General features: G+C 37.4%; 1 protein-coding gene, 1 long non-coding RNA gene and 2 pseudogenes across 5 annotated transcripts; 3 read left to right on the forward strand and 1 right to left on the reverse strand.

The window, feature by feature from the left end:
• Positions 1-28,884: 28,884 nt before the first annotated feature.
• On the forward strand, positions 28,885-516,765 carry LUZP2 (leucine zipper protein 2). 3 transcript variants are annotated; one of them, XM_081536540.1, is made up of 12 exons: positions 28,885-29,102; positions 255,404-255,521; positions 261,116-261,186; positions 267,707-267,788; positions 275,503-275,565; positions 393,892-393,954; positions 402,851-402,913; positions 456,077-456,151; positions 468,240-468,407; positions 492,949-493,044; positions 515,401-515,487; positions 516,445-516,765. In XM_081536540.1, the coding sequence occupies exons 1-12, from the start codon at positions 29,041-29,043 to the stop codon at positions 516,547-516,549; spliced, it is 1,053 nt and encodes a 350-aa protein (XP_081392666.1). In that variant the 5' UTR covers positions 28,885-29,040; the 3' UTR covers positions 516,550-516,765. The 3 variants fall into 3 exon arrangements, with proteins under 3 accessions (XP_081392666.1, XP_081392668.1, XP_081392667.1); XM_081536542.1 differs by having other exon boundaries at positions 255,408-255,521; XM_081536541.1 differs by lacking the exons at positions 393,892-393,954; positions 402,851-402,913.
• Positions 474,710-475,240, forward strand: LOC145524405 (ATP synthase mitochondrial F1 complex assembly factor 1 pseudogene; annotated as a pseudogene).
• A 468,489-nt stretch (positions 516,766-985,254) lies between the features above and the next one.
• On the reverse strand, positions 985,255-986,658 carry LOC145524718 (heterogeneous nuclear ribonucleoproteins A2/B1-like; annotated as a pseudogene). Its single transcript, XR_014067783.1, has 2 exons — positions 985,916-986,658; positions 985,255-985,848 (listed from the first exon to the last, which is right to left on the reverse strand). The product of XR_014067783.1 is annotated as a heterogeneous nuclear ribonucleoproteins A2/B1-like (transcript).
• A 59,025-nt stretch (positions 986,659-1,045,683) lies between these two features.
• Positions 1,045,684-1,052,883, forward strand: LOC145523485 (uncharacterized). Its single transcript, XR_014066615.1, has 2 exons — positions 1,045,684-1,050,735; positions 1,052,621-1,052,883. It is a non-coding gene; the product is annotated as an uncharacterized LOC145523485 (long non-coding RNA).
• Positions 1,052,884-1,153,433: the final 100,550 nt, after the last annotated feature.

Consider the following 1,153,433-nt stretch of genomic DNA (forward strand, 5'->3'; position numbering starts at 1 on the left):
ATGATCAAAAGAAAAAAAAAAAGATCTTGCTATTATGAATTTAATATATTAATTTAGGAATATAATCGAGAAACTCAAAAACTAAATACATAATAGCTGAGATGTGGACAAATGACAGAGGAAAATAGATCAGAGTAAATGTATCAGAAAATACCTAGTCAAGTGAAACAAATCACATCAGTTTTGTAAAAAAGTAAATTTAATGTAAATAATTAATAAATAGGCAGATATTTTTAATTACTGATAGAGATAAAGAGAAAATCTAAAGGGTAGCAAGAGGAGCTACAAAAAGCACCTGCTTCCACTGGGGCTAAGGAAAAATCAAAACTTTGAGGAAGGACCCCACAAGATTGCCATTAAGCCAACTGAAGAGGTGGTCTGCTTTCTGCTCAAGTGCATTGCCTGCTGCCACAGTAGAGAGGAAAATTTCTGGAGGTCACCCAGAAACTGGAAGAACAACCCACCACCATGGAAAATGCTGAAAAGACTCTCCTGAACTTATCACTGCAGAGAAAACAAAAATGTGAATAAAGAAAAAGTAGTACTTTCTTCCTTTCTTCTGGCCTTCTCATTCCAGTGCTTCCTATTGTCAGGAGTCGACAAAAAGCCACATGGAAAAAAGAAAAGCAATACAGTTTTTAGCATTCATTTTCAGTAGCAAGAAGTAGGTGGGAAAACGATGGGTGTGGGATTAAGGCATTCAGTTAGTAACTAGCCCGAGTCCCTGATAACGTGGAATATCAGCAAAGTTCTGCACGAAATAAGGAATCCAGCTGTAGGCTTAACTGGAGAAAAAAGATTACGGGCAGAGAAAAAAACAGTTTCAAAGAACCAGAAACTGGATCACATTTGACAGGTTTTAAGGAAGAACTAGGAAGTCAGCATTGCTGGAAGATGAGTTCATAGAGACAGCAAGGGAACAGACATGGACAAGACAGACTCGTGCTTTGAGTGAGGCTTAAATTGATCAGAGGGTTCTGATCAGCAGAATGATGTAATCTTAATTAACTTTAAAACAATCACTGTAGCTTCTGTGTTGAGAAAAGACGGTAGGTGTTATAAAGAGAATACAGTTCAGTTCAGATTGCTCAGTTTTGTCCGACTCTTTGGAACCCCATGGACTGCAGCACACCTGGCTTCCCTGCCCATCACCAACTCCCGGAGCTTGCTCAAACTTATGTCCATAGAGTCGGTGATGTCATCCAGCTATCTCATCCTCTGTCATCCCCTCCTCCTACTGCCTTCAATCTTTCCCAACATCAGGGTCTTTTCCAATAGATTGGCTCTTTGCATCAGGTGGTCAAAATATTGGAGCTTCAGCTTCGGCATCAGTCCTTCCAATGAATATTCCACAAGATTTCTTTTAGGATTGACTTGCTGATCTCCTTGCATTCCAAGGGACTCTCAAGAGTCTTCTCCAACACCACAGTTCAAAAGCATAAATCCTTCAGGGCTCAGCCTTCTTTATGGTCCATCTCTCACATCCATACATAACTATTGGGAAACCCATAGCTTTGACTATATGCAGCTTTCTCGGCAAAGTGATGTCTCTGCTTTTTAATATGCTGTCTAGATATGTCATAGCTTTTCTTCCAAGGAGCAAACATCTTTGAAATTCATGGCTGCAGTCACCATCTGCAGGGATTTTGGAGTCCCAAAAAATAAAGTCTCCCACTGTTTCCACTGTCTCCCCATCTATTGTCATGAGGTGAAGGGACCAATTGCCATGATCTTAGTTTTTTCAGTTTTGAGTTTTAAGCCAACATTTTTACTCTCCTTTTTTTCTCTCTCCTCTTTCAGTTTCACCAAGAGGTTCCTTGGTCCCTCTTCACTTTCTGCCAAATGGGTGGTGTCATCTGTATATCTGAGGTTATTCATACTTCTCCCAGCAGTCTTGATTCCAGCTTGTGCTTCATCCAGCCCGGCATTTCGCATGATGTACTCTGCATAAATGTTAAATAAGCAAGTTGACAATATACAGCATTGGCGTACTCATTTCCCAATTTGGAACCAGTTTGTTGTTCCATGTCTGGTTCTAACTGTTGTTTATTGACCTGCATACAGATTACCTGTATCTGTAAGGTGATCTGTTATTCCTATATCTTTAAGAATGTTCATTATGATCCACACAGTCAAAGGCTTTGGTGTAGTCAGTGAAGCAGAAGTAGATGTTTTTCTGAAATTCTCTTGCTTTTTCTATGATCCGTCGGATGTTGGCAATTTGATCTCTGTTTCATCTGCCTTTTCTGAATCCAGATTGAACATTTCTGAGTTCTCAGTTCACATACTGTTGAAGCCTAGCTTGAAGAGTGTTGAACATTACTTTGCTAGCATGTGAGATGAGTGCAATTGTGCGGTAGTTTGAACATTCTTGGCAAGAATACACAGAAGAACTGTACAAAAAAGATCTTCATGACTCAGATAATGACAATGGTGTGATCACTCACCTAGAGCCAGACATCCTGGAATGTGAAGTCAAGTGGGCCTTAGAAAGCATCACTACGAACAAAGCTAGTGGAGGTGATAGAATTCCAATTGAGCTATTTCACATCCTCAAAGGTGATGCTGAAAGTGCTGCACTCAATATGCCAGCAAATTTGGAAGACTCAGCAGTGGCCACAGGACTGGAAAAGGTCAGTTTTCGTTCCAATCCCAAAGAAAGGCAATGCCAAAGAATGCTCAAACTACCGCACAATTGCATTCATCTCACATGCTAGTAAAGTAATGCTCAAAATTCTCCAAGCCAGGCTTCAGCAATACATGAACCGTGAACTTCCAGATGTTCAAGTTGGTTTTAGAAAAGGCAGAGGAACCAGAGATCAAATTGCCAATATCCGCTGGATCATCGAAAAAGCAAGAGAGTTCCAGAAAAACATCAATTTCTGCTTTATTGACTATACCAAAGCCTTTGACTGTGTGGATCACAATAAACTGTGGAAAATTCTGAAAGAGATGGGAATACCAGACCATCTGACCTGTCTCTTGAGAAACCTGTATGCAGGTCAGGAAGCAACAGTTAGAACTGGACATGCAACAACAGACTGGTTCCAAATAGGAAAAGGAGTACGTCAAGGCTGTATATTGTCACCCTGCTTATTTAACTTATATGCAGAGTACATCATGAGAAACGCTGGGCTGGAAGAAACACAAGCTGGAATCAAGATTGCCGGGAGAAATATCAGTAACCTTGGATGTGCAGATGACACCACCCTTATGGCAGAAAGTGAAGAAGAACTAAAGAGCCTCTTGATGAAAGTGAAAGAGGAGAGTGAAAAAGTTGGCTTAAAGCTCAGCGTCCAGAAAACTAAGATCATGGCATCTGGCCCCATCACTTCATGGGAAATAGATGGGGAAACAGTGGAAACAGTGTCAGACTTTATTTTGGGGGGCTCCAGAATCACTGCTGATGGTGATTGCAGCCATGAAATTAAAAGACACTTACTCCTTGGAAGGAAGGTTATGGCCAACCTAGATAGCATATTTAAAAGCAGAGACATTACTTTGCCAACAAAAGTCCGTCTAGTCAAGGCTATGGTTTTTCCAGTGGTCATGTATGGATGTGAGAGTTGGACGTGAAGAAAGCTGAGTGCCGCAGAATTGATGCTTTTGAACTGTGGTGTTGGAGAAGACTCTTGAGAGTCCCTTGGACTGCAAGGAGATCCAATCAATCCATCCTAAGGGAGATCGGTCCTGGGTGTTCATTGGAAGGACTGATGTTGAAGCTGAAACTCCAATACTTTGGCCACCTCATGCAAAGGGTTGACTCATTGGAAAAGACCCTAATGCTGGGTAGGATTGGGGGCAGGAGGAGAAGGGGACGACAAAGGATGAGATGGTTGGATGGCATCACTGACTCGATGGACATGTGTTTGGGTAGACTCCGGGAGTTGGTGATGGACAGAGAGGCCTGGTGTGCTGCAATTCATGGTGTCTCAAAGAGTCGGACACAACTGAGCGACTGAACTGAATTGAACTGAACTTGAACATTCTTTGGCATTGCCCTTCTTTGGGATTGGAATCAAAACTGACCTTTTCCAGTCCTGTGGCTGGCCACTGCTAAGTTTTCCAAATTTGATGGCATATTGTGTGCAGCACTTTCACAGCATCATCTTTTAGGGTTTGAAATAGCTCAACTGGAATTCCATCACCTCCGCTAGCTTTGTTCGTAGTGATGCTTCCTAAGGACCACTTGACATCACACTCCCGGATGTTGGCTCTAGGTGAGTGATCACACCATCGTGGTTATCTGGGTCATGAAGATCTATTTTGTATAGTTCCTCTGTGTATCCTTGCCACCTCTTCTTAATATCTTCTGCTTCTGTTAGGTCCATTCCATTTCTCTCCTTTATCATGCCCGTCTTTGCATGAAATGTTCCCTTAGTATCTCTAATTTTTTGAAAAGATCTCTAGTCTTTCCCATTCTATTGTTTTCTTTTACCTCTTTGCTTTGATCACTGAGGGAGGGTTTCTTATCTCTCCTTGCTATTCTTTGGAACTCTTCATTCAGATGGATATGTCTTTTCTTTTCTCTTTTTGTCTTTCACTTCTCTTCTTTTCTCAGCTATTTGTAAGGCCTCCTCTGACAACCATTTGGCTTTTTTTGCATTTCTTTTTCTTGGGAATCTTTTTGATCACTGCCTCCTATAGAGTGTTAGAAACCTCAGTGCATAGTTCTTCAGGAACTCTGTCAGATCTAATCCCTGGAATCTATTTCTCACTTCCACTGTATAATCATAGGGATTTGATTTAGGTCATACCTGAATGGTCTAGTGTTTTTCCCTGCTTTCCTTAATTTAAGGCTGAATTTGGAAATAAGGAGTGCATGAAGAGAATTAGTGAATAAAATAAGCAAGTGTGAGAAATGAAGATAAATTGAATTGAAGTGGTTTTAATGAGGTCATCTGAACATGTTGAACTGAGGATGAAAGGAAAAGGTGGCAGAGTTCAGTGGCAAATATGTAAGGACATATGTAGAGGAAGAGAGAATTATGACAACATTATTTTTTCCTGCTGAAGGATAGAGATGTGGTGGCACTGTGATGTTGAAGCCAGTAAGAGTTGCAGTTTTGGAGTATGGAAACATCAGAGGTTCAGTTTTAGATATTTTAATTGTGTTATGCCTCTTTGACATCCAGATGAGGATGTTAAATAGGTACTAGGATATATTGTGTACAGAGGAGTGGTCCAAGTTAGAATCTATTTAATGTTATTGGCTCATAGACCTGGAGACATTATGTTATCTATGAGGTTAATATCACCTAAGGACCAACTGTAAACTTATTTATATTTTTTAAAGATTAATTTATTTTTATCATTTATTTATCACTGTGCTGGGTCTTCTTTACTGCACATGGGCTTTCTCTAGTGACGAGCAGGGGCTATTCTCTAGTTGTGGTGTGTGGGCTTCTCATTGCAGTGGTTTCTCTTGTTGCACAGCATGGGCTCTAGGTGTGCGGGCTTCAGTCGTTGTGTCACATGGGCTCAATAGTTGCGGTTCACGGGCCCTAAAATGCAGACTCAGTAGTTGTGGCAGACAGGTTTAGTTGCTCCAAGGCATGTGGGATCTTCCTGGACTAGGGATTGAACCCATATCCCCTGTGTTGGCAGGCGGATTCCCTATTACTGAGCCACCAGAGAAGCCTAAGTGTAAATTTTAAAAAGGAAAAAGTTGGAGAGGAGGGACATGTTAATATTTACAGGTTGGGGAAATGAAGAGAAACCAACAAAGAGTCTGAGACATGTTGGTCAGTGAGCTCAGATGAGAACCAAGAAGCACTGATATTAGAGAAGCCAAGTAAAACAGGTGTTAATGAAAAAATAATCATTTTAGTCAAAAGATTATTAGAAGAAGGGAAAAAATAGGGAGGAACAGAAAGAGAAGCATAAAACATTGGATTAACAACACTTTTATGCCCACATTGTTATTTTCTTTAGCTATAATTTGAACTTTCCCTATATCCAAGTAACAACCAATTAGATGCAATTCTTTCCTTGTACTAATGCAAATGGATCACAGTCAAATTTTAAATGGTTGCATGATTACTCAGCTAGAGACTGCATATTCCAACATCTTTTGCTTTGTGACTATGTACACCCCAAAGGATTTAATGTAAGTGATGAGTTTCTATTTCAAGGTCAGGTTCATTCTTTCATCTTTCCTGCTGTTTTGGAAGTCACAATAATTGAGGCAACCTTGAAATCCATGTGCTGAGGATAGGTGCTTACTAGCCCTGAATTATTCACTTCTGTAAAATATGTGAGAGAAACATAAACCGTTCTTATATTAATCCACTGTATTTGGTGGTCATTTTATTATAGTAGCTTACATATATCTCATCTAAATAACAGTCTGTGAGGTTCAAAAATTTAATCTAAGAGAATAATGAAACATTATTCAAATGACTGCTAAAGGGAGGTCAGAAATAAAGAGGTTATTGAAAACTGTCACCAAGGATCTAAATGAGATAAGGATCTATCCTAACACCTCAGCCCCTAGCCCTGGTGAAGACTCATTGATTATTTTAAATATTCCCATCATCAGAGGCATCTAATGGGTGTCTGGATATTGTAATCTTGTGTTCTGTCATATACTAAGGAGAACTGAATTAATTCAGTGTCATTATACTTTGCGGGGCTTCCTAGCTGGCTCAGGGGGTAAAGAATCCGCCTGCAATACAGGAGATTCAGGAGATGTAGGTTCAATCCCCAGCTCAGGAAGATCCCCTGGAGGAAGAAATGGCAACCCCCTGCAGTATTCTTGCTCAGACAATCTCATGGACAGAGCAGCCTGGCAGGCTACAGCCCATGAGGTCGCAGAGTCAGAAGCAACTGAGCACATAGCACACACACATACTTTGCTCTTAGAAAAAGTGTTTAGAAATAAACTCCTACTGCCTTCTTAATTTCTTTCCTTGTGTTAGTGTGTCTTAATGTTAATATCATTTTAATATACATATATATGTGACTGAATGATTTACAATAAATTAGGGTAATGCTAAGTCTTAAGATAACGGCTTACTAGTATTACTTTTTCTAGAAACAAAATTTAATTTGCTGAAGGAGTTAGGGAATAGATCCTATTTGCATCATCACAGTTTTCAAATACAATTTCCTGTGTGAAATCTAAGTATTTCCTTTGAATGAGATAGCTAACATATATCAGAAAGAGTCCTCATCTTGCCTATAATGAGAAGATCTAGTTTTATAAGAAACTAAGTGGTATTTTTAAGTTACCTCCAGGCTGAACCCCCTTAAATACCTGAAGGTCTTAAATACAGCTCCAGATATCAGGAAACATGATAGCTCCATATGATAGGATAGTGTGTGTTCTAAGCCATGACCCTGTTTCAACCACCTGATTGAATTAGTGTATTTGGATTCGAATCATGGGTCCCTCTTTTCACTATAGTTTTCAAACTCACTTAGGCAGGTTCTTTCTGAGAGAAACCAATACTGTGTTTCACAATACTGTATTGTGGCACTGTTGCAGTATTGTTCACATCTCATCTCTCTTGAAAATATTGTGCTATTTATCCCAAGATGCTGCTTGACCTTTGTTCAGTTTGAGATCCCATTAGACTACAAATCCCTGGAGAAAGGAATGACAACGCACTTCAGTGTTCTTGCCTGGAGAATTCCATGGACAGCAGAGCCTGGCAGGCTACAGTCCTTGGGGTCACAAAGAGACATAACTGAGTGACTAACACTAACACTGCTGCTGCTGCTGCTGCTAAGTCGCTTCAGTCGTGTCCGACTCTGTACAACCCCATAGACGGCAGCCCACCAGGCTCCTCTGTCCCGGGGATTCTCTAGCAGGAATATTGGAGTGGGTTGCCATTTCCTTCTCCAATGCACGCGTGCAGGCTAACTTGCTTCAGTCGTGTCCGACTCTGTGCGACCCCATGGACAGCAGCCCACCAGGCTCCTCTGTCCACGGGAATCTCTAGGCAAGAATACTGAAGTGGGTTGCCATTTCCTTCTCCACACTAACACTAGACTGCATAAGCTAACCCATCATGAGTGATTCTCATATGGGAGATACTGCTTTAATTTCTTTACTAATTTAATCTTCACAACTCTATAAAGTATATACTATTATTAATGCCATGTTACTTACAAAATAATTAAGAGAAAGAGAAAAGGGCAAGGAATCTAACTCAAGGTTAAAGCTAATACCTTTTAGATCTAGGATTTCATAGTTGACATGAGATTCTGGGATTTTAACTCCAACTTTGTATTTAGATTATAAAATAGTCTAGAAACCCTTTGTTATCATTACAGTGTGTCCTTGGGTACTTGTAACTTAAATAGGGACTTATTAATATTGCCCTTGAAACTTCTAGAAAAGATGAAGGATTGTGTTCCCTGAATATGAACAAAGGTCTGGGGGATTAACAACACCTTGATTTTATTTGTCACCATTATGTGTTTTGCTTTATTTCTCCAACTTTATAACAGAAGATCATGTATTTTCCTCATGGGGCACTTTCATCTAAGAATCTCAAAGGGCTCAACAAATGTTATCTCATTAACGATCTCATCATCTCTTTATCATACAATCTGTCTCTGAAGTAGGTGGCAAATAATTGAAACTCAGATGTATTACTTGACTTATCCAAGGTCATAGACCTAACCCATCATAAACAACAAAGAAAAAATGTGTAGGTTAATTTGTATTCCGTGCTTTTGCTGCATTACCATCCAAGGTCTTTCTTTAGTTACTGTCTTGAAGCAGAGTTGCATACTTACTTGATATGTCCTAAGATAAAAAGTTAGACCTCGTGTCAACATCTCTCTCTTTAGTACTGTAATAATAGAGAAAAAGATGTTTTATGTTTGTGTGGTAGTTGGTAACAGTTTGGTCACTTTTATTGCATTATGTGATATTCCAGACATCCTGGGAGGTATATTAGGTAAATATACTGATTTTCACTTTTCAAGGGAAAGCATTGAGAAAGAAGATGCTGTGAAATACCAGTAAAACTTCAGTGGATCCTTTGAGAAGCTTTATTGTTTAGAGATGGTCCTGCAGAATTTTTTTTTTCCCCAAGTTTATCACATTTTAATCTTGATTTCCAAACATGAACCTGTAGTTGGCCAAAAACAACCCATGAAATGGGATATTTTGGGCAGTTCTTGGCAGTAGAGAATGGTTTCCTCTGAAAGAAACAGTTGTGAGCCACTGCAACAGACATTGTCAGAAGAGAGGGTGGATATGTGGGTTTACCTTTCATCACAGTGTTCATTGCAGTCAATAACATTCATTAGGCATGCACCTATGTCGCATACCTATGTCAGGTACTGAGCTAAGATCTTAAATGCATGATCTCACCCAATTTTTACAACTTTAAGAGGTGGTTGGTGTTATTATTATTGTTCTCATTTTATAGTTGATCAAGTTAAAAATATTTGCCTAAGACTATACAAGTGTCACTTTTTGCACTTAACCACCATTGTGTTCTGCTTACCTATGTCCAGGTTCCTGTTCCCAAATGTTACAGATGTCTTAATTTCTCTGTTATATCTTCAATTCAAAGTTGATTTGGGGGCAGGTCAAATGAAATTAAGTGAGACAGCAGATATGAAGAATGTTATATTCTGTCTGATGCGTAGAATGTATTCAACAAATAGTTCATTTGTACCTTCATCAGTCTCAGATAAGGAGAAGGAAATGACAACCCACTTCACTATTCTAGCCTGGGAAATCCCATGAACAGAGAAGCCTGGCAGGCTAAAGTCCATGGGGTCACAAAGAGTTGGACACAATTTAGCAACTGAACGCACATCTCAGATAAACTGGTTTTAATTATGTCTACTCTGGACACAGTACTTCCCCTCTGAATGATATAATAATAAAATCTTCAAGTTAACTTAAATAAAAACAATTATACTCTAGCAAATAAATTATTTAGTCTGCATTTCTTGCTACATAAAACTACCAGATGACCTTTCATACCTAAAATATAATTCAGGGAGAGAGTCTAAAAGCAGAAAGTCATCTCTCTACCACAACCCTCTCCCTTCAGGGCAGCACTGAAATTATTGCCGACTGTCTGTGCAGTGAACCTTAACTTGATTCTTTAGTCACTCTCTGTTGTGTACCAAGTGCTTTTATGTCACCTTGAGAAAAAAATCCCTCTGTCACGATCAGAAGAATCTGAAATCCTTGACTAAAAGAAATACAGAATTTCCTAAATAGAAATAGAAGATGAGGAGAGACCTGTAGACTAATTAGGCAACAGGTCTGTAAGTTTGTATGTGGTACTCAGTACATATTCAAGTCAGGAAAGGAAGAAAACTAACAAAATAAATAAATAAATAAGTTCCATCTCTGATAGGAAATGCCACTCCTTCCCATTCCTTAACAAAATACCTAGCATATCTGATACTTGATTAAAAGTGATTATGAAGCAATAGTGGTAATTAGGACAGTAAATTGATATTCTTTGTTCTCTATTGAAATCCCAGATACCTTATCAGCATCCAGTGTGAGCTTAGATGTCATTTACTTCATTGTCTTTCATTTTTCTATCATGTCCTGCTTGTTTTTATTTGCTGTATAATTTGAAAGTATTGTAAAGACCAAGTTTTAGTATCCAATTGTTCACATTTTTATGCAATTTTAGCCAAAAATTTGTGCAATCAGTTTCTTTCAAACAGGTACATTTTCTAGTGAATCCACTTGATTTTGCAGTGAATGGCTGAGGTCTCATCATAAATTCATGTAGTTGTTTACTGGACAACCATATTTCCATAGACATCATGAAAATGGAATACAATGGATGTAAACTTAAGATGAATTGTCAAATGAAAAAGAGATACCTGAACTAAATGCAGACTTAAATATTACATGGGTTTTGCAGTTACTCTCACATTCAGAGGCTGAAGTGCTAAAACACGTTGAAGAAAAATGTGCCTGAGATAATTCCAGTGAAGCAATGCCTAAAAGTAATACAAATCTCAATATTTCTAGCCAGAAAAAAAGAAAGAAAACACAACTGAAAGTTCAGGGAAACAATATGGGGAAGAAATCTGGGGGGCTGTTAACAGTGAATGTAGTGAATGTCTGCCATAAAAAGGTTGTCATAGCCAACTACTGACAGTGGAGGGAAAACAGAAGGGGCTTGGCAATGGATAACCCCTTTTGAATATCATAGAAGGCACAAAAGTCAAGTAAAATGAAAGCTCAAAAGTGGTCTGAAAATACTTAATAGCTTGATGTGGTGTTTGAGGTGAACTGATGTGTTAACGGATTTATATTCATGGTGGCTTTCTACTTGCAATAGCCTACCCTAAGCCAATATTGTGACCAGAGTATAGAATATGCTGAATAGGTGCATAATGAGTGAGATAAATACCTACTTCTGAAACCAGGATATTGTGTCAGTCCCATTCAGATCCAACTGAGAGAAGACAGAGGTGACTTGACAAAGGAAAAGTAATATTTACTTACAAAGGCAAGAGAATCAGCAGCAGAGCAAACAGGAAAAACAGCAAATATCCACTAAGACTGAATATGATCCTAATTATATATATTTATGTGTATAGACAATATCCACTATATACAATATATATGTGTGTGTGTGTGTGTGTGTGTATTGTGTGTGTATATGCATTATAGATACTAAGTCCCCCACATAAAAGCATTTAAGTTTCAAACTTTGAAAGATGTGAATGTGTTCACATATCCAGCCTCATAAATTAGTTCATGTGTCTGGTTTATACATTGTCATGTGCATACAGCCTCTACAGTTGGATGTGCTTTTGTGTACTTTGCTATACAATACTGTGTAGAGCTTATGCATGTGTGCATGGGGCTTCCCTGATAGCTCAGTGGGTAAAGAATCTGCCTGTAATGCAGGAGACAAAGGAGACATAAGTTTGATCCCTGGGTTGGGAAGATCCCCTGGAGAAGGGAATGGCAACCCACTTCTTTTCTTGCCTGAAAAATCCCATGGATGGAGGAGCCTGGTGGGCTACAGTCCAACGGATCACAAAGAGTTAGACACGACTGAGCAACTAAGCATGCACACACATGCAGTATGTAGAGTACGTAGTACATATCTTTATTTTAAGCCCAGGATGCCCAGAAGCAAACAAAGAAGCAGCAGCGATGTAGCTGATACTGCTGAGAAGCACCAAGAGATGATGATGGAACAAGAGTGAAAGAAATTGAGAGAGTGAAGCGAGGTGAAAAGATGGTAGATGTCACTCTTACTTATAGCGTGATTGAATCAATCATCGGCATGATTCTAAAGAACACGGAATATATGAAGTTTACTGTGCCGGTGTTTTCGACAATAGTATGGAAGACACATGGAAAAGTGATAGAGAGAAACTTCTCATTGTGTGGTTGCAGGATTAGCATCAGTGTTGAGTCCCACTCAGCTTAATGCTGATTCAAGAGAAAGCTAAAAGCCTTTATGAAAACTTGAAGAAAATACATGGCAAATAATCAGAGGGAGCATCTTTTAATTCCAGCCATAGTTGGCTTCAACGGATCAAGGCTAGAGCCAATCTTCACAACATAAAATTTAAGTGGTGAGGAAGTAAGCACAGATATAGGTGCTGCCTGGGAATTTCCTGAAATGCTTTAAGAAATTATTGATGAAGGCATGTATTTACCCAAGTGGGTTTTTAATGTGGATGAGGCAGGACTATACTGAAGAGGATGCCAGACCAAACTTACATCAGTGAGGAGGAAATGTTGATGCCACACTATGTAACATCGAAGGATAGGCTAACTCTGTTGTTTGGTGTCAATGTTTCTGGCAATATGAAGCTGAAGCCTCTCTTAGTTTATCATTCAGAGAACCCAAGAACCCCTAAAAGTGTAGCCAAGGGCACTGGGTTACCCAGGCTACTTTTAGGAGTAGCATTTCCACCACTTTATCTTGGAGGTAGAGAAATATTGCTTGGGGGAGGGACAACCCATTCAACATATTTTGCTGCTCAACAGTGCTCTGAGACACACCCTATTCATGGACAATCTTCATCCCAACATCAAAGTAATGCATCTGCCACCAAATACTACATTGCTCATCCAACCTATGGACCAGGGGGTTATGTTAAGTGACTTTCAAGAAATGTTATTTATGTCACACTTTTTGTCAGGAAGTAAAGGTGAGTGATGAATCACTTGCAACAGTTTGGGGAGAACTATAACATCTACAATTCCATTAAAACATTAACTTTGCTTGGTGTGAGGTTACAGCCATTGCCATGAATGGGTTTGGGAGAATCTTTGCCCATAGTTTGTTGACAATTTTCATGGGTTTGACAAGATGGATGAGGAGTCCAAAAAGGTCTTCAGTAACTTAACGATCCTCAGCAAGAAGCTGAGGCTAGATCTGCAAGAGGACAACTTCATTAAACTTGCTGTACAACATGAAGAGCTTACAAATGAAGACCTGATGGAAACTGGAGGCCCAGAGAATGGATGAAGAGAGACAAGAAGAATTACTGAAAACCTGAAGGGATTCACAATGCAGGGAATGGCAAGGGGGCTTTCTTTATTTGAGGAGGCACTGTTAGATTTTGAGGCACAGGACCCAAATGTAGAGTGGTCCACAAAGACTGCAATACAATGCTACTGTGTCAAGTATTAGGAGAAAATAAGAGCTACTACCCAGACATCATTGGATCATTTTTTCAAAAGGGTGGATAGACTTGAATTCATTAAGGAACCAGAACATGTGCCAGGCATGGTTGAAATTGCAGTTTGCCTATTGCCAGTAGTCCTTCAGGTCTACCACCTCCCGTCTCCTCTCCCTCCTCCAGTCAATGACTTTTTTGACTGTTCACTCAGTGCCAGCCTGTGTATGCCAGCTGTTGTAGTGTATTACTGTGCTTTTCAAGGTACTGTACTGTAAGATTAAAACTGTTTTCTTTATTCTGTGTGTTTGCTGTTTTTTAATGTATTATTTGTGTGAGAAGTAGTACATAGTATAATACTATATAGCCAGTTGTGTTACTTGGGTATCTAGACTAACTGTTGGAGTTAAGAACAAATTAGACTTAACAAATGTGCTCTCTGAATGACACTTGTTCATATGTAGGTGACTTACTGTAGACTTATATAGTAATAAGTATCATATACACGTCTACTTACTTCCTACTCAAAGAAAGTAGTAGAGCAACAAATATTTGGTGGTCATTATCTTTATATAAGGTCACTTTCAGTTGGGTTTTAACATGAAGTTTTCAGCTTTGATTTCAGTATCATGTACAGAGGCATAAATAATATCTGACTGAGTAAAATGCAAGATTTTGCCAGTATGACTGAGAATGATTATTATTCTTGGTGTGACTCTTTGGAATACACACCACAATCACTAGCAAAATGTATGGTTTAATTTTGGAGTTTGAAGAAAAGAAACAAGAGCAACTAAGGAAAATGTATAACTTTTTAGAAACAGGAAAATAAAGTATCATGTATCGATAATTTTTTCAGTACTATTCTAATGCCATAGATTTTTAAAGAGACTTCATTTAAATAAAACCAAAATAGTGCATTTTTATAAAATTGAGAAGCAGACAGTTTTAACCACAGAGAATGGGGGAAATACTGTATGAACATCTTTACGTGCATGCGTGCTCAGTTGTGTCTGACTCTTTGTGACCCCATGGACTGTAGCCCGCCAGGCTCCTCAGTCCATGGGATTTCCCAGGCAAGAATACTGGAGTGGGTTGCCATTTCCTTCTTCAAAGGATCTTCCCAACCCGGGGATCAAACCCACTTCTCCTGCGTCTCCTGCATCACAGTCCGATTCCTTATCACTGAGACACCAGGGAAGACCATGAACATCTTTAAGGGCAATGATAATTTAAATATGAGAGAGCTCAATAAGTTAAAACACTTGTATATTGGTTGTTTATAACCAATACTCTACTAGCAGACTCTATTATGTGGCACTTAATGTGTCTGCATAGCGTTAATTTAACTAATAAACATAAAAATATGAGTAAAGATCTTAAGATGTTTACTTGGTTTACACAATGCTATATTTTAATCAATAATGAAGATCAAGAAAAATTAATTTGTTAAGGAGTAAGTATAAGGAAAGTTATTTTTAATTAAAATTTTTAAAAAATTGGAAATGAGAAAACCTGAGTTCACATTCTCCATAACCATTAGTGACTTTGGGCTGTTTACAAGTTTTCCATTTTCTTGTCTCTAAAATAGATAAATTGAGTTTGAATCCAAGTGCTGATTCTTGTTAACTGTATGCTTGTGGATAAGCTATATAAATTCCTGAGCGCAGCTTTTATATCTATATACTGGAGATAAGAATGTCTACTCCACAGAATTGTAGTGAGATTAGATGAATTCCTATTCTTAAAAAGCACTTTGTAAGTTTTGATACATTTTGTGGAAGTTAATACTTCTTGTTAAAGAATATATTGTATCCTTGAAAAAAGTTACCAAATGAATTTTAAAAGTGTTTTGCAGTTCTTAAATGCTAAAAATTCAATAGAATTTAGCAAGTAGTAGGTTAAATTCCAGAGAAGGCAATGGCACCCTACTCCAGTACTCTTGCCTGGAAAATCCCATGGACAGAGGAGCCTGGTAGGCTGCAGCCCATGGGGTTGCGAAGAGTCGGACACAACTGAGCGACTTCACTTTCACTTTTCACTTTTGTGCATTGGATAAGGAAATGGCAACCCACTCCAGTATTCTTGCCTGGAGAATCCCAGGGACGGAGGAGCCTGGTGGGCTGCCGTCTATGGGGTCGCACAGAGTCAGACACGACTGAAGCGACTTAGCAGCAGCAGGTTAAATTCTATACCCAAAATAAATTATAATATTAAAAAATGTAAACACATATCTGGTCATATCTCAGATTGATATTATATATTGGATAATTTCTTGGATCATAAGAAATTACTTTAAAGTGTAGCAACATAAAACAGACTCAGTTTTTGTTGGTAAGGAATGTGAAAACTGTTCAAGTGACTAGTTCTGCTAAATTCTGCTTATGATTTTTCATTAGTTTGCATTTGAGTTTTTAGCCAAGGTGCATCATCTCAAGAGTTAACTGAGATACAGGAAAAACAGAAATGACTTACTGTTACTTTCTAACATTTCACTGGCCCCAGATGTATACCAGCACTTTGTGAGAGAGAACGAATAAGAGAAGGAGAGAGTCACAGAACCTTCTTGGAGAAGGTTCTAAGCTATGACTTCAAAAGCTTGATTAGAACCATTCAAAAGTAAATTTTGCTTTCTCTTTCAGAAAATGTATACAATTGCTTAGTAATTTCATATTTACATTCATTGAAGCTCTCTGAAATATTCAGATAATCAATAATTGACTAGCAATATTGACTAAGACACTATTAATAAATAGTGTTCAATGTATGGATAGATGTGTGGATGGATTAATCAACGGTTGACTGGATGATGTCTTTGTGAGTGTTTATTACATGTAAAAATGACTATCAGAATTAAACCTATTTTATAAGTAAATTTTATTTAAAGTGAAATACACAGTTCTTAAGTGTAAAATTTTATTATTATGCCACAGAAAGTTGATAAATGTGTTAAATGTTAAAACTTTGATGAGCTTTGGAATATCTAACACCTTTGTAACCAACATCCTAATATCCTTCATTGGTAACAGTTGTTCTGATTTTTATCACCACAGATTGGTTTTCCCTATTGTTGAACTTCATATGAAATGAATTATTAAGAACTTTTTAATATATGGTTTCTTTGGTTAAAACCATGGTTTTTTTGTATAGTTCTGTGTATTCTTCCCACCTCTTCTTAATGTCTTCTGCTTTTGTTAGGTCCAAACCATTTCTGTCCTTTATTGTGCCCATCATTGCATGAAATGTTCCCTTGGTAGGTCTAATTTTCTTGAAGTGATCTCTAGTCTTTCCCATTCGATTATTTTCCTCTATTTCTTTGCATTGATCGCTGAGGAAGGCTTTCTTATCTCTCCTTGCTATTCTTTGAAACTCTGTATTCAATTGAGTATATCTTTCCTTTTCTTCTTTGCCTGTAGTGTCTCTTCTTCTCTCAGCTATTTGTAAGGCCTCCTCAGACGACCATTTTGCCTTTTTACACTTTCTTTGACTATGTGGATCACAACAAACTGTGGAAAATTCTTAAAGAGATAGGAATACCAGACCACCTGACCTGCCTACTAAGAAATCTATATGCAGGTCAAGAAGCAACAGTTGGAACTGGACATGGAGCAACAGACTGGTTCCTAATAGGGAAAGGAGTACATCAAGGCTGTAGATTGCCACCCTGCTTATTTAACTTATTTGTAGAGTACATAATGAGAAATGCTGGGCTGGAGGAAGCACAGTTGGAATCAAGATTGCCGGGAGAAATATCAATAACCTCAGATATGAAGATGACACCACCCTTATGGCAGAAAGCAAAGAACTAAAGAGCTTCTTGATGAAAGTGAAAGAGGAGAGTGAAAAATTTGGCTTAAAACTCAGCATTCAGAAAACTAAGATCATGGCATCCATCCCATCATCTTATGGCAAATCAGTTCAGTTCAGTTCAGTCACTCAGCCATGTCTGACTCTTTGTGACCCCATGAACTGCAGCACGCCAGGCCTCCCTGTCCATCATCAACTCCCGGAGTCCACCCAAACCCATGTCCATCTAGTCGATGATGCCCTCCAACCATCTCATCCTCTGTTGTCCCCTTCTTCTCCTGCCCTCAATCTTTCCCAGCATCAGGGTCTTTTCAAATGAGTCAGCTCTTCGCATCGGTGGCCAAAGTATTGGAGTTTCAGCTTTGACATCAGTCCTTTAATGAACACCCAGAACTGATCTCCTTTAGGATGGACTGGTTGGATCTCCTTGCAGTCCAAGGGACTCTCAAGTGTCTTCTGCAACACCACAGTTCAAAAGCATCTAGATGGGGAAATAATGGAAAGAGTGAGAGACTTTACTTTCTTTATTTTCTTGGGCTCCAAAATCACTGCAGATGGTGACTGCAGCCATGAAATTAAAAGATGCTTGCTTCTTGGAAGAAAAGCTATGACCAACCTACACAGCATATTAAAAAGCAGAGATATACCTTTGCCAACAAAGGTCTGTCTAGTCAAAGCTATGGTTTTTCCAGTAGTCATGTATGGATGTAAGAGTTGGACCATAAAGAAGGCTGAGCCGTGAAGAATTGATGCTTTTGAACTGTGGTGGTGGAGAAGACTCTAGAGAGTTCCTTGGACTTCAAGGATATCAAACCTGTCCATCCTAAACGAAATCAGTCCTGAATATTCAATGGAAGGACTGATGCTGAAGCTGAAACTCCAGTACTTTGGTCGCCTGATGCAAAGAACTGACTCATTGGAAAAGACCCTGATGCTGGAAAAGTTTGAAGGCGGGAGGAGAAGGGAATGATAGAGGATGAGATGGTTAGATGGCATCACCAACTCAGTGGACATGAGTTTGAGTAAGCTCCGGGAGTTGGTGACAGATAGGGAAGCCTGGTGTGCTGTTGTCCATGGACTCTCAAGGAGTCAGACATGACTGAATGACTGAACTGAACTGAACTGAACCGTGATTTATTTATGTTTAAAATTATATGAATAAAGTTCGAATTTGCACCCATTATTGTGATGATATATATCTGAATTGTTTACAAATTTTGTCTAACTATTAATGGAACTGCTATACATGTTTTTATACAAGTCATTTTGTGGAAGCATGCTATCATATCTGTTGAATTACACTGCTTTCATTGTATTACATGACTATTGATATATTGTAGTTTTCATTTTCATCAGATTTAAAATCTTTTCCAATTTTTCTGTTATTTCTTCTTTTCTTTCATTCATTGGTTACTTAAAATATCTGGAAATTTTGACATTGAATTTTTACTTTATTTATATTTTATCACAATATATGTTCTGAAAATTTCAGTTTTGTTTTGTTTTTTTAAATGAATAGAGAATTATATTGCAGCCTGGCACATTATCTGCCATGGTTAATATTCCATGTGCACTTAGAAAAATATGTTTTCTGTTTTTTGGGTGAGGTGTTTATTAGGTAAGATTAGTTGATTATATTCAGCAAATATTGTATATTCTAACTGATGTTTTGTATATTTGTTTATAGGTTATTGGAATAGTTTCTTGAAATATCTATCTGTATCTTTATTTTCTCTCCATTGAGTCCCTTCTCTTTTCTTCATTTAAAAATTTTGTTTCTAAGTACATACACAGTTAAAATTATTACATTTTTCTAATGTTTCAACTTTTTATCAATATGAATTGTACCTCTTTATCTCTAGTAGGAGTCTATTCTCATAAAACATGTTTTTTCTATTATGATTTTAATCACTCAAGCTTACTTATGCAAAGATTTTTATTTCTTTGTTTCTTTAGTCTTTATATTTAACAAAAAATTGTGAGCAACCTTTAGTTGCATATTTATCTGATCTGATATTTTCTTATTTTTAACTGATGCTCTTTTCATTTCATTTTAATTGTTATATAGTTCATGTCTACTGTTTTACTATTTGCTTTCTGTTTCTCACATCTAAATTATTGTTTCCCTGTTCTTTCGTGCTTGCCTCCTTTTGAATTAATCTTTCTTTTATATCATTGTTCTGTTTCTATACTTTGGAATATTTGATGTATGTATTTTCACTTTGTTTTCTGGTTACTTTAGTAAACATTGTGCATTCATATTTTTTTATATTCTACTTTAAATTAATGTTTTACAACTTCCTATAACAGAACAAAGATCATTCCATTAGTATAATTATTCTTCCATCCCTATCCTTTGTGTCATTGTTGCCATATGTTCGTTTTACATATTCAAGCCACAGAATATAATGTTACTGGTTTTTATTTTTTCCTTAAGAAATAAGATAAACTATAGCCTTTAATATTCACCTAAATATGTTCTAGTAATTGAACTCCTCATTCTTTCTTATTAATTTGCATTTTCATATTATTTTTCTTCAGCCTTACCAGAGTGTTTTATTATGTGTGAAAGAGCAGATTTTCTTTTAAAAATTCTTCAAGGTTTATTTATTTGAAGATGTCTTTATTTTTTCCTAAATTTTTAAGGCTATTTTTGCTGAATATGAAATTCTAGGTTGACAGTTTTACATTTTATAGATGCTGCTCCATTGTCTTCTCCACCCTATTGTTTCTGTTGAGACTATGTCATGGATATTGAGATTACTTTAAATATGATGCTCCTGTTTAAAATTTTCTTTTTTTCTTTTCATTTCAGCAATTAAATATGATATATCTAAGTGTCATTCTCTTTGGATTTATCCTGCAAAAGTTTGGCAGAACTTCTTGAAAATGTAAAGGTATGTTTTTTAAACACATTTAGCATTTTGGTTATTTTTTTAAATATAATTCATGTGCCCTAATCTTTTAGCTCTCTGAAACTCCAAATATATGTTTGTTAGACAACTTGATATGATGTCACAATTCACTAAATACTTTTTCAGACATTTCTTCAATTATTCTCTTTCTCCTTCAGTTAGAATTATTTCTATTTATGTGTCTTCAAGTTTACTAATCCTTTATTTTTCAGTATTAAATTTTTTTTAAAAAACAGTATATTTTTATATCATATATTTTCAGTTCTAGGATTTTAATTTGTTTCTTTTTTATACTCCAAATTTCTCTCTCGTCCTTCTCTATTAATTTCAAAATCTGTGTTATTTGGGGTTTTGTTTCTGCTAATTACTGTTATTTTTTAATGTGGATGCATTTTCATGTTTCTTGACGTATCCAGTAATTCAGTTGCATGCCTGGCATTGTGCTGAACACACTGTAGAGATTCCAGATTGTGTCATCTTCCTTTAACATATGTTAAATTAATGGATGTTGAATTTTCCTCTCAGTTAAGTTACTGGTGTACAGATACAGTACTGTCAGATTTTTATGATTAAACGCTATCAGTTTTGTCATTAGTTCTAAGATACATCTTTTATACCAAGGTATGACTCTTACTCCAAAACTCTGGAATTTCAACTGAATGTTTGCTGTGTTTGTACAAAGTGCTGTTAGGGCTTACCAGTCTGACTGGATGAGAATTCCAGTATCTCAACAAGAGTTAGGAACTCAGGTGTCTGTATTTCATACACACTGCAAATGCAAGATAGCAGAACTTGACCTTTCAGAGTCTGGTCTGCATTTATAAAGCCCAGTCCTTGGCCAAGGATCCATAGTAAATCCCCATCTAGTATTCTAGAGACTTTAGAAAAGCTGCTTCTTCTCTGATACTATTTCCTGCAAAGCCTAAGTACTTTAGCAGATCAAAACTCGGCCTCCTTGGCTCAGTAAGACTATTGTTTCTCTTGCTCCCCGCCCTCCTGTGCTATAGTAGTTAAAATGTTCCTCTTGAGAAATCTGGTGTGAGCATGGGCTTACTTTCTATGATCTTGCTTTTCCTATTTCTCGGTGCTTGAAATAGTCATTTCATTTTTCTCAAATATTATATTTGTTTGTAGTAGGAGGACAAGTCTTATACCAATTATCCCTTCATGCCTGGAAGCAGAATTCTCATTAATTATATTTTGAGTTAAATATAATGTTGGATGAGAGGATGCTTTGAAAACCATATGTCCAATATTACACAGAGCAAGCATGGAAAAATTATATCTTAGAAATCTTGGTTTAATAGTGGTTCTATAATGAGAGATCGTCATAGAAGAGAGACTAAATTGGGTCTTAAATTTGTCTGTTAAAAAATTCAGTGAGATAGCCAAATGTGGGTGGCAAAATGAAATAAGATATGCCATTGATTTTTGAAAGTTAGGTGGGATTTAACTGATACAGTAAATGGATCTGTTCAGCAGGGGAGATTCATTTGTAAATATAGTGCAAAATATGAAAATACTGTTTTTAAAAACAATGTAAAGTTTATACATTGAGGCATTGCTGTTCTTATTACAAAAGACTTAGTTTATAAAAAGATTCATTGAGGGCTTAGTACTCTGGTGAATTCCCATTATAATTGACAAATGCAGAATTATAATTTATTTCCTGCATTTGGATAAAAGAGAGCAGAGCAACCATTTTATTATTGTGTTTATCTATTTCTCCAAGAAAGAGATACTTACAATAAACCTAGTCCCAGTGTAACTCACATGCATGGTGATATTAGCAAAGAAGAGGACACAGGGTTGTTTCCAGGGCAACAAGTATAAGGTAGATAAGATCCCTGAGTCCCTTTTCCTTCCTGGGGAAGTCGCACTCCAGGGCTCTTGCACAGACTTAGCATTGTTGAGAACCAGCAGAAATAACAAGAAAGTGGTGAATTCAGTTGATCAAAGACATTCAGTATGCATGACTGGCTCAGAAGAACTCTAGTTCTTCTAGAGTATATAATTTGATCTTTTTTCTGTCTTATGTTTATTGTTTTTGTTTTATTTTTGTATAAAATAAAGACAGTTGTATTAGCCTTCTACTTCTCTCTTAAAAAAAAAAAAAGGTAATCAGCCTTAGTAAATTGCTTTTGGATAGTTTTCGTTAGCAACAATTAAACAGTAAGTATGAAAATTGTAAGCATATTTCCACTGAGCCATATAAGACATCTTTTTTAGGAGTTTTAATTTTAATTGCTGGGTTGATAGTAGTTAAAATTTTTAGGTCTTTAACTTGCTAGGGTGACAGATATAATTAGTGATTGACTTAGTAAATGAAAATACAATTTTTACAATATCTTCACCTTTTTTAGCACTGAGAAAAGTGAGAGTGCCCCTTTCTTATTTTTATTAGACTTATAGTGTAGTGAGGAACAGAAATATGTAATTACTAAGTAACATTATACATACAAGATCATGGCAATCTGTCATACACCATAACAAAGTAAAAGAGGAGGCCTTACCAAGTTTGTGGTGGCAGGTGGATTAAGGGCAACATACCAGAAAGAGGTAGTAGCCTTGGTGATTCTCAAATAATTAAAAGAAGTTGTAGTCACCCCTCAGTAACTATGGGAAGTATTGGTTCCAGGATACCCATGGATACCAAAATCTTGGCATGCTCAAATCCCGTATAATTAATGGCATAGTAAGTATTTCCATATAACCTATGCACATCCCCCAGGATACTTTAAATCATCTCTAGATTAGTTATAATATCTAATACAAGGTAAATGACATCTAAATAGTTGCAAATATAAATGCTATGTAAATAGTTGCCAATGCACAGCAAATTCACGTTTTGGTTTTGAAAATTTCTTTTTCAAATATTTCCCATCCACATTTGGTTGAATCTGTAGATTTAGAACTCACAGATATGGAGGGCTGACCGTAGAGGTAAGGTGAGTGAGAGAACATTTCTGGAAGAAGGAATAATGTGAAAAATTGTAAAGTCAAATCGAAGAAAACTCTTGTTGTTCTCTTAGGAATAAAACATGGAAGTTAAAGAGAGAACAGAGAAGATATATATTGAAAATATTATTAAGAGTAAACCCCTAGGATCTTTGAGGCAATAAAAAATATTTACAGCTTTGATATATTATACTGGGGAAATGCATATGAGGGAAATACACCTGTGAGTAAGGAACATACTTGAGAATCAAATGATGATGAACCCTAAATAAAGCCCTAGTAACAAGTTCCCAGGCGGCCCAGTGGTAAAGAACAGTGCAGGAAACTGTCAGAGACAGAGGCGGGTCCCATCCCTGGGTCAGGAAGATCCCCTGGAGGAGGAGGAAATAGCAACCCACTCCAGTATTCTTCTTGCCTGAAAAATTCCGTGGATAGAGGAGTATGGTGAGCTGCAGTCCATGGGGTTGCAAAAAGTTGAATATGACTGAATACACATCACAGAGAGTAACAGGTTTAACATGCAGCTTGGTGATTGTCGTAAAGGAATACTTAGGAAGTAAAATTTATAGGATTTGTTGATTGACCAAATGTGGAAGAAGTGACTTGGGTGACTGAATTGATGGATATATGAAAGAATAAAGTGAAAGATGATAAGATAGAGAGAAGAAGAACAGAAGTTCATTGCGATTGAGTCTGACTTTGAGGTGCCCAAGAGAAATCTATGCAAGAGCTCAATGAAGAAACCTAAGTTAGAGATTAACTATATTGGAGATAGTAAAACAAAAACAAACCAACAAACAAAAAACTGTAAGTTAATTATGGAAAGAAAAAGGCTGAATTTTAAAAGAGAAGGATTAAGGATGAAACTCTAGGGGGTGTTGGAGTTTAGAATATAAAAGTAAAATAGAAGATGCAGAAATGATGAAAACATATTACTCTGAGAGAGAATAAATAGCAGGATAATTAAATGGGAGGAAATAATAACCTTTATAATGAATGACGCTAAGACAGCTAGATACCCACATGCAAAGAATAAGTTGGATCCCTCTATCTTATTGTATATAAAAACTGGCTCCAAATGTATCAAGGCTAGAACAATAAAACTCGTCGAAGAAAATATAGACATAAATCTTTATGATCTTGAGTGAAGTAAAACCTTCTTAGATACCAAGAGCACAAATAACAAAAGAAAAAAATACACTGATTAGACTTCATGAGAATTAAAAGCTTTTTTGCTGAAAATGATACCATAAATAAAATAAAAAGATAACCCATGGATTGGGAGAAAATATCTTCAAATCATATATATAGTAAAGAAATTGTTATCTAGAATGTATAAAGAACTCTTATAATTCAGAAATGAATCATAAATGACAAAATTGGCAAATTTTAAATAAACATATATCCCAAAATTGTATATGAGTGACCAATAAGCACATGAAGAGATGCTCAGTATGATGAACAGTCAGGTAAACACAAATCAAAACCACAGTGAGATACCACTTTATACCCATAAGAATGGCTGTAATAATATTAAAAATAAATTAATTAAAAATACCAAGTGCTGGCAAGGATTGACATCTTCCTGTATTACTGGTGGGAATGTACAATGATACAGCTATTTTGGAAAGCAGTTTGGCAGTTTCTCAAAAAATTGAACATAGTAATATTGTATGACCCAGGAACTCCTCTCCTAGGTGTATACCCAAGGGAGTGGAAAACAGATGCTATGGATGGTCATAGCATACAGGCAAAACATGAAATTAACCTCAATACCCATCAGTTGATGAATGGATAAATACAATGTGGTGTATCTCTAAAGTGGAGCATTATTTAGCAATAAAATATAATGAAGTACTGATACATGCTACAGCATAGGTAAGCCTTGAAGTGATATTAAGGAAATCAGTTACATAAGACCACGTACAGTATGATTCAGTTTATATGAAATGTCAAGAATTAGGCACATCCATAGTGATTGTATTCTTGCCTGAAGAATTCCATGGACAAAGAGTTGAACATGACTGAGTGACTAACACACACACACGCACACACAGTGACGGTAATTAGAGGTTGCCAAGGATGGGAGAAGAGAGAGAAGGGAGTGGTGGGGTGACTGCTGGGGCATACAGGGTTTATTTTGGGAGTGGTTAAATGTTCTGGAATTAGATAATAGTGATGCTTTCATAAACTTGTCACTATATTTAAAACTCTGAATTATACACTTCATTTTTATTTATTTATTTGGCTACACTGAGTCTTAGTTTCAGCATGCAGGATCTTTGATCTTCGTTGCAGCATGCAGACTCTTAGCTGTGGCATGTGGTATCTAGCTTGCTGACCAGGGATCGAACCCAGGACCCCCAGCCTTAGGAGTGTGGAGTCTTAGCCACCAGACCATTGTGAAAGTTCCTATAAACTTTAAAATGGTATTTTGGGTACCAGAATTAATTCACAATAAAACTGTTTAAAAAATAGCCTCTGTGTCTCCCAATTCCAGCATTTTCCAGATACCAGCCTTTCAGTGTAAACACATGGGCTTTCTTCATGTCTTTTATCAAGACTTGGAATAGTTACTACAAATTGCTGAGTTCACAGTTAATTGGGGCTGAGCATAGGGGCAAGTGGTTTCAGCTAAGTCAATTTCTTGTCTGCACTACTGCATTTTTAGCATTCGTATACCAACTCTCTGAAGCCTTAAAATCAATTCTGGATTTGAGTTTTCCTATGACAGTCTGGACAGAATGTCATGGGTGATGGAAACTTATGGTCTTGGAGTTCCCTAAGAGCTAATGTCTTCTGCTAGGAGGCAGGCCTATCCTGGAATTTAGGATATAATACTTCAGTAGTCTAAGTCTGCAGGAATTTCCTCAATCTCACTTATGTTCACTGTCCAAGATGTGTTTAACTGATGCTTCTGTGCTCTCATAAGTTGGATGTCTTTTTTATGCTTACAGAAAATGCATAAAGGTCAGCAAACCTTGAGGCATGTTATTGATTTCCAACACAGTGGCACACCCTAACTGTGAGACATTGTTTAAGCAAAGTTCATTCTGGTACTTTCCTTTCTTGGTTGGCAATCTACAATAGTCTGATTGCTTTTTTATGTTGAACATTTAGTCATTTAATTTAGTAATATAAATTAAGGTGGGGAAATCTTATGTAAGTGTATTAAAAAAAGGAAATCTTTTTCTCAAGAAAACAAATGTTTTAAGGTGATACTGACTGAATTTGAATGCCATCTCCACTGTATGTTACTGAGTAACCTTGAGCAAATTAACCACTCAGTTACCTCAACTGCAAAAGAGAATAGAAATGACTACTACACTTGATTCCAATAATTAACACACAGTAAATTCAAACTTGATAGGTAAACAAAAATATGCTGTACAAACATAGATAGTATTACCCAGTATTCCTATATAATAAGTAGTGATATGTCTTTATTGAGTATACAGCTCAAATGATCACTTTCCAAACTGAGCAGCAAATCTATTGTTAGATAATTCTGGCAGGAGTAAACTGAAATGCATATTTTCCTTTGGAGTCAGAATTCTGTTTTAGGAAAGTGTAATGCGATTTTTCTTTGTAAATGACATGCAATTCACAAGCGAGTTGATTTGTATATGCCTAGTTATATCTGTTTTAGATCTTACTATGACCCAAGAGGGTGGTATCCAGTTTGCAAAAGTTATTACTCATCTGTTTTATTGGCCTGGGGTTTTAAAGCGATATCTGTTCTGTGTGAGTGTTTTAACTTCAATCCCATTAGAAACAAAAACAAAAGTAGTTCAGTAAATTAGAAACTTAATTCTTTAAATTTGTATCCTCTTAAAATAAAGCTTTATAACAAATGCATTTTTCCTACAAATAGTATCATCAAAAAATAGACTAAAGGGGATGCTTCATCTGACTTTTATCATAAATGGCTAGTCCCTGAAAAAAACTGGAATATAGGCTGAACCACCTGGATGAGAATTCCTGGAGAACATCTGACCTTTGCCCTCTAGGGTCTTTGGTGCATGTCAGCAGCTACTAAACATCAACTTTGTGTTAATCACTGAGTTTGTTATGCTGGGTATGATAGTCTGGGCAACAGTAGGATTTGCTTAAGATTTAGAAGAACACGGTGTTTAAAATCCTGATCTTGATGAGATATTTCCTCATCTCTATAATAGGAATTATTTATATTTCTCTAGATTGGCTCTTGTAGCAATCAAATGAAATAACATATGTAGTAGTTCTTTATAAACATTTATTTAACAAGGATATCCTGCTGGAATATATATATATATATATATATATATATACATATTACATATATATATATATATGTAATATGTATATGTGAATATATATAAAGAACCCGCCTGCCATGCCAATGAAGAAGATATAAGAGACGTGAGTTCAATCCTCGGGTTGGGAAGATCTCCTGGAAGAGGGCATGGAAACCCACTCCAGTATTCTGGCCTGGAGAATCCCTGGACAGAGGAGCCTGGCAGGCTACAGTCCATAAGGTCCGAAAGAGTTGGACAGGACTTGAAGAGACAGCACGCCCGCATACTCCCTGCTGGAGTACACATACACACACACACAGACCCCATGTGTTAGGAATATCCTAGAATTGAACATCTCAGTAGATGAAGTTGGATCTATTTTCCAGGTTACTTGCAAAATGTTATTTTGTATTAGAGTTCTGTTATTTCATTTCCCTTATTAATTTTTCAAAATAAAGCTTACTAAATATCGGATGTTCATTATAGAAAATTTGGAAAACATAGGGGGGGAAAGACAGATAAAACCTTCTGCCTTCCAGTACCACCACTCCGAGTTAATTACCGTTAACATTTTGATGACTTCAGTTACATTTTCTCACGTGAAGGCAAGCCACCCTTCAGGTGTGTTCAGCTGGGACACCACGAGCTGCAACCCCACTGCCAGCTGGTGGTACAGACAAACTGAAATCATAGGAAGATCAGAAATCTTCAAAACACAGAAGGCGCAGACGTCTTAAGTGTCCGGAAACCTCTTCCCCGTCCACGTTTTGCGGACTAAGAAGCTCGCCAATAGCGATAGGGGCTCAGGGTGCATTTCTGGACGCTCTTCACTCCTCCTGTCCTTCCATTCGCATCCGACGAGTGAGTCATTACGCGTTTGTAATTCGAGTTAACATTTTAAACACTCTCTCCCTCCGGGGCACCGTTTTTCCAAACACGCTTTAACCAGCTGAGAGACACTTGTCTGTGACTCTGGGCCTCTGAGAGTCTTCCCCAGTGCATTCTGGCTCACCTCCTGCCGCAGATGCAGGTTCAGTTACTGGCAGACTAGATTTCTCCCCTGGCCCCCGCCCCGCACCTCCCCATCCTCTGGAGAAACGGGAGGAAGACCAGCCCCCGGGGCCCGGGACGTGCAGCCGGGTGAGCGCAGCCCGTTGCCCGAGCGCGCGGGGCCCTCGCCGGGCACCCCTCCCGCTCCCCGCGCCGCCTCCGGCGCGAGTGACAGCGCGCCCTCCGGGCTCGGGAGCGGCGGCGCCGAACAATCCCGGGCAGGGCTCGCCTCGCCGGTGACATCACTCCCGAAGATACTCCCCACTCTCAGCGCCTGCCTTCGCGAGGCGGCCGTCCGTTTATCGGTTTCCTTCCGTCCGCTGCTGGAGAGGGCTCACTGCCGGCCGGGGACAGAGCCGGGCACCGAGGAGGAGCGACTGGAGGAGGAAGCGGGGGAAGCGGAGGCAGCGAGGAAAGGAGGACCCCGGCAGGTGACAAGCATGAAATTCAGCCCAGCGCACTACTTGCTGCCTCTCCTGCCGGCGCTGGTCCTCGGCACCAGGTGAGTCCGGGAGCGTGAGTGACCCGAGGCGAGGGGCGCTGCCGGCAGGTCACCGGTGGGAGCCAAGGACAGACACCTCAGCCGTTTGCATCTCCCGCCTAAGTTGAGCGGGGGGCTGGGGGAGAGGTCTCTATAATTCAGACCCTGAAATTCTTCTGAGGGAGTGGAACCCCTTTCTAGTTATCCGAGTCCTTAAAGAAATCCTCGCATTCCTCCCAGTGAGGGGACCGAGTGTTCCTTTCAAAGACGCGTTTCCCTCCAGCCCTAGTAGTAGCCGACAGATAACACGCGGGTAGGAGACAACATAAAGAAGGGAATTAGATAGACAAGGAGAGGGTTGTCACCAAGCAGTGTCTCTAAACATTGGAGCTGTCTCAATAGCCACAGAGATTACCTCCTCCCCAAAGTGTGTCTGATTTTAAGGCACAGGGAACCAGCGGAAAAAATGACAAATCTTAGGAAATGGTTAGCCGTGTACAAAAGTTCCTGGACTTGTGAAATAGACGGCTTTAACATCTTGAGTGGGCTGACTGGTCTTGGCTGTCCTGTGAACAGGTCTAATTAAAGAGCACACAGGCGATTAAAAGTTAGAAGACACTCTCAGAGTGCTGATGCAAGGACCCTAGTCAGAAACAATTAAGTACTGTATTCCATCACTGGCCATAGATGGGACATTAAGCCCACGCACAGAAGAGCTATTTTTAGTGAAGGTTTAAAATGCAGTGATTGAAAAGAGTTTTGTGACTCCCCACTGTTGATCAAATCCCAAAGCTGGTGATGGGTTTGCATTTTTCTTCCACAAGGGCAGAACAAAGGTGGACTGTCTCATTGCCCAGGACTGAGCCTTTATTCTGCATGGCCTGAGCATCATATTGGCAGCAGTCTCTCTGCCTTGGCCACTGTAAAATAAAATGACCCACACAGGATGAGGATCTTTTCAAATCTATGTGAATGGAAACGTTATCTGATTATGTGTCTGGTGGATAATAAAGAGGGGAAATAGGATTATATCTAATCCTGAAATTGAGAAGTATAAAGCAAAGTCATTATCTGTGAGAAATCAGGGCAGCGAAATTCTTGATTCTGCTTCCAGTGGACACACCCTCTATCAGGCTCTCGTAACCCAACTTTCTTTTGAGTGTGAGGACTGTTTTATGTAGCCCCAAGAGTGGAAGAACTTAGTCTTTGCTTGCAAACAAAGCCCAGGTAACTTTCCTAGGCTAAAACACAGTATAAATTGGATTCTTTATTTTCTTTTAGGGTTGCTCATTACTGGAGTTCACAAAATGCAGATGGTTTTAAAATCACTGCCTCCCGATACTATAATAACTTGTTCCAATTACAGAGCCCATTTTAATGTTTGTGTCTAGCTCTAAACAATTCAGTGCAAATCATGCATAACAGTTATTTTTTAAAGCGTCCTGCCACTTACTCTGAACTCTTTGTTATGGTTTAGTAATTACTTGTGGATTCTTCTAGAGAAAGCAAGTTCTCCAAGTTTGGGGCACTTGAGTAGGTGCTTGTCAATATATTCAGAAAATTATAAATATTTAAACAATGGAAACTCTGCCCACAATGATTTTTAAGTACAGTGAATCCTTAGTGTTCCAAAAGTACATTTGCTTTTTAAGGACACTATAATTTAAGTGACTCAGAAAACTCTATAGTTTCTAGCTTCCAAAGTTTTAATGTTGGTTATATAATGCAAAAACAAAGAGCCATCGGCTTATAAAACTTAATTCTTATAAATAAAATTTTTAAAAATAGTCAATGCACATTTTACAGCAAAAACTGAATGAGCTGTCCCTAGCTTACTTTAGATAGGAAATATCTGCAGTGTTTGTGGTATGTGAAAACTGACCAGTCTTCTTTAAATTTTCCCTCTTGCCCACTCAACAAAAAGAACACACTGGACCTAAAAGAGTGAAACTTTTCCTAATGGGCGGTATGTTTTATTATTGTGATTACTCCGTAACAATTAATCTTACTGGATACCCAGATTACTTTGTGGAAATCAGAGAAACTTGACAATGAATTTGGAACTATCAATATGTCATTTTGTCAAGAAGAGCTTATATGTCAATGGACTCTAGCAGAAGCCTATTCTCTTTGTAATATTTAAGAGTTCTTGTAGGCATTTGGTTAATGTGTGGGTTAGAACCTGAGCTGAGCAAGTTTGCAAGAATAATTGCATTAGTAGAGATGAGTTTATTGTCCTGCTGAGAAAAAAAAAAACTGTTATAGCTGAGCTATGGCCACCTGTGATAGGGAGTTTTCTAGCCAAAGACTTCTGGCCAACTTAACTTCTTAGTCAGTGGTCCTGTATATGAAGCCAAAGACATTTCACCTGCTTCAGTCGTGTTGAATATATTAGCAGAGGGTGGGAGTTGCAAGATTTTCCTGTATCTTTTTGGTATTATCACTTGTCTTTTATTATTAAGTTCTTTCCAAAGTGTTAAAAATGTAGATCTGAGACTTTTGATGTGTATTTGTTTCAACATCTCTTTTCTGGATATAGCTCTTTTATACCTTGCTGTTATCCTTCCAATGGGGCTAAATTCAGTTCTGTTTTAAGGTAAAGGAATGTGTTCACTAAAGCAAATGCTGCAATTAGAGAAGGATGGTTACTATATAATAGTATTCTACCCACAGAGATGAAAACTCTCAAGTAGTTCTGCCTTTTAAATCTGAATTTTTGAATAGCTTTCTGTTTTTGTTTGTTTCTTATCTCTGTATTTTCTGTAGCAACTTTAGATGCTGAGGCACAAAAAATCCAACATTTTCGCCATAGTGAACAACATCTGTGCCCCTCAGTCAGAGCTACTTAATTTGTCCTGTGTGTGTGCATGCTAAGTCACTTCAGTTATGTCCAACTCTTTGTGACCCTATGGGGTATAGCCTGCCAGGCTCCTCTGTCCATGGGATTCTTCAGGCAAGAATACTGGAGTGGGTTGTCATGCCCTCTTCCAGGGGTCAAAGTAATGCCTCTTATGTCTTCTGCATTAGCAGGCGGGTTCTTTACCACTAGCACCCACCCTGGAAGCCCAATATGTCTTGAAAGAAAGCTAAATGTTCACCTTCAACAGTAGCCAAGAACCGTTCTCTGTTTTACAGCTAAACCTCATAGATTTAAAAAGAGCTGTTTAATTTTCTAGCATATTGTCTCTCCTGTTTATAGAGTACATATATTTTTTTAAATGAGTTAATGTTATGAATAATGTAGCTAATGCAGAAAGCCATTTAACCTATGCGCAAATAAATGTGGTCAAAGAAAGCAAACATATCTTCGGAGTAGATTGACTATACTTTTTAAACAGCCTTATTCTGCAGAAGCATTAAATGCTATTCGAAGGCAGGCAGCAATTCACTTTAGAAAGAAGCAGTATAGGTATAGAAAGGAATAGTAGGGTGAAAAAAGTCTTCAAAAGTTCTTGGTGAAAAGAGACCCATGGAGTGCTGGAGAAGGCTCATACTTTAGTCTGCTGAACCTCTTGTTCCTTTCTGCTGAAATTCTACTCTTAATACCTTTGGTTTTAGATGACTTAATGGGGAGAGAACGTGGCAGGGAGGAGTGAAGGTCTACTGACTTCTGGTGGTTTTCCATCAAGCAAGAACTTTAAGCAGATGGTCGGTTATAATCCTCCCAACAGGAATCACCTTAGAGGTGTGTCCTGGGCCCTCTGACCAGCAGTCATACCAAGTGTTTATTTTGGAATCTATTTTTAGATGGTATTATATATTGAAGATGCCCCAGGCTCCTATTTGCTCCACCTTTAATCTAACCAAGTTGATGGATAGGATAAAGGAAAGATGAGTTACAGTAATAACCCAATAAGCACCAAAATATTTTATTTTTAAACAAAATAAATTTGATATTGGTAGGAGTCTTACTATAACTCCCCCACATTGATCTGTGAAAGTGTGTGTGTATATATATATATATATATATACTTTTTTTTTTTTTTTTTGTCCCAAGCCCTGAACACAACAAGTCTTACCCTCTACACACCTTTATATGACCCAGCATAAATGTCTTGGTAAAAATTCCTCCATTCTGTGTAACTGCATTAGAGAAATGTATTTTCTAGGCTAAGAGGGTATTAACAACAATGTTTTGACTTTTTAAATTCCTTTTGTGCATCTTAATGGCCTGTTTCCAATAGCAGTTTTTTTTAAATGACTTATTTGGGGACTATCTTCGTGCATTAAATTTTCTTTATAACCAGTGAAAGACACTTCTCAAATTGAATTGACGGTACAGTTGTCCCAGACCAAACTCTATGTAATTGAAAGGGAGAACTTGATCTACCCACCAGGAAGCAAAAATCACTGCAACCACTGGCAGGTCTATATGGATGTAATGAAATTATGCTTTCTCATGCATGTTATGAGAGTGCTTGTGTGTGGTTGGGTGCATGGGTGCCTATTTTTGACTGACTTCTAGAAGAAAATATTTTTTAATAAATAGTGCTAAATCATTTAAGTAACCTGCTTAAGCAGATAATGTTTAATATTAGACTTTCTTTTCTAGAAAACCCAAAAAATTCCATTTGAACTTATCTTCATATCTTAACATTCAGAAATCTTTTCATTATCACACATCAAAAGTGCAAGTTAGTTGTTACATAAAGCATCAAGGCAATTAAGTAATAAATTAGTTATAAATACATATACCTAGAATCTAGTTATGTTCAGAAATATTTATAAATTAAATTGTATAAATATTAACAATATTTTAAACAAAGTTTAAAGTGTGAATAGAGGACAAAGCAAATAATACCAATTAAGCAGTATTAGAAATAACTTTTGCTGAGGATAATGAAAGAAAAAATATTTTGTAATCGATTTCAGTAGCTGTGAAAAGAAGAGAAGCAAACAGCAAAGGAAAAAAGGAAAGATATACCCATTTGAATGCCGAGTTCCCAAGAATAGCAAGGAGAGATAAGAAAGTCTTCCTCAGCAATCAATGCAAAGAAATAGAGGAAAACTATAGAATGGGAAAGACTAGAGATCTTATCAAGGAAATTAGAGATACCAAGGGAAAATTTCATGCAAAGATGGGCTCAATAAAGGACAGAAATGGTAGGGACCTAACAGAAGCAGAAGATGTTAAGAAGAGGTGGCAAGAATACATAGAAGAACTGTACAAATAAGATCTTCATGACCCAGATAATCACGATGGTGTGATCACTCACCTAGAGCTAGACATCCTAGAATGTGAAGTCAAGTGGGCCTTAGGAAGCATCACTACGAACAAAGCTAATGGAGGTGATGAATTCCAGTTGAGCTATTTCAAATCCTGAAAGATGATGCTGTGAAAGTGCTACACTCAATATGTCAGCATATTTGGAAAACTCAGCAGTGTCCACGGGACTGGAAAAGGTCAGTTTTCCTTCCAAACCCAAAGAAAGGCAATGCCAAAGAATGCTCAAACTACCGCAAAATTGCACTCATCTCACACACTAGTAAAGTAATGCTCAAAATTCTCCAAGCCAGGCTTCAGCAATATGGGAACCGTAAACTTCCAGATGTTCAAAGTGGTTTTAGAAAAGGCAGAGGAACCAGAGATCAAATTGCCAACATCCACTGGATCATCAAAAAAGCAAGAGAGTTCCAGGAAAAACGTCTATTTCTGCTTTGTTGACTATGCCAAAGCCTTTGACTGTGTGGATCACAATAAACTGTGGAAATTTCTGAAAGAGATGGGAATACCAGACCACCTGACCTGCCTCTTGAGAAACCTGTATACAGGTCAGGAAGCAACAGTTAGAACTGGACATGGAATAACCGACTGGTTCCAAATAGGAAAAGGAGTACATCAAGGCTGTATATTGTCACCCTGCTTATTTAACTTTTATGCAGAGTACATCATGAGAAACGCTGGGCTGGATGAAGCACAGCCTGGAATCAAGATTGCCGGGAGAAATATCAGTAACTTTGGATATGCAGATGACACCACCCTTATGGCAGAAATTGAAGAAGAACTAAAGAGCTTCTTTTGGAGAAGACTCTTGAGAGTCCCTTGGACTGCAAGGAGATCCAATCAATCCATCCTAAAGGAGATCAATCCTGGGTGTTCATTGGAAGGACTGATGTTGAAGCTGAAACTCCAATATTTTGGCCACCTCATGCGAAGAGTTGACTCATTGGAAAAGACCCTAATGCTGGGTAGGATTGGGAGCAGGAGGAGAAGGGGATGGCAGAGGATGAGATGGTTGGATGGCATCACTGACTCGATGGACATGGGTTTGGGTAGACTCTGGGAGTTGGTGATGGACAGAGAGGCCTGGCGTGCTGCAATTCATGGGGTCGCAAAGAGTCGGACATGACTGAGGGACTGAACTGAACTGAACTGAAAGAGCTTCTTGATGAAAGTGAAAGAGGAGGATGAAAAAGTTGGCTTAAAGGTCAACATCCAGAAAACTAAGATCATAGCATCTGGTCCCATCACTTCATGGCAAATAGATGGAGAAATAGTGGAAACAGTGTCAGACTTTATTTTTTTAGGCTCCAAAATCACAGCTGATGGTGATTGCAGCCATGAAATTAAAAGACGCTTACTCCTTGGAAGGAAAGTTATGACCAACCTAGACAGCGTATTAAAAAACAGAGACATTACTTTGCCAGAAAAGGTCCATCTAGTCAAGGCTATGGTTTTTCCAGTAGTCATGTATGGATATGAGAGTTGGACTGTAAAGAAAGCTGAGCGCTAAAAAATTGGTGCTTTTGAACTGTGGTCTTGGAGAAGACTCTTGAGAATCCCTTGAACTGCAAGGAGATCCAACCAGTCCATCCTAAACGAGATCAGTCCTGGGTGTTCATGGGTAGGACTGATGTTGAAGCTGAAACTTCAATACTTTGGCCACCTGACGAAGAGCTGACTCATTTTAAAAGACCCTGATGTTGGAATAGATTGAGGGCAGGAGGAGAAGGCGACGACAGAGGATGAGATGGTTGGATGGCATCACCGACTCAATGAGCATGAGTTTGAGTAATCTCTGGGAGTTGGTGATGGACAGGGAGGCCTGGTGTGCTGCAGTCCATGATGTTTCAAAGAGTCGGACATGACTGAGAGACAGAACTGAACTGAACTGAATCGACTTTAATATTGTTCAACATTTGCTAGTTGTGTGATATTAGATGAAATGCTTATCCTCTTTAACCAGTTTCCTCATGTAGAAATTATGACTACTCATAGAAACTACCTGAGGGGCTGTGCTAAAGACTGAGCATACCTAAAAAAAAAAAGAGCTTACCATATTTCCTGGAACATCAAAGTGCTTAACAAAAGTTAGCCCATGCAGCTAGTATTATATGGTTAATATTTTCATGAAATTCTGTTGTCTGTGATTGATCTGGACAAAGCAGAATAAATGAAAACTTGGCTGCAAGTCAATTGGAAGACACAAATTTCACTAGCGTGACAGTCATCATGCAAAAGAAAGAAACGATTGCCAAAAAAGAGGGGAAGCAGGAGAAATAATGAGGATTACCTGGTAACTCTCCCGGCTCTTTAAAATGTGTTTTGATGGCCAAGTGCTCTGGACTTCCGTGAACTCCATGAAAAATTGTGACATTTACTTTTACCGTATAGAATATGATTGAGCACAAAAGTACATACTTAGATATTTAACTTATATAGCTATAAATAAATTAAATTGCATTTAAAGTGCATAAATCATTAAGTCAAAACCGTGAGCATAAGCATCAATGAATAAAAACGGATGTGTTCAAGCTGCATAGGCAAGATTGATATAAAAGTTTCTACAACTTTATTTTCTACTTGTTAATCAATTTCATCATCCATCAGCAAGCTCTATAAAGTACAGATATTTAGGAAAATTACAGAAAGAAAATGTAGATTTTTTTCTACTGTTGACACCAATTTGAGAACTGCTAATATAGAAAAAGCTTAACTACTATATGTCTTAAGAAACATCACATAAAAGGGACTTTATACTAAACCAGCTTTGAAAACAGCTCTAGAGATCGTGTGCTCTCAACTAGCATGCATATGTTTTATCATAAACTCTTCATACTTGTACCATGGAATTCTGACCATTAAATGAAAACAATGTATGTATTTCTGCCATAGATTACTCTGTGTGTATGCATATGTGTCTGTGTATGTCAATTGAGTGGATCATAGAACAGGGTATAATTTGCTGCTAAGGGTAAAGAAAAAGCATAGATCATGTTAAATCTGCATCAGAAAAGGGCATATGTTTACTGGGACATTTAGAAATGCCGCTTCATGTTTATAAGATGCAAAAAACAAAATATCAAAAGTAAACCATTTTATTCAGACACAAGCTAAAGTTCAACCAAATAAACGCTGTGCTCTGAAAATGCTTTCATAAACACTAGGAGACATCGTTATACTATAGGTAGTGATTGCATTGCCATTATGTCTGACTTGTTTGGTGCTGCTTTGGAGTGTTTTAATCTCTTTGAGTGTACTTTAAAGAGTCTGTTATTGGGAAGCATGCTGTGAATGTAAGGTTGTGTTCTCATCCAAAGCCCGTCATATTAGAGGTGAGAAAACCAAGGTCCAGGATGACTGAGACCAGAGGAAACCAAAACAAGAACCCAGAACTTTTTGCAGTGCTTCTCTCTTCTATCATATGACCACTCTCCACAGCATCTCTTCTGTAAGTAAGCCACATTGGTATAATTGCTGCCTACCTTATATCCAAAACTATTCTAGTTATTGTAGAGTATAAAGTAATTTAAGTTCTCTGGCCACATAGAATCATGATAGAACAACAGGCTATATTCAAAGGGAATTACAGTAATGAGTTGGACACCATTTGTTCACCTGTATTCAGCTGTTTTTTTTGAAGAATGAGTTGGCTTTGAAAAGATTCCAGGTCATTTTCAAAACCGAAAGCAGCATTACAAATGAGTTCTCATATTTGTACACAGTTTACCTTATAAGAGATACACCTATAATGATTCCTCTTGGCTTTTGACTTCTATTGTAAGGTGATATTTTTGGTACCTTTGGAATCTTCTCTTTGAAGCTCTTTTCTATAAGTGTATTTCCTAGGAGATTTGCTTGCATATTCCTTACCTATTAAACCTATACTGCAACTGTGTGGTATTGTTCAATGAGTAGCATACTGAACTATCTTAGTTCCTAAATATGTCCATGCTTTAACTTATGATGACATTACATTTCGTTTGATTTACGTATCTCTATACTTTCATCATAGCCTATCAACAATTTATAGTTAGTAACATTTTTTAGGGTGAAGTGGTAATAGGTTTTATTCTACACATAGATATCATTAACTTGCTTCCTTTGGATAGATTTCTTAACCATTCTGAGACTTAACTTTCTCATCTATAAAATGGAAAATAATTACGTCCAACATTTAATGCCATTAGGATTGAATGCCATAGCTATGTTTTAGTGCATGCCATAGCTATGTTTTTGGTCCTTCAAGAAATCCTAAAACATGTTAGCTATTACTGCATGTAGCAATTAAAATTTAGTGTAGTGTGTTGATTTTATATTAGATACTTCAAGCAGTCAAAGTTTAATATTTTTATTAAAAATCAAAGTAAATCATTCCCCAAAGTGAATTTCAAAGTTTTTGACTGACACAGCCAAAATAATAAACTCATAGTTTATTTCTGATATGATTCTTCTAGGGGTAGGGTCTGGAGGAAATTGAACTCAGTGAAAATGCTCCTTAGGAAACCATGGAACAAAAAGCATGCAATGACCTGCGCCTTCTAAAGTCGTCCTTTCAGCTGAGCTAAGGTATCGACAAAGACTAACGCAGATACCGGGGCAGCCTTTATCTCATGTCCCTATAGATGATGTGACTTTCTGGGACTTGCTCCTGTTAATCATCAAAAGGGTTTCTAGTTCCACATCCTTCAGACTCTGTTCAACACACAGCTCTGAGCTTCTAGAAACACTTACGCAGTGAGAGTTTAAGGTTAATGAGGTAGAGATTACAGAAAGCGTTTGTGGGATCCTATGTGTTAAATCCAAAGAACATGGAATAACAAACAGACTTTGAGTCAGCCTTACTAGCTACATGAGTTTAGAAATGTCAATTAACATCCCTTTGGCTTCCCTTGTGGCTCAGATGGTAAAGAATCTGACTACAGTGCAGGAGACCCTGGATCAGGAAGAGACCTTGGGTCAGAAAGATACCCTGGAGAAGAGCATGGCTACCCACTCCAGTATTCTTGTCTGGAGAATTCCATGGACAAGACAGGCTGCAGTCCATGGAATCTCAGAGAGTCGGACACAACTGAATGCCTGACACAGCCACATTTTTCTCATCAATGAAGAGGCAATAACATTGCCTTTCTCATAGATTTGTCAAGAGGATCAGATAAACTAATGTACATAGAAATTAATGTCTAGCACGGAGAAATACAACTTAGTATGTTACCAATATTACATCATTCAACTGAAAGGATCAGAGAGATTTTACTCTAACAGAATGTACTTGCCTGTCAGAAAGAGCAGTCTTTAATAAAAACTTTTTACTTGGTGTAGGTAAGACAAAAGTTTTGTTGTTAAGTCACTAAGTCATGTCTGACTTTTTGTGAACCCATGGACTGTAGCATGCCAGGTTTCTCTGTCCTTCATTATTTTGCAGAGTTTGCTCAAACTCATGTCCATTGTGTCAATGATGTCATCCTACCATCTCAAAAGTGTTGGTGAACAGATTTTGGAACTCAGCCGTGTCCTCCCTTATTACAGATGAAAACAAGCAAACAAACAAATACACCTGAATGGAGAATGCATTTCTCCAGCTCATGTGGATGATTTGAGGCCAATGTGAAAGTCAATTCTAAATCACCCTAATCAATTCCAGTTAGGAACACTGATTTAAACATTACAACACCCTCAAGAAAAATAGTATGGAAAACAAGTGTGATGATCTAGCTTCTATTCTGAATTTGACAGCTCCAAATTATGTTGTTAATAATGTTGCTCATCTAGTTAAATGTTAAATATAGTTATTGAAATTATATTACTGTATCACACAAATGCCTTTAAAGAAGGTTCATTTTTCAAGTTTAACATGACAGGATCAAAAGATGTATCTTAAAGTAGGACAGCGTAAATACAAACAAGCCTTTGGACAAGTTGAGGATTCTCGATTTTAAAATTAAGCAGTCTCACAGTGCGGTCGGTATGGTTAGTCTTGATTTCCACAGAATGGTGGAGAAGGGCTGGGACGGCAGAAGGAAAGGAGAAACCTAATACACTAGGGCACTTTGAATGCTGTGTGTGTGAACAGAGAGGGTAGGAGTAGAAGAGAAAATCTGTAATCACTAGCTTTCCTCCTTTTTTTTTTTCTTTCTGTCATTTTTCTTTTTAATTTTGCCTTTCCTTATGCTAGCAGTCATTCAGTGCTGGTCTTTGCAGTAAATTAAGTCCTTAGCATCGGACAGGGAAGGTGAGGCTGGGAGGTGGAGTGGGGATCCTTTGAATTATAAAGGAAATAAGGAAATGCATGAAAAATTGAAGTGGCATGTTGGCAAGAAGCAGATATGGTTGAGTAAGCTTTATATTGTTGAGAACATCTTCAGATGCCACAAAGTGAAATGTGAGCTCTTCTACAAAGAAAAGTTCATAGAAGAATATTCATATAAAAATAGGGGCAGACATTTTTTTCTGCCACTACAATTTAGAAAAATACCGAATCCCTTATCTATGTCTTTATTTCATTTGGTATTGTATATAACATTTGAATTACTGATTCAGCCAGTAATGTTGAGGACTAATCATTGCCCTGTAGTGTGCCAGATGCTTACTCTCTGTCACTCAGCCCTTACTTTCTTGCAACACATTATACCTTTACCTGTTTTATCACTAAAGAGAAGGAGTTTGGGGCAAATTACACACTTAGTCCATATTTTCCTAGATCTTAGCTCGGCATTTCTAAGAATCATTTTATGAATGAAACTATAGCAATGCCCATAACGTCTAATCTCTGTATAAATTCACACTGAAGAAAAAAATAACTTAAAAATAAGAATTGCTGAAACCAAACTGTGCTGGCAAGTAGCTTCATGTTTGCATGACGTGGGACAGGCTACATTAAAAACATTCTTAAAGGATAAATTTGTTAGTTTTAAACTCGATAAGTTGGAACTGTCATTATAAGTACACAATTTGCAAGTTAATTTCAGTACTTCTATTTAGAAAACATATGTGTGTCAGACCAATATTGTTCGAAGTACACTCCTCAGTGTACCTAAATCAGAATTCCCGGGAACACATTAAAAAGTCTACTTCCTTGTTCCTACTGCAGACAGATTAGATTTTCTGAGGAAGGGGCCAAGAAATTTTCATTTTAATGTGGAATTTGGATGCTTTCCATACACAGGAAAATTTGAAAACCAATATTTGAAACTGTAGTATCTACAACACTTTGATTCTTGCACATTTGCTTAATGTGACCATTGCAGCTGAAGTCAGAAAGATGGAAAGACAGTGCTGTTTTGACAAAAATCACACCTATTTTCACATGTAGGTAAATAAATTTAATAGATGAATATCTTGTCACATACAAGGCTGCATTTATCAGTCAAGTTACATGAAAATAATTCTCTGCCTTCTGTGCTTTTCTACAGAGGACTGAGAAAATCTTCAAATAAACTGAATGATATAAAACTATATGGCATGGATTTATCAAGGGGCAACTCTATTTAGAAAGTACTTGAAAGCGAGGTGAAATCTTATAGATAACACTGAAAAGAATGAACACTTACCTCAATATCCTTCTTCACATTCATCAGTTCAAGGTATATGATAAAGAGGCGATAAAAACCAAGATCTATACTTGAGGCTATATAAATGCCTGTTGTTCTTCTACTTGGGGCAGGAAATTTGAGTTTTTAGACCAAGTAGGAATAATGTTTAGCCTGGTAAAAATGAAACTGTTGATACCCCTCACCTTCACTAGCAGCAGTTGGTTTTGACTGATGTGGAAAATCAAATTTATTCAATTACTGTTATGTATTAATAGAATATGCAACTGTGTCATCCATGCTGTCTTAATTCTCATCTTCTCGGCAGTATTAGTTCTTCTGGAGTAATAAAGAAATTGAAAGATGATTTGATAATAGTGAAGAACTAACAGGTGATATCTTAAACTAGGTTAATCCTCACAGAAGACTTACTTGTGAGGTGGTTGCTATTGTTGCTTCCCTTGTATATCTGTGGAAACTAAGGCACCACAGGGATTAGACTACTAGTCCTAGGCTATAAAGTGGTGAGAGTGAAAAGTGAAAGTGTTAGTCGCACCCTCTTGTTCCTCTGTGGCTCAGATGGTAGAAAATCTGCCTACAGCATAGGAAACCTGAGTTCCGTCTCTGGGTCAGGAAGATCCCCTGAAGAAATAAATGGCAACCCACTCCAGTATTCCTGCCTGGAGAATTCCACGGACAGAGGAGCCTGGAGGGCTATAGTCCATGGGGTTCACAAAGAGTCAGACACAACTGAGTGACTAACATTTCCCACTTCCTGTCCGACTCTGTGACCTCACGGACTGTAGCCTGCCAGGCTTCTCTGTCTGTGGGGATTCTCCTGCTTTGCAAGCGGATTCTTTAGCAGCTGAGCTACCAGGGAAGCCCCAGGCTCCCAGGTGAAGTGAAATGAAAGTCGCTCAGTCATGACCGACTCTTTGCAACCCCATGAACTATACAGTCAGTCCATGGAATTCTCCAGGCCAGGATACTGGAGTAGGTAGCCTTTCCCTTCCTCAGGGGATCTTCCCAAACCAGGGATCAAACTGAGGTCTCCCACATTGTAGGCAGACTCTTTACCAGCTGAGCCACAAGGGAAGCCCTAGGCTCCTAGGTAGTGGAGCCTAAAGTCAAACACCAAATAGCCCTTTAGCCCATGTTCTTAATCACTGTTCTGTAGCACCTCCTAGTGTGTAACATAAAACACTGGAATGACTCTAAATCTGCAATAGCCTCCTGTGTTCTAATTTACACATTGAGAAGTTATAAATATGTGACTTCCTCTCACACTCCATCTAAGCTCACAACTAAATAGGACAAAAGATCCTTTCTTTATAGTTTTTACAAAAATAATGTTCATTTTATTTTGTTTTTATTGTGAAAGAAAAATAATCGTAATTTGTATAATACTGTCTTTATTTGTGGATGTCGTTTTTCAGACTCACACCAGTGACTTCTAGTGTCCTACTGTTTGGCTCCAAATGGCTTCCAGGCTTCAACTGTGGAGCTTAGAAACCTATGGTCAGAATCACACTGACCTGCCCTAACTGCAGCTTAGCCCTTTCTACCTGTGCAATCCTGGGGAAGCTGTCTTTACTGCCTGAACTCATAATTTAATATTTAAAATTATAATGGTAGTTAAAGGTTATTGTTAGATTTCTATGTGTAAGAACTATGCTACACATTTCTATAGGATTACTTTAATTAATGCTCTTTTGTGCTTCATAAAAGGACTTTATAGATTAAGACATTGAGGATTAAAGAAGTTAATATATCTAAAATCACAAAATTACTAAGGTAGAGGTGAAATTTGAGCCAGTGATTTAATAGGCATAGCCTCAAGGTCAGGGTCTTATACATTAACACTAAAATCTATGCTGTCAGGCATTTGGAAGGTAGTTCAGAAACAAAGGAGCTGCTGAGAATGACATGAGACTGGAGTATGTATCCTCATATATGCAGTGTGGATTCATGAGCCAAGGCGTCTGGTGCACGCAAACCTTCACAGTATCCCCGTGTCATGAATAATGTCATTTTTGTTTTCTTTTACAGATGTTCAAAACAACAGACTCATTGTTTGAACTCAGTCTATCTTAAATAATAATAGTGATAATAATGGCAGTCAGATTTTCCCTAGAAAGTTAAAACAGTGCTGCTGCTTTACTGGAACTGCATTTCCACTGATAGTCAGAAGATGGCACTGCGAAGTGTGAAGTACAGTACCGTTATCTCTGTTCTAGATTTAACCCATTTGGACTGACACATCCGAAAATTGATGTCTAAAATAATTTGGCTTCATTTCACACCAAAATAATTACCAAAGAGGTATATGTATACATACATATACTTGTACATCTACTTTATAGTCTATATCATACATATGTATGCATGTTTATGTATGTATGCATGTTATTTAACAGTTTGCGGGGGGAACTTATCCTTGAAAATATACTTTGTTTGTAAATCAAACAAAGCTTGATCTCATTCATCACTACAGTGACTCCTACAAGTCTTGTCCCTCCTAAGTGGAATTGGACCTGAAATTTTAATAATGTACCCATTTCCCCTATGTGCCCTTACTTAAAAGAATCTTCAGGACAGACTTGTCAGGAAGAAGACATTACGTAAGGGAGACAAGCGTGTCTGACATTTTTACAGTACTTAACATTTTAATTTTTATACATGCTCATATCTTTTCACATTATCCTGTGTAGCAATTAGTAATGACTCCTTTTTATAGATGAAGAGACTGTTAGTAATGTCAGGTAGGTGGCCCAGAGCCAGGGCTGAGTTTCACTTTCACAACATCAACCTTACTTCAGGACCAAGAAAGCTGAAGTGTACAGGAAGGAGAGTTGCTTTGTCTTGGTCTGCTTTGGCTCGTATAACAAAATGGCATAGATCGGGTGACTCAAGCCACAAATGTTTCCTCCTCACAGTTCTGGAGGCTGAGAAGCCAAAAATTAATGTACTGACATATTCGGTGTCTAATGAGAGCACTTTTCCTGGTCTGCAGACTGTGGTCTTCTCTTTGTACCCCTCCATGGTGGATCAGGCAGGAAGCACTGTCTTGTGTATCTACTTATAAAAGCACTATGTACTCTACCCTCATGATATAATTACTTCCCAAAGGCCCTACCTCCTAATTCCGTCCCTTTGAGGATCAGGGTTTCAACATATGAATTTTGGAGGAACACAGACATGCATCCGTAACATAGCTATTGAAAGATGAAGCACATGCTATCGGCCTGATAATATTAAAGGAGGTGGCCCATATGCAATGTTTGACATGTTTGGTCATACATGATTTTGGCCCTGTATTAATTGTATACCTTTTATAAGTCAGTGTGAGTACCTACCTCTTTAATCAGTTAAGATTCAATTTCTTGGTATGTATCAGAAAATTCCAAGTGATAGTGGCTTAAGCAAAATAGAAGTTCATCTTCCTCTCATCTGGAATATACTTAGAGGAGGAAAGGCAGGGCTGGTTGATTCTCATGGACAGCAAGCAGGCCTGCCGCGTAAATTTCCTGGACCTAGAGTATGTTTATCTTTATCAGCTCATACCCTCATCAAAGATATATATAATGTTTTATGACTGTTGATATAAAGATGATATATTAATACTTATATATACTTAAGCCTCAAAGTTCTTATTTTTTTTTATTTTAAAAGAATTTTAAAATGTTTATGGGCCCCCGCAATTGTCATGAAAGCGCTGTGCCTACTGATCCTAATGGACCTGTTGGCCCTGTCAGCGGGACCAAGGCTCCTCCCAGCTCTCTGCTCTCTGAGCCTGGCCTTTATGATCCAAGAGCTCTCAGGTCATCCTTTGAATAGAAGCATGGTATAGGGGCACACTATCCTCCTTTTCCAAATATTTCTCATTTGCTAGCCAGAGTAGAATAGCTATGCTTTCCTGGTGTCTCAGATTCTAAAGAATCTGCCTGCAATGCAGGAGACCCAGGTTTGATCCCTGGGTCAAGAAGATGCCCTGGAGAAGGGAATGGCAACCCACTCCAGCAGTCTTGCTTGGAGAATTCCATGGACAGAGGGGCCTGGTGGGCTACAGTCCATGGGGTTGCAAAGAATTGGACATGACTAAGCAACAAATACTGACTACCCGGTTAAAAGGTAGGCTGAGACTTTCAGTCCCTTTGCTTCAGTGATATATTCAGGTGTAAATCAGTTTTTTCTTACTAGGAGACAAATGGAAAATGTATATTGGAAGCTCTGTCATATTCACTTTGTCTTCTTTCCTGTTTGCTTCTCAAATTCTCTGCTAGGTAAATGGTTCCCATTACTCTAAAATGTTTTCCTATTTTGATTACAACAGAGTAGAAGATGGGTATCTCTCACTAGAAATTAAAATCAAAGCAGAACAGATAATGGTAAATTTTCTCTTTTGGTTTATAGGTAAGGTAAAAGCTTACATCACTGGAATTTTAGCTAAGAGATAGGAACCAAACTAGGGAATAATTTGAGCTTAAAAATAGAGGTATTTATATTAATTATTTTTATGTGACTCCTAAATATTTACTAACAATAAAGTAATGTCAGTAAATGGTCCAGCCTTAAACTTAGTGCATCTGTTCTGAAGGTGACCGCTTTAAAGGCAAGATTCACATGTATTTTATGGCTCCGTATTGTGCTTTACACGTAACAAATACTCAAATATGTGCTTGACTCTTTGCCTCGTTGTTTTTCCTTGTACTTGTTCTTTTTTTGTAGATGGAAAGAATATGATTTAGATGATTTTAAAATTTTAAAGTCAATCATGCTATTTTTTTAATTTTTTTTAGGAAATTGTGTCTACCACTTAGGTTAACCTCCAAACCACGTTGTGAACATATTTGGCTAGCATCCACATTTATTTATGTTTATCTTAAATTATCAGAGGCTACCGTTTTTTCAAAGTCTCCACCTTGTAAGGAACTTTTCCTCAGGGAAAAGAAAAAGAGGGTTGAAAATAATTTTTCGTACAGTTTTGTGTAATGGGAACAGGGATACCATGGTTACGGCAACAGAGTGATTGAAATAGTGGATCATGGGTACTAAGCTGAGTAAGGAAAGAGGTTAAGCCAAGATGGTGTTGGAAGCAAAGGAAGAGGTTAGGGGGCTAGATGTTTCCACAGGGTTACTGAACCATGTTGTGGTAGGTACAGGCTGAAAAACCAAATTGTGATGGTAGCCAAATATAAGTAGTATTAACATTAAGAGCCTTCCTCGAATCATAACATTTCAGATCTCAGTGGGTCTTCTCTGTTGCAGCTGTTACTTTTATGAATGTGTAAACTGAGGTTCCTAGATACCAAATGACTTATCAAAAGTGCTACAGCTGTTTAATGGTACAGTCAAGACAAAAGGGGATAAAGCTAATGTTTCATTGCCAGTACAGCATCAATCTTTCATAAAACATCAGGAGAATTTGATTATAATTTGAGCTTAACTAATATAAATCTGTCTAAAAATATATAAATTAATTTTTTTTTCATTTCAAATGTCTCAATTGTTTCTAACCCAAATATAAATAAATGTTAAAGAAGCCACAATGACTTTGAGTTCCTATTTGGTTTCTTTCTAACACTTATCAAAAAGTTTAACATTAATTTATATATAGTAAATAGAGCTTGTCTTGTCAAAATGGGTCTTGTAATGACAATTATATTTACTGACATGCCAATTAACCAAAAATGAAGTCACTCTTACCTGCTTTTGAATTCACAAAAGACTTGATTTGGTCATGTCTCAACTGGAAGAATCTGTACAAGAAAGAAATGTTGCATGGAAGAGCCAGTTATGACTCCATGTTGGATCTGTTACTTTAAACTTCGCTTCCTGTTGTTTTTGTTCACTAAAAGGATACCGTTTATATGTAATGGCATACCTTGGGAACCCTGCCCCTCTGCCTGAATATTAAACCAAAGGTGCCTTTGTTCAGGATCCTGTCCACTGTGGATGCCTAAAGGAAGGGAGAAATTAACACACCCTCTTGCCAAGGCTTCCCTGATAGCTCAGTTGGTAAAGAATCTGCCTGCATTGCAGAAGACCCCAGTTTGATTCCTGGGTTGGGAAATTCACTGGAAAAGGGATAGGCTACCCACTCCAGTATTCTTAGGCTTCCCTGGTGGCTAGGCTGGTAAAGAATCCGCCTGCAATGCAGGAGACCCCGGTTTGATCCCTGGGTTGGGAAGATTCCCTGGAGAAGGGAAAGGCTACCAACTCCAGTATTCTGGCCTGGAGAATTCCATGGACTGTATAGTCCATGGGATCACAAAGAGTCAGACACTACTGAGCAACTTTCGCTTTCACTGCACTCGCCAAGGCTGGCTATTCCAGGTTATATTTGTGAGATAAATGAGCTTTTTCCCTTGTTTTCTCACCTCCCCTCCCCCCAATCTTTGCTGTATAAAAGAAACTGGCATCCAGACACTGACAAAATGGTTATTTTGAGACATTAGTCTGGCATGTTTTCAGTCAGTTGGCTTTATGAATAAAGTCATATTCCTTGCCTCAGTACCTCATCATCTCTTGAATTTATTGTCCTGTAATACAGTTAACAAAGTGAGCTTGGACTCGGTAACACAAAGTCTATACAGAGTCATAAGATGATTAGTCATGATCCTATAGTAATCATTGGTAACATTTATTTTTATAATCAATGTAGCAAATAAGAGAAAGAAATGAATGAGATTTGTCCCAGGCCAACAACTGTGTTTTAAAGCACTTTAAGATATTTGGAAAACATAAATTTATCAGTAGCTACTTTAAATTATGTTTGCTTTGACTGATTAAAGAATTGGAAGTGTAAAGATTATTATTTTTTTTAATATGCTCAGGACCTGTGTACCAGAAAACAGCATTTCATCTGTGACTTGTCTCTATCCATCATCCCTTACGGCTATAGTAAGTTGCAGGGCCAAGATTTGGACCCTAGACTCTGATTCCAAAGCTGAGATTGTACCATGAAAAATCAGTCAATGAATCCCATATGTCCTAAGCAAAGGCTAAATTGTGGTAGAAATGTGTCAATTGTTCTTTCAGGAAATCAACAGCTTTTGTCTACCCATAACCTTTCAAACAATGAATGTAGTGAGTGTTTATCCCAAAGAAGTGATGAAAGGGTGATTGGCTGGGAAAATAAGAGTTGCTAGACAGAATGCTAAGTGGAGGGCAAAGTGAAAATAGAACCAATTTAGTGTTGATATTTTCTAGTATAGTACATTCTGCATGCATAGTCAGGATTCTCTGTTGTAATAAGAAGTGCATCTGGAAAAAGCAAAACAAACAAACAAACCAAGAAGACCTTTATCAAACAGTGTTTTAAAGATGAGTGATGAGCACAGAGACCATAAACAGATGCCCGTAGTGCATCACTGGCATTGAAGTAGAGTCTGTGGAAGAGGAGACTGGATTATTGGGGGGGAAATGCAGTCTGTGACTGTTTTCTGTGTTTTTTTGTTTTGTTTTCTTCTTCCTATAAAAAGAACATACAAGACAAACTGGCAGAAAGAGGGACATAAATAGTTGGTGGTGATGAGTCCCTTATTCCTCATTCATAGTGAAGCTGAGAGTTCTGTAACATGAGAAGAATGGATTCAGAATAAGTGAGTTTGCCTCATAGCTGAGTGACCCTAAACAAATAAAACAGTCTCTACATCTCAGGAGAACTGAGAATGGGGTAGCAGAACATGGAATTGAAGGAGATCAAATGCCCAAACGGAAGAGTGAATTTCCCCACCTCTGGGAATAGAGAGGAGAGAGTTGTAGAAGGTGTCACAGGAGTAAATGACTCTTCTGTGGTTTTCAACACTTAAAAGAATCCAGGAAAAATGTTGTTTAAGAAAATAAATCTCATGAAGAAAACTGCTTTGTATAAAGGTACTATAATTAATAATAATAATAATTTCAAAGTGATAGCTTCTAAGCAGAATTGTAAAAAGTGAGTGAAAATAGATGGGCCATTTGTGCATCTTCCATACTGAAATATCTTAAGGTTATATAAATTTGAATGAAAATAGTCACATAAGTGAATTTTATGTGACTTGTGTACTCAAGCGAATTTTACATTAAGAATTTATATATAAATAATGTATTATAACTAAGGTATTATCACTATCTACAAATGCATTTTATAATTTTCAAATAGAGTCAGATACTTTATTGCAGTCACAAATGAGTGAGATCTGCCTTTGAGCAGGCACTGCACACACACGCACAAACACACACACACACGCATACACAGACACATACTCATACACACATACGTTCCCATGTGTGCTCCATCCTCCACCTTATATAAAATTGTATGGTAACTATATAGTCTTCCCTGTGTTGAGGTGAGAAATGAATTGGCCAGAAATTTTTCATGGTTAATTTCCAACCTACATAAGAGAAGGAGAAAATTAGAATGTAGGAAGCAAGAAACATAACATAGAGCGTCTTACGTTCTAGGGAGTTGACAGGATATCAGTTTGGTCCAATAGCCAGCCTCCCCGTATGTGAAATATTCATATGAAAAGATAAATATTGTAATTAATTTAGAGACTGCAGTAGACCTTTTTGGTGCCTAGTCTAGCTTCACTAGGAGTGGCCCATTTGCCTATTGCCTTTCATGGTACCAACTGCTTTTGGTGGTACTGACAGCTAACGAATAACCTAAAAACATAACATAAAAATGGCCTTAATGAGATTTTCACCTAATTCTATGCTTTATTCATCCTCTCTTTCAACACCTTTTCCCATCCCTAACCTGCCCTAATGGAGTCTATCTCTCTATTCCTATGAATTTTCTCCCCCATTTCACTCCCACCCCCATGCCTAATCAGACTTCCTCTCCCTCCGTTGTTCCCAGCCTCCGGGTGCCCTATCCTCAATCTCCACAGTTAGCAACCATGTGGATCTACCTCTGTGGTGCAGTGCATGCTCCAAGCTTCCCTAGGAACCATGAGAAACTAGTGTTCTTAGTACCACTTATTTTCTGAACATTTTTGTTCTCAACTTCTTTTGAAAGTACTCACTCATTGAGATACATCAGTTGTCAAAAGGAGGCCTTGTAGGCTTTACTTTTTGGGTAACCGACCTAAGATAGAGACTGATCCACCTGGGTTTAAATCTTAGTCTTCCACATTGCTAGTTATGTGACCTTGAATGAGCTGTTGAAAATTCTTTATGATAATGTGTTTCATTTGAATTGGAAAAGTAACCAATCTGGAAGTCCTGTTGTGAAGATTAACAGATTTAAAACACCTGGCACTTACATATACTTAATGTATGCTACTTTTCTTACCATTCAATTATGGAAATTAATGCAAAACCTAAAGCTATTTTGGTGAAGTATGAGTAGTTTTTATGTGAATATGAAATTCTGTGACCCCCAAATTCCCCATATGACTCCTTTTCGGGGTTTGATAATTTCTTGTTACCATGTATATTATTTTTTCTTGTAATCCTCCCTACAAAATACATGATTTTTTAAATTTATGCTTCAGTGTTCTAAGTTGAACCATATAAATGAAATATTTGAAAAAATCAGTCGCCTGTCCAAACAATTATTGCTACTGTTTAAAGATTCTGTATAGTTTTCATGTAAAAATTTTATCCTGTTTATTCAATCTCACTTATTTTTTCTTACATATGTATTCATTCTGAAAATTTCATTGTGAGCACATCAATCATGTCACTTGCATAAGTTTAATTGTGTGTGTGAATTAGGCTCCTCTATCCATGGGACACTCTTGCCTGGAAAATCCCATGGATGGAGGAGCCTGGTAGGCTACAGTCCATGGGGTCGCTAAGAGTCGGACACGGCTGAACGACTTCACTTTCAGTTTTCCCATTCATGCACTGGAGAAGGAAATGGCAACCCACTCCAGTATTCTTGCCTGGAGAATCCCGGGGACGGCGGAGCCTGGTGGGCTGCTGTCTATGGGGTCGCACAGAGTCGGACATGACTGAAGCGACTTAGCAGCAGCAGCATTAGTCACTAATCATGTCTGACTCTTTGTGACCCCATGGACCCCACGTGACCCCATGGTAGCCTACCAGGCTCCTCTATCCATGAAATTCTCCAGGCAAGAATACTGGAATGCATTGCCCTTCCCTTCTCTAGGGGATCTTCCCAACCTGGGGATTGAGCCCAGATCTCCTGCATTGGAGGCAGATTCTTTACTATCTGAGCTACCAGGAAAACTCTAAGTTTAATTATTTGAGCCAATTTCTATTTTTTTTTCCTAAAAACCCATTAAGAAGGTTGAATTCATCAGTTTCTATAACGAAGTTAAAAGAATGTTTTATCTTGACTTATTGAAAAATGACTTTATGTTGCTGCTCAGTTATTTTCATGTTGCATCTAAAGAAGGAAACGATCCTTTGGTATTTAACATTTATGGTATACTAGAGGCTCTGTTTAATTACATCAAAATCCTGCCTTTTATCACTGAGAAAGTAATTTCCCTCCCATAAAGAAACTCTTTATCTTTGGGCTTTTTAAATAACATATTCCAGGAATTGTTTTTGAAATGTGGGCTACTTAACACTTTGTACCCATTAAGGTTCTACTAACTTGGAAAATAAAATGGAAATGAAGGGGAAATGATTCTTTGAGATGAAGTGACTAAAATGTCTTTAATTCATCATACTTTGTTAATGAATAAAATAACGAATACTAATAGGGAATAATTAAACAGCACTTACATGTTAGATATTATCATGTTTAATCTATTTTGCCTAATTAAATTAATATATACAATGTATAAATGAGATATTATGGTTTAGGTAAGGCAAGAGACTTCTGTCAGCTTGTCAGCTAGTCATTGATGGAATCAGAATGGTGGGGTGTCTAAAGCTAAAGTCTAGGTTCTTTGCTACTTTAGTCATAACTGTTAAAGCCCTTTAAATATTTTGAAGAAAAATATAAAAGAGCTATTTTTTCCGTTATAACATTCTATACTTACAGATTGGCTTCACACTGATAAATAGCTGCTTGAAGGTGTATTATCCTTTCCATAAATCATCATGGAGAAATCTGAATTCACTTGATTTTAGTGTGGGCTTTAAACACCTATCTCTGTCTATGTCTCTTTGTCTCTGTCTCTATTTCTCTTTCTGATTTTCTCCCTCCCACTCTCTTTCCTGGCTTCCAGCTCTGGCAAGGAAACCACCCATCCTCCACTACTTTAACTGTTTTAATTGAGTGAGAATTTGACTAGGTACATAGACTCTGTTTGTTTAACCTGTACACTGAACACATCATGAGAAATGCCAGGCTGGATGAGTTACAAGCTGGAATCAAGACAGGCGGAAGAAACATCACCAACCTCAGATATGCAGATGATACCACCCTAATGGCAGAAAGCAAAGAGGAACTAAAAAGCCTCTTGATGAGGGTGAAGGAGGAGGGTGAAAGAGCCAGCTTAAGGCTAAATATTAAAAAATCTAAGATTATGACATCTGGCCCCATTACTGCATGGAAAATAGGTGGGGTAAAGGTGGAAGTAGTGATAGATTTCCTCTTCTTGTGCTCCAAAATTACTGCAAATGACTGCAGCCATGAAATCAGAAGACAATTGCTTCTTGGCAGGAAATTGATGACAAACCTAGACAGTATATTGAATAGCAGAGACACTAGATTCTGCTGACACAGGTCCATATAGTCAAGGGTATGGTCTTCCCAGTGATCACATACAGTTGTGAGAGCTGGACTGTAAAGAAGGTAGAACACAAAATAATTGATGCCTTCAAACTGTGGTGCTGGAGAAGACTCCTGAAAGTCCCTTGGACAGCAAGGAGATCAGCCCTGAATATTCACTGAAAGGACTGATGCTGAAGCTGAAGCTCCAGTATTTTGGCCATCTGATGTGAACAGATGACTCATTGGAAAAGTCCCTGATGCTGGGGTAGATTGTGGGCAGAAGGAAAAGAGGGCATCAGAGGATGAGATGGCTGGACGACATCACCGATGCAGTGAACATGAACTTGGGCAAACGCCAAAAGATGGTGAGGCACAGGGAATCCTGGCGTGTTGCGGTCCATGGGATTGCAAAGAGTTGGACACAACTGGGCAACTGAACAACAACAACATAGACTTTCTGATTTAGGAGTTTGAGATAAGTCGGGATATATTCCAGGGAGATCCCAGAAGATTACAGTTTCAGAAGCAAGAAATATTTTACCTCAAGAAAGCATGAGACTGTACCTTAGCCTGGGTAAGAGAATTGTGCAGACTCTTCCTCCTACCTAAAACAGCTCTAAAAGAAATTGCTAAAAATTGTTAAAGAACATGTTTATTGACTGTCTCTAATATAGTTGTGAGAGTATTAAGTTGATGATTGAAACATCAGAAGATGATAGGAGATCATCATGCAAACTGTTGAAATGTTCTTCTTTTGGTCTTTCCACTGTTTATTTGTTCCTAGCTCAAAGCTAGTTAGCAAATGGAGAACGGCTTCATAAACTAGTTTGTGCTCGCAGTCATTATCATCATCTTTTCTGAAGTCTTGCTTCATATTTTGATTATATATATAACAACATATTTGGTTGTTCTTCTGACAATTGTGTTTGAGGATTGTTAACATCACCACTCAAATACTCTAATACTTTATTCTGAATGAGTCTTGAATTTTGGAGAGTCCTGCGTGTTATTGTATAATACTATCTGTCATCTGGGAGAATCTAACAAACTAGATGTAGGTTTAGGTGAAAAGGCAAAGGTTTTAATTAAAGATCCTTGTTTTAAGGTTTTACAGTTTTCATGTTTTTAAAACATGTTGAGCTTAAGTCTACTAAGAACAGAATTGAAGAAAGGAAGCATGATTTCCAGAATCAGGACTGGATTGTGAACATAGTGGAAGTATAGATCTATTACTTCTCCTTCTAAACTATCTCTGCAAAATGTTGTTAACAAAGAGGTTTTGTATTTTCCTAGGATATAGTTTCAGTGAAGCAGGTCTGCACATGTCTGTGCATGTACTGGAATGTGTCATTATCTCATATGTTGGTTCTCTTTGGATTTCATTTATTTATGATTTGTTAATGAGAAGTTATACTTCAGGCTTTAATAAATTATTACTACTTCAACATAGTTAATTTATAGTAACTATTAAAAATGAATAAAACCAAAACAACTTCATTTTTTCAAAATATTTTGCTCGTTTTAAACTTGTGAATGAACATAATTATCAGGGAGGTTTTCATTTTAGCCAAGCTTTAGACCTAAAGACACTGCCAGCACAGGCCTGAAATATATTTTTGCTTTTCTCTGCTAACTCAATATAATAATAACAACAAAAACAACAGCAATAGCAATAACACCTGTTGGTGTCAAGTAGCTATAAATGCTTTACTTTTAATATCCATTTTTTTTTTTTTAGTTTCACTAGTTTTCTTAGTTTATTAGCTAATCTCAGAAGTTTCATAGTTGTGTGACTGTAAAGTAGCACTAAAATGCATAAAATACCTAATATCTAAGATCTTTAATTTTGAAGAATTTGAATAGTAGGATTTTAAGGATTTTACTCTCAGCAGGGGAGATCTAGTGGAAAGACAGCTAGATGTCCAGATGCAGTAAAATTACTACCAACAGAATTAAATGAATCACACTTTACAAAAAGTTGCTATCTACTCCGGAACTCACTAGTGCATGACTGAAAGGAATGTTTGAAAATGAAACTGTTATCAACATGAAGGGAATACAGAATTGAAAAATGATTGAAATGAATATTTGTTTGTATGATCACATTTGAACATCACTTTGAAGCACTGTCTGTCATAGAAATCAGGTATGATTTTTATGTTTTCCCATCCAAGGGAGTCATATATGTGTGTGTGTGTGTGTGTGTGTGTGTGTGTGTGTGTGTATAATAAAATGCATATATGTATATAATAAAAGAAAGGCTGCAATATAGCATTGAGATTGCACAGAAGAATCTTTTATAAATTTAAATATAAAATTCAGTAAGTTGCTGAATAATATTTAATGGAACTTTTAACAATGGAAAGGAGATTAGAAAATGTGGTCTTATCTCTCACACACATCCTATTTTCAGTTATTCTTTTGAAGCCTGTGGGGATGGGGTACAATGAAGCATAGACCAACATAAATTCCACTTATAAGGAACTGAAACCTAGGCCCTACTCGATTTAGAAAATCTGAATATTTCAGGCAGGTCATCAATAGTCATACCATCGAAAGGTCAGATACTTATATTTTTGTGAGAATATCCCCAAATAAATCAAGTCAGCAGAGAAAAGATAACTCATATTGGTTAAACCTAGAAGAGGCTGAAATATAAAGTTCCAGTGTTGTCATTGAGGAGAAATAAAAATGCAAGAGTGATAGATATGAATGTTTTCCAGTCATTGCCTTAGCCCTCAGCAGGGAAATATTCTTAGGTAGCCAAGTTATGATCAAGTCATAATGATAATGATGAGAGTAGCAGCTGTTATCATTTTTGAAAAAAAATAATTGTCTTGGATCTTAGCATTGTGCTAAGTGCTATAACTCTTCACAATTTTATTCTTTTATGGCTTCAAAGCATACGTTCTTTTATCATTGTCATTTTACAGTTGAGGAAACTAAAACTTGGGGAAGTTAAGGATTTGCACAAACCTCACAGATGGTCAACGCCACAGGTAGATTTTAGAGACATGTCTGTCTTTCAGCAAACAGATTAAGAATGGGCCTTTTTACAGCAATCCATGTGAGTTTTAATTAAAGGTAGAAAATGAATAGTCCTGAGAAATGAGTCATCCAAGACACACTATGACTTAATGGCTCATCCTCCATTTACCTGAAGGACATCTACATAGTGGCTCGTTAGTCACATTACATGTTTCCTTTAACCAGTGAAAAACATTCCTTTTTAAATCTGTTTCCTAGCTGTTGGACTGAACAATTCCATTTTTTTGACTTAACAGTCCTAGGTATATTTAGCATTTGTGATATTATATTTGGATCCCTTTGAAGCAGGCTTACGTATATCTCACCCTCTTATTCAGATATTCACATAATGATCTAAAATACTTATTTCATCACACATGGATTTCACCTGGCTGTCTCTAAGGAAATCTCATTTGTGCAGTCATCAGGGCATAGCTCTGTCATCTATTCTATAGTTGATTCAGGGCAACTCATCATCAGAACCATGATATCATCTATTAGACTCAAAATTTGAATAAAAAGGATTTGCCTGGGTCACTTTTGGAGGTCTTGTTTAAAATAATAATTTAAATTGGATATGTTTAAGCAGTTGTACTTAGAGAAAGAGTTTGACCTGGTCTAATTTGAGAATTTGAAAATTTGTTTTTAAATCTCTCAGAATATTTTTTGTCAACGTGGACCTCACCAAAATAATACCTGTAAACATACTCAGTCTTGTTGCGAATAGTTTGGGCTGTAGTTTTCTCTTCTTTCAAAAGTGGACAGCTAAAACTTGTTACTATGTCAACAACACATTTACTTGTGCTTGAGTATTCAATAGGGATAATGGGTTAATATGCTAAACTTTACCAAGTGAGAGTTACATTTTACTAACAGTCCTCTGAAGAGATAATCATCTGTTATAGTGGCAGTAGTAAATCTTAAGACATGGTAGCAGATCACGTGTGCAAACCCATCTTCAGAATACAACTCTCTCCCTAAGACCTCAACAAAACTCTTTTGAGTCTTAATGACAAATGTGACAGAGAAACATATTAAGATAAGGCTTTATAATTGTTCTTTAGTCCCTGAGTCCTGTCTGACTCTTTTGCGACCCTATGGACTGTTGCCCAAAAGGCTCCTCTTTCCCTGGGATTTTTCCAGCAAGAATACTGGAGTTGGTTTCAGTTTCCCTCTCCAGGGGACCTTCCCAACCCAGGGATCTATCCCGCATCTCCTGCATCTTCTGCTTTGGCAGGCGGATTCTTTACCACTGAGCCACCAGGAAAGCCCAAGAGTTTATAGAAAGTTTATTTTGAAGTAATCCATATGTGCCTACAAAGTATGAAAACATGGCATCTGTTGTGAAACAAATTTGGAAACCCTTGAGTTAACAACAGAAAAGAAGCTTCTTTATTCCTATTGTGGATTTTAAAGCTTCATGACAACAGCAGTGATTTACTAATTCAAATTTTATAAGTTGCCTTTTTTTAAACACCTGTTTTCTTTTAAGAGCTTAGGGGACACACTAGTTTTCAATTACTAGAAAAGTCTGGTACACAGAAGTAACTCAAAAAAATGTTTTTTGTTTAAAAGAAAGTGAATCAGTACTAACTGATTTGCTAGTTAGTACTGTAGGTTCACTGGTAAATTAACTAGATACGCTTCATTTTAAGAACATATAGTTCAAAGGAGATTATTTTTCGTGTAAAGATCCCCAATAAATAGTAAAAGATATAAAATCCTCTACAAATATGTGTTTAGGTGCTGTAGAAGCAGCAAGAGGATAGGGCTTATTCTGCCGTGGTAGGGAGAAGAGGTTAATCAAAGAAAGTTCTGTTTTAGACTTAGAAGTTTATTTATGTCAAACCTAACCTCCAAATTCATTCCACCATCCCCTCCCCTCTCTGAATCCACACATCCATTCTCCATGTCTGTGTCTCTATTCCTGCCCTGGAACTAGGTTCATCTGTGCCATTTTTTTGTATTCTAGGGAGCTCAGCTCAGTGCTCAGTGGTGACCTAGAGGGATGGGATGGTGGGGAGGGAGGTCCAAGTGGGAGGGGATATATCTATACAAATAGCTGACTCACTTCATTGTACAGCAGAAACTTAATGCAATAGCTTAAAACAATTATACTCCAGTAAAAAAAAAAAAAAAAAACTTCTAATCAAGGATCATCTTTTTGATCATCACATCAAAACTTCTGTTTCTGAAGTTGCATTAAATCATTAAATATTTCTCCCTAAAGATTGGTATTGGTAGAGTTTTTGGTTCTTAGACTAATACGAACTTGGACTTTATGACAAACACTGTACCAAGCGTTTTCCAGAATTTCAGTCCAATCAAGAGGTTGAAGATTCTGGCTCTGTAAACACCTAGAGTCAGCCACAATGTTCACCTCTAGAATGAAGGACAGCATTGAAAGTAGACAGTAAGTTTTTAATTCTCTGGATTTGTGTTTTGCACTTAAATATCTTTGTGAGTGGGCACTGCTATCTGCTGTAACCTTTTAAGAAACTGTTAAGAAACTCCTGTAACCTGTTAAGAGACTGCTCTACAGTGATAGACTTATACTTGGAAGACAATAGAAGAATAAAAAGAAGCTAAACTAGCAGTCTCCATGGCAGTGTTTTTCAAGGGGAAAAGAAAGAGCATTTTGAAGTTAAAGAAGGAAAATTTGTGATACACTTTGTAGACTTACAGTAACCTGCTTTCTGAATCAATCTGTCATTGCCCTCCTTACTTTTCAAAACGTAATGAGAAAACTTTCACAGGAGGCCCCACGTTTACTTTAATTAAAAGGAAATATATTTGGAATTACAGCTTTAATAATTCTAGTTCCGGCGAAGCAGATCAGACAATGAGGGAGCAGCTGCTTTTCAATTCAAAACAGATGGTGCCTTTCTTTTCCTAGTCAGATTTCCCTTTTGGAAATGATGCATCCATTGAATATCAGTTAAAGCTATGATTTCAAGACTTCTAGGTCATAAAACACTTTTTTGGAGGAATGATGTGAGCTGTGTTTTATAGTTCATATGTGTGTTTTCCTTGAACACTGATTTGTAAACATCACCAAATTAAATACTGGAAATTATTTTTTTTCAATGGAAGAGAATGTTGAAGAATCATTTTTGAATAATTTAATGTGTGGCAAAAACTGGCCCATAGTTTTTCTAATAAGTACAAATAGCTAATTTTATTAGGAGAGTATATTATCAATGAGGAGAACATTGAAGAGAGTGCTTTGAAAGAAAGCTATAGAACCAACTTGCCCAAGAGGCTTTCACAATAGAGCCTAGACCCCTTAACAAATATACCTTTAAACTCAGAGCTATCCAAAAGTCATGACTGTATCATACCTTTTTTCCTACACCCACATAATAATTTCAAACTGAAGATTCCCCTCAAATTCCTCTCTACCAATCTATATTTAATGTTTCAGCAATTATCTCATCTCACTGTATTTGAAAAATAGTCTTAAAAGTTATTCTGAAATAAACTTTGCCTGACTTTCTTTCAATCAGCATCTGGCTGTACAGTGAAAATTCTTCTGGTGTGTATTTTTATTATGTTTTTCCTTACAGTTGCTTTTTAATTTAAGAACTCTAAAGCGTTTCTCAAAGATTTAGGTCCCTATGGTTTATGCTTAATATGACATTCACATCAAATTTGGGGCTTAAAGAAGTAATTCCTTTTTATTCAAAGAAACATATAATTTTCAAAATAAAGATATTTTCATTTTTATAACACTGTAGACAATGTAGAAAATATGGAAAAACACAAGTGAAAAAACCTATATTCAATAATATCTTTAACATTTTTTATAAATTCTTCATATGCCAGGGATCATATATAGTAAATGTAATGGTGATTAATGAATAAATTAATACATATTAGTTTCCTTAAAATATCAAGCTCCATTGTATTTAAAAAGCAAACAATTAATATGAAATGTTAATTTACAAATAAGACTGTTACACGGCAGATGTTAGTAATGGATTTCATTTTGTCAGGTTATTGTATTTAGATTGCCTGCTTAGCTCTAAATCAAGATCCTGGTAACCAGTATTCACAGACAAATGAACCATAAGAGATAACAGTACTACTTTAATTGAGGTCCTACCTAATCTCCCTGGGTAGGTAAAGATTCAATGGACTTGGCTTTTATTAGAAACCTTCATCATTACTTTGTAAGATATTAACTCTGACCCCAGTGAAATATCTCTAATCATAGGTCTTAGACGCAGTGGGGCATAAAGCATTTGATAAAAGTGAAAATGTTATTCATATTTTTATATAATACAAAATAAAAATTTTAATGCATTTTTTAAAACAGAGTTCAGGTGAAACATGAGGGCAGTGAAAAGTTGAATTGATGTCTGCACTCATTTATCTCATGAATGAGTCAGAATTTAATTTACCCTAAACAAAGATGTTGGACAGATGCTGACATAGGATAAGAGTCTAGTTTTCAAATTAATTTTCTTGGTTACTGGGAGTGTTTCAGAAATTGAGCTGGCCAATTCCATTATCCTCTGCCAAGTGATAAAGGTGCTAAATGCTGCATTTTATTACAAAACTAGTAGTAAACATTTTAAAACTAAAATATAGTTTTATAACCTGTATGTTGCAATTCAAGTCACACCTCCTGGTCTCCTGTGCTGGTCACACAAGATGATATAACATGACTAATATAAAAAATGCATGGCCTGGTTATAAGGATGATGGATCTTCATGAGACTTTAAGCTTTGGTGAAACATCCTGGCAGAATGGCTTTATAGACAAGAACTCTTCTTTAGAAGGATTCCATTTGATGGATTCTCAGGCATCTAGTTGAAAAAGTTTCTTTTTTTCTCTCTGATTTAGAGTGCAAATTCTTTAGATACAATTTCAGTTCAGTTCAGTTCGGTCGCTCAGTCGTTTGCGACTCTTTGCGACCCCATGGACTGCAGCACGCCAGGCCTCCTTTCCATCACCAACTCCCAGAGCTTACTCATACTCATGTCCATTGAGTCGGTGATGCCATCCAACCATCTCATCCTCTGACGTCCCCTTCTCCTCCCGTCTTCAATCTTTCCCAGCATCAGGGTCTTTTCCAGGGAATCAGTTCTTCACATCAGGTGGCTAAAGTATTGGAGTTTTCAGCTTCAACATCAGTCCTTCCAATGAATATTCAGGACTGATTTCCTTTAGGATGGACTGGTTGGATCTCCTTGTAGTCCAAGGACTCTCAAGAGTCTTCTCCAACACCACAGTTCAAAAGCATCAATTTAGTTACTAACAATTGAATTGTGGTGCTGGAGAAGACTCTTGAGAGTCTGTTGGACAGCAAAGAGATCAAACCAGTCAATCCTAAAGGAAATCAACCCTGAATATTCTTTGGAAAGACTGAAGCTCTAATACTTTGGCCACCTGATGCAAAGAGCCAACTCATTGGAAAAGACCCGGATGCTGGAAAAGATTGAGGTTAGGAGAAGTGGGCAACAGAGGATGAGATGGCTGGATAGCATCACCAACTCAGTGGACATGAATTTGAGCAAATTCTTGGAGATAGTGAAGGACAGGAAAGCCTGGCTTTCTAAAGTCCACAGGGTCACAAAGAGTTGGACACAACTTAGTGACTGAACAGCAAAACAATCCACCCTTTTCCTGAAATCCACTGTATACCATAGAAATGCTGTTTCTACTGGGCAAGAGCAATGGCATCCCACTCCAGTACTCTTGCCTGGAAAATCTCATGGACGGAGGAGCCTGGTAGGCTTCAGTCCATGGGATCTCAAAGAGTCGGACACGACTGAGCGACTTCACTTTCACTTTTCACTTTCATGTATTGGAGAAGGAAATAGCAACCCACTCCAGTGTTCTTGCCTGGAGAATCCCAGGGACGGAGGAGCCCAGTAGGCTGCCATCTCTGGGGTCACACAGAGTCGGACACGACTGAAGCGACTTACCAGCAGCACTGGACAAGAGCAATGTTTTATACTTTAGCCTATAAACTCATATTCCTTGGCACACTTGTGTAGGAAGAAGCTAATAGTACACTTGCTACATTTAATTAGGAAATATTGTACATCAGTTTAAAAAAAATGAATGGGGAATGTTGTTAGGTCAATGAGGAGAATATAGAAGTTCTGGCCTTCAATATCATGTCATTTAAATCAGTTTTATATCCGTCTAGAGGATCAAATGGGTTTCTCTTGTGACTCAGCTGTTAAAGAATCCTCCTACAACGTGGGAGACCTGGGTTCAGTCCCTGGGTTGGGAAGATCCCCTGGAGAAGGGAAAGGCTACCCACTCCAATATTCTGGCCTGGAGAATTCCATGGACTATACAGACAAATGGGTCGCAAAGAGATGGACACAACTGAGTGACTTTCACTTTCTTCTTTCAGAGGATCAAATAAAGTTATAATTCACCTTTTCTGGTGTTCTTACACCATTATCTTCAAGTCATTGAATTACAAACATTTGCCTCTGAATAGTCTAAAGTTTGCAAGGCTTATGCACAAACCCAGGCATGAAACAGGTATAATGAAGGTGTCCTTGAAAAAGATTTCAGGCTTCTCTCTTGTAGTCTATGTTAAAACACAATCTGTAAAAGGGAAATTTGATAAATATGATCAAAGTTTAAAACTTTTGGTCTGAAAAAGACCCTGTTAAAGCCAACAAAACAAAACCTACAGATGTCAGAGTAAATATTTGCAGGTCACATATCCAATAAGAACTAGTATCTAGACTATATAAATAACTCAAAACACAGCAATAATAGAACAGTCTCATGAGAAAATAGCCAGTGATGTAAACAGACAGTTCACCAGTGAGAATATACAGGTGGCAAATAAATACACCAAAGATACTCAAAATCGTTATTCCTCAAGTAAATTCTAGCTAAAGCAACCATGTGGTGTCATATACACTTATCAGAATGAATAAAATAAAAGAGTGTCAACATCCAAATGCTGACAAGTCTGAGGAGAAACCGTTTCCCTTGCACATTGCAGGTATAAATGTGAAATGCTAGAACCACTCTGGAAAAGAGTTGTGCAGTTCTTTAACAAACTGAACATGCAACTATTCAATTATCATGTAGCCCAGGGACTGCACCCTGGGACATATTGAATAGCAATGAAAATTCATTCCCACACAGCTGCTTGTGCGTATTTGTTCATAGCAGCCTTACTTGCAGTACTCAAAAGCTGAATCCTCAGTAAGTAAATGGTTAAACAAATTGTGGTATTCCCATACCACAGAATGCAGCAATATAAAGGAATGTACTGCAAATATACATGATGCCTTAGATGAGTCTCCAGAAAAATTATATTGATTGAAAAAAAGTCAATTCCAAAAGTTTGCATACTGTATGATACCATTCATGCAGCATTCTTGAAATGACAATATTTAGAAATAAATTAATAGTTTCCAGATGTTAGGTATGATATGGAAGTGGCCAGATAGGTGAGTTAATGATAACGAGGGATTTTTGTGGTAATAGAAATATTCTATATATGAATTACATCAGTGTCCTACATCTGATTTTGATATTGTACTGTAGTGTTGCATAATATTACCATTGGAGAAAACTGGAGAAGAAGAACATGAGATCTCTGTTTTTCCCTACACCTGAATGTGAATCTCTGTATATATATATATATATATATATATATATATATATATATATTTCCTCAATATAAACATTTTAACTAAAACAAACAAACAAAAAAAAAACAAACAACCTTGGTGGGAGATTGTTACGTGGTAGATGATATATAATTAGGTTTTGTTGGTCTAGCCTAACCAAATGATATATTTCGGTGTGTTTTCCCCTCAGATTTTGTCAACATTATCTCCTCTTCCTGGTTATTTGTCAACTTGTAACAGCAAATGGAGGAATATTCTTCCCTTAATAGGAACTTTAACCTAACTTTTCTTTTTAACTTGAGCACATTTATTTTGAAAGAAACCTTAATATCACTGCCTATAAAGAAAAACAAATTTAACTTACCATTACAAAAGAGGAATCTATAAAATGAATATATAACTATTCCATGTTCTTAAAATTAATCCTCATATTACTTAAAATCTTCACATGTGAAGTGTGGATACTATATTTTAAGAAACACTGTGTGGGGATATTAAATTATTTTAAAAATCCTTAATTTCTAGTTATTACAGATATTTTGTGCATGCTCATTTGGGGGATGTAGAAAATATTCCATGACTTAGAAATGATTATAAACACTGATATATACAAAGGTATGTAAAGTACAGCATTTTGATATTAATTTCCCTATCTCTACTAATTTTGAGAATATTGATAACAATGGTTACAGCTATACCGACAGGTATCAGAAGTGTTCAGTCTTATATTCATGAAATTAGGCATTTCTGGAAGTTTACTGCATTTCTTATTTCCAAAATAATTATCCCCCTCAAACAATCTTCAGTTCAGTTCAGTCGCTCAGTCGTGTCCGACTCTCTGCGACCCCATGAATCGCAGCACGCCAGGCCTCTCTGTCCATCACCAACTCCCGGAGTCTACCCAAACCCATGTTCATCGAGTCGGTGATGCCATCCAACCATCTCATCCTATGTCGTCCCCTTCTCCTCCCGCCCCCAATCCTACCCAGCATTAGGGTCTTTTCCAATGAGTCAACCCTTCGCATGAGGTGGCCAAAGTATTGGAGCTTCAGCTTCAACATCAGACCTTCCAATAAACACCCAGGATTGATCTCTTTTAGGATGGATTGATTGGATCTTCTTGCAGTCCAAGAAACTCTCAAGAGTCTTCTCCAACACCACAGTTCAAAAGCATCAATTCTTCGATGCTCAGCTTTCTTCACCGTCCAACTCTCACATCCATACAAGACCATAGTCTTGACTAGATGGACTTTTGTTGGCAAAGTAATGTCTCTGCTTTTAAACATGCCATCTAGGTTGGCCATAACCTTCCTTCCAAGTAGTAAGCGTCTTTTAATTTTATGGCTGCAGTCACCATCAGCAGTGATTCTGGAGCCCAAAAAAGTAAAGTCTGACACTGTTTCCCCATCCACCCATGGAGTGATGGGACCAGATGCCATGATCTTAGTTTTCTGAACGTTGAGCTTTAAGCCAACTTTTTCACTCTCCTCCTTCACCTTCATCAAGAGGCTCTTTAGTTCTTCTTCACTTTCTGCCATAAGGGTGGTGTCATCCGCATATCTGAGGTTATTGATATTTCTCCCGGCAATCTTGATTCCAGCCCAGCGTTTCTCATGATGTACTCTGCATATAAGTTAAATAAGCAGGGTGGCAGTATACAGCCTTGATGTACTCCTTTTCCTATTTGGAACCAGTCTGGTGTTCCATGTCCAGTTCTAACTGTTGCTTCCTGACCTGCATACAGGTTTCTCAAGAGACAGGTCAGATGGTCTGGTATTCCCATCTCTTTCAGAATTTTCCACAGTTTATTGTGATCCACACAGTCAAAGGCTTTGGCATAGTCAATAAAGCAGAAATAGATGTTTTTCTGGAACTCTCTTGCTTTTTCGATGATCCAGCGGATATTGGCAATTTGATCTCTGGTTCCTCTGGCTTTTCTAAAACCAACTTGAACATCTGGAAGTTCACGGTTCACGTATTCCTGAAGCCTGGCTTGGAGAATTTTGAGCATTACTTTACTAGCATGTGAGATGAGTGCAATTGTGCGGTAGTTTGAGCATTCTTTGGCATTGCCTTTCTTTGGGATTGGAACGAAGACTGAAGTTGAACGATTCTATGAAGTTGAACGATTCTATGAAGACCTACAAGACCTTCTAGAACTAACACCCAAAAAAGATGTCCTTTTCATTATAGGGGACTGGAATGCAAAAGTAGGAAGTCAAGAAACACCTGGCGTAACAGGCAGGTTTGGCCTTGGAGTACAGAATGAAGCAGGGCAAAGGCTAATAGAGTTTTGCCACGAGAACGCACTGGTAATAGCAAACACCCTATTCCAACAACACAAGAGAAGACTCTACACGTGGACATCACCAGATGGTCAACACCGAAATCAGATTGATTATATTCTTTGCAGCCAAAGATGGAGAAGCTCTATACTGTCAGCAAAAACAAGACCGGGAGCAGACTGTGGCTTGGATCGTGAACTGCTTATTGCCAAATTCAGACTTAAATTGAAGAAAGTAGGGAAAACCACTAGACCATTCAGGTATGACCTAGATCAAATCCCTTATGAGTATACAGTGGAAGTGACAAATAGATTTAAGGGACTAGACCTGATAGACAGAATGCCTGATGAACTATGGACAGAGGTTTGTGACATTGTACAGCAGACAGGGATCAAGAAAATCCCCATGGAAAAGAAATGCAAAAAAGCAAAATGGCTGTCTGAGGAGGCCTTACAGATAGCTGGGAAGAGAAGAGAAGCGAAAAGCAAAGGAGAAAAGGAAAGATATTCTCATCTGAATGCAGAGTTCCAAAGAATAGCAAGGAGAGATAGAAAGCCTTCCTCAGCGATCAGTGCAAACAAATAGAGGAAAACAACAGATTGGGAAAGACTAGAGACCTCTTCAAGAAAATTAGAGATACCAAAGGAACATTTCATGCAAAGATAGGCTCGATAAAGGACAGAAATGGTATGGACCTAACAGAAGCAGAAGATATTAAAAAGAGGTGGCAAGAATACACAGAAGAACTGTACAAAGAAGATCTTCACGACACAGATAATCACGATGGTGTGATCACTCACCTAGAGCCAGACATCCTGGAATGTGAAGTCAAGTGGGCCTTAGAAAGCATCACTACGAACAAAGCTAGTGGAGGTGATAGAATTCCAGTTGAGCTATTTCAAATCCTCAAAGGTGATGCTGTGAAAGTGCTGCACTCGATATGCCAGCAAATTTGGAAAACTCAGCAGTGGCCACAGGACTGGAAGAGGTCAGTCTTCGTTCCAATCCCAAAGAAAGGCAATGCCAAAGAATGCTCAAACAATCTTAGAGACTATTAATACAGTGAGATTACCTGATATTCCTAATTTCATATTAGTTTTGATATTATTATGTCTTTATATAGATGTGACTCTAACCAAGAGCTGACTTCTAGGTAGAGAAAACAACTTGTACAAAATATTGTCTCCTATTTCTGGCAGCAAAATTAGTTCATGTGACTGTAAGCACATAGATGGGATCAGCTTGGGGTTCCTTTAATGAGAGGCTGAAAAAATGGGAATTAAATTGATGTTAATGAAACCAGAGAAAGAAGGTAATAATAGACATGCTAAAAAATACCACTATTTTTTTTCCTAATTTTTACTCTTTTAAAGGTTATTTCTACTTTGAAAATTCACTGATATGAGTGAGTCACACGCACTCACGTATAGGTAATCTTCCTAGGCAAAGATGTGTATTTAAGAAAGGCTCTCTAGGAAATCCTATATTTATTTTTGCATCATATATTACTTGAGTATAAAGTAAAAACCTTGAATTTAAATATGAAGTGGGTGGGATCAAAGCATGTATGGGGAGATAACTTAGAAACAGTGCTGACCTTATTTTTTCTTTAGATTTTATATTATGATATCCATCTACAGTGGCTCTTTTTTCTTTTTCCCATGATTTTAATGAAACCTCTAAATGAAAATAGCATACATATTTCCAAATGCCAAAGGGTTGATTTAATGTTTCCCATACTGGAGTGGGTAGCCGTTCCCTTCTCCAGGGGATCTTCCCAACACAGGGATAGAACCCAAGCCCCTGTATTGCAGGCAGATTCTTTACCAGCTGAGCCACCAGGGAAGCCCTAGAATACTGAAGTGGGTAGCCTATCCCTTCTCCAGTAAATCTTCCCAACCCAGGAATCGAACTGAAGTATCCTGCAATGCAGGCGGATTCTTTACCAGCTGAGCTACCAGGGAATCCCTGCAAATGCCAAAGGGTCAATTTAATGTTTCCCTTAAAAGGGTGTTTCCTTCCTCCCTTCCTCTCTCCCTCCCTTTTTCCTCCTTTCTTCCTTCTTCTCTGTCTATATATCTATCACCTTTTTTTCTGTAGAGGATGAATATTGATTTAAAGGAGATACCATCAATGTTCATGGGTTGATCTGTATTTCTTTGTGGCTCCTAAAGCAATTATTCTACGATGCAGTGCTTAACTTCCTGCAGGACTCCAAAGCTAATAAATCAATTAGTAGCAATTAATCAGGTGTATAACTCATGACACCCAGGGGAAAAGTGCATATTACTGCTTCTGTTACGGACAAGCATTTCTAACTGAACCTTAATTCATCCAGGTTTCATTCGGGTGTGATTTATTGCCTCAAAAGCTATGGTTTTGGTATAGTTAATGATTAAAGTAGGAGGTCTAACTTTGATTTGAGGATGCAATTTTAATCTCCTTATTCACCTTTTTGATAAAATATGAGAAAAGGCAATTTAAGAGTTATCAGTTATAAAGTTATAACTTTCATTGCTTATTTTAGTCATCATGATCTTTGATTACAAAACTATATATATATATGTGTGTGTGTGTGTGTGTGTGTATATATATATATGTATATATACATATATTCATTTGAACTATGTTTCACATGATTTTGTTAAATTAGTGTCTCATGCTTGAAGACTATTCAGTTGAATTATTTTAATACTTGCTAGTGCTTGACAGTTCTTATGATGTATTAGAAGCTGATGATTAACCTGAATTTTATTTCTACTGAAGGACTTGTCTTTCTGTTCTAGACCTTACCTTGATGCTTCTGGTACATTGGGACAGATGTTTCAGTTCTTCAATGGAAATAGACTAATCCATCAGAGTGCCCCCTTTGTCCCTTTGCACCCTGATAGAGTTCAGCAATATTCAGTACTTCAGGAGACCCCACTGTGTGTCTTGGAGGTGGGGTTCTACACTTCTCTAGATGACCTTAGACATGGACTGGACTAGTTCACTTAAACATGAGGATAGAAATCCCAAAGTTTTTGCCCGTAGCTAAGCTCTGTGGGAAATATGATACTGATGCTTTTTATTATTATTATTATCTTTATTGGAATAAAAGCAATTTGAGTCCTTGGTAACCTCCAGTCATATCTCTCTTATCACATATGGGGTTCTGGGAGCCAAGTTTCTTTTCTTTAATGGAAACATTAAACAAATAGTATTATTTCCAGTCAAAGAGGATCCGAACAATATATTCTGAAGATACTTTTTTGTTTTTCCTCAGTATTTTTTATCTTCTGTAAGAGAGATAAATGTGTCTTGGTATGATTTGCTGAAAGGAGCAGACAATAGTTAAGGATTCTCTCAATGTCTCCATAAGATATATAGATAGTGACGACTACTAAATAAAATGTTTTTTAAAAGTAATTTTAATTAATTATATATTAGTTCAAAAGCAGTTTTATTTATTAAAATTAATAGATTTTTTGAGGAACTTCCCAGGTGGTGCTATGGTAAAGAACCCTCCTGGCAATGCAGGAGACATAAGAGACGTAGGTTCGATCCCCTGGGTCAGGAAGATCGCCTGGAAGAGGGCATGGCAACCCGCTCCAGTATTCTTACCTGGAGAATCCCATGGACAAAGGAGACTGATGGGCTGCAGTCCATGGGGCTGCAAAATGTCAGACATGACTTCAGCAACTAACACGCACCCGTAGTTCTTCCAAACTTTGAGGGTAAAGAGGTGTAATCACATTCACTTACAGGTGGCTGCATATCTGGATATATATATATATATATATATATATATATATATATATATATATATATATATATATATATTTTTTTTTTTTTTTTTAAATATTTCAGGCTATACTAGCTTAATTCTTTACTAGAATGTTAGAAGTCTCCCTTTACTTTGGTTAAATCACAATCTCTCTGTCTCTGTTTCCTTTTCTCTATCTCTGTCTCTGTCTGTCTCTCTCTATATGGATGGATAGATAGATAGATAGATAGATAGATAGACAGATAGATAGATTTGTGTGTGTGGGTTCTGACTCTGTCACATACACACACAATTTGTTATTTGTTAGCATCTTCTGGAAATTTCTTCCTGTTCTTTCAGTGCCTCTATTCTTTATTTCCTACCCTTGCTTCCCTCACACAAACACACACAGACCCCACTTAATCCAGCCTTGAGAAAATCAGTCTTTACACTGAGCATAATCTTTTTTTCTTACAAATTGGGTCACTCAACAGTCTGCTTCTGGGTCACTGACTCATTTTCTTTGCAAATGCCTCAGTCTTCTATAGAGCTTTAAAAATTTCTCAGAGAAGAGTCTTAAAAATCTTTCAAAGGCAAAGATCGGAATACAAACAGCACTGAATGGAGTGCGGTTTATAATTGGTAGTGCTGAAGGGTTTGGATTTGTGACCACGGAATTCTAAGAAGCAGGAAACTGCAAATTCCCAGGTCCGGACTTCCGTTCCCTGTTAGATGTCTTTGCAGAGGTCTCTCAGAGTGACTGTTATTGAAAATATTGCTCAATCCTCTATTCATAGTAAGTAGGGGCATTTTGCTTTGGTGGAGGAAGTATAAAAGTTCCCTTTCATGAAAATCTGATGGCTAATTGAAAATGCAAAAGGAAGTAAATGATTCTTTAGAGTCAAAATCATCTTTCTCAGCATGTTTCAAGGGACACTAGTTTCTGTAGACATTAATAGGCCTTAAACGAGCAAAATAATCCTCTTGAGGGAAACAGTGGGTTTAGGAAAGTTAAACAAGTTTCTTTATTGCAGGAATTTTTATAATCTTTGATATACTAGTGCAGATGAACCTCTAAGGAGTGGATAAATATGCAGAAATTACTAAATTAATTTAGCCACCAAAGAACATCTCATGGAAGCAGAGGTTCTTTGAAACATATTTTTGAAAATGCTGTTATATATGCTAATAGTATAATTTTTTTTAATGATGATTAAAACCTGGAGAAGCTGTTTTCTTTCTTTCTTTTTCTTTTTTTTTTTTTGGAGAATGGTAGTGACCTGTCTGAGATCAAGCCAAATTCCTTATTAATGCCCAAGAAAATAGTCATTTCATTGGCTTCTACCATCTGATTCTTTTCTATGGAGTGACCATAACAAAGCAGCTTGGAGAGTCTGCTTTCTGCAAAGATGAGCTAAAAGGTATTGAAGACAATATCCACCCATTCACTCTATAATCCTGTCAAATAAATTACCTTACATGACTTTTCTAGTCTTACTTCTCTGGCTTCTAAAAAACGTTTATTCTTAATCGCCATCAATATAAAAAGTCCTGAAAGACACAGGTGCTATCTGATGTCACATTGTATTTCCTATATTGATTTCAGTGTTTTATACATAGTAGGTCATCAGTTGGTAGTATGCTGGGTTATATCCAAATTAAACTTTAAAACTTTCCGAACATTCTTCTTAGATTTTGTACATTACTTGGCGTCTGTCTTCTTCAGTAATATCTGTTTCCACCCTCCAGTTCTAATCAGTCAAAACTGCCATTTTCTTCCATTACACTACATTCATCCTCCACATCACAAAACTCATTTTAGTTTCTAATCATCTAATTGTTCATATAATTTTGTGGGTTTTTTTCCCCTCTAAGTTCAGTCACTCAGTTGTGTGCAACTCTCTGCAACCACATGGACTGCAGCACGCCAGGCTTCCCTGTCCATCACCAACTCCTGGAACTTGCTCAAACTCGTGTCCATCAACTTGGCGATGCCATACAACCGTCTCATCCTCTGGCATCCCCTTCTCCTCCTGCCTTCAATCTTTTCCAGCATCACGGTTTTTCCCAATGAGTCAATTCTTTGCATCAGGTGCCTTCAGCCACCATTGGAGCTTCAGCTTCAGCATCAGTCCTTCCAGGACTGATTTCCTTTAGGATTGACTGGTTGGATCTCTTTGCAGTCCAAGGGACTCTCAAGAGTCTTCTCTAACACCACAGTTCAAAGGCGTCAGTTCTTTGGCGCTCAGCATTCTTTATGGTCCAACTCTCATATCCATATATGACTACTGAAAAAACCATGGGGCCTTAAGTTCTATAAAATAGACTATCTCTGTTTTTATCATTATGTCCTTATACACAAGATTTAGCTGAGAAACATGTTTATTGTATTCAGTAACTAGAATGAGTGAATAACTGTTCAATAATTAGAGTGAATGAATGAAAATATGAATGAATGTATAAATGTATGCATGCTTCATTTTCAAGTGCTCAGTTCGTGAGATCAAATTACTGTTTAAACCATATAGCAAAAACTCTTTAAACATTAGTTTTCCAAGGGGAAAAATATGAACACTAATACATTAGTGCTAATCATGATCTTCCTGAAAGTATATGCTATACATTCTGATACCTGTAAAAAATTGTCAAGTAGTGATTTTTAAAAAGCACATTCAGTAATTAATATTCATGATCGGAAAAAACACTACTTATGTCAATATATTGCCCACTTAAACAAAGGTTAATACATGCTTATCCAAGGTCAGGAATCAATGGTTGAATGCTTTTAATTGGCAAATTCTTAATTATAGATAAATAAAAATATTGTTTTGCTCAAGATCACTGGTAGTACTCTAGCAGTTCTTTACAAATGGTGACCTTTATCTCTTACCATAGGGCAAATGAGTATGGTTATGTGAGAAAGTTTATCTATAATACAAAATTAGGTGTCAAAAGTTAAATAATGATAATCTGTCAAGTTATATAAGCCCATCTATAAAATATTTTAAATTTTTCAGAGTTTTATTTTCTTTTTGAAAAGTGATGGTATTATTTTGTGTACTTCTAATAGGTTATTATAGACTACTAATAAATAGCTCCATTTATCTTCAAAATATTCATGGGTCTCCGAATCATTTGGGGAAAAGAAGTCATTTGAGTTTTGTTTTTCTTCAATCTTCTTAAAAATAAAAATATATCGAAATTATGTTTTTATTTTAGACTTTTTTATTTTGATTGAAATACCTACAAACCTTGGCCATTAACTTACTTTAATTCTTGTTCTTTTTTTCCTTTCATATTCTGGCTGCAGATTTTAAGACTGTACCTTTCTTTGTTTAATTCATCAAAAGTATTCTAATAGTAAGACATCTAAAAATGCAAATGCAATGCACACAGTTATGAATTCACTGAAAATATTTACATTATCACTATCACTTTGGAGATTCAGAGCCAGTTAACTAAATAACATCAGTACTATCATATTTACCTGTCAGTTTTTCTGCTTGACATCCGTAACAGTTGTTAGGTCTGAAATTTGATTTTTGATTAAACTACCACTCATGTGCTAAGCATCAGACTATTCATTGAATACATATATACACAACTTATATACATATATGACATACAGACATAAATGTACAGTATCTTCTCTAGTAAAAAGAAATACTTTCTTTTGGTTTCACATTCTTATCTACTTATTGCCCCTGTGGTATAACTCTCTAGAAAATACTTCTAGAAATAAAGATCTGTATTTGTTTTTTTAAATACTGTACAAAGTACCATAGGGGCTCCAATAGATGGACATTTGAGTTGTTTCTTCTGTTCGCTTCACTGAATATATTTGTGTATATATCAATCCATATTTTTACTAACACAACTATGGGACACACTTTGGGATGTAATTTGTATTTTTCATTTATTGATAAAATTACATAATAAATTTATGTTTAGAAATAATATCAAAATAAAATTGGATAAATATAAATAATGATAGCCTTAGTCACGTTAAAATTCAACTGGTTTAAAAAATTGAATTCCCTGAAGCAAGATCTTCTACAGTTCTGTCTTCTCCAGGCTGCTAATTGTGGTTTAAGAAGTTTCATTCAATTCCATGTGTGGAAGATTCCATCTATTTTTGACTTACCTTCTTTAGAATTCTGAAGTGTTTGATCTTTTATATTTTTATAAGAAATAGTTACCCCTAATCATTCAGATCTCCTTATATTGCTTTGGAGTGGACACTTTCATGTCTGTTTAATTTTGCCAAAATAATGCTTAGTTGTCTTATTGTTAGTTTTGTTTAAAACCTCCAAGGTCCTAAATCATTTTACTCACCTTTTAAACTGTCTTCTCTGTTTCTCTGATGTACTGTTAAATGGATATTCATGGATTTTAAAATATTCTGGTATCCCAATATAAAAAAATATGAACATAAAATTTATTCTTGCTGACTTCTGTTACATTTTCCATTTAACTCTTCCCTTTTTTATTCTCTGTGTCTTTGTCAGGTGCCTCTTTTAATATTTTAAAAATTTTTGTAAGGGTTTTGAAGCTTCCACTTATAAGTTCTTTGTAACAATTTCTTTAAGTTATCTGTTTCATTCTTAGCATGCATATATATAACATAGAGCATGATATTACCCATCTTGCCGAGTATAAGGGTCATATAAAATAATCGATGCGTAGTATTTAGGCATTCAATCCATTTGCCTCTCTCCTCCCTACACCCCAGTTTTTACTCTCTTTCTGCTACTTTATTTTAAATAATATTTATAAATATTAAAAATACCTTAAACCATTATTTAAAAAGCACAAAAATATGTAAGGACATACATCACTCCTTTTTAAAATGTGTACTTGCCTAGTTAAAGTAAAGGTGCTAAAGATCTTCAAATCCAAATCAACTCTGTGGGGATGAAAAGAAAATTGCTTCGCTTCATCATTTTCTGTTTGTTGAACACATGTCTCTAAATCTTTACAGTATGTTAGTGACAGGCTCATGTTGGATTTTGAGAGTATTTTCATCAACTTGATTTCTAGAATAGTTTTAAATATCCCACCTTTTACTTAAGCATTTTTGAGATGGAGTACAAGTTTAAAATACAAGTGTTATAAATACTGGAGTAACATTATATGTATATTACATTTAAAATATACACACATACACACACATACACATATTTTGATCTAGCAGTAAAACATGATGATTTAAAAAGGACGATACAAGTAGTCTTCACATAGAAGGTCATTGAATATTAGATGTTCTTGAACTTTCTACATCTAGGAAAGGTAAAGAAACCATCTATAAATCTAATGTAATGATAAGGGACAAATCAGTCTTTCAAGAGGATAATTTTTTATGGCAGTTAAAACAATTATCACATTGGGCCTTTCCTAATGATTTTAACAATGTCATCTAAACAATATTTATAATAAAGATGTAACTTTCTTTTGATGGCCCTTACCAATGCAAGTTATTGAAAGTCTTACAATTGAATTTATAAATCTCATTCCATTAAGTTAATTTCATGAAATGTCTTTCTAAGACAATCGTGAAATTGTACATTACTATAGTATTTATAAAACATACATTTTAAATTTGTGCTTCATCTCAAAAGTGTTTAAAAAGATGGTGGGATATAAATTGTATAATGAACTAAACACAAGACTTTTGTATTAAAATGCATCTACTCTTATTTATATAAAATATATTCAAATCACAGATTCTTTTCTTTTTTAGTAGTACAAGTGGGTACTACTAATAAAAAGACTTTTTAAAAATATCTCACTTTTGAAACAAAATTTGTTAAATTTCATTAAGGTATATTCTAGAAGTTAGTTTCACTCTGGTCTATGACGTTAAAATGAAAAAACAAAAGAACTTTTATTACAAATGGTTACAAATACTTTTTCAAATACCACTTACCATGACGGTTTAATGCAAAAGAGTCGACATTTCATATGAAAAGAACTACCAAAAACTGGAGCTTTATCTTTAAATAAAATCTATATTTTATTATGAATACTATGTTTACTACCTAGCTTTATCTTAAAAATTGTAAATAAGCCAACCTGGGTTAGCCAGAAGAAATATAATATTTAGTTACTTGTGTGGCTGTTCTCCATTAGCTTATTTTGTAATCACTTCTCCAAAAGAAAATGGACTTCTACATTTCCTTCATGCACTCAAAAACTAAACACACACATACACACCAAAAACATAAATAAGCAATACATAGATGGAGACATAAAACTGAGATTAAACATATGAACATATGCATAATCACACTTACAAAACCATAAAATTAAGATTAAGAGCAAAACAAATCTGTGTTCAAATCCTGCCTGTGTTGTATGATCTTTCATGTCTTGTCATCTCTGATCATCAAGTGGCAAGCATAATAATGAAAAACCTGTATTTCAAGCAAGGAGCATATAGATACATACAGCCTGAGATTCGAATATTATCATGAAGGAGCTTCACTATCTATGGTATAACTATTTTTAGCTTTCTATTTACATTAAAGAAACGCTTGTTTAAGTCACCACAGTAAAAGTCTGATAATTGTAATCATAATGCAGTTTTAAGAAATAGAGTAGGTCTGTATTTCAGAGAATAGATGGTATATCAAAGATGAATTCATTGAGTTTAATCACATAAACATGCCAAATAATTATGTCAATGGTGTGGCCTTCCCAATAGTACATTTTGGAAAGAGAGAAAGGCTCCCAGGAAGGCAGATAACATGATCAGGTTTGAAAGTAATAGAAGAAGAGTGATGAAAGAGAACATTAAAGATGATATATAACAAAATAACTATACAGTACTACCATTTCTACCTCCACTCTTGCTTACCATAATACTCACTGTATGTTCCCCTCACTAGAAGAGAAAAAATCAGAGTTGAATGCCAGAATTGTGGGGGATTCTAACATATAAGATAACAGAACATATAAGATATGACAGAACATATAAGATAATCTCTGTTGCATTTTAAAAGTCATGAATTGATGACCACAACCGATGCTTTAGACAAGATCACCCCTTTAGACACAAAAAATGGGGGAGACGTATGCCCAGGGGAATTAACATTTGGTTTTCATGTACCATTTACCAAATTGTTAGTTATGTTATTACTAATGGTAAATATCAATTTGGAGAATAGCTAGTTATAGCTATTATGAAAAGTGTGTATACAGAGAGGCAGTGGGTATAGTCCCTCAATTTCCATAGTCAATGAAACATAATATGAATGAGCGCTGGGGCAGAGCCCTCATTTGGGTGTTATGTATGATTATTCAAAATAGTTTTTGACAATATGCTAGTTTGCTAGTTTGAATTATAATCACTTTCAGCTATAAAAATAGGTGATGCGTCATTATTTTGAATGACTTTGTCACTTAACAGTTTAGCTGTCCCTCACAGGTTCGTGGTGAAGATCAATGGAAAAGTCTTTTATTTAGCAGTGAAGTTCAAGGAAATTAGTTCAGGTTGATTAACTGAGTTAGGGTTGCTCAGTTTCATGGGGTTTCTTTGTTTTGATTAAAAGAGGACATCTTTATTACCTGTTTGTCCAGGAAGATAGGACATTATAACAGCTATTATGAAAGTGGGCACTCATGACTTTTGGAAAAATTGTGTCAAAAAGTATTAAGGGATAGTTGGGCTTATTTATTTTTGAAATGTACTTTTAATGATAAGATGATCCTGTAGATCATTTAAACTTGCATATAAGGAATTGATACTTACTGCTGCTAAGTCGCTTCAGTTGTGTCTGACTCTGCGACCCCATAGACAGCAGCCCACCAGGCTCTGCCGTCCCTGAGATTCTCCAGGCAAGAATACTGGAGTGGGTTGCCGTTTCCTTCTCCAGTGCATGAAAGGGAAAAGTGAAAGTGAAATCGCTCAGTCGTGTCCGACTCTTAGTGACCCCATGGACTGAAGCCTGCCAGGCTTCTCCGTCCATGGGATTTTCCAGGCAAAAGAGTATTGGAGTAGGGTGCCATTGCCTTCTCCAAATTGATACTTAGGAAGTATCAGAAAATTGGTTTGATTCATTTAAAATATGAAGGATGAGTTTATGAAAAGAATACATTGACTTAGTCTAGCTACTTTAACAAGCCAATTGGTATTTATATGGGAGAACCACAGTAGATCATAGGTCCTAAAAATCTAAATGCACCTTTGTTTTATTCTCAAACTAGTATGACTGTGTCTCTGTGACCATATCTGTGGTTGGAGATGTCCTAGATTTTGTGCAGTATCCCAGAGCTATTTGGAAGCTTCAAAAAAAAAAAAAAAAATGGGAGACTTTTTAGCATCTCATTTGAAAATGGCCAAGAGCACAGATACAGCCAATGTGAACTCCAGTGTTTCTGGGTAGCAAAATACAAATGTCATTGAAGTAGAAAACTTTGAATGACTGTTTGTCAGGCAGTGCAAATGAAATACTGTATTTTATTGCCATGAATTTGCTATGGTGTTTTGTGTTTTGTTTGTATATTAAAATATAACCATTTTGTGTTTCAAAAGAAAAAGAAAATTTTGAATGAGATAAATTATATGACCCTACCACGTGTGCTCAGTTGCTCAGTCATGTCCGACTCTTCATAAACCAATGGACTATAGCCCACCATGCTCCACTGTGCATGGAATTTTTCAGACAAGAATACTGGAGTCAGTTGCCATTTCCTTCCCCAGGGGATCTTCCTGACCCAGGGATTGAACCTGTGTCTGTTGTGTCTCCCACACTGGCAGGTGGACTGTTTTGCCACTGTACCACCTGGGAAGCCCTGTGTGATTCTAAATGCTCACAATTTTAGCTAAAGAAATCTAAATGTTCATGTTACTGTTTATGGTAGCTTTTGATAAATAGGTTGGAAGATTCTGTTTAATGCTTATAAACAAAATTATTACTGTTTAGAATGGAGAAATAAGAGTCCCCATGCTCTGGGTTAGAAAAATAATATGAGTAAACATAGGAGGAAAACCACTCTCTCATTAAACATCTGACTTCTATAAGTATATCCTGTGAGAGAGGTTTTTTTAAATAGTCATAAAATTATATGAAAATTTTAAGTTTCTGGGGCTTTGAGAATATTCGTCAATCTAATTCCTTGTAGTACAGCGTAACATGTCAATCTCATTATAATGACACAGATGTGCTAACTCTTCTGATACTAATTATTGGAGATGACAGTGTCCTTGAAATATTTTAAAAGAGAACCTGCCTACATTTATGTATTTAAAACATAGTATGATTTAAATAATAATTTTGAAGTTTCATTTGGTCTTATTTTTGAATCTGTACACTGGGATGTAATGAACAACATGAATAATATAATTAGCACTGCTATATGTTATTTAGGAAAGTTATTAAGAGAGTTCTCGTCACAAGAAAGAATTTTGAGCTGTCCAAAAAGTTCATTTGTGGGTATTTTTTTTTTTTTTGGCATGTTAAGGAAAACCAGAACAAACTTTTTGGCCAGCATTTTTTTCTTTTGTACTTAGATGATGGATGTTCACTAAACTTATTATGGAAAATATTTCACGAGGTATGTAAGTCAAATTGGTATGCTGTACACGTTAAGCTTATACAGTGCTTTGTGCCAAGTATATCTGAATACAATGGGGAAGGGGAACAAAAAGATCAAAGTAGTAAAACACAAACAAGAAAATCTGCAAACGATACTCTAGGTTTAGGTAAGAAATCAATGCTCACACTGTTTCAGGTTTAACTAACACAATTATAAGAGAGGGACGATTTCTCTAGCTGAATGGATTGTTAGAGATGCTTAATGGGATATTACGTTCTAACACTGAAAGAGTGTTTGGTTATCTTGCAGTGCAGACCTGAGGCATCAGCCTAGACTTGATGTGTCTCAGTGTGTCTCAGATGCCAGTGCAACTTGACCAATTCTAGAGGCAAGGAATATATTCCACTATTGAAAAATCTCTAAATGTTAGCAAATTATATCTTTTTAGTGTACTAAAACAGAAAGAGAAGTGAAAGTGTTAGTCACTTAGTCATGTCCGACTGTTTGCAACCACATGGACTGTATCCCACCAGGATCCTCTGTCCGTGGAATTCTCCAGGCAGGAATACCAGAGTGGAGTGCCGTGCCCTTCTCCAGGGAATCTTTCTGACCAGGGACTGAACTTGGGTCTCCACCATTGCAGGCAGATTCTTTATTGTCTGAGCCACTAGGAGATTTCCTACTAAACAGATTCCCCTCAAATGTCTTTCCTCACTGGGCCTACTTCTTCATTGAAGCACAATATAAATACAGTGATTTTTACTACTTTAAGCCTAAATAGAAACAGTTTTATGTGCATTCAAATGAAGCAGTAAGCAAATTGAGGATGGTTATCACTTTATTTTTGAGATTTTGAGTGCAATTTTTCATGAGATTATAGATTATTTCAGATTTCAAAATCAGCTTTGTTGTTATCTAAGATTAGAACATTGCCTTAGAATCCTAATTTGCATAATTTAGGAGAATACCAATTCATGATATTCATATTATATATATTGTGAAAGAGTATAATTAAATTTATTGACAAGCTCAATCACTCAGTCATATCCAACTGTTTGCGACCCCATGGACTGTAGCCTGCCAGGCTCCTCTGCCCATGGGATTATCTTGGCAAGAATGTTGACAAGAGGATAGATATTGTAACCATCTATTTGGATACGACAAAATATCATGTAAAATAATTTTACAAAATTATTTTTTATCAAAAGATAAATCATAAACACCAAACAACAACAAAAACATAAGTCCAACACAGATGTCTCTACACGCAAATAACTCAATCTTTACAACTATACATGAATTCTACCGTACTTTCCAAGAGTAGTTAATTTTTATACTATTTAAGCTCCTATAGAAAATAGAAAAAGGACAAAGGCTAATCAGTTTACATTATGAGGGTAAAGTGGTGGGCAAAACATGACAAACAGAACTAAAGAAAGAAAAACTGAAGGCCCATTTTTCTTCTACATGTAGATGTAGCATCTTAAATCTGCTAAATTTATGCAAAATATGTAATAAATATATTGTAATAAAACAGCATTTAACATAGAAAGTCTGAGCTGTTTCAACTTCTAGGTATAATGTCACATGAAGAAAAATAATTGATACATTTCAATACCTTCTAACAATACAAATTCTTAGCAAATTAGCCAGATAGAGGAACATTTCCCTAACCTGGTGGAAGTTTGTCAGAACACCATAGAAAACAGTACGTAAAAAAAAAAAAAGAAAAGAAAACAGTACATAAGCAACATATGCCTGTCTTTATGACTACTGTTTAACGTAATTTTAGAAGATATGGTCTTAGCTATAAGTTCATAGTAATATTCATTTTTTTCAGAATTGTAAGTAAAGAATTTTTTTTTAATACATGTTATCTACAATACAGGACATTTGCCTGAAAAATAGTGGTATAGCATAGTGACAGTTATCATATTTCAGTATGAATTAAGTCACACTCTTCTCTATCCTAAACATGGTTTACAAGGCCAAGGATTTTATTCCAACCATATCCTTTGTCACTCCTTTGCATCCTTGCACTTGTGTAATGTCTGGCCATTTAGTACTAATTATACTTCCCCAAGACTTTCCCCAAATCTTGCAAGATTCTTTCTAGCTTTTTCATTTGCTAATATCTCTCTCTGGCATGTTCTCTGTTTTCATCCAGCCTCTGCACTCTCCCTTTCCCTGGTTAATTTTCTCTTATCTAGTCATGTCTTATCTTAGCTACCATTTCAATCAAAAACCTTTCCCTGATGCCCCATCTCAAGAACATTGTCTGTGCACCTTTGAAAGTGAGCGTGTTAGTCGCTCACTCATGTCTGGCTCTTTGTGACCCCGTGGACTGTAGCCCACCAGGCTCCTCTGTCCATGGGATTCTCCAGGCAAGAATACTGGAGTGGTTAGTCATTCCCTTCTCCATGGGATCTTCCCAACCCAGGGATTGAATCCCTGTCTCTTTCATTGACAGGCAGGTTCTTTACTATCTGAGCCAACAGGGAAGCCCCCTGTGTTCCTTTACTATGCTGAATTTCCCCACTGGGTTATCATTGTTTACTCATCTTTATTGTCCATCCTAATGTAGGTGTATGATAGCAAGAATCATATTTTTTTTGCCTCCAGAACTCAGTCCTATGGTTGGCTAGTAAAATATAAACAATTTTTTTTTAAATTAGTGAATGGATGATAAACATATGGTGGAAATGTCAGCATCTCAACAACTTGTGAGTTAACAGTGTCAGTATATCCTGTTCAACCTAATCCTTTAAGGGCTGCATGATTATGGTTCTGAGCAAGGCCTGTGTGCTCAGTCGTTTCCGACTCTTTACGACCACATGGACTGTAGCCAGCCAGGCTCCTCTGTCCATGGAATTTTCCAGGCAAGAATACTGGAGTGGGTTGCCGTTTCCTCCTCCAGGGAATCTTCCTGGCCCAGGTATCAAACCCACATCTCTTGCATCACCTGCATTGGCAGGGAGAATCTTTACCAGCTGAGCCACCGAGAAGCGCTCTGAGCAAAGTAACATGTATCTAAATCACTTTCTAGCCTGTGACTAACATTAGAATATACTGACTGGATAGAAATCTCTCTTGCATTGCAGTCAAGTTGAAGCAAATAGAAAGCATAAGTGTATGAAAATTTGTTAAGAAGTAGTGTAAATGGAAGGAAAAGAGTTATTTTGCATTAAGTATCAAGCAAAAGCATAAAGAATTCAATTCTTGGGCAAAAAAGAAATATCAAAATTGAAACTTGGAAAAAATCAATTGCAACTAGTTTATTTCATTAAAAAGATATATATCAAATTGAGTAATGAATAATGTTCATATTGATAAGTGAAATTCTAAATAAATGTTTTGTTATTATTAAAATAATTTCTATTGAATACTTAAATAGTTTTTAAACATTTGTGAAAGCAGTTTTTCTCATCATGTTTGTAGATGTTATTAAATTAGACATGTTTCCTAACATCCTGAAACACAAGCAAAATTATAGCCTTGCAAGTGAAGAAATAAGTCACATATCTGGATAATGCTTTTTGAAGCAACATGGACATAATGAATAGTAGTCTTCAGAGACAGCAGTGCAACCATGACACCATAATCAATTGACTGAGAATAAATGTATCAAGCAAATTTTTGTAGGTTATAATTGACCACAATTAAAATCAAAATGTATGGAACTGTATTATGCTAAAACAACAACATGATAATCAGGGCTTCTTTGGAAAAATATAATTTAAATATAAATATATTTGATGTAAGCATATAATAAATATATACATATGGCTATAATACAAATACTTTTATAAAGCAAGTAAAAATGCACTTGATATGGAAAGTTACTGCTGCTAAGTCACTTGAGTTGTGTCCGACTCTGTGACCCTATGTACTGTTGCCTGCCAGACTCCTCTGTCCATGGGATTCTCCAGGCAAGAATACTGGAGTGGGTTGCCATGCCCTCCTCCAGGGGAATCTTCCCCATCCAGGGACTGAACCCACGTCTCTTATGTCTCTTGCATTGACAGGCAGGTTCTTTATCACTAGTGCCACCTGGGAAGCCCCATGGAGAGATAAGTGGAGGTCAAACAATTACATATGTTACATAACAGGATTCATTCTGAGAACAAAAAGACCTGATTGAAGGGAGGAGAAAGTGACAAAGTCAGATTTCCATTGTAGTAAACCACACTATGAGAGTGTAAAGAAAAGATCAGAGACAAAAAATGTCAAGGCACGGCAATACATCAGACTCTATTCTAGGTGAACTTAAGAATAATCTATGTTATTTTTAAAAATGTAAATGGCTTAACCCTATCCCATTTCACATGTAAAGTAGCTGAGGCCCATTATCTCAGTAGCAGAACTAGGATTCAAATCCTGATCCTCTTGACTTTTTTAAGTTTATATATGGAAAAAAAAATTACAAATGAACTTATTTACAGAACAGAAACAGACTCACAGTCTTAGAGAATGAATTTATGGTTACCAAGGGGAAAAGGGTGGGGGAGGGATAGTTAGGGAGTTTGGGATCGACATGTACACGCTACTGCATTTAAAATAGATAACCAACAAGGACCTGCTGTGTAAAACAGGGAGCTCTGCTCAATATTCTGTAATAACCTAAGGGAATCAGAATTTGAAAAATAATGATACAGGTATATTTGTAACTGAATCACCTCAATATACACCTAAAACTAATACAGCATCATTAATCAACTGTGCTTCAATAGGAAATAAAATTTTGAAAAAGTATTATGCTAAGGGAGCCATTTGACACAGATGAGAGTCCTAAAAAATATGAAACCTGTGTAAAGTTTGCCTAATAAAGAAACATAGGGAAATCTCTCCAGGAAGAGAGAACATGACTGAAAAGTAATATGAGCAGGAGAAAGCTTAAGAAATGAGAGTGAAGATGCTGCTAAGGATTAGGGAAGGATCACTTTATGTTGTCAACTAAAAAATATAGTCACAACCTGAAAGAGAGTTATTTTATTTGGTGAAAATGTTTAGGATTCTGAGCCCGGGAGACTGACACCACATCTCAGTTGTTGTTGTTGTTCAGTCGTTCAGTCGTGTCCAACTCTTTGTGACTCCATGGACTGCAGCACACCGGGCTTCTCTGTCCTTCACCATCTCACAGAGCTTGCTCCAACTCATGTCCATTGAGCCAGTGATGCCATCCAACCATATCGTCCTCTGTCCTCCCCTTCTCTTCCTGCCTTGAATCCTTACCAGCATTGGGATTTTTTCCAATGAGTTGGCTGTTCACACCAGGTGGCCAGAGTATTGGAGCTTCAGCTTCAGCATCAGTCCTTCCAATGAATATTCAGGGTTGATCTTGGAAGCTCTGAGAAAACTATTCCAAGGAGGTGGGGGTTGGGGGAGTCAGGTTATTTACAAGTTTCCTAAACAGGAAGCCAGCAGTCTGAACATCAAAGATCAGATATCAAGTTAAGGAATTTAGTTTCTCTGTGTGGTAAGATGCAAGACTCAGGGCTTACTGAATTCATTCCTTTCATATACACCTCAACTATCTGTGGCCAAATCCTATTTCCTTGTTCACCTTAAGGAGTGGCAGATGGCTGCTTCTTGCATTACTTAGTCTCCTCAGCAGTCACCTCAGTGGGTGGTGGCATCTGCTGGATCGCAGTTTGGGAGCCCTCATTCACATTTGGAGGCCAGAAATCGCTGATGACTGTGACATTTATTGTTTATTGATTGTGGAAACTATTGTGTGCCTAGTTGCTCGGTCATGTCCAACTTTTTGTGACTCCATGGACTATAGCCTGCCAAGCTCTTCTGTCCATGGGGATTCTCCAGGCAAGAATACTGAAGTGGTTTGCCATGCCCTCCTCCAGGGGATCTTCCCAACCCAGGGATTGAACCCAGGTGTCCTGTATTGTAGGGGGATTCTTTATCATCTGAGCCACCAGGGAAGCGCAGATATAGCAGAAGATATTTTCATTTCACACTGTGGAATGGTAGATTTGTTTTTTTTTTCTTCTTATTTTTGCTTTGATAAATGGGATACAGAAGAGTTTAAAACACAAAGATTGACAGAGTGAATTAGATAAAGAATTAAAAATATGGAAAATAAGTATTTTGTAGGAATGTTTTGAAACACTGATAAACATTGTCACTGTATGTTTAAATTGGTAGGGTATGCTTTATAGCATAACATGGAAGGTAGTAAAGAACTCAGAATTAAAACTATAACTGTTGTTTGAGGGGTAGAGTCTTGGCTATAACTCAGTGACACTTCCTATCTGTATAATATGACTTGGAGCCAGAGGGATATATTATACTCTTTTTATTTCAAAAGTTGAACTTTGATCTCAAAAATGAGTCTTGGCAAGAGATAATAAGAAACACAACTATATGAGGACTTTAAGATAGCAGTGAGCCTACGAAGGCAAGAATCTGTTAACAGTAACCAATACAGAAAGGCTGCAGTCAGCACCTGGGTCATGATATAAGGAATGATAAAAAGATGTGATTAAAGCACCTAGGAATAAGGTAAGAATCAAGTAATTAAAACTAAGGTACAGCATTCATGCACACTAGTTGAAAAGATGTCTTGAACATGAGCCCTGGATATGGATTGGAGCTGATCAATCATCTTTTGATAAATATCTTTGGAAAAAGGAAATGGAATGAAACCACTTCAAAAAACTTTAAACATTCACCCATACAGAGGACAAGGTACATGGATGCGTCTGACAGTTTTCTCTTCTTGTTTGAATTGGAGCAAATCATTGGGAAATCAAGTAATAAGTGAAGAATGCAAATAGATTATCAAAGCATGATTCATAAAATACACTTCACATTAAGGTACATTCAGTTTATTTTTATGGCATAGGAAAAAATGGACAGTTCTATGACATTGAAAAAAATATGGACAATCAGTTTATTAAGGACACATTTATGGAGTACCTACAGTACAAATGTGTCCTTTTAATTTTAGAGGCACTAAACTGAACTTCAGGAGACCCCGAGCACATGAATTTCACATGTTAGTATGAAATTCTCAAATTCTTCTGTTTTCAGTGAGGGGTAATTTTCTATGTTGTTGAAAAGACTAAGTAGAACTCTGTCACATTTCACATGATTTTAGTCACTCATTGCCTCCCTTGGAGATGGCTAGAGAGAACATGGACATTTTAGGAATCAGTGAACTAAAATGGGTAGAAATGGGTGAATTTTATGCAGATGAACATTATATCTACTACTGAGGTCAAGAATCCCTTAGAAGAAATGAAGTAGCCCTCATAGTCAACAAAAGAGTCCGAAATACAGTACTTGGGTGCAATCTCAAAACTGACAGAATGATCTCAGATTGTTTCCAAGGCAAAACATTCAATCTCACATTAATAAAAGTCTATGCCCCAACCAGTAATGATAAAGAAGCTGAAGTTGTATGGTTCTATGAAGACCTACAAGACCTTCTAGAACTAACATGCACCAAAAAAGCCCTTTTTGTCATAGGACTGGAATGCAAAAGTAAGAAGTCAGGAGACACCTGTAGTAAGAGGCAAGTTTGGCCTTGGAGTACAAAATGAAGCAGGGCAAAGCCTAACAGAGTTTTTCCAAGAGAACTCACTGTTCATAGCAAACACCATCTTTCAACAACATGAGATGACTCTACACATAGACATCACCAGATGGTCAATACTGAAATCAGATTGATTATATTCTTTGCACCCGAAGATGGAGAAGTTTTATACAGTCAGCAAAAACAAGACCTGGAGTTGACTATGACTCAGATCATGAACTTCTTATTGCACAATTCACACTTAAATTGAAGAAAGCAGGGAAAGCCACTAGGCCATTCAAGTATGACCTAAATCAAATCCCTTTTGATTATACAATGGAAGTGACAAAAAGATTCAAGGGATTAGATCTCATACACAGAGTGCCTGAAGAACTATGGACAGAGGTTCATAACATGTTACAGGAGGTGGTGATCAAAACCATCCCAATAAAAAATACAAAAAGGCAAAATGGTTGCCTGAGGAGGCCTTACAAATAGCTGAGAAAAGAAGAGAAGTGAAAGGTAAAGGAGAAAAGGAAATATATATCCATCTGAATGAAGAGTTCCAAAGGATAGCAAGGAGAGGTAAGAAAGTCTTCCTAAGTGACCAATGCAAAGAAATAGAGGAAAACAATAGAAGGGGAAAGACTGGATATTTCTTCAAAACAATTAGAGATACCAAGGGCACATTTCATGCAAAAATAGACACAATAAAGGACAGCAACAGTATGGACAAAACAGAAGCAGAAGATATTAAGAAGAGGTGGCAAGAATACACAGAAGAACTATACAAAAAATGATCTTTACGACCCAGATAATCACAATGGTGTGATCACTCACCTAGAGCCAGACATCCTGGAGTGAAAAGTCAAGAGGGCCTGAGGAAGCATCACTGCAAACAAAGCTAGTGGAGGTGATGGAATTCCAGCTGAGCTATTTTAGATCCTCAAAGATGATGCTGTGAAAGTTCTGTACTCAATATGCCAGCAAATTTGGAAAACTCAGCAGTGGCCACCGGACTAGAAAAGGTCAGTTTTCATTCCAGTTCCAAAGAAGGGCAATGCCAAAGAATGTTCAAACTACTGCACAATTGCACATAATAGCAAGGTCATGCTCAAAATCCTCCAAGCTAGGCTTTAATAGTATGCAAACCAAGAAATTCCAGATTTATAAGCTGGATTTACAAAAAGCACAGTAACCAGAGATCAAATTGCCAACATCTGTTAGATCGTCAAAAAAGCAAGAGAATTCCAGAAAAACATCTAGTTCTGTTTCAGTGACTATGCTAAAGCTTTTGACAGTGTGGATCACAACAAACTGTGGAAAATTCTCAAAGTGATATGAATACCAGATCACCTTACCTGCCTCCTGAGAAACCTGTATACAGCTCAAGAAGCATCAGTTAGAACCAAACATGTAACAACAGACTGGGTCAAATTGGGAAAGGAGTGTGTCAAGACTGCATATTGTCAACCTTTTTATTTATCTTATATACAGAGTACATCATGCCAAATGAATTGTTGGATGAATCACAAGCTGGACTCAAGATTGCAGGGAGAAATATCAGTAACCTCAGATACACAGATGACAGTACCCTTATGGCAAAAAATGAAGAGGAACTAAAGAGTCTCTGGTGCTGCTGCTAAGTCGCTTCAGTCGTGTCCGACTCTGTGCGACCCCATAGATGGCAGCCCACCAGGCTCCCCCATCCCTGGAATTCTCCAGGCAAGAACACTGGAGTGGGTTGCCATTTCCTTCTCCAGTGCATGAAAGTGAAAAGTGAAAGTGGCTCAGTCATGTCCGACCCTTAGCGAACCCATGGACTGCAGCCTACCAGGTTCCTCCATCCATGGGATTTTCCAGGCAAGAGTACTGGAGTGGGGTGCCATTGCCTTCTAGATGAAAGTAAAAGAGGAGAGTGAAAAAGCTGCCTTAAAATTCAAAAAGCCAAGATCATGGCATCCGGTCCCATCACTTCATGGAAGAAAAGCTATGACCAACTTAGCATATTTATGCATTGTTGCATAAATAAATGAGTTTCTCAATGAGCTCTGGAAAAAATTCAGCTAAGACTACCTAACTTAGTGGTCTAAGATCTGAATAGAAGGAAAGCATGGAGAAAATGGTGAAACCATTAGATTCACAGAGTATTATTTTTTCTTGTTGTGTGTACTACACTTAAAAGTAGGGTAAGAACAGTTTTTAGGTAACAATTAAAGGTCCTCTGTCATACAATTGGATTGTCCTTAAGATGCAAGACAGATAGCTATTGAGGAGACTAAATATAATCATCCTGTAACTTTGTGTACAGACCTGGCTAACAAGAAAGCTTGCTGTATATGCTTGCCCCAGAGTAGTAGATTCAAAAAAAGAAGGAAAGATCTGAGGACATGAAATGTTTTAGAAATGTCCTTGAGCTTAAGATGCAAAAGAGATTCAACATAAATCGTTCTGATAGTGAAAGTAACTGAGGAAATTCTACTCACCATCCTTGTGCCTGTATATGAGACACAAAGGTAAATATTTGCTGGGTAGATAGCAAAACAAATTCTAGTCAAAGAAAATTTATAATGATCAAGAATAATGAAATATTTGTGAGGATCACATATTCTTGAACAGCCTACTAAAACAAATAGAAGGAAAAATATTATCACATATATAGTACCAGATAACTTTACTAAGGGTGCACTTCTAAAGTTTTCACTGGTTACCAAATCAATATTTTTAAAGGAAAAACTAATAATCTAGGTGGAAAAAAGTTTTAATTACATGAGTAAATAATATTACAAATTCATAGGTGGAGAAAGCAAAATAAAACCAAATACTTCATATAAAGTGAAACATTTTAACTATAAATGAAGAAGTACAAAATTTTAAACTTCTCCAGAATATTAAAACCTAGAAGAGTCATAAATGATGGTTTTCAAGGTTAAATGTTTACTGAAAATAGTTCCTTACCTGGTAAAATTAGTCATTTTAAAGAAAAAGAAAGATAATTCAATTTATTGAAAGATGTAGAATTTATCAATATAGTACAAAATAATTGCTACATAAATTATGTAAAATGTACAGTTTCCACAATAATAGTAGATAAATTGCAAAGCATGGAAATTTAGGGGGAAAAAATGTAACCTCTACACAGGAAATAGAGAGGAAAATAAAAAATACCTTTGAATGGACCTACATGGTGATCATAGAACAATTGGCAGAGGATCTGCACAGACGTTTTTCCAAACAATACGTACAGATGGCCAACAAGCACATGAAAAGATGCATAACGTAACGAATTATTAGGGGAATGCAAATAAAAACTACAATGAAATATCACCTCATGCCTGTTAGGATGCAAATGTCAAGAAATATCCAGTGTTGGAGAGGGTTTGAAGAAAATAGAAACCCTATACCCTATTGGTGGAAATGAAGATTGGCTCAGTAACTATCAAAAACAGTATGGAGATTCCTCAAAAAAAATTAAAAATAGTACTACCATATGATCCAGCTATTCTGCTTCTGGGTATTTATCTGAAAAATACACAAACATTAATTTGAGAAGATGCATTCACCCCTGTGTTCATCATAACATTATTTATATTTAGTCAAGATCTGGAAACAGCATAAGTGTCCATTGACAGATGAATGGATAAGAAGAAATTGTATGTGTATATATATATATATATATATATATATATATATATATATATATAGCACCTATATATATATATATGGACTACTATTCAGCCATTAAAAAAGATGAAATTTTGCCATTTGGCAAGCATGGATGGACCTTGAGGGTATTAAGCTAAATGAAGTAAGTCAGGTGGACAAATACCATATAATTATACTCATATTTAGCATAAAAAATGAAAAAAAAAAAAGCAAAACAAACATATAGAGAACAAACAGTGGCTACCAAAGGGGAATGGGGTTGGAAAGAGGGGAAAATGGGTAAAGAGAATCAACAGTATGGTGATGAATTAATACTAAACTTTTGATGGTAATATGCTTGTAGTATGGGCTTCCCTGCTAGCTTAGATGGTAAAGAATCTGCCTGCAATGCAGGAGACCCAGGTTCAGTTCCTGGGCTGGGAAGATCCCCTGGAGAAAGGAATGGCAACCTACTCCAGTATTCTTTCCTAGAAAATCCTATGGACAGAGGAGCCTGGTGGGCTACAGTCCATGCAGTCACAAAGAGTCAGACATGACTGAGTGACTAACACACACGCATACATATCCTGTAGTATGTACCGAAGTTGAATTATAAAATCGTACACAGGAAACATGTAAATAATTTTAAAATGTTAAAAAGTAAGTACTATTTCTTTTAGTATAGATTCTTTGTTTTTTTTTCTGTTACAAAGGCAAGAAAAAAGCCTTTATAGTGAAATAGTTTGTATATCTTGAATCCAATATTGAAATTGACTGATTTTTAAAATGGGAAATTTATTGAACACACATCTTGCATTTCAACAAATTGGGGCATGTCTAGAAAGAGTGAAATGAATTTACTTCAGCAATGGCTGAAATAGATAATTCATATAGAAAAGAGTATTGAAATTTATAGCCATATAAATATGTCTTGATGTTTCTCAGTCTCTCTTCTATATACCTTTTGACTTCTACAAATATATTCCCTTGACAGGTTTCTAAGACAGCCAGTAGGAAAGGTAAAAGTTGGGGCTTCAAACTTACCACTAACTTTTCATATATAAATTGTTTTGCCACTAAAGTATTTGTTTTTACTTTTTCTTTTCTATGTTAGGGAACTTAAGGTCAGATAAGAAAGGATTTATCTAATTACGCAGTTATAGGAAATAGGAAGGATAATATGGAAGGTAAAAACCTATCTTCAAATATTAAAAAAAACTAACACATGAAAAAATAAGTCATTCTATGGATTCCCACAGGATCATGATAGTATCAGTGAATTCAAGATGAAAGTCTTAGACGAAAAATCTACTATTCAAAGAAAAAAAAAAATCCAACAGCTTAGGCTTCTTAAAGATCATATGGGCTGCCACGAGGAGCAGTGATTTTCCCAACTACAAAGATATTGAGAAAGAACGTGGAATTCCAATCTTGGTGGTGGTATGGAGAACAGATGCTTCCGAACAAAAGTTGCATCAAGTGTCTCTTAAGACACATTTCAGCTCTTAAAGTTTGTGATTTCTTATGTACAACAAAAGTGATCTCCTTTTTTAGTGCTTCTCAGGCAAAGGAATATTTGCTTAAAAAACAAATTTGAAATTGGCCTGTGTTCCTTGTCCAGATAGCCTTTCAGAGTTTTCCTCCAGTGTGTATCTATTATACCTCTCACTGTACCCTAAAAGGCATTTACATACCATAAAAATGTTTCCTTGCTCAAATTTTGTGTTTGTCTTAGCAGATACATTAAACTCAAGTGCTAAGTCCAAATTAGAGTTAGTATTTGGCTCCAGATTTGTGTTATAAATAATTATCTGTTTAGTTTGGGTTCAACGTTGGGTGTCACATCCCTTAAGCCAGGTATTAGACATCTGCAGTGTAAATCAGTGAGCAAATTACTAGTTAATTTGCTGTGTAATGAAAGCAACACGGGCCTATGATTTAATAGGTTAGAAAATACATATATAATTGACTTATGCATGTATTTGTTTTTATTCTTTACTCATAATTTTTGAAATTAAAAAATTATCTTTTTAATTTCTTAAGAAGGGACCTATTAAGTCTCCTATACTCTTCTACTGATTTTACTAGGCTTTTGAAAGCTTTATCCATCTACTGAGAAAGGAAAAATACAGGGTGTAATTTTTAGACTTCCTTAGCCCCAAATGTTTCCCTAAGAATGATATGCTTCTAATTCCTTTAAACCATCTCTAAGAAAGCATTTTCAAGAATATGATATGAGTATAGAAACAGTTATATAAATTTTCCATTATCTCTTTTTTCCTTAATGGAGTATAGTTGCTTTACACTACTGTGTCAGTTTCTGCTGTGCAGCAAATGAATCAGCTATGTTGTTGTTGCTGTTCAGTCGCTAAGTCGTGTCTGACTCTTTGCAACCCCATGGACTGCAGCACACCAGGCTTCTCTGTCCTCCCCTATCTCCCAGAGCTTGTTCAGATTCATGTCCATTGAGTTAGTGATGCTATCTAACCATCTCATCCTCTGCCACCCCCTTCTCCTTTACTTTCAATCTTTCCTAGCATCAAAGTCTTTTTTAGAATCAGCTCTTCACATCAGGTGGCCAAAGTATTGGAGCTTCATCTTCAGCATCAGTTCTTCCATGAATATTCAGGGTTGAATCCCTTTAGGATTGAGTGGTTTGATCTCCTTGCTATCCATGGGACTCTCAGAAGTCTTCTCTAGTGCCTCGATTTGAAAGCATCAGTTCTTTGGTGCTCAGCCTTCTTTATGATCTAACTCTCACATCCTTACATAACTGCTGGAAAAACCATAACTTTCATTATATGGACCTTTATCACCAAAGTAATGGCTCTGTTTTTTAATATGCCATCTAGGTTGGTCATAGCTTTCCTTCCAAGGAGCAAGCGTCTTATACTTTCATGGCTGCAGTCACCATCCACAGTGATTTTGGAGCTCAACAAAATAAAATCCGTCACTATTTCCACTTTTGCCCAGTCTATTTGCCATGAAATGATGGGGCCAGATACCATGATCTTAGTTTTTGAATGTTGAGTTTTAAGCCAGCTTTTTCACTCTCCTCTCTCACCCTCATCAAGAGGCTCTTCAGTTCCTCTTCATTTTCTGCCATTAGAATGGTATCATTTGCATATCTGAGGTTGTTGATATTTCTCTTGGCAATCTTTATTCCAGTTTGTGATTCATCCAGGAATTTCGCATGATTTACTCTGTATATAAGTTAAATAAGCAGAGTGAAAATATACAGCCTTGTCATATTCCTTTCACAATTTTGAAGCAGTCTCTTGTTCCAATTCAGATTTTGTTGCTTCTTGACTTGCATACAGGTTTCACGGGAGACAGTTAAGGTGGTACTCCCATCTCTTTAAGAATTTTCCACAGTTTTTTGTGGTCCACACAGTTAAAAGCTTTCACATAATTAATGATGCAGAAGTAGATTTTTTTTCTTCTGAAATTCCTTTACTTTCTCCATGATCCAACAAATGTTGTCAATTTGATGTCTGGTTCCTCTGCCTTTTCTAACCTTAGCTTGTACATCTGAAAGTTCTCACTTCATGTACTGCTAAAGTCTAGCTTGACGGATTTTGAGCATAACTTTGCTAGCGTGTGAAATGAGCACAATTGTAGGGTAGTTTGAACACTTTTCATATTGAACTTCTTTGGGCAGTCATTATACATACATGAATATTCCCTCTTTTTTGGATTTCCTTCCCATTTAGGTCACCACAGAGCATTAAGTAGAGTTCCCTGTGCTGCACAGAAGGTTCTCATTGGTTATATGTTTAATACAGATATCTGTTTAATACATATACGTACAGTGTTACAAAGCTCAATCCATAGTTCTTCAAGCACTATATCAGATCTAATCCCTTGAATCTATTTGTCACTTCCACTATATAATCAAAGGTATTTGATTTAGGTCATACTGAATGGCTATAACCACAGAAAACTAGCTAATCTGATCACACGGACCACAGCCTTGTCTATCTCAATGAAACTAAGCCATGCCGTGTGAGGCCACCCAAGACGGTTGGGTCATGGTGGAGAGGTCTGACAGAATGTGGTCCACTGGAGAAGGGCATGCAAACCACTTCAGTATTCTTGTCTTGTGAACCCCATGAACAGTATGAAAAGGCAAAAAGATAGGACACTGAAAGATGAACTCTCCAGGTCAGTAGGTGTCCAGTATGCTACTGGAGATCAGTGGACAAACCAGAAAGAATGATGGGATAGAGCCAAAGTAAAAACAATACCCAGCTGTGGATGTGACTGGTGATAGAAGCAAAGTCCAATGCTGTAAAGAGCAATACTGCATAGGAACCTGGACTGTTAGGTCCATGAATCAAGGCAAATTGGAAGTGGTCAAACAGGAGATGGCAAGAGTGAACGTCAACATTCTAGGAATCAGCGAACTAAGATGGACTGGAATGGGTGAATTTAACGCAGATGATGATTATATCTACTACTGTGGGCAGGAATCCCTTAGAAGAAATGGAGTAGCCATCATGGTCAACTAAAGAGTCAGAAATGCAGTACTTGGATGCAATCTCAAAAACGACAGGATGATCTCTGTTCGTTTCCAAGGCAAACCATTCAATATCACGGTAATCAAAGTCTATGCCCCAACCAGTAACACTGAAGAAGCTGAAGTTGAACGGCTCTATGAAGACCTACAAGACCTTTTAGAACTAACACCCAAAAAAGATGTCCTTTTCATTATAGGCAACTGGAATCCAAAAGTAGGAAGTCAGGAAACACCTGGCGTAACAGGCAAATTTGGCCTTGGAGTACAGAATGAAGCAGGGCAAAGGCTAATAGAGTTTTCCCAAGAGAACACACTGGTCATAGCAAACACCCCCTTCCAACAACACAAGAGAAGACTCTACACATGGACATCACCAGATGGTCAACACCGAAATCAGATCGATTATATTCGTTGCAGCCAAAGATGGAGAAGCTCTATACCATCAGCAAAAACAAGACTGGGAGCAGACTGTGGCTCAGATCATGAACTCCTTATTGCCAAATTCAGACTTAAATTGAAGAAAGTAGGGAAAACCACTAGACCATTCAGGTACGACCTAAATCAAATCCCTTATGATTATACAGTGAAAGTGACAAATGGATTTAAGGGACTAGATCTGATAGACAGAATGCCTGATGAACTATGGATGGAGGCTCGTGACATTGTACAGGAGACAGGGATCAAGACCATCCCCATGGAAAATAAATGCAAAAAAGTAAAATGGCTGTCTGAGGAGGCCTTACGAATAGCTGGGAAAAGAAGAGAAGTGAAAAGCAAAGGAGAAAAGGAAAGATTTTCCCATCTGAATGCAGAGTTCCAAAGAATAGCAAGGAGAGATAAGAAAGCCTTCCTCAGCGATCACTGCAAAGAAATAGAGGAAAACAACAGAATGGGAAAGACTAGAGATCTCTTCAAGAAAATTAGAGATACCAAGGTAAAATTTCATGCAAAGATGGGCTTGATAAAGGACAGAAATCAGATGGACCTAACAGAAGCAGGGGATATTAAGAAGAGGTGGCAAGAATACACAGAAGAACTGTACAAAAAAGATCTTCACGACCCAGATAATCACGATGGTGTGATCACTCACCTAGAGCCAGACATTCTGGAATGTGAAGTCAAGTAGACCTTGGGAAGCATCACTACGAACAAAGCTAGTGGAGGTGATGGAATTCCAGTTGAGCTATTTCAAATCCTCAAAGATGATGCTGTCAAAGTGCTGCACTCAATATGCCAGGAAATTTGGAAAACTCAGCAGTGGCCACAGGACTGGAAAAGGTCAGTTTTCATTCCAATCCCAAAGAAAGGCAATGCCAAAGAATGCTCAAGCTACCGCACAATTGCACTTATCTCACACGCTAGTCAAGTAATGCTCAAAATTCTCCAAGCCAGGCTTCAGCAATATGTGAACTGTGAAATTCCAGATGTTCAAGCTGGTTTTAGAAAAGGCAGAGGAACCAGAGATCAAATTGCCAATATCCACTGGATCATCGAAAAAGCAAGAGAGTTCCAGAAAAACATCTATTTCTGCTTTATTGACTATGCCAAAGCCTTTGACTGTGTGGATCACAATAAACTGTCAAAAATTCTTAAAGAGATGGGACTGTTAGACCACCTGAACTGCCTCTTGAGAAACCTGTATGCAGATCAGGAAGCAACAGTTAGAACTGGACATGGAACAACAGACTGGTTCCAAATAGGAAAAGGAGTACGTCAAGGCTGTATATTGTCACCCTGCTTATTTAACTTATATGCAGAGTACATCATGAGAAATGCGGGGCCGGAAGAAATACAAGCTGGAATCAAGATTGCCGGGAGAAATATCAATAACCTCAGATATGCAGATGACACCACTCTTATGGCAGAAAGCGAAGAAGAATCGATGCTTTTGAACTGTGGTGTTGGAGAAGACTCTTGAGAGTCCCTTGCACTGCAAGGAGATCCAATCAATCCATCCTAAAGGAGATCAATCCTGGGTGTTCATTGGAAGGACTGATGTTGAAGCTGAAACTCCAATACTTTGGCCACCTCGTGCGAAGGGTTGACTCATTGGAAAAGACCCTAATGCTGGGTAGGATTGGGGGCAGGAGGAGAAAGGGATGACAGAGGATGAGATGGCTGGATGGCATCACCGACTCGATGGACATGGGTTTGGGTGGACTCCGGGAGTTGGTGATGGACAGAGAGGCCTGGCGTGCTGCGATTCATGGGGTCGCAAAGAGTCAGACACGACTGAGTGACTGAACTGAACTGAACTGAATGGCCTAGTGGTTTTCCGTACTTTCTTCAATTTAAGTCTGAATTTTGCAATAAGAAGTCCATTATCTGAGCCACAGTCAGCTCCTGGTCTTGTTTATGCTGATGTATAGAGCTTCTCCATCTTTAGCTGCAAGGAATATAATCAAACTGATTTCGGTGATGTCCATGTGTAGAGTCGTCTGTGGTGTTGTTGGTAGAGAGTGTTTGCTATGACCACTGCGTTCTCTTGCAAAACTGTGTTAACCTTTGCCCTGCTTCATTTTGTACTCCAAGGCCAAACTTGCCTGTTACTCCTGGGGTCTCTTGACTTCCTGCTTTTGCATTCCAGTCCCCTATGATGAAAAGGACATCGTTTTTTGGTGTTAGTTATACAAGGTCTTGTAGGTCTTCATAAAACCATTCAGCTTCTTTGGCATTAGTGGTTGGGCATAGACTTGGATTACTGTGATACTGTAATATTGAATGTTTTGCCTTGGAAACAAACTGAGATCATTCTCTCGTTTTTTGAGATTGCACCAAGTACTTCATTGTGGACTTTTTGGTCACTATAAGGGCTACTTCATTTCTGATAGAAAGAAATGGTCATGAGGAAAGAACAGAAATGCTCTAACTTAGCAAAGAATAATCATAAAGTAATGGCCAAAACAAGCTCAATATTCTCCTTGACTGAACTTTAGACAGGTTTCTTACTGCATATATGCTCCTAACCCTCCTTTTCTTATGGCATTTACAAACTTGCAGCTGTAAATTCTTTCTCTGCCCCTTTAAGCTGTAAAACTTCACCCAAAGACTTGGAAGCCATCTCTATGAAATATAATCATCAAGAAAGACAGCATCTGTATTTCCCATTATCTGTGTGAGCATAGGAACCTAACTTTGATAACTGTCCATTGACCAATGTAGATGTTGTTGACCAATGTAGATGACATAGTCATATTGACCAGACTCCTTCCTAATACACTCCAGTACTTTACCACTAGTTTACCCCCGTGCTCTTAAAAACTCTCCTAACTTACACTTCAATTGAGTTCCTAGTTCCTTTCAATCACTCTCTTATTGCAGTAGTCTTTAATAACATATCCCCTGCCTGCTTAACTTTTCCTGTGCAGTTTTTCTTTTACAGTAATTTCAGGGTGCTTATCACCCCCCTTTTAACTGTACTTTTATCATTGTCCATCATATTTACATCTACATTTCTATGGTCAAATTTCTTTTTCTATATTTGCATGGCAGATTGCTGTATTTTGGAGTTCATTATTTGAGTGATGTATTCTCAATGAAGTTGCTTAGTATTTAAAATAATAAGCTCATTTAATTTGACATTATTGTCATATTTCATTGACTTGGTCTTGATTTCCTCATGTATATTATAACACAGATTTTGGATAGGATGAATGTCAAGACTCATGTTTCCTGTGATGTATTTGCCATATACTAGTAATTGCCATATATGAATGTTTCTTTTTTTCTTTACCAGACACTGTCTTAAGCACTTTATCTGCATAATCTATTTAATCCCCAAAGTACTCACTGAAGTACCTCCTGTTACATGCAGAGGAGAAAATGAGATACTGAGAGAAAAAGATTACATGGTTTGTTAGTATGAGAACCTACAGTCACGATCGGATTTATCTCCCACCATATACAAAACTTCTAATCACCTCAGAACACTACTACATTGTCTTTCATCCTTTTTACTTTCCTCTCTTCCTTGTCAGGGTACCTCTCTCTCTTTATTCCCTTTCAATTTTCTTTCATTAGTTTTTCTCTATCATCCTTTTATCTTTCCCTGTAATATGCTAAGGACAGAAGATTAAAAATTCAGTTGATCAGGGATCCTACACTGAAGACATTCACAATCTCATTTCTTATCACATATCACATGCCACAAATTTTGATATCCACTTAGTAATTCTAAATAAACCAATGAATGAAATAAATGAAACTTTACTTAACCTAAAGAGAGTTCAATTTCTCTAGCGCGTGTTTCTTGTTAAACATATACTAAAAATAGTGTGTAACCTCCTAAGTCAATTTTGACTAGAATTTTTTTTTTTTTTTTGCAGTCTGATATATTTGCTTTATATTGAAAATGTTTTATTTATCTATTAAGGGAGATAGGGAATGAATAACCATCAAGATTTGAGGCTTTCAAAAAGATTTATTAAAGAGAAAACTTATATGGACAGACTATGCCTAATTGTTAACACCAAAGATTGTTGCTTTAGAAGTAATTGACAGAATGATAATCAGAAAGTACCTAAATTGCAAATGGGAAATATTCATCCTAATAAACTAAGAATGATAATATTATTTTCCAATGAATCATAGAGTATTGACTTTAAGAGTATACAAGTAAGAAGATAGTTAGATAAAGTTGAAAAAAGAGGAAATTGATAAATGTCCTTAACAGCAAGTTAAGTTAGTTATTTATAAAGATAGATTGCTTGATGTATTAGATATAAATATTATAATAAACTATTGTTAACTTCTATGATTAATAGAAGTATAATGAATATAATTAATCTTAAAAACAATCATTTATTAAATCTTAAGAAGAAATCACATGTAAACCCATGGCTGATTCATTTCAATGTTTGGCAAAAACTATTACAATATTATAAAGTAATTAGCCCCCAACTAAAATAAATAAATTTATAAAAAAAAATAAAAATAAAAAATAAAAATAAAAAAAAAAAGAAGAAATCAATGACTAAAGAAAACATTCTATAAACAATAATAAATGATACATCTCTTCACAGGATAGTTAAGAGTTCCTGCCTCTGACATTTATTTGTTCAATCTGGATAGATTTTACATAAATTTGCCTCTTAATATAATTAGCAACTTTGCTATGGTGAATGTCTTAATTTAATTCTGTATTTGAAAAAAAAGTCAGCTCCTGCCAAAAATGACACCACTCTGTCTTTTAAGAACCTTTTAAAATAAAAATATTATGACACTATTTGCTTACAATGTATAAATTATTATATTGAACTTAATATTTTAAGTTATGTCTTTTTGAAAACTCTTGTGCCTCTGGTTTTGACAATGACATTCTTTTCTGTATTTTGAGATGAACGGGAATTTTCACTTAGAGGACTTTACAAGATTGTAAAATTAGAGCAAATTCTGGGGAAAAGAAGCAGTTCTTTAAAGAAAATGCATTATACATTTCTTTCTATATACCAGAGGCATAGAATGTCTTGTAAATTCTGTTTCATGATTAGATATATTGAAAGAGTTAAAAAATGCAGATATAATAATACAAGATTAACCCTATCTTATAATTAAGTAATCAAATATCTTGAAACCTACCTTGATCCATCAGAGGTAAAATTAAAAGATTTAAAAGCAATAAATTATTTTATATATATATGTATGTATATACACACACACACACACACACACACACACTTGCTTTTAAGTATGACATAAAAATAAATAATAAATGCAAATTTTGTGGAAGGCATTATAATAAGCAGTTTACTTAAATGTGCTTTTTTGTCCATTTAATTTATCCTTCCCCCAAATTTGTAAACTAATTATTGCTACTATACCTTCTTTATAAGTGAAAAAAAAAAATGAAATTCAGAGGTGCTGTGATTTGTGATTATGCCTGTAGTGATGCAGTTAGTATATAAGTTAAAAATTACATCCAGTTCCAAGGATGAAACTTATAAATGGTGGCTTCAAGTACATGAAAAGTGAAGGAAGGAATTCCAGATATGGGATGTTGGATCCATGATGGCATTAGGAGTCTAGACTTCTTTTTTCCAAAAGCTTGGCCATCCTCAGCATGACGTTTTTTCCTCAGAGTGAAATCTGTCATGTAAAATCAATCAAATTTTATATTAGAAGAAAGAAAAGGAGAAAACTTCGAAGAAAAATGCTATTATTTTACTCCATTTTAAGAAGCTTTCTCAGAAACATTAGGCCTTGACACCTTCAACTTACATCTCATTGTTCAAAAGCATGTGATGTGGAACAAAATATACGCTTTTGTATTCACACTTTTTCCGGCTTCCCAGGTGGCTCAAGTGGTAAAGAAATCTCCTGTCAATGCTGGAGATATGGTTTTGATCCCTGAGTTAGAAAGATCCCCTGGAGAAGGGAATGGCAACCTAATCCAGTATTCTAGCCTGGAGAATCCCATGGACAGAGAAGCCTGGCAAACTACAGTCCATGGGGTCACAAAGAGTTGGACACGACTAAGTGACTAATACATACGTATATATGTTTTTAATTTATTTATTTTTGACTAGAAGATAATTGCTTTACAGTATTGTGTTGGTTTATGCCATACATCAACTGATATATTAATATAAGAGTTGTAGAATATTATATTACTACTATGTTGAAAGATTCATTATGTGAATTTGAAAAGTATGGCAATTCATTAAATCAGTGGGAATTAGAAGGATCTTGGAAAGCTATGTAAATGCATTGGCACATACTACCTATGTGAATATTTCAACTTCTTATTTTACTTTTATATTGTTTTATAACTAGAACCTCTAAGCTTTTTGCAATTCAACAGATTAAACTTTCTTGAATAAATTGCAGTTGAAATATCAAATGATCATTTTGAAGCTTCAAGAATTGAAGAAATACACTCTGTAGATAGGACACAATTGCTTTCTGTTGTTAAATAATGTTAAAGATGACCATAGCAATTTTGATTGGTTATAATCTCCATTCTCCTATATTTATACAGCATGGAAGTCTCTCTCTGCTGAATTGTACAGGGTAAAGTTTATTGCCACTACTCAATACACTTCTAGTTTTAACTTTTAATTCTTTGCTTTCCAAACTCATACTCTAAAAGCCTAGTTACTCAGCTACCAAATAATGATATAAATGAAATAATTGTGTGATTGTACAGATTTTTGTTCTCAGACCTTGTTTAGAAGTCAAAGTTCGGATGACATATTGATTAGTAAACTGAGTTGCAGTTAGTGGTATCTTGAAAATGAGTTAATAAATTCCACAAAATACAAAGATAAGAACATTAAAAAGAAAATTGTCTGGAACATTATAGTGTAGAAAAGATCAACACAAGCAGTTTTATCCCTTTAGAAAAAAATATAAAATGTTGTCTTAATAATAATAAATCCCCAAACTTCTTTATGTTAAAAAAAAATAGGAAGTCCCAGAAATTGCCATATATTTTATTAGTTCATCCATTACTATTTAAGTACATATTTTATACTAGGCAGTAGTCTTGTAACTTGATAGACTGTCTTTATCGCAGAAACACCTGCAAAATAAGCTGCAAGGGTTTTTCAGGCAAGAATGTTAATCTGCTCGTTCTATCAATGCTTATTGAATCAGTTTAGTGACCAGTATGAAATAGTACACAATATATATGGGTAAGTTAGCAAATGAAATTTATTAAAATTAATTGGTTAAAGACTAAATTACCCAGGTTTTTTATGATTGCTGAAAACAGTACTGGATAGCTCAGTTCAGTTCAGTTGCTCAGTCGTGTCTGACTCTTTGCGACCCCATGAATCGCAGCACGCCAGGCCTCTCTGTCCATCACCAACTCCTGGAGTCCACCCAGACCCATGTCCATCGAGTCAGTGATGCCTTCCAACCGTCTCATCCTCTGTCGTCCCCTTCTCCTCCCACCTCCAATCCTACCCAGCATTAGGGTCTTTTCCAATGAGTCAACCCTTCGCACGAGGTGGCCAAAGTATTGGAGTTTCAGCTTCAACATCAGACCTTCCAATGAACACCCAGGATTGATCTCTTTTAGGATGGATTGATTGGATCTCCTTGCAGTCCAAGGGACTCTCAAGAGTCTTCTCCAACACCACAGTTCAAAAGCATCAGTTCTGCGGCACTCAGCTTTCTTCACCGTCCAACTCTCACATCCATACATGACCACTGGAAAAACCATAGCCTTAACTAGACGGACTTTTGTTGGCAAAGTAATGTCTCTGCTTTTAAATATGCTATCTAGGTTGTCCATAACCTTCCTTCCAAGGAGTAAGCGTCTTTTAATTTTATGGCTGCAGTCACCATCAGCAGTGATTCTGGAGCCCAAAAAAAATAAAGTCTGACACTGTTTCCACTGTTCCCCCATCTATTTCCCATGGAGTGATGGGACCAGATGCCATGATCTTAGTTTTCTGAACATTGAGCTTTAAGCCAACTTTTTCACTCTCCTCCTTCACCTTCATCAAGAGGCTCTTTAGTTCTTCTTCACTCTCTGCTAGCTTGGTTTTATTTTCTGTTTAAAAAGTTTTAAAATTTCCCTAATTTTTTGATGTTCAAATATAACCCACATCTGGAATATATCCAGAGCCTTTATAGACACATCTGGAAATTCTTCTTTATTTAGTTCTGGAAGACCAGTTAACTTACTGAGAAGAAACTTTTTATTACATTCTGATTCAGCTTAAGGACAGCATTGTTTAAGTCCTTTCTAATTGTTTCAAAAGTTGTAGACCAGACAGTTAGGAGTAAAACAGCTGTGCATCTGTTGCCTACAATACTAGAAAGATTCATTTTCTTTTTCTATTGCTTGTCATATCAAATAAAGAGGCTGAGAGTTTATCTGTGATAAATGCACTCTCTTTAATGCAATGGGACAGTCCCTTAATTTGAGTACCTAGCATAGTGTCAGCCTAAATCTCTCTTTGCTGATTTAATTAGCAAAAGCTCCTGTTAATCACTTTACAATTGAACTTTTTCAGTCTCAGGTTGAAAATATATAATCCTTTCACAAAACAGAAAAAAGTAGAATCAGCTCAGTAATAAAAGTAATTTTCATTTTTTAGCAAATGTGTTAAACGACTGATGAATTATTCAACAGTTGGTACTGGTTCTGCAGACTTAATGAGCCTCTCTCATTTGACTTCCACACCAAATTATAAATTTTATTTCATGTTTATGAATTGAAAAGTGTTCATTAACAAAATGCATTCAGCTATGTACTATATATTGTTAATAGGGAAAAAATATATTTTTAAAACAATTTGGCTGGGAATTTTATTCTAGTATTACAAGCAGAATTTCTCCCACTGACAAAAATAATTACTCATTTTACTACTCTCTCTATATATACATATATACATATATATATATATATATATATATAAAATGAGCACAATAAAGTGGAAATTACTCAGTTTTTATAATTTTGACTTTTTCCTAGATGTTACATGTTGAACAATCACATAGAACCCAATTATAAACCTATTTCCTTAAGCCTTGAGGCCGTTTGAGCTCACCTCAATGTTGAGCAACATGGTTCAAAGTTTTAGCAATCTAGGACTTTATATACTAAGCGTAGCATCATAATATTTCTTCAAAAGGTTAAAAAACATTTCTCAGTTTTTGGGTGCACCCTCTTTCACTGGCAAAACAATGGTTTAATGATGAAGAAAGTGCCCTCGTTAAAAAAAAAAAAAAACAAAAAAAAAACGTGATCTTGGATTGTACGTTTTTAAAGCACTACATTTCATTTAAAGTGCAATAGATGCACCAATAATCTAAAAATAATAGGAGTCTCCAAGTCTTTGCTGACCTGTATTGAGCTGTATACCTGTCTCTGTCTTAAATTCTTTCACACATTTCTCTTTTAATTCTCACAACAAGCAAGATTGGGAGATAGATGTTATTGTACCGTTCTTATGATGAGGGAGTTGAAGCTCAGACACTTGAGTCACTTTCCCTGAAAATCAGCAGGTCAGTGGTGGAGCAGGCATTCAAAGCCTGTCCGCCAATAATTCCTGAGGACTACTGCCTGCCCTCTCTAAAGTATGCTGCACATGCTTCCTACTGCGTCACAGTCATTATTCTATTTCATATGATTTTATTTTGGGGAGTATAAGCTTTGAGCACTTCCACCATGTAATGCTAATAAAATGGTTCATAAAAAAATTAAGCAAATTCTGATGTCTTCTAATGGGAACACTGCTGGTAATTTAACAGATCATCTAATTGCAGCACATTTGTGTGTAATAAACATACTTTTTTTCATGAATGTTTTCCAAGTGTGTCTTAGGCAGACAATTTTCAAAGAAATATTTTGGTTTGAGACAATTCCTTAGATATTTTTCTACTAAAAGGAAGATTTTAAAAATAGATGGAAATATAAAGTTACTAAAACCAGAGGACTTAGACACATGTGTATCTCGCATCTAACTGTAAAATTTCAATTCAGGATTTTCTAAAATAAGTTATGGTCTTCCCTGGTGGTTCAGCGAGAAAGAACCCCTCTGCCAATGAAGGAGACCTAGGTTTGATCCCTGGTTAGAAAGATTCCTGGAGAAGGAAACGGCAACCCACTCCAGTATTCTTGCCTAGAAGATCCCACAGACAGGGGAGCCTAATGGGCTAGAGTCTATGAGGTCGCAGAGTCAGACATGACTTAGTGAATAAATAACAACAAAAATAAGCTATACTAAGCCAAATCTCTTTTTTCAATTTTATTTGTTTGACTTTTTATGTAAAATAAAAATTAATTATTAAGAATATAGCTCAAGTCCTTGAACATAATAAAAGCTCAATAAACATTGTTTTTTTTTCCTGCCCTCACTTGAAACTTCATAAATTATGTCCAGTGGCACTGAAAGTAATTGTTACTAGTACTGTGGTTTTCTATTGTTTACAACTATTATTCATCTCATAGGTCTGGAAAAATGTGTACTTGACTCCAGTAATTTTTGTTTGTTTGTTTTTGTCTAGGTTTGTGATTTTTTAAAAGTCTCTGTGAGTGTGTGTGTGTGTGTATATACACATTTGTTTTACCTGGTATGAAGTGTCATAAATGAGAGTAATTTTGTCTTCAACTATAAGGGAATAAAAAGGTATATAAAAGTAGGCCAGATACTCCAAATGTAAACACATTTGGAATGGGGGTCTAGAAGAATAGACATCTGATAAGAACAACCACAGACCGGCATTTCTCAGATTTGGCTAAGATTGGTGAAGAACAGAAAGAGCGTGAAGGAGAATATCAATAAGCTGTCTCATGGATGTTTCTACGGCCAACCCTTAGTTACCCTCTGGCCTTACATCCTGTGTTCCTCAGAGTTTATCTAGGAATTTATATATGTACCTAAAATATAAACATTATTGTGCTATATATAGTAATAATATACTCATTCTAGAATATGCGTGTTGTTTCACAGTAACATGTTTGGCTCACTGCAATGTCTAGATACATACAATAGCTTAGGGCTATTTTAAAGTCAACAGGGTTAAACGCCAGCAAGCAAACGTGATCTATCAGCCATTTGCCAGGGGCTGGGATACGTTATTTCTCATTCTCTACTCTGCCTACATGCCCTGCTATTTTTGTACAGGAATTGCACTCCAAAGAGCCCGAGAAGCACTTTGGTTAAGAGCAAGAACACTGAGATGGGGCAGATTTATGTGAGGAAACGGGATATACTACCACTTGTTTGCTATGAAATATCTTATTTAATAGATATTTTAATATTCTAAATCACCAACAAAAAGTTGATTTGGCACCCTGTGTTCAACACATCCAAACTGTAAATTCTATATTATATCTCCCTAATAGAGGAAAACCAAACATTCTTCATGTTTTTCTGGCTGAGACTTGTTTGGAAAGAAAACAAAGCAGGTAATAATTTTATGTTGAGTGACAAGGAAAGGTCAAGATGTGATCTGCTTTTAAATCACTGCTAATTGTATTGTTTTGTTCTTTCATTGATTCAAAAACATGAATACATATTGAGTATCTGTAATGAACTAGACTCTCTAACGACTGGTAAAATAAAGTCTACCATCTGGATACCAAACTCGGGACATGTCTGAAGAAATCAAATGAAACTTGCCAGCTTTTTGAAAATCTGTCCTACCTCACAAATAAACCTCATAACCTCTATCTTGAAGGATTAGTGGCCTAAATTCTGGTATGATATCCAATAAACTTTCAGTATTTGAGACATTAGAAAGCTGTTCTTTTATTTAACTACCGAGTCTTGTGCTGAAAATTGACAACCATGACAAAAAAACACGTCCGTTCACCAGAGGAAAAAACAGCTGGACATTTTCCATTCTGTAATTATACATCTGATTTATTGCTTCCTAAGTGGTTAAATATAGATAAATGACTTAGTATCTTATGATCAAACAGAGTCCTCAATAATGTTTTGTTGAGTAATGACTTTTTCGCAGTTGTTTTGATCTCCTAAGAGAAGTTACTTAATTCAAATTATCTTTGTATGTGTTAGTAACTTACATGTCCTCTGGTGTGTGTGTGGGGGGGGGTGTGTGCACACGTGTGTGTGACCTCCTTTGTGACAGGGTCTGTATTGATAACAGTATCTGCAGCACCTACCCTACTGCCTGCAAATGTTGTTGGGTAATACGTTTCTGCCAGGTCACACACACACACACACACACACACACACACACACACTAGTTGCTTAATCATGTCCGACTCTTTGCGATGGCATGGACCCACCAGGCTGTCCTGTCCATGGGATTCTCCAAGCAAGAATACTGGAGTGGGTTGCCATTCCCTTCTCCAGGGGATCTTCCCAACCCAGGGATTCTCCAAGCAAGAATACTGGAGTGGGTTGCCATTCCCTTCTCCAGGGGATCTTCCCAAGCCAGGGATCAGACCTGGGTCTTGCATTGAAGGGAGGTTCTTTACCATCTGAGTCCCCAGGGAAGCCCTGATATGTCATAGGCAAACTGTGAAAGTGGAAATTAGGCACTGATTTGAAAAAGGGCCAGAAGCATCCATTTAGTAATCATTTATTAAGCCTCTCCTTTTGTTAACAGTACGGTTGTAAGTCTGAAAATGCATAGGTGATGACAGGTAGTCCTTTCCCTTGTGAAATTCATAGTTTATTTTAGTCAGAAGATATGAAAACACACTCATTCTACCCAAAATACAAAATCAAACACAACAGCCATGTGACATAAAATTGCATGGAATTGGTATGGATCATGCTACCTATGATTTTGTATGATGTTTATTTAAGGAGTGTATGAATTAAATGCTTCTATTGAGTAACTTACTACCTCTGATGCTTAGATGAGATTCAAGGCCAGGTCCTTATCAATAGTAAATATACTTCTCTCCTTAATTATTGAGTCTTTCTGGTTACTTCCAGTTATTTATTTATTTTTTTTTCTAACTAAATCTTTTTGGAATAAGAATGCAACAAAGCATTTTTTTCTTTTGGAAAGGTGCTGCTTTCCTCTTGGAAGAGAGGAACCCCGGGGTTCTGCAATAGTTTCCTATTGCCTCTGTGGTCATCAGCAAAACTGAAATTGCACGATTATTTAAATTAAGCCAGACTTATTTCTGAAGCATATTATTCAGAATCCTATTTCTAGTAAGTATCCTTTGAAAATGAATTATGTGGTCAACTTACTTTTAGAAATACTATACTTTATGTTCCCATCTTGAAAAATCAGTGAATGGGAGCATACTGAACAGTGACAGAATCAAGCATAACTTCATTAACCAAATATTCCTCAAACCTTCTTGATTGTGTGCTTCCTTCATTTCCTCTCTCCTATTTATAACTAGCTTGAACAACAGAGGTTCTGAAGATGGTCTTAGGTTATCTTAGGTTCCCTGGTGGCTAGACAGTAAAGAATCTGCCTGCAATATGGGATACCTGGGTTCGATCCCTGGGTTGGGAAGATCCCCTGGAGGAGGGCATGGCAACCCACACCAATATTCTTGCCTGGAGAATCCCCATGGACAGAGGAACTTAGTGGGCTACAGTCCATGGGGTCACATGAGTCAGACACAACTTACCGACTAAACCACCACCAAGTTCTCAATCATATTTCTTATATAATTATTATTTCTGTTTGCTAATATACGTTTAAGCAATTAAGCACAGCACAGGCTGAATCTCTATTGATATAGCATAGTTTGGCAATTTATGTTATTAAATTGTTATTCTAACTAATATTTTATTGTTGTTGATCAGTCACATAGTTTTGTCCAACTCTTTGCAACCCCATGGACTGCAGCAAGCCAGGCTTCCCTAAGTACATGGCACACTTAGAAGTTCTCTTTGAGTGACTTAAATGCTGTAAAATTACAAGAACAATTATAAACATGAGTAATTTTAATGAAAAATAGAGAAAATATGTAAACAGACTCTTTCAGATTGTATTCAGTGTTTAATTGACTTGCAGACTGAAAACAGTAAGAAGATCTCAATATTGATGTTTCTAAAGAAACAGTTCTGCTCTATACATTTATTTGACTGGACTTATCCAGCTGCCGTCAGTGAGAATTCAGAACTGAGTCTCGCTTGTGAATCAATAGTTAGTGTCAGGTCCAAATTGAATTTTATTGCTGTTAGTTTCTTGAGTCATCATTTTATGCCTCACTACCTTGCTTAAATAATTGTTTGAACTACAACAGCATTGCTTAAACCATCAGAAAGGGTTTTTCCATCTTAGATTTTTTTCCGCTCATATCTGGCACTTTATAAGCTAGTTTTATTTATATAAATTAAAAAAAATATATATTTGTAATTAGGGGATAATTGCTTTACAGTCTTGTGCTGATTTCTGCCATACAGCAATGTGCATCAGCCACAAGTATACATATGTCCTCTTCTTCTTGACCCTCCCTCCCACCCCTCACCCCAGCCCACCCCCTTCATTGTCACAGAGCACTAGGTTGAGCTCCTGGTGTTATACAGCAACTTCCCGCTAGCTAGCTATTTACACATGGTCACGTATATGTTTCAATGCCAGTCTCTCAATTTGTCCCACCTTCTCCTTTCCCCACTGTGTCCACAAGTTTGTTATTTATGTCTGTGTCTCTTGTCACACTCCTTTTAAAATAAGTGGCATATAGTATTTTTACATTGGGACTATCCACATACTACTTTTTAGTATATTTCTTATCTTCTCCTGAAAAAAAGTCTTTGTGAATCTTTGGGAATCTTTTCTAGGCTCTTAAACATAGAAGTGACATGCAGGTAAGGGGTGAACAAAATGATAAATGCAACTCCCTTACTCTCTTTTAAATTGGATTTTTCTTAAAGAGTTGCTCTCAGACAGACCTAGTTTGTTCAAGGTTTCAATTTACTCTCAGAGGAGATCAAATCATTAGAGTATGATTTCAGAATGCTGTTTCTAACATTAAATATTAGATGGTTCATGAAGATAAAAATTGCCCACTTTATAATTAATCGTGTTCAGTGGGAAAGGAATGAATCAACCACAGGAAACTTTAAAGTACATTTTCATTTATCCATAACGCTTACCATTCATTCTAAAATTCTTTTTCCAAATTTTTGACTGTGCCTACTAATGCAACAAAATTACCTGTTACCATCCCTTTCTTTCTCAAATACCTTTTTGTGGAGAATCAATTAAGTGACTTAAAGCCCACAGAATTACTATCAGAAAGGAGACAGTGTTTTCAAGATAGAAATAAAAAGGTAAGTCAGCAGAAGATATGTGTTCAACCATAGTCTGTAGAAGCAGTGGACCTAATTAAGCTTTGTCTTTCCAATCGCAAACTCAATAATCTCATATCGTATTACTGTCTCACTTCAGCTCTCTACTCTGGAAGCTATTATGCTTCTTTTGGTTTTATTTTGTTTTTTTAGAGTGCTCCTATTTATGAAATTCACACAGATATTTACTCCTAAGATATCTGAGAAGTTTCATTTTATAAACAAATTCTATGAAAAATATATCTTCTTAGGCATATCAACAAAATCTTCTTAAGATGAACTCAGACCCCTCCCCCTTCCCCACAATGAACTTATTATTTTAGTTTTAGGGACCTGAATTTTAAAAAGGCAATAATAATTAAAAAGTCACACATTTTCATGAATAAATCTTGATGTGTTTTCATGCTTAATAAAAGATAAGTGACCTTGTTTGTAATTGTTATGACTCAGTACTCCATTTTAAATTAGAAAACTATGAATGGACTAAGGGTGATAACATTAATGTTAAAATTCAAATTGTGAAAGTCCTGGGGAATAACCAGTCCTCACTAGGGAACCCAACCCCGTATTGTTTATGTAGGAGGGTTAGATTACAGATACTCTCTGGGGACTTATGATTTTTGTATTTCTCTTCTAGAATGTTATTAACACTGTAGCAGATTATTTCTAACTAGTTTTAACTCACAGTATAAATTTAAAGCCCAATTATATTTGTTGAGTTTGAGCTATCAAAACTTCTACACTTAGGTAGAGTAGTGCAAATTAAAAAAAAAAAAAAAAAGCACATGGCTTTATTGACTATCCCAAATTAGCCTTTAAATATAAGTCAGGGTAATTCCCCTATGTTATACATGAGAACAATTTGTATTATGACTGTTTTCAAAGTTAAATGGGTACAGTTACATACTTCCTTAATTTTTAAAGCTTTCATGTTATAATTCAATTATTGTAAATTGAACCTATCTATGTTCTTTGTTTATGTTCAAACGTATTTCTTTATGAGCCTATCCTTGAGAATGTACTTAAAATGTTTCTCCTGGGAAAGAGCCAGAGAGCTTTGCAACAGGATGTGGGTAGAGAAAGAGCATTGTTTTGGGATTTACAAGGCAGAATCAGATGATAGTTTTAGCCAAATATGTCATTTCAGACTTTCCTGCTTGGTATTATTTTCAACACCCTTTTAGGATAAGAGAAAGAGAGAGAGAAAGAGAGATCTGGTTGGAGGCTTTCTCCCTAGACTTTTGAGTCTTAAAAATCCTTATGGACCTAGAGAGCGTCATATGAGTGAAATAAGTCAGAAACAGAAAGACAAGTATCATATATTAATGCATATATGTGAATCTAGAAAAATGGTATAGATGATCTTATTTGCAAAGCAGAAATAGACACAGGCATAGAGGACAAACGTATGTACACCAAGGGGGGAAAGGAGGAGGGATGAGATGAATTGGGAGTTTGAGATTGACATATACACACTATTGATGCTATGTATAAAATAGTTAACTGAGAACCTACTTTATAGCTCAGGAAACCCTACCCAGTGCCCTGCGGTGACCTAAATAGGAAGGAAATCCAAAAGGAAGGCGCTATATTTGTATGTATGGCTGATTCATTTTGCTGTGTAGTAGAAGCTAACGCAACATTGTAAAGCAACTATACTTCAATAAAAAAATTAATTATAAAAAATATTCTGTAGTCATACTATTCCTAGCGTGTGTGCTCAGTCATGTCTGACTTTTTGCAACTCTATGAACTGCAGCCCACCAGACTTCTGGATCCATTGTATTCTCTAGGCAAGAATACTGGAATAGGTTGCCATTTCCTCCTCCAAAGGATCTTCCTAACCCAGGGATCGAACCTGTATATCCTACATTGCAGGCAGATTTTTTTTTTTTTTTTTTTTTTTTTTTACCACTGAGCCACTAGGGAAATCACCATTCATAGACTATTCCTGTCTATAATTTCTGGCACTGGTAGTTAGAGTCACTTTCAATTTTGTGAAACTGTGAAATACAAATATGAAGGTTATAAGAAAATACTTAGAATGCTTTTTGAAACTAAGAGCATCCTGTGATAACTAAATACACGTAACTTTTCTTGAGTACATAGGTTCTGAAGATAATAGTGGAGATGGAAATTAATTAATAAATTATTGACAGGATCTCTGTCTTCAAAACAAACTAAATAGCTTTTCTGTTATTGTTGTTTAAGTAAATGTGAAGTAAAAAAAGCTATGGGATCAGGGGAGAGTAAGCAGTGCATATTGTATTGAAGTATCAGAGAAGGGTGTTTCCCTGGTGGCTCAGTGGTAAAGAATCTGCCTGCCAATGCAGAGACACGGGTTCGATACCTGGGTTGGGAAGATCTCCTGGAAAAGGAAATGGCAATCCACTCAAGTATTCTTGCCTGGGAAATCCCATGAACAGAGAAGCCTGGCAAGCTATAGTCCTAGGTGTTGCAAAAGAGTCAAACACACAATTTAGCAACTTAACAACAACAAATCAGAAAAGGTATCCCATGGATGTCGGACATTGTAAGTTCACATGAATTTTTAGGGAGGGAGGAGAGGTCATCTAGTAGAGAGGTCCAGCCAACTGAGTCCAAGGTTTAATATATGGAGAAATACAGAAAACTTGAGTGTGGTAGGATAATTTTTAACCTGCTTTCTTTGCTCGGTTTTCATGAATCTATTTATAAATTTGATCTTTATTCCCTACCTTCAATTATAATGTGTGAAAGTGAAAGTCGCTCAGTCTTGTCTGACTCTTTGCAACCCCATGGACTGTCCATGGAATTCTCCAGGCCAGAATACTAGAGTAGGTAGCCGTTCCCTTCTCCAGGGGATCTTCCTGACCCAGGAATCGAACCGGAGTCTCCTGCATTGCAGGCGGATTCTTTACCAACTGAGCTATGAGGGAAGCCCTAATTATAGTGTGTGTTTTGTGTCAAATACTTGCTTTATACCCCAGAGGAAACAATCCCCTTATTAGGTGAATTGACAGCCATTCCTTCATTTTGCTGAGCCATTGTTGACTCTTGGATCATGCAGTTTACAGATACCAGAAGGTGAGGCATTAAAGGAATAAATGCCAGTGAATGAGAAATTTTACTGTGAGCAATGGCAGAGTTTCCCTGAAACTGAGATTGACAAGAATGCATAATCTGTGGTAACTTGTGATTTCATTTTATCACTACTTTGAGGATGTCAAGAGAATGGGAATTTTGTTTTTAGTTTTTTAAAAGTGGTTGAAGGAAATGTGGAGAGCAAAAGGAAACATTACAAGTTTGAAGGAAGGAACCTAGCTTCCTAATCTATCCCTCATGACCTTGAAAAAGACACTTAAGCCTATTATCCACCTCTAAATCCTTGGTTCAGGCTCACTTAAAAACAAACAACTAATAAATGGTATTTTTTTTAAATAAATATTATATTTAAAATAGCAACTGTGTTTCCTAACTGCCTTGGGCCTCAGCTGCAGTTAAAGTAGTAGACATCTCTGCTTACTTTTTGATGGTTGTATTTCTGGACCAACTTGGACTTCAGTTATTAATTTGCCATTTGCCCATCTCATTCTTCTTTCCCACTTCAGATAAATAAACTCTGTCCACCCACCACAAATCCCAGAGTTTATAATGTTGCAGCAGTTGGACATGCCATGTGATTGTCTTCTACAAATATACTGTTGTTCTAGTTATTTCTAGATATCTAATTCATCACCACTATGGGTACCTCTGAATTTTCTCTGCCTCCCTTTAAGATTCTGATGTTTCCCAGGTCTTCAGTTGCCTCCCGTGTCCTACCAAAAACTCTTGTGTTCTGTGTTATTCCCCTAGTTACCTTTCCCCTGCTTCACAGAGCTACTGTGAGAAAACTGAGATGATGTATGTGAAAGTGCTTTAAAATTCCTTAATCTCTCCTCACTAAAATGAAGAGGATTGAATTAGACATTCTCTAAAGCTCCTGCGGCTCACTGATTCCATTATCTCTGATTTATTAACTTGCTCTTCAAGTGCAAGGTATTCTGACATTAGCCTCCAAATATCTTAGTTTATTGCTGAGGCAGGCTCTAGAAGGCATTGTATAAACTGAAAGGAGAATTAAAAAAACACTGAAAAGAATTCAAATGACTCTTTACATTAACCTATTCTCAAACTGGTGCTTGGATTAAAATTTTTTGTGAAAAGGGCTTCCCATTTTCTTTAAACCATATGAACTACATACATCATTATAGGTCAATATTAAAAAGTCAGACCATCACTTGAAATTATATATATGGGAAAGACATTATTTTTGAGCAGTCTAACCTTGACCTGTTGCATCATTTATTTTCAATTTGGCTTATAATTTAATGTTGAACAAGGGCCTTTTCATCTCATCTAATCCCAAATCAAACATTCTCAATTCTAACCCTGGATCAGAGGCATGATATGACAGCAGCTATGTTCACCACTAAAGTAATTGCGGTTTGAGGGAAAAAATAAAATAGAATGCTTTCTCCTGAAGTTTGATATTCTAGTTAGGGTTTCAGTACTTGGCATATTTCAGTTTGGTTTATGTGCATTTAAAATAATTTTGTTTTCTCATATGATTCACCAGAATTAAACCTTATTTTCCTGTATGTGTACTTGGCATTCAACTTTCCACTTTTTACAGTGTGAACTTTGTATAGAATGTTATGCAGTAGAATCATCTACTCACTTCTCAAAATAAATAACCAAAGGTGTGTGACTGTGTGAATAATAGACTGACATAACAGAATGTGAGACTCTATGTAAAATGTGCCTTGTCATCATTAACATGGTGACAGAGCAACTGTGTATACAACCATTTATATTTCCTCACCAGGTGGTAATGTTTTGTTGTATACCCTTCTCCAGGGGATCTTCCAGATCCAGGGATCAAACCCATAGCAGGTTCTTTACCACTAGTGCCACCTGAAAACTCTTCAATTTTTAAAGGCACCACTAACTTGTACCAATAATTTTAATTAACTTTATATTAATTACCCTATCATCTTTCCTTGTAATAGATATAAAATATAAAGATTAGTAATTTATAAAGATTGATCTTCTTCTTTCCTATAAAGTACCAGTTAAAAGATATCCACCATGTTATTAAAAATTATGTTACCTTATTACTAAACCATAGATATTATTTACATAGCTTTTCAAAAGGTAGATAATTCAGAATAGGAAATATATTATCTGTAGCCACACTTTCTAAAATCATTCTCAAAATACATGATTTTTTTTTTTTAATTTTCCTTTTTTTTTTCCCTCCATGAATGTCTTGATTAATACCTTGCCTTATTTTCAGCATGTGTTACACATGGAGAGATTTCTGGTCACATTTCTTTTCTGGCTTCTATACAGATTTGAAATACAAGAAAATATTATTAGTCACTGTTTTTAAACATGTATAATATGTGTGCTAACAGATTTACAGCATCAGGCTTCCCTGATGGCTCAGTTAGTAAAGAATCCACCTGCAATGCAGGAGACCCCGGTTTGATTCCTGGGTCAGGAAGATCCCCTGGAGAAGGGAACAGCTACCCACTCCAGTATTCTTGGGCTTCCCTTGTGGCTCAGCTGGTAAAGAATCCATCTACAATGCAGGAGACCTGGGTTTGATCCGTGGGTTTGGAAGATCCCCTGGAGACGGGAAATGCAACCCACTCCAGTATTCTGGCCTAGAGAATTCCATGGACTATACCATACAGTCCAGGGGTCACAAAGAGTCGGACATGACTGAGCAACTTTCACTTTCACTTACTTCTTTAAAATAGGAATCACTGCCCCATTTTTGTGTGAGGAAATCAAAATGGAGAAAAGATGACTACTTGACAAAGGTATCATACCAAGTGAAGGGCAGAATCTTGCTTCATATCCAAGTCACTCCAAGTATTAATACAAAGTCCAACTCTTTGCATGTCCTCTTCTGCTGCCCTACTGGCTTCAAAATAGCAATCGTTTTGATTATCAGTTGACTCAGCTACATCCTACCCGTCTCATTTCTGGAGTCCAGATATTTTAGGTACAACTGCTGTTCTTCTGCATTCCTTTGGAGAGGTGAATAGAAATAAATGGTGGTAGTGGGGAATCGAGGTAAGAATGGACCTCAGATCTGACTTTGTCCAAATTCTGGCCTTACCTTTTGATTGGCTTCCTGAAGTCAGATAAGATGTGGAATCTCTTAAATCCATACATAGCATGACTGCAGCTTCACATCAGTTGTGTGACCTTGAACAAGTTATGTAACTTCCCAGAAGTTCTCTTTTGCCATCTGAAAAAATTATGATTGTAATAAACCAACATCCGATAACCATTCTGTGAAGTTGAGTGAAGTCATATTCACAAAGCAGACTATACTTTAGAAAGACAGTTGTGTCTCTGGTCTTCAGTAAAATATGAAACAGCAATGACTTCCTAAAATATTTATTTCTAAGATATTCACTAAGAATATTTGAGCAATTATTTACCTAGGACTTACTATCTTTTAATTAAAAACGAATACCTACCAGTTTTTATTATATATACCAACTTCATCTCCTGCAGATTAACAAAGAGCTATTGGAGAAAACAAACTGTAGTTTGACTGAAAATGGAAAAATCTACCAGGGCACATTCTGTGTATGCTTACCATTTGGCTATCTGCACTTTTTTTTTTTCTTTTTCCCGTTAACCTTTAATTGGAATATTGTGAAGATCTTTAGATTCACACTTCCCAACAATAGGCACTCCAAATAGGTCATGCCGTGCATTTCTTGGTGTTTTATTTGATCAGATCTGCTCTTTTCACCAATCTTAGTAATTACAATTTATGGATTGTTTCACATTTGATGAAAGATTTTGACTTTCCAACAACTTTCTATTAAGAAGTACTGTTACAGTGTTTTTAAATGCAATTGTTTAAGAGAAAGAACCAAAGCAACATGAGCAGAAGCATGTAGCATATTAAGAGAAACTGTGTTTCATGATGCTTTTCTAATTTTATATTTTTCTCAGTTTTCATTGTCTTAGTGTGATTGCCAACATTATAAATGATCTGATATATATATCTGGAAGACTTTTCCCAGTCTTACTTAGTACCCCTGACATGGTTTTCTGAATGTTAAACCCTACCAGGAAAGACATTTGCAGCACAGACTATGTAATTCAACCAAAGCAATGGGAGTATGCTTGGGGAGAACCTTTGTCTGGGTAGCACTCTCTGGCTTAGAAAAGAGCACAGTAGAAATGACCTTCTGAATATGCTGCCAGGGAAGGTTTTACCTAGTATGAAGACAGGTAGTAAAATATTCCTTTTAAAAGTCAGAGCTATATAATAACAGGGATAGGCAAAGAGAACTAAAATTACACAGAATGTGGCCAGTCTTTCAATAGAATGCTTTGTAGCTTTAAGAATAGAAGCCATTACAGACATCTATCAGTGATGCACGCAAGTCAAACAATAGCCCATTCTTTGGTTTCCTGCTGTCTCGAATGGACTTTCACTTTTTTTCCTGTTAAGACTTGAACAATTATGAATATGAAACTTTGCCTTTAGAAACTGTTTTTCTTAGCTTCAAAATGTCATGGAAAATGTAATGGAATAAATGGGGAATCCTATTTAGAATGCTTGGCCTGTGCAAAGTTTTAAATGGTAGTTCATGTTTGATAAGTCTCAGGGGCTGGTGATGATGCTCTCCCAGTAGGACTCAGCTTCCCTCATGAATCCCATCCACCTTGTTGTAGTTTTTCAGTCGCAAATCATTCCAACTCTTTGTGACCCCATGGACTGCAGCATGCCAGGCTTCCCTGTCCTTCGCTATCTCCCAGATTTAGCTCAAATTCGTGTCCAGTGAGTCTGTGATGCTATCTAACCATCTTATCCTTTGCCCCCCACCCTTCTCCTTTTGCCTTCAATCTTTCCTGGATCAGAGTCTTTTCCAATGAGTTGGCTCTTCATATCAAGTGGCCAAAGTATTGGAGCTTTAGCTTCAGCATCAGTCTTTCCAATGAATATTCAGGGTTGATTTCCTTAAGGATGGACTCATTTGATCACCTTGCAGTCCAAGGGACTCTCAAGAGTCTTCTCCAGCACCATGTCAAATTCACATCTCCTGTGTCTATTCTTTACCCACTGAGCCATTAGGGAAAGCCCCCTTCCCATCCACTAATCTATCTATAATCTGCCTGCCTCTCATTTGTGTTCTGGATAAGTACAATCAAGATCTTCTCTCATATGATTCTCAAATTAATTTACAACTTTGTTTAATTTTTTCTTTGTTCTTACCACATTGTTACTTTATCACTTCCATCCTTTTCTCTCACTGTGCACTGTATCAGCAATGTCCCTTCTCCATTGCTGCATGTCCAAGTCTTTATGTGAGTGCTACATCCCTTAAAATGCTTATACTGATAACTATGGCCCTTAAACTAAAATCATTTTTCTCTTCTAACAGTGGATCTCCATCTTTCATATATTTTATCTTTCTCTACATTATAAATAACTTGAATTATGAATGTAATTTACAATCACATATTTTGACATGTGTACCATTATTCCTTTTATCTTTCGCTAAGTAACAAATTGCCTCAATAATAATTTGTTTCTCATGATTTAAGTCTTTGTTAGGTTCAGGTGGGTGGCTGAACCCTGGTGGCTCAGACAGTAAGAATCCACCTGCAATGCAGGAGACACGGGTTCAGTCCCTGGGTTGGGAAGATTTCCTGGAGAAGGGAATGACTACCCACTCCAGTATTCTTGCCTGGAGAATTCCATGGACCAGAGGAGCCTGGTGGGCTACAGTCCATGGGTCGCAAAGAGTCAGACACGACTGATTGATCAACACTTTCACATTTCACGTTCACTTTGGGTTCAGATGAGTAGTTCTTCCTTAGAGTCTCCCATGAGGTTGTAGTCAGATGTCAACTGAAGGCTGTCAAGATAGCTCTGTGCAATAGCTACTGGTAGATGCTTGCTTGTTGACTGGGAAGTTAGCTGAGCCTACTGTCTGTACTGCTACTATTAGCTTTTCTTTTAGAGTGACAAGTCTGTCCTAGTCTTCCCAGGGCATTCTTTAAAATCCTACATCCAGGTACCTTACAATTTTTGGCAAAGTGAGATGCTTAGTCACCCACTCAGCCTTGACTTTTTACAACTTTGAGGCTGGATTTCTAAGCTCAGTTATCTAAAGTGTGGGTGTTCCAAGAATATTCTACAAAAGTTGCAAGGCTTTTTAGTGACTAATTTCAGACTACTTCCGATCTGTAGAAGTGATTACAGATCATCACTTCTACTGAATTTTAGTGAATTTTATTAAGATCAGCCCCAATTCAAGAGGAAGGGAATTAAACTCCACATTGAAGGAATAGAAAAGTGACACTGCGGGAGAAAGATTGAATGGATAATGTTGCTGTGGCCCTCTTTGGAAACTATAATTTGTCAAAGCATGTATTACCTCATCTTCCAGAGGGCAGGGTTCAATCCACATTTACATTGCTTCCATATATCTTTCCCAAAGCTCTTTGCACTTAGCATTTTGAAAATGACTAAAAATAAAAACAAGGGAAATCTTTATCTCTAAATTTATTATTATTACTTGGATAAAAATACATTCAGTTTTGTTCAGGTATTTCCTAATTTATGTGGTTGAAAGTGACAAACTTGGATCAAGAAAAAGGAGATTCAAAAGAGAAAAAGTCGCAGATAATGTCCATGCCAAGCACTGTCAAGAGTCTGTTAACAATTCCAAACCTTGGGCAGTGTTTTGATAGAGCCATGGTTTGTGTTTGGAAAGGCAGTAACTAATAGCAGTGTTGGAAACTTATGCATTATTTTATTCATCTACAAGTACTGGAGTAAAAAAAAAAATAGACAAATAAACTCCCATATCAGCAAAGTGATTCAGTTATACATATACATATACATATATATATATATATATACATATACATATACATATATCCATCCTTTTCCATATTCTTTTCCCATATGGGTTATTACAGAATATTGAGTAGAGTTCCCTGTGCTATATAGTTGGTTCTTGTTGGCTATGTATCTTCTGCTTTAGCATTTAAATTCAGTTTTGGTCGCTAGGAGAAAAAAAAAACATGTTCTTCAAGCTATACAGGACACCAAACTTTAGTGTCACAGTAACACATGTCATTTCTACTTGTCCTGTTGTTCTATGAAATGTGATACATCAAATGCAGTGTGATAAATCTCAGGCTCAATTATGTAAACAACATTATATACTCATCAACAATTACCAACTATATGTTAAACTCTCCTAAGAAATGGATAATATTTTGTACTATCCATTAGCCTTGATAAATTAACACAGAAATTTGGCATTGAGTGTTGAGATTTTGAACACTTTGAAAGGTCCATTAAAACACTAGTTGTGGGGATAGGGAATATTGTGCCTCTCAAATTCTTGCAAAGAGACAGTTTAATCTTTGTCAATATATAGGGTCAAATCTATTAGATTCTTTCAAGAGAGGCAGTCAGAGTTTGGGGGCAGTTCTGATGGCTTTTTTTCTTGGACTGAAGCACAGAAATTCAGCTCTGATAAATACCAACATAAAGTGCATTTTGCACATCCAGATGCCCTCTAATTGCTTCAAAATGTCAGGTGCTCCAAACAGGAGCAAAAGTACAGGCAGTGGAGAACTAATTGATTTGGGGACATGAAGCTTTTCTAGGTCATTGATTTACATTAGGCTCAGGTCAGTAGTAACTCAGATTCATTCTCCTCAGTGGCAAAGTACTTTATGGGAAATCAGGCTCGGATGCAGTCCAGTCTCTGCTAGAAGGTGTATGGACCTCAAAACCAAAGTGCAACTGTCAACATTGTTGGTATTAGTCAAATATCTTTGAGATATTTGAATTTAATATTAAAATTTTGCATTTTAGGAAACAAGCTCATGCTACACAAAAGCCAGTTAGAAAGGCAAGACTGTGGATGTTTATAGATAATTGAGGACAGAGTCAAAACATTCTAGACCCCTCTGCAGAGAGAATGTGGGACTATAAAGAAGATAATCTCTTTGTTTACTTTAGTGAAGACATGGCCCATGATTCTGTTAATAGAATATAGAAGAGCTGATATTTATTTGCCTTTCTTTTCAAGCAGCTTAGAGTCAGCATGGGCTTCCCTGGTGGCTCAGAGGTTAAGAATCTGCCTGCAAATAGAAGAGGCAGTCTCAATCCCTGGGTCAGAAAAATCTCCTGGAGAAGGGAATGACAACCCACTCCAGTATTCTTGCCTGGGAAATCTCATGGACACAGAAACCTGGAAGGTTACTGTCCATGGGGTCACAAAGAGTCAGACACAAATGAGCGACTAAACAGCAGCAGCAGCAGCATAGTCAGCATATGACAAAGCTTCATGGTAGTGCCCTGCTCCTGGAATCATTTTGGCTCCAGAGACATGGAATAAATTTAATAACATTGTTCTAACCTTGAGAAATTTTTAGCAAGGCTGTATATTGTCACCTTGCTTACTTAACTTCTATGCAGAGTACATCATGTAAAATGCTGGGCTGGATGAAGCACAAGCTGGAATCAAGACTGCCAGGAGAAATATCAATAACCTTAGATATGCAGATGACACCACCATTATGGCAGAAAGCGAAGAACTAAAGAGCTTCTTGATGAAAGTGAAAGAAGGGAGTGAAAAAGTTGTCTTTAAACTCAACATTCAGAAAACTAAGATCATGGCATCTGGTCCCATCACTTCATCCCAAATAGATGGGGAAACAATGGAAACAGTGACAGACTTTATTTTTCTGGGCTCCAAAATCACTGCAGATGGTGACTGCAGCCATGAAACTAAAAGAGGCTTGCTCCTTGGAAGAAAAGCTATGACCAACCTAGATGGCATATTAAAAATCAGAGACATTACTTTGTCAACAAAAGGCTGTCTAGTCAGGGCTATGGTTTTTCCAGCAGTCATGAATGGATGTGAGATTTGGACTGTAAACAAAGCTGAGCACGAAAGAATTGATGCTATTGAACTGTGGTGTTGGAGAAAACTCTTGAGAGTCCCTTGGACTGCAAGGAGATCAAACCAGTCGATCCTAAAGGAAATCAGTCCTGCATATTCATTGGAAGGACTGATGCTGAAGCTGAACTCCAATATTTGGCCACCTGATGCGAAAAACTGACTTATCTGAAAAGACCCTGATGCTGGGAAAGATTGAAGGCCAAAGGAGAAGGGTACGACAGAGGATGAGATGGTTGGATGGCATCCCTGACTCAATGGACATGAGTTTGAGCAAGCTCTGGGAGTTGTTGATGGATAGGGAAGCCTGGCATGCTGCAGTTGGTGGGGTGGCAAAGAGTTGGATATGACTGAGCGACTGAACTGAACTGAACTGATAGCCTGCATTTTACTTTTCCTGTAAATATCAATCAATCTTATGGTATCATATTTCCTATGTTCCTACAAATCACCATATATAAATCAGATTAAGTTCTAATTTCAGATGTCAAATTTTGTGGGTATCTTGCGGAAAGATTACGTCCACTAGGAGATTAGGTAAGATTCATGGAGCATGTTGTGTTGAGCCGACCCATGAGAAATCAGTAAGATTTTTAAACCAGTAATAATATCTCAGGAAAGTATTTCCAGTTTGGGAACAGTACCACCATCATCAATGTTGATAAATATAGTGAATATATTTAGGAAGATATATTTATTATTGGGACCATGGAGTTTATTAACAAGTTTGTTGGGTATTGACTAAAGGAGATTGTTGCCTTATTATAGAGCACCTAAAATGATATAAAAATATTAGTCAGTAATCCATAGGCAGTGGCAATTAGCAATAAACTGCAATTAGCAATAAACTGTAATTAGCAATAAACTGTTAATCAAAAATGTAAACAAAAATGATATCTGTTCCTCAGAGATTCTATAAGAAACTAAAATTCTTGACTCAGAAATCATTAATAATCAAGTGATCCCCAGAGATGAGAATGGAGACTCAAATCACATGAAGAATAATAACAGAAGTGATCTCTTATTGTTTTGACCTGTTATTAACGTTCAAGATATCCCTATTCAAAAAGAATAGAAATCCAAATAAATTTAGTCTCTGTTTTCAGCTAGAATGTCAAAATATGATGAGAATATACCCATTTGTCTTATGTCATCATACTACTTTATAATTGGTGGGAAATGAGACCAATACTTTTAATCTGTTTCAACATTGAAGTGTTAATTGCAGTAAAAGATTGCCATTGGGAATACTAGTAGAAGGAGGAGATATATCAGTTCAAAACAATATATGTGCAGACATTAAATGAAGTTTCAACATACATATATTCTGAAGTATCAGACTTTCAGATCCTATGTTTGGTACTTCCCATAATATGGTAGGTGCCATTAGTTTTAAAGATCTTTGAGAGTTAATTTCAAGTGTCCAGATATAATCAGATTAAGACAGAATGGGACATGATAAGCCTCTGAAAGAGAGTAGTTACTTTTTGTGAAGAAAATTAGCAAAGCATTAGGCTCTAGATGAATGTTAAGACTGCCCTTTTGTCTCATAGCTGGAAGCTTAATGATAAGTAAAGCAATGAAATTGTGTTTTTCTTGTAATGTCCTTCTAGTTAAACTCCTGGCATCTTCCACCCTACCCACCATATATAGAATTACATTATAGATGTTTGGAGTAAAAAAGAGTGGTATTAATTCATTCTTTAGTCAGGTAACAAACATTTATCAAGCGCTTGCTTTGTGCCTTGTAGACAGAGAATTGTTAGACCAGATCCTGAAAATGCAGAAAAGAAAACTTTCCAGAAGGAGGCTTATGAGAAAATAAGCAAATGAATGCCATAGTAAAATATAAGCCATAGAAACATTTTTGCTCAAGGTTCTATACACTAAGCAAATAAATAAAAACAAGAGCCAAATTTTGCCTGAAACTTTCATCTGTTGAAACTAAAATAGAAGAGTGTCTTAAAAAACTGGAATGGAACAGGGAGATAGTATAATAAATGAATTCTTATAGAAGTGCCTGTGTGATTAATAATAAGCACAATTTGGCATCAGGTGGATGGAAAATGTCCTGTCTGAGCAGGTTGGCTGGAAGTAAGGATGAGGAAAAACTAACATGCAAATATGTGTATCTCACTGTATTCAAAGAAAAAAAATTATGTTTTTATACTGTCCTTGAAAATAAGCTAATAATTTCCAGAGAAAAATGATACTATTGAGAAATATGATACCAAGGCAGATAACCGTGCCATCTTCAGAGACAGAGCCTTGCAGTAGTCTGAAATCTGTCTGGTGTTGTGTCTTAAAGCATATTCTTAAGGTACATGAGAATGCTGCAGCTGCTGACAGCACAGTGGAATGTCTTTGTCTCCAGAGAAGTAATTTCAAAGATGGGCTTGTTGCCAGAACTGCAAGCCTGCTGACTCCAGAAAGTCAGGGCCAGTGAAGGGGAGGTGTAGTAATTACAGTGAATTCTTTGGTTCTGTTCAAAGGACCAAATGGTGGCTTTTCATTCTTCAAACCATTCAGTACACTTTGGAATCTACTCTTAAGTATAAAAGTAGATAATGATTGCAAAATTTGTTTGATGTTATACTAATTGGGCTTCCTAGGTGGCACAGTGGTAAAAATATCTGCCTGCCAATGCAGGAGACACAAGAGACATGGGTCTGATCCTTGGAACAGGAAGCTCCCTTAAAGTAGCAAATGGCAACCCACTCAAGTATTCTTGCCTGGAAAATTCCATGGACAGAGGAGCCTGGTGAGCTATAGTCCACGGGATCACAAAGAGCCAGACTCGACTGAGCGCAACATTGGATTATCCACTGTGTGCTTAGCTGTCAAATGTTGAGCTTCCTTTTTATTTAGAAACATTTTCTCCATCAACAAAGAAACAAGGATATGAAAATAGTCTCCTTTTGACTCTTGAGATTTTTAAACTTAGAAAGAAATTACAAACACATAGATTCCAAAGTAAAACTGCATTTCTAGATTAGAACCAGGGAGATGACCTGCCATGTTACAGATTCTCATGTACGATGTGTCTCATCACCACACTCTCAATTTAGGAGTGAATCCCCAGCAGACCATTACCTCCAAGAGTTTACTCCCTATTTGTGTAGAATCCTATCAACTTTGAGCCACTTTAATTGTCCTTCATTTGCCTGCAGTTGTCATCTCATGAGCTTACTCTCTGCATTTCCAGACCCTGTCTAATAACAGACCTGCTTTGGACTCTTCTGATACTCAGATTCAAACATAGCAAGCGTGAGCCATTTGGCTTCATCTCTATAGGCTAAACAACTATGGCACCTTTGACCTCATTCTCATCTGTTGTCTCTTTGTTTTCTTGTTCCTCAGTTGCCATGTTCGACAGTTTTGCTGTGTTTCTCTTAAAACGTAGAGTCATTTGAGCGTCAATATAGCTGTGATATACGGAGATATTTACAAATAATATTTTTAGTATGTTGGTGACATTACTAAATTTAAGAACTATGTTCAGTTCAGTTCAGTCACTCAGTCGTAGCCGACTGTGTGACCCCATGAACCGCAGCACACCAGGCCTCCTTGTCCATCACCAACTGCCAGAGTCTGCCCAAATCCATGTCTATTGAGTTGGTGATACCATCCAACAATCTCATCCTCTGTCGTCCCCTTCTCCTCCTGCCCCCAATCATTCCCAGCATCAGAATCTTCTCCAATGAGTCAGCTGTTCGCATGAGGTGGCCAAATTATTGGAGTTTCAGCTTCAACATCAGTCCTTCCAATGAACACCCAGGACTGATCTCCTTTAGGATGGACTGGTTGGATCTCCTTGCAGTCCAAGGGAATCTCAAGAGTCTTCTCCAACATCACAGTTCAAAAGCATCAATTCTTCGGTGCTCAGCTTTCTTTATAGTCCAACTCTCACATCCATACATAACTACTGGAAAAAACATAGCCTTGACAAGATGGACCTTTATGGACAAAGTAATGTCTCTGCTTTTTAAAATGCTATCTAGTTTGGTCATAACTTTCCTTCCAAGGAGTAAGCGTCTTTTAATTTCATGGCTGCAGTCACCATCTGGCAGTGATTTTGGAGCCCAGAAAAATAAAGTCAGCCACTGTTTCCACTGTTTCCCCATCTATTTCCCTTGAAGTGATGGGATCAGATACCATGCTCATAGTTTTCCGAATGTTGAGCTTTAAGCCAACTTTTTCACTTCCTCTTTCATTTTCATCAGGAGGCTCTTTAGTTCTTCTTCACTTTCTACCATAAGGGTGGTGTCATCTGCATATCTGAGGTTATTGATATTTCTCCTGGCAATCTTGATTCCAGCTTGTGCTTCTTCCAGCCCAGCGTTTCTCATGATGTACTCTGCATATAAGTTAAATAAGCAGGGTGACAATATACAGCCTTGACGTACTCCTTTTCCTGTTTGGAACCAGTCTGTTGTTCATGTCCAGTTCTAACTGTTGCTTCTTGACCTGCATACAGGTTTCTCAAGAAGCAGGTCAGGTGGTCTAATATTCCCATCTCTTTAAGAATTTTTGACAGTTTATTGTGATCCACACAGTCAAAGGCTTTGGCATAGTCAATAAAGCAGAAATAGATGTTTTTCTGGAACTCTCTTGTTTTTTCGATGATCCAGCAGATATTGGCAATTTGATTTCTGGATCCTCTGCCTTTTCTAAAACCACCTTGAACATCTGGAAGTTCACGGTTCATGTATTGCTGAAGCCTGGCTTGGAGAATTTTGAGCATTACTTTACTAGCATGTGAGATGAGTGCAATTGTGTGGTAGCTTGAGCATTCTTTGGCCTTGCCTTTCTTTGAGATTGGAATGAATACTGACCTTTTCCAGTCCTGTGGCCACTGCTGAGTTTTCCAAATTTGCTGAGATACTGAGTGCAGCACTTTGACAGCATCATGTTTTAGGATTTGAAATAGCTCAACTAAAATTCTATCACCTCCGCTAGCTTTGTTCATAGTGATGCTTCCCAAGGCCCACTTGACTTCACATTCCAGGATGTCTGGCTCTGAGTGTGAGTGATCACACCATAGTGATCTGGGTCATGAAGATCTTTTTTGTACAGTTCTTCTGTGTATTCTTGCCACTTCTTCTTAATATCTTCTGCTTCTGTTAGGTCCATACCATTTCTGTCCTCTATTGAGCCCATCTTTGCATGAAATGTTCCCTTGGTATCTCTAATTTTCTTGAAGAGATCTCTAGTCTTTCCCATTCTATTGTTTTCCTCTATTTCTTTGCATTGATCACTGAGGAAGTCTTTCTTATCTCTCCTTGCTATTCTTTGGAACTCTGCATTCAAATGGGTATATCCTTTTCTCCTTTGCTTTTCACTTCTCTTCTTTTCACAACTATTTGTAAGGCCTCCTCAGACAGCCATTTTGCTTTTTTGCATTTCTTTTTCTTGCGAATGGTCTTGATTCCTGTCTTGATGAACTATGGACAGAGTTTTGTGACATTGTACAGGAGACAGGAATCAAGACCATCCCCAAGAAAAAAGAACTACATTAAGAAACAAAAAGTTTGTCATTTGTATTGCATGGATAAAGCTACAGTTTTCCATAAGTCAGAATCCTTTGCCATTCATTTTCACACTTAGGGCTTCCCTGATAGCTCAGTTAGTTAAGAATCTGCCTGCAGTGCAGGAGACCCTGGTTTGATTCCTGGGTTCGGAAGATCTGAAGAAGGGATCGGCTACCCATACCAGTATTCTTGGGCCCCCTTTGTGTCTCACCTGGTAAAGAATTTGCCTGAAATGCGAGAGACTGGGTTCGATCCCTGGGTTGGGAAATTCCCTGGAGAAGGGAAAGGCTGCCCACTCCAGTATTCTGGCCTGGAGAATTCCATGGTTCGCAAAGAGTCTGACAGGACTGAGCAGCTTTCACTTTCACTCTTCACACTTAAGTATGGGATTACATTTTGTTGGTGAGAGAAACTAATTTTGATGCTGTTCTTTATCTTCAAGTAAACTTATAAAGATATCAGTTGTGCATTTCTCTCCCTTGCAGAAGATTTATTGAAATTCTAATCCCAGGTATTTGTGAATTTGACTTTATTTGAAAATAGGATCTTAATGTAAATGAAGATCATAGAGAAGTAAGGTGGGCCCTTAGTCCAGTGAAGGGTGTCTTTATAAAAAGGGGATAGGAGACATAGGTAGTGACACCCACAGATGGGAATATGTCATATGAAGGCACAGATACGCAGAGGGAAGACAGTTATATGATAACAAAGCAGAGATTGAAGTTCAGTTCAATTCAGTTCAGTCGCTCAGTCGTGTCCAACTCTCTGCGACCCCATGAACTGCAGCACGCCAGGCCTCTCTGTCCATCATCAACTCCTGGAGTCTACCCAAACCCATGTCCATCGAATCAGTGATGCCATCCAACCATCTCATCCTCTGCCATCCCCTTCTCCTCCTGCCCCCAATCCTACCCAGCATTAGAGTCTTTTCCAATGAGTCAACTCTTCGCATGAGGTGGCCAAAGTATTGGAGTTTCAGCTTCAACATCAGTCCTTCCAACGAACACCCAGGACTGATCTCCTTTAGGATGGATTGGTTGGATCTCCTTACAGTCCAAGGGACTCTCAAGAGTCTTCTCCAACACCACAGTTCAAAAGCATCAATTCTGCGGCACTCAGCTTTCTTCCCTGTCCAACTCTCACATCCATACATGACCACTGGAAAAACCATAGCCTTGACTAGACGGATAATTGAAGTTAGGTTGCTGCAAACCAAGAAAACCAAGGATTTCTGGCAACCACCAAAAGCAAGGAAAGAGAGCTTGGTCCTGCCAACATTTTGAGTTTTGAATTTCTAGCTTCCAGAACTGTGATACATTGTTATGAAAGCACTAGGAAATTGGGTGTGTGTGTGTGTGTGTGTGTGTGTATAAGATTAGAGCTTTAGAGGCTAAGAAGCCCCCAGAAGCTCAGAGCTCAGAGAAATATGTATTCAAATCCCAGTTGTTTCACCAGAAAGAAGTGTTCTTTTCAGCAAGTTCTCTTAGCAACAGTGCTCAAATTTTGCTACAAGAAGATAATGGCCATTTAATGACACTTTTAAAATTAAATGAAGTCATGTGTGTAAAGACCTAATACCTTTTCTATGCTGTGAAAATGCTCTATAAAGGTAAGCATGAAGACAAAGGGTGGGATGCATGATGTGTGCTAACTGTGCATTCATTCACATGACCTACTAAAAAAAGATGGTCGACTTTCTGGGCTCAATGAGAAAATTAAGATCCAGAGAGGTAAAATATCTTGTATAAGGTTATTAAATGTTGTTGACAGGATTTCACTCTGCCCACAGGGTGACCTTCAACACCCACTGAATATCAATATGTTACTCCTATGAATATGTTATCTCATATGGCAGAAGTGAAAGTAAAAGTCGCTCAGTCGTGTCAACTCTTTGGGACCCCACTGACTATAGAGTCCATGGAATTCTCCATGCCAGTATACTGTAGTGGGTAGCTATTCCCTTCTCCAGGGGATCTTCCCAACCCAGTGATAGAACCCAGGTCTCTCGTTTTGCAGGAGGATTCTTTACTAGCTGAGCCACCAAGGAAGCCCAAGAATACTGGAGTGGGTAGCCTTCTCCAGTGGATCTTCCTGACCCTGGAATCGAACTGGGGTTTCCTGCATTGCAGGTGGGTTCTTTACCAGCTGAGCTACCAGGGAAGTCCTGATAGCCCACACGGCAAAAGGGACTTCACAAATGCAATTAAGTTTACTAATAAACTGACCTGAAAATCCAAATTATTTTGGGTTATTTGGTTGGGCTTAATGTAATCATCTGAGCTTTTAAAAGCAGAGATTCCCCCTGCTGAAGGCAGAAATGAAAATTAGATTTGAAATACTATAATACAACACATCAGTTAATTCTAAAGGAAATCAACCTTGAACATTCATTGGAAGGACTGAAGCTAAAGTTTCATTACTTTGGCCACCTGATGCAAAGAGCTGACTCATTGGAAAAGACCCTGATGCTGCGAATGATGGAAGGCAAAAGGAGAAAGGGGCGACAGAGGATGAGATAGTTGGATGGCATCACTGACTCAATGGACATGAATTTGAGCAAACTCCAGAAGACAATGAAGGACAGGGAAGTCTGGCATGCTGCAGTCAATAGAGTCGCAAAGAATCAGACATAACTTAGTGACTTAACAACAACAAATACAACACATCAGTCTGAAGTTGAAGATGGCAAAGGTACATAAAAGAGAAATTGAGACCTTAATCGTACAAATTCAAGAAACTGAATTCTGGGAACAACCAGAATTAGTTTGGAAACAGATTCTTCCCCAGCTACTCCAGAAAGGAACAAAACCCTACTAATACCTTCACTTTTGTCCTGCGAGACCCTCAGCAGAAATTCCAGCTTTATGTGGTGTTGAATTTCTGACCTATAGAAGAATGGAATAATAAATGAATATCGTTTTAAACAACTAAACTGGTGAAAATTTGCAAAGTAGCAATGAGCCAGTGAATGCTTATAGCTCTGAAAAGTTAGAATGAAAATAATAACCCTGTCTCCCTGAATTAAAAAATAAACTGAGGTGTCTTAAAAGCTTTAAGTATTTTTTTGAGCAAAAATTGATTCCAGTTGAGTGGCAACAAACCAGAAGTGGTTAGAAGCACTGGAACAATAGGAACCAAGAGAAAGATTTATGTAGAAAAAGTGCAGATACAAAGAAAGGAAGATACCTGTTAGCTCTTTGTAGTTGGCTGCTACAATTAGTTGTTCTTAGTGTTTTCATTTCATAACTTTAAGGCATTTGCAGGCTTAGATTTAACTTTGCTTTCTTAGGCCAGCAGGGCATGGAACACCTCAGTCTAACTGCCTTCATGTTTAATAATTTAACAACTACATTAGTTTCCCTATATCAACTTCCATAATAGCTTACTTTTTTAAAAAAATTTATTGACGTATAGTTGATTTACAATTTCTTGTTAGCTTCTGATGGACAGCAAAATGATTCAGTTGTATATTTTTCCATATTCTTTTTCATTATAGTTTATCATGGGATGTTGAATATAATTCCCTGTGCTATACACACAGTATACAGGACCTTGTCCATTCTATATATTATACTCAGCATCAGCTAATCCCAAACTCCCAATCCTTCTTTCTCCCACTCTTCCCCCCTGCCCCCTTGCCCTTGGCAACCACAAGTCTGTGAGTCTGTTTCTATTTCATAGATAAGTTCATTTGTGTCATATTTTAGATTATATAAATGTGATATTTTCCTTCTCTTTCTGACTTGCTTCACTTAGTATGATAAAGTAAATCTAATTTTGTTTTGATTTAAACAAACATTTCTAAGAAAGCTGAATATGAGAAGTCATGTATTACTTTATCAGGTAGTCTATCCAAATTGTTCTGAATTTTCTCCACCCAATAAATTGTATGTTATCATATAAAAAGTATATATTGCTTTTCACTGCATACTAAGGGCAAAAATTAAATGAGCTCCATTATTGCTAGCAATTACCAGTGATAAAAACCCAATATTCTGAAATCATTTGAAATCCCTCTACTCAGCAAGACATGTCCATTCTTGATCATGACAGCAATGCAAGGTTTTCAGACATAGAGGCTCACAAATAAACAGAGATACATATGTGTCCCTTCATGAACAGAAGAAGAGATACAGATACTATTTAACACATGTGATTTTTTTTTCTAAAAAGTGAAAAGTAGACCTCCCTTTGAATATATTGAAATGCTTTGTGAGCATTTTCCGATTGGAATATTCATATTTGGAGTTCAGAAAGATGTTGCCTCTTAAATGTTCCACTTCAGATTTTGCATGTTGAATTTTGAGAGTAATAATCACAGCCCTGAGTTCCTCCTAACTAGAACCAGTTTGAAAATATGAGCACAAAGTGGAAATATTAGGTTTCTTATTGACAATATTGAACTAGAAACGTGCCTTTGATGTACAGCCACAATCAGTCTCTCTCACATTTACTCAAATGCCAAACTTGCCTGCCAGTATGAATAACTCCTCTTCAAAGAAATTGTCATTCATTTCTTGGGGGGAGAAGAGAGTGAGAAGAGGAGAAGGTGGCATCTTCTTACTTCACAAAGAATAGAAATTTCTATTCTGTAGAAGAGCAATTATCAAGGGTGGAACAATCCTAGCAAGGGCAGAATTGGTGTCATAATGATTAGAAATTACTCTAATGTCCAAATTTCTAAAGGAAAATTCACTTATCTCTTTTTGCTTCACTTCTATATGGTTATGGTACATTTCCTTCCAAATGTTCAATAAAAAGCTGCATATTTGGTTCCAGTGATGTGAGAGGTAGATTCTTTTAAGAAAGTGTAGGATTTGAGCTTTCAAACATGAAATCCCAAGACAGAGTAGAAAGCAGACAAGCTTTCAGGAGGTGCAGTCTTTGCATCCAGTCTTTGCCTCGGCCCGCACTATGTGATTCCAAATGCTATTTGTGAGTGACCCAAAAAGTCTCAGCTTCATTCTTAAATCTGAAGGGAAAGACAGTTTCTAGGAGAAGATTTAGCTCATTAGCTTACATGTCAGAGGAATCTTTATCTAAGCCTTCCAGATGTTAATATTCTTTTGGAATATTTGAATATCATCCAAGTGAGAGCCAGAAATATGTCACAGAAACTAAAACATTTTGAATTCAGGAGACACTGTGTGTATCTGAAAATATAGGATGCAATTCTTCTTATGACCACGCTATTCTTCCAAAGAAATATTTTGTAAAATGTGAGAGGAATAGGGAAGCATTTAAATATCTAGAGTAGAGATACATACTGTATTAACATATAACCATGCATGTAGTTATGATTTTTTTCTGAGTCTACATTAGTCTAATAAATGAAGATGTGATCTTATTTAAAAAATCCTATTCTATAAGTAGATGTGGATATTTATTGCTTCAGTTATCCAAGGGGTGAACTTATGTTCAGATCCAGCTAATATGTTTTCTTTAAAACCTTTCTGTGAACCAATAGGGAAGAAAAAACATAGGATTATGGAGTTTATAATCAATCAAAGAACCTAGTTTCATGTTCTGTTCTGATCATTACTTTTGTGTTTGGATCTTAGGCATATTGCTGCATCAGGCCTGTAGGCCTGAGTTTTATCAGTTGTAAGGTGAGACTTAAAGGATATTAATTACAATATGTTTAATTATGGGGATGGGTTTTGAGATTTTTCTGTGTAAATTACAATGCAATAAACAAACATTAGTTCAGCTTTCCTTCTAGCTTAGTATTATATGAAATCAGGAGTTTTACTATTTCAGCAACATGCTATATCCCATGGTACTTAACATTTTCTGCCATGCCTTAATGGTGTAGTCCTTAATTTTTCTACTGAAATTGAGGTCCTTGAAGCCATAATTTATTTTATTCATCTTTTATTCTTCATTTCTCATTTTACATGTATCTTACATGTAGTATTTGGATTATTATCGGATAAATTAATTCATTCAAAAGCTGGTTATTGCATATATAACATGATCCAAGTTGTGATATGTGCTAAAAATACAATGTTACGCAATGTAGAAGTGGCACCTAGTATTCCTCATCAGGAGTTTTAAACTATAACTAAATAAGAATCAACTGAACCAACAGTTGAGGCTAACAATGGCATTAAAATACCATTTGGCTTTTTCTTCTAGTATGCAATTTTGTCTCCTAAGAAATACATAAACAGCAATTAAACGATATTCTGTGGAGAAAGTGAAGATAATGGAAATAAAGTGGTGGCATAGAGAGCCATCACAGAGTTTCATGTGGTCTATGACAGTGACCAACTGTGTTCTGGTTTTAGCTCAGCCATCTATTCTTTCTTTCACCTTCAGCTCAGTTCAGTCACTCAGTCGTGTCCGACTCTTTGCGACGCCATGAATTGCAGCATGCCAGGCCTCCCTGTCCATCACCAACTCCCAGAGTCTACCCAAATCCATGTCCATCGAGTCGGTGATGCCATCCAGCCATCTCATCCTCTGTCACCCCCTTCTCCTCCTGCCCCCAATCCTACCCAGCATTAGGGTCTTTTCCAATGAGTCAACTCTTCGCATGAGGTGGCCAAAGTATTGGAGTTACAGCTTCAACATCAGTCCTTCCAATGAACACTCAGGACTGATCTCCTTTAGGATGAACTGGATGGATCTCCTAAGGGACTCTCAAGAGTCTTCTCCAACACCACAGCTCAAAAGCATCAATTCTTTGGCACTCAGCTTTCTTCACCGTCCAACTCTCACATCCATACATGACCACTGGAAAAACCATAGCCTTGACTAGATGGACTTTGTTGGCAAAATAATGTCTCTGCTTTTCAATATGCTATCTAGGTTGGTCATAACCTTTCCTTCCAAGGAGTAAGCGTCTTTTAATTTCATGGCTGCAGTCACCATCTGCAGTGATTTTGGAGCCCAAAAAAATAAAGTCTGACATTGTTTCCACTGTTTCCCCATCTATTTCCCATGAAGTGATGGGGCCAGGTACTATGATCTTAGTTTTCTGAATGTTGACCTTTTAGCCAACTTTTTCACTCTCCTCTTTCACTTTCATCAAGAGGTTCTTTAGTTCTTCTTCACTTTCTGCCATAAGGGTGGTGTCATCTGCATATCTGAGGTTATTGATATTTCTCCCGGCAATCTTGATTCCAGCTTGTATTTCTTCCAGCCCCGCATTTCTCATGATGTACTCTGCATAAAAGATAAATAAGCAGGGTGACAATATACAGCCTTGATGTACTCCTTTTCCTATTTGGAACCAGTCTGTTGTTCCATGTCTGGTTCTAACTGTTGCTTCCTGACCTGCAGACAGGTTTCTGAAGAGACAGGTCAGATGGTCTGGTATTCCCATCTCTTTCAGAATTTTCCACAGTTTATTGTGATCCACAGAGTCAAAGGCTTTGGCATAATCAATAAAGCAGAAATAGATGTTTTTCTGGAACTCTCTTGCTTTTTTGATGATCCAGAGGATGTTAGCAATTTGATCTCTGGTTCCTCTGCCTTTTCTAAAACCACCTTGAACATCTGGAAGTACACAGTTCACGTATTTCTGAAGCCTGGCTTGGAGAATTTTGAGCATTACTTGACTAGCGTGTGAGATGAGTGCAATTGTGTGGTAGTTCGAGCATTCTTTGGCATTGCCTTTCTTTGAGATTGGAATGAAAACTGACCTTTTCCAGTCCTGTGGCCACTGCTGAGTTTTCCAAATTTGCTGGCATATTGAGTGTAGCACTTTCACAGCATCATCTTTGAGGATTTGAAATAGCTCAACTGGAATTCCATCACCTCCACTGGCTTTGTTCATAGTGATGCTTTCTAAGGCCCACTTGACTTCACATTCCAGGATGTCTGGCTCTAGGTGAGTGATCACACCATTGTGATTATCTAGGTCATGAAGATCTTTTTTGTACAGTTCTTCTGTGTATTCTTGCCACCTTTTTTAAATATCTTTTGCTTCTGTTAGATCCATACGATTTCTATTCTTTATCGAGCCCATCTTTGCATGAAAATTTCCCTTGGTATCTCTAGCTTTCTTGAAGAGATCTCTAGTCTTTCCCATTCTGTTGTTTTCCTCTATTTCTTTTCATTGATCCCTGAGGAAGGCTTTCTTATCTCTCCTTGCTATTCTTTGGAACTCTGCATTCAGTTGGGAATGTCTTTCTTTATCACCTTTGCTTTTCACTTCTCTTTTTTTCCCAGCTATTTGTAAGGCCTCCTCAGACAACCATTTTGCTTTTTTTGCATTTCTTTTCCATGGGGATGATCTTGATCCCTGTCTCCTGTACAATGTCAGGAACCTCTCTCCATAATTCATCAGGCACTCTGTCTATCAGATCTAGTCCCTGAAATCTATTTGTCACTTCCACTTTATAATCATAAGGGATTTGATTTAGGTCATACCTGAATGGTCTAGTGGTTTTCCCTACTTTCTTCAATTTAAGTCTGAATTTGGCAATAAGGAGTTCATGATCTGAGCCACAGTCAACTCCCGGTCTTATTTGTGCTGACTGTGTAGAGCTTCTCCATCTTTGGCTGCAAAGAATATAATCAATCTGATTTCGGTGTTGTTCACCTTGGCCACATATTAAATTTGCAGCCTCTACGTTTCCCAAAGTAATGATGTTACAATTAATAATTTTACATACTTCTAAAATTATCATTCTTGACAGTGTTCGCTTATTTGACTTTTTCCTTTAAGAAACCCAGGCTCTAAACTTTATCTTCTCCAAATGCCCACTTTGATTTGGTGGAGACAGTTCTCAGTTTGTTTTTAATATGTCTAGCATTTAAGGGCACTATTATATAAAATAGTTTTTTTAAAATCCAAAGTTATCTTTGGGTTTTCCCTTTGGGGGAGAGTAGTAATTGAAATTTCATCATGATAAAGCTGGAGAGATCTGTCAAAAGAGGACAGGAAATACATATTGTTAATCATGCCAAAGACCAGCCTGTACATTTAACATTGGTACAGAGCAGAAATGAGGCTTCTCCTCTCTAGGGGCTCCCGACAGAGTTCTAACTAATAATGGACTTTGAAATTACGTCTCATATAGAGTGCCATCAACATGACAGGACCATGCTGAGTTAGAGGGTTTATGAGGTAGATATTAATCTGAACCACTTTATGGTAAGAAATCTCTTTCTATAAGCAAATATCATTTCTAATTTATCTCAGATTAAATAAAACAACTAATCATAATTATTCCTAAGAACATTAACTTTCTTAGACCAAGTTCTTGAGGAGTTATTATTCTGGTTATATAATGCCTTGAATGTGAGCTTTAAAAAATGTTTCATCTTTTTCTTTTTTTCAATGAGTTTATATAAAACAATGAAGATAGTTTCCTGGTATCCTCGCTCCTTCTGTTTTGAAATATATTTTAAGAATTAGAGAGATAGTTTCCTGGTATCCTCTCTCCTTCTGTTTTGAAATATATTTTAAGAATTAGAAGAAAAAAAAAGAGAGAATAAAAAAGTTATAGTTATTCTATTGAAATGATGTTAGATTTCTCATAGAATTTTAATGAACATTCAGTTTAATTCAGTTAAGTCTCACAGTTGTGTCTGACTCTTTGTGACCCCATGAATTGCAGCATGCCAGGCCTCCCTGTCCATCACCAAATCCTGGAGTCCACCCAAATCCATGTCCATTGAGTGATGATGCCATCCAACCATCTCATCTTCTGTCGTCCCCTTCTCCTGCCCTCAATCTTTCCCAGTATCAGGGTCTTTTCAAATGAGTCAGCTCTTCTCATGAGGTGGCCAAAGTATTGGAGTTACAGTTTCAACATCAGTCCTTCCAATAAACATCCTTTAGGATGGACTGGTTGGATCTCCTTGCAGTCCAAGGGACTCTCAAGAGTCTTCTCCAAAACCACAGTTCAAAAGCATCAGTTCTTCAGCGCTCAGCTTTCTTCACAGTCCAACTCTCACATCCATACATGACCACTGGAAAAACCATAGCCTTGGCTAGATGGACCTTTGTTGGCAAAGTAATGTCTCTGCTTTTGAATATGCTGTCTAGGTTGGTCATAACTTTCCTTCCAAGAATAAGCATCTTTAATTTCATGGCTGCAGTCACCATCTGCAGTGATTTTGGAGCCCAGAAAAAAAAAAAAGTCAGCCACTGTTTCCACTGTTTCCCCATCTATCTGCCATGAAATGATGGGACCAGATGCCATGATCTTAGTTTTCTGAATGTTGACCTTTAAGCCAACTTTTTCGCTCTCCTCTTTCACTTTCATCAAGAGGCTCTTTAGTTCTTCTTCACTTTCTGCCATAAGGATGTTGTCATCTGCATATCTGAGGTTATTGATATTTCTTCTGGCAATCTTGATTCCAGCTTGTGCTTCCTCCATCTCAGCGTTTCTCATGATGTACTCTGCATATAAGTTGAATAAACAGGGTGACAATATACAGCCTTGATGTACTCCTTTTCCTATTTTTCCTGATTCCTTGGGGGTAGATCTATATATCCATCTATCTATCAGTTTATATCTATTTGTCTACCTATCTGTTTTCCGTCTCTATTTTAGTTTCTAGAGTCCACAACTTATTAGGTACAAAATAACAAATCAAAAGATTGACTGTATCAGATTGACTATATCTGTCTCCTCAATCCACCCCCTGTCCCCACTGAATTCACAACATTAATGAACAACTTGTCATAATGTGAATTGTTGTGGTTTAGTCACTAATTAATGTCTGACTCTTTGCCACTCCATGGACTGCAGCATGCTAGGCTTCCCTGTCCTCCACTATCTACCAGTTTGTTCAAACTCATGTCCATTGAGTCGGTGATGCTTTCCAACCATCTCATCTTCTGCCACCACTTTCTCCATTTACCTTCAGTCTTTCCTAGCATCAGGGTCTTTTCCAGCAAATAAGATCTTTGCATCAGGTGGCCAAAGTATTGGAACTTCAGTATCAGTCCTTCCAATGAATATTCAGGGTTGATTTTCTTTAGAATTGACTGGTTTGATCTCCTTGCAGTCCAAGGGACTCTCAAGAGTCTTCTCCCGCACCACAGGTCAAAAGCATCAGTTCTTCAGCGCTCAGCCTTCTTTATTTTCCAACTCTCACATCTGTACATGACTACTGGAAAAACCATAGCCTTGAATATATAGATGTTTGTGGCAAAGTGATGTCTCTGCTTTATAATGTGCTGTCTAGGTTTGTCATAGCCTTCCTTCCAAGGAGCAAATGTCTTTTAATTTCATGGCTGTAGTCACTGTCCACAGTGATATTGGAGCCCAAGAAAATAAAATCTGTCACTGTTCCCACTTTTTCCCTATCTATTTGCCATGAAGTGATTGGACTGGGTGCCATGATCTTATTTTTCTGAATGTGGAGTTTTAAGCCAGCTTTTTTACTCTCCTCTTCACCCTCATCAAGAGGCTCTTTAGTTCCTCTTCAATTCCACAATGTGAACATAGAGTGTCATTAAGCACTGTAGAATTATATCGTGTAAAAACTGAATGGTTTTTAATAAAACTCAAATTTTCTGTGATAAAGAAATACTTTAGCAAAATATCTTGGGTTGACTCTATCATGTCTCCTTATAAAATCAAAGACAACAACAACAACAAAAACCCCACAATATCATTTCATTTTAATGAGTGAACTTTCGTGAATATATTCAGAAGGACATAAGACTAAGAAGAAGCAATTCAAATTTTTACAAATTATGACATGAATAGATATTCTAAAGAGTAGTTTCAGGAGTTAGGATTGTATATTTAATCAAGGGAAAAGTACCTAAATTGAGAATGTTCATATATGTACACACATACACACCCGCATTTGGGGACTGTTCTATATACTTTTGTGAAATTTAAACTTAATCAATTAAATACAATACAATTAATACAATTAAATACAATAATAAAACTGAACACTATAGACCTAAACCCAAAGAAGTCTTTCAGTAAGACACAGGATATTTTTTGCAAGTAAAACTTATGAAATACTAACTTTTTAAAAAGAACATGCTAAAACCTTTTTCAAAATTACATTTTTCCTACATATATGTACAGTAGTACAAATATCACTTTGATTCAAGATAGTATTTGCTGGAGTACCCAACAGGTACTCCATAGTCCACTATGTCAGCAAGATAGTATCTGCTGCCAGAGTTAGAAACCTTCCATAGCTGGTGGAGGATATTATTTTAGAAACACAGGGTAGAGATGACTTTTGGAATGGTCATTTGAGGATGTGTGTAGACCCACTCCCCAAAGAAGCAGCCATAACTCGTGAAAATGATAAATAAATGTTTATGAATTTCAGGAAATTCTTACTTTCGTATATAGAAGATAACCATTTATTTGTGGATATATAGTAAAACTTTGAGAAGAATCAAGAGTTGTGGTATTTGAGCTGTGATATGCTTTGTCTTATCCCTCTGTGTGCTAGAAACAATACTTTGGATGGGGTTCAGCCAAGAACATAGACCTCATCTCATCCCAGATCATAGTCCAGGAAAGTGAAGTTGCTTAGTCACGTTCAACTCATTGCGAGCCCATGGACTGTAGCCTGCCAGTCTCCTCCATCCATGATGTTCCAGGCAAGAATACTGGCGTGGATTACCATTTCCTTCTCCATCATAGTCAAGGGCTACAAATCTAATCTGGAAGGAAGGCTCCTAGCTTCATATTGTAGAGGCTCTAAGCCATGCAGCAGCATTTGAAAAACAGAAAATAAAAGTCAAAGGCTCTTTTCCCTCACTCAGAGACAGTGAAAAAGAGATTCCTATTCCCAATTTTACGGGAAAGGAAACAGGTTCAAAAGAAGTTAATGAACTGTCCCACATTTATCCAGTAAGTAGGAGAAATGTGTCCCTTTTTCATTGTTTTTCCATTCTAAAATCCGTAGTCTCTCATTTGTCTTCTGGTTCATTGATGAACTTTTAGGTGACTGTAAGCAAGGGCCAGAGTTCAGCAGCATGATTGTCTATAAATGGTTAAAAGTGTCGAATCTTAAATGGTCATTTTTCTTCACCAAATATAGTATCTTGCTTTCTAGATCAGCAGAGTACAAATCTTTATAAGATATAAAGATGCTATAGGTTTTATTTATTAGAGTATAATCTGTTAGTTCCTGCTGTATTATGAAGTGAATCAGTTATATATTTACATATATTTGCCTCTCTGGGACCTCCCTCATCCACCCCCATGCCACCCCTCTAGGTCATCATAGAGCACCAAGCTGAGCTCCCTGTTTTATACAGAAAGTTCCCCCAGCTGTCTTTTTTACACATAGTAGTATATATATGTCAGTCCTAATCTCCCAATCTGTCCCAACCATCCTTTCCCCCACTGTGGAATCTATAAACATGGTACAGATGAATCTACTTGCAGGGCAGGAATAGAGACGCTGACACAGAGAACGGACATGATATAGGATTTATTAAAACTCATCCCTTCTCCTCTGGGTTTGTGTGGGTACCATGCTAAAGTATTAGAAAAAGTTTTCATTTGACCTGTTCTCTGTTTCTGGCAGATTGTTCTTTTAATCTCTTGGGTGTTGATCTTCTTGGAATATGGCAGCAAATGTAAAGCTATTTAAGCAAAAAAGTCTATTGCTTGAATGAGTACCCCGTGATCTATTTATAGAGGTATTTGCAAATACACAATAACTAGCAATGTCCTAATCTACTAGAACTGATCTTTAAGTAAAAATTCAGACAATGGTTTGGGGCCTTTGCTTTGTGGTTATATGGGTGTGTCTCCATGTGAATGGTTTTAGGAAGTGGGAATGGTTGTCTGGTCTCCCTCGTGATTCTGTTTATCTTACGAGCCTTATATAAATATAGCTTGAGTTCTATGTTTATCACCTTCTTCATATGGTGCAAAAGGCTCTAATGCATTCCCTCTTCTGAGGCATCATTTCCTGAGTTCTGACTCTAACCTAGTGAAGAACCGAAAGGAAAGAAAACACTAAAGGTTAGGTCAGAGAGAATATAATACACTATGGCATTTTTAAAAACCTGAAATGTACACTTGCAGAAGCTTCAGGGATCCATACAATTGATTTTTAGAAGATGTAATTTATGGGATGTGGCATCAAGTAGAATTTGAACTCCAGCTCCAGCTCAAACTGGCTATAGACAGTTGGGTAATTAACTTAACCTTTATTAGCCACCTCTGCAAAGTGTACATAATGACACTTTCCTCCCACTAATACAGGGAGTTTTAAATAAAATCAGGCATTTGATGCTCAGCAGAAAGCCTGAGATCTGGTAGAGGTTATCGATCCTACTTTCCTTCCCTTTCCACTCCATTGACAACCTTGATTAGAGTCATTTTTTATGCTCACATTGATAAATTCCTAAAACTGAGCACTAAGTGATGACATTTTCCCTTCTCATGAAACAATCTTGCTACTCAGAGCAAATTTCCTACATGGATTCTTCATTACAAGGTCACAATCATGCCTCCTGTGTGTCACAGTAAATGTACCATGACATCAGTGAAGACTGATCCGTCACGCGGTTCTCTTCACTGGTATGGTTGGGGCCTTGAGAGTAGATGCTGTGCTATACGGAGATTGCTAGCTCCGTCATAAGTGACAATTCCCACTCTCTTCAAATGACAACTTGTTTCATATGTCAGTGGACACAAATTATATAACATAAATGTGTGTGTGTGTGTGTGTGTGTGTGCTCAGTCGTGTTCAACTCTTTGTGACCCCATGGACTGTAGCTCACCAGCCTCCTCTCTCCATGGGCTTTCCCAGGTGAGAATACTGGAGTGGGTTTCCATTTTCTTTTCTAGGGATCTTCCTGACCCAGGGATTGAACCCACATCTCTTGCATCCTCCACATTGGCAGTCAGATTCCTTACCACTAACACCACTTGGGAAGTCCAACATAAATATATTGTGTAACAAAAATGCTTGGGAGGTCATATAATCAACAAGTGTGTAGACCCAGAGTTTAAGTAATGTGGCTGTTATATGGTGAATCAGAACTTCACTTTCTTACTTTCCAGAAATCTGAATTAAAAAATAATCATGAAAACAAAACCTAAACAATTAATGTCATAAGCCCAGTATCAGGGCTTTTTTAAAAATCTTAATCTGATGAGTTCAGTTTAGTTCTTATAGGGTACAACATTCTATGTTTTAAATTATTCATTTATTTTTGTTCTGCTCTAAATATTTAAACTGATATTTTTCCTCATATAAGGACTATGTTATGTACCAGGGTGGTGCAATGGAGAAAAATGCTGACAAGAGATCTAGATTCCCGTGCTATCCTTGACCCTACCTAGCCCTGTGATCCTATAGTCAGTGGCAAAGATTAGATTATATATTTCCATCTTTGGCCTATTTTCTTGTGTGTAAAATACTGCACCATTTAGTAAAGTTATTTGAAGACCCAAATAAAGTATGATGTTCCTGTCATAATAGAAAAGAGATTGACTTACAAATTCCTGGCTTAAAGTCACAGTTATGATTCCTAATTAGTTGAACAAACTTAGAAAACTACTGAACTTCACTGAGACTCATTTCCCTCTTACCAAAAGAGACTGAACTTCCTCTCTAACGATTTCTCTTGTTCTGACTCAAATTTAAGATAAATATATAATCATAAACACACACATACACACACACACACTTATACATACATACTTAAATAGAAAATATAAAATGTTACCCAAGGATTTAATTGTTTAATATCAAATACCTGGGGGCTTCCCAGGTGGCACTAGTGATAAAGAATGCATCTGCCAACATGGGAGACAGAAGAGATTTGGGTTCGAACGCTGGGTTGGGAAGATTCCCTGAGTAGAAATGGCAACCTGCTCCAGTATTCTTGCCTGTAAAATTCCATGGACAGAGGTGCCTGGTGGGCTACAGTCCACGGGGCCACAAAGAGTCGGACACAACTGAGCAACTGAACGTACATCAAATATGTACTTTGGAATCTGGAGAAGTATGTGTGTATTTTGATGAAGATTAATTTATGATGCATTGTACTTCAGTAATCAGGATTACCACTAACATATGAAATGAGATGTGAGTTTAAAAATAATCTTATTATTTTGTAAAATATGACTAAGTCACTTAAGCTCCTTGAAGGTTGTTTTCTCCTCTGTGAAATGACCCTATAAACATATCGTGGAGTTACCAGGAGGATTCTATAGAACCACACATGTGACAAATTTAAGAGGTGCAAATATTTGACTTTTATCCTACTTTGTTTACTGGTTAGCGTGAGTGGATGTTCCAGAACTTGCCATCTTTTCATCTCTCAGTTCCCATGGTTCATCACCCGCTCCTTGAGGAAAGTCCAGAGAGCGATTCTAGCACAGAGCACTGGGAAGTTAAAGCTGGGTCTGAGAGGAACTGTCTAGAGTGAGATGAGCCTGAATAAATATGTCCTCGAGGGTTAAATACACAGTGATAAACTTTTGTTCTCAAATCAAGAATGTTGTGAGGGTTGGAAACAGGAATCGAAGGCAAAAAGGTTGGAAGACACTGACGCTGAAAATATGCAGGATTTTGGAGTAGGTGTAAAAGCCACATGAAGAATTTAAAGAGTTTACCCTATGACAGCCACACACTGGGTAGCTTTGTTTATTACTTGTCAGCCTTAGTACTATTTTAGAACTTCAAAGAAATCTGTTTTCATAAATCTCATAGATAATGCTGTGTTGTAGCATCTACTTTCTGTAGATCCAAATGAGACGAAATTGTAATTGTGTGATGAAGATGGAAGACATGCATTTAGGAAGTAGAGATTGTGGGGAGATTGTAAGATCACGGGGAGTGGTAGCCATTTCATTTTCGGTACTCAGAGCTGGGTTTTGTGCTATCGTCAGTTCTGGTGAGCATCACTTGTGTGTTAAGGGAAGTGTTACCTCTCTCCCATGAAGACAGTAACCACAAAGTCCTCTGTGTATTACATTAAAGAAAAGCAGAACCGTGGAGATTAGTTAAGATGCTGAAACTGTCTGTCACATATCCAGCCTTATATCTGCATTCTTACGAGTGACGTACTCTTTTTCTTAACACTGAGCACTCAGCTTGGCCAGCATGAGTGATGGGACCTTCCTCTGGATAAGGGCCAACAGTGCAAAACTCCTTTCTTTCCTTGCTCACTTCTGTTACTGGAAAGCTGACTCATGGGAATTTTAGATTGAGTCATTATGAGACAACAAAGTGTGACTTGAGTTGATTGCATGTTGTGTCTCTACACAAAGTGGCATGTTACCGAAGAGGTATTGATTAGCTTCTAGTGCTGGGAAAGATCAGATTCGATTTCTAGTCCTGGTCTATTGCTCTAAGGCCAGTGAAAGGTCATCAAGAATTTGCTATACCAACAGTAACTTAAGGTGTTTAAGAGTCCATCTGCAGGCACTTTAGATAACTTTAGAAGGCTGACTCTATGGCTTTCTGGTGAAGATTTTGAATGTTGATTAATAGAGTTGAAATGATTTATGAAATAGGGAAGTAATGAAAATGTAGTAAAGGTCAGACAGAAACGTGTAAGTGTAGGTTGGGAAAGGAGTCTATATGATATAGATACATTCTAATTGTGTGTGTTTTTTTTAATACCTTTTGTTAGTAACTCTCTTTAAAAAAACTTGCTGAATATAAGTGCTACTCTGGGTTACAGTATCCCACCTTCATTAAATATTCTGTAACTGTATATTACCATGTATAAAATACAGTCCAACTCTGTAATCATTTACATATGTGTAGCCATGGGCCAATCAATGTTCTAGGTGATTGGGATATAGTGATATTAACAATAATATTGAATATTTAAAGAGTGCCTACTATTATATTGTCTTACTTAATCCTTATGAAAACACAGTGAAGTAGGCATACTTGTATCCCCATTTTACGTATAAGGATTCTAAGAGCCTTGCTTCAAATCGCATAGCTCATAAATGATGGAGCCTGGATTTGGCATCAGTTCTGCCTGAACTAGAATTAAGTCATGTATTTCCACTGAATGAAGAAGACAGACCTCTTCGTCTCAAGGGCCCACTGCAGAGTGGGAGAGGAAGACGTATCAACAAGTCACTTTCCTGTTTAATCTTCCCCTTGCCTTCCAAGTGCACATTAGAGGAAGTGCCAGAGTCCCAACAAGTGCCTCTGTGTTCTTTATGATCTGCTCACTGACTCCTTCTGCGTCTTTACCTCCTTCCATCTTTTCTGTACTAGCTCCGTTTCAGTCATACTGATCTTTCTCAATCTGTCTGTTCTCTCCCCCATCGAGGGCTCATCTCTGTTTCAGTCTTTACTATTTAACTAAAGTACTTGACCTGAGGATGGCAGTTTACGTGTGATTTTCTGGACAGGACTTTATAAAAGCACAGGTATAAATTAATTTATACTTCTGTGTTTTCTAGTATCACTACCACACTTTGCAATTATATGTTTATTATGATGTTTTTGTTTATTATGTGTTCCCCCAGTAACCTTAAAATTCATTTGGGGAAGGATTATGTATATTTATAGTTTATAGTTCAGTTCAGTTGCTCAGTCGTGTCCAGCTCTTTGCGACGCTATGGACTGCAGCACGCCAGGCCTCCCTGTCCATCACCAACTCCCGGAGTTTACTCAAACTCATGTCCATCCAGTCGGTGATGCCATCCAACCATCTCATCCTCTGTCATCCCCTTCTCTTCCTGCCTTCAATCTTTCCCAGCATCAGGGTCTTTTCCAGTGAGACAGTTCTTCACATCAGGTGGCCAAAGTATTGGAGTTTCAGCTTCAGCATCAGTCCTTCCAATGAATATTCAGGACTGATTTCCTTTAGGATGGGCTGGTTGGATCTCCTTGCAGTCCAAGGGACTCTCAAGAGTCTTCTCCAATACCATAGTTCAAAAGCATCAATTGTTCGGCGCTCAGCTTTCTTTATAGTCCAACATCTCACAGCCATACATGACCAGTGGAAAAACCATAGCTTTGACTAGACAGACCTTTGTTGGCAAAGTAATATCTCTGCTTTTTAATATGCTGTCTAGGTTGGTCATAGCTTTTCTTCCAAGGAGTAAGCGTCTTAATTTCATGGCTGCAATCACCATCTGTGGTGATTTTGGAGTCCCAAAAAATACAGTCTGCCACTGTTTCCACTGTTTTCTCATCTATTTGCCATGAAGTGGTGGGACCAGATGCCATGATCTTAGTTTTCTGAATGTTGAGCTTTAAGCCAACTTTTTCACTCTCCACTTTCACTTTCATCAAGAGGCTTTTTAGTTCTTCTTCACTTTCTGCCATAAGGGTGGTGTGATCTGCATATCTGAGGTTATTGATATTTCTCCTGACAGTCTTGATTCTAGCTTGTGCTTCATCCAGCCCTGCGTTTCTCATGATGTTCTCTGCATATAAGTTAAATAAGCAAGGTGACAATACTTTATAAGTGTCTAATAAAAACACATTATCTTAATGAGTGTGTTACCAAATAAATAATGTTTTAATCTCTTACATTTAAGGATATCAAGTTTAGGAAACACTATCTTTGATGATAATCCAAAATAAAGTGAAATGTCAAATCTCCCTAAAGCGTTATAAACCTAGTCATACTTTGCTATATGTGATGGAACACATGTTCACATATAGCAAAGATGAGTAAGTAAACATTTGTTGGATGAGTTAATGAATAAACTAATGGATCAATCTATTTAGGCATCCTCGCCCTCCAAGGAAACATTTCTTTATCGTGGCTCAAAAAGGACATCCAAGGACGTAAGTCCCCTTAGAATGCACTGATTCTAATCACTTATGAGTTAGTTCACTTAAGGGCTAAACCTCTCTGTATATCCATAGCTTTGAGGAGCAAGAGATATTAAAGTAGCTGAAAAAGAACATAATAGAAAGAATAACTTTTGATAACATTATTGGAATTAGGACTAATAACTTTTCTTTTCTACTATAGATACATTGGTATTATACTTTTGTGATAGGTTTTATGTCTTAATTTTTTTAAGTATCCCTTATTTGACATTACTTTTTTGGCTATATAAGCTAAAAATATATATATGATTTTCTTGTCTGACATTTCTAAATCTTACAAAATTAAAAAATTTGAATCATTTTTTCAAAAATGTTCAATCCTTACTATGTGCCAAAGTTGTATTAGCTATTGAGCATATAATAATGTTAATCTTGACCCTTAAGGAGCTCAACATTTAAAGGAGAAAAGTAATAACCGAAACTAGCACTTTACAGTCTGCTATTCAAAGGAATTTGCATAGCTAATCTATTTAATCTTCATAAAATACAGTGAGATAAATACTGTTTCACCTCCATTACTTATACGAATGCACAGACATAGAATGTGTGTAAATATTTCATACACTAAGGGAAATATAAACATTAATGTCGTAGTGTGATGTGCTATCATCTCTTGTGCAAGCAAGATTTGTTATATTGTAATAAATACTAAGTCAGAGTTTGCCAAGTAGTGACCTATGGTGAAAATGGAGGATGTTTCCCCCTCCTCCCTCCCCATCCCATCCTTCTGGATCATCCCATTGCCCCGGCCCTAAACCCATGGCTGATTCATGTCAATGTATGGCAAAAACTATTACAATATTGTAAAGTAATTAGCCCCCAACTAAAATAAATAAATTTATAAAAAAATAAATAAATAAATAAAATAAAATAAAATCAGGCAAAAAAAAAAAAAAAGAAAATGGAGGATGTTACTGGAAAATAAAAATGACATTTACAAAAGTATGTATATTGCTTTTCTTCATTATGGTTCGTTGTTGTCATCATATGTCTAGATTCTAGTACTCATATGTCATGCTTATGCGTAAATAGCCCTTTTAATCCTCACAACTAGCCAACATGTAGTTGCCATATTTGTCATTTTATAAATGATAAAGTGAATGCATAGAGCCATGACTGATACTTATATGTTATGTCTTTCACAGGGGCACGACATTTCTAGGAAATAGCATATAATTTTGGATAACTGGAATATTAAAATAATCATAGAAGATAAAGTATATAAAATTAGCCCTGAGTCAGGCCATGTATATGATGCCAAGAACTTTGTCACTGATAAGTTCATGAAGGAGCATGCTATGATTTTATGTGTTTCCAAAGACCATGTAGTATAAAATGTGAATAAGAGAGGACAGTTTGGAGAAAATTAGGAAATTCCCAGTCAAGAAGGATGAAAGTTGAAACATGGAATAGTTTTGAGGATAGAAAAAAATGAACTCAAACCCAGTTAAATTTTGCATGAAATTGACAGATGTGATCATTTGGATGGCAGTGAGTTAGAAGAAAGAGAAATTAATGTTAATTATATAGGTTCACACTTGGACAAATTGGAAAAGGATAAGGTCATTATCAGAGATAGAAAATGCAGAAGAGAAACAAATTTGATTGAAATGAATTATTTTAGATTTTAGCAGATTGTATTCAAAATGTCCATGGTATAGGAAAAATAAAATTCTAGACCACCAAAAGTTTCTTTAAAAAATGAAATCTTTATGATTGTATTAATCAGTTCTCTCTGTTAAGTAAAGGATTATTTTGCTACCATTTATTTCAATTAAATGTGATCTTCTTTCGGTTTCTTTACATTGAAGGTAATCTATTAGTACTAGTGACAACTTTCAGAAATATGGTTCGGTTTAGAGTTCAGCTCTGCTTTAACACTGCTACAATTTTATAAATGGTTTCCTTTCAAAGATAATTGATGGTTAGCCACATACCTATAAATAGGTGAATAATTAATTCATATCTTTTCTTCTGCATAGAAACTTTCCAGTTGGATAAGAATATTCTTCATTATCTAATCCATGTTTCTTTACATAATTGGTTATATTTAATGTCTTCTGTGCAAACCAATTTTCATGCCCATTCCACGGCGTATTATTTTAAGGCTTATAAACCTGTATCTTGGGCCTATTTCTTTAACTGTCTTCAGTGAGGTACATCTCTCCTGTTCTCCTGTGAAAATCTACCAATTTTTTAAATTCTTTCACTTTGTTTTTGCTTCTTATTGAGTTAGGGACACCTAATGGCATTTGTTGGATTTTTTTTTAGTTCTTTTTTTTTTTTAATTCAGTCACTCAGTCTTGTTCAACTCTTTGCGACCCCATGAACCGCAGCACGCAAGGCCTCCCTGTCCATCGCCAACTCCCGGAGTCCACCCAAACCCATGTCCATTGAGTTGGTGATGCAATCCAACCATCTCATCCTCTGTCGTCCCTTCTCCTCCTGCCCTCAATCTTTCTCAGCATCAGGGTCTTTTCCAATGAGTCAACTCTTCACATCAGGTGGCCAAAGTATTGGAGTTTCAGCTTCAACATAGTCCTACCAGTGAACACCCAGGACTGATCTCCTTTAGGATGGACTGGTTGGATCTCCTTGCAGTCCAGGGGACTCCCAAGAGTTTTCTCCAACACCACAGTTCAAAAGCATCAATTCTTCAGTGCTCAGCTTTCTTTATAGTCCAACTCTCACATCCATACATGACCACTGGAAAAACCATAGCCTTGACTAGACGGACTTTTGTTGACAAAGTAATGTCTCTGCTTTTCAATATGCTGTAGAGGTTGGTCATAACTTTCTGTTTAGCAAACAAGCATTTTAAGCATTTTTTGAAGAATGTGCAGGACAGGTGTTCCTGCCAGTTCTACTCTAGGACCACACTCTGAATGCTATCAGCAGAAGAGATCTCCTGCAGCATCCATCTCTGTCTCTCCAGTTACCTGGAGACCTCTGTTTGTCTTTCTGCACTGTAACTACTATGCTGTGCTTATTTTCTTAGTGGTGTCCAACTCTTTATGACCCCATGGACTGTAGCCCGCCAGGCTCCCTTGTCCGAGGGGATTCTCCAGGCAGGAATACTGGAGTGGGTTGCCATTTTCTACTCTAGGGGATCTTCTCGAACCCAGGTCTCCCACATTGCAGGCATATTCTTTACGAGCTGAGCCACCAGGGAAGCCCAAGAATACTCAAGTGGGTAGCCTATCCCTTCTCCAGGGGATCTTCCTGACCCAGGAATCGAACTGAGATCTCTTTACCAGCTGAGCTACCAATTCAGTTGGCCTGGTAAATAGTGTGTTTCTGACCTTTGGATTCCAAGAACAAATAAGATTTTTAAATACACATACAACAAAGGGGTGACTTCATTATGATGTATAAGAGATGATTTCATATTTGATCAAGAAAGAACATTCACACACACATACATTTGAGCACACACACACTTCTCTAATCTGTTGAATACTACTAAAAGGGTAATTTTAAAATCATAAACACACCCAAGAATATGACGGTATAAAAAAACTGAATATTTTCTATCTTAACTTAATATAGATAGTTAACTATCTAACTTAATATAGATAGTTAAGTTAAGAAAACATGACATTTGCTATTTTGATTATTCAAGCTTGGAATGAAGAGAATTTTGACATTAATAGTCCCATTTCACATATTTCTGGAAGAAAAAACCCCTGTGCATACCAAATTTGAAATGCATGTGAGAGAGGAAGCAACAAAAGTGGAGAATTAGCTGAATCTATGTTACTTAGAAATACAAATCCAAGTAAACAGGAAAAATGAGTATTTCTGACTTAAGGACTTGAGAAAGGGAGAGAACAATAAAGTGATTATAAGTAAACAACACTGAAGGAAAGAAATTACAAAGAGAATGATGGTAAGAGATCAGAAGACAATCAATCAAAAGAAGTATCTAATTCTGACTCAGTCACTATTTAGCAAATCTTTGCTTTTTCATTGTATTGAGAAACTCACCGTTTTAAGAAACTTCCTACTCCCCCTCCCTATGTGAAAATTCAATGTATCTTAAAGATCCAATAAAAATATTTTCTTAGTAAATGTTAAGGTCATTTCTAATCTCCCAGGCACAGATAATTGCCTCCTCTGTGTATGTTCTGTTTGCCTCTATGGTACATGTTGCTATCCTTAAACTCTAAACTGTTTAAACTTGTCATAATGATGGGCCTAATAGATCATAATAAATGTTTGTTGAATAAATATGTAAATTATATCTTTCAAATCTAATTTTAAAATATCTAGATGTCTGTCTAAGCAAAAACTAAGAAATTTTGTCTGATTCCCCTTTCTCTTCCTACCTCATCCAGTCCATTCAATCTTCTATAAGTACTCTCTATTCTAGAAAACATAACTTTAAACAACTTCATCTCTACTCTCTCTTCCACCATTATTCAAACCATCATCGTATATTTTTCTTAGACTTCTGTAATATATTTTAACTGATCTTATTTCCATTATGGAAACTAGAGCCCTCCGCAAGTTAGCCCTGGCCAATCTCTCAGATGTCATCTTACGCTTATTTCTCCTTTATTTACTGTGTTCTAACCACAGTGATCTTTGTGTTCTTCAAATGCATGAAAATTGTTCCTGATTAAGGTCTTCCTGCTGTGTTTTCAATTTCCTAGAAAAACTACCCCCCGAACTTCATATAATTCAGTCCTTTGTGTTTTCAGAGAAAACATTATCTGGTGACTCACCTAAAATTAGTCTTTCTTGACTGTCCCTACCCATTACTGTAACACCATCATTCTATTTCACTTCTTCATTTTTGTACTCATTATCATTTAAAATCACCTTGTTGATTTGATTACTTCTTTATAGTTCACATCCCCAATTTCAGTGTAATTTCCTGGCATCGCAGACTTTAACTGCTTTGTGCATGGTTCTGTCACAAGAATACGGAACAGTACCTAGCATAAAATAATAACACTTAATACATGTGTTGATTATATAACAGAATTGATGCATATTATCTTCAAGTTTTCTTCCAGGTTCTATAGTTAAAGTTTAAAGAGATCAGGACATTTTAATTTTGGAATGACAGTTAATTTTATCACTGCTTTCGAAATATATTTTATGTATATATTTTAAATTAAACTTTGTGTGTGTGTGTGTGTGTGTGTATGCATGCTTCAGTCGTGTCTGACTGTGTGTGACTCTATGGTCGCTTCTCTGTCCATGGGATTCTCCAGGCAAGAATACTGGAGTGGGTTGTCATGCCCTCCTCCAGGGGATCTTTTTACTTTGAGATAATTGTGTATCTGTATGCAAAGGCAATAAACGGAATCCCAATTATCTTTATCAAGTTTTTCCAATGATACCTTCTCACAAAACTGTTATGAAATACCATGATCAGGATGTTGACATAGAGAACATTAAGATACACAACAGTTTCATCATCACAATGACCCCTTTGCATTGCCCTTTTATACTCATACTTACCTCAGTCCGACACCTCTGCCCTTAGTTCCTGGTAACCTTGCAATCTCTTCTCCATTTATAAACTATTGATGTTTGAAGAAAGATGTATTAGTGAAATGATACAGCATGTAAACTTCTGAGTTGTTTTTTTTTTTTTTTAACTCAGCATAATTCTCCAGAAATCTGTCCAAATCATTGCTTAAATTTATAGCTTATTTGTTTTGTTGCTGGGAATTTGAATATACCACAGTTTGTTTAACTATTCCTCTGTTGAAGGATATCTGTGTTTTTGTTTTATTTTCCTTCCCATTTGGGGGCTATTACCAATACAGATGCTATGAACATATGTGAACAGGTTTTTAATGTGAACATAAGTTCCTGTTTCTTTGGGATAAATGCCAAGGAGTGAAATAGCTGGGTCATATGGTAGTAGTATGTTTAGTTTCCCATGGAACTGCCAAACAGTTTTGCAGAGCAGCTGTACCATTTTACCTTTCTCACCAGCAATTCTTTGCTTTTGTTGCAACAACTTTTCAAAATTTTATTTTGGCCATTCTGGTAAGTATGTGCTTATATCTTATTATGCTTTTAATTTGTGTATCTTTAATGATGTTGAACATTTTTCATGTTTTTTATTTTCTACCTGTATATTCTCAGTGGTAAAATGTCTCATTAGTTCGTTTGCACATTTTCTATTTTGATTTATGTTTTAAGTTGGAGTTTATGAGTTCTTTATATAGTCTAGATTCTACTTCTTGTTGTACACATGGTTTGAAAATATTTTCTTCCAGCCTGTATAGCTTATATTTTTCTCTCTTAATGATCACTTAACAAAGATAAACTGAAGATTTATGAAACAAACATAATTATTTCCTTGTATGAATAACAATTTTGGCATCAAGTCTTGTTCAGTCTTAGATCCAAAAGAGTTTCTACTACATTTTTCCTTATGCTTTTTGTTCTTATCAAATTTTTTTTTACATTTTACACTTAAATTCATGATTCATTGTGACTTAAATTTTGAAGGAAATATAGAATTAAAGATCAAGTTTTATTTTTGTTTTTGTTTTGTTCATGGATATCCAATTGCTCCAGCACCATTTGTTGGAAAGGCTATCTTTCCACCAGTGAAATCACTTTGCAACTATGTCAAAATCCAACTGGACTTATTTGTTTGTCTGTATTTCTAGTCCTTTATACTGTTCCACTGATCTGTATGTCTGTCTGTCCTCCACCAACACCACATATTCCCAATTTAAGTAGTTATATAATGCCTTCAGACTGGGTAGACTAACTCCTCTCACTTTATTCTTTTCACAAGTGTTTTTATCTATTTTACATATTTTAACTTTCCATATGCACATCTTTGGGGTTTTTCAGGTGACTCAGTGGTAAAGAATCCACCTGCCAATACAGGAAACTCAAGAGACGTGGGTTTGATCCTTGGGTTGGAAAGATTCCCTGGAGTAGGACATTGACAGCCCACTCTAGTGTTCTTGTCTGGAAGATTCCATTGACAGAGGAACATGGTGGGCTACAGTCCATGAGGTCACAAAGAGTTGGACGTGACTGAGCACATGCATAGCATGCATGTCTATATCTGTGAAAATTTCATAGAGTTTTAATGTGGAGAGAATAGCTATGTTTATTGTATTCCAATCCATGAAATAGTTAAGTCTTTCCATTTATTTACATAATATTATTTTTCATTAGCATTTTAAGTTTGAGCATACAAGTTCTTACTCATTTGCTAGATTTGATGTATTAAGAAATGCCTATGTATTTCTTTTCTTCCTATTTGTAAATGTATTATATTTTCAATTTTAGTGTCAACATTTCACTGCTAGCACATAGAAATAAAATTAATTTTTGTATCCTTGTATACTTCAATCTTTTGAATTCGTGTATTCTAGGGTTTTATTTTTTTATTTATTGAGATTTTCTATGTATGTAATCATTTTATCACCAAACGAGCACAGTTTTATTTCTTTCTTTCTTATCTATTTATATTTTGTTTCTTACCTATTGCACTGGTTAGAACTTCCAGCAATATGTTAAAGAAGAATGGTAAGAGTGGATATCTGTGCATCATTTCCAGTCTTAGGAGGGGAAAGATTAAGTTTTTCACCATTACTTCTAAAGACAGTTGTGGGGGTTTTTTATACATATTTATTATTAGATAAGGAGATTCTCCTTTATTTCAAGTTCTCTAAGAGTTTTCTTATGAACGGGAATTGAATTTTGTCAAAGAAAATTTTTGCCTACATTGATATGATTGTATGAAATTTATTCTTTAGTCTACTAATATGTTGGATTGTATTGAGTAATTTCTCAGTATTTAGCCAGTTTTGCATCTGAGAAGTAAATACCACTTGATCCTGGTTTATAATTTCTCTTATATTTTGCCAAATTCTGTTTTTTCATATTTTCTTAAAGAACTTTGGTCTATATTCATGAAATATACTGATCAGTAGTTTTTTGTTTGGGTTTTTTTTTGGTGTTTTGCTATTATATTTGTCTCATTTTGATAATCAGGGTAATACTAGCTTGATAAAATAAATTGGGAAGTGATCCCTTCCTTTCTATAAGATATAGTACAGATTTGGTGTTAATTACTCATTGAAACACTTAGAATTCTTCAGTGACATCTTCTGGGAGTTGAAATTTATTTTTGGAATTTTTAAGTTACAAATTAAAAATATGTAATCCCTTTAATACTTATAAGACTATTCAGATATGTTTCATACAAAGTGAGTTGTGCTAGTCTGTACTTTTTAAGTAGTAGATATAGTTTATTTAAATTGTCCAATTGTTGAGTTATTTGTAGTATTCTATTTTCATATCTGTAGGTTTGTACTGATATTCCTGTTTCATTTCTGATATTGGTAATTTGTGTTTTTTTCTTTTAAGCAGTCTTACTAGAAGTTTGCCATTTTTCATATCATTATAGAGAGCCAGATTTTTATTTCATTATTTCATCAATATTCTATATTATCTATTGCTGTTAATTTAATTGACTTATGCTCTTACATTTATTATTTCCTTCATTCTGCTTGAATTGGGTTTATTTTGAACCTATTTGTTAGATTCTGTTGGTGGAAGCTTAGATTATTAATTTGACATTTTTCTTCTTTTGTCATGTAAGCATTTAGTGTTGTGAAATTTCCCCTTGGCCTTATAAAATTTCACAGACTTAGCTCTGATATGAAGTAACTTTGATATACATTAACTTCATTTTCATTCAGATTATTGCATTTTGTAACATCGCTTGTGTTTTTTCCTCTTGTTATTCACAAGTATGTTGTTTAGTTTGTAAGTGTTTAGAGATTTGTCTATTATCTTTCTGTCTTTTTATCTCTAGTCTGATTACCTTGTGATAAGAGAACACATTGTGTATGGTTTCTGTTATTTTTAAATGATTGAGTCTTATTTCATGGGAAACAATATGGTTATATATTGGTATAGGGCCCATGGGTACTTGAAAAGAATGTTCATTCTGCTGTTGTTGGGTAGAGTATTCCATAATTGTTGATTAGAGCCTATTGATAGATGATGCTGAGTTTTTCTGTATTCCTGCAGATTTTCTGTGTCATAATTCTACCAATTGTTGAGACTGAAATGCTAGGTGTCTTGTCATGGTTTCAAAGGTTCCTGAAGCTTTGATAACATTTTTTAGTCTATTTTTTTCTGTATTACTTAGGGCAGTCACTGTTATTCTATCTTCATGTTTGCTGATGTATTTCCTTTTCCCTCTTTACTCTGCATTTGAATTAATACATTCATTCATTGCATTTATTATTTTGGTTACTGTATTTTTTAATTATAAAACTCTATTTGATTCTTCGGTATAACATCCTTTTTATCTTTTTTATTTATTTGCTGAGATTTGTTTTTCATTCGGTTTAGGTGTATTTGTAATTACCTGCAAAAGCATTTCAATGATGGCTTCTTGAAAAATCACTGCCAGATAATTTTAACATCTCTATTATCTCAATGTTGGTTTTTATTGTCTTTTTTATTCAAGTTAAGATTTTCATGATATTTTTTAATCCTGGAGATTTTAGGTATTATGTTATGAAACTCTGAATCATTTATATATCATCTGTTTTAGTGTACTTTCTCTGACCCCACCCTGGTAACAAGAAGAATGTCTTCTTATTGTCATGCAGTAGAAGCAATATCAGTTCCTCACTAAGACTCCTTTGAAACCAGAGGAGAAGGGGACTTCTTACTGCTGGAGAGGTGTGAGTTTTCACTGTCTATGCAGCCTGCAATGACATCACTTGAAGGGTGGGCTATGGGTGACATTTTCACCTCTGGGCAGCACTGAAACTCTAGACTCTGCTACACATGTGACAGTACCTTAGGTGGAAATGGGAGAAGCTCTGTTGTTTGGTGGGTGTTAAGAACAGGATCCCCACAAGTTTTCATTGACACAGTGGGGAGAGGTTGCCATGATCCACTGAGGATGGAAGTCCTTCTCTGATGCTACCATGGTGCAGGGTTTGGTCTACTTCAGTATAACCTGGCAAGTATGGAAGTCAAGCTATTCACAAGTCTTTCCCTGACTTGAATTAAGTGAAAGTGAAAGTCGCTCAGTCGTGTCCAACTCTTTGCAACCCCATGGACTATACATTCCATGGAATTCTCCAGGCCAGGATACTGGAGTGGGTAGCCCTTCCCTTCTCCAGGGGATCTTCCCAACCCAGGGATCGAACCAGGGTCTGCTGCATCGCAGCCGGATTCTTTACCAACTGAGCTATGAGGGAAGCTCGACTTGAATTAAGATGGGACCACAAATTTTTTTCTGCTATAACTTGACTGCAGTTGGGAGGTCACTGCCTATATTTGTGTGTGTTCTTAAGCTGTCCCTTTTCACATCTTTTAGCTAGAGACTGTAAGCTTTTGTTGGAACTTTTATTTTTTTGTTCCTTTGGCGTTTCTGAGTTGTGGCTATTACAGTTACAAGTCTGACACACATATATAGAGAGAAAATCAAGAAACTCACCAGCACTTACTTCCTTGAGTGGCAGACTCAGGTTTGCTAACTAATCTACTTCCCTCTCTCCATCTTTCAGAGTCTTCCTCTGTTTTTTGTTTATTATATATATATATATATATATATGTTTTGTCTGTTTAATATTTATAAATATTTATATTATGTTTGTTTTATATTATATATATATTACTGGGAGAAATAGGGAAAAGTACATCTACTCCACATCTTTTTGGAAGCAGAAATGCTTGTAATTTTATACTACTGCTTACTGAATAAATTTGTATAACTTAAGCAAAATTTCATTTTATAAATTGAGAATTTCTCCATGAAATCTGTCATCTTGTTTCAGCTAGAACATACCATTACATTGTCCACATTGTCCAAAATATCTTGCCTTTGCCTTTCATAGGATTTCTTGCAACTGTCATCACACAGAATTTTGCATAAAGCTTATTATATATACATATGCAGCATATTCTGTGCTGACTGACAGCTCCTTGAAGAACAAAACCAGGTTTTGCTTATCCTCAGAGCACCTAGTCCACTGCCTTACACATGAAAGGCACTTGAATGGTTTTCTGAAAAATGAATTATTTGTACTTGCTGACATCTTATTAGAATGTATAAGATAGTAGAGTTTCTATATTATGTTTGGAAAAAAATAGTTATAAAAAGTGTAATTAAGTATTTCCAAAATCATTAGTAATTCTTATAAATAGTATTAGTATTATAGAGCTATATTTGCTAAAATAAACATAGTTTTTTTTTATGTTCTTTGGTTCTTATTTGAAAGACTTGACTTGGTTTTTCTCTAATGCCAGAAGTGTTTTGTGGAGTCTAGTTTCAGGCTTAATTAAATAGACACATTTTAGTTAGAGTCTAAAGCGAAAATCTAGTTATTTGTAATTCCATAGAAAATAGTCAACTGGAGTAAAAGCTTTTAGGATGAGAATTTGATTCTGTCACCTGTGTGTTTTACAAACATCAGTAAATAGTATTTTCCAGATCTTTACCTTAAAAACTGAAATGAGAATTCTTACCCTTTTCTAATTCAATGCATGAAAGGTCTTTAATTTTAAAATGCTATCTTCAAATAAGTTGAGATGCTTTTTTGGTATGGAAATATTGAATATCATTTAGGTTTCAACAAGATATTCTCTCTGACTGTTCCTCAATTTTCTCCTGTTTAAAATGGAGATAATAATAATATTGGTAAAGAATCCACCTGCAATGCAGGAGACCCCATTTCAATTCCTGGGTTGGGAAGATCTCTTGGAGAAGGGATAGGCTACCCACTTCAGTATTCTTGGGCTTCCCTTGTGGTTCAGCTGGTAAAGAATCTGCCTGCAACACAGGAGACCCGGGCTTGATCCCTGTGTTGGGAACATCCCCTGGTGAAGGGAAAAGATACCCTCTCTAGTATTCTGGCTTGGAGAATTCTATCAGACATGACTGAGGGACTTTCACTTTCACTTTTTGCACAATAGCAGGCAGTATTACAACTGAAGGAACTTGCTTGAAAATAATTTATAAATTATTGAATTCTACACTGCCTGTCTCTCCATGCAGTTGTATGAATTGAATAAGGTGAAAGTGCTTACAAAATGTCAGAATAGCAGTATGTTATATTCTCTGAAAGGTGGTGCATTTTAGATTAAGGACATGGTGACAGATGTGATGCCAGAATATGGTATGAGGATCTCCAAACTCTTAAACAGTCAATTTCATCAAATAGCATACATTGTTTGAACATTTGACCCACTTGTGGATAATTACAAATAAGTTCAATGTGAGACACACATACACACACACACACATTGTCACACATACACAAACTCACAATAGGACTGGAGATATTATTAATAAATTACTATGAAATAAGTTAAGACAAAAATCAGTGAAGTCTTGATGTTATTTATCAGAAAGTTAACTGAACCACAGGTCTCATTTTCAGTGAATACATAGAAGATCACCATGCTTGCTGTTAAATACTGAAAACTGTCCATACCAGTAGCAACATTGCCTGAATTTGAAGTGGAATCTGACTTTAAAGCCCTCTCCTCATAGTATTAGCACATTGATTCTAATTTAATTTTCTTCTTTTCTGTGTCCATTTCATATTTTCTTTAAACTTTTTTGATGTTTCAAATATTTTATGATTCCTTTATTCTCACAAAAGAATTGCAAATCAAGTTTTGTGGTGTCTGACTTCTCTTCACCTTAGCACAACATTGTCTACACTATTCTACTCCTTAGCTTGAGTTAATTGTCCGTAAATCTGAAAGAAGTAAAACAAATTCTAATAGTATATCTTGAAATATTTCTTGTTTTGTTCTTTTCTCTTGTTCTTTCTTTGTATATCTCTTTGTTAACACTACTTGAGACTCCTCTCATACTTTAGGAGGGAAGACTTGCAGGCTGGCAAACAGCAAGTGTTTCTTAAGGACCCCTCAGTTCTCAGTTTAAATCCTCCACACAGTAACCTTGGATATTTCTCTTGCTGAGCCTCAGTTTGCTAAACTGGCAATAAAACACTAAGAATAATAATAACACCCACTTCCTTGGATTGGTATGAGGACTAAATGAAGAAATAGGTGTAATTTAGTTGACAAGTTTTGTGAGAAATCAGCAGTTATTGTCCCCTCCACATTACCCTTTACTTGACAGAATTGCCTATCTCTATCCCAAAGGATTCTTTCTTTTTTCCACTTTATTTATCTTTTTAATTGAAGGATAATTGCTTTACAGAATTTTGCTGTCTTCTGTCAAACATCAACAAAAATCAGCCATTGTCCTGAAGGATTCTTATGTAAACTTTGTTTCTCGTTTCTTAGACTGTATGTGTGAAATTATTCAGAAATCAGAATTGCAAATGAGAAAAAAAACATGTTTGCAAAGAGGGTCAGTGATGCAAATAAGCTACCTTTCATCAATTTCAATTCTTTCCGATAGTGGGGGTGGAGGGATTCTGCACAGACACCACCTTGGATTTGTGAAGAGTGAGACATACCAGACATTTGCTGAATCAAAAAACAAAACAAAAACTATTACTTTCTTAGTTCAGAATTCTACCCGGCTCTCAGTCTAAGCTATAAACACAAAAACTCAAGGGAAAAATATATAAAAGACTTCAAAAGGAGTTCCATAAATAAGTAAGCCGATAGTGGCTTAAATGATGAAATAGAGTAACTCAAGGAAGAATCTGTTATTACTTTGACTGAAAACAGAAAAATGAGTTATTTATTTTCTGGACTTTCTTTTTGCCATTTGTTTCAGTATGTCAGTTTAATATAGAAACACAGAAGGGGACTTGGTTTAATGGAAGAGCACAAAAGACCTACTTTGCATCTTCCAATTAGACAATATATCCCATGTGAGCTAGAAAATGTATCTGGTCATGGGTATATGTCTGTCACGTGAAACACTGCCTGATGCTTAAAAATGCTCAATAATTAGTTGTTGAATATTGTGTTACATGCTCTCTCTTAGGAAGATTTGCTTTTGTCACTTAGGAAGAAACAAATCTGCCTAATATTAGCACTTGGCATTTCATGAGTGGTTATAGCTTATATAAGATGTTCATATTCATGGTTTTATTTCATCTTATAAATACTTTTTAGATATGTTTAACTTTAAGTATGCCAACAGCCTGAATATTATTTATAGTTTAAATAAAGGAAAACTGAGTGAGAGCCAGAGAACTAAAATGTATTTTCCAGCCTTACTTAAGTGGTGTAAAGACAATACTGATCTCAGTGCCAGAATCACATATTTTATTGTCTGTTTGGCATTCATTCATTGATGTTATTCATCTATTTATTAAATAATAGTAATATTCAATTGAGTAACTAGTATGTTCTTGGGATAAAGGTAATAGTAATTTTTCCCTGCCTGAAAAACTCATACTTAGGAGGCAGAAAAGATTTTGTGTGTGTATTGTGTATATATATGTATATGTATATATATATATAATGCTGAGAAAAAAATTATATATAGTTATCTATGTAGAAATTAAAATTTTCTAAGTCAGCACCAGAGCCAAGAGGGGAATGATCAAACCCAAAAACGGCCTTGTCATAAACCAACGATGACAATATAATGGAGTAAAACTCCTAATCAAGGATAGCAAGTTGAAGATATTTTTCATTCCCTTTCTTTCAAGATCCTATTGAATTAGAAGATAAGGGAATGAAACATGTGTAAAGTTATAATTTCATCAACTGAGCTTTCCAGGAATGGTTTCCCTGAAAGATAGGAGAGAAGAGAGCTCATGGTAATGATGATACTTTATTAAAAGTATGGATCATATGGACCTAAATAATAGAGATGATAATGCATAGCTGCAATAAAATCATGGACCCTGGAGTAGAAAGGGCAGACCTGCTCTCTCATCCTAATTATTTTATGATTACCTGTGTGGTCATGAATGGTTTGCTTCTCTTCTGAGAGCCCCAGGTACAATAACGTAAGGCGCTTCATACCATGTACAGCACACAGTTCCTCAAAAACAGTGATATTTTTGTTATTATTATAGCAGTCTATATTTAAGAAGTGAAATAGATAAATAGGCTAATAGATTGTGGAAAAATGATGATATCAAGGAACAGTAAAGAAGAGTAAGATATATGAGAGAAGAGAGGGAGAGAAAAGGTGCAGTGAATACTTGTGGTGAACATGGGATGTTGGAGATTAAGATTTCATAAGTGGAACATTTGACAGAAATAACAAAGTCCAGAGTCATCCCCCATTTGCTGAAATGAAGGGAAAAGTCCTTGGAGAAAAACTGTGTGTGTGTGTGTGTGTGTGTGTGTGTGTCTGTATGTCTGTGTGTATGTATGTGTATAAGTAGTTATCCACATGGAAATTAAAATTTTCTAACTAGGGACCAGAGCCCTCAGTTGAAGGTGGAGAAAAACCAAATCCACAAATACTATTGGAGAAGAGGTATGAGTGAAGAAGAGCTGGGTGGCTTGAGAATTGAAGGATGTATTTATTTGTACCTGAGGATGGAGATGCAATGAGCAGCAAGAATGCCAATGTTTCCAATCTCCTTGCCTTTGGGTATATAGGGAGTGGGAACATGGTAGTTAAGAGCCAGAGTTTGGAGATTCGAAGGTTGCTGCATTATAGCTTTTCAACCTTTAGTCATTTATTTAGGATCTTTAGAATCTCAACCTCTTGTTTTAATGTGTCAACCTCATTTGGTTATTATCTTTATAATTCAAGCTAGGTCTGTGTAATGCTATATAAAGGAGTGACTGCTGGTGACCCCTCAATAAATGGTAGCTGCTTCTGTTATCTTCCCCCACTGGGAATAATTGAGCATGAGAGTTGTTTCAGCCAAGATAAGAAATATAAGCCATGCCTTGCTGTGCTCAGTCATGTGCAATTCTTTGCAACTCCATGGACTGCAGCCTGCCAGGCTCCTCTGTCCATGGAATTTTCTGGGCAAGAACACTGGAGTGGGCTGCCAAGAGCTTATATTCTCTAAATTGTGCCATCCTACCATCTACGAAGAAATTTGGAAACCATCATTGTAACATGTTCCAGTTATCATAAGGTTTTAATAAACTGACAAACAAGCAGGAGAAAACAAGCTACTTCTCAAATGCAATGTCTTAAGATACATTCCCAAGGGAAATTGCATAATGACTTACAATGACATTTTTCCCCTTTATTCATTCCGTTGCCTTCTCTCCCTGATAGATTTTCATCATTGAGAAGGTGACCTTTCAGCCAGTTTGTACAGGTGAGGTGGGAGACCACAATCAATGAATCACTCGATTTTGTAAATAACACAAGCAGTTTGATGATATCCATCTGACCTTTACTGAACTTTAGCCAAGTATTTTTAAAGAAAAGGATATTGTGCGTCAACTGTTGGTGAAGGCTGGTCAACATCTCAAAATGACTATTAAAATCAATAGAGAAAATGTGGCATCAAGTTCCTAAATGCAGATCAACACTGAATTGATTAATTGATGAGATACAGCCACATTCATTTGTTTTCATATTATCTCTGGCTAATGTGCTGAGTTAAGTACTTGTGTCAGAGATACTTCATCTTCCCAAAACCAAAAATATTTGCTATCTGGAACTTACAGAAAAAAATTTCTATCCCTACTCTACATAATAAGGAAGCTTTGAGGGTTACTAGAGTCTGCTAATATTTACTACTTTATTAAGACAAAAATTGTTACCTATCCACAAGTGATAAATTATTCTCTATTACATGGATATTAAAATAACAAATTCTTTGTTCTACATTTTAAGCATATCAGAGAGACTTATTTTGTCTCAACACTAAAATTTTTCTTTTGTAAGAAAACCAAGCTTCCACTTTTTAGGTTAGATATAGTCTGTCATCATTATTATTTCTTTTAGGGGAAAAGACTTTCCCAAAACATGGTTGAATCACACAACCCTGAATTAAATAGACTTTGAAATGATTTTGGTCTTTCTGTTTAACTGACATAAAGTGGACAAGTTAACAAATTAACACTTTGATTCACTGGAAAGATAGAAGTAAGTCAATCTGTCGAAAACTCTTTTAATAAAGATATGAGCACACAAATAGTAGAGAGAGATAACCTCATAGTACAGGAAAATATGCAAGATGTAATTGCCTGAGAATTGAAAATTTAAATCAGTGTTGAATATTTCAGAGCAGACATAAGAAAAGACATGTTAAAAGCTAGTGGTGGTTGTTGTTTAGTTGCTAAGATGTGTCCAACTCTTTTGTAACCCCATGGACTGTAGTCCCCCAGGCTACTCTGTCCATGGGATTTTCCAGGCAACAATACTGGAGTGGGTTGCTATTTCCTTCTCCAAGGGATCTTCCTGACCCATGGATAGAACATGTGTCTCCTTCATGCAAATTCTTTACCACTGAGCCACTGGGGAAGCCCTAAATAGCTGGTAGGCCAGGAAAATTTGACTATTGTCAAATAACTGACTATCAGAAAAACGTGCTCTTGGAAAAGAGGCTTTCCAGCCTTGAGAAGATAACTTCTTGACCTGCTTAGTGGACAGTATTCATTCTGGCAGTGTTATGGAGGACAAGGCTCTTTCTTTAGTGCTAGTCTGTCTCCTCAGGGTGCCAAAAATATCTCTTAGTAGATAGACAATGAGTGTTATGGCTCAGATAGCCATCTCTGAGAGTTAGTATAACTTGACTCTTCCTGAAGAATAGAACCTCTGAAGTAATAGAGATTCAGGTGTTTGAGACTGCAGAGGTGAGATCAGAGACGGGGCTAAGATATCTTACAGGGTAATGCCCTGTCATGCTTCTTGGATGACAGACAGTAGGTATTTCTTTGTCAGGCTATGGAACATACTATAAGGCTCATTCTTCTCTACATCTAACGCAGGAGACTATCGCCCTTTCCCTCAATATGTGTGTCCATGTATATTTAACTGAATTGCCATATTGTTATATATTCTGAGTAGGCTAATCACAGTCAAAGCTGGTAAGACAAATTAGACTATGAAATACTTACCAACTGGGGATTTTCAGGCATTGGCACTACTTGAGCTGGTGACAGTTCATCCATGTTGAAGAAATTATAAAGTAAATTATACTCTGAAATAAGAGACAGGAATGGTTAGCACACACTTTACATTTTCATGCTTTTAAATTTGGAGCAAAGATGATTTCTTGTAAAATTACCACACACACACATTACATACCACACACAGGAAACATGCCTTGTCTATGTTTCTAGCTTATGTTTAACCTTAAGAAACATGATGGTATTTGGTTATTTATACTTTTTTGTCTTGGTCAAAGTGTTGGAGGAACTTTTTCACTAACGTACCATGGATTTCCATGGAAATAAGAATGAGAATTGGTTTATTTTCTGTTATTTTGTGGGGACCCACAACACATTTAAGACTTTGCCTGGAATCATGGTCCTTGAAGTGCTTCTTTTCTTCTCTCAAGTTAGGTGCAATGAGTCCTAATTTATTTATTATAAATAATAATATTTATTATAAGGTTATACTACTGTGTAAGAAATATAATTTATTAATTATAAATAAACTTATATGAATTATATTAAAATACAATTATGTATAATTTTATGTAATATTTACTGTAAAAGTGTTTTTTAAGTAATTAACTCATTCTGGTTTGGCCTTTCATGTAGAAGATAAAAATAGAATATATGTGCAATTGTATACACACACACACACACATATACTTATATACATATACATAACAACATGTTAATTAAAGTTGTTAACAGACTATACTATGATTAATATATAATGCCATTGTATATACACTTACATACATATACATAGCAACATACTAAATAAAGGTGTTAACTGATTATACTATGATTCATATATAATGCCATTGTATATTACATTCAACAGAGAAATCTGGTAAATTCTGTAAGGAATGCAAAGTTTTCTGTGAAAAATTTATCTTCTCAGCTGAGAATACAAATCAGTTTGGAAAAGAGAGCATATGAATATAATGTACCAACCACTGGACCTGACCCTACTAGCACATAGTCTACTGCTATTATTTCTGACATTGGACATGGTCTGAAGTGGGAATGATACAGCTAGGCTTTTGTTGGTCGTTATGGAAGTGAGGCATTTATAGGTATTGGTATTTTATATTAGTTTCCAGAGTGAGGATATGTCAATATCTACTAAAAGCCTATATATACATTGAAATGTCAGACAGATTTAGAATATCTCATGTAGATATCAAGAGGCTATCATGTAAAACCAAAACAGAATAATTATCCATATATTCATAGTTTGTAATGCACATAGGAAATATTAGGCATTTGGTAGTGCTGTAAAAGTATTTGTGATTTTATGATCCAATGAGTGTTTTTATACCTATAATTTATAATAAGTCTGGACTATGTGTCTTCTGTAAAGAAATTAATGTCATGGAATTTGAATATAAGAGAGAAGATGATTAATATTCAACTAGCCTCCCCCATACCATTAAAATTATAGTATAGGTAGAACACGTATGCCCTTTTGATATATATCTGCAGGAATCTCATGTAAGAATCACAGAATTATCCTTGTATAAATCCCTGTTCTCTACCAATCAGAGCTTGAAAATCCCTGTCTGCTCATCAGGGTGACCCTGATGTCATCTCCAACAAGCAAGTCCATATAACAAAAAAAGTTGTATTCCTGAATCGCTTTGTGGTACACCTGAGACTAACACAACATTGTTAATCAAGTATGCTGCTGCTGCTGCTAAGTCGCTTCAGTCGTGTCTGACTCTGTGCGACCCCATAGATGGCAGCCCACCAGGCTCCCCCGTCCCTGGGATTCTCCAGGCAAGAACACTGGAGTGGGTTGCCATTTCCTTCTCCAATGTATGAAGGGGAAAAGGGAAAGTGAAGTTGCTCAGTCGTTTCCGACTCTTAGCGACCGCATGGTCTGCAGCCTACCAGGCTCCTCCATCCATGGGATTTTCCAGGCAAGAGTACTGGAGTGGGGTGCCATTGCCTTCTCCCTTAATCAAGTATACTCCAATATAAATTTTTTTTAAAGATATGCTGCAATATCTCACAAATCCTAATGTATGTGGAGAAAGGTACACAATTACAGTGCACTAATCTTAATCAAAAAAGGAGACAGACTTTTCAACATGTAAGGAAATGCAAAATATCACACAGAATATAAACCAAATTGATGAAATACTCAGATACATTTACCTTTCAGACACTGTGAGTGTATTAGGACTCATCTAATCTGATTTGGGAAGCTGCTAAGCTGCTGCTAAGTCGCTTCAGTCGTGTCCGACTCTGTGCGATCCCATAGACGGCAGCCCACCAGGCTCCGCCATCCCTAGGATTCTCCAGGCAAGAATACTGGAGTGGGTTGCCATTTCCTTCTCCAGTGCATGAAAGGGAAAAGTGAAAGTGAAGTCGCTCAGTCGTGTCCGACTCTTAGCGACCCCATGGACTGTAGCCTACCAGGCTCCTCCGTCCATGGGATTTTCCAGGCAAGAATACTGGAGTGGGGTGCCATTGCCTTCTCCGGATTTGGGAAAAGATGATTTTAAATTCTTTCAACAAAGTGGTATATTTTAAAATGATACAGATTACAACCAGTGGATTTTAAAGGAGTAAAAGATTGTTTGAGCTGTTTGAAAAGGAAGACTGGAACCTTAAAGAATGATAGGGTGCATACAGGAAATCTAAGCAAACAGCAGTAACACATGTTTTAATATGAATTGCCTTTCTCCCCCTAATGACTGTCTTGTCTCCTTGACACTAACCACATGTAAAAAAAAAACATGTGTATGTGACATTTTTGCAAATTTATTTATACTTACCCTGTGCTCACTTTCAAAGTCATTCAGAAGTAGAGGACATGTAAAAATGTTCCATCCAAAAACAATAAAATAGAGCTTCCACAATGCTTTCAAACATTTAAAAATGAAACTAGATATATAGGTCACCTCAAACCAAACCCAAATATATTAAGAATGACTTTAGGTGTCAATTTATTCTTAGCAAAGGATACACAAATTATACCATTCCAAAATTTTAAAATAGCTCTCTAAAAAGTCAAGTTTCTATTTCAGTTACATAATCACCCCATTAAACGTATCAATCAATCAGAATCTAAAAAGTATATCTGAGAAGAAAAATAGTGAGAAAAACTATGTAATTATACATTTTCTAAGTTATAATAGTATATCTTATCATTACAAAGAAGTCCTTATGGATATAAATAAAAGTACTCATGCAAGAGAAACAATTCCGATCAAAATATACTTTAAAAAAATCTTAATATACCATCGCCAAAGACTTTGTAGAAACATTTATAGTGTAAATTTTGATCTATTTCACGTAGTTAATCATCGCATGTTTTCTATCTCAAAATGAATTAATAAATCTCTCCAAATGTTCCCATTGGTGTTTATGCAGTTATGCTACAACAATATGGATTTTGTTTTCTTTTATGAAATGAGCCATTAACTTTTGCTGTAAGTTACATAATGGAATAATTATTGTCATTCACTTTAGAACTGTCACATTTGACATCTTTCAATTTTGAGAAAAAACATAAATATGTATTTTAAATTTTAAATGGTGAACTATTTGTGTCTGTCTATTAAAAGACACAATTCTAAACTAGTTTATTAAATGGCGGGAGTTAAGAACATAGTCTCTGAAGACAAGATACTTAAGTTTTACACAGAAAAGCTCAAAACTTACTAGAAGTGTGATCTTGAGCAAATTACTTAATTCTCTGTGCAAGTTATCTTATATGTAAATAAGTTCTTGAGAATTATATGTTAATACTAAGAACAAAATCTAACAAAGTAAAAGCCAAAAATCGGATTAGGTAACATATAGTAATAACAAGGCAATTTTCAAAATACAGTTCACAGAGTCTGCTCATTATATTTGTATTATCTGCCTGCTTGGTCCCTGAAGGTTACTGACTTGCAAGTGAGAAGTAGTAGAGAGCTGTTTTCATAAAGTTAAAGATGCCATTACTTCTTTTGTTTCTTTTTGAACAGCCAAGCAAGGTTAAGTCTATTTTGAGTCTAGCAAAGATGAAGGCTAGGCACTAGAGATTAGATGTACACAGTGGTAACTCAGTCTCTCAATAAATCAGTCTCTCTTTTGGCTTGTTAGTCACCATAGTATCTTTAAACATAACATAAAGTTATCCTTGTTACTTCAAAACTATTATCAAAATGAAAGTGAAATAATAATTCCATCAATTTGACTTTATATTTCTGTAAATACAAAAAATGATATTATGTTTACTTTGTTAAAAATTACTACCAAAAACCAAGTGCAAATGCATTTTTCCATCTTGCCATTGCATAGCATGACACTTGCAAAAGAATTATTTTGCGTGTATATTTCATATATAAGATGTCAAGCATCTGATCAGAAAATCATGAGTCTATATTTATAAGCCATAACATATAAATAAATTTAAATCTGCAGTAAAACATATTTTTCACCAAACTAGACAGTCGAGTAATGTTATATTGAATATATTTGTTAATGAATTATGCTATTTTTCCCTAAGTTATCAGTTTAAATTAAACTAATGCTAATTTGTTTAAAGATGTCAGAATACTGGCATTTCTAGCTCAATGTCTTCTATAACACAATTGAAAGAAACGAAAAGAAAAAAAATAGAAGAAAATTTATCTTTTATGAAACTTTGAACCTTGGAGCAAATCAACATAGGATGTTAGGAAGGATATTTGAGGCACACAACAGCATTGATTCAAAGTGGATTTAAATGCTGTGAGGGACCACAGCAATATTTCATCTGAAATACGAGGCCTGGGATGCAGGCAGGCTTTTGAAAGCCTGTCCAAACACTTTGTGATGTTGCAGAATGATAAGAAAAGTAGGGCTGGGAATAAACTGAACTACAGAGAGACATGCCATCCTTATCAGGAGTATATTGCTATAAGGCAGGATGCAGGAGACACACTACTGGGTATAGACTGGGTGACAGTCTACTCTGGAGCTGCTGATTACTGTCAGCTGAAAAGAAGTAAATTGCCTATAAATTACTACTCCCAAAATAAATAAATAACCTGGGATAAGTGAGATTTCTCTGGGAACCAGGAAGCTTTTCTTATGTATCTAATGGGACTGAAGGCTGTAAGAAAACACAGTGTATCACCTCCCTAACTGATGATGTGATATCTTTCCAAAGAAGCTTCAGCATCTCAAATTGTAGATGCATTCAGCCACAGCTTACTTCTCCATTTTGTGTCATTAATACTTTTCTGGACAGGTAAGAACATCCTCTGTTCAAAGCTACTAAGTAATAACTGGAAAGAATCATCACGGTATCCCACCATAGAGAGCATAGATGTTAGTACAACAATATACTTATAGTATAGGGGTTGAGAGTGTGCATTCTGAGCCTATACTGCTTGGACTCAAATGCTAGATCTATGTCTTTTGAATTGAGTCACTTCTCTGTACCTTTTCTCATGAATAAAGGCACGGCATATAGGATCTCATATCACTGTGGGAGAACATGATGTTGTACATATATTAATTAGTAGATTTTTGTTAAAGTTATATAAATATTCTTTATTCTTCCTGCCCCACTCTTATAAGTCCATTCCTCAGAGACCAACTCTGACACATGCTCATACAAAACCAAAGATAGACCAGAAGTTAGAAAATAAAGCAAACATTAAAAACAAAATGTATTAATAAGGTGAAATGAAAGAAGTAAACTACACACACTTGTAATTTTAATAAATGAAAATAGGATAAGTTCATTTTTATTATCAAAAAGATTTTAAGAAATGCAAAATTTGAGTCAATAAGGTAGAAAGTTAAAATAGTTGACTAATGACTAGGAAACATCAGTTTTCATTCTAAACCCAAAGAAGGGCAATGCCAAAGAAAGTTCAGTCTACCGTATAGTTGTGCTCATCTCACATACTAGCAAAGTAATGCTCAAAATCTTTCAAGCGAGGCTTCAACAGTATGTGAACTGAGAACTTGCAGATGTACAGTCTGGATTTAGAAAAGGGAGAGGAACCAGAGATCAAATTGCCAACATCTGTTGGATCATAGAGAAAGAGGGGGAATTCCAGAAAAACATCTACTTTGCTTCATTGACTACACTAAAGCCTTTGATTGTGTGGATCACAACAAACTGTGGGAAACTCTTAAAGAGATGGGACTACCAGACCATCTTACCTGCCTCCTGAGAAACCTGTATGCAGATCAAGAAGCAACAGTTAGAACTGGACATGGAACGATGGACTGGTTCCAAATTGGGAAAGGAGTATGTCAAGGCTGTATACTGTCACCCTGCTTATTTAACTTCTATACAGAGTATATCATGCAAAATGCTGGGCTGGATGAATCACAAGTTGGAATCAAGATTGCTGGGAGAAACATCAACAACCTCAGATAAGCAGATGATACCACTCTAATGGTGGAAAGAACTAAAAAGCCTCTTGATGAGGGTGAAAGAGGAGAGTGAAAAAGCTGGCTTAAAACTCAGCATTCAAAAAACTTAAGATCATATCATCTGGGCCCATCACTTCATGGCAAATAGAAGGGGAAAAAGTGAAAACAGTGACAGATTTTATTTTGGGAGGCTCCAAAATCACTGCAAATGGTGACTGCAGCTATGAAATTAAATTCTCCTTGGAAGAAAAGCTGTGACAAACCTAAACAGCCTATTAAAAGCCAACTGCATCATTGCTGACAAAGGTCTGTATACTCAAAGTTACTTTTTTTTCCAGTAGTAATGTATGGATGTGTGAGATGGACCATAAAGAAGGCTGAGCACCAAAGAATTGATGGTTTCTAATTGTTGTACTGGTGAAGACTCTTGAGAATCCCATAGACAACAAGGAGATCAAACCAGTCAATCCTAAAGGAAATCAGTCCTGAATATTCACTGGAAGGACTGATGCTGAAGCTGAGGCTCCAATACTATGCCCACCTGATGCAAAGAGCTGACTCGTTGGAAAAGACCCTGATGCTGGATAAAATAGAAGGCAAAAGGAGAAGGGGATGACAGAGGATGAGATGGTTGGATGCCATCACTGACTCAATGGACATGAGTTTGAGCACTCTCCAGGAGATAGTGAAGGACAGGGAAGCCTGGCATGCTGTAGTCCATGGAGTCCCAAAGAGTCAGACATGACCTAGCAATTGAACAACAAAGTGTCAAGGGGTGGCAAATTTTGTTCCCCTGCAGTGGAAAGTTGGGAAACACTAAATGGTTTTATGTGAGAGGATGATATGCTCATAGTTGAATTTAAACATCGCACTTGCACAGTGGGGCGATCAAGAGAATTCTGAATGGCTAAAGTCTAGACAAAATATGATGACAGCCTAAAGTATTGGAATTGGAAATACAGAATGAAAGATGATTAGTGTGCAAGATTTCAGAAATACTTAAAAATTAAAAGCAGGAAAATTTGATGATTGATTTGCACTAGAGAAACGAAAATAGCTCCGTATGTATAAGAATTTTGGTAAGGCCAGAACTAGGAAATGGTTATTTCCATTAGATTACAAAACAAAGATACAAGCCCCACATAAATACCAGTAGGGATCTGTTCTTTTTTTTTTTTTTTTGCCAATGCACAATGCAGATTCTGGTAACCCTTAAAACTTCTTCCTACCTCATGCCAATTACACAGGTCCTACTCATTGACCTTGAGAGCCAGTGAATAGTCAATAAAAATGGCCAAATATTCCTGAACAGCTCCTAAGCACTTGTTTTATAGGACAAGTTAGAGAAGGTAGATTATCCTTATTTCATACTTAGTACACAAATTAGTCACTAATTTTTGGAAAAGACATCTAAGATGGGACTTCTGTACAGTGTTTTTGTTGAAGAGTCTTGCTGAATACCTCCAGTGATGGGAAAGTCTGCTTCTCACAGTTGCACATTTGACTTTGGGATAATTGTAATTAAAAGAGTATTTTTATCACATTCAATACTGTAATTCTTCACCACTTACACAGTTGGTACCAAATCAGTCTGAGCTCCAAGGGCCACATAAAATGAATTGTTTTTCTTCTTCCACATGACACTATTCCCAAATATGCAGGCAGTTTTTACATTTGTCCTCCATAGCTAGTCATCACTTGTATAGATTTCATAACTCCCATCCTAGGACTGAGTATTCAGGCAAAATAATTCCACTTCCTTCTGCTTTCCTTTGAAAATAAAATTTGCAAAACCCTAGACTTACATACTTTTCAGCCAACCCTCCCATTGTCTTCTGTGGATGAAAGAAATTTTTGGCTCTTTCCTGTGTTGCTACAATGGCAGTTGCTGGCTGTTAAGCCTGCTTGTACACTAGCAAGTGCAACTTTCAGATAAGGGCTGTAAGAAGAGCGTGAGTGTGAGCCCTTAACAGTTTGCTTTTCCTGGGATCTTCAGTATAGCCCTCTCAGATGCTCTTGGCAGTTGTGCAGTGAAGGGTAAATCCTCATCTGTTATCCTCTTCCTGTTCTTGTTGCATCAAGGAGAATGCTGCACATACATACTCTCCCTTTTCCCAAGTCAGATACCCAAACCATATGGATGCAGCTAGAATGGATGGCTAAAATCATAACAAGTTGATTTGCAGTAAATCATTTTTTTTACCCTACATGCAGATCACAAGGCAAATGAAACAATGAAATAGAGGATTCAAACAGGGGATAGATAGGCATGAACATTGACACCAGTGTTTGAGTAGCCAGATCAACAAGTATTAGATTACAGAAGACTAAATCAGAATGGAAGATAGGTCTTGACTGTGTCAGTATATAAATTTCTTGATTTCTTTTTTTAGTTTAGTTTGGGCCCCTCTTTTATTTTTTTTTTTTTTTGTCACTTTAGTCTTGCTAGAACTAAGTACAAATAAAGCATCAAAAGTGAAATACATAATTTATACCAAAGCTTTAAGATTAAACAATACAAAAAAAACAAAAAAATACAGCATACATATATTTGTCTTGGACTGAAGATTTAGGGGTAGTGACTATTTATTGGAATCACTTCATAGACTTGTGATTCTAATATGTGTTTTGTTATCTTTCCTTGCTTGTGTCTTTTTATTTTTCTATCTCTAAATATTTTTTTTCTACTAAATACCAAGCCTATTTATATATAGTGTTAATTCTGTGTAGCCTGCTGACATTGTGGTGTCCAATAATAGTCTGCATTCTCAGCTTACTATCAGACTATTTATGCCTGTTGCAATTTGAGAGAAAAAGAAAATGTATTTTCAGAGAGAATGGCCATAGACAATGATACAGTTCAGTTCAGTTCAGTCACTCTGTCGTGTATGACTCTTTGCGACCCCATGGACTGCAGCATGCCAAGCCTCCCTGTCCATCACCAACTCCCGGAGTTCACCCAAACTCATGTCCATTGAGTCGGTTATGCCGTCCAGCCATCCCATCCTCTGTTGTTCCCTTCTCCTCCTGCCCTCAATCTTTCCCAGCACTAGGTCTTTTCAAATGAGTCAGCTCTTCGCATCAGGTGGCCAACGTATTGGAGTTTCAGCTTCAACATCAGTCCTTCCAATGAACAGTCAGGACTGATCTCCTTTAGGATGGACTGGTTGGATCTCCTTGCAGTCCAAGGGACTCTCAAGAGTCTTTTCCAACACCACAGTTCAAAAGCATCAATTCTTTGGTGCTCACCTTTCTTTATAGACAATGATACAGTCAGATGTTAACCTCAACCTTTTTACCCTTTCCATTGTTTAAAATATATATGTATATATATACGGGATCCTTTAAAAAAAAACAAAACTATAGTATACCACAAGTATCTCATTTGTTTAATGGTCCATTTCTTATCAAATTAGTTCTTTGCCTAATTATAAGATGCAGAACTATAGTCACTCACCTTTCTTTAAAATGCAGATTATCAGGGGTTTCTTAGTACCCAGGGTATTGGAATTAGGCTGTAGCATTGGAGAATCTTTAGCTGAAGAAGAACATTTGTTGCCATCCTTGTGTTCAAATATTTCTGAAAATTTCAGGTTCCAAAGCAAACAGAAGCATACTGTGTCCAGTTTACCTAATTAGCAGAATACCTGCTAGTTTCGTCTATTAACAATCTGTCAGCACTTTCCTTAAAATAGCTTTCACAGAAATTAAAACATATATATTACTTAGCTGTTTCCAACTTCAGTGGTGCTAATATTTGGCATTTTGTTATGCTGTTACAGTTATTTCTTGAGAGAATATTAAGGAATCGTTAATAGACAGCTTCAAAAAGTAAACAAGAACATATAACTTGAATATTTTAATTGTGTGTGTGTGCATCTTTAGTCATTCTCTTTTTCTCTTTTTTCTATAAAAAATAAAGTGTACATAAACTTTCACTAATTTGGTCCATTAAACCTTTTATAATCAAATGACTCATTCGTTTTAGGAGGCAGAGGCTATATTAAACAATGATTAAAAGCAGGCTCCCTGGAGGAAGCCAAACCTGGATTCAAATCCAATTCATTACACCCCCATGGCCTTGGACTGGTTACATTCTGAACCTCTGGTTCTTCTTCTGTAAAATGTGAATCATAATAGCACCAGCCTTATAGTGTTGCTGAGGTAATTGTATCAATCTAGATCTAAGGACTTTTGGCTCCTAAGAGCTCAGTGACTGTTTTCTGTGTTCAGGCCTATTGACCTCTGAGCCCAAGCACTGTGTACACTCAGAAATGTGTGGCTATAGATGTTAGTTACTCAGTCACATCCAACTCTGTGAGCCCACACACTGTAGCCCACCAGGCTCCTCCGTCCATAAAATTTTCCAGGCAATAATACTGGAATAGGTTGTTATTCCCTTCTCCAGGGTCTTTTCCTGACCCAGGGATCAAACCTGGGTCTCCTGCATTGCAGGCAGATTCTTTACTGTCTGAGCCAGTTAATAAAGCATAACTGGACTTTTGATATTTGATTTTCAAAACAAAAAGTCAGACATTTATAACAATTCATTTTATTGGTATTGAAAGTCTATATTAGTGTACTTTTTTTTTTTCAATTTTACATGTCAGAAAGTCCAACCAACAAGGTCTTAACACATTAGGTTAAAAATTCTCATCTGAACAAATCAGGAGATTTATTGTTAATGGTTTTGGTGCAGCTGCTGCTGCTAAGTCACTTCAGTCGTGTCCGACTCTGTGTGACCCCATAGACGGCAGCCCACCAGGCTCCGCCGCCCCTGGGATTCTCCAGGCAAGAACACTGGAGTGGGTTGCCGTTTCCTTCTCCAGTGCATGAAAGGGAAAAGTGAAAGTGAAGTTGCTCAGTCATCCGACTCTTAGCAACCCCATGGACTGTAGCCTACCAGGCTCCTCCGTCCATGGGATTTTCCAGGCAAGAGTACTGGAGTGGGGTGCCATTGGGTCAGTGATACCATCAGAATCTTCTGTCTTTGTGTTTACCATGTTAGGATTTGAACTTCTGCCCTTCTATGTTGTAATCTCATGCCAGATGACTTCTACTGACATCATCACGTTCATGCTCAAAGAAGAAAAAGTGATTTACTGTGCAGGGTACCAATCACTTCTCTTACTTTTCTCCTATGAAGGATTTTCTTAAGTCTTTTGCTGGTGTCTCATTGGCCATATTTGTGTCTGATGTTTCTTCCAAGGTGCAAGGTAGTTGGGAAAGCAAGTATTTCGTAGGGCATTGTGCTCCCAACAGTTCTATTATGGTTATGTTAGCAGGAAACAAGTGAAGAAATGAGAATCAGATGAACACTTGAGTAGATGCTGTAGTAGTCATGAGAAACAGTAACATTTTGTTAGACTTCCATACACTCATTATATAGGTTAGCATTTGTTGTATTAAATTACATATGAATAAATAGCACTATTAATTTTTTTCTTACCTAGAGCCTTTACAGTTTTAATTCAGTTCTGGTAGAAGGGGTTATGTATTCTATGGTTGGGGTTTTTATGAGTTGTGAGTGTATGGTTTGTGCTTCTCTTTTGCCTCAAGAAAGAAAAAAAAAAAAAATAGGTGGGCCAAATGCCTCATGAGGAATTGTTTCCCATATCATTTCTTTCTACACTTTCCCATGTTCATTGTGACTGTCTCTTTTTGTTTCATGAATATGCTGAGTTCATCCTCACTCAAGGGCCTCTGCAATTGTTCCTTCAGTCTGAGATGTTTTCCTCCATCTTCCTACATTATTTAATGTGTTTGCTAAATCACTTCAGTCATGTCCGACTCTGTGCGACCCCATAGACGGCAGCCCACCAGGCTCCCCCATCCCTGGGATTCTCCAGGCAAGAACACTGGAGTGGGTTGCCATTTCCTTCTCCAATGTATGAAAGTAAAAAGGGAAAGTGAAGTCGCTCAGTCGTGTCTGACTCTTAGTGACCCCATGGTCTGAGCCTACCAGGCTCCTCTGTCCATGGGATTTTCCAGGCAAGAGTACTGGAGTGGGGTGCCATTGCCTTCTCCATTTAATGCGTTTAGCCCCTCGTAAATTCAAACCCAGGGCTTCCCAGGTGGCGCTAGTAGTAAAGAACCTGCCTGCCAATGCAAGAGACGTAAGAAATGGGGGTGTTCGATCCCTGGGTTGGGAAGACCCACTGGATGAATGTCCAGCAACCCACTCCAGTATTCTTGCCTGGAGAATCCCATGGACAGAGAAGCCTGGCGAGATTTGATCCATAGGGTCCCAAAGACTCGGACAGGACTGAAGTAACTTAGCACACACACATGCAAATTCAAGCACATTGCTTTATATTTCTACCTTTAATCACTAAGGTTTGTTTTATTTTAAATTGGTAAAATTAATTAATAAATTTATAGGGAGATAAAGTTATGAGGACTTGAAGTGTAGCCAGTAATTATATGAGTAAAAGAGAAAATTCCTACAGAATAAAAAATCATGGAAAACTAATAGCATTGTTTTTCCAAAGGATAAGTGCCTAACCAATACATGACAATCCCAGGGAAGTTCTGGAAATTATTTTCTCTGATGAAAACATAGATTGCTTTCAACTTGATGAAATAAAGAGAAATGTAATTATATACTCTAAACATTTCACTAATTGCAAATCACTCACATGGAGACAAACAAAAATCAGCACCACTTTGGGTGTTTGGTTTATGCTATTATCTAAGTTTCTCTAATTAAATTATTGATCTCCTTTTTTGTGTTGTTTATTTTATCTCAAGATACTGTTGTTTTGAGTTTAATTGCTTCAATTATTTTGCCTTTCTTTAGCCAAAATATCAAACTACACACACACACATATATACATACATACATATATATATATATATATATATATATATATATATATATATATTTTTTTTTTTTAATCTCATGCTTTCCCCCTTGAGAACCTTGCTATTCAAGGTGGGTTTGTAGTACCCATGGTTCCCACCAGCAGTCATTTTAAAGAGACAAGCTGGTTGGAGGAAACAGTCTTAACAAACCATCTGTCTTCATTTCCATCGTCGTTCAATGGACTGCCTTTTGAACTGCCTTTCTCCACTTGCTATGCCAACCCTTTTCACCTTTGGGAATCCATTGTGGGCTATGCCAGCTTCCCTCTGCACAAATTCCATGGCTTCACTTATCTTCTCTAGTGTGACTTTTATTTCTGTAACCTAATTCTCTTCTTAATGCCAGATTCATGTTTACCACTGAAACAAAAATGATTTGCTGTTTAATTTGCTGTATAGCATCTTCAATTCAGCATTCCCAAAGCTGCTCTTCTCTTGTCTTTATGAGCCTAGACACTTACCCACTTTTTACATTTCTGTTGACTGCACATATATTTACATGTTTATCCTTGTATGCAACCTGCTAGTTGTAACTACTTCATCCTTTTATTTCACATGGTTGCAAATTGTTTCTTGCTAACATTATCCTTCAATATCATCTAATTAGCTCTACTAGAAAGTTTTTTTCCCTCGATTAAAAATTTAATTTTTCAGCCTCCCCAGTTTCTCTCTCTCTCTGATCCTTTTTTTCTTCCTCTCCCCTTCTCCCCCCTTTCCTTCCCTCCGTCTCCACCTCTCCCTTCCCCTCCTCCTTCTTCCCTTTCGTCTTCTTCTATCTCTCGTGTGTGTGTGTATGTGTGTTTGTGTATTAGTCACTCAGTCATGTCCAACTCTTTGCAGTCCCATGGACTATAGCCCACCAGGCTCCTCTGTCCATGGAATTCTCCATGCACAAAAATACTTGAGTTGGTAGCCCTTCCCTTCTCCAGGGGATCTTCCAGATCCAGGGATTGAACCTGAGTCTCCTGCATTGCAGGTAGATTCTTTACTGTCTGAGCCACCAGGGAAGCCCATAAACATATATATACATACATATGTATATATATACACACACACACATATATATATATAACAAATTCAGAAGATTAGTTATAAAATAATTCAGCTTAATCTGGTGTGTGTGGCCAGTAGTCTTCCTCCCTCCTACTCATCCAGTAATATACATGAACAATCTTCAGACATACTGTGAAACTAAGACATGAGTTACATTACATATGTGCTGTGCTTAGTTGATTAGTCATATCCGAGGCTTCGCGACCCCATGGACTGTAGCCCGCCAGGCTCCTCCATCCATGGAGATTCTCCAGGCAAGAATACTGGAGTGGGTTGCCATGCCCTTCTCCAGGGGATCTTCCCAGCCCAGTGATCAAACCCAGGTCTCCCACATTGCAGGTGGATTCTTTACTGTCAGAGCCACAGTGATAATTTATGTGGGCATATATGCTCAGCCTGAGATGGGAGGTTACTTCCAGAAGCTAAGGCATAAGTGGAATTGCAATCCTCTGTGAGTGAATGCACCACAGTGAAGGAGCCAGATACAAAAGTGTGAGAGTCCACAGTGGGGACTCTGGGTCAGAATCTAGTAATAGTCCTGCAAACAATGTATATACTAGAAATGAAACTATAAGGGCACTATGAATAAATTAAAATGGCTGTTTTCAAATTGTCCTACCCTACAAAGTCAGGTGAGCAAGAAATATCCCACAAGATATGTTTATTTGTTAATGGATGCCTCCAAATATTTTCCAACCAACCAATGAGGAATTAACTTTCACTCATCATTAGGATTTCAAATGTGTTTCCCTTCCTATCACCAATCTCTTATAATATTGCTATAACTCTGCATAAAGCCTTAAAAGCTACTTAAAATTTGAGGAAAGGTAAAATACTGGAAGAACATGCATAATTAAATACAGGTTTCCCCCACTGTCTGAAGGTATAACATTTCTATGAAACCTTTTGTAAGCTGAAATAGTCTAGAGTGCAGAAACAATTATAAGGTAATTGCTTGATAAAAGATGCACAGAATAAATTGCAATTAAGTACAGATGCTAAGAGACAGAGATTAAAGCTCTGGTGACATGATACTGATATGCTGAGTGTAGTTCCTGGGAAGGAGCTTGGTGATGCCACTTACTTATGGGGTACGCCCTGCCTCTATAAGGGCTCCCTGCAAATCAAATACTGAATGTGGTTTACTTCGCCTTATACCTTTTCTAAACCAAAACCCTCTTCAAATTTCTTTTGGTTAATGAAAACAAGTAGTAATCTAGGTCTTGTATAAAAGCAAAGTGGCGTAAAGCAAAGTTTCAAAAAGCAGAGGATACCTGTGCTTGACATATTATTCTTTCTTATAAAACTTTCCTTAATAAAGAAAATCGATTTCCATTCCTTCAACCTGAACCAAGGAATAGTGACTGGTGGATGGCCAGACTGAGTCTTTCCAGTGTAATCTGTCCTACAAGCTTTAAAGTGCCTGGCTAAATAGGTCACATTGCCTCCAGGATTGCAAAGAGCCCATTAGGGGTAGTATGAATCTCAGGTAACTTTTTAAATTCTCTTCAAAAAATGGCTTCTCTTGAAGAGGGTAATCTCTGTAAGTGTTGGCTCAATCTGACCTCACTTGGAGCATCTTCTGAATGGTTGGGTGTGAGTAATATTTTGGCTTAATGGAGTCCATGTGATTATTAAATTTCCAATTTCAAATGGTTTTAATGTAAAGGACCCTCAATCTGAATCTTCAGTCATGTTCTCTTTTTTCATAAATTTCTCATCACTGAAGTACTATTTGGAAGTGTTAATGACCTTTTCTCTTCAAGAGAAATGTGAAAGAGAACCCAAGTCTGGGTTCAGAGAGTCACTGTAATATTTTGGCTCCTTTTGGGAGACTATAAAGGTTTCCCTTTTTGATCTGATAACTAAAAGTTGTCGGTATTATATCCCGAGGAGGAATAGTGAGAGAAAAGTCACTAGGTTTGGAGGAAGCAGGGCATTCGGTCATTTGTTTTGGAACTTTCCATGTTTTACAAACTATCTACACATCCAAGTGAAGATGCCGGTAGTCACTTCCCTACAAAAGTTGAATTCCGGGAATAATTCCTAGTGCCTTCTGATCCCTAAGGTTGGGCACATGAGAAGGAAATAGAGCAGAGGGTGAAAAATACTACACATTGAGGCAGGAGGAAAAGCAAAAGTGATTAGCTCCTGGAAAAAAGTTTTGAAATGAAGATAATATGGTATTGTATATGAGACATTTGCTAAAAGTAGATCTGAAGTATTTTCAACGCGCACACACACACACACACACACACACTCACTCAGAGCTAACTGTGAGGTGATGGATGTGTTAATCATCTCGGTGTGGTATCATTTCACAATGTATATGTTTCTCAAATCATCATACTATACACTTTAAATATACATAATTCTGTTTGTCAAGTATTCCTTAATAAATCTTGGGAAAATGCATAGTATGCCACCCGTGGCGGAGGCTTTCCCTGGTGGCTCAATCAAGTAAAGAATCCATGTTCAATGCAGAAGGCTACCTGCAATACAAGATACTCAGGTTTGATCCCTGGGTGGAGAAGATCCCCTGGAGAAGGAAATGGCAGCCCACTTCAGTATTCTTGCCTGGGAAATCCCAGGGATAAAGGAGCCTGGCGGGCTACAATCCATGGGGTCGAAAGAGTCGGACACAACTTAGAGACTAAACTACCATCACCATCTCTAACTGGCATGAAATGAGTCATAAACAAATAAAAACAAACTCCCGTGTAGTTTAACTGTATTGAAAGATGAAGACTAGTGTGCAGCAGAGAAAACATAAAATAAATGCTTATGATTCATTTGAACATGAAGTAGTTTTATTGTGAAGTGGCAATTAGCCATGGAAAGGAAGTTTCATTTTGGCCTCTTCCTTTCAGTTTCACACTGATATAATTAAGACCTGGAGCTCAGTTGTGCCAACAGGGACTTTTGTCAAGGTTTAAGACAAAATCAGTCTTTTGTTAAGTGTAGGCATGTGGGTACACTTATAATTATGCATGATTTCATTACTTCAAGCACCTTAAAAAACTAACAAGGGACTTGGGAGACAGCTGTCTGTGTGTGTTCTGACACAATGATATCAATATTGCAGTGCTTCTGTTTTAAAGTGTTTTGCATAACTAGAGGGTCACGGATTTTGTGGATTATGTGGGAAATGAACTTCAAGTGATTGCCAGGTGACATTAAACATTCAGGGTTTAGAGAACATAATCTCTTTAGATTGCAGGTACTTAAGAAGCTGTTATAAAAAGCAAGAGCATGAAAATTGTTAAAAATATTAGGTTTCTACCCATTGTACTTAGAGATGCTGGAGAACTGTGTGCAGAGTTAAGAGAGAGCATTGCCGAGTCTCTGTGCTACATAGGAAACCTCAAGAGGAAGCAAATGTGTGGCCTGAAATGGCAGTGTTTGAAATGTAGTGACAAACCGATCTGTCCACTGGAGTTTGCTGTTTCTAAGGGATGTTTTCCCCAGTGACTTGTTCAAAATGCTCTGCTATGTTTCTTACCAATCCCTGGGACACATTTAGAAAACTCACCCTTTTTGAGTACTTCCCAGATCTTGCTCGCTACTCTGTGAGGATTTTCCCTAACAGTTCTCCTAGTTAAAGATCATCTTAGTTTTCCAAATGAGGGTTTGCCCCCTGTGCAAAGTTAATCAGATTTGAGCAAAGTTCTATTGGGCCTCAAAGTCCTTGTTTATTTCTTTAAGAAATAAAGACACATCTAATAATTGACTTGCCATAATTATTTACAAGTTTTATTATTCTTTAAATGTAAACAGGTAAAATTCAAAATGAGTAAGGTACATCTATTGATACTTTGGTCCTAATATTGTCCTAACTTTCTAGGAAAGATGCATTGTAACTATTGATAGACTATTAAATAGTATCCAATCAAATACCACCATTGTATAAAATTTTGATTGCTTTGCAGTATGTTACCAGAAACATAGAGGCTTAACTATATATAAAGCTCTTGTGGCTAATTAAGAGTAAATGAAGAATGAACAAATTCATAATCCATTTAGAGGTATAGGCAGGGGCTGGTTAGTTAGGCCTACATAGGACATTGTATTTGTTTGCTATTACTCCTGTGACAAATCACCACAAATTTAGTGGCTTAAAACAACACACATTTATTGTCTGACAGTTCTGTAGGTCAGAAGTCTGACACATGTATTACTGGCTAAAATCAAGGTGTTGGCACGGCTTTGTTCCTTCGTGGAGGCCTTGAGAATGAATCTGTGTCCAAGTTCATTCCAGCTCCTGGGATAACGGAGTTGCATGCTGCTATAGGACTGGGTTCTTTCCTTGTTGAGTGTTGGTTAATTGTTATGCCAGATGCTGCCTTCAGTCAAAGGACTGAAAGCAAAGGCTTGTGGCTCCTATGATCGGATTGAGTCCACCTGCCAATCCAAGATAACCACCCCATCTTTAATATGTCTAACCTTACTTAGAACCGTAAAGTCCATATTGCCGTGTAATTATCCTCAGGTTCTGGGGTTAGGGTGTGCAATCTTTCCCAGAGTTGGGGGCAAGGCATGGGAAAAGATCCTGCCACATGTTCCACAGACATGATGAATGATAACTGGATTTTTTTTTTTCCCTTAGAGTAATGGTAAACTAATGGAGTTGTCTGATTTTATCTATATTCTTGAAAAGATGGGTTTCCCTGGTGGCTCAGCTGGTAAATAATCTGCCTGCAATGTGGGAGACCTGGGTTCGATTCTGAGGTTGGGAAAATCCCCTAGAGAAGGGAAAGGCTACCCACTCCAATATTCTGGCCTCAAGAATTCAGTGGACTGTACAGTCCATGAGGTCTCAAAGAGATGGACACAACTGAGCTACTTTCACTTCACTTGAAAAGGATAATGATATATGGAGAAAAAAAAATGAGAATAAAAGAAAAATAAGACTATTTAGAAAGCTCTTGCAATCATCAGAGATAATAGAGATGTAATTTTAGGGGATGGTGAAAATGATCAAAATGATTCAATTTTGGACACACTTTGAAGGGAAGCCTGACAGGACAAATGAGATCATTAGCAAAGGCGGAAGCAAGGTGAGTCCTAAATTTTGGACCTAGCAATTGAGGAAATTGAGGTGTGATTTTAGAACAAGGATTTTTAATCTTTTTTGTTACATAGATCATTTTGGCAGTGATGAAGCCAATGGAAATTTCCTCAGAGTAATTCTTTTGAATACATAAAATAAGATGCATGGGATAGAAAAGAACCAATTGATTGAAATATAGTTATCAAAATATTAAAATATTTGTGATATTGTAATATATGTGCTTCTTCATTTTAATATTATGCAATGTGGTAGGTAAGAAGGATGCAGGATGATCCCAAGATTCCTGGCCCCTGATCATATAACCCCCTTCTCCCTGAGTCTGCACAGAACATCTAAATACAATAAAGGTCACCCCTGTGAGCAAGTTACATTGAATAGCAAAGGTGAAGAGAAAAGTTTTGTAGATATAATTAGGTCAATAACCAGTTCATTTTGAGAAACCAAAATGAGGATTAACCAGTGTGGGCTCGACCTAATCAGTAGACCCTTTGAAAGAAGATCTAAGGTCAGAGGCTGAAAGCAGCAGAGGTGTTCTCTCCTGCTGACCTTAGAGAAGCAATTCACTGTGCATTCTACAACTGCATGAAAATGAATTCTTAAAACAGCCATGCAAGCTTGGGACAAAATCCTGCACCTCAGATGAGATTACGAGTCCGGTTCAGTTGCAACCCTGTGAGATGAAGTTAGACCTGAGACCCAGTTAAACTATGCCTGGATACCTGACCCAGGTGGTTTTAAACCACTAAGTCTGTGGTTTAAAGTATGCAGCAGTAGAAAACAAGTACACATTAAAGAATCTAGTGATGAGTCTGATAATTTCTGTGATTTCAAAGTACTAATGAGCATGGATTATATACTGCTTAGAATATCTGCCACCACCAAGATGTGATGTGAAAACGTTTTTTTCCACTATGACAGCGTTGCAGGAAATGCTGCTGTGATTACTTGCTGATATTCATAATGGAAGGAAATACTAAATTTTAGCTATAGGTCAGCAAAAATGTAAAATTTTTACTCATTCAAGTTCACTGATACTCTCAATTCTTTCTAGATTGCTTGGGGAGGGGGTGTGGACACAGATGATCCCGGCTTACAGATTTTCTTTGTCAGTAATAATGTGCAGTGGGTCTTTTTAGAAAGACTTTATACAGACTATCGATACAGAAACAGAAAATGCAGTCACTGTAATCTTCAGTCTCTCAGAAACATTCATTTAAACAAAGTGTCCTTTCAGTTAATGTATTTTATTATGTTATTGGATGCAAACAGGGGAACAGTTTGGTAATATATCTAAACTCTACTCTTTTTAATTAGACTTTCAAAAATCACTTGGGCATCTTATGATAAAAGATATAAAATAATTCTGCTTAAATAAAGACCTGGATTGCAAACTGATTCCTGTGTTTGAGAGATGGGAGAGAGAGCTTTTTTTAAAAATCTTGACACTGAAAATTTTTATATTGTTATATGTTAAAGTAATGAAGTGCATTGTCTGCTTGGATGACTGTCACATACCGCTCAGTAATCTTACTCTAGCAAAAACATTGAAGCCATATCTTTAGAAAGAAGAGATGGTTAACCTTAAGAGACAGTATTAACTTTAGCCAGCAAATTACATGTATAGCTATGTTTTAAAATACAGAAATACAGACATATTTGGCATCATTCTTTTCACATTTTCTGAAATTGAATGCACCAGTAATCTATGAATGTGTTTCTACCTTGTTTCTGTGCTCTGCCCAATCTGCAGGCAATAATAAAATATTAGCTCACAGGAGAGTTGCGGCTGGAACTCCTTTGCTTCTGTGCCATGTGATTACCAATTGGGAGATAAATCCAACGTTGGCATAGGAAGTTGAATAAAACTTCATGAGGATTGTGCCAACTTAGAAACACATCTACATCTGGCACTTTTTGAAACAATTATCGTTCTTGTTAGATTCTGTGGGTCTGCTCCATGGGCTGCAGGCAGATGCCTGGATCACATGTCACCTTGCACAGCGGGGGCTGCTGAGACAGCAGGTACCTGTGTGCCCCACTCCTGTCTCCTTGTCCGCACAGCTGTAGTTTCCAGGACATTGGAGTCGAGTGTCTTTACAACTACTGAGCTCAGTTTTCCTTTGTGTTGAAAGTCCATCTTATTATAAATATCCATCAAACTCTATTTCTTGGGCTCATAAGACGTAGGTTTACATTTCCCTAAGACTCATTATTTAGCTATTGCATTTTAAATTAATACTTTCACAGATGTGGTGAAATTTAACCATTTGTGAACCTAAGTAAAAGACATTTATCAATTCATTATATAGTTGCTGTTGTTTTTTTTTATTTTCTTTGAGGTTGGTTAAGAAAGCAAATAGTAATGCTTAAAAGAGAAACATACCTAAACTTAAGCATGTACCAGAAAAGGAAGATGAGACACCCTATGCCTAGGAGAAGACCTCAACCCATGGTAACCCCCCTTTTTCTTTTACTCTCCACAGTAATTTTGGCACTTTTCTCACAATCAGCAGATGCAATTTATAGTAAACTGAACCAGTGCCCACAGACAGATAATTTATTTATTATTTATTTTTTATACTTTTTTTTTAAATAAATTTATTTATTTTAGTTGGGGGCTAATTACTTTACAATATTGTAATAGTTTTTGCCATACATTGACATGAATCAGCCATGGGTTTACATGTGTTCCCCTTCCTGGACCCTCCTCCCACCTCCCTCCCCATCCCATCCCTCTGGGTCATCCCATTGCCCCGGCCCTGAGCCCTTGTCTCATGCATCGAACATGGAATGGTGTTCTGTTTCACATATGATAATATACATGTTTCAATGCTATTCTCCCAGAACGTCCCACCCTCACCTTCTCCCTCAGAGTCCATAAAATTGTTCTATGCATCTGTGTCTCTTATTCTGACAGACGGATAATTTAAAAGACTCTAGTAACATCTGATCAGTGATCACCAAAAATGTGTACAAAAAAAGAACAAAAAAAGAATAAAAATGATCAATATATAAGCACCAAAGTCAAAACACAATTAATCAAAAAACTAAAAAGAAAAAAAACACGCAAAGAATTAAGAAAATGAATATGAGGATTTTAAAATTATCACAGTTCTTAGATTCAGAGACATGGGAAGACATCATATCTATAAAACAAAAAAGTTTCCCATTAAAAACCAACATTTGTAGATCATAGAATTTACTTATATAATTATTTTTCAAAAAGTACCTAAGGAGATACTTTATAAACCTATGCTTGAATATCTAGATTTTAAAATAGGTACTCTTTAAAGGAGCTCAGCTTGGTGCTCTGTGATGATCTAGTTGGGGCAGGGAGGGTGGTGGGGGAGGGAGGCCCACAAGGGAGGAGATATATATGTGCGTGTGTATGTGTATAATGTGTGTGTATACACACACACACACTTACTGCTGATTCACATTGTTATACAGCAGAAACCATCACAACATTCTAAAGCAATTTTTCTCCAATTAAATAAATAAATAATAAAATAGTGCTATTTAAAGTTGCTAAATTGCAGAAAGAATTAAGCTGAAATATAGATTTATGAAATAGAATATTCAGACTAAAATTTCTACCAGCAATCAGCAAAAAAGAAAAATGAAATAGCAACATGGCTCCATAAATTTCTAGAGAAATACTGAGATACCTGAGAAAATAAAATATTCAAAGAAAGAATTTAAAAATTTTCTAATTTTCCAATTATGATAAAATATCCAAATTTTCTAAGTAGTGGCATTTAACAGCACACAGAAACACTGCTTGGGTACCTGTAAGCAACCCCCCCAACCCCAGTCCTCTAGTCTTTATTTTATAAGAAAGAATATAATGAAAAATATCTGAAAATGTAGGAAACTGTCCTCAAAAGTTTAGAAATCAACACTTTTTTAATGTTATTACTATTATATAGATGATGAAGGACTGCTTGAGCTATAACACACAAAGCAAAACACAACCATCATTCTATTGAAAACATTGGAGAAGGAAAGCCTCATGGAAAGAATACATACACTGACCTATACTTGTGGTTTTATTTTTCTAGTTTTTACTTCATTATTCACTTACTCTATGGCTTCCCGGTGACTCAGATGGTGAAAAATCCGCCTGCAGTGCGGGAGACATGGGTATGATCTCTCGGTTGGGAAGATCCCCTGGAGAAGGGCATGGCAACCCACTACAGTATTCTTGCCTGGAGAATCCCCATGGACAGAGGAGCCTGGCAGGCTGCAGTCCATGGGTTTGCAAAGAGTCAGACATGACTGACCGACTAAGCATAGAACACAGCACGTGATTTTCTGCAAGTCATTTAACCTTTTCAACCCCAGTTTTTCTGCCATATTTTTTTGTGAGTACACAATGAGAAAACATAGAGAACCAGACTTTTATATATATATATATATATATATATATATGTATATACACCAGTCAGTTCAGTCACTCAGTCGTGTCTGACTCTTAGCGACCCCATGAATTGCAGCACTCCAGGCCTCCCTGTCCATCACCAACTCCCAGAGTTTACCCAAACTCATGTCCATCGAGTCGGTGATGCCATCCAACCATCTCATCCTCAGTCGTCCCCTTCTCTTCCTGCCCCCAATCCTTCCCAGCATCAGGGTCTTTTCCAATGAGTCAACTCTTCACATGAGGTGGCCAAAGTATTGGAGTTTCAGCTTCAACATCAGTCCTTCCAATGAACACCCAGTACTGATCTCCTTTAGGATGGACTGGTTGGATCTCCTTGCAGTCCAAGGGACTCTCAAGAGCTTTCTCCAACACCACAGTTCAAAAGCATCAATTCTTCGGCGCTCAGCTTTCTTCACAGTCCAACTCTCACATCCATACATGACTACTGGAAAAACCATAGCCTTGACTAGATGGACCTTTGTTGGCAAAGTAACGTCTCTGCTTTTTAATATGCTGTCTAGGTTGGTCATAACTTTCCTTCCAAGGAACAAGTGTCTTTTAATTTCATGGCTGCAATCACTATCTGCAGTGATTTTGGAGGCCAAAGAAATAAAGTCTGACACTGTTTCCACTGTTTCCTCATCTATTTCCCATGAAGTGATGGGACCAGATGCCATGATCTTAGTTTTCTAAATATTAAATAACATTAATATTGTCCATGAGCTCTCCTAACTTTTTAGCTGCATATGCAAAATACACATTATCTTACTTAATTCCCCAAAATAATATATTCTTGAACACAACCATACCTCTATTTATTGTGCTTCACCTTGTTGCACTTCATAGATATTGCATTTTTTACAAATTGAAGGTTTGTGATAACCTTGTGTCAAGACAGTGTATTGGCATCATTTTTTCCAACAGCTTTTGGTGACTTCTTGTCTCTGTGTTGTATTTCAGTAATCCTCTCAATATTTCAAACATTTTCATTATCATTATATTTGTTATGGTGATCTGTAATCAGTGATCTTTGATGTTACTATTATTATTGTTTTGGAGCACCAGGAAATGTACCCATAAAGGTTGACAAACTTACTAGAGGCTAAAGCTCATTTACCATTTGAAAAATCCTTAAGAATTATGCTAAATGTACTCTGCTCTATAAATAAAACAACAAAGCCTGATGACAATAGACAGATGGACACTTGGAATTCAGTGATGGGTTTGAGAAAGCTGCTATTGTAAACACTTGTTTACAGCATGGTTTACTGAATATTTTAAGCCTTCTTTTGAGAAATACTGCTCAGAAAAGAAGTTCTTTCAAAACATCACTGCTCATTGACATTGCAGGTGGATATTCAAGATCTCTAATGGAGATATACAAGGAGATTAATGTTGTTTTCATGCTTAGTAACACAGTCTGATTCATTCTGCAGCTCATGGATCAAGGAGTCATTTCAAATTTCAAGTCTTATTTTTTAAGAGATATATTTCCTAAGGCTATAGATACCATAAATAGTGATTCCTCAAATAGATCTTGGAAAAGTAAATCAAAAACCTTCTGGAAAGTATTCACCATTCTAGATGACATTAAGAATATTCCTGATACAGGGAAAGAGATCAGAATATCAAGATTAACGAGTTTGGAAGACGTTGGTTCCAACTGTCATTGATGACTCACAGGAGTTCAAGACTACAGATGTTTTAGATCTAGCAAGAGAACTGGAATTAGAAGTGGAGACTGAAGATGTGAATGAATTGCTGCAATCTCTTGAAAAAACTTCAAAGGATAGGAAGTTGGTTGTAAGTTATGGAGGAGCAAAGCAAGTGGCTTCTTGAGATGAAATGAAATTTACTTCTTGTGAAGAAGTTGTTAAGATGCTGAAATGATGACAAAGGATTTAGAGTATTACATAGATTTAGTTGATAAAACAGTGGCAGAGTTTGACAGGACTGACTCCCATTTTGAAAGGGCCCTACTGTGGATAAAATGCTTGCTGTTGTTTACTCATTCAGTCCTGTCTAACTCTTTCACAACCGCGTGGATGGTAACTTGCCGGCCTCCTCTGTCCATGGGATTTTCCAGGCAAGAATACTGGACTGGGTTGCCTATTCCTTCTCCAGGGGATCTTCCTGACTCAGGGATCAAAACCACATCTCCTTCATTGCAGACAGATTCTTTACAACTGAGCCACCTGGAAGCGCAAACATTATCAGTTCGGTTCAGTTCAGTCGCTCAGTCGTGTCCGACTGTTTGCGACCCCATGAATCCCAGCACGCCAGGCCTCCCTGTTCATCACCAACTCCCGTAGTTTACCCAAACTCATGTCCATCGAGTCGGTGATGCCATCCAACCATCTCATCCTCTGTCGTCCCCTTCTCCTCCTGCCTTCAATCTTTCCCAGCATCAGGGTCTTTTCCAATGAGTCAACTCTTCACATGAGGTGGCCAAAGTATTGGAGTTTCAGCTTCAACATCAGTCCTTCCAATAAACAACCAGGACTGATCTCCTTTAGGATGGACTGGTTGGATCTTTTTGCAGTCCAAGGGACTCTCAAGTGTCTTCTCCAACACCACAGTCCAAACATTATACTCCAATTGAAAAAACAAAAATGCCACAAAACAGCATTCATGCCACAGAGAAATCATTCCTGAAAGGAAGAGTCAATCAATGTGCCAAACACCATGATTGTCTTATTTTAAGAAATTGCCACAACCACAGGAACCTTCAGCACCACTACCCTTACTGTTCAGAAGTCACCAGTATTGAGGCAAAACCATCTACAGCAAAAATATTAAAACTCACTGAAGGCTTCCATTATGTTTAGTTATATTTTTAAGAATAAAATATTTTTAAATTAAGGTATGTACTTTTTTTTAGATATAATGCTATTGCACACTTGATAGATTCTAGTATAGTGTAAATATAATCTTTATATGCACTGGGAAATCAAAAAATCTACATGACTCAATTTATTTGTTATTTGATTTATTGTCGCTGCTATGAGAAGCTCACATGTTGAAACTAGCCCCTAGTCACTGCAACTAGAGAAAGCCCACACACAGCAAGAAAACCCAGCACAGTCAAAAATGAATAAATAAATAGATAAACAATAATGAAGAAAGGGAAAGGGGAATTAATAGTCTCATTGCAGAGTCCAGAATAAGTCTGCTGGGCTTCAGTCATGGCTGGTTGCAGGAACTCCAAGAATGGCTTCAGGACTTGATGGGTGTTATCTTTTCCCTTATAGTTTTATTCTCAAGTTGTCTCTCTCCATGTGGAGAAAAGTGACATGAAAGGAAATAAATACATATACACAAACTGGCAACATGCAGGAAGAGAATATCTCTTTTTGAAAAACATTGAGTTGTGCCAAAGAAAGATTGTGCTCATGCACCTATCCCTGAATTAATTACTGTAGTCAGACATGTGGAATCCTCTGATTGATCTGCTTTTTGTGTGACAGAAAGTCATACCAGAGTGACTTCCCTAAATAAACTAACATGGTTTTTCTAGGAAGGAAATAAGATGTGGGGCAGCAAAACCATAGATGTCAATTATATTGCAGATCCCCTGCTCTCTATTAGCTCAGCTTTTCTCATGGGATATGAAATGTACAAAAAGTGGAGGCGAGGGTTAAGTATGACTTTGCACAACTAGAACTTAAGCATGCATAGCATATTCCTAGATAGTTAAATATTAATAATGTCCAATTTTCCAGCCATAGGTTTCAAAATGCTATTCAAAATATGTAGGCAAACTTGAGTTTTTCATAAAATTATTTTCCCTTTAAGCAAAAAGTCTGGGTTAAGTACCTAGTGAAGTAGAATCTCATTACTGTGCTGCTGGCAGGCAGCAAGGTGCAACACTAGAATTTGAAATCAGAACTGAGTTCAAGGTCTGCCTAGGAGAGTAGTTGCCTCGTGACCTTGGAAAAAATGTTCTTTTTGACTTCAGCTTTCTCATTAGTAGAATGAAGGCATTAGGACAGACAGTGCTTGTGCCCAGGCTTATCCAGAAACAAAGTAAGCAGTTTGTTTCCTCCATATATCCAACATTCCTCTCTTCCAAATTATGTATTATTCTTGTGCTGAGGTGTTTTCAGTTGTACTCAAGTATACCTTCTTACCTGGTACTTTTCATCCTATCCCTGGAATAAAAAAATAGTAATAATTCTGTCTAGACTCTCTAAATGCTTTCTTGATTAGTATTAATGATTTTCCCTTAGTTATCTGTGCACTTTCATGGAACTAAACTTTGGGGATTACAGTTAATGCTCTGATTCTTATAAACATTTAGCAGAAACTACCAGTGAATCTTTTCAGTTTTCTTCCCCCAGCCCAGAGTTCTGTGTTGTGAAAACGGCGATCCTTGGATATATAAATGTGTCTAGGTTTGCGGGTGGAAGATGGGATGTTTTGGTTTATTTTTAAGTGAGCATATTTTGTAGTAACTGCCAATAGCCATGCCTCTTTGGTTTTATTAGTACAGTGTTCAGTGTTTGACGAATCATGTTTTGCTAGTGCTATACCAAATAGGCATCTGGACTCTTCCTAGACTTTAAGAAGGCAGATTCTTTTACCTTAGGTCATGAATCTTGAAAACCTCTGTTCCAAAGAAAGGGGAGTAGAAGAAAAATTTCAATTGAAGACCTTACTTATTGATCAGGTTTCCTTTAACTATCCTTGGCTATGCATTTTTTTTTTACTTTAAATATATAATGGTAGAATATTAAGTATATAGAGACAACAATCAATTGTATGTCCATCTGGCTATATTCTGATATATAGATAATTTAAAAAGCAAATATATTTCATCATGAGCTGCTCTGTGCATGTTCAGTCATATCTGACTGTCTGCAACCCCATGGACTGTAGCGCATCAGACTCTTCTGTCCATGGATTTTCTAGACAAGAATACTGGAGCAGGTTGCCATTTTTTTTTACAGAGACTCTTCCTAACCCAGGGATCCAATCCATGCCTCTGTGTCTTCTGCATCGGCAGGCGGATTCTTTACCACTGAGCCATCTAGAAAGCCCTATTTCATTATAGCAATTTTTAACTTTTTATTTTAAAAATTAATTTTTATTTTATATTAGAGTATAACATTTACAATGTTGTGTTAGTTTCAGATGTACAGCAAAATGATTAGGTTATAGATGTACATGTATCCATTCTTTTTCAGATTCTTTTCTCTTTAGATTATTAGAGAATACTGCATTACTACTAGATAATGCAGGAAATTCATTATCTAGTAGGTCCTTACATTATCTAGTAGGTCCTTGTTCCAATAAATAATTGTAGTTAAAAACAATGCTATGGGTTAAATTAAAAGGACAAAATGTAGTGTAGCTAGTGATTCTTACAGAAGCTTTATTATCTAGTAGGTCCTGCATTATCTAGTAGGTCCTTGTTCCAATAAATAATTGTAGTTAAAAACAATGCTATGAGTTTAAATTAAAAGGACAAAATGTAGTGTAGCTAATGATTCTTACAGAAGCTTCTTGAGAGACTCTTGCATTTCATTTTTGTAGTTAAAAATAGTGTTTACATAAGCAACGTTAGGCTTGGAGTCAAAAACACTGGACTGAGGTTGCAACTCTGGTACTAAGAGGTCTGTGACCTCTTCACTGCTACTAACCTTAAATAAATTTAAAAAATAGTATTTTTTTTTTCTTATGTAAAGATTATTATGCTCTCAATAACCTTTATAGATACTATAAATTAACTCGGTGATACTATCATCCTCATTTTAAGGATGAGCTGAAGCTTCAAGTAAGTTAAATATTTAAGATCGGTCATATAAGCATATGACACCAGGCCTGACTTCAGTGTGTGAGACCTGAATCTAATCACTTATCATATCAAATTCCCACCCTGTCATTCTAGTATATACCACCTACCAAATTGCTGCCTTGGAATTCTTTCTAGTTTGTTATCATTTGAACGTCCGGGCACACACACACACACACACACTTATTTTAGGAAAGATATTATATATTTAAATTAAACTAATTATACACTTGTTTTGATTTCTAGAGATTTAAGTTAATTTCTAGAAACCTCCTTCATTAAAAATTATTCAAAAACATGCTCCCAACAGGTTTAGATTTTCACTTTGTTTATAGGACGTATTCATTGGGTTTAGGTAATTCAGTTCAGTCTCTCAATCATGTCCAACTCTTTGTGACCCCATGGACTGCAGCATGTCAGGCTCCCCTGTCTATCACCAACTCCTGGAGCTTGCTCAAATTCATGTCCATCAAGTTGGTGATGCCATCCAACCATCTCATCCTCTGTTCTCCCTTACTCCCACCTTCAATTTTTCCCAGCATCAGGGTCTTTTCCAGTGAGTCAGTTCTTCACATCAGGTGGCCAAACAGTTGGAGTTTCAGCTTCAGCATCAGTCCTTCCAATAAATACTCAGGACTGATTTCCTTTAGGACGGACTGGTTGGATCTCCTTGCAGTCCAAGGAGTCTTCTCCAACACCATAGTTCAAAAGCCTCAATTATTCAGCAATCAGCTTTCTTTATAGTCCAACTCTCACATCCATACGTGACTACTGGAAAAAACATAGCTTTGACTATAAAAACCTTTGTTGGCAATGTAATGTCTCTGCTTTTTAATATGCTGTCTAGGTTGGTCATAGCTGGAATCAAGATTGCCAGGAGAAATATCAATAACCTCAGATATGCGGATGACACCACCCTTATGGCAGAAAGTGAAGAAGAACTAAAGAGCCTCTTGATGAAGGTGAAGGAGGAGAGTGAAAAAGTTGGCTTAAAGCTCAACGTTCAGAAAACTAAGATCATGGCATCTGGTCCCATCACTCCATGGGAAATAGATGGGGAAACAGTGGAAACAGTGTCAGACTTTACTTTTTTGGGCTCCAGAATCACTGCTGATGGTGACTGCAGCCATGAAATTAAAAGATGCTTACTCCTTGGAAGGAAGGTTGTGGCCAACCTAGATAGCATGTTTAAAAGCAGAGACATTACTTTGCCAACAAAAGTCCGTCTAGTCAAGGCTATGGTTTTTCCAATGGTCATGTATGGATGTGAGAGTTGGACGGTGAAGAAAGCTGAGCGCCGAAGAATTGATGCTTTTGAACTCTGGTGTTGGAGAAGACTCTTGAGAGTCCCTTGGACTGCAAGGACATCCAATCAATCCATCCTAAAAGAGATCAATCCTGGGTGTTCATTGGAAGGTCTGATGTTGAAGTTGAAGCTCCAATACTTTGGCCACCTCATGCGAAGGGTTGACTCATTGGAAAAGACCCTAATGCTGGGTAGGATTGGGGGCGGGAGGAGAAGGGGACGACAGAGGATGAGATGGTTGGATGGCATCACCGACTCGATGAACATGGGTTTGGGTAGACTCCGGGAGTTGGTGATGGACAGAGAGGCCTGGCGTGCTGCAATTCATGGGGTCGCAGAGAGTCGGACTCGACTGAGCGACTGAACTGACTAGATTGGTCATAGCTTTTCTTCCAAGGAGTAAGCGACATTTAATTTCATGACTGCAGTCACCATCTACAATGATTTTGGAGCTGCAAAAAAATAGTCTGTCACTGTTTCCATTGTTTCCCCATCTGTTTTCCATGAAGTGATGGCACCAGATGCAATGATCTTAGTTTTCTGAATGTTGAGCTTTAAGCCAAATTTTTCACTCTCCACTTTCACTTTCATCACAATCCTGCTGCTGGCATACACACTGAGGAAACCAGAATAGAAAGAGACACATATACCCCAATGTTCATCGCAGCACTGTTTATAATAGCCAGGACATGGAAGCAGCCTAGATGCCCATCAGCAGATGAATGGATAAGGAAACTGTGGTACATATACACAATGGAATATTACTCAGCCATTAAAAAGAATACATTCAAATCAGTTCTAATGAGGTGGATGAAACTGGAGCCTATTATACAGAGTGAAGTAAGCCAGAAAGAAAAACACCAATACAGTGTACTAACACATATATATGGTATTTAGTTAATCGGTGAAGATAACCCTGTATGTGAGACATCAAAAGAGCCACAGATAAATAGAACAGTATTATGGACTCTATGGGAGAGAGTGAGGGCAGGATGATATGGGAGAATGGCACTGAAGCATGTAAATTATCATATGTGAAACAAATTGCCAGTAGGTTTGATGCATGATACAGGGTGCTCAGGGCTGGTGCACCGGGATGACTGGGAGGGATGGGATGGCGAGGGAGGTGGGAGGGGGTTTCTAGAAGGGGAAAACATGTACACCCATGGTGGATTCATGTCAATGTATGGCAAAACAAATACAATATTGTAAAGAAAAAAAAATAGACAAATAAACTAATTTAAAATTTTAAAAAAAGGTTTTTTTATTTCTCTTTGCTTTCTGCCATAGGGTGATGTCATCTGCATATCTGAGGTTATTGATATTTCTTCCTGCAGTCTTGAGTCCAGCTTGTGCTTCCTCCAGCCCTGCATTTCTCATGATGTACTCTGCATATAAGTTAAATGGCAGGGTGACAGTATACAGTTTTGACATACTTCTTTCCCGATTAGGAACCAGTCTGTTGTTCCATGTCCAGTTCTAACTGTTGCTTCTTGACCTGCATACAGTTTTCTCAGGAGGCAGGTCAGGTGGTCTGGTATTCCCATCTCTTGAAGAACTTTCCACAGTTTGTTGTGATCCACAGTCAAAGGCTTTGGCATAGTCAATAAAGCAGAAGTAGATGTTCTTCTGGAACGCTCTTGCTTTTTCCATGATCCAATGGATGTTGGCAATTTGATCTCTTGTTCCTCTGCCTTTTCTAAATCCAACTTGAACATCTGTAAGTTCATGGTTCACAAACTGTTGAAGCCTGGCTTGGAGGATTTTGAACATTACTTTGCTATATGAGATGAGTGCAATTGTGCAGTAGTTTGAACATTCTTTGGCATTGCCTTCTTTGGGATTCAAATGAAAACTGACCCTTCTCTAGTCCTGTGGCCACTGCTGAGTTTTCCAGATTTGCTGGCATATTGAGTGCAGCTCTTTCACAGTATCATCTTTTAGGATTTGAAATAGCTCAGCTAGAATTCCATCATTTCTACTAGCTTTGTTCATAGTAATGCTTCCTAAGGCCCACTTAACTTCATACTCCAGGATGTATGGGTCTAGCTGAGTGATCACACCATCATGGTTATCTGGGTCATAAAGATATTTTTTGTATAGATCTTCTGTGTATTTTTGCCCTCTTCTTAATATCTTTTTCTTCTGTTAGGTCCATACTTTTCTGTCCTTCATTGTGCCCATCTTTGCATGAAATGTTCCCTTGGTATCTCTAATTTTCTTGAAGAGATCTCTAGTCTTTCCTATTCTATTGTTTTCCTCTGTTTCTTTGCATTGATCCCTGTGGAAGGCTTTCTTATCTCTCCTTGCTATTCTTTGGAACGCTGCATTCAAATGGATATATCTTTCCTTTTCTCCTTTGCCTTTTGTTTCTCTTCTTTTCTCAGCTATTTGTAAGGCCTCCTAAGACAACAGTTTTCCTTTTTGTATTTCTTTTTCTTGGGGATGGTCTTGATCACTGCCTCCTGTACAATGTCAAGAATCTCTCTCCATAGTTCTTCAGGTGCTCTGTCTGTCAGATCTAACCCCTTGAATCTGTTTGTCACTTCCACTGTATAATCGTAAGGGATTCAATTCAGGTCATACCTGAATGGTCTAGTGGTTTTCCCTACTTTCTTCAAATTAAGTCTGAATTTGGCAATAAGGAGTTCATGATCTGAGCCACAGTCAGCTCCCGGTCTTGTTTTTGCTTTTTGTAGAATAAATATTTATTATTATATTTTTCTCAAAATGTCTAAGCATTTGTCACCTAGAACTTCTAAGTGAATAATCCAACTTCCCCTACAGATTTTGAGTATGCTTGTTTTTGTCTAGCAATCAAGTCATTGCCAATCTGAATTGATTCCTTTTCATAATTAATTTCCATTTCCTACTAAAGACAGTTTCCCTCTTAATTATTTCTTCTCAAAGATGTCCTGGCCATTTTGTAGCTATTTGTCATAAAAAATTTTAGAATAATTAAAAAATGATTTTTTCAAAATCCAACCCAGATGGTAGTTAATATTGATTCAATTCATATTATCAACTTAATGTAAATGAAATAATACATTTACCACCATGTATCTTTCATTCCAAGGAAACAGGATAATGTCTTTGAAACTATCCAAGTTCTTTTTTCTATCTGTATAGATTTTTAATGTTTTCTTCCTATAGATTTTCTTTCGTTTTTGTTTAAACTGTTTCTAGTGTTTTATAGGGTTTTATTTATAAATTTTATCTGATTTCTCTTCTTGGATTGCTGAAATTCCCCTTACACAACTCTGCTATCCTCATAGTTGTCATTTTATAAATAACAGTTCTATGAATATGTCTGCATATGAATATTTAATTTTGAAATCATCGATATTCAGACAGATATAACAAAATACTAGATACTAAAGTCCTATAGATTATTTTTTCTTTCTTGACCAAAGTAATCTTTTGTCACACACACACATGCACACACACATGAACTTTCAAAGCAAATTTAAGATACTTAGTACTGCCTACACAAAGACTCTAACATTCCTTTCTGAATGTCATTTTCAATGTGGGGTAACTTTAGTGGACACACTGGCCAGATGGTATTTTTTATGCAGGACAATTTAAGAAGACTCCTATTCCTGGAATATCATGCTAAATTAGTTAAAATATGTGTGCTACACCTTCCAGAACATTGTGCCTTCCTAACAATTGTAAGATACAAAAGCAATTGATGTAATCAGTAGGCTACATAAGTGAAAGAGGAGTATTTAAATTTAATAATCAACGCGATAGTAAGGGGCATTTATTTATTTATCTTTGTTTCCTTTTTACTTGTGGTTAGTTTATTTTTAAAAAAGCGCACTCTATTTGGCTTTTTTTTTTTTTTTTAAGTCGCTCGGTCGTGTCCAACTCTCTGCAACCCCATGGGCTGTAGTCTACCAGGCTCCTCTCTATTCATGGGATTCTCCAGGCAGGAATACTGGAGTGGGTGCCATTCTCTTCTCCAGGGGATCTTCCTGACCCAGGAATCAAACCGGGGGTCTCCTTTTTTGCAGGCGGATTCTTTATCAGCTGAGCTACCAGGGAAGCCCTGTTCGGCATGCCTAGAGCTTATTAACAGACTGACAGCAAATGTTGTGAATGGGTTTAAGTAAATGTATTCTGGAACATAGACATCGTTGGCATCACTATCACCAACTCGATCCCCGACATAAGTTTGGGTAAGCTCTGAGAGTTGGTGATGGAGAGGGAAGCCTGCATACTGCAATCCATGGGGTCACAAAGAGTTGGACACAGCTGAGTGACTGAACTGATCTGATTCTGGAACAGTTGCATTTGTGATTGAGAAACATCTCTCACAGTGAGATTTATTAAATATTGTATGTCTAAAGGGAATAGCAACCCACTCCAGTATTCTTGCCTGGAGAATCCCATGGACAGAGGAGCTTGGTGGGCTACAGTCCATGGGGTCACAAAGAGTTGGACATGACTGAGTGACTAACACATATAAATGTTAAACCCACTTACACATATATTCTGAATTGTGCAGTGAGTCAAAATTTGAAATTTGGGGCCAGATAATTCTTTACTGTTGGTTCTCGTTGAGTGTTTAGCAGATGAGACACGTAGACCTTCGGTTTGTATCAGTTAAAAGGTCTCTGGTCACTGACAAATGCCCCAGGAAAGGCAAAATTAATGCTATTTGGTAGCAGCACTGCATTAACTTCAAAGTAAAAGTTTTGAGAATCCATTTTCCTTTTTATTTTTTGAGGTGTTATTGACATGTAAAAATCTGTACCTATTTAATGTATATGTGTTGATGAGTTAGAATGCCTGTGCAAGTGCCATAAACAATGCCTTAAACATAACCATCATCTGTAAATGTTTTTTTACCTCTTTTTTTTGTATTAATAGCATTTACCATTAGGTCTACCATCTTAAATTTTTTAAGTGTATAAGACACTACGGTTAGCTATATGAACAATGCTGGATTGTACATCTCTATGACTTACTCATCTTACATAAGTGAAACTTGGTATCCTTTGACCAACATCTGCCCAGTTTATCCTTCCCTCAGCCCCTTGCTAAACATATTGTACTCTCTATGAATTTGACTATTTTTGATTCCTTATATAAAATGAGATCCTGTAGTATTTTTTTTTCTGTATCTGGCTTCTTTTTCACTTTGCATGATATCCTCCAAGTTCCTTCACGTGATAGTAAATGGATCAATTCCCTTTAGAAACAATTCCATTTGATGCATATACAACCTTTCATTTATCCATTCATCTGTCTATGGACATTTAGGTTATTTCATGTCTTTGCATTCATAAGTATTGTAAAATATTATGAATATCATATAAATATCAATGAACATGAGAGGGCAGATACATCTTTAGGATCTTGTTTTCAATTAATTTTGGGTATATACTCAGAAGTGTAATTGCCAGATCATATAGTATTTACATTTTTTGAGGAAACCCCATGCTGTTTTCAGGCTTCCCTGATAGCTCAGTTGTTAAAGAATCCACCTGCAATGCAAGAGACCCAAGTTCAATTCCCGAGTCAGAAAGATCCACTGGAGAAGGGATAGGCTACCCACTCCAATATTCTTGGGTTTCTTTTGTGGCTCAGCTGGTAAAGTATCCCCCTGCAATGCGAGAGACCTGGGTTTGATCCCTGGGTCGGGAAGATCCCCTGGAGAAGGGCAAGGCTACCCACTCCAGTATTCTGGCTTGGAGAATTCCATGGACTGTATAGTCCATGGGATCACAAAGAGTTGGACACGACTGAGCAACTTTCACTTTCATGCTGTTTTCAATAGTAGCTGTACCAATTTACATTCCCACCAAAAATGTACAAAAGTTCCGTTATTTCCACATGCTTGCCAACATTTGTTATCTCATATCTTGTTGATACTAACTATCCCAACCGTTAGTATAAGGTGGAATCTCATTGTGGTTTTTACTTGCATTTCCACAATGTTGAACACATTTTAATATACCTGATGGACATTTGTATGTATGTCTTCTTTGAAGAAATATCTATTCAGATATTTTTCCCACTTTAAAATGAGGTGTTTTTTCTGATATTGAGATGTAGGAGTTTCTTATGTGATTTGGATATTAATCTTTTATGAGATATATAATTTGAAAATATTTCCTTCCATTACATAGACTTTTTCTTCACTTGGCTAATTGTTTTCTTTGTTGTGCAGTAGCTTTTTAGTTTGATATAGTCCCATTTGTCTTTTTTTTTTTTTTTTTGCCTGTTCTTCTGGTGTCATTTCCAATAAGTATTTTTTCCAATGTCAATTTCAGGACACTTTTCCCTATATTTTCTTTTAGTTTTAACAATTTCAGGGTTCCTTTACTGCTCTAGTTTCTTTTCTACACATTTACTCCTCAGTCTACCACAGTTTGGTTTCTACCACTATATGGGGACTAACATTCCTCATTACCATGACCATTAAACTTCCAGTCACTTAATCCTTTGAATATTCTGTCTTTATTTTAAATTCTGAAATATTTTGAGATCCCCAATCCTTTTCCTTTAAGGAAACAACTTTGTATAGAGCCACAATTTAAAAATGAATATAAAGGGATGAAAATTGCCATTCATCATTAACTCAGTATGTATTAAGTACATATTAGTCACTATGCTGAATATATGTTTTGCCTGATTTGTAATTATCACAGTAACCATTGAGTGTGTCTTATTAGACAGATTTGACACTGTTGAGCATGGTCATCTTGAAATTTAATTTGCTTTCTCTCAACCCCAAGAACCTGTCATGGGACCAGGTTCTGATTCTTCTTTTATCTCCTTTTGCCATGTGCCCAAGAGAATTACCAGTGACCTTTTTCTCTTGCCAGTCTCAAATTTCTCTGCTCCCTCTTTTTTTCATAATTTTTTTGGAGGAGAATCATTTTGCAATGTTGTATTAGTTTCTATTACACAGCAAATTGAATCAGTTATACATGTATCTCCTCATTTTTTGCATTTTCTTCCCATTTAGGTCATCACAGAGCACAGAGTAGGGTTCCCCAAACTATAAAGTATGTTCCCATTAGTTATCTATTTTATACATAAGAACAATAGTATATATATATATGTCAGTCCTGATCTCCCACTTCATCCCATTCCTCCTCTTTTGCCCGCTTGGTGGCTGTAGGTTTGTTTCCTATGTCTGTGTCTCTATTTCCATTTTGCAAATAAAATCTCAACCATTTTCTAGATTCAACATGCATGTGTTAACATACAATATTTGTTTTCCTGTTTTTGACTTACTTCACTCTGTATATAAAAAAAAAAATGCAACAGGATAGAAATCCTAGAGATAAACCCACATAATTACGGCCACCTAATCTGACAAAGAAGGCAAGGATATACAATGGAATGAAGAAAGCCTCTTCAAAAAGTGATGCTGGAAAAACTGGACAGCTGCATATAAAAGAATAAAATTAGAACACTCCCTAATACCATACAGAAAAATAAACTCAAAATGGATTAAAGATCTGAATGTAAGGCCAGCCATTATAAAACTCTTAGAGGAAAACATAGGCAGAACACTCTGTAACATAAATCACAGCAGGATGTTTTTTCACCGGACTCCCAGACTAATGAAAATAAAAGCAAAATTTAACACATGGGCTCTCTCTTGGATACTTCTATCCCTATGCTTTGGTTGCAGGATGAAACAGTTACTTGTCTGCTCTTTCTTTGATGCTCTCACAGAGAGGTGCCCCCAGACCATTTCATTTTGTCGATTTCACTGAGCATCATTGGGAGGATAACAACAGTGCAAAAACAAAACGCAAAAATGCAGTCAAAGAACTCAGTTTTGAGAGTTCTAAACACTGTCGGATGTGCCCAGCAATTTATAAATCCCTCAGATACAATAAGTAAAAGTCTATTTTACTTCTCCCTGATGGTGATTGAAGAATGGATTTCAGATGGCAGCTGCCGTGTGGTCTCATAAACTTTTTCTCTAAAGATTTTGTTTCTTTGAGTCTTTCCCATCCACAAGGAGAAACAATGTGAGCAGAGTTCTTTCTTGCAGATGATGTTCATAATAATATTCACTATTTTTGTGTTTCTGTTATTCATTTCAGTTGTAAAATTCAAAGCAAATGAGAAGAAATTATCAAGACTTTTCTAATTTAACATGTACAAAGTGTCATTTACATCATTTTTATTGTTTTATTTAATAAATATTTAAATGAGCGAACACATTTGTGCCTAACCCCTGCTACAAATTTTATTTCCCCAACTTCTTAAACAGCAAATGGCATTGTCTTGGACATGTAAAAAATAAAAGATAATGATGATCAGAGTTGGATTTCCTGTGTCCATCTCGGCTTCTCCCTCTTTTCCTTTCTTTCCTCTCCTGCTTCCTCCCATGTAATTCAACACTTCCTTATGCAAGATCCAAGGGTTTACCTTGTGCCATTGCCCCACAGATGTTGGTTGAGAGGCATTTCAGATATTTAGTTAGGGTCTTCCATTTTCTCCATATTTCAAGGAAAATACAGTGTTGTGATTTTAACTTAAAAATGTAAACTCAATTTTCACCTGCAATATTGTTCATGTATCATGTGTTATGGCCTGACCCGAATTTTTAGACAGTTTCTAAGAAGTGAGCCAAGCTTTTGAAACCTGCCTGCCATGATACAGTCCCGTCTTCACATGACCTTGATGTTTGTTTTTTATCCTGTAATCACTTTTAAGAAAACTAGGCTGTAGTTGAGGGACAAAGTAAATCAATAAACACTCTAAAATGGGATTGGGTTATCTGAACCATAATTTCATACCACAGACCAATGTCTAGGTGAAAAATAGACCCTGTTTTCTCCTACAGGCTTATAAAAAGAAACAATGCTTGGCATTTCTGAACTTTGTACTGTAAAGTTTTCAAATTGTTTTCCGTTAAAGGAATAGAAGATAACTAAATTTTTCTGACGTTTTATGGCAGTTTTAGGGGCTGTAGATGATTTTGGATTATTATTATAAATTATTAAGTAATCTCCATAAGGTCAAATTTTTGCTCATTTGTAAGAATTTTAATATTATGCATAGACTGTTATAAATGCTGAATCATTCAGCAGAAAATTAGTTCACTGTAAAGGATTTTTAAAATAGAAACATCATGGTTGAAAATGGAATATTATTTCTTTACCTAGTATCTACTATATCAGCTTTTGAAATACTGTATTAATTATTTTTTAACATGTGATGACTCTTAACTGCTGAAATAAGAAAAATTTTCATTCTTTAAAAGATACATGTTGACCATTTAAAATTATTATTATTAATGTATCTATTCCATAACATTCCCAATTTTTTTTTCATATTTCTTAAAGCATTTAAAACCAAACAAAATGCCAATGACAGGTTTTATTCTTTATCTTAACTGGAAGAATTAGAAGATACGATTATAAATTAGTGAAATAATATTATATTATGAAAGAGCTTTCAGATAGTAGTTTTTATAGGCTGAAATTTTTCTTGTGAAGCCCAAATGACTCCAAGATGTAATTTCTGAAAAACCACATAAATTATTTATGGGTGGTCTGTTGAAAATATCCTGCTTAAGTGGGTGTTTTAGACAATTTCCCCCAAATCCCAAAGCATTAGTTAGAACATACCTCAAACACCTTAAATAAAAGCTGTTTACACTATCATTAAAACAGCACTTCAAAGAATTGAAATAAAACAAATAGGACATTTATTAACGCTAGTTAACAGGTAAAGAAAATGAATAAAGCTAGTTGACCTAATTAAAATTAGACAAATTTGATTTGATGCAGAAGTAGCACTAAAATTCCTTAGGAATATCTGATTTTCTAATATTCTTTAATAAAAATCTCTCATAGCTTCTATAAAACCATAACTCTAAGAGAATTTTATAGATAACACAATTGAAAAATTTTATAGGGAATACAAGAAACAGACAGAGCAAGTATCTTCTTCTATTTTCCTACCTCCAAATATATATTAACTCTGTTCATTTTTGTCTGTTTTCCCTGTCACTGTTTCAGTTTACGCCTCCATCCTCAGCTTCCCGTCACTGAGTAGAAGACTTCCTCTTGCTTTCACTCCAAACTCCCTCCAATCTTTTCTGCACTTACAAGCCATCAAAATCTTTGAAATCACAAATTGCTCTCCAAAACCACTTCTCTTTGCTCTTAGAATAGTGTATCAATACTGTTCCAAGTCTCATAAATCCATGTCTGATCTTGTCCTGGTCTGACCTTGTATTTAACTCACTTGTGCTACCTTCTCCACTTCTCCAGCCACAGTAACCCTTTAAATGTCCTTCAAGTGCTCTGGTCTCAGAGCCTTCTCACCTGCCCTTCCTTCTATCTGGAATGTCTCTGCTCTTTGCACAGCAGACATTCTCACATTTTTCAAGATTTCTCATGTCACTTTTCAGCAACATCTTTCCTGACCACTCTATCTAGGTAGCTCTAATTATTGTCCTTATTGTTCCTTATTTATTTTCCTGTAAGTTATTTGCCACAATCTGTAGATATGAAGATAAGACGTGTTAGGAAAGAAGAAATGTTCTTGTACCCTTCTAGGTTCTTCTGGCTGATCTAAGAATTACAAGAGAGATTAACAGAACATCAAAGTTTAATGTTGCTGCTCAGTCCCTAAGTTGTGTCCAACTCTGTGATCCCATGGACTGCCACACACCAGCCTTCTCTGTCCTTCACGATCTCCCAGATTTTGCTCAAATTCATGTCCATTGAGTCAGTGATGCTATCTAATCATCTCCTTCTCTACCGCCCTCTTCTCCTTTTGCCTTCAATCTTTCCCAGTTCAAAGTTTAATAACATGCATATATGGAAGAGGTCCAAGAAAACTGAGTTACTAAAATAGCTGAAACCCTTACCTTAGATACCATTTTCATCTAAAGACTAAAGGGGATGTTGGTGTTGTGGTTTGGAACTTTGAAAAGGGAAAAGGCACAGAGATGGAAAAGCAAGTTTTAGATGAACAAATGTTTGCTGGGCCATGAAGAGACAAGATGACACTGAGTGGATTCTGAACTCAGAGAGTATCCCTGCTACACCCAACACATTCACTACAGACATCTCTGGTGATAGCTTGATCCCTGTAATTGACCCTCTGTCTAAAAATTTCAGGCCATTAGGGAAGGTCAGAGTTTTTTTCTTGAGTTTTTTGGGGCTTGATTCTTTTTCAATAAAAATAATCTGCATGTGAGAGAGACATTTTTGGGTGGTGAATTTTGTTCCACTACCCATTTATATTTTATACACACACTCACCTTTATACACATGTTCATGTATCTGTATCTGTTTCTCTATCTAGAGAAGGAGGGAAAGAGAAAGGAAGAAACCAGAGGGGTCAATAGGTAGATTGTTGCTTTTGACTTGTTTACTTGCCTCCATAGAGGCAAGAACCATACATATTTTATTCACTAAAATATATCCAGTGCCTGGGATAATGCATGGCCCATAATAAGTATTCAATAAATTTTATGAATGAATAAAAAAAATGAGATGTTTGAGATGGTTGAATGAGGATGAGTTGGTTGTATGGCATCACTGACTCGATGGACATGAGTTTGAGCAAGCTCGGGGAGTTGGTAGTGGACAGGGAAGCCTGGCGTGCTGCAGTCCATGGGGTCACAAAGAGTCAGACACTACGGAGTGACTGAACTGAACCAAAAAAGAATGAATGAAAGAGTTAATACCTAAATTCAAGCACCTGCTTCCCTTATGGCTCAGCTGGTAAAGAATCCGCCTGCAATTCAGGAGACCTGGGTTCAATCCCTGGATTAGGAAGTTCCCCTGGAGAAGGGAAAAGCTACCCACTCCAGTATTCTGGCCTGGAGAATTCCATGGACTGTATAGTCCATGGGGTCGCAAAGAGTCGGACACGACTGAGCGACTTTCATTTTCATGCTCAAGCACCTAGATGATTGTTCACTAAGTTTTAAGAATTTCAGTCCAAAACTTTCTACTATGCAACTTTGAACCCCAAGCCACAGCAGAATGTCCACCTCTGATGCACAGCTTTTCCTTATTTTCTCCTTTTCACTCTACTTCAAATGTGTTTCTTTTAACTGTCCTAAAATCAAGTATTTATTAAAGACTCTAATTATATGTTATGTTTATGTCCCCTGTTACTTCTAAGTCACTCAGTATAAGCTCCAAGTATGTAGACATTATTTCCTTTTAAGAAGAAAACATCCAAAGTATTAAACTTCCATAATACAGTCTCTTAGGTAGATTCTTATTTTAATATATGCTTATTAACTTTGAAGACGTCAAGGTTGTCTCAAAGGCAGGACTTTCAGTCCCTCTGAGAAGCACAGTACATCTCCTAATGTTAATTTAAGCTTGACAGATGAGGGGTGAATTTATTTGTAAGAGAGTTCATATCATCATTGAGAAGCATTTATTCGTTCCTGAAAGGTTATTTTCTGCAAAATAAGATATAGTGCTTCATCCAGGCTTCCAGCTTGCTCTGTAAGCGAACAATCCTTGGCATTTAGACGAAGTGTTATGTCCTCTAGCTAGGAAATGAGTTGTGAGACGTATTTTTCATTTCTAACTTTTGATCGTAGTAACATTTTCCGTAAGCTTATATGGAGACAGCCACTGCTAAGCAGGTTTATTTTCTCTGGGTCATAAAATAACATATGGGTGGAAAGAATCCAGTTATTGCTTTGGTTGAAAGAACTTCATAATGTCATGGAAAGAGAGTGGGTCACATCAGATGAGATGGATGAGACGGATAAGAGAATATATCTCATCTCTGACCTTTATGGTCTAGGCGACCTTTGGCAAGTTATTTAACTTCTGTAAATCGTGTTTATTTTTACATCATATCATAACTTCCTCATAAGGTACTAAGTTTTTTTGTTGTTGTTGCTGCTTAATGCACTTTATTTATTTATTTTTTTTACTTTAAATATTGTAATAGTTTTTGCCATATATTGACATGAATCAGCCATGGGTTTACATGTGTTCCCCTTCCTGGACCCCCCACCCACCTCCCTCCCCATCCCATCCCTCTGGGTCATCCCATTGCCCCGGCCCTGAGCCCTTGTCTCATGCATCGAACATGGAATGGTGTTCTGTTTCACATATGATAATATACATGTTTCAATGCTATTCTCCCAGAATGTCCCACCCTCACCTTCTCCCTCAGAGTCCATAAAATTGTTCTATGCATCTGTGTCTCTTATTCTGTCTCGCATATAGGGTTATCGTTACCATCTTTCAAATTCCATATATATGCATTAGTATACTGTATTGTTGTTTTTCTTTCTGGCTTACTTCACTCTGTATAATGGGCTCCAGTTTCATCCATCTAAGTTTTTAATGACACATTAGGAATTTGACACATGATACCTTGAAGCAACAATAATAATAATGCAGACAACACCATTGGACTGAGACATGAAAATGGATATTTTGGTATATGCCTGCTTACCTGTGTGCTCATCACTAAGTCATGTCTGACTCTGTGACCCTGTAGAGTGCAGCCTGCCAGGCTTCTCTGTCCATGGGATTTCCTAGGCAAGAATGCTGGAGTGGGTTGCCATTTCCTCCTCCAGGGGATCTTCCTAACCCAGGGATCAAACCCATGTCTCCTGTGTCTCTTGCATTGGCAGGTGATTCTTTACCACTGAGCCACCTGGGAAGCCCACTTCAGTATTTATCAACAGTTATTTTATCCATTCATTGTTCATTTCAAACATTTAACCAGTGCTTTCTAGGTGACAGGCATTGAGCTAGGTATAAATCACTGAGCAAAACAACAGTAGTGTCTTTTCTCATAAGTTTCACTGCTTTTTTATTGTTTCAATTTTATGGATTTTTGAAAAATATCTAAGGTTTTATTTTTTAAAATTTTGCTGAGTTAATGTTGCATTTTCCCAGTTGTGTTATTCTCATTCTTTTTAATTTTTTTTTAAACTGGATTATAGTTGATTTACAATGTTGCATTACTTTCCTTTTCTTTTAAAATTGGTACAACTTTTGGAATTTGCCCTCAACCTTTGGGAGAGTCTTAGGATATGATGATAACCCATAGGTGTTTCTCCAGTGTGCTTATGTGGTGATTTGTAATTCCTATAACCCTTACTTGCTAAGATTAAAATCACTAGTTTAATTATCTCCTTTACTAGAATATAAACCTTTTTCCATAGAAATTGTGGCAACCTTACTTACTATTACATACATATAATATGCACTTACTGTATAATATTGAGGGAATAAAAATATGAATAGATGAGTATTTCCCATGATACACATGCTATGTGAAGTACATGTGATTACAAATGCTGAAAGTTACCACCTCATTTTGAAACACTGATACAAATAAGAAAAAGTAATTATGCAAATTCAAGGTTCTACATTCACGACATTTTAAAATTACATGCACTGAAAATGAAAAGTGATATGTGTTGGAAAGTAAAGTGCAATTAGTCTAACATATTTTCAGTAAATTGTCAGATTGTCTAGGAACGTTTACGAAGCCAAGATTCTCAAATAAATAATCCCCCTAAATCAGTGAAGCTGATCCTTTGCACTATCTATGGATGTGAGACATGGGTAAAGCGATTAATTCAGCTCCAAAATAATCCTCTAAGTGCTCTTCATCTTTAGTCTTTGCTCAAGAACTTTAGGAACCTGTCAAAAAACTGTAGTGAAATGAATGAAGCAGCACTGATTTAAATGTGTTTATTTGTCTAGCCCACTTGCTTGCTTTCTAATAAGTAAAAACTGTTGTGTAAATATTTGTTACAGAACCAAAAGAAGAAAACTGAAAACATAGATAAATCACCTTTAATATATCATCCTTTGATCACTTAAGAGCTGGTATGATCTTAAATGAGAGCATATGCTTGACTTTCCATAATTGTTGCTATTCATAGTCATAACATACCTTCCTTAATTCGGATATGAAGATTAAATATAGACTGAACCATATTGAATTTGTATTTTTGTCTCTGTATAATATATAATGTATTATTCATACAGTCTTCACTATATTCAGAGTAAAAGAAAATGAATATGGAATGGAACATCTTAGAAGATTTTCTATTATCATTAACCCTTCTTGTCTTTGCTTATTTGAGATGGATTTCTTAAAATGTCCTGTAGATAAGGAAAACCAATGGAAATAGTTTGTGGTAAGACAGAAATTTTTCTTTGTGGCTAAAGAAAAATTACAAATGTCTCTACATGTACTTACATTTTTTTGCATTTTATTCAAAGTAACTATTAGCTTAGGGTGATGTTTTCTTTTTTCAAAAATGCAATTTATTCTTGGAAAAATGGCCTCAAATCACATCAAATTAGTTCTGTAATATTTGGTAAGCTAATGCAAAGAGTGTGCAGTACAAATAAATTGAAATATACTATGGATTCTGGGCAGAGTAAAGTTAATGTTAAACTATTTCATATTAATGTAAACATTGCACATATTCAGTCCATTAATTCTAGATGTGTTGAAAGTAAAGATAATTCTTATATGTAGCTCACCTCTATCTAATGAAAAAAAAGATATAAATGAATCCAAAACATATTTGAGACTACAAGTAAACCAGATAGGCTAGATAATTCATCAGGAAGATATACTGAGAATCTGACATCTATTGCATTCCTACTACCACCTGCTACACATGAAGTTGTAAGTTAGAGACATCATAAATAAAAGCTAGATGGGCCAGAAGAGTGAGGTATCTCTTTGGATTTGGGAGGCTCGGAAGAAATGCTTCTTCTCTCAATTCTTAACTCCCATAATCAGCAACTTCCTAAGTAAGTAAATGCCTTAGACCTTCTCTGTGAAGAAATGTTTGAAAAGATTCTCAAGATCATAGATTTTAAGAAATACAGTCTTTAAGCACAATTAATGAAGTTGCAGTATTTGTATTCATCAAATTCAACTCCCTTAAGTGTTGCAGTAGTCCATAGTTTGAAAGACAGTTCTGAGTGTGGGAAAGAGTATGGACTTTGGAGTCAGAAAACCTGGGTCCAAAACTACCTTAAACTTTTATTAGTCTTATAACCTTGGACAAGTCAACTGCATTTAGAATCTAAGCCTTAAATTCCCTTCCTTGAAAAATAAGGACACCAACATGTCTTTTGTATGGATTTTCTGAGTATTTTTCAAGAGCAGGTGTGTAAAGTTCCTGGCCAGTCATTATGACTGTGTTGAGCTGAAAGGTGTGTGGTCACTCATCTCACAACAAAACAGTTCCAGTTAAGGATCTCAAAGTACAATGAGGAGATGTAGTCCAACAATGCTATAGGTAGAAAATAGAGGAAATGAAGATCCTTCTCTCTACCATCTCACTTCCCTGTCTGACTCTGGGACATGTACTTTCAGTACACTGACCATTTCTATCCATTTGTAGGAAACAAAGTGCTTAAAGAAGGACCCAGACACTGAAAAGTCTAGGTTATGCCAGAGCTGCAGTTCTACTAAGGGAGCACCTTCAGGGCAGGGTTAATACTGCTCTGTGCAGGAGAGGCCCTGGGGTGATGTTTCAAAAAGATTTAAAAACCTTCTGACGTGTTTGCCATCTAAGCAAGTCTAGTGCTGCTACAGAGCAGCACAGGGGAGCTGGGAGCAACTTTAGAAACTGGAAAAATAATGACCCTTGCTCCTCTTTTGCCAGAAGGGCCTTACCAACTCTATGCCCTCTGTTTTGCATGCCTGGAGGGGAGAATATACTGTGGATACCATCCTTCTCCTTTTCTTTTCCCTCTCTGATTTTCTTCCCACCCCCCCCCTTTTTTTCCCATCTTTTTCTTCTTATTTTTTTTTTAAAGCTTTGTTTCCTTTTCTTCTTGCTTCCCCACTAACAGTCAAGGGGCATGAATGGATCATCTACTATTTCTAAGTCCCAGTGATGTCAAGACTTACAAAGAATGCAAATGTCCTTTGCCCTTGTCAAATTCCTATCAGCAGATCTTTATAGATGAGAGTGTATTTCCAAGGGTTATTGCCTCATCTCGCAGTGCTGTCTAACATGGTCTCCTGCTTTTAACTAGGGACATTTGGTTTATCTGCTTCCTTAAACATCTTATAAATTTCTCCTCAATGGCACCCACACCTTGCCTACTTGCCAGCAGTACCTCTTGTCCTTGTCACTGTCTGTAAGTTAACTCAGCTCACTTCCTTTAATAGGTCTAACATGATTAACCTCAGATAGTGTCTTTTCACTGTCTGGAGGTCTAACCATCTTTGCAAACACAGAAGATTCAAAATAGCACTCACTCTCTCCCTTTATTGTTATCTCCGCTCAGCAAGCAGGATCCTATCCTAAATTCTTGATCTCAGGGGAGAGCCTCACCTAGCAACCTTTTTTTTGTTGTTGTTTTTTGCCTTATTGTGTATGTCAAATCACTAGATCAGAGAAGGAAATGGCAACCCACTCCAGTACTCTTGCCTGGAAAATCCCATGGATGGAGGACCCTGGTAGGCTGCAGTCTATGGGGTGGCTAAGAGTCGGACACGACTGAGTGACTTCACTTTCACTTTTCACTTTCATGCATTGGAGAAGGAAATGGCAACCCACTCCAGTGTTCTTGCCCGGAGAATCCCAGGGACAGGGGAGCCTGGTGGGCTGCCGTCTATGGGATCACACAGAGTCAGACACGACTGAAGCGACGCAGCAGCAGCAGCAAATCACTAGATAATTCTTAGAAAGAATGCCTCTATACTATCCCTCGTGTCTTTTCTTGTGTCATTTTTTCTCCATCCTTCCCAAACTCAATCCTCAAAACTTCTCTACAAGATGTTTTCAGTAACCTTCTAGCTGGCTTCCTAATCAACATCCTTTTCCCTTTTATTACATTCTCCATCTGATTACCCACCTGACATTTTTGAAGGTTAGTTTTGTTTACATTGTTTTACTACACAAAACTGTTATTTGCTACTAATTGTCTACAAGGGAAAATAATAAACTTAAACTAGAACTCTAGATTATCCTTTTCCAGTCCTATTTTATCAATATCTTACTCCCTTTAGACTTCAGAACTATTTTACACATTGTCCCGGATTTCCCTTGAACTTTCATGCCTATGTCATGTCTATGTACTGTTCCTTCTATAGATTCCCTCCCCAGCCAGTTTCCTTAGGCCTAATCCAGTCTTCCTGGTTGTTACAAATGCTGTGTCTGTGCCCTAGACACTGTAATTCTGATTCACACTGATGGCATATCTGAGTCCTGAGGGAGTTGAGACCACAAAACACAGGAGCAGCAGCCCTCAGCCAGTGATAGGAACTGGGAGAAAAAGTACCCTGATATTAGTCTGGCTTCTCCAGAGAAACAGAACCAATAGATGTATATATATCGTAATAAGTTCAGTTCAGTCACTCAGTCGCGTCTCTTTCTGACCCCATGGACTGCAGCACACCAGGCCTCCCTGTCCATCACCAACTCCTGGAGCCTGTTCAAACTCATGTCCATCACATCGGTGATGCCGTCCAACCATCTCATCCTCTGTCGTCCCCTTCTCCTCCCGCCTTCAATCTTTCCCAGCATCAGGGTCTTTTCCAATGAGCTGGTTCTTTGCATCAGGTGGCCAAAGTATTGGAGTTTCAGCTTCAGCATCAGTCCTTCCAATGAATATTCAGGACTGATTTCCTTTAGGATTGACTGGTTGAATCTCCTTGCCGTCCATGCAGAGGGATTTATTATAAGGAATTGACTCACATGATTATGGAGGCTGACAAATACCAAGATCTGTAATTAGCAAACAGCAGACCCAGGAAAGCCAATGGTATAGTTCCAATGGTATGTTTCCTGTGCTTTTGTGTCAAATCCATTAAATCGTTGACAAGACCAATATCAAGGAGCTTTTACAGAATAATGTTTAATCAAATATCTGGATACCCTGTGTCCCAGTCAAGTTGACAAACCATCACACTTGATTTCCTTCCCTTATGGGGAGACAACTATGAGGTATATTCTTTATTTCTAAGATCTTTAGCTATTTTGGTCTCTATTTCCTCCGTGTCCCTTAAGTCAATGCTACTAGTTTCTTTTCCCTATCTATCTCATTTTTCAGCTCCCCAACTCAACTTCATAAAATCACCCAAACTGCGCACAGAGTTGAGATATGTGATATATTTAATGAATTCAATTTCTGTGTGTGTGTGTGTGTGTGTGTTTGCCCTCCTTACCCAAGGTTATTTTTTTACGTGAGAGAACTATTTGAGGGGAAATATTTCAGGAGATTCAAAATCAAAATGTTCATTCACAAAACATTTTTTGAGGGGAGACTCTAAGGGTACAGTGGGGAGAAGAGATACACTTCTCAAACATCACTAGAGTCTCTATGCAAGTACAGTTAGGCAATGCCTCCATATTCTCTCATCCTTCAGTTTCAGTGAAATGTCCCAGTGCTTATTTTCTTGAATGAGGTCACTTGTTAAGTTTTAGACAAGCTAAAATTCATTTGAGATGTAAAGCAATATCATCTTTTTAGTTTCTTTAGAAGTTGCAGCAACTTCTTGATCATTGACTTGCTAAGGCTCCTGTTTCAACTACCCTTTTCAACTTTATGTAGCTCTCTCATTTAATATCCTCCTGCTATATTTTTTACTTCCCCACACACAAAATTCTGCACTTGCCCCTGGAATATTAAATATTTTTTCTAGTTGACTGAATTAAGTAGCATAGTTAACTTCCCTCTAGTGATGCAGTTATTGTGCAGTAGATCACATATCAGATACCTGCTGCCTCTAGCCTTAATTATCTGGATACTTGAATATTTTTAAAGATATCTTGGATAGCCTTAAATTGACTCAAGCATCCATCTCACAGATGTAGAGAACTCAGCACCACCTTACCCTCATTAATGTCTCTAAGAGTATTAAAGGCTTACGTTTATTTTGCTCTTAATTTCTTCTTTTGCTGAATTTGCATTCTCACACTATAGCTCTTCATTTTGCATCATTCAGTTTATTCCCTAAAAACACCACATCAACAAAGGCTATATATCCCTGAAGTTTTACTGAGGATTTTAAGTTATATGAACATAATAGATAGCATCATAATGCTGTACACAATGTATATTAGATAATTTCTTTCTACATAATTCCCTAAACTCATTAGATATAAGGAATGAGTTATTGGCTGTCTTTTCTCCTAGAGTCCTGCCGTTTTCACATTTCTGAAACCCATCCTTGCTTTAACCTATCTTTATCCTAAGCACAACTTTCTTACCTAAGTGTCCATTGAGAAATTTCTCTGGAAATGGAAAGCGTTTTGCACATACTTTCCAATGCTCAGATGAATCCTGGTGGGGATGGGGTGGTGGGGGGTCATGTCACTGTAGGAACAGAAGTCAGAGTCTATAGCTCTCCATGATCTAGCACCTGCCTGCTTAACCACCTCCCATCTCTTACCTCTTCCCCAATATGCCTCCTCACTGTAATGATAGCGGGTCCCTGCAGGTCCCATACTTTCTTCCCTCTTCCGTGCATCTTTGCATGTGCTCTTATCTACCACCTGTGACAAAGTATCCATTCCCGCCTCTCTCATGCTGTTACTGATGTTGACCATGATTCTCCTTCTAGAACACTCTAATCGCCCACCCAGCATAGTCTATTTTGGATACTTCCCCACTCTGTTCCTACAGCATCCCGATCATGCCTCTTTTTCCTCCTGAGATATCATAGAGTAAGGGATTTATTTTCTGGGCAGAAATTATGGTTTGTTCACTGATATATTATTATCTTTACCACAATGATGGTTTCTGGAATATATGGTGGATAATTATAAATTCTTGTTAATTGTTGAATAAACTAACTAACTGTGAGTCTAGGCTACCCAATGCCCTTCTTATATCTACTCCCAAATATTTCTGAAGGGGAATTAAAGTGAATATTAGAGTACTCATATTTAGTAGAATTGGAAATGAGGAGTATCATGTTTGATTGACACTCTCATATATTGTTGAATTCACTCCTCCCAAAGTTAAGAAATTATTTTTCTCATCATTGTTGAAGGCCTAGGTGAATCAAACATGTTAGTAATTATTGAGACTGGAGAAATTCATCCTAAACTTTTCTTTTCAGTATGCAGGAAAGTAGTGAAAGGACATCTTATGAAACATTTGTAGTCATGCTTTCAGCAGACTTTGAAAAAGAAAAAAATGTGAACTCTGGAAGACACAACTTTGACTGAATTTCTTATTTTATCATTTGAAGCTTTTTGCTGCAACTTCTAATTTTCTCATTCCTGAATCATATTCTGTTTAACTGTTGTGACATTTAGTGTTTCAAGCAGTTGCTCGCGAGACAGTGCCCCAACATAAGCAATTCAAAGATGTCTTTGGCCTACTTTCATGCTAGTTACCAGAGATAATTGGAGGCACCTTCCATATGTCCTCTGAAGAGCCTGCCTCCCCAACCCCAGTGAAACAGTTAGTCATCCCAGCAATTGTGTTTTTCAAAATCACTCTCCCACAATGTTCTTATTTTAATTGTAAGTATGAATACATCTGCCTAAATACATCTGGAGCTGCCTGATGATTGAAACTCTTCTATGCTATCAACCTAATTAGTTTCCCATCTGTTATTTGTAACAGGATATCTACTTCTTCCAGGAGATTGGCTTTCCACGTGAGTCCAGATCTGTTGGCAATAGGGACTGTCCAATATTCATGAACATAGTGACTTGCAGAACTCAGCCACTTTTAGGTGAATGCCTTATACTTCTTGTTACCTTAACTGATTCTCAGCCTCCTCACTCTATAACTGGAGCCCTTCAAATTGACTCCATTCCTGCTCTTTCCTTTGCCCTCCCAGAGTTGCTTATTATTAAACATGAAAATTCAGGTTTGACACTTCCTAGCATGACATCAGTTATCACCTGAAATGCCAAGGGGATCAGCTGGGTTGTGCTTAATAAATGACTATGATTAAGATTTCTTGTGTCTGAGATAAAATTAGGAAAAGAAAATAAAAACTACTGTGTTACAGAATTATCCATGAGATTAGATTGGTTCTGTTTAAAGGATAATGTTTATACAGAGATATCTAGTCTTACTGTGGCTTTGGGTTCCTAGGGAATTAAAGTGTCCTTGTATAAAATAACATTGTTATAATTTTAGAGTTCCTTTTAAAACGTCCTTGTTTGGCAAATTAAACATTTATCAAACCTATATTGGTCACCAAAACATGTTTTGAGGGCATTTTATCAGTCTCTGAATTTCAAAAGTAGAAAAATTAATGTCATAGCCAACAGTCATTCTTGAGAAACAAAAGTACAAGTTAACATTACATAGAATTTACTATTTGCCAAGTCCTATCTCAAACACTTTACCTATATTAACCCATTTAATTTTCACAATAAACCTGTGAGATAGGTAACTTTATTAGTTCAATTTTACAATGAACACACTGAGGCTTAGAGAAATTGTATAGTCTGTCCTAGGACACAGAGCTGTTAAGAAGCAGAAATGGGCTTTAGTCTGGTAGAGTTTGATTGTGGGATGGTATCTTTAACTGTTTGGTTAGATTGCTTCAAAAGGCAGGACTCATTTGCATACCTCCCATCCCTACCTGGGGTGATTATGTTGACTTAATCTTCTCCTTTATCCCACTCTACTTCCTGAATTCATAGACCCTTCCCTACTCATGATTAGGCCTAAATTATTCACTTACATGTAAGTCAAAAATCTTCCCTGAAACTGAAATCTGAATGTTTTTGCTCCAGACCTGGTCTGAAGTATTAAATATATTTGAATGAATTAATTCAGCATTTAACACAGAGAAATCACTAAATAACTGATAGGCATTTCCATCCTTTTTCAAAAGGAGGACTTACCAAAACCTCTCTTTTTATGTAGATTTTTATTTTTTAAATGAGATTTAGCTTCTATACCATAAAAGATACATTTATTAAATATAGATTAGCTTTTATACTCAAATAACCACAACCAAAATCAAAATATGGAACATTTCTAGCATCCTAGAAAGTTCCCCAGTGTCCTTTCCTGGTCAACATCCACTCACTCTTTCAAAAGATAATACTACTCTGATTCTGCCTCCAGAAGTTAGTTTTGCCAGTCATGAGCATCATGTAATAGAATTATTCAGTATGCACTCTTTTGCATCTGGCGTCTTTAGCTCAATGTAATGTCTGTGAGATTCCAAGTTGCTGGGTGTAGCAATAGTTGGTTCTCTCTCTCTCTCTTTTTTTTATAATTGGTGTATAGCGTTCTATTATATGAATATACTACAGTTATTTACCCATTTTCCCATTAATGGACACGTTGGTGTTTCTTGATTTCTTTTTTCTATTATAAATTAAGTTACTTAATCTAATCATGTGTGTGGAATATTGTGGACATATACATATTCCTTCCTTCTGAGTATTCACTTGAGAGAAGAACTGTGGTTATATTGGACAGCTAAATATTTGGCTTCAATCATTTCAGTTCAGTTCATTTCAGTCGCTCAGTCATGTCCGACTCTTTGCGACCCCGTGGACTTCAGCACGTCATGCCTCCCTGTCCATCACCAACTCCCGGAGTTTACCCAAACTCATGTCCATTGAGTCAGTGATGCCATCTAACCATCTCATCCTCTGTCTTCCCCTTCTCCTCCTGCCTTCAATCTTTCCCAACATCAGGATCTTTTCAAATGAGTCAGCTCTTCCCATCAGGTGGCCAAAATATGGGAGTTTCAGCTTCAACATCAGACCTTCCAATGAACACCCAGGACTGATTTCCTTTAGGATGGACTGGTTGGATCTCCTTGCAGTCCAAAGGATTCTCAAGAATCTTTTCCAACACCACAGTTCAAAAGCATCAGTTCTTCGGCGCTCAGCTTTCCTTATAGTCCAACTCTCACATCCATACATGACTACTGGAAAGACCATAGCCTTGACTAGACGGACCTTTGTTGACAAAGTAATGTCTCTGCTTTTTAATATGCTGTCTAGGTTGGTCATAACTTTCCTTCCAAGGAGTAAGCGTCTTTGAATTTTATGGCTGCAGTCACCATCTGCAGTGATTTTGGAGCCCCCAAAAATAAAGTCAGCCACTGTTTCCACTATTTCCCTGTCTATTTGCCATGAAGTGATGGGACTGGATGCCATGATCTTAGGTTTCTGAACGTTTAGTTTTAAGCCAACTTTTTCACTCTCCTCTTTCACTTTCATCTAGAGGTTCTTTAGTTCTTCTTCACTTTCTGCCATAAGGGTGGTGTCATCTGCATATCTGAGGTTATTGATATTTCTCCCGGCAATCTTGATTCCAGCTTGTACTTCTTCCAGCCCTGCGTTTCTCATGATGTACTCTGCATATAAGTAAAATAAGCAGGGTGACAATATACACCCTTGACGTACTCCTTTTCCTATTTGGAACCAGTCTGTTGCTCCATGTCCAGTTCTAACTGTTACTTCCTGACCTGAATACAGGTTTCTCAAGAGGCAGGTCAGGTGGTCTGGTATTCCCATCTCTTTCAGAATTTTCCACAGTTTATTGTGATCCACACAGTCAAAGGTTTTGGCATAGTCAATAAAGCAGAAATAGATGTTTTTCTGGAGCTCTCTTGCTTTTTCGATGATCCAGCGAATGTTGACGATTTGATCTCTGGTTCCTCTGCCTTTTCTAAAACCATCTTGAACATCTGGAATTTCACGGTTCATGTATTGCTGCAGCCTGGCTTGGAGAATTTTGAGCATTACTTTGCTAGCATGTGTGAGATGAGTGCAATTGTGTGGTAGTTTAAGCGTTCTTTGGCATTGCCTTTCTTTAGGATTGGAATGAAAACTGACCTTTTCAAGTGTGTGGACACTGCTGAGTTTTCCAAATATGCTGACGTATTGAGTGCAGCACTTTCACAGCATCATCTTTCAGGATTTGAAATAGCTCAACTGGAATTCCATCACCACCACTAGCTTTGGCTTCAATAGATGTTGATAAACTATATCCTAAGTGGTTGAACAAATTTACAGTCCGAGTAGCATACATGAACATTTTTGTTCCTGCTCTCCCCCCGCCCCCTTAACAGTTGGTCCTTTGGGTCATTCCTAGGAATGTGTCCACTTTCTTATATAAGCTCTTACTCTGCATACAGCACCCACTTATCTTGCTATCTGGAGACGGGTTTCCACTTACATCTTGGTTACATTGAAATCGAAAATATTTTCTCTTTGCCAATGTCATTTTTCTCTAGGGTTATCCACCTCTCATGTACAGACCCTGCCTTTTTGCCAAAATTAAATGTACAATGATAATAACAATGACAACAATAAACACAAACATTTACTGATGGTTTACAAAGGACCAAATTCTGTCCTAATGCTTTGTGTACTTAATGCCATGCAATGTCTAGTATCCCTGGCCTGGAATGTTGCTTGGAGCTAACTGTATGAGTGGCACCCTGTGAGCAGCCAAATGGAACTTCTTAAATCTAAACCTCTTGTTACTTGCGATCAAGCAGAAGTATAAAGTGCTGAAAGATGGCCCCCAAGGATTCTGCTGTCCCAGGTACACCAAATTACTAAAAGTTCGCAAGAAAAAAAATTGCAAGCAGACAATAAAACTACAAACAAGAAAAGTAGTAAAGGCCATGCCAGGAATATGAGACAGTTTCTAACATTAAATCAACATTTTCAATCCAAGTTTTCAATATCAATATAAAGAACCAAAACAGCCTAAATATTGCTTTATGTTCAATGTAAATATATATATACACACACACATATATATATATATATATATGTATAACCAAAATTTCAAAAAATCTTGATATTTGATCTCTGGAAAAGTGAAACTATTAGTTGCTTAGTAGTGTTTGTCTCTGACCCCATGGACTGTAGCCCACCAAGCTTCTCTGTCCATGGAATTCTCCAGGCAAGAATACTGGACTGGGTTGCCATCCCCTTCTCCAAGGGATCTTCCCGACCCGGGGATCAAACCCTATCTCGTGCATTGCAGGCAGATTCTTTGCCATCTGAGCCACCAGGAAGGCCCATCTAGTCTCTACAACACATTTAATGCCACTTAGAACAATTTCTTCATTGTGAAAGTACCTAGCTAAAAAAATTTTACCAAGCACATATCATGACATTTAGCTCCATGTTGCCAAAAAATGTTAAAGCTGTATGAATTTTTTTTCTTACTTTACTATACAGATGAAGTCAACACAAATTATGCTAATTATCACTCTCAACTTCTCACTTAGGAGACTATTAAACAACTACTTTCTAAACTATAAAATAAGGAAAATAGAAAATCCTTTTCATGAAGATGGCTCCAAAGGCGAAGAAGGAAGCCCCTGCCCCTCCTAAAGCTGAAGCCAAAGCAAAGGCTTTGAAGGCCAAGAAAGCAGTGTTGAAAGGTGTCCACAGCCACAAAAAAAGATCTGGACGTCACCCACCTTCAGGCGGCCCAAAACACTGCGGCTCAGGAAGCAGCCCAAATATCCTCGGAAGAGCGCCTCTAGGAGAAACAAACTTGACCACTATGCCATCATCAAATTCCCCCTCACCACCGAGTCAGCCATGAATAAAATAGAAGACAACAACACACTGATATTCATTGTGGATGTCAAGGCCAACAAGCACCAAATTAAACAGGCTGTGAAGAAGCTCTATGACATTGATGTGGCTAAGGTCAATACTCTGATCAGGCCTGATGGAGAGAAGAAGGCATATGTTCGAATGGCTCTTGACTATGATGCTTTGGATGTTGCCAACAAAATTGGGATCATCTAAACTGAGTCCATCTGGCTAATTCCAAATATAAAAGTTTTCACTATGTAAAAAAATAAAATAAGGAAAATACATTTGGATTAAAAACATTTGGCATTTCTCTTGCATATAGCTATATATGGGAATCTATTTGATTTTCACAACTGCTTTTCTACTCGTTTCATTGACATTAACTCGCTTTCGAGTGACAGTTACTTTTTATGTTTCTCCTGGATTTTACTAAAACAGGCTTAGTTGTAAAAAGAGGCTTAGTTGTATGTTTTTTACTAAAAGTGAGTAAAAGTGTTTTGCTTTTTTGGTTTTTTTGTTTGTTTTTTTTGTTTAGTATACTAGGTGCCATTGAAATAACTGATTAATTACTGGCTCTCTTCTTTTTAGTATACTGTTTGATTTTTACAGTTTCATTTTATATTCTAATTTCATTCATTCTTCTGTATCCCTGCACTCTTTATGCTTGATCAATGTCTTTTGTTAAAAAAGGGGAAAAAAAGCATCACAGCATCTCATGGTCTTCTGCATCATTGGATGATTTATTGCACTGTTACATTACTAGAATGACAATTTTTTTGTGTGAATTTTAACATAATGGATCATAAAGACAGCTCCTCCACCCCAGGAATGTCTTAGCAATAAATCTTCAACGTTGATAGGATCGAGTGTTTTAAAGATGGAAACTTGAGAACCAATATATGATACATGAGCTTGAGTTTCTCCTCCACATACATTTTATCTTAAATAAAATAGATGATTACTGATGAACATGAAAGAAATTATATGTTGATTAAAATGAAACAGCATCTTATATTCATGCTTGATAAGGCATTTTTCAATAGAAACTGTCTTTGCTTTTCATTAAAAAAACAGCATATTTCACTTATTATTCCTTTGAAAAAAGGCTTCATTTTGGTATTATGTATAAGATAATTGTACTTCGGTGAAGTCTAAAATTTATCAGAGAAAAGCAAAGACAAAGGGTCAATTCACTGTACTTCTTGTCCTTGAAATGTGTTTAGGGATTATGTATGAATACATTTTAAAGCTGAGTATCATCAATACAAAATAAGTTATTCAGATATAGAAAATATAACAATGGCTATAAGTATACAAAATTATGTCTACTCTCCCTAGCTACAGGAAAAAGGTGGTGTAAAGCAATCAGATTAGAAAAATAAATAAGAAGGTTGATAATAGCCAGAGTATATTTAGAATGAGATAAAAAGATGCATTTTCATACATATTATTGGCAGATATGTATAACGATGAAAAATGTAAAGTGGTCATACAATATGACAGAGACATTTTACATATTTTTGTTTCTGCTCAAAACCTTGTAATGGTGTCAGATTTCAATTAAAAGGCAAAGGCTTTGTAGTATTCTAAAAGCCCCATGCTCTTTGGACTCCTGCTACTTTTCTCCTCCTCACTGCCTGTTATTCACTGAATCAGCCACCTGAGTCTCCTTGATGTTCCTGCAATGTGTTAGGTGTGATTCCTGCTTAAGGATTTGTTCCAATTTTTCTGTCTAGAATGTTCTTCCCCCATAGATCTGTTCATCTAATTTGTTTACTTGCTTTGGCCTTTGCTCAAATCTTCTGGTATCGATATTTTACCCCTCCACAATGACAGTCTTTTTTTTCCCCCCAGTGATTTATTCCAAGTGTCTAGGACCTACCTTATTGATTCAATAGAAGCAAAAAGGAATACAAAAAGGTATACACACAAAGCATTTTTTTTTATTTTAGCATTGCTTAGTAATAAGAAACATCTAGAGATCCCCTAAGTATCCTTTGGTATAAGCCATGGTTATATGGTTTCTAAGGAGTATTGTACAATATTTAAATCAATGTGGGCAATTCATGCATTCACTCATGATATGGTATCAGAAATGTATAGTTAAGTGACTAAAGTGGGTTTTAGAATGAGTAAGACGTGACCTAATTGTATGGAGGAGAGCCTCTGCCTTTTAATTCTATGGCATACATAAGAAAAGCTTTCTAAAGATATACTTGAAATTGACAACAGTTATTATCTTTGGGAAGGAAGTGAGGCAGGGAAGGGAAAGTACATGTGAAGAAGAATTTATGCATCGCTCAGTTATTTTTAACAAGAATATTATGATGTGTGTGTGTGTTTTAATGCTAAAATGAAAATAAAATGAGTGGTTTCATGCTTTCAGGGAAAAGTCAAACTCTATTAGGATGAGATAGAATAAAATATGCATGCACTTCTGGGTTCAACCCCTGGGCTGGGAAGATCCCCTGGAGAAGGGAAAGGCTACCCACTTCAGTATTGTGGCCTGGAGAATTCCATGTACTGTATAAACCATGGGGTCACAAAAGTCAGACGTGACTGAACAACTTTCACTTTCACTTAAAAAGCAAAGCCTGTGAGATGGAGGAAGAGTGGAAGAACAGGGCATTTGAGAAAAGTTTACACTGATGTATACTCTCAGTATAGAGGTTGCTGGGGAAAATGGCAGATACACAACTTCAACATGAGTGGAAGCTCCTTGTATGACTATGAATTGGTCAGTTCTGGGAAGAAATGATGGAGGCCCAGTTATAAAAGACTTTGTACACCACGCTAAGGATTGGGTAGTTAAGTGTATAAGGATGAGAAGCCATGGCTGGGGTGGCTGAACTATATTTGAATAAATGTATGTTGTTAAAGCTGGCATTTAAAGAACATTAGATTGACCCTGTTGGACAGAACAAGGAAGTAAGAAGAACTAATTTTTTCCTAGTCCAACTGTATGTGGTCAGACTGTACCCACAGATCTCCTGATAAGCATGAGGGCTTCTGAGGACAATGAGACACAAATAGGCACAGACATGATCTTTCACTTTAAAGCCGTTAAACAGATATATCTGCTCATTGGTGACTTTTTTCTCCTTCATCACTTACCACACAGTGTTAACATTAAGCATAATGTTAGGAGTCACTGCAGTTACTTATGTAAGCAGATTCTGATGTTTTAAAATATTGTATATTTCATTCTTAACAAATCTGATTTATTTCTCTTTACTTCATACTAACATTTCATTCATTTCTTCAATTGTGGAAAAATTAAGTAAAAAATTACTGTGTACTTTCCATAAACCATTAACTCTGGTAGGGGTTTGAAATAAAATGATTTAAAAAATAACCTAAAAAACTTAAAAAAAAAAAAAAGGGTGCAATGGAATCCAGTAGTAGAGATACAAATATGATAAAAATGAAAAAAATACATTTTTAAGGATGTGAAGACCAAAAATTAAGGAAAATATAAATGCAGAATGCTAAGAATTTCTATTATTAAGGAGTTGGGAATACCAGACCACCTGACCTGCCTCTTGAGAAATCTGTATGCAGGTCAGGAAGCAACAGTTAGAACTGGACATGAAACAACAGGCTGGTTCCAAATAAGGAAAGGAGTACGTCAAGGCTGTATCTTGTCACCCTGCTTATTTTACTTATATGCAGAATACATCATGAGTAACGCTGGGATGGATGAAGCACAAGCTGAAATCAAGAATGCCAGGAGAAATATCAATAACCTCAGATATGCAGATGACACCACCCTTATGGCAGAAAGTGAAGAAGAACTAAAAAGCCTCTTGATGAAAGTGAAAGAGGAAAGTGAAAAGTTGGCTTAAAGCTCAACATTCAGAAAACAAAGATCATGATATCTGGTCCCATCACTCCATGGCAAATAGATGGGGAAACAGTGACAGACTATTTTTGGGGGCTCCAGAATCACTGCAGATGGTGACTGCAGCCATGAAATTAAAAGACGCTTACTCCTTGAGAGAAAAGTTATATCCAATCTAGACAGAATATTAAAAAACAGAGACATTACTTTGCCAACAAAGGTCTGTCTAGTCAAAGCTATGGTTTTTACAGTAGTCATGTATGGATATTAAAGTTGGACTATAAAGAAAGCTCGGTGCCAAAGAATCGATGGTTTTGAACTGTGGTGTTGGAGAAGACCCTTGACAGTCTGTTGGACTGCAAGGAGATCCAACCAGTCCATCCTAAAGGAAATCACTCATGAATATTCATTGGAAGGACTGATGCTGAAGCTGAAACTCCAATATTTTGGCCATCTGATGCAAATAACTGACTCATTGGAAAAGAACCTGATGCTGGGAAAGATTGAAGGCGGGAGAAGAAGGGGATGACAGAGGATGAGATGGTTGGATGGCATCATGAACTCAATGGACATGAGTTTGAATAAACTCGGGGAGTTGGCAGTGAACTGGGAGGCCTGGCGTGCTGCAGTCCATGGGGTCGCAAACAGTCGGACACAACTGAGCAACTGAACTGAACTAAATTAAAGAATTTCTATAAAAAACATTAATGGAATTTTATGATGGAAAAATATATGACATTGGGTAGTTTATTAATACAACCTTTTTGATAAGATAACACAGAGATATATATAGATAGATATCTATATCTATATATAGAGAGAGAGAGATATATTACTCAGCCATAACAAAGAATGACTTTTACCATTTGTAACAATGGTTTGGAGAGCATTACACTTAGTGAAATAAGTCAGACAGAGAAAGACAAATACTGTATGTTTTCTCTTATATGTGGAATCTAAATATATAAAGAAACAAATGAATATAACAAAATAGAAACAGACTCATGGATATAGAGAACAAATTAGTGGTTTCCACTGGTGTGAGGTGTGAGGGGAAGGGCAAGGTAGATGAAATGGATTAAGAGGTACAAAGTACTAGATATAAAATAAGTTATAAAGATATAATGTACAGCACAGGGAATATAACCAATATTTTATCATAAGGTTATATGGAGTATAATCTATAAAAAAATAACTTACATACCTTAAACTAATATAATATTGTAAGTGAATTATACTTTAATAAAAACAGACAATGTGTGCACTGTTATCTAAATTTGTAAGAAAACTAGCCATGCACAGATGGAGGGGAAATCTTCTGACTATATAAACAGCCTCTGTGTACAAAAGCTTTGTGACACAGAAAGGGCCAAATTCCCTTACATTTTTTTGAAGATTAGTGTGGCTTGAATTTTGGAGCTAGGAGAAGAGTATGGATGAAATATGAAATGATAAAAGTCTGTTTAGATCATAGAAAAATGTTGGATTTTATTCTAAATGCATTATGATGCCAACTAATAACATTGATCAGGGAGAAGAGATTACCAGATTTACATTCTGAAAAAAATTATCCTGAGAAAGATATTTGTGAAAAATTGATTGAAGGAGAGTAGTCATCAGTGCAAGCAGAGAAACTAGTTAAGAGATTATGGCTGATTTTCGGCGGACTAGAGCGTGAGCAGACAAGGTAAGAGAATGTATACATATCTGAAATATGTCTTGGAATTAAAACTTACAGAGATTACTGATGGATTAAATGCAAAAGGTAGAAAAATGGAGATATCAAATATGCTTAATTGAGTCTGGATTGAGAATTGAGAAGGTAGTTATACTATTCACTGTGATGGGTAAAACAAAGAAAAAATATAGAAGTTTTATCTAGGACATGAGAAGTCTAAGATGTAGATGGAAATATGAGGGCAGAACAGTATATAAGATACACAGCTCAGAAGAGTAGTCTTGGCTAGCGGTATATATTTGGAAGTTACCAGAATGGAGATGATGCACAAAACTGTGAAATGGATTCTACTACTAAGGAAAAGAGTATAGTTGAAAAGAAGAGAGTCAGAATTTTGAGCACTGAGGAACCACAACATAGAGTACTGTTGGGGTAGAAGGCAACGAAAAATGATGGTAGGAACTGTCAGTGAGGGAGGAGGGATGTATCAGGCACAATCCTACTCCCCCAGTCTGTACCCTTTTCCAGGTTGTTGTATGACCACTTGCTTCATTCTTTGGAATCTTTTCTTAAAAATCGCCATCCTAGTGATGTTTTCCCAGATCACCTGATTTCAAATCAACCATACCCAGTACTCTTGGTCCCTATAATTTTCTTTCCTACTCTAATTTTCTTTCTAACACTTACCAAAATCTCACATATTATGCAAACTCACTTGTCTATAAAATGTCTCTCCTCATTAGAACATAGAATTCAAGAAATTAGCAATTTTTTTTTTGTTTATTTTAAAAACTGCCATAACCCTAGAAATTTAAACAGTGGTGGACATACTGGGCTGTTCAATATTTTGAGTAATTAAATGAAATTAACTCTAGAATTGAATAGAATTAGTAATTAATGTTCAATAATTTGTGGAATTGAAAAAAAATTACTGAATTAGCGGAAATTGATGCAAGATTGAAATGCATTTAAGAATGAATGGGAAGTGAGGAAATCAGGCTGTATATAACCAGCTGTTTGAGGTAATTTTGTCTTTAAAACCAGTGAAGACATAAGCCTTAGTGCTAATAAGGAACTATCTGCACTGGAAAAGGAGAGAAGATGTATATAAATGAATGCAAGTGTAGAGATTAGACTTGAAGAAGATGAGGCTGTTTCTCCATGTCTTCAGTCTCGTCAATGAACTCTTCAACCTGCTGCCAGGGAAGGAAAGGAAGATTTGTGGGGAAAAGGAAGAAAGAAATTGAATTTACTAGTAACTCCAGAAGATGAGAGTTAAAAGAGTAGAGTGTCAAGATGGCCAAGTATTTTGAATTTTCTAAGTAGATTTTGTCATTTCTGATTTCAAGTAAGAAGATCAATTTGGTTATGTCATCATCACTGAATACTTTATTCTGCTTAGGTGAGAAAAGGAGATAATATCTATGTTCAACTAGATATGTTTTACTGGTTAATTGGAACACACATAAAATGATAATATAATATGCATATACATATATATATTACTACATAATTAATAAGTATGGTATTAATAATCTATAAGTTATAATGACAAAACATGAAATCTATGCTGGAAAAGCAAGTGAAAACAGAAGGAGCCTGGAATATACTGAAAAACTATTGTAGTTCAAGAATAATATGTCATGATTATACTATTACAAGGTCAGATAATTGAAGCAATGATAGAATACATAATGCTTTCAGTAAACATGATGAAGGTATTTTTTTAACAAATCCCTTAGCTCCTGATCTAACTGTCCATCATCTCTATCAGATTCGTGGGGAGATTTGTCCCACTGATTTCTATATCAGTTCATAAACTTCCAGTACCTGAGATCAACCAGGCAAGGCCACGAACAGTTACTAAGTACATCTTTAAAATCCATGTATCTATTATAAGTAATCTGGTGGGCTCATTCCTGAAGGTTATACTCAGTAGCAGTTTAATACAGAAGTCAGAAAAGAGTGACATGGGAATTGGGGAGGGTTGTTTATGTTTTGTTTTGGCAGGGAGATTTCAAGTCTGAATAGCCTGATTTTGGAAAGCTTTATTCAGAACAGTGATTAAAAATAAACAACACTGAAATAGACAGGGTAGAGTAGTTTTCAGGCATCATAACACTCTAGTGAAGGCTCATTCATCATATATTTTAATGTCTGTAACTGTGAAACTAATTCTCCCGGGCTCAGTCATATAGCTGTAAGGTATGCTTTAGTAACTCGAGTTGTTGAAAAGAAGAGAATATGATTTTTCAAACTGATTGACATTTTAGATATAAATATAACATTTAATCAGAATAAAAATAAACACTGATCTTAGATAAATATTTTTCTCACCCAGCCACAAAACACACACACATGGCATCCATACTCACTCATTTCAATACTGAAGCATGTGGGCACTAGATTGTCAGGATATCCCATGCTTTGGAGTCTTCAGAGGGGAAAGGGAGAATATATGAACCAAACATGATATGGTCATTATAGGAAGAGCTACAAAGAGTTGAACTTATATTTAACTATGCTTTGCTAAGAAAAAGCATAATAATAATCAAGGATACTTTTTTATTTTTTCGTTAACATTGTGTTATCACCCTTAGGAAGATCTTTGCTGATCTAACTTACTTTTGTTTGTTTGTTTGCTTTTAACCAATCCTCTCATGACTGTGAGCAGCATTTGCCTCTCTAGAATCAAAATGGTCCTGTGACAGTTTGCCTCTTAGAATCTCAAATTGCTCCCATGAGCAATAGTTGCTGCTAAATCATGGCATGTTCTATGATCCAGACATTCAGGGTCCATGCTAAAGTGTTCATAAAGTAAACTAACTAGAGTGGAATAGCTTTTATTGTCCTCAAGATAGTTGGAGAGTCGCAGGACCCTAGCTACTAATTTGGGCTTCCCAGAGGAGCCTGGCAGGCTATAGTCCATAGAGTTGCAAAGAATCAGACACAACTGACACAAATTAGGATACACGCACAGTTACTAATTCAGTTCACAAAGCAGTTTCCAGTGTGATTTCAACTAAAGAGTCATTCTCTTGTTATTCTCCTGAAAGATACTGCTCAGTGCTGTTTGCTCGGGATGGGTCTCTGCTGCCTTCTTCAAGTGGTTCGTTTGTTGTGAATGGAGGGTGGATCTTTACATCTAGGAGCACTTTGGGGCTTGTCACAGATGTCCTTTAAAGTATTATTGCTATCCTCTGCTTGCCGTGAAATCTGAACAAAGTCAGTGCATGATTGGTCTATTTTCCCTTTTCTACAAATTAACAATAATTCTATCCTAGATCTGTAGTTTTTCTCTGTGTTAAAAAGATATTCCAAGTCATTATTTCCACAAATATTTTAAAAAATTTCTTACACACAGTATATAAAAGAAAAAAAAAAAAAAAAACAGATTGTGAATGAGTACCATGTTTTAACTTGTGTGTGTGTGTGGCATTAAGTACTTTGAACTTATACTACCTTACTAGAGTCAGGAATATCCGTCAGTGAGTTGAATGAGCATATATGAGGCAGTTTAAAATAAGTGCTCTGTAATATTATTATAATTATTGATTCAAAATCATATATTCAGATTCATACATGCCCTAATATTTCAGACAACTATATTTCTAAAGGGAACACAATTATGCAAACTTTCAGTCTTTTTAGTTGCATGTACATACAACTAAACTTATCTCGCTGTGCATACGTGGCATCTCTGTCTTCTCCATTCTTCTCCTCCTTAAAATTAAAATATAAAGTGAAACTATTCAGCTGATCTCTAATATTAAGAAAATTAAAGAGTTTTTACTCTTTAAGCTTTTTAGCTTACCTTTCTATAGCAAATTTTGTTCTGTTTTAGAGTTCTGTATTTTAGATTGTTCTTGCCTCTTTAAAAACCCATAAAAGAGAAATAGAAACAAAAGAGAAGGAATCATGAAAGAAGGCGTGTGGCAGGACATCTCAACATCCCATTTTCTTTCTCTGTAATTTTTTTCCAAACCTGTTAATTGTTTTATGGAAAATAAAATGGATCTGGATGTCAAGACTAACTGACAGTTTATAAATTTTATAAAACCACAGAGCTATTATTGTATTTAAGATCTTAGACTGGAGGATTTAAAAATTTGGTTTCAATATCTACTGAAATTAGATTTCCCTCTGCATATTTACTGAAACATATTGATAATAAAAAAAAAAAAAAACAGCTGTGCCAGCTGAAAACTATTTATAGTAGCAACTTGGTAGCAACAAGATAACATGTAAATTACCCAGATGTTAGAACAGAAATTTGTAGAAAGCAGCTGACAACTGCAATTACAACATTGCAGAAGACCTCCATCAGCTGGAATGTTGTCCACAGACACTGCTGCTCACCTTGATTAATAACCATCTCCTATAGCTCCCAGGCCATCAAAAAATGACATTTTCCATTTTCAGACTTGGCTGTCAGTTTAATCTGTGCAAACATAGATTCTTAATCTCTGATGGACAAGTGCATAATTTCAAATAAAAGTGGCATATGCAAACTGTGGAAATATGACAAATGGGCCACTCAAGATGCCAGAAATGTAAAATATGAAATATGTGCTCATAGTGCTGAAAAAGAAAAAGTGTCCTGAAGCTGCTGGTGCCTTTTTAGAAAGTGCTATGTCAAAGCTTAAACTAAGGTTTGTGACCTCCAGGGTGAGACTAGCTCCTACGGCAATGGAAAATTTTTTACTGTGAGCTGTGCAATGACTTATCCTTGACACTTCTTCCCCAGATGAGAGAAGGAATAGTCATATTCTAAGGCACAGAAATTGCCTGGAAGTGTATGCCCTGTTTTATAATCTGCTCACATGAAAAAGATGATGACGAAGGTGATCATTAACCATTTTTTCTATATTTTGACCAGGCAAGACAGGGAATAAAATTATTATAACATTTATTGAATATTGGGAGCATATTTTTTTATTTTATTATAACAAATGTCGGCTATATGAGAGTTGCCAAGATTTCTGATCTTCTCTTTCATATGTATTTTAAAAGTTTTGAGTCTCCTCTCCATCCCACAAGAAGATCACCATTCTTAAAGCTATCTTGTGGCTTAGATATTAACTAGACTTGGATATGAACTAGACTTATTGTGGTGATCCTGTCCCAGTAGGTACAAATATAGAGTCATTATGTTGAACACCTGAAATTAATATAATGTTACTTTCAATTATAATATATAATTATAATTATTTACCAATATTACTTATCAATTATATCCCAATGAAAAAAAACACCAAATGGAAAATACAGAAGAGCTTATTGGTTGTCAGATGTTGTTAGGTGAACAATTAAAATTTTTCGGAGTGTCATCATGATTTATGGACTTCCATATAGCTCAGATGGTAAAGTATCTGCCTGCAATGCAGGAGACCTGGTTTCGATCCCTGGGTGAGGAAGATCCCCTGGAGAAGGAAATGGCAATCCACTCCAGTATTCTTGCTGGAGAGTCCCATGGACAGAGGAGCCTGGTGGGCTATAGTCCATGGGGTTACAAAGAGTTGGACATGACTAAGTGATTAACAGACACAGATCATGATTTATATATATATTCTAAATGGATTAAATTCTGTTACATATTACATCTCCTATCTCTACTACATCTTCTATTTCCTTTTTATCTCTATTTGTGATATAAAAAGAAAAAAAAATCTGAAGATACTGGAGACTTCTTCCTATCTCTTATTGTCTGGATCCATCATGTGACATAACTATCTCTGTTGCAGTGGAAGCTGAGAAAGTATATATGTGGTGTTTGCAACCTCTAATGTAGTCTGACTCTGCCACTTAGAGAAGGGAAAAGGCCTAATGTATGGACAGCTAACTATGTCTAGCACATTCTAGAAGGATAAAAGGAGGAGTTTATCTAGCTAGAATTAATCTGAATGTCATTCTAAGAGAAGAGAATAACATATACAGAGACACGGTATTGTAAAAGAGTATAGAGTATTCAAGAAATGGAACAAAACATGTTTTGACTAAAATATAGAGTGTAAGGAAGGAAACTGTCAGGGAGATGAAGCTAAAGAGAGAGGAAAACAGACGTTCGCCAGTTGTATCTACATTTTTTATCATATGCCTGTTCATATATAGCACCAAATTATGCCTAAAGTTATGAATAAAAAATTCTATTCAATATTTCAAACTTCCTAATAATCATTAGGGAAAATCTTTCTAGGTAAAATCCTCCTTTGCTGATTTTTTGTTTGTTTGTTTTAGTCGCTCAGTCATGTCCAACTCTTTGTGACCCCATGGACCCCATAGCTCATCAGGCTCCTCTGTCCATGGGATTTCCCAAGCAGGAACACTGGAGTGGGTTGCCATTTTCTTCTCCAGGGAATCTTCCTGACCCAGGGATTGAACCTGTGTCTTCTGTATTGGCAGGTAGTTTTGTTTCTTTGTTTGCTTGTTTTACCACCTGATGGGTTCCTACTAAATATAACTGATTACTGACAAGTAAGCACTCACACAGCCTTCATTGCACCTTCATTCAAATTTCTGCATATTTAGCTTGTATTTGTGGTCCTCAAAAGCAGTCAGAAGGGAGGAACTAGGAATTATGGGGAGAGTTTAGTTGGGTGGCCTTTCCTGTTCACCAGCAGTGATTATATGGACAGAAGCTCATGGATTACATACCTGCACTAGTGTTTCCTCTCTCAGCTGCTGGTTTATGAGATCCTTGGAACAGGGCAAGTTTAAGTAAACATGAGCCAGGATTCAGTCCTACCCAGGAAGTAATAATAGAAATTCACTCCTCTGAAGAGAAGGTTTTCTTTGGCCCCCAAGTTAATTATGATTATTATTTACTGAGATTGACCCATTTAACATTTTAACAGGCCTTTGCCACTGTCTTCTAGAGTGACAGTAAGAAGAGCAGGGTGGAATTTCTGCATCACTGTGAAGTCTTGAAAGGAATAAAGCTAATATAAATGAAAGGTAGTGATTTTATTATTCTTGAGATGCCTTTGGAGTGTTCCCTCTGCACAATCAGAGATACCCTGCAGGCCTATAGCTTTTTTCCTCCTTGCTTTAGAGTCTCTCTCTGACTAGATACAACTTGTATGGCAGGATCGGAAACCACTTAGTATATGAGGCTTGAAAAATCAATATAATTCCTATCAGTCAGAGACACCAGGCAGAAGATTCATTTCTTACATCAAACAGAATACAAAGCCATGCATTCCTCTAAGCCTAGTGAAGTTTCTATATAGATACATGAAGTTAATAAAAACCTAACACATTGATCAAGTATTGGCAGGGCTATTTTTCTCTGTGATTAATAATCTCACCTTCAATGCCAATGTTATAGAAAACCCTTCTGAAAATTTCTACTACTTTTAAAGTAGCCATCCTTTCTGGTATGGATTTTCTTAATCACAAAGGATTTCTACTGCTTGAATTATCTGTTAAGAATACAACCCAACCTCTCACTGCCACTGAACATAATGAATGTGTTTAGCATGAATGTATCACATATTATTGCAACTGTGCATTTCAGACTAAAAATTCCATGAAAGTAAAAGCAATAACTATGTTTTAGACATTTCTGATTTTCAGATATAGCTCAAAACTGGTAAAAAAAAAAAAAAGACAACACAGTAATTGTATTCAGTTAGCTTGAATGAAGTAGTCGTCCTAATATTTATTGAGAAGAGGCAGGGTCAAATAAAAGAGCTCCATTGTTCTCAAGAGCAGGCTAGAGTTCCAACCATGCCTAAACATCTAGTGATGTGTGTGAATATATATATATATATGGCTAGTTAGATACTGTAGTTGCTAAGTTCTATCACTATGGTCATTACCTACATTCATTACAGTGGGAGCATCAGTAAGGAAAAACTTTCCTCTGTGTGACCATTTAAACAATCTAGGGCAAAATGGGACCAACATCTTTTCTCCTTTAAACTCTCCTGCCCATCACAGAATTCTAAACTCTGCAGAGATGAGTACTTTTTGTTTTTTTTCTCAACTTACCATTAGGAAAATATTTTGTAAACTTTTTGCCCCTCTTCCACTTAAGTTACCACTGATTCCAATAATCACCTTATATCTGGTTTTGATGTTGAAAAACAAAGTAACTGAAGTTCCTAAATGACTCTCTACTTGGAGAGTAAGGATTCTGTATAAGGAAACTATGGCTTATGAACAAAAGGCTACATTGGTGTCAGAGTGTTCATTTCCTGGTGCCTTGTGAAATCTTTATGTACAATGTTGTCAGTTTGCAAGTGTGTAGAAGTTTTTCTAGGAGAGTCTTCATATTTCTGTACCAGTATCAAAGAGGCTGACAAACTAACCCACAAAAGTTTAAGAAATATTCCTTGTAACCTATCACAGTGAAGATAATTCAAATTCTAAATTAGGATATAAGGCCAAGTTATCCTTAAATTTTCATGAATGTTCCATACAAATAGTATGCTTGTCTCAATTAGCCCAATAGAAATGTAGAAATACATTGCTATTTCTTTGGTGGAACATCTGATGCACTCAATGTCTTGTGTTTAGGACTGTGTTGTCGCTGGGGAGGGAGGAGGTGGATTCTTCTAAGAAATCACATCCAGTGTGGCATAATGCTTACATCCTGAGAGACAATGCCTTCCATCTCACACTTCCTTCAAGGCATGTACAAAACAAATGACAGTTGTGATTATTAGCACTATCGGATTCTCTCTCTCCTTATCTCTCTCCTGTTTTAGAGAGATTAAGTGACTACTTTGGGGAAAATATAATTAAATGTCTTCCCAAGCCAGAAAACATCTCCACAAAGATAGAAGAGAAAGAAAACTCTTTTTATTATTGAATAAACACTAAACCAGAATGGGATGTGCATCACGGGCAAACTGCTAAAAGTTTGCAAAGAGAGAAAGAACCCTCATCCTTTTATTGATACACAGCTGAGCAGATACAATCTATTACATTTTCTCAGTATGAAAAATAATTAGTTCTCAAGTAAGAGGGCTCGGTGATACTCTTGGTCACATATTGCACATCCTAAAGTCATTTGATAGTTGGGATATTCATCTGCTTTAGCTAATTGGCTTCATCCAAAAGAAAAATAAACTTAGTGCATCTCTGTGACAGGAAGTAGTTTTATATCTTGAAAGAAAGTACCTGCTGAAGTCTGACTCCTACTCTCTCCCAGAAACTGGGAGATACGGATGCTATCTTTCTCAATGGTTCTATTTCAAAGAAATAGTTCCCAGGGCAATTGAGAAGGATATTCTTGCGTCTTAAAGCTGGCTAGTGGATTATTTACCTTTAGTGACGATTTACATGTATTTCAAAGAGACAGAGAAATAACTTGAGTTTTCTAAAGTAAATGCTCAGAGGGAAGAACGTCTTTATCCTTGTTTTCAACAGGGAAGAATAAGTCTCTCATTTTAAATTTCCCCTTGCCCTTATATGACAAAACTGATAGTATTTTCATAAATTTTCCTCAACCTGCGACATTAATTTAATCTGTTTATGTCAAATATGGAAACTGAGACCCAGAGTTACAATGATTCTCTTGATGTCTGGTTAAGTGACAAAATTTGGAACTCAAATTTTTATTTTCACATTTCATGTTTAATGAATATGCTAAAACATGCATCATGACAGTGACACTTTTCTACTTTTTATATCTTTTTTTGTGTCTCCTCTATTTGTAATCTGGAAAGTATTGCTCTAGTAAGGATTTCTTTTCTGAGAAGGCTCAGGAGGGAGGGGATATATATATAATTATGGCTGATTATCATAGCTGTATGGCAGAAACCAAAACAACATTGTAAAGCAGTTTTCCTCTAATAAGGAGAATTAATTTTAAGAAAACATAAAAAATAATACATATCAAAAGATCTATACAGAGCTTGCCTAGCTGTGAGGAACAGTTATGTGGGAATGGAGATATAAAAGTCATATGCCTTCTTTGGTGTGTTTATTTAGAAAACTTCAATGATTTTTAAAATTTTGTAATTAAAACCATTAATTTGAGTTTGTTATACACATATGTGTATACACATAACTTTATATAAAAGTAACACAGTCTATTTTTTCTTTTTTTTGTTTTCTTGTCTTTCATCTCCTAAATTCCCTCTATCTGAAACCCTTCTCTGCCTCTGTTAACTCATTCCATTTTAAATGTCTAACCTTAAACTAATATGTTTTTACACGTGCACACATAGACACAAACACATATTTGTACATTCCCCAGGCATTATTCATCATGGTTAGTGTTATATATAAGTATCATTTCAGTTCAGTTCAATCGCTCAGTCATGTCCAACTCTTTGCGAGCCCATGAATTGCAGCACACCAGGCCTCTCTGTCCATCACCAACTCCTGGAGTCTACCCAAACCCATGTCCATTGAGTCAGTGATGCCATCCAACCATCTCATCCTCTGTCGTCCCCTTCTCCTCCTGCCCCCAATCCTACCCAGCATTAGGGTCTTTTCCAATGAGTCAACTCTTCGCATGAGGTGGCCAAAGTATTGTAGTTTCAGCTTCAACATCAGTCCTTCCAACGAACACGCAGGATTGATCTCCTTTAGGATGGATTGATTGGATCTCCTTGCAGTCCAAGGGACTCTCAAGAGTCTTCTCCAACACCATGGTTCAAACGCATCAATTCTGCGGTACTCAGCTTTCTTCACCATCCAACTCTCACATCCATACATGACCACTGGAAAAACCATAGCCTTGACTAGACAGACCTTTGTTGGCAAAGTAATGTCTCTGCTTTTAAATATGCTATCTAGGTTGGCCATAACCTTCCTTCCAAGGAGTAAGTGTCTTTTAATTTCATGGCTGCAGTCACCATCAGCAGTGATTTCGGAGCCCAGAAAAATAAAGTCTGACACTGTTTCCACTGTTTCCCCATCTATTTCCCATGAAGTGATGGGACCAGATGTCATGATCTTAGATTTCTGAACGTTGAGTTTTAAGCCAACTTTTTCACTCTCCTCTTTCACTTTCATCAAGAGGCTCTTTAGTTCTTCTTCACTTTCTGCCATAAGAGTGGTGTCATCTGCATATCTGAGGTTATTGATATTTCTCCCAGCAATCTTGATTCCAGCTTGTGTTTCTTCCAGCCCAGCGTTTCTCATGATGTACTCTGCATATAAGTTAAATAAGCACGGTGACAATATACAGCCTTGACGTACTCCTTTTCCTTTTTGGAATCAGTCTGTTGTTCCATGTCCAGTTCTAGCTGTTGCTTCCTGACCTGCATACAGGTTTCTCAAGAGACAGGTCAGATGGTCTGGTATTCCCCTCTCTTTCAGAATTTTCCACAGTTTATTGTGATCCACACAGTCAAAGGCTTTGGCATAGTCAATAAAGCAGAAATAGATGATTTTCTGGAACTCTCTTGCTTTTTCGATGATCCAGCGGATATTGGCAATTTGATCTCTGGTTCCTCTGCCTTTTCTAAAACCAGCTTGAACATCTGGAAGTTCACGGTTCACGTATTGCTGAAGCCTGGCTTGGAGAATTTTGAGCATTACTTTACTAGCATGTGAGATGAGTGCAATTGTGTGGTAGTTCGAGCATTCTTGGGCATTGCCTTTCTTTGGGATTGGAACGAAAACTGACCTTTCCCAGTCCTGTGGCCACTGCTGAGTTTTCCAAATTTGCTGGCATATCGAGTGCAGCATTTTCACAGCATCATCTTTCAGGATTTGAAATAGCTCAACTGGAATTCCATCACCTCCACTAGCTTTGTTCGTAGTGATGCTTTCTAAGGCCCACTTGGTTTCACATTCCAGGATGTCTGGCTCTAGGTGAGTGATCACACCATCGTGATTATTTGCATCGTGAAGATCTTTTTTGTACAGTTCTTCTGTGTATTCTTACCACCTCTTCTTAATATCTTCTGCTTCTGTTAGGTCCATACTATTTCTGTCCTTTATCGGGCCTATCTTTGCATGAAATGTTCCTTTGGTATCTCTAATTTTCTTGAAGAGATCTCTGCTGGTAAGTCGCTTCAGTCGTGTCCGACTCTTAGCGACCCCATGGACTGCAGCCTACCAGGCCCCTCCGTCCATGGGATTTTCCAAGCAAAAGTACTGGAATGGGGTGCCATTGCCTTCTCTGGAAGAGATTTCTAGTCTTTCCCAATCTGTTGTTTTCCTCTATTTCTTTGCATTGATCACTGAGGAAGGCTTTCTTATCTCTCCTTGCTATTCTTTGGAACTCTGCATTCAGATGGGAATATCTTTCCTTTTCTCCTGTGCTTTTCACTGTTCTTCTCTTCCCAGCTATCTGTAAGACCTCCTCAGACAGCCATTTGCTTTTTTGCATTTCTTTTCCATGGGGATTGTCTTGATCCCTGTCTCCTGTACATATAAGTATACAAATGCATTATACTCATCATTCTTTTGTTACTCAAAAGTATTTCATGGAAGCCCTTCCAAGTCATCCGGCATAGCTTTAACTGGTATATCATTTAATCTTAAAATAACATCATGTTGTCAAAGAAAACCTATGCTGGACAGCAATTCGGAGAGAAAAACAAATTTTATTCAGAGACTGTTGCATTTGGGAAAGAGATCTCAGTATATAATAGCGCTCAGTCCTCAGTACAGCGTAGACAATAGGGATTTATGGCTAAGGAGCAGGACAGGTATAAGTAGAGGGAAAATTACCAAGAAGAAGCATCAGGGGTAAGGGAGAAATATGGCTAACCTAAATTGACAGGATTCTTGCTGAAAGCAGGCCAAAGTTTTCAGATATCACCTGAGCACTGGTGGAGGATAAGGAACTTGATTTGATATCAGATGATGAGATACTGACGGCAGTAGGTTCTGACAAAGTTGATTTAGCAAGAGTCTCGCTACAGCATCCATTCTTGTCAGATCTGAGTGATGCACATCTGATGAGGATGGATGCCAAACTTGAAGCTTATCAGAAAAGAGGGCTTGAGGACTCTAACTGAAGTTTGGTCAGGAGTCTTTGCCTGTGTGTGTGTGTGTGTGTGTGTGTGTGTGTGTGTGTGTGTGTGTGTGTATGTAGTTTATTAAGTTTTCTTGTTTCCAGATATTTATCTCTGAATAATGCTGCTTTTTTTATTTTTTAATTTGCTTTTAAATTAAATTTTATTTATTTATTTTTTGTGGCTGCAACAGGTCTTCATTGCAAAATGCAGGTTCCTTATTGTGGCGTGCAGACTTTCTCTAGTTGTGGAGTGTGGTCTTAGTTGCCCCATGGCATATGGGATCTTAGTTCCTAGACCAGGAACCAAACCTGAAAACCCGAGTCCCATGCAAAGGAAAGTGGATTCTTAACCACTAGACCACTAAGGGGGCTCCCCAATTAATGCTGCTTTAAATTTATGCTCTTAGTTCAGTTCAGTCACTCAGTTGTGTCTGACTCTTTGCGACCTCATGGACTACAGCACTCCAGGCTTCCCTGTTCATCACCAACTCCCGGAGCCTACTCAAACTCGTGTCCATCGCTTTGGTGATGTCATCCAACCATCTCATCCTCTGTTGTCCCCTTCTCCTCTCATCTTCAATCTTTCTCAGCATCAAGGTCTTTTCCATTGAGTCAGCTCTTCACATCAAGTGGCCAAAGTATTGGAGTTTCAGCTTCAGCATCAGTCCTTCCAATGAATATTCAGCACTGATTTCCTTTAGGATGGACTGGTTTGATCTCCTTGCAGTCCAAGGAACTCTCAAGAGTCTTCTCCAATACCACAGTCCAAAAGCATCAATTCTTCAGCACTCAGCTTTCTTTATAGTCCAATTCTCACATCCATACATGACTATTGGAAAAACCATAGCTTTGACTAGACAGACCTCTGTTGACAAAGTAATGTCTCTGCTTTTTAATATGCTGTCGAGGATGATCAAAGCTTTTCTTCCAAGGAGCAAGCCTCTTTTAATTTCGTGGCTGCAGTCAACATCTGCAGTGATTTTGGAGCCCAGAAATAAAGTCTGACACTGTTTCCACTATTTATGCATCTATTTTCCATGAAGTGATGGGACTGGATGCCATGATCTTAGGTTTCGGAATGTTGATTTTAAGCCAACTTTTTCACTCTCCTCTTTCTCTTTCATCAAGAGGCTCTTTAGTTCTCTTCACTTTCTTCCATAAGGGTGGTGTCATCTGTGTATCTTATGTTATTGATATTTATCCAGGCAATCTTGATTCCAGCTTCTGCTTCATCCAACCTGGCATTTTGCATGATGTACTCTGCATATAACTTAAATAAACAGGGTGACAATCTGCTGCCTTTACGTACTCCTTTCCTTGTTTGGAACCAGTCTGTTGTTCCATGTCCAGTTCTAACTGTTGCTTCGTGACCTGCATACAGATTTGTCAGGAGGCAGTCTGATGGTCTGCTATTCCTATCTCTTGAAGAATTTCCCACAGTTTGTTGTGATCCAAACAGTCGAAGGCTTTGTTGTAGTTAATAAAGCAAAAGTAGATGTTTTTCTGGAACTCTCTTGCTTTTTCAATGATCCAGTAGGTGTTGGCAATGTGATCTCTGTCCTCTTCCTTTTCTAAATTCACCTTGTACATCTGGAAGTTCATGGTTCATGTACTATTGAAGCCTGGCTTGGAGAATTTTGAGCATTACTTTGCTAGCATGTGAAATGAGTACAACTGTGCAGTAGTTTGAACATTCTCTGGCATTGCCTTTCTTTGAGATTGGAATGAAAACTGACCTTTTCCAGTCCTGCGGCCACTGTTGCGTTTTCCAGATTTGCTGGCATATTGAGTGCAGCACTTTCACATCATCATCTTTTAGGATTTGAAATAGCTCAACTGGAATTCCATCACCTCCACCTTATGCTCTTCAGGGCTAAATAAATAGATACCCAAGTTAGGATTAGTAGAAGAATTGAGTATTTTAGTTTCAAGAAATCTTGATAAAAGGCTTGCAGTACTTCCATCTTTGACCATATTTGTATGAGAGACCCTCCTTTCCTAAAAGATACTTTTCTAGACTTCCTTACATAGGGACCCAGAATGAATTCTGCCACAGATCTCTAGTGGACGTTGGGTTATTCTCTTAGTTTGCATTGGCAGACCTTGAAAGAAAATCACTGCAAATGTCCTTGTGGCCACATTGAATGTTAAGACTGATGCAAAGAATAGGAAAAGAATAGCCTCAGATAACACAGATGCCTCTTAGCAAAATAATCTGTGGCCTTTGAGCCTACATTCAGAGGAATTCTATAACTGGCTTCAATTTTCTGAGGGAAAGCATTGCAAATGTTTCCCAGAATATAATTCCCTGTGGTCGCCAGCTTAATATTCTGGCCAAGCCTAGTTAACGTCACTCTTATTCAGTCTTCTTGCCTGTGAATAAATAAAAGTCTACGTTTTGGAATAGCTCTGACAACTGGGGGAAGGATAATTTAAATACTTATTTTTTTGATATATTTTCTAGTTGGAAATCTATCTGTATTCCTAAATAGACCTTCCTTGGTGATTCACAGAGCAGTAAATTTCCAATAGAAAGCATACAGAACTCCTGAGCATGGCATTTTAGAATTTTGAAAACTTGAATCTTACCAACTTTTTCTGGTTTTACCCAATAGCCCAATAAGTACCCTATATGCAATTTAGACTATATTACTTGATGAGTTACAGTTTATATGCACTCAGCACTTCCCCATTTGCATTGTCATCACTTATATTGTTCCCTCTGCTTAGAAGGTTTTTTCCTTTACTGCATTTAATAATCCTATGTGTCATTCAACCCCTAACAAAATTATATTTTCTTCCTTAAAATTTTCCATGATTGATTAACCTGAAGTTGATCTCTCCTAATGCCTTAGTCCCAAGGACTCCTTTGGTGGCTCAGTGGTAAAGAATTCACCTACCAATGCTGGAGACACAGAATTGATACCTGGTTAGGGAAGATCCCTTGGAGAAGGAAATGGCAACCCATTTCCTTCTCCAACAGTGACTTAAGACTATCACATTTTTCCATATGTTATACTCATTTCCATGTGTGTTCTATTTTACCTAATATCTCAAGCCATTAGATTGGGGATAATGTATTGCTAATGTTTATAATATAATAATGTTTATAATTTTTTCCAAAGTTTTCTGCATGTAGAAGGAACCAAGAAAATATTTACTCGGTCCATTTATTATAATGAAACTATATAATGCAATATTTTGTTATTAAATATATCTAGAGTTGAAGACTACCTATATAATATACTATCTATGTGACCTTGGAGAAATTATTCTCAATCTTTTCTTTCTTGCTTGTATAATGGATATAATATCACCTACATTTCAGAATTATTGTGAGAATTAATGATATGTGTGAAATACCTACCACATGTCTGACATATACTTGTGCATAATAAATATTAGATATTAGTTCTTTAAGAATAAATAACATAAAGAAAATTGGCTGCCATAACATTAATAAATGCTTCTTTATATATAAGCAGAAATGCTGCAGACAGGTTGAATGGAGGTTTGTCTTTTGGCAGTTATTGTTGCTCTTGTTCTTTTTTGGAGGAAAAGCAAACTTTCTTGAGATCTCATAATGCTAATTCAGAACTTTGAATTTTATGAGGTTTAAATCTGGAGGTATTCAAAACACTGACATAGCTTTGTTGTATTTTTTTTGTTTTTTCACTTAAAACAAAAACTGAAAAAAATTCAAGTGATGTTGAAACATTAAAAGACTACTCCAAAAAAAAAAAAAAAAAAAAAAGACTACTCCATATGTGTCAGTGATTTTATTGTATTTGCAGTTGAAATAAACATTCAGAAATGTTTGTTATGGTAGGTCATCAAAGGAACAGAAGGAGTAAGGAAAACTTTCAAATGATGGGAACAAGCCATAAGATATGAGAGCCATTTTGTAGAGTTCTCCACTGGCCCAATCCAGAACAATTTAAACATTAAGTTAAATAATTGTTGTTGTTTAGTTGCTAAGTCATGTCTGACTCTTTGCAACCTCATGGACTACAGCACGCCAAGCTTCCCTGTCCTTCACTATCTCCTGAGCTATGCTCAAACTCATGTCCATTGAGTTGGTGATCGCTTCTCCTCCCGCCCTCAACCTTTCTTTCCCAGCATCAGGGGCTTTTCCAGTGAGACAGCTCTTTCAATCAGGTGGCCAAAATAGTGGAGCTTCACCTTTAGCATCAGTCCTTACAATGAATATTCAGGGTTGATTTCCTTTAGGATTGACTGGTTGGATCTCCTTGCTGTCTAAGGGACTCTCAAGAGTCTTCTCCAACACCACAGTTCAAAAGCATCAATTCTTTGGTGCTCAGCCCACTTTATGGTTTACGTAACTCTCACATACATAATGACTACCGGAAAAACCATAGCTTTGACTATATGGATCTTTGTTGGCCAAGTGATACCTCTGCTTGTTAATAATCTGTCTAGGTTTGTCATAGCTTTTCTTCCAAGGAGCAATCATCTTTTAATTTCGTGCCTGCAGTCACCATCCCCAGTGATTTTGGAGCCCAAGAAAATAAAGAAAGTAAAATCTTCCACTGTTTCCACTTTTTCTGCATCCGTTTCCCATGAAGTGATGAAATAAAAGGGAAAGCAGGCTTGGGAGAATAGGGTGAGCAGGTTGTGTGATCAGACAGTGTTTCTTCACCATCACCTGATTCTCAGAAGGATTTGATAAGCTGGGGAAAGGTGGTTTGTTGTTTCATATTCCAGTGCTTGCTTAAGTTTCCAGTGCTTGCTTAAATTCAAAATGGGACAGCCTTCAAGAGGCCTTTGGGCTAGAGAAAAGCCCGGCGATAATTTGGTCAGGTGAAGTAGCAGGCATTTTGTACAGATTGGTCAGTGTGGGCAAATATTTCAGTTCATTAATCATCTATGAGACAAACATAGGGCTTTGGCAGATCTATGTTTGACTTTGTCAAAGGTTAACAAGGGAGTCATCTGTGAGTCTTATCTAAGTCATATGGTAAGGCTTGTTTTTGGCAGTAAGACATTTCCTAGAACACAGAAGTTTGGGGTCAATTTCTTAACTACTGATGGTTTTCAGGAGCACAGGGCTCAAGTACAATTTAACATTGTCAGTAGAAAATATTATGCTAGGCGATAGTAGTACAAGACAGTATTCATGCAATCAAAAAATTCAATTTTGTGGTGAGACATATATATAAATCATACATCTAAAATTATACTGTTAATATAAGACTCGGAAGAGAAATAGAGAAAGAGAAGAGACTGGCTTGATATATATAGAGGTTTTGTGTTGTATTTGTGTTATATTCATCGTGAAATCAAAAGTGGTAAGTCTAGAGTATGACGTTTTTTGAGAGTCTTGGCTCTTAGGAAGAATTTAATATGTGATTGCTAGGGGGATTTATATTGATTTCAGTTTATTCATACAAATGCAAATGAAGAAAAACACATTTAAATGTTTTAAAGAAATTCTCTTTAGTTGTTACTTAGCAAAATACAGGACATATAAGATGATAAAGATGGGCAAAGAAAACCTGAGCAAAGGAAACTGAAGGACTGTGAAGATAGTTTCGAGCCAGAAGACAAGCGATCTTGACATTGACCTTGATATAACCTAGGGAGGCATTGATATTTTGAACTATAAGTTGATCCAAATAAAACTTTAAGTTTAGAAAGTCTGAGTTGAAAGCAGTGCATTAATTGGTATGGAGAAGCAAATAAGAAATCAGTTAACAAAATGCTGTAAATAATTTAGATAATGAAGAATTAAACTAGGACTGTGAGATTGGGTAGTTGCGAATAAAATGTTCAAATATTCAAAGTTGGTGAAGAAGTGGGATTCAGTTGAGCAACTGATTATCCTTGAGAGGTTAAAAAATAATAATTTGTTAAACAATGGCCCCCAAACTTCCATCTTTAGTGAAATTAGACAAGTTCATTATCAAACAATTTTGGAGCTAATGGAAACTGAAAAAAAAAAAAAAAGACGAAAAACCCCTTTGACTACATTGGAAAACCACCAATGCACAAGGTGGCAAGAACTCAAAGGACACATCCCTGAGAAATGAAGTACAGGAACTTAACTCAGCAATGGGGTTACGTACCAGATCATTTGCAAATATGACCATAATCATTTTTCTCCTTATATACATGCTAATTTGCAATATGACTTTTAAACTTTTCCTATCGAAAGTATATTTCTTTACCTCTTGAATCTGGACTGAAATTGTGACTTGCTTTGTGACCAGTACATTATGGCAGATGTAGCATCTTGCAATTTCAAGATTAAACCTGAAAAAAATATCCTTTACTTCTGTTAATTCTCTTAAAACTCTAACCAACTGAAATATGGGCCAGGCTGGAGGAAGAGTAACATGTGGATGGGCCTGTTGTCTTCACTGACAAAATGATATCGTATCAGTCACAGTGCAGACCATTTAGTTGACCAGGAACTCATCAAAGAAACAAGAGTAACTCAGTCAAGAAGAGAAATGCCCAGTGGCACTCAGACAAAATTGCTAACCCCAGAATCATGAACTAAATCAATGACAATAAAATGAACACATTCCTAAAAATAATATGTTTTATTACTGTTTACACAGGGACAGTTAGGATATCTCAATAGTTGAAAGTATATTAAAGCATTGAATCTGTAGACACCTCCCCACAACGGATACTGCAAACCAGACAATTTTTACATGTCATTGTACTAATTTAGGGAAGAAATATTACTGATCCTAGACAAAAAAAAGTGACTAAAAAAGGCTGTAGTAAATACCGTATTTGTGATAATGAAAGATCTTTCCCTTGCAATCTAGAATAAGAAGAGGATGTCTATAGTATTTCTATTATCTGGAAAAAGAAAATAATATTTATGTCACCAATTCTATTGAACATTTTAGAGCAGGTTCTTGGTTCTGATAGCAAAGTAAGATTAAGAACTTAGTAAAAGACTTAAGAATTGAAAACAAAAGGAGAAACTATCATTTTTTTTTTGCAGACATATGGTTATTTTTGTAGAAAATACAAATATATTCTAAATAATATGTATTTTAAATTGTTATTTTAAAAAATTGTAGGGATAATGAAATATCAGTAACAGATTTCAAAAATATTTTCCATATGGTAACAACTGAAAACCAAACAGTACACAGATAATCTGCAAATCAATAGATAACTGTTATGGGTTGAATTGTGTTCACCCATTATTCATATGTGGAAGTACCTAACCCCTCATATGTAACATCATCTGGAGATGGATATTTACAAAAGATATCAAGTTAAAATGAGGTCATTTGAGTGGGTTCTGAATCAGATTGGCTGATGTCCTTATAAAACGGGAAAATTTGGACATGAAGGCACACACAGAAGACAATGTGAAGAATCATAAGAGGAAGACAGCCATCCTCAAGCCATGGAGAGAGCCCTAGAACAGATCCTCCCCCCACAGTCCTCATAAGAAGTTGACCAACAACCTGATTTTGGATTTCTAGGGTCTAGAATTGTGAGACCAAGATGTCTGTTGTCTGAGCCACCCGTCCTGTGGTACCTTGTTATGGCAGCTCCAGAAAATTCATACAACCACTAACCCAAAATATCCCTGGTGGTTCAGTTGGTAAAGAATCCTCCTGCAATGCAGAAGACCTGGGTTCTAACCCAGGGTTAGGAAGATCCCTTGGAGTAAGGAATGGCTATCCACTTCAGTATTCTGGCCTGCAGAGTCCATGGACTGTATAGTTGCAAAGGTTGCAAAGAGTTGGACACAACTGAGCGACTTTCACTTTCACACTTTCAAAAGGCCTAAACAGCTTATAAAGGAAGAAATACAAGTATTCATTAAAGTACTGTTTAAAGTAATGAAAATGTTGGGTTGGCCAAAAAGTTCATTCTGGTTTTCCATATAATGTTAGGGAAAGACAAGAATGCACTTTTTCGCCAACCCAATATAATCATTCTTTATAAGGCTGGGAGTGAAAAAGTGAAAGTTTAGTCGCTCAGTCGTGTCTGACTCTTTGCAACCCCATGGATTGTAGACTACCAGGCTCCTCTGTCCACAGGATTTTCCAGGCAAGAGTACTGGAGTGGGTTGTCATTTCCTTCTCCAGAGGATCTTCCCGACCCAGGGATCGAACCTGGGTCTCCCACATTGTAGGCAGACACTTTACCATCTGAGCCACCAGGGAGGAAGTGATTGAAAATCTTATCAGAAAGATGATATCAATGTTTACTCATAATATCAACAAATATATAAAGGAAGGGAGGGCAAGTTCCATTTCAGGTGAACATGTTGAGAAGACTATCAGAATACACTGATAAGAGAAGTGCAGACTAGCCTAGTTTTGTCGTTGTTGTTTAGTCACTAAGTCATGTCCAACTCTTTGTGACCCCCCTGCACTGGAGCCCAGCCAGGCTACTCTATCCATGGGATTTCCCAGGCAAGAATATTGGAGTGGGTTGCCATTTCCTACTCCAGGGGATCTTCCTCACCCAGGGATCATTGGCAGGTAGATTCTTAACACCTGAGCTGCCTGGAAGCCAAATCCTAGTTTACAGGAAGGCAATTTACTAGCACCCATCAAAGTTAACATGTCAACTTTGCAGTGAAATATTTCAACTTCTGGGAAGATATATTTTAGGAAAATATTTTTACCCATGTATATGGACTTCTTTACTTTTCAAGAGAGAAAGAAAAGTTGAAAACACTTTAAATGTCCAGTGGTAAAATATATTACCATGTGGGAATAACAGATTTTAATATGTGTAGACATGGAAAGAACTCCAAGACAAGTCAGTTGCAAAACATGACTGCATGAACATTGTATTTTTTGCATTTTGTCTTGGGAAAAACTATGTATTGGAAGATAAACATGCACTCATTTGTAAATGTTAGAAAATCTGATAAGATTGTAACAAATGCTTCTGTCAAGGTAGTTTACTTCTACAGAGTAACTGGTTTTGTCTTTTATAATGTCTTTGAAAGATTGAATCTAGAGTTGTATTATTAACATTTCTGGCTTTATTTTTCTGATAAATGGTATCCTCATGGTTTTTACTGTATTTGCTGGAAAATAAAGGAATTAAAATTGGTTCTCTTTTTCTCATGAAGTTATTTGAAGGCCAAATATGAGAATGGAATTAAACCATAGTTCAAAAAGACACATGTACCCCAGTGTTCATCGCAGCACTATTTACAATAGCCAGAACATGGAAGCAATCTAAATGCCCATTGGCAGATGAAAGGATAAAGAAAATGTGGTACATATATACAGTGGAATATTACTCAGCCATAAAAAGGACTGAAATTGGGTCATTTGAGTGATATGGATTGACTTAGATTCCATCAAACAGAGTGAAGTAGTTCAGAAAGAGAAAAACGAATATCATATATTAATGTATATATGTGGAATCTAAGAAAATGGTGCAAATGGAACTATTTGGAGAGCAGGAATGGAATCCCCATGGACAGAGGAGCCTGGCGGTGGGGTGCAGTCCATAGGGTCTCAAAGAGTCAGACATGACTGAAGCACGCATACAGTAGAGACTCAGACACAGGGAGGGAAGAACAGGGTGGTATGAGTTGGGAGATTAGGACTGACATATGTACATTATCCTGTGTCAAATAGATGGGCTTCCCCAGTGACTCAGCTTTAAAGAATTGCCTACCATGCAGGAGATGCAAGAGACTCAGGTTTGATCCCTGAGTTGGGAAGATCCCCTGGAGAAGGGCATGGTAACCCAATCCGGTGTTCTTGCCTGGAGAATCTCCACATACCAAGGAACCTGGCGGCCTACAGTCCATAGTGTCACATAGAGTCGAACATGACTGAAGCAACTTAGCACACATGTGTAAAATAGATAGATAGTGGAAAGCTGCTGTATTGAGCTTCATGCTCTGTGATGACCTAGAGGTCTAGGATGAGGGAGCGGGTGGGAGGGAGGTCCAATAGGGAGAAGATATATGTGTACACATAGCTGATTACAGTCCATTGTAAAGCAATTATACTCCAACAAAAAGATGATTAAAAGTAATAATAAAGGAATGCTATTTATAATTTTATTTCATGGCGAATAAATCCAAATACTGAAAACTTATATATGCAACAGTGATGGCAGAAATAGCACACAATGAGTTCTGTGATGAGCACAGTGAACTTTTAATTATAACAAAATTCTAGCCAGTCAGCATGTTCTTACAGTGTAATGGCAAAGACATTAGATACTGGAGACTGATACACTTCCTTAATATGTTATTGGAAGTTATTATTCCTATGACTCAGTTTCTTCAACTGTAAAATGGAAAGTACTAGACCTTATTAATACTAGTGCTTTTCTCATAGACTACTGAAGATTAGATAAGTGAACATACAGAAGACCATCTTGCATGTAATACATTGTCAATATTTGTAATGTAACACTGCGATTGATTATGGTCACTTAAAATAATTTTGGAGATGTGTCTATTGTCACAAATATTCAGGAAGATAAATCAGGTCATGCAGTAAAGTTGTATAATTAGAAGTAGATGACTGTGTGCCTTGCTATTCATTATTTGACTTTGCTAATGAGATTGAAAGGAAACCTAGGATATTAATAGCTGTCTTATTACTGGCTGATTCATCAGTGAAAATCTCAAAGCCAGGGAGAAATATTGAGGTTCTTATAGTGGAGCATTCCAATTCCCATGGCTGATTCATGTCAATGTATGGCAAAAACCACTACAATATTGTAAAGTAATTAGCCCCCAGCTAAAATAAATAAATTTATTTAAAAATAAAAAGAAGAAAGTGAAGAGTGCTAGAAACTTGTGTTTAAAAAAATGAGAAAAGGCAAAGAATTGTAATAAAAAACTATTGTAGATGGCGTTCATTTGTTAGTCATGACTAAGCTCACTGGTAGACCCGTTGTCTTTATAGTTCTTCAGAAAGACAGTAAATTCATAAATTCCTCGGTCATAAAAATTTTATATTTTTAAAAATGAATTACCTCCTGTGGGTTCAAAGTTTTATGTAAGTTGCTCCATGTAACACATAACAATCTCATGAGGTCATGTAGCACTGCCTTTTACAGACAAAGAAACTAAAGAGAGAATTTGAGCCATTTTCCTACAAGTTGAATACAGAATGTGTCAACCCAATTTTCAATAAAAAAACTGTTTATACAGTGGACTCGCTTTCAGTGAAGGGCTGCATTTAACTGTTGCCTAAACCAGAGGCTTGGCAACATTAACGACTAGCTCCTTCCCACTCTTTACTTGTAACATACACACAGAATACAAAAATTTTAGTTATATATCATAGATTCAATTTTGTATGTTTTGCTGAAATCAATCCAAGCTTCTCTGTCTCTAGTGCTTTGAATCTAAATTAGGCGAACACAGTCTTTTCCCTAGATTGTTGCAATGGTAACTTCCTCCACTGCCTACTTTGCTCCAGATTTTTCCTTCCTCCAGTGCATTTCCCAGTTTATAGCCAGAGAAGTCTTTCCAAAACATAAAACTGACCATGTCAGTCCCTGCTTAAAACTCTGCAGTTGCTTCTCCTTGTTTTCAAAACAATGCTCATCCTCCTAATCACGTTAAGAGACTTGTATTCTTTTGCTCATACTCTCCACATCCTCATTTCAGAAGCAGATCTCTTACCCACTATTTCCTCCTCCAAACCTTCTGATATTTATACATATATTTTCATTTTTATTAGTATTTACACATGCATTTCCTTTTCATATAGTTAAAGTCTACTTATCTTTCAAAGCGCATTTTAAGTTATTTTTTAATTGAAGGATAATTGCTTTACAGAATGTTGTTGTTTTCTGTCAAACAGCAGCTAGAATCAGCATAGGTGCACCCATGTCCCCTCCCTCCCATCTCCCTCCCCATCCCACCCCTTTAGATTGTTACAGAGCCCCTGTGTGAGTTCCCTGAGTCTTACAGCAAATTCCCATTGGCTATCTATTTTACTTATGGTATTGTAAATTTGTTACTGTCTCCATACATCTCAGCCTCTCCCGTCTCTCCTCCAACTGTGTCCATAGGTCTGTTCTCTATGTCTTTTTCTCCATAGCTACCATGCAAATAAATTCATCAGTATCATCTTTCTAGATTTCATATATGTGTGTTAGTATACAATATTTATATTTATCTTTCTGACTTACTTCACTCTGTATAATAGGTTCTAGGTTCATCCACCTCATTAGAACAGACTCAAATGCATTCCTTTTTGTAGCTGAATAATATTCCATTGTATAGAGGTATCACATTTCTTTATCCATTCATCTGTTGATGGACATCTAGGTCAAAGTGTGTATATCTTGTATTACTTTTACTGGAAAGTTTTCCCTGGTTTCATGACTCTAATCTCTAACCGCCTGTGTGTGCCGGTTAATGATTTTTAACCTTTCCCTATCAGATGTAGTTCCTAGGCTGCACTGACAACTATTTCCTTGTCTACATTTTTTCCTCACACGCACTCACTTGCTATGACATATGCAGATACACACACAAATACACACCCTACTTGTTCATTCATTCCTTGTGTAAGATCTTAGCATAGTAAATTTTTCTGAGCTCAGTCTTTTGTATTGGCAAAATTAGAACTAAGTACCTACCTTGTTATCTTGCAAAGACCATATGAGAAAAATAGGAAAAAATTACATATGTATGTATGTATGATAGATAAGTCTCTCTTTCATGAAAAGAGTTAACAAGTCTGTTCAAACTTCACTGTAATTACTATAGTGACTGACTGATTTTTAGAGGCATTTTGCTTTGTCCAATACCTCTTTAGCAGTAGTAGAGATTTGAAAAGGGGTGCCTTTTCAGTGGACTTCATTTCCTACAAACCAAGGGTGAAGAAAACCCCCTCCTGGGGACCATTCTGTCCTGGTTCCACCCAAGTTTGCCCCCTAGTGTTAGAATGTATCTAAATCTCTGAGCTACATTGATTCCAATCAAGTGTCTTGCTGTAAAGCTTGAGGGACCTGAGAAAAAAGTGTGGTGATGTCATGGAAAATATCTGTATTTACAAGTGGCATCTGATAAACTATGTTACAGATGCAAAAGATGTGCAGTGTTATTCTGGAAACTAGCCTGTATAGTCATTAATGCAAAATAAAATCTTGTTTTTAAACTGTTTTGTTTTGTTTTTTAATTTTCCCCTTTTAGATGAACTAATAAAAACAAAGCATCCTAATAATTAAGGCTTCAATTCATCTAGACTTTGCTTAAAATGCAAGGGTTTGCGATCATGGCCAAAGTGGCTAGAGCCAAGTGAAGAATTTGGGAGGCCCTCATGCCTTTTCTTTCTGTGTTAGACAGGACTATGAAGAGCTAGAAAAGCAGCTGAAACAAGTCTTTAAGGAGCGAAGCACCATCCTCCGTCAGCTGACAAAGACATCAAGAGAACTTGATGGAATTAAAACCAACCTTCAGGTGAGATGAAAACTAATTTTCTCAGCAGCCAGTTATAGGGAACCCCCTAGTTTGTCTCAGTGGATTGATACATGAAGACTTCCATAATTTTTTTTTACCAGTTTTGAATATATTCTTGGGCTTGAACATAGGAGTTATTATTTATTATTATATGAGCTTTGAAAAGAAATATCATTTGAAATGCAGTCTAAGAATCTGGGGTTTGCAAATTCAGGAATGAGAAATTTTTGTGCTTGGCAAAGCCATCAATTTCTCACAGCTTCTAAGATCATCTTGACCCCTGTGTTTTTTATATTACAAAATGATGAAAAGCAATTATTGCCAAGAGTTAAATGAATATATAAATGATCTCTAGAAGAGAACTTTAAATTCCACAAAAGATAGTTCTGAAAATTCTTGGATAAACCTCATTACTACAGTGGGTAAATCCTCACAAAGGGAAGTGTCATCTGTGAAAAAGTATTAACATTCAGTGAAATCCCAATCGAAACCAAACACAATGCCTATACTTGAAAAGAAAAGTTTCTGAAATATCTGAGAATATATTTTAATATTTTCCTTTAACATTGTAGTTATTGAATATACAGTGTACCCCAAAAGCTTTGCATGTGTTATAGAATTTAATTCTCATAATATACCAATGAGAATAGGCATCATAAATGTGATTTTTCTTGTTATACATGAGGAATCATGCTTGAATGCCACAAAGGAAGCCAGAATTTAAATACAAGCAGTCTGACTCAGAGCTGGTCTGTTAGTTATTGCCCAGAGGCACGTTTCTGAACCTTGCGGAATCACCATTGTTCTTAGCTTTCTAGCCCTCTGACAGTGATGATAACGTCAGTAACAACTGCAGTTGCAGTTTATTGAATGTGGTCTCTTGTGTTAGGTACTCTTTCTTCATTTTTTAAAATTAATTTTCACATGATAATTATGCTATGATTGTTATTAGTCTCATTTTATAGGTAAGAAAACAGTTAGAAAAGGGCTGGGAAACTAAGAGCACGAGGACAGTTGGGGGACAGATCTGCTATTTTGAAGCCAACACCCAAGCTCACGTTTCAGAAGCTGTGTTACGTCTTGAGAACATGAAAATAGAAAAATCACCTAGACTCCACTAGGACACAGTGACAGGTAGCATGGTGGTAACAGTGCAGGAAGGACAGCTCATTGGTGGAAGTATGCATGGAGCATTAGGGATGTACTTAAGAGGATAGAAATGACTGTGTATTGATTGCCATAGGAAGCTGATGCCAGAACTGTACCTTGTCATTAAGTGGAAATTCAAAAGTTTTACGAGACAACAAAGAATATTTGACAGTTGCACCTTCTTAGAGGAATAAGAATTCTCTGGCACTGAGAATTTTCTAAGCATTTAGTGAAAGAAATGCCACAAGCGGTCAATCTTTACAATATTTCCAGGGCTCTGAGTCTCTGTGGACCTGTAGCCTGTTAAGACATCTAATTACAGTCTAGGAAATTATTTGAAAGAAATGTATAATTTTGTGTGGAGTTACCTTTTTAAAAGAGTAACAAATCAATCCCTAAATGTAGTTGACATTTTTAATTTTTTTTTATTTTGTGCCAGTCATTGTACAAGGTGAATTTTTAAATTTTTTCTTATTAAATCTCCTTAACAACATCTTCACACAATTATGATAACATTTTTCTCATTGTGAAATGAGGAAGCAAGATTCAAATAGGTCAAAGAAATGTCCCAAAGGCATACATCTAATAATTGAGTAAATATTGCTCATTGTACATATTTTTTTTTTCCAATAGGGCTTCATAAAGATATGATCTCTGTAAGTCTTGTTCATCTCTGAACAAGTATTACTATGCCATTTGGCACAGTAATACTGATCAGTCAATAAACACCGTATTGATTAATTATTAGGTATATCAATCTTTAGTATCCTCAAAGTCATCAAAATTATTTTCCAAGATGTGCATCTCACTTCTCTGCCATTTCTGGGGAAATAATAATTTATTAAGTGCTGTCCTGCTCTTTAGTTTCCTACACTTTGCAGAGCCCCATCTGTCTACCTACTCTTCGCACCTTTATATTTATCTCATGTGTTGTACTTTTTCAATTTCTTTTTTTTTTTCAATAATCTGTTGATGTACGTTCACTTTATTTTTTTTTTTGCAATCTTTTATTTTTATTTTTTTAATAAATTTATTTATTTTAGTTGGGGGCTAATTACTTTACAATATTGTAATAGTTTTTGCCATACATTGACATGAATCAGCCATGAGTTTACATGTGTTCCCCTTCCTGGACCCCCCACCCACCTCCCTCCCCATCCCAATTTCTTGAAGAAAAGATGGTGACTTTTTAATTTTGGTTTCCGTTACAATGCCGGAGTATAGCAGATAGCCAAATGAATAAGCATATTTTTGCAAAGTTATGTTACACATCTGTTATCCCCTTTGAGTTTTCCAATAATGTCTGCTGTTGTTGTTCAGTCGTTAAGTCGTGTCTGAGTCTGCAAACACATGGACTGCAGCTTGCCAGGCCCCCCTGTCCTCCACTGTCCTCTGTGGCTTTTCTAAATTTTGTATGTAATAGTTGTTCAGCCATGTCCAACTCTCTGCGATTCCATGGACTGTAGCCCGCCAGACTCCTCTATCTATGGAACTCTCCAGGCAAGAATGCTTGAGTGTGTTACCATTCCTTCTCCAGGAGACCTTCCCGACTCAGGGATCAAACCTGGGTCTCCCTTAACTGCAGGCAGATTCTTTACCATTTGAGTTACCCGGGAAGCCCTAAATTTGAAATCCCGCAGTTTATCTAAATGTTAGTTCAGTTCAGTTCAGTCGCCCAGTTGTGTCCGACTTTTTGCGACCCCATGGACTGCAGCACGCCAGGCCTCCCTGTCCATTAGCAACTCTTGGAGATTACTCAAACTCTTGTCCATTGAGTCGGTGGTGCCATCCAACCGTCTCATCCTCTGTCGTCCCCTTCTCCTCCCGCCTTCAATCTCTCCCAGCATCAGAGTCTTTTCCAATGAGTTGATTCTTCACATCAGGTGGCCAAAGTATTGGAGTTTCAGCATCAACATCAGTCCTTCCAGGGAATATTCAGGACTGATTTCCTTAAAGATTGACTGGTTTGATATCCTTGCAGTCCAAGGGACTCTCAAGAGTCTTCACCAACACCATAGTTCAAAAGCATCAATTCTTTGGCACTCAGCTTTCTTTATAGTCCAACGCTCACATCCATACATGACTACTAGAAAAAGCATAGCCTTGACTAGATGGACCTTTGTTGACAAAGTAATATCTCTGCTTTTTAACATACTGTCTAGATTGATCATAACTTTTCTTCCAAGGAGCAGGTGTCTTTTAATTTCATGGCTGCAGTCACCATCTGCAGTGATTTTGGAGCCCCCAAAAATGAAGTCTGTTACCGTTTCCACTGTTTCCCCATCTATTTGCCATGAAGTGGTTGGACCAGATGCTGTGATCTTAAGTTTTCTGAATGTTGAGTTTTAAGCCAACTTTTTCACTCTCCTCTTTCACTTTCATCAAGAGGCTCTTTAGTTCTTCTTCACTTTCTGCCATAAGGGTGCTGCCATCTACATATCTGAGGTTATTGATATTTCTCACAGCAATCTTGATTCCAGCTTGTGCTTCATCCAGTCCAGCATTTCTCATGATGTACTCTGCATGTAAGTTAAATAAACAGGGTGACAATATACAGCCTTGACTTACTCCTTTCCCGATTTGGAACCAGTCTGTTGTTCCATGTCCAGTTCTAACTGTTGCTTCCTGACCTGCATACAGACTTCTCAGGAGGCAGGTCAGGTGGTCTGGTAGTCCCATCTCTTGAAGAATTTCCCAGTTTGTTGTGATCCACAGTCAGAGGCTTTGGGGTAGTCAGTAAAGCAGAAGTAGGTGTTTTTCTGGGACTAATCCCACAATTTATCACACAAGGACGTTGAAAGGCAGATTTTGTGACCTGCCCCAGGTCATATGGCCATGATGCACTTTGAAATGTAAATTAGATGATTGGTGATTTCCCCTCAACCCTCCCCTGTCCTGTTTTTTTATCAAGCTATTTTTCCAAGGGCTTCCCAGGTGATGCTAGTGGTAAAGAAACCACCTGCCAGTGCAGGAGATGTAAGAGACGCAGGATCAATTTCCAATTTGATCCCTGAATTGGAAAGATCTCCTGGAGAAGGAAATGGCAACTCACTCTAGCATTCTTGCCTGGAGAATTCCATGGACAGAGGAGCCTGGTAGGCTGCAGTCTATGGGGTCACAAAGAGTTGGACATTACTGAAGCAACTTAGCAGGCATACATGTACTCTTTGCAAATAAACACAGCATCTTTTATTGGCTGTTTCCTAATAATGACCTCAATCATTTTAGGAAAGATTCTTCTTTTGTGAAGTTCTCTCTACCACATGCCTATCAGAACGCTTAATTTACTATATGAAAATTGTTTCTCACATTAGGATGAAAAATTGGTGAAGGCAGACACCATGCATTTGATGTTAAATAAATATTAAGTAAACAAAGTATTTTCCATTCTTGTAATTGTTAACGTTTTACTTGTCATAGATGTTCTTCCTACAAACAACATTATTGTCTCTATTTTAACTTTTAATATCAAGATGTTACATGTTAAGTAGTTTATTGGGTATAAATAAGAAAGTTCTTAGGGAAGACTTAACAAGACAGCTTACCTAATGAGAAAAGCTCAGTGGAGGTCTCTGTTTTGATTCACAATCTGTCAACGCTAAATTTGCCAGAGTAAATAAACACTAATGAGTGAGGTGGTATTTTTTTCCTTAATACACTATCTATCTAGTACCATTACAATTTGAACTGGTCCTAGTTTTTTTTTTTTTTTATATGTATTCTAATGCATTACTTATAAATAATAGATAGACACGGCCAAATAGGTACATGCCATTTGACTGCTTTGATTTTGAATGTATTATTATTTAGCTTATTTAGAGAGGTCTTTTATGTCTCTTTTTGTTTGTAGAAACTATGCCAAAACAAGTTTAACATGCCTGCAGAGAACATAGTAAAACTTCAAATGAAGAACAGATAACATATTTTCTATTCCATTATGGAGCTACCCTGGTGGCTCAGATGGTAAAGAATCCACCTGCAATGCAGGAGACTGGGATTCAATCCCTGAGTCAGGAAGATCCCCTGCAGAAGGGAGTGGCAACCCACTCCAGTATTCTTGCCTAAAGAATCCCATGAACAAAGAGTGTGATGGGCTACAGTCCATGGTATTGCAAAGAGTCAGACACAACTGAGGGACTAAGCAAAAATACAGACATATTCATTTAAAAAGAGACCTAGATATTTGGAGAGTACTTTCTCTTTCATTGAACCTCTAAAGACTGAAACTCAGTTCATTCCCTTTCACTCACTGTGTAGCACTTTCACTAGTTAGTGTCATAAACTGTGCATCCTGAGAGCCGAGAGGACCATCATAGCCAGCCTCATTTGCACATTCTTATTTCAGAGCAGAAGTGCAGCCACACATTGTGTCATAAACACAAACAGTAAAATCAGCTTCAATCTGTCACCTGAATAAGACTGCCTTTTCCCAATTTTCTTATCAGAATTTGAAAAACGATGAGATATCTGCTAAAACTGATGTTCAGAAGCTTCTGGAAATAGGTCAGAAACAAAGGTAAGGCTGTATTCTCCTTTTATTTTCTCAGTTCTTTTTTTCCATTACCAAAATTCATTCAGTGACTTTACATGAATAAGTTTATTTTAAATGCATTCATTTCTTTATAACCTTATTTACATTTTAATATATGAGAATCTTGCTCAAATGGAGATCCTTACACTATATATATATATATATATATATATATATGTACATGTATATAGGGTGGCACTTGAGATTCTGCATTTCTAGTGCATTCCCTGGTGATGGGTGATGCCAATAGTGACCATGCCTATCTGCAGATCTCAATTCAGCTGTTAAGGATCTGGAGTACGTTCCTCTATTATCTTAGAAGATGGAGCCATAAGTCTACCCATTAATATACAGATCCAACAGTTTTGACCTAGTGGGCCATTTTTAATAGTATCACAACTTGATCCTGGTAATAATTGGGTTGGTAAGGAATGGGGTAATTTTATTAATAGCATAGTAGAATTAGAACATTTTTACTGCTGTTACCTTGTTTATTTTTGAAGGAAGTGAAATATGAGCTAGATTTATACCTAGTATTAAAAAACAATATGACTTGAAATTGCTTGTCTAACAGACACACAAAAAAGCCAAGGTATTGTAAGGTAAAAAAGAGCTAGCCTTTGTTATCTGTTATACATTTATTAGAGGCTCTGCTGGTTTTACATATATACATACATTTTTTGTTTCAATACCACAATTATAGAGTAGTTATTATTGTCCCCATTCAATAAGTGGGAAATTGTTGCTCAAAATGCTTAAGCAACTTGCTGAGAGTAGTATTGAATTGGAATTTGCTCTACCGCGTCTTACCTATAGTCATACCCTTTCAAGTTAGTTTACCTATCCAAAGCAGAAAGCTGTTTAAGAAGTTGACCGACACTACACTATGTACCCTCTTCTTACCATCTTGTATCTTCTCCGCTGTCTTTGCCTCTTGACCCAGAAACCTCATGTCATTGAGGCAATGACATGGTAAAAATATCAAATCGAGCATCTCATCTTGACTCTTTTCATTATTTAAATGAAATCTTTATTTCTTGAACATGAAATTCTCTCCAGAGTCCAATATTAAAAAGATCTCATGTAAAATATAGGTCTGAGCATATCTTCAAAAGTACATAATTTTAAACTATTTTACTGGTTTGGAATAATCCACCTTTTAAAACACATAAGCATTTGTGGTTCAATGAGTTAGTGGAGAATTATAAACCATATTTTCAATGGGAGTAGCTCATCAAAGCAGACCAAGTATCATTGAAAGTTATTGGTTTTTGCAGACTCTCCCACGTTTGGAAAAGATAATAAACAAAAACATAAAAATAGAAATGATTTCTGCATAATCCATGTGCAACACCAGTGAGAGGATTGCATTGACGGAAGAGGACAGAGTCAGGAAGATCAGAAAATGAGGCTGTCATGCATAGACTGGGGCCATTCTTGAAAGCTGGCTGAAAGTTGACTTCCACAGAAGGCTCATTTCGGTAGCTCTGAAAAAGGAGGATACAATTCAAAGTGTATTTTAGGGGAATTATTCTGACAACATCATTCAAGGCAGAAAGAAAGAGACATAGACCAGGTTGAGGAAAGGTAGCCTAGCGAAGAGGACAGAAAGATCTCATCAGTGAGCACCATGGAGTGAAAGCAACAGCATCAGTGTTTCTTTATTGCACGAGAGACATAGATGAGGAGACAGGCTTATACATGATATGGAAAAGGAAAAACGTATTCCTTTAGTTTGCTGATATTTTCTTAAGTTATCTAAGGCTGTTTCTACATGACACTCAAAATATCAAGGTAAACAAGGAAAAATATGACTAGAATTGTTAAGAATTTCCGGTCAGCATCTGTATATTTGGCATGGTATATGAATGGCAGATGATGGACCAAGTCTTTAAATGAATGGATTATATGGAGCAAATATTCTGGAATTATGCTTTTCAAGTTTCATCCAAAATTATAAAATTTTCTTAAAATGCATAACTTATGTAATGGACAAAGTCAGAAAGGAAAATTCAATAAATCACCTACCAACAGGTGATTTCTCAAAAGTATAATACATTTGATATGTGGTTTTTTTTTTCTCTTTAGTTAGAGATATATAAAAATTATGATTATCTGAATGTGAAGGAGGCTATGTATCTCATTTCCAAAATAAGAGAGATTGATAAATAGTAAAAGAGAAAAACCTTCTCAGACTATAAAAAGTATTAACTGATTGTAAATTTAGAAATATTATCAGAGCTGGAAAGATTATAATGTATTGCAGATGCCATCTAGGTATATACCCGGTTCCCAGTAATTCTTTGTCTTCTGGGATTACCACCTGGCCCTTCCCTAGAGAAGTGGTCTCTAGACTACTTTTTATCTGACTCTGATATCAATGGATACAGTTAATTACCTCAAGGTGGCCACCAAAACAAAACTGAGTCAATTAGAATTTCCCTCTTGGAATTGTGTGCCAAGAAGCAACTAATAAAGTCTCTCTGTTTAGCAGTACTAGATTATAAGTAAGTAAACTCAGAGGATATGAGGTGGCCATAAATAACCAGGTAGAGAGAGCAGGTTGTCTTTCCGCCACGAGGTAGAGAAAAAGGAGTGTGTGTGGGTGTGTACACATGCGCACATGCACACAGAATTTTATATGAGAGAGAGAAAGTTGCAATGACTCTTGATTTTTACATTTACAGGAATATTTAGACAGCCTAGGCAATATTCATGAAAGAATCCTCAAGTTGATGGAGAGACTTTTAAGCCGTACCATGTGAGGAGTGAGAGTATGCAGCCACACAGTAGGGACCCTGGGGGATGGAAGAGTACTCTGAAGTTTGGAGAAGGAAATGGCAACCCACTCCAGCATTCTTGCCTAGAGAATCCCATGGGCAGAGGAGCCTGGTGGGCTACCATCCATAGGGTCGCACAGAGTCAGACACACCTGAAGCTACTTAGCAGGCATGCATGTCTTGAAAATAAGAAGGAATGATATATTTTACGCTCTACAATGGTTGCTGGATAGAGATTCTAAGAAAGCAGTTTTGGACTCTGTGTACTAATGGATTTTACTATATTGAGTTCTCTGAAAAGGAAAATAATGCCTGGGATAGCAGCAAGATTTCTTTCTGTGATGTTACAGCAGTACAGGCTGATAACCATTCAAAAAAAAAAAAACCTTCCTGTAGGGTGAAGAATTTTTATGTTTATAATTGGAAATGGAAGATGTGTGAAAGAGCTGCCTTTTAAAATTCCTTGTAACCATGAAATTCTGTGCTAAAATATACTCAGCATTGGAGAGGCCTGTCACAGTTCCTTAGAATTCAAGCTTCAATGCAGTGCCAAACAGGGACCTGCTGCTGCTGCTAAGTCATTTCAGTCATGTCCGACTCTGTGGGACCCCATATATGGCAGCCCACCAGGCTCAGCCGTCCCTGGGATTCTCCAGGCAAGAAGACTGGAGTGGGTTGCCATTTCCTTCTCCAGTGCATGAAAGGGAAAAGTGAAAGTGAAGTTACTCAGTCGTATCCGACTCTTAGCAACCCCATGGACTGCAGCCTACCAGGCTCCTCCATCCATGGGATTTTCTAGGCAAGAGTACTGGAGTGGGGTGCCGTTGCCTTCTCTGAAACAGGGACCTAGAGGAGCTCTATCCTGTGCAAATCGCACTTGGTGGACCGGGATGGTCCTTGAGCAAGTCAGCAAGAATTTCTCACTGGAGTAAAACTCACCAAGTTTTGGGGGTTTGGGGCCACCTAAAGCATGAGAGCAGTGGTGCAGAAATAAGCTTGAAAAATCTAGGAGGAGATGGAGATATTCAAAAGTTTCAAAAGGACTGCTTTGCCATTCTGGTGGATAGCTTTCCTTGCCATGAAAATGTGCAGAATTCTCTGTTTCTCCAGTTTTTGTTAACAGCTTTTGCAGTTTACTTTTTTTTTTTCTTACTCCCTATTGCCTATAGATGTCAGTATGTGGGTATTTTTGTATATATGTATATATATTGGATTTTATAAAATTTATATTTTATAATTTAAAATGTATCACTTTAAAAATAAAAATGAGAATTTCAAAATCCAGAAGTAATGAATAATTATTATAAGATTTTAATATAGAAGTTTTTAGTTGGAAATATAGTAGTCCTAGAGCCTGCAATGCAGGAAATCATGGTTCAACTTCTGGGTCAGGAAGATCCCCTGGAAAAGGGATAGGCTACCCACTCCAAGATTCTTGGGCTTCCTTGGTGGCTCAGATGGTAAAGAATCCTCCTACAAAGGCAGAGACCTGGGTTTGATCCCTGGGTTGAGAAGATTCCTTGGAGGGTATATGACAGCCCACTCCAGGATTCTTACCTGGAGAATCCCCATGGACAGAGGAGTCTTGCCGGCTATAGTTCATGGGGTCACAAAGAGTCAGGCACGAATGAGCAACTAAGGACACAGTCCTGTTGTATTTTTATTCAATACTTGTTGAATCTTTGAGTGTTAGGAATAGAATGTAAATCGTTCCATCCTTCTTTTTCTCTCTGTCTCTCTCCCTCAATAGAGTTATTATAACGACTGTCTAGAATTTGAGCACGTATGGTCCAGAACACAGTTCCACTATCTCTTTATGCATCAGTTTTCCATTTGCAATAAGATACTACAATTTGATGTGAAGTTTATTGAATGCCTGGTGTCCTATAAGCCTACAATATAGGTAGACATTAATATTATATTATGTCACAAGTGTTCTTTGTGAAAAATATTAGAAGCAGTAATGGAAATCCAGATTTTAAGTGTGGCACTTTTGGGGCTTGCCAGTTTGCGCTAACGGTAAAGAACTCGCCTGCTAATGCAGGAAACTTAAGAAATGAGGGTTCAATCCTTGGGTGGGGAAGAACCCCTGGAGAAGAAAATGGCAACCCACTCCAGTATTCTTGCCTGGAGAATCCCATGGACAGAGGAGCCTGGCGGGCTACAGTCCATAGGGTCGCAAAGAGTCGGACACGACTGAAGCAACTTAGCACAATCAGCACATGTGACACTTCATTCTAATAAACAGTTCTAGTAAATGAAACCTATTTGAGGCTGTAATGGAAACTGAGATTTAAAATCCCCTTTAAACAAAAGCTTATTAATGTTTTATCCTGTCACGCATAAATCATCAAAGAACCAAAGTGACTGTAGTTATTTTATAACTTGTTCCTATTATATTTCGTTTTTATAAACAACATCCAGATTGATTCCAACAATCGTATAGACTTTCATGGATAGTCCTAAAACTGAGTGTGACCTAGGAGTTTCCAGATGAGAAAAGTGGAGGCGTCGTTAAGTTCTTCTGCATGAAAGAGCAGCTTGCGGTTGTGTAGGAAGTGCTAGTCAAAGAATGAACACAGGGACCTCTAGTGGGACCAGTGGTTTTGACAATGATCTCATGTGTATTAAGTGATTATTTTCCAAGCATTTTGCCTGCCTTATTGTCTTCTAAGCCTCACTACAAATCTATGAGGTAGTTCTGTCATTGTGCCCATTTTATAGATGGATAAAAATGAGTCTCAGGGTATACTCACCTATTCCATAGTCTCCCTATTGTGGTTACACACCAAGAAAATATTTTGGTTCCAGAGGTTATCTTTTGGCACTAGACTGGGAATTTTAGTTTGTATGCTAGGTTTTCATTTGGTCGTTGCTGTTGCTTTGAAGGAGTTTAGTTCTCTAGCCATACTTAACACATTGCAATACTTAACACTCATACTTCACTCATATGCTGTTATCTGCTGTCTGAACGTTTTGAAGTGATAGCTTAGATGATAAAATGAAGGCACAGAAAGATAATAAAATCTGTCATAATTGAGAAAATCCTAAACCTTTGAAGGAAATGCATATTTATGAAAGTATTTAATTTTTAATGTGAGACAGGGTCTGTACATCCTAGTGAGCTTGAGACACAATGTGTATATGTGTGCAGACATGTGTTTTTTATTATCCCCAATAAATGAGACAGCTTTCACATTAGAGATGTCTCTTTTTCTCTTTGTTTTTACAAAAAGTCTCAGACCTTACACAAGATGTCTAAAACACAATGCTTTAGAATTAGTCAATTAGGGGCATCCAAGGGAATGATAATTTTATCCTATCAGCAAATCTGTGGTAACTTTTTTTTTTTTTCTGAACAGCATGTTTACACACCCTAGCATGCTGTCACTAAAATTAGCTTTCCAACTCTTAATTATTTTACTGATATGATTCGACACATTATGCAGCTCTCACAGTGGGATTCTTTTTTTTTTTTTTTTTTGACAGTGGGATTCTTATAAGACACAATAGCAAGACAATTTCTCTTAAATAAGTTTGCTTTTAGAGCTTCCACGGGAGACAGGACTCTTGACCAGAATCCTGAGATGCATCCTGTATATTTAAATGTGTCTCTATACATTCTTGTTATGTTTCCTAAATGTATATGTGCAGTGAAATCTTATTTCATAGTGTACAGAGTTATATTATGTCTCTCTTTTCCTCTCTGTTTTCTCCTAAACAAGAGAACAAATGAAGTCTCTCCAGGAGGCCCTGGAAAATCAGCTTAAGGTGACAACTGACAAAGCAGAAAAACAACAGGCTACTGTAAGTGTTTCTTTTTTGGGTCCTTTGCTTTGGGGCTGGAGAATTGTTCATTTTTTTTTTTTCACCAAAATCACTATCGAACAAACACACCTATAACAAATTAAAATGAAAATACAATAAATAAAACACCATCACCAAGATTATAAAACATGTTTGATCAGCATTCATTCCAAAAATAATATGTATTTGCTTCTTAGGGGTCTACTAATTCCCAACCCTTATTTATGAATGAGAAATTGAGGACAAGAGTGCTGGTGTCAGGCCCCTTATCAGCAGCCCTTGAATTTGGGGAGGTGACCTTGAACTAAGTTAAGCTATACAGAACCCTAAGCCATACCCTACAACCACTGAATAGATGTCTCTCAAGGGTGGGATTACACCATCTGCCTGTTTAATCATCTCCACAGATGATCCTGATACACCCCAAGGTTTAAGAATCAAACTTCTCTCCAGATTTTCTCTCTCAAAATGCTGTTCACTTGACCTTCATATTTCAATTTTTATGACTTATATTCCCCATAAACAGGAGGGATAGTGGTCTGGATAGTAGTGCTAAAACTAGATTTCTGCCTGTTCCCCCTTTATGTACGATTTATGGGGATTGAAGCTTTTATTTTATTTGAGGACCCAAGTCTTTTTTAAAGTATAGTCTATTAATTAAAATTTTAAGGTATAGTAAGACCAACAGAAGGGCTTCCCCGGTGGCTCAGCAGTAAAGAATCCACTTACAGTGTAGAAGCCATAGGAGTCACAGGTTCGATCCCTGGGTCAGGAAGATCCCCTGGAAGAGGGCATAGCAGTCCACTCCAGTATTCTTGCCTGGAGAATCCCATGGACAGAGGAGCCTGGTGGGCTGCATTCCATGGGGTTGTGAAGAGTTGGACATGGCTAAAGCAACGGAGGGTGAGCACACAAGAGCAACAGATCAGGAAATGACTACATTTGGAAGGATAGTTATTTCCCACAGTGGCCAAGAACGGTGACATGCCACATGACCAGGGACCATGCAGGGAAGCCCCAGGTCAGTCCCGGGGCAAATGAAGGTGGGGAAACTGTGGACAAGAGCCTCTGTTGTGGTTTCCTGGGAAGAAAGGGGTTAAGCAAGGTAAGCTGGTCTAGGATTGGCCAGTTTGAATGATTAGAGCAGGCTCTGGGACATAGGGGCTGTTTGTCTGGTACCTGGTTCAAAGGATGATTAAGGCATTTATGTGGTGTCCCGGGAGTGTGAGAACCCAATCACAAGGTGTGGCTGGGGCTACAAGCTCTGTATTGGTTAGTTTGCATTTGAAAAGCATGCCCCCAGAAGGCATATTCTTTTTAGGGGGTATGGAAGGAGCAGTGGTGAGGAAGGTAGGAGGTGAAGATAGGATGACTCAAGCATATTATTGGGCTGTCCATAATAAGGCGTGTCTGCGTATGTGTGCAAGATAGAAGTTAAAACTTCAAGTATACAGAGGCTAGAAACAGTGCTAATACAACATCTCCATCCAGGTTGGTTACCTGGGATCCCAGCCCCTTTGAGAATTGGCAGAAAAGCTTACTTTTCTTTTGCAAGTCTTCCTAGAATAATCTGAATCAGAGTATAGAATTTTGCTTCTGAAACTTAGCCCTGTCTGTCATCTGGGGTAACTGCTTCCTGGAGACAGTCTTTGTAATAATGACTTGATTTTCCTAGGTGCAGGTCTATTTCATTTTAATAAATTAATTGTTATCTGTCCAGCCCACTGGTAAAGATGAGCAACTCAAACCTACAGTGCATCCTAATGTCTAGCTCTTTGGACATATATGTGTGCTGAGTCACTTCAGTCATGTCTGACTCTGTGCAACTCTATGGACTGACTGTAGCCCGCCAGGCTCCTCTGTCCATGGGATTTCCCAGACAAGAATACTGGAGTGGGTTGCCATGCCCTTCTCCAGGGGATCTTTCCAACTCAGGGATCAAACCTGCGTCTCTTAACGTCTCCTGCCTTGGCAGGCAGGTTCTTCAGCCCTAGTACCACCTGGGAAGCCCTTCTTTGGACACAGGTGTTACATAAAAGAGCAGACACATTTTTAGCACCACTGTGTTGATTCCTCCCCTCAAAATCTGACCCTGTGTACTGAGTGACCCTAATTGCAATCCTATTTCTGCCTTGACTTATCACATTTAATCTCAATTTGTGCATAGCCCAGTCACAAATAATGGCATTTAGACCAGAATAGAAGTTTCCACACATACTATTTTCTCAGATTCTCACAATAAAATGGTACACTATTTTTTTTTTTTTTTTTTTTTTTACTGAAAGTGAATAACTGTTGCTTATACTTACACAGTTAACATTTGGAGAAGCCAAGGCATGAACCTGTGTTTACTCTAATATGTTACAGAAACTATGTCTAACATCCCCAAAGAAGACACCTATAATTTTTGAAGGAGCTCAGCAAAAGCTAGAATAGCCAAGTATCAGAATAATGGGGACAAGGGCTGCATAGTTGGGGAGAAGAAGGTCTCAGAACCCTTCTAGTGCTTTTCTTAAAATTCAGCATTGAATCTTGAGGGAGGATTTTCCTCTCCCACCCCATAATACTGTACCGAGCCAGAAACTCCCTAAATGTATTCATAACCTAACATGTGCTACAGAATAAGAATAGAAAGAAAGAAAGAAAAGAAAGGCTCCTACATCCATGGGATTTTCCAGGCAAGAGTACTGGAGTGGGTTGCCATTTCCTTCTCCAGGGGAACTTCCCAACCCAGGGATCGAACCCAGGTCTCCCGCATTGCAGGCAGTCGCTTTACCATCTGAGTCACCAGGGAAGCACAGAATAAAAATATCCACGTTTAAATTCCTAGTGGTTCATCTGTGAAGGCGTGCTCAGTCACTCCAGTCGTGTCCAACTCCTTGCGACCCCATGGACTATAGCCCTGCAGGCTCCTCTGTCCATGGGATTCTACAGGCAAGAATACTAGAGTGGGTTGCCTTGCCCTCCTCCAGGGGGTCTCCCCAACCCAGGGATTGAACTCGTGTCTCCTGCATTGCAGGCAATTTCTTTACCCACTGAAGCCCAGTGGTTGATCTGTTATCTGTAAAATTAAGTTTTTTAACCTGCAAGTTTCCTTATTTGAAGAATTCGGGGAATAATTCAAATTAGAATAACATGCATCATTACCCTAAAATTGTATCTGGCATATAGTAGACAATAGAATCTAAATTTGATCTACTCAATAGAAAGAAATCAATTGCAATAAGTAAATTTTCCAATGAAAGAATAATGTAGGCAAAAATTACTGATGGCAAAAGTTTCAATGTATTTTAATAAATTTTTTAATAAATGGTTAAATAATTCCTCATGTTTGGCAAATATATAAAACATTTTCTAATAACTCTCTAGTTACTGAGAAATAATAAAATAAAAGAAGTAATAATAATGAAGACAGCACGTGCCAGTGTAATAGTTGAGGTAAATTCAGAGCTTTAAATGCATTTTTTCCAGAAAGACAGACTACTAGCAACACAAATTCAAGAAGTTATTTAAAATGTAAAACATCAGTGTAAGAAAGAGAGTATTATAAAAGCTGGTGAAGACAGCAATACAATAGAAAAAAGATTAGATAAATTTAAGTTATTTGAAAAGACTGATAAATAGACTTTGAGAAAGATTAAGAATAAAAAGAGTCCAATTTTAAAATATTTAATTAAAAGAGAGCTAATAGTCTTAATTGTAATAGAAATTTAACAAAATAAGTTATTATGAGCAACAGGTCACTGGTACATTTAAAATGTACATGTAAATAAATATAAAATGCTAAAATTTTTGCAAGAAGAAATGTAGTACCTGAAGAACTGAATACAGTTGAAATTTTATTATGCTACAAGACCTCCTTTCCCATATATTCCAAGGCCGGATGATTTTCATGGTGACTTCTACAATTTTTAAAGATTAGCTAATTTCAAATATTGACTAATTTACTTCAGTTGTGTCCAACTCTTTGTTACCCTAAGGACTATAGCCTACCAGGCTTCTCTGTCCATGTGATTCTTCAGGCAAGAATACTGGAGTGGCTTGCCATTTCCTACTCCAGGGGGTCTTCTCCACCCAGGGATCAAACTCAAGTCTCTTATGTCTCCTGCATTGGCAGGCGGATTCTTTACCACTAGCGCCACCTGAGACCCAATTTCAAATATAGGCAAATATTTTCTGAAAAATAGGAAAAAGTTGAAAATTTTCAACTAATTTTATGAACATCATCGCTTACGATTCCAAAATCAATTAATGGCTGTGTATGTAAATTAACAGCTATTTTTCTACTAATGAATGTACATGTAAAAATTCTATAAGAGCAAATTCAAGACTATATTAACAAAATGTATCATCAAGATCAATGAATGCAAACACCTGTGGAAATAAATAATACTTGTCTTTTGGAGGGAATGTGTTAATGTTTTGAATTGAATGACTGATATGTGTCCTAAGTCAAAGTACAGAAAGAGATGACAGAAAGCTTAACAAATATGGGGATAACATATTTAGTTAGTAGAAGTATGTCTTTTCTTTTTTAATGTATATCTGGTAGAATCTAGAATAAGATAGATTTCATATTACCGGGACTCCTCACTTCCAAACTTTGGTAAAGACTCAAAATGTTTGTGCTTTTTCTCCTTATTGAGGATGAGTTAACTAAGGATTAATTACATATATGTGTTTAATTGTTGCAAATAACTCAGTGATTATTCTTTCTGCTAGAAAGGCACTAGTTGATGTAGTTTAATGTTGGATAAGAAAGGGACAGTGAGAAATTTAAACTGCTCATTTCCAACTGGAGGGAAAACATTTGGATTTGATTCTGTAAATATTGTCATGCTATTTTAGACTTAGGAGCAAATACTCTTATGTGCTGCCCTTGATTACATATCTGATTACTCTGCCTTTTTCCATAAAAGAAGATTGTATATTTTATGCAAAAAGATGTAGCAAATACCCATATTAGTTAAGTCCGACTCTGTGCAACCCTATGGACTACAGCCTGCCAGGCTCCTTGATCCATGGGATTCTCCAGGCAAGAATACTGGAGTGGGTTGTCATGCCCTCCGCTAGGGGACCTTCCTGACCCAGTGATCAGAACCCTAGGGATCAAACCTGCATCTTTTGTGTCTCCTGCATTGGCAGGCGGGTTCTTTACCACTAGTACCACCTGAGAATACCCAGTAAGTCCATAGTAAAATGTTATAAAACTTGAAGATACTTTTAAATCACAAAAATATAAAAGAAGACAAAATTTTGAAAATTAAAATGAAAAAGCATTTTAATGAAAATTCAAAATAAACCTGTTTTGATCTAATTCCATTTGCAAATACTTTTTATGAACATGTGAGCATGTTTTTATGTCTAAGCAGATAATGGAGTAGCAAATCTTTCAAACTTGTGTTCGTATGAAAAACCTAACAAGACAGCAAGAAAGAATGATCTGTCAGGTGTAACCGGAGTAATTAAATCCATTAATGCTCTCTGGATGCATTTCACCACTCTTGTTAATTTTTATGGCTTAACTTGCCCTAAGTGAGACATAATTAGTCCAAAAGCAAGAATTAGCTTCAAGCTCTGACTCTCATTAAGAATAAGGAATTATGGCCATCTATTCTTTACTCAATGTAAATAAGTGTTATTTTCTGTCTCTCAGAACTATTTCACTTCTAATCTTCCAGGAATCTTAAAACCTGCGGGATTCTAGACCAGTGGTTTCAAAATGCTATGCCTTTTGAATATCCTGAATGTATTGTAGGTCCTGAATATTTGAATATTGCATTCTCAAGTCTCTGTCCTTTTTTTAGTCTTGACATTGCAATATATCTTCATTACACTGTTAATTAAAGTTAAGTGTTAATTATTGAGAACATATAATAAATAATATCAAACTGTGAGGATTTGGTGAAAATTATGGCATCACTGATCAGATAATATGGGGTTACTGTCCCCATTGTCCCTGATGGCTCAGACGGTAAAGAGTCTGCCTGCAATACGGGAGACCTGGGTTCGATCCCTGGGTTGGGAAGATCCCCTGGAGAAGGAAACAGCAACCCACTCCAGTATTCTTGCCTGGAAAATCCCATGGATGGAGGATCCTGGAGGGCTACAGTCCATGAGGTTGCAGAGAGTTGGACATGGCTAAGTGACTAACACTTTCACTTTCATGTCATCACTGAAACACCAGGTTATTCATACAACCAAGATGGCTTTAAACAGTTCATGACCTAAACTTGAAGAAAAATATGTACATATCAAAATTTTCTGTTGCCCATTAAGTACTGAGGAAGATTACTTTAAGCCCTGATGGTCTGCATTTCTTTTTGTAGTTTAAGTGTCTGACTCATACTCCAATAAAAAAAATAATAATAATAATTAAAAAAAAAAAAAAGATTTGATTGTAGTGGTGGCCACTTAAAAGAGGCAACCACTTCAAAAAGGCGAGCTCCAATAAATGCTTTACCAACCACTGACTTGATGAAGAATCAGCCCTACCTCCCAATTCTTCCCCCTAGTCAGCCATTTTTTTTTTTTTGCCAGAGGTTTTGGTTAATTTAAATTTGTTAACTGACCTTTTGGGCTTCTTGATTTTTGCTTTGTTTAGTGATTTTCTCTTCTGCACTTTTAATTGCCACTCAGATTTTAAAGTCACCAATAAAGAGTGAGCATTCTGAAACCCTAGACCCCCACCCTCCACCCCAATAAAAGCAGAACCCCAGGTCCATGGACTCCTCTCTCTCCTCACAAACTATACCATGTAATTTCCTGGACTTATAAGTCATAAACCCTTATTTTTTTTTTTTGAAACTTTCCTGATGGTTATTCCTGAAGGCATCTTGCAGTCATGAACAGAACCACAAGGGTTAATCCAGCCCATAACAGTGGTAACCAGTAAGTTGAAACCAGCCCAGAGCAGTAGATATGGGTATAAAAGCTATTTTGGGGGGACATATACTACTGCTCTGCACACATATCTAATTTTGATTGTCATCAAGTCCTTCTAGTGATAACTTTGTTTTATCAATCAAATTGATAATGAGTATAACTCACATTTTCAGGTTACTGTCAGTAGCTTCATGATTTAAACTTAACTTTGAAAATTGTTACTGCCGAAACGATGGACATAGTGGTTCTCAGGCTTCTGCTTCTGTTTTATATGTAGTTTGACCATGAAAAATTGTTTGGTTTAGATTTTGTTACCATTTGGTTACAGATTCCAACAATATTGTATGTAGGCGGAAACCTCATGGTTTCTTTAGCACAGTATTTATAAGGTTCCGTGCTGCTGGTGAGGAGCATCACTGTGCAGTTATTCTCATACTTGGCCACATGTCAGAAATACCTGGAGAGTGTTTTAATAAATGACATTCCTAGGTCCAACTCTAGACTCTAGCTCTGTTTAGGAAACATATTTTTAAAAATTAAGGTTTATACAGGTGAAAGAATCATAGTCATAATGTGCATTTCTCAATTAAAATACAATCTCTTTTTACATAAGAAATGGGTATTTTTACATAATTAGTTATTTAGTGTATATATTTATGAATTGGGCAATAAAAGTTTGGTTAATGAAAATTTTAGTCCTTTGTTCTTTTTCCATATTTGTTGACAGAGATAACCATTTGGTTATACTTCAAAAATTGTGAAAATAAACTTATAAAAGCTATAGGAATGAATGTGAAACATATCTACATAGTATCCTATTTATTTTCAGATTAATTTTCTAAAGACTGAAATGGAAAGAAAGAACAAAATGATTCGAGATCTCCAGAATGAGGTAAGATTTTATATTTCAGGGAGTTTTATGTAAGTCAAAGAATATGCACAAACACAATATCGATTTGCCATAAATTTTGGAGTATTGGTCACATTTGAATATGGCCTTTAGCTGTGGACTAATGGAGAGAAACTATAAGGTTAAGAATTTCAGAGAGGATAATTCCTAATTTAATCTATATGTGATAATGTTATTAGTTCATACATCTCCAGTTTATTTATCTTTCTAATAATATTTTGTTTGGACAATATTAAAAACTTCATTTTTATTTCATAAATGTATTTATCTACATAATTCTGTCATGGTAGCTGAAGAAGAAAGTTAATTAGAAATGGACTTCATGTTAGGAAAAGCCGATCTAGAATGAAAAAATTATATGAGATAATTTTGTACTAAAGAGACTTGGACACAAACAAATAAGTTATAACTATTTCCTTATAGTCTTTAAAATGAAAGGACCTTATAAAATGCTGTATGCATTTTTTTCTGTTTTGATTTTTTTTGTCTATCTTGTTTTACAACTACTTTATTTTCTAATTTTTTTCACATTTATATTCCACATCTTTATTTCTTTTTTTTTCTTGACTGCAGTTAGTCATGTAGGACTATTAAATCATTAATTAAACTATTAATTAATCATGCATCTTCTTTGATCAACCCAACTAGGTTGATTTTAAATCTCAATCAATTGCTTTAGCCATTACAATTCTCCTTTACTCCCCTTCCTTCTTTCCTTACTCCCTCCCTTCCTTCCTTCTTTTTTTTTTGTTACATTTCAGCAACAGATGAGCTATATTATTCCTAAATTGATACTACTTTTATGTCCAGGTTGAAAAACAGACTTTACAAATGTCTTGGTATCAAGATTTAGCAGTTTTCCTCTGATTATTACATTAAAATGATTTATCATACATGCAAAAAATGTATCATACATGCAAGAAATGAGAAAGGAAAACAAAAATTTTAAGTGGCTTACTTATGATTCTATTATATTTCCATTTCTTTCTAATGATTTTTTCCTCTAACTCTTCTGAAGAAAGTCTAATGAGATGAACTTGATAATGTTTTTCCTGAGGCCTAAATCTTCCTGGATTTAATGTTTATAGTGGAAAATGTCAGCAAAGTAGAGTTACTGAAATACTGGGTGTACTAGATAATTTCTTGTTCACTGGGGCTCACAGAGGGCTAGACTACTCACTTCTAAAATTCCCATGGGTCATTTAAGATAAAGAGAATATTTAAAACAAAATTAAAGCTATTATTAAAATAGGAAAGAAAATAAATTTGGGTTTGTACACAGACACCCATACACACACACAAAACAATATAAACTTGATTGCATAATAATGAGAGGATTATGGGCTAATTTATATCTCTGCATATGTATTATCAGTTAACTTTTAATCATAGATTTTTTTTTAATTTAGAATTCAACCAATGGGGAAGCTTTTTCATAATCAAACTATAAATTATTCATAACAGGTACAGATGAGGATTAATAAAATATTTTATTTGCTTCCAGGGGATATGTTTTAAGTTTAATATTAATTTTCAGGTGTGTAGATTAGAATAATTCTAAAAGCAGTACAACACTTCAGAAGTAATGATTGCCAAATGTAAGTCTGAAAAGTAAATTTGCTGTTTACTTTCATCCTATTGAAAATCTGCAAGATGATAATTGATAACCAGAAAACGTTTTTGACTCCTCTAACAAAACCTAGTGGTGAACTTATAAGATGAATGCTTTTAGTTTAACTCATTTGTATGAATTCCTTGAAATTTTAGATTTATTGTTTTGACAAATAATCAGCATGTAGAGATTGAACAAAATAATGGATGCATACTCTACACAGTAAAACTATATGGACGTCCACTGCCCAAAAGATTTTTGTTCAGAAGTAAGAAAATAAAAAGGTAAATTGGTTAAACAAAATGTGAAGAGGTGAGAGAGATCATACACATATAAGGGATTTGGGGGAGAAGATTGAAGTCTCATGAATGATGTCCGGCTCTAGGTGAGTGATCACACCATTGTGATTATCTGGGTCATTAAGATCTTTTTTTATAGTTCTTTCATGTATTCTTGCCACTTCTTAACATCTGCTTCTGTTAGGTCCATACCATTTCTGTCCTTTATTGCTGCCATCTTTGCATGAAATGTTCCCTTGGTATCTCTAATTCTCTTGAAGAGATCTCTAGTCTTTCCCATTCTATTGTTTTCCTCTATTTCTTTGCACTGATGACTGAGAAAGGCTTTCTTATCTCTCTTTGCTGTTCTTTGGAACTCTGCATTCAAATGGGTATATCTTTCCTTTTCTCCATTGCTTTTCACTTCTCTTCTTTTCACAGCTATTTGTAAGGCCTCCTCAGACAACCATTTTGCCTTTTTGCATTTCTTTTTCTTGGGGATGGTCTTGATCCCTGTCTCCTGTATAATGTCATGAACCTCCATCCATAGTTCTTCAGGCACTCTGTCTATCAGATCTAATCCCTTGAATCTATTTGTCACTTCCACGGTATAATTGTAAGGGATTTGATTTAGGTCATACCTGAATGGCCTAGTGTTTGGTTTTTTTTTCCCTACATTCTTCAATTTCAGTCTGAATTTTGCAATAAGGAGTTCATGATCTGAGCCAAAGACATCCATTTTTGCACTTAATTATTTATTTTGCATTTTGTGTTTGGGTATTATATAGTATATAGTTATTACAAATATGAAAAGTTGCACCAAAGCTTATAATTCTCTTTGATTTGCACTTTTAAAACAACTTTTCTCCATTGTCACTTCTAATTTTCTTTAATTTTATCTGTTGTTTCTTATAGGATAAAATAAGTCTCTCTAGTTAGTAAAGAATCCTCCTGCAATGCAGGAGACCCCAGTTCGATTCCTGGTCGGGAAGATCTGTTGGAGAAGGGATAGGCCACCCACTCCAGTTATTTTGGACTTCCCTTGTGGCTCAACTGGTAAAGAATCCGCCTGCAATGCGGGAGACCTGGGTTTGATTCTGGGGTTGGGAAGATCCACTGGAGAAAGGAAAGGCTACCCACTCCAGGATTCTGGTCTGGAGAATTACACAGACTATATAGTCCATGGTGTCGCAAAGAGTCAAACACGACTGAGTGACATTCACATAGTGGTCCTAAACATAGGAAAGGCTCCAGGGATAATACATAGGATACAAAGGATATACATTTTAATACAAAGGATAATACATAGTTATTGAAATATGAGGAAAATTAAGCATTGGGAGAAGCATTTCTGATTTGTTTGAAACTCCTTAATGAAATGTGAAAGTTTGATAATATTCAGATTTTTTTAAAGGAACACATAGCTGGAAATACTTGAACTGCGCTCTGTCCTGTTTAACTCTCTGTGGCCCCATGGACTGCAGCCTGCTGAGTTCCTTTGTCCATGGAATTTTCCTGGCAAGAATACTGGAGTAGGTTGCCATGTCCTTCTCCAAGGGATCTTCCCAACCCAGGAATTGAACCTGTGTCTCCTACATCTCTTGCATTTGCAGGTGAATTTTTTACCACTAGTGCCACCTGGGAAGCCCGGTAATACTAGAATTAGATTAATAGTAAAGCATATATTAATACTCTATTAAATTATATTCTGTATTAAATTAGTGAGTAGATAGAGATTAAAAGGGAAAGGTAAGGAGGAGAGAGAGGGGAAAGGAAGGAAGAAAACAAGGAAAAGAAGGGTGGGTAATTTGTGGGAGCTTACCCCCCCCCTACTCTTTTCTGTGATGGTTAGTTTTAGTATAGATTCTTATGATTGATTGTTTTCATGAAAATTATTCAAGATAGTTCAAGGTAAGAATAAAAATAAGAAATCATGTTTTTTAAAAGTAGTAATAATGAAGTCAGGAACCATAAAACTGAACCTTACTCTGTCCAGTGATAGAAATCAAAAATGTGTCAAAACTACTCTCTATAGCGGGTTTTCCCTCGCACTATTTCATGGCTCTGATTTCCTTTCTTTCTAGTCTCTCAGTTATTTTGCTCGTTTGTTTTTCACATGACTCACGTAGTTTAACCCAACTTTGAAATATTAACCTTCCCTCTCTATCTCCTACTAATAACTGATTTAATCTTCTTTAATGTTTTGATCTATTTCTAGTTATAAAGCCTGGGGGGAAAACTTTGCTAGAGGTCGAGTCACTGGCCACTCTGTGGATTTCCAAAGAATTCCAAACAACCATTAACACATATCCAGTTATATGAAAAGTAAAACATGGGTTTTTAGGGGCCATGTGTTCTCAGATGTGAAAAAAAGCAGCCTCTGATAAGAAAATGACTTATTAAGCCATTTAGAGACCTCAACAAAATGTTAGGAGAGGTGTACATACAGTTTGTAGACTAAGCTTTAGGAACAACTCCACAAACAAACCTCAGAGCTGGCTGTCTCAGGGCAGGGCTACTTCTGCCGAGATTAAGAAGCTGCCAGCCAATGTTACCTTTCCATCACAGGGGACTCCAGTATCACATAACCATAACCCTGTGCATCAGACAATGGATAATATTTAACCCATGTAACTAATTGCTGTATCTACATTTTTCAGGGATCATGTCTAATGAGCAAAATGTAAACCAAGTTTTGTTTTCCCAAGAGCTGCAATGAACTTTAGAAACAGAGAGGATTTGTTTGTTTTATTTCTAACTTGTTTGCTTTAATTTTTCCTTGGGAAAAAGGGATTAACACTATGAAAAACTGCTCACATTGTGGAAACAATGTTACAAAATGTGGTTGTGTGTGTATTAATTTTTCTTAAAAAAATAATTAGAGTCGGTGCCAGCTAGCTTGGATATAAGTTAAGCCATCATTGAAGGGTTTTGAGTAGTTGAGAGATATGCTCCAAGTAACATTTATAGAGTATCCATTTGTGTACATGGGTGTTTATTACAATATTTTGTGTGTATATGTGGCCTCTTGCCTATCTTTTAATCTGATTTTAGCTTTGCTTTTGTATGAATTATTTCCTCAACTAGATGCTGACTCCTCAAAGTTATAATCCTATCTTCCCTAAAATATTATAATTCAGATTTTTTTTCAGACACACACACACACAAAATACAAGGCCAAAACTCTGTTTACATGAGAGTAAAAGAAGATCATACTTAAGCTTGTCCTTAGCACCAGTGAATTCAATAAACTGAATAAACATTGGCCACTGTGTCCACATTTGGAGATGGAAGCTGGTTTCCCTAATTTGCTATTCTCTTCAGTAGGGAAGGTTAGAGACCCTGCAAGATATCAGGGAGTATCTAACCATCCTGAGATTATTAGAACACAGAAAAAAAATGTGAAGGTACATACTGTACTTTTCAAAGAGAGGATATAGATTCTCAGGGAGAGTCTATGACTGAAACAAAAATAATAAAGGTCAATAACATCTGATCTAGAGAAAACTCTAGTAAAGTTTAAGAAGAAAACTCCTTTTGGTTCAATTCTTGTGGCTGTAAGTGTCTGTAAAATAAATTATTCTGTCTTCTTGCCTCAATAAGCACACTTAAGTGAAACTGATGGGATATTTCATAATGTGCTAGAGTGCTCCAGGGTCACCATTCTGAGATGGATTCTCATGCCTGCCTACAGATGAATCATTTTGAGTCAAGTAGGTACTGAATCCAGGACATGCCTGAGATGTTTTCAGATAATTTCATTACAACTTTCTCACTTTATTAAAGTGATTATTTCTGAGAAATGTTGGCCAACTTGTTATCTTGGTTAATTGTGTATCTAGTATCTAAAGTTTATTGTAACCCATGTGTACTAAGTCCTAGGGCTACTGTAGTAAAGTAACATAAGCTGGGTGGCTTAGAACAATAAGAGTGTACTCTCTCAAGTTCAAAGGATAGACGTCTAAAATCAGAAAGTGCGACAAGGCCATGCTCCCTCTGAAGGTTCTGGAGAGTAACCGTGCTTCACCGCTTCCTGCTTCCTGGTGCCTCCTGGCAATCCTTGACATTCCTCAGCTTGTCAAGAATCTCTCCTTCATCTTCCTGTGGGCTCATCTGTGTATTTCTTTGTTTTCTCCTCTTCTTTGTGGACACCTTTTATTGGATTTGGGACCCACCATAATCCAGTATAACCTGAGTTTATCTTAATTACACGTACAAAAACACTTTGTATAAATAAGAGCACAACTTGAGGTTCCAGATAGATGTGAATTTTAGGGTGATACAATTCAAACAACTCTACCTACCATCTATGCCATTTTATATATTTTAGGTAAACAGCTTAGGCTTTTTATTTTTTTGAACAGGAAAGGAGGGAACATTTTAGTAGGTAAAAGTCTTACTCAGTGTTTTAGTAGTGAAAGAGGAACAGTTTTATTAGATGCAAATCTGTCTATGGAAGTACTTTTAATACTGCTTATTTAGATGCATATATAAGGTTTGTTGGGCTTCCCAGGTGGCACTAGTGGTAAAGAACCCACCTGCCAATGCAAGAGACATCAAAGACACCGACTCGATCTCTGGATCAGGAAGATCCCCTGGAGGAGGGCATGGCAACCCACTCTAGTATTCTTGCCTGGCGAATCCCATGGACAGAGGAGCCATGGATTTTATTTATCTACAATAAAAACAGATTGAAATTAGCATTAGCATTTTACAATAAAATATTGTAAAGGGGCAGATGAAGGCAATAACATTCTCGGGTATGGTGGCCACTGAAAATGTCATTGAAGGGTGAGTTTCAAAAGAAAAGTGATTAGAACTTATGGCTATTTATTCATAATCAAGAAAGCAAGCTTTAAAAAGGTGAATACTTCAGAAGTTTTCTTGTGAATAAAAAGATTTTTAGATGTTTATTGCTGTGAAAGAAGTGGTTAATTTTTATGATTGTAGTTGAATCCGATTTCAGGCCAGTTAACTTGCAAAGAATATGTTTTTTTTTTCTGGTCCCAAAATCAATTCTGTAAGTATGTGTTATAAAAAATGAGTTGGAAGTAGCCAAACTGATTGACATAGCCAAGGGTAAAAAACAGAAAAATAAATCTGAAAAGTTCCACTATCAGATACAATTACAACAAACTTTCTGGTTTACAAGGACACAGAATTTTTACTCAGCATTTCTGAAATAAACCAGGACTGCTGTCTTATGAGAGATTACAGTCTACCTAAAATCTCATTTTATTTACTGTTGTAATCAGTTAATTCCACCAAGTTCTAACTTCCTTCTTGAGAATGTTGCCTAGATGATGACATTGTACCCAATTTTAGGAATAATTTTCCTTTGAAATTGTGTCTTATGCCCCTGGCTGCATCTGGGTCACTGTTTCTGTTCTGTGATAAAGAATATCTATTGTTCTCTCATGCTTCAGGTCAGGGGAATGTTTCGTTTATTAATTTTGCATCTTCTGTAAAACATTATTTTATAAATTTTAAACACCTCAGAATATTGTTAATTTAGTAAATGAAAAAACAATGTATGAAAGACATTTAGCATATGCTTAGACATTTAGCTTGTAACAAAAGGAAATTATTATCATCATCATAGTTATTATTCTCATTGGGTTCTGAGGTAAAATGTGTTCATCAGTAAGCAATACTATGGACAAATACTTGCTTAGGGAACGGTCTTAAACACACAAATACACTAAAATTCCATACTTCATTTAAATAAAAATACCAAGGTAAGACAAGACTCTGTCTCTCCAACTTACAGACAGTCTCATTCCATTTCTCATTGCATCTCTCTCCACATGTCAAACAAGAAGTCCAGGAACTGTTTCACTAATATTCTACCAGCTTAGCAAAAATAGCCAAGTGAGACTGCCTTTTCAGATTGCGTGAGCAGAAAAATCCCAGGAAAGAGTCTAAATTGTTTGCATGCCTAAATCGGTCACCATGGCCAGGGGAATGAGCACTTTGGCCAAGTCTGAGTCACATTTCTATCCTTTCTTGATGGGATCAACCTGACTCAAAATTTAGATGAATTTCCCACGGGAAAGAAAGATTCATTGCAAAAGAGTAACGAGCTATTGGACTAATAGAGTAAAATGTATAAAGAAAACCATCAAACACTTCTGTTAGTCCCTGTTAGCCTCACTCATTTTCTAACTAACCCTCAGATCAGAGTATGTAAGTAATACTTTAATCATTTCAAGTCCCAAGTCGTGAATGATGTATTTGCATCACCGTATCTTTGTTAAGAATGCTCCCTTGTATATAATTACACCTTCATAACAAACATATTAAGGATCTTTGCTTCTCTCATTTTATGTTTACTTGCCACATTCAAATTCTCAATAAACATGGCACTAGGGAAGCTTTAGTCACATGATATTAAGTAAATGATCTTCCTCTCTATATCTGCAAGAAAATGGAAGAACTGCTCTGTTTTCAGTCTTCAGAGGTTCATCATTCTTTTGTATTTGCTTCTAAGTCCCTCCTTTACTCCATTGGGCTTCCCTGGTAGCTCAGCTGGCAAAGAACCTGCCTGCAATGCAGAAGACCTGGGTGCTATCCCTGGGTTGGGAAGATCCCTTGGAGAAGGAAATGGCTACCCACTTCAGTATTCTTGTCTGGAGAATTCCATGGACAGAGGAGCCTGACAGGATACAGTCCATGGGGTTGCAAAGAGTCAGACATGACTGAGCAACTTTTTTTTTTTCACCCCATTATCCCTCCTTTCTGCACCAAGGGTCCAAAACAACATCAGCACTGCAACCTACTGCTTAACCATCATAATGTCCTAACTTGAAAAGAGTTCCATCCCCTCCCTCAATGACACCTTTACCTCAAGTAGTCTTTACTCAAAGACACAGACTGCATATGGATGGGGGAGAGTGTTGTAAAGATGCTACAACTAGTTGTTCACTTGCTCAGTCGTGTCTGACTCTTTGCTACCTCATGCACTCTAGCATGCCAGGCTTCCCTGTCCTTCACCATCTCCCGGAGTTTGCTAAAACCCATGTTCATTTGAGTCAGTGATATCATCCAACCATCTCATCCTCTGTTGCCCCCTTCTCCTCCTGCCCTCTGTCTTTCCTAGTATCAGGGTCTTTTCCAGTGAGGCAGCTCTTCACAGGTGGCCAAAGGATTGAAGCCTCAGCTTCAGTATCAGTCCTTCCAATGAATATTCAAGTCTGATCTCCTTTAGGACTGACTGGTTGGATCTCCTTGTAGTCCAAAGGGACTCTTAAAAGTCTTCTCCAAAACCATAGTTCAAAAGCATTAATTCTTTAGCACTCAGCCTTCTTTATGGTCCAACTCTCACATACATACATGACTACTGGAAAAAACATAGCTTTGACTAGGTGGACCTTTTGTCAGCAAAGTGATGTCTCTGCTTTTTAATATGCTGTCTAGGTTGGTCATAGCTTTTCTTCCAAGGAGCAAGCGTCTTTTAATTTCATGGCTGCAGTCACCATCTGCAGTGATTTTGGAGCCTAATAAAATAAAGTCTGTCACTGTTCCTATTTTTTCCCCATGTATTTGCCATGAAGTGATGGGACTGGATGCCGTGATCTTAGTTTTTTTGAATTCTGTGTTTTAAGCCAGCTTTTTCACTCTCCTCTTTCACTCTCATCAAGAGGCTCTTTAGTTCCTTTTCATTTTCTGCCTTTAGAGTGGTATCATCTTCATATCAGAGGTTGATATTTCTCCTGGCAATCTGGATCCTGTATGAGAAAAAGAAATTTATGGAGAGAATCCATTTAAGCATGTATAAGAGGATGGAATAAGTACTGCTTTCATGATAGACAAGGAGAAGAAACAAGTTCATACAAGTACTTGTTGACTGTTTTATTGCTAGATTTATGTATTTTAACAATAAAGAATCTCTCACCAAAGAAGGAATAAAAACTGCCATGGTCACTGTCACTGCTATAGCTAACATGTTACACGTGTATTTGCACTTCTTGGTGGCAAGTTCTTTTGCCCAATCCAGCCATGAAGCAGAACATATTCTGAAATGGGAGAAACAGAAAAGGAAAATGAAATCTGAGAGACTTTTCAAGTTGCTTAGTTTCACAGAGCTAGAAAAGTGGGGAAGGAACTAAACACTCAATTTTTCTTCTCCATTTAAGGTGCTTTTCTCACTCTCCTTGGAGTTCTCCCAGTCCTGTAACTATTGACTTTGAAATAAATGTGAAAATAACCACCTAAATAACTGTCTCTTTTCATCTTTCTAAATATCACATGCAGGTAAGCTCCCTAGTCTTGCTACAGCCGTGAGAAAATAAACCTCTCTTTGTATTCTTCATAGAGCTGTTTCTGTTCCATTGAATGTTACACCTCTTAGGTTTTCATGGATTTTTTCTTTCTAGATAAAATCATACCTCTGTTGACATGATGAAAAACTACTCCTCTGGGCTTTTAATAAAATTATACTTACCCTTTTTTTCTAAATGAGATGAGCAGAATTATAACTCAATTCAAAGTTATCTGATAAATGTTAATATAATTTTTAACTAAACTAATTTAAAGATAAAACCATCAAAAATCTCAAGTATCAATTGATATCATATTTCCAAATAAGATTATAATATTTTCCAAGTTTGAGGAGTAAGTTTTCATATCAAAATGACTGTGCTGGTAAGCATTTTGAATTATTTGGACATTAAAATATAGCCTTCTGCTGTGCTGCAATTTAGCTACTAAATGATAGTTTGCTTAGGATAAAATTTAGTTTTTTAACCTATATATTTCAAACTACTTTTTATAGACAATTTCAAAAGTTCATGCATTTCATACTTCTCTAGATTAAGTAGAAAAATTGTATTTTATTCTTTATGTGTATATCCTACTGACATACTGTCTTCCACTCACTACCTCTCCTGGTAACCAGCAGAATTGAAAAGAAGGCAAGTGTGGTAGAAGCAACCCTATGTCCACCAATGTCCATTCTCCCAGTCTTTTATTTGGTAATAGAACAAACGGTTTTTAGCTAGAAACATACTCACTTTTCAAGGTATCATGTTTTCTAGCCCCTAGCATTATTTGCAGTTAGTCAAGGCTACACGACTATATTCTAGGCAATGGATATGATCAAAACTCTGAGTCCATGGCTATATAAAAAACAGAAAACTGTAGTTGTTCTTTTAAATAGTTAATTCTTTCTCACCAAGTAACTGAAGTTACCTTTATTCATTCAACTAAGTGATGAGTTCTTGATCAGTCCAGAAACTCTTTTCAGGTCAAACATTCTTTACTTTTAGGATCTGTTCTATATCTTATTCGAGAGACCTTGCCATCTTGTCTCTGTCTTTTCTTCTGCTGGTGCTCAGATAAGACACAGCGTTGTCTCCATACCTGGATATCCTGCGACATCTGTGGACCTCTCTGCTTCATCCCTGCACTCCTTGTCAGAGCTAGATCAGTGCCTGCCCCGTGTGCTCTGGTTCTGCTCTACATGTCTCACGTCTTAAAAGTCATCACACTGCATTGAACTTGCCTGTGGTAGAGAGGGGCAAGTTTCTATTTGTTCTCTATGTATCCCCAATTTCTAATTTAGTTCATGATACATGGAAAGTTTTTGAAAAAGTAACTAAAGAATACCTTGCCTGTGTCCTCTAGGTATACCTCTGTTTTAGGGGAATTTATTTTTTCTTTTCAGGATCAGCATTCTGTAAGATGGAGAGTGAAACCTAATTTGCTAGGAAGGAGGTTTCCTAAATTACTTACGATCTTTAGAAATCTAAATTTATAAGGATAAATATATAAAATATAAATTTTACAAGTGGTGTCATTTATGCAGTTCCTAGGCCTATCCAGTATTGTAACATTAAAAACAATCCTAGACATGGAGCTTGAGACTAAAGGTGAATCACTTCACACTAATATCTTAAGAATCAATAGAACAGAACATGGCACATCCTTTGTGTTAGCTGAGACAGAACTTTTGTTTTCCAGTAATGTCAGAGGCAGGCTTTCCTGGTGGGTTTCCTTAACTGGGTATTCATCTATCTTGTATTAATTCCACGTTTTTTCTTTTTGTTGCACTCATAAGTTCAAAATATTCATCATTTTACATCATTAAAGTTAAAATTATCTACCAAACCGTCTTACTTTTTAATTAAGAATCTCTGAAGATTCCTTTGAAAAAATGGTGACAATAACAAATTCTAAGGATACACTGTTATCAGTGTATTTACTTAGTAGTGTTGGCTCAGTTAGATTTCTTGTAAACATCTTCTTCTTCCAGCCTTTGGAAGTTGCTCATTGATTATGTCACAGAAAGGTAAACATATCATCCGTTTCCTTTCAAAAGCAAGCTGAATTCATTGTCGAGCAATAATGAAGCAGGATCTCTAATTTGTTTTTATCACAAATTGCAGTCTCTTTCTGTAAAGCCATGCAAACACTGTGGCTTAATGAAATTCATATTCCTTTCAAGAGTGTCTGAGTACTCCACCTAAACAGGACAATGGTGATTTGATAACTAAGTGAAGTAGTTCTTTTTACACTGTTTGCACCTGACCATGGAAAGGTAGAATCTTCACAAAAATTCAGTTTTGAGTCACATTTGTTTTTTAACATAAGTTTGATGCATAAAAGTATGTGTCCAGATATTCGATAGAACTCATTTGGGATCAGCTTTTATGAAACAGTAAACTTAATCCTAATAGGAATTCCACAACTTTGCCGAAGTGTAAAAATCCCATGGACGGAGGAGCCTGGTAGGCTACAGTCCATGGGGTCGCTAAGAGTTGGACACGACTGAGCGACTTCACTTTCACTTTTCCCTTTCATGCACTGGAGAAGGAAATGGCAACCCACTCCAGTATTCTTGCCTGGAGAATCCCAGGGATGGCGGAGCCTGGTGGGCTGCCGTCTATGGGATCGCACAGAGTCAGACACGACTGAAGCGACTTAGCAGCAGCAGCAGCAGCAGTGAAAGTAAAAGAGTAGGGCCCTTTCCAAATGTCTATAGGTTTTATGCCTCAACCTCATGTCTTTCCTGCAGTCAGACACAATTCAGGTAAATAGAATTCCTTTTTGAATGACTCCTCTGTGAAGTCTTTGCATACACTTCCGATGTAAACTGATCGACTTACTTATCTGTGCCATCACAGGCTGTAAACTACCTCCCTGTTTGAATTCCATCACATTGCTGGTTAGTTTCTGTTAACCTGACTGTCTTTAACAGTCTTTAACCCGACTGTTAACCTATCTGCTGCATTCTAAGGAACTGCTACACTCTAAATTCTTCAGGGCAGAAAAGAAGGGAGCAGGGTGCAAAGAAGGAGTTAACAATCTAAGGCTTGAATAAATGAATGGGTAGGTGGATTTATGATTAATGATGTTTTTAAAAGGTGTATCAGTTTTGATTGTAAGTGTCAATATGTGAATTGCTAAAGTGTGGACCTTGTTTGGAAATGTTGAAATGAGTAATTTAAAGTAGCTTGTGACCTGTGAAGACATCCTTGTTTACTTGGGAGTATTAATGATATATCGGCAGAAGAGTCTGACATTTTATTAGGGCGTTTGATGAACTTGACTAGATGATCCTTGTGGTGAATTCAATCCTAATATGTTATTATAATATGATTAGGATGAAGATGAAAAATTATATAAAATAAATCCTTTTATCTAATAAAAGTATGGCTAGGATTCTACCTGAGTAATATTATATGCACAAAAAGTGAGGTTTCAGACATCATCTAGCCTGCCCTTCTCCTTCCTATTTTTTTTTCAATTTTATTTTATTTTTGATTGTGCTGGGCCTTTGTTGCTAGGCAGGCTTTCTCTCTAGTTGAGGCAAGTTCTTGCCTGGAGAATCCCACGGACAGAGGAGCCTGGCAGGCTACAGTCTTTGGGGTCACAGGAGTCGGACACGACTGAGTGACTAAGCGCGCACACACACGCACGGGGCTACTCTCGAGTTGCATCGTGTGGGTTTCTCATTGTGCTCTTTTCTTGTGCTCTTATGGCAGAGCACAGGCTCTAGGTACACAGTCTTCAGTAGTTGCAGCTCACAGCCTCAGTAGTTGTGGTGCATGGACTTAGTTGCTCCAGGGCATGTGGGATCTTCTCAGATCAGGGATCAAACCCAAGCCTCCTGCATTGACAGGGAGACCCTTCTCCACGGAGCCACCAGGGAAGCCCACATTCTCCTTTCACAGATGAAAAGTTGGAGCCTTAAAATCTATGCTGATGCTTTGTGTGGTTGCATTGTTTCAAGTTGACAGTAGTTGTGTATAACTCACAGAAACCATAGATATAACATCCTGTTAACATTCTCCAAGTGCAGTTATTTGAGTTAGTGTTTATAAGCTTTAAGTTTTAGCTCTTCAGGTAGATTCAAGGGCCACAGCACTGAGCACAACATTGTATTAACTTATGTTTGCCTGGTGGGAACATTTGTCCCCCACTGTGTACTAATTCATGATGGGGGACATTAATATAAAATGTCCCCCATTATGTACTAATTCACTTAGTACATAATTACATTTTTATGTAAGCTCTCAAAAATCCCTCAGAGTTTTGAAAATATTATAATGTGTCTCAGAGAAACCTAAAAATGAGAAGCATATTTTTCATGATTTATATTTTATGATTTCATGAATAAAGATATATATTTAACATATTTACATATATGTAATAAGACCTTTTAAAGGGTAAATGTTATTTACCAATTGCAGTTGTATGTATGTATGTATGTATGTACGTATGTTCAATATAGGAACAGAAAATTGAGAAGAAAATAATAGAAATGTGTTCTATTATCTTACCATGGGAAACATTAGAACGTATGAATATATCTAACAAATACAGTCCCAGCCTCTCTGTAGATGGACTGTATTATGTTTTACTTGCTAATTAGTATAGACACAAAGTTTCTCATGATACCAAAATGTTTTGGTGAACGTTATATTAATGGTCTCTTATTTATAACACCTGCCTCTTGCCTAAACAAACGTATCTATCAATCAGCTAGCTAGCTAGCTAGCTATTACCTATGTAACTATTGATTTAATAGTTAGACCATCTCTTTCCTGGAATGAGTTTAATATTCACCTACATTTTCTTTCAGATATTTTTTGATAAATCAAATATTCAGCAAAAAAACTGCTGTATGAACAAATATAATGATGCTACTTCTACATTTTTTAGTAGGATTTGTACACTTGGGAAATAATGACTGCCACTAAAACACAAAAAGATTGACAGCTTTTCTTACCTAATTTGGGTCTAGTCAATCAACACAATTGAGGAATAAGTGGGTTAACTGGATATTCCTGTTAACTCAAGTTATAAAAGCTCTGACTGTGCTCCTTGATCCCCTAAATGATTAACAAAAGAACTTATTATTTCAACAGCTGCAACTGGACATCCTTCTGAAACTCTGGCCAATTAAGTTTCTATAAAATTATTTTTTACTATTTCATATCTCCCAAAAGCTCAGGCTCAAGATTTAAGTATTGGTTGCATTTTTTTCCATGACTTAAGATTTGAAGCTAAAAGAAATTGAGTCGAATGTATGTTGGTTGCAAATTCAGCAGTTTGGGGAGGCTCATTCTTATTTCCTCCAACTGTAAAACAGAAACAGTTATTATACCTACCTCACAGATAGAGTAAAAACGTAAATGTATGGAAAGTGCTGAGAACCATCATTGTCTCATAGTCAGCATCTCATTAATGTTTTCTCTAATCACCATAATTATTATGATCATTGTGAATTAATGCTAAAATAGAGACAGTTGCCAAGGGACTTTTCATTTATATTTATTAAAGTATCAGCATGAGTAGTTGATGGGACTGTGATATCAAGTGCTCACTATTTCTAACTTATTTGTTTTAAATCACAGTTTTCATGATTCTGCTTTTAATACCTCCCTCTATTTATTTCCTCTGCAAGGTCTTTCCCTCACATTTATTTCCCTTGCAGTATGTTAAATACAGATGAGAAATTCAGGTTCATATTCAATAATTATCCTTATAGCTAGTGAAACTAGTGTTTCGATGCAGCATACTTAATTATGGTGTACCTGGGGCATCAGCATAATCACTAGTATCAAAAGCCTGTTACTGCTGATTCCTGCCTCTGTGCAAGGCCTGATCTCTGCAAGAGCTGGTGGCTGAGATACCACCTGAGCAGAATAACCTGGATTTATTCACTAATTATCCTAACTAGACGTTATTTCCACCAATTACAAAGAAACCTCAAAAACAAGATAGGATAATTAGAACTGGGCAGTGAGTTCTGACGGAGAAGGCAATGGCACCCCACTCCAGTACTCTTGCCTGGAGAATCCCATGGACAGAGGAGCCTGGTAGGTTGCAGTCCATGGGGTCGCAAGAGTCGGACATGACTGAGCGATTTCACTTTCACTTTTCACTTTCATGCATTGGAGAAGGAAATGGCAACCCACTCCAGTGTTCTTGCCTGGAGAATCCCAGGGACGGGGGAGCCTGGTGGGCTCCCGTCTATGGGGTTGCACAGAGTCGGACACGACTGAAGCGATTCAGCAGCAGCAGCAGCAACGAGTTCTGAAGGAAAGTTTGGTTATGTTTTCACAAGCCCTTGAAGCACCATGACATACAAAAAGTATGAGTAAAAATAAGAGATGAGAAACAGAAATTGAATTTATATATGGAATATCTCTAGCTACATTTCCAATTATATTTTATCTCCATCTCTGTTCTTTATCGTCAGTAATTTGTCTATCCCTTTAATAATGTGTCATACATATGTATTTAATCAATAAATATTGATTATGTACTCATATATATATATATGCACAGTATGGTGTGAAACTGAAATCCTAAGCTTTATCTCTTTGTTCTAAATATTTTTTTAATAAATTATATTATCAAATATAAAACAGTGTATTGTAGAGATGGTAATTTTTAATGAGGATTACCATTTATATGTTCTATTCATTATTTACTGAAGAAATCGTTTGCAAAACACATTGTCTGTTCCAGTATTTGATACTCCTTCTATAAACTCCCCATGTTCATATTTTCTGCTCAGCCTACTCCTTTGAACTGTAGATATGTATGTACAAATGCTTACTTAACATATGTATTTGTATGTTTAAATGACATGTCACAGGAATTCCAAAACAACGTCTCTTACTATTTTCCTGAACTGTGGAATTTATTAAAATAAAATGATGTGTAATGATCTTTGATGCCACTCTTTTTCTCACATATGAAATTCTTGTTAATATTTTAAAGGAATAATGGAATCTTAAAGGTGCAAGCTGCCTTAGTGATCCTATGCTAAATCTATGATGTTTGCATTATTGTCAATATTGGTTAAGTCAGCAAATCTTATTCAAAATTCAGATAATATATCCTGTGCTTTTGACTACCACATTTTCAAGAATCTTTTTCATTATAAGTTTACATTTAACATTAAAGCTACACCTTTCAGTTGGACACAATGACCTTTTCTATATCTCTAGGGCAGTTTCTATATGATATATGCAAAATTTATGGGAATAACTGGTAAGTATGTTAGTAATATTGCATCATGATATGAAAAAAATGCTTAAATTTCAGAGACCAATGCCAAAATCTTTATTATATAATCACTTATTGTATTTACTGTTCTAAGTACAAACAGATGCTTTAATTCTTTAAATACTTTTTATTTGTCTTCCAATCTGTACAACTTTTATTTAGGTATACAATAGTTTTAAAAGTTTTCTTTTCTGAAAATCACTACTACCTTGCTAAGCAGTTCTTACATTTTATTATCTGTCATGATAAGCTCAATAGCGTATTTAATATGTATGTGTATGTTAAGTGTCCAGAACTTCGGGTCTGTGTTATAAGGGGGTCAAAGAAAACTGATTAAATAACCATATCTTCCAGGATCTCATGATGTGGTAGAATTAATGCTAGCTACTTTTTTATTGACCATCAAAAAAACTAAATTATTCCCTTTTAAGTAAATAATTTTCTAGTTATTTTCCTTTTTAGGAAAGGGGGGTAGATGATATATGAATCAACATTTTAGTCTTTCCAAACTATAGTACTGTTATTTAGAGTCTTGAAATTATGAGAAACATTTTTCCTGTGATCCACAGTTCAAACAGTGAAAGCAGTAAAGTGAGCAGAATCTTTGATATGGTAAATGTCAGAGACTTTCTCCTAATGCTCAAGTTCTTTCTGAGTGAGTTTCTCTTTGTTCAATCCAAATAGAAAGCAATGTCTTCTTTCTTTTTTCTTTTTTTTTTTTATCTTTGAGGTTTCAAAATGGAATCCTTCATTTTAAAATTATCCAATTATTTCTTCTATGTATGGAAAAGTTCATTTAACTTTTGAAGCTTATCTTTCTGACTCTTCTGCTTTCAAGGATATGAAACTTTATACAAGCCTATAATAATCATTTCCCAAATTACAGTTTGTTTGGTTTATGATTTTTTTGACTTTACAATGGTGCAAAAGCTATAAGCATTCAGTAGAAACATCGCTTTTATCTTTGAATTTTGTTCTTTGTCTGAGTTAGTGATATACAGTGCACTTAAAACCAATTCTGCATCCCAAAGAACCATTTTGTCTTTCACTTTCAGTACCCTTGTTGTTGTTTAGTCTCTAAGTTGTGTGTGACCCCATAGACTATAGCACGCCAGGCTTCTCTGTCCATGGAATTCTCCAGGCAAGAATACTGGAGTGGCTTGCCATTTCTTTCTCCAGGGGATCGTCTCAACCCAGGACTCGAACCACGTCTCCAGCATTGGCAGGCAGATTCTTTACCACTGAGCCACCACGGAAGCCCCACTTTCAGCACATCAGTCAATAAATTACATGAAATATTCATCAATATATTACAAAATAGGTTTTGTGTTAGATGAATTTGCCCAATCAGAAGCTAATGTGAGTGTTCTGAGCATGTTTGAGGTAGGCTAGGCTTAGCTATGATATTCAATAGGTTAGTCACGTTAAATGCATTTTTGTCTGATGATATTTTCAAGTTAAGATGGGTTTTAGGGACTTCCTTTGCAAGTCGAGGAAAGTCTGCATAACAAAATGACTAGTACTGTCTATTGAGCACCTACTCTGTGGAGGGGGGTACTGTGTTAGACTTTTTGTGTATATTACCTCTGATCTTTATAGCAACCCAGTAGAGCAAATGTTATAAATTATAACTTACAGGAAAAAATAATGAAACTGAGTTAAGTTAGCATGCTTAGTTTCATCCCAATAATAAAAAGCAGAGACTGGATTTCAATCAAAGTTTATCTGGCTCTAAAATCCAGATATACCATTAAGCAGTAATTTGCTTCAGTCAAGTTCTGGCCTTTTCCTATGCCCCACATTTTCCCCTCCTTTCCGCAGCATTACTGCTGTTCCTACTCAACTTACACCCTGATTCTACCTGCCTGAATTCAGTGGCATCCTTGGGATTGGTTCCTGCTAAGGCAAAAGATGTTGCTCACCTGGATAGAGTTTCTCTTGAAGCAGTTTCCAAGACTGGCACTTTAAACATTTATTTCCCCCATTTTTTTTTAACCAAAAGATCTTGACATCCTAGAAGCTTGGGTCCACTTTCTGGACTAATAGTTTTCATTGCCTTGACAGTTGAATTCCTGTTAGATCTGAGGTTAAATTTTAGCTGAACATCTTAACTGTGGGTAAGTCTCTTCTCAGTGCTTTACTTTGATGCTCACTAATGGATTCAGTATCTGGTGTTGATATAAGTTCCATACTGGACAAAGTCAGATTGTTTTGTTTTGTTTATCCTCTGCTATCATTGCTGATTTTATGATTATTGATATTTCAACTTTGCAAGTTTCAAAGGTTAGCTTTAAAATACGGAACCACTCAGCTTTGTAGATGTGCCACCAGTTGTACCTTTGACAGGATTTTCTGATTTATTTCTAAACAATGCTGGCTATTCCTGAGAGGCTACATCTACTCTATGGACAGTTCCTTCACATGTAAATACGACCTTTTTTAAAATATGTTTTTCAAATACTATTCATTCATTTTTTTTTTTTTGGCCACACTGCACGGTTTGTGAGATATTAGTTTCCAGACCAAAGATTGAACCCAGGCCTTTGGCAGTGAGTCTGCAGATCCCTAATCACTGGACCACCAGGGAATTCCCAAATAGGATCCGTTAATGTCACTACCTGCAACTATCTGTGGATATGCTCTGCTGACTGATGGACTGGAATGAAAAGATTTGTATGGATCCATCCTCCCTATTTTAAACTGTAAACAAATTTAAAAAAACAAAAAACAACTCCTGATCAAATCTTGGTGAATAAAAATTGCATTAGATAAAGTAAAACAGGCATGGGAAACTTTATTCAAAGCTATTGCAATAGGGGAGAGAGGCCAGAACAAAGTCTGAAATCAACTCTGCTGGACAAATGGCAGGAGGCCCTTTAATCTCTGGGGTGGATTAGTGGAAAAGTACAGTGCCAGGAAGTTAGGGGAGAGGTTGATCAATGGATGAATTATTTCTGAGTTTGCAAATGTTTTTCTCTGTGGTTAGGCCACCTGTGTTTGCTAATCATGGCCCATAGAAACTGTGCTCCTACCTTCCCACAGTGAGTGCATGATAGGGCTGGCTTCTCTGATGATTCCGTTTCAAAGAGATAGCCCTCATGTCCTTGAGGAAGATATTCCTGAGTTGTAAGACTAGCAAGAGGCTCTTAAAATTTTTAGATTTGAAAAAGACAGAAAAATAATTTATAATTTCAAGCTTACTAAATTAAATGCCCTAAGTAAAGGGAAGTCAGATCAGAATTAGGAAGCATATCTAAAATTTAGGCAAGCTAAGGGAAATGTGAAGGCTATTCTGGCCAAGCTCATTTCCTGTAATACATTAGTCATTAATCATAAGTCAGTTCCTTTATTTTACCCCCAGAATACACATCAAACACCCTCTGGGCAATAGCAGCTGTTCTAACATGTTTTTACTAGCTGCATTAAAGAGATTTTATCTTTGTCAAACCTAGTCACAGGGGAGTTGTACTTACACGTATCTCCTCTCTGTTTCGTGTTTTGATTACCATTAACTATGTATTAATAGAAAACCCAAAAAGCACCCATTCTGATGATGAGTTTGACAAGAAACTAGGATCTGACATCATATTTGTCCTTTCAAGTAACAGGTAGTAAAGATAATCCTTTTAAAATGCCAAATGCCCTGTCTGATTCTAAGTAAGTTAAGAATATAACCAAAGAACATGGCCAAGTTAGCCTTGTCATGTTCCCTTAGCAAGTTATGGAGTTTGACAAGAAAGTATCATTAAACCAATACTCAGCAGAAGAGAAAAATCAAAAGGCTAGTAAGGTAGGCAAAGGCTTTCTTCAACCTTCTTTGGGTCCCTGTCTGAAAATTAAACTGACAAGGACAGATTAATAGGAGAAAAGCATAGAAATTTATTAAATAGAAGTTTTACCTGACACAGGAGCCTTTTAAAGGAAATGAAAACCCAAAGAAACAGACCTGCATGTTTTTATGAAAGATTTGATGAGGAGTGGCAGCCATGTACAAATATGACAGATGGAAAATGTCCCCTGAAGAAAAACACACAGCCTAAATGTTGTGAGTTAAATTTTACTTAGGAATATTACTGAGGACTACAGCCCATGAGACAGCTTCTCAGATACCTCTGAGGAAATACTCCAAAAAGGTTAAGGAGGAGCCAGGAAATATAGGAAATTTTTTTTGCTATAGAAAAAAAAAAAGCTACCCAAAAAACATATAGTTAAGCACAAAAGACTATTGAGAATCACAAAGAACAGACATCTCAGGTTAATGATCCAAGTACTTTTCTGTGTATGGGAATATGTGAGGATCAGGTTCATTGTAATTATTCCTGGGATATGCGTCTTAACTATCTAGGGCCAGTATCCAAAGCATGGGGCTTCCCAAGTAGCTTGACATTTCCCAAATAGCTCGGTGGTAAAGAATCTGCCTGCAATGCAAGAGACCTGGGTTCGATCCCTGGGTCAGAAAGATCCTCTGGAGAACGGAATGGCAACCCATTCCAGTATCCTTGCCTGGAAAATCCCATGGGCAGAGGAGCCTAGTGGGCTACAGTCCATGGGGTCGTGAAGAGTTGGACACAGCTGAGTGACTAACACACACACACACACACACACACACACACACACACACACACACACATCCAAAGCACATATTTCCTGTTTTTCTCCAACCCAAATTCCCCTCAAGGGCATTACAGTGACTAACAGCTTAATCGTGGATGGCAGGAAGCATTCTTAGCTTATTGAAAACGCAGGCAAATTTTCCTGTCCACAGAAGTTTGAGGCAATTATAGCCTGTGCATTTTTATGTTAGGTTGGATGAAGTGTGGGCAGACATGTAGAAATATGATAGTATAAGGAGTATGAGGTTTATAGTAAACTGGGGAAAATTTATCAAGACCCGTTTGTTGGGATTCATTTTGGTTTCCCTTTGTCCTTAAAGTAAGGATGCTCCTTTTTTCTGCATGTAAGGAGGGCACCTCTTCCATGAGGAATTTATGACCTATACCAAGAGGTTAATTCTAAGATTCTAGGATTTTAGAGTTTGAATGGATTTGGGCATATTTTGGTTATGGATAATATCTTTGATTATTTGTGTTGAAGTTAGTGGCAGATGTAAGTTCAATAGTATTAAAACTCATCCACAAAGTAGAATTAAAAATTAGTTTATTAACCTCATAGCCCATTTCACTCTCCAAAGTGTTTCTATTTTATTAAGAAAGCTCATCATTTTTTGTTTTTTCTTGATCATTAATATAGTGATCACTGTAAGGGATCATATGGAAACATAGCATTATGCCTGAGTGTAAGTATTTAGTGCTCATTCCTCAGAAATACTTTTCTCTTCTCATGTGTTTGTTTTTTGCTCTGATTGTCTTCTCTTGGGAATAATTGGTAGATGCCAAATGGTAAGAAATGTTTATGTACAGAAGGTTCACTAATTATTCACTACTGTTTGATATGTATAGTGTTAAAAGAGTATAAGAAGTATGAATAAAAGGATAAGGGCCATAGCAATAACCATAAAAAAAATACATCTTTCAGAGCATTTTTATGAGTTTTATTACATATAATTTTCCTAATATCTATATGAAAGTGAATATACTAACCTCATTTCACTGATAATTTATATGAAGAGATTAGTCCATATCTCACAACTAAATCAGATCTTTAAACTGAAACCTGAGCACTTTACTGAGCTGTACATATGTCCTTCAGTGTTCTGTAGTCCCTTTATGCTACTTTTACAATGTTCTTGTGTAATTTGGACCTAGCACCCTCAGACTATTTAGAAAGCTATGAGAAACTTAGGACAGTAAATTATGTTGAAACTGTATGATTCACTGTCAGTCTCTCCTCCCTAACAACCTCATTGTTATACATTACCTCACTGTGTTGTGTACATGTCCATGTGATCCTGGTTGGCTATAGAGAGCCAACTCTGCAGAAACTGTGACCTTGTTCCACTGTCTGTAAATGGTTATGAACCAAACTCCTTACTATGCTATCCAGAAAGTTCTCAAGAGATTCCTTTCTTTTCACAGACCATGGCCTTGGCTTTAGACACTGCATAAAATTATATTGAATTTTCTTAAATGTGGCAAAGCTTTGTCCTTTGGAGCACAACTTTGAATTTGGAGCCAGGTAGAATTCATTTGAAGCACAGTGTAGTGAAAAATTTGTTAAACCAGGAGAAGCATAATTTTTAGTGCTAAAAGTTGCTCTGGTGTTTTCAAGACCTAGAAATGATACATTCAAAGCAATCCATGTTCATTCAAAATCACATGAGTTTATATTTTTTAGTAATTTGATTAGAATTTTCTGTGGTTATCTGTTCTACCTTTCTGTGTTCTCTGGTGCTCTTCCAATGCATGTGTACATGCTTAAGTCACTTCAGTCATGTCCAACTCTTTGTGACCCTGTGGTACTGTAGCCCAGCCAGGATCCTCTGTCCATGGAATTCTCCAAGAATACTGGAATCGGAGGCAATGCCCTTCTCCCAGAGATCTTCCCAACCCAGGGATCGAACCCTCAGCTCCTGCAACTCCTGCATGGCAGGTGGATTCTTTACCACTGAGCACATGGGGGAAGCCATATATATATGTGTGTGTGTGTGTGTGTGTGTGTGTGTGTGTGTGTGTGTGTGTATACATATATATGTGTGTGTGTGTGTACACATATGTATGTGTATATACATATATATGTGTATGTATACATATATATGTGTGTATACATATATATGTGTATATACATATATGTGTGTGTGTGTGTGTGTAAAATATATATATATATATATATAGGCAATAAGCATAACATTATTTTACCAGTAACCACAAACAACTTGTAATTCACTTTTCCAACTGATGTAAGTTGCTTATAAAAGGTAATAACAACTACAACTATTATTGATGTAATAACCATTATGAGTATGCATGTGTATGTGTGAAAGAGCTAGGGATAGAGAATAAAGAGCAAAAGTGATAGTAAAAGAGGACACCCAGAAGGTGTAGACAACCCTCACTGGCCCTGATTGCAGTGCCTAAAACATCATAGGACTGGCTTGTGATCAGGCTACTGGTGAACTGTGGTTAGGTTCAGTTTTGTTATGTCCAAATTTTACTGAAATTTCCTTAGATGGTAAAAATGCAAATTCCTATAATAGTTGTTTAAGTAAAGTATTGCTTCACACTTGACATGATTTAGATAGTACACAGATTATGTTTGCTTCCAGGTATATATCTAGCAAAACGTAGCTGAATGGACTATGAGATGCATGGATAAATAAAATAAATCCTTCTCAAGAAGAGTGCAAGCTATCTACATATCCTTGGTTTATCCTATACAGTAAGCCATCCAAACACAGTGAGCCTCAATCCCTCTTGAATAACTTGGAAAAAGCAATACTACCATTCACAGAGTAGTTGCAAGAGTTAAATAAATTCATATGTATAAAGTGCTTGAGAAGTAGAAACTTAATAAGTGTTAGTCCTTCTCATTCAGTTCAGTTAAGTTCAGTTCAGTCACTCAGTCGTGTCCAACTCTTTGCGACTCCATGAATCGCAGCACACCAGGCCTCCCTGTCCATCACCAACTCCTGGAGTTTACCCAAACCCATGTCCATTGAGTGGGTAATGCTATCCAACCATCTCATCCTCTGTCATCCCCTTCTCTTCCGGCCCCCAATCCTCCCCAGCATTAGGGTCTTTTCCAGTGAGTCAACTCTTTGCATGAGGTAAAGATCCTGAGGTAAAGATCCTGAGGTAAAGATCCTGAGGTAGCCAAAGGATTGGAGTTTCAGCTTCAACATCAGCCCTTCCAATGAACACCCAGGACTGATCTCCTTTAGGATGGACTGGTTGGATCTCCTTGCAGTCCAAGGGACTCTCAAGAGTCTTCTCCAACACCACAGTTCAAAAGCATCAATTCTTCGGCACTCAGCTTTCTTCACCGTCCAACTCTCACATCCATACATGACCACTGGAAAAACCATAGCCTTGACTAGACAGACTTTTGTTGGCAAAGTAATGTCTCTGCTTTTAAATATGCTATCTAGGTTGGTCATAACCTTCCTTCCAAGGAGTAAGTGTCTTTTAATTTCATGGCTGAAATCACCATCAGCAGTGATTTTGGAGCCCCAAAAAATAAAGTCTGACACTGTTTCCACTGTTTCCCCATCTATTTCCCATGAAGTGATGGGACCAGATGCCATGATCTTAGTTTTCTGAACGTTGAGCTTTAAGCCAACTTTTTCACTCTCCTCTTTCACTTTCATCAAGAGGCTCTTTAGTTCTTCTTCACTTTCTGCCATAAGAGTGGTGCCTATGGCTTTGATGCCATCTAACCATCTCATCCTCTGTTGTTCCCTTGTCATCCTTCCCTCAATCTTTCCCAGCATCAGGGTCTTTTCCAATGAGTCAGCTCTTTGCATCAGGTGGCCAAAGTATTGGAGTTTCAGCTTCAACATCAGTCCTTCCAATGAACACCCAAGACTGATCTCCTTTAGGATGGACTAGTTGGATCTCCTTCCAGTCCAAGGGACTCTCAAGAGTCTTTTCCAACACCACAGTTCAAAAGCATCAATTCTTTGGCACTCTGCTTCTATCTGCAACATAGAAGGTGCTTAATGAATTAAATTCCTTTCCTACCTAGAGATGTTTTGTATGTTAGTTTAAATCTTCATTTAAAATACTGCCCTTTTGTTTATCAAAAAATTTATTCCATCCCACAACTAGAGTCTGATTAGTCAATTTGCAATTAGATTTGTTTGGCAGTCACAGGTAGAAAATTTGAAAACCACAGTTTATGATAATGTCAATGAAAATGATAAAAATGACAATCTTTTTTTGAATACCTGAAGTTTGGTACACACTGTATGAAGTTTTGCTTTTAAGTAAATAATCTCATTGAATCCTAAAAACAATTTTGCAAGGTAAGTAATTCTTTCTTCCCATTTTACCATGAAGAAACTAAAGCTTGGGGAGTTTAAAAATTATCCAGGGTCATAAAGCAAATGACAGAATCCAAAGCTGAAGTCTCTTACTCCTACTGGTAAATTTACAAGTCTACAATTAACATGCTTCCCATTTGTTAAAAGGTGATAATTTAAGGGAAAAACATTTTGTCATAAGCATCTTAATTTCATATTGCTAAGATAAAAGAACATTTAGGACTCATCCCAGGATATCTCTAAAACAGTGATTTAGCTTAGGAGTTCTGTTTATTAGAGAATCATTAAAGAGCTCTTAGAAATCTGCTGATGAGACACTAATAAGAGTAATGGGCAAAAGCTAAGTACTGTTTACCAAGTTACACTTTATCTATGTTTATTACTTGAGGACATTTTATAGCCTTCATTATTAGTGAGAGAAAACAGTGAAGGGCTCTATCTGATATGACATGAAGGAAAATACAAAGTAAAGAGGACATCTGAAAGCAAGACCAGTTTTCCAAACATGATAACCCATAACAATGAAAGGACTTTTGCTTTGATTATATTGTTTTGTGTTGTTAAAACGTCTTTTTGTTTGGCTTTGATGCTCTGTGAAATATACAGTTGCTTTGTTTTTTATGTTTATTTTCTTATTTGAAAAATTGAAGTATATATTACCTTATTTCTTTGAAGTCTCAGGCATCTTATATTTTATGTTACTTTCATCTGAGGAACTTGCAAGTTTTTACCAGAAGAGGGGAGGAATCTTTTAAGTTCTCATCTGCCTTGTGGGCAACACCAGATCACAATGCTCAAGGGACATTCAGCCTAGACACTTCAGATGGAAAGTGCACACTTGCTTCTGCAGACTGGCCTTATAAACCGTAGGAGCCTGGGGCTGTCTACCCTGCATGCTGAGGGTTCACTTCCCCTGCTTCCCATTAGGAGAAGGGAAAGGATTTCCTAGAGCAGGGGTCTGCAGCCCCAGGCCAAGGACCTGTATCTGAACCAGGAGGATCAGATAACAACAGGAGGTGAGCAGCAGGTGAGCCAGTGAAGTTTCATCTGTATTAACAGCCCCTCCCCATTACTCATATCTCCCCAGTTTATGGAAAAACTGTCTTCCACAAAATTGGTCCTTGGTTCCAGAAGGGTTGGGGATTGCTATCCAGGAGCTCCAGAAGAATGCTCTGAGGGCAAGAGTTAGCTGTCTGGCTTCTGGAATGGACCTAAGATGTATTTCCCATTTAAATAACAATGTTGTAAATCACTGGCTGGAGTGGCAAAAGCAGTCCCACTAGTGTAAAAAGTGCACAGGATTGCTAGGCTTGTTTTGGCAACGTGAGCCTCTTCACTGTATGTTTAACACTGCTTCTAAGGGCAGAAGAATTTCTGAGGGACAGACAATTTACACGCTAAGTTTGGCTACAGCAGCACGAGTTTCACCACCGGAGAGAAAGCTGTTTCATCACTGCAAGGGCTGTGTTTCATTGTCATCTTCTCTTTCTGCTCCTCGTCCTCCACCATTGTCATCATCTTCGTGTGGTTTTCATCAGCCTAAAAGTAAGTCATCCTCACTGAGTCCTTTCCATATTCCAGGAACTATTTTATGAGCTTTATCTCCATGAACTCACTCAGTTGTTACAACATTCCTGTGAGTTTTTCTCTTTTTACCACAGAGAGGAAACTGAGGGACGGAGAGCAGGAAGAAACTTCTACAAGCTATTCATTCAGACTAGGCCATGTGACTTCACATTGTTTCCCTGCAGAGGATTTAGGTCTGAGCTCCCAAGTCTGGCAGAAGTGGGTTCAAGTATAAGCCCTGTCAATTAACCACTTAGTGATTATAGTAAATTTACCTAGCATTTTGAGCTGCAATTTCCTCATCCACAAAATGGGATAAGTAATAATAGCTGTCTCCTAATGGAGAAAGCAGTGGAATTCCACATAAATATCTACTTCTGCTTCTTTGACTATGCTGAAGCCTTTCACTGTGTGGATCACAGCAAACTGTGGAAAAGTCTTATTAAAGAGATGGGACTACCAGACCACCTTACCTCTCTCATGAGAAAACTGTATGCAGGTCAAGAAACAACAGTTAGAACCAGACATGGAACAAAGGACTGGTTCAAAATGGGGAAAGGACTATGACAAGGCTGTATATTGTCACCCTGCTTATTTAACTTCTATACAGAGTACATCATGCAAAATGCTAGGCTGGGGGAATCACAAGCTGGAATCAAAATTGCCAGGAGAAATATCAACAACCTCAGATATGCAGATAATACCACTCTAATGGCAGAAAGTGAAGAGGAACTAAAGAGCCTCTTGAAGAGGGTGAGAGAAGAGAGTGAAAAAGCTGACTTGAAACTTCAGTTCAGGTCACTTGCTAAGTCATGTCCGCCTCTGTGTGACCCTGGAGACTGCAGCACACCAGGCTTCGCTGTCCATCACCAGCTGCCGGAGCTTACTCAAACTCACATCCAAAGAGTCAGTGATGCCATTCAACCATCTCATCCTCTGTCAGCCCTTTATCCTCCTACCTTCAATCTTTCCCAGCATCAGGGTCTTTTCCAGGGAATCAGTTCTTCACATCAGGTGGCCAAAGTATTGGAGTTTAAGCTTCAGCATCAGTCCTTCCAATGAATATTTGGCACTGATTTCCTTTAGGATGGACTACTTGGATCCCCTTTGCAGTCCAAGGGACTCTCAAGAGTCTTCTCCAGCACCACAGTTCAAAAGCATCAATTCTTCAGCACTCAGCTTTCTTTATGGTCCAAGTCTCATATCCATACATGACTACTGGAAAAACCGTAGCCTTGACTAGACAGAGCTTTGTTGGCAAACTAATGTCCCTGCTTTTTAATATGCTGTCTACGTTGGTCATAACTTTTCTCCCAAGGAGCAAGTATCTTTTTATCTCATGGCCGGAGTCACCATCTGCAGTGATTTTGGAGCCCAAAAAAATAAAGTCTGACACTGTTTCCACTATTTCTCCATCTATTTGCCATGAAGTGATGGGACCAGATGTCATTATCTTTGTTTTCTGAATGTTGAGCTTTAAGCCAACTTTTTCACTCTCCTCTTTCACTTTCATCAAGAGGCTCATTTCTTCTTTACTTTCTGCCATAAGGGTGGTGTCATCTGCATATCTGAGATTATTGCTCTTTCTCCCAGCAATCTTGATTCCAGCTTGTGCTTCATCCAGCCCAACATTTCTCATGATGTACTCTCCATATAAGTTAAATAAGCAGTGTGACAGTATACAGCATTGACATACTCCTTTCCCTATTTGGAACCAGTCTGTTGTTCCATGTCCAGTTCTAACTGTTGCTTCCTGACCTGCATACAGATTTCTCAAGAGGCAGGTCAGGTGGTCTAGTATCCCCATCTCTTTCAGAATTTTCCACAGTTTATTGTGATCCACACAGTCAAAGGCTTTGGCATAGTCAATAAAGCAGAAATAGATGTTTTTCTGGAACTCTTGCTTTTTGATGGTCCAGCGGATTTTGGCAATTTGATCTCTGGTTCCTTTGCCTTTTCTAAATCCAGCTTGAACATCTGAAAGTATACCGTTTGTGTATTGTTGAAGCCTGGCTTGGAGAATTTTGAGCATTACTTTGTTAACGTGTGAGATGAGTGCAATTATGCGGTAGTTTGACCATTCTTTGGCATTTTCTTTCTTTGGGATTGGAATGAAAACTGACCTTTTCCAGTCCTGTGGCCACTGCTGAGTTTTCCCAATTTGCTGGCATATTGAGTGAAGCACTTTCACAGCATCATCTTTTAGGATTTGAAATAGCTCAACTGGAGTTCCATCACCTCCACTGGCTTTGTTCACAGTAATGCTTTCTAAGGCCCACTTGACTTCCCATTCCAGGATGTCTAGGTCTAGGTGAGTGATCACATCATCATGATTATCTGGATTGTGAAGATCTTTTTTGTACAGTTCTTCTGTGTATTCTTGCCACCTCTTCTTAATATCTTCTGCTTCTGTTAGGTCCATACCATTTCTATCCTTTATTGAGCTGATCTTTGCATGAAATGTTCCCTTGGTATCTCTGATTTTCTTGAAGAGATCTCTAGTCTCTAGTCTTCCCCATTCTATTGTTTTCCTCTATTTCTTTGCACTGATCACTAAGGAAGATTTTCTTATCTCTCCTTGCTATTCTTTGGAGCTCTGCATTCAAATGGGTATGTCTTTCCTTTTCTCCTTTGCTTTTGGCTTCTCTTTTTTTTTCACAGCTATTTGTAAGGCCTCTTCAGACAGCCATTTTGCTTTTTTGCATTTCTTTTTCTTGGGGATGGTCTTGCTCCCTGTCTTCTGTACAATGTCATGAATCTCTCTCCATGGTTCATCAGGCACTCTGTCTATCAGATCTAGTCCCTTAAATCTATTTCTCACTTCCACTGTATAATCGTTGGGGATTTGATTTAAATCATACCTGAATAGTCTAGTGGTTTTCCCTACTTTCTACAACTTAAGTCTCAATTTGGCAAAAAGGAGTTCATGATCTGAGCCACAGTCAGCTCCCAATGTTGTTTTTGCTGACTGTATAGAGCTCATCCGTCTTTGGCTGCAAAGAATATAATCAGTCTGATTTCAGTGTTGACCATCTGGTGATGTCCATGTGTAGAGTCTTCCCTTGTGTTGTTGGAAGAGGGTGTTTGCTATGACCAGTGCATTCTCTTGGCAGAGCTCTATTATATGCCCATTCATCTCTAAATTGTTGTTCCTGCTGAGAGACTGAGCAGCACCTGACAGGACTGGTTCTGTAGAACTTTATTTTAGACAGTTTGAGGAAATCATGCAAGTTTTAATACAAGTTCAGCAACCCACTCCAGTATTCTTGCCTGGAGAATTCCATGAACTGAGGAGCCTGGCTGGCTAGAGTCCACTGGGTCTCAAACAGTCAGACACGACTGAGTGACTCACACACACACACACACACACACACACACACACACACACACACTCAGGTTGAAAGTTCCTTGATAAGGAGCTTCATAATTGTCCCTCCTGGAATTCTTCCTTAAACCCTGCAAATAGCATCTTTTGCTTTGTTTTGTTGAACCTCTTTTATGGTTGTACATTTTTAGTATCAAATATATAACTAAAATGCACTGTGGATTCTCTTTGCATTTACTACCAGATCAACATGACTTGTAGGACAAATACAGAATAGATTTAACCTTCCTAAATCTCTTTTGTTTCAGGTTACATCATGACATTTTTTTTCTTTTCCCTTTTTAATTTTACATGACTCCAAAATGTAAATTTGCTAAAAAGGCTTTAACTTATAAAACAATTTTCTCTGAGGCTTTATGTATCACAAGAGACTGTTGCTCATGTTGAATCAGCACAGAAACCTTTACATCAAGGTGGTGCTGATAAAAGAATTTCTAGAAAAATTCTCAGAAGGGATAATTTTTAAAAATTATGGCTGATAAAGAAATATTACTTCCCTGCTCTAGAAATAGAGCTGAGTACCACCACAGCCCAATTCTTCAATGCATTTTCAAAGTCTCTTATATAGAACATTAAAAATATCTGTTGTATGTCTTCTGACTATCATATGTTCACTGATAATAGTAGTTTTCAGGTTTTTGTGATGTATTATATTCTGGGAAAATTGTGTTAAACATTCTTGATGTGTTAATTTAACTGATGTTACAATAATATTGTGGATATCATGTCATTATTATTATAATGATGATAATGATTATATTATTCTTTAATAAATAAGGTTTAGTATATGGTCCACGGTAACACATCTAAAGAAAGAGATATTCTGGGACAACTCCATATTTCTTCCCAAAGAAGATTGAAATAATGCTACATTGGTTATTTATATATGTAATACTAGACTATTTTTACCTGAGTCCTGGGATATATACACAAATTTTCTTAATTCTGTTATTTTTTGAAATGTAAGAATGCTCTAATGAAAAGAGCTTAGGAAAAATACCTAGTTCTGCCATTTAGTAATTGTTCCAAGTTTGGAAAATGATTTAACTTCTGTGAGCCTGTTTGCTCATCTAAAAGATGGGTTTAGTAATATTTACTTCAAATTGTTTCTGTAAGTGCTAAATTAAATAATGTATATAAGTGTCTGGCAGTGTCTCAATAAGTGTCATTATAATTGGATGTATAAAAAAGCTTTTCCTACAAGTATTCAAGGTGAATTGGAAGGATTTAGGAGGAATAAATATTTCTTAATCATTTGACATTTGAAACCATCAAGAGATGGGAGGAAAAAAAGGCTGGAAAAAAATAGTGAGATACTGAAGCACACACAAGGTGGGTGCCAAAGGAGAGACAAAGAAGTAAGGCCAGTATTGGCAAAGTGAGGAGACAGCAGATACACAACCTCTTCAGATAAAACCTAAATTTCTAGTCAGTCCCCCAAAGGATAGTTATAGGAAGCACCTCCTGACTTTATACTCTTTCCTTTGTCAACATCTCTTGGTTTTATTCTCAGAAAAAAATTAGCTTAACAAACAGTTATTAAGTGACCCACAAAGGTCATGCATGGTGATAAAAGGGACTAGAAGTTTATAGTCTGAAGATGTCAGAAATAATCTCTGGATGTTATTTTAAATCTTTGAAAACTAGAACCAAAGTAGTCATTGAAATTTTCTAGCCCACCATTTTCCAAACTGTGTGTTTTATTTTGTAATTTTTCCTTAAACAGATCCTGAGGCAAAAATACAAAACTGAGCCTTTAATGTGGGAAGTGGAAGAAACAGTGGCAGGGGATCAAGAAGTAAGACAAAGAAGGGAGGGTAGACAGTTAAGATGCGTGGAGTTTAATCATCCTAGAGAAAATTTTGGATGACGTTGTAAAACTGCTCTTGGATATTGGCTGAGGCTGGTTCCAGAGATTTCAGTTCCATGATATTCATGTCTTGCAACATGAGTAAGAAAAGGGTATTCCGGCAGAAAGCCCATAGCAAAGAAATATAGTTAATAGGATTCAGGTGGTTAATAGACTTGCATGGAAACACCTGGATGAGAAGACATGGATAGGCTAACATTATGATCTATAAACATGAGTTACATAGATGTTAGTTTATAAAGAATATTTAATGGTCAAAAACTTTTTGGGAAAAATCTGGGTTGTGCTCCAAGACTTTTCCTATCGTCTGTGATTGTATAGCGTCAGCATAGGAACATTCAGTGATATTATGGAACTGGCTTTTATCATTTGGTGAGAGCTGATTGTTAAATATTCAGGAATTCTGTGAGTCAGTTACTAAACTATTGATGGCTTGAAACTGGTATTGTGGGAATATTTACACTGCAAAAAAATTGGCAAATGTCATAAATCAACCTTCACCACACCCAGAACTTGTTTATCAACACATCACCAAAATTATGCCAATTTTCTCAAAATATTTAGACCATCAGTTCTTAAATTACTGGAACGTTGTGTGGGGTCACTGTATTGTGTGGAATTCACTGCCCAAATCCAATTGTTCCTTTTTACAAATGAAGAATATGTTGATAGTGATTTGTTCATTAAAATAAAAATTTTCATTGTACATAAAAAAGATGAATCATTGTGGACACAAAGTATGTGGTCAGCAGATATTTATAACCCAGTTGACAATGTCCTTACACTTAAAAAATCAATTTAAATTAGCAAGTAGTTTTTATTTCTTTAGATACATTTTCTGAAATAAGACTGTGGAATATAGAAGTCGCCTCAGACAAACTTTATTAAAAAGGTTTAGTCCTTTCCTCAGAAGAATCTCTAGTAAGATTAGCTTCTTATACAGTCATCTGTGGAATCACAAATTAGTTTCTTCAAGGCTAAGTATTGACTTAACAGAAAAAATGTATATATATAAAAGTTGAACAGAGATATTTCATTAGAATTTATTAAACATATTAGAATGTAAAAAGAGTGACTTACTATCTCTCAAAGAGCATAGACCAAAAGGAAAAGAGAGGTGCTCTGGATACTACACAGCTAGTCACTCCTTGGTTATAGCCCTTGAGGAGATGACGGAGCCTAGCAGTTATAGTGTTTACCCTGAAAAAATGGAGCTGAGGTCAGAAGAGAAATAAAAGCACTTTCATTAAATAGAATCCAAATCATTCCTCGTTTTGAAGTGGATTTTATAGGAAGTTTACATTTTACATTGTCAGCTTGGCAGATTTGTTTTGAAACAGAACTTAAGATACTAGCAATAGAAATGAAAGCTAAAATGTATAGTTTGAAGTTTTTAGCTTATTAAGCACTTTCACATATAATCACCACCAATTGTAAATTAAAAAGTTAACTATGGAAAGAGATGATATAAGTACCTATGCCATGTCTTTAAACCAAACTAGTTCAAGTAATGGGGGGGGGGTGTGTACAGTGTAAATTCTGATACTGTTTAGTGCAGGCCTCTGTGAAGGTCACTAACATGTTATCTTGTATTTGTTAAGCTTCTGAGTAGATTTGCAGTGTACTCGGTTCTAAAGGTTGGCAAATTCCAATACTCACATAACCTTTCCTGTAGATATTATCTGATAAAATAAGGCTTAGAAAATTTAATTCTTTCTCTGCCAATCTGTAGAATGGAAGAAACAAGTTTCAAACCCAACTTCTAACTCCAAAAGTCTTTGGATACTAGGCTAAAAAAAAATCTAATACCTTGATTTAATGAAAGTTCTTATATAGAATTACTCTATTGTGCACATTGTAGGAATAAACCTGTCTATAATGTAAAATTCAACTGTGTTTACTATATAGATGTCCTCTGCCACTCAACAGGAAGTTGAATATCTACAATATTTAATCCATAATATATTGTCACATGTAACAAATCTTGAGTATCAGTTCTAAAATTAAGAAAGTCCATGTGTGTGTGTGTGTTTCAGTAATGATAACAGCTATAATATAGCCTATGTCATGCTCTATATTTGAGTCCCTATATTTGAAAAATATACTGAGAAATATCTACACAAAAAGAGATAGTTTTACATGGGCTCCTTCTTCCTATTTAAAAAAACAAAAAGCATCTTCACAATCAAAATTTGGAATTCATATAAGTTGAAAAATGTGAGAGTACAGAACCAGATCTGTATAGAAATTTCCATCAATAAAATTAAACAAAATGAACCCTGATATACTGAGTTATAGAAATGACCACTGAAGAAACTGCCCATGGGCTCAAGAACTAAAAGATGACTGTACAAAGTAATTTAGAATTACTCTGGCTTAAATTAAAGATGAGAAATTGTTCTAATGATGTTCAGTCCTTTTATTTTGGCAACTCGGTAAAATCGGTCCTTTGGAAAGATGAAATACAAATCCTTAATATATTACCTGGTCATTAGCAAGTTTGCAGATTGAGAAAGGATGGCATGGTTTAGCTGGGAAAACAAGTTTGATATGAAAGAAAGCTAGCTGTGTTTCCATGTGAGGTGTGTTATTTATTAAATGTGTTATGCTAAAGTGGTTTCAAATCATTTTTAACAAAATACAGAGTAAAACCAAACAAACATATGGATAAATTTAAAAATGTGAATTCCCTTGGAATATTTTACAAATCTCAGACTCATTCAAACGTGGAGTCAGAAGGAGATAATCTTAACTTGCAGAATTGCTAAGGAAGCAAACTAACAATTGGTTGACATGTCACACAGGTGATCATTGAGTTGGTTTCTTTTCTAACTGTTCACTTTTTCAGCATCTCACCTGAACCTACCACTTCAAATTCCAAGGACACATTTTCTTCCTTCACCATTTTCCATAAATTTGTGAATATTTTAAGTGTTTGTAAGAAACAGACTACATAAGACTAGCACAGTCAGTTTTTAAGGTAGCTAGGAAATGAATGCAGGGAACATGTGAGAATTAACATTCTTAAAATGAGTGTTTAAATAATGTTTTTCTTTACTTTCCTCTGTGAGAAGGGAAAGAAGAGTTTTTAAATTTTCCTCATGTGTGTCTTTGTATATGTGTATGTGTATGTGTGAGTTTGTCACTGTGAAGCAGTGGGGTTTGCTTAGGTGGTCTCTATATAAAAATGAATTATAATAATACAAGAGTGTAAATAAGAACTTGACTCACTATTTTTAAATATTAAATTTTTCTTTTAATATTTTTGCAGTGAATTAAAGTAGCTATTAAATGCTGCAAAAGCACAGAGGAGTTCACACAACTGGTTTTCCTCACTAAAGTACTGAGTGCCAGCATTTTTTTTGTTTTTGTTTAGTCGCTAAGTTGAGTCACTTTTCTGACCCCATGAACTATTGCCCACCAGGCCCCTCTGTCCATAGGATTTCCCAAGCAAGAATAAAGGAATGGGTTGCCATTTCCTTCTCCAGGGGGATCTTCCCAGCCCAGGGATTGAACCTATGTCTCCTATATTGGCAGGCAGTTTATTTACTGCTGAGCCACCAGGGAAGGAACTATTTATAATTGCAGAGGTACAGTTAAGTTTACAAGTAGTTGTGCCCTGGGTCATTGACAGTCCTAATTTTTTGTCAATTTGTTTTGCTTATTATGAAGTTACTGGTATCCATTTGGTTTGTAGATTTCAGAATTCGTACCTATGTTTGTAAACCTCAGGAAGTCAAAGGAGAAAAATCACTCATCACACATATATACATATAACACAGATCAATTTTATTTATAGGTTTATCTAAATTAGGTTTATCTAAATTTCTCACCTGAGTTATAGTTGGCATATTTGTAGAGCCATATAAAATTGCCAGTTTTGTAAAATATTTTAAAAATCACTTTAAAATCCATATGGTTCAACCAAAAAGCTAAAATAAACACAGTTGTTCTAAAGATGTACATTAGAAGATATGAACCATTCTTTCTGGATAGCATTCCATCAAACCTGGTCAACATGCTTTGAAAAATTTTAAGCTATTTCACTTAACTGTAAAACTGGTGCTCCTTCATTTTATTCAACAAATATCATTCAATGTCTATCATGTGCCAGAATTAGGAAATGCTGTTTAACAAAATAGCCAATATACCTGCTCTCATTCTAGTGGATGAAAGAAAATTCAAAGTATATAGGTAAAAAATTGTAAAATAAAAAGTGGTAAGGGCAAGAATAAAGCAGGGATGAAGATTGTGAGAGAGTGGGATTGCAGTTAAAAGTGATGACCTGTGAAGGTCTCAAGGAAAAAATCTAAGGGAAGTGAAGGGCGTACCGCGTGAATGTCTGTAGAAAAACAGTAGCCATTACACTCTGCAGGCCAGCATAGGATGCCACGTGCTGCCACAGCACATGCCTAGTGGCCCTGATTTGCCACTCAACTAGGTGCTATGGGTCTCACAGCTCCTACTGAGTCCCGAACCAGGATCTCCATGGCAAACAATTCCAGCTTCTGATGTTCCCATTCATTGTTGAAGTCAGAGACAGTGAGAAATAAACAAGGGTCTCAGTTTGTCCACATATGTTCCAGTTGTTTTTTGTAGGTCTTGGTTTGTCCTTGAGAGTTCTACTTTTCCTTGCACACATTCTTTCTCTTCTTGCATTTTTACTGACTGCCAGCCCTTGGTATCCTTCAGGGATTTTAGGCTCACCATCAGATTCAGAGGCAATAGCCTTCCCTAGACTACCTTCCACTCCATGTTTCTAAAGGTTTAATGCCTAAAATAACGTCTGTGTTCCATATCAATAGTCCTGGTTTTGCTTCTTTGAATGCTAATCAACTTTTAGTACGCAATAGGCCTCTCAGCTGTAGCATATCCACAACTCACTTCCTGATTCCTGCTAGAACAGACTTGTTTCCTTCACAGTCTTACCCAACACAGTTAATGTCAGCTTAATCCCTTCTGTTGTTGATTCAAAAATCACGGAGCCATCTTTGATGTTGCTCTTTTATATATACTCCATAGTATGTTATTCTGGAAATCTATTGATTCTACCTTTACAATATATTCAGTATGCAGCCTTTTGTTTTCCCCTGTACGGCACTCCACTGTGGCCCAAGCCACCATCATATCCTTCTAGGATTAGGTAAAATCATCCACAGGGAGTGAGTGTAGATAAAAAACATCAGAGATCCAAAAGATACTTCAAGCTTTTAAGGTCTGACAATGCAGCGATTTGCCAAGGAAACTGAGAAAGAGCCAGAACCATAGGAAGAAATTCAAATGAGTATGAGAACCTGCAAAACCACACAAAACCAACCAACAAAGAAAAAGGTAATTCAAGGAAAAGAAAGCTATCTATCATTTGCTATCATATCTATCATTTGTTTCTCCCCAGGACTTATGAATGACTTCATTAGGAAAGCAGGCCTCGGTGTTTCATCTGAGTTGCTTATCAACCTATACTAATGTATGACAGACCTGCCCTTATACTTTTATTTAGTGTTAGAAACTTATAAAATATATTTTCACATTATTTTATTGGGATGGATTACAAGATGTTTGATGTAAAAATCAAGTATTATATAGTGAACACTTCTCTCCACATTGCTACGGCTATTTTGCTGATGTTGACTATCACCTTGAACTTATTTATTGAGTCCACAGGTCAGTGGCAAAGCTTGCTAAGAATTAAGAAAAAAAAAAAAAAAACGCCCGTCTTGAAAAAGCCATCTTCAGTTTCTCTTCTGCTCCTGAGCTCATTGTGTTCTGATTAAGACAGACTCCAACAGCTCAAGCCATATGAAATATCAGTTACCATTTGCCAGTTGCTCTTACACATAATGAGCTGATTCCAGAGAGTGAGCTATTATTTCCAGCTCCCCAGATGAGTCACTTAACCTCTCCTTACCCTTTAAAAATAGGAATACGATTTTCCTTGGCTGATCTCATGGGGCTAATGTAAATACTGGTGAGATAACAGTTGCAAGGTCACTTGAATGTCACAAAAGAAAAGGTAAAATTAAATTTTTCCTGAGAGTTTTCATGGATTAGGGATGAAGGTAATCTTTTTCAGACTGCAAATAGAACCAAATGAATTATTTTTTGCCCAAACAAAGGGATAAGGAATGGGGTATGCATTCTCAAAGAAATATCTTCTGAATAGGTGATGCTTTCATTAAGCATATGCATATCTTAAAGAGGTACATGAAGTTGCTATATACCACAGGGATGGTACTCTGTGATAACCTAGAGGGATAATAGGGGGAGGGAAGGGAGGCTCAAGAGAGAGGTGATATATGTAGAATTACAGCTGATTTGAGTTGTTGCACAGCAAAAACCAACACAACATTGTAAAGCTGTTTTTTTTTTCCAATTTAAAAATAAATAAATGAAAGATTACATGAAATTCTGAATTGCAGTAAACTCAAAGATCTGGATTTTGGAAAACAACTGTCATCCCTTTGTTGTGATTTGTGGTACGATTTGGGCCTCCCTGATAGTTTAGTTGGTAAAGAACCCTCCTGCAATGCAGAAGACCCAGGTTCGCGATTCCTGGGTCAGAAAGATCTGTTGCAGAAGGGATGGGCTACCCACTCCAGGATTCTCGGGCTTCCCTTGTGGCTCAGCTGGTAAAGAATCTGCCTGCAATGTGGGAGACCTGGGTTCAATCCCTGGGTTAGGAAGATCCCCTGGAGAAGAGAAAGACGTATACCATGCTGCTGGTAATATGCCTAGTAGTCATTCTAGTCCCTCCCTTCTCCCCTCACCACTTTCAGTCCCTCTCCAGATCTTATCTACCCTTTCTCCTCTGCATCTTGCTGATCACCTGTTGCCACATCAATGCTGCTTTATTTAAGATCGACTAGTCTTTCATGTTGGCTAATGTGTTCATCTCCCATACAATCTCCTGGTCTATCGTCTTACCTTTCTTTATTCCATCCTCAATATACATGGCATAGGCAGTGCTCCTTGCCTGGTTCCTGTTTGTTTTACCCAGTCCTATGCCTGTCACTCCAGAAATAGAGCTTTTGCTCCAAGCATGCTGAATTACTCAGTGCTATTTCATTTGTCTGACTGTTGAATAGTTGTTAACTGAGACACTTCTTCCTTCAACACCAAAGTGTAGTAGACAGAAGAAAGGTTTTGGCTTGTATTCAAATCCAGTTTCCTACTATGTGACCTGTGGCAAAGTTTTGAACTTTTCTGTGGCTTTACAGTGTGTCACCTATAAAGTTGAGATAATAATAGCACCTACCCCAGTGGTTTTCGTGAGGATTACGTAAAATAATCTTTGTAAAGCGCTTCAGTGTTCAGCACATAGCAAGCAATTGATAACACTATTGTTATTATATTTTGCCAAATTCCAGTTTATACATCATGTGAATCAAAGTTTGCTTATTTCTTTTCTGTGAAACATCTCAAACATCTGTATTCCCCTAACTTCAGGAGAATAAATTACTCTCTCTTTCTCCATAATCTGCTGCTGCTGCTGCTAAGTCGCTTCAGCCGTGTCCGATTCTATGCGACCCCATAGACGGCAGCCCACCAGTCTCCTCTGTCCCTGGGATTCTCCAGGCAAGAGTACTGGAGTGGGTTGCCATTTCCTTCTCCAATGCATAAAAGTGAAAATTGAAAGTGAATTCGCTCAATCGTGTCCGACTCTTTGCAACCCCATAGACTGTAGCCCACCAGGCTCCTCCGTCCATGGGATTCTCCAGGCAAGAATACTGGAGTGGGTTGCCATTGCCTTCTCCATCGCCATAATCTACACTGTAGCTAATACTAATCATTGAAATTGTTTGTTTATGTATCTGCCTAGTTCATTGGATGATGTAAACATTTATTTATTCAACCTTGTTTCTTGGTCTAGAGCTTCATGTATAAGAGGTAATTCATAAACATGTATTGAAGGAATGAATAACATGTAAAATCAAGTGATTTCTGTCATAAAAATCCCAGAGAGATGAGAGGAGCCTCTTCTTTGTGCCTGGAGAATGTGTATGTGGTCCTCATACATACATACATATATACATACATATGTGAAAAAAATGGACTTCTTTCTGATGCAAGTGGATGTTCCCTTTTCTTATATTAATTTTTCTGATATTATTTTTCAGATAATTTTTCAAAAATAATGTTTCTGATATTAATTTTCCCTTGAGAACAACTCTTTTCCTTTTAGTTTATCTTTGGAGAAACTCCTTCCCTTCTTTCAACTTAATTCTTCATTAACCCACCGAGCTAAAATGGTTTGTTCAGCACATAGCCCCATGTAGCTTATGGTAATTGCAGCTTAGCATGCTCAAGAAGAAAGATTTAGATTCTAGTATAAAGGGAATTTCTCAGTATTATTCAGGAACCGATATGAGAGCAAAATTAACGGTTATTTTTAAGCTGCATTTCTTGAACTATATTGATTTCCTAGCTTGAGAGTAGGGGACAGAATCTGTTATTTAAACATGTAGTTTTAAAGTGGAAAATGTATGGGGAGGGAGGTGGGAGGGGGGTTCTGGAAGGGGAAAACATGTACACCCATGGTGGATTCATGTCAATGTATGGCAAAACAAATACAATATTGTAAAGTTAAAAAATAGATAAACTAATTTAAAAAAAATTAAAAAATAATAAAGTGGAAAATGTATTCAATCCCCTATAATCAAACCCCTCACACAGTTTTTTGCAAATGACATATCAATGCGTCTATAACATTATTTCTGTAATTTAATTATAAAATGCTGTTATCGCAAACTTAAGCATAAGAATTTTAAATCAATCACTCATCTATTTTTAATTCTTACACTCAGGATTGTTTTTACTATTTCTAAAAATATTTTCTATATTGACTTTTATGCATCTGAAAGCAATTACAAAAATATATCTGAGATGAAAACCAAAAGTTTTAATCAAGAGTTTAGCTTTAGGCATTTTGAAGAATAGTAAATTAGATTTCCTAACACATTAAGGCTTGCCTTTTGTGAGGAGTTTTAAAAAGCCATCAGTAATCAGTTTATTTGATTCAGCAATGTAACTCTGTATAAATAAGAATTGAGGATAGAGTATATCTAGAAGATTCTTGCTTCTTTCTGATCATCTTTTAGCAGCTTAAAACAGTAACATTTCTGTTAATAAAGACAGAAGAGTTTGTTTTCATCCATCTGACCTCCCAGGCTCTACTTAGCTCAGTGAACTATCCTCCTAGAGGTTTTACATAGCTCTTCATCATACATTTTCAAGTGCATTATGCTCTGTGTATTATTAAAATAGCTTGTCAAAATGTCCCTTATAAAACCATGGTAGTGTTCTCAGTTTCCATACCAGATGGAACAATTAGAGCCACAGGATCAAGTCCAGATTTACTTAAATTTTTAATAGCTAAGTGCAGTTTAATAGATTAGGTGCCTAGTGGGAATGCTGAGGCCTCTGCTGAGGGGTGAGATTAGTTTATACAGCTCTCTCCTCTTCTCTTTTTATTTCTAATATATACATCATGACTTCTATGAGCCCAAAACTTCCATTTACAAATAGGGTGACTGGAACATGTAAGCTCTAACATATTTTATTTTTTCAACTTTAACATTTTTTATCCCTCTGTTATTGACATCAACGAGGTAAAAATTAAGTTTCTAGCTGGGAATGGTGGGATTAATGGAAGTGAGTGTTTTTAAGCTGCTTAGAGCTTGATTAAAGAAAATTTAAAACATATAGTCGTGGTAAATCAGGACAAGATTTTGTAAAATTTAGTGGCACTTATTTTTCTTTTTTATACCAGAAAAGTATTTTGATCTCATTAATAATACCAACAGGTTTATTAGTGTTAATCTGGGCTGTTAATACGGACTTCTCTGGTGGCTCAGACACTAAAGAATCCACCTGTAATGCAGGAGACCTGGGTTTGATCCCTGGGTCAGGAACATCCCCTGGAGAAGGGAATGGCTATCCACTGCAATATTCTTGCTTAGAGAATCCCGTGGACAGAGAATCCTGGGCTACAGTCCATGGGGTCACAAAGAGACACAACCTAGTGACTAAGTATGCACACAGTGTGCTATTAATATATTCCCACAAAATATGACAATACAACAAAAATCTTGTCCCAACCAAAGATTGATTTAAAAAAAAAAAATTGATGCTGTGAAATCAAACATTTCGATTCAGAGTTTACTTCATCATTCAGTAATTTGGTAAGCACTGTGTTAAGTTCTTTACAAACATTATTTCCTTTAGTTCTCATGACAACCACAGTAATAAGTACCCTCACTATTTTAACTTTTCAGGGCAATAGGTAACAAAAGGACATGTAACTGATATAGTTTCTGAGTAAAGTTTGCTTTTCTTCCCTAGCAGTATATTTTTTTAACACTTTATAACAATTATATTAATGTTTCAGCTAAAACTAAGAAAGAAAGAACTGATTTTTTAATATCCTAGCATATGCATAATCCTTGCCCTCAGGGATTACGTTTAAAAAGAGAAGTTCTTGCCAAATTACTTGAGTATTCTACAGCACAGTAGTTATGTGCTATGAGGTCAGATCTTTGGATTCAGATTCGATGTTTGGTATATTGGTAAGTAATAATAGTCCCCTGATGACCATTTTCATTATCTGATTTATATTTTAATTATATATATTTTGTTGTAAGCAATAGATAAACATTACCAGTAATAATAATAAACTTAAAAGATTTATCAAAGTGTGATAACTAAGAAGAGAGAAATATCTTTAAAATTGTATTTCAAATTCCAACTGTGCCACTTACACCTTTATAACTAGGTATATATATGAAGGCATATAATGTCCCTAATGTGCAAATGAGGAACAGTCTGAGAGAGGTTAAATTGGGCAATAAAAATTATAGATGAATACATACAGAGTTGAAATCTGAAATCCAAATTTCAAAAGATCTTTTGGTCTTCAAAGCCCCCATACTTTTCAATTAAAAAACAGAGATTGAGCATACAAGATTTTGAAGAACAAAGTTGATTCTCCAAAATTGCTGAGGATGCTGTGAGATTCTGTCTCACTAGAGAAATCCATGAAGTGAGGCATGGATACCTTTTCAGGTCTACAGCACAGCATCCAGGCCTCTGTCCTCAGCACAAAGAGTATGTGACAGTTTTGTCCAACCTCAGAGTGAAAAAAAAAAAAAAATCCTTGTTCAAGAAACAGAATTAGCAAATGCATCACAATTTCTTGTACTACTTATTTTCCTCTTCCAAGTAGAGGCCTGTCATACACTGTGTGATATTTTTATATGTCATGGACACATCTCCCGAGTCATTTTTCCAAATGTTTAGATAATATGATTTATTAGTAGGTTTTTCTGGGCCCTCCTGGCAGGTTACACATGCTTACTGCATTAGTGCTTTAGAAAAATGCCAGGCATGGGCCGCATTATATTCCAATAAAGATATGAAGGCTGTAGGCTAGAAAATTCCCCAAGGGCTTTGAGTGGCAGCAACTTAGCTCCTTAAAACAACTTTAGCTCCATTCCTTTAAATAGATTGTCAAAACAGAGTTAGCTGTCAGTGGCAAAAATTTCAAAAATCTTTGCAGACAGATGACAAGATGCATGATGTGTCTTGCAGGCAGACGATGATCACGTTCTTTGTGTCAAGAAAGCAGCAACAAAAGTGACTGCATCTTCAGGAAAATTCAGATAGAACAGTTTTTTTCCTGCTTTTGTGAGAGTGATTAAGCTTATTTAACTAAGTTGAAAAATACTAGACACCTTTTATTTCTATGATGATATGAGTTATGAGGGAAGCCCTTTATTTCTATACGATAGCCAAAAAATGGGATTTTTGAAACTGGCATAGTTCTAGGAGTTCTTATATCACATATACTTCTGGCTTTCATAACCACTATCCAATGCACAATCATTATAGAATTCTTCTCTCAATTAATTTGCATTAAAATATTTTTATATTTAAGAGATAAAACCTGAGACTTTAAGCATTCTGTTTCTTAAAAAAATGTGACAAGTTTGCAGAAATTATGTGGAAAATTTAGGAAAAGTTTTATTACTTATCATTTATTTGTTCATTCAACAAATATTTGCTCTGAGCTGACCATATATCATGATATATGTTAGGCAAGAAACATTCCTTCTGCTTATCCTTATAGCTGCAACTTAAACATCGCTTTAACAGAAAGCCTTCTTTGGCCCCATACTTGGTCTGACAACTGAAATATATTCTCATAAGCCCTTAATACTCAATCATACATTTTGTTGTTATTGCTACATAATGTCCATCTTTCCCAATTGTCTGTAATCTTGCAGCGATCAGGAGCCATAATGGCTCTGTTAATTACCTTAACTCCAGTACTCATACAGGAGTTCAGTATTTTTTAAATATGTTAAAAAAGCATATGTGCAAATAATGAAAATGTGGAATGATATTAAATGTAGTGCCATTTTGTTAAGAAGTACAATCGACATACAGGGCAGGCGAAACCTGGGTGTCTGAGAATATAAAAAACTGTGGGAGAGGTAACTCAGATAAGATTTGTTTATTTCTGAGAAGGAAAGGTGAGGTAGATGTAACAGGAAGTGAAAGAAAGTCTGCTAGCACAGCATATTTGGAAAACTACGACTGGAGCAGAGTGAGGAGTAGAGGACCAGGAAATGATTCCGGGCAAGTTGTAGGAAGTAGCTTTTGAAGGGCTCTTGATTCCACCTAAGGGATTTCCAGTCCAGTGTTTTATATATTTAAAGACTATATATGTATGTATATATGTGTATATATATATAGTCTTTATAAATGTATATATATATATATATATATATATATATATATATATATGTAAAACACTGGAAATCCCTTATTACCTCAAAAAAGTGAGAAAATGGTAGGATTCAATTTTTGTGTGAATAAAACACTCCTAAGGAATAACTACTTCTGGTCTCAAATATCCAAACACTTTTCGCCTGGAATACATAGATGGATTAGTCACTTGCATATCTTTATTGATGTCTATGCCCAGAAACTCTTATGCATTTATAATAATGTCTGATGTTTCAAACTTTTCTGATTTTTTTTGTATTTTATCTAGAGTGCTTTGTTAATTCATCATCATCAGTTGCTTTTCACATTTTACACTTTACAGGCCATAAAACAATTACAGTATATAGTGTGATTCTGTTAATCAAATTTATATCACCTGCCTAGAAGCTACTTTCCTTTCACACAGTCATGAGAGATTTTTTTGTTTTGTTTTTTTTCTCACAATGACTTGTGAGGGAATGGTTACTTTTTAGTAAGTAACACTATACATCAGAAAAGTAAGTACAGTTGCTTAACATTGAGATGCTTCTACAGTAATAATTTTTGTCACAAGGTGGCTCTTTTTGTTCCTCTGAAACAGAATAAATTATCAGCAGAAGACATTAAGTATAAAAATGAGAGGGACAATTCCACCTTAATTTAGGTGTTAAATTAAAATTATTCATACATTTATTGAGTGGACAGGAAAGCTTCATGAAGGAGTCATGGCAACTGAGAGTAGGAATAGAACTAATTCACTCATTTGACATTTACTGAGTGTTTGATATACACAAGAGAAATACCAGTTTGTACCCCCAAGGAGCCTTCAGCCTAGTGAGACAGAGAGGAGAAACCTTTGAAATAAAGTGTGGAAATTATAATGAATGAACACACACACGGTAGGAAGAGAACACTTGGCCTGTGGACTTTAGAGAAAGTTTCATCAGGGAGGTGGCATCAGCTTTGTCCTGGGCATGCATGTTACAATAACCTACAGGTAATATCCCAATATTACAAGAGTATTGAGTAGAGTTCCTTGTGCTATACAGTAGGACCTTGTTGATTTTATTTTATATATAATAGTGAGTACATAGTAATCTGAAACTCTTATTTATCCCTCTCCCTGCTTTTCCACCATTTTCTATGTCTGTGAGTATGTTTCTGTTTTGTATTAAGTTCATTTGCATCATTGTTTTAAATTCTTCATGTAATTGATATCATATGATATTGTTCTTTGACTTACTTCACTTAGTATGATAATCATTAAATCCATCTATGTTGCTGGAGATGACATTATTTCACTCTTTCACGGCTGAGTAGCATATCAGTGTGTGTGTGTACCACATCTTCTTTATCCAGTCCTCTGTTTATGTACATTTAGGTTGCTTCCATATCCTGGCTATTGTAAATATTGCTGCAGTGACCATTGGGGTGTATATATCTTTATGAATTATGATTTTCTTGGGATACATACCCAGGAGTAAGATTGCTGCATCATATGGCAGCTCAGCTTTTTGAGTAACTCCCATACTTTTTTCCATAGTGGCTGTACCAATTCCCATTCCCACCAACGGATTCCCTTTTCTCCACACCCTTTCCAGCATTTATTGTTTGTAGATTTTTTAATGATGGCCATTCTGACAGGTGTGAGGTGCTACCCCATTGTAGTTTTGATTAGCATTTTGCTAATAATTAGCAATGTTGAACAGCTTTTCATGTACTTTTTTGGCCTTTCCTTGCAGAGCCTGAAAGGAAAGCACAGAAAAGAGCATGTCTGAGACTATGGACAAGTGGAAATGTGTATTAGGTTTAGGAAAGCATAGTGGGTCTTTGTGTGTTAGCAGAAGGGGACAGGATTAAGGAATCTTACATGCTTAGTCACTTAGTCATATCCAACTCTTTGTGGTTCTTTGGACTGTAGCCCACCAGGCTCCTCTGTCCATGGGATTTCTTAGGCAAGGATATTGGCGTGGGTTGCCATTTCCTGACTCAGGGATCAAATCCGTGTCTCCAGTATTGCAGGCAGATTCTTTACCCACTGAACTATTGGGGAAGCCCTAGGAGTCTTAGGGAAAAAGAAGGTAGTTTAGAGCCAGAAGTGATGTAAAGCCACCAGACAGTTTAACATAAGGATGTACAGCATTTGGATTTTTTCTAAGGAGGGTAATTTCATACTTGTGTGGGAAGTGAACTAGGCAGAAAGGGAACTAGGGGTAAACTTGACTAAAATGAACGTTAGGGAATTGGTACTGATGAGATTAGTGAAAGAGAAGGTCTGAAAATCATTTCCAAGATGACTCTGATGACTTGTTGAGTGAGGTAATATTGGGGAAAATGGAGGCAAGAATGATTCAGAGACAGCTCAAATAATTGGATTGGAGGTGTGTTGTAATCCAAGACCAGAGGACAAATACTAAGATGAGCAAGTTGGAAACATTTACACAAAACAACCTATGTGTTGTGAAAGGCATAGGATAATAAGATCTTAGAAGTTAGCTAAAACAACCTCCTTTTCAGATATTACAATAGAATCTATGACAGAGGAATCTTTTGAAGTTCAAAAATCAGTGTTAATTTCAGTTGAAGTTTTGAGTTTGGGAAAAAAATATGGATAATCAGATTCACATTCCACTTTGTGGCTAATAAATTGTATTGCAAAACATATAGAAGTGTAGATGACCTTGAAATGCATTTCAGGCAGTGTTATAGGAATAATGGTTGATAAAATTCACTGTTTCATATTTCAGGAAGATACTGTCTTAAGACAAAATTTTAGAAAGCAAATATAACATAGTACATAGATTGTTTTGTGTAAATGTTTTCTTCTCTTGTGGGGCAGGGGATTATTTACCAATTGTTTGGCAAGGCTATTGCTCTCTTGCATTAATTCGCATTTTGAGATATGAGGCACACATAAATGTACACATTTCCCATCACTAACAAGTGCCAGAAACACAGTGAATTTCCAGTAGCTACTAGTAGAATTAATGTGTGCACACAGAAATGAGTGAATTAGTCCAGTTCTCCAGATGCTATCTGCAGACCATTATATCAACAGCATCTTGAATTCTAAATGTGCTCAATAGCTCAGTTATGGCGGACTCTTTGGGATCCTATGGACTGTAGTCCACCAAGCTTCTTTGTCCTTGGAATTTTCCAGGCAAGAGAGTTCTAAATACTGGCTCCTTATTAATTCATACTATGCTTTGGCTTCCCTGGTGACTCAGTGGTAAAGAATCCACCTGCCAGTGCAGGAGACACAAGAGACACAGGTTTGATCCCTGGGTCGGGAAGATCCCCTGGAGTAGGAAATGGCCACCTGCTCCAGTATTCTTGCCTGAAAAATTCCATGGACAGAGGCGCCTGTTGGGCTACAGTCCATGGGGTCCCAAAGAGTAGGACCTGACTACGCACACATGAGCACGTGCTTTCGTTAACTATTTTATTAGTTCATCACCACTTTAGCTGATATTATGCTTGGAACTTACCTTCTTATCCCACTGTTCTCACACTCTGTTTGATCTTAGATCTTGCTACTAAGCAGGAATTATTTTAGTAAACATGACAATGTGTTTTTTTTTCCATTGAACCTTTCTGATTTCAGTTTTCTGTTTGCTACTGGCATCTGGGGAAAAAAAAAAAAAACTTCCAATGCTACCTTAAAACTTTCCAGACTGTTCTCTTATACATAGTTAGTTAACAAAAAAAAAAAAAAAAAAAGAATGAAAGAAAGAAAAAACACCTCTAAGGTAAAATAGCATATTTTCTGGTTCCTTGAAGTGACAGTAATATGAGATTAGTTTTTACAATAATGGAAACTACAGGTGAGTCATAGAGAAGTGTAGCAGACTGCAGACTTTCCAAATGAGTTTCACAGCATGGCACATATTAAAAATAATGACATTATATGACAGCAGTGTCAATAAAGATATTTGAAAACTTGTGATTTAATTTAATAGCATAATATAAATTGTGGAGTCACTAACTTCTGTTCACATCTTGGTTTAACTGTGAATTTGTTATGCATTTATTGACAGATTATTTAACATCTCCCAAGATTTTTTGGTTTGGTTTTGTTGTGTTTCCTTTAAATAATTAGGATAAGGTGTAACCTTTGTAGAGTTGTTATAAGGATTAAATACAAAAGCATTGTGTGGATTGCCTCACACAATATGGAATAGAGCAGATCCTCAGTGGTTATTATTTTTCTCTTGAAAGATTAGTTCCTTTACTGTAAAAGTCTGAAGTCAAATTACGATTTTCTTTCTTTCTTTTATATTTCTATGATCTAGTCATGTTTAAACCTGGCCTATATTTTCCCTCTGCGCAAATTTGAAGCCTTAAAGGCTTTTGTTGCTATTTTTAGCCTTCTGAACAATACACATGACATACATTTGTATACCATTCTAACTTAGACATCCTTTCTTATCTATTTCTGTATGTATCCTTTTATGGTATTATGGTATTCTTATCATAAGAGTATGTGTGTGTATATTAGGTGAAAGACCTTCTTTTTTTCTGTTTTGCTTTATTGACATATAACTGATATACAAAGAACTGCACATATATATTAAATACAGTTTCAGGAGTTTTAATGTATTGAGTTGGCCAAAGAGTTTGTTCAGGTTTTTCTGTAGCATCTTATGAAAAAAGTCAAATGAACATTTTGGCCAACCAATACACATACACTCATGAAACCATCTCCACAATCAAGGTCACAGACAAATTTAACACCTTCCAAAATTTTCATGTGCTCCCTCCTCTTTTTGATGTAGGAACATTTAACATGAGCTCTATTCTCTTAGTTCATTTCCCTCATAGCTCAGTTGGTAAAGAATCCACCTGCAATGCAGGAGACCCCAGTTCAATTCCTGGGTTGGGAATATCTGCTGGAGAAGGATAGGCTACCCACTCCAGCATTCTTAGACTTCCTTTGTGGCTCAGTTGGTAAAGAATCCACCTGCAATGCGGGAGACCTGGATTTGATTCCTCGGTGGGGAAGATCTCCTGGAGAAGGGAAAGGCTACCCACTCCAGTATTATGGCCTGGAGAATTCCATGAACTGTATAGTCCACAGGGTCACAAAGACTCGGACATGACTGAGAGACTTTCACTTTCACCACTCTCTTAAGTTTTTAACTGCATTGTAAAACATTGTTGACTATAGAGATTACACTATACAGGGGATCCACAGAACTAGTTATTCTTGCATAACTGAAACTTAATGTTCACCCATTGAACAACAACTTATTTCTCCCTCCCTTCCCCCAATGCCTGATGGCTGCTGTTCTAGTATCTGATTCTGTGAGTTGGATTATTCAGATTCCCTATGTAAGTGTAATCATTCGTTGTTTGTCCTTCTGTTACTGGCTTATTTCACTTAGCATGATGCTGTCGAGATATATCCATGTTATTGCAAATAGCAGGATTACCTTCTTTTTAAATCTGAATAATATTTTATTGTATTATATAACAATTTTTCTTTCTCCATTCATTTATCTATGAAATGTGTATTGATTTTATAACTTGTGAATAATGCTAGGATGTACTTGAGAAGGTGGCTATCTGTTTGAGATCATTATTTTAATTATTTTGGCTATGTATCTAGAAGTGAGGTTGCTGGATCATGCAGTAGTTCTACTTTTAATTTTTTTGTGGAACATCCATACCGTTTTTCATAGTGGCTATGTCATTTTATATCCCTGGTGACAATGTAGAAGAGTTCCAAATTCTTCACATTCTCACCAACAGTTATTATCTTTTTTAATAGTTTTATCTTTTTATCCTCACTGGTGTGAATTATCTCACTGTGGCTTTGTTTTGCATTTCTCAGTAATTTGCTTTTCTGATATTCAGTTGTATGAATCTTTATGTATCTTAGTTATTAATCTCATGTCAGATATGGTTTGCAATTTCTTTTTCTATTCCTTACAATGCTTTCTCATTCTGTTATTTTCTTTGTTGTGTAGCAGCTACAGTAATTAAAACAGTATGCCTGTCTTTACAGGCAGAGAGACAGACATATAAACAGAAAGAAGGGAGTAGAGAGCCCAGAATTAAAGCTGCATGCATACAATCAATTGATATTTGACAAGAGAGATAAGAATACACAATGGGGAAAAGATAGTATCATCAACAAATGATGTTGGAGAAACTAGATATCCATAGGCAAAAGAATGAAGGTGGGTCTGTATCTGACACCATACACCAATAAATTCAAAATGAATTAAAGACTTAAACATAAGATGTGAAACTATAAAACTCCTTGAATAAATCATAGAGGAAAAGCTTCTTGACACTGGTCTTGAAAATTATTTCTTGGAAATCACATCAAAAGCACAGTAAACCAAAGCAAAACGGACAGCTGGGACTATGTCAAAGTGAAAGTCGTTTTGTTTTGTTTTGTTTATTTCCTAAGTGGCACTCATACCAGAGTATCCCTTTACCCATTCCCCATTCTTTGTATTGGTTATTATTCTCTTAAGGCCCTAAGTCTCAGGAAGTGTCTAATATTCCAGTGCTGCCTTCTCTTCACTAATGACTCTTATTCAATGGATGGTACTTTTTGTTATTATCTCAGCATGTCCACCTCTCTGACTCATTATGACTCAGTGATTGTTTTAAATCTAGAAAAGTACTTCTCCATATTGCTGCTTACCCATTTTTTGAGAAATAAATCTGTAAGCATGATTTTAAAAAATAAATCGTATATTTAGGTGAATGGGTTTTACAGTAGTTTTTTTTCTTTTTTCCATACATCTCACTCTCTCCTCCCCTCTCCCCATGTCCATAAATCTATTCTCTATGTCTGTTTCTCCATTGCTGCCCTTAGATAAATTCTTCAGTAACATTTTTCTAGATTCTGTGTATATGTGTTAGAATACGATATTTATTTTTCTCTTTCTGACTTACTTCACTCTGTATTATAGGTTCTAGGTTCATCCACCTCATTAGAACTGACTCAAATGTGTTCCTTTTTATGGCCGAAAAATATTCCACTGTGTATATGTACCACTACTTCTTTATCCATTCATTTGTCAATGGACATCTAGGTTGCTTCCATGTTCTAGCTATTGTAAATAGTACTGCAGTGAACAGTGGATACATGTGTTTTTTTCAATTTTTGTTTCCTCAGGGTATACGCCTACGAGTGGGATTCCTGGGTCATATGGTGGTTTTATTCCTAGTTTTTTAAGCAATCTCCATACCTTCTTGATTAGTGGCTATATCAATTCACATTCCCATCAACAGTGCAAGAGCATTCCCTTTTCTCAGTGCAAGAGCATTCCCTTTTCTCCACACCCTCTCCAGCATTTAATGTTTGCAGACTTATTGATGATGGCCATTCTGACAGGTATGAGGTGATATCTCATTGTAGTTTTGAATTGCATTTCTCTAATAATGAGCGATGTTAAGCACCTTTTCATGTGTTTGTTAGCCATCTGTATGTCTTCTTTGGACAAATGTCTGTTTAGGTCTTTTTCCCACTTTTTTATTGGGTTGTTTGTTTTTCTGGTATTGAGTTGTATGAGCTGCTTGTATATTTTGGAAATTAATCCTATGTCAGTCATTTCATTTGCTGTTATTTTCTCCCATTCTGAGGGTTGTCTTTTCACCTTGCTTATAGTTTGTTTGCTGTTCAAAAGGTTTTAAGTTTAATCAGGTCCCACTTGTTTACTTTAGTTTTTATCTCTGTTACTCTAGGAGGTGAGTCGTAGGGGATCTTGCTTTAATTTATGTCATCAAGTATTCTGCCTATGTTTTCCTCTAAGAGTTTTGTAATTTCTGGTCTTAAATTTAAGTCTTTAATCAATTTTGAGTTTATCTTTTTGTATGGTGTTAGGAAGTGTTCTAACTTCATTCTTTTATGTGTAGCTGTCCAGTTTTCCCAGCACCATTTATTGAAGAGGCTGTCTTTGCCCCATTGTATATTCTTGCCTCCTTTGTCAAAAATAAGGTACCCATAGGTGCATGGGTTTATTTCTGGGCTTTCTATCTTGTTCCATTGGTCGATATTTCTGTTCTTGTGCCAGTACCATACTGTCTTGATGACTGTAGCTTTGTAGTATAATCTGAAGTCAGTAAGGTTGATTCCTCCAGCTCCACTCTTCTTTCTTAAGACTGCTTTGGCTATCTGGGGTCTTTTGTGTTTCCATATGAATTGTGAAATTTTTCGTTCTACTTCTGTGAAAATGCCATTGGCAATTTGGGATTGCATTGAATCTGTAGATTGCATTTGGTACTGTAGACATTTTCACAATATTGATTCTTCCTACCTAGGAACATGGAATATCTCTCCATCTTTATGTCGTATTTGATTTCTTTCATTAGTGTCTTATAATTTCCTGTGTACAGTTCCTGTGTCTCCTTAGGTAAGTTTATTCCTAGATATTTATTTCTGTTGCAATGGTGAATGGTATTGATTCCTTGATTTCTCTTTCTGATTTTTCATTGGTGGTTTATAGGAATGCAAGTGATTTCTGTGTATTGATTTTGTATCCTGAAACTTTGTTAAATTCACTGATTAGTAATTTCCTGATACTATCTTTAGGGTTTTCCATGTACAGTATCATGTCATCTGCACGCAGTGAGAGGTTTACTTCTTCTTTTCCAATCTGGATTTCTTTTATTTCTTTTCCTTCTCTGATTGATGTAGCTAGGACTTCCAGAACTATGTTGAATAAGAGTGGTGAAAGTGGACACCCTTGTCTTGTTCCTGATCTTAGGGGGAATGCTTTCAGTTTTTTACCATTGAGAATAATGTTTGCTGTAGGCTTGTCGTATGTATATATACATATGGCCTTTAATATGTTGTTGTAGGTTCCTTCTGTGCCCATTTATTGAAGAGTTTTAATCATAAATGCCAAATTCAGACTTAAATTGAAGAAAGTGGGGAAAACCACTAGACCATTCAGGTATGACCTAAATCAAATAACTTACGACTGTACAGTGAAAGTGACAAATAGATTTAAGGGACTAGATTGATAGACAGAGTGCCTGATGAACTATGGACAGAGGTTCGTGACATTATACAGGAGACAGGTATCAAGACCATCCCCAAGAAAAAGAAATGCAAAAAAGCAAAATGGCTGTCTGAGGAGGACTTACAGATAGCTGTGCAAAAAGAGAAGCCAAAAGCAAAGGAGAAAAGGAAAGATATTCCCATCTGAATGCAGAGCTCCAAAGAATAGCAAGGAAAGATAAGAAAGCCTTCCTCAGTGATCAATGCAAAGAAATAGAGGAAAACAACAGAATGGGAAAGACTAGAGATCTCTTCAAGAAAATTAGAGATACCAAGGGAATATTTCATGCAAACATGGGATCGATAAAGGACAGAAATGGTATGGACCTAACAGAAGCAGAAGATATTAAGAAGAGGTGGCAAGAATACACAGAAGAACTGTACAAAAAAGATCTTCACGACCCAGATAATCACAATGGTGTGATCACTCACACTCACCTAGAGCCAGACATGCTAGAATATGAAGTCAAGTAGGCCTTAGAAAGCATCACTATGAACAAAGCTAGTGGAGGTGATGGAATTCCAGTTGAGCTATTTCAAATCCTGGAAGATGATGCTGTGAAAATGCTGCACTCAATTTGCCAGCAAATATTGAAAACTCAGCAGTGGCCACTGGACAGGAAAACTCAGTTTTCATTCCAATCCCAAAGAAAGGCAATGCCAAAGAATACTCAAACTACCACACAATTTCAATCATCTCACTCGCTAGTAAAGTAATGCTCAAAATTCTCCAAGCCAGGCTTCAGCAGTACCTGAACCGTAAACTTCCAGATGTTCAAGTTGGTTCTAGAAAAAGCAGAGGAACCAGAGATCAAATTGCAAACATCTGCTGGATCATCTAAAAAGCAAGAGAGTTCCAGAAAAACATCTATTTCTGCTCTATTGACTATGCCAAAGCCTTTGACTGTGTGGATCACAATAAACTGTGGAAAATTCTGAAAGAGATGGGAATACCAGACTACCTGGCCTTCCTCTTGAGAAATCTGTATTCAGGTCAGGCAGCAACAGTTAGAACTGGACATGGAACAACACACTTGTTACAAATAGGAAAAGGAATACGTCAAGGCTGTATATCGTCACCCTGCTTATTTAACTTATATGCAGAGTACATCATGAGAAACACTGGGTTGAAAGGAGCACAAGCTGGACTCAAGATTGCCGGGAGGAATATCAAAACCTCAGATATGCAGATGACATCACTCTTATGGCAGAAAGTGAAGAAGAACTAAAGAGCCTCTTGATGAAAGTGAAAGAGGAGAGTAAACAAGTTGGCTTAAAGGTCAACATTCAGAAAACTAAGATCATGGCATCTGGTCCCATCACTTCATGGCAAATAGGTGGGGAAACAGTGGGAACAGTGGCTGACTTTATTTTTGGGGGCTCCAAAATCACTGTGGATGGTGACTGTAGCCATGAAATTAAAAGACGCTTGCTCTTTGGAAGGAACATTATGCCAATCTGGACAGCATATTAAAAAGCAGAGACATTACTTTGCCAACAATGGCCAATCTAGTCAAGGATATGGTTTTTCTAGTAGTCATTTATGGATGTTAGAGTTGGACTATAAAGAAAGCTGAGCACTAAAGAATTGGTGCTTTTGAACTATGGTGTTGGAAAAGACTCTTGTGAGTCCCTTGGACTGCAGGGAGATCCAACCAGTTCATCTTAAAGGAGATCAGTCCTGGGTGTTCATTGGAAGGACTGATGTTGAAGCTGAAACTCCATTATTTTGGCCACCTGATGGGAAGAGCTGAATCATTGGAAAAGACCCTGATGCTGGGAAAGATTGAGGGCAGGAGGACAAGGGGACGACAAAGGATGAGATGGTTGGATGGCATCATCAACTCAATGGACATGGGTTTGGGTGAACTCTGGGAGTTGGTGATGGACAGGGAGGCCTGGTGTACTGTGGTTCATGGGGTCGCATAGAGTCGGACACAACTGAGTGAGTGAAGTGAACTGAATCATAATGGGTGCTGAATTTTGTCAATGGCTTTTTATGGATCTATTGAGATTATCATATGATTTTTATGTTTCAATTTGTTAATATAGTGTATCAAATTAATTGATTTGCATATATTGAAGAATCCTTGTATCCCTGGAGTAAACCCAACTTGATCATGGTTTATGAGCTTTTCGATGTGTTGCTAAATTCTGTTTGCTAAACTTCTGTTTAGAAATTTTGCATCTGTGTTCACCAGTGATATTGGCGTGTACTTTTCGTTTTTTGTGTTGTCTTTGTCTGATTTTGGCATCAGGGTGATGGTGGCTTCGTAGAATGAATTTGAAAGTGTTCCTTTCTCTGCAGTTTTTCGAAAGATTTTTAGAAGGATAGGCATTAGCTCTTCTCTAAATGTTTGATAGAATTCTCCTGGGAAGCTGTCTGGTTCAGGGCTTTTGTTTTGGGATAGATTTTTGATTACAGCTTCAATTTCAGTATTTGTAATTGCATTGTTCATAATTTCTATTTCTTCCCAGTTCAGTCTTGGAAGGTTGAAATTTTCTAAGAATCTGTCCATTTCTTCCACATTATACATTTTATTACCATATAGTTGTCCATAATAGTCTCTTAGGATCCTTTGTATTTCTGCATTGTCTGTTATAACCTCTCTTTTTCATTTCTAATTTTGGCGATTTGATTCTTCTCTTTTTTTTTTCCTTGATGAGCCTGGCTAAAAGCTTGTCAATTTTATCTTCTCAAAGAATCAGCTTTTGGTTTTATTAATCTTTAGTATTGTTTCTTTCATTTCTTTTTAATTTATTTCTGCTCAGATCTTTATGATTTCTTTCCTTCTAGTAATTTTGGGGTTTTTTTGTTCTTTTTCCAGTTGTTTTAGGTGTAAAGTTAGGTTGTTTTTTCAATTTTTTTCTTGTTTCTTGAGGTAGGATTGTATTGCTATAAACTTCCCTCTTAGAATTGCTTTTGCTGCATCCCATAGTTTTTGAGTTGTAGTGTTTTCATTGTCATTTGTTTCTAGAAATCTTTGATTTCCCTTTTGATTTCTTCAGTAACCTGTTGGTTATTTAGAAACATGTTTTTTAATCTCCATGTGTTTGTGTTTTTTACCGTTTTGTTCTTGTAATTGATACCTAGTCTCATAGTGTTGTGGTCGGAGAAGATGGTTGATAGGATTTCAATTTTCTTAAATTTACTGAGGTTTGATTTGTGACCCATTATGTGGTCTATCCTGGAGAATCTTCCATGTGCACTTGAGAAGAAGGTGTATTCTTCAACATTTGGATGGAATGTCCAGAAGATATCAGTGAGATCCATCTCATCTAATGTATCATTTAAGACTTGTGTTTCCTTATTAATTTTCTGATTTTATGACCTGTACATTGGTGTGAGTGGGGTGTTAAAGTCTCCTCCTATTATTGTGTTACTGTCAATTTCTCCTTTTATGTCTGTTAGCGTTTGTCTTATGTATTGAGGTGCTCCTATGTTGGGTGCATAGACATTTACAATTGTTATGTCTTCCTCTTAGATTGATTCCTTGATCATTATGTAGTGTCCTTCCTTATCTCTTGTAACCTTCTTTATTTTAAAGTCTATTTTATCTGATATGACGATTGCTACTCCAGCTTTCTTTTGCTTCACATTTACATGGAACATATTTTTCCATCCTGTCACTTTCAGTCTATATGTGTCTTTAGGTCTGAAGTGGGTTTCTTGTAGACAGTATATATATGGGTCTTGTTTTTGTACCCATTCAGCCTGTCTGTTGGAGAAGGCAATGGCAACCCACTCCAGTATTCTTGCCTGGAAAATCCCATGGACGGAGGGGCCTGGTAGGCTGCAGTCCATGGGGTCGCTAAGAGTCAGACATGACTGAGTGACTTCACTTTCATGCATTGGAGAAGGAAATGGCAACCCACTCCAATGTTCTTGCCTGGAGAATCCCAGGGACAGCGGAGCCTGGTAGGCTGCCGTCTATGGGATCACAGAGAGTCGGACACTACTGAAGTGACTTACCAGCAGCAGCCTATGTCTTTTGGTTGGAGCATTTAATCCGTTTACATTAAAGTGATTATTAATATATATGTTCCTATCGAAATGTTCTTAATTGTTTGGGGTTGATTCAGTCAGTTCAGTTCAGTCGCTCAGTCATGTCTGACTCTTTGCGACCCCATGAATCGCAGCACGCCAGGCCTCCCTATCCATCACCAACTCCCGGGGTCTACCCAAACCCATGTCCATCAAATCGGTGATACCATCCAACCATCTCATCCTCTGTTGTCCCCTTCTCCTCCTACCCCCAATCTTTCCCAGCATTAGGGTCTTTTCCAATAAGTCAACTCTTTACATGAGGTGGCCAAAGTATTGGAGGTTCAGCTTCAACATCAGTCCTTCCAATGAACACCCAGGACTGATCTCCTTTAGGATGGACTGGTTGGACCTTCTTTCAGTCCAAGGGACTCTCAAGAGTCTTCTCCAACACCACGGTTTAAAAGCATCAATTCTTAGGTGCTCAGCTTTCTTCACCATCCAACTCTCACATCCATACATGACCACTGGAAAAATCATAGCCTTGACTAGAAAGGACCTTTTTTGGCAAAGTAATGTCTCTGCTTTTAAATATGCTATATAGGTTGGTCATAACCTTCCTTCCAAGGAGTAAGCATCTTTTAATTTCATGGCTGCAGTCACCATCTGCAGTGATTTTGGAGCCCCCAAAAATAAAGTCTGACGCTGTTTCCCCGTCTATTTCCCATGAAGTGATGGGACCAGATGCCATGATCTTAGTTTTCTGAATGTTGAGCTTTAAGCCAACTTTTTCACTCTCCTCTTTCACTTTCATCAAGAGGCTCTTTAGTTCTTCTTCGGGGTTGATTAGGTGGATCTCTTTTCTTCTCTTGTATTTCTTGACTATGTAAGTCCCTTTAACATTTGTTGTAAAACTGTTTCGGTGGTGCTGAATTCTCTTAACTTTTGCTTGTTGTCTGAAAAGCTTTTTATTACTCCATCAATTTTGAATGAGATCCTTGCCAGGTCCAGTAATGTTGGTTGTAGATTTTTTCCATTTCAGTACTTTAAATATATCCTGCCATTACCTTCGGGCCTGAAGTTTGGCTGAAAGATCAGTTGCTAAACGTATGGGGTTTCCCTTGTATGTTACTGGTTGCTTTTCCCTTGCTGATTTTACTTCTAATATTCTTTCTTTGTGTTTAGTCTTTGTTAGCTTGATTAGTATGTGTCTTGGTGTGTTTATCCTTGGGTTTGTCCTGTATAGGACTCTTTTCATCTCTTGAACTTGATTGACTAGTTCCTTTTCCCTGTTGTGGAAATTTTCAACTATAATCTCTTCAAAAATTTTCTCATACCCTTTCTTTTTATCTTCTTCTGAGACCCCTACAATTTGAATGTTGGTACGTTTGATATTGTCCCAGAAACTATCCTCAGTTCTTTTCATCCTTTTTACTTCATTCTGCTCTTCAGATGTTATTTCCACCATTTTATCTTCCAGCTCATTGATTCAGTTTTCTGCTTCAGATATTCTGCTACTGATTCCTTCTAGAGTATTTTTAATTTCAGTAATTGTGTTGTTTGCATGTTTATTCTTTAATTCTTTGGGTCTTGGTTAATTGATTCTTGCATTTTCTCCATTCATTTTTCAAGGTTTTTGATCATCTTTACTATCATTGTTCTCAATTCTTTTTCAGGTAGTTTGCCTGTTTCCTCCTCATTTATTTGGACTTCTCTGTTTCTAGTTGTTCCTTTATTTGTGTAGTATTTCTCTCCATTTTCATTTTTTCTTTTTAACTTATTATGTTTAAGATCTCCTTTTCTCAGGCTTCAGGGTTGAATTCTTTCTTCCTTTTGGTTTCTACCCTCCTAATGTTGGTACAGTGGTTTGTGTAAGCTTCCTATAGGGTGAGATTTTTGCTGAGTTCTTGTTTGTTTGTTTGGCTGCAAGCCAGGAGCAGCTAGTGGTGGTTGGGCGGTTGGGTAAGATTGAGGGCAGGAGGAGACGGGGACGACAGAGGATGAGATGGTTGGATGGCATCACCGACTCAATGGACATGAGTTTGGGTGGGCTCCGGGAGTTGGTGTTGGACAGGGAGGCCTGGTGTGCTGCAGCTCATGGGATCGCAAAGAATCGGACACGACTGAGCGACTGAACTGAACTGTTTGTTTGTTTATTTGTTTAATTGTTTTTCCTCTGATGGGCAAGGCTGAGTGAGGTAGTAATCCTGTCTGCTGATGATTGGGATTGTATTTTTGTTTAGTTTGTTGTTTAGATGAGGCATCCTATACCGGGTGCTACTGGTGGTTGGGTGATGCCAGGTCTTGTATTAAAGTGGTTTTCTTTGTGTGAGTTCTCACTATTTGATACTCCCTAGGGTTAGTTCTTGGTAGTCTAGGGTCTTGGAGTCAGTGCTCCCACTCCAAAGGCTCAGGGCTTGATCTCTGTTTAGCAGCTGAGCAGTAGGAGCTGCAGTCCAGTCCCTAGTGGCAGGATGAGCGCCAAAGCCTTTGCAAGAGTACTGTTGGATGGGCACAGAGGGCACATGCAGACCTGTCTGCAGCCTCAGGTCGAGAAGCAATAATTCTTGGAGAAGTCCATTCACTGGAAAGTTCCTCCTGGGTCACAGCCTCTTCAGTAGTTTTAATGATTGTTCATATATCCTAAAATTATTATTTGCCTGTGTGTTAGCTTTAAAAATTTGTGTTATTAAATCCTTTCATTTCCCCTTATTTCCTTTAAGTAAAGTCAATATTAAATATTCTGTATTTGTTGTACAGATATGGTCACAATCATTTTTTATTCAGCAAAGTTTTTTATATCTTTTCAGTAGACATCAGAAACCCTTCTAGAGTTAGTAATACAATAAGGACTAGCCAAATAATATTTCTGTCCTTCTGGGCTCTTGTTGAAAAAAGACAGTCAAGTAGAGATAAATGCTGTGAAGTTAATAGAGCCAGGTTATAGGATATAGGTTAACCAGTGGGACAAGTTGTCATAGTAGGTTTCTGTAACAAACTGAATCCTAAATAATGAAGGGGAGGCAAACATATGACAATGTGGGTGGAGCATGAGTGTCTCAGGAAGAATTTAAAGCAAATTCAAAGGCTCTGAGATAGCATGTCTTGGCTTGTTTTGGAATACCTTTATAATGGAAGAGTAATTGACAAAAAGATAATGAATTCAGAGTAGTAGGAAAGATTGGCAACAAGTGGGGCCATAGAGGACAGAAAAATAAACATTTTGACTTATCTTGAGTGTAATATGAAATATTAGAGAATTTTAAGCAGGCATTTATCATAACCAGATATGCATTAATAAAATGATGATGTCTATTTGTGAAGTATAGTTTACTGTGGGATAGCAGTAGAAGCAATCAGATCAACTTGGTGACCTGTGCGATATTGCAGGTAAGGAGGACAGTAACTTGGGCTGGGACAGCAACAGTGAAGATGAAGAGAACTGGCCATATTCAAGGGAAAAAATCTATGGTAACCACAGAAGGCACAAGGGAAATGTTTACATATAGATATAAATCAATGATTTTTTCCTAAGTTTGGGGACTGAGCAAATGAGTGGTACCATTTACTGTGATAGGGAAAACTTGGAGGTACTTTTCTTAGAAAAGACATGTAATATCTGAGAAAAAGCCCTGGAAGACAACTTGCATGACTTTCGTTATGGCTGTTATTTTTTTCTTGATGAATAGTGTACTAAGAAATGAGACAAAATCATACCAATCTTAGTTTAATTAGGTAAATTCATTTAGATGGTTGTAAAGTTTACTTCTAATTCTAAAGCCTTCTAATATGATGAAATTAAATAAATTATAAGCCCCAGCAGGTTTCTGCTTCAAATGTTCTTAGTATATTTATTTTATATAATTTGATTCTTAGGAATTTTAGAAAATGCTTTCTATGGTATTACAATATATGAGTTATGTGCTTTCAAAAATCTCATTTTGTGTTTATGCACAGTACCATGATATTGAGCAATAAATCATTTTCAATTATTAGTTATACTTTAACAAAATAAATACATTGTTTTGTATTTGCACATAAAAATTAAAATTTTGCTTACTATATATTATCCTTTGGTTAGGCACATAAGCACATACATGTCGATTCATGTGCAAAGCTACACATACACACACACAGAATTCAAGGCAAAATGTTGTATCTATTAATAGAATATTTAGCCTCAGATATTATATAAATTTTCTAACTATTTAATTCTAATATGGATTCTCCTTTAAAAAAAGTGTAATGGGATATTTCTTTGACGTGTTTTTATTAAATAAATCAAAGTATGAGAGAAGTTTATATTCCCACTACATCCTCACTTCATTAAAGAAAACAACTTAATGGGGTCATTTGTACTGTTATAATATAGTTTCTTCAAGATCACCTATGATAACTACATCAGTTTCCCTGAACTGAAAGCCCAATTACTTTGTGCTTCATTTTGTTTCTTTCTCCATTCTTCCTTCTCATGATCCTTCTTATTCCTGTTTTCTCACCTTGTCAGTAAGAAAAGTCTGTCCAACCTGGCCTTCAGTATCTTTGTGTACCATTCTCCCTTTAAGTGTGTGCTTAGTTGCTCAGTCATGTCCAACTCTTTGCGACCCCATGGACTGTAGTCTGCCAGGCACCTCTGTCCATGGGAATTCTCCAGGAAAGAATACTGGAGTGAGTTTCCATTCCTACTCAGGGATCTTCCCAACTCAGTGATCAAACCCAGGTCTACCACATTACAGGAGGATTCTTTACCATCTGAGCAGGAGGGAAGCCCTCTCCCTTTAAGAGGCTCTAGAATTGACACTGTCCTTGGTACTGAAATCCTAGACATCAAATGATCTCAAAAGAGCATATCTACCACCTTAGGACAAAGGAAATAGAGTCTTTTATGTTCTCAAAGGATGGGGAAAAGATTTACCGAAAAAAAAAAATAAAATAACTATCATTTTTCTTTGAGTGAGAGTAGTTTCCATAATCATGAATTTAAAAAGTACTAATATTTCCTTACCTATATATTCCACAGCAGCCCCACATATAGGCCCCCAATTTCTCTCCCTTTTGAGTGGATTCAATATTATGAAGATTCTTAACACTTTGGAGTATATTCCACTTTTATTATTTGTTAGCTACACTTTAAGTGAAGTGCACTTTTGATATTATGATACCAATTGTTTTAGGAAATAATTTAGGAATATTTGAACTGTATTATCTCATTCTGGGTTGTGTTACTAGGTTCTCAAGTCTGGTGCGCTATAACTATAGTCTTCTAAATGTTGAATGTGGTTGTAGTAGTCAGGTCCCTTTGAGACTATGGTGTGTCTTACAGGAACAGGAAAACCAAATTCACTGTCAGCAAGTTGGGATGTTATGCTTTTCCTATGCTGTCAAAAGTCATACAGAAGACACATACTATGATATATATAGAACCTTCTTCAGAGTAAATTCACAGCACACTAGAAAACCCTTAAGAGAGAATTAAACTTGTTTTTATTTTTTCCCCATTTTTGAGTCTTCTTACAGCTTTAATAACATCTTCACATATGACTAGTATCTTGACAGAAACTTCAGTAATAAGACAGTCAAATCAATTTGCCATTGTAATATTCACCATCTTGTTCTAAACACCTACCTGATCATAAATTGAAGGGTCTGGATTTTCCCTGAAGATATTTCTGCAATGTATAGACACAATTATTAAATAATTTAATAGTAAATTATATTTAATGCATTAAATGAACATATTTTCTGAGCAGGTAACCTTGTTTAGTTTAGGATTCAAGGTAAAGGAATATAGTATTTCTTAAGGTAGTACAGCAGAAAATGGGAATATCCCAACTCTTAGGCCACCTGGACACCTAATATTGATGCTTACATAAGAATCCATAATATGAAACTTGCTAAGTTAAACATATCTTGGCATAAAGGGATATCAAAATCACGTGGAATTCTTCTAAAAAAATGACAATGGCATTGATTTTTCAATTAGAATTAGAAGACTGATAAAAATAGCTGATTATAGTAAAATCAAGCTAAAGAGTGAATTTGACTACTATCTAAAACAAATAATCCAGAATGCTGCTGCTGCTGCTAAGTCGCTTCAGTCGTGTCCGACTCTGTGCAACCCCATAGATGGCAGCCCACCAGGCTCCACTGTCCCTGGGATTCTCCAGGCAAGAATACTGGAGTGGGTTGCCATTTCCTTCTCCAGTGCATAAAAGGGAAAAGTGAAAGTGAAGTCGCTCAGTCGTCCAACTCTTAGCGACCCCATGGACTGTAGCCTACCAGGCTCCTCCATCCATGGGATTTTCCAGGCAAGAGTACTGGAGTGGGGTGCCATTTATTGGATGATTAATCTATAAACCTATATAATATAGCATAGTTTTGAGTCGGGAACCTTAGTTTGTATTATTTAAATACCAGTGAATATAAATTAGCCAGAAACTAGAGTAACAGTGCAGAATGAATCAGAACTCAGAGGTTATACCTAGAGACACAAGGTAGATTTCTGCTTTCTTGAAGTCCAAGATAATGTAAGTATTTTAACAATTTTAATTGTAGACAAAGTAAAAAGTCATGGGGAAAACATAATAAATATTACTTTATGTAGCAATTATCATCAACAGTGATGAGGGAAAAATTCTTGCCTTCATGGCCTTTGTATTCTGGCCATGGAATCAGATCTTAATTAATAGCATAGCATGTTACTCTTAAGGAACAGCATATTCAAAAGTCTTGAGACAGGAGAGAGTATGTCAGACAAAAGAAATTATGGCAACATAGTATGACTCAAACAGGAGAAGAATGGGGGGCATGGTTCAAGTCAAGACTAAAGAATTAGGTGGCCACCAGACCATGTAAGGACTTACAGTGGTATCGGCTGTGTCTTTGAGGATAGAAACTGGAGCTCTGCACTTATAACAGATAGTCCAATGGTTCTTATCTGTATTAATTTATGTTTGAGAGTGCTGACCTATAAACAATCCTTGGTAATTGTCTTTGGACACCCAGGCTTTTTGGATAACCCATCAGTGTTAGGCACAATCAGAGGCCAGGATGGAAGTGGATACCCACACTTTAGACTAGAGGGAATTTCCATAGAAAACTGTACCTTAGATTGTACCAAATGGAACAACATTAAATATGTTCTATAGATCTGCAACCTAACAGGTTTTGGTACCCAGTTTCACAAATTTTAGAATAAAAAAAAATAAAAATAAAAACAGGAAGAAAGGAATGAAAACTGAAAAGAATTAAAGAAGGAAAAAATAGGATGATAGATAAGTAAGTGAGGTCCTAATGATAGTTTGAAGAATGTAAAGAGATAACAATTACAAGTGTGAACCTAAATAATGAGTTTTTTCTCCTGCTTTCCTATCAGGTCACATTTGCTTTCAGTCTCTCACAATGATAAGGCATTTGAGTGAAAATGTATAAATAAGGAATGACTGATTTGTTTTCAATGTTCAAGGCTATAAGCAGCTTAGAATCTGCTTCATATAGCCGAAAGTATTTGCCTAACTGCCTTTGTAAAAGTTCACTTTGTTTACTATCCCAAATTCATCATTCACAGAGACATAGAATAAGAAAAGATATACAATTACAAATTAGTAATTGGGAAAAAATTGTTGATATTCTTTATTGATCTCCTCCTCAACAGGTACTTTTCACAACTACCAGCCCTATGGCAGAAAAATGCATCTCCTAATATTGCCTGTCTTGCTTAGTGGGTTGGTGTATTTTTATCAGCTTCTGACATGTCATAACCTGATGAATGAAAAAGCAAAATTAAGAGATGTGATATCTCACTGTCAGCCTAACATTTATTTTCCATAAGCCAGAGGAGAGGCAGCTGCCCAGAAACCTCCAAGCTGGGATGGAAAAAATTGTGGGTGGGCTAGAAGGTCAAGAAGGCCATAAAGAAAGGTCAATTTACTTTTAGGTCCTTTTTAGTTTACCGTTTACAGTGTTTTTACTTAGGATTTATAAAAATCAGCAAGTAGGAGAGAAGTGAAACTCTGAGATAGCTCTAGGTAGGAGGACAGCCAGTGAGTGGCCCTGGCTTTCAACTTCAAATCAAAGGGAAAGAACAAGGATGTTGATATATCCTCCTGTATCTTTTTGAAAGAGAGGTCCTGGCATCATGAAACCCTGCTGATTTCCTTCAGGATGAACTAGCTGACTGCTGAGAGAGAAAAGCTTCACTGCCAAATGTTTTATTCCCTATGAATAGGGAAGCAGAGGGAGGCAGATTATCCTGAGTAACCTGCTTCAGAAGGTAAACAAAATGAAATGTAGGAGTAACAGAGAAGAGATGGGATTGAAATAAGAAAGATCAGGGTTGGAGGTGGAGGGAGGAGAGAATGCTTAGCAAGACCTTAGCATAATAAAGAGATTTGAGAGTAGGTAGGGATCAACAAAAAGGGAAAGAAATGTCACAAAAGCTGGAAATAAAGTAAATGGAAAACTCCAGAGCACACACACAAAAACAAATCATGAAAACAGGAGGTAGGAGAGCACAACTTTCTTTTTATAAACAAGGGGCTTTAAATATGAAAGTCTGTATTTTGAAAGTACTTAATTTGATAGTTATAAAAAGATAAGTGATGCTGGAATCTTATAATTAATGGGTGTTCATCATTGCTGTGACAAGGTCCATCCTGGAGTAGGTAGACACTGCAGTGAATGTAGATCTGTCAAGAGAAACGCTGATAAACTGTACAAACAAAATGAAAATATTAGACAACTGTATTGTTAAACTTTCCAGAGAGGAACATTATCTGGGATTTTAGACAGTATGCATTTTTATTTGACCAAAGGGCTGACTTTGGAAAGATAATTTCCTGCTGTTCTCAGTGAGTATGATTTGATCAACCCAAGGTTAACAGATGACACATAATTCCTGTAAGACACATTTGTGGATGGATGAAGCTTGTACCTTACTGTGTTTTTCACTGTCGCCTTTTCTCTCATAGGAAATTAGTCCTCTCTTAGGAGGTAGAGTGGCAACAATGTATTAAGAAATAAATCTAAAGACTCAGTAACAATCTGTAGGAAAAAAAGATGTGATTTGGTCAAGGATTATTGAAACTACTCAAATCATTCAAATATATTAATACATTTTGTGAAGAAAAAATGAAAAAATATCAAGCCCACATATTTGCTTCTATTTCAAAACTACTTCTATGATATAAACTTTCACGTTGCATTACTCATTTAAAACACTTTAATCATCCATCTAGTTTTAGCTCAGGGATCACTTCTCATCAATTTCCTGAGGACCTCTTTCCTCCCTTATGTTTAAGTCTCTATCTTACACCTTCACTGTCCCTGTATTTCTCCTAACTGAAAACTTATCATATTAGATGGTAATTGACCATATATTTTTCTGCCAGGCTCCTCTGTTCATGAAATTCTCTAGGCAAGAATACTGGAGTGGGTAGCCATTCCCTTCTCCAGGGGATCTTCCCAAACCCAGGGATTGAACCTGAGTCTCCAGTATTCTTGCCTGGAGAATTCCAAGGACAGAGGAGTCTGGTGGACTACAGTCCATAGGGTGGCAAAGAGTCAGACACGACTGAAACGACTTAGCACAGCACAGCTCCTGCATTGCAGATAGATTCTTTACCATGTGAACTACCAGGGAAGCCCGAATAACAGTCTGACTGAGGGTCAAAGCCAAGTTTACCTCACTGCTCTGGCTGTAGGATTTGGTGCAGTGAATGACTCACAACACACAGAAAATACTTAAGGAATGGCAATAGCTAATATTATTGGAAAGTACCAGATATTGTTATGAGATTTAAGTACATTAAATTATTTAATGTTTAGAGCTCTAAAAATTGAGTACTGTGCTTATCCTCATTTTTAAAATGAATGAACTGGATTTTGTGACCTCTTCAAAGCCTTGCTGTAAGAAACAAAACTCCAAGTCAGACTCAAGCAGTTTATTTCCAGACCTGGTCTCTTAGCCATTGTTTGTACTGTCTCTCAAATAGAGGAAACAGAAAGCTGATTATCTAGCACTTACCATGTCATATTGATGATACTTCTTTATGTATCATCTCTAGTGGTAGAAACTACTTAGGAGCAAAATGATGTTTTATTCAAGTGCCACAGTGTTTCTCTTGAGCTCAAAAGGTAGAGCAGTTCTGTAAACTTTGTCTGTAGAGGTTTGCTGTAGAAACCTGTAGTGAGCTCATGTGATCGCTTTGGAGACACTTCTGTAAGCATTGTTCTTGATACTAATTAGCATCTTGAATGTGACTAATATCTCTGAAAAGGAATTTCTGAATAAAGTCGGAAGCTTTTTTTAGTAAAATCAGAATAAGTTGCTCTTCAGAGAGCTTTGAACGAAAGGACAGGCAATGTAGTATACATCCTTGGGAAAAAAACAAAATTTGCAAAAATTGTGAATTATTTTAAATATTCCAGAAACTTGTACATTGCAATATCTCTTAATATTGGGTATAAAGAAGAATTTAGGAAGAGGAGTCAAGTACAAATTTGATTACTATGAACACTGCAGCATGTCATTTAATAATACATTAATGTACCTCTGTTGTTTCCATCTATTATCTTTTAAACAAACAAACAAAAACAAACAAACAAAATAAACCTATTGTAGTGAGAAGAGGAAGTCTTCAAAAATGCTGGAAAGTGCAAAGTAAAACAGTTTCTTTCCCTTCATTTAGTTTTTTTCTATTTGCTAAAGAAGTGTTTGTAATGCATAAATCTGCTGTGTTATAGTGTGTGTACTGTGTGTGTACTGGCATTTAGGATTCTGGGAAGAAGACCAGATAGATGTCCAGGAGAAGGTAGTCCCAATGAGGACCATGTTGCTATATTTACTGATACATCTCTAGTGCCTAGAGCATTAGCAGTTATATATTAGATGCAAAATAAATATGTGTAAAATTAATAAATTAATGTATGAGTGAAATATGAATGTGTTCATCTCTAAGAGCTTTGCTTAGAATTGGGTGCGATATAGCAGAGTACTTGCTATTTATAATAGAAGAAAAGAGAAATCAAATCTAGCATATAGCATAATGGAAACCATCATTGAGAAAATGAGCCTTGAGAAATGAATAGAACAAAATACAAGAGGAGATTTCACACAGGAAAATGTTGATGATATCATTGGACTTGGTGTATATTTATTAAATGATCATCTTATCCTCTATGATAGCCCTGACCCTCAACCAAAAGCAAAATGAAATAATAAATAACATCATCTTGCTGTATGTCTTTAAGGTAATGGAACAGACTTCATAAACATTTAAATACAACAGCTTTTATTTTTCCAAGTGGGTATTTTCCATTTCAAAGAAGTTACTTTGGAAATACAAAATATAATATTATATACCACAACTTAGTTTTCTGTAATATATTGCTAATGATCCATTCTCTTTTCATTCAGAGACAGTTAAACGTGGAAAATATGCAAAAATGGTAAAGCGTGCAAAGTCATTAGTATCCATAGCAACTGAGGATTGAGAAATGCTTGTTTAAATAAAATTCTATATATAATTAGAAAGTAATGAAGTTAGAATATGTTTGCATTTTATAAAGTGCCTTACTATAAATTCTAAAAGAGAAGTTTCAAAGATATTTTCAGAATAGAAAGAAGACACTTATTTAATTGGATGTATGCAATACCATATGTTTCTATTTCATATAAATAAATAAAACAGAGTAAGTCCTATTTTACTTTAGTACTTTGTGTAATGCTCATGACTTAGAGGACAGAATGCTTAACTTGGAGGACAGAGATCTGGAACTCTGATTTCATATTTAGTTGTGACAAACTCCTTGAGTGATTTTTAGACTAATAACTTCACATCCTTGGGCTGTGAAGCAGCCCAATGAAGCAGTTCAGCCAGGGGAACCCTGCGTGATACCCTGTAACTATACTAGCAAGAAATGAATAAATGCAACGGCATAAGTAAACATAGAAGGCAAAAAAAACCAGATTTTTATAAAGGTGCCTTGGAATGATAGTAACTGAACACTTTGTTGTAAACTGCTCTCTCTGTCTCGTATCAGATTTGCAAATTAGAGAACTGGGGGAAAAACACACTAATTGTAGAACAAGAGAGGATTTGGAAAGATAATATTCACCAAGCCAATGAAAACTGCTCAAATCAAAATACCACTATTATCAATTTTGCTGAACAAACCAAAAAGTCATATTTAGTTGGTTGTGAAAAATATTTTGCATTTCATGCTTAAGAGGCCATTCAGTCTTAAGAGTTCTACAAAGGCTGATACTCATAATCTGGTTTCCTAGTTAGATATCCCCAAGCAGAGATCCTTTTCTTCTATCACAGAGGTCCTCAAACTTGGCTATCAATCAGAATCACTTGGGGTTCTTTTGTGTAAACAAACATACAAATCAACTTATTTTTCGGCTCTCCTCTGGACTAGCTGAACCAGATTTTGTGGGTGATGGGACTCAGACACCAGTATTTTTAAAAACTCCACCTACCTTGATTTGGTGGCGCTAGTAGTCAAGACTCCACCTGCCAATGCAGGAGACATAAGAGACGTGGGTTCGATCCTGGGTCGGAAAGATCCCCTGGAGGAGGGCATGGCAACCCACTCCAGTATTCTTGCCTGGGAACCCCCGTGAACAGAGGAGCCTGGCGGGCTACAGTCTATGGGGTCACAAAGAGTCAGACATGACTGAAGCAACTGAGCACACACACCTACCTTGATGATATTGTGCAAATAGAAGAACCACTGAAAGCTCACTGCCCCCCTCATACAGGCATTTAAGTTATTCAGAGAAGATTAAGTGTAGGCTTAGACTGACCGTGCTGATATCTGTTAATTTCACTAATCCTAACAGTGTGGAGACAGCTATTATGGCCTACCTTCACATTTTCCTTCTGAAGAAACATAGGAAGTTACTATTCCATAAGAAAGGAAAGCAAATTATTTGCATTAAGCACGTACATTTATTGTTCTCAAAAGTGCCACCGCTTTGATTCTTACTAAAGTTTTACATTTTGTTAAATGTTGAATTTTTATAGCTACCATACACTTTCATAATCTAATTCAAACCTTTCAGTTTGCAGATAAGAAAATTAAGGCCTAGAGGACGAAAATGTTGCTCACCGTAACAGAACCAAAAATCAGCAGAGCTACATCAATATCCAAGTTTCCAGATGCTCATTTTATTACATATTAAACCCTACTGACCCCTGACATTTCATATTCCTACCACAGAAAGGACAGAAATGTTGTAACTGTTAGGAAGCTTGCATAAACAACCTCAGTGCTTTAAATCCCTTAATACAGAATACACTTCCATGTATTTGATACCAATGTAGTGTGTATTTTATTTACATTTATTAATCTACTAAGTGAATGTTAACTAATTATAAATCTTACTAATTTATGTCAAACACTTTCATGATTTATCAAGAAACTATTCATAATTTTTCACTTTGAAGTTCTCAAGAATGATAAAAAGAAATCTTAAGCAGGCCATAGTGCCCTCTGGATAAATATGCAGATATCACGAGGCACTCATCATAACATGACTTTGCAGTTGGAGTTGGTTCAAATCCTGGCTGTTCAGCTTTCAAAGTTAGGACTATGGTAATCATGTATGAGTTTTGTAGCTTGAATATTTTCATTAGCATGTAAACAGTGATGATGTCAACAAGAATGGCAGAATCTGATTTGAGCACCAGTGAGGATTAGATGAGAAAATGTATTCCAAGCGTTTAGACTGCTGTTAAGCACAGAGTAAGCACTCATTAAGTGGTCACTGTTGTTTGTATCATCAAGATCTTATAAAGTTTCTGTACCAAGTAGTATTTAAAGATTGAAATGTAGTATTTAAAAACACTGATTTCCCAACTAGTGATGCTGAAATTATATCATGCTTGGTAGAGACCAAGGAAGTTGAAGTGGGTTATCCCAAAGTAGGGAGCAAAGGGGATGGGAGCCAGAGCCAAGGAAAAAGAGTCATCACATAGGAGGGGAGAAAGTGCAGTGAGACTGAGCTTGTGTGGAATGGGGAGGGTTTCCCTGTAGGCGGCCGATAGCAATATCAAATGTCTTAGATACAGGGCATCGCTCAAACAGTTAATATGTATGTTAAAGGGAGGCAGGTTTCTTACTATCTGAGAAGGAGGTTATAAAGACTGGGAAGGAGAAAACCTGTGACATAGGATCATTATTGGAGTGTGCATGTGCATATGTATAAAATGTTGATTTGCAAAGATGTCATATATAATGTGGGGCTTCCCAGTGGTGCTAGTGGTAAAAAACCTGTCTGCCTGTGCAGGAGACATGTGGGACGCAGCTTGATCCCTAGGTTAGGAAGATTCCCTGCTGGAGGGCACGGCAACCCACTCCAGTATTCTTGCCCGGAAAATCCCATGGACAGAGGAGTCTGGCAGGCTCTGGTCCAGAGGGTAGCAAAGAGTCGGACACAACTGAAGCGACTTAGCACACACACGTATACATATAATGTATATAAGTAAGTATATAAATCCATGTGTCCCTAGTTCTTACATCAGAAGGGCCTGGGATCACCTCAACAGCTATGGATCCATCTTAGAACCCAGTTCCCAGTTTCAGAATAGTATCTTTTATTATAAAGAAATAAGATTGCTTGAAGGAATATAACTAATTTCAATGCTGGTGTTAAGGAAAGTACAAGATGAACGTAGAAAACCTCACTGTACCAGAAAATTAGATATTGCTCAAATAATGACTGGGGCATAGACGAGGACACAGAAGCCAGTGTGAATAGATCAGCTGGCCAGATTTGGGGAAAATCCAGCAGCAAAATCAATAATGATAGTAATGGATTATAAACCATTAAATAATAGGAAACCATGCAACATCTTGGAGAAGGAAATGGCAACCCACTCCAGTGTTCTTGCCTGGAGAATCCCAGGGACGGCAGAGCCTGGTGGGCTGCTGTCTATGGGGTCACACACAGTCGGACACAACTGACGCGACTTAGCAGCATGCAACATCTAGTACAGAAGGAAGGAAGGAGGTGGGGAAGAAAGGAAGAGAGGAAGGAGGGAAGGGAAAAATCAATAGGCAGTTTGAGAGTTAGGATGCTTACACTGTCTAAAATACTTTTCCTCAAATTATCTATTGATCCCTACTCTGGGAGAGCAGTGAAGTCTAGCAGATACGACTGAAATCAAAAGTAATATCACCATAAAAGGGTATGTCGGATTTATGTGCCACCTGATAGGATGCAATGAGAAAAATACCATTATCTCTCTGATATTTCTCCCCAGTTGCATAGCTTTAATCTTATCAAGAGGAAATATCAAACAAGCCCAAGATAAGGGACATTTTATGAAATAATTAGTTTGTAATCTTTGAAAATATAGAGGTCATGAAATCTACAAAAAAGGCTTAGGATGATTGAAGGACACTGAAGAAACCTGACAACTAAATGCAAAATGTGCTTCTGGATTGGAAGGGTTTTATAATAAAGGGTATTAGTTGAACAAATGGAAAAAAAGTTGAATGGAACCTAAGGTTAGGTGGTAGCAATGTGTCAGTGATTTTTTTTTTTTAATGCTTATGGCAGTTGAGGATATCCTTGCTAGTAGATCATGCACACTAAGATATCTATGAGCATTATATTGGCAACCAACTCTCAAATGGTTCAAGCGAAATCAACTTTCCTTTAACTCTACCTGGAATCTGGATTACTTTCAGAGTCTAAAACTATAAAATTAATAATAATGAAAATACTGACAGCATCAACATTCACAGAAACACCAACCATTGGTAGCCTTTGGGCTGATCAAGAATGATAGGTAGAAATAAAATCCTGCAGTGTCCGTTCCATCTAGTTTGCCTCTGTGTCCTCCCCTTCTGTCCCTGTCCCCTGCCATTTCTGACACAGAGTAGGTATCTTTTAATGCACCATATTTATGTTTTTGTGCTTTTATTTATAGGCCTAATACACAAAATTTTTAGTTAATTGATTTATTAGACGATGTTAAAGAAGAGATTTATGTCTGAATATACAAGAGAGGAGGTTTTTAAGTTTTGGACAAGAAGTGGTTACTCAGGATGAATAGAGTGTTGGCTAAGGCTTCTGAATAGACAGGATAGAATATGCGCCTTCAAGTTACTATTTATGGATTGTCTCAGAAGCTGTTGAAAGGAAGCCATTATTAACCAAGGCATGTGGAATAAGGACACAAGTAAGGATGTTATGAGATAATGATGTGCACTTTGGATAATATATCAGGATGGCAACTGCTCTCCATTTTTTAAACGACTTGTGGGACAACAGTGGGAATTCAAAGGGGAATCTAGGTGCCTGGAAACACACAGGGACATTCACTGATTTACTTTGCAGTGAGTAGATTCAGGCCTTGAGGACAGAAAGACACCATTTTGGACTCCAGATATGCCAAACTGTTTCAATTTACCACCACCTTGGTGTCTTTATCTGTAAAATGGATATAACTTGTGGATTGTTTTGAAGGTAAATGACTTGGAGATTGAAGTGATCTGCTTGAAATTTTGACTCCTATGTGCTCAGTGTGTGGCGATTGCTCTTACTGATCCTCATCTTAATATTATACTTTCTCCTTATCAGGGTGTTTGATCTTCATAATACCCCTGTGAGTAGTAGTCTAATCTTTTCCAGACAAAGAAAGTAGTTGCATGATGTAGTTGCATGATAATTCTGTAAAAGAGCAATAACAATAATAACAGGTAATATATATTAAGCATGCGTGTATCAAGTGCTACCTTAATCACCCTATATACCACAACCCTACTTATTACATGTTATTATTTTTGTCATTTAACATGTGATCCAAGACTTAGAAGAAAGTTTAAATGATGTTCCCAAGATCACATTGTTCGTATGTAGTAGACCAAGGTAAAACTACATCTACCTGATACCCACAATTCTAGGAGTTAGTGTACTCCATTGCCTTGTTGCAAAAAATGGATGTATGTTGCCATTTAGAGCAATGCGGCTGGTTTGCAGTAGTTAATATTTTATAAAATGTTAATATATATTCTAAGTTATTGTATTCTTACAACCTTGTAAGGGAGATATGGCTCAGTTTATCTTATCTTCTTTTTAGAGATGAATTGAGATCGATAAGTCCACTGGTCCAAGATTATGGATTAGCTGAGACACAGTTCAGGTCTTCTGAGTCTGAGCATCTGACTCTTTCCATGCACTGTCCTCTCTGCCTGTTAATATTTTTATTACTAAGACCTTTATTACTTTGGGCTTCCCCAGTGGCTCAGCAGTAAAGAATCCGCCTGCAATGCAGGAGACCTTGGTTCGATCCTTAGGTCAGGAACATCCCCTGGAGAAGGAATCAGTAACCCACTCCAGTATTCTTGCCTGGGAAATCCCATGGACAGAGGATCCTGGTGAGGTCGCAAAAGAGTCAGACATGGATTAGCGACTAAACAACAACAAAGACCTTATTTTGTAGGTTGTGGGAGGAGTAGAATAGTATTTGGCTGTTGTCTCCAGGAAACAAGCTAACAGCATTTCAGTTCACTTTTGTGGCTGGTAATTTTGAATTTATGTGACCATTCAGCATTTTCTCCAAAGTATTGGATTGGCCAAAATTTCTTTTGTGCTTTTCTATAACATCTTATGGGAAACCTGAACAGACTTTCATGGCCAACCCAATAGTTTTCTCCCCAAGTTATTAAAGTAACCAGTCAAAATGTGTTTATTTCCCCTTTAAATAATAAATAAATAAACAAAAGAATGCTTAGCTACCAAAAATTGGGACCAGTAACACTTAATGAATGAAAAAAAGATTTGGACTCTCTCCTTGAAAAACATGTATATATTCAAAAAGGTTTACTACAAATTTAGGAATTTTGTAGCTTGCATCAGGCCCGTACTAGGATTCCCCATCAGGAACCATTTCCCTTACACATTCCTACCACCATTGCTGCTACTTAACTGTTAGCGTTTAGGTTCCAGGCATTATTCTAAACCTTTAAACTTTTTATCTGTTGTTGTTGTTCAGTGGCTAAATCATTTCCCACTCTTTGCGACCACTGCAGCACACCAGGCTTCCCTGTTTTTCACTATCTTCACTTTATATCTGATTTTGTCCTATTAATAGTCATATGGATTAGTTACAATTATCATTACAGTTTCATATATGGGGAAATCAAATTGCATTCTCATGAGTATTTATTTTCTAAAGTTATCATATTTGAATTCCACCTGTAATTGTGTTTCATATTTTTGTGTGTACATTTTCTTCCAAGTAGTTTATTAAAGGGCTGACTCCAACTCTGATAGAAATGATCCTTTAGGAGTTCTATTTTATGCATTTTTATATCCTGGGAGAAAAAAATCTTCCTTATCACAAACTTGGTTTTTGATCACTAAGTTGGTTTCATGAATGGTGTACTATTTTCTGAAATAAGGCCTATACAAATGGATTAAATATTTTTGTTCAACTTTTTTATCATTGTTTTTGTTAAGAAATTATCTATTTTTAGGGAAGCTAAACCTTCTAGGATGCAGATACTGAGATACTATGAAACATTATGCTAAAGATAATCAAGTTATGAATTATTAATATCCCAAATTGCATGTCCTGCTGAATTTAGTACTATAATACAATACAATATTGATGAGGAAAAAATCCTCAGGCTTTTATCTTTATGGAATCCTTTGTCACAGCTAAATGATCATTGTAAATGTTCTCAATACAGCCTGATGACTTATCTGCCCATAGGAATCTTACTGTTAAAACGCAGTTCCTTTCAAAGAATATGAATTCTTGTGACACTAAGAAAGCCTTGACGACATTGTACACTCTAGGGTTACTTTTGTATGACAGTCAAATTATGACCATCGCAGTTTGTTTTATGATTTTTCACGATCCAGAGAAGGAAATCAAAATAATAAGTGAGTTAGGTAGAATGTAATGGGAATGAGGCTTAATTCTTTTTCTTGATACTGATGACACAGCCTGGTAATCTAATTAGAATATTTATGGACATGACCTTTATCATAAATCCTGCATTGATTTTTGACTCAAAGATCATGATGTCTAGCTCCTGTCATGTTTTGCCACAGAGAGAAAGAAAAGTGGTCCCCTGTCCCTTTCTAATAATGCTGATTTGTTGTTGTTCTTCACTTGCTAAGTTGTATCTGTCTCTTTGTAGCACCATGGACTGCAGCATGCAAGTCTCCTCTGTCCTTCACTGTCTCCCAGAGTTTGCTCAGATTCATGTCCTATGTGAGTCAGTGATGCTATCTGACCATCTCATCCTTTGCTGCCTCCTTCTCCTTTAGCCCTCAGTCTTTCCCAGCATCACGGTCTTTTCCAGTGAGTCCACTCTGCACACCAGGTGGCCAAAGTATTGGTGCTTCATTTTCAGCGTCAGTCCTTCCAATGAATATTCAGGGTTGATTTCCTTTAGGATGCACAGGTTTGATCTCCTTGCAGTTCAATACACTGATAGTTTCATGAAAATGACAAATATTTCTTAATTTCATGTAACAGTACCTTGTATATGTGTGGAACGATAAGGAGTGATTTTTATTTTTTTCAGATTGTATTTAAATAGCAGTCTTTTCAAGAAGCAAAGTCTTAAAGGCCCCATATCTGTACACTGTTGGCTTAATACGTTTTTTAAAATCCAGTTGGTACCTTTCATTCTTATCCTTTTCAACCCTTTCTTCTTACAGACTCTATGCTTCCCACACTTGGGCTTAAATCAGAATAAGGTTTCTTCCAGTTCAGGGCAAATATCAGCATGCTTTGTAAGAGCAGCCCACTAGAAAGGGGCATAGCTTCCTATAGAAAAGGTTTGAAAGAGACCCAGTGGCTCTCTGATACTATGGTATCTCTTATTCTGCTCGATGTTCAAAATATAAAGCTCTCTAGTAAGGATTGGAGAAAATCATTATGTACAAGATTAGGAAGCAATTTTAACAATTATATAAATCCATAATCCTTTTTTGCAGATAGTAAAGTCCTAGGCGGGTTGCTTAAATTAGTAATTTTTAGTCCTGTCTGAAAATAGAATTACTCATGAAGCTTTTAAAAATTATCTACATTAGGCCTCTCCCTTAAAATCTCTAGGGAATTACTGGGCTCTACTCCTGAAAAATTTACTCAGACTATTTGGAGATGGGGTTTCACAATTGTATTTAAAAAAAAAAAAAGATCCACAAGTGATTCATATATACAGTCAAAGTTAAGACCAAGCGTTAATAATTTTGCCAAGCCTACAAATATACTAAGTAAATGACAACAGAGAAAGCATATTTCTAAAGACCTGATATTTGGGTCAAGTCTCATTCTATGTCCTTTTAATAAACCTGGTTAGTAGCATCATTCTGTCTACCAAGAGCCATACATTTGATAACCAAAATGTTAGTGCAAGAGTAACCAAAAGGCTCAACTTTTCTGCAGGTTGATAACAAATACAGTTACACCAGTTATTTATTGCAAAATGTGGCATTAGGTTTAATATGCCATCATGTGTCTTTCATTTCTATGAGAATGATGCAGTGTGTGGTACTGTTGGGAAGGGTCTTTTTCCGGGGCAAATGTGATGGGTACGAAGTCAAAGAGAAGTGAAGCAGTAGCAGGTGGAATTCCACTTCTGACTACGTGAGGAACTATATACTCAGTAGAATTGTTCTGCTCAGTGCATGTAGATTTTTCATAAATTAAAATGCATATTATTTTAGATGCTTTTCAAACCCAAGTGAGAGAAAATCAATCCCCAAGTGCAGATGAACAACTGAAACAAAATTATTAAATGAACCTGAAGTCAAGAGTATCGTAAGGGCAAATGCCACATGCAGGATTAACTGACCCATAGATATTCTAGACCTTGGGCCCAGCAGCTAAACATAAGCCCTTGAATAAAGCTGGGATATTCAAAGGAATTATACCCACAGTCAAAGTTAAGGCTGAGAATAAAAGGAACATCAAAGGAAAACTTTCTGCTTCTGCAGTTTCTGAGTTACAAAAATGTAGTGATAGTGATAATCATAATGTCTCCCCTGAGACTTTGAAGCGTTTAAAGTAAGTATAACCATAGTATGTGCTATGTGCTAAGTCACTTCAGTTTGTCTGACTCTTTGTGACCCTATCGACTGTAGCCCACCAGGTTCCTCTGTCCATAGGATTCTCTAGGCAAGACTTCAGGAGTGGGTTGCCATTTCCTCCTCCAGGGGAGCTTCCTGACCCAGGGATCAAACCTGTATCTCTTAAATCTCTTGCATTGGCAGGCAGGTTCTTCTTTACCACTAGCACTATTAAACAAGTTATTACAATGAATGCAAATAGACTAAAACATTCATTTAATGTATCTAGAATAATGTCAACAATATTTAAAAATATTAATATCTGGTATATCAGTATCAGTTCAGTCGCTCAGTCGTGTCCGACTCTTTGCGACCCCGTGAACTGCAGCCAGGCCTCCCTGTCCATCACCAACTCCTGGAGTTCACCCAAACCCATGTCCAGTGAGTCGGTGATGCCATCTAACCATCTCATCCTGTGTCGTCCCCTTCTCCTCCTGCCCTCAATCTTTCCCAGCATCAGGGTCTTTTCCAATGAGTCAGCTCTTCCCATCAGGTGGCCAAAGTATTGGAGTTTCAGCTTCAACATCAGTCCTTCCAATGAACATCCAGGACTGAGCTCCTTTTGGATGGACTGGTTGGATCTCCTTGCAGTCCAAGGGACTCTCAAGAGTCTTCTCCAGCACCACAGTTCAAATGCATCAATTCTTCGGCGCTCAGCTTTCTTTATAGTCCAGCTCTCACATCCATACATGACCACTGGCAAAACCATAGCCTTGACTAGACAGACCTTTGTTGACAAAATGATGTCTCTGCTTTTTAATATGCTGTCTAGGTTGGTATTAATTTCCTTCCAAGGAGTGAGCGTCTTTTAATTTCATGGCTGCAATCACCATCTGCAGTGATTTTAGAGCCCAGAAAAATAAAGTCAGACACGGTTTCCACTGTTTCCCCATCTATTTGCCATGAAGTGATGGGACCAGATGCCATGATCTTATTTTTCGGAATTTGAGCTTTAAGCCATCTTTTTCACTCTCCTCTTTCACTTTTATCAAGAGGCCTTTTAGTTCTTCACTTTCTGCTATAAGGGTGGTATCATCTGCATATCTGAGGTTATTGATATTTTTCCCAGGAATATTGATTCTAGCTTGAGCATCCTCCAGCCCAGCGTTTCTCATGATGTACTCTGCATATAAGTTAAATAAGCAGGGTGACAATATACAGCCTTGACGTACTCTTTTACCTGTTTGGAACCAGTCTGTTGTTCCATGTCCAGTTCTAACTGTTGCTTCCTGACCTGCATACAGGTTTCTCAAGAGGCAGGTCAGGTGGTCTGGTATTCCCATGTCTTTCAGAATTTTCCACAATTTATTGTGATCCACACAGTCAAAGGCTTTGGCATAGTCAATAAAGCAGAAATAGATGTTTTTCTGGAACTCTTGCTTTTTCGATGATCCAGCAGATGTTGGCAATTTGATCTCTGGTTCCGCTGCCTTTTCTAAAACCAGCTTAAACATCTGGAAGTTCACGGTTCACATATTGCTGAAGCCTGGCTTAGAGAAATTTGAACATTACTTTACTACCGTGTGAGATGAGTGCAATTGTGTGGTAGTTGAGCATTCTTTGGCATTGCCTTTCTTTGGGATTGGAATGAAAACCAACCTTTCCAGTCCTGTGGCCACTGCTGAGTTTTCCAAATTTGCTGACATATTGAGTGCAGCACTTTCACAGCATCATCGTTCAGGATTTGAAATAGCTCAACTGGAATTCCATCTCCTCCACTAGCTTTGTTTGTAGTGATGCTTCCTAAGGCCCACTTGACTTCACATTCCAGGATGTCTGGCTCTAGGTGAGTGATCACACCATCATGATTATCTGGGTCGTGAAGATCTTTTTTGTACAATTCTTCTGTGTATTCTTGCCACCTCTTCTTAACATCTTCTGCTTCTGTTAGGTCCATACCATTTCTATCCTTTATGATCCCATCTTTGCATGAAATATTCCCTTGGTATCTCTGATTTTCTTGAAGAGATCTCTAGTCTTTCCCATTCTGTTGTTTTCCTCTCTTTCTTTGCATTGATTGCTGAGAAAAGTTTTCTTATCTCTCCTTGCTATTCTTTGGAACTCTGAATTCAAATGGGTATATCTTTCCTTTTCTCCTTTGCTTTTTGCTTCTCTTTTTTTCCCAGCTATTTGTAAGGCCTCCTCAGACCGCCATTTTGCTTTTTTGCATTTCTTTTTCTTGGGGATGTTCTTGATTCCTGTCTCCTGTATAACACCATGAACCTCTGTCCATAGTTCATCAGGCACTCTTTCTATCAGATCTAGTCCCTTAAATCTATTTCTCAACATATTTCAGTTCAGTTGAGTCACTCAGTCATGTCTGACTCTTTGTGACTCCATGAACCACAGCACTCCAGGCTTCCCTGTCCATCACCAACTCCCAGTGTTTACCCAAACTCATGTCCATTGACTCAGTTATGCCATCCAAGCATCTCGTCCTCTGTCATCCCCGTCTCATTCTGCCTTCAATCTTTCCCAGCATCAGGGTCTTTTCCAGTGAGTCAGTACTATGCATCAGGTGGCCAAAGTATTGGAGTTTCAGCTTCACCATCAGTCCTTCCAATGAATATTCAGGACTGATTTCCTTTAGGATTGACTGGTTGGATCTTCTTGCTGTCCAAGGGACTCTCAAGAGTCTTCTCCAACACCACAGTTCAAAAGCATCTATTCTTCAGCATTCAGCTTTCTTTATAGTCCAACCCTCACAACATATTTAAAGTAAAAAAATAGAAAAATTATAAATATATTAGGAAACACTAACTAAATGAGGTTGTTTTAAGTAAATTAATACCAGACAAAATTATATTTGACAGAAATCATTATTAACAGGATCCTTATTTAATATGAAATTATACATTTCAAGAGTGATGTAATAGTTCCAAACATCTGTGAATCTAATAATACCTGTATAAGTTATAAAAGCAGAATGGTCATTAGAGTTTAAGATACTACTCATGAGTCAAGTGGGGCTTCCCAGTTGGCTCAGTGGTAAAGAATCCATCTGCCAACACAGGGAGACATAGGGGATGCAGGTTTGATCCTTAGGTTAGGAAGATCCCTGGAGAAGGAAATGGCAACCCACTCAAATATCCTTGCTTGGGAAAAGCCCAAAGACAGTGGAGCCTGGCAGGCTACAGTCCATGGGATTTCAGAGTCAGACCTGATTGAGTGACACATGTGCGTGAATCAAGTATGTAATAGGTTAACCCGAGAAAAAAGTCAATAAACATGTACATTTTAAAAAATACAATTAAAAATACAATAGTCTATTAATTTTACTTATTTAAATTTTACTTAATTCAATTAATTCACTTAACTAAGTAAAAATACAAAATTAATTCAATAAGCAAACATTGACCACTTCACCCAACAATTAGAGAATACACATTGTTTTCAGCTATCAGTTAAAATTAGTAACCTGCTAAGCATTGTATTTACCATTATGCTACAATCAGTAACAAAAATATATATTTTTTGTTTATAAATAAATACTTTTAAATCACTCATTAGAGAAAAAACAATGGTAAATTTTTTAAAAAATATTTAAACTGAAGTATGACTCACAAACTGGAATTAAGACTGCTGGGAGAAATGTCAACAACCTCAGATATGCAGATGATACCACTTTAATGGCAGAAAGTGAAGAAGAACTAAAGAGCCCCTTGGTGAAGGTGAAAGAGGAGAGTGAAAAAGTTGGCTTCAAACTCAGCATTCAAAAAACTAAGATCATAGAATCCAGTCCCATCACTTCATAGCAAATAGATGGGGGAAAAGTAGAAACAGTGGCAGATTTTATTTTCTTGGGTTCCAAAAGCACTGTACACATGACTGCAGCCACAAAATTAAGACACTTGCTCCTTGGAAGCAGATCTATGACAAACCTAGACAGTGTATTAAAAAGCAGAGATATCACTTTGCTGACAAACGTCCGTAAAGTCAAAGCTACGGTTTTTATAGTTGTCATGTATAGATATAAGAGCTGGATTATAAAGAAGGCTGAGTGCTGATGAATTGATGCTTTTGAACTGTGGTATTGGAGAAGACTTGAGAGTCCCTTGGACTGCAAGGAGATCAAACCAGTCAATTCTAAAGGACATCAACGCTGAATATTCATTAGAAGGACTGATGCTGAAGCTAAAGCTCCAATACTTTGGCCACCTGATGCAAAGAGCCGACTCATTGGAAAAGACCCTGATGCTGGGAAACATTGAGGGCAAGAAGAGAAGGGAGCAACAGAGGATAAGATGGTTGAATGGTATCATTGACTCAGTGGACATGAGTTTGAGCAAATTCTGGGAGATAGTGAAAGACAAGGAAGCCTGTCATGCTGTGGTACATGAGTTCGCAAAGAGTCTGACATAACTTAGCGACTGAACAACAACAGTAATGAAAATACAATGTTAATATTGGTATAATGTAGCTATATTAATAGTCTAAGAGAAAGATACAGTTAAATTTTTAATTTACATTCCCACCAACGGTGCATGAGGGTTCCGTTTTTTCCACATCCTCACCAACATGTTACTTCTTGTCTTTCTGATGATAGCCATTCTGACAGATGTGAGGTGATACGCTGTTGTGGTTTTGATTTTCACTACCCTAATAATTAGTGATGTTGAGCATCTTTTCCTGTGCCTGTTGGCCATTCATATGTCTTCCTTGAAAAATGCCTATTCAGGTGCTCTGCCCATTTTTAATTAGGTTTTGTTTTTATTATATGAGTTATTTATATATTTTGAATACTAATCCCTTATTGGACATAGGAGCATATTCACAATAGTCAAAATGTAGAAACAACCTGTTTCCATCAGCAGAGAAATGGATAAAGAAGATGTGGTATGCATATACAATAGGGTTTTACTCAGCCAAAAAAGAAAAAAAAAAGAAATTTTACAACAAAATGGATGGTCCTGGAGGAGGATATGCCTAGTGAAATAAGTCAGATACAGAATAGCAAATACTATATGTTTTCACTGATAGGTGGAATCTAAAAATGAAATAACGAAAATATAGCAAAATAGGAACAGACTCAAAGATACAGAGTATAAAACAGGAGTAGGAGAGGGCAAAATAGGTGAAGGGCAAGAGTTAAGAATTACAAACTATTAGATGTGAAATAAGTAGGTTACAAGGATGTAATGTGCAACACAGGAAATATAGTCAATATTTTATAATAACTTTGTATGGAGTATATTCAATAAAAATTTCAAATTACTCTGTTGTACACCTTAAACTAATATTGTAAGCCAATTATACTTGAATAATTTTTTTTCAATTTTTATATTAAAAAGATTAGTTAAAATAATAATGATCCAAGCATCCAACTTGAAATGTTAGAAAAGAAAAAAAAATAATAAATTAAACCTAAGCAAATAAATAATAGCCAAAAAGGAAGACACTAGTGAAATATAAGGAAAATAAACAATCATAAATTCTAAAATCTAGTAAAATAGATTCTAAAGCTTTGGTCAAGAAGGTGATTAAAAATAAGTGACCTTATATTAATACATGAAAAGGAGTATGTAACTACAAACCTCAAAAGATGTTAAAAATATAAAACAAGAGAATGCTCTGAAAAAATTGTATGACAATATATTTTAATAGTTACACAAATATGTACAGACATGTATAATTACTTACCAAAACTGACTAAAATAGAAACAAAGGGAATTGACATAACCACTGAAGAAGCTGAGTTGTTAGAATTCTTCCCAAGCAAAAAAAAAAAGGTCCATTTGATTTTAGAAATAAGTTTTAACAAGACCTATTAGAACACATTTCCTTAATCTTGAACAGTTATTCAGAAAATAGATAATGAGTGAATTCTTCCCCACAATTTTAGCATAATATTAATATGAAAAACATGAGTGTTTGGAAAGAAAATTATGTGAGACAGCTTAATTATAATCAAACATTTCTCTATATTGAGTCAAAATCTTGTTTCTCATGCATTTTACTATTGAGGCTGTACAACAGAAGGTAATATCTCAGTCTTTCTAAACCAAATGTTCAAAGTAGAAGAATCCTAGCACTGTCCCTTTAGAGAGATAAATTCTTGAAAATGAATTATTTTTCTTTCTGTGTTTTATGGTACAGAATCTTTTAGAATTGTAAATGTAAGACAATGTTAATATATGTGGAGCACTTAGGATGGTACCTGGCACAGTAACATAAGCACTTGATAACTGTGAACTATGATTATTTTATTATCTTGAGCTGCATTCAGGGGTGAACTCGAGTAAAATCCATAAAATAGGTACAGCTTAAAGTCATTTAGCGTGCTTCTGAAGGCTTCCCTGGTGGTTCAGATGGTAAAGAAGCTGCCTGCAGTGCACGAGATCCAGGTTCAATTTCCTGGGTCAGGAAGATTCCCTGGAGAAGGGAATGACAACCCACTCCAGTGTTCTTGCCTGGAAAATCCCATGGACAGAGGAGCCTGGTGGACTACAGTCCATGAGGTTGCAAAGAGTCGGAAACGACTTAGTGAATAAACCACCACATCTTTAGAGAAGCATCTTTTTCCTGTCTTCCTGAAAATGAATTCTGTCATTCTAGCTTCATTCCATCCCCCAAATAGAAAATATAATTGTTTTTCTGCCTTCTTTGTTCTGAAAGATTATATCCACTATATTGAAAGATGCTCTCTTTAAAGATAAAATTATTCTTTTCAGAGAGCACAATGGTTTCCAAGGCAATTCAAGTAACTTACTAGGACAAAGTTGTTCTCATTTCTCACTGGGGGAGAAAGTTTCTAAGAAATTGTTATCATACCTAGAAAAATTGGAATAATAAATAATGTCACATTGGTCTCTGCATCTCCCTGTCTTGACTGTCTCACCAGAAGCAGCTGGAAAAACTAAAGAGGTGTTGCAAAATGCAAAGAACTTTAATGACCTGTATAAAATTAGAAAATATAGCTACATCCTTTCCTTTTGAATGATAAAAAGCCTGTCAACAGTATAATCCTTAGGGATGTTCCTGTGCAAAGCAGGATGAGGCATATAGTTTGAGTGAATCTGAGCCTGTACTCTTTGAGGGGAGGAGACAAACAAGAACAGCAAGAAATACACAAAAGAAGCAAAACCTTCTAAGATCCTTGTCTGCATGTCCCTTTCGGGGCTTCACTCTTTGGCTTATCTCACCTCCATTTTGAGAAGCAATGTTCTTGGGAGATAAAACACACTTATCACTCATCAATCATAAAAGCTGAATTCAGTCACATTTCTGTGGCTTGTTATATATACCCTATTGGATGTTTCATACCTACCTCCACTGTAAGCCCACTGATTAGCCAGGAACACAGTACAGACGCCCCAGTTGTTATGGTCCTGTTCCACGCAGAATCTGTATCTGCTCGCCATTGTTCCACTTCTACCAGTTTACTCTTAATTGTTATCTCACTGCTTCCTTATTTCCAGCTAATAGGTTTCATAAGTACATAATATAGAGTTGACTAAAAATAATCTACACATGCTGTTATTGTTTAAATAGAGCAAAGTTCATAAAGGCCTAAATTAATATGAAAGAGGGGGAAACCTGAGTTAAACAGGATGAATTACTCTTTGCTCCAGATCACTTTCTATGTATATGCGCATTTACTATAGAGGTTACCACATCGTACCACGTATACTACATTCCCCTACCCTCTTGTCTCCCTTATTCCTCTCACTCAGTACCCTGCTCTCACACGATTTAGCTAACCTAGGAGGTGAAAGACATTTTTGAAAGTGAATAAAATGTAGGTTTTAATTAGAAGATTGGGAGAAAGGGGCACTTGTGGTTAAATAATGTGATTTTTTTTAAGGTATTATAGTCTATAAATGATTAGAAGAAAATAAGTTTAGTATGGATTATAATAGTTTTCCATGTTTTAAGATTTGTGCAGCCACAGGAAGACAGTTGTTAAGTGTACCACATTTGCATTGGATGTAAATGAAACTTGGAGGACTTCCCACTGTGGGGCATATGGGAAGCTTGTCTTCTGACTTATTATGATAGCTCATCATTATTCCTTAAATTCAAATTTGGCATTAATCCTATACTGAAAAGAACTACCCCATTCCCTGTGGCTAGATATCACACATAGGCATTATGTCAAAATGAATCCTAGATGTATATATGAGCTAAAACTAAAAATAATTAGTAGAAAACACATGAGTAAATATTTGTAACCCTGGTTTAGCTTCTTAGATATAGCATAAAGAACAAGTAAAAAAAAATAGATAAATTGGACTTCATCAAAATTGAAATGTTTTTCTTCAGAAAACAAAATAGTTAGAAGACAACCTATACGAGATAAACTGTTTCAGATCATACTGAATAAAGGACTTGTATCCAGAATAAATAAATAAATTTTCCAATTCAATAATGGAAACTCAATTTGAAGTGAGCAAAGAATAGGCCTTCCTTCAAAGAAAATAATCAAATTACTAATAAGGACATTAAAATTTGCATTAAGAAAGTGTAAATTAAAACCGCATTGAAGAAGACAGTAATGTCAACATTATGGTGCAGTGTTTTCTATCATTTTCTCCCAGAAGAATGTGAATTTAAACCATCACCCATGGGGGAAAGATTCTTAGGTGCTCTAACATATTCTCACCTGAAAACTGGTGTCAGATGCTGAGAAGAATTTTAAGAACCCGGAAAGTTCTTACTAAATTGTTAACTACTATTTCTGTTAGTTAATACTTACATTGTTCTCATTTTCAAAGTACCATAGTTTAATCTACCTTAAAATATTTATTGAGAAGTTTTAATATTGGTGTATAATAGTATATTGTGGTTCAGCTGGTAAAGAATCCGCCTGCAATGCAGGAGACCTGGGTTTGATCTCTGGAAGATCCCTGGAGAAGGGAACGGCAACCCACTCCAGTATTCTGGTCTGGGGAATTCCATGGACTATATAGTCCACGGGGTCACAAAAAAGTCGGATGTGAGTGAGTGACTTTCACTGTAATAGTATATAAACACTTGGCCTTCTCAGTTTGTCCATGGCAAATATTAAATAAATACAGATTTATTTTAAAGATTGATCCTAAAGGTCCAGACACTTTGCTTCTTATTTGCTTGTCCCTTTTGCTGTCCCTGGCTTGCCCATTCAACGCAGGCTGGTGGGCATGGCAGGTGTAGCGTGGCTCAACACTCCCATCTCTGTGACTGTTCAAAGCCACCTCCACCCTTGCTGCCACCTGCTCTCTCGTATTTCCCCCTCATTCATGCTAAATGTCTTTACCATGCATTTCTAGTAGTTTTCTGGCCCTGTGGAATGATATATTTTAAATTTTGCCTTGTATTATTCTTACAAATTGTCATGAATCTTTCTTAGTTCTCCCCTAACATCCTTATAAGACTTCACAATTCCTGGCTCACAGGAAGAACTGAAATTATCTCATGGGGGTAATTCTCTGTATAACCTCCCTATCAGAGAAGGGAATTAGACATATTTCTTGTCGAAACCTACAGTGACTCTTCTGTTGGCCATGATAGCCAGCCTAGAACCAGAGATTCCAAGGGGAAAACTGTTTGAGAGCTTTTTTATAAGCAAAGCGACATCTACCAGATTTAATGATCCATTTAGTAACATACAAAAAGTCCCATTTTTCTTTAACAAATGTATTGGAAAGAGGTGATGGAATAGATAATGTATATCAAACAAACACTGCTGTGTGCAAAGTGCTGTGCTACATGCTGCGAGGAATAGAGCAAAAGGAATGCAGTAACCCACTTAGAACTGTGCAGTTGGGAAGCTGAATGCATCTGTCAACATGATGTGTAAAGTGAAAAAAATGGAGAAGCTGTCTGGGGGTCTTTAAAACCAGGAAAGCTTCATAGAAATGATATTTTTGCTAAGCTTGGTGTACTTCCAAGGATTTCAGTCAGTGCAGAAGTGTAGCAAATGACAGAAATATAACCACAATGCTTGAGAAATACTTAGTTTAGATTACTTAATTAGAAAATGAGACTCTCACAACTCCCAGCAGTTTAGTGGGAGATGAGCCTAGAGATAGACTGAGGTCATGTTGAGGTGGACAGTTGCTGCTAATGGTATTAATTCCAGTCTTAAAACCTGTTTCCCAGGAAAGCAGCATAGCCAACAGAAAGAAGCTGAGTAACATCTCTTGATGTCAAAACAATTGTTAAAGTGTTACTAGGCAACCGAATTAAGAGACAGAGTATAAATTATGAACCATACTCTTTCTTTTTTCCTTTAAGAGGATAAATTAATAGCATGTCTCCACCAAAAGAAGGAAGAAGGATTCCTTTCACCAGTCAATATAAATCACTTGTGTTCTCCTCTTATGATAAAAGAAGACTCCAAACAGTGGGAAAACTTAGATTTGAAGTTCCCAGGAATGTATGAAGTGTACTTTTCATTTGTATTTTGATGGTCTGTATTACTTCTCATCTTTGGTTTGCCATATTCTTCCTTATGGCAACATTTTAATGAAGCACCGTGGTCTGTGTGTGTGTGTGTGTATGTGTGTGTGTGTGTGTATGTGTACATTAGTCACTCAGTCATGTCCGACTCTTTGTGATCCTATGGACTATAGCCCACCGGGCTCCTCTGTCCATGGGATTCTCCAGGCAAGAATACTAGAGTGGGTTGCCATTGCCTTCTCCATCGGTGGTGTAAAGCAAATGTTAAAGATCCTGGCTACCTAATGATGCTTTCTCCTACATGTAATCAGGAGAATGGAAGAATAACAAAATAGAGGAAATTATAAGAGCCAACAGCCTTCCAAGAACTTGTTCACATAACAAATATCAATGGTTTTACCATATTTTTTTCATATTTGCCCAGCGCTTTTGCGACCTCTCCCAAATCATCTTTAGGAATCTATTCCAAAAATGGAAGAGTTTCCACCCTATGACAAAGTCTTCCTTTGGGAGTTTTGACAGCTGTTCAGATAAGTTGAGCAGATGTAGAATTAAAAGCACTCAGCGCCACACATCCTGGGAAAGGAATTGAGAGGAAAGCATGGATTGCAGAGCCTAAAACGGTATCAGTGCTGGAGAGTAGCCAATTTGTTAGAATCTTTTAAACAGAAGGGTACTAACTTCATTGGTCATTGTGTGAAACTAAACTTTATTTTTCTCTTTGTTTAAGGAAACATTCCCACCCTCTCTGTTTTAATCTTATATGATCTAAATATAGCGCCATCCCTACTTTCCCCCCAAACTAACATGAAACATTTTAAATCTCCCCTCTTGCCCACGGAAAAGGATGTATATCAGTTCAAAAAGCTGTTCTTTCTTCTTATTATTTCCTCATCAGACTTCACATTTCAGATACTTTCTTAATTCCTGAGTCACTTCTGTCCAGGTTGCAAATTTTTCTAAATTTCCCTCTCTTTCTCTCTAAGCCACGCCTAGTTTCAACTTCAGTGCTAGCCTGCCCTTGCTTAAGGGGAGGTTAGACAGCAGTTAGGTTATATTCAGATTATGGCTGTGTGTGTGTGTCTGTGTGTGTGTGTGTGTGTGTGTGTGTGTGTGTGTGTGTGTGAGAGAGAGAGAGAGAGAGAGAGCAAGAGAGAAGGAGGGTCTGCTGTGACTTTCAAAGTAAAATGTAAATATTAACTTTTCGAGAAGCCTTCCCAATCTCCCAGAAATGGAAATTTCCCTCCCCTGGGTTCCACAAAACCTAGCTGATATTGGTGTAGCCACACATTCCAGGAAACAAATTCACTCAGAAGGGCAATGCAGATAGTGGAGTGCAGTTTATTACACAGGCAGGCCCAAGGCAGAGTCTCCTCTTAGCCAAGGACCCTGACCAGTTTTTGTGAAAACCTTTATATATCCTAAGTGTACATACCCAAACCCACCTCCACAAATTCCCTGAAATTAGTCTAAACAAAGGAAAAGAAAGTTAACCGTGATTCATATGCTTTAAGCCAAGGTAGTTAACAGTGGACAATTATCAATAGGCCTATGGTCGTACCCCGATAAGCATAATAGAATTTATGATTCTATTCGGTTACACAGATAATTAGGGTATTCTTTTAGGCAAGGGAGAGTCTAGGTATGAGCCCTAGGGCTCTTCCTTCCGGGGGCCTGGTTTTCCAGTTGGTATGTCGTTTCCATAGATACTGGGCATATAGCTCAAAGCCCACAGTCCGGCCCAAGATGGAGTCCTGCTTTCAAGATGGAGCCTGTTCTGTCTGTTTCCTCCTTCAATATCAATAACTACCATTTGCCGAGTCAGTAATATAGCATGTTCAATCTATGTCTGTATTTCTCAGTATATTGTAGGTTGAAGTCAGATGGCAGATCTCATTCATCTTCATAACCAAGCTCCAAACAAGCATATAGCAGAATTACAAAAATGCAGCTGAAATTAGGATTAAAGTCAGTTTGAGGCACAATCTATATAATATTTGAAATATGTTATATCTCTTTAAGGAAATTCTCTTTACAGATATTTTCAGAATTATTAATAGACATCAGTGATAAGAGGAGGCATCGTATATCTTAAATAAGTAGAAGATAATATTGAGAATTTGCTACTTGATTAGAAAAAGAGAGTGAAAAAATTATGTCTCCTCTTAAAGGATATTACCACCATAGACTCTGTGACTTTCATTCTTAGTGAGACAGCTTAGCAGAAACCAGAAATAATAACCCAGATGATGAATGAAATGATAAACTAAGTATAAGCAGGTAAAACCTAATAGAAAAAAGCAGCCTAAATAGAATTATTTGGCAAGTCATGTAAGTATGATCCAATAGATAATGAATCTTGGATGAAAGAGTCCAGGGACCTCCTATAAAGGGAAGGAGAGCTTGTATTTGCTATTATTAGGAGCATCATCTTGTGAGTAGAACATTTTATGGTTTTGGTAACTGCCCTTGGTGAATACAAAGCAACCCTGGAGATTATTGTAGTAAACTTTGTCAATTTTTGGCTTCAGCACATTTAATCTACCTCATTATCTTATTTGCATTTTATTCTCCCACCTGGAGGAATTTTCCTTTGGTTGCAGTCTTACTACCGCCTCTGTTGCCTTCTGTTTACAGGAGCTGAGGGAGGGCAGACCCTTCTGCTGTTTGTCTCTTGAACAATCGTATTACTTAGACCTCCTGATCATACATGTTCTACCGGAATTTTGAATACTTAGGGAACATTTTGGAGGATCCCTTACAAGTGCATGCTCAGTCACTCAATCGTGTCTGACTCTTGGCAACCCCTCAGATGTAGCCCACCAGGCTTCTCTGTCCACTGGATTATCCTAATACGAATAATGGAGTGGGTTGCCATTTCCTCCTTCAAGGGATCTTCCCAACCCAGGGACTGAACCCACATCTCCTATGGCTCCTGCATTGGCAGGGGGATTCTTTATCACTGAGCCACCTGGGAAGCCCCTCCCTTAAGAGTAGCTGTAGTGTTACCTTGGTGCATATTTTCTAACTCTCATCCTGCAACCATACCATACCATCAAAATCTTTGTGTCTAGCAGTTCCTATATATATGTATATCTATATGTATATATGTGTATATATATGTATATATGTATGTATATATGTATGTATGTGTGTGTATATATATATATATATATGTATATAAGCACACATACGAACCTTTTTTGTAGGGTAAGGGTAGCAGGCATCTATTTCTGTCCCTTGCAACCTAGAAAACTGTCTCTCCAAGGTAGAATTTCCTGATTTTTGAGTAAGGATTTGAGAGAAGAAACTGACAATAAATCTCCCAGAAGTTTTTTCATTTGTTTGTTTGTTTTAATTTTATATGTTTTGATGCTGCTGGCTCAAAAATTCCCAAGAAATTTGGTCTGTTTTAATCTCTGTCAGAGACTACTGAAAGGTTGCTGCTGCAAGTCATGTGTTACAGTGGGATTTGAGACCTCCGGAGGACAGAATTTCAAATCCGGTCAGAGCCGAGGCTTGACTACTTGGAGCTTTTTGTGTAGCAAACTTTTTTTAAAGTGTAATATAGAGATAGGGAAAGCTTCTGACATAGACATCAGAAGGGAACAGAAAGAGTGCCCCTTGCTAGTTTTTGGCAAGGTGTTTTGTGTCTGTTAGAAAGCTATTAATCAGATGAGAGAGACACCTCAAGGCTGAGGGAGTTTCACCAGGCCCCTCTCCCATAATGTGCATTTTTGAGGTAGGATGGCAGGAGGTATGTCATCCCCCTGGCCATAAAACAATTGACTGGAATACTGGTTTGTTGAGTCATTATCAGCCCAGGGTTTGAGAAAAGAAAAAAATTAGTCTTAGGTGGAACCATTTTGAAGAAAGGCAAATTCCAAAGCAAATAGATAGTTTCATTAACATAACTTAAGAAAAACATTTCCATGAGAAAAACCACATTGGTTAGCTCAAGGCAGAACCAGGTGTTGTCAACACAGAATTAAAAGACACTTCTTTTAATTTTGTGTAGAGAAGGAAGAAAAACAAAAACAAAAAAACCGCCTGCCTTTTGCAGTTTATTTCCTCCTGCCACTTGGGGACCTCTGGGCTTCCTGCCTGTTACCATATCACTATCATTTATACAAAACTCTTAAGGGGCTTTCTAGTGTATATAATATATTTTGTTGAATACAAATCTTTGTGTGATTAAAATCCTTATCCTGATCATTTTCTTGGTAGGAAATCCAATAGTTGTTGTTCTCTGTGTCACAGATTACAATGTAAATGTAAGAGAAACAATAAGGAAATAACTTGGTCAAGAGATGAATTTATTCAGTTAACCATCTCTTCTGAAAAGTATTTGTTTCTAGGTTTTACATTATTATAAAATATTAGATAATGAACAACTTTTTAATTGATGCTTCCTTTCTTTCTATACTATTGTTTAGGCTCATTCTTTAAAAAATGGCAATACTGAGTTACAGTGTAATAAGACCCTTAAGACAGTTAAATACATTGTCAAATTATTTTCCAAAAGTGCTATACAAATTTATTATCTGTTTAGTCGTTTTTAAAATACTTGTTCACTATACTTTCACTTTTCCTCTCTTCCTGAGTGCTTCATATTCCCTTGACTTTTTAAACAAATATGGTGCATAAAAATGTTGTCTCTTATAAATTTGAATTAGGTTGATTATTAGTGAGGTTTTCAACCAACACGATCTCCTCTGTGGAAATGGTTGATTAATGACCTTAAATCACTAATACAGTGTTCCTTTTTTATCTGGTTATTAATAGTCTCAAAATTTAGTCATCTCTGTCATCAGTCTGCTACCATCAACCCCAGCTGTCATGTACACTTAGTTCCAAAGATCACCCATTCTGCAAGTTGTGCTATCAACCTGAATGTATATCCACTGGATACTTCAGTCTTGAATTTAATTGCCTGAAAAGTGTACTTCCCTTGGAAGTACCTCTAGTCTGCCTCTGAAGACTCCCCAGACTCTTTAAATCAAATCCCAGGCTGTCCTTCAGTAAAGAGAAATGGTTTTCAAATTTATTTCTCATAGAATTGTTTGCAGTGTTATCACAATTACTATTCCGTAAGGCCGGTATTCTATAGAACCCACATTAAGAATTGTTTAATAGCCTCCAGAAAAATTAATTCAGAACTTCATGAAGTCAGTGTAAACGTTTCTTTGAAAATGACTGATCCACATTTTGGATGAGTTTTATGTGTAATGTGTAATTACTTTAGGAAGTAATCTTCCCAAACTGTAATGAATCACAAGTGTTTATACAAATATCTCTTCATTCCTTATCTGCTTTACTAAGGAAATGATGGAAACCTAGACTTCCCTCACGTTAGTTATGTCTGATTCTGGTCTTCTATGGTTCCCCTCCTCTTCCTGCTTCTGTTCCCCTTCCACCTCCTCCCCTCCTTCTTGTCTCAGGTCCCCTCTTCCCACTCTTATACCATCTTCCTCCTTGTTATAATAAATGTTGAAGTTGTTCTAATTCCCTTTCATGTGTCCGGACACTGTTTTTCCCCACATCACTCCACTGGGCTACTGATTTCTTATATCTGAGTCATTATTATTGATTGCAGACTTTTCTCAGTATTTACTTACTGAAAATCTACCTTATATACCAGTGCTAATCTAATTCAGTAGCATTCTGAAGGAGGTTTGTTCCCTCTCATATCCTTTGCACAAAATTTGGTACTAATTATGGGTACTTATGTCCATCTGGAATGATTTCACACTGTATTTGCTTGCTCTATTTGTTTCAGTCTCAGCTGTACTCCTTAATCTAAGCACTTTGTTCCCCACCCTGGCTGCAGCAGCTCAGTAGTGCATCTATTAAACTATTTAAGGAGATTAAAACATTTTGGCAGATTAGAAGGCATATTTAAAATGTCAATTACCTATCAATTCTTCAGTACTCCTCTCTTCCTGCCCTGATCCCCCATTTTATACTTATCAAAATGGAGAGTAATTTCAGTATACAGAAGCGGTAGAATATGGATTTTTTAAGTTAACCAGGAAGCTATATTTGAGAAGAATCTTGCACCGTTTTAATTTCTGATTCAGTCTCAATGATATATGACTATATGGCATATACAAAATGGCATTCTTTATATTTACTAAGCACTTGCACTTTCCTTTTTTTCTCATATTGACATAGCAACAAGACAGACATAATTGTAGATGGAGAAACAGAGGTTTAGAAATGTCACAGCACAAATAAGTCCATGGTGACATCTTGTAAAAGGGAGACCCAGGACTAAAACATAAGCCTTGTGAATTCCATTCCATGGTTTGTTTTTTTTTTTCCTCTCCAACACTCTATCAAATAAACAGTGGAAATCTTAGTTTTGACTGTAAGAACCATATTAGAAGACTTTTTCCTTTGTTCTAGTCTAATCAGCCTGTACAGGTGCACACCGCATGAGCAGATGGAAATGCAATTAAGACAGATGTGATGACAGCTCATTCACAGACTGTAATGCTTTAAAACCCCAGTGATAGTCTACAAGCACAGGGCACAGCAGGCACACCACAAGAAGACTCAAACGTGGGCACAAGATTTGTACAAGCTGTAGGTCTCTCCAAACTTTGAAAGCGAAGTGGTGTTTAGGGATTTTGAAATCCTACATCTATTCATAATTTCCTTAGGTAATGAGTATTTTTTACATTGTTTAATATAATTAGAAAAAATAAAGGTCAATGCAGGATAATTGATTATTTATACACTATAAACCCAGTGAGAGATAAGTCAGAATGAGAGAGGGACAAAAGCTTTGGTGTCCAGAGTGTAAACTGTTATATCTACATTACATGAAGAGCCTAGATGAGTGCTGGGGGCAGGCTTTCAGTAATCCTTCCTTCTTTCCTCAGGAAAACCTTTAAACCTTAGACATTATTTTCAACATTAAGAATTTCTGTAAGTAGGCCTTCTAGTTAGGATAAATTACAGGCACTGAGGGAAGAGGCATCAAGATGAAAATCCTCATGGATCCAAATGGCAAAGTGGAAGCCCAGTGGGAGTTATGCTTGGGGTTATGCCCTCAACCTTCTTATTCCTTGTGAGATTGTTGTACGAAGGGGCAGAAGAGCAAGTACCTGCGGTCAGATAAAGATTTCCATCCACTTCTGTGTTCAGTTCAGTCGCTCAGTCGTGTCTGATTCTTTGTGATCCCATGGACTGCAGCATGCCAGGCTTCCCTGTCCTTCACCAACTCCCAGAGCTTGCTCAAACTCATGTCCATCGAGTCGGTGATGCCATCCAACCATCTCATCCTCTATCGTCCCCTTCTCCTCCTCCCCTCAATCTTTCCCAGCATCAGGGTCTTTTCCAATGAGCCAGTTCTTTGTATCAAGTGGCCAAATTACTGGGGCTTCAGCTTCAGCATCAGTCCTTCCAATGAATATTCAGGACTGATTTCTTTTAGGATGCACTGGTTGGATCTTCTTGCAGTCCAAGAGACTCTCAAGAGTCTTCTCCAAGCCCACAGTTCAAAAGCACCAATTCTTCCACATTCAATGTTATTTATAGTCTAACTCTCACATCCATACATGATTACTGGAAAAACCACAGCTTTGACTAGAAGGATGTTTGTTGGCAAAATAATGTCTTTGCTTTTTAATATGCTGTGTAGGTTGGTCATAGCTTTTCTTCCAAGGAGCAGGTGTCTTTTAACTTCATGGCTGCAGTCACCATCTGCAGTGATTTGGGAGCCCAAGAAAATAAAGTCTGTCCCTGTTTCTATTGTTTCCCCATCTATTTGCCATGAAGTGATGGGACCGGATGGCATGATCTTCGTTTTTTGTTGAGTTTTAAGCCAGCTTTTTCACTCTCCTCTTTCACCTTCATCAAGAGGCTCTTTAGTTCCTCTTCAGTTTCTCCATAAGGGTGGTGTCATCTGCATATCTGAGGTTATTGATATTTCTCCTGGCAATCTTGATTCCAGCCTGTGCTACATCCAGTCCAGCATTTCATATGACATACTCTGCATATAAGTAAATAAGCAAGGTGACAATATGCAGCCACTTATGTGTAGCATTGTGAAAATTTCTTGACCCCTCTGAATGTCACTTTAATTTACTTGTCTGTTGAATAGTAATACTAGATTTTGCTAGCTACCTCTCAGTGTTAAGAAGCTTGTATGATATAATAACTGTGAAAGTTTGACTGTTTTTAGTGATTTCTATATAATTCCCTTCTATAATAGTTGAGCTCTAACACCTGTCAGGAATCAATAAGCAGAGAAAGACCAACCCAGAGATTTGCAGAAAGATAGTAATAGGAGGTCATAGAACCGGAAAGAATTAGAATCTACTTCTTCCTCTCACTATGCAGTGGTTTTAAAGTTTAGTGTGTGTTAGACTCTTCTGAGAATAATGCTAAAATGTAGGTTCCTGGACCATATTACCAGAGATTCTGATTCACCCAGGCTAGACAGGAACCAGGATTCTGATTTATTATTAAATACTCTATGTGGTTCTAAAGGTGACTTGAGTATCCTAAAGTGAGAAATATTGACTAAACACTTTATCTATGATGCTTACTCACCAGATGGGTAGTAAATGGCTTGGGAACAAAATTCATACTTAGTTGATTTTTGCAGACTCATAGAGTATGAGGCATTAGATGGACTAGTGTTTTCAGCTGAAAAGAATGCTTTTCATGTGTTCTGTTAATTAACTTTAGTGCTAAAGATTTGTTATTTGCCACATTTCACTTCATATTTTAAGAATTAAGATCCAGGTTCTTAATTAAGGTGAGAGATGAGTGATCAAATGTGACAAAGATTGATGGCTTTTTCCCCAAAGCTGTTCTCTCTGTTCTAAAAAGATACTCCACTTTAATCTGAGCAAATTGACACCCAGAATAAACATTTCCCAACCTCCTTTGCAACTGGCTGGGCCATGTTACCAGTCCCCCATTCTGGCCACTGTTCTATAAACAAACGAGATATTGATATCTTCCAAGTTGTAGCCATAAGGGAAACAAATTTACTCTTCTCTTTCCCCTTCCTTGATGGTAGAATGTAAATACAGAGGTGAAGACATCATGGACCAAACAGTCCAGTCTGTTTGGTAAACACAGCCAAAGAAGTTAACAGAGAAGTTAACACCTCCAAGGAATAAAATCACATGGCTTTGACTTGCGTGTTAGAAAGGCAGAGAAAAGAAACTTGTGTCTTGTGTAAGATTCTGCTATTCTGAGTCCATACCATGCAAAACTAAACCCAGTTTGTTCTAATACATGCATCAAATAAGCACTCAGGATTAGAAGAGTGAAATATTATAATGTGAAATAAATAGCCTTACTTACCTCACTTGTAAAATGAACACTCTAGTACCTCCCTTCTAAGGCTATTAGAAGAACCACAAGATGTAAATATGCATGCAAATTGCATGATGGAATGCCTGCAACTTTGTAAATACATTCTTCTAATGATTTTAATTACTGAGTAATTTATGTCATTATTTATAAGTCATTGACTCTATGATAAAGATACTGTGCTAAAGTTAGTAGAATAACTGAGATATAAAGAAAAACTGACTTCAGCTCTAAACTTTAAGTGGAACTTGAGTGATCTCCAGGCCAAAAGACCTTGAGTAGAAAACACTAGCCCAATGTACGTTTGGCATCAGACCCCTGATGATTTGCTGGAAAACATAACCACAAGTCAAGCAGGGGCAATGTTGAGTTCCAAGGCCCTTACAAAATACAAAGGTAATGTCTGTGAAAGTGGATACTAGAAAGGTTATTTGGATGACTGATTTACTATTCATGGAGAGTGTACAGTGCAGGGTTTTTGTTGAAGGCTTTTTGAATCATATTCCCATCATCATGAAAAATAACCCCATCACAGTACTACAGCCAGAAAGATTTATGTGTGTGCTTTTACCATATTTGAAAGGGCTGCTTAGCAACAATGCTAGGGGAACATTTGAAGGTAGCCATGTGTTAGTTAGATAATATGTTTTATTTAAAATCATTCAAGGTGTGATGGTTAAGGTGAAAGAATGGGAGCAGTTAACTTAAATTATGTCTACATGATATGAACTAGAGAGATTTTGCTGTGAGCACAAAGCCAGACAATGGAATGCCCATTAGATTGTGTCTCTATAAATTGGGGGCAAGTTATTACATTGCTTTCAGCAGTGCTTCTCAAACATGAGTGAGCAGCAGAATCACCTGAAGTGCTTGTTAAAATAGCCAGACCACACTCTCAGCGTTTCTCATTCGGTGAATTCTGGGTAGATTGGGGGCCCAATAAGTATCAGGTGATTCTGGTGCTGCTTGATTTGCTTGCGTCAGTGCTCAGTCATGTCTGACTCTTTACGACCCCCTGACTGTGGCCCACCAGGCTCCTCTGTCCATGGGATTCTCCAGGCAAGAATACTGGAGTGGGTTGCCATTTCCTACTCCAGGGGACCTTCCCGACCCAGGGGTTGAACCCGCGTCTCTTCCGTCTCCTGCATTGGCAGGCAGATTCTTTACCACTGAGCCACCTGGGAAGTTGCTGCTCGTCCAGAAAACAGATTTTAGGCCCACTGGCTTACAGGAACTTATAGTAAAGTTTGGTAGGTAAGCAAACTGTTTCTGTGTTGATATCTTTCAAGGTGATAGGGTTCCTCTCATTCGCTATCTGCATAGAGCTTAGATTATAAAATTCTAGATAGTGAAGACCACATCTTGTTTGTTATTGTAACTGAGGCTTTGTTTAGTGCTGGGCATTTCTTAGCTGCTTGGGGTTTTTGGTTTCTTTTTTTAAGAGGAAGGTTTCTGCCTTCTTTCTTCTCCTTCATTGTGGCAACACTCCAGACAGCAATACATTCTTTCACATGTGTCTGTGTTGTGGAAAGTGCTTTGTATAACATGCCAATAATTGCTTCACAGGGGAGAATTCCTCCTGTGTTGTGGACATAGCTGCATTTGCGGGTGGGAGGCAGGGATAAGGTTTTTATGAGCCTGCACCATGGAGACAGGAGATCTGATGGAAGTCAAAACTTGGGTTTGAATCTTGGCTTTGTTTTTTATTTGCCCGGCGAGTTAAGAGATTCACCTAATCTGTGTCCTTACTTCACTGTTCAGTTCAGTCGCTCAGTCGTGTCCAACTCTTTGCGACCCCATGGACTGCAGCACGCCAGGCTTCCTTGTCCATCACCAGCTCCCGGAGCTTGCTCAAGCTTGTGTGCATGGAGTCGGTGATGTCATCCAACCATCTCATCCTCTGTCATCCCCTTCTTCACTCACCTTCAATCCTTCCCAGCATCAGGATCTTTTCAATGATTCAGTTCTTCGCATCAGATGGCCAAAGTATTAGAGTTACAGCTTCAGCATCAGTCCTTCCAATGAATATTCAGGGCTGATTTCCTTTAGGATGGACTGGTTTGATCTTCTTGCAGTCCAAGGGACTCTCTCTTCTCCAACACCACAGTTCAGAAGCATCAATTCTTCAGTGCTCAGCCTCACTGTTCAGCTTCACTGTTACATGGGTTTTATTATTTGGAATATTTATAACTCACCTTATGATACATCAAGACTTAAATGGGTTAATGCATTTAAAGTTCAATTATATTCCTTTCAGCTGAAAGGTTTTTTTGATTCTAACTTAAGGGAAGTAAAAAATATTCCTGGTAAAAATATTTAGCAATAGTAAAAAGGAATGACTGAGTACTTGCAAAAAAACAAAAAAGAGGTGAAGTGATGTCTTAGCAAGAGAGGTTTCTACAATGGAACAGAGATAAAGCTAGATCTGACTATCTCTGTGTCTATAAGATGGGCAGGATGAGTAAGTGAAGGGGGGCTGTTGGTATGAGTATAAAGACCAAGGAGTATACAAACTGTAGGGAAAGAGCAAATTAGCCAATATTGCTGTGGTCAGGTACTCTCTCCCCACAAGTTGTAAACACATGGTTGTGTAACAGATGAGAGCATTTGTAAAACTGTGCATGTGAAATGTCCTATAGAAGCACCACCTGAAAAGCTCTTGTAGGTGAGGCAAGTCGAGTTGCATTGAGTTTCACAGTCGTTGTTGCTGCTTTGTCTGCCCTTAGAGAGTAAAGTCTGTTTTCCTTGCTGATGCTAATAATGAATGTCCATAGTACTATAGCTCCTCGCATGTTCTTCCAGCTTCCCTACTCACATCTTCCCTACCCTGGGTTCAATGAACAGTGAGATACAGCAAGACACATACAATTGATTGTGAATGTTGCTTCTTAAAATTGTACGTTTGTAAAAATACTCAATTTGCAAAACTATTTTTTTTTTCTTTTGTATGCTTGGCTATTGTTCAGTCACTCAGTTGCATCTCTTTGTGACCCATGGACTACAACACACCAGGTTTCCCTGCCCTTCACTATCTCCTGGAGTTTGCTCAAAGGGAAAAGACCCTGATGTTGGGGAAATTGAGGGCAGGAAGAGAAGGGGGAAACAGAGGATGAGGTGGTTGGATGGCATCATCGACCCAGTGGACATGTCTGGGTTTGTCATAGCTTTCTTTCCAAGGAGTAAGCGTCTTTCAATTTCATGGCTGCAGTCACCATCTGCAGTGATTTTGGAGCCCAAGAAAATAAGTACGTCACTGTTTCCATTGTTTCCCCATCTATTTGCTTTGAAGTGACGGGACTGGATGGCATGATCTTAGTTGTTGGATGTTGAGTTTTAAACCAGCTTTTTCACTCTCCTTTTTCACCTTCAAGAGGCTCTTTAGTTTCTCTTTACTTTTTGCCATAAGGGTGGTGTCATCTGCATATCTGAGGTTATTGATATTTGCCCCATCAATCTTGATTCCAGCTTGTGCTTCATCCAGCCCAGCATTTCACATGATGTACTCTGCATATAAGTTAGCTCAGCTGATAAAGAATCCGCCTGCAATGCGTGAGACCTCGTTTTGATCCCTGGGTTGGGAAGATCCCCTGGAGGAGGGCATGGTGACCCTCTCTAGTATTCTCGCCTGGAGAATCCCCATGGACAGAGAAGCCTGATGGGCTACAGTCCATGGGGTTGCAAAGAGTTGGACACGACTGAGTGACTAAACACACACACATATTTCACTCTCCTCTTTCAACTTCATCAAGAAGCTCTGTAGTTTCTCTTCACTTTCTGCCATTAGGGTGGTATTATCTGTATATTTCTCTCAGCAATCTTTGATTCCACCTTGTGATTCATCTAGCCCTGCCTGTCACATAATGTATTCTGCATATAAGTTAAATAAGCAGAGTAACAATATATAACCTGACGTACTCCTTTCCCAATTTTGAACCAGTCTATTGTTCCATGTGCTTATTCATTTTTATAAGTGGCAAAAAGGGTATTTATAGTTTAATGCATGGTGTCTGACATACTATCCATTATTTCAATAGATCTTAAGTTCTTAATGATTAATCTGCTACTTGAACTTTCAAAGAGATCTCTGTGGTATAATGCCACTTTATAATAAAGCTAACTTAATATTTATAAAGTTTTAATAAAATTTTAGTAATTTCCAACTGCTTATACAATCATGCTGATACTCCTCAAAGAATATATATTTTATATGGAAGATCCAATATACTTCGTTTAAGTGGTAAATATACTGATTATTTCAGCCTATTGCTTTGTAGACTGTGAAACCAGATATTGTTTTGTTTTTAATAAAGTTGAACAGATTTATTTTAATAAATTTTATATTTTAGAGTAGTTTCAGTTTCACAGAATTGAGCAAAAAGTAGATACACATATACACCCTATATCGCCGTATACCTGAGACTTCCTCCACTATCAACATCCCACACAAGAGTGGTTCATTTGTTATAATCAGTGAACCCACTTTGACACATCGTTGTCACCCAAAGTTCAAAGCTTATGTTAGGGTTTACTCGTGGTATTGTATATTCTATGAGTCTTGACAAATGTGTAATTATATAATCAATTCCTACAGTCTCATACAGAATAATTTCACTCCCACACTAATAATAATTTCACTGCCTTTTCATCCCTCCCTCTCTCAGACCCTCAGCAAATAGTGATCTTTTCAGTCTCTATAATTTTACCTCTTCATAATGTCATATTGTTGGACTACTATAGAATGTGTACTTTTCAGGTTGACTCCTTATATTTAGTAATGTTCATTTAAGTTTTCTTTTCATGGTTTGATAGCTCATTTCTTTTCAGTGCTGAATAACATTTTATTGTCTGGATGTACCGCGTTTCATTCATTCACCTACTGAAAGATATCTTGGTGGCTTTCAAGTTTTGGAAATGATAAATAAAGCTCATTGTGAAGCATGAGCATCCTTGTGAAGGTTTTGTGTGAACCTAAGTTTTAACTCCTTTGTGTAAACATCAAGGAATGCAATTGCTGGATCATATGTAGAGAATATATATATATATATATATATAGTTTTACAAGAAACTGTAAACTGTCTTCCAAAGTCATTGTGTCATTTTATATTCTCAGTAACAGTGAGTTTCTATTGTTACAACCCTTGACAGCATTTGGTGTTGTCAGTGTTTTGAATTGTTGCCATTATAATAGACAGGCAGTGGTATCTCACTGATGTTTTAATTTGAAATTCCCTACCGACATATGATCTAGAGCATCAATACATATATTAATGCCATTTTGCCCACCATACATGGGTTAGAGGAGCAGTTACTTAATATTTAAAGAAGAAATAAATGAATGATTAAATGAATCAAATCAGAACCAAGGTTCTGACTTTAACAGTGAAATTTGAGGTGGAGACAGGTAAATTTGCCATGAAATCCTTCAGTGTTGTCATGAGAGCAACTTCCTTGTCCACGGCATTCAGAGTGCACTCTGAACACAGATGCAACCTCCAAGAGCAGAATACTCCTTTACAGGCACTCTAGGTACTGTTGCTGTTCATAAGTAGGGGAACTTTTGTATGACTGTGAACTGTCCTGTAAACACCCTTCACGTGTTTGATCTAAGCCACAAGATCATGCATTCAGAGCATACTCTCTTTTAGTACTGGGAATATTAAAGAAACTGAAGAGCAGATAGACCCAACCAGACAACTACTAGGCAAGTACTAATGAGCAGAAATAAAGAAAATTAAAGTATGAATAAATAAGACCTCCATCACAAAGTGAATTTGCACACCAAATTACAAAATACATAAAATCCCTAGTACTATGAAAGAGAGTAAATACAATTAACAAAAAGAATTTAGTGTAGATAATTTTTTTAAAAAAATCTGACAAAAAAACTTTTGTTTTACTTTGTTTTACATGAACAGGATATTGGTGGCTGTGAATAAGGGCTGGGGGCGGGGAAGGGGCAGTGTCAAAGCTTGCTTGGCGGTTCTTTCTAGCAGAGCAGCGCAGCTATTCATATACCCTTGACCAAAGACCAGTCCTCCTCCGTCTTCATCTTCCACGGCGCTCACAGCTTTGGGAGTGAGGCACGTGGAGCCCTGACGGAAGAAGGGGCACCCTTGCCTTTGTCCCCACTGCCTACCGCTACTCCCCATTCGATGGTTTAGTGAGACTCCAGTCGGCCCCGTCCAGTCAGCCCCGCCCAAGTAGGCCCAAGGCCCTGGCGGAGCACTTCTAGAGGAAGTAAAAACTGTAATAAGGTTTCCGTAGGTAAACCTGGGGAAGAACCACTAACTCGGTTCTGAGAGCACAGGTTTGCCCCCTTTGCGGCCCTGGACGTGTGGAAGGGACGGCGTGCCCACATGGCGGTGTGGTCTTTCCGGAGGCGAGGCGAGCCAGAAGGGGAGGGCGCCTGACGGAATGAGGTGGGAACTCGGGCATAGCGGTGCTGTGTTTTATGCAGTTGTACTGCTTGTATTTGAATGTGGAAAATATATTCTAACACTTTTTTCTTTTTGCATCCTGTGCCTGAGGAAATGGTCAAATACATTTTGGTAAAACTCCAAAAAGAGAATTCAGTTGTCTCACAAAGTCAAAGAAAGAGGGAGATTTCTTCTCAGTTGCTCTAAGTCGCTCAGATGGGTTCCCAAGATGAACTGGCTTTATTGGGCTGGGAATTCCCAATAGAATTGCAGAGAGAAGGTGGCAGGTGTTCAAGTCTTAAGTGGGCAAATCAGGAAGAGATTATACTCAGGAGTAATTTCAGGTGAATTAGCTGATGTTTTCTAGTGATTTCACAACAAATTTACCTTGCCTTATGACTGCTCTAGGGGCAAAGTTATTTTATAAACCATAATTTATTTTGTTGCCTAGAGGGTTTTTATTGGCTGGTAAAAGTGTATGTGTCTGGAATTGAAAGCTCAAAGACCGATTCCTTGTTTATGTACATTCTGGTTATTGCCCCCACATTATTCAGTAGAAATCCAGGACTTGTCTTCATTATTTGCTTGTTTGTCCCCAAGCAGAGAATGAGTAAAAACTAGACAAGATGATGAAGACCATGGGTTCTGGCAGACATTAGACCTGAACTAATACCAGCTCTACCACTTAGTAGCTGCTGAACATGGGTAGGCTAAATAACATTATTCAGCCTCAGGTTTGTCATTTCTAAAACGGAGATGATTTAGAATTTTTTGCCTGTAGGGTTGCTGCAAAGAATCAATGAAATAACATATGTAAAGTAACTTTGTACAATACCTGTAGCAAAATAAGCATTCAACAAATGCTAATTTAAACACACACTCTCAATACTCAGTAGACGCCCCCCCCCCCAGTTTTATTGAGTATAGTTATCGTATAATACTGTCTTAAGTTTAAGGTGTGTATAACATGTTGACTTGATACATTTATATATTGTAATATAATTACTACCATAGATTAGCTAACACCTCCTTCAGCTCACATAATTACCATTTCTTTTTTGGGTGTGTGATGAGAACATTTCAGACCTACTCTTTTAGCAACTGTATATAATACAGGATCATTATATATAAAATAACAGTGTTGTGCATTAGATCCCCAGAACTTATTCATCTTCTGACTAGAAGTTTGTACTTTTTGACCAGTCTCTCCATTTTCCAACTGTGTTCAGTTCCCAATAGTCACTATTCTACTCTCTCTTCTTACAAATTCAGGTTTTTTTAGATCCCACATAGGAGATATTATGCAATATTTATCTTACTCCACCTGACTTATCTCACTTGTCATAATGTCTTCAAGGTCCATCTGTATTGTTGCAAAAGACAAGATTTCCTTCTTTCTCATCAATGGATAACATTCCAAAGTGTGTGTGTGTGTATATGTATAAATAGATATATAACCATTATGATAGATTCTTTGTCCATTCATTCATTGGTGGACACTTAGGTTGTGTGTGTATCTTGGTTGTTATAAATAATGCTGCAGTAAACGTGGGAATGCAGGTATCTTTTCTATAGCCTGCTTGAATTTCATTTGGATATATCCCAGAAGTGTTGTTGCTGGATCATAGGGTAACTCTATTTTTAATGGTCTTGAGGAAACTTCATACTGTTTTCCATAATGGCTGCACTAATTTACATTCCCACCCTTAGTACAATAGTATTCCCTTTTCCCTACATCCTCAAAAACACTTGCTATCTCTTGTCTTTTAGATAAAAAAAAAAAACAGGTGTGAAATACCTCATTGTGGTTTGCTTTACATTTCCCTAAAAACTAGTGATGTTGAGCACTTTTTCATGTACCTATTGGCCATTTATATGTCTTCTTGGGAAAATGTCTGTTCAGTTCCTCACTCATTTTTAATGAGTTTTTTGTTATTGTTTCTGAGTGGTATGAGTTTAATTCCCCCAACAAAATATTGCCTAAAACTTAATTGCTAAGTAAACCTATGTGGGGACAACTGTTAGATATCTTAATGAATTTGAAATCCAGAATTCTTCCTGCTTTATTTTCCTAAAGAGTAAATCTGATCATGTGACTTTCTTGCTAAACATCCAATGTCATGGCTTCAGTGGCTTACACGGCCCTGTTTGACTCACTCCAAAGCCCCTCTCCCATCTTATCTTTCAAATCTTTTGACCATCCTAGGGTCTAGTACACATACTCTTCTCTCTCTTCTGCCATTTCTTATTATTTGACTGAATCCTTTACACAGCTCAGTGTCATTCCCTGAGTAGGTGCCTCCCCAGAGGCTTGCTACTACTGTCAGATTCCTCCATGGATGTGACCTTCTTGAAGAGAGGGATTGTTTTACTTCCATTCCTGGGACATAAAAAGTTTCTATAAATGTTGATAAGAGTATTCATGCTTTATTTCACGAAGTTTTTTCTGGAATGAATGGCATCTCATTTATTTAGCAACACTTTTTAACCCATTAGAATGAGAGTTGTCTGATAAGGGAAGGGGGGTTAATGACAGAAGAAGCAGGTTCTGTTTCCAAGAGAGTTGTCTATTTTAAAAGAAGACCAAATAAGACATATAGAGAAATACTATTGAGAGCAGTGTTTTCGACAATAAACTTTTATCTCTAAGAGCAATTAGAGGACTCAAGAACTAGAAATGTATGTCATCTTCTAAAATAACAGTATTTATATATAAAAATTGTGATTTCAAAACTCTGAACCTTCTTAGAGTGCTGTCATAATCTGCAAGAAGAGTAGTCTTTAATTTTTGCAAGACAAATGCAACTTCGTTGAAATAATAAGAGCTAATACTTATTGAGTGCTTATTATGTGACAGTCACTGTTATAAATGTTTTGTTTATGCCATCTCACTTAATACAACCACTCCATTGGTCATAATAGTTATCTAGTTTTATGAGAGGAAAAAAGGCATCAAAAACCACAGAGCATATAAAAAAGTGAGATTTAAATACAATTGTTTTTAGACAGACAGAATTGAGTTGTTCTGTCCTAAGAACTCAGTCACTGTGCCGTATTATATTCATACTGTTTGAATAGTGGTCTTGTAGGTATGAGATGAGGCCAACCAGTTCAGAGAATATCTAATTAATATACTCAGTAAATTGAAACATATTAAAACTATCTTTTTACCTGTCATCAGAAAAAGTCACCAACTCATATCCCCTCTCAATAGTCCTGAAGCTGCAAGAAATTCTGAGAGATGACCTAGATATTCTTCATTATTTCACATATGTCAACATTGAGTGTATAGTGACACTGAATATTAAAGCTAGTATGGTGCTAAGCTAAGAATAAAATTCTCATGAAGCACTCATACATTTTCTAATGAATTAGAGCCAAGGTCAGTATGCCATCCTGTTCCAGAGATAACCTCAATGAGGAAATCTTTGAGCACTTAGAAAACTTTTGTTATGCCTTTAACCAATTTAGAGTTCAAGCTGGTGAGGCTGAAGCTTATCTGGGGTCCCTACCAACACTTGGTGAGGGTGGTTTAAAGGGGCAGAATGGTCCTGCCACTCATGTCTGCTGCTGCTGCTAAGTCGCTTCAGTCATATCCGACTCTGTGCGACCCCATAGACGGCAGCCCACCAGGCTCCCCTGTCCCTGGGATTCTCCAGGCAAGAATACTGGAGTGGGTTGCCATTTCCTTCTCCAGCTCATGAAAGTGAAAAGTGAAAGTGAAGTCGCTCAGTCGTGTCCGACTCTTAGCGACCCCATGGACTGTAGCCTACCAGGCTCCTCCATCCATGGGATTTTCCAGGCAAGAGTACTGGAGTGGGGTGCCATTGCCTTCTCCGGCCACTCATGTCTACTCAATTCTCAATTCTAAATCATTCTGTAAAAATGTAAACCTTAATTAAAGTAGCAATTAGTTTACATACAGATTAAATCATAACATTATATTTAAACCAGGGAATTACTTGAAAACATAGTGTTATTTGGTTTTCAACTATCTTTCTTGCTGCCTGCATTATGTTTTACTATAATTTTAAAGAGACTATCTAAGTCTTTTTTTGACCAAATATGCTTCAGCTGTCCAAGCTCTGTCTAAGCTCTTATATTATATAAAAATGGCTGACTCCCTTTGGCCTTTTTCTCCATTATAGATTTGAAACTATTTTATTGACAATTTTATTTTCATCCATTTTGAAATTCTACTTTTTTCCTTTATGTGGCTTAGAATAAATAGATCTTATATGTTTCTTCTTTTATGCAGTTCCTATGCAGCTGAGCTTTATTAAATGGGAGTATATTTTCTTTATTGATCTCTTCACTCCTTATTTTAAAACAAAAATCATCTTTAAATTTTAAGAGTTATCAATTGTAAAGTGGATTGTGATTTAACAACATTCTTGGGGTGGAGGGAACCAAAAATAATAAATGAAAAGTGCCTAATATTGTAGACCACATCCTGATTTCAGAAACATTAAAAAGTGAAAAAATTGTGCATTCCACAAATTGGTGAAATACATGTTCATGATTTTTATCAGTCCAGTAACCCATCCCTCTCCTGAGATGTGCTCAGTAAGAGACTCTTAGGGAATTTGTAAAATATTATAACATCTGCAGATACTTTAGAAGCAAAGTATTTGTCACATATTACCCAGAAACTCGGTTGCTTTTCTTTATATGGGATATAATGTTTCAAGTTCCACCTGTATTTGAAAGAACTTGTCCATTTTTTAAGGCATTTATAAAACATTTCAACTGAAACAAATTTGGCTTACAAGCATTCTTATATAGTGGTTTGTGCAGTTTTAGAAACTTCTAAAAAGGAGATGCTACCTGCAGTGAGACATAGCACTCTGGTTTTATTTTGAATACCACTGCAGGTGTTTTTACTTTTGATTTATACTTAATTACACATTGAAGTCATTAACACATGTTTTCAGCTGCCTGGCAGCAGTGGTATATTTTATTTAAATCCAGAAAATAATGTGATAAGCATATTTACATAATTTATTATGTTTGACAAACCTAAGTGTTCCCAGATTTTGACTTTCACCATGAAAATTCATTGAGACCTCATCAACCTACCTTGTAATTAAGTACACTGATTTACAGCCTCTTTTTCAATTGTCACAATAATTCTATTCCTGTCTTACAATTATAGAACCCTCCTCCTACTTGGTTCCTGCCTATTTTCTGAGCCTCGTTCCCCAAGTTTTCTCTGTCCTACATGAAATAAATTCATGCTTTGCTTGATTGAACCATTATTGATTTCTGTTCTTTGCAAACAAAAATTCTGATTAATACTTAATTTCATTTGAAAGTACTATGAAAATGGAAATGCATAGTAATTTTAGAAATTTTGCATTTCCATATAGCAAAATTAATAGAGGTAGGCTAGATTTATATCTTTCTGTAACCCTGAATGTATGTTGAATTTGAGCTAGCATGGGCGTGTATGCTTAGTCGCTTCAGTCATATCTGACTGTTTGCAACCCTATAGATTATAGCCCACCAGGCTCCTCATCCATGGGATTCTCCAGGCGAGAATACTGAAGTAGGTTGCCATGCCCTCCTCCAGGGGATCTTCTTGACTCAGGGATCGAACCCAGGTCTCTTATGTCTCCTGCTTTGGCAGGTGGGTCTTTTACCACTAGCACCGCCAGGGAGGCCCGAGCTACCATGCAAGCTGTACTGAAAATGTGATGCTTGACGTTTGAGGCAAAATTCAAAACTAGATTAACAGATCTTCCTATTATATTTTGTTATTATCAGATTTGAGTTTGAGTTTTATCATATAGATAAGAGGAGATATTAAGTGACATTTTAGGTAGATTCTCAAGAAACTAGGTTCCCAAAAATGTTGTTGGGACATTTGTTTTAAGCCACCCCAAATTTGTTCAGTGTCCAACTGGGAGACTTTCCTTTAGTAGGTAGTAAGCAGAGTCTGTATTTCATTTAGTGAAGCCAAAATAGATGGATATGTTCTCTGCCCACATCCTGATCCAAGCATGAGCATTAGATATAAGCTTGGATGTTTTGATTTGGTGTGGGGGAGGGTACTACTCTGAATCCTAAGATATTGACAAAATTACAGTTATGTAGATAGGGTGGACAAAAAGATTTAAGTACAACATTAAGAGAACAGAGAAGCTGGTGCTAGAAGCATATAGCTGAAGAACCCAGGAGTATATATACTAGCTTTCAGTTCAGTTCAGTCGCTCAGTTGTGTCCGACTCTTTGTGACCCCATGAATTGCAGCACGCCAGGCCTCCCTGTCCATCACCAACTCCGGAGTTTATCCAAACTACTGTCCATCGAGTCAGTGATGCCATCCAACCATCTCATCCTCTGTCATCCCCTTCTCCTCCTGCCCCCAATCCCTCCCAGCATTAGGGTCTTTTCCAATGAGTCAACTCTTCGCATGAGGTGGCCAAAGTATTGGACCTTCAGCTTCAACATCAGTCCTTCCAATGAACACCCAGGACTGATCTCCTTTAGGATGGATTGATTGGATCTCCTTGCAGTCCAAGGGACTCTCAAGAGTCTTCTCCAACACCACAGTTCAAAAGCATCAATTCTGTGGCGCTCAGCTTTCTTCACCGTCCAACTCTCACATCCATACATGACTACTGGAAAAACCATAGCCTTGACTGGACGGACTTTTTTTTGGCAAAGTAATGTCTCTGCTTTTAAATATGCTATCTAGGTTGGCCACAACCTTCCTTCCAAGGAGTAAGCGTCTTTTAATTTCATGGCTGCAATCACAATCAGCAGTGATTTTGGAGCCCAAAAGAATAAAGTCTGACACTGTTTCCACTGTTTCCCCATCTATTTCCCATGAAGTGATGGGACCAGATTCTATGATCTTAGTTTTCTGAACGCTGAGCTTTAAGCCAACTTTTTCACTCTCCTCTTTCACTTCATCAAGAGGCTCTTTAGTTCTTCTTCACTTTCTGCCATAAGGATGGTGTCATCTGCATATCTGAGGTTATTGATATTTCTCCCGGCAATCTTGATTCCAGCTTGTGTTTCTTCCAGCCCAGCGTTTCTCATGATGTACTCTGCATATAAGTTAAATAAGCAGGGTGACAATATACAGCCTTGACGTACTCCTTTTCCTATTTGGAACCAGTCTGTTGTTCCATATACTAGCTTTAGATAAGTGTAAAGGGGAGTAAAGGGGCCATCAACATCACCAGAATTCAGTATATCTCTCTCCATACTCATGTGTTCTTTTTTCTATGTTATATTCAGTCTCAGGTGAGATGTGACGTAGTGATGACCCTCAGTACATTTTCCTAAGTAGTTCTTGAAAATAGAATTTTATATTTGAGTCTCATCAGCAACTTTTATGTTACTTTACCAAATGTGGATCAAGTCTCTGATTGGCTGAGTTTGAATCTCATTCTTTCCCTTGATAGAGTGGATAAAGTTAGTGTCACACAGCCACATAGAATTAGCATGGAAAAATGTTTCTCACAAGAAAAATCAGGATATGGTTATTAGGAAAAGGATAGTATAAGTTTGATAGGCAGGGAAAACAGACACCTGAACATTTTATGATTCTTTTAATCTATTTTTTCTTATGTCCCAGCAAATCATACTCATAGTTGGATCCTAGCATTTGGGGTATAATTACATGTGTAAGTTGTTATTTTAGGCCTTCTGAAAGCATCATCCAATTTGATAGGGATGAGATCCATCGTTTAGAGGGTGGATAAAATGCTACACATCTGATTACAAAATTGTAAAGAGTATGTTCTTAATGCCTGAATGATTTGTTGTTGTTCAGTTGCTCATGCATGTCCAACTCTTTGTGATCCCATGGACTGCAGCACGCCAGGCTCCTCTGTCCTCCACTATCTCCAGAGTTTGCTCAAATTCATGTCCATTGAGTCAGTGATGCTTTCTAACCAGCTTATCCTCTGCTGCCCCCTTCTCTTTGCCTTCCATCTCTCCCAGCATCAGGGTTTCTTCCAGTGAGTCGGCTCTTCATATCAGGTGGCCAAAGTATTGGAGCATCAGCATCAGTCCTTCCAGTGAATATTTAGGATTGATTTCCTTTAAGACTGACTAGTTTGATCTCCTTGCTGTCCAAGGGACTCTCAGGATTTTTCTCCAGCACCACAATTCAAAAGCACCAATTCTTTGGTGCTTAGCATTCTTTATCAGAGAAGGCAATGGCACCCCACTCCAGTACTCTTGCCTGGAAAATCCCATGGATGGAGGAGCCTGGTGGACTGCAGTCCATGGGGTCGCTAAGGGTCGGACACTACTGAGCGAGTTCACTTTCACTTTTCACTTTCATGCATTGGAGAAGGAAATGGCAACCCACTCCAGTGTTCTTGCCTGGAGAATCCCAGGGACGGGGGAGCCTGGTGGGCTGCCATCTATGAGGTCTCACAGAGTCGGACACGACTGAAGTGACTTTGCAGCAGTAGCAGCATTCTTTATGGTTCAACTCTCACATCTGTACATGACTACTGGAAATAGCAAGTCTTAATTCTTTCAGAGATTAAAGAGGTGTGATCACTAGCATTGAATCAAAAGGTTAAGTCAGTGAATTTTCTGGGAGTCTGTATTCACTCTCCAGTGCTCTGTGCCATCTATGTTTCTGAAAAATATGTCATTTAAGAAAAATCTCAGTATGCGTCCTGCAAATCTTTTATCCCACAATTGGCCCCAGTATGGGTGATTATAATTGATTATCCTCAGTTCTGGATTTATTTCAAAATAGTGAAATAGTCTAGTTCTTAAGCTCTGGAAATGATATTTATCTTAATGGAAACATATTGTTTGCATGGTTGCCCAGAATTATCAACTGCCAGAGCAGACTCTGGACACACAGCGTAATCATTGCTCATTTTGGGGATGCCCACAGGATATCCATGTGGGACAGTCATCCTTGTGCTAATATAGTTGCATTGTCCAAGTCTATCACACACATGTTTGAAGAGATATATTCACTGCTCTTTCACTTTAGAATTGAACATAATGAACAAATGAAAGGGAAAAAAAGAATATCAAATAAAAAGGAGAAAGAAAGGAAAAATAAAAAAGAGGGTAAAATCTTTAAGTGAAGATGAAAATTTTAAATAGTGTGGTAAATTTTAATGTACTAAATTTTAAGTAGAAATATTAACTTTATTATCATTTCTAATAAGTTTACTCATGTATGGATATTAACACATTAGGCCTTAAATGTACTTCACTCAGCATGTCTCAGTTTTATTTATTTATTTAATATTCCTTTTTAGATATTTTAACTTTTTATTTTGAAATAATTGTTCCCAGTTTTATTGAAAATTAATTGACACATATCACTATATAAGTTCAAGGAGTACATCATGATGGTTTACTTATGTATATTGTATATTGTGGAATTATTATCACAGTAGGTTCAGCAAGGTTCATCTATCTTCTCATATAGATATAGTAAAAAGAAAAGAAAGATCAAAGAGAACACATATTTTCCTTGTGATCAGCCCTCTTAGAATTTTGTCTCTTGACATTTTTTCTGTATGTCGTCCATCAGAGTTAGCTGCAGGTATCATGCTGCACTTTACATTCCTAGTCCATGTAATATTTATCTTATAATTTCAGATTTCCACCTCTTGACCATCTTCCTCTAACTCCTCCTCCTTCTCCCCTCCACCTCTGGTAACCATAAGTTCCATCTCTTTTTCTGTGAGTTTGATTGGTTGTTCTTTAGTTTCTCTATCTGATTTACTTCATTTCAGATTTAATCCATGTTTTCACAAATAATAAGCATTTCCTCTTTTTAATCACACACACACACACACACACATATATACACACATACATTCACACATATATCACAACTTCTCTGTCCATTCATCCATCAGTGGGCACTTAGATTGTTTCCATGTCTTGGCTGCTATAAATAATTTCTGCTATGAACCTGGAGGTACAGATACTTTTCCAAGTTAGTTTTTTCTTTTGTGGAAGTAGAATTGGTGGATCATATGGTAGTTCTGTTTTTAATTTTTTGAGGATCCTCTGTACTGTTTTTCATAGTGGCTGTAGCAATTTATAATCTCACCAGCAGTGCACCAAGTTTCCCTCTTCTTTGCATTTATGCCAGCATTTGTTATCTCTTGTCTTTTTGATGATGGCCATTCTAACAAACATGAGGTAATACTTTATTGTTTCAATCTGCTTTTCCCTAATTATTAGTGATGTTGAGGATAATCTCACATACCTGTTGGCCTTTTGTATATCTTCTTGGAGAAATGTCCATTCATGTCCTTTGTCCAGTTTTTTTAAATTAGGTTATTTGGTTGTGTGCTGTTGCATTGTACGAGTTCTTTACATATTTTGAATATTAACTCCTTATCAGATATATTATTTGCACCGTTTTTTTGTTGTTTTTTTTTTAACCATTTCATAGGTTTCATTTTTAGTTTGTCAGTTTCTTTTGCTGTACAGAAGTTATTTAGTTTGATGCAGTCCCACTTGTTATTGTTGCTTGTGCTAAAGCAGGTTAAAAATATCAGATCCAAAAAGACACATTACAAACATTGAGTAGCAAATTAATATAGAATGTTCTCATGTACCTTTACCAAAAACCTCTAATGTAAAAACCTACAGTGATACTATATTTACTGAACCAGAAAATTAACATTGAATTTTACCCGTGTTTCCACCAAAGACCTCTAGCCTTAAAATGATGAAAATCTAAATGAACAACAAATCTCTAGAGATACTGAAGATATATACCTTATATTTATAAATGAGACAAATCAAAAAAGAAAAATAGATAATATAATAAAAAAATTTAAGATCACCTGTGTCGAAATTATCATAAATAAACATGTACAGTAGGAAAACAAGGGTAATTTTTAACCTACAAACTGAGCAATACTGTGGAGTTAGAATATGTGTCTCTTTACTGTAGTTTGAGCTTTTAGATACAGGAATACTCTACATTAAAGACTTTAAAAACTTTAATCTTGTGTTTTGCCATATGATGAGTACAAATATTTGCAAAAAAAAAAATCCATTACTAAATGTATCAAGATAACTCTTCATTTGTATAAAAAAATTCATGGTATTTAAATTATAAATAAGTTTTTTAGAGTTTCAACTTGTACTTGAAGAGGAAAAGTTAGACAAAGGATTCTTTCCATCTGAGGGAGCTATAACCATTCTCTGCATGACAGGAAAATAAAATAGGAAATGTAGTTCATAATCAGGTGGGAATTGTGTGTGAAGAAGTCTTAAATTTGATGTATTCATTCATTCAGTTATTCATTCACACTGCATAAATTTAGTTCAATTTGCTTATGATGCTCATCAAATTGACTCTCTTTAGAGTCGTTATGTATGAGATGTACTTTCCATTACATTGTTTGCTACTGTAGAGACAGCATAAGGTCTAAATCCTGTGAGTTTTTACGGAGTTTTCTGCTCTCTTTTATCCTTCCTGTCTAAAAGAAGAATAAATACTCAATTATGGGACAAAGACAGAAAAGCCCGAGTGTCATGAGGGAGATGTAATTGACACACTGTAAGGGTTCAGATTCAGATGACTAACACTATGCCTCCATTTCTGAAGTAACAAACATGTGTCTATGAATCTAGGTCAAGTCCAGCAGATAGAGTACTCTTACGAGGCCTGGAAGAAGACATGGTTTCTGAGCATCAAAATGCCCTTTGAGTGCAATGCACAGGTATCAGAAACATGAGGACTCTAAAACCATAGTGTTTAAAGGAAATTCAGACCCTAGTGCATCCATGACTGTATTAAACTAGATTCCAAGGTGATGCACGTCCAGTTGATGGTAGAACTAGTATCAATTACAAATTTGAAACTAAAATTATTTTAGAAAACAGCATACATAAATACAATAAACAGATTGAAATGTAAGACCAAAGAAAGTTTCATATTTTCTAATAACTGTGTTAATCCCAATACATCAAATCCATCGATTTTTGTTGAATAAAAAAACAATCTTTTATAGTACAGATTCTACTCAATTTATGCAAATCAGCTACATCTCGTACCGTGAAGGACTTCTCTGTGAAAAAAACAGAAGCGCTGCTGACATATTTAAAGAATTTGTTAATATTTTATAACTTCCTAGCAATAAAACTATGTTTCTTTCCTCAGAATAAAAGCTTGAAACACAAACTTCTGTCTGGAAACAAGCTATGTGGCCTACATGCAGAAGAGGTGAGTAAGTTTTCCATTCTTATAGATTCAACTGAATAGAAACAGTATTAGTGCCGGATATTTTTTTTAACCTAGACATCTGGTGACTCTGTTCCCTTAAAACATAACTGCAAACATTGGAATAAGAAAATAAAAACACATTTTAAACTTTTAGGTATTTTGGATGTTTTAACATTTCATCACCAAATAGCAAAAATGTTAAGCCAGTTAAGTGTTACTTTCCTAAATGATATTCTGGATTCCTTCCTTCACTGGATTATTAAGAGTTCCTTACTAGCAAACACCTAGAAGTCCATGAAGTTTTCACTTTTGGTACCCTCTGTGTGGTGATAAAGAATCCTCCTGCCAGTGCATGAGAGGTGGGTTCAATCCCTGGATCTGAAAGAGTCCCTGGAGAAGGGAATGACAGCCCACTCCAGTGTTCTTCCCTGGGAAATACCATGGACAAAGGAACCTGGCAGCCTACAGTCCATGGGGTCACAAAGAGTCGGACATGACTTAGCAACTAAACAACAACATCAACAATGTGATGTCTGTACCTGCTGGAGTGATACTCGAGTGGCAAAATGAGTATTCTAGGACTGAACATAAAGTGAAAGAAACAAATAAATTCACTGGTTCTATTTGATGGACAAAAATATTGTGTCATACAATATTGCCCCCTAAGTGGGGGAGAACATCATTCTATTTAATCCGGGTTTAATTAAAATCCATTTTTTGTTTTCCTGATCTTACAAATGAATCTGTAATGTTGTAGAATATAGCTAACGGTCAGTAATCCTTAGTGACAGTAAACAGAGAGTAGAAATAGTGCCATAGTAAATGATACTTCAAGAAGAGGAGACTGCAGTTAATGTGTTAAGTTGGAGCCTCAAAGGAGCATACAAAAAGACTAGTTGTGCAAAAAAAAAATACTAATAATGGAAAAGCCTTTGAATGATAAGGCCCAGGCATGTTAGTCTTCAGTGAAAACCAGATACTTGTGAAAGGAAGGGGAAAGGAGAGAGGTTTAGGTAGAACAAAAACAGTCTTATACAAGTTTATCCCTTTCCCCATAGCAGATTAGAAGCAAGGCACAGAGCTGGTGAACAATTTCTTCAGTTCAGTTCAGTCGCTCAGTCATGTCTGACTCTTTGTGACCCTATGGACTGCAGCACACCAGCCCTCCCTGTCCATAGCCAACTCCCGGAGTTTACACAAACCCATGTCCATCGAGTCAGTGATGCCATCCAACCATCTCATCTTCTGTCATCCCCTTCTCCTCCTCCCCTCAATCTTTTCCAGCATCAGAGTCTTTTCAAATGAGTCAGCTCTTCACATCAGGTGCCAAAGTATTGGAGTTTCAGCTTCAACATCAGTCCTTCCAGTGAACATCCAGGATTGATCTCCTTTAGGACAACTTTTACCATCTCCTAAATATGGAGCCACCTCTTATTCTAAAAGCTGTTTCCTGATATTATCACCTTCTAGCAGGAGGAACAGGAAATATTACCTGGTGTCTCACAAGCATTGCTCTTCAGGAGTCTATCTAGAAAGTAATGTCACATATGTCCTTGTATCCTGTTTGTCAGAACTAGGTCACAAGCCTAGCTAACTTGTAGGGTCCTGGAAAAGGCCATTATGTTGGTGTCCATGTGCTCATGCAGAATTTTTTTTTTTTAATTAAAGAAAGTGAGAATACTCCTTGGAAGACATGTATAAGTCACTACTGAGAGTCTAGCATGCAATATGATTATCCACTTATAATGTCTTTACGATAACATTATATATGAAACGAATAGAGCTGTTAAATACATTGAAATTGAAAGGTTGAGGTCCCATAAATGAAAAATCAAACTGAATGGCATATAGGTATGAGCCTGTGTATTGTATTTTTCTATTTGGATATCAACAGACTCTCATATTGTTTATATTTGCTAAGTTTCTAGATATATGGCATACATAGTGTGCAATTTCTGAATATTACCTTTAAGAGAGTAAGCAAGTGGAGCTGTTTTGAATAAGGACCATCTGAATTGAAGCTATATTCTGTGATAATTTACATGTTCCCAGAGTTCACACAACACCCATGTACGTGAAAAAGAGGTGGCCCTACGAGAAGGTGTCTGTGCTGTTTAGAAACAGAAGGCTGAATAAGCAACAATGACACCCTGGTCCTACCTGTAGTTTTTAGCCCCTTAGTTCAAGAAAGACTCATATATTTTCTTCATCTCAGCTTCTTAGAGGACGTATTATTTCTGCATTCTTATTTCTGAATTCCTAGAGGTTTCATTTTCTTAATTCAACAAATCAATGCAGTTGGCTCCTGAAAGGAATGTCTGTGAAAAATTGTTTCTAATATTTGAACCTTTCAAGGGTGTGCCATTTACAACATTTTCAATATACTACTCTAACTGATGATGCTTCCACCATTAGATGATGATTTAGTAATTATAACACCATAATAACACAGTCCCCCATTTTGCCAACTAAACTACTTTGCCTGGTTGGAAATATTCTGAATATAAAAAGAAACTGAATCACGGTTGCAGTTTGATAACTGAAAGACTCATAAGCATTCAGTGAATGCTTAGAAAAGTACAATATTTCAAAAATATAAGTGGGATTTACTTATTAAAGAGGATTGTTCATATCAGCACTGTTTACTAGGATATGGTAATTTCATGAGGATCATGTAATTTACTAGGTACTATGGCCAGCTACTTTTATTTTTTGGTTTTTAAATAGGCTTTATTTTTTAGAGAAGTTTTAGGTTCATAGCAGAATTGAGCAGAAAGTTCAGAGTTCCCATATACTCCCTGCCCCAACACATGACCTCCACCATTATCAACATCCTCCACCAGAATGGTAAATCTTTTATAATCAGTGAAACTACACTGACTCTTGATTATCCTCCAGAGCCCCTAGTTTAGTTTAGGGTTCATTCTTGGTGGTATACATTCTACAGATTTTGACAAATATGTGTCATATATCCACCCTTACAGTGTCATATAGAATAGTTTCACTGAGTTAATCTGTGGTTTAAGAAGCCCTGCAGGTAATTCTTGTGTACATTAAAATTTGACAACCATTTCATTAATGGAATTAATAGAATTTTTAAAGCTAAGTTGAAAAAAAAAGTCAAGAAATTAAGCCTGCATCTAAACTAAAAGTGTACTTGATTTATCTTAGTCTCTTATTTTTTGAAGTATAATTGATTTTTATTAGTTTCAGGTATATAACATAGGCATTCAGTGTTTTATATTTTATTTAAAAGTATTACACAATAATGGCTATATTTGCTTGTGCTATAGAATATATCCTTGATACTTATTTATTTTATACATGATAGCTTATATATCTTAATCCCGTATACCTGCCTTGCCCTTCACCATCTCCCCTTCCGCGTTGGTAACTACTAGTTTGTCCTCTATACCTGTGAGTCTGTTTTTGTTTTTTTATTTAGATTTATTTGTTATATGTTTTTTTTGGTTCCACATATAAGTGGTAACATAGAGTATTTGTCTTTCTCTGTCTGACTTTCATTGTATATATTTATACCAATGTCCTTTTTATCCATTCATCTTTGATGGACACTTAGGTTGCTTCCATATCTTGGCTATTGAAGTGATATGAACTGCTGCTATGAACATTTAGGAAGATGTATCTTTTAGAATTAGTGTTCTTAGTCATTTGAGTAACTCCCATACTGTTTTCTGTAGTGGTTGCACCAACTTAAAGCACCAGCAACAGTATACTTGGGTTCTTTTTTCTCCACATCCTTAAGAACATTTGTTATTTGTAGACTTTTTGATGATAGCCATTCTGACAGATCTGAGGTGGTATCTGTTTATGGTTTTGATTTGCATGTTCTTGATAATTAGCAATGTTAAGCATTGTTTCATGTCTTATAGTTTCATGGATGGTTTCTTTTACTGTGCAAAACTTAAGTTTAATTAGGTCCCATTTGTTTATTTTTGCTTTTGTTTCTTTACTTTTAGAGACAGATCTAAAAAACACTGCAATGATTTATGTCCTACATATTTTCCTCCAAAAGTTTTATAGTATTTCATCTTACATTTAGGTCTTTAATTCTTCTTGAGGTTATTTTTGTATATGGTGTTACAAAATGTTCAACTTAATATTTCACTTGTAGTTGTTCTGGTCAGCTACTTTTAAAATTGAATTTTATTGAGGTATAATTTTTGTAGAATTAATACCATTTTAGGTATATCCTTGAAGGTTTTGACCAATATTCAAGTTAGAGGTTTCCCTGGTAGCTCAGTGGTAGAGAACGAACCCACCTGCAATACAATGAGTTCAGTCCCTGAGTCGGGAAGATCCCCTGGAGGAGGAAATTACAACCCTCTCCAGTATCCTTGCCTGGGAAATCCCATGGACAGAGGAGCCTGGCAGGCTACAGTCCATGGGGTCGTAAAAGAGTCGGACAAGACTTAGTGACTAAACAACAAAAATAACCAAACCCCCCACTTGATATTTTATAATCTCTACCACCAACCCCCCCAGCCCATGTCAACTAGTAACCTGATTTGCATCCCTAGTCTTTTGTCTTTTCTAGGATATCATATATATGGTATTATACAAAATAAAGCTTTTTTTGTGACTACATAGTATAAGACATTAGAAATCCACCTATATTGTTACATATTTCAGACTTTATTTAAAACATGGCTCACTCTTTTTAAGCATTCCATTTCATAGATATTGCCGGAGAAGGCAAAGGCACCCCACTGCAGTACTCTTGCCTGGAAAATCCCATGGACGGAGGAGCCTGGTAGGCTGCAGTCCATGGGGTCACTAAGAGTCGGATACGACTGAGCAACTTCACTTTCACTTTCATAGATATATGATAATTTGTTTACTATTCACCACTTAAGGGACATGTGGGTTATTTCCAGCTTTTGACTCTTATGGATAAAGATACTATAAGCATTTATGTATATATTATCATTTCTCTTGTGTGAATACCTACAAAGAATTTCTGTATGCTTTAGCACAAGCAAGTGGGACTGCATCAAACTAAATAACTTCTGTACAGCAAAAGAAACCATCAACAAAGTAAATATAAAGCCTGTGAAATGGTTTAAAAAAACGGTGCAAATAATATATGATAATTTATTTTATTAGAATCTATCAACCAGTTTCCCTAAATGACTATACCATTTTGCATTCCCACTAACCTATTTTTCAAATATCATTTCATGTAACTGTGATAATCTATTTGCACGTGTTCTTTTTAATCCTGCTGAAGAATAAGAACCTATAATCTTAGATGTAGAAAGACAAATAATTGAGGTCCTAATGTTAGAATGTTTGAAATTAGGTCTGCTCTAGAAAAATAGGAATGCTTAATCAGCCATCTGTAGCTCACCAGAATGTCTTCCAAACAGTAGACAAACATGTTTGCTGGAAGATATATATTTGTTACAAACACTTTTTTGTTTGTTATAGTCTTCATAAAAAGTGAATTATACTAATAAACACTGTTTATTATCTTAACAAACACTGTTCACCTTAACTTCTTATCATTCTAGCTACTTCCCTCACCTCCTGAAACATTTGTTTTCTACCTCCCCTTTATGTTCAATATATAATCTAAATATAAACTTGACTGTCAACTGAAACTCATGTTTATTTAATCTTTAACAATTTATAAAATTAAAAATAAACAGTAAAACTGAGCAATACATATCTGTAGGTATATGTATTGATATGCCTCAGTTCAGTTCAGTCGCTCAGTCATGTCTGACTCTTTGTGACCCCATGGATTGCAGCATGCCACGCTCCCTGTCCATCACCAAATCCCGGAGCTTGGTTAAACTCATGTCCATTGAGTCACTGATAACATCCAACTACCTCATCCTCTGTCATCCCCTTTTCCTCCTACGTTACATCTTCTCCAGCATCAGGGTCTTTTCCAGTGAGTCAGTGCATCCCATGAGGTGGCCAAAGTATTGGAGCTTCAGCATCAGTCCTTCCAATGAATATTCAGAACTGATTTCCTTTAGGATGGACTGATCTACTTGATTTCCTTGCAGTCCAGGGGAACCTCAAGAGTCTTCTCTAACACCACAGTTGAAAAGCAACAGTTCTTCGGCGCTCAGCTTCCCCCCTTATAGTCCAACTCTCACATCCATACATGACTACTGGAAAAACATTAGCTTTGACTAGACGGACCTTTGTTGACAAAGTAATGTCTCTGCTTTTTAATATGCTGTCTAGGGTGGTCATAGCTTTTCCTCCAAGGAGCAAGCGTCTTTTAATTTCATGGCTGCAATCACAATCTGCAGTGATTTTGGAGCCCAAAAAACAAAGTCTCTCACTGTTTTCCATTGTTTCTCCATCTATTTGCCATGAAGTGATGGGGCCAGATGCCATGATCTTAGTTTTCTGAATGTTGAGTTTTAAGCCAACTTTTTCACTCTCCTCTTTCACTTTCATCAAGAGGCTCTTTAGTTCCTCTTTGCTTTCTGCTGTAAGGTTGGTGTCATCTGTGTATCTAAGGTTATTGATATTTCTCCAGACAATCTTGATTCCAGCTTGTGCTTCATCCAGCCTGGCATTTCGCATGATGTACTCTCCATATAAGTTAAGTAAGCAGAGTAACAATATACAGACTTACATACTCCTTTCCCAATTTGGAACCAGTCTGTTGTTTCATGTCCGGTTCTAACTGTTACTTCTTGACTTGCACACAGATTTCTCAAGAGGCAGGTCAGGTGGTCTGGTATTCCCATCTCTTTCAGAATTTTCCAAAGTTTGTTGTGACCCACACAGTCAAAGGCTTTGGTGTAGTCAGTAGAGCAGAAGTAGCTATTTTTCTGGAACATTGCTTTGATAGTGTGTGAGATGAGTGCAATTGTGTGGTAGGTGGAAGAATCTTTGGCATTGCCTTTCTTTGGGATTGGAATGAAAAGTGACCTTTTCCAGTTATGTGGCCACTGCTGACTTTTCCAAATTTGCAGGCATTATTTAGTGGAGCACATTCACAGCAGCATCTTTTAGAATTCGAAATAGGTCAACTGGAATTCCATCACCTTCACTAGCTTTTTTCATAGTAATGCTTCCTAAGACTCACTTGACCTCACATTCCAGGATGTCTGGCTCTAGGTGGGTGATCACAGCATCATGGTTACCTGGGTTATGAAGATCTTTTTTGTATAGTTCTTCTGTGTATTCTTGCCACCTCTTCTTAATATCTTCTTCTGTTAGGTCCATGCCATTTTTGTCCCTTATTTGTCCCTTCATGCCCATCTTTGCATGAAGTGTTCCCTTGGTATCTCTAATTTTCATGAAGAGATCTCTACTCATTCCCCTTCTATTGTTTTCCTCTATTTCTTTGCATTGATTACTGAGTAAGGCTTTCTTATCTTTCTGTGCTATTCTTTGGAACTCTGCATTCAAATGGGTATATCTTTCCTTTTCTCCTTTGCCTTCAGCTTCTCTTCTTTTCTCAGCTATTTGTAAGGCCTCCTCAGACAACCATTTTGCCTTTTTACATTTCTTTTTCTTGAGGATGGCCTTGATCTCTGCCTCCTGTACAATGTCACAAACCTCCATCCATAGTTCTTCAGGCACTCTGTCTATCAGATCTAATCCCTTGAATCTATTTGTCACTTCCACTGTATAATCGAAAGGGATTTGATTTAGGTCATACCTGAATGGTCTAGTGGTTTTCCCTACTTTCTTCAATTTAAGTCTGAATTTGGCAATACGGAGCTCATGATCTGAACCACAGTCAGCTGCTGGTCTTGTTTTTGCTGACTGTATAGTGCTTCCATCTTTGGCTGCAAAGAATATAATCAATCTGATTTCAATATTGACCATCTGGTGATGTCCATGTGTAGAGTCTTCTCTTGTGTTGTTGGAAGAGGGTGTTTGCTATGACCAGTGGGTTTTCTTGGCAAAACTGTTTGCCTTTGCCCTGCTTCATTTTGTATTCCAAGGCCAAATTTGCCTGTTACTCCAGGTATCTCTTGACTTCCTACTTTTGCATTCCAGTCCCCTATAATGAAAAGGATATCTTTTTTGCGTGTTAGTTCTAGAAGGTCTTGTAGGTCTTCATAGAACTGTTCAACTTCAGCTTCTTTGGCATTACTGATTGAGGTATAGACTTGTATTACGGTGTTATTGAATGGTTTGTCTTGGAAACCAACAGAAATTTCTGTCATTTTTGAGATTGCATCCAAGAACTGCATTTTGGACTCTCTTGTTCACTATGAAACCTACTCCATTTCTTCTAAGGGACTCTTGCCCACACTAGTAGATATAATGGTCATCTGAGTTAAGTTTGCCTATTCCTATCCATTTTAGTTCACTGATTCCAAAAATGTTGATGTTCACTCTTGCCATCTCCTGTTTGACCGCTTCAATTTACCTTGAATCATGGACCTAACATTCGAGGTTTCTATGCAATATTGTTCTTAGAGCATCAGACTTTACTTCCATCACCAGTCACATCAACAACTGGGTGTTGTTTTTGCTTTGGGTCTGTCTCTTCATTCTTTCTGGAGTTATTTCTCCACTGATCTCCAGTAGCATATTGGGCATCTACCAACCTGGGAGTTCATCTTTCAGTGGGTATGCATAGGTGACTCATTCTGTGTGTGTGAATTTTGCAGGGGAGGATGAAGAGGAACAATAAGCCACTTTCTTTAAATATTACCTTTTAAACAGTACACTTCTTTGAACAGGTTTCAGTTTTTAATTCCTGCCTAGAATAGCTGGATGTCTGACTCCCAAAGCAGAGATGAAGCTTTTCTCTTTCACTTCCAGACTGGTTGAACTCTTTTTTTGTTTGGCAAAGTTCATTCTTGTGCAGTCAAAGGAATTTTAATCTTTACACTTGAAAATGTAAATGAAATTAAGTCTCTAATTCATGTTTTTGTTCTTACAGTCAAGAAAAGTTCAATCCCAGCTGAAGGAGCTTCGATATGGGAAGAAGGATTTATTATTTAAGGTAAGCATCTTTCTCCGTACCTCTTCCAACTGGCTAGTTCAATGCCTAGACTATCTATAATACTATTTAGCTTAAATTTAATTTCCAGGTTTTCACAGGAATTAGAGTTATATTTGACTGAATTGAAGGTGCTTTCATTTTATTGCCTTCTTAATGGAGATAAATACAGATCTGGTTTCCTGGGTACATTCTTAATCAAAGGCAGACTTCATTTCAAGGTGCTTAAAGTCTCTTTGTAAACTTCAATTACTTTAATTCAACATTGAGGAATAGTGACATTCAGAATACTTATATTACAGTGAGCATATATTGAACAATTTTCGAGAGATGAGGTTCACTGGCAACCTACATTCTTGACTTTTAGAGATCCCTGCATTAGTCTTTTTATTATAATCTTCATATTTAATCAAGGTTGATTGATTTTCATTATTGATACTTTCCTTTACAAGACTATAGGTAGACATCTATCACAAACTATGGTTATGGTTAACTGACTAATGGCCTCCCAAATATATCCACTTGCTAATCCCTAGAACCCGTGAGTGTGATATTTTATGGCAAAAGAGACTTTGCAGATGTCATTAAGTTAAGGATCTTGAGGTGGGAAGATTATCCTAAGTTATCTAGGTTTACCCTGAATATATTGCACAAGTTTTTTTAAGAGTATACAGGATGGCTTAAGTAAAAAAATAAATAAAAAGATTATGTAACCTTTGGAGAAGTTGGAGGAGGAAAGACAATGTAAAAGATTTCCCCACATAGCCTCTGGGATAAACGGCCCTTTCAACACTTTGATGTCACTCAGTAAAATTCATTTCAAACTTCCGACTTTCCAAACTCTTAAGAGAATAAGTTGTGTTGTTTAAGTTACTGAGATCAAAGTAGTTTGTTATAACAGCAAGAAGAAACTAATACAGATACTTCCTTTTATCTCCCTTGAGCAGAGAAGCAGAGCCTTTAATTGTGCTTGTGGTATACCTGCATTCCCAAATGCAGTAGAATAATAGAATATTAGGCTTTTAGTACTAGGAATAATACTTTGTTTAATAAGTAAATGTAAATTAATTTGTGTGTAATATCTGTTTTTCAAAAATGTTTCCACTACAGTGATCATCCCAATCTATCTTCAGGTTTAATTTGAGATAATTCTTCATGTTATTTAATGTTTGAAAAATTCTTTAGTTTTTCTGTTGAAAACAGTAAAAAATAACTTCTCACTTTTCTCTGACACATTTACTTTTGGATTAGAGTCATGCAAAGGTGTTCCTATCATGAGAACCAATATTTATTAAATTCTTATTCCATGCAAGTCATGAATCTGGGAATATTTTACCATTTAGTCGCTCATAAATGTACTTCCTGTCATTCCTTTAATCTCATTTATAACAAAATGTTCTTCAGCACACCAAGAAAGATGTGAATTAATTCTCATTAATGCTCTCTGACTCTCAGCCCTCTGCTCATTGTATATGATAGATAAAAGTAGAAAATCCAAGGTATTAATGTTTTCCTGTGGACCTTCAATTTTTCATACTGAGACTCACGCTCAGGGTATCTTGATATTTACATTCAGCTCGGCTTTAGCTTTTTGCAGCTATCAACAACAAATAATTGAAATTGGGGAAAAAAAAAAAAACAACGGTGTGTGTGTGTTCACATTTGCAGAGAAATGTCTAGTTCTTTGATTTGCTCAACATAATAAGATTAGGAATATAATAAAAGAATTCCAAGCTCCCTAGAGCTGGTAAATTTGGGGTATTAGGTTGGGAGATTTATGTAAAGATAGAAGATCATATGAGGCTTTTTAAATTTTTTGAATATCATTTCTCAAATTGAAGAGTTATAATAGAAAAGCTGGGAGAAAAGAATAAGAAGATCCAATAATTTTCCATGATTTACTTCTTTGTTGTATGACAGCTCTTTGGGCTTCCCTGATGGCTCAGATGGTAAAGAATCTGACTGCAATGCAGGAGACCCAGGCTCAATCCCTGGATTAGAGAGACTCCCTGGAGAAGGGAATGGCTAGCCACTCCAGTATTCTTGCCTAGAGAATTCCATGGACAGAGGAGCCTGGCAGGTTACAGCCCATAGGGTTGCAAAGAGCTGGGCAGCTAACAATTGAGTGAATAACAATTTCACTTTTTTCAAATATAGATTAGTAATTTGTCAACTTTCAGAAATTGCCAAAATCAGGATTTGTTGAAAATGTGAGACATTATTTGTAAGCCTTGTTATTTTATGTCAATTTGAGAATAACACTTATATATGAAATGAAGTGAATTGCATATTAATAGACCATTAAGTTGCATAAATTAGAATGTCATCCCATATTCTCTTCCCAAACAATTTAATCTCAAGATTTTTATTATGTCCAGTAGCAGGAGGTCTAGAAGCGTGGCAATTTTTTAGCTAAATTAACTTATTTAGTAGCTAATCTATGTCACCAAGGACCCAGAGTTGTTTGTCTGTATTTCAGACTTTTTCGTATCATGATAACTAACTTGTTCTAAACTTTAATTCCTCATTGTACAGTGATAGTGTCTAAAGATCTATATAACTGTGTACAGAGTCAAAGAAAAGGGTGTGGGGGAAACGCTTGTCCTTGAGTGTCATAATTTTTGTAAAGGAAGTACATTTTTAAGAAGTCTCCCCAAACTTGGGTGTGCATCTATGTATAAAAGTGAGACTTCAGTGTTTTCAACTTCTACTGTGAAAAGTTGCTTCTTTTAGAAGTAAAGAAACCTAATTGTTAATGGAGAACCACCCAGACAATTTCTGCTATAATGTACTCATTCATTGATCTTGAGACAGCTTACATTTATATCATCTCATTTGCTTAATTTTATATCAACAGTGTACATTTTAGGTATTGTGTAAACATGTTAATTGAATGAATGAATACATACATACATATGTACATGCACATGAGCATATGGGCCAGGGCACTAGATAGTAGAAACATTATAATTTTTGTGACCAGAATCTGTCCATGCACTTATTCAAATGAGTCCACAAGATATTTTTGGTAATAACTTGCTGAATCTTGAGATAAGTAGTAGAATATTTTATTTCCCTGAAAGTAGTTTCCTGAGCATCTATTAAATTTTGAATAGATTTGATGGTTTTTAGTGAAGATAATATTTGAAGAAGCAACGCTTACCACTAAAGCGTTGAATTTTATCTTAAAAATAATGGAATGTGCTGACAGTTGCAAGGCAGGTTGATAAATTCAGTGTCCTTATTAATGTTTGAGAGCTGGCTTTTGATTGAGGAAGGCAGCCAGTAATAGTAAACATTCTATACTAAGGAAAGAAGTGAGGATCTGCAGATTATTTGCCCAGGACTTGAGTACTTTTTATCCTCCTTGATTCAATTTGGAGTTGATATTCTCTGGAATACCTACACTCCATTGTGCTATTCTGTTTTACTTTTACATATACCTATTTTTTAAATTTCAATAGTATTATTTTCTCATTAAAGAAAAATTTCAAAACATTTCTAAATGTATAAGACCAAACAAACAAAGAAAAACCCAAAACACTTAAAACCTATCACTTGGAACATACTCAATATTTTGAAATATTTTTTTAAATAAATAAATATTATTTTAGAAAGATTTTTTTCAAGTAGCCCAAATCAAAGGTGCTGTCATTTTTTTATATTCAATTTCTATATGTACTATAGGGTTTATAAAATATTTAATAATTATTTTCTTTTCCACTTTTTCTAACTTAGTATTCATATCGTATATTCTTTTTGTATCGCTATTTAGTTCCTTTTGTATTAGGCATATCTGCTTTGTGATTAACATATGTATATGTTAATAATCATAATATTAGATTATATACTTTCTGCTTTTTTATATAATTTATAAAGGTATCTTTTATTTACAAAATAGAAACCGACTCACAGACTTACAGAACACACTTAAGGTGACAGGGTGGAGGGGAAGGAAAGAGGGAAGAGATAGGGAGTTTGGAATTGACATGCACACGCTGCTCTGTTTCAAATGGATAACCAACAAGGACCTTGTGTTGGTTATAGCACAGGGAACTCTGCTCAATATTATGTAACAACCTAAATGGGGAAAGAATTTGAAAAACAATAGATACATGTATATGTATAACTGAATCACTTTGATGTACACCTGAAACTAACACAACATTGTTAATCAACTATACTCCAACATAAAATGAAAGGTTTTAAAAATGTGTATTATGAAAAAACACGTGTATTACAATTTTAATTTATGCTTTGATGAAAAATGTTTTCTTATTTTTAACTTGAGGTATAGTTTTTATTGAACATGTATCCAACTATAAAGTAATTCACTAAAGTTATTGAAAAATTTTAATGTTATTGATACCTGATACACATTATTTTGGGGTTTGGATTTTTAACTTGAATGGAGGATAGTTGACAAAAATAATCACATATATTTAAAGGATACAGCATGATGACTTGATACACATATGCAGTGTGCAATGATTACCAAGGTTAAAATAATTAACATCCCTCACCTCACATAGTTAACTGTTTTTCTGTGTATATAAGAGAATGATTTAGATCTACTCTCAGCAATTCTGAATGATACAATACCCCATTGTTAACCATAGTTCCCTATCCCATCAGTGTATTAAGAAGAAAAAAATGTGTTTAATTAAGGCTTTTTTAGACATATCCAGAGAACTGGGCATTCTCATTAAGGAAACAAGAATAAATGAATAGAGGCTTCTGGTGGCACAGGCAGTCAAAAATCCGCCTGCAATGCAAGGGACTCAGGTCTGATCCCTGGGTCGGGAAGATCTCATGGAGAAGGGAATGGCTGTCCACTCCAGTATTCTTGCCTGGAGAATCCCATGGACAGAGGAGCCTGGCAGGCTACAGTCTGTGGGGTCACAAAGGGTTGAACACTTAACACTTAAGTAAATATGTTGGTCTGCTGAGGCTGACATAAAAAGTACCATGGACCCAGTGGCTTAAGAACAGAAATTTATTTTCTCACAGTCTAAAGGCTGGAAAATCTGGGATAAGTCTGACAGGTTTCTGTGAGAAACCTGTGTCCTCACATGGAGGAGAGCTAACGAGCTCTCTGACGTCTCTCCTTACAAGGACACTAATCCTACAATATCAGGGTCCCATCCATATGACCTCATTTAACCTTAATGACCTCCTTATAGATCAAGTCTTCAAGTATAGTCACATTGAGGGGTAGGCTTTCAACATATGAGTTTAGGGGAGACAGTTCAGTTCATTGCAGTAATTAAGTAATACATGCAATAAAGCAGTAACAAAGTTTGAGAAATTATAAAATGAAAATTAACTGTTTTAACTTGCGATAACAATGATTGCTGGGCAATTTAAACATTTACTTTGAAATGTAATCCACTTAATTTCATTTATCAATACTTACTTTTTGTTGTTGTCATTTTGGTCATTTCAAAACAATTTACATAATGTTCCCTAGTCACCAAAAATTAAATTTTTCAACTTTCCTCTTGAGACAGGGAATGAGAGACTGAGTTTTAATACTAGATTTTCAAAAAGAGGTATTGCTACATTAATTGGGAATTATCTCTGAACTATTTATTTTAGTTCTAATTACATGAAACTAGTGATTTTCATGTTCTATAGGTTAAAGGTTAGATACAGTCTGGGTGGGAAGATTTTTGAACATTTATTTTGGCCAGTACAAGCTTCCTGAAATGATTTTCCCTGTATGGAGACTGACATATTTATGTCTTTGTTAAAGGTTCTGTTTAATATGTCATACTGCTAATATTTAGTCTCTTTAAATCATAAGGATCATGTCAATCCTAATAGTCTGTTATTAGTATGAGAAAATAATACATGATATGTTGTTGGTGAGCATGTCCAAAGAATATATTTCTGTGAAATTTTATTGCTTCCATCTACATTTATAAGCTTGTATCTGTAGAATTAGAAAATATCTAGAAATGATAACAACTGATATATATCGAACACTAAACATAAACTTGTAAGATATTTTGCTGTGTGCTTAAATGCATCATCTCATTTACTTCTCAAAACAACTTAGGTATATATGTATGATACATTGAGTATTGTGTATATATATATATATATATATATATAATATATATAGCACATGTATATTGTACATATATATATGTGCACACACATATATAATGTATATATAATGTGTATTTTAAGGGGGATGTGTGTGTGTGTGTAAATGAGGCCTAAAAATAGTTAATGGTCCAAGGTCATCAATAGTAGTTATTGTATCTAACTGAGAAAGGATTTACATCTACTGCATATGTTCATCTTCAGGGTCTGTGTCTAATCCTCTTCCCTGCTTACTTTTTTCATCTTTCTTTCTCTTACTTCCTGTAGTCTCCCTGGCAACTGACTCTTCATTTTGTTTGTCTCCTTCTTCACTCTCTAAACTCCTGACCATCTTTCTATTGCTTACTAGTTGTATCACATTGTTTTATCCTCTGGTTCTTGCAAAGTCTTTGTTGATGTCCTGACCTTCATATGGAAAGACTTTTTTGGTCCCAGGATCCAATTTTTTTCACTACATTCCAATCTTCCGAGACATTCTATTTGGATGCATCTAGATGTTTCATGAAAGGAACTGTGAAATATTAGATCTCCAGTGAGGGATGCTAGGTTTGTGACTATTTCTATTAGCTATTGAATAAAAATTACTTAATAAAATCTTTTGCTATTCAGTGTTTGAAATAAAATAGTGAATAAATTACTGCCTACATGGAGTTTATAGCTTATCAATAAAAATAATGCCTTACATATAGTTAGCATTTTATACTGTACCCAGTGCCGTGATGTACTATTTCATTTGATCTTCACTGCAATCTCGACAAAACAGAGAAGTTGTAGGACCCATTCTACTATGAGGATATGCAGGCCCTGAGAAGTTTGACAGTTATTCCAGGCCACCAAAATATTTATTTGCAAAGCCAGTTTAGTAACTCATTGAAACCATCACTATTTTATTTATTTATTTAAAATTGAACTGACTTGGTAGAGTTTCTTGGCTCAGAAATTGAAAAAAAATTCTAGTTACTCCTTTGATAACTGTTTCTGTAGCATAGGTATCCCATTGTATCAAAATTCTGACAATTATTTTGCCATATTTGGTGATAGACTGGATATAATCATCCCTTCTGAAACTCAGACATCAAAATGGCCCTTTTTCCCAGTGGTGTTTTTTTCTAGAAACCAGATGTGTTCATCTCTGTGTCCGTTTCTGAAAAAGGAATGTTGCCACATGACTTCTCAAGTATGGATCCACCAAGTGTCAGATTAATTTTCTGATGATTCAAGTCATCTATAAGGGAATTTTGTGAAGCAGTTGCCCCTTAATTTTTAAACCCTTGTGTAATTTAAGATCAACTTTTGTACATCTGTCTCTTATCAACTTACATCCATGTGTTAAAGCGTTTTGTAATGAGCAAAAACATTTTCATTACCACTCATTTGTTATATGGCAATGTATCTCCAGTTAAAAAGACTTTTGGCCCTAAATATGCTAGAGGAGTTAGTGATTTTATTTTCTTACATGATTAAAAAAAAAAAAACTTTAATTTTAAAAACACATTCATCCGTGCCTCAAAATAAGTCTACGATCACTCAGGGTACGTGATACTGTCACCTTATCATGTATCAGAAAAACAGGACCAAGAGAAGGTAAAAGACTTGTCTGAAATAATAGAACTAGTAAGTGGCAGAGTATTCTTCTAATCTAAGTCCTGTGACTCCACTATGTCACATTTTTCAGTTATATTTCTAGTTTGATTTTTAGGGGGATTTATAGACTATACTTTTCAGAAATATTTTCTACTGTACTCAAAGATTAAAAGGGCACATAGAGAACAGACTTGTGGACATAGCGGGGGAAGAAAGAGGAGGATGGTACAAATTAATAAAATAGCACTGACATATATAAACTACCGTAAATAAATAAATAGTGGGAAGTTGCTGTATAATGCAAGGAGCCTAGCCTGATACTCTGTGACAACCTAGAGGGGTGGTATGTGGGGGAGGGAGGCTCAAAAGGAAGGAGAGATATATATATAATTAAGACTGATTTGCTTTATTGCAAGACAGAAACCAACACAACACTGTAAAACGATTACCCTCCAATTAAAAAATATTTTAAATGTAAAAAGTATTAAAAGGGCAAATATGCATAGATGGAAATATAACTTGTCAACCTAAAAATAATCTGTCAAACTAATATTCAATGCATTGGCTTGAAAATACAAGGATTTTTATTACAAAAATAAGATGTTTTCAGTTTAGAATTCGCAATTGCTTGAAACAGCAGATTCTTTTCTAACTCCCTATATTCTTGTTATCTACTCTATTAGCTTTGAAAACGACAGTATTATTTTAAAAGTATGTTCTGTGATTAAAAAAAAAAAACGGAGAAATTTAATTGACCTTGCCCAAATCAACCCAACTTTTCAGACTTGCTCCTCCCCCATGCTTTAAAACATAGAGCCAACTAGCCTGACTTATTTTCTTACTGTTCACTAGATAATGGAATATATATGCGTGTTTTAAAAGCACATTACATGTTTCTTAGCAGAAGTCATATCAAATTTAAGTCTACTAAACATTAATTTTTCTCCAAAACTGTTGAAAATATTCCAAATACTGAAAGTTACTAAAAGTGCAGGACTCTAAAAGAAGCCAAATGCAAGACTTTATAAAATTACTCATCTGTGTTTACAGAACTTCAGTCTAAGTTCCAGACTTCATGTTCGTTCAGTCCTCTGAAATTATTGATTGAGAATGCATTCTCTGTCAGGCACTGAGCACAGTGGGTTTTTTTTTTCCATTTGTCCAAGATTCCTTCACACGTCAAAGGGATTTCAAGTCGGTGGATGAATTTCAGGACGATATTGATTGCTCAGAATTTTGTCATACTTCTTATAGATTTGCATATAGCATGTTTCTTGGAGAGGAGCTTGTATAATTTATCAGATTATCAAATGATCTGTACATATCCAAAATTTAACAGTTTAGGAGCCATTGCTTTACATCCTGGCCCTCACCTTCTACCATTTTAAGCATTTTTAGGCGGTGATAAGCAGAGCCATTCTGGCTGTTACTGAGAACACTGTGCTTATTCCAAGTTTCTGTGTTTTCTTTCTTACTCTGCTCACTTATTAGAAAATTGAGGTGTATTCTATAACTGCCAGGCTGATGATTCTGTTAGAAATGATTTTCATAATATGTTTATAACTTTAAATAACATTTTAAAATTTTACTACTTTAATCACATTTTATCATTAATCCGTAATTTGAAAAAAATTTATGACCTATCACGTAGGAAAATAAAACACGTTAAGTGACTTAAGCCAGGTACTGTAAATACATTTTAAAAAAGTGAATCTCTTTGTGTGTCCCCACCCCATACCCTGTGCCTTCCTATCTTTTAGCTTGCTAATGATTCATGGGGTTCTTTTCCACTGAGCTTAAATCTAGGCATCACTCTCATTCCAAGCAACTCCTAAAAGTTAATCACAGTTGGTATCTATCTACCATCCCTGAATGAGCTCTAAGTATTTTGCATGTAGCCAGTCTCCAGTTTCTAGAAAGAGACTCTGCAATATTTGCTCACCATTGCCCTACCATTGTAGCAAAAGACAACCATTATGCACTGCAAAGGTTTTGTACAGAAAAGGTCTAAAGGCTAAGGAATTTAGGGAATAAGGCATAAGTGTGAATCTTTCTGCAAAAAATCTAAGTGAGTACAATGAACTTTAGACCAGCCCTAGAGCATTTCTTCTTGGGTCTGAGATGGTAGAATGAGCCTGGAACTGCTGACCTTTGCTACCCATTCTTCTTCTATCCATAATTTTGCATACACGCCTGTGTTTATCAAACTGTCCTCCCACTGTGAGTGGCGCTCAGTCTTTGCTAGGTTCAGCTGACTTTGCACAGGTACCTGCTTGGATCATATATAGAACAGTGGCACCATCATCAGACCTTTGGGAAAAATCACTTTGTTGTGTGGCACTTGCCTGGGAGACTGCTATTTCAGTTCTAGGCACAACAGCCAGCAATTGCTGCACTCCTTTCTTTAGGTCCTAAATGCTTCTATTTTAAGTACATTTAAACTTTTTTTTTTTTTTTTTCAGTGAGAGACATCTGTTTCTTCTGAGTACTCTAAAAGTTCAACATGTGCTTCTGATCAGACGTTGTCTTAAGTTCTGAAATTATAGATTAGCAATTACAACCTTTCATAGAGTCAATTTGAGCATTTAGATGTACTGCTCAGGGACATGTGCCATCCCCATATAGCTTTTCATCTCTAATTAAAATAGAAAGCAATTACAGTACTATCTCTGTGCTAACCATAATTCTTTATTTTGAATATAAAGTGAAAAGAACAATGAAGAAAACACACAGCAATTTCACGGATCGTACATTTTTTAAATGCCTTGTTTTCTATATCTTTTATCTTAACGGTGATGCCAACCGTAATTTTAGAAAACAAGGGCAGATTTTTGTTCTCCTTTGAGTACTTATTTTGGTAACGCATTTATATGTTCTCCTTTGTCTTGGCAGGAGACATTTAAGAAGCATATTTGTGAACTTTCTTGACTTTTCATTTCATTTCATTTCACTGCTGTTACTCAGTTACTAGGATGTTTCTTAAACTACGCATAATAAAAAAGAAGAAGGCAGTTACCTCTGAAGGTAATTGAATGGAAAGCTGCTGCAACAGAAACAATTTAGAATAATTTTAAATGGGAAAATTCTCCATAAATTTCATAGTTTATAAAAAGGAATATGCTGCTTATGAAGGCAAGAGCAGCATCTGTTAGTAGTGCATACTGGGAGTCTTCTTCTATATCTTCTTCCCTACTATTGTCACTCTAACTTAACAAACCCCATTTGAAAAACACGTCAGATTAACTTGTTACATAAGTTTTCAACAATATAGAACTTTCACATTAGAAGGATCCTGTAACACACCAAACTCCAGTTCTTGCACAGTATTGGCTAATATCCCTAATGTAATGATTCCCTGGTGGCTCAGTGGTAAAGAATCCACCTGCAATGGGGGAGACATGGGTTCGATCCCTGGGTTGGGAAGATCCCCTGGAGGAGGAAATGGCCACCCACTCTAATATTCTTGCCTGGAAAAATTCCCTGGACACAGGAGTCTGGTAGGCTACAGTCCATGAGGCCACAAAGAGTCAGACATAACTGAGCACACACATACACAACCCTAAAGGCATTGCCTCTGATTGTAAATGTTCAGTGATTAAGGTAGACAACATTTCAAAGCAGGCTTTTTCCTTCTTACAGAATTCTGATTATTGAAGAATCCCCTTCTCACACTCAAGTATAGTTTTTTATATACCTGATTCCCATAGAGATGCCAAGCTCATTCTAAAAGGTAATGTATTTTTCCCCCATAGTCTCCTCTTTTGGTTTCCTCTTTATTCTTTGTCTCTATTTGCCCTTTCTATCTTCATGCCCTTACCACTAAGACACCTTCAGAAGGAGAATTTAATTATATGATGTAATTGTTCCTCAGTCTGAGAAACATTTGTAGTTTCTTAACCAAGAGTAGAACTCAGTTTACTGCTAGTGATGAAATAACCTGGGAAGGTGAAGTGGGGTGCATTATTTGAATAGGCAATGAAAATCATTTCAATGCTCAGAATTCATGCTACTTAAGTTGAAGCCAACATTTACAGTCACCAGCACACATTTTTCAGTTTTCTTCCCAATCACGTAATCTCTTCCTTTTTTCTTATTGAGGTTTACTTGACAAATAACAATATATTGGTTTCAGGAGTACAATATAATGATCTGATATTTGTATATGCTACAAAGTGATCAGCAAAGTCTAGTATATATCCATCACCATAAATAATTACAGTTGTGCATGTGATAAGATCTTTTAAGGAAGATTAATTCTCTTAATAACTTTCAAATATGCAATTCAGTATTACTAACTATAGTCACCATGCTGTGCATTGCAACCCCATGACTTTTATGACTGGGGGTTTGTACCACTTGGCCCCCTTTGCCTATTTCATCCACCTCCCATCCACTGCCTCTAGCAACCACCAATCATTTTCTCTTTTGTGAAAGTCATGACTAGCATATCCTCCCAGCCTGCCCCAACCATTGCTACTCCACTCCTCTAGAAATAGAGTAAGAAGATTCCCTGAGGCTGGAAAAATCCATATGGGATATATTGTATATGTGTAGAAACTCTATGATTATATAATATTTGGGGTGAAATCTTTGAGCTTATTCAATGCTTCTTGCAGCAAGTTAGATGAAACTTGGCACAATAAAGAAACACTTACTGTGGGGCCTAAGAGTGCAGGCTATAAGAGAAAGAGAAAACAGTACATCCAAGACTAGTTTACGACTTTAACTAATCTATGTGTATAAAGTCTTACTTATGTCAAGCCTAAGCATCATCTACTGAATATTTTATTTCTTCTTCCTTAGTGAATGTAGCTTGATGTGACAAAAATAATATGTGCTTGCAGTCAGGGCATCTGTATTCTTTATTATTTCTTTCCCTTACCTGGAAATTAAGGTTAATTAGTTGCATAGCCTTGTTGGGTATCAATTCTGTTAGTAAACTATGGATAAGATCAATACACAGACTTCAAAATTATTTAATAGGATCAAATGAGATTATATATCAAATTAATTCTATAAAATATAATCATTCAATTATCAATGAATTGTTTTTGTCTTTTATTTCCAGAGGGAAATATGTTTTTTAAGATAATACCAGGTCACTTTTTCAGAGTCTAAACATCTATTGTTCTTAGTCTCATTCAAGAATTATGTCATATCTTTTTGACTCAAACCTTCATACTTTGTAGTCTCCGGCATATATAAAACTGTATTTCAGGCCCTGTTTTTCTACTTTATGATATAGAGTTGTTTTGGAAGCCTGGAGGAGAACAGTTAGTTCCTTTTCTTCATTTTAGGCAAGTAGGTATATATGTATGTGTGTGTGTATACACACACATACATATAAACAAAGGCAAAAGGATCTTCAGAACATTCTAGAGAGAGCTGCTCATACTTTTAAAGTATTTATATAGTGATGAATGACTAAAGGCATAATAGCTTTTTAGAAATGAAATTGTTGGGATACATTTTTTTCCTAATAAAGTTTTACACGAGTCTCTTTATTTAAAAAAAAAAAAAGGATGTAGAGACCAAGAACTAGATACAATTTCTTAATATAATTGCACTTGACCATTGTTTGGAACAGAGATGGGGAAGATTATATTCTTCTTTCCAACTGCCTTTAACATATTGTTTGTGGGAGTAATAAATGGAGATTTTCTGTAATCTAATCTCATTAGTTGTGTAAGAAGCCTTTGCTTTAAATAATTTGGTTTCTTGTTTGGTTTTTATCTTGGACAAATTTGATATGCTGATATACTGATAATTTATTCATTAAAATCTATAAAATCTTCTAAAATAATAATACTGAATTTAGTCCTCTGGATTTTTTGTTTGTTTGTTTCAAGTTGAGCAGAAACTGTTAACTCAATATTATAACACTCCCCCTTTCTTCATGTATTGAATTTGCTTTTACTTTAGGTGCATTGTGGATAACTGTGATCTTGTATTTAATACTTTCACTTATCTGAGCTCTTTTATCTGCATACTGCTTGGATTTTAATGTTATCTTAATCTGTAAGAGTTTGGTAGTAATCAAACACAGTCTTACAGACTGCCTGTTCAATTATGGTTATTTTAATAATGATACTCAGATTTACTGAATGAGGATGTTTCATAAATGTTAACATAATGTAGGGACCACCCATATGTCTTGTTAAAAGGATATTCTGAGTCTGTAGGTCTGGAATGGGGCTTGAGATTCTGCATTTCAAGCAAGACCTTAGGCAGTGCTGATTGTATTGGTCTGTGAGGCCCTAGGGCATTTAATAAATCTGATGTTAAAGGGTTTTACTTTTCTTTTTCTTAATTTAAAAATTCTTTAGACATTGGTGTTAGAGAATGAAGGAGCATTTGAAATGAGGAGATCTGAGTTCCCTTTCAGACTTTTCAGTTAACTTACTAATGTTTCTTTTGTATATGGACCTCTGAAAGCAGGTATTTGCATTTGTTATTTAACATCTGCCCTCCTCCCCCTGCCCCATTTTCACTGATCAGAGCTGACATTTTGTAGCTGCTGCTACTGCTGCTAAGTCGCTTCAGTCGTGTCCGACTCTGTGCGACCCCATAGACGGCAGCCCACCAGGCTCCGCTGTCCCTGGGATTCTCCAGGCAAGAACACTGGAGTGGGTTGCCATTTCCTTCTCCAATGCATGAAAGTGAAAAGTGAAAGTGAAGTCGCTCAGTCGTGTCCGAGTCTTAGTGACCCCATGGACTGCAGCCTACGAGGCTCCTCCGTCCATGGGATTTTCCAGGCAAGAGTACTGGAGTGTGGTGCCATTACCTTCTTCGACATTTTGTAGCAGACATCCAAAAAACAAAACTGACTGGACTCCCTCAGTAAGGGAGATAGGCTAATTTATAATTACTTTTAATACATTATGGTAAGTGTTGTATAAGCACTTTTTCTACCACTCTTGGAAGATGGAGCATGAAAGAGGTTCAAAGATAAGTAGGTCAATTACTACATTGGGACCAACATCATGGAAGAGTGACACTGGGTTAGATCTTGAGGGCATTGCAACAAAGTCTATGCTTGATATTTCTTCAGTAAATATTTTGAAATGAAGGAAATAAGGAAGGGAGGGGGAGAGTCAATGAGTAAATGAAGAATGCTATCTTTCTTGAGAAAACAGCATAACATACATTACTATTTAATAAATTATCACAGGAACTTGCTGAAATGTATAGTAAATGTGGGAAGGGGCTAGAAGAGATTAGGAAGACAAAATGATGCCAAATCATGAGGGGCATTAACAGTCATATTAATAAGTCTGATCATGTTCAAAGATGCTCAACATCACTAATTATTAGAGAAATGCAAATCAAAACTACAATGAGGTATCTCCTCACAAGGGTCAGAATGGCCAGCATCATAATCTCTTGTTGTTCAGTTGCTGAAGTCATGTCTGACTGTTTGTGACCCTATTGACTTCAAAAACAGTGGAATATTACTCAGCCATAAAAAGAACAAAATAACTCCCATTTTGCAGCAACATAGATGGATCTAGAGATTGTTGTACTGAGTGAAGTAAGTCAGATACGGGAAGACAAATATCACAGGACATCAATTATATGTGGGATCTTTAAAAAGGATGCAAAGTCAGTTACAAAATAGAAGTAGAGTCACAGATGTAGAACACAAATTTATGGTTACCAGGGGATAAGGGTGGGGAGGGATAAATTGGGAGACTGAAATTGACATATACATATGACTACATATAAAATAGACAACTAATAAGAGCCTATGGTAGGGCTTCCCTTGTGTCCAGTGATTAGGAATCTGCCTGCCAATGCAGAGGATACAGGTTTGATCCCTAGTTCGAGAAGATCCCACATGCTTCAGAGCAACTAAGCCCATACACCACAACCCCCCTGAAGCCTGCATGCCCTAGAAAAGCCACTTCAAAAAGAAGCCGTGAGCCGCAAGGAAGAGGGGCCCTGCGCGCTGCAGCTAGAGAAATTCTGCACACAGCAATGAAGACCCAGCACAACCACATATAAATGAACAAATCTTTCAAAATAGAAAAAGAGCTTTCTGTATAGCACAGGGAACTCTACTCAATACTATGTAATGGCCTATATGGGAAAAGACTCTAAAGGTATATGTATAACTGACTCACTTGGCTGCACACCTGAAACTAAGACATTGTAAATCAAATATACCCAATAATTTTTTTAAAGTAATAATTTTGAGAGGAAAGTGTCAATAATTTTATGAATAGTTGCTTTTCTTTGTTAGTGGAAAAAATGGTCCATTTCCTGCTGGCTTGTATTTGGATATCAGCTTCCCTCTCGGATCTCTCGGATTCCTTCTCCTCCTCCCATGGGGCCTGGGCATGGCTTATCTTGCCAGTCAGTGAGGTATATGCCAGCAGCAGCTTGACACTGACTAGGTGCTTCTGACCAATCAGCAGGCCTATAGGTTCCGGTTGTGTTTTTGTTTTCTTTTTTTTTTTTCTTAAACTGGTTAATGACTTAAAAATGTCTTCTGACTTCAAAGTAGATATAGAACAAAAGGAGAGAAGAAAGAAGACTGATGATATAGAAGCATTATTCTCAGACAGCAGGCCAAAAAAATACGAAAACCCAGATTACAATCTAATATTTTCATATTTCTTTTTAATAAGCAATTTAATGAAAATGGAAACTGTATTGCTACTTAATGGGGTATAAACTTTTTTTCATTTAAAATTATCTGCTAGTCTATGAAAAGAGAAGTAGAATAAAATATTCTGGGTAATGAGGAAAAATGGGAGCACTTGGATCGGTCTTACCTATTCTAGGCATTTAGTAAGCCTGTATTTTATTCACAACTATTCTTACTATCTTCATCTCCAACCCATATAAGAGGCAGGATTATGCATCCGTTAGTAGCAGAGACTCTGGAAATGTGCAGTTAGTATTATCTATTATTTTTTTAAAAAATGGGATCCTTCTTTTGATCATAGTATTGATAAGCACGATTTTGTGATTCTAACACTAACTTAGGTAGAATCCAGCCTCTTTCTACTCTTGAGTTGAATAACCTCGTTGAGCTGTTTTTGCAGCTGTAAAATGGCAAAATCATTACTACTCTATAGAAGTGGTGGCTGTATAGATAATGTATGTGAATCAGCAAGGCTAATTGCCTTCATCTCCCCTTCTACTTTGTTTTTTCTTAATATATACAGACAGAAATATAAATTTTTTTGCCCCCCCGCCTTTTTCACGTTGCTAATAAGCAAGCCTGAGAGAAGATTGAGAGGTACTGTTTTTTCCTCCATTCGCCAGTTAATTATGACTTTGGTTGTTTCCTGTTTGGCACTATTGTGACTAATGCTGCTATGAACTCTCAAACAGAAGTCTTTGGTGCACACATATTTTCATTGTTCATGAGTAAATTCTGAAGTAAAATAGTTAGGTCATATGCTATGTTTAATTTTGTAAGAAACTGCCATGGGAGAAGTTCTTTATCAGATGTATATTTTGCAAATGATGCCTCCCACTTTGTGGCTTGGATTTTCATTTTCATAACTGTGACTTCCATAGAGAAAAAAATGTCTTATTTTTTATTAAATCAGAGTTATAAATGTTCCTTTGATATTAAAACTTTTTTTGTCTATCTAAGAAATATTTTGCTTAATCCAGGGTCATAAAATGTTGCCTCTTTGGCAAGGTTTGTGTTTTCTTTTAGACATTTTATATTTTTCGGCCCTTATACTTAGGTCTGTGGTCCACTTCATTGGGTTTTGTATAAAATTTGAGTTGGTGAATTGGGAGGATCTTTTCTTCTATATTGATATTCAGTTGTTTCAGTTTCACTCTAATTTATTTTTAACATAGTGATGATTGAGCTGAGAACTGACCAATGATGGTATAGAAGCATACCCAGAGTAGTGCAGAAACACACCACTTCATTCATGGGTTCCTACATGGGAAGTCCAGATACAACTCTCTTGATTAGGGCTGTGCTGTGACTCCTTGCTCTTACACTGAAGTGCAACACTTAAGTACTCTGAAACTAGACTACACAAAAAAGTTTGCCACTGACTACAGTGATTTTAGGCAACTTTTTTCAACTTCTGGGTCTTAATTTCTTCATCTGCAAAATTGGGAAAGCTCATATCTTTCTTCAATGCCTTATAAATGTTACCCCTTCTTACCTGCCTCTTCTTCCTTCATCTTGTCCATTAACATATTGTTTCAATCAAGGAAAATGGTTTTTGCTCAATTCTCTTCTATACTGTAATGTAGTGCTCTGAGCTCAGTTGTCCCATGCTGGGTTTTACTGTAATTATCTGTGTTTCTGCAACCTTTCTTTATAGAGCTAAAAGCTCTTTTTGTGTGTGAAAAGAATTCATCTAATACTGATTTATTCTAATTTATCTAATAAAAAATTGCATGCTGCTGTTCCTGCACTAATTACTTCACCTATATGCTATGGGCTAAAAAAATAATAATAATAAGGTACAGTTTTTCCTTCAAAAATTCCACAAATTATAATAACAATTACTATTTTAAATGTTGAATAGTGATCAATATGCTACTAACATACTTACATGACTATATATGATCTTTCCTTTAAGGCAGTGGTTTCCAAACTTATATGCCCCTTAGAATCATGTGAAAAAAAAATTTTGAAGAAATTCCAAAGCCCCAGGCTTGACTCCATACCAATTAATTAAAATGTCTGGAAATGGGACAAAGTATATTTTTACACTTTCCAATTACCTTCAATAAACAGACAAGTTTGGGAACCACTGCTTTAAGGCCAGTCCTTCATTATCAACCACAGATTTCAGATGACGTAATTGTGTGTCTCTAAGAGATTAAAGCATTCTGACTCCAGGACCCCATGCAGTCAAACATTATGTTTTATGAATTGCAATTAAATTATGCATATATAAGATTATATATTCACATACACATACTTATAAAATAAGTATATGTCATATATAAAGACAGACTGGAAATATATGAGAATTGATATAGAGATAAGAAAAATTGGAAAACCTCATATCACTTTTGGGAATGGTTGTTGATGTTGTGATTGGAGCATTTAAGAAACATTTTGAAGGTAAGTTGACATTTCACCTGAGTTAGGGAAGAGAAGTTGTTATGCAGGTATAAAATTGGAGAAGTTTCTTTGAGGGAAGATGTGGCAGCTTGGCCAACTGGTCTGAGGAATCAGAGAGAATGAGAAGTCTGAAATGGACAGATAGTAAAAGGAGCTAGCAATAACCTGGAAAAAGCTGAGACATGGAGTCAGAGCTGAAAGGTGTATCTAAGTCAGGCATTGCAGTATCTTGTATTCCAAGTTCAGGGGTTTAAACTTTACTACTTATTAGCTTTGCTGAATTTAATTGAAGATTAACGTGGACAGAGTCACCATTAATGCACATCATATGCTCATATCTACATTTATGCAATCTTGATTTTGAGCACATTGTAATAGGCAGCAGTGAGTACCAATTCTTCTCTTTAAATCTTGCAAAGAAATCCTAAGTTCTTTGCCGGCTGGAAACCACATCTCAGCCTTAATTGCCAGATGCCACTGGCAAGAAGCACATTTCCCTGAATAGACTTCTATTTGCCAGTTCCAGAGATTAGCAATATAACTGAATGTCAAAATGCATCCTTCCATGCTCCTCCCTGCTGCTTTCATAATAGGAAAACCTAAAAGGAATGAAGCAGGTGATCTTAGTTATCTAAATCTGGAACTCAGAAGCCTACAAGAATAAGCAGAGAGATGTTTCCAACGTGACTATACATTTACTTATAACTACACAGAAGAGTAATTGTAAAATTTTCCTTATAAATATTTTTCTTCATGTTCATATTCTTTGTGTTGGTTCAGACTTTCTTCACCTCTCCAGAGTCAGTGGCAGAGTTCCCCGACTTCAACATTTTACTCCTTCAACGTTTCTTCCACATTGTCCAAAGAAGTTTTGTCTGTTTAAAATTTAAATTTGTCCATATTCCACTTCTGAATCCATCATTATTTGTCTAGCCATTATAGGATAAAGTCCAGCCTCCTTAGATGGTTTGCAAGGACCATCACTACCTCTTTCTTCATTGACATCAAACCCTGAATCATGGAAGTCTTGCATTTCTTGTAATTTTCCATACCTTATCTCTGCTTTTCTTCAGATGTTTTTCTTTGTGTTTTCACCCTTTTTTGTTCAGTTTGTTAATTCTTAATTTTTAAAAGTTTTATTGAAACATACATAATATAGTACAAAATTAATCTATTTGAAATATTCAGGGGTTTCATTTTATTCACATACTTCTACAGCTATCACCAGAATCAAATTTTAAAACATTTTAATCAACACAAAAAGATACATATGCCCATTAATAGTCACTGTATATTCTCCTTCACCCCTTGCCCATGGAAACTGCTGGTTAAACGATTTCTGTCTCTGTAGATTTTCACATTTTGAACAAGTCATACAAATAGAAACATATAATACTTGGTATTTCGTACCTGACTTCTTTGACTTTGTATGTTTTCATGTTTCATTCATTTTGGAGCATATCTAGTTATCAAATTATAGCCTTCCTCCTTTTTGATATTATGAATAATACTGAGTCAAATAGATCTGGTTTTTCTCTTTTATCCAGCATGAAAATCTCTGTATTCTGGTTGAATTGTTTTATCCATTCACACTTAGTGTTATTATGTATGTGTTTGAATTTAAGTGTGTGTCACCTTTCTTTTTATGTTCTGTGTCTCATGACTATTTTGTTATTGCTGTGCTTATTTCATTGCCTTCTTTTGTATAATGCAATATCTTCTAATATAATATTTTAATTCATTTTTATTAACTATATTTTTGAGCTGTGTTTCTAATGCTTCTAAGGCTTAACAATATACATCAAATTATCAGTATCTACTTTGGATTCATATTAACTTATTTCCAGTGAAGGAGAGAAAACTTACACCTATATAGCTTCATTTTCTCCACACACACTCTTCTCTATTATTTTTATTCATATTTTAACTATGTATGTTATCTTTTAGAAAGTAAAGCAATTAAAGAATTTTAAAATGCATTTTATTTGCCTTTTTGTTTGAGATTTCAGCTTCTCTTTATTTTCACTATTTCTTTCTGTGAATTTAAGTTACCAAAGTTATCATTTTATTACTACAGTTCAGCTTTGTTTCCACTTGTCTTATATGCTATTATTGTCAAATATACTACATTTCTATTTGTTACATGACCAACAATGCAATTTATATATCTATCTATATATCTATACCTATATGTACATCTATATCTGTATTCCTCCCTTTTGGGCTTCCCTGGTAGCTGAGGTGGTAAAATCTGCCTGCGTGAAATGCAGGAGATTCAGGTTCAATCTCTGGGTCAGCAAATCTCCTAGAGAAGGAAATGGAAACCCACTCCAGTATTCTTGCCTGGAGAATTTCATGGACAGAGGAGCCTGGCTGGCTACTGTTCATGGGGTCACAAAGAGTTGGACACGACTGAGATACTAGCACACACACATTAAATATACACATATATGTGTGTGTGTGTGTGTATATTAGTTTCCTCTGCTATTGGAAGGTAGAGTATTTATATGAAACTTTTCCTAAGCTGATATGGAATAATGTGAAAAAGTAGTTGCCTTAGGACACATCTTGCCAATGGATGCACAAAATGAGTTGAGATAAAACATTCACATTTCTTTCAGTTTGGAAAAGCAGATACTAATGTAGGTCTTTCGTAAGAGCAAAGTGGCATAAATTGAGATTTTGAAAATCAAGGGATACCTGTATAGTTTATGCAATTGTTTATAATTAGTTAAAAGAAGAAAAAAGATGAAATATACTCTTTTATAATCCCTAATTACCTTTTCAGTGCTCCTTTTTTCCCCATGTGTATTTGAATCTTTCATCACTTGCTTTAGGTCTAAAAAATCTACCTTGAGGGTTTCAGACCTACTAGCTCAAATAAAGAATTCTTCAAATTCTTTTTTTTCCCCTTTATCTAGGAATATGCATATTTTATCTTCCTGTTTGAAAGATAGGTTTACTGTGTATAAGATTCTTAGGTGACTTTTTCTCCTTCACTCTTTTGGATACATCATCACACTGTCTTCTGGTGTTCATTGTTTCTTAATATAGTGTTGAGCTCACTCGTGATTTTTTTTTCCATTGAGTTATTGTACTTTTGACTCTATAATTTTCATTTTATTCTTTTGAGTAATTCCAGTCTCATCATTGCTATTTTTTATTTAATAAGACATTGTTATCATATCTTCATTTAATTATTTAAGCATTGTTTCCTTTATTTCTTTTAACATGTTTTATAATAAGTCTTTTGAATTCTTCATCTTGTGTCCACTGTCTGGGCTGCCTCAAAGACAATTCCTATTGCCTTTTTTAAACCTGTGTATGAGATATACATTCTTTTTTATTTGCATGTTGTACAGTTTTATTGTTGAAAATTGGATATTTTAGATAATATATTGTACTGAATCTCATTATTGATTCTCTGCCTTTCCTGAGACTTGCTGTTATTGTTTGCTTGTTCATTATTTCTTTCTTTAGTGATTTCATTAAACTAAATCTGTGAAGCCTATTTCTTCCTTCTCTGTATAGCCTTGGATGGTCCTGCTCAGATTTTCCTTTCAGATTGATTAGCCAGGAGCCACTCCTGGTTTAGCATAATGAACTTGTTGGTTAAAGATGTTCACCCTTTACTGTTGAACCTTCAAAAGGTGTAAATAAGCTGTGTTCATGGCTCAAGGAATTTAAAAGTTGGACTCACTCATCCAGGAACTAGTACCTTGAAAGTTTCCTTTTTGCTTCATCTAAATAGGTCACAGCCTTTAGCATGGACTTAGTCTTCCATTCTTCTATATCATCAGTGTTGATTGTGATTTATTCATAAACCTTGCTTCCTGGGCATTGTCCTGGGTCAGAGGGGCTTGTAGTTTTTTTAGTGTTTGGTCAGAAGTTGCACCTAAGCCCTTTGTGCTGTTGAGGCTTCTGCCCTTGGCTGATGAATCTGCTTGTGACTGAGGAAACACTTCCAATCTGTCTGTGTTTTTCTCTAATTGATCTTGAGTGAGTGTAGCCCAGTACTTGTGTATATAGTCTTGACACCAAGACTTGTGAGTGAGTAATCCCAGGAGGACTCTTTCAGACTGTCTCTTTCCCCAGTTTTCTTTGTGAAACTTCTGGCTGCTCTGTAGGAGTATCAGGAGGTTACTACTGTCTTTTTAAACCCCTTCCTTGTTTTATACATGACCTAAGGCATGAAATTATTTTAGCTCCCTTCTAAAATCAGCACTTTCAGGCATATTGCAGAGCTCATGATCATTAAGGCCTGCCTCTCCTTTGGGCAGAAACTGTGTACCACTACACCTGGGCTGAAGGGGAAGACAATGCCCATTTCTCCATGAGTGACGTGCTCTACAAGTGGGCATGACTGAGAACAGTTAGCGTTTGGTCCTCTTGGCTTACTCCTCCCTGGGTAGAACCTTGGCATTGTGAGCTGAGATGGGGGTTTGGGGAGGATCAAGCCCCAGCATTCTTTCTTTGTTATACTCAAAATAGAGCTTTCATCACACAGTCCTACAGGCTGATGAGAAACACTATTTGCCTGTTCCTGACAGGGTGAAACCATAGTCACAGACTTAGCATAGTGGAGAGGGAACTCTGTCTTCCCAGCTTTATTCTCCTGGAGTAGCACACTTAAACAATTTCCATCACACAGAGCTAGAGTCTATTATAAGAGGGTGATTCAGTTGCCATAGACCTAGTTATTCTGAACAAGATTTAGTCAGTTTTTAAAATATTCGTTTGCTAATTTTCTATACACCGTTATTGACCTTAAATGGCTTTTAAAAAATATTTTTCATCTATCAAATGATTATTTCATTGAAGATGTCACAGAGCTTGTCACACCACCATTCTGGAAAACTTGGTCAATTCTTACTCATTTTTAAAACTAGCACTCAGGTGTTATTTTCTCCTTAAAACTTTTCCTGAATCCCTAGGTTGAGGTATGGGGCCATTCTGTCTTCCTACATTATATTAAAAGTCTTTTTTTTTTTTTAATGTTTGTATTCTCGAGTTTAAGTTCCTCAATTGTTTTCCTATTCATCTATCTCACCAACCCTTACTTAGCCTCCAAAATGCAATCAAGTTCCATACTCATTAGCACTCTCTCCTCTTTCTTGGCTCTCAGGTCTGGAGACACCCCTCTATGCTTAATGAGCCATATAAATATATACACATATGTATATTTCAGTGCTTACTAAATTACATTTAAATTATGTATTTCTTTCACCTCACCAATATCTGTTTACTTTTCAATTACATTTTGTGTCTCTAGTAACTAGGTAAGCACCAAACACACCATAAATATTGATGAGCTAATCCAACACATGCATTTTGAGAGAAAACCCTGTGCCAAATATTGTACAAAGTATTGGAGGGACAAAGGTGTACACTAACAGATGCTATACCTTATCGACATGTAGCATATGACCTAGTAGATGAAGCAGTATTGAGCAAAGAGTTAAACAAATGGATTTAACAAATGAGAAGTACTGAGACAAACCTGCACCCCGTGTTCAGGGAGTTAATAGTGTTATCTGTTGTCCTTGGAGTTATGATGAGGAAGGGATGACTGAGATGAAATAAAAAAGCAAATGCTATTTGACTAGGGGAAGAATTCAAAGCAGAGGGTTATCCATGTCAACCACCCAGAAGTAGAGGGAGCATGGAACTCCAAGATCTGTGCGCTTACTGCGAGTGTAACAGCCAAGGTGAAGGAGGGCAGAGTGAGAGATACAGTTAGAGCAGGAGGTAGAACAGATGACCCTTGAACAGCGTGGGGATGGGGTTCCAACCTTGTGCAGTCAAAAATCCACTTATAACTTTACAGTCAACCCGCCATTATCTGGAGTTCAATAGCTACTGATTCAGACAACTGCAGACCCTATAGTACTGTAGTACGTATTATTGGAAAAAATTCAAGTATAAGTGGACCTATGCAGATTCATATCTGTGCTGTCCAAAAGTCAACTGTATTGAGATAATGTGGGGCTTTTGGGGTGTGTTCAGGATTTTGTCTTTAATTCTAGGAGAGTGGTGAACGAACTATAGCCAATTCTAAACCATTACATATTCTTGTATAGCCTGAATGTTAGAAATGGGTTTTGTGTTTTTACACGATTTTAAAAAATAAAAAGCAGAATAATATTTCAATAGGGGTAAACATTATATGAAATTTAACTTCAGTGTCCAAAAATCACCTTGTGTTAGAATACAGCTATACTCATTTGTTTATTTACTGTCTATGGCTGCTTTTGCTACCAGGACAGAGTTAAGTAGTTGTGAAGAGACTATATGACACTCCAAAGTATCTGGCCCTTTACAGAAATAAGTTTGTCAACCCTAGTTCTACAGTAGTAGAACATATTGAAATGTTTTAATCAAAATATTCAAAGGGCACAGGGAACTGCTCAATGTTATGTGGCAGCTTGGATGGGAGGGGAGTTTGGGAGAGAATGTATACATGTATGGCTGAGTCCTTTTGCTGTCCACCTGAAACTATCACAACAGTGTTAATTGGCTATACTCCAATATAAAATTAAAAGTTTATTAAAAAAAACATTTACAGGGCAAATAATCACAGAGCCATGTTTTCTTTTCGGAGGGAGGGCAACTTAGAGGAAGGAAAACCAGTTCAAAGATGAGTCGTGAGTCCCCAGGACCTTCCCAGGGTTGCATGACTTTACAGGATGACTCGTGAGACTCAGATTCTAGTCATACTCATGACTATGGTTTTGTTACAGCCAAAAGATACAGAGCAAGATAAGTAAGCAAAGGAGAAAAGGGCATAAAGGCAAAACCTGAGAACACAAAGCAATAGATTCCAAGATTTCTCTTTCAGTGAAGTCACATAGACATGCTTCCTTCCTGCCAGTAGGTGTGACAATACAGGTGAAATGTATTCTGTTGGAGATGCTTGCCTGAATCTGGGAGTCCTAGGTTTTTACTGGGGGCTAGACACATAGACATGTGCACCTCTGCCTAGTACATACAGTGATTCCAAACTCCCAGAAGGAAAGCAGATTTTCAGCATAATCCATACTGTTTGCACAAAGAATATGGCTCACTGAGCCACTCTTAATAGTGAGTAGTGGAAACCTTACCAAAATCCAATTTCCAACCTATTAGGCAGATGTTTGTAAGTTTAGCAATTTCAATCTTGCCCATGTATTCCCATGTATTTTTCTTCACATGAGGTTATTGAAGCAATCCAGATGGAAATGGTAGTAATGTGGACTGAGAAGCTAAAGTGTAAATGAGAGAATGGACAGAGTTGAAAGGTACTGAGAAGGTGATATGTAGATGACTTACCCATAACCTGAATGTAGTAGGTGAAGGGTAAGGAGATACCAAGTATTATGCAGGAATCAGACTTATAAGCAAATGTTGATAAACTGATCTTATCTACAGTTCCATAGTAATTCCAGTTGAATAAATTGAGAAGATGGAGGAAGTGTCTCATATGAGACATGATCAATTTGGTCATGTCACATTTCAAGAAGTGCTGAAATTTTATATATGTATATAAATATATCTTTAGTTTCAATATGCATATATGTATACATATATATATGTAAGTATACAAATATCACTTAAAGGTTTCCCTGAAGATACTATTAAAATGATACTTTTCATCTTTATGGTTTGAACCAATTAAAAATATTACAGCTATCAGAAGAATGGAAATCTAATAGCATGCTTATTCCAGGATTTAGAAGGTGGGATTGTGACTACCAAAAGCCATATCTGAAACCTTTATTACTGCCCTCACTCACCCCAGCCACTTAAGTCACACCTGCATAAGATAAATTGATATGTGAGGCAGATATTAGGCCAGCTACAATGCATACCACATCTTCATGTAAAAGATCCCAAGAACAGGGCAGGATTGACTCCGCAATTGCTTGCAAAAATTGTGCCCTGGGTCCTGCATTTCTTAGAGCAGTCACAAGATAGAAAGATTTTTAAAAGGCTATAAAAGGACAACCCTCTGAGTATTAAAAAAAAAAAAAAAGAACTCATGAGTTTTTAGAAATTTGAAAGTTCATCGCCCATAAAATCCACACCTCCCCAATTCCCTGAGTGAAAAACAGTAGAGAGAAGATTGAGGAAACTACTTCTTGTGTGTTCTCGACTCTTGGAGAGTAAAGGGGAAACTTCCTTCTGAAACTACACACACAGATTTGGGTTATTTTCTATTTACAGACATAGCACAAAGCATTTCTAAAATATATCTTTCTCTTCACTAACACCAGTGGTCATACTGATTTAATTTAAGCAGCTACATTTATGAAACATTTTGAGTAACACTTTGATGTTGAGGTTACCTCAGTCTTGGGAATATAAGGGATTTATACTATTGTTAAGCGTAAGTTAGAATCTGCGTATTCTAGTGGGGCATGCCAAGGGAATCATGGTCCTCAGTGAAAGCCACACTGTGTATTCCTCAGAGACAGTGGTTCTTAATAATAGATTGGAATTGAAATTTGCACACAGATATTTCAAAACACTGAAGCCCATGCTAAGACACTTGAGATGCTGCCCCAGGTGGTTTGGGTGGGAGAGCAGTTATTTTCATACACAGTCACATTACTCTAAGGATTCATGATTTAAATGTGCATAAACGATTAGAATCTTTGGAAATAATCGGAATATCCTTTTCAATTCTCTAAGAGTGATTAAGTTTATCTTCTTTTATCTTTAAGATGAGCTTAATGTAGCTTTTCTTTGTATTTCAAATGTCCACCCTGAGCTATTTGGCTAGATTACTGGGTTGAATAGGTGAATGAATGGATGCATAATGGATGGTAGATGAGCAGAGAGGTGGATGAAGGCAGAGATGGATAAGTGGATGGATATGTGAGTAGGTAAATGGAGGCATGAATGGATAATAGGATAACGGTGTGCAAGTGAAGGGATAAATGATGAGTGGATGAGTTGACTAGTGAGTGAACTGAATGAGCTGAGTGAATGAATGACCCATAGGGGATACCTAAAGAAGAGGAACAGTAAACCTCATAACATCTCTTTGCAATGTTTAATTTACCAGATTGCCCAGAAAAAATTTTCCACGTTCTGTAAAAATATGTTACTTAGAAGAGCTTTATTCATTCATTCTCCAGGTGTGAGTTTTCTCAGAATTAGATGGTGATCACTGACACAGGAATACACTGAACCCCCTGGAGGCTAAGTAGATAAAGCTAAGTGATAGCTGCAAGACAGTGAAATACACATTTTGACCCCCATTTTAACAGCTACCATTACAAGTCATGTTACCTCTCTACATGTGAGGATAGACCAGTGACTTATGAGTATGGCAAACAGAAAATGTAAGCAGTTTTTTTATTGTCTATAGAGAAGCAGTATAGCTAATGAATTGGGCTACAAAGACCCGTTTTGCTGTAACCAAAGTGACAGCTCTACCAGAAAATTATTCCAAAGGCCACTTAAAAAATTGTACATCAATTTTTCTGCATTCATTACCTGATGTAAGCTTTCGAACAACCTATTTTAGCACTATTTTACTAAGGAAATCCCACAGAGGGATTAGGTTCATTATTTTCGTCAGGTTGTTTGTATTGAATAGCTCTAAATTTTTAAGACTAAAATTTGATTAATCAAGACATTGATTTGAAAGTTTCTTGTGTTCTTTCTGTGTTATGTATTCTGGTTTCAGAAAATACTTCTCACATGAAAAATCTAGTTTGTATTTCAGCATTTTTGTTCTTGGTCAAATAGAGTGAAGGAGAAGTATAATGTGCCATTACAGTTTACTATCATTTTGGATTCAGTGAAGCCCTGAACAGCATATTAATTTGGGAGAAAGCTGTCCATTATCTTACATAACCTCAGATCAATAGTCTTAATTGCATGAAGGTTTTGGAATCAAGCATCTGAGTTCAGTTCAGTTCAGTCGCTCAGCTGTCTGCTCACTTTGCAACCCCATGGACTGCAGCACGCCAGGCCGCCCTGTCCATCCCCAACTCCCAGAGTTTACTCAAACTCATGTCCATTGAGTCGGTGATGCGATCCAACCATCTCATCCTCTGTTGTCCCCTTCTCCTCTTGCTTTCAATCTTTCCCAGCATCAGGGTCTTTTCAAATGAGTCAGCTCTTCGCATCAGGTGGCCAAAGTATTGGAGTTTCAGTTTCAACATCAGTTTTTCCAATGAATATTCAGGACTGATTTCCTTTAGGATGGACTGGTTGGATCTCCTTGCTGTCCAAGGGACTCAAGAGTCTTCTCCAACACCACAGTTCAAAAGCATCAGTTCTTTGGTGCTCAGCTTTCTTTATAGTCCAACTCTCACATCCATACATGACTACTGGAAAAACCATAGCTTTGACTAGACAGATCTTTGCTGGCAAAGTAATGTCTCTGCTTTTTAATATACTGTCTAGGTTGGTCATAACTTTTCTTCCAAGGAGAAAGTGTCTTTTAATTTCATGGCTGCAGTAACCATCTGCAGTGATTTTGGAGTCCCAAAAAATAAAGTCTGTCACTGTTTCCATTGCTTCCCCATCTATTTGCCATGAAGTGATGGGGCCAGATGCCATCATCTTAGTTTTCTGAATGTTGAGTTTTAAGGCGACTTTTTCACTCTCCTCTCTCACTTTCATCAAGAAACTCTTTAGTTCCTCTTCACTTTCTGGCATAAAGATGGTGTCATCTGTGTATCTGAGGTTATTGATATGTCTCCAGGCAATCTTGAGTCCAGCTTGTGCTTCATCCAACCCAGCATTTCACTTGATATACTCTGCATATAAGTTAAATAAGTAGGGTGACAATATACAGCCTTGACATACTCCTTTCCCGATTTGGAACAAGTCTGTTGTTCCATGTCCAGTTCTAACGGTTTTGTGTCCTGCATACACTTTTCTCAGGAGGCAGGTCAGGTGCTCTGGTATTCCCATCTCTTTAAGAATTTTCCACAGTTTGTTGTGATCCACACAGTCAAAGGCTTTGGCATAGTCAATAAATCAGATAAATCTGAGTACCTACCACTGAATTCTAGTAAGGCACATTTGGGCCACAAAGGTAAAGCCTCCTTAAGGTTTCTTGCCTCCTTTGCTGAATTGTTGTAAAAATAATATTTAAAGAGCTTTGCAAAGTTTAGCCAAATAATATTTAAGTATCAGCGCAACTCTTAGCATATAGTAAATATTCCATAACTTTTCACTGGTATTATTTTTCCCATTTTGCATAAGAAAAAATTGAAGATTTGAGAATAAAAGCATATTGGTGGTAATCTTAAATAGAAAAGGAATGACAAGACACAAGTATTTTATGTTTCAGGACTCTTATTAATACCCTTAATTATAAACATTTAATAATAAAGACTGGATAAAGGATTTTATGTGACTGTTCATGTATATGTGTGCTTAGGAGCCAGTTGTACTTTATTCTCACTGGTGATTTTAGCCATTATCCTAATTTGCTCAGTAAAATCTATTTAACATTAAGAAAATAAAATTTGTATTATTAGATATCAGAAAATTTTTAGTCAGCTTTTCCCATCCAGTAGTACAGTTTGGAAGATAATTTTTTCGGAGCATGGAAAGAAAACCTACCCCCTTCTTGCCATTCAAAATTCAATACAAGTAAGTCACAATTGAAATACCCCACCCAAACCTATACCATTCTCTATTGTAACACATACCCTGTTTCATATGGGAAGTAATTGCTAGTCTATGCATGACATTTCCCATACAGTACCCATTCTTGGAGGGCATAGTCTGTATCTTATACATCTTTATATTCTTTGTAATTTGCATATTGACCAGCACAGGATAGATAACTGATAAACATTTGTGAAACCACATTGAATTTATTTGAATACAAGTCATCATTTTGTTAACAATTTGGCAGTTGTACTGACATGAGATTGGGGAGAATTTTAGATCTGCTAATAAGATGACTAAATATTAAATAATGTGGTAGTAGCTTAATTTAAAAATGAAGAAATCTCTTTTTAATCATAATATAAATTATTGTTGTTATCTTTTTCTTTTGTTGAATACCAACTATATGCCTTGCTCACATTTAAAAGTGTTTCCAATCCTTACAAAGACTGTCTAAGTCATGTTATAGTATACAGATAATGCCTTCGATTAGCACAATTTTTTTTTGGAGAGACTAATATTACCAGGCACTTTTCCAGGTGCTTATATGATTCATCAGTGAACAAAAGCTTCTTACTTGGTAGACTTTATGTTCAAGTAGGTGTGACAGGCAATACCCAATAAATAGAAAGAGTAATTTATATAGTATATTAGGAGGTTAAGTGGTGCAGGAAAAAGAAAAAGTAGAGAGAAATAGAGGATGAGGAATTTCAAATGGGAAGTAAGGTAGTCTGCAATGTTAAAAGTCTAAAATCAACTCTTTCAGCAGGTAACACTTGAGCCAAGAATTAAAAGAGGGGAAGAATTTGAGACAGATAAGAGTGGGCTTTGTAATCATAACAATCTGAGTTTGAATTTATTTCTTCTATGTATTATCTGTATAGTTTGTTGGATCTCCACAAACTTTTTTGCACATCTAATAAAACCAGAAAAGAAGACTTATTTGTTCAGCTTTTTACCTATTAAATATATGTGCAAATTGTTTAGAACTTGCTTGAACTGCATATACTAAGCACTATTTAATGTATATTTAAAAAGTAGAAGGTGCTAAAAAACATGATTCATGTTATATATAGTTGCATGATATATAGATATAGATATATAGATATTGCCATAGGTTGCAAAGCTCTTCATTTCATTCCAGGGTGCATAACACACTTCTATGACTTTAGGTATTCCCTAGAATGTAACTTACCCTGGGTAACTGCCAAATCCTATGTCTTCTGGTTCCACTTTTAAATTCAAGTGAAAAGAACAAAAGAGATCTGTTGGGAAAGAGGCCGTGGAAATACATTGAAAATCCCTAGTAAAATGCATTAAAATGAGTTTAAAGGGAAAAAGGTACACATCTTGAAGAGTAGGAAATTTGACAAGCTGGTTTGTAGACATGTCAGTACCTGCTTCTTTCAACAGAATTCACTTAGTGGAATAAACATTTTGAAAGGATGTTTGGAACAAGTATGCAGAGAAGCTGCTGTACTTTGGCAGTGACAAAATTAAACAATTGGCTTCATCCAGCCTTCAGATGGCAAGAAGATCCACACAAATAGAGGGGACTATGACATTCAGGCAGATTCACAAAGGGAAAAAAATACCCATTCAAAATATTTACCACTGACTTAATCCTGACACCTACAAAATTCTGTGCTGGATTTAATTCACTGTCCCTTCAGCACTCTTGTCAGTAATGTTAATAAACCATCAATTCCTGTGCCTGTTAGAAGGTAGTGCAGCCATTGTCTGACATGGCCATTAACTGCCAAAAAAAGAGATTTACATGATAGACTGAAAAGGCCCCTAGAGGAGCATTCTTTGGACTGTTAAAATGAGAACCAGAAACCCTCAAAATGTTCAACTAAATAGAGAGTTCTTGTAAACACTGAGGCTCTTCAGACACAAACAATTAAAAAAAAACGTGCTTGGAGAAAGGTAAGAAACCTGTTATGTTAGTACAGTATGTGGTGTCAGTGTCAAATTTACTCATTTGCACATTTGTTCATCCAATATTTATTATGTAGCCACCAGGTACCCAGCACAATTTTAACAGTTATCTGTTTAGCAAATTGGAAGCAGTTAGCAAAATGGAAGCAGTTCCTATTGTGAGTAAGACAATAACTGGAAATAACTTTTGTCTCCTACATCTTGGCCCTTCTCCTGGAATTGTATACCCCCCCCCCCAGCTGTCATTCAGCAGTAAATGACTAAAACTTATTGTAGCAAAAGGGCTCTGCATGACCATCTGATGACCTTGCATATTTCCCCAAAAGGCTAATCTGAGCATAAGCCAGGTCTTGGTCTTGGTGGAATGCCCTGTGCTCCTCCACGGAACACAGAAGTATAGGTTGTCTTGTTAGAAGCTGTTGAAAGACAACTCTTCATTTCCATCCATATCTCACAGGAGACTCCAAAAGGTATAACATCCTATCTGCCTTCCTGAGGCCAGTGAGGCATAAGACTTTCCATATCAAACCTATCCCCCTCCTTTGGGTAAAACTGAAAGCTATAAAACTGCTTTCTTGTAGTTTCGAATTGAATCACAGTGGCAGAGAGAACCACCGCCTGTGTCGTCTGTCACATGGCAACCGTGCTTTGATGTCATCCACTGATACTGACAATGTGGGTTGCCAATGCCATGCTGATCTTCCTTATGCTTTGCATAAGAATAATAAACTGTTCAAAGTGATTTGGGCTCATGTCTCTTTCCTGGCTGGCTGTGGGAGAGTGGCAAGCCACTTAGGAGCTGCCACAATGCTGCTGCTTACAGACTGTTTGATTGCTTGATACCTGTCAAGCAGAAAGCTCCCAGAACCCTGCTCCAGCACTGAGGGTAGAGTCATATTTACTGGTTCATGTCTGTACCAGAGCAATCATTTTGTATTTTGAATATCACAACTGGTAAAAGTAATAGAAAGGAAAATATAGTATTTCACAAGAGACTATTTAAAAAGATACTACAATTATGCTTAAATGTTCAGAAATGTATCTCTCTGATGAGTAATTAGCACCTCAACCAGAATCTAAGGGATGAGAAGGACTTGATCAGGGGAAATAAGGTAGTGGGGAATGTTCCATGATTCCAGGCACAAAGAACAGGTACATGTGACGACCCTGAGGTGTATGAGAATACACTTCACTCAGTGAACTATAAAGAAGGCTAATGAGACATCATGTCATCCATTGGGTCAAGCTATATATTCGTTTCCGACAGCCTAGTAAAACAGGTACAATTCTACTACTAAATTTGGAGTTCCTGGGATACCACATAGAATACCAATATAATTTTGTCTCACTATGTGAAAGACACATTGATAGCTTTAGTGGTGAATGCAGAAATGTTTAAGCTCACACCCTTTCAGAATGTGAGCTTCATAGAGTTAGAGGCATTGATTGTGTTGTATTCATAACTGATCTTAGAGCACAAAAACTAATATCCGGTAAATGAAAATGTGAGAAAGGGAAAGAGAGAAGGAATGAAGGTGGCGAGGAAAGGAGGAAGGGTGGGAGGTTCTCTACTTAAAGGCATATAAAGCTTATAAAAGGTTTGTTGTTGGTCAGTCACTAAGTCACGTCCAACTCTTTGCTACCGCATGGACTACAACATGCCAGGCTTCCCTGTCCTTCACTATCTCCTGGAGATTGCTCAAATTCATGTCCATTGAGTCAGTGATACAATCCATCCATCTCATCCTCTGTCATCCCCTTCTCCTCCTGCCTTCAATCTTTCCTAGCATCAGGGTTTTTCCCAGTGAGTCAGTTCTTCACATCAAGTGGCCAAAGTATTGGAGCTTTAGCTTCAGCATCAGTCCTTCCAATGAATATTCAGGGTTGATTTCCTTTAAGATTGACCGGTTTGATCCCCTGGCTATCCAAGGGACTCTAAAGAGTCTTCTCCAGCATCAGAGTTCGAAAGCATCAATTCTTTGGCACTCGGCCTTCTTTATGGTCCAACTCTCACATCTTTACATGACTACTGGAAAAGTAGTCCTTTTTTGACTACCATGCCTACTATGGCTTTCACTATATGGACCTTTGTTGGTAAAGTGATATCTCTGCTTTTTTAATATACTGTCTAGGTTTGTCATAGCTTTTCTTCCAAGGAGCAAGCATCTTTTAATTTCATGGCTACAGTCACCATCCACAGTGATTTTGGGGCTCCTCCTAAAATAAAATCGGCCACTGTTTCCAATTTTTCCCCATCTATTTGCCATGAGGTGATGGGACCAGATGCTGTGATTTTCATTTTTTGAATGTTGAGTTTTAAGCCAACTTTTTCACTCTCCTTTTTCACCTTCATCAAGATGCTCTTTAATTCTTCACTTTCTGCCATAAGGGTGGTGTCATCTGCTATCTGAGGTTATTAATATTTCTCCAGAAAACCTTGATTCCAGCTTGAGCTTCTTCCAGCCCAGCATTTTTCATAACGTATTCTGCTGCTGCTGCTAAGTCGCTTCAGTCCTGTCTGATTCTGTGCAACCCCATAGATGGCTGCCCACCAGGCTTCCCTGTCCCTGGGATTCTCCAGGCAAGAACACTGGAGTGGGTTGCCATTTCCTTCTCCAATGCATGAAAGTGAAAGTGAAGTCGCTCAATCGTGTCCAACTCTTAGCAACACCATGGACTGTAGTCTACCAGGCTCCTCCGTCCATGGGATTTTCCAGGCAAGAGTACTCTGCATATAAGTTAAATAAGCAGGGTGACAATATACAGCCTTGATGTACGCCTTTCCCAATTTGGAACCAGTCCATTTTCCTTGTCTGGTTCTAGCTGTTGCTTCTTGACCTGCATACAGGTTTCTCAGGAGGCAGGTCAGGTGGCCTGGTATTTCCATCTCCTTAAGAATATTCCACAGTTTGTTGTGATCCACCCAGTAAAAGGCTTTAGGGTAGTCAATGAAGCATAAGTAGATGTTTTTCTAGAATTCTCTTGCTTTTTCTATGATCTAGCTGATGTTAACAATTTGATCTCCGGTTTCTCTGCCTTTTCTAAATTCTGCTTGTACATTTGGAATTTCTTGGTTGATGTACAACTGAAGCCCACCTTGAAGGATTTTGATCATTACCTTGCCTAGCATGTGAAATGAGCACAATTGTACTGTAGTTGGTAGTCTGAACATTTTTTGGTATTGCCCTGATTGATTGGGCTTACAGTAAATATCTGTTGAAAGATTGAATGGGAGAGGAGAAAGATCTAGTGAAGAAATTACGTGTACAAAAACACGTAATACAAAACAAAGTGTCCTCACTTTAAATGGCTGTGATAGTACGCTGTTTTTTTACAGCATACCATTTTTAAAAGTGGAGACAAATTTTTTAGAAAATAAAATGAATTAATTATAATCTTAAATAATTTATCTGACTATAATATAAATTCCAAATTAATAGCATACATTTGTGATGTACTTCACACACAGGAAGCATTCCTGTTTGTTGGCTTGTTATTCAATTTAGCTTTTGAATCATTAGAACAAAAGTAGCATACTCCAGTATATTTGGTGTCAGACAGTTTGGTACCAAAACTTCTTTCTAGTCCCTTGTTTATTCTGTTTCCTCTTTTGTGAAATGTGGGTAATACTATTTAACCTCTTATGGTTGATAAAATGTCTGAGGTAGTGTATGGGAATCTATATGCATCTTCCACAATGTAGAAATTATAAAGATATATTTTTCATTACACAATAACAAGAAAGAAGAAGAAAACAGACTAATATTAGATAAGAGAATATATGTAAGTACAAAAAATACCCATAAATACAGTAAACAAAAGTATTTTCTCCTTTCTTATCATTTCTCAACTGTTTGAGATATCTATTAATTTCTATGATTAATCAGCAAAAGCCAACTGTGTAGTTTTGAGGACTATTTCTCATCCAGGATTTTAACAGATGCGAGTATATATTGAGTTGATGATATCTGCCTAAAAAAGGCACAATTCAGATAACCGTCATTTCTTCTCAGTCTTTCAAATTGATAATTACATAGGATAGTATGATCTGGACCCATCACTCCTAGGAGTTATCATTTCTTAAAAAAAGTTAGTCTATACAAAGACAAAATAGATTCATAGTAACTTAAAAGGTTTTACCTTCATGAAGTCAGTAAAAATGACACCCTTCTAGACCATATCTGAAAGCAGTGTATTCAATCACAGTTAGTCTATACAAAGACAAAATAGATTCATAGTAACTTAAAAGGTTTTACCTTCATGAAGTCAGTAAAAATGACACCCTTCTAGACCATATCTGAAAGCAATGTATTCAATCACAGTTTATTTAGATCACAGAAACTCCTCAATGAAGTGTAAGAAAGGAAGCACCTGACATCCGTCTTTCATGATGGCAAACATTTTATTTTTAATAATAAACTAGTTGTTCATATTCGTTATATATCTCATTTATATACCTTGCATTCTAGTGCTTTATCTGATATATATTTTGCAAATACTTCTTATCAGTTAGGACTTGAATTTTTATTCTCTTAATTGTCTGTTTGTATTGAAAAGCAAGATGTTTAAATTGTCTAATTCACCAATTTTTATTCAGTCATGGTGAATAAAATTTCCAGATACTTTTCCCCATGTTTTAGAGTTTCTAGGTAGGTAGTTTAGAGTTAGGACCTGTTAGTTAAGGTCTAAAAAGCTAAATGGAGTTTCAGGAAAGTAGCTTGAAGATCCTATCATGATTCCCAAGACTAAAGAAAAAAAATATATAAAAAGATATTTGGGCATTAAAGATGATTTGCCTGTGGCAACTGTCCAATCTATAATGGTAAATACTGAATAGGTGGAAAAATCACTCCTCCTCTCTTCCTCCAGCTTTTTTTTTTTTTTCAGTTTTTCTTTGATATCAAATCTATATGCATAATACTAGTTCCATTTTATATTTAAGAAGTTATTTTCTTAGTAATATGAATGGCATAGTGAGTTATCTATGAGATTCATCTGGCATAAAAATGCTTCATTTCATCAGCATTATCCTCAGATCTGCACTCAAATTTATGAGGAGGAAAAATATAATACAAGTGAACTTTGTTGATTCACATCAAAGTTTCTTTGGAATATCTTTGCCCAGAAATAAAAGATAAAATTTGATGACTATTAAAAGCAATATGTTCATGGATCATGAATCAAAGAAAGGCTGAATGAAATTTCCAAGTGAAATCTAAAACATGAGGTTATATAAATTGAAAGCAATTTGAGAAAAAATATCATAGATTATTGATATTTACTGAAACCATTAATATAATAGTACTATAATTTTCAATAAAAAATGTTGAATTACACCTACCAATTTGAAAAGATATTGGGAATAGAATTTAAGAAAGGAGCAATGCAAAATGTATATCAGTTCACTTCAGTCTCTCAGTTGTGTCCGACTCTTTGCAACCCCCTGGACTTCTACACGCCAGGCTTCCCTGTCTGTCACCAACTCCTGGAGCTTGCTCAAACTCATGTCCATCGAGTTGGTGATGCCATCCAACCATCTCATCCTCTGTCATTCCCTTCTCCTCCTGCCTGCAATCTTTCCCAGCGTCAGGGTCTTTTCTGATGAGTCAGTTCTTCGCATCAGGTGGACAAAGTATTGGAGCTTCAGCATCAGTCCTTCCTATTAATATTCAGGGCTGATCTCCTTTAGGATGGACTGTTTGGATCTCCTTGCTGTCCAAGGGACTCTCAAGAGTCTTCTCCAACACCACAGTTCAAAAGCATCAATTCTTTGGCGCTCAGCATTCTTTATGGTCCAACTCTCACATCCGTACATGACTACTAGAAAAACCATAGGTTTGACTAGACAAGATGTATATAGAATATTAAAAATGTGGCTTATATTATGTTGGAGGAGACTCTTGGGAGTCTCTTGGACTGCAAGGAGATCAAACCAGTCAATCCCAAAGGAAGTCAATCCTGAATATTCATTGGAAGGACCAATGCTGAAGCTCCAATACTTTGGCCACTGATGCAAAGAGCCAGTTCACTGGAAAAGACCCTGATGCTGGGAAAGATTGAGGACAAGAGGAGAAGGGGATGACAGAGGATGAGATGGTTGGATGGCATCACAGACTCAATGGACATGAGTTTGAGCAAGCTCTGGGAGTTGATGATGGATAGGGAAGCCTGACATGCTGCAGCCCTGAGGGGGTCACAAAGAGTCAGACACGACTGAGCGACTGACAACAACATATTGTAAAAATTAGGAAATATAATCAGATGTTATTTTGCCTACTCTAGTACATTAACTGGAAAGCACCTAAGAAATCATAAATTCCATTATCTTGAAAATATATTAAAAATAATCTACTCCAAAATTCTTATTTTACCCAAGGAATTTGAGATCAAACAGTAAGTGGCCAAGGTCATGCAGCAACTCTGACTCAGAGGTCGATAATCTCGGAGTAATTTTTCAGAGAGTTTTAGTGATTAACCAAAATATTATGGTTAAGGTTTCTAGTGAAGGAAGAGATTTAATTGTGGTTTTAATTGCTTTACTTGATAATTAATGGTGTTGATCATGTTCCCATAAGCTTATTGTCATTTGTGCATCAGCTTATTCAGTTCTTTCAGCCCTTTTAAAAAACTAGTTGTTCATACTCTTATTGTTGAGTTTATTTCATTTATATACCTTGCATTCAAGTTCTTTATCTGATATATATCTTGCAAATACTTCTTATCAGTTATGACTTGAATTTTTATTCTCTTAATAGTTAGTGTATATTAAAAAGCAAAATGTTTAAATTGGTAGTCTAATTCATCAATTGTTTTTATGTTTGGACTTTTTAGTCTTATCTGAGAAATTTTTGCCTTTCTGAAGGTCATAAAAATTATCTTCCAGGAGTTCTATACTTTTATCTTTTACATTTAGGTCTATAATTTATTTCAAATTAGCTCTTGTGAATGGTGTAAAGAAAAGGTCAAACATAATTTTATACACACATTTACATAATCTTCAGTTCTTTTATCACCATTTGTTGAAATTATTTTTTACACATTGAATTGCATTTTTATCTTTTTCAAAAACAAAATGTGTATGTTTTCAATTGACTTTATATGCTTCAGTAAATTTCTGGATTCTCTTCTCATTTATTTCAGTATGTGTCTATTCTTATGCTAATACCACACGGTCTTTATTATTGTAGCTTTAGAGTTAGTCTGGAAATCACACAGCACAAGTCCTGCCACTCCAGTGTTTTGTAAAAGATTGTTTCGGTATAGTTTTTAGGGGTGGTTTAATAAATTTACCAAAAAAAAAAAAAAAACCTTATAGGAATGCTAACCTGATTTGCATTTTATCTATAAATTAATAGGGGGAGCACAGATATTATAAGAATATTGAATATTTCCATTAAACAGGATTTAATGTTTCAATTCAGAGATATGATATGTCTTTCCACTAATTTAGAATTTCTGCCATTTCTGTCAGTAATGTTGTATAGTTTACAACAAAGATTTTTCACATTTTTCATTTTTTTCAAAGTTTTAAATGATTTTTTTTCTTTTTTTACATTCTTCTTCCATTATTCAAAAACACATGTTATTGTTTTTAATGTTGTTCTAAAGCTCTCTGGGACCATTCATGTCTTTTCAGACTTTTTTTTCCTCACAGCTTCTCAGAATGGATAATTTCTGTTGACATCACTTCATATTTAGTCTTTCTCATGTCATTTTCATTTGATAAATCTATCCAGTGAATTTTTTTTCTAGAATTTCCATTTGATTCTTTTTTATAATACAATTTTTCTGCTAAGATTACCTATCTCTTCATTAATCAACAACATTACCTTTAATTTTTTAATAGTATTTCCAATGACTGGCCTTACAGTATTTTCCTATTATATCCAACATATGAGCCATCTAGATATTGGCTACCATCATCTTCTCTTTCAACTTTGGGTCATACATTTCATTTCTTTGAATACTGGTAAGATCTTATTTTGTGCTGGACATTGTCATTTATGTGTTACAGAGATTCTGTATTTTATCTTCTTCTGAACATAATTAAGTTTTGTCCAGTAACAGTTAAACACTGATATTTAACTTGATGTGGAGTTGGCTTTATATTTTGTTATTGCAGATATATGAAAAGTCCATGATAAAACTTAAGTCCTCTCACTTGACTGAGCTAAATCTCCAAAAATTTCCCCCAGTCTCACCTCCCAGAATTGTATCTAGGTTTTGATTTAGACTTTCTTAAGACAAGCCTAAAGTAGACTTTATAATACAAAAGGACTCAGCAAACTTTCCCTATAAATTCTCATACAGTAAATATTTTAGTCATTGCAAACTTGTATAGTCTCTATCGCAACTACGCAATTCCACCGTGGTAGCACAAAAACAACTAGAAAATACATAAATAAATGAAAGTGGTTGTGATCCAATAAAACCTTATTTACTGACACAGGCAGTAGGTCAGATTTGGAATTTGGGCTGTAGTTTGCCAACCATTGCTCTAATGCAAGGCTATTAATCTAAAGGCTGCCACTTTGATGCCTGTGGTGTTAATAAGGTTTATGAATGTCTATAGAATACTCGCATCCTTCTGCAGTGCTCAGTCTCTACCATCTCTGTTTTGCTAACAGTTACTTTGCCATTAGCCTTGTGTACTATATTGCTTTGTGTAACTACAGCCCAACTCTCAGCCAAGGACTTGCAGGAACATTCCTCCGCAACTTGACTTTTGGAGGCCTTGTCCTGTTCACCTCGCTTTTCTCTGCTGCCCCGCCCCAGATACTCCAGGCGTTTAATTTGCCCCAAACTCTGTTATCTGCCTCCATGGTTCAGTGCAGCTACAAGTGATCTGCGTGGACTCAGCCTTTTGCCCTTAGGTCAGGAAATTGTCCTCACATAGAAATCCATAGTCATGAATGTTACCTAGTGATTGTCCCATATTTCAAGTTTCACAGGCTGGCATAATTAGCTCATAATTGCTTATGGAAGGAGGACTAGTTCAGCTACTGGTCAAGAAGCAGACGTTTTGATTCACTGTATTTTTAAATAACAAAAATATAAATATGTAATCATTTAATTAATAATAATGAGTTATTTACTCACAATAACTGAAAGTGTAAGGTTCATTTACCTTCAGATGTAGTTTAATTGTGAAGTTTTCTAAGTCAACAGAATTTGTGTGTGTGTATCCTGTTTTGTATTTTTGTACATATACAAAGATATATATATTGCTATTTTATATGCTTTGTTTTCTTCTGTAGGACAGTTTTTACCCAATGTTATTCTCTTTTATTTTATAAATAATGCCTATTAGAGGTTAGACTTAAATACCCTTGTATTGTACTATCCAGAGAAAGAAAATATACTTTTTATTCATTCAGAGGCAGAGAGGCAGCTTTCATTACAGAATACACCAGTAAATATCTTCTTGTCTCTGGCTTGATATTAATTAGATGTCTAAACCCACTATGGCTTCCCTGTAGCTCAGTTGGTAAAGAATCCACCTGCAGTGCAGGAGACCCCAGTTCGATTCCTGGGTTGGAAAGATCCCCTGGAGAAGGGATAGGCTACCCACTCCAGTATTCTGGCCTAGAGAATTCCATGGACGGTATAGTCCGCGGGGCCGCAAAAGTCGGACACCACTGAGCGACTTTCACTTTCACTTAAACCCACTACAGTCGTTTGGCTAGGGAGTTGAGATAGAGTATTTGCTTTCTTTAAGAAATTGCCTCCTCATCTCTGGAACTGAGTGTTGAGATAATGTCTCCTAAAATGTATGGCTGAGGGAATGTGAGACAGTCACCCCCAAAGTATCGGCATTTATGAGGGGAGAAAGAGAATTGATACCAAGGCCATAATAAACAATTACACATGAGAAGTTTTCTTTAATGGCTGTAATCATTACATGTATGTACACATACACGTAATGGCACTAAGATACTTATAAAATGTAAAATTCAATTTTGAGAAAAAATATGGCTGCTCTTATTTCCCAGTAAGCTTTACTGAACCTTTAAAATTTTTGCATATTAACATTTACCTTTAATAGCGCTTTAACCAGATGTTATGCTGTGCTATACTTGTGTAATTTGAGATCTAAATTTGGTCCTTTTATATATATCAGTCATTCAATTCCAAGTTTCTCAGAATAACTCCCAAGTATTAATGTTGAAATGAGCAGGAGTAGCATTTTACTTTCATATTATGTACAGTATAAGCATAAACAACATGAAAGAAAAGCAGGGGTGAAACTTAAAAACTGCATAAAAGTAAGTTTTAATATATTTATATTAGAACACCCAAGAATATTTAAGAATAAAAAGGTAGTCTACAGAGTATTTTATAATGCCACCTCTTTTACACTGTTAAAATATAGATTAAAGTGTAGAATTTCTAATGTTTTTCTTTCCACACTCGAGTGGAATGTCTCTTCTACTCACTATCCCTATTTCTGTAAAATTTGTTGCAACAAGCTTGGTTGACGGTTCTTACTGATTCCAAAATGTAGAGCTAATATCATCTTATTAATGACAAAGTAGCAAACATATTGTTAGAAAGCTTGTAAAGATTTCTGACCTTGTTTTGCTGATGTCGCCTAATTTATTGTAATGTTGGCTATTATTTCCAGCCCCCTCAATGACTCCCATCATTCTAGTTCTCTACTGACTCATGTCCTCAACAAATGAGTCATAGTAGCCTTGTAAGTTTAACTCTGTGATGGTCAAAACACTGGGAGATGGCTCTGTTCTGAATTCTCCATTCAGAGTCTGTATACACAGTTCTCTGATCTGGCCCTTGCTGGGACCATGCCCAGTTTAGTCTTTCCAAGCAAGAAGGCCATGCCAGAGAAGAGTCTAGCTAGACATCATTATGCTGTTACTTCTGTGGTGCTTCTTTTTCCTGTGTGTTATCAGAAGATAAAAGAGCTGAGAATTTAATTGACATTCAAAAGTTTGTACTGTCCCTCATACCATCCTAATTTAACCCAATATATTACTTTGCCGAAAAGGTCCATCTAGTCAAGGCTGTGGTTTTTCCAGTGGTCATGTATGGAAGTAAGAGTTGGACGGTGAAGAAAGCTGAGCGCCGCAGAATTGATGCTTTTGAACTATGGTGTTGGAGAAGACTCGTGAGAGTCCCTTGGACTGCAAGGAGATCCAACCAGTCCATCCTAAAGGAGCTCAGTCCTGGGTGTTCATTGGAAGGACTGATGTTGAAGCTGAACCTCCAATACTTTAGCCACCTCATGCGAAGAGTTGATTCATTGGGAAAGACCCTAATGCTGGGAAGGATTGGGGGCGGGAGGAGAAGGGGACGACAGAGGATGAGATGGTTGGATGGCATCACCGACTCGATGGACATGGGTTTGGGTAAACTCCGGGAGTTGGTGATGGACAGGGAGGCCTGGCGTGCTGCGATTCATGGGGTCACAAAGAGTCAGACACGACTGAGTGACTGAACTGAACTGAACTGAGTCAAGGATTTAATACTTTTAAATGTTGCTGACTCATTATGTCTAAGGCATTGCTAATTGTTAAGATTCAATGTCAACAAAAAAGGTTAAATTTCTTGTATCTTTTCATCTAAGCTGTTTATCACATTTTGTATTTCATACATCTTATAGAGTATATGAAAAAGAGACAAATCATTGTGGATATCCTCAGAGGAAAGTCAATATTATTTTTTTTTAATTTATTTTATTCAATTATGGTTGATTTACAATATTGCCTTAATTTCTAGCAAATTGATTCAATTATATATATATTTATATATACATATATTTATATATCTACAAATATATACACATTATACACACACACACACACACACACACACACACACACACACACACACACACACACACACACACACACACACACACACACACACACACACACACACACCTTGTGGAAATATCTTCAAGAGATGGGAATACCAGATCACCTTACCACCTCCTGAGAAATTTGTATGCAGGTCAAGAGGCAACAGTTAGAACCGGACATGGAACAACAGACTGGTTCTAAATTGGGAAAGGAGTACATCAACGCTGCATATTGTCACCCTGCTTATTTAACTTATATGCAGAGTACATCATGCAAAATGCCAGGCTGAATGAGCAGAAGATAGAATCAAGATTGCCAGGAGAAATATCAATAACCTCAGATATGCAGATGACACCACCCTTATGGCAGAAAGTGAAGAACTGAAGAGCCTGTTGATGAAAGTGAAAGAGGAGAGTGAAAAATCTGGCTTAAAACTCAGCATTCAAAAAACTAAGATCATGGCATTCAGTCCCATCTGCTACTGCTAAGTCGCTTCAGTCGTGTCCGACTCTGTGCGACCCCATACATCACTTCATGGCAAATAGATGGGGAAGTAATGGAAACAGTGAGAGACTTTATTTTCTTGGGCTCCAAAATCACTGCAGATTGTGACTGTAGCCATGAAATTAAAAGATGCTTGCTCCTTGGAAGAAAAGCTATGACCAACCTAAAAAAACAGAGATATTACTTTGATGACAAAGGTCCATCTAGTGAGAGATATGGTTTTTCCAGTAGTCACTTATGGATATGAGAGATGGACTATAAAGAAAGCTGAGCACCGAAGATCTGATGCTTTTGAATTGTGTTGGAGAAGATTCTTGAGAGTCCCTTGGACTTCAAGGAGATCAAACCAGTCAATCCTAAAGGAAATCAGTCCTGAATATTCATTAGAAGGACAGATGCTGAAGCTGAAACTCCAATACTTTGCCACCTGATGCAAAGAACTGACTCATTGGAAAAGACCTTGATGATGGGAATGACTGTAGGCAGGAGGAGAAGGGGATGACAGAGGATGAGATGGTTGGATGGCATCACTGACTCGATGGACATGAGTCTGAGCAAGTTCCGGGCGTTGGCGACGGACAGGGAGGCCTGGCATGCTGCAGTCCATGGGGTCACAAAGAGTGGGACACGACTGAGAGACTGAAGTGAGATACACACACACACACACACACACATACATACATACATACATACATACATACATACATATATTTATACATGAGTTGAAGTGAAGTCACTCAGTCATGTCCGACTCTTTGCAACCCCATGAACTGTAGCCTGTCAGGCTCCTCTGTCCATGGCATTTTCCAGGCAAGAATACTGGAGTGGGTTGCCATTTCCTTTTCCAGGGATATATGTGCATACACATTTTCATATATATATGTTTTCATTTATACACACACATATATATATACATTTATATATATACACACATACATATATACATATTCTTTTTCATTCTGGTTTATCACTGTATACTGAATATAGTTCCTTGTGCTATCCAGTAGGACCTTGTTGTTTATCCATCCTATATATAATGGTTTGCATCTGTTAATCCCACACTCCCAATCCATCCCTTCCCCACTCCCCCTCGACAACTACACATCTATTCTGTATGTCCGTGAGCATAGGTAAGTTCCTTTGTGTCATATTTAAGAGTCCACATACAAGTGATATCATATGGTATTTGTCCTTCTGGGAAAATTAATATTTTGACTTGCCCCTGCTACTTTCTCTGTCTTGGTGGGAAAGCACACACACATACACATCAGTGTAGTTGAGGTGGTATACTTGGTTTAAGATGAATTGTGATTTTTGGACTACATTTTTGGCTCCTGAAAAAAAAAAATTATTTTCTGAGTTGAATTATAATATCCATTTGTTATAACTTTGTCTTAGAACCTGTTGCTTGGAAAACCTGCCCCATCTGTGTCTCTGGTATGTTTACTCTCTCTGATACGGGCAATTTTGGAGGCAACAGTTTGTTGGGGTTTTTTAATTAATTTATTTATTTTAATTGGAGGCTAATTAGTTTACAATATTGTAGTGGTTTCTGCCATGCGTTGACATGAATCAGCCATGGGTGTACATGTGTCCCCCATCCTGAAACCCCCTCCCACCTCTCTTCCCATCCCATCCCTCAGCATTGTCTGAGTGCACTAGTTTTGAGTGCCCTGTTTCATGCATTGAACTTGGACTGATGATCTATTTCACATATGGTAATATACATGTTTCAATACTATTTTCTCAAATCATCCCACCCTCGCCTTCTCCCACAGAGTCCAAAAGTCTGTTCTTTATACCTGTGTCTCTTTTGCTGTCTTGTATATAGGGCCATTGTTACCATCTTTCTAAATTCTCTATATATGCGTTAATATACTGTATTGGTGTTTTTCTTTCTGACTTAACTTCACTTTCTATAATAGGCTCCAGTTTCATCCACCTCATTAGAACTAATTCAAATGTGTTCTTTTTAATACTGAGTAATATTCCATTGTGTATATGTACCATAGCTTTCTTATCCATTCATCTGCTGATGGACATCTAGGTCCTAGCTATTGCAAACAGTGCTGCGATGAACATTGGGGTACACGTGTCTCTTTCAATTCTGGTTTCCTTGGTGGGTATGCCCAGCAGTGGGACTTCTGGGTCATATGGCAGTTCTATTTCCAGTTTTTTTGAGGAATCTCCACACTGTTCTCCATAGTGGCTGTACTAGTTTGCATTCCCACCAACAGTATAAAAGTGTTCCCTTTTCTCTGCACCCTCTCCAGCATTTATTGTTTGTAGACTTTTTGATAGCCGCCATTCTGACCAACATGAGATAGTACCTCATTGTGGTTTTGATTTGCATTTCTCTGATAATGAGTGATGTTGAGCATCTTTTCATGTGTTTGTTAGCCATCTGTATGTCTTCTTTGCAGAAATGTCTGTTTAGTTCTTTGGCCCATTTTTTAATTGGGTCATTTATTTTTCTGGTATTGAGATGCTTGTATATTTTTGCAATTAATTCTTTGTCAGTTGCTTTGTTTGCTATTATTTTTTCCTATTCTGAAGGCTGTCTTTTCACCTTGCTTATAGTTTCCTTCATTGTGCAAAACCTTTTAAGTTTAATTAGGTCCCATTTGTTTATTTTTGCTTTTGTTTCCATTACTCTGGGAAGTGGGTCATAGAGGATCCTGCTGTGATTTATGTCAGAGAGTGTTTTGCCTATGGTTTCCTCTAGGAATTTTATAGTTTCTGGTCTTACATTTAGATCTTTAATCCATTTTGAGTTTATTTTTGTGTATGGTGTTAGAAAGTGTTCTAGTTTCATTCTTTTACATGTGGTTGACCAGTTTTCCCAGCACCACTTGTTACAGAGATTATCTTTTCTCCATTGTATATTCTTGCTTCCTTTGTCAAAGATAAGGTGTCCATAGGTGCGTGGATTTATCTCTGGGCTTTCTATTTTGTTCCATTGATCTATATTTCTGTCTTTGTGCCAGTACCATACTGTCTTGATGACTGTAGCTTTGTAGTATAGCCTGAAGTCAGGCAGGTTGATTTCCCCAGTTCCATTCTTCTTTCTCAAGATTGCTTTGGCTATTCAAGGTTTTTTGTATTTCCATACAAATTGTGAGATTATTTGTTCTAGTTCAGTGAAAAATACCTTTGGTAGCTTGATAGGGATTGCATTGAATCTATAGATTGCTTTGGGCAGTATACTCATTGTCACTATATTGATTCTTCTGATCCATGAACATGGTATATTTCTCCATCTATTTGTGTCATCTTTGATTTCTTTCATCAGTGTTTTATAGTTTTCTATATATAGGTCTTTTGTTTCTTTCTTCTTCTTTCTTTGAAGTCGCTCAGTTGTGTCCGACTCTTTGCGACCCTGTGGACTGTGTCCATGGGATTTTCCAGGCAAGAATACTGGAGTGGGTTGCCATTTGTTTCTTTAGGTAAATGTATTCCTAAGTATTTTATTCTTTTCATTGCAATGGGGAATGGAATTGTTTCCTTAATTTCTCTTTCTGTTTTCTCATTGTAGTGTATAGGAATGCAAGGGATTTCTGTCTGTTAATTTTATATCCTGCAACTTTACTATATTCACTGATTAGCTCTAGTAACTTTCTGGTGGTGTCTTTAGGGTTTTCTATGTAGAGGATCGTGTCATCTGCAGAGTTTTACTTCTTTTCCAATCTAGATTTCTTTTTCTTCTCTGATTGCTGTGGCTAAAACTTCCAAAACTGTGTTGAATAGTAGTGGTGAGAGAGGGCACCCTTGTCTTGACTTTAGGGGAAATGCTTTCAATTTTTCACCATTGAGGATAATGTTTTCTGTGGGTTTATCATATATGGCTTTTATTATGTTAAGGTATGTTCCCTCTATGCCTGCTTTCTGGAGAGTTTTTATCATAAATGGATGTTGAATTTTGTCAAAGGCTTTCTCTGCATCTGTTGAGATAATCATATGGTTTTTATCTTTCAATTTGTTAATGTGATGTATCACATTGACTGACTTGTGAATATTGAAGAATCTTTGCATCCCTGGGATAAGCCCACTTGGTCATGATGTATGATCTTTTTAATATGTTGTTGGATTCTGTTTGCTAGAATTTTGTTGAGAATTTTTGCATCTATGTTTATCAGTGATATTGGCCTGTAGTTTTCTTTTTATCAATTTGTTTGTAATACCTGGCTGCCAGAAGTCTTGGAGCAAATTTGCAGCACAGTCCGGACAAATGGATAGAGCTCCATAGGCCCCATTACCAATGCCTCCTTTTGCTCTCACTACCCATAATCTACCTTCACATCCCATTCACAAGACACATATTTTCCATAGACCTTGTGTTTTTGATTTATGTTTAAGATTCTAATACATTTAGTGTTAAAGTTGTTTCAGCTCCTTTTGAGTTGTAAATACTTTCATATTCCAGAAACCTCAGGGAAATTCACCAAAACTTAAGAAGAAGGTAACTGGATCTTCTTACCTGGAGGGAAGGAAGTGGGGAAGGATTGAGACAATCCTTGTCCCAGTCAGTTTCCAGAAATATTGAATTACACACATGATGTATGAATAATGAATTAGAACCTTGCAGATGTGTGCATTTGCCAAAATTTTGTAAAATGGTACATTGAAATCTCAGATAAAATGCAACTGCCTAACATCAGTCCTTTCTGTTTCCTTCATTCAGTATGACTATGCATGCCTGTTTCTTAGAAGGAAAAAAATATATGATTTTTGCTTTAAATACAGCACTGATTTCATCCTTTATACTCTTACCCAATTTAAGGTAGATCCTTGAGAAAAACAGCTAGAACAGCTCCAGACTTAAGAGACTGGATGGCAGAGCCAAACCAGGTTCTAGTATTTTGTGGTCTATACAAACCCAAGTTGTGGAGCATCATAATTTTTAAGTAAATAATAATATATGGACTCTAGTCTCTCATGTGAAAAATCTCAAATGAGAAAATATATCAAAATTAAATGTTACAGTTTCATTTGGTGTTAGTCTTATTAGAAGAATACTGTGAGTTCTCAGGCCACTATGAAAAACCCCTCCACTGTTCTATGCTGCAGCTTACACACACACTCAGCTTAGCAGTTAGAGTCTCATGATTTCACTTTACATGCTTGCTGCCTCATATGTATTTTCAACCTGTGTATATAGATGATGTTTCCTTCTTAGTCTGAAAAAAAGACTAATCACTTCATAGATACTTATTCAATGGACTGGATATAAGTGAAAGCTACCCTAGATTCATGACTACCTTCCCTTAAGTAACCCTACCCTTTTTTTTTCTTGGGAGTTAAATTGAGAAAATAAATGACTTACAATAGATAAAATTCACTCTCTGATAAACTCTGCTGCCTTTCACAGGTCTTCTGATGATTTAAAACTCACAGAACTGTTTTTATTCTCTATAGTTTTATAAATACTACCTATGATCTAATCCAGTAGCTGATCTTTTCAAAACTAAGACCAAAGTATGATAATATGATTCAGTACTTGCAATCCTATGAATACTTTTCTTAATATTTTTCTAATCTTTTGTCTCCCAAGATCTCTTGGGTAGATTTTACCAAGTTCAATGAGTTCTTAGGAGAAGTAAATATTTGAAATACTAAGAACTCATGCCAATAAGCTTTTGAAGGCATATATGGTTTTTCTATTGGAATTCACCCCACCTGTTCTGAAACAGGGTCCCTGAATCACTGTATCACTGTCTACCCTGAATTCATCTTTCAGTGCGAGTGCCCTAGTGTGGGTGACAGGATTGGGGCTGAAACCCATGTGTGGAGGGGGAGGGATAGAGGTAGGTGGACTTGTATCTATGCAGACCCCCTCTAGACTGCAAATAATGAATGACAGCATCATGAAGAAGGTAGCTGCCCAACAAAGGGGACCCTGATAATGAAAACACCATGAGATGCTTTGTGGGATTAAAAAGGAGTTCAAGACACAGGGGATTTCTGGGCGACTGGCAACCAAGATGGTTGATTGGCACTGAGGTTGGTGCTGACACTCTTGCCCTCATCACACACGAGTTCCAGGGGCCTCTCCTAGAGCCTACAGCCACAGTGGGGGTGTGGGGTGACCACTGTCCCACTAAGGCCCGTTCGCTCCCCCCTGTGTCTTCCCTAACTCCTGTTCTAGGCCTAGAAATGGGGAATAGATAGGAGAGCGACTCTTCTTCCTTCCTTTGGGACTCAGTCCCAGGGGCAGAAGCTAGCTTTGGCAGGGCCCATGGTAGCAGGCACGGTCACAGAGCAAGTCTGGAGTGCTCTGTGGTTGAGGAATGTGGCTGGAACCAGTGCAGCTGTGATTCAGGGCCAGCAGAGTGGCCCTAGCCCAGGCCAGGATTGCAAGACTGAGTCTTTTTTTTTTTTTTTTTAATTTATTTTTTATAAATTTATTTTAGTTGGGGGTTAATTACTTTACAATATTGTAATAGTTTTTGCCATACATTGACATGAATCAGCCATGGGTTTACATGTGTTCCCCTTCCTGGACCCCCCACCCACCTCCCTCCCCATCCCATCCCTCTGGGTCATCCCATTGCCCCGGCCCTGAGCCCTTGTCTCATGCATCGAACATGGAATGGTGTTCTGTTTCACATACGATAATATACATGTTTCAATGCTATTCTCCCAGAACGACCCACCCTCACCTTCTCCCTCAGAGTCCATAAAATTGTTCTATGCATCTGTGTCTCCTATTCTGTCTCGCATATAGGGTTATCGTTACCATCTTTCAAATTCCATATATATGCATTAGTATACTGTATTGTTGTTTTTCTTTCTGGCTTACTTCACTCTGTATAATATATATACATATTAATGTATATATATACAGAGTGAAGTAAGACTGAGTCTTATAGTCCCAAAGCCCTCCTGATGTGGGGTTAGGTGATCAGAAAGAAAGAGGAGGACAAGATCAAAGAGGAATCCAGTATTCAGAGCATCTGAGTGTCCACTCACTTGTAGGTGCCTCAAATTGGAAACAACTCTCTTCATCAGCTCTCTCACACTCTCTCTTACTCAGAATAATTTATTTTTAAACAGTATTATATGTTTAGAAGTGCTCGTGTGTATTTTATGTACACGATTAGGTTACTGCTTAAACAGTTGCCTACAGGAAAATTATTTTCCAGAAGAGTCAAGTGTGGAAAATAGCACAGATCAATTTAGGGGATGAAAACTATGCATGCACCTAAAGAATGCATATAGGTTTTCATAATCAAGAAAAATATCCTCACCCTCTCCTCCTGCCTAGGGCTTGCTCTAGGGGAAAGAAAAAAAAAAAAGTCGATTAAGGACAGAGGTGCAGAGTGCTGTTTCCCAGACTGTGAGGGGGAGAAACAAAGAGCAACAGACAAATAGGCACTTTGCTGATTGGCGATATATAGCCTTGCTCAGGCCCACAGCATCATAGTGTCCAGGATGGAGATCCAGAGTGCGGATGTCCTGGTCACTGCAGAAGTGATAAGCCCCCTCTTCTGACTTCTCCCAAGTGAACTCAAACCCCTTGAGTTCTTGTTCTCACAAGAACATCAGAGCAAGCCTTGTTCCTTCCAGTTTTAAAGGATTTTCATTGGCTAAAATGTAGGAGATGGGCAAAAGTGAGAGGTAGAGAGAGGCTCTGGGGATGAGGGGTTTGGGCCCTTCTGCAGGCCTTTTGTTAGCTCACAGAGCATCTCCTTATCAGTATGTAACTAGTATACACAGTAATTAGCAGTTGGTGGAGGCAGGACTTGAGAACAGGTCTTCCAAATTTGAGGCTCTTTTAACAATACAGTTGTGATATTTGCAAAGATACAGAGATATGGTAGGATAGAATTGTATTGGTGTAATACTAAAAAAAAATTTTTAGTGAATACTATTGTATTCGTCTTCTCAGGGCACCTTGACAAACTACCACAGAATGGGTGACGTAACAGAATCTGTTTTCTCATGGTTCTGCAATCCAGGTGCGGGTTCCAGTGAGAGCTCTTTTTGGCTTGTAGATGGTAACTTCCCACTGATTCTTGCCTCTTTGTGATGATGGACAGAGATCTCTGGTATCTCTTCCTTTTCATATCCCAATTCTGTGGGATTAGGGCCTCACCTTTATGACCTCATTTAACCTCAGTTACCTCCCTAAAGGCTTTATTCCCAAATACACTAAGAAGGTGTGTGGGAAGGGATGTAGAGCTTCAACATATGAGTTTTAGGGGTGGGCAAAATTTAGTCCATAATGAATAGAAACACAACTGATGGTTTTGTATCACAAATATTTTCAAAGACTTGAGCTGGAACTTTGCAACTAGATGTTTTGATCCAGTGAAGCATTTAGTGCATATTCATCTGGAATAACATTTTCTGCAGCTTAACCAAATGACCACATAGTAGCGTATATTTAACCTAAATTCTAAATCAATTTCAATAGTTTTTTTCTTTTTTTTTTTTTTCTAATTCTTTGGCAGTGAACGACAGATATTTAAAGTGGAGAGGGAAGATTATAGAATTTACTAAAAAAGATTTACCTCTCTCATTTTACAGGCCCAACAGCTTACTGATCTGGAACGAAAATTAGCTGTAGCGAAAAGTGAACTGGCGAAAGCAGCTCTTGACCAGGTAAGTTGATACACCCATGAACCATCATAGCTTTAGTTGTAGCAGATGAAGCTAGGGTATACTCATTGTTTCCCTTCTTTTATCAGTGCAGTTCCAGATGTTGTGCTTGTAAGATGGTTATAGAATTCATGAGCATTTGATGCTTTCTTTTGGAACCTAATTCTTTTCTTCTTTTTGCTGCTCCAGTAAATATACTTAAGGTTGAGGCTCTGTGATGATTGCATGGTTTTATTTTTCACCTTACTGGTACACTTGTTCTGTAACATAACGAATAGACATACTTTAAAGCATAAACAAAGATGCCATGTCTTAAATTTGCATGGCTGAGTTGTAAAGCAAATGGAAGTAGTCACTGATGGTTTTTATTTTGGAAATCTTAAATTTCTGGAGGAAGAGACATCAAAGAAGGTAGCTCTCTTAGCACCTCTGTTTATGTAAAAATAATGCAAGAGTGGCTAGCATTCTGTCTTTATAACAGCTTTATTGAAATATAACTCACATACCATAAAAGTCACATTTTTAAATTTCACAAAGTTGTACTATCATTAGCATTAATTCCAAAAGGTTTTCTTTGCCTTCTTTTATCTTATTCATCTACTTCATTTTATTTTTGTCAATGTCTCATTGTGTTACAATGATATATGCTCAGAAAGAAAACACAATTCCTATCTGATACCTACCTTTGCTTATCAATGTTCTTCATATGAGACATACATAGAGAATAGGGCATTGATATATATAGAACGGGAAATAAAACATAGAAGGATGAATTAATCATAAAATTTAGAATTATGGTTCTGTTGGTTTATATTTATGGTATTTGGCAAAATTTTTTAAAGCCTCCTTTCATTTTTAAATCAACTATATAAAACTATAAGAAGTAAATATTCCTTTTTTTCTTTAGTTCACTTGAACAAAAGGGTAAAATGATTTTTGAAATTATTTCTGTGTTCATTCAGCATCCATTTATTGAACATCTCATGTAGTTTTATCTAACTTCTAGAACATATATATAGCAAATATTAATACAGGGAACTCTGACTCTGAAAATTAACTCATAGTGTTTCAGCCTTGGAAATACAAACACCCACATTACTCTCAATCAGATGCATATAAACTCTATGCTGAAGCAACAGGGCCAATTTTGGAATAATCTGCATTTTAACAAGTTTTCAACCCATCCTCTGCCTGAAATCTGTTCTTGATTAGATTGGAGTTAGCAATCATTCTAACAGTTGAAAAATAGACCCTCTCTTTATATCATATGGGGAATTGTTGGTTCATTTATACACAATAAAAATATTTCTAGACGTGTAAAGAGAGAATGCAATCTGATCAATATAAATAAAACAAGAGACATAGCTCATTTTATATTTATCCAAGTACTTAATGTAATAGTTAATAATTGTAGGGAAGCCTGCCTACATTTTTGTAGACTAGTTCAAATATAATTCACCTTACCAAAATTCCAGCTTTAGGAGTTTTTTTTTTTACTTCAGGAAAGAAGTTTATCCAATTTATGCTGATGTCTGACCATATCCAACTCATGCTGCATAATATTATTTTTAAAATAAGAAATGATTCTTTATGGAATTGGTAGGATCAGAAAATCAGAGATATTTATAATCAGAAAGTTCAACTAGATCATCTTTTTATATTTCCATTCTTTGCCATCCCTGGCAAAATCTCTGCAGTATGTTTTATGTTCTGAAGACACTGAATTTCCAAGATTCTTAGACAGGCTGTCCCCCTTCTTAGATTTAACAACTGTGACTGTTGGAATGTTCTTTGTAACATTAAACCTTTCCCATGATGTGACTCCAAATAATCCATTTAGTCAGTGAGTGACTAAATGGGTTTGAAATGTTTTTTGTGTGACCACCGTGTGCCAGATGCTACGAGAAACAGAAAACCCTGCTTCCTTCACAGTTTTATTGGGCACCAAAAATTAGGAAATAATTATATGTGGAACCATAAATTCAGAGAAACATGAAGAGTGAATATGTATATTTTAAGTACATGTGTTATAAAAACTAGTAGTGTCACATGATTATCATGCATGATTTATAATTTGTCCTGAGTCACAGAACTTGAAGAGAATATAATTTTCCCTCCTTTGTCTTATCCACTCTATGTCTTCCTCCTCCCCATTTCTACCACCACCCCGATTTGCTTAGCTGCCACTAAGCCAGACTAGATTTGGGATGAGAGACTATATGCTGTAATATTTAATAAAGGTCTCCAGAGTCAGTCTGTGTTCAGATAATAACCCTTTCACCAAATGACCATGTTCAAATCCCTCAAACTCTTTATACTTCACCATAAAATAGAATGATAATAAAATTCACTTTATAATGATGATGGGAAAATTATATGCATCTGTAAAAGTAAAGTCCTGAGAATTCTTGGCACATGAAAAATACTCAATAAGTATAGTAATTACTATTATTAATGAATGAGAACTTAGAGAGACTGCTTCTCTGTGATAATTTTTCTCTTTAGCCTTCAGGATCTTGTCACTCCATTTGCTGCAGTGAACTATAAAAGCACTGCATATTACCAGAGGTTGATTTCAACAAATCTCATGTAAGATACATATGAGACTCATAAACTGTAGTCATAAAGATAGGTAGAAATGCTTGCTCACTTCAAAAATGGATACAAAAATACAGTTTAATGAAATTGCTCTTCACCTCTCTCCATCATTTTTATATAAGACAAGACTTTTTAAAATTGTCTTCATGTGTCTAGTTCCAAAGAATATTATATCTGGGCCTCAAATAGCCTTAAATACCTAATAAATATTATGAAAACAATATCTTCACACTCTAACTTGTTTCTCATTTCATACCTCTCATGAAAGAAGTCTCAGATTACTATCCCAATAAAAGAATAATAAGATCTAAGAATCAATCTTCGTTTTTCTAAACAATCATTTATTTTATGGCAGTATCTTATGGGACTTCCCCAATGGTTCAGAATGTAAAGAATTCACCTGCAGTGCAGGAGACGCAGGTTTGATTCCTGGGTTGGGATGAATGATAGTTAGACTCAGCTACTGAAATGTAAAAATGTCTTTATGGTATGAAAAATATATCTCTCAAATTCTTATATTAAAAGTTTCTTTTGCATCTGATGCTCACAAAATTTGACCCAGGAAAGTATGCATTATTATATCATATTACAGATGACACAGGTAGGTGATCTGCACAGACTCCCAGGACAAAATAGTAAAAGAACAAGAACTCTTCTTGCCACAGTGTATCTGGCACATGGCAAGAACATAATAAATTGTTATTGATTAAACAGGTAGATGAAGATCTAATTTCATAAATTAACACACATGCTGTTCATCCTACATATGAGGGCCAAAATGATCACCTAGAACAGAGAAATAAAGCTGTTTGTTGAATGACCGTTTAGGATTCAGAGATAATTTCTTGGTGAAATAAAGGTAGGGGAAGGGGAAAGCCTTTGGAGTCCCAGACATTCATGATTTTTCCAAAGACAGCTGCCATTGTTTCACAAAGATCTCTGAGGATTTCACATCATGTAAATAAATGAAGACAGACATGAATATTATCTTGTGAATTTTTTAAAGGGGATACGAAATTAGGACACCACTGTCTTTGCCATATGTATCTTGGCAACCCCACAAAAATACATTTCTCTTGAGAAACCTACTTATATACAGATGAGAAAAAAATGGCTTCTAAATCTCCCACCATCCTACAAACATATATATAAATAATAATTTCTTACAAGTTTTACATATGATATATAGCATAAGCACTAGTATTTTAATGTCCAAAATAATACATTTGTATTACATAATATACAGGGTGAAATGAAAAATAGTTCATTATTTTCTCATATAGAACTTATCCTCTGGAGATTTCCTTTATATATGTTTTAACAAATATTTGTTTATTTAGAAACCAGTGATACTGCAAAAAAAAAAAAAAAAAAAACTGGCCCAGCTATATAGCACAAAGAACACTGACTAATATTCTGTAATAACATAAGTGGAAAAAAATTGATAAAGAATATATACATGTATATGTATAACTGAATCACTTTACTGTACACCCAAAACTAACACAACATTGTTAATCAACTATGCTCCAATATATAATAAAAATTAAAATATATCAGCCCTCAAATTACATTGCAGTGTTGTTGTGCAGTCACTAAGTCATGTCCAACTCTTTGCAACCTCATAGACTGTAGCAAGCCAGGCTTCCCTTTCCTTCCCTATCTACCTTAGTTTCCTCAAATTCATGTTCACTGAGTCGGTGTTGGTGTCTATTGATCTCATCCTCTGACTCCCTCTTCTCCTTTGGACTTCAATCTTTCCTAGCATCAAGTCTTTTCCAATGAGTTGGCCCCTCAAATCAGATGGCCAAAGTATTGGAGCTTCAGCATCAGTCCTTCAGTGAATATGCAGGATTGATCTCCTTTAGGATTGACTGGTTTGGTCTCCTTGCAGTCTAAGAGACTCTCAAGAGTCTTCTCTTGCACCATAGTTCAAAAGCATCAATTCTTCGGCATTCAGCCTTCTTTATGGTCTAACTCTCACGTCTGTATGTGACTACTGGAAAAACCAGAGCTTTGACTACACGGAACTTTGTCGGCAAAGTGATGTCTCTGCTTTTTACTATCATCTGTAGGTTTATCATAGCTTTCCTTCCAGGAGCAAGGGTCTTTAAATGTCATAGCTGCTGTCACCATCCACAGTGATGTTTAAACCCAAGAAAATAAAATGCCATTGCTTCCGCTTTTTCCCCTTCTATTTGTCATGAAGTGATGGGACTGGGATGCCATGATCTTAGCTTTCTGAATGTTGAGTTTTAAGCCAGCTTTTTAACTCTCCTCTTTCACCCTCATCAAAACCTTGACAGATTTTGAGCATTACCTTGCTAGAATGTGAAATGAGAGCAGTTGTATGGTAGTTTAAACATTCTTTGGCATTGCCCTTCTTTGGGATTAGAATGAAAACTCTTGTGGCCACTGTGGAGTTTACCAAATTCACTGATGTTTGAGTACAGCACTTTAACAGCAAGATCTTTTGGCTTTAAAATAGCTCAGCTGGAATTCCATCACCTCAACTAACTCTGTTTGCAGTGATGCTTCCTAAGGTCCACTTGACTTCGCATTCCAGGATGTCTGGCTCTAGGTGAGTGATCTGGTTCATGGCTATCTGGATCATGAATACCTTTTTTGTTAAGTTCTTGTTTGTATTCTTGCCACCTCTTCTTAATCTCTTCTGCTTCTGTTAGGTCGTTGCTGTTTCTGTCCTCCTTCATGTCCATCCTTGCATGAAATGTTCCCTTAGTATATCCAATTTTCTTGAAGGGACCTCTAGTCTTTCCCATTCTATTGTTTTCCTCTATTTCTTTACATTGTTCACTTAAGAAGTCCTTCTTATCTCTCCTGCTATTCTCTGGAACTCTGCATTCAGTTGAGTATATCTTTCCCTTTCTCTCTTCCTTTCATTTTTCTTCTTTCCTCAGCTATTTATATAGCCTCCTCAGACAACCACTTTGCCTTCTTGTATTACAGTCTCCTGTACAATGTTATGGACCTCCATGAACAGTATGAAAAGGCAAACATATGACACTGGAAGATGAGCCCCCAGGTCGAAGGTGTCCAATATGCTACTGGGGAAGCAGTTGTTGTTCAGTCTCGAAGTCTTGTCCAACTCTTTGCAACTCCATGAACTGCAGCACACCAGGCTTCCCTGTCCATCACCATCTTCCAGAGTTTGCTCAAACTCATGTCCATTGAGTCGGTGATGCCATCCAACCATCTTATCCTCTGTTGCCCCATTCTCCTTCTGCCCTCAATCTTTCCCAGGATCAGGGTCTTTTCCAGCGAGTCAGCTCTTACATCTGGTGGCCAAAGGATTGGAACTTCAGCTCCAGCATCAGCCCTTCAGATGAATTTTCAGGGTTGATTTCCTTAATGATGGACTATTTGATTTCCTTGCTGTCCAAGGGACTCTCAAGAGTATTCTCCAGCACCAGACTTCAAACGTATCAATTCTTCTGCACTAGCCCTTGTTTATGGTCCAACTCTCAGATCTGTACATGATTACTGGAAAAACCACAGTTTTGACTATATGGGCCTTTGTCGGCAAAGTGATGTCTCTGCTTTTTAATATGTTGCCTAGGTTGGTCATAGCTTTTCTTCCAAAGGAGCAAGTGTCTTTTAATTTTGTAGCTGCAGTCACCATCCACAGTGATTTTAGAACCCAAGAAAATAAAATCTGTCACTGTTTCCACTTTTCCCCAGTCTATTTGCCAGGAAGTGATAGAACTGGATGCCATGATCTTAGTTTTTTGAATGCTGAGTTTTAAACCAGCTTTTTCACTTTCCTCATTCACCCTCATCAAGAGGCTCTTTAGTTCCTCTTTGTTTTCTGCTATGAGAGTGGTATCATCTTCATATCTGAGGTTGATATTCTCCTGGCAATCTTGATTCCAGCTTGTGAGTCATCTAGCCCAGCATTTTGCATGATATACTCTTCATATTGGGGAAGAACAGAGGGCAATTACTGATAGCTCTAGAAAGAATGAAGAGGCTGGGCCAAAGCAGAAACAATGTTCAGTTGTGGATGTGTCTGGTGGTAAAAGTAAAGTCTGATGCTGTAAAGAACAATACTGCATAGGAACATGGAATATTAGGACCATAGGACCATAGAACCATAGAATGTTAGGACCATGGACCATAGGAACATGGTCCATGAATCAAGATAAATTGCATGAGATGAAGCAGGAAATGGCAAGATTGAACATCGACATTTTAGGAATCAGTGAACTAAAATGTACAGGAATGAGGGAATTTAATGCAGATGACCATTTTATCTACTACTGTGGGAAAGAATTCCTTAGAAAAAGTGGAGTAGCCCTCATAGTAAACAGAAGAGTCCGAAATGCAGTACCTGGGTGCGATCTCAAAAACAACCAAATCAGTTCATCTCCAAGGTAAACCATTCAACACCACAGTAACCCAAGTCTATGCCCCAACCACTGATACTGAAGAAGCTGAAGTTACCAGTTCTATGAAAACATACAAGACCTTCTAGAACTAACACCCCCCCAAAAAATGTCCTTTTCATCATAGGGGATTGGAATGCAAATGTAGGAAGTCAAGAGATACTTGGAGTAACAGGCTAAGTTTGGCTTTGGGGTACAAAATCAAGCAGGGCTAAAACTAACAGTTCTGTCAAGAGAACACACTGGTCATAGCAAACACCTTTTCCCAACATTGAAATAGAAATAGATAAAACAATAAACATATTAACAATAAGATAATTTGCACTGATGACAAAGGCTGCAAAAGACATAATTTAAGAATATATGTGATAAAGACTTTGAGATAGTAGTGTTCTTTGATAGAGTAATCAGTGATTATGTTTCATAGAAGATATTATGTGAGCTGAAGCATACATTTTAAGTAGAAGTTTCCTATGTAGCAATTTGGAAAGAGTTCTGCAGGCGAAGAAAACAGCAAGTGTAAATGTTCCTAGATGAGATTGAACTTGAAACATTTGATGGACTATAAACAAAGGACATTGTGACAAGCAGGATATCCTTAAAGACTGCATTTTATTATCATGTGGCAGAGGAAGTGGGAAATGTGGTTTGGTGTGGGAAGAAGATCAAAGGCAAAAATAAGGCTGAATCTCAGAGGGGATATGTTGTAAGATCTAAGGGAAAGTATACTTTGTATAAGTCACATCATATTTCAATAGGTGACATCCTGTTCCAGTGAACTTCAAAGTGAACAGTAGCCTAACCTGCAATTTTAAAACAGACTAAAGCTAGCAGTATAAATGAAAATGTAATGACATTGTGGTGTAAAATCATTGTCTTGGCCTTGCTTATGGATGGGTCAAGCCAAACCTGAGTAGTGTCAATTACAGGCTTTATTTAGTTAGAGGGACTAACTGGAAAGATGTGAGCTTTTTTTTGGTAGAAAGATGAACAAATTAGGGAAGCATTGTTCACAGAAATTTGTGGTCTCTGGCAGGAAAAATCTACAGTGTAATGAAGGAGTGAATCCAGAATCTAATATAGGAGGCCAATTCACAAGCTTGTGATCCAAAAAAAGAAAAGGAAGTAAAAAACTGTGAGATTAAGAACAGGTTGAAATATAAGAGGAAAGATAGCTTACTACAATGGCTATGAAAGGTGAGGAGTTGGAGGTTACACTGGTGTGTTGTTGATTCTGCTCTCCAAGGCGACCCTGAAAAAGTCAGATGGCCTGGATGAGCAGATGAGATGATTTCACCCACGTTCAAATGTATCGATCACTCCACTGGGAATTTTGTCTTGCCTAACGAATGTTTACTTAAAATGAAGTATTAGCTTGATGCCATTCATTGTTTACTTTTGGCATCTGAGTTTAGCTCAGGAATTTGTCTATTATGTCAACATATACATATATGTTTTGTGCCTATTGTAGATCTAACTTTTATATATATACTGTGTTGAGAGGAGCCATGATATGAATGCAGTGAATCAAATAACTTCCTGCATTATCTGAGCATTGAAAAATCTACATTTCAAAGCCATGTTAACTTTGAGTCCTGGCCAAGACCTGCCTGACATTGTCACATTAGCTCTATTTCCATTTTCTAACTATATTATGAGAAACAGAAAACATACTCAAAGTGTTCAGTGACACCTGGAACATCTCACTCCAGAGAACAGCACCCACACTTACTCTGCAGTAACAGAAGGTTAGGGCCATCCAAGATTATAACAAAGACTCAGTAGGAAGGGTAATGTGAACCATTGCTTCATTTCTTTTTATTGAGATAGGTTCTTTCCCTGACAAAGAGAAATAACATTTTCAACTAAGTATTCATTAAAAAAAACATTTTTCTGTATCCTTTCTCATGTGTCAGGGATTGTGTTAGGTGCTAGCTATACAGTTCTGAACAAAATAGACAACTTATACATATGCTGCTGCTGCTGCTGCTACTGCTGCTACGTCGCTTCAGTCGTGTCCGACTCTTAGCAACCCCATGGACTGTAGCCTACCAGGCTTCTCCGTCCATGGGATTTTCCAAGCAAGAGTACGACATTAATAAATTAAAATTAGTGATAAATTATATAAAGAAAACAAACATAATCAGCCATAGAAAGTAATCACAAGAGGAAAGAGCAAGCATCTAGCTACTCAGGCAAGCAAATAAAAGGGACCATTTTGAGTATAAGTTTATTATTCAACTTAACTCCCTCCTGTCCAGTTAACAAAGCCCCTCCATCCTATTTCTTATCAGATTATTTTGTTCTTATCAGATTTTTATGAAACGTGACAGGGCAGGTTAATGTGAAGGAAATACATGTATGTCCTGTTTCTTATATATTTCCAGTTGCTGCTCTTACTGTTATATATTTCCAGTTGCTGCTCTTACTGTTGCCTTTTTTAAAAATCTCGTGCTATGACCAAAAAGAAAGATTTCTTAAATTGCTATTCTAGCAATATACACTCTCATCTTAAAGATAAATCTTCTACCACATATGAGTAGAAAACACAGAGAACATTGGGAAAAATCAAAGCCATAGTCACTCACAAGAAATTGACCACAGGGGCTGTATAGGCGACAATAAGCAGGAGGGGATACTATCTGTAGATGTATTCCTGACATCACATACAAAAGGCAGTAGTTTTGTTGGGAGTATACTACTTGACAGGAGAAGACAACAGACTTTTCTCCTTCATTGATTCATTGATCAATTGGATCCATTGATCCAAACATGGAACTACACAAAAAGGGTAAATGCAACCTGTGCCAGTTTGTCCACGGATATGGCTCCAGCAACTATTCCCTTTTCTTCTTCTCTCTTGCCCCAGAGGCCACAATTCATGTCTTGAATTGGATATTTATATGTTATTGTCTTACTGGGGTCTATATGCTAGCCCCCAGTTATCCCTGTGTTACCATGAGATTTCTGCAAGGTTGTGTGTCTCTCTTCATTTTGGTACCTGGGGACAACTTTGTCATTGGTACTCAACTTTACATCATTTTAAAACCTTATAAGCAATTTAAAACATTTTTAGCAGTGGGATCTGGAGGTTGGATGGCAGTTGGAGATGGTTGTCTATATATAGTTCAGTCTACCTTGGAATGTAAACCTAAAGAAAAAGGAGTTCTGCAATAAATGCTGGAAAAGGTGTGGAGATAAAGGAACCCTCCTACACTGTTAGTGGGAATGTAAATTGGTACAAACACTGTGGAGAACAGTATGGAGTTTCCTTAAAAACTAAACATAGAACTGCCATATGATCCAGCAATCCCATTCCTAGGCATATACCCTGAAAAAACCATAATTCAAAAAGATGCATGCACCCTAGTGTTCATTGCAGCACTACTTACAATAGGCAAGACATGGAAGCATCCTGAATGTCCATCGATAAAGGAATGGATTAAAAAGATGTGGTACATATATACAGCAAAATACTACTAAGCCATAAAAAAAGTGAAATAATGCCATTTGCAGCAACATGGACGGACCTCGAGATTATCATGCTAAGTGAAGGAAATCAGACATAAGAATACAAATATCATATGATACAACTTGTAGAATATAAAAATGATACAAATAAACTTATTTAAAAAATAGAAATAGACCTCACAGGCTTAGAAAATTATGGTTACCTAAGGGGAAAGGTGGAGTAAATTAGGACTTTGAAATGAGCATATACACATTGCTATTATATGAACGAGATAACTAATAAGGCCCTAATATATAGCATCGAGAATTCTACTCAATATACTGTAATAACCTATATGGGAAAAGGATTTGAAAATGAAGGGGTATATGTATAGCTGAATCACTTTGTTGTACACCTGAAAGTAACACAACATTATAAACCAAAATATATTCCAATATAAAATAAAAATTTAAAAAGAAGAAAAAAGTCTAGAACCTGAAATTTTGTTTCATTCATAGTAAAATAGAAATAATAATGCCAGTTTCACAGATGTTTGATTATCATTTACAATCACATCTGAATAACTCCTACTACTTAACAGGACCCAAGGAAATAAGAGTTTTATCATTAATTGAGTGAAGATACAGGCTGATTTGAGAAACACAGAAAAGCCTACATCACAAGAGGAGTGATTTATAATAAAGGAGATTTATGATAAAAGAAAGATGGCAGATGATAAAAGGACATGATCCAATTTAGAGTGACTCTAGAGTATATTTCCTTGCCAGCAAGGTATCATGATTGAAATCATGTCAATTCAAGGGGAAAAAATATAAGCTATGTCTCTGAATTACAGTGATCAAAATATATCATGAAACACATTCAGTTCAGTTCAGTCGCTCAGCTGTGTCCGACTCTTAGCGACCCCATGAATCGCAGCACGCCAGGCCTCCCTGTCCATCACCAACTCCCGGAGTTTACCCAAACTCATGTCCATCGAGTTGGTGAGGCCATCCAGCCATCTCATCCTCTGTTGTCCCCTTCTCCTCCTGCCCCCAATCCTTCCCAGCATGAGGATCTTTTCCAATGAGTCAACTCTTCGCATGAGGTGGCCAAAGTATTGGAGCTTCAGCTTCAACATCAGTCCTTCCAGTGAACACCCAGGGCTAATCTCCTTTAGGGTGGACTAGTTGGATCTCTTTGCAGTCCAAGGGACTTTCAAGAGTCTTCTCCAACACCACAGTTCAAAAGTATCAATTCTTTGGTGCTCAGCTTTCTTCACAGTCCAACTCTCACATCCATACATGACTACTGGAAAAACCATAGCCTTGACTAGACGGAACTTTGTTGGCAAAGTAATGTCTCTGCTTTTTAATATGCTCTCTAGGTTGGTCATAACTTTCCTTCCAAGGAGTAAGCGTCTTTTAATTTCATGGTTGCAATCACACATTAGTTCCTAAAAAACAGACTGAGTGTGCATTACATGGCATGTTATCATGGAATTTACATTGGGCAATTATGTATTAAAACTAATATGCGTTTGGGGAATGAGTATAAGCTAGGAGGAAAGGGAGAATCTAGTCAGGTGAATGATGACCAGAACTACATGTAAAAATTGTAATTTCTCTTGTTTTTATAGGCGTCACAGCTGAAAGCAATGAAAGAGACTGTACAACTCTGCCTCTCAACTGTTTTCCGTGATCAGCGTCCTCCCCATTTGAATCCCTTCAGGCTGTATAGGACTCAGATATCAGTCCCAACCCAGACAAATGACACTAGGACTGCATATGCAAGGACAACAGCCAAGGTACACTTTACTTGTGCTTTGAAATCTAAAATCAGATAAGGTACTTTCTTGACTTCTTTCTGTATTATCATCAAAGTGAATCCAAGTAAGATAGCAAATTCATTGAAAAATCAGGAAGTAAATGGGAGATAGTAATCCAGTTTGTAGTCTTCATAGTCACTTGGAGAATGTTGGAAAACAAATATTCTTTATAAGAGAATAGGTTGTTTCTTAGGCAGAATTATTATTATCATCACTACTTTACAATATTATAAGAAAATATCTTGTATTATATTCCAGTTTACACCAGAGGTTTATTATGGAAAATACTTTCTTCTAGAGTATAACCACCATCCTTACAAAAGTGGATACATTTTTCAGAAATTAAGCCTGTAGTTCTCAACACTGTGACTGTACATTAGAATCACTTGGGATAGTTATTTAAAAAAAAAAAAAGTCTTAATACTTGGGACTCACCTCAGACAACTTCTTCCTGGTTTGGCTCCAGTCATCATTAGTTTTTAAGAGCTCCCTAGGGGATTAGGAGGGCTTCCCTATGGCTCGGCAGTAAAGAATCCACCTGTCAATGCAGGAGACGTGAGTTCCATCCCTGGGTTAGGATGATCCCCTGGAGAAGGAAATAGAAAATAGAAACCCACTCCAGTATGCTTGCCTGGAAAATCCCATGGACAGAGGAGCCTAGTGGCCTACAGTCCATGGGGTTGCAAAAGAGTTGGTTGCAACTTAGCAACTTAAACAACAACAACTTAAGCAAATCTTCCTGCAAATCCCTACCATCAACCTACTTTATACAGGACAAAGAGGGTATTTCAGTTTTGCTTTTGTTTCAATTATCAGAACCTTCAGTTTGCAAGCTCTACTTTTAAATAAATATTGGCAATCTGAAATTGTTATTAAAGAAAGGAGTTTAGTTTCAGGCAGTATACTTGAAGGTGCAATTCTTTTATCACTTGCCTCAGGATCACTTGCTATTGAAATAAATGCTATAGAGAGGAGTCCAACTTCTAAAGCAAATCCGTGGTGGACTAGAGGATGGTGAGCAAAAAACCCTGAGGACCACTGTTACAAATACCTACCGATAATGTTACATCTGGGGATTGTGGCCAATCTGTAGATGAGGGAAATGCTATTTTCATGATGAAGAGTCAAAATTAAGTAAAGCAAAATAAATCTACTGTTCTGTTTTTCTCCTGTAATTGGTTGATTTCTCAAAAACAGATTAATCTGTGTAACCTTTTCCTGTCAAAATCATTTGAAATAAGTATTTCCATTTTATATTATCTTTGTTTTTATTATATAATGAAGGATCTCAAAAAATTTAGGCCAGTATTTTTCACCTTTACATCTCTCTGATCCTCCTTTGAAAACAGTGTTTGTTTTTTTTTAATTCAATCTAACTCAGGGAAGAAAGTTGTAATAATATATTTTTATGTTTAAAAAAAATTCCTGGTAAATTTATTGAAACAGATCATTGGTTAAGTGTACAGCTACCTTACACAATCTCTGCCACCTATCATAAAGCCACATACTCCCTCCACTTCATGTTAGTTTAAGGGAGAAGCAAAGATTCAACTGTATTAAGTCCAGTGACTTTGGGCAAAGCAGCTTTGTGATTTTATGGGCACATGACACTTGTCTCCAACTTAAAGTATATTTATTAGGCTCATTATTAAAACTGGGCTCTTTATGACCCTGAATATGTGGAAGAAATTACTGATTGTTACTTTAACTGACTTATTAATAAATATGTATCCTGTCATTGAAATAAATAATACATATATATTATTATTTCTCCAGGCTTATCACAGGAAAACACAGGAAGCATTTAGATGCATGTAGTTTAGAGAATGCTCATTCTTAAAAAAATAATATCATATCTAATTATTTAAGATAAAGTTCAATAAATCTAAGTTGATATACCATAGAGCATTCTGTTTTACAAATTAGCATTAAAAGCCTCTCTGGCATTTCTCTTTTGCTTATATTATTTATCTTTTCAAATATGGTGGCAGTTGTATTTTATATACGTGTGTGTATGCTTTGTTCACTTAAGAAGCTCCTATTCTTTGGAACTCTACATTCAGATGTGTATATCTTTCCTTTTCAACTTTGCCTTTCACTTCTTAGTCACTCAGTCATGTCCAACTCTTTGTGACCCATTGGACTGTAGCCTGCCAAGTTCCTCAGTCCATGGGATTCTCCAGGCAGCAATACTGGAGTGGGTTGCCATGCCCTCCTCCAGGGGATCTTCCAGACCCAGGAACTGAACCCACATCTCCTGTGTCTCCTGTATTGCAGGCAGATTCTTTACCTGCTGAGTCATTGGGGAAGCCCTATTTATGTATTCTTGGGACTTGAATCTCTCTGTGCAGGTACCTCAAAGATAATATTGAAAAATCCTGAATAATAAAACATGATATGTGGTGTATGTAAGAGAAGTAACCTCTTCAGTCATGGAACAAATTTTATCCAAAATGTAACTTTTATTTATTTTTTTGTTGTTGTTGTTTTATTTTTTTTAATTAGTTTATTTATTTTTTAACTTTACAATATTGTATTTGTTTTGCCATACATTGATATGAATCTACCATGGGTGTACATGTGTTCCCCTTCCAGAACCCCCCTCCCACCTCCCTCCCCATTGAGGACCTAAAACTACTAAGTCTTTGGAGTTGGCTAACTATAGTCTCAGTAATATTATGTGCCCAAGAGGGAGCTGTGAGACCATCATATCACTTAACCTCTCTGTACCTCAGTTTCCTCAGTGCCTATCTCAGGTCATTATTGTGACATGAGCATTACAAATCATATTTTTTCTTAATTTCCTTGATATACGTGATATCAATTCAGTTCAGTCACTCAGTCGTGTCCAACCCTTTGCAACCCCATGGACTGCAGCATGCTAGGCTTCCGTGTCCATCACCAACTCCCAGAGCTTACTCAAACTCACGTCCATCAAGTCAGTGATGCCATCCAACCATCTCATCCTCTGTTGTCCTCTTCTCCTCCCACCTTCAATCTTTCCCAGCATCAGGGTCTTTTCCAATGAGTCAGTTCTTCACATCAGGTGGCCAAACTATTGGAGTTTCAGCTTCAGCATCAGTCCTTCCAGTGAATATTCAGGATTGATTTCAGTTAGGATTGACTGGTTGGTTCTCCTTGCAGTCCAAGGGACTCTCAAGAGTCTCATCCAACACCACAGTTAAAAAGCATCAATTTTTCAGCACTCAGCTTTCTTTATAATCCAACTGTCACATCCATACGTGACTACTGGAAAAACCCTAACTTTGACTAGTGCAACAAGAGACTGACTCAGACTTGCCTGTGAGTGTCCAGGAGTCTCTAGCAGAGGTGTGGGTCGGCAGTGGCCTGCTGCATGGTCAGGGGCACGGAGTGCAGCAGTGTGTGCATGGGACCTTTTGAAGGAGATTGCCATTATCTTCACTATAGTTTGGCCTCAGGTCAAACAACAGGGAGGGAACACAGTCCTGCCCATCAACAGAAAATTGGATTAAAGATTTACTAAGCATGGCCCTGCCCATCAGAACAAGACCCAGTTTCCCCCTTGGTCAGTCTCCCGCATCAGCCTTGTCTAAAGCAATGAACCTATGAGCCATGCCATGTAGGGCCAACCAAGACAGATGGGTCATGGTGGAGAGTTCTGACAAACCGTGGTCCACTGGAGAAGGGAATGGCCAACCACTTCAGTATTCTTGCATTGAGAACCCCATGAACAGTATGAAAAGGCAAAAAGATAGAACGTTGGAAGTGAACCCCCCAGGTTGGTAGGTGGCCAATATGCTACTGGAAATCAGTGGAGAAATAGCTCCAAAAAGAATGAAGAGATGGAGCAAAAGCAAAAACAGCACCCAGTTGTGAATGTGACTGGTGATGGAAGTAAAGTCCGATGCTGTAAAGAGCAATATTGCATAGGAACCTGGAATGTTAGGTCCATGATTCAAGGCAAATTGGAAGTGGTCAAACAGGAAATGGCAAGAGTGAACATTGACATTTTAGGAATCAGTGAACTAAAATGGACTGGAATGGTTGAATTTAACTCAGATGACCATTATATCTACTACTGTGGGCAAGAATCCCTTAGAAGAAATGGAGTAGCCATCATAGTCAACAAAAGTCTGAAATGCAGTTACTTGGGTGCAGTAACAAAAACAACAGAATGGTCTCTGTTTGTTTCTAAGACAAACCATTCAGTATCATAGTAATCCAAGTCTATGCCCCAACCAGTAATGCTGAAGAAGCTTAAGTTGAACAGTTCTGTGAAGACCTACAAGACCTTCTAGAACCCACACCCAAAAAAGATATCCTTTTCATTACAGGAGACTGGAATGCAAAAGTAGGAAGCCAAGAGATACCTGGAGTAACAGGCAAATTTGGCCTTGGAGTACAAAATGAAGCCGGGCAAAGGCTAACAGAATTTTGCCAAGGGAACGCACTGGTCATAGCAAACACCCTCTTCCAAAAACACAAGAGAAGACTCTACACATGGGACATCACCAGATGGTCAATACCAAAATCAGATTGATTATATTGTTTGCTGCTAAAGATTAAGCTCTATACAGTCAGCAAAATCAAGACTGGGAGCTGACTGTGGCTCAGATCATGAACTCCTTATTGTCAAATTCAGACTTAAATTTAAGAAAGTAGGGAAAACCACAAGATCATTCAAGTGGCCTAAATCAAATCCCTTACGATTATACATGTGATATATGGCTGTTCTAATCTACATTTTTAAAAAATCTTTGCCTCTTCTTTGAAAAGTGTATTTAAATGGTTTTTCCTGAAATCTGTGAAACAAGTCCAAGTAAGCAATTTTTAACCTACATCTGGAAAAAAAGCAAAATTGTCCCCAAAATGTCATTTTAATTTTTTCCAGAAGATTAGATAATGCAGTTTTTTATTGCATCATGTATGTGGGTATATATGTGTATACATAAATCCAACAGACATATGTACTTTACATACAAATTATATACTCACTGTGGATTTTAAAAGCCACAAATATCATTAATTGAGGAGTACAATATTATGAGAATTTTCTGATGAAAGATTAAAAACTAATTTACACGGTACTTTTTTTAAAATTCTGGAGCATGTCTGCTACATCGTCATTTAGACCCACAGCTTAAGTTTCTGCTGAGGAAACAATCAGTTTTTAAAACGGTGAATACTCCAGCGGTCTGCTGGAGATGGCTCATACATACTATAAAAGCTGGTTGCACAAATTTTCAGAGTTTGCACTAGTTAGTTATTAAACACTTACTGTTAAATATTAATTATATACATTTACAATAAGTAAGTTATACTAAAAGCAAATATCAGTATCAAAACTACTATATCATGCTGTTATCTCTAAAGATACTATGTAAATATATTTTTCTAAGACTTTCTAATTTTTAAATTTTGATCAGCTAACCCCTTAGACTGTGGATCACAATAAACTGTGGAAAATTCTGAAAGAGATGGGAATACCAGACCATGTGACCTGTCTCTTGAGAAACCTACAGGTCAGGAAGCAACAGTTAGAACTGGACATGGAACAACAGACTGGTTCCAAATAGGAAAAGGAGGACGTCAAGGCTCTATATTGTCACCCTGCTTATTTAACTTCTATGCAGAGTACATCATGAGAAACGCTGGGCTGGAAGAAACACAAGCTGGAATCAAGATTGCCGGGAGAAATATCAATAACCTCAGATATGCGGATGACACCACCCTTATGGCAGAAAGTGAAGAAGAACTAAAGAGGCTCTTGATGAAAGAGGAGAGTGAAAAAGTACTATTAATATACGCAGAAATGAAGAAAATACTTTGAGAAGATTTTTGGTAGGATATTAATTTAAACAAAAACTACCTACTTCCACTATGCAGACGTAAGAACACATTCAAATAAGTACAGCTACAATTTTTTAGCATGAAGTATGGATGAGGGAGGTGGGAACGGCCATGGCTGCCGTGGTGACAAGGCCGGCCATCTTGCAGGCCGCGTAATGTTCCCGGGGCGCCGCAGCTCGGCAGGCCCGCAAGGCAGCGGAGTCGGGAACGTGCTCGAGGCCAACCCCTTCTACGACCACTACTGCGAAAAGATCCAGCAGTTGCGCAGGTCTGACCCAACTGCTTTTGAGTCCTGACGAGAGAAGCGCAGTGAGTTTAGCAAGCAGCCAGTGGGGCACTCCAAGCAAGGTGACTTGATCACATGTGTGGAACAGAAGACACTGGGGAAAGAGCCTGTGAGCTGAGGATTCACCAAGGACAAAACTCTCAGTTCAGTCTTCAACATTGAGATGGTGAAAGACAAAACTGCTGGAGAAATAAAACAGATTTGGCAGCAGTATTTTGCAGCAAAAGATAACAGTCTACACAGTTATTCCTAAAGAAAAGTTTGATTTGATTTGGAACCGGGCTTAGTCCTGTTCAACATTTCTGTGTGGCCTACCAAGAAGGGAAGGTTATGAGTTTTTTGTCAGGCAATGGACAGGTACTGAACTCCACTTCACCGCACTTATAAGTATTCAGATCCCAGGGGAAGCTGTGGCCAGTCAGCTGATTTTATATCACTACCCTGAACTTAAGGAAGAAAATGGTATAGTGCTAATGACAGCAGAAATGGATTCCACATTTCTGAATGATGCCGAGGCACAGTGCATGGCCAACCAAGTTCAGCTCTTCTATGCCACTGATCGAAAAGAGACCTACGGGTTAATGGGCATCTTTGACTTCAGACCCAATGAGTTCAAATGTCTGTCACCACAGAGTTGGAGCAAAGCGGACTTGGAGCGGAACTGAAATGTTCTCAGAACCAGGATAAGACTTAGGGCTGACAGATGATAGAGTTTTCTACTCAGCCCTGGATGGTCCTGAGCCTACCCACCCCTTGAACTCTCCGAGGCTCAGTATCTATAATAAGCTGTCTCTAAGGAGTCACCCTCTGTGCTTATTGCAAGAAGTAACAGGGAGGTGAGCCCTGTTACTTGATATTCAGGAACAAAAATACCCAAACATTCTGATAACTATCTCCCAGCATACTTGAAGTGTCCTTTTCAAGTGTTGAGATCATATCCAGAGACAATCAAGGATCCACAAGATGGTTGACTTGATCTTATGCACTGTAGTAGTATATTTGTTCTCTGGCCATTTTGACTGCACAGCTGCCCAAAATTAGTTCCTCACCTTTATAAACTGTGACAGGATAGTAAGCTTGAAGACCTGCTGTAGTTAGATGTGGTCTTTGCATAATCTTCCCACTTGGCTAGCCAAAGGCATAACCCAGGTATCCTGTTAGACTCTATAACAACCACATATTGCCATCAGGATTAAGATTCTATCTAGATGCTCCAAGAATTGCTGTTAGTGTAGATGGTTTGGAGTAGCAGTAGAATTCAGGTATATTAAATGCACAGATACAGTGCCTGCTGCCTGCATATTTTTAAACCATATTTTGTGACACCTGATTTTCTGCCTGTTGGAAGCTGTGTATTTGAAGGGGCTGAATTGGTGCAGTATAAAGCAACTATTTTGTAAAGAGAGGATCAATCCAGATTTGCTGTTTGTTTTTTAAACAACTCTAAACCATGCCAGTATTATATTAATAGAAAAGGTAGGCAGAAGCAAATGTACCCTATAGTGTGTGGGAAAATGTAGCAATAAAATAAAGTCTGGCTTATTAAAAAAAGTATGGATGAATCCTCAGAATGCATTTAATGTCAGTGATCACAGTGGTAAATGTCATAAAGGAGAATATCGAAAGACAGCAGAAGTGAGAAGCAATTCAGAAAAGTAGTGTAGATAAAAAAAATGATGAAGTTATGTTATGAAAGCTCATTATTTCATTTCCATCCCAGGGAGTCACCATCTTCTATCTTTGTTTTTCTTTCTATGCAATTCAAAGTCAACTTTAGCTGCAGTTGACATTGGTAAAGGTCACAGCTGCGGCATCAACTTAATTGGACAAGGATGATTTGTTAATTTTTTTCCAGTTTGGTAGAAATGCCAAAGTCATTTTAGGGCAACAGGCAACAGTGGCCCTATTCAGGAGCTTAAAGGCATCCAAGTGAAAATTGCATTCTGCTTGGTGCCTGGAGGTTTAAAGCAAGGTGGATTTGTTTTCCCTGTTTTTTTTTCTGCCACAAATCTGTTGCAAAGTAATTTCTAAGAACTCTCAAAGAAGTGCACCTGGAATTACCACAGCCCAAAGAGTGTCAACCTAGACTGCATTTTTTTAATCATTGGGAGCTTTGTTCACACCTGATGCCAATATTTTCAATTCTGTTGTACTCCAGTATAAGCACAGGGTAGTTTTGGAGATTATTCAAAGCTCCCGGATCATTCATGTTTACAGCCAAGGTTGGGAGGTATTAAAATCTTTACTGTAGGAATAGGAAAAGACTCTCCCAGGTAGCTCAATTGTAAAGAATCCACCTGCCAATGCAGGAGACACGGGTTCGATCCCTGGAGGAGGAAATGGCAACCTACTCCAGTATTCTTGCCTGGAAAATTTCATGGACAGAGGAGCCTGGCAGGCTACAGTCCTTGGGGTCGCAAAGAGTCAGGCACGATTTAAAAACTAAACAACACAATGCAGAAGTAAGCTTGTCCTTTCCCCCTGCTTTCCTGCTTCTGGAAGAGATTTCCCAACTAGCCCAAAGGTTTTCAGTTTTAGACTGATCTGTTTTTCTACCAGCTCTCTGTCCTTAGCTAACCATTTAGTTATCTGTAATACCAACCAGCTGTTCATGTTCTTTCCATGGTACAGAAATATGTTTTATATCTTTGTATGCCCAGGGTTATTGTGAGAATAAAAATGAAAACATGAGTCTAAAATATTTGCATAAAACATAACGTTACATCTAAGGAATTTTGTTTGGGTTTCATTTTTGGTCTTAGGAGATCATAATTTCTTTTTTAATTACTTCCCAGTAGATGTGGCATATTTGTGGCAAGGAAATTAAGTTTAAGTTTAAATTATAGAATGTTTTACATGTTACTGTATGAACCTATATATTACATATGCACATAAATATTTTAAACACTATAAATTATATATATTTAATATGGTAAAGATAAAAATGGAAACAACAAATGCCCTTTAATGCTTTCTTTTTATTACTGGTGTGCATAGTTGTACCCTGAAATGGTCTGAAACCAAATTCTCATTTATTCTTCATCCTTGGTACATGTATGCTGTAATAAAATATTACATACAGAAATTGATTATTTGGATATCTCTGTGAACTTATTTTAAAGACATGTTAGCTCCATGAGGATATAATTCATTTAATCCTTCTGAAATTAAAATAGGAACAAGACATTTTTGGTAGAAATGTTAATATAAGTCTAGGAAAGCATACTGATATTCAGAGAAAATGCTACTGAATGTCTTTTACGTAAAGAATGACCATCAGTTTGCATTTTCCTTTCTTTTCTAATTGCGACTTTACTGGTTGTACACATTTCTTAATGTATGAAGTGAAATTTTAAAAGGCATGTAGTTATAATTTCTTTTAAACAGTTATTCCAGTGACTTCCCAGCCTGACATTTGGAAGCAAATTTTTCTTAAGAGTATATCAAGTACCAATATCTTCAAATTTTGATAAACTATTACATCATAAGTCTCACTAATTAACAGTTTAATATCATATACACTACAGTTTCAAATTTTCAATCTTTCACAGCACAATAACAAAGTTACTAGGGAAATTACACTACTGCCACCAAAGATGTTATAGAGAACATGTCATTCTGACAAGAGCCATGATCAAAGAGTGATTTTCTGTAGGAAACCGCTATACTAAAAAAACATGAGAATAGAAGTAATGTAAATGTTCAAGACATAGTCAATGCACAACTGTAACTACAAATTGTCATTTAGTATGCTAAGTATTATAGGATATAAAAGCTACTGCCCTACCTATGGATATTTAACACACAAGACTATCAAAACCTCCCATATTTAACATGTTGCTCCTTTCTGGTTGTACCAAAACAAAAAAACCACTACCAACGGCAACCAGCAAATGAGTTAACCTCTTAAAAATGAAGCATTTACACACACACACACACAAATGTGATGAGGTGAGATTGCCTCCTTCTTAAAAATGTTTCTAGAGCTACTAAAAAAAAGGTTGTAGTTAAAAAATAATTGATGAAAATATTCACATGGATTGTACTTAGAAGGGAGACGGGAACCAGTGATTAGATGTGGTATGTACATGTGGGTTTGGTTGCTTTAGCTGTGTCCAAATCTTGGTGACCATATGGACTGCAGCCTGCCAGACTCCTCTTATCCATGGGCTTCTCCAGGCAAGAATACTGTAATGGTTTGCCATGCCCTCCTCCATGGGATCTTCCAGACCCAGGAATCAAACCCAAGTCTCCTGTGTCTCTAGAATTAACCCAGTGAGCTCCCTGGGAAGCCCCACACAGTATTAATCAGACTTGGACTCTTTCTACCTACTTCATCAGAGACTGGACTCTCCTTTTTAGTTTCTCTGTTTTCCACAGCTAAATCTTCTTTATTGTAGTCAGTCACTTGAGGCTCTTTATCCCTTTCTTTGCATCTTTTATTTTTAGTGAAGATTCTTCCTTTCTGGCCACCTTTTTAACTTTATTTACACGTTTGTGGTAGAAGGTTAAATGACACCATCATCACTCTCCTCTTGTGATGCTTGATCACAACTCCCCTTGACAGATCAGACCTTCCTCTTGGGCATCCTGGTGATGAGGGCTCCTGCTGTGTGCCCCGGGCCTGGACGCCCCTGAACCTTCATGAGCTGGGCAGCAGGGCCACTGCCATTCCTCGAACTGCCTGAGCGGCTGGGTTATTACACAGCAGAGGTGGTGGGAGAACTACCGGATGACTTGTTCCATTTTCTTCTCCTGTATTTTCATTAGAATTTCTTGGATGCTCATCAGATAGTATTGACTTGACTTTCATGGTATCTTCAAAGATAAAGTTATTTTAAAGATGTGTTGCTTCTCATCACCAGTTGGCTATTCATAAGTAAGACAGCCCCTCAACCTCCCGTGCACTGATTATCAATACAAGAGATTTTTTTCTTTAAAACTAGAAGTTCCCACCTAACCTTTCTTTTGTCTCTTTAGATGCAGTAAAATCTTAATCCTAAAAAAAAATCTATAAAAGATATTTCCTTATAACACTTGCAAAAGAAAAGGGACATCTATATGGAATTTAATCAATTTGGTTGTTGTTTGCTCTTTAGCGGCTCAGTTGTATACAACTCTTTGCAACCCCATGGACTGTAGCCCACCAGGTTCCTCTGTCCATGGAATTCTCCAGGCAAGAATACTGGAGTGGGTTGCCATTTGTTTCTCCCAAGGATCTTCCTGACTCAGGGATTGAATCCACTGCATTGGTAGGCAGATTCTTTACCACTGAGCCACCAGAAGTGAAGTGAAGTGAAGTCGCTCAGTCGTGTCCGACTCTTTGCGACCCCATGGACTGTAGCCCACCAGGCTCCTCCATCCATGGGATTCTCCAGGCAAGAATACTGGAGTGGGTTGCCATTTCCTTCTCCAGGAGATCTTCCCAACCCAGGGATTGAACCCAGGTCTCCCACATTGGAGGCAGACGCTTTAACCTCTGAGCCACCAGGGAAGCCCTTAATCAGCTTCCTGTGATCATTTTATTGACAATATTTTCTTTTTTCTCTCTTGTGGAATTTGTTCACTTGAATATCTTGCAGTAAATGGGAATCTACTAGAAGTTTTTTAACAAGGGGAACCTGATGAGATTATAGTTTTAAGAAGATAATCCCAGTAGTAACATAGAAAGAGTAGGAGGATAAGATAATAGAAGCAAACAAAATTATTGGAAGAATAATATTTTTGATAAGAGCAATGAGACAGTAGCAGCAGGAAAGGAATGGAATGAATTTGAGAAATGCCAAGGACATAAAATTTTAAGGAAAATGTGAGGAAGTGAAGGTGGGAAGACTAGATGATTATGCTAAGGAAATTAGCTGAGAAAAGGAGAGGGTACAAATCTTTGGGGGACTTAGTAGGATGGCAGGAGATTATGTACATTTTTAGTAAGATATAGAGTGAAGAATGCAAAAAAGATAAGACAAAGTTTGAGATATGTAATAAGGATTTAAAATTCAGAAGCAGCATTAAGGAATATGAATATACTCACAAGGTGAAGAGTTGGACGTGGAGAGGAGTAGAGACATACCAGCTTCTGAGAGGGGAGATAAGTTGGAAAAGATGAAGGTGTGGATGAATTTTTATGTAGATAGGAGTTCAAAAAGAATAATATACCCCATGGCCTACAGTTTCCCAATGAAAATTTGATCCTTAGCAAGCCTATACTTCTTCCCAATGGTCCTTTTCAGGCATTAGCAAGTTTCATTAGGTGGGCGCCCTGAATTTGCAGACTTCTCTCTTTAACACTGCTGTCCTGGAAACCTGTGTTGGCATCTGTGACTAAACATCAGATACCCAGTGCCAAGAATCATGTGTGTGAGAGCACAGAATTTGAAATTCAACATACCGATTGTAAATCCTGGATTTAGCCAGTTATTTGTAAAATGTTGGAAACTGAACCAAAGACTGTGGTTATTCTTTTTGTGAAATAGAGTTAGCAATATAAAACAATGAGCCTAATTAACTAAAGGCTAAATTTATAGCATAAAACCTGGCATGTAGTGTATCTAGTGTTTAAGAGCATAGATATTAAAGCCAAATTGTCTGGATGTGAGTTTCTGCTCTGCTACGCCCAGCTGTGTAACAGACGCAACTTTTAAACCAATTGGCTCCTAGTAATATGGGAATAATAGTACCATTTTCTTCAAAAGGTTGTTGTAAGGATAAGCTATATATTATTGTTTTCAAGCTTATTTGGTCTAATAAGTTATTATTTTGTGCCCTTCTCTACCGAAGTGTCCATCACACAGTTCTACGTGGAGTTTGACAATAAGAAAATAATTTCAACGTTCATCAAAAGAATCCCCACCAAACAATTTACAAAAGCAATAGGAAACATAACATCTTGATATTTGCTGAAAGTTATTACACATTTTTGTGCCAGCACTGGCAAAAGACAAGAAAATTATTTATCATTTTGATCCACCCTCAATGCATTGTGAATTAGATTTAAATGTTTCAAAGAAAATTAGAAGTAGTATCCTTGCGTTTCATCACTGTATAAAATGCATTGATATTCAGGATTTCAAGAAATCACAGACAGTGTTTTTGAGTTCCGTAGAGTGCTGGTGTTAGACTTTCCTTTGGCATATGTGGCCATCTTTGATCTCTTTGTGAAAGTAAGAATATTTCTGAAGTGTCTGCAGCTACGTAACTAGGAAGTTATTCACATCAATTATACTCCAAAAGCAAACTTTTCCCTTTCGAAGCCTATTGCATGGATTCCAACTATGGTTCCAGTTGTTCAATAGTAATAATAATAGTGAGAATTTTAATTTTCATAGTTCTTTATGGCTACTGCCAAGATGTTTTATCAGATCATCACAATAAATAGAGCACATCTTACTATAACCATTTTACTTAAAAGGAACTTCAACTAGAATCCAGGTTTCTTATGCTAAGTCTAGTGCAACAAACTGCCCGCTCAAAAATGTGTATTACTTAGAATCTTAAAGATATGCTAACAAAAACAATAGATGTTTAAATATGCAGTGCTTCTTATGTTATCACAACACAAAATGTATAGAGCACCTCTGGTGACTGACTTGCTGCTGACGGCTTTACACAAGTTTTCTCAGTTAAAATCAAGAAAAACATTGTGAAGTGGTACTAACAGTATTCTGAGGTTGTAAGAGAGGAAGGCTCTCTTCCTCTTCCTAAGGTTCATGGAGGCTAATAACCCATCTTAGGTCTCAAAACTGGGTCATTGACAACTGAGGGTCTTTTTGCTTTAATTTTAGTTAATTGAGGCAAAATTACTGCATAACATTATATTAGTTTTAGGTTTGCTCCTGCTCATGCTCAGTCATGTCCAGCTCTTTTCAACCCCATGGACTGTAGCCCACCAGTCTTCTCTGCCCATGGAATTTTCCAGGCAAGAATACTGGAGTGGGTTGCCATTTCTTACTCCAGGGGATCTTCCCGACCCAGGGATGGAATTCATGTCTGCTGCATTGGCAGGCAGATTCTTTACCCCTGGAGCTACCTGGGAAGCCCTGTATGTAGTGTATACACTACAAAATGATCAACACAATAAGTCTAGTTACCATTTGTTACCATGCAATTAACTTCCAGTCTTCACACCCCATGCCCTTCCACTGGCAACCACCAATCTGTTTTCTGTATCTGTAAGTGTGTTTGTTTTTATTTTTTTTTTAAAGAGCTGTGGGCTTCAAATATGAGAGAGATCATATGGTAATTGGTATTTGTCTTCGTCTGGCTTTTTAATTTCACTTAGTGTATTCTCCTCAAGGTCCATCCATGTTGTTTTCAATGGCAAGATTATATTATTTTGTGTTCAAATAAAATTACATTGTATTATTGTTGTTCAGTTGCTGAGTCATCTCCAACTTTTTGCAACTCCATGGACTGCAGCAACCCGGGCTTTCCTGTTCTTCACTAGTTCCCAGAGTTTGCTCAAATTCATGTCCATTGAGTCGATAATGCTGTCTAACCATCTCATCCTCTTCCACCCCTTCTCCTTTTGCCTTCAATCTTTCCCAGCATCAGGGTCTTTTTAAGGAGTCAGCTCTCTACATCAGATGGCCAAAATATTGGGGCTTTAGCATCAGTCCTTCCAATGAATATTCAGGGTTGATATTCTTTAGGATTGACTTGTTTGGTCTTGCAATCCAAGGGACTCTCAGGAGTCTTCTCCAGCACCACAATTTGAAAGCATTAATTCTTCAGCACTCAGTCAGTTAAGTAGTTACCACATCTTGGTTATTGTAAATAAATAATGCTATGATTACTTTAGGGGTGTGTATATCTATATATCTCTACAAGTTAGTGTTTTAAACTTTTTTTGGACTAAGAGCCTCTCTAATAGTTGTGAGGTGATATCTTATTGTGGTTTTGATTTGCATGTCCCTTATAGTTACAATGAACAGCTTCTCATTTGCCTGTTGACCATCTGTACGTCTTCTTTGGAGAAATGTCTGTTTAGACTCTCTGAACATTTTTTATTGAATTGTTGAGTTTTATTGCTGTTAAGTTCTTTATATAAAAGTTCATTCAAGTTTTTCTGTAACAGCTTCCAGGAAAAACCCAAACAAACTTTCTGGCCAACCCAGTGATTTTGGATACTGACCCCATTATAGGATGTATGATAACGGATGTACAGCACATTCACAAGTACTCAATTAGTGTTAGCTTCTTATGGTAGGCAAGAGATTATCAACTGAGCTGATATTTCCATTATATAAAAAAATTAAAATCATTGATGCTTTTGGAAATTTACCGATAATGCCACTAAATGTCACATCATAGCTAATGGTTTAATTCAGAACAGCAAACTCCTGGAGGGTGGGGGCTGGGGCATATCTTCATTATTAGAGTTCCTCTGATGCTCATCACAATATATTGTGCACATGCATGCTCAGTTGTGTCCGACTCTTCATGACCCCATGGACTGTAGCCCACCAGGCTCCTCTGTCCATGGGATTTTCCAGGCAAGAATACTGGAGTAGGTTGCCATTTCCTCTGCTAGAGGATCTTCCCAAACCAGGGATCTAATCTGCGTCTACTGTGTCTCCTACCTTGTAGGCAGACTCTTTACCACTTGAGCCATCAGGGAAGCCATGCTCATCACAATATACTGTGACTAACAGCAAATGTTAGATAGATGAACAAACAAATGAATAAATTAATAAATGAGGAATTTGGCAAAGAGAATGATCCCACATTAGCCAAATTACAATGTGTCCATGAGCAATCATATCTGTCTCTAAAGCTGTTCATATCCATAAAATAATTCTATCATGGAGAGTAAACATATTCATTTTCATGACAGCAGTGGCTATGAATTTTCATATTAGACATATATGCTTTTCATATTTCATCATTAGTTATGAGTACATTGTGAATTTCAGAGGCCATGATAGGAACAGCTTTACCTTAGTACTTCCTCCTACTTATGTTAATTATCCCATTTGAGGCTACAGTAGTGTCAATGGAAAAGTAAGCAGGAGGTTCTGGCCATTTGGTTTCCAATAGTTTGTAAAATATTCTAATTTTATTTTAAAATAAAACATAAAAGCCATGAATGCCTATGACTCTCCTTTTCATGGATGGTGATACAACAGCTGTATTTAAGTTATCTGAGACATGCCAAAAAAAGTTTTTTGTTTTTTTTTACAAAAGTTTTATTTTTTTAAATATAAAAAAATCTTATTGTCCAGACCTTGATTAAAATACAGAATATGGCTACTGAATTCATCTAAGTTGAAAAGGTAGAATTAGGCAGACATTGAGACATCTATGCCTTGCACTCTAACTGGATGCTTCACTGCTTTCACCTTTCTGCAGGTACAATTGCTTTCTTTGGGATCCTTAAAGTTAGTGTCCTCCTTCCTCAGTCCCATGCCTTTTCCAATCCTTTCCCTGGCCTCTTCACCTGGGGAGGCAGGCACTGCTCATCCTTCAGGTCTCATTTATAATACCACTTCTTCAGGAAAACTTATCTGACCCTCCAGATGGGTCAGCTCACCCTACTGTATGCTGTTCCCTCAAAGTAATCTAAAATCTTATTAACTCATAATCATTATCCAAATTGTATTTAATTAAAGTTTCCCGGAAGTACTTATTTTACATGCAGTTCTTCCATCGGACTGAGTGTTCCATATGTTTTGTCTGCCATATTCTGGCCACATCATGGACAAAAGTAGTTTTTGAGTAAATGAATGACATACATTTTACAACTTAAAAAGGAAGAGAGTGTGTTTAATGGTTGTGGCAAAGATGCTTATTTATGAAGGGATGTAAATACTTTAAATCATTAATCCTTAATCATTTGGGATTTTGCAGAATTCTTAATAATTTCATAAAAAGAAGTGGACTTTCTACAGAAAAAAATACCTATAATTTAATACCAGTGGACATTAGTTTAAAAAACTTTGTTTTAAAGGTTCTTTTTAGAAAGTTACGAAAATGAGTTTAGGTTGAGAAGTTGAAGGTTATCTGGGCATTCTGTGTTTCTAAAGAAATACTGCTAGACAGTATACTTTAGCGTCTTTGTATTTCCAATAAAATGAGATGAAAAGAAATGCATTTAAAATTTTAACAGGAAAGTCTCAGATGAATTAAAGTTTAGTAATTACAGACCATTTAATCTCTGGAGATTAACTGTTGCATTGTAAATATGGTTTCTCTAATATTTTTCATTACTATAGAGATGCTGTATTTGGAAAGCATTTTATAAGAAATGTAGGTTTAAAAAACTTAAGCTTATTGCATTAAAATATCAACTTTTCCTAGTTGATTTTTAAAGTGGCCATTTATTAGGATTCACTATGATTAAAAACTGAATATTTGAATGAAGTCTATCATTTACTGGCTTGCTGAATTTGGGCAAGTCTCTTAAACTTTGAATTGTAGTGTCTTTATTCTTAAAAGGTAACTGTGTGTTACAGAGATGTAATGCACATAGATTTTTCTAAAACATGGCAAGGACTCTATAAATTTAGACTGTTATTGTCATGCACCTCCTCAAAAAATAGAAGAAAAAGCAAATTGGACTTTTTTCTTACTTCTATAGTTATTTCAACTTTTTAAATCAGTAAGTGTTTACTCCCACCTAAATTAACCCCATTGTTCCAAATTTTAATCAGAACATATCCGTGCACTCTTCCAATCCATTTTCAAATCATACTCCTTATACATATGGGCCACACACATCCATGTATGTGAGGTCAGTCAGGTTCCTGATTTATTCTAGGATCTGAAAATTATCGGCAATACCGCAGGGCATAAGCAGTGTATTTACTGATTATTATTCAGAAAATAAATTATTGTTAAATGATTCTTCTGATATAAAGATATATCATTTTAAAATATTAATAAACATGTATTACTTGTAGAATACTTAGTGATTCAGTTTAGTAGAGCAGTATTCATATTCAAAACTTTAGAAACACTAATGTATTTTATTTTTCATGATTAATTTAGAATAATTATCTTGAATAAACATATGCAATTATTTATGTTCCATTTACTTCATAATTTATTATCAACTTTTTTTTTAGAAATTAAATTTAGAAATACCCATGAATACTTTTCCTTCTCAATTTCCATAGGTGTTATTTTTATAGTATATAAAATTGTGTGTGTGTGTGTCTGTGTGTGTACACATATTTAACTGAATTGTGTGGCAAAGACTGAAGTTACAAACATGAACCCTGTGAGTAACTATGTCTACAGTTATCAAGGTGTTAAATATTATTGTTTATATACCATCTATGTTCTCTATTTCTCTATTACTTAGTGGATAAATTCTAAACTCCTCAGTCTGGAGGTGAAATCTACCAACTACTTGACATAACTGATTTCTCCACTATTGTTTCTCATTAAAGCATGTTCATATACTAGCTTTCAGTCTCACAAACCTCATTTTGTTTTAGAACTCTCTTTTTACCTTTACTGAGATGTGAATCCTCTTTTCCTCATGTCAAATCTGATTCTATAAGAGAGTCCTCAAGTCAAGTCTCTAGCTTCAATTTCTCCATCATATTGCTTAAAATTCTTTTGACTAAAATAAATCTTGCTCTTATACACAGTATTTTATAACTTTTAGCATTTTTTTATTTTATAAATAATCTATTTCAGAAAAAAAAGAAAACTGCAAAAGATTTTAAAACAGCATAAAACAATCTCATAATTCCACCAAGTAGGAAAAAAGAACTCATACTTTCTCTCAGAAACTTTAGTACATATTCATTTTAATACATTTTCACAGAATAGGATGATACCATGTGTAACGTTTTTTGGACCATTTTACATTAACAAAGTATGAACAATTTCATATTTCAACAATTTCAATATCTTGACAATTGTTAATAGATATATTTCATAACTGATATAACATTTAATTATTTTATGTATTTATAAGTTATTATAAAATTATATAATAATTTTATAAATTATTTTATAAGTTGTGTACATAATAGTAAAACAAATACACATAGGTCCACCAACCAACATAAAAACATGTTTGGAGCATTATCAATATGGCTGATGATTCATGCACAATTCCTACTGTAGACTTTTACTGTTTGTAATTTCTAAGTTCTGTGTGTGTGTGTGTGTACTGTGCCATATTACCTTATGTTTAGGACAGAGAGGGAGATAAAGCAAGGAGAAAGCATTGTCCTTTCAACTTGTTTAACACTCTGGGCCATCTCCTCCCAAAATATTTTTAGTTATCATTACAGACATTTTTTCTGGTGACTCACTTTGTCTCATTTTAGTCCATGAATTAAAGGTCAAGAAGGAATGATTCTGGGAAGATTGTTATTGGATGATAAGTGTGCCACCCCTGCTGATGATTTGCTCTGTCAATAACCTGTAAATATATAAAACCATAAGAGATATTTACTAGAACAAAATTAACGAAGATGTAGAAAAATAAAATGCTGTTGTTTGGCAGGTTTACTTTAATTAACACATACGGATATTTGTATCCTTCAAGTAGAGCATAACTTTTACATCCATTATTTTCTTTAATGTTATTAAAGCAATTATTAATACTTACTTGTTCAAAAAGCAAGCTTTAATGAAGTTAAAGCATAGTTTAGAAAACTAGACCCTAACTAAGGTCAAGAATACTCTATAGATATCCTCTTTTTACCAGTGTCTCATAATACAGAAACCAGACCCCTGCAGAAAATTCTGTGATTTGAGGGTGAAATGGGGGCTTATATAGTATTTAAATAAGTGGTTGACACATCCCATCAACCACTATCACACCTAGTAGAGAAGTATTAAGATGGAGTTGAATGAACAAAGAAATTGGCATCTGATAGGGTGGGTTAAATCACTAGCTCTACCTGTTTTATTTTGGTGACTCAGAGGACATTAGTCTTAGTTTTTTTACTCAAAAGATGGAGCCTCACAGAGTTCAGATGTGACCTCATCTGAAGAGTTCCATGATGTTTCTGTTCATCAAACAACTCCCTTTAGTCTGCCTTGATGTGAGACATTACAGAGATGAAAAAGGCATTGTTCTTGCCTTTAAAATGTTCCTGATCTTGTTTATTGGCCATGACTCCTGGGAATTAAATTAAGTCAACAAAAAAGACTATTTCAATCACTTCATTCATATTATGGTCCTCTTTATAAGGGAGATATGTGCTCCTCCATCCAATTCACTCACTTCTCCCCAAACCCTACTTCTGGCAAACACCAATCTGTTTTCTGTAACTGTGAGCTTATATTCTTTTTTTTTTTCAAATTATATATGTATATATATTTATTACTTATTGAAGTGTAGTTGACTTACAGTGTTTCAGGTGATTCAGTTATACATATAAACATATATTACTTTTGAAATTATTTTCCATTATAGATTATTATAATATATTGACTGTAGTTCCCTGTGCTATACAGTAAACATTTGTTCTTGATTATGAGCTTATATTTTTTTTTTTTACGTGAGATCATGCAGAATTTATCTTTTTCTGTCTCCTTATTCCACTCAGCATAATACCCTCAAGTTCCATTAACATTATCCCAAATGGCAAGTTTTCATTATTTTAATGGCTGAATAATATTCCATAGTCTATATACATATATACCTTATCAGTGTGTCCAAATGATGTCCTCTTAGGTTGATGGGGATGCATTTAAGTGGAATTGCTGTATTATATTTCAGTTCTATTTTTAAATAACCATATTGTTTTCCATAGTGGCTATACCATTTTACATTCCCACCAACAGTGCACAAGGTTCCCTTTTCCTGTGTCTTCACCAACACTTGTTATTTCTTATCTTTTTGATAACATCCATTCTAACAGATGTGAGGTGCTATCTCATTGTGGTTTTGATTTGCATTTCCCTGATAATTAACGATTTTGAGCATCTTTTCATGAACCTATTGGCCACTTGTTTGACTTCTTTGGGAAAGTGAAAAATGAAGTCGCTCAGTCATGTCTGACTCTTTGCGACCCCATGGACTGTAGTCTACCAGGCTCCTCCATCCATGGGATTTTCCAGGCAAGAATACTGAAGTGTGTTGCCAAAGCCTGTTCAAATCTTCAGCCCATCTTTTAATTAGATTGTTTTGTTTTGCTTAGTGTGTTGTTGAATATGATTTGCTAAGATTTGTTGAGAATTTTTGAACCCATATTCATCAAGAGTTGTTTTTCTTGTTTAGTCACTAAGTCATGTCTGACTCTTTTGTAACCCCATGGACTGTAGCCTGCCAGGTTCCTCCATCCATGGGGTTTCTCATACAAGAATGCTGGAATGGGTTGCCATTTCCTTCTCCAGGGATCTTCCCAACCCAGAAGTTGAACCCACAACTCATATTGTCAGGCAGATTCTTTACCAATGAGCCAACAGGGAATCTCTCATCAAGAATATTGGCCTATAATTTTCTTTTCTCATGATATCCTTGTCTGCTTTTAGTATTAAGATAATGCTAGACTCATAAAATGAGTTTAGAAGTGTTCTCACCTCTTCTATTTCTTGGAAGAAATTGAGGGGAATTTCTTGAAAAGAATTGCTATAAATTAACTATTTTAATTGTTGGATAGAATTCACCAGTGAATCCATCTATTACTGGATGGTGGTACATGGAGAAAATGAAATATTTATCACCACTAAAGAGATACAAGCTACCAAGTTATAGAAAGACACTGACAGACCTTAAATATATATTACAAAATGAAAAAATCCTATCTGAAGTGGCTATATACTATTTGATTCCAACTATGGATATTTTAGAAAAGGAAAAACTATGGAAAAAATTAAAAGATTAAAGGTTTCCAAGGGTGAGGAGGGTAAGGATGAATAAGCAGAACACAGGGGATTTTTAGGGCAGTGAAAATACTATGTTTGATAGCGTAATGATGGATATATGTTACTATCAGTTCAGTCGCTCAGTTGTGTCCCGACTCTCTACGACCCCATGAATTGCAGCACGCCAGGCCTCTCTGTCCATCACCAACTCCTGGAGTCTACCCAAACCCATGTCCATCGAGTCGGTGATGCCATCCAACCATCTCATCCTCTGTCATCCCCTTCTCCTCCCGCCCCCAATCCTACCCAGCATCAGGGTCTTTTCCAATGAGTCAGCCCTTCGCATGAGGTGGCCAAAGTATTGGAGCTTCAGCTTCAACATCAGACCTTCCAATGGACACCCAGGATTGATCTCTTTTAGGATGGATTGATTGGATCTCCTTGCAGTCCAAGGGACTCTCAAGAGTCTTCTCCAACACCACAGTTCAAAAGCATCAATTCTGCGGCGCTCAGCTTTCTTCACCGTCCAACTCTCACATCCATACATGACCACTGGAAAAACCATAGTCTTGACTATGTACTATACATTTGTCCAAACCTATAGAATTTCATCTAAGAGTGAATCCTAATATTAATATACACCATGGACATTCAGTGATTATCATGTGTTAATGTACATTCATCCTTGGTAACATTTGTACCACTCTGGTGAATGATGTTGATAATAGGAAAGTCGATGCATGTGTGAGAACTGGGGCTTTATGGACAGTCCCTGTACCTCCATATCAATTTTTTGTGAAGCTAAAACTATCCTAAACAACAAATAACAACAGCAACAAAAATACTGCAATTTAGGTGTTCTTGACCTAATTTAGTATGGCAGTAGAAAACAGGCCCTCCAAAGTCATATGGAGTGTCTAAGACCCTAATTTATTTATGTGCTAATCCAGAACCAGAATTCACGTTTTTAAATGCCAAAATACACTATAATTCCCCAAAGTCAGTTCCCATTCTTTGTTAATTCATCAGACTCAATAAGGCTTCTTTCTCTTCAAAGAGCTATTTCACTGAGAGCAAATGCCTACATTAAGGATTGCATGTATTATGTTTAATGCAACTAGTTCTAAAAATAAATATTATGTTTTTGTATTTAATTTAACTTTTCATGCTTTATCGCTCACATTGATGAAGTGATAAATAATTTCCTCCAGTCGTTAAAAGAAATTAATTTATGTAATTTTCTTTCCTGAAGCAAGTTAAAATAACTTTTGTAAACAGATGCAGAAGTTGACAAACCAGGCAACCCAGTTGTGAAATATATGAGCACAAGGGTAGACTTTGGCAAACTTATTGAGGAGGAAAATTGCACTGTCATTCTTCCCACCTGCTCTTTGTGAACTTAATAGTAATTGAAGCCCCTTTTATATCTTGTCCAAGTTAGCCAAGGCCTACAAAAATAGATAGGTAGATAGACAAAAGCTTTTATTCTGCTCATATTTCTTACCTAAACCTCACCACCAAAATCTGGAAGCATTTTCATAAATGTACAATATTTGCATAAGAAAATATAATTAACAAACATTAACATTTTTCAATATGGGCATATTTATATTTTAAGGAAAATATTGAATACCTACTCTTAAATGCAATCTCCATCACTGGTGAACTTGTGTTATTTTTTACAGCTTATCTAGCTGGGTTAGTTTTCCTTCCTGTTGGTTTCAATAGCAAATGGTTTCTATCTCAGCCCTTATGTTGTTCTGACAGTTTTATTTTGTTGAATTGACTCCCAGTAACATTCACGTCTCTGTGTTTACAAGCAATAAATATTGACCCTTACCAAATTAAATGAAGGAGATTTTAATGGTAGAACATCAGGAGCTCATACTATCTGGGAGAAGGCAGAAGTAACAAAGTTGGGGATGGACAGAAACAAAGGCTTCTTCAGAAGACTGGGAATGTGAACCATAAGAAGTGTCTCATTGTAGAAACAACTTGGACAAGTAAACTTACTGAAATTAATATACCTATATATAGCCTCTTTTTAATCTAGTCAGTATTTAGTTCCAAAAATGAGGGTTCTGATGACCTAGTTTGGATCATGTGCACTGGCATTTCTGTGTAGAAAGCAGCACAAAGAAATTTAGAGCAATATGTAGGGTTTCTTGAGGTAGAAAACAGTATTTCATTGGTAGGTGAAGCATTGGAGTCAACATAATTCTTTTTGTAACTTACAGTGAGATGTTTTAAAAAATATCATATTTCCTATTAAGAAAATAAGATGTGTACTTATTATTTCCCAGACAGATACAAGGTTAAAATAAAGAGGAAAGATAGGATTCCTGTTTTTTTGAAAACTCAGAATCCTTAAAAGTTTATTATGCAAGAAATAAACATTTGCAGTAGGAAAGTAGTCCTATTGGACAGCACTCATACAAAATTGAATATAAATTATTTCATTCAATTTCATAGTTAATATTTAAGGTACAGTTAAGGTCTCTGATATATACACATTTTCATGTTATTCTTTTTCTTTGAGTGTGAGGTTGCCATTATAGCATGTTTTACAAAAGTATTAGGAACTCTTTGATGAAACTATTTCCCTCTTAATGTTCTCTTTCTCTCCAGCCTCAAGAAATCACTACTGAAGTCAAAGAAACTGCACAAATTGACACTACAAGGGAAGAGGTTCTACTCAGTACCCCTGAGTGCGACACTCAAATTGTAAGATTAATTTTAAATGTTTTTAACAACATTCAACATGAAAACAAAGACAGGACATAAGCATTTTAAAAATCCTAGTTTATGCTACCACGAAGCTGTCTATTTATGTGTAATATCTACTATCTAAGGACTTCCCTAGTAGCTAAGATGGTAAAGAATCTGTCTGCAATGCAGGAGGCCCAGGTTCGATTCCTGGGTTGGGACGATCCCCTGGAGAAGGGAATGGTTACCCACCCCAGTATTTTTGCCTGTAGAATTCCATGGACAGAGGAGCTGGGTGGGCTACAGTCATGGGGTCACAAAGAGTCAGACATGAGTAAGCAGCTAACACTTTTCTTTCACTTCTGCTATCTACACATTGTACTTTTCATTTGAAAATGCAGATGTTCTTTGGATATGAATCATGTGTTTATTCCACTAAGAGGTGTAATCAGACAATTAGGAATATGAAGATCTTCTGGAGAAGGGAATGGCTATCCACTCCAGTATTCTGGCCTGGAGAATTCCATGGACAGTCCATGGGATCGCAAAGAGTGGGACACGACTGACTTTCACTTTCATAAACTTGAATTGCCAGAGAGATAAGGTGGTCATTCCCAGTCACATGACAGGAAGCTGTTAAAATATTAAAAGCAAACACAACTCCAAACAAAGAATGTGATTCAATAGTATTCTCCCCATAAAGCAAATAAACCTTGAATTACAGAAATATTACAATAGAGGAAGGGAAATTTTTACCCTTCAAATGATAACAGGAAATGAGGAATTTGTACTCTGTGCTTTTACTCTAAAAAGTGTAATGAAATGTTAACTCTGGAACTTTGGCACAATTACAGATTTGTCATATCTGGGCTTGAAAAACGGCAAATGTCAGTTGTATTTAATATATTCAAAGATAGCCTTTAATCTAGTTGACAAAATGGAAAGTGTCTGCTGAAACTATTCATGACGGAAAAAGAAATCAGGTGATAGCAAAGGAAATAAGGCAGAATAGAAACAAGTTAACCAAGTCAATCTCTTTTTCCTCTATTGACTGCCAAAGTAAATTTAGAAATACTAATTTCTCAGCAATTTGGCTTTCACATCTTTGTATGTTGAAACATGTTCAAAACCAAAAATTTAGAATATAAGGTTAATGAGAAGTAGAAATTCTGCAATTTACTTCCAAGGGAAGAAGAAGTCAAGAAGGTTTGGGGAAGGAAGGACTATTTTTGCTATAGTTTGAAGAACAGATAGGTCTCTGACAGTGTGAGTCAATATACAGAGACAAGAAAACATCAGAGTATGAGTAGAGAGTATCAAACAGAAAATGGTGGGATGTGTGGCTAAGATAATTTGGGACTTAAGTAGGAGGGGCACTGGGTTCCCAAGATAAGGAGTTTGGTTTGAATTAGGGATATGGGCTTCTCAGGTAGCACTAGAGGTAAAGAACCTGGCTGCCAATGCAGGAGAAATAAGGGACACAGATTTGATCCCTGGGTTGGGAAGATCCCCCAGGGCATGGCAACCCACTCCAGTATTCTTGCCTAAAGAATCCCATGGACAGAGGAGCCTGAAAGACTACTGTCCATAGGGTCACAAAGAGTCAGACACAACTGAAGTGACTTAGCACGCAGGGATATAGTTAAGATTTTCACATGTTTATGTCCAGTGAAGAGATAAGACCACTGGATTAATTTTAAGGCCGTTTTTTCTTGATACAGTTTCCTAAACCTATGTAAAAATCATTTTGCAGTATATACATGTATCAAATCATTATGTTGCATACCTAAAACCAATACAATGTTACATGCCAATGCTATCTCAACTGAAAAAAAAAAAACAAAAAAACTTTAAAACAAATTAGAATTTTGGAAGCTTCTGGCCTGCACCCTTAAGGGTAATGCTCAGGCTTGATCCTTAAATGTCCTGCTCCGAGCCCTTGGATTAGGAGGGATTCAGTTGCTTTTTTTCCTGGTATACCTGTGCCTTGAGCAAATTGTTCATGTAATGAAGTGGCCAAAACATCTGAAAGAACAGAAGAACCAGAACTTGATCAAACTTAACAAACAAAATATTCCCGTTGAGGGCAAACCTTGAAAAGAAAGTTCTATGTGTTTTGCAAAGATTCCTCAAAGCAGTATTTTGGTCTGCTTTTCTTGTCCAGAGAGAGGTATAAACTCTTTGTTGTTGTTTGTTTGTTCCACTTATTTTTGTTGCCCTTCCTTGTCACTAGTAGCTCATCTCCCTTCAGTAAGTGGCATAAGCAGCTACTACCTTGGTGGAGGTCCCAACTGGGTTGCTTCAAAAAGCTTCCTCCATCTGTACCAGCATGAATGCTCTCTCTCTAACCTGATCCCAGTTCCCTAGATTTTAGTCTTTGAAGCCTCTACTTCCAAGAACCCATACTTTCTAGTGCAGAGAGTGCTCAATATTTATAGTGTGTAGGCTCAGTTACATTTAAAGGCCAAGAGAATAACATAAGGGAGTGAAATAAGCCAGGTGTAAGCAGTAGGAGTGAGTGAGACTACTGTGAATATCTTTTTTCCAATTCTAGATCAGTGGTTCTTAGCCATATCTTCACTATAGTATCATATGGGGGATTTTTATAAAATACTGATGACCAGGTAATTCTAATATGCAGGCTAGTTTTACTAACAATGTATCTCATATGTACATGATTCTTAAAATCATCTCAGGAGCTTTTAAAAGGAAAGATTTTGAAAAATTCTTCAGTAAATTCTAAGTAAAGGGGACGAAAGGTAACTTTTTATTTTTTAAACATGGAACTGACAACACTTTCCAATTAGTATGTTGTTTAGTAATAGAGTTTCACATTTGAGAGACAGCAATGCCTAAATGAGGCTCTGTAATGGTAGCTATGAAAGTCTATGATGTAACTTTTGATAGTAGATAGAGGCGATCCATCCCAGAACCCTCTGTTTATTTTGCAACCAAATCTAAGAGCAGCAGGGCTGTGAAATTGATCAGGAAGCTGATGTGCGATTTTGTCCATAGCTAAGCTTTCCATGAGAGAGCGAGTATACCATCATCTCCCCAAGCTACAGTACTCAGAGTATAATTAATCTTAATCATCGAAAGCTCTATAGTTCCTTTCCAGCTTTCACCGATAGTAAGAGAATAATTCTGATGACTTTCTCCACTTTACAGGAAAAGGTGAGGGGCTCTTTGGATCTATGAGAACTACCCTTACTCAGCTTGTCCAAATTCACCCATAATATTCTGACTTGTGTTAAATATCATGCAATGCATTCCTTCCATTTCAATACAGCAACGTGAAAATAGCTTCAACTTGATTCTAACAAGCTGGAGATTCAAGCTTCAATTTGAATTGCTTTAATTAAATATCCAAATAAGGTATCAAAACATAATTTCATAAAGGAAAAATAAGAAATTTACTTCCTCTTCTGGTAAATGGATTGCTGCATTTTCTGTTGTAGGAAGGATAGTTTTAACATGTTTGGCAAAAATATAACCTTCTTATTGTCTTTGTTTGGAGACTGAATATGAGTAAAGAAGTGCATCTCTGTGCCAGGTTGACAAGAAGTGGCCTCATGATAGTTAGTTTTATGCATCAAAGTGACTGAGCTCAGGGATGACCAGAGAGTTGGTAAAATATTAATTCTGGGTATGTCTGACAGGGCATTTCCAGAAGAGATTAACATTTGAATTAGTAGACTAACAGATCTTCCCTCATAAACATGGCAGGCATCATCTAATCCCTAGAAGGCCCAAACTGAACAAAAAGATGGAGGAAGCATAATTTCTCTTCCCTTTAAGCTGGGCCATATATCTTCTTCAGCCTTCAGACATCAGAGCTCCTGTTTGTGGAGCCTTCCAACTCAGGGACTTAACACCAACAGGTCACTCACCCCAATTCTCAGCCCTTCAGACTTGGACTGAATTTTATGCCACCAGCTCTCCTGATTCACCAGCTTAGAGAGTGCATATCATGGCATGTCTCATCTTCCATAATAGCATGAGCCATTTCCCATTAAAAAAAAAAATCTCTTATACATCTATGTATATATTCTATTAGTTCTGTTTCCCTGGAGAACCTAATACAAGTATTTTTTCACATTTATGTGTTGTATATTTCATGTGTATTTTTAAGTATTTTCACTGCTTTTTTATAAAAGACTTTAATTAGAAATTCATCAGTGCTACTTAGTTTTCTACAGAGAGAAAATATATGGTTCAGTTCAGTTCAGTCGCTCAGTCGTGTCCGACTCTTTGTGACCCCATGAATCGTAGCATGCCAGGCCTCCCTGTCCATCACCAACTCCCGGAGTCCACCTAAACCCATATACATTGAGACGGTGATGACATCCAACCATCTCATCCTCTGTCATCCTCTTCTCCTCCTGCCCTCAATCTTTCCCAGCATCAGGGTCTTTTCAGATGAGTCAGCTCTTCACATCAGGTGGCCAAAGTATTAGAGTTTCAGCTTCAACATCAGTCCTACCAATGAACACCAAGGACTGATCTCCTTGAGGATGAACTGGTTGGAACTCCTTGCAGCCCAAGGGACTCTCAAGAGTCTTCTCCAACACCACACTTCAAAAGCATCAATTCTTCGGTGCTCAGCTTTCTTTATAGTCCAACTCTCACATCCACACATGACCATTGGAAAAACCATAGCCTTGACTAGACAGACCTTTGTTGACAAAGTAATGTCTCTGCTTGTCAATATGCTGTAGAGGTTGGTCATAACTTTCCCTCCAAGGAGTACGTATCTTTTAATTTCATGGCTGTAATCAACATCTGCAGTGATTTTGGAGCCCAGAAAAATAAAGTCAGCCACTGTTTCCCCATCTATTTGCCATGAAGTGATGGGACCAGATGCCATGATCTTAGTTTTCTGAATGTTGAGCTTTAAGCCAACTTTTTCACTCTCCTCTTTCACTTTCATCAAGAGGCTCTTTAGTTCTTAATTGTAATTCTTAAATTTTAATTTTGGTGGCCTTACTTGACAAAATTAATAGTTGGAAAATTTATTTCCATTTCTTTTCTGTTTAGTGTGTTTTTCTGTTCTATGAAATTCAAAAATCTAGAAACTACACAATGAGGATTTTTTTTAAATAATAAAAGGTAAGATAAAATAGGGATCTGAATGAAGCCAATAACAAATAATTGAAAGCATGAAATAAACAGAATATTAGAATGAGAAATCCCCAGAATTGTGCGTTCAAGCAAAGATACAAGAATAAGGATGAAGTCTAATATGAGTCTCTATTTTCATCTTGGTTGACTGAAACAATTATAGTTTTATTCTCAAATAAAATGAACTACTACAGGAGAAATTTTAATTTTTGTCCATTTGCTCCTTAACAGGAGAAATTTGTGCTCTCTTAATAACTAGAATGAACAAAAATTAGCACACTGGAGCTAATTGCTTGTGGAAAAAAATGACAGTTTTTAAAAACAATTTGCATTCTGTAAAAATCACAGATTTTAAGTGTATATTTAAGTTATTCATTTATTTAATTTACCAAGTTTTGCAACCATTACCACAGGCCAGTTTTAAGAGATTTCGATCTTCCTAGTAAGATCCCACATGCCTTTTTTTTACAGTTAATCTCTATAAAAACAACCAGTAACCTAGTTTCTATTGGTTATAGATTTGCCTTTTCCATAGATTTTATAGATTGATCATATAGCATGTGGCATTTTGCATTCCTTTCTTTCATGTAGCATAATGACTTTGAGGTTCATCTATATTATAGTATATTTCAGTAGTTTGCTCTTTTTTATTCTGAATAGAATCCATTGTATGGATTTATCACATTTTCCTTATCCATTCACCAGCTTATAACTTTTGTATTTTTTCCACTTTTTGGCTATTATGAATTAATGATACCATGAACATTTACATAAACATCTTTTTCTTGAGTAGATACCCAGAAGTAGAATGGGATCTTGTAAATACTTTAACTTTTTAAGAAACAGACATTTTCAAAGTGGCTGCACCATTCTACATCTTAATTAGCAATTATGAGACTTCCATTTTCTCTACATCTTTGTCACCACTTGTTATTGTCTGAATTTTTGCTTAAAAATAAAATTCTAGGGAGTCTGAAATCAAATTTCATTCCAGGCTTAATTGTTAATTTCCAAATGGTTAAAAATTTGAGCATATTTTTATATACTTATTAGCAATTCACATATTTTCTTTGGTGAAATGTCTATTCAGATATTTTCCCCATGTTTATTGGGGTTGTCTGTCTTCTTGGTATTAAGTAGCAAGATTCCTTACATATTCTGGATATATATCCTTTACCAGATATATGATTTGAAAATATTTCTCTTCCCTCAGGATGTTTCTTGTCTTTACATTTTCTTAATGGTGTCTTTCTAAAAGATAGCAGGTATTTTTAAATACCACTTAAGGTTTACAGAGTAATTTAGCAATAGTTCAGAGTTCCATACAGCAACCAGCTATCTTTCTGTAATCTGTCATTTAGTTCCATTACAGTCTGATGGCATACTCTACATTTGTTCAAATGCAGTCTGTCTGATGTTCCATGTTACCTTGAGAAGAATCTGTATTTTATTCTTGTTTGATGAAGTATTCCATAAATATCAGTTAGATCCATTTGATTTGTAGTGTTCTTCAGGTCAACTCTATTTTTGGAGATTTTCTGCTCACTTGATATGTCCACTATTGATAGACAGTGTTGAAACTTTCATCGGTGGTAGTGGTTCAGTTCTGTTTCTCCTTGCAGTTCTATCAGCTTTGTCTCATATATCTTGACAATCTGTTGTTAGATGTTTTTTTGTTAAGAATTGTTATGTTTGGTTTTTTTTTGTAGAATTGACCCCTCTATTATTATATAGATGTTCCTCTTTATCCCTGATATTTTTCTTGCTCTGAAGCTGGCTTTGTCTGAAATTAATATGGCTACTTTGGCTTTCTTTTGATTAATAATAGCATCACTTTAAATATATCCTGCCACTCCCTTCTGGCCTGCAGAGTTTCTGCTGAAAATTCAGCTGATAAACTTATGAGGATTCCCGTATATGTTATCTGTAGATTTTCCCTTCTTGATTTTAATATTTTTTCTTTGTATTTCAGTGTTTATCCATGTTGTCACAAATGGCAGAATTCCCATTTTATGTCTGAATAATATTCATATACATATATGTTCCTCTCTATGTAACACTTTCTTTATTCATCTAGAAACTTAGGTTGTCTTCATGTCTTGGATATTATAAATAATGTTGCATAACCCTCCCAGATTTCAGACAATGCTACAAAGGTTGTTGTTGTTTCATCACTAAATTGTATCTCAGTCTTTTCGACCCCATGGACTATATAGCCCACCTGGCTCTTTACCTGTGTCTCTTCACCAGATTCTTTACCACTGAGCCACCAGGGAAGCCCACCACAAAAGGATAGTAATCCAAACATCAAGGTATTGACATTAAATTTGGATCAACAGAACAGAATACAGAACCCCAAAGTGTCTGACTCTTTTGCCACCTCGTGCACGTGGCCCTCCAGGCTCCTCTGTCCATGGGATTTCCCAGGCAAGAATACTGGAGTGGGTTGCCATTTCCTTCTCTAGAGGAACTTCCTGACCCAGAGATTGAACTCACATCTCCTGTATTACAGGCAGATTCTTTACCACTGAGCCACTTGGGAAGCGATCTATAGTCAATCAATCTTCTACAAAGAACAAGAAAATACAATGGAGTAAGACAGTCTCTTCAGCAAGTGGTATTGATAAAGCGGGACAGCCAAATGTAAATCAATGAAGATAGAACACACCCTCACACCATACACTAAAATAAACTCAAAATGGCTCATAGACTTAATTATGAGACATGACACCATAAAACTCTTAGAATATAGGCAAAATATTCTCTGACATAAATTGTACCAGTGTTTTCTAAGATCAGTCTCCAAAGACAATAGAAATAAAAACAAAAATTAACAAACAGGACCTAATCAAACTTGCAAACTTTTGTGCAGGAAAGGAAACCATAAAGCAAAGTACAACTTACTGACCAGGAGAAATTACTTGCAAATAATGCCACCAACCAGGCTTAATTTCCAAAATGTATGAACAGTTCATATAATGCAATAACCTGAAAAAAAAAAAAAAAAAAGCCTAATTGAAAAATGGGCAGAAGAACGAAATAGGCATTTCTCCAAAGAAGATATACATATGGCCAATAGGCACATGAAAAGATGCTCAGCATCACTAATTATTACAGAAAATAAAAATCACAATGAATTACCAGTTCAGTTCAGTCATTCAGTCGTGTCCAACTCTTTGCGACCCCATGAACCGCAGCACACCAGGCGTTCCTGTCCATCACCAACTCCCGGAGTCCACCTAAACCCATGCCCATTGAGTCAGTGATGCCATCCAACTACTCTGTCATCCCCTTCTCCCCCTGCCCTCAATCTTTCCCAGCATCAGGGTCTTTTCCAATGAGTCAGCTCTTTGCATCAGTATTGGAGGCCAAAGTATTGGAGTTTCAGCTTCAGCATCAGTCCTTCCAATGAATATTCAGGACTGATCTCCTTTAGGATGGACTGGTTGGATCTCGTTGCAGTCCAAGGGACTCTCAAGAGTCTTCTCCAACACCACACTTCAAAAGCATCAATTCTTCTGAGCTCAGCTTTCTTTATAATCCAACTCTCACATCCATACATGACCACTGGAAAAACCATAGCCTTGACTAGACGGACCTTTGTTGGCAAAGTAATGTCTGTGCTTTTCAATATGCTGTCTTGGTTGGTCATAACTTTCCTTCCGAGGAGTAAGTGTCTTTTAATTTCATAGCTGCAATCACCATCTGCAGTGATTTTGGAGCCCCCCAAAAATTAAGTCAGCCACTGTTTCCCCATCTATTTCTCATGAAGTGATGGGACCGGATGCCATGATCTTAGTTTTCTGAATGTTGAGCTTTAAGCCAACTTTTTCACTCTCCTCTTTCACTTTTATCAAGAGGCTCTTTACTTCTTCTTCACTTTCTGCCATAAGGGTGGTGTCATCTGCATATCTGAGGTTATTGATATTTATCCTGGCAATCTTGATTCCAGTTTGTGCTTCTTCCAGCCCAGCGTTTCTCATGATGTATTCTGCATATAAGCTAAATAAGCAGGGTGACAATATACAGCCTTGACATACTCCTTTTCCTATTTGGAACCAGTCTGTTGTTCCATGTCCAGTTCTAACTGTTGCTTCCTGACCTGCGTACAGGTTTCTCAAGAGGCAGGTCCGGTGGTCTGGTATTCCCATCTCTTTCAGAATTTTCCACAGTTTATTGTGATCCACACAGTCAAAGGCTTTGGCATAGTCAATAAAGGAGAAATAATGGTTTTCTGGAATTCTCTTGCTTTTTCGATGATCCAGCGGATGTTGGCAATTTGATCTCTGGTTCCTCTGCCTTTTCTAAAACCGGCTTGAACACCTTACATCAGTCAGAACAGCCATCATTAAAAAACCTAGTCTGATTCACTCTTAGGGCAGATCCAGATGCAACTGATGGAAACAGCTATAAAATGGTGAATATTTCAGTCAAATATTAAAGTGAACTCAATGAAAATTTTCTGAAAATAGAATTAGCATGGAATAGAAGACATGGTATATTATATGATTAAATAATGAAAAACAACCATTCTGTGATGTAGTCAGGAAATGAAGCCTTAGAGTAGAGGAAAAGAGCTATCATGAGATCGTCTCTTTCTATTCCAGGATTATATGATGATCAGCAACCTCATTGAGTGCTGATGGGAGCACATGCAATTTCTTAGTAAATAAATAGCAAAGGTGATTCATTTTGCTTTCTGTTGGTCATACCCAAGACTAAATAACATACTAGAAAAAACCTGGAAATTACCACTGTGCTGTTTTCCTATTTTCCTATGTCACTTATTGGCAAGTGTTTTTGTTATTCAGATCCCTTTTCTATAAAATTCAGATCAACTATTTTCAAATCAACTGCTTATAATAAGGCTCTACTCCCACAGATTATTAATCAGTAGATCTAGGGCACAGACCAGGAATGTGTGTTGTTTGAATAAACCCTCCTAGATTTTCTTCCATCAATATTTCCCGTTAAACATTCTTGAGATCTTTAATGTTTATTTCTTATAGGTTTATCATGATGATTGTAGTCATAGAGATTAAATATACAGTGTTTGGTTTTATTATGGATGTCCTTATTAGTTCAGTCTGAATTTACTCTGCAGTTTTTATATTCATGGTCTTAATATCTTATATGGACAAGGTCCTCATCTTTGAATTAGGGCCCATGCATATTCTTAGATGTGTTCTACTTTCTGCCCTATCCAACCAGGCAGGGCCACCTAGGAAAATGGCTTCTGGATTTGTTGGCCCTTTTGTTAGTGGATGTAGAAAACTTGAAATGGATCCACAAAAGCTTAACAACATATTGGACTACAAGTTTGGGGGAATGTTTAAGTTCCCTTGAAAGCAGTTTTGCTATAATGAGAATTTTGTAGTCACAGTGAGAAAGCAAAGGATGTACCTGCTTTATCCCATTTTCCTGCAGTTTACAAATGTGCCTCATATTGTTTAATAGCATATCAAGAATTAAAGATACTGAGCAGTTTATGTTTATTTTCACAAAAGGAATAAGACTTACTACTCAGTGTAAATGTGTTTTATAACACATCTGACTCCTCTAGATAGCACACTTAACTTTTCTTAATGTGCTGAGGAAATGAAAGGCAACAATGGCTTATATTTAGCATTGTAAGTACTCCTTGCTCAGAGTCTTGCTGTTGCACCTGCCTGCAAGTCCCTGACTAAAGGGAGTTTATTCAACAGCAAAGCATTGTCTAGGAAAATGAGAGCATAAAATGTGTAGGAAATAAATCTAGAGCTGCTAGTAGAAACTTATGCCAGCATTTTCATGTTAAAACAATTCTGGCAGAGATTTTAAAAGTTCTAGTTTACAATTATATCCAATATTCATTGTGTGACATTTGATGCCCTGATGAATTGTTGGCAGACACTACGTTAACAAAAATTTTCTAGGAGAGTCAATGCCCTGCTGTAATTGGACTGAGCGACCATACACCATTGTCATTCTGGGCTACGTTCCATCAGACCATCTGAAGAGGTTGGCTTCATAATAGGCATTCTTCATTGTACTCCTGTGGTTTTTTTTTTTTAAGAAGGAACAGGCATGCCTCCAGATTATATGAGAAGGATAGATAGTTACCTAAGGTCTTTAGAATAAATTTCTGCTTTTTACATTAGATAATAGATTTCCATGTTTACCCTCCTATAACATCTTAATTTAAAGCATGCAAAATGTAAACTTAATTATGATTTCTTAACCAGATGTCATATAGAAACCATAAGAATAATGGGTAACTTATAATTTGGTAAATATAGATAGCCTAAGAAGCATGTTAATAATTATTACAAGGAAATTGGTCAAACAGTGATGTGTAAATACAGAGCTTAATCTTGTTGATAACTCTTTGACCCCTCTTACCTTCCCTAAGACAAAATGGTTTTCTCCTCTGGGTCTCCATAGTGCTTGGTTCATACACGTGTTTTATCCCGTATCACAATCCCTCTTGCATGTTGATTATATGTATAAGGTTCTCATTTTGCATTAGATAATAGGCAATTTGAGGACAGACATAAAAGTATTGATATTTCCTTCAGAACCAAACAAAATGCAAATCATAACAGATGCTTTTAAATAGTTTTCCAAAATATCTAAAATGATGAAGTTAGGGCTTCCTGTTTCCAAATTTTAACTATTTCATGTAATGAATGAATTATGGTTCAGAGAGGGAATGCAACTTGCCTGGAGGAGCCTGGTAACCGAGGACATCAGTGTTGGACCCTGCCTCCCTCCCAGGCCACTGTTCCTCCACTAACTACCATCATCTTGATTCAGAATTCCATTTTTAATCTTTGAACTTCTTCCAGTTTCTGCCTTTTTAAATATTAAAACAGTACTAAAGTATCATTTTGTAATAAATTAAAAAAAAATTTCATACTCAAAAGTTGCACAAGAGAAAAATTTAGCCAATGTTTCTTAAAAACTTGATACTTAATTCCATTTTTCCTTTTATATATTCTGAAAATCATGCTTGTTTTTAGCCCCCAGCTTGTCCCAGATATTAATTAAATATGAAGAATGAATTGGACCTTTTAACTGTCAGATGTATTTTTTCTCGGTAGAATTTCAGGTTGCCCAGTTATGCATTTGTATTAAGTATTTTGAGTTCTTTTAATGTATACAGAAAGGTCATAAGGGACAAAACTAATCCCTCTTGTGAAGTAGAACCAAGTGCTCAATACCATTAACAAAGTTACTATAATCAACAGAATCAGAGATTAAAACCCAGAGAAGACTTTAAATGAATCTCTGATAAATCATCTCATCTGCTCTAATTCTTATTTTATTATTTATTTCAGAGGGAGAATGGAGTGTAATTTAAAATAAACAAAATGCAAAAGAGGCTTTTCTTTTTCAGGCTTTCCAGTAGTTTTTTTACTCTATCATAGTGCCTGTTGTGGTTTTTGTTAACATTTAAAGCCCTAGGTATCAGATGGTGCCCTCAGGTTCAGGAAAGACCTCAAGCTCAGGGAAACTGAAATACAGAGGTTTGCTAATCACAGGTCCTGGAGGAACGCAAGGCATTCCTCCTTGAGCCACACAGTGTCAAGGCCAAATGGAAGCAGCAGGACCTGGGGCATATGCCTTTGTTAGGGCTGGTGTGGTGGAGGGCTTGAGGTTCCAGGGTAGGCTGCATCGGCCAATTCAAACTGAAAGGAGCAGTAGCAGAGTTTCAGTAAGCTTCACAGGGTTCCTACCTAAGGGTCTCCCAAGCAGAAGGACCTGAGAAACAGGAGGAACTGTTATTCCCGGCAGCACTGGAGCAGTTCCATTAGGACCTTGTACTCCCTTGTGGGTCTGCGGGCTGCTATCTAGGGAATGCACTGGAGGAGGGCTCTGCTGGCCAGTGTCAGCTTCAGGCCCTTGAAGGCCGCTTAACAACACAAAATGAATGCCGATGCAACAGAATTACCGAGTAATTTTACTCACGGTGCCCTTTAAAAAAGGTCACTCTAAATATACAATTTTATTTCCATATTTTCTAAATGGGATCTTTACACTGAAGCCAAAGATGTGAACGTTCCGTAAAGAAAACCTTCTGAAGCACCTGAATCCTTAAGTTGGTTAGATTGATCTGCTGATTCTGCCTTGAGGAGGAAAACAAAAACAAATGAAAATTCAGGAAGGATAAAGGCATTCTCCAAGGTTAAGATTTCTCAAGGAAGATGGGTTGTTGGTTAATCTGACATTTTTCCTGCCCTGTTAAATCATAAACAGGAAAGGATCAAGGACAGCCACACATTCTTTGGCAATGTCAAGATCATCCAATGACCAGGGTCATTATGTTGACACCAGGACTGAAAATTAAAATGACTGAATAGCTGTGTTTCTATTCTGGTACAAATATTTGTCAACAAAATGGAGAAATTTTGACAGAAGGAAAAAGCTTAGGAAGGGAAAGAAAGGGTAAGAACTAAGCCTAATTGAGCATCTAATACATGCAAAATACTCCTTTAGAAACCATTGTATAAATTTTATTTTATCAAAACTCCTGTCAGGTAAGGATCATTTTGCCCACCCTACAGATAAGGAATCAGAACCTCCTTAAGATAAAGTAACTTTCCCAAGTGTACACACCAAATAATAGCTAAAGGAATTCTAACCCTGATGGACTCTTTACTCCATTCACCTAGCCGAGTTACCTTCATTAAATCATTTCACTTGATGTCAGAAATTTTGATGTATGCATCATTATCCCCATTTCACAAATGAAGGAAAAGTGAAGTCAAATTGGTATTTCCCATCCACCATTTCACTAACAACTACTGGCCTGTCATGAAGTTTTCAACAGTACAGGAATGTAGAAAACTGACATTTAATATCAAAGAACAGAATATTAGTGGATTTTCTATGAACCAATCTCTCTCTCTCTCTCTTTCTCTCTGTTTCTCAAAAATAATTTCTTTAGCTATTTGATCCTTTATATATATTAGTATTAAAATGTTATTCCTTCTCTGAAATATTGCTGAAACTAGCAGTGGATTTTGCTTGTTGGTTTATTTGTTCTGATGTCAAAATTTGTTATTGGTGTTTAATCTTATTTTTCTGTAAAATATCAAGTTCAGTTCAGTCGCTCAGTCGTGTCCGACTCTTTGCAACCCCATGAATAGCAGCACGCCAGGCCTCCCTGTCCATCACCAACTCCCGGAGTTTACCCAAACCCATGTCCATCGAGTCATTGATGCCATCCAACCATCTCATCCTCTGTTGTCCCCTTCTCCTCCTGCCCCCAGTCCTTCCCAGCATTAGGGTCTTTTCCAATGAGTCAGCTCTTTGCATGAGGTGGCCAGAGTATTGGAGTTTCAGCTTCCACATCAGTCCTTCCAATGAACACCCAGGATTGATCTCCTTTAGGATGGACTGGTTGGATCTTCTTGCAGTCCAAGGGACTCTCAAGAGTCTTCTCCAACACCACAGTTCAAAAGCATCAATTCTTCGGCGCTCAGCTTTCTTCACCGTCCAACTCTCACATCCATACATGACCACTGGAAAAACCATAGCCTTGACTAGACGGACCTTTGTTGGCAATGTCTCTGCTTTTAAATATGCTATCTAGGTTGGTCATAACCTTCCTTCCAAGGAGTAAGCATCTTTTAATTTCATGGCTGCAATCACCATCAGCAGTGATTTTGGAGCCCCAAAAAAATAAAGTCTGACACTGTTTCCACTGTTTCCCCATCTATTTCCCATGAAGTGATGGGACCAGATGCCATGATCTTAGTTTTCTGAACGTTGAGCTTTCAGCCAACTTTTTCACTCTCCTCTTTCACCTTCATCAAGAGGCTCTTTAGTTCTTCACTTTCTGCCATAAGGGTGGTGTCATCTGCATATCTGAGGTTACTGATATTTCTCCCGACGATCTTGATTCCAGCTTGTGTTTCTTCCAGCCCAGCGTTTCTCATGATGTACTCTGCATATAAGTTAAATAAGCAGGGTGACAATATGCAGCCTTGATGTACTCCTTTTCCTATTTGGAACCAGTAAAATATCAAAGAAACCTCAAAATATCAGAAACCTCAAAGCTCATTATCAAAGATATTGGAATATTACTCAGCCTTTAAAAATAATGAAGACATACAGATGGCTCCAAAGAAGACATACAGATGGCTAACAAACACATGAAAAGATGGTCAACATCACTCATTATTAGAGAAATGCAAATCAAAACCACAATGAGGTATCATTTCACACCAGTCAGAATGGCTGCTATCCAAAAGTCTACAAGCAATAAATGCTGGAGAGGGTGTGGAGAAAAGGGAACCCTCTTACACTGTTGGTGGGAATGCAAACTAGTACAGCCACTATGGAGAACAGTGTGGAGATTCCTTAAAAAACCGGGAATAGAACTGCCATATGACCCAGCAATCCCACTGCTGGGCATACACACCGAGGAAACCAGAATTGAAAGAGACGCGTGTACCCCAATGTTCATCGCAGCACTGTTTACAATAGCCAGGACATGGAAGCAACCTAGATGTCCATCAGCTGACGAATGGATAAGGAAGCTGTGGTACATATACACAATGGAATATTACTCAGCCATTAAAAAAATACATTTGAATCGATTCTACTGAGATGGATGAAACTGGAGCCCATTATACAGAGTGAAGTAAGCCAGAAAGAAAAACAACAATACAGTATACTAATGCATATATATGGAATTTGAAAGATGGTAACGATAACCCTATATGCGAGACAGAATAAGAGACACAGATGCATAGAACAATTTTATGGACTCTGAGGGAGAAGGTGAGGGTGGGACGTTCTGGGAGAATAGCATTGAAACATGTATATTATCATATGTGAAACAGAACACCATTCCATGTTCGATGCATGAGACAAGGGCTCAGGGCCGGGGCAATGGGATGACCCAGAGGGATGGGATGGGGAGGGAGGTGGGTGGGGGGTCCAAGAAGGGGAACACATGTAAACCCATGGCTGATTCATGTCAATGTATGGCAAAAACTATTACAATATTGTAAAGTAATTAGCCCCCAACTAAAATAAATAAATTTATTTAAAAAAAAAAAAAAAACAGGTGCTATGCTCCAAAAAATAAATAAATAAATAAATAAAATAAAAATAATGAAGTAATGCCATTTGCAGCAAGATGGATGGGCCTAGGGATTATCATACTGAGTGAAGTAAGCCAGAGAAGGAGAAAGCTCATATGACATCCCTTATATGTGGAATCTAAAAAGAAATGATACAAAGAACTTAGTTATAAAACAGAAAGAGACTTACAGAGAATGAACTTATAGTTGCAGGGGATGGGGGTAGGGCAATGTTGGGGGGAAGGAATAGTTAGGGAGTTTAGAATAGACTTGTACACACTGACATATTTAAAATGGATAACCAACAAAGACCTCCTGTATAGCTCAGTGAACTCTGCTCAATGTTATGTGACAGCCTGGATAGAAGGGGAGTTTGGGGGAGGATGGATACAGGTATAAGTGTGGCTGAGATTATAACACTGTTAATTGGCTATACCCCAGTAAAAAATACAGTTTTTTTTTTTTTTCTTATAAAGATAGTAGGAGATGGAGTTGGGACTCAAATTTGTTTATACATGACTCCCAAGCCATTAAAATAAGAATCCTGACCATTGTTAAGGATACCCCAGTATTAGAGTCTGCACCAACATGGTAGGATTATGTATTTTTTCCACACAGAGGTAAATAAATAAAGGGGCTTGTCTGAACTAAATTTGTTATTACTTTGCCTCCTTTTTTGGCCATAATATAACATTTTGTCAGATAGTAATCTGTTGCCCAAAGCACAGAAACAAACAAAACATTCTGGAGGTGTTGGTGAAGATGTCTATGTGAGAAAGAGTGTGTAATTACTTTAATAAAGATATGTTTATGGCTCATCCCATTTCATAATTTACAGACCCAGCTAGGTTGCCTGTATAATTAATAGTGAGCTGCACATTGAAGTAGCTGAATCTGTGCAGGCTTTCCTGATCATTCTCCATATTTTATTACTTGAATTTCTAGAAATAGGTACAATACTCATCAAGTTGAATTTTATCTAATTGAGAGTATTTTGAAGGTTTGTGCCTTCAGAAGTGCTTAAATCTGTTGCCTTTCTGAATAACGCTAGGGATTTTATGAACCCCATCTCACAAAGTTTCCACAATGCCTGTGAGGCACACACACAAAAATAAACTTAAAAGGTTGTGTTCATTGTAAGATAAAAGTATCAAAAAGGTTAGAGTTGTCTTCCAGCCACATAATATTTTCTTTAATGTTGAAATTTAATAAGTTTTCATTCTTCAGATGATCAAAGGCTTGTCTCAAATAGTCAGCTGTGCTTACCATACTCCACCATAAATCCTATGATATCTTTCTCAAGACAATGACCTCAAGTAATACCTCACACACAAACAATGATTTTGAGGTCAAATGGATTTAGGAAATGGTTCTATCATATCTCCTAAGACATTTATAGTGCATTTATACATTACAAAGAAGTGGATTTCAAATTTCACTGTTTATTTGAATTGCTGATTAAAAATGCAAGCCCTATATCATAAGACTGAATTATCACCCAAGAGTATTATACTTAAAAAGCACCCTATATGATTATGCAAGAAGATCATTCAAGACCAAAGATTTAAGAAATTTTGTGTTAAAGACTCTAAGAAGAACTACCTTAAATACCATTGTTTAATGTTCAAGTAAAGTTTTCTTCAAACTTACGTAACTTATATACTCCACTATTCAAAAATATATTTTGAGAAGCCTTACACTCTGCAGGTTATTTTCTGCATTTTGAGCTTGATTTTGTACATTTGTTTTAGTTTTTTCCCCCTCCAAGGCTGAAGGCAAGTATAATAAAAACAAAGGTCAGCTGTATTATTACAATAAAAACAAAATAATTGTAATATTCCTGGGAAATTTTAGTTTCTGGGTCTAACTCAAACTCATACAACATAAAAAGAAAAAAAATAATTAATATAGAAGATTCCTCATGTAGCTGCCTAAAATCCTTTGGACTAAGGCACTCAAAGTTTTGACTACTCTATATACTGTAGACTTATTTTGAAGGCGCTATGTACAACCATTTTGGAGCTCTTATCAAATATAACTAAATCTCATCATTTGACAAACTCAGGTACTTATGAAAATTCTAAAGGACTAAAATATTTTCATAGCCAATATTCCTTTTATTTATTATTTACTCAGTGACTGCATATGACCATTTGCTATCTAATAGGCATCTAGCTGAGATCTAGAGCTGAAAAATGTAGGGTCTATCTTCAAGGAACTTACACTATATTCAGGAATCAGACATATATATAAAATCATTTAGTGTTAATGTTTCTAATGCACTGTACCTTTAGTGAAAGTGTGATGAGCCTGTCTAGTGGTGAAAATGATGTGCTAGGAACGAAGAAACTAGCTGGTCTTCAGTATCTCACAGTGAAGAGGGACTGTTATGAAGGTGTAGAAGGGAGAGCATACTACACAGACACCGAAGGGTAAAGTAACATGCTGAACGTTCAGTTAGGAGCCATGTAGAGTAATAATAGGGAGCAGGTAAGAATACTTTTGCTTTCAAATCTGAATTGCCCCAACCAGTAATGCCAAAGAAGCTGGAGTTGAACGATTCTATGAAGACCTACAAGACCTTCTAGAACTAACACCCAAAAAAGATGTCCTTTTCATTATAGGGGACTGGAATGCAAAAGTAGGAAGTCAAGAAACACCTGGCATAACAGGCAAGTTTGGCCTTGGAGTACAGAATGAAGCAGGACAAAGGCTAATAGAGTTTTGCCACGAGAACACACTGGTAATAGCAAACACCCTATTCCAACAACACAAGAGAAGACTCTACACGTGGACATCACCAGATGGTCAACACCGAAATCAGATTGATTATATTCTTTGCAGCCAAAGATGGAGAAGCTCTATACAGTCAGCAAAGACAAGACCGGGAGCAGACTGTGGCTCAGATCATGAACTGCTTATTGCCAAATTCAGACTTAAATTGAAGAAAGTAGGGAAAACCACTAGACCATTCAGGTATGACCTAGATCAAATCCTTTATGAGTATACCGTGGAAGTGACAAATAGATTTAAGGGTCTAGACGTGATAGACAGAGTACCTGATGAACTATGGACAGAAGTTCGTGATATTGTACAGGAGACAGGGATCAAGAAAATCCCCATGGAAAAGAAATGCAAAAAAGCAAAATGGCTGTCTGAGGAGGCCTTACAGATAGCTTGGAAGAGAAGAGAAGCGTAAAGCAAAGGAGAAAAGGAAAGATATTCCCATCTGAATGCAGAGTTCCAAAAAATAGCAAGGAGAGATAAGAAAGCCTTCCTCAGCGATCAGTGCAAAGAAATAGAGGAAAACAACAGATTGGGAAAGACTAGAGATCTCTTCAAGAAAATTAAGCATTACTAAAGGAACATTTCATGCAAAGATGGGCTCGATAAAGGACAGAAATGGTATGGACCTAACAGAAGCAGAAGATATTAAGAAGAGGTGGCAAGAATACACAGAAGAACTGTACAAAAAAGATCTTCACGACCCAGATAATCACGATGGTGTGATCACTCACCTAGAGCCAGACATCCTGGAATGTGAAGTCAAGTGGGCCTTAGAAAGCACCACATGAACAAAGCTAGTGGAGGTGATGGAATTCCAGTTGATCTATTTCAAATCCTCAAAGGTGATGCTGTGAAAGTGCTGCACTCGATATGCAAGCAAATCTGGAAAACTCAGCAGTGGCCACAGGACTGGAAGAGGTCAGTCTTCGTTCCAATCCCAAAGAAAGGCAATGCCAAAGAATGCTCAAACTACCGCACAATTGCACTCATCTCACATGCTAGTAAAGTAATGCTCAAAATTCTCCAAGCCAGGCTTCAGCAGTACGTGAACCGTGAACTTCCAGATGTTCAAGCTGGTTTTAGAAAAGGCAGAGGAACCAGAGATCAAATTGCCAAGATCCGCTGGATCATCGAAAAAGCGAGAGAGTGCCAGAAAAACATCTATTTCTGCTTTATTGACTATGCCAAAGCCTTTGACTGTGTGGATCACAATAAACTGTGGAAAATTCTGAAAGAGATGGGAATACCAGACCATCTGACCTGTCTCTTGAGAAACCTGTATGCAGGTCAGGAAGCAACAGTTAGAACTGGACATGGAACAACAGACTGGGTCCAAATAGGAAAAGGAGTACGTCAAGGTTGTATATTGTCACCCTGCTTATTTAACTTATATGCAGAGTACATCATGAGAAACGCTGGGCTGGAAGAAACACAAGCTGGAATCAAGATTGCCAGGAGAAATATCATTAACCTCAGATATGCAGATGACACCACCCTTATGGCAGAAAGTGAAGAAGAACTAAAGAGCCTCTTGATGAAGGTGAAAGAGGAGAGTGAAAAAGTTGGCTGAAAGCTCAACGTTCATAAAACTAAGATCATGGCATCTGGTCCCATCACTTCATGGGAAATAGATGGGGAAACAGTGGAAACAGTGTCAGACTTTATTTTTTTGGGCTCCAAAATCACTGCTGATGGTGATTGCAGCCATGAAATTAAAAGACACTTACTCCTTGGAAGGAAGGTTATGACCAACCTAGATAGCATATTTAAAAGCAGAGACATTACTTTGCCAACAAAAGTCCGTCTAGTCAAGGCTATGGTTTTTCCAGTGGTCATGTATGGATGTGAGAGTTGGACGGTGAAGAAAGCTGAGCGCCGAAGAATTGATGCTTTTGAACTGTGGTGTTGGAGAAGACTCTTGAGAGTCCCTTGGACTGCAAGGAGATCCAACCAGTCCATCCTAAAGGAGATCAATCCTGGGTGTTCATTGGAAGGTCTGATGTTGAAGCTGAAACTCCAATACTTTGGGCACCTCATGAGAAGGGTTGACTCATTGGAAAAGACCCTAATGCTGGGTAGGATTGGGGGCAGGAGGAGAAGGGGATGACAGAGGATGAGATGGTTGGATGGCATCACCGACTGGATGGACATGGGTTTGGGTAGACTCCGGGAGTTGGTGATGGACAGATTGGCCTTGCATGCTGCAATTCATGGGGTTGCAAAGAGTCGGACACGACTGAGCGACTGAACTGAACTGAACTGAAATATCCTACACAATTTCTTTAATCATCTACTCCTAGAATCTATGGAAAGTTAGATTTCAAAGCCAACTTAGGTATCCTCCTTGTTTGACATCAAAGAAACTAACCTGTTCAAGGTTAGAGTTACACAGTGGCCATGAACTGTTAGACTCCCAGTCTCTGTTTTATACATTTTCTACAGGGAAAGAATTATAGAAATACCACTAAAAAGTACATATTCTTACATTAAACAGTTTTGAAATTTACTTTAAAAATGTGTTTAAGATTAAAAAAAAATGATGAGAAGAAAAGGCAGAGATGAAGGGAGAATTGAGAGGCAGTGATGAAAAGAGGAGGGAAAAGAGGCTGACTGAGAAAGAAGGAAGAAAGAGGGATGGAGGGAAGGGAAATTCAATATTTTAACTCTTGGTTAATATGAAAATGAAAGCCAACTGGAATATGCTGCCAGTAAGTCATTTTCTTCAAGACTATGGAAGCTAGTAAGTAAGAAGGGATATCCTGGCTAGTGAAATATATAATCTTATTTGCAGACATATAATCTTTTTTAAGGATGTTGAAGATTTTTTGCTAGACAGATTGATGCTGACCAAAACAGACAGACTGATAGACTTGTCTTCAGCAATGTGTTTACTTGGAATCGGTAGAGAATTACAATTTGGGGGGTCTGCAATCATGGTGAGCAAGGTCCAAGTCCCCACAAAGCAAAGGAAAAAGAACTTTTTATGGAGAACTCTGTTTATTGTTTAATAATATTGTTATTATAGACATGGTCTATAATATAGACCATAAACATATTTAAATCTTATAGTCTCGATACATCAGGGATAATACAATATAGTAGTTGCGCAACTCTTTATTTTTTAAAACATTTTGCAAAGAAAGAATTTTTCATTGGAATTGAGCTTTTTTTTAGTAGCTGTCTGTCATAAGCATCACTGAGACCCCCAGATGGACTGTGAATAATTGCCCTCTCCCTGGGATCTCAGTCATGTTGTGATCATTTTGTCCCTCGCTTGACCTTTCAGCTTGTCTCAAAGTGAAGGACATATACCAATGGGAAGATTTCAAGTGAGATTTTCTGTTCCTTTCCTTCATTTAATTTAACTTCATTGACCTTCTTTCCATTGCAGCTTTTACAGGAGAGCTCGGCCTGTTCTACGAAGCATGATGAAAATCTTCCAAACAATGACACAGCAGAATCATTACCTGTCCCACAGGTATTTTGTTTGGTTATTTGTTTTGACTGTCAGAAAACACTTTTTTGAAGCTCGTGGGTTCTATGATTTTCTCTCTTGCTCTAGCTGAAGCCAGGATGCTGTATTACCTAATACAAGGTATATTTTTCGCCTATTGCCTCTGGACCTTTCCATGGCCACTGTGCCTGCCACTAAGCTTTTGATTTGATTAGCTGAGGTCCTAGAAGAACAAGAGCAAGGGAGGTGTCTGACCCTTCCCCAGCAACCAAGGAACAAAACAAAAGTAAACAGAAAACAAAAAGTACACTTACATTCCTTAGAGGACAAAGAAGATAAATGAAGACTTGAGAAACAGAAGGTGGAAAGACATACGTATCCCCCACAAAGCAAATAACAAACATAACTCAGGAGCTTAATTCTGAACTTCTATCTAGAAGTTCTATATCTAACCAAATATATTGCATCATAGCAATTATTAAGAGTCATTTAACTTCAGTTCAGTTCAGTCGCTCAAGTCATGTCCAACTCTTTGCAACCCCATGAACCGCAACACGCCAGGCCTCCTTGTCCATCACCAACTCCTGGAGTTTACCCAAACTCATGTCCATTGAGTCAGTGATGCCATCCAACCATCTCATCCTCTGTTATCCCCTACTCCTCCTGCCCTCAATCTTTCCCAGCATCAGGGTCTTTTCATTTTACTTAACACAACATTTTTTAGTTTGGGGGTTAAATTAATCAAAGTTTGAATGGTTTAGCCAAAGTTTTGTCAAAAAAGTTTTTGAAATTTTTTTCTATTTGTAAAACATATTTTATGTGCTTTCACAAAGTAACAGTGTTAACATAAATAAGTGTTAACACTTATTTTCTGCCTGGCATTGTTTTTCTGTAAGATGTTTGTTGAGATACTTGAGTTATTGTTTAATTTTTACATTAAACATTTTTGAGTCTAATTATCTTTTCCATATTGTTTGACAGGATGAACCAATGCCTCATTGTACTGATTGTGATGAGGGAAAAAAAACAGAAAACCAAATGGCTGACACTGATGGGACAGCAAATAGAGAAAAAAAATTACTGTAAATACCAAGAAACTGTATTAAAAAAACATCCATTTGCTATTATATTCATACTCTTTTTAGACCACAAGCTTGATGGAAATACTAAGTTTTTAAAGCATGCAATTTTTTCACAATTTTATGTAACTTTATAAGTAGTCTACAAATTTTCCAAAAGATTCCAGGCCAATTATGATCCTTAAGCAATAACCTAATTAAAATGGATATCCGCAGTCATAAATCGTCATTGTCATTAGTAAGTTGCCCAGTATAAATTGGTCTTTTTTTATAACTCAAATGTAAAATAACATTTAATATTTCTGGTTAATTTGGGTAGCCAGTACTTCCCTGATCTAGTTTTTTTTTTTTAATCAACTGGAGAATAACTAAATGTTGCAGATCCTTAACATCCTTAGAATACAATTTGAAACCATATCATAAAGATTATAGTACATACTGGTTAACTGGAATCACTTTTCCTTAAGGTTGGAATCTGTGCTGACCTGAATGTATCACTTGTTTGATGGCATTCATTGCTATTCTCATTATTATTTAGAGCCATGTCTAATAATGTCAGGAGTTTAGTCAGTTAAGAAAATTCATTATATACATTTAATATGATGTAGACAAAATACCAAGAATGAATGTCTAAGTTACTGACACAATTGATATTAGATTTTTGGCCTTCTATAGACACACCCTTATAGTTGTCTTTTGGAATTACTCCAAGTTACAAATCAAGCTATTTGAAATGCTCAGTGTGAATTTAGATATGAAATTGGGTAACAGAATGTGGGATGGGAAGAGGGGTCCAGGATACAAACATGCAAGCAGATAATATACATCTTAAAATGGAGACTTGATGAAAGTAAATAGCCTTATAAAACTAATGAACCCCAATTTGCATATTTTGAAAAAAAATATTATTAAATCAATGGCTGTGGGAATCTCTGATGTTGGGACTCTGCATAGGAATTGTTCAGTTGCTAAGTCATATTCGACCCTGCAAACCCACAGACTGCAGCACACTAGGCTTCCCTGTCCTTCACTATCTCCCGGAATTTGTTCAAAATCATAGAGTACCACTAATCATCACTCTTAAATAGTCTGCTTCCTCTCAAGCAGGAGGAATTGATACTGATCAAACTTATAGACTAAAATTAATGCGTTAAATGATGTGGTTAGGTTGTCTGCACCAAATATATTAATTTCTGTTGGTTAGACTCATTATGTAGAAAGCACATAAAACCATTATTTTTTTAGAATAGATCTGCCAAGACACAATTAATATGGAGCACAATATGCTGGCAAGCTACATATATATAAAGTGAAACCTGTAATCAGTAGGTGAACTTAAATTGTGGGATGTAATGGCCCAACTTCCGTGAACTTCCAGATGTTCAAGCTGGTTTTAGAAAAGGCAGAGGAACCAGAGATCAAATTGCCAATATCCGCTGGATCATCGAAAAAGCAAGAGAGTTCCAGAAAAACATCTATTTCTGCTTTATTGACTATGCCAAAGCCTTTGACTGTGTGGATCACAATAAACTGTGGAAAATTCTGAAAGAGATGGGAATACCAGACCATCTGACTTGTCTCTTGAGAAACCTGTATGCAGGTCAGGAAGCAACAGTTAGAACTGGACATGGAACAACAGACTGGGTCCAAATAGGAAAAGGAGGACGTCAAGGCTGTATATTGTCACCCTGCTTGTTTAACTTATATGCAGAGTACATCATGAGAAACGCTGGGCTGGAAGAAACACAAGCTGGAATCAAGATTGCCGGGAGAAATATCAATAACCTCAGATATGCAGATGACACCACCCTTATGGCAGAAAGTGAAGAAGAACTAAAGAGCCTCTTGATGAAGGTGAAGGAGGAGAGTGAAAAAGTTGGCTTAAAGCTCAACGTTCAGAAAACTAAGATCATGGCATCTGGTCCCATCACTCCATGGGAAATAGATGGGGAAACAGTGGAAACAGGGACAGACTTTATTTTTTTGGGCTCCAGAATCACTGCTGATGGTGACTGCAGCCATGAAATTAAAAGACGCTTACTACTTGGAAGGAAGGTTATGGCCAACCTAGATAGCATGTTTAAAAGCAGAGACATTACTTTGCCAACAAAAGTCCGTCTAGTCAAGACTATGGTTTTTCCAGTGGTCATGTATGGATGTGAGAGTTGGACGGTGAAGAAAGCTGAGCGCTGCAGAATTGATTTTTTTGAACTGTGGTGTTGGAGAAGACTCTTGAGAGTTTCTTGGACTGCAAGGAGATCCAATCAATCCATCCTAAAAGAGATCAATATTGGGTGTTCATTGGAAGGTCTGATGTTGAAGCTGAAGCTCCAATACTTTGGCCACCTCATGCGAAGGGTTGACTCATTGGAAAAGACACTAATGCTGGGTAGGATTGGGGGCGGGAGGAGAAGGGGATGACAGAGGATGAGATGGTTGGATGGCATCACCGACTCGATGAACATGGGTTTGGGTAGACTCCGGGAGTTGGTGATGGACAGAGAGGCCTGGCGTGCTGCAATTCATGGGGTCACAGAGAGTCGGACTCGACCGAGTGACTGAACTGAACTGAATGGCCCAACTTTGATCACAATGACATATTCAAAGAAATGTAGTGATCTGGAGAAATGCCAAGCTATCATTAACAGTAAAAGTAATATACTGTGACATATTAAGATATGCCTAAGTAATATTATGACATTAAGATATGTCTAAGGTACCTAAGAAAGATAACTAGTTTTATAGATGATTTGTAGAGTCTTGAGGTGAAATGATCAGGACAGAAGAAGTGATCAAGCCTGAAGTTCTTGCTGACTCCTCAGCTCTAAAAATCATTTGATTCAATGAGATGGAATATTGCTAGTTTCCCAGGTCTTATTTTTTGTTATTTTCCATACTGTACCCGGAAACTCTTAACCATCTCTAAAGGTTTATGAAAGGGAAGTAGATAATTTAGTTTAATTTAGGTGTACTTTCCTACTTTCCCTCCATGGCTCCAACTTCAATCCTAGTTCATATGGATCCTACGGAAAGTTAATCACCATTTCACTGTGTATGTCTTGAAGAATCTCTGAAATAATAAAAAAAGAGTCACTCTGATATTTTTCTGAAAATTTTAGAGGGTAACATAATGAAAGAGAATCTGGCTTAATATTAATCAACAGCTTCATCTGTAAATTGTTTTTTCTATGCTCTGAATTCCTATTCTAGTCCATGATAATATAATCAATTTGTTTCTCTTAATTACTGACATGATCAAGTGGGCTTTGACTGATTATAATGTACACATTTTCTTTAACAAGAAGTAGCATTATTCATCCTACAGAGTTTACTGTGGTATATTCACTGCATTATTTGTTAAAAAAACAAATTTTGTGATAGAAGAATTTCATAAACATTTTTAAGAAATATTCTAGAAATTCCTTTCAACAGTTAATCATAGAATTCTTTTTAGTATGTACTATTACTTGACTTTAATGAATGCATTTTATTTATCTCAATCCACTGATTGGTTTAAAATAGCATCAGAGAGGTTTAAAATGTGTTACAAACATGTGGCTTTTGTAAGTAAGAGAGGTACCATTTCTTATTTTTTAAAATAACTTCTATATAAATAGATGTTATTTTTGAGGGGCTAACATTTGTAGCCTAGCTATCTGCATATGGAAAAAAAATTAACAAATGCAGAATGTATACAGTACAGTTCTACTATGTACTGTAATGGTAAGCAGTGAATAATTACATATGCTTTGCAGAATGTAAATTGGTTCCTGTTGAGAAACAAACATATTTTCCAATGGAATAATTTAATATAGGTACTACCACAACTAACAATTTATTTATCTCTAGTTATTTTGAAAAACTAAGCAACACTATATACTCATTCTAAGTTGGAAATTGGTTTTGGATTTTGTGTTTCCTTTTATATGCATTAAATGTGTAAACTAGTGCCTAAAATGTGTAAGACCTAAATGAAAGCTGACTATGTCTATCCCGTGCCAACATTCTCAAGATGAAAAGTGAAAAATTAACTCACCTGGATGTGGTTTTCCATGTGATCTCAAATCTTTGAATACTGAATGTCCATGACTAATTTTTTTCATTCTTTAATCCTATATTTAGCATTAAAGTGCTATTTGAGAAGCATTTGTTTCATAAAGTATACTGGTTTAAAAAGCTAAGACAGTTCCATGTAAATGAGACATTTACTGTTTTAGATGGACAGTGTGGATAGCTGGATTAAAACAGTATTTGTGAACTTTGCTAAAATGGAATCTTTTATTTTTGTAGCTCCGGTACTATAATCAGCACTACTTGAAGTAGAGGTTGAACTTACTAGTGACACTTGTGAGTAAGGTAAACTGGTCAGACTGAGAGACTAATGAAAACGTCTACTTAGGGGACATTTTCTTAGTCATGTATACATTCTTAAATTTCCCCAAACTATTTGTTCATCTGAGTTACATTGCATAATATTGACAGTCAAGTGGTGAAGAATAAAAGGTACTGAAAAATGGCCTAATTTTGCTCAACAAACATTTGTTTCCAAGACCATTATGTATAAGCTACATAAATTAATTGAAAAACACATATTAACTTTTAAAATAGTACTTGCTTCTCCGTTTCATGATCTAAGAACTTTTTTGAAATGTCATCCTGGAAAGTTCTTCGATCTCTCTTTGCCTCTGTCCAAGAAAACCCTTATTTAGTGTTTCTTTTTTTTTTTTTTTTCGTTTTTTATAATAGAGTTCCATGTTGGCAGAGATTTTTGTCTATTTGTTTGCAAATGAGTCTCAAGTGCTTAGAACTAGTTGCTCCTTAAAAGATGTTCAAATATCTGTTGAATGAATGAATTCAGAACCTGAAGCATCCAAGGAAGAAGGAAATAAGGTAGCATGCTCTAGTATATAACAGGAAATCATGACATCTTTTAGGAAAAGACAATAAATGTGTTTTCGTTTATTTTGATTTTGGGCTATTTTTCCTTTGCCTTTTTATCTGAAAGGTTTTTGTTTGAGCCTATAGATGTGACTTTAAGCAAAGCAGATAGGTGCATGCTTCTGTGCTCAGTCACATCTGACTCTTTGTGACCCTGTGGGCTGTAGCCCACCAGGCTCCGCTGTACATGGGATTCTCCCAGCAAGAATACTGGGGCAGGTTGCCATTTCCTTCGCCAGGGGATCTTCCTGACACAGGGATCAAACCTGTCTCTCCTGTGTCTTTTGCACTGCAGGTAAATTCTTTACTGCTGAACCATATCTGTGGGAAAGCTTGTAGATATGGCACTCCTGGATGAATTTTGGAATACAGCTTAATGTAATAGACATCACTCATATGCCATGTATTTTTTTTTTTTAACTGGAACCCAGCTTGGACATTTACCTGAACTAGTACAATTCACTTGATTTCTTTTAGTGTAAGTTACTAAGCTCTTAGGCCTTAAGTAATAGTACTAAGATTTTTCTCTCCATTCTGTTGAGCCCTAGTTTGTTTTTTTTTTTTAAGCAGAAATAAGCCAAGGGCTGCTGAGAAGGTAAATGAATATCTAGAAGATGGGGTTCACTACTAGAGATACCCCAATTCCCAAGAAAGGCAGTACTAAAGAATGTTCAAACCACCAGACAGTTGCATGCTAGTAAGGTTATGCTCAAAATCCTCCATGCTAGGCTTTAGCATTAGGTGAACTGAGAACTTCCAGATATTCAAACTGGGTTTAGAAAAGGCAGAGGGACCAGAGATCAAATTGCCAACATTGGCTGAATCATAGAGAAAGCAACGGAATTCCAGAAAAACATCTATCTCCATTTCACTGACTACACTGAAGCCTGTCACAGTATGGATTGTAACAAACTACGGAAAACTCTTAAATAGATAGGAATACCAGACAATCTTACCTGTCTCCTAAGAAACCTATATGTGGGTCAAAAAGCAACAATTAGAACCCTGTACAGAAAAACTGACTGGTTCAGGATTGAAAAAGAAGTATGACAAGGCTGCTTATTGTCACCCTGTTTATTTAACTTATATACAGAGTACATCATACAAAATGCTGGGCTGGATGAGTTACAAGCTGGAATCATGATTGCTGGGAAAAATATCAACAACCTCAGATATGCGGATGATACCACTCTAATGGCAGAAAGCCAAGAGGAACTAAAGAGCCTCTTGATCAGGATGAAGGAGGAGAGTGAGAATGTTGGCTTAAAACTCAATATTAAAAAAAAAAAAAAAATCCAGATATTGGCATTCAGTCCCATCCTTTCATAGCAAATAGAAGGGGAAAAGGTGAGAGCAGTGACAGATTTCCTCTTCTTGGGCTCTAAAATCACTGTGGACTGTGACTGCAGCCATGAAATTAGAAGTCGACTGCTTCTTGGCAGGAAAGCTATGAAAAACCTAGACAGTGTGTTAAAAAGCAGACACCACTTTGCTGACAAAGGTCCATATACTCAATGCTATGATCTTTCCAGTAGTCATGTACAGATGTGAGACCTGGACAATAAAGAAAGCAGAGTACTGAAGAATTGATGTTTTTGAACTGTGGTGCTGGAAAAGACACTTGAGAGTCCCTTGGAAAGCAAGAAGATCAAACTAGTCAATTTTAAAGAAATCAATCTTGAATACTCTTTGGAAGGTCTGATGCTGAAGCTCCAATACTTTGGCCACCTGATGCAAACAGCTGACACGCTGGAAAAGACCCTGATGCTGGGAAAGATTGAAGGCAGAAGGAGAAGAGGGTAACAGAGGATGAGATGGTTGGATGGCATCATTGATTCATTAGACCTGAACTTGGGCAAACTCTGGAAGATGGTGAGGGACAGAAAAACCAGGTGTACTATAGTCCATGGGGGCTCACAAATAGTTAGACATGACCTGGCAACTGAACAACAACATTTCTAAAGACTGATAGATATTTTTTCACATAATTTATTTACTGGGCTAAGATTCTGCATATACTTTTAGTGGAGAAAAGAAGTCAAAGTCAAAGGTGTTGTTAAAATCACTGGATAACTGATCTCAATGATTCCCTCTCCATTCATTTGGCCAGTCATTCATTCAATACATATTCTTTGAGATTCTAAAATGTGCCTACCATCCACTTATTTTGAGGGCCCAATAGTAAACAAAAGTAGAAATTATGAATATTAATATTGCACTTAATATATACCAGTCATGGATTTCATTTTTTATCATTAGTATTCTCAGGATTCTACACTCAATATGCCAGCAAATTTCAAAGACTCAGCAGTGGCTACAGGACTATAAAAGGTCAGTTTTCATTCCAATCCCAAAGAAAGGCAATGCCAATGACTGTTCAAACTACCACACAATAGCACTCATCTCACATGCTAGCAAAGTAATGCTCAAAATTCTCCAAGTGAGGATTCAACAGTACGTGAACCAAGAACTTCCAGATGTCCAAGCTGGATTTAGAAATGGCAGAAGAACCAGATATCAAATTGCCAACATCAGTCGGATCATCAAAAAAGCAAGAGAATTTCAGAAAAACTTCTACTTCATTGACTATGCCAAAGCCTTTGTATGGATCACAAAAAACTGTGGAAAATTCTTTAAGAGGTGGGAATACCAGACCACCTGATCTGCCTCCTGAGAAATCTGTATGCAGGTCAGGAAGCTACAGTTAGAACTAGACATGGAACAACAGGCTGGTTCCAAATCGGGAAAGGAATACGTCAAGGCTGTATATTGTCACCCTGTTTGTTTAACTCATATGCAGAGTACGTCATGGAAAACACTGGGCTGGATGAAACACAAGCTGGAATCAAGGTTCCTGGGAGAAATATCAATAACCTCAGATATGCAGATGATACCACCCTTATGGTAGAAAGTGAAGAGGAACTAAAGAGCCTATTGATGAAAGTTAAAAAGAAGAGTGAAAAAAAAGCTGGCTTGAAAGTCAACATTCAAAAAACTAAGTTCATGGCATCCAGTCCCATCACTTCATGGCAAACAGATGGGGAAATAATGGAAACAGTGAGAAACTTTATTTTCTTGGGCTCCAAAATCACTGCAGATGGTGACTTCAGCCATGAAATTAAAAGACACTTGCTCCTTGGAAGAAAAGCTATGACCAACCTAGACAGCATATTAAAAAGCAGACATTACTTTACCAATAAAGGTCTGTCTAGTCAAAGCTATGGTTTAGCAGTAGTCATGTATGGTTGTGAGAGTTGGACCATAAAGAAAGCTGGGCGCTGAAGAATTGATGGTTTTGAACTGTGGTGTTGGAGAAGCCTCTTGAGAGTCTCTTGGACTGCAAGGAGATCCAACCAGTCCATCCTAAAGGAAATCAGTCCTGAATACTCATTGGAAGGACTGATGCTGAGGCTGAAGATCCAATACCCTGGTCACCTAATGCAAAGAACTGACTCATTTGAAAAGACCCTGATGCTGGGAACGACTGAAGACAGGAGGAGAAGGGGACGACAGAGGATGAGATGGTTGGATGGCATCACCCACTCGATGGACCTGAGTTTGAGTAAGCTTTAAGAGCTGGTGATGGACAGGGAAGCCAATGAGTTGAGTTTTACAGTCCATGGGGTTACAAAGAGTCAGACATGACTGAGTGACTGAACTGATTCTCAGGATTATGTAGAACAGGTATTATAGTTATCATTATTTCACAGATGAGAAAACTGATATACAAAAATATTAACTGAATTACCCAATGCTACACAGCTAGTAAGAGGAAGGAGGTGGCTGTGGATCTGATAGTTTCTGGAATCCATGTGCTTAACTATTTCACTACACTGTCTCTCTTGCAAATGCTTTCATGGAGCTTATACTTTAGAGAAATAGACAATGTTAATGAAGGAAGGACACAGAAAACTTTATGACTGCTACACAAGGTTCTCTTTACAGCACTGCATGGAGTGGGGATGGTGGGTGTGTCAGGGAATGTTTATCAGGAGGATTCCTGTGTGCTGTTTTCTGTCTCTCATAAATCCTCTGTTCCTTATCAGTTCCTGACAACAGGAATGAGTGGAAAGGTACGCTGCTCCCAGGACTGAGGTCATAGGATGAAACATATGCATGGATTTCCTTCAGTAAACATTCTCCTTAGGAAAAAACTGCTTAGTCACGGCCCTCTTTATTGAGATATGGATTGTCTTCTGACCTTATGACCATTGTTAATTCCTTGTTCCCTTAATAACCGTTGCTGTACCTTTGGTTTTCTGATCTTTACCATTGTCAAAAGAAATTCCTTGTACAACAGCCTATATATACTCACAGAAAGATCATTAAAGCACCCTTGTTCCACCAGAGGCTTGGGTCCCCGTGTCTGTCTTTCTCTCTCTCTCTCTCCCTCCCTCCCTCTGGTTAATTCTCTGGAGCGTGGAAACCCGCCGTGCTCACTTTCTTGCCCAGGCTTTCAAGACCTCCTAGAGAGGATGCCCTGTGCCTTCGTGAGCAGTGCAAACCCTGTTCTAGGGTTTTATTGGTTCTCTGCGTAAACCAGGGAATATTAGCTTCTTTCTCTCTTTCATTTTCTTATCGTCAACTCCGGACCACTAGGTTCCGGTCCATTAAAGGACCGCAACAGGTGTGAGTGTATCATAACTGTGTGCAGTTTAAGAAAATGATATTAAACGAGTGTTAATGAATATATAATATTTTTCAGGAATGTCTGAAACTTCAAAATTAAATTTTGTAGGATTTTCAGATATTATCTAGCAATATTTCAGAGTGAATGCTTGTATTCAAAACAGCTGTGAATTAGTGCTGTTCAAAAAAAAGCATCATATGGAAAAATTAGCATTGTGTTTGTTCTCTGAAAGCTAGTATACGTGAGTCTATTAGGTATAGATGACAATGAAAGTAGGTTTCTTGCATAAAAATAGAAATTTTATTTCACTTATATTCTGTGTCAGAAACGCCATACATTCAAAATCATGATGACTGACCAGGATTATCTTGTACCATTACAGCATTTGCATGAAAAATAAAGCAAATGTGCTGTGTATGCCTGTATCCCCTTACCTCTTTCCCTCCTCACTCCTAAATTCCTTATTTCCTTTGAGAATACTGTTTTACTTAATAATATGTAGACACAATGGTATCTTGGGAAGGTCATATCATGCAATATATTTTTCCCCCAAAGTCAGGCACTTATTTGAGGCTCCTGGAAGAAGCAGGTGACTGCTACACCTGATTAACTGCCAAATGGGCATATTTCCTTGGGCAGTGTGTCTACCAAGGGTGAGAAAGAGAGACAGCATCCTGTAGTGGGCCATGTCCTCTTTCTAACTCTGCCTCATCTTTGCCACTTTTTTCATGATGAAGTACCCAGTAAATCAAGAGATAGATACTAAGCTGAAGTTTCTGACTCAAGGTTAGTGGATGCAACAGAATGGAGCAGAGGATGACATCTTTTCTAGGCTCCTGTTAAAGTGACAGCATATTCAAGGTGACATGGCGGTTTTTCTCCTGCAAATTTCAGTTTGACCACTTCTGGTTTCTTTAATCTTGATGCCAAAACTTAAAGATCATTTGGGCTGGAAATCCCCAAAGCTACCCTCCTCGCCTTTCACTGGAATAACACAGTAAGTATGTAAATCTTAGTGTACACTTGGCAGAGAGTGTACATCTTGAAATGATCACATTTCCAACAGGAGTAAAATAGGCTGCTGACATTTTGCTTATGAAACCCCCTGAGAATGCCTTCACCAGGTGTTTCCGACTTAGTGAAGGAGGAGCAGTGCAATGTGGGAAGAGATAGGGACATTATGGATAAGAGGCACAGGTAATTAAGAGCACATTTTAAATCCATTCAGTTAATCTGTGACAAATCCCTCTGAAGTAGATGCACATATGAGGCATAACTAAAACAATGTATTTACTAGACGCATTTCCAGTCATGTTACAGGGTGCGTATGTAGCTATCAGTACTTAATTGCATATTAGCCCAGGTAATGTTTGCAACTTTGGGAAGGTTTGAGATAGAGAACAAGCTTTCTCTGCATCAGGAGGACACAGATCAGGTAGGTATGTTCAAAAAAAGTAAATTAGATAGTATCAAATTGGTGAAATGAACACTATGATCATTGGAAAACAAAACAGCTTCTCACATTTTATACTCCTGGTCATAATTAAAGAGATTAAAATGGTGGAAAAATATGAACCCTTGAAGACATATCCTTACTCATCTCATAATGGAGATGTAGACTAGTTTTTGGAATCAAGATTTAGGGCAGATTTTTCTCCTCTGCTATGTAAAGCTCACTTTCTATTTCTCCTTTCATGATCATCTTATTTGAGGGTTGTGCACTTCAAGTTTAGGATACTGGAATTCACTAATAACTTTTAGATATTTCTAGGATGCATTTGTTTTAGTCATGGATATATCATCATTAACTGAACCCCAATAGTTGTTCATGTATTTTTTCATACACATATATGTGAACTGTATGCATTTGTGCACACTCCTCTGTCTGCATTTGCGCATTGTAGGCATCAATATAGTAGTTTCTCTATATGTTCATGATTTCTGGTACTTGTGAACACTTTAATTCGTGGATGCATAAATTCAATTTATGAATACTCTCATATATTTACATTTCTATACATGTAAATACATACCTTGATGAAAGTGTATATAGTTTAATGACCACCCAATGCAGCTGCAGTGAATACACTGTGCTGATCTAGGTTGTGCAAATGGACATACCAAATTAGCATATCAGTCATTTGATATGGACAAGTATCCCCATCCCTCAAATACAGATGCTTGCTTCATGTACCTTTTTATGTCTTTTCATTTGTCTGCAGTTAGACTTAGAGTAGGGAATTGAAGTTATTCACTGGATGTTCAAAAAAGAATTTCTTTCGGCATGGTTTCCTATGTACAGAGCCTCTAAAAAATCTACCAACTATCCTTATAGTAACCAAAGTATTTTTTATTTGGGGAAAATGAGGTTATACTTAGTTATACTGCCTGCTCTGACTGTACTAAAGCAAGGTGCACTAGACTGTTAGAGAAATAAGACAAGAACATAAGATCAAGGGGAGGGAGGTATTTCATCCATCTCAAATGTTAATGAGAGAATGCTCTTATGACAGAAATTTGGTACAGAAGCTTCCAGGTATAGATTACTTTGGAATCACTACACTTTTAAAAAATCAGTGTCTGTTTGTGAGGAAATATTTTGCTTAGGTTTGTCTTTTTCTCACTTTCTTTAAATAAAGTAATGAATTGTTCCTTTGTTATCTGTGTTTAATTTGAAATTTGAGTAAAATTCAATTAAATGTGTGTGTAATTTGCAGAATGAAATACTAATTACTCCATGGTTCAACTGCCTCAGTTAATTGCCTTACACTTAAGATCTGGGGTGTTTTGCACATTTTTTTTTCCTCAGATAATCTAAAGATAGATTTGTCTGATTAATTCATACTGTGCAGTTTCTAGAAACTCCTACTTCACCAGGTGACCTGACAGGTAACTGCTGTTCTTTTAACATACCATAGATATAAACATTACCTGTTCTTCTCTTCCAGGTTAATAAACAAGGAAATCCTACTGTTCTCTGAAGGTTGACCTGTGTGCTTTGCTTAGGCCAAGGGTTAGGGCAAGCATGGTGGTTGTGGTAGAATCTTTTTAGGAAATCCTCAGAAGCCTCTCTGAGCTTGGGTCTCAATTTTGTGACTCAAAATATACTACACTTCCAGGTCAGAGTCCCAAAACTTACTTCACCATGTGCATATTTATAACCCTTAAAGAGTGTACACTAGAAGTGTGACAACATGATTATGAGCAAAGACTTGCAGTCAGGCTTTTTACATTAAATTCTTTGTTCAGCTTCTTAACTGTGTTACCTCAGAAAATTAGCTAACCTCTGTGTGTTTCAGTAAATTCGCCAGTAAACTGGAAATAATAAGTTGGTATACCTCATGATAACAATAGCTATTTCCTTTTAACTAATAAATGAGGTCATACAAATAGGACAAACAGTAACTCCTTAATAAGCACTGCCTATATCTATCTTAAAGGTATTCATACACACATGAATATATTCACAAATGTCCAATAAGAAAATTATTATGCATTTGAAATCAAATACATATACAGTATATTTCTGTGTGTGTGTGTGTGAGAGAGAGAGAGAGAGACTTAGCAGGAGGAATGATTTGTCTTGTTTAAAAGAAATTCTTGATTTTGGTTATTGGAAGAAAAAGACTGGATTTTTCAAAATAATACTATCTTGATCTCATATTAATGTGGATGAATCAAAATATTATCATCCTTTTAAAAATCTCTGGATAGTGGAACAAAGTGTCTCTCCATTTATTTACACAATAACCTCAAAGAATTTTTCTCCTATAAACATCTAATTTCTGGCTTGTTGAGAGTCAAAAAATACTAGTTAAAGGTTTCTGTTTGTTTCCTACGAATTTTATAAGAATGTAATTATATCCTTTATCCTTCTTGCGTAAGTTATTTTCCAAATTGTTTTTATCTTAATAGGTAATGAATAATTTGGGGGGAATGAGAAGTTTATTTACCCAATTTGCAACCGTAATGATTTCAGTAAGATGTATGGGAGGCTATAATCCAGTAGACGTTGGACAGTGGTTGTCAAAAATCAGATGGGTAGTTATACGGATAAAAATATTTACATGCTTCAATGATATTTTTACAGAAAAAGAAAAATATATGTGTTCCAGATGGTTCTTTGGCTTTGCCAGTTTTAAAGTTACATAGGCCCAGCTGTAGTCTTTCTTGGGCCTTTAAAACACCAATAAAACATTAATCAAAACCAAGCCTCATTTCAAATTTTATGGTAGAAAAGATTTTACACACATTCATTACTTTTTTGAAATTAGATTTTTATTCTCTTTGGGGAACTAGAAGCATCAAATTTCCTTTTCAATCCTCCCTCATCCCCACTTCAAAGCTTCAATGCCTAGTGGACTTCTTTATACCCTCCCTTTTTCCCATTTTCCCTTTATTAAAGGAAAGTATGTGAACAGACACCTTCCTGATGTGCCCTAAAATTTCTTTTGAGGGAGTAAGTGAGATAAGGTCTCCGTGGACCTAAATGCCCCTTGAAAAGTTTGGAATTCTTATAATGAACACACTCATTAAATACAAAGTTTTTACACTTTACAGTCTATTCACTACATTGTGTCTATGCCAATTCTCCTATTGGCAAAGCAGAAATAGACACACAGATGTAGAGAACAAACATATGGACACCAAGGAGGGCAAAGAGGGGTGGGATAAATTAGGAGACTGAGATTAAGACACACACACCAACACTATGTATAAGATAGATAACCAGTGAGAACCTAGTGCACAGGACTGGGAAACACAGAAGGTACAGTCTGTTCATAGGACACATATTAATCTTAAAAAGGCATTCCAATAGATATTGGGTGCAGATATATACTGTTTGATTCCATTTATAATTAGAATAGTCAAATTCATAGAATCAAAGTACATTTATAGATACCAAGGGCCAGGGGTTGAGGAACGGGGAGAGGGAATGAGGAGTTGGTATCTAATGGGGACAGAGTTTCACTTTAGGAAGGTGAAAATTTGCAGAGATAGATGATGGTGAGAGTTGCACAGTAAAATGAATGTACTTAGTGCCACTGAACTGTACAATTAAATATGGTTAAAATAGTACATTTTATATGATGTGACTTTTACCTCAATAATAGAAAACAATTTAATGTTACAACACAACATTTCTCTCTTTAAAGCAATCCATGAGTTTCTAAGATCACTGAGAATTCTAGTTTTAAAAACCATTAACTTCATCATGGTCTACTAGACCCTTAAGTGCTGGGCCTCCCCTCCTTGGCCTCATTTCCCACCACTGCCCCACAGCTCATTCGATTCCCTTTACACTGGCCTCTTTGCTGTGCCTCGAACCTGCTGAGAAGCTCCTGTCCTGTCTTAGTACCTGCTGGTGCCTCAGACTGTGATGTTTTTCCTCTGAATATTTATTCAGCTCACTTGGTTCTATTCTCTTTTTAAATTTCACCATATAAGAAGGATTATCTTTGATTCTCCTGTCTAAAATGGTACCCCTATTCCTACCACTCTGCTGCCAACACCATCTATTCTCTCTCTTCGTCTTCTCTGCATAAAATGTCTCAATAAATGACATTATCTTACACATGTGTTTGTATATTTGTTTTCTTCCTCTCTACTTCTAAAATGTAATCTCCTGGAAAGCAGGGCTTTCTTTGTTTCCTTCACTGTCATATCTCCAAAGTCTGACACAAGTAGGTTTTCAATGAAGACAAGTTGAATAAATAAATGTAAAATGCACTGTCCCAGATGTCTTTAATCCTTTTCTGTCATCAAAGTGAAATAAGATTCATCTGAAAGTTTAAAAAAAAAATATCAGTGCAGAGCACGGCTCTGTCTCTTGGATGAAAATCCGCCTACTAGCTTTGGGTAGGTTACTTAAAACAAGAGAAGGGTATTTAGGCATTTAGGTTTTATGCATCTGTGAGCACTGGCACTTATTCTCTTGCACCCAAATTTCCCTAAAATCTCTGATAGAGCTACTTACTAAAATATGAGCACAGATTAAAAAATAATAATAATAATTGACTCTAGACACAATAGTCATGGGGTCTTTCCTGGTGGTCCAGTGCTTACGGGTCCGCCTTGTAATGCAGGGAACACCAGTTTGATCCCTGGTCCGGGAAGATCCCACATGCCAGAGGGTAACCAAGCCCATGTGCCACAACTACTGAAGCCTGCACGCCCTAAAGCTCATGCTCCAAAACAAAACAAACTGTCTCAGTGAGAAGCCCATGCACCTCAACTAGAGGGTAGTCCCTGCTCACAGCAACTAGAGAAACGTCTGAATGCAGCAATGAAGACTCAGTATGGTCACAAATAACTAAATAAATAATTTTTAAAAATAGTATTGTTTTTCCCAAATAGAATGATGAAATAATCTGAAACAAGGATAGGTGAGTCTTAGCAAAAATAAAATAAAAGTCTTAGTAAATTAGTTTATCAGATTATGATGAATGTGATTGAAAACTTTAGTTGACTTGCCCAAGGTACATGAAACCAGAATCAGAGGGAAAGTCAGTGTTGTCATGCCTACCCCACTTTTAATGTGCATCCTGCTTCTAATCTTAGTATGACAAAGGATTCCTCAGGCATATTCTAGAAACATTAGATTAAAGCAGATTTTTTTGTCCTGGAGCTGAGGACTCTGTATTTTTATTTTTATTCAAGATGAACCTATGAAGCTAAAGTTTTTCTAGTATATATATGACACGCTACCTATATATTTACTATTCCTTAGGTCCTAAAACTGTCCCAGTTTCCTGTTATATGAGATCTACCAAGTTAAACAAACTTCCCTGTTCTAAGGTTTTTCCTTACATGGTCTTCATAGCAGAAAATGTGTCCAACTATCTTCCAAATACTGCAGCTTTCAGCCAGTAATGAAACAATATTGCTAACATCCCCAGTTCTACTTCTTACACAAGCCAGACAAAGTCAACAAGTTGGCAAGGCAGTGGCTTTGCTAGACCTTCTGACTTGGATGTATTAAAACTAAATGTGGTTACTGATAGCACGAATGATTGTTCTAGCCAGTTACCCAACTGACTGCCATGGAGGATGACTGTAATGGGATCTCCACAGCAAGAGCTCCTTTTGGAAGCTACTGGTTTCAATATTTTTACTAGTAAGCTACTATAAATTATTTTCAACTGTGGTTTTATTTTCCCCTACTGGAGGATAAGGAGGTTTTGTATTTAGCCACAGAATTTAGGTGCTAGTTCCAAAGAATAGCAAGGAGAGATAAGAAAGCCTTCCTCAGTGATCAAGGCAAAGAAATATAGGAAAACAATAGAATGGGAAAGACTAGAGATCTCCTCAAGAAAATTAGAGATACCAAGGGAACATTTCATGCAAAAAAGGGCTCAATAAAGGGCAGAAATGGTATGAACCTAACAGAAGCAGAAGATATTAAGAGGTGGGAAGAATACACAGAAGAACTATACAAAAAAGATCTTCACAACCCAGATAATCACAATGGTGTGATCACTCACCTAGAGCCAGACATCCTGGAATGCAAAGTCAAGTGGGCCTTAGGAAGCATCACTATGAACAAAGCTAGTGGAGGTGACGGAATTCCAGTTGAGCTATTTCAAATCCTAAAGATGATGCTATGAAAGTGCTACACTCAGTATGCCAGGACATTTGGAGAACTTAGCAGTGGCCACAGGAATGGAAAAAGATCAGTTTTCATTCCAACTCCAAAGAAAGGTAATGCCAAAGAATGCTCAAACTACCGCACAATTGCACTCATCTCACACACTAGCAAAGTAATGCTCAATATTCTCCAACCCAGGCTTCAACAGTACATGAGCCGTGAACTTCCAGATGTTCAAGCTGGATCTGGAAAAGGCAGAGGAACCAGATATCAAATTGCCAACATCCGCTGGATCATCAAAAAAGCAAGAGAGTTCCAGAAAAACATCTGCTTTATTGACTAGGCCAAAGCCTTTGACTGTGTGGATCACAATAAACTGTAGAAAATTCTTAAAGAGATGGGAATAGCAGACCACCTAACCTGCCTCCTGAAAAATCTGTATGCAGTTCAAGAAGCAACAGTTAGAACTGGACATGGAACAACAGACTGGTTCCAAATAGGAAAAGGAGTACGTCAAGGCTGTATATTGTCACCCTGAATATTTAACTTATGTGCAGATTACATCTTAAAAAATGCCGGGCTGGATTAGGGACAAGCTGGAATCAAGATTGCCGGGAGAAATATCAATAACCTCAGACACGCAGATGACACCACCCTTATGGCAGAAAGCGAACAACAACTAAAGAGCCTCTTGATGAACGTGATAGAGCAGAGTGAAAAAGTTGGCTTAAAGCACAACATTCAGAAAACTAAGATCATGGCATCCGGTCCCATCACTTCATGGCAAGTAGACGGGTAAACAGAGGAAACAGTGGCTGACTTTATTTTTCTGGGCTCCAAAATCACTGCAGATGGTGACTTCAGCCATGAAATTAAAAGACGCTTACTCCTTGGAGGGGAAATTATGACCAACCTAGACAGCATATTAAAATGCAGAGACATTACTTTGTCAACAAAGGTCCATCTAGTCAAGGCTATGGTTTTTCTAGTGGTCATGTATGGATGTGAGAGTTGGACTATAAAGAAAGCTGAGCACAGAAGAATTGATGCTTTTGAACTGTGGTGTTGGGGAAGACTCTTGAGAGTCCCTTGGACTGCAAGAAGATCCAACCAGTCCATCCTAAAGGAGATCAGTCCTGGGTGTTCACTGGAAGGACTGATGTTGAAGCTGAAACTCCAATACTTTGGCCACCTGATGCAAAGAATTGACTCACTAGAAAAGACCCTGATGCTGGGAAAGATTGAAGGCAGGAGGAGAAGGGGACAACAGAGGATGAGATGGTTGGATGGCATCACTGATTCAATGGACATTAGTTTGAGTAGGCTTCGGAAGTTGGTGATGGACAGGGAAGCCTGACGTGCTGCAGTACACGGGGTCACAAAGAGTCGAACATGACTGAGCGATTGAACTGACTGGCACCCCCACATATCTTTTAGTGGAGAAATAAAAACTGTAGCGAGCCCTTGGATAGGTCTCAGTAATTAATAATCTTAAGGGAACAAAAGAAGGCAGGAACAAACAACTGTTAGGAGGCAAGAAAAGTAATAAAAGCAAAGATAACATATCAGTTGTAAAGACCTCCAGTTTTCTTTCAGTGGTAAAGATTAGCCTGAAGCTCAACAACCAGGTCAGCTAGAACCTAAGGGATGATGATGCTGGCCTTTTCTGATCCTTGTGTGTTCAGTCAACTAAGGCTGGGTTTCTGTCTACCACCCAAGCCCTGTCATGAACATATGGTACCCTTAGCTTATATCAAAAATATACAAGCAACTTCTGCAGCTGAATTCCCGAAAAATAAACGACCCAATCAAAAAATGGGCCAAAGAACTAAACAGACATTTCTCCAAAGAAGACATACAGATGGCTAACAAACACATGAAAAGATGCTCAACATCACTCATTATTAGAGAAATGCAAATCAAAACCACAATGAGGTATCATTTCACACCAGTCAGAATGGCTGCTATCCAAAAGTCTACAAGCAATAAATGCTGGAGAGGGTGTGGAGAAAAGGGAACCCTCTTACACTGTTGGTGGGAATGCAAACTAGTACAGCCACTATGGAGAACAGTGTGGAGATTCCTTCAAAAACTGGGAATAGAACTGCCATATGACCCAGCAATCCCACTGCTGGGCATATACACCGAGGAAACCAGAATTGAAAGAGACACGTGTACCCCAATGTTCATCGCAGCACTGTTTACAATAGCCAGGACATGGAAGCAACCTAGATGTCCATCAGCAGACGAATGGATAAGGAAGCTGTGGTACATATACACAATGGAATATTACTCAGCCATTAAAAAAAATACATTTGAATCGGTTCTACTGAGATGGATGAAACTGGAGCCCATTATACAGAGTGAAGTAAGCCAGAAAGAAAAACAACAATACAGTATACTAATGCATATATATGGAATTTGAAAGATGGTAACGATAACCCTATATGCGAGACAGAATAAGAGCCACAGATGCATGGAACAATTTTATGGACTCTGAGGGAGAAGGTGAGGGTGGGACGTTCTGGGAGAATAGCATTGAAACATGTATATTATCATACGTGAAACAGAACACCATTCCATGTTCGATGCATGAGACAAGGGCTCAGGGCCAGGGCAATGGGATGATCCAGAAGGATGGGATGGGGAGGGAGGTGGGTGGGGGGTCCAGGAGGGGGAACACATGTAAACCCATGGCTGATTCATGTCAATGTATGGCAAAAACTATTGCAATGTTGTGAAGTGATTGGCCCCCAACTAAAATAAATAAATTTATTAAAAAAATAAAATAAAATAAAAATAAAATAAAAAATAAAATAAAAAATAAAAAAAAAATAAAAAAATAAAAAAACTTCCCCAATTTTGCTGTTGGGAGAGACACTGCTTTGGGAAATGTCTTTGGTGTTCTCTTTACTTGCTACAAGTAATAAATCCTTCCTTTTCCTGAAAAAAAAAAAAAAAAAAAACTGTTGGGAGGTTAAGGAGGGAAATGGATTGTAGGAGCCAGAAGTTTGCCTCCACCTTTGTCAGAGAAGTAGTGTGGAGTAAAAAATAGGTCATTAGTGATGATTGTGAAAGGGCTTACAATGTGAATATTTTCAACAAGTTTACATGTGAGTAGGTCATTATGGAATCTGAATTTGGACCACTTCTTGAACATATTAAAGTGATGGCCTCAGGCCCTTCCCTGTCTTCAGAGAAGGTTAGAGAATGCAGCTGGCCCTGAATTCAGCTCTTTTGTCTCCATCAAGAAGCAGCAAAAATTTTTAAATTTACTTTTTTTTTTTTAGTGGCCTTTTCATGAAGATTGTAGCCTAAATCTTTAATGAAGAGATGAAACTACAAGAATAAAATGCAAATTAGAGCACTGTTTGCAACTTTTTCATTACTTGAAATCTAAACGTCTCCCTATAAACCACAGAGACCTACAAGATCTGGCCTCTGGAGATTTCAGATTTGCCCACATTCCCTACAGCTTTCATTGCCTTCCAGAAAGATGACTGGGAACACCCTTACCACACACATTGCAAAAACCCTACAGTGCTACTAATCATAACAGCAAATATGTATAAACATTTATATAAGTTCTTATAATGTATCTATAATTCTTTTAACCACTTCATGTTTTAACCCCATCTTCACCACAACCAGTAAAATACGTTATATCCTTTTTGTTTTTCCATTTTATATCTAAGGACAATGAAGTACAAAGTATTTAAGTAAATCATCCAGAATCACATACCTACTAAGTAGCAGAGTTGGATTTGAACCCAGGCAGTTTGACTTCAGGGTTGATATTCTTACCACTTTGCTACTCTACAAACAGACCACAACTTTCCCTTGCTTTATACACTTGAATGTCTGGCTATCTCACTTTAAGATTCAGTGTAGGGGTTCTTTGAGTTCTAGTTCCTGTCTGTCCCATTAAACCTGTGCTCCATCATAAGACTAGTTACATAATATGCAGGGCCAGACGCTGAATGAAAATGTTGAGTCACTGTTCAAAAATCACTGATGATTTTACGACAGTGACATAGAGCATCAAACCAAGTAGAAGGCCCTTCTGAGATGGACCAATCACAGCAAAGTGGTACATCTTTGACACTGGCCCTATTCTCCCATCACCTTCTACTATATTCATTGTGCTCCTGCTGCTTCTGCCTGTGGCCTCTACATTTGCAGATCTCTTTACACAAATGTCTCCTTACCTACAGTCTTGAAGACATGTGGGACAACATCAAGTGTGCCAATATAGACCTTTTCAGGAAAAAAAGAGAGTGATAAAGGGGAAGAAAAAATATTTGAAGAAGTAATGGTATAAAATTTGATGAAAAATATTAAACACCTAAGAAGTTCAATGGACTCTGTTTTGTTTAAATCCAAAGAAATTCAGACATAGTATTCCATAACCAAACTATGTAAAACCAAAGATAAAAGGAAACTCTTGAAAAGAACTAGAGAGAAGTGACTCAACGTTTTCAAGGGATTTCAGTAGCATTACCAACCTATTTTTCATCAAAACTATGGAAGTCAGAAGGCCATGGATGAAACATTCAATGCATTGAAAGAAAAAGCCTGTTAAACAAGAATTTTATATGCAATAAAGTGGGTATAGTAATGGAAAAATCAAAACATTAATATAAAAGTAAAATTGAGAGATTTCATGTTAGCAGAACTGCCCTACAAGAAATACCACAGGAAATCTTTAGAACTGAAAGGGTAGTAGACAATAAATCAAAACTACATGAAGAAATAAAAATCATCAGTAACAGAAATCACATAGTATACAAAAGTCAGCATAAATATATTTTTGTTTATTACTCTATTTTATTCTACCTTATTTAAAAGACAGGTGTACAGAGAAGTAATTAGAAATCTGTGTTGATGTAGAAGTAATGAATGAAGATGTAATTTTTATAAGAAATATAGCACAAAGGAGGTAGGAGGCAATGCAAATATTATAGAAGCAGTTTTTTGCATACCAGTTGAAAGTAAAATGGTATCGATCTAATCTAGATCATAATAAAATAGTCAACTGCAAATCCCCAGGTACTCCACTAAGAAAACTGAAAAAAATAGTAAAAGGAATGACACCTGGATTAAAAATGGTACACTAGAAAATATTTAACGTAAAAGAAGGTACTAATGGAGGGATGTATGTTTATGTGTGTTAGTGGCTCAGTCGTGTATGACTCTTTTCTGGATTGTAGCACACCAGGCTCCTCTATCCATGGAATTCTCCAGGCAAGCATACTGGAGTGGGTTGCCATTCCCTTCCTTAGGGGATCTTCCAGGCCAAGGCATCAAACTCGGATCTCCTGCATTGCAGGTGGATTCTTTACCATCTGCTGCTGCTGCTGCTAAGTCGCTTCAGTCGTGTCTGACTCTGTGCGACCCCATAGATGGAAGCCCACCAGGCTCCCCTGTCCCTGGGATTCTCCAGGCAAGAATACTGGAGTGGGTTGCCATTACCATCTGAGCTACCAGCAAAGTCCAATGGAGGGTAGAGAAACAGAAAAAGGCAAGAGACATATGGAAAACAACTAGCAAATTTACAAATAAATCCTACTTTGTAACTAATTACCCTAAACGTAGATGGATTAAACAGTCCAAAGGCAGAGATTAGAAGACTGAATAAAATAAACACTGATCCAACACTATGATGTTTGTATTAGAGATGCACTTTAAAATTGGTTGAAAGCAAGTGAATATTTTTTAAGTTATAAAATGCAGAAGGCAGTCATGAGAAATCTGTAATTACTATACTAATATCAGACAAAAGCAGTTTACAAACAAAATTAAAAAGTAACTACATATAAAGTAGTATATTTTAGAATGGGATAAAAGGATCAGTCATTTAGGAAAGATACAATAATTATAAACATACACCCATGTAACATCAGAACTACATGGAAAAAAAATACATGGAACATAAACTGAAAAAAAATAAAATGAAGGGAGAGAGTGTTTAAAACAAATCACTGATCAAATCAAAACCAAAATGAGATTTCACATCACACCCATTAGGATAGCTATTATTAAAAAAAAAAAAAAACTGGGACTAATAAGTTTTGACAAGGATAGGGAAATATTTGAATCTTTTTCAATGTTGGTAGAAATGCAAAATGGTAAAGCTGCTATTAGAGACAGTTTGATGGCTCCTCACAAAGTTGAAAATAGAGTTAATATGATTCAGCAGTTTCACTTTTGGCTATGTCTTGAAATATAAAAGTAGGATCTCAAAAGAATATTTGTATACCTATATGTGCAGAGACAATATTCACAATAGTTAAAGTGGAAGCAACCCAAGTGTTTAGCCACAGGGATAAGTATGGTGGTATTTTGTTGTTGTCTAGTTGTCGGATCGTGTCCTACTCTGCGAAGCCATGGAGTGCAGCACTCCAGGCCTCCCTGTCCCTCATGATCTCCTGAAGTTTGCCCAAGTTCATGTCCATTGCATCGGATATGGGGCACATCAATCCTGTGTGATGCCATCCAGCCATCTCATCTTCTGGCATCCTCTTCTCCTTCTGCCCACAGTCTCTCCCAGCATCAGGGACTTTTCCAATGATGGTGGTATATACATGGAGTGAAATATTCAATCTCAAAAGGGAAGAAATTCTGATGTGTTCCAACATGGATGAACTTTGCAAATACTATGTTAAGTGTTAAAGGTCAGGTAGAAGAGGACAGATGTTTACCTACCAGAATTGTTGTGTCATATGACAGTGTTTATTTGAAGAAATGCCAGACTGTACTCCAAGGTTGCTACATCATTTTGTTTCCTCCAGAAGTGAACACATCTATTTTTCTGATTTTTGCCTTATTTTGAATTAACTGCATAAAGATGTTTAGCTTCCATCTTGTTTCCACTCTTAGCTTGTTTATTATGCTATATTTTTAGCAATTGTACATTTTTTATGTTATTTACTTTCAAATAACATCATACCACTTGGTGTATGTTATGAAATTAATTCCATTTGTTCCTTCCACCTTTTGAGCTATATTTATTAGACATTTGAATTCTACATGATATAAACCCTCAAAATACATTTATATTAATTTGTCTTTAGCTGAACTGTATTTCAAGGTATTTAAAAAAAAGATGAAGAAATTGTATGTTTATATTTTTAATGTATTTTACAATCCCTAGTACTCTTCACTTCTTTCCATATTCCAAAGTTTACAACTGTCTCATTTTCTTCAGTCTAAGGCACTTTCTTTAATATGTCTCAAAGTGCAAGTCTTCTGGAAACACATTTTCTAGGTAGTTTTTGCTCTGCAAGAGATCTTTTTTTCAGCTTCATTTCTGAATGCTGTTTTCATGGATAAAAAATTCAACATTGACACATTTTCTTTTCCTTTTAACAAGTTAAAGGTATGTCATTTTCTTTGTCTTTGCATTGTTTCTGAAAATTAAGTAGCAATTCTTACATTTTTTCCTCTGCAAATGATTTGTCTCTTCTCTGGCTGATTTTATGATTTTCCTTTTATGACTGGATTTTATCATTCTGAATATGAACTGCCCTGGTAATTGTTTCTTTGCGCTTACCCTGGTTCACTTTCATTAAACTGTTTTGTATTTGTGGATTTACAGTTTTCATGAAAGTTAAAAAACTGTAAGAACATTATTTCTTCAAGTATATTTGCTGCATCTTCCCTCATTTTCTACTGTGACTCTGTACACATGTATTAGCTGTATTATCTCACAGGTTTTTTGTGTTTTTTTTTCAACTCTCAAACTTCAAAATTATTTTTTGGTCTGCAGGGTCCTATCCATTGGTCCCATTCTATGATACAAAAGTTTTGTTTTTTTTTTTCCAACACTTCTATTTAATTTTTTATACTTTTTATTTCTCCTCTTTGTATGTTCCTTAATTTCTTTAAGTTCTTGAGCATCTTTATACTACTTGGGTTAAAGAAGACAGAATGGTTGAACACTATAATTAAGACATGACTATTCTGGAGTTTGAATCACCACTTCAACCGGTGATAGTTTAACATCTCCCGGTCTTGTATGAATTCAAAGAATTGATCATCCCAACAGTTGTTATTATACTGGCCTTGTCTTAGTCTACAAATGTGTAACTTACTATTTAGTTGCAAGGGAGGAGAAATACTTTCCCTCTACCCTTATGAATTCTTGACTGGAGCCCTTTTAACAATGGATGGATTAGCAAAAGAAAAACTAACGAAAGTTTGTTAAAAGTATACTTCATGTATGCATGAAAGAGTCCTTGGGGAAAACAATGAGTGACTCTCAGAGGTGGCTTGGACCTCAGAATGTAAATACTATCTCTCAGTTAAAGACAGAAAAAAGAAAGATTTGGGGCAGGTCAGTTATAGGAAGGAAGGTAGTCAGGAAAAGCATGGTAAAAAAGAGCAAAGTTTGCTAGACAGTAAGTCTGTACCTTCTCCACTAGTAAGGCACTTGTCTCCATGGATTAGCCTTTATCATTCCTGATAGAAAATAGAAGAGGGACACTTTCCTTTCGTGAATTTATATTCTTTTACATAAATAGTGGAGGGCAGGGAGCTTTTCTTGTATCTGCTTATTTTTAAGACCTTCAGAAAAAAACAATCCTCAAGCCAAAAGGGAAAGTGTTTGTGTTCTGAGCCATTATCACTTGTTACAGCCTAAACTTAAGGAGACATTCAAGAAGAATTCTGGAACTGTTTCTCCCTGTAGCTTTCTCCTCACAGGTATTTTTCCTGAATAATTCCTGGTTCCCTTGAACTCTGATATATGCTTTCCTTATTTCATTAAGATTGCCATATTCAACTTAGTTTTCAACAACCTCCCCTTGAAGCATAAAGTGCCTCCATACAGAAAGAGCTATCATAGAGGCAATCTTATTTGCTCAGTTCAAAGATTTCATCAACTGCCTGTTGGCCAATATAAAAATGGACATTTCATATATTTTGTCTAATTATTTTAACTGCTTATGATGGGAACCAATGCCCTGTATTTGTTATTTTTTTATAATTGGTTTGTTAAGTGTTGTACATTGGCATTATTAATTTATATTGTAAAAATTTTGAAATCTGTTTCTTTCCTAAGAAAAGGGTTGATTTGGTCATAATGTACAATTTCTTTACTGGGTGATCACTTCTAACTGTGTATTCTTGATTTTATCATGTTAGGAAACATTTCTGAAAACCTAGAATGTTACACAAGTCCCTCTATGTTCAACAGATCAATTTTCAAATTATGTTTCCCCTTGGATCTTATTAGGGTTTTGTTTTATTGTTCAATTCCTTAAAATATATTGCTTTATCTTTTACATACAGATTTGTGGGTACCTATGATGAGAGGACTACTCCAAAATCAATTGTTACATCATAAATAGGAATAGAAACCAAGGCACAGAATTTTATAGTGGCTTGTTATGCATCATTATTTTAGCAAGAGTCAACTAATCCAGCACCCTTCCTGGATACAATGATACAATGTACTTTACATAGCAGATCACAAAGAAAGCTGTGTGGCAATGACTTTCTGTTGTCTTACGATCCCTTATTACACTGTACACTTAAGGAGAGCAGAGATACTGTTTAATTTTCTTCCTATTATAACTTACGCAATTAGCACAATTCTGGGCACAATAGATGCTTCAAAATATGTTTTGATATCAATTCACATATTAGAAGGTTTCAAGCAGTTTAGGCAGACACCAACATTTGGAATTTTACAAATGCATCTCCTCTAATAGCACAGAATGCTTGAAATACAAGAGTATTAAGAAGGTCAAAGCTGAGAGTTAACCTCACTGTTCTTTATAAATAAAAAGATTTTACCTCTCCCAGCCTTAGGGCTTTTTTCATTTTCATAAATCAAAAGTAGCATACTTAACATTTGCTACCTCTAACTTTAAACTTCACTTTTATGCCAGTTATTTAAAATACATAAAATGAGATCTGACCAAAGCCATACACAGACTAAATACCCACTGAGGAAGTGTGGATGAGGGCACACTGAAAATGTTTGAAAAGGACTATTATAAACCATCATTATAACTAGAAGTGTTATTATTTTCTGTGATATGGCAGTCCAAAGTTTCTGATGCCTAACAGAGCAAATTAGTTAACCTCTCTATGGCTATATCTTATCTACAAAATCAAGCAATTAGATGAGCTGACATACACATTTGCTTGTTTGCTTTCAGTTCTGTAATGCTGTCACAGTTAAGACAACCTAATTTGTTACTGGAGAGAAGTTTGCCCTCTGGCAAAAATCCTTCTTGTTTATTAGAAAATATTTTAAGACTATACTTCTTGCATTTGGCCCTAACATGTTTTCCTTATAATGTTCAGCCTCCGTTTAGAGCACAAAGTATTTTCTACTTCAATGTTTTTACTAGTATTTTTTATATTAGTTGTATTACTCCTTAGGAGACCAACTAATTCATCTTAAATAAAAATTTCATTGTGTCAATTTTTTGAAAGAATATGAAGATCTTGTAAAAAATCTATTTGTCCAGTAACTCTATCATCTACATCTACTACAGACCATTAATAATTGCACATCATCAACAAAATATATGCATTTAGCAATGTAACATTTAACAAGTATTGCTAATTAAATAGAATATTTTCCTTATCAAATATTTATGGAAATGACTCCTCTGAAATAACTTATGCATATCTGATGAACAGGTTAGTGGTGGGGTCATTGCAATAATGACTCAATGGACATGAGTTTGAGCAAACTCCAGGAGATAGTTAAGGACAGGGAAAACTGGTGTGCTGCAGTTCATGGGGTTGCAAAGAGTTGGACACGGCTGAGAGACTGAACTACAACAACACACTGCAATCAGCAATATTTTGATGGTTTATTAGTCCTTCTTGATTTTCAGTAGATTTCTTCTAATTCTGTCCTGAGAGTAAATAACATTATACCTGAAAACTCTCTTAAAATCAGAAAGAAGTATTCAGTGTAGGTTAGATGACTTACTTGAGATAAGATGTTTGAGATTACTTTGGCCAGAAAGAAATGGAGAAGACAAAATAGACGATTCCACTCTAGCAAAATGTGTGCTAATGATTCTTTTAGAAACACACAGGAGAATAACTTAATATCAAAATACTGCATTATATGACAAATTCTAACACTTTTTAAAATATAAATTTGCTAATTTTTAAGATTTTGTTAAAAATTAGACACTGGAGTATCTTGGTTTTATCTGTCTTTCTACAAATACATGTACACGTGCAGGTTTCTTAATGTTTCAATTCATAGCTTAAATTAATAGTATATACTATAAATCTGCTCGTATATTATTCATCTCTAAAAAGTAGAAAGACTCAAAATGGCAAATGGCTTTTCTTTTAAAAATAATTTAAGCCTACCAAGTTGTAAAAAACAGTACAAAGCATCTGTCTGCCATTCACTTAACTTCCCAAAGGTTGCATCTTATGTAACCACTGAAAAAGTAGCAAAACCAGAAAATTGACATTAATAAAATGCTAATTCATCCACAGATTTAATCAAATTTGACCCATTTTTGGACTCCTGCCATTTTTTCCTGGTCCAGGATCCAATCCAGGGTACCACATGTTGAGTACAGTTTTCTGCCTATTTAGTCTCTTCTTATGGAGAAGGCAATGTCACCCCACTCCAGTACTCTTGCCTGGAGAATCCCATGATGGAGGAGCCTGATGGGCTGCGGTCCATGGGGTCGCTAAGAGTCAGACACGACTGAGTGACTTCACTTTCACTTTTCCCTTTCATGCACTGGAGAAGGCAATGGCAACCCACTCCAGTGTTCTTGCCTGGACAATCCCAGGGATGGGGGAGCCTGGTGGGCTGCCGTCTATGGGGTCGCACAGAGTCAGACACGACTATAGTGACTTAGCAGCAGCAGCAGTCTCTTCTTATCAAGGGTTTTTTCCATCTTCATTGTCTATCATGACTGTGACATTTTTAAAAAGTACTGGCTTATTATTTCTTTAGTTATGTCTGTTACATATAGCACTTTGACATAATAATGGGATCACTGATCATTACAAAACAATATTTAGTTATCTATTTAACCAAAGTGATAATAAAAAATTTTAAAGGCAAATACTGAAGGTTAAACAGTTGTGAACAAAAGTTAATGTTGAGAAGGCCCACTTGTCCTAAGTAATCAGAAATAGGAGATTATTTTGATAAAATGTAGAGTATTTGTTTTCTAGTCAAATTAACTCAAAAGATAAAGAAAAATATTTTACTATCTCTTATTTAGAATATACCAAAAATTCAATAAATCCCTGTAATTTTAATAGAGAAATGAAATGAAATTGTAATCTTGCATCAGTATATGATTAACAGTAAAGCTAATTTTTAAAAATCAAATTTTTATAAATAAACCCATCCAATCTTAGCAGCTTGATCATGTAAAATTTCAACTTTTTATATCCATTTACATTTTGCTTTTTACTTCTCCCTTTTTTTTCTGAAACAATCTGTAAATAACCATTAAACCAGGAAAAAATTACTTTCATTAGCTTTAATGAAAAGGTAGTTTCTTTTCCTTCATCCTGTGGTTTCTACTGGTTTCATTTACATCTGTCGATTAACATTTTTAATTCTTAGTAGTCTTAAATTTTAGTGAAAACTAGGAAGCATGCAATTGTGAACTATAGAAGGTATTTTTAATAGGCCAAAATAGCTTCAGTTCCTCTGTACTAAAACGTGAAAAGTAGATAAACTTACAGGTATATACAGAAATTAATGTTGCAGTATTTCATCTTATTTAGAAATGATCTAGATACCCAATGAATATTATTTAACTTAATTTAGTAGAGCTTTAAGGTTTCAAGTCATCAAAAAGATTTTTCAGATGACTTTCAATAGACATAAAACATAATTATGGTTGAAAAGCTCATTTATAAACTGCTATCCCACTTATATCTATTTATTAACTTGTTCTTAACAATTATGCTTGAATAACCCATAAGAATTTCATGAGACATTAAACAAAGCAAGTCATCATCCTCAGTTACTTTTCCTGTTAACAAATAAGGCAAGTTATCAAAAATATCATAGAAGCAAGGAACCTAAAAGTTAAACATATAGTTCTTCCTTTTTTTTTTTTTAACTGCTGCTTTTGGCATGCATTGAGCAATTTATTTTTACTGTGCACTTTGCTTTTAGGTTGGATTTATAGTTTTACAATTTTCCACGTCTCACAGAAGTATCATCAGTTTAGTTTACCTGGGTAGAAAAAATATATATGTCTTCATTACACTTAATGCCAACAAGTTTGGAGACTTACCTGTTTTCCTATTTTACTGACAATTTTAAAAATAGCTTTATTTATCACAAATTATCTCAGACCATGTGAACTTAAAAAAATGGGGGTTGTTTCCAACTGTCCTAGAAGTACTTAATTTATATAAGTGCTCATTTATTTTTTAGCCAATTAAATGAAACTCCTCTAATGGGTTTTATCATTAATTTGGTGATACCATCTGCACATAGGATAACACCACACATCTACAACATACACATAAAGAGACATACAGAAACATACAGACAGATACAGACATCCTAAGGTTTTCATTTTTAAAATGTAACCATGAGTCAACAAAACATAGGACTCCACGATAAAAAGTCTGCCTGCCAGCACTAGAGATACTGGTACAATCACTTGTCCAGGAAGATCTCACATGTCTGAACCGAAGCCCATGTGCCACAGTCGCTAAGCCTGTGCTTAGGAGCCTTGGGAGCCGCAACTACTGGTGCTTCGCAACAAAGGAGGCTCCCCTATGAGAAGCCTGTACACCAAAACTAGAGAGTAGACCGTGCTTGGCGCAACTAGAGAAAAGCCTGCAGAGCAGCGAAGACCCAGCACAGCCAAATAATAAATAAATAAGATCATTTTTTTTTAACAGCATAGTAATACAAACTCACCGATTTATAAACACTTTACATTGTTATCTGAATTCCTTTACTGGTTAATGGGACAAGTTAAAATTAACTACTTAATATCAGGGCTAATGCTTTTTAATTATTTGTAGAGAAGGCTTTTTAAGACTTTTTGCCTTGTGGCTCAGTGCTAAAGAATCAGCCTGTAATGCAGGAGACTTGCAGGAGATGCAGTTTCGATCCTTGGGTCGGGAAGATTCCCTGGAGGAGGAAATGACTACTCATTCCAGAATTCGTTCCTGGAGAATCCTATGGACAGAGGATCCTGGTGGGTTACAGTCCATGGGGTCACAGAGAGGCAGACATGACTGAGCACAAGCATGAGATGTAATCTACAGAGGCTGTGGACAACCTTCCAGGCAAGTGACCAAGGTGACACCAAGCAGTTGTCTGAATGTCTCTAAGGCTATCTAATAAGATAAAATATCCAATCTATTTCCAATTAGTCTTTTTCTTTTTCATCTTCAGGTAGCTGAGTTCAGAGGTTCCTTAAAAATCCCCGATGAAGGGTATGGGACCTACAGTTAAAAGGATTGTTGGAAGCTAAGGGATTGAAGCAGAAAAGAGATGATGTGGCAGGGATAGACCCAGGGATGAAGGAGGTAGGAATTTGAAGGGGGACATATCTAGGGATTCAAAGGAACTGAATGGAAGATCTAAGATGGCAATGGAGAGAAAAAGGAGAAGCAGTAGTAAGAATGAAGAGATCGCAGGGTATTCAGTTTGGGGAGATCTTCAGTTTCCCAAAGAAGGTGATGAAGGTCAAAATTACCCTGAGTGAAATCATGCCAACAAAAATGAGGTGGACAGAACTGAAATCCCAGAACATACAGTGAGCAAGGGTTTGAGAAGGGGGTTTTAGTCAACTCAGAATTTCCCATGGAAAGAACAGAATCAAATAAAGAGAACAGAGATTCCTTTAAAAAATAGCTCCTATTAGTTTCTGAATATCAGCATCCAATTAGTCCACTTCTGACCATAGAACTCATATATATATATATATATATATATGTGTGTGTGTGTGTGTGTGTGTGTGTGTATACACACACATACATACATACACACACACACAGAAATATATACACATACATACATACACCCATAAGCACACATGCATCCTTACAAAAATTTTGTAATCAGTTTTTAGGACAAGCAGTAAACATTCCTGGCAGTACTGAATTCTTTTTCTAAGGTATATTTTATTGAGTGACTCAAAACCAAAGCTAATAAGCATTTTACTTATTTATTTGACAATTGATGCAAGAGATTTCTCCATAGAGGGTACAAAAGAAGTAATCCTCCTAAGACTGACAATCACATCCAGAGAGAGCGCAAAGGCCTAGAAAATCCCCCTTGAGAGCTGGCAATGGTGTGTAGTATATTAGACTGTTACTGGGATGCACCCCAAATCTCTGTTTGACTATATTCTTGGGGTTCCCAACCTGATGGTTGACCTCATAAACATAAGAACTGACAAACTGTCTGCCCTGAGAGGCAGAAAGACATGCCAAACTCTCAGGCATGTGTGTACACACACACATACACGCACACACACATGCATGTGCCCACGCGTGTGTGGGTGCACACAGACAAGAAACCAGTAGTTGTCCCTGGAAGGGAAAACATAACCAGTGGGTATCCCAAAGCCACAATTCCAAGAACTATTTTTTTACAATTATTTTCCCCCTAGTCTAAATTTGAAAGGAAATGACAATATAAAATTGTTACCTTTGCCTTTCATTGGGCTCGACAGGCAGCGATCCAAGAGAGTTGATCTTACCTTTCACAGTCTTTGCTAGTTTTCCCAGGATCCCATCTGCAGGCTCCAGAGCAAGCGGGCTGTCTCGGCCATCCTTTCGTGGTCACCAGACACTGTAAGGGAGGAAAAAATATCTTTACCCTTTACTCTTAAATTCTTTACTGAGACCCCTGGAACAAAAGAATGATTAACAAGAGAAAAGCATATAAATCTATTTAATGTAATTTTTATGTAACACCAAAGCCTTCTTGAGCAAATGAAGATCCAAAGACACAGCTAGGCCAGAATGCTTTTATAAGAGTTTTGATGAGGAACAGAGCATCCTGGAAAGACATGATAGAACAAAGATTACGCACTAAGCATAGTCATCTGGGGCCAACTTCCTTCTTGAGGCTTGGTCATCAGACTCTTCTCTCTATGCCTTCATCTTCCGAGATAAGAATGCTCCTTTCCTTCAGGTATAGGAAGGTCATCTTTCACATGAATCTTTTATGACTGCATCAGGAGACTATCAGGAAGTTCTTGGGAACTGCCTCTTGGGAATATTGGAAAGTCCTCCTTTCATATACCATTCCTCAAATCCCTTTAGCTTCAAGTTTCAATATGCCAAAGAGTCACATTATAATGCGGTGTGTCCTAAACCACATCATAATCAACACCTCTCAACAGGAAATACAACAATAATCTGTACACAAAAGATTCACTGGCAGTTTTTGGTTATAGTGATGTTCAGTTAGTTTGTTCTTGCTTTTCATTCAATGCTTTGTTGGTTTCTTACTTAAATAAAGTAGTTGTGTGTGCTCAGTCACTCTGTCATGACTGCCTTTTTCTGGCCCCACAGACTGCAGCCCACCAGGCTCCTCTGCCCATGGAATTTTCCAAGCAAGAATACTGGAGAGGGTAGTGCTTCCCTTCTCCAATAGTCACTAGCACCAATTTTAGTTTGCTATCTTAATTATACTTTTGAGGGGTAAAATATAATTAACTAGAAAAGTGCTAATGTCTTCCCACAGTCAATGCCAAAAGTTTGAGGTATAAGGACAAAGCTGAGGTAAATGTCAAACTGTTGCATGAACTGAGTATAAGCCAAAGAAGACAAAAGAAAGACGTGTCTCTGAGAATTGACCCTACAAATGGATCCTTGTTAACTGAGTGACCCATTTGTATTGGAGTGAAGGTAGACACTTCCACTGTATACTCATAAGGGATTTGATCTAGGTCATACCTGAATGGTCTAGTGGTTTTCCCTACTTTCTTCAATTTAAGTCTGAATTTGGCAATAAGCAATTCATGATCTGAGCCACAGTCTGCTCCTGGTCTTGTTTTTGCTGACTCTATAGAGCTTCTCCATCTTTGGCTGCAAAGAATATAATCAATCTGATTTCGGTGTTGACAATCTGGTGATGTCCATGTATAGAGTCTTCTCTTGTGTTATTGGAATAGGGTGTTTGCTATTACCAGTGCGTTCTCGTGGCAAAACTCTATTAGCCTTTGCCCTGCTTCATTCTGTACTCCAAGGCCAAACTTGCCTGTTACTCCAGGTGTTTCTTGACTTCCTACTTTTGCATTCCAGTCCCCTATAATGAAAAGGACATCTTTTTTGGGTGTTAGTTCTAGGAGGTCTTGTAGGTCTTCATAGAACCGTTCAGCTTCAGCTTCTTCAGCATTACTGGTCGGGGCATAGACTTGGATTACCATGATATTGAATGGTTTGCCTTGGAAACGAACAGAGATCATTCTGTCGTTTTTGAGATTGCATCCTAGTACTGCATTTCGGACTCTTTTGTTGACCATGATGGCTACTCCATTTCTTCTAAGGGATTCTTGCCCACAGTAGTAGATATAATGGTCATCTGAGTTAAATTCACCCATTCCAGTCCATCTTAGTTAGCTGATTCCTAGAATGTCGACGTTCACTCTTGCCATCTCCTGTTTCACCACTTCCAGTTTGTGGTCAAATTTGGAAAACTCAGCAGTGGCCACAAGACTGGAAGAGGTCAGTCTTCGTTCCAATCCCAAAGAAAGGCAATGCCAAAGAATGCTCAAACTACCGCACAATTGCACTCATCTCACATGCTAGTAAAGTAATGCTCAAAATTCTCCAAGCCAGGCTTCAGCAATACGTGAACCGTGAACTTCCAGATGTTCAAGTTGGTTTTAGAAAAGGCAGAGGAACCAGAGATCAAATTGCCAATATCCGCTGGATCATCGAAAAAGCAAGAGAGTTCCAGAAAAACATCTATTTCTGCTTTTTTGACTATGCCAAAGCCTTTGACTGTGTGGATCACAATAAACTGTGGAAAATTCTGAAAGAGATGGGAATATCAGACCATCTGACCTGTCTCTTGAGAAACCTGTATGCAGGTCAGGAAGCAACAGTTAGAACTGGACATGGAACAACAGACTGGTTCCAAATAGGAAAAGGAGTACGTCAAGGCTGTATATTGTCACCCTGCTTATTTAACTTATATGCAGATTACATCATGAGAAACACTGGGCTGGAAGAAACACAAGCTGGAATCAAGATTGCCAGGAGAAATATCAATAACCTCAGATATGCAGATGACACCACCCTTATGGCAGAGAGTGAAGAAGAACTAAAGAGCCTCTTGATGAAGGTGAAGGAGGAGAGTGAAAAAGTTGGCTTAAAGCTCAACGTTCAGAAAACTAAGATCATGGCATCTGGTCCCATCACTCCATGGGAAATAGATGGGGAAACAGTGGAAACAGGGACAGACTTTATTTTTTGGGGCTCCAGAATCACTGCTGATGGTGACTGCAGCCATGAAATTAAAAGACGCTTACTACTTGGAAGGAAAGTTATGGCCAACCTAGATAGCATATTTAAAAGCAGAGACATTACTTTGCCAACAAAAGTCCATCTAGTCAAGGCTATGGTTTTTCCAGTGGTCACGTATGGATGTGAGAGTTGGACGGTGAAGAAAGCTGAGCGCCGCAGAATTGATGCTTTTGAGCTGTGGTGTTGGAGAAGACTCTTGAGAGTCCCTTGGAGTGCAAGGAGATCCAATCAATCCATCCTAAAAGAGCTCAATCCTGGGTGTTCATTGGAAGGTCTGATGCTGAAGCTGAAACTCCAATATTTTGGCCACCTCATGCGAAGGGTTGACTCATTGGAAAAGACCCTAATGCTGGTAGGATTGGGGGCGGGAGGAGAAGGGGACGACAGAGGATGAGATGGTTGGATGGCATCACCGACTTGATGAACATGGGTTTGGGTAGACTCCGGGAGTTGGTGATGAACAGAGAGGCCTGGCGTGCTGCAATTCATGGGGTTGCAAAGAGTCGGACACGACTGAGCGACTGAACTGAACTGAAGGTAGACATACTCACCCCACAGCACTATTGAAAAGGGAAGAAAGAGAGAGCATGTGTGTGTATGTGTGTGTTTTACTGGGGAGATTGTCTGTGCATATATGAAGTAGAAGGAAGTCGGCTTTCTTCTGTAAAGAAAAAGTGTATCTATACTGAAAAGACTTTGTTAGTTTGAAATCTGTTTGGGACACACTAAGAATAATGGAGCTGTTAACTGCTCCTGTGAGAACTTGAGACAACTAGTTTAAGCATAATTTGAACCCTCCAAACTCTTGTTACAAGTCAAACATTACACAAAATCTGTCTTTCAGAGAAATACAGAAATGTCGTATTCCAATTCAGCATTTCAAATACAGAAATGTAGACTGTTCAATGATTGAACAATGATGGATTGCTCTTTCTTCCATAAAGTCACAAATGATTATATTAGTCTAAAGAGCTGCTTAGATAAAAGAATTATTTAAAAAACCTGTATGTAATATTGCAATTTATAAAATATATATATGCATTATATACATATATATATGTGTATATATATATATACACACACATATATGTGTATACACACACACACACACACACACACACACACACACACACAGTCATCATTTTTGCTTCTGTCACAGAGCTCTTAAAGCTCTTGGAATTTCCCAGATGCTATTCTTAGCTGCTCAGTTGTGCCTGACTCTTTGCAACCCCACACACTGTAGCCCACCAGGCTCCTCTGTCCATGGGGAGTGGCCAGGCAAGAATACTAGAGTGGGTTTCCATGCCCTCCTCCAGGGGATCTTCCCAACCCTGGTATCGAACCCAGGTATTTCCTAGGTAGTGAGAGAATTAAAGCTATCTTTTCTTGTGGTATCACAATTGTGGCTGGTGGCTCAGACAGTAAAGGATCCACCCATAATGCTGGAGACCTGGGTTCAATCCCTGGGTTGGGAAGATCCCCTGGAGAAGGGAACGGCTACCCACTCTAGTATTCTGGCCTGCAGAATTCCATGGGCAGGGGATCCTGGCAGGCTACACAGTCCATGTGGTCACAATGAGTTGGACACGACTGAGCGATTTTCACTGTCACTGTTATTTGTTGTGTTAAGGAGGTGACTTTTGGACCACATTCAAGGATGGCAGCTGGTTGCCAGGAGAACCAACTACCAAAATGAAGGGTTTGGAAAACTTCCAGCTTGGTGGACACATGGAGATTTGGGGATAGTGACATACACTGAGAGGGTGTGGAAACTCTGAGCCCTTTCCCTGTGAAGCAAAGTCAAATTTGTCATCCCAAAATATTTCCCTTTGGCATGAGAATTACTTTGAGGTAAAAGCAAGAAGAACCCTGCAAACTCAAGAAAAACTTTACCTGTTTCTTGCATGTGTGCTATTCTCAGTCATGTCTGACTCTTTGCAACCCCAGAGGCCCGGCAGGCTCCTCTGTCCATGGGATTTTCCTGGCAAGAATTTTGGAGTGGGCTGCCATTTCCTACTCCAGGGGATCTTCCCGACCCAGGGATCGAACCTGCCTCTCTTGCATCTTCCATATTGGCAGGTAGCTTCTTTACCAACTGTGCCACTCTTTCTTAATTGCCTAAAATAATTTAGGTAGGTGTCTTGGCCCCAGAAGAGAGCAATTACCAGAGGTTTTTTTTTTTTTAATGTGAATGACTTATTTGTATGTCAGAGCAGACATCTAATTACCAACCTGCTCTTCTTATTATCCCATGAATTACCCTCTTCCCCTTTGAAGCCACAGGCCCCTATCTCATCCATGCTCAGGATGGCATATAAGGCTCAACTGTTTGACTTGTCCTTGAATCTCATTGTCTTCGCAGCACTCCCTTGTGTGCATAATTAAATTCATTTTTCCCTTGTTAATCCATCTTATGTTGGTTTGGTTATTAGGTCAGCCAAAGAACCTAGAGGTACAGGATTTCCTCCCCAACATGCCATGTTTTGACCTATGCATCTCTTCCATCTAGTTTTTCCTAAGTTGTATCCTTTCATAATAAATGGATAAATCTAGTAAGGCAAAATGTCCTCTGAGTTCTATGAGCTGCTCAAGCAAACTGATCAAAACCAAGGAGGGGACTACTGAATTATCATATTTGTAGTTGGTCAGTCAGAACCCAGGTGACAACTTGAACTTGTAACTAGATTCTGAGGTATAGAAGGTAGGCAGTTTTGTAGGACTGAGCCCTTAACCTGAAGGACCTGATTCTATCACCAAGTAGATAATGTCAGAGTTGAATTGAATTGTAGGACACTCCACTTATGTCAGAAAATTGCTTGTAGACTGGTGAACACAGTTAGAAATTGAGTGACCAGAGCCTTTACTATAGAATTCTGTGTATTTGGATTTTCCTGATTTGTACATAGAAATGATCTGTTCTTAAAAACAACATACAGACAAACAAACAAAAATCTCTTTGTAGTAACAAAAATGATATATGGAAATCTTAGAGATAATTCGCAAGTGAAGTTGCAATTGCACAATTAGCAGAAAGCATTATAAGATAGTCCTTAGGACATAAGATTCCATTTATATATTTTCTTATCTTTTTTGCTAACTCCTATAATGTGTTCTAAATTCATCACCATTTTCATGCAAGTGGAAAATAATCATGAATAAGCTCTCCAGTGTACAAATCAGTCACAGGTTCTTGATTCTTGAAATGACAACTGAAATGAGATAAGACTAGGCACTTAATGGTATTTTCTTTCAAATGTATCGAATTCAATCCTCCAATTAATATAATGCTGCATTTATATTTCCTTAGGTAGAGTTTAAATGTGCAATCTATGACTAGCATGGAGGCAGCATAATACAGAGAAAAGAATATTGAATTTGGAGTCAGAAATGGATGTAAGCACTATCTCTGACCCTTAATTCCTCTGGATAAGTTACTTAACCTCCCTGGGTGTCAGAGTCTCCTTTTGTAAAATGATAATACTACATTTTCACAGAGTTATTGCAGCGACTAATCACAGTGCACCTGAAAGCATGTTATAAAAAAATTTAATGCCGTGGCACAGTTTAAATAGCTCTTCATTTTTTCCATTATATGCTCTTTACGAAATCAATAACAGAGATACTTTCTAAGGATCTTATGCTCGGTGGATGAGAAAGAATTAGCAGGCCTGCCACTGAGTGCCTTCGTTTGGGTTAATATCAAGAAAGAAAAATAAGCTGGTCAATAGCTCTTAAATATGAAAATGGTAGACTTCTTGGTAAAGACACAAATGTTATGTAGTACCAGAAGGGTCCATATCTACAGAATATTTTTAGTGAGCTATATCTGGTTCATCTTGGATGCTTACGGCTAAAAAACAAAAAAAAGAAAAACAAAGTACTGAAATCTGGGAAATGTATGCTATTTAAATATCAGAGTAAGATGGCATATTTCATTCTTTCAAAACCCCAAGGTTTTAAACTTTTTGAGTGGGATACACACACACATGCATACATGGCGTCTTCTTTTGTTAAAGAAGCATAAGAGAACATCTTGATTTGTCAAGAAATAAAGTATAAACAGTGTTGATATCCCATTCTTCTCTGCTTCACCGGTGCCTCTCCATTAGGGTATCTAAGAAATTAGAGTAAACATTGCTCTAAGATCTTTAAATCTTGTAAGTCTGCATTAGCAATTTAATTATCTGTCTCTCTCTCACAGGTTTAAAAATTTATTTTGACATGATCATTATCCACTCATTTGCTCAGGCTAGAAATCTGGGAATTGTCCTCGATATTATTATTTTTTGTACATTCTCAACACACTGTCTAGTCAATGATCATGTCCTAGCAATTGTAATTCCGTCTTGAACGAAATTATGCATCTCTGCTATTGCCCAAAGGCTAAGATATCCTCATCTCATTTATAGGTGAAGGAATAGCTGCAAGATGGTAGTTCATCTGGTAAAGAATCTGCCTGCAATGCAGGAGACCTTGGTTCGATTCCTGGATCAGGAATATCTGCTGTAGAAGGGATAGGCTACCCACTCCAGTCTTCCTGGGCTTCCCTGGTAGCTCAGCTGGTGAAGAATCTGCTTGCAATGTAAGAGACCTGGGTTCGATCCCTGGGTTGGGAAGATCCCCTGGGGAGGGGAATGGCTACCCACTCCAGTATTCTGGCCTGGAGAATCCCATGACTCTATCGTCCATGGGGTCGCAGAGAGTTGCACACGACTGACCAACTTTCATCTGTCTCACTACCCCTGGTGCCTTCTCCTTCTATCCAGTTTCACCACTCTGTTCAAATCTTCTCTGTTTCCAACTGCTTTCCTTCTAAATACCAACAGCTTTGTCATTTCTTCTGCTACATCCCTCCCTAACTTCATTCTCTGTGACCCAGTTTCCTCAATTTTAATATTGCTCCTCAATCTTCTCAAGATGTTCTCATCCCAAGACTTGAACATGGGCTTTTTTCTCTGTCCAGAACATTTTTCCTGACAAAAATATCTTATGTCTTACTTTAAATTTGGCTTTCTCCTGTAAGATTCTTCTGAACTAGGAACTCTGTTGCATAATCTTATGACTTTCTTTTCCTCATTAGAGACTTGACGGAAAGCTACAAGTAACTGGATGGTGACTTGTGCAACATCTAATTTTTTCCTCACTTTCTTTTGTACTGCAAGCTCTGAGAGGGTAAGAATAGTATTCTTCTGTTCATTGTTATAACACAAGGGCTCAACACGGAAATTAACAAAGGGTCAGGCTCAGAAAGGTTCACTGAAGAATATAACAGCTCAATTCCGGGTGATGAAGGAACAATTAATAGTCACTGTATCTTTCTAGATATTAAAGGTGGTATTATCCCCTGTTCTTTTCTTGTAGATTTCAGTTTTGATTTTTAAAGTGCTACAGTACAATTCTATTTTCATGATGAATTAATGAATGTAGCGCTCTTACAAGGTGAATGCCAAGGCTCAAATAAAGAGGTAAATCCTCTGGGTGCTCAGTAAAGGAATTTGTTGAGCATGAAAACTATAAAGTATTTTCCTTTTCCTGAGAAAGAAATATGAAATGCTGAGAGATCACTGACCCTCTTAGCAGTTAAACAGGAAATACAAAATTGCAGATGGATGTAGGGTGTCCTACACCATAATTTCACAAGTTGCTAAGGGTGAACTTGTCATGTAAGTCAAATGTATTCTAAATAATATTCTGATTAGAGTTCATTGATCTTCAATTCAGAATTGCATTTTAAAATTCTTACTTCCTACTCTGCACAGTTTTGAATCTGTGCATGTGTGCTCAGTCACATCTGACTCTTTGCAACCCCATAGAGAGTAGCCCTCCAGGTTTCTCTGTCTATGGAATTTTCCAGGAAAGAATACTGGAGTGGGTTGCCATTTCCTACTCCAGGGGATCTTTCCAACATAGGGATCTAAACCGCATCTCTTGTGTCTCCTGTATTGGCAAGAGGATTATTTACCACTGTGCCACCTGAGAAGCCCTCTTTGAATCTGTAGGTTGATGCAAATATTTCAGGCCATTGTTTATTCAAAGATAAAAAGAAGGTATTTAAAGAAAATGACTGTATAAATGCAATCAATTTTTAGCAGAAGAAATAAAAATAATTCTGCTTATTCTCAAAGATACTCCTGGATTTTAACAAGCTTCAACATATGGCATGATGATGATGATGATGATGATTTAGTAGCTAAGTCGTGTCCGACTCTTGCAACTCCATGGACTGTAGCCCACCGAGCTTCTCTGTTCATGGAATTCTCTAGGCAAGAATACTGGAGTGGGTTGCTATTTCCTTCTCCAGGGGATCTTCCCAACCCAGGAATCAAACCTGGGTCTCCTACACTGCAGACAGATTCTTTACAGAATGAGCTATGAGGGAAGCCCAAGGTATGGCATAAGCATGTGTAAACAAGACAAAGGAGCTATTTCAATTGGCTTTAATATCCATCTCACTGCCTGGGAAGACTGATGGATTTTGAGTTTGACCAATGACTTATGTCACTTATAGAAAGATTTCAATAGTTTGATGGCCATGTTGAGCTTGTTTAAGTCATCCAGAAAACTTTTGGTTTTATAAACTGACATACTTGTATTAATTATGGGCTTCCCTAGTAACTCAGTGGTAAAGAACCTGCCTGCCAATGCAGGAGACACAGGTTCAATCCCTGGGTTGGGAAGATCCCTGGAGAAGGAAATGGCAACCCACTCCAGTATTCTTGCCTGGGAAATACCATAGACAGAGGAGCCTTTCAGGCTACAGTCCACGGGGTCACAAAGCACATGATTTAGTGACTAAACAACATCAACAACTCGTATTAACTATACATGACCTTTTTCCCTTTTGTTGTAGGTAAGTATATATATCATTAAATATATAATATTTGATAGCTTTTATGTGTTATAGAACATATTATAATAGGATTACACTTATGTTAAATACCTTCAGACACAAATAAGCAGTAAGTAACATATGAGGTGAAAACACATATGTGCATTTGCTAATCACTAAATCAATATCCAAATATTATTAGATGGTAATTTCATCTTAAATGTTAAATCACTAAAACATTTTATCACTTTGGTTTTGAAAATTCCTCTTAATTATAACCAATACTTCATCTTTCTAAGCAAAACACATTGATAAGTTCCTTTTTTTGTTGTTTTTGATTATTTGACATGGTCCCTCATGAACTTCAATATATTCTACAACAAATGATAATGTTTATAGGAATCACTGGGCTGCCAAATGAATGGGTCCAGAATTTGCCACAGTGGCATAAAAATTATTTTGAGCTGAAGACGTCTGATTATCAACAAATGCAGGAAGAAGCTTTCTCTAAAGTTCCCTTATTACCTAAAAACAGATCCTCTCCAAAAAAGAACTCAATTGTCCTAAATTCCCTCCCTTAGAGTTTTATTCCCCAGGGAAGACTGCCTCTTATCACAGGAGAGGAAAGAAGGCATCATGCTCAGACAGATATGGACATAAATATATCATAGCTCCCATCTCTTTTCCTAAGGACTCATTTATCTTTCCTAAATGTCAGTTGCTCTCCTTTAAGTAGCCTTCCCCACCCCCCTTTCTTTCTATTAAGATGTTATATTTGCTCTCAAATCTCACCGGTCTTTTGGGTAGTCATTTCTTTCCGTGATGCTCCTAGGTATTTAAAATTAAAAATTAATAGATGTGCATGTCTCTCCTCCTGTTAATTTGTCTGTTATCAGTTTAATTCACATGCCCCCAGAAACTAAACCTAGAAGGATCAAGGAAAAGCTTTTCCTCCCTTGTACCAGTACTATTGGCCATTCTCTACATGGCCCAAACTGCTTGACTTTTAAGACCTTATTCTGCTGATTCCCTAGATGTTTCTTTTCTTTTCTCTTCCTTTCGTCCTTCCTTCTCCTTCTCCCTCCCTCCTTTCCTGTCTTCCTTCCTTTTTCCTATTTCTCAGCTCTTTGTCATTGTCACTGCTCTATCTATGTCTCTTTATATTTATCCCACATTAAGTTTGTTCAGTTGTTTGGGGGTTTTTTTTGTGTGACTTGTAGGATCTCAGTTCCCAGACCAAGGATTGAACCCCAGCCATGGATGGGAATGAAGGACCAACTTCTAACCCCTAGACAACCAGGGAACTCCCAAGGTTCTGTTTGTCTCCACAGTCAATTTTCACTTCTTGCCATCAACAGTATAACTGCCTACACTTTCATTTTCCCTGGACTGAGAAAACAAATGACCCTATATTTCAGAATTATTTCTACAAAAAGGCTAAAAAGGTTTTACCAGAAGAGTCTTAATAAATTCTTCTGTAAGTAAAGTGCATGGATTTTAGTGTAGAGCCCTCATAACTCTTCAGAAGACACTTTTTTTTTCCGTCTGGATTTGACATCTGTTTCAGGTAATTTATGTAGGTACAAATGTTTTCTAGGTAAGCGAGGCAATGTAAATTAAAGATACATGTGTATTTTTAGATAATTTTGTCATTTTATGTAATTATAAATATATACACATATACATATAATTATAAATATTATATATATGTGTGTGCATCTATATCAATGAGTTTGTAGTGAACTGCACACTTAAATTAATTCATCAGTTTCTTTTGGTACGGCTGTTTTGAATCTAATCACGTTTGAATCTAATTCTTTAGTAATAGTTCATAGCTCATGATAATTCTGTTCTAGAGTTACAAGAACTTTTGTGTCAATTTAGTCATAATAATAAAATTGACTATCAATGAAACAAACACTAACATACTTAATTTCATGCTAAAACTAAATTATTTCATTGACAATATGCAGCTCAACTTATATAAAGTACTTTTCAGTTAGAACGTATTTTTTAATCTAGTAGTTTCCAAGCATGGTGCTAGCTAGTAGGGAACCAAGATTAATTGATAAAGTCTCTGAAGTTCAGGTATTAATTGGGGATTACGAGTGAGGAAATCTACAAAGAGGGATTAACTTTCAAGCATTTATGATAGATCAAATAGGAAAACTGCACTGTTAACCATTTATTCAAACACAGACAATTAGCAATGGAGTGTACATATAAAGAACTCAGGTAAGAAATGCATGAAACATTTATGGAACTGTGAATAATCCTATAAAATTCACAATTATCTCTCCCCATGTCTCTGTCTGTCTTTGTGCCCTACCCTCTTCCCATTTCTATTTTGTGAGTAAATATATGGGGCAGATTATCTTTGCTTATTTGCATATTTGGTTTTATTTTGAGGAATAGCTGTTATTATTATGTCTATATAAAGATTATAGTTCATATAAAGTACATTATGAATAAAAATAATCCTAATTATGTAACAACATGAAGCAAGGGAATATTTATGGGGATTAGATAGCTTATTCGCCATTCAAAATAGTATTTAGTTAATCAGTAAAGATAACCCTTTATGCGAGACATCAAAAGAGACACAGATAAATAGAACAGTATTATGGACTCTATGGGAGAGGGCGAGGGTGGGATGATATGGGAGAATGGCACTGAAGCATGTAAATTATCATATGTGAAACAAATCACCTGTCCAGATTCGATGCATGATACAGGGCACTCAGGGCTGGTGCACCAGGATGACCTGGAGGGATGGGATGGGGAGGGAGGTGGGACAGGGGTTCTGGAAGGGGAAAACATGTACACCCAAGGTGGATTCATGTCAATGTATGGCAAAACAAATACAATATTGTAAAGTTAAAAAATAGATAAATAAACTAATTTAAAATTTAAAAAAAAAATATTCCCACATGTGAAAAAGTTTGTTTTTTGTTTTTATTTGTTGTTTCATAAATTTATTTATATATTTACTGTACTTAAATATTTGCTAGCCCTCTACATTTTTTATTATAGCTTTTATTTCAGAGAGTTATCATCTGGTGTATACTTCGAGTATTTAGTTTAAAAAAAAATCACGCCACATGCATCCCAGATATTCCTATTCAAATCCAGCCTACATCACTAACAAGCTATGAGACACCAGGCAATTCTTTCAGCCTTACGGATTTCAGTGTCCTCATTTGTGTAAAAAGAGGCTTTGAGTCCACTGTCTTCCTATCGCTGCCTGAGCCAAAGTGGCTATTACATCTGTTTCTTTGCAGTCCACGTTGATGCTGAAGTAAACATTTCATCACCTACCAGTCCCTGTACTTTAAAACAGTGGAGTTTAGAAAGATATGTGACATCTTTGTGTATATTCCTTTATGTCTGTATTAGCATCTTCTTTGACTGTAGATAAAAACAAGAGCTTATGTTGAGACAGCTTCTTATACTTGTTTATATAGTGCTATCCATTCAAAAAGTTTTGAAAAATAGAAAAAAAAAATGATCATTTATTGAAATCATTGAATTTACCATACATCTGATCTAGCTTTTAATTAAACAAGGTACATACCTATTTCATCTTGCAAATGAAAAAGCAGTTTTACAAGAGTCATTAGGTTTATGTCATGTGTATTTTAACAAAATAAAAAATATTTTAAAAAGAATTGTTAGATATCTATGATATCAAACTATTTAACATGCATATGACTTTAACCCAGATCAGTATGGAGGGCAAGTCTATATTGGTACCTTAATTGTTCAGTCACTAAGTCATGTCTTGTACTACAAGGAGATCCAACCAGTCAGTCCTAAAGGAAATCAGTCCTGAATTCCTTGGAAGGACTGATACTGAAGCTGAAACTCCAATACTTTGGCCACCTGATGAGAAGAACCGACTCATCTGAAAAGACCCTGATGCTGGACAAGATTGAAGGCGGGAGGAGAAGGGGACGACAGAGGATGAGATGGTTGGATGGCATCACACTCAATGGACATGAGTTTGAGTAAGCTCTGGGAGTTGGTGATGGACAGGGAAACCTGGCGTGCTGCAGTCCATGGGGTCGCAAAGAGTCGGACATGACTGAGAGACTGAACTGAACTGAAGTCTGACTCTTTGCAAACCCATGGGCTGTAGCACACCATGCTTCACTGCCCTTCACTATCTCCTAGAGTTTGCTCAGACTTGTTGATTGAGTTGGTGATGCCATCCAACAATCTCATTCTCTGTAGTCCCCTTTTCCTCTTGCCTTCATTCTTTCCCAGCATCAGGGTCTCTTCTAATGAGTCAGCTCTTCGCATCTGGTGGCCAAAGTATTGGTTTCAGCTTTAGCATCAGTCCTTCCAATGAACATTCAGGATTGATTTCCATGAGGATTGACTGGTTTGATCTTCTTGCTGTCCAAGGGACTCTCAAGAGTTTTCTCCAGCACCATAATTCAAAAGCATCAATTCTTCAGTGTTCAGCCTTGTTTCTGCTCTAACTCTCACATCCGTACATGACTACCAGAAAAACCATATCTTTGACTACACAAGCCTTTGCTGGCCAAGTGATGACTTTGCTTTCTAACATGCTGTCTAGGTTTGTCATAGCTTTCCTTCCAAGGACCAAGAATTTTTTAATTTCATGGCTGCAGTCACCATCCGCAGTGATTTTGGAGCCCAAGAAAATTAAAATCTGTCACTGCTTTCACTTTTTCCCCTTCTATTTGCCATGAAGTGATAGGGCTGAATGCCATGATCTTAGTTTTTTGAATGCTGAGTTTTAAGCCAGCTTCTTCATTCTCCTCTTTCACCCTGATTAAGAGGCTCTTTAGTTCTTCTTCAATTTATACCATTAGAGTGATGCCATCTGCATATCTGATGTATCATAATATTTCTCTACCAAGAAACAGGGTCAGTCACATAGCCTTAAATTCTTCTCTGTATCTGATTTGGGGAAGCAGTTCCATTCCATCTGTCCCTCCCTTCTGCCTGTAAGTTCTCTATTTTTCATCATTTATTACTCATTCACCTTACAGGAACCTTTTGTCAGTCTTGTACTATCTAATAGAAAAGGCAAAAGTATTATTGATCTTAACCACTGAAATCATAGTTAAACATGACATAACAGAGTGATTAAATACATACACTATGAAGGTGGAATTTTTGCATTTGCTCCCATATTCCATACCTTTATTAGATTTGCAATCTTTGCAAGTTGGATTCTCTGTGCCTTCATTTCCTTACTGGTGAAGTGGGAATAATGAAAATGGCATCTAAATTGAAGGATTGATGGTTGGGTGAAATGAGCTAATTTTATGAGGAGAAAGTATTGAATGCAGAACATTAGATAGTAGTCCTAAACGTTCTCATTACTCCAAAAGAAGCCTATACTTTTGAAGTCTTTAAACTACATAATTTAATTTGAGCCTCTTGTACTCATCTTAGAAACAAGTTATGTGTTTGGGAGATTTATGTGACTACAAAATTCTGATCCCCAATTCTCTTGTCCTCATACATCCATGATACCATAACAATCCTCCAAACTCTTATCTCAACATTTTTGATGCCAAATTGTAATCAAACCTATACCTTCACTGAATCACTTTACAGCATGTGTCTGATGTTTTTGATGCCTGGGCTGCACTCCAGGATCTTAGTAACCCAACCTTTACTCTGAAAACGCCTGAGCCATCTCCTCTATCCAAGACAACATTATCATATTGGCTACACTGATTATAACTAGAGAGGGGAACTCTGAAAAACTGGGGCCTGCAAGCTTATATTTGGGTGAGAAGTGGATGGTAAGGTCCAGGACATAAGTTACTTCTCAGTACAGACAGCCTGATCTTTCATTCAAAATGTGGGATGGAGGTACAACCTGCTGGGTTAATGGAAAACGCATTCACAAGATGGTGCACACTGCTTATCTTTATTTATAGATTTTCCATCTTGATCAAAATGTATTTTGATCAAAATGAATTATCATATTTTCACATAATGAATAGAATAACAGCTTGTGCTTTTACAGATAAGATTGTATATCTTGAGTTATAATCTGTAATATTCTGTAATTCAAGCTCTGTTATACTTGGACATGTACCTTACATGTGTGTAGGCATATGTGTGCTTATTTCTACAATATAAGATTTGATTTGCATTACACTCATCTTTACTAAATAATATAGATCTAGATTTGAGAAGCTGGTGGGACAGATAGAAGGTTCAAAAAGGGACAACTGCTTTTTTATGTATTTTGCTGAAAATACAACAATAAAAATACACTGACTACTTTGAAACACTAGTTCTGTGTAAAGGAAAATGCATGTATTTATATATTCGTGCTTTTAATTATGTATTTCCTTTTGAATGCAAAGTGGGTGCCTTTTGCTTCCTTTGTGATTCTCTCACAAGCTTTGTGGAAGTGCTGTACATAGTTAGCACTCATCTGTGATTAATAATTTAGGTTAGGCGAGCCATAGCTATAGCTGAAAATAGGGAAGAAATATAGGCACTGCATATACCAATTACAAAAGAAGATATAGCAGCCACAGAAATGAATCAAGTTGCTAATGCATTTAGGATCTGCTTGAGCCTGATCTGAGCTATAGCACTCCCACTAGATGGAAGGTTGCTGGGCATGCAACTAAGCAATGTGGTTACCTGGGTAAGGAAGTCACATTATAACTTAATAGACCAAGGAAAGTTTTCCACCTTTCCTAAGACCATATAAATCAGAAACTTTTTTTCCATAGAATAGTTATATATAGAGTATGGAATAGCATTGCTCCAAAATCCTAAATCTCTGTGCTAGAATCACCACATAGGGACATACAAGAGGTGCCGGTCAGCATTCCTATTCCATATATAGACTTCAAAAATCATCATCTCCAGAGTCCATGGTGGCCTATGTAAGCAGAATAGCTTGTCCATTAGCCAAGACCCATTACCAAGACTTTTCCTTCTTTGAGTCCCACTTAGAAGTGTCAGCTTTTTGAGTTTCTTGGGAAATGGGCTAGAATAGCATGTCCAACATGGATGTATAGTCCTCCAAAATTCAAAGAGGCTTACTAAGTATTGTGCTGCCTTTCACTTTAGAAGAAATATATCCATGATATATTAATAATAAACATAAAATTGTATAACTAAATTATGTATATGTACATATGTAGAAACATTATGAATGTGAAAGGCAACTGACTCTCTCTATATTTATTTCTTACTCTTAAGTACATGTCTTTTAAAGGTATTTAGGCTTAAATACCATCAACTACAGGCTGCATGACATCTCAATATAATGAATACACATGTCATATGGAATAGAGAAGGAATCAATATCCCCGTGGTTTATTTTGATATAACTGATAGAGATCTGGGTAAGAGAATGAAGCTGTGATATTGGATCTGCTAGCACTATGCAGGCTGTCTCTGGTGTCCCTACTAACAGGCAGAGAAAAAAAGCATTTACCAGATCAATACTTGACTATCGGGTGCTAGGATGTGTTGATTTGCTCCAGCAAAGAAATTACACTGGAGTAGCAGTTGAAATTGAAGTCACCACTCGATTAAGTTTACAATAACCCACTGTCTTTCTCCTATCCATTTGTCTTTGGTGCAGGAGAATAAGCAAGTGGAATTGGAATGTGATTGGAATCACCAAACTGCTTAATTCAAATTACTGATAGTGAAATTAATCTCCCAGTCTTTCTAGGACAGCAGCATTTCTTTTGCTTTGCTCTTTTAGGAGTTAGAGACAAATCTAGGAGCTTCCATATGTCTTCTACCATAGTAGCCTTTACTCCACAGGTCAGGTAACCGAAGTGGGATTTCTGCTAATTGCTACGTACATCTGTTCCAAGTATGCATGCTGGAATTGAAAACAATAACTATAGTGTGAGTTCGGGGTCCCTCTACATCCACCATGAGATGGTCCTAAGGTAACTCCATTAATCACGGGACTTTCATAACACCCTATACTGTCTGGCGGCACTTTTTTATTTCAGCATTTAGTGTTAGTTCAAAGTCAACATTCAATAATCTCTTAAAACTCATTATTTGTTCTTCCCCAATACACTAATACTCTGATATATGATGAAGGTTCACTGGGGAAAGACCAGAAGGAAGATTTATAGAATACCCTTTTGGCAGAACAGCATTTCTTCCTTTCCTCCATCTTCCCTTTCTTTCTAAAGGGATGACTTTGTACACTGATTCAAGCATGGAAATTGGTACAGTATCCAGAAATCTCTACTCTGATCATTTGAAACAAGACTTGTGTTCACCAGACTTTGGACTTTCAAGTAAAACTGTAATAGGTTGACCAATCATGTCAGTTCCAGGGATACTGTGACAAATCGATCATATCAAAGAGATTTTTAAGTTTCTGTTGCTCATTACAGTAATCATCCACAATTTACCAACATTCCTCTTCCTTGTACATCCCGTATATGTAGCTACCACCTTTTGGTTCAAGAGGATGATGCAAGTTAATCATAGCTTTCACATTTTGGCAAACAGGAACTAAAAAGTCACAAAGAAGGACACACACTTGCTGTATTTGTGTTCTTAGGATTTTGAAATGTAAGTTTTGGGGGGATGCAATTTAGCCCATAATACCTTCCCTTTAAGGACATTTCTCTATAGCACATATTAGTGATATTTGAATTCTATTGACTAAAACAGTCATATGACTATACATATGTGGGCATATGACTAAACATTCAGATTTCTATTACTAAGAAAAAACATGTAAACAGTTATTAGGAAATAAATAGGAATCCTTATCACACTTGATGTAAAAAAAATTCACTGCTGAAACAAAACTAAAAGCATGAACACCAATTCAAAAAGAGTTTATACCTTTTTTCAAAATTTATTTTTCCTTGGAGGATAATTGCTTTATGATGTTGTGTTGGTTTCTGCCATTCCACCAACATAAATCAGCCATAAGAGCTTATACCTTACAAGCCTATGAGAATTATTTGGTTTCCAGTCAAGAAAAAAGAAGAAGAGAGACTCCAATTACTTGGGAAAAGTAAAGGGCTTCTTGGAAGGAAATGAGGTAAGGATAGACTAACAATTTTAAGGGCTGAAGATCCTGGCATCATAGAGATATGATACTCAAACAGGGTCAGAAATCTAGAAGGACATAACTATGAGAGCATCTTCAAGATGTGACAAGTGCCATGGATCTGATCCCTCAGTTTCCAAACTAATTTAATCTACAAAAGTTTAAATTCCTAGGTTAAAGATTGTGTGGACTATGACACATCTAATACTAAGTGAAGGGAGGGCTAGAGTCTTTGAGAGAAGCAACACAACTGAATGCAATAGGGTTAGGGCAGGGAAGGTGTTTAGAACATAGAAGAAAGGCAATGTGCTGAAGATGGTTTTACCAGAGAGAGATGAAACGAATGCTGGAAAGAAAAAAACAAGCGAATAAAACAAACAGAAAAACAGTATTCAAAGCTAGAGTTTCTAAAATACGCATTTCTTAAAAACACAAAGATAATCTAAATACTAAATCCAAATGCATAAAAAGATCATAAGAATTAAAAATGAGAGTTGACAGAAAAGAGTTTAAACCCTGTGCCTGAGAATAATGAATGAGAATTAACTATAATAAATGATAATTATATTCAATGCACTTCCAATTAAGTTATTTTACTTACATCAAAAAATGCAAACAGTGCATTAATCAAATATTTAAAATAAAAACTGTCTTACAAAATCATGTAAATAACAGTGTAGTCTTGAGGCAAAGAGAGTATTCCAAAGAAACACTAACCTCATAAAAGAAAAATAAATGGATTTGACAGCATAAAAATCACAAAAGCCTATATAGTCAACAAACCATGTACTCGGATGTCACTGAAATCTTTTGTGACAACTCTGTATATTTCAAGAGGAGAATAAAAAAGTAGCAGAAATGAGTCATATGGAATTGGAATCAGTCTATTTTTTATCCTATAGAAATTTCTAGGGTGGTGGGAGGGGGGTCCAGGAAGGGGAACACATGTAAACCCATGGCTGATTCATGTCAATGTATGGCAAAAACTACTACAATATTGTAAAGTAATTAGCCCCCAACTAAAATAAATAAATTTATTAAAAAAAAAAAAAAGAAATTTCTAAAACTCATATTTTTGAAGATTTTCAGTATAGATCTTCAACTTGTATTTGGTACCAATGCCAAATCTAGTAATGCGTAACTGTCCTCAAGGGCTGAGTCAAAGGAGGATTTGCTATTAGTCCTGAGCATTATGGATAGCTCCAAATGAGTCATCCTGCCTCCTGGGTCTATGCTGTGCTTAGTCACTCAGTCGTGTCCAACTCTTTGTGGCCCCATGGACTGTAACCTGCAAGGCTCCTCTTTTCATGGAGAATCTCCAGGCAAGAATACTAGAGTGGGTTGCCATGCCCTCCTCCAGGGGATCTTCCCCACCCAGGGATCGAACCCAGGTCTCCCACATTGCAGGCAGATTCTTTACCGTATCACCCTTTTAATAACAGTCTCCTCTTTAGTTGGTTTTAAGCAGTAGGAACAGAGATTAAGCAGACTATACTATGGATGTTATCTTCAGTAAAGTCAATTAATTACAAGTTAATGCTGAATCTGAAACATTTGCTAGATAACATTTTTTTCTTTTAAAGTAGATTCTTTGGAATAAAATTGATTTTTCAGTGTGCCATTGTTCTCTGATTCCAGCACAAAGAACTTTAAAACATGGGTTGTGCCTCTCCGGTTAATTCGGGTGATATATGGTACTTGGTGTTTGCCTAACTGTTACATTCTGATTTTTAAATCTTTTCGTTAAAAACTTAAAATGTCTGCTAGAGCTCCATACACACACATATCTATAGATGTGTATGAACAGATATGATGATATATATAATATACACACGTACATGTATATATATGCATATAAACAAATGAGAAATATGGATGCTTATATGTAGGTATATATGTACATTGTAGTACATATACATATACACATGCATGTACACATGTGTATAAATTTATATATTATATGATATATAAATAAATTATTATATACTTTAATTTATAAATATATTTATACTTTATGGTAGAAAGACTGTCTTATTTATTTTCCAAAATATCTTTTTTCACACATGTTTCTGTAAGAAATATTTTCCCAGCCATAAATGCTTAAATTTCTCTTGATTCAGAGTCTGTTTCAGAAAAATCATTGTGCTTCTGATTCACAAGCCTGTTCCACAATTGATCTTCCACAAATGGTTTTGTGACAGTCTCCTTTTGAAACAGGCAAAGAATAAATGACATAAGACAACCCTATTTATTTATAAGGATTGTATTTTCATCGATTGACATATGAACACAGAGGAAATATGGTTTTCTTTTCCACCTACAAAGTGAATCAAGTTTAACTGTCACCTGAATTCTCCCAAGTCAAATATCCTTTTCATCATTCCAAAAGCAGTAGAATGGTTTCCGTTTGCCTAAACACAAAGGCTGAAGCTTAGTTCCTTACTTCATATTATCATGATTTGCTTGTAATTCAGAGGAAGCTAATTAATGCACTTCATAGTTTTGCTATTAGTTAGTAGACAGTCTGGAAACCTCTGTCAGAATGAGAGCCTTTCTTAGATTTAGTTTAGAATATCTCCTTTCAGTTTTCTGGAAAGGATGGTACAGATTTTTTCTTTGAATATAACTGGAATTCCTTGCTTGGATAGTACCATTCACATTCGAAAACTATATTGTTGAAACAATAATATTTTCCCAACTATTGTTTGAAGCCTTAGAATGGAGAAAGAAAGAATAGTTGGTTGTTACGTCTATACTACGACAGGTTTTGCACACTATTTTTAAGTGTTTACTCTTTTATTTCTTGATGTTCCTTATGTGAAGTTAATAACCAAAATTAATCATGTAGGTGAAAAACAACCACTCACTTCCTTGAGGGAACTGAAAGATTTAATTATGGTCAAACTAAACAATTGACAATGGCACCCCACTCCGGTACTCTTGCCTGGAAAATCTCATGGACGGTTAAGCCTGGTTGGCTGCAGTCCATGGGGTCGCTAAGAGTCGGACACGACTGAGTGACTTCTCTTTCACTTTTCACTTTCATGTATTGGAGAAGGAAACGGCAACCCACTCCAGTGTTCTTGCCTAGAGAATCCCAGGGACGGGGGAGCCTAGTGGGCTGCCGTTCATGGGGTCGCATAGAGTCGGACACGACTGAAGTGACTTAGTAGTAGTAGTAGTAGTAGTAAACAATTGACAGAATCTTCTTTTTTTAAATGAAGGGATTATGCTCAGATAGTCTTGTTCATAAGATTTCTATAAGTCATCGCCCATCCATAGCCAAGTGGCAAAAGCTTTAATTGGTATTTATTATAGCTGGGCCATGAAAGAGGGAAAAAAATCCCAATTAAGGATTTGGATGTTAAAAATATTTGAGTGTTTCAGCTGTCACATGCAATTTGTCAAAATCCATATAGCCTTTCAGCATTAGAGAATGGAAATATCTCAGTAAAAAGGTATTATTTCCAACAATATTAAGGAAGACAATGGAGGACTAACAAAAATTAAAAGAATATAACTAAAAGGTTACAGGAAAAAGACCTATCTTAACTTTCTGTCATAAAGTCAATAGAGGAGGCAGAAATGCACATATGTTAACAAACACTGTATTTGGTATTTCTTCCTCTTTAGACAAGGTAATTCACTTTCCTTGAGTGACTTAAAAGATTTTCTGATTTAGTGAGGGTGAAGGAGAGAATTCCTAAGAAGAAAGCAGCTTTGTTTACAGCATGCTCAGCAATGTCTGTAAAGTTTCAAGACTGGGGGGAAAAAAAAAAAATTAGATCACCTATTTCAAGCTACAAAGAAGTGCATTTAATTGCTCTACAAGTTTGCTACTGGAAGTGTGAGCAGTGGACTAGAAGTATGGGTGTCATAGATGCTTGTTTGGAATGGAAAACCAACCCCTACTTTCACATACATTTTCATAATCTTCATTTAAACAAAATTCCCATGGGATGCATATGCATATTACTTTGAGAAGCCCTGCCCAACAATATTTCTTCCAAATGTTTATCAAGATCAAATATCTTCAGTTACTAGGTCACCAGTGCCTTTGCTACTCTACTTCATTATTGGATAACTCTAGTGATTACAAAGGTTTTTATATTAAGGCAAAAATCTACATCTTTATTACCTATATTCAATTAGCCCAAACTCTTCTAGGGCTAATCAAAATAAGTGGTTTGGTTTTTTTTTTAACTCTTTCAGGATAGCCTTTTAGATTTAACATATCACTTATTCTGTTTTCTAGTTTTCTCCAATTCCTTTAGTCAGACCTCAAATCAGAGTGGTTATTTTTTATTTCATGCCAGACTGCTTGATAGGATGATTTGGAACTTAGAAGTGATCCCTCAGTTTGAAACACAGTCCTCCAGTGATCAATGCAGAGTTTAGCAAAAGCATTGCATCCTACATTTTATACATTCTTTCTCTATGAAAGCAAACTAAAGATTATGTGCCATTCCTTGGAAAAGTGGGGACATTATATTAACCATCGACTCATCACATTAACTTGATGGTCTTTAACAGTGCTAGGCATGTCTCCATTTTCTATTGCTTTTTATCTGATATGTGTCAAATTAATTCTTTGGATCCCGACAGGGAACTCTAAAAAAGATGAACAGGCATTGCTACACACAATTTTCTGCATTCTTATCTGAAGCAATTTTCCTGTAAATTTACCATGTTAGGCTGAGTACATCAGCTCAATTTTGAATTATGGTTTTTCCAACTTCTGAGTTTGGTATTTCTTTGATTGAAAGCATTTTTAAAATGTGTGAAATTTTCTGCTATTATCATGCACATCTAAGATGTTAAGGTTGTGATTTATTTTCTTATGCTACTCTCTGTATCTCTATCTATCATCTATGTTTTTTCCTGGTCAGAATAAATATCTTTTACTGAAAAAAATATAATTTTCCTCAACAACCAATTAACTAATTTTTCTGTGAAATGAAATCACTATAATGATATAATGGCCTAAAGGACACCACATGAATTGATTCCTTTACCTTTTAATCTTCTCTTACTCTTTCTCTCATATCCTCCTTCATTCTCTTACTCAAAAGGCATCCTAAAATAATGTCTTCCCTAACCACCCTGACACTTTCATACTATTTTCTTCTGCATTTCTTTTGCATAGTTCCTAACATGACCTAAATACTAAATTTGGCATATTTATTTTATTTATTGTATGCCTCTCCCCCTCACCACATACATGCCCTCACATGCTTGATTGTGTGTTTTGTTCATAATTTTACCCCCAGAACCTACACAGATGCATGTCACTCAGCAAGTACTCAAAATTACATGTTGAATGAATAAACACATAACAGTTTTCTTTCTTCAACCCCATCTGAGCTGTTTGTTCATTTACAGATCAGGTAGACAGCATATACTTTACAGGATGTGAGAATTTAAAGCAACAATAGAATTCTTAGCCCATAGTAGACTCTGCAGCTAATCTCATAATTTAGAAATCAATTTTTCAACTTCTGATAAAATTGTGAAGATTAATAAGTTATAATCTCTTTCTTTTTAATTGCACCATTGCCAATAGTTATAAAAGTTCTTAGAATTATTCTATCTTATGTAAATAATTTGTTTAATTGCTCCCTTCTGTTTGTTTTCGCTGGAAGTCATCTTTTTACTGTTCCTCTTGGTTCATGGGGATGCAAACAGGAATGCAACAACTTTGATAGCACTTCTGCTCATCAGCTTTCTCTCTATACTCGGTGATTTCCTCTGGACACTTTGCCTGTCTTGTACTAGGCAAAAAAACTGCTGTCTCTATATGTGAAACTAGACCTAGGAAATACAGTTAGAGGGAAAAAAAACAAACTTTTCTGGGATTTTTTTTTTTTAATCCAAACTGGATATTCTATGTGTCACTCAGAGTTACTTTTCTCTCCCTAACCTTACCTGAGCTTCAGTTTCTTCACTTATGGGTTGAGGACAAACAGCATTTACTTTACAAGTTGGTTGTGAGAATTAAAAGCAATGATAGAGTCCTGGTTGACACCATAGAGTAATGATTAGAATAGTACATATATTTGTTCATGATTCATTTGCATGGAATGGCCTTCAGTCCTAATCTTCCTATTAAAAATCTGTTTTCCTTTCAAGTATTACTTCTTCTTTGAAATTTTTCCTGAATATCCCTTTTCTAGTAGAAATAATTATCTCTTATCCTTACTCCTGGATCATTTTATATATACTTCAGAAAACATGTTTATAGTTAAACATTTCATATTCTTTTCTATAAATGTGCATGCATATGTTTTTCAAAACACTAAGCAAACTCATTTAGATTTTATCAATGGGAATTCTATGAGAAAGGACATGAGTTTTATTTTCATTTTTACTACCTGTTATAATGTCTTATGTTATCTTAATGATTTTCTAATTGTTTAGTTCTACTCTGTTTCATAGAGGTGAAATCAATTACATACAGAAAGAATACTGGCAAGAGTGGGGTTTCTGAGTTGGGGATCAACTAACTAGTTACATGATCTTGAACAAATCCAAAACCTATCTGGATTTTATACGCCTCATCTGTAAAAGAAAGTATTAGAACCCACTAATTTTCAATCATTTCATAAAATACAGATTTTTTTTTCTTCATCAAAGGAAATCTTACTTGGACTTTAGTTGGAGCTCTGTCACATAAAATGATAAAAGCTAATCTACTCCAGTTAAGGAGTGAAATGAGGAGGAAAGTATGAACTACCTGGAAGATGAGAAGAAATGTACTCTAAGTTAATATATATTTGAGTATTTGTATTCAAATATATACATGTATTCTAGACTCAAGATTAAGCTTTACATTTATACCAAGAATATTTTTCACTGGTGTATCATTTAAATTTTGGATAGCCTCATTATCTTTTGATAATTCACTTATTTCTTGATGTTTAGAAAGTTGAAATGCACCATAGAAATTTTTGTAAGCTTTTTAAAATTTTAGTAATAAACACATGAACTCTACCTCCTTAAAATCTAGCAAGTTTTAAATGTACAGACAGTATGGTACTGTTAAATACATGCATGTGGTTATACAGCAGATATAAACCTTTTTATCCTTAATGGCTAAAACTCTATACTCACTGAACCAAAAATCCACATTCCTGCCCTTTATTTTCCAGCCCCTGCCAACCACCATTCTACTTTATGCTTTTGTTTTACCATTTTAAGTACCTCATGCAAGTGAAATCATGTAATATTTGTTCTTCTGTTACTGGCTTATTTTACTTATCATTATCTCCTCAAAGTTCCTCCATGTTGTAGCATATGACAGAGAGCATTTCTTTCTTTTTTAAGGCTGAATAATAGTCCACTGTATGTGTATACCATATTTTCTTTATTCACTCAGCCTCCAATGGACATAGTTGTTTCCATCTCTTGACTATTGTGAATAATGCTGCAATGAATATAAGAATAAAATATCATTTCTAGATTCTGTTTTTCATTATTTTGGACACTGAAAAGTGGAATTATTAGGTAATATAGTAGTTCCATTTTTAATTTTTTATAATCTCTACCACTGCAAATGACATTGTTTCATTAGTTTTAATGGCTGAGTAATATTCCATTGTGTATGTGTATATGAATATATGCTACGTATTATCATACTAAGAGAAGTAAATCAGAGTAAGACAAATGTTGTATGATATCACTTATATATGGAATCTCAAAAATGATACAAATGAACTTATTTACAAAACAGAAATAAACTCAGACATAAAAAACAATCTTACAATTATAAAAGTAGAAGGAAGGGAGGGATAAATTAGGAGATTGGGATTAACAGATATACACTACTATATATAAAATAGATAAACAACAAGGACCTACTGTATAGCACAGGAAACTATATTCAATATCTTGTAGTAATCGCCAATGGAAAAGAATCTGAAAACAAATATATACATACATACATATATATATACGTATATATTCTGTGTACCTGAAACTAACACAACACTGTAAATTAACTATATTTCAATTAAAAAATGTTTTTTGAGGAAGCTCTAAACTGTTTTTCATACCAGCTACATCATTTTACAATCCCACCAACAGTACATAAGGGTTCCAATTTCTTCCCATTCTTGCCAACATGGGTTAATTTTTGTGTTTTTGATAATGGTCATCCTAATAGATGTGAGGTAAAAATTCATTGTATTTTTTATTTGTATATCCTTGATTATTAGTGATGATGAATATTTTTTCATGTATCTCTTGGTTATCTGTGCATCTTCTTTGAAGATATGTCTATTCAAGTTCTTTGTCCATTGAAAAAAATCAAGTTGCATTTTTTATTTTTTTTTTACATAGCTGTATGAGAAAGTTATGACCAATATAGATAGCATATTAAAAAGCAGAGACATTGCTTTGCCAACAAAGGTCCGTCTAGTCAAGGCTATGGTTTTTGCAGTAGTCATGTATGGATGTGAGAGTTGGACTGTGAAGAAAGCTGGGTGCTAAAGAATCGATGCTTTTGAACTGTGGTGTTTGAGAAGAATCTTGAGAGTCCCTTGGACTGCAAGAAGATCCAACCAGTCCATCCTAAAGGAGATCAGTCCTGGGTGTTCATTGGAAGGACTGATGTTGAAGCTGAAACTCCAATACTTTGGCCACCTCATGCAAAGAGCTGACTCATTGGAAAAGACCCTGATGCTGGGAAGGAATAGGGCCAGGAGGAGAAGGGGATGACAGAGGATGAGATGGCTGGATGGCATCACCGACTTGATGGACATGAGTTTGGGTAAACTCCGGGAGTTGGTGATGGACAGGGAGGCCTGGCGTGCTGCGATTCATGGGGTCGCAAAGAGTCGGACACGACTGAGCAACTGAACTGATGATTTGCTCATGTATTTTGGATATTAACTCCTTATCATTTGTATGGTTTGCAAATATTTTCCCAGTCTACATACACGTTGTCTTATTACTGTTTTATTGTTCCTTTGGTATGTAGAAATGTTTCAGCTTGATGTACTCCCACTTGCCTATTTTTGCTTTTGTTGTCTGTGCTCTTGGTTTCATAACCAATAAATAATTACCAAGATCACTGTCATGAAGATGCACTCATGTTTTCTGCTCCAAACGTAAAGTTTCAGGTCATACATTCAAATCATTAATCCATTTTGAATTGATTTTGTTGTATAGTGTTATGTAAGGATTTAATCTTATTGTTTTACATGTGGATATCCACTTTTCCCAGCTCCATGTTTTGAAGAGACTCTCCTTTCCCTATTTTGTATTCTCAGCATCCTTGTGAAGACTATATGACTGCATGTGTGTGGGTTTTTTCCCGGGCTTTCTTTCTGTTCCATGGGTCTCAATCTCTGTGTTTATGCTAGCACAGTGCTCATTTGATTACTGCATCTTTGTAATTTATTTTGATTTGAAGTCAGGAATTGCAGCTGCAAGACCTCCAGCCTTATTCTTCTTTCAAAAGGCTGTTTTGGTTTTGTTGCTCCAAATTTAGCATTGTTTTTCTATTTTCCCCTAATGCCACTGGGATTTGAGTAGGGGTTGCATTAAATCTGTAGATTGCTTTGGGTAGCATATTAAGTTTTCTAACCCATGAACATACTTGTGTCTTCCTAACTCTTGAAGCAATCCTTTATAGTTTTTAGTGTATAAGTCTTTCGACTCCTTGAAATTTATTCCTAAGTTATTTTATTATTTTTGTTTATATCATAAATGAGATTGTTTTCTTAATTTCCTCCCAGATTGTTCTGATCTGATCTGGATGTGATTCAACTGACTTTTTTTATTAACTGCCACACTACTCATCCTGATATTACTGAATAAAATCCTCTGTGGATTATTAAATGAAAAACATCTTTAAAAATTCTAAAAGTTCCTAATTGTGCACAACAAATATAGTTCCCTGTCATTATTATATAACAAAGTCAGAGGAGAAAAGAAACTTTTTTTTTTTTTAATTGCTGGTCACTGATGGAAATCTAGTTTCTCTAGGAAGTTATTTAGTTAAAACCTAAAGAGTTGAAAAACATTTCAGAATGCTTTTTCACAGCAGAGACTTTAATTTGTGGATTCATCTCTACCACAAATTCAACTAATGTCCTGTTTAATCACATCTCATATTTTAGCTGTAACCAGTCTGAACCTGGTGTATTGCTATAGAAATTACCATATTCCTTACTTATGAAAATTGAGGTAATATACTCGTAGAGCACAGGAGTTTGGATTCAGTACATTTCAGTCCTGTATGAACCACTTTCTTTTCACCTACCATGTACCCAAAGTGAAAATATTCAGACTTGAACAGTTTTTTAATTCTGTGGCTATCTATGATAAAAATAATCTGGACTGCATATCTGTATGTTTGCATTTCAATAATGATAGATGAAGCGTTAATAGATGAATGTATGTCTATGTCAATTCTGAAAGAGATGGGAATACCAGACCATCTGACCTGTCTCTTGAGAAACCTGTATGCAGGTCAGGAAGCAACAGTTAGAACTGGACATGGAACAACAGACTGGTTCCAAATAGGAAAAGGAGTACGTCAAGGCTGTATATTGTCACCCTGCTTATTTAACTTATATGCAGAGTACATCATGAGAAACGCTGGGCTGGAAGAAACACAAGCTGGAATCAAGATTGCCGGGAGAAATATCAATAACCTCAGATATGCGGATGACACCACCCTTATGGCAGAAAGTGAAGAAGAATGGTAAAGAGCCTCTTGATGAAGGTGAAGGAGGAGAGTGAAAAAGCTGGCTTAAAGCTCAACGTTCAGAAAACTAAGATCATGGCATCTGGTCCCATCACTCCATGGGAAATAGATGGGGAAACAGTGGAAACAGTGTCAGACTTTACTTTTTTGGGCTCCAGAATCACTGCTGATGGTGACTGCAACCATGAAATTAAAAGACGCTTACTACTTGGAAGGAAAGTTATGGCCAACCTAGATAGCATGTTTAAAAGCAGAGACATTACTTTGCCAACAAAAGTCCGTCTAGTCAAGGCTATGGTTTTTTCAGCAGTCATGTATGGATGTGAGAGTTGGACGGTGAAGAAAGCTGAGCGCCGCAGAATTGATGCTTTTGAACTGTGGTGTTGGAGAAGACTCTTGAGAGTCCCTTGGACTGCAAGGAGATCCAATCAATCCATCCTAAAAGAGATCAATCCTGGGTGTTCATTGGAAGGTCTGATGTTGAAGCTGAAGCTCCAATACTTTGGCCACCTCATGCGAAGGGTTGACTCATTGGAAAAGACCCTAATGCTGGGTAGGATTGGGGGCGGGAGGAGAAGGGGACGACAGAGGATGAGATGGTTGGATGGCATCACCGACTCGATGAACATGGGTTTGGGTAGACTCCGAGAGTTGGTGATGGACAGAGAGGCCTGGCGTGCTGCAATTCATGGGGTCGCAGAGAGTCGGACACGACTGAGCGACTGAACTGAACTGAACTGATATCTGTGTCTCCTACTTTGTACTGTCCTGACAGAAACAGTCAGTCTCCTGGCTAGTATTTTTTACTTTTAATTATGCCAAAATTTCTACATTGGTTCTTTCATTTAGCAAAAAGGATCATTAACATTTTGTGAAAAATTAATGACTTTTATTTTTTTAATTTGCTTATTTACTTTTTTGCTTGAGCTCTCCTCTGTACTTAATTCTCAACCAAATGCCATTACAAGAATGAGATTCCTGGCATTGTCTTTCAATGACAGCCTTGTGAAGAGAGGAAAGTCTTAAACCAGTGGCCCACCAGAGAAGTCCCTAGTCATCCAATTATTTAGAAAAGCTTTAAAGTAACTTCTTGCTTTTAAAGAATGGGCATTATTTGAGAATAACATAAAATTCATAACACTAGCATTTTCTCTTATTTTTGTTCAGCTGCTAAGCAGCAGTTTAGTCCAAATTTAATGCTTTAAAGAAATCTTCCTTGAAATTGAAATGCTTTATATATGTTCCCATGTCCTGATCACTTTGAATTTGCCCTTGAAAGCCAGAATTCCTCTTGAGGTACTACAAAAGCTTTATTTCCACACTTTGACGGATTCTGGAACAGATGATGGATTCCAATAATTTCATTCCAATGATATCATTGAAAGTGAACATCTCTCTTCCACACTTCAGTTTTGCTTTGAAATTTAATCCTTGGGGACCTTGTAGCATCTTCACCCAGAGTCTAATACAGCTGTGCACATAGCAGTTGGCTTAGAAAATATGATTTTGACTCATTTTTAACAGCATTTTAGACAAACTCTTGGTAGATTTTCTTGGATGAAGGATTTATTAGCATATGTCTCATGGATACTGCAACCACCTGTGTCTGTTTGCCTTGGATAAAGGCTATCCTTCTTAGACTGCAACGCAGAATGAGAACACCCAAGAAAGTTGTGCCCTACATTCCATAATTCTCAGTGAGACATTTGTGAACATTATGTTTCCCATCTCTGGAATCCTGCTTTCCATAATGCTAGAGATTCCCATTCTCTAACAGGAGAACAATTTCTCCAGAGGTAATCATAAGTGTTACTTATAACTAAAATTGTAAGTTATGGCCATCACCTGGGCATTTTATATCAAAGGACTAGCAGGCAAAAATAAGAAACATCTCATAGCAAGGGTAATTGATTGTGATACTCAGGAGGAGGCAGGGCTGTAATTTCACAACAGAGGAAAACAGGAAAATATGTGAAACCCAGCAGATGTACTTGGCTGCCTCTTGGTACCTACATGTCTAACTCTGGCTGTAAATTAAGAGATACAGCCATCCCAGACTGGGAAGGATGTGGTGGACAAGGACTTAGATATAAGGGATAAGGAACTGAAAAGATCATGACTAACTGTGAGAATGACAGCAGGGAGTAGAGGAGGGAAAGGATGAATGGCAATTGAAGCACTGAGAACAACTCTAGCCAAGAGTATAGTACAGTCTATAACTTTTCTAATTTTCCTCAGAAAGAGAGGTTCACTAGAATCCAGGAGAATCAGCAGTTCAATGTACAGAGAAAAATGAATTTCAAGGGCAACAAAGAGGAGACTGACCATATTCCTCCAAGAAAGTAGTTGTTGTCCAACAGGGGGAGTTGTAGTGAGCAGACTAGGTGTCGGCTCCTCAGTGTCATTCACTTCCCTGGACATTATGTATTTCTCAGGGCAACCTGCATGCAGTGATTGAGAGAGACAGAGGCATAAAGCCCCAGCTGTTTTAGTCTGTCTTAAGACAACTCTGACGGAAATATTCACTCCAGAGATCCTTTCGTGACTGGCCAATGCTTGATTGATATACATCACAGTTCGACTTCTGTTTGATTCTGCTTCCATACTCTTTATGGAATGAACACCACATAAGCACCTTATACCCAACCGTCGCCTCACTGTTAACTTCTGAGGAACACAAATTACAATACGTCGCTATTTCTTTTAAATTAACTTGATGTCTAGGCTTCTGCTAAATTAAACAGAAACATAAATGTCTCCCTATATGAGAGGTTGTAAAACTTGGGACTATGATTAGATCTTAGGAGGTTAAGAATTACCAAGATATTTCTTACAGATGGTATATGCATGGGTTTATATAATAGAATGTGTATGTATTGCTTCTCAGGTGGCTCAGTCGTAAATAAACTGGCTAATGCAGGATTTGCAAGAGACGTGGGTTCAATCTCTAGTTCAGGAAGATCCCCTGGAGTAGGAAATAGCAACTACTCCATGTATTCTTGCCTGGAAAATTTCATGGACAGAGGAACCTGGTGGGTTACAGTTCATGGGGTCACAAAGAGCTGGACATGACTGAACACACAAACACATTGCTACTTATTTTTCCTCCAGGGAGAGAATGCATATATATTCACAAGAGAGGATCCATAATTTTTGTCCAATTGCCAAAGCTGTATGCAACTAAGAAATCTGACTTAGTGCCATGTATGCAGAAAGTATAGCTACTTTTTTCATGATCCTGAATATATAACTACTTCAAATTGACAAGACAAAGCTTTAAACAGTGAATACTTGTTCTATATATGTTCAAACCAATAATATGCTTATTAATACTAATACAAATATGGAGTTGAGGATGAAACGGTCATTGGTTGAGGTAAATGTCAGAATGAAAAATGAATAAGCTTCCTTCAGGAATGTCTAGTATAGATGTTTACTATATGGATATTACACATGTTATTTTTATCCATAGGAATACTTAGTATTTTTTGATAGATCAAGAAAATGCTCTGTTTTGTGAGGTGGCTATGAAACATTTTGGAAGCATTTCTGGGTTATCAAATTAAAACTGAATTTCCTTTCATATGTTTCAGAATACTTGAGGCTAATTTCTTTGTAATTTTATTTAAAAGTTACAGAAAAAAATACGCAGATTTTATTCATTATGTTATTGAGGCTCTCCCCAAAATATCCCAGGGTCTGACAGTCACTAATGCCCTGCGGCCTCCTTGACTCAGTAATTAATCAGCTCTGACTGCTCCAGCTGTGGCTGCATTTGAAGCAAGATCCCAACCAAAGATCACATGCACATATGCATTAATTGTTCTCTATTACTGCTTTATGATTCAAATAAGCTTATTTAAAATTTTTATTTAAAATCATTAAACCTAGGAGACATATATATGTGTATGTGTATGTATATATATATTGATTAGCATTTATATAAGGATAAGAGCATCTTTGTTTAGTCCACCAGTTTCCTAAAGGAAATAATAGTCACTTTATACCAACATGAATTAAGCTTTAATCAACATGTAGTTATTTCAGTGATGTGCCACTGTGAGGACATGCTTTAGAAGACACAAAGCAAAACTTCACAGGTTGGACAGACATATCTTCTAATTACCTTGACCTTTTTTTATGACCTTTTTTTATTCTTTCACATCTCTGAAATATTAATCCTGTAAATGAAAAAAAAAGTGTGCTTCACTGAGTTTTGAATATGAAATGAGTTTTGAATATGAATATGAAAAGCCATGTTTTGTGTTCAAGGAATTTCTAGATAACTTGTCAAGAACACTGACATAATAAAATACTTAAATATAACCTAGACATAACTGATTTTGATGGAGGGAAATCCAGACCTCCAAAATAGGGAAAAGTCTTGAGTGAGAGAGGTCCTGGCAGGTGGTGATCTTCTGCCTTTATCATAGAGAGTCAAGAGAAAATAATTCAGAATGGTCAATCCTAGTACTGATAAAATTATGAATTAGTAGGCAGTTATTCTAGCTAGAGAAACAGTGAGTTGGAAGGGCTCACCTGAGAATCTCCCAAAGTGGGTGTGGACTGCCTCACAGGGTGTGTGACAAACTTTCAGTGGGGGATTTGGAATCTCTTTTGGGTGGCAAACTCCTAACTTCTCTGATAGATATTGCTAGTTTACTAATTAGTATTTATAAAGTACGTCTTTGTGTACTGGGCTCTTACCCAGGTTTTTGGTGATACTAATTAATTAAAATTAAATTGAACGAATGTAGCATGTGCTTACTTTGGAGCCAAATATAGCTACATAAATTGTGTTTGAAGCTTTGTTCTAGAAAGTTAGAGGTCTACAAATGTAAATGTTAAATTTGTTGTTAATAAATGTCATTAAAAATATGACTCACAGTCTCCTAAGTTCAAGCTTTCTTTCTCAGTTTTTAGTTTTCTTGATTTTTCGTATATCACACATCATGGGACTAACGGACTTTTAAGAGCAGGTTGGTTAAACTCTTCAACTCTCCAATGAGAAAGAAATATGGAACGAGGTGGAATGAAATGTGTCATTTTCAGAGAGCATTAGGTCATGGGGTTGTTGGATTTTGCCTTCTCTGACATTTAGACCCTAGACTCTAGTAACTAAGTCCTGCACAAAATGTACATATTTAGATTTTTTAAATAATACCAGTTTTAACCATCGGAAAAGGCAATGACACCCCACTCCAGTACTCTTGCCTGGAAAATGCCAGGCTGCAGTCCATGGGGTCGCTAAGAGTAGGACACGACTGAGCGACTTCACTTTCACTTTCATGCATTGGAGAAGGCAATGGCAACCCACTCCAGTGTTCTTGCCTGGAGAATCCCAGGTACGGCAGAGCCTGGTGGGCTGCCGTCTATGGGGTCGCACAGAGTTGGACACGACTGAAGCGACTTAGCAGCAGCAGCAGCACACGCTAGTAAAGTAATGCTCAAAATTCTCCAAGCCAGGCTTCAGTAATACGTGAACCGTGAAATTCCAGATTTCAAGCTGGTTTTAGAAAAGACAGAGGAACCAGAGATCAAATTGCCAACATCTGCTGGATCATCAAAAAAGCAAGAGAGTTCCAGAAAAACATCTATTTCTGCTTTATTGACTATGCCAAACCCTTTGACTGTGTGGATCACAATAAACTGGAAAATTCTTAAAGAGATAGGAATACCAGATCATCTGACCTGTCTCTTGAGAAACCTGTATGCAAGTCAGGAAGCAACAGTTAGAACTGGACATGGAACAACAAACTGGTTCCAAATAGGAAAAGGAGTACATCAAGGCTGTATATTGTCACCCTAATTATTTAACTTATATGCAGAGTACATCATGAGAAATGCTGGGCTGGAAGAAACACAAGCTGGAATCAAGACTGCTGGGAGAAATATCAATAAACTCAGATATGCAGATGACACCACCCTTATGGCAGAAAGCAAAGAATAACTAAAGAGCCTTTTGATAAAAGTGAAAGAGGAGAGTGAAAAAGTTGGCTTAAAGCTCAACATTCAGAAAACTAAGATCATGGCATCTGGTCCCATCACTTCATGGGAAATAGATGGGGAAACAGTGGAAACAGGGACAGACTTTATTTTTTTAGGCTCCAAAATCACTGCTGATGGTGATTGCAGCCATGAAATTAAAAGACGCTTACTCCTTGGAAGGAAAGTTATGACCAACCTAGATAGCATATTAAAAAGCAGAGACATTACTTTGCCAACAAAGGTCCATCTAGTCAAGGCTATGGTTTTTCCAGTGGTCATGTATGGATGTGAGAGTTGGACTGTAAAGAAACCTGAGCACCAAAGAATTGATGCTTTTGAACTGTGGTGTTGGAGAAGACTCTTGAAAGTCCCTTGGACTGCAAGGAGATCCAACCAGTCCATCCTAAAGGAGATCAGTCCTGGGTGTTCACTGGAAGGACTGATGTTGAAGCTGAACCTCCAATACTTTGGCCACCTCATGCGAAGAGTTGACTCATTGGAAAAGACCCTAATGCTAGGAAGGATTGGTGGCAGGAGGAGAAGAGGACGACAGAGGATGAGATGGCTGGATGGCATCACCAACTCGATGGGCATGGGTTTGGGTAGACTCCGGGAGTTGCTGATGGGCAGGGAGGCCTGGCGTGCTGCAGTTCATGCGGTCGCAAAGAGTCAGACACGACTGAGTGACTAAACTGAACCTAACTGAAGGGGACAGAGCCATACTATGTTAATGTATAAAAGCAGCCATCTTATGACCATGAAAGAACAAAAATGAGGACAAAATCCAATCACTACACATGGTAAAGAAGAAACAGTGAGAGAGGTTGCATTCCTATTGGCAATATAAAGCAGCAAACAGTGCAGCAAAGACAGCAAACAATTGCAGCAAACAGAGCAAACAATTGCAGCAAACAATTTCAAAGATTCCTGGTGAGAAAAATTCACCTATATGTGTTTAAGCAGCTGTTAGGTAAATACTCTGTACCTGACAGTTAAACATATTTCTAATCAACAAAAATTTATCTTACGGGTAGTATGTGTTTACTGAGACCATGAGACCCTAAGTGAAGGATGTAAGACCTCAATTGACTCGAAAATTCATGTTTATATGTATTGAACTAAAAAAAAAGAAAGTAGAAGAACAAATTATTATGTTTAGTACAGCACATCAAGAAAGGATCCCTAGAGATAATATGGTGTGTGGACCATCTTATAGCAAAAGGACAGTGCTCATTTTTAGAATGTTTTCAGTGTAAGATGCATAGTAAGTATATAAGTTGTATAGTAAGGCTCAGTCTTCACCATCCAGCAGATTTTAGAAAAGTCTTTACTAAGGTTTGAAAGGATATACTAGAAATGATAGAGATGCATAATTTGTCTAAGTTCAATTTGCCAAAAGTAAACTTATTTTTCTTAGTGAATATCCAAGCATTTTTAAAAATCTGGATGAAAGTTTCGCTTGCTTTATGAAGGTACCTGGAGAGTTAGGCAAATGGCATCTTTCACTTTTTTTTGGTCAGAAACGTACATTATCATGCAGAAAAATTATATGGATTCTTCACAGGGCAAGCCCTGGTGAAACTGAGCTTTGGTTTACTGCTGACTGTGTTCTGTGATGACCATTTAGCTTGCCTTCCTGTTATTTCACATTTAAAAACAGATGGAATGAAACAAGTAGAATATAATGTTCAAACCATAAAAAAAGTGGACTGCATGGCCTCAGAGGCCATTTTCATCTTGAATCTGTGTAGATCTCTGAATTTTCTTTGTGCTTAATGAGCTCTGCTGATGTAGTTACTGAAAAACCATTTATTATTTGAGATATTGTGTCTGAAGTTTGGAGAAGAATACATTTATTTTTTACTCCTTTCCTCTTCCAGTAAGACTTTTTGGTTTATTTTTTTGTTTTCTCACTTTTCTTTTTGGGCTTTTATATGGTAGAGTGTGATTTTCAAAATATTTTTCTTTCATTATATTCAAATAATTTAATCTTTATCATAAGTATAACAATACTTTTTAATGTATATGCATATATTTTCTATACTTTTATTTCATAAACTAAAATTGAGTTCCAAAGAAATGTATTCAGTAAAACAGATGAAGATAAATTTAAAGTATAAAATTAGGAGTTGGGGAATTATGAGTGATGAGAAGGGAATAAAATGTAGATGTGAAAACCTGTATTTCTAAAAAGTTCTTAAAATGAGCTATGAATATTGTTCCATAGATACCGTTTACTGAATGCTTACTCTACACCAGGCATTACATTATACCATTCACTTTACACCTTTCTCCCCCAAAACACACACAAGTAGTCTGGATACAAAGAACTGGTTCACTAGTAGTTTCAAGCAGTGCTTTAACACTGAACATATCACAGTTAATTTGCCTCATATAATCAGTTTATTTCATTTTAATCATGACTTAAGAGTCACATATGATCCTCTTCTTAGAGATATTAAGCAGACAAAAATTTATTGTTAAGTGACATATAGTTTATTTTCTTTCTTCTTTCCTTTTGTTCTATCTACCTACCTACCTATCTTATATGAAAATTTGTACAGTAGGACTCTGAATCTGATTTCAGCAAGGCTATAAAAAGATTGCTTAGGTTCAGTTCAGTTCAGTCGCCCAGTTGTGTCCGACTCTTTGTGATCCCATGGACTGCAGCATGCCAGGCCTCCCTGTCCATCACCAGCTCCCGGAGCTTAATCAAACTCATGTCCATCGAGTCAGTGATGCCATCCAACCATCTCATCCTCTGTCATCCCCTTATCCTCCTGCCTTCAATCTTTCCCAGCATCAGGGTCTTTTCAAATGAGTCAGTTCTTCGCATCAGGTGGCCAAAGTATTGGAGTTTCAGCTTCAACATCAGTCCTTCCAATGAACACTCAGGACTGATTTCCTTTAGGATGGACTGGTTGGATCCCCTTGCAGTCCAAGGGACTCTCAAGAGTCTTCTCAAACACCACAGTTCAAAAGCATCAATTCTTTGGCGCTCAGCTGTCTTTACAGTCCAACTCTCACATCCATACATGACCACTGGAAAAACCATAGCCTTGACTAGACAGACTTGTGTTGGCAAAGTAATGTCTCTGCTTTTTAATATGCTGTCTAGGTTGGTCATAACTTTCCTTCCAAGGAGTAAGCATCTTTTAATTTCATGGCTGCAGTCACCATTTGCAGTGAATTTGGAGCCCCCCAAAAATTAAGTCAGCCACTGTTTCCCCATCTATTTGCCATGAAGTGATGGGACCAGATGCCATGATCTTATTTTTCTGAACGTTGAGCTTTAAGCCAACTTTTTCACTCTCCTCTTTCACTTTCATCAAGAGGCTCTTTACTTCTTCTTCACTTTCTGCAATAAGGGTGGTGTCATCCGCATATCTGAGGTGATTGATATTTCTCCCAGCAATCTTGATTCCAGCTTGTGTTTCTTCCAGCCCAGCTTTTCTCATGATGTACTCTGCATAGAAGTTAAATAAGCAGGGTGACAATATACAGCCTTGACGTACTCCTTTTCCTATTTGGAACCAGTCTATTGTTCCATGTCAAGTTCTAACTGTTGCTTCCTGACCTGCATACAGATTTCTCAAGAGGCAGGTCAGGTGGTCTGGTATTCCCATCTCTTGAAGAATTTTCCACAGTTTGTGGTGATCCACACAGTCAAAGACTTTGGCCTAGTCAATAAAGCAGAAATAGATGTTTTTCTGGAATTCTCTTGCTTTTTCGATGATCCAGCGGATATTGGCACTTGATCTCTGGTTCCTCTGCCTGTTGCTTAGGTTATTCAGGGTCTTTTGTGTCTCTCTACAAATTTCAAGATTTTTTATGGTTATTCTAGTTCTGGGAAAAATGCTACTGGTAGTTTGATAGGGATTTCTGCACTGGAATCTGTAGATTGCTTTGTATAGTACAGTCATTTTCACAATATTGTCTTTCAATCCAAGAACATGCTGTATCTTTCCATCTGTTTGTATTGTCTTCAGTTTTTTTTATCAGCATCTTACATTTTTTGGAGTATAGGTCTTTTGTCTTCTTAGGTATCTACACAAATTTCAAGTACACAAGACTGTACAGTGAACTATAGTCACCATGCTATATAGCAGATCCTCAGAACTTATTCATCTTATAATTGAAAGTTTATACCCTTTTACCAAACTCTCCTCTTTTCCCTACCCCCATCCCTGGGAACCACCATTCTACTCTCCATTAGTCGGAGCTTTTGTTTTTAGATTCCTCATTTATAAGTGGTTTCATACAGTATTTATCTGTCTCTCTCTGGCTTATTTTTTTTACATTCTTATTTCAGAAATGGTAATACTATTTTCTTTATCAAAAGTTTTGAAAACAGTAGCATTATTCTTCTAATATTTTACTTTAAAAGTTTTTCATTATATATCCTTTGCATTTCACCATAGTTTTATAATAAACTGATAAATTTTTGAATCAAAACTCTACTGAGATTTTAATTAAGACTGCTTTGAACTATGATCCAAGAATTTACAGTTTTAACAAGGTTTGTAAATTCTTTCAACCAAACAGTAACAACCTAATAACAACCTGCCTTCTGAGAAACCTGTGTGCGAGTGAAGAAGCAACAGTTAGAACCCTATATGGAACTGACTGGTTCAAAAATGAGAAAGGAGTATGATAAGGCTGTTTATTTTGTACGCTGTTTATTTAACTTACATGCAGAGCACATCATGTGAAATGCCAGGTTGGATGAGTTACAAGCTGGAATCAAGATTGCCAGGAAAAATATCAATAACCTCAGATATGCAGATGATACCACTGTAATGGCAGAAAGCCAAGAGGAACTAAAGAGCCTCTTGATGAGGGTAAAGGGGGAGAGTGAAAAAGCCAGCTTAAAACTCAATATTAAAAAAAAAACTAAAATCATGGCATCTAGTCCCATCACTTCATGGCAAATAGAATGGAAAAAGTGGAAGCAGGGACAGATTTCCTCCTTTAGGGCTCTAAAATCACTGTAGATGGTGACTGCAGCCATGGAATTAGAAAACAGTTGCTTCTCAGCAGCAAAGTTATGACAGACCTAGACAGTATGCTAAAAAGCAAAGACATCACTTTGCCAACAAAGGTCCATATAGTCAATGCTATGGTCATTGCAGTAGTTATGTATGGATGTGAGAACTGGACAATAAAGAAGGCAGAACACCGAAAAATCGATGCTTTCAAACTGTGGAGCTAGAGAAAATTCTTGAAAGTCCCTTGGACAGCGAGGAGATCAAACCAGTCAATCTTAAAGGAAATCAACCCTGAATACTCTTTGGAAGGGCTGAGGCTGAAGATCCAATACTTTAGCCACCTGATGCGAAGAACTGACTTATTGCAAAAAACCCTGATGATGGGAAAGATTGATGGCAGAAGTAAAAGAGGGTGACAGAGGATGAGATTGTGGGATGGCCTCATCAATTTAATGTACATGAACTTGGGCAAACTCTGGGAGATGATGAGGGACAGGGACCTTGGCGTGCTGCAGTCCATGGAGTAAGAGTCAGACACGTTTTGGCAACTGAAAAACAACAACAGCAGCAGTATATGTATATATAGAAAACTCAATAAATTATGTAACCCATTCATTCTTTTATATAATAACATTTGGTGTTATTAAAGAAATATATACATTTGGGTTGAAAGCTATAAGCAATAGCAAATTCTCAGGTGTCAGGATAGAATCATTTCCAAAATACCAAACTAACAGAAAACTGAACACAGATTTGACCACTATTATGAGGTCTGAATTTTTCATCCAATGTAGGAGTAATTCTCAAAAGCTTTATAGTGAAAGAAACAGTTATCTCAGATAGCTTGAGAATTTAGGGTTATGGAAACTGGAGATATTAATACTACAATTTTAAAAATTAGAATATATGTACACAAAATTTTTGCACAAATTATTATGAATTGTATGTACAATATCATAGCATAATCTTTTGGAATCAAGAAATATGTCTTCCTAATACTAGTTGACTAACTGATTAAGAGAAATTAGTTTCCCAATCTATAAAGTAGTATGTTTAACTTTCCATCTTACTCAAAAATGTAAGAACTATTAATGCCACAAAATTGTTACCATTATTAGTTGGTAAATTATTACTAGCTCCTCTTTCTTTATTGAACTCTAAATTTGCTTCCAGTCTGATCTAAGTTTTCAGGGAGCCAGTAGAAGAAAAGCAGAAACTCTAGAGTTGAGTGTTAAAACCTTTAAAAGTGATTTAAATTAAATAACAATTGTGATCACATATTCAGCATAGACTAAATGCTCTTAGATAATTAATTCTTGATCAATTAATCTTTACTATAATATTGTAAAGTAGTCTTTGTTAGCACATTTAATATATGAAAAAAAAAAAGCTCTGTGAAAACTTATGATCAAAAAGGATAGTGTTTAGTATGTAGCCACACAAAGAACTGGAAGAAGCAGCAAAAGCTTTATAATTTCACCCATGAATTGCAGGGAAAACAAACAAACCAAATCAAAGGAAAATTAAAAGACTAATATTGTCCAAAGTACCATTTGGTATTCTCTGAACTCTGCTAAGCCGAGAGGAACTTCTGTTTCCAGTTCTTTTTACTTATCACACAACAGCATTTTTATTTCTTTAGAACAGCATGAAATGAAGCGACAACACTCTTAAGAGAATTGCCTGCATGCTTTTCTAAAATCTTAAATGAAACACTACTTAGATTTTCAGATGTCCTGGGAATATTTCCAACTGTTTCTCCATATTTCTACCCACTTCAATCAATACTCTATTAGGCACAATGATTTTGTGCAACTCTCAGCCATGAAATTTTATGACTAAGTTTCTGATCCTCTTGCATCATTAGACAAGAGTCTCTTTACACAATTTACCAGAAAATTTCACACAAAAAGTTCTTTGGATTACAGTAAATTAAGCCAATATTGCTAGATATTGTCTAATATTAACTTTACTATAATGCAATCCCACCATCACTATAGATCATCAGGGACTTCCTTTAAATTTAGTCAAGCTTGTTCAAGGAGAGGCCCTTGGTAGGTTTGAATACATTTTGACATGATCAGTTTGCCTGGATGGCATCTAGGAAATCAGGTGAAATAATATTAAAAACCAACTAAGATTTTAATATTATTAAAAACTAATAATAAGTTTTTATTATTAAATGAGAAGGCAATGAAGAACAGTTCTTTGTTTTATAAAAAATTATTCATTGGATTTAATGTATTTCATAGAATTATAGAGACAGAAAATGTTTTGATTTCAAAATAATTATCTCCAACATACTAAAAGTTACAAATTACCTAACAAATAGTATTATCATATGCAATGTTTCTTTACTGAAAATTTAAATTGAATCTTCCCAATAAAAGTTTTGAGGAAATTTACAAAAAGACATATACAGTAGAACTTATAAAACAGAAAATAAATAAATTGTACAGGCAATATAAGGGAGTGATTATCTGGAAAAATAGGCTCATATAGTTACTACCTTTGAGCATTAACTTTATCTTTTTCCAAGCCTAGGTTAAATAAGAAATAAATATATATATATATATAAAGATAGGTGCACATATATAAAATATTACTTTTATTATATATTACATATTTCATGTTACACATGGATATGTTATTTATATATATTAAACTTTCTCATTATAATTATTATAACTGGAATTTATATGTTGCTTAATATGGTTTTTTAAAAATTTTTAATTGGGGTATAGTTGCTTTACAATGCTGTGTTAATTTCTGCTGTACAACAAAGTGAATCAGCTAGCCCCTCTTTTTAGGATTTCCTTCTCATTTAGGTCACCACATTGAGTAGATTTCCCTATTCTATACAGTAGGTTCTCATTATGTTGCTTAATATGTTAATATTTGATCTGAGCACAGTCAGATCATTACCCTCTCATTTTAGTTCTCACAACAAATCTGTGAGTTATAAATATTCATGTCCCCTATTTTGTAGGCAAGAAAATGTAGCTTTAAAATAGTTCATCAAAAGTCACACAGCTTGTGTATGTCAGAAACAAGTTACAAATTCAAATGTGTCTGATTCCATAATCCGAGTATTATTTTGCCAGAAGGTAAGAGCCTATGGACTCTGATGTTTAATTATATGATGGTTTTTACTAGATCACTGAATTATATTATGGGCTGTAGTTAAAACATTTAAATTGCTATCATTGTCTTTTGGGCAAGAGGGTTTCAGACAGTTATTAGTGTAGTTTTCAAATATTTAAGTTTGCCTTTATCTAATCTTGCAGTGACACATTTAATACCTATTTCTGCACATCAACATGAAATAAAGTGCACAGATCTCTGTGAACCTCAGTTGCCATATATCTAAAAAGGGGAATTGTGATAACTAATTGTATGTGTTTGGGGAACATTTATGGAGATAATGTATAATTTCTTAATACAATTACTCATATTATGTTGCATTCAATAAACACTAAATCCCTTTACATTGACTCACAGTGTTATGTGAAAAAAGGAATTCCTGTGGGAACATAGACTCAAGATGTTTAACCACAACTGACTCATTTTTCTTGACCTTATTGATAGTGTCAATTTTGTCCATTATTGATTTATATTAAATGAATGTTGTGCTGCATAGTCTTATATCAATTTTTTCTGCTGGAAAGCTACATTTTCTAGGACCACTTTCCATGCACATTTCCACATTACAGGTGGCCATCAGGAACTAGTGTTGTGGTGGGAAGGTGGAAGGGGAATAATAATCATCCCAGTAGGATACAGTCATAAACATTGTGTCCTAGCTTCTCTACTCCATTGACAATTCTTATTCTCAAATTCTGGAAAAACAGTCAAAAACTTTTTTTTCTTTCAAATTATTTTTTCTGAAAAAGAAGCTAATTATTTATGGTACCAGATGGCAGTTTTACTGATATTTATAGAGTATCCACTATATCTAGGCTTGTGTCCTATTTCATGGTGTTTGGATTGCAGGTTACAGAAAACTACTTAAAGTAGTTAAAGAAAAAGAGAAATCTATTGGAAGGATACTGAGATGGTTTCAAAGCCCAAACAGATTAGGTTAGATACAAACAAACCCCAAAAATTAGGGTTAGGGTTAGGGTTGGGATTACTTATTACTAATATCTCAAATTGAAAAGTATTCAGATAATTGCCACTGCTATCTCTTTTCCCTGTCTCTGTGTTTCTCATTGAGATACTCCTTTCATACAGTTTTTTCATATAGAGAGGCTTTTTCTGTTTCTCTATATTTAAAACACTCAGTTTACATTTCCCCTGTTTAAGCCAAAGGATATTTCTGAATCTCTGATTCAAATTTCTTAAAAACTTGACCATCTGTTCAACTGCCATCTAGCGAAGCTGACAGTAGAATAATGGCTGCCAACATACTTCCCTTCAGGGGGAAGCTCTGAGAGAATGAATGTTATTATGTCCTTGGAAATATACCCAGGATGCCTTCCACAGCACTGTGCTGGATGGGTTAAGTATGCTTAAGTTAATATAAGTAATACTGTTAATAACCTTGCAGATTAAGCAAGTTAGAAAGCTAAAAGAATAGAAACGCTCAGTTGTAATACATTTCTGTGATTTGAATCCAGTCTGCTGTAACTTTTAAACCAAATCAAACTCCTATAAAATTATAGACACATAAAGAATATGTGGAGGCGGAATATTTTTTCCTAAATGTAAGCTAATTTGAGCACTGCACTTGGGTGTTGAATTTTATCTTTGAGACAGGGACAGAGAAGGGGAGGGAAAGGCAGAGGGAGAGAAAGACAGAGTAGAGAGGGACAGAGAAGAAGAAGAGAGAAAAGGAAGTAGAAAGGAAAGGAGGAAGAGAGGAGAAAGAAACCATTTGCAGGTATGAACATTATAGAAGATGAGTCATTCATCAAATACCTAGAAATGATTCAACACTTATTCATAAAAACCTATATTCATGCTTTTAAGTTTGGCGATGATGAACATTTTATGAAAATCAATACAAATTCATTATCAGAGAAGAAAATGTTAAAGCTTATCAACAAGGAGGAAGAAAAAAATAAAGATGCTGTGTTCTACAAGAGATTTTGTTTACTTTTATTCTTATTTGTACATTAGGTTTGATTTAATTGTGTGTGGATAAATGGCATCATGATAGAACTGTTCTATGAGCTGAGAGTTGTGACATACATGTTCTCTCAAAGTGCTACATTCCTGTGCATTGGGGATCCAGATTAACTATAGAGTATTTGCAAAATGTAACCTAAGTTAGGTTGAAAGGTTGACTTTAGGGGGAAAGCAATTCACTGCTCCATATTTCACCCCTTAGCCCTCAACTCTGATTTACATGTAGCAAGAGATATCATGTGAAGTTTCAAATGTGACTGGGGAAGAAAGCAAGCTGGGGTCAGGTGGGTAGGGAGAGGGAAAACAATTAATCGTTAAGTTAGTTTAAGAATTCCATACATGCAATAAATGAGGAATTCATAATGATGATATTTGAAATGCATTTATGTATCCTAAAACATGTAGTAAATTTTACTAGTAATGATTATCTGCAAAGGTAAAACAGTATTGTTTAATGATTTAAAGCTTTAAGAGCCACTCAGCTGGCTTTGACCTTAGACTATCAAGTTTGGCTTATCTCTAGTTGTAAATGAAGGTAAGATTTATGAAAAAAAATAATAATAATCAGCTGCTACAGGGTAAATGCTCTCTTAGTAACATAAGGTAAGTACATGAATCTACTGAAATAGAGTAAAACTTTATCCAACAGGAAGATATGATTTTCTTCCATATACTTGATATGCCAGGGAAGTGCTGAGGAAATAATAAATCATTGAGATATGAGCTACTTTGTTTTAGACAAAAACAAACAGACCGAGTGAAGGACTATGTACTATTTTTTCTCCAACTCAACTCTTATCTCCCAAACTCCACCAGCTCCACCAGCCTTCTACTCCCACTGGGAGGGAGGGGGGTCCAGCACATTTAAGGAAACAAGCATTACCTCTAATAGTGACATATGGGCAAAGATGGTGGCTACAATATTTGCACACGGATATTAAGCATGCATGCGTGCTCAGTCACTTCATTCATGCCCGACTCTTCGCAAATCCACGGACTGTAGCCCACCAAGCTCCTCTGCCCGTGGGATTCTCCAGGCAAGAATACTGGAATGGTTTCCATTTCTTTCTCCAGTGGATTTCCTGACTCAGGGGTCGAACCCCCCTCTCTTATGTCTCCTGAATTGGCAGGCAGGTTCTTGACCACTAACGCCACCTGGTTATTATTCAGGAAGGGGTGAAGAATCCTGCCATACAAAAGGCATGGGTGGGATTCTAGCATAAGGAAAGAATTTAGAGTGACCAATTCATCCTCTATTGCCTAGGACTGAAGCTTTTTCTGGAATTTGGGACCTTTACTGCTGAAACAGGAAAATTTTCTCAAACAAATCAGAAAAATTGGTTACCCTAGAAGAGAGAGATGGATAAAGGGTTAAACATGTAAATGGTTCACTTAGGACTGCTAAAAGGCTTCCTGATAGCGCAGTTGGTAAAGAATTGGCCTGCAATGTGCGAGACCTGGGTTAGATCCCTGGGTTTTGGAAGATCCCCTGGAGAAGGAAAAGGCTACCCACTCCAGTATTCTGGCCTGGAGAATTCTATGGACTATGTAGTCCATGAGGTTGCAGAATCGAACACACCTGAGCGACTTTCACTCACTTACTCACTCAGAGTCCTTAATGGTTTTGAGTTGAGACTTTGCCAAGCTTATTTCATAGCCTTATAAAATAAGGCCTTGTATTTGGGATTCCCAAGTGACTCAGTGATAAAGAATCTACCTGTCATGCAGGAGACGCCAGTTCAATCCCTGGGTCAAGAAGATCCCCTGGAGAAGGAAATGGCAACCCACTACAGTATTCTTGCCTGGGAAATCCCATGTACAGAGGAACATGGCGGGCTATAGTACATGGGTTCACAAACTGTCTGACATGACTTAGCAACCAAACAGCAATAGCATCTTATATTTAGGAGCTAAAAATAGAGATGAGGGACAGTTACCTTTCCTTTTCCCTCCCAAATTCCAAAACATACATGCATTGTGTACCGTTTTGCTATATTAAAACCAAACCTTTCAAAACTATCTGATTTTTTTGTATATTCCCACCATGTATTTGCTTTGGGAAAACATGTATATATGCACATGTGATAATCATACAGCTAAATTTTATAATTTTATGTAACATTACAAAAGTTTCTTCTTAGTCTTTTAATAATTATATATTTAATGGCCAGGTAAACAGGAGTGGTACTAATATACCATTTCAGAGTGACTGAGGTTTAGTTACAGTTTGTTTTTTAAAAATGATCAATGATTCATTTATAAACATCTTTTTGTAGCATAACATACTTTATTTGTCGAGCTGTTACCTCAGAATAAATTTCTGCAGTCAGATCACTAGGTATTTATACATGTATGCCTTTACAAGTATTGTGACTTTCCATCTTATTTCTTTTAAAAAATGTATACTAATTTGAACACTAGTGATAGTATATGTTTCAATTTTACTAAAACTTTGTTAGCAATGTGTGTTTTAATTGATTTTCTAATAATTTTGCTCATGTAAAAATAGTAACACGGCTATTTTAATAAACATTCACTTTATGATTTCCAAGAGTGAACATTATTCCATATATATGTTTACTCTTGTTTTTCCTTTTATGAAAATTGACTCTTTGTGTTATTTTAACTTTAAAAAATTTACACTCTGAAATGTGGAAGTTTACATTTAGGCATTTTCTGCTTCTGGTAGTTCTGAATTGCTTGCAAGGCTAAAATTAAAAAAATAAAAAGTTCAATCTGGCATTTCCATTTACAATGTTGTAACATCCATTGGTATGAATGACACATCATGTCACCGTGAGTGATATTTGATAGATGACTAGGACAGCTGGAAAACAAAACTCTTTAGATCATGTTTACAGCTTCAATGACACCAGATGCTCTTTTCCTAAAGCTGCCTTATTGACTGAGTTTGAAATGACTAACGAGCAAAATAAAATTAAAGAGAAAAAGTGTGATAAATGAGCATTTGGAAGGTAAAGTCAAGGATATAAACAGGTAACATTCCCCTTGAGATCATGTTTTTAAAAGACAGACTATAATTCTTCTGAACTACACAATGTAAATAACATGGAAGTTGGTTTCAAAGTATAATTGATTGCACTGTTTACAGGAAGACATAAATCAAAAGACAAGCAAAACAAGAGTGGGACGTATAAAAAGACACAGAATGTGGAATCAAGGCATAAGAGTGATGAAGAGAGATCCTGAGTTGTTAAGGAAATTATAAACCATTCCTTTTTATTTTTCAATTATTTTTCTAGATAGTGATGTTTAAAGTGATTAACACTAGTATGGGAACTGAAAAACAGCATGCCTGGGTTAGAAGTTCCCACAAAGCCTAGTATGCAGTAAAATTTTTATTTGGCCATAATTAACCACCCTCTTTCTCGTGCTCACATTCGAAAGCAATGGATAAATACTAAAGATAGGTTCTGAAGGAGTCAGAAATTTCTCTACAATTATACCTTCTATTTTGGCTGATAAAACAACCCCAGTAAAGTCTGATATCTGCATGTGAGGCTGACTCATGCTGCTTGGGACTTTAGGACCATCTCCATCTGTGTTATTTTTACCATCTATCTAACTTGGATAAGGTTGTTTCTGATGTCACCAGGCCTGTTACAAAAGCAACTTTAATGCAATTTGTATAGTTAGGAAAAACAGTTCTGAATATGAATAAAAGTGCCTGTCCTAGAATTTTTTTGCTTGTGACTTCTGGGGCAGAATGGGGAGACTGATATTATAAGAATTCAGTTGTCCTTCCAGACAATCTAGTGCACCATCATCAGGTAAGAACAAGTTCAAATTCCAAAAATCCCACCATCCTAGCTGGTATGGATCCTTAAAATATGATTTAATTTTTCTGGGTCTCATATCATATACAATTTATATAAATGCTTTATGACATCTTTGGGAGGATTAAAAATAAAAAATTTCTCTTTCAGAAATGTTATAAAAACAAACAAAGAAAAAAAAAAAAAACAACTCAGCCCCTGGGAGGACAGTAGCCTTTCAAATGCTGTGCTTTTTCTTCTATTTATATTTTAGCTGGTTGTACTTTAGCAGATCTACATTTAGTATCGAAGACATCACATTTGCTCTGACCATTTTTCTGTGTTTTCTGGATAGCTGCATACATGTCCAATTGATTTTGACTATGTAAATATAACTACATTTGGATGAATGGTTTATGACCCTAAAGAAGTTTGGAAACATTGGCCATAGCAATAAGACAGTCTGTTGAAAGTCAAACATGGCTAAACAAATGCAGAGACTGATAGAGATACATTTGTGTGTTTGTACCTTCACATAAATGTACTCAGAAAATGAATTTGCCACATACATATATAGTACTGTGATCTGATTTCCACTATGTAACATTGATTTATGAAAAATATCCCATTCTGCTTTTTAACTGTTCTTTAAAAATACATTTACTGGCTATAGAATATAGCATTTTGAATGTATTACATTCTTGATATCTTTTATTAAAAGATGTTCTGATTTCCCCTAAATTCATGATTAACATTTGGAGGAGATATCTGCTATAATCTATATGAGTTGCATTTCTGTTGTTTCTTTCAAATAGATTTACAGAAGGAAAATTATCTCTATGGATATCTCTGTGGAGAGAAATTTGTTAAATTATCAGGATAGACATTCCCAAATTACCTTATGATAAACTATACTTTAAATGCAGCAGTCACACAAATATTTTGAAACTTTCTAGTTTAATTCCTCAGTAGATTTCCATTACTCTCAGACTAAAACATACATTTAAAAAAAAATCGAGATATAATACACATGTTGCATTAGTTTTAGGTGTAAAACACAATGATTTAAGTATAGGTTGCAAAATGATTACCATTCTTTAAGTTCAGCTAACATCCATCACCACATACAGTTACTAATTTGTTTTCTTGTGATGAGAACTTTTAAATTATACACCACAGCATTTTAAATGTTGTGATCATACTGTTCATAAAATGCACAACCTTAAATATAATCCAGGGCCCTGTATGATCTGGCCACTGCTCACCTCTCTACCCTTATCTCAAATAACCCTCCTACTTTCTTCCCTCTTTTTCAGCCATCCAGGTCTGCTTTTGATTTCTCAACAAAACACGGCATTTCTTGTCTCAAGTCCATTGTGCCTGCTTTTGTCTAGGTATCAAATTCTTGCCTTGATCTCTTCCTTTAGAACAGAATTTAAATATCACTTCTATAGGAGACTTTTCTAGATCACTGTCTCTAATTGCTCTCAACTGCAAAAATGAGTTTCTTTCATAGCTCTTATCCTAGTAGAAGTAAGCTCCATCAGGACCAGAACAAGGATATAGGCACAGTATGGAGCCTACTATAAGTGTTCCCTATTTTATAAGATATGACTGCAAAAGATTAACAAATTAGCTGTAATACTATTTGTAATGTCATAACTATTTCCTCTTTATCATTTCCTCTTATTTATATTTTTGGCATTTTATTTAGATAATATTTTATATATTTATACATTCAGTATCATAATTATTCACTTACTATTTTAAATTTAATCTTTATGCTTTCAAAGTCCCAGGCTACCTGAGATGAGTTACTGATGATATTTTTTCCAAATGTTTATGAATAATTTTTACATAAAACTATCTTATCTTTCTAAAATATATTATGGTATATGGTGTGAGGTAATATTTATTTTCTGTAAGTAGCAATATTTGGACTATTCTTATTACCACTGTTAAAATAATTCACATCTTCTCGATTGGTTTAATATGTGTTGGTAGAAAGAATCATATCTCCTCTTAAGATGTCTATATCCTTGTTCTCAAAATCTATAAATAGTACCTTGTCTTGCAAAAGGGAATTTTGACATGTGAATAAGTTAAAAATACTGAAATGAGGAGATTATCTTGAATTATCTGGGTGAGTTCAATTTGATCATAATTGTCCTTATAAAACAGAGGCAGGACAGTCAGAGTCAGAGGAGATGTGATAACAGAGATCAGAGGGGGTTTTCAAGATGGTACTCTCCTGCTGACTTTGTAGATGGAGGATAGGGCCATGAGCAAAAGAATGCAGGTGACCTCTAAAAGTGGAGAAGGCAAGGAAGTATTGATTTATTCTCTCCTGAAGCAAGCAGTGCACCTTTAGAGGTCACCTGCATTTCTCTGCACATGGACTTTTATCAATGTGTGAAGATTTGATAACAAAGATTCAATGAAGCTCAGAGTATATTCTTTAGACCATGTTTCACTGACTTTTTTCTTATTGTCTTAGAGTGAGAGTTGTAAGCACTGAAACAATGTCACACATTTTAAAATTCATGTAAAAATATTTTGTGATACTTATTATTCAATGCAATCCCTTAAAGTTTTAGAGGAACTTACACTTTTGTAAGCAATTACACACACATTACCTTATTTTGGTTCTAACAGAATCATTTATACAAAAGGAATGATTGATCTTATTTCATTTTAAATATAAGGAAACTGAGAATCAGAGAGTTTAATTTATCCATGATCATACACTAAGAATCAAATCTGGAGCTGGCCTGGCCCTGACATGTTATCCTAGAAAGGAATTTAATCATTAGAGAGAAATCTCCTATAAGTCAATAAGAAAGAGTGAGATAATCTAACAGGAAAAAAAAAAAGATAAAGATCTTTATCAGCCTTCACAAAAAAGAAAATTCAGATTGTCAATAAGCCTGAAAAAAAGGTGGCTAGCATTATCACGGCTTAGTCTCTAAGTTGTGCCCAACTCTATATGACCCTATGCACTGTAGCCCACCAGACTCCTCTGTCCATGGGATTTTCCAGGCAAGAATACTGGAAAGGTTTTCCATGTCCTCCTCCAGGGGAATTTCCAGATCCAGGGATCGAACCTGGATCTCCTGTGCTGCAGGCGATCGCCTGCACTGCAGGTGGATTCTTTACCAACTTAACCACCAGGGAAGCTCTGATAACATTATTAGGAAAATGCAATGTAAAATCACAAAGATATACCACTATTTATGCACTGAAGTAGGTAAAGATAAAAATAACTGAATGAGGCTCTCCAGCAAGTTCTAAACTCATATATTGCTGGCCTGATTTGCAAATATAAGCATATGCCTATACTATGACCCCAAAGTTACACTCCAAAATGCATGTTCAGTTAAGTTCATAGCAGATATATATGTGTGTGTGTGTGTGTGTGTGTGTGTATATATATATATGTAGTAATAACTGCAAACAGTTCAATGGTCATGAATACTTTGAAAGATAAGAAGCTTGTGATATATTCATATACAACCATGTACTTCACAAAAGTAATTTTAATATAGATTAATTTAATTTCACAGACATAATAATGAGCAAGATAAATCAAAGATAAAAATACAGTGCTGCATGATTTCATTTATATAAAATTAAAAAATAAGAAAGAATGGAGGGATTATGTTTTTAACATATGTTTGAGAGAATCCTATAGATGTTTCACATATTGTTGTGGGTGGTAGGTTTATGAGTTTCTACAGGTATAAATATAATGAGAAGTACATTTAATATCTGTGCACTTTATTTTACATATTTTATAATCTTATAGGGGAGCAAAATTTTCCACCCCAAAATGCGTCTCTTTGACATGAAGGTCAATTTAGGCTGATGACTATTAAGGCCACCAAAACTCAGGATGCTCCTTTTACCTTCCCCCAATTGTCTAAAAGAATGTAGATAGAGGATCTTTTCCAATAAGGGAGCTATCACCATAGAAACTATAGTGCAAACTAGATGTGTAGACAGAAAGGAATCTAGCAAAGCTTATTTATTAAAACTCTTTTTAATTTATGTTTAATTATAGGATAATTGCTTTATAATATTGTATTAACTTCTGCTATACAACAACATAAATCATCCATAAGTATATATATATGTCCCCTCCCTCTTAAACCTCCCCCCTTCACCTCCCACCCCATCCTACCCCTCTAGGTTGTCACAGAGCACAGCACTGAGCTCCCCGTTTTATACAGCAACTTCCCAGTAGCAATCTATTTTACATATGGTAATGTATATGTTTCAATGCTATTCTCTCAATTCGTCCCATCCTCTCCTTCCCCTGCTGTGTCCAGATTCCGTTCTCTATGTCTGCATCTCTATTTCTGCCTTGCAAATAGGTTCACAATGCCATTTTTCCAGATTCTATATGTATGTGTGTTAATATACGATATTTCTTTTTCTCTTTCTGACTTATTTCACTCTGCAAAACAGGCTCTAGGTTCATCCACCTCACTAGAACTGATTCTGATGTGTTCTATTTTATGGCTGAGTAATATTCCATTGTATACATGTATCACAACTTCTTTATCTATTTATCTCTATGTCGCACCATCCCTGTTTGTCCCAGCAAACATTTGTTTATCAGTTGTTTGCTTTTCCATCTCTATGTAAATTGTCTTCCTCTTCTTCGTCTCAAATCACTACCTTCATGTTGGTGAGATACTCAGTTCTCCTGGGTCTCTCCTATGCGCGCATATTATAAACTTGCTTGACTTTTTCTTGTTAATCTATCTTATGTCAATTTAATTATTAGACCAGCTACAAGAACTTAGAAGTACAGTAGAAAATTTCCACCTCCCTGACGACCTTCAGATGTTTAAAAATTTGTATAAATATGTTTTTAAAATGTATAAAAATTAACGTGATATTTTAGGACAGCTTCTAACACTAACAGACAATATAAAGCAAAAACAATAAAGAAAAAAGACAAATATTTAGCAAGATTTTCTCTTAAAACAAAGCACTGTAATTTATACTGAAGAGAAATAATAGATTATATACATGCAAACTCAGAGAAATTATTAACACAATTAAAAGGAATGTCCAAAGTGAAACATTATTTAGACATTATTAACAAAAATATGAAAGTAAAATCAATAGCAATGAAAGAAGTTAAAGAAATCTCCCAGAAATTTAATAATAAAATAGTTCAATTTCTTAATTTAAGAAATTAATCCAAAAAGCATTAGCTTCTGATTACTATGTGTGTCTGGATAGGTTAAAAAATGGAGAGGAGAAAGTTACAGGGGAAAAAAAACAAATAATATAAAAATTTGTCTTTATACAGTTTTTTTTTTTTTTTTTTTTTGCTGTTTTATTGCCAGTACCTAAAGGATGAGCCCAGCTTTTAGGTTCTGGGATTCCCTGGTGGCTCAGATGGTAAAGAATCTGCATGGAATGCTGGAGACCTGGGTTTGATCCCTAAATTGGGAAGATTCCCCTGGAGAAGGGGAACAGCTACCCACTCCTGCGTTCTGGCCTGGAGAATTCCATGGACAGAGGAGCCTGGCAGGCTACAGTCGTGGGGTCACAAAGAGTCAGACAAGACTGAGCTACTTTCACTCACTCACCTGAAAGGAAGTCAGACATATAATAACTATCAAAAGTACTTGTTGAATAACAAAGGGCTTTTCCAGGACTGAATTTGTACATTAAAGTAGAAAGCTCCCACCAGTTTCTCACTTCAGAGGATGGTAAAAAAAACTCACATTAAACCAAATTATTATAAATATTCATAACACTAAGGAGAAACAGTAGTAGGGTTTAGAAACCCCAGAGATAAAATCAGTTTACAATCAAAGAGTGTGTGCCTTTGATTTGCTCATCTATCTTTAAAACATCTATTGCCTCCACTGACATAGCCTGTGCTTTAACGTATGGCATCCGAGCAGCTCCTGCCATGTATAGTGAGCCGTTCATTCTAGATTTCCATAGACAACTGTCCGAGAGTTGTCCAGGCATGATAAATTACACAGCTAATAAAGGAATAAATGAGAAATTATGTTCATTATGACAAGTAACATCTTACACTACCCTAAATTTTGAGAATTCATTGTGTAGATTTGGGAAGAGGGCCTTCAACATAAGAAAGTAGTTATGATTACAAGAAGAAAATAACATTGACAACACTTTCAAACAGAAGGGTATCCCTCAAATCCACATGAATGTAATGCCTTAGAGCATTCTTTATGAGAAGGCAATGGCACTCCACTCCAGTACTCTTGCCTGGAAAATCCCATGTACAGAGGAGCCTGGTAGGCTGCAGTCCATGGGGTCGCTAAGAGTCGGACATGACTGAGCAACTTCACTTTCACTTTTCACTTTCCTGAATTGGAGAAGGAAATGGCAACCCACTCCACTGTTCTTGCCTGGAGAATCCCAAGGACAAGGGAGCCTGGTGGGATGCCGTCTATGGGGTGGCACAGAGTCGGACATGACTGAAGCGACCTAGCAGCAGCAGCAGAGCATTCTTTTGGGGGAATAGTAGCATCCAAGGATTTTATGCACAGCTAACTCTGAAAGGGGCCGTCGTGAGTAGATACCCCTTGTCCAAGGTAAGGAGCAATGGCTGCACTCTGCTGGAGCAGCCGTGAAGAGATATCCCATGCCCAAGGTAAGAGAAACCCAAGTAAGACGGTAGGTGTTGCGAGAGGGCATCAGAGGACAGACACACTGAAACTAAAATTACAGAAAACTAGCTAATCTGATCACACGGACCACAGCCTTGTCTATCTCAGTGAAACTAAGCCATGATGTGTGGGGCCACCCAAGACGGATGGGTCATAGTGGAGAGGTCTGACAGAATGTGGTCCACTGGAGAAGGGCATGGCAAACCACTTCAGTGTTCTTGCCTTGAGAACCTCATGAACAGTATGAAAAGGCAGAAAGATAGGACACTGAAAGATGAACTCCCCAGGTTAGTAAGCGCCCAATTTGCTACTGGAGGTCAGTGGAGAAATAACTATAGAAAGAATGATGGGATGGAGCCAAAGCAAAAACTATACCCAGCTGTGGATGTGACTGGTGATAGAAGCAAAATCTGATGCTGTAAAGAGCAATATTGCATAGGAACCTGGAATGTTAAGTCAATGAATCAAGGCAAATTGGAGGTGGTCAAACAGGAGATGGCAAGAGTGAACGTCGACATTCTAGGAATCAGCGAACTAAGATGGACTGGAATGGGTGAATTTAACTCAGATGACCATTATATCTACTACTGTGGGCAAGAATCCCTTAGCATCATGGTCAACAAAAGAGTCTGAAAGGCAGTACTTGGATGCAATCTCAAAAACGATAGAATGAACTCTGTTCGTTTCCAAGGCAAACCATTCAATATCACGGTAATCCAAGTCTATGCCCCGACCAGTAACACCGAAGAAGCTGAAGTTGAACAATTCTATGAAGACTTACAAGACCTTCTAGAACTAACACCCAAAAAAGATGTCCTTTTCATTATAGGGGACTGGAATGCAAAAGTAGGAAGTCAAGAAACACCTGACATAACAGGCAAATTTGGCCTTGGAGTACAGAATGAAGCAGGGCAAAGGCTAATAGAGTTTTGCCAAGAGAACACACTGGTCATAGCAAACACTCTCTTCCAACAACACAAGAGAAGACTCTACACGTGGACAACACCAGATGGTCAACATTGAAATCAGAATGATTATATTCTTTGCAGCCAAAGATGGAGAAGCTCTATACAGTCAGCAAAAATAAGACCAGGAGCAGACTGTGGCTCAGATCATGAATTGCTTATTGCCAAATTCAGACTTAAATTAAAGAAAGTAGGGAAAACCACTAGTCCATTCAGGTACGATCTAGATCAAATCCCTTATGAATATACAGTTGAAGTGACAATAGATTTAAGGGCCTAGATCTGATAGACAGAGTGCCTGATGAACTATGGACAGAGGTTCGTGACATTGTACAGGAGACAGGGATCAAGACAATCCCAATGGAAAAGAAATGCAAAAAAGCAAAATGGCTGTCTGAGGAGGCCTTACACATAGATGGGAAGAGAAGAGAAGTGAAAAGCAAAGGAGAAAAGGAAAGATATTCCCATCTGAATGCCGAGTTCCAAAGAATAGCAAGGAGAGATAAGAAAGCCTTCCTGAGCGATCAGTGCAAAGAAATAGAGGAAAACAACAGATTGGGAAAGACTAGAGATCTCTTCAAGAAAATTAGAGATACCAAAGGAACATTTCATGCAAAGATAGGCTCGATAAAGGACAGAAATGGTATGGACATAACAGAAGCAGAAGATATTAAGAAGAGGTGGCAAGAATACACAGAAGAACTGCACAAAAAAGATCTTCACGACCCAGACAATCATGAAGGTGTGATCACTCACCTAGAGCCAGACATCCTGGAATGTGAAGTCAAGTGGGCCTTAGAAAGCATCACTACGAACAAAGCTAGTGGAGGTGATGGAAACCAGTTGAGCTATTTCAAATCCTGAAAGATGATGCTGTAAAAGTGCTGTACTCAATATGCCAGCAAATTTGGAAAACTCAGCAGTGGCCACAGGACTCGAAAAGGTCAGTTTTCGTTCCAATCCCAAAGAAAGGCAATGCCAAAGAATGCTCAAGCTACCGCACAATTGCACTCATCTCACATGCTAGTAAAGTAATGCTCAAAATTCTCCAAGCAAGGCTTCAGCAATACGTGAACCGTGAACTTCCAGTTGTTTAAGCTGGTTTTAGAAAAGGCAGAGGAACTAGAGATCAAATTGCCAACATCTTATGGATCATCGAAAAAGAAAGAGAGATCCAGAAAAACATCTATTTCTGCTTTATGGACTATTCCAAAACCTTTGACTGTGTGGATCACCATAAACTGTGGAAAATTCTGAAAGAGATGGGAATACCAGACCATCTGACCTGTCTCTTGAGAAATCTGTATGCAGGTCAGGAAGCAACAGTTAGAACTGGACATGAAACAACAGACTGGTTCCAAATATGAAAAGGAGTCCGTCAAGGCTGTATATTGTCACCCTGCTTATTTAACTTACATGCAGAGTACATCATGAGAAATGCTGGGCTGGAAGAAGCACAAGCTGGAATCAAGATTGCTGGGAGAAATATCAATCACCTCAGATATGCAGATGACACCACCCTTATGGCAGAAAGTGAAGAAGAACTAAGGAGCCTCTTGATGAAAGTGAAAGAGGAGAGTGAAAAAGTTGGCTTAAAGCTCAACGTTCAGAAAACTAAGATCATGGCATCTGGTCCCATCACTTCATGGGAAATAGATGGGGAAACAGTGGAAACAGTGTCAGACTTTATTTTGAGGGGCTCCAAAATCACTGCTGATGGTGATTGCAGCCATGAAATTAAAAGACGCTTACTCCTTGGAAGGAAGGTTATGGCCAACCTAGATAGCATATTTAAAAGCAGAGACATTTCTTTGCCAACACAAGTCCGTCTAGTCAAGGCTATGGTTTTTCCAGTGGTCATGTATGGATGTGAGAGTTGGACGGCAAAGAAAGCTGAGCGTCGCAGAATTGATGCTTTTGAACTGTGGTGTTGGAGAAGACTCTTGAGAGTCCCTTGGACTGCAAGGAGATCCAATCAATCCATCCTAAAGGAGATCAATCCTGGGTCTTCATTGGAAGGACTGATGTTGAAGCTGAACCTCCAATACTTCGGCCACATCATGCGAAGAGTTGACTCACTGGAAAAGACCCTAATGCTGGGAATTTTGGGGGGAGGAGAAGTGGACAACAGAGGATGAGATGGTTGAATGGCATCACTGACTCGATGCACATGGGTTTGGGTAGACTCAGGGAGTTGATGATGGACAGAGAGGCCTGGCGTGCTGCAGTTCATGGGGTAGCAAAGAGTCGGACATGACTGAGTAATTGAACTGAACTGAACTCTGAAAGAGCAATCTCATTCCTTTAAATAACCCTAATAGATTAGCTCCAGGACTAAGTATAAGAGAAATTTACCCCTTCAAAATCTGCATCAACACGGAAACTTCCATATATCCTTTATGTCATCTTTATAGTAGGATGGATGGATAGAAATCATTGAGCTCCATATTTAAAAAAAGTGGGGGGGGGGATGTGTTCAACAAAAACTTTAAATGCTCAAAGCAGGGGATAGAGACACTGTCAAAGTCGTTACAGTGGCCGAGAAGACTTTATTTTGCTGATCACCACTGACAAACTTTCTGGTCTTTTGTTTTCCTCCAGTTTCACTGCCTTCTTGGTCTTGTTTGAACATTGGAGGCATACATCCCTTCCAGAATTTTGCTGTATCTGCAAAGCCTTCTCTTCAATGTTGTTGTTTAATAGCTAATTCCTGTCCACCTTTTTGCGACCCCATGGACTACAGCACATCAGGTTCCTCTGTCCTCCATTATCTCCTGGAATTTGCTCAAATTAAATTCCATTGAGTCAGTGATGCTATCTAACCATCTCTTCCTCTGTCACCCCCTTCTCTTTTTGCCTTTTATCTTTGAATCTTCAATCCCTCGAATACCCATACAGAAAAGTCCCTCACCTCCCATAAGGCTTTGCTCTCAACCTTTATTTGGCCATTACATGTAGGAATTAGCCAAAGATTGGTTTGAAAGTTTCACTCTAAAGAGCTTTTCCTTGCTGATATTAATCATGGAGAATGGAAAGAGAACAGAATGAATCTTAAAGTGTATTGGTCTCTCAAGATGATCTTTATCAAATTATCAGAAACAGCCAGACCTAGGAAAACTCAAAGAATTGAAAGAAAAATTCCTTTCTCTTTTTCTCTTTGTATAAAATAAAGAGAAAAAAAGTAGACTGTCCAGGCAAAGACATAAAGGATTTCAGAGCCTAAAGGATTCATTATTCTGTCAGGCCAGCTGCATCTTCATACCCAGGGTAAAATCATATCCAATAATAATAGAAATATTGCTGTAGAAATTCAAAGAAAAACTCTTGCTAATAAAAGATACAATGATTTGTCCATAAATAGTAGTGTAATTAAAGTTAAGAAATGAGCTAAGAGGGACCTAGAGAAGAGGGACCTAGAGACTATCAGACCAAGTGAAGTAAGTCAGAAAGAGAAAAACAAGTATCATATATTAACAAATATCATATATGTAGAATCTAAAAAAATGATGCAAATGAATCTATTTACAAAGCAGAAACAGAGACACAGACATAAAGAACAAATACAGACTTTTGAACACCAATGAGGGGAAATGGGTGTGGGATGTATTGGGAGATTTGGATTGATATATATATATATATACACACTTCTATGTATAAAATACATAAATAATGATAAGCTACTGTATAGCACAGGGAACTCTACTCAATGCTCTGTGGTGACCTAAAAGGGAAGGAAATCCAAAAAAGAGGCGATATATGAATACATATAGCTGATTCACATTGCTGTACAGCTGAAATTAACAAACATTGTAAAACAACTATACTCCAATAAATTTTTTTAAGTTTGTAAACGATTTAGGGTGATAACAAGAAAGAGAAGATATGATTTGTTTCCATTAATTTATACTCATTAATAGCCAATGGAAAAGGTTGTCCACATAAACCTCTTAGAGAGATGAGCAAAATCTACCAAGTTCTAATTCATCTATTTACTAGTTGGGGATGGATTACTTTCATCTATATCTCAGGAAGAAAAATTCAGGCTGAATGTTGGGAATTAATAATATTAACCTTATTTGGGGAAAAGTAATTCAATATTGTTGCAAACTCAGCATAAATTTCTTTTCAAAGAAAAATAAGAGATGAATTGTACTCTAACAAAAGTCACAGAACAGTTAAACCTGATTTTAACCTGGAAGTGGGAAAAAATGACAACTTTATGTCTTATATTTTGATTAGCTGTAAGTATATCATTCTTGCTCTCAAGTACAGAAACTGTCTATGTAGAATATATTTTAGGTACTCAATATATGTAAAGTGAATTACATTATTTTCCCACTGAAGAATGAAGATTTATTCACAAAAGGATTGGTATTTATCTTTGACAGGTCTAGATGTCTCAGTTTCTAGCTTAAAACAGAAAATCTAGAAAGAAACAGTGACCCTTACATGCTCCAGCCAACAAATCTTATTTTGCAGAATTCTTCTTAAACTTTGATATAACCTGTTACATTGTGGTTTTCAATGATGACTCTGTCCTCTTGGCTTTTACACTCCCAGATCAAATTCTGTCTGTGCAGTTAAAACATCTGTGCCCTTTGTTTCCAATCAACAAAGAAGAATTCATTTATTTGCACCATAATGCCCAGTGACTCATTTGGCTTGCCATACAAAGATGGGGAGGTGGATACACTTTGTGCTCACAACTGTACTTAACTGAATAAATCTTTAGTGGTGGATAGTGTTAGTTGCTTAGTTCTGTCTGACTCTTTGCAACCCCATGGACCGTAGGCCACCAGGCTCCTCTGTCCATGGGATTCTCCAGGCAAGAATACTGGAGTGGGTTGCCATTTCCTTTTCCATTAGTGGTGGATAAGGGTTATTATAATTCTAAGTCCATCCCTTGAACTACAGTCATCAATTACAACTATCACAGGACATTTTCTAAATTACATACCTCCCTTGTGAAAGCCCTTCTGAAGTACTTCATCTGCATAATATATACCTGATTTGATTGCACTCCAGTTTTTTTTTAATCTATTTAACTATTTTTAGAAAGAATAGTAAAAAAGAAAGAAAAATGTGCATAGGGAAAATCAAAAAAGAAAATTGAGGTAAGTGGATATGAATGGCAGAATTTTTAGATAGATGGTTTTATAAGCAGCCTTGAAAGAAAAAAAGGAAACTGAACAAAGCAAACTCAGGTAATGGTTGTAAAACCATGCTCATAAAAACAGGGGACTGAGACATATTTAAGAGAGGCTGAGTAAATTAACTCATTTACTTATTCAGCCATTCATCCAGCAAATGCTTATTTTTCAACTATGAGACATGCATATAAAAATACTGAGGATAGATACATAAATCCAACTACTATAATCCTTAAACTCACAGAATGCAGTCCAGTTGGAAAACACAGACATTAACTTAATAATACCAGAAATAATAATACAAGTGTGATTATAACTGAGTGATCCAAGCCAAGCATTTCTGACATGCTATGTGAACTCAGAAATAAAGTCACTGTGGATGGTGCTAAAATAACAGTGTATGTGGAACACTAGCTGGGATCACTCTCCTGTATCCTTCCTGTGCAACTGTCCTGATGTTAAGAATTTCTGCCTTGAACATTCACATTTTTTCATTATCTCTTTTGAACAACAGAAGGAAAAAGGCAAGAGCTATTTCAAAAAAACTGAACAATGACAAAAAAATTCATACTCAAAAATTAGAGTTAAATTGTGTAGTTTATAGTCTTTACTATGGATAGACCAGTGCTGGTCATTTCAAAAATTCTCAAAAATTAAGCCTTAATCCTTTTTCCCACGAACTTACATTGATAAAATAAGCTGGGGAGTTCAATATTTAAATGCATTCAATTTCAAATATTCTGAGAATCAGGGATTCATCACAAAATTAAATTATGTTATGCATGGAAACAAAGCTGGGTTAGATAAATTGGCAAGGCATAAAATAACACCTATTCTGATTTAAAGGTGCTATTCTGTCAGGGACAGAGTTATAACAAAGAGGGAACTTTCTAGGTCATGTTGGAATCCCACACAGAAGGTAGCATCCATTTTTAACTGACAACATGTTATTTGTGAAGCTGAGCCTTATGGAGGTCCTTATTTGGAAATCCTCGTGTGTAAGTGGTAGGGTGTCTGGGAGGTATAACTACTGTAACCTTTGTATAATGCTCAGATCGATCTAAAGTAGCCTGAAAGTGCTAGAGTAGAGAATCTGAACCAAAACCAAATTGCTCTTTTTCTCACTGCCAAACAGCACTAAAGAGAGACTATTTGCAACTCAGTGCTACTTAGGTAGTAGTTTCCTCTTAAATTACAAAGAAGTTTATTGTGTTATGTTTTAATCAAAGGACTGAAAGAAATAAGTATCAAAAAGAGAAAGGACTGCTTAAATATTCAGTTCAGTTCAGTTCAGTCGCTCAGTCGTGTCCGACTCTTTGCAACCCCATGAATCTCAGCATGCCAGGCCTCCCTGTCCATCATCAACTCCCGGAGTTTACACAAACCCATGTCCATCGAGTCAGTGATGCCATCCAACCATCTCATCCTCTGTCGTCCTCTTCTCCTCCTGCCCTCAATCCTTCCCAGCAATAGGGTCTTTTCCAATGAGTCAACTCTTCGCATGAGGTGGCCAAAGTATCGGAACTTCAGCTCCAACACCAGTCCTTCCAATGAACACCCAGGACTGATCTCCTTTAGGATGGACTGGTTGGATCTCCTTGCAGTCCAAGGGAGTCTCAAGAGTCTTCTCCAACACCACACTTCCAAAGCATCAATACTTCGGCGCTCAGCTTTCTTTACAGTCCAACTCTCACATCCATACATGACTACTGGAAAAACCAAAGCCTTGACTAGATGGACCTTTGTTGGCAAAGTAGCGTCTCTGCTTTTAAATATGCTCTCTAGGTTGGTCATAACCTTCCTTCCAAGGAGTAAGCGTCTTTTAATTTCATGGCTGCAATCACCATCAGCAGTGATTTTGGAGCCCCCCAAAATAAAGTCTGACACTGTTTCCCCATCTATTCCCCATAAAGTGATGGGACCAGATGCCATGATCTTAGTTTTCTGAATGTTGAGCTTTAAGACAACTTTGTCACTCTCCTCTTTCACTTTCATCAAGAGGCTCTTTAGTTCTTCACTTTCTGCCATAAAGGTGGTGTCATCTGCATATCTGAGGTTATTGATCTTTCTCCCGGCAATCTTGATTCCAGCTTGTGCTTCTTCCAGCCCAGCGTTTCTCATGATGTACTCCGCATATAAGTTAAATTAGCAGGGTGGCAATATACAGCCTTGACGTGCTCCTTTTCCTATTTGGAAACAGTCTGTTGTTCCATGTCCAGTTCTAACTGTTGCTTCCTGACCTGCATACAGATTTCTCAAGAGACAGGTCAGATGGTCTGGTATTCCCATCTCTTTCAGAATTTTCCACAGTTTATGGTGATCCACACAGTCAAAGGTTTTGGCATAGTCAATAAAGCAGAAATAGATGTTTTTCTGGAAAATTAGATATCCTATTTTTCTGCAATTTTATGTGTTAAATGGAAAAAAAGAAATCCACCCTGTTGGGAGTTTCATGTTTCTTCACTACTGAAACCCCTCCTCTTACTCCCATGAGAGGATACCTTCACTGAATGCTTACGTGTCACGTCACTACTGTTTGCCATATACTGATTCATTAAATACTTATAAAAATTCTAGAAAGTATATCCTGATATTGTTCCCATTTTATAGATGAGGTACAAGATTGTGCAACTTGTACAAAGCCAACCTAAGTTTACACACCTGTACATTCTGGCTCCAGAATCTGCACTCTTAACTATCTCTTCCCAACCATGCCTTTGCCACTTTTCTGACCCTGCCTTACATTTTTCCACTGCAACTTATTTTAAGTAAAACCTGTCACATTTTGGTTTCAAATGCATATGTAATATTCTCAAATAACCCTTTGTTTTCTCTGCTTCTAGAAAAAACACTCCTATGTGGATAGATAGGAAGCCACTCCTAGGTGCTATTAAAGAACTCAGAGTTAACAACACTCATCACTCTGTTTTAATTACTTTTCCCCCTCTATCTTCCCCACTAACTTGAGATTCTTAAATGCAGACAGATTATATTCCCAAGAGTTTGCGGGATCTATTCATGAGAGTACAGGAGGTACATGAACAATACATGAAGATGTTGTTGTTGTTCAGTCATTCAATCATGTTCAACTCTTTGCAACCCTATGGACTGCAGCACACCAGGCTTCCCTGCCCTTCACCATCTCCCAGAGCTTGCTCAAACTCATGTCCATTGAGTCAATGATGCCATCCAACCATCTCATCCCCTGTCATCACTTTCTCCTGCCTTCAATCTTTCCCAGCATCAGGGTCTTTTCCAATGAGTCGGCTCTTTGCATCAGGTAGCCAATGTTGGAACTTCAGCATCAGTCCTTCCAATGAATATTCAGGGTTTATTTCCTTTAGGATTGGCTGGTTGGATCTCCCTGCAGTCCAAGGGACTCTCAACAGCCCTCTCCAACACCACAGTTTGAAAGCATCAATTCTTTGGTGCTCAGCCCTCTTTATGGTCCAACTCTCACATCTGTACATGACTACTGGAAAAACCATAGCTTGACTCTATGGACCTTTGTTGGCAAAGTAATGTCTCTGTTTTTTAATACACTGTTTAGATTTGCCATAGCTTTTCTTTGAAGGAGCAAGCGTCTTCTAATTTCATGGCTGCAGTCACCATCTGCAGAGATTTTGGAGCCCAGTAAAATAAAGTCTCTCAGTGATAATTTGGTAAAAATTACTTTGGATATTGTAAGTAGCATGTAAATATCATAGCTTATTATTTCTCTTCATCATAATAAATGTATCCTTTGGCAATAAGGCATCTCAGAAAGGGTATAACATTTTTAAAAAATGTTTCAGAAAAGGAAAAACATTTATGTCCACTTCAAAGTGTTTTCACATTGGAAAAGGTGATAAACTAGTGGCATTTTACAAATTAAGAAGACAGAATGGAAAGAAAATCACTTGCATGATCAAAGTAAATTATAATACTCAGTTTTTACATCAGGAAGACTTAACAATGATTTCTCATCCAGACTTGCTAAGGAACAACTGAAGGAACCATGGAACTTCATGACTTAATTCTCTTTTATTCTATTGAAATCAAGAATGCTATAAATTGATACTAAATTTCAGTGTATTCAGTAGAAGAACACATGACATAAAACACTTAAAGCATAGAACATAGGCTTCAAATGAGGATATTTCATGCAAAGAATATCATGTAATATACAGCAGGAATTTCAGACTAAGAATTTTGTGATAGTACAGCCCTGATTATTTACTATTGTATTTCTAAAGGTGACCAATGGCCCAGTCAATGTTTGGATCCATGCAGTCAAGAGAGAAATGCCTGTGTTCTCAGAAGATTATGGAGGTATCCAAACGGAACTGCTAAGATCTTTATTCCAATGACAAATGGATTAGTAAGTAAAGTCTACATCTAAATTAACATTAAGAATCTAGAGGCCCTGAAGAGAAAGTTAGTGTAAGAAAAAGTAGGTTTGTTTTTATTTTTTGATTAGGCAGTCTTAATATTAATCAATCTTCTTGCTTTAGGACACAGAGTATCCAAAATGAATTACTGTTCAGCTTCTTCATCTTTACCAGGCAGGTTTTTATAGCCTCCTGGTCTGATGCTTATGGAGATTGAAAGAGATAACATATCAAGTTGTACATCAGACAGTATTAAAAGGCATTCTAAGCAGTTTTGTTTCAGCTATTATTATAAACTGCATATCAGTGATGGTGGTCCTACTTCTCAGACAATTAAACTATTAAGTATTTCATTTTCCAAATAAGTAAATATATTGGTCAAGGTTCTCCAACAAATAGAACCAATAGAACGTGGATGTATATCTTTGGGATATATTAATATTTAAACAATATAATATATACAAAAAAATATATGTTTCCAGGTGGCACTAGTGGTAAAGAACCCACTTGCCAATGCAGGAGAGATAAGAGACATGGGTTCCATCCCTGAGTTGGGAATATCACCTGGGAGGAGGGCATGGCAACCCACTCTAGTATTCTTGCCTGAAGAATCCCATAGACAGAAGGAGTCTGGCAGATTACAGTCCACTGGGTGGCAAAAACTTGGACATGACTGAAGCGACTTAGAACACACACAGGCATACAGTGAGAGAGAGAGAGACAAAGAAAGAAAAGAGAGAGAGTTTAATTTTATGGAACTGGTTAATACTATTAGGATGCTGGCAAGTCACAAGATCTTCAGGGTGAGTTTGCAAGTTGGAGATGGCCCAGGACAGCCAATGGTTTAGTTTCAATCTGAGTCCAAAGCCCTGAGGATCAGTCGAACCAATGTTTCAGGTTGACTCAAAAGGCAGGAAAACAGCCAATGTCTCATTGACTATCAGGCAAAAAGAACTCTCTCTTAATATGGTGAAGGTCAGCCATTATGTCCTATTTAGGCCTTCAATCGATTGGATGAGGGCTACTCATATTAGGGAGGGTAATATGCTTAATTCAGTCTACAGATTTAAACATTAGTCTCATCTAAAAGCTCTGTCACAGAAAAAAAAAACAAAACAAAACCCATAATGTTTGACCAAATATCTGAACACCCTATAGCACAGTAAAGGATGCCTATACCTAAAATTAGCCACATAATAGATTTCCTGATCTTCTTTAGGACTGTAGCCAATATACTAAGTTTTCATTCATAGGAAGAATAAATCTATTTTAAAGTTACTCTAAAGACAAATATTTATAACATCGTGAAAAATTTATTTATATTTATCTTTATGTATGTTTAGCTTTTCCTAATAATAAAAGCACAATAAGCATAAACTAGAAAGGAGAAGAAACTTCCAATGCTGTTCTTTCAAGCAACATATTTATTTTCAGGTTCTAGGAGTACTGATCATCAGAAATGGCAAATCATCTAACAAACAGACTTTCAGTTTTTAAAAGTCATACGCTTTACTATATTAAACTTCAGTAATAGAAGAGAATGTCTACCATTTATTGTACCAAAACTTGTGCTAGGCTTTCCTGCAATATTATCTCAGATGATCTTCACTATTCCTCTAACCATTATCATGATCAGAAATGAGTCTGCCAGAATTCAAGCTCAGAATTACAAAATCAAAAATATCTCAGCTCTTTATGCTATATCTAGCTCCTTTCTTAACTATAGTAAATTATCATTTCATTTGTCACTGATTATGAATTGCATAAATTATAAAACATGGTTAACTTTATAGCATTGCTTAATCAATTCTATTTATTTGGATACATGATGCAATCACTATGATAGTTACCTAAGACAGTTGTAATTAGTCCTAGCAGCTGATTAAATCTGGAGTTATTTTATCACTGATTCTCACTGATAATCTTTGTATCATCTAATAATCCAATAACAATAGAATTTTCACTATTCACCATGAAAATAAAGTTTTGTTTCTTAACAAACTGCTTTAATATGGATTAGGCTAAAATGAAAGTACCAAGTTGAGACAGGCCATGCAGGAAAGCATGACTATTTGCATAATGCACATTCTCAATTTTAACAGGGATTTAAACTTTTAACAACATCAGCATTTTCCCTAAAATTGACTTGGTGCCTAGGGTGAAGCTACCCTGGTAACTGAGAGAAGTGAATTGGATAAAAGGTCTAGGGCTATGTATTTTATAGTTTTATGAAAGAATTGCATATTTCTGGATAGCACTGAGAAAGGTAAAAATTATAAAGTGAAACTTTTGTTATTCATTCACTGTCACATACACCAACACAGATATCAAAGGAAGATAATTGTTCTCATTTTTACAAGTAAAAAATAGGTCACAGATTTAATGCCTTGACCAAAATAACAGAGAATGAAGAAAAGCCTTAAAGTTTCTAATGCTTGTCAAATGGAAAAGAGACAGTAAATTATCTGTGAGAATAACACTGAACATTTAAAATTGCCAAGCACCATCCCACCTGTTGGAAATAAAGAAATTAATGAGACAAATTCCGTAACTTCACAAAGTTTATATTTTGTTGAGGAAGGTGGGAAATAAAGAAGAAAAGATGTAAAAATCTATTACACTTCAGAAAGTGATGCATACTATGAAATGAAGTAGCAAAACAGATTGGAGTGTAATGAGAAAAGTGCTTGTACTTTAACTAGGTCACAAATGAAAGTTGAATGTTATTCGAATGATGTGAAGGCACAAGGTTATGCAAAGATTAGAGCCAGTCTTTAAAGCCAAGGCTTTGTTGGAAATGAGCCTGCAATGTTCTAGGAACTGCAAGAAAACTGGTGTGGCCAAACCAGAATGAGTAAAAAGAGTGCTAAATATGAAGTGAAAGAAAGAGGCAGTAGTCTGATCACACCTGGTCTTGCTGGACTTTGGATGATGTGAGAAGAGACTTGACATATTATGATTTCAGTAGTTGAAGCATTGATCTGTATAGTGTGAAGAAGAGAGAAGTGACAGCTACCAGTAAAGTTGGTAAATTTAATGGTAATGAGAAGTGATCAGATTTAGAATGTATTTTCAAGGCAGAAGCAATAAGGCCTGTGGATGAAATCAACATAAGTAGAAACGGAAACAAAGGAATCAAGGTTCCTAGCATGACCAACTCAGTGGATGATATTACCATAATACAGAACAATATTTTCAGTCTTTTTTTTTTTGGTTGAGCTACCAGTTTTAATTTAGAAATCTTATCATACATAGTTCATAAGTTTTTACATACTTTTCAGTTCAGTTCAGTTCAGTCGCTCAGTCGGGTCCGACTCTTTGCAACCCCAGGAACCGCAGCACGCCAGGCCTCCCTGTCCATCACCAACTCCTGGAGTTTACTCAAACTCATGTCCACTGAGTCGGCGATGCCATCCAGTCATCTCATCCTCTGTCGTCCCCTTCTCCTCCTGCTCTCAATCTTTCCCAGCATCAGGGTCTTTTCCAATAAGTCAGCTCTTCGCATCAGGTGGCCAAAGTATTGGAGTTTCAGCTTCAACATCAGTCCTTCCAATGAACGCCCAGGACTGATTTCCTTTAGGATGGACTGGTTGGATCTACTTGCAGTCGAAGGGACTCTCAAGAGTCTTCTCCAACACCACAGTTCAAAAGCATCAATTCTTCTGTGCTCAGCGTTCTTTATAGTCCAATTTTCACATCCATGCATGACCACTGGAAAAACCACATCCTTGACTAGACGGACCTTTGCTGGCAAAGTAATGTCTCAGCTTTTTAATATGCACTCTAGGTTCGTCATAACTTTCCTTCCAAGGAGTAAGCATCTTTTAACTTCATTGCTGCAATCACCATTGGCAGTGATTTTGGAGCTCAGAAAAATTAAGTAGCCACTGTTTCCACTGTTGCCCCATCTATCTGCCATGAAGTGATGGGACCGATGCCATGATCTTAGTTTCCTGAATGTTGGAAAAAGCTTTAAGCCAACTTTTTCACTCTCCTCTTTCACTTTCATCAAGAGGCTCTTTAGTTCTTCTTCACTTTCTGCCATAAGGGTGGTGTCACCTGCATATCTGAGGTGATTTATATTTCTCCCGGCAATCTCGATTCCAGCTTGTGCTTCCTCCAGCCCAGCATTTCTCATGATGTACTCTGCATATAAGTTAAATAAGTAGGGTGACAATATGCAGCCTTGACAGACTCCTTTTCCTATTTGGAAGCAGTCTGTTGTTCCATGTCCAGTTCTAACTGTTGCTTCCTGACCTGCATACAGGTTTCTCAAGAGGCAGGTGATGTGGTCTGGTATGCCCATCTCTTTCAGAATTTTCCACAGTTTATTGTGATCCACACAGTCAAAGGCTTTGACATGTCAATAAAGCAGAAGTAGACGTTTTTCTGGAACTCTCTTGCTTTTTCAATGATCCAGTGGATGTTGGCAATTTGATCTCTGGTTCCTCTGCCTCTTCTAATATCAACTTGAAATCTGGAAGTTCACGGTTCACGTATTGTTGAAGCCTGATTTGGAGAATTTTGAGCATTATTTTACTAGCGTGTGAGATGAGTGCAATTGTGGGGTAGTTTGAGCATTCTTTAGCATTGCCTTTCTTTGGGATTGGAATGAAAACTGACCTTTTCCAGTCCTGTGGCCACTGCTGAGTTTTCCAAATTTGCTGACATATTGAGTGCAGCACTTTCACAGCGTCATCTTTCAGGATTTGAAATAGCTCAACTGGAATTCCATCACCTCCACTAGCTTTGTTTATAGTGATGCTTCCTAAGGCCCCCTTGACTTCACATTCCAGGATGCCTGGCTCTAGGTGAGTGATCACACCATAATGATTATCTGGGTCATGTCATCTGCATATCTGAGGTTATTGATATTTCTCTGGCAATCTTGATTCCAGCTTGTGCCTCCTCCAGCCCAGCGTTTCTCATGATGTACTCTGCATATAAGTTAAATAAGCAGGGTGATAATATACAGCCTTGACGTACTCCTTTTCCTATTTGGAACCAGTCTGTTGTTCCATGTCCAGTTCTAACTGCTGCTTCTTGACCTGCATACAGATTTCCCAGGAGGCAGGTCAGGTGGTCATATATTCCAATCTCTTTAAGAATTTTCTAGTTTGTTGTGATCCACATAGTCAAAGGCTTTGGCATCGTCAATAAAGCAGAAGTAGGTGTTTTTCTGGAACTCTCTTGCTTTTTTGATGATCTGACGGATGCTGGCAATTTAATCTCTGGTTCCTCTGCCTTTTCTAAATCCAGCTTGAACACTTGGAAGTTCATGGTTCATGTACTGCTGAAGCCTGGCTTGGAGGATTTTGAGCATTACTTTGCTAGCATGTGAGATGAGTGTAATTGTGCAGTAGTTTGAATATTCTTTTGCATCACCTTTCTTTGGGATTCGAATGAAAAGTGACCTTGTCCAGTCCTGTGGCCACTGCTGAGTTTTCCATATTAGTTGGCATATTGAGTGCAGCACTTAAACAGCATCATCTTTGAGGATTTGAAATAGTTCAACTGGAATTCCATCACCTCACTAGCTCTCTTCGTAGTGATGCTTCCTAAGGCCCACTTGACTTCACATTCCAGGATGTCTGGCTCTTGGTGAGTGATCACACCATCGTGATTACCTGGGTCATGAAGATCTTTTTTGTACAGTTCTTCTGTGTATTCTTGCCACCTCTTCTTAATATCTTCTGCTTCTGTTATGTCCATACCATTTCTGTCCTTTATTGTGCCCATCTTTGCATGAAATGTTCCATTAGTATGTCTAATTTTCTTGAAGAGATCTCTAGTCTTTCCCATTCTGTTGTTTTCCATTATTTCTTTGCATTGATCACTGAGGAAGGCTTTCTTATCTCTCCTTGCTATTCTTTGGAACTCTGTATTCAAATGGGTATATATTTCCTTTTCTCCTTTGCTTTTTCTGAAAGATGAGGCATAAATGACAACTGAAGCCATCTCCAAGTGCTTGAACCAACTTACTAAATTTCAGCCAAGTGCATCCATGTTGATTCAGTCTTACTGCATTATTTTGATTTGGTTTTCCTTATGCTTTCTTGATTTTCTTTATTGTCCTAGTTCTAACATCTTTAGAATTCACTTCTCTATGTGTTCCCCAGTCTCCTTCATATTCACACTGTCAATGTCTGATAACTCTTTCATTATTAGTCTTGGTCATATTAGAAAAGGGTTTCCATTTCTGATCTGAGCTATATTGAATCCAGCTCTCTAAGGCCTTGGTAATAATAGGAATGAATAGAAATATTTCTCTTTTGCAAAGAAAGTTCACCCTTGTCTGTATTTTCCTAAATGCCCCTTTTCATTTCTCACAGCTCAGCTCCTTTTCCACCACTGCTGTACTTTTAATAAGAGATCTGGCAATTCTGATAACTTGTTTTTGTAATCTTGAAGCACATTCAAGCCTTGGAACTGACAGGTCACATTTACTTTGTACCTACATGCAATAAAAAATTTTTTAAACACTGCTGTAGAGACTTTGATTTTCCTCTTGTGCCTTAAGCTGGGCAGTAATTTTGTTTAAACTTTATCATTTCCTTTGTATATATTGGCTATTTTTGATAGAAACAGAGTCAATGCCACATTTCTCTTTAATGGCCATTGTCATACTTTCCAGGTGCCACAGACACTTTATTTTTTAGCAGTTTGCCCTCTATTCACTTCAGTTTTCATCCAACTGCAGGGAAAATGTAAGTAATCACAATGCCACTGCAAGCCATGCATTACCAACAACTCAATTAATCTATTATGAAAGATACACACGAACTCATCAAATATATGATCAAAGCAATCCAAGATTCTTATTTTCAGGATCTGTTTTCCCAGATCAATTCCTGATACCAGTGACTATGTCAATCCAGGTCCCTGCTGAAAAACAGATGCCCAATCAAAAGAGATGGAGTAGAACTTCATGAAGAGACTAAATACAGTTATGTGGATTCTTTACCAACTGAGCTATCAGGGAAGCCCTTCACTTTCAGAACTTCATGAAGAGAATAAATAAAGTTACTAATGAGGTTAGATAATATAAGAATCATATGAAGCATCCTGGAGCTAGCAGTGGTGGAGAGTAGCTGCCACGACTAAGTCTGAAGAGAAAATTTAAACAAGGAGGTATTAGCCAAACCTTGTAAGAAAGCTTTAACTGGAGATGAGAACAAGCCATCAGGAACTGTGGCACTTGGCAAAGGGACTCTTCTGAGGTCAGAACCAGGGACATCAATCTCTCTTGCTTCTCTTTTACCTTCCCATCTCTTGCTAATGTCTCCTACCAGCTAAAGCCTAAACAGAAGGCAAATTCAGGGAACCCCAGGTGATATATTCCATAGAATCAGAAAAAGGTAGAGAAGCATTGGGAAAGGGTCTAAAATGTCATACAGTGTAACTGTAGCATCGTCACCTTTCCCTATAGGGCTTACAGTTGTCCACCTGGCAATATCTATCAACCAAAAGAATGTGGCATCTACAAATTTTATGTTCAGATATATTGACCCAAACCTACCACTCCTCATTTGTTCTCAAACTCTTAAAGTTTAGGTACCACTGCCTAGATACTGCTTAGCTGATCTGCAGTTTCACATGCTATCTTTATAAGCTGTTTTGCAGAATGATAAGCAAAGTTTAAAACCATTTGAAAGGGACACTGTTTTGTTCTTTTCTTCTTGAAAAGCAAATAGGCCAGTTGAACACTAAAACTGCAAGTCACTGAAATGCCATGGCTTTGATATAAACTACAGCATAGGTAGCAAACTGGAAATGAACCGTCAGAGATAACACTCTGCACAATCTCTTATTACTTCAGACTCTTTATTTGCTATTGGGGATATAAAGGTATCATAATGAAAAAAAGGAGAGTTTAGAGGATAAAACACCTTTCCAAATACGTTCTTAAATCTATTATAGATCTGGATAACTTGGTAGGAGACTTTTAACATTACTCTCAGAAGACAACCTTTATAAAGAGCCAGTAATCCAGTAATGCAAATATCTATCAATCCATAATTATTCATCATCTACTGCATGCCTGCTGCTGCTGCTGCTAAGTCGCTTTAGTCGTGTCCGACTCTTTGCGACCCCATAGACGGCAGCGCACCAGGCTCTGCTGTCCCTGGGATTTTCCAGGCAAGAACACTGGAGTGGGTTGCCATTTCCTTCTCCAATACTGCATGCCTAGCACTGTTCTAATCTATTATTTAATATACAGAACTATTACATACCTCACTTAACGAGAGCATTTAATTGACATTGAAACTAGTGAGGAAAGACACTGACTTCTGAATCAGTCAAAATTCTATTTGCAAATAATAGGTCCTGCACTGACTAGTTTAATCATAAACAGACTTTATTAAGAAGATGTTAGGTAGCTTACTTATTTTTGTAAGGTCAAGGTTCAGGCTATGAGTTATACAGTCAAGGAAATTTCTTAACTACACCATGGAAATGTTGTAGCAAAGATCATCTCCAGTCAGTCAGGGTGGAGGTACAGCAGCTGACATGAGGCACTGAGTATGCAAATGGCTTTGACATTATGCCTAGACCTGAATGTCCTTGCCACCATTCTCACTGGAGTAATATATTAATTGAAACTCCTGCTTCTTTACATTGTTTTCCAAGAAGACAAGATAAATAGGAAATGTAGAAATAATTGTAAAGTCAAACCACTCAAAAATCAAAATTTCAGAATTCAGCTTAAGGGAGAGGAGTATTTAGATGTGTATAGAGATTTTGGAGGTGTAAGAAGCTTAGAAGCTACACTTCTTTTCTCCTCTATGAATAACAAACAGTTTACGGTCAGAGTGTAAATAGCTGCCTTTCAGCCTTTGGGAATAGATTAAAAGTTTCACAAGTCATCTAGCTCAATGGTTAGACTTAGTGAAAACAAAGTTAACATAAGCAGTGGTTGCTAATAAACTGGTATTTAGGAAGCCATACAGAAGATCAGGAGTGCTGCTCAACTGGAGTTGTTACTAAAATGAAGATTCTGATATAGGAGATCTGGGGTGGGACCTGAGATGTGCATTTCTAATCAGTTTCCAGGTAATGGCTATGCTGCCCGTCCCAACCCAAACATCGAGTAGTATGTTTTTTTAAAGAATATATTACTAAGAGGGAATAATAGATATTCTAGCAGAAAAACACTCAATGGTCAAGTAAGTTTGGAAAATTCTGCCTTAAATGCCATCAAACAATTTTCTTCCTTATAAATTTCTCAGAGCCTTTTAATAGCTAAAACACAGAAAGGCAGCCCGGGGCATGGTGGGAAGAGAGGGTGAAAGGCAGTATGGAGTGTGCATCCATAATTTTGTCTTTTCAAATTTATTGTACTCAACCACTTTCTAGATATGCTTGGAAAATTGACGTTTGGCTTCATAACATTATAGATTAATACTTTGAATTTTCACCATTGTGCCATTTATTGGATTGGGTTTATGTTATTGGTAATTAGTAAAAGGGATTTTTAAAAATATCACTCTTTAGTAAACAAATGTAATGTGTAACTCTATTATTTTTTAGATGAGTATTATATCTCAGGAGGGGAAAAAGTGCAACCATAATTCATGACTACAGCATCTAGTGAGAGAAATCCAAAGAAAGATATAAAATGCCTAAAAGTAGTTACATATAATTAATATGGATGATCTGCAAGATCCATCTATAGAGGAGCTTGAAAGCCTGTCATGATAACAAAGTTTACCACCTTCTTTCAAGTTGTTTTAAATTCACTTTTTTCCTCTCGCTATTCATTTGTTCATGAATGCTTTTGAATACTTTTTATGCTCTGGTATTTTGCTAGGTATAGGGAAAAGAGAATGCATTAAGCAATGATGACAAAGAAAAGGATCTTTGAAGAAAGTTCAAAGAAAAAATTTCAAATCTAAACAGAAAGAGAAAAAAATGTGTATAAAAACTATTGAGAGCATCTAAAATCAGTTTACAATGTCCAACAGTTCCACCAGTATATAATTGGAGTCCCAGAAGATAGGAGCAGTATAGGTTAGAAAAATATTTGGAACATCGATGGCTCAACATAAATTCCAGCATAAGATTGTTGTATTAAATTGGGAGAATTTGAAGCAGGGGAAATGGTCTAATTGGCAGCATTTGGGTGGCCACACAAAAGCAAAGAAGTGGTTGGAGGATTTCAAAAAAGGAAAGATTGTTTACCATTAGGGACCAAGGGTTTTGTGAAGCTAAACAGAGTTCATCAGGTGCTTTTTAAGGTCAATCTATCGTAATGGTCCTTTCTGTAAAGAGGTAAGCTGTCTGCTTGGCAGTTTCTCAGTATGAATTAATGCAAAGTAGATAGAGAAGGGGATGATTAAAGAAGGAAAAAAAAACCTCTATCTTGGTTTTTGTATTATCCAGGTTTTCCAAAGCAATAGAACCAGTAAGATGTATACATTAGGTTTATCATAAGAATTGTCTCATATGATTAAGGAGGCTAATAAGTTCCAAGACTTGCAGGATAAGCTGGCAAGCTGGACCCAGGAAAGCCAAAGATACAGTTCTAGTCTAAAGGTCAGCGAGCTGGAGACCAGTGAAGAAACAGTGTTTCAGTGTGAGTGTGAAGGCAGGAAAATGTCACTGTCCAATTTGAAAGCAGTGGGCAGGAAGAATTCTCCCTTACTAGGAGGAGAGCCAGCTTTTGTGTTCTATTCAGCATTCAGTAGATTGGACGTACCCACCCACTTAAGGAAGGACAATCTTCTTTATAGGATCTACCAATTTAAATGATAATCTCATCTAAAAAACTCTCATAGATATACCTAGAGTAATGTTTGACAAACTATCTGGGTTCCTCAGGGCAAACATATGGTTAACATAAAATTAACCATCATAGTTTTCATATCCACTTGTGCAACTCTGGGCAAACATTGTATATACCTTGGCCTAAATTTTCTAGTCTGTATAACAAAAAGATGGAATAAATTGTCATAATGTTTGTTTTTTCTTTCCTTCAAATTACATTTCTATGATGTCAAAAGGCTGAGATCTCAGGTAATTTGAAGGGAGCTGAGCAAAAATCACTGACAAAATTATTTTGCCATGTTTCCCCCAGCCCTAATGTTGAAACATTATACAAATCTAGCCTATCCAGTTATGTACAGTACTTTCATATATTCCTTCTGTTCTCTCCTATAATATCAAAAGAGTGAGAGTTTCGTGACACAGATTATAAACTCTAGGTCGGAAGAAACGGTGGAGGCCCTAGTTGTTTAGAAACTTCTCTAAAGTAAAAAATATTTAGTGCAGAATACATTTCAATTTGTAACATCCTAAGCAAGTCTAGGCAGGTTAACAATTTTGTTAACTGTTTACGGCATTGAGTTCTCTCTCAGTTGATCCTCTCTGATCTGTTAAATAATAATGTCCTAAGTTGCTTCCATCGTGCCTGATTCTTTGAGACCCTATGGACGGTAGCCCGCCAGGCTCCTCTGACCGTGGGATTCTCCAGGAAAGAATACTGGAGTGTGTTGCCATGCCCTCCTCCAGGGGATTTTCCTGATCCAGAGACAGAACCCATCTCTCTTATATCTCATGCATTGGCAGGAGCGTTCTTTACCACCAGTGCCACCTAGGAAGCCCTAAATAATAATAATAATAATAATAATTTGCCTCCTTTGTTAGTTTTACTTTTATCTTTTTATTTTGTTGATCTTTTCATCTTCTCTGTGTTAACCTACAGGAGTTTTATTGTTCTTTATTCTGTTTCATTCATTTGTAAACAATATTGCTGTTCTATATGATATATAAGCACCAACAAAATATAATTATAAATGTTTCAATTCATATAGTGAAAACTTTGAATATAGAAATGTAGCTTCATATATTTTTCTCTAGTAGTACTTATCTTTGAATAAATGTGAATGTCTATAATTCTAAAAGATATTATTTCTTATCAATGGTAGCAAAATCTTAAAAAAACTTTAATGTAACAGGGTGACAGTGTTGATTATGGCTGCTTTCTAGTCCAAATGGTGACCCAAACTGGAAAACAGGGATATTTACTCACTAAAAGTGCTAGGAGGCAATATTCATTCGAATATTTATTCTGATCCACAAACGACTTTTTAAAGTCTCCAGAAAAAAAAAAGTGTATGCAATCAACAGGCCCAAGTTAGCAGAATTGGTGGATATAATAAATTTTATTTAAAAAAATGAAAATATCACTAATTGAAATAAAAAAGAAGAGTCTGCACCTTTGAAAAACAAGCCCTTGGGTACATTTCCTCATTTCAGCTTAATCAGTTTTGACTACTTTAATTTTGGCCTAAGAGGATCATTGCTTGTGTGTTCATGCTTGGTTATTTATGATATAATTAGGTTCAGCTTGGAGCATGTAAAGCAATAAATGCCTCCCAAAGCTCAAATCAAAATTTGCCTTCTGCAGGTTAGCTGCTTTTGAGCTCAGAGGTTTCAATATGAAATTCTTAATTTCTCTTATATATTTTAATAACTTTCTCAGTTCAACTGCTTATATGTTTTGCAATTTAAAATACTTCACAGAGAAATAAATGAGAGTGACAATATAAGGATATGAGACTGATCCAAAAAGCTACACTTTGGAGTTTTGCTTTCAATCTACCACCTGAGAACATGTCCTGTATCAAAATCAATGGCATTCAGATCAGTTAATTCTCCTAATACACTGAAAGCACTTAGTATCATCATTTCCTATCCTACTGTCCATCCTTTCTGGGAGAGGTGAATGTGAGACTGAATAATTGTGAGATGTTATTAAAACTGGAATTCATTTACTCATTTACTTAATGAATATTTATTGAGTACCTTCTATAAGCCAGGCTCTCAAAGAAACAGATTAATATACATTATTTCATGATATTTCTAGGGTAGTACTTTTCAAAATGTGTACATGGATCTTGTTAAATGCAGATATTAAATCTATAGATCTGGGTGTGGCTTGCTATTCTGTTTTACTTACTGAGTCGCAAATGATGACAATGAAAGATTCTACAGAAGTGAGACAAAACAATAAAAATAAACAAATTATGTATAAACTGTAGTGTTTTAATAGAAACATTTTATGGAGAACAATAAATTGGGAAATTGCAACAGAGTTTTGGAGAGAGGAGATAGAATTTTAAAGAGTACTCAGGAATGGCTTAGAAAGCAAGGTTACATTTGAGTAAAACCTGAAGGAAATATGGGAGCAATGCAAGTAGCTATTCAGGGAAAGCGAGATATAGGTGGAGAAAATTTCAAGGCATTTGACTTGGGGAATGGAAAGGAAGTCTGTGTCACTCATAATGATTGAGCATGAAGAAAAATAGTAGAAGAGGTCCGAGTGTTAAATGGAGACAGATTCTGTAGCTGTTTAAGACTGGATTTTATTTTGAAAGAAATGGAAACATTAAAGTATGATTTATAATTTAAGAGACTCACCTGGGCTGCTCAGTCAAGAGTAAACCAAAGGAGTCAATGGAAAAGCAATGAGGACAATTAGGTAGCCACTCTATAGTAATTCAAGGAAAGTAATACAAGCTTCAGCAGGATGGTTCAGTACAGCGAAGAGAAATGCTCACTAGTCACATTCTTGATACAGTTTGATAACAGAGAAGACAATTTTTATGGACTGGATATGGCAATTAAGAAAGAGAAGTGAAAAATAATTCCAAATATTAACTGGAAGAATGGAATTGTCACAGAAATGATGAGGCTGCTTGTGAAGCAGGTTTGAAGGGGAGATGTGTTAAGTTTGAGAGGACTGTTAGTAAATTAAGGTCATGAGTAATCATTTGGATGTACTTATCTAGAGTTGGGCCTAGATAGGTGATATATACATCTACAGACATTAAATACAGGTGACTTTAAAAAATATGGGTATTTCCTTGGAAGTCCAATAGTTAAAACTTCACCTTCTACTGCAGGGGATGCAGGTTTAATCCCTGGTCAGGGGCTAAGATCCCACATGCCTCTTGGCCAAACAACCAAAACACTGTTAAACAGAAACAATATTGTAACAAATTCAACAAAGATTTTTAAAAATGGTTCACATAAAAAAAATTTTTTTAATGCTATTATATAACATAATAGTAGAGTTAGCATAGGTTGAAAAGAAAAGGATTCATAAAAATAAGTGCCAAAATAAGTTTCCAAAAGGAAACTTTCATTTGTAAAAACCCAAGATATGAAGACAGGGCTTCCCTGGTATCTCAGACGGTAAAGAATCTGCTTACAGTGTGGGAGACCTGGGTTGGATCCCTAGATTGGGAAGATCCTCTGGAGAAGGGAATGGCAAACCACTCCAGTATTATTGGGGCTTCCCTGGTGGCTCAGATGGTAAAGAACCTGCTTGCAATGCAGGAGACCCCGTTTTGATCCCTGGGTCATGAAGATAACCTGGAGAAGGGAATGGCAACCCCTCCAGTATTCTTGCCTGGAGAATTCAATGGACAGGGGAGCCTGGTGAGTACAGACTATGGGTCGCCAAGAATCAGACACAACTGAACGACTAACACACACACACATAAGATATGAAGACAAATCAAATGAGAATCAGAAGGGTTTGTTAGAGTTAGGAGGAAAACCAAAATCAAACAAAACATGAAAGTGTTATATCTGGGAGGGTCAAAGAAAGACATCTGAAGGAGGAAGGATGGCTTATTTCTGGTGATAGTCTAAGTATAGCCTAGGTTGAGAAATCAATTGTAATTGACAATAGGGAGGACATGGGTTCCTGGACAACTGTCTGCTTAAGTGAACCATAGCCTGATTAAGATGGACATAACATGGAGTAGAAGGAAGGAATTTTGAATATATATCACCTATCAATCTATAATACATATTACAGACAAATTTTAGGACAAGTGTTAAAAAAGGAAAGCAAAAAGGGTAAGGTAGGGTTTGCATGGAGGTTGATTTGTTTTGCCTCAGATGGAAATTATAATGGTTTATGCTATTGAGAAAGATCAAAGAGAAAAGATAAACCTGATGATGCAGGAAAGAGAGAGGAAACAAATACCGGATCCAAGTTCTTTAGTAGGAATGAGGGGATGGGACTAAAGCATGAGTGAAGGGATTTACTTTGCCAATGGCACTGACCATTCACTATCAAAGCAGAACAGTAGGCATGTAGAATAAGGAAGAAGTCAATGACTAGAAAAATATAGTATGGTGTCCAGCCAGTAGTGTGCACTGTTCCATTTTAAGATTACTTTGACATGATCTGAAACTCTAAATGCAAAATTCTCTGGAAATATAACCTTGAGTTTCCTAAAGTTCTAAGGGCCTACTTCACAGCTCGAGGAATAAACTCAGATGTTAAAATACTGCTAGCCACATTTGATAGGAGCCTTGAAAAGTTAAGAGTTTTCAACTATGTGATAATAAGAGTGGAGAGAGAAGGAAGATGTCTTAACCTGACCTACTTGAGAGCACTGAGGTCAATTTACCATTTCAATCATTCCAAAGCCAGTGGAACGAGAGTGCTAGAAAGATAAAAAACTAGCAGCATTTCCTCTCCTCCTGGAAACTTCTAAGGGCAAATTTACTGATGCTAATTCAAAAGTGTAAGGCAAACAAAGATAAAGCCAGATAAGACGACCATCCTTCCTGACCTTTAGAGGGAATCGTCTGTGTAAAAAAGTCAATCAATCCATCAATAAATCCAAACACATGGATGGAGGAAACTAAAGACATTTCTATTTCTTTGTGATATTTTTAACCTACACAAATCTACCTACTGGTAAACATGACTCAACATCTTACAGTCTATCAACTAAAGTATCACATCTTCCATCCAAAGGCTTATGCTTTCTTTTCTATATGAGTGTGTCTTTACCTCATGTCAGCCAAATCATGTAACAAAAAGGATTTGTATTTGATATCCCAGATTTCTAAAGGAATAAAAATTAAATTTAAATTAAAATATATAAATTAAATTTATATTTTTATAATCCTGACTTGAGCTATTTCTGAATGGTCTGTCTTAAGGTTATGCAGATTCAAACTTCCCCAAAGCAATATCTTTTAGAAGTAATATTAGAGTATAGTGGAGAATAGTTTTTCCTGATTAAAAATATTATTATCACTACCATATGACCCAGCAATCCTACTACTGGGCACATACCGTGAGAAAACCATTCTAAAAGATACATGTACCCCCAGTGTTCATTGCAGCACTATTTACAATAGCCAGGACATGGAAGCAACCTCGATGTCCATCCACAGATGAGTGGATAAAGAAGAGCGGTACATATATACAATGGAATATTACTCAGTCATAAAAGGAGTTCATTTGAGTCTGTTCTAGTGAGGTGGATTAACCTAGAGCCTGTTATACAGAGTGAGATAAGTTAGAAAGAGAAAAATATCACATACATATATTATGAAATCTAGAAAAACAGTACAGATGAACTTATTTGTAGGGCAGCAATAGAGACGGAGATATAGAGAATGGCCTTGTGGACACAGTGGGGGAAGGAGAAGGTGGGATGAATTAAGAGAGTAGCATTGAAACATATATACTGCCGTATGTAAAACAGACAGCCACTGGGAATTTGCTGTATGATGCAGGGAACCCAACCCAGTGCTCTACGACAACCTAGAGGGGTGAGATGGAAGTGGGAGGTGGGAGGCAGGTCCAAGAGCCACATGAATCCCTGTGACTGATTCATGTTGATGAGTGGCAGAAACCAATGCAACACTGAAAGCAATTATCCTCCAATTAAAAATAAATTATAAAAAATTAAAAAATTATTATCAACTTTTCAGGAAACTATAGAGCTGCCACAGTGAAAGCAAGAGGCAAAAAGAAGTACTAGCCCTGAGTTTTGCATTTTCCCAATAGAACTGTACCTGTCAAGCAAGGGTCAGATTACACAATGCAATTGAGGGAATTTTGCCACTGCTGAGGACACTTGAACAAAAGCCTACTGTTTTTTATAAACCCAGAGACACAGCAGGGAGAAAGGGAAAAGAGAAAGAAGTGAAAAAGTATAGAGTGGAGAAAACTGACTCAGCAGAAGTCCCAAATTAGAAGCCATTCCAATGGAGGCAACCGGACTAGGAACAGAGCTATGTGCATGACCAAGTCAAGGTTTACAGGACCTGAGTTTCTGATTGCAGTTCCCTCCAAAACTATTGCAATGTATCAGCCGTGCACCAATTCTGGTGCAGAAAGGGTTGCTTCATGAGGCCCTCCAGGCAAAGTTTTCCCTATGATGAGGTCTGAAAAATCACAGATAGGATTTAAGCATGGAGCCTGTCTCTTCAAATCTATGTCTTGATTCTTCAGGATCCAACTGAGAACCATAAGGCATCCCATCACATACTCAAGTGAGCCAGGAATTGTGGGGGTATAAGCCTAATCAGTGAATATGTCAGAGGCATCAGCAGACCCGGATCATGGTTAAAATCAATCACCCTAAGCATGAAGATTGGTCCTTCTGGGGTAGAGAATAGCCTAATAATGGATTACTCAACTTTGTCAGCTTCAATGATTCAGGTTCCCCTTGAGGAATGGCAATCACACCTTAAGATGGGAGACAGCGTTCAGTTCAGTTCAGTCACTCAGTCGTGTCTGACTCTTTGCGACCCCATGAATTGCAGCATGCCAGGACTCTATGATCATCACCAACTCCTGGAGTCTACCCAAACCCATGTCCATCGAGTCGGTGATGCCATCCAACCATCTCATCCTCTGTCGTCCCCTTTTCCTCCTGCCCCCAATCCTACCCAGCATTAGGGTCTTTTCCAATGAGTCAACTCTTCGCATGAGGTGGCCGAAGTATTGGAGTTTCAGCTTCAACATCAGTCCTTCCAATGAACACCCAGGATTGATCTCCTTTAGGATGGATTGATTGGATCTCCTTGCAGTCCAAGGGACTCTCAAGAGTCTTCTCCAACACCACAGTTCAAAAGCATCAGTTCTGCGGTGCTCAGTTTTCTTCACCATCCAACTCTCACATGCATACATGACCACTGGAAAAACCATAGCCTTGACTAGACGGACTTGTGTTGGTAAGGAAACGTCTCTGCTTTTAAATATGCTATCTAGGTTGGCCATAACCTTCCTTCCAAGGAGTAAGCATCTTTTAATTTCATGGCTGCAATCACCATCAGCAGTGATTTTGGAGCCCAAAAAAATAAAGTCTGACACTGTTTCCACTGTTTCCCCATCTATTTCTCATGAAGTGATGGGACCAGATGCCATGATCTTAGTTTTCTGAACGTTGAGCTTTAAGCCAACTTTTTCACTCTCCTCTTTCACCTTCATCAAGAGGCTCTTTAGTTCTTCTCCACTTTCTGCCATAAGGGTGGTGTCATCCGCATATCTGATGTTATTGATATTTCTCCCGGCAATCTTTATTTCAGCTTGTGCTTCTTCCAGCCCAGCGTTTCTCGTGATGTACTCTACATATAAGTTAAATAAGCAGGGTGACAATATACAGCCTTGACGTACTCCTTTTCCTATTTGGAACCAGTCTGTTGTTCCATGTCCAGTTCTAACTGTTGCTTCCTGATCTGCAGACAGGTTTCTCAAGAGGCAGGTCAGGTGGTCTGATATTCCCATCTCTTTCAGAATTTTCCACAGTTTATTGTGATCCACACAGTCAAAGGCTTTGGCATAGTCAATAAAGCAGAAATAGATGTTTTTCTGGAACTCTCTTGCTTTTTGACAGTGTAGGAGAGGAGAAAGATGCTACCACAGCAATAACAGATCCCACACCCCCTCTTCGGTAGTTTCACTTGCTCCCAACTTTAACAGGAACAGGTTGCCATTTTTAATCTTAACAGTACCTTGAAAAGTACAGTAGTACAGTATAACAGCTGGCATACAGAAGCTGACACACACATTCACATCTTTGAAAGTTCATAATGTGAAGGTTGTCAGGGACTTACTGTAGCTATCTTAATTTCCCAGTCTTTGAGAAGGCATCAAAAGTGATGGAAGGCTCTTCTAGTGTCCTCCATAGAGATTGAGGGTGTACAGTTGAAGGAAGGGGAAAGATAGCCTGATTAAGCAAGTTACAAATGAGGGATTTTCAGGGATTTCAGGATTGCTTGCCTGAGATATGTAGTTCAGTCTTGGGTTATCTTGTCTCTTCCTTTCAGCCACCTAAGCTTGTCTCTTTTCTGTTCATTTAAATAACATTCAATCACCTTTGTGGTTCTGCATTGATCTGAAGCATGGAGGATCCATTGTCTACGTCATGATAGAACCCATTGTTGAATAATCTGAGATGTAAATCTGGGGTCATTATCAAAGGCAATGCTCTGAGAACCCAAACAGAAAACAAACGTGGTCTTGTAAGGTCTGGACAGTGTGGCCAGGGTAAATGGAATTAAGCATGTGACTAGGCCAAAGCCAGAGAAAGTGTTGACTGCAGTTACAATCCAGTGTCCTCTGGACAGAATGAGAAACTCAACACACTCTACAAGCTAAGAATGTGCTAGACTTCTCTCCATGGACCTAACCATGGACAGTAGTTTTAGCATTAGCCAGGGCTTAGGAGGTTGAACAGCTTTTCCAACCTTTTTGGACACTTTCTAACTACAGTGGCAATCCATGCATGTAGGCCCTGTCTAGGATTGTATCTGCATTTTCTCTGGTGGATCTATCAACTAATTGGCATTGGTTATTTGAACACATACTTGATCTGGAGCTCAAATTCAGTGTATGCATTTAGCTAAAAAAGTGTTCTATTCATTGGTTAGGTCTTCCTTTTTCAGTGTAGACACTTTTCTGGTAAGTATCCACATGGGTAATTATTATTATCCACATGGGTAATCTAATAACCTTATTGGGAGCAAAGATGGTTTTTATCCAAATGTCTCACCCCACTGGTGGCTCAGCTGGTAAAGAATCCACCTGCAATGTGGGAGACCTAGGTTCAACCCCTAGGTTGGGAAAAATCCCCTGGAGTAGGGAACAGCTACCCACTCCAGTATTCTGGCCTGGAGAATTCCACAGACTGTATAGTTGATGGGGTTGTAAAGAGTAGGACATGACTGAGTGACTTTCACTTTTCACTCAGCCCCACAGGGTGACTCAGTTTATATGTCAGTTTGAGGCATGTCAGTACCACAACCAAACAGCCAGACTATCAACTGCAGCTCATGGATCAGTGAAAATAGAGTACAGCTCATTTGCTGGCGTGGTCTGGACAATCATCTGTACCATAAAGCTCTACATATTGTGCTAAGCATCCTTACTGGGAATCTACCTTTACATCTTTTTCTGTAAGGGACAGGTCTTTCTCAGATTGAATCATTTTGGTAAAACAATGATATCAGATGCTGGTAGTCAGGTAGTTTTATGGTCTTCTACATGACACTGTACAGGAGACCAGGATCAAGACCATCCCCAAGAAAAAGAAATGCAAAAAAGCAAAATGGCTGTCTGAGGAGGCCTTACAAATAGCTGTGAAAAGAAGCGAAGTGAAATGCAAAAGAGAAAAGGAAAGATATACCTATTTGAATGCAGAGTTCCAAAGAATAGCAAGGAGCGATAAGAAAGCCTTCCTCAGTGATCAATGAAAAGAAATAGAGGAAAACAACAGAACGAGAAAGACTAGAGATCTCTTCAAGAAAATTAGAGATACCAAGGGAATATTTCACGCAAAGATGGGCAAAATAAAGGACAGAAATGATATGGCACTAACAGAAGAAGATATTAAGAAGAGGTGGCAAGAATACACAGAAGAACTATACAAAAAAGATAATCACGACCCAGATAATCACGATGGTACAATCACTCACATTCACTTAGAGCCAGACACTCTGGAATGTGAAGTCAAGAGGGTCTTAGGAAGCATCACTACGAACAAAGCTAGTGGAGGTGACAGAATTCCAGTTGAGCTATTTCAAATCCTAAAAGATGATACTGTGAAAGTGCTGCACTTAATATGCCAGCAAATTTGGAAAATTAAGCAGTGGCCACAGGACTGGAAAAGGTCAGGTTTCATTCCAATCCCAAAGAAAGGCAATGCCAAAGAATGCTCAAACTACCCCACAATTGCACTCATCTCACATGCTTGTAAAGTATTGCTCAAAGTTCTCTAAGCCAGGCTTCAGCAATACGTGAACTGTGAACTTCCAGATGTTCAAGCTGTTTTTAGAAAAAGCAGAGGAACCAGAGATCAAATTGCCAACATCTGCTGGATCATTGAAAAAGCAAGAGAGTTCCAGAAGTACATATATTTCTGCCTTATTGATTATGCCAAAGCCTTTGACTGTGTGGATCACAATAAACTGTGGAAAATTCTGAAAGAGACGGGAATATCAGACCATCTGACCTGTCTCTTGAGAAACCTGTATGCAGGTCAGGAAGCAACAGTTAGAACTGGACATGGAATAACAGACTGGTTCCAAATAGGAAAAGGAGTACGTCAAGGGTGTATATTGTCACCCTGCTTATTTAACTTATATGCAGAGTACATCATGAGAAAACGCTGGGCTGGATGAACACAAACTGGAATCAAGATTGCCAGGAGAAATATCAATAACTTCAGATATGAAGATGACACTACCCTTATGGCAGAAAGTGAAGAAGAACTAAAGAGCCTCTTGATGAAGGTGAAGGAGGAGAGTGAAAAGGTTGGCTTAAAGCTCAACATTCAGAAAACTAAGATCATGGCATCTGGTCCCATCACTTCATGGGAAATAGATGGGGAAACAGTGGAAACGCTTAGAGACTTTATTTTGGGGAGCTTTAAAATCATTGCAGATGGTGACTGCAGCCATGAAATTAAAAGATGCTTACTTCTTGGAAGGAAAGTTATGACCCACCTAGACAGCATATTAAAAAGCTGAGACATTACTTTGTCAACAAAGGTCCGTCTAGTCAAGGCTATGGTTTTTCCAGTAGTCATGTATGGATGTGAGAGTTGGACTGTGAAGAAAGCTGAGCACCAAAGAACTGATGCTTTTGAACTGTGGTGTTGGAGAAGACTCTTGAGAGTCCCTTGGACTGCAAGGAGATCCAACCAGTCCATCCTAAAGGAAATCAGTCCTGGGTGTTCATTGGAAGGACTGATGTTGAAACTCCAATACTTTGGCCACCTCATGCTAAGAGCTGACTTATTTGAAAAGACCCTGATGCTGGGAAATATTTAAGGTGGGAGAAGAAGAGGACGACAGAGGATTAGACGGTTGGATGGCATCACCAACTCAATGGACATGAATTTGAGTAAGCTCCAGGAGTTGGTGATGGACAGGAAGGCCTGGCATGCTGCAGTTCATGGGGTCGCAAAGAGTCAGATACGTCTGAGCAACTGAACTGAACTGAATATGTCTTATTAAATGTTCCTAAGTACCCCGATTCCAACAAGGACAAAGGGAAACAGGGAGCAGAACTGCACACAAATAATACATTTCCAGCAATAGTCAGTCAGTCAGTTCAGTCACTCAGTCGTGTCCGACTCTTTGTGACGCCATGGAGGCACACCAGGCCTCCCTGTCCACTGCCAACTCCCGGAGTTTACTCAAACTCATGTCCACTGAGTCAGTGATGCCATCCAACAGTAGTGGGAGCCATAACTGTGGATGTCTGTAGGGTCCCAAAGGTGACTCATCCATAGTTGGTCACAGCAAGGGTCCTGGTGGGTGGTGGCCTTGACCCAAAACCAGAGTGTTACCTGTTTCCTCCTCATTCTGGTGCTAAGGATTGGGAGGATCACAGTCACCTGTTCCTAAGAAATGCAATTCTCCTTCATTTCTCTACTGAACTCTGACCTTGGCATAGGGCTTCTGATCCCCCCTAGCAACAGAGGGACCTTGGTCTAGTCTTTCTTATTTATATTTTCATTCATTCATTCATTCACTCATTCATTCTTCAGTTTTATTGAGACAGAATTTGCAAATAAAAAGCGTATATAGATAATGTGAAAAACCTGATGTTCTTATATGTATAAACTGCGAAATGATTACTATAATCAAGCTAATTAATATAGCTATTAAATACTCTTTCTCTTTTTAAAAATTTGTTTGAGTTTTGAGAACACTTAAGATCTACCCACTTAGCTAATTTCAAGTATACAATAGAGTACTGTAAATTATAGTCACCATATTGCACATTCAATTTAGATTTATTCACCTTGTATAGCTGAAACTTTGTAGTCTTTGACCAATATCTCCCTATTTTCTGTTGCAACCTGTCCCTGGCAACCACTGTTGTACTTTCTTTTGGTATGAATTTGTCTATTTTGGATTACACATTTAAGTGATAACATGCAGTACTTGTTTTTCTGTGTCTGGCTTATTTCACTAGCATAATGATAATAAATGGTGAGGATGTAGAGAAATTAGAATCCTTATACACTACTGGTGGGAATTTAAATGGTGCCAGCCCAGTATAAGAAACAACATGGAGATTCCTCAAAAAGCTAAAAGTAGAACTATGATATGATCCAACAATACCACTTAGATATATCTCTTTAAAAATGAAATCAGCATATTGAACAGATATCTGTACTCCCACATTCATGCATGAGATCTAAGACAGAGAAACAACTTGAAATGTCCACTGACACACGAAAAGTTGAAAAAAATGTGGAATATACATATACAATGGAATATTGTGCAGTATTAAAAAAGGAAGTCCTGTCATTTGTGGCAATATGGATGAACTTGAAGGATATTATGCTAAGTGAAATAGATCTTATTTTTTAAAGCTGAAAGATCTAGGTAAATTTTGGCAGGATTCTTGGATTCATCTTCATATTCACATGGAGAAGTGGACAGAATGGCACTTGTTTTTATATATGTGCAGATATGTTTGTGTGCTTATGAATAGTATGAGAGGAATAAGGAGAAAAATGAAGGAAGGTGTGGAAAACACAGGAGAACAAATTTAAACAGCCTATAAGACCATAGATGAAGGAGTGAAGCCTGGCTTTCTTACACTGAATGAGTCATATATGAAATAACAGGATTAGTAATTAATAATTTGCAAAAATATCCCTCCTTTGAACAGAGACTATCATAAGAATGTTATCAAACTGTGATGCCAGTATCACTGCTGTGAGTTATATATACAGTCATATTTTAAGTGTAATAGAAAAAAGAAAGTGAAATTTGCTCATTCATGTCTGACTCTTTGGGACCCCATGGGCTATACAGTCCATGGAATTCTCCAAGCCAGAATACTGGAGTCGGTAGCCTTTCCTTTCTCCAGGAGATCTTTCCAACCCAGGGATCGAACACAGATCTCCCACATTGTAGGCAGATTCTTTACCAGCTGAGCCACAAAGGAAGTCCTTGTTTATTAAGTTTAATAAACACTTGAAAAACAAAGGGATGAATAAATGAAAAAATGGCACTGTATTTTTGGAGGCATCATGGAAGTACCAGTTACCATTTGAGAAATTATTGAGAACAGGTGTCTAAAAGGTACTAGGTCGCTTTCCTGTTTATTATGAGACTTTTCCTCTGGCACTGTTGTCACAATTTGCAAATTGATTATAGCCGTTCTCACACATTGAAACATTTATAAATTATCCTGCTTCATACAGCTGGGTCTTCTTATTAGTCAGAATCACTATCCTTGCTGAGAATCATCATCTGGGAATTTTTTTTCCTTATTTTATATTTTATTGAAATATAGCTCATTTATAATGTGCTAATTACTGCTGTACAAAGTGATTCAGTTTTATATATATATATATATATGCATGTAGTGTGTATATATATATATATACACACACATATATATACACATATATATATATATTCTTTTTTATTTTTCTTTCCATTATGGTTTATTGCATAACAAGTCAGTCACGAGAAGCTACAAGAGCTCAAAGTTCTCTCCTCCAGTGATTTCTTCTCCTTACAGCCCCCTCTACTGATTCACTTCATCCTGGAGGCACAAGAATGATGTTCAATCATTCCCTGTGATGTCTACTATCTCAATAATGATGACTCACTGAATATGCAAATGAATGTAATTTGTTTTTCATAAGAATGTAAAACATATTTCTTTTTCCTGAGAATGTAAAACTCTTCATTTTTTTAAATCCTTAGGTGAGATGTGATCAAGCCTTTGTCATCCATGATTCTCAATTTGAGGCTACCACAGCATGCCTAAGTATCAAAAGGGAACTGACATCTTGCTAAGTCTGCCCTTTTCTTCACTCTAGCTTTTTGAAGAAAGTGTATTTCCTAATCTATTATTATTTTTTCCCTAAATTAGTCTGGGTGTTGAGCTATGAAGAATGATATATTCGGGGTACATGATACTGCAGATGTATTTAATGTTAATTAAAACTGAGCCATGGATGCTTTCCCTGATGCTAGAGAAAGTAGCAAATTTCATTATTTGGAAATCTTCACTTTGCTGATTAATCACTTATTTTCTTTTGTAATTATTTAAGACATTGACCCTTTATCCCAAATTTGACACGATTCTAAACTCTGCATGCAGGGGCATGGCTTTGAAAAGAAAAGAAAAACAGTAAGGGTGATAATGCTGGCCCTTCATTGCCTTTTTGATTCTGGAATGACAGTATCTGTCAATAAATATTTGCAGTAGTGGAATTAAAAACCAGTTTAAAATGCTGTCTTAAATTCCTGAAAGCAGTGTTTCTCAAACCTTAGACCTGGAACAACCTGGAGCAGAATTCCTTATGATGCAGAACTTCCAAACTAGAATTTCTGGTGAATCAGGGAATGGCAGTCTACATTTTTTGTTGCTGTCTTCTAGAAGATTCTTTGTCCTGCAAACTGAGAGATACTGTGCAGGCTATCCTCTGTTCGGAGAATCACCCAAATCAGACACCTGAAAGCTGAGGATAAGGCTGACAGATTTGAAGCTGTTCTGCTGGGAGTGGGTGTGGAGGCCAGAATAACTTCTGCTCCCTCCCTCAGCCCATATACCCTCACCCTAAGGATTCATAGATCTTAGTGTACAAAGCATTACCCATCTCCCTTATTCATTCTACAGTTATTGTACTATTAATACTACCATAAATGTGGAACTGCTTTATAGACAATTGAGGTAAAGAAGTTAATTTTTTTCTTAAACTGATGTGCAGATGGTGATTAGTGCTATGGAAAAAAATTTAAACATCAGAAAAAAGAAACTGAAGATTTTGGAATTGGAGAAGTGAACCCTAAGTTAGAGCAGGTAGAGTTTTGTTCACGACACTGTGATTTTTATCCATTAAGTAGAGAATAAGTCCATCACCTGAGAATGACAGAGAGGACTTGTTGCTGGAAATCTGGGAGGAGACAAGGAAATCTGAAACAGCCATCTAGGAGAACAGGGGGAAAAATCAGGTATGAGGCATATCATATAGCCACTGGGCAAAATTAAAGCCCACATGAGGTTAGTGTTTAGTGATAAAGAATTCAAAATGAAAGCCGTTGTCATTGCTCCCAAGAAACGTGCAGCTGCAGCTCAGAATAGACAGAGTTGAATGTTATGAGGGCTGTCATCTTGCCAGGGGAGTAAAAATAAATGAAAAAGCGTTTAGCGTGAAATGCAAGGGAGTGATCGTAATGAACATCTACAGGAATTTAAGCTGGGGATACAGTGTAACACGGGTGAACACTATCACAAAAAGAACAGCCTTCTTCAATCTAAAAAGTACAAAAAGCCAGTGAATATAACAAAACAGAAGCAGATTCACAGACACAGAGAATAAACCAGTGGTTACCAGTGTGGAGAAGGAAGTGGAGAAGGGCAATACAGGAGTAGGGAATTAACAGGTACAAACTATTAGGTATAAAATAAGCTACAAGGATATATTATATAACACAGGGAATATAGCCAGTAATTCATAATAATCATAAATGGAGTGTAACTGCTATAAATTGTGAATCACTATGTTGTACACTTGTAACATAGCAGCATACAACATATATAATATTCATCGACTATACTTCAATAAATAAATAAAAGCAATAATTTCAAAAGAGAGAAAGATACCAGCTTTTACCTTTGTCTAAAGTTTGGGAGCACCAGTGTTCCTGAAATACTTCTATTGTTCATTTTGCTGGAGAAAAGTCATGGCATTTTTTTCTTTAAAAGGTGGAATGACAAATCTTAGTTTCTCCATGATACTATCCATGAGACTCTATCACTAAAGTCACAGCATTATCATGGCTAACTATTTGTGTACCTTCCCCTCTGCCCTTGTATCATGATGCGGTCATGAAAAGTAGAACCACTGTCCTCATCCTTAGGTACTGCTGCTGCTGCTGCTAAGTCGCTTCAGTCGTGTCCGACACTGTGCGACCCCATAGATGGTAGCCCACCAGGCTCCCCCGTCCCCGGGATTCTCCAAGCAAGAACACTGGAGTGGGTTGCCATTTCCTTCTCCAATGCATGAAAGTGAAAAGTGAAAGTGAAGTCGCTCAGTCATGTCCGACCCTTAGCGACCCCATGGACTGCAGCCTACCAGGCTCCTCCGTCCATGGGAGTTTCCCAGCAAGAGTACTGGAGTGGGTTGCCATTTTCTTCTCCGTCCTTAGGTACAGAGCCTGCTATATAGTAAGGGCTCAATCATTTTTAAAAAATGATTTTATTTATTTGGAACATGACTATCTTGTAAACTTTATAATATTGTCACTACACGCTTTCAAACTGCAAGTGATACTTAATAATGTGATTACTTTCTATAAATTTATAAACTAGATGAATAGAATAGATTCAATAAACATTTCTTACTGGGAAATGCTAATTTTTTAACTTCAATTTTCTAGGATCTGTCAACATAGTTATATTTTGGTTCATTTTACAGGCTATTTTTTAAAAAATGTTATCAAAGGAAAAGAATCACTAAAATTTCCATAAGTCAAGAAGAGCATACCTACTATAGCCAGTCTCTGTAACATACAAGAATTTAGGGTTTTTTAGAGACTGTGGTACAGATTGAAATAAGTCAGAAAGAGAAACAACAAATGTTATATATTAACACATATATGTGGAATCTAGAAACATGGTTTAGATGATCTCATTTACAAAATGGAAATAGACACAGAGATGTAAAGAACAAATATATGGACATCAAGGATGGGGTGGAAAGAATTGGAACTTTAGGGTTAACATACATACACTATTGATACTATGTATAAAGCAGGTAACTAGCAACAGCCCACTGTATAGTTCAGGGAACTCTACTCAGTGCTCTTCAGTGACCTAAGTTAGAAGGAAATCCAAAAACGAAGGAATATGTATATACGTGTAGCTGATTCACTTTGCTATAAAATAGAAAGAACACAACGTTGTAAAGCAACGGTACTTCAATAAAAATTAATTCAAAAATAAAAGAATCCAGGGCTTTGGAGTTTGGAGAGTATGCTGGAATATGAGATCTCAGTATCTCTTACTTCACTTGACTTCCTGATTATTGCCCTTTCCTCTCCACCACCAGCCCCAGGTAAACAGCATCAGTCAAGAAGCTCACCCAGGGAAATTAGCTGTATCCTAACAACCCCAGAAGTGGCAAGAAAACAATAAACTCTATATTAACTTATAGTAATCTTATTTAGAAAACACTTATGGAGCACTTACTTTGTATCAAGTTCTAGGCTGATCTTCTGGGGTAGAAAAATGAATAAGACCTGTTTCTACCTTCAAGGAGCCATCTTATTGGTTTGAGTAAACTAATGTATAAGTAAACAAAATAGAGCATGATGTGATCAGAGTAAAATAAAAGGCAAAAATATAGTTCTAAAGAAAGAAGGAACAATTATTTGAACTTGGTATGGGAGAAGACTTTCAAGACAGCTCAATGGAAGAACTTCTATCTGATCTTCGATTTGAAGGAAAAATAGTTTTCCAAGAAAACAGATAAGGAAAACGCATTTCAAGGTAAGGAACTACATTTGAGGGTATATTCAATAAACCGCCAGCAGTAAGACGCTGATTGTAAGAGACCAGAGAGAGGAAGGAATCTACAATGATTCTCAGAATTCACATTTTCATCTCTTTAGTGCTGTATATCAAGATATGATATATAGAAAGTAGAACAGAGTCCAGAAGAAGAAGAACATTTTATGTTTAAAGAAATGAAAGTAAAACAAAAAAACATGGGTTGTATCAGTCCCAGACATGTCAAAAGAAAAAAAGCTATCAAATTAGGTAATTTACAGAGTTTATATTAAGGAAACTATTTTCAAAGGTGTGTGAGGATGAGGGTAAACCACAAGTTCAAGTACAGCAGGGCACCATGACCACCCTTATGGGTTAATGAAAGTTGCTCAGTCGTGTCCAACTCTTTGTGACCCCGTGGACTGTAACCTGCCAGGTTCCTCTGTTCATGGAATTATCCAGGCAAAAATACTGGAGTGGGGTATCATTTCCTTCTCCAAGGGATCTCCCTGACTCAAGGATCAAACTCTGGTCTCCTGCATTGCAGGCAGATGCTTTACCATCTGAACCACCACTGGAAAGAATTAATCTGAATGGGGATTCAGATACAAGTGGAGTAGGATTACAGTCTTTGACCATAGAAATGCTGCTTGCTGGGAAAACTCTCCAGGGGAAGAAGCTGAGGAAATGAATTCCCACACCTCATTAATTTCTCTCTATCCTACATATTATTGTTCCTCTCTGTTTAAAACAATCAGGAGCCAGAGCCTAGGAGTAATGAATGTAGTCCACCCTGAGCACCACTCAGCAGAAAAAGGTAGAAGGTTTATCTGAAGAAGTAAGTGGAGGACATTCAATCCAGGGTTCAACTATGACTTTTAGGATTTACTGTTTACATTGAAGACAGGTGAAAATTATCCAATAAGCTGCTTTTCTCTGAAAATATATTAACAACAAATGGAGTTAGTGGTAAAGAAACCATCTGCCAATGCAAGAGATATAAGAGTTGTGGGTTCAATGCCTGGGTTGGGCAGATCCCCTGGAGAAAGGAATGGGTACCCACTCCAGTATTCTTGCCTGGGGAATCCCACGACAGAGGAGCCTGGTGGGCTAGAGTCTACAAGGTCGCAAAGAGTTGAACACGACTGAGCGAATTAACATACAGAGATAGCTTATGCACATATTTTTATCAGGCATGTGAATGTGTTTTATTGTCATAATAGCAAAACCAACTAAATGAAAATCTTGTACTGTCTCATGGGCCCGACTTAGGAGACAATTCATTCCACCCTAGTGAACGATTGCTAGGCTCACTCCATTTGTTCCCAGTTACAAGGTACCTGATATATATAAACACACTATTTCCTGTGACTTCAGTAAACAGCAACCATTATTGATAGAATTCTAAGTTTTAAAGTAATATAAAACATAAAATGACAAGGAAATAGTATGAAATTATATCCTCAGTAATAGTCTCAGAGAAATCACAAATATTGTATTTTGCATGCTATAAACAGCAAAAATACTGTGTAAAAATTGTATTCAAATCTTGCCAGTTACCCAGTGCCCTGAGCACCTCTGGGACTCATAATGCTGTGAGAAAGCAATAATTTGTTAGAACCTATGATTTAGAGAGTCTTTGCCATGAAAATACGATTTCACAAGATAATGGGCACAAATATTAGAAACCTTTCCCATGAACATAAATGTGATGGGCTGCTAAAGAATTTCATCATTTTCTTGAATCTAGGTTACAGTAATTGCCATAAATTACTCTGTATGATCTCCTGAAGTTAATTGGAGCTGGAGAGTCACAAAAACAAATGAAAGCATGAATTTCATAATGTGAGCAATTTTTAAGCAATTTATTTGCATATTATTGGTGAAAATGATATTCATTACAAATAATCAGAGGGGCACAATATTTTAATTCAGTATAAAATTTTTAAAAATCTACTTCAGATTTCCAGAATTTTAGAACTCAAAAGTGAATTCCAGAATTATTCTGAAGCTAGAAACCAAGCATAGATTTCCCTCTCGTGTCTTCCCACTATGTCTTCCTTCATCAATTTAACACACCCAAACTGCACATTCTGTCTTAGATCACCTTACTTCCAAACTTTACCATAAGGTGCTTTTTCAATGAAAGCTACTACCATTTCACTTTGATTCTCCTGTCTTGATTGGTGACTTTCCAGTACTGATAGATGCTTATTCCAATTAACATGTTATGTGAGAACTCTAGAAACACATTAAAGCATAATGGACAGCCTGCATTAGTACTTACTATGCAATCCCTGATGTAAACCTCAGAGCACTTTAATGAGGTAGAGTAACAGTTCAGGTATTATTATAATCTTTTTTTTTTTGATATGAAGAGCAAGTCACACAGATGATAAAAGAAGTCCCACTTCTCAGACTCATCTGTGTTATGACTGTTATATCATGTCAACATTTTTTCCATTTAACCATATTGCCTTTTTTAGACATTAATTGAAACTTTTTGTAGCAGTGACAAAAATCACTTCACTTAAAATATAAAATATTAAAATAATTAGAACAGTCATTAAATACTTATCATGTACCATATATTTATATTTACTTTCATATCTGACCCTTATAACAATTTCATTAAAACAATTATTGATACTATCTTTATATTCATTTACATTGGAAACAATTTGAAGGCTACAACTTAGAATGATAACACATCTTGTAAATAGTGAATCAAAACAATAAGGAGTAAGAACTAGGTTGCTAAAATTCCTTCTACATCTAAGATATTTACATACCTTAAATCACAAAAACAAGTATTGTTAACATCATTTTAATTCTCTTAGGGAATCACAGGCTTTATCAATGTGACATACTAAATTATACTGTAGAGTAACAATGCAAAGGTGTTTTTAATAAAAAAAAAGTCTTATTTGCTAGCAATATCCTAGTTTATAGAATTTGTAAAATAAAAATGAATGAACTTTTTACCCTTTATTATTCTGTAACATTATATTTAGATATTCTGATTTTCTCATTTATTCCTAAAAGATATTAAGTAAAACAAGTTACAGTAAAATCAAATATTAATAAATGACAATGACAAATTCATTTTTAATTATTTCTTTTCAAATTTAGGACTACTAAGAAAATAGTCCATAAGAGATTGAAAGTGAATATTTTTATGAGCAGATTGCACAATGTTTGAAAAGAATATCCAATAAATATGCTAAAACATGCTTAACATCAAACAGGCTCAAGTCCTTGAAAATTATCTACACCCATTGTTTTTAAATACCAGCTGCAAGAAAACCACTCATTTCTTAAAATGAAAGCATGTATATGAAATCTAGAAAAATGGTTATTGATAAACCTATTTGTAGGGAAGGAATGGAGACACAAATGTAGAGAATGGACTTGTGCACTGTGGGGGGAGTGGGGAGTGGGATGAACAGATAAAGCAGCATCAACACATACACAGTATCCTGTGTAAAATGAGTAATTGGTGAGAAGTTGCTGTACAGCACAGGTACCCCAGTCTAGTGCTCTGTGATGACCTAGAGGAGTGGGATGGGGGATGGGAGGGAGGCTCAAGAAGGAGGGGATACATGTAGAATTATGGCTGATTCACTCTGTTGTACAGTAAAAACTAACATAACATTCTAAAAATTAAAAACAAAAAACTTTGAAAAAAGCATATAAGATACTAATTTTCAACTCAAACATTGTCAATCAAAATTGCTGATGCAGTCATTAATGTGTTTAACAGATACTTTTGATGATTCTGTTTTTCAGACAAGTTTGAGAATCATTAATTTATAGTACCCTCATCACCATCATTAGGACTATCACAGTCATTACTCTAAGATAGTAGAACAACTGCTGCAACAATGGTTTTTGATGCAAGAGGCTACAGACAGACCATTAAAGAGCTGAAAAAAATCATTAGAATTTTTGTTGATAAAATGCATGTGCATGCATGATAAGTTGCTTCAGTGGTGTCTGACTCTTTGTGGCCCTATGGACTGTAGCCTGCCAGAGCTCCTCTGTCCATGAGATTCTCCAGGCAAGAATACCGGATTGGGTTGCCATGCCCTCCTCCAGGGGATCTTCCTGACCCAGGGATTCAACCCATGTCCCTTATGTCTCCTGCATTGGCAGGAGAGTTCTAAATCAACTATACATCAATTAAAACAGAGAAAAGGGTCATTTATGATTTCATTTAAACACAAATTTTGCTTCACCTTGCTGACCTCTAATAGTGCTCTTTGTGTCTGTAATAATCCAAATGCAAAGATCTACATTTTCTCTTTTAGCTTGTTGAAAAAAGTAATAATCAATTGACTAGAATCACTAAGATTTTTTTCCTCTCAAGATTCTTTTCAATTATAATCATGATCAAGACTTTCTTTCAAATTTCATGAGTTTTAGACTTACAATTTTTATTTATCCCCAACCTGGTGAGGAGAAAATAAAATAATATGGCAAATTCTTATCATATGCTACTCAACTTATTAAATAATCCTTACTGCAATTTCTAAAAGCAAGACCAAGAGACATAGTGATGGGTCCACCACGGTCACAGACTTCTCCAAATAACACCATATGTTTCTGCTCTGAAGAAAGGTAGTATTTCTTGCTACCTCTAACCATATCATTATCACTTTACCAGCTTCTAGCCTGAGGCTCTAATATGTCCTGAACTTTATCACATATCCTTCCAGTAATGCCTCAAGTGCATCCGAGTCAAATTTCATAAAATCTTCTTGAAAGATTCAAAATAGGGAACAGTACTTTTTAGAGTAGAGAGCTTGTTAAAATTATTTATTATGGTTTCCTGGTTTTTGTGTAGTCTAGATCTTATACATTGTAGAGTACTTCTTTAAGAAAAATATTGCAAAATTATAGACATGATATTTTTCTTTTATTTTATATTCATGGCGTGGTGTCTTCTTATTCCAGTCATTCTGTCAATTGCTTGGAAAATAAATGACCACTGGGCACATCAAGATCACTTTCTTTCATAAAATGTTTTATATTGAAGCCTTGGAAGTAATTCACGCCATGAATATTCAATGACAATTCTCTTAGTATCAAATGATTGAATATAATCAGTCATTTATTTGTTAAATTTCTACCAAGTGCCAGGGACCATGTCCAGCATTTCACATACATAGTCCCAATTAATGCTGAGGACAATGACTAAGGTAAAAATATTTTTCACATGGTAAGATTAGGAAAGAAGGGCTATTTAATTTGCCAAAAATTACAGAGCTAGTAACATAGGAAGGGATTTGAATTTTTGTCAGTCTGATCAGGTAGTCTGGATGCTTGTACAATACACACAGCATTCAGAAATGAACATTTATTGAATACCTCCCAAGATGGCACTTCAGAGTTAATCAGTGTCAAAGAGGAAGCTGATTTTAGATTTGAATGCAATTTAAATAAGTGAAGTATCACAGCACTGTTAGGGTAATCTCTCCACTGAAGTTATTTACTGCAGCATAGTTTGAAACTATGTTTGTATACTAGAGGTTCAAAGTACATTCTGAATTCAACAAATTATTATTGCATTTAAGAATCTCCTTAGCCTGTAGCCTAGACTACCAGAACAGAATTCTAAAACTTTTCCTGTTGTAGCATTTAGCCTTGTATATTGAACAGTTTAAACTTCAGCCAGATGTGTGAAATTATGTTTCAGTCTTGCTCAAAATCATCTAATGGCTTCTCTTTACACTGAAAGATTTGGTGTTGATCTCTTGTGTTCTTTGTCCCACTGTTTTCCTCTTTCATGATTAACAGCCTTTCTGACCTTTCTGAAACTCAAAATAAATTCAGTCTTCTCTCAATTCAATTTTATTTGACTGGAATGCTGTTCTTTTGGAAAACCACATGGTTTGTTCCATAATTGTGCTTAAATCTCTTCAAACATCACCTCTTTGCATGCATTCTTCTGCCATAAGGCAGAGATACAGACAAGTAGAATTTGAAAGATTCCCCTCCAGTTCTTTTTCTCCTTCTGAGATTGCCCCATGTCCCCTTCCAGCAACCATGATTGCTGTGACTTGGTGTCCTAGTAACAGGACAGAGAAACTATTATTTTCCCTCCAGTATCACCATCCTGATGTTATAAGCTGAAAAAAGGAAACATTCCAGATCACTCACCATCACAATCTGCCCACCTCTCATTACTCTCCAGAGCTTGCTGCTATTTGCTCTGTGTATTCCCTCCAAATTTTATAATCATTCTCTGTTGATCTAGCTATACTGGCAGTGAAAGAGGATCCACTTAATTAAAGATAATTGCTTCACTTTTGATTAATGGCCTCCAAATTTAACAAATAAAGATAACCTGTCCCTTTATCATATTCATCTTTCCATATCATATAAAATTGACTTTATAGGTTTTATTTATTTTAAATTCTGCCACAGATGATATGAGACATCTAAACTGAAATTTCCAGGTTTTCACTGGTGGTCCGGTGGTTAAGAATCCACCTTGCAAAGCAGGGGACGTGGGTTCCATGCCTAGTCAGGAACAAAAATCCCCTATGGTGGAGGAGCTAAGGCCTTGCACTGCAACTACCAAGCTGGTGTGCCACAACTAGAGAGTCTGCGTGCTGCAACGAAAGATCCCTCATGATGCAACAAAGATCCCACATCCACACAGCCAAATATATTAATTAAATAAATATTTTTAAAGAAAATATTTAAATTGAAATTTCCAGCATGAAGTTGAGGATGAAGGGCCAATAATTGGGAAGATGAGGAGAACCGGGCATGAAAAAACAGGATGGTTGAAGTTACGGAATAGATTTGATAGAGAATGTGAAAGGAGAAAAAGATCAATTAAGGCTAAAATCCAAAAGCATATAAGACACAGAAAAGTAGACACAGAAGTTAGTAGAAGTCATAGATGGTGATGAAGAAAAGCTATGCTTATTGGTATAAAATAGAGGTTATGTCTGTGGCTCCATCATACAATAATTTGGGTAGGTTACTTTAAATCCCCAATATCCTATGTGTGAAATAGAGATAAAACACTTTCTGAATAGTTTCTTTTGGGAACTTGGTAGTATTGTGCATATAAAGTTTTACCCTTTTTTCAGTTAGCTTTCACTGATATAGTGTTTATTTATTCTATAAAGTAATATTATTAAACACCATTATGTGTAATCCTAGTGATAATATTTTAGATAGTTAAGAAACAGGTTCTACTCTTATGAAACAAAGAAGGTAGAAGAGACTGTTATAGTAGAATAGAATATATTCCTTACCAAGAGCAATACAATGGACCATAAGAGCAAACAGTAAAACTATCCAACCTAGATTTCAGAAATATAGAGGAAGTGATGTTAAAACTAAGATTGAAAGGTGAGCCAGAGTTAACCAGGTGAAAAGGAAGTCAGCAAAGGGTGCTATAATATCTGTTGGAAATTGTGGTATATGAGTTTATGGAGCCACAGCATATAAATCATTTTGTCACTTGCATTAAATATTGACCATGAAGAATGTAGTAACTATTTGTCAGAACAAACACTATCTAAAGTATTCCCATGACTATACCTCATGAAAATAGAATACTGGAAAGAGAATTTTTTTCCCCTTGTTTTTTAATTTAAATAAACACATGGAATGGTTGACACGATCCTCTCACATATATCATTAAAATATATGTTATACAATTGTTTTCAAAAAAGATAAACAGCTTTGGAAAGTGAATATTTCCTGAACATGGAATTTAGATGAGTTTATTGTTTCTAATTACTTTCTAGTTACTAGCTTTAAATTAGTAATCTAGTGAAGTCACTGTTAATAGAAGACCAGCAAGGAGCATCAATATTTACAAGTTAAATTTTATCAAAGTGAGGTTGTAGTCACAGTCCTTACATGCTAACAGCAATAAGCAGGCAAGAAAATCTTAAAGGTTTCACAAGTTCTAGGACATTTTCCATAGTTCATGATAAGAAAAGTAGAGAGAAGAGAATAAAAATGCAAGAGTCAAGACACCTGAGTTAGTGTGGTACTTTGATTTCTCCTCAGGTAAAATTCAGATGTTATGTTGCTCAGGGCTTTCTACTACAAAGTCCTCAGGAGCCCTTGCTTTTTCATATGATTGTTCTGCCTTGAACATGTCTGCTGAGTTTTGAAATTTCTAGGAACTTCTACACATCTCTCGTGCTTACATCTCACTGACAAAAAGTTGGCACTTGTCTATCTGGCAGGAAGGTTGAGAAATGCAGTCTTTATTCTGGTATGCTGTGACCGCATATTCAGGATTCCATTATTCTAATAGTAAATATTGGATATTTGGCTACATATAGTGATTTTCTCCACAGAAAAATCAAATAATAATAATACACACAATTTCTGCTTAAAAACTGTTCACAGTGGCCAGATGCATTATTCTGATATTAGAAGCAGTTTCACTTCAGTGATTCCATAGCAATCTCTCTTACCTTACTTACTCTACTCTTAAATTTTTCCCAGCAAATGGTCTCAGGTAGGTGGGGCAGGTTAACTAATACTTAGGTTTAAGGTTTTGTTGTTTGTTTTTTTCCTCTATAAATTGGCAATGGAAATGCCAGTTTATTATTCTGAGTTCACTTACTAAGTACATGAGATAAAGTTTTTTTATTTTTCAACTTTTTATTTTATATTGGAGTATAGTTGATTAACAATGTTGTGATAGTTTCAGGTGTACAGGAAAGTGATTCAGTTATACATATACATCTATTCTTTTTCAAATTCTTTTCCCATTTAGGTTGTTACATAATATTGAGGGGAGTTTCCTGTGTGATTCAGGAGGTCCTTGTTAGTTATCTGTTTTAAATATAGCAATTGATCAACAAAGATTTATTTACTTTCTCCTCCCATTATAGGCAGAATTTACTTCCTCCCTTCACTGATCTTGGTCTTGGTCATGTGAGTTGCTTTCACCATGGAACTCTTAATGGAACTGACAGAAATAGGGACCCAAAATGTGCTAAGTATTTATGTTCCAATCTGCAAGGGAAAAAAACAAGTCTTGGTTGCTTTTGACCAGATCCCTAACATAAAACATATTGAAAAGACCCAAGTTCGACTTGTAGCCTGAAACATAACTACATTCTCAATCACACTTCTGCTAACCTAGAGATTGATGAGGAAAAATGTGCATACCTTAGGCCATGAGAGTTTTGTATCTGTTTGCTGCATAGAAAAGCTGACAGATACACAGTGACCTTTATTTCATCCAATTTAATAGATTTTCTTTTTGATTAATACTGCCATTTAAGAGATACCAAGTAATTCTATCTTTGGAACTCATTTCATCAGAACTCTTTTATCTGGATTAGACATTTCAGCATGTGACTTATCTTTTAAATTAGTCCATTAGTGTAGTGAGATGGTAACTGGCAAGGCTATAATACATTGAAATGCTGAAGAAGAACTTTTAATCAAAATGAGACCACAGGTAAGTTCAATAAAAGTACTTTTGTCATTTAATGTACTGAAGATCTAAGGGGTAAGACTATCATATAGCTCTTCAAGGAAACTTTTGGCTTGATTGAGGTTAAAAGTCCCCGACTGCAGGTCAGCTGGTATCCCATAGGCTGGCTCTATTATTGGTGAAATCGTTTCTGTCTCTCCGAAAAGTCATCAGTCAGTATTTCCACACAGCCATATACATACATTTCTAAACAAATTCCTCGCATTCAGCCTTTTTTTTAAAAAATCAATCAATTCCTTTCCTTCAATCTTTAGCTAATTAATCTATGAGTATAGTTAAATTAATTCTAAAGACCTAGAAGCACAAAATAACCAAATCTCCTTTTATTGGACTAATATCAATCTTATTGCAACTGAATTACTATAGTACTGTTAATTATTGAAATTATTCCCCAATACCAAATCAATATAACTCCAGAAACATGATTACTTATAGTTTCTCCAAGTTAATTCTACATATATATTAAATTCACATTGATTATCTATCAATAAGTTATCATTTATCTGCACTTTAAGGAATTAAAAGACTCAGTTGGGGCTACATAAAACTGAAAACAACAAGCAAAAACACTTTTTGTATAATTTGACCAAGATTTCAAGGAATTATTTTAGAACTGTCAACTGTTAAATAGTTTACAGAAACAGACATTCACTTATTATATTTTTCTTCCTATGAGGACAAATAATGAGTGAAAAGGCACTTTAAAAAATTCTAAAACCGAACTTTTCTCAACAGAACATTTTCTTAGTATCTCCTCTCTAGAACAAATATTTCACTTCTGGAAATCTACTGAATTAGACAAGCATTGAAGGAAACCTGTGAAACATTGCCACTTTTTAATCCCTACTCCCTATTATCTTATCTAAAACTGTATTATATAAGTTAATAAATACCAAGCTGAAACTTTTACTGACCCCATCCATTATCCTTTGGCACTCATCATCCTCATTTTATCTACTTTTTATACTATCAAGCATGTTGAGATCCATCATCCAATATCATTTTGGATTGAGGAGTAACATGAATGTGAAAAAACACTCTGCTCTCAGGATCTTCAAAATCTAGTAGGTGAGACTACACAAAACTCACAAATTCAGAACGCTAGGAAAACCTCCATAAGAGAGAAAGGATCATAAAGAGGTCTTGAAAGAAGCAGAATCATCTTTTCCTAAAAGATTCCTACAGGATTTCTCAGGGGTTTAGGAACCTGAACAGAGAAGGATTTTGTGAACAAAGACAGAAAGTTCAATTGTCTGGACAGAAGTATGTTTAGTTATGGATATTCAGCAAGGTTTTAGAATATGAGAGGGATTTACATCTATGGGATCACAGCATAATACATAAAACAGAATCTACCTGGATACAGTGGTTACAAGCTGATGAAAGCTTTATTTTAGTTAAAGGTTTTGGCTAACCTACTTTGCCCTAAGAAGTGCTAAGTTAAACGATATTAACTGAAAAAAAAAAAAAAAAAACAACTGAAGTCACTCAAACATGTCCGACTCTTTGCGACCCCATGGACAGTAGCCTACCAGGTTCCTCCATCCATGGGATTTTCCAGAGAAGAATACTGGAGTGGGCTGCCACTTCCTTCTCCAGGAGATCTTCCCGACCCTGGGATTGAACCCGGGTCTCCCAGATTGTAGGTAGACGCTTTACCGTCTGAGCCACCAGGGAAATTAGGCCAGTGAAGTCCAAGTCAGTTTTACTTGCAATGATCTACTTTTTAAAAGAAAGCTACTGCATTCAAAATCACAGCAGATAGTGTCTGTAGCCATGAAATAAAAAGACACTTCCTCCTTGGAAGGAAAGCTATGACCAACCTAGACAGCATATTAAAAAGCAGAGACAATACTTTGCCAACAAAGGTCCATCTAGTCAAAGCTGTGATTTTTCCAGTGGTCATGTATGGATGTAAGAGTTGGACTATAAAGAAAGCTGAGCACCAAAGTATTGATGCTTTTGAAGTGTGGTGTTGGAGAAGACTCTTGAGAGTCCCTAGGTCTGCAAGGAGATCCACCTAGTCCATCCTAAAGGAAATCACTCCTGAATATTCATTGGAAGGACTGATGCTGAAGCTGAAACTCCAATACTTTGGCCACCTGATGGGAAGAACTGACTCATTTGAAAAGATCCTGATGCTGGGAAAGATTGAAGGCAGGAGGAGAAGGGCATGACAGAGGATGAGATGGTTGGATGGCATCACCAACTTGATGGACATGAGTTTGAGTAAGCTCCAGGAGTTGGCAATGGACAGGGAAGCCTGGCATGCTGCAGTCCATGGGGTCACAAAGAGACAGACATGACTGAGCGACTGAACGGAACTTAACTGATTGCATTCATATAACACTCTAAAGATATTTTTAAATAATGATAAAAATAAAGTTAGAAGCAAATATATCAAAATATTTAAGACAACCTATTTTGAAATTAGGAATATGAGTCATTTTTATGGTCCTTGAACCATTTCAACATGTTTTTTAAATTTATGAATCTTAAAAACAAAAACCAAAACAGAAGATGTAAAATCGGACACGTAGATAATGAATTAATGAAGGTAGAAACAGAAATATAAAAATGATAATTCAAGTAAGAAACAATGAGATTTTGAATGAGGCAGTATACCTTAAGAAGACCTAGTTTAACAGCTCGCTTTATCCCATAAAGAGGATGACGAGGAGGAAGAGGATGGAGGAGAAGCAGTGGTTGATCATAAATGATCTGTTTCCATCACAGTGAGTTGCAGGATCCCCTTCATAAAGATAGAGATACGCTTGCTGTGCAATTTACAGGGGGCTTTTTGTTACAGTCAGAACATTATAAAACCCTGAGTCAAATATGATAACTACAAATTATCTTCTAAATTTTTAAAACAAGACTACCAAGCCAGGCTTCAGCAATATGTGAACCGTGAACTTCCAGATGTTCAAGCTGGTTTTAGAAAAGGCAGAGGAACCAGAGATCAAATTGCCAACATCTGATGGATCATCGAAAAAGAGACTTCCAGAAAAAAATCTATTTCTGCTTTATTGACTATGCCAAAGCCTTTGACTGTGTGGATCACAATAAACTGTGGAAAATTCTGAAAGAGATGGGAATACCAGACCGTCTGACCTGTCTCTTGAGAAACCTGTATGCAGGTCAGGAAGCAACAGTTAGAACTGGACATGGAACAACAGACTGGTTCCAAATAGGAAAAGGAGTACATCAAGGCTGTATATTGTCACCCTGCTTATTTAACTTATATGCAGAGTACATCATGAGAAACGCTGGGCTGGAAGAAGCACAAGCTGGAATCAAGATTGCTGAGAGAAATATCAGTCACCTCAGATATGCAGATGACACCACCCTTATGGCAGAAAGTGAAGAAGAACTAAAGAGCCTCTTGATGAAAGTGAAAGAGGAGAGTGAAAGAGTTGGCTTAAAGCTCAACATTCAGAAAAGTAAGATCATGGCATCAGTTCTCTCTCTTAATACATCTTCCAACTATGTGAATAACCCATGGCTCTTTGCTATTCACCATCCAGTTTGCTAATGACTTGGATTCAAGAGCTGTATATAATCACTTGGAAAGCTATCAGAGGCTATCCATCTTATATATTAAAGGTCTATGATTATTATATGCAATATGTATATACAGACTCATTCATACCTTTCTTACATATTTTATATATTCAGATGAATTTCATGGCAAAATCTTTTGAAGATTATTTAAATGAGAAGTGCAGAGTTAAAACTCTGATTGAAAATAAAATAGAGCCAAAGAACAAAATTCATTTATGAGGGTGAAAGTCATATTTTTTTTTTAATTGAATAACCTGATTCCAAAACCAAGAGCATTAGTGGTTCTATAGAACACTGGTTTGAAAATAAAATTACTTACTGAAATAAATTTACTTTTAAAATGTAAAAAGATGATGGAATTGGAAAGACAATGTTTACATAACTTTTTTAAGTCAGAAATGCTGGCACTTGGCTTAAATTTGTTATTTTAATTTCTATAATGGCTATGGTAGAAAAGGATTATTAGTGATATTTTATAGATGAAGAAATGGACTTTCTTGATGGTTCAGATGGTAAGGAATCCACTTGCAATGCAGGAGACCTCGGTTCAATCTGTGGGTTGGGAAGATCCCCTGGAGAAGGAAATGACTACCCACTCCGGTATTTTTGCCTGAAGAATTCCATGGACAGAGGAGCCTGGCAGGCTACAGTCCATGGCATTGCAAAGAGTCGAACACAACTGAGCAACTAACACTTCACTTCAACACTGTCTAAAGTCACACAACTAGAAAATGAGAAGTCACTCAGATAAGCAGTGGCAAAAATCAGATTTAAAGTCAAGCTAGCATGACTCTGAAACCTATACCTTTCCAATCCTAGGTATTTTGACTCACTCATGAAAGACATGCCATATAATTATCATATCACTGGCATCAACCTATACACAATGAGAGGTACAAACACCAAGACAGTCTCAATCCTTTTCTCAGCAGTTTATAACCTAATCAGAAAACACCAGCCAGGAACAATATCTGGTTATCAAATGCAAACTTAACTGTGTCCCATGTGATTAGTAGATTTAATCGACAGACAATGACATCATTGTTTAAGGCTTTAGGGTAGATTTGCAAAGAAGGAAAGAAGTCAGTTCACTTCAGTCGCTCAGTCATGTCCAACTCTTGGCGACCCCATGAATTGGAGCACGCCAGACCTCTCTGTCCATCACCAACTCCCAGAGTTTACCCAAACCCATATCCATCAAGTCGGTGATGCCATCCAACCATCTCATCCTCGGTCGTCCTCTTCTCCTCCCGCCCCCAATCCTACCCAGCATTAGGGTCTTTTCCAATGAGTCAACACTTCGCATGACGTGGCCAAAGTATTGGAGTTTCAGCTTCAACATCAGACCTTCCAATGAACACCCAGGATTGATCTCTTTTAGGATGGATTGATTGGATCTCCTTGCAGTCCAAGGGACTCTCAAGAGTCTTCTCCAACACCACAGTTCAAAAGCATCAATTCCGCAGCGCTCAGCTTTCTTCACCGTCCAACTCTCACATGCATACATGACCACTGGAAAAACCATAGCCTTGACTGGACGGACCTTTGTTGGCAAAGTAATGTCTCTGCTTTTAAATATGCTACCTAGGTTGGCCATAACCTTCCTTCCAAGGAGTAAGCATCTTTTAATTTCATGGCTGCAGTCACCATCAGCAGTGATTTTGGAGCCCCCAAAAATAAAGTCTGACACTGTTTCCACTGTTTCCCCGTCTATTTCCCATGGAGTGATGGGACCAGATGCCATGATCTTAGTTTTCTGAACGTTGAGCTTTAAGCCAACTTTTTCACTCTCCTCCTTCACCTTCATCAAGAGGCTCTTTAGTTCTTCTTCACTTTCTGCCATAAGGGTGGTGTCATCCGCATATCTGAGGTTATTGATATTTCTCCCGGCAATCTTGATTCCAGCTTGTGTTTCTTCCAGCCCAGCGTTTCTCATGATGTACTCTGCATATAAGTTAAATAAGCAGGGTGAAAATATACAGCCTTGACGTACTCCTTTTCCTATTTGGAACCAGTCTGTTGTTCCATGTCCAGTTCTAACTGTTGCTTCCTGACCTGCATACAGGTTTCTCAATAGACAGGTCAGATGGTCTGGTATTCCCATCTCTTTCAGAATTTTCCACAGTTCATTGTGATCCACACAGTCAAAGGCTTTGGCATAGTCAATAAAGCAGAAATAGATGTTTTTCTGGAACTCTCTTGCTTTTTCGATGATCCAGCGGATATTGGCAATTTGATCTCTGGTTCCTCTGCATTTTCTAAAACAAGCTTGAACATCTGGAAGTTCACAGTTCACATATTGCTGAAGCCTGGCTTGGAGAATTTTGAGCATTACTTTACTAGCATGTGAGATGAGTGCAATTGTGCGGTAGTTTGAGCATTCTTTGGCATTGCCTTTCTTTGGGATTGGAATGAAAACTGACCTTTTCGAGTCCTGTGGCCACTGCTGAGTTTTCCAAATTTGCTGGCATATCGAGTGCAGCACTTTCACAGCATCATCTTTCAGGATTTGAAATAGCTCAACTGGAATTCCATCACCTCCACTAGCTTTGTCCGTAGTGATGCTTTCTAAGGCCCACTTGACTTCACATTCCTGGATGTCTGGCTCTAGGTGAGTGATCACACCATCGTGATTATCTGGGTCGTGAAGATCTATTTTGTAAAGTTCTTCTGTGTATTCTTGCCACCTCTTCTTAATATCTTCTGCTTCTGTTAGGTCCATACCATTTCTGTCCTTTATCGAGCCCATCTTTGCATGAAATGTTCCTTTGGTATCTCTAATTTTCTTGAAGAGATCTCTAGTCTTTCCCAATCTGTTGTTTTCCTCTATTTCTTTGCAGTGGTCGCTCAGGAAGGCTTTCTTATCTCTCCTTGCTATTCTTTGGAACTCTGCATTCAGATGGGAGTATCTTTCCTTTTCTCCTTTGCTTTTCGTTTCTCTTCTCTTCCCAGCTATCTGTAAGGCCTCCTCAGACAGCCATTTTGCTTTTTTGCATTTCTTTTCCATGGGGATTTTCTTGATCCCTGTCTCCTGTACAATGTCACGAACCTCTGTCCATAGTTCATCAGGCACTCTGTCTATCAGGTCTAGTCTCTTAAATCTATTTGTCACTTCCACTGTATACTCATAAGGGATTTGATCTAGGTCATATCTGAATAGTCTAATGTTTTTCCCTACTTTCTTCAATTTAAGTCTGAATTTGGCAATAAGCATTTCATGATCTGAGCCACAGTCTGCTCCTGGTCTTGTTTTTGCTGACTGTATAGAGCTTCTCCATCTTTGGCTGCAAAGAATATAATCAATCTGATTTTGGTGTTTACCATCTGGTGATGTCCACGTGTAGAGTCTTCTCTTGTGTTGTTGGAATAGGGTGTTTGCTATTATCAGTGCGTTCTCATGGCAAAACTCTATTAGCCTTTGCCATGCTTCATTCTGTACTCCAAGGCCAAACTTGATGGTAGATTTGCAAAGAAGGAAAGAATTAGGAGCTTTCAAAATTACAATAATATGAATACAGGATCAATTTTCGCATAGGAAAAAAGGTGCTATACCAACCTAGAAAAACGTTAAGATTGATTTTCCTTGTAATCACTTAAAACACAGTCACATTATTTACTGTATACCTTAGTTTTTACACCTACAACATGCAGACGGTACTTCACAGTGTTGTTGGGAGGATCACTTAGGAAAACGTATGGGAAAGCAAGCACTGAAAGCAGGTGCTATTCTAAAATGCAAAAAGTCACCAGAAGGTGTGTTTTACTAGAATATGACATTCTAGCCACACTTAAGAGTAATTACATAGTTAATACAAGACTGTCAAAAGTTTTATAAAAAGAAAATAATAAAGATATATACTCTTGAACCTTAAAATCCTTCTTCAAATTTCTGTAATCAATCATTATGATCAATCATTTTGTGATCAATCACAAAAATTGTGATCAATTTTTTTCATCAATCATTGAGATGCTTGTTTGTATAGCTCATCGATGGTCAAGGAAAGCTTAGTTCATAAATGAGATCTTGAAAGAAACCAACATCCATTTGCTTCCCTAAACTTATTCAAATACAGAACAAAACAGGGTAGGCTCATTCCAAAATAGAAAGAGATCTTCAGGTTGAAGTTAGTACATCACACATCAAAAACTTGAAAATTTTTACTAGATTATATTGTTTAGGATTTAGGAGGATTCCATGTGTGAATCATGGTTGAATTTCATATTCATATATGGAAAACTCTCATGCTATGGATTTTATATTTATGTAACATATTCTAATATAAAATCCATCCCATGATTCACATGTGGGACACTCATACATGTTCGTTGTTGTTGCTGTTTAGTCACTAAGTTGTATCCAACTCTTGAGACCCCATGGACTATAACCCACTAGACTCCTCTGTCCATGAGATTTCCCAGGTAAGAACACTGGAATGGGCTGCCATTTTCTTTTCCAAGGATCTTCCCAACCCAGGGATTGAACAAGTGTCTCCTATATCTCCTGCATTGGCTGGTGAATTCTTTACTGCTGAGCCACCAGGGAAGCCCTATATAGATGTACATACAAGGGTATACATATATGTATATACATATATATATATATCAATTTGCATGCACATATTCATATCTATGTACACAACTTTTCATTTAACTTCCAAAAGAAGTCTTTTGGATATTTGTCCCTATTTTCTGAAGGAGAAAATTTTCACACTCGGAAGTTAAAATAGTATTACCTGCCCATTGTAGAACCAGGATGTAATCTTAACAACTTTACCCAGGGTCCTAGCATACAACATGATATAAAGTAGAATTATAATACTGATGGAATGTCTCTTAACCCCTGTAACAGTAAAGCTTTCCTGTAATACAAAATAATGATCATGACTAAAAATAAAGTACATAATTTGTGTAAAAGCAGCTGTGGTATAGAGCCAATAAAAACTCTACAGAGTAAAATGGCCTAAGTTTAAGATCTAGTTTAACCATGTACTGGCTTTGTGACATTAGGATAAATTGCTGGAACAACAAAAGCTAACATTTATTGAGAATTTGCCATTTGCACAATTCCATGATAAGAGGTCTTATATCTATCATACTATATAATCTTCATAATTTTTTTTCAGTTGCTCATATTGTTGTCCTCATTTTGCCACTGGAAAAACTCAGAAGCAGAGAGCATATGAACTTCCCTAGATCACCCTAGGGAACGGTGAGTTGAAGATTTTAAACTTGTTCCAGAAATGCAGCTTTGAGCTACTCAGACCACTGTTTCTAAGTATGGCATGTGAACCCATTTCTCTCATCTCTTAAATGAGGGTGAAATCCTCTACATGTATGATTACAATGATGATAAGTGCACACAGACTTTGGGGGCTGTGTCCTATCCATATAGTGTGGCATGAGACAACTTGGAGGGTAAATGTCCTACAAAGAGACTCATGTTCTAGCCTATCACCAGTTCTTAACTGCTCATTTCTTGAATTAGAAGCAGAACTGATTTCTGGCAAAGCTATTTTGTATAGGACATTGCTATGGGACACCAAAGGCCTTCGTCTGGATTTACTAGAAACCAAGGTGAGGACTAGTCACGCTGTTGAGAAATTAAACAACTGAAAAATGTACATTATTCTTTATTTCAAGTTACCTTTCTACTTAGAAAGCTGTATTTTAGTTTTGAAGGAATATTTTAATTATGAGGCATCTAGGGTCCAGGAAATTACAGCAGTTTCTCAAATTAATACAGATTATGAACACTTTGATGGAACATCCTAACAGAGACATCAACAGTTTGAACTTCAGAGATAACAACTTTTTAGAATATTAAAATTTAAAAATGAAAATAAAAGGGAAAGTTGCTCAGTTGTGAACAACACTTTGCAACCCCATGGACTGTAGTATCCCAGGCTCCTCTGTCCATGGAATTTTCCAGTCAAGAATACTAGAGTGGGTAGTCATTTCTTTTTCCAAGGGGATCTTCCTGACCTAGGGATTGAATCCAGGTCTCCTGCATTGCAGGCAGATTCTTTACCATCTGAGCCACCAGGGAAGCCCTTATATATTAATATCATACATTTATAAATAAGTATAAGTACTCCAGCAAATCTGGAAAATGCAGCAGTGGACACAGGACTGGAAAAGGTCACTTTTCATTCCAATGCCAAAGAAAGGCAATGCCAAAGAATGTTCAAACTACCAGACAATTGCACTCATCTCACAAGCTAGCAAAGTAATGCTCAAAATTCTCCAAGCCAAGCTTCAACAGTACATGAACTTCCAGATGTTCAAACTGGATTAAGAAAAGGCAGAGGAACCAGAGATCAAGTTGCCAGTGGATCATTGAAAAAGCAAGAGAGTTACAGAAAAACATCTACATTTGCTTTATTGACTATGCCACAGCCTTTGATTGTGTGGATCACCACAAACTGTGGAAAATTCTTAAAGAGACTGGGATACCAGACCATCTGACCTGTCTCCTGAGAAATCTGTATGCAGGTCAAGAAGCAATAGTTAGAACTGGACATGGAACAAGAGACTGGTTCCAAATCAGGAAAGGAGCATGTCAAGTCTGTATTGTCACCCTGCTCATTTAACTTACATGCAGAGTACATCATGCAAAATGCCAGACTGGATGAAGTATAAGCTGGAATCAAAATTGCAGGGAAAATATCAATAACCTCAGATATGCAGATGACACCACCCTTATGGCAGAAAGCAAAGAACTGAAGAGCTTCTTGATGAAAGTGAAAGAGAAGAGTGAAAAAGTTGGCTTAAAACTCAACATTCAGAAAACTAAGATCATGGCATCTTGTCCTATCACTTCATGGCAAATAGATGGGGGAACAATGGAAACAGTGAGAGAATTTGTTTCTGGGGTTCCAAAATCACTGCAGATGGTAACTGCAGCCATGAAATTAAAAGACGCTTGCTCCTTGGAAGAAAAGTTATGACCAACCTAGATAGCATATTAAAAATCAGAGACATTACTTTGTCAACAAAGGTCTGTCCAGTCAAAGCTACGGTTTTTCCAGTAGTCATGTATAGGTGTGAGAGTTGGACCATAAAGAAAGCTGAGCACTGAAGAATTGATGCTTTTGAACTGTGGCATTGGATGAGACTCTTGAGAGTCCTGTGGACTGCAGGGAGATGAAACCAGTCAATCCTAAAGGAAATCAGTCCTGAATATTCATTGGAAGGACTGATATTGAAGCTGAAACTTCAATACTTTGGCTACTTGATGCGAAGAACCGACTCACTGGAAAAGACCCTGATGCTGAGACAGATTGAAGGCAGGAGGATAAGGGGACGCAGAGGATGAGACTGTTGGATGGCATCACCAACACAATGGACATGAGTTTGAGTAGGCTCCGGGAGTTGGTAATGTACAGGGAAGCCTGGTGTGCTGCAGTCCATGGGGTCGCAAGGAGTTGGACACGACTGAGCAACTGAACTGGAGAAGGCAATGGCACCCCACTCCAGTACTCTTGCCTGGAAAATCCCATGAACGGAGGAGCCTGGCGGGCTGCAGTCCATGGGGTCACTGAGTCGGACATGACTGAGCGACTCCACTTTCGCTTTTCACTTTCATGTACTGGAGAAGGAAATGGCAACCCACTCCAGTACTCTTGCCTGGAGAATCCCAGGGACGGGGGAGCCTGGTGGGCTGCCGTCTATGGGGTCGCACAGAGTCGGACACGACTGACGCGACTTAGCAGCAGCAGCAGCAGCAGCAGAGCAACTGAACTGAACTGATAAGTATATTAATAAACAATATCATTAGTGTTCAGGCTTTATGAAAATATTAGAAATACTTCACAGGTTCTATATTTATTCATAAATTTCTTATAAGCTCTATGGGAATTATATAGGAATCAGTAAAATTTGTGGATTAAGAGCATGGTTTTTGGAGTTTTACAGTACTGATATTTAGTAACTCTTTGAACTTAGGTGAATTTCTTAACTTTCTAACCTTTTAATTTCACTAAGAAATGGGAATAAACAGCATCTTTTTGTAGCATTTGTTGGACAATAAATTGATACAATATGGTCCATAAATGACTGAACATATGTCAATTATTTAATATACTACATTGCATGGTGAATGCACTAAAGTATATTTTATCAATAGAAGTATTTAGGTATATTTATTAAATTCATAAATGTTTGAAAAAGTAAAGCAATTGTAGAGTTACATTAACTGATTTGAACTAATTTGAATTGATACAAGGAAACCTGAAGGAATACTTGGAGTAAAAGCATTTTTTGTAAATGCACTAAGTACCTTTGTTTTTGTCCAAAGTATTTGCTAGGATGTGTCTAATATCAGGGCTGAGATAGGAGCTAATGAATAGATAAAAATAACTTAGTCAGTTGAAGAAATGTTAATAAATCGCAGCAAAGGAAACATAGATGTAAAGAACAGACATTTGGACATAACAAGAGAAGGCAAGGGTGGGATGATTTGTGAGAATAGCACTGAAACATGTACATTGCCCTATGTAAAACAGATGACTAGTGCAAGTTCAATGCAAGAAGCAGGGCACCCAAAGCAGGTGCTCTGGGACAACCCAGATGGATAGGGTGGGGAGGCAGGTGGGAGGGTAGTTCACAGGTATAACTGTGGCCAGTTCATGTTGATGTATTGCAAAAAAAATCACAATAATGCAAAGTAATTGTCATGCAATTAAAATAATTAAAAATAAAAAATAAAGAGAAGAAAAAATAATAAATTGAAGACCATCTACTTTTTAAAATAATTAGAAATAGCTACTAGTCTTTATTCTTGGCTCAAAATGCTCATTAGGAAAACACACATAAATAAAATCATTCTCAGTAATTCCTTTCATCCCAGGTAAAAATTGTGATAGTTTCTTCTTTTGTAGGAGAGAACAGATTAAACTGTTAAGGATATTCATAGTGCCTTCCATGAACCTTAAATTTTATAAAGCTGCCACACACACAAGTACCAGGTTGTATTAATACTATTTTTATCATATTTTAAGGAGTGCTATTTATTAGCTAGTAATGTTAGCTTTGCTAAAAGGCATTCTATTATGGAGGGTAAGTGTACAGGCTCTGGAAACTTACCTCTGTAACGGGGACATTAATCATAATTACACCCACCTCTTTGAATTACTATTCTAACATAGAGTAAACACTCCAAAATGATAGCTGCTTTAAACCTGAAATCATCCTTGACAATTTTTGTTTTTTTCCACACTCCACAGTGATTCCATTAGCACATCTTGTCAACTACAATCTCAAAATCTATCACACCGCTGAATCCATCTCACCACAGCCATTGCTAAAACATTATGTCTAATCCACCATTATTTTTCACCTCTACTGCTACATTAACCTGCTAACTAGTCTCTCTGTTGCTGCTTTTAGTGGTAAAGCCTATTTCCACACAGTAATCACAATGATAGTTTAATACATAACCCAGATTACGTGACTTTCTTATTCAAACTAAGTCCTCCCTCAAATTTATACAAAAAAAAAATAAAAACGTCATGCTTCCCTGGCAGTCCAGTGGTTAAGACTTCTAGCTTTCAAAGCAAGAGGTTCAGGTTTGATCCCTGGTCAGGGAACTAACATCCCACATGGTTCATGGCACAGCCAAAACATTTAAATAAGTAAATAAAATGCATTTGCCTTAAAAAAAAAAAAAAAAACTGTGTGATCTTCCCCATTTCATCTTTTCCAGGCTCCCTGACGCTCGCACATTTCTAATACATTGCCTCATTGTCTCCTGTCCCTCTACTCCTCCCTGGCTTTGCCTGAAGGCCTCTTCCCCTAGGGGTTCACCCCCCTACTTCCTTCTAGTCCCTCCTCAGGAAATACCTCTAGACAGTCCTTTTTGGCTCCCCTTTACATGCTCTCTTCTTTCCCAGTTTTGTTTTTCTTGGTGTTTCACTATACAGAAGTGACACTTGAATGACAGGTTTGAACTGCACAGGTCCACTTATAGGCAGATTTTTCCAGTAAGCTCTTCCATAGTGCTACCTGATTCACAGTTGGTCGAATACAAAGATGCAGAACTGGAGATACTGAGATCTGACTATAAAGTTCTAGGCATGTTTCCAACTTGCAAAGCAATGTCACTTGTTGTTCATCAGTCAACTGTATTTATCTCTTGTCCACCTTCTTTGACAGAATGCACACTCAAAGAAGCCAGGGTATTTGCTTTAATACTCAATGCCTTAACCTCTGCCTAGAAATGCGTGTTTTGTGTGTTAGTTGCTCAGTTGTGTCCAACTCTTTGCGACCCCATGGACTGTAGCCTCCCAGACTCCTCTGTCCAAGGAATTTTCCAGGCAAGAATACTGGAGTGGGTTGCCATGCCCTCCTCTAGGGGATCTTGAGGCCCAGGGATCAAACCCAGGTCTCCCACATTGCAGGCAGATCCTTTACTGTCTGAGCCACCAGGGAAGCCCAATACTGGAGTAGGTTGCCAAGCCCTCCTCCAAGGGATCTTCCCAACCCAGGGATCGAACCCAGGTCTCCTGCATTGCAGGTGGATTCTTTACCATCTGAGCCACCAGGCAAGTCCATGAACACCAGAGTGGGTACCCTGTCTCTTCTACAAGGGATCTTACCAACCCAGGAACCAAACCGGGGCATCCTGCATTGCAGGCAGATACTTTACCAGCTGAGCTACCAGGGAAGCCTCTAATTCCCTGGAAGAGGGATTGCCATGCCCTCCTCCAGGGGATCTTCCAGACCCAGGGATCGAATCTGTGTCTCTTGTGTCTCCTGCATTTGGAGGCAGGTTCTTCACCACTATCACCACCTGGGAAGCCCTGGACACTATCCTAGGTGTGTTGACTACATCATTTTATTTATTCTTCAAGGCATTCCTGAAAGGAGGTAACATTCTTCCCACTTTTATACCTTAAAAAATTGAATTGAGAAGATAAAATTCATTCCCTGGAGGCACACAACAGCTCACAGAGTCAGGATGTAAATCCAATGAAATCTTAATGACTTCAGAGTGCTCACTATTTCCATCTTGCTGTGCTCTTTATTTCACCTTTTCAGTCAGAAGTCAGGCAAATTATGCTTTTATCTCTGCAGCAAGCCATTATCATGACACCATAGTTCAGTGTAAGATCTCCATTAGGCATAGTCTATAAATTTGCAAGGATCTCATTTTTCCATTAAAATCAAATCAAGGTACTGTTTTTGATAACATGCTTTCATCTTATTAACTCTACCAAAATATGCAATATGAATACTTCATTTAAAAAGTCGTGTTTAAATTCTGAGTCTGAGAACTTCAGATTTCTCTATAACCTTATGAATCTCAAATCTGATTCAATGCTCCAGTATTGCTCCTAAGATGGAATTAAGAGTTTGCTCTAATACTCCCTATTGGAACCCTGGAACCTTCCCCACTTAGTATAAAACTACTGTTTTCTTCTACTTTAGTCCTTAAAACCATACTTCATGGAACTTTTCGGTTGTTCTCAAAATCATGACACAGCCTGATGACATTCTTATCAATAGCTGATAACTTGGCATGAAACCTCAATTTTAGAAACACCCAAATCCTTCTTTCTCCTTCACTGAATGAACACTTTCAAGACGACATTTATGAAATTTAAGAAGCGCAGGTATTAAGTATATTTTTCCTATGAGATGAGCTGGAAAGCTAATGCAAATGTTGCACAGGACTGATGCATTCAAATAAATAACTTTTCCATTATGTTCCTTTGACACTTATGATAAGCTGGCTAACTTAACTGTTTTCACTGGAAATACCATTTTAAACACCCACTGTGTGTAGGATTGCTTTTCATAAACTAATTTCTGAAAACTGTTTTCAGAAACTCAAGAAACAGAAACTCAATGTTTCGGGAAGATGCATCATTTCTGTAGTATTACAGAAAACCAATACTATAGGAATAGAAAACACCTGGGTGTTTTAGTAAGGTCAGATGACTGTTTTCTAAATAAATTAGCATTAAATTTGGGGAAATTGTTCTTTTGTTCCAATATAAATTTCCAAGTGCAGTGAGATGAAGAAAGGAGAGTGTTTCCCAAATCCACAGTGAAAAGGCAAATAAGAAATAGAGAAAGTGTGATGCTTAACTGTCCATCAGATAGGGTTCAGGCTATAGGTCCCAGAATACTGCCCATATGTCTCATTAAATATATTTGCAGTCAGAAGCAAAAACACAAGAAAATGCACCAGAAAGATTAGTAATATTGAATAAATATAGTTTCTGACAAATAGGAATTCTCAGTCTCATGAAAACAGAATACAAGTTTCTCCATTGGTTAAGATCATGTAGAATACAGCAAATCCTTTTTGTTTATGTCCATGTTACATTTCTTCCTACCGTACTCATGCTCAGTTGTGTCTGACTTCTTGTGGCCCCACTAACTGTAGCCTACAGGTGTTCTCCATCCATGGGATTTCCTAGGCAAGAATACTGGAGCGGGTTGTCATTTCCTACTCAATTACCTCAACACAGTGTCCTGTAGAATAATTTTTTTTTTCAATAAAATAAAGATAAATAAGAGATTTCACAATGCTCAAATTACAGATAAACCAATTTTCTTTGTTGATAAATTTAAAGAGGAAAACAATTTTTAAATTTCAAATTTCTCAAAAACAATGGTGACTTTACCCTTATTTTCATAAAGGAGGGAAATGAGGTTCAGAGCAGACAAATGATAAACTCTAAATCACAAAGCCAGATGCTTACAAATTTGAGATTGAAAATCAACACAGTTACCTACTGACCTGGAGATCAATTTTTATGGTTAACTGTGAGTCTGTCCTGAAGGTGTTGCTTAAAAACAGTGTGAGTTGTAACAGGAAAACCACCACTGCATTACGTGAAAAGATTCTCTTTGTAACAATAGCTTATGCTCACATTTCACATTGCTATATACTCCAAATTATTAGGACTGGTTCAATTTTGGTCTAGTGTCACCACTTCCTATATTGTTTTACATTTTCTTCTGACTTTTTTCATTTTTTTAACAAACTCGTATCATTAACGGTTGCATTAGAATTGAAGGAGCTTGACAGACCAACATTGTGGATTTGCAACTTCTACCAAGTTCTCATCTAACAGTGAGGTCATATGCAACAAAGACAATTCTCACTTTAACACAGTTAAAGCTGAAAGAGAACCAACACATCTTTTCTTTCCAAATATTTTTAAACTAAAATAACAAAACATCCATCTTAAGGAGGTTGTCCTTGGATAAAACAAAGAAGCCTCAGATAAAAAATTCCAACCAAGCTACTTAAAATCCTAAAAGATGATGGGGTTAAATGCTGCACTCAATATGCCAGCAAATTTGGAAAATTCAGCAATGGCCACAGGACTGGAAAGGTCAGTTTTCATTTCACTCTCAAAGAAAGGCAATGCCAAAGAATATTCAAACTAGCAGACAATTGTGCTCATTTCACATGCTAGCAAGGTAATTCTCAAAATCCTGTGAGCTAACCTTCAACAGTATGTGAACCAAGAACTTCCAGAGGCACAAGCTGGATTTAGAAAAGGCAGAGGAACCAGAGATATAATTGCCAACATGCACTGGATCATAGAAAAAGCAAGGGAATTCCAGAAAACATCTACTTCTGCTTTATTCATTATGCTAAAGGCTTTGACTGTGTAAATCACAACAAACTGTGGAAAATCCTTAAAAAGATGGGAATACCACACTACCTTACCTGTCTCCTGAGAAATCTGTACATGGGTTAAGAAGCAACAGTTAGAACTGGACATGGAACAATGGACTCATTCAAAATTGGGAAAGGAGTATGTCAAGGCTGTACATTGTTGCTCTTCTTATTTAACTTCTATGCAGAGTATATCATGTGAAATGCCGACTGGATGAGTCACAAGCTGGAATCAAGACTGCTGGGAGAAATATCAATAACCTCAGATACACAGATGATACCACCCTAAAGGCAGAAAGCAAAAAGGAACTAAAGAGCTTCTTGATCAGGTTGAAACAGGAGAGTGAAAAAGCTGATGGAAAACTCAACATTCAAGAAACAAAGATCATGGCATCCAATCCCATCACTTCAGGGCAAATAGAAGGCAGAAAAGTGAAAACAGTGACAGATTTTATTTTCTTGGGCTCCAAAATCACTGTAGATGGTGACTGCAGCCACAAAATTCAAAGATGCTTGCTCCTTAGAAGAAAAACTAAGACAAACCAAGACAGCATATATAAGAGAATATCACCTTGCTGGCAAAGGTCCATATAGTGATAGCTATGGTTTTTCCAGTAGTCATGTACAGATGTGAGAGTGGGACCATAAAGAAGTCTGAGCACCGAAGAACTGATCCTTTCAAACTGTGGTGCTGGAGAAGACTCTTGAGAGTCCCATGGACAGTAAGGGGATCAAACCAGTCAATTCTAAAGGAAATCAACTCTGAATACTCATTGGAAGAACTGATGCTGAAGCTCCAATACTCTGATCACCTGATGCAAAGAGCTGACTCTTTTGAAAAGACCCTGATGCTGGGAAAGACTGAGGGCAGGAGGAGAAGGGGACGACAGAGGATGAGATGGTTGAATGGCATTACTGACTCAATGGACTTGAGTTTGAGCAAACTCAGAGATAGTGAAGGACAGGGAAGCCTGGTATGCTGCAGTTCATGATGTCACAAAGAGCTGGACAATACTTAGCGACAAAAGAACAACAACAATCAACTCTTTCCAAAGATGTGGGAGGGGCTGGTTTGCATGTCACAAAATTTCATGTGGCTGCACTTGCAGGTTACTTGGTGCATAGCTGTTTAAAACTTACAAGAGTCATCAGCCAGTGAACCAGGATGAAGGGGAAGCATAGGATTTTGTGATGTATTAGTAAAATACATGTGGAAAAAACCTTAGCACACCTTCCACACAGCAGTTAAAGTAGTCTAAACCCTGGCAGGACATTTAGTCCTGTCAAAAACACCATAGACACTTTACCCATAAGGCATATGTTCCATACCAAAAGGTCCTTGAAATCAGATTATGTTTGGTACTGTTCAAAATGTCCATGGAGAAATTTGGTCCATGTCAAAAGATTCCATCCAAAACCACATATGCTCCTGGATGTTTTGGATAGGGCCAAATTTCAAGAACATTTTGGCATGGACCAAATGTCTTCTGACCTATAACTGGATGAATCTGATCAAGTGTATATGTGCAACAAACACTAAAACAATATGTATATAAAACATTTTACCACCTTAAAAAGTTCTTTTGTGTATAATTCAAACCATTTAAAGCCTACCTCCATCCAAAGGTGATCTACTTTCAGTTCAGTTCAGTTCAGTTGCTCAGTCGTGTCTGACTCTTTGCGACCCCATGAATTGCAGCACGCCAGGCCTCCCTGTCCATCGCCAACTCCCGGAGTCTACCCAAACCCATGTCCATCGAGTCGGTGATGCCATCCAACCATCTCATCCTCTGTCGTCCCCTTCTCCTTCTGCCCTCAATCCTTCCCAGCATTAGGGTCTTTTCCAATGAGTCAATTCTTCGCATGAGGTGGCCAAATTATTGGAGTTTCAGGTTCAACATCAGTCCTTCCAGTGAACACCCAGGACTGATCTCCTTTAGGATGGATTGATCTACTTTCAGATTTGCCTATTTTAAAGTTTCATGTAAACAAATTCATAATGAATTCACTCAATTATATTTGGCCTTTTTTTCAATAAGAAGAATACATTTTAAAAAGACAACATCAGTGGCCAAAATATTTGAAAAATACTACAGTCAATATCTTCTCCATTTGATTCATAACATACTGCTTCCTATTGTAGATTGTGAGAGTTGTTATTTTAAAGAAGCAACTTGAATTTTATTTTCTCTGAGTGACAAATTTTATTCAGTTGGCCCTTGAACAACATGAGTTTGAACTGCCTGGGTCAACTTTTACACAAAATTTTTTTTCAAGAAATACATACTAAAGACTACATAATCTGTGGTTGGTTGAATCCACTGAGAATGCCAGACCAAGGACATGGAAGACCAACTGTAATATAATACCAGGATTTTTGACTACAAGGTTCTGTGTTCCTAATTCCCACATTGCTCAAGGTTGTTCAAAGGTCAACTGTAGTCCCTTATTACCCCAAATTAATGTTGGCCATTCAAAAAGTTAGCATTGCATTCTTCACTAGAATTCAGGGGAGGAAATGTGAACTCTTCAAAAAAGCTGAGGAAAATCTAACACACAAAGGGAGGCTAAATTATGAATGAGTATTTTATGTTACTCTTTAAAATGAAGACACTTGCTTAGCACTGTCATATATATTTCTTACACTACACTTAATGGAATCACACAAACAATGTATAGGAAACATCTTCATTAACAATAAGAAGAAAATGTTTTATTCATTAAGCAGGCATTTATTGAACACTGGGCACATGACTATGCATGAAAAAAAATTTAAATATAATAGCAAGACTAAATCTTTTTGCTGAAAAATGTAGAATCCAATAAGCTTCATCACAGCAGGAGCTATTTGTTTCTTTCACAAATGTGTCTTGTGTACCTAAGACACTGTTCACCATCTGTAACCTGATTGATGGAAATTTCATAATTGCTGAACATCCACTATTTCCCAAGAACTATATAGTCTTATTTGATTCTCACAAGAACACCATAAAGCATAATTTATTATTTGTATTTTACTGTTGGAAACTAAACTCAAAGAGATTAAATAACTTGCCCCAAATCAATTATAAGGTAAAGATAGCAGGACCAGGAATTTATCTCCCTGACTTTCTACATTAGTCAGCTCAGGCTGCCATAACAAACTATCACAGGCTGGGTGGTTTAAAGAATAGAGATTTATTGTCTCACAGTTATGGATGCTGAGAAGCTCCAGACCAAAATCTAGTATAGCTGGTTTCTGGTGAAGGTTCTCTTCCTGGCTTGCAAATAGCTACCTTCTTGCTGTGTGCTTACATGGACTTTCCTTGCAGAGGGGTAGGGGTAAGGGGGAGTATGGCTGTGGGTATGTGTGTGTATGGAGAGAGAGAGAGATTTTTCTCTTCATATGAAGACCCCAGTCATACTGGATTAGGATCCTACCCTATGAGTTCATTTAACCTTAATTACCTCCCGAAAGTTCTATCTCCTAAGACAGTCCCATGTTAGGACTTCAACATATTAATTTGGGGGAACACAATTTAGTCCACAGCACAAACCTTACTGCTTTAGATCTCCAGGGGATCTCCCTGACCCAGGAATCGAACCCGTATCTCCTGCATCTCCTGCACTGGTAGGCAGATTCTTTACCACTACCACCACCTGGGAAGCCCATCTTACATTAATATACACCATTAATTAGAGTCGCAACTTTGCATTAACAAAATACCATATATTTCCCTCTTTCATCTAAAATGAAAAACTATTGTTCCTTTACCTATGAAAATTTTAATCTCAAACTAGTCTTCTCTCTTCTTGGCTAAGATTATTGAGATACTTATTCACACTATTAACCTCACTTCCTGAAAGCATGTCATCTAGTGCAATGCCACTCTTCCTTGGACCCACCTGTAAGTCACCTAGTACTCACCTCAATCCTATAATAAATAGTTCCTAACACCCTCTTGCTGACTGGTCCCCTGATTCCCTATAGAATTAGCTCTGCCTCACTGTAACAAGTATTTAAGCCAACCTGTTCAACTACAGGTTTGTTCCTGCTGTTCTATGTCTAGAATCTCTTTCTTATATCATGATCTTTACCCAGCCTTAATCTAGCTTCACTCCACCCCCCAGCCCTCACATTCTGCCCCTCCAACTCATACCACAAACCCCTGTACTGAAAGACCTGCCTTAAGCCAAACTTCAAGTTTTCAATAAATTCAGATCTTTCCTTTATACCTCAGGAACACATACTTGGCTGAGTTAGTGTTCTTCCTGGAGCCAGTAAACCTATCTTTGTCTCATATTCAGGTGTGCAACTGATACTGGACACCATTATTAAATAGGCAGTATGCTAGGCCCAAAAGAACCAACAAATGCAATTTAAGTAGACTAGAATGAAGTCTTTTGAACATTTATCCTAAACATTTCTGGTGCATAATTATGTTTATTTAGGGGTCTATCTAGTTAAAGCTATGGTTTTTCCAGTAGTCATGTACAGATGTGAGAGTTGGACCATAAAGAAGGCTGAACACTGAAGAATTATACTCTTGAATTGTGGTGCTACAGAAGAGAATCCCTTGGACAGCAAGGAGATCAAACTAGTCAATTCTAAAGGAAATCAATTCTGAATATTCATTGGAAGAACTGATGCTGAAGCTCCAATACTTTGGCCACCTGATGTGAAGAGCCAACTCACTGGAAAAGACCCTGATATAGCATTGAAACATGTATATTATCATATGTGAAACAGAACACCATTCCATGTTCGATGCATGAGACAAGGGCTCAGGGCCGGGGCAATGGGATGACCCAGAGGGATGGGATGGGGAGGGAGGTGGGTGGGGGGTCCAGGAAGGGGAACACATGTAAACCCATGGCTGATTCATGTCAATGTATGGCAAAAACTATTACAATATTGTAAAGTAATTAGCCCCCAACTAAAATAAATAAATTTATAAAAAAAATAAAAAGAAAAAAAAATGAAAAAAAAAAAAAGACCCTGATGCTGAGAAAGACTGAGGGCAGGAGGAGAAGGGAGCGACAGAGAATGAGATGTTTGGGTGGCATCACCAATTCAATGGATGTGAGTTTGAGCAAACTCTGGGAGATACTGAAGGACAGAGAAGTCTGGCTTGCTGCAGTCCATGGGTCGCAAAGAGCTGGACACCACTTAGTGACTGAACAACAACTACAGTAATTTAACTTACTTAAAATGCATGCTGTTTATGAGGGCACAACTCAGGTTTTTAGAATTGGATTTCTTCCTCTGAGTGATCTAAATTGTTCATGTCGTGTATTTTTTAAACCTTACAATGGCTTCCAACTGCACTGAAAATGTAATCTAATTCTTTACTTTGGCCTACAAGATACTAAATTATATGGTACCTGCCTATCTGTCCAATCTCATATCTTGACACCTCTTCCACTTGCTTCTAAGTTCAGCCCCACTGACCTTCTTTTTCCTTCTAATGCATATCAAAATAAGCCCTGCCTTAGACTCCGGCACTCACTACTTCCTCAGTAGGAAAGTCCCCTCCCCAAAAACTTTACACGGATTTTTGTCTTTGAGGAATTATTTGGTGAATTTTTCTGTCTTCCACACAGCACCACTAAACAAGCATTACCTTAGGCATTCTGTTCCATTAGCATAAAACATCTTTCTACTTACTTCAGTTTTTAAAAAAATCTTGAACACATTAATAAAAACAACAAAATTACATCATCGGTTTTTTGCATAGTCACAAATTAAGGTAATATGACTTTGGATCAAATTACCAAACCATATACTCAACAAGCATGATCAAAGACCAAAAGTGAATTGTTGATTTCCATTTGTGTCATCTGTATCCATTTGTACATTTAAAAAAAAAATCTAAAAGCATTTTAAGAGAAACAGTAGTTTTTCAATACATTTCCATTTTCTTTTCTTTTTTCTATAATCAGCTTGAATATCACCATGAAAATTCATTTTTCACCATTTCTGAACAAGGTTCTGATGCTAAAATAATCAAATATTATTACACACCTGAAAAGTAGGTTTGATCAGTTGTTATTTTCGCTTTCTCTTTGTTTGGTGTTAAGATATGCTCTTACACTAATATTTTAAAACTTTGATGTAACAATTGGATCATTTGGATTATCTTCACTGATTTGTGTTTGTTTGGGATATCCATGGAGTATAACATAAAAGTAGAATTAAAATGATGATTAACAAATGATGCCTATTCTTCCTTCTCACATAATCACTCTTAATAAAACAGCTTGGGTGCTGGGTTTCATGAAAGGCATTGATTAGTACATTAGACCAAGAATATAAATTATCTCATCAAGGGGATAATCAAAACAATTTTCACTGAGCTGCTTATCATTTATTTTGCTTTGTCTATTTTAAAACTTGGAAGTTCCTGAGCGTCACTGTATTGTGTACAATATAAAAATCTATTAATGAAGACCAACGTTAATGATAACATTTTTAAGTTTGGTTCAGAGTTAGGGTGTGCTCAGTATAGGGCACTATTTGACTATTTGGTGAATCAACTATAACAAAACTATTTCATAAAGAGAACAATGTGATGAAAATTACTTTTCAGAGAGCTGAGATTTTCAAGGTTCTTTAAACTTTTGTAGACAAAATCTACTTTCAAGATAATTCCATGTGCCTTAATGCTCTTGAGTAAAGATAAAAATATGATGAACCCAAATTAATAGTGAACATAAACTTGTTTCAATACCATAGCATCAATGACTAAATTGATGCACTTTTCACTGGATAACAGAATCATATTCTTTTTCTTAGTATTCTCTTCATCATTTAAATAATTAGTATTACAATTGTTCAGATTTGTGGATTTCCAGGTAAAATACATTAAGTCACTAGTGAACAAAAATCAAGAAATGAAGAATTCTTTGATTTTTCTGACTGTCCAAAAAGGAAACAGAGTAAATAAGAGAGAAAGGATTTAGATATTTTAGGGGTTATTGTCATTAACTTGTAGAGTGAACACTGAAATATTAACTCACTCTTTTGTTCTTAGTGTCCTAATATGCAACACAAAGATATTAGGCTTGTACTAGTTCTAATACTCTGTAAACCATTGTTTCAGAGGTAGACAACAATAATAATCTGGGTATTGGTTGCTCAGATATATTTATATTTTTTCAAGATCCCACTGTGAAGCATGTGGGATCTTTGTTTCCCAACCAGGGATCATACTTGTGCCCCCTGCATAATCACTGGACTGCCAGAGAAGTCCCTATGTTTACATTTTAATATGTATTTATTTGTACACTAATGATTTGTGTTTCTACCAAAAACAATAAAAACAGTGACAACGGCTAATACATATAAACCTGTAATGACCTAGACAGTTTAAAATACAATATCATTATAAGAACTCTAATAAGTAGGTACAGTATTATCTCCATTTTATAGATAACTGCTGAAGCAAGGAAAATTTAATTTGGTAATAGACACCCAGCTGATAAGTTATAGGCTTGGTGACTGAAACCAAGAGTTTGTTCTATTAATTGAAACATCATTTACTTATGCAACATATGTTTATTATGGTATGTTGCACTGTACCAGGTATGTTGTTGTTTAGTCACTAAGTTTTGTCTGACTCTTTTGCAACCCCAAGGCCTGTAGTCCACAAGTTTCCTCTGACCATGGGATTTCTCCCAAGCAAGAATACTAGACTGGGTTGCTATTTCCTTCTCCAGGGTATTTTCCCCACCCAGGGATAGAACTCACATTTCCTGCATTGGCAGGTGGATTCTTTACCACTGAGCCACTGGGGAAGCCCACTGTACCATGTATAGCAGTGAGAAAAATAAGCCAGGTCACTGTTCTTGTGCAGCTTACACTCCAATGCAGAAGGAAGGAGCTGCTACTGCTGCTAAGTCGCTTCAGTCGTGTCCGACTCGGTGCGACCCCATAGACAGCAGCCCACCAGGCTCCCGGCCCTGGGATTCTCCAGGCAAGAACATTGGAGTGGGTTGCCATTTCCTTCTCCAATGCATGAAAGTGAAAAGTGAAAGTGAAGTCGCTCAGTCGTATCCGACTCGTAGCAGCCCCATGGACTACCGCCTACCAGGCTCCTCTGTCCATGGGATTTTCCAGGCAAGAGTACTGGAGTGGGTCACCAGTGCCTTCTCCAAGAAGGAAGGAGAGGTAGATATTAATAGTGTGCAACTGTATCCAGGTCTTCTTCCTTCCTGGCACCCACAGGACTACATTGCCCAGTTGATTTTGAAGTTAGGTCAAATATTTGACTGGTTCTGGCCAAAAAATAGGAACAAAAGTGATGGGTCTCCCATGTATTCTTAGGCAGGGATAATCTTTAAAGCCTTCTACAGGCCCTCACTTTTCCTGCCAGTGTTGCCTAAGGGAATTTTTGTTATAAATTTTGCAGTCAGAAGATGGTAGAGTCTGTACCACCTGGGGTCTCTAACTTGTCTTCTGGAACAGATCTCTAAAGTCAAGACACAGTGCACACACAGTGAGATTGCGAAAATATACCTTGTCTGTACAGACCCTGGACTTGATGATATCAATTAACATCACGTTACAAAGCCAATCCTAATGAAACAGGGATTCCCTCGTTGGTCATTGGTAAAGAATCTGCCTGCCAATGCAGGAGATGCAGGTTCAATTCCTGGGTCAAGAAGAACCAGTGGAGAAGGAAATGGCAACTCACTCCAGTATTCTTGCCTGGGAAATCCCGTGGACAGAGGAACCTGGCAGACTATATAGTCCATGGTGTCACAGAGTCAGACACGACTTAAAGACTGAAAAACAAAAAGAACAAAACAACGGACAATAACAAGGAGTGGATATTGATAATAGGGTTAAGAAATGAGAATTAGTTCTGCTGAAGAAGTCACATACAAAATGAGTCCTGAATTATAAATGAGTTTGTGTGGCAAATGAGATGAATAAGCATAAGTTAGTGTTCCAGACAAAGGAAGAATAAATGTGTAAGTCATGGAATAGGACACATTCACAGGAATGGGACAAAATCAAAATAAGGTTAGCATTTTAAAATATTCTGCTGGCCGTGGGGCAAACTGATTGGAGAAAGCAAAAATGTAGGCAATGCATCGAGATTATATCAGCAGTCAGGTAAGAAATGGCGGATGGAGCTAGTGTAAATGTGCTAGTAGTGAACATGGAGAATATTGGACAGATGTGGTAAACATTTGGTAAAAGAGAGAGAGGATTACTGGTGGAATGGAGTAGAAATTGCTGAGGGAGAAAAAGTGTCCAAAGAAAATGCTCAACTTCCTGGCTTGACCAACTGGTTTTTTCAGGCAAACTGACCGAAAAAAATGAACACTGCAGGAAAAGACTTTTTACAAGATAGGGCAGAAAAGTACATTCAAATGCTGAGTTTACTGAATCTGACATGACTCGTGATATCCAAGTGGAGAAGTCAAGGATTTGTGCTTTGTTTTCTTTATCTTTTAATATAGAAGAGACTTGAATATGCTTGGACTCTAGATAGAGATGAGTCTATGGTGAACTTTTCTTTAAGAAACAGAAGGAATGTATATGGACAGAAATTATAATCCTTGATGTAGTAGAGATGAAAATATGTCAATAAAACTGTTAAAGCTCGAAACTTCTTTGGCAAGTGTTTTATCATCTCTCCAGTTGGGTTTTTCTATAATTAATTTTTCAGGGAAATTCTGACATTAAGTATCTTCTTTGAACATTACTCATCATGGGAAATCATCTTTTATGTCCAAAACACATATCAGTTTTCACCTTTCCTGAATAAAAAAAAAATTCTTCCCAATCTTTTCTAATCATCTTTGCATCCAGCTCAATCTCTATAGTTTCAAATATTTTAGCACATCCATTTCTCTCTTCTAAGCTCCTATCACAATATTTTTATGCAGTTTACCATAAATGTCTGCAGCTGTTAGCTAAGTGTTTTTGTAAGTTTTTTCCCCCAGTTTGATTGTAAAGCAGTCTGTGTTTTGTACCTATTTGATCTTCTAATTTCAAAAGGTTTACCACATAAGTCACATGCTAAATGATGTTGAGCATGAAAATGCTCTCTTTAAAAGAAGTCAACAATTTTAATTTTAATTCAATCAACTGTGATGGAAACAGCATATGTTTATCCTCATGCTGTTTGTAAGTAAAAGATATGTGTGTACATTTAATATAAGCATAATTCAACAATACAACAGAACAGAGCATCCTAACTGCTGTGCCATATGTCAAAGTTACCATGGAAATACAGGCGAGAGTAACTGGCACTTATAAACAAAAATAAAATTAGGTGCCAGAAGACCAGATTGCTTTTGATCTAAAGCTACCTCTTTATGAAGTATAGTTTAAAAAAAAAAATCTCTGAAAGCCTTTTTCCTTTTCCATTCTATACGATTTCTTTATTGGAGGACAGTTGCTTTACAATGTTGTGGTGGTCTGTGCTGTACATCAATGTGAATCAGTTGTAATTATGTATATATCCCCTCCCTCCTCCTCATCCCACTCCTTTAGATCATCACAGAGCACCAGGCTGGGCTCCCTGCGTTACACAGAAGCTTCCTGCTAGTTATCTATTTTACACATGATAGTGTATGGATGATTATGAGATCTGATATATTTAATCAGTCTGACTAAAATCAAGTAAAACAATAATATATACATTATATATACACTGAACGTGCTACACAAATGTTAAGTCATTAGTAATTTTTAACTGATGTGCCAGAACACATTTCATGTAGATAAAGGATGCTGAGAGATAAATGTGAGGAGTGTCCAAAAAGAAGGCAGTTCCTGGCTTCAAAATTATGAGATCCTGGTAACAGGTAAGGAGGCAGAGAAAATAACTGACGTTGAAAGGTAGTGTGTGTGGTGTGGAGGCAGGCCCTGGGAGGTGAAGAGGATTTCATATCTCTAGGTCAAGTCCTTGTTATACTTTTTTTCCCAGTTATTCCAAAATTGCTTTTAATCTTTGACAAAATGTATGCAGAACTGAGTGGACCTCTGACTTGACATTTAATATATTCCAGATCCAAAGTCATACACTGGTCTGATTCAATGATACTTAACTTGAGCATTATTGTGTTAATGACAATTTTCTTTTGAATCAAATGAAACTCACCAGGAGAAGGAAACAAACCTAAACTAACTGAGTATTCAATGCAGCAGGGAACAAGTGTTAAGAGACCAAACACTATATAATACAAATTTCCAGTCCTCCTATAATTCAATCTATTGGAGAAAACCAAGATGCATAAAAACAGTCATAAGATAAGACAATGTTTTTAAAAGTCAATAAACAACAAGATTGGGTTTTTTTTAATTTTAAATTAGTTTATTTATCTATTTTTTAACTTTACAATATTGTATTTGTTTTGCCATACATTGACATGAATCCACCATGGGTGTACATGTTTTCCCCTTCCAGAACCCCCCACCCACCTCCCTCCCCATCCCATCCCTCCAGGTCATCCCGGAGCACCAGCCCCGAGCGCCCTGTATCATGCATCAAACCTGGACTGGCGATTCATTTCATATATGATAATTTACATGCTTCAGTGCCATTCTCCCATATCATCCCACGCTCGCCTTCTCCCATAAGAGTCCATAATACTGTTCTATTTATCTGTGTCTCTTTTGATGTCTTGCATACAGGGTTATCTTAAGTGATTAACTAAATACCATATATATGTGTTAGTATACTATATTGGTGTTTTTCTTTCTGGCTTACTTCACTCTGTATAATAGGCTCCAGTTTCATCCACCTCATTAGAACTGATTCGAATGTATTCTTTTTAATGGCTGAGTAATATTCCATTGTGTATATGTACCATAGCTTCCTTATCCATTCGTCTGCTGATGGGCATCTAGGCTGCTTCCATGTCCTGGCTATTATAAACAGTGCTGCGATGAACACTGGGGTACACGTGTCTCTTTCTATTCTGGTTTCCTCAGTGTGTATGCCCAGCAGTGGGATTGCTGGGTCATATGGCAGTTTGTTGTTTTTGTGATTGTGAAGATTGCCTCTGTCCAGTGAATTTGATGAGGATTTCACAAGGGATGGGGTATTAAAATTAACTTCTGAGATAAAACAAGAATTCACTATGCAATGTACAGTGGGTAAAATCATAATTCTCCTCTTGCTTGTCCTCCTCTTCTCTAATTCTTGTTGTGGATACTATGTTTGATGTTATGCTTATTTACTATTTATTGAGCCATTCCTGTATAATAGCCAGTGCACTGAATGTTTCACAGAGATTTTCTTGTTGAATCCTCACCATAATCCTATGACTGTTCATAGGATTGCTATTAAGCAAGATAAAGTTAATAAAAATTAAATATCTTGCAACTGGATAATTAGACAGAATATGAAAAAACTTGAGAATGAATGGAATAGTAAACAATCTGACTCATTTGTGCCATGTGTCTCAAGGTTCCAAGATTATTGTTGTTTACTTCTATTCCTTTGTAATTCTTCTAAGTTCTTTTCTTTAAGAATATTTGGTAGCCATTTGTTGGGCCATTTATTCTCAAGAAAAATAGTACATTATTTGATAAAAGTCAACATTTTGAATGAAAAAACTTGATATGCTGGTTTGTTTTTTAATAATAAACTATATTATTATTACATAAACAAATTTATATTAATAAATAAAATTAAATATAATAAATCATTTAATAACCATTATTTAATAATAACTTTATTTCCTCTATTTCATTTATCTTTAAAAGTAAATAGTTTGGAAAATTTAATATACTATTAACAGATAAGATCCAGAAACAAGCAAATATTATTTTTGCTATTAAAATGAAGGACATTGTTAAAGTAAATGACAACATTTTGAATAATAGTTATTATGCTAACATAATATAAACACAGATAGCAGGTGAACATCATGAATTTCAGAGATGGTTTTACAATTTTTATGATCTGTTTCTACCTAAGGGTTGGATCCAGGTCATAATGTCATACTGGCTCTGCTGAATGTATGTTGTTTTTTAGTTGCTAACTCATATCTAAGCTTTTTGCAACCCCATGGACCATGGCCTGCCAGACTCCTCTGCCCATGGGATTTCCCAAGCAAGAGTACTGGAGTGGGTTGCCATAATCCAGACAAAAATTCAACTTTAGAAAATAGTTTTATAATTAGACATATCTGGTCACAAACAGGATTCCAGCAAATACTAACATCTGAAAGTATATTTATTTCAACAACTGTATGTCTTGGAAAATTCCAGCACATTCACACTCATGTAGTGTGAGCAATCTCTTAAAATGTGTACATTTTTTTTGACCCACAGTGAGAAGCTTATGGAGAAAAAAATGTATTCAATTTTTTTGCAGTCAAGTGTAAGAAGATGGAACCTCATTAAGTTGCTATGTAAGTGATTTCAGCCATGAACTTTTTTACAATATCAATTGAAATGCAAAAAAAACTGAAACAATATTTTAGATGAAATTGGAAAACAAGCACAATCCAAAACCACAATCTGGAAAAAGAAGTTGTAATGATCATATATCCACAGAGCAAAATGTTGCTTAAAACAGGCTGAGAGATAATAATGAAAATCCAAGATTAATGATGAGACATCTTAGTCCTTGATGACTAAGAATATCCTTTAACAAATAATAGACCAAGAAAAACAGAGGTCCTTAAGTACAAATAATAACCACAAAGATGCAATAATGTGTTCTGTATCAACATTAATGAGGAAATAAAGAAGAAATAGAATCTGATAAGAGAACCAAAAGGTGAATAAAGAAAACACACTAATCACATTAGAGTAGATGCATAAAAATAGTCATAAGATAATACAATGTTTTTAAAAGTCAACAATGATGTTGAAAATTATAACCTTGTGGTTCCCAGGGAGTTGGAGAAATGCGGCTTCTATAAAAGAGGAAAACATGCACAAGTATGTTTGTTCATGAGACAGAAGAAAAGTGAAGTAGAAAACGTAAGAAAATAAGTAGGAGAAAAAAGTAAAGGCATAATGGATGTGAAAGGCACATTGTGGGCAGACGAAATGGAGAATAAATTGTTATGAACATCTAGTCAGATCCCTAAGGAATAGTCTTGCAAAATGTAACGAAAAAATTGAAAATATAGTTCAAATTAAATATTTATCAAATTACAAATATGAAAGGGCTTCCCAGGTGGCTCTAGTGGTAAAGAAGCTACCTGCCAATGCAGGAGACATAAGAGACAAGGGTTCAGTGCCTGGGTCAGAAAGATTCCCTGGAGGAGGGCATGGCAACCCACTCCAGTATTCTTGACTGGAGAATCCCATGGACAGAGGAGCCTGGCAGGCTACAGTCCACAGGGTTTCAGAGAGTCAGACATGACTGAAGTGACTTAGCACACACGCACCCATGCATAGATATGAACTGTAGAGGACAGAAAGTAATATAAAAGTACCATAATTAATAAAATTTCATAGAGAACAGAGTGAAGCAGAATAAATAATTATAAAATGGAAGAAAGTCAAGATAAAATAGAGAAATTCCCTAGAATAAATGAATCATTGAATTCAGAAATGATTCCCCTATATTTCACAGAAAAAAAATAGCATAGACCAATAAATAGCATTAAGCATTTTCAGTATCATCTCATTTCTATTTGATTTTCACGGTGATTTATTTGAATAAGGCATTAGAACAATTTTAAAATTTAGTCATGTATTTACTTATCTAATTTTCTTTTCATTATTTTTTAAATTTTTTCTGTTATTTTTATTGGGTTAAGAAAATGGGATTTGCATAATTCTTTATAGTGGATGCAGGATTTCTTCAGCTTAATTGATGTTAAATTCATATCACTGTTCTAGGAATGCTTTAATTAAATATATGAATTCTGTTATATTGATTTTGTTGCCTCTGTATCAATATCTCTATGTCAATGGACAGAGTATTAAAAAGCAGAGACATTACTTTGGCAACAAAGGTCTGTCTAGTCAAAGATATAGTTTTTCCAGTAGTCATATATGGATGTGAGAGTTAGACCATAAAGAAGACTGAGTGCTGAAGAACTGATGCTCTCAAACCATGGTGTTGGAAAAGACTCTTGAGGGTCCCCTGGACAACAAGGAGATCAAACCAATCAAACCTAAAGGAAATCAACCCTGAATACTCATTGGAAGGACTGATGCTGATACTGAAGCTCCAGTACTTTGGCCACATGATGCGAAGAACAGACTCACTGGAAAAGACCTTGATACTGGGAAAGATAGAAGACAAGAGGAGAAGGAGATGACAGAGGATGAGATGGTTGGATGGCATCACTGACTCAATGGCCATTAGTCTGAGCAAGCTCTGGGAGATGGTGAAGGACAGGGAATCCTGGTGTGCTGCAGTCCATAGGGCTGCCAAGAATTGGACATGACTAAGGGACTGAACAACAACAACAAATATAGCTCAGTGTATTCATGTTTTTTCTCAAATACCCTATAACTTTACTTAGTCATTTGTCTATTAAGTCAGAAACATTACGGTTACTTTCATGATAGACTTTTTTATTGTTGCTGTTGTTATTCAGTTGTTCAGTCATATCTGACTCTTTGAGACTCCATGGACTGCAGGACACCAGGCTTCTCTGTCCTTCACTATTTAATTCTGTCCATATTTGCTCTCTGTATTTTGAGAATATGATATCCATATGTGTTTAGAATTTTACGTCTTCTAATAAACTGAAATATATTCATTTTATATATGTGTGTGTTCTTCTGTATCTAATGATGCTATAAAGTCTATTTGATGACGACAATAGTACTAACCACAATGACAACAATAACCCCAAATTTCAAGTATCTATTTTGGGACAAATACTTTTTAGTAGCTTTATATGTATCATTGTATTTAATTCTCATAATAAACCTATGAATAGATACTCTTACTATCAAAATAATCCAATACAGATGATAAAGGTAAGCAATTTTACCATTTTAACAAAATTTACAAGAGCAAAGATTGTAATCCAGGCGGTCTAGCTCCAAAGTCCATGCTCTCAACTACTACTCAAGCTTCCTTTTAATTTGTGTTACAAGATATGTCTACTTTGTTTTAAATTCACAAATAATTGTGAACTTACATCCTAAGAATCTTTTACAAATAATTATATACTTGGATTTTTTATTGCCCAAACTAACCTTTTTATCTTTAAAATTGGGACTTTATTAATTTAAAATTTATTGTCATATTTGGAATTATTTTTATCATCTGACTTTATTTTACCTTTGTTCTGCTTTTTCAGTACCTTTTCTGTTTTCTTTTATTGCTTTATTTTCTTAATTGAGGTATACAAACATATTCCTTGGTAGCTCAGACAGTAAAGAATCTGCCTACAATGTGGGAGACCCAGGTTTGATCCCTGGGTCAGCAAAATCCCCTGGAGAAGGGAATGGCAATCCACTCCAGTCTTCTTGACTGGAGAATTCCACGGACAGAGGAACCTGGCAGGCTACAGTCCATGGGGTCGCAGAGTTGGACACGACTGAGTGACTAACATTTTCATTTTCACATAAAACATATAAAAGACATCAATATTAAATGTATAGCCTACTGATTTCTGATGCACCTATACACATGATTAATTACCTCCTGAATCAAGCAATGGTATATTCACTTTTTGTGATGGTTAATTTTTTGCATTAACTTGCCTGGATCATAAGGTGGCTAGATATTGGTGAAACATTATTCTGGGTGTGTCTGTGAAGTTGTTTATAGATGAGATTAAAATTTAAATTTCTAGACTGAATAAATCGATTGTCCTCCTCGATACAGGTGATCTGTCAAAGTCTTGAATGGAATGAAAAGTCTGAGAGATGAAGAGTTTGCTTCCTCTTTCTCTGCCTCTTCTCTGAGCTGGGACATTGGTTATCTTCTGCCTTTGGATTCAGATTGGAACTCTACTCTTGACTCTCCTGTATCCCTAGCTTACTGACTGAAGGTCTTGGGAATTCTTAGCTTCCCTAAACATATGAGCCAATTTCTTATGGTAAATCTATTTTTTTTCTTTCTCTATGTATGTTTGTGTGTATGTGCATTCCATTTCTTTTGTTTCTCTAGAGAACCCCAATTGATACAATGTCCCTCTTTGAGTTTTTATTTTGTATTTTCTTTTTAATTCCTTGAAATTTATAGATTCTATTTTATTAGCGATATTTAAATATTTAATGTAATACTTAATTTGAAATATAAATTTGTTCGGTATTTTCCTGTCTTCAAAACATTATAAAGAATCTTAAAACATTTTAAAATCAGTCACCCTCTGCCATCTCACTTATGGTTATCAACCAATATTTAAATTCTTTAGTGAATTGTTTGGTACTTATATTTATCATCATCATCATGATTTTTGTTTCTTTTAATGTAATTTCTTTTTGAAATTCAAACCCCCATCTTTCTGCTACCAGAAAAGGAACTATAAACCAATATGCTTCATTTTCTTTTCAAGTACATAAAGTGAAAGTGAAGTCGCTCAGTCGTGTCTGACTCTTAGCAACCCCTGGACTGCAACCCACCAGACCCCTCTGTCCATGGGATTCTCCAGGCAAGAGTACTGGAGTGGGGTGCCATTGCCTTCTCCGCAAGTACATAAAGGCAAGTACATAAAGAGAATACCACATTAGAGTGAGTTTTGTATCTGAAAGTCTTGCAGGTTCAAGAGAAAAAAAAATAAAATTGTGGATAACTGTGGAGGAAAGGATGTGCTACAAAAAAAGGAATTTATAATGAAGACCCTGGAGATGGGTTGTGTACTTAACAATGGACTAAAGCTACTAGGATAGTTGTTTTTTTTTTTTTTCCTTGTAATTTATAACATCAACTCAGAATAATTTCTTAATATCTAACTTGGTGTATGTTCTAAGTAAACACTTTCATGTGCTTTTCTATTTTCAGTTTTGCTACAAGAATCATTCAAATGAATCCTTCTGTCTGGTCATAAGAGGAATCTTAATTCATGTTACACATGGACAATTGTCCCCAAGGAGAAGACATGGAAATGCATAGAAAGGTCATCAGCATAAATAGTTTTTGACAAACTAACATCATTTTATATTTTTGCTATAAAACTCCTTCACAGATTGTGAAGAGAAATGTGGAGAAAGACAAATTAATCAGAATATTCTCAATCAAAACTATGTAACTCAAGGTTAGTAAATAACTAACTTTCCTTTAAGAAACAGTTGTGCCATGATTTTGGCATTAATGGGCATGGTATGTATGAATAGCTAGGAGTTGAGTAGTTGAGAAAACACACAAAGAAGGAGCAATTTATGTGAACATATGTAAAGTTTAAGAAGTGTAAACAGCTATAAAGTAAATCACTCTTTAGCTAATGATTTGAGTTGTTATCTCAATAATCTTTAATAGTTTAATTCTTTTTAAAAATTATTTATTTATTTGGCTGCACCAAGTCTTAGTTGTGGCATGCAGAATCTTTTTCAGTTGCAGCATGTGAGATCCAGTTCCCCGACCAGGGCTGAAACCCAGGCCTCTTGCATTGGAAGCAAGGAGTCTTAGCCACTGGACCACCAAGGAAGTTCAGTAGTTTAATTATCTTTAAGAAAACCTTTTAATTACCCCTTTTGAAAAAGTAGAGAAAGTTTCTAGAAAAAATTAGGCAGTTTCTATATCTACGACTTAAATTATGTGATTTAGAAATATTTGTCTTAATTTTAAATTCTAAATTGTGTGAAAATATCATTTCAATTTGTATGTCTCTCCTCAGCATCTTTAAAAAAACTCTTCCAATTATTTTAATTTTTTATCTTTATAAATAATAATAAATGAAAATAAATATTTATCGTGTGATTACTTTGTTCCAGCCTAGTTCTAACTCAAACTCTCACAATGATTCAGTTTGGATGTCCTCTACAGAGAAAAGAACTGAAGCATAGTTAATAAAATCAATAAACTAAGCTATGAATAAGTTTAAAGTTTTAAATGTACAATGGGAATAAATTGTCTTGAGAAGGTTCTTGTGAATACCGTTAGTTAATTGATAAAAATTTGCTTGATACAATGTAAAGCACTAGCAACACATAAGTGGCTTATTGCTAGTAGTGGTAATTGTATGTTCTTGCTTAGTTAGTCACTCAGTCCTGTCTGACTTTTTGTGACCCTCTGGACTGTAGCCTGCCAGGCTCTTCTGTCCATGGGGGTAGTTCAGGCAACAATACTGGAGTGGGTTGCCATTTCCTCCTCCAGGGGATCTTCCTGACCCAGGGATCAAACAGAGTCTCCTCTGTCTCCCGCCTTGTGGATGGATTCTTTTTTTTTTTTTTTTAATAAATTTATTTATTTTAGTTGGGGGCTAATTACTTTACAATATTGTAATAGTTTTTGCCATACATTGACATGAATCAGCCATGGGTTTACATGTGTTCCCCTTCCTGGACCCCCCACCCACCTCCCTCCCCATCCCATCCCTCTGGGTCATCCCATTGCCCCGGCCCTGAGCCCTTGTCTCATGCATCGAACATGGAATGGTGTTCTGTTTCACATATGATAATATACATGTTTCAATGCTATTCTCCCAGAACGTCCCACCCTCACCTTCTCCCTCAGAGTCCATAAAATTGTTCCATGCATCTGTGTCTCTTATTCTGTCTCGCATATAGGATTATCGTTACCATCTTTCAAATTCCATATATATGCATTAGTATACTGTATTGTTGTTTTTCTTTCTGGCTTACTTCACTCTGTATAATGGGCTCCAGTTTCATCCATCTCAGTAGAACCGATTCAAATGTATTTTTTTTAATGGCTGAGTAATATTCCATTGTGTATATGTACCACAGCTTCCTTATCCATTCATCTGCTGATGGACATCTAGGTTGTGGGTGGATTCTTTACTGGAGCCAAAGTATTTTAAAAATGAGCTATATCACACAAAAACATTTAATTTTGTACACAAACCTTTTGTACTGCCTTAACTAAAGAATAACTTCAATTTTACTATCCATAGTCAATTCTTTTCCTATTTTATAGTATAGCTGTTAAAGTCTTGACAAGATCACAAGGTGACTTTGAAGTTCAGGTGTGAAATGTCTATGACAAGAAAATAGCTTTGCAATGCTCCTCAAGCTAGATAAATTAAGCAAGTCTTCTTTGGGATTCCCCCAAAAAAGATATCATCAATTGAACTCACCAGTGAAGGAGTTGATTACCCTCAAATAGCTGCTGTTTGTAAAGGTGTCTATAACCTACCTGACCTTGCCCATTAATAACATTCAGACTTCTACTTACTTGAAAAGAAAAGCGCCAAGTCTCCAGGGAGTAAGTGCTCTTTAAGTGCAGTCCTTGTGCTCATACTTCTCAATCACAGAAATCCCAGGTGTACGTACATTCTGTTTTAATAAGGTCTCATCCAGGGTGCCACTTTACTGTAAATGGCTTGCTAGTTAAAGAAAGCAGTTAATGTGGTTCTGTTCACAAGAACTACTGCAATCACAATCAGATATTATCAGAAAGGATGCTTTGAGATAGGCAGGTGGGCTAGCAGTCAATTTTAAGTGGTGTATAAAGGTCAAATGTATCCACTTTTCAAAATCTGGCATTTCCTAAGAAATTCTCAGTAGTTCTTGGAAAAAACCTTTGTTTAGTTTGCACTACTAATTCTTGAGCCTCCTTAACCTAAAGGTGAACAGGACAATACAAATTTGTCAGATCTGATTGTTTGTAAGGATATGTAACATAGCTAATATATGACCAATAGTAATGAGGGTGATTTGTTTTAGAGAAAGTAGATTTATTTTTTATACCATTGTGTCATTGAGACAAGATGATTATATGCGTTACTCAGTATGATCTACCCTTTACAACTTAATCCTTAATTTGATCAAGGCTGATCGAGTTTTACAAATACTATATTGTGAATGACATTAACTCATTGTATCTCGAATGCAACAGTAAAATTTTGATTGTGGATAAATCAGCACATTTAAGTCAGTGAATTTATAAAGCACAGTTGACCCTTGAACAACATAGAGTGTAAGGGGTGCCAGTCCTCCACACAGATAAAATTCACTTAAAATGTGTAGCTGGCCCTTTGTATATGCAAGTCCTCCATATCTACAATACAGCATCTGCAGGTTTAAACAGCTTCAGGACATGTAGTTCTCTAGTCTTTACTATTGAAAAAAATCCAGATATAAGTGGACCCACACAGTTCAACCCATGCTATTCAAGGGTCAGTTCTCATATCTAAGCCAAGAAGTAATATCCTTCTTTAGACTGGAAATAATAAATTCTTTCAGGGTGGTTTGATATCCTTTCAAGATTCATTGTGTCAATTTGGGTCTTGCATGAAGCAGATACCAAGACAGATTTAGAGGTACAGGAGATTTGTTAGAGGTAACACCTATGAAAGACAAAGAAGAAAGCAGGAGTGGGCAGAGAAAGACCTCAGAAAACAATGCAGACCTGAAAACAATGAAAGGAATCAGGGTAGAAGAAAGACCAAGTGGGACAATCCTCACAGTGCTGTGCAACTCTCCAATACAGGAGACATAAGAGAGGTGGGTTCGATCTTTGGGTCAGGAAGATACCTTGGAGAAGGGCATGGAAACCTGGAGAATCCCACGGACAGAGGAGCTTGGTAGACTACAGTCCATGGGGTCTCAAAGAGTTGGACACAACTAAAGTGATTTAGCACGCACACATGCATAAACACATAGCAAAATACAAATAGTGTAGTTTAATAGTTCAACAAGAGTGAACCCTAAAGTAAACTATGGATTTTGAGGGATAATAATGAGTCAATGTAGGTTCATTGATGATAACATAGGTGCCACTCTGGTGCAGAGGGTTGATAATGGATGATGTGTGTGGTGGGAGTAGGGTGTACATGGAAAATGAGAAATCTCTGTATAATCTGCTCAGTTTTGCTGTGAACCTAAAGCTGATCTAAAAAATAAAGTCTATTTAAAATGGAAAGAAAGCCAATAAACAACAAAGAAATAACAAAAGCTTTCCTAAAGTAAAAGTTGCTGCTAGAATCAGTGCCATTTGCAAAAAAAAAAAAAATGTCAAATGTATATTTCTACAACTTTCAGTTCTTCCTTGGCAAGTAAGTTTAATATTGACAAATACTGTGAAATAAAACTCATTTGTAGAGACTATCTCTGTGGATGATATCAAGAAGTTATTTCTTCCGGATGTTATGAGAAGCTCTAAGCCTCCATTTATCCATTCTATGCTATACAAATCAGAGGTGACAAATCTTTGATTACACAGTTCCACTTGTGATACCTACATTCCCATGGCACATAGCTCTCTTCCATATCCAGTTTTTCCAAGAACTCAGATTTCTTTTCAGCACCACAATCCAGGCAGGCAGTCCCAATTGGGTTTGAGTAATGAGCTGAAACCCATTTGACATCTGTGCAAAAAATGATGAATCCTTTTAACATGATTTTAATTCCCTTAACTTACTGGAGTTTAGTTTAACTTTGCTGGTAAATCAGTCCAGGAAGAAGAAAAACTGACTTAATGGTTTTAAAACAAAATCCCATAGAAGTCTAACTGTCTGCGTGAAACACAGATGAAGTCTTTCTTGATGAATACATAAATACATAAATCATCTCTTCAGTAAATCAACCACAGTGCATTCTAAATGACTGTGTATGCTCAGTTGCTCAGTCATGTTTGACTTGTTGCGATCCTGTGAACTGTAGCCTGCAAGCCTCCTCTGTCCATGGGATTCTCCAGGCAAGAATGCTGGAGTGGGCTGCCATTCCTTTCTCCATCTAAATGATGGAGCCCCCAGATATTAACTATAAATCTGAAACTTACAGCTTTGCATTTTGCTTAGCAGAAAAGGGATATTTTTGTGTATCTTGATGAAATTAATTATGATTCAAAGATGAAAATTGGCAGATTTTGAAATAGTTCTCATATTCTAAGCATTTTTTTGCATGGCTAATATATTATAACTATTAGAAATAGTGTCCTATAAGTAACAAAGTAATGCTTGGTGACTGCAGAACTTAGAAAACATTTCTTAGTATCCTCATCATCATCTAACATTCATTTACTCTCTACTATGTCCCAGGCATTTTGCTAAGTGCTCTACACATATATTTCATTTGATTCACATGATAAAACTATGTGCTGGGTTGTTTCTAATCAGCTTTACAGAAGAAACTGGTTTGCCCATCATAGAATATAAATGTAGTTATTTCTGAATTCAGGCAATCTCGAAAGCCTAGGGACCTTTTTATTATAACACCAACATCTGCACACAAAAACTGAGAATACAAAGTCCTCTTCTGAAATGCATCTAGCGTTTCTCCAGCTCTTTAAAGTATTCGCGGCACATTCATGTCCGCTACATTTTACTGTCGTCACAGTCTTGAGCGGTAGTTATAATGTCAATACCAACTGTGAAGAAGAACTGAGTCTTGGGGAGGCTAACTGACTTACACTGGATCCCAAACTAGGAAGTGGTAAACTCTTTATTTGAAATCAGAACCTCTAACAATAAAGCCCAAACCTAACACCTATTTGAATTTAAATATCAGATATATCTATTTTGAGTCTTATCAAAATCATTGCTTAGGGGAGTAGCATAGGTTTCTTAACCTATAACTATGATTAAAGATATTTAAAGTCATGAAAAGAACTCTAGTCATTGAACAGCATTTATGGGTAGAAAGCATTCATGTGAGTTTTAGTCACTAGTTTTGAGCTGGCATCTTGAAGCAGATCTAAGTACAAGTGAAGCATTTTTGCTAAAGAAATCTTTCCTCATGGAAAAGTAAGTCATCAATCATACCACCAAGTACCAGTGAAGAGAGCCAACTTAAAATAGAAGCTTGCATGGTATGTTCCACCCAAATAATCTTTCCTAGTAACTTTTTACCATGTCCCAATTCTACTACTGGTAATTCTTCTTGTGGATTACGGCATCCTCTATTTTTAAACATAGACATACCAGAGAACACCACACCATGCAGCCTAGCTCTCCTTACTGTACATGAGGAAGACAGTGTGCCAGGCATCATAACTGCTCTAGGCCTTTGGAGTGGAAGGGAAATGAGACTTTTAGAATGAGAGGAAAAAAAAAAAATACATTAGGTCTCAAGCACAAATTTCTCCCAACTTTAAATAAGTTCTAAAGGTGCAAAGTATATAACCTGCCATACATGCCCTTCAGCAGAGGATTAGACTGATAATATTTACATCACAGAGGCTTCTGCAAGTAAGAAAATATGCCTGATTCAAGGGTACAGAGAAGGACAAGGATAAGGGAGACCCTTTTCATAGTCATGGAAGCAATGTATTTATTTCTGTCATCATCTTTATTTGACCTGATTTGCATTCTTCAACTTCTCTAAGACAAGTTTTTCAGTTGTTATTTGGAACTGATTACTATTGTTATCTCAGAGTTATGAAAAATTATGTGAGTAAACACAGGGACTGATGCATAGTAAATATTTAATAAGCGTTATGAGCTAAACCCAAAGTCCAATAATATTATCTTACCTTTTTAGGGACAAAACTTTCTGTGCATGGAAAAGGAACCCTTCATTGACTAATTAAATCCTTTGTAGTAATTGGGCTTCAACTCCTTGTTCTACAACAAGTTTTCAACTTCCTAATAAACTCAGATACCTCCAGTAGGAAAATCTAGAGAAACAGACCAAGTGTTCCTGCTTCCTGAGTAGCTATTATCCACTTATTTTGACACCCCCATTTATGATGAGATCCGTGGTCTACAGACATTGTTGTCATACATCCTTGATCTTCTAGATATTCTCAAATCAAGGAGCTTATTTTCTTTTTTCAGGTTGGAGGTGTAATAAGTCTATAAACAAAATATATATCTTTCCAAAGTTTTTTTACCCAAATATACTCATAAATATTTGTGTAACAATTTTTCTAAATTAAGTTACTAGTATGATGCACTGGTACAGCCATCATAGAGAATAATTTTGCTTTATGGAGCAAGATGAAGATACACATATCCATCACTATTCTGGTTAAACAATGTCAGACTTAAGGAACTTTACCACTTATGGTGGTCCAAACGTGATCCAACAGAATCAAAGTTGTTTGTTCAGGTATGGGCATGTGATTTAATTTAGGCCAACTAGAATTAGATCTAATAGCTCTGTTCAAAGTATTGAGATGGAAAAGTTCTCATTTAACTGAGTAAAAAGATAATAGGATGAAAATCTAGAACTAAAAGGGAGAAACATGACTGTTCTGTGAATATTTCTTTCTTGAGAATAACAACATTAAAGAGAACAAACTCAAGAGAAAGATTGTAGGTATGTAATTTGAGTTTTTGAAACCAGCTATACTTGCAAACAAGTTAGTTCAAGACTTCATAGTTACATGGATGGATAATATTTTTACATCCTTAAGCCAATGTAAATTTGGATTCTGTCATTTGCAACCAAGAGTTCTGGTCAATACAAAGGCCAAATAAACCCAATGTGCTGTTGCACTTAAACTCATCTGTTAACTTAACCTAATCGTATTAAATATTTACTCATCAATTATTTATTAAATCTTTAGTATGTCAGGCATTGTAATAGGTGTTAGTGATAAAAAGGTGAATAAAACATTCTGTTTTAGGATGAGGAAAGGTCATTGACTATGACCTGAATTACATTTAAAGGGTCACTCATACTGCACTTAGAAGAACAGACTATCTAAAGTTTGGCAGGGAGAAGAGCTGGCTTCATGAGCATGGGACCCATGCAACTGCACAAAGCTTTGCTCAAAAGGGCCCACACTTAGCCCAAAAAGGCCCAAAGCGTTTAGTTAGTTTTCTGTTTTTGTTTCTTGACATTCTTGAAAATTTTGGTTTTGACTTTGTTTTGTAACTGAAGTCTGACGGGACAATGTACCAGGCACATGAGCAGAGGAGTTGATGCACAATGTGCGTATCTGCCGTTCCTTGCCACCCTGTTCACACACAGCATTTGTGAGGCCCCAAGGGTGGAGAGAGACACCACAAGGAAAAGGAAGAAAGCTTTACACATTAGCCCATTTCTTTAAAGATGTTTGTTTTAAATAAATGAGCTTATATTTTCATGTCACACTGGGATTTGCAAATGGTGTAGCTCGACCTGGAAAAAAACAGGGTATCTAATTAGAAGACTGAAACCACTCCAAAATTGGCACTGTTAATCTTACATTCATTCTGAGAAGCAAAATCAACAAATGAAAATTTTTCATGGAGAACAACCACCCCAGGAAGTCTAGTGTAGCCGGAGTTTAGAGATCTTTTAAGAGAGATATATAACATGGGTTCAAGAGGCAGGCAATGTCCAGGTTATAAATATTTTCGTAAGCAGAGAGTGCATTTGAGCTTTCCCTAATTATAATGATGAGCCATGGAAAAGTTTTAAACAGTGAGGTTGAAGCAACAGAATTAGATTAAAAAACTTCAAATGATTTTATATGTTAGTTCAGGGAAAAGGAAACAAGTGAGAGCAGTTCAACCAGATGGTCAGACCATGTTAAATTCCTCTGTTGAATATTCTGCAACATCTTTATTAATATACCACTAATATATATACCATAGTTATAATTAACATTATTCTACACTAATAAATAATGATAATAATTTAATTGCTTTTGTGTACTTATTATTGATGTTAATTTATTTATATCAATTTATTACTCTTTATGTCCTCAGCACTCTGCTATGCTTTTTACATGGACGTGTATTTTGTTTCATATCTTATTAGCCAACTGAAATTATTTATGATAGGTTTTAAAAACTTGTTAATGGTTGAGCACGATTCTCAGTAGTGAAAGTGAAAGTCGCTCAGTTGTGTCCAATTCTTTATGACCCCATGAAGTATGTAGTCCATGGAATTCTCCAGGCCGGAATACTGGAATGAGTAGACTTTCCCTTCTCCGGGGAATCTTCCCAACCCAGGGATTGAACCCAACTCTCCCACATTGCAGATGGATTCTTTACCAGCTGAGCCACAAGGGAAGCCCGAGAAAACTGGAGTGGGTAGTCTATGCCTTCTCCAGGCGATCTTCCCAACCCAGGAATCAAACCAGGATCTCCTGCATTGCAAGTGGATTCTTTACCTCAGAAAATATGTTTTAAATGAATAAATAAATCTCAGGGCAGTTACGATGAATTCAAGGTAACTATAACATACAGAAGGTGATAAAACACACAACAAATAAAAGATCTGAAATTAGTTAGAGATTTAACTAAACAACCAGAAAGAGATGTTGAATAGGGTGCTAGAAATATGAGGCAGGACCAGGATAAAATTTTAGATGTAGATTTTTGAGTAATCAGCAGAGAAGTAAATATGAAGTTGTCAAAATGGAGAGAACTGATTTCCGACAGAAGCTGTGAGAAAAGTCAAGAAACACAGAAGAGAACTTAGGTTAAATTTTAAAAAGTTCTTTTGAGGCTATATATTCAGATACAGTGCTAATACAGTAAAGTTCATAAAATATCTTCTGTAAGTCTGTTCTGAATGTTAACTATGTATTTACAAGTCACTTTCATATGAGATATAAAAGAAAATGATGATCCAGGATTGCAAGATACATATCCATATCTCTTATTTATAGACGAGAAGATGGAGGTTCAGTGATAAGTAATCTGCCCAAGGTTATGATAGAAGCAGAACTTCAATCCACACTGGGCAGATTCTAAAAAGCCAAGTGGCTTTTTATTATAATCATTTTCCCTTATGTGATCACATCTACGAGAGGTATTCCATAAATACAGAACACACTGTGCATTATGGCTGTCATGCATGCCTCAGAGGTCCTGATAAACCACAAATAAACCTGCTTAATCTTGCCTTATTCAGTCTCCCCGAATTCACCCGGCCATGGACATTATGTCTTTCTAGAAAGCATATGTTGTACTTCCATCAATAACAGCCTATAGGTCCATCGGTATTTTTAGGAAAAGGAATTTTCTATTCTGGCACAGATATTTCACAAAAGGGTCATTGTGGCCAGCCTTCTTGAGTAATAGGCTTTCAGTTATATAGAGGAGAAAAGCGAGGTCTCAAATAATGCTGAATTATTCTTATTTGAGAACTGACTTTTCTGCATAAGCTAAAATGTGCTTAGTTATGTCTTACATTCTGGCTGGCATATAATAAAATACTTTGAAGAACACGTCTTACCATTCCCTATATCTTGAAAAATACATTTTCTACTTATTAGAGGAGTTAATTTAGTAATTATGGCAATTTTCACAGCCTCAGTGAGTTGCTTTCAGATATGAATACCTGTCTTTAATATTGGGACACAGTTTTTCTTGTATGTTCTGTTTCCAAGGTTTCTAAAATGCCACAGTAGTATCCATATTTTTATTAAATATTTTATGTATCATGTTACTTTGGTTACCTGAAGCGAAAAGTCAGCCCATTGGAAAAGACACTAAGGATGGAAAAGATTGAAGGTAAAAGGCTAATAGGGTGGAAGAGGATGAGATGGTTAGACAGCATCACCAACTCAATGGACATGAATTTGAGCAAACTCTGGGAGGTGGTGGAAGATAGAGGAGACTGGCGCGCTGCAGTCCATTGGGTCACTAAGAGTCAGATATGACTGAGTGACTGAACAACAACTACTATATATATATTTTTTTTTTTTTCATCCAGCTCCAATAATGACCCAGAGCTCTTTGAAAGCACAGGAACTGGAATCCTGAAACCTTCTTTGGTTAAGAGAGAGCCTTCTTGTTTCTCTGAGAGAGGATTCCAGCCCACTCTTCTCTCTTTTGTAGATGAAGAACCTCAGAGGCAGAGAAGTCAGGGACTTGCCTGGAGTTACAGAAATTAATTAATCATGTTCCTCTAAGTCTTCATAAGCTAATAAAAACCTGAATATGTTTCTAAATAAAGCATTATTTAATTTATTCAATCTTCAACAAAACACCAAGTAGCAGGTACTACTCTTAACCCCGTTTTAGAGATGGGAAAACTGAGACGAATAATAAGTTCCCTAAAATTATGCAGCTACTAACTGTTTCTGTATTAAAATTCAAAGAATTTGGCTCTGGAATCTCTGCTTTTAACTTCTATTTTTATTATTGTGATTTTACTCATCATCTTTTAGCTTTATTGATATTGGAACAAAAAAGTAGCATAAAATTTGGTTTTCCTTAAAATGATTATCATTTCTCATGGTCATTTCTGGCAGAATATGTTTATTTCTTTGTCTCTAAAGAGTCTAAACATATAAACAGAATAAAAACATGTCTCCAAATATCACTTAAGACTCTCCCCAGCCATCAAACATGATTCGTATCAGATTGATCTACTTTATGACACTACTGAGTCAGAAACAGGGATACAGATGTTTCCAAAAGATTTACAGGTTTGCAGAAAAAAGACATTTTTAGTCAAAGATGTTCTTAGTCAAATATTTTATTCTGTCAAAATTTCTAAGTGTAAATAAGGGTGGCCACAATCATAATAAATAAATCTTAACCAAATTCCTATTTTTAGAAAGTTTTGCACAATATGTCCTCAATTATGAATATTTTTTTGCTTTCAAAAGAGCATGAGTCACAGTACATATATGATAACGTATGTTTCTGGAGGTAAGACATTGTGAGGGTAAAGCATAGTACAAACATTCTTTGAGATACATTTTTTATCTTTGTAAATGGAAAAAATTAAGAAAGGGAAAAAATAACATGCTAAACGCCTCAGAGTTTAGATTTTGATTCCTATTTCAATGCTGCACTAAATTGTTAATACTTTAGCATATTGACTGTAGATGATTTATTTCTTAAAAGATCTGCTAAGTTTGTATGAAAGTATAAATTTCAGATATAAGTAGGGGCAGTTTTAATCATAAAGAAATAAAATTTATTTTGTATATTGTTATAGGAGGACAAGAACTGTTCTTTTTTATATGGACAGTTACATATGCTGAGCATAAACTTTATAAACTAATGTTTCCAAGTTTGAACAAAGTATAGGCTGACTTTGCCTTTCATAAAATGATGTTTTCAGTGCAATGTGAATGTGCAATGTGTATTTGCACATTCACAAAGCAAATACATTCAACTCAATTAAACTATTTTTCTTTAAGTCTAAATTCCCAGCAAATTTACAAAATCTCAAAGAACAAATTGCTACCAAAAATGTAAAGCTCATTCATTTTGCCTGGATACATTTTAGAGTTTCATGAAGAGAATAAAAATATTTTAAAGTAAAACTAAAAAATATTTAACAAAATATTAACCTAGAATATTTTATATATATGTATATATACTGATATATATATTTGGATGTATTATATATTTAGTGTGTTTAAAGATAGATATTAAACTAACCTGTTGTGACATATAATTATAGATTGTTAAACCTTAAGACAGCTTAAGAGATGACCTAATTCAACTATAGGAATCTCTCTAGAAACTCACCCCTTTCATTTTCCTTCCATATATATACACATATATATATATGTATATACACACACACAGTTTTGAATCTGCATCCAGTTTCTAAATACACACACACACACAATTTTGAATCTGCATCCAGTTTGTAAATATCACTTTCATTCATTTATTAATTTGTTAATTTATTCAACATCTATAAACTACCTGCCATGTATCAAGCATTTTTTCTGGACCCTACATTACTGAACAAAGCAAGATAATTTCTGTACTTGTGGAGTTCATACTCTGCAGAGCATGGAACCCCATAAGCAAAAATGGTCAAATATGTGAATTACATTGAAGGTTAGAAAGTGATAAATGTTATAAGAAAAAGAATAAGTAGAACAGAGTGTAGAAGATTAAAAGTGCAGGTGTCAGTTTATTCATTGTAAAATTAAATATGTAACAGTTATATACGCATAAAGAGACTGCATAACTATATGGTGACACATTGCTCTGTAAGTAGGCAAAATATCTAAACACTTTTACATAAGAAAGATCACCCTCTGTTGATTACTTAGAAGTCACCTTCACTGGTTTTCAAGGAGAGCTTGATTGCTTGTCTTAGAGTCCTAAGAGCCCCAAATTTAATTAAAATGTAACCACAAGCTGGTGACCTCCCATTTTATTGTCAAGACTTATGTCATGGCATTCTAGGAACAAGCAGAAATAATCTGTCCTCAATCTTAAATCTCCTGAAATTGATCCTGATAATTGGGAGCAATGCAGAGTTCTCTAATATTTGTTGCAAACACCAAGCAAGTTACCTCTTTATTTGCTTTACTCACTGATTGAAGCACTCTTCCCTTAGGTGTCTCTTATAACCAAAATTATATAATTAAAGTTTCACCCCAAATATCACTTTCTAAAAGAGAACTTTCAACACCCTATTTAAAGAAATCTCTCTGCCAGGGAACTTTGGGTCATATCATCTCTTTTACTTTCTTTGTTTTAATACTGAAGCTAATTTTTTTGCTTTGCTTCCTTTTTACTGCTCCTTCCCTTCCTTGACCTCAAATTCAGCTACCTAAGAGCCCACCTACTGTTTGCCTTATTCACACCAAAAAACCCAGAAGTAGCACAGGGCTTGGCACAAGGTAAAAGCTCAAAGAACATTTTTGAATAATTGTTGAACCCCTCTAATTGTTTCTCGTTAAAATTTCAGGATGAGCTTATTTTTCCTTTTAAGTTAGCTTTTATACATTAGTTGATCAATCAATTTAAGATTAAATGGATTTAGGACTTCCCTGGTGGTATGCGATAGAATTCCAGTTGAGTTATTTCAAATCCTAAAAGATGATGCTTTTAAAGCATTGCACTTACTACGCCAGCAAATTTGGAAAACTCAGCAGTGGCCACAGGACTGGAAAAAGTCAGTTTTCATTCCAATCCCAAAGAAAGGAAATGCTAAAGAAAGTTCAAAAGTGAAGTGAAGTGAAGTCGCTCAGTCGTGTCCGACTCTTTGAGACCCCATGGACTGTAGCCTACCAGGCTCCTCCGTCCATGGGATTTTCCAGGCAAGAGTACTGAAGTGAGTTGCTATTTCCTTCTCCCACACAATTACACTCATTTCACATGCTAGCAACATAATGCACAAAATCCTTCAAGCTAGGCTTCAACAGTATGTGACTGAGAACTTCAGATGTACAAGCTAGATTTAGAAAAGGCAGAGGAACCAGAGATCTAATTGCCAACATCTGCTGGATCACAGAAAAAGCAAGAGAATTCCAGAAAAACATATACTTCTGCTTCATTGACTATGCTAAAACATTTGACTGTGTGGATCACAATGAAGTGTGAAAAATTCTGAAAGAGGTGGGAATACCAGACCACCTTACCTGCCTCTTGAGAAACCTGTATACAGGTCAGGAAGCAATAGTTAGAAATGGACACGGAACAACAGGCTGATTCCAAATTGGGAAAGGAGTACATCAAGGCTGTATACTGTCACCCTGCTCATTTAATTTATCTGCAGAGTACATCATGTGAAATGCTGGGTTGGATGAAGCTCAAGCTGGAATCAAGATTGCTGGGAGAAATAACCTCAGATATGCAGATGATACCACCCTTATGGCAGAAAGTGAAGAAGAATTAAAGAGCCTCTTGATGAAGGTGAAAGAGGAGAGTGATAAAGCTGGCTTAAAACTCAACATTCAGAAATCTAAGATCATGGCATCTGGTTCCATCACCTCATGGCAAATAGATGGAGAAACAATGGAAACAGTGACAGATTTATTTCCTTGGGCTCCAAAACCACTGCAGACAGTGACTGCAGCCATGAAATTAAAAGACGCTTGCTCCTTAGAAGAAAAGCTATGACAAACCTAGTCAGCATATTGAAAAGCAGAGACATCATTTTGCCAACAAAGATCTGTATTGTCAAAGCTAAGGTTTTTCTAGTAGTCATGTACAGATGTGAGAGTTAAATCATAAGGAAGGCTGAGCACTAAATAATTGATACTTTTGAATTGTGGTGTTGGAGAAGACTCTTGAGAGCTCCTAGGATAGCAAGGAAATCAAACCAGTCAATCCTAAAGGAAATTAATTCTGAATATTCACTGGATGGACTGATGCTGAAGCTCCAATACTTTGGCCATTTGATGTGAAGAGCTGACTCATTGGAAAATACCCTGATGCTGGGAAAGATTGAATGCAGGAGAAGAAGGTGGTATCAGAGAATAAAATGGTTGGATGGCATCACCGCCGACTCAAAGGACATGAGTTTGAGCAAACTCCAGGAGATAGTGAAGGACAGGAAAGCCCCGCGTGGTGTAGTCCATGGGGTCACAAAGAGTCAGACATAACTGAGCAACTGAACAACAACTGGTGGTGCAATGGATGGGAGTCCAGCTGACGATGCAGGGAACATAGGTGTGATCTCTAGTTGGAAGATTCCACAAGCTGGAGAGCAACTAAAGCCATGCACTCTACTGAAGCTCACACATTCTATGGCCCACGAGCCACAACTACTGAGCCCCTCTGGGGCAACTGCTGAAGCTCACACCCTGGAGCCCACACACCATACCTACTGAGCCCATATGCTGCAACTACTGAAGCCTGTGAACCTAGAGTCTGTGCTTCACAATGAGAAGCCTCCACAATGAGAAGCCTGTACACTGTAACCAGAGATTAGTCCCTGCTCACCACAACTAGAGAATGCCTATGCACAGCAACAAAGACCCAGCGCAACCAAAAACTAAATAAATTTTAAAAAGATTAAATTAACTCATACAGTAAAAATTATAATAGTTTAGTGGTCATCTAAATGGATTCAGAAGTACACGTTCTGGCTTTGTCACTTGTTAAACATAGGTGTCTGAGGAACTTACAAAATTCTTTCTGCATCTATTGCTTTATCTGTAAAATGGAAATGATTTTAACACTCACATTCAATTTTATAGAATGACTGCAATCCTCATATTTGTGATTCAGTTCAGTTCAATGGCTCAGTCAAGTCCAAGTGTGCAACCCCATGGACTGCAGCACACCAGGCTTCCCTGTCCACCACCAACTCCTGGAGTTTACTCAAACTCATGTCCATTGAGTAGGTGATGCCATCCAACCATCTCATCCTCTGTTATCCCCTTCTCCTCCTGCCTTCAATCTTTCCTAGCATCATGGTCTTTTCAAACGAGCCAGTTCTTCCCATCAGGTGACCAAAGTATCAGAGTTTCAGCTTCAGCATCAGTCCTTCCAGGACTGATTTTCTTTAGGATGGACTGGTTGGATCTCCTTGTAGTCCAAAGGACTCTCAAGAGTCTCATCCAACACCACAGTTCAAAAGCATCAATTCTTCGGTGCTCAGTTTTCTTTGTAGTCCAACTCTCACATCCATACAGGACTACTGGAAAACCCATAGCTTTGACTAGATGGACCTTTGTTGGCAAAGTAATGTCTCTGCTTTTTAATATGCTATCTAGGTTGGTCATAACTTTTCTTCCAAGGAGCAAGTGTCTTTTAATTTCATGGCTGCAGACACCATCTGCAGCAATTTTGGACTCCCAAAAAAATAAAGTCTTTGTAATCTTTGTGATTCAATTCAGTTCAATCGCTCAGTCATGTCCGACTCTTTGCAACCCCATGAACTGAAGCACCGCAAGCCTCTCTGTCCATCACCAACTCCCGGAGTCTACCCAAACCCATGTCCATCGAGTCAGTGATGCCATCCAACCATCTCATCCTCTGTCGTCCCCTTCTTCTCTGCCCCCAATCCTACCCAGCATTAGGGTCTTTTCCAATGAGTCAACCCTTCGCATGAGGTGGCCAAAGTATTGGAGTTTCAGCTTCAACATCAGTCCTTCCAATGAACACCCAGGATTGATCTCCTTTGGGATGTACTGATTGGATCTCCTTGCAGTCCAAGGGACTCTCAAGAGTCTTCTCCAACACCACAGTTCAAAAGCATCAATTCTTCGGCGCTCAGCTTTCTTCACCATCCAACTCTCACATCCATACATAACCGCTGGAAAAACCATAGCCTTGACTAGACGGACTTTTGTTGGCAAAGTAATGTCTCTGCTTTTAAACATGCTGTCTAGGTTGGTCATAACCTTCTTTCGAAGGAGTAAGCGTCTTTTAATTTCATGGCTGCAATCACCATCTACAGTGATTTTGGAGCCCAAAAAAATAAAGTCTGACACTGTTTCCACTGTTTCCCCATCTATTTCCCATGAAGTGATGGGACCGGATGCCATGATCTGTTTTCTGAACGTTGAGCTTTAAGCCAACTCTTTCACTCTCCTCTTTCACTTTCATCAAGAGGCTCTTTAGTTTTCTTCACTTTCTGCCACAAGGGTGGTGTCATCTGCATATCTGAGGTGATTGATATTTCTCCCAGCAATCTTGATTCCAGCTTGTGCTTCTTCCAGCCCAGCATTTCTCATGATGTACTCTGCATATAAGTTAAATAAGCAGGGTGACAATATACAGCCTTGATGTACTCCTTTTCCTATTTGGAACCAGTCTGTTGTTCCATGTCCAGTTCTAACTGTTGCTTCCTGACCTGCATACAGGTTTCTCAAGAGACAGGTCAGACGGTCTGGTATTCCCATCTCTTTCAGAATTTTCCACAGTTTATTGTGATCCACACAGTCAAAGGCTTTGGCATAGTCAATAAAGCAGAAGTAGATGTTTTTCTGGAACTCTCTTGCTTTTTCGATGATCCATCGGATATTGGCAATTTGATCTCTGGTTCCTCTGCCTTTTCTAAAACCAGCTTGAACATCTGGAAGTTCATGATTCACGTATTGTTGAAGCCTGGCTTGGAGAATTTTGAGCATTACTGTAGATTACACCTGTGAATATTATAAAAGAACACAAGACAAACACATCACAATTGCCCCAATCTTCAACTAAATCACCCTAGTCTTCTATGGTAGAACTGTTTCCAGAAACTCATTAAGGTTGGTTCTAACAGAAAAAAAATAGAGAAAAAAACAAAGTAGGATTGCATACAGATATGTCATATCAAACCTCCAGAGTAAATGACTACTGAAACTGGTATTCACTGGAAATAATCCAGAGTTCTGCAACGTGATCTAATGTTCCTCAGCTCTGCATTGTGTCCCTAAGAGATGTCAACTAAAAAAATAGCCACAATCTAAAAATTTAGAGTTATGTTTTATTCGGTGGGAATTTTTAGGATATGAAGCCTGGGAGACAGCATCTCAAGTAGCCTTGAGAGAACTGCTTTGAGGAGGCAGGGGGAGGCATCAGGTTATGTATAATAGAAGTTTGCAACAAAGGGCAGGAAGTCCATGCATCAGAAGTATTTTTGTGAACTAAAGAAAACTAGTTATCTCAAGTTAAAGGAATTTAGGGTTTTTCTATGTATAGGAAGATTCAAGTGTCTGAGCTTACGGAAATCATTCCTTTCATATGCATCTTAGCTATCTGGGGCAATTTTTCACATTCTGACTTCCTCCGGGCTCCACATAAGGAATGGCTATAGCTCAATGGCTGCCAGATTGTACAGGTATTCTCCTTCTTGAGTTCCCTGGAGGCCTGGAATTGCTGATGACTGTGACATTCTTGTTTACTGATTTGGCAGGAAATATTCCATTTCTCAGAGACATCAAATGTCAAAATCAAGGTTTACTACAATACATAATTTCAATGTACTTTCTCTTACTTAATTCAACGTTAAGAAAAATGTTTCTGCTGCCAGGGAAGATACCGTGAGTCTAATTTTATCCAAACATATTATGCAATAGCAACTTAATAATTCCCTTGGCCTAGTCATTCAGCAGAATTTACATGAAACTAGTGCCACTCTATGAAACAAATATTCTCATTATACCTAAATATGTATTCTCATTATACTTATGCAGAGTTCCTTGGGACCCTAATGTGTCCATTAAGTCTTCTTGTAAAAACAGAGAGCAGACTCAAGCTTTTATGAAAATAAGATTCAGAAGAAAATGCATCATGAAAATTGGGTATATTCTTCTAGATCTGAGAAATCTCAATGACCCTTGAGTAGAATGGCCTTGGGAGTTGATTTGTTTTTCCAATGTAGCATTATCTGAACAGAGAATCATTTACATAGGACATCCTGTGTAAAAAATCCATCCTGTGTTGTAGGTTGAATTGTGCTCTCTCCTCCAAATTCATACATGAAGTCTCAACTTTCAAAACGTAACTTCATTTGGAAAAAGTTTTATTGCAGATATGATTGGTTAAAATGAGGCCATTCAAGTGGACCCTAATCCAATATGACTGGTACCTTTAGGTAAACGGGAAATTTGGACACTGACACACATATACTATAGAAGAACATCATGTGAAGATGAAGGAATATTCAGGTTTTGCTTCTACAAGCCCAGAAATACCAAAGGTTGCCAACAGCAATGGCAATCCACTCTAGTACTCTTGTCTGGTAAATCTCATGGACGGAGGAGCCTGGGGGGCTGCAGTCCATGGGGTCATTAAGAGTCAGACACAACTGAGCAACTTCACTTTCACTTTTCACTTTCATGCATTGGAGAAGGAAATGGCAACCCACTCCAGTACTCTTGCCTGGAGAATCCCATGGATGGAAGAGCCTGGTGGGCTGCCGTCTATGGGGTCGCACAGAGTCAGACATGACTGAAGCAACTTAGCAGCAGCAGCGAAGCTAGAGGAAAGCAATGAAACAGACTGTTTCTCACAGCCCTCAGAAGTAACCTACTCTGCTGACACCTTGATTTTTGACTTCTAGCCTCCAGAACTGTGAGACCAGAAATTTCTGTTTGATACACTTAGGTGGTGATGTCACAGGGAAAAGCAAAACCTGATTCCATTGTTAGATCTGTCTCCTTTATTTAACCTTTGCTTTTTGTTGCTTTTGTTATTATAATCTCTGAAAGGATGCTGTCTGCAGTTGTAAGCATACATAATGGCCTGCCTAGGGAAAACTGCCTGTCTCCTGAATGTTAAAATAAAGTACCTTTGTTCTAAATTACCTTTGTTCGGCTCACAGGAAGACTTTTGAACCCTGCTCACCTGTGAATGACTGCAGAAAAGAAGAAATTTACACACCCCCTGCCCATGCTAGCCAAGTCTAGAGTTATTTTGCAAGACTAATGGCCTTTTTACTTTACTTCCTCACCTCCTTGCCCACTCTGTTGTATTAAAGAGCATCCAGACCCCAATAAGCTGGTACACTAGGGCGCTACCCCACCATCTTCTCATATGCCAGCTTTCCAAATAAAGGCCGCTACTCCTTACCTCAACATTTTGTCTCCAAACTATTGGCCTCTCAGGTGGTGAGCAGACCCAGCTTGGATTCAGTAGCTGTGGTGCCTTGTTACAGCAATCCTAGCAAACCAATACACTATGTACAAAATATGGGATTTGCAAACTCTTCTAGTCTTAGAAAAGCAGTCTATGTGGTATTGGTCCTAGAAAGACACCGTCACAAAATATTTGGTCCTTATCATGCCTGATTTCTCATACCACTAATTAATTCCAGGCTAGAAAGCATTGCCCTAGAATTTTTACTTTTATATTTTCATCAAATCTAATTGGCATTTATTAACAACTACACACAACTCTCTGTTCCTGGTACATTCTCCATTCATACTTAAGCACATTTCCTTCTTTAAAAAGTTGCTGTTTAGTTAGTAAAACAGATAGAGACCAATGACTTTAGTTCAAGATAATAAGTGCCATATAGTAGCAGTTAATGGCTAGTGTCTGCAGAACACATCACAGACATTGTTTTAACACTTTAAATAGGTTATTTCAATTAATTCTCCCAATACTTGTATGACATGGGTACTGTTAAAATGTCTCATTTTATAAATGAGGAATTTCATACCAATTTCATTAGTCAATATTGCTGCAGAAACCAGTAATCAAGAAACCAAGCACCACACTCAGAGAGTTGGAGAACTCAGGTTTATTACGCCAGTGGGCCCAGAAGAGTTAACACTCTAAGGTCTGAGCCCCGAACAAAGGGGTTACTGAGTTTTTACACATGGACAGGCATGATTAAGCAGGTTTGCGGGGGCTGGGCGATTGCAAAGAGCAGGACAAGGATGAGTGAGATAAGCTCCAGTTCTTAGTATCGTGAGTCTCCACTTTCTGAGACTACATGACCTACGTGATCCAGACTTTGCAAGGAGCAAGCTGAGTTACAGAGGCAGAAGGAGCAGGAGGTTATGTAGAATTTTAACTTTTCCTCTTCAATATGACAAAATCAAGGGTTAATACTGCTGGGGTCATGGGCAGGCCAACCCAAAATACACCTTTATGGCATATTATTTCAAATTAAAGGAAATTAAGAAATGGCTAGTGCAAGAGGGACATTTTGATCCTCATCTCTCTCTTCCTGAAAGCTAAGAAAATCTCCCGTGTGAAACATGCCCTCCCTGTGCTGGGAAGTAAGACACTTTTATCACCAGACAGGGAATTCAGGGCTGAGAAGCCTGTATCAACAAACCTTGCTAATCTTGTTAATCTTTACTAATTGGCTACTACCCAAGCCTAAACTTTCCTTAAATTCTGTTCTAATTAAGCACCAAAAGCCCAATATTTTTGTCCTGTCAATACTTCACAAATTTATTATTTCTTTATCTAAAAAGCACAAAAGCTGCCTGGTTTGACCACTTATTAGGTTCCATTTCTACAGGAACTCTGTATGCATGAATAAACATTTGTGTCTTTTTCTCTTATTAATCTGTCTTCTGTCAATATTATTAGTCCAGATATAAGAACTTCAGAGAGGTAGAGGGGAAACTTTCCCTCCTCAACAGTATAATTATATAATAGAAATGTGTAGGATTGAATTATGCATTTAAAGAAATGCAAAGTAGAGAGGTTTCAAGGAAAAGAACAACAAAAGGTATGTGGCATTTGAACTGGATCTTAAGATACACAGGGATTTCCAGGCAGATAGTCAGAGGAAGATTTCAAAGAGAAGAGACTGAGCAAAAGCATTCAAAGAGGTATCAGAGTTGTGCTTGCCTTTGAGGGCAGAGGGTACAACAGTCATGGTGACTTCTGGATGCTCAGCTTTTACCCAGAGTATGGTGGGGAATGGGCTTCCTCAGTGGTTCAGTAGCAAAGAATCCACTTGCAATGCAGGAGCCATAGGAGATGCGGGTTCGATCCCTGGGTAGAGAAGATCTCCTGGAAGAGGGCATGGCAACCCACTCCAGTATTCTTCTCTGGAGAATTTCATGAAGAGTCAGACACAACTGAAGCGACTTAGCACACAGGCACATGGTAGGGAATGACCAGATTTAAAACTCTTCAACCCACACCTCACCCCAGGTTCTGTGAATAAAGTAACAAGAAGTTACTCTGGCACTTCAGACCAAACAGGCTGACCTCCAGTCTAGATGCCTAATCCTATCTTATGCTACTTTGACCATTTATATCCTGAATTTCCTGTTGTTCTTTCACCACCCTGTGCCATCCTACTTCTGTCATATCATTTACACTGTCCCTCAGCATACCGAGTTGCCAAGCAACAGTCTTAATGTCTGAAACATGCTAAGGTGATTCTAATGCATATGGAGCACTGACCATATTTTGAAGAACAAACTATGAGCCAGTATCTGGTTGATATTAACGAATGAAACTTTCAACTGGAAAAATGGCATATTTATTTAGTCAGGTGCTGCTGTCCTGAAAATTTTTTTTTTGTAATTTTACAAAGTGTTTTGTTAACCTCTCTAACTTTGGGGGGGGGGGGAAAGGCTGTTTTTCTTACAATTTCTCCCTAGTTTATCTGTACCTTGCCAGTGTAAAGTTACTCATACTTATTTGTTATTATCTGCAAAGAATTACAAGAATGTTACAAAAATAGCATGATAATAAGTCTACAGAGTAATTGTGAAAGTAAACTTTAAGTTATTGCTCCAAACAAATGTTAACTTTAATTTTTAAAGACAAAAATTGGCTTTGTTCTAAAATGCAATTTACTCGTCTTTTTTTTTTTTTTTTTTTAGGATTTAACTATGTATTTTTTTTTTTTTTTTATAAATTTATTTATTTTAGTTGGGGGCTAATTACTTTACAATATTGTAATAGTTTTTGCCATACATTGACATGAATCAGCCATGGGGGTCCGGGAAGGGGAACACATGTAAAATGCAATTTAAAGTGACACCTTGAGATGTCTAATTTTTTAAAAACATAGCATGATGCTTTGCTTGGTAGAAAGTTGCCAGGAAAGTCCATGGGTAAACGATATTGTCAACTAACATTTATTCCCCAATCAGAACGCCTCACAGATTAGTTTTTGCTTGTTTGTTTTAGTTTGCTTGCTTGTTTGCTTCTTTAAAATTTTTAAAATGCAAATCTCAGATTTAAAGAGTCTTAGTGAATCGCTTCAGCTAAGTAATCCATCATTTTAAAAACCTCTCTAGGGGAGTCTATAATCAACCAGATCTGGGAAACAGCAACCATTAAAAATGTATTTCTTAAATTAATAGCCTCAAAATATAACTGAGGATCCCATACACTAAAGTGCATACAAGACACACACACACACACACTAAAGTGCATACAAGACACACACACACACACACACACACACACACACACACACACACACACACACACACACACACACACACACACACACACACACAGATTCCGAAGCTCTTTCTGACATTACTCCATCAGAATATCAGGATATGGAAGCCCAGGGCAACAGATTTGAAGATTTCTTTTTCTGGTGATTCTAATGCATGCCAAAGTTGAGAATTATAGTACTGCTTATAATAGAAATTGTGTTATTGAACAATTCATTCAATGTTTTTGTTTTCGTGGACTCATGCATTTTAATGGAGAAGTTTAATTCAGTGATTAGAGAATATGATGCTATCTAGTAAAAACAAGACAACCAAAAAAAAGTGCAATGAAGTATCACTCTCAGAGGCAGAGCACTGAATTAAAGGTAGGAGAAGGACATCCCATTTTTAATTCTGATACTAGCTAGCTATTTACCTCTTGCCATTTAACCAAAATAGGTTAAATAACAGTTCAATAACTGTTGCCTAATCTGGTGTATGAACTTATTATGTGAATAGTTTTCTAGGCAGCATGTATTTTTCCTGTAGCAGTACCTGTTTTGCAAACAGAATCTTTTCAAACAGAACAGATAAAAGAGAAGTTTCTCTCACTGAAATGGGGCCAGAATTCTCTAGGCCAAACGTGGAACCCTTTTATACATATTTAGGGGTCCAAGGAAAACAAGTGAAGAGCAATGAACCAGATAAGCTTAAAAAATTTTTTCCAAGTCTTATATTGTATATTTGTATAATTCTAAAGAGAAAATGGAACTGATTTTGTCGTCTTTTTGTAGGTCAGAATTAATCCCCTGGAAACACAGACTAAATGTCTGAATTGAATTTCCCTCGAATGAGAAAACTGTGTCCTGGACATTTTCTAATGTTTAAACTAAAAGACATAAATAAACATCTTATTTTAAATAATTGACTTAGTGTCATGAAAAGAAAATTCCTAAAATAGTCTCAAGTGTTACAATGTGTAGCTTTTTCCTGCATAGGAGATACCTGTTGCTGCTGCTAAGTCGCTTCAGTCGTGCCCGACTCTGTGCGACCCCATACACAGCAGCCCACTAGGCTCCGCCGTCCCTGGGATTTTCCAGGCAAGAACACTGGAGTGGGTTGCCATTCCCTTCTCCAGTGCACGAAAGTGAAAAGTGAAAGTGAAGTCGCTCAGTTGTGTAGCGACCCCATGGACTGCAGCCTACCAAGCTCCTCCGTCCATGGGATTTTCCAGGCAACAGTACTGGAGTAGGGTGGAGATACCACATGTCCTTAAATATTTTTTGCCATATCTATCTAAAGATGCTACATGAGGAGCCTTGTTAGCTTATGTAGTGTATCAAGTGTCTTTGTTTCATAAAATCAGATTCATCCTTGTTTTCCACCAGTCTAAGTCTATTGTTGGCCTAGGAGAAATAGAATGCTAGATACTTCACCAGCAAAGATAGGTTTATCTAGGATCAGGAGAGAGTTGCAATTCGGGGTCTCCAACAAAAAAGAGCCATGTTCAAGTCCTTGCACAACATGGGAAGCAGAACACTTTTATAGAGAGGAAAATGCAAAAAACGAAGATCATGCCATCTGCTTTCATCATTTCATGGCAAATAGATGTGAAAACAATGGAAACAGTGACAGATTTTATTTTCTTGGGCTCCAAAATCACTGCTGATGGTGACTGCAGCCATGAAATTAAAAGACAGTTGCTCCTTGGAAGAAAAGTTATGGCCAACCTAGATAGCATATTAAAAAGCAGAGACATTACTTTGCCAACAAGGGTCTGTCTAGTCAAAGCTATGGTTTTTCCAGTAGTCATGTATGGATGTGAGAGTTGGATTATAAAGAAAGCTGAGCACCAAAGAATTGATGCTTTTGAACTGTGGTATTGGAGAACACTCTTGAGAGTCCCTTGGACTGCAAGGAGATCAAACTTGTCAATCCTAAAGAAAATCAGTCCTGAATATTCATTGGAAGGACTGATGCTGGAGCTGAAACTCCAATACTTTGGCTACTTGATGCGAAGAACTGACTCATTTGAAAAGACCCTAATGCTGGGAAAGATTGAAAGTGGGAGAAGAAGGGGACGACAGAGGATGAGATGGTTGGATGGCATCACCAACTCCATGAACATGAGTTTGAGCAAGCTCTGTGAGTTGGTGGTGGACAGGGAAGCCTGGTATGCTGCAGTCCATGGGGCTGCAAAGAGTTGGACGCGACTGAGCGACTAAACTAAAAATGAGTTGGGATGTAAATGTGAGTCCCTCAGTCATCTTCGACTCTTTGTAACCCTGTGGACTTTAGCCCACCAGGCTCCTCTCTCCATGAATTCTGCAGGCATGAATACTGGAGTGGGTTGCCATTTCCTTCTCCAGGGGATCTTCCTGACTGAGAGATTGCACCCAGGTCTCCCACATTTCAGGCAGACTCTTTACCAACTGAGCCACCAGGGAAATCAGTTGGGAGGGGGTTAGAGTAAACAAAGCGAGCATGACTTTTCATAGGCTGAATCCCTGCCAGGAAAGAAGAGGAGACTTGCTTCATGCGGGGCTCTGCTATTATTGCAGAGTGTGAGTGCTCCTCCTTCTGGTCTCCCAACTGTATTGGGATTTCTATTTATTAAATTTTTATGCTATCATACCAAGGCTGTGGTTGGACCAGCTTTTGTGATTCATATTATGATTGCAAGACACCCTTTAGCAATTACTGTCAGTACATTAAGAAAAAAAAGTTTATTTTTTATAAAACCTAGAAATTACAGGGCACACTTGGGGTCACACAGTGAGTTCATAGACACACACACACAGAAGCTGAGAAAGAACCAGGGGTTTTGCTTAGGGTTCTGCTTTTATTGTGGTCTAGGGTGGGGCCTAGGTTTTCAAAGGCTCACTCTTTATTGGTGAATTTAAAATATAGGAGTGGTATTTAAAGCCTGGTTAGAGAAAAGAAACTGAGCCTAAATGGTTAGTTATCAAAATCAACCAAGATCTCTAAAACCAAGGAACCCCAGGGTGGGGAGGAAGCCTGGCCCTTTATCTAATCCTGTGACTGACCCTCTAGAACTGAACACCACTTTGAAATGGATGCCTCAGCAATCAAAGTTTAAGTCAAACATCTGTCTTACAAAAAAGGAAAAAAAAAAAAACTGTCAGGGCTTACCCTACAATCCTGAAGCTTTTAAAGAGCGCTCTGATGACTCCTTTGTTAACCCGAAGTACAAACACTATACGGTTTGACCCTTGAACAGCACAGTTTGCAGTCATCAGCTGTGTGACCTTGGGTAAAGAATTTCATCTCTCTGAGCTTTGATTTTTTTTCATATATGAAATAGAGATAATACCTAGGTTGCTGTCTTGTAGGAATGCATGCTTTGGGATTAAAGGTGTGTATATATACATATATATATATACACACATATATAAACAACTATATATGTATATATAGAATTGTTTTTCTAGGAACAATTATACTGTTATAAAAGTACATTGACTATATACCATTATATATTTCAGGAACCATTATACAGTTGTATTCCAGGAATCATTACATTAATATTAGCCAATAAATCTTAACTGTTGCTATTAAAAATAACAAAAACAACAAACCAAAAGCAAAAGTACCATGCATGAGATACTGTGTTTGTGGTTTAATGTTTTCAGATGTAAGTTAAACAAGGATAAGTAAAGCTTCCTAAAGAGAACTTTCCAGTGGAGTCTTCCTCAGTTTAAACCTAAAGAGATCAAACATTGCCTCTACACCTTTCAGTGAAGTAGAAAAGGAAATCAAACAGGTTCCTTTTGGAGTCAGAAACATATTGTTTCAAATTTAAGCTCAGTATATAACCCCTTGCTGTGTGATCTTGGGTAAATTATTTGATCTTGATCTCAATTTCTGCACTTTAAAAAACAAAAGTCAAATATCCTTTATAGAAGTGTGGTGGGGCAAGAGTGTAATTCAATTAAAAATTCTCACTGCATAATGCAGTGAAGGATACAGAAAAGGTACTTTGTAAATGTTGGATTGCTCTTATTCCTTTTCTGAAATTCAAAATGTTTTGCCTAGAGTCTGGGTCTTGTCTCCACTCATCAGTGAATCCTCTTTGTCCTATTAGAACTGCATTGGTTTGCCTGGCTCTTAGTCCCTCACAGATGCTTTTTTGTGTCCCAAAATAGTTTCTATTCTAGTTTTCCATTTCAGCATATTATCTAAGGATTAAGTGTCAAGTAATCAGAGATAAATAAGAGAATGAAAGACAACACACACACACAATCCAGTAGAGATGACTGAGCCAAGTGGAAGCTTTTGCCCTCAAGACATTCCCCCACTCCCTAGTAGAATGTTGGAACAAAATTGTGTACAGATACACTAAAGGACTGTTTGGGGTAGCAGAGAGAAAGGTGAGAAAACTGCCAAATTTAACTGGTGTCTACATGAACAATAGGTCTGACATAATGACTGCTTATTGTTAAAAATAGGTTTCTGCTCTTTAAATGGGTAAGATAATATAAAGAGAGTCATAATGGTTTTACCCAATAAATGGGTCCATATCTTCTTACCTGACAGCAATACTCTTAGAACAGTTAGCAAAAACATGAACAAAGGATTGTTTGTAAAATTACCATCTATTTTAAGGTTATAATAAAAGACACTGAAAAAGCAGATAAATAGTCTTTTAAGATTACAGTTTTTACAACAATCATGTTGAAATATAAGGATTTCTCAACATAAGCTTTCTATAAATATAACCTCTAGGTGTAAAGGTAAACACATGATCTAAATGATTAATGATAACATTTAGAAATGAGGTTTGTGGTACCATCAAGCATTTTGCTTTTAGTACGTTACCTCTGTACTTATGCATCAGTACTATAAAAGATTTCTGAAGCTCTTGATAATGTAAGAATATCACAGATAAATTAGCTTGTCCCATTGCACATTGTTTCTTGTTTACTTCTTTCCTTCCATCTATTTAGTTTATGAATGTGAAAGTCAACTTATTAAAACGTACTCTAAATAATAAGCAGTAATTTAGTCCTCAGAAAAATTCACATTTGATGTCAAGATAAAGTTTTCATTGTCATAATGTAATAAGCTCCATTTGAGCAGGAATATAATCTGTTTTGCTCAAATATGTAGTCTCAGTATCTTGAAGAGTTTCTGGTGTATAGTAGGTGCTCAATAAATAATATGTAACTACATCAATAAATTCTTTAAAAGTAATAAATCTCCAAATACCTGAAACAGTGTTCTGAGGGGAAGAAATATTTGAAATAGAGCTCTGGGGAAGGAGAGAGCGAAAGGGAGAAAGTTGAAAAGCATTGACATCTTAGTCTGAGCAACTTTGAAAGTACTTTGTTTCTGAAATTGAGGGACTTAACAAAGTTAGACTCATAAAAACCCTCCTGGAAAAGTCATCGAGGGATTTCATGAGACTCAGAGTAAACATGTGGTTCTAAGGCTGCACTGGGTCATGAGTATCATCCAGGAGATGAGAGGCAGAAAATATCTTTGAAAACATGTCTCTCATGCTCCACGCAGATTCTGGCAAAGAAGAGCTCACAGTAATAGGCAGACTTCTCTCTTCCTTGTGAAGTTTCCAAAGTATACTCTTTAGTTATAATTGCTTTAAAGCTTTGGTTGGCATTTATTTCAATTTTCATTGACCACTTTTGAAATGTAAATACTTTGTCCTTGGCTGCTTCTTTTTTATAAGTTAGCATGCATGAATATAGGAGAAAATTCACACTGAGTGTACTTATTCTCTTCACCTGTGCCCTGAGAAAGAGCGTTATGGTTCAGGATAGTTGACTCACTATGATGGCCCAGTTTGGGGTCACTGTCGTTGGTCATAATGCACGGGTGTGTGCTCAGTCACTCGGTGGTGTCTGACTCTTTGAGACTCCACACAGTGTAGCCTGCCAGGCTCTTCTGTCCATGGGAATCTCCAGGCAAGAATACTGGAGTGGGTTGCCATCCCCTCCTCCAGGGCATCTTCCTGACCCAGGGATCAAACCCATGTCTCCAGCATCTCCTGCGTGGCAGGCAGATACTTTACCACTGAGCCAGCTGCTGCTGCTGCTGCTAAGTCGCTTCAGTTGTGTCCGACTCTGTGCAACCCCATGGACGGCAGCTCACCAGGCTCCGCCGTCCCTAGGATTCTCCAGGCAAGAATACTGGAGTGGGTTGCCATTTCCTTCTCCAGTGCATGAAAGGGAAAAGGGAAAGTGAAGTTGCTCAGTCGTGTCTGACTCGTAGCGACCCCATGGACTGTAGCCTACCAGGCTCCTCCATCCATGGGATTTTCCAGGCAAGAGTACTGGAGTGGGGTGCCATTGCCGTCTCCGCTGAGCCAGCTAGGAGGCCCTTAAGAGCTTGCTTAATGAAAGGAAACTTTTACTCAAATAATAGAACATCAAGCTTATGAGTGATATCCTTCCTGTGTGGCTATGTTGTTTAGTCCCTAAGTCATGTAGGACTCTTTGTGACCCCACAGACTATAGCCCACCAGACTCCCTCTGTCCATGGGACTTCCCAAGCAAGAATACTGGAATGGTTGCCATTTCCTCCTCCAGGCATCTTCCCCACCCCAGTATCGAAACTGCATTGCAGGCAAAGTCTTTACCACTGAGTCATCAGGGAAGCCCCAGACAGCTAAAAATGAATTTTCATGATTGTGATTGATGGTGTTGCTGGTGTAGGTGATATATATGTTTGCCACTGCTTACAGGAGTCTTTCCTCAATCTGCACAGGTCGTGAGGACTGGTACTCACATGTCTGGCATTGGTCAACACTGTGGAATCACTGCCTATCATATTTCCTGATATATAAAGTTGACCCATAAACAACACAGGACTGAACTGCTCAGGTGTCCTGACACTCAGATTTTTTTTTTTCCCACTAAATGCACTACTATGGTACTTCACAATCTGTGTTTGGTTGATTCCTCAGATGCAGAGCCACCCCAGAGAAGGACCGACTATACATTTGAAAATATATAGGCAGATTTCAACTCTGTGAGGATGTACCCACTAACCAGCATCCCTCATTATTCAAGGCTCAATTATAATCAGTGGTCAGTTTTGCTGTTGTTGTTGAATTAGTATGTAAAATTAATGTCAGCACTAAGATGAGCCAGTGTGGGTGTCCATGATAAGAAATGAATTAGACCATCTTTGTAGTCAGGGGCTCCTCTGTCTGTGGGACTCTTCAGGCAAGAATATTAGAGAGGGTTGCCATTTTCTTCTCCAGGGGATCTTCCTGACCCAGGGATCAAACCCAGGTCTCCTGCATTGCAGGCAGATTCTTGACCATCTGAGCCACCAGGGAAGCGCATAGTAGTCAACTGAAAGTTGCTCAGTCTGACTCTTTGCGACCCATGGACTATACGGTCCATGGAATTCTCCAGGCCAGAATACTAGAGTGTGAAGCCTTTCCCTTCTCCAGGGGATCTTCCCAATCCATGATCTACCCCAGGTCTCCTGCATTACAGGCAGATTCTTTACCAGCTGAGCCACAAGGGAAGCCCAAGAATACTGGAGTGGGTAGCCTATCCCTTCTCCAGCAGATCTTCCCAACCCAGGAATCCATCCGGGGTCTCCTGCATTGCAAGTGGTTTCTTTACCAGGTGTTCTTTATCAGGGAGGCCTGATAAAGGTTCTTTATCAGGGAGGTGTTCTCAGTTTCATGGAGGAAACAGATGTACATGAGTGTGTGTGATTATTATACAGGTTGGTAGGCATATGTGCTCAGTCGTGTCCAACTCTTTGTGACCAGGTGGACTATAGCCAGCCAGGGTCCCCTGTCCATGGGATTTTCCAGGCAAGAATACTAGAGTGGGTTGCCATTTCCTTCTCCAGGGAATATTCCCGACCCAGGGATTGAACCCACGTCTCTTGCATCTCCTGTATTGGCAGGCAGTTTCTTTACCAGCTGAGCCACTGGGGAAGCCCAGTGGTATAAACTACACAGGTTTGTATAAACTACCAACGCTGCCAAACAGCCCAGTCCCAGGGAAGCACAAAAAGAAGCCACCATTCAGACTCACATAGGTTGGCAAAAATCAAGAAAAATTTTCTAAAGATAGCCTAGAAAGTCTAAATTCTAAAGATGGTCTTTTCTAGAGATTAACTTAATTGTTGAAATAAAACTAAGATTTAGCTAATTACAAAGGAAGAAATAGGTGTTCTAGGAAGACACAAGGCAAACAAGCATAAAAACAGAATGTCCCAATTGGCATATACCTGAGTTTAATATACTGATAGGACTTCACTCTCCATTTTCTTTTGTCTTTTTTTTTTCTATTTCTCATTTTCTCTTTCTTCCCTTTTACTCTTACAGCAGTGCCAACACTACCGTATACTTTCTCCAAAGAAAAAACTAAGTTACCATAAGAACAATATTCACAAGCACTCTTCAGATGGTATAAGAGTCAGATTCTCACCATAGAGGGTATGAAAACAGAGGTTCGGCATAAAGTACCTGACACAATAACATCTTCTGTCAGTTGGTCCAAAAGCTACAGGTCATTACTAATGTGTTTAACATCTTCCGTCAGGTTGATACTGCGTTTCCTTTAATCAACTGAGGCTTTATCTGGAAATTCTCTTTTTATAAGGTTGTGTGGTGCTAAATTTTCAACTGCTGCCATGGGTTTGAAAATCTGAGGAAGATTTATCATATAATAATACACTACATACGGATACACAACAAACTGCATGATCATTTCACTCATTCAGTTAAAACTGATGGTTATTAAACTGCATTCCTTATTGAGTCATAGCAAACACCCTCTTCCGACAACACAAGAGAAGACTCTACACATGGACATCACCAGATGATCAACAACAAAATCAGACTGATCATATTCTTTGCAGCCAAAGATGAAGAAGCTCTATACAGTCAGCAAAAACAAGACCAGGAGCTGACTGTGGCTCAGACCATAAACTCCTTTATTGCCAAATTCAGACTGAAATTGAAGAAAGGAGGGAAAACCACTAGACCATTCAGGTATGACCTAAATCAAATCCCTTATGATTAAACAGTGGAGGTGACAAATAGATTCAAAGAATTAGATCTGATAGAGTGCCTGAAGAACTATGGAAGGAGGTTCGTGACACTGTACAGGAGGCAGTGATCAAGACCATTCCCAAGCAAAAGAAGTGCAAAAAGGCAAAATGATTGTCTGTGGAGGCCTTAGAAATAGCTGTGAAGAGAAGAGAAGTCAAAAGGCAAAGAAGAAAAGGAAAGATATACCCATTTGAATGCAGAGTTCCAAAGAATAGCAAAGGACAGATAAGAAAGGCTTCCTCAGTGATCAGTACAAAGAAATAGAGGAAAACAATTGAATGGGAAAGACTAGAGATCTCTTCAAGAAAATTAGAGATATCAAGGGAACATTTCATGCAAAGAGAGGCACAATAAAGGACAAAAATGGTTTGGACCTAACAGAAGGAAAAGATATTAAGAAGAGATGTCAGAATACACAGAAGAACTATACAAAAAAGATCTTCATGACCCAGATAATCACAATGGTGAGATCATCACCTAGAGCCAGACATATTGGAATGAGAAGTCAAGTGGGTCTTGGGAAGAATCACTAAGAACAAAGCTAGTGGAGGTGATGGAATTCCAGTTGAGCTATTTCAAATCCTGAAAGATGATGCTGTTGAAAGTGCTGCACTCAGTATGCCAGCAAATTTGGAAAACTTAGCAGTGGCCACAGGACTGGAAAAGGTCAGTTTTCATTCCAATCCCAAAGAAAGGCAATGCCAAAGAATGTTCAAACTACCGCACAATAGCACTCATCTCACACGCTAGCAAAGTAATGCTCAAAATTCTCCAAGTCAGGCTTCAACAGTATGTGAACTATGAACTTCCAGATGTTCAAGCTGGACTTAGAAAAGGCAGAGGAACCAGAGATCAAATTGCCAACATCCGCTGGATCATCGAAAAAGCAAGAGAGTTCCAGAAAAACATCTATTTCTGCTTTATTGACTATGCCAAAGCCGTTGACAGTGTGGATCACAATAAACTGTGGAAAATTCTTAAAAAGATGGGAATACCCGACCACCTAACCTGCCTCCTAAGAAATCTGTACGCAAGTCAAGAAGCAACAGTTAGAACTGGACATGAAACAACAGACTGCTTACAAATCAGGAAAGGAGTACGTCAAGGCTGCACATTGTCACCCTGCTTATTTAACTTATATGCAGAGTACATCATGTGAAATGCTGGACTGGATGAAGCACAAGCTGGAATCAAGATTGCAGGGAATAATATCAATAATTTCAGATATGCAGATGACACCACACTTATGGCAGAAAGCAAAGAAGATTTAAAGAACCTCTTGATGAACGTGAAAGAGGAGAGTGAAAAAGTTGGCGTAAAACTCAACATTCCGAAAACTAAGATCATGGCATCTGGCCCCATCACTTCATGGCAAATAGATGGGGAAATAGTGAAAACAGTGGCTGACTTTATTTTTTTGGGCTCCAAATTCACTGCAGATGGTGACTGCAGCCATGAAATTAAAAGATACTTGCCCCTTGAAAGAAAAGTTATGACCAACCTAGACAGCATATTAAAAAGCAGAGACATTATTTGCCAACAAAGGTCCATCTAGTCAAGGCTATGGTTTTTCCAGTAGTCATGTATGGATGTGAGAGTTGGACCATAAAGAAGGCTGAGTGCCGAAGAATTGATGCTTTCAAAATGTGGTGTTGGAGAAGACTCTTGAGAGTCCCTTGGACAACAAAGAGATCAAATCAGCCAGTTCTAAAGGAAATCAACCCTGAATATTCATTGGAAGGACTCATGCTGAAGCTCCAATACTTTGTCCACCTGATGTGAAGAACTGACTCATTGGAAAAGACCCTGATGATGGGAAAGATTGAAGGCGGGAAAAGGGGATAACAGAGGATGAGATGTTTGGATGGCATCAGCGACTCAATGGACATGAGTTTGAATAAGCTCTGGGAGTTGGTGATGGACAGGGAAGCCTGGTGTGCTGCAGTCCATGGGGTTACAAAGAGTCGGACATGACTGAGTGACTGAACTGAACTGATTGAGTCAAGGGCTAATTCTTCTAGTTTCATAGCTTGGAAATATTATTAAAACCTACTTGTATTTATACATTATTTATGATTGAAATATACAATATTCTTTAAAAATATTTAAAAGCTCCTAGTATATCAAAGAAGAGTACCAATAATATGTAAATGTAGTTCTTTTAATGATAGTGAATCATTTAATATGAAACTTTAAGTAAGACTGTCTTGTGACACCATTAGATTTCTCATATATGAGTATGTTTTTGTGTGTGTGTCTTTTCTTCTCAGGACAAAAAGGCCAGTATATTAGTTTGTGCATTTCCATTTATTTGTTTGTTTCAATCTATTTCCTAAACTTTTCTTATTTAACTTTTTCCTTAGCTATTTACTGATCCCTGTTTTCTAAGAATATTTTCAGGAGGTTTTATTGTTAACAAAGTGTTCTGTGATTAAGCACATTTGAGAAATGTTAACATGGTACATGCTCCTCTTGGAGACTGAGAGGATATATATGTATATTAAAAGTTCGGAAATGTCCTGCAGTAAATTATCCTGTTAAAATATGTTTAATCAGTGATTTCAAATTTAGTGTGCCCCATTGCTAAACTGTTACTGTGTTTGCTGCTGCTGATTTATGCATGTTATTTATTAACATCCCAAGGAATAAATCTTTGGAAAAACTTAATAATATTTTCTACTGAACATTTTATCTTTCATAAGACTTTGATCATATGTGCTAAAAACCTTTTAAATACATGTTTTCCTCACCTTTTTAGTTCTTAAATTGTCAACTCTTTCTTTTTATATCCCTAATTTAAAATTGAGTGATTTAAAGTAGATATAATCTATCTAGAGCACATACGTTATAAGGAAAAGTTTGGAAAAACAAATTCTCTGTGATTACAGTGAATTTCAGTTCCATTTTTTTCTTTGTTCATGCCAAAACCTTAGAGCCATTATTGATGCATTCCCCCCCCCTTAATTCTCACTTGCTGCTCGCTTGTCCCATTCATTTTGGCTCCAGGTATTGTAAAAAAAAAAAAAATTAATAAGCAGAGATCTTAATTAATTCGAGTTGGGAGACCAGAAGGGGAAGTTCTCATGCAGCCCACTCCAATATTCTTGCCTGGAAAATTCCATGGACAGAAGAGCCTGGTGGGCTGCTGTGGGGCCATGAAGAGTCAGACATGACTGAGTACACATGCATGCACAGGAAAGATTGTTGCTGAACCGTGAAAGTCAGGATTCTTAGCCTCTGGAGGAGAGGAATTCAACGGGGCCAGTGAGGAGGCTTGATCGCTCAGAGCTTTTGTGTGACAAACTTGTATTAAAGTATAACAGAGATAGACAAAGCTTCTGACATAGACATCAGAAAGGGGCAAAGAGTGTCCCCCTGCTAGTATTTAGCCAGACGTTATATACCTAAATAGCAATCTGCTAACTGGAGAAAGGAAATGTCTCAAAACTCAGAGTGGCACCATGCCCCTAACCCACAACATGCATTTTGAGATAACATTGGTACAAGGTGAGGCTTCTCGGGCCATAAAATGATTGACATGAATCTTGAAGAAAGGCAGGTTTCCAAGTAAATATATAGTTTCATCAACATAGATTAGGAGAACAATGTATGAGTAAAACATACTGGTTTGTTGAGCCCTTACCAGTTCTGAGTCTTAAGCAGAAACAACTTGGAGAAAGACATAATTTAGGATAAATACATAGTTCATTAACACAGCTCAAGAAAAACATTTCCATAAGAAAAACGCATTGGTTGGCTCAAGGTTTGAGAAAAGTTAAGTTCAGGTGGAACCAGGTGTCGTCATGGCCACACAGAATTTTTAGAGAAATCTCCTTTTTATTTTGTATAGGGAAGGGAAAAAAATCTGACACTTGTAGTTTGTTTCCTCCTGCTGATTGAGAGCGGAGAAGGCAATGGCACCCCACTCCAGTACTCTTGCCTGGAAAACCCCATGGATGGAGGAGCCTGGTGGGCTGCAGTCCATGGGGTCGCTAGGAGTCGGAGACGACTGAGCGACTTCACTTTCACTTTTCACTTTCATGCATTGGAGAAGAAAATGGCAACCCACTCCAGTGTTCTTGCCTGGAGAATCCCAGGGACGGGGGAGCCTGCTGGGCTGCCGTCTATGAGGTCACGCAGAGTCAGACACGACTGAAGCGACTTAGCAGCAGCAGAAGCTGCTTGAGAGAGAGAAAAAAATGCCTGACACATGCAGCCTATTTCCTCCGCTTAGAGACCCCTAGCCTTCCTGCTTGTTACCCTCTCACATACAAGCCCTGTAAACAACAGCAGAGCCCAACAGGAAGAAGAAAGTCTCATCTTCTGTCCTGGCAACAACTCAGTCAATGAAGAGCCAGACTCCTTGTTTACATCCAACTTCCTTTTCCTCTATATAAAGAGTTCTCCCTCTCTTGTCACTTAGACACTTGCATGTGGCTCTCTGTGATGACTGACCCCCAGCTGCAGTTCTCTGCTGATCATCTTTGGTGGAGAAATATCTGGCTATTTGTTTTAGGTCAACAATATGAATATAGTCTAGAATCCAAGACTATAGGACATTTTTGCCCTGTCCACGGGCCCTTCAGCCCATGTCCAAATCATCACTTTTAACCTAGATTATTGTAATAGCTTTCTTTTCTTAAAAAAAAAAATTGGGGTACACCCCACAGCATGTGGGGACTTAGTTCCCCCAAAAAGGGATCAGATCCAAACACTTTCTGGGGAACTGAAGTCCCAAACCTCAGTCGTGTCGAACTCTTTGCAACCCCATGGACTGTAACCTGTCAGGCTCCTCTGTCCATGGAATTCTCCAGGTCAGAATACTGGAGTGGGTAGCCTTTCCCTTCTCCAGGGCATCTTCCCAACCCAGGGATCAAACCCAGGTCTCCTGCATTGCAGGCAGATTCTTTATACTCTGAGTCACCAGGGAAGCCCAAGAATACTGGAGTGGGTATCCTAGCCCTTCTCGAGAGGGTCTTCCTGACCCAGGAATCGAACCTGGGTCTCCTGCATTGCAGCTGGATTCTTTACCAGCTGAGCTACCAGGGAAGCCCATAGTATTTGCTATATAGCAGGTGTTATGTATTAAGCATTCAATAAATTTTATGCTTTGTAACACATAATATGAATTACAATTTTATACTTTAATTACATATCTATATATAATCAGTCCAGTTCAGTCGCTCAGTCGTGTCTGACTCTTTGCAACCCCATGAATCGCAGCACGCCAGGCCTCCCTGTCCATCACCAACTCCCGGAGTCCACCCAAACCCATGCCCATCGAGTCGGTGATGCCATCCAACCATCTCATCCACTGTCATCCCCTTCTCCTCCTGCCCCCAATCCTTCCCAGCATTAGGGTCTTTTCTAATGAGTCAACTCTTCACAGGAGGTAGCCAAAGTATTGGAGTTTCAGCTTTAACATCAATCCTTCCAATGAACACCCAGGACTGATCTCCTTTAGGATGGACTGGTTGGATCTTCTTGCAGTCCAAGGGACTCTCAAGAGTTTTCTCCAGTCTTCTCCAACACCAGAGTTCAAAAGCATCAATTATTCGGTGCTCAGCTTTCTTCACCGTCCAACTCTCACATCCATACATGACCACTGGAAAAACCATAGCCTTGACTAGACGGACCTTTGTTGGCAAAGTAATGTCTCTGCTTTTAAATATGCTATCTAGGTTGGTCATAACCTTCCTTCCAAGGAGTAAGTGTCTTTTAATTTCATGGCTGCAATCACCATCAGCAGTGATTTTGGAGCCCAAAAAAATAAAGTCTGACACTGTTTCCACTGTTTCCCCATCTATTTCCCATGAAGTGATGGGACCAGATGCCATGATCTTAGTTTTCTGAACGTTGAGCTTTAAGCCAACTTTTTCACTCTCCTCTTTCACTTTCATCAAGAGGCTCTTTAGTTCTTCTTCACTTTCTGCCATAAGGGTGGTGTCATCTGCATATCTGAGGTTATTGATATTTCTCCTAGCAATCTTGATTCCAGCTTGTGTTTCTTCCAGCCCAGCGTTTCTCATGATGTACTCTTCATATAAGTTAAATAAGCAGGATTACAATATACAACTTTGACGTACTCCTTTTCCTATTTGGACCCAGTCTGTTGTTCCATGTCCAGTTCTAACTGTTGCTTCCTGACCTGCATACAGGTTTCTCAAGAGACAGGTCAGATGGTCTGATATTCCCATCTCTTTCAGAATAGAAAAATGGAAATATTCATAAAATCATCAATAGAAAATTACTTCATAAAGTGATTTAATAATGCAGATGACATACAGATTTGACAGGATTTATTAGGAAGTTTATATGACAATATCAAGTATGAAACACACTTAAATGAAAAAATTCCATAAAGTTTCTGTATTCTTATCTATAAACCTCTTTAAGGGCTGTGTCTCTGTTTCTTTTCATCTATAGGCTCAGTTTCTGGCACACAATAGTGACTCAATAAATGATTATTTAATTAAAGAATAATGTATACCGTATATTCATATTTATGTAAATTCACATTGATGATTAATGTGCAGACATATTAATTATATCCCTCAAACCAGTCAATTTTAACTTTTGTTGAACATATATTTGCAATTAAAATGTTTGTCACAAGGTTATATGCCTTTGGTTAAAGAAACTGTTAGGTAGTTAGAATAGGAAAAAGGAGTCCAGAATGGCGGTGGCTAAAAGACAGAAAGGGAAAGCCGGTGAAAATTGAACAAAAGAAGGTCCGAGGACCAGACTTGTCTGGCTGGACTGGTCTGACACTGGTCTGTCCCAGAGCTGTGACACTGGCCTGTCCAAGGGTTGTAATGCTGGTCCGCTACTTCAAATTTTTGTTGTGATGAGACAGAACCGAGGAAATTACACACTCCCTCGACAAAACCAAACCCAAAAAAATACATATAGACATATATAAGGAAATACATATGTATATATGCTGCTACTGCTGCTAAGTCGCTACAGTCGTGTCCGACTCTGTGCGACTCCATAGACGGCAGCCCACCAGGCTCCCCCGTCCCTGGGATTCTCCAGGCAAGAATACTGGAGTGGGTTGCCATTTCCTTCTCCAGTGCATGAAAGGGAAAAGTGAAAGTGAAGTTGCTCAGTCGTGTCCGACTCTTAGCGACCCCATGGACTGCAGCCTACCAGGCTCCTCCGTCCATGGGATTTTCCAGGCAAGAGTACTGGAGTGGGATGCCATTGCATATGTGTTTAGAAATGCTGCATAAAGTCAAAAAATACATTGCCAATAATTACTACGAAATGAGGAGCATTGAACATGTCATATTCACTGTAGACTATAGGTTTAACTGGAAGTATATATTTTATACAGCCATTCTCATCCACTATATTTCACAGGACCAAGATTTAAAGAAAAATAAATTTAATTATTGATGTCACTGAACTTAAATGTTTCCTTGGCTAATTATTATCTGTACTCTAAGTAGTTGAAATTCTGATAAAGCAGTCATTTCTGGCATCTAGCTCTCAACACTTGAGAATAATTCAAAGTTACAGATTTTATGACAACATAAATCTTTAGTAACAAACATTTTTAATGACTTTTTGTTTTCAATTTCCAAAGAAAGTTATGGATTTTTAAAAGTGAATTATTTAAATGGTCAAGTATGTAAGATATATTTATAAACATGAAAAATTTAAATTTAAATTTAATTAATGGCCAGTAAGCCCCATTTAACACAATGAAATTAGGCTTCTAGATTTATGAGCTAATAATACTGACTTTGTAGAAAGCCAGTGGTGAACTGACACAGTAAGAAGCTATGCTAGTGATTATGTGTATCCAATTATAATCACCTTGTCCATTCATTATGTCCCTGTTCATTGTTATTATTTAAATGTATCTTTAAAAAAAAACTTTATTTTCTGTTGGAGCTTGGCCTATTAACGATGTTGTGATAGGTTTAAGAGAACAGTGAAGGGACTCAGCCGTACATAGATTACCAGTAATAATTGCTGTCAATATGATTAAAAATGAACTATTTGAAATCTAAACAGTCTTTAAGAAAACATGTAATTTTCACTTGAAAATATGTTAGGAAAACCACAATCTGACCTTGAATATTTTGCTACCCTCTATCCGTGTCTATAATTCTACTCTCACAGATATTTGATTTGTCAAAGCACAAACAGGAAAGTAAAAACATCTTCATGTATTTAAAATGGGAGGTAATTTAATGTAGAAAATTAGTGAAGAAAGAGTTGAGAAGCCAAACAAAGGATGGAAAGAAATCCCAGGGATCATTAATAGTAGGATGCCTCTCTCATCCTTAGACTGGAGAAACTGAAAGAGGAAGCTAAGGCTGTGGTCTTTTGTCTGAACCTGGATCCATGATGGGGCTCTTTACTGTGTTTTGAGTTGTAGTATGGTGAGAGTAGGAGCCAAAGATAAAGAGGGAACAGTGATAAAGCAGCAGGTAAGTAAGGACTGACTGAAAGAAAGCTGCTTGCTATCATGAGGAGAAGATACATGGCTAAATACTAATAGATATTCTGTAGTTGAGTACAGAGTTTCCCTAATGGCTCAGCAGGTAAAGAATCTGCCTGCAATGCAGGAGACATAAAAGACACAGTTTTGATGCCTGGGTTGGGAAGATCCCCTGGAGGAGGAAATGGCAACCCACTCCTGTATTCTTGCCTGAAAAATCCCATGGACAGATTATAAGAGCAAGCAGTTTAATTATTCACTCAATCAACAAGCATTCTTAGAGTACTTTCATCACAATGAGTGATGTTCTAAGAAAGAGAAAACAATGGAATACTCATCTCTGTGGGACACTATTGTTTAGAGGTTTATAAAGACTGGAATTGCATCATCAACATCAATACACATGACACATTAAGAGAGGTATGCTTGGTGAGCTACTGGAGTTCAGAAAAACAGTAATTAAACCAGGAACCAGTTCAGTCTCTGGCCTGGGAAGATCCTACATGCCTCGGGGCAACTAAGCCCCTTTGCCACACCTACTGAAGCCCAAGAACCTAGGGCCTGTTCCCCACAACAAGAGAAGCCACTGACTGCAATGAGAAGTCGGTGTAACACAGCTAGATAAAGTCCATGCGCAGCAATGAAGATGCAGTGCACCCAATAAATAAATACATAATAAAATGTAAAAATAAACTTTAAAAAAAGCAGGATAAGAATCAAAAAAAAGGAGTTACTCTTGATTTAAAAGTATTAATATGATTTAACTGGTTGAGGATGAATGCTGGGAGGTGTGCATAGCTATAGAGGATTATGAAAGTACATTTTGATAGTGGGTTCACAAGATTTTAAGAAAGTTGAAATGACTAAAACGAACGAATGGATAACTAACAAGAACCTACTGTACATCACATGGAACTCTGCTCAATGTTATGTGGTAGCCTGGATGGGTGAGGAGTTTGGGGGAGAATGGATATATGCATATCCTTCCCTATTCACCTGAAAACATCACAGTATTGCTAATCACCTATACTCCAATATAAAATTAGAAGTTAATGGGGAAAAAAAAGAATTCTTGTGGTATTGTGTAATACTAGAAAGGTCAGCAGAGCCCCATGGGGTAAACTGCATTAATGATTTACCTCAGTCAAGCCCTGCCATGAGCAACTATCTTCCTCATTTAGATTCACTCCTTGGATTTATATATCATGCCATTATGGGAATTAAAGTGACCCTGTAACACCTGAAATGTATTCAGTGTTACATATCCCCAAAGAACTCCTGCCAATGGCCATCTTTTCATAGCCTTTACTGGTTCTGCTTTATAACTATGTACTGCTTCCTGTACTCTGGGATCTACATAAAGACTTACTGAGTTAGATTAAAGATTCTGTATACTCTTTAACACTCCTAATATCCACGGTTGTGATCTCCTTTCCTCCCTTTTGTTGCAATAACTCTCTAACTGCTTTGACAAATAAGATGCTGAGAAAGTAAGGCTGTCTGAGTTTTGGGACCAAGTCTGAAGAAACTGTCAGATTCCTTTTCCCATCTCTATAAGACTAACTGGAAGGAATGACTTATGATGTTAGAAGTCCATGTGCCCTGAGAACAGTGAGCATAGGATCTCTGATTGAGAGATCCATATTAGCCCATCCCTTCCAGCCACCCCAACAATGGCACCAAGTAAGGCCAACTTGGATGCTCCAGACAATCTCACTGTCCAGCTGACTTCATCCAAACCCACATAAGGGAGGAGAATCACCTGGCAGAACTCTGATTCAATTTTTCTTTATTTTCTTAAAGAATTTATTTCTGGGGAACAATTTAAGTTTTACAATAAAATTGAGACAAAGGTACAGAAGTTTTCCATATACCTCCTGTCTCCACCCATGTTTTGCCCTTCATTATACAGTCATCAACATCTCAACAGCACTCCCCAGAGTGGTATTTTTTTAACCAAGGATGAAGGTATCATTATCACCCAAAACCCAAAATTTACCCTAGGGTTCAGTTTTTCCTGTCCTGATATTAGCACAAGTTTGTGTGCCCAATGCAGCCAAACAAACCGAAAAGTCTGAGTTTGGAGCAGAGAAAGGTTTATTGCAGGTTCATGCAAGGAGGCAGGTGGCTCAGGCCACAAAAAAACCCAGAGCTCCCCGAAGGGTTTTGTCAAAGCATTTTCAAAGCCAAGGTGAGGGACGGAGGTGGTAGGGTATGTGACGAACTCCTGCACAATTCTCTGATTGGTTGATGGTGAGGTAACAGGCACTGTCACAGGGTTAACATTATCAGTCCTTTGGCTCCAGGAGGAATTTAATGTTCATGAGAAAAATAAGACAGAAAGCACTGTGAACAGACTACACGTTTTAATGATGTAGTTTTTAAGGTAGATACCATTTCAGTTTAGTTATTTCCTAATCTATTCTATAAATGTGTATCTTTGTGGGAAGCACTGCATTTTTAAATGAACTTTCTTCCCTGCAGACTTCTAGATTTGTCAACAATGTCATCGAACAAAACAGAAGTTAGGTCTCAGTGGAACAGACGATTTGTTTTCTTTCAACTCTCTTCTAATAGCCGACTACCAATAGAATGGTGTTTTAGCTTTATAGGTTTCCTTCATAGCTCAGTTGGTAAAGAATCCACCTGCAATGCAGGAGACCCCTGCTGGATTTCTGGGTCAGGAAGATCTGCTGGAGAAGGGACAGGCTACCCACTCCAGTATTTTTGGGCTTCCCTTGTGGCTCAGCTGGTAAAGACTCCACCTGCAATGCGGGTAGACCTGGGTTCGATCCCTGGGTTGGGAAGATACCCTGGAGAAGGGAAAGGCTACCCACTCCAATATTCTGGCCTGGAGAATTCCATGGACTACATAGTCCATGGGGTCGCAAAGTCGGACACAACTGAGCAACTTTAGCTTTATAAGGTAAAAATGATGCGGCATATTATCTAATAAAGCTTGTAGATAATGATACTGATAAGGATAAAGATATTTCATTTAGTTCTAGTGTTCATTTCAAAACAGTACACATCTATTCAATAATCATCAATAACTATGTAAAAGTAGCTTACCAATATTATATGCCTGTTGTAAATTGCAGTATACTGCAAAAAAGGAACAGGGTTGGGAAATTCGTTTTGCGTCTCTATTATTAACAATAGAGAAACTGTGTGGAAATTATGATTCGGATTACATACCTTACCTCCTGTAAATCATTAAAACATGAAAGACAGTTACTACTATCTTCATTTTGATTAAAGAAAAAGAAAAAACAGACTTACAGGATAAGGTAAAGTGTTTGAAGTTTTACAAGGTATAAATGGTGAAAAAATAAAACAATGAGTGAGAAAAAAAATCATGACTTTTTTAATGGCAGGAAAAACTAAGTCAAAATTAAACACATACACCCTCACATAACCCTACCCGCTATGTGGTAGAACTTTCCCAATGTGCACCTGCATTATACGTTAACCAGATCTCCTAAAAGTAGGAGTACGTATAATCAACCTGAGAAAAATGGTACCTTTCATCAGATGCCAGTATTATAATTTTAAGATTTATGTTTCTTTTTCATCTCTTACAGGAGATTGCATTGACCAAAGGGTTGCTCTGCACATGCATAACTGACCAAAACTTCTCCAATGAACTTTATATACAAGGCTAACCTGTCAATATGATACATGAATTCTTTGTCACAAGAATGTATAAAACTACATCTCTAACTACAGACCAATGAAACAGTTTTCAGAGCTTCTGAGAGTGTATTTCCTGGGTTATAATCCTGTGTGGCTCAAATAAAATTCTCTTTCCTTTCTCTTTAGCTTGAGTGTTATTTGGTTTTCCATTGACAGAACCTGTGTCTCTCTGACCTAAAAGTCCATGTTTTGTCACATCTAGAAAGAAATGAGATCACAGAAAGAGACAAAAACAATAGCAGAGAGGATCCCATGCAGAGAAGTTCAGTGAGATAGGGACTAGAAAGAAGGAGGTTCATAATCAGTGGTGTATCAATTAGTTCAACAGCTCTCTGATCTTAAACCTTTGAGACATTTGCTAAAAATTCCTGTGACTTTAATGCAAAAAAGCACATCTCTAAATTAGACATTTGCAATGCTCTCTCTTTGACTGTGTGGATCACAAAAAACTGTGGAAAATTCTTAAAGAAATGGGAATACCAGACCACATAACCTGCCTCCTGAGAAATCTGTATGCAGGTCAAGAAGCAACAGTTAGAACTGGACATGGAACAACAGACTGGTTCCAAATTGGGAACGCATTATGGGAAGGCTGTATATTGTCACCCTGCTTATTTAACTTATATGCAGAGTACATCATGCAAAATGCCAGGCTGGATGAAGCACAAGCTGCAATCAAGATTGCAGGGAGAATTATCAATAACCTCAGATATGCAGATGACACCACCCTTATGGCAGAAAGTGAAGAAGAACTAAAGAGTCTCTGCATGAATGTGAAAGAGGAGAATGAAAAAGTTGGCTTAAAACTCAACATTCAGAAAAATAAGATCATGGCATCTGGCCCCAACATTTCATGGAAAATAGATGAGAAAACAATGGAAACAGTGACAGATTTTACTTTTTTGGGCTCCAAAATCACTGAAGATGATGACTGTCACCATGAAATTAAAAGACACTTGCTACTTGGAAGAAAAGTTATGACCAACAAAGGTCCATCTAGTCAAAGCTATGGTTTTTCCAGTAGTCATGTATGGATGTGAGAATTGGGCTATAAAGAAAGCTGCACACAGATGAATTGATGCTTTTGAAATGTGGTGTTGGAGGAGATTCTTGAGAGTCCTTTCGACAGCGAGGAGATCAAACCACTCCTTCCTAAAGGAAATCAACTCTGAATATTCATTGGAAGGACTGATGCTGAAGCTGAAACTCCAATACTTTGGCCACCTGATGCGAAGAACTGACTCATTTGAAAAGACCCTGATGCTGGGAAGGATGGAAGGTGGGAGGAGAAGGGGATGACAGAGGATGAGATGGTTGGATGGCATCACTGACTCAATGGACATGAGTTTGAGTAAACTCCAGGAGTTGGTGATGGACAGGGAGGCCTGGTGTGCTGCAGTCCATGGGGTTGCAAAGAGTCGGACATGACTGAGCTGAACTTGCCAGCGTGTGAGATGAGTGCAACTGTGTGGTAGTTTGAACATTCTTGGCATTGCCGTTCTTTGGGATTGGAATGAAAACTGACCTTTTCCAGTCCTGTGGCCACTGCTGAGGTTTCCAAATTTGTTGGCATATTGAGTGCAGCACTTTCACAGCATCATCTTTTAGGATTTGAAATAGCTCAACTGGAATTCCATCACCTCCACTAGCTTTGTTGGAAGTGATGCTTCCTAAGGCCCACCTGAATTCGCATTCCAGAATATCTGGCTCTAGGTGAGTGATCACACCATCATGGTTATGTCAGTCATGAAGATCTTTTTTGTAGTTATTCTGTGTATTCTTGCCACCTCTTCTTAATATCTTCTGCTTCTGTTAAGTCCATACCATTTCTGTCCTTTATTGTGCCCATCTTGGCATGAAATGTTCCCTTGGTATCTCTAGTTTTCTTGAAGAGATCTCTAGTCTTTCCCATTCTATTGTTTTCCTCTATTTCTTTGCATTGATCACCGAGGAAGGCTTTTTTATCTATCTTTGCTATTCTTTGGAACTCTGCATTCAAATGGGTATATCTTTCCTTTTCCCCTTTGCCTTTTGCATCTTTTCTTTTCTCAGATATTTGTAAGGCCTCCTCAGACTATTTTGCCTTTTTGCATTTCTTTTTCTTGGGGATGGTCTTGATCACTGCCTCCTGTACAATGTCATGAACCTCCATCCATAGTTCTTCAGGCACTCTATCTAATCAAGATCTAATCTCTTGAATCTATTTATCATCTCCACTTTATGATCATAAGGGATTTGATTTAGATCATATGTCAATGGTCTAGTGGTTTTCCCTAATTTCTTCAATTTACATCTGAATTTGGCAATAAGGAGTTCATGATCTGAGCCACAGTCATTTCCTGGTCTTGTTTTTCCTGACTGTATAGAGCTTCTTCATCTTTGGCTGCAAAGAATATAATCAATCCAATTTTGGTATTGACCATCTGGTGATGTCCATGTGTAGAGTCTTCTCTTGTGATGCTGGAAGAAGGTGTTTGCTATGACCAGTGCGTTCTCTTGGCAAAACTCTGTTAGCCTTTGTCACACTTCGTTTTGTACTCCAAGGCCAAATTTGCCTGTTACTCCAGGTAACTCTTGAATTCCTACTTTTGCATTCCAGTCCCCTATAATGAAAAGGACATCTTTTGGGGGGTGTTAGTTCTAGAAGGTCTTGTATGTCTTCACAAAACTGTTCAACTTAAGCTTCTTAAGCATTAATGGTCAGGGCATAGACTTGGATTACTGTGATATTGAATGGTTTGCCTTGGAAATGAACAGAGATCATTCTGTCATTTTTGAGATTGCATCCAAGTACTGCATTTTGGACTCTCTTGTTGACTATGATTGCTACTCCATTTCTTCTAAGGGATTCTTGCCCACAGTAGTAGATATAATGGTCATCTGAGTTAAATTCACCCATTCCAGTCCCTTTTAGTTCACTGATTCCCAAAATGTCGACGTTCACTCTTGCCATCTCCTATTTGACCACTTCCTTTTTACCTTGATTCATGGACCTAACATTCCAGGTTCCTATGCAATTTTGCTCTTTACAGCATCGGACTTAACTTTCTTCACCAGTCTCATCCACAACTAGATGCTGTTTTTGCTCTGGCTCATCTCTTCATTCTTTCCAGAGTTATTTCTCCACTGATCTCCAGTAGCCTATTGGACACCTACCAACCTGGCGAGTTCATCTTTCAGTGTCATACCTTTTTGCCTTTTCAGACTACTCATGGGGTTCTCAAGGCAAGAATATTGAAGTGGTTTGCCATTCCCCTCTCCAGTGGACCATGTTTTGTCAGAACTCTCCACCATGTCCTGTCCATCTTGGGTGGCCCTACACAGCACGGCTCCCAGTTTCACTGAGTTAGACAAAGCTGTTGTCCATGTGATCAGATTGGTTAGTTTTCTGTGATTGTGGTTTTCATTCTGTCTGCCTCTGATGGAGAAAGATAAGAGGCTTATGGATGCTTCCTAATGGGACAGACTGACTGAGGGGGAAACTGGGTCTTGTTCTGATGGGTGGGGCCATGCTCAGTAAATCTTTAATGTAAAAGTAAAGTAGTTTAAGATAAAGCAATGAAGCAATCATATTTATTGACTGTCGATAACATTTCATTTGCAGTATTTAGTTCTCCTGACAACCTAAATAATTAAGTGAGATTATTATGTCCATTTTAAAGTGAGTAAACTAAGGAGTAGCATGTATGTGTCATGTCCACAAAGTGATGTTGAAAGTATACTGTTGTTCTGGGATTCAAGTCTATATAAATAAAAGCACATATATTCTATTGTTATCCCTCTCTTACAGTTAAATTAATAACCATTAGGGTCTGTTACTTTCAGCCTGTCAATTCTGAAAACTTCTATTTGATCTATATCAAAGCTTAAAATCAGCCAGTATCCACACACACACTTTCTTCTCCTTCTCCTCCTCTCATAGCAGAGGTTTTCCAACTTTTATATGGGTCCAATTCCTCCACTCATGCTTAAGAAAACATACTCATCACATTCTCCCTCATTTTCAGAAACCCTCAACCAACTACTGTCTTTAAGGCCTTAAATACTTTCAACATCCGTCTCATTAACAATGAAGGATCAGCAACTGAATATTTATGCTTCTAATTAAAAATTGTCAAAAACTATATTCTTTATGGAGCAATATAACACATTTAAAAACTGTATTCTTTATGTAGCAACATGACACATTTAATTTTGAACCTGTAAACTGTGATTTCACCCTGTATACTAGATGTGATTAATTCACGTTGCATAGACTGATACAACCACAAATTAGCACTAAGAATGTTGATTTGAAAACTGAAAAAGAATGGCATTATCCCATTTAAGCAGGAAACATCAGCTCTGTGTCAGGGCTTGGGAGGAACAAAAAGGAAAAGAAGTTATCTCATAATTAATCAGAAGTCAGTATTAGACCCAATGCAGTCACAAAGCTTATAAAAAATTGACTTTCTATACAATTTATGTCTGCAAGGAGAGAAGACATAAAACAATGGTGAGCAATGCAGTAGCAGAGCAGTGCAGCCTGTCCTTCGTCCTCTCCTCTCCATCCTTGGTAGTAATGAAAATGGTCATTTTTAATGACCAAAGTAAAGATGGTTCTGTACTCTGCCTTACCACCATAATGATACACTTTTTAGAAGAATTTTTGTCAGATACTTTTGGAAGACTGAATCTATTTATAAAAATGAGAAAAAGTAAAAAAAAATGTGAGAGAAAGGCAGATATATAAAGGCTGATCTGAAGATTTTCAGATATGAAAGAGAATTCAATCTTCTTCATATTATTTGAACCTAACCTAAAAAATATGTAGATGAACTATGTATTGATACATCTTCTGTTTAGCATAATTTGTGATGATGAAATATGTAAGACAACCAAAATATTCATATGAGAAATCATTAAGCAGAATGCATTCATATCACGGAATACTATTTGGTCATTAAAAATAAATAGCTAGATGTGGCAGACCGTAAAGTGTAATTTTTCCTGGCTCTTCTGAACTATCTGTCCTGCTGATGGCAGAGTGGGCTATGAGTCCCGTTTTACCAATGAAATGTGAGCAGAGGTGATGTGAGTAGCTTTCAAGATGAAGATTTAAGTCAGTGTATTCTTCCTTCATGTTCTCTATAAAGAGAACCATTGTTCCAATTGCGGCTGCTCTAACACACTGAGTCCCACAGGCTCAATCCATGTAGCTTAGTCTCAGCTTTCTCTCAGTAGATGCATAGCAAATAAACCAGCACAACTAGGGTAAATCAACTGGATTCTGAAATTATAGGATCATTTGTTATTACCACAGTGTGATTTATCCTGGATCAACCATAATGTAGATTTGTGCATATAAACGAGGTGGTCCCCATGGTTGGGGAGTGGTGGAAAATCCTAAGTTATACATGCCGGTTAGGTCTTGCAGCTCCTTTGGAGTATTAGACTTTTCCCTCCACTATCAGGTGCCACATGTGTCATGCTGGTTTATGCTGTGACATAACTCTAGTTATAGACCTCGTGAAACAGGAGGGGAAGACAGGCAAGTTCCAAGGAGACCAGTGGTTATGAAGGAAAGGTCTCTGCATTTTCTTCCTTCATGGAAGAGATGAATGCTACCACTTATAGGAAAGGGCGAGCCATGTGCTCAGGTTGAAAAGATTCAGAGCATTCAGGGAAGAAAACATCTTCACAGGCACTCACTCCAATGTCTCCATCATGCAGGTCAGGGTTTTTAAATAGTGATATATGCCTTTTATTACAGGTTAGTGTATTACACCACTTATGTCCATTTTCCAGTAAACAGTCAAGTATTTTATATTATGTCTTTATATCTGGTTCATACACTCAATGAATGCTTAATAGATGAATGACTGTATGGTAATACACCTATAAATAAAGAACATAACTTTAATGGTGACATTTTAGATGCTATTAGAGGCCAGTGTAGATATATAGAAAGGTACCCTTGAGTTTGAAATACTTCAAGTTTAATTATTAAAAGATTCAACTTTATAATGCTGTGGACAGAAACATTGTGCAGACAAATAATGTTGCCTGGAAAACTGAAATATTAATTCACGTGTGTGAAGTTCATATTGATATAACTGATTTTCAAAAGACAAAATTCATATAGCATAACATGTTTCCTACAAGCAGGCACTGTTCCCCTTACAACATACTTGATCACTCGGCACGAAATTACTGTAATTTTATTATGCACTTTTTAAAGATCTAAGAAAGAAAAGACAAACTGGCAGTATGTTTATGATTTAAAGTTATGAACAAAAGCATGCAGATAAGACAAGCAAAAATGCTTAGATGATGCTTGTAGCAATAAGTGTGAGGCTAATTAAGGTATCTTGATTTTGGTGTCAAACTGCCTTCAACCCTTCCTAGCCAAATCCTTGAACTAAGCAGCTTGCCTTAAAACTGCCTATAAGACCTACTCAAGATTAAGAATGATTTGAATAGACATCAAGTTGAAATATAACTAGTAATAAAGACAGCACAACTCTATATAAAACAGAAAACTAAGACCTACTGTAGAGCAAAGGGAATTATATTCAGTATCTTGTAAAAATCTATAATAAAAAATAATCAGAGAAAAAATATATATCTATAACTGAATACTTTGCTGTACACCTGAAACATTATAAATCAACTATATTTCAATTAAAAAATAAGAAACAAACACTGTTATCTTGGTCTCAAACTCCTAGCCTTCAGAAGAGTAACAAAATAAACTTTTCTTATTTAAAAGAAAAAAAAAAACACAGGACAAGATTAGTGTTTATTTAGGTCAGAAGCAGGAGAGAGTCAAAGCAGAAGTTTGTTCTCCAAACTTTGCAAAATGAAGGAGCAGCCTGCAATTTCAATTTTGATAAACTAGGGAAATTATTGATTTTTATCCGTATTAGGGATAAAAATATGCCAAAAACAAGATAACACTAGAGCTGAACTCACAGGGTGAAATGAGAACCAGGGTAGGATTTCTTTACTTGTAAAAAGTACCTCCCATTTCCCCTACTCCTAACACACACACAAAATAAGTGTACTTAGGCACATCCCACATTTATGATAAATACACAGCATGTAACTTGTGGGTAAGATGAGATACTAACTTGGTGAATGAACCTCTGATGCTCACGGTATTTCCCTGTACAAAGAGCCCTAAAACTCATTTGAGACCTAATTCCTGACTGGGGAAATGGGAATCAGGTGCAGGCAATCACAATCCCACTCAACAGGTACAGGTGAGCAGAATAGAAGAGAGAAGCAAATTTAAGGGTCAAACAGACAACAAATTTCCTCACAGAATAAGTCTTCGAACCCATATTCTAAGACATAAGAAACCTATTTACAAGAAAGTAAACTCTAAATCAAACCACAGAGACCTTTCAAAAAAATCAATTTTACAAAACAGTATAACAAGATTTCAAAATATTTAGATACAAACGAAATAACATTTAAATAAACGGTGGATGAACATGAAATATTATCAGGGTGAATAAACCTTAAGACTAGGTCCTATAAAAACAGCTGTAAAACTTGAAAATAAGTATGGTTATTGAAATAACACAAAATATAACAGTAGCTATGAGTAAAAAGATAAATCATAGAGAAAAATAAATTCACTAAGCACTATACACAGAGAAAACAATCATGTATATATATAGTCTCTTGCCATCTTCAAAGAACTATATTAATATCATATTTATGGCATCAGGTAAACAATACTTTTATCCTAAAAATTCCCCAATCAATGTCATAGGCAAAACCATTACCAAGTCTAATATTCTGGATTAAAACAATAAGGAAAATATTGAGAGCTTTTATATTTCCCCAGAACCTGCTTTCAAATAATCCTGGGGAAATAAAAACTAAACCACAGTGTGACAGAAAACACTTTAATTCTGAAACTTCTAACAGTTAGGTTTTATCAGCTAATTTGAACTCCATTATACTTGAATTAGAAATACAATGTCGATTAATCTGAAAGTGAAACTTCAAGTGTGAAGTTAGGAAAACAAGTATCATATATTAATGCACATATGTGCAATAAAAAAAAATGGTATAGATGATCTTATTTGAAAAGCAGAAATACAGACACATAAATAGAGAACACATAAAAAAAAAGAAAGCTTTTAGCGTGGTGAAAACGTGTGACTGTGGTTATTCATTTGCTCATATCTAATTTGTCAATAAATGGGATACATACCTTCGGTTGTAAATGTGTCAATTAATAAAAGGTAAATACAATCACAGCTGTGTCTGCATTTCTCTATTACTCAAACACATTCATGTAATATATATATGCATATCTTACCTAATCTAATTCAAGGATATCATTTTTTAATGAAACTTCGTTTTTTGTCAACCTTATTTACATTATCTGCTTAACAATCTGTGGAAGAACAACCTAAGACCACTCAGTGGTCGTTCCTACCTGTTTCGCGGCCTGAGCAATGGGAAGGGCAGTCCAGTCCCTAGTAGCAGGATGAGCACTGCAGTCTTCAGAAGAGAACCGGTGGATGGGTACAGAGGGCACCTGCAGACGTGTCTGCAACCTCGAGCCAAGTAAATGCTGGAGCAGTCCGTTCACCCGAAAATTCCTCCTGGGTCACCGCCTTTCCAGCAGCCTCCCGCTCTTCCACATCTCTGTGGAAGCAAGAGATCAGGCCGACCTGCTCCCCGGCGCTCACGCGAGATGATGCGGTGCACACGCGAGATGATGCCACGCATGCGCAGAACTTCCCACCTCCCCATCTACCACAGCAGAACTATCCCGTGAGCTTGCTTTTTGTGGTTCAGGGATAGAAAAGTCCAAGTGCAGAGGAGAGTCTGTGTGACACAATGATGGTAGGTGGGTTAACCCAAAACAGCTCTAAGATCAGCCCAGATAAGTAACCACAAGCCACAGGAAGTCATGGCTCACAGAAGGCGACCTGGATCGCCTTAGGGAAGGTTCCTGCAGTGAAGCAGTCAGCCATATGGGCTGGCTCCAGTGGCAGCAGAAACTTCAGCACAGCTCACTGGCCAGTATTCTCAGAGGACAAAACACTTGACATCTGCCCCATTTTCCTTAGGAACAATGGCAGGAGCTGCAAGCAGAAGCTTCTCATATGTCCTCTTTAGTTGTATGAGGTAATTCCATCACTTTTTCTTTCATAGATGTACTGTTCTGATTGATACTCAACGTACCAATGGGTTTCTGCTGCGAGCAATTTGAGGCGATGTCCTTCATTGCAGGACATAAAGAGATCTGGTTCCCTTTAACTTAGAGATAAATCCAGAACGGTGTTGTGTGGACCGTTCAGTGGATAGCACAGAAAAAGAGGGCTGCCATTTTTAATAAATAAAGAAAAGGCATTATATTAGCAAAAAATTGTTCAAAGCAGTAAATATTTTGGCAAGTATCGGTTAATGCAAAAAAAATAAGCCTGGTGTTCCTCTAACAAGTTAACTCTAATGACCTTGGTTTATCATGCTTACGGACTATCAGTGACTGAACATAATATTGTTATTTAAACAGGTGACATCAATGTGGCTTAAACAACTGACACATGTTTTCTTGTGAATATGGAAATATATCAGTTCAGTTCAGTCACTCAGTCATATCTGACTCTTTGTGACTCCATGGGCTGCAGGGGTCACGTAGACAGGCTTCCCTGTCCATTACCAACTCCCAGCGCTTACTCAAACGCATGTCCATTGAGTTAGCGATGTCATCCAACCATCTCATCCTCTGTCGTCCCCTTCTCCTCTTGCCTTCCGTCTTTCCCAGCATCCGGGTCTTTTCCAATGAGTCAGTTCTTCGCATCAGGTGGCCAAAGTATTGGACCCTCAGCATCACTCCCTCCAATGAATATTCAGTACTGGTTTGATCTCCTTGCAGTCCAAGGGACTCTCAAGAGTCTTCTTCAACACCACAGTTCAAAGGCATCAATTCTTCGGCGCTCAGTTTTCTTTGTAGTCCAACTCTCACATCCATACATGACTACTGGAAAAAATAAAAACTTTGACTAGATGGACCTTTGTTGGCAAAGTAATGTCTCTGCTTTTTAATATGCTGTCTAGGTTGGTCATAGCTTTTCTTCCAAGGAGTAAGTGTCTTTTAATTTCATGGCTGCAGTCACCATCTGCAGTGATTTTGGAGCCCCCTAAAATGAAAGTCTCTCACTGTTTCCATTGTTTCCCCATCTATTTGCCATGAAGTGATGGGAACAGATGCCATGATCTTAGTTTTCTGAATGCTGAGTTTTAAGCCAAATTTTCACTCTCCTCTTTCAGTTTCATCAAGAGGCTCTTTAGTTCTTCTTCACTTTCTGCCATAAGGGTGGTATCATCTACTTTTATGTTCTGGGCCTAAAAAATGGAAATGATAATGTTGATAACGTTTTCAAAATAATTTGATTTTCTCATAAATTGAGAGGAGAAATATGTGTTTTTCATCACAATGGTCACTCACTGTGCTCCCTAATTGGGTGGGCTGAGGAGAGAGTACTAACTAGAGAGTACTAACATTAGTACTGATGAAATTACTAATCCTTTTTAATGATCTTATATGATATTTATTTTTCATAGTTTCTAGTCTAGGGACAAGGATGCTTTGTAAAGCATAATTAATAATACTGTCTGCCCAAGGAACTGAATTACTTGGTGAAAACTGTAATCTTCTTGGAGTAAAAACTCATTAATGTTGAAATTGGGGGATACATGTTTTGTTCATTGCAATTCAGCTCATTTTTCCATGAGTTACACTGTAGATCTAAAGTACTTGGTTTCATTTTTTTTTTCCTCAAAAGAGAATATTTGAAAAGACCATGTAGTTGGCAGAGAAGATCCTGGGCTCTAGCAATAGTTGACCAGAGTGGCAATGAGGAAAGGGAATTAACTATCTGAGCCTCAGATTTATAGTCTAAAAAACACAGACTATGATAATGTTTGCCTTGCAAGGTAGATAGCATTAAATAAAGTCATATGTTAAAATACTGTGGAGTGCCTAATATATTGTTATCCATTGCTTCAATGATATGCTTTCTATGCCTACCAAATTTCAATGGCTTATAACAAGAAATATTTTTACATGCTTATAAGTCTATTTATCTACTGAAAGTTATTTTCATCTGTGCTATACTCAACTTACCTCAGCTGGGTCTCTTCAGGAGCATGTGGTCAGTTGGTAAGCCAGGGAGGAGCTACCTGGTTTCAAATGCTTTAAGTTAGGATCAACTGGCTCTCTTTCATATGGCCTCATTGTCCAGCATTCCAGCATGCTATCTGGTACTTATTAGCATATGCTTTGATGATGGTGCTGGAGGGAGGGGTATGAGACCCTTAAGTAAGAGTAGAAATGTATGAGAGTCTTGAGCCCTATTCTTGGAACCAGCACACAGCTATTCCTGCTGCTTCCTACTGGCCAAACAAAGTGACAGGGCCAGCTCAGATCTGAGGTGTGAAGAAACTGATTCTTCTTCTTAGGAGAGTTTGTGAAGACTATTAAAAGGGGCATAAATACAGAGGGGAAGAATTGGAAGCATATTTGCAAATAATCTACTACAACCTGGCCCAAAGGAAACAAAAAATATTCTCTATGCGTGTATGTATGTGCTAAGTCGCTTCAGTCGTGTCTGACTCTTTGTGACTCTTTGCACTGTAGCTCATCAGGCTCCTCTGTCCGTGGGATTCTCCAGGAAAAATTACTGAACTGGGTTTCTGTGCCCGCCTCCAGGGGATCTTCCCTACCCAGGGATCCAACCCGCATCTCTTATGTCTCCTGCACTGGCAGATAGGTTGTCTACCACGAGTACCACCTGGGAAGCCCATTCTCTATCTATAAACACTATGTATAAATTAACTGCTAAATCCTTCATAAAGAGCAATATTGAATAAATAATTCAGAATCCAGAGTACTGATCATTGTAAAGTGTAAATATGATGATGATATTTCCCTTAAACACTTTCAAAGATTTGGCTTTATCTGATGAGAGAGTGTTAGGTAGCTCACCCACCACCCTACTTATCCAGAGTTATCATTTCTCCCTCTTACCAGCCACTTGTATATGTCAACTAAAAGAACCGTGAACTATAGAGAGGCAAAAAGGCAGTTTATTTGGTGACTTAGAACTGCAATATGGGGGTCACAGATTCTGGAAGAACCCAGAATAGTGTCCCATCAGAGACAATGGGTAAGGGCTTCTATGGGGAAAAAAAGAGAGACGTTCATGCAGGCTTACACAAGTTGTTTACCAAGACTTGGAACTGGAGGATAAATTTGTACTACACATACAAATGGGTCGTGGAACACATCTCTTCCCTAATAAGGGAAAGGTGTGTTTTCTTTAGTCCAGAAAAAAACCCAGTTATCAGCATTCTTCTTTGATTTTGGCAATTCAGCAACTATTCAGTGGTTGATTTGAGTGTTCAGCCAAAGTGTAATTCTATTAGTAAATTGTTTGAGTCAGCCTCTCTCTTTATTTACCTGTGCCATCTATTCCTCTGAAGTGACTGGTATTGAGAAAGTCACAGTAGGAGACTTGGGGACAAGATCTTTCCCCACCTCCTTATTACATGTATCAATAACTTTCCATTACATTGTGATCAGCTGTGGTTGCTGGTAATTATGCTCAGTTCTGAATATCTTTCAAAGGAGTGAACATCTCTAACTCAGTTTTGTGTGGTCCTAGGACAAGTAGCTTCACCATCCTCTGAGAACTTGTTAGAGATGCAAAATTTCTGGCCTTATCAAGAATTTACTGAATCAGAAATGCTGGGAAAAAGAAAAGAAAATTTTTTCTTTGCAAAGAAACGCTGGGAAAGAAATTTCTTTCTTTGCAAAGAAACTTTGTGTTTGCATAGTCTTCCAGGTGACTCTCGTGTTGTTATCTGTTTGAGAATCTTTGCTTTAACTCTTAATCCCTGAGTATGAAATTTAGTATGATGGAAATATATTGCTTTACATAGTTATCTAAAATTACTGACTGCCAGAGGGCTTCATAATAATCGCCCATTTCTAAGTTGGTATTTAGATAATCATGTCTAGGCTTTAAAGTCATAGTTCAATCCAACCACATGGACCAAAATACTATTGGCTTGGTTAAAAAGTTCATTTGGGTTTTTCTGTAACATGTTATATACATATATATACAATGTATATATGTTATATATACTCTGTTAAATTTTCCTTCATTTACTATTATTAAAAGATTTACAAAAATACATATATATATATGTATATTACTGAAACCCTCATTATGCTGCCTCATCACCTTGGAAACTGACAGAATGAACAGGAGAAAATTAATTTATCTTTGCTACAACTGAAAGACATTTTTTTTCTTTTTGAATCATTACATGTTAGTTAAATAAAAATGATTGAACTGCACAGTATTCAAGGTCTGCTGCAAACATTAAAAAGTTATCAATTCTAAAAAAAAGCTGCTAATTATAAATTTTAAAATGGGATAACTACATAAAAATATGATCCTAAGAATAGAGAATCAGAACATCCTAAAATTACATTGGGACATGGCTGTGATAATAAGAATGTATACTCATCAAAGCATATAATAACAAACAGGACAAACAGATGAAACATACTTAATAAAGAGGTAATCAATGTGGCTTCTACAAGAACTGACTAATTAAACGATTTATATTGTGGAAAGCATGATTTCATGTGAATTTTACACAAATAATTGGATAGAACTCATCTATATGGGGCTTCCCTGGGGGCTTCCTTGTGAGGAATCTCCCTGCAATGTGGGATACCAAGGTTCAATCCCTGGGTCAGGAAGATCCCCTGGAGGAGGGCATGGCAATCCACTCCGGTATCCTTGCCATGGGCAGAGGAGCCTGGTGGGCTACAGTCCGTGGGGTTTCAGAGTTGGACAGGACTGAGCAACTAACACACACACATATGGCGGGGCTTCCCTGGTAGTGCTAGTGGTAAAGAACCTGCTGTCAACTCAGGAGATGCAGGAGATGCCAGTTCAATCCCTGGGTCAGGAAGATTCCCCTGAAGGAGGGCATGGCAACCCACTCCAGTATTCTTGCCTGGAGAATCCCATGGACAGAGGAGTCTGCCATGGGGTCACACAGAGTTGGACATGACTGAAGTGACTTAGCATGCACAAACACATCTATATGGTACAGATGGAGAATAATACACAGATTAGTCTTATTACTTTGCTTGTCAAGTTGGCCAAATGAAATCATTGTAAACTAATCAGATGCTTATTGCTGGGTAGTAGACAGTTAATCAATCTTGTAATCTTGATTTATGAATGAGAATTTTTTAATAAGTAGATGTTGAGCCCTGAGAGCATGACAGAATTGGGTCATGAGGGACTGTACACACAAATTAAGCATAATGAGAGGTTGAGAACTACTTAGCCCCCAGCATCAACTGAGAAGATAATTCATTTAGGCAGTAGTATGCCTTTAATTCTTTTATCTAAATAAATAAAAATAAAATTATTACTATTGAATATGAAATTTTAAAATATTCTATATGACAAAATTGTACATGAAGATAAATACTTTTGTACAAATGTTTATATACCTTATATTCTTTTGGATATGCTTAAAAGAAGAGCAAAATTAATGTCATTAAAGTCTAGCATGCTAATTCACCTTCATAATTGAGATCCGAATGCCAAGGAGATAGTTAAAAATATATTCAGCATACAGACAAATGTAGAACTTTTGTTAATATTTCTATCTCTAGAATGTTATATTTAGAGAAAAACTCTCCAATATTTCTGTTTAATGGTATTATTTTCAATACATCTGAATTAAGAGGATAGTCTATTATATACAGCACTTCATGACAAAGAGATGGGGAAAGAATGGGAACAGTGACAGATTTTATTTTCTTGGACTCCAAAATCACTGTGGGTGGTGACAGCAGCCATGAAATTAAAAGATGCTGCTCTAGGTTTATGATAAACCTAGAAAGCATATTAAAAAGCAGAGAGATCACTTTGTTGACAAAAGTCCGTATAGTCAAAGCTATGATTTTTCTAGTAGTCATGTACAGATGTGAGAGTTGGACCATAAAGAAGGCTGAGTGCTGAAGAATTGATACTTTCAAGCTGTGGTGCTGGAGAAGACTCTTGAGAGAACCTTGGAACAACAAAGAGATCAAACCAGTCAGTTCTAAAGGAAACCAACCCTGAATATTCATTGGAAGGACTGATGCTGAAGCTCCAATACTTTGACCAACTGATGCGAAGAACTGATTCATTGGAAAAGACCCTGATGCTGGGAAACATTGAAGGCAGGAGGAGAAAGTGAGGGCAGGGATGAGATGGTTGAATGACATCACCAACTCAATGGACATGAGTTTGAGCAAACTCTGGGAGATAGTGAAGGACAAGGAAGCCTGACGTGCTGCAGTCCATGGGGTCACAGAGAGTTGGACACAAGTTAGCAACTAAACAACAACTACTATATTTCATCGTGAGTAACCAGGGGTCTGAATATTTGTAACTCTATTTAACATTTTAGGTGGAAGTTTTTCAGACTGAGTTTACAACCCCTCCATTGTATTTTGTTAATTCATTCAACAAGCACAATTCAATTTATCCTGTTCACTGAGAATAACTCTAAGAATTAAGATAATAATAAAATGAAGGAAATAAATTAAGGGGCTGCTAGTCTAGGGACCTGTATGTAGGTCAAGAAGCAAGAGTTAGAATCCTATATGAAACAACCGATTGGTTCAAGATGGAGAAAGGAGTATGACAGGGCTGTCTGCTGTCACTCTGTTTGTTTAATCTATACACTGAACATATCATGAGAAATTCTGGGCTGGATGAACTACAAGCCAGAATCAAGATAGGTGGGAGAAACATCAACAACCTCAGATATGCAGATGATACCACTCTAATAGCAAAAAGGAAAGAGAAACTAAAGAGCCTCTTGATGAGGGTGAAAGAGGAGAGTGAAGGAGCTTGCTTAAGATTAAATATTAAAAAAACTAAGATCATGGCATGCGGCCCCACTACTGCATGGCAGATAGAAGGGGAAAAGGTGGAAGTAGTGACAGATTTCCTCTTCTTAGGCTCCAAGATCACTGCCGACAGTGACTACAGCCATGAAATCAGAAGACAATTGCTTCTTGGCAGAAAAGCAATGACAAACCTAGACAGTGTATTGAAAACCAGAGACATTACCCTGCTGACAAAGGTCTATATAGTCAAGGCTATGGTCTTCCCAGTGATCATGTACAGTTGTGAGAGCTGGACTGTAAAGAAGGCCAAATGCCAAAGAATTGATGCCTTCTAATTGTAATACTGGAGAAGACTCCTGAAAGTCCCTTGGACAGCATGGAGATCAAACCAATCTTAAAGGAGATCAACCCTGAATATTCACTGGAAAGACTGCTGCTGAAGCTGAAGCTCCAGATTTTGATCACCTGATGCGAACAGATGATTCATTGGAAAAGTCCCTGATGCTGGGAAAGATCGAGGGCAGAAGGAGAAGAGGGCATCAGAGGATGAGATTGCGGGATGGTATCGCTGATGCAATGAACATGAACTTGAGCAAACTCCGGGAGATGGTGAGGGACAGGGAGGCCTGGCATGCTGCACTCTGTGGGGTTGCAAAGAGTTGGACACGACTGGGTGACTGAACAACAACGTCTAGTAAAGTACTTCCAAGGTGGTTCAATGGTAAAGAATCTGCCTGCCAATACAACTGATACAGGTTCAATTCCTGGGTCAGGAAGACCCCCTGGAGAAGGAAATGGCAGCCCACTCCAGTATTGTTGCCTGGGAAATTTCATGGACAGAGGTGGGCTATACTCCATGGGGTCACAAAAGAGTTGGAGATGACTTAGCAACTAAAGCAACAAGTCTAGTGAAAGGAAGAGAAATCTGAACCACTATAGGAGGGGTATTTAATTTGCCCATAAATGATACAATATCCTGGGACAGCACATTGAAATAGGTTTTTAAAATTCACTGTGGGTTTTCTAGAGTGTTCAAGGTATCAGAGGAATGACTGTCCTAATACAATTGCATAGTAATTATAGGAGTTTTCTCTTGTATGTTTTCAAGAAATTCTAGGAAGACCAAGCTAGTAGAGATTTGAGGAGCTTTTCAAAAAAATTATGATTTTTAGTTATTTTTAGGTAAGGTAATAAAAGAAGAACTGTCACTCCAAGACCCTGAATTTTGGGACACTTCTTAGGGTTGGAATCATCTTCAGTGACAAGTACTGGTTGAACACAATCTATGAGCAGGATACCATTTCTGTCACTGGAAACCCAGGGAAAAATCCTCCACAGATTCAACTCTCACTTTAGATGAGGGATGTGCATGCTCAATCGCTTCAGTCATGTCAGACTCTTTGCAACCCCATGGACTGTAGCCCACCAGGCTTCTCTGTCCATGGGATTTCCCAGGCAAGAATATTGGAGTGGGTTGCCACTTTCTTCTTCAAGATATCTTCCTGACCAAGGATTTAACCTGCATCTCTGGCAAGTCTCCTGCATTGCAGGCAGATTCTATACTACTGAGCCAACAGGAAAGCCCTAGATGAGGGCTTGGATGAGGAAGCCTTAGATGAGGGAGCAGGTCCTAAATGTAGATAGCAAAAATCACAACAGTACCCATTCCAGTCTCAACTTTTCCATATTTTGTTCTTTTTTTAAATGTGTTACCAGCAGCATTGTTTTACACTGATTAAATGCATTGTCTTTTTAAAATTAATTTTTATTGGAATATAGTTGATTTGAAATGTTTTGTTAGTTTCTCCTATATAGCAAAGTGAATCAATTACATATATGTGTGTGGGGGTATGCATGTGTTTGTATCTCCACTCTTTTTTAGATTCTTTTCCCATACAGGCAGGTAATTACAGAGTATTGAGTAGAATTCTCTGTTATATTGTAGGTCCTTATTAGTTATCTATTTTATGTATAGTGGTGTATATCTGTCAATCCCAATCTCCCAGTTTATCCCTTTCTCCTTTTTCCCCCTTGATAACCATAAATTTGGTCTCTACACCTATGACTCTATTTCTGTTTTGTAAATAAGTTCATTTCACCATTTTTGTTAAGATTCCACATATAAGCAATTTCATATGATATTTGTTTCTTTCTTTGTCTTACTTCTTTTATATGACATCTTTAGGTCCATCCATGTCATTGCAAATGGTATTGTTTTGTCATTTTTTATGGCTGGGTAAAAATGGAGTAGCCATCATGGTCAACAAAAGAGTCCAAAATGCAGTACTTGGATGCAATCTCAAAAACAATAGAATGATCTCTGTTCGTTTCCAAGGCAAACCATTCAATATCACGGTAATCCAAGTCTATGCCCCGACCAGTAACGCCGAAGAAGCTGAAGTTGAACGATTCTATGAAGACCTACAAGACCTTCTAGAACTAACACCCAAAAAAGATGTCCTTTTCATTATAGGGGACTGGAATGCAAAAGTAGGAAGTCAAGAAACACCTGGAGTAACAGGCAAGTTTGGCCTTGGAGTACAGAATGAAGCAGGGCAAAGGCTAATAGAGTTTTGCCACGAGAACGCACTGGTAGTAGCAAACACCCTATTCCAACAACACAAGAGAAGACTCTACACGTGGACATCACCAGATGGTCAACATCGAAATCAGATTGATTATATTCTTTGCAGCCAAAGATGGAGAAGCTCTATACAGTCAGCAAAAACAAGACCAGGAGCACACTGTGGCTCGGATCATGAACTGCTTATTGCCAAATTCAGACTTAAATTGAAGAAAGTAGGGAAAACCACTAGACCATTCAGGTATGACCTAGATCAAATCCCTTATGAGTATACAGTGGAAGTGACAAATAGATTTAAGGGACTAGACCTGATAGACGGAGTGCCTGATGAACTATGGACAGAGGTTCATGACATTGTACAGGAGACAGGGATCAAGAAAATCCCCATGGAAAAGAAATGCAAAAAAGCAAAATGGCTGTCTGAGGAGGCATTACAGATAGCTGGGAAGAGAAGAGAAGTGAAAAGCAAAGGAGAAAAGGAAAGATATTCCCATCTGAATGCAGAGTTCCAAAGAATAGCAAGGAGAGATAAGAAAGCCTTCCTGAGCGATCAGTGCAAAGAAATAGAGGAAAACAACAGATTGGGAAAGACTAGAGGTCTCTTCAAGAAAATTAGAGATACAAAAGGAACATTTCCTGCAAAGATAGGCTCGATAAAGGACAGAAATGATATGGACCTAACAGAAGCAGAGGATATTAAGAAGAGGTGGCCAGAATACACAGAAGAACTGTACAAAAAAGATCTTCACGACCCAGATAATCATGATGGTGTGGTCACTCACCTAGAGCCAGACATCCTGGAACGTGAAGTCAAGTGGGCCTTAGAAAGCATCACTACGAACAAAGCTAGTGGAGGTGATGGAATTCCAGTTGAGCTATTTCAAATCCTCAAAGGTGATGCTGTGAAAGTGCTGCACTCGATATGCCAGCAAATTTGGAAAACTCAGCAGTGGCCACAGCCTGGAAGAGGTCAGTCTTAGTTCCAATCCCAAAGAAAGGCAATGCCAAAGAATGCTCAAACTACCGCACAATTGCACTCATCTCACATGCTAGTAAAGTAATGCTCAAAATTCTCCAAGCCAGGCTTCAGCAATACATGAACCGTGAACTTCCAGATGTTCAAGCTGGTTTTAGAAAAGGCAGAGGAACCAGAGATCAAATTGCCAATATCCGCTGGATCATCAAAAAAGCAAGAGAGTTCCAGAAAAGCATCTATTTCTGCTTTATTGACTATGCCAAAGCCTTTGACTGTGTGGATCACAATGAACTGTGGAAAATTCTGAAAGAGATGGGAATACCAGACCATCTGACCTGTCTCTTGAGAAACCTGTATGCAGGTCAGGAAGCAACAGTTAGAACTGGACATGGAACAACAGACTGGTTCCAAATAGGAAAAGGAGTACGTCAAGGCTGTATATTGTCACCCTGCTTATTTAACTTCTATGCAGAGTACATCATGAGAAACGCTGGGCTGGAAGAAACACAAGCTGGTATCAAGATTGCCGGGAGAAATATCAATAACCTCAGATATGTGGATGACACCACCCTTATGGCAGAAAGTGAAGAAGAACTAAAGAGCCTCTTGATGAAGGTGAAAGAGGAGAGTGAAAAAGTTGGCTTAAAGCTCAACATTCAGAAAACTAAGATCATGGCATCTGGTCCCATCACTCCATGGGAAATAGATGGGGAAACAGTGGAAACAGTGTCAGGCTTTATTTTTGGGGGCTCCAAGATCACTGCTGATGGTGATTGCAGCCATGAAAGTAAAAGACGCTTACTCCTTGGAAGGAAGGTTACGGCCAACCTAGATAGCATATTTAAAAGCAGAGACATTACTTTGCTGACAAAAGTGCATCTAGTCAAGGCTATGGTTTTTCCAGTGGTCATGTATGGATGTGAGAGTTGGACGGTGAAGAAAGCTGAGCGCCAGAGAATTGATGCTTTTGAACTGTGGTGTTGGAGAAGACTCTTGAGAGTCCCTTGGACTGCATGGAGATCCAATTAATCCATCCTAAAAGAGATCAATCCTGGGTGTTCATTGGAAGGTCTGATGTTGAAGCTGAAACTCCAATACTTTGGCCACATCATGCGAAGTGTTGACTCATTGGAAAAGACCCTAATGCTGGGTAGGATTGGGGGCAGGAGGAGAAGGGGACGACAGAGGATGAGATGGTTGGATGGCATCACTGACTCAATGAACATGGGTTTGGGTAAACTCCGGGAGTTGGTGATGGACAGAGAGGCCTGGCGTGCTGCAGTTCATAGGGTCACAAAAAGTCGGACACGACTGAGCGACTGAACTGAACTGAACTGAATATTCTGTTGGATATATGTACCCCTACTTTATCCATTCCTCTGTCCATGAACATTTAGGTTGCTTCCATGACCTGACTATTGTAACTTGTGCTGTATTGAACATTGGTCACATGTATCTTTTCAGATCATGGTTTTCTTTGAATATATACCCAGGAGTGTGATTGATGAACAGTGTAGTTCTATCTTTAGTTTTTTAAGGAACTTCTACACTGTTCTTTATGGTGGCTCTACCAATTTACATTCCCACCAATAGCATGAGAGGGTTCCATTTTCTCCACACCAACTCCAGCATTTACTGTTAGATTTTTGATGATGGCCATTCTGACTGGTGTGAGGTGATGACTCACTGTAGTTTGATTTGCATTTCTCTAATAATTAGTTATGTTGAGCATCTTTTCATGTGCCTCTTTTAGACTTAAGTTTGAAACCTATATTGAAATACATAGATTACTTATAATGATATTGATGTTAAAATCTATTAAAATGATGCAAATCATAAATAACACAAACTAATGTGTGTATGTGTTGTGTGTGTGCATGTGCACACTCCATCATGTCCAACTCTTTGCAACCCCATGGACTGTAGCCCACCAGGTTCCTCTGTCCATGGAATTCTCCACGCAAGAATACTGGAGTGGGCTGCCATTTCCTACTCCAGGGACAACTAGGAATATTTACTGGCTAATCAACTCATTCCTTAGTTTTCAGGATATAATTCTATTTTCTCAAAGATGCTCACCTCTGATCACCCCAATATAATTTTGGCCTATCATTACATTTCTTTTAACATATTATATTTTTCTTCAAAGTGTGCTAACTAGGTGTATTATTATAATAGCATTCATAGCAAATTAGACAACAGCAGGCACCAAGCAATAGAACTGATGCTCACTTATGCTGGAATAGGGTCCTGGGATGCCCCTGTGAGAGAGTTATTATACATTTAGTTTCTTGACAATGGGAAGTTCGAAGATTCAAAGGAATGTTTCAGGGTGACCTAGGTAATGACTATTTACCAAATGTTACAGAAGCATTTCAATATTTTATGCATTCTCAATGGTATTCTGGCACATACAGTTATATTTCAAGTTTCCTTATCACAGTTTCCATTTGTCTCACTATGTGTGTTATTTTTTATTGCCCACCTCTCTCCCTAGATAATACACACCATCATAATAAAAGCAGCCTCTGTTTAATAACTATCTAAACCATAATAGCTAGAGATGACTAATGAATAAACAAATGTCTCTGATGCTGATGCTTCATACTCTACTACATACTATATTAAGAAAAAAAGGTTCTGTCTTCTCTTTCAAAGCACCGTGAATTGTTTTCCAATTTGTGTATTTATAAGTAGGAAGACTCAATCTAGTTGAGTACTTGGAGAGCTTGAATTCACTCCTTGAACAGACCAGAAAATGCTTCTCTTGAAGCCATTATAATTCATCACATAATTGACTTGATGGGAAATGGCTACACTTTCTTCTACCAGAAGCAAGAATAATGGTTTATTATGAACAATCCCACTAAGGAGCTAGCGGTAAAATGCAAAACAAAATTTTATAGGTGTCAGAATTACTAAATCAATGGTGAATATTTCCTGTAGGTACTTTTATCTAGTTGAATATGGTTGAATGTGATGGTCTTCTCTACTGAAGCAAATCCTCCTGCCATTTGAAGGCTGAGTGGAGGCACTTTTTTTAGTGCATCACAGACAAAGTGTAACAGCTGAACTGGACGTTTATCCTCCAAATTCTTGTAAAATGTTTGCTTGAACAAAAAAAAATTGTCTCAAAGTCATCAGATAATTAAACCATCAAATATTAGGTTTTCAAATTCCCCATTATTCTGAAAGTATTGTTGTGTAATTGATTTTCAATACTTTTAGGAATTTTAATACATTCTTCTGCCTTGTTGCTTATTGTGAATCATTTATTTTCCATTGGGTTTACAAATGAAACCAAAATATATAGGATTGAGGAATCAAGATAAAATGTAAAACTCTATAAATTATCTGGAGCCTCAGAAATTTGGGGTACCTGGCAGAGAAGGGTCGGAAAACTTATGAACCTGTGCTAGTATTTGCTTTCTTAAATAATAAATCATCTACTGTGAACTCAGTATGTTTTTCAAAAGAAACATATGTAAAGTGCTAATGATAGAAAGCCATATTTCAGGCAATTTAAAGCATTGTTACCTTTAAACCACACTAAATATAAGATTCCAATTTTACTTTCTTCATGAAGTTCAAGAAGACTAAGAAAGATACACAGCTAGTGACTTAAAAAAACAAAATCTCCTTTCTCCCATACAATCTAAATGTCCTTCTTCTACTCAACTTTTTTTAATAACATCTATCTTTCTAATATACCATATAAATACACCTTTTAAAATTTTATTTATTTGGTTACTAATCACTGCCTATCTTCTCTCACTTGAATATAACCTTTATCAAGGAGAGATTATGTCTCTTTCATTCACAGATGCATCTTAAACATCTACAACAGTGCCTGGAACATTAAAGAATCTCTATACACATTTAATTGAATGAATATATGATCATTACACCATACAACATATCATGCCATAGAAGGTAACTTTTAGGTTTTAAAATACTGTATTAAAATTGAGAAACCTGTATGCAGGTCAGGAAGCAACAGTTAGAACTTGACCTGGAACAACAGACTGGTTCCAAATAGGAAAAGGAGTATATCAAGGCTGTATATTGTCACTCTGCTTATTTAACTTATATGCAGAATACATCATGAGAAACACTGTGCTGGAGGAAGCACAAGCTGGAATCAAGATTGCCTGGAGAAATATCAACAACCTCAGATATGCAGATGACACCACCCTTATGGCAGAAAGTGAAGAAGAACTAAAGAGCCTCTTGATGAAAGTGAAACAGGAGAGTGAAAAAGTTGGCTTAAAGCTCAACATTCAGAAAACTAAGATCATGGCATCTGGTCCCATCACTTCATGGGAAATAGATGGGGAAACAGTGGAAACAGTGTCAGACTTTATTTTTCTGGGCTCCAAAATCACTGCAAATGATGATTACAGTCATGAAATTAAAAGACACTTACTCCTTGGAAGGAAGGTTATGGCCAACCTTGATAGCATATTAAAAAGCAGAGACATTACTTTGCCAACCAAGGTCCATCTAGTCAAGGCTATGGTTTTTCCAGTGGTCATGTATGGATGTGAGAATTGGACTACAAAGAAAGCTGAGTGCCAAAGAATTGATGCTTTTGAATTGTGGTGTTGGAGAAGACTCTTGAGCATCCCTTGGACTTCAAAGAGATACAATCAGTCCATCCTAAAGGAGATCAGTCCTGGGTGTTCATTGGAAGGGCTGATGTTGAAGCTGAAACTCCAATACTTTGGCCACCTGATGCGAAGAGCTGACTCATTTGAAAAGACCCTGATGCTGGGAAAGATTGAGGGCAGGAGGAAAAGGGACAACAGAGGATGAGATGGTTACATGCCATCACTGACTCGATGGACATGGGTTTGGGTGGACTCCGTGAGTTGGTGATGGACAGGGAGGCCTGGCGTGCTGTGGTTCATGGGGTTGCAAAGAGTCAGACACGATTGAGCGACTGAACTGAACTAAAATTGATATCAAAACAGGTGCTATTGAGTTAGTACTCAATAAGTATAATAACATTATTATTAAAATACATAAATTCATTTTTTGTAATTTGAGCACTGACAATTTATTTGAAACATAGTTATCTTGTTTCTCAGAACTAAAAGTCTTTTCAATTGTTGGAGTCACTTTTTATTGTTGAATAGGAAACTCCCAAAATATATATATATTTTACTATACTGCAGAAATTGTAGGAATGTCAAAATGATGTGTATGTTTTGCTTGCATTTTCAAATAAAATCAACTTAAATACTGATTGACGTTGAAAAAGTTTTGTGGTGTCAATAGCAACCAAGAATTATTTGGATGAGGGTACAACCAAGTATGAGATTTTTCAGCATGTAACTTGGGGAGAAGGAGGTAGGGAATCTGGCTTAAGACTGCTGCATTCTGATTTACATATTTTAAAAGCCATTAATTTAATTAAATATTTTAATAAATAAGTGATGCTACATATTTATTTAATATGTCACATTTCCTGAGTGCACAAGGAAATACAAAAATGAAGACATTATTATTCTAGAAACAGATTTCTAGGAAGAGGACAGGGACCTGAGTTCTGATTCTTGCTCTTTTCCAAGCATGTAGACCTGAAAATGATTTAGTTCTTGGTGTTTTCAATCATGCATCAGTTATAAAGTGGGAATAATGATGACATTCTACATGCTTGATAGGTAATAATGATATTTCAGAATCAAGTTAGATCCTGTAAGTATAATATACTCAATAAACATAAAACATTTTACCAATATAAGGACTTTGTAAATTGATGATTTCAAACTGTGGTGCTGGGGAAGACTCTTGAGAGTCCCTTGGATAGCAACGAGATCAAAACAGTCAATCCTAAAGGAAATCAACCCTGAATATGCATTGGAAGGACTGATGGTAAAGCCAAAGCTCCAATTCTTTGGCCACCTGATGCGAAGAGTCTACTCATTGGAAAAACCCTGATGCTGGGAAAGATGGAGGGCAGGAAGAGAAGGGGACGACAGAGGATGAAATGGTTGGATGGCATCACTGACTCAATGGACATGAGTTTGGGCAAACTCAGAGATGGTAGAGGACAGGGAAGCCTGGTGTGCTGTAGTCCATGCTGTTGCAAAGAGTTGGACACAACCTAGCGGATTAACAACAACAAAATTAAACAGTTAAAACATGTTAGTACATAAATGGAAATATAAATTGTGACATGCTATGCTGTGGAGCTCAGTAACCACAACAATGACCTACTAAAACACACCAAAAAATGGATGAATCACAAAAACATTATGCAAGATGAAACAAGTTAAACCCAAAAGAATTTGTAATGAATGAATTCATTCATGTGAATACTCTAGAACAGACAAAACTAACTTATGGTGATAGAATCAGAGAAACATCTCTGGGGTGATGGAAATGTTGTATAAACTGCTTGTGTCAGTATTTATACAGACGTAGACATTTATCAAATATCAAAAAGCCGTGTTCTTAAAAATCCATGCATTTTTATCTGTAAGTTGTTTCTTCAAAAAGATGAGATATAGTAGAAAAACAGGTTTAGAGTCATGATTACTTTAAATTTCTTTTTTAAATACTTCATAATGAACTTAATAGTAAACATCTTTGCATTATTGCATCTGAATATAACATTTCTCTGAACTTGGACAAGGCCTTTCAGCTGAATAGCCTATAGATGTGTTTCTGCATATAGAACTTAAACCACATATAATTCACAAGAAAACTATCTGGTTTATCCCATTCTCTGCAAAGCCTGATCACAACCCCTGTATTCCTACAAGAATAAAAGCTGACACCCAAGGAAATGTTCTACTGGCCCTTCAAATACTCTTCTTTAGTCAGAGCTGTGATTTTGGCTTCAGTAAAAATTGCCCTCTATAATTATAACTCCATTTCTTAGCTGTATTGCTTCCCCATGGACTTCTGAAAAGACTGCTTGATTTCCACTGAATTGCTTTATCTGTCATTGTTCTTTTCTTACAGTTAGAGCGGTTACATTCTTGAAACCAGAGCTGTCAAATAGGGTCAAAATGAGCCAGTCTTACAGCTGCTCAGGTCAATTTTATCTCCTGCAGTTTCCATAGCTCTTAGGCTGCTCTTGTGTCATGATATGCAATTCACACCAGAAAAGTAACAAATAAACTTCTTCAACTTGAAATTGTTTTACTGGACATGAGAAAATTCAAATTTTTTTTTCTGTTTAATCTGGGCAATTTAGTAGATTAGACATTGCAAGGAAACTCTAGAAATTTTACTATTCCTCTTCCTTTGTTGTTGTTCAGTCACTCAGTCATGTCCGACTCTTTGTGATCCCATGGACTGCAGCACACCAGGCTTCCCTGTTCTTCACTGTCTCCCTGAGTTTGCTCAAACTCATGTCCATTGAGTTTGGATCCCATCCAAGCATCTTGTCCTCTGTCGTCCTCTTCTCCTCCTGCCTTTAGTCTTTCCCAGCATAAGGGTCTATTCCAGTGAGTTGGATCTTCATATCATGTGGCTTCTTCCTTTAATCATCTTTTATTCATGAATTCAGTCATCCATTCCTTCACCCATTTTTTCATTCACCAATTCAGATACTTACCAATACATTGATCAATCCTTCCTTTTCCACCATTTACATACCTGCAATTCATTATCTGCATATCCATAAAACTGCATATCTATGTACTTACCAATCTACCTATCATCCATTTTCTATCCATCCACTCACCCACTTAACTTATCATCTACACAGTCATCCAACATTATTAAAACTGATTGTAATTTAGGCATTAAGTGCCATTAGAAATGTAAGGAATGAGAAAAAATTGTATACACTTATTTCAGGCAAGAGTAGAGATGAAAATTTCCTTCAGTTAATAAACTTTTTAAAGTTGCAAATGACTTTCAAATAATTTTTTCAGTGTTCAACTATTCATCTCTGTTTAGTTAAATCATGAATTTTCAGAGCAATGTAGTCACACAGAAAAATATTACCTCTAAAATATGAGGAAAATACATTGACACCCAGGCTCCACTTCAACCCTTCTACTGCAGCATATCCAGCAATTTAACCTGCATATCAAATATTTTTATAACTCTATAAGAATTTTGGCACATAGCCCAGCACTGAGACCCACAGGCTTCAGAGAAATCCTACAACGTAGTTTTCATTCAATACTGTGTTTTCATGGCACCCCTCAAGAGAACACAGCCATATATATTTTAACCAGACTTATGATACAATATAAATCTCACATTGAGCAAAGATAAGCAACAAACTAATATAAATCAACATGTTCGAAGTGTGTATAATTATAGTTGATAAAAACACTACATATTAATGAAAGGAGAAACAGTATGTTTTGTAGCAAACTTACATTTCTTCAAAAAAAGAAAAGATTAAGTTTCTTTACCCTTAATTCTCTTTATATTTTTATAAGAAACTCCTTCATTTTCCAGGAAGAAATAATACTGAAGATTTAATTATTTCAGGATTCTCACTTAACTCCTTGTTAATAAGAGGGAAGGAGATTTTTTATGAGTGATAAATCATAAATTTAAAATACATTGACCCTTTTTTCTCTATTCAGCAGAATTAAATGAAAGTCATCTGCTACTTGGTGACTTCTTTTATTCCTTCCTTTGGAATTCTCTTCTGTGTAATAAACATTTTCCTCCACTTAATCTCTGTGATAGGCAGAGCTGATTTATAGCCAAAAGCTTTCTTCCAAAAGCATTTTGGGAACCCATCTCTCTGTCCTGCTTTCAAGATTTTATGAAAATTAGTCTGTAATTTACTTTGTAGATTGTCTGGAATGTGTCTTGCAAATCCATTTCTTATATGCAAATACAGATTTAGAATACAAAGATAAGAAATAGAGAAATAAAGTGTTATATAACACTTTCATGGACTAAAGCATTCTGCTGATAAGTCTGCAAAAATAGGTAAGGGATTGGTTTGTGGAGATCTTTGTATACCTGGTAAAGAGACTGAACATAGCCCTATAGGGTTTGGAGAGATAAAACGGATTTGAGACAGGGGAAAATGGGATCATTTGCATTTTGGACACACAACCATTTAAGCTGCAGTACAGGAGACCACATGGAGGAGACTGAATCAGAGGTCCCTGTGTGGTAGGCCCCTACAATGATTTGGAGGAAGTGAAAAAGACTAGAAAAGAATAGTGGTTGTGGAAATGTAGAAGAGTATCTACATGAGATGTTTATTTCGCTTTTCATCATCATTTTTGTTACTGTGGTCAAGTCTGGGAAAGAATAGTGGCTGTGGAAAGGTAGAAGAGTATTTAGAATAAAATATTCATTTTACTTTCTATCATCATAAATATATGTGCAATTATTATTGAGATATCTCTTACCTCTCCTGCTTTTGATTTCCAGAGTTAGACAAGTAAGATCGTCTATTTCACTGTTTTTTGTTTTCCTATCATTAAAACAGCAGGGAGAAAAAATGTGCAAGGGATGCATTTTGACATCTGAATATATTGCTTAATCTCTAAAACTGGCAAATATGAGTCTTTTCTGAGAAATATGCTTCTTGCCAGTAGCATCTGGCAGTTCATTCTGGAATATGTTTTCCAGGTAACAGAAGACTTTGGATTTCACTGCAGAGATTTCAAGGGAAAGACTCTACCCTTGCTACTTTCAATATCATTGGCCCGGAGTCAGAACTTTGCATAGAGGCAATTTATGGACACATATGTCTCTTTTAAGTTTTTCTATCCATGTTTAATTTCACTTAAACTCAGAAAGCTATCACTACTAATGAGGAGTAAAAGCTAAGATTTTAAAGCCTGATATACAACATTGCCCAGTATCTTTCAGCTTCTGCCAAGTCACCACTGGTATATTTTGCTATTTGTTATACCCAAACTCTCCACATTCTCTCATGTCTGTATGTGTTTCTTCATGCCATTGCCTCCGCTCCAACTTCCCCTCCCCAGTTCCTACATTTGGCTGACTCCTTCTCTATAAATTCACTTCAAAGTTTAATTTCTCTTTGAAATATTTCTTATAAACCCCAACAATTTCGACTCCTTCATACTATCCTCATACGCTGTGCACATTTGCAGCTCTACAGTCTTTCTGTTTATTTTGAGACTCTTACAAATTTTAATGCACACATGGTCAACAAGTCAGCATATCAAGTTTGCTTAAGAGAGACTCAAAAAGAAACCAGTATCCTTAAAAAACTGGGAATAGAACTGCCATATGACCCAGCAATCCCACTGCTGGGCATATACACCGAGGAAACCAGAATTGAAAGAGATGCGTGTACCCCAATGTTCATCGCAGCACTGTTTACAATAGCCAGGACATGGAAGCAACCTAGATGTCCATCAGCAGACGAATGGATAAGGAAGCTGTGGTACATATACACAATGGAATATTACTCAGCCATTAAAAAAAATACATTTGAACCGTTTCTACTGGAGCCCATTATACAGGGTGAAGTAAGCCAGAAAGAAAAACAACAATACAGTATACTAATGCATATATATGGAATTTGAAAGATGGTAACGATAACCCTATATGCGAGACAGAATAAGAGACACAGATGCATAGAACAATTTTATGGACTCTGAGGGAGAAGGTGAGGGTGGGACGTTCTGGGAGAATAGCATTGAAACATGTATATTATCATATGTGAAACAGAACACCATTCCATGTTCGATGCATGAGACAAGGGCTCAGGGCCGGGGCAATGGGATGACCCAGAAGGATGGGATGGGGAGGGAGGTGGGTGGGGGGTCCAGGAAGGGGAACACATGTAAACCCATGGCTGATTCATGTCAATGTATGGCAAAAACTATTACAATATTGTAAAGTAATTAGCCCCAACTAAAATAAATAAATTTATAAAAAAAAAAAAAAAGAAACCAGATTATTACAGCAAAAACTTTTCATGTATACAATCAAAATTAGAACACTTCCATCTGTTATTCCCAGAAAAATATATTATAAGCAGTTGATAAAAATGTAATCTTTAAGATTTCTTTCCCCAAACAGCTATTGGCAATAACTGAGTTAATGAACTGTATTTAGTTCTTGTTCTCAATATCCACTTTTTTCCTCTAATAAATAGACTTATGTACAATCTTTATTTGGATAAAATATTCCAGTGATAATCTCATTTCAGAAAAACTATAATTGCTTTTTGATATATACTAGAGAATATGAGCTGAATCTTCTCTTGTATGGGTTTACAGAGATTTTGCTTCTATAATGTTTAAATAAACAAAACAAATGTTTTACCTCAGGTGAAATGAATAACTTGCTCCCACTGGCTTACAAAGGCAGCTATTTAACTACAGGAAAAAGAAAAAATGTCCTGGAATATAATTCCACATAACAAAGATTCAACAGTACAAGTTTCTGAGTTAAGAAGCTTCAACACATTTCTTGAAAGTGGAAAAATGTAATAGTTTAAAACTCAAACATTTTGAAAATTTCAAAAATTTCAACATTTTGAAAAGTAGATAGCAGTCCCTTTGTAGCGTAGAAAGAATATGAATTTCAAACATATGGCTTAATAGATGGTCTTGCTTATGAGTAGTAAGTGAAAATGTTAGTCACTCAGTTGTGTGTGACTCTTTGTGACCCCATGGATTGTAACCCACCAGATTGCTCTGTACATGGAATTCTGCAGGCAAGAATACTAGAGTGGGTAGCCATTCTCTTCTCCAGGGGATCTTTCCAACCCAGGGATTGAATTCGGGTCTTCTGTATTGCAGTCCATGGGATCAGAGTCAGTCACGACTGGGTGACTGAACAACAACAATTCCTGCACTGCAGACAGATTCTTAACCATCTGAGCCACCAGGAAAGCCCTGTCAGTAGTAAAATAATGTTTAAATGTATATACCCATAAACTCTCATTGAATCTGTCAAATAACTTTGAACAACATGTATCAATCAAATCCTTTACAGATAAAGTGAACCCAACCAGTCTTAGAGACTTTACTGTCTCATTTTGCAAATAATCAAAAGAAGTAAAATAAAATCCACATCATCTGGATTCAAACAACATAGGTTATATTTCCTCCAAATGGCAAGAATTGACAAAATATTCAGAAGAAAATGCTACATATATAATATAATAAATTCTAAATAGGTTAGTTGAGAAGACTATATATTTAAAATTTTAAAGCAATTTTTCTTAAAGTTTTTTATCTGTCTCTTTTAGACTATAGAACAGTTCTGATCTTTAATGGCATTTTTTTACTGTGGTATATTGGTTGCCTGGGTGCATGCATGAAGCTCTGATACAAAAATGTCTAATGGTTTATAAAAAGAGAATATTTTTTACATATCCAAAATATATCCATGACTATACCTATTTTCAACTTCAGAAAATATTCATACTTTTAATTGTTAACATGTAGTGGAAAATGTAGGATATGTACAAATTGTGAAGTAGGTTAGGAGATGGTTCGATGCAGAAGAAAAAGAAAAAGGCATCAGTGATTGTAGTTTTAGTCTGGCCTTGCCTTTTAACTGTGGCCTAAGTGCAGAAGTCCAGGATACTAACATGACCATAACAACCTCCTTTAATACTAGATTGTTGTTCAGTCAAACAGTCATGTCTGACTCTTTGTGATCCCATGGGTTGCAGCATACCAGGCTTCCCTGTCCTTCACAAACTTCTCCCAGAGTTTGCTCAAGGTTTTTTCCAATGAATCAGCTCTTCACATCAGGTGGCCAAAGTATTGGAACTTCAGCCTCAGTCCTTCCAATGAATATTCAGGGTTGATTTCCTTTAGCAAACTGTTCTCTCACTTCTTCCTATTTGCCTTTACCTCTCCATTAGCAATGAAGTGATTTCTCATTTCTGCTGAAAACACAAATACTCCTGGAAATGGAAAATAAGTGCATGGTGGCTCAGATGGCAAAGAATGCCTGCAGTGCAGGAGACCCTGGTTTGATCCTTGGGTCAGGAAGATCCCCTGGAGAAAGAAAAGGCAACCCACTCCAGTATTCTTGCCTGGAGAATTCCATGGACGGGGAGCCTGATGGGCTACAGTCCATGGGGTCGCAAAGAGTCGGACATGACTGAATGACTAACACTTTCATGCATCACTGACTCAATGGACATGAGTTTGAGCTAACTCCAGGAGATAGTGAAGGACAGGGAAGCCTGGTGTGTTGCAGTCCAGGGGTCACAAAGAGTTGGACATGACTTAGTGACTGAAAAACAACAACTCTTTCCTAAGGGATTTGAGAAACTGAACTAGGAGAACAGTGATAGAGAGGCTAGAAAACAAAACAACACAAAATGAAGCAATAGAAACAAAGAGCACTAGGGGGAGCAGAAGGATGAGCAGAAAAAGAAGGCGATGACTATAGGAAAAAGCTGTGGTTATTTTATTTATAGATGTGAGTCTGTGTTCTCAGTGGGTATCTAGAACATCGATTTTTGCCAGGAAAGAGACAAAGATTTTTTAACAGAAAGGACTAGGTAAGGAGAGAATAGCCTAATTATGGTACACTGTCCTCTGATCACTGACATTTGAAATAATAGTGAAGGTAAATCCTTTTAATATTCTGTGTTGGCAAACTAAAAAAATAAATTTTATTTTCTCTGAATTATTAATTTGGGTTCATTGAATTAGATAATATCTTTGTAATTTTACCTTCTACACTATTATTTACACTATTATTTAATATTTAGATGACGTTGTAAACCATACTTAGCTGAATTGATGAATTAAATTCAGCACTAAATTGCTTTAATATGAGAGAAGAGCCCCATTCTCAGTGAATATTAAACTTTAAATCCACACTTAAAATAAATATGTAGACTAAGTAATTCATAATAAACACATTCTATACAATTCTATATTAAGCAGCACTAATATATAATGCAGTGAGGCATTAGTAAACAAAATGCAGATATAATATACACACTTAGATTTTATGAAGAAGTAAACATGTAAGTCATTCTTAACATTTGCTCCTTGGAAGAAAATGTATGACAAACCTAGACAGTGTTTTAGAAAGCAAAAACATCACTTTGTTGACAAAGGTTCGTATAGTCAAAGCTATGGTTTTATCAGTATTCATGTATGGATGTGAGAGTTGGACAATAAAAAAGACTAAGTGCTGAAGGATTGATGTTTTCGAACTGTGGTGCTGGAGAAGACTCTTGAGAGTCCCTTGGACTGCAAGGAGATCAAATCAGTCAATTCTAAAGGAAATCAACCCTGAATATTCATTGGAAGGACTGATGCTGAAGCTGAAGCACCAATACTTTGGCCACCTGAGGCAAAGAGCCAACTCATTAGAAAAGACCCTGATGCTGAGAAAGATTGAGGGCAGGAGGAAAACAGGATGACAGAGCATGAGATGGTTAGATGGCATCACCAACTCAAAGGATGTGAGTTTGAGGAACCGCCGGGAGATAGTGAAAAATGGGGAAGCCTTGCATGCTGCAGTCCATGGGGTCATAGTCAGACATGACTTAGCGACTGAACAGCAACAGCAAAATGTTCAGGGAAGGCTAGATTTTTTTTTTCTAAGCTCCATGTTAGGTGAGATGCTCTCACTGGAAAGACTGGAAGAAATATACTTTCATTTTAATGGATATGATAATAATAATCAATAAATTAATAGAACATAACTTCATATTATAAAATTAACTCTGTTTTATATTGTTTTACACCTCACATCTGAAGGTCCTATCTGTGACAAAGCTTAAAGTTTTGGTGTTAAAATTTTTTTAATTTTAAATATTTTGTCAGTTTTCAGTAATAAATCTTGTTTTCCTCAAACAAAATCGGTGTCATCCAAACACAAGTGAGTTGAATTTCTATTTTATAGCCTTTAGTGGATAAAACAATATTTGTGTCATACTATAATAAGCAAATAACTCATGCATTTATTAATTCACTCTTGTAGTCACTGGGACTTCAGTAGAGCCAAGCACTATGTTTGAACTGACGTGTAGAAATATAAATATTGGGGCTGTTAGTACTCACAGGTCTTATGTGCTGGATAAGGTGTAGCACTTATCTGGAGTAAACAATTAAAACTATGTATATGTAAAATATATACACATATATATATATTATATATAAATATATATATGTATATATACACACAGGGACTTCCCTATAGCTCAGATGGTAAAGAATCTGCCTGCAATGTAGGAGACCTGGGTTCGATCCTTGGGTCAGGAAGATCCCCTAGAGAAGGAAATGGCAATCTACTCCAGTATTCTTGCCTGGAGAATCCCATGGACAGAGAAGCCTGGTGGGCTACAGTCCATGGGATCACTGAGAGTTGGACATGGCTAAGTGACTAACACACACATGTATAATATATGAACCTGATATGGAGGCTGTTAGCACTCACAGGTCTTACATGCTGGATAAAGTGTCGTACTTACCTGGAGTAAACAATTAAAACTAGGTATATGTATAATATATGAATCTGTATATCGGAACCTGTATACCAGAACATGCTCAGTCGTGTCTGACTGTGCGACCCCATGGACTGTATCCTGCCAAGCTCTTCTGTCCATGGAATTCTCCAGGCAAAAATACTGGAGTGAGTTGAAATTTCCTCCTCCAGGGGATCTTCTCGACTCAGGGACTGAACCTGCGTCTCCTGTGTCTCCTATATTGACAGGTGGATTCTTTACCATTGAGCCACCTGGGAAGCATGTACAATCAAAAATTATGAATTGGATCTATAGTGATTACCCTGTACTACGTTGTTATGTGAAAAAGTCAAATAATAGACAAACATATGGAGTATAATTCTATTTTTGAAAAAAAACCTTGCAAAGTATATATGTATATGTTCAGCTATATGAAATTCCATAAAAATGAGGAAAAGCATATACTAATTTGTTAAATGTCAGAGTATATCACTGTGTGAAGGTATGGAAAATAATATAATTCTATCTTTAATTATAATTCAAGCTTAGGTATATAAAGATTGAGCAAGTATATATTTACAGCCTAGAAGGCAAAATGCAAATTTAAAAAAGCTTTGCTTGATTAGCTTATGTGATTCTGGGTATCTTCACAGATTTATTGTTATTTATGTTAGTTTATGGGCTTCCCTGGTGGTTCAATGGTAAAGAATCTACACGCAATGCAATGCAGGAGACATGTTTCAATCGATTCATTCCATGGGTCAGGAAGATACCCTGGAGGAGGAAATGGCAACCCACTCCAGTATTCTTGCCTGGAGAATTCCATGGACAGAGGAGCCTGGTGGGCTACAGTCCAAAGTGTTGTAAAGAGTCAGACACAATTGAGGGACTGAGCACATACACTTTGCTAATCGTAGAGTCTTTTAGGCAGAAAAAACATGGCCATGCAGTGTTAGTCACTCAGTCGTGTCCAACTCTTAGCGACTCCATGGACTGTAGCCAGCCAGGCTCCTTGTCCATGGGATTTTCCAAGCAAGAATACTGGAGCAGGTTGCCATTCCTTCTCCAGGGGATCTTCCCGACCCAGGGATCGAATATGGGCCTCCTGCATTGCAGAAAGATGCTTCACCATCTGAGCCACCAGGTAAGCCCTGGCCATGCAGAGGTCCTGAGGTATGAAAGAGCTTGGCACAGTCAATTGACAACAAAAGATCTAAATGGCTTTATTATAAATGGCTATTACACAGAGCAAGGCATATAGCAAAATGTCAACATGGCTGTGATCTTCACATATACCAAGCTTAGTTGGTCTAAAAATGCAATATAAAATTCAATTGTTTATAATTGATTGATGCACAACATACTTGATATTGAAGCTTTAATATAATATATTCTGTCTTGCCTACATACCTACTCCTAAAAGTTAGTGGAGAAGAAAATAACTACTTTAAAGCAGATTGAATATCTAAGAACACGGCCACTGCCTGGGTCAAAATATCTCTTCCGACAATAAATTCCAAGAGTAAAAGTGAAGTTCCTGGGACTTAAAATATAACATCAAAATACACTTTGGCGTGCTGCTGTGTGTAAGACACTTTTTTTTTTTTACCAATGAATGCAAAAATATGAGACACCTGTTTATTAACTGGTACAATTCTCATGAAGTATGATATTTCATCTTATTTTGTACTATATTTGTTAGTTTTTCTCCAGCTAAATAAAGAATGACACCAAATAAAGATATGGAGATAGAAAAAGAAGATGGATAGGAGAAAAGAACAGAGAAATCAAGGTAGAAGTTTTTCTTCTAAAATCATATGTGAATTAACAGTGCCTTCAATTTAATGGGTTGCTCTTAAAGATCTATTGAAAGATTGAATGGAAGAGGAGAATACACATGATGAAGAAACTATATTTGCCAATACTTAATAGTACACTAATTAGAAATTAATGGTATATATTTGCAATGGAATTTCACATGGGCTGTCTGGGTGAAGAACTCATAACTTACATTACCAATTTGTTTAGAAAAGCTTTCTTGCAGGAAACAAATGTGTCTAGAAGGAAATATAATGCTAAAGGTTTAGGTTGTATCAAAAAGAATAGCTAAGCACTATTGCATTGCGTGAGTATAACACAATTTGCTTATCTATTCAACTGTTGATGGGCATTTGTGTTATTTTCAGTTTTTAACCATTACAAACAAATTTTCTATGAACATTTATGTATAGATCTTTTACAGACATAAATCTCATTTTCTCTTAAGTAAATACCTAAAAATGAAATGACTATTTCCCAAAGCATTTGCACCATTTTACATTCTTACCAGCAGTATGTGTGCAAGCTTTCCATTTCCTTCATATCCTCTCAAGCATTTAGTATAGTCAGTCTTTCTAATTTTTGTCATTCTAATAGGTGTGTGGTAATATTTAATTATGATTTTAACTCACATTTCCCTGTCAACAAATGATGTTGAACATTTTTATGTGCTCTTTGCCATTCACGTATCTTTTTGATGAATCATTTGCTCAAATCTTTTGTACAGTTTTTAAAAAATCAGGTTTTACATTTGATTACTGTTGACTCAAGAGTTCTTTATATATTTTAGATAAAAGTAAGAAAACATTCAGACAGGCATAATAAATAAAGTTTCCCCAGGGTTCTTAGAAAACAATGCTGGCAAAGAACTTCTCAAAGTAGTGTCAATACTATGTAAAAGTGAAGGAAAAAAAAATATGTCAGGCCTAGAACAACCCATAGGTTTCCCAGCTCTTGGAAAAAACCTCCATCAAACGTACTTCTTCATGAGAGAAAAAAAAATTTTAGTGAATAACCATAGATATTCTATTATAATTCTAAAACTGAAGCAATCAGAAAGAAATTGAGCCCACAGGGTAAAATAGTCTTACAATCCAGAGGAATATAAGGTAGATGTTCACATTACAATGACAAACTCTATTTCACCAGTCTGCTAGGGGCTATTAGTCCTTCTAAGCCATAAAGATGAAATGTTCCATAACAGAAACATCCAGAATACTGTTTAACCAAATATCTGGGCATTGTGGCTTACCCAAGTTGATAAATCAAATTAACCATCACAATATCTCATTAAACAAAAATTTTTATATTAACTTTTGCCATTTGAGAGCTGTAAAACAGACTAGTCAATAAATAATTAAGCTCTGTGCTACATTGAAGGTTCAGTAAATAGATATTCTACTTCCTAATTTTAGATTATTTTCTTTTTATTTATTTGTTTGTTTGCTTATTTATTTATTTATTTGTGGCCACATCAAGTCTTAGTTGCAGCACGCAGGTCTTCATTGTAGAATGAGGGCTTCTCTCTAGTTGTGGTGCACGGGCTCCAGAGCATGTGGGTTCAGTAGTTACAGTGCATGGGCTTAGTTACCCCACTGCATAAGGGATCCTGTGTCCCCAACCAGGGATCAAACCTGTGTCTCCTGGACAGGAATACAGATTTTTAACCAGTGGACCACAAGGAAAAATCCCTAGATAGTTTTTCTGACATCCCACTGGAAATGTTATGAATGTCATGAAGTCAACAAATTCCATGGTAGATGAAACAGAATTGTATTCCTAATACAGTGTGCAGAAAGTTTTTGATAGCCATCTTTTGTGATGTCAGTACTCATTTGTTGTGTTTTATAAATAATGTTCATGATGAAGGGAACCAACTGACTCAAATCTGTGGTGAAGGATTGAGGTTTTCATTTTACTATAAATGAAAATATAGACAAGGACATCAGGAGTGTTGTTGAAAAGTCCCACTATAATTCCTGAGACATGAAAAGAAACATGCAAATATCCGGACTTTAAGGATGATTTGCCTTCCAGTAACTTTCGAACTGTGGTGCTGGAGAAGACTCTTGAGGTCCCTTGGACAGCAAGGAGATCAAACAAGTCAATCCTAAAGGAAATCAGTTCAGTTCAGTCACTCAGTCATGTCTGACTCTTTGCAACCCCATGGACTGAAGCATGCTAGGCTTCTCTGTCCATCACCGACTACTGGAGCCTGCTCAAACTCGTGTCCATCAGTTGGTGATGCCATCCAACTATCTCATCCTCTGTAATCCCCTTCTCCTCCTGCCTTCAATCTTTCCCAGCATCAGGGTCTTTTCCAGTGAGTCAGTTTTCACATCAGGTGGCCAAAGTATTGGAGTTTCAGCTTCAGCTTCAGCATCAGTCCTTTCAATGAATATTCAGGACTGATTTCCTTTAGGATTGACTGGTTTGATCTCCTTGCAGTCCAAGGGACTCTCAAGAGTCTTCTCCAACACCACAGTTGAAAAGCATCAATTCTTCAGCACTCAGCTGCCTTTGTCGTCCAATTCTTACATCCATACATGACTACTGGCAAAACCATAGCTTTGACTAGATGAGTCTTTGTCGGCTGAGGAAATCAACTCTGAATATTCACTGGAAGGACTGATGCCAAAGCTGAAGCTCCAATATTTTGGCAACTTGATGCGAAGAGCCTGCTCAATGGAAAAGAACCTGATATTGGGAAAGGTTGAGGGCAGGAGGAGAAGGGGGCAACAGATGATGAGATGATTGGATGACATCACTGACTCAATAGACATGAGTTTGGGCAAGCTCCGGGAGATGGTGAAGGACAGAGAAGCCTGGCGTGCTGCCACGACTGAGTGACTAAACAGCAACTTTCTGATGCAAATGGTAAATGTAATATGAATATGATCTGTAAATTATTTCTTCCTGTCTACATATTTTACTCTATTTTCCTTTAACTAAGCTATAAACTTAATCCAATTGTGACATTTTATGTGCCACCCTGGCTAGGCTATATTACCCACTTATACAACCAAACACTAATCTAGGTGTTATGAAGATATTTTGTAAATGTGAGCATATACAATAATTTGACTTCAAGTAGATTATCCTTAACTGTATGAGTGTAACTCATCCTATCAGTTAAAAGGCTCTATGAGCAAAACAGATTATTTTCCTGGAGAAGAAATTCTGCCTTAAGACTGCAGCTTCAGATCCCTCCTGCGAGTTTTCAGCTTGCAGGCCTGCCCTACAGAGTTCAAACCTTTTAGATCTCAAGATACATTTTATTTATTAAGAGATCATTTTCAATAAATGAAAGGCATAAAAGTGTTCTAAAATTCTTCTTCATGCAAAAAAAATAAGTTTAAAGAACTGCCTTTCTTCTGGGAGTTTAATTTCTTCAGCTTTCTCCCATGTACTTCATGCCAAATCACGAGGAGGTGGCATTCAATACCTGCCATAGTTCTTTTTTTTTTAACTTTTTACTTTATTCTGGACTATGGCTGATTAACAATGTTGTGAGAGTTTCAGGTGCACAACAGTGACTCAGCCATACACATATCCATTCTCTCCCATATTCCCTTCCACATTTCTTGATTCGCATTCATAGATTCTCTGAATTATGTGATAATCATAGGAAATATTTTCATACTTCAGTAACTTACAAAAAGGCTAAATAAATTCCTTAAGCTTCCCTAAAATATACTTCTGGATGAGAAAAAAACATTAAAATTGTTTTGGAGGCAAAGGTATAAATTGCTAAGTTTTATAAAGTACCTATTCTATACTTTATGACCATCATTTTATACTCTCCACAACACACTGTAAATATGCAATTTTACATATATACATATGTATACACATGTTACATATATACATTTGAAGAGAAAACAGATTTTTAGAAGAAGGAATTATATGGAATAGCATTTACCAGATCTTTCTGCTGAATAATTTCTTTAAAAGTAGCTAAAAGTCAAATGCAGATTATTCAAAACATCATTAATAAATAGAAATCCATACTATCATCCCATGGACAATCTCTAAATATATATCAGTGCATAAAATGTTAATAGATAGCCAATAATGACTGTGGAAAGCTGAAATAGCCCATTGTATTGGTGAATTCCAATCTGAGATTTATTTTATCTCCTCACATGAGCTGGAAATATTTGTTCCTTTGAAATGAATGCAAACACACAGGCTCTTGTCATCAGAAAGGACACTAAAAATAAACCTAATCTGAAGGAACTGTTTTACAGATGAGTTAACTGAAGTCACTCAATGAATGGTTTAGACCTTATAACAACTTAATTTTGACTCTGAGAAAATTAATTACTACTCAAACAACTTTTTGAGAAATTCAAAATTGACCTAAAACATTTACTCAATACCTTTTAGAATTTCTTGGAAGCTGTGCATTATCTACAGGAAAAAAAAATGCACCCATCTTTGTATACATATAATATTCAAATTAAGTCAATACATATACTCCCACCACTGATTTAAAACAAAAAGGGGCATAAGAGGTGTCTTCAAAGTCTGAAAGCAATCATCTATAAGGTATTACAAATTAATCAACTTTAAGGTACATACTACAGAAAATTTGTGGAAGATGAGCCTGATCTATTTAAGAAATCATAGGCTACCACTGTATGTGTGAGGCTGTCTTATCCAAAATCCATCCCTGAAAAAGAGAGGAACAGATTCTTCCATTACCCCACAATATACACCAATCAATCAATTATTCAGTCAACATATCTACAGGAAAAAAACTATATTCTCTTAAAGAAAAAAGGTAATTGATACAAAAGATATCATAAGAAAATACCCATTATTTTTCATATTTTATATATCAAAAAGTCACATAAATACACATCTATTTTAATATAAATAACTCCACTTAAAAAATGTGTATTACACATACTTTTTATATTTGAGAAAATTCAATTTGTCTGCTCTTTCTCCCGAAGGAGGCTTATATAACTTCTATCTATTAAAATGGAATTCATTTTTAGTAGCACATTAACCAGATGTTATACTAAGCTAGTTCTGCATAATTTAGAAACTAAATTGGCTCCTTACACATATGTTAGTGATTCAAGGCCAATTCTCTCAATGTTAATCAGAAGATATTATCATTGATAGCACCAGATGTTGCAACAAAAACTCCTGAGGGTCAAAGCTAATCTTGATTTTAATATTAGTGTGTGTCTGTGAGTGTTTAGGGATAGTTGACTTTTCACCTCCTTAAAAAGATGGTAAAGTAGCAAGCAGAGATCATCTGTATATGTGTGCTGTATATATTAAGAATTAGCCACAGCATACACAGTGCTGCCAAAAAGAATGCATTGCTTAACAAATACTTATAAAGGAGCTGAATCGTGTATAATAGCATTTCAATCCTAGAATGTTTTTTCCAGCCATTGTTAAGTACCCCCATTTTGTTAGCTCATTAGCTTCATTACATGACTAATTTCAAGTATATTATAGTGTGAATGGTGTTCCATATTTTTAAAAAGTCATTCCCTCTAAACTTCTTGAGCATACAGCCCTAAATATGCTCATATTTTATTAATTATGCATTACATACACATACTCCTATAGTGGTCAGGAGACAGACTGTTTATATTTGAACAACAGCACTGCCACTTCCTAACTTTGTGTCTTTGGTAAGTTATTATATCAATAGATGCCACTCTTCCCCTCATCCTAAGAGGTGGGTAATGTTGGTACCTACTTCATACCATCGTTGTGAGGATTGAACTGTTTAATACATGTTAAGCTTACAACAATGCTGTGTGTATACTAATAATACAACTCAATAAGTGAGGGCTTTATTGTTATTATTATTTCTGTATAAAATATATATTACTGCATTATAAACAATTCCCCAAATAGAAAAGAATAGATTATTCACATACATGTACACTCATGCATACATATTATCTATGCATGTGTATATATACAAACATAAATACAGAAAGTAAGAGGGAGGAAAGAAGAAAGAGAAGGAGGAAGAGGAGAAGGAATAGATAGAAATAAAGAGAAGATCTAATATTTTCTTTCCACAATCTTATGTACCTCTAGGGTGACTGCAACCGAATCTGAAGACAACACTCATAGTTCTAATCATTGTGTCAAAGCACATTTGTACACTGTTTTTGGCCCCAAGGTAACTGACAAGTTACATGCTTTTAATAATAATCAGAATAACAACCTTTTGTGTATGAAAGTTTCTTCTAGAATTTTCTGACCTTGGTTCATTTTTGTCAATTACAAACCTTTTGCAGATCCTGTCCGCACTCCTCTGCCTCTTGAATTCTTTTAATCTTGCTGCCAATACCAAAATACCTGATAGACGTTTTATTAAAAGTCTCCAAATCTTGAGAAAATCCCATTATTTCTTTATTACAACTTGGAGAGGCCACTATAGTTATAATGAACCAAGATTCCCTCAATCTGTTTTCACCTGTGTTTGAAGAGTCAGATCCACTTGATCTTCTGCAGTGGTACAGTTCCTAGTTGTCTCCAAGCAGGAGAAAGTGCCATAAACTGTTCAAGTGCATGCGGATATGCTGACACTTAGCTTTGATTGCTTTGTTCTTCCCCACCAAGTCTTGTCAATGGATAGACTGTCTGAGAATTTAGGCAGTACTAAGAAATATGTGCCTGACTCCACATACCTTCAGTTTAGCCCCAAATTACTCAATTTAAGTTTTAAAAATCATTTCAGATGTTGAATTTATACAAAAAGATCTATTATGTGTCAGATACCATAATCTGTTAAGAATACAGTGATGATAGAAATAGTCTAGGCTTTCAACTGAGAAAGTATAGAACAGACTTATGCTTGTATTTCAGCCTGTTCTCAGTGGGAGTGAGAGCGAATGAAATGCAGTGCATACACTGGGAAAAAAGAAAATCTTTTAACTGTTCATCCTGCTTTGTGTGCCTTGGGACAAAAGCCATTAAAATTACAGCTTTATCCTTGGTGTAAGAAGAACCATGAATCCGGATTATATTATTAATATCTTGCTTCCTGGAATAATTGATTTTCTTGAATTTAATTATGACCTTGGTTTCTAAGACTTCTTGTAGGGCTTATTGCTTGGAATAGCTTTGTTCCTTCTATGTTTCTGGTATCTTTTCTATCCTTGATAATGAGAATTGTAAAACAGGCTGTATTTTTACTAAACACTAGGTCTCAAGGAAGGTTAGAACTAAATTTAAAATTCAGCTACAGCGAATACTTTGAACATTATGATCTTATTATCAGTGCAATTTTCAGTTGTCCACCCCCTACCGCCCCTTGCATCTTTATCACCAAAGCCCATATCATGCTTTATTATTTGTGTTTTCTCTGTACCTATTATGCTTTTATTTGTGTTAAGATTTTGTGTTTGAAGTTTTATATGTAAAAGAATGGGGGTTGTATGATATTATAATCTATAAACATCATAAAAGTTCATAATAGGATTTTTCATTTTTTTAGTGAGCTTACTTCATTTAAAACAAGTAGAAAAATAATAAGGCCCCTTGACTTTCATGAGTCTTCTGTTGGTTTAACATTCTGAAATCATGTTTTCTTAGCATCTATTTTTATGACGAATGCAAGAATTAATGCAAAAAGATGACTCTTTCAGGAATAGGATTGAAACTATTGCAACGTGGGACATTATCAAGAATTCCAGTAATCACTTTGACTTATTCCTCCTGTACTGTTCTAACACCCATAGTCCCTTAGCTAGTTTAAACCAGGTTCACTGAGGCCCTGAACAATTTGAATAATGGAAATCCTGGGAGCTGGTGTCTCCATAGCTTTAAAGACATGTTTGCTATTCCTATTGGAATCTATTATCCCTGCCAGCACACAAGCTTTCTAGATGGTTATTTTGACTCTTTTTATGATACATCATTTAAAAGAAAAACTAGAAAGTATATTCATTTTTATTTACTCTTTTACTTACATTCATTTTATATACTCACTAAGTATCAACTAATATTCTAAACATTTTACACATGCTTTCCAATCTAATTCTCATGACAATCATGTGAGGAAGTTTCTGTCATGATTCTCAGGTTACTGAGACATAGAGAGGCTAGTAAATTGCCCCAGTTACATAACCAGTAAATGGTTAAGAGTCTATTTAGATGCCAGTTCTTGTGGTCCAAGGTGCATCTTCAGCTCAGCTGCCTCTCCAGAAGGAATGAGCACCCCAGGAATTAACACATTCACAGACAGAGAAAAGGGGAAATTTGATTCTGTACAAGTAGTTTTGTACAGTCATTATGGGCAAAGATAGGAAGACTGGATCTCAACTGTGCAGAGGGACATGTGATGTTCAGAGTTCCTATGTACTCCACAACCAGTTTTCCCATTATTAACATCTTATATTACTATACTGTTTATAATTAATGAACCAATATTGATACATTATTAGCTAAAGTTCATACTTTATTCATTTTTTTCTCACTTTTTACCTTATATCCTTTTTCTATCCAAAGATCCCATCCAAGATATCTCATTACCTTTAGTCAATATGTCTTTTTAGGCTTCTTTTGTCTGTAACAGTTTCTCATATTTTCCCTTGCTTTGATGACTTAATCCAATTTGAGGAGTACTGGTTAGGTATTTTCCAAAATGCCCCTAAAATGGAATTCATCTGATATCTTTCTCATGATTAAACTGAGGTTATCTCTGTTCAAGAAAAGAGACCACAGATGCAAAATATCATTTTCATTTCATAATGTCAATGGTATATGCTATCAGCATGATTTAACCACCCTTAGTATGGAATTTAATCACATTGCTAAGATAGTGTTTCTCAGATTTATACTTCATGAATTGAGTCTTTTTGTCCCCATTTCCGGAGAAGGCAATGGCACCCCACTCCAGTACTCTTGCCTGGGAAAATCCCATGGATGGAGGAGCCTGGTAGGCTGCAGTCCATGGGGTCGCTAAGAGTCGGACACGACTGAGCGGCTTCACTTTCACTTTTCCCTTTCATGCACTGGAGAAGGCAATGGCACCCCACTCCAGTACTCTTGCCTGGAGAATCCCAGGGACGGCGGAGCCTGGTGGGCTGCCGTCTATGGGGTCGCACAGAGTCGGACACGACTGAAGCGACTTAGCAGCAGCAGCAGCAGTCCCCATTTCTGTTAATTTGGGGAAAGAAGTCACTATGTATAGCTGACACTTAAGAAGTGAAGAATTATATTCTAACTCCTTGAAGGCAGAATATCTACGTAAATTATTTGAAATTCTCTTGCACAAGAGTTTATTTATTCTTTCCCCATTACGCATTTACCTATATCACTGTGAAGTTATGGATATTTATTTTATACTTTTGGTTATAAAGCAAAATTATTTATTTTGTTGTCCAAATTGTTTCAGCTTTGACAGTTAGGAGCTCTTTTGGTTTCAGTTGGTTCCAGTATATTTTTGGCATATAATATTATTGTGAGGAGTTTATTTTGTTTTTTGAGTACTTCCTTAATTTTTGTGTTATAAGATTTTCTTGTGTATTTCCTGTCCTATTCCCAGAATCTGCCTTCCTTCCAAGGAGCTCTGGTACTCTTCTTGCGCTTGCATGCAAGCGTGCTAAGTCACTTCAGTCATGTCTGACTCTTTGCAATGCTATGGACTGTAGCCCTCCAGACTCTGTCTGTGGGATTCTTCAGGCAAGAATACTGGAGTGGGTTGCCATTTCCTTCTCCAGGGGATCTTCCCAACCCAGGGATGGAACCCATGTTTCTTACATCTCCTGCATTGGCAGGCAGGTTCTTCCCTACCAGCACCCCATAGGAAATCCACTCTTATTGAGGGATGGCATTAAAAAACAATATTTAACCACTAGTGATATTTATTGCTCTTGGGATGTCATTATTTATAGTCCAACTCAGCTAACAAAAGAAATGTATGTGTTTGTAGGGACCCAGGTATATATACATATAAATATAAACATCTCTATATTCAACTATCTGCAAATACCTTAAAACATAGATCCATTCTGATATCTACAACTCTAATGCATATCTACCTGGATCATTCTGGACTCATTTCCTATAAATTCTCACACAACAAGAGGAAACCTAAATCTCACTATCATTTATCAATTAATTTCATTGTTTAATCCCAGTGTCATAATTCTTAAATTTCCCCTTTAAGAGAAAAAACTTGGCCAACTAGAGTACAGTGTCTGTGTACAGTTTCTTTTGCCTTTAGTCTTACAGACTCCATTTATTTCCAAAATTTACTAAGGACAGCATTTTTTTAACCCAACCTCTTCAGTGGCATTTTTCATATATTTATAATGCACTAGATTGTTTTCTTATATTCTTCATACCCTGCTGGAATTCCCAATGTCTGAAATGATTTTTTAAACAATACATTAAGGTTCACTCTTCATACTTAAACTTCTCTGTGTTTTGACAATGGATTAGTGTCATATGTTCCCCCATTACAGTATTATGTAGAATATTTTCACCTCCTTAAAAAAGTCCCCTCTGCTTCACCTATTCAACTCTGTCCCACTCCCTCTGAACCCCTAGGAACCACTGGTGTGTTTACCCTCTCTAGTTTTGTCTTTCATGGAATTTAATATAGTTGGAATCATGCAATATACAGACTTTTCAGACTAGTTTTTCACATAGCATATGCATTTATGATTTATTAGTATAAATATTTATTATTTTCTAATTATGAAATAAAGTAGAATTTATAATTTTTTAATGGACCATGTTTTTGGTGTTGTATCTAAAAACTCAAAACCACAGGGAGTTTCTTCATTTTTTTCCTCTCAGTTTTATAGTTTTTATTTTATTTTTTTAATTTTTATTTTATATTGGAGTACGGTTTTTATTTTTTATTCTAGTCTGTTATCTATTTGGGGTTAATATTTTTGAAAGGTGTAAAGTCTATTTCTAGGCTAAATGTTCTGCCTGTGAGCGTCCAATTGTTTCACCATCACTTGTTGCAAATATCATTCACATTCACTCTGTATTGGACTGCCTTTGCTTTTGTTTCAAAGATCAGCTGACTATTTACCTGGACCTACTCCTACGTTCTTGATTCTGTTACATTGATTTATGCGTCCATATTTTCACCACTACACATGCTGCCTTTTTAATGGTAGATTTATAGTACAATTTGAAATTGAATAGTAAGTGTCCTGCAACTTTATTTTTCAGGGAAGTCTTTTTATGCTGATGCAGAGGTGATATATTAATAGAAAAATCCAAATGCAAGTCATCTAAGAAATATCTGCTTACATTATGTCTGCAGACCTATCACTTGCTAATGTAAATTAAGTGGCCAACTTCAGGAGCAACAGAAAGTGAAACGTATTTCACCTCTTGATAGAAAAAATCCTTAATCACCCAAGAGCAATAAATATCCCTAGTGGTTAAATAGTGTGTGATGAAACAGAGGGATGAAAACTTGCTTTCATCAATTAACTCTACTGTATTCCACTACAGTTTTCTTACTACATTGCTTTTGCAGCTTGATTTTCTTCATAGCACTTCCTGCTACCTTATATTATCTTTTAATATTTATACATGATTTTCAGTATTTTGACTGGAACATAAGCTCCATGAAGGGAGGGAGTTATCTTCCTTATCTATAACTCTAGAGCACAGAGAAGTAATTTTTCTATATTAAACATAAGTGAACATTTGTTAAATGAGAGAAATAGTAAATTCATTCTGATAATACATGGTAATGTTCACAATACATATTTTTAATCAGGTTTCAATTTTGATCCCAGTTATATAAGCCATAGACTTCCCTGGTGGTTCAGATGGCAAAGAATCTGTCTGCAGTATCAGAGACCTGGGTTCAATCCCTGGTTTGGGCAGATCCCCTGGAGAAGGGAATGGGTACCCACTCCAGGATTCTTGCCTGGAGAATTCCATGGACAGAGGAGCCTGGCAAGCTTCTGTCCATGGTGTAGCAAAGACTCGGACATGACTGAGCGACTAACATTTTTGCTTTCATACAAACCTCGTTAGGCTGGTTCTGTTCCTGATATCTGAAAGGAAAATTGACAAGTCAAAGACAAATTAGTTGTAGACAAGAGCAGAAAGATAAAAGAGAAACATAAGTTAAGAAGACAAATTAAATAGCTTCCCTTTTCACTTGTTTCTCCTGGACTTCTCTGTAGCGTATTTTACTAGGAACAGCTGCCTCATGGACATTCTTTTGTCATTATTACCTGGGACACTCTTTTGATCTTATGTGTCTGCCCACCTATTCATTGCTCCTCATCCTACTCACTTTTCCACAGCTTGAAAATTTCACAGTACTTTCTGCTCTGATTTTCTTTATACCTTCTTTTTAGTGGCCACATTTATACACACAAGTTTTGCTATGCTTCTCATAACACATTCATTAATTTCCACCTAATAACACATTTTTATTCCTGAATTTCAGAACTTCATTTCTGACAGAAAGCTGGTTACTTGTCCCTGGAAAAAAAAAAAAAAGCAAAAATGCCTGCACTCTGTTTCAAGTCCAAGCTTGTCTGAGTTCCACAATTCTTCCTCCCTCACACACAAGTATGCTCAGTCTTTTAGCTGTGTCTGACTTTTTGCGACCTTATGGACTTTAGTCTGCCAGGCTCCTCTGTCCATGGGGATTTTCCAGGCAAAAATACTGGAGTGTGTTGTCATGCCCTCCTCCAGGGGATCTTTCTGACCCAGGGATCTAACCCGCATCTCTTATGTCTCCTGAACTGAGAGGCAAATTCTTTACCACTGCTGCCAACTGGGAAGCCCCAAATGCCTCCTCATTTATATCAACAATACATCAACCATTGAGCCCTGCAAGTTCTAGCACTGGGATATCTATGATGGTTGTTTCCTTCTTACCATTTGTTCTGCTTCCTCAATTAAAATATCTCATATACATAACAAAATTATTTCCTAATTATTAGGTTGCTTTCCTCACTCTCAGATCAAGCATTTCTTAAGCAGTCTTAACCCCAGTTTTGAGACTTCAGATTAGAAAGCACTGAAAGCTTCCTAATATTTACTGAGAACATAACAGATTTCTTAAACTATTGTTTAAATCCCTCTAGGATCGCCTTTCTAGTTTTGCTATGACTATCTCTAATTTAGGTGCCAGTTATGCCTGTGTTAAGTTTGACATGTGTGTGTGTACTAAGTCATCTCAGTAGTGTCTGACTCTGTGCAACCCCATGAACGATAGCCTGCCAGTCTCCTCTGTCCATGGGATTTTCCAGGCATGAATACTGGAATGGGCTGTCATTTCTTTCTTCCTTAAGTTTGGACAAAGCACCAATCTGCACATCTATGCAATGTGCATTTCTTATATGTACATTACACTGCATCAAATGGTTAAAGAGTGACCATGGAAAAGATGAAAGGGGACATGTTAATTAAGGCATTTCTAGCTTCCTGTGTTACTCAGAAAGACACTAAAGCCTATGGTTTATATTTAGCTCTAATTAAGACACTCATGCCTTTTACATATTGATAGTTTATATTTACTCCTTAAGGAAAAAGAAGAAAATTTATAAGTTCAAAATTAGTAAAAGTTAAAAGAATCAAACAAAATTCAAAGAAATAAAAGCCTAGTGGGAAAAACTAAATAGAAAATGTCATAGATAAATCAAAGCAAGTAATGACAACAGCAATAAAAAACTATTAGAAGATGTGTGAGTTCTTTAAAAGGAAATATTGATCAATACTCAAAGGGTATAAACAATGCAGTAATTCTTAAATTGTATAGAAGACCTGAGTAAACAAGAAAAGATTTAAATTCATGGAGAGGAAGTTTAGATTTTATAAAGATGTAAATTTTAACCCATTCATCAATAAATTAAGTTTACTGGAACTAGATAAACTACCTTGGTAAATCGTCAGTATCTATTTAAGCTGGACATATGTATAATGTATGGCTTAGTGATTCCATTCTTATGTGTGTATGTGTTGTGTGTGTGTGTGTAGACTCATATACACACATACATATATTTATTAGAGGAAGTCATCAAGAAGATATGATAGCTAGTTGACTGTCAGGCTGGATCTGGTCACCCGGGGTCTCCACATCCTACCCTGTCCTTGGGATATACATTCTGCCCACTGTTTCCCACAGTGGGAGCCATTTCAAGAATGAAACCTAAAGAAAGAATGTATTGTTGACATCATCTGGATGATACACATGACTGAACCCCATTAAGGCCTCTATGTAAACTTTTAAATGATTCCTGCTGGTCAATGCAGAGATAGACTCCTCCTGCAGTTGCCCAAGACAAGACTCTTCTACTACCCTGCTTATTAAACCTGCCACCTACCAGAATGGACGGGTCTGACTCTTTCTTCAGTCCCTCCTTACCCTCTGAGTTTGGGTCCATTTAGCAAACAGACACATGCATATGTATATATGTATGTCCACATATGTATACTTTTGCTTCTACATGTAAATCCCACTCCTAAGTATATATTTCTATACATGTGAAACAGAAATGTGTGCATATGCAAATTAACAATACAAGTATATGCAAAACAGTATTATACATAACTATATTATTAGTAATAGAAACCATAAATGTCTATACAAAATTAAATGAATAAAGAATATATCAATATAAACATCAGTTCAGTTCAGTCACTCAGTCGTGTCTCACTCTTTGCGACCCCATGAACCACAGCACGCCATGCCTCCCTGCCCATCACCAACTCCCAGAGTCCACCCAAACCCAGGTCCATCAAGTCGATGATGCCATCCAACCATCTCATCCTCTGTCGTCCCCTTCTCCTCCAGCCCTCAATCTTTCCCAGCATCAGGGTCTTTTCCAATGAGTCAGCTCTTCAAATGAGGTGGCCAAAGTATTGGAGTTTCAGTTTCAACATCAGTCCTTCCAGTGAACACCCAAGACGGATCTCCTTTAGGATGGACTGGTTGGATCCCCTTGCAATCCAAGGGACTCTCAAGAGTCTTCTCCAACACCACAGTGCAAAAGCATCAATTCTTCGGCGCTCAGCTTTCTTTATAGTCCAACTCTCACATCCATACATGACCACTGGAAAAACCATAGCCTTGACTAGACAGACCTTTGTTGGCAAAGTAATGTCTCTGCTTTTTTAATATGCTGTCTATGTTGGTCATAACTTTCCTTCCAAGGAGTAAGCGACTTTTAATTTCATAGCTGCAGTCACCATCTGCAGTGATTTTGGAGCCCCCAAAAATAAAGTCTGACACTGTTTCCACATCTATTTCCCATGCAGTGATAGGACTGGATGCCATGATCTTAGTTTTCTGAACGTTGAGCTTTAAGCCAACTTTTTCACTCTCTTCTTTCACTTTCATCAAGAGGCTCTTTACTTCTTCTTCACTTTCTGCCGTAAGGATGATGTCATCTGAATATCTGAGGTTATTGATATTTCTCCCAGCAATCTTGATTCCAGCTTATGCTTCCTCTAGCCCAGCATTTCTCATGATGTACTCTGCATATAAGTTAAATAAGCAGAGTGACAATATACAGCCTTGACATATTCCTTTTCCTACTTGGAACCAGTCTGTTGTTCCATGTCCAGTTCTAACTGTTGCTTCCTGACTTGCATACAGATTTCTCAGGAGGCAGGCCAGATGGTCTGGTATTCCCATCTCTTTCAGAATTTTCCACAGTTTGTGGTGATCCACACAGTCAAAGGCTTTGGTGTAGTCAATAAAGCAGAAATAGATGTTTTTCTGGAACTCTCTTGCTTTTTCGATGATCCAGCTGATGTTGTCAATTTGATCTCTGGTTCCTCTGCCTTTTCTAAAACCAGCTTGAACATCTGGAAGTTCACGGTTCATGTATTGCTGAAGCCTGGCTTGGAGAATCTTAAGCATTACTTTACTAGAGTGTGAGATGAATGCAATTGTGCGGTAGTTTGAGCATTCTTTGGCACTGCCTTTTTTTGGGATTGGAATGAAAACTGACCTTTTCCAGTCCTGTGGCCACTGCTGTTTTCCATATTTGCTGGCATATTGAGTGTAGTACTTTCACAGCGTCATCTTTCAGGATTTGAAATAGCTCAACTGGAATTCCATCACCTCCACTAGCTTTGTTCATAGCGATGCTTCCTAAGGCCCACTTGACTTCACATTCCAGGATGTCTGGATCTAGGTGAGTGATCACACCATCATGATTATCTGGGTTGCGAGGATCTTTTTTGTACAGTTCTTCTGTGTATAGCTTTTTTGTACAGTTCTTCTGCCACCTCTTCTTAATATCTTCTGCTTCTGTTATGTCCATACCATTTCTGTCCTTTATTGAGCCCATCTTTGCATGAAATGTTTCCTTGATATCTCTAATTTTCTTGAAGAGATCTTTAGTCTTTCCCAATCTGTTGTTTTCCTCTATTTCTTTGCATTGATTGCTGAGGAAGCCTTTCTTATCTCTCCTTGCTATTCTTTGGAACTCTGCATTCAGATGGGAATATCTTTCCTTTTCACCATTGCTTTTCACTTCCCGTCTTTTCACAGCTATTTGTAAGGCTTCCTCAAACAGCCATTTTGCTTTTTTGCATTTCTTTTTCTTGGGGATGGTCTTAATTCCTGTCTTCTGTACAATGTCACGAACCTCCATCAACAGTTCATCAGGCACGCTGTCTATCAGATCTAGTCCCTTAAATCTATTTCTCACTTCCATTGTGTAGTCATAAGGGATTTGATTTAGGACATACCTGAATGGTCTAGTGGTTTTCTTCACTTTCTTCAACTTAAGTCTGAATTTGGCAATAAGGAGTTCAAGATCCAAGCCACAGTCAGTTCCCGGTCTTGTTTTTGCTGACTGTATAGAGCATCTCCATCTTTGGCAGCAAAGAACATAATCAGTCTGATTTTGGTGTCAACTATTTGGTGATGTCTATGTGTAGAGTCTTCTCTTGTGTTGTTGAAAAAGGATGTTTGCTATGAGCAATGCGTTCTCTTGGCAGAACTCTATTAGCCTTTGCCCAGCTTCATTCTGTACTCCAAGGCCAAATTTGCCTGTTACTCCATGTGTTTCTGGACTTCCTACTTTTGCATTCCAGTCCCCTATAATGAAAAGGACATCTTTTTTGGGTGTTAGTTCTAAAAGGTCTTCTAGGTCTTCACAGAACTGTTCAACTTCAGCTTCTTTGGCATTACTGGTTATAATATAAATATATAATTTATGTTATATATAATATATTTATATTCATATATTTATACTGTATGTAAATATATAAATAAATATAAATATATACATTTATATAAATAAATATAAATATATACATTTATATAAATATATGTTATATATAAATTTATATTATATATAAATATAGCAGTTGAAATAAACAAATTATGACTACTGGGAAATGTATGGAGAGATTTGCAAATTACAATATTGACCAAATATGATAGCTACAAATAGTAAATAGCAAATCATTTTATATATTAAGTCATGAAATAGCAAAAAGTAATCTCTTGGACTCTGTGGGAGAAGGTGAGGGTGGGATAATCCGAGAGAATAGCATTGAAACATGTATATTACCATATGTGAAATAGATCACCAGTCCAGGTTCTATGCATGAGACAAGGTGCTCAGGGCTGGCGCACTGGGATGACCCAGAGGGATGGGATGGGGATGGAGATGGGAGGGGGTTTCAGGATGGGGAACACATGTAAACCCATGGCTGATTCATATCAATGTATGGCAAAAACCACTACAATATTGTAAAGTAATTAGCCTCCAACTAAAATAAATTTGAAAAAAGTAATCTCTTGTGTTAAGTTTCAAGACAGTGGTTACTTTTGAGAGTGAGTAGGTAGTGGAAGGAGGCACAGAGGGAGGCTTCCATGGTGTTTATGTTTTACTTTTTCACTTGAATGGTTGCAACATTTTGTGATTATTTTGTATAACTCATTGAGGAGCATACTAATTCATAAAAGTTTCAATTAAAACATTATGAAAAGAAAAGATGCTCAACCCCACCAGAAATGTGAAGAATATGAATCAAAATAATTGGCAAAAATTAAAAACTTTGATGGCATGTTTCTGGTCAGGATACTAGGGAATGTCAGCCGTGTCCAATTCTTTGTGACCCTATGGGCCCTCCAGGCTCCTCTGTCCATGGGATTCTCCAGGCAAGAATACTGGAGTGGGTTTCCATGCCCTCCTCCAGGAGATCTCCTGACCCAGGAGTCGAACCCACATTTCCTGCATTTCAGGCAGATTCTTCATCACTTGAGCCATCAGGGAAGCCCATTCTAGGGAATAAGTAATCACAAAACAGTCTTATGTAGTATAACCACTCTGAAGACCAAAGAGGGAAGAAAAGGCATTTGCAGTTTACATATATGTCCAGAGAGTTGTACAGAAATATTAATGGCAGCAATGTTTAAAATAAGAAAAAACAGAAAGTCATTCAAGTATCTTTCAGTGAGAAGACAAATAAATTTGAAATATTTTTTTTTCATATAAAGAAATTATATACCTAAAGAAATTTAAACCTAATGAAATTAAATAAATTTGAAATATTTTCTTTTTCCATATGAAGAAATTATATACTTAAAGAAATTTAAACCTAATGAAATTAATATATATACACAAACACTAAAAAAATCCCAAGTAGGTCATGTTGATTAAAAAATATCTTGCAGAATATTTATAGTAAGTTAATATTTAACAACATATTAAAGACCCAGATATCTTAGGATCCAAATCTCCTTCAATCTGTGGGCACAGAAAATGCTTACACGTTAGAAAATAAGGGAATGACTAAGTGCTGAGTCCCAAGGCTGATCTAACTCTGAAAGAAAGTTACGTATGAGATGACTTAGTTAAGAAATATTTCATTGAAGAAGAAGGAACTAGACTTCTTTGGAATTAGATTTAGCCATGAAAAGGGAGGAATAAGGAATAGGGATGAACAAGGATAAAGGAAAAATATCTCTTAACTTGATAATCTTTAATACACAACTATTTCTCTTTCCTTCTTCCCATTTGTGACTTTCTCCTCCCCAGATTCACCTCCTTCCTGTCCTACCTCTTCCACTGAATGACTGGCATGTACATTTTAAACTTCTTTATGCCTCAGTGCAAAATGGAGTCTGCTTCATAAAGCTCATGCAAAGGGTAGATAGATGATGTAATAATGTAAAGTACTTAGAACAATGGAAAGAGCTCAATAAACTTATAGTTACTTTATTATTAGTAAATGAGATCATAAGAATTGCCTCTTTGTGGTAACAGTTCTTTCTTAAACTTTGGAGCTTACATTGGTTTATGCTATAGTGAGTGAATTCAAGGAAATCCCTCCAAGTTGTTTACAGGGCCCATAAACTTCAGCAATAAAGCTGGAAAGAGTTGCTGTGCCTACTTCAGATGGGCAAAAACTATAGTTTGATGAAATATCTGCTCACATCTTTCTGTCATATTTACAAGATATTTTCAACCTTTTTAGTTGTATACCTCCTAAGAACGTTGTATATGCACTTTAAGTACATTAAATAAATCAAAACCTAATGAAAACATTTAAACTTTCCAGCATACTTCTCAGCACCTCTCTATATCTGTAATTTTAACCTCTAGATAAAAGTATTAAAAATGACTTTAGTTTCCTCAAGTTATTTAATTGTTTGTTGAGTAGTACTTTATGAATTATAGTTTACCTTAGCTACTAGAACAGTAAAAACGTCATTAGTGTATAAATCTTGCTTACGCAGAGGTTACCCAAGCTATCTGAATTCATTGAATTTTTCTGGTCAGTTCACTTCAGTCTCTCAGTCTTGTCTGACTATTTGCAACCCCAGGAACTTCAACACGCCAGCTTCCCTGTCCATTACCAACTCCCAGAACTTGCTCAAATTCATGTCCATCGAGTTGGTGATGCCATCCAGCCATCTCATCCTCTGTTGTCCCCTTTCCCACCTGCCTTTTATCTTTCCCATCATCAAGGTCTTTTCCAATGAGTCAGTTCTTTACATCAGGTAACCAAAGTATTGGAGCTTCAGCTTCACCATCAGTCCTTCCAATGAATATTCAGGACTGATTTCCTTTAGGATTGACTGGTTTGATCTTGCAGTCCAAGGGACTCAAGTGTCTTCTCCAACACCACAGTTACAAAGCATCAATTCTTTGGCGCTCAGCTTTTTTTATTAAAAACACTTGACTCTCATACCAACTTTGCCAGAAAAGCTCACATTTCACATTGACTTAATCATTTATAGACAATGAACTTAAAACACAGTGAAATGAGACAACTTACACAGACTCATAAGACCTGAGAGGTGTGAAATTCTAGCTCCTTCTGCCTTAGTAACTACCTAACAGGATAGTGAGAAACAGCACAGTTATAACTGCATACATAAATGAACACATGAATTGTAAATGAACAGCAATAATGATTTGATTAGTTCTAACTAAATCTGGAAGGACCTAACAGATCTTCTAAAAACAGAGCCACCATGTTAAATGACTCTCCAGTGTTCATACAATTATTTTAATAATAGAGATAAAGTAAGTTTAAAGTCTTCCAACCCCCATTGCCCACCATTGCTCCATAGCCAGTGGCTGTTTTGCCGAGTCATTGTGGGGAATGTGTGCAATTACTTAAAGAGTTAAAGGTAAAATTAGTTCTGCTATATATTGATTTCCATTTTGTAGAAACTTAGGGGTTAGGGTCATGGATGACTTATTCCCACACAAATGGTAGTTTTTAGCCATAACTCAAAAAATAAATAAGCTGTTGTCTCTCCCAGATGGAAATCTACCATTCTAAGATTTCTCTTTTGGCTATCACATTGGTTCTTGACATTGGTTCACATAAGACATGTCTGTGGCACAAGAAAATTTAATAGGTGAATTTAAAATTTGTTTATACTATTTATGATAGTTTATACTATTTATGACAGCTTATAAGATACACATGTTGCAGTTTTATTATAGTTTGAATACAAATTTTGCTTATAAAATTTAAAATATAGGACAACATGAAAACTCTTATTAAGCATCTGAGTTAAAACAATCTTGTTTCAGACAATGTTTTTCTTTGGATATATGCCCAGGAGTGGGATTGAAGGATCATATGGTAGCCCTATTTTTATTTTATTAATGAACGTCCATACTGTTTTCATAGTAGCTGTACCAATTTACATTCACACCAACAGTGTGGGAGGATTCCTTTCTCTCCACACCCTCTCCAGCATTTGTTGTTTGTGAGTTTTTTGATGATAGCCATTTTGACTGGTGTGAGGTGATATCTCATTGTAGTTTTGATTTTCATTTCTCTAATAATTAGTGATGTTCAATACCTTTTCATGAAAGGATGCATGCACCCCAATGTTCATTGTAAAGCTGTTTGCCATAGCCAAGATATAAATCTCCATCAAAAGGAAAATGGATAAAGAAGGTGTGGTACTTATATACAATAGAATGTTACTTAGCCATTAAAAGGCCTTCTAGACCTAATACCCAAAAAAGATGTCATTTTCATTCTAGGGGACTGGAATGCAAAAGTAGGAAGTCAAGAGATACTTGGAGTAACAGGCAATTTTGGCTTTGGAGTACAAAATGAAGCAGGGCAAAGGCTAACAGAGTTTTGCCAAGAGAATGTACTAGTCATAGCAAACACCCACTTCCAACAACACGAGAGAAGAATCTACACATGGACATCACCAGATGGTCAATACCGAAATCAGATTGATTACATTCTTTGCTGCCAAAGATGGAGAAGCTTTATACAGTGAGCAAAAACAAGACCAGGAGCTGACTGTGGCCCAGATCATGAACTCCTAATTGCCAAATCCAGACATAAATTGAAGAAAGTAGGGAAAACCACTAGACCATTCAGGTTATGACCTAAATCAAATCCCTTACAATTATACAGTGCAAGCGACAGACAGGTTCAAGGGATTAGATCTGATAGAGTCCCTGAAGAACTATGGACAGAGGTTTGTGACATTGAACAGGAGGCAGTGATCAAGACCATCCCCAAGAAAAAGAAACGCAAAAAGATAAAATGGTTTGTTTGATGAGGCCTTACAGATAGCTGAGAAAAGGAGAGAAGCTAAAGGCAAAGGAGAAAAGGAAAGATATACTCATTTGAATGGAGAGTTCCAAAGAATAGCAAGGAGAGATAAGAAAGCCTTCCTCAGCGATCAGTGCAAAGAAATAGAGGAAAACATAGAATGGGAAAGACTAGAGATCTCTTCAAGAAAATTAGAGATACCAAGGGAAAATGTCATGCAAAGATGGGCTCAATAAAGGACAGAAATGGACCTAACAGAAGCAGAAGATATTAAGAGTTGTCAGAATACACAGAAGAACTATACAAAAAAGATCTTCATGACCCAGATGACCACAATGGTGACCACTTACCTAGAGCCAAACATTCTGGAATGCCAAGTCAAGTGGGCCTTAGGAAGCATCACTGCAAACAAAGCTAGTGGAGGTGATGGGATTTCAGGTGAGCTATTTCAAATCCTAAAAGATAATGCTGTGAAAGTGTTGCACTGTATATGCCCACAAATTTGGAAAACTTAGCAGTGGCCCCAAGAGTGCAAAAGATCTGTTTTCATTCCAATCCCAAAGAAAGGCAAAGCCAAGGAATGTTCAAACTACTGCACAATTGCACTCATCTCACACACTAGCAAAGGAAAGCTCAAAATTCTTAAAGCGAGGTTTGAAAAGTACATGAACAGAAAACTTCCAGATGTTCAAGCTGGATTTAGAAAAGACAGAGGAACCAGAGGTCAAATTGCCAACATCCGTTGGATCATCAATAAAGCAGGAGAGTTCCAGAAAAAACATCTACTTCTGCTTTATTGACTACACCAAAGCCTTTGACTGACTGTGTGGATCACAACAAACTGTGGAAAATTCTTCAAGAGATGGGAACACCAGACCACCTGACCTGCCTCCTGAGAAATCTGTATGCAAGTCAAGAAACAATAGTTAGAACTCGACATGGAACAATGGACTAGTTCCAAATTGGGAAAAGAGTGCATCCAGGCTGTATATTGTCACCCTGTTTAACTTATATGCAGAGTACATCATGCAAAATGCCATGCTGGATGAAGCACAAGCTAGAATCAAGATTTCCAGGAGAAATATCAATAACCTCAGATATGCAGATGACACCATCCTTAAGGCAGAAGGCAAAGAAGAACTAAAGAGCCTCTTGATGAAAGGGAAAGAAGAGAGTGAAAAAGTTGGCTTAAAACTCAACATTCAGAAAACTAAGAATGTGGCATCTGGTCCCATCGCTTCATGGGAAATAGATGGGGAAATAATGGAAACAGTGGCAGACTTTCTTTTCTTCAGCTCAAAATCACTGCAGATGGTGACTGCAGCCATGAAATTCAACAATGCCTGCTCCTTGGAAGAAAAGCTATGACCAACCTAGACAGTGCATTAAAAATCAGAGACATTTTTGCCAACAAAGGTCCATCTAGTCAAAGCTATAGTTTGTCCAGTAGTCATGTATGGATGTGACAGTTGTACTATGAAGAAAGCTAACCACCAAAGAATTCACGCTTTTGCACTGTGGTGTTGGAGAAGACTCTTGAGATTCCCTTGGACTGCCAGGAGATCAAACCAGTCAATCCTAAAGGAAAATAATCCTGAATATTCATTGGAAGGACTGATACTGAAGCTGAAACTCCTATGCTTTGGCCACCTGATGCAAAGAACTGACTCATTTGAAAAGACCCTGATGCTGGGAAAGGTTGATGGCAGGAATAGAAGGAGACAACAGAGGATGAGATGTTTGGATGGCTCACTGACTCAATGGACATGAGTTTGAGCAAGTTCCGGGAGTTGTTGAAAGACAGGGAATCCTGGTGTGCTGCAGTCCACGGGGTCGCAAAAAGTCACACATGACTGAGCAACTAAACTGCACTGAACTGACTGAACTATCCATTAAAAAATGAAAATGCCATTTGTAGCAACATGAATGGACCTAGGGATTGTCATATTTAGTGAAGTCAGACAGAGAAAAAGAAATATCATATGATATTGTTCATAAGCAGAATCTATAAAGGAATGGTACAAATGAACTTATCTACAAAACAGAAACAGACTCATAGACTTAGAGAAAGAATTTATGGTTATGGTGTGTGGGGAGGGATAGTTAGGATGTTTATGATTGATATGTACACATTGCTATACTTAATATGGATAACCAACAAGGACATACTTTATAGCACAGGGAACTCGGCTCAATATTATGCATGCACGCGTGCTCACTCTTGTCTGACTCTTTGCAACCCCATGACTGTAGCCAGCCAGGATCCTCTGCCCTTGGGATTTTCCCAGCAAGAATATTGGAATGGGTTGCCCTTTCCTTCTCAAGGGGATCTTCCAGACACAAGGATTGAACCCATGTCTCCTGTGTCTTCTGTATTGGGTGAGCAGATTCTTTACCACTGAGCCACCTGGGAAGCCAGCTCAACATTATGTAACAGCCTGAATGGGAACAGAATTTGAAAAAGAATAGATACACACATTTGTATAACTGAACCACTTTATGTACACCTGAAATTATCACAACATTGTTACTCAATTACACTTCAATATAAAATAAAAAGTTAAAAAATAAATATTTAAATAAAACAACCTCAGTACATTTCTCTTTGATTTACTGGGTGCCTTCTATTTGCCAATCACTGCTGAAGGAAATAGAGGAAGTATGCCCAAATAAGTATCTGTACACGTGCTAAGTCACTTCAATCACGTCCAACACTTTGTGACCCTATGGACTGCAGCCTGCCAGGCTCCTCTATCCATGAGATTCTCCAGACAGGAATACTGGGGTGGGATGCCATGCCCTTCTCCAGGGGATCTTACCAACCCAGGGATCGAACCCACATATCCTTTGGCTCCTGCACTGCAGGGAGATTCTTTGCCAGTGGGTCACCAGGGAACCCCAACAAAGAACCTGCCCTCATATAAATTATAACCTATGGGACAAAATTGCACAGTAAATACACAAATATTTTTGATAAAGCCGAGTGATAATGAGTTCTATGAAAGATATCAACTAAAAAAAGTGAAGTCTCATAGACTGTAAAGTAGCAAGCAAGGGTGAGACAGCTATGTGAATTATAGCAGCAAGACAATTGCAGGCAGGAAAATAAGAGGCTCTGAGATGGGAGTGAGATTACTGTGTTTGAGGAACAGGGCAAAAAAGTATAATATGGTCAAGAAATGGTGAGTGAGTAAAAGATAACATTAGCGAAATGGTTGCAATCTGATTATACAGGATTTTTTGATAATTGCATCTGATTTTAATATTACTTAATTTATTTAATCCTAATTTTTATCTAAATTATTTTAAATATTTTAATAAATTATTTTAATTATTTATTTATATTTATTGTTATTTAATAAATTATTATAATATTTATTATTATTTTAATTATTATTTTTATTTAAATTATTTTATTATTATTATTTTATACCATTCAGTATTAATTGCTAAAGAGATTGGAAGGATTTATTGTTTTGGTATGGGAGATAGAGGTCATTCAAAAGATGAGACTGCCCAAGGAAGGGGAGCGGGTTGCAAGTCCAGGGTAAATTGCATTGTATGAAGTTACAGCACATATCATCAGATGGCATTTGATACTGGTGAATTTCAAGGTAAACAGTGACCTATAGATTCAAACACTTTTACCTAACAGTATAAAATGGGCGTTTTATTATGTTATGTTGTATAACAGATGTTCAAATCCTGCTATAGGGACTGGGGTATGGCCCAGTGGTAAAGAATCCACCTGCAATGCAGGAGATGCAGGTTTGATCCCTGGGTCGGGAAGATCCTCGGGAGGAGGGCATGGCAACCCACTCCAGTATTCTTGCCTGGAGAATTCCATGGACAGAGGAGCCTGGAGGGCTACAGTCCATAGGGTCGCAAAGAGTCAGACAGGACTGAAGCGGCTTAGCACACATGTACACATAGGGACGGGGTAAGCCAAGCCTGAGTAGTGCATGTTGTTTGTTTTCAATATCTGAGTACAATGATATCTTTTTTCTTTAATCTATGCTTGCTGCTGCTGCTGCTGCTAAGTCGCATCAGTCGTGCCCGACTCTGTGCGACCCCAGAGACGGCCGCTCACCAGGCTCCCCCGTCCCTGGGATTCTCCAGGCAAGAGTGCTGGAGTGGGTTGCCATTTCCTTCTCCAAGGCACGAAAGTGAAAAGTGAAAGTGAAGTTGCTCAGTCGTGTCCGACTCCTAGCGACCCCATGGACTTGCAGCCTACCAGGCTCCTCCATCCATGGGCTTAAGATAGATCAATTAAAGCACACTATACCTTAGGATGAGATGGCTGGATGGCATCACCGACTCAATGGACATGCATCTGGGTAAACTCCGAGAGTAGGTGATGGACACGGAGGCCTGGCGTGCTGCGATTCATGGGGTTGCAAAGAGTCGGACACGACTGAGTGACTGAACTGAACTGAACTGATACCTTAGGATGGGCTTCCCAGATGGTGCTAGGGGTAAAGAACCTGCCTGGCCAACGCTGGAGACATAAGAGACTCAAGTTCAATCCCTGGATTTGAGGGATTCCTTGGAGGAGGGCATGGCAACCCACTCTAGTATTCTTGCCTGGAGAATCCCATGGACCAAAGAGCCTGATGGGCTATAGCCCATTGGGTTTCAAAGAGTCGGACATGACTGAAGCAACTTAACTTGCATGCAGGCACATATCTTAGGACTGTTATAGACACAATTTTTTTTTTGATATGGGATGTGATAAGAGCCAAGGTTTACATATAAAAAAACATGTGGTCCTTGGACAAAAATAATCATCATTGTTCTCTGACTGACTTGACCATCTCATGTCTGCTTTTCAAAACACATCTTTGGATCCTGTCCAGGACATGCTTGACTCTGTCACAGTGACTCTACCCCCTAATATCCCACAGCAATATAAAAAAAAGAGAACGTGTATAAATTACTCAGTGCCAGCTGACTGAGATCACTCTTGACACAGCAATCTGTGACTTCCTGGCCGGCTGTGAAGGAGAAGGGAGGTGTCAAAGTGATACACACAGAAACAGTAATCTGATCTATTTAATGCTTCTTTGCCTATGAAATAACATATAACTTTCTTTCACTGCCATAAAGAGAAAAGAAAAAAATACAGATCAATCATGTGTGTTAAATCATTCATTGAGAAAATCCTTTGACTCCTTCTGTGTGTCAAAAACTGAGGTACATGCTGATTTTACAGTGTTGAACAAGAGAGACAAATTGTTTGTATTTATATCTATTAACAGCAAATACATGAATGATTATAGATCTAAAAAGGTACAAACGTAAGTTGAAAATCAATCAGTTCCTACGTGTTCTTCATTCACTTTATCATTCTCCTTAGCTTGTTTCACCACTCTTCTATCCCATCTTTTTTAGATTCTTACACTGTTTTAGACAACTTGACAAGGCAAAGTCAATGAGAAGTAAAAGCACATCTGTTCAGTGTCTAATGAATGTCTGGTGACAATAGCAGCTGCTTCTATTACTACAGCTGTTCTTAAGGATTTTTTAAATCACATGCCAAACCTGATTAGAAAACTAATACTAGGGACTGGGAATGATCTCTATCATGACTTCAACCCTGAAGAAGTTGGCTATTTAAATGGAGAATTTATTGCTGTTTTTCAGTCACTCAGTTGTGTACTACTCTTTGTGACCCCCTGGACTGCAGCACTCCAGGCTTCTCTGTCCTTCACCGTTTCCCACAGTTTGCTCAAACTCATGTCCATTGAGTCAGCGATGCCATCCAACCATCTCATCCTCTGTCACCCCCTTCTCCTCTTGCCCTCAATCTTTCCCAGCATCAGGGGCTTTTCCAGTGAGTCGGCTCTTCGCATCAGGTGGCCAAAGTATTGGGGCTTCAGCTTCAGCATCAGTCCTTCCAATGAATATTCAGGATTTATTTCCTTTAGGATTGACTGGTTTGATCTCCTTGCAGTCCAAGGGATTCTCAAAAGTCTTCTCCAGCACCACAGCTAAAAAGCATCAATTCTTTGGTGCTCAGCTTTCTTTATGGTCCAACTCTCACATCCATATGTGACTACTGGAAAAACCATTGCTGTGATTAGATGGGCTTTTGTCGGCAAAGTGATGTCTCTGCCTTTTTTTTTTTAATTAATTTATTTATTTTAATTGGAGGATAATTTCTTCGCAATATTGTAGTGGTTTTTGCCATACATTGACATGAATCAGCCATGGGTGTACATGTGTTCCCCATCCTGAGCCCCCCTCCCACATCTCTCCCCATCTCATCCCTCAGGGTCATCCCAGTGCACCGGCCCTGAGAACCCTGTCTCATGCATCGAACCTGGACTGGCAATCTATTTCACATATGGTTATATACATGTTTCAATGCTATTCTCTCAAATCATCCCACCCTTGCCTTCTCCCACAGAGTCCAAAAGTCTGTTCTTTACATCTGTGTCTCTTTTGCTGTCTCGCATATAGGGTCATCATTACCATCTTTCTAAATTCCATATATATTTGTTAATATACTATATTGGTGTTTTTCTTTCTGACTCACTTCACTCTGTATAATAGGCTCCAGTTTCATCCACCTCATTAGAACTGATTCAAATGCATTCTTTTTAATAGCTGAGTAATATTCCATTGTGTATATGTGCCACAGCTTTCTTATCCATCCGTCTGCTGATGGACATCTAGGTTGCTTCCATGTCTGAGCTATTGTAAACAGTGCTGCAATGAACATTGGGGTACACGTGTCTCTTTCAATTCTGGTTTCCTCGGTGTGTATGCCCAGCAGTGGGATTGCTGGGTCGTATGGCAGTTCTATTTCCAGTTTTTTAAGGAATCTCCAAACTGTTCTCCATTGTGGCTGTACTAGTTTGCATTCCCACCAACAGTCTAGATTCATCATAGTTTTTCTTCCAAGGAGCAAGCGTCTTTGAATTTCATGGCTGCAGTCACCATCCATAGTAGTTTTGGAGCCCAAGGAAAGAAAGTCTATCACTGTTTCCATTGTGTCCCCATCTATTTGCCATGAAGTGATGGGACCGGATCCCATGATCTTTGTTTTTTGAATGTTGAGTTTTAAGCCAACTTTTTCACTCTCCTCTTTCAGCTTCATCAAGAGGGTCTTTAGTTCCTCTTCACTCTCTGCCATTAGGGTGGTGTCCTATGAATATCTAAGATTACTGATATTTTTCCTGGCAACATTGATTCCAGCTTGAGCTTGATCCAGGCTGGCATTCTCATGATGATACTCTGCATATAAATTAAATAAGCCTTGCCATACTCCTTTCCCTATTTTGAACCAGTCCATTGTTCCATGTCTGGTTTTAACTGTTGCTTCTTGACCTGCAAACCAATTTATCAGGAGGCAGGTAAGGTGGTCTGGTAATCCCATGTCTTTAAGAATTTTCCAGTTTGTTGTGACCCACACAGTGAAAAGATTTATTAAAAGATGTTAACTGAGTGTGTTTTAGAAATCTACCCTTGGTACATTTTAAGCAGGGCTACAATTTGGTGCATTATTTTATCAAGCAGAAAAACTAGTCCTATGGTTTCACTGATGCAGTGTGTGCAATAATGGGGTCATTTCTTTGTCCTACATTGTGCTGGGGACTTAGTCCCAGGTCTGGGGAGCCTCTTCCATCTCTTCCTTATCCCAAGCCCCCAACTTCCATCCCTGAATGAGTGCTAATGAGCCATTCAAGTTGCTCCCAAACTCCTGAGTTTTCCCCTGTTCCTTTATGTCCCTCTTTATTTTGGCACTTAGGATTTCACTTTCTTTTACTTGAGCTTAGATTTATATTTGGTTATACTCTGTCAGCATTTTGAAATATTTTTAATAGTGGGAGCTGGGCAGTAGAGAAGATCTTAAAGGATTGTCTACACTAGTTCATCCTGCCTTACTCAAAACTTATCCATGTGAAATTCTGAGTCATGGACTTTCACATATAAAACTCTAACCATCATGTCAGATTTACAGCCGTTTGAAAGGAGCAATAATTACTCAATGTGAAAATTCTTAGCATATTATTAATTTTTCATGTAAAAATGAGCAAATGCTAATGATTGCTATAATTTACTACCATCACATCAGATTAATTCCTGTCTTCCAGTAAGACTCCGAGGAAGTTGGAATTAATAAGTATCAGAGTTTGATCAGAGATAACAAAATTCTACTACATAGGAAAACTGAGTGGGGTTTAGGATAATCCAAATAAAATGCATACATTGCTGAGGGAAGCATACTTAATAAGTTAGGTTGTTTTGAACAGAAAGTTGGCAGGTTTTTATTTGTTTATCTGAATCTTTCTTATCTCAAAATGATATAATTATCACCTAATTAGTATGTTTCTCATTAGCAAATGATTAATTTCTCCACACTGATCATTCATTCAAAAAAGGCTTTCCTAATGACAATTATAGTTTAGAAACTAGGTATTCACACAATTAATAGCAAGACTATTATGGTACAAAACTAGACAAGGTAGCTATTCTCTTCATTGTTGTTTTTCAGTCAACCAGTCGTGTCTGACTCTTCATTAGGGATTTAAAAATAAGTAGAGAAAACTTATAAATTCTAGTATAATTTGAAAGAAAGAATAATAACTTTAGAATAGAGAATATCAGAGGAAACTTGCATAAATGATGGTCACATAGGCAACACTGAGGAGGTAAAATTTTACCTGAGACCTGAAGCCTGAGAAGGAGGTGGGGAAGAGTTGATGTCAAATAGGCAATTGGATGCAAGACTCCCGGACTCAGAGGAAGTCGGGTAGGAGATATATGTTTGTTTCTGTGTAAAGATGGGTAGTGGAGATTTTAGGTATGGATGAGATAGCTCAGAAAGCAGGAGTATAGACCAAGAAGGTACAATAGTCCATGGCAGAGTTTTCAAAATCTGCTGCATTTAAAAGCCAAGAAGATGAGCCAGAGGACTAAGAAGACCAGAAGAGTGAGTCCTAGAAACTTTAGACTTAGGATTTGAAAATTTTCTTTCAAAAGTAACATATTGGAAGCTGAATGTAGATTAACTCGAGAGTTAAAATCCCTTGGGGACACAATCTAAGAGGAGCCTCACACTTTCAAGGTTTTGCTTCCAGGAACTCTCCCTGCATCTTCCCAAGCCCTACAAGTTATAAGACTTCTTAGAAGAATTAGAACCTCTTAGATGTCTTTGGAGAAGGAAATGGCAACCCACTCCAGGGTTCTTGCCTGGAGAATCCCAGGGACGGGGGAGCCTGGTGGGCTGCCGTCTCTGGGGTCGCACAGAGTCGGACACGACTGAAGCAACTTAGCAGCAGCAGTAGCAGATGTCTTGGAAGAATTAGGACTTCTTTGAAGAGAGTGTATATTTGCTAATCCTTGACCTTTGTTCATTTCTCTTAAATTCATCTTTTCATTTTCATTCCAATTGCTGCAGTATGAGATCTGGTCTTGGTTATCAATCATTTAGTCTAGTGTCACAACTCCTGACTTCTCTTTCTCCTGATCTCTTCCCTCCTTCCAATCACCTTGGCAGCTCTGCTGGCTTCTGATGTCTAAGTCACAAATCTGTGTTACATAATTTCTCAATCAGAAACTACCAGCCGTTCCTCAGCAACTACAAGATCGTCTATGTATGACTCATCACAACCTGCCTCTAATCCACCCTCCTAGTTCATAATTCCTTACCTTCAGTCCCCTTTACAGTTTTCCTCATTCACACCTAAGTATAAGTTACTAACATTCAAGCTTAAGGACCTTAATTATTTTGTTCTCTCAACTTGACCGTCCAAAATAGAGTAAATTAATTTCAGGAAGACATTCACTTGCAGAGCAAGTTTATTATAAATCCATTTTCATATAAAGTGCTCCTCCTCAATCACCAAATTTAATTGTCCAGGAGCTGCTACTGTGCCATCTTAATAGCCTGAGGGAGATTCTCCATGAGTTTTAATTTATGCAGTCTACATTTATTTTAATGTTTATGAACTAACCTTTATAGGTTTAAAACTGAATTTCTATCGCATGAGTGTTCCTTAATACTTATGTTCACTTGGTCACTGACTCTCAAAAAATGTCTGCCTTTGTATTTTACATATTGCATCACAGAAAATAGGTTTTATCCCTTTAAAAACCCAATAATTTTAATAGTTAAATATGAATTAAAATAATTATTTGCTGGAAACTTACAGTGCGGGAAGTACTACTCTAATTACTTTTCATGAGTAAACTCATCTAATAGTTATTAAATTATATGTTTTATTATTATCCTCATTTTACAAATGAGAGCACTAAAACACAGAGAAAAAGTATCTCGAGAAACATTATTAAGAGCAACTAAATATTGAATCTTGGATTCCAATTCAGGTTATCTGTTTCCAAATTCTGTGAATGATGTACTAATCCTCAAACATGATTTACTCATCTATATTAGGAAAGCTAGAAATAATGTTTTGAGAGAGAGAGAAATAGTTCTTCCTTTATTATCTTTTTTAAAAGGACTCAGATGAATTTTGTATTATATTATATACAATGTAGGGGGATTTAAAATTATGATACAGAAATATTGTTGCTGTTCAGTCACTAAGTTGTGTCTGACTCTTTGCGACCCCATGGACTGCAGCACACCAGGCTTTCCTGTCTTTCACTATATCCTGGAGTTTTCTCACACTCATGTCCATGAGTCAGTGGTGCCTATCCAACCATCTCATCTTCTGTCACCCTCTTCTCCTCTTGCCCTCCATCTTTCCCAGCTCAGGGTCTTTTCCAATGAGTCACCTGTTCATATCAGGTGGCCAAACTATTGGAACTTCAGCTTCAGCATCAGGCCTTATTCAGGGTTGATTTCCTTTAGGGTTGATTGGTTTAATCTCTTTGCTGTCCAAGAGACTCTCAAAAGTCTTCTCTGGCACCACAGTTCAAAAGCATCAATTCTTCGGTGCTCAGCCTTCTTTATGGTCCAACTCTCACATCCATACCTGACTATTGGAAAAGCCATAGCTTTGGTTATACAGACCTTTGTCAGCAGGGTGATAGTTCTGCTTTTTAATACACTGTCTAGGTTTGTCATTGCTATTCTTCCAAGGAGCAAGTGTCTTTTAAAAATTTATGGCTGCAGTCACTGTCTGCAGTGATTTTGGAGCCCAAGAAAATGAAATCTGACACTGTTTCCACATTTTCCCCATCTATTTGTCATGAAGTGATGGGGCTGGATGCCATGATCTTAGTTTTTTGAATGTTGAGTTTCAAGCCAGCTTTTTCACTCTCCTCTTTCACATTCATTAAGAGGCTGTTTAGTTCCTCTTCACTTTCTGGCAATAAAGTGGTATCATCTGCATATCTGAAGTTATTGATATTTCTCCCAGCAGTCTTGATTCCAGCTTGTGCTTTATCCAGCCTGGCATTCTGCATGATGTACTCTGCATGTAAGTTAAATAAGCAGGGTGACAATATACAACCTTGAAATTCTCCTTTCCCAATTTGGAACCAGTCCGTTGTTCCATGTCCGGTTCTAGCTGTTGCTTCTTGTCTTGTATACAGGTTTCTCAGGAAGGAGGTAGTGCAGTCTAGTAACCTCAATCATTAAGAATAGTCCACAGTTGTGTTGTGATCCACCTAGGCAAAGAAATATTACATTAAGAAATATAATATATCTTAAATTGGTATAGCAAGTATTAACTAGCAATTGCTATAGTTAATACATGATAAATTCTCCTTTCCTTCAAATTTAAAGCAATGAAGTTTTAACTGGAAATATATATCCCCTTTAGTACCTAGCAGAGTGCTCACTAACAGCTTTCAATAGATGCTTATTGAAATACAACTTTTAAAAATTCATAAATCTATAAAGTTTTGCCTTCACATAATCCGAGAACAGTAAGAAAAATTATGCTACCTAATAATGCTTCTTATAAGTACCATTTTAATTTAAATTAGTTATTTATTTGTAGGGAGTGTATATAATTCCAGCCAGTATTCCTCTTCCTCACCTTCTTGTTCTTATTCCAGTGTAAGTCAAATAGAGCCCTGAGACAGTCACATCAAACGGCATATTTTTTGGAGTTCAGCACAAAAAAGACATTTTGCGATTTTTGTAATTTTTCATAAATTCCATTATTAATTAAACTCAGAATCAGTGTGACCAATTTTACTTGAACTATCTCTTTGTGCCTGATCACAGCCAGCCCTTCTGATGTGTGGTATTATACAGTCTCAAATCTTTAACTATAGAAAAGCATATTAAAATTTATATTTTTAGGAATATAATTATAATACTTTATATTCTGCTAGTACCTTTCATCTAAGGACTTCAAAAAGGCATAGAAGTGTTAATTAAGCTTTTGTGGGATTTTATTTCCTTTTAGATATATGTGAAGTGAGATCACAATATCATTGGATATTACTAGACGTTAGAGTCACTCACATGATTTTAAAGAAAATGCTACTTTTTGGCTATTTTTTCCTTTTCTTAAGTTTGAGTATATAGAAAAGACCTATGATTAACCACTGCAGTACCTTTTACAAAAAAATCACCTCATCTTGTTAGATTAAAAACTTGTCGAAAGGAAGAGATGTATCTTCAGAGAGTAGGGAAAAAGGAGTATTTAAATCATAAATACTTTAGTCAGAGTTAATGCAATGTTTTTTCAGTCATTTCTAATATGAACTTCCTTTTTTATACCTCTGTCTTCACTCATACTATGGACCTTTTAAGGACAATTCAATCTATCTTAAGTTTAATATTTCACTCATATGTGCTTAATAATATTTATTACAAGAAACATTTTTTATTTTCTAGATCATTAGTAATTTAGTATTCAATATGGACAATACACACAAGTTCCCATTGCAGACAATGCCTAACCTGAGCAGCTGTATCTCTTTCAATGGCCCTTCCCATAGAGGAGTGTTTACAAAGATAAAAGAGACACTATTTTTGCCCTGAAAAAGCTGACAGTTTTTTCAGTGAGAACTCCTGAGAAGAGTCGGTTAACATGTCACAATTTCAGTAACTGCATTCATCTTTGTGTTCCTCATCACAAGAGGAGTCAGCTTGGTCTGCCCATAGTTTGGTTGGCTTTCTGGAAATTCCATTTCATATATTGATCTTGGCAGTATTTAAATAAAAGTGCCTTGTGGAGCAAATAATTTCATGGTACTCACCCTGTGATTTGCTTACTCTAATTAGTGGTCTTTGTCAATATCTGGAGACAGCGTTCCTTGTGAGAAGACCTACAAACCTTGTAGGTTGACATAGTAAGCAAGTTCATGAAGGAACATTTCAAGGTCCGTGCTGGACAATGGCCTTCACCAACACTGTTTTATTTGGTGAAAACTCTACTGATATCAAAACTGTTTTCTAATCCTTGAATTACTGGTTGACAATATGTATTGCACCCAATTTGAGTAAGCAAGTAGGTGAGTTTTGACAAAGGTTGGCAGCTGTGTAATCTGTGGCATCCACAGATTCAACCAATCATGAGCCCCGTGATACCATAGTATTTATTATTGAGAAAATCCACATATAAGTGGATTCATGCCTTTCAAACTCCCGGTGTTCAAGGATCAACTGTATATCTTATCTCTTTAGGTCCTGTATGTAGCAAGGAAACTGGAACTTACAAGATCATAAACAGATGATTTGAGTGATGAAACAAATGTAGCAAAGTGGAAAAACAGCAGAATGAGTGATTAAGAATGTAGACAAATAAACACTTTGAATTTCAATCTCTGTTACAGAGTTTTGGTATCTTGGAATATGATCCTAGTCTATCATAAACTGCTTAAGTTTGTAAAATTTTACTTTTTGTGTTAATAGTGTGTGCTCCTTCTCTCCCCTGCCCCCCACCTTTTAGTCCTTCACTTCCAATTTTGTGGAATGATATTTTAGGAAAAATGGATTTTTAAAGAAGAAAAAAAAAAGACTGAATTTCTTTGCTTTATTTGCATATACAGACTGGATTTTTTTTTTTTTTAACAGTTTCCCCAAAGGAATGTGTCTTGCTTCTTACTGACATTTGGTATGTTTCATTCATTGGACTATTTCTTACTTACTTTCTATGTGTTTCAAAAGCCTGTGAGAATTACAGGATTTGATAAACATTTTGAAGACCGGATAAACCCAAATTGTTTCTTCTTTGAGAGTCATGACTACCTTCTGGTGTGGAGAAATTACCATTGGAAAAATTGACAATTTTGGTTCTCGTTGATGTGGTTAAAAACTGAATAAAAGGTGTTAGTAGAGTTTTCTTTTAAAACATGATCACAAAACAGTTCCAAAATCTACTGTTTTTGACATCGGAATTTAAATAGTGAGATAGGTTTAAACGTCTAGAATGCAACTGATAAGCTTTTCTTGAACTGTTAATTTTTTTTTGAGGTAGAGTTTTTTTCATGTTTAATTTGTATTTGTAAAAAAAGAAAAAAGAACAAAAAAAAATTTCCAAATCTAAGTAACACAAAACCAGAGCAAAACTGTTGTGCCTTCTATTTATCTTTGATTCCAGTCTTGGCAATTGTTTAAAGAAAATAATAAAAAAAGACCCTTAGATTTGTTCTATCAGGTTCAGAGTATGTTGGGAATTATGACTCCCTTTTTTACCCTGTATGTCTTGTGTTCATTTATTATGCCTTATTCTGAAATTGAGTCTCAAACTGGAATACCTTTGAGTACAGATGCTTCTGTAGAGTCCTTTGACCTGAATAGTTCAGCATTTGTATTAAGTTTTATTTCAGTGTCTATTCAGAATCCTAATCATAGCCCATAAGAAAGAATGTGACATTAATATTGGACTTTGATGGTGTGCTTGAGTGCGTGCTAGTTTTTTTTCTTTTAATCATAGCCATATGGTAAATTTTCTGTTTTGTTATGGTTCCCTTTTACTGGTGGGCATGCAGTGGGTATTTCTTGGAAATGGCCAATTTTTATTAAAACGTTTCTGGAAGATCCGGTGGGGAAAAAAAAAAAAAAGAATGTAGACAAATAAACACTTTGAATTTCAATCTCTGTTACGGAGTTTTGAGTTAATTAAATGAAAGTTTGCATTAAAGTGCTTATAAGCCTATTTGGAACATGATAAATATTTAATGTATATTATTCATATGATGAAACTGGGAGCTCTGAGTCAGAACTAATTTTTCAGCTTTGCCTCTCCAACCAACACAGGTCATTATTTGAAACTCACAGCTCTCTTGGCTGTCTCACATATTTTCTCTTTAATGAGCTTAGGTACTTCCTTATAAGGTTAGGTACTTCCTTATAAGGAGGAGAAGGGGACAATAGAGGATGAGATGATTGGATGGCATCACTGACTGGATGGACATGAGTTTGAGCAAGCTCCAGGAGTTGGTGATAGACAGGGAAGCCTGGTGCTGCAGTCCATGGGGTCACAAAGGGTTGGACACGACTGATCAACTGAGATGACTGACTTTCTTATAAAGAATTTCAGATATCATTTATAACATTTCACTTAATTTGTGGGAAAATGTGTGCTAAAGTATAAAAAATAGGTAAAATTAGAGTAAAATAACTTGTGTAAGTTGCATACTATGCAGTCTACTGAAGAACATGGAAAATAGCAAAGGTATCATTTTTTTTTCCCAGAAATTTGGATTTGCCAAGCACCTCACTATGGATTCTAGTTTGATCAGTTTATGAAACTTTTAAGGTAAAATTTATAATATTTAACATGGATTCCAAGGTAGAGTTTAAATACCTGGCTTTGTGTTTTTCAGCAAAAATGCAAATAAAACCCTGGGACACATTACTAAAGGAACATTTAAATGTATAGCTTAGATTTGGGTCCTAGGATATATTCAAAGTTCAGGGACTGAGTGTCTAAAATGTTTCTAAATTATTGGAAGAGGTAGTTCAAATCCTCTGGCCTACACCTTCCCAGAGGAAGGTACCATATCTCTATTCACACGGACTTATTTGAAGAAGTAAGTCTTCAAATAATAGTTGCTGCTATGTATTATTTAATAGCTTCTGGGCATTTAATGCTCATTTTCTCCATTTGTAACAAAAGCCCTACATTGAGATTATTATTGCCCCCATCTGGCAGATGAGGAAAATAAGACTCTGAGAAGTCATACAGTTTGACATTGCTTTTAACTGCTAAGTGAAGGTCAGAATTTATTTTTTTCTGACATCAAAACTTGTTCTATTTACCCAGGGTCATAGGTATCTCATCCTAGTAGTAAACTATCAAAAGCAGTATAATTTCTTTTCAGAATTAGCCATGCCATTTTCAAAAAAGAACAGTTTTGAAGATCATGCTCATTTTTGCACTCTTTAAAGTCATTTTTTAATTAAACAAAATACTTTTAACTTTAAGAAAATTTAACTTTGTATCTTTTATTCTCATGCTGTGGAGGAAGTGTGAGAATGGAGAAGTGGTATACAATTATTTTATCTCATTGTTTGAATTCATTTGTGGTTTTTATCCCCATTTATTGAGGTGTAGCCGACAAATGGAATCATAAGATATTTAAAGTGTACAGTATGATGATTTGATATATGTAGATGTTGTGAAAGAATTCCCACCATCTAGTGAATTAACATGTACATCACTCACATATATTTATCTTTTTTTTTCCTCTGGTGAAACAGTTAAGTTCTACTCTTTTGGAAAAATTCAATTGTATAATACAGTATTATGAACTGTTGTAGTCACCATATTTTACGTTTTTTTTTTAAAGTTAAATGGATGTGATAATTCTAGTGCTCTTAAAATGTCGGGCATACCAGTTGCTTAATGGGCAGCTTTAATTGGAAAGTTACAGAGTCACTCCTTCACAGCTGCCCCATTTTGTGCAGCAGCATTAAGACAGCCCTCTTAATCCTCAATATGGTTAACAAGGGCCTTCATCTCAGCATGAAAAATAAATTAAAATTTTAAACAAAACTGACAGTCACTTTTTGTTTTTTGCAGACTTCCTTTCTCACAGTTCTCATTACAACCCTTCAGGTCTGTTTTTCTCAGAGATAGGATAGGCTGTGTACTTTGCTTCTTATGTTCCCAGAAACACTGCACTTAACTGCAGGTATTGTAGGACTACATTTGAGAAATTTAGAGAAAGACCATAAGGGTAATGATTCACTTGGTAGAAATGAATTGTGTATCTGGAATGATCCATGTTACTAGCTTGGAGTACAAAAACAATTACCTCATTTTTATTTATTCAGTTTATTGCTTAAGCACCCACCTGCCCAGAGGGACAGGAAGTTCCCTTATTTCCCAAAGTCTCCCCCAACCATCCTACTTGGGCAGGAACACTACAGACTTAGTTCAAATAAGATCAATCCTGCTGTAAGGAGCCAAGAAGAGTGAGAAAACCGGAAAGCGTGACCAGTCCACTAACGCTGTCGCTTGGTTCTCTGCCATGTAAGGTTATAGGTGGTTCTGCACATTCTGAGGGTAGGAAATTTGTTCATGTTTGCTACAATACTCCTATTGATTCAGCTCATTTCTTTCCATCATCCCAGCAGCAACACTCTGAGCCCTGAGGGCGCTTCTCTTTTAGATCACACTCACATGCTCAGCCTATTAATGAACAAAAAGTTAAAGACTATGCCAGTGGCCAGCAAAATTCAGTTTATTGGGGTGTAACAGAGGAATGCTTTGCCATAAGAGCCATCAGGGAAGCTTCCCTGGTAACTCAGCTGGTAAGGAATCAACCTGCAATGCAGGAGACCTGGTTCAATTCTTGGGTTGGGAAGATCCCCTGCAGAAGGGATAAGCTACCCATTCCAGTATTCTTCAGGTTCCCTGGTGGTTCAGACAGTAAAGAATCATCCTGCAATATGGGAGACCTGAGTTCGATCCCTGTGTTGGGAAGATCCCCCAGAGGAAAGCATGGCAACCCACTCCAGTTGGACAGAGGGGCCTGGTGGGCCACAGTCCATGGGGTCACAAAGCTCTGGTCATGACTGAGTGATTAAGCATAGTACATGCTCAGCCTTTTCCCGCTAATGCTTAGCACAGTGCCAGGTGGGCTGTTCTGGAGAAGCACCCAGCCCCAAGCCTCCTGAGGTGCAAGAGTAAGTCTTCCCTACTCAGGGATCCTGGTTCATTTCTCCTACATGGGACCACCTCAGAACATCCCAACAAGAGATCTCCCTAACTCACATAAAGGAGAAAGGCCACTGTTGCTAAGCAACAAACACATTTGCCATACCTACACCTACACACAACTCTCACTGGCAAGGACCCCCTGTTTGCCTTAAATTATCATAATTTAGAGGGTGTTTAAAATCCTTTTCTGCAATGAAGCAATATCCTCCAAGGGACTGTCTTTGGCTATACAGTAGAAGTAAAACCTTATTCCATTACTAATTTTTCATAAAGAAAAGTCTCCTCCAAGGCTATGGCTATTGAGTGAGCCCAAGTAATCACCATTTAGGGCTTGAATACTTGTAGGGGAAAGAGTTAAACAGCCATTTACATCTCCCCCAGCGTCTGGTAGTTTTACTCAGCATTAGAATTTTTTTTTTATTTGTAGCACATGTAACTGCAAATGATTAATATCCAAAATATATGAAGGATGACAATGGTCAAAAAAGGAATAGTGTAGAAGAAAAATGGGCATTTCATGCAAAGGAACTCTAAATGGCTAAGTTTTATTAGTAATTTGGAAATGCACATGAAAACTCAGATTCATTTCACATCCACCAAAGGGGTTAAAAAATAGAAATTGGACAAAACCAAGTGCTGACAGGATGTGGGGGAATGGAGATGCTGGTGGGAGAGTAAGGTGTTTCAGCTCCTTGCGAAGAAGTGGCACTCACCCACTACCCCACACACACCCCCCTTCAAATAGCCCCGCTTGTAGTGGGTCTCTGAGTTGTAGTGCATTCTTTCAATGGTCATCTGCAGGGGACAAGCTAGGCTTTTCCAGAACTGGCCAGTACAAGCAGTCTGTTGCCCTGTAGAAGGCCGCATGCCACAAACACCAATGAATCTCAAAAACCTTCCCAGCCCCCGTGCACTGGTGGTGGGAGCACTGGGAGAAGTTAGTGCTTCCCCAACCACAACGGGTATGTAATGGTCGGCAGACTGATGTTGGTCCGATAAGCCTGCCCATTGGCAGTCACAGCCCTGGTCCTCCCGCCCAGCCTGAATGAGGCCCACCTGTGAAATAGCACCAGTGACTTTAGAGGTGCTGGGACTTCCTCCTGGCTCTCATGGGCCACTCGCTGAGCATTCCCAGCTGCCACCTTGTAACGGCACCCGAGTTGCCCCATGGGGTGGAGAGGCCCCACAGTGAGGAGCTGTCACCTTTGATCATACCAGCGTCAAGTGTTCAGGCAAGTCTTGGCCAGCTCTTACTACAGCCTTAGGAAGGACTAAGGTGGAGCCGTCCAGCAAGCTGTTCCCTGACCCTCAGAAACAGTGTGAGATCATAAATGTTTACTGTTTTTAGTTAGCATCTATGATTTCGAGTGATTTGTTATGTAGCTATTTGTTGTTCAGTCTCTCAGTCATGTCCCATAGTACCAGGGTACGATAATTCTACATAAAAAAAAGGTTGAATTACACTTACCAATTTGAAAAGATATTGGAAATAGAATTTAAGAAAGGAGAAATGCAAAATGTATATCAGTTCCGTTCAGTCACTCAAGCGTGTCCAACTCTTTGCGACCTCATGGACTGAAGCACACCAGGCTTCCCTGTCCATCATCAACTCCCAGAGCTTGCTCAAACTCACGTTCATCGAGTCAGTGATGCCATCCAACCCCGTCCCTCCTATCCTCAATCTTTCTCCTCCTGTTTTCAATCTTTCCCAGCATCAGGGTCTTTTCTAACAAGTCAGCTCTTCACATGGGGTGGATAAAGTATTGGAGCTTCAGCATCAATCCTTCCAGTGAATATTCAGGACTGATTTCCTGAAATATATGTAGCTACAGATAATTGAAAAACCTTGTCAAATGCAGATTCACTAAAAATCCACCCCCAAAGGCCTAATATACCACATTTTAACAAGACCCAGGTGATACTAGTGGACAGACCTGTGGGTGGTCCAGGAGGAGGAGGAGTTAGCTTCACCCTCGCTACCAGGTGAGGCAGCAACACAAAACAGCTTGGCGTCTACAACCTCCGTGTTGCAAGAGGGGTCAGAGCAGCCAGACTGTGAGGACGTGTGTGGTAACCATTCATGAGGACCAAACCTAGCAGGGGAAAGGTGCGTGGTGGACTTCCGAAGGTGCTGTCAGTCCGGAGCCGCCCGGTGAGTTCTGTTTCCATTTAATTCAGAGTTTGCTCAGAGGTCTCTGGAAGGTTCTGTGAATTTTGGTTCCATTTAATTCAGAGTTGCTCAATAGGCTCTAGAAGGTTCTGTGACTTCTGGTTCCACTTAATTCTCCATGTCAGCTTATACTCTGGACATATTTCTTCTCCCACTCTGTTAAAAGCTAGGTCAATTTCCTTAAATGCACAATGTTTTCAGAAGAAAATACAATGAATAAACAAGCTAATGAAAACAATTATATGTATTTCTTGTATACATTAAATTAGCAAATATTTTGAAATGGACCATCCAGCTTGGCAAAGTTATGACTCCTCTCTGAGCTGGGTTAGGTATCCCTCTTGTAGTTCCCTGTGTAAACTTGTACCACTGAGCAGCCTTTTTCTTTGAGGTCAATAGACCTCTTTGGTTTCCAGCAAACCAAATTATCCTGAACAGGTTAAACCAAGGGAGTTTATTGACCAAACATCAGGATTTTACAGTGTCAAGGAAAGGACAGGAGAGACAAGCTTGGGAATGGACTGGAACAAAGGCTGTTCCAGAAACCTGGAAGGCTAGGAAAGGAAAAGAAACGAAAAAGTCTTGTAGCTGGAGAATCAGGGAAATGCCTCTTACTGGAATGAATGTACTCAACACTTTGTAGATACTCTATACTTTGTTCAATATTCAAATTCCAGATAGGGAGTGTCCAATTAACTTGTCTTGACATACCTGCCCCCAAATTAAGTAGGGCATATATTATGCCATATATTCATGGGATGCCTGTGTATTTGCTTACCTCCACCCTGTTTATCTCATGAGAATGCAATAAACCTTTCAAAAGGTATCAGTGACTGTTAGGAAGGAAGAAGGGAAATAAAAATAAATATTAATTGGTTTGTATGTTCTTTGAGGACCACTTTTTAAATTTCAAGTTCCTACCATAATGTTGTCACATAGTTTCTGGCAATTAAATGTTTTTGGACTCATACTTATGTAATACATAAAATTGCCACATTTTAGTAAATTGCCACATTTTGACCTTAGTCTGCTGCCCATACAAACGTTCACTTCCCTTCCATGCTTCTGTCTCTTCTTCTCCCTACGCTAATAAATGATGAAAAGGAAAAAGCACATTATACAAACATGTACTTGGGGGGGTTAATAGATGCAAGTTTCAACAAATGCAGCGGGAAATAATGCAAGATGTCTTCTCAGCAGCAGTTAACAGCCTAGCCTGAAAGATAGGAAGATGCCTGGAATCAATTGACATGATTTAGAATAGAGGTTCATGGCACACAGACTGACGCTCATCATCAAAATCTAAAAAGAGCCTAATACTTCAACCACTGAATAATTGTACATTTTTTGACAAATTTAATCAATAAAGTATTGCACAGAAACGTAAAATATAAATGTATAACCCACAATGCAACATGAAAACCATATATAATTTACATGCATGAAAAAGAGAATATAGAAAGTACAGGCACTGTAATTTTAACTGTAAAATATGCCCACGTAAAGATATGAGCAAGGAATGTGAGAACCTGGAGAAATAAAAAATAATGCGAAAATAGATCAATTTTATTTTTAATTTCTTTTGATTCAGTCATTATACTAGTATAAAATAAATACAACTGTAAGTTGGGCTATTGAATCAATTTTACAATTATTTCAACAAAAATAAAGCATGCTAAAATTGCTCTGTTGCCTGTTGATATGATTGACTTCTGTTGTCTAACTTAGCCTATTTGTAGCTAAGATTTTGTCGTGAAGGTCAGGAGAGATTTGTTTTTGTGTTATTGTTTGCTTCTGCCTCTTCAGTTCTCAATAGCTTTATATCCTACAGAGAGGTTTTCAGCCATGGGGTGAGGGGTGTATTGAATGTGAAATAAATACTAATTAGAATACATGCTTCTTCGAGGCTTTCTCATGCTCTGGCTTTTTACTGCTTCAATCTTTTGTGGGAGTTGTAAATGCTTTAAACTATTTGTATTTAAACTGAGTACTCTGCTTTCATCTCTATTTCTGCTGAATTTTCCAAACTATGAAGGTTCCAAACTCTCTTTTTTTAAGAGAACTATCCTTTTGTCAGATGACCACTTTTAATACCTTAGTTCAGACCTCTGATAGCTCTGCAGGATCTTAAGTAGCCCTTTAACTGGATTTGCCCCGCCGACATCTTTTCCATTCGCCTACTTCTCATTAACTGCAGCTGCATCATCCTGGCAGGAACCTAATGATGGTGTGCGTGTGTGTGCGTGCGCAGGTGCGCATGGTCAAGTCGCTTCAGTGTTTACGTGATTCCCATGAAATATTTAATAGTAAACACACTCTTGGCCAAACACTGGAATCTCCTTCCTTTCAAGTATTATCTTCCCTCTATTATCTACTCCTCTATTAGTAGCCAAATTGTTTGACATACTGTTTCTTGATTGTGATTATAAACCCCCACCTTCCTGTCTTCACTTACATTATTTTATTTATGCTGTCTCATTGCTGCCATAATCTATCAAATTTCTTCCTATCGTTCAAAGTCTATCTCAAATAATATCCTTCCAAGATACCTTTTCTTATGATCTCAAAGAGATTTGCTCTCAACCTTTTCGTTCAACACACAACTCTGCTTGTTCCTCTTTTACAGTATTTAATTTGCTTGATGTTGGAATCATTTATGTAAGTAAAATCAGATATCACCTCCCTGAAGACAAGGACTACCCATTTCTCCTCAAGGATCCACCACCTGTATCTATTCCAGTCTGCTGACCTGTGTGTTAACTTAAAGACCAACTCCAAAGTTTGATTTGAAGCTTGATTGTCTTAATTGTTTTCCTAGTTTAGAGGTAGAGTAGGTAAAGAACACAAACATACAGGAGGAGGACAAAAAACAGAGGAGGGAAAAGAGAATAGCAGTGTATCTATTAGTATTCCATATCTAAGTGAATAAGTATAAACTAAGTATACTTATCAGGTAAGTATAAAGAAAAAAGGATTCCTAATTTATTTAGTGCTCAGGGCCAAAGAGGTAAGGTTAGCATGTTAAGGACTACTTTAGTGAAATGGGTATCTTATTTTGGGGGGGTGTCATAGGACACCCTGCTTGCCACTACTTTTCCCCTCAATCCTGAGGTCTTGAACTATTTGTCTTCCTTTTCCTACATGTCAGAGCTCTCCTTTCATGGAATCTTGCACTGTATTCAAAGAGTACAGTTGGATTTATGAAAATAGGTCTTCATCCTATTTTCATAAATACAACTTTAATTGTAATTTAATTACTTCTAAATAGTCTCTTTTTGCTTTAGGTTGAAAGAAATTGGAGAACAAGAACTATATAGATCGTTGCACTCCCTTCTAGTACCTATCAAAACACTTTTCACAGCAAATGTTTAATATTAATCAAATAAAATTACATATATTTAAAGCTAGAGGGAATGTGTATCTCAAGTATAATAAATTGCATACAAACTTGAGAAAATAGAGAGTGTGGATTGCCTAGAGTCACTTGATTAGTCAATAGAGGATTGGTATTAAGACCCCATGTACTCCTTCCCAGTTGGTTATTGGTGCCATCAACTGGCCTCATATTTATTGCTTTGATTCAGAATCTTATTTCCCTTCTGTAATTTTCTTAGTTTTTTTTTTCTCTTTTATTCTAGTGTCTGAGGATTTCTCAATAGCTAACCAGTAAAAAAGTGTCCCTTGTAATAAATGCAACAAATGATGGTAACATCACAGATAAATTCTTCCAACATACAAGTTTCCAAATATCTTAGAACATAATTGCAATTTTTCTCCTTTGTACTTTCTTAGAAAAATAAATGCTTAATTTCAGCATCTATCCTCATCTATCTCTTAATAGGCGGGGGATTGGGATTTCGTTCTGTCATAGTTAATTCCATTTGCTATAGTTTTTGTTTGCCAATTGTGCATTTGCTTTTGATTTGTTATGTTCTCTAAGGGTTTTACAGGAACAAAGTCTTCAGAGACTCAATTTAATGAGCCTGTCTTGCAATACAGAACCAAAATAATACAACAGGAAGCATAGGTTCAAACTCAACCAAGACTTGTCAGTGAATCATCGCAGAGGCTAAATCCCTCTATCGGCTTTATTTACATTCACTTCTTTTTAATTCCAGAGAATAAATCACTGTAAGAAAAATAAGAAATGCCATGCCCTGTTTAAGCCATTTCAAGCAAATAAACTGCTAGCCTCAGTTACAGGGATCCTTGGCACATATCCTTTTTAATACATATTTGATTCAACAAAAATAAATTTCCAGATGGGATATTTGCATTGAAACCAAATATGTGCATATAAAATAGTTTTAAAATTTCCAAATGGTAGATCAGAGGTCTAGTCTGATGGTCTGAGAGCTACTTTTACCCAATTTGATGACACTAAAAATAGCAAAATTAATATAAATATTGCTCCTTGCACCCTCATGGGACCCATGCACTTATTGTTAACGTATAGATATTTTGGTTGAAAGAAAGGAAAGCTGAGAAAAGAACAGGAAGGGAACAAGCTAAACTTAAACTTACCTACTTTGGGCAATGTATGTTATGAGAAGCCTTCATATATTGTATTCACTCTAATCTTTCAGCAACCCTTTAAAATAAACATTATTTTATCTGCTTTACAGAAAAAGAATCAGAACATCTGTCAGATAAAGATAATTTCCCAAGTTCAGATAGCCAATAAGTCGTAAAGAAACTTGAATCTGGGATATGCAAACTCTTTTTCAACTATATTGTCACTTCCAGAAATAGACCAGGAATTCACTCAAATTTGTTTTGTACCTTCTATGCATTCCCCAAATATGTGCTGCACCTATTATCTTTGATCCCTTGTCAACATTTTAAGAATAAGTATCACTATACTCATTTTTACAAAGAGGAAAGAAACCAATAGAGATTAAGTCTCTATTTCCCCAATACCCCAATCCATAAACAAGGAATAGTTTGTGATAATGTCTTCTACAGTACAAAAACATAAAAAGAACCTGAAGGAATGAGAAAATAAGGAGAAAAAACATTGACTTTTCCATGAATCATTATTTCTTTCTTAAACTAAAGCTTGCTAAGTTATTTTGATATTGGATAGTCCTTGTGTTTTCAGTATTCAAATGTAAAAGATGGTAGCTGGATTTTTTTTTTTTTTTAGTTTGTTTTAATGTCAAATTTTGTAGTTAGTAATCTCAGTGTTTGTTATTGGTGCTTAATTTCACTGTCCTAGACAATACAATGCTGAAGGTGAAACCCCAATACTTGGTCACCTGATGCAAAGAACTGACTCATTTGAAAAGACCCTGATGCTGGGAAAGATTGAAGGCAGGAGGAAAAGGGGAGAGCAGAGGATGAGATGGTTGGATGGCATCACCGACTCATTAGACATAAGTTTGAGTAAACTCTGGGAGTTGGTGATGGACAGGGAAGCCTGGCATGCTGTGGTCCATGGGGTTGCGAAGAGTCGGACACGACTGAGCGACTCAACTGAACTGAGACAATACAAACTTTTAGGAATCCATAAATATTACTAGATTAGTATGTTTAGTATGTTATTTAATTTACTGATTACAACTAGTACTAGACACAGTTGGGACACAACAGATCAAAACCTGTTTTCTCCTTGTGGGTTAATCACTCAGTCATGTCCTACTCTTTGTGACCCCATGGACTGTAGCCTGCCAGGCTCCTCTATCCATGTAATTCTCCAGTCAAGAATATTGGAGCGGGTTGCCATGCCCTCCTCCAAGGGAACCTCCCAACCCAGGGATTGAACCCATGTCTCCTGCATTGCAGGCAGATTCTTCACTACTGATTATTTGGAAACATAACAGTATAACACTCCTCCCATCATGAATTGTGTGCTATTTTTCATGCAAAGAGGTAAGAAATTAGAGGGATTGCCTTACCTACATAGATTTGGTGTTATCTTGCATAACTTTGCTGTTAGATTATCACATTTTGGCAGATGGATGATTATTGTCAAAAAGCATAGAAATAGATTATTGGATAGTATTGGTGGAGATTTGTATGTAAGTGAGATGATGCTTAATTATTTTAATAAAGATGAATTTGTGGTTCATCCCATTTCATAATTTATAGACCCAGCTGTGTTCCTCCCTAGGTCTTCTGTGTAATTAAATGGGCAAACCGCATATTGAAACAGCTGAATTTGTGCATAATTTTCTGATGAAACAGCATATTTTATTACCTAATTTCTAAAGGCAGATATTTTTTCTAATCAGGCTGAATTTTTAACTAATCAAGATAAGTATTTTGAAGACCTGTGCCTAATTTTTTTCACTGTATTCTCATTTAATTCTTAAGCTCACCACTTTCATTTCTTGTTTCCTTTAATTAGAAAGTAGTTCCTCCATAAATTTAATCAATTACCCACTGTATCTAGGTACATATATATCTATTGCATTCCTTGGTATTATACACACAAGAATGTTTAAGGAGGAAACAAATTTAGACTTAGTTACTTAAAAGTCATGTGATTATGTTCCATGGTGGAGAAGCAGAGGAAATAGCAGGATAGAAAGGATGCTTATAACCTTTTAACTCCAAAGAATTTATTAGCCTTGGGGATTTGTCCTTTAAACTGCTCATTAAAAGATAGTCATTAGCCATGGGACCACATTAGAGAGAGCTGAGCAAAGTTTTGGAAAATGTGAACCTTCAGGGCATCATAGGAGAAGAACAAACTGAGTGTATTGCATTTAATGCACCTTAGTTATGGAGACTGACAATGGTGTTCTTGGATAAAAATTTCTAAATGTAGATAAACTGAATTATGAAATCATGTTATCCTACAGCGAAATGGGAGGTCATAATCTTGGTCAAAAGTTAGTACTTTTTGTCTTGTTTTGATTTAATTTTGTGTATTACATAATCGGATAAAATCTCTGGTTTAGAAAAATGTCTTTTCAGGCTGACTATGGATAGATTAAAGAAATATGCAGCTCAAAAGAGAGGATTTAATTTAACGGTTTGGGAGCAAGATGCTAGGAGCTAACCTAAGACTTTCAAAAGTGAGAGGAGAAGCAGAATCTAAAATAAACACTGGCTGACAGCACATTAATATCGAATCTTCCCCAATCTCAACCCATCCTCAAATCATTAGAACTCTCTAGAAGATTCAAGCTACATTTGTAAAGCTTCCCCCCAAACCTGTAGCATGATTGAAGGTCATCCAATTTGTAGGCAGCTAAAGGGAACTCCAGGCTTCCCTGATGGTGGTTCGGTGGTAAAGAACCACCTGTCAGTGCAGGAGACTAGGGTTTGATCCCTGGGTCAGGAAAATCCCCTGGAGGAAGGCCTGGCAACCCACTCCAGTATTCTTGCCTGGGAAATCCCATGGGCAGAGGAGCCTGGTGGGCTACAGCCATGGGGTCACAAAGCTGGACACAACTGAGTGACTAAACAACAACAACAGCAAGAGAGAACTCCAGAGACCAGAGAACAATGTTTATAGGGTAGGGCTTGCTAACACACCCACAGGGCCTGAGAGATGAGTGACATTATAATTAGAATGACTTTATACCAATGAACTTGGTCTCATCTATCCAGAGCCAGAAAATAGATGCAGTAGCTCGGGTATTTAGTTTCATAAAAGTGTTTACAGCCTTGCCCACTGAAGGACAGCCTTCTGCAATTGCCAACAACATTCATATTCTACCTTTAAGAGAAAGCTTTCATTTTCCAGTAATGTGATAGCAAATCTGTAGGCACAAATTAAGCTGAATAAATTGGTTTTTTTGGTTATTTTTCTTTCTCCCTGTTTTTTGTTCAGAGGGTTCAATGGGAAAACTTATAAAATAGACTGTCTGCTGTCTTGTGATAAAGGAACATTAAAATGATAAGAGTACATGATAGATCCCTTTTCTTAGTCCTTTGTAGTATACAAAAGTTGGTGGGAGAGAAAATTGGAGGAAAACATAGGTTGGAGAATAAATCAAGCTTCATGTATACACATTTGGGCTTCCCTGGTAGCTCAGTGCTGAAGAATCCACTTGCCAATGTAGGAGACCCAAATCTGATCCCTGGCTTGGGAGGATCCCCTGGAAAAGGAATTGGCATTCCACTCCACTTTTCTTGGCTAGGAAATCCCATGGACAAAGGGGTCTGGTGGGCTACAGACCATGGATTTGCAAAAGAGTCAGATGTGACTTAGCGACTAAACAACACATGAAAAGAAAGATGTTTTACTTGGAAAAGGAATTTTCTATTTTTATTCATTCAGTTATAAAACAGAACTTAAAATGAGTTCAGTATCTGAACCCTAAAACTATAACTCATGTAAACTGAGTATTCAGTGAACTCAAACTCTGACAAATTTAGTCAAGTTTCATCCTGTTAATGGGGAAAAGAGAGCTGCCTTGACAAGTCCATGCCATTTCCAGGCTGAATCCGCTCATGATAGAGGGAGGGGGAGAAAAGTCTAAAAATGTGAAGAGTGTCAGAAATCCTTCAGTGAGCCTGAATAATTTCCAGTGGCTGGGTTTTTGAGCAATAAATTATGTAATTATCTCTATAGATTCCTGTTTGGGGCTATACGTAATCCCATCATAGAGAAAGAATTGTGAAAATTCATGTGCATTTAGGCACATTTCTGAAGTGATATTTACAATGCAATGAAATGGAATAGCTATTAATTACAGTATAAAAGCTTCTTCTTAGCCAATAAGTTGATTTATGGATTGTCCTGCTATAGCCATCTCTTTATTCTGCATTTCAACCAATCCCATCACTATTGCTTATGCTCTCTCCTCTCCCAACAACAAATCTCCATATTGAACTGTACCTATTCCTCAGGGTCCAGTTCCTTTCTCAACTCCTTCTTGAAGTTCTTCAAGGTCACTTAAATAAATGAACAGCCATTTAAATTCTTGTCTCTGTAAGCCACATATCTGTGATTACTCATTCTGTCCAAGAGAATCTATGTTGAGTGTTCTTATAGAAAATTAGAAACTCTAGTAATATAGGAAACCTTTTTATCATTTTAAATTGCTTTAATAATCATAAATATATCACCATGATACTAAGGTTAAAAATGCAATAGTAAACTTAAATAAATAGAAAAAATATGTAACATTAAAATGATCAAATTTTGGGAACAAGAAAGATGTAACTTGGATCTCGGTAGCAAGATTCCATGACCTTGAAAATGTTGCTTACAGTCTTCAGTCATCATTTTACTCACTTTAAAATAGAGGCTCTTCACAGGCTTTTCATGAGGATTAAGAGTATACAGTGAAGCCTATTTTAGCATATGATAAAAGAGGTACCTAATAGCAAATTGCTTCCTCTTTGTCTTTTTATAACTCAGTTCATTTGGAATGAATTTTTATAATTCAGTTCATTTCATTTGAAATCTGGAAATAATATTAGTTACCTAACAAAATGGTGGTGACATTTAAATGAAATTATTCATGCAAATAAATAGTCACTAGCACATTGTAAGCATTTAATCCTCACTGACACAAATATTCTATTATACTAATGCCCAATAAGCAACAGTGCATAAGCATATCAGATCATTATATATATATATATATTTATGAATATGGCATGAAATATTACATAAAGATAGACAATATAGCATAAAAATATTTTAAGATAGTAGTAAAATTAAACAACAGCAATTATTGATATGTATATTTTAATTCCTTCAATTTACTTTTTTTTAGATCTAATTTACCTGTCATCCTGTTTATCTTGATGTTTGGCTGATAAAAATACAAATATTGTATAATTTCACTTATTTGTGGAATCTGGAAAAGTCTAACAGAAGAAGAGAATAGAACAATGATTGCCAGAGGCTGAAAGGTGGGGAAAATGGGAATGTTGGTCAAAGCATACAAACTTTCAGTTACAAGATGAATAAGTTCTTGGGTGTATTATATAGCATGATGACTGTACTTAATGATGTTGTATTGCATACTTGAAATGTAAGAGATCTTAAGTGTTCTCACCACAAAAAAAAAAAATGGTATCTATGGTGAAGTAATGGATGTATTAATTAGCTTGATTCTGGTGATCATTTCACAGTGTTTACCTGCATCAAATCATCACTTTGTACATCATAAATATATAGTCTTTTTTTTAATCAATTATACCTCAAAGTGAAAGTTGGATCAGTTGTGTGATCCAACTCTTTGTGAATCCTGGAATTCTCCAGGCCAGAATACTGGAGTGGGTATCGTTCCCTTCTCCAGAGAGTCTTCCCAACCCAGGAATTGAACCCAGGTTCGATCTGCCGCATTTCAGGCAAATTCTTTACCAGCTGAGCCCCAAGGGAAGCCCTCAAAGTTGGTGATATGAAAAGAAAAATGTATAAATGTAATAGAAAAAATTTAGTATTATAATTATTATGCTTGTATTAAAAATATTATTTTTAATCTATGATTACTTTCCAGAAAACTAAAGTAACTTTTGAAGACACTTTCTGTTTTGTGTTTTGTTTTATCCAAGTAATATGCTTTGAATGTTTTTAAAAATTGGGAATATACATTTTTCAGTTTATCTTGAATTCTCTGTGAATGGCATTTTGAACTCCCATATGACACTTTATGACCAGCTTTAGATTGAAAAGTGCCAAGTTTATAGTCTTCTTATTTGAGGCTGTGTAAAAAAAAAAAAAAAAACAACGAAAAAGCAGCAGGCCTGGTTGATGAGAACAATAATTTTACCAGAGTGAAGGTGTAGCAAAAAATCCAGAAAGTTTGTCAACAAATAGTAAGCTTGATTTGAGACAGAGGATTAGAGGATGAAAAGCTATGGTATGGTCAGTAAAAGCAGCAAACTCAGTAGAAAATGAATACTAGCTTGAGACTATAGATTCAGAGCCTTTACTAGCAAAATCCCATTGATGTTATCAGAAGAAGCTGGTTAAACTATTCTAAAAATCATACTGAATTTTAAGGGATACTGAATAGGCAAAACAATCTTAGCAAATAAGGACAAATTTGGGGGCTTCAACACTTCTTGATTTCAAAACATATTACAAAATTATAGTAATCAAGGGATTTCCAGGTGGCACTAGTGGTAAAGAACTCGCCTGCCAATGCAGGGGACATAAGAGATGCAGGTTTGATCCCTGGGTCAGGAAGATCCCCTGGAGGAGGAAATGGCAACCCACTCCACTATTCTTGGCTGGAGAATCCAATGAATCGAAGATCCTGGCGGGCTACAGTCCTTAGGGTCGCAAAGAGTCAGAGATGACTGAAGTGACTTAGCATGCATGCACAGCATTCAAAGTAGTGTGGTACTGGCTAAGACAGATTTATGATTGATTGATAGAGCAGAATAGAGAACCCAGAAATAAACCATCATTTTTAAATGGGCAAATGATCTGAAAAAAGGGTGCTAACATCATCAATGGGGAAAACCAAGTCTCTAAAACAAATGGTGCTAAGGAAGCAGATATCCACTTGCAAAAAAAAAAAAAAAATGAAGCTGGATTCTTAAACCATGCTCAAAACTTAATTCAAAATATAAAGACCTAAACATGGGACCTAAAATTACAAAATCCGTGGAGGAAAGTATGAAGAAAATTCATGATAGTGAATTTGGTAATGATTGTTTTGATGTGACGCTAAAAGCACAGCAAACAAGAAAATATAGATAAATGAGACTACATCAAACTTAGAATTTCTGTGCATCAGAGAAAATAAGCCACAGGGTGAAAAAGCAACTTCTCAGAATGGGAGGAAACATTTGTAAATCACATATCTGATACAACATTAATATCCAGAATACATAAAGAACTCCTATAACTTAACAAAATCAAACCAATCAAAAAAGGACAAAGGATTTGAATAGGTATTTATTCAGAAGTTATACAAGTGGTCAACATGCATATGAAAAAAAATGCTTAACATCACTATTCATTGTGCTGGTCTGTGCAAAGTCACTTTAGCTGTGTCAGACTCTCTGTGACCCTATAGACCATAGCCTACCAGGCTTCTCTGTCCATGGGATTCTCCTGGCAAGAATACTGAAGTGGGTTGCCATGCTCTTCTACTCCAGGGATCTTCCCAACCTAGGGTTCGAACTTGTGTCTTTAAAGTCTCCTGCATTGGGAAGCAGACTATTTACCACTAGTGCCATGGGGGAAGCCATAAAAAAACAAATCAAAGTTACAAAATGTCATCTCATTCATAAGGATGGCTTTTATTAGTAAAACAGAAAATGGTAAGTGGTGAGGTGGAGAAGTTGGAACCCTTGTGCATAGAGTTTCCTCAAAAAAATAAAAATAAAATGGCCATATGATCCAACAACCTCACTTCTCCATATAGTTCCACAAGAATTAAAAGCAGGAACTTGAAGAAATAGTTGCCTGCTCTTGCTCATTGCAGCATCATTCATGAATGCTAAGAAATAGAAGGAACACAAATGTCTGTCAGTGGGTGTGCAAGTAAAGAAAATGTGGTCTGTTCAAGCAATGGAATATTGAAAGAAATCCTGTCACAGGTGATACCACAGATGAAACTTGAGGACATTATGTTAAATGAAATAAGTTAGTCACAAAAAGACAAATACTGTATGATTCCACTTACACGAGATACCTGAAACAGTCAGTTCTTTAGATGTAGAATGGTGGTTGCCAGGGGCTAAGAGGAGGAAGAAAGGAGCTGTTGTTTCATGGGTACATGGTTTCAGTTTTGCAAGATAGGAAAGTTCTAGAGATCTGTTTTACAACAATGCAAATATACCATTGAACTACCTGTTTAAAATGGTTAACATGGTAAATTTTATGTTGCATTTTTGCCACAAATTAAAAAAGTGAAGAATACAGCAATTTTAAGTACCTGGGGTAGTTAAACAATATTGCTTGAGTACTTAGGATATACTATTACAATATGCTAAGCATCTTAAGGAGAAAGAAATAGCAACTCACTCCAGTATTCTTGCCTGGAGAATCTCCATAGACAGAGGAGCCTGGTGGGCTACAGTTCATGGGGTCCCAGGGAGTCGGACATGACTGAGCGACTAAGAAGCAACAGTAGCAAGCGTATTAAATTTAATTAATTCAATAGTTATAAAAATGACTGTGATATGTATTAATATTCCTAGGTCTTCTGATGGTAAAGTTAGGTGCAGTAAGGTTAAATGACAAGCAGTTGACATGTATTAATTAAATGGAAGAAGATTAGAAGGACTATCTCTCTGACTCCAAAGCCTTTATAAGAGATGCAACCTGAAATGAATTGGTGGAATTTACCATAATCACATTAATCATCATCTGATAGACCCCTATTTAAGTCCTCATTGTTTTTTGAACTAGAATGTAAGCTCCAGAAATGTCCTCTGTGTTTTGATTGCTCCACTACCAATTCTAGAACAATCTTCCCCAGAGAAAGTCACTCAACCAATGCTTTTGCTCTTAGTTTTCTGGCAGCTGGAGATTAAACATAAGTTAATCTGAACAGTTTCCATTTTGCTATTGTGTAAAGAATAGAAGGCAATGGCAACCCACTCCAGTACTGTTGCCTGGAATAGCCCATGGACAGAGGAGCCTGGTAGGCTGCAGTCCATGGGGTCGCTAAGAGTCAGACACGACTGACCAACTTCACTTTCACTTTTCACTTTCATGCATTGGAGAAGGAAATGGCAACCCACTCCAGTGTTCTTGCCTAGAGAATCCCAGGGATGGTGGAGCCTGGTCAGCTGCCATCTATGGGGTCGCACAGAGTCGGACATGACTGAAGTGACTCAGCAGCAGCAAAGAATAGAAAATTCATCTGCAGATGCAAAAATTTATCCCAGGATAAGCAAATTCCTCCCTCTATGTAGATTGTTCTTAAGATATTAACTCCTAGATGTGAACGACTTATCCAACATACTGGAAAAGCATGCTTCTTTGGCTAGAGAATGTTCTTGGAAAAGAGCATAAGATGCTGTCTGCATGTAAGAAAACTGCCTAAAGAGAGTTGCCAGAGGATAAGAAATCAGTATGACCAAACAGTGACATTCCTGTTTTTAGAAGTGTGGAGACTAAGACAGAGGGAAGTTAAGGTTCATGTGAAAGGCAACACAAGCAAGATCATGGTAAAGGCAAGACTACATGTACCCCTGATTACCAAGTCCATCTTTTTCCTTCTCCTGCTACATTTTCTACCCGTATGTTTTCTGATCTGAATCACTGTCTGCGAATTTTCACAGCAACTAGAGAAAGTGCAAATGGGAAGATAACCTCATAAGAAGCCTTCAAAAACACAAACCTCTTCATTGAGTTATACCAAAGGGCACAAAGTGCTCATTAAGACAGATACCTAAATAATGGGTATTGTTTCACAGGAAAATCTAAATTTCTGCTAAAAATGTGACACTTGAGAGGGGAAATTCATATTAGTTAATAAAATACTACTAGCTAATAGACTTTCTAATTTGTTCATTTAAATAGGCACCTTTAATACCAACAACTTATTTAGTGTGTTTTATTTACTATTGTTCAGTTGCTCAGTCGTGTTGATCTTTGTCAGCAAAGTGACGTCTCTGTTTTTTAATACACTGTTTAGGTTTGTCATAGCTTTTCTTTCAAGGAGCAAGCATCTTTTAATTTCATGGCTGCAATCACTGTCCACAGTGATTTTGGAGCCCAAGAAAATAGTCTGTCACTGTTTCCATTGTTTTCCCATCTGCTTGCCGTGAAATGATGGGACCAGATGCCATGATCTTTGTCTTTTGAATGTTGAGTTTTAAGCAAGCTTTTTCACTCTCCTCTTGAACCTTCATTCATCAAGAAGCTCTTTAGTTCCTCTTCCCTTTCGGCCTTTTTCTATTATATAATATTTACTTACTATGCCAAAGCCTTTGACTGTGTGGATCACAATAAACTGTGGAAAATTCTGAAAGAGATGGGAATACCAGACCATATGACCTGTCTCTTGAGAAACCTGTATGCAGGTCAGGAAGCAACAGTTAGAACTGGACATGGAACAACAGACTGGTTCCAAGTAGGAAAAGGAGTACGTCAAGGCTGTATATTGTCACCCTGCTTATTTAACTTATGTGCAGAGTACATCATGAGAAACACTGGGCTGGAAGAAACACAAGCTGGAATCAAGATTGCCAGGACAAATATCAGTCACCTCAGATATGCAGATGACACCACCCTTATGGCAGAAAGTGAAGAAGAACTAAAGAGCCTCTTGATGAAGGTGAAAGAGGAGAGTGAAAAAGTTGGCTTAAAGCTCAACGTTCAGAAAACTAAGATCATGGCATCTGGTCCCATCACTTCATGGGAAATAGATGGGAAAACAGTGGAAACAGTGTCAGACTTTATTTTTTGGGGCTCCAAAATCACTGCTGATGGTGATTGCAGCCATGAAATTAAAAGACGCTCACTCCTTGGAAGGAAGGTTATGGCCAACCTAGATAGCATATTTAAAAACAGAGACATTACTTTGCCAACAAAAGTCCGTCTAGTCAAGGCTATGGTTTTTCCAGTGGTCATGTATGGATGTGAGAGTTGGACGGTGAAGAAAGCTGAATGCTGAAGAATTGATGCTTTTGAACTGTGGTGTTGGAGAAGACTCTTGAGAGTCCCTTGGACTGCAAGGAGATCCAATCAATACATCCTAAAGGAGATCAGTCCTGGGTGTTCATTGGAAGGACTGATGTTGAAGCTGAAACTCCAATACTTTGGCCACCTCATGCGAAGAGTTGACTCATTGGAAAAGACCCTAATGCTGGGTAGGATTGGGGGCAGGAGGAGAAGGGGACGGCAGAGGATCAGATGGTTGGATGGCATTACCGACTCGATGGACATGGGTTTGGGTAGACTCCAGGAGTTAGTGATGGACAGAGAGGCCTGGCTTGCTGCAATTCATGGGGTCGCAAAGAGTCGGACATGACTGAGCGACTGGACTGAACCGAACTGAATATTTACTGAAGGCTGAAAGTCCAATACTTTGGCCACCTGATGGGAAGAGTGGACTCACTGGGAAAGACCATGATGCTGGGAGAGATTGAAGGCAGGAGAAGAAGGGGATAACAGAGGAAGAGATGATTGGATAGCATCATCGATTCAATGGATATGAGTTTGAGCAAGCCCTGGGAGATGGTGAAAGACAGAGAAGCCTGGTCTGCTGTAGTCCATGGAGTCTCAGAGAGTCGTACACGATTGAGCGACTGAAAGACAACAATATAAACACTAAAACACTATTATACACTGTTTTTCTTTATTGAATACATAATATTAGCAAAATATACCCTTGTTTCATAGCAATGAAGAAAATCAATCACAGAATCTTTTAAATTCTTTTCAACTATTCAGCTATTATACTTGGAATAAGACCCACCAAATTGATATCAATGTCAGATTGCTAAGTAAAATGCAAATTGGATATATTTGTGGGTCTATATATCTGAGTTCTTTATTCTGTTTCCTATATGTATTTCCCTCAAACAATTCACACACAATCCCGACTGTATCAAATTAAGAGGGTTGTTCCTTCCCACTTTATTTTCCTCTTTTTGAAAATTATGTTAGCTCTTCTAGGGACTTGAACTTTCAATATGAGTTTTAGAATTTATTTTTCTATGTCTACAAAAACTCTGCTGAAGTTTTGACAGGAAGAACTTTATAGATCAATTTAGGGAGAATTTGCATCTTTGCTATGTTTAGCCTTCTAAACCATAACCCTGCATCTTTCTTCAATTATTTAGACACTTTTGATTTCTTTCCTCAGTTCTTGTAGATTTTTTAAAAATTAATTTATTTTTTCATTGAAGGATAATGGCTTAACAGAATTTTGTTGTTTTTTTCTCAAACCTCAACATGAATCAGCCATAGATATACAAAAATCCCCTGCCTTTTGAACCTCCATCCCATCTCCCTCCCCATCCTACCCCTCTAGATTGATACAGAGCCCTTGTTTGAGTTTCCTGAGACATACAGCAAATTCCTGTTGGCTATCTGTTTTACATATAATGTAAATATAAGTTTGTAATGTAATGTAAACAATGTAAACAATGTAATGTAAGTTTCCATGTTACTCTTTCCATATATCTCACCCTATCCTCCCCATTCCCCATGTCCATAAGTCTATTTTTTATGTCTGTTTCTCTTATTGCTTCCCCGTAAATATATTCTTCAGTACCATTTTTCTAGATTTCATATATATGTATTCAGTTCAGTCGCTCAGTCGTGTCCGACTCTTTGAGATCCCATGAACTGCAGCACGCCAGGCCTCCCTGTCCATCACCAGCTCCCTGAGTCCACCCAAATTCATGTCCATCGAGTTGGTGATGCCATCCAGCCATCTCATCCTCTGTCATCCCCTTCTCCTCCTGATATATGTATTAGAATATGATATTTATCTTTCTCTTTCTGACTTCACTCTGTATAATAGGTTCTGGGTTCACCCATTTCATTAGAACTGACTCAAATGCATTCCTTTCTATGGCTGAGTAATATTCCACTGTGTATATGTACCACAAATGCTTTATCCATTCATCTGTCGATGGACATCTAGGTTGCTTCTATGTTCTAGCTATTGTAAATAGTGCTGCAATGAACAGTGGGATACATGTGTCTTTTTCAATTTTGGTTTCCTCAGGGTATATGCCTAGGAGTGGAATTGCTGGGTCATATGGTGGTTTTATTCCTAATTTTAAAAGGAATCTCCATACCATCTTCCATAGTGTCTATATCAATTTATATTCCCACCAACAATCCAAAAGGGTTCCGTTTTCTCCACACCCTCTCCAGCATTTATTGTTTGTAGACTTTTTGATGACGGCCATTCTGACAGGTGTGAGGTGATATCTCATTGTAGTTTTGATTTGCATTTCTCTAGTAATGAGCAATGTTGAGCATCTTTTCATGCGTTTGTTAGCCATCAGTATGTCTTCTTTGGAGAAATGTCTGTTTAGGTCTTTTTCCCACTTTTTGATTGGGTTGTTTGTTTTTCTGGTATCGAGTTGTACGAGCTGCTTGTATATTTTGGAAATCAATCTTTTGTCAGTTGTTTCACTTGCTATTATGTTCTCCAGTCCGAGGGCTGTCTTTTCACCTTGCTTATAGTTTCCTCTGCTTTGCAAAAGCTTTTAAGTTTAATCAGGTCCCACTTGTTTACTTTAATTTTTAATTCTATTACTCTAGGAAGTGGGTCATAGAGGATCTTGCTTTGATTTATGTCATCGAGTGTTCTGCCTATGTTTTCCTCAAAGAGTTTTATAGTTTCTGGTCTTACATTTAGGTCTTTAATCCATTTTTAGTTTATCTTTGTGTATGGTATTAGGAAGTGTTTTAATTTCATTCTTTTACGTGTAGCTGTCCGATTTTTCCAGCACCATTTATTGAAGAGGCTGTCATTGCCCCATTGTATATTCTTGCCTCCTTTGTCAAAAATAAGATACCCATAGGTGCATGGGTTTATTTCTGGGCTTTCTATCTTGTTCCATTTGTCTATATGTCTGTTTTTGTGCCAGTACCATACTGACTTGATGACTGTAGAAATCTGAAGCCAGGAAGGTTGATTCCTCTACCTCCATTCTTCTTTCTTAAGACTGCTTTGGCTGTTCAGGGTCTTTTGTGTTTCCATATGAACTGTGAAATTTTTTGTTCTAGTTATGTGAAAATCACCATTGGTAATTTGATAGGGATTTCACTGAATCTGTAGATTGCATTTGGTAGTATATTCATTTTCACAATATCATTTCTTCCTACCCAGGAACGTGGACTATCTTTCGATCTGTTTATATCATTTTTTATTTCTTTCATTAGTGTCTTATAATTTTCTGTGTACAATTCTTTTGTCTCCTTAGATAAGTTTATTCCTAGATGTTTTATTCTTTTTGTTGCAATGGTGAACAGGACTCATCCCTTAATTTCTCTTTCTGATTTTTCATTGTTAGTATATAGAAATGCAAGTGATTTCTGTGTATTGATTTTGTACCCTGCAGCTTTGCTAAATTCACTAATTAGTTCTAGTAATTTTCTGATACTATATTTAGGGTTTTCTATGTACAGTATCATGTCATCTGCAAACATGAGAGCTTTATTTCTTCTTTTCCAATCTGGATTCCTTTTATTTCTTTTTCTTCTCTGATTGCTGTAGCTAGGACTTCCAGAACTATGTTGAATAACAGTGGTGAAAGAGGACACCCTTGTCTTGTTCCTGATCTTAGGGGGAATGCTTTCAGTTTTTCATCATTGAGAATAATATTTGCTGTAGGCTTATCATATCTGGCCTTTACTATGTTGAGGTAGATTCCTTCTATGCCCAATGTTTGAAAAGTTTTAATCATAAATGGGTGCTGAATTTTGTCAGAGGGTTTTTCTAAATCTGTTGAGATTATCATATGATTTTTATCTTTCAGTTTGTTAATAGGGTGTATGACATTGATTGATTTTCATATGTTGAAGAATCCTTGCATCCCTGGAATAAACTCAACTTGATCATGGTGTATGAGCTTTTAGATGTGTTGCTGAATTCTGTTTGCCCAAATTTTGTTGAGGATTTTTGCATCTATGTTCATCAGTGATATTGGCCTGTAGTTTTTGTTTTCTGTGTTGTCTTTGTCTTGTTTTGGTATTAGGGTGATGGTGGCCTCGTAGAGTGAGTTTGGAAGTGTTCCTTCCTCTAACTTTTTGAAAGAATTTTAGACGGATAGGCATTAGCTCTTCTCTAAATATTTGATAGAATTCTCCTGTGAAGCCATCTGGTCCTGGGCTTTTGTTTTTTGGGAGATTTTTGATCACAGCTTCAATTTCAGTGCTTGTAATTGGGTTGTTCATAATTTCTATTTCTTTCTGGTTCAGTCTTGAAAGATTGAACTTTTCTAAGAATCTGTCCATTTCTTCCAGGTTATCCATTTTATTGCCATACAGGTGTTCATAATAGTCTCTTATAATCCTTTGTATTTCTGCATTGTCTATTGTAAACTCTTTTTCATTTCTAATTTTGTTGATTTGATTCTTCTCTTTTTTTCTTGATGAGTTTGGCTAAAGGTTTGTCAATTTTGTTTATCTTCTCAAAGAAACAGCTTTTACTTTTATTAACTTTTACTATTGCTTTTTTCATTTCTTTTGCATTTCTTTCTGCTTGGATCATTAAGATTTCTTTCCTTCTACTAATTTTGGGGGTTTTTGTTCTTATTCCAGTTGTTTTAGGTGTAAAGTTAGGTTGTATATTCGATGTTTTTCTTGTTTCTTGAGGTAGGATTGTATTGCTATAAACTTTCCTCTTAGAACTGCTTTTGCTGTATCACATAGGTTTTGAGTTGTCGTGTTTTCATTATCATTTGTTTCTAGAAAATTTTTTATTTCCCTTTTGATTTCTTCAGTAACCTGTTGGTTATTTAGAAACATGTTTAATCTGCATGTGTTTGTGTTTCTTACAGTTTTTTTCTTATAATTTATATCTAGTCTCATAGCATTGTGGTTGGAGATGTTTGATATGATTTCAATTTTCTTAAATTTACTGAGGTTTGATTTGTGACCCAAGATGTGGTCTATCCTGGAGAATGTCCCATGTGCACTTGAGAAGGTATATTCTTCTGCATTTGGGTGGAATGTCCTGAAAATATCAATGAGATCCATCTCATCTAATGTATCATTTAAGACTTGTGTTTCCTTATTAATTTTCTGTTTTGACAATCTGTCCATTGGTGTGAGTGGGGTATTAAAAATCTCCTACTAGTACTGCGTTGCTGTCAATTTCTCCTTTTATGTCTATTAGTGTTTGTCTTACATATTGAGGTGCTCCTGTGCTGGGTGCATAGATGTTTACAATTGTTATGTCTTCCTCTTGGATTGATCCTTTGGTCATTATGTAATGTCCTTCCTTATCTCTTGTAATCTTCTTTATTTTAAAGTCTATTTTGTCTGATATGAAAATTGCTATTGCAGCTTTCTTTTGCTTCCCATTTGCATGGAATATATTTTTCCATCCTCTCACTTTCAGTCTATACGTGTCTTTAGGTCTGAAGTGGGTTTCTTGTAGACAGCATATATATGGGTCTTGTTTTTGTATCCATTCAGCCAGTCTGTGTCTTCTGGTTGGAGCATTTAATCCATTTACATTTAAAGTAATTATTGATATATATGTTCCTATTGCCATTTTCTTAATTGTTTGGGGTTGATTTTATAGCTCTTTTTTCTTTGTATTTCATGACTATATGAGTCCCTTTAACATTTGTTGTAAAGCTGGTTTGGTGGTACTGAATTCTCTTAACTTTTGCTTGTCTGAAAAGCTTTTTATTTCTCCATCAATTTTGAATGAGATCCTTGCCAGGTACAGTCACCTTGGTTGTAGATATTTCCCTTTCACTACTTTAAATATATCCTGCCATTCCCTTCTGGCCTGCAGAGTTTCTGCTGAAAGATTAGCATATGGGGTTTCCCTTGTATGTTACTTGTTGCTTCTCCCTTGCTGCATTTAATATTCTTTCTTTGTGTTTAATCTTTGTTAGTTTGATTAGTATGTGTCTTGCTGTGTTTCTCCTTGGGTTTATCCTGTATGGGACTCTTGGATTTGATTGACTATTTCCTTTTCCATATTGGGGAAATTTTAAACTATAGTCTCTTCAAAAATTTTCTCATACTCTTTCTTTTTCGCCTCTTCTTCTGGGACCCCTATAATTTGAATGTTGGTGCATTTGATATTGTCCCAGAGGTCTCTGAGAGTATCCTCAGTTCTTTGCATTCTTTTTACTGTATTCTACTCTTCAGAAGTTATTTCCGGAATTTTATCTTCCAGCTCACTGATTCATTCTTCTGCTTCAGATATTCTGCTATTTATTCTTTCTAAAGTATTTTTAATTTCAGTAATTGTGTTGTTTGTCTCTGTATGTTTATTCTTTAATTCTTCTAGGCTTTGTTAATTGATTCTTGCATTTTCTCCATGTTGTTTTCAAGGTTTTTGATCATCTTCACTGTCATTATTCTGAATTATTTTTCAGGTAGTTTGCCTATTTCCTCTTCATTTATTTGGACTTCTGGCTTTCTAGTTTGTGCCTTCACTTGTGTAGTATTTCTATGCCTTTTCATTATTTTTTTTTTTAACTAATTGTGTTTGAGGTCTCCTTTTCCCAGCCTTCAAGGTTGAATTCTTTCTTCCTTTTGGTTTCCGACCTCCTAAGGTTGGTACAGTAGTTTGTGTAAGCTTCATACAGGGTGAGATTTGTGCTGAGGTTTTTGTTTGTTTGTTTTCCTCTGATGGGCAAGGCTGAGTGAAGTGCTAATCCTGTCTGCTGATGATTGGGTTTGTATTTTTGTTTTCTTTTTTGTTTAGATGAGGGTCCTGCACAGGGTGCTACTGGTGATTGGGTGATGCCAGGTCTTGTATTCAAGTGGTTTCCTTTGTGTGAGTTCTCACTATTTGATACTCCCTAGGGTCAGTTCTCTGGTCTAGGGTCTTGGAGTCAGTGCTCCCACTCCAAAGGCTCAGGGCTTGATCTCTGGTCAGGACCGAAGATTTCAAAAGTGGTTTGTTATAGTGTTAAGTGAGATTAAAAAAAAAATCCAAAAATGAGAAAACAAAGGTGAACCCCAGACAAATAGCATTGTGAAATCAGACAAATAATACTTAAAATAATGGAATATACATATAATACATATACCCCCAAGCAAAGTCAAAGCAGTCCAACATAAATAAAGTACAGTAGATTGACCCAGCAAACAAAGGAATTCAAAAATTATATTTACCAGTTAAGAACAAAACTAACTAAAAGCACAAACTGGAAAACAAAACTAAAGCAAGGTGCCAATTGGGGAATAAAGCAATGAAAATAAAACTATCAAATATGTTGAGAGGAAAGGAAAGAAAGAACAGATATGCAAAGTTAAATAGGGATAGATGAAGATTTATAAACATTAAAGATTAACTGTAAGGGGAAATAGACAGTAGGAAAGGCAAACAAAGGAATAAATGTAGAAATAATATAATAGTTTAAAAAATTAAAATTATAAAAAGAAAAAAGAAGGAAAAAAGAAAAAAAAAAAGGAAAATTCCACAAAACTGCAAAAGCCCAATGTAGAGGCAGAGGTTTATAACAACAATAAAAAGTGTAACTGAATATACACATACACACCCATAAGCAAAATCAAAACACACCAACTAATATAAAGTACAATAGATTGACCCAGCAAACAAAGGAAACCAAAAATTATATCTACTAGTTAAGAACAAAACTAACTAAAGCACAAACTGGAAAACAAAACTAAAGCAAGGTGCCAATTGGGGAATAAAGCAATGAAAATAAAACTATCAAATATGTTGAGAGGAAAGGAAGGAAAGAAAAGAAAGAATAGATATGCAAAGTTAAATAAAAGTAGATAAAGAAGATTTATCTACATTAAAGGTTAACTGCCAGGGGAAAAGAAAAGTAGGAAAAGCAAACAAAGGAATAAATGTAGAAAAAGTAATAATAGGTTTAAAAACTTAAAATTAAAAAAAGAGAGAGAGAGAGAAAAAAAAGAAAACTCCACAGAACTCCAAAAGCCCAACATATAGGCAGAGGTTAAAACAACAATAAAAAATGTGACTGAGAAAAAAACAAGTCAAATGCTTAATTAAATTTCATGGTGCCAATAAAATCGACAACTACAGCAGAGGGGTAGGGGAAGAAAAGGGAAAAAAATCCAAAAGAATCTACAGAATAGGTCAAAACATAAGAATAATAAATGTCTTTCTTGAGTCACTGATGTCAGAGTCCTTTCCCTCACTAAGAGTTACAGACTTCCTCACCTCCCTAGGATGCCCTCCAACACTGTGTTGGTCTCTGGACCTGCTATGGGGGCAGTTCAGATTCTAATCTGGTCCTACTCCTGTGTGTTCTTGCCTCCAATGTCCACGGCAATCAGAACTAGTGCATTTTCTTTGTGTGAGCTCTCAATGTCCTTTTATATATTCCATAGACACAGAGTCTGCCTAGTTGATTGTGTGGATTTAATCTGCAGCTTGTACAGCTGGTGGGAATGTTTGGGGTCTTCTTCCTTAGCCACACTGTCCCTGGGTTTCAATTGTGGTTTTATTTCCACCTCTGCATGCGGGTCATCTGCTGGGGTTTGCTCCTGAGGCTGCTCTGGAGGACTTAGGTTTGCCCCTGCGAGGGCCAGGTGTGGAGGTGGTGAGCTGCTTGGGTTGCAGGGGTTCAGCTGCACCAGGTATTTGGGGGAGTTGGTGGCTAGGACAGCAGGAAATATAGTGCTCCAGAAGGGTATGGCAACAAGTATTGGCCGATATGCTCCAGTATTCTTGCCTGGAGAGCCCCTGTGACAGAGACTGTGGCAGGCCACAGTCTACAGGGTTGTAAAGAGTTAGACATGACCAAAGCAACTCTGCACACATAAACATAAGACTTTTTTCACCTGTGGCAGTTCTGCCCCAGCGAGAGTTGAGTGTGAAGATGGTGCAGCTGCCTGACTTGCAGGAATCCTGGCAGCGCCAAGTGTGCAGGGACATGGATTACCTCCACCACAGGAGTTATGGCCCTATCAGAGTCTTTTTTGGAGCCTCTTGTAGCTGGCGATCAGAAGGCCTCTTTGGCCAGTCTTTCTCCATAGCTCCGCCCATTCAGGCACTTCGAGGGCTCCCTTAGCTGGGGTCCTTCTCTGTCACTCGGTGCTTCAGGCACATAGAGGGGTCGCCCTCTGGATGGGGTTCTGCTCTGTAGATCCGCATATCAGGCATTTAAAGGAGCACCCTGGGTGGGGTCCTGCTCTGTAGTTCAGTGTGTCAGGCATTTGATGGACCAGTCTCTCTGTTGTTCAGCTGCCGATGCTGGCGTGTGGGGGAAGAGAGGCTATGGTGAAGGCTCCACACACGACATGTGACTCAGCAGTATCACCTTGCTTCCATGGCTGCCTGGCTTTCCTGCACAGGCATTTGCAACCACAGTCTCCTCCCTCACACCCCCTCAGTCTATCTCTCCACAGTCAACAGCAGTCCTTGCCCTGGGATTGTTCCACAGTCCTTAAAACTCCAGCTCCCAGCTGCTTCGCCTTCCAGGGGACCTGCTTCCCTGTCCGGGGTATATATGGCTGCAGCAAGGACTATCTGATTCTCATTCCATTTAGTCTGCCTTAGATCATCAGCTGTTTCATTCTCAGCCTTCAGTGTTTCTCCTCTGGCTCAGACAATTGCCCTAATGTGGGGATCAGACCCCTGCTTCAGTTCCCCCACTCACCGAGGACAGGTTCAGTCCTACTAACATTCCTGTTTTTCCCCCTAGTTCCTTGTCCTACCGAGTTTTGCGTGGTTCTATATATTCTTTTCCACTGGTCAGGTACTCCTGTCTGCTCTCAGCTTGCATTCCACAAGCAATTCTGTGTCTGCAGGTGTATTCCTGATGTATCCACGGAGAAAGATGTACTCCATGTCTACCTACTCCTCTACCATCTTGTTCTCTCCGTACATGTAGTTTTCACCATACAAGTCCTATAAATCTGTTGTTGGACAGACAACTAGTTACTTCATTTGGGACTATATAAATGGTATTATATTTTTTAATGTTAGTGGCCACATATTTAGTGCTACTCTGAACTCTAAATATAATTTATATGAGATATATGTACATGTTATCCTGCAGACAAACTCACTTGATTCATTTTTAAATGTTTTATGTTTGAGTTTTATACATAGAAATTCATGCTGACTGCAATTAAGGACAATACTGTTTCAATCTGTAGCAATTTTATTTCATTGTCTTGATTTACTGTTCTGGCTAGAATTTGCAACATTCTTTTAACAGCCGTGATGAGTTTGCTCTTGCATATACCTAATTTTGGGCTTCCCTGGTGGCTCAGAGGGTAAAGTATCTGCCTGCAATGTAGGAGACTACATTGCCTGGGTTCAATCCCTGGCTCAGGAAGATATCCTGGAGAAAGGAATGGCAACCCACCCTTATCAACATCTCCCACCAGAGTGGTATGTTCACTCTTGGCATTGTACATTCTATGGGTCTGGCCTATATATTGGGCTTTAGAGACACTGACAATTCAGTTTTCTGCTATTTTGACCTACTAGTACAGCTGAGGTTTTCATTCAAACCCTGTTGACACTATTTGCAGATAAAATTGTTTCCATATGTGACATGCTGTTCCTGGGGTAACTTCTCAAGCCAAGTTCTATTCATACTATGACAAGAGTGTTGTTGTTGTTGTTGTTTTAACTGTAATATAGGAAAAGGGGCAATTCTCCTTGATTTCAGCATTTGCAATCATCTGGTTTATTTTCCGTGGTTCTTTTTCTGCCAAAGCTAGGTGAATGCTATTTATAATGTGAGCAAGGTGCAGAGAACTCCATCAAGGATTCACTTCCACTTTGTATTCCTGTAAAGTGAAAGTCCATTTCTACAATAACTACAAGGCTGATAAGATAGTTAAAACATGATACTTGCAAGTTATAATTATTTGGGGCTTATCTCTTCCTTTCTCCCTGAGAAACATTGAACATTTCATGAACACTATCTCACTAAGTTTTCATTAAGCCTGAGAAGCTCATACACTCAGAACAGAGAGATGTTTTTATCAATAAGGTCAAGGTATTAGACAAGGTTTTTATTGATATCCAGTCATCAGTCATTTTCTTTAATTTTCAGATTTAATGAACAGTGTTTGATTGATCAAAGAATTTTATCATTGTAACTATCTTTGCTTAAATTAATGAAGGAACCACACTGCAGCATACTCTAATGTGTCTTTTTCATAACTGGGATTTCAAGAGATGTGTTACCTGTGAATTCCTTATAGCATCCTGGGAAGTCAGTACTATATTATTCCTTATAGAGGAGGAAACAATTACAAAGATGTTGTAGAAATTGTCCACCATTACACTTGCAGTAAGAGGATGAACTGGGACTCTGACCTGGTAATATGTTGCTGGACTTCATGTGTTTAATCAATATCTCCTACTGTTTCTGCAAAAAAAAAAAGTTAGAGCCCTGTCTTTACACAGTGTACATTCTGGTGGAAGAGATAGCCACTAAACAACATAGCATGCAATTAAACACCTAATTAAAAACAGTGGTAACTACTACCAAGAAAAGCATTAAGATTTTAGCAATAAGACTTCAGAACTTGTCTGAGTTGTCTCATTTCACTGAGGAAAAGGGATTTGAGTTAAAGCTTAACTAACATTCTATGTAGATTTTCAAAACCTCCAAAATGAAATTTTATAATTTTTCAGATACCACTTTAAAATATTTGAAAGTAATATTCTGGAATTCAAATAAAAATAATTTCGGAAATGTGGTGGGTAGAGAATGAAAGCATCATTTGAGACAAATTCCTTTGCTTCTTAGTCTGTGCAAGCTAAGACTTCTGAGGTTGATTGGGTTAGTTGCTTTTTAAACTTGATTTATTCCATTAAACATATGACTGTCTCTGTCTTTCTCTCACTCTCTCCACTAAGTATGTGTGCATATCAGAAGACCAATTTTCTATGGCTGGAATGATTTCCATGTACCATGACAGCATCAAAACAAATGAAAATTCTGTGGGCATGTGTTTTCCCCTTCATCTATCATAGATCAAACCTAACTGCTTAATTCCTTTGGCTACATCATCCTGCTCTATGCCACATAGACACAGTAGTGTCTTGAGAAGAACAGGTAATTCAGTGCACATATCCCAAGCAAGGCCCACTCTCCACCACACAGGAACAGTAAAGTGTGCTCCTGGTTACACAATGAGATCTCTAGATACCAAGTGTAGTGTCTCTGCCAAGACAGAGAAGAAATAGCTAGAACATGTGTTCGTTTTTTTCCTCATTCTAACTGGTCTTTAATGCTATTATCATGTAAAATATGACTATTAGAAGAATGTTTCATCTGCATTATCCTAGTAACATGTTTAGCAGATTGGTCCTGTTCAAGTTTAAAGGATAGAACAAAACTGAGTCCAGGAGTTCTACCTCTGTCCAGGATCTAGTCTTACCCCCCCTTAAGAGAGCACCACATCCAAGATGATAAACATCCATTCTGTGAATTTCAGCTCATCTCCCCTTAGGTTATTTCAATAATGATCCCAAGCACTACAAGGATGTTTGAGCAAAAACTCCCCAGAGCTCCTACCTGTGTCCTTTATTGAAACAGTTACCTGAATCTGTAAACTAGTACATCCAAGTTGCCCAGTTTCCATATTATCAAGTGGTACTATTTCCAGGATAAGTCAAACAATATAGACTCTTCATTCAAGAGCCATGCTGCTGCTGCTGCTAAGTCACTTCAGTCGTGTCCGACTCTGTGCGACCCCATGGACGGCAGCCCACCAGGCTCCCCCGTCCCTGGGATTCTCCAGGCAAGAACACTGGAGTGGGTTGCCAGTTCCTTCTCCAATGCATGAAAGTGAAAAGTGAAAGTGAAGCCGCTCAGTCGTGTCCGACTCTTAGCGACCCCATGGACTGCAGCCTAGCAGGCTCCTCTGTCCATGGGATTTTCCAGGCAAGAGTACTGGAGTGGGGTGCCATTGCCTTCTCTGATTCAGGAGACATAGGGCATGTTATTTTGAGAGCGACAGAAGTGTAGGGGAGATGTTGGTAAATGAACGGGTGATTAATACATCAGCTCACTTGTAAGATATACTCAATTCCTGAAATTTATGTGGATAAGGATACTTGCTTTTATGAGTTTAAATAAAATTTACTTACTGGATTTGGGTCCATCCATTGAACTATGCACGTGGTTATGTTAAAGCCAGGGAGTATTTGGAAAATTGAGTGAATTTGAAAGAAATATTTATTTTAAATTTCTGCTCAGGTAGTGCAGACTGTACTTTTATTCCTTTCCCTTACTTAAGTGAGAATAACTATGTGTGTCCAGGAAAGCAAATTAGGTGATCATGAATATGATGAACTCTAGACTCCTTGAAAAATGAATTTTCTCAAAATTTAACCACCTGCTAGTAAATTGAGAGGCTCATTTGTGTTTTCAGATTAATTTGAATACACAGAGTAAGGGATTGAAGAAATGATTGCAGTTTAGGGAAATCAGAACTCTCGCTTCCTCTTGAGAGGTAGAACACATTTTTGATGGGCACTTAGCACATGTCTTCTGACCTCACAGTATTTTGTCCACAGCCTGTCATTTCTTCTTTCATTATCACTTCATCAGGAGAGTAAACATTCCAAGGGTTTTTGATGTTTGAGTTCCTTAATAAATTTCATGCCCTTCTAGAATGCATCTGTTTAATTCTTTGGGATCTCATCTATTAGCTGAAAATCATCAATCCCACTTGTGTTTGTATTTATGTAAATATATGATGCCTCCTTCCATGAGCGCATATTACTCTGTATAGTCCTATTGTGGGCATTCTCATAGGTATGTGTTTCTATATTTGTGGTTTCTGGCATTTGGGTACATTCATGTTTGTTAGCATATACATTAAGCACATGTATGTGCCTAAATATGTTGATCCTTGTCATGTGTGGTAACTCATATCCATGCACATGTCTATGTCTAATGATATGATCCAGCAAAATGTAAGAGTATGTGTTGAGTGCGTTTTTAGTTGCTTGCTGTGATTTTATTTTATTTTTTAACTGTTCACAGGATTATATACACAAGAGCTCTAAAACCACAACACATTAAAACACTAAAAGCATTAGATGCTATTCTTGTGTGAAGTCAGGGACACAAGATAATAATGCTGACTTTTCACAGTTACCAAAGCTAGTTTGATGTAGACATCAATACCTGCCTCATCCACAGGCTCGGTTCATGTCCATCTTCATGTCTGCTCATTTAGCTACAGTTGGACCCAGACTAAGGAGTTACATTGGAGTCATTCATGGGATGCCCAAAAAGTGGCTTAATGTCAATAGGGCTGCATATACATAGAACCCTAAAGGAATTTTATATATTATCCTGTTATATCCAATGTATTTTTAAATTGGATGTAAATGAAGGAAGCAAATATGTCACATGATACACAATATGCCTATTCTAGAAAAAGAATGTGCATTACTAGAGAAATCATAACTTAGCTAATATGGGGACAAATATCTCATTTGTCCCCAGTAACAATAGGTGGGATGTTCTTAGGATTGGTACTAGCATTGGATATTTCTGGGCATGGACTATTTTTTTTAAAACTTTAAAAATTTCAAGGTATTTTTGAAAACTGTGTGTTTATGAGTGAAAACAGTGTTTTCTTTTTGTTTAAAACAAACAATACATTAAAATTTTGCCTGTTCTCTGTATATTGTATTTGAAATTTCAGTCAGTGCTGGTCAAATGTATACCAATAACTTGAACAAAATGGTATCACCCACCGAAAGTTTCTTTGTTTTATCCAAGACCTAGTGTATATTGTTTAATAGTTACAGATAATCTCCAGATTACAAGTAGGAAACCAAGTCATTTATTTCTCTCCCTCTTATTATCTGACATCTCCAGTTGTTTCCTAAGATGTGCATAAATAGTGGGAGCTTACAGTACTCACCTCAGAAGATTGATCTGTTTTGTCTTTTTCCAGGATTTGAGGTATGTGGTGGTGGCTTTTATTAGAGGGCTGCAGAGACCTTCCTGAGCATGGTTTTCTATTTGCTGCCTTGTAATAAACTTCTCAGAATTTATCCAATCTGCTTATCTAATAGCTGAAAGTGAAAGTGTTGGTTGCTCAGTCGAGTCCTATTCTTTGCGACTGCATGGACTGTAGCCTCTGTCCACGGAATTCTTCAGGCAATAATACAGGAGTAGGTTGCCATTCCCTTCTCCAGGGAGATCTTCCCAACCCAGGGATCAAACCTGGGTCTCCTGCATTGCAGGCAGTTCTTTACTGTCTAAGTCAACAACAGTCTCAGTCATCTAATTGCTACTTCTCTACATGGAAATATTCAAACATGTAGAGGACATTTGTATATATTAGAAGTGGTACTGCATAATTGTTAAAAACAAAGACTTTGGATCTGAACTTCTTGGGGATTCTCAATTCAACTATTCAAAAACTGAGTAATCATAGGAATATTTTTTTATCCATTATGTGCCTTGTTTTTATCATTTTATTTTTTAGATCTTTTCCTTATGCTAATAAGTAGTATTGATAACCTTAAATAAATGTCATATATTTATTTTCCATAACCAAGAGAAATAATATTTTAATGAAAAATCTTAGTCTGTAATTGCAATGAGAAAGTTTTCCTTTTTTTAAATTAAGTGCCTATGTATTATGTTGAAATTGTAAGTTCAATTTGATGTTTCATATACAAAGGGTGCAAACTTATGCATTGCAGATCATGTCTTTGTTTCCCTAGTTTTAAAATTCTTCCAAAGATCTCAAAGCAGAAATATCTGAGATATTTAAAACATTGATATAGCATTAATCAAAATAACCACAATTCATATTTTATGGTAGAAAGAATTCAGCTCACACTTATGCATATTGAATTGTGATTTTCTTAAGCAGGAAACTGAAACATTATCTTTTCTTTTCAATATTTTAATACTACTTCAAGCTCTAAAGCCTCTGCGTGAACTCTTTAATCCTCTCCCTCCTTTTTCTTTTTTTAAAAGAGCACATGTAAATAGATTTACGTGAATGGAATTTTTCTTTTACTGAATTCTCCTTGGAATGGTTGGACTTAATAAAACTTAAAAGCCTCTTAAAATAAAACAACAAAATTCTGTAAAGCAATTATCCTTCAATGAAAAAATAAATTAATTAAAAAAACTTTCTACTTCTTGAACTACTCTAGTAGTTTCCTATATTATCTCTCTGCTTCCACCCCACCCCTATAAATTATTCTCTGCACAGTTCCCATAACAATTCTTTAAAACCTACATCAGGTCATGACATTCCTCTCCTTAAGTGTTCCAGTAGCTTCCATTATCACTGGAATGGAAATTTGATTAAAAACATATTTTAACATAAAAGATTTTTACCCTGACCTAGGAGGCTCTCGATTCTGTCAACATTTCCTGGCCTCATTTCATTCCATTCTACTCATGGCTTATCCTGCTCAAATCACACTGGCCTTCTTTCTGTTTCTTTAATTTGCTAGCAAACATCTGCCCCAGGACCCTTGCTTTTACTTTTCTCCCTTCCTCAAGTATTTTTACTCTTAATGTTTTGTTTTTTAAAAATTTTTTATTAAAGTATAATCGATTTCCAATGTTGTGTTAGTTTCTGCTATACAGCAAAGTGAATCATATATTCACTCTTTTTAGATTCTTTTCCCATCTAGGTTATAATAGAGTATTGAGTAGAGTTCCCTGTGCTTTATAGGAGGTCTTCACTTGTTATGTATGTTATGTATAGTAGTATATATTTGTCAATCCCAATCTCCAATTTATCCCTCACCCCCACTGTTTCCTCCCCACACCCTTGAAACCTTAAGTTTGTTTTCTACATCTGTGACTCTCAGTTTATGCTTACTCTTCATGTTCATTCCAGTTTCTACTCAAATAACTCTTTATAAGAGATTTTTTTTCCAGATCTTCTCTTATCCAAAAGAGTACCACTAACCCCAACATTTGCTTTTAGCATGTGTTATACTATTATCTTACTTTTTGTCTTTAATGTAATAATGTACGGACTATATACACACATATATAAATATATGCTGTATATATTATGTATGTACATGAGCACATGTGCAACTCTTACATGGTAATCACCTTGCCTGACTGTGATTAAATTTTTAGATTGGCAAAAGCAGATAAAAAGAGTTGTGCCAGTTGTGAGATAACTGTTCTTAGAAAGACCTGCTTGAAAGATTGGCCACTGGCCGGCATCTGGGCATTTGCTTTTCAAGAGGGTTCCCACAATTTCTTAATTAGGTTAGAGTGGCTCTATGCTCAAACAGTTTGTGCAAACAATAAGGTTTATGCTGAACACATGCTTTCCTTCTGGAAGTCAAGAATTTTGTTGCATGGTAAGCAGAAGTTTTTCATGTGAGTACCCCTTAACATACATCCTGGCACTGAGTCTCTAATGAATTTCCCTGGTAGATACAGTTACGTGTGTTTTCTTAATCCATCAATGAATGAATTAAGTACATTCTGTGTGATTCCATGTGAGAGAACTCTTAGGATTCTTGTACACTTGTGCTTGGTTTCCTCAGGACTTCTCCCTGCATGCACTTTTCTTTTTCAGGTTTTGTTTTATGCTCTTTCACAGTAATAAATCATAGTCATAAACACAACTATATGCTATGTCCCATGATCCCTCTAGTGAATCACCAAACCTGTAGGTAGTCTTGGGGATCTATGACACAGAAACTTAATGGCATTTCCTCTTCCATTCTGAATATAAAAGTTACCAATGGCATTATCAATGGGATAATACTGATAATCATTCTAATAATAATAATCTAATATCTGTCTTACAGATAGCTAAAATGATAGCTCCTAGGAAATAGTGTCTTTTAAAATATTCCATTATTTTTTTCACTGTTGTAAGTTTGGAACTTTGAATTTTTTATGTACAGTATAAAGAGTTTTGATGTGATACTGGGTTTTGAGCATTACAGGAGTTTCTGAATGTTTTCTTGAAAGAGAATAGTGGGTACTACATGTAGGTTTGACTGTGAAAAAAAGTATCAGAAAAGGAAGCATACTGCAAGAGCTAAAAGTTTACTTCCAACAAGTTTGGAGAGGAAACCTCACTGATTATAATGGAAATAATAAAATGACAAATGGCAGTGTACCAGCTGATTGTTAAGCCATTACAGAACCTGCACTTGAGCCATTTCTTGAATATGTTCGTGTAGGCCTCAGATCCTTCTATATCTAAAAAGGAGATAAGAAAGTGCAACTAGGCAGGAACTTGCTAGAAAAGCTGCTACTTTGTACATCTTAAGCATTCTAAAAGTGACTATCATTCCAACATCAGAAAGTACTCTTCTGAAGAAACATGTCTGTGATCTCTGAGTTGAGATATGGGACTAAATCTTTAGTAAAGGGGTAAATACTAAAGGAAAAAAATGCAAATCATAGCATTTGATTCTCTTCCTTTTAAGTGTCCTATTCCTTAAGTCCAAGCTCATCATCAGTTTCGTATTCCTCTCCTCTGCTCCAGGGGGGCTCCAGTCACACTAGCCTTGATGTTTCTTGATTACTTCACATCGCTTCTGTTTGGGGTCCCAGGACTTGCAAATCCTCCTGCCAGATAGAGTCCTCCTCCATTCATTCATGTCTCTCCTCACCCCTCCAGTGAGACTTTCACTCTCTCCTGTGCTTCTCAATCTCCTTTCCCTGTATCATTTTGTTCACAAGTCCCCACTCTCTGCCCCTTGGACTCATGAATAGGTGGCTGCAGTGTTGGGAAGGGAAAATAATGGATTTTACTGAAAACATGGAGAATTGTATTTCCAATATCTGAATCTTTGTAAACTTATTCTCTAATTCAGACTTGTACTGGGGCTTTTTACTGCAATGTTCATTGGATCACGGAATACTATAAAAGCTGTAAATAATGTTAATGTTTTTGAGTCAAATTGTCTCTTTTTTATTGTAAGTTCACCAGGAATCCAAAGGATTACAATAAATATGTATGAGACTAGGGAGTTCTAACAAGAAAAACATCAAAACCACCATAAAAAAAAAAAAAACACTGTGACCAGAATTCTATAATCACTGACAGCTGCAATTTGTTGCCTCTTCATTCTGTGTCTTAAAAACTGTGTTATGACTTTAATATATTACCTTATGGAATTCTTATAATAATTTTATTTCCGTTTACAGAGTCTAAGACTCAGTACCTCATCCAACCCAGTGTCCCACGGTTAGTGACACAAATAGGACACAAGCCCAGATCTCTAAGTCCAGTGTTAGTCCAGTGTTACTCCATTCATTACTATATGCCAGTATAAATGCCCTTTATGTGATTTACAAGTAGCATAACTACAGATGTGACATGTCTGGATGTTTTCTCACTGATAAAGACCTGTTTATTGTAGCAGAATACTATTTCTAGAAACTATACCAACTCAGAAGAGATGATATTCATCTGCATAAAATTTCTGCAAGTCACAGTGTGTGGCTAAGGTTAATGCAAGCTATATTTCATTCGTAGGATATAATAACCTTAATTTCATTCAGCTTGGCTTGATGGGGCAAATGATGCTCAGTCCACGATTACCATTCCCTGTTGATCTAAGATCTGACAATGTCTTTACTATCTCCCTGTCTATCTCTAGAGAGATTATAAATCATGCAAATGCAAAGATCATTTAGACTGACATTGTATCATGATGAGCTTCATAGCAGGGGAGAACCAAAGATTTATTTTCTTAATGTTTGAGACTAGTTGTTTCACTTTTCAACACCAATCTAGCAGAAGAAGCATTTTCTATCTTTTTTATTTTATTTATGTCTTGAGATGACTTCATGAGCAGTATTGGAAATATGATTTGCCTTCCAAGATAACAGTTTCTTTGTAACAGATATATTTCTTGAAAGTGATTCCAGTTTAGGGAGGACAAGTGAGACAATATCTAATTGATATCCTGTCTTTGCACTGCCCTCTGAGAGTAGAGAGAGTGCTAGTTCTAGTAACAAGGGGGTTGGTATTATCTGATTTAGTTGTTAATGAAAAATGTTAAACATAGCATGTTTTTTACATATAACTTTCCTTGGATGTTTTTAATATTATTATCCTTGGTTGTTACTCCTAAATGATTAGGAATTACTCCTATTTGAATAGGAATATTGCAAGCTTAATATGTCATCTTTCTCCATGAGTTTATATTTGGCATATATATAAGTATTCCTTGATAGTATACCTGTATTGGAAAGCAGATATTTAAAATAAATCATTGAGTAATAGTCTCAAGTGATATAAAAGAGACAAACTAAATAATCATCCTCCACCTCTAGAGTGCCAAAATTGTATTCAATCTTGAGTTGTTTTCTATTTCATAAACTGGTCAAGGATTTTTTTTTTTAATTCATCTTTGATAGTTTTTCTTTCCCCTGTATTTTTACACCATTAAGCTTCATCAAATTAATCTTAGCAAAATTTCACAGTTCTGTCCTCAAATGCATTCCTACATGTTACTACCCTCGGTCATTGCTTTTTCTGAACTACTGCACCAACTTAAAACTAGCCCCTCAGTATTGCAAAATCTTTGATCCCTGACCTACACACTCTGTATTGCACAATCCTGCTGGAGATGCATTTCTGAAATAAGCTCATCAAATCTCATGATAATGGTCATCAAACTTTTGCATCATAATACATAATAAAATTAATTTTAGATGAGATTTAGTTTACTTAAAGTATAAACAGAAGCAGTTCTGTGTTTAGAAAACTCCTTTTATCTCTCCTACTTAATTTTAACCTACTCTACCATTCTTGCCTGGAAAATCCCATGGACAGAGGAGCCCGGCATGTTACAATTCATGGGGTCACAAAGAGTCAAACACAACTGAGCAACTGAGCACGCATGAGATATTGTTATTATCTTTCTAAATAGGATCAGTATTTGTTTTAATACAAAGGATATATTTTAAGTTATTCAGTATGAGATAATTCTGATACATCATAAAATGGAAGAAGAATTCAAAACAAGCTGTATGGCTTCCTGGAGCACATTTTAAACATCCCTGTAACTTCAGTCATCATATTTACTGCATCAATTAGCTATTGTAAAACAACCAAGCAGAAAAATCTCAGTGGCGTATGATAAGGATATATTCCCTGTGTGTTTGTGGATAAGTGGATGAGTTCTATGCTTCAAGAAGCAGGTTCCATTGAGTTTACATCCTTACTTTGCTTAAGCACTGATCGGCATCACATGGATTCATTTCGAGGCCCAGGCTCAAAGAGGAGTTGCAATACCTTGGAAGCACTTCTCTTGCCAGTGACACAGTACAAGAAGACAAGTCCCAGTGCACAAGAATATTTCAAGCCTTTGTGCACAATCAAAAATGAATATCTCATTGTCAAATAGTCACATAGCTAAGCAATTATTAGAAGTCCAAATGATGAACTGTTACTAAATTTAATTGAACTTAGAATCATATGAAACAATATAGGTATGTTCATATCCATGCCCTTTTTTAGATTAAAAATTAAATGATAGAGAACAAAGATCCATAACACTAATCACTTATTTAAAACTTACAATAATTCTTATTTACACATGTGTATTTAAAATTCCATGTTATATGTGAAAATTTATGTATTTTGACTTCAGTCTGTTTTCTGCACATGTATGTTTGTGTGTGTGTGTGTGTGTGTGTGTATAAGTATGTGTGTGTTTATATGGGGTTTCCCTGGTGGCTCAGTGGTAATGTATCCACCTGCCAATGTAGAAGATGCAAGAGTTATGGGTTCAATGGTTGGGTCAGGAAGATCCCCTGGTGTAGGAAATGGCAACCCGCTGCAGTATTCTTGCCTGGGAAATCCCATGGATAGAGGATCCTGGTGGGCTACAGTCCATGGGGTCACAAAGAGTCAGACACAACTTAGCAACTGAGCACATAAGCATATGTATTTATATATACAATTTTTTTCTCCCAAGTTCAGTTCAGTCATTCAGTTGTGTCCGACTCTTTGCGACCCCATGAACTGCAGCACGCCAGGCTTTCCTGTCCATCACTAACTCCCAGAGTCCATCCAAACCCATGTCCATTGAGTCGATGATGCCCTCCAACCATCGCATCCTCTGTTGTCCCCTTCTCCTCCTGCCCTCAATCTTTCCCAACATGAGGGTCTTTTCAAATGAGTCAGCTCTTCACATCAGGTGGCCAAAGTATTGGAGTTTCAGCTTCAAATCAGTCCTTCCAATGAACACCCAGGACTGATCTCCTTTAGGATGGACTGGTTGGATCTTCTTGCAGTCCTAGGGACTCTCAAGAGTCTTCTCCAACACCACAGTTCAAAAGCATCAATTCTTCAGTGCTCAGCTTTCTTCATAGTCCAACTCTCACATCCATACATTCTCCCAAGACTTTACAGCATCTACCCTGTCAAGGTCATGGCTATACCCTATTACCTTTGAATCATTTGCTGCAGTTTCCCAAAACACTTCATCTTTTTCTTCATTAATGTTTGAGGCACAATATTTAAGTCATTGTAAAAGTTGCTATTGGAAATTTTAATTCTAACCACAGGTATCCTTTCATTTTACTGAAAGACATCTTATCCTACGCATGCCTGTTCATGATTTCCGCATTGTAATTATGTGAAAGTGAAGTTGCTTAGCCCTGTCCGACACTTTGCGACCCCGTGGGCTGTAGCCCGCCAGGCTCCTCCGTCCATGGGATTCTCCAGGCAAGAATACTGGAGTGGCTTGCCATTTCCTTCTCCAGGGGATTTTCCCGACCCAGGGATCAAACCCAGGTCTCCCACATTGTAGGCAGATGCTTTAACCTCCGAGCCACCAGGGAAGCCCGTGTAATCACATATTACACCTTAAATTTCATTAAAACTTGCCTCAGATCAGTTGCTCAGTCATGTCCAACTCTTTGTGACCCTATGGACTGCAGCATGCCAGGCTTTCCTGTCCATCACCAACTCCCAGAGCTTACTCAAATTCATGTCCATCGAGTTGGTGATGTCATCCAACCATCTCATCCTCTGTCATCCCTTTCTCCTTCTGCCTTCAGTCTTTCCCAGCATCAGGGTCTTTTCCAGTGAGTCAGTTCTTCTCATCAGGTGGCCAAAGCTTGGAGTTTCAGCTTCAGCATCAGTCCTTCCAATGAATATTCATGACTGATTTCCTTTAGGATTGACTGGTTGTATCTCCTTGCAGTCCAAGAGACTCTCAAGAGTCTTCTCCAATACCACAGTTCAAAAGCATCTGATTCTTTGGCACTCAGCTTTCTTTATAGTCCAATTCTCACATCTGTTCATGACTACTGGAAAAACCATAGCTTTGACTAGATGGACCTTTGTCGGCAAACTAATGTCTCTGCTTTTTAATATACTGTCTAGGTTGGTCATAACTTTTCTTTCAAGGAGCAAGCCTCTTTTACTTTCATGGCTGCAGTCACCATCTGCAGTGATTGTGGAGCCCCCAAAAATAGTCTCTCACTGTTTCCATTGCTTCCCCATCTATTTCCCATGAAGTGATGGGACCAGATGCCATGATCTTAGTTTTCTGAACGTTGAGCTTTAAGCCAACTTTTTCACTCTCCTCTTTCACTTTCATCAAGAGGCTCTTTAGTTCTTCTTCACTTTCTGCCATAAGGATGGTGTCATCTGCATATCTGAAATTACTGATATTTCTCCTGGCAATCTTGATTCCAGCTTGTGCTTCATCCAGTCCAGCATTTCGCATGATATACTCTGCATGTAAGTTAAACAAGCAGAGTGGCAATATACAGTCTTGATGTACTCCTTTCCAGATTTGGAACCAGTCTGTTGTTCCATGTCCAGTTCCAACTGTTGCTTATTGACTTGCCTACAGATTTCTCAAGAGGCAAGTCAGGTGCTTTGGTATTCCTATCTCTTTCAGAATTTTCCACAGTTTGTTGTGATCTACATGGTCAACGGTTTTGACATAGTCAAATAATGCAGAAGTAGATGTAAGCAACTGTGAGGCCATATTACTTGGAATACTTATTCAATCTGTATAAAATTTGTTTGGCTATAACTGTATTATAATGTATATCAGATACACAGTAGTATATTATATACTAACATACACTGAACAGTAGACATAACACTTATACAGACTTCAAATATAATTAGCATATTAGTATGTAATAATTAATGCATAGAAAATATGTGTAAAGTGCAAGGCAACAGTCATGACCCTGCAGTGATGTGGAAAAAGTTCAAAGATGAATTAAAGTACACTTTATAGTGTAAATAGGTATCTGTGCTGTTTTTCTTTTCTTTGCACTCATTCTTGGAGCTGATTCAACTAATGCAAGGAGCCAGACTGGAAATGGAGTTGTCCTGTACCTCCTAGGTTAAAGTGCTGTACAGAGTGAAAAATGGAGAACTGATATCAGTTTTGGACAGGTGGGGTAAATTAAATGTGCACTTTTTATATCTGTCTACTTCATAATTCAGTTTTAAAATGTTTATACAAAAATTATTTTAAAAATGTAATTATATCTGTGTTTACCTTTTTTATACACTACTTGGTAGTGTACAGATGTTATATCACTTGATATTATATAGTTAGAATATTTGATAAAAGTAACTTAGTAGAGATAAATATTTTTAAAGTTCTGCTTTGGAAAGTCATATTTATTTAAGGATATTTCCCTCCAATATATTTTCCTCTTCAGCAAATGGTTTTTAAAATCCTGTGAAGTGATAGTATCCACTGAAGAAAACAGAATTGAAAGAAGCACACAAGCAGGAAAATCTGTTGCACCTAGTAATACACAAGATGACAAGCTCAGTTGTTCTCATGTCCTAAAAGATTCTCCAAAAAAATGTTTTCTCCAGGTGCAGTACATCTAGAATGACTGCTTCTCTGTCTTGAGGTATATTTTTTGCTTCAAAAGTCTTAAATCAGTTCACAGAAAGGTGAGAATTATTTCACATTAGAAAGTAATGAAGTGATTGAATTTTACAACCAAAAGTAACCTCCTTTATATCTATTAGCCAACTTCATTGTATAAGCAGTAAGGGGACAACTGGTCTATTATTTCAAATATCACTGTGATAGCATGGGTGGAAGGTTGGAAAGAGAACTCTATGGAAGTAAAGATAAATTGTTTTTGGTTACCCCCTCAATTAATTTATACACTGTTGAGTGATAACACTGTCAATGAAGCACTTCCAAAGTCCTAGGGAATTTTCTGGAGCTTTACAGAAAGATTGCACCATGATTGACAGTGTTTTGATATCAGTAGGTGGTAGATGTGACATTAACCCCCATTCCTTGAATTTGTTTTTGAATAACCTTCCTGGGCCCTGTTGTGATAAGTTCCAAAAACTCTTATAGCACCCACTGAACAAGCAAGAGTTCCAGTCTGCTGTCAGACTTTAGAGCTAACTTTACTCTTTGTTTCGCTTTTATCTATAGAAAAATTGATAGTATGAATCTGAAGCTCTTTTTAAAAAGAAACATAATTGCTTGATGAAGCAAAGTTTAGGCTGTAAAGACACAGTTTGCATGTTGTTTTTTTTTTTTTTTAAATAGACTCCCTCATCAAAATGAGTCTGTAGCTAATGCAAGCCTCTTGCAGGTAACTTTCCCTTTGATCTCTTCCATTTCCAACAAGCTATTTGTTTTCACTAAATGCATCCCCCTGTGCTGTCTGCTGGAGTCTACTCATGTGGTCTGGTCAAAACTATTATTATTATCTGAAGACACATCTCAGGTTAGACAAGGCAGGATTTCTGGGAACGCACTAAGACACTGGAGTTCAGTTCTGGGCAGGGAGGTAATGAATGTAGTTGACTTCATACCATTCACAGCACAGTTGTTTAATTCTTTCGTGTTGAACCCAATCCAAAGGCTATAAAAATGAGAGAACCTTGTGATCTTGCCAGAAGTAGGGTTACTTACAGTTTCTCTGATCTGGAAAATACTATAGTTAATACAATGACTGGGGGAAGCCATTACTCCTTCTCATATAGTTAATCTTTTCCGAGTAGCTGACTACTTGATCTCTGGGTCTATCTATGTCTGCTTATATATATATATATATATATATATATATATACACACACACACACACACACACACACACACACACACATATATTTTATATATATAATTTTCTATCTCTATCATGCCCCTTGTAAGTGAATTTACTTTCTTTTTAATTTAAAGGCACTTTGGTACCAAAATTTTCATCTAAGAAGTAATGTAACTTTTACAGATGTAATATGAATTGTCATTGGGTCACTGAGTCATTGTCAATTTAAAGAGTATGATTTCAGTGTCTGATTAAAATGTCATGTAATTGAAAGTTATTATATAAATAAAAATTTCATCTATAGCAAAGATTAAAATTGCTTCTTGTAAATTTTAATGTAGGTGTAGATTAAACAGAGGCTAAAGGAAAAAAATTGGAAGAAAGGAAGAGAATGTTCAGGAGAATGTTATGGGTATATGTAGCAATTACATTCTTGGCAGAAAACAGATGGCACACTCAAAGGTTTTAACTGAAGAAGATTTAATGAAGAGTTATTTACAGTAACTAAGGTATCTAACAAGCAGTATGTAGTCCCCAGAGCCTGGGGACATCAAATTGTTACCACATGTAAACAGAGAGAAACAAGAGGAAAGAAGAGGTAATGGGGGGTTAATGAATCCTGGAGAGAGCTTACAGGCATGAGAAAGGTTACCCCATAGGAGCTTGACCTTTAGATTTTAGTAAAATCATGCCTGTGTTCTTATTAAAAACATCCCTGCCTTGGTGAGTAAACCTCCACATCCACTGACTGCAGAGTAATAGGTATAGGAAGCACATTTTTTCCTAAAAGTGAGCTATAAGGTAAATACTGAAATAGGCCACATCCTCTTTACCTTTTGGTTTCTTGACACTTTTATGGGGAAAAGAACACCAAACAGAGGCTGCTAGTTTAAGATTTAGATCACATCCTATGGAACACCACCTAAAATTCTAGGATTTTTCCCATCCTGTTACTAAAAGTAATGATATATGCTGTTTTGCCATTTGATAAAGTCAGCTTCTCTAAGTGATGTGGCATGTGGTAAGATCAGCCTTTTCTGTGTCTGAACCTGGTATCATATTTCATGGTACAATGAATTCGTAAATCAAACCAATATTTTATGGAACATTGTGTGTATGATGTATGGAATGTGTGTATTATGTATGGAACATGCATGTGTATGATATATCATGTGACTGCAGCCATGAAATTAAAAGATGCTTGCTCCTTGGAAGCAAAGCTGTGACCAATCTAGACAGCATATTAAAAAGCAGAGACATTGCTTTACCAACAAAGGTCCATCTAGTCAAAGCTATGGTTTTTCCAGTAATTATGTATGGATGTGAGAGTTGGACTATAAAGAAAGCTGAGTACTGAAAAACTGATGCTTTTGAACTGTGGTGTTGGAGAAGACTCTTGAGAGTCTCTTGGACTGCAAGGAGATACAACCAGTCCATCCTAAAGGAAATCAGTCCTGAATATTCATTGGAAGGATTGATGCTGAAGCTGAAACTCCAATATTTGGCCACCTGATGTGAAGAACTGACTCATTTGAAAAGACCCTGATTCTGGGAAAGATTGAAAGCAGGAGAAAGGGATGACAGAGGATGAAATGGTTGGATGGCATCACTGACATGATGGACATGAGTTTGAGTAAACTCCAGGAGTTGGTGATGGACAGGGAGGCCTGGCATGCTGCAGTCTATGGGGTCACAAAGAGTCACACACACCTGAGTGACTGAACTGATGTGCATGAATATGCATTTTATAAGTCCAAAAATTGTATTGCTAGTGAACATGCTTTTGTGTAGGCAAGAACAAAATTTTATCTAGAATAAATGTCTATTTTTTTGAGGCAACTTTGCTGTGGTTTTCCTTCTCATGTCTAATGTAATCAATCTACATCTTGGTCGTGGGTTGGTCTCCTGGAGTAATAGAACCATAGCAGTAGCTCAGCACTGCTCAGAGCTGACATTAGCATTTGGGGCACTCAGAAGTTGTAACATCAGGGCAGTCTTGGTGAAATTACAAAGTTGTTGTTTTGTGCATTAATATACACCATTCCTGCCATCACAGTTATTTTGTACCTGGAATCATTGAGCAAACCCAAGATTCTGGTAAAGAGACAAAACAACTTCAAAAGAATGGGGTATCTTTTTCCTTTGATTATGAAGAAATTGAAGGATGACAATAAGTATTTGTGTTAGATACAGGTATCTTCATGTTTCTGATTGTGACAAGAGATTTAACTTTACACTCTATTCCAAGACTTTTTAATTGTCTTTCCAATCTTTTTAACCATCTAGCCAACCTATGAGACACTGTCTCTTAATAAGTATTAATCTGTACTTTTGGCCATCTCTAACATTGGAGGAGACAACAGATGCACTGCCAGTAGTTTTGCTAACTGGGAGAATTTTTCTTTACCAATGTCTTTCAGAAAATCCATAAGGGAGGCTAAAATGCAAGGCCATCTTTTCCTAGTTGGGTGTCAACATGTGACATATACCCATCTGCAAATCAGGCCAGAAGTTTTTCTTCTTTAATCAATTGATCATAGGGATGTCCTATGAAGCCACTGGATTGTATTGAGGGAGAGATAACCAAGTAGCAGGAATTTTGCATGAGAGTCTCAGTCAGCTTTTCATTCAATTTCCTTACATCTTCAACACAATTTTTGTTGTTGTTCAGTCGCTAAGTGGTGTCCCACTCTGGTGACCCCATGGACTGCAGCATGGCAGGCTTCCCTGTCCTTCACTATCTCCCGGGTTTTGCTCAAACTCATGTCCGTTGAGTCGGTGATGCCATCCAACCATCTCATTCTCTGTTTCCCCCTTCTCCTCCTGTCCTCAATCTTTCCCAGCATCAGGGTCTTTTCCAATGAGCGGGCTCTGCACATCAGGTCTCCAAAGTATTAGAGTTTCAGCTTCAGCATCAGTCCTTTCAATGAATATTCAGGGTTGATTTAGGATTGACTGGATTGATCTTCTGTCCAAGGAACTCTCAAGAGTCTTCTCCAACACCACAGTTTGAAAGCATCAATTCTTCAATGCTCAGCCCTCTTTATGGTCCAACTCTCAAATCCGTACATGACTACTGGAAAAATCCTAGCTTTGACTATACAGACCTTTGTCGGCAAAGTGATGTCTCTGGTTTTTAATACACTGTCTAGGTTGGTCATAGCTTTTCTTCCAAGGAGCAAGGGCCTTTTAATTTCATGTCTGCAGTCACCATCTGCAGTGATTTTGGAGCCCAGGAAAATAAAGTCTCTCACTGTTTCCATTTCTTCCCCATCTATTTGCCATGAAGTTATGGGACCAGATGCCATGATCTTAGTTTTTTGAATGTTGAGTTTTAAGTAGGATTTTTTCACTCTCCTCTTTCACCTTCATCAAGAGTTCCTCTTCACTTTCTACCATTAGAGTGCATTAACCCTTGTTTTATTTACATTTTTTCTGTCATAACAGACTGCAACTGTACACATCCCATTTTATCATTTGCTAAATCAGGCAAATGATAATTTGTGAAATCCATCTCAGTTTCCACAGTCACTTAGTGTCCCATGAGTCACTGATAAGTCTTTACAAGGGCTGAGAAGCAATCTGACACAGAAAGACAGTGTTGCCTTACTTCAAAATCCTAGGCAAGTCCACTCTGATTCTCTTACTCAGATGTTCCAGAGGCTTCATATACCTTTCCTAACTGCCAGGGATGCCTCAGCTATCACTGTGTCTTAACGTCTAGGTGGCTGGCCAGGTAGCGCTACATAACTTTCTCTTGTTTTGGGCCCCATGCAAGCCTGTCAGCTTTATGATTTCTCTAGTAAATGAATTGGGACATAATTTCAGAATGTGATATCTGGATCAGAGTATAAGTGAGCAGAGCTAGCTGTGCAAAATAAAAATACAGATCACAGTATCTCTCTCCTCTCTTGCTATGATCAGTGAACTGTTACTACAAATAACTTGGTTTAACTAAAATCAGTGTGAGCATACAAGCTAGAGGTGAAATTCTTTCAAAGTGGGGAGAATACTATATTAGCTTCCCTGGCAGCTCAGGTGGTAAAGATTCCACCTGCAATGCAGGAGGTCTGGGTTCAATTCCCTGGGCTGGGAAGATCCCCTGGAGAAGGGAATGGCAACCCACTCCAGCATTTTTGCCTGGAGAATTGTATGGACAGAGGAGCCTTGTGGGCTATAGTCTATGTCACAAAGAGCCAGATGCAACTGAGTGACTCACACACACACGTGTTCAAGTTGCCTTTTCATCTTCATATGTGCAACATATAGCAAGTGAATAGAACATACCTTTACAGTGTTGCTGAAAATATAATTGAAAAATTCTAGTGGAATATTGACTGTGTTTATATTTTAGCATGATCTAGTTAGTGGCTGAGATGCAAACCTAGCTTTTCAGCACAGGTAATAGTTGGAAAACAAGAGTTCTCAATATAAGAATTGGGGTCAGAGGAAAAGAATAATTATTGTAAATAAAGTTATTGAAGAATTAGAGAATTAGAATATTTTTACTTCCTGTTTTGTGATAAAAGTTACTTGCTGTTATTCTACTCTTTTTTCTAATCAATACAGAGAAATCTTTTCACTCTGTGAAGTACAAAGTAATTTTGGAGTTAAAATGCATTAACCTGGCTTATATCATTACAACTATACCAGTTGCTTACTAACAAAATCCATTTTCATTTGTTGTACCCATTTAATTTGGTACCAGTTCTTTTCTACTTGTTAAATATTTTAATACCATCCCTGTGCATAAGTGTAATAATACCTGACATTCTCAATTCTCTTTCATGGACAACCTTGCAGAAGTTTCTCTATGCAGTTGTATAATAAATTCTTACACTATCTCCACCTCTTTATACAATTATTAAGAGAAGGGTGGGTTAGTTAACAATCTCCTCTCTCTTTCTCACATAATACCAAAGCCCGTTGTCACATAGTTTAGGATTTTGTTAAAGCAACATCCCCTTTTTGTTACTGATAGCTGTATCAGGTATGACACTGTACAACAGTCCACACAAACTCCTTGACTTTAAAGCAACAATTTATCCTAGTTATCACAGTTGTATGCCTGCTAAGATGTTAGCTAACACAGGTGGGGCTTGGCCGAGTGGCTCTGTCTCTGGCTGCATTTTTAGCTGTAAGCTTCATTCAGATATGCTCAGGATGAATTTATTCTGGATCCAGATTGAAGGGGGTGTGGCTAACCAGAGGAAAATTTACTTTTTCATGGATATGAGAGAGTTGCAAAAGATAAGTTCCACCCCAAAAGCATACGTTAAGCCTCTGCTGGTCTCACTTCTGCTAACATCTCATTGCCGACACAAGATATAAGACCAACCCAACTGGTAAATAATTTTTTCACAGAGTAGGGGAGGGAGAGTGAATATGTTGAAGAAGAACCTACCAAAATGCCCAAGTCTAGATAGAAGGATTTTTCTGTATATAAAAGCAGTTAGAAATTTCATTACTTTCTGTAACATACTGGGAAATATAGCTTTCACCCTCTCCACAGTAATTTCATACTAGAGTTCATCAGTAGATTTCATTGTTTTCTGACCTGTCAACATAAGTTCTGTCTTATACAGATGTCAGTTTTGTTCTCCACTAGATCAGAATTCACTTCAGAGATTTAGGATTTCTTTGCTTCAATTTTATTTGCTAAGGCTTTCAGAAGAAAATACCTACTGCTATACTGCTGTGCCTTTCATCTATATTTCCTGGATTTTGTTAAACTCCAGCTTTCTCTCTTATTGTTTTTCAAACAGAAACTTAAGCATCTCTCTTATAATCTTAGAATATATGGTGAAGCGCATTATATTTCCTGTTTATAATTATCATTTATTACCCAACTTTGTGGCTAATTTCCCAGCATCTAACCATAGAAATGGCTGCCCCGGTGGCTCAGATGGTAAAGAATCAGTCTGTGATATGGAAGACCTGGGCTCAATCCCTGGGTTGAAAAGATTCCCTGGAAGAGGGGGCATGGCAACCCACTCCAGTATTCTTGCCTGGAGAATCCCATGGACAGAGGAGCCTGGCTGGCTACAGTCCATGGGGCACAAAGAGTTGGACATGACGGAGTGACTAAGCACAGCATAGCCACCTTTGTCTAAGTTAACTCCATGGTGACAGAGACCGTGACTTATCATTTGCCATTATATGCTGTGTCTGGCACAGTGTTTGTCATGTAGTAGATAATCACTGGGCTTCCCAGATGGTGCTAGTGGTAAAGAATTTGCCTGAAAATGCAGGAAACATTCCTGCTAATACAAGAAACAGGTTCCATAATTCATAATGCAAGAGACTCAGGTTCCATCCCTGGGTCGGGAAGATCCCCTGGAATAGAAATGGCAAACTGCTCCAGTATTCTTGCCTGGAGAATCCCACGGCCAGAGAAGACTGGTGGGCTAACAGTCCAAGTGGTCATGAAGAGTCAGACACAGTTCAGCACACAGCAAATAATCATTAAATACATATTTAGTAAATGAGTTACCTCCTACTTAAAATAGTCCAACCAGCAACGGAAATTGTATTTACTATGTACTTCTTGTGTGCCAGGTCTTTTTCATTCTATTACTTTATGTTTTTATTATTTTACTTTGTATAACTTATAGTGCTATGCATGTATATATTTATAGTACATATTTTTTGAAATAAAACTAAAAATTTGATTAATAAAAAACTGATAAAAATGACTTTGTTAAAGTCACGGCCCTTGCAAGGAGCAGAACTGTGTTCTGTTCAGTTCAGTTCAATCGCTCAGTCATGTCTGACTCTTTGCAACCCCATGAACTGCAGCACGCCAGGCCTCCCTGTCCATCACCAACTCCCGCAATCCTCCCAAACCCATGTCCATCGAGTCAGTGATGCCATCTAACCATCTCATCCTCTGTCGTCCCCTTCTTCTCCTACCCTCAATTTTTCCCAGCATCAGGGTCTTTTCAAATGAGTCAGCTCTTCACATAAGGTGGCCAAAGTATTTGAGTTTCAGCTTCAACATCAGTCCTTCCAATGAACACCCAGGACTGATCTCCTTTAGGATGGACTGATTGGATTTCCTTGCAGTCCAAGGGGCTCTCAAGAGTCTTCTCCAACACCACAGTTCAAAAGCATCAATTCTTCTGCACTCAGCTTTCTTTATAGTCCAACTCTCACATCCATACATGACCACTGGAAAAACCATAGCCTTGACTAGACAGACCTTTGTTGGCAAAGTAATGTCTCTGCTTTTTAATATGCTGTCTAGGTTGGTCATAACTTTCCTTCCAAGGAATAAGCATCTTTTAATTTCATGGCTGCAATCACCATCTGCAGTGATTTTGGAGCCCGGAAAAATAAAGTCAGCTGCTGTTTGCACTGTTTCCCCATCTATTTCCCATGAAGTGATGGAACCGGATGCCGTGATCTTAGTTTTCTGAATGTTGAGCTTTAATCCAATTTTTTCACTCTCCTCTTTCACTTTCACCAAGAGGCTCTTTAGTTCTTCTTCACTTTTTGCCATAAGGGTGGTGTCATCTGCATATCTGATGTATGTAGGCATGATTATTTCAAAGTTTATAAACCTTATAATATAACCTAAGGCTTCTTATCTGCTTAGGTTGACTTTTGTTCCAGCCTACTCTGTATGTAGTATAACTTCAGTTTGAGGAGGAAAATTTGTTTAAAATATGCTTTCATTGCACTAGAAAAATGAAGTGAAGTTTCAAAAAGGGACCTTGGAGCTAATGGCCTATGTTATTTAGTGAATTGCAATCATGCCAGAATTATGGCCTCTTACAATGGCACTCCACTCCAGTACTCTTGCCTGGAAAATCCCATGGACGGAGGAGCCTGGTAGGCTACAGTCCATAGGGTTGCTAAGAGTCGGACACGACTGAGCGACTTCACTTTCACTTTTCCCTTTCATGCACTGGAGAAGGAAATGGCAACCCACTCCAGTGTTCTTGCCTGGAGAATCCCAGGGACGGTGGAGCCTGGTGGGCTGCCGTCTATGGGGTTGCACAGAGTCGGACACGACTGAAGCGACTTAGCAGCAGCAGCATACTATAATTCTACACAGAGTAGCTTGAAATTATCAGTCTTAAAAAGAGAGAGATGTTCTATGAGGGCATATAAGACTATAAACTTCAATATAGATTTGTACTGATGCAAAGGCATGTAATGATTTAATACTGCACTGCATATTAAAAACTATAAGCGGGCTAATTTAATATAGAATAGCAATCACTGTTTAGGATTAATATTTTGTAACCACTTGTATTTAAAATCCAGCTTGAACTGGAATTTGGAGAAAAAAAATATTCTGTGAGAACTCCTGAATTTTAGCCAGTGATTGGCACAATTGAAGAGCAGGCTTCCTGTCTGAATAACTCTTCATGCTGAATGGACCAACCTAACTCCACTCTTACCAAATACAGTGCTCCAAAGAAGAGTGATGATGATTTGCTCTTTAAAATATTCGGATTATGTATATGTTTGTTTTGGTTTGCAGTAGTGCAGTAGTATATCACATAAACTCCTCAGTTCACTAACAGAAACTCCCAAGGCGATTACTGTGAGTTCATAAATAGGGAACAGATACTATGTGAAAGAAAGCATTTTTGAGGTACTGAGGATTACCTGTATTTGACCATCCAGAGAGCTAAAGATTAGAAGAAGCTGGTTGGAGTTTCAAGACTGAATTAAGTTTCAGCCAGGCAACAGCATATCTCAGAAGCCCTGTGAGTGAGTCCATCAAAAGGGCATAACTTTGCCCAGACAACTTGAGTGGACAAAAATTTTATTTCCTACCCTATATGTGAGCAAAATGAGGAGAAGATACTACCCCCAGGAATGAATGTCCTTAACTGTTGAAGACTTAAAGTAATGCTTTAATAATTAAAGCAATAACAATAGATAGTATTGCTCAATTTTTATGCCCATGAACTGTGCTAACAGAATCACAGATCTCATTTAATTCCTAAAATAACCCTAATTTTTTTTTTACCCATTCTATTTTATATGTAAGGCTATGATAAGTGAGACTGAATACTTTCATGAGGTTATAGGTACCAAATAGATTTTTCCTTTCCATTCAGTTCAGTTCAGTTCAGTCGCTCAGTCATGTCCGACTCTTTGCGACCCCACGAATCACAGCACGCCAGGCCTCCCTGTCCATTCATCTTTCAGTGTCCTATCTTTTCGCCTTTTCATACTGTTCATGGGGTTCTCAAGGCAAGAATACTGAAGTGGTTTGCCATGCCCTTCTCCAGTGGACCACTTTCTGTCAGACCTCTCCACCATGACCCATCCGTCTTGGGTGGCCCCACACAGCATGGCTTAGTTTCACTGAGATAGACAAGGCTGTGGTCCGTGTGACCAGATTAGCTAGTTTTCTGTAGTTATAGTTTCAGTGTGTCTGCCATCTGATGCCCTCTCGCAACACCTACCGTCTTACTTGGGTTTCTCTTACTTTGGACGTGGGGTATCTCTTCATGTTAGAACTGCAATTTTCTGTGTCATTCTATAGAAATTATCAAATGAGATAATCCTACAGAATTGAGTTTTAATTATCTCAAAACTATCCATTTGAAAGTTCAGAAACTATGACTTAAAGACAGAGATCCTAATGTGGTAATGTTAAATTTTTAAGATGTTTGTGAAAAAGCAATTGTTAAAGTTGTTAAATACAGACATTATTAAAAATTAAATTATATTAACTTAGACTTAAATATATTAAGAACAAAGGTAATACATAACTGAAATTCATAATTTCCCAATTATATTCTTTTAGGTTTAGTATAATCTATACTCTTGAGATGATTTAAATCTGTTGTATATTCTGATGAAAATATAGGTCTTTTCATTTTGTCAAAGGCTTAGTGATGTTGGTAGGCTGAAATAGGCCATAGTAGAAATTTACCAATTTATAAAACAAAAATTGGCAAATGCTACAAATCAAGGATTGATTTATTGTCTTTCTGACTATTTAGAATGATGGGGGAAATTAACGTGCATCATATTTTTAGCCATTACATTGAAAATAGAAAATAAAAACAATTTGGGGACATAGTCTTCTGGCATTCAAAAATTACATGTAATTCAGTGAAGTCATTTACAACTGTGGTGAATGAACAAAGTCTTGACATAAGTTTTCCCTGTTTTACCTTGGATTTATACATGATTATAACTGAAAACAGTAAATTTTCAAGTCAGAACTGCATTTTATTTTATATTTTAATCACAACTATAGGTTGACTACAGTAGAGAAGTTAGGAAAAAACCAGCAGATATATTATAGGAAAATTAGCTAAATACATTTATAATAAAGAATATTATAAAATTTATGATTATTTGTAAATTGTTTCTGTCGGGGGAGTTTGTAATTTCCTTGGTTCTGTCTCATCGCAGCAAAAATTTGAAGGAACAGACGGACCAGTGTTACAGCCCTATATAATTTCTTCAGATGGACCAGTGTTACAACTCTGTGTTACAGCTCAGTTTTATTTAGAAAGTAAAGGAAAATACATCCTTGAGGTGTGAGGGCAGGCCAACCCAAAAGATGCAAAGAGAAGAGAAGCCCCAAGCCCAATTTTGGCTCCTCTTTTTATGTTTTTTCTCCTTCTCCTGAACCTGCCCTATGTAAACTGGGCTAGCCAGGAGGGCTGTTTGTTTTACCTAAGGTCCTCACTCCTGTCCTCAGACCTTCCTTTGTTCTATTTTCTCAGGCTTTTCCCTTCTTTGTCTTTTAGCCACTGCCATTCTGGACTCCTTTTTCCTATTCTAACTACCTAACATTTCCACCTTGTTTTCCTCTATGTTGGCTTTATTCTCAGCTACCCTCTGCTAGATTATGACAAATATGTCCACCAGGCCTAAGCTAAAATTCTACCCCCTCCAAAACCTCAGTGGGAGGAGGATTTGTCTTCAATTTGTGAGCACAAGTCTTAGGATTGAATCTGTTGGCTCATCTGGGTCATATTCAATCAAAGAAAATGTGATTGTTGCTATAGAGCTCAGATTAGCCAAATCTGGGTTATCTTCAGCATGCTCTAGACTGCAGGACAGGTTTCCAGTATCATCGTAGCCATAGTAACTGAGTATTGGGGTGTGTTAGTTTCCTCAGAAGAATGCTGCATAGGATCCAAGTGTTTGTCCACAATATATGCATTCATTTGGAAACTCAAGGTGTAGAATATGAAAGTAATTTACCTCATGTCACAAAGTAAATGACTAGAAGAATAGGCATAACTCCTTATACCCAGGATCATCAGTCTTTCTATTGCCCCAAACTGTCTTGGGTACAGAGTTTTAAATTTAAGCCTGATATCATAACAAATATTTACTCTTTGAAAAGTGTATTCCTTCATGTTCAATGTTAAAAGTTTCTACAATTTAATGAAAATACTCTCCATAAATCTTAGAAAGTAATTTTAAAGACAGTTTCAAAACTACCGACTAAGCTGAATTTATATATGTGCTGTGTACTTAGTCGTGTCTGACTTGTTGCAACCCCATGGGCTGTAGCCTGCCAGGCTCCTCTATCCATACAAATTTCCAGGCAGGAATACTGAAGTGGGTTTCTATTTCCTACTCCAGGGATCTTCCTGACCCAGGGATCAAACCCACATCTCTTACATCTCCTACTTTAGCAGGTGGATTCTTTACCAGTGCACCACCTGGGAAGTCCTTCAGATTTATGTATATGAGAGTCCCTTGGACAGCAAAAAAGTCAAACCAATCAATCCTAAAGGAAATCAACCTTTAATGATCATTGGAAAGACTGGTGTTGAAGCTCCAATACTTTGGCCAACTTATCTGAAGAGCCAGCTCATTGGAAAAGTCCCTGATGCTGAAAAAATTGAGGTCAGGAGGAGAAGGGGGTGCCAGAGAATTAGATGGTTGGGTAGCATCACCAACTCAATGGACATTAGTTTGAGCAAACTCTGAGAGATAGGGAAGGACAGAGAAGCCTGGTGTGCTGCAGTCCATGGGGTCGCAAAGAGTCAGACATGACTTAGCAACTGAACAAGAGTAAAAATATATATGTATTTGTAGTTTTGAGTAAAATATGAAATATATCTCTATAACCATGGTCATTTATCATATAAAATCATCTTGTCCAAAGAAAACATCTCTATTTTATAGATATAACTTATTTGGTCATAAAAGATAAACTAAGACAGTCAATTGCATGTGATTTCTGTTTGCAAAATGTTTTCCAGATATGAATGATTAAGTCTGTTTCTTAATCACTATAGTATTAAAACAAAAACAGACATATAAATGAACAAAAGCTTTGAAGTGACCTCTCCTATGTATATATTATTGTGGAAACCTTAAAAATCAATATAAAGAAAAATTTCCCATTACCAAAATAAAATAATAAATTACCAACATTTCCAAAAGTTATTAAAATAAAACAGGAGGCCCTAGCAAAAATTTAAAATTTGCATAATGGAAAGGCATATAATTATCTTGAAGGAAAAAGTTAAATATTCTCCCTTTGTGAATTTTCCCTAATTTAATCAAAAAATTCAGTACAGTAGAAATGCAATACCAATAAGATAATTTTATAGGTTGAAAAGTTATATATTAACATGTTTTGAAAAATTGGAAAAAATTCAGAAAAACATTATTTTTAAAAAAGAAGCAATGAAAAAGAGCAAGCTGATAAAACTATTAAAATATTTTAGTGTCTGTAAAGCTGTCTCTCAGATGAGAAATTCCAGACATTCTAATGTTATGCATATGCTAGTAATCCTAACAAAACAAAGAAAAGTAGATTTAATTATATTAAAATGGATAGGTATTTTGGGAAAATAATTTCTATCACTTATCAAAAGATGCTCTAGATAGAAAAAGAACTGAATCCTTTTTTTCAATATAAAAAATTCTATGCTATAGCAAGACTTTTCAAGCTACTGAATATGTCCTACTGAATATACACCCTAATTAATGATCCAGAGAAGAGATTTCTTGGTAAAAAGTAAGATTGGGAACCATGGGTGACCATTTCTCTTCTCAGAGCTCCATATTATTTAGTAACATGTTCCAGACATGAAAAATTCAGTGGAAGAATCATGTTTAACTTTGTTTAGTCCAAATATATTTGTTTATACAACATATTTCCAATAATATTAACAAAATAAAATCATCTTATTTTGAAGCAAGTGTTTAGGGAGACAACACTCTGAGAAATATAAATTACAGTTGTTGGAGTATTTCCTAAAGATATAAACCTTTAGAAATTTAGAAAGGAAATATTTGTGTGTTTGGCCATAAGCGTTGATTTTATTTCTGAGTAATGTAAGCGCACTTTACAATAAAATTTACGTGAAACTTGTGACCAGAATTTCTTGTTCACTAGATACTCTCAGCACATAGTTCAGTGAGTAGCTATTTCATATCTGATAATTTCTGAAAAATAATTAAGAAGAGTCATAGAATAAAGAAGTTTATTCATTTTCATTGTATAAGATCAACAACATTGAAATATATAAATGGACAAGAGGCATAAAGAAACAATTCATACAAGAAATAATATGTATAAAGCTATGTTTGACCACACTAAGAATGACTCCATTAGGAATTTTAAAAATTACGTTATTAAAAATGAGTCGTAGTTTATGTATATATTAATTTAGGGAAAACAAAATAATTACTATTTAACAATGGTGAAATTAATGTAGACGTGATTCATTCAGATATTCCATGTTTTGCAAATTATATCATTCTGTAAGAAAACAATTTGGCAATAAACAGTGTTAATAAAGCCGGTGAAATATGTGTGCATATATATTGATTTCATAAAGATACTCTTGAGTGTTTCTCAAGTAAATATTCATATAAAGAAAAAGGTACGTTCTTAAAAGATGCTTATAATGAAGCACATTTTATGTTTTACTTTATCTCTTCTTTTAGTCCATCATGTAGTTGGAATAAGCATTCTTTTGATTTTCTATTGAAAACTAATTCTAGGGAGGAAATGGCAACCCACTCCAGTATTCTTGCCTGGAGAATTCCAAGGACAGAGGAGCCTGGCAGGCTACAGTCCATGGGGTTGCAAAGAGTCTGCCATGCCTGAGCAACTAAAACTGGAATCTACATGGTTAGAATAAGTCTCTCCATCACAGAGAATCCTTTTCTCTCTCTCTACACACACACACACAAAAGCCAGGGTCAGAGGGTAGCAGGACTTAATGCAGGCTTGTTTATAACAGTATTCTATCCTTGTGGTCCCAGTTACTGGTTTGAGGATTGGAGTGTGACCTTACCTAAGCCAATGAGATGCATACCTAACATTTGGTATTTAAGTGCTGGGAAAGAAATGGTCTTTCTCACTGTTAGAATTATAAGCTATCAGAGTATTCAAAGCTGGATATGCTTGCATCCATCTTTTATGGTCACTTGGAATAAACTGACCACAGAATGAAACCAATACTAACAGGAGAGCAGAAGCAAGAAAGTTCTCAGTATCAGTTGAGATCCTGGACCTAGTGATAACTGAAATTTGGGGTTCTCACTGCCCTCTCTGCACTTCTTGTTTCTTCAAAGGCTGACCTGCCAGTAGTGTGCATGGCATAATAAACCACTTGATAATTTTAATCAACCAATCCTCTGTTTGACAGAATTGTTTTAAACAGTAGTTACACAATACCCAGTATTATTTCCTTAACTCATTATTTGGTTTTAAAACATAATTCTCCATAATTAAGAAAAATAATTTTCAGTTTTAAAGGTAGTGTATACTTTCAGTTAAATTGTTTTCATATGAACTAAAATTTATACTTTTTCCATATTTTAAACTTTTTACATAGCTGATTAACAATATTGTGATAGTTTCCGGTGAACTGTGAAGGGACTCAGTCATACACACACATGTAACCATGCTCCCCCAAACACCCCTCCTTGTCCAGGCTGGCACGTAACGTGGAGCAGAGTTCCACGTGCTATGCAGTAGGTCCGTGTTGGATGTCCATTTTAAATATAGCAGTGTGTACATGTCCATCCCAAACAAAATAGCAACTTAAACTGTTTTCCTTGTTTTACATTCTGAACAAAAATTTAAAACCCAAATACTCGTATAGAATTTCAGAATTGCAGTAACTGCAGATTTTCCTTTATAATCTCTTTGATACCAATGTTTAACTTTCTGCTTACATGCAACAATATGTAATGCCACAGAGTGTGGAGGCATATTTGCATCTGAAACAAGGCTGCTACTGCTGCTAAGTTGCTTCAGTCGTGTCCGACTCTGTGCGACCCCACAGATGGCAGCCCACCAGGCTCCTCCGTCCCTGGGATTCTCCAGGCAAGAACACTGGAGTGGGTTGCCATTTCCTTCTCCAATGCAGGAAAGTGAAAAGTGAAAGTGAAGTCGCTCAGTCGTGTCCGACTCTTTGAGACCCCATGGACTGCAGCCTACCAGGCTCCTCCATCCATGGGATTTTCCAGGAAAGAGTACTGGAGTGGGGTGCCATTGCCTTCTCCAGAAACAAGGCTAGATGAATTTAAAACATTGCATGCTCTCCACAGGAATCAGAAAATCTGAGTCTGTATGTGTGTCAACAGGGAGTTATCTAAATTAATATATGTATAGGCTAAGATGTTTATTGCAAGATAAATGAAGAAAAAAAGTCCTAATTCAATCTTACATATATGAAAATCAATGGTAATCATAGAAGATACTTAGAATTTACAACAATTTTTTTCAGGGAGGAATATTTTTTTATCACAGACATTATTTAGGTTTCCATTACATGGTTTAGAAGTAGATTGATTTTAGATATCTTTGTGAGGTTTAAAACTTCTTTTTAGACAGTACATCCATTAATTACCTGAACCAGGCAGACAATTCCTTCTGTGTTTCCCTAGGTATACCATTGGTGCCTGGCATATGTTCGCACTCAAAATATAATTTGAATGTACAAATGAAATGGAACTCAGAGGAGCAATTTGAAGGAGGTTTATATACCTAGAGTTCTGATTTGGCAATTTGAGAACTGCAATAGATATTTAAATGCAGAAATCAAAGAGGCTGTTAGATACAGAACCTCAGAGCTCAGGAAGAATTCCTGGCTAGAAATGGATGTTAGAAATTCATCAATTTACACATCTTATTAAAAGTTTGACATTCAATGAGATTACAAATATAAAAGAGTACTAGATACTGAGCACTGGAGCAAGCAGACATTTGGAGGTCTTTGGAGAAGATAAAACTGAGATGAAGCAGATAATGATGGAGGAATAATACTAGATGTATATGGTTTCAAGGGAAATCCAGAAGACAAAACCTTACAAAAAAGAAGGGAGATGAAATCATATCAAATGCTATTGGAAAACTGAGTGTGAAGGGAATAAAGATTATCCCCTGACTTTATATAATTGACAATATAATTGTCATCAGAGACCTTTTATAAGTTGGGTGGAATAAGTTGAGGAAAGAATGAATTGTGCAGTAGAGATAGCAAGGTTAAGCTAATATTTTGAGATGTGAGATAATTCAGGAAATAGGCAATGAATGTGGGGTTGAGGAATAAGTTTTTTTAAATGTTTGTCTTAAAGACATACTTATGTCCAGTGAAAATAGTAGCTTTACAAAAGCCAAATAGCCAAGACGTGGAAGAAACTAAATTATCCATCGCAGATGAATGGATAAAGAAGAAAATGTAGTGTGTGTGAATACACACACACACAAACACACACTGGAATATTTCTCAGTCATAAAAAAGGAATGCAAAAATGACAATTGCAACAACGTGGATGGACTTAGAGATTATCCTACTAAGTGAGGTCAGACAAAGACAAATATATCACTTTTATGTAGATTCTAAAAAATGATACAAATGAACTTATTTACAAAACAAAAATAGACTCATAAACATAAAAAACAAATTTATAGTTACCAAAGGGGGAAAGTGGAGAGGGATAAATTCAGAGTTTGAGATAAACAGATTCTACTATATGTAAAGTAGATAAACAAGGACCTACTTATAGTGCAGGGAACTATATTCATTATCTTGTAAGAAAAAGAGAAAGAGAATGATAGAATAAACACAGAAAATTAATGATACAGATAAAGGAGACAATAGTTAGAGGTCAACAGTCTATTATAAAACAAAGGACAATTGAATCCTCTCCTGAAGGACAAAAGTAGGGACAGAAACGAAGTTTAGGATAAATTAAATTATCGTGTATAAGCTAAATGGAATGATTAGTTCAGTTCAGTTGCTCAGTTCAATTCAGTCACTCAGTCATGTCCAACTCTTTGCGACCCCATGAATTACAGCACGTCAGGCCTCTCTGCCCATCACCAACTCCTGGAGTCTACCCAAACCCACGTCCATCGAGTCGGTGATGCCATCGAACCATCTCATCCTCTGTCGTCCCCTTCTCCTCCTGCCGCCAATCTTTCCCAGCATCAAGGTCTTTTCCAATGAGTCAACTATTCGCATGAGGTGGCCAAAGTATTGGAGTTTCAGCTTCAACATGAGACCTTCCAATGAACATCTAGGATTGATCTCCTTTAGGATGGATTGATTGGATCTCCTTGCAGTCCAAGGGACTCTCAAGAGTCTTCTCCAACACCACAGTTCAAAAGCATCAATTCTTCAGTGCTCAGCTTTCTTCACCATCCAACTCTCACATCCATACATGACCACTGGAAAAACCATAGCCTTGACTAGACAGACCTTTGTTGGCAAAGTAATGTCTTTGCTTTTAAATATGCTATCTAGGTTGGCCATAACCTTCCTTCCAAGGAGATGCCATGATCTTAGTTTTCTGAATGTTGAGCTTTAAGCCAACTTTTTCACTCTCTTCTTTCACTTTCATCAAGAGGCTCTTTAGTTCTTCTTCACTTTGTGCCATAAGGGTAGTGTCATCCGCATATCTGAGGTTATTGATATTTCTCCCAGCAGTCTTGATTCCAGCTTGTGTTTCTTCCAGCCCAGAGCTTCTCATGATGTACTCTGCATATAAGTTAAATAAGCAGGGTGACAATATACAGCCTTGATGTACTCCTTTTCCTATTTGGAACCAGTCTGTTGTTCCATGTCCAGTTCTAACTGTTGCTTCCTGACCTGCATACAGATTTCTCAAGAGGCAGGTCAGGTGGTCTGGTATTCCCATCTCTTTCAGAATTTTCCACAGTTTATTGTGATCCACACAGTCAAAGGCTTTGGCATAATCAATAAAGCAGAAATAGATGTTTTTCTGGAACTCTCTTGCTTTTTTGATGATCCAGCAGATGTTGGCAATTTGATCTCTGGTTCCTCTGCCTTTTCTAAAACCAGCTTGAACATCTGGAAGTTCGCGGTTCACATATTGCTGAAGCCTGGCTTGGAGAATTTTGAGCATTACTTTACTAGCATGTGAGATGAGTGCAATTGTGCGGTAGTTTGAGCATTCTTTGGCATTGCCTTTCTTTGGGATTGGAATGAAAACTGACCTTTTCCAGTCCTGTGGCCACTGATGAGTTTTCCAGATTTGCTGGCATATTGAGTGCAGCACTTTCACAGCATCATCTTTCAGGATTTGAAATAGCTCAACTGGAATTCCATCACCTCCACTAGCTTTGTTCGTAGTGATGCTTTCTAAGGCCCACTTGACTTCACATTCCAGGATGTCTGGCTCTAGGTGAGTGATCACACCATTGTGATTATCTGGGTCATGAAGATCTTTTTTGTACAGTTCTTCTGTGTATTCTTGCACCTCTTCTTAATATCATCTGCTTCTGTTAGGTCCATACCATTTCTGTCCTTTATCGAGCCTATCTTTGCATGAAATGTTCCCTTGGTATCTCTAATTTTCTTGAAGAGATCTCTAGTCTTTCCCAATCTGTTGTTTTCCTCTATTTCTTTGCACTGATCACTGAGGAAGGCTTTCTTATCTCTCCTTGTCCAACTCTTTGCAACCCCATGAACCGCAGCACGCCAGGCCTCCCTGTCCATCACCAACTCCCGGAGTCCACCAAAACCCATGTCCATTGAGTCAGTAATGCCATCCAACCATCTCATGGTCCCCTTCTCCTCCTGCCCTCAATCTTTCCCAGCATCAGGGTCTTTTCAAATGAGTCAGCTCTTTGCATAAGGTGGCCAAAGTATTGGAGTTTCAGCTTCAACATCAGTTCTTCCAATGAACACCCAAGACTGATCTCCTTTAGGATGGACTGGTTGGATCTCCTTGCAGTCCGAGGGACTCTCAAGAGTCTTCTCCAACACCACAGTTCAAAAGCATCAATTCTTCTGCACTCAGCTTTCTTTATAGTCCAACTCTCATACATGACTACTGGAAAAACCATAGCCTTGACTAGACAGACCTTTGTTGGCAAAGTAATGTCTTTGCTTTTAAATATGCTATCTAGGTTGGTCATAACTTTCCTTCCAAGGAGTAAGCGTCTTTTAATTTCATGGCTGCAGTCACCATCTGCAGTGATTTTGGAGCTCAGAAAAATAAAGTCAGCCACTGTTTCCACTCTTTCCCCATCTATTTGCCATGAAGTGATGGGACCAGATGCCATGATCTTAGTTTTCTGAATGTTGAGCTTTAAGCCAACTTTTTCACTCTCTTCTTTCACTTTCATCAAGAGGTTCTTTAGTTCTTCTTCACTTTCTGCCGTATGGGTGGTGTCATCTGCATATCTGAGGTTACTGATATTTCTCCCAGCAATCTTGATTCCAGCTTGTGCTTCTTCCAGCCCAGGGTTTCTCATGATGTACTCTGCATAGAAGTTAAATAAGCAGGGTGACAATATACAGCCTTGACATACTCCTTTTCCTATTTGGAACCAGTCTGTTGTTCCATGTCCAGTTCTGACTGTTGCTTCCTGACCTGCATACAGGTTTCTCAAGATGCAGGTGATATGGTCTGATATTCCCATCTCTTTCAGATTTTTCCACAGTTTATTGTTATCCACATGGAATGATATGTTATTAAATCATGAGAGGCAATCTATACTATAAATAGAAACAGAATGGCACAACATGTATTTAAAACTATGTAAAACTTAGATGAATAAAGAATTTAAGGGAATATAGACTATTTCATTCACTATGGCAGTTAATTTATGTGATAATATTTTTACCCAGCATATTAATCATGTTACTCTTTGTCAGTTTTTGTGCAGAGAACTTTTGACAAGCTATTCAAAGATAAATTCTTGTAGGCATAATAAAATTGATTAAATAGTTTAGTAAGATTAAAGTGAAATTTAATTTTTCTCAATGTGACTGACAAAACAGTGAATTTCATAGCAGAAAAGGACAGAGAACTCATCAGAAATACTTATAATAAAAATGAAAGAATACTTCATATTCAATTTTCATTTAAACCATTTCCTTATATGAAATTTGTTTCTAAATCTAGAAAATAAATGTCAAATAACTATAATTCTAATTTCAAACTTTACTGTTTTTTTCTCTCCATTATAGATGTTTTTCAATTTCTACTATCTCATTCGATTTATGGTAAGATAAAGTCACATTGTTAGCATCTATTTTATTTTTATTGCTACAACTCTTGCAGGTTTAATTCATCTTACACAGGTGGTTCAATTTCAAGAAAATAGCTTATTTCTTTGAATGGTTTAGTCTTATATAAAGTATATTTTGCTCTTCATTATAAGAGGGAGTCTAATCCTGAGTAGGTAGAAGCAGAATGTCCCCTGACATATAGTAAAGAAACGATGTTGCAGCTATCAACCCTTTAGCTGCTGCAGCCACCATGACTGTGCACCCTGAGGGAATTCAGGATGGAGGAAAACAGAATACTGGCCCTAGAGAGTTAAGGTTCAACTCAGAGGAATGATTTCAATGAGCCCAGGCTCTTGCTATCTTCCCACACATAGAAAAGAACAAATTCATTAACTTGAGGTGTTTGTCCTTTAATTAGCAGAAATCATTTGATGTTCAATTACCTGGTTTGTGCAAATCTCCTATGTATCCTGGCTCTTCCCTTACCTCTTCAGAACAGTCCCTCTGAGCTGTCTGAGAGCCTGTGTGCTGGGTTTGAGCCCTCAGTACATCTGCTGAAGAAAACATTTTCTCAACTTTAAGATTGTGTGTTTTTTTCAGTCAGCAAGTGACATCAATGTTATTTAAAATAAATATATATCTTCATTTAAAAAAAAAAATAAATATATATAATAATAATAACAACCTTACCTAGGTGGATTCTGGGCTTCCCAGGTGGCACTAGTGGTAAAGAATCCATCTGCCAATATAGGTGACCAAGAGATGCAGGTTCGATTACTAGGTCAGGAAGATCCTCTGGAGTAGGAAATGGCAACCCACTCCAGCATTTCTGCCTGGAAAATCCCGTGGACAGACTAGCCTGGCAGGCTATAGTCCACGGGATTGCAAAGTCAGACACAACTGAGCACAGAAATGCTAGGTGGATTCTACCACTGACTTACTGATTCAGAGAATCTGGAATAACCTTTGCCTTTCCTTCAGAGACACATCCAGTGAAGCAGGAAAATCTTACATATTCTATAATCTCTCATCTGTTTATGAGTTCCCTTTCTTTCATTAGCAGTGTTGTTTCTTATGAGTAATACTGAAGCAGGATTTGGGCTTATTGCCTGTAATCTGCTACTGCTTCTATCTACCTCTTTCAAATCTAGATTAAAAAATATATATTTTAAATTTCATATTCACAAGAGATTCTGGATGCAGACAAGGTTTTCCTCCCCAACTCTATTGAGGAATAATTGACAAATATAATTGTATCTATTAAAAGTGTATGACATGATTTCTTATAGGCATATATATTGCGGAATGATTACCAAAATCAAGATAATTAACACAGCCATCATGTCAGATAGTTACCTTGTGTGGCTGTGATAAAACAACTTAAGATCTACTCTCAGAAACATTCAAGTACACAATAATAACTATAGTCACCATGTTTTACATTAGCGCCTCAGAACTTAATCTTGTAACTGAAAGTTTGATCTGTATTTCCCCATTTCTCCCTCATCTCAGCCTCTGACATCCACCATTTTATTTTGCTTCAATTGAATCAGCTTTTTTTATGATTTCGCATAAAATTTATAGCCATAGGAGAAGTGTAATGTTTCCTGTCATATCAGTAAACAAGCATGTCATAGTCACCAGTGACTGCAGCGCTCCAGTGTGAGCTAGTAAGCCCTGAGGGAATCCAGGAACGAAAAGTATACCTGCCATGCAGCAGCCATCAGACTGTAGTCACTCCCCCATGGTGAGCCCCAAGGAAGCTCAGGATGTTAAAAACACAAGCTAGTGGCCCAAGATAGCTGAGATGCATATCAAAAGGATGATTTCAACAAGCCCGGAGCCTTGGATCTTCATATACATATGAAAGCACTACATTCCTTAACTTGGGTTATATGGTTTTCTCTAATTAACAATTGTCTTTTGATGTTCAGTCTACCCATGCTTTGCTGCAAAGCTTCTATACAGTCTGGCTCCTCCCCTTGCTTTCCCATAATAGTTCTTTCAGGGTCACTTGAGATGCTGTCGCCTGGGCTAGAAGTCCTAAAAATTCCCACCGGATAAAACATAACTCTCAACTTTTAGGTTGCAAATATTTAAGTCAACGCATACAATAAACCTAGTTTTTATAACCTCATTACTCTGTAGTGCTTGAAGGAGGCATGTTATATGCCTGATACATGTGATATGACTTGAGATTTCAGAAGACCTGTCCTCGTTTCTTTATGTGTCTTTTGTTTTGTTTTTGTATTTTGTTTGTCTTTTTGCATGCTGAAAGGAAAGTATTAGCAGCATAACTGATGTCCAATTCCTACTTTTCCAGTGAAAGGTCAACCATGAAAGTATAAAAGAAAAAAATGAAAGGAAAGAAGGCAGGGAGGAAGGGTGGAATGGAGGAAGGAGGACAGGGAGGAATGAAGATGATTACTAAATATAATGACAGACCTACTGGCAGACATACTAATGGTAGTTACTAGTGGGAAAATACATAAGTATAGAATGTTTTTAAAGGTTGAATCTGTTATGTATAGGATTGAGTATGATAAGTAAACATGGGTTATATAGAATTGCATGCTATACATCCCTATAAAATATCATATTATATACTTATCAGAGTATAAAATGGAGATGTAGCATCACCAGAATTGCTTCATTCTTTGTAAGTAATGCTTTGTTTGCAACATTGAGAGAGATCCGTGACAAATATAGGAGCTAGAGAATATTCTTATGTGGACAGAAAAGATCTAAGATAGATCTTACTGCTTTACCTGGGGCTCAGAATTACTTATCTTATTAAATTTACTAGTGAAGTTTGACACTGGCTTCCCAGGTGGCGCTAGTGGTAAAGATGGTGGTGGTTTACTCACTCAGTCCTACCCAGCTCTTTGCGCCCCATGGACTGTAGCCCGCCAGGCTCCACTGTCCGTGGGATTCTCCAGGCAAGAATACTGGAGTGGGTCGCTATTTCCTTCTCCAGGGGATCTTCCTGACCCAGGAATCGAACCTGTGTCTCTGCATTGCAGGCACATTCTTTACTGATCAAGCTACAGGGGAAGCCCTAGAGGGAAAGAACCTGCCTGCCAAAGCTGGAGACATAGAGATGTGGGTTGGGATGTGGGTTGATCCTTGTAACAGAAATATGGGATAGAGAATATTCTTATGGGGACAGAAAAGATCTAAGATTGATCTTACTGTTTTCCTGGGGCTCAGAATTACTTATTAAATTTACTAGTGAAGTTTGACAGTGGGTAACATTTCTGAATTGTATATGTCTAATTGGACAATTTGAGTTACCTTTCAATCACAGATAATAAAATATGAAGCATATTTTATTCCAGTTGATGTGCTGTTTTCCTAACTCTTTTCCAAACTATCACTAGTAAGTAGCCATCTTGATAATTTTAAAAGATAATAAATAGGAAGTGGCTATATTGAATTACATTGTACTTTCTTTATCATTAGAATATGTATGAAAGTGATCAGAAATTGTAAATAGTCTTATGCCTCTAATACTACAGTTAGTGTTAGGGAAATCAAGACTATTTTTCTTGAAGAAAAGTTGAATGTAATCGAGTTTTAGTTGCCAAGTGTCAGTTTGATATAACTGCAGGTACTAAAAACATCTTTGTTATTGAATCTCTGCAATGGTAGCATTTATGTGATTTCCATGTAGGAAGGACGGGTTCAGAAACCACAGTCTCCTTGTGGTAAATGTTTTGAAAATATGATTAGAAAACAAGCATACCACATTTGCTTGGACTGAAAGTTAAATTAGGGTGCCTTTCAGAGATGTGGTTTCAATCCCTAGGTTGGGAAGATCCCCTGGAGGAGGAAATGGCAACCCACTCCAGTATTCTTGCCAAGAGAAGCCCATGGATAGAGAAGCCTGGTAAGCTACAGGCCATAGGGTTGCAAAGAGTTGGACACGACTGAGCATTTTCTGAGGACTAATGTCGACAGACAAGGAGGTAAAGGCTGCCCCACTATAAGACAAACCTTGTTGCAAAGTCTGGCCTCTAGAAAAAATTAATTTACATATGTTAAATCTGAAATCCTTCTTTGTTTCAAATATTCTGTTCAATGTATTTAAGGTAAAAATAAATGAACGCTTGTGTGTGGGTGTAAGGAAGTAGGGAATTTTGAAAAGTATGATCAACAGGAGATTGCCTGTCTTTGACTAAAGGCATCTAGAGGTGTCATGTAGTTCATTTATATTTTTCTTTTCTAATATCATTTATTACAGATATTGAATATAGTTCCCTGTGCTATACAATAAGACTGTGTTATTTACCTTTCTATATATAATAGTTTGCAACTGTTCGTTCCAAAGTCCCAACCATCCCTCCACCCCTTATTGGCCCAAATCTTGACTTTTTCTCCCTACCGAAGCTGAGTAAAAAATGTGGAGATGAAGTTTGGAGGAAATAGAAAGGTGGCTTTAATTCTCAGCCGGCAGAGAGGTTGAGACTCATGCTTCAGGAACTGCCCCACCTCCATGAACAGTTTAGGGGCTTAAATAAGATGAGGGCTCACAGTCAGGAGTCAGTGATGAGGAGCAAAGGTGTTAGGATCTTGATTTCTTCCTCTCACATTGTTTCCAAGACAGTCATCAGTTCAGTCGGTCAGTCATGTCCAACTATTTACGACGCCATGGACTGTGGCACGCCAGGTTTCTCTGTCCATCACCAACTCCCGGAGCTTGCTCAAACTCATGTCCATTGAGTCAGTGATGCCATCCAACCATCTCACCCTCTGTCGTCCCCTTCTCCTGCCTTCAATCTTTTCCAGCATCAGGGTTTCTTCCAGTAAGTTAGTTCTTTGCATCAGGTGGCCAAAGTATTGGAGTTTCAGCTTCAGCATCAGTCCTTCCAATGAATATTCAGGACTGATCTCCTTCAGGATTGACTGGTTGGATCTCCTTGCAGTCCAAGGGACTCTCAAGAGTCTTCTCCAACACCACAGGTCAAAAGCATCCATTCTTTGGCACTTGGCTTTCTTTATAGTCCAACTCTCATTGGAGAAGGAAATGGCAACCCACTCCAGTGTTCTTGCCTGGAGAATCCCAGGGACGGGGGTGCCTGGTGGGCTGCCATCTATGGGGTCGCACAGAGTCGGACACAACTGAAGCGATTTAGCAGCAGCAGCAGCATGTCCACACATGACTACTGGAAAAACCATAGCCTTGACTAGGTGGGTCTTTATTGGCAAGGCAGTCATAGGCTGGCATCAGTAACCCAGTAACTGAGTCTGGCAGTTCAGTGGCTCTGCAGACTTCTTTCTGACATGTAAAAAAAGAAGAACTATAGGGGAAGAGTGTTTTAAGCATAAATACCAGATATAGGATGTATTTAGTATAGAGTCAAAGGAAAATAGGTGTGAAGTGTAGCTCCCGCAGAGTTAGGGGGCAGAAAAGCAAACTTAGTTACAGATATGCAGAGATAGGCAAAATTAAAGTAAAAACAAAAACAGAAAACAAAGAAAAAAACTAGGAATGTTTGGGCTTGCTCACTGTTCTCTTTATCTTTTTTGTTCTCAACAAAGGGAAAGAAAAAAAATCTCATTCCTCTTCTTGTTTTTCTTCCTTTCACTGCAACACTCTGCCCCTCTTTCCTCTTGGCAACCACAAGTCTGTTCCCTATGTCTGTGAATATGTTTCTATTTCATAGACAAGTTCATTTGTGTCACATTTTAAATTTCAGATATGTGATGTTATATGATATTTATCTTTTCTTTCTGGCTTATTTCACTTAGTATGGTAATCTCTGATTCTATTCATATTCCTGCAAATGGCATGATTTCATTCTTGTTGATGACTGAGTAGTATTCCACCATGTGTGTATGTATGTATATATACCACATCTCCTTTATTCATTCATTTTTTGATGGACATTTAGGTGTTTCCATGTCTTGGTTATTGTTAATAGAGCTGCTGAGAACATAAGAGTGTGTGTATCTTTTCTAATAAGAGTTTTGTCCAGATACAGGTACAGGAGTGGAATTGCTGGATCAAATGGCAGCTCTACTTTTAGAATTTTGAGAAACCTCTATGAATTCTGGCTGTATCAATTTACAGTCCCACCAATGACTTAGGAGGGTTCCCTTTTCTCCACACCTCCAGCATTTGTGATTTGTAAACTTTTTTTTTTTTTGTAAACTTTTTGATTATGGCCATTCTGACTAGCATAAGGTGGTTCCTCATTGCAGTATTGATTTTAGAGTAGTCATACAGGAGAATCTGTGTTAGTGGTCTGCCTGGTTACAACCTCAGCTCTTCCAATTGCTAAGTTTCTATACAGCGTATTTGTGCCTATGTTACTGATTTTATTTTACCTACTTTATGATGTAATCACAAGAATTGAATGTTATATATACAGTACTTAAATTTAGGCCTTACTCACATTAAATTCCCAGTAAATGTTAAATGCTGTCTTTCTTCATACTTTTTTCCTCTTTCCTCTCACCTGATGAGAAGAGCCAACTCATTGAAAAAGACCTTGATGATGGGAAAGATTGAAGGCAGGAGAAGGGGACAACAGAGGACGTGATGACTGGATGGCATCACTGACTCAATGGACATGAGTTTGAGCAGACTCCAGGAAATGGTGCAGGACAGGGAAGCTTGGCATGCTGCAGTCCATGGGGTCACAAAGAGTTGGACATGACTGAGTGACTGAACAACAAACTTTTCTATGCTCTTATTACTAAAGCAAGTATTAAGAGATTATTTTCCACTTAATGAGTAGCTTTTAAGAGAGAAACTTTAGTATTGTAACTGCACAAATTATTTATATACATATACAATATATTAAACACACAAGTGCACATTGTAAGAAAGAGACTGAAAATTCACCAATAGAATCATCTTCGTTTCTCTTTATAGCAGAAATGGGGAATTGATTAATGAATCTTTTTAACATACGTTATAGTTTTTAAATTACTAGAATTTTTAATCTCTGTAGCACTTTGCTTTTTTTATTTTTTACTCGTAAACAGAATTAATACATGGAAATACATTTTTTTTACAGTGGAACATATTGGAGATATTCTCTTGGGGCAATAACTGTTTCTAATTTTTCACTTTTTCTTCCCTTAGAACTGAAGAACAACAAGGTGTTTAATTTTATTAAAATTAATTTTATATTAATAAAGATCAGAACCATTAAATTATGCATATGCTAATTAAAATGATATCAAATTAGTGAAATAAAAATTAATCATGGCCAATTTAAGAATTTTTAAAACTGTTTCTATCCTGAAATTATGAAATTATGCATATTTTTTCAAAACTTTGTCTCATTTGAAATAGTCTAAAATATGTTCATTGACTTTCTTTGATACATCAATCTGTAACTGTTATTGTTCAGTCACTGTTCAACTCTTTGTGACTTCATAGCAATAGCACACCAGGATCCTCTGTCCTCCACTATCTCCTGAAATTGTTCAAATTCATGTTCATTGAGCAGTGAGGCTATTAATCATCCCATCCTCAACCACCCCCCTTTCCTTTGGCCTTCAATTCTTCCCAGCATCAGGGTCTTTTCCAATGAGCTAGTTCTTTGCATCAGGTGGCAAAAATATTGGAGCTTCAACTTCAGCATCAGTCCTTCCAATGAATATTCAAGACTGATTTCCTTTAGGATTGACTAATTTGGTCTTGCAGTCCAAGGACTCTCAAGAGTCTCCTCCAGCACCATAATTCTAAAGCATCAATTCTTTGGCGCTCAGACTTCTTTATGGTCCAACATTTACATCTGTACATGACTACTGGAAAAACCATAGCTTGGACTTCATGAACCTTTGTTCACAAAGTGATTTCTCAACTTTTTAATATGCTGCCTAGGTTTGTCATAGCTTTCCTTCCAAGAAGCAAGTGTCTTTTATTTCATGGCTACAGTCACTGTCCGCAGTGATTTTGGGGCCCAAGAAAATAAAATCTGTCACTCCTCCTGCTTTTTCCCTATTTGCAGTGAAGTGATGGGATTGGATGCCATGATCTTAGTTTTTTGAATGTTGTTTCAAGCCAGTTTTTCCACTCCTCTTTCACCCTCATCAAGAGGCTCTTTTGTTCCTTTTCACTCTCTGCCATTAGAGTGGTATTATCTGCATATCTGATGTTGTTGATATTTTCCCCAGCAACCTTGATTTCAGCTTGTGATTCATCCAGCCTGGCATTTTGCATGATGTACTCTGTATATAATTTAAGTAAGCAGGGTAACAATATACAGCTTTGTCATACTCCTGACTTTCTTTTGTTACTCCATTTTGTAACTATCCCAGACAATTTAGGTTCTCTTTAAAATTATCTAAAAATCTAACCCAATCCCATTGTATCAATTAAAGGAAATATTTCTTAATTACTACATTCGTCAAGTAGAAATTATTTCTGTAGGCCACAATGGAACATTTAATTATAAAGGCCATTGCATCAAATTATATCTATTTTTGAGCTTCTAGTCAAAGCATCTAAATGACTTATTCTCATGTAATTCTGCTCCTTTTAATTGGAAATGCTTTTGTTAAAGAATGCTTTGTATTAGATTCTAAAATTCATTTTCTTTTGTTTTGATTAACAAAAACCTAAGTCACAGTTTCCAGGTTTTGGTTAAATATGTAATTGTGTATATTTTACTTAAATGCCAATTTCTATTTTAAAATCTTAAAAAAGGCTAGCCCAAAGAAAATGTAAATTATCTGAAACTAATCTCAGTTTGCAGATTTATGTTTAGGCAATAGAGACATAAAATTTGCTGTATGGATAAGGCATTTCTAGGTAAGTAATTAGTATTTTGGGGCTTCCCAGGTGTCTCAGTGGTAAAGAATTCATGTGCCAATACAGGAAACTTGGGTTTGACCCACAGTAGGGAAGATTCCTGGAGAAGGAAATGACAACGCACTCCAGTATTCTTGCCTGGGAAATCCCATGGACAGAGAAGCCTGTTGAGCCACAGTCCATGGGGTTGCAAGAGTCGGACATGACTTAGTGACTAAACAACAACAAAACAGTTAGTGTTTTACTGTCTAGAAGAGTAAAACTGTTAATATGTTCAAAAGAATGATCGTCAAAATATCACCAGGAGTTTTACAGATTTTAATAAGCTACTATAAAAATTCCTTTGCAGAGTGAAAGAGCTAAGAATTGCCAAATGACTTTCAAAAATAAAATTAAAAGGGCAATATTTTTCAATGAAACAATTATGTCTATACAGTCAGCCCATTTACATTCATATTTATATCTAGTAGTTCAGTCAGCAAAGAATCTGCCTACAGTGCAGGAGATCCAGGTTCAAAATAAATGGCAATCCACTCCAATATCCTTGCCTGGAAAATCCCATGGACAGAGGAGCCTGGTGGGCTGCAGTCCATGGGGTAGCAAAGAGTCAGGCACGACTGAGCGACTAACACTTTCTCTTTCTATATCTAATAGTTCTATGATTATGTATTTCAAAGAAACAGATGCAAATGAAAATGCTTCTAACTCTCAGGCCAAAAACCTTCCTGTCATTTTTACTTTTCACTCATTCATTTTATGATTCAAAATAAAATGCTTTCTCTCCCTTTAAAATATATATATTATTTCAACCTACTCCAGTTTTCTTGCTGGGAAAATCCCATGGACACAGGAACCTGACAGTCTACAGTCCAAGGAATCAAAAAGAGTCAGACATGACTAAGCAACTGAACACACACACACAAATTGTAAATAACCAATATCAGTGCAAGTGATTTTTTTTTAATATGGACCATTAAAAAAAAAAAAGTCTTTACTGAATTTGTTGCCTATTGCTTCTGTTTTATGCTTTTTGGTTTTTTGGCTGTGAGTCATGTGAGATCTTAGCTTCCTGACCACTTGCATTGGAAGGCAAAGTCTTAACCACTGGACTGCTCAAGTCCCCAATGCAAATGATTTTAATCTTATATGTGCAAATTAATCCTCTATGATAGAAGGAACAATTGACCCCCCCATTTTGGTAGGCAGAATAATGCTCTTCCACAAAATGTTTGTTTCTAATCCTTGCAACCTGGGAATATATTAGTTTACATAGCCAAAAGTGTTTTGCAGATGTGATAGGTTAATGATCTTGAGAAGAGGAGGGTCTCTTGAATTATCCAGAAGGTTTCAATCTAATCACAAGAGTCTTTTAACCAGTAGGGTCAGTGTTAGAGCAGGAGATGTTACAATGGAAGCTGAGGTTGGAGTGATGCATGGTCATAAACCAAAGAATGAAGGCAATCTCTTGAAGCTGGAAAAAGCAGGAAAACAGATTCTCCCCTAGACCCTCCAGAAGGAAACAGACCTGTCCACCCATTTTAGACTCCTGATCTCTAGAATTGTAAGGTAATAAATTTGTTGTTTTAAGCCAGTAAATTTGTGATTGCAACAATAAGAAACTAATCAGTTCACTCAGTTGTGTCCGACTGAGTGACTGAACTGAAACACTTATTCATAAGCATTTTATAAACAAAAAATTAATTAACCTTTATCAAATATCACAACTCTTATAAAAATTTACTCAAAACAAACAGCAAGCTTTGTAGAATAGAAAATGATAAAATGTTTAGACAACAACTTAGGGAAAGATCTTTGGGGTTGGAGCTTGGTGAAGATTTCTTAGACATAAATGTAGAAACATAATCCTCAAGACAAAAAATGATTAACTGGAGTTAATAAAACTTGAAGCAAAATTTTGATCTACAAAAGACAGTTCAAGAGAAAAGAAACAGGTTATAGACTTCAAGAAAATATTTGTAAACCATCTATCAAAGATGTATCAAAAATAAAGAATTCTGAAACTTCTATTGTAAGAGTCAAAAAAATTCAAGTAGAAAGTGGAAAAAATTTAAAAAGGGAAGTTTCCACAAAGAAAATAAGTTCAGTTCAGTCTCTCAATCAGACTCTTTGTGACACCATGGACTGCAGCTGGCCAGGCTTCCCTGTCCATCACTAACTCCCAGAGCTTGCTCAGACTCATGTTGATTGACTTGGTGATGCCATCCTACCATCTCACCCTCTGTCATCTTCTCTTCATGCCTTCAATCTTTCCCAGCATCAGGGTCTTTTCCAATGAGTCAGTTCTTTGCATCAGACTAATATACCCCCCAAAATATCAATTTTATATCTATCTGTAGATTCATTTTATGCTCTATGTATGTCTCTATCCTTTGAATTCTCCTTTAAACTGGTTGCAGCATCTTATTGATTTTATCATTAATGAATTAAATAAAAAATTTAAATGTGTTAAAATATATATATGTATATTATTTGACAGTCATTTCACCACCTTCATATCTGGGTTGTTACAACAGACTTTTGCTTCCCATTGCTCTTGCCATATCTCACCTCTCTACTGCTGACATTGTGGCTAAAATATTCCTTTCAATACATAAGTGCAATATTCATTCTTTTGCTCAAAAGTCTTATGCTGACTCCTGATGATTCCTCTCAAAGTAAAAGTGAAAGTTGTTAAAATTGTCTACCAAATGGTGTCTCAGTCTGCTCCAGCTGTCCTGTCCATCTGGGTGTTTCTTAAACAAGGCATGTTTCTGCTTCAGATCTTGTCTCCTTGATTTTCAACGTATCTGTTAGTCTTACCCTCAAATACAGACATGGCTCACTCCTCACCTCCATTACATCTTCCTTAAATATAATTCTCTCAGTGATTAATATGCTGTTCATTCTTTAAAAAAATTCCTTTTATTCTCAATTCTACCTTGATTCATTTATCTCTGAAGCTTAAATTGCTATGTTTTTTCTCTTTTTAATTTATTTTTTATTGAAAGGTAATTGCTTTACAGAATTTTGTTGTTTTCTGTCAAACCTATGGGAAGGGACATGGGAGAGAGGTTCAAAGGGGAGGGGATATATGTATACCTATGGCTGGTTCATGTTGAGGTTTTACAGAAATTGCTATGTTTTAAATTAACTATTTTATTGCCTATCTTTCTTCACAATAATGTCAACCCCAGAAGAGTAAATATTTTGCCTATTTTATCATTGTGCTCTACTGTGCTTAGTCTCCATGTCTGACTCCTTGTGACCCCATGGACTGTAGCCCACCAGGCTCTTCTGTCTATGGGAATTCTCCAGGCTAGAATACTGGAGTGGGTTGCCATGCCATCCTCCAGGGGATCTTCCCAACCCAGGGATCGAACCCATGTCTCCCACATTGCAGGAAGATTCTTTACCATCTGAGCCATCAGGGAAGCCCAAGAATACTGGAGTGGGTAGCCTATCCCTTCTCCAGGGGAACTTGCTGACCCAGAAATTGAACTGGGGTCTCCTGCATTGCAGACAGATTCTTTACAAGCTGAACTAGCAGGGAAGCCCATTACTTCATACCAGTGGTCTGTAAATAAACCAGTTATATAAAAGACAGGGTTGTATTATACAGAGATTAAATAAAGCTACTGAAAAATGCAAAGAAACCGGGAAAAAACAAAACATAAATATATTAAAACATAGGATTGAAGAATTAGCACTATCAGTTCAGTTCAGTTGCTCAATCGTGTCCAACTCTTTGCGACCCCATGAATCGCAGCATGCCAGGCCTCCCTGTCCATCACCAACTCCCTGAGTCCACCCAAACCCATGTCCATTGAGTCGGTGATGCCATCCAACCATCTCATCCTCTGTCGTCCCCTTCTTCTCCTGCCCTCAATCTTTCCCATCGTCAGGGTCTTTTCCAATGAGTCAATTCTTCACATCAGGTGGCCAAAATATTGGAGTTTCAGCTTCAACATCAGTCCTTCCAATGAATATTCAGGACTAATCTCCTTTAGGATTGACTGGTTTGATCTCCTTGCAGTCCAAAGGACTCTCAAGAGTCTTCTCTAACACCACATTTCAAAAGCATCAATTCTTTGGTGCTCAGCTTTCTTGATAGTCCAACTTTCACATCCATACATGACCACTGGAAAAAACATAGCACTATAATATATGATAAAGACATAGTACACCTGTTAATAAAGAGTTCATAAAAACAACTTATCATGTGAGGAAAGAAAAGAAAATCCCATACACACTATATATATTCTGAACAAAGATAAACATCAATGCAAATGGTTTGCTATAAATTTTTTAGAAAAAATTGTTAGGTAGTGATCTTCATGACTTTGAGACATGAAGAAATTGATTCAATGCCTCACTTAAAAAAAGGTGTAGAGGAAATGATTAATAAATTTGGATCGGTTCTATATCAATGATAAATTTGACTCCACTGTACATTGATACATTTTTACTGTGTAAATTAAGCAAAATTCAAAGAATAATCAGAGATTGAAAAAAATAGCAATACATTTTTCTATGTAAAAATAGTGAAAATGTGAAGGTTGCTCAGTTGTGTCCGACTCTTTGCAACCCCATGGACTATATACTTCATGGAATTCTCCAGACCAGAATACTGGAGTGAGTAGCCATTCCCTTGTCCAGGGGGTCTTCCCAACCCAGGGATCAAACCAAGCAAAACTGAAAAACTAATCAGAGGTTGGGAAAGATATTTTCAATACACTAATTGACCAAAGGACTGTTATCAAGATTATCTAAAAAGTTTGTGCCAAGAAGTAAGAGACATATAACCTAATGGAAAATTTTGGATATGAAAAAGATTTGAAAAGTCAGTTCAGAAAGAGGAAAGTCTAGTAAACACAAATATGATAATATAACTAGAAATCAAGAAAATGTATCTCAAAAAAGAGAGATACCAGCACAATGCTAAAAATTCTATGACCAGATTAAAAATGTTTGCAATAATTATAGACATTTATAGCATTTATAAAGAACTGACTGGACTATAAATTTTTTTAAATATTTTCAGTAATTAGCAATATCTATCAAAACTGAAGGTACACATACCCAGTGAATAGCAATTTCACTTATATATCCAAATAACCAAGGAGGCCTTAACATTTCCTGATGTTTGAATACACATTATTTCCTAAGTATAGGTCACTGACTTTTTAAAAACCATTTTTTTACTACATTAATTTGAAAAAACTTGCAGTTATAAATTCTTTTTTTTTTTTTTTTGCCCTTTTGAGTAAATCTTCTCCCACCCTCCTGCCAGTTTTACAACTCTGGGTTGACTTTCTCGAGAATCTGAGAGCCATTCATCTGAAATCATCAAGAGAAGAGTATGCCTATCTCCCAGCTTCTGTAGAATGGTAGGAACCTAACTTTGATAAGGCTGGTTAGCCATACAGATGAACTAATCATAGAAATAAACAACTGAAAACTCAGAAATGACTCATTGTGTTAGCCCACCCCATTGACCATGTACCCTTACCTCCTCTTGTATTTTTCCATCAGCTCACTCTGTGCTTAAAATCCCTCCCATGTTTTGTTTCAGTAGAACTGAATTCAATTTTCCACATTGTATAGAGCTGAATAGCATTTTCTTTGGCTGTAACTCTGCCTGATCCAATACTTCTTTCACAGTGTGCAGATGAATATTTGGTATAATTAAGTGTATATTAGCCAAAAATTAAAAACTGAAATGTCTCTGAAAAAAGGAATGGAGTAATTTAGTTATGTGAAGTGATATAAAAAAAATTCTCTTCAGTAGGTAAAATGAACTAGATTTACATTACACAACATTGAGTGAAACAATAGTAAGCAAAATATATATTGAATATTGTTACAAATATATAGAAAAATATATATTTTAAAACACATTTTAATAGCATAAATTATGTTTAAAACATATAAATGATATTATATTGGTCCCATATTAGTCCTATGGATTGGTCCCATATTAGTCCTCAGGTTCTGTAATAGGTCCATGTAAAGGAAAATATAAAAATTTGAATCAGTATACAAGTTTCAATATACTATCCGTTCTAAACTCCATCCCTCTGAGAAAGAAAAAATTTAAAAGATGGATAGAAAGATAATTAACAATATCTGCAATATAGCTGGCAAATTCTGCAATAAAAAACCAACTCTGAATCTTATGAAGATGACAGCTGATCTTTTAACCTCAGTTTTAAATGTATTTCCACATTTCTAAGATTCAGGATTTTCATATTTGCATAAATAAAAGCAACATGAATAAGATTTTTGAACTTTTAATTTCGGATCTCAAATCTTAGTTTATCACTGAAAAATACATATATCACACGGAAGTGTGGTGGAGGACATAATGAAAACATACATAAAAAACATTACCAAAACTAGAATTATCCTGTCTAATAAAAGATGTGGATACTGCAGGTGCTAGTCTGAGAAAATTATTCAATTGCTCTGGAGCTCAGTTTCCTTGATTATAAAATCAAGCATGGATGACAGGGCATACAAGGTCCCTTAAAACTTTGACGTGAATAAAAAGACAACCTAATTTATTCAGTGACAAGTAGCTTATCCTCTGGTCCGATCTTTCTTGATTACTACCAAAAGATATGCTATTATTGTACTTCCATTACTTGCTGTAAGCATTTTTCTTCATAAAGAACATATTAAATACTCTGATGGAGTAAAAATAATTTTCTAACCAGGTACTTCTTTGCCAATATCCTTCCATTCATTTTTTATTATTCCTCCAGAGAGTACTGAGGGAATATATATAATAATATAGACAAAAAATATATATAAATATAGACAAATAATATAGACAAAGTTACAAAACTATACTCTTCTTGAACATGTGCTAAATAATGTAAAAATCTCTTCCTACAGTGATCCTATCCATCTTTTAAACAACAGACTGTTAATAATTGAAACCAAGAAGGAATGGTGAACGCCAGACCCAAAATTAAACAAATTACTTCTTTTTAAAATTTTTTTCTCTTTTTAATTTATTTATTGGCTGCACTGGGTCTTAGTTACAGGATCTTTGATCCTCATTGTACCATGCAGGATCTTTAGCTGTATCTTGTGAGATAAGTTTCCCTGACCAGGGATTGAACCCAGGCCCTCTGTATTGGGAGCTCAAGGTCTTAGCCACTGGACCACCAGGGAAGTCACACAAATTATTTCTTAAAATAGAATATTTTTTCATGAAACTGCTTTGATGTTGAAAACTCATATTTCAGAAAATGACATACAGATATCTAATGAATAATTGATAGTCTTCGGAGAAGCAAAGTATGTTTATATAAACTACAAGGCCTTCAGTGGATTTGCCCTTATTTTCCTTGTGAAAAGAAATGGGAAAATTATTGCTGATAATCTCTTGAAATGGGGATACAGAATATGGAATGCGGTGCCAGACATTTGAATGTAACTGTCTAGTGTAGGATATAGAAAAATACAACAATAGAAAAAAGTTGCAATAATTGCTAAACTGATCTATGAATATTTCAAATGTACAAAAATTTACAAAATAATATAATACAGATTATATTATTTAACAAACACTAGCATTTTGCCAAATTTATTCGCCAAATTTATTTAGGCTTTCAGTACAGTCACTCAGTCATGTGTGACTCTTTGCGACCCCATGGACTGCAGAACGCCAGGCTTCCCTGTCCATCACCAACTCCCGGAGCTTGCTCAAACTCATGTCCATCGAGTTAGTGATGCCATCCAACCATCTCATTCTCTGTTATCCCCTTCTCCTGCTGCCCTCAATGTTTCCCAGCATCAGGGTCTTTTCCAATAAGTCAGCTCTTCGCATCAGGTGGCCAAAGTATTGGAGTTTCAGCTTCAACATCAGTCCTCCCAATGAATATTCAGGACTGATTTTCTTTATGATTGACTGTTTGGATCTCCTTCCAGCCCAAGGGACTCTCAAGAGTCTTCTCCAACACCACAGTTCAAAAGTATCAATTCTTTAGCGCTCAGCTTTCTTGATAGTCCAACTCTCCCATCCATACACGACCACTGGAAAAATCATAGCCTTGACTAGACGACCTTTGTTGGCAATGTCTCTAGTTTTTAATATGCTGTCTAGGTTGATCATAGCTTTACTTCCAAGGAGCAAGTGTCTTTTAATTTCATGACTACAGTCACCATCTGCAGTGATTTTGGAGCCCAAAATGAAGTCTGTCACTGTTTCCATTGTTTCTCCATCTATTTGCCATGAAGTAATGGGACCAGATGCCATGATCTTAGTTTTCTTAATGTTGAGTTTTAAGGCAACTTCTTCGCTCTCCTCTTTCACCTTCATCCAAGAAGCTGTTTAGTTCTTCTTCACTTTCTGCCATAAGGGTGGTGTCATCTGCATATCTGAGTTTATTGGTATTTCTCCCAGCAATCTTGATTCCAGCTTTTGCTTCATCCAGCCCAGCATTTCGCATCATGTACTCTGCATGTAAGATAAATAAGCAGGGTGACAGTATGCGGCCTTGACTCCTTTCCCGATTTGGAACCAGCATGTTGTTCCATGTCCAGTTCTAACTGTTGCTTCTTAACCAGCATACAGATTTCTCAAGAGGCAGGCCAGGTGGTCTGGTATTCCCATCTCTTTAATAATTTTGTACAGTTTGTTATGAAAACTTTATTCTACAAATTAATATATATGTGTATACTTAATACACATTATCCAATAGTTATACCTAAATTATGGCTGTGAGATAACATCAAAATTTCATCTGCAACCTCATACTCATTATCTGTCAGTCTATCAACTCTCTATCTTGTGAGGTCTTTTTCTGGTATGGATGAGCAAAAGTCCCATACTTTGCAGAGACAAAACTTCCAGAGGACAATTTTATGAGAGTAATTAGGGTCTATTGGCATTGTGACTTTACTCTAAATTTTCTCTCTAAAAGGCATTGAAAGAGTAGGGGGGGAATGCATTTAAATAATATTCCTAGTTTTTTAAATGGAAAGGGCCAGCCAACATGCTCATAGTATAAACAGAAACAAACTGATTCCCACTGAAATTTCAAATTTTCCACTTCTCTACTGCCACCGCTTTTGTTCAGTCTACAATGTTATTTCAGATAAACTTACAGTTAACTTCATCTCTCAGAGTGTAGTACCTAATTGTGTTGCTTTTTTTTTTTTTAGAAATCATAGTTAAAAAATTTTTTGTATTATTAATTTATTTATTAACCAACTAGTTCTAAAATTTATACAAAGCACTCATTGAAATAATAGAAGACATATAGATATAAATTCATAGGAATTCAGAGAAAAAACAAGCTTACAGCTGGTGACTAACAACTGCTCAACTAAATAATTAAACAAAAACAGAAAGAAAGACAAAGGACAAATTGTTAAGACAATATAAATTGATGAGCACAACTTTTCCTGGTGTCTGTGACTTAACATTTTCTAAGATGAATGAGTTGCTTTGCTTATGACTACTCATAATCTGACAACTGACTTGAATTTAATTTACTAATCCTTGCTGACTTGTAACTACCATGCAGTAATAAATTCCTTGTAACTATACTTTATCATTTATGTTAAAATTTGATTTTATTATTTTTCACAGGAGTCCTATGCTTCTTTTCACTCTGGGTCATTTTCTTTAGTGTAAGATTGATATTGCCTAAAATACATTATTATCAATGTATTATGATCTTCTAAAGAGCTTATCCCTGTGGGCCTATGGGGAGAACTTAAAGAGAGAATAATTGATGATTGTCAATGTTACTGTTTGAAACACTCACTGTACCAACTATAGTTCTAATACTAAGTGTGCAGAAAATTTCTTACAAGGAAAGGATAATTCCCTCAGGTCCAGTAAGAAGCTTAGAGTTCCGATGTAACTTTAGCTTATTCCTTGTTTTTATTTGACGTTGGTAGCTTCTCACTTAATAATTAATTATTCAGGCCTATAATGATTGTTTCAGTTTGCCACACAGGCGTTTGTTGTTCAGTTGCTCACTCGTGTCTGACTCTTTGTGACCCCATGGACTGCAGCATGCCAGGCTTCCCTGCCCATCACTATCTGCCAGAGCTTGCTCCAACTCATGTCCATTGTGTCAAATATGCCATCCAACCATCTTATCCTCTGTCACCACCTTCTCTTCCTGCCCTCAGTCTTTCCTAGCATCAGGTCTTTTTAGTGAGTCAGCACTTTGCATCAGGTGGCCAAAGTATTGGAGCTTCAGCTTCAGCATTAGTCCTTCCAATGAATATTCAAGATTGATTTCCTTTAGGATTAACTGACTTGATCTCCTTGCTGTCCAAGGGACGCTAAAGAGTCTTCTTCAGCACCACAGTTCAAAAGGATAAATTCTTTGGTGCTTAGCCTTCTTTATAGTCCAACTCTCATATCTGTACAGCTCATTTTATTTCACTTGGCTGTATTGAGCTTCACAGATACTCCTTTTTTACCGCAAATTGAAGGTTTGTGGGAACCCTACATCAAGCAAGGCTATTGGTGTCATTTTTCCAACAACATTTGCTCACTTTTTGTCTCTGTTACATTTTAGTAATTCTCGCAATGTTTTAAACTTTTTCATTATTGTTATATTTATTACAGTGATCTGTGATATTTGATGTCCCTATGGTAAGTTTCTCCTCCTGCCCTCAATCTTTCCTAGCATCAGGGTCTCTTTAATGAGTCAGCTCTTCTCATCAGGTGGACAAAGTATTGAACCTTGCCTATAAAGACAGTGAACTTAGCTGCTAAATGTGTGTGTTATGTGACTGCTCCACTGACTGACTGTCTCCACTTCTCTCTTCCTCTCCTTGGGCCTCCCTATTTCCTGAGACAGAACAAAATTGAAATTAAGCCAATTAATAACAATAATAGTACTCTCTCTAAGTGTTCAAGTGAAGGGTAAATTGATATATCTTTCACTTTAAATCAAAAGCTAGAAATGGTTAAGCTAAGTGAGGAAGGCAGATCAAAAGCAGATAAGCCAAAACTGAGCCTTCTTGCACCAAACAGGAGCAAATGTAAAAGAAATGCTCTTAAAGGAAATTTAAAGTGCTATACCAATGAACACACTTATGGTAAGACAGTGAGACTGCTTTATTGCTGATATGGAGAAAGCTTGAGTGGTCTGGGAGAAGATTCAGTCACACCATTCTCTTAAGCCTAATCTAGAGCAAGACCCTATGTCTGTCCAATTGTATGAAGGCTGAAAGATCTGAGGAAGCTAAAAAACAATAGTTTGGAGCTAGCAGAGGTTGGTTCATAAGATTTAAGGAGAGAAACCATTGCTATAACTTCTGTACAAGATGAAACAGCAAGTGTTGATGTAGAAGTTGCAGCAAGTTATCCAGAAGATCTAGCTAAGATAATTAATGAAGGTGGCTATTACCAAGCAATAGATTTTCAGTGTAGTTGAAACAGTCTTGTATTAGAAGAAGGGACTGTCTAGGGCTTCCTTAACTAGAGAGAAGTCAGTGCCTGGCTTCAAGTTTCAAAGGACAGGCTTGTAAGGGGCTAATGCAGCTGGTTATTTGAAGTTGAAGCCAATACTTATTTACCATTCTGAAAATCCTAGGGTCCTTAAGAATTATTCTGCCTGCGCTTTGTAAATGTTTTGGAACAACAAAGTTTGGGTGACTGCACATCTGTTTACAGTATAGTTTACTGAATATTTTAAGCCCACCATTGTGAATTAGCACATAGAAAAAACATTGCTTTCAAAATATGACTTCTCATTGGCAACAAATCTGGTCACCCAAGAGCTCTGATGGAGATATGCAATGACATTAATGTTGTTTTCATGCCTGTCAACACAGTGTCTATTCTGCAGCCCATGGATCAAAGAGTAATTTCAATTTTCAAGTCTCATTATTTAAGAAATATTTTTTGTAAGGTTATAGCTGATTTCTCTGATAAATCTGGCAAACTAAAAACTTTCTGGAAAGGAATGACCATTCTACATGCCACTAAGAACATTTGAGATTCATGGTTAGAGGTCAAAAGTTCAATATTAATAGGCGTCTGGAAGAAGTTGATTCCAACCCTCATGGGTGAATCTGAAAGTTTCAAGACTTCAGCAAAGAAAGTACTTGTAGATGTCACAGAACTAACAAGAACTAGAATTAGAAGAGGAGCTGGAAGTTATGACTGAATTGCTGTGATCTCAGGATAAAACTTGAATAGATGAGGAATTACTTCTTATGGATGAGCAGAGAAAGTGTTCTTGAGATGGAATCTACTCCTAGTGAAGATACTGTAAAAATTAATTGAAACAACAAAAGATTGAGAATATTATTAATACGTAAACTTAGTTGGCAGGGTTTGAGAGGATTGAGTGCAATTTTGAAAGATGTTCTTCTGTGAGTCAAATGCTATTAAGTGGCATAAAAGAGTCAATCAGTGTGACAAACTTCATTGTTGTCTCATTTTAAGAAATTGCCACAGCCACCCCAGCCTTCAGCAACCAACACCCTGATCACTCAGCAGCCATCAACATTAATGCAAGACCCTTAACTAGCAAAAGGATTATAATTCACTGAAGGCTGAGATGATGGTTAGCATATTTTTTTTTCTTTTTTAACAGTAATTTTTAATTAAGGCATGGCATGTTTTTAAGATATAGTGCTATTTTATACTTAATAGTCTAGACTATAGTATAAACATAACTTTAACGTGCACTGTGAAACCAAAAAAATGTGTGACTCACTTTATTGCAATATTTGCTGTATTGTGGTGGTTTGGAACCAAACCTTCAATATCTCTGAGGTATACCTGTATTGATTTTATTTCTGAGAAGTACAAAATTAACAGAGAATATAAACTCCTATTCTCAGCAAGATGGCAAGACATCTTTTTCCAATTCTCCATTAATAACACTATAAAACCTGGAAATGAAACAACAGACAAACAAAGAATGATGCTGACACAAATGTTTAGAAAGGAGGATGAACTAGGTATCACAGGAATGAAAGAACAGCATCTCGGGACCTCCATTCTGCTTTAGAATACAGTGCAGACCCACTGTCTCCTGAACTTTAACAAAGCAGGGGAAAAGACCCCTTCCACTATGGGTTTTAAGGAAGTCTCACTGCAAACATGAAGAAAACTATGCACTGGCAAGTGATTCCTAACAAAAACAAGTGTCTTGACTTCAGACGCACTCTCAGTCTACAGGATCTATAGACTTCTTTTGGGATTGAACTAATGTGAAGAAGCCATGGCTGGGGGCCTTCTTTGTCCCTTTGTGGTACAAACAAGCAAGGGAAAGGGTCCTCCATCTCCCACCTAAAGACACTGGACAGTTGTGTGGCCTGACAAAGGGGCTTCAGTGAAGTGAACCAAGGAAGTGCTCTCTATTCAGATGGGTCACTGTCTCCCATCCCCCACTTAGAGGCACCGGGCAGCCAAGCTGGAAGAAGTACCTTTTGCCTCTGCAGGCAGAAAATCAGTATGGGGTAGCAGGCAGCATAAACAAGGATTAGCATTAACTCCAAGAAGACACACAAAAGTTGAGACCAAAGGTATCATAAAGGCTCTAAATTGGTAGTAGAACCACAGCCCACAAAAATAGGACAAATTGCATGCATATCTCAACAGGCTGACTATCTGCTAAAGTAAAAGATTTAAATATAACACAGTCTTCTAGCATAATAGCCAATATGTGCAGTTAAATTTAGAAGTATTAATTGTGCCAAGGATCAGGAAATTCACAATTTGAATAAGTCAAAAGAAATCAGTGCTTGCTAATATAGAGATGAATCAGAGATTGGAATTATCTGGCAGTGATTTTAAAGTTGGCCAGCACAAACTGTTTTAAAATCAATTACAAATAACCTTGAAGCAAATATATAGAGAGAATCTACAAAAGCAATTAAGGTATGAAAAAGAACCAAATGGACATTATAATACTGAAAAATGCAATACAGAAAATTAAAATGAAGAGGCTCAATAGTAGAATAAATATGATAGAGGAAAGACTCAGTCAGTGTACTTGAAGATGGAATAGTAGAAATTACCCATATGAACAAGAGAAGGAAAATACACACAAAAGAGAAGGGAACAAAGCTTTCAAGATCTGTAGAAAGATAATCAATAATCCCCATGTCTGTGTTATCCAAATCCTAGAAAGAGAGGAAAAAGAAAGTAAAGCTGAAAAAGAAAAAGGGCTAAAAATTTCTAAAGTTCAATAAAGGACATAAACTTATAAATTAAAAAAGCTGAGTCTATTGAAAAAAGGATAAGTGCACAAGTATTCATGCTAATACATATCATAATTAAACTCTTAAAATTTAAAAACAAACTGAAATTTAAAAACAAAGAACTGAAAACAATGAGAGATAATGTCCATCATGTGTAGGGGAACAGTGATTTCAATAACAGTTTTCATGTGAAACCAAGGAAGCTAGAGGAGGTGATATAACATTTTTCAAGTTATTAAAAAAAAACAAAAAACTGACAACCTGAATTCTGTGGCTAATGAAAATATCCTGTAGGAATGAAGAGGGAATAAATAATTCTCAGAGGGAACAAACCAAGAGAAGGTGTCACCAGCAGACTTCTCTTTAAAAACTGATGAAAGAAAGTTCTCCAAAAAGAAATACAATAATTTTAGAAGTCTTAGATTTCCAGAAAAAGAACAGACAATAGAATTTATAAAATAATGGTAAATACTGTCCCCTTCACAGATTTTTAAAATTCAAACTTCATGTTTGAAACAAAAATGAGAACATTGTCAAGGGGTTCTAAATAAATGGAGAAGAGATACTCAGTACATCTGCATTTCCAAACTTAGAATAAGGAAACATAAAAAGAGGTAAGAATCTACATTTCATTGGCAATGATACAGTGTTGTTTCAAAACTGTGTTATGCTTAGTCGCTCAGTCGTGTCTGACTCTTTGGGACCATATGGGAGCCGGCCAGTCTCCTCTGTCCATGGGAATTCTCCAGGCAAGAATACTGGAGTGGGTTACCATGCCCTTCTCCAGGGGATCTTCACAACCTAGGGATCAAACCCATGTCTCCCACATTGCAGGCAGATCCTTTACCATCTGAGCCACCAGGGAAGCCCAAGAATAGCTTGGTAGCCTATCCCTTCTCCAGGGGAACTTGCTGACCTAGGAATCGAACCAGGGTCTCTTGCAATGCAGATGGATACTTTACCAGCTGAGCTACCACTGAAGCCCAAGATTAAAGTTCCAACCCATCAATAATTTCATTAAATATAAATGATCCACATATACAAATTACAGACTAGCAGGCTAAATAGAAAATAAAAGAGGAAGCGGTGCAACTATATGCTTTCTACAAGAAGCTTACCTCAAGTATGTAGTAAAACTGAAAAAAATATATGACATATGTATCACTAAAGAAATAGCTACCATTACCCCAGATGAAATGGGGGGTATAACTACTGTGCCTGAATCATTTAGAAGATAAGGGAATATTATAAGCCATTTCATGTACATAAATTTGCAAAATTAGAAAAAATGGACTAGAAAAGTCCTCAAAACCAGAAGCTAACAAATATCTGTCAAGATGAAATAGACAATCTAAATAAACCTAGAACTGATAGCTTATGGTGAACAATGTTGGATCGTGATCTCCAAAGAAGATCTAGCTTTGGGACCAAAGACCAGCCTTGACAACTCAGAGCTCTTGTGTGGCAGAAGTTTTATTACAGTGAAAAGGGAGAGAAAGCTTCTGACCTAGACATCAGAAGGAGATGGAGAGTAACCCCCTCGCTAGCCTTTAGCAAGGGAACTATATACTTTTTAAATTAGTTATTACAATAAATCAAAAGAATTTCTCAAGGTTGTAAAAATTTTATCAGACCCACTCCCACAATTTACATTTGAGGATAACAGGATTAGAATTTAACAATAGGAAGATCCTACCAGACCCATTCCCATAATATACATTCCAAAATACCAGGATTAGTCAGAAGGTTTTCAGGAAGGAGAAACTGTCCTCAAGCAGGATACATTGTTGTTATATAATCCCTAGTACAGAGTTTAAACTGAGTTGTTTGTTGTGTAATCATCAGTTTCAGACTTACAGAAAAAAACTGTTTTATGTGACTGAGACTTAGGAATGTAGAGGGAAAAAAAGTTTGTCCTTTCCTCCTCCTCGAGAATTCCAGACCCCTATCTCCTCCTTGAGAACCCCAGACCCCTCTCTCCTAGGGGACTCCCAGACTTCTTATCAACCTGCCTAGGAACTGACTCTCTCAGAACCTTTAAAGACATTTAATCCATACTTTAAAAGCTCCTGAAATATAAACTTCTAGTCTCAAATGGTTTCACTAGAGAATTCTACCAAATATTTAAAGGAGAATCAATGCTCATTTTATACAAGCCCTATCGGAATGCAGAAGAAAGAAAACACACTCCAATTCAAGCTATGAGGCAAATATTACACTAAGACTAAAACCAGATACTGCACCAAAGGAAAACACACACACATACACACAACTACACACTTCATGAATATGTTGTTGGTGAGGAAGAAATTTGTACATTTATATGAGCAGGCAGATGAAGAGATGTAAGCTGTGATTGTTGTTCAGTTGCTAAGTCATGTCTGACTCTGTGACCCCATGGACTGCAGCACGCCAGGCCTCCTTGTCCCTCACTATCTCCCAGAGTTTGCCCAAGTTCATGTTCATTGAATCGGTGATGCCATGCCACCATCTCATCTTCTGTTGCCCTCTTCTCCTGTTGCCCTTAATCTTTCCCAGCATCAGGGTCTTTTCCAATAAGTTGGCTCTTCACATCAGGTGGCCAAAATATTGGAGTTTCAGCTTCAGCATCAGTCCTTCCAATGAATATTCAGGGTTGATTTCCTTTGGTTTGATCTACTTGCTGTCCAAGGGACTCTCAAGAGTCTTCTCCAGCACCACAGTTCAAAAGCATCAGTTCTTCAGTACTCTTCCTTCTTTATGGTCTAAGGTCCGTCTAGTTAAGGCTATGGTTTTTCCAGTAGTCATGTATGGTTGTGAGAGTTGGACTATAAGGAAAGCTGAGCACAGAAGAATTGATGCTTTTGAACTGTGGTGTTAGAGAAGAATCTTAAGAGTCCCTTGGGCTGCAAAAAGATCCAACCAGTCCATCCTAAAGGAGATCAGCCCTGGGTGTTCATTGGAAGGGCTAATGTTGAAGCTGAAACTCCAATATTTTGGCCACCTGATGTGAAGAGCTGACTCATTTGAAAAGACCCTGATGTTGGGAAAGATTGAAGACAGGAGGAGAAGGGGACAACAGAGGATGAGATGGTTGGATGGCATCACCGACTCAATGGACATGAGTTTAGGTAAACTCCAGGAGTTGGTGATGGACAGGGAGGCCTGGCGTGCTGCAGTTCCTGGGGTTGCAAAGAGTCGGACACAACTGAGCAACTGAACTGAACTCACATCTGTATATGACTACTGGAAAGACCATAGCTTTAACAAACAGACCTTTGTCAGCAGAAGCGATATCTTTCTTTTTAATACACTCTCTAGGTTTGTCATAGTTTTCCTTCAAAGAAGCAAGTGTCTTCTAATTTTATGGCTGCAGTCACCTTCTAATTTCATGGTCACAGTGATTATAGAGCCCAAGAAGATAAAATCTGTCACTGCTTCCACTTTTCCCCCTTCTATTTGCCATGAAGTAATGGTACCGGATGCCATGATCTTAGTTTGTGTGTGTTTGTGTGTGTGTGTGTGTTTTATATTGAGTTTTAAGTGGCTTCCTCGCTCCCTTCTTTCACTCTCATCAAGAGGTTCTTTAGTTCCTCTTTGATTTCTCCTATTAAAATAGTATCATCTGTGTATCTGAGGTTGTTGATGTTTCTCCCAGCAATCTTGATTCCAGCTTGTAACTCATCCAGCATGGCATTTCACATGATGTACTCTGCATATAAGTTAAATATATATTGCATATATGGGACAATATATACCTTGACCTACTCCTTTCCCAGTTTTGAACAGTCCATTGTTCCATGTATGGTTCTAACTATTAATTCTTAACATGTGTACAGGTTTCTCAGGAGGCAGGTAAGCTGGTCTGATATTCTCATCTCTTTAAGAATTTTCCACAGTTCGTTGTGATCCACACAGTCAAAGGCTTTAGCATATTGATTGAAACAGAAGTAGATGTTTTTCTGGAATTCCCTTGCTTTCTCTATAATCCAATGAATGCTGGCAATTTGATCTCTGGTTCCTCTGCCTTTTGTAAACCCAGGTTGTACATCTGGAAATTCTGAAGCCAATCTTGAAGGATTTTGAACATAATCTTACTAGCATGGGAAGTGAGCACAATTGTCCAGTTTGAACATACTTTAGCACTTCCCTTCCTTGGAATTGGAATGAAGACTGACCTTTTCCAGTCCTGTGGCCACTACTGGGTTTTCCAAATTTGCTGACATATTGGGTGCAGCACTTTATGGGACAAAAGGAGGTTGTTTTCTTTACTCTGCAAAGATGTTTATTCTCAGGCAACTTCTTTTCCTTAAATCTCAATGGAGCCATCATGACAAAGAATTAGGGGAGTGTTGGGTAGTCTTAAATCATATGTGAATGTTTTCCAGGAGCAGTGGGATAGGCTGGCTGTGTACATTTAGATCTTTGAGGCAATTCTTCGGTTCAGTCGCTCAGTCATGTCTGACTCTTTGCAACCCCATGGACTGCAGCACAACAGGCCTCCCTGTCCATCAACTCCCAGAGTTGACTCAAACTCATGTCCCTTGAGTCAGTGACGCCATCCAACCACCTCATCCTCTGTCGTCCCCTTCTCCTCCCACCCTCAATCTTTCCCAGCATCAGGGTCTTTTCCAATGAGGCAAATCTTAACAATCAAAATCTTTGTTTAAGGAAAAAGTTATGTGCATCCATAATTCTCTTTTATTTCAAATAAATGGCCTGGTTGTATAAAATTGTTATACGATATGAAAAAGGGTTGTACTATCTTGTACATAGAGATTATTATTATTTATAAAAAAGAATTTCAAATGATATAGAGAAATGTGAGAGGTGTTTTGGCTGAATATTTTAATTAAACTATTTTAAAACACATTCTAATACAATCTTGAAATGTCTCAAATTTAAGATGAACACTTTTTAATATTTTTACAAATTTTTCTAATAACTCAATATGTTCTCAATTCACAAATGCCATCATATGACTTTGAAAATAGCTATAATTGAGCCTTTCAGCACACAAATAAATGACAGATTCTTGATTATTGAAAATGACAGATTAAAAATTCACTGAAGAATTTTCTTTTTATTCATATATATGCAAATCAAATGGTAAAAAGTATAGAAACTTAAATTTGATTTATTTAATTCCTTAAATTTACAAATTACCAAGCAGTAGGGAGGAAGCATGATCTAAAGAAGAAAAAAAAAAAACCATACATTTTGATGATAACTGAATTTGAGAACAATTTCCATTTAATTCAGTACATTATTTAACCTGAATATCAGGTTTTCACCTTTAATACTGGCAACATCATCCATTGTACAGGATTGTATGTAATAACAATGCACATGTAACATGGTTTAGAGTGTGTTATAGAAATTGTTCATTTTTTCCAGTGTATTCTTTTTGGTGGTGGTTTAGTCACTAAGTTGTGTCTGACTCTTGTGACCCCATGGACTGTAGCCTGTGAGGCTCCTCTGTCCATGGGATTTCCCAGATAAGAATACTAAAGTGAGTTGCCATTTCCTTCTCCAGGGGATTTTCCTGATGCAGGGATCAAACCTAGGTCTCCTGCATTGCAGGCAGATTCTTTACTGACTGAACCACCAGGGAAGTCCATCTACTTCTTTAAGTTCAGTTCAATTCAGTCACTCAGTCGTGTCTGACTCTTTGCGGTCCCATTGACTGCAGTCCTCCAGGCTTCCCTGTCCATCACCAACTCCTGGAGCTTACTCAAACTCATGTCCATCGAGTTGGTGATGCCATCCAACCATCTCATCCTCTGTCATCCCCTTCTCCTCCTGCCTTTAATCTTTCCCAGCATCAGAGTCTTTTCCAGTGAGTCAGTTCTTTGCATCAGATGGCCAAAGTAACAGAGTTTCAGCTTCAGCATCAGTCCTTCCAATGAATATTCAGGACTGATTTCCTTTAGGATTAACTAGTTGGATCTCCTTGCAGGTATGAGGATAACATGCCTGCTCTTAAAAGAATATGAAGTGTTTGAGAAACCTGTGCTTTTAGAGTATCTGGGATATACTTTATGTGTTCCCTTACTCTTCCTAACACCAACCCTTGCATACTCTAGTTTCATTTCTCCCCGCAGTACTGACTTCCAGTGACCTTGACTTCATTTCTGTGCTCAAACTATTCTACTTTGGATTATGTCCATCCTTTGCAAACAGACCCAAGCCCCTATTTACTTTGATTTATAGTCTAGGAATGGAGTTCTTGATGTTTAGATTGCATCTCCAAATCCTAATAACTTCACCAAGATGTATCCTGAGGAAATGATTAAAGTCTTTTTTCTCAAGGCTGATAATACTGGCTTCATATATAATATAAATGGAGAAAAAAGACCTCAGAGAAATTGGGATATGAAATTGTGGTGTCAGATGGGAGAGAGAGGTAAATTAGGAACAAGAGTTAATTCTCAGCAGAGCCATTTATTTCAGGGTATGGAGGATGAAGGCATAATCTGATTGGCTAAAGAGAATTTCATCTATGAGACAGTGTACATTTCTTATTGTACTTTGTAGACACTATCTTGAAGAAAATTTGAGATATTTACACAGTTACAGAACAAATACCTAACATTTTATACTTTATGATTTTATGATTGACATGATTTAATGCCATTTTATGTTATTTTTATATTTTTGTTTTATATTCTATTACTTATGGAAATTTATTTTATATGTGCATTTCATCCTAGAATATGAGGCCATTATCCAAACTGCTGTTTGTTAGGTAACATAGACATTGGAAAAATATATGTGGCTAGATGGGATTCCCCTGATGCCTCAGATAGTAAAGAGTCTACCTGCAATGCAAGAGACCTAGGTTCATCCCTGGGTTAGGAAGATATCCTGGAGAAGGGAATGCCTCCCATGCAATTGTTCTTGCCTGAAGGATTCCATGGACAGAGGAGCCTGGGGGGCTGCAGTCTATGGTGGTGGCAAAGAGTTGGACACAACTGAGAGACTAACACTTCCAATTGTTATAGAAGGAAAAAATATGTTTTATTGTTAGTGGTTGGCTAAGTTAATATGAAGTGTTTTTTGTTTTTTTTTTAAGGGCAAGCTCTATTTTGGACAGGGAACATGACATTGAGTAGAGATAAAAAAAAAAAAAAGTCCAATCCCTGTTCTCTTATTATGTCTGCTTACTAAGTTTACTATTGAAAGGTTGTTCTGAGCCATGAAAGATGCCAGGATTCCTGGCCTCCAGAGGAGAGGAATTCAATCTGGGGTCAGAGATGAGGCTTGATCGCTCAGAGCTTTTGTGTAATCAAGTTTTATTGAAGTATAAAAGAGATAGAGAAAGCTTCTGACATAGACGTCAGAAGGGGGCAGAAAGAGTGCCCCCCTGCTAGTCTTTAGCCAGATGTTTTATAGCTAATAGCAGTCCGCTAATTGGAGAAAGGAAATGTCTCAAAACTCAGAGACTGGCACCAGGCCCCTCACCCACAACAGGCATTTTGAGATAACATTGGCACAAGGTGAGTTGTTCTGGGCCATAAAATGATTGACGTGAATCTTGAAGAAAGGCAAGTTTCCAAGCAAAGACATGGTCTCATTATCATAGCTTAAGAGAACATTTGCATGAGTAAAACATACTGGTTTGTCAAGTTAGTTCTGAGTCTTAGGCCAAACAGACTTGAAGACAGAGTCTAGGGTAAATACATAGTTCATTAACATAGCTTAAAGCAAATATTTCCATAAGAAAAACGCATTGGTTAGCTCAAAGTTTGAGAAAAGTTAAGTTCAGGTGAAACCAGGTGTCCTTAAGGCAACAAAGAGTTTTAAAAGAAACCTCTTTCTAAATTTGTATAGAAAAGGGGAAGAAAATCTAACACTTGTAGTTTGTTTCCTTCTGCTGCTTAAGAGAAAGATAAAAAATATCTGACACTTGCAGCCTATTTCCTCCATGTGGAGACCTCTAGCCTTCCTGCCTGTTACCCTCTCACTATGATTTGTGTAACGAATCAGTCCAACATTTAGTGGCAAAAAAAAAATCTTGTTTCACACATGGATTCTGTAGGTTAAAAATTCAGAAGCACTACAGAGATGGCTCTTTTCAGTGGTGTACTGAAATTGGCACTCACTGAGTAGAGAAAACCTTTTGTGTGTATTAACATCTTTTTCCATCTTCATGTTCAGAGATGCCACCTTCATAGCTTGAAATTATCAAGCCAGCTATGTTGAGGATTTTCACATGGAAATGGGAAAATTCTACAAACCAGGACTCCTCCTTCTTTCATCTCAGAGAACCAGTTGTTGTAATTTACCTGCATATTAGCAGTGCTTCATCTCCTACATGAAGTCTGGGGACTCAGCTTTTATGATTCCAAATTTTGGTGGTCACTTGACTAGTTAGGAACATTGTAATGACTTATGTGCCTAAAAATTCCACTAAAGAGGCCTTAAAGGCTTCTGTGTCAATTCTCAAAGCCTTGTGTCCTAGATAATATAGAAGATATTAACAAGTCCTACATAATATGTCTATTCTAACATTCTGATCTTCTTAAGCCATTGAGTACTGTCGCGCGAGTGTATGCTCCTCGGTTCTGTCTCGTCACAACAGAGATTTGGAGTGACGGACATTAGAGCCCTAAGCAGGTCACGGCTCTCAGGTCTTGGACAGACCGTATTATAGCTCTCAGGTCTCAAACAGACCATGTTCTAGCTCTTGGACGAATCAGTGTTACAGCTCAGTGTTACAGCTCTTTTATTTAGATAACAGCAGGAAAATCCATCCTCGAAGCATGAGGACCTGCCGACCATTGGCCCAAAGACATGAAGAGAAGAATGCCCCAGCGCGTGGGAAAGAGAAAAAGGGAGAGAGTGCGCTTTGGCTCCGCTTTTTATATGTTTTTTTTCTCCCCCGAGCCTGCACTATGTAAATTGGGCTTAGCCAGGAGTGCTGTCCTACCTGAAGTTCTCACTCCGGTCCTCGGACCTTCCTTTGTTCTATTTTCAGGGGCTTTTCCCTTCCTTGTCTTTAGCCACCACCATTCTGGACTCCTGTTTCCCATTCTAACTACCTAACAGGTACTGTTTTCTGTAGTATTCCACAGGAGTCATGAGACCTTGACTTAATTTGGGGTGATCAATCTATGGATTTATATTTTGATTAACCAACCAAGTAAACTCTTAAGGCCACTGCCAGGCACTCAAGACAGTATATTGATTTACGAACCTGTGCTGAGAGATTGGCACTAGGACAAAAATTGGTTGAGTTAGTCTTGTTGCACACAAATTTAGCAGCTATGAAGTGCCTATTTTCTACCTAGTGGGTCAGAGAAATCTGTGGGCTGAATGTGAAACAGAGAACTGATACTGATTTGCAGAGACTGAAGAGGCAGGAACCCATGAGGAAAATGTTAATGTTAATAGTCTCTATTCCATGTTCTTCCCGAGTTCCTTTGCTACACTTGCTTTGATGGAAAACTACGTATCATTATCAAGAGATTCTCTGAGTTTGTTTTAGCAATGTTAGATTGGTTTCTACTAAAATTTTCCTGTTTTATACATTCCCTACATTGGAAATTCCCAGTTCAGCAATATAAACCTGGCCAAAGCCAGAGCCTTCCATCGAGTTATTAATATCTCTATTTTAGAGTGGAAATGTAGTAGCAGTGCCAAATTCTCAAGACTGCACATCTTCTACAGCTTCCTGAAGATGAGCCAGGATGCTCTCAACTGTCCAAAGAAAAGCAGGGTTAAATTTATCTTTTTATGAAATGATGCAATATAAAGATGAAAGAAGGAACTCTGGAGCCAGACTGCTTTGGTCAAATTCTGGTCCCATCAGTATAAACTGTCTGACCTTGCATGTTTTTTTCCTGTCTCTTTGAACCTCAGTTTTCTTATCTTTCAGATAAGGATGATGGAAAACCTACCTCAGAGTTGTTGTGAGAAGTAAACAAGGAAAGAAATGTAGCCAACTTAGAGTGCCTCAAATAGAGTTATCAGTGCTAAATTTACTTTTTTTCACACTGATCATATAGGCATATCTGTGTTATTTGGCACAAATGTAACCAGTTTGACAGATTAAGAAATCATACACATATACACACACCTCCACGCCACCCCCCCCATACACTTACCTCTCATTCTTTCTCTTCCCCTCATTAACATGGTTGTTGTTGTTCAATTGCATTCAACTCTTTGCAATCCCATGTACTGCAGCACACTGGGCTTCCCTGTCCTTTACTATCTCCCAGAGTTTGCTCAAACTCATGTTCATTGAGCTGATGATGTCATCCAAACATCTCATTCTCTTTTGCCACCTTCTCCTCCTGCCTTCAACTTTTCCCATCATCAGGGTCTTTTCCAATGAATTGGCTCTTCGCATCAGGTGGTCATAGTACCGGAGCTTCAGCATTGGTCCTTCCAATGAATATTCAGGGTTAATTTCCTTTACAATTGACTGGCTTGATTTCCTTGCTCTCCAAGGGACTCTCAAGAGTCTTCTATAGCACCACAGTTCAAAAGCATCATTTCTTCAGTGCTCAGCCTTCTTGATTGTCCAACTCTCACATCCATACATGGCTACTGGAAAAACTATAGCTAGACTATGCAGACATTTGTTGGCAAACTGATATTTCTGGTTGTTAAGAAAATCAAGTCTGTCACTATTCCCACTTTTCCCCACTTATTTGCCGTGAAGTGAAGGGACTGGATGCCATAATCTTAGATTTTTGAATGTTGAATTTTAAGCCAGCTTTTTCACTCTCCTCTTTCATTTTCATCAAGAGGCTCTTTAGTTCCTCTTCGCTTTCTGCCATTAGAGTGGTATCATCTGCAAATCTGAGGTTATTGATATTTCTCCTGGCAATCTTTATTCCAGCTTGTGATTTACCCAGCCCAGCATGATGTACCCTGCATAGAAGTTACATAAATAGGGTGACAATATATAACCTTGACATACTCCTTTCCCAATTTTGAACCAGTCCATTGTTCCATGTACAGTTGCTTCTTGACTTGCATACAGGTTTCTCAGGAGACACATAAGGTGGCCTGGTATTCTCATTTCATTAAGAATTTTCCACCATTTGTTGTGATCCACACAGTCAAAACCTTTATCATAGTCAATGATGCAAAAGTAGATGCTTTTCTATAACTCCCTTGCTTTCTTCATGATCCAAGGAATGTTGGCAATTTGATCTCTGGTTATTCTGCCTTTTCTAAATCAAGCTTGTATATCTGAAAGTTCTGGGCTCATTTGCTGTTGAAGCCTAGCTTGAAGGATTTTGAGCATTATCTTGTTAGGTCGTGAATTGAGTGCATTTGTATGGTAGTTTGAACATTCTTTGGCATTGCCTTTCTTTGGGATTGGAAAGAAAACTGACCTTTTCCAGTCCTGTGGTTATGCATTTTAAATACATAAATGGGAATTTCTTGTTTCTTTCATAAATAAGAATTTCTCAGCCTATGCATGTGTATGTGTGTATATATGTTGTTGTTTAGTTGCTCAGTCATGTGAGACTCTTTGCAACTCCATTGACTGTAGCCCACAAGGCTCCTTTGCCCATGGGATTCTCCATGAAGTGGATTGCCATTTCCTTCTCCAGGGGTGTGTATATATGCTTTTGCAAAATAACTCTATTACAAGAGAATTGTGTGAATAAGCATGTCTCTTTTTTTGCAGAGATGGTGACATTTTATAAGTTGAACAAATAATGTTTTCATACTCTGCGATGCCTGTCATTTTTTTTCAATAGTTCCAACTATGATTATGTATCTAAATTATGTTGGTACATAAGTTTTTGAGAAAAATATTAGTAGTATCCTAATGCCTATTAGGTATTGGTTCAGCAAGGTGATTCATTGTCCCTTGTTTTCTTATCACATACTAATATGCCATTAGGTTTTGGTGTATTAACAAGGAAAATAAAGAAGCTTCAGAAGAATTAGCATCAACATTAGTAATGCTGCTACAACTCCTGAAGACTGAAAGCATTGTATTTCCAAGAATATGTTTCTTTGGCTGACAAAAGGTCCTACAAAAATATAAGCTAGGGCATAACTTCTGGAAATTACACTCTAAGGAACAAGCAATTCATGGATACAAGATATAAAAAATTAAAACTTCTCATCAACAATAATGTTGTTAGTATTTAAATTGTTTTCCAAGTAATATTCATATTATGTCTAAGGCAATGTAAAAAGTCTTTGTTTTCATTGACTCTGGAAATCATTGATTCTTTTATATGTATATAAAAAAATTAGAATATATATATATTCTAGTTATGTAACATATTCCATACAATTTGTCCGTACATGTCTATAAGGAATACCAAGTTGTGTTGACTACTCATCTATCATCTTCTGTTATCTACTTTTCTATTTTGAATGTATGCCAATCAATCCTAAACTTTGGAATTTTGCCAATACCACTGTATTAGAAACATCAGATCTTTGACCTTCTTATCTATGGAAGACAGATTTATTCTTATTTGTTGTGGAAGATCACACAACAAAAGGTCATTGCAGGAGAAAACTATGCATTTCATCCTGCTTTCAGAGGCTCACTGAGTGATCATGTGATTTCCACCAGCTCAGTGAATTTCACAAGATTTCTTCCAGTTAGAGTATGAGAATCTTAGATTCCAAAGCTGTAAGAGAACTTAAAGATAACTTGGTAAATAAGAAACCTGAACTTGAACTCTAACCATGTTCTTAACTCTAACACATATATACATATTTATATATTATACATTATATAAGTTGCAAAAATATGCAGCAAATATATGTGTAACATATATACAAATGTCACATTTATATAACACATATATGGATATTTTATGTATTTCCCTTTGACCTAAAGTATATTTTCCCCATTGAGTTTTAAAGAAATCTATTTTCCAATCTTTCATAAAACTAAAATTCTGCAGAGCTGATTTTTGACAGATAATCTTACACTTCTGAGACCTGTACCTCTACCAAGATTGCTCTTCCAGGATGTTTTTGTGACAGTCTCATCCTAAAGCAGACAGGAAGATAGATGAAATAACAAGATACCATTTATTTATAAGAATTGTTTTTTCATTGATTGACATCTGAACTCAAAGGATATGTGGTTTCATTTTCCCCTAATAGGGTGAATCAAGTCTGTCATACTGAATTCTTCTGCGTCAAATATCCTTTCTTTGACCTGACAAAGTAAAGACTAGTTTCTACTTCAGGGGACAAAGCCTGTTGTATATCTCCTTACTTCAAATTAAAATTAGAATGATTTGCCATGCAATCTGGAACAACCCAAATAATCTGTCTTCTATTGTAGCTTTTCCTATTGTAGAGATCCTAGAGACTGTTAAAAAAATTAGCAAACTTCTAATTTTTCTTAGTTTTCCCCTGTCGTCTTTTTAGAACTTACTGGTACAAAGCAGTTTGTTAAAAATGACTTGGCATGGATGTTAACAACAGTGAAATATGAGTTGAAAATTGAACTAAAGAAATGATTTTTTTTTTACTATAATTTGAAGTTTCAGAATGAGACAGGAAGTTGCTGATTGTTTTGCCTGTTCTATTATAGGATTTGAAAATAATTTTTAAATCTTTTCTTTATGAACTAAGAATGACATCAAACATATAGCCAAAAAGCACACACTAAGTCCGTGAATGAAACTTTCTTAAATAACAAATACTACATGTCATTTTCAAAGAAAAATTTAATTATGGCCAAAACTAAATAACGCTTAGAATATTCCATGTATTAAAAAAAAGATAATGCTCAGGCATTCTCATCCAAAAGATTTAGATGATTCAGGCACCATCCTTCAGCTTTATAGCCAGCTATCTGAAGTTTTAATTGTCCTTCATTATAACTGGAATGACAAAGGAATCAAATCACAAGAAAAGCCTTTGGATGTTGAATAATGTTTCAAATTTTCACCAGCCACATGCAATTTGTTGAAATCCATATGCAGTTAAGTATGACCTTGATGCAAATATCTTAGTGAAGAGTTTCACTTCCAACAACATTAAGGAAAGCAAGGAGCAATAATACAAAATGCAAAGATTTACTAAAAGGCACCAGGAAATAGTATATGCTCAGTTGTTCAGTTGTGTCCAACTCTTTGTGATCCCATAGACTGTAGCCCACCAGGCTCCTCTGTTTATGGGGTTCTCCAGGCAAGAATATTGGAGTGGGTTGCCATTTCCTACTCCAGGAGAAAATAGTATATATATAAGCAGTGTTTTTCCCAGAAACTTCAATACAGAAGGTAAAAATTATGTAGTACGTATGGTAACACATACCAGAATGCGGATTTCCTCCCATTTGGCAATGTAGTCTTACTTGCTTTTCTTGAATACTCTGCAAAATTTTACTTCTTTCTGCCAGAGTAGGTAATTGTTTATAAAAAATAGGTTGATTGTATATAAAGTATTATATAACATGCATGTCTGAATACTTTTTAACACGATTTTGGATGGAAACACTAAAGCAATATTTTGAGATCCTTTGATATTTAGATATTTGATGCATCTTTTTCCTGTTGTTAAAAATTTCTCTTTGAAATGATTCTTTTAGCTGAGATCAAAAGCAGTTCCAGAAAGTTGACCGGTATCTGAGAGTAAAAAGCATCCTATTTCACACCAAGGATCTCAAATTATTACATTGCCGTCATTAAATTCTCATGGTTACCCAGTCAAATGTAGGTTCTTACATCATTAACATATGAAGAATGACTATATATATATATATGGGGGGGTGGAGAGGGTGTGTATGGGAGATATGTCCAGAACAGTACCCATTTAGTTTTTGTAAGTGATGGGATTAGGGACACAGTAGGCCTACCAAAAGACATCTTAGAACATTGACTATTTTAAGCTGGTATGATTTGCGATAGCACAGGTGCAGGGGGAGACTTCTGGACCTTCCCCTGAAGCAGGTCATGAGACTCTCATGTCTCTTGCAAGAGGTTGTCTTCCCTTCAGATCAGAAGAAAGGAATATCTTCTCTCTGAAGACCCAGGGACACAGAGGAATCTGAACAAACAGGCCTTGCTCAGTTTCTCCCTGTTGACTCCATTTAGCACATACTCATTTAGTTCTATCACATTTTTCATAGATTTTCATATTTCATCAACATAGAAACACACAGAAGAAATTTTTCTTATGAAGGCTTGCATAGTACTTAAAATTATATTAAATAAACATGTGTTTTTCTCTTGTTACTCTGTCTGTAGGGGCCCTAGCCAAGAATTTAGAAACATAGAAGGAAAATATATTTGCCCTTTCCTACAGAGAAGTTTAAAGCATGTTTGTTTCAATACTTGCCTTTTCCCCAGTCCCTGTACACAAAGTGAAAGCATTCAGGCTTTGTTAATTCACTGTTTGTGGCTATGAAAATAATCTGAGTGTGTGTGTGTGTTTTCATGATGATTGATGAAGCATTAATGTAATTTTATGTCTGCAGCTTTTTGTTGCCCTGCCAGAAATAGACTGTCACACAGCAAGAAATTTATGTTGGCCTTCTAATTTTGAAACCATTACAATTTCCAACATGGTTTCTGAAGTTAACAAATGAGATCATTAACATTTTGTACAAAATGAATTGTTAGGAGATGGTTTTATTCTTTGGTTTTCTTCTGTGTTAAGTTCCAACTAAATGCCATTAAAAGGTTATCATTTCTGACATTCTATATTTCAGAGTATATTATTTGGTTAATGTATCTAAAGTGTTCATAATGGTAGCTTTTTCTCCTATAATCTCCTAGTAATAATTCCTTAGATGTTAAATTCATGTTCAGTTTTTTTTAATATATATGGATTTGTACATTAATGATCTTATAAAATTCAATAATCTATTTTCCTCAAAATCTTTTACTATGTAGCATATAAACACAAAATTCCAAGCTTTCTATCTAGTTCTCTAACCTTTTTCACTAAAATTCTTTACTCTAGCCCCTTTCAGTTTTTTTCTGCCTCAGATAAAGAAAGTTAAAAAAAAGTTGTGAAGCTAATAAGCATCTTGAAGTTCACATCTATAGCTCTGATCCATTAAAAGAATGAGATTTAATCATAAGACTAGAAAATGCTCCTCCTACTCTACATATTACCATAACACCAATAAAGTTCTGGTGTGATAACAATAGTAGTTCAACAAACTGTTACAACACACACACTATCTAAGGACAATTTCTTATGAAAACCCAAAGATAACAGGTAAGAATAAACAAGGACACTAGAAGTATTTGAAGTTGACACTTAAAGTTACAGCAAACATTAAAACCAGCCCATATCCAATTTGTAATAACATAAAATCTTACACTACAGGACTGCTAACCTCCCTTTTTCTGTTATCCAATATATTATGCCTGGCTTTCAACCGAAAAAGTACATGGCATATTAAAACAAAGGAAATCAGAGTATAACTAGTCAAAGAAAGCATTAGAACCAAACTCAGATAAGACACAAATTTGGAATTATCTGATAGGGAATTTAAAATAACTATGATGAATATGTTATGAACATAACAATATATGTTATGATTTTTGATGGAAAACAGACAATGTGCAAAAACAAATAACAAAGAGTTGGAAACAATAAGGATCAAAACAATAAAAGATCAAAAGGAAACATTAGAAATCAACAACAATGTTTTCAATCCCATCAGTAGACTGAAAATAGGTAGAAATCCATGAGAGTGATTATGTGTCAATAAAAAGTTCCAAAATTTAATTTGCATGAGAAAAACATTTAAAACAATAGAACAGATCATCAAGAACTGTGGGGTAATTTTAGAAAGTGAAAAAATAGAAGTAATTGGAATACCAGAAGGAAATGAAAGAGAAAACAGAAGAATATCTGATGTAATAATGACAAAGAATTTCCAAAATTGATGACAGACATTAAAGAACAGATGCTGTAAGTTCATAAGACATCCATCAGGATTAATACCAAAAGTCTACACTGAAACATAAAATATTCTAACTGCACAAAACTAAGACAAATAGGAAATTTCAAAAACAACAGAGGAAGGAAGAAAAAAATCTTACCTACAGAGAAACAGGATCAGACTTCACAATAGGAGTCATGTAAACAGGGAGAAAGAGTAGGGAAATATTTAAAATACTTGAGGGAAAAAATTCACCTTTATAGAATTCCATAATAAATTAAGATATCCTTCAAAAGTGATGGAGAAACACTCCATAACAAAAACTGAGGGTGTTCATTGACAGCAGGACTGCCCTGTAAGAAATGTTAAAATATTTTCTTCAGTGAGAAGGAAAATTATATAGGTTAGAAACTCTGATCCACATAAAGTGTCCAAGAAGGAATAAACGAAGGGAAAATAAACTCTTTTTGCTTCCTTATTCTAATTTTATAACTAAGAGATAACTTTTTTCAAATTAATAATAGCATTTTTGTTGGGTAGATTTAGCATATGGGTCAGTGAAACGAATGACAGTAATGCCATAGGTATGGGAAAGAAGAATTGAGAAATAGAATGATGAGACCTATGTAGAAGGCACACAGGAGCGAAACAAAAGAGCTCACAATGGCCAAAGTTTAAACAAGTCGAATAACAAGAAAAAAAGGTAGTGGATTATGAGTTAAAGGTAAAATAAATATCCTTGAATCAATGCTGATACAAATCAATGATTAAGTGAATGCATAAGTGGTAGAGAAGAGATAAACTTCCTATGCACACTTCAGAACAACTTATGGAAATTCTCTTCCCTCAAGGAGATGGAGTGCATCTCCCATTCCTTATATTTGGACTGTACATAATGACTTCCTCCTCGAGGAGATGGAGTGTATCTCCCACTCCTTATGTTTGGACTGCACATAATAATTTCCTCCCAAAGTACAATATATGGAAAAAAGAAAAGGTGTAAAGTAACAGTATATAAACATGATACACACTACCTAAAACATGTTGTATGTATGTATCCTTGATATGATGAGATAAAAATGGCACTGTTCCTATGTGTTATATTCCTCTCAAAAACTCAATCCCAACCTCATCTTTAGAAGAGCATTAGACTTATTCCAATCAGGAGAATTATTCCAATCCTGACATTGTACAGGAGACAGGGAGCAAGACCATCCCCAAGAAAAAGAAATGCAAAAAAGAAAAATGGCTGTCTGAGGAGGCCTTAAAAATAGCTGAGAAAAGAAGAGAAGTGAAAAGCAAAGGAGAAAAGGAAAGATATATCCATTTGAATGCAGAGTTCCAAAGAATAGCAAGGAGAGATAAGAAAGCCTTCCTCAGCGATCAGTGCAAAGAAATAGAGGAAAACAATAGAATGGGAAAGACTAGAGATCTCTTCAAGAAAATTAGAGATACCAAGGGAATATTTCATGCAAAGATGGGCTCAATAAAGGACAGAAATGGTATGGACCTAACAGAAGCAGAAGATATTAAGAAAAGGTGGCAAGAATACACAGAACTGTACAAAAATCTTCATGACCCAGATAATCACGATGGTGTGATCATTCACCTAGAGCCAGACAACCTGGAATGTGAAGTCTAGTGGGCCTTAGGAAGCATCACTACGAACAAAGCTAGTGGAGGTGATGGAATTCCAGTTGAGCTATTTCAAATCCTCAAAGATGATGCCATGAAAGTGCTGCACTCAATATGCCAGCAAATCTGGAAAACTCAGCAGTGGCCACAGGACTGGAAAAGGTCAGTTTTCATTCCAATCCCAAAGAAAGGCAATGCCAAAGAATGCTCAAACTACCACACAATTGCACTCATCTCACATGCTAGCAAAGTAATGCTCAAAATTCTCCAAGCCAGGCTTCAGCAATACATGAACCGTGAACTTCCAGATGTTCAAGCTGGATTTAGAAAATGCAGAGGAACCAGAGATCAAATTGCCAACATCTGCTAGATCATGAAAAAAGCACAAGAGTTCCAGAAAAACATCTATTTCTGCTTTATTGACTATGCCAAAGCCTTTGACTGTGTGGATCACAATAAACTGTAGAAAATTCTTCAAGAGATGAGAATACCAGACCACATCACCTGTCTCCTGAGAAATCTGTATGCAGGTCAGGAAGCAACAGTCAGAACTGGACATGGAACAACAGACTGGTTCCAAATAGGAAAAGGAGTATGTTGAGGCTGTATATTGTCACCCTGCTTATTTAACTTATATGCAGAGTACATCATGAGAAATGCTGGGCTAGATGAAGCACAAGTTGGAATCAGGATTGCCAGGAGAAATCTCAATAACCTCAGATATGCAGATGACACCATCCTTATGGCAGAAAGTGAAGAAGAACTAAAGAGCCTCTTGATGAAAGTGAAAGAGGAAAGTGAAAAAGCTGGCTTAAAGCTTAACATTCATAAAACTAAGATCATGGCATCTGGTCCCTTCACTTCATGCCAAATAGATGGAGAAACAGTGGCAGACTTTATTTTTGGGGGCTCCAAAATCACTGCAGATGGTGACTGCAGCCATGAAATTAAAAGAAGCTTACTCCTTGGAAGAAAAATTATGACCAACCTAGACAGCATATTAAAAAGCAGAGACATTACTTTGCCAGCAATGGTCCATCTAGTTAAGGCTGTGGTTTTTCCAGTAGTCATGTATGGATGTGAGAGCTGGATGGTAAAGAAAGCTGAGCACCGAAGAATTGATGCTTTTGAACTGTGGTGTTGGAGAAGACTCTTGAGAGTCCCTTGGACTGCAAGAAGATCCAACCAATCCATCCTAAAGGAAATCAGTCCTGAATGTTCATTGGAAGGACAGATGTTGAAGCTGAAACTCCAATAATTTGGCCACCTCATGTGAAGAGTTGACTCATTTGAAAAGGCCCTGGTGCTAAGAAAGATTGAAAGCAGGAAGAGCAGAGGATGACAGAGGATGAGATGACTGGATGGCATCGCCGACTCAGTGGACATGAGTTTGAGTAAACTCCAGGAGTTGGTGATGGACAGGGAGGCCTGGCGTGCTGCAGTCCATGGGGTTGAAAAGATTCGGACATCACTGAGCAACTGAACTGAATCAGGGCAATTCTGCAAAATACTTGACCAGTACTTGTCAAAACTGTCAAGGTCATTAAAAACAAGACAAGTCTGAGAAACTATCACAGCCAAGAGGATCCTGAGGAGACAAGACAACTAGCTGCGATGTGTATCCTGAATAGAATTCTGGGACAGAAAAAAAGATATTGTATCAAACCATGGATATCTGAATAAAATATGGACTTTAGGTAATAATAATACATCAGTATTGGTTCATTAGTTCTAACAAGTGTACTGTACCAATGTAAGGTATTAATAATAGGGGAAACTGGGTTGTAGGGTATACAGGAAGTCTCTGCAATATCTTTGTACATTTCTGTAAATATATACTATTTTCAGTAGGGCTTTCCAGGTGACAGTAGTGCTAAAGAGTCCGCCTGCCAAAGCAGGAGAGGCAGGAGACTTAGGTTTGATCCTTGGGTCAGGACAATATCCTGAGGAGGGCATGGCAATCCACTCCAGTATTCTTGCCTGGAGAATCCTATGGGCAGAGGAGCCTGGTGGGCTACAGTCCGTAGAGTCACAGAGAGTTGGACACGACTGAAGCGATAGCACACATGCTATTTGCAATAGTGTTTATTAAAAATTAAATTATCAAACCATGAAAAGACAAGGAAGAACTTTAAATGATTATTACTCATTTAATGTCACTCATTCAAGTGAAAGAAACCAGCTGGAAAAACTACATATTAAATGATTCCAACTATATGACATTCTGGGAAAGGCAAAATTATGGAGAGAGTAAAAAGGATCAGTGGTTACCCAGGGTTTTATTGTGGCGGAGGGGTTTGAGATGAATAGGTGGAGCTCAGAGGATTTTTAGGGCAGAAAAATATGATACTGTAATGATGGATACATTGTCACTTTGCTGCTGCTGCTAAGTCGCTTCAGTCGTGTCCGACTCTGTGCGACCCCATAGATGGCAGCCCACCAGGCTCCGCCGTCCCTGGGATTCTCCAGGCAAGAATACATTGTCACTTTACCTTTGTCCAAACCCATAGAATATACAGTACCAAGAGTGAACTTTAATGTACACTGTATGAGATTATTCAGTTTCCTAATTTTAAAATTGTGAGAATTGTTTAAACTCTCTTTGTATCAAAGCATGAAATAGAATTTTATTTCCTTATCACTGCTTTCTGAAGGAAGGAATAGTTTACTATTCTACAATTATTCAAAAATTACCTGTTAAATTTTATGAAGAGAATGTCAGAAATTATTCCAGCAATACAGCATCACATTGGTATGCATATTACTAAAAAAAAAAAAAAAAAAGGTTAGTAAGACAGTTCTCTTCTAATTACCTTTACAATTGTATATACTTTTAATTCTCCTGAAAATATAAATTCCATCATTTAGAATGTGACGTATTTCCTTCAGATTTGAATAGGAAAGTTACAAAATTGAAACTTTCTAGACACTTTGTCAAAATCATTGATATAAGGCTATTCTTAAATATAACCCAAACTTAATTGACATTGGAGTTGGAAAATCTAGACTTTCACAAAAGGAGGAAATTCCTGAATAAGAAGGATCCTGACAGATGTTTAGCCTCTGCCTTTATCACAGTGTCAATAAAAGAAAATTTGGTTATTCAGTTTAAATGTGACAAAAATTATCCATGAATAAGAAATTATTCGAACTATGAAGGGATGAGTTTTAAAAACAAGCTTCTCACAGTAAGGCATGGGCCACCTTATATGAATGGGGCATATACAGCTAGACCTGGGAAGCAAGGGCAAACAGCAAGAAAGAGACTGCCCTAATCAAAGACAAGCGCCTGCACAACAGGCCATTTTAGACTGGGGAAAGCTAGCCATTTGCATATAGGCCCTCATGTTAACTTAAGAACATCCTCAGTTTGAGGTAGCAAGAAGTGGTAATAGGAAGTAGTAGCATAAATTAGTACATTACAGGGCACAGAGCCTGAAACTCCTTGGAGAGATGGGCTGACCCACTGTGGCATTATGCTTATGATCAGCTAAGTCAGTGGCAAAGTCCAGAATCCAGCTCCCAGGCTTCTCAGTCTTGATCTTTTTTCCAATTTATCAGTTACTAATCTATCCCTTAGATTTTCTGCCTTTTAAAAAAATCTTAACCTATCACTTTTTACTAAGAAGTTCATGAGAGTGAAATGACTTTTGATGAACTGCTCCTCTAGGTTAAGGCCAATACATCATGCTGATGTTTGGATGGCATCATCGTCTCAATGGACATGAGTTTGAGCAAGCTCCGGGTGTTGGTGATGGACAGGGAAGCCTGGCATGCTGCAGTCCATAGGGTTGCAAAGAGTCAGACACAACTGAGCTACTGAACTGACTGACTGAACTATACTTACCTCTCATGACAACCCTTGTAACTAATGAGACAGATATTACTATCCTCATTTAACATACGAAAAAATTGATTCATTGAGGCCAGGAAGGTGACAATTAAAGTGTTACAGGGTTGATTTCCATATTTGAGTAATTGCCTTTCTGCTTATCAGATTCTTAATGGTGATTAGTAGTGATTACCTAAGCTTAAAATGAGCAGATATGGAGGATGTTTACTCTAGAGGCTAATAGAACTATGTCTAAAAATCAGTGTGGTTCTCTCAAGAATTATCTAACACCACAGCTTGGGATGTTACTTTTTCTTTCAGATCCACAGGGTTTTTTTGAGTATCCATTCATTAAGCATTCATTAAGTATCTCTGACATTATAATAATTATCAACTTATTAATTAAAATTTACTTAATTGCCTTTTGTGTTTAATAGAGTCTTTTCTAGATGCATAATTATTACCAGTAATTACTTAAGCTTAAATCTGAGTAAACATGGGTTTTGCTCTCCAGAGGTAAATATAGCTTTATTACAAGCCTAATTTGGTACTCAGAGACATAAAATTCTACCTGTAATAGCACATAAAGCCTTGGGCATACTTTCTGGATGTGCATATTTTAAGGTCTAGAAAACTAGTCTTACAGCCTCCTATCCCTGGGAGTTTCTCAGTTTTTAGGGTTTTTTTTTTTTTTTTTTTTACTTGCTAAGGAAACTTTTTTTTAAATAATTTCATTAAAGAATTCTTAATTCTGCACAAACTATGCAGTGATCACTGTTGGTATCATTTGCAAACAGAACATGGATCCATTTCTCATGGTTTTTATATTCTTCTAAAATTCACAGATCTCTAAAGGAAAACACTTTAGAAATCACCCAAATATTTGCAGCATTTTTTTCCTAATGAGAATCAGAGGACTCTGTAATATTCGTGCAGTGTTAGCACACTCAGAATTCTCTGAGGAGCAATCACTATTGTCCTGTGCCAATTTTGATTTCTAAGACCTGATTCTAAGAACCAAGCAAAATGAAGCAGTTTGGACATTATTTTTACCCATGGCAATCTCAAGAAGTTTTTTAACCTTAGATTGTGCAAGATATTCAAGAGATGTCTTAAAATGACAAACACCCTAAGTAATTTGTCAGTATCACACAGAAATAAATAAGGAAACTGAGATTTGAGAAGACTCCAAAATTCATATGTATTGTTTTCATACATATTTTCCTGTGAGAAGACAGAGGGACAAATCATTATGCTTAACTCGGGAGATCAAGGAAGTCTCCTAAGAGAGGAAATGGTGGTGTGCCATTTTAGCAGAGAAGAATAATGGTAACATTTAGAATGTTATTTAGAAGGGTAAAACATTTACTGTAAGTCACATTTTGATCTTACTACTGTTGATGTTCAGTTGCTAATTTGTGTCCCACCCTTTGTGACCCCATGCACTGTAACACACCAGGCTTCTCTGTTCTTCTCTATCTCTGAAGTTTGCTCAAATTCATGTCCATTGAATCAATGATGCTATCCAGTCATCTCATCTTCTGCCAACCACTTCTCCTTTTGTCTTCAATCTATTCAAGCATCAGGGTCTTTTCCAATAAATTGACTCTTCACACCAGGCAGCCAAAGTATTGGAACTTCAGCTTTAGCAACAGATTAGTTTGATCTCCTTAGTTTGATCTCCTTGTAGTCCAAGGGGCTTCCAAGAGTCTTCTTCAGTATCACTGTTCAAAAGCATCAATTCCTCGGCACTCAGGCTTCTTTATGATCCAACTCTCACATTCGTACATGACTGCTGGAAAAACCGTAGCTTGGACTATATGGACCTTTTTTGGCAAAGGGATGTCTCTGCTTCTGAATGTGCTAAGTTTATCATAGCTTTCCTTCCAAGGGGCAAGGACCTTACTTTCATGACTGCAGTCACCATCCACAGTGATTTTGGAGCCCAAGAAAATAAAATCTGTCAGTGCTTCTACTGTTTCCCCTTCTACTTGCCATGAAGTGATGGGACCAGATGCCATGATCTGTTTTTTGAACGTTGAGTTTCCAGTTAGCTTTTTCACTCTCCTCTTTCATTCTCATCAGAAGACTCTCTAGTTCCTCTTCACTTTCTGCCATTACAGTGGTATCATCTGCATATATGATATACATACCTGCATTTCCCAGCAATCTTGATTCCAGTTTGTGATTCATTCAGCCTGATATTTCATATGATGTACACTGCATATAAGTTAAATAAGCAGGGTGACAATATACAGCCTTGTTGTACTCCTTTCCCAATTTTGAATCAGTCCATTTTTCCATGTCCACTTCTAACTGTTGTTTCTTGAGCCATATACAGGTTTCTCAGGAGACATGTAAGGTGGTCTGGTACATACATCTCTTAAGAATTTTCCACAATTTGTTGTGATCCACAGAGTCAAAGGCTTTAGCTTTGTCAGTGAAGCAGAAGTAGTTGGTTTTCTGGAACTCCCTTGTTTTCTCCGTGATCCAATGAATGTTGGCAATTTGATCTCTTGTTCCTCTTAATACTGTAGGACTGATAAAACAGACTTCCTTAAGATTTGAAAAGAAGTGTTAGAAATGCAAAAATGTGTGTACATCTGCCTTTCTTAACCCAGTTTACCAAGATAAAGCTTGTTTGTTTAGTAAGCAGTATATTCATACCCAGTCTTTTTTTGAAGTAAGATCTGAAGGGTTTACTCCTTTCTCGAAAGATAGGTAACTGTGAGGGCAAAAATCTTTAACCAAGGTCTCAGGTACTAACATACTTCTCCAAGCAAACAATTTATAAATATTCTTCCTGGAAAAAAAAATTATTGGTGTATTGCTGATCTTTGATATTTGCTGATTATGCATAAAGTTAGTGATTTTTGCCTGGGTTGATATTATCTGACATTTAGCCTCAGGTGAGGAAATAAAATAAAGCAGAACACCACTTTTCAACAATTTAGAAATAAATTGTTGAAAACAAATTGTTGTAGAAATAAACTCTATGACTGATCTCAGAGATCTTTCCCATCTTGAATGTGAGTGAATATGTGATTTTTTTTTCCCATGAATTTAAACTAATTCTGCTAATGTTCATATTGAAAACCTTGTTTTGTTTGAACCAGTTTACCTGAGTTTTGGGGAAGTCTACCTCTTACTCCTTTAGGGGGTTTATTTCATTAAAAAAAAAAGATATCTTCATATCACTTTTGTCTTTTAATAAAGAATGCTTTATTAAATTTTATGTGCATTTAATTTTTTAAAATGTTAATTAAAAAGGGGTAAAGTCTTAGCTTGTTGCATTTTTTAAATAATTGATGTTCAATTTTTCATCTTTTTCTTATAATAAAACATTTGGCAAAGCATTTGTGTTACTATCTAGTAGTAGTTGCATTGATTTATTGAATATTTGAGCTTCCCAGGTGGCGCTAGTGGTAAAAAACCTGAATGTCAATGCAGGAGACTTCAGAGACACAGGTTCAATCCTTGGGTTGGGATGATCCCCTAGAGAAAGGCATGGCAACCCACTCCAGTATTCTTGCCTGGAAAATCCCATGGACAGACATAGCCTGGCAGTCTACAGTCCATAGGGTCACAAAGAGTTGGACATGAGTGAAGTGACTTAGTATGCATGCACTCAGTATTTACCATGTTGTAAGGCTTATCATTGTGGTGGCATCTCTTGCTGTGGAGCACATGTTCTAGGTGCATGGGCTCAGTTGTTGTGGTGCACAGGCTTAGTTGCTCTGCAGCATATGGGATATTCCCAGACCAGGGTTCAAACCAGTGCCCCCTGCATTGACAGGCAGATTCTTAGCCACTGGAACATAAGGAAGACCTTCAACCTGTTTTAATTTCTAAGCCTAATCAAATCCTTAAAACAGACATGAGGAATAAACATATCACATATAGAGTACATCATGCAAAATGCCAGAATAGATGAATCACAAGCTGGAATCAAGATTGCCAGGAGAAGTATCAACAACCTCAGATATGCAGATAATACCACTCTAAAGCAGAAAGTGAAGAGGAACTAAAGAGCCTCTGGATGAGGATGAAAGGAGAGTGAAAAAGCTGACTTAATTAAAACTCAACATTCAAAAAACTAAGATCATGGCATCGAGCCCTATCACTTCAAGGCAAATAGAAGGGGGAAAAGTGGAAGCAGTGGCAGATTTTATGTTCTTGGGCTCCAGGATTACTGAGGCCAGTGACTGCAGCCATGAAATTAAGACACTTGCTCCTTGGAAAAAAGCTATGACAAGTGTAATAAAAAGTGTATTTAATACACTGTAGACAGTGTATTAAAAAGCAGAGACATCATTTTACCAACAAGGGCCTGTAAAGTCAAAAATATGTTTTTTCCAGTAGTTATGTATGGATGTGAGAACTGGACCATAAAGAAGACTGGGCACTGAAGAACTGATGTTTTCAGACTGTGATTCTGGAAAAGACTCTTGAGAGTCCCTTGGACAGCAGGGAGATAAAGCCAGTCAATTGTATAGGAAATCAACCCTGAATATTCATTGGAAGGACTGATGCTGAAGCTCCAATACTTGGGCCACCTGAGATGAAGAGCCAACTCATTGGAAAAGACCCTGATGCCTGGAAAGATTGAGGGCAGTAGTAAAAGGGGGCAACAGAGGATGAGATGGTTGGATGGCATCATTGACACAATGGACATGAGTTTGAGAAAACTCCAGGAGATAGTGAAGGACAGGGAATCCTGGCATGCTGCAGTCCATGGGGTCACAAAGAGTCAGACACAACTCAGCAAGTGAAAAACGACCACAAATCATATAGCTACATTTATCAGGCATGATCTCTCTCTTATCAGATCCTGTACTGACACAAATAATTTCCTTGTATTTCTAGTGAACATGTTAAGAGAACTAATAAACATTTTATTACCAGGGAAGAAAACTTCTAACCTTCCATTACAAGGAAAAAATAAATATGATGATATGTTTAATTAGGGATTCAGTTTAACTTTTACCTTATTCTAGCCATCAGATTTAATGGAATTGTGTGTGGAAAAATAGCAGCATTAAAACAGTAGAAACTACAGTTTGTAGTACTGAAAGTTATACAATAGGGGATGTCAACAGTCTATTCATAAATGTAACTTGAATAGCTGAGTAAAATACGATGGGAGTTTCAAATCAGGAAGGTTCAGTTCAGTTCAGTCACTCAGTCGTGTCCGACTCTTTGCAACTGCATGAATTACAGCACGCCAGGCCTCTCTGCCCATCACCAACTCCCGGAGTTTACCCAAACCCATGTCCATCAAGTCGGTGATGCCATCCAGCCATCTCATCCTCTGTTGTCCCCTTCTCCTCCTGTCCCCAATCCTTCCCAGCATTAGGGTCTTTTCCAATGAGTCAACTCTTCCCATGAGGTGCCCAAGTATTAGAGTTTCAGCTTGAACATCAGTCCTTCCAATGAACACCCAGGACCAATCTCCTTTAGGATGGATTGATTGGATCTCCTTGCAGTCCAAGGGATTCTCAAGACTCTTCTCCAACACCACAGTTAAAAGGCATCAATTCTTCAGCACTCACTTTTCTTCACCGTCCAACTCTCACATCCATACATGACCACTGGAAAAACCATAGCCTTGACTAGACAGACCTTTGTTGGCAAAGTAATGTCTCTGCTTTTAAATATGCTATCTAGGTTGGTCATAACCTTCCTTCCAAAGAGTAAGCGTCTTTTAATTTCATTGCTGCAATCACCATCAGCAGTGATTTTGGAGCCCAAAAAAATAAAGTCTGACACTGTTTCCACTGTTTCCCCATCTATTTCCCATGAAGTGATGGGACCAGATGCCATGATCTTAGTTTTCTGAACATTGAGCTTTAAGCCAACTTTTTCACTCTCTTCTTTCACTTTCATCAAGAGGCTCTTTAGTTCTTCTTCACTTTTTGCCATAAGAGTGGTGTCATCTGCATATTTGAGGGTATTGATATTTCTCCCGGCAATCTTGATTCCAGCTTGTGTTTCTTCCAGCCCAGAGCTTCTCATGATGTACTCTGCATATAAGTTAAATAAGTAGGGTGACAATGTACAGCCTTGACATACTCCTTTTCCTATTTGGAACCAGTCTGTTGTTCCATGTCCAGTTCTGACTGTTGCTTCCTGACCTGCATACAGGTTTCTCAAGAGACAGGTCAGATGGTCTGGTATTCCCATCTCTTTCAGAATTTTCCACAGTTTATTGTAATCCACACAGTCAAAGGCTTTGGCATAGTCAATAAAGCAGAAATAGATGTTTTTCTGGAACTCTCTTGCTTTTTCGATGATCCAGTGGATGTTGGCAATTTGATCTCTGGTTCCTCTGCCTTTTCTAAAACCAGCTTGAACATCTGGAAATTCATGGTTCATGTATTGTTGAAGCCTGGCTTGGAGAATTTTGAGCATTACTTTACTAGCGTGTGAGATGAGTGCAATTGTGCGGTAGTTTGAGCATTCTTTGGCATTGCCTTTCTTTGGGATTGGAATGAAAACTGATCTTTTCCAGTCCTGTGGCCACTGCTGAGTTTTCCAGATTTGCTGGCATATTGAGTTCAGCACTTTCAGAGCATCATCTTTGAGATTTGAAATAGCTCAACTGGAATTCCATCACCTCCACTAGCTTTATTTGTAGTGATGCTTTCTAAGGCCCACTTGACTTCACATTCCAGGATGTTTGGCTCTAGCTGAGTGATCACACCATTTTGATTATGTGGGTCATGAAGATGTTTTTTTGTACAGTTCTTCAGGAATGTTAACTTTAGAAAAAAGAGCATTTCCTTATGTTTGTGTGACTCTTAATGGCATAAATCCCTATTCTGCTGTAACCTTCAGTAACCTGCCCTGCATCACCCAATATGCACCATATGCAGCATGATGATGTAAGTATGAAAGAGGATAAAAATAAATTTAAAAAGAGGAAATTCCAAAGGAAACAAATTCATCCTGTCCCCTCCTCATTTTATTATTCTCATTGGCCCAGCACAGATAAAAATCAGGCTGTTTGGTGATTCATCAGGCAATGAGAAGACAAAGTTTGTTGAGAAAGAGAATATCACGATCAGAGTTATCATTAGGGAGTACGTAGCATAGTCCCTGTATCATAAGAGGGGGTCAGTATTGTTAATACACTCTATCAATGGTGTAATATTATACTTAGTCTTATGTCTTATTTAAATATATATACTTAGTTACATATGTCTCATTTAACATGATTAGTTACAATATTGAGTTTTTTTCTCTGAATAATCAGATAATGGACCATGGATGATAAATGTATTATTCTTAAAGTTCCAAGATGGTATAGTCTTTAGCCAAAGTAAACAGTCTTAATTGTTAGATCGCTAAGCTGCAGGTAAGTTAGATAGAATTTACTAGGGCAGACACATTTCTTAGAGTTTAAATGTGCACTTTGTGCTTGCAGAAGCATTCTGGCATGTTGAGTTCTCAGTTGTTCATGAGTCAGTTGCTTTTCTATGAAAATAGTCAATTATGGATACAAGATATGAAACAGAGAGGCATTCAAAAATGAACACTGAAAATTCTGGGCTGGCAACAAAAAGTCGTGTGACATTATTTTTTCCATCAGCTCAGTTTTGAATTAAGAAAATTAGACTTCTCAGCCACTTCACAGGCACAATGATATTTGTTTTCATCAGAAGCCTTATAGCAGTGTTTCAGATTTGAAGATTAGGGATAAATAGTTGTATTACATAAATAAATGTACCATGTATTTTCATGCTGACTTCTACTGAGAATGAGATATCTTTAGAATAAATTATTATAAATTATATGAAACAACCTGCCTTATTGTAGAGGTGTTTACCATGTGTGTGACAAATGCGTTTGTGTTCAGTGGTGTCCAATTCTTTTGTGACCCCATGGACTTCAGACCGCCAGGCTCCTCTGTCCATGGGATTTCCCAGGCCAGAATATTGGAGTGGGTTGCCATTTCCTCCTCCAGGAGACCTTCTGGACCAAGGGATCAAATCTGCATCTCCTACTTGGCAGGTAGATTCTTTACAACTGTGCCATCTGGGAAGCCAAATACCACTCAATAGTGCTGCTGTCTTTCCCTCAACTCCCCAGGTTCCCAAATGCTTTAATATGCTCTCCCAGGTGTAATCTTAAAAAATACAAAATTATTATTCCCACTAAATTATGAAAGGTCCTATATTTATCTTCCTAATATAAAATAATTAAAAAATGATCAAATGAGAAGGATGGGAAGTGGGGGGAAAATGTAAAAGAAACAAGAGTGGTAGAGTGAAGAAGTCTATCAAAACTGGGTGATGGCTAAACTGTATTCTTTCTACTTTGTACACAGTTGAAATTTTCACTGTAAAAGACATAATAAAGTTATATATATATATATATACAGTATATAAGTAAATATGATACATATCAAGTGTTAGTCACTAAGTTGTATCTGACTCTTTGTGACTGCATGGACTGTAGCCCACCAGGCTCCTCTGTCCATGGAATTCTCCAGGCAAGATACTGGAGTGGATTGCTACTTCCTTCTCCAGGGGATCTTCCTGACCTAGAGATCGAACCCAGGTCTCCCACATTGCAGGCAGATTCTTTACTGTCTGAGCCACCAGGGAAGCCCTATATGATGCACATATGTATATATAATCATATATATGAGTCATTAGTAGATTAGGGTTCAAATCATTGATTGGTTAAAGATTCTGTGCCTTTGGGTAGGTTGCGATCTTTCTGAACCTCAGTTTCTTCAACTGTAAAATTTGGAAATGTTCTTCAAAAATGTTACTGTAAGGATAAACAGATTATGTAAATTCTAAATGGAGGTCTGAGTCAATACCTCCTTCTATGTTGTCTTTAATAGAATTATAAAATAACTTATCTGCTCAAAGTTCCTTTCAGCCATGTGCCAGAAAAATGTCAAAATACACAAACTTATGATGAACAAAAGGTGTAAGGGGCCCCTAGGATTGGTGATATATAATCCAAATAACTGTGTATAGTAACTCCAAGTACCTGCCATAAAATGATGGCTAAAACCATTGTTGTTACAATAGTCCCCAGTCACCAAAACTGTAGAACTAAGGTAAGAAGTTGTGGTCGTGGAATTGCAGAACAACCAGGACTCTTGGAGAGCAGTTGGGAATGCTGAAGTTAGGTTCTATATTCCTAAACCTCTACCTGAACGTAATTAAATTTCAACTTTTCTACTTACAAACCTATGCGTAGTAAACCATATATTTGCTAATCAGAAAAAAAAAAATATATATATATATAATGCCAACTTTACTTATTTTACTTCAGCTGCTGAGAAACTGTGACTTAGGTTCCTGCATGCGTGCAAAGTTGCTTCAGTCGTGTCTGACTCTTTGCAACCCCAATGGACTATAGCCACCAGACTCCTCTGTCCATTGGGTTTTCCAGGCAAGAGTACTGGAGTGAGTTTCCATGCCCTCCTCCAGGGGAATCTTCCCAACCCAGGGATCGAAATTGCATCTCCTGCAGCTCCTGCACTGCAGATTCTTTGGGTCTCAAATACTCACTAGTCTCTCCCCTCAGGACTCTGAGCTGTCTCTGATGCATCTCTGTCTTTTCACTCTCCAGTCCTCCTTTTATCTCTAAGTGCCCTTCTCTGCCTTGGAAGCTGCTCCAAATCATTTGGTTTAGAGAAAATGAAATTTAAGTCTAAAATAAATACCTTTATAAATACACATTATATTTGAAATGAAATATAGAGAGAAACGGCTAATGGATTGTGAACTGGCATTGAGGTGGGAATGTTAATGAGGCAGTGAGATGCTGTATTAGTTTGTTGGAGTTGCCATAACAAAGTACCACAGACTGAATGCCTTAAAACAACAGAAATTTACTGTTTCTAAATTCTGGAGGCCATAAATCTAAGAACAAAGCTTCAGGAGGGCCATGTTTCTTCTCAGAGAGCTAAGAAAATATCTGTTCCAGGTCTGTTTTATTTAGTTCAGTCGCTCAATCGTGTCCGACTCTTTGCGACCCCGTGGATTGCAGCATGCCAGGCCTCCCTGTCCATCACCAACTCCTATGCAAAAGCATTTCTTCAAAAAATTGTTATGTTTCTCTGAGCAGCAGAATTCAAACTAAGAGTTGAATTTCATTAAAACATACCTCTTCAGTGGAGTTATGAGGATAAGAGACCTACAAAAATTACCTAGAAATAATCTTAATAAGCCATTGAGTTTTACCATAACAAATAAGTAAACAATAATTGCCAAGTAAAGCTGGCTTATGTTATTTCACAATAATAACAATAGTAACCTACCATGAAGGCTTATTATAAGCCAGGCACTGTTCTGAACACTTTATTTATATTATTGCATTTAAGTTCCATAGCTATGATATAGTTAATACTTTGTTTCCATTTTTCTAATTAAGCAAATACACAAACAGAAATATATATTGCAGTTGTAATCACCAAATAAATACAATTTAATTTTATGATTTAATGTAACATTTCAAAATGGTTCCCATTGTGTTTGGTCACCTTTATGATTATATATTTAATGATAAGATAATGATTGCATCAGTGTTCCATTTCAATATCACTGTGAACTTCAGTTATTTCCAGGCTTTTTCTCCCTTCTTTTTAAATAATGGATAATGCATTAAGAGGTATCTTAGTGAATTAAAATTTTGTCTTTTTTAATATCAAGTTAGAAACAAGCACCCCAACAATCTCAAAATTGCATGTAACAAGATGTGAGTACATTAATGTCCTTATAACTATCGCTACTTATTACTTGATTGAGTTTTAAAAATTTAACCAACTAGCAATTTCTAAAACCATCTCAGTGCTTTTATTTACATCTTTTATCAATTATCATTTTAATTGTAATATTGTCTAACATTCACATGTATACACATGGTGCCTTGCTGCTACTGCTAAGTCGCTTCAGTCGTGTCCGACTCTGTGCGACCCCATAGACGGCAGCCCACCAGGCTCTGCAGTCCCTGGGATTCTCCAGGCAAGAATACTGGAGTGGGTTGCCATTTCCTTCTCCAGTGCATGAAAGGGAAAAGTGAAAGTGAAGTCACTCAGTCGCGTCTGACTCTTAGCGACCCCATGGACTGTAGCCTACCAGGCTCCTCCGTCCATGGGATTTTCCAGGCAAGAGTACTGGAGTGGGGTGCCATTGCCTTCTCCGTGGTGCCTTAAGGTTGATTAAATATGCATTTTGTTGATTACTCAAAAGGGTAACATATTTTTCTATTTGTTTTTCATATTTGCTTCTTCTCTTATGTTAATTGACCTCTTTGCATTCATTTAACTTAAAAAATTCAGCACAAAATGTAGAATAGTACACAAGTCATTTCCTTGTATTCATCATGTACTTAAGAGACTGAAAGGAAAAGTTCTCATTTATATTCACAAAGATGTTTGTAATATATCTATTAAGATAACAGTATTAGGTAACTAGAATAGCAAAAAGGAAGGAGAGAGTGAAATGTATGAAAAGAGTAACATGGAAAAAAAAAGAAAAAGAAGTCCAAAATAGCAGTGGCTAAAAGACAAAGAAAGGAAAAAAACCACAAAATCTAACAAAGGAAGGTCTGAGGACCAGAGTGAGAACCTCAGGTGAACCAAACAGCCCTCCTGGCTAGCCCAATTTACATAGGGCAGGCTTAGGGGGAGGAGAAAAAAATATATAAAAAGAGGAGCCAAAATTGTGCCTCTAGCTTCTAATCTCTTCACGTCTTTTGGGTCAGCCCGCCCTCACACCTAGAGGGTGTATTTTCCTTTGCTTGCCAAGTAAAACTGAGCTGTAACACTTGTCCGACTGTCACTTCAAATTTTTGCTGCAGTGAGACAGACCGAGGAAATTACAAGCTCGCTCAACAACAGTATGTCATGACAAGGCATTTGATAGATAACATTGATATTTGGAGAATAAAACTTGAGCATCTTGAAAGTTAAACTTCCTTATTGATTAAGCTTAAAGTGTTTAAGCCGCAAAATAAAAATGAAAAGTAATTTTCATTAGGCAAAGTCACAAAGATAAACAAATTATATTTCTTTTCATATGACATTTTAAAAAGATTAGAATTCCTCTGAAGTCTATAAGGAAATAGTACAGATGTCAGTTTAAAGTATAACTGGTTACAATGTTTTCATGAAAACATGGATCAGAAGATGAGCAAAACAAGTTTGGAATAGTTATAAAGAAAGAGAAAAGGAGGAAGGCATGAAATAATGAAAAGGAAATCATGAGTTTTTAAGGAAATACTAAACCATATATTTTAGCCTGCCTAATTCTTTCCCTAATGTTAGCAGTTATAACTAAACTGCTAGCTAGTTATCAGTTCAATTCAGTTCAGTCACTCAGTTGTGTCTAACTCTTTACGACCCCATGAATCGCAGCACGCCAGGCTTCCCTGTCCATTACCAACTCCCAGAGTCTATCCAAACCTATGTCCATCGAGTCGGTAATGCCATCCATTCATCTCATCCTCTGATGTCCCCTTCTACTCCTGCCCCTAATCCTTCCCAGCATTAGGATCTTACCCAATGAGTCAACTCTTCGCATGAGGTGGCCAAAGTATTGGAGTTTCAGCTTCAACATCAGTCCTTCCAATGAACACCCAGGACTGATCTCCTTTAGGATGGACTGGTTGGATATTCTTGCAGTCCAAGGGACTCTCAAGAGTCTTCTCCAACACCACAGTTCAAAAGCATCAATTCTTCGGTGCTCAGCTTTCTTTACCATCCAACTCTCACATCCATACATGACCACTGGAAAAACCATAGCCTTGACTAGACAGACCTTTGTTGGCAGAGTAATGTCTCTGCTTTTAAATATGCTATCTAAGTTGGTCATAACCTTCCTTCCAAGGAGTAAGCGTCTTTTAATTTCATGGCTGCAATCACCACCAGCAGTGACTTTGGAGCCCCCAAAAATAAAGTCTGATACTGTTTGCTCTGTTTCGCCATCTATTTCCCATGAGGTGATGTGACCAGATGCCATGATCTTAGTTTTCTGAATGTTGAGCTTTAAGCCAACTTTTTCACTCTCTTCTTTCACTTTCATCAAGAGGCTCTTTAGTTCTTCTTCACTTTCTGCCATAAGGGTGGTGTCATCCGCATATCTGAGGTTATTGATATTTCTCCCAGCAATCTTGATTCCAGCTTGTGTTTCTTCCAGCCCAGAGTTTCTCATGATGTACTCTGCATATAAGTTAAATAAGCAGGGTGACAATATACAGCCTTGACGTACTCCTTTTCCTATTTGGAACCAGTCTGTTGTTCCATGTCCAGTTCTAACTGTTGCTTCCTGACCTGCATACAGGTTTCTCAAGAGACGGGTCAGATGGTCTGGTATTCCCATCTCTTTCAGAATTTTCCACAGCTTATTGTGATCCACACAGTCAAAGGCTTTGGCATAGTCAATAAAGCAGAAATAGATGTTTTTCTGGAACTCTCGTGCTTTTTTGATGATCCAGCGGATGTTGGCAATTTGATCTCTGGTTCCTCTGCCTTTTCTAAAACCAGCTTGAACATCTGGAAGTTCACAGTTCATGTATTGTTGAAGCCTGGCTTGGAGAATTTTGAGCATTACTTTACTAGCATGTGAGATGAGTGCAATTGTGCGGTAGTTTGAGCATTCTTTGGCATTGCCTTTCTTTGGGATTGGAATGAAAACTGACCTTTTCCAGTCCTGTGGCCACTGCTGAGTTTTCCAGATTTGCTGGCATATCAAGTGCAGCACTTTCACAGCATCATCTTTGAGGATTTGAAATAGCTCAACTGGAATTCCATCACCTCCGCTAGCTTTGTTTGTAGTGATGCTTTCTAAGGCCCACTTGACTTCACATTCCAGGATGTGTGGCAGATTTAGTTGTAACTAAAATAACTAGATGCAGAGTGCATCATGAGAAATGCAGGGCTGGGTGAAGCACACTCTGGAATCAAGATTGCTGGGAGAAATATCAATAACCTCAAATATGCAAATGACACCACCCTTATGACAGAAAGTGAAGAAGAACTAAAGAGCCTCTTGATGAAAGTGAAAGAGGAGAGTGAAAATGTTGGCTTAAAGCTCAACATGCAAAAAACTAAGATCATGGCATCCAGTCCCATCACTTCATGGCAAACAGATGGGGAAACAGTGGAAACAGTGGCAGACTTTATTTTGGGGGGCTTCAAAATCACTGCAGATGATGATTGCAGCCATGAAATTAAAAGACACTTACTCATTGGAGGGAAAGTTATCACCAATCTAGACAGCATATTAAAAAGCAGAGACATTACTTTGCCAACAAAAATCTGTCTCGTCAAGGCTATGGTTTTTCCAGTGGTCATATATGGATGTAAGAGTTGAAGTATAAAGAAAGCTGAACGCCAGAGAATTGATCCTTTTGAACCATGGTGTTGAAGAAGACTCTTGACAATCCCTTGGACTGCAAAGAGATCCAACTTGTCCATCCTAAAGGAGATCAGTCCTGAGTGTTCATTGGAAGGACTGATTTTGAAGCTGAAACTGCAATACTTTGGCCACCTGATGTGAAGAGCTGACTCATTTGAAAAGACCCTGATTCTGGGAAAGATTGAAGGCAGGAGGAGAAGGGGATGACAGGATGAGATGGTTGGATGGTATCACTGACTCAATGGACCTGAATTCGGGTAAACTCCAGGATTTGGTGATGGACAGGGAGGCCTGGCGTGCTGTGCGGCCCATGGGGTTGCAAAGAGTCAGACATGACTGAGTGACTGAACTGAACTGAAAATGATTAGATACCGTGGTGACCCAAGGACTAAAGAGTATTTAAAACCAAGGAGGGTCTTGGAAAGCAGGAACGGAAAAACCAGACCCTTATTGCCCTTCCCTCCCCCATGTTTTAACTAGTAACAGAATTCTGGTCCTCCTGAGCAGTATAACCTGTCTCCCCTCCTACCCCACAGGGAGAAGGTATTTGCCTTACTCTTCCCCCACTCAGTATTCGTGCCTCATCCAATCAGCAAATGACCTTAAAAGTCCCTATCCCACTCCTTGTACCCTGGGTATAAAAGTGGACTGAGACCCCTGTTTAATGTCAGTTCTCTCTTGAGCTGACCCACTGTTCTAAAAGCATCTCCCACTCTAATAAACTTTATTTCCCTCTCATTCTGTCTCATGTCTGGAAATTCTTTTCCAAACCACACCTGGACCATGAGAGAAACTGTAAAGGAATGAAAAATCTAAACAATAAGCTTTCCCTGGCTTTGATCAGCCTACCATATAGCTTAACTTGGCCATGTTCAAACATTTTTTCCCCTTTCACATTTATAATGTAAGGCACAAGGTAAGAACTAAAAGAATATTCTGAAGGAATGAAAAATCTTCTCTAGAGATTATGATTCCCATTATGGTAAAGAAAATTACCCCTGAAAGTCTAACTCTTCCATCATTACTGGCATATGTTCATTTGTAGGACCCTGGGACACTGTATTTTTGCTTGTTTTTATTTATTTACTTGGCTGCATCAAGTCTTAGTTGCAGCATGTAGGATCTTAGTTCCCTGAGCAAGAATTGAACCTGCATTTCCTGCACGGCAAGACAAGTTCTTAACCACTGGACCATCAGGGAAGTCCCCTGGGACACTGTTCCATCACTAAGATATTTCTTCTGTTCCCTAAGTATGTCAGATTAGTACCTTTATTAAAGTGATTTACAACTAAAAAATATAGGTACAACTATAAGCAAATGAGTTTCCTGGAATTTTCAGTTTGGAATGATTTCTAAAAAAGTTGGAAACCAGTAAGATGGAGATTTAATTGTCCAGGCTTTCAGGATAAAGTCAGATAGAACCACATTGGAATCTCAACTCCCCTATTGGTTCTATTGCTCTAGAAACTGCTTTAAGTTTTCTGAATTTTACATTTTTTCTCCCATTAAAAATGGGCATGATAGTCTAGTCAATGTTTGGAAAGATTTCAATGAGACTTCTTGTAGATATCTAAGACTCTGGTCCCTGGTCCCTGTGTACGTTTGTGTGTGTGGAAGGGGCCCATCAATTATAATGTCTCTTTCTCTTTTATTTATATTTATAAAGATGGTAGTGGTGATGCTGGTAGTAGTTCTTGGTATGTTTTCTAAGGGCATTTAAGTCTGTGGCTGAGATGTTGAACAGCCTCTAAAAGTCCTCTGTTCAGTGTGAGACTCGTAATACCTTGAAAAATAAATGGACTACGAAGATCTGTCCTCTCTCTTAACAGATAAAGAAATGAAAGCCCAGGGGAAGCAGGGACTTACCAGGGTTACACAGAGATTATGTTAGAGCAAGATCTAATGTCCCACTTTTCTGATTCCCTAAGTGTACATAGGGCTTCCCAGGTTGCACAGTGGTAAAGAATCTGCCTGCCAATGCAGGAGACACAAGTTCAGTCCCCGGGTAGGGAAGATCCTCTGGAGTAGAAAATGGCAACCCACTTCAGTATTCTTGCCTGGAAAATGCCATGGACAGCAGAGCCTGTTGGGCTAGAGTCGCTTGGGGTTGCAAAGAGTCGGACATGACTGAGCAAGTGTACATATGTACCCTTGAAAATCTGTCTTTCCTATGTGTGCATGGGATACTTTGGATGATGCATATGTTATTATACCAAATCTTTTATTTAGATTCATTAATCCTGAAAAAATTTATAAATTTCAATCCACTTTGACTAAAAAAATCCACCAGTATTTGACTGGCTCATTAATGCTTCTAAAATACTGTGTGACAAAATGAAATAAGACCTGTGACTTCTGAAATTATAGTAGGAAAAAGAACTTGATGAATTTACTTAGCTGCAAATGTGTGCTACCATTTTAGAAAAATGGAGTATGACTCTAAGGATGAAGAAGGAGAAAATGTGGGGCCAGTGGTTGCAGCCCTGTGCACAGAAGGGAAAACCATGGGTACAGAGGGTGGAGTCACAAACCAGAGAGGATTATTCCCAGGATTATTGGAAATTATTGGTGAATAATTGAGGATTATTGATGAATCCCAATGGTGTTCGCCCAGTTGGATTTCAAACATTTAGGAGGAGGTCAGTGACCACTTTCTTCCTTCCATTTCCTGTCTTTTGAAGTGACATACTGTTATCCTAGGCCTTCTCCATCACTGTAATTTGGAAGCAAACAACATAACTTATTTTCTATTTTCAGAGGTTGACGAATGGAGATAAATTTTGTCCCAGGAAGAATTATACCCAGACTCTCACCCATACCTGATTGAGGTTATTTAAGTAATGATTTGAGTACTTCTGAGGTTATGGTATTTGAGATTTGGGACTTAATTGGTTTTGCAATGCTTTAAGACTTTGGGGGATGTTGGTATAGGGTGAATACATTTTGCATGTGGGCTGGACATGAATATTTGTGGACCAAAGGGTGAATCATTGTAGGATGAACAATAAGTCCTAAATATTTCTATATCCTAATCCTTGAAAGCTGTGAAATTCAACTTATGTGGAAATAGGAGATTTGAATGCATAAAAAGTTTATCTGGGGTGAGGACATTAATCTGGATTATCTGTGTGGCCTCTAAAAGTAATTATGAGTGTCCCTATAAGAGGGAGCAAGAGGGAGACTTAACAAAAGAGGTGAAGGTGATGTAAAGATGGAAATAAAGAGCTGTGACGAGGCTTATATTGCTGGTTTTGAAAACTGGGAAAACAGCCACAGATTGAGGATGCAAGGATGCAGTTCTATAAGTTGGAAAAAGTAAAGAAAGATTCCCCCCCCCCCAGAAGTCCAGAGAAAGCATAGCTCTGTTGACATGTTGGTTTCAAACCCAGTGAAACCCATCTTGAACTTCTGACCTCACACTCTATAGAAAATATTTGTGTTGTTTTAAGTCACTGAGCACTAAATTTGTGATAATTTGTTATGACAGCAATAGGAAATTAATACATTTTCTATTCCTATATTCCAATCATATAACAAATATAAGAATTCTGTTACTATTATCAAAAAACTTACAAACTGATTGAAGAGATAATACATAAATATATTTGTAACTGAACAATACAAAAGAAGGCCAAAATTTTGCAAAGATGATAAATGGTATAAACAGAATTTAAAGATGGTGATGCTAATAATAGTGATGATAATGATAATCATTTTGCTGGTGACAGTTAAGATTTGTTGAGCATTTAACATATAGACATGTACTGCCTGATACAATTTAAAGTCCTCATGACCTTACTGGGAAGATTTTGAGTGTCCTCACTTTTCAGGTGAGGAAATTAGGATGAGAGAGACTAAGTGATTTTACAAGTGACACAGGTGAAAATGGATTTTTACAAAACTGAAGGCAAGATTTTAACCCAGATATGTCTGCCTCTAGGAACAAAGATATAATCTTATAATTTCTGCTGGGATCCAGAATAATCAAAAATAGATTTCTGGGACTTCCCTCACAGCCCAGTGCTTACGACTTCACCTTCAAATGCCAAGGATACAGGTTTGATCCCTGGTCAGGCAGCTAAAATTCCACATGCTTTGTGGTCATAAAAACAAAACATAAAAAAAAAATTCCAGAAGAGATACTGTAAAAAATTCAGTCAGTACAGTTCAGTCGCTCAGTCGTGTCCGACTCTCTGCGACCCCATGAATTGCAGCACGCAAGGCCTCTCTGTCCATCACCAACTCCCGGAGTCTACCCAAACCCATGTTCATCGAGTCGGTGATGCCATCCAACCATCTCATCCTCTGTTGTCCCCTTCTCCTCCCGCCCCCAATCCTACCCAGCATTAGGGTCTTTTCCAATGAGTCAACCCTTCGCATGAGGTGGCCAAAGTATTGGAGCTTCAGCTTCAACATCAGACCTTCCAATGAACACCCAGGATTGATCTCCTTTAGGATGGATTGATTGGATCTCCTTGCAGTCCAAGGGACTCTCAAGAGTCTTCTCCAACACCACAGTTCAAAAGCATCAATTCTGCGGCGCTCAGCTTTCTTCACCGTCCAACTCTCACATCCATACATGACCACTGGAAAAACCATAGCCTTGACTAGATGGACTTTTGTGGGCAAAGTAATGTCTCTGCTTTTAAACATGCTATCTAGGTTGGCCGTAACCTTCCTTCCAAGGAGTAAGCGTCTTTTAATTTCATGGCTGCAGTCACCATCAGCAGTGATTTTGGAGCCCAAAAAAGTGAAGTCTGACACTGTTTCCACTGTTTCCCCATCTATTTCCCATGGAGTGATGGGACCAGATGCCATGATCTTAGTTTTCTGAACGTTGAGCTTTAAGCTAACTTTTTCACTCTCCTCCTTCACCTTCATCAAGAGGCTCTTTAGTTCTTCTTCACTTTCTGCCATAAGGGTGGTGTCATCCGCATATCTGAGGTTATTGATATTTCTCCCAGCAATCTTGATTCCAGCTTGTGTTTCTTCCAGCCCAGAGTTTCTCATGATGTACTCTGCATAGAAGTTAAATAAGCAGGGTGACAATATACAGCCTTGACGTACTCCTTTTCCTATTTGGAACCAGTCTGTTGTTCCATGTCCAGTTCTAACTGTTGCTTCCTGATCTGCATACAGGGTTTTCAAGAGACAGGTCAGATGGTCTGGTATTCCCATCTCTTTCAGAATTTTCCACAGTTTATTGTGATCCACACAGTCAAAGGCTTTGGCATTGTCAATAAAGCAGAAATAGATGTTTTTCTGGAACTCTCTTGCTTTTTCGATGATCCAGCGGATATTGGCAATTTGATCTCTGGTTCCTCTGCCTTTTCTAAAACCAGCTTGAACATCTGGAAGTTCACGGTTCACGTATTGCCGAAGCCTGGCTTGGAGAATTTTGAGCATTACTTTACTAGCATGTGAGATGAGTGCAATTGTGCGGTAGTTTGAGCATTCTTTGGCATTGCCTTTCTTTGGGATTAGAACGAAAACTGACCTTTTCCAGTCCTGTGGCCACTGCTGAGTTTTCCAAATTTGCTGGCATATCGAGTGCAGCACTTTCACAGCATCACCTTTGAGGATTTGAAATAGCTCAACTGGAATTCCATCACTTCCACCAGCTTTGTTCGTAGTGATGCTTTCTAAGGCCCACTTGACTTCACATTCCAGGATGTCTGGCTCTAGGTGAGTGATCACACCATCGTGATTATCTGGGTCGTGAAGATCTTTTTTGTACAGTTCTTCTGTGTATTCTTGCCACCTCTTCTTAATATCTTCTGCTTCTGTTAGGTCCATACCATTTCTGTCCTTTATCGAGCCTATCTTTGCATGAAATGTTCCTTTGGTATCTCTAATTTTCTTGAAGAGGTCTCTAGTCTTTCCCAATCTGTTGTTTTCCTCTATTTGTTTGCACTGATCGCTGAGGAAGGCTTTCGTATCTCCCCTTGCTATTCTTTGGAACTCTGCATTCAGATGAGAATATCTTTCCTTTTCTCCTTTGCTTTTCGCTTCTCTTCTCTTCCCAGCTATCTGTAAGGCCTCCTCAGACAGCCATTTTGCTTTTTTGCATTTCTTTTCCATGGGGATTTTCTTGATCCCTGTCTCCTGTACAATGTCACGAACCTCTGTCCATAGTTCATCAGGCACTCTGTCTATCAGATCTAGTCCCTTAAATCTATTTGTCACTTCCACTGTATACTCATAAGGGATTTGATCTAGATCATACCTGAATGGTCTAGTGGTTTTCCCTACTTTCTTCAATTTAAGTCTGAATTTGGCAATAAGCAGTTCATGATCCAAGCCACAGTCTGCTCCTGGTCTTGTTTTTGCTGACTGTATAGAGCTTCTCCATCTTTGGCTGCAAAGAATATAATCAGTCTGATTTCGGTGTTGACCATCTGGTGATGTCCACGTGTAGAGTCTTCTCTTGTGTTGTTGGAATAGGGTGTTTGCTATGACCAGTGCGTTCTCGTGGCAAAACTCTATTAGCCTTTGCCCTGCTTCATTCTGTACTCCAAGGCCAAACTTGCCTGTTATGCCAGGTGTTTCTTGACTTCCTACTTTTGCATTCCAGTCCCCTATAATGAAAAGGACATCTTTTTTGGGTGTTAGTTCTAGAAGGTCTTGTAGGTCTTCATAGAACCGTTCAACTTCAGCTTCTTCGGCGTTACTGGTCGGGGCATAGACTTGGATTACCGTGCTATTGAATGGTTTGCCTTGGAAACGAACAGAGATCATTCTGTCGTTTTTGAGATTGCATCCAAGTACTGCATTTCGGACTCTTTTGTTGACCATGATGGCTACTCCATTTCTTCTAAGGGATTCTTGCCCACAGTAGTAGATATAATGGTCATCTGAGTTAAATTCACCCATTCCAGTCCATCTTAGTTCGCTGATTCCTAAAATTCAGTAAAGACTTGAAAAAATACAGAAAAAGCTTTTTGAGTGGGGTGGAAGTTTATAGATCTTAAAGTTATAATTTATATTGGAGAGGAAAATAGGAATAATCATACATCTAGCCCAGTGATAGGGAAATAAATTTTCCACCTTTTCGTCTCAGTGGTAATGAGGGTATCTTCTTTGGGCTTATGTTTTCAGAGTTCACCCTAGAAAGTGGATTGGAGGACTGACCATAGATAGTTTCACATTTACTGCTGCTAATCATGGTTTAAGGAGAAGGAAATGGCAACCCACTCTAGTATTCTTGATTGGAGAATCCCGGGGACAGAGGAGCCTGGTGGGTTGCTGTCTGTGGGGTCACACAGAGTCGGACACAACTGAAGCAACTTAGCAGCAGTAGCAATCATGGTTTGAAATGAGAACAAATTGAATTTGAAAGACATTAGTCTCTTTGAGCTTACATTGATCATACCATCTGCCTTATTCTCAGAAGAACTAAATCTGCAATGAAATTCTTTTCTCTAATCTTCATTGTGTGAACGTAGAAAGAAAAATGATTTCACTCTGTCCAGACAAATTCAGGAAGCTTAATTTTGGGGCATGAGGATTCGTCATTCTATTATGCCAGCTAAATTTCCACAACTTGTGCATGATGACTCCCAAGGCAGATAGAAATGTTAGTGAAGACACTCAAGAAATAATTTGTTAATAACAAATGCAGTTACTTTTTCATAAGATAATATTGCAATAAATGAGAAGACATAAGCTAAATCTTCATAAATGACTAGAAGTGATAAAGCTTTGTAAGCCAAAACTTGGCCCAATACTTTAGTGATTTGTTTTTAGTTATGACAAAAGAAAGAAATTTGTCTGGATAGAACTCTCAGAAGGGTGATCAGCCAACATCAGCTTCTAATTCTAGTACACTTAGTATTGGAAGATTAATTACTACCTTATGGGGAAAATTTTAATCTCCCTGTTCTTTTTTAAAGGCCATATTTTGTATTGGGGTATAGCTGATTAACAACGTCATGATAGTTACAGGTGGACAGCAAATGGCCTCAGCCATACATGTACATGTATCCATTCTCTCCCAAACTCCTTTCCCATCCAGGCGGCCACATAACATTGAGCACAGTTCCCTGTGCTACACAGTAGGTCCTTGTTGGTTATCCATTTTAAATATAGCAGTGTGTACATGTTGAATTCAAACTCCCTCACTATCCCTACCCCTCATCCTACCCCCTGGCAACTATAAGTTCATTCTCTAAGTTTGTGAGTCTGTTTTGTAAATAAGTTCATTTGTATCATTTCTTTCTAGAATCCACATATAAGGGGTGTCATAAAATATTTCCCCTTCTCTGACTTTCTTCACTCAGTATGACAATCTCTAGGTCTATCCATGTTGCTGCAGATGATATCATTTCTTTTTAATGGCTAAGTAATATTCCATTATATATATGTAGCACATCTTCTTTATCTACTCCCCGCCCCCTTTTTTTTAATTTTTAAAGTTGAGTTGAAGGATAATTGCTTTACAGAATTTTGTGATTTTCTGTCATACATCAACAAGAATCAGCCATAGGGACACCCATGTCCCATTCCTCCCGAACCTCCCTCCCATCTCCCTCCCCATCCCACCATTCTAGAGTCATAGAGCCCCTATTTGAAGTCCTGAGTCATACAGCAAATTCCCTTTGGCTATCTATCTTACATACGGTATTGTAAGTTTCCATGTTACTGTCTCCCTACATCTCACCCTCTCCCTCCTCCCCTCCCCCTGTATCCATAGGTCTGATCTCTATGTCTGTTTCTCCATTGCTGCCCTGAAATGATGGTATGGAATGAAATTGATGGTTCATCAATACCATCTTTCTAGATTCCATATACATGCATCAGGATAGAAAATTTATGTTTCTCTTTATGACTTACTTCACTCTATAAAATAGGCTCTAGGTTCACCCATCTCATTCCATTGTAATATTCCATTATGTATATGTAGCACATCTTCTTTATCCATTCCACTGTTGATGGACATTTAGGTTGCTTCCAGCTCTTGGCTGTTGTAAACAATGCTCCAGTCAACACTGGAGTGCACGTATCCTTTAAGATTTTTTATTCTAGTTCTGTAAAAAGTGCCACTGGTAATTTGATAGGGATTACACTGAATCTGTAGATTACCTTGCATAGTATAGTCATTTTGACAATATTGACTCTCCCAATCCACAAACATGATATTTATCTCCATCTGTTTGTGTCCTCTTTGACTTTTTTCATCAGCATCTTATAGTTTTTGGAGTACAGGTCTTTTGCCTCCTTAGGTAGGTTTATTTCTAGGTATTTTATTCTTTTTGATGAGAAAGTAAATGGAATTGTTTATTGAATTTCTCTTTCTGAACTTTCATTGTTAGTGTATAGAAATACAACACATTTCTGTATATTAATTTTGTATCCTGCAACTTTACAAATTCATTGATGAGCTCTAGTAGTTTTCTGGTAGGTTCTTTAGGATTTTCTGGGTATAGTATCATGTCATCTGCAAACAGTGACAGTTTAACTTCTTTACCAGTTTTGATTCCCTTTATTTATTTTTCTCCCCTGCTTGCCACAGCCAAGACTTCCAAAACTATGTTGAATAAAAGTGGTGAGAGTGGACATCCTTGTCTTGTTCCTGTTCTTAGAGGAAATGCTTTCAGCTTTTCACCATTTAGTATGATGTTAGCTGTAGGTTTATTGTATGTGGCTTTTATTATGTTGATGTTATGTCTATGCCCACTTTCTGGAGAGTTTTTATCATAGATAGGTGTTGAATTTTGTCAAAAGCTTTTCCTGCATCTATTGAGATAATCATATGGTTTTTAATCTTTGATTTATTGACATGGTGTATCATACTGTTTGATTTGTAAATATTGAAGAATACTTTTGCCCCTGGGATAAATTCCACTTGATCATGTGTATAATCCTTTTAATGTGCTGTTGAATTTGGATTGATAGTATTTTGTTGAGGACTTTTGCATGTATATTCATTAGTGATGTTGACTAAAAAAAGATGTACAACTTGAGAGTTGTGAGTTAAGTTTTATTTGGGGCAAAATGAGGACTGCAGCCCAGGGGGCAGCATCTTAGAGAGCTCTGAGAGACTGCTCCAAAGTGGCAGTGGGGGAAAGACAATATATAAGGTTTTGGTGAAGGGGGAGTTCAGTACCATGAAGCACTCATTTTACCAAAGGCTTTTTGTTAGTCATGAGGATCTGATATCACCATGAAGGGATTTAGTGCTTCTCTAGATATGAGGAGATGCAATGATTGAGATCATAAAATCTGTTCCTAAAAACATCCAACTATCTAAAGACTTGTCCCACCAGATTCCCTGCAGCACAGAGTGTCTCATGCCACCCTGAACTCCCTCAGGGGTTGTTGAAGGTCAACAGCTATAGCAGCATGGGGTGCAATCTCCTTAGAGGCAGATAGTAAATGCCTTTGTTGTTCAGTCACTGGCAATGCTCTTGGTAGGTGCCAGTTTGTATTTGACAGTGATACCGGCCCATAATTTTCTTTCTTTTTTTTATAGTCTGGTTTTGGTATCAGAGTGATGGTAGCCTCATAGAACAAGTTTGGGAGCTTTCCTTCCTTTGCATAATCTCCCTGTTTTGCATTAGCAAGCCTGTGAATCATAATGAAAAAGTCAGAAATTGTGAAAAAAATGATTATATTTCTTTACTACTTTTTAGAAATGAAAAGACAATATATTCTTGAAAACGAGTAGCTAGCACAAACAAGAGGACAATTTAGTCTAATTTTTAATCAAAGAGTTTGGGGAAAATTATGTGTTTTGTACCATGGTTAGTTGTGAGAACATAGCTCCATACCTCCAGTCACAGATATATAAACACTCTCAAATACATACATGCTACAACATAGATGAGCCTTGAAGACATTATGTAAGTGAAGTAAGCCAGAGATGAAGGGACAGATATTGTACAATTCTAACTACATGAGGTATCTCAGGTAGTCAAATTCAGAGAAAGAAATTAGAATGTTGGTTGTTAGCGGTTGAAGAGAGAACAAGTGATTATTGTTTAACAGTACAAAGTTTCTGTTTGGAAAGATGAACATAGTTCTGGAGGGGAATGGTGGTGATGGTTACACAATAATGTAAATGTACTAGGTGCCACTGAAGTGTACACTTAAAAATGGTTAAAATGATGAATTTTATGTTTTTTATATATATATATTCCTACAATTTAAAAAAATCCTGTGTTGAATACCAAGTTTTCTATATTCACTGAACCAAATATAATAGAGACAAGATATGAAACTTTGAGTTGTTAAATGTATTAACAACAAGATGGTAACTACACCTGGGAAGAACAAAACTAGAGAAATCTGATCAAGGTCCATAGTGTTCTAATATAAAAATTAGTCATCTGATTCTTACTTCTACCTTTTGATTCCTGGACACCTGTATTCCAGCTACAGAAGTGATTTCACTGTATGTCCACATGTTTGAGTCATGTATCAAACCCTATTTGAAAGCATCACATTCTTGTGGGACATTTTCTTCAAGATTAGAGTTAAACTCAGCTTTCAGTATCTAATTCTTAATTCTTCCAAGTCAACTCCTTTGTTTGCTGGGATTGGAGATTGGATTGTTAATACAACTTCAAACAAACACTCGAGCCAACACATTAAAGCCCAAGTGAGGGTGTCAATATTGTTGAATATAAAGCCCTAAGTATGAATCTCAACCATTAAAATTCCCAAGAAGCTTTCTGCTTTTTCTCTTTGCCTCAGGGTTAGGCAATAACTCTTTTACTCGGTCCTTTACTCTATGTACCCTCTCTAGTATTGCCAAAAGTAACAAATTATGCCTGCATTCCTATTTAATTACCACTGTCAGCACAGTGACAATGTACCATGGGTATTTCATCTCCTAGGATTTTGTTCTATACTTTCCAAGCCAACCCTAGTGATAGTTTCATAATCATAATATCACTGCATGTCCAAGATTATCCTTACTCTATTTCTACTGAAAAAAAGGATATCCTTCTTTTGTCAAGTATATAGATAACCCAACCTAGATAACCTAGGATGACTCATGGAATTAAAGCACTAAGTGGAATTCCAGAAGAGAAATAGATCAACTTTAAAAGAAATGATTGTACAGCATTTCATGAAAAGCCCATCAATAGAGGTATAGACAAAATGACAGTTAGTAATAGATAAGAAAATACTTGGGGTTAGTAGCAGAGAGAAATAACTAATACACTAAATGGAAGGAACTGTTATTAGAGCCTTAGAGAAATCTCCAGTTGTAGATAAGGACTATCAGAGATGAGCTTTGACCTTTGGTACAGAAACTAATCTTTTGACACAAAGCTCAGAAAGGAGAGATCAAAGATATAAATGTTTCCATCTCTCTTTCCCCCTACTATCTTATCTCCTGCTGACCCTTCTTAATGATTAAACATAACTCAAACCCAGATTGCAAGGGAACCATCAGGATCATATTCCCACACTGGGGATACAGGAAGGTAGAGAAAGAACCGATCTAGAAAAACAAAGGGATTATACCATCTGCTCCTGTTATCCATGGCTTCTGCCTCTGCAGGAATGGATGGCTGACCACAGGACTGTAGTGTCCATGGATTTTGGATCCAAGGCAAGTCCTGGAACCAATCCCCTGAAGATACTGAGGGATGACTGTAATCAGCACAGTTATCTTTCCTTTTCTTGCACTCAACTGCACACCTGGCAGTATTCACAAAATAATGTTGTCTTGTGAATTCCGTGTGCTGAAACTTAGATATATAGAAGCAGGCCAACTAATCCTCATTTCATTCTCAAACTTTAAACTTAAAATTTAAATACATCAGTCGGGACTTCAGAATTTTATGTACATGTTCTATGAGTTTTTCAGGGAGATACGCAGGGAGGAGAATAGTTCATCAGTGAAAGTGTCTTTTTCTTTCTTCCTTTCTTGCAAAACAATCAGGCAAGAAGAGTACTAAATTACATTGATTAACAAAATTACCATGACCTTAGTAACTCCTATAGGGGCAGCAATTGGAATAAATCATCAGATACACATTCCCAAAGAGTTTTCTTATACTAGTTTCTTTTCTTTGGTATCTGGTATATAATAGAATAAAGATAGAAAGTTTGTGAAATAATACACATTAGCAAATATATTTTTATCCATTTTAAATCATGATCACCTAGTTGGAAAGAGAATTAAGAAAGTTTCTGTAATCTAGCAAGGAAACTATAAATCAACTCCTATTCACATTTTTCAATATGTACTGTGTACTCATCAGTTTATGACTTTCTTGAAAGACAATAAACCTATTACATACATCTTTTTAAAGTTAATTAACTGACAATATTAAGAACATTTGTCATTTATGAGTCTGCATACTTATTTGCAAATAAGAGAATCATTGCAACATGTTTAAGTAGAACAGGAATTTAAAAAAAAAAATTTAAGCAACGTAAAGTTCACTTGGTGAGAAGAAAAGATTAGAACTTTAACACTACACAGCCCAGAAAAACATGAATTACAGCTCAATAGGGTTCCTGCAATGATACTGCACACCCAGGGAGTGAACACATTAGCTCATTTTGTTGACAAGGGGCACAGAACTTCAAAACCTCTTCCAATCTACCCCTAAAGCTGACTGCCTTTGCCACCATCCTCTTTGAAAAATGAATTTGAGACACCTGCTCCCTCACATTGTTTTCTTCTGAACAAAAGTCTCACAATAGTATTTCTGGTTTATAGACCTGATCCACGTATCTGCACGCCTTCAAGTATACCAGGAAAATAAATTTCTGATTTCTATCTTGGGGGAGAAGACAGCAACCGCAGTAAATTTGACAAATCTGGAAAGGTTACCCAAAGGAATATATACATAATATAAAGGAACTTAGAGTAAATAGCTGTCAAAATCCTGCTTTAACAAATAAAATCTTCTCTTAAGGAAAGAGACCAAGTGTAGCAAATGAAAATGAAATATGGTTAATAAGAAACTTTCCCTACTGTCAGGAAGACTTCAGGGATAGACATCGCTGGTTCAGACCTGAAAGTCCTTGTGACATTAGTTTCTCCTGTTTTCCAAGCTATTCCATGGGGATAAAGAGCAATCCAAAAATGCAGAAATGTTATTTCAAATCAAGCCACTTCAGTAATGATATGGGCATACAAAATACAAGTTTTACTTTGAAGTCAGAGGAAAAATACTTTAAATGTCATAAAGATTTAGGAGACCTAGAAAGGAAACTAGTGTCTCCTTCCTTGTGTTCTATGACAAGTAGTTTAAGATTGAAATATAATCAGCTATACAGGTTACCTAAAACTGACAGTGAGGGAACCCATGTGTTGAAGCACACAGGAATAGTCTGAAAGCCTACAAGTAACCTAATCCCATAAAAATCTTTAATATTTATAAAAATACCAAAGTTAAATTAAGTAGTGAATGTTAATAATAAATATTTAGGGAACAAGATATTAATCCCAAAATTTCAAAACTGTATACTAAAGCAGTTGTTCTAAAATTTACCCTGCATAAGAACACCCAGAGGAATTCTGTTAATTTGCATATTCAGATTCACTAGATCTGGGGTGGTATATGAGATTCTGCATTTATAAAAAATTTTTAATTGATCCCTATGCCTCTGGTCCGGGGACACACTAGTCTACAAGTTTCCGCAAAAAGCATTGTAACTGAGTGCAGACGGGGTAAACAATGAGATTAGTCAGCAAACCCCTATCTTTAATAATGATAAACTGGCTTCTTTATGACAGGATGTCTCAGAAGCTTTAATGAGCCAATACATATTGAGACAACCAAGGGAAAGAGGAGAGAGTGTAACATTAACAATTTCTGATTTGACAATGATGACTTTTATTCCCTGATTATATTTAAGAACTTATATTCCATAAAACACGTTTGGAAGATATACTACTAAATTTTAAGAACTTTATGCATTGTTTAAATTTTCTCTATCATTCATTAAATAGTACATACATTATTAATTGGGCATACTAATTTTAGAAAATGTCTAAACCATTTTGTAAGTATATTTGTACAAATACACACACACATATATATATCCAGATATACCTGATGTATGTTGGAAAACTGTTTTCTCCTAGAATTTCTTAAAAAGTACAAACATAACTGAAGACTCCACCATTTAGTGGGAAAAGTCAAATTGAAAAAAGAAAAGCCTAAAAGACAAATTGATATCCAGTATAGGGCTTACTCGTAAGCTCAGCTTCAAGAGAAAAAGCAAATATAATAATAAAATAACTGTGAATTGAAGAAATTAATGAGAATAAATTATCTTTATTTCTTCAAACTATTTTGGAACACTTACTACAAGCTAGATACACTGACAGATATGCGGGTGAAACATATTTAAGTAATGAATTGCATGCAAGCTAACCATAGGTTTCAACATATTATGGAATGCATTTAGTAATTTTAAAATTTATACTTAGAAACTTCTTTCTGTCAAAATTTGCTCAATTTTCTTAAAGAAGTGACAAGTTGTTTCTAAAATTCATATGGGGAAGCAAAGGACCTATGACAGTTTAAAAAAATATTGAAAAATAAAAACAAAGTTGGAGAACTTACATCACATGGTTTTTAAGCAGTGCAGTATGAGATAGAGTAAGAACAGACAAGTAGGACTAGTGAATAGAGTACAAAACATTCTCATCAACAGACGAATACATGCCATTTGATTTGCAACAGAATTCATTGACGAAAAAGACGTTTTTAGCCACAAATGTTTGAGATAAAAAAGTACTTGAAATTTTTTATTTCTCCATGTGTGCTTAGTTGCTCAGTCATGTCCAACTCTGCAACCCTATGGACTGTAGCCCGCCAGGCTCCGCTGTCCACAGAATTTTCCAAGCAAGAATACTGGAGTGGGTCTCCATTTCCTTCTCCAGGGAATCTTCCCAACCCAGGGATTGAACCCAGGTCTCTAGCATTGCAGGCAGATTCTCATCCCTGTCTGAGCTACCAGGGATGGACCATTTCTCCATAAGCAGAAATTAATTTGTACGTATAATAAGTTTAGATATAAAGGATAACACTTCAAAATTAATAGAAGAATACAGTGGAGTATATCTATGCTATGGTATTATTTATCTAGTACTGCATACTAAATCATCCTAAAACTTTTTACCTTAAACAAAAATAAATATTTATTACTATCTGTTATGGATTCTACTGGTCAGGTTTTCAAGGGCAGCTTGGTTGGGCTCTTTCAAGGGATTACAGTTGCATGTTTTCTGGAGTTGTACTTAGATGTATAAAGCCATTCCCATTATTCAGTGTATTGTGCTCATTATATTTGTTTTAATAATCAAACAAGAATACGTGTTTATAGGTTCTCCATTATTTTTATGTAATCATACTAATATTTCTCTTTAAAGAATATGTATTTTTACATAGAATTTCAATGTGTTTTGTATAATGATAGAAACTGTTTATTTTATTCCTGTGTGTTATAGTATTTATGTCTATCTCCCCAACAGACAGTGGGATCCCAAAGGCATACATAGCTTTTCATGATTCCTTTTTTTTTTAGTGCATGGTTCACATAAGCTTTTAATGTTTGAGGAATAAATGGTGGAATAAAAATGATGGAGCACATCACAGTTACAACCCAGAACACTGATTTTCATGGTGACATCTCAGAGATCATTGGAAGTTACAACTGAGATGGACAGTGGTGACCTTGACGTAGAGTCCCTCAGCACCTTCATGTTAGGAACTCTCTTTTCTATAGCGAATAAAGTATACTTTTAACACAGATGTATCCCCTGAAAGAAAGTAGGTATTTCCATTCAGAGAAAAAAAAAACACTGATAAAAAATTTTCAAAAGGCAAAAGTGATAAAACTTTTCAAAAGGCAAAATGTGTACTGTCCAAAGGGGTCTTTTAAACAGCACCTATTCCCATCATAGCAGGCACACCACTCACTGTTTAGTTGCTATAAAAATATTAAATTCAGTTTTATAAAAACTAGAAAAGGGATAGACCTGGCAGTTTACTGATAATTTAAAGATTAAGAACAAAAGGCATGAAGACAGGAATGAGCAAACTTGTGCTTAAGAGAGGAGGGGGAAGACATTAGAATGACACTGCTGCTAAGTCTGCTAAGTCGCTTCAGTCATGTCCGTCGACTCTGTGCGACCCCATAGACGGCAGCCCACCAGGCTTCGCCGTCCCTGGGATTCTCCAGGGAGGAATACTGGAGTGGGTTGCCATTTCCTTCTCCAGTGCATGAAAGGGAAAAGTGAAAGTGAAGTCGCTCAGTCGTGTCCGACTCTTAGTGACCCCATGGACTGTAGCCTACCAGGCTCCTCCATCCATGGGATTTTCCAGGCAAGAGTACTGGAGTGGGGTGCCATTGCTTTCTCTGAGAATGACACTAGAGAGCATTATTTTGATTTGGGTGTCAGATCGCTTTCAAGTTTTCCAATCCATTTCTCTTAACTATTAATAATTTGTGTAGAAAATCCTAAGTAGTTTTTATTAAATCATCTGTCATCTCTATACAGAATCAAGGATGATTTCAGTAGACATTCAGATAAAATCATCTAACCATGAAGGCTAACAAATTAATTTTTTTTACTCAATTCTAGAGGGATTCAAATTGCTCTGTCAGAAATGATGTATAGCAATCCTAATGCGTTTTTAAGGAACAAATAGGTTCTAAATTAGTGACGTGTTAGCCTGAACACTATGATAGCCCATTAGATCTTTTTATACTATGACATTGGCATCTCTGAAGATCATAGTTAACTAAAATCTTATCTTAGATCTTTTTGTCCCTATAAGCTTATATTAAACTTTCAGTATTTCTCATTGTACTGAAGAATTTATTTACAGGGCAGCAATAGAGAAACAGACATAGAGAATAGACTTATGGACATGGGGCAAGGGGAGGAGAGGTTGAGATGTATGGAAAGAGTAACATAGAAACTTACATTGTCGTATGTAAAATAGATAGCCAATGGGAATTTGCTGTATGGCTCAGGAAATTCAAACATGGGCTCTGTCTCAACCTAGAGGGGTGGGGTGGGGAGGGAGATGGGAGGGAGGTTCAAAAGGGAAGGGATATATATATATACCTATGGCTGAGGTTTGACAGAAAACAACAAAATTCTGTAAAGCAATTATCCTTCAATAAAAAAATAAATTAAAAAAAATCCTTATTTACTTTTTCATTCTCATAAATTTTAATTTGCAAATGTATGTTCTCAATTGTTCTTAGACAAATTAATGTATTTCACATTCCACAATCCCATTAAAGAGTAAAAACACAAAAAGTTGTTAGAATGTAAAACTGAAAAATAGCATGACACGAAGCTTAAGACATAAGTGCAAAGAAGTGTGGAGAAGGGACTTGAGGAAAATCCAGTGGTATGACACTAATCTGAATAAAAGTGTTTTTTTTTTTTTTTAAAGAATAAAGTTTTCACTTGGCCTGGAAGAGCATGCATAAGTTGGAAAGGGTGCAAAAACAGGAGAAAAAAAGACATTGCAAGCTGGGTACTTATGAGTTAGGAAATGCTGACAAAAATGAGCAAATTTGTTGTGAAGAGAAGTAATATTTATTAAGCATGGTTGTTAATGCCTATTGATCATCTACTATATTCAAAACACTTGCTAAGTGATTTACCTTTATTATATCAATCCACTTAATTATTAATCACATTTTTTAAATTATGGCACCAAGAACAGAGAAATGAAATAATTTGGATAAGGTCAATAACTGGTAATTTCAGGACTCTGGGTTTCAAACCTTACATATTTAATTGCAGAATTCAGACTTTAAAACATAATATAGTCTTTAAATTTTATTTAATCACAAGCAGATGGGTATTTGATGTTTTCCTCTGAAAAAAAATTTTAGTGCTTTATTTGATATTAGTCAAAACTCATTGAATCAAAGTTTATTTTTCTTTAATTATAATTATTAGAGAACATATTTTAGCATCTCTATTTGGTAATAGTACCCTTGATGTCTTGAATAATCTTTTACTCACCTCTGAATCACCTGCATATCTCTGCACAGTGTTTTGAATATAAAAAAGTCAATGGTGACAAATTGAGAGTCTCTAACATAAAGGAAATAAAAGGGATGCAATGCTAAATTCTAGAGATATTCATAAGATAAAAGAAACAGTATTTTTGAAAAATCTGTGTGTAATTTGTGAGTTATGAAAACAGGAGCTCTGTTTGGAATATTCAGAAAGACAGTTTTTCTATTTTGAAGAAGAGGAAAGCTATGGACCTTGCTTCCATCACCAGTCACATGCACACTGGGTGTTGCTTTGGCTCCGTCTCTTCATTCTTTCTGGAATTGTTTCTCCACTGATCTCAATTAGCATATTGGGCACCTACCAACCTGGGGAGTTTATCTTTCAGTGTTCTATCTTTGTGCCTTTTCATACTGTTCACGGGGTTCTCAAGGCAGGAATACTGAAGTGGTTTGCCACTCCCTTCTCCAGTGGACCACATTTTGTCAGACCTCTCCACCAAGACCCGTCCATCTTGGGTGGCCCTACATGGCATGGCTCCTAGTTTCATTGAGTTAGACAAGGCTGTGGGTCATGTGATTAGATTGGTTAGTTTTCTGTGATTGTGGTTTTCTTTCTGTCTGCCCTCTGATGGAGAAAGATAAGAGGCTTATGGAAGCTTCCTGATGGGAGAGACTGACTGAGGGGGAAACTGGGTCTTGTTCTGATGGGTGGGACCATGCTCAATAAATCTTAAATCCAATTTTCTGTTGATGGGTGGAGCTGTGTTCTCTCCCTGCTATTTACCTGGGGCCAAACTATGGTGGAGGTAATGAAGATAATGGTGACCTCCCTCAAAAGATCCCATGCATGCACTGCTACACTCAGTTCCCCCAACCCTGCAGCAGGCCACCACCGACCCACGCCTCCGCCAGAGACTCCCGGACACCCACAGGCAAGTCCATGGCAGTCTCTTGTGGGGTCACTGCTCCTTTCTCCTGGGTCCTGGTGCACAAGGTTCTGTTTGTGCCCTCCAAGCATCTATTTCCCAGTCCATTTAAGTTCTGGCATCTCTATGGTAGGGTTAATGGTGACCTCCTCCAAGAGGGCTTATGCCATACCCAAGTCTGCTGCACCCACAGCCTCTGTCCCTGCAGCAGACCACCGCTGACCCATACCTCCACAGGAGACGCTCACAGTTCTGTCTCAGTCTCTGTGGGGTCCCTGGGTCCTGGTGCTCACAGGTTTGTTTGAGCCCACTGAGCATCTCTGGCGGGAATGGGGTTTGATTCTAAAACGAATTCACCCCTCCTACCATCTTGCTGGGGCTTCTCCTTTGCCCTTGGATGTGGGGTATCACCTCAGAGCTGCTCTAATGCCTACTGTCTTACTGGGGTTTCTCTGACCTTGGACATGGGATATCTCCACATGGCCAATCAGCAAAGCGCAGCAGCTACTCCTGACCTTGGATGTGGGGTATCACCTCTTGGCCGCATGCCACTCCAGCGCCGTGCAGCTGCCACTTGCCACTGGAATGTTAGGTCCATGAATCAAGGCAAATTGGAAGTGGTCAAACAGGAGATGGCAAGAGTGAACATTTTAGGAATCAGCGAACTAAAATGGACTGGGATGGGTGAATTTAACTCAGATGATCATTATATCTACTACTGTGGGCAAGAATCCCTTAGAAGAAATGGAGTAGCCATCATAGTCAACAAAACAGTCTGAAATGCAGTACTTGGATGCAATCTCAAAAACAACAGAATAATCTCTGTTTGTTTCCAAGGAAAACCATTCAATATTACAGTAATCCAAGTCTATGCCCTGACCAGTAATGCTGAAGAAGCTGAAGTTGAACGATTCTATGAAGACCTACAAGACCTTCTAGAATTAAAACCCAAAAAAGATATCCTTTTCATTATAGGGGAGTGGAATACAAAAGTAGGAAGTCAAGAAATACCTGGAGTAACAGGCAAATTTGGCCTTGGAGTACAAAACGAAGCAGGTCAGAGGCTAACAGGATTGCCAAGAGAATGCACTGGTCATAGAAAACACCCTCTTCCAACTATACAAGAGAAGACTCTACACATGGACATCACCAGATGGTCAATACCAAATTCAGATTGATTATATTCTTTGCAGCCAAAGATGGAGAAGCTCTATACAGTCAGCAAAAACAAGACTGGGAGCTGACTGTGGCTCAGAACATGAACTCCTTGCTGCCAAATTCAGACTTAAATTGAGGAAATGAGGGAAAACCACTAGACCATTCATGCATGATCTAAATCAAATCCCTAACAATTATTCAGTGCGAGTGACAAATAAATTCAAGGGATTAGATCTGATAGAGTGCCTGAAGAACTATGGATGGAGGTTCATGACGTTGTACAAGAGGCAGCGATCAAGACCATACCCAAGAAAAAGAAATGCAAAAAGGAAAATGGTTGTCTGAGGAGGCCTTACAAATAGTTGAGAAAAGAAGAGAAGCTAAGCACAAAGGAGACAAAGAAAGATATACCCATTTGAATGCAGAGTTCCAAAGAATAGCAAGGAGAGATAAGAAAGCCTTCCTCAGTGATCAGTGCAAAGAAACAGAGGAAAATAGTAGAATGGGAAAGACTAGAGATCTCTTCAAGAAAATTAGAGCTAACAAGGGAACATTTCCTGCAAAGATGGGCTCAATAAAGGACAGAAATGGTAGGGACCTAACAGAAGCAGAGGATATAAAGAAAAGGTGGCAAGAATACACAGAAGAACTGTACAAAAAAGATCTTCAAGACCCAGATAATCATGATGGTGTGATCATTCACCTAGAGCCAGACATCCTAGAATGTGAAGTAAAGTGGCCTTAGGAAGCATCACTACGAACAAAGCTAGTGGAGGTGATGGAATTCCAGTTGAGCTATTTCAAATCCTCAAAGATGATGCTGTGAAAGTGCTGCACTCAATATCTCAGCAAATTTGGAAACCTCAGCAGTGGCCACAGGACTAGAAATGGTCAGTTTTCATTCCAATCCCTAAGGAAGGCAATGCCAAAGAATGCTCAAACACCTGCACAATTGCAGTCATTTCACACGCTAGTAATGTTCAAAATTCTCCAAGCCAGGCTTCAGCAATAAAAAAAAAACAAAACCCATGAACCGTGAACTTCCAGATATTCAAGCTGGTTTTACAAAAGGCAGAGGAACCAGAAATCAAATTGCCAACATTCACTGGATCATCGAAAAAGCAAGAGAGTTCCAGAAAAACATCTATTTCTGCTTCATTGACTATGCCAAAGCCTTTGACTGTGTAGATCACAATAAACTGTGGAAAATTCTGAAAGAGATGGGAATACCAGACCACATCACCTGCCTCTTGAGAAATATGTATGCAGGTCAAGAAGCAACAGTTAGAACTGTATATGGACAACTGACTGGTTCCAAATTGGAAAAGGAGTACGTCAAGGCTGTATATTGTCACCCTGCTTATTTAACTTATATGCAGAGTACATCATGAGAAATGCTGGGCTGGATGAAGCACAAGTTGGAATCAAGATCACCGGGAGAAATCTCAATAACCTCTGATATGCTGATGACACCACCTTTATGGCAGAAAGTGAAGAAGAACTAAAGAGCCTCTTGATGAAAGTGAAAGAGGAGAGTGAAAAAGTTGGCTTAAAGCTCAACATTCAGAAATCAAGGGTCATGGCATCCGGTCCCATCACTTCATGGCAAGTAGATGGAGAAACAGTTGAAACAGTGGCAGACTTTATTTTCTTGGGCTCCAAAATCACTGCAGATGGTGACCGCAGGCATGAAATTAAAAGACGCTTACTTCTTGGAAGACAAGTTATGACCAACCTAGATAGCATATTAAAAAGCAGAGACATTACTTTGCCAACAAAGGTCCGTCTAGCTAAGGCTGTGGTTTTTCCAGTAGTCATGTATGGATGTGAGAGCTGGACTATAAAGAAAGCTGAGGGCTGAGGAATTGATGATTTTGAACTGTGGTGTTGGAGAAGACTCTTGAGGGGCCCTTGGACTGCAAGGAGATCCAAACAGTCCATCCTAAAGGAGATCATTTCTGGATGTTCACTGGAAAGACTGATGTTGAAGCTGAAACTCCAATACTTTGGCCACCTGATGCGAAGAGCTGACTCATTTGAAAAGACTCTGATGCTGGGAAAGATTCAGGGCAAGAGGAGAAGGGGACGACAGAAGATGAGATGGTTGGATGGCATCACCAACTCAATGGACATTGGTTTGGGTAAACTCCGCGAGTCGGTGAAGGACAGGGAGGCCTGGCGTGCTGCAGTCCATGGGGTCGCAAAGAGTCAGACATGGCTGAGCAACTGAATGAACTGAAGGCTATGGATGAAATATTAATAAGTTTGGAGATACAGATCACATGTACATTTTATACCTATTAGGTCTGGTATGGTTAAACCCAAGTAGACATTTCAGGGAAGCTTTTGGAATTTGAAAGATATGCACTCAGAATTCATTACAACAGATGGTAATTTAAGCTTATGCTACATGCACGCACCAAGACGATACAGAGGAGTATTCAAAGAGAAGGATCAAGTACTGAGACATGGATAATCCCAAGGTTGAAAAGTTTAGGAAAGAGAAGTGAAGAAGTGTTAGTCGCTCAGTCATATCTGTCTCTTTTCAACCCCATGGACAGGCTCCTCTGTCCATGGAATTCTCCAGGCAAGAATACTGGAGTGGGTAGCCTTTCCCTTCTCCAGGGGATCTTCCCAAACCAGAGATTGAACCCCAGTCTCCTGCATTGCAGGCAGATTCTACTGAATGAGCCACTAGGGAAGCTAAAGTTTGGGAAGCCAACGGAAATTGACAAAAAGTGGACTATGAGGGAAGAAAAGGGAGGAAAAAATGACCTGGAAAACAATCATAGCAACACAATCCACAAGAAAACAAGAATATGGTATCTCTGAAGCTGTGTAGGAAAAATGCACTGTGTTTTTCTTTGTTCTCTTGCTCAAAATACTTCCGACATTCTATATATGAATTTTTTTTTCCTGTACTGATCAATTCAATTCAGTTCTGATATTACCTACCTGGAGATAGTGTCAGACCCCACAAACTGAGTTCAGTTCCACAAGACCTTACCACTTCAGACACCAATTATAATTCCAGGTTGTCACTTGCTCTTCTGACTAGATATAAATCAGAGTTCTCACAACCCCCTATGGGTTTGATAATTTGCTAGAAATGCTCACAAAACTCAAGGAAACACTTATGCTTACTGGCTTATTTTATAATAAGGGATATGATCCCCTGGAGAAGGGAATGGCAACCCAATCCAGTATTCTTGCCTGGGGAATTCCATAGGCAGAGGAGCCTGGCTACAATTCACGGGGGCTCAAAGAGTGGGACACAACTGAATGAGTGGTTATTATTAAATTATGATGAAAGTTACACATGAACAGCCAGATAAAAAGATACATAGGGCAAAGTTAAGAAAGATCCCGAGTGCAAGAGCTTCTATTCCCATGGAGTCATGGGGATGTGTGTTCACTGGCCCCATATACTGGAAATTTTTATGGAGCTTTCATCATGAAGGCATGGTGATTAACTCAATTTCCATCCCCTCTCCTTTCTTTGGAGCACGGGGGTGAGGCTGAAAGTACCAAGCTTCTAATCATGACTTGATCTTTCTGGTGACAAGTTATTCAGGAGCCTACCTGAAGTGTTACTCCAGGAAGTGTTACTTTGTTAGAACAAAAGTTTTTCCTATCACTCAGAAAAATACAAAGGATTTAGGAGCTCTGTGTCAGGAATAGAAGTTCAAAAAATATGTCTAGTAAGAAAAAATTATCATAAAATGTGAGATTCTACTGATATTAAGAGGAAGATAAGAATTATTTGTTGCTACAAATGGCATTATTTCATTCTTTTTAATGACTGAGTAATATTCCTATGTGTGTGTTATACACACACACATACACATATATACATACACTACCTCATCTTCTTTATCCATTCATCTATTGATGGAAATCTAGATTGCTTTCATGTTTTGGTTATTGTAAACAGTGCTGCAATGAATACTTGGGTGCATGTAGCCTTTTGAACAATGTTTTTGCAGCAATACAGATGGATCCAGAGACTATCATGCTAAGTGAAGTAAGTCAGACAAAGACAAATATCATATGATATCACTTATATGCAGAATCTTTTAAAAATTATATAAATGAACTTACTTATAAAACAGAAACATACCCAGGGACTTAGAGAATGAATTTATGGTTGCCAGAGAGGAAGGGTAGGACATAGGGAGGGATAGATTGGGAGTTTGGGATTGATATGTATACACTGCTATATTTAAAATAGATAACCAAGAAGGAAAAAGAAAAAGTCACTGGCTAAATGGCTCAATAACATAGTAGTCACTCCTGTTTACTAACAGTAGTTATAGTTTATCATGTTAACTTTGAACAGGGTATTTTTAAGAGGCTGAGTAGATTCTATTTAATTTAGAAATGTGGAATTCATTACACAAAATTTGAAACTACTAATAACCATGCTTATACATGATTTATGGACTATATAATATAAATAGTTCAAGATATATACATATGTAAAAACATTTCTTTCTCTCCGTATATATAACATGTAAAGAGAGAGAGATAGTGCTTTTATATACTACAAAAACATATCCACCAAATTCAGGATTGGTTTTACCATCAGAAAGTGAGAGTGCAAGTGAGAGTCACTCAGTTGTGTCCAACTCTTTGCGACCCCCTGGACTACATAGCCCACGGAATTCTCCAGGCCAGAATACTAGAGTGGGTAGCCGTTCTCTTCTCTAGATGATTTTCCCAACACAGGGATCAAACCCAGATCTCCTGCATTGCAGACGAATTCTTTACCAGCTGAGCCACCTACCACCAGAGAGGAAAGAAAACATGGAATCAGGGTATAAGAAGAAAACCTGATCTCCTTTACATTTTACAAAGACAGTTTCATTATTAGTCACTTTCAGGCTCTCCTGGTGGCTCAGATAGTAAAGAATCTACCTTCAATGTGGGACACCCGGATTCGACCCCTGGGTTGGGAAGATACCTGGAGAAGGGAATGGAAATCCCCTGCAGTATTCTTGCCTGGAGAATTCCATGGACAGAGGAACCGGGCGGGCTACAGTGCACGGGGTGGCAAAGAGTCGGACACGACTAGGTGACTAACACACATACACATAGGGTCATTTTCATGGAGTAAGTCAAATAAATACTGTTGCCCTAACAATAGTCCCAAGAAACAATAAACATGTTTATACCACAGGCAAGGCTAAGTTACTCTTGGTTGGAAACAATAAGGGTGATGATACTGCACTCCATATGCCCCAGCCCATTCTACTTAGCACTGAAAATTCTCAAATGATGTCAATGGAAGCAAATAAATCAAATGTATTATATAAAACACCCTGCTTGCTAAACATGCAATAGCATTTTATTGTCCACTTGAGAGCCTAGCTAATATTAAGAATTGTCCACAATAGTAAATATTCAGCAAGCTTCAGTTCATGCACACATAATACACAAGGTGTTCACATACTCCATCTGATACATTATCTTTGATCCCTTTTATATACCCTGTTTATTGTTAGTGTACAAGCATAACATTTTAAAGCAAATATTATTTATATGTCTTAATGCACCTAGTAAATTTATCCTACTAATTTGGAAATAAATATGTATTCTTACAGCTTTGGCCTGAACAATAAGGAAAAATAATTTTGAAAAAACTTCAAGAAGAATTTCTCACAAAGTTGAGGTAAGAAATATGCTTTTAATCACTATAGTCACCTAGCCATGTTCCTACAATGAAATGATTTTATTGGCCAGTAATTCTCAGCAGAATAACAAGGAAAAAGTGGCAGGTGTTCAAGCCTTAATTGAGTAGGTCAGGGCACAAATATCCTCAGCAGTAATTATGAGTGAATTAACTAAATTTTCCTAATGGTCTCACAGCAAATTTATCTTGCCTAGTTACTGCTCTAGCTATAAATTATTCCTTGAATCATAATGTCTCATATTGCCTGATAAAGGGTTGCACTGGCTTTGAAAATTGCAGGCTTCTGATAATAAAAGCATATTAAAGTTTAATTCGATACATACATCAAATTTGGTTATTGACAGCTAGCTTATTTGTTCTTTCAAAACAAGAGATTCTATGACTCTGTGCATCACCTATCCTACAATCAGAATTTTAACTAAGATGCTGACCTACCAATAACTTTGTAGAATTACAAGAAATAACACCTGAAAAAGTTTTCATCTTTTGTAAGCTGCATCCTGGGATCAAAAGGTTTGAAAGTGAAAAGTTGCATTACTTAAGAATTGATGAAGCAGAATATTTCCATTTTATATTAATCACTGTATAATATGAATTTCCTTATTACTAGCGCATATATCTCATCACTTGCAAGCTCTCATCTTTGAAGGGCACATATCACCTTTTCAAGGATTTTAAGAAATATTTAAACATGCATAGAGCCCAAGCAGTTATATAAAGTCACTTCTGTACAGTCAAGTTATTACATTTTAAACAGGAGGTACTTTCCACAATAAGACATGGCAAACTCTAGTTTTAGATTGAATACTTCTGCAGGTGTTTTTGCTCTCATTTTAAATTTAATTATACTTAGAAAATCCAATGGCATGTTTTCAGCTGAGGGCAACGATGAGCTATTTTTTAGATCTAAAAACAATACGATGCACACATTTTCATATTTTATAATTTATGTAACCATAATTAGTCTGAGATTGTGAAATTTGCATTTATATCTATTGGAGTTCCATTTTTCCACTTTAAAGTTAGGTATAGTGCTTTAATCCTATCTCTTGACCTTAGATTTTTACTAACGTGCTTTATATTGTTTATTTCTTAGCCATTTGCTGAAGTTTGGTCCCCAGACTTTCTCTAAATTCTACCCAAAATTCTTCCAAAAGAATTCAATTCAATTCATAACCTGAAAGTATGGTTAAACTTGGATCATAGCAATTTCGCAATTATTGAATTTTCATGAAGGAAGATTATAAATATTTACTAGAATCATGGTAACTCATTTCTATTTTACAGACTAAAAAATTGTTGGAGATTTTAGCTCTCTACACTTGCTCCCCTAAATTCATGATATTGTAGGTTTCCTTTCAAAAGTCAAAAGCAAGTTAAATGGGTTTGCTTTCTAATAATTTCTCAATATCAATATTAGATTGAGAGAGATTTTTAATGGGAATAAGGGGAAATATAAGGACTTCCCAGGTGGCTCAGTGGTAAAGAATCTGCCTGCCTATGCAGGAGATCTGGGTTCAATCCCTGCATCTGGAAGACCTCCTTCAGGAGGAAATGGCAACCAACTCCAGTATTCCTGCCTGAAAAATCCCATGGACAGAGGAGCCTGGTGGGCTGCAGTCCATGGGGTTGCAGAGTTGGACAAGACTGAGCATGCAAGCACTGCACCACAAGGAACCTGGGTTTTCTGCATTGCAGGCAGATTCTTTACCATCTGAACCACTAGGGAAGCCCAATAATAAATCAATAATAAATAACATTACACTAGGCAGGACTTACAAGTACATACATTTGTGTTATAGAACGGTTGTAGTAGTCATTTGTTCTATGCAGCATTTAACCAAACTTCATATTTGAGACACTCCTAAATATTTGGTAAAAAGTATCTGCCTTTTTCAATTTCCCTTTCCCTGACAGCTGTGTCATGAGCATGTGGTCTAAGGGTGGACAATAGTTATTCCTATCTGTTATTTTGATTTATAATGTAATAACAGAAGGACATTTTTTTAAAAAGATCAGAGAATATCCATGACAGAGCAACGAGAGTCAAAAATTGTGGAAAGTGACAAATGATGATAGTTCTAGATAACTGAAAAACTGAAAAATGTGGACCTTCTGGTACAGCTGTATCTAGGCACGCTGTATCATCCCTGTGCTGTTCTGTGCTTAGTCATTTGAGTCGTGTCTGACTCTTTGCGGCCCCATGGACTGTAGCCCCCCAGGCTCCTCTGTCCTTAGGGAGTCTCTGGAGTGGGTTGCCAAGCTGTATCTAGGCATTCTGTATCGTCCCAGGTTAGTATTTTTCTTTCTACATCTTAACTCTGCTTTCTCCTTTGTTCAATTAATTCATTGATAAATTCTGTTTTAGTGACAATCTTTAGCCATTTCCTATTAATTCTAGGAAAAGTTAAGTATTTTTAGCTAGCTACTCAGACTTCTGCAGTAAACTGTAAAGTTCTGATTTGCTAAAATTAGTACATACATTACTCATCAATTTACTTAGTGGTGTTAATGCTACCTATACCAAGAAGGCTTACTGGAAAGGAAAAATGTGTACCCTGGGGAAAAAAAACATCATGATATTATAACCAGAAGAAGGAACAGTAGAGGCTGGTTAGTAGGCAGAAACAACACATATTTATTACATTTGATAAAGAGTCTTCCTTATATCCCCTTAAATGGAGCATGAGCAATTTTGGATTCTTGAGGTACAAAGCATGGGTATGTGTCAGGTGAGTCAGTATAGCTACTGGTTTTAAAGTTAAAATGTACATTGCATTCAAGCTCACAATCTCTGAATATCCAGAAGGAAAAAAAATTATCTTCTTAAGTTTTATTGTATCATCACAATTTGAAAAAATGCTGTGCTCAAGTTGGTCATTTCAAGAAACTTCTATGATAAAAGGCATTGTTAAGAAATAAACATGATAAGCAAGACAACCAGTATATATTCCATATTTTGAAAACAATTTCATAGAATTTATTTTAACTCAACCAGTTAAAATGCCCCCCAAACCTTCCTCATCCCAACAAAACATTCTGCTGTTCTTTAAATCTGAGTACGATAAAAAGTGATAATGAGAAAATGAATTTATGTATGTTGCATAGTGCATTAAAGTTTTCACATGTATCATCTTACTAGAATATAAGCTATATGGGGGCAGGGTTTGTTTGTTTTTTTTAATTCTATATACCCAGTTTCTACAGAGTAATGAATGAGAAAACAAATGTATAATTTTACTAGTATTAATTAACAAAATAAATTTCAGTTGCTGAGCTGAAAAGAAATATTTTGTTATCCATTAATCAATTATATACAGAGAGAAACTATATATATATTTTATAAAGAACCATGTATATATACATATATAGGTTCACATACCCATGGTAGTATGTAAATATACATATATAAATTATATGTACATACAAAAAATATATATATTTTATATATATACATATTTATTTCTTTGTAACTCCAACTTGTCTTTCTTCTTTATCATTCTGATTTGTGAAGGAGAAGAACATTAAAAGTTAGAAGGCCATTAATGAGTTTCTCAAGATATAGGAAGCTTACCAGTTATTCAAAATAAGGTAAAATAAAAACAGCAAACCTTTTAGTTAAATGGGAAACGTAATGATCAATGGCTAAATCAGTTCTTAACACTAAATAACAATTAATGCTTATTTCAGTCAAATAACCACTAACTTTAGGGAGTATTTCTGTTTTCGGATTGCTCTCAGCTCTTTTAGGGAGACAGATTTAGAAAGCAGTAATTTCATTATAAGGTAAATACGCAGACCTAGAAAGCTATTCTCACGACCTAGAAGGGCACAGGGCCTAGGTTAGAGTTAGAAACAGCCTACTAGATGAAGTGTCCTCTCCACTGATTCTTAAGGAATCTCAAAGAAAAAAGAATGGAGAGAAATACTTCATGCAAAGGTCAGAGAGGAATTACCTTCACGCAAGTTAGGAAAGGTGAAGTTTCTACTTATTTTGGGCAAACATTTTGAAAATGACTGAAATGAATTTTCTGTCAGTATTCTAAACAATTTTCATGAAATCCATCTACAGCTGTGCCTCTCAGTTTAGATGGTACCGTCTCCAAAAGGAATTTTGAAAATTGGTGGTGATGATATAGCCTTGTTAGTAGCACAGGATTGTGAAATACTCCTGACATGTGGGGTGATGGGTGGTGGGGATGGTGGGGACAGGAAAGATGGATATTCTGTAAAGTCCTGCCAGGACTGTCCTACACACACACACAACATTACGCAGTTCATACAATTCTGAATGCCCCGCCAGGCCTTCATTTAGAAAAACAGACTAAACCAAACCAAACAAACAAAATAAAAGAAACGGCTTATAGCTACCTTAAACTAGAGCCTTACTCTCATTTTATAAATAAAAAAAGGTTTTTCATAATTTTAGTATACAGGAAATTTTCTAAGCGTGCAATTACCAGGTGAACTTAAATAGCTTTTTTGTTTTGTTTAGAACATTACCAAGGTGAGTGCTGCTTGTGATACTTGAGTTGCTGATATAATGTTATAATATTCTCCATTTAAATCTTGTTGCATGCGTGCTCAGTCACTGCAGTCATGTCCTACTGTTTCGCGACCCTGAGGACTGTAGCCCACCAGGCTCCTCTGTCCATGGGATTCTCCAGGCAGGAATACTGGAGTGGGTTGCCCTGCCCGCCTCCAGGATCTTCCCAACCCAGGGATCAAACCTGCGTCTCCTGCATTGCAGGCAGATTCTTTATCACTGAGTCACCGGGGAAACCCCTTAAGGCTTGCTGCATTCATGTAATTCTACATGTAGGCAAAAGTCTCTACTATATTAGTTTTTCCAGATAGCTGTGCTCAGAAATTTGCATACTGAGGTACATATTCATTGTAAACTACTTTCCCTTTGTATCTCCTTTATATTACAGTTTGAGCTTTATTTTGTTGTTGTTTTTGTTTTTTATTATGTCGGTATGGTTTTATAAGGCAAAGATTTCTTAGAAGAAATAAACAATGTATTTTTAAACTAAATTTCCTAATAGGAACTTCTTTTGAAAATGCAGATGTGAATTACACAAGTCTTCTCAAAAACCTGTAGAAACTAAATTCTCAAGGCACTATTACTTTTTACAAATAAAAAGATGATAGCTGCACTAAGCATGAGGAAACACGGTGTATTAACTGTTGAGAGTCACTTCATCCACCTGTGCCAACTATGTCTTAGAAATAAGAGTAACTTTACAGCGGAGAAAATGTGATGAACATTGCCTCAGTCACGTGATCAAGGTTACCTTCAACTGCGAAAGGTCATATTGATAGTATGTTTCCTTTATATGGTGTGTTGAAAATGGTGCTTTACATCAGAGTTTTCCTCACAGAACCCATCAGTCCAATCTAATTATGAGAGAAACCCCAGGAAAATTCCAGTAGAAGGGCATCCTACAAAACACTTGAAAACTGCCAGGGTCATCAACAACAAGGAATGTCTGAGAAACTGTCCCAGTCAAGAGGAGCCCAAGGAGACATGATGACTAAATGTAATGTGTCCTGAATGGGATCATGGAACAGGAAAGGACATTACTAAGGAAATCTTAACAAAGCCAGGACTTCAGCTAATAATAATGTGAAAGTGAAAGTCACTGAAAGTCAAAGTGAAAGTCAGTCAGTGGTGTCCTACTCTTTGAGATCCCATGGACTATACAGTCCATGGAATTCTCCAGGACAGAATACTGGAGTGGGTAGCCTTTCCATTCTCCAGGGGATCTTCCCAACACAGGGATTAAACCCAGGTCTCCCACATTGCAGGCAGATTCTTTACCAGCTGAGCCACAAGGGAACCCAAGAACACTGGAGTGGGTAACCAATCCCTTCTCCAGCAGATCTTCCTGACCCAGGAATTGAACTGGTGTCTCCTGCATTGCAGGCAAATTCTTTACCAACTAAGCTATCAGGGAAGCCCAACTATTAGTTCATGAACTGTAAGAAGCATACTGTTGTAATGCAAGATGTTAGCCATAGGGGGGGATACCGAGTACAGGGTATGTGGGAACTCTGTATTATCTTCTCCATTTTTCTGTAAGTCTAAAACTTTCCTGAGAAATAAAATTTGGATTAAAAAAAAAAACTTTTTTTTTTTTTTTTTTTTAAGAAACGGCTACTTCTAACCTTAAAAGAATTTCCTTTTCTTGAAGAGGAAAAGGAAATGGCAACCCACTCCAGTATTCTTGCCTGGAAAACCCCATAGACAGAGAAGTCTGATGGGCTACAGTCCATGGGGTCACAAAAGAGTCAGACAGGACTTAGTGACTAAACCAAGCAACCTTAAACAACCATGGCAGGAGCCTTGACAAGAAGTTACTCTGAGTCCTGTTCAGGCTCAATTGGTCCAGCCCAGCTGTGGCTGTGTTTAATAATACACAATTCTGGATATCTTTCCGAAGAGTGAAATACTCTCTAAAATTCTTGAAATTACCTTTGGCTTTATGGAAATGTATCACTCTACACAGGTGCCTAGAACTGCTGGTTGTTGGAGTGGACTGTGAAATGCATCTAAATTGCTGCCCATTTTCTGTGTGGCCATGTTCATCTTCTTGTCAGCCCTGATAATCTTCCCTATGCTACTTTGCTTTGCCATCCAAAGTATTATACACATTTATACTGAAACCCGGTGAATTATGGTGCATAATGATCTTGGAACCTGACAGAATGAACAGAGGGGGGACATCAGTGAATTCTCTTTGCTTTAACTGAGACAAACAGCTTTATTTTGTTGTTTATTTTTTAATTAAAGTCAATAAAATATAGTCAGATGAAAGTGACTGCACCACAAAATATATCAGATTCCTTCCAAATCTATGACATCTATGAATCCAAAAAATTCCCACTAGTAAATTCAAAACTTGAATGACTCTATGCATATAAAAACCCAAAGCCATTCTAGGGAAAAAAGAGGGTTCTAAAATGACATTTTTTATTTTTAAATTTAGTACAAAGCCTGAAATACAGATTTTGTCATGAAATAAGCTAGAGGCATCCATGCAGAAGAGGTGAATTGTATTTGTATTCTTCTAGCCTTAATCAGATAAAAAAAATATTAGTGTCATTTTTTTCTTTTAAACCTCAGCTACTTATCTTACATAATTGTTCTTTTCTCCTCCTAACAGTTAGATTATTTTTAGCATATTTTCTAACATAATTTTAAACATTTTCATAAGAAAAAAGAAATAAAACATTGTAAATCTCTAGACGCCAGTAAATGATTTAAAGCCATATATCTAAGAAATGGCTGCTTAATCAAAGGATTCCATTGCCATTTCCTATCTGAAGTGCTGAAAGCATCTGAAATACTTTATCAACCTGTTCAACAGCTGTCTGTAATCATAAATGTCTGTCACTCCATTGACATTCTAGTAAATTTTTAAAACGTCTCTATGTCAAGCCTGCATATCTGTGCCAAGATAATCAGTTATCAGATTGAGAAATGTATGGTTGATGATGATTAGTCAACCAATACATTTTCTCTTCTATCTGAGGCCAAAAAATGACTTCAAGCACTTCTTAAAAATCAATAAGCAAGTAAGTTAATACATACATAAATGTATAAATTCATAAACCTAGCTATTCCAGTGTTAACCAGAATAATTAATTATCCTCTTCTTCCTGTTATATCCAGTCTGTACGTTTCTCTACTTATCTGGTAGGGAAATGGAACTCCAACCTCAGGAATAGAAGATTCACCACTGAGTGTTCTGACCTGGATTTCTGTCCATCTTCTAAAGTTGCCATAAGAACTCTCAGAATATCCAGGATCCTGAAAATACATTCTGGACAGAAAATATATAAACTAACATTTATTGCTAATTTAATAATCATTTCAGAAAAACACAAACTCTGTACTAATGTTTAATAGTTCTGAAGTCTCTATTCCAAAATCAATTAGATGAACTGCAAAGTTCCTTAGGAAGACGACTACATTTTTCAGGCAAAAGGAAGAGAATGTTTTCATAGGAAAGGAAACAGGAAAGACATTTTATGAATCTATACAAGTATTAACAAGGGTTTTGGTAGAGTGAAATTACTTTTATTCATCAAATGTGTTGAAGAATCAAATGTAGGATAAACAAAACAAAGTGTTGGGTTTTCTGCTTTTGTTTTTTTTTGACAGTGGGCAGTTTGTTTCTTAAACTCATGACCCCAAGGAAGAAATTTTTTGACTGAAAGCAAATGGATGAGAGGGAGATTAACTGCATAATTTCCTTCTCTGTTTATATTTGATTTGCTGAGAGGAGTTCTCCATCTTTGGGAGAATATCCCTATAAGAAGATGGCAATTAATAGTAGTGCGAAAGTTACAGTTCTTAGTATAAAACCTAACATGGATAAGAATTCTTAAAGACATGAATGGGAATATTAAAAATTTAAAATGGTGCTTGATGCTCCACAAGATAAAATATTACTATGAATGGCTCTGAAACATAAGTTAGTGTTTCTTCTTGTTTCATTACATGTTTCTGCAGGGAGAAAGTATCCTTCATTTTCTATACTTGTCATATTCTTAATAAGAGTACAGATATCAATTGTGTATTTCTTGAATATTACTAGAAAATTTGTGTTAGAAAGATCTGGATACAAACTGTATCCTAGTCTTTCACATTTGTTCACAGGAAACCTAGAGTACTCATTGGATGGTAGTGTAGTGGTGCCCTGGGGGGGAATTTTTTTGGTGTTAGAGAAAAGAATATGGCCTTTCTTAAATTTTTAGACCCTAACTTAATGATTTATATTGTTTTCTTCCTTTTAAAAGCATGCTTGCATGCTAAGTTGCTTCAGTCATGTCCTATTCTTTGCAACCCTGGGACTGTAGCCTGCCAGGCTCCTCTGTCCATGGAGTTCTCCAGGCAAGAATACTGGAGTGGATTGCCATGCCCTCCTCCAGGGGATCTTTCCAATCTAGGAATTGAACCTGAATCTCTTACATCTCCTGCATTGGCAGGTGGGTTCTTTACCACTAGCGTCACCTGGGAAGCCCTGCATAGATTATATATTATCTCTGAATTTTTTCTAGTTGCTTCATATAATATTGATACTGTAAAATATTGAAATGCATGGCAATATTAACATTTTTTGATTTTATTTCCCTTTATAACTAAATGCTAAAATGAATTTATAGATTAATGTCTATGTAGTACACAGAACCAAACATATGTATAAGCACTTTAAAATACACTAATCCTGATGCCAAATATACATTGTTGGAGATAGATTTTTAGTAATATTTGAAATATATTAAAGGTAACCAGGATTTGGTGCATTTTCTTATCAATACTAGCATATTCCATATGAAAATATGCTTTATCTATAGAGCAGGCAAACATGTGGAGAGAAATATCTTAGCTCAGACTTAAATCTCTTTCCTGTTTCCTCCAATCTTTGTAATCAACTGTACTGTTTTAAAACATCTTTGGTCAGAATTTGTATTATATTTTCTACAACTAGGAAAAAGATGTCAAATTAACTCCTTGGACCTCATTACTTCATGCTCAAAGCCTAAAAGTCAACTGGCCAGTGTTATTTTTCATCAGTTACCAGTTAAAGTGATAGACATGGAGATTAGGGTATATTTGTCATTTCTGGATATATAAACATATCCATTGCTTATCAAATGCCATGACAATCCAGAGTGTAGGCAGACATGATTTTTCTCCATACAAATTTAGGATTTCTCTTAAATATACAGAATCCCTAAAGATTGTGATATCTAGGAGAATTTAAAGACAATATAGACCATCTATCATATTTTAATGGCAAGAGGAAAAATAAACCTAGAGATTGAGAAATTTATATAAAGTCACACAATTTTAATCTAAATCTCATAATTTCAAGATTATTAATTTGCTTATTTATTCAATATTTACAATTTTACTTTTAAATATTTACTGAGGCTTTATTTTCTATGAGGCAATGAGAAGTACTCTTTTTTGCTGACATTTACCATTCTCTTTAGGAAGTTCTCTTAGCCAAAATTAAACAGATACATTTGTTCAAATTTATGTTGTTTTTTTTTTTCTTTTACTCCTATTCAGTTTGCTGGTTTGAAAACTGAAGTGGGTGATTCACTTGCCAAGTTGGAAGTTATGTTAAAAAGAGTATTCTCAAAAAAAAAAAAAAGAGTATTCTCAACCACATATATCTGACTCCTAAGCTATCACATGTAATATTTATATCTTATATACAACATTTAGAATATATACATATGGTATTTCATTTTGCTACTAGTTCAAACTTTAGAAAAAAAATTATATAGGTTACAGGAAAATAAGAAAATTGATTTAATCCAGATATGACAAAATATTTAAAACTGTTGATATATGTATACATGGCCCGCTCTTTGCCTATTACAGACCTTGCTAAGGGGTCATGGTAATTTTTCTTACTTAGCTTGCTTCCAGGTTCAGAATCATTCATAATCTAAGATTTTGAGAAGTTCCTAAAAATCAATGTGTTAGAATTCAACCGTGAACTCCTGTCATCAGTGGGTGAGCCCTAGTTGTATCTTCCCACTGGCCAGTCTCTGGACAGCTTCTCCATGATTTGCTCACAATCCTCCTTTGGGACCGATAAGGCACATTCATTATTTTCACCCAGATGTTGGAGCCATTACAGTTGGTAATCTACAGAATGTTAGACAGGATACAAGTGAAAGCATTCAAGCAGGGAAGCAGGAACAAAGAAAGCAGGGCTTAGACTAGTAAAAGTTATGGTTTTTCTAGTAGTCATGTAGGGATGTGAGAGATGGAAAATAAAACAGGCTGAGCACAGAAGAACTGACGCTTTTGAGCTCTTGGTTGGTGCTAGAGAAGACTCTTGAGAGTCCCTTGGACAGCAAGGAGATCAAACCAGTCAATCCTAAAGAAAATCAACCCTGTATATTCATTGGAAGGACTGATGCTGAAGTTGAAGCTCCAATACTTTGGCCACCTGATGCGAACAGCCAACTCACTGGAAAAGACTCTGATGCAGGAAAGGTTAAAGGCAGGAGGAGAAGGGGACAACAGAGGATGAGATGGTTGGATGGCATCACCGACTCAGTGGATATGAGTTTGGGCAAACTCCAGGAGATGGTGAAGGACAGGGAAGTCTGGCATGTGGCAGCCCATGGGGTCACAAAGAGTTGGACACAACTGAGTGACTGAACAACAATTCTTGGGAAGGAAAGGTGAATTATAGTGCCTGTCTCCCCTTCCAGCCTGTATGGGTATCACAGGTTAGCAAGCTGTTCTAAGTAGGCCCACAGAATACTACTACAATTGACTAAAATTTGAAAATAACCACAGTTGGGAAGCATATAAGGACAGTGGAGTGCTTATAAGTCCTTCTGGGAAAACTACCAGCTCATGGGAATTGCCTTTATTACCATCATCTCTATGCTAAATAACTCAGTATTTAATTGGTAAACCACCTCTTTAGTCTCTACATGCTTTCTTTGTAATTATTTTTTAAAAAATGTAAATTGCATTTCATCCCCTAAATCTTCGAGTGACTGGGAAGGTCAGCACTTTTTGAGAGACTATATGCCATGTTCTGAAATGTTCTTCACAATGACCTTTTTTAGAGGAGTGGTTAGATATTGGGAAATCACTGCCCAGGGAATTACTACATCCATTCTCCCAATTAAAAGTGTAGGAAAGTCCAATGTGAACCTGCATGGTAAGCAGCAAATTTTATTATAACAATTTTATTCTAAAGTAAAAGGTCACTGAAGAAAATATAAACTAATTTTATTCATTAAATACTTTTTAAAACTTGCCTTGTTTTTACTTCAATAGTGATACGATCTGTAATTTCTAAAACAGGAATTAATTGTACTTTGAATATTGTTTCTTTAGGCACTATATTTAGTTGTTCCTGTCTACGCGTTAAAGAATGGTTTTCAAAAAATGCATATATAAAATCATGACAGTCCCACAGGTATAAAATGAATGTGTTTAAGATCTTAGTTACTACCTTATTAGGAAGGAGGCTAGGCAGATACAAAAACCACATTAAGGAAAATGAAAAAACATAGCCATTTATAAATCAGGATACTGAACATTCACACAAGGATGGGCACAATAAAGGGCAGATCGGAAAGGACCAAACAGGCAGAAGAGATTAAGAAGAGGTGGCAAGAAGACACAGAAGAACTATACAAAAAAGATTTGAATGACTCAGATAACCACAATGGCATGGTCACTCACCTAGAGCCAGAAATCCTGGAGTGTGGAGTCATACTTAGGAAGCATTACTACAAACAAAGCTAATGGAGGTGATAGAATTTCAGTTGAGCTATTTCATATCCTAAAAGATGATGCTATTAAAGTGCTGTACTCAATATGTCAGCAAATTTGGGAAACTCATCATTGGCCACATAACTCGAAAAGGTCAATTTTTATTACAATCCCAAAAAAGGCAACGCTAAAGATTGTTGAAACTACTGGACAATTGCGCTCATTTCTCATGATAGCAAGGTTATGCTCAAAATCCTTCAAGCTAGGCTTCAACAGTATGTGAATCAAGAACTTCCAGATGTACAAGCTGGATTTAGAAAAGGCAGAAGAATCAGAGATCATTGCCAACATTCGTTTGAACATAGAGAAAGCAACAGAGTTCCAGAAAAACATCTACTTCTGTTTCATTGACTACAGTAAAGCCTTTGACTGTGTGGATCACAACAAACTGTGGAAAATTCTTAAAGAGATGGGATTACCAGACCACTTTACCTGCCTCCTGAGAAGCCTGTATGCAGGTCAAGTAGCAACAGTTAGAACTGGACATAGAACAACAGACTGGTTCAAAATTGGGAAAGGAGTATGACAAGGCTGCATATTGTCACACTGTTTATTTAACTTTATAGAGAGTACATCATGCAGAATGTGAAATGCTAGGCTGGATGAATCATAAACGGGAATCAAGATTGCTGGGGAAAATATCAACAACCTCAGATATGCAGATGATACCACTCTAATGGCAGAGACTGAAGAAGGACTCTCCCATGGCTCAGATGGTGAAGAGACTTCCTGCAATGAGGGAGACCCAGGTTCGATCCCTGGGTCAGGAAGATCCCCTGGAGAAGAGAAATGGCAACCTACTCCATATTCTTGCTTGGAAAATACCATGGACGAGGAGCCTGGCAGGCTACAGTCCATGGGGTCGCTAAGAGTCAGACACAACTGAGCAACTAACAACACTGTACTGCACTGAAGAAGAACTAAAGAGCCTCTTCATGAAGGTGAAAGAAGACACTGAAAAACTTGGCTTAAAACCAACACTCAGAAAACTAAGATCATGGCATCTGGTCCCATCACTTCATGGCAAATAGAAGGGGAAAAAAGTAGAAACAGAGACAGACTTTATTTTCTTGGGTTCCAAAATCACTGTAGACAGTGACTTCAGCCATGAAATTAAAAGAAGCTTGCCCCTTGGAAGAAAGCTATGACCAACTTAGCATATTAAAAAGCAAAGACATCACACATTGCCGAAAAAGTTCTGTAGAGTCAAAGCTACAGTTTTTCCAGTAGCCATGTATGGATGTGAGCTTTGGACCATAAAGAAGGCTAAGTGTTGAAGAAATGATGCTTTCAAATTGTGGTGCTAGAGAAGACTCTTGAGAGTCCCTTGGACTGCAAAGAGATCATCACAGTCAATCCAAAAGGAAATAAACCTTGAACATTCATTGAGAGTATTGATGCTAAAGCTGAAACTCCAATATGTTGGCTACCTGATGCAAAGAGATGACTCATTGGAAAAGACCCTGATGCTGGGAAGATAGAAGGCTAAAGGAGAAGAGGACAGCAGAGGATAAGATGGTTAGATAGTATCACCAACTCAATGGACGTAAATTTGAGCAAACTCTGGGAGAGAGAGGACAGGGAAGCCTGGGGTGCTGCAGTCCATGGGGTCTCAGAGAGTCGGACACAACTTAGCGACGGAACAACAACAATACTGAAATCAATTTAGAAATGGATATAAAACTGATTTGTTCCACAGTAGGGTAGACAAGTCAATTGAAACTCCACTGGACAGAATTTATTTACATATATGTGTACAGGAATTATTTTTGCAATGGTATCAGTTATCTACATTTTAGAAAGATGTGAAAGAGCATATAGCCAGTGAAAGGCATGGAGTCCTCATAGAATAAAAATCAGATAACCCCAAATGATATGTTCTACATAATTTAAGCAAATTGGTTTTCTCTAAGCTGCGAGCAGGTATCATTTTGAAACCAAATTTATGGATTTATTACTTTATTCCATTTGTTAAGGATCTTTCTGATACAAGGGTGTTTTTAAACCTATTGATCAAAAAGATACACCTCTAAAAATAATTGTATGGAAAATTCCAGCAAGAGATGCAGAGTTGAAAAATTTTACAAAGATAAAAAGGAGGAGGAGAGAGATAATGAGAGAAAGAAGAAGACAAAGAGGAGGAGGATGAGATGCAGGAGGAAGAGAAAAGAAGGAAGGAAAGAGAAGAGGAGAAAGGAAATCCAGTGACAGCACTGCATAAAATACTTTATCAAAGATGCTTACTCATCTCATAAAAGTAGGACCAAAATGTCAGAGTTTTACACCATGGCAATCTTGTACCAGTGACCATCACATGCAATTCTATGCCTAACCTCTGAGAAGAGACTTTTTATATCTTCACCACTTCTTATTCATAAAAAAGTTCTCAGAAACTTAGAATCTACAGTGGCAAAGATCCTAAAAAATCTAGCCCATTCCCTTTCAAAAGAATGTAGGATCTTCCTCAGTAGCCTCCAAAAGCACCCACTTGCCTCATATGAAATCATTCAATGAGAGGACTTTGCTACATCCCAAGAAAGGTTATCCTGTTCTTGCTAAATTCTGTTAGAGTCACCATGTAATACAAGGTGAAAACAGACCTCGTAGATTCCAACAGGAAAGGCACTGATGGATCAAACCCTTATCTGTGAAGAGGGAAAAGCATGTCTCTTCACTCTCTGTCTCTATCTACCTGTTCTGTTCTCTATGCTCACTCTCTCCACTGAGAATTGAAGTTCCTGGTATAATTGGTTTCCATTCCCCTGAGCAGTTTTTTCTTAAGAATAGACTCCTGTTGGATTTAAAGCTAACTTGGGAAGACATGGGCAAGGCAGAAATATTTGGGCAGGGTGTAAAGATCATATTAACGCCCTGATCTCATAACACTTAGGTGTCTGTAAACTAATAAAAACACAATGGAAACTGCAACTACCAATGAAAGTAAAACTGCTGGTCACTCAGTTATGTCTGACTCTTTCTAACTCCACGGACTATAGCCTGCCAGGCTCCTCTGTTCGTGGGATTTCCCAGGCAAGAATATTGGAGTGAATTGCTGTTTCCTTCTCTAGAGGATCTTTCCAACCCAGGAATCAAACCCAGGTCTCCCGCATTGCAGGCAGATTATTCACCATCTAAACCACCAGGGAACAAGTGCCAATACACCATTTTAATTTTTCTTCCTGATTTTGCACTTTCATTTGGAAATCTCTGCTAACGTATATTCTCCAATCATTCTCCCATCTCCAGAACTACAAGTGTGAAAATTCCCTGAGGCTACCAATATTTCTAGGTTATCTTGGCATATGTTATATGATGTATGGAAATTCTGTGTTTATAAATCATCTAAACATTTTTGTGCAATTAGTCCTTCCTGATATTAATCAGGAAATCTACATGCCACAATTGAGAAGCACCTGGTATGAGTTTAGGTCTGCAATGCAAGCAGAAATAGAGGGAAAAAAGCTCTGAGAAAGACTATATTAATATTACCATGTCAATTGCAGTGCTTCCACGATTTAAAATATTTGGATATTTTTAAATGACATCTACACTTAACATTTTCTACTGAAGATTTTTACCCTGATTCTTGTTTAGGAAACACAGTTTATGTGGTGGAATAAATGTGTGATAAAATTTGGGGTTTCGCTTAACTCCTCCTTACTTAACGACTTGGTCAGTTTTCTTTTTTTTTTTTCTTTAGAATTATTTTATTAAGTCATAAATGTACAACGGCTTCATATAATTCTACATGCTAAAATTTAAGGAATAATGTTATTAATATATTTCATTACAGCATACTTCTAATAGCTTTTCAAAAACTGAGAAAAATCTTGCAAAAGATTTTTTAAAATGTAACATTTTACAAGGAAATGTTAACAATTTACAAACATTTAACAAAATTTTAATGTTAAACAAAATTTAACATTACCAAAGAAGTGACACTTCTACACTCTGACAAAGATCACTAGAAAAAAACAATTAAGCTAAGAAACTGCCTCAAAGGCATTTCCCATACAGTTTTTTTTTTTTTTAAATAAATTTATTTATTTTAGTTGGGGGCTAATTACTTTACAATATTGTAATAGTTTTTGCCATACATTGACATGAATCAGCCATGGGTTTACATGTGTTCCCCTTTCTGGACCCCCCACCCACCTCCCTCCCCATCCCATCCTTCTGGATCATCCCATTGCCCCGGCCCTGAGCCCTTGTCACATGCATTGAACATGGAATGGTGTTCTGTTTCACATATGATAATATACATGTTTCAATGCTATTCTCCCAGAACGTCCCACCCTCACCTTCTCCCTCAGAGTCCATAAAATTGTTCCATGCATCTGTGTCTCTTATTCTGTCTCGCATATAGGGTTATCGTTACCATCTTTCAAATTCCATATATATGCATTAGTATACTGTATTGTTGTTTTTCTTTCTGGCTTACTTCACTCTGTATAATAGGCTCCAGTTTCATCCATCTCAGTAGAACCGATTCAAATGTATTTTTTTAAATGGCTGAGTAATATTCCATTGTGTATATGTACCACAGCTTCCTTATCCATTCGTCTGCTGATGGACATCTAGGTTGCTTCCATGTCCTGGCTATTGTAAACAGTGCTGCAATGAACATTGGGGTACACGCGTCTCTTTCAATTCTGGTTTCCTCGGTGTATATGCCCAGCAGTGGGATTGCTGGGTCATATGGCAGTTCTATTCCCAGTTTTTTAAGGAATCTCCACACTGTTCTCCATAGTGGCTGTACTAGTTTGCATTCCCACCAACAGTGTAAGAGGGTTCCCTTTTCTCCACACCCTCTCCAGCATTTATTGCTTGTAGACTTTTGGATAGCAGCCATTCTGACTGGTGTGAAATGATACCTCATTGAGGTTTTGATTTGCATTTCTCTAATAATGAGTGATGTTGAGCATCTTTTCATGTGTTTGTTAGCCATCTGTATGTCTTCTTTGGAGAAATGTCTGTTTAGTTCTTTGGCCCATTTTTTGATTGGGTCGTTTATTTTTCTGGAATTCAGCTGCAGAAGTTGCTTGTATATTTTTGAGATTAATTGTTTGTCTGTTGCTTCATTTGCTATTATTTTCTCCCATTCTGAAGGCTGTCTTTTCACCTTGTTTATAGTTTCCTTTGTTGTGCAAAAGCTTTTAATTTTAATTAGGTCCCATTTGTTTATTTTTGCTTTTATTTCCAATATTCTGGGAGGTGGGTCATGGAGGATCCTGCTGTGATTTATGTCGGAGAGTGTTTTGCCTATGTTTTCCTCTAGGAGTTTTATTGTTTCTGGTCTTACGTTTAGATCTTTAATCCATTTTGAGTTTATTTTTGTGTACGGTGTTAGGAAGTGTTCTAGTTTCATTCTTTTACAAGTGGTTGACCAGTTTTCCCAGCACCACTTGTTAAAGAGATTGTCTTTTCTCCATTGTATATTCTTGCCTCCTTTGTCGAAGATAAGGTGTCCATAGGTGCGTGGGTTTATCTCTGGGCTTTCTATTTGTTCCATTGATCTATATTTCTATCTTTGTGCCAGTACCATACTGTCTTGATGACTGTGGCTTTGTAGTAGAGCCTGAAGTCAGGCAGGTTGATTCCTCCAGTTCCATTCTTCTTCCTCAAGATTGCTTTGGCTATTCGAGGTTTCTTATATTTCCATACAAATTGTGAGATGATTTGTTCTAGTTCTGTGAAAAATACCGTTGGTAGCTTGATAGGGATTGCATTGAATCTATAGATTGCTTTGGGTAGTATACTCATTTTCACTATATTAATTCTTCCAATCCATGAACACGGTATATTTCTCCATCTGTTTGTGTCCTCTTTGATTTCTTTCATCAGTGTTTTATAGTTTTCTATATATAAGTCTTTTGTTTCTTTAGGTAGATATATTCCTAAGTATTTTATTCTTTTTGATGCAATGGTGAATGGTATTGTTTCCTTAATTTCTCTTTCTGTTTTCTCAATATTGGAGTATAGGAATGCAAGGGATTTCTGTGTGTTAATTTTATATCCTGCAACTTTGCTATATTCATTGATCAACTCTAGTAATTTTCTAGTAGAGTCTTTAGGGTTTTCTATGTAGAGGATCATGTCATCTGCAAACAGTGAGAGTTTTACTTCTTCTTTTCCTATCTGTATTCCTTTTATTTCTTTTTCAGCTCTGATTGCTGTGGCCAAAACTTCCAAAACTATGTTGAATAGTAGTGGTGAAAGTGGGCATCCTTGCCTTGTTCCTGACTTTAGGGGAAATGCTTTCAATTTTTCACCATTGAGGATAATGTTTGCTGTGGGTTTGTCATATATAGCTTTTATTATGTTGAGATATGTTCCTTCTATTCCTGCTTTCTGGAGGGTTTTAATCATAAATGGATGCTGAATTTTGTCAAAGGCTTTTTCTGCATCTATTGAGATAACCATATGGTTTTTTTCTTTCAATTTGTTAATGTGGTGTATTACATTGATTGATTTGCGGATGTTAAAAAAACCTTGCATTCCTGGGATAAAGCCCACTTGGTCATGATGTATGATCTTTTTAATATGATGTTGGATTCTGTTTGCTAGAATTTTATTAAGGATTTTTGCATCTATGTTCATCAGTGATATTGGCCTGTAGTTTTCCTTTTTTGTGACATCTTTGTCTGGTTTTGGAATTAGGGTGATGGTGGCCTCATAGAATGAGTTTGGAAGTTTACCATCTTCTGCAATTTTCTGGAAGAGTTTGAGTAGGATAGGTGTTAGCTCTTCTCTAAATTTTTGGTAGAATTCCGCTGTGAAGCCGTCTGGTCCTGGGCTTTTGTTTGCTGGAAGATTTCTGATTACAGTTTCGATTTCCGTGCTTGTGATGGGTCTGTTAAGATCTTCTATTTCTTCATGGTTCAGTTTTGGAAAGTTATACTTTTCTAAGAATTTGTCCATTTCTTCCAAGTTGTCCATTTTATTGGCATATAGCTGTTGGTAGTAGTCTCTTATGATCCTTTGTATTTCTGTGGAGTCTGTTGTGATCTCTCCGTTTTCATTTCTAATTTTGTTGATCTGATTCTTCTCCCTTTGTTTCTTGATGAGTCTGGCTAATGGCTTATCAATTTTGTTTATCTTCTCGAAAAACCAGCTTTTAGTTTTGTTGATTTTTGCTATGGTCTCTTTTGTTTCTTTTGCATTTATTTCTGCCCTAATTTTTAAGATTTCTTTCCTTCTACTGACCCTGGGGTTTTTCATTTCTTCCTTCTCTAGTTGCTTTAGGTGTAGAGTTAGTTGATTTATTTGATTTTTTTCTTGTTTCTTGAGGTACGCCTGTATTGCTATGAACCTTCCCCTTAGTATTGCTTTTACAGTGTCCCATAGGTTTTGGGTTGTTGTGTTTTCATTTTCATTCGTTTCTATGCATAATTTGATTTCTTTTTTGATCTCTTCTGTGATTTGTTGGTTATTCAGAAGCGTATTGTTTAGCCTCCATATGTTGGAACTTTTAATAGTTTTTTTCCTGTAATTGAGGTCTAATCTTACTGCATTGTGGTCAGAGAAGATGGCTGGGATGATTTCAATTTTTTTGAATTTACCAAGGCTAGATTTATGGCCCAGGATGTGATCTATCCTGGAGAAAGTTCCATGTGCACTTGAGAAAAAGGTAAAATTGATTGTTTTGGGGTGGAAACTCCTGTAAATATCAATTAAATCTAATTTGTCTATTGTATCATTTAAAGTTTGTGTTTCCTTGTTAATTTTCTGTTTAGTTGATCTATCCATATGCGTGAGTGGAGTATTAAAGTCTCCCACTATTATTGTGTTATTGTTAATTTCCCCTTTCATACTTGTTAGTATTTGCCTTATATATTGTGGTGCTCCTATGTTGGGTGCATATATATTTATGATTGTTACGTCTTCTTCTTGAATTGATCCTTTGATCTTTATGTAGTGTCCTTCTTTGTCCCTTTTCACATCCTTTATTTTAAAGTCTATTTTATCTGAAATGAGTATTGCGACTCCTGCTTTCTTTTGGTCTCCGTTTGCATGAAATATGTTTTTCCATCCTTTCACTTTCAGCCTGTGTGTGTCTCTAGTTTTGAGGTGGGTCTCTTGTAGACAGCATATATAGGGGTCTTGTTTTTGTATCCATTCAGCAACCCTTTGTCTTTTGGTTGGGGCATTCAACCCATTTACATTTAAGGTAATTATTGATAAGTATGATCCCGTTGCCATTTACTTTGTTGTTTTGAGTTCGTGTTGAAACATCCTTTCTGTGTTTCCTGTTTAGAGAAGATCCTTTAGCATTTGCTGGAGAGCTGGTTTGGTGGTGCTGAATTCCCTCAGCTCTTGCTTGTCTGTAAAGCTTTTGAATTCTCCTTCATATCTGAATGAGATCCTTGCTGGGTACAGTAATCTGGGTTGTAGATTATTCTCTTTCATTACTTTAAGTATGTCCTGCCATTCCCTTCTAGCCTGAAGGGTTTCTATTGAAAGATCAGCTGTTATCCTTATGGGGATCCCCTTGTGTGTTATTTGTTGTTTTTCCCTTGCTGCTTTTAATATTTGTTCGTGTTTGATCTTTGTTAATTTGATTAATATGTGTCTTGGGGTGTTTCGCCTTGGGTTTATCCTGTTTGGAACTCTCTGGGTTTCTTGGACTTCTGTGACTATTTCTTTCCTCAATTTAGGGAAATTCTCAACTATTATCTCCTCGAGTATTTTTTCATGGCCTTTCCTTTTATCTTCTTCTTCTGGGACTCCTATGATTCGAATGTTGGGGCGTTTCATATTGTCCCAGAGGTCCCGGAGGTTTTCCTCATTTCTTTTGATTCTTTTTCCTTTTTTCCTCTCTGCTTCGTTTATTTCCATCATTCTATCTTCTACCTCACTTATCCTATCTTCTGCCTCCGTTATTCTACTGTTGGTTCCCTCCAGAGTGTCTTTTATCTCCTTTATTTCATTATTCATTCTATATTGACTCCTTTTTATTTCTTCTAAGTCCTTGATAAACATTTCTTGCATCTTCTCAATCTTTGTCTCCAGGCTATTTATCTGTAACTCCATTTTGCTTTCAAGATTTTGGATCATTTTTATTATCCTTATTCTAAATTCTTTTTCAGATAGATTCCCTATCTCCTCCTCTTTTGTTTGGCTTTGTGGGCATTTCTCATTTTCCTTTACTTGCTGAGTATTTCTCTGCCTTTTCATCTTGTTTAGATTGCTGCGTTAGGCGTGGCCCTTCTGTATTCTGGTAGTATGAAGTTCCTCTTTGTTGTGGAGGTTCCTCACTGCGGTTGGGGTTGGACAGGTGGCTTGTCAAGGCTTCCTGGTTGGGGGAGCTTGTGTCGGTGTTCTGGTGGGTGGAGCTGGATTTCTGCTCTCTAGAGTGTAATGGAGTGACCAGTATTAATTTTTGAGATGTCTATGGATTTGGTGTGCCTCTGGGCAGCCTGTATATTGATGCTCAGGTCTATGTTCCTGCGTTGCTGGAGAATTTGCGTGGTATGTCTTGCTCTGGAACTTATTGTCTCTTGGGTGGAGCTTGGTTTCAGTGAATTTATGGAGGCTATTGGATGGTCTCTTATTAATTAATGTTTCCCCTGGCTTTCAGTCTTATTCTTGCAGTAGCCTCAAGACTTCTCCTTCCATACAGCCTCAATAATAAAACTTTTAGGTTAATGGTGAAAAGATTCTCCACAGTGAGGGATACCCAGAAAGGTTCACTGAGTTACATGGAGAGATGAGGTGGGGGGGGGTGGGTTGAGGTGACCAGGAGGGGAAGAGGGGAATTCAAATGTGGAGAGAGCAATCTAGCCAGTAAGCACTTCCCTCTGTGCTTTCCACAGTTTGGAACCCTCAGAGTGATTCACAGAGATACATAGAGAGGGGGGAGGAAGGTAACAGAGGTGAGCATGAGTAGAAAGGGAGGAATTAAGAGGGGAGAGAGAGATCTGGGCAGTATCCTGTTCCTGAAGTGTTCTCCGGTACCCAGAACACCCTCAGAGATTCACAGAATTGGGTTGAGAAGAGAAGGAGGAGGGTGGGAGATAGAGGTTCCCTGAGGGAGAAGAAAGAGCATCAATAGGGGTAGAGAGTGATCAGGCCAGTGATCACACTCCTGAGTAAGAATGGGTCCTAAAGATTGGGTTCTTAAATGTACAAAGTTGATATCAAATATGTAAAATAAAGATTAAAAATCTAGAGTAGAGGTTAGACTCTTATAAAACTTACAATCTAAAAAAAAAAAGAAAAAAGGAAACAGTGTAAAAAGAAAAAAAAACAGTAAAACAGTAAAAAAAGAAACAGTAAAAAAATGTAGAACAGGAAAAAAACATTAAAAAAAGAAAACACAAAAGGTATAAGATATATGTATGTAGTTTGCTTCAAAAATAGGGTTTTTTTTTTTTGCAAGTTAATAGTGGGTTATGAAAATGAAAGTTAAGGTGTGATAGAGGACTTGAAGAAAAAGGAAAGAAGAGAAAAAAAAATTTTTTTTTAATTAAAAAAAAAAATAATAATAATAGTAAAAAATATATATATCCCGGACTTTCTCTGGAGCTGTTGTGAGCAGTGTGGGATCTGCTCAGTTTTAGATAGATCCTTATTCCTGCTTATACTTTTCAAGATCTATAGGTCCTTTTCAATGCAGTCGGTATTAACTACAGGGATCTTAATCTGTTGGCCTGTCCCTTCCAAAGCGCTTCCCTCTGTTTATTTGGCTTCTGTTTGGAGATCTCTTCAGTATCTAATTTCCGCCCTGCAACAAAGCGGTGGAGGTGATCTCTTTAGGTTCGCTTGTTCAATCGTGCTGTGGGGAGGAAGGAACACTGCAATTCTGGCGTGTGTGTGGTAAGCTCGCAGTGTCTCGGCCGCACTGGGTTCGCCCCCGCTCACGGCGTGTGTGCTTTCCCCGTCTACCCTGTTCAGGCTTCAGGTTACTTGGCCGGGGAGCGGGCCCTGAGCTGCGTGCACTTCCCAGGTCTAAGCCGCTCAGGTTCAGGCTCCCGGTTACTCCACAAAGGCGCAGACTCGGTTTCGCCCGCGGCTTGTGCCGTTCCCGGTCGGAGCTGCCCAGGCGGCCAGGAGTTTGGCGAGGGCGCTCTCCCCTGTTGGGGCGGTGCGGCTTATCACCTCCCTGGTCCCCGCCTCGGTTTACGGGCGCGCCCGGCTCCGGTGTGCTTTGTGTCGGTTCTGGGGAGCTGGTCTCTGGCTGCGACCCTCCCGGCGGCTGTCGACCCTCCGGGATCTCAGGCAGTCTTTTCTTAGAAACTGGGAGCCTGTTTGCAGTTTGGTAGGGGGTGCCCTCTCTGGAGCCGAGTTTGCCCCTTTCCGGCTCTGGCGGGCCCCGCCTGCCCGCTGTGTCCGGCGGGGGATGGGGCGGTCCGCAGCCGGCTAGCTCTCCTCTGTTATCGCTCAGTCCTTTGTTCTGTGAGCGGGCCGGCAGTGCCTTAGAGTTGGGCTTTTCGCGGGATAGTTCTCTCTCTCTGGCTGTCCCACAGTTTAGGTTACTATCTCACGTTAGCTCCCTCAGATTGCCCTCGGGGCACTCGGGCCCGGTCCTTACCCTAGGCAATGCCGCCCGCTCCTCTCCGTTCAGCCCCCACTTGCTGGTGGCGGATGATGCGAGCGTCTGGGGTTCTTTGCTGGGAGTTGCTTTAGGCACGTAATCTGTGGATTTTATTTATTTTTTCCTCCCAGTTACGTTGCCCTCCGAGATAAAAAATCCTCCCCCACACCCGCCGGTGAGAGGGTTTCCTGGTGCTTGGAAATTCCTCCTCTTTTACGACTCCCTCCCCGGGACGGGTCTCCGTCCCTAACTCTTTTGTCTCTCTTTTTATCTTTTATAATTTCTCCTACCTCTTTTGAAGATAATGCGCAGTTTTTGTGGAAGCCTGACGTCCTCAGCCAGCCTTCAGAAGTAGTTTTGTGAAGTTTGGTCAGCGTTCAGATGTTCTTTTGATAAATTTGTGGAGGAGAGAGTGGTCTCCCCGTCCTATTCCTCCGCCATCTTAGCCCCGCCTCTTTCCCATACAGTTTTTCCTCTGCAGGAAGGCAATGTTCTTAAATAATTCAATTCATTCACAAATGGCTCTATGCACCTGCTCTGGTGTCTTCAGCCACATCACTGCATGTTTATTCATAACCTGAAGCTGCCCAGTTACCTCTGGGCTCTCATCCTCTGCTATTTAGACAGTGAAGCCCGGGGCAAACAGGAAGAAGCTCAGTTTCGGCTTCGCCCTCTCAACCCCCACATCCCCCACTGCCTCCTGGACCAGAGTTTCTTTAACCATATTGAGCCCTCAAGTTCCTGCTACCAAAGTTTCCATTCCTCATCCACAGTAATTAGATTGCTGCTGATAATTTCCAAAGTCATTGTTAATTCCACTTCTACAATTTCCTCCTCCATAGTTGCCATGACCACCTCTGCAGCCCCAATAATGGTTGCCAGATGTGGGACTTTCACTATCAGACAGACTCTCTGTCTCTCCCTTCTCCAGCCCCATGATAAGCACTGCTAAATCTAGGACCATTTCCATATGCATCAGATCCTCCCCAGAAGTTACTTTCTCATCCTGATGCTAGTCCTAAATCGCTACCACCACCAGGATAAACCCCCAAACCAAAGGGGCCTCCTCCTCCACATCTAGAACCTTGGACTTGCTGCATTTCCCATGTTAACAAAGCCTTTGCGACTTCTGCATGATGACCACTGATGGTATGGTTTTTCGGCAACGCAGTCTTGTCCGCAGAATCAAGGTCATCAAAAGTCACAAATCCAAAGCCTCTTTTCTTGCCAGACTGCCTATCAGTAATGATCTCAACGGTACCATTTTTCCATATTTCTCAAAGTAATCTCTAAGATGATGTTCCTCAGAATCTTGTTGAATACCAACAAACAGCTTCTTCACTGTCCAAAGGACACCCCGCTGTCCAGATGCTGCTCTTGGGACACATGTTTAGGTTCAAGCACTCTGCCGTCAATGGAATGGGGTCCAGTGGACATTTCATCCACCTCAGTCATGGATGAAAAGGTGACAAAACTGCACTGTCTTGATCTTTGGCTGGAAGGATCCCTCAGGACCACACAGTCTGTAAGTTCTCCACACTGCTGGTAACCGTTCCTCAGGCTTTCTTCTGTGGTTTCAAAGTTCAAAACACCAATAACGAGTTTATTAATTTGTTCAGCTTCTCTCTTTTGCCTCTTCAAAGCAACTGATTTCTCAGTTTTCTCCATCAGACTGGGTTGCTTCAGTCAGATTTCCTATAGCTCTAGGAGCACTTCCACCGTGACCCAGCGATGCTGCCATGGCCTCTCAGCTCCTGCCGCTCTTGAATCAATCCTGAGTACTTTTCCATCTTCCTTCGGCAGTAGCTGGAGCCGCTCCAGTGGCGGGGGTGGCGGGGGGAGCGGGGTCGCCGGCGCTCGGGGTACCTGCCCCAAGGGGAACGCGACCTGCTCCTCCTCAGCCTGCGCCACGTGGGAGGCGGTGGCAGCATTCTCTGGGGAGGGCTCAGTCGCCTGGGCAGTGGCTGGGGCCAGGAGGCCAGCACGGCTGTGGCCGTGATCTGCCGGCCGTCGATTTGCCCTCCGTCCATGTACTTGAGCGCCTTGCAGCCTCTCCCGGATTCTCGAACCTTGGTCAGTTTTCTTAACCTTGTTGTTCATCAACATCCTTGGATAGAAACAGATGATGACATTAACAAGTCCCACTCAGGGTTATTGACAGGAACAAATGTGATTATATTTGTAAATGCATCTCACAAAATATTTTTACTATATATATGTAGGAAATTCTTTTAAATCAAAGATGTGAAAAATCCTTTCTCCTGTGACAACTGCTGTGATTAGTCTCTCTGTCGTGTTCGACTCTTCACGATCCCACAGACCGGAGCCCTCCAGGATCCTCTGTCCATGGGATTCTACAGGCAAGAATACTGGAGTGGGTTGCCATGCCCTCCTCCAGGGGATCTTCCCAGCCCAAGGATCAAACCCAGTTCTCCTGCATTGCAGGTGGATTCTTTACCATCTGAGCCACCAGGCAAGCCATTGCTCTGTTACACTGGTTTGCTCTTTTGCTTAAAGAAATGTATTCCTCAATAAATTCTCTGACCATTTTTTTTAGAACTTAAAATACAATCTTTCTCTAATCAGTAAAGGCAACATACTTTCTTCATTCAGAGTCCTAAGACTGAAAAAGATGGTATTCTCAGGATATAGGCCACGGTGCTCATGTCAGATCCTAGGCTAAGCCTGTCTTGGTCTTGAGAGTTTCTTTTTCCACTCATTCAGAGAATTTCCATTCTAGTGGGTGATGCCAAGATGTGTTCCCACCAAAAGCCCAGGGTGATTCTTCTTCCTCCAGACTATCTTCTACATTTATTGCTTGTAGACTTGGCACATTCGCCATTGTGTTACAATTTGATTTCCCATTGTCCTTTTGATTGGCATTCCTGCAGCAATTAGGGATGCAGAGCATATTGCTTGGTGGCAGAGGTTTGGGTGGGTCTGTTTTTTCTTTTTTTAATTCCCGCTTAAAGGGTGTGAGGACAGTTTACCTTCAGCAGTTGTCTTCTTGAACATAGGATGTTTTTGGAATTTATTTCTCAGGTGCCGGTCACAGGACATTTCCTGAGGGCAGCTGGCATTAAGGGCACACCAGGTTGTGAATTGAGGTGCCTGTGAGCAAGGACGGTCATGTTGTTGTTACAGACAATGTCCACAAGGCGGCAGCACTTTTCATGCCCACCTTTGCTTCCCCGGGCTGGGGGGCGTGGGGCAAGCAGAATCTGAGGGCAAGTTCGCTTCCTGGGCTGGGAAACAGAGTGGAACCTGCCTGAGCAAACAGGAAAGGGCTTGAGTCTCACTACTTGTTCCCCCTAAAGCATCTCACAAACAGCCCATCCAGACTAATCCCTCCAGGGTCCACAGTACGCAGCTGACGGTGCTTAGGTGGTAGGAGGCTGCACTCTCAAGAAGGAGGCTTGTGCGAGGACCCCCAGCACCAGGAGAGGTTGAGGCTAGCTGAATTTTGCCTTGAAATTCCCCTGGGCCTTGAAATTCCCCTGGGCCTTGATGCCTCAAGGGACTCTTGTCCCAGCCAGTCGTTGAACACGGCAGACCTTTAAAGTGTTCAGCGAAGGACACCCTGCCAGGCTGTGTGGACCCCACCCCAGGTCAGCGGTGGGACCCAAGCCTCCTCAGCCTCCAGGGATGGGAAAGCATCCCAAGCCGGGGAGTCAGATTTAACACAGTAGACACTGCTTTCCTTCTCTTTTGTTTAGCATCTTGCCAATACTTCCTGCAGCATAGTCTATTTGCCATGCTGTGATTATTGTCACTGAACAGTGCTTGATTCAGAAGTCATCTAAGATAGGGGTGTCTCTGTGGATTTGGGGGACTTTTTGCCTTAGAAGGTCGAGCTGAGTGGTAAGCATCAGGTCCTTGTGCCTTTTCGAACTCAGATACACCTTTGTGTGAATAGAAAGCAGGAAGATAGGAGATAATTTTTGTGGATTATCTCTTAGAGCTACAAATTTCTGTGTCTATGTGGATGAAGGGAAAGAAGGAGGAGGATAATCCATGTGGACGATTTATTGCAGGTACAGATGTTGTCGCTTTAGGTACTTACCCCCTAATTTGCTCTAGGCCCTTCACTTGAGTTATTTATCTTTTCCCCAAAACCATTTGTTTGACTTTGAATTCTCAGTCTCTTTCTTGGATGTCAGTTTGTTGACTTGTATGTCTGTCTCATTTGGCCTAGAGGACACCTCTTATACCAGGATCTTCCTCTCTCCGACTGCCTTCCCCTTGCCTAGGATCCTTTAAGGTCCATCCCTGTGTCTCCCAGTGTTATAATTCCCTATTTTCAGTGTCTCTTTTTTATGAGTAAGTAGTTTACCAGATATACGTACCACATCTTCTTTAAGCTTTAATCTCTCGTTGGGGATTTTGCAGGCTGGGTGTCTTGGCTATGGAAGGAAGCAGTGCTGGAGATTTGTTGGGGTGCATGTGCCTTTTGATCGATGGTTTCTCAAGATATAGGCCAAGGTACAAGAATGTCAGATCCTAGATTTAGCCCAACTTGATAGTTTTCTTCAGGCATTCTGACACAGTCCATTCTACTGCTTGCTGCCAATGTGTATTTCCACCAACACCCTAGGGGGATTCTTTTTCCTCCAGACTCTCTTTCACATTTGTTAATTGTAGACCTGTGATATTGTCCATTGTGAGTGTTGCGACTTGATTTCCCATGGTCCTTTTGATTGGCATTCCTGCACCAATTACGGATGCTGAGAGTCTTGCTTGGTTGGGGAGGTTGGGTGCATGCCTGTTTTTTTGTTTTTGTTTTTTTTCTACTGAAAGGGGGTGAGGACAATTTTGGTAGTTGGCTTTCTGAATGTCGGCTGTGTTTGGAATTTATTTCTCAGGTGTTGGCCACAGACAATTTTCTGAGGGCAGCTGTCATTAAGGGAACCCCAGGCCCTGTGAACTGAGGTGCCTGTGAGCAAAGGCGATCATGTTGTAGTTACATAAAATGTCCACAAGGCGGAAGCACGGCTTCATGCCCACATTTGCTTCCTGGGGGCAAGCAGAGCCTTAGGGCAAGTTGGCTTCCTGGGCTGTGAAATAGATTGGAATGTGCCTGAGCAAATAGGAAAGAGCTTGAGTCTCACTACTTTTTCTCCCTAATAACATCTCACAAAAGCCCATTCAGATTACAGGACACTGCTGAGGGTGCTTAGGTGCTAGGAGGCTGCACTCTCAGGAAGGAGGTTTGAGCTGGGGTCCCCAGCACCAGGAGAGGTTGAAGCTAGCTGAATTGTGCCTTGAAATTCCTCGGGGCCTTGATGCCACATGGAACTCTTGTGCCAGCCAGACGTTGAATATGGTGGACTTTTAAAAAATGTTCAGAGCAGGGCACCCTGCCAGGCTGTGTCAACTCCACCCCAGTTTAGCAGTGGGACCCAGGCCTCCTCAGCCTCCAGGATGGGACAGCATCCCAAGTCAGGGAGGTCAGACATAATACAGTAGGCACTGCTTTCCTTCCCTTTTGTTTAATGTCTTGCCAACACTCCCTGCAGCATAGTCCATTTGCCAGACTGTGATTACTGTCACTGAACAGTTGCTTGATTCAGGTATTAAGTCATCTATAGGTATCTCTATGGTTTGGGGGGCCTTTTTCCTTAATAGGTTAAGCAGAGTGGTGAGCATCCGGTCTCTGTGCTTTTTCTACCTCAGATACACTCTTCTGTGAATAGAAAGCAGGAAGATAGGAGATAATTTTTGTGGATTATCTCTTAGAGCTACAGATTTCTGTGTCTATGTGGATGGAGGGAAGGAAGAGGATGATCCACGTGGATGATTTTTTACAGGTACAGGTGTATCACTTTAGGTACTTACCCCTAATCCATTCCAGGCCCTTCACTTTAATTACTTATTTCTGAAACTCTTTGTCTGACTTTGAATTCTTCATGTCTCTTTCTTAGGATGTCAATTTGTTGACTTGTATGTTTGTTCTCATTCAGCCTAGATGAGATCTCTTATATCAGGATCTTCCTCTGTCTGACTGACTTCCCTTTGCCTGTGATCCTTCAAGGTCCATCCCTGTGTCTCCCAGTGTTATAATCCCCTAATGTGAGTGTCTGTTTTTTATGAGTGAGAAATAGTTTACCAGATATATGTACCACATCTCATTTAAGCTTTAATTTCTCATTGGGGATTTTGCTGGCTGCGTGTCTTGGCTACGGGAAGGACGCAGTGCTGGAGTTTGTTGGGGTGCATGTACCTTTTGATAGATGGTGTTCTCATGATATATACCAAAGTAATGTCAGCTACTAGGCACTCTGGACTTGATAGCTTTTTCAGGCATTCAGAGGTTGTCCATTCTCCTGGCTGCTGCCAATGTCTATTCCCACCAACAGCCTAGTAGGATTTTTTTCCCTCCAGACGCTCTTCCGTATTTATTGCCTGTAGACTTGTGCCACTGGCCACTGTGAGTGTTGCAATCTGATTTCTAATTGTCCTTTTGATTGGCATTCCTCTAGCAATTAGGGATGCTGTGCATCTTGTTTGGTGGGAGAGATATGAGTGTGATTATTCCTTCTTTTTTTTTTTTCTAATGGCTGTGATGACAGTTTACCTTTGGCTGTTGGCTTCCTGAATGTTAGCTGTTTTTGGAATTTATCTCCAGTGCTGGCCACAGGGCATTTCCTGAGGGTATCTGTCAGTAACAGAACCCCAGGTCTTGAGGTTCCAAGGGCCAATACATGGGAAAAAATGGAATCAGTGACAGACTTTATTTTCTTGGGCTCCAAAATCACTGCGGACAGTGAGTACAGCTTTGAATCACTTTAAAGACAAATTGAAAGACACTTGCTCCTTAACAGATAAGCAATGACAAACATAGACAGCATATTAAAAATCAGAGAAATCACTTTGCTGACAAGGGTCCAAATAGTCAAAGCTATGGTTTGTCCAGAAGTTATGTATAGATATGAGAGCTGGACCGTAAGGAAGGTTGTGCGCTAGAGAATCGATGCTTTCCAGCTATGGTGCTGCAGAAGACTCTTGAGAGTCCCTTTGACAGCAAGATCAAACCAGTCAGTCCTGAAGGAACTCAACCTTGAATATTCATTGGATGGACTGATGCTGAAGCTCCAATACTTTGGCCACCTTATACAAAGAGCAGACTCATGGGAAAAGACCCTTGATGCTGGGAAATATTGAGGGCAATAGGACAAGGGACACAGCAGTGGATGAGTTGGTTGGATGGCATCACTGACTTAATGGACATAAGTTTGACCAAACTCAGGGAGATAGTAAAGTACAGGGAAGCCTAGCATGCTGTAATTCATAGGATCGCAGAGAGTCAGACATGACTTAGCTACCAAACAACAACAACAGGTCCTCTGCCAATTTGTTAATCAGGTTGTTCATTTGATACTGAGTTGTATGAGCTGTTGGATATTGTACTTTGGATATTAAACCCTTATTGGTCATATTATTAGCAAATATTTTCTCCCTTTCAGCAGGTGGTTGTTTTGTCTTGTTATTCTTTGCTGTGCAAAAGCTTTTTGTTTAATTAGGTCCCATATGTTTATTTTTTACTTTTGTTTCTCTTAGGACACAAATACAAAACATATTGCTATGATTTATGTCAAATGTTCTGCCTATGTTTTTATTTAGGAATTTTGTAGTTTCTAATCTTAAGTTTAGGTCTGTAATCCATTTTGATTTTATTTTTGTACTTGTTGTTATAGAATATTCTAATTCCATTCTTTTACATGTCTGTCCAGTTTTCTCTCCAGTTATTGAAGTCTTTCCCCATTGTATATTCTTGCCTCCTTTGTAGATCGTAAGTGCATGGGTTTCTTTCTGGAATCTGTCCTATTCCATTGATCTGTGTGTCCTTTTTTGGCCAGCATTGTATGTTTCAATCAGCTTTGTAGTACGGTCTGAAGTCAGGGAATGGGATACCTCCAGATTTAAAGTTGTTGTGGCTATTCAAGGTCTCTTATGTTTCCATAAAATTACTTGTTCCACTCAGCCAAAACTGCCATTGATATTTCATAGGGATTGCGTTGAATTTCAGGTTACATTGGGTAGTATGGTCAACTTAACAATATTGATTATTCCAGTCCAAGAACATGGTCTATGTTTCTATACAGTTGTGGTATCTTCAATGTCTTTCACCAGTGTCTTCACAGTCTTCTCAGTACAGGTGTTAAACCACTTTAGGTAAGCTTATTCCTAGTTTTTTTTCTTGTTTATGTGATTGTAAATGGAATTGTTTCCTTAATTTCTCTGATAGCTTGTTAGTGTACAGAAATGCAACAAATTTCTGTATATTAATTCTGTATCCTGCAAACTTTCCAAATTCATTGAGCTCTAGCAGTTGTCTAGTGGCACATTTGGGATTTTCTGTGTGGAGGATCATGTCACCTGGAAACAGTGACAGTTTAATTTCCAATTTAGATTCCTTTTATTGCTCTCTCTTTGATTACTGTCACTAGGACTTTTAAAACTCTTTTGATTACTGTCACTAGGAATAAAAGTGGCAAGTGTGGACATTCTTGTTTCTGATCTTTGAAGAAATGTTTCATCTTTTCACTGGTGAGTCTGATGTTAGCTGTGCACTTATGTACATGGTCTTTATGCTGAGGTACATTTCCTCTATACCCACTTTCAAGTTTTATCATAAATGGCTGTTGACCTTTGTCAAAAGCTTTCTCTCAATATTCTGAGATGGTAATATCGCTTTTATTTGATTTGTTACTGTGTTGTATCACACTGATAGGTGGCTCCTGAGCCATCCTTCCATCCCTAGGATAAACCTCACTTGATCATGATGTGTGGTCCGTTTAATGAGTTCCTGGATTTCCTTGGTAATTCATTGAGGAGTTTGCATCTATGTTCATCAGTGTTACGGGCCTGAAACTTTCTTGTTTCTGGATTTGTCTGGTTTTGGCCACAGGGTGATGCTGGCCTCAGAATGAGTTCAGAAGTGTTCCTTCCTCTTGCAGTTTTTGTGGAATGGTTTCAGTAGGGTCAGTATTAACTCTAAATGTCCATCAGAATTCACCTGTGGAGCCATCTGATCCTGGACTTCTGTTTGTTGGGAGTTTTAAATTACTGGTTAAATTTCAGTACTGGTAACTGGCCTGTTCGTGTTTTCTATTTCTTCCTGGTTTAGTCTTGGGAGATCATATATTTCAGGATTTTCCCATTTCTTCTAGCTTGTCTATTGATTGATATATAGTTACTCATGCTTTAATGCCATCACTTTTTACTCATGCTTTGCCATCACTTCATGCAAATAGATGGGGAAACAATGGAAACAGTGAGAGACTTTATTTTGGGGGCTCCAAAATCACTGCAGATGGTGACTGCAGCCATGAAATTAAAAGATGCTTGTTCCTTGGAAGAAAAGCTATGACCAACCTAGACAGCATATTAAAAAGCAGAGACTCAGCTATTAAAAAGAATGCATTTGGATCAGTTCTAATGAGGTGGATGAAACTGAAGCCTATTATACAGAGTGAAGTAAGTCAGAAAGAAAAACACCAATGTATAGTAACGCATATATGTGAGATTTAGAAAGATGGTAATGATGACCCTATATGCGAGACAGCAAAAGAGACACAGATGTAAAGAACAGACTTTTGGACTCTGTGGGAGAAGGCGAGGGTGGGATAATTTGAGAAAATAGCATTGAAACATGTATATTACCATATGTGAAATAAATCGCCAGTCCAGCTTCGATGCATGAGACAGGGCGCTCAGGGCTGGTGCACTGGATGACCCTGAGGGATGGGATGGGATGGGGAGGGAAGGGGGAGGGGGGTTTGGGATGAGGGACACATGTACATGCATAGCTGATTCATGTCAATGGATGGCAAAAACCACTACAGTATTGTAAAGTAATTAGCCTCCAATTAAAATAAATCAATCAATTAAAAAAAAAAGCAGAGACACAACTTTACCAACAAAGGTCTAGTCAAAGCTATGGTTTTTCCAGTCGTCATGTATGGATGTGAGAGTTGGACTATAAAGAAAGTTCAGCGCCGAAGAATTGATGCTTTTGAACTGTGGTGTTGGAGAAGACTCTTGAGAGTCCCTTGGACTGCAAGGAGATCAAACCAGTCAATCCTAAAGGAAATCAGTCCTGAATATTCTCTGGAGGGACTGATGCTGAAGCTGAAACTCCAATACTTTGGCCACCTGATGTGAAGAACTGACTCATGGGAAAAGACCCTGATGGGAAAGATTGAAGGTGGGAGGATATGGGGACAACAGAGGAAGAGATGGTTGGATGGCGTCACTGACTCAATGGACATGAATTTCAGGAGGTTCTGGGAGTTGGTGATGGACAGGGAGGTCTGGTGTGCTATGGTCCATGGGGTTTCAGAGTCGGACATGACTGAGCAACTGAACTGAATAGTTACTTATAGTAGTCTTTTATGATACTTTGTATGGTATCATCACTTTATGTGGTGCCAGTAGAACTTCTTTCTTCATTTCTGTTTTTTTTTTTTTTTTAATCAATAAGGGCCCTCTCCCTTTCTTTCATGATTGAATATTTTTTAAGGTTTATCAATTTTGTTTCACTCTTCAAAAAACCAGCTGTTTGTTTCCTTGATCTTTTCTCTTTTTCAATTTTTTACTCACTTATCTCCTCTGATATTTAAGATTTCTTTTCTTCTACGTTTGGGTTTCTTTTACTCTTTTTCTATTCCTTTGGGCATAAGGTTAGATAGAGTTTTTTCTTGTTTCTTGAGGCAAACTTGTATCACTACAACTTCCATCTTAGTACTGCCTTTGCTGCATCCCATAGATTTTTGGATCATTTCATTTGTCTCCAGGTATTTTTATTAATTTTATTACGCCTTTAACTTCTTCAGTGATCCATTAGCTGTTTAGTAGCATATTGTTTAGCCTCCAAGGGTTTGTGCTTTTTTTCCGTTTTCTTGTTGATTTCTAGTCTCACAGTGTTGTGGTTAGAAGAGATCATTGATATTATTTCTATTTTCTTACTTATCAAAGGCTTGTATTGGGGCCTAGTGTGTAATGTATCTTAGGGAATGTTCACGTACACTTGAAAAGAATGTATATTCTGACTTTGGATGAATAACCTAAATATATATATATGTGTATGTATATGTATACATATACAGAGATGTTGTACAGTCTCTTAGTCGTAGCCAACTCCTTGCAGTTCCATGGACTGCAGCATGCCAGGCTTCCCTGTACTTCACCATCTCCTGCAGTTTGCTGAAACTCATGTCCATTGAGTCTGTGATGTCATCCAACCATCTCATCCTCTTTTGCCCCCTTCTCCTCCTGCCTTCAATCTTTCCCAACATCAGAGTCTTTTCCAGTGAATCGGCTCTTCACATCAGGTGGCCAAACCTTCAGTTTCAGCATCAGTCCTTCCAATGAATATTCAGGGGTGATTTCCTTTAGGATTGTCTGGTTTGACCTTGTTGTCCAAAGGACTCTCAAGAGTCTTCCCCAGCACCACAGTTCTGGTATTAGCATTCTAAAGACACCAGGGAGATCAAGACTCCATTTTGGCATTTGGCTCCATAGCTCACATTTTTCACATGATGATTTCAAATATTTAGAGATCAATTTCTAAGTTTAGAGATAGCACAAATGACTTTTTTCTTGGGTTGGGTTGAGTTGGGTGTTTATACCCACTTGCTTTGCCTGATGTGTTTCATCACATACAGTTACGGAAAGGGAAATTTGCTCCCTCCTGTCTTAAAATAAAGAGATTCCACCACCACATAACGAGTAAATTAAGCAGAAGTCACCTGGATTTTTAAAGATTTATATTTTGAAATTCTCACATTCTATTGGAAAGCAAAATTGATCCCAACTTACAAAGTAGCACATGGAAGGACGATTTTCTCTCTGGAGTATTTCTCTGTGATTCCACAGCCATGTGCTCCATGGAAGGGCTGGATCTCCTAACTTCCCTCTTACCTGATAAACAATTGAGGAGGAGATGGCAGGTGGGGAGTTGTGGGGAGTGGACCAGATTGTCAGTTTAGGACCCTAAGAGGACAATTCATGTTTGACTTGATCCTTGTAATAGAAGACCGTGGGGCACATTTACAGGAATGATTGTGCCCTCCTGGCTGTCATGCCACATCATGTATGGTTTCCATCATGTATGAAGGTCTCTGTGGGACTCTGTGGCCCCCAGTAGTTATCCAACTCCTCGTCCTGTTATGGGGAACACGATGGCAGAAACTGCTTATAGGCAGAAACCTGCCTGAGAAAATGACCTGTTGTTTAAAGTGCTTCGGGGTTCCCTGATAGCTCAGTTGGTAAAGAATCCGCCTGCAATGCAAGAGACCCCGGTTCAATCCCTGGGGTGGGAAGATCCCCTGGAGAAGGGAAAGGCTACCCACTCCAGTATTCTGGCCTGGAGAATTCCATGGACTGTATAGTCCATGGGGTTGCAAAGAGCTGAACACAACTAAGTGACTTTCACTTTTACTTAAAGTGTTTCAGACTCCCCTCTAACCCTGGTGAGCACTGTCCCAAACCAGTCAGGAGTGAACCCCTATTCCCATCTTTAAGAGTAAAACCCAGTGTATCTGAAGGCCCTTAGTTGCTGCACAAACATGGTAAGCTTTTTAATTCTGAACTTTCACATTTCCCTGAATGAATATAGTTTAAATGCAATTTTGGCTTATTGCTGTTTTGTTACATTCAAGGATCTTACCTTTAGGATGAAATTACATTTGAAAGGTCATGGTACAAATACAAGCAATGCCTGTGTTTATCTCCTGACCGTGCAGAACAGGGTGATCAGAGTGGAGATGGCTCTGGTCACAGCACAAGTGCCGTTTCCAGGTGTTTCCCTCCTGTCTTTCCACCATCATAGGTTCACCTACCTGGACTCCATCACTATTTTTAAAGCTCTTAATAAAGTATAAATTGTGGGTCAAATGGTAAAGAATCTACCTGAAATGTGGGAGACTCAGGTTCGATCCCTGGGTCAGGAAGATCCCCCAGAGGAAAGCATGGCCACTCCAGTATTCTTGCCTGGAAAATTCCAGGGACAGGGGAGCCTGGTGGACTATAGTCCATGGGATCGCAAGAGTCAGACATGACTAATTGACTCACACACACACCCCTAGAAAGTATTAAGCCTGCCTGTTTAATTTTTGTAGTGACAATATATATTGAGATTGAAAAAGCAGAGTGACACCAGGCTTGAGGGTAAGTGGAGAGCCCATGGCGGGTCTTTTCACTTCCCCTTGTCTCCTGTAATAAAGCCCTCGTGGGGGTTAGGGTGTAGCAACATAGTTGCATAGGATGCTGAGATGAACAGAGTTCATGTAAACCCCCAAAGACACACAACAATTAAATTACAACTGGATTTCAATTCAGAAGTATTTGAACAATCAGGATAAAAGCTGATACTGGCAAATAGAGGTGGGTTCTCAAAGGACCAATTTTCTAATTTCGACTACAGATTTCCTTTTCCCTAACATTAGTAATATAAAATTCAGTACATCAGTTCAGTCACTCAGTCATTTCCACCTCTTTGCAACCCCACGGACTATAGCATGCCAGGCTTCACTGTCCATCATCAACTCCTGGAGCTTACTCAAGCTTATGTCCATTGTATCAGTGATGCCATCCAACCATCTCATCCTCTGTCATCCCCTTCTCCTCTGTCTTCAATCTTTCCCAGCATCAGGGTCTTTTCCAGTGAGTCAGCTCTTTGCATCAGGTGGCCAAAGTATTGGAGTTTCAGCTTCAACATCAGTCCTTCCAATGAACACCCAGGACTGATCTCCTTTAGGATGGACTGGTTGGCTCTCCTTGCAGTCCAAGGGACTCTCAAGAGTCTTCTCCAACACCACAGTTCAAAAGCATCAATTCTTCGGCACTCGGCTTTCTTTATAGTCCAAATCTCACATCCATACATGAGTACTGGAAAAACCATAGCCTTGACTACACAGACCTGTGTTGGTAAAGTAATGTCTCTGCTTTTTAATATGCTATCTAGGTTGGTCATAACTTTCCTGGAATAAGCATCTTTTAATTTCATGGCTGCAATAACCATCTGCAGTGATTTTGGAGCCCAGAAAAATACAGTCTGACACTGTTTCCCCATCTATTTCCCATGAAGTGATGGGACCAGATGCCATGATCTTAGTTTTCTGAATGTTGAGCTTTAAGCCAACTTTTTACTCTCCTCTTTCACTTTCATCAAGAGGCTTTTTAGTTCCTCTTCAGTTCAGTTCCGTTCAGTCGCTCAGTCATGTGCGACTCTTTGCTACCCCATGAGTTGCAGCACACCAGGCCTCTCTGTCCATCACCAACTCCCGGAGTCTACTCAAATCCATGTCCATTGAGTCAGTGGTGCCATCCAACAATCTCATCCTCTGTCGTCCCCTTCTCCTCCTGCCCCCAATCCTACCCAGCATTAGGGTCTCTTCCAATGAGTCAACTGTTCGCATGAGGTGGCCAAAGTATTGGAGTTTCAGCTTCAACATCAGTCCTTCCAATGAACACCCAGGATTGATCTTCTTTAGGATGGACTGATTGGATCTCCTTGCAGTCCAAGGGACTCTCAAGAGTCTTCTCCAACACCACAGTTCAAAAGCATCAATTCTGCGGTGCTCAGCTTTCTTCACTGTCCAACTCTCACATCCATACATGACCACTGGAAAAACCACAGCCTTGACTAGACAGACTTTTGTTGGCAAGGTAATGTTTCTGCTTTTAAATATGCTATCTAGGTTGGCCATAACCTTCCTTCCAAGGAGTAAGCGTCTTTTAATTTCATGGCTGCAATCCCCATCAGCAGTGATTTTGGAGCCCCCCAAAATAAAGTCTGACACTGCATATCTGAGGTTATTGATATTTCTCCTGGCAATCTTGATTCCAGCTTGTGCTTCTTCCAGCCCAGCGTTTCTCATGATGTACTCGGCATATAAGTTAAATAAGCAGGGTGACAATATACAGCCTTGACGTACTCCTTTTCCTATTTGGAACCAGTCTGTTGTTCCATGTCTAGTTCTAACTGTTGCTTCCTGACCTGCATACCGGTTTCTCAAGAGACAGGTCAGGTGGTCTGGTATTCCCATCTTTTTAAGAATTTTCCACAGTTTATAGTGTTCTATAATAAATCATAATGGAAAAGAATATGAAAAGAATATACATTTACGTAACTGAGTCACTTTGCTGTTCAGAAGAAATCAACACAACATTGTAAGTTAACCATACCTCAATAAATTTTTTAAAAATAGATCATTGTTATCACTCTTTAATGTTAAATATATTAGATACTGGATACTACTGAATGTTTTTGAAGGCTCTGACCTTTTATTTTAAATTGGAGTAAAATGAAAGAAGCCAACATACAGACTAATGAGGTTACTTATTTTAAGCCGAGCCGGAGGTTCAGGTCACAGAGGGGCATTATGTGATGAAAACAATCATGTAGAAATGTCACATATCCAATATTTCTTTATTAGATATTATTAAAGCCCTACTCTGTGCTGGACACCTGTGAACTGCAGGTAGTCACGCCATCTGTTCAGTCATTGATAATTTAGTGATAGAGGCAGACGAGGATACAAGGAATTCAAACTACAGAAATAACTGGATTCTGTGTATAACAATGTTGTAATCTGACTGAGGATAGAGAATCACATAGAAAGCCACGTTAGACCTCAGAATATGCTTCTTTCTTGAGAAAAACGTGTTTTCTTAACTAAATCCTGAATAAGGGTTAGGGCTTCAGCTTGGCCAAGAGGTGGAAAAAATATTTCCAATCAGAATCAAAATACATGTTCAGATCAGAAGCTGAGAAAAGTTGTCTCTGGAAGACAGAGTGACTCAGATAGTTTAACTTTTGTAGCAGATGTAAGTACATGTAAGTAAAGCACACAGTAGGTTTGTAACAAGAATAACCATTAGGTAAATGAATAGGTTACTACAGGTGGGAAAATAATATTGTTGTGGAAAATGGAGAAAAATTAGGAAAATTCAGTGTGCAAGATATGATTGCATGCCCCTAACCATGAATACGACTACCTCTCTACTTCACAATTAGAAGAGAAAAGAAATCATAACATTTCTGCATTTTTATTAATGGGTTATTAAAATTTTAAATGAGGCAGATACTTTGCAAAAATATTGGCTTACTTATTTTCTAAAAAATTAATGCTAACTTAATAGTAATGGGTTTTCCAACATAATTTTAAAAGTTAGCAGATTTCAGAATAATTCCATAATTAATTTAGAGTCCTAGAATGATTCATTTTACAGTTATGATGAGTCATTATAATTGAGTTAAATTTCTTTATTGAGAACATATACAACTGAATTTTAAGAGGTCATGTTTCATTTTTAATAAAATGCCTGTGGGCATTTTCCTTCATTATTCAGTGTGATTCTATTAACCTCGAGGTTGATCCTTTGCAAGATGAACATTATAATTGACATCCTCTGTCTGTATTCAAACAGGCTGCAACCCCGATCCTCAGATCTTGCTTACCAAAGGGGAATTTAAAATGTTTAGCTAAGAACAAGATTAAATATTGTTGCATTTCATCCTTTGAATGGCATTTTTAGCTCTTTGTGGGACAATATATGAAGGTTATTGATTAATTGAAAACAAACGTAGTTGACCATCAAGACTGGGCAGAATTTGTCTTTTGTTGGTGGGCATTATTTGGGCTATAAAACCACAGATTAATTTTTACCATTACTTCAGAAGATAACTAGAAAGTACTTACAAAGATGAGTGTCACGTAAAAAAAATCAATGATTGCTAATCGTTTTTGATATTGTTATTTTAATTATTCAAAAGAGCTTTCACTTTAGATCAAAAATAATTCATTCCTTTGCAAAAGCTCTTTTAATGTGTGTTTAGGTAACTGACGCCTAAAAACATGTTATTTTTCACTCAGGAAAGACAGATGGCTACATAATATATAATAGATAATATCATATGCAAGGAGATACATTAAAGTTATTCAAAGATAGAAGCATACCATTCACTTCTCTCAAAGCCAGATCAAGGGATAAATCTGAGATAGAAAGATGTATTTAATGCTATGTGAAATTTTCTGTACTGGAGTAATACATTAATTCAAGAAAATAAATATTTTAATTGGCCCAAATAGCACAATAAGATGTAAAACATGTGAATAAAGAGATAATACAGATGGTTAAGAGAATACACAAGAAACAGACTGTCAAGGTTGAAATTTTAGTTCTGCTTTTCTAGTTACATGATGGCAGGCAAGACTCTTAAGTATTTCTGCCTGTACATTTGCTCATCTGAAAAATGGAGAAAATTGTCTACCTTATTTGGTTTGCTGAAGAATTAAGTAAGTTTTCACAGAACAGAATGCCCCAAAACACGGCTTGACATGTAGAATACACAATATATATGCTTCTATTTCATGTGCACCATGCTGTTCTGTCTTGGTAGTCGAGACCTCTCAAATGCATGCCATTTAAAAATTAATAAACGGCATGTATTTATGTCTGTATAACTGAATCACTTTTATATATATATATATATATATATATATATATATATATACACACATACACACACACACATTCTTTTTTAGATTCATTTTCATTATCCCTCATTACAAGATATTGAGTATACTTCCCTGTGCTATAGAGTAGGTCCTTGTTGATTATCTATTTTATAGATAGTCGTGTAATATATTTTAATATATATTAATTCATCATTTAGCCCCTTCCTCCCCACTTTTATAACCATAAGTTTGTTTTCTATATCTGTGATGCTATTTCAGTTTTGTAAAAAGTCCATTTGTATCATTTTCTTTTTTCCACATATAAGCAATATTATATGATATTTGTCTTTCTCTGTCTGACTTAGTATGAAAATCTCTAGGTTCATCCATGCTGTTTCAAATGGATTTATTTTTAATGACTGACTAATACTTGTGAGGGGGTATGTGTGTGTGTGTGTGTATACATACATACATATGTATTACATTTTCTTCATTCAACTGTCAGTGAACATTTAGGTTGCTTCTATGACTTAGCTGTTGTAATTAGTGATGCAATGAACCTTGGGGGTTCATGTGTGTTTTTTCAAATTATAGTTTTCTCTGGATATATGCCCAGGAGTGGGATTGCAGGATCATATGGTAGCTCTATTTTTAGTTTTTAAAGGAATCTCTATACTGTTCTTCAGGGCTTTCAGGTGGCTCAGTGGTGAAGAATCTACCTGCCAATGCAGGTAATGCAGTTTCAATCCCTGGGTTGGGGAGATTCCCTAGAGGAGGGTACTCCAGTATTGTTGTCTGGAGAATCCCAAGGACAGAGGAGCCTGGTGGGCTACAATCCATGGGGTTGAAAAGAGATGGACTTGACTGAGCTACTGAAAACACACACCTTCAGTAGATGCAGAATTATGCTCCTCCGTCCACCTGAGGTCTTAGGTAAACATATTTTATTCTGAATGTTGGCACCTTGTAAATCAACCATACCTTTTTGCAATCCTGTATCAGCACATATGAATCAGACTTAAATTTTTTAGCTTCAGGCACATTCACCAGCTGCCATGCATGTGGGATGCCACATACCTGCTCTCCTATATCTCAGTGCCCAGGTTATGGACTTGTGAGCAGAGCCAACGGGGTGCTCCCTTCCTGGGCATGGGGTTAGCAGGAGTAGTGCAGAGATTCTTGTGGTGGGGCTAGAGCCCTGGGGACAGCATCAAGTGCTCCCTGGTGGTGGGCCCAGATACTGCCAGGTGAGCCAGTCTAGACTGAGGGGAGTGTGCTGCAGTAATACCAAGCCACCAGGGGAGGCGCTGTCCAGCAAGGAGAACCCAGTCAGTTCAGCTCAGTCGCTCAGTCATGTCTGACTCTTTGCGACCCCATGTACTGCAGCACGCCAGGCCTCCCTGCCCATCACCAACTCCCGGAGTTTACTCAAACTCATGTCCATTGAGTCAGTGAGGTGATCCAGACATCACATCCTCTGTCGTCCCCTTCTCCTGCCTTCAATCTTTCCCAGCATCATGGTCTTTTCCAATGAGTCAGTTCTTTGCCAAACTATTGGAGTTTCAGCTTCAGCTTCAGCATCAGTCCTTATAATGAATATTCAGGACTGATTTCCTTTAGGATGAACTGGTTGGATCTCCTTGCAGTCCAAGGGACTCTCAAGAGTCATCTCCAGCACCACAGTTCAAAAGCATCGATTCTTCAGCTCTCAGCTTTCTTTATAGTCCAACTCTCACATACATGACTACTGGAAAAACCATAGCTTTGACTAGATGGACCTTTGTTGGCAAAGCAATGTCTCTGCTTTTTAATACACTGTCTAGATCGGTCATAACTTTTTTTCCAAGGAGCAAGCGTCTTTTAATTTCATGGCTGCAGCCACCATCTGCAGTGATTTTGGAGCCCAAAAAGATAGATAAAGTCCGTCACTGTTTCCATTGTTTCCCCATCTATTTGCCATGAAGTGATGGGACCAGATGCCATGAGCTTAGTTTTCTGAATGTTGAGTTTTAAGCCAACTTTTTCACTCTACTCTTTCACTTTCATCAAGAGCTTCTTTAGTTGTTCTTCGCTGTCATAAGCGTGGTGTCATCTGCCTATTTGAGGTTATTGATATTTCTCCCAGCAATCTTGATTTCAGCTTGTGCTTCATCCAGCCCAGTGTTTCTCATGATGTATTCTGCATATAAGTTAAATAAGCAGAGTGACAATGTACAGCCTTGATGTACTCCTTTTCCTATTTGGAACCAGTCTGTTGTTCCATGTCCAGTTCTAACTGTTGCTTCTTGACCTGCATACAGATTTAACAAGAGGCAGGTCAGGTGGTGTGGTATTCCCAACTCTTTAAGAATTTTCCAGTGTTTGTTATGGTCCACACAGTCAAAGGCTTTGGCATAGTCAATAAAGCAGAAGTACATGTTTTTCTGGAACTCTCTTGCTTTTTCAATGATCCAACAGATGTTGGCAATTTGATCTCTGGTTCCTCTGCCTTTTCTAAAACCAGCTTGAACATCTGGAATTTCATTGTCCATGGACTGTTGAAATCTGGCTTGGAGAATTTTGAGCATTACTTTGCTAGTGTGTGCTGCTGCTAAGTCGCTTCAGTCGTGTCTGACTCTGTGCAAGATGAGTGCAATCGTGCAGTAGTTTGCGCATTCTTTGGCATTGCCTTTCTTTGGGATTGGAATGAAAATTGGTCTTTTCCAGTCCGGTGGCCACTGCTGAGTTTTCCCAATTTGCTGGCATATTGAGTGGAGCACTTTCACAGCATCATCTTTTAGGATTTGAAATAGCTCAACTGGAATTCCATCACCTCCACTAGCTTTGTTTGTAATGATGCTTCTTAGGGCCCACTTGACTTCGCATTCCAGGATGTCTGGCTCTAGGTGAGTAATCACACCATCGTGATTATCTGGTTCATGAAGATCATTTTTGTATACTTCTGTGTATCCTTGCCACCTCTTCTTAATATCTTCTGCTTCTGTTAGGTCCATACCATTTCTGTCCTTTATTGTGCCCATCTTTGCATAAAATGTTCCCTTGGTAACTCTGATTTTCTTGAAGAGATCTCAGTGCTGCTCAAAGGGCTCCAGCTCCATAGTACACTAAACTTAACCATATATTTGTGAGTTTCTTCTATCTGCACATGTGAATGTAATTGTTTTCAGGTGTGCAATATTCTATTAACTGGCTAAGCTAGAATTTAGTCACTTGCTTTTTAAGAATGTTTGGGCCATTTCTAGAAAGTCTTTCTCTATGATGCCACCATGAAATCCTCTTTCTACAGTGATGCATCAGATCTGAATATACAGAATTCTAAGTAGAAGCAATGCCTAACAGAACGTGTACCTTGTAGTGTTGCTGAGTCTTACCTAATCTCTCTCCGAAGTGGTGCCCTGATTTCCTTCCAACCCATCTCAAGAGAGACCTGGACACTGTGTCCCGTCTCCCCTCCACCCACCCACCCCCATCTTTGCCTCTCACTGCCCCCTTTCTGCACGTTATTATTGCTGCTGCCACTCTAGGAAATCAGATGCAGGGTGCAGTTATTTTCTCAGTTATGCTTCTTAAGAATTAAGGTGAGATAGAATTCATAGAATTTATCCTTTTAATGCATACATTTAAGTCAAAGGTTTTTCTTTACTATTAAAATGGGGGGGTTGATGTTGTAGTGATCACCACAATCTATGTTAGAACACTGCTGTTGCCCTTAAAATTGAACGGAGCCCCTCAGCAGTCACTCCTCCTCCTTATCCCAGCCTCCAGTTTTAGGCAAACCACTACTCTACTCTGTCTGTATAGATTTGGCTGCTCTGGATATTGCATATAAATACAATCATTCAATGTATGTTTTTTTGGTGAATGACTTCTTGTGTTTAGCGTAATGTTTTCAAAATAATACTCCACTGTAAGGAAGCACCACACTTTGTCGATCTCTTCACTAGTTGATGGACATTCGGGTTGTTTCCACGCTTGGACAATTGGGAATAATGCTGGTATCAACATTCATGTACAGATGTATGTGTGCACATATGTTTTTTAGTTCTGTTGCCCATATGTGCTGGAGTGGAATTGCTGAACCTTGTGGTGACCCCATGTTTCAACTACCCAATGAATGACTGCCAGGCTGTTTTCCACAGCTGCCTTACTATTGTTACTTTCCCATCAACACAGTACAAGTTCCAATTCCTGCACATCTTTGCCTCCACCTGTTTCTTGTCATTATCGTCTGAGCCACTCTAGTGGGTGTGAAGTGGTTTTCATTTGTGTTTCCCTAATGATTAATGAGCATCTTTTCATTGGCTTGTTAGTCATTTTTATGTCTTTGGAGAAGTGTGTATTCAAATTGGTTGCCAGTGTTTTCGTTAGGTTATCATCTGCCTATGTACTATTTAGCCATGAGGGTTTACATATTCTGAATATAAGTCCCTGAGTAGACACATGGCTTGCACTTTATCCTATTCTGATTTGGGGTGGGGGGAGGGTGGGGGGAGCACTTCAATTTTCTTAGTATTTATTTATGTTATTTGTTTGGCTGTGCTGGGTCTTCGTTATGCCATGTGGGATCTAGTTCCCTGACAGGGATCAAACCTGGGCCCCCGTTGGAGCATGGAGTCGTTGCCACTGGACCACCAGGGAAGTCCTGGGGGCTTTGACTTTAATGGAAAAACCAATTTATTTTGTTTCTTACACAAGTTTTACATTAGAGTTGCCTTTAAAACTAACTTATTTTGGTATCCATTTAAAGATAATCACTTTTTTTTTCAGTTTATCTATTGACTGGAGACAATTAAGGAGGTGGTTTATTTTTATCCATAAAAACAGAGTGTAGCCGTAACTCTGAAATGAATGGCTGCTGTTGAAGCATTGCTTACACACAGACTTTTCTCATTAGTTGAATGGGAGACTTGCTTCTGATTCAAATTATTTTGTGAGGGAAATTGTTTTTCCTGACAATAAGCTCATCATCGCATGAAAAGAAAGATTACGTGTTAAATCAAGCTGCTGTTTTGTTAGATTAAAAAGAAATGGGGCGGTGCAAAGAAAACAGCAAGGTGATGGTTCTGGTCAGGCTGACTGGGCCAGTAAACTCTGACATCCACAGAGTATAGAGCATGGCTTGCGGGGCTGTCCTTAGACGCAAATTACTAGAGCGTGTGTCTTGGAGAAAGGAGGGCAGATAACCACAGGGTTTGGCTCAGAGCAAGAGAAAACTTCACTATCATTAGTGCTGGCCTATTTTCATTATCTGAAAATAATAGAACCCCACTGAAAGCACCATCTCATTGATGGCTGACATTGTAATTTAAAGCTTTTCTATGTAAAAGGTCTTAGTTTGGAAAGGTGGATTTAGAGTATTTTATGATTAATTATCCCTTTTGGTCAAGTTTTTTTGTTTTTCAAGTGTGATATTGCACAGTTGGTATATATTTCCCACAGGATATTGATAAAGGTTTTATGAAATGAGTACATCAGTGACAACCATCACCAAGTACTATACTTGTGTTCCTCTGAAAGGCTGCTTGGTGTCAAAGCCTACACAGCAGTACTCCTCTGTGTACAATTAATACGTTAGTAGCATCCTGTAAGTAAAGTAGAAAGTAGCTGATGCTATTCAGGAGAAACGTGGTGCTCATCATCTCATCTCCACGAGAGATGCCGCTTCTCATCTGTGTTGGTAGCAACGCAAGTGAAGATGTGTGTGAGAAGAGCTTTAGCACAAAGCAAACTCTCATACTGACTCTCAGTCTTCACAGCAATCAGGAACTGACTCTCTACTGAGATTTCAGACGAAGAACTAGGCTCAAGAATGTTGTAATTCCTCCTGGATCACAAAACTAGCAAGTAGATAAGGTAAGTGTCATATCTACTGTTTTTTTCCAAACATTTTTCATGTCTAATTAGTACTTGAGAAAGACATAAAGAAAGCAGGCATATTTGTCTCTTCTATCTAGAACAAACTTCGTTCTCATATATGTCATGAACACCTTTCTACATCATTATGTAATCTTTGTTCTCTAATGACATATACTAAATTAAACTGTCTTCTATTTAATGTAACACATTGTATAAGATTGATATAAGCAATTCATTTAAGAGAGACGTGTGAGATACCCAGGTTATTTCTGATTTCATCTATTAAAAATAATCCTGCTATATACATACCTGAATATGCAAAAATTAATGATCACATTTGTCTGATTAAAAATTTTAGAGGTAGAATCGTTGATAAAAGAATATTGTCAAATTGTATACATCTCACACACTCACCAAAAATGAACATTCAGGTGCCTTTTTCTAGTCCACCCCAAATCATTAAGAAACTTCAACATTCTCATAGCTGAAAATGATCTACCTTTGTTGTCATAATACATATTTTTCAAGTTACAATCTTTTCATAGTTTATTGGCCATTTTTACTTACTTATATTTAATGATATTCTTAGGGTAATGTAGTTTGTTTATTCTTTTGCGTTTCCACTTTGCTTTTTTTCCTGTTTTTCAAAATATCTCTTTGTAAATTAAGGATATTCTGTGTCTTGCATATTTATTGCATTTATGCCAGCTGATATCTTCTATTTTGCTGCAGTTAAGGGGATTTTTTTTTAACCAGTTGTAAAATACATGAGTCTTTCCCATTATTTTTGTTTCTGTTTCTTTCAAATCACGTCCTTTCTATCACACTCAGCTCAGTCATCTGCAGACCAACCTGACATCTGCTTTGAAAAATCACATAAGTGCAACATACCTTGCCTTTCCAGCTTGTATTTTCAAGTCTTTTCTGTGTATGTCACCTTGAAAAGTAAACCCTTCCAAGTCCGGATGATACCTGATACACATGAAAGGGAAGAAATCAACAAGGATTAATCATAACCTCTCCTTTTATCATAATATATTATTTCTCCTAGTTAGACATTAATAGTTAATTCTTTTAAAAATTTGTCATTCCTTTGAGTTTCACATTGATAGTTAAAATTGAAAAATAGAGACATGAACTTTAACTAACAAACTCTGTCTCATTTTGATCTCAAAAACAGTAGTAGTAAATTTGACACGTTATTTATAGGTTGAGTATTCTTTGTAAATGGGGACACTCATATGAATTACCTCAGAGCCTATATTATGTAAAACTCGCTGTGTCACAGCTACTGTCTCATGCATATCACGCGAGGCCCTTTATGTTCAAGTTCAATGATGAATTAGTGCAGAAGCAAAGGGTTAACTTGCAAAGGAGACTGTGAAGGGGCATCTGCAATTTCCCTTTCTCAGCCCATGCAGGGTGGTTACTGAGGCCTGGGCACAGTCCCACTCTTACAGTGGGGTGTGGTCTGCATCTCTGGCAGGGACAGCCTGTCTCTCCTGGCCTGTTTCTTTCTCGTCTCAGAGACGGCTTTCTTCCATCAGATGATGAAGGGGTGACGTGGCTGTGAGGCCAAGATGAGGGCCCTGAGTTTTCACGGTGCAGACAGGACCCAGGTTGTCTTGGAAGGAATACCCATTGGTGCCCCCACCTCTACGCAGACATGATGATTAGATAACCCTCCAGGAAGTACTCACGTAACCATCCGGTCCCCAGTTGTCATTCTCAAAGTTGCTGATGAAAATTATCCACTGAGTCTTTAATCTGAAAAGCAAGTGGGCCGCCTCCTCCTTGTAAACGCCTAGGAAAGAATCACTGTGTTATTCTTACATCATAGGAATGCTTATGAGTTAGGAAGGCAGGCACTTGGCCCATTTATGTGGAATATGATACAGAGAGGCTAGAGTTTTCAATAACAGATTAATATTTTTAATATTTAGCTGCAGTCCTTTTTTCCTAAAATTCACCTCTTATTGAAGTCCTTGTCTGTCTCAGGTAAGTATCGTTTACTTCACTCAATTCAACATCTTTATCCCACAGAAGGAACAAAAGTAACATATATTCAGTTATATTACTTTTTTAAGTCTAGCGTTTTTATTCAGTTTTTACTCACTTCTGAGGACAGGGGTATGTAGTATAAGAAAGAAAAAGAGATATATCCTGGAGGATTCAACTACTGTGTATGAAATAAACAAACTACATGGATATACTGCATAGCACAGGGAATATACCAAATATTTTACAATAATTTTAAGTGGAGAATAATCTATAAAAATATTGAATCACTGAAAAGGTCTTGATAAATACAGCTATGTTGAAAATACATGTGGAGAGTTTGTATAAAATTCAAAACATAAATATTTATAAATCATTATTAAAAAAAGAGATATCATAACAATAGCCCCAAATACAGTTACTTATACAGATCAATCGCACTTACTAAAATGAAATGCATCGAGAACAAAGGTCCTTGGAATGACTGCTGAATGGCTTTGTCCAGGGGTCAGGGTGTATGTGTGGGGTGGCGGGAGGAGGTGTTTGCAGCTATGGCTAGTTCCCTACCCAGGAGGAACCAAATAAGTAAACAAACAAATGAACAGATATTAAATAATAACAACAATGAACCCAAACGTCTTCTGTGCAGAGAGACAGGTTAAAGGGAAAGTCACACTGTTCATTTCAGGGACTCCAGCAATTAATTCCTACTTCCTTCCATCACAGAAGCAAACCTTTAACATGACAGAAGAGTGGCCACTGGCTAATCGCACAGGATGGAAGGGAACCCAGAGACAAGAAAGACCTGTGAATGGGGAGGACCTGAAGATGGGAAGAACCTGAGGACAAGAAGGACCCACGGACAAGGAGGACCACCTAACGAGTTGACTCTGGGCTGCTGTCCATCTCCACCATCAGCAGCTCTGTGTTCCTGGCATCCAGCTTAACATATAAAACTCTGAATCCCATTTCTAAAAACTGTCAGTAGAGATAAGATTCAGGAGATTTTTATGGCAATTAAATTACAGCACCCCACAGGACACCAGGTCCTGGCTGGTCCTCCAGAAGCAGGACTTCCCCTTCCTTCTCTATGGTCCTTCCCAATCAGACTATACATGGCAGGTGGACTTCTGTCCACTCGGACTCAGTCTGAACAACTCTTGATCCAACTTCTTTCCCAAATCCAAACCTAACTGCATCAGAGTCACACTGGAGAGCATTTCCTTTGGGTTTGGGAGAAAAAATTCAAACTCCATGAAGAGAAATGTTATCTAGAGGATGTGGGTGAGCCTATGAAATCTGAATATTTTCAAAGTCTCAGTTTATTCTGACACAGGACTAGATTTGAGCACCTGGTCTATCTCATTTATACATTCATAGGGTCAAGGTGCAAAGATTTAGGGACCCTAGATCATGAATTCATAAATAAATACCTGTTAAAAATCTGTGAGTATGAATTATTTTTCTTTTCCTACATCCAGAGTGTATGCACCATTTTTAGATGTTTTCCCAGCCAGGGAAGCAGGAAAGTGAGATGTGAGGAATGGGAGGAGTCCTGAGTGGCTCTCACACTTTCTGGAGGTGAACCACGTGTCTGTCTAGTCATCAGTAACGAGTGGCTGCCCCCTTGGGAGCCCTTTATGTTTAGAAGCAGGGCTGGGGCTTGTGGGTAACTCAGAGTCTGAACCCTTTAGGAGTTAAGTCTATAAAAAAGGATACATTGTTTTATAAGAAGTGAGATAATTTAAAAACAATAAACAGAAGACAGTAGATTCAGTTTGAAGGTGATTCTCTGTCCTGTGGGTTGAGAGTGTGGGTTCGAGATTCTAATCGCTGAGATTCTGACCTGCAGAGTTCAAATCCTACTCCTGTCCTGTCACTTAGGAAGGTCACTTAGTTTTCCTGGGTATTTCTCTTTTTTAACCAGTAAAAAAAAAAAAAAAAAAAAGGGTTCAATAATAATACTTAAATCACAAAATTGATGTAAGAAGGAAAGGGACAATGTATATAAAGAACTTAAAATAGTGTCTGTTACTTAAAAATAAACCAGAGCTGGTGCTTTTTAAAAAAATTCCTTTTTTAAACTGAGACACATCAATAAAAGCTCACCAGGAGCAAACAAGTTTTATAGAATGACAGCGAGAGGATATCAAAACTGTGAATTTTGGAGATGTGACTATCTGGACATAAATCTTACATCCTTGAAGTAACAGGATCTGTGTGTAATCTGGAGCAAATTAATTTGCCTTTCTGTACTGGTTTTGTAACCTTTAAAGTGAGGAAACAGAACTGTCCTGCCCCAGTCACTGAGATGACACAGTGAGAGGCGGCAGGAGCAAAGCCCAGGTGGACGTCAGCCAGCGTCCCCTCGACCAGAAGACTGACAGAGGGTCCACTGAGGGAGACCCCTGGGCGCCTACCTGTCAACTTCAGCTCCCTCTGGGAGGCTTCAGTGAAGGTCGTGTTCACTTAGCTGCTCGCTGAGTTGAAACAGTTCGACAGCCAGGGTTGCAGGCTATCTTTTCTCTGAATATCCGTAAAATCCCTTCCACACCGAATGGATGAAAAACACATCTGAAGGAACTGTGGGGGGAAAAACAGACAAATGTTAGCACACAAGGAACAATTACACTTAGATGTTTTAATACATAGGAAGCATAGTGTTGCTCAGTTAAGACATCACGACAGTGACGATGGTAAGGACAAAAATGACCTGTCTCCATGTCCCCTCACAGAAGGCTTAGAAGAGGCAGATGAGCCAAGCAGGGAGCAGGCAGGTGACTGAGAGATGCAGACAAGTGTCTGCCACTGGGGTGGACGCCAGTGCACCTGTGTTACCAGATCCACCAGGGCCAGCGTGCGTGGTGAACTGGGACTGCAGACACTAGGTAAGATCTCATCAGCCTGGTGGACTGCCATCTATGGGGTCGCACAGAGTCGGACACAACTGAAGCGACTTAGCACCAGCAGCAGCATCAGACTGACCTGGAAAATCACTACCGCTACTGCACTTAATATCCAAGTCCACTTGCTGTGGGAAGACTTAGGAGGCTCAGGGGAACTGACATCTGCCAGGGCTCTTCTGCCCGTAGAAAGCCTACACTTTACAGCACCACTCCGACTGCACAGACCCAGCTTATAGAAACAAAGACGCTGTATTTCCCAAGGTCTTTATTTTGTAAGTAAAGCCAATCTCTCATCTAACTCTTCTGCTCTACTCTAATTCCCTTTATAAGAAATAGTCCAGAAATGGCAAGAAAGCTAGACTAAATGATGTCAAAAACAAAAGGCAGAAAGTTTTCTTAAAACATTACAATTGATTTGGGACAGGAATTCTTACAAAGATTATTGAGCTATTCTCACTTTACACTGGTTACAAAAAAGTTAAACTTTTTCACATTTCTGCTAATATGTATAAAATCCTGCTATTTCCACAATATTGCTATAACATTTTACAGGGAAACTGATGTAAATCTACATCAGTGAATGTACTCAATCTCAATTTCTCTCAGCTTTGCATCTTATGATAATGTCTAAATTAATTGGACAAGATCCACCGTGAGTGGGAATGGTCAGAATATATTTTGGATTTCCTAGGTAGAAAGAAAGATGCTTGTCTCTCTAAGTGTGATTTTTCTTTTCTTTTTTTTTTTTTTTTAGCAAATGCACTTATGGCCACAACATAATGAGGACAAAGCATAGTGTCTCCGGTTGTGGTTTTCTCTCCAGTTCCACTGGACGCTTGCCTGTCTTCCCAGATAGGCTGACACTGTAAGACATCTCCTAACAACAGAACAACAGATGTCAGCACTTACAGGGCTTTCTTTGATGGACCCAACTTCCTAATAGTAATCATTTTAAAACTCAAATAAGTTTGAAGCAGAGACATGACACAGGCCTCTGACCCAGCTGCTGATTGATCAGGACACTGAACAAGCCTGCCCGTCATCAGCAGCATCACCGAGGCCCACTTTTAATCAGCAAGCCCAGAATGCCTCATCTTCCTTTTCTGAAATAAATGTCTTTTAAACAGTATCCAGATCGTTTTCCCCAGTCAGAAGGGACACACTCAGTAGAAGCTGTGAATGCACAGAGGTGGGCCTCGGTCAGGTGGGCCAGCGGGAGGAGTGGCAGGTCTGTGGGGCAGGTCAGCTAGGCTCAGCTGTGGCCACTGGGGACCTGGAGGAACCTTTGGGGTCCTTGCCCTTTCACCTGTTGCTGGTGGTTTGTGGTGTAAAGTAACCATCACGGCCGAGGTGCTCGACTCTGCCCCTAAACAAAGAAACCTGTTTCTTCAGCGCTTCCCTTCAGAGAGGATAGGGCACACTGAGGCAGAGTTTGCATCTCTGTGACTGATTCATATTGATATTTTGTAGAAACCAATGCAATATTGTAAAGCAATTATCCTTCAATTAAAAATAAATAAATTTAAAAAAAGGGCCTGCAGATTTTCACTGTCCACGACAAAACCAGCAACCAAAACAGAACAAACACACCGCCACCACCCAGTGTGCCCAGTATGTTTCCATCCATAGAAGAAAACACTGCCTGGATAGAGCACTGATTTCTGAGTTTGATTTGTAAATAACATCTACATAGAACAGTCCAGAAAAAAATTTTAAGGTAGGTCTCATACTTCATGGTATACAGTGCATGACTTCCTTTAAGCATACTGGAACTTTTTGCCTCATCTAAGAATTAAATGCAAAACCCAGCATCTGTGACTGAACTATGTAGCATTTCATATACTCTCTTCACATTTGATCCTGGAACAGAGTTTATGTCTAAGAAACCCGTGTAAACACCTGAATAAAGAAAACACCCAAAAAAAAAGCAACTTACCTACGTGTTTTATGTTCTTTTTTTTTTTAAGTTTGACTTACACCATGATTTGCGGACACACTGTATTGTTTAAATATCCTCTAAATTTATAACAGATACAACAGGCCAGGTGATTTTCAGTTACCAACATCTTCATTAGGAAATAAGCCTGCACCTTTCCTGTTTGCTACAGCATGCATTAAGCAAGGTATCACACACAATAGAAAGTGAGAATTAATGTATCGGAGGCAGAGGATGTCTGATGATAGAGATACTTGGGGAAGGATAGAGCCCCACATCTGACCTGCTGGAATGCACAGCTGATGCTGTCATGATGTGTTGTTTGCTGTAGCTTCCTCGTGTGGAGGAAAGACGCACAACCCTCTTTATAAGGCTCTCTGTTATACCACATTCTGGGTCAACATCTGATGTCCACTTCTGCCTATAAAGTTCCCAAGGTACCTTCCAATAAAACAGTGTGGGACAATGACAGAGGTTTTCCTTTCAAATAAAGTATTGCTGTTCCATTAACAAACCAGTTATGAAAGAAACGGGAATCTGTGCGGGCTTGGTGTTTTAAATAACTGAAATATTAACTTGTTCATGGATTAAAGGAATCAGAAATTTGTTTATTTGGCTGCACAGAGTAGAGAACAGATCACCTTATCTGATTTAAATCTCTAACTGTTCTGGTATAAAAACCTGGAGTTTTAGTAACTGTTTCATTAACTTCTTTACCTACAAGTAAAAAGATAAATTATCACTTTCAAAAAACATTTATTTTCAAATAAGTGTGAAAAACGTCAAAACAAAGCAATGTTTGTTTCTCCAGATTTCTTGAATGCACAAAATAGGACTATCTTACACGTCTCCACTTTAAACCCACATATTCTCAGCAGACTATCTTTTGCTTTTGTGGGAAAACTGAGTTTCTTAGCGGAAATCAACTTGGATCTGACTTGGGCACTCAGTGTGTTACAACAGAGAGCTTGTAAAGGAAGGTAGTTAAACCCTTTCTCACTCCTCTTTGGAAACTCTGTCTCCAAGGGAAAGGTAATTTACAAAATTACTATAAAAGAACCATAATCCCTCTCATGCCAGGAGCCAGCCCACGAGATCCCACCCATGACAGAGTCATGGGAAAGAGGAATGATTGAGCACGGCTTCTCAGGCCTCAGGGATTCTCGGAAGGCTGCCTCAGCGCTCACCTTAAAGATATCTGTCTTTCTGATGTTTACTATAAAAAACCTCTTCTTATTTTCTATGACTTAAGCAAAAGGCCTTTCCCGATTTCCTTCTAAAATAGATCATTCTGAAACCTCAAATCAACAAGGCCCCTGAATGGTAGTACCCTAAATAAAATTATCTGGGATATAGAATATGCTGATCTAAATTCCTTTTGCTAACATATTGGTTTGTTTAATAAGTGTACCTGTGCCTTTGGAGCCAATGTGCATAACTGTTCCTTAATAATAAAATAACATTGAGAGCATCCACACAGAAAGCCCTTATGGGCACAAAACCCTTCACAGGAAAAAAGGCTTGTTAGGAAATAAAAGAAATATTGCTTTATAAAACTGTTACTTAGTCTATATTCACTCACTATGTTTTTACTCTTAACGTATTTAGCCTATATAATGAAAGCATAATAGTTAAAAATTTATATAAATAAAAGTTTAGCTTTAATACAAATAATAAGACAATTGTAGATTTAACTGATGATTCTTACTTAGAGCTGACCTTCAGCTTGCTCTTCTATGACTTTATGGGACCACATTCTTTTCTGTTAAGCTCAAGGAGTAGAGTAAATTACCGAAAACAGGTTTTACCTTGAAACTTTCTATTGATGGGTTCTTTCCTGCTGTGCCTGATACAAAAGTGTTCTGACTGATCAACCCTTATCAATAGGAGAGTCACAAGATGTTGGCAGGCCCCCAGGCCAGAAGATGATGTAAACAAAATGAACTAAGATATGCAAAGGATGTCGGTAAAGGTCAACACTGTTGACCCATTAAGCTCATTTGATATAACTCTATACATTTGTTTCTATGTACCACTAAAGATATAAAAGCTGTCTTAAAAAACAATAAAGGGGGAGACACTTGGAAACACCGAGACTCGCTGTGTCTTCTCATTCGTATCGCCGATGCCGTCCATCCTGAGGGAACCCCTGGACCTGCTGGAGCAGGACTCCAGCACTCTCAGTTTTCCAAGTGCTCACTCCCATCAATGATCTCACGAGGTAGCAGTGAACAACATCAAAACACTTCACCTGCAAAATGTTTAATTTGGTTTTTTAACTTAGAGTTAACTCATCACCTCTTCGCTTTCACAGTTTTGTATCAGACTACAAATTATCACTTTTTTAAAGTATGTTTCCAACTCTGTGCGAGAGGGGCAAGAGAAAAGAAACATTAAGTGTCTTAATCCCTAAACCTGAATTCAACAGAGAAGATTTCTGAGGAGATTCTGACAGAGAGAAGATTGTTTCCGTTGAATTATGACTGAGGGTCCGAGGATTCCAAGGAAATCCTGACAGAAAGGTGTGGAAGGGGGATTCTGAGGGGCAGAAGGGGGTTTCTGGTGGAATCCTGAAGGGAAGAATGGGGTTTCCAGTGGAAACCTGAGGGCAGAATGAGGTTTCCAGTGGGATCCTGAGGGACAGGACGGTATTTCCAGGGGAATCCTGAGGGGCAGAAGGGGGTTTTTCCTGGGGAATCCTGATTCACAGGAAGAGAATTCTTTCTTTCAGAATTGAGAGTGAGAACTACTAACAGGCTCCGAGAACCTACTGTTAAAGGCATGGGCTGTATCACACTCTGTCATGTCCATTTCTAACGCTTAGCTGTCATGTCTAATAGTGGTTTGGTGGAGAAGCCGAAGATGTGATGCTGTCCACTCTGACTTGGTGTTACTTTTATTTATAAATACACAACTCTGTGAGTCATTAGTGCATCATTCTGGTGTTCATCGTTTTTGTAAGTTTAGAAAGCAGAATCAATGTCAAGGACACATAAACTTATATTCTACCACCAAATATCTGTGTGGTCTCCAAAGTAACAGACCCATGTTATATATTCACCAACATTGTTATATTTGCCCATTTTCATTAAAAAATACATTTTCCAAAAACATACTGTATTTTATTTTCCTTTTAACTCATAGCACGTTTCTCTTTGACTTAAAATGTGATCTGCAAATAATGAGATCTGCATCTCTCCTTAGCTTATGCCGCCTCTGCAACTGACACAGACTGCACACATATTCACACACACACAGCTCACACACAGCAAGCATGGATTTGGGGGGATGACAGACAGTATCTCCAAGAGGCTACTCCTTGGGGTTCTTCCACCTGGACACGAGTCTGTTCTGCAGGGACCCACTCTCACTTCTCACCACTGACTTACAGACAGGGAACTTCCCTGTCCATTTCATGTCTGATTTACGCGTCCTTTGCTCAGACCCACCCCAGAGGAAGAATCCTAGATGGCAGGTATACACCAAGGTGCAGCCAAAGGTGGGGCGGTTGATCGATGGCTCTTACGTCTGCGTGGGCTGGTGTTTCAGGTTGGTGGCAGGCGTGAGCTAAAATGAGACTTAGTCCATTAGTAAGTCCACTGTAGACTAAGCATGTGTGTCTAAGGAAATACAGCAAAAGAGCTGGAAACGGCTATAAACTTAGTTTGCCATTTAAAATTGAGAATACAAGAGCTTTATAGATCACTGACATTCTGGTCTCTGCAGCTCATGGTACAGCGAAGTCTTGGTGTTGCCAGTTCTCTCTCTCTTCCTCTCCCCCTGCCCCTCCCTCGCTCTCTCCTCCTCCTCTATTATCTATTTATCATCTATCTATCATCTATTTATTATCTATCTAATCTTCTCTGCATATATTTGTGTAATTATGTACAGAAATTTAGAAATCATAGCTTTAAAATAAACACTTCTGACATACTATTAAGATAAACAATATGTTAAATTTCCTTAAAAGAGCAGTCTTTAAACACAGATTAATGTGTATTTTATTGTTTTTTTTCAAGTGCTCTGTAGAAACACTGTTTATTCAAATGACAGGCAGGAAGCAGCAGCAGCAAGGGGTGAGGGCACCCAGGTGGGGGCTGGGCAGGTAATGTGTATTTTAAAATATGCTTTGATTTTCGTTCAACGGCAACTAGAAAATTGACTGCCCAGTTAAATGAATAATTAATTTTGGTCAAAATCCACCATGTGTTTAGAAATTAATTGAAATATAGATTCTTACTTCCTTTAAAAATATCATTTAGGAGTAAATAAGGTTGTAATTGTTTTCACTGTTTAGTTGCTAAGTGTGTCTGACCTTTGCAACCCCATGGGCTATAGCCTGCCAGGCTCCTCTGACCATGGGATTTTCCACAGATTCTGGAAACAACTAGTGGTTCCCAAATGGGAAAGGCAGGCAGGGGAGGGATAAATTAGAGGAGCTTAACATAGATCATATAACATATATATATATATATATATATATATACTACTATATGTAAAATAGATAATCAATAAGAACCTACTGTATACCACAGGGAACTCTACTCAATATTCTGAAATTATCTATATGAGAAACAAATCTGAAAAAGATGGATATACGTGTATGTATACCTGAAATGATTGCTGCACAGATGAACATTGATAATAACATTGATAATAAACTACATCTAAATATAAAAAATTATATTAAAAAGGAAAACTGCCCCCAAATACCCAAATCATTATATTCTTTTAACTCTGATATTGTGTGCTACGTCTCTTCAGTCATGTCCAAATCTTTGCAACCTTATGGACTGTAGCCCACCAGGCTACCCTGTCCATGGGATTCTCCAGCCAAGAATACTGGAGTGGGTTGCCATTCCTTTCTCCAGGCTATCTTCCCGACCCAGGGGTCAGACCCACGGATGGAACCCACATCTCTTATGACTCCTGCACTGCCAGGTGGGTTCCTTAGCTCTAGCGCCACCTGGGAAGCCCAAACTTTGATATTATTTTATATTTTTTGCTTATAAGTTTATATAATAATGTTCTTTTACCTTCAGTAGCAATATTTTATTTACAGGTAAGCCAATCCTATTTAAAATATGCATCAATGCACACACAACTGAAATCAACATTATTGAACATATTTTGCTGTTACTTACAACTAGTAATTTGTATTTTAACATAGTAAGGAGTTGGGGAATTTAGTCATTTTATGTACATTGAATTAATTACTGTCTTTAAATATATGCTCTTTAGTGGCTAAAAAATAGCTTTGAAAAGCAAAAAGACATAGGGTGGCTGACTGAATTAAAAAAACAAAACCCTTCAATAGGCTGCTTACAAAAAACTCATTTCGGGGTGAAAGACACAGAGACAGAAAGTGAGTGGACAGAAAAAGATTTCATGCAAGTGGGACCAAGAAAGCAGGAGTAGCAACACTCCTATCAGACAAAACGGACTTTAAATCAAAGAATAAAAAAGGGGCAAAAAGAGCATGATATAATGCTGGAAGGATCAATGCAATAAGAGAATGTTTGTTAATATATACATATCTAATATAGGATCACCTAACATATATAAAAGGGCTTCCCTAGTGGCTAGGTGGTAAACAACCTGCCTGCCAATGCGAGAGATGTGGGTTCCATCCCTGGGTTGGGAAGAATCCCTGGAAGAAATGGCAACCCACTCCAGTATTCTTGCCTGGGAAATCCCACAGACAGAGGAGCCTGCCAGTCTACAGTCCATGGGGTTGCACAGAGTCAGACACTACTTAGCAACTAAACATAAACAACATATAAAGCAAATATTAATAGACATATTAATAAATAGGAGGAGACTAACAGCCCAGTGATATACAAAAAAAAAAGTATAAGACAGTTAAAAAAATTAATAAGTCAATCATAACCTTAAATGATATAATCAGATCAGTTGGACTTAATTGATATCCATAGGTCATATCATCTAACAAAGCAGAATTTCAGTATTTTTGAAGTGCACATGGAATATTTTCTAGGATAGATCATCTACTAGGTCAAGAAATAAGCCTCAACAAATATAAGGGGATAGAATTCACATCAAGCATTTTTCCCACTGTTACATCAACTGAAGAGAATAAACTGAAAAAAGACCATGTGGAGACCAAACATGTTTCTGAAAAGAATCTATGTGTCAACAGTGAGATCAAAAAGGAATTGAAATACCTTAGACAAATGAAAATGAAACACAACTCTATGTAATTTACTGGACTCTGCCACATTAGTCGGAGAAGGCAATGGCACCCCACTCCAGTACTCTTGCCTGGAAAATCCCATGGACGGAGGAGACTGGTAGGCTACAGTCCATGGGGTCGCTAAGAGTAGGACACGACTGAAGTGACTTAGCAGCAGCAGCAGCAGCCACATTAGTTCTAAGAGGGAAATTCATAGTAATATAGACCTTCAAGGAATAATAAAAACTCAAACAACTTAACCTACCAAGTCAAAGAATTAGCAAAAGAAAAAACAGCACAATGTGAACAGAAGGAAGGAAATGAAGATCAGAGAGAAAATAAAAGATCAATGAAACCATGCTCTATTGTAAAAGATAAAATTGATAAACTTTTTAGCCAGACTCACAAAAAAAGAGAAAGAACACAAATTAAATGAGAAATGAATGGATACATAACAGGTACCATGAAAATCCAAAAAAAATCATATTCTATGAATAACTATAGGCAACAAATAGGACAACTTGGAAAATGGAAAAATTTCTAGAAACCTACAGACTGCAAGGACTGAGTCAAGCAGAATTAGACAATTTGAACCGATCACCAGAAGTGAATCTGAATTTGTAATTAAAAAAAAAAAACTCCTATTAAAGAAAAGTCTGACCCAGTCTAGTCTACAGGGTAATTCTATCTATTCATCCTTCTGAAACTCTTCCAAGTTAACTAACTGCAGAGGGAACACTCCCAAATGCATTCCATGAAGCATCTTGACACAAAAACCAGACAAATACACTATAAAATAAGAAAATTACAGGCCAACACCTTTGGCAAACATACATGCAAAAATCCTCAACAAAGTATGAGCAAACTAAATTCAACAATACACAAAAAGGATCAAATACCACTTTCAAATTGGATTCATTCCAGGGTTGCAGGGAGGGTTCAACATATGTAAAATGAAAACAAAAAGTGATAACTACACTAAAAAAAAAGGAAGACTGAAACATAATCTTCATTTCAATAGATGCAGAATAGCTTTGGATAAAATGCACCATCCACCCATCGAGGCTAAAACCTCTCAACAAAGTGGGTATAGAGGGAACATGTCTCAACATAAAAAAGGTCACTAAAGCAAACCCACAGCCAATATATAACACTCAACTGTGAAAAGCAGAAAGCCTTTCTACTAAATTCGGGAACAAGACAAGAATGTCTACTCTCACCACTTCTATTCAACATATTATTGGAAGCCCTAGACAGAGCAAATCAGATACAGTAAAAAATAAATAGTACCCAGCTGGAAGCAAAGAGGTGCAAATGTCCAGATGGCACTATCAAGAATGCTAAAGTCTCCTAAAAACTATGAGAACTAATGAATTCAGCAAGCTTGTTAATATACAGAAATGAGTTGCATTCCTATATACTAATAATGAAATATCAGAACGGGAAAGTAAAAAAAAAACAAAACAAAACCCTACCAATCTGGTTTAAAGTCACATTAAGAAAAAAACCCTATGAATAAAACTTAACCAAGGCAGTGAAAAGACTATATGCTAAAAACAATATAAAAAATATTAAAAGATGTAGAAGATGATTAAAAAAATGGAAAGACTCTTGGATTGGAAGAATTATTAAAATGGCCATAAACCTAAATCAATCTACACATTTAAGTTACTTCCTATCAAACTGTGAGAATATTATTCACAGAACTAGAATAATCCAAAAACTGATAGAGAACTATAAAACACTCCAAATTCCCAAAGCAATCTTAAAAAAAGGAGCAAAGCTGGAAATATGATAATCCCAGACTTCTGTCTATACTACGAAGCTCAGTAATCGAACCAGTGTTGTATTGGTAGAAAAACAGACACACAGCAACGTTACAGAGTATAGAGCCCAGGAATAAACTGATATACCTACAGTCAATTAATCTACAAAGGCGGCAAAACTATACAATGGAGAAAAGAGCATCTCTTCAACAAGTGGTGCTGGGAAAGCTGGACAACCACATATAAAAGAAAGATTATTCTACTATGTGAGGTGACAGAACATTCTAAATTCAAAATTATTTTGAGACCTAAATATAAGACATAAAACCACAGAATTCATACAAGAGCACATAGGAACCTCTGACATAAATGGTGGCACTATTTCTTAATTCAGCCACTTAATGCAAAAGAAATTAAAGCAAACAAAACAAACAATAATTAAAAAAAAAAACACAAATGAAACCAAATTACACATAAAAGCTTTTGCACAAAAGTCATCAACAAAAAAAAACACGGCTGAATGGAAAGTACTATTTGCAAATGGCATGACCAGCAAGGGATTAATAACTAAAATGTACCAACAGCTCATACAACTCTGTACCAAAAAAAAAAAAAAAAAAGATCCAATCAAAAAATTGGGTAGAAGACCCCAACAGACATTTTTTCCAAAGAAGATACATAGATGGCAATCAGGCACACACAGAGAGGCTCAGCACTGGTAATTAACAGAGAAATGCAAACCAAAACTACAATGTGGTTTTATCCCAAATCAGTCAGAATGGACACCATCAAAAAGTGTACAGACAATAAATGTTGGGGAAGATGTAGAGAATAGGGAACTCTTGTACTCTTTTTATGAGAATGTAAAATGGTATAGCCACTAAGTAAAATAGCACAGAGAAAAACAAATACAATATTGTAAAGTTAAAAAATAGATAAATAAACTAATTTTAAAAAATAAAAAAAAAAAATAACCAAAATTGCAACTACCACATAATCCAGCATTTCTACTTCTGGACTCATTTTGAAAATAAAACACAAACAAGAATTTGAAAACATACATGCACTACAGTGTCCATAGCTGCACTACTTAAAACAGCCAAGATACAGAAGGCACCTAAGTGTCCATGAAGAGAAGAAGGGATAAAGAAGATGAGGTACATACACACAATGGGAAGAAAGACTAAAATAAAATGGAATAATGCCATCTACAGCAATGTGGCAGATGGACCTGGAGAATATTATGCTTAGAGAAACAAGTCAGAGAAGACAAATACTATATGGTATCACTCCATATGTGGAATCTAAGAAATACAAATGAATGTATGTGTACAACAGAAACAGACACACAAACCTATAGTTATCAAAGGGGAGGTGAAGCAGGGAGACACAAAGTGGGGCAAATACGAATAGATAAAGTAGATAAGCAACTAGGAGTTACTGTATAGCACAGGGAACTATACCCATTATCGTGTAAGAATGTATAATGGAGTAAAATCTGTAAAAACACTGAGTCCCTATATTGTACACCTGAAACAACATACTTCAAGAGAGAAGGACCCATCCCACAGAGTGGGTCACTCACACATGGGAGAATAATTACAACTGCAGAGGTTCTCCCCAAGGAGCAAGAGGTCGGGTCCCATATCAGGCTCCCCAGAATGGGGGTCTTGTAACAGGGAGACAAGCCCCTAGACAGTTTGCTTTTGAAGGACAGTAGGGCTTACTTTCAGGAGATGGGTTGTCCTGGGTTTACAGCCACTGGGAGCAGCCATCTGGGATCTCACTGTCCCACATGGACACGTGCCAGCCACCCCCACTGTGGGATCCTCCCACTAGCTGATCAGCCTCAGGACCCAGCCCTGCCCCTACCCAACAGCCTGTGGGCACCAGGATTGGGATGCTCAGGCTCCACAACCAACTGAGCAGGGATAAGCCCCACCCCTCAGAAGGCTGCTCTAAGGCCCCTCTAGCTCACAGGGGCTGCTCTAAGGCCATCCTAGCTCACAGACGCCCTGGACATGGCCCTGCCCACCAGAGGGCTCGGGATCTGGCCCCCCACACAAGCAGTGCAGAGGCCCTAGATCAGGGACACCCAGAGCACTGCAGCCAGAGACCCCAGACCCAGCCCTGCCCACCAGCAAGCCTGCTCCAGCCTTGAAGCCATCCTCACCTAGCAGTGGGCAGACACCAGCTCCAGGACAACTACAGCCTGCTGTCACAGGACCCAGCCCACTCACCAGCAGGCCAACACAAGCATCAGGGCACCTGTACGCTACCCATCAGTGGTCTGACACCAGCCACAGAGCTCAGAGGCCTTCAGCCAAACCCCAGGACTGGCTCTTCCTGCCAAAGGGCCAGCACTTGCCCCAGGACCTGGTGTCGCCACCTCGTGGGTGGGGAACAGCCCCGAGATTACCTGGACCCCGACTTACCCCACCTGTGAACCAGCACTAGCCCCAGGGGCCCCCTGTGATTCTGCAGCCACCCTCTAAGGACCTCCCCCTACAACCAGAATCTAGCAGCCTCTGTGCAAGGCAGGGCCTGGCAACCAAATGGATGGGAGGGCCAACCACACCTACCAGACAGACCACCCATAGTATTCAGTCTGTGAATACCATGCACAGGACCTATGCAGCCCTCACGGAGAACCCTAGAGCATATAGCTCTGGTCACAAGAGGGGAGTGTGCTTCTGGGACATGGAGGACGTCTCCTACACAGGCCACTTGTCCAAGTTCGGGAAAATGAACCAAACATCACATACACAAAGTGCAGCAATTTAGGCAAGATGAGGAGACAGAGGAACATGTTCCAAATGAAGGAACCAGTTCTTCTTAGAAGTTATGTGAAGACAGGGGATCTGTCTGAGGAGGATGATCCACCTGAGGAGGATGATCATAAAGCTGACTGAAGAACTAAGAAGAACAGATTAACTGGAGAAGAGAGAAGTTTTAAACAGTTAGAAAATATTAAAAACCCACTAGAGGTGAAGAGGAGAAGGCAATGGCACCCCACTCCAGTACTCTTGCCTGGAAAATCCCACGGACGGAGGAGCCTGGTAGGCTACAGTCCATGGGGTCGCTAAGAGTCAGACACGACTCAGCGACTTCACTTTCACTTTTCCCTTTCATGAGCTGGAGAAGGAAATGGCAACCCACTCCAGTATTCTTGCCTGGAGAATCCTAGGGACGGCGGAGCCTGGTGCCATCTATGGGGTCGCACAGAGTCGGACATGACTGAAGCGACTTAGCAGTAGCAGAGGTGAAGAATATAACTGAAATCAATACAGTAGAAGACATCAACAGATTGAAGCAGAGGAACAGATCAGTGAGCTGAAAGGCAGTAGTGAAAATCACTGATGCTGAACAGAGAAAAATAAGAAATGGTAGTTTAAGAGACATCTGGGACATCAAGTAACTAATATCCACATTATAAAGCCCCTAGAAAGGGAAGAGCAAAGGAGTAGAGAACACGTTAGAAGAAAGCTGAAAACTTCCCTGAGAGAGTGAACAGATTTCCAGGTCCAGGAAGCACTGAGAGTCCCAAACAGGATTCACCCACCCAAAGAGGGTCACACCATGACACACTGTAAGTAAAACGGCAAAGGTTGGACAGAACATTAGAAGCAGCAAAGAAAAAGCAACAGGTAACAACAAGGGAACTACCATAAGGCTTTCAGCTGACTTCTCAACACCAACTCACAGGCCAGAAATGAGCAGCACAATATATGTAACATGACAAGAGGGAAAAACACAACCAAGAATACTCTGTCCTGTAAGACTTTCATTCACACTCGATGGAGAGTTTAGGAATTTCACACACAAGGAAAATCTAAAAAGTCCAGCACCACCAAACCAGCTTTACAAGTCCTTTACAAGGACTTCCCTAACCAAAGAAAGAGAAGGCCACAAATAAAAACATGAAACTTATAAACGGAAAATGCTCAATGGTAAAGACAAAAATTTAGTACAGGTACTAAATTATGCACACAGTGGTAAGAAAGCTAAAATTCAATTTAGTATAATAATCTACAAAATGGGTGTAAAATATGACAAAGGCAGTAATCTGAGGAGAGGATAGTAAAAATGCAGGATTGTTAAAATGCTTCTGAAATTCAGGGATCAGCAACTTAAAATAGTCACATATACAGATTACTATATATAATCTCATGGTAATGACAAACCCCAATCTACAATGCTCCACAGTGATACAAAGAACACAGGAAATTTAAACACTGAAAATTGTCATTAAAACCCCAAGTACATAAAGGAATAAAAAACAACTCTGACACAATAAACATAATGGCATTAAGTACATACAAATCAAAAGTTAAAGTAAATGGCCTAAATGCTCCAATCCAAAGGCAGAATGACAGGACACTAAAGCAAAACCCTTGTATATACTGCCTACAAAGGACACTCACTTTGGATCTAAAGATACAGACTAAAGAGTGAGGGGATGGAAAGTGGTAGTCTATACAAATGGAAACCAAAAGAAAGTCAAGTTAGCAATACTTGTCAGACAAAACAGACTTTAAAACAAACACTGTTACAAGAAACAAAAGACTGTGTATAATGACCGAGAGACGAATCCAAAAATACACCCCTGGAGGAGGACATGGCAACCCACTCCAGTATTCTTGCCTGGAGAATCCCTTGGACAGAGGAGCCTGGTGGGCCATGAGGTCGCAGAGTTGGACACGACTAAGCGACTAACACTTTCACTTTCTTTCATTGTAAATATGCATGCTCCCAAAACAGGAGCACCTAAATATATAAGACAAGTATTTACATAAAGTGAGAAACTGACAGAATCAAAATAATAATGGAAGACTTAATGATCAGTGGACAGATCACCCAGATAGAAAAATCAATAAGGAAACACCAGCCTTAAATGACACAGTGGTTCAGATGGACTTTATATATGTACACACACACACATATTTATATTATTCCATTCAAAAGCAGAATACACATTCTTTTCAAGTGCACATTCCCCTGGATATATCACATGCTAGGCCTCAATACAAGCCTTGATAATTAAGAAAGAGGAAATAATATCAGTGATCTCTTCTGACTACAACACTATGAGACTATAAATCAACAAGAAAACTGCAAAAAGCACAAACACATGGAGGCTCATGAAGAAGGACATGGCAACCCATTCCGGTATTCTTGCCTAGAGAATCCCGTGGACAGAGGAGCCTGGTGGGCTGCTGTCAATAGAGTCTCACAGTCTGACACGACTGAAGCGACTTAGCAGCAACAGCGTGGAGGTTCAACAATACGCTACTAAATAACCAATGGGTCACTGAAGAAGTCAAAGAAGTAATTAAAAAAAACACTTGGAGACAAATGAAAACAAAAACATGATGATCCAAAAAAGTCTATCGGATGCAACAAAGGCAGTTCTAAGAAGAAAGTTGCAGTGATATCAGTTTACATCAGGAAACAAGAAAAATCTCTAACATTCTAACCTTATGCCCAAAGGAATAGATAAAGAATAAACAATCCCAAGTTGAGAAGGAAAGAAATCTTAAAGATCAGAGGAGCTAAGTGAATAATAAATTGAAAAACAGATAAGATCAAGCAAACAAACAGCTGGTTTCTTGAAGAATGAAATAAAACTGATAAACCTTTAAACAGACTCAATCATGAAAAAAAGAGAGGGGGCCCTAATAAATAAAATTCAGAAATAAAAAAGAAATTACAACTGGCACAACAGAAATACAAAGGATCATGAGAGACTACTATGAGTAACTATACATCAACAGAATAGACAAGCTAGAAGAAATGGACAAATTCTCTGAAATGTACAATCTCCCAAGACTAAAACAAGAAGAAATAGAAAACACCAACAGACTAATTACCAGTACTGAAATTTAACCAGTAATTTAAAACTCCCCAAAACAGAAGTCCAGGACCAGATGGCTTCACAGGTGAATTCTACTGGACATTTAGAGAAGAGTTAAGACTGACCCTACTGAAACCATTCCACAAAAACTGCAGAGGAAGGAACACTTCTGAACTCATTCTGAGGTCAGCAACACTCTGTGGCCAAAATCAGACAAATCCCAGAAACAAAAATGTTGCAGGCCCGTAACACTGATGAACATAGATGCAAACTCCTCAATGAATTACCAAGGAAATCCAGGAACTCATTAAAAGGACCACACATCATCATCACGTGAGTTTTATCCTAGGGGTAGAAGGATGGCTCAGTATCCACCTATCAATGTGATACAACACAGTAACAAATCAAATCAAGGTCATATTACCATCTCAGTAGATGCAGAGAAAGCTTTTGACAAAGGTCAACAGCCATTTATGATAAAACCTGAAAGTGGGTATAGAGGAAACATACCTCAGCATAAAGACCGTACACAAATGCACAGTTAATATCAGACTCAACAGTGAAAAGGTGAAACATAAATTTTAAGATCAGAAACGAGACAAGGATGTCCAGCCTAGCCACTTTTAGTCAACACAGTTTTAAAAGTCCTAATGACAGCAATCAAATAGAAAGCAATAAAAAGAATCTAAATTGGAAATTAAACTGTCATTGTTTCCAGGTAACATGATACTCCACACAAAAAATCCAAAACATGCTACTAGACAACTACTAGAGCTCAATGAATTTGGTAAGTTTGCAGGATACAAAATTAATATACAGAAATGTGTTATATTTGTGCACACTAACAAGCTATCAGAGAAATTAAGGAAACAATCCTATTTACAATCACACCAAAAAAAAAAAAGAAATAACTAGGAATAAGCTTACCTAACGTGGTTTAACACCTGTAGTGAGGAAACAATAAAGACACTGGTGAATGACACAGCACAACTATATGGAAAGATAGACCATGTTCTTGGATTGGAATAATCAATATTGTTAAAATGTCACGTGAAATTCAATACAACCCCTATGAAATATCAATAACAGTGTTCACTGACTGGAACAAATAATTTTGAGGTCTGTATGGAAATACAAGAGAACTTGAGTAGCCAAAACAACCTTAAGTATGGTCCTGTTCCCTGACTTCAGACAGCACTACAAAGCTGATCAAAACACACAACACTGGCCAAAAAAGGACACACAGACCAATGAAACAGGACAGATTCCAGAAAGTAACCCATACACTTATGATGAATCAACAAAAGGGGCAAGACTATATACCGGGGTGGTAGGTAGTTAGAATAGGAAACAGGAGTCCAAAATGGCAGTGGCTAAAAGACAAGGGAAAAGCCCGCGAAAATAGAACAAAGGAAGGTCAAAGGAAGGTCCGAGGACCTGAGTGAGAACTTCAGGTAGAACAACACTGCTGGCTAAGCCCAATTTGCATAGGGCAGGCCCAGGGTGGGTGGGGAAAAACATATAAAAAGAGGAGCCAAAGCATTTTCTCTCTCTCGCATGGGGGCGTTCTTCTCTTCATGTCTTTGGGTCAGCAGGCCTTCACGCTTCGAGGATGGATTTTCCTGCCATTATCTAAATAAAAGAGTTGTAACACTGAGCTGTAACACTGATTCATCTAAGAGCTATAACACGATCTGTCCAAGACCCGAGAGCTGTGACCCGCCGAGGGCTCTAACGTCCCTCACTCCAAATCTTTGTTGTGAGGAGACGGAACCGAGGAGCATACACTCGCCTGACATCTATGGTGCCCTAACTCGGATTTAACCTGACTGAAACAACCTCGGTGCAGCCCCCGCAAGGAAGAGGCCAAGCACAGCAGGAGCCCAACTCTTTGACAGCTCCCGCGGAAGAAGCGGAACGCTAAGAAAACCCAGCACAAGGGAACTTACAGGCCCATTGTGCTGGAGACCGGGATAGCAAAAAATGAACTCAGCAGAAAGCTCACGCGGCTCAGCCTCGTGACTGAGGTGCGGAAGACCTCTGGTTAAGGTAGGAGGCCCTCGCTCCTATGGCTGGAGGGACATATGCCTAACGAAAGCTTAATTCCTCTACAATCTCTCGTTTCTTGTTTCCTCGAACCTCCCCGCCACGAACAGGCAGGCAGCAGTGGGCGCCACTGAGGGACTTTGGAGAGGCTACTCTTTGGTATGTCCCAAAAGCACTATCTGCTGAGCCCCAGTAGCTGTTACCCAAGCCGGTGGGGGTTCCTCTGTCCTTACTCTTCTCTGTGCCAAGGATCAGGCCAATGAAACTGAGCTCAGGTCAGGTACTTAGCAGATTTTCCAGCAGGCTATGAAGGGGATCCCTTGGCACGTTTTTCCCATTGCTTTTTCCTCCTGTCCTTCAGCTCTCTCCCAGGACTCAAACCTGGCCAAAACCCACGAAGCTCAGGCTCTGATGTCTTGCAAAAATTGCAAAAATTCAGTGAGAGACAAAGTGATTAGTAAGAGGTGGGATCTGTTAGGATTCAGAGAGAAATCCACTCTTCAGGGTGTAGGCTATTGCCAAGGGCAAGGGCTCGGGCCATGGAATGTGGTCTGGTTAGGTGAATTCATGTGCTACTGAGTGGGTGGATCATCCCAACCATTGGGGAACCACCCATTCCTCCCTCTTTTGACAGTGCCTTGAAGCTGTCCTGCCACCTCTGGGTGTGTCTGTTGGCTTATAGATTGGGGATTAAGGTTTACTTGAATTTGACCTGTCATCTTGGACCCAATTGATTTTAATTGGTGTATATTATGCCCTTGTGCTATGTCATTCTTTCAAAGGTTGTGCTCTGCCTCCTTCCCTGTTTCATGCTCCTTTCCTCAGCCCCATCTGGGCCCACAATGTTGCCTCTACAATCTTCTGGAGGGACAACCAGAAAATAGGTGGCCCTTGGAAGGGAAATACTGTATAGTATCCAATCCCTCTAGATATTCAGGCTTTCATCTTCCATGTTTCCCACTCCTTTATCACTACTTCTGTTATTACCTAAAGTGGGTCTATGACAATGAAATGTTTACCATTGGAGACACCCTAACCTGCTCTTAAGGAGGACGAGGGGAAGAAATCAGTGACTTACAATCCCTTAGAGTAAGAGGACAAGGCTTATGACTGTTTCACTGTTTCCCAGTCTCAGGGCACAGGCTTGGATTGCTTTACATCATGATATCTATTCCCATCTGTGGTGAACAAACTAGCAATGAGTTACAACCCCTTAATCCTACCTAGCACTGGTCACGCTGGAGATCTTGGGGATGCCCACTCCAGTCCAGGGGTCCCAGGAGGTCATCAGGCCTTGACCTGCCTAGGGATCTGGTCCTCGAAAGGTTGTCACGCCTCAACTTGCTCGGGGATCCACTAGTCCCAGGGGTCCCAGGAGGTCGTCACGCCTCGACCTGCCGGGGATTCGATCTCCTAGGAGACTGTCACGCCTCACCCTGCCTGGGGATCTGCACCCTGACCCGGGGACGCCTGGCTCTCAGGTTGCAACAGTTCTGGGTAGGATAAGCTTCAGAAAGACTTACCCCTAAGGAAGTCCACCCATGACAATTGAAGGAGCCTATTAGTTTTCTTCTTTTTCTTTTCCTCCCTGTCATGACTGTCTTCCAGATAGGGAATAACCAATCCACTTCCCAGCAGACACCCTTGGGATGCATCCTTGATAACTGGAAGCTGTTCGAACCTCTAACTCTGAGGAGGGGAGTTTAAATTACAATACCATCCTGCAGCTAGAATTATTCTGCAAAAGACGAGGAAAATGTACAGAGATGCCCAAATTTTCTTTCGACTAAGAGATATGAAGGAACTATGTCTTAAGTATAGGATTGTTGTACGCCCTAAAAGTGAGCCTACTAGGCAGATGGTGTTAGGCACAGGTAACCAAGAGAAGGAACCCCCTTGTAAAGGCTCACCTCCCATGCCCCCAAAGAGACTGGAGCCTCCCACAGCTCCCGAGTTGTCTGGTCTCCTTCCTTGTATCCAAACATGCCCCCATATCCAGGAGCACCCCCTCCACAAAAGCCAGCTCGAGTATGTCCCTTAGTTGAAACTGGAGGAGAATTTGGACCAATCCGGGTCCATAAGCCCTTCTCCCTCTTAGAACTGAGACAGATCAAACAAGACCTGGGAAGTTATACAGATGACCCAGGCAAAAATATAGATACATTCCAACATATTGCCTTGGCCTTTGACTTGATGTGGAAGGACATCATGGTCATATTTAGTCAAACTTTATCTGACCCTGAACATACTAGGGTCTTAAAGGAAGCCCGAAAGTATGCAATGGGGCTTCACATGTAAAGTGATAGATACCCAGTAGGGGAAACTGCAGTCCCCTCCTCTGATCCTAATTGGAATTATAATGACCCTAAGCACATCTGGGAAAGAGATCATTTTCTAATCTGTGTGAAGGCAGGACTGAAAGCAGCCCAACAAAAAGTAATCAGCTATGCCCAGGTCTCAGCAATAACTCAGGAGCCCAACGAGAACCCCATTGCCTTTCTGGAAAGGATAAAAGAGGCCCTCCAAAAGTTTACCAATCTGGACTTAGACTCTTACGAAGGACAGGTGATTTTAAAGGACAACTTCCTGTCCCAATGTGTATTAGATACCAGAATTAAGTTACAACAGCTACAGCAGCAGGACCCTGCTGCCTCTTTAGATGACATGGTCCAGATGCCACTAATATCTTTTATAAAAGAGAACAGGAGAAGGAGGCCAAGGCCCAGGAAAGGGAGAGAAGGAAAGAGAAAAGGCCTGCTGAGATGCTGGCCGCCCTGCAGGGCAGCAAATGCCTAATCTGTAGACAGGCAGGGCACTGGGCCAAAGAGTGTCTTAACAGTGACAAGTCTCCTAGAATGGCTTGCCACAAATGCCATCAACTGGGACATTGGGTGGCACTCTGCCCTCAGGACCCAAGAGCCTCAAGGTCAAGCGCCAAGCCTTCCCTCATGATGGTTCAACAGGACTGAAGCAGCCCGCTCCAGCCAGCCCGCCTGTCACAGATAACCATCACAGGGCTGGAGCCAAGGGTGCAACTGGATGTGGCAGGTAGGTCCAAGAATTTCTTGGTTGACACGGGGACTACCGACTCTGTCTTAATTTCCCACTCCAGAGCCGCCTTCTCCAAAACCTGTACCATTTTGGGTGCTACAGGAAAAGCAACTACTAAAAGATTCACCCAAGCACTTCTTTGTTGCTGGGATGGACAAATATTTTCCCACCAGTTTCTGGTGGTCCCTGAGTGTCCTATCCCTTATTAGGAAGAGATATGCTCACTAAACTGGGGACCACCCTTGTGATGGGAAGTTTTTCAGCCCCTAGGGCCCTACAGCTCCTGGTTATCACTGAAGAACCCATTACACCTTCTCCAATAGAGAGGGACCAAAAACTATGGGAGGACAAAATTAACCCCCAGGTGTGGGACCAGGGAATTCCTGGACGAGCCCATCAAGCTGAACCAGTCATCACTGTCCTCCCAGACCCCACTTGGTTTCCTAACCAGAAATAATATCCCCTCAAAAGAGAGGCTCGGGAGGGACTACAGCCTTTAATAAATAAATTCCTTGCTTGTGGGCTATTGATCCCCACCAATTCACCATGTAGCACCTCAATCCTCTTAGTAAAGAAAAAGAACAGAAGCTGGCAAATGGTTCAAGATCTCTGGATCATAAATGAAGCTGTAGTCCCCCTCCATCCCACAATACCCAATCCCTATGTAATCTTTTTTTTTTTTTTTTTAGAGTTCTATGAATTTTTTTTTTTTTTTTTTTTTTTTTTTATAAATTTATTTATTTTACTTGGGGGCTAATTACTTTACAATATTGTAATAGTTTTTGCCATACATTGACAAGAATCAGCCATGGGTTTACATGTGTGAAACAGAGCACCATTCCATGTTCGATGCATGTGACAAGGGCTCGGGGCCGGGGCAGTGGGATGATCCAGAGGGATGGGAGGGGGAGGGAGGTGGGTGGGGGGTTCGGGAAGGGGAACACATGTAAACCTATGTAATCTTGGGAGAAATCCCACCCAGTGCCAAGTGGTTTACAGTCTTGGATCTCAAAAATGCATTTTTTTGCATACCACTGGCTAAAGAATCCCAATATCTTTTTGCCTTTGAGTGGGAGGCCCCAGGAGAAAAACACCAACAGATGACTTGAACAGTATTACTTCAAGGGTTCAGAGATAGCCCCCACATGTTTGGACAGGCCCTTAGCCGGGATCTCCTAGATCTGGACCTGGGACCTAATGGGAAAATATTACAATACGTAGATGACCTATTAATCTGCTCTCCAGATGAGAAAAATGTCCAACAACATGCAATTCAGGTTCTAAACTTTTTGGCAGAAAGGGGATATAAACTCTCCCATGCTAAGGCACAAATGGTCGAGACAAAAGTCACTTACCTGCGAGTTCAGATTACATACGGGTCTAGGAGGCTGTCCTCTGATCGGGTACAAGGAATCCTCCAGTTGCCCTCCACCACAACTCAAAAACGATTGCGAGCTTTCCTGGGGCTAACTGGATATTGTAGAATCTGGATACCCAACTATGGTCTAATTGCCCAGCCCTTATATGAAAGCTTAAAGGGAAGGGATGATTCAATCCCACTGATGTGGGAAACTCCTCAAAAGAAGGCAGAGGCTACATTAAAACAAGCCTTAACTCAGGCACCTGCCTTGAGGTTGCCAAACCCAGAAAAAGAATTCCAACTTTATGTGCATGAAAGAGAGGGAATAGCCTTGGGAATGTTAACTCAAAGGCTGGGATCTGAGCCCCAGTTTGTAGCTTACTTATCCAAGAGACTCGATCCAACCACCTGAGGCTGGCCCTCCCGGCCCTCGAAATCTTGCAGCTATTGCAATCATGACAGAAGATGCTGTAAAACTCTCCTTTGGGGGCAAACTAACTATTTTTACCAGCCACCAAGTAAAACAACTCCTAAATGGGAGAGGCCATTTATGGATGTCTGATCAAAGACAGTCAAAGGCCAGTAATGCTGATGGAAAATCCAGGCCTCACTACATCCCCTTGTGAGGTTCTTAACCCAGCCACCCTCCTGCCTACCCCCGAGGGCGCTCTCCCCTTTCACTCTTGTCTAGAAACCTTGGATCACTGGACAAAACCCCAAGAGGAATTGCCGGAAGATCCTCTGACCAAGAGTAACTAAAATGTGACATGTGACAAGGTGAGCAAATGCTGTTGGAAAACTGGCACCATATTTGCTCAAGGCAGCGTTGCCACGAACCTTCGATTAGTAAGAAGCACAGCATCTGCAGAGCACAGAGCAGAGGGTGCCTACGTCCATGGGAAACCCCCTGCGTGGGCAGCAGCTGCCCGGGAGAGATGTCTGTTTACTGGCCCAGGGTCCCCTGAGTAGCATCCACTCTCAGTGCAGGACCACCCCTCACCCCCTGGCCCCTCAAATGATGGCATTTCCCACAGCGGTCAGGGGACTCGGCCCTTGTCCTTCAAGTTCAGGGCCCACCATCTCTGGACAGCTGGGTCTGGAAAAGCACTCCTGATGCCTGTCCACACGCCCCCTGGATGCTGGTCACACAGAATTCCTGCTTCCCTGGGTCTCCCTGACCTTCCGCCCCCACTCAGGAAGTGCTCCAGACAAGAGAGAAGATGGACTTGCCTCCAAGTTCTGAACAACTAGAAGACTAGTCTCTCCTGATAACGAGTTACATGGTCTTCAGGACTGACTGGCAAGGCCTGGCATCTGAGGATGCTGAGCCCAGCTGCACCAGGTTGCCCATCAGTGGCTTTCTGGGGATGAAGCATGCAAACACCCTCCTAGACAACATGTCACAGGTGAAGTACTGTCACTGTTAGTGGACCAGTTTCATTCTGCCGGGCGCACAGTCAGCCAAGACACTGAGACCCCAAGGTTGCCAGCAAATAGGGCTTATTCACGAGGCAGCCAAGCGATGAGACTGGAGAACAAATCTCAGGTCTGTCTCCCAGGATTCATGAGGCTGGAGTACTGATGGGACAGTGAATAGAGCCGCGTGGGTGCCATGATTAAAAAGCTGCCTAACCATCCTTGTGCACAGGCGTGACTAGGCTCCAAGCCTCTGCGTGTTCACAAGGTCACCAGTGTACATGCAGACCCAGGTGAGGTGCTGGTGGTCCTATCCCACCTCAACAAGCTCAGCCCACAATCAACAGAGCCACCTCCAAGTCCCTAGAAGACAACTCAGATAAACAGCTTATTGATTAGGCTTTGAACTGCTTGGAGGACATGCAAGCCTTCACAACCTTGATTAGGGACGGCAGGTAGAATGGGTATAGCCCACAGGCTCTGGGTTCAATCCCCCCCTCATCTTGTGATTGTGCCTCAGTCTGGGGGAGAGGGGTGACGAGAGCTTTGGCTACTTTCTGCTATAAGGAGAGGAGACCCAACAAAGGCTTGAAGAGTCAAACTGCTTAGCACTCATCTATTTTCTTGTTTCTGGTTCCACGTTAACACTCATCCCAGCAAACAAATACCTTCTGTGCACTAGCTGTCAAGGCAGCCATAGCCCCAAGGCTGGTAACTGAAACTACAAAGATGGACCCTCAAGGGGTCCACAGAATGCCAGCCCTGGCTAAGGCCAAGGATTTTCAGGGGTTTTATCCAGGGAAAGGAGGGGACAGGTGATCAGCCCAACTGATAAGTTACATCTGAAGTCAGTGAAGTTATCTGTGGTCAGAAAGTTGACCAGCACAACCAAGGGGTCAGCACAAGCTGGTACAGAAAGAGGTTTTGGAAGACAGAGCCGTCGCCAAAGAGATTACCCTCTTCTACCAAAGTAGCAGAAATCCTCATCACTACCTACTTCTACCACAGCAGGAGAAGTCCTTCCAAGCCTGGGAGGTTAGAAACAAAGGACTCACAAAAGAACACGTGCTCCTCGTTACCTAGTGAGTCATTATGTTCCCTTCCAAAGGGTCTGATTTGAACAAAGCCACCACTGCAGCAAACCCACTCACCTTGGTTTCTTTCTTGCAGCTTTTTTTTTTTTTCCTTGCCACTTCTGAACAGCAATTTGAGATCTGTCGAGGTTGCCCTGCCCCTGGGAGAAATGTGTCTGGAACCAGCGAGGTTTGGACGACTTTGGTCGAGGTTCTCCTTCTGCAGCGTGGTTTCCGCTTCCCATTACAATCCTGAGAGCCTGTCCAGCAGGGATGAAGCCAGTCTTCTGGATGTTCATCTTCCAAGATTCCAGTCTAGAGGTCCCCTGTCTCCTCCTCTAAAAGTGTCACGAGAAGGGTTTTCTGTTGAGTCCAAAGTTGGAGGTCCAGATGCAGCAGAGCCCAGTCGCTCCCAGGACCCCTATAGTGTCTTCTGGCGGCAACTGCAATCCTGGTTAGAGCTCCACCCCTCCCCCGTCAGTTCTCTGTCCCTAAGTTCAAAACCCCAAATATTTAACAGATGACTGAGACTCTGCCTTCTTCCTGGACACCTTACAGCCTCACTCAGCCAAGAAGTTTGAAGTCACACCAGTACCCTGGTCTCGGGTGTCCTCTGTCTCACTGATGATCAGAGTATTGTCTGCATCCTGGAGCAGGGCCTCCCTGTTTAGTTCAAGGTCCCCCGAGTCTGGCCAGGACTCCAAGTATTGTGAACTTGTAAGTCCCCAAGGAAGCGCTATCCAGCAGTACTGAAGGCTAACTCCTTTATCTCCATCTTCCCACTCGAAAGCAGACTTGGGATTCAAAATTCAAGGGTGTGCAGAAAAGGCCTTCTTCAAGTCCACAACGGTCACCCAACAAAAGTCCCTGGACAAAGTCATGAGCAGAGGGTGGGTTAGGGACAGCAATCCATTCCTACAACCTATTAAGTGCTCTTCAGTCAGGTACAAATACTCAGCTGTGGACCAGCCAATCACAAAGTGACCATCAGAAGCATACTGCGTCATACTGGAGGAAGGCTGTTAGGAGTCCACCCCAGGCTTTGCGTCCTCCTTTTCATGGATACTGGATAAGGTCTGGATGCCTGCCCCCTGCAGAGCCTGACCCGTACAGCTGTGGCCATCTCCCCTCTTCCCAGCACCCCTATACGCCCATCCTCCAGACTCATCCTCTGGAGTTTCTCTCCCAGAACCGCCACGGTAGAGCCTGCAACTCGCAGGACTGCTCTTGTGGTGCTTTAAAGTCCACCTGGCGTCCAGCTTCAGAGAATACCCTGGGACTTAGTTCAGTCAATCTCATCCCAGAGAGGGAGTGAGGCCATCAGGCATGGACAGAAAGCTATCAGGGGCTCCTCCCCGGCTGGAGAAAAGTTTTTCTCTGGGGTCCTCTGACACCCCTTGCTACTAACAGTCTCAAAGAAAGTTTAGAAAGCCAGGTAGTTAAAACCAAGTTCCCTGACTCCCATGTAGTGATTTCCATCTGTCAAGTGACCCAGAGCTCCAGGTGGGATGCAGTGATGATTTGGCAGCCTCACCCTTGGTCACTGTCACTGTCAGTTAGCTGGGCCACTGGATGTGTCCCCTGCTTACCTCCTTCAAGAGTCTCAGCCTGGAACACTATTCCAGGGTCCCTCCTGCCTGCAGTCTGCACATTAGTGAGGTCCCGCTACTAGGTGCCCCATTCGAATGGGGGTTTAAGGCCTCCTACCTTTGACCAAGTCCCTCGTGGGGGTCTTGGTTTGGTTCATTCTTTCCTGAGTTCAGGCAGCCACCAGCACAATGGCCCATTTCATTCTCCACTGTTTCCTTTTCTCCTGAAACTGGTCCCTGCAAACACAAACTTAAGGCCATTCCAATGAGTTGAGACATCGGCATCCTTAAAGCCCCTCCCATCCTTTGCAGCTTCTTCTATTGTCAGAGTTGCTCTGAAAAATGAGAATCATTGGGACCATTTTAAATTCCCTGGGTCCTCATGGTCTGTGTCTGTATTGCCAGTAGGCTTTACAGACCCTGTCGAGAAATTCTGAAGGCTCTTCAGTTTCTGGTTTACCTTTTGTACTTCATTAAGGCTTCTTTGTTTTAGCCCCCTCTTCACAGCCCTGCAAGAATGCAATCTCTATGATGTTCACGTTTCAGCCTGTCCTCAGCACTCACATCCTAACTGGGATCTGCTCACACAGCTACACTTGCTGAAGCCCGAGCTGAGTCACCAGGGGTTTCTGTAGAAGCCCGTCTGCCTCCTTCTGAGCTTTATCCTGCACTATTCTACATTCTTTGGAAGTGAGAAGGGTGTTTAATACACTTTGAACATCTCCCCAGGTCAGGCTGCTGATTGCAAGAGGAAAAAAAAGATTGAAACACTGTTTTCTGTCCCCTTGGGGTCATCTCTGTAAGCTGGCATACTGTTCTTCCAAATAAATTCAAAGTTGCAGAAGAAGAGTGGACCTAGATCCATCCCACCCACCTCGCATTCACACCCCCAAGGGGAACTTGCTTTAACAGATGTTGCCCCACCTGAGTTTGGGTAGCTTTCTAGCCCAATCGGGTGCCCCGGTGGGTTTGACTGACAACAAGTTGTCCTCCTTTTCACTAAGACCAAGCAAAACAGGTTTCTTTCCTTCCCTGTGGGACTTTATATCTTCCTGGCACAGGTGTATTCTGATACAACATAGGAGACTGTAAAAAAGCATTTCACTTTCCCATTTTCCCACTTACAAAATAAATCTGGTTGAAAAGTTGTATTGTAACTTAAGAATCCATTTCCAGGCTGTTTTCCTCTGGAGTCTAAAGGATGTTGTGGCCATGCAGAGAGAGAGAGAGAGAGGAAGGCAGGGGTGCAGGGCGGTAGAGGAGAAGAGGGCAGGAAGAAAACCAGCTCTTCCTTGGGCGTGAATTTATAAGTCAAGGTCACCCAACTTTGGTGAACACAGCTTAAGGGAATCACAAGGGGAGGTTGCGAGTAGCACCTCCCATTCTGAAGCAGCTTTGCTCCCAGTGGTCACAGCAATGAAATGTAAGGGTCCTTGCTGTGGTCACCAAGGAGCTTAGTCCCCAATAGCCAATTCTTGTTTTTCCTACAGAACCTTTCCTTCTTATAACACAAAACAGGAAACAACGCAAATGTCATTCAACAGGTAAATAAACTGTAATACACTCATACAATGATACAGAAACCTGGCAATGAAAATGAAAAGACCACTGAAGCCCTCAAAATTACTGAGTGAAAAAAGCCAAAGGTTACATATCGTATGATTGCATTTAAACAGCATCTATGAAAACGGGGAAATTACAGAACTGGAGATAAGGATGAATGATGCAGCAGGGACAGGAGGAAAGTGGGTGTAGCCGTTTAAAGTCAGGCAATGAACAAGGTCTTTGTGGGCACTTACATGTTGTTTTCCTGAAAGCTCAGTCTGTAAAGAATCTACCTGTGATGCAGCAGCGTTGGGTTTGATTCCTAGGTCGGGAAGATCCCCTGGAGAAGGAAACGGCAACCCACTCCAGTATTCTTCCCTGGGAAATCCTAAGGACAGACGATCCTGGCAGGCTACAGTCCATGGGGTCACAAAGAGCTGGACATGACTGAAGCAACTTAGCATGTGACTGTATCAGGGTCAATACGGTAGTTCCTATGTTTAACTATAGTTTTTCATAGGAGTTATTATGAGGGAAATTGGGTAAAGAGCATACAGGATCTCCATATTATTTCAACTGTACAATTTCAACAATTATCCACAAAGTTTAACAAAAGAAGTTCTCCACATTAGCTGTCTCATCTACACACTTCTGTACTCTACACAACCTCATGCAGATTCAAGTGTATTTTCTTAATTTGTATAATTTTCTTAAGAGTTCAGCAGCATATTCAGTTTATTACCATTTTGGATAACTGTTTCTTGCACAGAACCAAGATCTGGGGCCATTCTTTCATCAACAATAACCCAGAAGCCAATTCTCAACAGTTAAGCCAGGCAGACATAGACAGACATGAACAAAGGAGACCAAATACTTAAAGCCCGGGCCTCCAGCCCTGGCGCCTCAGCTGTAGTGTGTCGCTCAGCCATGTCCGGCTCTTTGCGGTCCCATGTGGGCCATAGTCCTCCAGGCTCCTCTGTCCATGGGATTCTCCAGGCAACAATACTGGAGTGGGTTGCCATTCCCTTCTCCAGAGGATCTTCCTGACTCAGGGATCTTCCTCCCTGCGTCTCTTGCCTCTCTTGCACTGGCAGACGGGTTCTTTATCGCTGAGCAACCCCAACCCGGGAAGCCCCTCAGGTGCCGGACTTTCCCTAATAGTCTCCGAAGCCCTCCAGCCGGCCTCGAGCCCCGCCCTGGTCGGGACAAGCCTACAACCTGGCACAGGTGCATCTCGTTAACGAGGCTACACACCCAGAAGACATCTTCCTACTCAAACTCTAAAACCACTTTTCTGCCACAAAACGAAACTAAACACAGGAGGACAGGGTGCCCGGTGAGGGCCGGGGAGGCAGCCCTGGAGCAGAGGGACCCGAGGCTCAGGCTGGGCCTCCCGGCCCCTGGGAGGGGCCAAGTCCTCGGGCCGAGGTCCCCCCGTAACTCCTCCTTCCCGGCCAGCTTCCAAATCATCACCAAATTCGTCACCAAGCTGGTTTTGTTTGACGCAAAACAAACTGAGGTGAAGCACGGAGAGGGGTTACTCACAGCGAGACGACGCGAGGGGACAACAAGCTTCCAAAACGCCTTAGCGAAGCCCAAGGACTGACAGGAAAGAAGCAGCGAACTGCTGACCCGGGATGCGTGGACTTGGGGACTTGGGGCGTGGGGGGCGTGGACGTGGGAACACAGGGCATGGGAGGCTTGAGTGCAGGGACGCAGGGCCTCTGGGGCGTGGACGTGGAAACGCAGGGCGTGGGGATCGTGGAGGGCGTGGGCGGGGGAGCGCAGGGCGTGGGGGGCGTGGATGCACGGAACGGAGGGCGCGAGGGGTGTGGATGGGAGGCCGCACGGCATGGGAAACCCGGGGGCGTAGGCAGCCAGGGGAGGCCCGGAATCCCGACTGTAGAAAGGTGCCCACTGGTTCCTGTGCGCACGTGCAACTAGGCTCCAGGCCTTGGAACAGCACAAGGTCCCCAGGCCTGTGCAGACCCAGCTGAGGGGCCAGTGGTCCTCTCCAGGCTCAATCGTCTCAGCCCAAATTAGGCAGCTGAGATCTCGAAGGCCTGGAAACCTTGGGGAAAACAGCTTACTGTTGAGACTGCAGGCCGCTTGGAGGACAAGACGTCTTAAAATGACCTTGACTGGTGAGGGCAGGTGCAGTGGGTTTCAGCTTGAGCATCAAAGGAGCGATGGGGCTGTGATCCTTGACTTACAAGGAGATATTAGAAATGTCACTGGTCAAGGGAATAGAGCATTTGGGTCATGGGTCAAGGGACCAGGAGACGTTGGATTGTGAGGTTGAGACCTGGCCTTACTACTGACAGGCTTGTTTTTATTTAATGGAAATAAAGCCTTCCCAGGCAGCAAGGTTAATGCCCTCACAATGAAAACAATATTTTTTTTCACTAAATATTGAATTCCAGTTTTGTTAATTAGGTTTGTGTTTGCAAAGCTCACTTCCCAGTTAGTTCCTTGTTATTGTGTTGTATTGCTAAAAAGTTTAATTGAGCTATTAAGGGAAAATGTAAGTTTGTTTCTAAAGCTTATCTCACTAATGTATCTTTAGATAAAGATCAGATGCCTCAGTGACCTGCAACCAGAGATTTCTACATTGTGAAAAAGACATATTTCAAAGGACTATCACCAACCTGGACAGAGTGTAATGGAGAATGGTTAATTTTAAATTTACACTGGATCTGCTTCTGTGACTTTATCCCTTTTTTGTTATTATAAACATTCATAATGGCCTGCCTGAGATAACCTGAGCAACCCACCTGTGAAGGACTGTAAGGCTTGCCATCCTAGGGACATTTGCAAGGATTGAATAGTTTTTGTTTCCTCACCTTCTGCCCCACCCCACCCCCATCTCTGATCCAGAAAAGAGCCATCTCTGATCCAGAAAAGAACCTGGCAACCAGGCCTTGACAAGATGGTTATTTTGAGGCACTAGCCTGCCATTGTCTTGATCAGCTTTCTTTGAATAAAGTCTCTTCCTTGCCTCATCCCCTCATCTCACAGATTTATTGGCCTGTCATATGGTGAGCAGAGCGAGCTTGCACTCCTAACAACTTGGCTTAGCCAGCCAGGAGCCTCACTGCTGGGGGTTAGCCGGCCCCGATCAGAGAATATTGGGGCAAGACGCTGGCAGCTACTGGGGCCATTTGTCCTGAGGGTCTTTCCTTCAAGATTCCCTGTAGTGGTACCAGCAGCCCCCAGCACTTGGCAGTTGAGACAAGGAACTGACAAACTTCTAAGAGTAGATGGGCTTGATTTCATTTGTAGGGTAAGTACCCAATTCAATAGCCAGTTCAGCCAGTTTGCTTGTTTTGTGTATTCTTTTGTGTTAACAGCCCATGGGCTCAATTTTGGAGGGTAAGTTGCTCCAGTGTCAACACCGGGAACATTTCCATTCCCCCCATTCCAATTTGTGCTTTTCCTTTATGGGACAAGCCAGTTTGGTTGGGGTACCCTATAGGAGAGGGAAAATGTTGTTGGACTCTACTCTGGACTGGCTCATTTGGGAACTAGTTCTTGTGGGGCAAGTCTACCCTGGTTGGATTTAGCTCATTTGTTTTGTAAGGTAAATTTACCTGATTTGGGAATTGGCTCAGTTGGAAGCGATTCATTGGGGAGCTAGTATTTTTGGGGGGTGGGTAGCCTAGTAATTCGGAGAAGGCAATGACACCCCACTCCAGTACTCTTGCCTGGAAAATCCCATGGACGGAGGAGCCTGGTAGGCTACAGTCCATGGGGTCGCTAAGAGTCGGACACGACTGAAGCAACTTAGCAGCAGCAGCAGCAGCAGCAGCCTAGTAATTAGCTCATTTGTTTAGTAGGGTAAACTTATTTACCTGATTGAGGGAATCAGTTCATCTGTGCATGGATGCTGAAATTTGTGCCATTTTTGCTGAAATTTGTCTGCATGTTTTGGGCTTTGGTGTTATAAAGCTTATAAAATGGGAAATATTTCATCTAGCCCAAAGGAAAGATCTTTGGGGTGAATATTAGATATGGTAAGATCAGAAGAGCAATGGCCTGTGAATGGCTCACAATGAAACAATCTGGCAGTCACATCTGTTAAAACTAAACATTCAAAACACAAAGATCATGGCATCCGGTCCCATCACTTCATGGCAAATAGATGGAGAAACAATGGAAACAGTAACAGACTTTATTTCTTGGGCTCCAAAATCACTGCAGATGGTGACTGCAGCCTTGAAATTAAAAGATGCTTGCTTTTTGAAAGAAAAGCTATGACCAACCTAGACAGCATATTAAAAAGCAGAGACATTACTTTGCTGACAAAGGTCCATCTAGTCAAAGCTACGATTTTTCCAGTAGTCATGTATGGGGATATGAGCATTGGACCATAAAGCTGAGCACCGAAGAATAGATGCTTTGGAACTGTGGTGTTGGAGAAGACTCTGGAGAGTCCCTTGGACGCAAGGAGATCAATCCAGTCAATCCTAAAAGAAATCAGTCCTGAATATTCATTGGAAGGACTGATGCTGAAGCTGAAGCTCCAATACTTTGGCCACCTGATGCGAAGAATGGATTCATTGGAAAAGACCCTAATGCTGGGAAAGATTGAAGGTGGGAGGAGAAGGGGACAACAGAGCATGAAATGGAGCATGTTGGATGGCATCACCGACTCGAAGGACATGATTTTGAGCAAGCTCCAGGAGCTGCTGATGGACTTGATGGACGGGGAAGCCTGGCGTGCTGCAGTCCATGGGGTTGCAGAGAGTCAGACACAACTGAGCTACTGAACTGACTGACTGGCAGTCAGAAGTGCTTTACAAAGGTGAGGAATACTCTGATAAGGAACAGACCTGGGGCTCCCTTGGACTTGAGGCATCCAATTCTAATTTCCCCTACAGAAGCCCTGGATAACCTTGACAGTGAGGAACAAGCTGATTAACTCTCTAATAGCTACTACTCTCCTTTGTAAATTAAATGCTTGAATAATCTTCTCCCCATAACAGCTTGACATCAGGGTCCCACTGGGACCTTTTCAACCTTGTCCAATCTGGGGAGCTTTGTCTCCTATCTGGGAGGCTTTGGCTCCAATTTGGGGTGTTCTCCCTGTGAAGGGAAACTGTTTATAAGGCGTTTTGGAGAAAGGTCACTGGTCTAATGGGACTGGAAAGTCATGTTAATGTGACTTTCCGGCTGGCTAGGTTTGGGCTTATTCTGGTTACTTTGGTAATGTGCTTCCCTGGTGGCTCAGACAGTAAAGGATCTGCCTGCCATGCCAGAGACTCAGGTTTGATCCCTGGGTCGGGCAGATCCCCTGGAGGAGGTCTTGGCAACCCACTCCAGTATTCTTGCCTGGAGAATCCCATGGATAGAGGATCCTGACGGGCTACAGTCCATGGGGTCGCAAAGAGTCAGACACGACCGAGCAACTAATACTTTTCTACTTTTGGTAATGAGCAGACATCTGGTACTAAGGGCTTCCTCTATGGTTTTCTCATTTCTCTCTCTTGGAACGCTCTGTGAACAGGCAAGTGGCTGTGGAAACAACTCTGCCTAGGATTACTCTCTGTGTGTTCCAAAGGCCCACGGCCCACTGTGCCCCAGTAGCTGCCACTCAAGTGGGTAAGGGCTCCCCTTTCCTCTTCCTCCCTCAAGCTGAGGACAGGCTGATGGGATTACAGGGCAGATTCCTCAGACCCTCTTCCCTGTCTCCTATTGCCTTTCCCTCTTTCTTGTGGGAGCCTGGGTGTTGCCCCTAGGCCTTCTTGAGAGGCCTTCTCCCTTAGGCTATAGCAGGAGGGGTGAAGCTTTCCAACCTGGGTGGGTAGATGTGTCAGTCCTTGTTGGGGAGGCCACCCAATCTTTGGGGAAGGAGGGAAAAACAAAACTGTCCTTGGTTTATAAATGTAGTCTTCACAGGACCAGAAGGGTGGCTCCAAAAGTCCTTTCACCACTCCCCAAAGCTTCCCTGTCCATCTTATGAAGCTTGCAAATATTAAACAAAGGGGAAACAAAGTCATCCTAGGAAGAACTTGCCTTTATCTTTGAGATGCAAATATCCTCTCTGGTCTTCTCTGCTGTCTTTTGAATGCAAATTTGAAAAGAGTAAAAGAATTTACAAGTTGGTTTGTCTGAGGTAATTAAAAGTTGCTTTTTCTATAAATATTAATATTTAGCCATCTAGCCAAGTGAGCCTGATTTGTTTCATCTGTGAGAACCCCAATTTTAATACAATCTTTTTGTAAACTAATGGGTTTTGTATTTCTGTACCTGACTGAAGGTTGAAACCAAAATGAGAACTGAGACTTCACTGTGTGTCTGTACGTGTCTTTTGTTTTTTTTTGAAATCACATTTCCTTGGTTAATTTGAGTTTCAGTTTCACATGAACTGGGGAATAGTTAATATTAAATTAGTAACTGGTATTAATGTTTAAGTTTGTTGATCTAATAATAATATAGATGTGTCTTGAGTCATCAACGTGTTAAGTATTGTCTTTAGGTTTAACATAAATAAGGTACTATATCTGTTACAAATTTGTCAGCCAAAATGTACCTCAATGTGGAAAAAACTTTAAGAAAACTAAGACACATGTTTTCAGTAGAAGAAGGTGTGAGAAATAAAAAAAGATACTAAAGAGTTATGCATGGATTTGCTAAGACCAGATTGAATTTGGTTTCGTGAGTAAATCTTGGTGAATGGATCTTGTTTGGGAGTAAGCTAGGACAGGGACTTGTCTTTTCTTTCTGTTCAGAGAAAAGCTTTCTTGGAATGTCATTTGGATGATGGATTATATGAGCTTTATGCCTTTAAGTGATGTGTATTCACTTTGAGATCTCTGGTTACTTTGGTTAAGAAATAAGTATTATCCAAGCCCTTTGTCAACTGATTAGATGTTTAACCATGACTTTCAAGTCTTTTGTCATTTATACATACTTTTGTACTCTGATGCTGTACAAAAAGGGCTTCATTGTCAAGATTTACAGGAAGTGAGTGGAAGCAATTGCAGCAGTTCCACATCAACATGATGACTGTGTGAGAATTCCAGCCCATACAGATTGAAACAAGGCTGTCCTGCCCCTGGGCCCCTAGACTAGGTATCCTGAGATTTTTGCTCCCTGACCGCAGGGTCGACACCCCACTCGGCCCTAAAGCAATTACAGAAGGCAGACCTTCACCCCTCTGCTTCCCATAAGAATATGGGAATAAAATCTGAGAAAGGAAATGAAGCAGAAAGAAATGGGGCAGGGCACAAGCTCTGAAACAATGACATTACCCAAGGACATTACACAGGCTGAATATAAGCAAATAGGTCCAGGATGGTGGACTGGTCAATTTCCACTAGACCTTGAGCCTCAATATACACTCTTTGTAACACATCAGCAAGCTAAGTGATAACACCCACAAGTGGGTGGAGGCCCAATTAAATGTAAAGAAACTTTTAGAAATATATGTTTTAGGATCTCTCCAGATATTCTACAACTTAAAAGTTAAAATTATGTTAAAATAAGTGATAAAGTGATAAATGATCAGTCAGGATTGACTAAGGTTTAAAACAAGTTTAATTGAATAAATGAAACTTTAAGCTAATGTAAAACATAAATTTGACTTTTCTCTCTCTTAGACACGTTTTCTGAAGACGCTAAACTGCCTCTTGATACAGAGTTCAAGTGTATTTAATCTGTATTTGCCTTCAAAATCTTTTATTGTCATTTTGGCTAAACTTCACAGTGACCCATGGTAAAACATTACTTGGTGCTCCTTTGACAAGGCTTCCCGAATCAAATTATAATTAAGTTCCTTTGACCTCCAGCTAACTTTGGAGTGCTTCAAAGGGGCCCCTGAGGGACTCCAAAGGGAGATATTAAACTAATCAGGTTCATTTGATATATTAAACTACAAGGGAAGAGTTGTCAAATGAATAATAAACTTTAAGTTATGTGGGAAATGGTACAGATATTCTAGAGAGTATATGGAGTTCCTAAGAATCTAATGTGTCCTGAAAGAATATTATCAGTCATAATTTTAGTTATGAAGGTGTTGTATATCATAGCAGTAAGCAAATTTAAACTTGCCTTCTTTAAGTCTTTGTTAATATACACAGTTATGGTTTCACTTTGATGCCTTTGTAAAAATGCTTCCTCTTCAAGAAAATTTATGAAAAAGACTTTCAGATAAATACAAGTTTCTGACTTTTAGAAAATAATACTGAACTGAGTTAAAAAATACTGAATTCTAGTGAGAAACCTCAAGATTTCATAAAGCTGCTAACAAAAGGGATAGTTAATATAGAACCGAGTAAACTGGTAAATATGGTTGTAATTTTTATGGTCTCTATCTCAAAGGTTTACTGGTTTAAGTCTGTTTTCTAGGTGTAAGAACAAAACTTCAATTAATGATGACTTGCAATAAATTGGTAGATTATGACTTTTGAATATTTATCTTTTTCTCTCTACGTGGTTGATTCTGCCAGTAACATATGGTTGCCTCAAAGATTCAGCTGTGCATAACTGTGCGTGGTCAGTACAATGAAACTGCAGATAGCTCATTAAATCAGTTATGGTTCCTTTGGTCACTCGATTAATAAAACTGGGCTATAACTAGTTACACTGACCATTAGCTAAATTTGTTCTTTGTTTACAAACTGGCTTTGTATATCTGCATTGCATTATGTGATTGTGTTACTTATATCCTGTTTAATTTGTAAGATTGTTGTTCTTACAGTAACCAATGTGTCAATCAGGCCTCCAACAGTACTTCTATGACTAAACATTTAGAGGAAATAATTGTAATAGTGTGATTCTAGATATGGGAAGAAGCAACAAGGGAAAATGTCTGATGGAGTCTAGTTAGAAAGAATCCAGAAAATTTTCATTATTGATGAGGCCTGGTCCAAAACTTAACACCTGTAGTGAAATATCAATAATTTTTTAACTGAACTGGGATGAGCCTCCCAGTGGTATGGGACAAACGTTGATCGTGAAATGTTTCCCAATAATGGTCATTCATGACTAAGAGCGGAAGACCAGAGAAATGGAATCAGCGAATGCAGCCGTTCAGTGTGAGCCAGTGAGCCCTGAGAAAGGGGAATGCCTGCCACCTAGCAGGCCTTAGACTGCAGCCACTCCAACCATTCCCTATGGTTAACCTTGAGGAAACTGAGAAAGCAGGATTACAGGCCCCAGTTAGACAAGATAAATAAATAGATTTATTGAACCCTGACTCTTGCATCTTCCCATGCATAGAAAAGTGCTAAAATTTTAAACTTGAGATGCTTGCTGCCTCTTATATTTGAAGTTCAATATTTCTAAATCTACAGGTGTAAAGTAGGCACTTTCCCAAGAGGAAAAAAAAGAAGAGAAGTAATGCTTCCTAAGGAGAAGGCAATGGCATCCCACTCCAGTACTCTTGCCTGGAAAATCCCATGGATGGAGGAGCCTGGTAGGCTACAGTCCATGGGGTCGCTAAGAGTAGGATACGACTGAGCGACTTCACTTTCACTTTTCCCTTTCATGCACTGGAGAAGGAAATGGCAACCCACTCCAGTGTTCTTGCCTGGAGAATCCCAGGGATGGCGGAGCCTGGTGGGCTGCCGTCTATGGGGTCGCACAGAGTCGGACACGACTGAAGTGACTTAGCAGCAGCAGCAGCAGCAGCAGCAGCAATGCTTCCTAAGGCGCACTTGACTTCCCACTCCAGAATGTCTGGCTCTAGGTGAGTGACCATACCATCATGGTTGTCTAGTTGTTAAGACATTTATGTTCAATTCTTCTGTGTATTCTTGCCACCTCTTCTTAATATCTTCTGCTTCTGTTAGGTCCATATCATTTCTGTCCTTTTTGTGCCCATCTCTGCATGAAATATTCCCTTGGTATCTCTAATTTTCTTCAAGAGACCTCTAGTCTTCCCCATTCTATTGTTTTCCTCTATTTCTTTGCACTGATCACTGAGGAAGGCTTTCTTATCTCTCCTTGCTGTTCTTTGGAACTCTGCATTCAAATGGGTATATCTTTCCTTTTTGCCTTTGCCTTTCACTTCTCCTCTTTTCTCAGCTATTTGTAAGGCCTCCTCAGAAAACCATTTTGCCTTTTTTCATTTCTTTTTCTTGGGGATGGTTTTGATCACTGCCTCCTGTCATGAACCTCTGTCCATAGTTCTTCAGGCACTGTCTATCAGATCTAATCCCTTGAATCTATTTGTCACTTCCACTGTATAATCATAAGAGATTTGATTTAGGTCACACCTGAATGGTCTAGTGGTTTTCCCTACTTTCTTCAATTTAAGTCTGAATTTTGCAATAAGGATTTCATGATCTGAGCCACAGTCAGCTCCCAGTCTTATTTTTGCTGACTGTATAGAGATTCTCCATCTTCAGCTGCAAAGAATATAATCAATCTGATTTCAGTAATCACCTCCTCATAGTGTCCAGTTAACTAATTTCCCAGAATAAATCAAAATTTATGTTTGATTTTTCTCATGCTTGGCTAAAAAAAAAAGTTTTACTTTGGAGATGTCAATTAATTATCTGGTTATGGATTACTCAGAATTAGACTGTGATTGAAATATCACTGTAAACTGATTCTAGTAGGTGCTAAAATAAATTAGTTTGATGATCACCTGTAAGAATGGTTGAATCAACATTTTGATATCCTAAGAACAATTTTTTAAGGATGTAACCTGTCTGAACTGTTAAGACCAGGGAGAGACGACTCTGTCTTTTGTATGAGAAGCAGTCCTTTAAAAATTACTGGGGGAGTAATAAAGAGGTCATAAAGGATAAGAAGGGCTATAATTTGAGTTGAAACACTAAATCCCAGATAATTAGGCCAACAATGAAAGAAACATTTTATTACACATTAGTTTCCAGTTCCTCTAAACCCCACGGATTTTGATCAGCCTAAGAGATCATTTTAAGCCAGGAACAATACAATTGCTATTTTTATGTGTGTTATGTTCTACCACAGAATGACTTCCATATCATTATAAATAGGACATATTTAAATGCATATTTATTTACCTACTCATTTTGCCTTAAAATTGTTTTATATTTAATACTTTGTTTCCATGTTATTGAGCTGTGCTAGTCTGTTGGTTCATGAGTTCACAAAGGGCAACACACATCTTTTTATTTCACTTAATCTCCATCACAACTATGTTACCGCCTATGAGTCTCAAGAGTGGTTAAGCGACGCAAGTACTAAAGAGCTCTGCTCTAGTCTATGAGCTTCTAGAACATGACAGAACATAGGGAAGTGCTGAGGAAAAGACACATGATGGGCATAAGTTTCACATAGTTTTTTTTAATTGGTTTATCTTACAGAATTAGGTAATTAATTTTAAATAAATAAATGTGTCAACCATTTTCTTAGTCTATTTTAAATACATTTCAGTTTTTAAATGGTTTTTTAGAAAAAAATTGCAAAGACAGTACAGAAAGTTCCCAAATGTTCGAAAACCAGTTTCCCCTATTATTAACATACTATATAAGTATGGTATATTGGATACAATTAATGAATCTATACAGATAGATTATTATTAACTAAAGTGTATTTTATTCACATTTCCTTAGTATTTACCTATTGTCCCTTTTCTGTTTCAGGATCCTATGCAGGATAATGCATTACATTTATTCTTTGTGTTTCCCTAAGCTTCATATCAGCTTAGGGATGATCAAGACCATCCCCAAGAAAAAGAAATGCAAAAAGGCAAAATGGTTTCCTGAGGAGGCCTTACAAATAGTTGAGAAAAGAAGAGAAGCTGAAGGCAAAGGAGAAAAGGAAAGATATTCCCATTTAAATGCAGAGTTCCAAAGAATAGCAAGGGGAGATAAGAGAGCCTTCCTCAGTGATCAGTGCAAAGAAATAGAGGAAAACAATAGAATGGGAAAGACTAGAGATCTCTTCAAGAAAATTAGAGATACCAAGGGAACATTTCATGCAAAGATGGGCACAATAAAGGACAGAAATGATATGGACCTAACAGAAGCAGAAGATATTAAGAAGAGATGGCAAGAATACACAGAAGAACTATACAAAAAAGATCTTCATGACCCAGATAACCACGATGGTGTAGTCACTCACCTAGAGCCAGACATCCTGGAATGTGAAGTCAAGTGGGCCTTAGGCAGCATCTCTACAAACAAAGCTAGTGGAGGTGATGGAATTCCAGTTAAGCTATTTCAGCCTAAAAGATGATGCTGTGAAAGTGCTGCGTTCAGTATGATAGCAAATTTGGAAAACTCAGCAATAGCCACAGGACTGGAAAAGGTCAGTTTTCATTCCAATCTCAAAGAAAGGCAATGCCAAAGAATGCTCAAACTACTGCACAGTTGCACTCATCTCACATGCCAGCAAAGTAATGCTCAAAATTCTCCAAGCCAGGCTTCAACAGTATGTGAACCGTGAACTTCCAGATGTTCAAGCTGGAAGGCAGAAAAGGCAGAGGAACCAGAGGTCAAATTGCCAACATCTGTTGGGTCATCGAAAAAGCAAGAGAGTCCACAAAAACATCTACTTCTGCTTTATTGACTACGCCAAAACCTTTGACTGTGTGGATCACAAAAAACTCTGGAAAATTCTTAAAGAGGTGGTAATACCACACCACCTGGCCTGCCTCCTGAGAAACCTGTATGCAGGTCAAGAAGCAAAAGTTAGAACTGGATATGGAACAACAGACTGGTTCCAAATTGGGAAAGGAGTACGTCAAGGCTGTATATTGTCACCCTGCTTATTTAACTCATATGCAGAGTATATCATGAGAAATGCTGGACTGGATAAAGAACATGCTGGAATCAAGATTGCTCAGAGAAATATCAATAACCTCAGATATGCAGATGACACCACCCTTATGGCAGAAAGCAAAGAAGAACTAAAGAGTCTCTTGATGAAAGTGAAAGCGGAGAGTGAAAAAGTTGGTTTACAAGTCAACATTCAGAAAACTAAGATCATGGCATCCAGTCCCATCACTTCATGGCAGATAGATGTGGAAACAATGGAAACAGTGACAGGATTTATTTTTCTGGGCTCCCAAATCACCGCAGATGGTGCTGCAGCCATGAAATTAAAAGGTGTTTGCTCCTTGGAAGAAAAGCTATGACCAACCTAGACACTATATTAAAAGGCAGACATTACTTTGCCAACAAAGGTCTGTCTAGTCAAAGCTATGGTTTTTCCAGCAGTCATGTATGGATGTGAGAGTTGGACTATAAAGAAAGCTAAGTACCAAAGAATTGATGCTTTTGAACTATGGTGTTGGAGAAGACTCTTGAGAGTCCCTTGGACATCAAGGAGATCCAACCAGTCCGTCCTAAAGGAAATCAGTCCTGAATATTCACTGGAAGGACTGATGCTGAAGCTGAAACTCCAATACCATGGCCACCTGATGCGAAGAATTAACTCATTGGAAAAGACCCCTGATGCTAGGAAAGATTGAAGGCGGGAGGAGAAGGAGACAACAGAGGATGAGATGGTTGGATGGCATCACCGACTCAATGGGTATGAGTTTGAATAAGTTCTCCGAGTTGGTGATGGACAGGGAAGCCTGGCATGCAGCAGTCCATGGGATCCCAGACAACTGAGTCGGACAACTGAGCAACTGAACTGAACTGAACTGATCCCTACCCTGCTCTTGGCTGTGACTGTTTCTCAGACTTTCTATGTTTCTGATGACTCTGGTCGTTTTAAGGGGTACTAGTCAGATATTTTGTAGAATGCCCCTCTATTGTCATGCCTAATATTTTCTCATGATAAAACTGAGTTCATAAGTTTTGGGGAGAAAGATCACAGAGATAAAAATGCAATTTTTATTACATCATACAAGGGCATATACTATGGACATGATTTTGATATTGTATGGCTGAAAGAGTTATTGTCAGGTTTTCATTGCAAAATTACCATTTATCCCCTTTTCTGTGTTGTACTTTTTGGAAACAAGTCTTTCTTATACACAGTCCATACTAGAGGAGGAAAAAAATCACCTCTCTGAGGGAAGAGCATCTACGTGAATTATTTCAAGTTCTTTAACTTAGGAGATTTGTCTTTCCTCTGCCATTTATTTATTTATTCATTTAGTTAATTACAGTTCTTTGAGAATAAACTCTCTTTTCCCCCTCCAGTCCTGGGAATGCTAGCTGTTAGTTTCACAACTACCACTGAGCAGGGGATGGGAATGAAATTGAAGTTAGTTGAAATTTCACAAAATTCTGTTCTTACTGAAAATTGGTCTGAATGTGATCAAACTGGCACCAAGAAAGCAAGTGATAGAAATATGAAATCAGTGTCATTACTATATCTGGAAACTTGTATAGTGTTCTGAAAAGATATGAAGATGGTTTCTTGATTGGATAATATTTTTTTCCTTCACCATTAAGCTTTAAACCTTATTTTATTGTTCATGTGAAAATATATCTAAACAATAAGTATGAATTGTATTCTCAAAAGTACCACAGAATCCTCACAGTACATTTAAATTCAGGGATTATAACAGCAAATGATATAAGATACAGCAGAAGTAAAAGATACCTGTGAAAAGCAATTTGGACAAGAAATGCAGATTAAAAAGCAATGGAACAATGTTATTAGAACACCTCAATGCCAGGCTGTTTTCTTCCTTCCCTTGTCACTCACTAGCTTAGACTTAAACTGAAGTTTAAAGGCCATGACCATTGAACCTGCTTAATGGGACAAGGGCTCTTTGCCAATTTTCAAATTTGTCAGGAATGCTAAAGTCATATTAGGGTATCAATGTCCTATCCAGGAGCTAGAAGGCATCCAAGCAAATTACATTCTGCTTGGCACCTGCAGGCTTGGAGAAAGACTTTTTGCATTTTTCTCTCCTCTGCCAAAAATCTGTTGGGAGAGAATTTTCCAAGAATTCTCAATAGATGCACCTGAAGTCATTATAGATCAGTGATTCTCAACCTGTGCCATGCATTTTAATCACTGTTGAGCTATAAATATTCTCATGCCAAAGTCTCATCTCCAGAGATGCTGATTTAATTGAGCTGGAGTGTATTCTGGGAAGTGATTTTAAAAGCCCCTAGGTATTCTAATTTACAGCCAATGTTGTGAATAATGGATATCCTCAGCCTGGGAATTAAAGGAGACTCTAAAAATAAGCCTATTTATTTTTCTCATTTTCCTGTCACTAGGTTGGATCATCTCTTACTGAGCCCAGATATCAGTTATAAGTATTTTAAGTATTTGATAGCTCGTTTTCTGATCAGCTGCTTGCTATCAGCTAGTCCTTCCACTCCTTCTAGGATCTACCCTTTAATTAACCCTCTTCTCTACATGCTATTTATTTAAACATATGAATTTAAATACAAATCTTTCCAAGATATGAGCAAGATAATTTTGAGGGTGACAGTGAATGCATAGGAACAAAAACTTCTACAAGGTTATTATTTATAAATCTATATATTTGTTTATTTTTGGTAGGCCTTGATGTCTTATACACCTACATCTTAGTAGATATAGCATTTTAGAGACAACAAACATATTTTTAATCCTGAAATTCTTTATTTTTCACATCAATATTTATACATTAACATGTGCATAATTTTAAAGGTTTTGGTTTTTTTTTTGATCATAAGTTAAACATTTTTGTGTTTAAGTCCTAATATCATTGAACTAGTAAATATTAGTACATTGACTGAAGCTAAACTTTATGACCTTTTAACACTGTTATTGGATTTTCCTATGTGGCGCTAGTGGTAAAGAACTCTGCCAATGCAGGAGATACAAGAGACGCAAGTTCTATCGTCAGGAAGATCCACTGAAGAAGAAAATGGCAATCCAGTCCAGTATTCTTGCCTGGAGAATTCCATGGACGGAGGAGCCATGTCCATGGTGTCACAAAGAATTGGAAATGATAGAAGCAACTTAGCACATACCACTATTGTATTGCTTGGTGTCCGAGAATGGTTTGAGATCATATGCTAGTAAGTTTTCACTGTTTTGTCTACCTTGGGAACTATCAAATAAGAACATTACTCATAGAACTAGATTCCTTGGGATATAAGCTTTGAGCTGTTTTCAAAGGGATTTGTAGCAATCTGAAGAGAAAATTAACTAGTCTTCTACCAAATTACAAAAGTATAGAGAGAAACAATATTTTTGCTGGAGATTTTATTGTATATGATTCCAATAAGTAATATTTATGTTCAGAGTAAATAACACTATTGAATTCTTATGACTGTCATATAATACCTATCTGGTTCCAATTTCTTTAGAATATTGTCATTATAATTGTTACAGAATCCCTCCCAGGAGTAAAGGCTTCCTTGGTGTCCCTAAAGTAGCAAATACCAACTAATTATAAAGGTGTTTCAGATTCAGATTATTTTTGTATACCAATTACCTAGGCGTAAATCAGAACTACTTCCCCATATATTCTCATTGATAATGAAGCAAGCCATAGTCTTATTAAACCTAAGGGCATATTTTGCTTTGGAGATAAAAATTATTGACCTACTTTCAATTTTATGGACTCTGAGGGAGAAGGTGAGGGTGGGACGTTCTGGGAGAATAGCATTGAAACATGTATATTATCGTATGTGAAACAGAACACCATTCCATGTTCGATGCATGAGACAAGGGCTCAGGGCCGGGGCAATGGGATGACCCAGAGGGATGGGATGGGGAGGGAGGTGGGTGGGGGGTCCAGGAAGGGGAACACATGTAAACCCATGGCTGATTCATGTCAATGTATGGCAAAAACTATTACAATATTGTAAAGTAATTAGCCCCCAACTAAAATAAATAAATTTATTAAAAAAAAAATTATTGACCTACTTTCCTTCTGCTTTTTCTCCTATAAAAATCACTAAGCATAAAATGCCAAGTATAAAATTTTGTTTCCTTATAGCATGTGGTAAAAATATTTGATGTGATTTATTTTTTCCTCTCCAGGGCTTATCTATCAACCTATTATTTAGGCCATAAGAGGAAGCCACTAGAAAGTCAATAAAAGAACTTAACCAGGGGAAACACTGACAAGATTAAAGTTTTAGAAAGATACCTCAAGTGGTTAAACAGAGGACAAGATCAAGGGGCAGGAAGCTGGAGGCAGGGAAAGTAAAAAGATTGCTATATTCTTGGTGATCAATAGAGGGGCAGTGGTAACTAAAAAGAGAAAAGGAGCTGGATTTGAGAAATTCAAGTGTGATAATGTTGGTAAGAATTTGCAAGGATGTGGAAGCAGTAAAAAAAAAAAAAGATCATTCTTCTAAGAAATTTGGTAGTGAAGATAAGGGCAGACATATCAAAGGAAGCTCCAATTTTTTAGGTCAATGGTATGACCTCATTTTTAATTAGAAAGGAAGAGGAAGGAGATATTGAAATCCTATGTGAGATAAATCAGTGCAAGTTCTATAGGAAGCTGTAAGGAATATGGCCATGAGACCACGTACAGCAGCTAGACAATGAAAGGAGACGTATCGGCACTTAAGAAGAGAGACAATTTTATAAGGAAGAGTAAAGAACAGGTAACTTTTGATGTAAAAGTCAATCAAAGAAACAACTGAGATGCCAATGACCTGTATTTTCTCAGGGAAAAGTACATTTGGAGGAGTCTTTGACCTTGATGACAAAACACTGAGGATCTCCATATTAAATCCTGACCCCATACCAAGTGCTCTAACTCTATAATTCAAATCTTTCCTAGAGAATTTCTCACTTCTGTTAAGGTGTCCAGCTTCTGCTTTGTTTTCAAATGCCGAAAAACCGCAAGTATGAGGAAGCACACTTGCTCTCCAAGAGTGAAATGTAGGACATTAGAATAGATAAGGAGTGATATAATGAAAAGTGTCTTTGAACAGACAGACACACACATACAAAAAGTAAACATGATACCAAAAAGTGATGCACAATAAATTTAAACATTTAATTCAATATAAGTTTAGTAAGTTAAAATATGAATGCCTTAAATTCTAACAGATTACACTACGAGATTAAACACACTTGGAATTCACTGCCTTCTTGAGTGTTCAAGCCTCTTCTCAAGACAGGGACTGTTTCTAATTGGATGTCTGTAAGTAATTTTGTATGCAGGTAGAGAGAAGCTAGCACTGCTCTGAGGTTTGGCTGATGCTGACTTACTGATGTGCTGCAAGTCATTTGCAAGCTGCATTGATGAGGATACTCTCACTACTCTCTTTTATGCAACCCTGGAGAATGGCTTTGGAATTTATTATCAAATGCCTTTTCTGCTATGATACTAAAGAACTCAACATCAGTGTAAGAAATTTAGTGCCAAGCAACATGTGTGAGTGCAGACTGTGGAGTCTGACAGATTATTGACATCCTGTTTTCTTCTCCTTCATCACTGGGTGTGTGACACTTTGCACAGTTTACTTGAAGTTTTGAATCGTTAGCTATGAATGTGAGTGATGATTAAAAAACATTGAGTATAATTTAGTGGGATTATATGTTACATTTCTAGCACACTTTCTGGAATGGAGCATTACCATTAGTGTGCACGCTCATTTGCTTCAGTCACATCTGACTCTGCGACCCCATGGACTGTAGCCAGTCAGGCTACTCTGTCCATGGGATTCTCCAGGCAAGAATACTGGAGTGGGTTGCCATGCCTTCCTCCAGGCATCGATTTTCCCAACTCAGGGATCAAACCCAGGTCTCTTGCATTGGCAGGCGGATTCTTTACCACTATACCACCAGGGAATCACACAGGGAAGCTAGGAATGGAGCATGCCTAGCTGTTCAGAGCAGACTCTGAAGCTATACTACCTGATTTGAATCTTGGTTCTGCCACTTACTAGCTGCATGTAAAAAGACTATTTCTTAAAATCAAAGTTAAAGGGTATTTTTGTGCTTTTACAGCAAGACAAATTCTTTTCTATTTTTCACATAAATCCTAAGTAAGAAGTCTAATATTTGAACTTAGGTAAGGTGGCTCAGATGGTAAAGAATCTGCCTGCCAATGCAGGAGACCCAGGTTAGATCCCTGGGTCAGGAAGATCCCCTGGAGGTAGGCATGGCAACCTACTCCAGTATTCTTGCCTGGAGAACTCCATGAACAGAGTGGGGTACAGTCCATGGGGTCACACACGACTGAGTGACTAAGCACACAGCACAGAAAAAGCAGAACTCTCTCCTTTCTTGCAGGTAATAAGTGGCTGCATATTCCCTCTGTACTCAACCTCCTCTTCCCTCTTAGGGGATCACTGACATCCCTGTATAAATTCAGAAGTTCAAAGAATTAATTTGAAAAACATTCTTACAGACCAATATTCTCATTTCATAACCCAGTGCTATAGTTAAAATTATTCGTTTCAAACCTCTAAGTGTGAACAGAATGTTACATAACCATCCATGTAAAAGTATCCACTGTAGAAGTCTAAATGGGGTTTGAACAATTAAAATTAAAACAAATATAAATCAAAATAACTCCAACTTTCACCAAAAGGACTTCTCAAAACCACAGGAAACAAGAGCTTTTTGTATGTGTTGAAATTAGTTTTTTGGATCATGCTGATTAAATGGGGCTTCCCAGATGGCTCAGCCAGTAAAGAACTTGCCTACAATACAGAACACCCAGGAGACTTGGGTACAATCCCTGGGTTGGGAAGATCCCCTGGAGGAGGGCATAGCAACCTGCTCCAGTACCCCTGCCTGGAAAATCCCATGGACAGAGGAGCCTGGCTGGCTATATCTATAGCGTTGCAAAGAGTCAGACTGAAGTAACCTAGCACGCATGCATGCTGATTAAACTTTAGGGAACTTGCATTACTGTTTCATCCCCAATTTAGTGACAGTTAAATCTTAATGATGTCAAAGAAAATTTGAACCTTGTTCTTATGATGATGGTTGAATTATTCAAGATTTTATGAAATCATGGCAGAGTTTTGGGAGTCTTCCACAGTGCTAGCTTTAGGGAATCATATCCTATATGTAGCCATCTTTGATCTTCCATTTATAAAAGCAAAAACATTTTGAGTCTTGAAAAATTCTTAAAATCAAATGGATATGTTCCCTATACTAAGAAGTTATGCCCATCAATTATAATCTTATCAGCAACTCTGCCCATTTGCAAGCATTTACATTATTTTTTGTGCAATTATCAATTTGATGTATTCCATACCTAGTGCAGGTTAAGAGATGATACCACTGTGCGTGCATTGATAAATTACATATAATTTTCCTTAAGGGAACCTCAATTATTACAAGATAGTAGCAAGTTTATTTTTGAACATGATCAATATTATTGCAGATTTTACCAGATAGCATAATATATTTAATAGATTGGGCAACTGATTTATTAGTAATTTTTCAGACATATAAACTACATAGTAATCTTTTCTTTTTGTTCATGTTGGGAAATAATTTTTAAATACTTTTCTTTATCAGTAATAATATTACATAGATATTGAAATTCTTTGTGTAGTTCTAACTGCCTAAAATTTTAAAAAGAAAACTGGGTTCTTTTTTATCTTTATATATCTAGGACCTGGAATGTGGCAGACATTTGAGATTAGAGAGTGGACAAAAGAGAGGGACAGTGGAAAGGAAAATTAATAGCAGATACATTTCTAAAATCATAAGTTAAATATACTTTAGAATTAGATGTCTCATTTTACCTATAAACTTAACTCCAGTGTATAAAATTTATTGGGATATTTGAAGACCATCACTACTAGATCCCAAATGAGTAACTTGTCAGTTTAACTGAAACCTGTATTCTTCGAGTTTTTGTTGCCATGTTTTGCTTTTTTAATGTCATTTAAAAAAAAATCTTTTGGTCAACAAAGAACCTATATCAGTAATAATAGCAAAAATAACAAATATGCCATCCACAATAACAGCAACAATAGAAACAGTAGCAGTAAGAAAAAATGGTGGCTCAGACAGTAAAGAATCTGCCTGCAGTGAAGGAGACCCAGGTTCAATCCCTGGGTCAGGAAGATCCCCTGAAGGAGGGAATGGCTAGCCACTCTATTATTCTTGCTGGAGAATCCCACGAAGAGAGGAGCCTGGCAGGCTACAGAGCAAGGGTCACAAAGAGTTGGGCACAACTGAGCGACTAACACTTTCACTTTCATGACCTTTCTAGTTAAAATATTTTATAATGCATACATTTTAATGTTATCAAAACAAAACAGAGTATCTCTTATTATACCATATTTTAAACAATAACAAAAAAATGAAACCCGAAATCCAGTCTTTTGAACCAAGTCTAGGCATTTTTCCTCATAGTCTTATGTACACACCTTTAATGCATTATAGACATTCTAACAAAAACAAGGGTGAAAACTAAGTATATTTGTTGCTTCACATGCTCTCACAGCTAGTATTTATTGAGCAGTCTTGTAACTGAGAAAGCTTTGCTTCAGGAAAGAGCTCATTACACTCTAGGAACTGAAAGAAGACTCCTCTGGGAAAAGGAATGCAGGGGAGAGGACCTTAGCCATGGAAACTATTGGTGCTTTTAAAAGAGAATGCGATGTCAGAGGAAATATTTTTAAGCTTTACTATAAATTGTGAGTCACCTGTTTAATGATAAGTATAAGATAACATATGAAATTAACAAAATGGTCTTTGAATAACAAGTGCTGCAGATGATCAGTTTTCTAAAGGAAGTATCGACACATATAATATATGAAAAAAGATGTGTCTATTTTTAGAGCCATGTTTTCTTGAGGAAATGCTTTTGAGTTAGTACTTGACAAAGTATGCCTCTTCCTCGATATTGTTTAGGTATACATACTAAATTTTTATTTTTTAACATTTGTAAAAACTGATAAGCATTTAGAGATGACTAATTTGAAGTATGCACATTTGAAATACTCTTAACACATGTATATATTTTAAAACTAAAAAGAACATAGTATTTAATATCTAGAAATAACTAAAATATTCTTCCATGTCATTGAAGAGTTCTCAATCATCCACTGAATGACTACATTGAATTCCATCGCTTTTCTCTGATTTTTCACATTGTGCTTTACCTCTAACTTTGTTTGTCACAGAGCGCATTTATAAATCATTGTCTTGAAGGTTTCCTATTGATAAGAAAATTATCGTAGATACTGAGGCAAAAGGAGCAAGTGTGACATTCTTAATTAAGAAGACCAGGAAACAGCTGAACTATATGTAGGCTGAGAATAGTCTATTGAAAGTGATAGTCACTCAGTCGTGTCTGACTCTTTGCAACCCCATGGACTAAACAGTTCATGGAATTCTTTAGGCCAGAATACTGGAGTAGGTAGCCTTTCCCTTCTCCAGGGGAATCTTCCCAACCCAGGGATAGAACCCAGGTCTCCCGCATTGCAGGCAGATTCTTTACCAGCTAAGCCACAAGGGAAGCCCAGAATATTCTATTACTAGCTTTTTAAATATGGAAATACTAACATATCAGAGTAAGTGAAGTACACTAACATTTGTTTGGCAAACTATTTATAATAACATTACTTATGCTAGTGAAAGCTCGTTTATTTAAAAGAATGCAGATTAAATTAAAATTTATATTCATACAGTGCATCATTAAACAGCCATTAAGTGTGCTGAAAACAAAATATTGGAGAGCTTGGGAAATGCTCCAATATATTAATTACTCCACAGAAATTTGATTCTTTCTAAGGCATATATGAATGATAGCAAATCATATATACCATCAGACAAAAATTTGAGAAGAGAAACAGCTGATTAAAAAATATATGATTGAAGTACAGCTGATTAAAAAATATATCTGGATTGAAATTTTATATGTGATTTTATCTTTTAAATATATTTTTAAAATTCTGTTTTTGAAACACATTAATAAAAATATTCACTATTAAATGGAGTCTTATAATAGGTGAGTTTTAAATGACATCCTGTAAGACTTTATAGGACATCAAGACATAGTGTTAAATGATGTGTTTGTACATTCTTTCTCCTCTTTGTAACTCCTAAAATCAAATCACTGCCCCTCCAAACTTTGTCACATATGCAAGTTAACATAGAATGCATCATTTCCCGTTAGAATTACTCACGAATAACACTTTTTTTCCTAAGAGAATTTGTTTTCCCTCACACACTATCCAGTTATCACGGAAACTTGTGTCTCAGAAAGCACTTTTGAAATGATTTCATTTTCTTTCCCAATACTAAAAGATTGGCACATTTTCATTAGGCAGTAGAAAATATTTAAACTGTTACAACTGATTTGAAAGCCAAAGCTAGTTTCACAAAAGTTTGATAAGTATTCTTACATTTCCAGGAAGAAAATGGTTTTGAGATTCATTTTAAATTCTGCTATATACAATTCAAATTGGAATACCTAAAAATAAATGGCATTACACTTTAAAATCAAAAGGTATTTTTATGTTACAATAACATGTTACAATAACAGGAAAACCTCTAATTGTAATTCAAAGTCAAGCTTTGTCTTGTGTTCTTATCTTTACTACTACTTGTCAGTTTTTGAAATTAGTTTTATATCTTCATGTACAACTTTATTAAATAAGGCTCTGACTATAAAAACTTTTACCTAAAATGCAGTTCTATTCAGTTATTGGTAAAATATTATAGCTGTTCTAATAAAGTGGGAAACAGAATATTATAAACATAATTGAGGGCAAAAATTCTTCCACAGAATATTAACTATACCACTAGTTTCTTATTGAAATAAAGTGAGAGAAGAGATTGAAAAAGTTAGCTTAAAGCTCAACATTCAGAAAACTAAGATCATGGCATCCGGTCCCATCACTTCATGGCGAATAGATGGGGTAACAGTGGAAACAGTGAGACACTTTATTTTGTGGGGCTCCAAAATCACTGCACATGGTGACTGCAGCCCTGAAATAAAAAGACCAACCTAGACCAACCTAGACAGCATATTAAAAAGCAGAGACATTACTTTGCCAACAAAGGTCCGTCTAGTCAAGGCTATGGTTTTTCCAGTAGTCATGTATGGATGTGAGAGTTGGACTATAAGGAAAGCTGAGCACTGAAGAATTGATGCTTTTGAACTGTGCCGTTGGAGAATACTCTTGAGAATCCCTTGGACCACAAGGAGATCCAACCAGTCCATCCTAAAGGAGATCAGTCCTGGGTGTTCATTGGAAGGACCGAGGTTGACCAATACTTTGGCTACCTGATGCGAAGAGCTGACTGATTTGAAAAGACCCTGATGCTGGGAAAGATTGATGGCAGGAGGAGAAGGGGACAACAGAGGATGAGATAGTTAGATGGCATCACCGACTCAGTGGACATGAGTTTGGGTAAACTTCGGGAGTTGGTGAGGGACAGGGAGCCCTGGAGTGCTGTGGTCCATGAGGTCGCAAAGAGTCGGACATGACTGAGCAACTGAACTGGACTGAGTTTCTTGTTGTTTAGTCACCAAGTCGTGTCTGACTCCTTGCAACCCCGTGGACTGTAGCCTGCCAGGTTCCTCTGTCTATGGGATTTTTCCAGGCAAGAATACTGGAGTGGCTTGTCATTTCCTCCTCCAAGGGATCTTACTGACCTAGGGATCAAACTTGCATCTCCTGAACTGGCAGACAGATTCTTTATCACTGAGCCACTAGGAAAGTTAATTTATGTCATCATCTAATTCCTCAGTTTCACATAACTCCATATAATGTCCTAAAATGACAATTCATTGTTTTTTGTGCAGATAACATGCCAGGCTACATTATTTTCATTCATTATTATTTTATTCAATAAATAAGGCCATATTGCAAGAATGTTAGGGGTTTGCTTGTCATGGTTAAGATACTCTCCCTTACTCTGCTTCACTGTTAAGTAACAATGTCAGGTCCACTGAGGAGAACTGGGCTGATCAACTATGGGCAGTGTAGAATTCTGAAGCCTGATTACTAATAACAATATCCATAATAACAATGAATATGTTAGCATTTGACAGTAATTGGACTGGGCTTCCCTGGTGACTTGGATGATAAGGAATTCACCTGCAATGTAGGAGACTTGGGTTTGATTCCCGAGTCAAGAAGATCCCCTGGAGCAGCAAATGGCAACCCGCTCCAGTATTCTTGCCTGGAGAATTCCAAGGACAGAGGAGCCTGGTGAACTACAGTGCAAATGGCAACCCGCTCCAGTATTCTTGCCTGGAGAATTCCAAGGACAGAGGAGCCTGGTGAGCTACAGTCTATGAGGTCACAAAGAGTCAGACATGACTGAACAACTAACAACAAAAGCACTATGCTAAAAATGGTTGATCCTCAAAACAACATTTTTAAAGATGTTATCAAACTCATTTAATGAGTTAAAAGAAATCTGGAGCATAGAGAAAGTATATGATTTATTGGGAGTAAAGATCTGGCAAACAGTAGAGGCAAGACTTAAATCTTTGTCTATTTGACTCCAGAATTATCAACGGCTATTACTTTTCCAGAAACATATGAGTAAGTACAGAAAAGGAAAACTGCAAAGCTTTGGTTTAGAAGAGTTAGGGAGACTCCCTTCTCCAGGGGATCTTCCTGACCTAAGGATTAAACCCAGGTCTCCTGCATTGCAGGCATATTCTTTACTGTCTGAACCACCAGTGAAGCCCCGCAAGAAAGGAAAATTGCAAAGCATTGATTTAGAAGAGTTAAGGAGACTCTTAACAAGATCAGTATATAAAAGTTTATGAACAGCAGCCCAACAGAATTAGAACTAAAGCAGTGGAGCAAATTCTTGAATGAAGAAACTAGAAACAAAAGATCCAAAACTATTGCCATAAATATATTTGATACAAATATGTATTAATTATGGATTCTGGTTAGACATAAATCACCATCAAAGCTTTTGCTTTCTAGGAAATTAACCCTGAATATTCATTGGAAGAACTGATGCTGAAGCTCCAATACTTTGACCACCTGATGCAAAGAACCAACTCATTGGAAAAGACCCTGATGCTGGGAAAGAATGAGGGCAAGAAGAGACAGGGATAGCTGAAATGGTAAGATAACATCACTGACTCAATGGACATGAGTTTGAGCAAACTCCAAGAGATAGTGAGAGACAGGAAGGCCAGGCATGCTGCAGTCCATGGGGTCGCAAAGAGGTGGATACAACTGAGTGACCAAATACAAACAACTTGAGGTGATGGGGAAGTCCCTCTCCTTAAATGTGAGATACACATACTAACTTCCTTTGCAAGGGAAAATATATGGAAAGAGCAACTTTACCATGGAGAAACCACCCTTCCTGTCAGGTGATTAGCATTTACAAGCACTCCATGCTGAGAGTACTTGCTCTTGATATGATATGGCAGTAATGGCACTTTACTTCTGTGTTCTTCCTCCTTCACATCCATAACTTCAGTCTCATCATGGGAAAATAAAAGGTGAACATTCAACTGAGGGGTAGTCTACAAAATACTCGACCAATGGACCTCAAAATTATCAAGGTCATCAAAAACATGAAAGTTTGTCAAAAGCCTAAGAAGACATGACTGTGAAATGTATTATTCTGGATAAGAGAAAAGAAAAAGAAAAAAAAAGATTAATTCAAGACGAAGGATATATCATAATATATGTTGTTAGTTGCTCAGTGGTGTCTGACTCTTTGTGACCCCATGCACTGTAGCCCATCAGGTGCCTCTGTCCATGGGATTCTCCAGGCAAGAGTACTGGAGTGGGTTGCCATTCCATTCTCCAGGGGATCTTCCCAACCCAGGGATTGAACCCAGGTCTCCCACATTGCAGGCAGATTCTTTACCTTCTGAGCCACCAGAGAAGACTACTTCACTTATGTGCTATTCTACCCCTAAAACCCATAACTTTAGTATAATCGTGAGAAAACATCACAGCATCCCAAATGTGGGGACATTGTTTAAAATACTGCACTGGTATTCTTCAGAATTCTCAAAGATATGAAAAGCAAGATACTTGGAAAATGGTCACAGATGGAGTATTCCTAGTCATGATTTTTTTTTAAAAAAAATGAAATGTAGGGAATTCCCTGGTGGTCCAATGGTTCGCTGTCTGCCTTGCAATGCAGGAGACGTGGTTTCCTGGTCAGGAAACTGGGATCCCATGTGCAGCAGAGCAACTAGGCAAGCGTGTCACAAACTGAGCCTGTGTGCCACAACTACAGTCTGTGCACCACAACAAAAGGTCCCACATGACGTAAACAAGATCCTGGGTGTTGCAATTAAGACCTGACACAGCCTAATAAATAAATTTGAAAAACTGCAACATGGATTCCTGGACTGGATCCAGGAACAGGAAAAGGATGGGAGGGGAAAACTTGTGAAATCTGAATAAAGCCTTGCATATAGACAATAATAATAATGTATCAATATTGATTATTAGTTCTCTAACCACAAACATTTAAAGAAACTGGGTGTACATATATATATATATATACATATATATATATACACACACATGTGAAATTGAAAATGTATGTGTATATATTCCATGTTTTTAAAATGCACTGAAAACTAGCTCGTAGAGAAAATTTATAAATTTGCATGCATATGCATGTGGCCAAAGACTAGGTGTCACCACTAAGAAATGAAAGCAGCTATTGCTACAATAATAGATGAGTTTAATTTTCAATTTACTTTAATGCTATTCCAATACTGTGAGAAAACAAACAAAATTTATAGAGGAGACTCGAGATTGTTTTTTCAGGTTTCTCACATAAAAAACCCAAAATACAATAGAATTGTTCTTTTGTCACAAATGATGTTTTAATCCTATTCTTTAATTTACCCTTTGGGTAACTATAATTTTTGGTCTGAATGCCTCAGAAGATTGTTCAAGCTAGTGTTTATTTAATTCTCCTGAGTTTTTATTGGTTTTGTTCTCTGGGAGCACCTGTACTTTGGGGCTATGAGGGGAAAATGTGTTGGATATTCATTTTAGCCAAAGTAAATGAATGCTTTTGACTTTTTCTAAGCTTTTGGTTTTTACAGCTCTTCCATAATTTATCTCTATCTAGGCATTCCAAAGTTTTAAGCTGTTTTTACTCAAACTGAAATCAAACCTTTTCTAAGTCATTCCTTTCCCTTATGTTCTGTACTTCCTGTTGAATTCTCTAAATGATGCAATTTCTAACCTCCTTTAATTTCCCAATGTAAGATTAATTGTCACTTTTCATAGATTCTGCCTCACTTCCATTGTTATTTTAGTTCATTTCCTTGTTACCCCAAAGGATTTTTGTTAGTTTACCTAACAGCCTTTGTTTTTAGAGCAGTTTTCAGTTTATATAAAAATTGAGCTGAGAATGTCCCCATATTCGCTCTGTCCCAACATATGCACAAACTCCTCCACTATCAACCCCTCACACTACAGTAGTATATTTGTTACAATTGATCAACATACGTAGACACACCGTTATTAACAGAAGTCAGCGGTTTACCTTGCAGTTCACTCTTGATTCTGTGCAGTCTATGGGTTTTGACAAATATATAACAGCACGATGTGTATCTACCACTGTAGTATCATACAGTATAGTTTCATCGCCCTAAAAGTCCTCTGTGCTCGGCCAATTCATCCTTCTCTTTCAACTAACTCTTGGCGAGCACTGATCTTTTTACTGTCTTCATAGTTTTGCATTTTTTCAGAATGTAATATAGTTAGGATCATCTACTATGTAGACTGTTCAGATTGGTTTCTGCCACTTACTAATACGTATTTAAAACTCCTCCATGTCTTTTCATGGCTTAATAGGTCACTTTCATTTTAGCACTGGATAATATTCCATCATATAGACCCATCATGGTTTATTTATTCATTCATCTACTGGGCTTCCCTGGTAGCTCAGCGGGTAAAGAATCCACCTGCAATGCAGGAGACCTAGGTTTGAGCTCCTGGAGGAGGGCATGGCAGCCCATTCCAGGATTCATGCCTGGAGAACCCCCATGGACAGAGGAGCCTGGTGGGCTACAGTCCATGGGATCGCAAAGAGCCAGACATGACTGAGTGACTAAGCACACATCTACTGAAGGACAAGTTAGTTGCTTACGTGTTTGGGCAATTATGAATAAAATCACTATAAACTTCTATGAAGAAGACTTCGTGTACATACAAGTTTTAACTTTTGAGTAGTATTTGAGTTGATGTTCACCTTTGAACATATACCAACAGGCGTGATTGCTGTGCAATCATATTGTAAATATATGTTTAGGTGTGCAACAAACTACCAAACTGTCTTCCAAAATGGTTTTACCACTTTGCATTCCCACCAGCAATTAATAAGAACTCCTGTTGCTCCACATCCTTTTCAGCACTTGGTATTGTGTTTTAGACAATTCTAATAGATATGTAGTAGTGTGTCACTGTTGTTTTAATTTGAAATTCCCTAACGATAGTCGGACACGACTGAGTGACTGAACTCAACTGAATGATATATATTGAACATCTTTTCATATGCCTATATGCCCATTTGTATGTCTTCTTTGGTGAGATGTCTGTTCAAGACTTTTGCAATCAAGTTTTTCATTGTTTTATTGTTAAATTTTAAATTTTTATTATGTATGTTGGATAACAGTCCTTTATCAGATGTGTCTTCTGCAAATATTGACTCTCAGTCTGTGTGGCTTATCTTCTCATTCTCTTGACACTATCTTTCTCACAGCAGGAGATTTTAGTTTTAATGAAGTCCAGCCCATTGATTATTTATGTCATGGACCATGACTTTGGTATTGCATCTTAAAAGTTATCACTATACCTAGGTCATCTAGGTTTGCTCCTATGTTATATTCTAGAACTTTCACAGTGTTGAATTTTACACTTAGGTCTATGATTCATTTTGGTTTAATTTTTATGAAGGGTGTAGTCTTTTTTTTTTTTTAGAGTATAGTCTTTGTCTAGATTTTTTTTTTCATGTGGATGTTCAATTGTTCCAGCACTATTAGTTGAAAAGACTGTTGATTTTTCCCATTGTATTGCTTTTGTTTTTTGTCAAAGATTAATTGATCTGGAATATAGTTGACTATATTTACATGGGTCTGCATCTAGGCTATTTTGTTCCACTGGTCTATTCTTTAGCTAATACCACACTGCCTGGATTATTGTAGCTTTATTCTAAGCATTGAAGTCAGAAGTCAGGCCATAACAACTTTTAAATTTTTTTTAAAGTAAACTTTCTTTGCTTTCCTCACCCTGAATTGGTTTATGTTCCAATTCTGCTCACACATCACTACTACATCATTTTGACAAGGGCTCTAATCATTACACACCCCTGTTTTGAAAACTATAAGAAATCCTATGGATTGGTTTTTCAATTAAGTACACACTATGTAGTTCAATTTCTGAACTCCCTATTTACCCTTGTAGCATTATCTTCCAGGACTACCCTATTTTCCCCTATAGTGAATCAAAACTGGCCAACCTTGTTGTTCCTGGATCACTCTGATTAAAAAACAGTGTATCTTTGCTTATGCTGTTTTCTTTACTAAAATGTTTTTCCTTATTCTTTACATAACATTCAAAACCCCGTCTCTCTTAAATAAGCATAAAATATTAATATATTTTTGTTCCTATCCAAAATGAATATTGTATATATTTCTTCATTCCAAATATAAATGTGCTTATATCCTCTTTTATCATCCCCTTTGCAGTATAGTTATTTCGGTAAATAGAGTGTGTACACTGAGTGCAAAGACAAACCTTACTTACTTTTGTATCCCCAGCAACCTTATCTCAGTGCCCTGGTCTGTCTGTTGTCTTTAATTAAAGGTGGACTTCAAAAATGTTCAAAATTTTAATGTGATTAGAGAGAAAAAACCTTTTATTTTCAACTTAATTTTCTATAAATTTTGAGGTAATACACATGTATATGAGATGTAAAAAGCAGGGGCCTTCTAGAGCTAAGAAAATAATCAAAAAAGGAAATAAGGAGAAGGGCAGATTTAGTGCCTTTTTAAGAGTCCATGATTAAGTTACCTTGAAAAGCATTAGTATCAATAAAAGTAATATCTTTATTTAGTTATTTTTTAACCACAAACCAAGAAGTTTGGGTGACCTGATTTATAATCTTTTAGTAAAATCGTATACTTTAGTTTCTCTTGTTTCTCTGAGGTTTTGCCAGGAATTATTTTTCTTAGTTTTTTTTTTTTTTTTAAATAACAGCCCTTGATTTTAAATTTATTAGCAGTATTATTTGTATAGGAATGTTTACATACTAAGATATCTTGTTTGTTAAAGCAAAAGTTGCACCAGGCAAAGTTAAATAGGCAAGAAAGACTTTATTTAAGGTTATAACAGTAGAGGACACAAGCCAGAACTAAAATCTGAACTCAACTCAGCTGAAACAAAGGCAAGTGGGGTGAGCTTGTGGAAAAGTACTGGGGGACTTTGGGAGAGGTCTACCAATGAAATGTGTGGCATATAGTTATTCTTGAGTTTGCTAATGTTCTTCTCTGTGATTAAGCCATCTGTGTTTGCTAATTGGTGCCTATAAAAGTAAGACTCCTACTGTCCCCACTGGGCCTCTGAGATGGAATGATATATTCCTTATGCTTGCAATTTAAAGCAATGGTTCTCAGGTTCGTAAGACAGACATCCCTGGGTATTAAAACTGACAAGAGATTTTTTGAAAGTTTTACATGTCTCAAAGGGGCAGGGAAATGACTCACAAGTTTTCTAAAGTTAGTGCTCTAAGAAAAGGAAGTCAGGGGATACAGTCAGAAAGAAAACTGTCTAAAGTTTATTCAAGTTAGAGGGACATTAGGCCTCCTTGTTCTTTTTAAAAACTTCGGGTACACCCTCTGAGTCTTAGAATGTACTTTTTTTTTTTCTGCCACATTCAATTTAGTGGTTGTTTTTCACGTTACATAGAAGTTCTTTATTTTTGTTTTTTTTTTGTTTTTAGTTTTCCAGTTGCACCACGTGGCATGTAGGATCCTAATTCTCTAACCAGGGATCAAACTCATGGCTGTGCATCTGAAGCATGGAGTCTTAACCAATGGATCATCAGGGAAGTCCCTAGAAGTTACTATTGAAAGTATTAAAAGCTAAAATAAAATGATCCCTTAATATATTGTAGGGTTTATGTTAACTTCATTTTGTCTTTACAATTAATCCAGACTATGTGTACTATAATCCCAACTTTTAAAAGGAGTTCTGTCATATGTTGTAACATAGATGAAACTTGAAGACATTATGGCAGTGAAATAAGTCAGTCACAGAAAGACAAATATCATGTGATTTCACTTGTATGAGGTATCTAACATAGTCAAACTCAGAAGAGCAGAAAGCAGAACGGTGGTTTTCAGGGGCTGTAGAGAAGGGGAAATGGAGAATTGTTGTTCAATGGGTATAGAGATTCAATCACGCAAGATGAATTCCTAGAAACCTGCTGTATAACATGTGCATTTAATTAACAATACTGTGCTCAACACTTAAAATTCTGTTAAGAGGTAGATTTTATATACATTGTATGTGTGTGTGTTTTAACCACAGTTATAAAAATAAAAAGAAATTAACTTTTTATTAAAAATATGGATATTTGCCTATCAACTTAGTGAGTCATGGACCCAGATTCAGACCCCAGAAGCCGATTACAAAGCCTGAACACTTAGTCATCAGTTTTAGTTGACTTCCACTGTGGTTGCGGGGTTTCCCAGGTGGCTCAGGAGTAAAGAGTATACCTGCCAATGCAGGAGACAGGGAGAGGTAGGTTCGATCTCTGGGTTAGGAAGATCTCCTGGAGGAGGAAATGGCAACCCACTCTAGTATTCTTGTCTGGAAACTCCATGGACAGAGGAGCCTGGTGGGCTGCAGCTAAAGAGTTGGACACGACTGAGCACGCACACGTTGTAGTTGGGGATTATTGTGGAGTATTCAGAATAGGTAGGGTTGTAAAGATGTGAGGTAGAACTGAGGGTCTCTATGTTGGATTCTATAACATTGCTTGGGACTAGCATTTCTGAGACTCATCCTTCTCATCTATATACAGAATATAGTGACATTTTCCTCCCATTGTACTCAATTAAGGACAAAATTAAATCATCCAAAGGAAATCATTCCTAAACTTTGTGAATACTGATAATTGGTCTTTTAACTGTGGAATCTTAAATCAATGTTGATGCCAACCTTCATCCTCTCCATTGCAAACCCCTACCATGAGGAAATACATAAGGAAAATAAGAAAACTAAGAACAAACACATCTTCAAGTTTAGCCACCACATGCAAACCTCTTTAGAGCCAGGTATACATGTATTATCTACATTTGCCTTTCCTTGGAACAGCACTATTCAAGAGAAAGATGATGAGAGCCATAGCTGTAACTTCAAATTTAATAGTAGCCATATGTTAGAAAGGGCTTCACTGATTGTTCAGTAGTAAAGGATCCACCTGCCAATGCAGGAGACTCAGGTTCGATCCTGGGTCAGGGGAGATCCCCTGGAGAAGGGAATGGCTACCCACTCCAGTATTCTCACCTGGAAAGTTCCATGGACAGAGGAGGCTGGTAGGCTGCACTCCATGGGGTCACAAAGAGTCAGACACAACTTAGCAACTGAACAACAACATGTTAAAAAAAAAAAAGATAACAGCAACAACAACCCTAAAACTAAGCTGACTGAAATTAATTTTAATGCTATACTTTAACCCAATAGCCAAAGTAATGCCATGTCAGAATATAGTCAATATGAAAATTATTAATGAGATAGTTTTGTTGGGTCCTCAAAATCTGCTGTTTATGTCAGATTAACAGAACATCTCAATTCAAATGTTAAATGTTTATCTATATAATTGATCATTATTTAGATTTTATGAAATTCAAAGCTAACAAAGGCAACTCAGATACCCAAGTTGCTCCAAAGATGCTTAAGCTTTCTACCAAATGAACTGAGAAGCAGTTTTAAATTCACTAAAATTAAACAAAATTTAACATTGATTCCTCAGTTGCACTAGCAAAACTGAAAAATAATCACATGTAACTGGCTGCCAGACTGGAAAACCCAACACTGGAACCTCTGGAGCTTGTGTCCTCATCCCTACTGCTGCTTACTTTTGAGATATTCAGTGTGTGAGGGGAGGAATACCACAGACACAAGCCAAAGCTGTACATTACACAGTCTTGGGCATTCTGATTAGGAGGAGACATGAGAGAGGTCAAATGCAGCCTATATGATGCTACAGTAAATTTTGGATTTCATTAGTCCAAACAGTGTATTTTATAAATGAGAAAATGGGCCACTGGCAGAGAGGGCAACTCGGTTGAAGGCACCCAGTGAATGACTAGAAGAACCCCAGACCATTGCCTACAGGACACAGGGCTACCAGCTCCTTTGAAAGAGTTCAGTTCAGTTCAGTTCAGTCGCTCAGTCGTGTCCGACTCTTTGCGACCCCATGAATTGCAGCATGCCAGGCCTCTCTGTCCATCACCAACACCCGGAGTCTACTCAAACCCATGTTCATCGAGTCGGTGATGCCATCCAACCATCTCATCCTCTGTCGTCCCCTTCTCCTCCCGCCCCGAATCCTACCCAGCATTAGGGTCTTTTCCAATGAGTCAACCCTTCGCTTGAGGTGGCCAAAGTATTGGAGCTTCAGCTTCGACATCAGACCTTCCAATGAACACCCAGGATTGATCTCCTTTAGGATGGATTGATTGGATCTCCTTGCAGTCCAAGGGACTCTCAAGAGTCTTCTCCAACACCACAGTTCAAAAGCATCAATTCTGCGGTGCTCAGCTTTCTTCACCGTCCAACTCTCACATCCATACATGACCACTGAAAAAACCATAGCCTTGACTAGACGGACTTTTGTTGGCAAAGTAATGTCTCTGCTTTTAAACATGCTATCTAGGTTGGCCATAACCTTCCTTCCAAGGAGTAAGCGTCTTTTAATTTCATGGCTGCAGTCACCATCAGCAGTGATTCTGGAGCCCAAAAAAGTAAAGTCTGACACTGTTTCCACTGTTTCCTCATCTATTTCCCATGGAGTGATGGGACCAGATGCCATGATTTTAGTTTTCTGAATGTTGAGCTTTCAGCCAACTTTTTCACTCTCCTCTTACTCTTTCATCAAGAGGCTCTTTAGTTCTTCACTTTCTGCCATAAGGGTGGTGTCATCTGCATATCTGAGGTTATTGATATTTCTCCCAGCAATCTAGATTCCAGCTTGTGATTCTTCCAGCCCAGCGTTTCTCATGATGTACTCTGCATAGAAGTTAAATAAGCATGGCGACAATATACAGCCTTGATGTACTCCTTTTCCTACTTGGAACCAGTCTGTTGTTCCATGTCCAGTTCTAACTGTTGCTTCCTGACCTGCATACGGGTTTCTCAAGAGGCAGGTCAGGTGGTCTGGTATTCCCATCTCTTGAAGAATTTTCCAGAGTTTATTGTGATCCACACAGTCAAAGGCTTTGACATAGTCAATAAAGCAGAAATAGATGTTTTTCTGGAACTCTCTTGCTTTTTTGATGATCCAGCAGATGTTGGCAATTCAGTCTCTGGTTCTCTGCCTTTTCTAAAACCAGCGTGAACATCTGGAAGTTCACGGTTCATGTATTGCTGAAGCCTGGCTTGGAGAATTTTGAGCATTACTTTACTAGCATTTGAGATGAGTGCAATTGTGCAGTAGTTTGAGCATTCTTTGGCATTGCCTTTCTTTGGGATTGGAATGAAAACTGACCTTTTCCAGTTCTGTGGCCACTGCTGAGTTTTCCAAATTTGTTGGCATATTGAGTGCAGCACTTTCACAGCATCATCTTTTAGGATTTGAAATAGCTCAACTGGAATTCCATCACCTCCACTAGCATTGTTCGTAGTGATGCTTTCTAAGGCCCACTTGACTTCACATTCCAGGATATCTGGCTCTTGGTGAGTGATCACACCATTGTGATTATCTGGGTCATGAAGATCTTTTTTGTACAGTTCTTCTGTGTATTCTTGCCACCTCTTCTTCATATCTTCTGCTTCTGTTAGGTCCATACCATTTCTGTCCTTTATTGAGCCCATCTTTGCATGAAATGTTCCTTTGGTATCTCTAATTTTCTTGAAGAGATCTCTAGACTTTCCCAATCTGTTGTTTTCCTCTATTTCTTTGCATTGATCACTGAGGAAGGCTTTCTTATCTCTCCTTGCTATTCTTTGGAACTCTGCATTCAGACGAGAATATCTTTCCTTTTCTCCTTTGCTTTTTGCTTCTCTTCTTTTCACAGCTATTTGTAAGGCCTCCTCAGACAGCCATTTTGCTTTTTTGTATTTCTTTTTCATGGGGATGGTCTTGATCCCTGTCTCCTGTACAATGTCACAAACCTCTGTCCATAGTTCATCAGGCATTCTATCAGATCTAGTCCCTTAAATCTATTTCTCACTTCCACTGTATAATCGTAAGGGATTTGATTTAGGTCATACCTGAATGGTCTAGTGGTTTTCCCTACTTTCTTCAATTTAAGTCTGAATTTGGCAATAAGGAGCTCACAATCTGAGCTACAGTCAGCTCCTGGTCTTGTTTTTGCTGACTGTATAGAGCGTCTCTATCTTTGGCTGCAAAAAATATAATCAATCTGATTTCGGTGTTGACCATCTGGTGATGTCCATGTGTAGAGTCTTCTTTTGTGTTGTTGTAAGAGGGTGTTTGCTATGACCAGTGCGTTCTCTTGGCAGAACTCTATTAGCCTTTGCCCTGCTTCATTCTGTACTCCAAGGCCAAATTTGCCTGTTACTCCAGGTGTTTCTTGACTTCCTACTTTTGCATTCCAGTCCCCTATAATGAAAAGGACATCTTTTTTGGGTGTTAGTCCTAGAAGGTCTTGTAGGTCTTCATAAACCTTCAACCTCACCTTCTTCAGCGTTACTGGTCAGGGCATAGTCACTAAAAAGAAACAAACATGGGAAGTAGGAAGAAGGAGAACAGGAATAGAGGTGCTTTTCCTTATTCCCCCACTGAGTACAACTGAAGCCCTTAAACATTATATATAAAGCAATTATAAAAAGATGGAAATCTTAGAGAAAAGGCAGAAGAGCTGGAGTCTACTGGACCCAAGGAATGAATTCCCAAGGGGTTTCTTTATGGTCTACGTATCAAAGAGTTGGAACTGAAAAAAGCCAGCAATCTGGAAATGCCAAAAGTGAAAGAGAGAGAAAAGGAGAATGCTGCAGGCCATGGGCTTGTGAAAAGTCAGACACGAGTTAACAACTGAACAACAGCAACAACCAGCAAGACTGTTCTCCACTTTCAGGTGCTAATTGGAAACTCAAGTTTTACCTGCATTTCTGACCAACTGGCTGTAAAACAGAGGTTTCCGTGCCTCTCTCATTAGGTTTGATTAATTTGAGAGAGGGGCTTACAGGACTCAAGAACAGAGTTTACTCACTAGGTTACCAGTTTATTACACAGCAACCAGATAAAGAGATACATGAGGTGAGGTCCCAAACAAAGCAGCTTAGATCCTAGTGGAGTTTGGAGTCCAGTATGGTGGCACATGGAACAGCTGTGGTTCACCAACTTGGAAGCTCTCCAAACCCCATCCTCCTAGGTTTTTGTGGAAGCTTGGTTACAAAGGCATGACTGATTAACTCACTGGCCACAAGCTATCGATTCAACTTCAAGCCTTTCTTGCCTCTTCAGAGATCAGAAGGATGGGACCAAAAGTTTCAACCGTCTGATCACATGGTTGGCTTCCCTGACAACCAATGCCCATCCTCAGATGGTTTCCAGAAGCAGCCTCATTAACAGAAACTCAAGTGTGCTTAAAAGGGTTTGTTAGGAATATCAAGACAACTTTCTCTCTCATTACTTAAGAAAGTCCAGAGGTTTTAAAAGCTCTAGGCCAGAATTAGAACAGAGACCAAATATTTATTTCTTATGATAAATCACAATATCATACCAACTCTTTCTATTCAAAGCACCAGAAGTAGTTTAGCATGACAAAATTTTAGACAATTCTCTCTATTCCAGCCAAACACCTCAGGAAATAATTGAGTCCCCACCTTGACTCATGTCAACAAAGGACTTCCATCCTACCTGGGAATAATGGAGTCTTCTTCCTCTCCCCGCTGGGGTGAAGTCAGAAATAACTTAGGGCAGATTCAGAACTTTCAAACCGCATAATGATGACAAGTCCACCTGCTCTGTGGTGTCACGTGGGGAGTTATATCTAGGTGTTCCTACAACTCCTAGTTAGGATAGTGTCATCAGAGACCCGACAGAGAGCCGAATTGTCTCTCCCACCTCTCATATCAAGAAACCCCTTCCCCACATCAGGTGTCAAAGACCAAGTAGAGAAACTGGATTTTTGTTTGTTTGTTTTCATTGAAATTTAGTTGATTTACAATACTGTGTTAGTTTCAGTTGTACAGCATAGTGATTCAGTTATTAATATTTTGCAGAATATATTCCGTTACAGGTTATTACAAATTTCAGGCATTATCCCTGTGCTATAAAATATGCAACAGTAAATCCTTGTTGCTTATTTTATGTATAGTAATTTGTATTGTTAAAAATCACATACTTCTGATTTGTCCTTCCCCCACTCCCAGAACCTGAACTTTTACTCCCACCTGGAAACAATGAGGAAATGATGAATGTAGGAAGAAGCCAGCTAAAACAGGAGGTTTAAATAAGATCCAGAGTCTTATAATCACCAAAATGTCCACTCTTCGAAGAGAATCATTCATTATAATAAATCACTCATTATAATAAAAACCAGAAAAACATTTTTGGGATATCAGTTATTCAAATTCCATATGCAGAAAAATTGATGAATTGAACTTTATCCAAATTAAAAACCTTTGATCTCTGAAAGACCTTGTTGAGAGAGGATGAAAAGACAAACTAAGTCTATGAGAAAATATTTTCAAACTACAGTATTTGCAAACTCAAAACATTTGCTTAAAGACTACTAACTACTAACTAGATTATACATAGAACTCTCAAAACTGAACTGTAAAAGTATAAACCACCCAATGTGAAAATGTATATAAGGGCAGCTCTTTCACTAAAGAGGATACAGAAGTGTCAGATAAGCATATAAAATGATGTTTAACATTTTAGCCAGTGATGAAATATAAATTAAAACCACAATGATACATGACTGCATGCCTATTGAAATGTCTAAGATAAAAATGAAAATTAAATAAAAACAAACAAAAAAATAACTGCATAGTGACACACCAAATTCGTGCAAGGATATAGAGAAACTGATCATACCTATAATGTTGGTGGGAATGTAAAATAACACAGCCACTTTGGGAAACAGTTTATAGTTTCTTTAAGAAATATCCACAGAATTACCGTAAAATCAATCCATCACACTCCTGGGCATTTATCCAGAGAAATAAAGACTTATGCTCACACAAAATCCTGTCCATTGATGTTCCTAGCAACACTATTCAAAATTGCCCCAAGCTGGAAAGAGTCTAGGTGTCCTTCAACAGATAAACAGTTAAGAAACTGATATATCTATAACATGGATCTCCATTCAGCACTAAGTAGGAATGAGCTATTGATATCCAAAATGAATGGACTGCTAGGGAGTTATGCTGAGTGGAGGCGGGGGGGGGAACACTCCCCAAAGATTACTTACTTTGTGATTTCACTTATATAATATTCATGAAATGATAAGATTATAAAATGGGGCAGTAGTTAATCATTGCCAGGGGTTAAGTACTAGAAAGTGTGAGTTTGGGAAGAAAGTGCAACTGACTGTAAACGGCCAACATGAGAGATCCTTATCACTGTAACTTTGCAAGATGTCATCAACAGGGATCACTGGGTAAAGGAACATGGGGTCCTTCTGGATTGTTCCCTAGAACCTGCATGTAGATCTATAATTATTTCTACATTTAAAAAGTTTATAAAATCATCAAATTAAAAAATAAAACACACAATACAAGTCACTATGCCAGGTTGAGAGAGAGAGAGAGATCATAGATAAAAGGAGCACTGTCATTTCAGAAAAAGCTAAAGTTTATGTTCAGTACCTTTAATAGCACTTCTTTCTTGCTTTTTATACAAGGAGGGTCCATATTTTAATTTAGCACTAGGTCCCACAAATTATGTAGCTGATTTTACATAGGGAAAACGTGTCTGTGTTTTGTCCCATTTTTATGAAACTTTGAAAAATGTGTGAAATCATTAAGTGGGATTCTGACAAGGGACACCTTAGAACCTGTTTGCTATCTGCTATCCTGAAAGACTTTCAGTTTCTGCTTTATGTGGCAACGATAGAGCCTATTCAAACTTGCAATTTTCTCCTCAATTCATTCACTTTTCCTCTCTGTCAGGTGTCCGCTCCTCTCTAATCTCTCTTCTCATCACCAAGTTCCACAGTCCTCCTCTGGGTCATTTCAGAAATCTTGACTCCATGGTACCAATTGGAGGTGCTCTCTCTAACCCTGCCTCAGTACATTGTGCATCTCTACTTCCAAAAATCTACCTGTTCTAGTGCAGGAAATGTTCAAACTTCAGATATTTGAAGATCAAATACAGTTAAGGGCCAAGTGAACAATGAAATTGGGTGAAATGAGCTGTTATAAGAAGGAAGCCATTGGTTAGTACCGAGTATGTTTGCAAGCCTGGGTCACTAGTCCTTATCTCTGATTGTATAGTAATATCACATGGGTTTGTTTTTGTTTTTAACAATATACTGATGTCCAGGAGCCATCCCAGAACAACTAAATCTGAATCTCTGATCAAAGAGTCAGGGCATATTGTTTATATTTTTACGTTTTCTCAGAGAACAGATGTATAGACAAGGCTAAAGAATCAATTGTTCTTAAATGTAAATAAGCATAAGAATCACTTGAAAAGGTTTAAAAATTCAGATTACAGGTAATTTCTCAGCAAATTCTAAATGAAAGCAATAAATGATACTCAGAAATAGTCATGTTAGTGCAACTGACCCCAATCCCCTGCCCTACAAACGTCCTAGGACTGATTTTGATGTAGAGGGCTTGTTGACCAATATATAAGACAATTTTAGATAAACACATCTTTCCTAGAGATGTGTCAATATTCAATTACTGGTGCCCAAAATTCCCCTGATATATATTCATTTTTTAAAGGCCAAAATCTTAATAAACCTTCTAAATTGTGAGTTTGTTGGTAGAAATGGTAGACTATGATTTTTGAGACTATGGATTTCAGACTTGATAGTGGTAAGTGGGACTGATCCCAGACTCATGTTTTATTTAACAACATGTCTATTATGTTCTATTGTGAGGCTGCAAGACTGATCAAAAAGTTGATGTGAGATATGAATCTTATATAATCTCACCAGAAGAATCATCCTTTTTGCACTTAAAGAACTAAAATCAAGTTTGAGGTGAATATCGTATCTCCTGGGCAGGGTCTTAGCTAACCTACTTGTTCTGTATTGAGCACAAAAGAGCAACATACTCAGATCAGCCCTTAACTTTAAAAAAAAAACAAAACAACACCATAATGGGGTAGGAAGAGGGTGGCTCCACAACCAAGTAGAACACAGCAGAAGGGTAGCATTTATTGTCTGTTCTTTTCCTGGTATTTTGCTAGACATCTTGTTATGTAAGTCGTCCAATTTAATTCTCCTTTACAAGTGTGAAAGAACTGTTATTTTATTTGTCTAAGATTCAAGAAAACTCAAGCTAAGAGGAGTGAAGCAATGTGTCCAAGGTCACATGTTTGATGCTTAGTGTAATACCAACTATACTACTAACAATATAGCACCACATGCTGAGGCATTATTCTATTCAGCATTTTATTTTACACAAACTGTCTCCTCTGCACCTTAAAACAGCCCCAGGATGTATATGGGGAAATAGATGCTTAGCGAGATTGAGTAATGTGCCTAAAGCCTTGTATTACAAATGACAGTGCTGGCAGTTAAACACAGGGAGTCTCTCTCTGCAGCCTTTTCACTGTTTCCTGCAGTGATCACAAACCCCAGCATACATTTCTCTACAAGGGAAGGGATCTGCAGCCCTGCTTGGGACAAACAGGGACCAAGAGAGACCAGGCAGACTCAGAGTATGAATAAAAGAGATTTCCTTATACTTCCACTAACTCTGTGTTAACTCATAGTAGTGAAGTTATAAAAACACTCGATGGAAATCATATAGTGGAAAAATAAGGGTTTAGAAAGAAGAAAAAAAAAATCTGAGTTCAAATGCTGCTTGTTTTTGCTAGATTACCAAGGCCTTGGTTTCTTTATCTTTAAGTGTGTCTAGATATAAGTCCAATAGGTCATCGAAGAGTGAAAAGTTAAATGAATGTGTTCAGGCCCAGTCACATGGTAGGTATTTGGTAAATGTTAGATTATACATTATTGTTTTCAATCAGAATTTTGTACTATGATCTTAAATGACTATTTAGGGTGGGTATATCAGCTAACATTTTACTTATTTTATTTTCTTATATTTCATATTATTCCTTTGAGGGTACACTGTGACTCTAAAATAAGAGAGTGTATTCTATTGATACACACACACACACACACACATATATGACACTAAGGGATGTTTTTAAACACTGAGGCATTGTTGACAGGTGACAGAATCAGGTAGTGTTAAAGAGACTATTCTCAACTCCAAGATTCTATGGCCATCAGAAATCAATGAAAGCTGACAGGGGCGCATCTCATATCTCAGTGGAAAAATGACTGTTGAATGGCAGAAAGTGAAGAGGGACTAAAGAGTCTCTTGATGAAGGTGAAAGAAAGTGAAAGTGAAAGTGAAGTCGTGTCTGACTCTTTGCGACCCCATGGACTATAGCCTACCAGGTTCCTCCATCCATGGGATTTTCCAGGCAAGAATACTGGAGTGGGTTGCCATTTCCTTCTCTAGGAGATCCTCCCAACCCAGGGATTGAACCCGGGTCTCCCGCATTGCAGGCAGACGCTGAAAGAGGAGAGTGAAAAAGCTGGCTTAAAACTCAACATTCAAAAAATGAAGATCATGGCATTTGGTACCATCACTTCATGGCAAATAGAAGGAGAGAAAGTGGAAACAGTGTCAGATTTTATTTTCTTGGGCTCCCAAATCACTGCAGATGGTAACTGCAGCCATGAAATTAAAAAATGCTCGCTCCTTGGAAGAAAAGTTATGACAAACCTAGACAGTGTATTAAAAAGCAAATATCACCTTGCAGACAAAGTTAAAGCTATGGTTTTTCCAGTAACATGTACAGATGTGACAGCTGGACCATCAAGAAGGCTGAGTGCCAAAGAATTGATGCTTTTGAACTGTGGTGTTGGAGAAGACTCTTGAGAGTCCCTTGGACTGCAAGGAAATCAATCAGTCAATCCTAAAGGAAATCAACCTTGAATATTCATTCAAAGGACTGGTGCTGAGGCTAAAGCTCCACATTTTGGCCACCTAATATGAAGAGCCAACTCATTGGAAAAGACACTAATGCTGGGAAAGACTGAGGGCAAGAGAAGAAGGGGGAGACACAGGATGATATGGTTGAATGGCATTGCCGACTCAATGGACATGAGTTTGAACAAACTCCAGGAGAGAGTGAAAAAGAGGGAAGCCTGGGGTGCTGCAGTCCATAGTCACAAAGTGTCTAACATGACTGAGTGATTAAACAACAGCAGCAGCAGTACAAATCTAGTTCCAGTTTCAAATAGTAACAATCACAGTTATCTTTACTCAAGATCACTTGGTTATCTTATTCACTCTAATTTTGGAAAACAAAACCAAATGAAAATTCACATACCTTTATTGAGGTTCAATAGGAGGAAAATGTCTTTGACTAAGGAAAAAAAATGAAATCATGAAACAAAAGGCCCTCCAAGCTGTCTATGGGCTGGTGACTACACTAGGTCCTTTCTCACGGACCTGAGTTCTCTGTGAGTAAAAAGCAAAGTGAGTCATCTGACCACTATTGGTCACATCCGACTCGGAACCATACAAGGGAGAACACTTGGCCTTGAATTCAAGAGAAAATATATTTTAATCCTGCTTTTACTGATTCTTAATTGTAATACTTTGAGGAAGTGGCTTCAATATTCTGAATTTCTCCTTGTCTATATAATGTAAAAACAGTAGATCTCAAACTCCATGGTAGTTAAACATCTCCTGTCAAGCATTTTTTTTTTAAAAAAAGTGTATACACAGGTAGCATTTTTTTTCCTTATTAGAATGTAGTAGGTCAGGGGTTGGGCTCAGGAATCTAAAACAATTTACAAAATAAGATTAGGTTAATCTTTGATTAATGTATGCTTGTGCTTTAAGAACTGTTGACACTCATGCCTTTCATGTTTATTATAACCATATCTATATATACCTTATGTACATATGATATATATATGTATATTGCTTTGCCAACAAAAGTCCGTCTAGTCAAGGCTATGGTTTTTCCAGTGGTCATGTATGGATGTGAGAGTTGGACGGTGAAGAAAGCTGAGCGCCGCAGAATTGATGCTTTTGAACTGTGGTGTTGGAGAAGACTCTTGAGAGTCCCTTGGACTGCAAGGAGATCCAATCAATCCATCCTAAAAGAGATCAATCCTGGGTGTTCACTGGAAGGTTTGATGTTGAAGCTGAAGCTCCAATACTTTGGCCACCTCATGCGAAGGGCTGACTCATTGGAAAAGACCCTAATGCTGGGTAGGATTGGGGGCGGGAGGAGAAGGGGACGACAGAGGATGAGATGGTTGGATGGCATCACCGACTCGATGAACATGGGTTTGAGTAGACTCCGGGAGTTGGTGATGGACAGGGGGGCCTGGCGTGCTGCAATTCATGGGGTCGCAGAGAGTCGGACACGACTGAGCGACTGAACTGAACTGATATATATACACATATATTTCACAATTAGTTCTCACAAAAATCTTGGTCTGGAATTTAATTGAAGATTTGTGAACCAGGGACAGGCTGGTCAGGGATGGTGTCAGGGATCATATTCTCAGATATCTTTCCAGATTCCATATGCTGCCTGTACTCTTCAAGGAATATAGGAATTAGCCTTGATCCTTCGATTCTCTTTAATAGACTCAGAAAATTTGAAATGGATCATCAAGAGCTTAGGGAAATATTACATTTTCAGTTTGAGGTATGTTTAAATTACTTTCAAATGAGTTGTTTTTCTCAGTAGTTTTGCTTAAATGATAATATTGAAATCAAATGAAGGGAGAAAAGAATATACCTTCCCCCATCTCATTTCCTACAGCTCATAAATGTGCCTCATTGTTTCATAGCATGTCTACAATTAAACAAAGTGTGCATTTTTATTTTAACTTAGGGAATATGACTTAATGCTCAATTTAAATGGGTCTGGTAATACCTCCATCTCCTAGAGGTAAAATACATTTAATTTTTCTCAATAAACTGGGAAATGAAAAGCAACAATGGCTTTTGCTTAGCCCTGGGGGCCTTGTTTAGTTTTCTGTTGTTACACTTGCTTGCCCATCCCTGACCTGCTGCTGCTAAGTCGCTTCAGTCGTGTCCGACTCTGTGCGACCCCATAGACGGCCGCCCACCAGGCTCCCCCGTCCCTGGGATTCTCCAGGCAAGAACATTGGAGTGGGTTGCCATTTCCTTCTCCAATGCATGAAAGTGAAAAGTGAAAGGGAAGTCGCTCAGTCATGTCTGACTCCTAGCGACCCCATGGACTGCAGCCTACCAGGCTCCTCTGTCCATGGGATTTTCCAGGCAAGAGTACTGGACTGGGGTGCCATTGCCTTCTCCAAACCAGGGGGAGTTTATTCAACAGGATGTTGTTGTTTAGGGACAATGAGAAGAGAGAATCTGTCAAAAGTAATAAATCCTACAACAGAGAACAGAAACTTTTGTCAGGCTTTTCAAGTTAAAACTGAGTTTTGGCAGAGATTTGCAAAATTCTTGTGTGCTTACAGGCCACGTTATTGTGTGCTGTTTGCTGGCTCAAATAAGTTGTTGTCAGAAACTTGGTTTAAAAAAAAAGAAATTGTATATGACTTTCACAACTTCCGGTATTGGCCAGAGATCGCATACTATCATTAGTTTGGGCAACAATTCTTCAGACCATCTGAATAGTTTGATTTTATACATAGCATTCTGACAACTGTGGAATTTTTTAAAAAACCGTCTTGACTCTCTGTATTGCAGAGCTGATGTATAACTTCCAAGGTCTTTGGATCGATTGGCTGCTTTCTCATTGTCTATCTGTCATGTAATACCTGAATTCAGACTGTGTCATAATGCTACTCTAATTTTTTTTATTAGAAATGAGGTATTACTAATTAGAGGGAATACAATTTAAAATATATAAGGTATGCTAAAATGTATGATAGAGAGATGATTTAGTCCCTAAGTCATATCTGACTCTTTGTGACCCCATGGACTGCGTGTAGCCTGCCAGGCTCCTCTGTACATAGGATTTCCCAGGTGAGAACACTGGAGTGGGTTGCCATTTCCTTCTCCAGGGAATCTTCCCAACCCAGGGATCAAACACAGGTCTCCTGCACTGCAGGCAGTCTCCTACATTGCAGGTGGATTCTTTATCGACTGAGCCACCAACAAAGTACAGAGAGATGGTCAAGTTAATTATGTACAAATACAATTCAGTCTAATTAATTCCTTACTTATACTTTTAATTATTCTGAGTTATTTAAATGCAGTTGAGAAAACTCATGAGATTAAATTGGCCTTTTTTGCAATAACAAATACATAAAATAGGATTAGAACAATAGGCAGAAAGTGCAGAATCAAAACAAAAAGTCACAATGAAAAACATTGACAAATCACTCTGTCTGCCAGAAATAAATTCTGGATACCAGAAATAAATTTTAAAATTATCAGACTTTATTTTTTGAGGTAGAAAAAAAGTAGTTAAAAATAAATGAAAAACAAAAGAACCAAATGAAGGATTCTTTGGGACAGACTCATCTAAAAATCAGAAGCAAAATGGGAACAAAAAAGCACCCACTAAGAGAACACTTCTCAAAAAGACAACGTACTTATTGACAAGATACTTTCTCAGTTAAACATAAAAGGAAAAACAATCCGAAAACAAAACAAAATAAAAAGTAAAGCATGCGCTTACAAAAAAAAAAAAATAGGAAGCCCAGGGAAATGGTAACCCACTTCAGTACTCTTGCCTGGAAAATCCCATGGATGGAGGAGCCTAGGACACTACAGTCCATGGGATAGCAAAGAGTCAGACACGACTGAGTGACTTCACTTTTCACTTTTAACAATTCCAGGACACTTGGGAGATAGTAGTTAATGTGTTGATATCTGGGGTTGTAAAAAGTAAAATAATTGCATGTTGTCATTTCCACTCTCATACATTTATTATTATAAAAGAGATTTTGATGGAAGGCTGAGGAAGTAATAGGAAAAATACTAAACATAAATGCTCAGTTGAGCTTAATTTTGCTCAATTTTCTATGTGCAGAAATCTTCATATAAGGAAACACATATTTTTATTCAACCTTCTAATAATATTTTTTTCTTTTTTTTTTCCTTTTTCTTTTCTTTACAAACAATAATAATCACTATGAACAAAGCTAGCGGAGGTGATGGAATTCCAGTTCAGATATTTCAAATCCTAAAAGATGATGCTGTTAAAGTGCTGCACTCAATATGCCAGCAAATTGGGAAAACTCAGCAGTGGCCACAGGACTGGAAAATGTCAGTTTTCATTCCAATCCCAAAGAAAGGCAATGCCAAAGAATGCTCAAACTACTGCACAATTGCACTCATCTCACACTAGTAAAGCAATGCTCAAAATTCTCCAAGCCAGGCTTCAGCAATACGTGAACCATGAACTTCCAGATGTTCAAGCTGAGAAAAGGCAGAGGAACCAGAGATCAAATTGCCAACATCTGCTGGATCATCAAAAAAGCAAGAGAGTTCCAGAAAAACATCTATTTCTGCTTTATTGACTATGCCAAAGCCTTTGCCTGTTTGGATCACGATAAACTGTGGAAAATTCTGAAAGAGATAGGAATACCAGACCACCTGACCTGCCTCTTGAGAAATCTATATGCAGGTCAGGAAGCAACAGTTAGAGCTGGACATGGAACAACAGACTGGTTCCAAATGGGGAAAGGAGTACATCAAGGCTATATATTGTCACCCTGCTTATTTAACTTATATGCAGAGTACATCATGAGAAACGCTGGGCTGGATGAAGCAAAAGCTGGAATCAAGATTGCTGGGAGAAATATCAATAACCTCAGATATGCAGATAACACCACAATTATGGCAGAAAGTGAAGAAGAACTAAAGAATCTCTTGATGAAAGTGAAAGAGGAGAGTGAAAATGTTGACTTAAAGCTCAATATTCAGAAAACTAAGATCACGGCATCCGGTCCCATCACTTCATGGGAAATAGATGGGGAAACAGTGGAAACAGTGTCGGACTTTATTTTTTTGGGCTCCAAAATCATTGCAGATGGTGACTGCAGCCATGAAATTAAAAGACGCTTATTCCTTGGAAAGAAAGTTATGAGCAACCTAGACAGCATATTAAAAAGCAGAGACATTACTTTGCCAACAAAGGTCCATCTAGTCAAGGCCATGGTTTTTCCAGTAGTCATGTATGGATGTGAGAGTTGGACTATAAAGAAAGCTGAGCGCCAAAGAACTGATGCTTTTGAACTGTGGTGTTGGAGAAGACTCTTGAGAGTCCCTTGGACTGCAAGGAGGTCCAACCAGTCTATCCTAATGGAGATCAGTCCTGAGTGTTCATTGGAAGGACTGATGTTGAAGCTGAAACTCCAATAGTTTGGCCACCTGATGCAAAGAGCTGACTCATTTGAAAAGACCCTGATGCTGGGAAAGATTGAGGGCAGGAGGAAGGGGATGACAGAGGATGAGATGGTTGGATGGCATCACCAACTCAATGGACATGAGTTTGTGTAAACCCCAGGAGTTGGTGATGGACAGGGAGGCCTGGCGTGCTGTGGTCCATGGGGTCGCAAAGAGTCGGACACAACCGAGCGACTGAACTGAACTGAATAATCTTTTGTATTATTATTTTGCTTGCTTTACAGTTGAGAAGCCAGAACATCAAAGGAATGATGTAACTTTCTCAAGTTCATACAATTAATAACTATGAAAGGAACTGTAATCTGAGAGAGTCTTACACAGCTCTTTCGATTAGACTGAATTGCCTCATGGAAGGGGCCAGTCGTTAATTCACATTTTTGAGCAATTTTCATTCACTTCTTGAGTTAGGTTGCATGCATCATCTCATTTCACTATGAGGTCAACACGAGAATAAGTATCATTTTTTTTCTAACTTATAAGTAAGGTAGGGAGATTAGTAGATGCAAAATTTGTTTCTCAAACACTGAACCATGTGTAAATGTTGCTTGTGTTGAAATCTTCCACATTCCTACATGTAGAACAAACAACCAAAAAATGAGAAACATGATAAAGTGATTTTTCTATGAAATTCTCTCTCCCTATGTTTTGAGAATTGATGCTTTCTTTTCATTTTTGAAATACTGGTGAAAAGATAGCAGTACTAGTGTTGTGTACACCTATTGGTTTAGTATGAAATTTCAAAGTAGCCATTACAATATTTTTATTTAATTTTACTCTGTGTTCATTAACATATAATTCAAAAAAAAAACTGTAAAGGTTTTCTAAATTGTTTTGGAAAAAGAATAAAATTTTAAAATTGCAAATTTTACTTGACATTTAATAGAAAAAAATAAACAGGAGAGTTTTAAAACATTGATAAATGAAAAGAAATATATTTTAAATTTATGGTAGAAATGATTCTAGTAGCTTCTACATCTATTTTTCAAATGAGATTTTTATTCTCATTTGGGAAATTGAGCATTTCAATATTTTCAATATTTCTTTATCCCAGCTTCAAACCTTCAAGGCCTAATGGACATATTTAATTCTTCTCCTTCTAGTACCTCTTTTTAAAGGATTGCTTGAGTAGAGAACCCTCCCTGATATACATTAAAATTTCTTTGAAAAAAATAAGACAGGGTCTCTGTAGAACTGAACAATTCATGAAAGACTTGGAGCTCACAAAGATTTAGAGCTCAAAGCTTGTAAAATTAAACCTTTTACTTTTCTTGAATGACTATACTTGTCTCTTAAATTATCATTCCATTTCACCTCTTTTCCTTTCTTACAGCACAAAAAGACATACTATTATAACTCTTTTAAACGTAATTCAAATCATACCATCCTTCCCCTTGAGACTATTCAATGGTGTCCCATTAAATTAATAAAATATCCTCATCTTTTGCTACTCTACCTATGGCTCACTCAACTCCACTCACCCATGTCTCTCTTCAATGCATAGAACTCCCAAACACATCTTGCCTCTAGGTCTCTGCTCCATTTTTCTTCCACAGCTGCTATTCTTCCAGTATCACGTTTCACTCCTTTTCAGGTTCTAGTCAAATATCATCTTATCTGAGATGTGTACAATGATATCCTATGTAAAATAGTATTCTCCACTCTACCACCCCAATCTTATCACTTTCTACCTCCAAGTTTGTCCTGATAATATTTATTATACTTAACATTACACTTAATATTGATTTGTTAGTTGTCCAAAATACACTCTCCTTTAAAGGACAGACTTTATCTCTTTTGTTTATGGCTGTTTTCTCAGTTGACACAAAGTAGTGCCTCACTCGGAGAAGGCAATGGCACCCCACTCCAGTACTCTTGCCTGGAAAATCCCATGGACGAAGGAGCCTGGTAGGCTACAGTCCATGGGATCGCTGAGAGTCGGACACGAATGAGCGACTTCACTTGCACTTTTCCCTTTCATGCACTGGAGAAGGAAATGGCAACCCACTCCAGTATTCTTGCCTGGAGAATCCCAGGGATGGCGGAGCTTGGTGGGCTGCCGTCTATGGGGTCGCACAGAGTCGGACACGACTGAAGCGACTTAGCAGCAGCAGCAGCAGCAGCGCCTCACTAAATAATGATGGAAAAATGAATGGAAAGCTCACTTTCTTACTGGTCCCATAGCTTCTTTGTCATTGGTATTATAGTGAGAATCACTCTGAAATTAATATATTCTCGGTCCAAATCCTGGTTCTGCCCCTTACAGTTAATCAGCCTTGCTAAACTGAGGCAAATCTTTCATCCTCCCTGAAATTACCTTTGCCTGTAAACTAAGAAAATCCACAACCACCCTCCTTCCCTCACAGGATTACTAGGATGGCCAAATGAGATAAAGGTAAAACTTCTAAGTATGGTTCTGAAAGGATTATATTTAAGGTGACTGATGGCATAACAAGTACATCTAGTTTAGTTTTAGATTTAGTTTAGTATCTTGTTAGTTAGAAATGCATGGAATGATATACGGAAGAGTTTTATTTTAAGGGTGCAACTTTCTTCCATCATTCAACATCATATAACATTTTTTCTGGGACAGCTGACAATATTTTTCCTGGTATATATTAATAGCCTGTTTTGATGTAACTGGTATTCCGAGTAGATTTTACTCTGGGTGCATGTATGTGCACCAACAACTATTCTTCAGATTTTAAAAGATGGTTAGATGCATCCACTATAATAATAAACTGACACATTTAAAGGACTCAAATTTGCATGCCAGTGGCAATAGAGGGTAAATTTGGGGTTTGTTTTGAATATTGAAAAAGTGTTCATAAAAGCAGTGGGTGCTTGTGATAAGCATGTAACATTTTATGGACATGTGAGTGTTGTCACTTTAATCTTCCTCTCAAAGCCAGTGGAATATCCCAGACAAAATATTAAAGAAATTAGACAAGATTAAAGAGTCTGAATACATAGAAAATGAAAGAAGAGGTATAAATTGTGCTAATCAGAATGGTGCAAGGACTTGTAATAGGGACAGGTGAAGAGATTGGTTGGTTAATTGGTCAGTTGGTTGATTGGTAGATAGTTAGATAGACAGATAGATGAAGGATAGATATGGATACATTACAGACTAACCATATTATTTATGTTACCCACACAAAGAATAGAAGTAACTTACTGCAGGTCACATAAAAGTAAAAGTGAGACTAAAGTGAGAAAACCAGTGGTGTCTTAACCACAGTAAGTATTGAAGAGTTAGGTGTGACAGCAGCATTTGAATAATGAGAGCCTAGTGTGCAAATAAAGGTTTCCAGATCACTTCTTGGGCTTCCCTGGTGCTTCAGCTGGTAAAGAATCTGCCTGCAATGTGGGAGACCTGGATTCAATCCCTGGGTTGGGAAGAGCCCCTGGAGAAGGGAACAGCTACCCACTCCAGTATTCTGGCCTGGAGAATTCCATGGACTGTGTACAGTCCATGGGGTCACAAAGAGTCGGACATGACTGAGCTACTTTCACTTTCATAGATCACTCCTTAGACTTACTTTAAGAGACTTTCTAGAGGTAGATCCTAGGATGCTTCTTCTTCATTACGTGCTCATAATGAACTCCTTCAAAGTCTATTTTAAGACTCACTGCCTTATGTATGCCATACTATCTATATAATTAGTATTCTTTTAGATATTTTCCCTTTATATGAAGTCTACCTTATTATTCATATTTTTTCCCACTCTCAGGAAACAGTGGATTAAAAATTCTTTACAGAAAAGGTATTCATTGCCTGGGATTGCCAGTTTTTTCAGTTACTGTTAAAGAAAATTTGCTTTCTCCTGCCCTTCTGATCTACCTCCTGCCTGGAATACAGCTTGCCAGACAATCGCCACATCTTCATATTGGCAACTTAATGGGCTTTATTTTTCTTTCTGCCTGAATCTGTAATAGTGTTAAAGGTGTTAACTGACCACTGAAAGTAATAATCATTCTAATAATCATCTAATCATCCTCCATGCAGGATATCTGTGATGAGGTCTCCCTAGCAGTGGCCCCTTCTGGAAGCTATGAGTTTTCATGGGTTTTTGCTATGTGCTTGTAAATCACCATGAACTGTAATTTCCCCCTTAAAAATAGAAGATTTTAAATTTGACATTGTATTTAAAGTACTACAGAAACCTGAGGATGTCTGTTGGAGTGGGGATAAGAAGGAACTAGAAATTTGATCTTGAAAAAGGAAATCTGAAGAATGTTAAAGTATAATTTTCAAAAAGAAACAAAAATCACTCCACATACATGTAGAATGCATATTCAAAGATTCTATACAATTCATTAACTAAGAATAAAAGTTGTAAGATGTTATGACCAGTTCAAAGAATACTTGGGAAGCTAAGTGTACATAGAAAATTTGACAAAGAAATACCAAGCGTGTTTGTTTATATAGAATCTAATTAATGCCTAGTGGGGCCATAAACCATAATCCCTGGGATTATTTGTTCTGCTAGAGAGAAATTATTTGCCTCTCTACCTGACCAAAATCTGCAGGTTAATATGTATGCTTACAAAATTATGAAGCAGCCCAATCAATGTAAATGTTATCAAAGTTGCAAGTTCAGAACTGCACTAAAAAAAAAGCACTCAGAAACCTGTTTGTCCATTTCCAAGTTTCAGATAATTATTCTGACAGAAGGAAATAAAGCTTCAGGAGCAGAAAGTTTGTCTTTATTTAATTCAGAATGCATTGTGAGTAACAATTAGGCCAGTATCAATGGCTGTGAAAGGGATTATATAGTGACAATTTGTGATAAGCTAGCCATTTGGTAGATCATTAAAGTACCCGAAATTGGACAGTTTCTTGAATATAGTGTTTGCTTCAGGCCCTTCTGTGACTACAAGGAAGGTTAAGAAGTATGGCCAGACTGAAATTCAGTGAAGCTCTATTTTGCACTCCTTAAGAAAAAGCAACATGTTCACACTGCTATATTAAAACTGGATAACCAACAAGGACCTATTGTATAGCTCAGGGAACTCTGCTCAGTAATAAGTAACAACCTAAATGGGGAAAGAGCTTGAAAATGAATAGATACATGTATATGTCTAACTGCATGACTTTGCTGTACACCTGAAACTAACAAAACATTATTAATCAACTATGCCCCAACATAAAATAAAAAGTTAAAGAAAAAAAATCAGAGACCACAGTGATTTTAATTTCAACATCAGAGACTGGTTTCTGAGGGGCCATATACTGGAACAACTCTGAGCTGAATCTAAATTAAATCTTAAATAAAAAAATAGAGAATTCAAGAGAATAAAGTGAAAAATCAGATTACATAACCCTTTATTCTTACACTTCTAGAGGTTCCCAGTTACTGTAGGTCCAAACATCCCCCCAAGACCAACATAAGGCACTGAGAGATCTGACTTCTGGCTATTTCTCTGACCTCATGTCCCTCCACCAATCACTGCCCCCAGCGTTCTTCAGCCAGAGCAGCTCCATGGTAAAAATAACTCAAAAAATATAAAAAGGGTATATCTCAATATAATAAAGATCATATAATAATCAGTGTGCTTCCCTGGTGGCTCAGACAGTAAAGAATCCGGCTGCAATGCAGAAGACCTTGGTTCCATTCCTGGGTTGGGAAGATCCCCTGGAGGAGGGCATGGCAACCCACTCCAGTATTATTGCCTCGAGAATTCCCCATGGACAGAGGACCCTGGCAGACTACAATCCATGGGGCCACAAAGAGTTTGACATGACTGGGAGACTAAGCACATATAATAATCAATAATATTAACTCATTAACCAACCCAGTTATGGTTGAGTAATGGCTAACTCATTAACCAACCTAGGGATTGAACCCAGGTCTCCTGCATTGCAGGTGGACTCTTTACCAACTGAGCCACAAGTGAAGCCCAAGAATACTGGAGTGAGTAGCCTATCCCTTCTCCAGTGGATCTTCCCAATCCAGAAATTGAACTGGGGTCTCCTGCATTGCAGGTGGATTCTTTACCAATTGAGCTATCAGTTCAGTTCAGTTCAGTCGCTCAGTCGTGTCCGACTCTCTGCGACCCCATGAATCACAGCACGCCAGGCCTCCCTGTCCATCACCAACTCCCGGAGTTTACCCAAACCCATGTCCATTGAGTCAGTGATGCCAACCAGCCATCTCATCCTCTGTCGTCCCCTTTTCCTCCTGCCCCCAATCCTTCCCAGCATTGGGGTCTTTTCCAATGAGTCAACTCTTTGCATGAGGTGGCCGAAGTATTGGAGTTTCAGCTTCAACATCAGACCTTCCAATGAACACCCAGGACTGATCTCCTTTAGGATGGACTGGTTGGATCTTCTTGCAGTCCAAGGGACTCTCAAGAGTCTTCTCCAACACCACAGTTCAAAAGCATCAATTCTTCAGCGCTCAGCTTTCTTCACTGTCCAACTCTCACATCCATACATGACCACTGGAAAAACCATAGCCTTGACTAGACAGACCTTTGTTGGCAAAGTAATGTCTCTGCTTTTCAACATGCTATCTAGGTTGGTCATAACCTTCCTTCCAAGGAGTAAGCGTCTTTTAATTTCATGGCTGCAATCACCATCTGAGCTATCAGGGAAGCCCAATATTAACTAATTATATATTAATATATATAATGTTTTATATGTGTGTGTGTGTGTATATATATATATATATATATATATATGAATGACATGCTCACAGCTAACTAACATCACCGAAATGGAAAAAGCTGAAAACTTTTCTTCCAAGATCAGGCATAAGACAACAGTTTCCACTCTCACCACTTCTATTCAATATAGAACTAGAGGCCCTAGCAAAGCAATTAGGCAAGTAAAGACAAATAAAAGTCATCCATATTAGACAGTAAGAAGTAAAACTGTTTCTGTTTCTAGATTTCATATTATATATAGAAAATCCTAAAGACTCCAAAAATGCTATTTAATAGAACTAATAAATTAATTCAGTAAAGTTTTAGGATACAATGTTAATATACAAAAATCAGCTGTATTTCTATACACTAAAAATGAACTATCAGAAAGAGAAATTAAGAACACAACCTTATTTATAATAGAATCTACAAGAATACTTTAACCAAGGAGATGAAAGAACAATATAATGAAAATTATAATACACTGATGAAAGATTGAAGACACAAATAAATGGAATGACGTTTTAAATTCATGGATTATAAGAATGACTATTATTAAATATCTGTACTATCCAAAGCAATATACAGATTCAAGACAATCGCTATCAAAATTCCAGTGGCATTTTCACAGAAATAGAAAAAGCAACTCTAAAATTTGTATTGAATCAAAAGACCTCAAAGAGTCAAGCAATCTTGAGATGCTCAAAGCCATCACACTTTCTGATTTTAAACTATACTACAAAGTTATAGTAATTAAAACAGTATTGCATTGCTATAAAAATAGAAACAGAGACCAATGTGTAAGGAGTTTTAGTTTTGATAGATGAAGAATTCTGGAAATCGATGGTTATGATGGTTGAACAACTCTGTGAATGCACTTAATACCACCAAACCATATATTTTCAAACAGTTAATATAGAAAGTTTTATGTTATACATATTTTACCAAAATAAAAAAGTTAAAAAAGTTAAAAATAGCTCAGAAATAATCCTACACATATACAGTCAATTAATCTTTGACAAGACTGCCAAGAATACAAAACGGGGAATGGATAATCTCTTCAATAAATGGTGTTGGGAAAACTAGGTATCCACATGCAAACAAAGAAAATTGGACCATACCTAATACTATACACAAAAATCAACTCAAAATGGATTAAAGACTTAAAAAACCTACGACTGAAATCATAAAACACTTTGAATAACACTTAGGAAGGAAAGTCTGTGATACTTCTCTTACAATAATTTTTTGGATATAACAGCAAAGGCATAGCAAGATAAAGAAATTAGTAAAAATTGGGATTATATCAAACTAAAAATCTTCAACACAGCAAAAGAAACAATAGAGTGAAAAGACAACAGAATGGGAGAAAATATTTGCAAATAATACACTGATGGGGTTAATATCAAATTCAAATGCATATAAAAACTCACACACCTCATAGACACTCACATACAAATTGGGCAAAGTATCCAAGTAGATGTTTCTCCAAAGAAAACATACAAATAGCCAGCAGGTATATGAAAATGTATCCAACCTTTCCATTCATCAGGAAAATGCAAATGAAACCAACAATGAGATATCACTTCACATCTGTTAGGATGGCTATCATGGGAAAAAAATAAATAAATAAAGTAGACAACAAGAGTGGGTGGGGATACAGGGACAAGGAAACCCAGGTTAGTCAAAATATAATTTGGTATAGTCATTGTGGGAAACAGTGTAGAGTTTCATCAAAAAATTTAAAATAGACCTACCATATGATACAGCACTACCACTTTTGGTAATTTTTCCACAGGAATTGAAATCAGGATCTCAAAAACATACCTGCACTCTCAGGTTCATTGTAGCATTATTCGCAATAGCCAAGATTTGGAAACAACCTAAATGTCTATCAACAGGTGATTGGATAAAGAAGATGTTGCATATACATACAATGGAATACTATTCAATTTTTAAAATGAAGGAAATCCTGCCATTTGTGACATTACACTAGTTGAAATAAACCAAAGAAACAAAGACAAAAATAAATATGATCTAATTATGTGGACTCTGAAATACTCAAATTTAAAACAGAGAAGAGATGATGCTTGACAAGAACTGTGGGGAAGAGGGAATGGGAGGTGATGGTCAAATGATACAAAGTCTCAGTTACACAAAATAAATTCTGAAGATCCACTGCACAGCATGTTAACATGTGCCTACAGTTAACATTACTGTATTACATACTTAAAATTTTTTAAATGATGATAGATTTTGTTTAGAGTTCTTTTGACACACATAACAATAATAATAATGGAGGCAATAAGAAACTTTGAAGGGTGATGGATATGTCTTTGGTTTTGATGGTGGTGCTGAGTATAAACTTATCTCCAAACTTATCAAGTTATATACGTTAGTATATATAGCTTTTTGTTTTCAAATTACAACTCAATAAAGTGATTTTAAAACAAAGGTGAAAATATTAAAGAAAATAAAGTTCAAAAAACACATAATTCAATTATCCTATTACCTTTTCCAATTATACATTGCACATGCCCAGTACCTGCTAAGAATTTGGTAGAGATATGGGTACTGATTTGAACAAGTAGTTTTCTGGTTAAATGTAAGGAAAATATTTTATTTAGTGTTTCAAGTATGACTACATTGCTGAGTAAGAAGAAACATTCTCAAGGTCTTTAGGAAATACATTTCAAGTGAAAGGAAAGGGTTGTCAAAATTTCTTTGAAAATAAGTGAGTGGGAGATAAAATTATTCCATGTCTATCTTGTCTTCAAGATAAGATTGCAAAGAATCCAGGTCGCAAACAGACAGGACTGATGGACTGAACTGACTGATCTTGTCTTCAAATCAATATAGTATAAGGAGGTGGATAAATGTGTTTACTAAGACAAGGAGCACACAAGATCAAGTTATTTTTGTGTAGAATAAGCACTGAATAAGATTACTTGTGTGACTCTCTTCAAGAAATGGGTCTGCCATATATATTTTTTTTTCTTTCTACCCCCTTTTATGTTTTACCTGTATCTTGAAAGTAAAAGTGAAAGTTGCTCAGTCGTGAACGACTCTTTGCAACCTCATAGACACAGTCCATGGAATTCTCCAGGCCAGAATACTGGAGTGGGTAACCTTTCCCTTCTCTAGGGGATCTTCCCAACCAGGGATCGAACCCAAGTCTCCCACATAGAAGGCAGATTTTTTACCAGCTGAGCCACAAGAGAAGCCTAACCTGTTTCTTATCTTTGTCCTTTTCCTCTCTCCCTCCACCCATTCTTTCTCCATCCTTTATTGTTTTATATAATAAGAGGTTCTCAAGGCAAGAATACTGAAGTGGTTTGCCATCCCCTTCTTCAGTGGACCATGTTTTGTCAGCCATGAAATTAAAAGATGCTTGCTCCTTGGAAGAAAAGCTATGACAAACCTAGACAGCATATAAAAAGCAGAGACATTACTTTGCCAACAAAGGTCTGTACAATCAAAGCTATGGTTTTTCCAGTAGTCATGTATGGATGTGAGAGTTGGACCATAAAGAAAGCTGAATGCCAAAGAATTGATGCTTTTGAACTGAGGTGTTGGAGTAGACTCTTGAGAGTCCATTGGACTGCAAGTCCATCCTAAAGGGAATCAGTCCTGAATATTCATTGAAAGGACTGATGCTGAAGCTGAAACTCCAAAACTTTGGTCGCCTAATGCAATGAACTGACTCCTTAGGAAAGACCCTGATAAAAGATTGAAGTCAGGAGGAGAAGGGGATGACAGAGGATGAGATGGTTGGATGGACATGAGTCTGAGAAAGCTCTGGGAGTTGGTGATGGACAGGGAAGCCAGGCATGCTGCAATCCATGGGGTCGCAAAGAGTTGGACATGACTGAGTAACTGAACTGAACTGAACTGAAAAATGTGAGGTATTTTACTTGGTAAATTAGATGAGTCAGTGGATAGATATCAAACAATGAATGCAGTTTAGTGGATGCAGGTCAAAAAGATTGGTTAAATAAGTTTAGTATATTTCAATTCACAAGGCTGTTCCAGCTGGGGAGAGGGATATGTTTATTAGACTGCTCCATACTCTCATGTGCTTGTGTTCAATGTTACTTTTTCTGCATGGTATATCCTGAGCTGTCAATCAGTATAGCTTCCTCCTGGAGACCATCTCTGGTTCCATCAATCTTTGTTAAGCTCCTTTATCATAATTTCCTGATTTCATGTGTTTACTTATTATTAATAACATCTTGGTTTTGATTTACTTTCATATTCTGTGAGAAAAAAACCCACAAAATTTATATGTTGGTATCTTACCTGAGACTGCATTGTTAGCAGTGTCCCAGAGCAGATTATTTTCCTGAACTTAGAATTCTTTGAGATACAACTCTTTTTTTTTTAATATTCCTGTGAATCTGTGCATGGAAATTTTCACCATAACCACCAGAATTCATTTATTTGAGACAAGGAAACCATTGTCTTCGATTCTTAATATATAACGATGGTCTCTAAACCACAATTTTATTTATACTTTATTAAAGAAATACTTCGGAGAAGGCAATGGCACCCCACTCCAGTACTCTTGCCTGGAAAATCCCATGGATGGAGGAGCCTGGTAAGCTACAGTCCATGGGGTCGCTAAGAGTCAGACACAACTGAGCAACTTGACTTTCACTTTTCCCGTTCATGCACTGGAGAAGGAAATGGCAACCCATTCCAGTGTTCTTGCCTGGAGAATCCCAGGGACGGGGGAGCCTGGTGGGCTGCCGTCTATGGGGTCGCACAGAGTCGGACATGACTGAAGCGACTTAGCAGCAGCAGCAGCAAAGAAATACTTAGACTACTTCTACAGATTTTTTAAATTGTGAAGATTGACAGTTATTTATAATAAGAAACACATATTTGGTCCATCCAGTTTCTAGCACAGAGTTTCTAAAAACCTTGCAATCTCTTAAGTAGTGTCTTTTATTATGTTAATATTGTGACTTTGGAATGCCCTTAGATACTTAAGGCTGGAGGCTGGTTGCCAGGGGGGCCAGCCTAGTGTTGACGGGTTGAAACTTTCTGTTCCATCCCTTGACCTCAAAAGAGGGGACAGCAGCTGGAAGTTGAATCAGTTGCCAATGACCAATGGTTTATTCAATCATGCCTACACAAGGAAGCCTCCAAAAAATCCAAAAGGACAGGGTCCAGAGAGCTTCTGTGTTGATGAAAAGTGGAGATGCTAGAACAGTTACACCCAGAAGAGGTCATGGAAGCTCCATGTTTTGCTCCATGCTTTTGCTTTGAGATGCCCTATGCATCTCATCCATCTGGCTGTTCCTAAGTTACATTCTTATATAATAAACTGGCAATCTAATAAATAAAATATTTTTCTGAGTTCTGTGAGCTGTTCTAGAAAATTAATTGAAGGAGGAGAAGGTTGTGGCAACATCTAATCTACAGCCAGTTGATCAGAAGTACAAGTAACAACCTGGACGTGCAACTGGCATCTGAAATTGAAGGAGGGGAGTTTGGAATCTCCAATCTATAAACAGAAGCACAGGTGATAACCTAGGCTTGCAACTGAAATCTGAAGTTGCAGGGTGGAAGTACCCTTGTAGAGCCGAACCCCTAACCACTGGAATATGATGTTATGTCCAGGTAAATAGTGTCAGAATTGAGTACAATTCTCAGACCTCCTGCTGGTGTCCTACAATTGTTTAGTATTGCATGGGGTGGCCCCCTGCCATATTGGAATTAGGTCCAGGAACCCAAAAGATGGGATCATACGAATAGGGAAACATATAAATCTGAGAAAGTCAATTCTTAGGAAGGTTGATAAGAAGTCCATGGGTCCCCAAGGAGAGAGGGGTCTGGGGTTCTCAAGGAGACAGAGGTCTGGAATTCACAAGAGGAGGAAAAGATACTTTTCTTTCTCTCTACATTCCTTAGTCTTAGTCACATAAAATGGGTTCTTTTTTTTAATTTAAGCCCAGAACTGATGATTACACAACAAACAACTCAGTTTAAACGCTGTACTCAGTCAGATCAGTTGCTCGATCGTGTCCGACTCTGCAACCCCATGGACTGCAGCATGCCAGGCCTCCCTGTCCATCACCAACTCCCAGAGTTTATTCAAACTCATGTCCATTGAGTCGGTGACGCCATCCAACCATCTCATCCTTTGTCATCTCCTTCTCCTCCCGCCTTCAATCTTTCCCAACATCAGGGTCTTTCCAGAGTCAGTTCTTTGCATCAGGTGACCAAAGTATTGAAGTTTCAGCTTCAACATCATTCCTTCCAATGAATATTCAGGACTGATTTCCTTTAGGATGGACTGGTTGCATCTCCTTGCTGTCCAAGGGACTCTCAAGAGTCTTCTCCAACACCACAGTTCGAAAACATCAACTCTTCGGCCCTCAGCTTTCTTTATACTCCAACTCTCACATCCATACATAAAAGAAAAGAAAAGTGAAAGTGAAGTCGCGCAGTCATGTCCGACTCTTTGCGACCCTGTGGACTGTAGCCTAACAGGCTCCTCTGTTCATGGGATTCTCCAGGCAAGAGTACTGGAGTGGGTTGCCATTTCCTTTTCTAGGGGATCTTCCGATCCAGGGATCGAACCCGGGTCTCCCACATTGCAGGCAGACACTTTACCCTCTGAGCCACCAAAGAAGCCCCTTTTCCATACATGACTACTGGAAAAACCATAGCTTTGACTGTACAGACCTTTGTTGGCAAAGAAATGTCTCTGCTTTTTAATAAGATGTCTAGGGTGGTCATAGCTTTTCTTCCAAGGAGCAAGTGTCTTTTAATTTCATGGCTGCAGTCACCATCTGTAGGGATTTTGGAGCCACCATGAAGTGATGGGACTGGATGCCATTATCTTAGTTTTCAGAATGTTGACTTGTAAACCAACTTTTTCACTCTCCGCTTTCACTTTCATCAAGAGACTCGAGTTTTTCTTTGCTTTCTGCTATAAGGGTGGTGTCATCTGCATATCTGAGGTTATTGATATTTTTCCCAGCAATCTTGATTCTTGCTTGTGCTTCATCCAGTCCAGCATTTCTCATGATGTACTCTGCACAAAAGTTAAATAAGCAGGGTGACAATATACAGCCTTGACGTACTCCTTTCCCAATCTGGAACCAGTCTGTTGTTCATGCCCAGCTTTAACTGTTGCTTCTTGACCTGCATACAGATTTCTCAGGAGGCAGGTCAGGTGATCTGGTATTCCCATCTCTTGAAGAATTTTCCACAGTTTTGTGATTCACACAGTCAAAGGCTTTGGCATTGTCAATAAAGCAGAAGTATATGTTTTTCTGGAACTCTCTTGCTTTTTCGATGATCCAACGGATGTTGGCAATTTGATCATCTTTTAGGATTTGAAATAGCTCAACTAGAATTCCATCACCTCCACTAGCTTTGTTCGTAGTGATGCCTCCTAAGGCCCACTTGACTTCGCATGCCAGGACGTCTGGCTCTAGGTGAGTAATCACAACTTCGTGGTTATCTGGGTCATGAAGATCTTTTTTGTACAGTTCTTCTGTGTATTCTTGCCACCTCTTCTTAGTATCCTCTGCTTCTGTTAGGTCCATACCATTTCTGTCCTTTATTGTGCCCATCTTTGCATGAAATGTTCCCTTGATATCTCTAATTTTCTTGAAGAGATTTCTAGTCTTTCCCATTCTATTTTTTCCCTCTATTTATTTGCACTGATCACTGAGGAAGGCTTTCTTATCTCTCCTTGCTATTCTTTGGAACTCTGCATTCAAATGGATATATCTTTCCTTTTCTCCTTTGCCTTTAGCTTCTCTTCTTTTCTCAGCTATTTGCAAGGCCTCCTCAGACAACCATTTTGCCTTTTTGCATTTTCTTTTTCTTGGGATTTGTCTTGATCACTGCCTCCTGTACAATGTCATGAACCTCCATCCATAGTTCTTCAGGCACTCTGTCTATCAGATCTAATCCCTGGAATATATTTGTAATTTCCACTGTATAATTGTAAGGGATTTGATTTAGGTCATACCTGAATGGTCTAGTAGTTTTCCCTACTTTCTTCAATTTAAGTCTGAATTTGGCAATAAGGAGTTCAAGATCTGAGCCACAGTCAGCTCCTGGTCTTGTTTTTTCTGACTGTATAGAGCTTCTCCATCTTTGGCTGCAAAGAATATACTTGATCTGATTTCAGTATTGACCATCTGCTGATGTCCATTGTAGAGTCTTCTCTTGTGCTGTTGGAAGAGGGTGTTTGCTATGACCAGTGTGTTCCGTTGGCAAAACTCTATTAGCCTTTGCGCTGATTCATTTTGTACTCCAAGGCCAAACTTGCCTGTTACTTCAGGTATCTCTTGACCTCCTACTTCTTGCATTCCAGTCCCCTATGATGAAAAGGACACCTTTTCGGGTGTTAGTTCTAGAACGTCTTGTAGGTCTTCATACAACCGTTCAACTTCAGATTCTTCAGCATTAGTGGTTCCAGCATAAACTTGGATTACTGTGATATTGGATGGTTTGCCTTGGAAATAGACAGAGATTATTCTGTCATTTTTAAGACTGCACCCGTGTACTGCATTTCCGCTCTTTTGTTGACTATGAGGGCTACTCTATTTCTTCTAAGGTATTTTTGCCCCCAGTAGTAGATATAATGGTCAATTAAATTCGCCCATTCCAGTCCATTTTAGTTCACTCATTCCTAAAATATCCATGTTCACTCTTTCCATCTCCTGTTTGACCACTTCTAATTTACCTTTATTCATGGACCTAACATTCCGGTTCCTATGCAATATTGCTCTTTATACCATCAGACTTTACTTCCATCACCAGTCACATCCACAGCTAGGTGTTGTTTTTGCTTCATTATAGCTTCCTTTTTTGTATCATTCATTTAATATTACCTTAATGCCAAAAAATGCTCAAACTACCGCACAATTGCACTAATCTCACATGCTAGTAAAGTAATGCTCAAAATTCTTCAAGCCAGGCTTCAGCAATACATGAACCGTGAACTTCCAGATGTTCAAGCTGGATTTAGAAAAGGCAGAGGAACCAGAGATCACACTGCCAATATCCGCTGGATCATCGAAAAAGCAAGAGAGTTCCCGAAAAACATCTATTTCTGCTTTATTGACTATGCCAAAGCCTTTGACTGTGTGGATCACAATAAACTGTGGAAAATTCTGAAAGAGATGGGAATACCAGACCATCTGACCTGTCTCTTGAGAAACCTGTATGCAGGTCAGGAAGCAACAGTTAGAACTGGACATGGAACAACAGACTGGTTCCAAATAGGAAAAGGAGTACGTCAAGGCTGTATATTGTCACCGTGCTTATTTAACTTATATGCAGAGTACATCATGAGAAACGCTGGGCTGGAAGAAACACAAGCTGGAATCAAGATTTCCAGGAGAAATATCAATAACCTCAGATATGCAGATGATACCACCCTTATGGCAGAAAGTGAAGACGAACTAAAGAGCCTCTTGATGAAGGTGAAAGAGGAGAGTGAAAAAGTTGGCTTAAAGCTCAACGTTCAGAAAACTAAGATCATGGCATCTGGTCCCATCACTTCATGGGAAATAGATGGGGAAACAGTGGAAACAGTGTCAGACTTTATATTTTTGGGCTCCAGAATCACTGCTGATGGTGACTGCAGCCATGAAATTAAAAGACGCTTACTCCTTGGAAGCAAGGTTATGGCCAACCTAGATAGTATATTTAAAAGCAGAGACATTACTTTGCCAACAAAAGTCCGTCTAGTCAAGGCTATGGTTTTTCCAGTGGTCATGTATGGATGTGAGAGTTGGACAGTGAAGAAAGCTGAGCGCTGAAGAATTGATGCTTTTAAACTGCGGTGTTGGAGAAGACTCTTGAGAGTCCCTTGGATTGCAAGGAGATCCAATCAATCCATCCTAAAAGAGATCAATCCTGGGTGTTCATTGGAAGGACTGATGTTGAAGCTGAAACTCCAGTACTTTGGCCACCTCATGCGAAGAGTTGACTCATTGGAAAAGACCCTAATGCTGGGTAGGATTGGGGGTGGGAGGAGAAGGGGACAACAGAGGATGAGATGGTTGGATGGCATTACCGACTCGATGGACATGGGTTTGGGTAGACTCCAGGAGTTGGTGATGGACAGAGAGGCCTGGCGTGCTGCAATTCATGGGGTTGCAAAGAGTCGGACACGACTGAGCGACTGAACTGAACTGAACTGAACTTACCCGTTCTAACACCTCAGCAGGTTGATTTCCTTATGAGAGCTATTTCTCACAGAAATAACTTCATCATTGAAATGAATGAGTCATTATAATAATTATTAGTGAAATAATCTCTCTTAATTATTTTCCAATTTGAACTGATTGTTATTATTTAGAAATAATGTATTGTGATATAACTAGTTTCCAGACAAAGTTCTCCTTGCTGTAGAGTGGCAACCTCGTATCTCTTTGGTAATCAGAATCTAGTGTCCCAGCCAATACAGTAACCCCTTCTATGTTGTTGTTTTAGCTATATGAAGGGACTAAGATGGTTTACATCCACCCCGTATTAGGCAGGAGTCTATTTAAAGCTTAGTGTTTCTTTGCCTTAATTTTATATTATTCCTATCTCTTCAGTGTAAATATCTATACTTACTCTGCTAGGCATTTCTTTTCTAGCTCTTCTTGTGGAACTATATTTCCATCTTTTATAATTATTTCTAATAGTAACTTAAAATTGCATCTTAGATCTCTAATAGTATGAAGACATTATCTAAGCTTATAATATTAACAATTCACTGAGCATCATTTTATGAATTAAAGTGAATGTTTTGTCCATTGTTGACAGTGATGTCATTAACACATGCTGGATGGGGACTTCCCTGGTGGTACAGTGGATGAGAATATGCTTGCCAATGCAGTGAATATGGGTTCAATCCCTGGTCTGAGTAGATTATACCTCCTATGGAGCAACTAAACCCATGCACCGCAACTACTGAGCCCAAGCTCTAGAGCCTGTGAGCCACACTACTGAGCCTGTATGCCACAACTGCTGAAACCTGTGTGCCTAGAGCCTGTGTTCCCCCACAAGAGAAGCCACTGCAATGAGAAGCCTGTGCATTATAACAAAGAGCAGTCACCACTCACTGCAGCTAGAGAAAGACCACACAAAGCAACGAAGACCCAGTGCAATCAAAAATAAATTAATTAATTAATGAAAAAGAACAGGCTGGATGGATAAGTGGAATATACATAAAATGTAATCCTAAGCTGCAGGGGAAATCGAATATTATTAATATAGAATACTTAAGTGCCAGGAGTATTTTTATTATTTGATTATAATTGTATTGCATGATTACCTTATTTTCTTGTAAACTATTTATTATAATGTTGATATGGTTTTTGTTTATAAACAAAATTGAAATGCAAGACAACAAGGTAATTCTTGTGGATTTCACATTTACAAATGGCAGCACAGAGATCTGAAGGTAGAATTTCTTATCTTAAAGGTCATTTTCCTTTTATAACAATACAAAACTGTCTATCTCCAGAAGTGTTGATTGTTGTTTTTCTAAGTTTAGCATATAATAAAACTTTATTATTTAAAGGAAACATTATTCTAAAGACATTTTAATTCTCCTTGCAAAGTAAAGAGAACTTGAGGCTAATGGACTTGAGTATTATGTCAGACTGAGGGTCCTGTAATCACTATAATTCCACACAAAGGAGCCTGAAATTGCATGAGAGTAGAAGTTTAATAGTTGAGGGATGTTCTATAAAAAACTCTAAAGCTACAAATGGCAATTCAGATGTGAGCCAAAAAAGAGGCAGGTAATGATTTAACACTGTGTTTTAAATCCTGTATTTATGGTAATTTGTTAAGAATTACCATTACTTTTTTTGGAATAACTTTTATATAACCAATTATTTTGAAAATTGCAACTGAGGAATGGTATCAGTGTCAACTTATCTTATTCAGTTTTAAATGAAACTTGAAAAAAAAAAAAACATTATGTGGGAGAAAAGGACATTTTGTGAAATAATCCTAGCCTGCTTTCAATAAGCTGCTGAAGGATAACCTGATGTTTGAATGACTGTCCATGTTGTATGAAACAGTCATACCAAACAGAGCACATTAAAACAGAGCTATGACAATGATCCACCTTTTCAAGTAAGCTGTATTTCTTCATTTATTTTCATGGCTCTCAGCAATCAAGCTCTTGCAGAGTACCTGCATTACCTCACTGGCAGAATCATCAAGAAGGTAAATGTGGATCAATCACAGTCACAGATGATAAATGAAAGAAAATTGATGGGAGGTGCTGCCATTTACCCCACATTTGGGGTACACAGGGAACCAAGATCATGAGTAGCTGACTGAAGTCTTATAGTTGGAAGACAATTTTCAATCAAGTGACTGATTAGTCATTGAACCCCTATTTCATAAAAAAGATTCTGCACTACTCAGTCAAGCAGGAGAACAAGTGTATTCAGTTCCACAGTATATTCCATGCCTTTCCTGTAAGCAGTGCTGAGGAGTAAAAAGGACATATCAGAGCACACACATAGTAGTAATAACAGTAATGGATAATTTATATGCATGTTTTCTATGCCCCTTTCATTGGCTAAGCATTTATAACAGCACTAAGAAGAGAATCATTGTTAGTATTATTGCTAATTACATACAAGGTAAAAGAGGTTTAGAGAGGTTAAATTACCTCCTAACATTGTATGTAGGCAAATGAGCCTTTTTAAAATTAGAATTGTGTGTGTGTGTGTGTGTGTGTGTGTGTGTGTGTGTGTGTATCCGAATTCTCAAAGATTGTGTCATTTGTTCATCACAGCTACCCATTTTAAAGTAAAAGAAACTGTGGCTCCAAGAAGGTATTGGTCCTAGCACGGAAATGTAATTGCCCACTTTAGACAATTTTAATCAGTGATCTAATCTGAAACGCATTCGAGAGGGTCCACCATCCCTGTGAATAACTGGTCTACTTCTTCAAAGATGATTTTATCTGTTGAAATAATTCACATTTGGGGGAGAAGGTCTCTTAATCTTCAGATATTGAGTGACTATGAACTTCACAGAGAAACTGTCTAGGATTGAGGGCCATGAATAGATTTTTATCATAATTAGAGCACTTTAAAATGGTCTAATTATTCACTACAGGACACTGTTCAGAAATTATTTTAGTCTATGTATTTTGGCTAATTGGTTTCAGTTAGCATATACATTATACTGAACGATATTATAATATGAATGTTAAGAGTGTTAGTTTTAAGCTTTTGGATGATGAAGGCTATAGATTATGGAGTAGACTGAAATATTAATGGGCTTTCCTGGTGGCTCAGTGGTAACAAAATGCAGGAGACATGGGTTTGATCTCTGGGTTGGGAAGATGCCCTGGAGAAAGAAATGACAACCCACTCCAGTGGTCTTGCCTGGGAAATCCCATGGACAGAGGAGCCTGGTGGGCTACAATCCATGGAGTCTCAAAAGAGTCGGACATGACAGAATATAAATATGATAGGATAGGATGCAGTCTGTGAGCCATGGAGAATTGGATGAGCCGTTCTCTACATACTTTATGGAAAGATGACTAATCTGCAGTTGTGGAAAAAAGTAAAATGAAAGCTAGCCTAAATACAAGTGCCCTCTCTGGTAAGGAAGAGGCTCCTTCTTGCCAGGATTTTCTCTTTAACAGGCAGGTTTTAATTTTACACCATTGATTACCCAGGGAACACTCAGATAACAGGTTTTGGGAGTCTGTGATTTCTATAAACAAATATATCAGGAATGTGAGATAATGGACACAGTTTTAGTAATGATACAATAAAAGGGCATATCATTGCAAATACAGAACCCTATCACAGATATAAAATAACTCAATGTCCAAAGTGAGTTTAGAAGAGAAGTAATCCTATTGTATTATTCAGATGAGAAATCTACAACTTACATAAGGTTAAGCTGCCTCTCAGTGGTAAAATAAGACATCTGATGCTTTTTTGTACAGGTTGTCAGAACACAGAACTGCTTCACAATCTGAATGGGAAAAAATATAAGTCATGAACAATTCTATAATTCCCAAGAGATAAAAAAGAACTACAAAGAATACGGGAATAACAGATATAGGGAACAGCCACTGTGTTCATGACTGAGAGAGAATGTCCAAAAAGAAACTTGGAAGGCAACCACCCTCAACAAAACAAATTAAGGTTTTGTTGGACAGCCTGTGCCTTTGAATAATGGAAAGGTTTAAGGAGGTGCCACAGGCTGTGGCTGGAGGAACTCTGAGATGCTGCCCACTGGGATGCCACTGATATTCAATGGACCAAAAGAAAAAAAAACATTTCTAAAACTGAACTCGCCTGGTGGTCCAGTGGTTAAGAGTCTGGGCTCCCACTGCAGGGGCACAAGTTCCATCCAACTGGAGAAGTTGTGTGCACTGCACAGGAAAGGAAAACAAAATCTAAAAGGAAGGAAGAAATTCACTGGAAGGGATGACCAGTAGATGCTCCACACACTGAATCATGCAGGAGCTTGAAGAGAGGAGCATACCTGAACCAGTATGAGAAGACCCTTCCTCCTCCAGCCTTCATCCTGTACTCTCTAATGAAAAAGCATGATATCATCCCATTCGGCTAAGAAGAAAGTTTTATAGGTTCAGATCTGGTATCATAAAGCAGGACAAAGGACACTAAATTTGAATTAAAGAATGAACTGATAACCGGCAAACCACCACATAAAGAAGCATAAGCTGAAATCAAGATAATCAGAGATATATCAGTCACCTCACATATGCAGATGACACCACCCTTATGGCAGAAAGCCAAGAGGAACTAAAAAGCCTGTTGGTGAAATTGAAAGAGGAGAGTGAAAAAGTTGGCTTAAAACTTAACATTCGAAAAACTAAGATCATGGCATTTGGTCCCATCACTTCATGGCAAATAGATGGGGAAACAATGGAAAGAATGAGAGACTTTATTTTCTTGGGCTCCAAAATCACTGTGGATGGTGACTGCGGCCATGAAATTAAAAGACGCTTGTTCCTTGGAAGAAAAGCTATGACAAACCTAGTCAGCATATTAAAAAACAGAGGCATTATTTTGCCAGCAAAGGTTGGAATAGTCAAAGCTATGGTTTTTCCAGTAGTCATGTATGGACGTGAGAGTTGGACCATAAAGAAGGCTGAGCACCAAAGAACTGATGCTTTTGGACTGTGGTGTTGGAGAAGACTCGAGAGTCCCTTGGACTGCGAGGAGATCAAACCAGTCAATCCTTAAGGAAATCAACTGTAAATATTCATTTGATGGACTGATGCTGAATTTGAAGCTTCAATACTTTGGTCACTTGATACAAAGAGCCAACTCACTGGAAAAGACCTTGATACTGGGAAAGACTGAAGACAGGAGGAGAAGGGGATGACAGAGGGTGAGATGGTTGACATGGCATCACTGACTCAATGGACATGAGTTTGAGCAAACTCTGGGTGATGGTGAAGGACAGGGAAGCCTGGCATGCTGCAGTCCACAGGGTCTCAGAGAGTAAAACACAACTGAGCAACGAACAACAAGAATCACATAAGGGTGTTTTATGAAGTAAAGATATTAAGATATTTTGAAAATGACAAGGAGGGGTATACATATAGGGTGGCATTATTAGTCTGCTATTCAAACCCTTATGGCAGAAAGTGAAGAAGAACTAAAGAGCCTCTTGATGAAGGTGAAAGAGGAGAGTGAAAAAGTTGGCTTAAAGCTCAATGTTCAGAAAACTAAGATCATGGCATCTGGTCCCATCACTTCATGGGAAATAGATGGGGAAACAGTGGAAACAGTGTCAGACTTTATTTTTTTGGGCTCCAGAATCACTGCTGATGGTGATTGCAGCCATGAACGCTTACTCCTTGGAAGGAAGGTTATGGCCAACCTAGATAGCATATTTAAAAGCAGAGACATTACTTTGCCAACAAAGGTCCATCTAGTCAAGGCTATGGTTTTTCCAGTGGTCATGTATGGATGTGAGAGTTGGACGGTGAAGAAAGCTGAGCGCCGAAGAATTGATGCTTTTGAGCTGTGGTGTTGGAGAAGACTCTTGAGAGTCCCTTGGACTGCAAGGAGATCCAATCAATCCATCCTAAAAGAGATCAATCCTGGGTGTTCATTGGAAGGTCTGATGTTGAAGCTGAAACTCCAATACTTTGGGCACCTCATGCGAAGGGTTGACTCATTGGAAAAGACTCTAATGCTGGGTAGGATTGGGGGCAGGAGGAGAAGGGGACGACAGAGGATGAGATGGTTGGATGGCATCACCGACTCGATGGACATGGGTTTGGGTAGACTCCGGGAGTTGGTGATGGACAGAGAGGTCTGGCGTGCTGCAATTCATGGGGTCACAAAGAGTCGCACACGACTGAGCAACTGAAGTGATTCAACTGCAAAATCTATACTGCTTTTTGTTCAGTATGACCAAAGTGTACCAGAAATTTATTTATCCACGTAATGGTTAATTTTCTGTCAATTTGACTTGCTTAATATCTGACAAAACATTATTTCTGGTGTGTCTGTGATGGTGTTGCTGGTAGAGATTACTAGCATTTGAATTAGTAGTCTGAAAGCAAAGAAGATTGCCCTTTACCAATGTGGGTAGACATCATCCAATCTGTTAAGACTCTAAATGGGGGGAGGGAGAAGGGGTTAAAGACCCTTCTGGAAGAGGATTTGGGCCACAAGACCAGGCAATTTGTTGGAGTCAGCTGAAGACTCAATGGCAAGGGAAATTAAGGATGGAAAACAGAGAGTGAGACCAGGTAACAACTGTGACTCAGAAACCAACTGTAGTGCGCGGCTGTAGTTCAGGCCACTACTTTATGTCTTCTAAGTATCTCTACAGGAAGAAAGATCTAGAAAGCTTGGTAAGAGCTGAGTCCTGAACATTTATCGACAAGTTGATTAATACAGCACAAAGGGTAAACAGTAACATTAAAGGTCATCTGCTATTTTTTATATCCCTTAAAGAAAAAAAAATCGGTGATATTGCAAGAGTACAGTTAGTTGATAATATCCAGCATTCTGCATCCACTTCCATTTTCAAATCAATGCCATGGTCATGCCAGGCAGCATGAATCAATGGCTGAGAAATGACCTGTCCTTTTCTGTACCCTGCATAACCTCTTCCCCAGGCAGTCCTTGCTTTAAACATCCCTGTTGAACTGACCGAAATATTGCAGACCAGCATTAACATGAAGGATCTCCCTATCAATTCCTGATTTCGCCTCCCTTTCTTTTCTCAGATCTCAAACTTGCATCATACTTTGAAGGCTTTCTTTGTTCAATGCTGCTCTCTCTCATTTTTGTCTCTCATAGAAATCAATCCCTAACTTGGTTTCAGTGCCTGAGTTCTGGTGACCAAACTGACATAGAAAATGACTTTTAAATGAAAAAAGAAACTAACGTTTCAGGAAGGACAGGAAAATTGCTACAGAAATGTCCATGAGTAAAAGAAGAAACAATAAGGCCCAGTGTTTATTAGGTAGAAAATAAGGCACAATGGTAACAGGAGGACAATTGTAAGAGCAGAGATAATTATAACAGAAATAAGTTAATGAACAGAAACCAGACAGGATAATATGAAATCATGAAATTTAAAAACTAAAATATGCGGAGAAAATATGTATACCTTTGTTTAAAACTATGTTCAGTGTGCATGTACATGAACAAAGAAGGTAAAAAGAAAAACATGCCTATTTTATTCTGTCTGGAGGCTAATTACATGAATTAATTTCCTCCAATTAATTTGCATCATGTGTTAGTTGTCTGTAATTACTCTCCAGAGAGCTCTTCATAAGCTATTTTAGAATTAATGGTTGTGGGCATAACCATTATACAGTCTGTGGTGAGTCAAAGGACTACACATCAGATGGTATTTTGAGGTCACTCCAACTAGTAGGAGATACAGACAAGCAAATAGGCAATGCCAGTGCAGTGCTAAGTGTCTCATGAAATAGTTCATACATATATAAATATATAGAAATTGCAGTAATGTAGCAGACAATGACAGTGTTACTTAACAGACATTAACATTTGCCGTACTTGTTTAGGGACAGACTAAAGAGACAATGGCAACCATCTATGGTAACTTCATAACCTGGAATCGAGCACTTACTGAGAGCTAGCTGCTGTGTTACACATAGGGACACAGCAAAGAACAGAAGAGAAATAGTTCTTCCTTCATGGATATGAAGTTCAGTATGTTTGGATCTATCCATATCTTTCCATTTCCATAGCTATTACTCCAGCAAAGCCACAATCTCACGTAGATGTTGATAACTTCCTACACCGCCTTCTACCCCAGGACTTTAGTGCAACGTATTAACTCTACCCAGTACACTCTTCTCCAGCTAACTTGTATGTCTTATCTTAATTTTCACTTCCTTTGGGAAGAATTCCCTGATCCCAGACAGATTAATCATCTTCATTCATTATTTCAAGGCTACGTGTATTTGTCAGAACACTTACCACAGTTATACTGAACTAGCTGATGATATGTATAAGGCTCCAATGCCTACGTTTCCCCTCACCTGATAACCAGATGAAATGAGGATAGTCTCTTTCCTGTCCTCTGCTGGCATCCCATGTACATAACAAAACAGGCAATTCTCAGTAAGTGCTGGGTTCCAGCTGATAAAAGGATCACAAACAGCTGCCATATTGCCTTTGATTCTGAAATACAGCTAACCTTCGATTTCTCCTCTCTAACCCCTTCTTTGATACAAATTCTTTAGTAAAAGTTCCCCTGTATATGTGAAGGAATAAATGGGGTGATCTTTTGAGAAAAGCACCTGGATTAAAACAAAGAGACACATTCCTAGAGTGCTTAGTAAATTTCCTAGTTGAAATATTTTCTTCTATGAATGCAGCATAAAATGTTAATAGAAATTATGGGTGAATGTCTTCCTTAGAGGTGGAAGATAATACATGAGTTTATGAATAGATGCAGGGCAAGCAATTGTATATTTCAAATTTCTTGGGGATGGATTTCTAAGGTAAAATGCGTATGCTCTGAATACTCGTGTAAACATTCTATGTATTTTAACCACAGAGCTGTTATTTTTTTTAGAAATTGTCTGCTGCTATATATTGTTTCAGGACCTGTGGGTTCATATAAATCTTTCAGGCCATAATTTATTTGAGGGGCAAAGGGAAGAGCTGAATAAATTTACATAAAGGCAACTGATTTCTAGCAGAAGAAGAAAATGCTTGTTCTCAAAGATCTATCTGACATAACAAGCGGCTAAGTTTGGCAATAGCTCAGAACAAAGAAGCTAATTCACCTGACTCTAGCTTCCATTTTACTTCCAGAAAGGATGGGAAGGTCCAACAAGTCATTTATGTCACGTGTAGGAAGACCTCAGTGGATTGGTAGAAATACCTAGGTTGCTTTATTAAGTTAAAAAAAAAAAATTGGTCATCTGGCCATAAAATGCTCAGTTCTATTTTTTTTCTTCCCCCTTCTTTCCTCCTCTTCCCACCTCCTCTCCCTGCACTCATCTTCCTCTTTCCTCTTTGAAATTTCCTTTTCATCTCTTATAGTCAATTTTCCTTTTTTCTTCTAAAATTGTCATCCCTACAACTTAGATTTTCTGTGGCAGGAACAGTTAAAATTATTTCTAAAATGGAGTAAGTAGGTTTTCAGTAACAGTTTTTATGAACTCACCAATTCTTCAAGGGCCTCATTTTTAGTGCATGAACTTCATGACATCTGTTTCTTAGTCAGAAGAAAATTTTACCACTTTCTAGATTTGATTTATATTTTAGATGACAAATGTAATTGGGAAACTTTTTTTCCCCAACATACATGGCAATGTACATATGTAATGCACACATAAATTTCCTTGAATGGATATTTTTTATCACAGTGACACAAAAATTACACAATGGAGTTCATCTTTGAACAAACGGTTCATGCTTTGATAGCTTAATTCTAATTATTCAACTAACGGCTACTAGCTCATGATAATTTTCTTCAAACTGAGGAGTCATTTAATACAACAATTAACAATCAAATAGATTATCAAGAGTTAATCTATTTAATTCCACCTTCAAACACATTTTGCAAAATGACAGCTCTTTGTGCATGAAATAGTTTTGTTTTTTTTTTTTTCATTGAGAGTTTTTGTCTCTACTGTATTTCTAATTTTAGGCTAACACTAGCTGGAGTGATGACAAGATAAAAATTCCATATTTTCTGGAGTTGTTCAAGGTTTGCAAGTGAAAAAAATTATATAGAGGAGTGAGTATCTTTTGTGCTAAATATGCAAGGACAAATGGAGACATGAATTTCGCCAGTCATCTACTAATAAGATGGGTATCCTAGCAATGGGGATTCTATGGACCAAGACAGTCAAGTAAGATGCCTACTTATTTGGACCCAATAAGAACATGCATTCCTGTTAAGACTCCTTATTAATTCTATTGACATGACACTTTAATGAAAAACATTTGGAAGAGAGATAAATAATTATTAGTTATTGAAAGCTACACTTTACATTTTATGTATATATTCCAATTAATAAAGTAGGTGGTTTTAGCCTTACACTGCAAATAAGAAAAAATAATTTTAAAGACTGTCCCAGATCTCAAAGTATTAAAAAAGAGTCCATATCTGTATGGCAGTACGATATGTACTGTCTCATAGTAGTAAATGAGCTCTGCCATAGCTACAATAGGGAGTAAAATTTTTGAAATGCTTCTAATCCATCTCTCTCTCCCTAGTTCAAAATGTTCTGCTTTACAACATGTATCAAAGATTGGAAGACCTTTTTTAACGCCAACTAGGGAATGATGTTAGCTTTGCAGGCCACTCTCTCTTGTAACTAGTCAATCTTGCCATTGTATCACCAAAGCAACGATACTAGTTGCTTTTGAACCCAGAAAGGGTCAGCTGCAGCTATGAACAGAGGAAGGGAGACACACACATTCCACACACATGCACAGAGACAGAGATGGTGCAAGAGAAGTGAGATGGGGCAAGAAATTGCTAGGATGTTGTGCTCAGATGTTCAGTTGTGTGTGACTCTTTGCAACCCCATGGAGTGTAGCCTGCCAGGCTCCTCTGTCCATGGGATTCTCCCAGCAAGAATACTGGAATAGGATGCCATTTCCTTCTCCAGAGGATCTTCCTGATCCAGGGATTGAACCCGCATCTCTTTTGTTTCCTGCATTTGCAGGTGGGTTCTTTACCACTAGGGCTACCTGGGAAGCCCCTATTGCTAGTATATGTCACTCAATACCAGAACATAGTGCCTTTGGGGTTATTATCTGCAAGACATGTGTATAGAATAAATACAGTATATAATAAAAATTCATAATCACCTAGAACAATATTGTTAGGTTTTTAAATCATTTAGAATCAGTAATGTTTGTAAAATTGAGAATATGGAAAGTTAGTATACTCTCCTAGCCTACTTAGTCCATAAGTTAGTATGTATGAAAACAGCTTATATTTTGTGAAATCACTCAAGTGAAAGTTAGTTTTAATGGGAGACATTTTTTAAGGCGTACTTATCAACCCTAAACTTTCATTACATCTTTGCTAATACCACCATCTTAAAACAACAAAAAGCCCTCTCACTTAACCCACACCTCTCTGCATAAGACAAAGCCTATGCAATCATAACAAAGCCAAGAGTTCACATCTGCTAAGAAGCAGGCACGTGGACACTTTTCCCACTCCCATCACCTTGCTCAGTGGGTAACCACAGATCTCTCATGTCTTTGTGTGCTTTTGTAGGACCCCTTCTCATTAACAATGATGGAATCACAGAATTCCTTACAAGATATAAGCTTTAGGAATTTCAAGAGGAGACAGAAAACAGAACTCAAAATTACTTCTGAAAACAATGAAGGAAGGCCACCTTCTGTGGAAGGCATTAACAGGGCATATAAAAGCTGAGGGCACTTTAACCTGAGAGTTAGAATGGAAGAGTTAAATAGTTAGAGTTAAATAGAAGAACTTGGGCTTCTATAGAAGAATGGCGAGAAACAAGGAAGATTTTTACATATCTGGAATACCTGGCTCCTATTCCATCAAAATGAAAACAGGTTAAAGAATCTAGGAATAAAATTACCTATTATTTCATTGCAATCTCAATCCAATTCCCAACTAGAATTTCTATTGGCTTTTATGAGTCAATGTCATATTTATCTCATTAAAATAGCCATAAAATTTTGCAGATCATGTGGATGTACATAAGATAGGTATGATCTTGAATTAAGTGATACTTTAATATAAACAAAGTAAAACTCTGAGATACTGATAGAGCAATAATAGGATGACATAGGATTTAAGAGAGGTATAATGATGGTATTTGGAGCAAAATTAACTTATTAAATGTTAATAGTGAATATTTGTCTCTCTTTGATGTAATAACATCTTTTAAAATGACTCAAAACCCTGTTAAATTAAAGCTGGTGTTTTCATTTCTCTTTCCAAGAGACACATGAGAAATGGATCTAATATTAGGTTGTATTCCCCTTGAACAATTGCTGTAGAAATATCCTAATTTCAAATCTTCATTCCTTCTCTCCATCCCTCCCTCTTCCGCCCGTCTCTCTTATATGCTGGGTTCCACAAGGAGCATCTGGTCCCAGCTTCCCCCAGTCTCTACCATCTGCCTCCATATTCTCCTAGAAATCATTTTCCTATCAAACCCCATCTCCAAATACACTACTGTCACTGAGCATTATGTACTAAATACATCCTCAACAAAACACATATTTGAAGTATGTGTATATATATACATATATATACATGTATCAGTTCAGTTCAGTCGCTCAGACGTGTCCGACTCTTTGTGACACCATGAATCACAGCACGCCAGGCCTCCCTGTCCATCACCAACTCCCAGAGTTTACACAAACCCATGTTCATCGAGTCAGTAATGCCATCCAACCATCTCATCCTCTGTCGCCCCCTTCTCCTCCCGCCATACATGTACATATTTGAACTGTATATGTGTGTGTGTGTGTATATATAATATATACAACTATGTATACTAGTATAGTCTCATATATTAGGATCATCTTATGTATGTCTCAATGGCCCCAAATCAATTAGACTACCTGTCCACCTTGGTTGAGTTCTGTAGAAATTTTATTTTCCCAACTGTTCAAAACTTAAATTTCTTCAACTATAAATCTGTTTTTGATAGACCATTTTGGGCCTCTGAAACACGGACCTACATCACGATTATTCTTCTAAAATGGTTTTGTGACAGTCTCCTTTTAAAACAGACAGGAAGATAGATGAGATAACAAAAAAACTATTTATTTGTAGGAATTGATTTTTCAATGATTGGCATCTAAATGCAAAGTAAATACAGTTTCATTTCCTCACATTGTGGTAAACAAATCTGTCAATCTAAGGTCCCCTAAACCCACTCTCCCTTTCACCATTCCAAAATAAAAGAATGGTTTCCATTAATCAGAGCACAAAGCTTGAAACCTAGCTTCTTGGGCCAATTTATCATGATTTTCTACATAGTCTGTAACAAATCTATTAAATTATGTACTCATACTCTCTAATGATTAATAGAAACATTGGAAACAAATGCCAAGAATTAGAGCATTTCTTAGTATTTTTATTATCTACCTTTCAGCTTTCTCAAACTGTCGAGTATAGATAATTTCTCACTTTTAGTGGAGATCTTAGCCTGGATATTAGCACTAGGAGCTAAAATTTAAACTATATTAATAATATTTTAATTAAGTTGAAGCTACAAAGTTTCAAATCAGAGTATAAAGAGAAAGGGAGAATAATTTGTTGTTTTGTCTGTTTTGTCTCAGGTTTTGAAAATTATGTGAAAATTTTAACTTTTTCCACTTTGATGGCCCCCATCCAATGCCAAAACAAGTAACTTGAATCATATTGTATTACCTTCTTTGAATGGAATTTTCTCAATGTAGCATAAAATGTATTTTTAAGAAAATATTTAATTATTGGAAAGCTAAATATGGTTCATAATCCATGTGCTAATGCAGATTAAGGGCTAAGACATTTCTGTCCAGAGATGTATATAATTCAGTCACTATTCTTCTGCTTATAGTCAGTGATAAAGTTTTAACAGCCGTCTCTTTATAGCTAAACCATAGAAAGTATAAAATAAGAACAAAGGCTTTGGAAGTTTGATGTTTTTGCCTGCCACATGGAATTTTCCAAAATTCATTTGACATTTAAGCATGATCCAAATATAAACATCCCAATGAAAAGTTCCACTTCAAATATACTAAATAAGGCCAAGGGATAGTTATGCAAAATGAAATGATACCACTAAAGGAACCAGAAAACAGTTTCCTATCATCATTTGCTAACAAAAACCTCAATATAAGAAACAGAAATAATACATAGTGAGGAGAAATGCACACCAAGTGCCGGATGTCCTCTTAGTCAAGATAATCTCACTTTCTCTTACTTTTCTGTGTGAAAGTGTGCCTATTTCTCTTGCCAAAGTGGGATGATAGAGGTTCCCTACCCAACAGAGCAATCATGTCCCTGGTATGCCAAACAGGATTTAATAAGGTATTGGGGTGAAATGATCCTTAGATCACTGATGCATTCTGTCATACTACATGCAATCCTGCTACAAAATTGCTGCTCCAAGAGGGATCTGGGGAGCAGCTTCAACCTGTATCACCTTGGACTTGTTAGGCATGCAGAATTTTATGCCTACCCTGGATCAACTGATTCAGGGGCTCCAGTTTTAACAAGATCCCCAGGTGGTTGGTATTTGCACTAAAGTTTGAGACACACTGCTGTTCTGCAGCATCACCTCCAGATATTCCTCCAGGCTTCCTTGAACATCTTCCAGTTACTAGGTAAACACTCTCCAGGGTAGCTTTTTAGTATTAAACAGCTCCCAAAGTAAAGAAGTTCTCTCTTAGCTTTTTTAAGGTAAAGACGTTCTTTTCTATTACTTCCACCTAGTTAGTCAAAACTCTTTCCCTTCAAGTTACTCAGAAAATATTCAGTTCCCCCCTCCTTTTTTTAAATTTTAGGAGTGTCTTTTAAATAACTGCAAATAGGACTTGATTCTTGTTCTCATCATCTCCAGTTACTTTAACTATGCCTCAAATGTCCTATTTAATTTCTCTTTAAAATGTTGGAAGCTCTATACTAAAATCCACCATATTTATTTCTACAATGTATGATTACTGATATTGAATACGATATTCTAGGTGAAGTTTGACCAATGCAGAATTGAGAAGGATTTTCTACTCATTTACTGTACCTATTCCACCTTCTATAATCAGTTCAGTTCAGTTCAGTCGCTCAGTCGTGTCCGACTATTTGCGACCCCATGAATCGCAGCATGCCAGGCCTCCCTGTCCATCACTAACTCCCGGAGTTTACCCAAACCCATGTCCATCGAGTCAGTGATGCCATCCAACCATCTCATCCTCTGTCGTTCCCTTCTCCTCCTGCCCCCAATCCTTCCCAGCATTAGGGTCTTTTCCAATGAATCAACTCTTCGCATGAGGTGGCGAAAGTATTGGAGTTTCAGCTTCAACATCAGTCCTTCCAATGAACACCCAGGATTGATCTTCTTTAGGATGGATTGATTGGATCTCCTTGCATCCAAGGGACTCTCAAGAGTCTTCTCCAAAACCACAGTTCAAAAGCATCAATTCTGCGGTGCTCAGCTTTCTTCACCGTCCAATTCTCACATCCATACATGACCACTGGAAAAACCATAGCCTTGACTAGACGGACCTTGGTTGGCAAAGTAATGTCTCTGCTTTTAAATATGCTATCTAGGTTAGCCATAACCTTCCTTCCAAGGAGTAAGCGTCTTTTAATTTCATGGCTGCAATCACCATCTGCAGTGATTTTGGAGCCCCCAAAAATAAAGTCTGGCACTGTTTCCGCTGTTTCCCCATCTACTTCCCATGAAGTGATGGGACCAGATGCCATGATCTTAGTTTTCTGAACGTTGAGCTTTAAGCCAACTTTTTCACTCTCTTCTTTCACTTTCATCAAGAGCCTCTTTAGTTCCTCTTTGCTTTCTGCCATAAGGGTGGTATCATCTGCATATCTGAGGTTATTGATATTTCTCCCGGCAAACTTGATTCTAGCTTCTGCTTCCTCCAGCCCAGCGTTTCTCATGATGTACTCTGCATAGAAGTTAAATAAGCAGGGTGACAATATACAGCCTTCACGTACTCCTTTTCCTATTTGGAACCAGTCTGTTGTTCCATGTCCAGTTCTAACTGTTGCTTCCTGACCTGCATACAGGTTTCTCAAGAGGCAGGTCAGATGGTTTGGTATTCCCATCTCTTTCAGAATTTTCCACAGGTTATTGTGATCCACACAGTCAAAGGCTTGGGCATAGTCAATAAAGCAGAAATAGATGTTTTTCTGGAACTCTCTTGCTTTTGCGATGATCCAGCGGATATTGGCAATTTGATCTCTGGTTCCTCTGCCTTTTCTAAAACCAGCTTGAACATCTGGAAGTTCACAGTTCACGAATTGCTGAAGCCTGGCTTGGAGAATTTTGAGCATTACTTTTCTAGCATGTGAGATGAGTGGAATTGTGCAGTAGTTTGAGCATTCTTTGGCATTGCCTTTCTTTGGGATTGGGATGAAAACTGACCTTTTCCAGTCCTGTGGCCACTGCTCAGTTTTCCAAATTTGCTGGCATATCGAGTGCAGCACTTTCACAGCATCATCTTTCAGGATTTGAAATAGCTCAACTGCAATTCCATCACCTCCACTAGCTTTGTTTGTAGTAATGCTTTCTGAGGCCCACTTGACGTCACATTCCAGGATGTCTGGCTCTAGGTAAGTTATCACACCATCGTGATTATCTGGGTCGTGAAGATCTTTTTTGTACAGTTCTTCTGTGTATTCTTGCAACCTCTTCTTAATATCTTCTGCTTCTGTTAGGTCCATACCATTTCTGTCCTTTATCGAGCCCATCTTTGCATGAAATGTCCCCTTGCTATCTCTAATTTTCTTGAAGAGATCTCTAGTCTTTCCAAATCTGTTGTTTTCCTCTATTTCTTTGCATTGATCACTGAGGAAGGCTTTCTCATCTCTCCCTGCTATTCTTTGGAACTCTGCATTCAGATGGGAATACCTTTCCCTTTCTCCTTTGTTTGTCACTTCTCTTCTCTTCCCAGCTATCTGTAAGGCCTCCTCAGACAGCCATTTTGTTTTTTTGCATTTTTTGCATTTCTTTTCCATGGGGATGGTCTTGATCCCTATCTCCTGTACAATGTCATGAACCTCTGTCCATAGTTCATCAGGCACTCTATCAGATCTAGTCCCTTAAATCTATTTGTCATTTCTACTGTATACTCATAAGGGATTTGATCTGGGTCATACCTGAATGGACTAGTAGTTTTCCCTACTTTCTTCAATTTAAGTCTGAATTTGGCAATAAGGAGTCCATGATCTGAGCCACAGTCTGCTCCTGGTCTTGTTTTTGCTGACTGTATAGAGCTTCTCCATCTTTGGCTGCAAAGAATATAATCAATCTGATTTCGGTGTTGACCATCTGGTGATGTCCACGTGTAGAGTCTTCTCTTGTGTTGTTGGAAGAGGGTGTTTGCTATGACCAGTGCATTATCTTGGCAAAACTCTATTAGCCTTTGCCCTGCTTCATTGTGTACTCCAAGGCCAAATTTGCCTGTTACGCCAGGTGTTTCCTGACTTCCTACTTTTGCATTCCAGTCCCCTATAATGAAAAGGACATCTTTTTGGGGTGTTAGTTCTAAAAGGTCTTGTAGGTCTTCATAGAACCGTTCAACTTCAGCTTCTTCGGCGTTACTGGTTGGGGACTCATACTGATTGTATAGATTCTTAGAATTGTAGTTATTTCTCCTTAATGAAGGGCTTAGCTCCTTCTCTATCACCCATGGCAAATTGATTCTTTTACCCAAAAGTAAGATTGTACGAAAATGGACATTCAAAGACATTGATAGTTACTTGCCTTCTTACCTAAAGCAACTACTGTTAACTAAAATTTTCCTCTCATTTCTTCAAAATTAGACTCAGTACATCAGCTGATTCAATTGAGATGAATTAGGTAATGATTTTTGTAAGTTATGAATTTATTATTAATGTATCTTCCAGGTTAATGTTCTTTGAAGACAATGCATTATGCCATCATCCTTTATACCTAAGAGATCAAGATTGTGATATATTATCCTTTATAACAGTTCTTAATAAGTTTGAGTTTAAATACTCTGGGGATTTATGAATTAAAAAGTATTTTTCCTACAGGCTGATTTATAAACATTTTTAGTAAATAAACATGATTGGCAAATATGGGATTTGATTTCCAAACAACTACTTGCTTTTAATAAAGGTCTCTGAAGAACCAATGTGGTAAATAGAATGGTCTCTCAAAGATTGTTGTTTAGTTGCAAAGTCATGTCCAACTCTTTTGAAACCCCATGGACTGTAGCCAGCCAGGCTCCCTGTGTCCATGGTATTTCTCAGGCAAAAACATTGGAGTGGGTTGCCATTTCCTCCTCCAGGGGATCTTCACGACCTATAGATCGAACTTGCCTCTTTATTGGCATGTAGATTCTTTACCAGTGAGCTACCTGGGAAGCTGAAATACCCATATCTAATCCCTGTAACCTGTAAATATGTTTTGTTACATAGCAAAAGAGACTTTTAAGATGTAATTAAGGTTTTCTAACCCCCAAAAGGGAGGTTATTCTGGATTTTCTGAGTAGATCCAACCTAATCACACGAGCCCTTATGAAGAGAGACTTTTCTCTTACTGGAGGTAGAAGAGAGGACACAGAAGGAGAGGTGAAAGAGATTCAGAGTGAGCGATTTCAACTCCTTTGTGTTGTCTTGACAATGAAGAAGGAAACGAGGCACGCAGGTGGCCAGAGTTGAGAGAATCTCCCTGGAAACAGCCAGCAAGCAAACAGGGATCTCTTCATGGAGCTGAATTCTATCAACTGCCTAAAAGGAATGTTACCCTGCTGCCACCTTGATTTCAGTCTTGACAGGGACCCTAGCTATATTTTTTTCACAGTGATTTTAAACTTACCAACAGGTAACCTGAACAGAGCACTTGTGCTTTTGTGCCCACAGCTTGGTTTTGGGTTGTTTTATCTAAATGTATGCTGAAGAGAAATACATAAATGCTATAGCTGAAAATGGCTTAAACAACAGCTCGCTATTCTTCCATTATATCTCTCACTAAAGCTCCAATGAGATCTGTCAATTATTTGGAAAAACAAGTTTATTTTAAACAACTTACTGAACCCACATATATAGAGCTGTAAGTAATGATCTACACAAAAATACCACAACAGTATTTTGGGACTCTTTGATGTTTGGATGCCTCGTGCCCGAGGACACAGAGCTGATCAATAATAAAACTGAAATTTGAACACTGGCAATCCAGCCATTACTTCTGTGTTCTTAATCACTATTTTATTCAATGGCACAGAGTATGTGATCAATAAATACTAGATTCTCTCTTTTATCTTCTCTTTGATCACATGCCAGGGAAGATATTTAGTTTCAGGATGCTTATGAGTTCTTATCCTTGTATTTTAATAAGCCATGGAAACTTCTAACATGTTGATTATGACATTTAGTTAACTTCTCTGAAAGATGCTATGGTGCATCTTTCCATATATATCATAAAACTCTTATTTCATCTTGTACATTAGAAATCATTGCTGTTTTTATTTTAAAGATTTGCTTGGTTTCAAACACCTTTATAATCTTAATTTCCATGACAACTCTTTCTCCTGGTTTTCTTTCTACCTGTCTGGCTGGAAAGGGGTGCCTCTAGTCATTTACAACATAGTGATTCACAATTTTTAAAGGCTATACTCCATTTATAGTTATTATAAAATATTGACTATATTCCCCCATCCTGGATCTAATTCTGAGCTATGTGGAGAGTTCTGATACTCATACACCATGTTCCCAAAAGCATGAGACTTTATCCAACCTCAAGTCCTTTAGGTTCTATTCTCTATACCTGGAACACTCTTCTGTTATATATGAGTTACCTGCAACATTTGAATCCATCAGGTCTCCTAAGACATTTTCTATCCCAATGCTATATTTTATTTATATTCCTTATGTTAGGGGTTTCCCAGGCAGCACTAGTGGTAAAGAACCTGCCTGCCAATGCCGGAGATGTAACAGACTTGAAAGACAAAGCTTTGATCCCTGGGCCAGGAAGATCCCCTGGAGGGAGGGCAGGTCAACCCCCACTCCAGTATTCTTGCCTAGAGAATACCATGGACAGAGGAGACTGGCAGGCTATAGTCCATGAGGTCACAAAGAGCTGCACACGACTGAAGCGACTTAGCATACACGGAGGCATAGTGAAAAATGCATACAATTTTATTTAATTGCTCACTTGATTACTATTTATCTGCCCAAATAAGAACTGAAGAATCATAAAAGAAAGACCAAGGTTGTTTTGTTCATTGCTGCTGCTGCTGCTGCTAAGTTGCTTCAGTCGTGTCCGACTCTGTGCGACCCCATAGACAGCAGCCCACCAGGCTCCCCCGTCCCTGGGATTCTCCAGGCAAGAACAGTGGAGTGGGTTGCCATTTCCTTCTCCAGTGCATGAAAGTGAAAAGTGAAAGTGAAGTCGCTCAGTGGTGTCCGACCCTTAGCGACCCCATGGACCGCAGCCTACCAGGCTCCTCCGTCCATGGGATTTTCCAGGCAAGAGTACTGGAGTGGGTTGCCATTGCCTTCTCTGGTTCATTTAAGTGTTCCTAAAACATACTGCAGTGTCCACGTGTAGTAGAAATAAATGCACTAAATATTTATTAAATAGATTAAATGAGAGAAAATAAACTAACCATGCCCTCACAGTTATTATTATCTTAAAGCTATTTATTATTCTCTCAGTAGGAAACAGGACAAAAACATTTCCAAATGTCCAAACATTCTAGCAAGGAAAAAAAGTGTTATTTGTTTCTTAGACTCCTTCTGCTTAGCAAAGACCAACATGTCTGTCCTCTCTTCTAGATAAATTGAAAATATCATTTACATGTAAATAAACAGGGAATTCCTTCAAGTCACAAGCAAATGATGTGTAAGTTTATGGATACTTTCTCCAGCAAAGAATCCATATCTCATTTTATGAGACTGTCAAAAATTTGAATATGAACATTTAAGTACGTTTTAATGACTGCCTCCTTAAATAATGAAAATATATTTATTTTATCATGATTTTAGATATATAACTACTTCCAGAATTTACAGGATGACAGCTTAAATAGCTGAACTTTAATTTCCTAGATTAACAATATTTTTATTAAATATCTGCTTTGTACAAGTATGGAACAGAGGATAAATAAGGAGACTAATACACATCCAGTGACTTGCAATAAAAATGTTTGTAATACAAAAAAAAATGATTTTTAATAGTCTGCTCACAGTGCTGCTGCTCAGTATATATTATTTCTCATAAATAGAGACAATGCTTCACTGTTTAGAATGATCAAGCAGCATTTGCTACTTTATGAATTAAGCTTCATTTTTTCCATATGCTTGGAATATCAGAGACTGGACTCTCAGTAATATTACTAACAAGATACAAATATGATGTTTTATTCATTGTATTATTGAGGCAACTCCAAAATGGCCCAGAACTTGACAATGACTTTAATAATCTGTGGCCTTCTCAACTCAATAACTTATCAACTTTGATTGTCCCAGCAGATTTTGTGGCTAATTTTAGGAGGTAATCTCAAGCAGGATACCATGCAAGTGGATATATTGTTCCTTCTCCATCACCACCTTTAAGATTAGAGATGCATCTCTTCCTGAACTTGTGATGGGAAGACTGATACATAACTAAATAAAATACAGCACAATGTAAAATTTGGATGTGACTAAGCATTATGAAGGATAAGGGGATAATCTAATTTTAATTATAGCTAAGGGATCCAGGAAGACTGTATTTAGGAAGTACATTTAAATCAGTCCATTTATAAGAGACAAATGCATGCATACATATTCCAAGGGCTAAACCTTATACATAAAATTTATGCCTGCAGTCATAATAGGGAATCTGGCACAAGTCTTAGCTTCCCTCTCTAAATAATAAGAAAACTGGGAAATAAAATTTTGAAACTTTTTCTCAAACACTGAAAAGTAAGAATTGCAGGGCTTTGATCTCTAAGAGAAAGGAAAAAAGAAGGAGATGAGTCTCTATGATCAACCCTGGCTTTCTGCCCAAAGATGCTTTCTGAGCCACTGAACAAGGAGAAGGATCTGAACAGAACACAGTGATTTCCCTAAGTTGACAGGAGAAGTCTGTAGTATAGAAAGGCAGAAGTGGCCAGATGTGTAGAGCACACAGGATTTTTCCTAGAGGATGGAGCTACTCAGAAAAGTGGCTCCATAAACTTTCATAACCCTACTTTACCCCACCTTTGAATCTGTTGCTGAATATTATGCACAGGAGGTCAAAGTGAGTTTCCCAGAAAAGAAACAGATGAATCCTCTAACTTTGAGAAAGTCATTGGCATAATGAGACATTACAACCCTTACCAAAGACCTGCCCCCAACTCTAAAAAAGGCATACAAAAATGTATGTATTTTAATGTTTAATGTTTTTGCATAAACTTATTTTATGTTATTAACAAATATAAGGTATATGTAACAATTTTAATGTTTTCGTTTGTCTTTTTTAGGGTTGAGGGTAGGTCTTCTGTCACGTGAACCATGAACTTTCATATGTTCAAGCTGGATTTAGAAAAGGCAGAGGAACCAGAGATCAAATTGCCAACATCGCTGGATCATCGAAAAAGCAAGAGAGTTCCAGAAAAACATCTATTTCTGCTTTATTGACTATGCCAAAGCCTTTGACTGTGTGGATCACAATAACCTGTGGAAAATTCTGAAAGAGATGGGAATACCAGACCACCTGACCTGCCTCTTGAGAAACCTGTATGCAGGTCAGGAAGCAACAATTAGAACTGGACATGGGACAACAGACTGGTTCCAAGTAGGAAAAGGAGTACATCAAGGCTGTATATTGTCACCGTGCTTATTTAACTTATATACAGAGTACATCATGAGAAACACTGGGCTGGATAAAGCACAAGCTGGAATCAAGATTGCCAAGAGAAATATCAATAACCTCAGATATGCAAATGACACCACCCTTATGGCAGAAAGTGAAGAAGAACTAAAGAGCCTCTTGATGAAAGTGAAAGAGGAGGGTGAAAAAGTTGGCTTAAAGCTCAACATTCAGTAAACTAAGATCATGGCATCCGGTCCCATCACTTCATGGGAAATAGATGGGGAAACAGTGGAAACAGTGACAGACTTTATTTTGGGGGGCTCCAAAATCACTGCAGATGGTGACTGCAGCCATGAAATTAAAAGACGCTTACTCCTTGGAAGGAAAGTTATGACCAACCTAGGCAGCATATTAATAAGCAGAGACATTACTTTGTCAACAAAGGTCCATCTAGTCAAGGCTATGGTTTTTCTAGTGGTCATGTATAGATGTGAGAGTGGGACTATAAAGAAAGCTGAGTGCCGAAGAATTGATGCTTTTGAACTGTGGTGTTGGAGAAGACTCTTGAGAGTCCCTTGGACTGCAAGGAGATCCAAACAGTCCATCCTAAAGGAGATCAGTCCTGGGTGTTCATTGAAAGAACTGATGTTGTAGCTGAAACTTCAATTCTTTGGCCACCTGATGTGAAGAGCTGACTCATTTGAAAAGACCCTGATGTGGGAAAGATTGAGGGCTGGAGGAGAAGGGGACGACAGAGGACGAGACAGTTGGATGGCATCACCAACTCAATGGACATGAGTTCGGGTAGGATCCAGAAGTAGATGATGGACAGGGAGGCATGCTGCAGTTCATAGGGTCGCAAAGAGTCAGACATAACTGAGCGACTGAACTGAACTGAACTTCTGTCAAGATTGTAATGTTTCATTATGCCGATGACTTTCTCAAAACTAAAGGATCCATCTGTTTCTTTTCTGGGATACTCACTTTGATTTCCTTTGCATAATATTCAGCAACAGATTCAAGGTAGGGTGGGGTAGGGTTGTGAAGATATAGAAACCTTAATATACATATAAATATATGTACGTTTCTAGCATTTATGTTTCACTCTTAATTCCATATCCCATGTTTAGAGCTTTTCTGACTTACTGAATATTCTCGGTCCAACGTTTTTGTTACAATAAATGAAATATGACCTCCTATTTATGAAGACAACTATACATCTCTGAAGGCACCATCTCTCTGACTTGTCAGTAGTCAGTATATGATTATCAAACAATTAGGACAATTTTTGTAATATCCTTTTATTATGCCTATATAAAGTGAAAAGTGAAAGTTAGTTACTCAGTCTGACTCTGAAAACCCATGGACTGTAGCCTGCCTGGCTCCTCTGTGCATGGAATTCTCCAGGCAAGATTACTGGAATAGGTTACCATTGCCTTCTCCAGGGGATCTTCCTGACTCAGGGATCGAACAAAGGTCTCCTGATTTGCAGGCAGGTTCTTGTCAACTGAGCCACTATGGAAGCCCATATGTCTATATAAGCCTGTTGATTTATATTGTCTGACTTTAAAATCAGATGAGCAAATATATTGTTAATGCAAAGTAAACAATCTTATAACAAAGAACTGACTGTATGACTTCAGTGGTCATTCCTATCTCAAATGTGTGTGAATCTGTAAGTTTTCTTTGAGTTTAAATCAACTCTAATGAAACAGCTGCTAAAAAATCTCATGTGGTTAGTACCCATTTTGCCAGAAGTTTAGGTAAGCCTTTCAAAATCTTTGAAATTTTATTGCTTTCATTACAATATATACTATATTTTTTTGAGTTTGATATATTTTTAGTCTTCTTTACTTCTAAAATAAATAGTCAAGAAGGTCAATCTTGGTTCATTTCTCTTTTAACCTTTCCATGTATGTGTTCATGCACTTCTCTTTTATAAGTAAAATACTAGAGGGAGCTTATAGTTAAACATATTGTATGAGGTTTTTTTAAAAACATAAGGTGAGGAACCTAGGAAATATAAGCCTTTAAAAATGTTGGGAAGTCGTATAAATGAAGCATGATAACAAGACCACTAATAGTTGCTGCAGTTGGGTGGTGGATATTCAATATAGTCTGTTTTTACACTGAATAAATTTGGAACTTCCGTAATAAAAAGACTTTTCAAAATTTATGAGATTTATAATTAGAATAATCTAGTCTTAAGTCTTAGGTCTGTCAATGACTAGCTATGACCTTGGACAAATTTCAGTCTTTTTGAAGCTCAATAGCTTCATCTCTAAATTAAGATAATGTTCCATTATAAAATGGTTCCATAAAAATAAAATAGATAATTTATTTCACCTTCTAAGCACAGTTCAGGGCCTCCGTTTATCCATATAGTGTCTTTCTGTTAACTAAAAGATTCCCATCCCCAAGACATCTTACTGCCATTAAAACATAATTTGAATATCTGCATTTAACTACAATATGAATAGAGTGCCAATGTTGTGCAATACACAGCATGCTCAACTATATGCAGCATCATTAAGCTGTCACCAAGTGAGTACTAAATACATCATTATTAGGAATTTGGGACACTGACATTACACATCAATTAGTACATGGGGAAGGAATTTCTGTCTTGAGACTCTGACCCTGACTTGATCAACTTTGTTTTCAGATATCCAAAATTGCCTTAGTAAAGCCACATTTGTTAGTCAGGAAGTGAGAACAATGTACCACAGTTCTAACCATCAGCCTCTCCATGAAAAGGTACTGGAGGCTCCTTTGTCCTCTCAGAACACTTTCAAGGGTTTCTTTCTGATTTTTATCCCTAATTGTCCCTTTTCCCCCCACTATTAAGTTTTCCCTTTTAATTCAGCTGCTCCAAATCATTTTTATCAGAAAAAAATGAGATATTTAGATAAACACAATAAATACAAATGTCATTTGAAATGGAAAATGGCAAAATTTCACATTTTCTGGAATTGCTGAGCAGAGATACATTTATTTTATGAATTGTGAGATTGCACTGAGTAGAATATTAATGAGATATGGAGACTTAGCATACTTTATAACATGTCACTGCTATACTTTGCGGAACTGGGATTAGAGGACAGCACAAGTGGTTTCCACTGACTATTATGCAATGAATGATATTATTCTCAATATGATTATATCTCTACTTTGTAACTCCTAGAACCAAAGTCACACCTTTTAAATCAACATAAAATACTGAGCTGAGAGCTGAGACTATGTTGTTATTTCTACCCTCTCTTTTTATTGACCGAAAACTCACTTAGAAAGTAATTTATTAACTATAGATATCTTCTTATAGCTGTAGAATGTAATTTATTTAGATGCATATTTTATACTTCAAGTTTAATCCTCAGAGTGATCCTAGAAATTAGACACAACTTCATCCCTAAATTCAGAAGAGTAAGATGAGATTTACACTCAGACACATTCACTACATACATTTATGTAATATAATCACTCTATTAATATAAATATATTTATGATCTTAGATAACATCTTCCTCCTCTCATTGTTCTGCTTTGACTTCAGGTTAATTAAACATTTAACAGACTTATGGACATGGGGAGAGGGGAGGAGAGGGTGAGATGTATGGGTAAAGTAACATGGAAACTTACATTACCATATGTAAAATAGATAGCCAGAGGGAATTTGCTGTATGTCTCAGGAAACTCAAACAGGGGCTCTGTATCAACCTGGAGGGGTCGGATGGGAAGGGAGGGAGGTTCAAGAGGGAGGGGATATATGTATATCCATGGCTGATTCATGTTGAGGTTTGACAGAAAACAACAAACTTCTGTAAAGCAATTATCCTTCAATTAAAAAATAAATTAATTTAAAAAATTAATGGCCTCTTGTATCAATGTACCATTTTCACAATATTGTACAGTCTATTTCTAGTATTTTAAAATTTGAATCAGAATGCATCTAAAAGCATTTCTCTGTATTGAATTTTGGGCTTCTATTTGTAGTCTTAGAGTCATTTCCTGGAATTAGCTTTCTTGAGTAGAGCATTTGAATTTCTGCACAACAATTCTTTTAAAAAGAATATACCAATTTACCATGGAAACAGTAATATAACTATGGTCTTTTTGGCTTTACTATAACAACTATATTTATTTGGTTAGAGTAAAACCAATGCTGGGATATTGTCTTAAATACACATTTCTTTGATCATTCACAAGGGTGATTTACTATTTGCCTTTCATGTGTTCACTGCCTGTTTGTACCCACTTACCTTTTCAAAATTCACCACTAAGCATGAGCTATTTAATCTTTTTCTATGTTTGATAGTATTTTCGAAGAGTAAATTAAAAAACAAACAAACAAGCAATGTTCCACTAGTACACATTCAGAGTTTCCATGATGCCAGTTTTCTAACTGACTAGGTTTAAATGGTTAAATGTACGGAACAATGTGTTCTACTAGAGAAACACTCAGATCCTTAGAGCAGGCCTTGTTGTTGTTCTGTCACTAAGTCACATCCAACTCCTTGTGACCCCACGGATTGCAGCACACCAGGCTTCACCATCCTTCACTATCGCCTGGAGTTTCCTCAAACTCATGCCCTTTAAGTCAGCAATGCCATCCAACCATCTCATCCTCTGTCACTGCCTTCTCTTCCTGCCCTCAATCTTTCCCAGCATCATTGTCTTTTCCAATGAGTCGACTTTTAGCATTCCAGATCCATTTATATAAACCATATTTAGCACAATTTGATGCCTATGTGATCAAAATGGAATTCTATGATCTCGGCCTCTCCTGTGTGTGGCACTCACAGCATGTGCTGCTTTCTGCCTGGAACATTCTTCTCAACTTTCCTGCACCTGGGACAGATCTCAGCTTATCAGAGCTCCACCAACACTTTCTCTCTCTCTCTCTCTCTTTTTTTTGTAATACTTATTCAGTATCTTGCTCCTTAGAAGAAAAGCTATGACAAACCTATACAGTGTATTAAAAAGCATAAATATTACTTTGCCAACAAAGATCCATATAGTCAAAGCTATTGGAGAAGGCAATGGCACCCCACTCCACACACGTTAAAATCAAATCCCATACCCACTGGATGGGCGACCCACAAACTGGAAAACAGTAATGCCAAAGAAGTTCTCGCACTTTTGCAAAGGTTCCTGGCCCCACATCAGTTTCTCTGTTGGGAATCCCCAGGGAATCTGACTTTGAAGGACAGAGGGATTTGATTATAGAACTTCCTTATGACTGGGAGAAGCAGAGACTCTTGGAGGGTACAAACAAAACCGTGTGCTCACCAGGACCCAGGGGAAAGGAGCAGTGACCCCACAAGAGAACCTGCTTGTGAGTGTTTGAGGGTCTCCTGTGGAGGTGTCAGTCAGCAGTGGCCTGCTGCGGGGACAGGGGCACTGGTAATAACAGTCCTGAGAGGCACATGTTGGCATAAGTCCTCTTGGAGTTCACCTTCAGCCCTACCATAGAGCCTGTGGACTCCATGACTGGGGTGCCTCGGGCCAAACACTAGTAGGGAGGGAGAATAGCCCCACCCATCAGCAGAAAATTGGATTAAAGATTTACTGAGCATGGCCCTGACCACCAGAGCAAGACCCAGTTTTCTCCACAGCCAGCCCCTCCCATCAGGAAGCTTACACAAGCCTCTTATCCACATCCATCAGACAGAAGAAGCAAGAACTACAATCCCACAGCCTCCAGAACAAAAACCGTAATCACAGAAAGCTAACCAAAATGATCACATGGATCATAGCCTTGTGTAACTCAATGAAGCTATGAGCCATGCCATGTGAGGCCACCCAAGACGGACGGGTCATGGTAGAGAAGTTCTGACAAAACATGGTCCACTGGAGAAGGGAATGGCAAACTACCCCAGTATTCTTGCCTCAAGAACCCCGTGAACAGTATTAAAATATCTGTACCTTAATTGAGGATAGGGCAGGTGATACCTAATCCATCTAGTAGAAACCTGGAGGACGGGTAGGAATTTTTCAGTTTTAGGGAATGGGAGGTGGGGAGATCATACAAGCCATCAATGTGATAAGGCTTTAAGTGGTGTTTGATATTCTATCTGTTGTAAACAGATAACGGATAGAATTTTTTAAAAAAATACTCAAGAGAGTCTGCAACATTCTTTCTAGAAGAACCTACATAATAGATAGTGTTGTAAGATTTTTAAAAATGCTATGTCTATTTAGAGGTTTCCCAGGTGGTTCAGGGCTTCCCTGATAGCTCAGTTGGTAAAGAATCCACCTGCAATGCAGGAGACCCCAGTTCGATTCCTGGGTCAGGAAGATCCACTGGAGAAGGGATAGGCTACCCACTCCAGTATCCTTGGGCTACCCTTGTGGCTTGCCGGAGTCCACCTCCAGCTGGTCCAGGGGTCCCCAAGGGATGAACAGCGTCGGTGAAAGGAAAAGAAAGGAGACAGAGAGTTCTTGATGGTCCAAGGACCCCTGGCCCGAGGACCATAATCTTTATTGCTTTCAGTTCAGTTCAGTCGCTCAGTCATGTCCGACTCTTTGCGACCCCATGAATTGCAGCATGCCAGGCCTCTCTGTCCATCACCAACTCCCGGAGTCTACCCAAACCCATGTCCATTGAGTCAGTGATGCCATCCAACCATCTCATCCTCTGTCGTCCCCTTCTCCTCCTGCCCCCTACATAATGATTCTTACAATATTTTTCCATTCAGATCAACATCCCCTGATTCTAAGATGTGTTAAAAGTTTTTTCCTAGTCTATTGTCACATTTTGGTTACATGTTTACCCCGAAACCTATTTTTATTTTACTAGAACATAGTCTCTGAATCATATTATTCCATCTACTTATTCTGTACAGCCTGCTACTACAGCGAGTACAGTGTCTTGCTTCAGTGAATAAGTACTATAGCGGTATCTAAGGGCAAAAGTTTCTCATAGTACAGCCATTGTCAGTGGTGGTTTGTTTACCATCTACCCACATAACACAAGGCTATTTCTGGCAGGGACAAGTCTTTCACAGTTTACCTAGAAACCATTTACAATACAATTCACATATTTCTTTCCATTTATGCTTAGATTCTAAGGGGCACAAATATCTCTAGCGTCCCAATCTTTATGAGAAAAGGTAATTGGCTTAGTTTCTATAATTTTCCCTGATACATGACCCAAGTTTTCCAGTTATCAATAACAATCTCCTCATGAGGCCAGGTCACAATAGGTTTAGGGCTTGTTTTCAAAATAATCATGGCCTTATTCCCTGGCTGAGTGTTAGGGACCCACCAGCCAAGGGCCTCAGTAGGTTTAATCATTTTTGGAATGTTTCTCTGGGGCAAGGGATCATTTTTCTTTTTCCTGGACTCTCATGACCTCATTATGGAAGCCCCTACAACTCCAGCCATCAAAGAATGAAACAGAGTTAGCCACAACAAAGGCATAGAAACAGGAAGAAGGGAAGGTTCCGATCCTGGAGAGAAACCGCTTTGCAGTTTCTTCTTGAGTGGTGCCGCGACTTTGTCATCCGGCAGTAGTTCCAGAACAGCTCCCAACAGTGGCTCAGCTGGTAAAGAATCTGCCTGCAATGTGGGAGACCTGGGTTCGATCCCTGAGTTGGGAAGAGCCCCTGGAGAAGGGAACAGATACCCACTCAAGTATTCTGGCCTGGAGAATTCCATGAACTGTATAAGGTGACAGGGTCACAAAAAGTCAGACACGACTGAGCAACTTTCACTTTCATTTTTCAGGTGGTTCAGTGGTAAAGAATCTACCTTCCAATGGAGAAGACTCAAGCTCAATCCCTGGGTCAGGAAGATCCTCTGAGAAGGAAATGGCAACCCACTCTTGCCTGGAAAATCCCACGGAGAGAGGAGCCTGGTGGGCTACAGTCCATGGAGTCGCAAAAGAGTCAGACACAACTTAGCAACTAAACAACATGTCTATTTAAAATTTAATTTCCAAAATTGTTCATATTCTTTAATTTATGTAAACTATATTTTTTTATAGTCATTCACGACCTGAGGAAGATTACATTTCTGAGATGTGAATCAGAGCTTTGCAGTTTACAATGCCATAAAGGAGAAGACTAACCATGATGTCATAGCTGAGAAGAAATATTTTTATTTTTTGTATCTCTCTGTTCGTGATTAAAATCCATAAACAATTACTAAATTACTAAATAGCCACAACAGAGATCACAGAATAAGTAAACATTTTCCATTCCCCATTTGGGAGTTAGCTGAGTATTCTATGTAATATAAAAGCCACAGAAACACTAAGTATGTTCAGGGAGAACAGTCTTAAGACAGATAGATACATTTACCAGCTATTATGATTTACCTTTGCCTCTACTGCCTCTTCTGCTTTCTGAAGCTTTCCATTTTAAAAGAGGTCATTTAGAAAACTTAGTCCTGGTTGAGATGCCAGAACAATAATAAAGTGATTAAACCATAACTCCCGTGAACTTGGATTGGGAGTGTTTTTTCTTTGAATCACCAAATTGTACAGGCAAACATATAGCTTTCTAACTTGATACATGCACAGAGGCATAGATTTTTCACAATGAATTTTAATATTAAATACAGTGGCTATCTAAAAGGAAAGGAAAATGATACTGACACAACAGGTATTGATCACAATATTTGAAGTTCTCTTCATTCTACTTAAATTTGCACAATAAGATAAACCCCAAAGAGGTCTGAGGTCTTGAGAAACATCAGAATATATATATATATATGTTTTTCTTTAAAGATAATTGACAGTTGCTATTGAATATTATTATTTAAATTATTTTTATTTTTGTTTTAATTGAGTTTTAGTTGATCTATCATTACTATGATGGCAACTATTTAAAATAAATGTTGAAGGATGATATATATCTCTTGATTCTGGAAGAATCACACACACACACACATACATACACACACACAAACACACAACACACAGCTTACTGTTCCAGTGTAAGGATTCCAAGATATAACTGCCTGTATAAATAATCTCATTATATTTGCAAGGGCAACTGCTGCCAAATTTTTTGATCTTGATGAATTACAAAATGAGGCAGTGAGTGGGAGATAGGTTTATTGTAAGAAATGTTTTGTCACACTCCAAATTTTGGAAATTCTGCTAAAAGTTTCAGAATTAGGAGATAAAATTACTCTAGTGACTTTACCAAAGGAATTAATTACCATGCCTGACAGCAAATAGCATTGAAAATTTTTCAGAGAATCATTTTTCTGCTCATTAGCATCTTCAAAATGAATTAGCTCACAGCCACTTGAATAGAATGCTACAGTGCATTCTCACTATGGCATATAAAGATCAAGGTTTCCTATTTTTGGTTTCAAGCATAATTAACTGATTCAGAGAATAAGTCAGAAGAATTCATTCATGTTTCCCTTCTCACCATTTTAGAGATGCCTAAGGGAAAAATGTATGACCTCCAAGTCACTTAACTCATTGAAGACATACTGCAATTTATAAACCTGTGTTTAGAGTGTCAACAAATTCCACTGCAAACTAGCAGAAAGAAAAGCCTTCATGTGTGTGTGTGCATGCGTGTGTGTGTGTGTTTATTTTTTGCTTATTTTAAGTCAGTGGGCTGAAAATTCCAGAATCAATAGATATATGTCATCCTTCGATTACTTTCCTCTTAACTTCCTTGTCTGATCAAGGAGGTGATTTAGAACACATGGTGATTGATGACTCCCTTTCAGCACAATATATCACTGCTCTTCCCAGACATTTCCAGTGATGAGTAGAAATCTTGCATGTGTAGTTCAACCTAAGGGAATGATTGAATCATTTGGAAGAAACTTAGAAATGTATAAAGGTGCCATAACTGATATAAAGTGAAGGGGATAGGCTGCCATTTTCTGAAAGAGACCTGATTGTGCAAACCTTCAGCCACGCCATTTATATGTTTGAGAGAAGCTGTGATAAAGAAAAAAGTAATGGTTTTCTGCAAAAAGAGACAGAGATCAGAATTGATAGTACTTCTATTTTATAAAGGATAATTGGCCTATGCTAGAAAGCATGTCAAGTCTCTTTCATAGTTAGACTGGGAAATGACTTCTTTCTGCCAGAGGATTTGTGCCAATGACTTGAATCCATACCTCTGGCCACTATTTATCCTTCCTGCATGAAGAAGTCAAGCAATGCTGATCACTGTTCAGTGATATTAGTGACTCATCTTAGACTTCTCAGAAGTGATTGACCTTGAAAAATAAAGTCAGCAAAGTGTAACAGAAAAGTTATATTCCACAAAGACCAAAATAGCAGCACCTAAAATGGTACAATTTGGCTGAAATAATCCAAAGTGAAATTTAGGCATGCATCAACCTCCTTGGTTTAGTGTTTCATCTCTGGTGTATATTTGTAAATAGATAAATGGAGACATGCTTTCTGAGTAAGTGACATAGGTCTCCAATTTTTCCATTCTTTTAAAGAATATCTTTCTGATGGGAAGTCTTTCTTTCAATGGTCAAAGCTTTGATTCTGATATGTACACTTTTTAATATTTTGCACAGGAACATCTCCAGAATGTAGTTAAATTCATTTAGCTGTAACGGAAGAGAAAAAGTTTTTATCTGTACCCCTTTCATACAGATTCAGTACATCACTTGAAATTGGTTTTGCAGTGAGTTCTTTTTGTTTTGTTTTTAGTAAAATAACTAGTTTAAGACCAACTAACTGGAAAACACAAAAGTTTTAATTTTATTAAATATATACAGATTTTTTTCTTACAGAAATAAGCAGATAGTATTTTATGTGGTATATACTGCTATAATCAAAGGAGAAATTCTTCTTGTAACCTACTCTCTACTTTGGAATCCAACAGACTCAAATTAGAGCCAAGAACTGGCCAGCCCCAAAGTCTAATTCACACTAACTGAACTTCACTTAAAGCTGAGGTAAGAAACCATAATACTTTCAGATGACACCAGTCCCAGACTCCAAATTTTGGAAAAAAACATCAATGACCTTGAGTGATTATGAATCACCCAGATGATCAAAGTCTCGTGTGTGTGTGTGTGTGTACCTAAAAATGAACAACTGGCAGAAAATTAGGGAAGTTTGAATTAGACTGATTATTATGTAATACTGTGTTTTTTTCATAGGTGTGAAAAGTGGTATTATGATTGCATAAAAGAAAGTCTTTGAGATCTATTTGCCATTGTAGTTAAGGCTGAAGTGTCATTCTGACATCATCCAGTCAAATGTGTGGGTTTACTCATTTTGAAGAAAAGTAAAACAAAAAATAAATGTTTAACACCAAATATGAATGTGCTTGTTTTTTTGTCTGATGTCTCATACAAATGATCAGTTTCTTCAGAATCAAATCAATTCAGTCATAATTTTTCTCTGATATTTTCATTCAGTTCAATAACTGAATAAAGTCGATCCTGATGGATCAATGCTGCAAGTGAGTCATGAAGCAAAGTGATTATTTCAAGTCTGTGTACCTGAGATTTGAAACCAAGGAAATAAAATAGCCAGAAGTGTTTAAACTTTGCTTAATGCATTTCTTAAACTCAAAACTGAGTCTTTTTCTTTTATGGACTTCAACAGGTTAAGACTTTAATTTCAGGGAAATCAAAGTAAGCAGTTAGGAACAGCACTTGAGGCCTGATAGAGTCAGCAGGTTGGAATTAGTTCTGAAACCAGCATCAGTCTCTGAGGCAGAAACGAAGTCTCAGAGGCCATGGGAACAGATTCTCAGGGATACTGTTAACAAAGTACCACATACTGGTTGACAGAAAACAACAGAAACATACTGTATCACAGCTATGGAGGCTAGAATTCTGAAATAAAGTGTTGGCAGACCAGCACTTTTGTGAAAACTGTAGGGGACTCTTTCTATGTGTCTTCCTAGCTTCTGGTAGTTTGTTGGCAATTTTTTTTTTTTTTTTTTGCTTGTAGAACTATCACTCTAATCCTTTGTATTCGCATGGCATTCCCCATGTGTGTCTTCACATTGTCCTTGTGTGTGCCTATCTCTCTGTCCAAGATTCTCCTTTTTATATTTTAACCATGCTTATTGACTTCAGGAATTCAACCTCATTTTAACTTGGCTACTTCTCTCAAGATCCTGTTTTTAAATGCAGTTACATTCTGAGGCATGGGGGCCATGACTTAATTGTCTTTTGTGCGGGGATACAGCTCAACCCATAATAAGCACCAATTATGCTCCAAATATAATAGAGGAAAACAATAGAATGGGAAAGACTAGAGATCCCTTCAAGAAAATTAGAGATACAAAAGGAACATTTCATGCAAAGATGGGCTCAATAAAGGACAGAAATGGTATGGACCTAACAGAAGCAGAAGATATTAGGAAGAGGTGGCAACAATACACAGAAGAACTGTATAAAAAAGATCTTCATCACCCAGATAATCACGATGGTGTGATCACTCACCTAGAGCCAGACATCCTGGAATGTGAAGTCAAGTGGGCCTTAGGCAGCATCACTATGAACAAAGCTAGTGGAAGTGATGGAATTCCAGTTGAGCTATTTCAAATACTAAAAGATGATGCTGTGAAAGTGCTCCACTCATGTCAGCAAATTTGGAAAACTCAGCAGTGGCCACAGAACTGGAAAAGGTCAGTTTTCATTCCAATCCCAAAGAAAGGCAATGTCAAAGAATGCTCAAACTACTGCACAGTGGCACTCATCTCACATGCTAGTAAAGCAATGCTCAAAATTCTCCAAGCCAGGCTTCAGCAATTCGTGAACTGTGAACTTCCAGATGTTCAAGTTGGTTTTAGAAAAAACAGATGAACCAAGATCAAATTGCCAACATCCACTGGATCATCAAAAAAGCAAGAGAGTTCCAGAAAAACATCTATATCTTCTTTATTGACTATACCAAAGCCTTTGACTGTGTGGATCACAATAGACTGTGGAAAATTCTTAAAGAGATGGGAATATCAGACCACATGACCTGCCTCCTGAGAAATCGCACGTCAGGAAGCTACAGTTTGAACTGGACACGGAACAACAGACTGGTTCCAAATAGGAAAAGGAGTATGTCAAGGCTGTGTATTGTCACCCTGCTTATTTAACTTTTATGCAGAGTACATCATGAGAAATGCTGGGCTAGATGAAGCACAAGCTGGAATCAAGATTTCCAGGAAAAAAATCAATAATCTCAGATATGCAGATGACACCACAATTACGGCAGAAAGTGAAGAATAACTAGAGTCTCTTGATGAAAGTGAAAGAGGAGAGTGAAAAGTTGACTTAAAGCTCAACATTCAGAAAACAAATATCATGGCATCTGGTCCCATCACTTCATGGCAAATAGATGGGGAAACAGTGGAAACAGTGGCTGGGTTTATTTTTCTGGGCTCCAAAATCACTGCAGATGGTGACTGCAGCCATGAAATTAAAAGACACTTACTCCTTGGAAGGAAAGTTATGACCAACCTAGACAGCATGTTAAAAAGCAGAGACATTACTTTGCCAACAAAGGTCTGTCTAGTCAAGGCTATGGTTTTTCCAGTGGTCATGTATGGATGTGAGACCTGGACTATAAAGAAAGCTGAGCACCGAAGAATTGATGCTTTTGAACTATGATGTTGGAGAAGACTCTTGAGAGTTCCTCGGACTCAAGGAGATCCAACCAGTCCATCCTAAAGGAGATCAGTCTTGGGTGTTCATTGGAAGGACTGATGCTGAAGTTGAAACTCCAATCCTTTGCCCACCTGATGCGAAGAGCTGACTTATTTTAAAAGATTCTGGTGCTGGGAAAGATTGAAGGCAGAAGGAGAAGGGGATGAGAGAGGATGAGATGGTTGGATGGGATCACTGACTCAATGGACATGAGTTTGGGTAAACTCTGGGAGTTGGTGATGGACAGGGAGGCTTGGCGTGCTGTGGTCCATGGGGTCATGAAGAGTCAGTCATGACTGAGTGACTGAACTGAACTAAACCAATGTTCCAAATACTTTTCTAATGTCAGTCATACAGTGGTGAAAACACTGAATCGTTGATGTTTAAAGATTATATGGGTTATAAGAGATCAGGTAATATCGAGTTATAAAGAAAAACATAAAGGAGAAAAGGGTATAAGGATTGTGATCCGAGTAAAAGACATTTTATATGAGTTTTAGGAAAGGATGCTTTGAAGAGGTGACATTTTTAAAGGAATTCAAATAAATTGAGAGACTAGCCATCCAAGTACCAGGTAGAAGAGTACTGTGGCACAGAACAAACCTTGTGTGCAAATACTTTGAAATTGGAGGGTACTTGGCATGGCTGAGAAACAGCAAGTAGCCTAGTGTGGCTGGCAGATGAAGTGAAAGAATGGTAGTATATGGAGCCACAAATGCCAAAAACACGGCCAGAGAAAGATGAGAAAATGTTCCTAGATTTAAGAAGAATGTATGAAAAGTTAAACTTACATATATACTTGTGTAACTTCCTGTTTTAATTCAACTCTCTATCAAACTTACCTTGTATATTGAAATCAATATCATTTCTGTTCATGGCACTCTGTTTACTCTTCAAAATACTTTGAAAATTCTATTTCCCTAATATGCTTCACTAGCCTTAACCTAGAACAATTATTTCAATAAATCAATTTTTCTCTGACTTATTATAAATAATGTTTGTTTTTTCTATTTCTCTAACTTTGATAACATTTCATACTTTTTCTTTCCAAATTTGAGCATTCTTTGAAACTTCAGTCTGATGTGCTGGTCTGTATTTCTTTATACTCAGTTCAATGTAAAACTCATCAAATCATACTTTAACATTTAGTTTTATGCACAAAGGCCCAGATTTTAAATTTTAAAAACTCAAGGTCTCCTTTATATCTGCATATAATTCCCATTATTGGAATAATCTAATTAGATGCCTTAACATAAATTCAAACTCAAGTTGCAAAATCCCATCTTTCTCAAAGGAAAATTTAAATTTATTTCCCTAGTGATATTACCATTTATTCCTTAGATGCTATTCTTCGGTCTCACCTACTTGCTATTCAATGTCACTTTGATTTTTCCATGTTTCCCTTTATTCCTTTGCTCATCAAAACGTATTAATTTCTTTATTCAAAGTACTGCTCTATCATAAAAAACTTCCTATCAATTGATGCAGTGGCTCACAGCAACTGCATAATATAATTTAGCATGTGAATTATCTCAGCAGTACTATAAAGGATTATATTATTTTTACTTCAGAGATGAATAATATCTTTTATGTATCTATATAGTAGATAACTTACTCAAAGTTGCAGGAACCTCGAGTGGAACTCAAGTTCCCTTCAAACCCAGTGTATGTTCCTAGATAGCTTATGCCTATATCAAAGCTGACTACTAAATTAAAGAGTAGTTAATAACAGGAGGGCTAACTTCCTCTTCGACTAACATTTTTTGTAGAGCTTAAATGTGGGAAATAAATGACCTTTCAACAACATCATTTCAAGCTGTCCCTTTTATGGCATTTAATCCCTATAAACTCAGTAGTAGTATGTCTTTTCGTGCCTTATTTTAGTAACTTAGATATTCCCTCATTTTGTCCCTAATCTGGCTTCTGGATAGTAATTTGTCAATTTCCTTTTTTGTCTTTTTGAATAACCAATTTTGGATTATTGATTTTTTCTACTGTGCTTTTAACAGCTTTATTGAAATATAATTGACATAAGTCACACATTTATAGTGTAAAGATTTTTTTTTTGTACTATGTTTACAGAGCTATACAATGACAATCAAAATATTTTCATTGTGTCAAAAAGCAACGCCAAATCTCTAGCTGCCACCTCCCAATTATCCCTATCTCCCCCAGTCCTAGGTTACCATGAATCTACTTTCTCTATACATTGCTGTTGTTCAGTCACTAAGTCATATCTGACCCTTTGTGACCCTCATGGACTATAGCATGCCAGGCTCCTCTGTCCTTTACTATCTCCTGGAGTTTGCTCAAATTCACGTCCACTAAGTTGGTGACACTGCCTAACCATCTCATCCTCTGCTGCCCTCTTCTCCTTTTGCCATCAATCATCCCAGCATCAGGGTCTATTCCAATGCTTCAGCTCTTCTCATCAATGGCCAAAGTATTATTTTGCCTATTCTGGACATTTCATATCAATGTGTATTTCATATTCACCACATAGTACATGTGCTTTTGTGATTAACTTCTTTCACTTAGCATAGTATTTTCAAGATTCACCCATACTGCAGTGTGCATCAGTACTTCATTCATTTTGTATGTTTTTAGAAATATTAAGTGTATATGAATTCTCTTATAGACAAACTGAAGAACTGAGATTTTCAGAAATTATGACTTACCCAGTGTCAAAGAGTAAATGGTGAAACTGGGTTATGAAACTAAGACTGACCCAAGCTTATTCTACTTGCCTGAGCTGCTTAAACATAATGATGGCTAAACAGAATTCATATAATACTCCTTGAGGAAATTATTTTTATATTCTACTTTATACCTGAATTGACTGAGACCCAAGGAGGTAAAATATCTTGCCCCAAATCAGATGTCTGCATAGCAGAGAGTCAGACTGACTCCAGAGACCTGGCTCACTGAAAACCCAACTTAAGTGCTCAGGACAAGGACACAATGATAGAAGAAGCTACGTATTATTGAAAAGCCAAAAAACGCATTCAGTTTGGAGAGAAAAAGTAATATACATGCAACAAACAAAGAATCTAAAAAAGGAGGTAAGAAGTTAGGAGTTAAGAACTGAATGTAGGAGGGAGTATACTCCTGTTTAAAAATTAAAAACATGCTACTATGGCAAGGAGACCACATTCAACCTAGTTTCAAAGATTTGCACAGAAGAGGAGAAAAATTGCCAAGTCCTTTTTAGCAACATGATTTTATGACTCTGTGAGCATCATCTCTACTTTTTGAGAATATACAATAATTTCATATTTTTTTATTTTCTTGAAATCTATATTTTCTGTCTCAGTTTCAGATAAATGACCTAAGTTATTTGCATAAAAACAAGGAATGAACAGATGGTTGTTTGACTAAGTATTGTCTTCTGAATGTAGATATAATCCATCATTATGTGTGGCCTTTTATAGAAGCTTCAAAAACAATACAAACTCGAAAGAAAAACATAGCCCCTGAATACAACATAGGTGTTATAATTAATGAGTTAGATCAAATAGATATTTAAAGTTGGATAGATATTTTAAGAAGATACTGAGGCAAATTGGGAACGTGCCATGTACAGTGTGAAATTCACATAAATTTGACCAATTCACTGAAAAATATTTGCCTGTGAATAAACATGCATGGAACAAAAGCATAAAAAATGAATGGGGAAAATATACTCTGTTGTCAGGTTTCTAAGTTGCACCTAGAAAAAGACTCTGAAGAAGTATAAAGAAGACAAACTCCAAATGTATTATTTTATCTCTTAAAGAAAATCTTTTTTTTTTTTGATTAATATGATGAAGAATTTATTTTTAATTAACAACAGAAAGAAACTTTAACCTACTATAAATTAATTAGCAATTCTTTGTGACCTCATGGACTGTATACATGGAATTTACGCCACAATACTGGAGTGGGCCGCTGTTCCCTTCTCCAGGGAATCTTCCCAACCCAGGGTTCAAACCTAGGTTTCCCACATTGCAGGCAGATTCTTCACCAGCTGAGCCACAAGGGAAGCCCAAGAATACTGGAGTGAGCAGCCTATCCCTTCTCCAGAGGATCTTCCCAGCCCAGGAATACGAATTAGGGTCTCCTGCATTGCAGGCAGATTCTTTACCAACTGAGCTATCAGGGAAACCCCATTCAGGTATGACCTAACCCAAATCCCTTATTATTATAATGTTATAAACAGGAAAAAAAAAAAGACAAAGTCAAACAAGTATGTATATGACACATTTTCTGTAAAACTATCATGGCAAAAAATACCTGGGTAAGAAAATGTGTAAAGAATTAAATTAACACAGAGCACAGGGGGTGGAGTGTGTATGTAAATAGATTATCTAAGACACTCAGGAAACAAGAGGGAGTCATAATTCAAACCTCAACTGTTAACTGCAATCTTACATTTACTTTGTTTTTTCTTATGGGGTTTAATTGAGGTGAGATGATAGAACTGAAAAAAAAAATTGAAAAAAAAAATCCTCAAAAAAGACACATACTGAAAACACTTACAATTTATGTTAACCTCCAGGTTGATTATTTATACCAACATCTGTTATTTTAAAAGGGAAGCTTTAAAGTAAATATAGATGTATGTTAGCTAATTAAACTTAACATAGGCTCACTTCATATTGTAGTATCTCTGCAAAACTTAAGCTAAGACATATGTAGCAACTAATATACATTAATAAGAGTAATAATGAGGAGGAGGAGGAGGAGACAGTGTTTCATTTCAGAAGTTCAATGCATTAGACAGCAGAGCCCAAATCAAAGAGTAGAATGCTGACACCTTATCTGGCCATCACAAATATAGGACAGTGAGGATGAAGGAAAGAGGTATGGTGCATTCACATGGCGCATAGAAATCTTGTATGTGGACTACAGAGAAACCATTCCTACATGGAAAGGGGAATCAGAGGAATGCATTTGCCTGTCGCTGTTCAGTCACTCAGCTGTGTCTGACTCTTTAAGACCCCAGGGACGGCAGCATGCCACGCTTCCCTGTTCTTCAGTATCTCCCAGAGTTTGCTCAAATTCATGTCCATTGAGTCGATGATGCCATCCAATCATCTCAGCTCTGTTGCCCACTTCTCCTGCCTTCAATCTTTCCCAGCATCAGTGTTATTTCCCTGGCTCCCTCCCACTTCCTGTCTGTCACTGTTCAAAGCTCATTCCATAGGGAATTAATTCCTCTATACTTCAGGGAATCAAAACCCTCCTGTAGGGCTTCTCTGGTGGTTCTACGGTAAAGAATTTGCCTGTCGATGCAGAAGACATAGGTTCAGTCCCTGATCTGGGAGGATTCCACATGCCACGAAACGACTAAGCCTATGTGCCACAACTATTGAACCTGTGCTCTAGAACCTGGGAGCTGCAACTACTGGAGTCCATGCTCTGCAACAAGAGAAATCATCACAATGAGAAGCCTGTGCACTGCAACTAGAGAGTGACTCCACTCTCTGCAACTAGAGAAAAGCCCGTGTAGCAACAAAGACCTAAAACAGCCAAAATTTTTTAAAAAGCCTCCTTTAGTAGAGGCATGACTATTATAAGGGAAAAATGTTGATAAGGATGTGGAGAAAGTGGAAGCCTTATACACCGTTGGTTGGAATGTAAAGTGGTGCAACCAGTATGGAAAACAATATAGAGTTTCCTCAACAAAGAAAAATAGTACTACCATGAGATTCAGCAATCCTACTTCTAAGTGTAGGCCTCCAAAAATTGAAATCAGAATCTCAAATGGATTTCTGCACTCTCATGTTCATAGCAGCATTATTCCCAATAGCCAAAATATGAAAGCAACCTAAATGTCCGTCAACAGATAAATGGGATGTAGTATACACATTCAGTGGGATGTTATTCAGCCTCATAAAGGGAGATAATTCTGTCATTTGTGACAACATGGATGAACTTGGAGTGCAGTATGATAAGAGAAATAAACTGGTCACAGAAAGACAAACACTGAATGATTCCACATGCATGAAGTTACTAAAATAGTCAAACCTACGTAAATAGAGAGTAGAATGGTGGTTTCTAGAGGTGGTGGGGAGGGGGGAATGGGGAAGAGGAAATGGGGAGTTGCTGTTCAATGGGTATAAAGTCTTAGTTATACAAGATTAATAAGTTCTAGATATCCACTGTACAACTTTGTGCCTATGTGTTAACAATACTGTAGATGTATTTAATAATTTGTTAAGAGGCTAGATCTCACATTAAGCATGTTTACCACAATTAAAAAATTATCACAATGGGAATAGTTAAGCTTGAAGCATAAAGTATTGTTGTTAGAGATCAGTAGAATTAATTGAAAGGTGAAACAGTTTAAAAAAATAGAGTCATCAATGGATGATTATTCTGTACACTGCTATCTGATTCCATCTATCTTTTATGGGACTAGAGAAAAAAGAAATACAAAATCACTTTCTCTTTAGCAACGATGAACTCTGAAGCACCATCTTGGGAGGTGTTCAATAAAAGTCTATATCAAATTATGCCATTATAGTAGAAGCAACCAGGCTATGCCATTAGACTGACAGATCCACATTTCTGCTTCATTTGCTATCTCTATGACTTTGGGCACATTGCATAATCTGTGTTTTAATTCATCCACAAATCAATTGAGGATAGTAATATATTATTCCATGGATATTCTCAAGTAGTATGTGAGATCATAAATATGAATCATTAACCACAGTGCCTGGCATTTAGTAGAAAATAAGTGTATATCAATTTATTTTCCTCACTACTCTGAATGATTATTTGGGTGTCATGAGAAATTTTATTCATTACAGGCATCACTGCCACAATTTTAATACATAATTAGATTATGGAAGAAAACAATATTAATTGCCTGTGCAGTGGTCATACCATTTTTAGCAACTTCAAAAAATACTTGAGATGGGAATGACTTTGCAATGAAGATAAAGTAAAACAAAACCTTAGTATTCTGGGAATGTGATGATTCTAAGCATAGGTTATTTGTCTTTGACAGAAAACCCGGATGTTTGCTAGGTTTTATTCCAAATTCCTGGGGGAGAGGAGATTGAATTTTTTTCCAGGAAAATCTCAATTCTAGGTCTAGTTATCAAGAAGAGACACATGTCATTAGAATTTATTCATTTTACGCACTGCTGATACTGAGTATAAGCACATGTATCTATGGTTCTTTTACAATAATGCATATTTAATTGAAAAAATAATGCATGAAAAATTGCCATGCCCATTTGGAAAATAAGTTGCTATGTTAAATTTATGATGGCAGACTGCACCAAGTTAAACATGGGAAATGTGTTATGATTGTAATTCCTATTATCTCTGATCTGCAGTGAATATCTACAAGTGAGCATTGAAAAGATCCAAATGTGATCATTACGTAGAAGTTTTAACTTGTTTTTAGTAACACTAATGTGTAAAATTCAGTGGAGCTTCATGTGACATGAGATTTATGTGCGTCTCTTAAATAGCTTAAAATTTTACCTTTTAAATCAGGTACCGACATCATAGATCTTTTTCAACATTCTGATAAAGGTCAACAGAAAGTTTCCTTTTCAAGCTTATTCATATCTCTCTTAGCTACTTGCCTTTTAATTTCTTTCACTTGGTCTTCCACTGTCTTAGTGTTATCTTAACTTGTCCTTTATTCTCTTCAGCTTTCTATCTCTCTCACAGCTGTTGAGTTTCCTTATTCATAGTTCTTTTTATGTCTAGTTTCTGCTGAGAAACCTTCATAATTGCCTACTGTCCAATATAGAGTCAATACTAAAAAGTTTAGGGGGTTTCTGTGGCAGTCCAGTTATTAAGAATTCACCTGCCAATGAAGGGGACATGGATTCGACCCATTGTCCAGGAAGATCCCACATGACGTGGAGCAACTAAGCCCCTGTGACACAACTTACTGAACCCATGTCCTCTAGAGCCCATGCTCTGAAACAAGAGAAACCCCTGGAAGGAAAAGCCTGTGCACCACATCTTGAAATAGCCCACCTAAAGAAAGCCTGCAGACAAAAACAAAGGGCCTGTGTGCCACAGCTAAGACTCAGTACAGCTACAAAAAAAAATTTTTTTAAGAAAAACTTAAACTTTAGATTTCAAAACCTTAAGGATTTGGCTCCTCTAATCTACTTTCCAGTCTTTTCTCTCACTGACATATGAATCACTGCATATCAATTTCAACTCCTATTTTATTTTATCCAAAAAATTTCTCTAATTACATCAGAGTTTGCTTCCATAAACTCAATTTCTAATGATTTATAGCTCCCTTTTGACAATCACTTCATTGCACCCAGCATAAAACATTACTCATATCCATGATTTCTAAAATTTCAAAGGCAACATACAAGGAGAAACTTATTTTAAAACTGATTTTTGTTTTTTCTCACTGGGTTGTTGGAGAAGGGACAGAGGCACCACAAGGGACTCCTCCTAAGTGTTGGGAAGAAACTAAGCAAAATAATTTGATTTGGCATGTTTTAATATGCAAAACATAATAAATTAAAATTGTGGGCTTTGGGGAGTAAAGAACTTCAAGTCAGTATGAAACTAAACTGCTCAATATAACAAGTCTGTTTTTAAACAGTCATGGTGTTTGGGTGGGCAATAAAAAATATGAAGATGACTAAAAAATAGCTATGAAGTTGATCAGATTATCTAAAGGAGCTTTTAGCCTGGCTGGATTCTTGAACCATACTCAGGGACATTTCCATTCAAAGAAAGGAATATTTTCCTCAACATAGCAGCAGACTGGAAATGAAAGGTTAAGTAGTAGTAAGACAAGGATGGATTCATGACTCTGTAAAGGAATATGCCAGATGGACTTGACAACCAGTGATTTCTAATATCCGATTTTACATTCTCCTCTGTCCATGGAATTCTCCAGGCAAGAATACTGGAGTGGGTTGCTGTACCCTCCTCCAGAGCAACATAGATGGACCTTCTTCAGGGGATCTTTCCAACCTAGGGATCAAACCTTGGTCTCCCACTTTGCAGGTGGATTGGCTTCCCTGATGGCAGAGATGGTAAATTAACTTGTCAAAGGAAAATTCCCCGTGAATCTAACAGTATTTAAACTTTGAGGCTGTTTATGTACATGGACCTGCTCCAGCAAGTATTAGTAATATGTGCATATGGTCATCTTTGTAAGAAGACTATGAGTAAGATTTTGAAAATAAAAAGTGATAAGATAATTTTAATTAAATTTCTTTCTCTTTCAACTCCAACTTCTGCATCATATTTCTCATCCTATTAGTTGAATATAGAGTAGCCTCAGGTATTTTGGAGTTCTAGTTTAAGAAAAGTTGAGTTTGAAGTTGTTCATTTAGTTTAGGTTTAAAGAAGTACATTTTGTAGTTAATCATAATGTTCACATACAGTTACACATGAATATGTTTAACATGCAGCTGAACTCAGGTAGCTCTGTTGATCTCCAGGGATGTTTGGAAGTCTAACAACAACACTTGGCTGAGATAAAGATGAAATATACTAAATAATGAATTTTATTCTGATGTTGAAAATACAAAATTCCCTTGGAAGCACCCTGTACTAGCTTGTTTGCCTTGTTTATCACATACATATGTACTTACATGGCCTGGATTTAGGTACATGAACAGCGGAACATAAGAGCCCCTTCAGTGATCTCATTCATTGATTTCCCTGAAAACACGGTGTCTTTAACATATCTTAGGTGCTCATAATATAAAAACAATGCATGTTCTATGAGATCCACAAAGGACAAGTAGGAACTATGCCTAGACATCTTAAAAAGTGAAAGTTGCTCAGTCATGTCCAACTCTTTGCAACCCCATGGACTATACATTCCATGGAATTCTCCAGGCCAGAATACTGGAGTGGGTAGCCTTTCCCTTCTCCAGGGGATCTTCCCAACCCAGGAATCAAACTGGGGTCTCCTGCATTGCAGGTGGATTCTTCAACAGTTGAGCTACTAAGGAAGCCCTAACTGCCATAACACTGCTTGCACTCTTTCTACGCTATTTTCTTTTCCCTTTCTTAAATTCTCACATGTGTATGCCCTACGAAGTCCCAAGAATCCTTCCAATTATTTAACTCAGTGTCATAACTTGTTTCCTCAGTTATGATGAAGCAAACATGAACTGGAATAACACCTGATAGTTTTATAACCAACCACTGTGTTGTGACTTTCCTCTGTTAAACAAAAATGCAAGGACAGAGGTATTACAGTACCAGTATGCCCTACATCATCTGTGCTTAGCACTGAGTATGAGTGGTAAAGATAATACAAGATTTGAAAATTACAGAGTAAAAAGCTACCCTATGTAAATTCTTATGGTCATCAGACTTATAAAATTTAAAGTGGAAAATTCAGTTCTCATCAATGCTTAATTGAGAAGGTACTTCATTCTTGTCAGGCATACTCTTGATTCACTGTATACAATTACATATGAATCATATAATTTTTGATAAAATGTATCAAAATATTGGCATTTGTGGAGGAGAAACTTTCAGAGGTACTGTAGAAAATAAGTACATTTAGCAGTGATATCACATTATATTAATTTCAACTCTCAATAGCAAAAGTTCATTTTCTTCAGCCTAAAGAGATTAAAGACAAACATCTTAT

This window comes from Giraffa tippelskirchi, chromosome 10, assembly GCF_054371585.1.
Source record: "Giraffa tippelskirchi isolate mGirTip1 chromosome 10, T2T-mGirTip1v1.2.pri, whole genome shotgun sequence".
Lineage (NCBI taxonomy): Eukaryota > Metazoa > Chordata > Mammalia > Artiodactyla > Giraffidae > Giraffa > Giraffa tippelskirchi.

Bases quoted from the DNA above. Each gene is read 5' to 3' on its own strand.
- LUZP2 (XM_081536540.1), top strand. From the start codon at position 29,041: ATGAAATTCAGCCCAGCGCACTACTTGCTGCCTCTCCTGCCGGCGCTG. The intron at 456,152-468,239 runs GTAAGTTGATAC...TTGTTTTTATAG, and splicing joins CGAAAGCAGCTCTTGACCAG to GCGTCACAGCTGAAAGCAAT. The intron at 468,408-492,948 runs GTACACTTTACT...CTTTCTCTCCAG, and splicing joins ATGCAAGGACAACAGCCAAG to CCTCAAGAAATCACTACTGA.